At 45.2% G+C, this 1004112-nt stretch overlaps 13 protein-coding genes, 2 non-coding genes and 8 pseudogenes across 50 annotated transcripts; 13 read left to right on the top strand and 10 right to left on the bottom strand.

Annotated features, from left to right (window-relative positions):
* The first annotated feature begins 52603 nt into the window (after positions 1-52603).
* On the top strand, positions 52604-52736 carry LOC129468712 (small nucleolar RNA SNORA9). The gene has a single exon (XR_008652790.1). It is a non-coding gene; the product is annotated as a small nucleolar RNA SNORA9 (small nucleolar RNA).
* A 759-nt stretch (positions 52737-53495) lies between these two features.
* Positions 53496-609224, bottom strand: ASXL2 (ASXL transcriptional regulator 2). 4 transcript variants are annotated; one of them, XM_055252963.2, is made up of 13 exons: positions 204192-204522; positions 167821-167903; positions 167197-167199; positions 127138-127246; positions 120256-120406; positions 91740-91840; positions 88737-88863; positions 87581-87724; positions 79497-79660; positions 76083-76179; positions 73612-73717; positions 69830-70547; positions 53496-64504 (listed from the first exon to the last, which is right to left on the bottom strand). In XM_055252963.2, exons 1-13 carry the CDS (start codon positions 204510-204512, stop codon positions 62051-62053), a joined length of 4578 nt encoding a protein of 1525 aa, XP_055108938.2. In that variant the 5' UTR covers positions 204513-204522; the 3' UTR covers positions 53496-62050. The 4 variants fall into 4 exon arrangements, with proteins under 4 accessions (XP_055108938.2, XP_055108937.2, XP_063479966.1 ...); XM_055252962.2 differs by lacking the exon at positions 167197-167199; XM_063623896.1 differs by lacking the exons at positions 167197-167199; positions 167821-167903; positions 204192-204522 and adding an exon at positions 609220-609224 and having other exon boundaries at positions 127138-127248.
* Positions 89020-89190, top strand: LOC129468750 (uncharacterized; annotated as a pseudogene).
* Positions 130909-134174, bottom strand: LOC129467999 (tropomyosin alpha-3 chain-like; annotated as a pseudogene).
* LOC129468003 (prostaglandin E synthase 3-like) lies at positions 144341-145245 on the top strand (annotated as a pseudogene).
* On the top strand, positions 179908-180007 carry LOC129468677 (uncharacterized; annotated as a pseudogene).
* LOC129468002 (beta-enolase-like) lies at positions 181394-182007 on the bottom strand (annotated as a pseudogene).
* On the bottom strand, positions 251102-307430 carry KIF3C (kinesin family member 3C). Its single transcript, XM_055252969.2, has 8 exons — positions 305369-307430; positions 281255-281356; positions 280455-280577; positions 279181-279299; positions 276720-276836; positions 254452-254560; positions 253803-253975; positions 251102-253569 (listed from the first exon to the last, which is right to left on the bottom strand). The coding sequence occupies exons 1-8, from the start codon at positions 306911-306913 to the stop codon at positions 253476-253478; spliced, it is 2382 nt and encodes a 793-aa protein (XP_055108944.2). The 5' UTR covers positions 306914-307430; the 3' UTR covers positions 251102-253475.
* On the top strand, positions 319720-320080 carry LOC129468005 (cytochrome b-c1 complex subunit 6, mitochondrial-like). The gene has a single exon (XM_055252973.2). It carries the CDS (start codon positions 319795-319797, stop codon positions 320050-320052), a length of 258 nt encoding a protein of 85 aa, XP_055108948.1. The 5' UTR covers positions 319720-319794; the 3' UTR covers positions 320053-320080.
* On the top strand, positions 357547-456446 carry RAB10 (RAB10, member RAS oncogene family). Its single transcript, XM_055252971.2, has 6 exons — positions 357547-359817; positions 416787-416847; positions 428157-428295; positions 446172-446261; positions 446874-446975; positions 453952-456446. The coding sequence occupies exons 1-6, from the start codon at positions 359691-359693 to the stop codon at positions 454033-454035; spliced, it is 603 nt and encodes a 200-aa protein (XP_055108946.1). The 5' UTR covers positions 357547-359690; the 3' UTR covers positions 454036-456446.
* LOC129468781 (U6 spliceosomal RNA) lies at positions 367786-367892 on the top strand. The gene has a single exon (XR_008652841.1). It is a non-coding gene; the product is annotated as a U6 spliceosomal RNA (small nuclear RNA).
* Positions 459747-462244, bottom strand: LOC129467550 (epithelial membrane protein 2-like). Its single transcript, XM_055252056.2, has 2 exons — positions 462025-462244; positions 459747-460085 (listed from the first exon to the last, which is right to left on the bottom strand). The coding sequence occupies exons 1-2, from the start codon at positions 462214-462216 to the stop codon at positions 459747-459749; spliced, it is 531 nt and encodes a 176-aa protein (XP_055108031.1). The 5' UTR covers positions 462217-462244.
* Positions 462230-471987, top strand: LOC129467998 (SWI/SNF-related matrix-associated actin-dependent regulator of chromatin subfamily E member 1-like; annotated as a pseudogene).
* LOC129468001 (peptidyl-prolyl cis-trans isomerase-like 1) lies at positions 481456-485167 on the top strand (annotated as a pseudogene).
* GAREM2 (GRB2 associated regulator of MAPK1 subtype 2) lies at positions 494475-515397 on the top strand. 4 transcript variants are annotated; one of them, XM_055252967.2, is made up of 7 exons: positions 494492-494718; positions 497744-497884; positions 508731-508861; positions 510002-511045; positions 511947-512116; positions 512986-513070; positions 513470-515397. In XM_055252967.2, exons 1-7 carry the CDS (start codon positions 494607-494609, stop codon positions 514013-514015), a joined length of 2229 nt encoding a protein of 742 aa, XP_055108942.1. In that variant the 5' UTR covers positions 494492-494606; the 3' UTR covers positions 514016-515397. The 4 variants fall into 4 exon arrangements, with proteins under 4 accessions (XP_055108941.1, XP_055108942.1, XP_063479986.1 ...); XM_055252966.2 differs by having other exon boundaries at positions 494475-494718; positions 512986-515397; XM_055252968.2 differs by lacking the exons at positions 494492-494718; positions 497744-497884 and adding an exon at positions 508236-508257.
* On the bottom strand, positions 516607-572426 carry HADHA (hydroxyacyl-CoA dehydrogenase trifunctional multienzyme complex subunit alpha). The gene is made up of 20 exons (XM_055252970.2): positions 572054-572426; positions 566677-566718; positions 566514-566584; positions 564437-564570; positions 561770-561908; positions 559713-559832; positions 557753-557855; positions 542386-542508; positions 541779-541897; positions 539910-539966; positions 536808-536917; positions 530165-530299; positions 527248-527419; positions 523435-523521; positions 520849-520989; positions 520339-520407; positions 519345-519540; positions 518069-518183; positions 517224-517369; positions 516607-517136 (listed from the first exon to the last, which is right to left on the bottom strand). Exons 1-20 carry the CDS (start codon positions 572118-572120, stop codon positions 516991-516993), a joined length of 2292 nt encoding a protein of 763 aa, XP_055108945.1. The 5' UTR covers positions 572121-572426; the 3' UTR covers positions 516607-516990.
* Positions 572339-617109, top strand: HADHB (hydroxyacyl-CoA dehydrogenase trifunctional multienzyme complex subunit beta). Of its 12 annotated transcripts, none has more exons than XM_063623935.1 (17): positions 572339-572514; positions 578200-578363; positions 581752-581826; positions 581936-581980; positions 591156-591255; positions 597713-597757; positions 600082-600181; positions 603411-603498; positions 604924-605111; positions 605446-605626; positions 606298-606419; positions 609113-609192; positions 609272-609319; positions 610386-610473; positions 611488-611562; positions 612015-612179; positions 616563-617109. In XM_063623935.1, exons 3-17 carry the CDS (start codon positions 581760-581762, stop codon positions 616596-616598), a joined length of 1428 nt encoding a protein of 475 aa, XP_063480005.1. In that variant the 5' UTR covers positions 572339-572514; positions 578200-578363; positions 581752-581759; the 3' UTR covers positions 616599-617109. The 12 variants fall into 12 exon arrangements, with proteins under 12 accessions (XP_063480005.1, XP_055108508.1, XP_055108513.1 ...); XM_063623938.1 differs by having other exon boundaries at positions 572430-572514; positions 581919-581980; XM_063623936.1 differs by having other exon boundaries at positions 572485-572780.
* Positions 617110-626852: 9743 nt separating this feature from the next.
* ADGRF3 (adhesion G protein-coupled receptor F3) lies at positions 626853-667791 on the bottom strand. 6 transcript variants are annotated; one of them, XM_055251534.2, is made up of 14 exons: positions 667084-667778; positions 636161-636227; positions 635573-635716; positions 634932-635105; positions 634191-634409; positions 633087-633296; positions 632431-632574; positions 632048-632244; positions 631614-631793; positions 629362-630744; positions 628867-628908; positions 628714-628776; positions 628197-628252; positions 626853-627778 (listed from the first exon to the last, which is right to left on the bottom strand). In XM_055251534.2, exons 1-14 carry the CDS (start codon positions 667426-667428, stop codon positions 627757-627759), a joined length of 3246 nt encoding a protein of 1081 aa, XP_055107509.2. In that variant the 5' UTR covers positions 667429-667778; the 3' UTR covers positions 626853-627756. The 6 variants fall into 6 exon arrangements, with proteins under 6 accessions (XP_055107509.2, XP_055107514.2, XP_055107515.2 ...); XM_063623911.1 differs by having other exon boundaries at positions 627357-627594; positions 631904-632244; XM_055251533.2 differs by having other exon boundaries at positions 627357-627594.
* A 53252-nt stretch (positions 667792-721043) lies between these two features.
* Positions 721044-775486, top strand: DRC1 (dynein regulatory complex subunit 1). Of its 5 annotated transcripts, none has more exons than XM_055251542.2 (18): positions 721044-721293; positions 733642-733729; positions 740128-740240; positions 743104-743287; positions 748101-748238; positions 749257-749343; positions 750343-750465; positions 758788-758915; positions 762632-762766; positions 763126-763358; positions 767114-767226; positions 768044-768145; positions 768419-768508; positions 769016-769105; positions 772085-772314; positions 773415-773558; positions 773899-774001; positions 775234-775486. In XM_055251542.2, exons 1-18 carry the CDS (start codon positions 721139-721141, stop codon positions 775288-775290), a joined length of 2313 nt encoding a protein of 770 aa, XP_055107517.2. In that variant the 5' UTR covers positions 721044-721138; the 3' UTR covers positions 775291-775486. The 5 variants fall into 5 exon arrangements, with proteins under 5 accessions (XP_055107517.2, XP_055107516.2, XP_063479988.1 ...); XM_055251541.2 differs by having other exon boundaries at positions 758776-758915; XM_063623918.1 differs by lacking the exon at positions 749257-749343 and having other exon boundaries at positions 758776-758915.
* Positions 775487-775977: 491 nt separating this feature from the next.
* OTOF (otoferlin) lies at positions 775978-877608 on the bottom strand. 2 transcript variants are annotated; one of them, XM_055251532.2, is made up of 47 exons: positions 877345-877493; positions 856429-856487; positions 846538-846626; positions 837731-837830; positions 835139-835320; positions 829445-829489; positions 822233-822306; positions 820731-820857; positions 820188-820242; positions 813356-813487; positions 807810-807872; positions 807341-807425; positions 802676-802835; positions 801665-801851; positions 801037-801223; positions 799421-799644; positions 798840-798948; positions 798108-798288; positions 797899-798019; positions 796268-796368; positions 796035-796125; positions 795791-795907; positions 795511-795663; positions 794988-795177; positions 794774-794898; positions 794222-794356; positions 793368-793529; positions 792821-792940; positions 792239-792400; positions 791965-792127; positions 791351-791421; positions 789861-789890; positions 789329-789460; positions 787145-787211; positions 786112-786248; positions 785845-785979; positions 785478-785615; positions 784712-784839; positions 784435-784605; positions 783630-783790; positions 782728-782870; positions 782247-782335; positions 780835-780933; positions 780446-780687; positions 779608-779786; positions 779403-779503; positions 775978-776998 (listed from the first exon to the last, which is right to left on the bottom strand). In XM_055251532.2, exons 1-47 carry the CDS (start codon positions 877421-877423, stop codon positions 776818-776820), a joined length of 5982 nt encoding a protein of 1993 aa, XP_055107507.2. In that variant the 5' UTR covers positions 877424-877493; the 3' UTR covers positions 775978-776817. The 2 variants fall into 2 exon arrangements, with proteins under 2 accessions (XP_055107507.2, XP_055107506.2); XM_055251531.2 differs by lacking the exon at positions 829445-829489 and having other exon boundaries at positions 791351-791481; positions 877345-877608.
* A 3782-nt stretch (positions 877609-881390) lies between these two features.
* On the top strand, positions 881391-898312 carry CIMIP2C (ciliary microtubule inner protein 2C). 7 transcript variants are annotated; one of them, XM_063624011.1, is made up of 8 exons: positions 881391-881576; positions 890943-890978; positions 892463-892585; positions 892861-892923; positions 894721-894994; positions 896327-896439; positions 897589-897665; positions 898094-898312. In XM_063624011.1, the coding sequence occupies exons 2-8, from the start codon at positions 890943-890945 to the stop codon at positions 898236-898238; spliced, it is 831 nt and encodes a 276-aa protein (XP_063480081.1). In that variant the 5' UTR covers positions 881391-881576; the 3' UTR covers positions 898239-898312. The 7 variants fall into 7 exon arrangements, with proteins under 7 accessions (XP_063480081.1, XP_063480083.1, XP_055109986.2 ...); XM_063624012.1 differs by lacking the exon at positions 897589-897665 and having other exon boundaries at positions 881465-881576; XM_063624013.1 differs by lacking the exons at positions 892463-892585; positions 892861-892923 and having other exon boundaries at positions 881394-881576.
* CIB4 (calcium and integrin binding family member 4) lies at positions 891882-960609 on the bottom strand. Of its 3 annotated transcripts, XR_008652656.2 has the most exons (9): positions 960334-960609; positions 959604-959638; positions 948524-948620; positions 913789-913930; positions 902581-902690; positions 901610-901698; positions 900060-900175; positions 892747-892815; positions 891882-891990 (listed from the first exon to the last, which is right to left on the bottom strand). XR_008652656.2 is itself a non-coding variant. In XM_055254013.2 (7 exons), the coding sequence occupies exons 1-7, from the start codon at positions 960385-960387 to the stop codon at positions 900145-900147; spliced, it is 558 nt and encodes a 185-aa protein (XP_055109988.1). In that variant the 5' UTR covers positions 960388-960609; the 3' UTR covers positions 899982-900144. The 3 variants fall into 3 exon arrangements, 2 of the variants coding, with proteins under 2 accessions (XP_055109988.1, XP_063480084.1); XM_055254013.2 differs by lacking the exons at positions 891882-891990; positions 892747-892815 and having other exon boundaries at positions 899982-900175; XM_063624014.1 differs by lacking the exons at positions 891882-891990; positions 892747-892815 and having other exon boundaries at positions 899982-900175; positions 948548-948620.
* A 37478-nt stretch (positions 960610-998087) lies between these two features.
* Positions 998088-998420, bottom strand: LOC129468447 (large ribosomal subunit protein eL37-like; annotated as a pseudogene).
* Positions 998421-1004112: the final 5692 nt, after the last annotated feature.

The raw sequence follows: 1004112 nt of genomic DNA, 5'->3' as shown, positions 1-1004112 counted from the left end.
GAAATTTATCTTCTCATAGTTCTGGAGGCTACAAGTTCTAGATCAAGATGTTGGCAAGCGTGGAGCATGGTGGCTTATGCTTGTAATCTCAACACTTTGGGAAGCAGAGGAGGAAAGATTGCTTGAGCCTATGAGTTCAAGACCAGCCTGGGCAACACGGTAAGACCCCACCTCTAAAAAAAAGAAAAATTTTTTTTTTCTTTTTTTAAGACAGTCTTGCTCTGTCACCCAGGCTGGAGTGCAGTGGTGTGATCTTGGCTCACTGCAACCTCCGCCTCCCAGGTTCAAGCGATTCTCCTGCCTTGCTTTCCAAGTGACTGGGATTACAGGTGCACGCCACCTCACCCGGCTAATTTTTGTTTTATTTTTAGTAGAGACGGAGTTGGTCTCAAACGCCTGACCTCAGGTGATTCACCTGCCTCAACCTTACAAAGTGCTGGGATTACAGGAGTGAGCCACCGTGCCTGGCCACTGCAAAAAAAAAAAAATTTTTTTTTTTTTTTTGAGATGGAGTCTAGCTCTGTCACCCAGGCTGGAGTGCAGTGGCGCGATCTCGGCTCACTGCAAGCTCTGCTTCCCAGGTTCACACCATGTTAGCCAGGATGGTCTCGATCTCCTGACCTAATGATCCGCCCGCCTCGGCCTCCCAAAGTGCTGGGATTACAGGCGTGAGCCACCGTGCCTGGCCTACCTCCTCTTCTTATAAGGATACTAGTCCTATTGAAGTAGGACCCACCTCTAATAACCCCATGTAACTTAATTACCTCTTTAAAGATCCTATCTCCAAATATAGTTACATTCTGAGGTACCAGGGATTAGGACTTCAACAACCTAAATGTAAAAGACTGTGAAAGTCTTAGAAGAAAACATAGCTGTAAATCTTCATTACCTTGGGGCTGGTAAAGGCAAATGACAAAAGAAAATATAGATACATTAGACGTTATCAAAATTTAAAACTTTTGTACGTCAAAATATACCATCAAGAAGATGAAAAGACAGCCAACAGAATGGGCAAAAATATTTCCAGATAATATATGTAAGAAGGGACTTATATCCAAAATATATAAGGAATAGACACAACAATTATAAAACAAATCACCCAATTGCAAAATGGGCAAAATATTTGATCAGACATTTCCCCAAAGAAGATATACAGAAGAACAATAAGCACACAGAAAGATGCTTGACTTGATTAACTATTAGGGATATGCAAATCAAACACACAATGAGATACCACTTCATCTCACCAGATGACTGTCACTGGACAATAAAAAAAGAATGGAGTGCTGATACATGCTGCCACATAGATAAACCCTGAAAACATTATATGCTAAGTGAAAGAAGCCAGTCACTGAAGACTACATATCATATGATTCCATTTTATTTTATTTTATTTATTTTTTGAGATGTAGTCTCACTCTGTCGCCCAGGATGGAGTACAGTGGTGTGATCTTGGCTCACTGCAACCTCTGCCTCCCGGGTTCACACGATTCTCCTGCCTCAGCCTCCCGAGCAGCTGGGATTGCAGGCGCCCACCACCACACCCGGCTAATTTTTGTATTTTTTTAATAGAGATGGGGTTTCCACTATGTTAGTCAGACTGGTCTCGAACTCTTGACCTCGTGATCCACCCGCCTCAGCCTCCCAAAGTTCTGGGATTACAGGCATGAGCCACCACACCCGGCCTGATTCCATTTTATGAAACGTCTAGAATGGGCAAATCTGTAGAGACAGAAAGGAGATTAGTGGATGCATGGGGCTGGAGAGGTTGGAGGGAGTGAGGAGTAGCTGCCAGTGGGTATGGGATTGCTTTTGGAAGTGATGAGGATGTTCTTAAGTTGATCGTGGTGATGGTTGCACAACTCTTGTTAGTATACTAAAAACCATTTAACTGTAAACTTTACATGGGTGAATTATAAGGTTTGTAAATTTTATCTGAGAAAGTTGTTTGTTGTTGTTGTTGTCGTCGGTGTTGCTGTTGTTGTTTCAGACAGGGTCTTACTCTGTTGCCCAGGCTGGAGTACAGTGTCACCCAGCTCACTGCAGCCTCAGCCTCCCAGGTTGAAACAATCCTCCCACTTTAGCCTCTCTCCCAAGTAGCTGGGAACACAGGTGTGCACCACTGCACCCAGCTAATTTTTTACTTTTTTTGTAGGGACAAGATCTCACAATGTTGTCTAAGCTGGTCTTGAACTGCTGGGCTCAAGTCATCTTTCTGCCTTGGCCTCCCAAAGTGCTGGAATTACAGGTATGTGCCACTGCACCCAGCCAGCTGTTTTTTGTTTGGTTGGTTTTTTTTGTTTTTTGGTTTTTTTTTTTTTGAGACGGAGTCTCACTCTCTCCCAGGCTGGAGTGCAGTGGCCCGATCTCGGCTCACTGCAAGCTCTGCCTCCCTGGTTCATGCCATTCTCCTGCCTCAGCCTCCCCAGTTGCTGGGACTACAGGCGCCTGCCACCACACCTGGCTAATTTTTTTTTTGTACTTTTAGTAGAGACGGGGTTTCACCGTGTTAGCCAGGATGGTCTCGATCTCCTGACCTCGTGATCCACCTGACTCGGCCTCCCAGAGTGCTGGGATTACTGGCGTGAGCCACCGCACCTGGCCACCAGCTGTTTTTATTAAAAAATAAAACTATAAAACCCTCCTCAAAGACGTATATGCATGCTTGAACAAGACATCACTTGGTTTTGTTTAAAATATCCTAACGTTATTAAGATAACAATTCTCCTTATGTTAATTTATAAATTTAATATGATTCTCCAAAAAATATAAACAAATTTTTTTCTGTAGCTATACAAGTTGATATCAAAGTTTATGTGGAAAAATAAACACTCAAGGATAACTAGTAAGACACAGAAAAGAAAGAGGTATGAGAGGAGACTAGCCCTAGCAAATATTAAAACATGCTATAGAGCTTTTTGAATGAAAACAGTGTGGTTCTGGGGCACATGAATAGGCAGACCAGTGAAATCAAATAGAAAGTTCAGAAATTAACTTACTGCTTATGAAAATCCAGTAGACAATAAACAGTCAAATGGCTGAGGCAAAGATGGGCTTTTTAATAAATGGTGTTGGGAATCCGGGCGCAGTGGCTCACGCCTGTAATCCCAGTACTTTGGGAGGCTGAGGCAGGCGGATCACTTCAGGTTAGGAGTTCAAGACCAGCCTGGCCAACATGGTGAAACCCTATCTCTACTAAAAAATACAAAAGTTAGCCGAGCGCGGTGATGGGTGCCCATAATCCCAGCTACTCAAGAGGCTGAGGCAGGAAAATCGCTTGAACCCAGGAGGCGGAGGTTGCAGTAAGCTGAGATCACCGCCACAGCCTGGGAAACAGAGCGAGACTCCTAAAAAAAAAAAAAAAAAAAAAATGGTGTTGGAGCAATTGAATATTTGTACTCTGTCGGTAAGATTATGGAAAAACACATTGCTGTAAGATATGGAAACTAGTATAGCCCTTATGGAGAAGCATTTGGTAAGATTTAATGAAACAATTTGTACATTCACATTTCAACCTAGCACTCCCACTTCTAGGAATTTATGCTAAAGATACCTCCAAAATACATAGGCATGCTTACATATGTTTCTTCATTGCACCATAATTTGGAAAAATATTTGTATTTGCATAGGAAACTACCTAATACCCAAACATAAAAGATTAGTTGAATACACTATGGTACTTAAATACAATGGGATACTAGGAAGCCATCAAAAGGAATGAAGAAGATCTTTACTGACTGATACGTAGTCATTTCCAAGATATATTATTGGGTTTTTTGGTTTTGTTTTGTTTTGAGACAGGATCTTGCTCTGTCATCAAGGCTGGAGTGTAGTGGTGCAATCATATCTCACTGCAACCTGGACCCTCCCAGGGCTCTGGTAGTCCTCCCACCTCAGCCTCCCGAGTAGCTGAGACTACAGGTACATGTCACTATGCCCAGCCAGTTTTCTTTTTTTTTTTTTTTTTTGAGACGGAGTCTTGCTCGGTCACCCAGGCTGGAGTGCAGTGGCGTGATCTCGGTTCACTGCAATCTCCGCCTCCTGGGTTCATGCCATTCTCCTGCCTCAGCCTCCCGAGTAGCTGAGACTACAGGTGCCTGCCACTACACCCGGCTAATTTTTTGTATTTTTAGTAGAGACAGGGTTTCACCGTGTATGCCCAGCTAATTTTTGCATTTTTTTGTAGAGACAGGGTTTCACCATGTTGCCCAGGCTCAGAAATCTCAATTCTTACAACTTATTGTATTAAAACATTCAGTGATGTGTAATTAAATTTACACAATAGAATATCTTACAAGAGTTATTTCTAAAAACCAAAATTAAAAAAATACTTACAGGGCTCTGATTAAGTTATGAGACAGAAGGTCCCCAATCATTAAAATAACACTGTAAAAGAATGTTTTAGGTGATGTAAAATGGTATATGTAGTGCGACTCAAATTTTGTTTAAAAATATATGTGAGGGCCGGGAGAAGTGGCTCACGCCTATAATCCCAGCATTTTGGGAGGCCGAGGCAGGTGGATCACCTGAGGTCAGGAGTTCCAGAGCAGCCTGGCAACATGATGAAACCCCGTCTCTACTAAAAATACAAAAAAAAAAAAAAATTAGCCGGGCGTGGTGGTATATGCCTGTAGTCCCAGCTACTCGGGAGTCTGAGGCAGGAGAATCGCTTGAACCCCAGAGGTGGAGGTTGCAGTGAGACAAGATCGCACCATTGCACTCCAGCCTGGATGACAGAGTGAGACCCTGTCTTTAAAAAAAAAAAAAAAGTGTGAGACAACACAATAGAAAGAGCGGCAAGCATGTAAATAGATATTTCATGGAAGAGAAAACACATGGCCAATAAACATAGAAAAAGATCCTCAATTCATTAGTATTCAGGAAAATGCAAATTAATACTACAAAGTTGTACACCTACTAGAATGGCAAGATTTAAAGTTTCACAATTCCAAATGCTGGAAAAAAGCCTAATCAATTGGAAACTCTTATACAGTAATGCTGAGAGTATAAATCAGAACAACCATTTTGGCAACGCTTAACAGAGTTGAAATTCTACATACCTTATATCCAGCTATTCAACCCCAAAGACACTCTTCACCCATGCACCAAGAGGCATGTACAATCACTGCACTGTTCTTAGTACTTATTTATTTATGTATTTTTATTTTTTGGAGACAGAGTCTCGCTCTGTCACCCAGGCTGGAGTGAAGTGGCACAATCTGGGCTCACTGCAACCTCCGCCTCCCAGGTTCAAGCAATTCTCGTGCCTCAGCATCCGGGGTAGCTGGGATCACAAGTGTGCACCACCATGCCTGGCTAATTTTTGTATTTTTCGTAGAGACAGGGTTTTGCCATGTTGTCCAGGCTGGTCTCAAACTCCTGAGCTCAGGCAATCTGCCCACCTCGGCCTCCCAAAGTGCTGGGATTACAGGTGTGAGCCACCATGCCCAGCCTGTTCTTAGTACTTATATAACAATCCAAATGGCCAGCAAGAGAAGAAAGAATGCATAAATGTGTATATCTCCACAGTGGAAATATTAAACAGCAGCAAAAATAAAAGAGCATTTGCATAACACAACATGGACAAATTGAACCAACATTTTTCTTAGTGAAGAAAGCAAGAAACATATGACTCATACCATGTTATCATTTTTACAAGGCTCAAAATCAAATAAACACAAACAATATTTAAAATTACTTTAATAAGGCAAGAGAATGATACTCCCACCCCATGAGAGGAAGTGGTAGACTAAGGGGTGCACGTAGGTAAATGAACAGTTATTGCCATGATTTATAATGTTTTGATTCTTGGGGCGGGGGTGTAATGTTACATATATTTTTGTATGTATCAAATATCATATTTTTCAAAGATAAAGGGAAAGAGTGTGTGTTCGCTGTGTTCTTTGAATAAGACTGGATGAATATAAACCAAAATATTAGAAGAAGTTATCTCTGGGTAATAGGATTAAGAATTATTTTAATTTTCTTTGCATTTGTTTGTATTTTCAAAATTGTCTTTAATGAACATGTACTTTTTTGGAGGCAGGAAGAAAAATATTTTTAAAAATCTGTGCTAGAACCTGTTCTATTTTCACTCCACAATCTGAACATCCAAGTCTTAATTACCATAGTGATAAATGATCTGGGGGAAGAGGTGCGCAGTGGAATCTCCAAGGTCATGTGCCAGGTAGTGAGCTGAGAGTGGCAGAAAGGAGGCTGCAGAAGGATGTGACCGAGCTGCGTGGGAGGGCAGACACCTGCCCGCCGAGTGTCAGTGTGGGCAACAGGAAGTTAATAACAGCTGAAGGAAAACAATTTAATAAACCTGAAAACCATTCCTTAAAGTTGTAAATCCACCGTCCAGCCTGCCCTGGCTTCCAACCTCCTCCTCCCACCCCCACCCCCACCCCGCCCAAAAAATCAAGAGCATGCAGATAGCAATACTAAAAACAAAACATCATGATCGCATCTTGGTACCAAATTATTATAAATTGACACCATAATGCGTGTTGTTCTGTTCTCTGCCATCTACAGATGGCGTGATGGGACTGGAAGGGCTCCAGGAGAGAGTAATTAAAATGATTAGCAGAAATCGGGTCCTTCACAGGAGGCAAACAAAAACCAAACTCCATCCTTCAGGGGAAGGTGAGAGCTTGGCCATGACACGCCAAAGGTGTGCACAGTCAGAACACAGACAATGGTGCTGAATCTCACAGTACCAGCAGTACAGGGTAGCGCGCCATCAGTGGTTGACAGAGGCAGATTTGGAAGAAATGAATAGGAACTGCTATTTTGCATGGCAGATAACAACGTGGAAATCCTTACCCCCAGAGGCTGACGCATGAGTCCTCCGTCCTGTCCAAATGTGGAATGAAGATGGCACAGAAGACCAGCTCATGGGCCTCTGGGTGGGATTCGGAGGGCTGGGAAGAGAGGCAGTGCTGGACGGTGGTGGTGGTCTTTACTCTCTGTATTATCCTGTGGATTATGAGAGCCTGTGACAAATCGCATGGAAAACCTTTTGAGACAAAACTTTCTAAGATTTATCTCGTGAACAGCAGTTGTATTCTTCAATAAAACCATCCTTAGGTGTCAAACTGAAGTTTGGACTGGACTGGATAGCTAGGGAGACTTCTATCGTAGTATTTTCTCGGTGCTAGGATCACAGGTGTGAGTAGCTATCATTCTGCCATACTGTGCAAAGCTCATGAGGCCAGAGGCTAGATGGCACACCAAAAGATCCCCAAGGATTACTCCAAGAAGGCAATCCAGAGGCCAGAGTATCCAAGGAAGAGTGTATTACAGGTTTTGTTAGTTTACCAAAGGCTATTTATTTATGTAGTGTTGTCAGACACCTGAAAATGTCAACAAATTCTATGTTGACAAAACTTTCTAAACTGGCTCAAGGGTCATTCAAGGTGTTCTCACATACCTATCTCCTGGTGTGCTTTTGAGAAAATACATCTGGGCCCCACCGTTCATCTAGATGAACTAATTTTTTTTTTTTAAGAGACAGAGTCTTGCTCTGTCCCCCAGGCTTTGGAGTGCAGTGGCACAACCAGAGCTCACTGCAGCCTCAAACACTTAGGCTCAAGAAATCCTCTGCCTCAGCCTCTCAAAGCACTAGGATAATAGGCACGAGCCACTGTGCCTGGCCTGAATTTTTTTAAATGACCCCAAGTGGTATAATGTGCAGCCGGAGTAGAGAAGCACTGAGCATCTCCATTTGTTAAAGTTAATTATTTGAAGGGGTTCTGGCTGTAGGAAGAGGGCAAAGGGCGCTGGAGACAAGTTGGGATAGAAGCAAAGACCATTCCGCTGGCTCAGCACACAAGGTCTGAAATACGTCCAGGCTGCCCCTGCATGGTGGTGGGGGAGGGAGGGGAGGCTCAGCTGCTTTATTTTTTATTTTTATTTATTTATTTATTTTTGAGACAGAGTCTCACTCTGTCATCCAAGCTGGAGTGCAGTGGCACAATCTTCACTCACTGCAACCTCTGCCTCCTGGGTTCAAGCAATTCTCCTGCCTCAGTCTCCCGAGCAGCTGGGATTACAGGCGGGCACCACCACGCTCAGCTAATTTTTGTATTTTTAGTAAAGATCAGGTTTCACCATGTTGGCCCATCTGGTCTCAAACTCCTGGCCTCAAGTGATCCACCCCGCTCGGCCTCCCAAAGTGCTGGGATTACAGGCGTGAGCCACCGTGCCCAAATCATTACCTTTTCAAGGCAAACTCCATAAGGCCAGTTCCTGGGGAAAGGAGTGCTTCCCTAGGTCTACTCAGGGGCCTCTGTGGCTTCATTGCATGTCATAGGAAAGGTCTTCAAATATGCATCAGAGCCAGTTTGTCTAGAAAAGCTCCTCCTTTTTCTCCCATTGAAATGTTCCTGTCTTTTGCAAAGATGCAGGATCAAAAAGCCCAGATTGCAAAAAGGAAAAGTGCCACCAGTTCCTGTCCAGATTCCCAGTCGGCACACAGGGAGACCCATGTCCTGCAGCTTTGGGCCAACTTTCTGACACCACATCCATTCTGGGCTCCTTTTGGGGCAGCTGCCCCATTTCCTTTATGGCTCCCTTATACAACACTAGCTCTTCAGCTGCTTAGAAAGCAGAATTACATCGCTATAATGTGAGGAACTCTCCAGAAAGAAACTTCAGGCCAGGCACGGTGGCTCACGCCTGGAATCCCAACACTTTGGGAGGCCAAGCGGGGGAGGATCCTTTGAGCCCAGGAGTTTGAAACCAGCCTGGACAATATAGTGAGACTCCATCACTACAAAAAATACAAAAATTAGCCAGGTGTGGTGGCATGCACCTATAGTCCCAGCTACGCAGGACGCTGAGGCAGGAGGATTGCCTGAAGCTAGGAGCTCGAGGCTGCAGTGAGCTATGATCATACCCCTGCACTCTGGCCTGGGTGACAGAGAGAGGCCCAGTCTCTTTTAAAAAAAAAAAAAGAAGAAAGAAAGAAAGCAACTTCATGTAGAAAGGCCATTTCAGGTCCCCAGATAACCGCTGGGTGCAGTTTGATTTAGTCCGCCAAGACTCTTCCAGGCATTCTGTTTCCTCTGTCGCCTTGCTTATGTCCCCACCCGCTTCATCCCTTCTTATTGTTTACCTCTAGGGTGTGCTTTGCCCTCTTCCACACATCAAGTGTTGATCTCCTGCCTCACCCACTTGGCTTCATACTTCCAAGACACTATTTCCACCTAGATCATCTATTGTCTCCCTCAATATCTGTCTGTAACCCATCTCAAGACCCAACTCAAACACCACTTCTCAGAGGAGACAGCTTTCTTAGTGTTAACCTCACTCTACTCTGATCACATCTATGTTTTATTCCGTTTGTGTTTAGACCTAGTTGAGATGTACTGATGTTTGCATTTGTTGTCATGTTGCTTCATAAGCAGTTTAGTGTTGTTTCACCTAGATTTCAAGTTTTTTTGGTTGGGTTTTTTTGTTTGTTTTTTGTGGTTTTTTTTGAGATGGAGTTTTGCTCTTGTTGCCCAGGCTGGAGTGCAATGGTGCCGTCTTGGCTCACTCCAACCTCCGCCTCCCTGTTCAAGTGATTCCCTGCCTCAGCCCCCTCGAGTAGCTGGGGTTACAGGTATGTGCCACCACACCTGGCTAATTTTGTATTTTTAGTAGAGACGGGGTTTCACCATGTTGGTCAGGCTGGTCTCGAACTCTTGACCTCAGGTCATCCTCCCAGCTTGGCCTCCCAAATTCCTGGGATTACAGGCATAAGCCACCATGCCTGGACAATTTCAAGTTCTTCAAAACCCAGGAATCATGGTTAGAAGACATAAATAAGTCGAAGAGCTGTGGCTGTGAGTGATGAGAGGCAGGTGTGGGCTTTCTGATTGGGCCTTACAGGGTCTGCACCTGGCTGCAGTGTAGGTGTTAGTTGTGATTATGATGAACCAGGCTTTTTCTGCTTGTAGACTAATATAGCTGAAACCATATTTCTGCCAGCCAACAGCCTTTCATGACTTTTTGTTTGTTTGTTTGTTTGAGACGGAGTCTTGCTGTCGCCCAGGCTGGAGTGCAGTGGTGCGATCTCCGCTCACTGCAGGCTCCGCCCCCTGGGGTTCACGCCATTCTCTTGCCTCAGCCTCCCGAGTAGCTGGGACTACAGGTGCTTGCCACCTCGCCTGGCTAATTTTTTATATTTTTAGTAGAGATGGGGTTTCACCGTGTTAGCCAGGATGGTCTCAATCTCCTGAATTCGTGATCCGCCCGCCTTGGCCTCCCAAAGTGCTGGGATTACAGGCGTGAGCCACCGCACCCGGCCAGCCTTTCACGACTTTTCAGAAAGCTAGGACAGTCATAGAGCCAAGGAGATTCAGAGATTCAGATGCAGTACTTTGGATATCTGGTGAGAAACACCAAGAAGGAACCCCTTGCAAACCCTACACAAACACCAATGCCCTGCACTGTGTTGCTAGTACTCTTTCACTAGCAGTCGATATTGAATGAATATGCTGAGCACGGTGGCTCACACCTGTAATCCCAGCACTCTCGGAGGCCGAGACGGGTGGATCACGAGGTCAGGAGTTCCAGACCAGCCTGGCCAACATGGTGAAACCCTGTCTCTACTAAAAATACAAAAAAAAAAAAAAAAAAAAAAAAAAAAAATTAGCTGGATGTGGTGGCGTGTGCCTGTAATCCCAGCTACTTGGGAGGCTGAGGCAGGAAAATCACTTGAACCAGGGAGTTGGAGGTTGCAGTGAGCCAAGATCATGCCACTGCACTCACAGCCTGGTGACAGAGCAAGACTCCGTCTCAAAAAAAAAAAAAAAAAAAAAAAATTGAATGAATATCTGCCCCATACTAGGCTATGAGATAGAAGATAGGATAAAAAATAGACCTGGAAATTTCTGCTTAAAGAAGTTTAAAGGCCAGGCATGGTGGCTCACGCCTGCAATCCCAGCACTTTGGGAGGCTCAGGTGGGAAGATCGCTTGAGGCCAGGAGTTCGAGACCAGCATGGGCAACATGATGAAACCCTGTCTCTACAAAATAAATATAAAAATAAATTAGCCAGGTGTGGTTGCATGCACCTGTAGTCCCAGCCACTTGGGAGGATGAGGCAGGAGGATCACATGAGCCAGCAGTTTGAGGTTGCAATGAGCTATGATTGTGCCACTGTACTCCAGCCTGGATGACAGAGCAAGACCTTGTCTCAAAAAAAAAAAAAAAAAAAAGCAGCAGCAGCAGCTTCAAGATGGCAAGTGAGTTCTATGGAACTGATGATTTTCAAGAGACTATGTTAAGTATTTTTTTTTTTTTTTTTTTTTGAGACAGGGTCTCACTATTCACCCAGGCTGGAGTGCAGTGGAGCGAACACAGCTCACTGCAGCCTCGACATCCTGGGCTCAAGCAATTCTGTCACCTCAGCCTCCCATGTAGCTGGGACCACAGGTGTGCACCACTATGCCTGGCTAATTTTTAAATATTTTTTGGAGAGACAGGATCTCACCATTTTGCCCAGGCTTGAACTCCTGGGCTCAAGCAATCCTCCTGCCTCTACCTCCCAGAGTGTGGGATTACAGGTGTGAGCCACCATGCCTGACTGTTAAGTGCTTTTTAATAGAGCTTCAGAGAGTTATGGGAGCCCAAAGGAAGAAGACCCATTCTATCTGGGGCTCTGGTATGGTAGACTGTCACAGTGATGGTCCCCAATGAGTCACACCTCTTGGTATGCATGCTTTTCTGTGTTCCCCTCCCACAGGGACTCTGACTCTGCCATGTGACTTAAAGTAATGCACACACGACACAAGCAAAGACTGGATAAATACTTACCCATTAAGGCTTGCTCTCTTGGCATATTGCCCTGGGACTGCCTTGTAAGGAAACCAGTCTAGCTTAATGGAATATGAAAGGCCTTGTGGAGGGAAACCGAGGCACTCCTGCTGCTAGGCCGCACCTACTGTCAGGCATGGGAATGAGACCATCTTGGGTGTTCCAGGCCAGCTGACCTCATCGTTAATTGCAGCCAATTCTCTGGGCCCTGGTGATGCCAGCAGAGGAGCCTCCAGCTGACCTATGGAATTGAGAGAAACAATAAATTGATATTATTTTAAGACTAAAAGTTTTGGGGTGATTTATTATGCAGCAATAGATTACAGACAGAAATTGGTACCCAGGAGAAGAGAGTGCCATAATAAAGTATGCAGATTTGGCTTTGGACTGCGTGGCAAACGGAGGCTAGAAGGGTGGCAACCAGGTTGTTGGTGCAGTCCAGAGGGTCCAGGAGGCAACAGCTGCCGGAGGCTGGAGAAGCAGTGGCTTGTGCGTCGCAGCGTTTTCTGTCGCAGCACTGAAACAATGAGTGGAGGGGAGAATTGGAGTAGTGGAAGTAGTGCTGCAAAACTGTCATCTGTAGTCACTGATCGGAAACATACCTAATGGGCCTGGCACCGTGGCTCAAGCCTGGTGCACTTAGGGAGGCTGAGGTGGGCGGATCACTTGAGGTCAGGAGTTCAAGACCAGCCTGTGAAACTCCGTCTCTACTAACACAAAAATTAGCCGGGCAAAGTGGTGGATGCCATAATCCCAGCTGCTCGGGAGGCAGGGGAATTGCTTGAACCTGGGAAGTGGAGGTTGCAGTGAAGTGAGATTGTGCCACTGCACTCCAGCCTGGGCGATAAAGAGAGACTCTGTCTCAAAATAAATAAATAAATAAATAAATAAATAAATAAAGAAACATACCTAATGAACTTTTTAATCCAGCTAAAGAAATTTCCAGGTAGAATGGTAAAAGTGTAAATTGTCTTTTTTTTTTTTTTTTTTTGGAAGCTTTAACCATAAGCTTCCAAAGGAGGAACTATTCAGTTTGCAAACAGAATTTAAAAGAAACACACAGAGGGGCTGGGATGTGCTGGGTTGTAAAATAAAATGTCAGATTTCTAGTCTCTCTAATCCACAAAAGAGTTGCAAATTAAGTTTGAAGCTGTAAGACTCTTTAAGACCTCAAAGAGATTTAAGACGGTGCCAAATAACCCTGTCTGCTAGAAAAAGGAGTTTCTAAGAATCTTAAAGTCATTGTCCCACAGCTCTCTGACATGCTGCTTGAAGTAGAGGGAGGACCAGCTCTAAAATAATCATGGCTATGGCTTTTGTCTAATTGAGTGGACTATTTTCTTTCTTTTCTATTTTATTTATGTATGTATGTATGTATGTATGTATGTATTTATTTACTGAGACAGAGTCTCACTCCATCGCCCAGGTTTGTTTGTTTGTTTATTTATTTATTTATTTACTGAGACAGAGTCTCACTCCATCGCCCACGCTGGAGTGCGGTAGCGCTATCTCGGCTCACTGCAACTTCTGCCTCCCAGGTTCAAACAATTCTCCTGCCTCGCCTCCCGAGCAGCTGTGATTACAGGCACCCACCACTACACCCGGCTACTTTTGTATTTTTTTTTTAGTAGAGATGGGGTTTCACCATGTTGGCCAGGCTGATCTCGAACTCCTGACCTCAAGTGATCTGACCACCACGGTCTCCCAGAGTGTTGGGATTACAGGCGTGAGCCACCATGCCTGGCCGAGTGGACTATTTTCTGATACGTAAAAAGCTGATAAAGTGTTAAGGGAGTTGTGGGACAGAGACAGTTCAAGATGAAAAAGACATCTGGGTCCCAAATTTTCTAAGGGCAAAAGAAAACAGGTTGAGAAAGCTGCTACAGACACAAGCCAATTCTTATAGAAAAGGAAGTACATCTCAGAAGATGGAGCCAAAAGCCCAGAGGGCAAAGCTAAGGGCCAAAGACAACAATGGACTAAGAAATCATTTCCCAGGAGCTAACAGGGCGGTCACTCAGGAGCAGTCCTCAGCTCCAAGGCGGAAGACCTTGACAATGAGTCCTGTTCATTTCAGATTTGCAGAATTCCTATGCATCCCCCATTCCTCCTCGTTGTGAATGTTGAGTATTTACTGAGGTTTTCCCATGCCTGTCTCACCATTGTGTGCTGAGCGCATGAGGGAGGGAATACTTTCTCTTTTTTTTTTTTTTTTTGAGATGCACTCTCTCTCTGTCACCAGGCTGGAGTGCAGTGGCGCCATCTCAGCTCACTGCAATCTCGGATCCCCCGGGTCCAAGTGATTCTCCTGCCTCAGCCTCGCAAGTAGCTGGGATTACAGGCATGCGCCACCACACCCAACTACTTTTTGTGTTTTTAGTAGAGACGGAGTTTTACCATGTTGGCCAGGATGGTCTTGATCTCCTGACCTTGTGATCCGCCCGCCTCGGCCTTCTGAAGCGCTGGGATTACATGCACGAACCACTGCATCCGGCCAGTAACCACTGCATCCGGCCAGGAGTCTTTTTTTCTGAGACAGGCTTTCGCTCTATCACCCAGGCTTTGTCTTTTAGATCAAGAGGAGCCATCTGAGGAACTGCACCTGAGCACCAGGGCCACACCTGGGCCTGGTACAGATCATGAGACCCTACACTTTGAACCTGGGGCCATGATTGGATGAGATTACAAGCGATCTGGAAACAGTGTGTTTAGCATGTGGGAGGGATGTGAGCCATTTGTGACCCAGAGAAAACTGTAGTTGATCGTTCGAGTAATGGTCCAATGAATCATGGCTAAACCTCTCCTGTGGATCTGACCTTGGCCTTGCGATTCGCTTTGGCTGAGGGAGAATGGCACACATCACACAACCAGACGTGTGCAAGCACTTGCACGGCGGGTCTCGTCCTCTTGGAACATTGCCCTGAGACTGCCATGTAAGTAAGCCAGTCTGGTCCACTGGAGGAGGAGATGCCACATTTAGGAGAACCGAGGTACCCCTGGTGGCAACCAGCAACAACTGCTAGATAGATATCTTGGACCATTAGATGGGGTTGCCCTATGCTGAATGACTGTTTTCAGGCACATTCAGCCAATCCACAGAATTATATCAAATTACGAATCATTATAGATCCTTGTTAGTGAGGTAAAAAGTTTCAGGATGGTTTTGTTAGACAGCAATAGATAACCAATACGCAGGAAGACTGAAAAAGCCTTCTTGGCTGGGCGTGGTGGCTCACGCCTGTAATCCCAGCCCTTTGGGAGGCTGAGGTAGGTGGATTGCTTGAGCCCAGGAGTTTGAGACCAGCCTGGACAATATGGCGAATTCTATAAAGAATACAAAAATTAGCCAAGCATGGTGGCACATTCCTGTAGTCTCAGCTACTAAGGAGGCTGAGGTGGGAGGATCACCTGAGCTTGGGAAGCTGAGGCTGCAGTGAGCCATGATTATACGCTGCACTCCAACCTGGGCAACAGAATGAGACCCCGTTTAAAAAAAATAAAGAAAAGAAAAGACAAAAAAAGCCTTCTTGGTGGAGCTAGTGTTTAAGGATCAGAGAGGGTTAGTACATGGGGAGGTAGAGAAAGGGCATTCCTGGCATCGCAAGAGAAGGTAGAGACATAAGAAAAGGCATGGGGGGGCCGGGCATGGTGGCTCATGCCTGTAATCCCAGCACTTTGGGAGGCTGAGGCAGGCGGATCATGAGGTCAGGAGATCGAGACCATCCCAGCTAACACGGTGAAACCCTGTCTCTACTAAAAATACAAAAAATTAGCTGGGTGTGGTGGCGGACGCCTGTAGTCCCAGCTACTGGGGAGGCTGAGGCAGGAGAATGGCGTGAACCCGGGAGGCGGAGCTTGCAGTGAGCCAAGATTGCACCACTGCACTCCAGCCTGGGTGACAGAGCGAGATTCTGTCTCAAAAAAAAAAAAAAAAAAAAAAAGAAAGAAAAAGAAAAGGCATGGGGGACAGACAGCATTGAGGCCACTTCACACTTATGACAGTCTACAGGGACTACATCAAGGAGGAACAGCAATGGCCCCTTTTAGAAGGCAGTACCATTAAGTCTTCCCTTTTTTTTTTTTTTGAGACACAGTCTCGCTCTTGTCACCCAGGCTTGAGTGCAACGGCACAATCTTGGCTCACTGCAACCTCCACCTCCTGAGTTCAAGCGATTCTCCTGCTCCAGCGTCCTGAGTAGCTGGAATTACAAGTACCCACCAGCATGCCAAGCTAATTTTTGTATTTTTAGTAGAGACGGGGTTTTGCCATGTTGGTCAGGCTGGTCTTGAACTCCTGACCTCAGGTGAGCCACCCGCCTCAGCCTCCCAAAATGCTGAGATTATAGGCGTGAGCCACAGCACCCGGCCAAGTCTTTCATTATTTAATAGAGGTCTTAGCTTAACTGTGGGGTCTTAAAGATCTAGAGCAGGCCAGGCACAGTGGCTCATACCTGGAATCCCAGCACTTTGGGAGGCCGAGACAGGCAGATCACCTGAGGCCAGAAGTTCAGGACCAGCCTGGCCAACATGGTGAAACCTGGCCTCTACTAAAAATACAAAAATTATCTGGGTGTGGTGGCCCACACCTGTAATCCCAGCTACTTGGGAGGCTGAGGCAAGAGAAGCACTTTAACCTGGGAGGTGGAGGCTGCGGTGAGCTGAGATCGCGCCACTGCACTCCAACCTGGGTGACACAGCGAGACTGTCTCAAAAAAAAAAGATCCAGAGCAATTCCACCTCTACTGCCCAAACATATGCCATGGAGGAGACTCTCAGAGGTGTGCTGGCCAGAGAACAAACACGTGCTGTCATTCTCAGCTGCACATATTACAGAATATAAAGAAACCAAAACTAAAACAGCTGAGCATGGTAGCAAGTGCGAGGCTCAAGGTCCAGACATTTACATTTACTATATATGTGCTATTGTTTTCAAACAATGAATAACGTACATAATTTATCTGGGTCTCACCTTATTTGTAAAATGAGCAGATGTCCTTCAATTCTGACAGTCAAAGGTTCTATTTTTTTTTTTTTTTTTTTTGAGGCAGAGTCTCGCTCTTGTCACCCAGGCTGGAGTGCAATGGTGTGATCTCAGCTCACTGCAACCTCTGCCACTCAGGTTCAAGCAATTCTCCTGCCTCAGCCTCCCGACTAGCTGGAATTAAGGTGCCTGCCACCATGCCCGGATAATTTTGTATTTTTAGTAGAGGTGGGATTTCACCATGTTGGCCAGGCTGGTCTCGAACTCCTGACCTCAAGTGATCCACCAGCCTCGGCCTTCCAAAGTGCTGGGATTGCAGGCATGAGACAATGTGCCCGGCCTAAGATTCTATTTTTGTTTGGTTGTTTGAGACAGAGTCTCACGCTCTCACCCAGGCTGGAGTGCAGTGGCGCAATCATGGCTCACTGCAGCCTCAGCCTCCTGGGCTCAAGCAATCCTCCCACCTCAGCCTCCTGAGTAGCTGGGACTACAGGAGAGCACCACCATGCCCAGAGAATTTTAAAACATTTTTTGTAGAGACAGGATCTCACCATGTTGCCTAGGCTGGTCTGGAATTCCTAGGCTCTAGCGATCCTTCCGCCTTAACCTCCCAAAGTGCTGGGAGTACAGGTGTAAGCCACCACGCCCAGCTGGGTTCTAGAAAAAGATTTTAATGCACAATTAAATATGAAAGTGACTTCCACATAATAAGCAATCAAATATTTGTTCAATCTGAATAGGCATTAGCAATACAATGGATGATGGGAGCACTGAAATACTATTATCTATAAATCAGTACAACCCTATAAAAAGCATGTAGGGATAAGAATCAAGAGTCATGAAAACATTCATCCTGTGACTTTGTAATCCCAAGGAAGTAATAAAACATAAAAGTTACCTCCATCACCTCTAAGGTAAAAAAATTAGAAACAATCTAAATGTCTAATGAAAAGAATAAATTATCACCTGTGCAATATTACACAGCCATTAAGGATTATTATGAAAGCTATAAAATCATGGGTGAGTGTTTGTGATTTCATAATCAATGAAAAAAGCAAAATATTATCCTATACTATTTCTAGACCTATCTGAAAATAGAAAATGCATATGGGCAAAGGTTAGAGGGGAACATACAAATATGAAAACAGCTGAATAAAAGAGCTGAGGCCAGGCGCGGTGGCTCACGCCTGTAATCCCAGCACTTTGGAAGGCCGGGACGGGCGGATCACCTGAGGTCAGGAGTTTGAGACCGGCCTGACCAACATAGTGAAATCCTGTCTCTACTAAAATACAAAAAAAATGAGCTGGACATGGTGGTGCACACCTGCAGTCCCAACTACTCGGGAGGCTGAGGCAGGAGAATTGCTTGAAAACCTGGGAGGTGGAGGTTGCAGTGAGCTGATATTGTGCCACTGCACTCTAACCTGGGTGACAGAGTAAGACTCTGTCTAAAAAACAAACAAACAAACAAAAAAAGAGCTGAGATTATATTGAAGAGTTTTTAAAAACACGGTATTTTCCTTAAGGCTCTTATTAGGTTATCCTTATAATAAGGCTTTTAAAAATTTATTGTTTTAAGAGACAGGGTCTCTGTCATTGAGACTGGAGTGCAGTGAAGCGACCATAGCTCACTACAGCCTAAAACTCATAGGCTCAAGAGATCCTCCCACCTCAGCCTCCCAAGTAGCTGGGACTATAGGTGCATGCCACCACACCTGGCTGGTGTTTTGTTTTTTGTTTTTTTTTTAAGAGATAGGGTCTTGCCATGTTGCTGAGGCTGGTATCTAACTCCTGACTTCAAGCGATCCTCCCACTTCAGCTTCTAAAGTCCTGGGATTACAGGGATGAGCCACTGCACCCAACCAGGCTTTTTATGATTTTTAGACTGGTCAAGTCCAGTAATGAGAAGGAGGGAAAGAGTTCGACAAAGACTTCGATCCATGACTGACTGTGAACAATCAGCTGAGATAACTAGCTGCCTTTGGACCAGCCTATAATAAGTCTTTTCAAAAGACCCTCTGACGTCTCTGTGTCTTCCGTTGTAGTGACGGACCAGGTGTTCCTGTGGGAGAATAAGAAAGCCCTTGCCCATAGCCCCAGCACCACTGCACAGCAGGTCTGGGCGTGGCCTGGAGCCCAAGCTGGCAGGATCCCCAACACAGACATGAGCCTCTCTGGTAGCATCCAAGAGCCCCACTGGGGACCAAGAGGGGCTGACCAGGAGTCCCTGCCCAGTGAGGGTTATTAATGCCACCCAGAGCCACATCACAGAGGGGAGCCAGGGAGAGAGTAACAAGGCAATTCAGAGGCCCTCAGGCGCCCACCTTTGACCCACATGGTTCTGGCGGGAGATCTGACAAAATGGAACCTGTGCTGACCAGATAAGACCTGACCAAAGTGTTTTTGTTGCTGGAAACCAGAGAGAGGCACCAAGAAAAGAGACATCACCTCATCCTCCCATCAACAGTGAAGATCATTTCCATTCAAACCGGTTGACATTAATGAGCAACCGCTTCGTAGAAGACCCTGAAGAGGATAACGAAAGTGAGTTAAGATGGGGTTGTTGCGGCAAGGAGCTTGCAACTCGGTGGGAGGCGAGGGACAGAGAGGACCATGCTACAAGTCAGGACGTTTAAGGTGGGAAACCAGTGCTGCCAAAGCAGGAAGAGATCGTGTCCGGCTGGAAGGGTCACTTGCAATGGGTCTTGAAGGGTTTTGTCAGGAAGAGATCGTGTCCGGCTGGAAGGGTCACTTGCAATGGGTCTTGAAGGGTTTTGTCAGACAGAGATGCTGCCTGGGGAAGGCAGTTCAAGCTGAGTAGCCAGTGTAAGCCAAAGAGCAAAGGTGGGAGAGCCACGGTGCACTCGGGCAGAGGTGAGCGGTCCAGCTGAGCCGAGCCAGAGGGCACAGTAAGAGACGCAGCAGGAGAGGGAGGTTGGGGCCGGGAGGGCCCGCACTGTGAATGGTCTGCCTGGCTGTGCTTTAGAATAATGCACAGTGCCAGGAGCAGGAAGAAGAATCAGAGCAGAGAAGACACGAACAGGAGAAGGGATGAGAGTTTGATTGGGCTCGGATTTCAGCAGCTGAACAGAAAGGAAAAGACAGGTGTGAGCAGCACTGCAGGGGCAGGATCGGTAGGATTCACTAACTCACTTTTCCTGGGCTTAAAGCCTGGGAGACAGAGCGCTAGTGACGCTGACGATGGGAACAGAAAACCCAGAAGGAAGGGGCTTGGGATGCAGTGAGTTAAATGCAAGCGATCATGTCCTACAAGCAGCTGAAGTTTAGGTGTGAGCTTGGGAGAGCAGTCAGGGTTAGATTTGGGAGCTATTCACTGAACAGGCTGCAGCTGAAAAGGTAGAAGTCTAAGAACACTGAAGGAAGAAACTTCGAGAACGACGTTTAGGTGTTAGAAGGAGAACAAATGTTGGCAAAACCAGTGATGGTGACAGGGGTCAGAGGAGATCAGTGCCCTGAAGCCTGGGACAAAGAGAATGTCTGCTGTGGGGGGTGCAGGGAGTGCAGCTGGGTAGGGCAGCTGGGGTGGGGACGGGTTCGCAGAGGAAAGGTTTGGGGTGGGGCAGAAGCCAGGGCATAAGGAGTTGAGAGCACAGCCACAAAGTGGGGACACTTTTTCATTAAGTTTGATGATAAGGAGAGGAGAGCTGGGCTGGCAAGCTAAATGCCTTAGCAAGATCAAGGGAAGTGTTTTTTAGGATGTCTGCCTCTGAGCATGTTTGCAGGTAAGAGGTTGGTGGATAAAGATTATGTCAGCATCACATAATCAGTGTGTGCAGGAAAGGGGACTGGGACATTGGTGAGTCAGCTTCCTCAGGAGACACACACTTGAGCCTCCAAGGCAATACCATGAAAAAAATGTTTTTAAGCAGCAGAAACTTTCAGACAAACTGTATTCAGAATCCCAATATATAACATCACTGATGCTAAGTTGAAATAGGGAATGGAGGGGGTTGTAGAAGGCCTTTGTCACCCTGGGGCATCAGCTCAAAGAAAAACAAAAAGGGTGGATGGAGACAAGATGGATAAGAACATGATGAGGTAAGAGAAATAGGAAAGGAGATATTTTGCTGTGGGCATGATGGGGATATTGAAAAGTGAAAGCTTAAAGCAGAAAACTTTCGAAGAGTCACAGTGAAAAATGAGCTACTGATTCAACCTGAGCTTGGGAAAAATGGGATCGCCAAGCAACAGAGAGGTCCCTGCTGGGCGCGATGGCACTGAGGCCGCAGCAGAGCCAGCTGGCACATTGCTTCTCCGCATCAATGCTGGCGGCGTCAGGCTGAGGCAGCATACGATGGTGATTATCCAGGCTGGAGACCCACACGGTGACTGTAGTGGAAGGTTGGGACATGAGGACTCTTAGGAGTTTTCAAGGACATGCGGGAGACAGCTAGCCTTTTCTGAGGTCTCCTGTTTGCCAGGCCAGACAGCAGGGCTGTCCCTATGCCCGGGAGTGGGCTCCTTGGGCGGGTATCAGTGAGCAGACAGCTGTTTTAAAAGACAAGACGTTAACAATCCGGAGCTGAGATTTTCAGCGATAAATATGCTTTAATTTTTAAAAATGGTGGTAAAATGTATATACATAAAATTTGCCATTGTAATCATTTTTATGTGTGCAGTTCAGTGGCATGAATCAGATTGACATTGCTGTGCGGCCATCACCACCATCCATCCCCAGAACTTTTCCATCATCTGCAGATGAGATGTTGTACCACTTAAATAATAACCGCCCATTTCTTTGCCTCCCATGCCCTTTCAGACTCCAGGAACCTGGGACCCCTCTGCTCACTGGCGCATTAGCTTTAAGCTACCCAGGAAAAGAAAAAGGCAGAAACACCGCGCCTTTGCCTTCTAGTGGTGAAACAGGCCCACTGCGGGTACATACAATAAATTACAAGTTCATATTTTATTGGTTTATGAATCAGGGGTCAGGGCTAATTTACAAATAAGTATCTGAGTCACCAGCGATATATCACTGTAACTAGAGCTTATTAAATACCATATAGCAGAACGATAAGAAGGCATCATTAAATGGCTGGTATTCATTTGCTTTGCCTGACTGTAACTCTAACTGTATATTTAGCCTAGTGTTCATGTTTGTAAATGTTGAAGCGTGGATGACTGAAGACAGCAAGAAACCGCTGGGTAGTGTGGCCTGAATGTCTTCAGCCCAGAGATATCCTAATACCCTGGGCAGGAGCACAAACAAGAGCACCAGGAGGCCGAGGCAGGAGTTTGAGACTATCCTGGGCAACATAGTGAGACTCTGTCTAAAAAAAAAAATTTTTTTTTTTTTTGGAGACAGAATCTTGCTCTGTCACCCAGGCTGGAATGCAGTGGCATGATCTTGGCTCACTGCAACCTCTGTCTCCCAGGTTCAAGAGATCCTCCTGCCTCAGCCTCCCGAGAAGCTGGGACTATAGGCACGCACCACCACACCCAGCTAATTTCTGTATTTTCAGTAGAGATGGCGTTTCACTATGTTGGCCGGGCTGGTGTTGAAGTCCTGACCTCACGTGATCCACCCACCTCTCCGCCTCCCAAAGTGCTGGGATTTATAGGCATGAGCCACCACTCCCAGCCAAAAAAAAAATTTTTTTTTAATTAGCTGGTTTGGTGGTTCATCTGTAGTCTTAGCTACTCAGGAGGCTGGGGGCAAGGATCGCTTGAGTCCTGGAGTTTGAGACTTCAGTGAGCTATGGTTGCACCTCTGCACTCCAGCCTGGGTGACAGAGTGAGACCCTGATTCTTTAAAAAAAAAAAAAAAAAAAAAAGCACAGGCTGGGCATGGTAGCCCATGCCTCTAATACCAAAGACTTTGGGAGGCTGAGGCAGGCAGGTCGCTTGATTCCAGGAGTTTGAGACCAGCCTGGGCAACATGGTGAAACGCCATCACCAAACAAAAAAAGCACCTCGCTGGATGTGGTGGTGAGCACCTGTAGTCCCAGCTACTCGGGAGGCTGAAGTAGGAGGATCACTTGAGCCAGGAGGCAGAGGCTGCAGCGAGCCGAGATCACGCCACTGCACTTCAGTCTGTGCAACAGAGTGAGACTTGGTCTCAAAAAAAAAAAAAAAAAGCACAGATCTGGAAAGGTGTAATTTTGGAGGTGATCCATGAAGGCCCTAATTCTGTTCCTTAGAAAGGCTGACAAAACAGGAGCTGGAAGTAGACCCAGCAGCTGTCAAACAGGGCCCTCACTATAGCTCCAGGCCTGGCTGTTTTGGGTTCTTACTGGAGAGCAGCTCTCTCAGAGGCAGAGTGGGCCCAGCTGAGAGGAATTGGCATGCAGAGGTAAGACAAGCACGGGGCCAGCGTGGAGGAGGCAGCGCGAGTGCACCCAGCAGGGGCGAGAAGGTCCCCCACAGGACTCAGGGTATGTGGGGTGGGTGTGGGAAGAGAGGCTTAGAGAAGAGGAGGCAGATGGGTGACTATCACCTGGTGGGCTCCCCAATGGCCCAGCCGAATAATGAGAGCTTCTGTACCAAGGCTGTGTCCCACATTCGAGCAGATGGTATCATGGAAGTCTCTGAGCCGGCAGTTGGGCCCAGCTGGGATTTGGGAGGGCAGAGGGAGTTAAGCAGGTCCTCATTTCTTGGGAACTAGGCAGAGTCCACTGGTAGAAATCCATGAGCCACTTCCAGCCTGAAGACAGTCTTGTTATAAGTCCCTGAGCTAGGTCCCAAGGCCACGTGTCTCACATCTGCTTGATCGTTGTATCAGGAAAGTTGGTGTATTTGTCAAAAATGCTTACTCCTGGCTCCATCCCAGACCTACCCACCCAAGGGCCAGGACTGAGAATCTATACTTTCAGCGCCCCTCCCCAAGGAAACTCCTACCACATGGAGTTTGAGAATCACAGACTGAAGGCTCACGAACTCCCCCTTGATCAGCAGTAGGCGGATGCCAGGGCCACGTAGCTGCAGCTATGACAAAGAACTGGGGGAGCAGGAGGTCATCACACAACCCAGGTCAGTCCCCAGCACAGTCCACTCCCCAGTCCCCTCTCAGAAACGCCTGCCACAGCCATGCTTTTCCTGGGTCCCAGTAGAAGTTTCATCATTTGGCGACCAGTGGGCTCTGTCTCTTGGACCCTGGGAGGGCACCATTTGATTCATCCAATACTACAGATGACACGAGCCTAAACATTTTTTTCTTTCCATGAGTTTGTTTTTTTTTTTTTTTTAAGGATGAAGCATGAGTTGATGTACATAGAACCAGGGTAGGTCTCTGATAAGGCAGGTGAGTGGCTTGTGTGGAGCATCATACTCCAGCCCTCACCTGGCAGTGGGCACCAGCAGCCTGCACTGTGGCGCCCTGACCACCCCCCTTTGGAGCACTGTGTTCATTGGCACCCTCTCTACCCTAATGATTTTGCCAGCAAAAACTTAACATGCAACAAGTAAGGAAATGGTATGTCATCTGTTATACATGCTGACTCAATGAATGAGGCAGTCATTTCTTTAAATGAAGAAATCTTTAAATTTCTTATAAAGATTATATAGAAACTTAGGGAAATATTTATAATATTAAATATATATTTTCAACTATATCAGCAGGCAGGAAGGAGTGTAAAAATATTTATTTTTTCAAGAATAGAAAATATCTACAAATATGACAAAGCAATATGCAAAAAAAAAATGTTTGTGAGAATTGTGTCAAGTAATCTTTGTTCCTTAAAAACTTTTAGGCTGGTCGTGGTGGCTCACGCCTGTAATCCCAGCACTCTGGGAGGCTGAGGCAGGTGGATCACTTGAGGTCAGGAGTTCGAGACTAGCCTGGCCAACATGGTGAAACCTCATCTCTACTAAAAATACAAAAATTAGCTAGGCGTGATGGCAAGCGCCTGTAGTCCCAGCTACTTGGGAAGCGGAGGCAAGAGAATCACTTAACCCCAGGAGGCGGAGGTTGCGGTGAGTTCAGATCCTGCCACTGCACTCCAGCCTGGGTGACAAGAGTGAAACTCCATCTCAAAAAAAAAAAAAAAAAAAAAAGTTAAAAAATGTGTTAGTGTTACAGGTGTTGATCTTTCTACTGTCTCTTTTCTTCCCTGAATTACAGGATAACCCATACTTAGGACTGAAACCTATAATAACAAAACTGTATATAGTTATAGCCCATTTTATAGCACTTTGCTTTATTGTCCTTCAAAGATACTGCATTTTTGACAAATTGAAGGTTTGTGGCAACCCTGTTAGTCTGGCAAGTCTATTGGTGCCATTTTTCCAACAGCATGGGCTCACTTCATGTCTCTGTCACGTTTTGGTAATTCTTGCAATATTTCCAACTTTTTTGTTATCATTATATCTGCTTTAGTGATCTGTGCTCAGTAATCTTTGATGTTACTATTATAATTGTTTGCAGGTGTCATGAGCATAAGAGCCCACAAAAAACAGGGAACGATAAATGTTGTGTGTGTTCTGACTGCTCCACCAACTGACAGTTCCCCATCTCTTCCCCCCTCCTTGGGCCTCCCTATTCCCTGAGATACAACAATATTGAAATTAGGCCAATTAATAACCCTACAATAGCTTCTAAGTGTTCGAGTGAAATAAGTCACAGGTCTCTCACTTTAAATCAAAAGCTAGAAGTGATTAAGCTTAGTGAGGAAGGCACGGTGAAGCCAAGATAGGCCAAAAGCGAGGCCTCTTGTGCCAAACAGCCAAGTGAAAGCAAAGGAAAAGTTGTTTTTTATTTTTTTTTTTGAGACGGAGTCTCGCTCCGTCACCAGGCTGGAGTGCAGTGGTGCAATCTTAGCTCACTGCAAACTCCGCCTTCTGGGTTCAAGCGATTTGCCCACCTCAGCCTCCCAAGTAGCTGGGACTACAGGAGCCCGCCACCACGCCCAGCTAATTTTTGTATTTTTAGTAGAGACAGGGTTTCACCATGTTGGCCAGGATGATTTCGATCTCTTGACCTCGTGATCCGCCTGCCTCGGCCTCCCAAAGTGCTGGGATTACAGGTGTGAGCCACCGCGCCCGGCCTTTTTTTTTTTTTTTTTTTTTAAAGACAGAGTCTTGCGCTGTTGCCCAGGCTGGAGTGCAGTGGCATGATCTCGGCTCACTGCAACCTCCGCCTCTGGGGTTCAAGCGATTCTCCTGCTTCAGCCTCCCAAGTAGCTGGGACTACAGGCACCCACCCCCACATCCAGCTAATTTTTGTATTTTTAGTAGAGACAGGGTTTCACCATATTGGCCAGGCTGGTCTCGAACTCCTGACCTGGTGATCCGCCCACCTCGGCCTCCCAAAGTGCTAGGATTACAGGTGTGAGCCACCGCACCTGGCCAGGAAAAGTTCTTGAAGGACATTTAAAGTGCTGCTCCAGTGAACACAGAATGTTAAGAGAGCAAAACAGCCTTATTGCTGATATGGAGAAAGTTTCGGTGGTCTGGATAGAAGATCAAACCAGCCACAGCATTCCCTTTAGCCAAGGCCTAATCCAGACCAAGGCCCTAACCCTGTTCAACTCTTTGAAGGCTAAGAGAGGTAAGGAAGCTCCAGAAGAAAAGCTAGAAGCTAACAGAGGTTGGTTCATGAGGTTTAAGGAAAGAACCGTCTCTATAACAGAAAAGTGCAAGGCGAAGCAGCAAGTGCTGATGGAGGAGCTGTAGCAACTAATTCAGAAGATCTAGCTCAGACAACTGATGAAGGTGGCTACCCTAAACAACACATTTCTAATATAGATGAAACAGGCTTCTACTGGAAGAAGATGCCGTCTAGGTATCTTCATGGCCAGAGAGGAGAAGTCAATGCTTGGCTTCAAAGTTTCAAAGGACAGGCTGACTTTCTTGTTAGGAACTAACGCAGCTGGTGACTTAAAGTTGAAGCCAACGCTCATTTACTGTTCTGAAAGTCCTAGGGTTCTTTTTTTTTTTCTTTTAGACGGAGTCTCGCTCTGTCGCCCAGGCTGGAATGCAGTGGCGCGATCTCAGCTCACTGCAAGCTCCGCCTCCTGAGCCTTCTGCCTCAGCCTCCCGAGTAGCTGGGACTACAGACACCCGCCACCACACCCGGCTAATTTTTTTAGTAGAGACAGGGTTTCACCGTGCTAGCCAGGATGGTCTCGATCTCCTGACCTTGTGTTCCACCCGACTCGGCCTCCCAAAGTGCTGGGATTATAGGCATGAGGCACTGCACCCGGCCAATAAAACATTTTTTTGAGACAAAGTCTCACTATGTTGCCCAGGCTGGGAGTGCAGTAGCTATTCACAGGCATAGTCAAGTACACTATGGCCTTGAACTCCTGGGCTCAAGTGATCCTCCTGCCTCAGCCTCCTAAGTAGCTGGAACTACAGGTGCATGCCACTGTGCCCAGCTTTTTGTATGTGTGGGCGAACATAACTTTTTTTTTTTTTTTTGCGATGGAGTCTTGCTCTGTTGCCCAGGCTGGAGTGCAGTGGCATGATCTCAGCTCACTGCAACCTCCGCCTCCCAGGTTCAAGCAATTCTCAGGCCTCAGCCTCTCGAGTAGCTGGGATTACGGGTGCACACCACCACACCTGGCTAATTTTTGTATTTTTAGTAGAGGTGGGATTTTACCATGTTGGCCAGGCTGGTCTCAAACTCCTGACCTCTGGTGATCTGCCTGCCTCGGCCTCCCAAAGTGCTGGGATTACAGGCGTGAGCCACCGTGTCCAGCCCATAACTTTTTTTTTTTTTTTTTTTGAGATGGAGTCTTGCTCTGTCACCCAGGCTGGAGTGTAGTGGCGTGATCTCGGCTCGCTGCAACCTCCGCCTCCCGGGTTCAAGCGATTCTCCTGCCTCAGCCTCCCCAGCAGCTGGGACTACAGGCGCGTGCCACCACACCCAGCTAATTTTTGTATTTTCAGTAGAGACGGGGTTTTACCATATTGGCCAGGCTGGTCTCGAACTCCTGACCACGTGATCCACCCACCTCGGCCTCCCAAAGTGCTGGGATTACAGGTGTGAGCCACTGCGCCTCGCTGCATAACTATTATATGCACTGGGAAACCAAAAAATTTGTGTGACTCACTTTACTGCAATATTTGCTTTATTGCGGTGGTCTAGAACCAAACCTGCAATCTCTTCAAGGTATGACTAACTTTGAAAGGTCAAAAAATGTTCCCCAATTAAGTCTACAATAGATACACTAGCTGGCAGCTCAAAGCTGGGGCCTGTTGTCAGCAGCCAGGGCCTGAAGCAGCTCACTAATGGCCTGAAGCAGACACGGGAGAGAAGGAGCAGCCCCTCTGCAGCTGTGCAAGCAGCAGGCTGGGTGAAGCTCTGCCGACAGGATGAGGGGGTGGCGCTAGGGCTAAGGGCTGTGAATAGCTCAAACTCCAGCTTGGTGCATGGACAGTTTCTGGTTGAGCTGTACTTTGAATTGACTGGTGCCTTGTCCTGTGCTTTGCTCTAGAGTGGCAGATTCCAGCCTCTGCCTGTACATGGATGGAGGGAGAAGCAAGTCTGAAAGGTGCCCAACTCCCTTCACAGCCTGTGAACCAGGGGAGCTGTGATAACAGCCTCTAAATACCCCAGGGTGGAGATGCCAGGGCTGGCTACTCCTGGGCAGAAGTGTGTAAGTAAGCAGTGTTGCTATGCAAGGAAACACACTCAGAGAAATATTAGCCTGAATGTCAAGTTTTCCGACAGTGAATTCAATGAGACAGTGAAGTCAGCTTCCCTTGGGGGAAGAAGGTAGTAGGAGGGAGTGCCAGCTCCCAAGACATAAGGAGAAATTTGGAGGATTTTGTTGGAGAGAGGAGACCAACATGGAACGCAGGGGAATGCTTGGGTACTGAGAGAAGGTTAGTACCACAATGATGTTAGGTACTGTAAGGGAAGGAATTGGGAGAAGGTGAAGAAAAGTATCTTTTTCAGAGGGAAACACAGGAGGTACAGGCTCACTGTAGTGCTTCCCTTTTTAGCCTTTGGTTTTTCCAATCCCTAGGAAATGTACAGACATACTTTATCATTGAGCTAATCCCACCCATGGGTCTTAAAAATGGTTCTGTAAAAATAGAGGTGACACTGGGCATGGTGGCTCATGCCTAGCACTTTGGGAGACTGAGGCAGGAAGATCACCTGAGGTCAGGAGTTTCAGACCAGCCTGGCCAACATGGCAAAACCTTGTCTCTACTAAAAATACAAAAATTAGCCAGGCGTGGTGGCGCACACCTATATTCACAGCTACTCGGGAGGCTGAGGCAAGAGAATCACTTGAACCTGGGAGGTGGAGGTTGCAGTGAGCCACCGAGATCATGCCACTGTACTCCAGCCTGGGCAACAAAGTGAGATGGTGTCTCAAACAAACAAAAAAATAGAGGTGACTATACAAAAAGTTGCTGGTTTCCTGATAAAACTTGAAACAGGCCCAGTGCGGTGGCTCATGCCTGTAATCCCAGCACTTTGGGAGGCCGAGGCAGGTGGATCACCTGAGGTCAAGGGTTTGAGACCAGCCTGGCCAACATGGTGAAACCTTGTCTCTACTAAAAATACAAAAATTATCTGGGCGTGATGGTGAGCGCCTGTAATCCCAGCTACTCAGGAGGCTGAGGCAGGAGAATTGCTTGAACCTGGGAGGTGGAGGTTCAAGCCAAGATTGTGCCATTGCACTCTGGCCTGGGCGACAGAGCAAGACTCTGTCTCAAAAAAACAAAAGCAGCACAACAAAAAACTTGAAGCAGTGATGCACTGAAGTGAAAGATGCAGATTTCACACAGTAGGTCTTCAGCTTATAAGGGCTATTGAGGCTGTTTCCTCCTTAGCACAATGTCTGTAATTCGGGTAACTCACAGGAAACATGTAATAGGGTCAAGATTTGGCCCTGCTGCCTCCATGGTAAGGCATACCTAGTTATGGATAACTAAAAGGAAAAAAAAAAGGAAATTAATACATAATACCTTTATACTCTATACACGCTATAATTCTTAATCCATAGCTACTATTTCATTAAATTATTCAGTAAGTTACTCTCCCTCCTTAAAGGTGAGTAATACATTTTATACATTTTTATCTTCAAAATTTCAGTGACTAGTAGCTACATAAATGCAAGTCAATAACTTAACATACAATAGTTTATTTTAAAATTTAGCACAACATACCAAAACATGAGATGCAGCTAGTGCGGTGCTTAGATGGAAATTTATAGCTATAAATGCCTCCATTAAAAAAGAACAAACTCAAACCAATAACTTAACCTTCCCCCTTAAAACAGAGAAAAAAGAAGAGTGAAGTAAACCTAAAACAAGCAGCAGAAGAAAAAACTAAAGATTAGAATGGAGATTAATGCAATCGAACATAGAAAAAGGGGCTGGGCGCAGTGGCTCATGCCTCTAATCCCAGCACTTTGGGAGGCCGAGGCGGGCGAATCACGAGGTCAGGAGATAGAGACCATCCTGGCTAACATGGTGAAACCCTGTCTCTACTAAAAATACAAAAAAATTAGCCGGGCGTGGTGGTGGGTGCCTGTAGTCCCAGCTACTCGGGAGGCTGAGGCAGGAGAATCGCTTGAACTCGGGAGGCGGAGCTTGCAGTGAGCTGAGATTGCGCCACTGCACTCCAGCCTGGGCGACAGAGCGAGACTCTATGTCAAAAACAAACAAGCAAAAAAAAGTAGAAAAAGCCCAGGCGCAGTAGTTCATTCCTGTAATTGCAACACTTTGGGAAGCCAAGGTGGGAGGATCACTTGAGTCCAGGTATTAGAGACAGCCTGGGCAACATATTGAGATCCTGTTTCTACATAAAAAATTAAAAATTAGCTAGGTGTGGTCTGGTGCAGTGGCTCATGCCTGTAATCCCAGCACTTGGGGAGGCTGCGACAGGTGCATCACTTGAGGCCAGGAGTTGGAGACCAGCCTGGCCAACATAGTGAAACCTTGTCTCTACTAAAAATACAAAAAATTAGCTGGGCGTGGTGGCATACACCTGTAATCTCACCTACTCAGGAGGCTGAAAATTGCTTGAACCTGGAAGGCTGAGGTTGCAGTGAGCCGAGATTGTGTCACTGTACTCTAGCCTGGGCAACAGAGTGAGACTTGTCTAAAAAAAAAAAAAACAGCCAAGTGTTGTGGTGTGCGCCTGTAGTCCCAGCTACTTGGGAGGCTGAGCAGGGAGGATCACTCGAGCACAGGAGCTCGAGGCTGCAGTGAGCCATGATTGCGCCACTGCACTCCAGCCTGGGCAACAGAGTGAGAGCCTGTCTCAAATAAACAAACAAACAAGCAAGCAAACAAACAAACAAAAAAGAAAATAGAAAAAAATAGAGAAAAGAAAATAACAGAGAACATCAATGAAACCAAAAGCTGTTTTTTTTAAAAAAAATGAACAAAATTAACAAACTTTCAGCTAGAATAACCAAGAAACAGATAAGACTCACATTACTAAATTCAGAAATGAAAGCGGGGTCATGACTACCGACCTTGCTGAAGTAGAAAGGATCATAGGGAACACTGTGAATAACCATACGCCAACACATTCGATCACTGAGAGGAAAGGAACAGATTCCTAGAAAGACAACTACCAAAACACCAAAATGGACTCAAAAGACATAAAAATCTAAAGAGACCTGGAACAATTATATATACATATATTGAGACAGGGTCTCACTCTCACCCAGGCTGGAGTGCAGTGGTGTGATCAGAGCTCACTGCAACCTGAAACTGCTGGGCTCAAGTGACCCTCCTACCTTAGACTCCCGAGTATCTGAGACTACAGGTGTGCACTACTATATCTGGCCAATTTTTAATTATTTCTGTAGAGACGGGGATCTCCCTATGTTGCCCAGGCTGGTCTCTAATGCCTGGCCTCACGTGATCCTTCTGCCTCAATCTCTCAAAATGTTGGGAATACAGGCGTGAGCCACTGTGCCTGGCTCTGAGATTTAATTAGTAATCAAAAAACACCCCACAGGCCAGGTGCACTTTGGGAGGCTGGGGTGGGTGGATCACCTGAGGTCAGGAGTTCGAGACCAGCCTGGCCAACATGGTGAAACCCCATCTCTACTAAAAATACAAAAATTAGCCGAGGGTGGTGGTGGGCACCTGTAATCCCAGCTACTTGGGAGGCTGAGGCAGGAGAATCGCTTGAACCCGGGAGGCGGAGGTTGCAGTGAGCCGAGATTGCACCACTGTACTCCAGCCTGGGTGACAAAGCGAGACTCCGTCTCAGCAAAAAAAAAAAAAAAAAAAAAAAAAAAAAAAAAACCCCCCAAAGAAAAGCTGAAGCCCAGCTAGCTTTACTGGTGAGTCCTACCAAACAATAGCAAACAGGCCAGTAGTACCTTGATATTGAAACCAGACAAAGGTATCACAAGAAAGGAAGTACAGATCAATATCTCTCAGATATATGGACACAAAGTACTAGTAAACCAAATTCAGCTGCATATTAAAGGCACTATACACCAGGCTACTCTCTGCCTAGGGAGTAGCCCTGCTCTGCAGAAGCAGCCAAAAATATATAAATAAATACATATATTGTAGCAGGACGAGCCGCAGACACAACTCCTCAGACACCGGATTAAAGAAGGAAGAGGTTTTTTATTAGGCCGGGAGCGTCGGCAGACTCGCGTCTTAAGAGCCGAGCTCCCCGAAGACAGAGTTCCTGGCCCTTTTAAGGGCTTACAGCTCTAAGGGGTTCCACGTGAAAGGGTCGTGATGGATTGAGAGCACATGTGGTTAGAGTGGGAGGAGGGGGAGGTAATCTTTTAATCTCAGGCCGGGTCATCAGTGGCACCGGCTGGTCTTGCCACTGACTTCATTCGTGTTGTTTTTCAACTTTTACTTCCTCCTCTTCAGAGACAGGAGACAGTCAGAGAAATGGCTTCTCTCCTCAATATTATACACCACAACCAAGTAGGATTTATTCCTAATACAAGGTTGGTTTAACATCCAAAAATCAACTAATGTAATACATCATATCAATAAGATAAAAGACAAAAACCATATGATCATCTTAATAAATGCAGAAAATGTATTATACAAAATCCATTATTGATGATAAAATCTTGGTAAACTAGAAATAAGAAAGAACTTTTTCAAGCTGATAAAGGCCATCTGTGAAAAACCCACAGTTAACATCAGACTTAATGGTGAAAGATGGAATGCTTTCCCCCTAAGATCAGGAACAAGACAAGGATGTCTGCTCTAGCCACTTCTGTTCAACATTGGACTGAGTTCTAGTCAGGGCAATTAGGCAAGAAAATGAAAGAAAAGGCGTCCAGATTGGAAAGGAGGAAGTAGAGAAAATTTACATTCTAAATTATATTCTCATTATAGGTGTTATGGAATGAATGAACTGTGTCCCACAAAAGATATGTTGAAGTCCTGAGGTCCTAACCCCCAGTACCTAAGACTCTGACATTATTTGGAAACAGGGTCATTGCAGATGTAATTAGTTAAGACGAGGTCTTAACTGTAATCCCAGCACTTTGAGAGGCTGGGGCGGGTGGATCATCTGAGGTCGGGAGTTCGAGACCAGCCTGGCCAACATGGTGAAACCCCGTCTCTACTAAAAATACAAAAATTATCCAGGCTTGGTGGTAGGTGCCTGTAGTCCCAGCTACTCGGGAGGCTGAGGCAGGAGAATCGCTTCAGCCCGGGAGGCAGATGTTGCAGTGAGCCAAGATCACGCCATTGCACTCCAGCTTGGGGGACAAGAGCGAGACTTTGTCTCAAAACAAAACAAAACAAAACAAAACAAAAAGAGCAACACCAGAAGCTAAGAAAAGGCATGCAAGGCATTCTCCACTGGAGTTTTGAGAGAATGTGGCCCTGCCAACACCTTGATTTCAGACTTCCAGCCTCTAGAACTGTGGGAAAATGAATTTCTGCTGTCTTAGGCCAACCTGTTAGTGGTAATTTGTTCTGGCAGCCCTGATACAATGAGTAAATACCTTCTTCCATTGCCCTGGGATAAAGGGACTCCAAGAAAGGTAGGAATCTCGTGGTAGGCGGAATGATACCCAGTTACCTCCCACACACCTACCCCTGCTTGGTCAGGAGCAGGCCTCTGTTCCTTTGTAATGGCTGATATCTGTGGGCCTGGAACCATCCATACCAAGCGGCTCAGAAAAGCAATTGAACTCTCTTACCCTGACTTCCACCATTGTGACCGACTTTTTTTTTTTTTTGAGACGAAGTCTCACTCTGTCACCCAGGCTGGAGTGCAGTGGCACAAACTTGGCTCACTGCAACCTCCGCCTCCTGGGTTCAATCAATTCTCTGCCTCAGCCTTCTGAGTAGCTGGGACTACAGGCGCCCGCCACCACGTCCAGCTAATTTTTGTATTTTTAGTAGAGATGGGGTTTTACCATGTTGGCCAAGATTGTCTCAAACTTCTGACCTCAGGTGATGAGCCACCGCACCCAGCCTGTGACAGATTCTGTTTGGATGTTTACCCAAATCTACCCCCACTTCTTCTCCAATAAATGGAGCTCCAGTTTTGCTTAGGGGTCTACTTGCAAGAGAAGATGACCCCCTCCTTAGCTCAATGGTAATCCTGACTAGACCCTATCAGCCTGGCAATCACCTTCCTTTTGCCAAAGACTGGCTTAGGGATGGGCAAGTGAGGGGACCCTGCTGGTGAGCTTCTGGCAATGATTTTCTCCCTCTTCATAAGAGATACCTTCTTCTTCCACTGCACACTGTCACGTCTCACCCTGCAGCTGGGACTGTAGTAGCTTCTCACGATCAGGAGGAGACCTAAGGTCAAACCTGAGGTCATGAAGATGGATATGTACAGGTAGGAAAACCAGTTGGAAGGTTTTACAGGTGAGATATCCAGGTGAAAGATGATGTCTTGGCCAGCATGGTGAGGGTGGAGGTGGTGGGAAGATGCTGGAATATTTCGAAGATAGTGTTTTGTATAGTATATATTTTGAAGAAAGTGTTTAAAGGATTTAGAGGCTGGATGCGGAGTGTAAGAGAAAAACATGAGTTAAGAAATACTGGATGGGGGTGGTTCCTCACACCTGTAATCCTAGCACTTTGGGAGGCAGAGGAAGGAGGATCACTTGAGTCCATGAGTTTGAGACCAACCTGGGCAACATAGTGGGACCCCATTTCTAAAAACAAACAAAAAATTAGCCAGGCATGGCGGTGCATGCCTGTGGTCCCAGCTACTTGGGAGGCTGACGTGGGAGGATCTCTTGAACCTGGGAGGCTGAGGCTGCAGTGAGCTGTGGTTGCACCACTGCACTCCAGCCTGAACAAGACCTTGGCTCCAAAAAAAAAAAAAAGAAAAAAGAAAAGAAATACTCAAAGGTTTCAGCTTGAGAGCCTGGAAGGAGGTATTTTCACTGAGATGGGAAAGGCAATGGGAGGAGCAGCGTCTGCAAGGAATCCAAGTTCAGTCTGCACAGTTAAGTGTGAGATGCCACCTCCAGGCAGAGAAGTTGAATAGGCAGTTAGACATGCTGGAGTACAGCAGAGAGGTCCACACCAGAGACAGAGCTGCCAGCATGCAGATGGCATTAAAAACATGAGACTAAATGAAGTCACTCACAGATTGAGGATGGAAAAGAGAAAGGACTGAGCAGGAGCCCCCGTGTGGATGAAGAGAAAGAACCCCTCTGCGCAAAACATAAGAACAAAACACAAATATATAAGGTCACTACAGTGCCTAACTTTTTATTCAATAACTGCTAGGAGTAATAATAATAATAGCTTACTATGTGCCAGGTCTTTGTAGATATATTATCTAATTTAATCCTCACAAAACCGCATTAGCAATTTTAAAATACCAATTAAATCATTTAATGCTACCATGACACAAGCCAAAATAAACAAAAATAAAACCCAGTTTGGGGGGGTGCTGTGGGAAAATAGACCCCTGAAGCATAGCTAGTGACACTTTAACCAGAGAGGAATGTGGCAGCAATGTAACAAGGGCTCGAAACTCAGCATACCTTTTAAAGGAGAAAGAACTGTGATACATGTTCACTGTAGCTCTGTGACATGTTCACAGTAGCTCTGTCAACTGCGGTTTAGCAGAAGTCACTGTAGCTCTGCGACATGTTCACGGTAGCTCTGTCAACTGCAGTGGCTCACGCCTGTAATTTCAGCATTTCAGGAGGCCGAGGTGGGAGGATCACTTGAGGTCAGGAGTTTGAGACCAGCCTGGGCAACATGGTGAAACCCCCATCTCTGCTAAAAATAGAAAAATTAGCTGGGCATTGTGGCGTGCATCTGTAGTCCCAGGTACTCGGGAGGCTGAGGCAGGAGGATCCCTTGAACCCGGGAGGCGGAGGTTGCAGTGAGCCGAGATTGCGCCATTGCACTCCAGCTTGGGCGACAAGAGTGAAACTCAGTTTCAAAAAAAAAAAAGAAGCATAAAAAACTGGAAAGACCCCAGGCCGGGTATGATGGCTCACGCCTGTAATCCCAGCACTTTGGGAGGCTGAGGCGGGCAGATCACGAGGTAAGGAGATCGAGACCATCCTGGCTAACACAGTGAAACCCCGTCTCTGCTGAAAATACAAAAAATTAGCCAGGCGTGGTGGCGGGCGCCTGTAGTCCCAGCTACTCGGGAGGTTGAGGCAGGAGAATGGCGTGAACCCAGGAGGCGAAGCTTGCAGTGAGCCAAGATCACGCCACTGCACTCTAGCCTGGGTGACAGAGTGAGACTCTGTCTCAAAAACAAAAAAAAAAAGGAGAAATGTTCAACAATCATAGGGTTGTATATTAACAGGGAATAAGGCTTAAATGGTGGCTAGAAGAACTAAATGAAGTCCGAGTGGCAGCTAATTTGAAGCCAATAATTCTATGTTTAGAAGGACATTGTTCCTTATCATACATTATTGATTTCTGGTTTCCACTGTACTTTATGCATGGCTCCTACCCAATTTCTTTCTCTGTGAAGCTGAATGTTATTTTTAAAAATTATTTATTTATTTATTTATTTTAGACAGAGTCTCGCTCTGTCACCCAGGCTGGAGTGCAATGGCATGATCTTCACTCACTGCAACCTCTGCCTCCCAGGTTCAAGTAATTCTCCTGCCTCAGCCTCCTGAGTAGCTTAGATTACAGGTGCCTGCCACCATGCCTGGCTAATTTTTGTATTTTTGGTAGAAACAGGTTTTCACCATATTGGCCAGACTGGTCTCGAACTCCTGACTTCGTGATCTGCCCACCTCAGCCTCCCAAAGTGCTGGGATTACAGGCGTGAGCCACCGCGCCCAGCCAATGTTACTTTTTTAATGGAGCCATGTGAGGGGAAGAGGCACTGTAGGGTAAGGAAGGGGATTAAAGATGTAGCACTCAGGCTACTAAACAATGCATTGCCAGGCCCTTTCTCCTCTGCCTGAAACGTGTAGCCTTTTCTCTCTGAAATTTTCACACCTCCTTCAAAGATCAGATCAGATGATATTTCATACGCAGAGCCACCTCCAATCTGCTAGTCAGACTGGATCCCTGCCCTGTGTTCCTGTGGTACTTTTGATCCTGCCATTATGGAATTTTATGTATGTTCTAAAATTAACTGTGGACATACCTTCTTTCCTCCAGATCAGGAGTGTGCTTAATTATTTTTGTCTCTCAAGTATCAATATAGTGCCTGGCAAATTATAGGTGCGTGATAAAGGCTTGATGACTGACTGGATCCCTTGTAGATTCATTGTAGATTCATTGACTCATTTATTCCTTACAGATTTCTTAATTGCCTGCTAGGGAATAAGTATTGAGACTATTCCATCTGGACTCTCCAGATCAATCTAACCTTTCCAGTTCAATGCAGCATCTCTCAACTGGCAGCATAGGGAAGCAAACAGTACTCTCGTTTATGTTTCTTGAGATAAGACTTAAAAAATAAGGCAGGAGGCAGAGGATATAATGTTAGCATCTAGGGAAAAAGGAGATCAGATTCCACTCTTACACGACCTTCCTTCTCTAGACAGTCCTGTCATTCTTTCTAGCTTCCCATCTTGAGATCTGCTCAGCAACTAGGCAGAAGAGATGGAACCAGAATGAGAAGAAGGATTCATACGCTGTCTTATGGTGGAATCTAGATGAAAACATGGCCGGTGGCCAGGCGTGGTGGCTCATGCCTGTAATCCTAGCACTTTGGGAGGCTGAGGCAGGTGGGTCGCTTGAACCCAGGAGTTCAAGACCAGCCTGGGCAACATAGCAAAACCCCATCTCTACTAAAAATACAAAAAAAATTAGCCAGGCATGGTGGTGTGCACCTGTAATCCCAGCTACTTGGGAGGCTGAGGTGGGAGAATCACTTGAACCCAGAAAGTGGAGGTTGCAGTGAGCCGAGATTATGCCATTGCACTCCAGCCTGGGCGACAGAGCAAAACTCCGTTTCAAAAAAAAAAATATGACATACCAGCCCATTGAAAACAATAGCTGAGCTAAGTGCCCCTGCTGACAGAAGGAACACATGCAAACAGGCTCATGCTCTATAAGGACACCGAGGAGAAGGGAGAAGATCACTCAGAGTGAGCTTCAGAGTATTATATAGAACAATAAATGCAATAATTTAGGAACGATAATGCGTTGTCTTAATTAATGTGCTATCCCTATTTGGAATTATATTATCTACATGGACATTTCTTTCCCACTATTATCCCCCCCTAACAGAATGTCAATGCCGTGAGAGCAGGAACTATATGTGTCTTATGCCCCCCAGGGTCTTCAAAAAGCCTACTAGGTGCTAGTAGTAGCCAAATAGTAGTTCAATAAATATCTGAATACATTTTTATTTTATTTATTTTATTTTATTTGAGATGGAGTCTCGCTCTGTCATCAGGCTGGAGTGCAGTGGCACAATCTCAGCTCACTGCAACCTCTGGCCCCCAGGTTCAAGCAATTCTTCTGCCTCAGCCTCCCGAGTAGCTGGGACTACAGGCACGCACCACCATGCCCAGCTACTTTTTTTTTTTTTTTTTTTTTTTTTTGTATTTTTAGTAGAGATGGGGTTTTACCATTTGGCCAGGATGGTCTCAATCTCTTAACCTTGTGATCCGCCCGCCTTGGCCTCCCAAAGTGCTGGATTACAGGCGTGAGCCACTGCGCCTGGTCTACACTTTTATTTTTTGAGACAGGGTCTCATTCCTGTCACCCAGGCTGGAGTGCAGTGGCGTGATCACGGTTCACTGCAGGCTCGACTTCCTGGGCTCAAGCAATCAATCCTCCCACTTCAGCCTCCCTAGTAGCTGGGACTACAGGCGTGTGCCACCACACCTGGCTAATTTTTGTGTGTGTGTGTGTTTTTAGTAGAGATGGGGTCTCTACTCTCTATTTTTAGTAGAGAGGCCGGTCTCAAACTCCTGGGCTCAGGTGATACACCCATCTCGGCCTCCCAAAGTGCTAGGATTACAGGAGTGAGCCACTGTACCTAGCCTATATTTTTAAAAAGTATAAGCTACTAACTTTCTAACTACTACTATACAACTAACTTTCCATGCATTAAGAAAGAAATGAGAAGGAAGGACCAAGCATTTGAGTTCATCTACATCAATAGAATTTGATTAACAAAATAATAGAAAATAATTTTAAGCTGTAACATATGCAACATATGACATGAGTTCACATGATGAAGGGAAGGGATGTCATAGGTGCGACTGTTCACTATCATTTTCCCTGCAGAATTAGGAACAGAATTTGACGTGAAGGTTATGAGTACACAGATTTGCATCTTGGCAGGCCAGTGTATCACCTCTTTAACAACAGTCGTATCTAGATGGAGGGGTGAGGTGAACCTGTCCCATGTCCTTGCCGTGAGATGCCATCCTGATCTCCTCACCTCAAGTAAGCCAGCTCCCTTGTCCAGGAAGAACCACCCACCCAGGCTCACACCTGGTGTGGGTGGTGGGGTGCTGACACCACCCGCTTATTTGAACTTTGTTTCTGTTCTGTTTCCTTTCGTTCCGCTTACACCTCCACAGCAGACCTAGCTTCCTCCCTGTAGTGGTGTTCCCAGTTAAGGGAAATGGTGTCACTGTGCCCCGCAGTTCCTCTTTGAATTAAAGCATCTTGGTTTCAACCATCTCTGCTAGAAATGGTTATGTGCTTGGCTTTACTAACTAGCTGGACTCCTGGTCTGTGCTGCCGGGCAGCACTCACTGACTTACACCAACAAACAGGTTGGTGACCACACAACTGCCCAAAGCAAAACTTTTTTAAAGAATTAAAGAGTCCTACAAGATAAATATATGTAAGAAACACAGCTTACTCCTATACCCAGCTAGCCTTCTGCCTTATACATTTGTGTGTGTGTGTGTGTGTGTATTTAGCATGCATGCTCCCCAACACTGCACCTTCCCTGGGATGGGGTCTGGGCAGCCTGCCAAGACCTCTGGCTTATCTGATGCCAGGCATCCTGCCCAGGCCTCTCTGGGAGGCATGGATTCACTCAGTGGTCCCGTCTACAGCAGGAGCGGTGAGCAAGTGCCAGATCATGGGTTCTGCCTCATCTTGTTCAATCTCATAATAAAGGCTGCCTGTTTTGCCTCTGCCTGTTCTTACCTGGCCAGTCCAGTCCTGCCTGCTATTCGTCCTGGTATTCCTGCTACACACTTGCTTGGCAGAGCTTGAAGCCTGTTGGCTCTGGACCAGGTCCTGTTCATCTGCCCCTCCCGAGCCCACACAACAGAGAATATGATCCCCCCACTCAAAATCATTCAGGGGATTAGGACACATGGGATGCAGGAACGGCAATCACCAGCTCCACTCTAGAAGATACGTGTGGAAAGACATGGAGTCAGCCCAACCTTGCATGTTTCAAATCTCGGGACACCATAGAGCAGCTTTGTGATTTTAACAAATCGTGCAACCTCGTAGGGCCTCAGTTTCCTCATTTGTACCATGGAGATGATACAGTAAAACTCCAGCATGGCGTGATGAGTGGGCAGAAGTGGTCAACCTTATAAAATGCAAGGGTGCATTAGTCAGAAATGTATGTCATGACTTGGGTTTCCAGTGTTCTGGCTATGCGAGTTAAATCCTTCCCAGGCTCAGCTGTGGTTTGCAGCCACCTGGGCATTGTTTACTCCAGTTTAAATATTGATGGCGACAAGCATGGGTCCTGTGGCTGACTAAAGTGCCCAGGACAGCAGAGGAATTCTTCCAGGAATCTCCTAGTTACCTGCCACCTTGTTTTTAGGATCCAGGGACATGTGGCTGAGCGAATACGGAGGAAATGGGGACTCACTCTCTGCTTCTCCTCTTCCCAAAGGTGAGTTGCAGTCCTCCCCCTTCGTGTTGGTAGAAATTTTAGCTCGTTCCCATAGAAGCTGGGGGAAGGCAAGGAACTGGGAATTAAATAACAATTGCGTGACTATCTGGATTTGCTTTATTGAAGAGTCTTACTTTAATGCCTATCCTATTAGTGTTGTTGTAAAGATTAAGGATTATATATGAACAGGTCATAGTGCTTGGCATATAGTATTTGCTCATTAAATGGTAATAATGTCACAAATGTTTTTAAGCACGTGCTGTGCCCTGGGCACTATACTGGGTGTAATAACCATAGCAGTGACTATGACACATATTGTTCCTTCCTTTTTGAAGCACAATAGTTTAGCAGAAGTCACAGCTCGGAGCAGTGCCCTGGAACCTGTGAAGGTTAAGCTATCACTATATTTTTTTTCTAAAACACCATTTTTCCCTAAATACTTGAAAACACTTAAGGTCTTACATGTATGTTTTGGAACAGAATACTTCCCCCCCTTCTCTAAAGCAGTGGTTCTCAAGAGGGGTTGATTTTCATCTCCCAGGGGACATTTGGCAATGTCTACAGACATTTTTTATAGTCATAAGTTGTATATGTGTGTGTGTGTGGATGTGCACTCCTGGCATCTAGTTGAGTGGAGGCCAGCGATGCTGCTAAACATCCTGTAATGCCCAGGTCAGCCCCTACAACAAAGACTTACCTGACCCAAAGTTTCAAGTGTCAAGGCTGAGAAACCGTGGTCTAGAAGGTACCTGCTTAGTCCACAGTCATTTATTTTTGGCTGCAAAGGCAGAGAAACACCTTTTACTCTTAAAGTCTTAGAAAGCCTGGCTTTTATATTCTGTGTTCCATGACACTTGCCCATGTTTGAGGAGAGGGTGGACAAAACTATCCTAACTTCTGGATTCAGAAACACATTCCTCTCAGGGCAGAGAAAATTGACCTGCGAGTGATTGCTTCAGTTTTCAGCACTCCAACATAATTCTTTTGGTGAGGGTGATATTTAACTGATTCTCTTATATAAATAAGTTGTTCAAACAAAAACCTCCTGGAAAAGATCTTGCCTTCTTTACCCTTTGAAAACTCTACCAAGATATGCAAATAAGCCAAATCATCTCCAGGTCACTGAACCTGTCTTCAACTCATTTGGCCTTCTTTCTTTTCTTTTTAAAGTGTATTCGAAGTTTGCTTGGGCATAATTAATCCAATTTGGTCTTTGGGGCAGCCCAGATTTCCAGAGTAATGGGGTTCAGATCACACATGTGCAGCAGGGCAATCAGATTTTGGACAAAGCAGAGGATGAGGAAGAGTGAGGCAAAATAGAACGACATCAGGGAGGGGTGGGTGTAGCACAGAGAGGGAGAGAGAGAGAGAGGACACCAAAGAAGCAGGGAACTAACCAACACAGGAAAATCAAAACCACCAAAATGGCCAGTCGTCTGCTCAGCTTCATGCGCCCTGGGTCCCACCTCAACTTACTTCTTTGCCTCTTGCTCCGCTTCCCAGAAGCACTTCCGTGGATTTGAGCCTGCTTCCTCTCTTCTACCTTCCGGGTAGCGGGGGAGTGCCTCTCTCATAGCTGGGTTCTGGAGCAGAGTCCTGTCTTGTAGCAGCATTCGCCTCTGAAGGAAAGCGAGGAGGTGTATATAAAATTCATGATATTAGGTTGGTGCAAAAGTAATTGCGGTTTCTGCCGTTAAAAATGGCAAAAACCGCAATTACTTTTGCACTAACCTAATAATTTTGGCATGCCGACTTTATCATAGGGGATTATCAGCAAATATGTACTGTTATTGTTGTTGATGAAGCTTGGATAGCCACTAGTTAGTGCCAGACACAAGATGTATGAATCGTCTCTCCACACTTTGGTTGGATGGTGATTCAAACCGTGACATGAACCTTTTGAACTGTATTTTGTGCCCCGTTGGCAGAACAAGCTACATCCTTTTCTTAGAAATGCGATTTGATTTTTAAATGTGCAACATCAGATCTGAAATGTGCAAAACATTTTTTTCTATTGCAGTCTTTTACTTGGAACTTGTTGCAGATGTCAAATGTGGTGTTACAGATTCTTATTATATTACAGATAGAACAATCTCTGAGGCCATCAACAGATGTTATGTCTGCATAAGAAAATCATCCACAATGGAAAGTCACAAGTTGATAAAAGTCATTTGTAGTATCTGTGGTTAATAGGATTTTATCTGTTTTCTATGAAGCACTACTCTTTTTAAAAATGTTTTTGCTGGTTGATGCCAAGTGTTCTGCAGATCTTCCCTAAAAGAAACAAGAACGTAATAAAACCATCTTGAAACAATATTTCATTGTATCCCAAACCTTAACGGCTGTGCACACGTCTTGACCAAAGTACCTTGCCTTCTCTTGAATTTCTCTAACTTTGGTTTTGAATTCAACTCTTAGGAATCCATTGAGTTTCTCCTGGTTTCCTTCAAACATATTTAATAAACTGCCCACATGCCTTGTACATAGTATGTGTTCAGTGTTTGTTAGAACAAGAAGGGTTTTGCAAAATGGAATATCAATACATTATTCAATTGACTGTCAACTGGGTTTCCACCGATGGCCTTTTCTTGTTCCCTGCCCTCATCTGAGCATTATTAGGACTGAGGAATCTCTCATCAGGCCAGTGTCCCTCCAATTCTGATGGAGTCTGGATTGTGCTGGAAAGTGAAGGAGAATTATGGCCATGGTCTTCCTCAGCAGCTCAGATGTTTCTCAGTCAGCATGTATGCTCTGTTAACATTTATCTCCAGGCCCGAGGGGTCAGGTCAATTATATAGAAGTCTAAGCTAGTGAGAGGAATGCAAATGATGAGGCTTGAAAATTCTTCACTCTTTGTTCTTCTGATGGGTGACAGGATAATTAGTCCAAATGAGGTGCAGCCTCTCCCAGACTATATTTAGTCTAATTGCAGAGCTTTCTTTCCCCTGGAGGAGCCTTGGATCCCTCCCTGGTGGATGGTAGTGCCCGAAAAAGAAAAAAAGCAGCCACAGCGGGGCATACGCTCCCCTTCTCTCTCAGGAGGGAGGTGGGGCTAGGGCAGCTCAGCTTGTGTCCAGGATGCAGGAAATGGGGTTCAACCTCCAACTCTGCCACTGGCTAGCTGTGTAACTGAGGACACCCGATCCCCTCTGAGCCTCGGTGTTTTGTATGTTCAATAAGCATGATAATCTCTACCTCGCAGGAGAGTATTGAGGATGAAATGTGGTAACTTTTGCAAAGTGCTTTATGAATTGTAGCTGCGTGACATAAATGTAGGTGGATTGCCATAAATAACAGAAATGCCCAGATTTCCCCTTCTTCTCAAAAGGCCAGTGCCTATTTAACCTTGACAGGTGAGGCTCTGTCACACTTATGAGGAGAGTCTGCCATCATCTTCGCTCCCTTCCTCCTCCTGAGACCACTGTTTCCAACCCTTAAGCACATGGTCAATGCTAAAAAAAAAAAAAAAAAAGAAAGAAAAAAAAGGTGATTGCCAGTATTACTATTTGCAATTAAAATAGAAGTATTGATTCAGCAAAGAGAAGAGACACAGTGTTGTGTTAGTCCATTTTGTGCTGCAATAACAAAATGCCTGAGCCTGGGTAATTGATAAAGGAAAGAAACTTACTTCTCACACTCCTGGGATCCGGGAAGTCCAAGGTCAAGGCACCACCATCTAGTATGGGTCTTCCGCTGTGTCCTCACATGGTGGAAAGCAGAAGGGCAAGAGAGGGCAAACCCCCTCCCACAAGCCTCACCCTTTTTAACTTTTATTTTTTTTAGGACACAAGGTCTTGCTCTGTCACCCAGACTGGAGTGCAGTGGCACCATCATAGCTCACTGTATCCTCAAAATTCTGGGCTCAGGCAATCCTCCCGCTTCAGCCTCAGGAGTAGCTAGGACTATAGGTGTGTGCCACCATCCCCAGCTACATTTCCAGTATTTTTTTTTTTGTGGAGATGGGGTCTCACTATGTTGCCCCGGCTGGTTTCAAACTCCTGGCCTCAACCAATTCTCCCACCTTGGCCCCCTAAAGTGCTGGGATTACAGGCATGAGCCAGCATGCCAGGCTCCATTTTTATAATAAAGCAGCATTTATCCATTCATAAAGGTGGAGCTTTCATAACCTAACAACACCCTAAAAGCCCCTACCTCCCAGCCATTGTTGTACTGGGGAATACATTTCCAACACATGAATTCGGGGGGATACATGCAGACCATAGCAATAGTATACTGAATTGTTTAAATGTACATACTTGCAAATAAATTGAGGAGAGGTAATGTTTAGAAAAGCATTTTTTTCATTCACAATAGGAACACCTAAAAGAATATAACATTGATATGCCTTTATCTGCTCAGCTATAAGTTTATGAATTTAATCATTTTAACATAATTTGCCATTAAAGTATTTTAACTTTTCCCTCTCTGAGATGACTTTCTTCCCCTTCTTGAATTCTGTTTGTCCTGTTTCCCCACCTCTCAAATGTAAAAAAAAAAGAATTTGAAAATTACAAGTGAATTATATTGAATTAGACATATATTTACTGAACCTCTAGTATGCAGAACTAAAAAAAGACGATTGAAACATATGGGTTTTCCCCTCCAACTCATCCTTGTCATAATACTCCAGTGACAACATACACATTCAGAAGCATTCATTACCAAGGCTCTCAGTGTTTTAAACATTTCCTTCAACATCTTTAACACTGCTGATCCAGCTGAGGTAATAAGGTGCTTTTCCTTCTCAGTGATTCGTCCTGCACCCTGCCAAACCTTTCAGTCAAACAATGAGGTCGAAGCTTACTGTCCCAAGGAAAGAGGATGGACATTGGCTAAAACAAAGACATTATGGCTCAGCTTTGTGCTTCAACCAGACTTTTTTTTTTCTTTTCATTATACTTTAAGTTCTAGGGTACATGTGCACAATGTGCAGGTTTGTTACATAGGTGTACATGTGCCATGTTGGTTTGCTGCACCCATTAACTCATCATTTACATTAGGTATTTCTCTAATGCTACCCCTCCCCCTGCCCCCGACCCCAACAGGTCCCAGTGTTGATGTTCCCCGCCCTGTGTCCAAGTGTTCTCATTGTTCAATTCCCACCTATGAGTGAAAACATGCAGTGTTTGGTTTTCTGTCCTTGTGACAGTTTGCTGAGAATGATGGTTTCCAGCTTCATCCATGTCCCTGCAAAGGACACGAACTCATCCTTTTTTATGACTGCATAGTATTCCATGGTGTATATGTGCCACATTTTCTTATCCCAGTCTATCATTGATGGACATTTGGGTTGGTTCCAAGTTTTTGCTATTGTGAATAGTGCCACAATAAACATACGTGTGCATGTGTCAACCAGACTTTTTTAAAGTCCATAGTGAGACAATTATCTTGAAAGCTAGGTTTTTTTGAGAAAGATAGAGCTATTTCTCAGAAATCCTAAAGCTGGGTTTCTACATACGAAGAAATAAAGCTTCTTAGAGGACTTACAATAAAGAATAAACCAGAGAGAGTAGGAAGCATAGATTTGTGCGACGCATGGAGGAGAAAGCCCTTCCATCAGAGAGGAAAGGATCTGGGGACAAAAAAAGAGAAGGGCAGGAATTTAGGTGCAAGGTCTCTTGGCTGACCTGTGTCAAAACTGCAATAGTGAAATACTCACATGAGTATGGGTTGATCCAAGAATATCAAGGCTGGTGTCCTTATTCCCCACACTGAGTGTGGGGATACTAATTACAAGGCTCAGATAAACTGTGGTATTGGACTGATAGAGTAGCAATGGCTTAGAGAGGTGCCTCAGTAGGTGGGCCTGGAGTGTAGCCCCAACAAATACGTTATAATCCAGAGCAGGGTAAAGCAGCGTTCTCAAACTTTTTGGTCTCAAGAAGGCAGACTAAGTGTCTACTGAGCCTGTTTCTCTAGGGAATGCTTTTTGGATTCGGGATACAATATCAAATATATATGTGTGTGTATATATGTATGTATAATTTCAGTATTTTTGATTCCTCAAAAAGTCTTAAAGTGTTGGGAAACTGTCTAGCTCGTGGTGGTGGATATATATTTCCCCCCAATGTTTTACTTTAAAGCTCAAATTTTAACATTGCCAACAAATACTGTCAATTGCTGTTTTTGTTTGTTTGTTTTTTGAGGCGGAGTCTCACTCTGTTGCTCAGGCTGGAGTGCAGTGGCGCGATCTCGGCTCACTGCAACCTCCGCCTCCTGGATTCAAGTGATTCTCCTGCCTCAGCCTCCCAAGTAGCTGGGATTACAGGCATGCGCCACCACAACCAGCTAATTTTTTGTATTTTTTTAGTAGAAACGGGGTTTCGCCATGTTGGCCAGGCTAGTCTAGAACTCCTGACCTCAGGTGATCCACCTGCCTCGGCCTTCCAAAGTGCTAGGATTACAGGCGTGAGCCACTGCACCTGGACAGTCAATTGTTCTTAAGTGACAGGCTCACTTTGTTCATTTTCCAGGAAATTCCCAAATCTGAACAACCATAGTCAATCCTTCTCTTAAGTAGTGTTCCATGAAAAAAGCACTAGCTCAGCTCATGATTCAACCACACAAATACTTTTTCTGTTACTATACCTTAATATGCAGTAAGAGTGTTTTATGTATGAACTCCCCATTTTGTCATACATACAGAAATGACAGGAAGTGGGGTTGAGATTTAGCACATTTTGGCTGGGTGTGGTGGCTCACGCTTGTAATCCCAGCACTTTGGGTGGCCGAGGCAGGCAGATCACGAGGACAGAAGATCAAGACCATCCTGGCTAACACGGTGAAACCCTGTCTCTACTGAAAATACAAAAAATTAGCCGGGTGTGGTGGCGGGCGCCTGTATCCCCAGCTACTCGGGAGGCTGAGGCAGGAGAATGGCGTGAAACTGGGAGGCGGGGCTTGCAGTGAGCTGAGATCGTGCCACTGCACTCCAGCCTGGACAACAGAGTGAGACTCCATCTCAAATAAATAAATAAATAAATAAAAATAAAAGAGACTTAGCAGATTTTAAAAAAATGTTTATTCTAATAAATCATTTTAAAATGGAACTTACCACATATTTTGAACTGAAAAGAAATGAAGCAACAGCATCTGAGAATTGTTGAGATGCTGTGAAAGCAGTACTTGGGGGAAAATTTATAGTACTAAGCACCTATACTAGAAAAGAAGAAAGGCCTCAAATTAATAACATCAGCTTCCAAATTAAACACTGGACAAAGAAGAATTAAACCTAAAGTAAGCAAAATAAATGAAACACAATGAGTATGAGAGTGAAAATCAGTGGAATAGAAAACAGAAAACCAGTACAGAAAATCAGTGAATCCGAAGCTGGTTTAATATCCTGAAGTCAATCCATGTAATTCATCATAGTAGCAGACTGAAAAAGTAAACCATATCGTATCAATAGATGCAGAAAAAGCAGTTGACAAAATCCAACATCCCTTCCAGATTAAAAAAAAACAGTAAAATCTCAGCACATAATAGAACAAAAACTTCCTCAGCCTGATAAAGGGCATCTAGGAAAAACCTACAGCTAACATCATACTTAACATGAAATACTAAATGCTTTCTCCATAAGATCAGAACAAGGATGCCCACTCTCTCCACATCTTTTCAACATAGTACTGGAAGTTATAGCCAGAGCAGTAAGGCAGAAGGAGAAAAGTTATCCAGAATAAAACTGTCTTTGGAGATGACACTGTTATCTGTGTAGAAAATCCAATGGAATGTTCAAAGAAGCCAGTAAATCCAATATCTGAGTTTAGCGAGGTAGTAGGATACAAAATAAGTACAAGAATATAAATCGATTGTTTATAACAATTAACATTCAGAAAATGAGTGTTAAATTTTAAAATTGAAATTTAAAAAATTTTATAGTATCATTTAAAATATTAAAATGTAGGGTTAAATCTCACAAAAGATGTGTAAGACCTATTCACTGAAACCTATGACATTGCTTAGATAAATTAAAGCATATACAAATAGAAAGATGGATTGAACAATATTGCTCAGATCTCAATTGTCCCCAATTGATGTATTGTGTAAAAATAATCCCAATCAAAATTACATTTTTGTAGCGACTGATAAGCTGCAAAGACTTAACATAGCCTAACCAATTTTGTAAATGAAGAACAAAGTTGGAGGACTAACGCTACCTAATTTTAAGATTTATTTATAAAGCTACAGTAATTAAGACAATGTGGTGATGGTTCAAAGATATACAAATATGGACGGTGAGGTGGCTCACATCTGTAATCCCAGCACTTTGGGAGGCCGAGGTGGGCGGATCACGAGTTCAGGAATTCAAGACTAGCCTGGCCAACACGGGGAAACCCCGTCTCTACTAAAAATACAAAAATTAGCCAGGCATGGTGGCGCGTGCCTGTAATCCATTATTCGGGAGGCTGAGGCAGGAGAATTGCTTGAACCGGGACCTGGGAGGTGGAGGTTGCAGTGAGCTGAGATCGCGCCACTGCACTCCAGCCTGGGTTACAGAGGGAGACTCCGTCTCAAAACAACAACAACGATATACAAATATATCAGTGGACCAGAAGAGTCCAAAAATAGACACACACGTATATACAAAACTGATTTTCAACAGAGATGTGGAAGTCATTCAGTGGAAAAATGATAGTCTTTTAAAATGTGATAGAACAATTGGATATTAACATGCAAAGAACTTTGATCTATCTCTCTTACCATATACAAAAACTCATGAACACTTCGTGAAAGAAGATATATGGATAGCAAATAAGCACGTGAAAAGATGTTCAGCAACGTGAGTCACCAAGGAGATACCACCACACTCCCGTTAAAGTGGCTGAAACACTGACCCCCATGTTGACGAGGAAATGGAAGGACTGGATCTCCCACACCGTTTGTGGGAATGTAAAATAGTACAACTTTGGAAAATAGTTTAGCCATTTCCTAAAAAGTTAAGCATATACCTACTATATTATCCAGCCATTCTACTCTTAGGTATTTCACCGAGATATGAAAGCATATGTCCATACGAAACCTTGTGCAAAGCAGCTTTATTTGTAATGACGAAAGACTAGAAATAACTCGTGTCCATCAACAGATGAACTGTGGTATATCCATACACTATTACTCAGCAACACAAAGGAATGAACCATTCATACACGTGACAACACAGATGAATGTCACAGTAATTGATCTGAGTGAAAGAAGCCAGCCCCTCCAACCAATAAAAGAGCACATACTGTAGGATTCTATTTATATAAAATTTTAGAAAATGCAAACTTATAGTGACAGAGAGATCAGTGGCTGCCTGGGATGGTGTGAGGGAGGGTCAGGAGAAACAGGACACTTTGGCGGGTGGTGGATATGTTATCATGATTGTGGTGGTGAAACATGGCAATATTTATCATATTGTACACTTTATGTACAGTTTGTTCAAAATCAATTATACTTTTTTGAAATGGAGTTTTGCTCTCGTCACCCAAGCTAGAGTGCAATGGCGTGATCTCAGCGCACTGCAACCTCCACCTCCCAGGTTCAAGTGATTCTCCTGCCTCAGCCTCCCAAGTAGCTGGGATCACAGCACCCACCACCACACCCGGCTAATTTTTTTGTACTTTTAGTAGAGATGGGTTTCACCATATTGGCCAGGCTGGTCTCAAACTCCTGACCTCAAGTAATCCACCCGCCTCAGCCTCCCAAGGTGCTGAGATTATAGGTGTGAGCCAACGTGCCCGGGCCAATATCAATTGCACTTTTAGCTGTTAAAAATTAAACCACAGAACACTTAGGAAAACAAAGGGGGTTAGATGTCTTTATAACTTTTGTGTGGGCTAGTGGGCTTTTTTATTGGAGACAAGGTCTTGCTGTGTCACCCAGGCTGGAGTACAGTGGCTCAGTGACAGCTCACTGTATCCTTGAATTCCTAGGCTGAAAAGATCTTCCTGCCTTAGCCTCCCAGATAGCTGGGACTACAGGTGTGCACCACCATGCCTGGATGATTTTTCATTTTTGTAGAGATGAGGTCTATGTTGCCTAGGCTAGTCTTGAACTCCTGGTCTCACACAATCCCCCCACCTTGTGGGTCAGATCCCACATTCTGGGTTCCTGGTTGTACTGGATGTTCTAGTTGGTTCCATTTTCAGCTGCAGCTTCTTAGGTCCAATGACACTTTTCCAAGTCACTGCAAAATGGTCTCTAAGAGCCTTGCTTCCTTTGAAGACACATGGCTGGTTTTTACATCACTGCGTTTCTCTAGACTTTTTCTTAACTCTGCTGGTTCTTTATTTCCTTAAACAAACTGCTTTTAATTTAGCCTTTTCAGATTGTTCAGAGAAAATGTTTTCTCTATCCGCTTGGTTTTCTTTAAAAAAAAAAAAAAAGTGGTAAAATACACCTAAAACTTATTAACAATTTTTAAAGCATACAGGTCTGCGGCATTAAGTACATTCACAATGTTGTGCATCCATCACCACTGTCCGTCTCCAGAACTTTTTCATCTTTCTCAATGGAAATTCTGCACTCATTAAACATTAACTCCCCAATCCTTCCTGCCTCCCCAGCCCCTGATAATCGCATTCTGGTGTCTCCAAGAATTTGGCTAGATACCTGATATAAATGGAATCATACAATGTTTGTCCTTTTGTCTATTTCACTTAGCATGCCTTCAAGGCTTATCCATGTTGTAGCATGACAGCATTTTTTTATAAGGCTAATATTCCATTGTGTATATACACACACACATTTTGTTTATCCATTCATCTGTCAATGAACATTTGAGTTGCTTCTACCTTATGACTGTGAACAATGCTAAAAACATTGACATACAAATGTGTTCAGGTCCCTGCTTCCACTTCTTTGAGGTGTATACCTAGAAACGGAATTGCTGGATCGCATAATTTTTTGAGTATGGTTTAACCACCATACTGTTATCCAAAATGGCTGTATTTAACATTTTCACCAGCAATGCACAAGGCCCTTTGTGCAATTCCAGTCTTTTGCCCATTTTTTGTTGAATTCTTTATATATTTTCAATATTATCAGATAAATGACTTGCAAATATATATATCCTCCCATTCTGTGGGTTGCTTTTTCACTGTTGATGTCCTTTGAAGCACAATTTAAAAACCGTTTATCTATTTTTCTTTTGCTGTCCATGCTTTTGGCATAACATTCAAGAAATCATTGTCAAATCCAATTGTGAAACTGTTTTCTTCTAAGACTTTTATAATTTTCCCCGAGTTAATTTTTGTATATTGTGTAAGGGTCCAACTTCATTCTTTTGCATGTGGATATCACATTTTCCCAACACCACTTGTTGAAGACTGCCCCTTTCCCATTGACTGAGCTTGGTGCTCATGTTGAAAATCACGTGGCCATGTATGTGAGCAGTTATTTCTGGGTTATTGTATTCCATTGGTTTATGTCTGTCTTTATGCCAGGACCACACCTTTGTGATGACTGCAGCTTTGTAGTATGGGTTTCCTTTTCATTTCTGAAAGATACACACTGTCTGGTTCATGTTGAATTCTTAAACCCCCTTTGTTTTCTGACAAGATTAGCAGTCTCTCTAATATCAACTTTAGTTAGGATCCAGGGACAGCTATGCACAGAGGACTAGATAAGCAGGTAAGCCATTCCACATGGTGTCTGCTTTCTTTGGAAAAGAAAAGGCACAGTCGCTTGCAAGCCTCCAGCGTGCTTGGGTCTGCAGTGACCCCGTGCATTCCTACAGTGCTTGCCAGAACAGTTTTGAAATGGTTTGAGGCCTTGCCCTGCTCCATGTAGAGCAAGGTTATAGAAATTTCAGACAATGAGAGAAAACAAACAACAACAACAAAACATTATTTGAGGCTGGGCACGGTGGCTCACGCCTGTAATTCCAGCACTTTGGGAGGCCTAGGCAGGTGAATCGTTTGAGCCCAGGAATTCACTAGCTTGGGCAACAGGACAAAACCCCGTCTCTACAAAAAAATATATACAGATTAGCCAGGCGTGTGTGCCTGTAGTCCCAGCTACTTGAGAGGCTGAGGCAGGAGAATCGTTTGAGTGCAGGAGGCAGAGGTGGCAATGGATGTGCCACTTCACTCCAGCCTGGGCAACAGTGTGAGACTCTGTCTCAAAACAAAAACCCATTGTTTTAAGTAGCAAAAATAGGCAAATGGATGAATAACCCATTCATGGTGAAATAGTGATACTGTATTCGCAGCAATTAAAAGTACTTTCAAATATTATCAGTTCTTGCAGAAACACACAATAGAATGTCTAAATGAAAAAAAGCAATACATAACACCACATATGAAAATTACAATTACTTTCTCCAAATTCAGCATATATTCCTAATACATGCTTCCACGCATAGGAAAATGCCTATAAACCCCCAAGTGTTGATGATTACTCCTGAGATTATTGGCCATTTTCATTTTATTCTTTGTATTTTTCATTGTTTCCCAGATTTTCCACTGGGGACTATGTCCCACCTGTATGATCAGAGAGAAAGATACAAGTTTTACTTAGAGTTCACATTAAATGTTTCTTACAGAAAAAAAAAAAAAAAAAGAAAAGGCACAGTCGCTAGAGTAAAACTGTATGCCTTTATTCAACATAGAATGAGTCAGTAAAATACGGTTTGTCTATGTGCAGAAACATACATTCAACTTCGAAGAAGGTAGTTTTTATACGACCAATGAAAGAACAGCCTAAAAGTGAGAGGAAAAAAGACGATAGTGAGGAGCTAAAAGGCAGTTTATTTGTCAAAGTGCTAAGGCCTATGCGCACAAAGATTTTAAGTGAATAAGAATTACATAGGGTCATTTCTTCCATTCCGACTTCTCTTAGTGCTGGTGAAGGGTGCGATGCAGTCATAGAATTAAGACAGGTTTTTTAAAAAAAATAGGTCAAAGCACTTAGACAGCTAAGTTTTTTTTTTTTTTTTTTCAAATTTCTAGTTTCATCTGTTATGTTCTCTAGATCTTTCATGGATTCTAGAAATTTTGTGAATTCTCTGAGAACAAACTTGCTCTTTAATCAGTACTTTATTATTAGAGAATAAATTAAGATGTTTGTCCCAACCTAGAATCTGTCTCCTTATCTAACAAGAGGGTAACCAAATCCAAGACTCTGGAAGCATCTGATTAAGTTAAAATGTGTGCAAAGTGATTATATGTAGGTTAAACTGGGTTCACTACTAAAGAAGTCTCCAAACTACTGAAACTTGCCTGAAAATCTAAAATGAAAAGAACTACTGACTTAGGGTCAAAGCCCAACTCTATTATAATTTCCAAGCTCTAGGTATCTGAAGATATTAGATTCTGTTTTTTAAAAGAATGTAAAATTTTATGTACGATACTTTCCACAGGAAAGACATAAGCTTTGTGTAAAATAGTTCTAAAGTATCTTCAGATATTTTGGTAACATTTAATACACTGCTTTCTATTGGGCTAATTTGAATCTTAAATATTTAAATATTTTGAGAATCCCTGATTAAACTTAACAAAAGTATTGACTCAAGTTCGTCTAATATAGTGTTTAGGAAGCCAGGTTCCATTTCACTTAACAGATGGAGGTGCACAGCCCTAAATCCTGATTAGTGGCAAAAGCCACCATAGTTCAATAGAAAACGATTCCTTATCCCACAGAATGTCCCAGATCAAACTCCAGGTTACATTCATGGCAATTCAACATTACATTAAGTGAATCTAAAATCTTAAAAAGAAATCTTTCAAAAATGGAATAAGCTACTTAATTCAAAGTTTACTTAAATCCATTTAAAACCAAATTCCAGGTTATCTTTCTTCTCCCTAAGGCATCCTCTAGGTTTTACAATTAAGAAGAAAATCAGGATTTTTAAAAATTCCCTTTAGGTTCTTTCGGGTTTGAAGAAGCACGAAAAGTGAGGTTGAAGTCACTCTTCAGGAAAACCCACTATTTAGCCACAGCCCATCTCCAAGTTGATCATTTCTGGCTCTTTTCCTGGTTTCGCTTTTCCTTCCTGTTACAAGATCTCCTTCCAGGGAATCCCCTTTTAGGTTAAGGCAGAAAGTTACATGGAAGTACAGAGTCTATACAGTCTCTATGAAAAACAAAAACAAAAACAACCCAATCTATTGTTAAAGGTTCCCAAGTATTAGGAAAACTGAGGACACTCATCCTCCTGGTTCCTGGACAGAGTTGAGACTACATTACATAGTGGAATACACCAAATTCTTCTTTGAAAAGCGCTAGAGTCCTGCTGAAGCCCTTTTTAATTCAAGTTGTGACTTAAGAAAAAAAAGGAGCAGCCACTTCTATGTTAGAATAGAAAAGGACACGAAAGTAATTTTATCCATTATGGAGAAAAACTGGGATGCAACAATTCCAAATGAAGAGATACAGTTACTTATCATCTATAAGATGAAAATCATGTTTTAAGAAAAATTCCCTTTAGCTTCTTTAGGTTTGAACAGTGACAGGAAAGCTGCATTATTTACCCAACTGTATTTGAAAGGGATAGTTTAACAAAACACACTGACCTAAATTAACTACTGACAGAGATTGCTGCTGGTCTGCTTCTAATTTAAATGTTAGAGATTTCTTGAAATTTCTACAGACAACTTTAGCTATTCCAACAACAGTTCTCAAAAAAGGTGCATTTTATTAATATGGCTCATTTCCACACTTTTTTCATCTAGGGACCTTCTTTCTTCATGTATTTGCCACTACTGTGTCCAGTGTCTCAAACACTTCCGTTTCATAACTCATTTAAATTTTCAACACATCTTGGGAAAAAGGTAGTATTACTCCTTGAGCCTAGAACTAGAAACATGCTGTATAGTCACTACTTTAGGAAAACCTTTCTGCAACTTACATGACTATTTTTGTTTACCTTTGCATAACCAGCACTTTAGTGCTTAGTGCACAGTAGGTGCTCTATAAATACTTGAATTAGTAAATAACATGATTTGTACATAAAAAGTTAAGACTTCTAAAGACCAGCTGAGGTCAAGTAGTCTAAGAAGCAATGAACACGGGTTTCTGACTCTGTGCAGTAAATAAAGGGTAGCTGGGGATCCAGGTTGAAGCTGTCTTGTCTTCTGGTATGTTGCTCTTTCTCCCTCAGCTGCAGACCAACTCTACTTGCAGGCACCCATGTCATCATCTGAATATAAATTTATCTTCCCACGAGATAGGAGACCCAGCTAAATAATGATAAATATGTACCAGAAATGGGGAGTCAATCTTTGTAAACGGTCATTATGGATTAGTTTGTACACATTTAAATATTTTACCTTCATTCTTATTATATATGGAAATTATGAAGATGCTGATGTCCCCTGAGACTTAAGAAGTTTCCTTTAGAAATAGCACATTTTCGGCCGGGCGCGGTGGCTCACGCTTGTAATCCCAGCACTTTGGGAGGCCGAGGCGGGCAGATCACGAGGTCAGGAGATCAAGACCACGGTGAAACCCCGTCTCTACTAAAAATACAAAAAATTAGCCGGGCGTGGTGGCGGGCGCCTGTAGTCCCAGCTGCCCGGAGAGGCTGAGGCAGGAGAATGGCGTGAACCCGGGAGGCGGAGCTTGCAGTGAGCCAAGATTGCGCCACTGCACTCCAGCCTGGGCGATACAGCGAGACTCCGTCTCAAAAAAGAAATAGCACATTTTCAGCTAAGATCTAGACTGCTGTTCTCTTGGAAGGCTGAATTATCTCCAACATCTTGGGATAACCCAGACATTTGACATTCCAGTATTTGAAAAATAAAAACTGTCTTTTAAAAAGCCAATGTAAAGAAAAAAAAAAAAAAAGCCAGTGTATCCTTATGTTAACTTCCAAAATATATTTTTTCTTTTCAGTGAAAATAACCACAGCTGGGCAATTATGGGAACTAGTGAACTACAATAAAAAGTCAGTTTTATGGGTCATCAAGATACATTCTCAAAAATCTGACCTTAACAATTTTTCTTTTAGGTCATCAATGATTCGATATATTATTCAGTTGTTAAAAAATGGGCTATATACTTTTCTTTATAAAGACGATGTAGGCACCAGTTTGCTATCATATCCTAAAATCAAGTATTTACTTTGCAGCCACAAAAAGAGTTCTCGTGGATTAGACAGCAATCTCGGTATGGGCATATAGACAACCTTTCCTACCAACTGGCTCAGACCTCATTTCCATAGCTACCCTTCCTGACCCAGGGGAGTTCAAAATTCAAGTGTCAAATGCTGAAATAGAACCTAATCAAGGCACAGGTGTTCCTCTTCACACTATTCTCCTTGCTCTTTGACCTCTCCAGATTAGACAAGCAGGAAGGACATGACTGGCTATGAAACTCACTTCTGAGAGAACTGGGAAACAGAAAAAAAATTTTTTTCTATCATCTTCAAGAAACTATTTCTTCACACTCCCCTAAGGCCTGGAAAAGTGGTGGCAGTAAATGTCAACCACTGTGGAGAAAGGAAAACTATTTTTCCCCCGAGATATTTCCTTACCATTCTTTGATTTAGGAGCAAACAATGGGCACATTAATTAAGCTGCACCGCATTTCTTCATTTTTCCAGTAATGCTAGGGGGTTAGGAGACAAAATAGATTAAGGGAGAAAACATGGAGACAGACAGATAAGGAAAATTTAATCAGTTTTACTTAAATTCCAAAAGAAATACACTACCCTGATTTATCACCAAGTTCCTCATTTTACTCTCTTCCATACAATCTGTGGTAACCATCCCATAGTAGTATAAGGCAGTAACTGAGGACCCTTACCCATGCCACTCTCAGATGTACGTCAAACCTCAAGATTCACCAAAAAACTCCAAGGTTTTTATTTTCACTTTTAATGATCTTTTACTTAATAATAAAATGAAAAATAAGAATATAGGAATACATACAATCTATATACATATATTTATTGCAAATACTTAAAATTCTTATGTAAAATGATTTTCTATATTTGTGAAAAAATATGACTTTTTAAATGGTGTTGACACCAACTTCTCTGTACATACCCTCAATTCCAATGTTAACAATTCCTTTAAAAAGGCAAAAGACACAAAAGTTTAGCATTTACCAAACCAGTCTGTACAAACCTTATAGCCAGAAGGGAAAAAAATAGCTTGTGGTAAATAAGTCAATTTTCTTTTAAAATAAAAAATAAACCCCAAAACTATTCCCCTTATTGCATTTTTCTGAAATAATCTGAGTGTCTTTAGAGTAACTTCCTTTGAAATAATTTGTGCCTTAACAGTGAGGTCCTACATCAAACATACCATATATGAGAAATTCAAAGTCTTCCACTGTCACTTTTTACAGATATTAAAATATATATTACTTAAAATATATTACTGGAAAGCTATTTTTAAAATTGATCTTCAATAGTTGTATCAAATGTAAAGCATTAAAAAAAATAAAGTAACCAAGAATCTACGAAGCTATTGCTTCAACTTTAGGAAATGTTTTACCTACTGTTCTCTTTCAATAGGTTTGTAGGTATTGAAACATGGTAGGAAAGGCCCCTGCCTATCACCATGTTTCTCAAAGTCTCTTTGGACTATTCTATAAATTGAGCTGAAAACTACCCTTGGCCAAGTTACTTACTTAGCACACTGTTGTAATGAGATGGGGAGACTTTTCCCTCCTTGCTATGATGTGAAACCTCTAGGTCAAAGAGAAAACACTCTGGCACTGCTGATAGTGAATTCTAGAAATAAATAGCAGTGTAATGACCAGAGAAGTCTCCCCACTCCTCACCCCCATTATAGCAAATCACTTCACCAGAGAGTTATTTATGGCTCTCTAAGGTGGAGAAAGGCAATAATAAGCAACAGAATGTTAACTGTCAGGTCATTAATATGTATGACTTTGCACCTTCACCTGGAAGGCAAAGAGGTCTTCCTTTGGCTATTTAAATCTGAGATAAGCTCTAAAACATGTACATCTGTGTGCCTTCACAGCCCAATAAGTATGCTCTCTCCACCCCAAGTTTCCCATTTGCCAGCTCTTATTCTTAGAAATGTTACATGAAATACCACAGATAGCTTCAGTATCTTGAGCATAGCGGTTATGGAACAGAAGTAGGACAAACAACTCCAGGCTATTTGGCTTTACTTTCTGTTTAATAAGATGGAGAATTCTAATTCTCCAAAATTATTTAAGATTCAGGGAGACTTCTTTACCAGACAACTTAGAATCTTCATAAACAAGACTGAGGCTATATTATTGATGCTATCTCCTGGGGTGACCTGCAGTGCAGGACATCTGAAGGCTGGATAGGGGTGCACGGGAGGCATATGCATCAGGCATAATGCCTGACTAGTCACTGGAAATAATGCCAGGTCATAACCTAAGAATAAGCTCAGTATTTATTAAAACTTTTCAGATTGGGCTGAAAGGTAAAACAACTCAAAAAACTAAGGTAAAGATTGCTTTAAAGGTGCTGCTGGAGTACCATACTAATAAAGGTTTTGTTTCTACTGCTTCATTTTCTAAAAGGCCAGATTTTAATGTGGTTTTTTTTTTAATTTTTCTGTTCAGCTTTTAAGATGAATGGCTTTCTACTTGAAACCTCTGTGTTGAAACAAACTGATAAATAGACTGTTATTCAAGTTACTACCCAACTAAGAGAATTTAACTGTTCTCTCGTCTGGTCAAGATTGAGGCAGTGTATCTAGTTGGCAATATCTGTTTTAGGAGTATTCCTAAATGCAAATATTTAGCTGAGTATTATTTAAGATAATCTGGTGAACAGCAATGTTTAGGACCTATCTATAAGAGCCTGGGTCAAGATGAAGAGGCACAATATGGTTTGCTCTCTAAACGGACTTAAAAGTCTCTGATACCTTTCCTCCTTTCCTATAGTCTGTTCATCCTAAAGTTAAGGGAAGCACAGAGGAAAACCTTTCTGACAGGAGAAGGGTAAAGCAGAAAAATCACTTTCATCAATCCAAATTGGTAACTGACATTTAGCATGGAGTCAATTCCAAAACTCTCAACCTCTTCCAGCACGCAGACCAGCCCTCAGCCCTGGCACTAAGGTGGAGTGAAGGGGTAGGGCAGGGAGAGTTCTATTCAGCAACAGGTCTCTTTAAACCCTTCTTGGATTGCCCGACGTATTGAATGTTTGGGAGCACCATTATTTCTGTTTTCTACTGGTTCTTGGCTTGAAAATATACTCCTTATCCCCAATCCTTGTAGCCTTCTTATCTCTTATCTGTGTGTGTGCTGGAAGAAAGGGGGAAAGATGGACAGACATACTGTTCTGGCTGAAGCTGGAACACAGATATTAATCCTATATTGGCCTTGGGCCACAAAAAAGCCAGAAGTGAAAAGTGAAAAACAGTGAAGCGAGTTTCTTATGGAGCGGAGCAGGGGCTGTGGGAAAGCATCAAAGAGTGTGTGATGTGGGGGTGGGGTGGGCAGTGGTGGGTAGTAGAATGGGGGCAAAACAGAGATTATTATTGCCCATTTTCTCCTAATCTGGAATGTGACTTAACAAGTTTAAACTGTTCTGCATTTTGTAAACATCACATCCTGAATATGACGGACAAATACAACTGTACTATGTTGCATTAACATTTGTACTTTACAAATTCCAAATTAGGAGACTTGAAATCAATATGCAAATGATGCAAATTGACACTCCCCCATTTAATACAAAATTCTGTTAAACTGCAGGTTTATTTTAATGTTCCTTAACCATGACCTAAATATTATGTACTCACAAATTCTTCAGTCACTACAGAAGGATTTAAAAACAAAAAAGGAAACAAGAAAGAAAAAGAAACAAAAACAAGCAACCAAAAAACCTTTAGGGCTCATTTTCCTTCCTTTCCCGACATTCCCTTAGCCATTCACTGAGGCCCCTTTCCATTAGAAATTTCTAGTGCTCAGACAGCAGTAATCCAAACAAGGGCTATATTTTCTAAAACAGGAAAAGTGTCTCGTATTGTGTATGTGTGTGCACATACTCGTATGTGTAAAGTAAGATATAAGATGATGTCATCCTGTTCAGATGCCTGGGAGGTCAAAAGAGGTTGAAAAGAAGGAACAAATGTGGCATTGGTGAGCTTTTCTACCTGCAACAACAGCTGACTATCTAGCACTAGGTTAACAGGTTGGGAGAGAAGAGGAAAAGAGAGGCGACCTTGTTCTAGTGTCAAAATTGTTTTCCAAAGTTCTTTACGTTCAATTTAACAGTTTCTGTGGTTTCACTCCCCTTGCTCAGCAAGATGTAGCTCAAATCACCCAATCACTAACACTTTCCTGTTCATTTTATATGAGTATTTCAAAATTGTTAGTTACCACGAATGACTGTGTGGGGATAAGGTATTTTTGCTGGAATTGTTGCACTGCACAGCCTGTAACAACACAGGGGGTCCCCAGAGAGGCACTCCCTTCACGGACTACATTCACTGTCTCAGGGCAGGGGGTGGGATTAGGGAACAGCAGGGATCCACAAATTCCAAGCAGATTGCTTGGCAACAGTACTAGTAACTAGTAACTAGTACAGTAGAAGCCAAGAACCAAGTCAGGGCTTTCAGAGTCTGAAACACTACCTATGAAATGCATTCCTTACCAAAAATTTCAATTTAATAAGATTCCACCTAAGGTAAAGGGACTGAGTAAAACCCTGAATCCAAGTCCTGCAAAGGCTGAATAATCTATGAATAACCTGCGGCCAGACTGTCCAGACAAAATCAGTGTGAATGGTCATTTCTTTAGACCATTCCTTCACTTTCCTTTTCCTAGCTTCCTAGGAAATGTCAGAAGGGAGACAGCTTCCTTTTACCATGCTGGCATTAAACTTTACTCAGTCACAAGTAGTAGAACACAAATCTGAATTCAAAGTAATACATTATTACTTAAACACTTGGAAAAATAATGTTAAACAAAATGTGACATATTTACATGATTTTGTAAGTGCAAACTTGTCACAAATTCACAAAGTCTTGCTTGACTTAGGCTTACTATACAAGGTGCTCTTCCTCTAAAATGTAAAAAATCTGTACTTTGTATTCCTGATTAAGTAACATTTGTCTCTGAAGACAACTGAAACCTACTTGTTTATTTCTGTGATTCCAAAAGGACACAAAAAACCCAACTGGTCAACCCTTCCCTTCCCCCTCCTTTACAGTGTATCTCTTTCTAGTCTCATTACCGAACGACAAGGCAGGAGACGCACAGTTTGGAGGGGCCAATGCAATCATCATGGCAGAAAGCGCCACAGCCTTTGCACATGATCATGGCTTTTAAGCGGCAGTAACATTTCGAAGGCGTGCCCTCTATGCTGTTCTCTTCAGGGAAGGCCTGAACAGGAATGGTCTGGCCATGGCTGCTGGGATTCATAGCTTGGCTAGCAGGGATGGTAGTGACAGTCACTGAAAATGACATGACATCACCTACATTGCTAGATACCTGGCTACCTGGTACAGCAGAGTTATGGTCCATGTCAGATGAGGTGGAGACATTGATCATGCCTCTGTAGCTTGGCCCTATCTGGGTGGGGCTTCCATACAACTTCGGGGTTTGCAGGGGTGGAAGGAGTAGGGGCTGGTGGGTGGGGCTGTCTGCAGGCAGAGGAAGAACAGTAGAATTGAAAAGCTCGGGGCTGCTACGGATTGTCTTACCTCTCACTGCATGAGCCATCTGCTTCTGTGCTGCCTGAATTAAATCTCTGGCTAGGGTCTTTTCATCAAATGTTTGGCCTCTAGTGAACAGGTAATTCTCCTTACTTAAAGTGGTTTGCTCACTCACTGGTATCTCAGCTTTCACATTCTTGCTAGCTAAGCAATCATTGGTAGACAGAGTTTCCCTGCTGTGGGGTCCTGAACTTGTGTCACCCTTGCCAGCACTCTGGGAAACCTGGGGCTCCTCTTTCACCATGACAGATTCCTGCTCATCACCAGTACTTTCCTCATCAGTGTCATCTTCTTTGCTGCTGCTACTCTCTCCTGTTGCATTTTTACAGTCTGTATATCCCATTTTCAAGGCTTCAGTGGGGCTGCTTAGACAAAAACGGTCTTCAGGGTTTAAAGAATGGGTTCTCCTAAAGCTCTCTGAGCCCCGGCCGTAGGTAGAAATATTCAGTAAGTAGTGCCCTGCCATTGCAGGTTTGGATGTCCTTCTGCCAGCAAAACCCAGCATGAACCTCTGGCTTGTGGAGATGTCTTCCAGCTGGAAACCTGAGTGAGCGAAGTTGAACTGCGAGGGCGGCACAACTGAGAGAAGATTCTGCCTCCGAACCCTCTGAATGAGAGTCTGAAGGATCTGATCTTGGGTTGCTTTACTTAGTCCTTCTTGGTATTGGTGTGTGTCAATGCTGGAGTCCCTCAGCTCCTTAGCTGAAAAGAGCTGAAGGGGCCTTGGAACCTGGGGGAGCTGCTTACTTTGCAAGGTTTTGCCCAGCTGCTGCTGGGTAGCTGGATGGGACTGTCTCTCATTAACTTCCTCTCTGGTACTATTTTCTGTTGTGTTGGTACCTATGAGCACTCCCATTCCCCTTTCCTCTTTTGTAGTCAGTGGAACCGTTTTCATTTCAACTTTGGTGAGAGGTTTAGGCAGAATTTGCTCCATGGGAACATCTTTGCCTTGAAGCAGCTGAGTCACTAAAGGATTATTAGCAGGGATACTAGAGGTTGGTCTTAAAGTGGGTCCATTCATGTTTAAAGAAGTTCCTGGGGTTTTAAGGCTAGAAGCTGAAGCTGCTGGCAAAACGCTCGAGGGTGGAGCTGATCCAGCAGGTGCTGTAGTTGCACTGACCTGGGGTACAGGAAGCTTTTCTAAAGTGGCTGTGGTCAATAAAGATGTTAAAGGGGAGGGAGTTACAGCCACTAGCACACTAGCATCTGTCTTTGATGAGGCTGAAAGGTTAGGTATATTCTTACTAGGACCTGCTTTGAGCTCAACTGTGCCATCAGCTGCAAAATGAACAGGTGAGGCACCTGAGATTAGAGCAGGACCTGTTGGAGAAGGTGCTTTCTCCTGTCTGCAACTACTGGGCCCTTGTGGATGGCTTAGAGAGGCCACTGTGACTGTTGCTCTGGTGGGGTTCAGTTTTTCATTATCCAATTTCTCTATGTGGGCTGGTGATGGGACACTTGTGCATGCTCCACTGATGGCAGGTGTTGGAGGCACTGGGGGGGTTTGCTGTAGTTGTGCTCCAGAGACACTATGAGGCTGTGCCTGTCCTGGGGTGGTCTTGGTCTCAGACTGGGGCTGAGTCTCTGGACCACAGGGTAAAAGCTCTCTCGTACCTCCCCTGCTTCCAGTTCCTGCCAGTTCCAGTGTGGGGCCCTTTCCAGTTGCACTGACTCTGTCTGAGCCTGGACTGCCTCCTCTAGCAGTCTGCCCTTCACCACCCTCTCCTGGACCTTGTCCACCCCCTGGACCAGGTCCTGGAATGGTCCCTCCAACTGAGGCGGCTGCAGCAGCTGCGGCGGCAGCGGCGGCTGCTGCCCTCTGTGCTTTGACCAGTTGGGCTTTTGCTTTGATGTCTGCAAGAGTTCTGGCTCCTGTTCTGTTAGGACTAGTGATGGAGACTGGAAAACGAGCCCTGGGAGAGACCTGCGATGGATGAAACGGCATGGGGGAGATTCTGGAGACCGGGATCTGAAAGAAGTAGAGGGGAAAAAAACAACAGAGCTTAGTTTTCATTTGTAAGAATAACAAAACTTCATTAGCCCTCACATTTTAAAAACAGATGAACACTACAGTACCTGTGACAAACATGGGTAGTCTATGGCCGAGAGGCCAAACCTTGGAGACAGCAACACTAGTTTGTCTCTAGGGTCCTTACATCCGCTTTTTCTACTGATGCCAAAGATGACTGCTTCCACTCTCACCCCAAATCCCCACACCTCTTTTCCTATCTCAACTCCCTCCTAAGGTCACTATTACAACTGCTTATTATGATACAGAACTTTCTATGGTATTTGCATTTTTAAAAAGTGTATTTATGTTTGAGAAAGAAGAGAAAAGCAAGCAAGCCAGCCACCCATATCACTACTGTCTTTTAGTTCTTAGCTTTACTACCAAGGTCCGGGGAAAATACTTGCTCTTCTCTGTTCTACACACACACACACACACACACACACACACTTGGGCTGGATTATCTCAAATTACACAGGCTTCTAGATAGCACTGGAAGGAAGACAATGTGTGATCTATAGGAGCCCCACCATGCCCATACACATAAAGGAGTATGTACATAATGTTTGCCAGCCATTCTCATCTCTGGCTGGTATTATATTTACTTGTGGAACTTTTAAAATATATATGCTCTGGGTCTTATCCCAAAAAATTACAAATCAGAACCCCCAAGACCCTAGGAATTTTTTTTTTTTTTTAGATAGGGTCTTGCTCTGTCTTCCAGGCTGGAGTGCAGTGGTGTGATCTCAGCTCACTGCAACCTCAGTTCCTGGGTTCAAGTGATTCTTGTGCCTCTGCCACCCGAGTAGCTGGGATTACAGGTGTGGGCCACCACGTCTGGCTAACTTTTGTATTTTTAGTAGAGATAGGGTTTCACCATGTTGGCCAGGCTAGTCTTGAACTCCTGACCTCATGTGATACACCTGCCTCGGCCTCCCAAAGTGCTGGGATTACAGGCATGAGCCACTGCACCCAGCCTGAAAAAGCCTGGCCAACACGGTGACTCCAGAGGGAGCCTCCAGCTCAAAAAAAAAAAAAAAAAAAAAAAAAAAAAAAAAAAAGTTTCTAAAAAGCTACTTGTGAGATTCTGATGTCTATCAGGATTGAAACCATTGATTTTCATCTTTTTTTTTTTTTGAGACAGAGTCTCACTCTGTCACCCAGGCTGGAGTGCAGTGGCACAATCTCAGCTCACTGCAACCTCTGCCTCCTGGGTTCAAGTGATTCTTGTGGCTCAGCCTCCCGAGTAGCTGGGATTATAGGCGCCTGCCACCAGGCCCAGCTAATTTTTTTGTATTTTTAGTAGAGATGGGGTTTCACCATGTTGGCCAGGATGGTCTCGAACTCCTGACTTCAAGTGATCCACCCACCTCAGCCTCCCAAAGTGCTGGGATTACAGGTGTGAGCCACCACGCCTGGCTGAAACCAATGATTTTCATACCATAAAATCATCATGTCTGAAACAAATCTGCCTTCTGTCCTGAACAATACTTTGAAAGCTATTAGAGTTACTAATAATGCAACAAGATGTGGACTCTTCTAGTAACTGGTTGAGTTTAAAGGAGCAAGTAACTGTTAAGACGTTCTAAAGCATTTAATTAAAAAAAAAAATTAACCCACTAAACCCTAAGAAAATGCATGCCATTTTTCTTAATGTTCTTAAATTAAGAATAATAAAGTCACTAAACATTTTTCATTATTTGCAATACTCATTTCTCAAAAGGTCAGTAGTCCTCAAAAATTGATTCTCTATAATTCCGAAGTTAGAGCCATGGGACTTCATAACAGGTGTCACAGTGTGTATATTTTACATCAGGAAATCTACTTAATCTCTCTAAGAGCTAAATCTATTTCACATCCAATTCGAACAAGCCTAGATAGTATATTTACTCAGCACATAGTATTTTAGAGGCTGCCTACAGTAAGAAAGAAGCAGTTATTGTCCCTTATTTATATCATATGAAAGAAACTGCAGGGGAAAAAAAATGAAAAAAAAAAAAGATAAAACTAAAAAAGTAAATATAAGAAACGTGTTTAGGGGAATTTATATAGGGACAAACAACTTTACATAAGAATACTCATGAGAGTAACACTATACCTAGCATAATACATGGTATCTATCATAATAACACAATCATTAATAACATGTTGAAATCAAATAAGAACAACCATTATAAGTGGTTAAAATGAAAGGTTTCGATATCTAAAAATAAGTTTCAGTTACTTATGTAAATAGCCCTATTACCTGATTATGCAAAATAAATCATATTTCTTTTTAAGTGCAAAACCACTCCAAGTTGTCCAGGCACTGATAACAATTTAATTTACTGAGAAGCCCTACCCTGGGAGAGCAGAGAGATTCAATCCTTTTGTTTTTAAGTGTACAGTCATCCCTTGGTATCCACGGGGGACTGGTTCTAGGACCCCGGAGGATATAAAAATCTGAGGATGCTCAAGTCCTTTATATAAAATGGCACAGTATTTGCAGATAACCTCCACGTATCTTCCCATATATTTTAAGTCATCTCTAGATTATTTATAACACCTAACATAATGTAAATGCTATATAAATTGTTACACTTATTCTTAATTTGTATTTAATTTTCTTTTCCAAATATTGCGATAGGTGGTTGATTGCAAGTATTGCATTAACCTTGAGGATGCGGAACTTGCTGATACAGAGGGCTGACTGTATATGGAATGTATGTGCGTGTGTGTGTATATAATTTTTATATACATTTGTATGTATATAAAAGTTGTGACTAAGTTATGACATTTATACTACATTGCAAATTTTGTTTTCTACTACTACACTGAATTTTGTTTTCTACTTAAATTTTGTTTAAAAGGTTTTGTTCTGTTATAAATTACATTAAGCTTTGTCTAAGAAAGCAGTATTTGAGATAGGGTCTAAGAGAAGAGAGTTACTAAAGATACTTCTGGAGAAGTCTTTTTTGAAGGAGATGAAGAGGGAGAAGAAAGGAAAAGAATTGAAAAAAGTAAAATTATATTAACTTGGTCACAGTGGATTAAAGTTTCTGTGTAATCCCTCTGGACTAGCAGAAAGCAGACAGAATATGATGTAATCCAGCCTGTTTACGGGTGAGGAAATAGAAATGATGGGTCTTAGCAACATTTATAGCAAAACCTAAACAGTTACTCAGCTCCCAGGTCTGGAGATAAGCTGTGAATGACATTAAAGAAAAGTTTCTAATATTTTTATAAGAAAGAATAATAAAAGTGGTTATAACAAAAATCAGAATCTCTCGTAATGCATGTTAATGGTAGAAAAAAAAAATAAGAAAAAACCCCCATAGGTTCTTAAATGCTAAAATCACCAATCTTAAAGAGCAATGAATTGGCCAGGCTTGGTGGCTCACACCTATAACCCTAGCACTTTGGGAGGCCGAGGCGGGTGGATCTTGAGGTCAGGAGTTCAAGACCAGCCTGGCCAACATGGTGAAACCCCTTTACAAATACTTATTTTAATTATTTGTAAACATAGGAAAACTAGCCGGGCGTCGCGGCTTAACGTCTGTAATCCCAGCTACTTGGGAGGCTGAGACAGGAGAATCCCTTGAATCCGGGAGGCGGAGGCTGCAGTGAGCCAAGATTGCATCACTGCACTCCAGCCTGGACGACAGAGCAAGACTCCATCTTGGGGGGCAAAAAACAAGCAATGAATAAAAAAGTAATAGGAAGTACAGACGGTGGCCCACGCCTGTAATCCCAGCACTGTGGGAGGCAGAGGAGGGCAGATGACTTGAGGTCAGGAGTTTGGGACCAGCCTGACCAACATGGTGAAACCCCATCTGTACTAAAAAATAAAATTACAAAAATTAGCCAGGTGTGGTGGTGCATGCCTGTAATCCCAGCTACTCAGGACGCTGAGGCAGGAGAATCGCTTGAATCTGGGAGGTGGAGACTGCAGTGAGCCAAGATTGTGTCACTGCACTCCAGCCTGGACAACAGAAAGAGACTCTGTTTAAAAAAAAAAAAAAAAAAAAAAAAAAATACAATGAGAATGGGTCAAGTTCTGGTAAGTGAATCTTTCCAAGGAATACTTCCTGACAGAACTAATTTTGGTTCACCTAAGTTAAATAAAAAGGGGGAAAAAAGTACTTTTACTAGGCTTATTTTTCCATTTATATCCTAATGAGTAATATTCAGTGCCTTGCCTCTTAAATTCCTTGGTAAGAAAAATAAACACTATTTATTAAATGAATGAACTGCAAGCTGATATTAAGCACAAGCCCAAGTATTGATAAACCTTTAAGATCAGAAGTAAAAATGTGTTTGGGTTTTAAAGGGCATTATATATTAAGACAGTCAAAGATACTACCTAGAAGAATTTGAAAGATTTGACATGCAGCAATACAAGGCTAACTGGAAGTTAATCACATGCTAAGCAGTAGAGCTTACCAAGACTATTCCATCTTACTAGTGTCCCTCAAGTAACCAGTAGTGACAGAAGACAGCTACATGTATTTCCTCTAACAGGAGGGAGCTAAAGGTAGTTCCTGATTCACAGAACATCAAGTCAGTTATGGTAGCAAGGAAAGGGTAAAGTAAACTCAAATACCATGGCTCTTGGTACAAAGATAGGATCCTTTGATTACACCAATAGTCTCCTCATGCTTAGTCTCACATTTCTTATTTTGTCATATCAGACAGTAATTTTCATGATGGTTATTAAGATTTCCATAACTGTCTTAAGCTCAATAATGGTGGTTATTGTTATTACTTTTGCTTATAAAGGGGCCACATTTCCTGGAGGCATGCATCATAGACTACCTGTAAGGGAAATGAAGGAAGCCCAAGACTCTTCCACCCTGGGATTGTGATCAACTCTTCTCTGCAATATCTGCGCAAACCCTGGCCCAAAAAATCTAAGAGGTCCTGAGGAGACAGTAGGACAGCTGGCTGTCAATGTTCTATAGAGGCTGAGAATTATAACTAAGTTTTTGGAAGTCCATTTAAATTATATTTGGTCTAAGATTCTGAGATCAGGTGCCTCTGAGCTCGACTAGTGAGCACAGGGGTGGTTTACATTAGATGCCCAGGTACCTTCCTTATGCAAACATCAGTAAAGACCTGTATGTAGAACTGCAGTTCTAAATGCCCGTCTAGCATTTTATTTGTGTAAGACCATAGTTACGTACTTACCAAATATATCCAACTGCTTCTGCATTAAGAACTACCACAATTTACTTGAGATTTAGTAGGTATGACCAAAAACATAGGGTTCAGACCATCTCTGCTTTTCAATTCTCTCCAGTCTCTTACCTTGAGAGGTGGTACTTTTCGCACCTGGACTCTGTCCCCTCTATTGAGAAAGGGCTGTGGTGAGACCTGAAATGGCTGCTGGTGCTGGCGATTCTCAGTGACACGTGGCCTCTTCTCCCAGCTCACAGGGGCCTCTTCTTGGGTGAGGGAAGACTTCCTCTTGAGGCTTTCTGGGCTCTGATCAACAAGAGTTGCTAGAGGTTCTTTCGTAGTAGTCTCCTGTAGACCTGCTTCTGCTGTGGACTTCACTATTGGTTTTTCAACCCCAGGACTCTTGGGTTTGCTTGGCGATGTAACTAAAGATTCTTGGCTTTCACTTTTGTTATAATTAGGAGCTGTGGTGAGATGATTCTTCTCAGATTCCTGCTCAGCAGAGGCGACTGGCTTCTGCTCCAAGAGATCCTCATCCTTTGGGCACTTGATGGGAAGAATGCTGCTAAGCTCATGTGTATTGAGAGCTGAGGAGAGCAGGGGCTCTGAAGATGTGGAGAAGTTCGGCTGCACTTCACCTTGGCTTTCACACTCTTCTTTTCTGCCTGGTGATGACATTTGCAATGCTTCTTCTTTACACTCCGACTGGGGGACTACTGGAACTATTCTGATAAGAGAGGCCTCTGACACAGGCATGGATTTTGGTTGTTCAGCTGGGGTTTTCTTTACTTTGGGATCGCTGGGAGAAGCTGTCAATTTCTTAGAATCTTCAAGGCTCAGGCCAGAACTAAAAAGGGGAAAAAAGAAATATTCCAGTTGAAAAATAGCCCATGTTGTTGAAAGCATTCATTAATAGAGATAATGGAAGATAACAATGCCTAGGAGAACCCCTGACATAGCAGGTATTCATGTATTATCTTCACTATTAGTAGTAGTGAAAGTTCTGGAGTCAGAGCGCCCAGATTCAAATTCTGGCTCTGATACCTACCGTCCGTGTGATATTAAGTAAATGACTAGCCTTCTTTACTTCAGTTTCTTCAATTGTACACTAGGTTTAATTACTTCATAGTGTTGCTATGATAATTAAGTTAATCCATATAAAGTGCTTGCCTAACACATAATGAAAGCTCAGTAATAGTAGTTATTATTACTTTTGTTTATAAAGAGGCCACATTGTCTGGAGGCATGCATCATAGACTACCTGCAAGGGAACTGAAGGAAGCCCAAGACTCTTCCACCCTGGGATTGTGATCAACTCTTTTCTGCAATATCTGTGCAAACCCTGGCCCAGAAAATCTAAGAGGACCTAAGGAGACAGCTGGCTGTCAATGTTCTATAGAGGCTGAGAATTATAGCTGAGTTTTTGGAAAGCCCTTTTAAATCCCACTTGGTTTAGCTCTACAATTCTGAGATCGAGTGTCTCTAAGCTATTCTGAGGGTATAGTTCCATTGAGATATCCATAATGTGGCGTGGCTAAAAGCTAGACTAATCTGTAAAGGTCATTAGTGACTCTTCTTAATGTTTTAGAATACTGTACAACATGTAAAATCAATGAGCCTTCTTTGGTGACTTCAAAGAGTCAGTACTGTGCTTCTGAGATGGAATGGCTAGGGACAAAACTGGGCAATAATCAAAAACAGTCTTTCTATAAAAGCTGACAAAAAGTAATAGTTGAAAATAGAAAGACCCACGAACTGTTGTAACGCTCTATCTGCTTAAGAAGGAGGGAATGGGCCAGGCACAGTGGCTCATGCCTGTAATCCCAGCACTTTGGGAGGTGGGCAGGTCGCTTGAGCACAGGAATTTGAGACCAGCCTGTGCAACAGGGCAAAACCCCACTTCTACAAAAAATACAATAATTAGCTGGGTGTGGTGGCATGCACCTGGAGTCCCAGCTACTTGGGAGGCTGAGGTGGAAGGACTGCCTAAGCCCAAGAGATTAAGGCTACAGTGAACTGTGATTGTGCCACTGCACTCCAGCCTGGGGGACAGAGTGAGACCCTGTCTTTAAAAAAAAAAAAAAAAGAAAGAGAAAAAAAAAGGAGGGAATGAACAAATATTTGTAGAATTACTGCTACCTGCAATAACAGTCTAAATGTACCAAACATCACTTCTATAGCTCAATGCTCATAACAAAAATATAGAAAAATCAGTTTATAGAACTCTTTTTTTTTCTCGAGACAAGGTCTTGCTTCGTCGCCCAGGCTGGAGTGCAATGGCGTAATCTTGGCCACTGCAACCCCCGCCTCCCAGGTTTAAACGATTCTCCCACCTGAGCCTGGGTCTACAGGCGCACACCACTACACCCAGCTAATTTTTTGGTATTTTTTCTAGAGATGTGGTTTTGCCATGTTGCCCAAGTTGGTCTCGAATTCCTGGGCTCAAGTGATCTGCCCACCTTAGCCTCCCAAAGCACTGAGATTACAGGTGTGAGCCACCGCACCTGGCCACAGTTTATGGAACTCTTAATCTCAATAGGAATATTTCCTAAATGACCGTGAAGGAGATGGATAAATACCACTTGGAGACAAGGAAAAGGAGCACTTAGTTTTCAAGCTGTGGTTACAGGTCTCCTTATGGGCTGCCACTGGTGTGCAGAAGGAAGGAAGGGAGACTAACAAGTACAAGTCCAGGTGTTCAATCCTATTTCAAACAAAACATCTCCATTACCATCTATTTAAATGTCCCATTACAATTTCATTGTTGGATCTTTCGTTGGGGGGAAGAACTGATTTAGGCTACAGCCTCTTTTAAGCAGAATTTATATCTTGATTCAGCTATGTACATCTCCCAGAGTGCCTTTTACAGAGGAGACGCTGTTTAATTACAGGTTGGTTCTAATTGTCCACATTACAAAATTCCTAATATTCCTTAGTGATTCAGGATAGCTACATTTTGGGATAATTAACTACTATAAAAAGTGGACAGAACCTTAGTATTCTGGCCGGGAGTGGTGGCTCACACCTGTAATCCCAGCACTTTGGGAGGCCGAGGAGGGCACATCACCTGAAGTCAGGAGTTCGAGACCAGCCTGGCCAACATGGTGAAACCCCAACTCCACTAAAAATACAAAATTTGCCAGGTGTGGTGGTACATGCCTGTAATCCCAGCTACGCGGGAGGGTGAGGTAGAATTGCTTGAAACCGGGAGGCGGAGGTTGCAGTGAGCCTGAGATTGCGCCACTGTACTCCAGCCTGGGCGACAAGAGTGAAACTCTGTCTCAAAAAAAAAAAAAGAACTTCAATATTCTTCTATCTTATAAAGTAACCAGAAGAAAAACCAATCTTTTCAAAGAAAGGGACTCTTAATTCAAGGTTTTTTTAAAAATGTATTTTTTTTTTTTTTTTGAGATGGAATTTTGCTCTTTTTGCCCAGGCTGGAGTGCAATGGTGCCATCTTGGCTCACCACAACCTCTGCCTCCCAAGTAGCTGGGATTACAGGCATGCGCCACCATGCCCAACTAATTTTGTATTTTTTTAGTACAGACGGGGTTTCACCATGTTGGTCAGGCTGGTCTTGAACTCCTGACCTCAGGAGTTCGCCTCGGCCTCCCAAAGTGCTGGGATTATAGGCGTGAACCGCCATGCCCAGCTAAAAAATTTATTTTTAAAGAAGCCATTTCACCTACAATGACAGTTTTAAGGGTAAAGTATGATGAGTAATCTTATTCTGTGAACCCGTGATTCATAATAAGAAAAAAACTTCTTAAGAATCAGTGAGACAAAAAAAAGCAAAACAAAACAGAAGGAAACTGGGGCCTAGATTTTCTGTGAGGGTAATGAGATAAAGCACTACATGACATATATGTAGGAATTAATATTTGGTTTATAGAACCTGTCCTAATATTACCTCTGCCCATAGTAGCTTTCAAAGAATTGTTCTTTCCATGGCTCCACTTTTTTCTCCTTCTCAATCTCTTGTCGAATTCTCACCTGCATCTCAGGTGTAAACTCACCTGCAATGTACCCAAAAAAGGATATTCAATAGAAAAATGCTATTTGCAACACGTAACTATTTATAAATCATGAAAGACTCATGCAGGAATCAGAATACTATCATGTGAAAGTAACAGAAACTCCCCGAACCTCTTCACTGTAAAGGAGGACCTAAATGCCACTAGGTGAAATAAAAATATGTTTGCACACCACTCCAGGTAGCTTTCAGTATTCAGCTGAGGCTGACAGAGCCTTTTCTCTGGGCTTCCCTGTGGTACCTTCCTCACGCTCCAAGCATCACATTCCATACAGATTTATTTTTTCTCTTACCTAGAACTTCCAATTTATTTTCCACTAAAAGAAAAAGTGATGTGCTTTCAATAAACTGTGCCACTGGGCATTTTTACTATTTTAAAGATCAGTTTCTCCAAGGCAACTTAATTTTAGGCTTTTTACCTCTAACTGCATAAATAAAAGCTATGGCCCTAGCATTCGAGATTCCAGTAGAAAGGTAGGGAGTTATTCTGGAGTTGTCAGTTTTCTAATTGTTCCACAAATTGTACCAGGCTAATGCTCTAGCAAGAAGATACTCAACATGCCAAAGACCCAGCTGCTCTGAATATGCCATTTATTTGCATATACTACCAACCACCTCAATCCTTCCCACTCCATCAGCAGAGAACAGTGAATGTGCTTGGTAGGCCATCTTCAAACTTGTGGCTCAGATAGGCTGCTCCCTTTTATACTCTAATACCCAGGACATCAAGGAATAAGAGGTAGAAATGGCAGAATTTGAAGTTTAAGACCTCCTGGGAGTGAGAAGAAGGAGAGGAAAAGTGTTAGAGGACCGTGGACATCACAGTCGTGGGCAAAGGATTGGGAAAAGAGGGATTTGGCTGTCAGAATCCAACCCAGAACTCCTGCTGTTGAGTCTACTGTGTATCTGAAAATGAGGAATAAAATGTACTGAACTCTGTTCACATATATACAGTGTTCCAAGTTGTTGTTCATAAAATATGATCACATGACTATAGGTACAGCAGTCACTTACTTGCATGTTAAAAAAAAAAAAAGTAACACTTATAATAATAATCGCAGTTATCATTGCTGACAGTACCTAGTTACAAAAAAGTGGGGGCTGAGGAAGTAAATCCTTTACCAATTTATTCTTAAAGAAAGTACCGGTAGAACTGGTATGTTTTAATCTTTCTGGGAAAAAAAAAAAGGAAAGAGAAAGGACCAAAGTAATCAGAGCAAGAGATCCCTTCTACATAGAATTTCTTCTAAAAGAAGAGGATGGGAAAAGCCAACAATTTCAAGAAACAATCTAGATTATATATTAGCTGTTCACTTAACTCTAACTGGTAGGGATCTGACAGAAAATAAACAATGAATAGCATTCCTAATGTGTTCCTTACAAAAGTATATATTTTAAAGTGTCTCACAGTTGTTTTAGGCTATTCTTTGGTATACGACTTTTCAAGTGCTATTTTTTGTTCCACGTATACTGAAAAACAGATGTAATAAAAATAATTCAGCCAGTGGTTTTACTTATGTCTGCATATTAGAATCATTTGGGAAAACTTTGAAACAAACAAACAAACAAAACTAACAAAGCTCTGACACTAACCCAGAGCAATAAAAACAAAATCATTGACACTGGTGTCTGCACATCAGTATTTTTAAAAACACCACAGGTGTTTTTCAGCTGTAGAGGTGAAGAACTGCTAGTACTGACAGATACTATATGCAGTGCCCACACACAACCAGTCATTAGAAGCATGGCACACATGGCAGACCAGTGATCATAGTCAGTAATTCTCGGTCATGATCCATACTTACTACAATGTTCTGACTGCCAATTAACTGTCCATTTCAAATGGCTGAATTTTATATTATATGAAGTATACCTTAATGAAGTGATCTTTTAAAAAGCTCTCACTGATTGCTTTTACTGTTAGTTTTATTGAAGCTAGGCAGTAATAAACAGATTATCTCACTGCTTACCAAACTGGGATGCAGAGCACCATAAAGTGACTAATTCTATACTTTTATTAGGGAGCCTAATACAATTTCAATTCCTAGGCATTAATGTAGAATTGCTGAATCAGAATCTTTAGGAGCAGAGCCCAAAAATCTGTATTTTTTAATTTCTTGGAAGCTTTATATCACTAAAGAAACATATTGCTGGACTCCATCTGGTGTTAACCTGGTAACATAGGCTCTAGATAAAAGTCTAACAACATGTTCCACACATGATAGTTAATTCTATCCTATGGAAACATCCTGTCCTTTACCTTCCAAAACTGCTTAATTACCTGATGAGGAAGAGAGGTGCTCCGAGTGCACACATCACCTGGGAGACACATTAAGTAGAGCACTTACCTTCTGAGAGTCTTTCCTTCCAGCCTTGGGCTGCTGAAGTGAAGAATTCATTGTTAAGGGCTGAGCCATTTAACTTCATTAAACCATCTGGACCAACCTGGGTCAAAGAATAAGCCAAGGAAAGCTTACAAAGAAAGTGAAAGGTATCATGTGGTATTTGACTTTCCTTTCATTTTATAAAAGAATGTATATATATTTATTTTAATAGAAATATAACTATCTCATACTATGTGCTTATCCAACTCTGTTATTTAATGTAGTATCACTTTGTTCTAAAATATTGCTTTCCTATTTACCTCTCCTCACTCCTTGTTCTCCATTCACATCCATTCCCTAATAATTAAAAATCTACTCACAGAACCACACATATAGTGCTGGAACAACTTGCTATCCACCCAGTAGAAAATAAAGCTGAATCCCAGATTCAGATAATGACAAAAAAAAAAAAGGATGGACTAAAAATCTAAATGTAAATTTTAAGTCAAAAACAGTTTTTTGAAGAAAATTAAGAAAATGATTTGGACATCCTTGAGATTGAGGAACTCTTCTTAACCCACTTTACTTTCCACATCTATGTGGGTCGACATCATTTCCCCCTGGCTCTACAGCAGAAATTGGTAAACTTTCTGTAAAGGGCTAGACCACAAATACTTTAACTTTGCAGGCCATATGGCTTGATTTCAGCTACTTAACTCCGCCACTGTAGCACAAAAGTAGTTACGGACAATACGAAAACTAACAGGAGTGGCTTTAAGCCAATAAAACTTTATTAATTAGGCAGTCAGCTGGAAATTGCCTAGTGGGCTGTAGTTTGCTGACTGCTGATTCGTACTCTAGAGAACTGGTACAAGGGTAATGGTGTTCCTATAAGAGCAGTTTATCCAGTCTCTACTTGAGTATTAACAGTGATAAGCAAGTTACTCCACCAGAAGCCAATCTACTCTGCATTTAATCCTCCAACTGTGAAAAAGTTTTTTTAACCCCAAATCTGCTTTCTGTATAACAAAGTGTACCTCTTCCATATCATGGGCTTTCAAATATATTGAAGGAGAGGTGTTTTGATCCAAACCTATGTTTTTCTCTGGTCTAAATATTTTTCTACTCATTGACTGGATACTCCACACAGTCAAGTACGGCTTCCAACTTTTCATTCTTTAAACACTCTAAATTTCATCTGACAGTAGTCTGTATTTCACTTAATCGAAATTCTATATTCTCTACACATAAGGACAATGTTATTCAGATTACTGTGGGCTCCAACCATGTTAACAACTGAAAAAGACTAGCCAAGTAACCTCCTATTAAGAATACCCCGGCTGGGCGCGGTGGCTCACATCTGTAATCCCAGCACTTCGGGAGGCCGAGGCAGGTGGATCACGAGGTCAGCAGATCGAAAGCACCCTGGCTAACATGGTGAAACCCCGTCTCTACTAAAAATACAAAAAAAACAAAAAACAAAAAACACACACACATACAAAAACTAGCTGGGCGTGGTGGCACACTCCTGTAATCCCAGCCACTCAGGAGGCTGAGGCAGGAGAATTGCTTGAACCCAGGAGGCGGAGGTTGCAGTGAGCCGAGATCAAGCCAATGCACTCCAGCTTGGGTGACAGAGCAAGACTCCATCTCAAAAAAAAAAAAAAAAAAAAGAATGCCCCCCAGGATTGCACTCTATGGGAAAATGGACTAGATAACCTCTAAGATCCTTTTTAATTCTAAAATTGTATGTGGCAATCCTCCAGATTTAGAACTTGACAAAGGACATCAGTCAAAAGATAGTTCTGAGGAACCAGCATTAGAATTCCATAAACAGGCCCTCAGTTACGTCCTGTACTAGTATTCCCAGCCTAACAACCCTGAGTCTTTTTAAAAAAAAAAAAAAAAAAAAAAGATGAGAGCAATCTCCAAGAGGTTCTCTTAAAACTGCTGAAACTTCAGTCTCCTAACTTGTTCTAACCAAGAACTGGCATCCTCAAAGCTATAATTTCTCCAAGAGTTATGTAGGGAGAGCAGTCACCAAGAAGGACCGGTTTTACTTCTTTGTCCCCACTGCTGTAAGAATACCTCATTTATTTGGGCTCTCTGGACAATGGACTCTGAACTACTTTGACATGTTCTGATTCATAACACTATGAAATTGGTATCAATGCAGTCTAGTAGAAAGATATTTTCAGAATTAGAAAGATTTAGTTTTATTTCAATAAGTCAATTAGCTAATAATGAATTCTGTAGCTTACTCATTCTGTTATCCTCTTACTACGAACAAGAGAGTATAACTAGTTCTTTTACTGTGTAAACTAAGGAAAACATCTCCCTCTCATCATTTTAATAAACATTCTTAAAGGTTGGGGGTTGGGGAAACCTATCGCATTACTTAGAACACAGTTGAGATTTTTAAAAATCTCAGAAGTGAAGAAAGCTTAAAAAATTGTAATTGTTCTATCTTCCCTTTACAGAGGGAGGAAACAGAAGATCACAGGGGGAGTGACTTGGTACACTGTTTTCCTTGATGGAAGCCAAAGTCTCAGACCTTTACTTTATTCCCGACCAAGGTAAATCACTAAAGCTCTCTGGTCCCTGCCTTGATGCTTGCCAAACCTTTGGCATTTCTTTTTGCTACTTTTATTTTTTAAGTATAACTTACATTGGGTTTTAAGTTCTTTATTATGAAAGTAATAAATGTTTCTCTTAGAAAAATGTAACAAAAGAATGCAAACTGCAAACATTCTCAAGTCCACCACTGTTCATATCATGTTGTATTGTCTTTCCAGATGTATTTATCTAGACCCATGTTTTTGGCTTACTCCTGACATTTCCCACTCCACTGAGGCACTGGCCCACATCCTGTTGATACTGGACCAAGACAACTCTTCCTCCTGAAGTTTATGTATTTTTTTTTTTTTTTTTTTTTTGAGATGGAGTTTCACTCTGTCACTCAGGCTGGTGTCCAGTGGCACCATCTTGGCTCACTGCAATCTCCGCCTCCCAGGTTCAAGTGATTCTCCTGGCTCAGCCTCCCGAGTAGCTGGGATTACAGGCGCCCGCCACCACGCGTGGCTAATTTTTGTATTTTTAGTAGAGATGGGGTTTTGCCATGTTGGCCAGGCTGGTCTTGAACTCCTGACCTCAGGTGATTCGCCCTCCTTGGCCGCCCAAAGTGCTGGGATTACAGGTGTGAGCCACCATGCCTGGCCTCCTCCTCAACTTCATTCTATGGATGCCTACATCCTAATACAGTCAAAATAATTGTGTAATCTTGAAATTCTGGTAGGAGAATTTTTTTTCTAAGCCTTAAAAAGCCCGCCTATTAAGAAACTTATGTAAAAATATTCTTCTCACTTAGTACCATTAATACCACTTTACAAGTATACATAAACAGCTATTTTTAAAATCTTAAGGAGTTCAGTGACACACCTGTCGATCTACCTCTGGGAGTAGTAAAAGCAGTCGTTGCTGGCAATCTCCAGGAAGGACTGAAAATGTGTGCTTGTTGATCAGTGCTCGCAGATTTGTATTAACCAGAATGGAGTCCGGTGTCTCAACGTCAATGTCGGCACATTTAGTTCTTTTCATCTGTCCTACAAAAACGGAAAAGAATCGTTTGGGCCTCCCTCACAAGTCCTGTTTCTATATAAACTGTAGCTTTCTGTGCAGTATAAAAAATCCACAATTGTAAGCATTTAAATGTCACACTATGAAGAAGGTAACACTTAAGATCTTAGGATTTTCTTCTAAGACTAACAAAACAAGTTTTGTTCATTTATAGAGAATAATACAATGTATCTTCTCTGCATAAATAGAACAAAGTCTGTAAAAATGGGTCTTCTACCATATTAAAACTGCATTTTATGTTTGAGACTAGATTATTTCCCCCTAAAAACTGAGAAAGTTTATGATAAATGATACAAAGAATGTCTAAGAAAGAAAACCCAAATCTACAAATCACACTGACATCCTTTGCCTCTTCTCATGACATTTTTTTTCACTGATTTTAATTTGCATTGGCTAAAAATGTTATGATTTAATAGCCTAGCAGTTTCAGGAAATCTGTCCACAACCAGAAGGTTACAATCTTTCAAAAAACTGAGTACCCAAAGATTAAAATGTAAATAAAAATTTATATATATATATATGAAAGACCAACCTGGAAAAAATATTTGGAAGCCATGACAAAAGGTTGCTATTCTTCATATGAAAACTGCAATTACAAATCAGTAAGAAAAAGACAAATACCACCAAGAGAAAAATAAGCAAAGGAAATTAAAAGGTAATTCAGTTCACTAACCTTAAGTAGATGCTAAGATATTAATATTTTTTAAAATGCAAATTAAACCAATGAACATATTTGTCTATGAAAACGGCAAAATATTGTAATATGGTAATGGGAATATGCAGGGAGAAAAAGCAAAAAGCACTTTCAAATACTGCTGATGGGGCTGAATCACCATAATCTTACAAAAGAAAATCTGACAATATCTAGCAAAATGTTAATATACATAAAACTACAGGACCCAGAAATTCTACATTTTGAATTACTTTCACAAAGCTATACAACCTTTGATGTGGGTACACCCTCTGCCTCCTGGCAGAAGCACAAACAAAAACAAAGGATTTCCCTCAAATTAATCCCACTGGATTCCTACAAATTAAAATCTGGCATTACTACTTCAGAAAGATTACCTAACCAATGAGAAGTTATGCCACTACAAGACAGAATCATTAGAAACTAGAAATAACAGATGGAGACCTAGAAGTACTGAAGCTATCAGATATACAGAATACAGAATTGCTATGTACAAAATGTTTAAGGAAATAAAGAATGTAATTACACAAATAAGGACAAAATAATTAGGAATAGACTTAAGAAAATGTGACATCTAGAAATGTAGAATAAAAATTGATGAAATTGATTAAACAGTAGTTTCACAATATTATAGAGGGTCTACACTATATAGCCAAACAATTTACCCTCAATTTACCCAATTTATACTCTCAGAATATGAGAGAGAAGATAAAATATTTTTAGAGGTTTAGCAAAAACATAAATGACAGAATGAGAGGGTCTAACAAATACCCGACTGAAGATCAAGAATGAGAAAATGAAGAGAATGGAAAAAAGGCAATATTCAAAGAACTGACAGTTGTATATTTACAGCAACTGATGAAAACTACAAACCTAAAGCTCTAGAAGTGGAACATATTCCAAAGAGGACAGAAAGAAATTCACGCATAGACCCAGCCTAGTAAAAGTGTTTATCAAAGACAAAGAGAATAGCTTGAAAGCATCCATGAGGAAGGGAACGATCACAAAAAGGAATGTAAGAGGCTGGGCACGGTGGCTCATGCCTGTAATACCAGCACTCTGGGAGGCCGAGGCGGGCAGATCACAAGGTCAGGAGATCGAGACCATCCTGGCTAACATGGTGAAACACCGTCTCTACTAAAAATAGAAAAATCAGCTGGGCATGGTGGTGCACGCCTGTAATCCCAGCTACTCGGGAGGCGGAGGCAGGAGAATGGCATGAACCTGGGAGGCAGAGCTTGCAGTGAGCTGAGATCGCACCATTGCACTCCAGCCTGGGCGACAGAGCCAGACTCCATCTCAAAAAAAAAAAAAAAGGAATGAACGAACAGCAGTAAACTTCTTAACAAAATGGAATTTGGAATAAGGTAGATAATATCTGTAAAATGCTGAGAGAAAATAATCACTAATCTATAAAGGCATGTCCACCAAACTATCCTTCAAAAATGAACATGAAAGGACATTTATAAACAAAAACCGAAGGCGTTCACTACTCAGAAACCTGATATAAATACAGTTCTTATTGTACTTCAGGAAAGAAAATCATTGCAGAATGGGTTGAAATACAATACAGAAAGGTAAACATGTAGATAAATATATGTCCACATTGTTTATATAAAATAATAATATTCTAGTGTCTGATTTGTGAGGTTAAAAACAAAATACAAAAAAAAAGACAATAATATTTATTTAAGTCCAGATAGAAAAGATTAGCACTGAATTGTTGTATTTCCACTGTTCTGGAGGAAAATCAAGATGGTTACTTTTAAGAATTAAAGACATATCACATGTAACTAAAAAATATATAGAACTATGATATATCAATTTTTTAAAAGTGTGGTACCATTTAAGGAATCCCTAACCACTAAAAGAGAAATTAAGTGCATACCAAACTCAGTAGAGAGAAAAAAAGGCTACAAGAGAATTAATATGAACATACCAAAAAAAAAAAAAAAAAAAATCAGTAAAGCCAAAAAACCTTTTCAGAAGTTTAAAAGAAGAGTGAGAAAGAGGCTGGGAGTGGTGGCCCATGCCTGTAATCCCAGCACTTTGGGAGGCCAAGGAAAGGCGAACAACTTGAGGGCAGGAGCTCAAGACCAGCCTGGCCAACATGGTGAAACCCCATTTCTACTAAAAGTAAAAAATTAGCCGGGCATGGTGGCAGGTCCTTGTAATCCCAGCTACTCAGGAGGCTGAGGCAGAAGAATCACTTGAACCTGGGAGGCAGAGGTTGCAGTGACCCGAGATCGTGCCACTGCACTCCAGCCTGGGTGACAGAGCGAGACTCTTTCTCGAAAAAAAAAAAGAATAAGAAAGGAAACAAGAAACATAGCAATAGGATAAAAAACTATGACTGAGAAACAAGTCCAAATATTAACAAACACAGTAAATGTAAATAAATAAAACTCATCAAATGAGAGCTTGTCATTGGGTTGAAACTAAAACAAAGAAATTTCAGCTAGTTATATGCTATTTAGAGAGAGATTATGTAAAGCACAAGGACACAGAAATGAAGTTATACACCAGGCAAAAAATAACCATAGGGGAGCTGGTATACATTTATTAACATCGAATGAGATACTTTTAGTAAAAAGACTTGATGATCGATAAGGTAAATAAATATTCAATCCATCAGAAAGATTTTAAACATGAAAACATCTAATATAAAATAACTTCAAAACATGTGAAATAAAAACTGAAAGAACAGGGAGAACTGGACAAACCCCCCATTTGGATAGGAGATTTCAACACATCTCTCTCAATTATTAATAAATCAAGCAAACCAGAAGCAGCTATCACTCACTAAAAAAGCTGATTTCAGGCTGGGCGCAGTGGCTCAGGCCTGTAATCCCAGCTCAGCACTTTGGGAGGCTGAGGCGGGCAGTATCACGAGGTCAGGAGTTGGAGACCAGCCTAACCAACATGGTGAAACGCTGTCTCTACTAAAAATACAAAAATTAGCCAGGAGTCTTGACGTGTGCCTGTAATCCCAGCTACTCAGGAGGCTAAGGCAGGAGAATCGCTTGAACCTGGGAGGCGGAGGTTGCAGTGAGCCAAGATCATACCACTGCACTCCAGCCTGGGTGAAAGAGCAAGACTCCATGTAAAAAAAAAAAAAAAAAAAAAAAAAAAGCTGATTTCAGATTAACAAGTTTGATCTAACAAGCCCAGAACTCTGTGTTGAACAACTAGAGTATATTTATAAAATTCAGTATCATTAGGTCAAAAAAAGGAGGTCTCAGTAAATTTTGAGTAATAGTTGTGCAGTAAGAGCAACAACAGCAGCAGCAACTTATATAGGGCTTCCTAAGTGCCAGACACTGTTCTAAGCATTTACATATATTCACTCATTTATTTTTCACACAACCCTATGAAGTAGGTTAACTATTACCACCCCATTTCACAGATGAAGAAAGTGAGGCCCAGATATAACTTGCCCAAATCACATTGTTAAGTTAGTGTAGGAATTTAAACCCAGGCGATTTTATTTTAAAGTCTGTTGTTCATTAATATGCCACATAGGCATAAGCATCACACAGTCCATGATACCTGACCAGAGGCTTCATAACAAAAAGATAAACAAAAATCCCTACATATTTGGAAATTAAAACAACAAACCAAAAAAACTTCAAAATAACTCCTGGGACAAAGAATAAACTACAATAAAATTTTACATCTTTTCAAAGTGAATAATAAAAACAGTGTCTAAGAGGTAAATGTTATCTATAAATTCAAATAGTACCTAAAGATACAAAGTAAAAACAAAGGTTTCTACATTCAAACCCAACCTTCCTGCCAGAAATGACATTTTAAATTGGATAACATGAAATCACAATGTACATGTTAATCATACTTGGTTTTTAATTTCACTAAATATCTTGAACATTTTTCAAATTATCACCTACAAATTCATCTTCTTTCTTTTAAAAAAAGCTGCATAACATTCCAATGTATACACCAGGGGTGTCCAATTTTCTGGCTTCCATGGGCCACACTGGAAGAAGAACTGTCGTGGGCCACACATAAAATACACTAACACTAACTAATGAGCTATAGCTCATTACAAAAAGGTAAATAAATAAAAATCACCAAAAAAAAAATCTCATAATGTTTTAAGAAAGTTTATAAATTTGTGTTGAGCAGCATTCAAAGCCATCCTGGGCCACATGCAGCCTGTGGTGGGTTGGGCAAACTTGCTATATACCATGATTAATTTAAATGGAATACCACTGATGATAAAGGTAGGTGGCTACCAGTTTTTTAATATAAACAATGTTTGTATTAATATAAACAATGTTGCAATGCCTCTATAAACTTTTGAGAAGCAACAGCTTTGTTTGCTTTTCCCATATAATTAATGGAATTGGACTGTCAGCCTTCCTTGAAAAATTTTTACTATTTATGCATTCATTGTACCTGCACATTGCAGTCAAACTTCAGTTAAAATGTTCACTTCTTAAAAGACTGGGAAGTAGTTGTGAATTATTTTCTACTACTGATTGAACTGTGTACCTTGAAGATACTTTTGTGCCTCAAAGTGGTCAGTTTAAGTCCTCTAATTTTAGTAAAGATGACTTACCCAAGTTTTTTCAATTTAGGTTGCCTTAATCTATTATATTATACTTGAAATCTGAGGTATGTTTATTCTTCTGACTGAATCTGGGATGTAAAAATATTTATTATCAATTTTACTGAAGTTAATAAAAATGATACCAATGTCAGCTAGAAAGTATTTTATATAAATTAGCTAATTTAGTTTTATCATTCATGTTTTACACAACTTCTTCCATGTGTTTTGAAAATAGTCATTGTGTGGCTGGGCACGGTGGCTCCTGCCTGTAATCCCAGCGCTTTGGGAGGCCGAGGCGGGCAGATCACGAGGTCAGGAGATCAAGACCATCCTGGCTAACGCAGTGAAACCCCGTCTCTACTGAAAATACACAAAAATTAGTCAGGCGTGGTGGCGGGCGCCTGTAGTCCCAGCTACTCGGGAGGCTGAGGCAGGAGAATGGCGTGAACCTGGGAGGCAGAGCTTGCAGTGAGCCGAGATCACGCCACTGCACTCCCTGGGCAACAGAGTGCGACTCCATCTCAAAAAAAAAAAAAAAAGAAAAGAAAATAGTCATTGTGGCTATGTTACAAAAATTTCCACACTATTTCCCTTAATGCTCATTTGCTTGAAAGAAGATGGACTTTTGCTTATTTCTCGGCCATTAGGTCAAACTTAAATAAACAGAAATGGTGCTTTCTTTTTTTATGGTTAATTTTTCTTAGTTTTCCATGAAAGTTAAAAATTCCTGGTCCATAATTTGTCAATTTTGTACCTCTACATTTCTTTTACAATTTACTAAAATTTTCAATTTTAACTGATTTTAAGTAGAATATGGGCTCCATGAGGAAGAAATATTGCTCTGTTCATCATCATAGCCCTAGGACTCTAAATCTGTGTTTGGCTTATTAGCATTTCTTCTATAGATATTTAATAAATATTTTTATTCTTAGCAGTGAAACTAATGATCAAAGGGCACATTCGGTTTAAATATGTGATATACTACATTAAGAAAAATGTACAATCCCCTCTAGAATCAAACTAAGGTTTTTTGATTTTCTTTTTACAAAGCATTGTTTAAATTAAATTATTGTTAATTCTTTTCTCACACGTAATAGTTTAGATCAGTCTGGAATATGTAAATGAATAAAGAATAAATTTCCCTCAGAATGTGTCAGCACTGCTGCACTTTTAGTTTCCATGTTGCTGCTAAGGATGTCTGTACTCCCAATTCTTGAATCTTTCTATGTGAAGTATTTTTCTTCTTTCAGGAGGCTTTTTGTTACCTTGTCATGACCCTATATGTTTTGAGATCTTTAAAAAAAAACATGCCTTGGCATAGGTTTCTTTTCACTCATATTTCTTAATGCCTGTTACACACTTTTAATCTGGAATTCTGTGGCTTTTTATTCTAAATAATGTTCTTATATTGTTTTTTATCACACTCTGTTCTTCCTTTCTGATAGTCCTACTATGTGAGACATTGTACAACCTAGATTGGTGCTCCAAGTTTCTTACTTTTTCTCTCCTACTGAACCTCTTTTTCACTTTGACAGATTTTTCTAAGAAATTTCTTCAACTTTACTGAAACGTTATCAAGTTGATCTCTGCTTAGCTGGGAACCTATACATTTGCCTGCAGACTTTTTTCTAAGACTATTCAATGTCTTTAGGTACCAATCCACCAATCTCAAGCTGCAACATGATGGGAGGAAGAAGGAAGTAATGGTGTTAGAAATATGCCTTGTTAGTAGCATTTTGAAAACCAAGGAGGAGAACCCCTATTCAGTATTTACATTTTACTTGATTTTCCAGATTTCAGTACAGTGCCTCCTCATCTGACCCCAGCTATGTTTGATATCCCTGAATTTGGAGTTTCTCTGGTTCAAATTTCACCTCAAAATAAACCACCTGTCTCCTGCTGGGGTAAGGCATCAAACTGCTTCTTACTAACTTTCAAACAAAATTCCCCCCTTCTCTTCTGTAATACATCACATCTTCAATTCTTCAGCCTTCCTGGTGTTCTGCAGCCTTATGTGGCTGGTTTATCCCTGGCAACTGCTCTTCAGCTCAGCGAAAAATTCTATCCAGTTTTCAACTCTCAAAATTTGCTGACACCTCTTGCCCAGCTGTGGTCTCCTTGTTTTCTTCGCCTGTATGGATTTGATCTTTTGTATTTCCATATTATCATTTCAGTGGGATTTCAAAAGGAACAGAGAGAAGAAATTTCAGTCTGTCATATATATTTAATTATAAGCCCTTCTATCTTTCTTTACACAGAAATAAAACATGAATAATGCTGGACAAAGCAACCTGTTGGCAGAAAGGGAAATAAACCACAAAATGACTGATAATAGATCTTTCTCTGAAATAAAATTTGTTAAGAGGAAGACAGGAAGAACGTGAATAGTCAAGAGCTCAAAGGTAAACAGGGGATAGCAGAAGAAAGACATACTAAATCAATTCAGTTCCTGTTACTTTTCATTTCTTAACAGTAATTATGTTAGCAACAACAAAACTTATGTCCAATCTTTGCTATGTAACTCAAATCTAAGTTATAAGTACCTAAGCCAGTAGCTGATGAATTTCAAACATGTAGCTGATAAATCATGGCAATAAATACTGAAGTCTTTGTAAGCAAACTTACTGGTATGGAGTCTCTCAGATCTCTGGAATGACTTCTTCCCCAAGCCTAGTAAAGTATTTTCCACTTTAACTGAGGAAGAAAAGCTGGAGTTTGAGTTTTGAGGGCTGCTTGTCTGTCCATCAGATTGCTTTCCTTCCCATGTTGCTAGGAGAAAAAAATACGTAAAGACTGGTAGCACTGAGATTATAGACAGAATCAATTAATCAATCATTCAACATTCACTAAATGAAGTTATGTATGAGGCAATGTGACCCTCCCTAATGTGTTTTGAGTTTGAAAATTAAAATCAAAGAGTAAAATAAAACCCTGTTTTTCCTCCCAGCATACTATTTGCTTCTAGTGGTAAATTTCCTTTCTCATAAAAATGCAGTTCTGTAAGATTCAGATTGAGTCTGGCAGGCCCATAGAATCAGCTTATGGTATCAAACTGAATTATGTAATATAATACAGAGTCTGTGTCTAGAAAGTTTAGAGTAGAAACAAACAAGCAACCACAACAAAAGATTCAAAGGCCCTACAGACATGTCCAAAAGAAACTCAAAGGTTTTATGTATTCTTAGGAAAACCTGTTATTTTTACAGAAAACTGGCTAAGAGTTTAGTTTGAGCCTCTTGGAAACATCAGATTTTAAGGTTGCTGATTACAGGTTTCCAAACATTTATTAGATTAGACCATCTTGAAAGTCGGTCATTTATTTCCTTCTTATATGCAAATCCCAGTGCTAACATTTTTTTTGGAAACAGTGTCTCACTGTGTCATCCAGGCTGCAGTGCAGTGGTGAGATCAGGGCTAATGGCAGTCTTGACTTCTAGAGCTCAACCAATCTCCTACCTCAGCTTCCCGAGTGGCTGGGGCTACAGGTGTGCACCACATCTGGCTAACTTTGTGTGTTGTTGTTGAGACAGGGTCTCACTATTTTGCCCAGGCTGGTCTTGAACTCCTGGGCTCTGAGTTATTTTTTAATAACTGCATGATTATTTTGCATACAACTTTTCCCATTTATCCTGGAAGGATTTATATTGATGTTTTGGCAGTACAAGGATTGTGTAAGTAAATATAATTTAAAAATAAATGATGTCATAAACAAATTGGGAAAACCAACACAAAAATACTAGGAAAAAGAAACTTCCATTGAAAAACTGCCCAAACTGCCTACCAGGTTTGGCAGGTACAGAGTCACTGGCTGCTTTGACAGTCTTTAGAGAGAGATGCTGGTTGGAGGAGATGGATATGCTTGGCCTGCATTGCTGCTGCTGCTTCTTCTGCTGTTGCTGCTTTAGTGCCTATAAAGATAAAACAGACTATAAGAAACAAAACAAATCAGTTTTTTAGTAATAATATAAAGTAAATTACTTCTTTTTTAAATGGCAAGAAGCATGCTGATCGTTCAATTTCTTTGAAATCTATCAAAGCAAACAAAAACCTAAATTAAGCTAACTCTCGCTTCTTGGCCTTTTGGCTAAGATCAAGTGTAGTATCTGTTCTTATCAATTTAAATTAAGCCAACTAAACACAAGGCCTAAATGATTCTTAGAGTTTGGATAGTTTTTGCCAGTATCATTCCTTTATATAAATGTGAAAAATAGTTATTAGCATTTTTTGGAACTTAAAAAAATTACTAGGTAAGCCAAAAACTTCCCAGTCTTGTAAAGCAGAGACAGTACATTTTCAATCATTTCTAGAAATGAAATTCTAAGCCTTATAACAAAAAGAGCCCTATCTGCATCAAACCTATGTAGAAATGTAAATATTCAGTTTACGCAGGCTTCAGAGGTACAATATTTTTACAAAAGTTTGTAAGTAACTACATCAGTTGTCTTCAGTGACAGCAATGAGATCTATCCCAATTATCAAATTTCAGCAATTTACAGCAACGCAGTAAACAGAGGGGGAAGACTAGACAATACTGGTTCTAATAACAGTGTGGTTCCTTCTGTCTACTTCAGAATATTTTGATTTCTATGAGGTTCTTAATTTATAGAATATACTTGATAATACTATTTAAAATGAACAGAAAAAAAAACAAAAAATACCCAAATTTTAATCACAAAAACACGATGAAGGCAACTTTTAACTTAAGGTTTTCTTTTTTTTAAAAAAAGAAACCATGAAAGTAATTTCAGGAAAAAAACTGAAGTTTGACTTTGCTAGGTTGCCAGTTTCAAGCTTTTAAGACCGTGTAGAAAAGTGTGGAATAACTGGCTACTTCCGGTTTCCTATTCTCTTTTCCCAATACAGTTTCCTCCTGCTTAACATTTCACACGTATCTCTGGCTATGCTACAGGCACAGTGGCAACAAATGATCTTCTCACTCTAAGTTGCCAATGCAGAAAAGCAACTGAGAGAGCTCTATGTCTCGCTTAGCCTCACCTACATTTATAATAGGTGAGGCAGAAGCAAAAGTACATAAAATGGCAGTATTGACTGACCACTGATTATGGCTTATTCTCTCATTCTTTGCAATTAGATCAGAAGATGTTCATAAATTCCTGCAGATGCAGTCACCAGTATTCATTCCTTGCTTCTCATAGGACCTGTGTAATTTCAGGTTAATGTAAAATTTAATAGAACCACTTGATTGCATCTATTTCTGCTGTGATCGCATACATTCATTTATTTTTTATTATTTAATTTTTGTTTGAGACGGGGTCTTGCTCTGTTGCCCAGGCTGGAGTGCAGTGGCACGATCTCAGCTCACTGCAATCTCCACGTCCTGGGTTCAAATGATTCTCTCATCTCATCCTCCGAAGTAGCTGGGATTACAGGAGGTCTCTGCACTCCTGACCTCAGGTGATCCGCCTGCCTTGGCCTCTCAAAGTGCTAGGATTACAGGCGTGAGTCACTGCACCCAACCAAGTTAAGTATAGTGTAATATTAAAAAATCTAGGCCAGGTGTAGTGGCTCACGCCTGTAATCTCAGCACTTTGGGAGGTCGAGGCAGTTGAATCACTTGAGGTCAGGAGTTCAAGACCAGCCTGACCAACATGGTGAAACCCCGTCTCTACTAAAAACACAAAAATTAGCCAGGCATGGTGACGGGTGCCTGTAATCCCAGCTACTCAGGAGGCTGAGGCAGGAGAATTGCTTGAACCTGGGAGGCGGAGGTTGCACTAGGCAACAAGAGCAAAACTCCGTCTCAAAAAAAAAAAAAGAAAGAAAAAAGAAAAGAAAATCTAGCTGTGTGTTAGTAGATTAAAAGAGAAAAATCTATGTGATCATCTCAATAAATCCCAAAGAAAACAAACCTGAAAAATTCAATACCTATTCATGAATTTAAAACACATACAAACAAACAAAAGATTCTGAGCAAACTATGAACAAATTAGACACTTTAAAAATGTGATAAAGGGCCGGGCGCGGTGGCTCAAGCCTGTAATCCCAGCACTTTGGGAGGCCGAGGTGGGCGGATCACGAGGTCAGGAGGTCGAGACCATCCTGGCTAACACAGTGAAACCCCGTCTCTACTAAAAATACAAAAAATTAGCCGGGCGTGTGGCGGGCACCTGTAGTCTCAGCTACTCGGGAGGCTGAGGCAGGAGAATGGCGTGAACCCAGGAGGCGACGCTTGCAGTGAGCCGAGATCGTGCCACTGCACTCCAGCCCGGGTGACAGAGCAAGACTCCGTCTCAAAAAAAAAAAAAAAGTGATGAAAAGAGTATCTACCGGCCAGGTGCGGTGGCACACGCCTGTAATCCTAGCACCTTGGGAGGCCAAGGTGGACATATCACAACGTCAAGAGATTGAGACCATCCTGGCCAACATGGTGAAACCCTGTCTCTACTAAAAATACAAAAATTAGCTGGGTGTGGTGGCAGGTGCTTGTAGTCCCAGCTACTTGGGAGGCTGAGGCAGGAGAATCGCTTGAACCTGGGAAGCAGAGGTTGCAGTGAGCTGAGATTGCACCACCGTACTCCAGCCTGGCAACTGAGACTCTATCTCAAAAAAAAAAAGAAAAAAAAAAAGTATCTACCAAAAACTTATATAACATGTGTTACAAAGAGGTGCATAAATTACTAAAACCACACTGGGCTACTGCATGAAAGTTCCACTGGCAAGGGCCCAATGTAAAAAATTTTCAAAAAATATCCGATGACTGCCAGAGGTGTGCGTTTTAAATACAGGAAATTCTACTTGATAAATACAGACTAGCAATGCTTACCTGCTTTAGTGCCTTCTTGCTGTGCTTCTGTGATGGAGAAATGACTTTACCTGCTGGAATGGTGGGTGACGGGCAGCCTGACTGCGGGGAGGATGACGATACTAGGGAAAAAAAAATGACAATAAAAGATTTTTGTTAACAGAGATATCAAGCACCATTCCTTCCCCAATCATATGCTGCTACCTGGAGTAAGAACTATGACCAAACACTTTTGGGAATGATGTACTTTTTGGAGTTTTACTGCAAACAGCCTCCCTTTTCAGTTTTTTTCCTCAGAAAGTTCTAGTGAAGGATGATAGGATGGGGAAGGGATGAGTGTTAGTATTCATTACTTTTCATTTATTACTTTTTCAATAGAATTGACTGAAGAATGACTCATCAAATCAGATAAAATTTAGAAAAGATTCTAGGGACTTTAAGACAGTATCTACGGTCTCACAGTAAATCTAATGACAACATGATACAGTGGAAGGGCCTTGGGTTGGCAGTTTAAAATAAAGTCATTAAGGCCATTCGACCTCAAAACTCTACCATAGTTTTAATCCTTACATTCCTTCATCCTTTAAATCAATAGTTACAGGCTTATCAATGTGAGAGGGCATTTTAAGATTTCTCTATGGAAGCAATTTGAATTTGCATAAGATGTAACCACTCTCTACTTCATCACTAGCTGTTTTATATTGTCTGGCAGAGCTTCGCCAGACCTGAGTGGGTCTTACGTGAACGAGGGTTCTTTAAGAATCTATACCTCTTAAACAGCAAGTAGACATTTATGTTCTATAAAATTAAACAATATGGGAGTAGTGTTTACGATACAGAAATTGCTGATTCAGTACCCTTATTAAAAAAAAATTATAATCACTACTGCTAGTGATGACTCTTGAAGAATGAATGTTTACTAAAGTCTTCCTCTATTCATAGTAGTTGGACTGAAAAGGCCCAAATAGCAAAATGATATCCCATGGTAAGGGCAATAAGCTTTAAGATGTCATAAAAGTACATACAAGGCCGTGTGCAGTGGCTCACGCCTCCAATCCCAGCACTTTGGGAGGCCAAGGCAGGCGGATGACCTGAGGTCAGAGTTCAAGAACAGCCTGACCAACATGGGGAAACCACATCTCTACTAAAAATACAAAATTAGCCAGGTGTGGTGGCGTATGCCTGTAATCCCAGCTACTCAGGAGGCTGAGGGAGGAGAATCGCTTGAACCTGGGAGGCAGAAGTTGTGGTGAGGAGATCGTGCCACTGCACTCCAGCCTGGGCAACAAGAGTGAAACTCAGTCTCAAAAAAAAAAAAAAAAAAAAAAGTACATATGTACTGGTAGGTAGCTAGCTACTGGACATAAAAATGTAGAAGCACAGTTCATTGCAGTATGCAAGTTTTGGACTATAGTATTTCAATTTACTTAGATGTCCTAAGAAAGGAATGCACAGTAGATGCATTTAAAGAAGACAGCAGCAAACAATTAAGATGATGACTTGGATGGGCATGGTGGCTAACGCCTGTAATTCCAGTGCTTTGGGAGGCTGAGGCAGGCGGATCAACTGAGGTCAGGGAGTTCAAGACCAGCCTGACCAATATGGTGAAACCCCATCTCTCCTAAAAATACAAAAGTTAGCCGGGTTTGGTGGCACGTGCCTGTAATCCCAGGCTGAGGCAGGAGAATCCCTTGAACCCTGGAGGCGGAGGTTGCAGTGAGCCGAGATCGCACCGTTGCACTCCAGCCTGGGTGACAGAGCAAGAGTCCATCTCAAAAAAAAAAAAAAGATGCTGACATATAGTCATACTTAGTTTAGTTCTGCATCCCAACCTTTATGAAAAAGTATATAATTTATATATGGAAAAGAGCTGATGTACAAAAAGCTTGATGTTTAAAAATGGAGTTGAATAATTCGAGACAGTTCAGCTGCAGAAAGAAATCATAGCCTTGGCTGGGCGCGGTGGCTCACGCCTGTAATCCCAGCACTTTGGGAGGCCGAGGTGGGCAGATTACGAGGTCAGGAGATCGAGACCATCCTGGCTAACACGGTGAAACCCCATCTCTACTAAAAATACAAAAAAATTAGCTGGGTGTGGTGGCGGGCGCTTATAGTCCCAGCTACTCAGGAGGCTGAAGCAGGAGAATGGCATGAACCTGGGAGGCAGAGCTTTCAGTGAGCCGAGATCACGCCACTGCACTCCAGCCTGGGCGACAGAGACAGACTCCATCTCAAAAAAAAAAAAAAAAAAAAAATCATAGCCTCAGTATACTTTGATACTGACCAATTTTTTAAAAATAGCTTAAAATTTATATACTATGCAGCTGGGCACGGTGGCTCACATCTGTAATGGGAGGCCGAGGCAGGTGGAACACTTGAAGTCAGGAGTTCAAGACCAGCCTGGCCAACATGGTGAAACCCCGCCTCTACTAAAATACAAAAATTAGCTGGGTGTGGTGGCACACACCTGTAGTCCCAGCTACTCAGGAGGCTGAGGCAGGAGAATCACTTGAACCTGGGAGGCAGAGGCTGCAGTGAGCTGAGATCATGCCACTGTACTCTAGCCTGGGCAACAGAGTGAGACTCCATCACAAAAGAAAAAAATATATATACATCTATATATTTCATATACTATATATCTTGCCTAAAGTATAAAATTTGAGGCCTACTTGAGGGTGGAGGTGGAAGGAGGGTGAGGATCAAAAAACTACCTATCAGGTACTATGCTTATTTCCTGGGTGACAAAGTATTCTGTACACCAAGCCCCCATGACATATAATTTACCTATACAAACAACCTGCACATGTACCCCGAACCTAAAAGTTAAAAAAAAAAAAAAAATTTAAACATATGTACACAGATCACAAGTGGGTAGCACAAAGAGGCTTTTTATATTTAAATTTTTTTAAAAAGGATATTTTAAGCCCACAGCTACCTTTTTGTGATCCCAGCCGGTCACAATCCTCAAGGATGAGCACTACACTGACATCTAACAACAGAGGTTACTTTTACCTCTTTTACACTTTATATAAATATTGTGCAGCAGGAACTCTTTAGTACATGTCTTTTTACATTCTGTAGGCTGTTTTGAATTTATATGTAGTTTTCCATGTTGTGAATCATTCATTAGCATTGAATTCTGTTGTGAAAATATCACACAATTATTCCACTGCTTATGTACATGTGAGTGTTTTTCATCTGTGAATATTAGGAATAGTACTAGTATGTAATTTCTAGAAAATGCATTGGTGACACATAAAAATTTGGGGGTATATCTATATAGTAGTGGAATTGTGTTTTATGTTTACGTCTCTTCAGTTTTAGGTGATACTGCCAGTTTTCCAAAATGTTTGTACAAAATTTTGAAGCCACTAGCAGTGTATGTTTTCTACATCCTTGCCAACACTTGGTATTTTCTGTCATTTTCGTTTCAATCTCCTGGTTGCTGTGTTTATATCAGGCTTTTCTCAGATTGCTAAGAAAGTTGAACACTTGTTAACATTTTTTTAGTCATTGAATAACCTCTATTTTGAAGACTGTTATTTTATTTTGCCTATCTTCTCATGGTTTTATTAATAGCTGTCTTTTTCTTGTTGACTTGTGGTAGTTCTTTATATATGCTAGATAGACGTCCTTTTTTAGTTAGTCTTCTGATACGGTTTGGCTCTGTGTCCCCACCCAAATCTCATCTTTTTTTTGTTGTTTTGACACGGAGTTTCGCTCTTGTCACCCAGACTAGAGTGCAATGGCATGATCTCAGCTCACTACAACCTCTGCTTCCCAGGTTCAAGTGATTCTCCTGCCTCAGCCTCCTGAGTAGCTAGGATTACAGGTGCCCACCACCACGCCCAGCTAATTTTTGTATTTGTAGTAGAGACGGGGTTTCACCATGTTGGCCAGGCTGGTCTCAAACTCCTGACCTCAGGTGATCCACCCACCTCAGCCTCCCAAAGTGCTGGGATTACAGGCACGAGCCACTTCGCTGGGCCCCAAATCTCATCTTGAATTGTAATCCCCATGTGTCAGCGGAGGGACCTGTAATCCCCCGCTTGTTGAAGTAGGAAGGTGACTGGATCATGGGAGCAGCTTCTCCCACGTTGTTCTCGTGATAGTGAGTTCTCATGAGATCTGATGGTTTTTTAAAGGCAGTTTTCCCCCGCTCCTTCTCGCTTCTCTCTCCTGCTACCATGTGAAGTTGGTTGCTTCCCCTTTGCCTTCTGCCATGATTGTTGTTTCCTGAGGCCTCCCCAGCCATGTGGAACTAACTATGAGTCAATTAAACCTTTTTCCTTTATAAATTACCCAGTCTCAGGTATTTATAACAGTGTGAAAACAACCTAATACACCCTCTCTCAGTCTCTTTCTCCTCTTTCTGAGAAATACTTAAAATATATTTAAATAATCTCATTTGTTATTTCCCCACTATATTAAATATCTTTTATTTAAGGAATCATTCTCTATCTTAAGACCACAAAGATGTTATTCTCTGTTTTCTTTTAAAAGCATCAAGATTTAGGTTTAAACTTTGGTTTTGCAATCCAGAGTCAATTTGTTGTGTGACTAGTGATTTAATTTTCCCTGGTAAGCTAACAAAATTAAATTTATTCTGAAAATGTTGGGGAAAAAACCATAAAATTCAATGGCTTTCAGTATATTCACGAAGTTGTACAATCATCACCCATCAAAAAACACCATACATGTTAACTGTTACTCATCTTTTACCCCATCTATGTCCGTGGTCCTAGGTAACCAGTAATCTACTTTCTGTCTCTATAAATTTGCCTCTTAAGGATATTTCATATAATGAAATCATACATTAGTGCTCGTTTGTGAATGACTTTTTCAACAAAGAGCTTACTTTTGAAGGCTCATCCATGTTTCAATATGTATGAATACTTTATTCTTTATTGTAAAATAATATTGCATGCCTACGTCACATTTTGTCTATTCATCAGCTGATGAACATTTGGATTATTTCTACTTTTTGGCTATTATGAACAATGTTATGAAGAACATTTGTGTGCAGATCTTTTATGTATGTGCTTTTAGTCTCTTGGGTTCATTCCTAGGAGTGGAATTGCTGGGTCTTACTATAACTCTATGTTTAACTTGAGGAATTGCCAAGCTGTTTTCCAAAATGGATGCACTATTTTTACAATTCCACCAGAAATGTATAAGGCCACTTTCTCTATATCCTTGCCAATGCTTATTATTGTCTGTCTTTTTCACTTGGCCAATGTTTTTAAAGAGACAAAAGTAAAAGTTAAAACTATTAATATTTTCTTAACATCTTGCAGAAATCTCTAGACTATACATTTCCTCGCCTACCTCAAATACTGCCTGATTACAAACAGAAAATATAAAGCCAGAATAACTCCACTAGAAAATATAATAATTCTACTTTGCAGCCCAGAAAAGTGACAATAAAGCTATCTGCAATTACCAGGACAAACTGCTTAGAATGTTTACCTTTAAGCCAAACACCCTTTTTAACAAATTAAACCATGGCATTTAACTAAGCCAACCAAAATAAATCATGAAAATTACAGGACCCACCAGTATAAACATCTCCCAGAGTTGACTTAATGCTAAGTACTGCTCTATGAAACTTAAATACTACTCTAACTTTTAAAATTATTATTATTTTTGAGACAGGGTCTCACTCTGTTGCCCAGGCTGGAGTGCAGTGTCATGATCGCAGTCCACTGCAGCCTTGACTTCCCAGGCTCAAGCAATCTCCTACCTTTGCCTCCTGAGTAGCTGGGACACAGGTATGTGTTATCACATCCAGGTAATTTTTTTTTTTAAGTTTTTTTAAAAAGACGGGGTCTTGCTATGTTGTCCAGGCTTGTTCTAACTTTTAAAATATTAAAGACTCAGTACTACAATCAGCAAATAAGACTTAAACATAGGCCTGGCACAGTGGCTCACACCTATAATCCCGGCACTTTGGGAGTCTGAGATGGGAGGATCACTTGAGGCCAGGAGTTCAACACTAGCCTAGGCAACATAGTGAGACCCATAGAAAAAAAAAATTTTTTTTTTTTAAATTTATTATTATACTTTAGGTTTTAGGGTACATGTGCACAATGTGCAGGTTTGTTACATATGTATCCATGTGCCACGTTGATTTCCTGCACCCATTAACTCATCATTTAGCATTAGGTTAATTAGCTGGGCATGGTGGCATAAACTTGTAGTCCCAACTACTTGGGAGGTTGCACTCGAGCCTAGGGGGTGACAGTATGAGACCCTATCGTTTTTTTAAAAAAAAAAAAAAGACTTAAAGATTTAAACTTATCTCTGTTGAGAAACTTATCTCTTATAATTCCTTTTAGTGACTATACTATCTTCAAAGACATATAATTTTATTATTAATAACAGCAGACAAGTATCTTCTATGTGCCTAACACCGTACTAGGTTCATTTTAACAGGAGTTCATTGAACTCTCATAATTACTCTCTCAGGGTAGTTTTCTTTCTACCCCTACCTAAACTCCTCAAATTATACTTCTAGAAATAACTAAATAAGACAGTTTGATTGGCATCCTTATGATATTTTTCTATGCAAATAAAAATACAAAGATTTTAAGGCTATATATATTTATATACAAAAATAAATTTCAAAGATACATCTTCATCTGCATATGATGATGGCATTATCTAAGTTTTACATATCAGGAAATTTAATGAGTTTGCCAAAAGATATATAGCCAGTAAGGCGCACAGCCAAGATCTGAACTTCATTTTCAGAGTAATGAATAGGTAACCTATAGCTGGCTGATAATGGTGGCAACCAAAAAGATATGTCCACATTGTAAGCTCCAGAATCTGTGAATGTTACTTTATTTGGGAAAAGAGCCTTGGTAGGTGTAACTGAGTTAAGGATCTTCAGACAAGATCATCCTGGATTATCCAAATGGATCCTAAAGCCAATGACAAGTCTCTTCATAAGAGACGCATAAGGGAAGACAGATAAAGATGAGAAGGCAATGTGAAGACAGAGGAGAGACCGGGGTAATGTGTTCATAAGGCAAGGAAGTCAGCAAGAAAAAGGCTAGAGAAAGCAAGGAGCAGATTCTCCCCCAGAGCCTCTGCAGGGAGTGCAGACACGCCAGCATCTTGCTTTCAGACTTCTGGCATTCAGAAGTGAGAATAAATTTGTTTGCTTACACCGCCCACTTTGTGATAACCTGCAACTTCAGAAAACTCATACAATACCTAAAACCAACAAGTTCTCATATAGATGTTTATATATGTGAAATATTTAAATCAAATGCAATTATCAAAGATTTGATACTGTACACCAAACTACATATAATGTTTTAAAATATATACTTAGCACCCAAATCATCCCATTTTGACCTAGTGGGAGCTCCTTCAAGTTGTAAACTATCTTGGGGACATGGCTCCACCCATATGTGACAGCTTTTTTACTACCTGTCACAGAAAGTTGTCCCAGGCAAATCTTGCATAACTTTTGGCCAGACCTGGATCAACTACTTCTCCAACAAGCTCTGACATATTTAAATTGTAAATGGTATTAAAAGACCACAGTGTGCACACCACACTAGGAGTGCTCACTGTCAATAGGTTACCACTAGTTCTAGAACTTTTCAGTGGCTAGAACAAGAAAAGAAGTCATCATTTAGAAAAATAAAATGAAATTCATGCTTGGATACCAAATTTGAATTGAAGATCACAGAGCTGTCACTTAACTTTTCTGATTTTTTTTTTTTTTTTTTTTTTTTTTTTTTCTGAGATGGAGTCTCCTTCAGTTGCTCAGGCTGGAGTGCAGTGGTGCAATCTTGGCTCACTGTAACCTCTGCCTCCTGGGTTCAATCAATTCTCCTGTCTCAGCCTCCTGAGTAGCTGGGATTACAGGCTCCCGCCACCATGCCCAGCTAATTTTTTTGTATTTTTAGTAGAGACGAGGTTTTGCCATGTTGGCCAGGCTGGTCTTGAACTCCAGACCTCAAGTAATCCACCTGCTTCAGACTCTCAAAGTGCTGGGATTACAGGCATGAGCCACCATGACCAGCCTGATTTTGTATTTTTATCCTGTTTCTTCCCGCCTAACAATTCTGGTTGCTAGTAATATTACTATAAATTATTAATTTGCTTAGTATTATATAGTTTCAAAGACACCGTACCAATATAATTATTGAAATTAAGACTACTGAATGCAGTTTAAGATTTGTCTCCTTCAACAACCTGTGAAAAGGGGGGAAAAAAGGTTTATGTCTTGTCTCCCATACCTAAGCTACATCCCACAATAACTTATCTACATCATTATGCCACAAATTTGACATACTTGTTTGCTTTCTTATTTCTAGGAAGTACATTAAAAATTTTAAGGCCGGGCGCGGTGGCTCACGCTTGTAATCCCAGCACTTTGGGAGGCCGAGGCGGGCGGATCACGAGGTCAGGAGATCGAGACCATGGTGAAACCCCGTCTCTACTAAAAATACAAAAAATTAGCTGGGCGTGGTGGCGGGCGCCTGTAGTCCCAGCTACTCGGAGAGGCTGAGGCAGGAGAATGGCGTGAACCCGGGAGGTGGAGCTCGCAGTGAGCTGAGATCGTGCCACTACACTCCAGCCTGGGCGACAGAGCGAGACTCCGTCTCAAAAAAAAAAAAAAAAAAAAAAAAATTTAAATTATGCAACGTTACAAAACATATTACTTTCATATAAGTCTAGCTCTCTTCCTTAACTATATTACTCTATAGAAAATCATTTTAATAGGTTTCTGTTTGTCCTTTCATTTTTATTCATATTTTTCATTTTGTGAAAATACAGTATATATGTTTTAATACTTTTTTTTTCCTTTTTAAGACAGTTTCGTTCTTGTTGCCAAGGCTGGAGTGCAATGGCACGATCTTGGCTCGCTGCAACCTCTGCCTCCCAGGTTCAAGCAATTCTTGTGCCTCAGCCTCCTGAGTAGCTGGGATTACAGGTGCCCACCACCACGCCCAGCTAACTGTATTTTTAGTAGAGATGGGGTTTCACCATGTTGGCCAGGCTGGTCTGGAACTCCTGATCTCAGGTGATTCGCCCGCATTGGCCTCCCAAACTGCTGGGATTACAGGCGTGAGCCAACATGCCTGGTCTGTTTTAATAATTTTCCTTATTTCTTTAAACAAAAGATCATATACCACTAACTGTCTAGCACTTTGATTTTTTTTTTTTTTTTTAAGACAAGGTCTTACTCTGTTGCCCAGGCTGGAGCCACTTTAAGCGAAAAAACTCAATGCATCCTGGAGGATATCCTAGAAGAGAACACGGAACTCTTCTGCATTCCTTTTAATAGTTGCACAGAATTCCATTGTGCATATCGACCGTGATTTCTTCCACCAGATTTTCTCGGTGGGTATATTTTGGGTTGTTTCTGGTCTTTTGTTCTCATGACTACATCTTAACCAGTGGTTCTAAGATGTGGTACCCAGAACAACATCATTACTATCTAAAAATCTATTAGAAATGAAAATTACTGGGTGCAAGCCCAGATCTACTGAATCAGATACTCTGAAGTGAGGCCCAGGAATCTGCACCATACGTTCTCTAGGTGATTCTGATGCAAGCTCGAGTTTGAGAATCATTGATCTTAATCTCTGCCATTTTGTATTTTTGACAGTTTATCTCTGAGGTTGATTCTTAGAAGTGAGTTTGCTAGACTAAAAGATAAACATGTACGCTTCAAGAAGCATCAGAGAAAAAAATTTCTTTATTCTCAGGTTTTAAAAGAAATTCACCCATGTTTGGCTGGGCGTGGTGGCTCATGCCTGTAATCCCAGCACTTTGGGAGGCCGAGGCGGGCGTATCATGAGGTCAGGAGATCTAGACCATCCTGGCTAACACGGTGAAACCCCATCATCTCTCCTAAAAATACAAAATAGCCTGGGGTGGTGGTGGGCGCCTGTAGTCCCAGCTACTCGGGAGGCTGAGGCAGGAGAATGGTGTGAACTCGGAAGGAGGAGCTTGCAGTGAGCTGAGATCGTGCCACTGCATTCCATCTCAAAAAAAAAGAAAGGAAAGAAAGGAAGAAAGAGAAAGAAAGAAATAAAGAAAGAGAAAGAAAGAAAATTAATTCACCCATGTTTTCCTGTGTACTTGGTTTCATATTTTACATTTATTATAACTCTAATTTCTTTGGAATTTGTCCTGGAGTGTGAGAAATGAATGCAATTTCATCTTTTTGGGTATTGAGCTGTTTCACCATTTTGTACATATCTTAAAAAGGTAATGCTCGGCCAGGCACGGTGGCTCACGCCTGTAATCCCAACACTTTGAGAGGCCAAGGCGGGTGGAACACCTGAGGTCAGGAGTTTGAGACCAGCCTAGCCAACATGGTGAAACCCCTTCTCTACTAAAAACACAAAACTAACTGGGTATGGTGGTGCATGCCTGTAATCCCAGCTACTTAGGAAGCTGAGGGAGGAGAATCGCTTGAACCCGGGAGGCAGAGGTTGCAGTGAGCCGTGATGGTGCCATTGCACTCCAGCCTGGGCAACAAGAGCAAAACTCTGTCTCAAAAAGAAAAGAAAATAGTGATGCTCAGAATTTTTTTGTTGTTGATGTTGTTACCACAAATATATTCTTTTTTCATTATTATTTATGCACATGGTGGCTATTACATATTAATTTTATTTACATCTATTTTTTTACAATCCCAAATTCTCTCTTTTTATTTTTTTTAAAGACACAGGTTCTCATTCTGTCACCCAGCCTTGAATTCCTGGGCTCAAGGTATCCCCGTCTAAGTAACTGGGACTACAGGTACACGCCTGGCTTTTTTTTTTTTTTTTTGAGACAGAGTCATCGCTCTGTCACCTAGGCTGGAGTGCAGTGGCACTATCTCGGCTCACGCAGCCTCCGCCTCCTGGGTTCAAGCGATTCTTCTGCTTCAGCCTCCTGAGCAGCTGGGACTACAGGCGCGTGCCACCATGCCTGGCTAATTTATATTTTTAGTAGAGACGGGGTTTTGCCATATCGGCCAGGCTGTTCTTGAACTCCTGACCTCGTGATCTGCCCTCCTCGGTCTCCCAAAGTGCTAGGATAACAGGCATGAGCCACTGCGCCCAGGCTTATTTTTTTTTTTATTTTTTATTTTTTGTAGAGACAGAGTCCTGCTATGTTTGTCCAGGTTGGTCTCAAACTCCTGGCCTCAAGTGATCCTCCTGCCCCACCCTCCCAAAGTGCTGGGACTACAAGCATGGACCACCAGTTCTTTTTAATCAATATTTATCTCCACTGATTCTTTTGTGTTTGTCAGATGCAAAATCATATCATCTGAAAAAAAGAAGTAGTTTTACCTAATCCTTCCTGACTCTTGTCGTCGCTTACTCAAACTAATTTCTCTTGCTTACCTGTGTTGACATAAACAACTCTAGGCCAGGCACGGTGGCTCACGCCTGTAATCCCTGCACTTTGGGAGGCTGAGACGGGTGGATCATCTGAGGTCACGAGTTTCAGACCAGCCTGGCCAACATGGTGAAGCCCCATCTCTACTAAAAATACAGAAAATTAGCCAGGCGTGGTGACATGCACCTGTAATCCCACCTACTCAGGAAGCTGAGGCAGGAGAATTGCTTGAACCTGGGAGGTGGAGGTTGCAGTGAGCCGAGACGGTGCCACTGCTCTCTAGCCTGGGCAACAGAGGAAGACTCCATCTCAGAAAAACAAAAAAGAAAAGAAAACAAAACAAAACAAAACACCTCTAACATAATGTTAAATAAGAATGGAGATAGTGGACATCTTGTTCTTGACTCGTTCCGGCTAAAGGATAAGCCACCAGTGTTCCCCCTTAAGACACTGGTTTCTCAACTGAGTTATAATGTTAAAGAGGAATCCACCAATTCTCAATTTTATTGAGCCTAAAATTTATTCAAAGACCTTTTCAGCGAGCATAGAAATATGTTTTTTATTCTAGCTCTGTAACAGTGTTTAAAACATTAAGATTATTATCTTTAAACATATTGGTTGAATTCTGGCTGGGCACGGTGGCTCACGCCTGTAACCCCAGCACTTTGGGAAGCCAAGGTGGGCGGATCACTTGAGGTCAGGAGCTCGAGATTAGCCTGGCCAACATGGTGAAACCCTGTATCTACTAAAAATACAAAAAATTAGCCAGGCATGGTGGTGCACACCTGTAATCCCAGCCACTCGGGAGGCTGAGACAGGAGAATCGCTTGAACCCAGGAGGCGGAAGCTGCAGTGAGCCAAGATCGTACCACTGCACTCCAGCCTGGGGGACAGAATGAGACTCTGTCTCAAAATAAATAAATAAATAAAAATTAAAAAATAAACATATGATTGAATTCCCCTGAAGAACATGTGGGTATAGTGTTCTTTTGAAGGGGAGTTCTAATATAGGTCTACTTCTATGGAAATGTATTTACACTTTCTATCTCTACTGGGTTCAATTTTTGTGCACTGTATTGTCCTAGAAAAGTATCCCATTTCATCTACAAAGTACTGTGAAAAAGTCTACTGGTTTTTTAATTCTGTTTTGAAATTTCAACCTGAATTTATATACTCATGGATTTTTCCTTTAAAAAAAAAAAGTAGGTTAACAAAGTTTGTCTATTATATTGATTCATTTAAAAACCAACCTTTTCTACCATTTTTCTCTTCTAATTTAGTAATTTCCATTATTTATTTTTATTATAAACTATTTTCTTCAGTATCTATTAGTTTACTTTATTATTCTTTTTTTTCTAATTTTTAGAGTAGTTTGCTTCTTTTAGTTTGTCCTTACTGACAGGAAGTATTAAGTATTATAAACTGCCTTCCAGACTGGACGCAGTGGCTCACGCCTGTAATCCCAGCACTTTGGGAGGCCAAGGCGGGTGGGATCACTTGAGTTCCAGACCAGCCTGGGCAACATGGCAAAATCTTGTCTACGTAAAAAAAAAAATACATGGCTGGGTGCGGTGGCTCACGACTGTAATCCCGGCACTTTGTGGGGCTGAGGTGGGAGGATCACGAGGTCAAGAGTTCAAGACCAGCCTGGCCAACATGGTGAAACTCTGACTCTACTAAAAATACAGAAATTAGTCGGGCGTGGTGGTACATGCCTGTAATCCCAGCTACTTGGGAGGCTGAGGCAGGAAAATCACTTGAAACCGGAAGGCAGAGGTTGCAGTGAGCTGAGATCACGCCACTGCACTCCAGCCTGGGCAAAAGAGTGAAACTCCATCTCTAAATAAATAAATAAATACAAAGTTAGCCAGGTGTGGTGGCGTGCTGTAGTCCCAGCTACTTGGGGGGTCTGAGGTAGGAGGATCACCTGAGCCTAAGAAGTTGAGACTGCACTTGAGTTGTGATCATGCCACTGCCTCCAGCCTGGGTGACAGAGTAAGACCCTGTCTCCCAACTAAAAAAAGAAATTAAGAAAGTAGGTGGCACCAAACCCTTGTATATGTAAGCCTCCTTCAGCTTGGGCTGCAAGTCTCACTTAAGGATGATGATTAAAATGTTAACAGAAAGATTATGGCAGCAGAGATGATGACTATACAATATTTTAAAAGATTTCATGGGAATATAATATATTAAATACATTGTATAATGAAGAATGAACTTTACTCCCTGTATTAATTCCCCAGGACTGTCATTTTAAAAAGTACATAACCTAGGTGGCATAAAATAAGACACTTATTCCTTCACAGTTCTGGAGGCTGAAAATCCAAAACTGATGTGTCAGCAAGGATGGTTCCTTCTGTGAGATAAGCTATTCCATCCCTTTCTCTTAGTTTCTGGTAACATCCAGCAATCTTCGGCATTCCTTGGCTTACAGCAGCATCATTTCAACCTCTTGTCTCCATCGTCACATGGCACTCTCTTCATGTCTCCACATCTTCATATGACCCATCTTATAAAGACAACAATCTTAGTGGACTAACGACCCACCCTACTACAGTATGACTTCATCTTAACTAATTAACTCTACAATAACTCTGTTTCCCAATAAGCACACATTCTGGGGTACCAGAGGTTATGATTTCAATATATCTTTTTGAAGGGGACACAATTTGAAGCCTAACACTTGCTTTTATTTAGCCTATTTTCCAGAGCTATACAGATGGTGTGAACTTAACACTGTCATTCATTGAATATAAGCTATTATAGTGCTGCCCAGGCTAATAGAATTTTTCCCCAAGTCAAGGAATTATAAGTATTCTCATTTATTCTAACTCATATTCCCATTCATGTATGTGAATTATAGACTTGTGATCTGTATGTTTTACCATATTTATGTTAAATTTAATTAACAGTAAAATATCCCTAAAAAGGAATATTTCAGCCCAGGTTTCTATCAGGAAATTCTCCCTAACTTTTTTATTTATTTATTTATTTATTTTTTGAGACAGAGTCTCGCTCTGTCTCCCTGGCTGGAGCACAGTGGCACAATCTCAGCTCACTGCAACCTGCGCCTCCCAGCTTCAAGTGATTCTCCTGCCCTGGCCTCTGGAGTAGCTGGAATTACAGGCACCCGCCTCCACATCAGGCTAATTTCTTTATTTTTAGTAGAGATGGGGTTTCACCATGGTGGCCAGGCTGGTCTCAAACTCCTGACCTCAAGTGACTGGCACACTTCCATTTCCCAAAGTGCTGGGATTACAGGAATGAGTCACTGTGCCCAGCCCCCAAACCTTTTAAAGAAGAAAAACAATCTTTTTTTTTTTTTTTTTTTTTTTGAGACAGAGTCTCACTCTGTCCCCAGGCTGGAGTGCAATGATGCAATCTTGGCTCACTGCAACCTCCACCTTCCAGGTTCAAGCAATTCTCCTGCCCCAGCCTCCCAAGTAGCTGGGATTACAGGTGCCCACCATCACGCCTGGCTCATTTTTATAATTTTAGTAGACATGGGATTTCACCATGTTGGCCAGGCTGAGTCTCAAACTCATAACCTTAGGTGATCCACCCGCCTCAGCCTCCCAAAGTGCTGGGATTATAGGTGTGAGCCACTGCGCCCGGCCTACAAACACGATCTTAAACAAATTATTTCAGAGAACCAAAACCCAATTACCAATTTTTTTATGATACCAAATTTTAACAGGGACATTATATGGGGAAAACATGCAGGCAAACCTTAAAGTTAAATGCAAACTATGAGCAAATAAAATCTATGATATAGACGATTAATAATATATCACAACTGAGTTGGTTTATCCAAGGAACACAAGGTTGGTTTAACATTTGATACGTAAAATCAATATAATTCACTACAGGAATTATGTACACGAAGGAAAAGCAACTGATAAAATGCAACATCTGTGTATTATAAAATCTCTTAGCAAATTACAAATAAAAGGAAACTAACTTCATATACTAAAAAGTATCTACAAACAACCTACTACTCCACATAATTTTTTTTTTTTTTTTTTTGAGATGGAGTCTTGCTCTGTCACCAGGCTAGAGTGCAGTAGTGCGATTTTGGCTCACTGGAACCTCCGCCTCCCAGGTTCAAGTGATTCTTCTGCCTCAGCCTCCCAGGTAGCTGGGACTACAGGTGCATGCCACCACGCCCGGCTAATTTTTGTATTTTTAGTAGAGATGGGGTTTCACCGTGTTAGCCAGGATGCTCTTGATCTCCTGATCTTGTGATCCACCTGTCTTGGCCTCCTGAAGTGCTGGGAATACAGGCGTGAGCCACTGCGCCTGGCCCACATCATTCTTAAAACATTATAATATTAAAAGGCTGGGCGCTGGTGGCTCACACCTGTAATCCCAGCACTTTGAGAGGCTAAGGCAGGTGGATCACTTGAGGCCAGGAGTTTGAGACCAGCCTGACCAAAATGGTGAAACCCCATCTCTACTAAAAATACAAAAATTAGCTGGGCGTGGTGGCACACACCTGTAATCACAGCTACTAAGGAGGCCAAGGCATGAGAATTTGCTTGAACCCTGGAGGTGGAGGTTGCAGTGAGCCGAGATCACACCACTGCACTTCAGCCTAAGTGACAGAGAGAGACCCTGTCTCAAAAACAAACAAACAAATAAAAATTATAATATTAAAAGCTTTACCTTAAAGGTAGAGAATGAAAAGGATAATTGATAGTACCATGTCTGTTCCACTATTTTCTGTAAGTCCTGGCTGGTACAAAATGGCAAAAAAAAAAAAAAAGAAAAAAAAGAAAAAGAAAATTGCCATTATTCATAAATTACATATTTGTACAAGTAGACAATCCTAAAAATAAAACTATGTATAAACTAACAGATTTAAAAAATTAATTTTGCAATGTTGTTACATCCAGTGTCAATATTCAGAGAGGCAATCCACCACAGGCCCCGAGTGCTGTCGTGTATACACGCGAGGAATGCAAACAACGTTTTAAGTCCCAGAACACTCTTTACCTGAGCCATCTTTCAGGGTTATGTTTGCAGTTGCAGAGCAACCATGAGATGAGGCAATGTCTCTTCCCAGGCAAAATATGCTTGCTTCTGCTAAAAGCAGTGAATCCCTCAAACTAATGTTTCTTGGCTGAGATGCAAACCCACTGCATGAATAGGATACACCTGGGCCTGTATCTCATCACCTGTGAGTCTTGGGGTAAGGGAAAGCTGACATGAAAAGTATGCTGATAGTCATATTGCTTACTCTATCATGGGTAATACAGTACTTTTTCTATGACCCAGGATTCTTGTTTCTTCTGTTAAAATCCATGAGAGGCTAATCTCTTTGTTCACTTACAAATCAGGTAAAATCCTAGACACTTCAAAGACACAGTCAATTTATAAAAACTGTATTTCTATATATCAGCAACACACAATTATAAAGTAAAAAAAGTTAAAGCCATTCACAACAGAATAAAAAATGTCAAGGAATAAATCTAATAAGAAGTGTGCAAAGACCTGTAAGACAGAAAATGCTATGGATAGCATTAATGAACAAAACTGAACTGCAAAAAATGCAGTAATATATTTTTTTAAAAGTCAACAGAACTAAAACTGATCTATAGATTCAACGCAATCCTAACCAAAACCATAAAAGGTTGAGGTGAGAGGGGACATGTGGAAACTGACAAGCTGCTTCTAAAATTTACATGTAGATGAGATCAGTCAGAAAAGCCAAGAAAATATTAAAGAACAAAATGGAAAGAATTAAACTATTAGATACCAGGATTAATAATAAAGCTAAAGTAATTAAAACAGGGTGGTACTGTTACAAGGAAAGATAAAACACAACAGAACAAAGGAAAGTCCAGAAACCAAACCATAACTATATGGTCAATTGACTTATGACATAGAGAACACTGCAATAAAATAAACGAAGGAAGTCTTCAAAAAAGGGTGCTAGGTGATTAAGATATCCCTACAGGGTGAAAGGAATAAAATGATGATCCTCATCTCACATAATACAAAAAAATTCCACATGGTTTATAGATATAAATGTAAAAGATAAAAGAATAAAGCTATCATTAAAATGTGCACACGCACATGCATATACAGGAAGATAGCTTCCTCTCTGTGTATATATAGTATTTTCATTGCATAAACATCCACCAGTACCCAAATTCATTTATCCTATCTTTAATGAACATTTAGGTTATTTTTATTTTTTGCCTATTACGATTAATTCTACTTTTTAAAAACAAATTTTTGTACTCCTTTCTGTTGGGCATATATTCCAGAGTAGAATTAGCTATACTATAGACAGCCAAGCAGTTTTCCAAAGTAGTTGTACTAGTTGTACTAGTTTAAATTCTCACCACCAGTGTATAAGAATCCCGTTATCTCACATGATCACTAGCAGTTGGTACCATCAGTCTTTTTAATTTTGGACTTTGGTGGGTGTGTAATAATATCGTATGTGGTTATAAGTTAGTTGCCTTTCTGTGGTCGCTAATGGAACTGGACTCCTTTTCATTATTAATCATTTTGATATCATCTTTGTGCAACGCTTGTTCTAGTCTTTGCCCATTTTTCTACGAATTCTCTTTTTCTTAGTAACTTGTAGGAGTTCTTCATATATTCCTTTGTTGCATATATTTATTCCAAATAACTTCTCTGTGGCTTGCCTTTTCACTCTCTTAAAGTTATGTTTTGATGAATGCAACTTCTTAATGTACCCAGTATGTTTTTTTCTTTAGAAAATTGCCTAGCTTTATGATTAATCCTGATATATAATAATTCTTTCCATTTTGTTCTTTAATATTTTCTTGGCTTTTCTGACTGATCTCATCTTCATGTAAATTTTAGAAGCAACTTGTCAGTTTCCACATGTCCCCTCTCCCATCAACCTACTATGATTTTGGTTAGGATTGCATTGAATCTATAGATCTATTTTAGTTCTACTGACTTTTTTTTTTTAAATATATTACTGCATTTTCTGCAGTTCAATTTTGTTCATTAATGCTATGGATTTTTCTGAGCTCCCTTCTGGTCACACCCATTGCCCCAAAATAACCACTCTACATAGTTTTAAGAATCTGATATATTTCTACACACCAGAAGATGAATGATTTTTACACACAGGCAAATAATGTAATAGCAAAAAATTATTTAAGTATGACTTGATTATATAAGTTTAAAAATTTCTCTGGACATTATTCTGTTCCAGACATGTCTTGTTTATGCTATTGGAAGTTGTTAAGAGTGGTTATTTTGGAGCAATGGGTGTGACCAGAAGAGAGCTCAGGGAGAGATACCAGGGCAATATTTTGCTCCTTAGTCTGGTTGATAGTTCATAGTACTGTTCTGTTTGTGAAAATCCAACAAGCTGCATACTTATGTGTACTTTAATGAATACAAGCTGATCATTCCAAATCAGAAAACATGAAATGCCCAAAATAAGAAAATTTTTGAGTGCCAACATGATGCTCAAAGGAAATGTTCATTGGAGGATTCTGGATTTTGAACTTTCTGAATTTGGGATGCTCAACCCAAATAATGCAAATGTTTCAAAATCTGAAAAAATCCAAACTCCAAAACACTTCTGGTTCCAAGCATTTCAGAGAAAAAGTACTTAATCCATGTATATTATAATCTAATTTAAAATTTTAAAAATAGGCAAAGTGACCCAAATTGACAGAAATCAGGACGGTGGTTACTTTTGAGAAAGGACCAGTAGTGATTTGGAGATGACAGGATGTTTTCGCAATGCTGATAAAGCATCGTAATAGTTAATTATTTACTAGGGAGATGGGGTTATTTTCTGTTCTGAATTTTAAAAAAAGGGACAAGATCATTTCATATAGTTTCTCCTTTAATGATAAAATTTGGCACCCTCTCCCCCTTTTTTAAAGTAAAGCTGAAAAATCATCTAAACTATTGCTGTTCAAATGTCCACAGACTGGTCTGTGACAAGATAAAGTATGAAAGCAAGAACATTTAGGTACTTTCATAGAAATTTGACATTGCTGGGTCATTCCGAGTCCACAATGGACTTGAGGAAAAAAATTGGTCCTTGATGATGAATAATTTGAGAATAAACTAGCTAACTGAGGTGGTGGTGATATGAGTCGCGGTTGCGGGGCAGGGGGGTGGGGGGGCGTGTGAGAAGCACATGAGCAAGGTTTCCTAGGACTACATCTTAAAAAAAAAAACAAAAACAGAACTATTAAAAATAAGACCTTGTTTAAAAAATAAACATAAAAAAAGAAAAAAGCTGCATTTTAACTATATCAAGACCCTGTTTATAATCTTTTCTCACAAAGTGGCACTTATAGAAAAATAATCCCTCAGACTTCTCTATTACCAGTTTTACTTCAAATGCAACTAATTAATGTCACCAATTAATGTCATCCTACACCAAGAAAGTATTCTACCTTCAACAAATGGTTTTCAAAAGCAAAACAAAAATAAATTTTAGCTTATATACCAGCGATAAGAAATAAATTGAGCTAACTTAAACACTAGTGAGCAGAAAAACAAAAGAAGCTAGTTTATTAACTCAGAAACTTAATGAACAAAAATATGAAACAAATAAAAAAGGGTCAATAAACAGTCTTTTGTCTTTTTTTTTTTTTTGAGACAGGGTCTCTCTCTGTCACTCAGGCTGGAATGCAGTGGCATCATCATAGCTCACTGTGGTCTCAGACTTCTAGGCTTAAGTGATCTTCCTACCTTGGCCTCCCAAAGTGCTGGGACTACAGGTGTACACCACCAAAACCAGCTGTTTTTTATTTAGAGACAAGGTCTCACCATGTTGCCCAAGGTGGTCTTGAACTCCGGGGCTCAAGTCATACTCCTGCCTCGGCCTCCCAAAGTAATGGGATTACAGGTGTGAGCCACCACACCCAGCCTATAAACAGTCTTGATCTTCCTGGTGTCTGGCTATGAAAATTTGGAAGAGTCATTAGTGTCTCCATTCTCTCTCTTATCTATACCTTAATTTTCCTAAGAAACTTTGTGAGGCCGGGTGTGGTGGCCCACACCTGTAATCCCAGCCCTTTGGGAGGCCGAGGCAAGCAGATCACAAGGTCAGGAGTTCGAGACCAGTCTGGCCAACATGGCAAAACCCCGTCTCTACTAAAAATATAAAAATTAACCAGGCGTGGTGGCGGGTGCCTATAATCCTAGCTACTCAAGAGGCTTAGGCAGGAGAATAGCTTGAACCCACAATGGGGAGGTTGCAGTGAGCCGAGATCATGCCATTGCACTCCAGCCTGGGCGACAAGAGCAAGACTCTGTCTCAAAAAAAGAAAAAAAAGAAAGAAACTTTGTGCATACCATTATCTTGTAAATAATAAGACTATCACTAAAGGTTAACCATATGATCCAAATTTCTTTCCCTCCACAAATCCCCTCTCCCAGTCACATTTATCTTCTTATGGCTTCCTGAAAACACTATACACATTCCCATCTTCTTGCCTTTATATATGTTTTCTTTCCATAATACACCCTGTCTTCCCTAGTGATTAAACTCTCTAGAGAAGAATAGTGTCTTAGAACTTTTATAGCTAATACTTAGTAGTAACCCAGGCAAAGTTAACTTAGTATCCCTTCTCTAATGTGGTCATAACATGATAAATATAAACACATGTGATTTATGAAGTCATGTGCTAATTATCTACTTATTTTTCTATCCCTCTAGATATGTTGAGACAACTTTAAGGGTGGGGTGACCTCATTCAAATTTGTTTCCCAAATACCTGGCAAATAATACAAACTGGAGAAGGCATGAGTGTAACAAGTAGTTTCTTTGCGTGTTTATTCATTCATTTCTTGAGACAGGGTCTCGCTCTGTCACCTAGGCTGGAATGCAGTGGTCCCATTATAGAACACTGTAGCCTTGAACTCCTGGGCTTAAGCAATCCTCCTGCCTCAGTCTACCAAGTAGCTGGGACTACAGGCACACACCACCACACTTGGCTAATTTTACTTTTTATTTTTTGTAGAGACAGGAGTCTCACCATATTGCCCAGGCTGGTCTCAAACTCCTGGGCTCAAGTGATTCTCCCACCTTGGCCTCCCAAAGTGCTGGGATTATAGGTGTGAGCCACCACAGCCTGCCTAACAAGTAGTTTAACAGAGATATTACTTTGGTTGTTATAAATAAACTAATGGCTTAAACAACACCTTTCAGGATAACTTTATCCTCCAATGTGGACTGCCCAACAGATTAAAACAATTCTTAACAACACATTTTTTTGTCTAATTAGAAACAAAAATGCTTGTTTCTATATAAACATATAGAAATAAAAGATTAACAAATTCTGATCAAAAGATCAAGTTACTATTATTTGATTTAAAAACAAAAAAACAAAAATCATCACATAAAAGAAACCCAAAGAGTAATCTAGTAAATAATTTTTTTCTTTTTTTTTCTTGAGACAGTGTCTCACTTTGTTGCCCAGGCTAGAGTGCAGTGGCGTGATCTTGGCTCACTGCAGTCTCCGAGGCCTCCTGGGTTCAAGTGATTCTCTTGCCTCAGCCTCCCGAGTAGCTGTGATTACAGGCGTGTGCCACCACACCTGGCTAATTTTTGTATTTTTAGTAGAGAAGGGGTTTCACCATGTTGACCAGGCTGGTCTTGAACTCCTTAACTCAGGTGATCCGCCCTCCTCGGCCTACCAAAGTACTGGGATTACAGGTGTGAAACACCGCACCCGGCTGATAAATTTTTTTTTAAGCTTAATATTATTGTTTTCAGAAAAAACATTTAAAACAAATTTTAGGCCGGGCGTGGTGGCTCACACCTGTAATCCCAGCACTTTGGGAAGCTGAGGCGGGCAGATCACTTGAAGCCAGGAGTTTGAGACCAGCCTGCCCAACATGGCGAAATTCTGGCTTTACTGGTATGGTGGTGCACGCCTGTAGTCCCAGCTACTGGGGAGGCTGTGGCAGGAGAATCGCTTGAACCCGGGAGGCGAGGTTGCAGTGATCCGAGATCATGCCACTGCACTCCAGCCTGGGCGACAGAGCAAGTTTCTGTCTCAAAAAGTAAATAAAATAAATACAACAAAACAAATTTTGGAACTTGAGGCTTATCAGTCAGTTTTACATAGTTCACTGCAGTAGCTTCTCGTTGCTGGATATTTACATACTGCTCACTGAGTTTAAGTCAAAAGGTACATACATACATTATTACAGCATTGAGAATTTTCCATTTCGACGGATGATTATAATGTCGAACAAGGTCAAAAAGATACAGACTATTAATAGTAGATGCATTTGAGTTAAAAGCTTTAGTAAATAATCTCTGACTTAAATTTTTATTTTCTCCCAAAGACATTTAATGGGCCCCTATGAAGTATTAGGGATATATCAGACACTGAAGGATTGATAACAAAATTGAAACTTAAGAACTATATATAGTTGAAGAATTGATTGTTGAAGGATTAATAATAATCAACGTTTCCTAAATGATTTTGATCTTTAGAAACAGTTATGTTTCTCTTGAGGGAGAGTTTTTATTCTAACAGGTCTTTCTTTAGAGGTAATAGATCCTTTTTAGTTCTAAGTCCCTTCCTCCGACACCAAGTGCAATATACTCCAAACTAGGCAGGCGGTGTTTCCTGATTATATTCAGAGTCCCCTGGCCTAAATGGGAAAGGCCACACCTCAACACTTTCCTTGCTTCTGGGTACTCTAACTATCCAAAGCCCTAACAGTGTAGCCATCTTTAACACAACACAGAGCTAACACCTCCAACTCAGCCACCAATAATAACCTCAGAGGAAAAGAGAAAATCTCCTAAAGGTCTCTCTCCATCTAAGTTAACTTGCCAAAAAAAGTTTTGCCTCCAGTATACTTTTAAAAGGAGACATAATCATACCCATTCAGTAACTTAACACACATATAAATGTTAGAAGGTAGATAGGTTTATGGTATTTTAAATAACTCCAGACACAATATATATCAAATTCCTGATTTAAAGTAGTTCTGAACAAGCAGTAAAATTAACATTAGTTCACACTAGAGGAAACAGTGATTCCTTACAGAGAAAAGGTATACTTTATGTAATTAATTTCATTCTTAAGACACTTTAAAGGCAGACCAAAATCTAACAAAACTTTTTCTATCAGAAGATAAAAATAATAGTCCCACAGTTGCTTCATAATGCAATATTTTATTTTGGGGAAAAAGCAGAGATTTCACTTAGCTATGATCATAAAAAAGCAATATAAATAGTTGATTTTAGTATTTGTTTTTCTGAAGTTATTATTCCATCTTACCTTTATTTGGAATTCCATAAAACTCTTCTCTGAACATTGTGTTTCCTGTCTGAAAACTAGGAACCAAAACTACAAACTTTTAAGTTCTTCCACTTTACATAGAAATCAATAAACTAGTTTTAATATTGGACTGAATTTCAAAGTTCTATTCTCTGTTCCTATTTGGCTAAAAGGTATACATATATCAAGAAAGTTTCTATCGATTTTCAACTAGAAGTATCAGTTTTGCTGTCAGAGCTCTTTATTTTTGTACATAAAAGGAAGTGGGTTTTGATACTATCTCAGTGTTCTTCCTGTCTTACAATGCATTTGAAATAAAGTGATGTCAGATTGAGAGTAAAGGCCTGAAATAAGAAAAAGTAATAGGCACAATTAGCTTGCTTTACCTTTATGGATAATTAAGATTTAGAACTGCTTTGCTGCATGCTCACTGCTGGCTACATGTCTGTCACTTTAATTTGCACTGGACTACAAAAACATCCACAAATACATAATATATACCTACAAATTATATGGTATCTATACCACATGTATGACCCATGAATGACAGATGCATATTCTATGAGAGACTAAATCATTCTCCATAATTGGTAGCTTGGCATTCATTTCTTGAGAATATCAGAGCTGCTTAAACATGAATCACATATGACATCATGCGCACCTCTCACCTCACCTTCCAGACACCACATACCGCCCATTTTCCTCTAGGCTTTATTATAGACCACCTGCAACCAGAAAAGAGCTTTATAGAGCATCTCATCTTATTGTAAACTGAGGACAAATAATCAATATTATAATGATTTCTAGAAAAGGAATAAATGAAAAGCAGCTCAAAAACAATTGGACCCAACATTCAATTTGATATTACCTTACTGTTCATGTCCTCTATTATTATGCAGAGTATGGGGCAAGGTTACGTTATTCATATCTACCTATTCGGCTACTGACAATAGGGTTCTATGGTTATTTCTCGGATCTTCCTACAGCTTAACACATTCACCTCAAATTCTTAGAGACAGCCATTAATAACCATACGTTCGGAGCAAAAGAAACACAGATACAACAGCCACTATTCAAAGAGCAGCATATGTGGCTCTTGAAAAGCAAGGGCCCCAAGTATATTCCCATTTTACAAGACTTTCTTTAATATTGATTTCCCTGTCCCAATCCCATCCAGAAAACATGAATCTTGCTAATTGCTTCCCTTACCTGATGACCTGGCTCGGTTCCTAATCTTAGATCTACAATTCCAAACTTAAAAGGAAAAGCTTAAAATGAGGAGAATCAACACTTGTGAAAAGAAGGGAAAAAATTAAAATTAAAAAAATAAAATGAGGAGAAGCAGGGGATAGACAGAGAGAGCCCTTTCCACTTTTGGCTTCACTTTTTCAAAAATAGGTGCTTAGCGGACCCCAGGGAATGGAGGGCCCTGGAATACACCTCCTTTCACTACTGACAGGGATCATTTTAAAACCACATATCAACAATACTAGTCAGAAGCACCCTCTTTGTCTTACTTTCATTCCATTTATTCCTAACAACTGAGGTCTGGGTAGCTCTCTAAGTGGTTATCAACTTAAAGCTAAGATTCTCTGATTACAAAGTTCGCTCAAATTATGTACATAGTAGCTATAGCAGAGAACAGATGAGGCCATTAATTATCTCAATTCTCTCCAGGAGTAGCAAAAACATTAACAGAGGGATGGTAGTGAATTAGAACTATTTTTCTAATATAGGCATAGTAACCATTCTGAAGGGACTTAAATGAATGAGTCTAGTATTCCCACATAACCTGAGCTTCTAGCTCCAAAGACAACTCACCTATCATCACTCAAATCTAAAAGGATATTCAAGCTAGAAAAAATCTTGAATGTCTGTTTTGCTCTGGAACATAACTATGTCAGTCCTTGTAAAGGAATCATCAAGAGTTGGTTTAAAATTTGCCTTGCCATGTACAGCTAAATTATAAATATTGGGATAAAAAAGATTTGCCCTCTTTGAATAGACTCTGACAACAAGCTACAGAATAATCAGCAGTAATTAGGCAATAATTCATATCCTTAACTGGAAAATCCATTCCAGGGAAGCTGCAGCAACAGACATTATTCCCTAAAGAAAGCTTTTCAGGTGAGCTACGAAGTAGACACCAAACGGAATAAAAGCAAAGACCAGCAGACTAAATTCAGTGTTTGCTAGTAGAAATGAAAAGCATTCTTTTCCTAAGGAGGGTTGTTAGAGCATTAAATGCTCCAAGTTTAGGCAAGTGAAATAAAAGCACCCTAAAAGGCTATGAATGACTTAAGACCTTAAGAACAAATCCAGGTAAAACCTAGAGTGTTGTCTGGTATGGTAGCCACTATCCTCATGTGGCTATTTAAAGTTAAAATAAAATCAAAATTAAATTCCTAATTAGAACTCCACATGTAAATAAGAAAAGAAATCCAGATACAGGTCTCATACCTTTCACAAAAAATTAACTCAAAATGGATCACAGACCTAAACAAAAATGAAAATTTCTAAAACTCTCAGAACATAACACAGAAGAAAATCTAGGGGTTTTATGATGACTTTTAGATACAAGACCAAAGACACAGTTCACAAAAGAAAAAAATTGTACACTAGACTTCATTAAAAATTTCTGATCTGAGCAAGAAACTGCCAAGAAAATAAAAAGACAAGACAGGTGCGGTGGACTGGACAGGCGCAGTGGCTCATACCTGTAATCCCAGCACTTTGGGAGGCGAAGGCCGGTGGATCACGAGGTCAGGAGTTCAAGACCAGCCTGGCCAACATGGTGAAACCCCCGCCTCTACTAAAAATACAAAAATTAGCTGGGCGTGGTGGCGGGCACCTGTAATCCCAGCAACTCGGGAGGCCAAGGCAGGAGAATCCTTTGAACCCAGGAGGCGGAGGTTGCAGTGAGCCAAGATCGCGCCACTGCACTCCAGCCTGGGCAACAGTGTGAGACTATGTCTCAGAACAAAAAAAGACAAGACACAGAAAATATTTGCAAAAGACATATGATAAAGGATTGTTACTCAAAATATACAAAGAACTCTTAAAGCTCAACAATAAGAAAACACACAACCTGATTTTAAAATAAGCCAAAGAGCTGATGAGACATCTCACCAAAGAAGATATGTAGATGGCAAACAAGCAAATGAAAAGGTGCTCCACAACATATGTCATTACGGAAATGCAAATTAAAACAACGAGATACTACTACACACCTATCAGAAAGGCCAAAATCCACAACAATAACCACACTAAATGCTGATGAGGACAAGAAGCAACAGGAACTCTCATCCACTGCTGGTACAAATGCAAAATGCAAAATGATACAGTCACTTTGGTAGATGGTTTGGAAGTTTCTATAAAACTAAACATACTCTTAATCATATGATCCAGCAATCACACTCCTTAGTATTTACCCAAAGGTGCTGAAAACTTATGCACATACAAAATCTGCACATAGATGTTTAAAGCAGCTTTATTCATAATTGCCAGAACTTGGAAGCAACCAAGATGTCCTTCAGTAGGTGAATGGATAAACAAACCGTGGCACACCCAGACAATGGAAAGAAATGACCTATTGCAAATGAATACCAGAACAGAAAACCAAATACAGCATGTTCTCACTTATAAGTGGGAGCTAAATGATGAGAATACATGACACACAGAGGGGAACAACACACACTGGGTCCTTTCAGAGGGTGGTGTGGGGGAGGAGGGAGAGAATCAGGAAAAATAACTAGTGGGTACTAGGCTTAATTCCTGGGTGATGAAATAGTCTGCACAACAAACACCCATGGCACAAGTTTACCTATGTAACAAACCTGAACTTGTACCCCTGAACTTAAAATAAAAGTTCAAACAAAAAAGAAATGACTTATCAAGCCATGAAGACACAGAGGAACCTTAAATGCATATTACTGAAGAAAAGCCAATCTGAAAAGGTTCCAACTATATGACATTTTGGAAAAGGTCAAACTATGGAAACAGTAAAAAATCAATGGTTGTCAGGCCAGGCACAGTAGCTCATGCCTGTAATCCCAGCATTTTGGGAGGCCGAGGCGGGTAGATCACCTGAGATCAGGAGTTCGAGACCAGCCTGACCAACATGGTGAAACCCCATCTCTACTAAAAATACAAAATTAGCTGGGCATGGTGTGGCAGGCGCCTGTAATCCCAGCTACTTAGGAGGCTGAGTCAGGATAATTGCTTGAACCCAGGAGGCAGAAGTTGCAATGAGCTGAGATCGCGCCATTGCACTCCAGCCAGGCCACAAGAGTAGAACTCCGTCTCAAAAAAAGTCAGTGGTTGTCAGGGGTTAGGAGGCAGGAAGAGATGAAGAGCTGGAGCACAGAAGACTTGAGGGCAATGAAACTATTCTGATACTATAATGGTGAATACGCGTCATTATACATTTGTTCAAAGCCATAGGATGTACTCTCCCAAGAGTAAATTCTAATGTAAACCAGGGACTATGGGTGATGATGTGTCAATGTAGGTTCATCAGCTGTAACAAATATAGCACTCTGGTGGAGAATGTGGCTAGTGGGGAAGGCTGTGCATGTGGCGGGGGAGGGGTACATGGGAAATCTCTGTACCTTCCTCTTAATTTTGTTGTGAACCTGAAACAGCTCTAAAACAGAAAGCATTTTTATTTTTTAAACTCCTTGGTCATAATAACCATATTTCAAGTGTTCAATAGGCCCATGTAGCTAGTGGCTACTGTGTTGTGCTGGACAGTAAAGATACAAACATCTCCATCATTGCAGAAAACTCTCCTTGACAGGACTGTTATAGAGGGTAAGGGAAAGTGACTGACCTGGAGTCTGGGGAAAGATGAACTACTAACAAGGGCATTTGTCCTACAGCATTTAGTACTTTATTGAAGGATCAGGTGGATTTACCTTTCCTTTTCCACCTGCTCTTTTTTCCCTCCTTGTTGCTGCCACCATCACTGCTGCTGCTGCTGTTCTCAGAACTCTGGGAATCTGACTGACCATCACTGCTTTCTTCTGAACCTTCTGACAGCTCTTTCACCCCATCCGGCACATCTTTCTGAAAATGTAGGCATCCAATTAGGATTAATCATTACCATTTCAGCAAATAGAAATTAAACTTCTGATATGCAATGTTGCAACTTAATTGCACTAAATTTTGTTACTATAGGATTCAGTAGCAGAATCAGCAATATTTTCTGAATTCCTGTCATCTCTTTGAGGCAAATAAGCTAAAGTTTCCAACTACATCCGAAGATAAAAATTATATACAACATTCATATGCAGGAACAACACAGGCTTAAATTAGACAAAAATTGGGTAGATATGAGTCCAGGTAAATGATTAAATACTCTACATTTTTAAAACTACATAATAATTTTATTGGTTGGGCATGGTGGCTCATGCCTGTAATGCTAACACTTTGGATGGCTAAGGCAGTTAGAATGTTTGAGACCAGGAGTTCAGGACCAGGAGTTCAAGACCAGCCTGGGAAACGTGGTGAAACCTGTCTTTACAAAAAAAAATGCAAAAAAAAAAAAAAATTAGCTGGGCGTGGTGGAACGAACACTCCTGTAGTCACAGCTACCTGGGAGGCCAAGGTGGGAGGACTAAGCCCAGGAGTTCGAGACCAACCTGGGCAACATGGTGAAACCCCATCTCTACAAAAAAAAAAATACAAAAATTAGCCAGGTATAGTGGTGTGCACCTGTGGTCCCAGCTACTTAGGAGGCTGAGTTGGGAGGATCACCTGAACCCAGGGAGTTTGAGGCTGCAGTGAGCTGTGATTGCACTACTGCACTCCAACATGGGTGACAGAGTGAGATCCTGTCTCAAAAAACTAAATAAAATAATTTCATTAAATACATGTATGTCCATGTGTGTATGTAAGTACCATTATGTACTCCGAATTCAATTACAGAGTAAGAGTCTAGACAGTGAGAGATAGTGCATTATTTCAATCTAATTGGTTCCTGAATATTGGTTAAAGTAGCAAGAATTGAATAAAAAAGCATCTTTTTTTTTTTTAAATGAAGGTTCTTCCTGAGACAGAAAAAAAGAAAAACAAATCATTTAACAAATCATATGAAACTCTTTGGTTTCTGCACTGAGAGTGAATGCTAATCAGAAAGGATAACTACATCAGCTTAGTATGTGAGAGATATAACAGGATAGTTCCAAGACCAAAGACTAGAAAACAAGACTTCCTGGCTTTACCGTCTCCTAATTGTGCAGCCTCGGTTAAAATCTTAACCTTTCATGCTTCAGTTTCCCCATCTATAAGGTGGGGATAATAGTACCTACCTTAAAAGATCATTCTTCAATTAAAAGTTAAGTGAGCTGATAAATGTAAAATGCTTAGAATCATGCCCAACATAAGAGGTCAAAAAATATCAGCTACTATGTGTTTACATAATATGTGAAAATACACATGTATGGCTAAACACACTAGTGAGTGTTTGTGGTTTTTTGTTATTTTGGGAGACAGGGTCTCACTCTGTCACCCAGGCTGGAATGCAATAGCACGATCACAGCTCACTGTAGCCTCGACCTCCCAGGCTCAAGCGATCTTCCCACCTCAGCCTCTGGAGTAGCTGGGACTACAGGTGTGTGCCACCATACCCGACTAATTTCTTAAATTTTTTTATAAAGCCGGGGTCCTACTATGTTGCCCAGGCTGATCCTGGACTTGAACTCCTGAGCTTAAGCAATCCTCTTGCCTTAACCTCCCAAAGTGCTGGGATTACAGGCATGCGCCACTGCGCCTAGCCTGTGAATGTTATTTCTAAGCTATAAAACTATCAGTGGTTCTTTTTACCTCCAATATTTTATTTTCCCATATCGTTTTAATAATCAGATAAAAAATAATTCTGACAGACACGAAAATGTGACCCTCCTACACAAAACTGACATCCATATGACATTATAGCCAAGACTATAAACTTTGATCTAGTTAAGTTAGCTATTTTTCATTTAAATTTATGTCCTAGTGCCATTTCTCTCTGAGCCGTCTCTTATGTTATACACTTTCTTAAAATACACACCCCATATTTTTCTATTCTTTCCTTCAAAATGCAGGACAGCTTTTATAGTTAGTTGTCAGCCAGACATCTTGACTTGTAGGTTCAACAAGTATCTGAAATATAAATATAATTATCTTCTTTTCTTAAAATTTGTGATCCGTACAGGATCAACTGCTCATGCCCCAAATTCTAGAATCATTTCAGCCCCTTTTACCCACTCTAAATGCTACATATTCTATTTATTCCTCTAATGTCCTTTGTCTCCATCTCTTTTACTAGTCTCTTAATTCAGGCCCTGAGTATTTCTTCCAAACAACCATAACCACCTTTCTGACAAATTTTCCTGCTTCACTCTTAAATCTATCCTACCTGAGTTATTCTCTTAAACTTGGATTTGATTATGCTTTTCTTCTGAAAAACCTGTGACATCTACTACCCCACAACCCATACACAAACTGCTCAGTCAGGTTTTCAAAGGCCTCCAATGTTTGATCTCTACCTAACGTTTACTGCACTGGAATCTTTACCACTTAAGCCCACGCAAAGATTATGGTCTAATCACTCCAATTTACTCTACTTTCAAGTCCACTCTGAATCTTTCCAGCTGTGCCCTTGCTTAAGCTATTCCTATGTCCTGGAAGGCCCTTCTTCTTACTACTTATCTGACAAAGTCCAACTCAAATCTTACAAGTTAACAACAACAAAAAACTTCTACATTCCTTTATTGAAAATTAATTCTTATTTCTCTATATTATCACATTTTTTTTAAAAGCAAAGAACATTTTGAGAGTATGCAATTATTTTAGGAACTATAATGTGAGCTTCAAGAGATCAGGTGCCACAGCTTAACCCTCTTTACAGTCTCTATAGTGTCCAGCACAGAAGTAATATTGTGATATAGTATGAAATATATATTTGGTTCCTGACTACAGTTCCTGGCCTAGAGCTCTTTTTAGCTGTTATAATTTCCTAAGCAATAGTGTTACTAGTAGAATCTTTTGCTCTTATATTTGGTCTTTGACCCCAGCTTCCGACACAGAGGTCCTAAGACCTCTGCAATTTCCTGAGTAAAAGGAGCATCTGACACAGCTCCTATGTCCATTGGAATTTCCTGGGTGATAGGAGCATCTTTTCTTCCTCTTGGTGAGCTACTGCATAATCTCAGGATGGGGGTTAGTTTCCAGGGGAACCAACTATGTGACTAGAGGGTTGGAACTTTCACTCACTCCCCAATCTCAGGGAGGGAGGAGGCTGAAGGTGGAGCTGATCACCAATGGCCAATAATTTAATCAGTCATATGTACTGAAGCTTTCATAAAAACCCGAAGGATTGGGTTCCGAGAGCTTTGAGATTTAGCTGATCATGGCTGGATGCAGTGGTTCACGCCTGCAATCCCAGCACTTTGGGAGGCCAAGGCAGGCAGATCACCTGAGGTCAGGGGTTCGAGACCAGCCTGGTCAACATGGTAAAACCCCATCTCTACTAAAAATACAAAAAATTTGTACCTATAATCCCAGCTACTCTGGAGGCTGAGACAGGAGAATTGCTTGAACCCGGGCGGCAGAGGTTGCAGTGAGCTGAGATTGCGCCACTGCAATCCAGCCTGGGCGACAAAGCGAGACTCCATCTCAAAATGAATGAATGAATGATATGAATGATTTAGCTGATCACATGGAGGTTCCTGGAGGGTGGCAAGCCTGGGGAGGGCACACAAGTTCTGTGTACCTTCCTACAAACCTCACACTAAGCATCTTATCCATCTGGCCATTCATCTGTATCTTTTGTAATATCCTTTATAATACATGGGTAAATGTAAGTAAAGCATTTTCCTGAGTTCAGTGAGTCATTCTAGCAAATTAATCAAACCCAAGGAGGGAACCCCAATTATAACCAGACAGTCAGAAGTACAGGTCACAACCTGGGACTTGCGACAGCTGGCATCTGAAGGGGATGGGAGGGTACCGAGCCCTCAACCTGTGGAATCTGACACTGTCTCCAGACAGATAGATAGATAGCATCAGAATGGAGTTGAATTACAGCAGTGGTCCCCAACCTTTCTGCATCAGGGACTGGTGTTGTGGAAGACAATTTTTTTCACTGAAGGGTCAGGGAGTGGGGGTAAGGAATGGTTTCAGATGAAACTATTCCACCTCAAATCATCAGGCATTAGATTCTCATACAGAGTGCACAACCTAGATCCCTCACACGTGCAGTTCACAATAGAGTATGCACTCCTATGAGAATCTAATGCCGCCACTGATCCGACAGGAGGCAGAACTCAGGCAGCCATGCTTGCTTGCCCACCAATCACCTCCAGCTGTGCAGCCGGGTTCGTTAACGGGCCACAGACTGGAACTCTAATTGTTAAAGGACATCCAGCTGATGTCTGCTGGAGACTTGCTTGGTATGTGAGGAGAAACCTCCACATATCTGGTGTTAGAAGTATTGTACTTAATGGTGTATGAGAATAGGGAAAACACTTTGGGTTTTTTTCCCCCAATCTCCACAATAGAATAGGCATTTAATAAATTTTTTAAACAGTATGGAAGGTCTAGAACAGCTAAAACCAAAAAGGAATACAGAAAAGTTCCATGTGAGAATAAAGCCCTGTAACCCTAGGAAGTTCAACAAAGTATATAAAAAGGAGGCAGGTGGGTAGGTAGGTTAGATCTTTCTAATGTTAGGCTCCACACAACCATTGGGCACAGTGATGACTACAGCTCAAAGCTAAAAAGGTAACACATATATACATGGACACAGTCACTGCCTACCAAGCATTCATTCCCCTTCAGCTGATAAATTTCCTTTGGGGAAAACTCTCTCCTCAACTCACCCGGCTTGAGCAAGCTTAATCTCAACCACATCTACAACTGGCCCATCATTTGACAAGCGTGATAATTCAGGTATACTCATGTGGGCGAAACCAAACCAATTAAGCCAAATCAGAATAAAGTCAGAGGCTCATGCTTTAGTTCTTATCTCTCTTCAGACTTACAGCTTGCAGAGTGCAGGTTGGGGGTGAAGTTATATATGACGAGGAGAGACTCTGACTGAGAACGAAGCCAAAAGAAAGTGGAGACACCAAACTCTGATGATGTCAACTGAACTCCTGGATCCAGCCTGGGTTTCCGTAGAATTTTCAGTTACATAAACTAATAAATTGTCTTACTCAAACTCATTTGAGTTGGTTTTCCTGTTCGTAAGTGAAAAGTTATTGATAAGTAAAGGTCCCTTCTCAGTGCAGGAATTTGAAATTAGCAAGCTTGAAGGCTGGGCACGGTGGCTCACGTCTGTAATCCCATCACTTTGGGAGGCCAAGGCGGGCGGATCACCTGAAGTCAGGAGTTTGAGACCAGCCTGGCCAATATGGTGAAACCCCATCTCTACTAAAAATACAAAAATTAGCTGGGCGTGGTGGTGGGCACCTGTAATCCTTGCTTCTTGAGAGGCTGAGACAGGAGAATCGCTTGAACCCAGGAAGCAGAGGTTGTAGTGAACCAAGACTGTGCCACTGCACTCCAGCCTGGGCAACAGAGCGAGACTGTCAAAATAAAAAAAAAAAAAGGGAGGGAGGGAGGGAGGGAAGGAAGGAAGGAAGGAAGGAAGGAAGGAAGGAAGGAAGGAAGGAAGGAAGGAAGGAATTAGCAAGCTTGTTATGTTAGAAAGAATACGGGCTTGGGAATTCAGTCAGATCTGGGTTCCTATACCGGTTCTGATACTATATGGGCAACACTGGGCAAGAAAATCCAATCTTCTGAACTTTGACTTTCTCCATTATAAAAAAGGAATAATAACCACAACTGTGAATTGTGGTAAGAATGAAATGAGAATGTAATGTAAAGCATCTAGGCAGAATGCTCCAAAGAAATAATTATTATACAAATGTTGTGGGGCTCTCCATCATAAAAAAGGAATATTTATCATTTTTACTAGAATTTCAGGTATAGTCTATAGAAAAATATACATGTATTATTTTCCTAATTGTAATCATATTTATTTTTCCTTTTTGTACTTATCTAACAAAACAAACAGCAATAAAAAATTATTAAATGGTATTCACCCCAACTGTGAATTGTGGTAGAGAATGAAATGAGAATGTAATGTAAAGCATCTAGGCAGAATGCTCCAAAGAAACAATTATTATACAAATGTTGTGGGGCTCCTTAAAACACTAGAAGTCATTTTATTTATTTTTTATTTTATTTTATTTTTATTTTATTTTATTTCATTTTTTGAGACAAAGTCTCACTCTGTTGCCCAGGCTGGAGTGCAGTGGCGTGATCTTGGCTCACTGCAACTTCCGCCTCCCGGGTTCAACCAATTCTCTTGCCTCAGCTCCCGAGTAGCTGGGACTACAGGCACGCGCCGCTACGCCCTGGCTAATTTTTTGCATTTTAGTAGAGGTGGGGTTTCACTGTGTTGCCCAGGCTGGTCACAAACTCCTGAGCTCAGGCAATTTGCCCACCTCGGCCTCCTAAAATGTTGGGATTACAGGCGTGAGCCACCACGCCTGGCCAGAAGTCATTTTAATTTCATTCTTTCAAGATAAGATTATCATCAAGAATAAAAAATAAAGTTACTTCTCTGATCTACCTATAGTTAGTTATAGATTAGTTTTTAAAAAATGTATTGGTTACAGGTTTCAAAATATTACCTCTTCCTGAAAATAAGCTCTTCAAGAACAGAATTCTGTCCCTACGAGTCAGATATTTATATGTGGTCACTTCCTGTTTTTTCTTTCTAAATGACTTCCCAACAAAATATTTACCTTCAAAGTATATACTCCCATTCTACCTGGAACCTTATAGAAGATGCCCTCTTCACCTCTGGAGTTTGTATGAAGCATAGCATTCAGGCATGCAAGAGGAGAAGTCCCACTGCAAAACAAAGAAGAGATGTGATGAGGAACACAACGATTAATTTCTGTCTCTGAATATCCTAGGTAATACTTACTCAAAATAAATTTAATTAGTCAATACTCCTTTGACTTAAACATATCTTATAAACTATAAAAAGTCTACCAATATAGAAAGGGGCTGCCATGGAGAAAATGGATGTAAAAATCATTCCCATGTATCTACAAAATAGTAATTCCTTAATGCTGATCCAGTATCTAACATTTAAGTCAAGAAAAATACAGAAGTATTACAAACATATTTCGTACACATTCTATTTAGCACAAGCTTTACAAATGTCCAGAGGTAAAATGAAAAGAAAGAACACACACAAACACACACACAGATTCAAATAAACAGTAATAATTCCATTGCATACTGCTGCACCAGACTGAATCTTAATTGTGAAACACATTGCCATTGTCTCTTGTATTCAAACCTATCATGAGATCACTTAAAAAGTTATTAAGTAGGCTTCTGAATATTTATTTTATATGTAGCAACTTGGTTAAATGTTTATTAATTCTAATATATATTTATCATCTTTACTGGAATTTCAGGTATATAATAATCTATAGAAAAATATACATGTATTATTTTCCTAATTGCAATCATATTTCATTTTCTGTTTTTCACTTATCTAACAAACAGCAATAAAAAATTATTAAATGGGTATTCTTGATTTGTCCCTCTGCCTTTTTTTTTTTTTTTTTTTAAGACAGGGTCTCACTCTGTCACCCAGGATGGAGGACAGTGGCATGAATGTGGCTCACTGCAGCCTCAACCTCTTGGGCTCAAGTATCCTCCCACCTTGGCCTCCCAAAGTGACTGGATTACAGGCATGAGGCACCATGCCTAGCCTGTGCCTTTCTTAAGAGAACAGCACCAATATTTCACCACTGAGCCTGATGTTGGCTTTTTGTTTAAAATAATTAGTCACATATTAAGAAAGAAAGAACTATAAATTAGATGCATGCTTTTTTACATACACCAAATGGAATCATACGCATTAAAGAGTTACTATAGGCCAGGCACAGTGACTCACGCCTGTAATCCCAACAGTTTGGGAGGCTGAGGCGGGTGGAGCACCTGAGGCCAGGAGTTCGAGACCAGCCTGGCCAACATGGCGAAACCCCGTCTCTACTACAAATACAAAAATTAGCCAGGGGTGGTGGCGTGCCTATAATCCTGGCTACTTGGGAGGCTGAGGCAGGAGAATCACTTAAACCTGGGAGGTGGAGGTTGCAATGAGGCAAGATCACGCCACTGCACTCCAGCCTGGGTGACAGAAGGAGACTCGGTCTCAAAAAAAAAAAAAAAAAAAAAAAGAGTTCAGTATAAAATATCAAATTATAAATTGACTAGCATAAAATTAAATAAAATGTTTATCTCTGATAATTAACCTTAATTTTTATATAACAGGAATTATAAAAAGACCAAGAAGTTGGCCCGGACAGCCTGGGGGACACAGTGAAACTCGATTAAAAAAATAAATAAGTAAAAAAAAAAAAAAAAACTAGAAGTTGGATAATATTTAAATAAGAGCTTTGAAATAAGAACAGTATTAAAATACAGAACACAAAAGTACAGTAGTAGGAAAAATATTGTTAAAAATCAAATATTAGCAGAGGATTAAGAGCTGTAGTATCAGGTTGGTGCAAAACCACAATTAATTTTGCACCAACCAAATATTTTAAAATAGTGCAATAATACTTGAAGACAATGTTTCTACATCTAAGGAAAATAACAAAATCATTAGATAAAATATCATACTTCACACAGAAAAAATTAGGTAGCAAGCAAACACATAGAAAGTTCATATGGAAGCAATTAAATGGAAACAGTGGTCTGGAGTCTCTGGAGATGTGTGGCATCCTCAAATGGTTTTTAAAAATTTATCACAATACCTGAGGTTTAAGGCAGCTTAACCCCACATTTCCAGCTCTTTTCCCTCTCAGTTATCTGTTGATGCTACTCACTAACCAAAAATAAGCCTACTGGAAGAGGCTGTTGGATTCTTAGTCTATCTAAAGAGTTATCTGCTGGGAAGAGCTGGGACATGAGTCCGCTGTCTCTTCGTGCTGTGAAAGTGTCCAGGGTCAAAAATACAGAGAAGGTTTTCACCCCCCAAAACATTGGTGAACAATAACAAAGGAAAGAAAAGCCTTTTGCAGAAGAAACTGTTGAGCATTTCCAAGTTGATTTCCATAGTTACGTTTATCTAATTTGGATTTCCATTTAAAAATGTATATAATGTAATTCCAATCAGGATCCCAAAGTTTGTATCAAATAAATATATAAAAATTGCCAAGTAATGTCCAGGAAAAAAATGATGGGAGACTTGCTTAAAAAGATATTAACATGTACTCTTAGCCACTATTATTGAAGTAGTATATTTCTGAGAGAAAAAAAAAATCACCAAATGAATAACCTCATAGACTGTTGGTGGAAGAAAACAGAAAATGCCGAAACAGATCATAATTTAAAAGGTATCATTTATGTTTAGTAGGAAAAACATGAGGTCATGCCATAGTCCTCTGTAGTTTGACTACCTGGCTTCTGTTCCCTCTTCTTTGGAGACAGTACCCAAAAATTTCCTGTGAAACAAAACTTTTCTCACTTTCAGTCATGTGGTTGAGACAGACTTAATCCCACGCCCAGCCCAGGGGTAAATCCTAACTGGTTTAAATTAATCAGCTTTTACACACACACACACACACACACACACACACACACACACACACACACAACACTCTCCACCCCAAAGAACAGATACACACACACACACACACACCACTCTCCACCCCAAAGAACAGATACACACACACCACTCTCCACCCCAAAGAACAGATACATGACTTAGGGCCAAAAATCTACGGAGCTATTTACTTGGGTATAAGGGGGAAAAAAAACAACCAAAACTTGTTCTCCAGGGAATCTTCAGAAAGGGATCCTTTCTCTTCCCTTGTGTGGTATTAGGAAGCAAGGCCTAAAACATTCAGTCATTGTGTGATCACAAAGGAAAAATCTGGAATTAGAATGGCACAACATACAAGACAGACTGAGGAGTGACACAGCACGAATCATAAGGAGAAATCCAACACCAAAAAGGGCAGAACTGAGAAAAGTCAGGAAGCAAATTTGTTTTTTTGTTTTTGAGACAGAGTCTCACTCTATCCCCCAGGCTGGAGTGCAATGGTGCAATCTCGGCTCACTGCAACCTTCATCTCCTGGGTTCAAGAGATTCTCATGCTCAGCCTCCCACGTAGCTGGGATTACAGATGCCTGCCACCACACCCTGGTAATTTTTGTATTTTTAGTAGAGATGGGGTTTTACCATGTTGGCCAGGCTGGTCTTGAACTCCTGACCTCAGGTGATCTGCCCACCTCAGCTTCCCAGAGTGCTGGGATTACAGGTGTGAGCCACTGCGCCTGGCCAAAATTTTTAAAGTAGTATTACTTTTGCCTTGTATCAAGCCTTTTTTGTTTTGTTTTTTGGAAGGACCTGTTCTTTATTTCAAAAAGACACTTGTGTCAATATTTGGTTATCAAAATAGTTGCACTATTGATTTGTCTTTCTCCCAATTGGCCCCAAAGAGACCACATCGAAGAAGTGTACATTTTAAGCCAATAAGCTGCAGGATGTACACCTAACAGACCTCACTGAAACCTTACCAGAAAATGGGGATTAGGTAGGGAAAGAAACTTTAGAAGATCAGAAAACTGCCAGCCCACACACTGTACAGGCTGTCACAGCCAGACAGGGTGGCCAGGGTGCCGCAAACCCAAAGAAGCGAAGCTTCAAAATAATAAAAAAATTTTAAGTTTTGTACATAAGCTATTCAAGATTTCTCCGATACAAAGTACAATGAGATAGCACTTTTAGAGAGAGCAGCTTCAAACCCAGAAAAGGATAATGAGATGACTTTCACATGGCTAAATCAGTGGCAAAACATAATCTTTCAGGGAGGGAGGATAGCAATTAAGTGGTCACCTCAACATAAGCGGCACATGATCCATTCTGTAGGCAGTTGAGAGGGGGTAGAGATGGGACAAAAACTTAGTTTCAGAGGTCTTACCATTTTAATTTGGTCACTTCTAATGAAAAAAAAAAAAGAAATAACGTTGTCCAAAGATATCTTAAAGCTGAAAACCTGAAAAGCACATTTTTGTTTTGTCTTTGTTGTTGTTTGGCTAACTCCTCCTGAAATCACCTTTCTGGTTTGGGCGGTACTTTTTACAGAGCAATGAGGTTTCCCATAGTGGATTCTTTCCCTGGGCTCTGTTTGGCTCTCAGGCAGGCCTATACCTTTTCCTCTTCTCTATGGAAAGGGCAATATGCATTAAGCTGAAAAGTCACCTTCCAGAAGTGAAAAAGGAATAGATTGCTGCTTCAGAGCTGTGGAATTATTTGGAATGTTTTACAAATGGTTGCTACAAAACAACAAAAAAGGTATTACAAAATGTGTACATCATATCATGCTTTTAAAGGCATTATGCATTGTGCTCACATTCCCTTAAGTGTTGTTCCCAAAGGCGCGCAGCCTCTAGCTCAGCTGGAATCTCCGGGAAGAGGCAGAGACAGTTTAGCGAAAAAGACACACGGGAGGTGGGGGCAGCGAAAGGAGAAAGCAGCCTTCCAGTTAAAGATCAGCCCTCAGTGAAAGGTCAGCTTCGGGCAGGCTGGCCTCAGATGGAATCAGGGTCAGAGGGAAGAGCAGCAGCAGGGTGAGACTGGGGTGCTCTACAGCTCATTCAGGTCAAGCAGAGTCTGGTCCAGCATCCTTTGTGTACATTTTCGGTTTATCTTCCAAGTCATCAGTTGTCTTTTCCAGCTTGGCTACCGATCCTCAGCAAACTCAGCACAGGTCTCTGCCTCCTTGAGTTTATCAGTAAGAATCTTGATCTCTTCCACATATTTGTCTTCTTTTTGAGAGTACTTTTCTTCAGCATCACTCAGACACTTCAGGTTCTGGTCCATCAGTCTGATCTGGTCATCCATCTCTCGGCAATGGGACTCTGCCAGCTCAGCTCATTCCTCTGTGAGTTCCAAGTCTCCTTCAATGATCACCAACTTACGAGCCACCTCTTCATACTTCCTATTCTGCAGTGTGTTTAGCTTCTTTGAGTTGGATTTCTTGGAATTCCATCTTTTAAGGTCCAGTTTTCAATAACCTTCCTATCTCTCTCATTCTCATCAGTAGCTTTTTCCACTTCTTCCAGCTTTTGCAGGGCAGTGGCCACATGCTCCTGTGCACAGTCCAGCTCCTCTTCAACCAGCTGGATCCTATGGTTCAAGGAGGCCACCTCAGCCTCAGCCTGTTCCCGGGCGTGCCTTTCTCCCTCAACTTCTCACTGGAGGCACTCAGCTCTCTCCTCTGCATCATCTGCCTGCTGCTGCAGAACCTGGATCTTGTGCTTCACCGCCTCAATAGTGATGATCCCAGCCATGGTGCCCACCCAGCTACTGCTCACACTCCAGGTCCTGCCTCCTCTGCTCAGCGCTGCAGCTGCTTCTCACCATTGTATCAAGTCTTGCCTTGAGCCAGTACTATCTTTGGAATTTTGTTGAGATTTAAGTGACAAGAAGCTGAAAAAGTCCTAAATAAAACAGTTTAATAGTGCTAGAATATCTCATACATCTGGGGGGGGGAGGTGCACAGAGTATATACAAAAACATATTCCAAATGAATTAAAAGCCAAAGGCAAAATATAAAAGATTAAAAGAAAATAGTATAATCCTCTAGGCACTGTGGCTCATGCCTGTAATCCAAGCACTTTGGGAGGCTGAGGCGGGTGGATCTCTCGAGCCTAGCCTGAGCAACCCGCCTCTACAAAAAATACAAAAATACAAAAAAAAAAAAAAAAAAAAAAAATCAGCCATGCATTGTGGCACACGCCTGTAGTACCAGCTACTCTGGAGGCTGAGGCGGGAAGATCACCTGAGCCCAGGAAGTTGAAGCTGCAGTGAGCCACGATCACACCACTGCACTCTAGCCTGGGCAACAGAGTGAGACCATGGCTTAATAAATAAATAAATAAATAAATAAATAAATAAATAAATAACAAAAGAAAACAGTATCACCTAGAAGACAGAGAAAGCTTTCCACAAGAGAGAAAAACCCAAAAACCACCAAAGAAAGAAACATATTGACTGTATAAAATAAAAATTTCTACACAGGAAAAAAAAGCAACAAAACCACAGAAAATATATGAAGCTAGAATAATTAACTGCAAAACATATGGCAGACAAAAGATTAATAGTCCTAAGAAGATATTCTTTTAGGAAAACAAACAGCTCATTAGAAAAAAATGGAAAAAGGACGTGAACAAATGATTCATAAACCATAAATGTAAATTACCAATAAAATGTATATAAGAAGCTCATACTTAATAGTGGTTATAAAAAGGCAAATTAAATCAAGATGCCATTGGTCAGATGGAAAGAAATAAAATGACCCAAGCCATAGTTAACAGTTTTATGCCAATGTCAATTTCCTGGTTTGATATAATATGTATTTATATTTATATTTGTATTTATTTATATTTTTTTGAGATGGAGTCTCACTGTCACCAAGGCTGGAGTACAGTGGTGCGATCTTGGCTCACTGTAACCTCCGCCTCCCGAGTTCAAGCGATTCTCCTGCCTCAGCCTCCCGAGTAGCTGGGATTAGAGGCACACACCACCACACCCAGCTAATTTTTGTATTTTTGGTAGATAGGGTTTCACCATGTTGGCTAGGCTGGTCTTGAACTCCTCCTGACCTCAAGTGATCCACACGCCTCAGCCTCCCAAAGTGCTGGGATTACAGGTGTCAGCCACCACACCTGGTCTGATATTGTACTATATTTACATAAGATATTACCATTAAAGGAAACCAGAGGAAGTGTACATGGGACCCTAGTTACTATTTTTTGCAATTTCCTGTGAGTCTATAATTATTTAAAAAAAAAAAAAAAAAGGCTGGGCGCAGTGGCTCATGTCTGTAATCCCAGCACTTTGGGAGGCCGAGGCAAGTGGATTACCTGAAGGTCAGGAGTTCAAGACCAGCCTGGCCAACATGGTGAAACCCCATTTCTACTAAAAATATAAAAAATTAGCTGGGTACGGCGGCGGGCGCCTGTAATTCCAGCTACTCGGGAGGCTGAGGCAGGAGAATCTCTTGAAACTGGGAGGTGGAAGTTGCAGTGAGCCGAGACCGTGCCATTGCACTCCAGCCTGGGCAAGAACAGTGAAAGTTAATCTCCAAACAACAACAACAATAACAAAAAATGGACTGATAAAATCCATTGCTGACAAAGTTATGGGCAAATAGGCACTCTTGTAGACTGTTGAGAGGACAGAAAACTGCTGCCTTTTCCCACATTACTCAATTCTGCCTTAGGAAAGTAATACGGAAATATCCATTAAAACTAAATATATTTGGGACCACTGATGCAACAATCCCACTTGAATCTGTCCTACAAAATCAAGGCCAAAGGACTTAGGGACAAATGTGCAAGGATTTACTCCATCATTGAAAGCATTAGAGCACTGAAAAATAACCTCAAACTCCATTAAGAAGAGAATGTTGACTATGATAATAAAGTAACCAATAGGATAGAAATCAACAACAGCCATGTTGGCAGCTAAAAGAGTGCTAAGTTCCAGGAAGCATTTTGTTTAGTCCTCACAACAATCTATGAGGTGAGCAAAATTATTACACCGTTTTCACAAATGCAGAAACTATAGGTTTTCAATAAGCTGTTCAAGATCATATTATCAATAAATGGTGAAGTCAAGATTCCAGTAACAAGAAGGAAAAGAGAAACAGAACTAGAAAGAGATTACTTTAAAAAGGACATAAAACCAAGAAAAAAAAAAACATCTTCAATAAGCTACCTGGTAAATTTACCCCAATTAATGGTATTCAGTTCCAATATTAAGTAACTACTCTGTTTAGGGCAGTAAACTAGGATTAGTGGATCCACAGAGGGAAGCTTTCTTAGCTCAGAATCTAATAGAGAAGATAGGCAAGGGAGCGAACAGCCACACCACACTGTGACCAGTGCTATTAATATAAACACAGGTCCACAGTCCCTGATCTAAAACACTTAGGCCAAATGTTTCATACATAAGAATTTTTTGGATTTTAAAAAGGTAACATGATATGCCATAAATGATGACACTGCCATGGAGATTAGGGACAGCATCCCATAACCAAACACAATGAAACATATGAATACTCACACTAAGAGGAATAAATAAAGATTATATACAGTCTCATGTCAGTTCAAGAGAACTGTTGTCAAGTGAGTTTGCTGCTAAATGTATGAGGAAACTTAGTTTTTCAACCACTGCGGATACTGTAATTATGGGTAAGAGACTGCAAAAGTGTGTACATAAAGTGCTCTTAGTCAGAGAGAAAAAAAAACAGTCTAGTCTGGCTTAGTACTCATAAGAGTAACAACAACAAATAACAACAAAACAATCATTAAAGTGAAACCTATAAAATGAAAGTAAATGGCACACACATCTGGTGAAAAGATGTAGTGAGAATAACTACAAACTGTCGGCCGGACGCAGTGGCTCACGCCTGTAATCCCAGCACTTTGGGAGGCCGAGGCAGGTAGATCATGAGGTCAGGAGATCGAGACCATCCTGGCTAACACGGTGAAACCCCGTCTCTAGAAAAATACCAAAAATTAGCCGGGCGTGGTGGCGGGTGCCTGTAGTCTCAGCTACTCAGGAGGCTGAGGCAAGAGAATGGCGTGAGCCTGGGAGGCGGAGGTTGCAGTGACTCTGTCTCAAAAAAAAAAAAAAAAAAAAAAAGAATAACTATAAACTGTCACAATATTTTCCTTGCAAATCTGGATAATTTTCTTTGAAGGAAACAAAGTTTTGAAAAACCTACAAGATATACAGGACACAGTACCATTTAAAACAAAATTTAGACATGATCTCATGAAAATACAAAAAGTCAAAGAATCCAGGCAGTTTATTTTTATGAATAATAAAGCAACAGCAGAGAAGCAAAATAGGACACACTACCCATGATGGCTGGAATATGTCTTCATGGGAAGGTAGAGCTCCAGAATTCTATAATTAAATAAAAATGAACGACTTGAAGAAATAAGACATCATCAGCATGGGTGATAAAACCACAGTACTGAGATCAATACAAACTTAAAAGTTCAAGTAAATTCAATAGGGTAAGTACTAACACCCGAAGCAGCTGTAGTAAGAACCACCTTAAAGATTATGTAACTATCACACAACAAGTCAGCTTCTAATTTTTCTTGTCCATGCTCAAGAGATTGGGGTTGAAGAGGAAGGCGTTCTTTCAAGGAAAGGAACAAGTGCAGTGCTATAATTTTATGCGGTAAGCATGTAAGCAAACATACTAATATGTTTTGTACATAAGGTCCAAAGAACTAAAGTGACTTTGGTCATATTGCCAATGGCCCTTTTTAGTTCTCTCTCTAATAAAAGCTAGCAGTAGCTAGTAGGGCTAAGAGAGCAGAAGTCAATAATTGCACTGCTTAGATGAAGCAAATATAGCAATTAATGAAAGGAGTCATCACTGCATGGTAAAAGAGCCAGATTTAATGATTCATACCAATCTGAATACAGACCTGACTGTAGCCTGGGCAAGTCATTTTAAACATGCTTAATTTACTCATCTGCAAAATAGAGGTAATACTGCCTACTGTGTAACTAGATTGTGCAGATCACAGATAATGTACATAAAAAGTATATGTCACAGAGTCAAGATTCAGTAACTACAGCAGTTACTTTACCAACTTACTATCCTACCCTAGTCTGGCAGTGTTCCAGTGTTCCCTATCTCAAGTGATAGGAATCTCACCCTCACATACAACTATTCTCCACTCTGAATGAAGCCAGGGTAACCTTTTAAATATAAATATGATCATACTATCTCCTGTCCAGCTTAAAATTCATCCATATCATAATGTTCTTAGGATGAAGTACAAAATTATCAAAATAATCTGACCTTGACCAAAATAATCTGACCTTGACCATTCTGCTACACATCCTCTCTGCCAGCCTACTCTACCTTTTTTTTCATTTGGTAATTTAAAATTCTTCTGACTACCTGGCCCAACACTTCTGCTTGCAATGATAACCCTCACCTCCTTTTCTCCTAGCAACCTCCAATTCAACTTTTCAGATTTTAGCCTTAATGTCTCTGGCTAAAAGAAGCCACTTCTATGTTCTATAGAATCCTATACTTCTCTGAAACACATATTTATAACTACATATACTCAAAGGAAAAAATCTGACTCAATTGTGAGCCAGCCAGACTCAGTGATGAGTGATTTTAATGTCTCTGAAAAGTAGAATCTTTCTTCTCTTCTACAATTCAACCCAAAATATCCAGCTCTAAGGCCTGTGAGCAGTCATCTTGCAATTATGACGGATGAGCCTACTGAGAATGGAACAAAATTGAAGGAAGCAGAGCTGAGATACTGATGAAACTGACTGAAGAACTTGGATAAAGTTTTGCCTGTTTTTTTCACTTGCATTAAATGATGAGTTTCCTTCAATGTTTAACCAGTTTACATTGTGTTTCCTGTCATTTACAGCTGGAAGTATCTTAATAGATACAAAGCACCTACATAAAAGCAATCAAATTTACAGAGATAGGAAAGGGAAACAGAAGAACAATACATGAGAATATTCACAGGTAAACCACTCTCTTCTGTTAACGAGAAAAGATTACCCTTATGAATCAATAATGTATATTACATGATAATGTAAGAGGCAAGATGCTACCCAAATCTGTACAGACTAACCCCAAGTACTCAGATACTCAGCAACATCTAAATTTTTCCTAAATCTTGGCTGGGTGCGGTGGCTCACACCTGTAATCCCAGCACTTTGGAATACCAAGGTGGGCTGATCACTTGAACCCAAGAGGTGGAGGTTTCAGTGAGCCACTGCACTCCACGCTGTGCGACAAAGCGAGCTTCCATCTCAAAAAAAAAAAAAAAAGTTAGTATTTTCCTAAATCTTAAGCATCAAGGATAAAGAAAGAATCGAACCAGGTTCCAGGCGTTAAAAGCCAAAGTGGCAGCTTGAATTAGTGTTTCTATTTCATCATTCACACCATCGTGTAATCTTGCAGTACATTAGAGTAAGTGAAATATATTTCCCTGCCACAATGATGTTGGTCTTGGCCACAAGGCTTGATTTGATCAATGAAATAAGAGACGTGACGGAAGCAGAGGCTAAAATTTCCTGTTTGGCTGACTCCTGTGATTGCCATGACAGCCAGATTCCAGCAGAAGAAGAGAACAATCCACAGCCTACAACAAAGTCTAGCTAACAATAACTAAGTCCCAGTTAACCTAAAGACATGAGGAAGAAAAAAAGTATTTGTTGTTATAAGCCACTGAAATTTTAAGATTATGCAGCAAAATATTAACCAAGAAAGCAAGCACTGTATAATGAGGGAAACATTTGCTTTCTTTGCAATACTCACTGCCAAAAGACAGCAAAAAAAGTTCTTAAGAGTATGAATGAAAAATTTTATATCTAGCCTAGATGGCATTCAAACAAAGAGGCAATAGAAAACATTCTTGGCTGGGTGTGGTGGCTCACGCCTATAATCCCAACACTTCGGGAGGCCGAGGTTGGCGGATCACCTGAGGTCAGATGTTCGAGGCCAGCCTGGCCAATATGGTGAAATCCAGTCTCTACTAAAAATACAAAAATTAGCCAAGCATGGTGGTAGGCGCCTGTAATCCCAGCTATTTAGGAGGCTAAGGCATGAGAATCGCTTGAACCCAGGAGACGGAGGTTGCAGTGAGTCAAGATTGCGCCACTGCACTCCAGCCCGGGTGGCAGAGCAAGACTGTCTCAAAAAAAAAAAAAAAAAATTCTTAAGCCCACAAGAACTCAGGGAAAAGATCATTCATAAATGTAAAAATTCTATCTGATGATGAAATCCAGCCAAAAAGAAATGTACCAAAGTAAACAAGGAATGGAGAAACTATTTTTTGGAAAAAAGTGGAATACATTTGCAATTAGGTAACATATAAGAAATGTAAATGTTTTCTACTTTTTTCAACTTTCATTTTTAAAATGACAATACACTTTCATAATTTTTCTATTTTGTTTTTCCTCAACTTCAGAGATCATTTAGGAATTAAAATTACCTCACAGTGAAGAAACTAAAGCCTAGCAACTTCCTTGGTTTCTTCAATTAAATGCAATAAACAACGGTTATTCCTACTTAAAAGTTTTTCAGGATATGTTCTTCAGTGTACATTTTTTTTCACTGATTAATTTAATTTGGGTGGGGGTTATCAGGCATCATTTCTACAAGAAATATTGAAGTAAACAGTCCGGAAATATACAAATAAACTATTAAAACAAGGAAACTTCTGGAAGACAATAGAGCTCTTTTTGAAAATCACTTTGTCACAGGGCATGCTATTAAAAACAAAACAAAAACTAGAACAGCAGGTAAGAGGGGAAATTGAATACAGATGGAAATGAAAGACTTTCACTTAAAAAGACACACTGAATAGCAAGGTACTTGTTCACCAAGTACAAGATGATATACTGACAGAGAGTGAGAACCCCAGATGCCCACAAATACAAAGAAGGGGATGCCTATACATAACATTCAAAGATCAAGAGACAAGCCAAAGATGAAGCTGAGAAAACTAGTGGTTTTAGAATGAGTATATTTAGATCACATCACCAAAACTTTTAATCATTTAAATTACATGGTAATGATTTTTAGGGGGAAAATTAGCTCTTCACTTAAAAAACATTAATATAAAAGCATTTTCAGCATTTTGATGGTAACTTGAAAGTTTGCTACATCATAGTATATTTTCAAATAGAATTTCAAAGGCTTTGCAAACCTATGATAGAATGGCTCACCTGTTAAAATTTATCTTTCATCTAGAGTATATTTGACAAATGACTTACTATACCTCAAATCCTGTTTAAAAATCCATGCTGGGCCACGCAGTGGCTCACGCCTGTAATCCCAGCACTTTGGGAGGTCGAGACAGGCGGATCACTTGATGTCAGGAGATCGAGATCAGCCTGGCCAAAATGGCGAAACCCCGTCTCTACTAAAAATACAAAAAACTTAGCTGGGCATGGTGGCGGGCACTTGTAATCCCAGCTACTCGGGAGGCTGAGGCAGGAGAATTGCTTGAACCTGGGAGGCAGAGGTTGCAGTAAGCCGAGATCATGTCACTGTACTCCAGCCTGGGCAACCGAGTGAGAGCTCATCTCAAAAAAAGAGAAACCCATGCTAAAGACTTCTCTAAATGCTGTTCTTGGAGGGATTAAATTGCTACTTACCCTAAAGCAATAAATGACTATAGCAGAAATAACCCAAAGAATAAGAATCCATGAGGTCATGCTGTTAAGAATAAAAGAACAAATCAACGAGTGGGGGAGAATTCCTCGCAGTAAAATTCCAACAAAAAAAAAAAATATATACCAAGAAAGACAGAATTAGAGAATCACCATATGTAGCAACAGTGATAGGCAGTTTCAGGTAAGATTAGTGGATGCTGTGGTAGACAGACCTAAAACGGCTTCCAGTAATCTCTGCTTTGTGGTACTCATGGCCCTACATAATTCCTTCCCCTGTAGTGTAGGTAGGGCCTGTAATCTGCTTCTAATAATCAAAAAAGAACAAAGGTAAAGGGTCTCACATAAGTGACTATTTCACATATGACTGCAGTGTCCTCGCTTGGTGACTCTTTCTTGCTGGCTTTGAGGAAGCATGTGGCCATGATGGGGAAGGCCAGAGAACTCATGACAGCCTCTAGCCAAATGCCAGCTAGGAATCCAGACCCTCAATCTGATAACCCACAAGGATTAAATCTTTCCAACAACCACATGAGCTTGGAAGCTGATCATTCCCCAATCACGTCTTCAGGTAAAAACTCAGCCCTGACCAATGCTCTGCAGCATTGCTGAGGATCAGGTAAAGCCACGCTCAGACTCCTGACACATAGAAACTGAGATAATAAATGCACTGTTTTAAGCTGCTAAATCTGTGATAACATTGTTAAGCAGCAATAGATTAATAACAACATGCTAAAATTAGTGGGCAAAGGTACAATGAGAAACAAGATGTTTACAGAGTCTCAGAGTATCTTCACCCCAAAATACTTATTAATTACAAAGGGGAAAAATGGTATCTTTACAGTGAAGAAACTTAATAGACATTGCATAAACCAAGTAATCACAGTTAACATCACTAATACTGTGGTACACTGAAATCATGGAATCCAGATATACTGTGGTAAAAATGTCCTATCAATCCTGTGACACTCCTGCCAAAACTGCACAACTTAAATCTAATCATAATTAAACACCAGAAATAAAAATTGAGAAACAATCTGCAAAACAGCTGGCCTGCACTCAAAAAATGTCTAGTCATGAAAGATAAAGACTGAAGTACAATTCTAGATTAAAGAAGAGTAAAGATACATGAAAACTAAATGTGAATACAACATGTGATCCTGGATTAGGACATCAGTGGGAGAATTACCAAATTTGGATAAAGTCTGATTAGATAATATTGTGCCAATGTAGATTTCCTATTAACTATTTCACCCTGTAGTTATATAAAAGAATGTACTTGCCTTTAGATAATATATTCTGAAGTTTGCTTGCTTGACTGACTGACTGAATTTATTTATTTAGAGACAGGGTCTTGCTCTGTCCCCCAGGCTAGAGTGCAGTGGTGCAATCATAGCTCACTGCAGCCTTGAACTCCTGGGCTCAAATTTAATTTTCCTGCCTCTGCCTCTAGAGTAGTTGGGACTACAAATGTGCGCCACGACACCTGGCTAATTATTTTATTATTGTATAGAGACGGGCTCGCTTTGTTGCCCAGGCTGGTCTTGAACTCCTGCACTCAAGCAATCCCCCCACCTCAGCTCCCAAAGTGCTGAGATTATAGGTGTGAACCACTGCACCCAGCCTACTCTGAAGTATTTAAAAGTGAATGGGGCATTATGTCTACAATTTATTCTCAGACATCTCAGAAACACAAATTAGATAGATGTTAACATCAGGAGAATCCAGGTAAAGTTTATATAAAAATTCTTTGTACTACCTTTGCAACTTTTCTAAAAGTCTGCAATATATCATATACATAAAATTAGAAGTTAAATAAATGTATATGATTTTTTAAAATGTAAGTATATGAGAAAAGTCTATACAACAATTTGGACCAATGAAAAGAAAGAAGTACTGATCAATGCTACAAACATGAACTAACCTTAAAATACCACATATTATATGATTCCATTTATATGAATGTCCAGATATGGCGAAACTACAGAGACAGAAAGTAGATTACAGGCTGTCAGGAGGAGCCAGCATTACCCGTATCCAGTATGAGAGATCTCACCGGAGTGATGAAAATATTCTAAAACCGGATTATGGTGATAGTAGCACAACTTAGTAAATTTACTAAAAACCATTAAATTGTGCATTGAAAATGGGTGGAGTTTCTGGCCTGGTGTGGTGATTCACGCCCAAAATCCTAACACTTTGGGAGGCTAAGGCGGGAGGATCCCTTGAGCCTGGGAATTTGAGACCAGCCTAGGAAACATATGGAGTACTTGTCTCTACAAAAAATGTAAAAATTAAGAAATCAGGCCGGGTGCAGTGGCTCACGCCTGTAATCCTAGCACATTGGGAGGCCTAGGCGGGCTGATTACCTGAGGTCAGGAGTTTGAGACCGGCCTGACCAACATGGAGAAATCCCATGGAGAAACCCCGTCTCTACTAAAAATACAAAATTAGCCGGGCATGGTGGCGTATGCCTGTAATCCCAGCTACTCGGGAGGCTGAGGCAGGAGAAGAGCTTGAACCCGGGAGGTGGAGGTTGCAGTGAGCCAAGATCGCGCCATTGCACTCCAGTCTGGGAAACAAGAGCAAGACTCCATCTCAAAAAGAAAAAATAAAAAAATAAAAATAAATAAATAAATAGCCAGGTGTAGTGGTGTGTGCCCATATTCCCAACTACTCCAGAAGCTGAGGTGAGAGGATCGCTTGTGCCCAGGAGTTCAAGGCTGCAGTGAGCTATGATTGTACCACTGCACTCCAGCCTGGGTGACAGAGCAAGACCCTGTCAGGAAAGAAAGAAAAAAAGGGGAAAGGGAAAGGAAAGGAAGGAAAAAAAAAAAAAAAAGAAAGAAAATGAGGTGGAGTTTGGAGTTTATGGCATGTAAACTACACCTCAGTAAAGTTGTTTTTAAAAAAAATATGGGGGGCTGGACACGGCAGCTCATGCCTGTAATCCCAGCACTTTGGGAGGCCAAGGGGAGCAGATCACTTGAGGTCAGGAGTTGGAAACCAGCCTGACCAACATGGTGAAACCCCGTTGAAACGTGAGCCACTGCGCCTGGCCTGTTCCCATATTTTCTATGAACACGTATATATTCTCCCAGGGTCAAATAAAACAAAATGTATCCAGAAAACAAAGCATCTGATCACTTGACTAACCAAAGGAAAAGAAAATCATTCCAAACCAAGCACCATAAATATCCACTTATCAAATAAGAAGAAGCAAGAAAATGAAAACACTGGGACAACTTAAGTCTCTCTGCTTTATTTAGAGTGTTCATCTTTCTTCTGTTTCTGGACCTGCACTATGATGGACAGACACTAATGAATGGATTCAATATGGCACAAACTGATCTACCATGTAAAGAGTACAATAATGCCACTGACACTCCTAGAACATCTCCTGCTTATGATGCAATGAGTTGCAAGTAATTCAGGTTATCTGGCGAACTAAAGATTTAATGGACTGAATCTCACTGGCAAGAAGCCTATCAACATTAATACTAAAAATAGAGTTGGGGAGAAGAATTCATCTTCCACCTTCACACAGAAATTTTGAAAGCCCAAAAATGATAATAAAAGGTAAAAGAAACTTGTCGTTAACTCCTTACTCTGTAAGGTTTTCTCTGCATAAAAATATAACAATACGTCCTCGGGCCCCTTTTCCTACACTTTCCTCTTCTCCCCGACCAGAGGGGCGCTCTTTCTGCGCGGTGCATTCTGGGGACCGAGGTGGAGCCCGCCGCTGCCGTCATCGCCTGAGGGGAACGAGAAGAGGCCGCGACCAGGGAGAAAACGCAGAGTCGTCACCGGAGAGAAGTCGACTCCCTAGCAGCAGCCCACGCCAGAGGGCCGCCCACCTGTTCGCCCGTCCCCCTGCCCTGTTCACAATGCAGCCTGCTTCTGCAAAGTGGTACGATCGAAGGGACTATGTCTTCACTGAATTTTGTGTTGAAGACAGTAAGGATGTTAATGTAAATTTTGAAAAATCCAAACTTACATTCAGTTGTCTCAGAGGAAGTGATAATTTTAAGTATTTAAATGAAGTTGATCTTTTTCACAGTATTGATCCAAATGATTCCAAGCATTAAAAAAACGGACAGATCAATTGTATGCTATTTACAAAAAAGGAGAATCTGGCCAGTCACGGCCAAGGTTAACAAAAGGAAGGGCAAAGCTCAACTGGCTTAGTGAGGACTTCAATAATTGGAAAGACTGGGAAGATGATTCAGATGAAGACAGGTCTAATTTTGATCGTTTCTCTGAGATGATGAACAACATGGGTGGTGACGAGGATGCAGATTCACCAGAAGCAGATGGAGCAGGTGATGATTCACAAGACAGTGATGATGAAAAAATGCCAGATCGGGAGTAAGGAATATTGTCATCACCTGGATTTTGGGAAAGAAAAATAACTTCTCTGCAAGATTTCACAATTGAGAGAATTCCTGAGTTGACAGCTCTAAAGGCAGATGCTGTATTTGCCTACTTTGACCCATTTTTCAGCCTGTTTGTTTTTTAAAAGACTTCACTAAGGGTTGATATGTACCACTGTATGGGGCAATTTTAAGTCAGCTAAGGCAATAACCTTATGCATGAACATTTCCTAGATTTTCATGAAGCTGTTGAGTGAGGTCCTAGGCAATTGATGCAGCAGTTGTGATAAATTAAAAACATCTCACCTAAGTCTCCTTTTCTTCATAACATAGATACTGACATGATAGGAAGCTCTCAGCTTACGGAAAGAGAACTAAATTTAGATTATAGAACATGGATTCAAAAATGGCTGGAACAAATTGGCTGACACCTTACTGGTAACCTGCTATTCCTCTGGTGTTATCCTTCAGGATTGTTCCAAGTTTATTTTTCAGGAAATTCACTTCACATTATTCTATATAAGTGATTACTTGTCAGTATTCCACATGTATCTTAGCTAAAACTAGAGAATGCCCTAATTTAGATGGTTTTTGAAGCCTATATATTTGGTATTGTTTGACCCTTAGGTGTTTTTACATCTCTTAGCATGGAAGATGAAGAAAGCTGTACATTGTTAAGAGTCTGTACATTTAGACCAGATTTGTATCTGCACTGTCAGTACGGCAAATGAGTGAAAAATGTTTCATACAGTATTGGATTTATTTCTTTTTTTGATTCAGCTTATACTAGGGCTTAAAACCTCAATTTCTGTTCATGACAGTGGGGATTTTTTTTAATATCCACATTCTTTCTAATAAACTGTTGGAAGACTTCTTGGCTGTCCTTTTAAGTGTCTGGCTTACTGTAATTTTTATGTATTTACCACTTACTGGAATGGAGTTTTTATTTTTAATTGAGGAAAAATTTGGGATTATTCCTCTGTTTGAAAAAAGAGGCTTGCTGTAATGTCACAGGAAACCTTTTTAAAGTGGATCTGTAACAAAATACTATAGATGCACTTTGCAACAATTGGAAAAGTGTTGTGATTTGATTGAAATAAAACTAAATGTGTTGTCCTCCTCTAAAATATATATATATAGCAATAATTAGTAGTTATGCTAAAATTAATAATTTGAAACTATGTTTATGTACTGAAAGGATACATTTATAATGCTGTTTTGAACCAAGGGTTTCAATGTAAGAGAAAAAAGATACAAATATAAAATCAAATAATACTAAAACTCCATAAACTCAGGAAAAAAAAATATGGAAAAGAAGCTGTCTTGATTTCTCATTCATTTAATATTTACAAAGGACCTATCATATAGCAACACAGTAGTATGTGCAGGTGATATAAAAGATGAAGTGGAAGTTTCCATAAGAAAGAAGTACTCATTCTTACATTTTAATGTAAAAATAACTGAACTGGAGCTGAGCTGAGCCAAATCACAGTCTCTTTACTAGTGTGCACGTACACACACACACACACACACACACACACTTGCCTCCAGAAAAATACAGCAAATAGGTAGAAGTTTAAAATGTACACTATCTAAAAACTGTTAGCCATATTTGCAATTTTGCTATCAATTCAAGAATCAAACAAAATCAGAAACTCAGGTTTACAGCTTATGTTTTCTAATTTGTCAGTCTCCAACCCTATCGTTTACAAGTAACAGTATATTCAACTGTAAATGCAGTAGCACTTGCAGCAAAATTATGACTCTTAATGTTTCCTAATTATGTATTTTTTTAAAAAAAGATCTGTTCCCAAAATTAACTGGTAACTTTTCCCGTAACTAATGATGTCTAATTTCCCCACTGAACATCATGACATTTTCACTATTCTTTCTTTCATTCTTAGTTTCTTTCTGGGGCTCGAAGACACATGTAAATGAAGTCCAGAATAAAGTTCATTAAGTATACGTGGCCCATCAACTTTCAAAGTTAAAAGTCTCAGCTTTAGCTTGCTTTGTCTTGTCTATAATCCTCCTCATTCTAAAAGCTCTTGCCAAAACTCTAAAACAAGTAAGTTTTACCATTCTGAATCATCGCATTGTGAGCAGAAGTTAATAAAAATCATTCTTATCCTTCACTTTCTTAACCACCCATCACTGTCTAGATTTTTAAATTTAACAAGGTAAAATGAACATTAACCTTCCTGAAAAAGTTAAAGGCATACCTCTGCTCATTCTCTTTATCTTAGGCAAATGTTCTCTATTTGTTCTACTAATATAACACGATGGCTGTTTCTCCTACATTAAATTGTGCCCCATTCAAATAAATGCAAAATCCTACAACTTTTTTATTGTGGTAAAATATACATAAAATTTACCATCTTACCTTTCTAAGTGTACAGGTTCAGTAGTGTTAAGTACAGTCACCCTGTTGAGCAACCTTTTCATCTTACAAAACGGAAACTCTACACCCACTAAACAACAACCATCTTCCCCTGCCCACCAGCTCCTGGCAACCACCATTCTCTTTGTCTCTATGAATTTGACTACTCTAGGTATCTTATATAAGTGGAATCATACAGTATTTTTTATTTTTTGTCTGGCTTATTTCACTTAGTACAATGTCTTCAAGATTCATCCATGCTGCAGCAGGTGTCATTTTCCTTTCTTTTTAAAGCTGAATATTCCATTGAATATATATGCTACATTTTGTTCATCCACCCATCAATGGATATTTGGGTTGTTTCTCCCCTTTGGCTACTGTGAATCATGCTGCTATGAACACTAGTGTTAAAACTATCTGTTAAGTCTCTGCTTTCAATTCTTTTGTGCATATAGGCAGAAGAGGAGTTGCTGGGTAAAATAAAATCCTACAACTTTTGATCATTCTTTAATTCTCAGTTTACACAACTCTCTCTCTGTTTTCAACACCTACTAACAAGAATCAGATAAGATATAGGTTGACAAGGGAGCTCCATAGGTGACCTAGTCCATTTACGTACAGGTACTTGTACCCCCTCTGAAGTATCTAAACAGGTAATCCTCCAATGTCTTATACAAGCATACAATGTGGTGGGCGGGCACTATGTCCTCAAGCATTTCCAATTATTCACAAATTCCTTCTTAAGCTAAGCTAAATACTCTTCCTATATGTCTATTTATAAGTCTACCTTTATGATGGAAATCAGTAGTATAATGCTGGGAAAATCTGGGGGGCTCTTTGTTTTCCTCTGCAATGTTTGAATTTTGAAACTGATTTTGCAACAAATTATCTTTGAAAGTGGAGGGGAAAAGTTTGACATTATTTTTTTATCATTCCAATGACAGTTGTTCGAGTATTTTAAGACTTCATGAAATCCTGAAGTCTACTCCTTTCCAGATTATTTTTGGTGTCCTCACTGGCATTCCGTGCTGCACCCAATCCAAAGAATCTTTAATACAATAAGCTTATATCATCCATCCTCAAAATTCATCAGTGTCTGCCAATATTTGTTATCCCCATTTCAAACCTTTGATAAACAGGTTTAAGGGACATCATTAATTCAACTTATTTGATCCTAGAGATATTCTCCCTTGCAATAACAAGTTACTGCCTAATTCCTACTTTAATCCCCAATCTCTTGTCCATTTTTCCCGTACTCCTTCCTATAAAATAACAGTTGTCAAAACTTGGCCTTAAGGCCACAATGATTAATCATCTTCCCTATTCCTGGCTGAACTATACACAACCTATATTTATCCTTCAAAGCTCAATCCCTTGAACTTCAATAGGATTAAATAATAGACTTTCAAGGTTAAAAAAAAAAAAAAGTCATCTAGACCAGATGCTTAAATGCCCTCACTTCAAGTCGATTTTATTTTATTTATTTGTTCATTTATTTAGAGACAGGGTCTCACTCTGTAACGCAGGCTGGCTCAATCATACTGCAGCCTTGAACTCCTAAGCTCAAATGCTCCTTCCACCTCAGCCTCTTGAGTAGCTGAACCACATCTGCACCACCACGAACAGCTAATAATTTTTTTTTTTTTTTTTTGGTAGAGATGGGGTCTCCCTATGCTGCCCAAGCTAGTCTCAAACTCCTGGGCTCAAGCGATCATCCCGCTTCACCACCCAAAGTGATTACAGGCATAAGCCACCACACCTGGCCTAAAGTCAATTTTAAATGTAAAGATATAATAAATTTATAGTCAATGTATCTACAATCTTTCATTCACATGATATCCACATAGACATATATCTGTAAACACACACCCACAATCATTATTCACATATGAACTCTCAAAATTTAATACTACATAACTTTAAGATCAAAAATATATTTTTATGGCATACTTACATGCCTTTACAAACAGAACACACAGAACAAAACTGACCTCAATGGCACACTTACATTGGAAATTTCTAAATTACATTTGGTAATTTAGAAATTACCGAATTAATAAATAGTCTTGGTAGATTTTAGATTTAAATTTAAATTTTTGTATTCCTATACACCTTCAGTAAAACATTTTCCCTTCCCTTGATCATATTACCTGCAATTCCACCAATGATTGATTCATTCAGATTAACAACTAATCTGCTTTTTAAAAAGAAATAATATAAATGTAGCTTTTAACTTTGATTTAAAAAGTAAACATTTGATTCATCCACACTTCAATGAATTTGTTTCTTCATACTGTTTTCCTCCCCAAAACACACCATCAAACAAATGGGAATAAAAGCACTAAAGACATAAGGGAAAGGGTGTGTAGGAAAACTTTTAAACAAGCATCTTGGGGTAAGTAGATCTAGCTGGGGCCCCAAAATGAGAGGTTCTAGGTCAACAGAGCAGCAGATGGGCATAGAACAAATGAGAGTGATCTAGGAATCGCCTAGAGAGGGAGGTCATAGCAATAAAAGATTCCTCGGAAATTTTTTGTTGTTGTTTGCTTTATCTTACCCTTAACACCTAACTATAAACCTTCACTCTATCATCACATTATTGTCTTCCACTAACATCTTCTAAAATGCATGGCTTTGTCCACTAGCAGTAACAAGTGGGCAAAACAGTTTCAAATGAAAAAAAAAAAAAAAGGAGTCCAGTAATTCTATGTTCTATTTTTAGTAAACAAATGAAATAACAAGGTTCAATATTATCAATATTATTTAGATTAGATAATTACAAACTCCTGGTATAGAAGGGCCTTAGAGAACAATCCAACTTTTCACCTAAAGAGAAATAAAAAACTGTTCATTAAGATCCTTGTCCAGGCCAGCTGGGTGCGGTGGCTCATGCCTGAAATCCCAGCACTTTGGGAGGCCGAGGCGGGCGGATCACCTGAGTCAGGAGTTCGAGACCAGCCTGACCAACATGGAGAGACCCCCCGTTTCCACTAAAAATACAAAAAATTAGCCAGGCATGGTGGCGCATGCCTGTAATCCCAGTTGCTTGGGAGGCTGAGGCAAGAGAATCACTTGAACCCAGGAGGTGGAGGTTGCAGTGAGCCAAGATCGCACCATTGCACTCCCTGGGCAACAAAGAGCAAAACTCTATCTCCAAAAAAAAAAAAAAAAAAAAAAAAAAAGATCCTTGTCTAGGCCGGGCACAGTAGCTCACGCCTATAATCCCAGCACTTTGGGAGACCAAGGTGGGCAGATCACGAGGTCAGGAGTTCGAGACCATCTTGGCTAACATAGTGAAACCCCATCTCTACTAAAAATACAAAAAATTAGCTGGGAGTGGTGGCAGGCACCTGTAATCCCAGCTACTGGGGAGGCTGAGGCAGGAGAACTGCTTGAATCCTGGAGGCGGAGGTTGCAGTGAGCTGAGATCGCGCCATTGCACTCCAGCCCAGGCGACAGTGAGAGACTGTGCCTCAAAAAAAAAAAAAAAAAAAAAATCCTTGTCCAATCTGAGTGCAGCAGAAACAGCATTTATATTTTGGACTCACAGATGTGGGTTCAAGTTCTATCACTAATTAGATATGTAATTTCTCACCGATTTTATGTGTTTATCTATGAGATAATGATTTCACAAAGCTTATTAAAGATTAAATAGACCATGTGAAATAGACCATCTTAGTCAAGGCCATTTCACTACTGGTTTATTACAGCATCAGGCTTTTCAATCTTAAGAGGAATAGGTAATAAAAAGTAGGCCAGATGTGGCAGTGTACACCTGTAGTACCACCTACTACAGAAGCTATGGTGGGAGAATCACCTGAGCCCAGAAGGTCGAGGCTCCAGTGAGCTATGATCACACCACTGCACTCCTGCCTGAGACAAACAGAGAGACAGAGACAGAGACACAGAAAGGGACACACACACACACACACACACACACACACACACAGAGGAGGGTTTATTATCTGAGGTAAAAGGAGTATTAGTGAGGAAAATAAAATACTTATGAATGAATATAAACTATGGGCATGGTTCTAAAAGAACTCAGCTGGAGAGAGAGAATAAAAATCAACAGATTCAATTAAGTAAACCAAAAGACAGAAATTTTGCAATTTTATACTTTTGTCCTACTTGGTATTCTTGTTGATTTAGCAAACAGAGCTTGGATATCTAAACAGCTAACACTACTTAGTACAGTTATTTTCTACTTCGAACCAGAGTTACCAGTCCTGATGTAGCCATTTATATTGAGATTCAGAGTTTTGAAGTAGTTGGTTGACCCATTAATTTTATCAATTCCTGGCATTTCCCAACTAAGAGAAGTAACTTAGTTATAGATCTTAGGAGATTATTAAATGACTTTTGTGGCAAGTTTATGTTCCCTCAAGTCTCAAAAATAAAGACTAGAATAGGGGAGGCCAAATGGCACCAGCAAGTGGGAGAAGATCTCAAAAACAGCCCAGCCCAGGAAGCCTCTTTGTCCTTGTGGGCCTGAGACTACAACACCTCCCCCTCTCACAAGATGCTGAGCAGCCAAGTAGCTCAAGCAAAGGGGATCCTGCCAGGAAGCCTGTCTGTCCCCACAGGCTGAAGACTCCCTTTTGTCCACATCTACAGGCAACAGGCAACCCAGCCTGTGAAAATTCCCACCCCCTCAGACAGAAGCAACAGAGATCAATAAGAAGCAGCAGAGGTCAATGGGAGCCTCTGTGGCACCAGATAAAACAAGCAGACCCAAATACCACTGCAAAGGATCTGAAAATTAAACTGTTATTGGAACCACAATCCACTAAAACAGTCCAGGACCTGCATGGTAAACCTATGTAAGCACAGAGAATGCCAGCTTAAATAAGACTGCACATCTCCTAACATGATAGCCAAAATATCCAGGGTTCAATGGAAAATCGCTATCTGAATCAAAGAAGACAATTAAAGGACGCCAACACTGAGACAGATGTTAAAATTCTAAGAAAAATTTCAGAGTAGGCCGAATGCGGCGGCTCATGCCTATAATCCCAGCACTTTGGGAGGCTGAGGCGGGTGTATCACCTGAGGTCAGGAGTTTGAGGCCAGTCTGACCAGTATGGTGAAACCCCGTCTCTACTAAAAGTACAAAAATTAGCTGGGCATGGTGGCGCATGCCTGTAGTCCCAGCTACTTGGGAGGCTGAGGCAGGATAATTGCTTGAACTCGGGAAGCAGAGGATGCAGTGAGCTGAGATCGCATCATTGCTCTCCAGCCTGGGCGACGGAGCAAGACTCTGCCTCAAAAAAAAAAAAAAAGAAAAAAAAAGTAACAAATAAAAATTGGAATAGCTCTCAGGAGATCGAGACCACGGTGAAACCCCGTCTCTACTAAAAATACAAAAAATTAGCCAGGCGTGGTGGCGGGCGCCTGTAGTCCCGGCTACTCGGAGAGGCTGAGGCAGGAGAATGGCGTGAACCCGGGAGGCGGAGCTTGCAGTGAGCCGAGACTGCGCCACTGCACTCTAGCCTGGGCGACAGAGCGAGACTCCTCTCCGAAAAAAAAAAAAAAAAAAAAAAAATTGGAATAGCTCTCATAAAAATGCTTCAAGAACTACTTAAAATTCTCTTGAAACAAACATATAGAAAATATCAGCAAAGACAGAACTTATAAAAAGAAATCAAATAGAAATTATAAAAACAAAAAATACGTTAAGAAATTTAAAAACTCACCAGATGAAATCAGTAAGAGAGTGGAGACAACAGAGGACAGAATCAGTGAGCTTAAGAACAGGTCAATACAATTTACTCAATGTGAAGAGATGGAAAAAATAACACCAAAAAAAATTAACAGAATCTCAAGGCATTGTGGGATAATAACAGAAGATTCAACGTTCATATCATCAGCATTCCAGAAAGAAAAGAGAAAGAGAATAGGGTAGAAAGAGTATTCAAAGAATTGGCCAGGCACGGTAGCTCACATTTGTAATCCCAGCACTTTGAAAGGCCAAGGTGGTTGAATCGCTTGAGGTCAGGAGTTCAAGACCAGCCTGGCCAATGCAGTGAAACCCTGTCTCTACTAAATTAGCTGGCTTGGTGGCGCACACCTGTAATCCCAGCTACTCGGGAGGCTGAGGCAGGAGAATTGCTGGATCCTGGGAGGCAGAGGTTGCAGTGAGTAGAGATCACATCACTGCACTCCAGCCTGGGTGACAGAGACTCCGTCCCAAAAAAAAAAAAAAAAAAAAAAAAAAAAAAAAAAAGAGTATTCAAAGAATTAACAGCCGAAAACTTCTCTTATTTGGTTAAAGAAATAAACACAGGCCGGGCACAATGGCACAGGCCTGTAATCCCAGCACTTTGGGAGGGCAAGGCAGGCAAACTGCTTGAGCTCAGGCATTGTGCTGGGCAACATGGTGAAACCCTGCCTCTACAAAAAATGCAAAAATTAGATAGGCATGGTGGTGCACACCTGTGGTCCCAGCTACTCAGGAGGCTAAGGTGGGAGGACTGCTTGAGCCCAGGAGGCTGAGGCTACAGTGAGCTGAGATCGCACCATTGCACTCCAGCCTGGGCAACAAAGTGAGACCCTGTCTCAAAAAACAAAAAACCTGAAGATGTAACAGGATTTAAAAAGAAAAAGAAAAAGTAATAAAGAAAAATGTAGAAATAAACCTACAGATTCAAGAAAACTCAGTGAATCTAAATAGGATAAATCTAAATAAGCCCACCAAGATACATCATAATTAAACTTCTGAAAACTAAATCCAAAGAAAAAGTCCTGAAAGCAGTCAGAGAGAAACAACACATTACTATAGGGAAACATCAATTCAAATGACAATAGATTTCTCACCTAAAACCACATAGGCCAGAAGGAAGTGGCATGACATTTCACTAGTGCTGAATGAAAAGAACTGTCAACTGTGAATTCTGTATCTGATGAACTAGCTTCAGACTAAGTAAAACTAAAAGTAGTTTACTAAGAGAAGTAGAACTATTCTTAAAGAATGACTAAAGGAAGTCATTCAATAGAATGGAAATGATAAAAGAAGCAATCCTGTAGCACCAGGAAGAAAAAACAGAAAGAACAGGAATAGGTATATACCACAGACTATGCTTTTCATAAATTTTAAAAATCACATTTGATGACTGGAACACAAATGTTAATACCATCTCATACTCAAGAATCTAAATGGAAGTACAGTTTCCACACTTCACTTGGAGTGGTAAAATTATATCAGCAGAATGTGATAAATCATATGTATATATTGTAATACCCAGCTGAAACAGTTAAGAAAGGTATGTAAAGACATACAAAGAAATACAATACTATAAATAAATCAAGACAGAATCCTAAAATACGATCCATGAGGAAGAAAAGCGAAACAGAGGAATGAGAAATAGAGGAAACAAACAGGAAACAAAAAAGAAAAAAAAAAGGCAAACTCATCTATCAATAATTAAACATAAATGGTGTAAACACATAAATTAAAAGGCAAGGATTGGCAGCATGGGCCAAAAAAAAATTCTAAACTATATGCAGTTTACAAGAAATTCATTTACAGTTTCAAGGTGTGTTTAAAATTAAACATGCACTTACCACACAACCCAGCAACAGCACTTTCTGTACATTTATCCCAGAGAATGGAAAATGTATGCCCATACAAAAATATTTACACAGATGTTCATAGAAGTTTTATTTTTAATAGCCAAAGCCTGGAAACAATTCAGATATCATGCAATGGATAGTTAGAAATGGTCATACATCCATGTCAAAGACTACTACTCAGCAATAAAAAAGAATGAACTATGAACACAGTAACTTGGAGGACTCTCCAGAGACATACAATGAATGCAGGTTGTGGGGGAGCCAATCCCAGTTGGTTACATACTCTATGATTCCATTAAACACTTGAAATGACAAAATTATAGAAATGTAGGACAGACTAGTATAAGGAAGGGGGGCAAGAGGTACTAGGGAAGTACATGTGATTTTAAAAGGGGAACACAAGGGATATTCGTTGAAAGTATTCTGTATCTTGATTGTGGTGGTAGGTACATGAATCTATACACGTGATAAAACCACATAGCACCCCATACACATACACACACCCGGGTACCAGTAAAACCAGGTGGATTATATCAGAAACAATATTCTGGCTGTGACACTATACTATGGTTTTGTACAATGTTACCATTAGGAGAATCTGCATAAAAGGTTACTTCCTACAACTGCTTATGGCTTACATTTTTCTGTTGTACTTTAATTTTCTATAGTGAGCAATGGACAGCTGTTATTTATTCCTGGTCAATATCCATTCCCTCTTCTTCTGTAAAGAATGCTCAACTTTGGCTGGGCATGGTGGCTCACGCCTGTAATCCCAGCACTTTGGAAGGCTGAGGTGGGCGGACCACTTGAGGCCAGGAGTTTGAGATCGGCCTGACCAACACAGTGAAACCCCATCTCTACTAAAAATACAAAAAATTAGCTGGGTGTGGTAGCGTGCGCCTGTAATCTCAGTTACTCAGGTGGCTGAGGCAGAAAATTGTTTGAACTCAGGAGGCAGAGGTTGCAGTGCGCCGAGACTGCACCACTGCACTCCAGCCTGGGCAACAGAGCAACAGACTCTGTCTCAAAAAAAAAAAAAAAAATGCTTAATTTTGCTTTGGGGAACTATGCCCTACCCTACTGGAAATAGTCTTAGTAAGACTGTCCATCAAGATATCTCACCATTCCTGGGCACTGGGCCAACCAAGTTCACTCTTCCCTTAAAGTTTAACCTTGAGCAGAGTAGACAATGACTAATTTAGCCCAGCTGCAGTGTCTTGATGAGACTATGCATTAGTTCTATCTACCTGATCTCTGAAGCTGCCTTCCTTCTAATTTCAGAGCCTGTTTCTTGCCTTGGAGTCTGAGTCTTGCCTCTGCCCCCATATTCTTTAAATAAATCTCATTTTGCTTAAGTTATTCACGTTTGTTTCCTATCATTTGCACTTAAAGAACCCAATCAATGATCAGGCGTGGTGGCTCACGCTTGTAATCCCAGCACTTTGGGAGGCCAAGGCAGGCAGATCACTTGAGGTCAGGAGGTCAAGACCAGCCTGGCCAACATGGTGAAACCCCGTCTCTACTAAAAATACAAAAATTAGCCGGGGGTGGTGGCAGGCGCCTGTAATCCCAGTTACAAGGGAGGCTGAGGCAGAAGAATCACTTGAACCTGGGAGGCGGAGGTTGCAGTGAGCCGAGACCATGCCACTCCACTCCAGCTTGGGTGACAGAGTGAGACTCTGCCTCCAAAAAATAAATAAATAAATAAATAAATAAGAACAAATCAAATATATGCTCCCTTCAAACAAACCTAACACAAAACAAAATTTACCTAGTTTTTTTATTTTTTAATTATAATTTTTACTTTGTAAGACCTTAATTAAGCTTTCATCCACAAACTCTTGCTTACAATAAATAGGTTCTTACAAATGAACTTAATGGACTACAAATATAACTAGAGTTAAAAAGACTAATTAATTAAGCTCTAATTATAACCCAAGCATGCCATGTCCAAGTAACACGAAAATACGTGGACATGACTGTTGCCCTTAGGTCTCACAGGCATGTAACATGGGAACTGCTACAGTGCAGGTGAATCTAAAAGGCCATGCCCACACACAAAAAGCCAATTCAGTAAAGGATCCAGACTAAGATTTTTAACCCATTCTGCCCTGGTTTTAAGTATCATGCCCCTAAAGGATTTACCAATTTTTTTTTTTTTTTTTTAGACGGAGTCTCGCTGTGTTGCCCAGGCTAGAGTGCAGGGGCATGATCTTGGCTCACTGCAACCTCCGCCTCGCGGGTTCAAGCAATTCTCCTGTCTCAGCCTCCCGAGTAGCTGGGATTACAGGCGCCAGCCACCACAACCAGCTAATTTTTGTATTTTTTAGTAGAGATGCGGTTTCACCATATTGGTCAGGCTAGTCTCGAACTCCTGACTTCAAGTGATCCACCCACCTCGGCCTCCCAAAGTGCTGGGAGTACAGGCGTGAGCCACCATGCCCAGCCGATTTACCAATATTTTATCTAAATTAAGAGCATAGCCGGGAGCGGTGGCTCACGCCTGTAATCCCAGCACTTTGGGAGGCCGAGGCAGGTGGATCACGAGGTCAGGAGATCGAGACCATTCTAGCTAACACTGTGAAACCCCATCTCTACTAAAAATACAAAAAATTAGCTGGGCGTGGTGGCGGGCACCTGTAGTCCCAGCTACTCGGGAGGCTGAGGAAGGAAAAAGGCATGAACCTGGGAGGCGGAGGTTGCAGTGAGCCGAGATTGTGCCACTGCACTCCAGCCTGGGCAACAGAGCAAGACTCCGTCTCAAAAAAAAAAAAAAAAAAGAGCATAAACATACATTTCCAATCTTATAGCCATAAAGCAAATGTTAATATACATGTTTCCAGTCTACTAAATATTTTCATTATTACTCTACAGAATACTTGGCATCCCAATGCTTTTATAAGTCAAATGCTGATTTTAATAAACCTTAATGTAGATTGGATTTCTAAACTTATGATCAAACAATAATTACAAACTGCAAGAACCAAAAAAAGCAACACTTAATGAATAAACATTAACATAGTAATATCGATATTACTTAATTTCTGGACTAATTAGTTTTATAAAGTAAAACTCATGCATCCAAAGGTAAGTTCAATTAAATTTATAAAAGTGTGCTTTATAATTGCATAATACTTCTTTAGAATAAAGTAATACTTCTTACCTTCTGGAGTCAGAATGCAGTTCAGGAAAATGAAAGGAGGAAAAAAAAGCTTTTAATTTTTCTTACAAAGCAACAATACAACCAAAAATTAAACTGTCCCTTCCCATCCCAGCAATATCCACAATTCCCCAAATTAGCAACCCCCTCATTAATTTCTTCATTAAAATTTACAAATTAGCCAAAAATATCATATCAAAATATGTCTAAAGATATATAAATTTAGCTAAACAGTCTAAACTACTTCAGAAAACAGTTGCAGTAATTTGATTATGTAACAGAGTAAAACTGTTAGGGCAGTTAAATGTCGATACAATTAATACTTCCCATTCTTTAATATTCTTCCCATGCATTTCAATTTCAAGGAGCCATCATAATGCCATCAGCTATGGACTTAAGGTTTATTAGCTTCCCTGTGATCCATAATGGAGCTCTTATGGATCTGAATTACAATGGATAAGAATACTCTTTTCTGTCAATATCCAAGCATTTTGTTGTCGTTTTTTTCATTACTAATCCTTCTTGACATCCCTACCAGGTTTGTGGGCTTGAAAGCAGATTGCAACTAACAGATAGGGAAGATGGCTGGGCACAGTGGCTCATGCCGAGGCCAAAGGAGGAGGACTGCTTGAGCCCAAGAGTTCAAGATGAGCCTGAGCAACAAAGTGAGACCTCATTTCTACAAAAAATATTTTTAAAATGTTTAAAAAGAAGAGGAGGAAGATGCAAGCTTAACCACAAAGGTATCCTCCAACCTTAGATATTGTATCAATACAAATAATGTTCTTCATTCTAAAACTAAGCTCTTTCTAATGAAATCACTTCAAGGCAATTCAGCTTAGTAAATAACCAAATGATCTACTCTGCAGGGATAAGGATTTCTGCTGAAAAGTAGTAGAGAATATTGACTTTATTTCCCTTGCTATACAATTTTGCATGTGGAGAGATATGGGAAAAAAAATACGTGCTCTAATTGGTTTTTAGTATAAAGTAAGCTAAGACATATAACCTTAAATACTGTATGAAAGAGATTATCTTCTTCATAAACAAATTAGTACTAATCAGATGTCATTAGGACTCCCCCAGACAAAGAGGTAAAATCTCAGTCTCTAAAATGTTTATTGAGCATAATCTTTGCTGGGTGGTTCCCAGAGTTCTTTACAATCTAGGCAGTTGGCCACACTCATTCATTAGCTATATAACTTACTCACCTATATTAATCTTATAGTGTGAAAGATTCAAACTCACCAAAATTACTAATTATATATCATGAACCCTTGGGATCACTCACGAATGGTCTAATTCGTAAAATGCCCAATTTGTGGATAATAAATTCATGAACAAATAATCTTCCTAATTTATTTCCCCTCTTCTATTCATGAATGGAAAGACAAGAAAAACTAGTCAGAGAATAGGGTCTCAAGAACTGAATATTTTACTATTTTTCTCTTCTTTCCTAAAAACTCTATTTCTCTATTAGCTGATAGAAGAGTCAAGATAATACAGTTAATAAGATGAGCAAAGCAGGTTAAGGAAAACTCCAAAGAGGGGTGGGGGGGGGGCGTCGGAAGCACTAAAGGCAATAGCTACTTCAGAAGGAAGGCATTAAGCCCGACACTTAACGCTATAAAAGCACATCTGTAAACACTAATGGCAGCCACAGCTGATGGAAGGGAAAAACCTATTGCATATCTAGCCTAAGCGTAGTAGTAGTAATGAGTAGTAACAGTAAAGAATTAATAGGCATGGTTTCAAAGAATATTCAGGGTGTGTACTCTGTCAACAGTGTGTAGGCTTAATGTGTAGATTTAATTGTTCTATTTTTTGTAAGCCAGAATATCCGAATTGCACACAACTAGTCTCAAGTTCTTATCTGTTAGATATAAAGTGACATATTCATGCGATAAAATGACTGCAATTTATTTCAGAACAGCCCAGGGTGTAAATACTTTTTATAGTTTATGATGGAGGATGTATACTTTTGTTTTTAGAATTTTCGAAAAGTAAAAATTTATATTTTAAAAAAGCATCTTCAGGCCAGGTACTATAGCTCACATCTGTAATCCCAGCAGTTTGGGAGGCCAAGGTGGGAGGATCCATTAAGCCCAGGAGTTTGAGACCAGCCTGGGCAACATAGAGACCCTGTCTCTACAAAAAATTTAAAAATTAGCCAGGCATGGTGGTGTGTGCCTGTGGTTCCAGCTACTCAGGAGGCTGAGGTGGGAGAATCACTTGAGGCTGGGAGGTTGAGGCTGCAGTGAGCTGTGATTAAAAAACAAAACAAAACCAAACCAAGAGGCGGCCAGGTACAGTGGCTCATGCCTGTAAACTCAGCACTTTGGGAGGCCGAAGCAGGAGGACCACTTGAGTCCAGGAGTTCAAGACCAGCCTGGGCAACATGGCAAAACCCTGTCTCTACAAAAAAAAAAAAAAAAAAAATTAGCCAAGCACAGTGGCGCACGCCTGTGGTCCCAGCTACTTAGGAGGTCAAGGCTGAGGTGAGACATGATCGTGCCACTGCACTCCAGTCTGGGTGACAGTGAGACTATCTCAAAAAGAAAGAAAGAAAAAGAAAGAAGTTACATTCACTCATGTGTTTAGCTGTACCTGTATATTTGTACGTATTACATAAATATGTAATAGCTAATATTTATTCCCCAAAAGGTGGGACAGATTCCCCAGCAGAGGGCTTTTCAGCAAAGCTCTTCTAGTACCTAGTAGGCAGTTTCCTGCGGCCACCTCAGGCTGCGGCACCAATGAACTTTGTCATCCACTGAACTAGACCCCTGCTTTCTTTTTACCTTTGAATAGTTAATCCCTGGTTAATCTGTTAATAACTTCCAGTTAATAACTTTCCTGTTCAAATTACTGTGTACTTTCTGGTCTTCTGATCAGACCCTAAGAACTATAGAAGTGTATAACTCAGAGACTTACACAGAACTCTTAACTTATCAATGCCCAAAATCCCAGAAACAGTTCCATTAAGCTGTGTGTGAGTAGCCGTGTGAGCATATTTGGGAGGCTGGAGTTTGAATCACCTCTGACACTCCTGACAAATGGCATAGTTTGTAATGACAAGAAGAAATATGGGCTCAAGTCAGGAGAAACTTAAAAACAAACTGGGGCACTAGGTGCTCTTTGTTTCTCTGCAAATTGTAAAATCGGCATCATCAGACAAAAAGGAAAGCGCTTTTTTAAAAAGGCTATTTTATATACTGATGGCTAATGACAACCATTTTGCCATAACTGTTACTTTGATTCAAGGTAAAATAAAATTCTGAATCATTTCCCTTAGTAACTGAAGTATACCGTCAAAATGTACACAAAAATGGACACATCTCTCTGAATCTTTGGTTTTATTTCTAGCGTCTCAGGAGGGAAACAAAATACCTAACCATTCCTTCAATATTTAGATTCATACAAATGCACAGTATAATCCAGAATCAACACATGAGCTGTAATAATGAGAATAGGGGTTCTTTAAACAAACCCAATAAACAAAATCTCTACCCAATGAATAATATAGATTTTTAAAAAGCAAACTGTCTACAGAAAAACAAATGAGTAAAACCTTACAAAATTGTTTTAAAGGTTCTAACAGTACTTCAAATTTGGAACAAGCAATTCTGTGTTGAAGAGCTCAACCCTAGGAAACCACTGCCACATTATCATTGGTATTTATGTAACAAACTGAAATTAGGTTATATTTTAGCCACAGAAAATTGAACAAGGAGGTGAGACGTCTCTCAACAAAATTCTTTTTACTATTTTTTATTTTATGAAATAACTGTTTATTGGTAAACAGTATAGGAATTAACTCTTCTCTACTTACAAATGACCAGATATCACAGCTACAGCATTTATCTATAGTATCAATAACTTTTCATGTCTTCTTAACTGTTACAAAAAAACTAAGCTAATTTAAAGAACTCCACAATGCCTTTGCTATCGACTCTGACTACTAAGTATAACAGAAACAGTTCTTAACCTCTCCTGGCCTAAGTCATGTCCTCCCATTTCACCTGAAACATCAAAACTTCTGTCTTTTTTCTTCCCTATTACTCCTATGGGAAATTCTATCTTTTTTTTTTTTTTTTTTTTTAAGAGGCAGGGTCTTGCTTTGTTGCCCAGGGCTGGAGTGCAGTGGCACGATCACGGCTCACTGCAGCCTTGACCTCCTGGGCTCAAGTGATCCTCCTGCCTCAGCCTCCCAGCATATTTGGGAGGCTGGAGTTTGAATCACCTCTGACACTTCCTGAGGTGATTATTATTAATATACGAGGTACTAATAATACCTCATGTATTCATAGGACATCTATTCATGGGACTATAGGCCTGCACTACCATGTTCTCGCTATCTTGTTCAGGCTGGTCTCAAACCCCAGGCCCCAAGTCCCTCAAGTGATCCTCTCGTCTCAGCTTCCCAAAGTGTTGCAGTTACAGGCATGAGCCACCATGCCCAGCTTAAACTATCTTTAAAATTAGTGCATTAATGCATAAAAACAACATAATGGAATACAAAAAGTCACAGATACTGGTGGGGGAAAAATTTAAGGACCTTTTTCTTCCTATATTTTCTAAAATGCTGCTATGCTTTATAGTTATAAACAGGCATTTAATTTAAATATTATAATGCTTTTGTAAAAAAATAAAAAAGGAATTCATGTTTCTAATTAATTCTCAGAGTTCCATACTTCGGGTAGATGATTTCCAATCTTACTTACCACCTAACTTCTTAAAGGGGCTAGTACCTGAATCTTTCACAGCTAGGAGCCAACCACTTCTTTTTAAGTATTTTATTGGTTGGTTGAGGTAAAACCCATGTAACATAAAAGTTACCATTTTAACCGTTTTTAATCAGTGGCATTAAGTACATTAACAATGCTGTGCAACTGTCACCATCACATCTTCAGAACGTTTTCAACGTCTCTAACAGAAATTCTGTACTCATTTAACAGAAACTCACTATTCCCCACTACTCCAGTCTGTGGTAACCTCTATTCTACTTTCTCTGTATGAACTTACCTATTTTAGGTATCTCATGGAACTGGAGTCATATATTTGTCTTTTTGGGTCTGGCTTACTTCACTTAGCATAATGTTTTCAAGGTTCATCCATACTGTAGCATGTATCAGAATTTTATACCTTCTTAAGACTGAATAATATTCCACTGTATGCACATATCTTATTTTGTTTATTCATTAATCTGTTCATAAATATTTCAGTTGTTACCACTTTAATAAATTTTAAAATCAAACAAAAATGGTATTGAATAACCTAGGCAAAATTCTTCAAAATGTAGGAGCCAACGGAAAAATATAAAGGGAGAAGAGCTCAAAGTCATGTATTGAGGTCCGAGGAATGAAAATAAAACAGTAAGTAGTCACACACCTTTGAGAAGCTTAGTATGTGTTTCATTCTGTAATCTTTCTAAAAACTTTTAAGAGTATAAGACTACCAGCCGGGCATGGTGGCTCACGCCTGTAATCCCAGCACTTTGGGAGCCCAAGGCAGGAGGATCACCTGAGTCCAAGAGTTCGAGACCGGCCTGGGCAACATGGCGAAACCCTTGCCTCTACAAAAAAAATACAAAAATTAGCTGGGCATAGTGGCACATGCACCTCTCATCCCAGCTACTCAGGAGGCTGAGGTCATGGGACTGCTTGATCCCAAAAGGACAAGGCTGCAGTAAGGTGAGATTGCACCACTGCACTCCAGCCTAGGTGACAGAGTGAGACCCTGTCTCAGAAAAAAAAGACTACCATTTGCTACATCACGGCAGCAAGAGAATAATCTATAATTATATATGAATATGATCTTCCAACCAATAATACCTCATATACTCATTAACAAGTAGGTTTTAAATATGCTGAGGAGTGGGGAAAGATAATGTCACTGCCTCTGGAGCTACCTTAACATAACGTATGGAGAAATTGTATGTTTTTTTATAACCACAAACATATATAATTTCAAACCTTAGTGCTATGAAGAACACAGAACATGCCAGGCATGGTGGCTCATGCCTGTAATCCCTGCACTTTGGGAGGCCGAGGAGGGAAGATCATTTGAGGTCAGGAGTTCGAGACCAGCCTGGCCAACTTGGTGAAACCCTGTCTCTACTAAAAATACAAAAATTAGCTTTGGGAGGCCGAGGCGGGTGGATCACGAGGTCAGGAGATCGAGACCATCTTGGCTAACACAGTGAAACCCCATCTCTACTAAAAATACAAAAAATTAGCCGGGTGTGGTGGCAGGCGCCTGTAGTCCCAGCTACTTGGGAGGCTGAGGCAGGAGAATGGCGTGAACCCAGGTGGCAGAGCTTGCAGTGAGCCGAGATAGCGTCACTGCACTCCAGCCTGGAGGACAGAGCAAGACTGTCTCAAAAAAAAAAAAAAAAAAAAAAAAAAATTAGCCAGGCATTGTGGCACGTGCCTGTAGTCCCAGCTACTCCGGAGGCTGAGACAGAAGAATCACTTGAACCCGGGAGAAAGAGGTTGCAATGAGCCAAGATTGCGCCACTGCCCTCCAGCCTGGGCGACAAGAGCGAAACTCTGTCTCAAAAAAAAAAAAAAAAAAGAAAAGAAAAGAACAAAGAACACTACAACAAACTAAAATAGGAAGATATGATCAAGACCAGTAAGCCAATCAAAATTGTCTCTGAAAAAGAGGTACCCAAATGGAGACCTAAAAGACTTAACTGTCCAATAGCTGAGCGAAAGCACATTCCCTGCTAAGGGTGGTCAGCATGTACTGCTTTGTTGTGCTGTAACTGCATTACCACAACATAGTTTAACCAGGAAAAGCTACTTTCAATTGTCACTATGTAAACCAGAAGCTATCTGATGATTCACATACTTTACTACCTTTTGAAAAAAAACTCTCCCATTTTTTCCTGCTGTTTTTGTTTGTTTTTAATAATCTTTATTTATTTACTATTCCTGCTTGCTCCCTGGAAATGATCACGGTAAGTTTAAAGTCCCAGAGCCTTACTATGTTACAGCTGGATGATACTGACATTAAGACCTCCTGGCCTCAAGTGATCTGCCTGCCTCAGCCTCCTAAAATGCTGGGATTACAGGCGTAAGCCACTGTGCCTAGCCCACAAAAGGTACTTTTAAAAGCTAATTCTTCAAATGTGTGTAGCTAGATAGATAGACAGATAGATGTATATATCTATATATAAGTATATGTGTGTGTGTGTGTGTGTGTGTATATATATATATGTTTTTTTTTTTTTTTTTTTTGAGACGAAGTCTCGCTCTGTTGCCCAGGCTGGAATGCACTGGTGCAATCTCAGCTCACTGCAACCTCCACCTCCCGGGTTCCAGCTACTCTCCTGCATCAGCCATCCAAGTAGCTGGGATTACACACACACGTCACCACGCCTGGCTAATTTTTTTTTTTTTTTTTAATAGAGACAGGGTTTTGGCTGGGCACGGTGGCTCACACCTGTAATCCCAGCACTTTGGGAGGCCAAGGCGGGCGGATCACAAGGTCAGGAGATCAAGACCATCTTGGCTAACACAGTGAAACCACGTCTCTAATAAAAATACAAAAAACATTAGCCAGGTGTGGTGGCAGGTGCCTGTAGTCCCAGCTACTCGGAAGGCTAAGGCAGGAGAATGGCGTGAACCTGGGAAGCGGAGATTGCAGTGAGCCAAGATGGCACCACTGCACTCCAGCCTGGGTGACACAGTGAGACTCCGTCTCAAAAAAAAAAAAAAAAAAAAAAAAATAGAGACAGGTTTTAACCATGTTGCCCAGGCTGGTCTCAAACTCCCGACCTCAGATGATCCGCCTGCCTCGGCCTCCCAAAGTGCTGGGATTACAGGCGTGAGCCACTGCACCTAGCCTTCAGATGCATTTTAGTGTTTTAATTTTAAAATGTTTACACTCAATTTTTCAGGGATGTGTTATATAAAGTAAGGTAAACTAACAAATTTTACTTTTTCATATCAATGAAGCAAACCTAATTTATTTCAACCTACTGAAGTTTGACTATAAATCAACAAAGAATTTAAACTGCTTTAGAAAGGGAGAGCCAATAAAAAAAACTCAACTAGAATTTCACGTCAAAGAAAAGAAAACGAGTGCCCATAGTCCTAGCTTCAGGAGGCAGAGATGGGAGAATCACTTAAGGCCAGGAGTTGAAGGCTGCAGTACACCATGATCATGGCTGTGAACAGCTACTGCACTCGAGGCTGGGCAACACAATGAGACTCCATCTCTTTAAAAAAAAAAAAAGAAAGAAAGAAAGAAAAAATGAGAAATAAAATCTAGAACATGCGATGGCTATTCATCAAGAAATACACTGTCCGTTTACAAATATTTGGGCATAGCTTACTGTTTCTCAACGGGAACACTATTGGCACCTGAGATGAAAAACTATTCAATGTGAAGCAACATCCAGCACAATGCAAGACATTTAGCATTCCTGTTACCTGCCCACTTGTGTTCCCCTACCCCAATCACTGTGATAATCAAAAATAGCCCCCCAAAATTTTAACTCTTTCTCCAAGAGTGTTACACAATGCCACCTATAGTTGAAAACCAGCAGTAGTTTGAAAGCACTGCAAACTTTTCCTATCTTAATGAAAATCTAACATAGACTCCCAAATTTCTGTCTTAATATACAGAGCATACTTAATATAATTTTAACATTTCTTGATGATAGAGAGTCTTGATTAAGAACATTTACGATTGGCCAGGCATGGTGGCTCACGCCTGCAATTCGAGCACTTTGGGAGGACAAAGCAGGCAGACTGCCTGAGCTCAGGGGTCCGAGAACAGCCTGGGCAAAATGGTGAAACCCTGTCCCTACTAAAAGTACAAAAATTAGGCATGGTGGTGTGTGCCTGTAATCCCAGCTACTCAGGAGGCTGAGGCAGCAGAATTGCTTGAACCCGGGAAGCAGAGTTGCAGTGAGCCAAGATCGTGCCACTGCACTCCAGCCTGGGCAACAGAGTCAGACTCCGTCTCACAAAAAAAAATAAAAAAACCCACACACACACACACATTGACTATTAAGTATTACTGCAAATTTTTTTTTTTTTTTTTAAGACAGCATCTTGCTTTGTCACCAAGGCTGGAGTACCATAGCACCTTCTTAGCACTCTGCAGCCTCGAACTCCTGGACTCAAGCAATCCTCCCACCTCAGCCTCCCAAAGAGCTGCGATCACAAGCATGAGCCACCATGCCTGGCCTGCTATTGTAATATAATAAGGTTCTTGGAAATTAAAGTCTATGTTATCTTTGATCCTGTATTAATGGCCCAAGTCTATCATATTTGAACCTGTTAAGACTATTATTTGACATATATACTGCTTTACAGTTCTTTTTCATTTTATCCTTTTTAGCCAGCATTATTTCTTCTGGGACTATCTGTCCACCTCTAGGACTCTCCCGCTATGAGAGTAATTTTTATCACTAATGACCAAGTTTATTAAATCAAAAAGCCTGAAGTGACAGATGAAAGCTTGAAGATGGCTCCAGGTCTTCCTAAAAATTGAAGTGCATGGGCTTAACGATAGCTACCCTCTAAGAATTGAACTTACTTCTGGTTTTAAAACTATGTAATGACTTAAAAAATGCCAAAGATCTGACAGCTGATCAGAACAAAGCATTTATTATTAAGTAATTAATCTTCAGGACTAAAGTATACTATTATATACTACCAAATACTCTGATCAAGTATTATAATTATTACTAATAATTAAATAACTCACCTGATTTCTTTTAGTCCTTCTCTCTGGATAACTTGAAGAATTTCTTTATGACTCATGGGTGTATTGGGGTATTTTTCTAAGACCTGAAAAACAAGTATATAATAATAAATTATTTCTTATTTCAAGTTATTATAATTCTATATATATATATTTTTTATAATTATGTCTTAAAAGCTAAAATTAATAACCCAATTATTCACTATTAATACATATGCAATTGTTTACTTTCTACCTCCATCCCCACATCCCTTCACTATCTGTGATCTATTGCAAGCACATTAAGATTATCCATTTCCTGGTAAATGTATAGCAAAGCCTAGTAAATCACAGGTGCACAATAAATTCTTAACCAAAACAAGTAAACAATATGATTATAATAAAATTAAAGTAATATATGTGTTCTGGTTCTGGTAAAGACAGAGTAGGCAAAGTCCATTCTGTCTCTCCCACTGAATGCAACTAAAAACCTGGACAGAATGCATGAAGCAGCTATTTGAGGACTCCAAAAATGGTAGCAGGTGGCCTGGGGAGGAAAGCATAACTAGGAGTACCACGCTAGTCCAGCAGTGAGTTTCCTGATTTTGTTTCCCTCTGGTAGCTCCTCTGAGCCTGGACTTAAAGGCAGCCCAAAACCCGGAACTGCAGACTAAGTGCAGGCAGAAAGTGCTCCAACAGAAAAATATTTTTTGGTCTGAGGCATAGTAAAGAGGGCATTTCTAAAGGTTGGATAGAGGGAGAGAAAATTATCTGGGTTTTTCCCCCCTTTTCTTTTTCTCTGCCCTTGCCCCAGGCAATCCCTGGGAGCAGCTGTGGTAATACCAGCAGTGGCTAACCTTGCAAGGGGTCCTACAAGCAGGGGAGGAATTCCCATAATACATCTCGGCCAGGCACAGTGGTTCACGCCTGTAATCTCGGCACTTTGGGAGGCCGAGGTGGACAGCTGACTTGAGGTCAGAAGTTCAAGACCAGCCTAGCCAATATGGTGAAACCCCATCTCTACTAAAAATACAAAAATTAGTCAGGCGTGGTGGTGAGTGCCTATAATCCCAGCTACTCAGGAGGCTGAGGCAGGAGAATCACTTGAACCTGGGAGACAGAGGTTGCAGTGAGCTGAGATCATGCCACTGCACTCCATCCTGGGCAACTGAGCGAGACTCCATCTCAAAAAAAGAAAAAAAAAATTAGCAGGGCATGGTGGTGCAGGCCTGTAATTTTAGCTACTCGGGAGGCTGAGATGTGAGAATAGCTTGAACCTGGGAGGCAGAGGTTGCAGTAAGCCGAGATTGTGCCCCTGCACTACAGCCTGGGCAACAGAGCCTGTCTCAAAAATAGAAATAATGTCTAATATACAATTCTAACTTACTCAACACAGTTAGAGTAAGGAAATCAGCAACTCACAAGAGAAAAAACAAGCTATATACAACAATAAACCCAATGTGACACAGATGTTGGAACTATCAGGCAAAAGTAGCTATTATAACTATGCTTCAAGATGTCTGGTGAATATTCTTGAAACAAATAGCTAAGAGTCTCAACAGATATATATGTATATTTCATATATGTTTTATTTTGTTGTTTACACTTACATTTATATATGAAACAAAAATACAATAACCAGTAATATTTCCAAACATAATACAGCAAGATAAGTGGCAGCCAAAATTCAAATCCAAGTCTTGCACCACTATAGCACACTGTGTCCTGTGTTTGTAACTATTTTCTCATTTGGTCAGTCATAAAATCCAACACATATTTCTGTGTATCATCTTCCTTGATCTCTCTGCTACATCTGACATTATTAAACTGTTCCCTTCGCAGACATCACCTCCTAGACTTTTCTTTTTCCCCAAAATATTTTTCTCAGTTTTCTTTGTAGATGTCATTTTCTTTGCCCATCCCTCAAATATTTTATAAACATCCATTTACCCCTTTTACTTTTCACTCCACCAAAATTTCCCTGAATAACATTAACTGCACCAAGCTTTCACCAATCACTCACATTTTGATGAATGAAGCAGCAGTCTGTTAAAAAACTATTAAAACCCTGTAAAACTTGGATATCCCATATGCATTTCAAACTTCAGATGTCCAAAGTTAAACTTACTGCCTTTATCCAAGGCCCATACAGAAAACTTTTATTTATTTATTGTCTATATACTACAACTGTATTAAAGTACTGAAAATAAAAATACACCATGGACCTGGACAAATAGTTCACAAAAGGGTTAATATAACTGGATAATAACTATATAAAAAAGCATTTGCACACTGAAGTACTTACAGATGAAATCACATGATGTCTCGGACTTCAAAAAATATACAAGAAGTTGCGGGTTTAAATATAGCAAGATTGACCATAAACTGATAATTATAGAAGGTAAATGATAAACACAAAGATATTCACTATATTATTGTCCACTTTTGTGTACATATTCAATATCCTATAAACATTTATGAAGCAAATGAAATACAATATTTGACTTTACTAGCAATCAAATATAATACATTTTAATGTGGGTTTTTTCCTGCCAATTTAAATGGCAAAAACATGGTAATAATAAACACCATGAAATGGCTATGTATGCACACATACATCTGTCCAAGGAGCTAGAAAACTGAAATTAATAAATATTTCTAGAGTGTCATTTCTCTGGCATATCAAATCTTAACTGAAAGGGGACTATTAAATCAATGTCGGAATGAGCCACACTCAACTGAAAATATTTATATTATCCATGGTAATGGTAAAAATTAATACTTTCTAATATATTCTGCAAAACAAGGAATTAAGTTATTTTAACATTTTAATGTGTTCTAAACATCATAAGATGTTAAGCTATTAGAAGTAGAGACTGGCTGGGTGCGGTGGCTCACACCTGTAATCCCAGCACTTTGAGAGGCCGAGATGGGTGGATCACAAGGTCAGGAGATGGAGACCATCCTGGCTAACATGGTAAAACCCCGTCTCTACTAAAAATACAAAAAAATTAGCCGGGCATGGTGGCAGGCGCCTGTTGTCCCAGCTACTCGAGAGGCTGAGGCAGGGAAATGGCGTGAACCTTGGAGGCAGAGCTTGCAGTGAGCCGAGATTGGGCCACGGCACTCCAGCCTGGGCGACAAGAGCAAGACTCCATCTCAAAAATAAACAAATAAATAAATAAATAAATAAAGTGGAGACCAAAAATTATATCATTTTAATAAGGATTTCACTGATTTCCAAGATGTTCCGTACTTTAATCAAACACAGTAAACCAGTTGGTTAAAACTACTTAAGGAGGCCAGGCACGGTGACTCAGGCCTGTAATCCCAGTACTTTCGGAGGCCAAGGCAGGCAGATCACCTGAAGCCAAGAGTTCAAGACCAGCCTGGCCAACGTGGTGAAACACCGTCTCTACTAAAAATACAAAAATTAACTGAGCATGGTGGCAGGTGCCTGTAGTCCCGGCTACTACGGAGGCTGAGGCAGGAAAACCGCTAGGACCAGGAGGTGGAGGTTACAGTGAGATGAGATCGTGCCACTGCGCTCCAACCTGGATGACAAGAGTGAAACTCCGTCTCAAAAAAAAAAAAAATTTATATATATATATGGAATATGTATTTTCTTTTAAAAAATGTTTATCACAGGTTCCTTTAAATGCTAGGCATTTAGAATTAGTTTTTTTTTAGGCCAGGTGCAGTGGTTCACACCTGTAATCCCAGCACTTTGGGAGGCCAAGGGGGGCAGATCACTTGAGGCCAGAAGTTCAAGACCAGCCTGGCCAACATGGAGAAACCCTGCCTCTGCTAAAAACACACACAAAAAGCTAGCTGGGTGTGGTGGTGGGTGGCGCCTGTAATCCCAGTTACTCAGGAGGCTGGTTCAAGAATTCAAGAATCGCTTGAACCCAGGAGGCAGAAAAAAAAAGTTTTTTTTTGTTTTTTTTAAACAGGGTCTCACTGTATTGCCCAGGCTGGAGTGCGGTGGTGCAATCACAGCTCACTGCAACCTCCACCTCCCAGGCTCAAGGTATCCTCCCACCTCAGTCTCTTGAGTAGCTAGGACTATAGGCATGTGCCACCACACCTGGCTAATTTTTGTATTTTTTTGTAGAGACAGGGTTTAGCCATGTTGCCCAGGCCGGTCTCGAACTCCCGGGTTTTTGTACTTTTTGTAGAGATGGGGTTTTGCCATGTTGTCCAGGCTGGTCTCAAATTCCTGGGCTCAACATTCCACCCGCCTCAGCCTCCCAAAGTGCCAGGATTATAGGTGTGAGCTACTATGCCTGGCTTAGAATTAGTTTTAATTTAGAAAAGTATTACACTAAATTTTTTCAGACTACTTAAAGCTATAGTTTGGGGCAGAAAAAAATGTTTTTCAATTAAAGACTTAAATATTACACTTTTAAAACTTTTTATTATGGAAATCTAAAAACGTTCACCAAATGAGAGAGAATATTACAATGAACCACCACATACCCATCACCCATTTTCAACAATTATCAACACATGGCCTATCTTGTTTCCTCCGTACCTTCAGCCACCCTCCGTCCACAAACTGGGTTATTCTGAAGCAAGCCTCAGACATTTCATTCATTATTATGGTAGTACATATCCCTGACAACAAGGACTTAAAATTTTTTTTTACACCTCAGAAAATGACTATAATTCCTTAATATCAAATTATTTAGTCAATGTCCCAAATTTACAGGGAAAAACCACTTTTTTTAAACGGTTTGTTCAAATCAATAGACCCACATATACTGCATTTGGCTAACACATGTCTTAAAGTATCTTTTAATCTATGGGTTTCTCTCACTTTTTCTCCCAATTTACTTACAGAAAAAAACTAGTAAACTGTATTGTAGTTACACACATTCTGTATTTTGCTAATCGTATGGTCCTCTGTCCCTTGCATTTCCTGAAAATTAGAATCAAAACCTAGAGGCTTGCTCAGATTCAGATTTTATTTTAGCAAGAAAACTTCATAGGCTTATGGTATACTTCCTACCACACCACATCAGAACACACAAAATATCTATGATCTCTTTTTTGAGATGCTAAGATATATCAGTGGGATAGATGTGGTCTATCTGATCCACTTATTATAAAGTTTCCCATCAGCATTTCAATCTAATTGTTTTAGCAGCCACCGATGATCACTATCTCCATCATTTTATTTACGGGCTGGGAAGTGCTGATAGTCCATTGTTCCTTTTTCATTTATAAGCCAGAGTCCTTTTAAAAATAAATGCTTTCCACTATCTATTTGGTTACCCGAGGTACAATTCATATTTAAAAAGCAGGATAAGGCTGCATGCGGTGGCTCACGCCTGTAATCCCAGCAGGCCAAGGCGGGTGGATCACCTGAGGTTAGGAGTTCGAGACCAGCCTGGCCAACATGGTGAAACCTCATCTCTACTAAAAATACAAAAATTAGCCGGGTGTGGGGGCACAAGTCTGTAATCCCAGCTACTCAGAAGGCTAAGGCAGGAGAATTGCTTGAACCCGGGAGGCGAAAGTTGTAGTGAGACAAGATTGCGCCACTGCACTCCAGCCTGGGCAACAAGAGCAAAACTCCTCCAAAAAAAAAGAGCCGGGCACGGTGGCTCACGCTTGTAATCCCAGCACTTTGGGAGGCCGAGGCGGGCGGATCATGAGGTCAGGAGATCGAGACCACGGTGAAACCCCGTCTCTACTAAAAATACAAAAAAATTAGCCGGGCGTGGTGGCGGGCGCCTGTAGTCCCAGCTACTCGGAGAGGCTGAGGCAGGAGAATGGCGTGAACCCGGGAGGCGGAGCTTGCAGTGAGCCGAGATTGCGCCACTGCACTCCAGCCTGGGCGACAGAGCGAGACTCCGTCTCAAAAAAAAAAAAAAAAAAAGAAAAGGGCAGGATAAGCAACTTATTTTTGTATTTACTGTTTTCAGAATAATTAGCTGGTTTTCTGGCATGCTCCAAAGGTGATTTGGTTTCTGTTTCAAATACCACTATTAATATTATGAGTATCATTTTACAAAGTAGCATTATGGATTTAAATATATTTTTGTGCTTTAATTACTGTATTTCCTCACTTGTTCATTGGCTATTGTCCACTTATATACCATTTGTGAGAGCTCTCTAATTTACATTAAATATATTGAAACATTTACTGTCACATTTACTATAAACCCTTTCTTCCAGTTTATTCTTCATCTTTTTATCACTATTGATTTTCCATGAAAGTTTTTATTAATTTTATGTATTGTAACTGACTGGTCTTTTCTTTCTATTTCTTTAAGTATGTTTACACTTACATGTAGCTTCCCTCCCTTTGATAGCTTAATACTTTTTCTGTATTCGTTTACATTTAACTCTTATAAATTCACATAAGAAAAAGTGCATGGGCCGGGCTCAGTCATGACCAGCCTGGCCAACATGACCAAACCCTGGTTCTACTAAAAATACAAAAATTAGCTGGGTGTGGTGGCACACGCCTGTTATCCCAGCTACTTGGGAGGCTGAGGCACGAGAATCGCTTGAGCCTGGGAGGTGGGGGTTGCCATGAGCCAAGATCGTGCCACTGGACTCCAGCCACGGTGACAGAGTGAGACTCTGTCTCCCCCACCAAAAAAAGAAAGAAAATGTGCATGGATAGAAATGAGAAAAATGTGCAGACACACTAGGAAAAAACCAAGAGGGAAGAAAACCCTTTCTTGGCCACATATATTACTGAGCAAACATGCTGTATGAACCATTACATTATCTTACCACAAGTGGAAAAGACTACAGTAGTTTTGCAAAACTGTTAGCTTACGTTAACCACAGGAGGGCAGTGTTTACCAAACAAAACCTCATTCCACTCAACTGCTCATGGAACTTTAAAGGACAATTTTTAGAAACTACTTTATGACAATATGAATAACCACTCAGAATAACTAAAATCAACACTACATAGATTTAAAGCTAGATTTTTAAAGGGTGCTTAATATATTTACTTCTTAGCTTGTAGATTCCCAATTCAGTTAATAAAAAGGATTTAAAAATTATATTTTCTGAACACTCAAGAATAACTGAGTTGCCTCTAAGATTCAAGTTTGATTCTAGACTAAATAAGGGGAATATTTCAATTATTGTTACATTATGAGTTCATTCCAGATATACAGATGTGCAGAGTCTGAATTTCGTATAATGTATATGACTGCTACATTTTAAATGTCCAAATAAGTAACATAGTGATCTTTATATAGAGTTCTATCAGTGTTATAAGGCTCATTTACTGCCCAAAAGCTTTAATTAGGGTAACTTGTGCCATACCAGTAAATCAGATCAGCTAATATAGAGTGAGAAGAGATGAGGGCTTCTGCTATAGAACAATATATCAACGTTTAAGAGCCAGAGGAAAAAAAACTAGGAAATAAACTAAGTGACCAGAGAGATAAGAAGAAAACCAGAAAACACTGGTGTTTCAGAAAAGACAAAAGTATTCTAAGGTTTAGGTGGTCAACAATGTCAAATGCTGCCTAGAAGCTAACACGAATGTATCCCCTGTATTTGTCAACAAAGGGATGTTTAATTAGCTCTGTAAATTCCGATTCCACTTAATGCAGAGGGAAGAAATCAGATGTGAGGGGATTTAGCAGTGACTGGGAGTCTAAAGGTAGTAATAGGGGATTAAAACAACTCTTTCTAGGACAATAAAGGAAACAGAAAATGTGGAATTGAGGAATAATTGTTCTGTCAAATGAAGTTTCACTGAACCAGGATAAGGGAGACCCAAATATCCCTGCATATTCCATCTTCCCCCTTTCCACCATGAGAGGCAAGTAATTTCAGATACAGTTTTTGACAAATCCCTCATTATCTGAGCCTGAGGTACTAGTTCTGATTTGACACTCAAGAACAAAATGAATTCAGAGGATGTGGTTTCCCTCAGCTACTAAACTCACTATACAAACACTAACCTGAGTTCAGGAGCTCAACACATGAGAGTAACAAGGAACACAGGGTATTTAGACAGAAATGTTATCTAACAGAGCCTTTGGAGGAAAGAGGGAAAAAGTCCTTACCTGGCTGTTTAGCAGTTATCTATTGATCACTACCTGTGTCCTGAGATGCACTTTTCTGTTCAGCTTCTGTCACGCTAGACTCTCGTGGTTCACTCTACTCTACCTCTCTACTAGCAACTTCCTCATTCTCCACAGTCTTTTAATGTTGGTCTTCTTCAGGATTCTTTTCTCCTCAATGTCTACTCTCCTTGGACATTTTCATCCTCCCATGCCTTCAAAAATAGCTATGCTCCTATAGCAGCACCCTATGCATCCCCAGTACTGCTTATCACAGTGCACTGGATTTTTGTTTTTGAGACAGGGACTCACTCTGTCGCCCAAGGTGGTGTGCAGTTTCATAGCTGGAGTACATGATCATAGCTCACTGCAGCCTCGAACTCCTGGGCTCAAGCAATCCTCCTGCCTCAGCCTCCCAAGTAGCTAGGACTACAAGTGTGAGCCACCATGCCCAGCCGTATTCATCTAGTATTACTAGTGCCTATTATATGACACATCTAAAACACTTAATGGTTGGCTGATGGAATTAGGAACATATGTGGCAAGATTAGCTTCAGACACTAGTAAAAATGCCTCTTTTAAAAGGTGAGGGAAAATGCAAATAAATTTACAGATCTGGGCGCAGAAACTTGAGCGTAAAAGTAGCTGAGAATACTTAAATACCAAATCTATACAGAGAGGCACCTACAGATATACAGAGATTACAGAAGCTGACTTTGTAAGCTCATGGGCATAGTTTACCTAGGGGTCCCTCAATTCTGAACAGCTCTATCAAGTCACTTGGGTTTAGTCTTTCCTAGCTTGGACTCTTTTAATTATCCAAAAAGTCTGGAGGTTATACACACTCCCTAGTTCAAGAAAAAAAGCTCTCAACCAAACTCTCTTCAAACTCTGAAGAGTTAATAACACTAACAGTTAATACTTATCTAGCATTTAACTGCCAAGCACTATTCTAAGTGATTTAGATATATTAGCTTATTTAACCTTTACAATAAACCTATGAGGTAGATACTATTAGCCCATTTTTTTCAGATGTGAAAACTGAGGTGCAGAGAAATTAAATAACTTGCCTAAGGTTTTGTCAGCTAATTAATGAAAAGAGCCACTGCTGCTGCTGAGTTGTCCAACTTGTCATCAGCAGAATCCAACTCTCAGAACCCTGTTATAATTCCTCAAAAAGAAGAGCCAATCATTTCAGTGGCTCTGAAGGTGACAGCAATTTGTAGCTTAACCTAGCAGGTGCTCCTCGGTGCTTCCACATCTGACGATAAAAGGCAAGTACGGCATATGGCAAAGGCACGATATGGAAAAGAGAAATAGGGGCTTTGATTCCTCAGGAATGACGGCTTCAGGCAAGCAACCTTGATCAGCTGCAGTCTGGCCATGAGTGATGTAAATCTAGACTAGGCAGTGGCAGAGAGAGATGATGAATATCAATATGGCCTTGGAACCAGCTACTGCAGCAGAGACTATGACCTATTCCACTAATCCTCTATAGTAAGCCATTTTAAGAGACAGCTGCCAGCGTCTGTCTTGAGGAATTGATGTCAAGAACAGGCTTACTGTGGAGCACAAGCCATTAAGAAACACACCCAAATAGAAACTTCCAGTGTCCTGCAACATGCATATCCCTCAAGAACCTCCTCAGCTCTGGCAGACAGTGTTTCTCACACACTGCCAGCATGCCACCTTCGCTCATGCTGCTCTGTATCTGACATACCTTCCCTACTCCTTTTGACAGCTACCTCAAAGTTTATCTATCACTTAACAAAATAACAAAGACTTTTAAACTGGTAATATTAAATTCTTCAAGAGTTGAGTAAGACAGGCACATACACACTAAACAGTGGAGAGGGTAAAATGATACACCTTTATAGATAGTAATTTGGTAACACGCCAGGCGCAGCGGCTCACATCTGTAATCCCAGCACTTCTTGCAAGGCCGAGGTGGGTGGATTGGTTTGAGCCCAGGAGTTAGAGACCAGCCTGGGAAACATGGTGAAACCCTATCCCTACTAAAAATATAAAAATTAAGCTCACGCCTGTAATCTCAGCACTTTGGAAGGCCAAGGCGGGCAGATTCCCTGAGGTCACGAGTTCGAGACCAGCCTGGCCAACATGACAAAACCCTGTCTCTACTAAAAACACAAAAATGAGCTGGGCGTGGTGGTGCATGCCTGTAATCTCAACTTGGGAAGCTGAGGCAGGAGAATCGCTTGAACCCAGGAGGTGGAGGTTGCAATGAGCTGAGATAATGCCACTGCACTCCAGGCTGGGTGACAGAGTGAGACTCTGTCTCAAATAAATAAATAAAAATATAAAAATTAGCCGGGCATGCTGGCACACACCTGTGGTCCCAGCTACTCAATAGGCTGAGTGGGAGGATTGCTTGATCCCGGGAGGCAGAGGTTGCAGTGAGCCAAGATCGTGCCACTACACTCTAGCCTGGGTGACACAGTGAGACCCTGTCTCAAAAAAAGAAAAAAAAAATTGGTATTAATTTCAAGAGCCTTTCAAAGAGTGACACCCTCTTCCCCAGTAACCCTTCTTCTATCAAGGCAAAGTAATAGAAATACATGAGGCCTAGGCACAAAAATGTTACTGCAGTATTATTTGTAACGAAGTTAAAAAAATAATCTAAATAATACCGAATTAAGTTAAAAAAAATCTAAATAATACCGAATACTAAGATAATCAAGTAATTTAACTCCCCTTCCAAAGAGATCCTTAGTACATGAGCAAAAAGAGAGCACAGCCCTCTTTATCTTTGGGCTCCTCAAATTGGACAATATCCAAAACGTAAGAGAAACCCAGTAAATTATTCCTAAATTGAAAATATATTGTTATTAAAAATGCTTTTAAGTAGCGTTTCCAAAGATAAGGAAATGCTTATGAATGCAAAATTGAATACACAATAAGATTTTGATTAAATTTTAAAAACAGACAAGATTAGAAATAAATATACAAATATTAATAACATGACATTAGATCAGAGTGTTAATTTATAATTCAGGCCCACAGTATAAACAGGATTCAGGATTCCATGAACCCCTTTGGAATCAGATATAGTATTTAGTGTTTATATCTTTTTCTGGGGAGAAGATCCATAGTTTTCATCAAGTTCTAAAGGGACGGTGGGCGCCTGTAGTCCCAACTACTTGGGAGGCTGAGGCAGGAGAATCGCTTGAACCCGGGAGGCAGAGGTTGCAGTGGGCTGAGATCCCACCATTGCACTCCAGCCTGCGCAACAAGAGTGAAACTTCATCTCAAAAAAAAAAAAAAAAAAAAGAGAAAAGAAAACCTCAAAAACCACAAAGTGTCCCAACTTACTTTCTGATTAAAATGCAAGAAGAGTGGTGGGGTGCGGTGGCTCACGCCTGTAATCCCAGCACTTTGGGAGACAGCAGTGGGCGGATCACCTGAGGTCAGGAGTTAGAGATCAGCCTGGCCAACATGGTGAAACCTAGTGTCTACTAAAAGTACAAAAATTACCCAGGCGTGGTGGCACGTGCTTGTAGTCCCAGCTACTCGGGAGGCTGAGGCATGAGAATCGCTTGAACCTAGGAGGAGGAGGTTGCAGTGAGCTGAAATTGCGCCACTGAACTCCAGCCTAGGCGACAGTGCGAGACTCTGTCTCAAAAAAAAAAAAAAAAAAAAAGGGCAAGAAAACCATAAAAAGAATCCCTTATAATCATTTTTTATCTCTAACCCTAAAAAGTCTTGGATCAGGAAGGAAATCACAATTATGATATCTACCTAAGAGAAGTAAAAGAAAGGTATAATTATGGAAAAGGAAACAATTTATTATTTGTAGATGTCTGATACTCTTAAAATAATTGATCTTTTTACTATAGTTGATTTGAACAAATATCTAAGCACCTACTACAGCTGCATTTCCTAATAAGTCATCCAAAATACAGCTGTACTATGACTACCCAAACTTATACTCTACTATCCTCAATATATTAGCTCCACAAGATTAAGTTAGTCCAATTCCAAGGTCCCTCAAAAATACTTCTCACATATGCCTTTGGTAATGAAGCTATCCTGTTAAAATGCCATTTTTGTGCTCCCTTCTGCAGCACACATACTAAGAACATGCAGAGAAGATCAGCAGGCCCCTGCACAAGGATGACATGCAAATTCATGAAGCATTTTGTATTTTTTAAAAATAATAAAAATTTAAAAAATAAAATGCCGTTTTCTCCCCAAACCCATTATTAATGTATAATCTTTTTTAAGGGTCCAGAATGACAGCTATGTCCAGAATGACTGTTCTAAGAGAAAGGCATAATTTTTACTGTTAGTTGTTGTGGGTCCATGGACTCCATAAAGCCTAAGGTAAATTTGTTTTTAGGAGTTTACCTACCATTCAACATTCTTCTGCTAAAAAGGCCCTGGTTTCCTTTTGGAGATCCATCCCCTACTCCATTCTCAATCCATACAGTGGAAAGCAACACTAGCAGTAACACATGAAACCCAATTAGCACTTCCCATCCTCTTGACCACAGTAAATAATTTACTAATGGGAAGAAGTCTTAAGTCAAGGGTAAAGGGCAGAATAAGAGAAAAATTAAAACTTTGTTCACTCCAGCAACCCCTGGAGTTAAATCTCCATGACGTGAGGCTATTTAGCTAACAGCTTTCTTGCTCCACACAGAGTTTGAGGATCAAATTAACACCCCAAACAAAAAGAGACAGAAACAAGGCTGGGCGTGGTGGCTCACACCTGTAATCCCTGCACTTTGGGAGGCCGAGGCAGGCAGATCGCGAGGTCAGATCGAGACCATTCTGGCTAACACGGTGAGACCCCGTCTCTACTAAAAATACAAAAAATTAGCTGGGCGTGGTGGTGGGCGCCTATAGTCGCAGCTACTCGCGAGGCTGAGGCAGGGAACGGCGTGAACCTGGGAGGAAGAGGTTGCAGTGAGCCAAGATCGTGCCACTGCACTCCAGCCTGGTGATGGGGCAAGACTCTGTCTCAAAAAAAAAAAGAGAGAGAGAGAGACAAACACAATCTTGATAATGCATTTATTTATTTATTTATTTATTTAGAGACAGAGTCTCGCTCTGTCGGCCAGGCTGCAGTGCAGTGGCGTGATCTCAGCTCACTGCAGTGGCGTGATCTCAGCTCACTGCTGCCTCCGTCTCCCAGGTTCAAGCAATTTTCCGACCTCAGCCTCCCACTCGAGTAGCTGGGATTACAGGCATGCGCCACCATACCTAATTTTTGTTTTTTGTTTTTTGAGACAGAGTCTCACTTTGTCGCCAGGCTGGAGTGCAGTGGTGCAATCTCGGCTCACTGCAACCCCCGCCTCCTGGGTTCAAGCGATTCTCCTGCCTCAGCCTCCCAAGTAGCTGGCACTACAGGTGCATGCCACCATGCCCAGCTAATTTTTGTATTTTTATTAGAGATGGGGTTTCACCATGTTGGCCAGACTGGTCTCAAACTCCTAACCTCAGGTGATCCGCCCACCTCAGCCTCCCAAAGTGCTGGGATTACAGGTGTGAGCCACTGCACACCTGGCCTATACTTTTTTTTTTGACACCAGTGTTTATTTCAGGAAGCAGGTCTGGAAGACCTGGGTCTGTCCAGTGGAGTCCTGGAGCCTCCAGCTTCTCACTTGGCCTTCGGGTTACAGAACTTGTATCCAGCAAAGACAGCCTTGTCCCCAAGAGCCTCCTCGATCCTCAAATGAGTTGGCTGTATTTGGCCAGACGCTCCAAGGGGTAGGGGGCGCCAGTCTTGATCTGTCCTGTGCAGAGCCCCACCACAAGGTCAGCAATGAAAATGTCCTCAGTCTCCCCAGAGTGGTGGCTCACCATCACCCCTCAGCCGTTAGAGTGAGCCAGTTTGCATACCTGGATCAATTCAGTCACCGAGCCGATCTGGTTGACCTTCAGCAGCAGACAGCTGCAGGCCTTCTTCTCAAAGGACTGGGCAATCCTCTTGGGGTTGGTGACTGTCAGGTCATCCCCCACAATCTGGATGTCCACCCCTGAGAGGAACGAGGTCCAAGTGGCCCAGTCATTCTGGTCAAAGGGGTCCTCGATGGAGACGAGTCTAGGTGGCAGCTGGGACAGTGTCCTATACCTCATTTTTAATACTACATAGGCTACAAGTTCTAGAATAATGCCAAATAACAGTAATGATAGCAAGTTTCTTCATCACATGTCTAATTTTTTCATATACTTGTCTCTAGCAATTTACCATCATTGTGTTATTGGCTGTTAGTTTGATTTTTTTGGGGGGGGGTGGGGGGAGATGGGCAGCTTTTCTCAATAAAGCAATTCAAAAAACAAGGCTCTTTCCAATATGTGGTAAGCCATGTGGTGAGCCATGTGGTGAGCCATGGAGTTCTTCTGTATCTAACCCGAAAAGAGAACACATAGAAAAAGCACACCCTATTCTTGAGTACCTTGGCTAGGAAGTGACACGTATTACTTCTGCTCACATTCTACTACAAAAATAGTCACTTGGCACTATCTAGACACAAAAGAGTCTAGGAAATAAAATCTTTGTCTGGGTAGCTGGGACAAGGATTGTACCTATACGTACCCATCTTTACATACAGTTTTCATCACTGACCTAGTAATTTAATGAGTCAATAATTTTCTAATAACAAAGTAGCTTTGCATTCATGGAATAAACTTCCAATTAATCATGGAGCTACACTGGCTACCTCATCATTCCTAGACTAAGGCAGGCACTCTCCTGCTTCAGAATCTTTGCACTATCTACTCCATCCATGTAGAATGCTCTTTTCCTGGATGTATGCAAAGCTTCACTGCCTTCATATGTTTGGTCAAATGTCAGCTTCTCAGTGAAGCATTCCCTGACTGTTCTATTTAAATTATGAACTACTTCAAAACCAGCCCAGCATTCCCTAGTCATCCAGCTTTCCCTTTCCCCACAGGACTTACCACTAACATACTATATACTGTAATTTACTTATTTACCATGTTGTCCATCTTTCACCCCTACCTACGAATCTGTTAAATTCCATGCAAGCAGGGATTTTTATTTTACTTTATTTTATTTTATTTTATTTTTGAGACAGAGTCTCTCTCTGTCACCCAGGCTGAAGTGCAGTGGCGCGGTCTCAGCTTACTGCAATCTCTACCTCCTGGGTTCAAGCAGTTCTGTAGGCAAGGATTTTACTTTTCCTCATTTGTTCACTGCTACATCTACAGATCCTAGAGCAGTGCCTGGCATATAGTAAGTGCTCAATAAATATTTAACTACATTCAATGCTGAATACAATGAATCTCCACATATATGACACTGAGATTTAGTGTTTGCAAATTGATCCTACCCTAAGCCAACCTAAGACAATTACCAAAGAACTGCTCCCTCCATTTGCTTACAGATACAAACAACTGATTCTTTTAAATTGATAATATTTATAATATTTCCCTTGGTCTCGGCCTAAATCTCTTATCCTATATAGCGAAAGCCAGAAAAGGTTTCAGAACAAAATGACAAAATGGCCTCTCCATCACAAACCAGGGTATATTAGTTTGGTGCCTTCCTTTACTCCATAGCGGCCATGTCCTCCTCATCTCCATTGTGTCTACATTCCAAAAAAAAAAAAAGTTTTTTTTGGACAGGCACAATGGCTCACACCTGTAATCCCAGCACTTTGGGAGGCTGAGGTGGGCGGATCATGAGGTCAAGAGATGGAGACCATTCTGGCCAACATGGTGAAACCCCATCTCTACTAAAAATATAAAAATTAGCTGGGAGTGGTAGTACATGCCTGTACTCCCAGCTACTCAGGAGGCTGAGGCAGGAGAATTGCTTGAACCCAGGAGGTGGAGGCTGCAGTGAGCCAAGATCACGCCACTGCACTCCAGCCTGGCGACAGAGCGAGACCCCACCTCAAAAAAAAAAAAAAAATTTTAAAGCTTAATATAAAGAGGGAAATTGATAAAGGGAAGAAATGGTGACAAAGTGAACATAAGTAGAAATCTAATTTTTTTTTTTTTTTTTTTTGAGATGGAGTTTTGCTCTTTGTTACCCAGGCTAGAGTGCAGTGGTGTGATCGCGGCTCACTGGAACCTCCGTGTCCTGGATTCAAGCGATTCTCCTGTCTCAGCCTCCCGAGTAACTGGGATTACAGGCACCTGCCATCACACCCACCTAATTTTTGTATTTTTAGTAGAGATGGGGTTTCACCATGTTGGCCAGGCTGGTCTCGAACTCCTGACCTCAGGTGATCTGCCTGCCTCGGCCTCCTGTAGTGCTGGGATTACAGGCGTGAGCCACCGTGCCTGGCCTTTTCTTTTTGAGATAGGGTTTTGCTATGTTGCCCAGACTGGTCTTGAATTGCTAGGCTCAAGTGATTCTCCCACCCTAGCCTCCCAAGTAGCTGGGACTGCAGGCACACACCACCACACTCAGCTAAAAAACCTGAATTTTACATGAAAAACTTCAGACTGAAATATATATTTAATTACTTATATTTTATACTTTTCTAACCATTTAAGGCAATATTATTTAATTATAGCTGAACTTCCCAGCTGTCTTGTAACTTTTAAGCAAAAAGTGTTAACCTTAAAATATATCCCTTATGTGGCAAAACTGGTGATTTCATACATTGCTGGTGGCATTACAAATAGGTATATACCTTAAATAAAGCAACGTATCAACGAAGCGAATTACAAGTAACCATATTTCTAATCTCTCCAAAAGAAATACCACAAAATATAGGGATGAGTTCCAATTCTTAAAATGGACTAAGCATATTCCACCCTGTCACTCCCACTGAATGTAGCTATACAACCTGGACAAAACGCAGAGAGGAGCTGAAGACTCTGCAAAGTAAACAGACTTTTCTTAAGCTCACATGGAATATTCACCAAGATGGACTACATTCTGAGCCATAAAACACACCTTAACAAATTAAAAAAAAACAAATCATTTAATGTCTGTTCTCAGACTACAGTGGAATTTAACCAGAAATCATTAAGATAGTTGGAAAATCCCTAAATATTTGGAAACTAAGCAGTACACTTCTAAATAACACATGGGTCAAATAAGAAATCTCAAAATAAGTTTCAAATATTTTGCCGGGCACGGTGGCTCACCTCTAATCCCAGTACTATGGAAGACCAAAGTGTGCAGATTGCTTGAGCTCAAGAGTTTGAGACCAGCCTGGGCAACATAACAAAACATTGTCTCTTAAAAATAAAAATAAAAAATGCTCAGGCATGGTGGCTCATACCTGTAATCCCAGCACTTTGGGAGGCCGAGGCGGCCAGATCACCTGAGGTCGGGAGTACTGACCAACATGGAGAAACCCCATCTCCACTAAAAATACAAAATTAGCCGGGGGTTGTGGCGCATGCCTGTAATCCCAGCTACTCCAGAGGCTGAGGCAGAAGAATCACTTGAACCCGGGAGGCAGAGGTTGCAGTGGGCCAAGGTCGCGCCATTGCACTCCAGCCTGGGCAACGAGCGAAACTCTGCCTCAAAAATAAAAAATAAAAAAAAAAATTGAAATAAATAAAAATATATATGTAACATCAAAGCTTGTGGGATATAGCAAAAGCAGTGCTTAGAGGGAAATTTAAAGACTGAATGCATGTATTAGAAAAAGAGATCTGGCTGGGTGCGGTGGCTCACGCCTGTAATCCCAGCACTTTGGGAAGCCAACGTGGGCGGATCATGAGGTCAGGAGTTCCGGACCAGCCTGGCCAACATGGTGAAACCCTGTTCCTACTAAAAATACAAAAATGCCAGGCGTGGTGGCACACGCCTGTAATGGTAGCTACTCAGGAGGCTGAGGCAAGAGAATTGCTTGAACCCGGGTGGCAGAGGTTGCAGTGAGCCGAGATCATGCCACTGCACTCCAGCCTGGGTGACAGAGAGAGACTCCATCTCAGAGGAAAAAAAAAAAGATCTATGCTGGGTGTGGTGGCTTATGCCTGTAATCCCAGCACTTTGGGAGGCAGAGGCTGGTGATCACTTGAGCTAAGGAGTTCGAGACCAGCCTGGGCAACGTGGTGAAATCCCGTCCCTACAAAAAAATACAAAAATTAGTCGGGCATGGTGGTGCATGCCTGTAGTCCCAGCTACTTGGGAGGCTGAGGTGGGAGGATTGCTTGAGCCCAGGAGGCAGAGGTTGTAGTGAGCTGAGATCATAACACTACACTCCAGCCTGGACGACAGAGAGCTAGACCCTGCCTCCAAAAAAACAAAACACAAAAAGAACTAAAATCAAAACTTAAGCTTCCATTTTTAAAAACTAGAAAAGCAAATTAAATCCAAAGTAACAAATAAGAGAATAAAAATTATAACAGAAAACAATGAAATTGAAAATAAGAAATCAATACAAAAAACTAACAAAACCAAATGCTGCTTCCTGGAAAGACCAATAAAATCAGTAAGCCTCTAGCCAGGCTAAGTAAAAAAGAGAGAAGACACAAATTAGTAGTACCACAAATGAAAGAAGAAATATCACTACAGTTCCCATGAACATTAAAAAAATAAAGAAACTCTGAACAATTCTATGCCCACATACTTAATAACATAGAAGAAAAGGCCAATTCCTTGAAAGACACGATCTGACAAAACTCACACAAGAAAAAACATAATCTGAATAGGCCTATCATCTATTAAAGAAACTGAATTAATCATTAACAACCTTTCAAAACAGAAAGCCTCAGGCCCAGATGGGTTTACTAGTGAACTCTAAAAAACACTTAAAGAACTATACCAATTCTCTATAATATCTTCCAGAAAACAGAAACAGAAGGAAGACAAAAAGTACCCAATTATAGTGATTTGATTTTTCAAGTTTATGTTGCTGCAAAAGCCATCCACATTCAGTAGAAACCATACTTGTGATGCTGGGCAGCAGCAGCGAAACCAAGCTACTAGTCAGCCACGTATTTTCAACTTAGGAGATCTTCAATTTACAATAGGCCTCTTGGGACATAACCCTATTATAAATCAAGAAGCATCTGTACTCACTAACTCATTCTATCACGCCAGTATTAAAAGAATGCAAACTACAGACCCATATCTCTCATGAACATAGATGCAAAAATCCTCAACAAAACCCAACAAATCAAACTGAACAAAGTAAATGATAGCAGGCAGACTGGGGAAGATCAGATTCCAAAGTACTGTACTGTATCAGATGGCAGAATGATGAGGGATTTTTTTCCATTTTCCAGCTAATTTAATGTCATATTATTCCCATATTTAAAAAATTCATTTAACTTTTGTGAAACAAAGGAAACTTATGTTACACATTCTCCTAACCAAATTTTAAATACCAGTATTAATAGAGTGAAAAAATGCATTAATCCTAACTTAGAACCAAGTTTCACAAACACTAAAGTGAAGTAAATCTATGTATGTCTAGGACATCAATAAGGAGAGCTAACAAAATGTTTGATTGAATATAATTAAGAAAATACCTAAAACTGATACAAAGCCAAACAAAGAAATTTAGAAATTACAGTGTTTTAAGGCACCGAAAAACCAAGGAGCTACTTACATTACAATGGCATGTATCAGGATATAAACAATTACAAAAGTATGATGGTACACATGATTCCTGATTCCATTCTCCAACCACTGAATCCATCTTTAATACATTAGACTGCCAAGATCTAAATATCCAGTTCCACACGGGGAAAAATTAGTCAAAAAATACATTTCAAATTAATTTGACAAGTATTTATTAAATGCCTATTATGTGCATATTACACAACAGGTATTAAGGATAAAGAATAATTTGTGGTTTTGTCTGTTTGTTTGTTTTTTGAGACAGAATCCCGCTCTGTCGGCCAGGCTGGAGTGCAGTGGCATGATCTCAGCTCACTGCAACCTCTGCCTCTCAGGTTCAAGTGATTCTCCTGCCTCAGCCTCCCAAGTAGCTGGGATTACAGGTACAAACCACCATGCCCTGCTAATTTTTTTTTTCACTTTCAGTAGAGATAGGGTTTCACCATGTTGGCTAGGCTGGTCTCGAACTCCTGACCTCAGGTGATCCGCCTGCCTCAGCCTCCCAAAGTGCTAGGATTACAGGTGTGAGCCATCACGCCCAGCCAAAACATAAGATGTTTAGAAGACATTAATTCTTGCCCTCAAAAAAGCTCTTATTTTGGTAGGAAAGACAGATGGACAAATTCATTACAATACAATATTTTTAAATACAACCAAATTTTAAAATGCAAACTAAAGCAGCTCACGGACGGACACAGTGGCTCACGGCTTTAATCCCAGCACTTTGGAAGGCCGAAGCACACGGATCACAAGGTCAGGAGATCGAGACCATCCTGGCTAACACGGTGAAACCCCATCTCTACTAAAAAATACAAAAAATTAGCCAGACGTGGTGGTACGCCCCTGTAGTCCCATCTACTCAGGAGGCTAAGGCAGGAGAATCGCTTGAACCCAGGAGGCAGAGGTTGTAGTGAGCCAAGATCACGCCACTGCACTCCAGCCTGGCAACAGAGCGAGACTCCATCTCCAAAAAAAAAAAAATCTCAGAGCAGGAAGTAATTAACTTATCCGGACATGAGTTCTCTGGAACTTAAAATAAAAATAGGGGCCAGGCGCAGTGGCTCACGCCTGTAATCCCAGCACTTTGGGAGGCCGAGGCAGGTGGATCACGAGGTCAGGAGATCAAGACCGTCCTGGCTAACACGGCAAAACCCTGTCTCTACTAAAATATACAAAAAATTAGCCGGGCGTGGTGGCAGGCACCTGTAGTCCCAGCTACTTGGGAGGCTGAGGGAAGAGAATGGCCTGAATCCAGAAGGCGGAGCTTGCAGAGAGCCGAGATCGGGCCACTGTACTCCAGCCTTGGGGACAGAGTGAGACTCTGTCTCAAAAACAAAAACAAAACAAAACAAAAAAACAGGTCGGGTGCAGTGGCTCACACCTGTAATCTCAACACTTTGGGAGGCCGAAGCAAGCAGATCACTTGAGGTCGGGAGTTCGAGACCAGCCTGGCCAACATGGTGAAACTCCATCTCTAATAAAAGTATAAAAATTAGCTGGGTATGGTGGCAGGGGACTGTAATCCCAGCTACTCGGAAGGCTGAGGCAGGACAACTGCTTGAACCCGGGAGGTGGGGGTTGCAGTGAGCTGAGATCACACCACTGCACGCCAGCCTGGGTGACAGAGCGAGACTCCATCTCAAAAAAAAAAAAAAAAAATACAATAAAATAAAAATAGAAGTGAACTCAATTAAGTGAAGAAAGGTGTGGGAATTTCAGAAAAAGTAAGCAACAAAACAGGTATGTCCAGAAGAAATGGCATGTTTCATGAATCACTCGTTAACGGTGGAGCACTGGGCACAAAAGCAGCAACAGTAAAAAAGAACTGAACAGGGGCAAGGGCAAGATCATAATAAAACACTCTTAATGCCAGGCGATACGCCTTCAATTTACCTTACTGGCAGGTGAGGAGTTAGCAAAAAACTAAGAAAGAAACATTACAACGAGACTCACATTTTAAGATTATTCTAACAAAAACAGGGTGGTCGGATGGATTGGAGAGAGCTTTAATAGACAGGTAATGAAATCCAGTTTTGCAAACTACAGCAACTAAGGCACAGGAATTTGAAACGGAAATGAGAAAAGAGATTTCAAAAATCCATTAAGACTTTTAGGCCGGGCGTGGTGGCTCACGCTTGTAATCCCAGCACTTTGGGAGGCCGAGGCGGGCGAATCACGAGGTCAGGAGATCGAGACCACGGTGAAACCCCATCTCTACTAAAAATATAAAAAATTAGCCGGGCGTGCTGGCGGGCGCCTGTAGTCCCAGCTACTCGGAGAGGCTGAGGCAGGAGAATGGCGTGAACCCGGGAGGCGGAGCTTGCAGTGAGCCGAGATTGGGCCACTGCACTCCAGCCTGGGCGACAGAGCAAGACTCCGTCTCAAGAAAAAAAAAAAAAAAAAAAAAAAAAAAAAAAGACTTTTAGTGGCAGGTGACCTTAAAAACACAGATGATGACTCTAGGTTTTTAAATTTTGATAAAAGAAAGGAAAATGAAAGATAAAAGGAAGCACATGTTTTCAAAAGTTAGATTTAGTTTTGGGCACAGGGTAATCTTTTACTTAATCACAGAAAACAAGTTAAAGTAGTATATCTCAAACTTTAGTACTATTTAAAAGAAAAAAAAATCTCAGGGCTCATACTGTACCAGGTTAAGTTACAACATTTTACATTTTATATGAACATATACACAAATGATACTAAATTATACTAGGTATAAATCTCTTAGGCTTATTGCTCTTACACAATTACAAAAATAAAACATTTACAATTTACAATTTTTTTTTTTTTTTGAGACGGAGTTTCGCTCTCATTGCCCAGGCTGGAGTACAATAGCGCGATCTCAGCTCACTGCAACCTCCACCTCCTGGATTCGAGCAATTCTCCTGCCTCAGCCTCCCGAGTACAGGCGCCTGCCACCGCACCTAGCTAATTTTTTGTATTTTGATTACAGAAGGGGTTTTGCCATGTTGGCCAGGTTGGTCTCGAACTCCTGACCTCAGGTGATCCACTCACCTCAGCCTACAAAAGTGCAGAGATTACAGGTATGAGCCACCGCACTGGGCTAAAATTTACAATTTAAATCCAATTTAGGCCAGGCATGGTGGCTCATGCTTGTAATGTCAGCACTTTGGGAGGCTGAAGTGGGTGGCTCACTTGAGGCCAGGAGTTCGAGACCAGCCTAGCCAACATGGCAAAACCCCGTCTCCACTAAAATACAAAAAATTGTCCTGGTGTGGTGGCACGCACCTGTAAGTCCCAGCTACTTGGGAGGTAGAAGCACAAAAATTGCTTGAACCCGGGAGGCAGAGATTGCAGTGAGCTGAGATCATGCCACCGCACTCCAGCCTGGATGACAGAGCAAGACTCTGTCTCAAAAACAAAATAAAAATAAAAATGATATAAAAAAATTTTTTTAATCCAAACATAGGCTGGGCACAGTGGCTCACGCCTGTAATCCCAGCACTTTGGGAGGTCAAGGCAGGCGGATCACGAGGTCAGGAGATTGAGACCATCCTGGCTAACACGGTGAGACCCCGTCTCTATTAAAAATACAAAAAAAAATTAGCCAGGTGTGGTGGCGGGTGCCTGTAGTCCCAGCTACTTGGGAGGCTGAGGCAGGAGAATGGCGTGAACCCAGGATGCAGAGCTTGCAGTGAGCCGAGATCGCACCACTGGACTCCAGCCTCAGTGACAGAGTGAGACTCCGTCTCAAAAACAAAAAAAAATACAAATACAAAACAATGAGCTTCCATTTTAACTAAAAATTAAACTAACGTTGGACTGTTAACTACATCACAATGGTCTTAACTCCAACTACATGAGACCTGAGATGTGCTCTGTGGACACATGTAACCACATTTTCTTATTCAAACTATGGTGAAACCTTCATTCCATTAATGCACCATGATGACAGCTGTGACCTTTACTTGGTACAAACGCATCATTTCTCTATTGTCTGCCTACTCTATTAAATATGGATACCAAAATCATACAGCAAGTTAAAAATATACAATTTTTAAGATTGTCATTAAAGCTTAAGACTTCAATTTTCTTTTTCTTTTCTTTTTTTGAGGTGGAGTCTCACTCTGTCGCAAGGCTGGAGTGCAGTGGCGCCATCTTTTTTTTTTTTTTTTTTGAGACAGAGTCTCGCTCTGTCGCCCAGGCTGGAGTTCAGTGGCGCAATCCCGGCTCACTGCAAGCTCCGCCTCCCGGGTTCACGCCATTCTCCTGCCTCAGCCTCTCCGAGTAGCTGGGACTACAGGCGCCCGCCACCACGCCCGGCTAATTTTTTATATTTTTAGTAGAGACGGGGTTTCACCGTGGTCTCGATCTCCTGACCTCGTGATTCGCCCGCCTCGGCCTCCCAAAGTGCTGGGATTACAAGCGTGAGCCACCGCGCCCGGCCGGTGGCGCCATCTTGACTCACTGCAATCTCCACCTCCCGGGTTCAAGCGATTCTCCTGCCATAGCCTCCCAAGTAGCTGGGATTACAGATGCATGCCACCACGCCCAGCTTAGTTTTGTATTTTTAGTAGAGACGAGGTTTCACCATGTTGGCCAGGATGGTCTCCATCTCTTGACCTCGTGAGTCACCCGCCTTGGCCTCGCAAACTGCTGGGATTACAGGCATGAGCCACTGCGCCTGACAAAACTTCAGTTTTCATAGACAATTTTCAGAATCAGCAAATTCCCTATGGGAGGTTTATAAAAAATCTAGTTTGAAAAATCATTTTCATTAAAACTTTGTCATTTACTACCTTTTATCTGCTAGAAAACAGAGCTGAGAAATACATATGAAGCAATACAATACTAAGACTAGGAAATGGTTGCCCCTCTTGTCCCCCACATCTGGTCTCAAGGTATGACTTTCATATTCCAAACCAGTAACAGACAGCTTTTCACCTGGCAAAGTATCCTTAATTTTTGTCAGAAATAAATATATGAATATTTACTTTTTTAAAAGAATTTGAGACAGAGTCTTGCTCTGTTGCCCAGGCTGGAGTGCACAGGCGTGATCTCGGCTCACTGCAACCTCCACCACCCAGGTTCAAGTGATTCTCCTGCCTCAACCTCTTGAGTAGCTGGGATTATAGGCACGTGCCACCACATCCAGCTAATTTTTTTTTTTTTTTTTTTTTTTTTGAGACAGAGTTTCGCTCTTGTTGCCCAGGCTGGAGTGCAATGGCACAATTTCAGCTCACCGCAACCTCCGCCTCCCAGGTTCAAGCGATTCTCCTGCCTCAGCCTCCCAAGTAGCTGGGATTACAGGCATGCGCCACCATGCCCGACTAATTTTGTATTTTTAGTAGAGACGGGGTTTCTCCATGTTGGTCAGGCTGGTCTCGAACTCCCAACCTCAGGTGATCCGCCCGCCTTGGCCTCCCAAGGAGCTGGGATTACAGGCGTGATCCACCATGCCTGGCCCTAATTTTCGTATTTTTAGTAGAGACAGGTTCTATCCAAAAAAAAAAAAGAATGAGAATTGTATTGTGCTGTAGAGTCTTCCAAGACCTCTTTTATGTGTGGAAACTTCAGGAGGCTGGCAGAAAAGTAGAAGGCCAGGTGCAGTGGCTCACACTTGTAATCCCAGTGTTTTGGGAGGCCAAAGAACAAGAATAGATTGAGGCCTGGAGTTTGAGACCAGCCTGGGCAACATAGTGAGACCCTGCCTCTACAAAAAACAAAACAAAAAAATCTTAAGTAAAGGTGTTGAAAAGCTGCAAGTGGGGTAAGTATAGGTAAAAAAAAGGTATGAAATGAGAATGTGAAATGTGAAAGATGACAAAAGAAAGTTATATCTCCTCCCATCAGTCTTTCCTGCCCTCTATAATAAATCCCACAAATGCCTCAATCTGCTTAAAACACATACATTATTATCTCCTGCCTAAAAATTCTCTATTACTCCTAGAAAATACTTGTCAGCCCAACTTCTATAACCCTCCACATTTTGCCCCAACCGACCTTTTCTGGTTTTGTCTTCCATTATGCTACACAACACTCACAGGTTAATTAGCCATGCATCAAACATAACCTGCATTTTTCAGTCTTTCCTCTTTTCAGCTCTTCCCTCTGCCTGGAATGCCCTTGCCTATCATTCACTTGTAAATACTTTATCCATCATCCTAGAGTACCCAAGTCAAACCTTCTTTGAGACAACCCTGCTCCACCATACTCCCAAATTTTAGTATTACTATTAGATTGCTATTATGCAGCTTCAACAACACAGATTCATTTTATTTATAAGTTTTATTATCATACAGAATAAAACAACACAAATTTATCTCACACTCTCAAGTGTATCAGGATTGTGGGTACAGGTTAGCTGGGTCCTCTACTTAGGATATCATGGTTACATCCGTTTCTTACAAAATTTGTCAGAACCTCTCAAATCAGACAGGAAACTAGTCACTATAAATCAATAGCAAAACATTTAAAATGTTGTGTATCATTTAGAAATAAGTAACTAACACCATTGAACACTTATTTGAAATTCAATATGGCTAAGCCAGCTACTGAATAATTCAAACATCAGTGAGTTAAAGATTAAAGACGACGTGGGCCATCCCAGGCTGTGAACGCCATGAAAGTCCATTCTAGTATCAACTACTAATTAAAGTCAGTAGCCAAGAAATTTTCAAATGAAAAGTCTCTCACAACATAATTTTTGCCAAAAGATGGATCAACTTACTCAGAGGATACTATAATTAGCAAGTTTTACAATGCCCTCTGATGCCCAAGATTAACTACATTCGCATTTACCGTTAACCAATTTTAGTTCTGTCAAGCAAGGTCAGACTTAAGAATTATCACAGATATTTCCCAAGGTCCAAATGTAACTCAAAAGAATCTTTGGAGGCAAATATCTTGGTGTGTCTTAGCATAGGGTTTTCTTTCACAAAGAAAGAGATACTCAACCAGTTTTCATGGCATAATATATTTGACTAGCTTTATTCAAATTATCCTCTCTTAAAAGTAAGAACAGGCTGGCAGCAATGGCTCACACCTGTAATCCCGGCATTTTAGGAGGCCAAGACGAGAGGACTGCTTGAGCCCAGGAATTCAAGACCAGCATGAGCAACATGCTGAAACCTTATCTCTACAAAAAATACAAAAACTGGCCAGGTGCACTGGCTCACGCCTGTAATCCCAGCACTTTGGGAAGCCGAGGTGGGTGGATCACCTCAGGTCAGGAGTTCGAGACCAGCCTGGCCAACATGGTGAAACCCCACCTCTACTAAAAATACAAAAATTAGCCAGGCATGGTGGCAGACACCTGTAATCCCAGCTACTTGGGAGGCTGAGGCAGGAGAATCGCTTGAACCTGTGAGGTGGAGGATGCAGTGAGCCGAGATTGCGCCACTGCACTCCAGCCTGGGGGACAGGAACGAGACTTCGTCTCAAAAAAAAAAAAAAAATTAGCCAGGCATGGTGGCACGTGCCTGTAGTCCCAGCTTCTTGAGAAGCTGGGGTGGAAGGATCACCTGAGCCTGGGAGGTCAAGGCTGCAGTGAGCTGAGATCCACCACTGTACGCCAACCTGGGCAACAGAGTAAAAACGCTGTCTCCAAAAAAAAAAAAAAAAAAAAAAAGAAAAATAATGTTCTCTTTAATCTCCAATTTTAAAAAGGTACAAAAAAAAAAAAAAAGATTTAGCATTCCTATGTAAGAAACTCAGTTAAGGTCTGCAAGTAAAAACACTTTAAAAGAAAGTCTGTCTTAAAGGAGCACAAAGTCTTACTGGCATAGACAGAATTTCCTCCTTCTTGTCCACAACAAAAAAAAGTATTTCACAGCCGGGTGCAGTGGCTCACGCCTGTAATCCCAGAACTTTGGGAGGCCGAGGTGGGTGGATCACCTCAGGTCAGGAGTTCGAGACCAGCCTGACCAATATTCACCCGTCTCTACTAAAATTACAAAAATTAGCAGGGCATGGTGGCGTGTGCCTGTAGTCCCAGCTACTTGGGAGGCTGAGGCGGGAGAATTGCTTGAACCTGGGAGGTGGAGGCTGCAGTGAGCCGAGATTACGCCACTGCACTCCAGCCTGGGCGACAGAGCAAGACCCTGTTTCAAAAAAAAAAGTGAAAAAAATTGTAAATGACCTGTATGTTAAATAATCAGGGACCAATTTTTTTTAATGATGGTATATCCAACAACAATAAAATACTAAAAAAAAAAAAAAAAACATGGTGAAACCCCATCTCTACTAAAAATACAAAAATTAGCTGGGCATGGTGGTGCATGCCTATAGTCCCAGCTACTCGGGAGGACTGAGGCAGGAGAATCGCTTGAACCCAGGAGGCGGAGGTTGCAGTGAGCCAACATTGCGCCAGTGCAGTCTCGCTCTGCCGCCAGGCTCCATTTAAAAAAAAAAAAAATTAACCTGGCCTGGTGGCACATGCCTGTCGTCCTGGCTACTAAGGAAGCTGAGGCAGGAGGATTGTTTGAGCCCAGGAGGTCAAGGCTTCAGTAAGCCGTGATTGAATGCCACTGCACTCCAGCCTGAGTGACAGAGCAAGATCCCACCTCAAAAAAGAAAAAAAAGAATAAGGCAGATATTAAATATACAAGTAATGACATGAAAAGATATCCATGATATTCATAAAATACAGAATTTCATGTAAAATAAAGGTATACCTGTTTGTATATACGAGGTAAAAAAAATCCAGAAAGCCATATGTAACTATCAACCAGAGTTAATTTCGGTATGGTAAGTAAATATTTTCAATATTTCAGTATGCAGACTTTCACTTAATTCCCATTTTCAGTATACTGACTCATCTAGGATTAACTCTTTACATTTCTACTTGTTTGCTGTTTTTGCAAAAAATAATGAGCCTATATAACTTGAATAGGAAATAAATTTAAAGCAAATAACAGTTTCTAAATCATATTTAGAGTTCTAAAATTTAGCTCATTCAATAACCTTTTAATAGTAAAAACATAATAAATCACACTGTACTAAAAATACTAAATTAAAAAATATCAAAAACTATGAGGATAGCCTCTATGAGCTGTAAAAAGAAAGAATAAAGAAGTAGAGGGGTATTCAGAGTTTTTTTGTAAACAGGACAAAGATAGCAAGTTTAGTTATATCTTCCACACACTGGCCTCCTTGCAGACAGCTTTTGTAGAGGGGGGAAAAAAATGTCCCACAGCAAAATTGTCCAGCCTCTCAAGAGTAGATAGAATCTGTGGATGGGGAAGCAGAAAGGACTTTTGCAAACCTGAGGTTATTTTCTCAACGCCTTTCAGAATTCTACAAGAGATGCAGGAGTAGCAGCAGCAGCAGCACCACCTTTCATAGAAATTTTTAATTTAAGTGTTCAAAAAAGATTCTGCTTTTCTCCCCCCCTTCAACAAACTAGGAGGCTTGTGGGCTTTCAGGATAGAGGCATAAAAACAGGTCAGAAAAAATTATGAAATTAACACAAAATTTTATTTATTTTGGTTTTTGAGACGGAGTTTCACTCTTGTTGCCCAGGCTGGAGTGCAATGGCATGATCTCGGCTCACCGCAACCTCCACCTCCCGGGTTCAAGTGATTCTCCTGCCTCAGCCTCCTGAGTAGCTGAGATTACAGGCATGCACCACCCACACCTGGCTAATTTGAAATTAACACAAAATTTATGCAGGAGAACTTTAAATAATATGGCAAGAAAGAAAGATCAGTCAAGCAAAAAGTGTTACATCAAGTCACCTTGTACTAACAGACTTGCAGAAAGTAACTTCATGAATGTAAATACACAGCTGTTTTGAAAATTATGCATCAGAGCAGTTCCTCAATTTTTTTTTGAAAATTAAAGAACTTTTTATTAAACTCTTGGGTGAAAGGAGAAATAAATTATAGAATTTCAGAAAAACAATGAGTGAAAATTTTGCATAACAGATCTATGGGATAAATGTAAAGCAGAGATCAGAGGAAAATTCACAAGACCAAAGAGCTACATAAATTAAAAATTAGCAGGGCACAGTGGCTCACGCCTGTAATCCCAACACTTTGGGTCCACTGCGAGAGCCCAAGAATTTGAGACCAGGCTGGGCAGCATGGCAAAACCCCATCTCTACAAAAAATACAAAAATTAGCCAGGCATGGTAGTGCGTGCTTGTGGTCCCAGCTACTTGGGAGGCTGAGGCAAGAGGATCCCTTGAGCCTGGGAGGCGGAAGCTGCAGTGAGCTGAGATCGCACCACCGCACTCCAGTCTGGGCAACAGAGCGAGACCCTGTCTCAAGGAAAAAAAAAAAAAAATTAAAACTTAAATAAATTCCCAACTCAAATAGTTAGAAAGATAACAAAGGAAACCAAAACAAAGTCTAAGAGTAAAATTGTAAAGGTATAAGTGAAAACTAATAAGATCAGAGAACAGAAAAACAATTCATAAACAAAATATGTTTATTTGGGGGAAAACAAAAGCACCCAACAAAACAGATGAATCACTAGCAAAATTAATAAAGAAGATAGTAATACAAATATACAAAGTAAGCATTAATAAGGGAGAAATAACTATAGAGAGGAAAAATTTTAAATTCTAAGAGATTATTTTCCATAGCTTTAGGCAAATAAATTTGAGAATCTCTATTATATGGATAATTGTTAATGAAAATACAGTTTACTAAAATTGACCCTAGTAGAAAGAGGATGCTTAAGCAAACTAAGTTCCACAGAATAAATAGGCAAAATTATCAAGGAATTAGCTCACCAAAAAGCACTGAGCCCAGACGGTTTCTCAGGAGAATTTTTTTTCCCAGAAGTCTCTATTTATTGGCTCTTGGGGGGTTGTAAGTTCTTTTTTTGTTTTTTTCCCCAAGAGTTTCTGGGGAACAGGTGGTGTTTGGTATACATGGGTAAGTTTAGTGGTAATTTCTGAGATTTTGGTGCACCCATCACCCAAACGGTGTACACTGTACCCAATGTGTAGCCTTTTATCCCTCATCACCCTCCCACCCTTTCCCCACCCAGAGTCCCCAAAGTCCATTCCATTATTTTTATTCCTTTGCATCCTCATAGCTTAGCTGTCACAGTTTCTCAATTTTTAGCCCATGCCAGTGCTTTCTCACTAATTTTTATGTAATCCATGAGCCAAGAATCTGCCCAGTTTTACTTTCTATAATTTGTATTATAAAAATTGGCCGGGTGCAGTAATCTCAACTACTAGGAAGGCTGAGGTGGGAGAATCACTTGAACCCAGGAGGCAGAGGTTGCAGTGAGCCGAGATTGCACCACTGCTCTCCAGAGTGGCAACACAGTGAGACTCTGTCTCAAAAAATAATAGTATTTCCATTTTCTACACTTCCTGTATCAAAGTAATTAGCCTTTCTTTAATAGAAATTTTCTATCTTCCATCTTATTTTCTTTTTTTTTTTTTTATTATACTTTAGGGTTTTGTACATGTGCACAATGTGCAGGTTTGTTACATATGTATCCATATGCCATGTTGATTTCCTGCACCCATTAACTCGTCATTTAGCATTAGGTGTATCTCCTAAAGCTGTCCCTCCCCCCTCCCCCCACCCCACAACAGTCCCCGGAGTGTGATGTTCCCCTTCCTGTGTCCATGAGTTCTCATTGTTCAATTCCCACCTATGAGTGAGAACATGCGGTGTTTGGTTTTTTGTCCTTGCGATAGTTTACTGAGAATGATGTTTTCCAGTTTCATCCATGTCCCTACAAAGGACACGAACTCATCATTTTTTATGGCTGCATAGTATTCCATGGTGTATATGTGCCACATTTTCTTAATCCAGTCTATTGTTGTTGGACATTTGCGTTGGTTCCAACTCTTTGCTATTGTGAATAGTGCCGCAATAAACATACGTGTGCATGTGTCTTTATAGCAGCATGATTTATAGTCCTTTGGGTATATACCCAGTAATGGGATGGCTGGGTCAAATGGTATTTCTAGTTCGAGATCCCTGAGGAATCGCCACACTGACTTCCACAATGGTTGAACTAGTTTACAGTCCCACCAACAGTGTAAAAGTGTTCCTATTTCTCCACATCCTCTCCAGCACCTGTTGTTTCCTGATTTTTTAATGATGGCCATTCTAACTGGTGTGAGATGGTATCTCACTGTGGTTTTGATTTGCATTTCTCTGATGGCCAGTGATGATGAGCATTTCTTCACATCTTATTTTCTAAAGTTAAATAAAGATAATTAATATTTGATGACATCCTGAGGATTTTAGCAGTGACAAAAGTGACAAAAGTTTTAAGTGACAAAAACTAAAATCTTGTGTACATTCAAAATAATTAACCAATGAATGAAGTCTATATATTAAAAAAAAAAAAACAAAACTTCTTCAGTCTACAAATTATATTCCAAAGATCTACACTACAGATTATGTTCCTCATCTCTAACACCCACACTTTGCTTCTCCTATTTTTTTTTTTTTTTTTTTTTTACCATTTTCCTCCCAAAAAAACACCCAATGTCCCTTAAGTGTATAATCTCTAAAGTCTGCCTCTCCATCCTTTCCACCTACAATCACACACACATTTGTCCTTTCGGGACTCTTTCGCCTTTTAATGCTTTTCTAGCCATGGGTAGGAGAGAAAAGTCAAAAGGCAAACAAGATCAATAAGACTGCTATTTTCAAAGTTCTGCTTTGCAAAAACTGCCAAAATCCTCAGGATGTCATCAAATATTTAGATGATTCATCTTTTTAGTGAGCCTAATTCTGAACATAGCTCTAAAGTCAATGCAGGTGGGGTGCAGTGGCCCACATCTGTAATCCTAATACTTTGGGAGGCCGAGGCAGGCAGATTACTTGAGTCCAGGAGTTCAAGACCAGCCTGGGAAACTTGGCGAGACCCTGTCTCTACAAAAAAAGTTTAAAAATTAGCTGTGGGCCCAGTGCAGTGGCTCACGCCGGTAATCCCATCATGCTGGGAGGCAGAGGTGGGCGGATCACTTGAGTCCAGGTGTTTGAGATCAGCCTGGGCAACATGGCTGGCAAAACCCCATCTCTACAAAAAATTTAAAAATCAGCCAGGTATGGCAGCACATGCCTGTAGTCTCAGCTACTTGGGAAGCTGAGCCAGGATGCTTGAGCCTGGCAGGCAGAAGTTAACAGTGAGCCAAGATCACGCCACTGCATTCCAGCCTGGGCAACCAAGTGAGACCCCATCTCACACACACAAAAAATTAGCTGGGCATGGTGGCACATGTGTGTGGTACTAGCTACTCCATAGGCTAAGGAGGAAGGAGCCCTTGAGCCCAGGAGATGGAAGTTGTAGTGAGCCACGATCACAAGACTGCACTTTATCCTTGCTGACAACGTGAGTCCCTGGTTCAAAAAATAAAGTCCATGTAAAGGTCCTCAATATCCCTGGTTAGCTACAAGTTTTCAAATTTAAATTGTACTAAACACTACACTACTTATCTCTTGCTCAAATCATTCATTACCACCATCACTACTGCCCTTAAAATTTAAAACATGCAGCTGAGTATGGTGGACCACGCCTATAGTTATCAGCACTTCGGCAGGCTGAGGCAGGAGGATCACTTGAGCCCAGGAGTTTGAGACCAGCCTGAGCAACATTGGGAGACCCTCTCTCTACAAAAAAAAATTGTTTTAATTAGCTGGGAGTGGTGGCGCACACCTGCAGTCCCAGCTGCTCAGGAGGCTGAGGCGGGAGGATCACTTGAGGGGTTGGCTGAGGTTGCCATGAGCCGCCATCGTGGCAGTACACTCCAGCTTGGGCAACAGAGCAAGATCCTGTCTCAAAAAAAGAAAAAGTAAAACATGTGAAACTGTTAACTAAATACTAGAATGCTTTTTATAACTAGCATATTTAAATAAGACAAATTTAAGATCAACAGGGAGGCAGTCCAGTGTAGTGAATGCACATTCAAGATCAGGTGAATCACAGCTCCATCACCTTTCTCTGGTGTCCTTAGTTACTGGAGCCAGTGTATACATTTAAGTTCATTTTATCAGCCTTTTGGCATAATCTACTATTATATAATAATTATGAAGCCAAGCACAGTGGCACATGCCTATAGTCCCAGCTACTTGGGAAGCTAGGGCAGGATGATCACTTGAGCCCAGAAGTTCAAGGCTTTAGTGCACCATGATCATACCTGTGAAGCCATTGCACTCTAGCCTGGGCAGCATAGCAAAACGATTCTAAATAAATAAATAAAATTATAATAATAATGATAATAATTATGAATCTATTTTGCTTATAGTAACCTCACTATTTTGCTGATAGTAACCTCACATCAAACCATGTAGCTCTCCCACATAAACACACACACCCCGTATCATCCCAGTATCACATATCTACATTAAATGTGTTGAATATATCTATTGGTATATTATTGGTCAGGAAAACAACCTTATTTTAATAGTACTCTCTAAAACATGATAGCTCTACAATGGAGGTATCAAAAACACATGAAATAAGAAACAGACACTTGCTTCCTTGATGAAACTGTTCCTCGAACACTTGATATCCTAATGCCTAAGAAATAAGTTTAAGCCTTAAAACCTCTTTTCCTATTCCTCTCGATCTAAATACTAGCATTCTTATTTAGGTCAAAGTTACTTTCATTAGTCAACTCACTAATTTTCTGATTTCATTATTCTGCAGTCTGAAATATTACAAATGTACCTTTGCCCGGTCCTTCTTTTATTTTCATCTATTTATCCTAAAAACAAAAATATTTTAGATACCGAGATTTAGTTTAATCCCCTCACTTATAGGTAATAAAATAATCCCCCAAAATTAAGAGTGTTTTCTAGATTTTGGCTACTAGAAAAAGAAAAACTTTACTGTCATCATTCTCTTTCTAAAACACATTTTCACTGAGACTGGGGCTTTATGTATTTGCCAAAAATCAAAGAAAAATACCAAGATACTAATATACTGGTCCCCTCAGGAACTCTACTGATCAAAGTAGTCTTTCCATCTTTTAAATACTATTTTTCACATAGCTAGCTAGGGCATGAAATGAGCTAATATACTAACATAGGAAAAGCTAAGTAGATGCAGACTAATTTTTCCTATTTGTCACAATCTCCCAATGACTATTTTATCAAAGGGATCATAATTCACAAAACACTCCTAAGATTCTAGAAACTTGTGTAATTAGTGCTTTGAGAGGCCAAGGGCAGGAGGACTGCTTGAGCCCAGGAGTGCAAGACTAGCCTAGCCTGGGCAACATAGCAAGACCCTGTCTCTACAAAATATTTTTAATTAAAAAAACAATTTTAAAGACCTTAGGAACTTAAAATTAATTAGCATAAATTAGGGTCCAGGTCTGCTTACCTATAATTAAAATTCATCATGCTTCTTTTATTAACAGAAAGAGGTCTTGAGATATCCACCAAGTAGAGAGTAAAACAGCCCTCTGTGGGGAAGCAACCTCTACACCTTCTAAAAAAGTATAGGAGTCTTATCTTTTAGAGGGAAACTACTAGTACAGGAAGATATACGAAGATATATTGTAAGTGAAAACACCCAGTAAGTAAAATGTGCAATTATTTCTTAACTTTTTTACATTTCCAACTAAGAGAAATACAAATTGAAGACTCATCAACATCCTAATGCATAAAGTTTACAAAACAAATGCACAAGACTGAATAAACAGTATGACCCAGATTTGGGGAAATAAAGAGACTAGACGGTAATATACCAAATCTTAGCAGATACAGCCGAGGGGTGAAAGAAATGTGATTTTTTTTTTAATGTTCTTCTTTATACTTTTTTACAATTTTCCAAATTTCCCCACAGTGAACGTTACTTTTATATTAAAAAAACTCATTAAAAAATAAACCATATGGCATCTAATAAGGGTTCACTAAGAAGGGCTACACTGTCGAAGTATTACTGGCATTACTCACCATTAAAGGGGTGAACACCTCTCACTTTCCACTATTAAAATGCTGCTGTTTAATGCCCTATTACTTTTCTGCTGCACCCTCAACGATGGTATGAACTTCACTATCTCCTACCATTTCATTTCTGCATACATGATTTTAATTTTTTCTTCTTAAAATATGGTAAAAGTTTTCACTAATCCTCAATATTCCACTTTTTAAAATCTACCTCTAAATTTCGTCATAACAGAATTAGGGGGAAAAATTGTTTTACCCACTAATTACAACTTCATTAGGCCACCATCACTTTGGCTAGGGTAACGTGAAGGCTGGGTAAACTACACGTCCCACCATGCATTGCTGCCTTGTTCAGAGTAGGTCTCTACGGAAACAGGAAAAAAAAATTCTACAAGTCCCACCTGTTACTTCGTTTCTAAACACCTCCTGCACTTTCGGCTCCAACACCAAACAAAAACAAAAGCCTCGTGATCTCACGTCTGCTCCGGGAGCCAGACAAGCAGGGGGCCCGGGGTCACAGGCACGTCCGCTGTAACGGGTAAATTCTATCCAGCTCCAGCGCTCCCCTCTCCTTTCCGGGGCTGGATGCACGCACAAGCCTTCTCCTATCTGCATCCAATGAGGGCTCTCCAGCCGCACAAGGGAGAAGAACCAGTTACCGTGCAAGCACCACAGACTTCCCCGTGCCGGGGCGGGGGCTACCACAGAGCGGAGTTGATATCGACTCGACCCCAAGAGACAGCCTCAAAACACTGAGAGGACTCGCCGCAGACGCCGAGAGACGCCACGGCCCCGCGGCTATCACGTTCCGCCGGGCGCCTCCATTCCCACAGGGATCGCAACCCCGACACTAACCGCCGCCCTCTCCGCGCGGTTTTGTGCCCCTTCAGCCGGGTCGCTGGGCCAGCGACCTCCCTTTCCCTGCGACTGGCGGGCGACAAGGGAACAAAATCCTCCCGGCCTTCCCCTTCGCTCCCTCCCCCTTACCGTCTTGGCGGCCTCCGCCCAGGTCCTGCCCTTCTTCCTACGTCCCTTTTCCCTCATGTCGGGTCTTGAACTGACTGGGAGGCTCCCGTGTCCGGGCTCCGGCCGCCCTCCCTGCCTGCTGTGCCCTGCGCTGCTTTTCCCGCGGTGCCGGGAAAGTGGGAGAAAAGGGAAGTCAGGCTGGGGGGGCACCCAAGCAGAGGAAGCGGCGGGGGTGGTGCGCGGGGGGGGGTCTATGGGGCGGCCGGTCCTCCTGCTGCCGTTGCCACTGCTACCGCCGCTGCCATATTGGGTTCTTACTGTACAGGCTGCCGCTACGGTCATGTGACCGCTCCCGCGCGGCCGTCACTACTGTACGCAGCCGGCCGCGCGAACGAGCGCGGGCGCGCCCCCGCCTCCCAAGCCCGGCCGCTGAGCTATCGAGCCGGTGGTTTGCGGTACCTCGCCACGCCCCCACCCTTCCGGTCTCCGCCTCTCCGCAGGAGCATGCGCGCGAAGGAGGCCCCGACAGTAGCTGGAGTCTGACGCCCGGGGCTCACACCTACAGCGAATATCTGCCTGCGGAAGCGGAACCTGTTCCATCCGGGAGAGCTTACTGAGCGGATCCCGCCTCGTGCGAGGCGCTGCACAGGCTGTGTAGACCTGGGGAGCTGACCTCTTCCGTCAGTGGGTAGCTCCGCCAACTATCACTTTAGATAAGCCCTGCGTTTGTGTTTTCTGATTTATTTGCATTTTTACAGAGGTTATCTTTTTGAAGATAGGCAACAATTCTCGTCTGCCTATTAACCCCATTCGATAGGCGAAGCAACTGAGATTGAGTAACTTGCCCAGCTCACAAGTCTGGGATGTAGAGAAACCAAAAATCAAATTGCCAGCTCAGAGCCCTTTCCATCTCCCCAGAATGCCTCAAACTTAGCTGACTTTGTTTTTAAGGCCACCAGTAACTGCATCCACGCTTTTACATGTGAAGCTACTCAACAATGACAGAAATGGTGTCTTCTTTATTTCGGTGACCTCAGTCCCTAGCATAGTGCCTGTACATATCAGGCGTCCAGTAAATATTTGCTGAATGATTCACCTATTTCTGTGGTCAGAAACCATGATTTGTAGTATCCATAACAGCCTTCTGAAAGATCCAGAATGTGGCATCTTCTCTTAACATCATCTACGCCTGGCCGGGCGCGGTGGCTCAAGCCTGTAATCCCAGCACTTGGGAGGCCGAGGCGGGTGGATCACAAGGTCAGGAGATCGAGACCATCCTGGCTAACACGGTGAAACCCCGTCTCTACTAAAAAAATACAAAAAATTAGCCGGGTGCGGTGGCGGGTGCCTGTAGTCCCAGCTACTCGGGAGGCTGAGGCAGGAGAATGGCGTGAACCCGGGAGGCGGAGCTTGCAGTGAGCCGAGATCGCGCCACTGCACTCCAGCCTGGGGGAGAGAGCAAGACTCTTCTCAAAAAAAAAAAAAAAAAAAAAAATCATCTACGCCTTGATACCTTGCAAAGTAAGAAGAATGTAGTAACACCTGCTGATCTCCCAAATCCACCTGCTTCCAGAAGCTGCTTCCAAACAATCTAGTAAATTTACTATAGTGTGAAATAGGACTGAGGATTGGATTGCCTCTTGGGAGGAAAGACAGGTGAGAGCAATACTTAAAGTTTATGGATGCATTTCAGAAGTTCATGGATTCTCTAAAATTATGAACTATATTTTGTGTGTTATATGTGAATTTTTTAAGAGGATTCATAACTTTTCCTCCATTTTTCAAAAAGGATCTGTTGTGCCAAAAAAAAAAAAAAAAAGATATTAAAGGGAGTTTGAGAGTCCATCTAGAAGTATCTAGATACTTCCTTATATTTCCGTTCAGTCATGGATCAAACAGCCCATTTCAGCAATTGATATGGATATATTTTCCCAAATGTCTTTGGTAACACATAGCCCTATGCATTACACAGGTATGTACCACCTCCCTCCAAAGTTTATGTCTGTAGTCTAAGAAGGCCTTCTCGCCCGGTCTGGTGGGTCACGCCTGTAATCCCAGCATTTTGGGAGGCTGAGGTGGTCAGATCACTTATGGCCAAGAGTTCAAGACCAGCCTGGCTAACATGGAGAAACCCCATCTCTACTAAAAATACAAAAATTAGCTGGGCATGGTGGCATGTGCCTGTAATCCCATCTACTTGGGAGGCTGAGGCAGGAAAATCGCTTAAACCTGGGAGGCAGAGGTTGCAGTGAGCCCAGAGATCGTGCCATTACACTCCAGCCTGGGCAACAGAGCAAGACTCTGTCTCAAAAAAGAGAGAGAAAGAAAGAGAGAAAGAGAGAAGAGAAAAGAAGGTCTTCTCCATCCCTGGCTGTTGAGCTGAGTACAGCTTATCCAGTCCTGTTGTTTGGTCCTGGAGCCCCAGCTGGTTTTCAGACCCTGCTAGGGTCCTTACTTTGCATTTCCGGAGCTCTATCCCCAGGTTTGAATTTCAAGGGTGGGGATTGTGATGTTGTGGTTCCTACTTCTTAATCTTCCACAGATACAGATAGTTTATTATTATTATAAAAGTATAATTCCAGCCGGGCGCGGTGGCTTACGCCTGTAATCCCAGCACTTTGGGAGGCTGAGGCGGGTGGATCACGAGGTCAGGAGATCGAGACCACGGTGAAACCCCGTCTCTACTAAAAATACAAAAAAATTAGCCGGGCGTGGTGGCGGGCGCCTGTAGTCCCAGCTACTCGGAGAGGCTGAGGCAGGAGAATGGCGTGAACCCGGGAGGCGGAGCTTGCAGTGAACCGAGATTGCGCCACTGCACTCCAGCCTGGGTGACAGAGCAAGACTCCGTCTCAAAAAAAAAAAAAAAAAAAAAAGTATAATTCCCCAGAAAGTATTTTGTCCCCATGTCTATTGATTGAATTTGTTATGTGTATTTGCATCTCTCTCATTATCCCCACCCTCCTTCTGGATTTCCTTAGATAGTCTGTTTCTATTCTCACCCTACTCAAGCCCATCCTACAGGGAATGCCAAATCTATCTTCTTAAAACTCCACCCACTACCCTACTAAGATATCCTCCCTAAGATATCCTCTTGATTGAGTCACAGTTTCTTAGCTTTACAGATACAGTTTCTACAATCAACTTAGTCATCCTTTGATTTATCTCTGGTTACTTCCATCAGCATTTGCCACTCCCCTGAAGACCCCACCTCTACTCTTGCCTCTTCATTTAACTAATAACATTGCTTCATATATCATGTAAAAATTATTGGCCACCAGTTGCAGTCTCACCTTGTCTTCAATCCCTAAATTTACCCATAAGTTCGTGCATTCTAACCTCCTCCTCCTCCTTACCATAGCCTAATCCCTCCTTTAATATACCGTATATGGGACACTATCCCTTCTCATCTTCCTTGGAATGTTATTCCATTTTTTTCATTATTTTCTAGTTCTGATACCCCTCCACCTCCTTTTACAAGCATATTCAAGACACTTCCAGCTTAAAGAAGTCTCTTCACCCTACCACCCTACCATACCAAATTATTTTTCCTCTCTTTCTTGCCCATAAATATCTTGAATGTGTGACCTACACTCACCATCTCCACTTTCACAACTTCCACCCACTCCTCTGCCCTACTAAGTGTAACAATGCTTTACATCTACAAATCAAGGTCTGACTCTTTTGTGGTAAAGTGAATGACCTGCTTTGACAAACTTTAGCTTAGTGTACTGCAGAAAATGAAATCGAGGATTTTTAGACTACAGATATTCAGCCCCAACTCCTTCAAATGCTTTATCTTGGAATCCACATGAGATTTTTATTTTCACAATAAAATTAACTTTTTTTCATCTTTACCAAACTGCTCATTGTAAAAATTCTACAGATATTCATTTTGTCTGTGGAAGCAGAGACTGAGCCTTGACTCCTTGTGCAAGTTATGTATTGGAGTGCTCTCAGAAGAAACCTGTAATGATGTGAGGGAAGCATCATAGAGAAGGGAAGAAGCTGGCCAGGCGCAGTGTCTCATGCCTGTAATCTCAGCACTTTGGGAGGCCAAGGTGGGCAGATCACTTGACGTCAGGAGTTGGAGACCAGCCTGGCCAACGTGGTGAAACATGGTCTCTACCAAAAAATACAAAAGTTAGCCGGGTGTGGTGGCTCAAGGCAGTAGTCCCAGATACTTAGGAGGCTGAGGTGGGAGAATCACTGGAACTTGTGAGGTGGAGGTTGCAGTGAGCCGAGATCACACCACCCCACTCCAGCCTGGGCAACAGAGTGAAACCCTGTCTCAAAAAAAAAAAAAAAAAAAAAAGAGAGAGTGAGAGAAGGGAAGAAGCTAAGGAAAACCTTGCCTCAGCCTCACAACTTGGTTGAGCATGAATGGTCCCTCGTTAAGTATGTCTCCTCTGTAGAACCAAACTTTTCACTCAGATAAGATATCATCAGGTCTAGACTTGGCAAAGTTTGGGACAGGAAGCGCTAGCAAGCCCATTTGGCCCTCACACAGAAGCTGTTTTATCTTCAACAGTTTTATTATGAATGTGGTATTTTTATCTCCATCTGCTTGTCTCCTCTAGATATCTTTCCATTTTTTGTGAAACTTGGGCAAATTGACACCCTCAAACTCTAACATATAGCATAATTTTAAATAGTTACATAGCATTCGATTGTTTGGATTATGTACAATAATTTTATCTAGTCTCCTATAGTTAACATTTCAGTGCTATTAAAAATAATCCTTGTATACAAGGATTGCTACTCAGTTGTGGAAAGAGATCTAAGGAATATTAATTAAAGTGAAAAAGGCAAGGTACAGAATCACATGTATAATAGCATTCCTTTTGATGAAAAAAATGGGGGAGTAAGATAGACTTTTTTTTTCTTTTTTTTTTGTTTTTGGCTACAAGTATCCAAGCCCCCTTCCCATATTTGGAAATTTCCCACCCACTATAGAAATTGAAAATACCTACCCTCCCTTTTGGGTAGGGCATAGGAACGTGCCCTAGGCTCCACCAATCATTTACTTCTGCCCTAGACATTGAATCGGACATTAGTAATATTCAGGATCAGTGATGTCAGTGATACAAGTTGCAGAGTCTTCAAAAGGCCAACTCTGCAGTGGTATTTTGGCCACTATTACCATTAGTGGTAATTTCCAGGCTAGGATCACTAGATATCCTACAGATTCTGTAAGCCATCTAGTTTTTCTTATTTGTTTGTTTTGAGGTAGAGTTTTGCTCTTGTCGCCCAGGCTAGAGTGCAGTGGTGCAATCTCAGTTCACTGCAACCTCTGCCTCCCGGGTCCAAGTGATTCTCCTGCCTCAGCCTCCTGAGTAGCTGGGATTACAGGCACCCATCACCATGCCTGGCTAGTTGTTTTGTATTTTTAGTAAAGATAAAGAGTTTCACCATGTTGGCCAGGCAGTTCCCGAACTCCTGACCTCAGGTGATCCACCTGCCTTGGCCTCCTAAAGTGCTGGGATTACAAGCGTGAGCTGCCACTGTGCCCGGCCTAAGCCATCTAGTATTAAAAAAATTTTTTTTTTTGCCTGTTTAAATTAGCCAGAATTGGTTTCTTTTTTCTGTCTTTTTTTCTTTAGCAACTAAGTACCTGGAATAATATATATGGGGGGTGGGGTGTGTGTGTGTATGTGTGTGTATGTGTATCTGTAGTAGATGCTGTGATGTGCCACCTAGCTGCCCTTTCAAGACTGAAGGACTTATTTCCCTAGCTTCTAGGGGTACTGTTGAAGAAAACTACGTTATCCAAGGCCATGCTGCATTCCTGGGACAGCCTGTGTCCAATGACTGATGGATATGGAGAATATAAAGGCCTGGCCCCTCTGCCCCACTGTAGGACAATAACAGTGAGCCATCCCAGTTTCAGAGCTCTCAGTGGGGAAGAATGAGGCCTTTGTTGATACTGCATCAGACCTCAAATTCCCCTTCTGCCCAAATTTACTTCCTTGCCTTCCCCCACAAGTGTTGCTCCTGAGAGAACTCTCCAGTAAGTTTCCTGTACACTGACCTTCATTTTAGAGTCTGCTTCTTGAAAACCCAGTATGTCATCATGGCTTTTATTAGAGTGGGGGCATATGTTGGTCATATGGAGTCCTGGTCCAGCTCTGACTCATAGTAAGTCCATAATTGGGTCCACCTAGTAACTATTTCTCCTGCAGCAGCCAAAAGAGTAAATCAAAACAATATCCCAACTCAGGGAAAATGGCATCCCTAAAGACCTAAAGTATTCAGGGGTCTAGTCCTCACCATGTTTCCATTTGATTCATTCATCTTGCCCCTACAAAAGCCCAGTGGATGCTGAAAGATGACAGTAGACCACCTCGAATTGAATTCATTAGTAATCTCAGTTGCCACATATGGTGAAAAATAATACACTTCTGGAGAAAATAGCTCTTGGCATAATATTAAGCCCTAGTATAGATGGAGCACTTGACCATGCAACTAGAAAACTGTCTATCATAAGCTTATTTCTGTCAGTCATCTCCACCAAATCATAAGGTCAGATGGGCTCACTAGCAACCCATTGTAAGGTGGAAGTGGTACATCTGGAACTGTGCACAAACAGGCCAGAGAGCACTAGAAAGCTGCATCAACAGATGATCTAGTTCCCATTTCATGCCCCACTGTCACCTCAACACCTCTCCTTCAGCTCACATTATGGCTGTGTGGGAGATTTTCCTATGACCAACTAAAGAGGAGAAGAAAAGCCAAGCTTGATTCATGGATAGGTCATATTGGTATGTAGGTGTGATATGGTTTGGATTTGTGTCCCCACCCAAATCTCATGCTGAATTGTAATTCCCACTGTTGGAGGAGGGACCTTGTGGGAGGTGATTGGATCATGGAGGTGGATTTACCTCTTTATGTTCTCATGATACTGAGTTCTCATGAGATCTGGTTGTTTAAAAGTGTGTAGTTGGCCAGGCACAGTGGCTCATGCCTGTAATCCCAGCACTTTGGGTGGCCGAGGCAGGCGGATCACTTGAGGTCAGGAGTTCGGGACCAGCCTGGCCAACATGGTGAAATCCTGTCTCTACTAAAAATACAAAAATCAGCAGGGCGTGGTGGCGGGTGCCTGTAATCCCAGCTACTCGGGAGGCTGAGGCAGGAGAATTGCTTGAACCTGGGAGGCGGAGGTGCAATGAGCCGAGATCTCGTCATTGCACTCCAGCCTAGACAACAGAGCAAGACTCTGTCTCTTAAAGAAAAAAAAAAAAAAGTGTGTAGCACCGGGGGATGGGGGGGCTAAGGGAGGGATACCATTAAGAGAAATACCTAATGTAGATGACAGGTTGATGGGTGCAGCAAGCCACCATGGCATGTGTATACCTATGTAACAAACCTGCACATTCTGCACATGTATCCCAGAACTTAAAGTGTAATAAAAAGAATTAAATTTCTTTTAAAAAGTGTATAGCACCTTCCCCTTCACTCTCTTTTCCTCCTGCTGCAGCCATGTAAGAGGTGCCTGCTTCCCTTTCACCTTCCACCTTGATTGTAAGTTTCCTGAAGCCTCCCGAACCATACTTCCTGTTCAGCCTGTGGAGCTACAAGACAATTAAACCAATTTTCTTTTTTTTTTTTGTTTTTGAGACGGAGTCTTGCTCTGTCCCCTAGGCTGGAGTGCGGTGGCGCAACCTCGGCTCACTGCAAGCTCCGCCTCCCGGGTTCCCGCCATTCTCCTGCCTCAGCCTCTCCGAGTAGCTGGGACTACAGGCGCCCGCCAACATGCCCGGCTAATTTTTTTTTGTATTTTTAGTAGAGACGGGGTTTCACCGTGTTAGCCAGGATGGTCTCGATCTCCTGACCTCGTGATCCGCCCACCTCGGCCTCCCAAAGTGCTGGGATTACAGGCTTGAGCCACCGCGCCTGGCCTAAACCAATTTTCTTTATAAATGACCCAGTTTCAGGAATTTCTTTATAGCACTGTGAGAACAGATTAATACAAGGTGCAAGATGAAAATGGACTTCACCTGCCTTACAGTCCCATTCAATAATAGCTTTGAACAAAAGGAGTGAAGGGACAGCCTTCCAATGTGCAGATGTTCAGACAGTGTACTGGATTATACTTTGTGTGGAAAGAGACATGGCCCAAGGTCAGAATATAAACAGATTCGTGGTAGGTGGAGAATAGCTCAGCCAAGTGGTCAGGGTCATGGAACAAAAAAGACTATAAGATCAGAAGTAATGAGGTTGGGATGGAGATATGTGGATGAACCTATGAACACAAAATATGAAGATCTCATGTTTAATGCTCATATTAATACTCACCAGAAAGCACAGAAGAACATTGGCTGAGTATGGTGGCTCACACCTGTAATACCAGCACTTTGAAAGGCTGAGGTGGGAAGACCACTTGATGCCAGTAGTTTAAGACCAGCCTGGGCAACATAGCAAGACCCTGTGTCTACAGAAAATAATGTGTTTTTTTGCTTTTTTTTTTTTTTAAGACGGAGTCTCGCTCTGTCTCCCAAGCTGGAGTGCAATGGTGTGATTTTGGCTCACTGCAACTTCTGCCTCCTGGGTTCAAGCAATTCTCCTGCCTCAACCTCCTGAGTAGCTAGGATTATAGGTGCATGCCACCATGCCCGGCTAATTTTTGTATTTTTAGTAGAGACGGGGTTTCACCGTGTTGGTCAGGCTGGTCTCAAACTCCTGACCTCATGATCCGCCCGCCTCAGCCTCCCAAAGTGCTGGGATTACAGGTGTGAGCCACTATGACCAGCTGAAAATAATGTTTTAAAAATTACCTGGGCATGGTGGCATGCACCTGTGGTCCACACTACTCAGGAAACTGAGGCAGGAGGATCAGTTGAGCCCGGGAGGGTGAGGCTGCAGTGAGCCATGATCACACTACTGCATTCCAGCCTGGCTGACAGAGCAAGACGCTGTCTCAAAAAAAGAAAACAGCATAGAAGAAGCATGAAACACTAAGCAAACAAATAGGCAGAATGACTCAGCCATTTGACATCAGGCAGACTCTGTCATTGACCACTCCATTGGTACATAATTCATCTATGAACATAGTAGACATGGTGGCAGGAATGGAGGCTACGAACGGACCCAACACCGTGGGTTCCCACTCACCACTGAACTTTTACCTACTACTGCTACTGAATGTCCAGTCCGCCAGCAAGAAAGATGAAAACCAACCCTCTGATTTGACACCATCCATCAAGTACACCAATCAGCCACTTGGAGGTAAATTGCCTACAGTGGACCCCTTCACCTTACAAGGGGCAGCAATTCATTTTAACTGGAATATGCATCTCTTTCAGGTATGAGTTTGCCTTTCCTACTAATAGAGCCTCAAAGTGTGCTCAGCCAGCACCACTTTCAAGAGCTTACAAAATATTTACTCCATTGATATGGGATCTCATATAACAGTGCATCAAAACAAAGAGCCCTTTTTTTTTTTTTTTTTGAGACAGAGTTTTGCTTTTGTTGCCCAGGCTGGAGTGCAATGGCCCGATCTCGGCTCACTGCAACATCCGCCTCCCATGTTCAAGCGATTCTCCTGCCTTAGCCTCCCTAATAGCTGGGATTACAGGTGCATGCCACCATGCCCAGCTAATCTTTTGTATTTTTAGTAGAGACAGGGTTTCACTATGTTGGCCAGGCTGGTCTCAAACTCCTGACCTCAGGTGACCTGCCTGCATCGGCTTCCCAAAGTGCTGGGATTACAGGTGTGGGCCACCGCTCCTGGCCATAAAGAGCCCATTTTATTTATTTATTTATTTATTTATTTATTTATTTATTTATGATTAATAGACTATTTAGGCAGGAATACATATAGTCATTATTGCCAGACTTAAATGTTAAATGTTCCATCCAATTTTCCTTCCCGGATAAGTTTTTCTTTCCTATCTCTGTCAGTTTTGAAAACATAATACCAGAAGAAGAGGGGCCTAAATCCACACAGAGTTCCCAAGAGTGAGTTTTTAAGAGTGGGTCTATAATTAGGATAGACATTTGCTGATCTTAGATAGGGCCAATGAATTAAGGCAGGATCTTCAATGACCCCTCGGCGGTTGGGTTCGTTGTACTGAAGCAGGTATTCTCATTTCAGCCGGGAAAGAGTCCATTTTATAACAAAGAAGATATGACAGTGGACACATGACTTTGGGATCTTCTGGTCCCAGGGGCTTTATTTTTCAAAAAGTATATAATTCTTCAAGTCATATAGCTATCGAAGATACTAATTGAATTTACAGTAGTCAACTGTCATCCTAACTATGCAGAAACTTTTGGCCTGATTGAGCAATGCCATGGCCCACTCATGGCGCACTGAGAAACCAGGGCAGAGATGTACCCTGTGAGGATAGACACCACCCCCAAAAACACATTTAGCCACTCTAAATCAATGACCAACATATGGTGTTTTGTCCCTAATAGGTAGAATACATGGGTCTGGAAACAAAGGGGTGGAAAAAGAAATGGCTCAGCTTTATGCATCCCATCCCCTCAGCTCTGGGCTCTGTGAGTTTAGAAATTCTGATTTCCAAGGGGACTGTTTCCACCAAGAGGCACAGCAAGAGTCCCACTGAACTTTATGGTTGCTGCCTGAGCACTTCAGACTCCTGTGTCAAAGGACCAGACAACATAAAGAGAAGTCACCACGTTGTCGGGGTAGTTGATCCTGATCATCAAGAGGAAGTAGGGGCCATGCATGGTGACTCATCCATGTAATCCCAGAACTTTGGGAGGCCAAGGTGGGCAGATCACTTGAAGTCAGGAGTTCAAGACCTCATGGCCAACAAAGTGAAACTCCATCTCTACCAAAAATACAAAAACTAGCCAAGCGTGGTGATACATGCCTGTAGTCCTAGCTAGTCAGGAGGCTGAGGTGGGAGGATCACTTCAGCACAGGAGGCAGAGGTTGCAGTGAGCTGAGATTGTGCTACTGCCCTCCCACCTGGGCAACAGAGCAAGACCCTGTCTCAATACAGAACAAAACAAAAAAACAACAAACGAGGAAGTTCAGATGCTGTTACACAATGGAAGCTGAAAGGACCCTGTTAGCTGTCCTGAAGGGATCCCCTGAAGGGATCCACTTAGCTGTCCCTTAGTACTATCTTACCCAATTTTGTTAGTAAATGGTACATCAGCCATAGCTTTAACAAGGATTGTTGACCAGGCACGGTGGCTCACACCTGTAATCCCAGCACTTTGGGAGGCTGAGGTGGGTGGATTGCTTGAGGTCAGGAGTTCGAGACCAGCCTGGCCAACCTGGTGAAACCCCATCTCTACTAAAAATACAAAAATTAGCTGGGCGTGGTGGCGAGCGCCAGCTAGTTGGGAGGCTGAGGCAAGATAATTGCTTGAGCCCAGGAGGCAGAGGTTGCAGTGAGCCGAGATCGTGCCACTGCACTCCGTGATTGTTAGCAGGTGCTTAGACCCTTTGGGCATGAAAGTCTCGGCTGCATCACCAAGTAGGCCGCCTAGACCAGCAGAGGCACTAACAGGGGAAGAGGAATCTGCATTTGGATAGTAGAGGAGGGAGACAATGAGTAGAGTTGCAACTTTGAGATCAACTGCAGTGGTGGAGGCTGTCTTTCCCCCACTCTCCTCTCCTTATAAACTTCCCTCAGGGGAAGAGGCCCACCAGAATCCAGGAAGAGCTGCTCCCAGAACCCACGCAATAAGTGGTTCCAAGTGGACTATATGTAAAACTCGGATTCACTTCCCATCCTCCCCTTCAGGACTGAAATACTTACTCCCCCAGCTGTTGGGAATTTTCTCTGAGACGTTCCTCAGCTGAAGAGAGCCATTCTGCTCAGGATCACTTCTCAGGGCAGCTTGTATCCAATATGTTGGGGTATAAAGGCCTGGCCACCTCACCTTGACTCAGGATGACCCTGAGGTGCTAGCCTGGCTTCAGAGCTCCCATGGAGTTGGCTGAAACATTTGCTGAAAGTGTAGCAGAGTCCAGCTTCTCCATCTGCCCAATCCTGCTTCCTTCACTTCCTCCACAGGTGTTGATCCTGAAGGCACCTCTAATGAACTTCCCACACGCTAGCGTACTCTGCAACCATGCCAGTAGGTACAAATAAAATTTCTGGAAGGATACATAAAATAATATTAAAAGTAAGTATCTAAGGGTAGTGGGACTGGAGTTTGGAATTATGAAAAAAAGACTCTTTCTTTCTTTTTTTTTTTTGATACGGAGTCTCACTCTGTCCCCCAGGCTGGAGTGCAGTTGCACAATCTCTGCTCACTGAAAACTCCACCTCCTGAGTTCAAGTGATTCTTCTGCCTCAGCCTCCCAAGTAGGTGGGGCTACAGGCGCATGCCACCACACCCGGCTAATTTTTTTTGTATTGTTAGTAGAGACGGGGTTTCACCATCTTGGTCAGGTTGGTCTTGAACTCCTGACCTTGTGATCCACCCACCTTGGCCTCCCAAAGTGCTGGGATTACAGGCATGAGCCACCACACCCGACAGTGATGGTCAATTTTGTTATATACTTTTCACCACAATTAAAGGGTTTTTTTTAAAAAAAAAAAAGAAAAGAAAAAAAACTTTTTAAAGGCCGGATGCAGTGGCTCACGCCTGTAATCCCAGCACTTTGGAAGGCCGAGGTGGGTGGATCACCTGAGGTCAGGAGTTCGAGACCAGCCTGACCAACATGGACAAACCCCATTTCAACTAAAAATACAAAAAATTAGACAGGCGTGGTGGCACATGCCTGTAATCCCAGCTACTAGTGAGGCTGAGACAGGAGAATCACTTGAACTGGGAGGCAGAGGTTGTGGTAAGTTGAGATTTGCCATTGTACTCTAGCCTGGGCAACAGGAGTGAAACTCCATCTCAAAACAACAACAACAACAACAAAAACCTTTTTAAACTTTTTTTTTTTTGAGACGGAGTCTTGCTCTGTTGCCCAGGCTGGAGTGCAGTGGCGCAATCTCAGCTCACTGCAAGCTCTGCCTCCCAGGTTCACGCCATTCTCCTGCCTCAGCCTCTCCGAGTAGCTGGGACTACAGGCGCCCGCCACCACGCCCAGCTAATTTTTTTGTATTTTTAGTAGAGACAGGGTTTCACCGTGGTCTTGATCTCTTGACCTCGTGATCCGCCCGCTTCGGCCTCCCAAAGTGCTGGGATTACAAGCGTGAGCCACTGCGCCCGGCCAACATTTTTAAGTATACAGTTGAATAGCATGAAGTATATTCACATTGTTGTACAAAAGATCTCCAGAAGTTTTTCATTTTGCAAAACTGAAACTCCGTATCCATTAAAGAACAACTTTCCATCTTCCCCTCTCCCCAGCCCCTGGTAACTTATATCATTCTATTTTCCATTCCATGAGCAATTTTTTGATCAGTGATTAGTAATGCTTACTTGAGACCTTGACAGTCTTAGAGCCTATTTTGTGAGGACAACATAGCTCCCATAGAAGTCCATTTTCTCACATTCACAATCAAGATGAAGCACAGTACCTATTTTGTAATCTGGCTCCCGTTTGGATTCAAGGCTGGTATCCATTGCCAACATTCAAGATTAGGATGCTATATTACTCACCATTGTCTTTTTAGGTCAGTGAAGAATACCTGGCACAGTGGTCCACAAACTTCTGGATGTCATGGACTAATTAATTCTTTTTTTTTTTTTTAGTCAGTAGTAGTAATGTGTGCCTGGAGGCCCAGCTACTCAGGAGGCTGAGGTGGGAGAATCTCTTGGGGCTAGGAGTCTGAGGCTGTAGTGCATTATAATCATGGCTGTGAATAGCCACTGCACTCTAGCCTGGGCAACATAGCAAGACTCTGGCTCTAAAAAAAAAAAAAGTACACACAAACACAATTTTTTTTATTTTTTTATTTTTTTATTTTTTTTATTTTTATTTTTTTGAGATGGAGTCTTGCTCTGTAGCCCAGGCTGGAGTATAGTGGCGCAATCTCAGCTCACTGCAAGCTCTGCCTCCTGGGTTCAGGCCATTCTCCTGCCTCAGCCTCCCGAGTAGCTGGGACTACAGGCGCCCGCCACCACGCCCGGCTCGTTTTTTGTACTTTTAGTAGAAACGGGGTTTCACCGTGTTAGCCAGGATGGTCTCGATCTCCTGACCTCATGATCCGCCCGCCTCAGCCTCCCAAAGTGCTAGGATTACAGGCGTGAGCCACCGCGCCCGGCCCACAATTTTTTTTAACAGATGGATGACTGACATAAGATGTTCAACTCTTTATTTATATAAGTAAGCATATTTTTTGTTTGGTTTGTTTCATTTTGAGACAGGGTCTCACTCTGTCACCCAGACTGGAATGCAGTGACGTGATCAGAGCTCACTGAAGCCTCGAACTTCTGGGCTAAAGTCATTCTCCCACCTCAGCCTCCCGAGTAGCTGGGACTACAGTTGCATGCCACCACACCCAGCTAATTTTCTAATTTTTTTTGTAGAGATGGAGTCTCACCATGTTGCCCAGGCTGGTCTCAAAATCCTGGCCTCAAGTGATCCTCCTGCCTCAACCTCCCAAAGTACTGGGATTATAGGTGTGAACTACAGCACCTAGCCAGTAAACACATTTTAAAAAATTGACTCCTATCTGTGATCTTCATAATTTTAGGAAAGGAAAGACATTTAACAGCAACAAGCTAGAATAAAAGTTAGAAGAACATAAGCTCAGACCAAAAGACAATATGTTGTTTTTTCTCCCCGTCTCTCTCCAATTCTGTCTCATGGCATTGCAAAGACAATTTCTTTTTTAAGGAAAATTCTGTACCCTCACAGATAGTAGAACCAGTATCAATTCCAGGGGGACATTGATTGTTTTAAAAATGTGATATTGGGCTGGGCGCAATGGCTCACGCCTGTAATCCCAGCTCTCAGGGAGGCAAGAGGTGGGAGGATAGCTTGAGCCCAGGAGTTTGAGACCTCCCTGGGCAATATAGCGAGACCCCATTCTCCAGAAAATGGAAAAAACAAACAAACAAACAAACAACAAAAATGCGATATTGGACAGGCATGGTGGCTCAAGCCAGTAATCTCAGCACTTTGGGAGGCCGAGGCGGGCGGATCTCCTGATGTCAGGAGTTCGAGACCAGCCTGGCCAGCATGGTAAAACCCTGTCTCTACTAAAAATATAAAAATTAGCCAGGCATGGTGGCAGGCACCTGTAATCCCAGCTACTCGAGAAGCTGAGACAGGAGAATCGCTTGAACCAGGGAGGCAGAGGTTGCAGTGAGCCGAGATCGTGCCACTACACTCCAGCCTGGGCAACAGAGGGAGACTCCATCTTGAAAAAAAAAAAAACCAAAAATGCAATATTGGATGTGTGCAATGGCTCACACCAGTAATCTTAGCACTTTGGGAGGGTGAGGCAGATGAATTGCTTGAGCTCAGGAGTTCGAGACTAGCCTCCTATTTAATAATAAATAAATAAGCAATATTAAGTGGCATAGTATGAATATGCCAGAGCACAGGGCTGCTGAGGCCCTCATTAACTCTGCCCTGGCCACAGACTTTAGCTTTGACCAGTTTACCATCTCACTCCCGCCTTAAGTTATGTCATGACCAGGAGACAGGCTGTAGGTGGGCCCCATTCAAAGTCCTTGTATCTGTTCCCCTATGGGTCAATAGCAGTGACCACACAGAGTAAGAGGTGCTAGAATCCAACTTCCTGGGCTGGAATTCCTCCACGTGAGTATATTCTACCTACAAAAACTTGGGCAAGCCACTTCTTTCTTTCTTTCTTTTATTTTATTTTATACAGGGTCTCACTCTGTTGCCCAGGCTGGAGTGCTGTGGTGTGAACACAGCTTACTGCAGCCTCGACCTCCTGGCCTCAAGTAATTCTCCCACTTCATAGAGTAGCTATGACCACAGGTGCATGCTACCACACCTGGCTAATTTTTTAATTTTTTGTAGAGACAAGGTCTCATCATGTTGTCCAGGGTGGTCTCAAACTCCTGGGCTCAAGTGATCCTCCCATTTTGGCCTCCCAAAGCACTGAGGTTACAGGCATAAGCCACCACACGTGGCCTTACTTAACTTCTTTAAATCTCAGTTTCTGGCCGGGCGTGGTGGCTCACGCTTGTAATCCCAGCACTTTGGGAGGCCGAGGCGGGCGGATCACCTGAGGTCAGGAGTTCGAGACCAGCCTGGCTAACATGGAGAAACCCCGTCTCTACTAAAACTACAAAATTAGCCAGGCATGGTGGTACATACCTATAATCCCAGCTACTAGGGAGGCTGAGGAAGGCGAATCACTTGAACCTGGGAGGCAGAGGTTGTGGTGAGCCGAGATCGTGCCATTGCACTCCAGCCTGGGCAAAAAAATAATAAAAATAAATAAATCTCAGTTTCCTCTGCTAAGTTTATTATGATGTCTGGATGAGGTAGTACATGTAAAGTGCCTGGAATAGTGCCTGGTATATTGTACGCCATTGATAAATGTTTGCTATTGTATTTTTGTTGGGTTGTTGTTGTTTGTTTGTTTTTTGAGACAGAGTCTTGTTCTGTCACCCATGCTAGAGTGCAGTGGCACAGTCTCAGCTCACTGCAACCTCTGCCTCCTGAGTTCAAGCAATTCTCGTGCCTCAGCCTCCCAAGTAGCTGGGATTACAGGCAAGTGCCACCACGCCCAGCTAATTTTTGTATTTTTAGTAGAGATGGAGTTTTGCCATAATGACCAGGCTGGTCTCGAACTCTTGACCTCAGGTGATCTGCCTGCCTCGGCCTTCCAAAGTGCTGGGATTACAGACGTGAGCTACTGTGTCCGGCCTGCTATTGTATTTTATATATTATACATGGACAGAAAAGAAGGCAAAAGTAGACCTTCTCTTCTTCTCTCCTGCAGAATGTTTGAATACCTGGCTGTCACCATTTCTCTACTAAACTGTTATCATTCCTCTACTTTTTAATTTTGTATTAATTTTTTCTTTTTAGAGATGGGGTCTTGCTGTGTTGCCCAGATTGGTCTGAAACCCCTGGGCCCAAGCATGCTCCTGCTTCAGCCTGTTGAATGCCTGAGATTACAGGCATGTGCCACCAAACCTGGCCATTTTTGTACTAAATGCAACAAGATTTAGCTTACTTGGTGAACTGGCCAGCAGAAACCTAGAGGAAAAGAGAAGAAAGCAATTAACTACTGAATGCCTGTCATATACCAGACAATTTGTATGAGGACATGAAAATTGAGGAACTTCTCAAGAAACATTTCCTTTAGGGACAATTTCTCCCAACTAGTACGATGACCTTGAAATAATCAAATCAAGTCAATTAAACAGATTAATTTAGTATCTTTCAACCTTGAGCCAAATACCAAAGACCAGAAAGGAGTATAAGACTGCAAAGCGTTGGCCAGGTGCGGTGGCTCACACCTGTAATCCCAGCACTTTGGGAGGCCAAGGCAGGCGGATCATGAGGTCAGGAGTTAAAGACCAGCCTGACCAACATGGTGAAACCCTGTCTCTACTAAAAATACAAAAATTAGCCAGGCATGGCGGCACGTACCTATAATCCCAGCTACTCAGGAGGCTGAGGCAGGAGAATGGCTTGAACCCGGGAAGTGCAGGTTGCAGTGAACCAAGATTGTGCCACTGCACTCCAGTCTGGGCAACAGAGTGAGACTCCATCTCAAAAAAAAAAAAAAAAAAGACTGCAAAGCAGTAGGTGTAGGGACAGTGTCTGCCATGTTCATTATTATATTTGCAGTGCATCTTGTGATACTTGCTTTTTTTTTTTTTTTGAGATCAGTCTCTCCAGCCTGGGCGACAGAGCAGACAAAACCTCTTCTCTACCAAAAACACAAAAATTATCCAAGCATGGTGGCGCATACCTGTAATCCCAGCTACTCGGGTGGCTGAAGCTGGAGAATCGCTTGAACGAGGGAATTGGAGGTTGAGTGAGCTGAGATCACGCCACTGTACTCCAGCCTGGGTGACAAGAGTGAGACTCCATCTCCAAAAAAAAAAAAAAAAAAAAACAAAAAAAAAAAAGGTCTTCCTCTGTTGCCCAGGCTGTAGTGCAATCTTGGCTCCACTGCAGCCTTGACCTCCCAGGTTCAAGCAACCCTTCCACCTCAGCCTCCCAAGTAGCTTGGGACTACAGATGTGCACCACCATGCTGGGCTAATTATCGTATTTTTTATAGAAATCTTGTCTCCTTATGTTGCCCAGACCAATCTCGAATTCCTGGGCTCAAGCAGTTGGCCTGCCTCGGCCTCCCAAACAAAGCTCAGGGATTACAGGCGTGAGCCACCACTCCTGGCCTCCTGCATTCTTATTGAATGCTATTGGCAGACACGAACTAGTCTGCCTCATGGGCATGAAGGGAAAATCAGAGGCTGTCTGAAACTGTACTGTAGTGCAGGTGGCCAAAGTTTCAGAGACTACAGGAAACAGGAGGGAAGGCAGAGGGGTTGGAGGCCAGCCAGGAGCAAGCTGGGAACAGCCAGGCCGTGCTGCTCCTTAGTTACCGCGGGCTTTGTCCTGCCAGATGTCCTCAGCATCTCCTTGGTTTTTGGCCTGCGGAATTTGACTATTCATCCTGAAGTTGTCTTACATGCTCTTCACATTCGCAAATACTCCTCAGAGGCCAAATCCATTTTAATATAAATGGGGATATAGCCTGGACCTAAATAGAGTTAGGTTTAGCTGAGTGAACTTAAGCAATTTATTTGGATTCTCTGGTCTTCAGTTTGGGAATAATTTACTTAATAAATCTTTTTTTTTTTTTTTTTTTTTTTTTGAGATGGAGTTGCCCTCTGCAACCTCTGCCTCCCAGGGTCGGGCAATTCTTGTGCTTCAGCTTCCAGGGTAGCTGGGATTACGAACACATGCCACCATGCCTAGCTACTTTTTGTATTTTTAGTAGAGATGGGGGTTTCACCATGTTGGCCAGGCTGGTTTCCACCTCCTGACTCAGGTGATCCACCTTCTTCAGCTTCCCAGAGTGCTAGGATTACAGGCATAAGCCACCATGCCTGGCCAATAAATCTTTATTCTTGTATGCCTATTATGTGACAGACTCAGACTTGGGTGTTGAGAATACAGAATTAAATCGGGTAATGGAGGCCCTGCTGTCACGGAGCTTGTTTTTTGGTTTTTTTCTTCTTTTTTTTTTTTTGAGACAGGGTATTGCCCTGTTGCCCAGGCTGGTCTCAAACTCCTGGGCTCAAGTGAACCTCCCCACCTTGGCCTCCCAAAGTGCTAGGATTATAGGCATGAGCCACTGTGCCCAGCCTGTCATGGAGCTTTATTCAAGTAGAGATGAGAGAGAAATAAATAGACAAGACAATATGGGATATTTATAAATGCTAGGAAGACAGTAAAACAAGCTGATGTGAAAGACAATGACTGGGTGGAGGCATCGTTAGATGACAAGAAAGCCTCTCCGAGAATTTTATTTGAGCTGAGACAGAAGTAAAGAAGACAAAAAGCAACCAGCCCTGTGAGGATCAGGGTGTGGAGCATTCCAATGAGAGGGAAGGGGAGTTTCAAAAGCCATAAGGCAGAGGAGAGAGTTTGGAATGTCAGCAGAACCTAATGAAGATCTAGAATGGAGTGAAGTGGAGAAGGATCTGGGAAGATGTGGGAGAGGTAGGCAGGACTGAGGAAGTGGAGGAGGAGGTGGGAGATTTGCAGAGAGAGAGAATGTGTGAAAAAGTTGCTTTGGAGAATGGAGGAAAGAATGTATTGGGGAAGTGTAGAGGGACGGCTTGGCAGCGTTGACGGTCCTTTTGAGATGTGTGGTCCTGAATTTAAACTAGAACTAATTGGCATAGTAGATGTTCTGAGGATTAGGTAAAATGAACGGGAGGTTTGGATTCATAGTTGATGCTCAAAAATGTTAACTATCATAAGATGTAGAAAATATTAGAATGAAGGAGAGGAAACCAACCCATTTATTTTTGCTACCATTTGCAACTCGGGAAAGGTAGATAACACGCTGTGTGTTCTGATCTTAGATTTAAGACTAACGTTTTCTTCTAAAGTAAGATTTTTGCTTCTGGATTTTTATTTTATTTTATTGATTTTTTTTTTTTACAGAATCTTGCTCTGTCACCCAGGCTGGAGTGCAGTGATGCAATCTCGGCTTACTGCAATCTCCGCCTCCTGGGTTCAAGCAATTCTCATGCCTCAGCCTCCCAAGTAGTTGGGACCACAGGCACACACTGCTACACCCAGCTTATTTATTTATTTTTTTATTTTTGAGACAGAGTCTTGCTCTGTCACCCAGGCTGGAGCGCTGGAGTGCAATGGCGCAATCTCAGCTCACTGCAACCTCCCCTCACTTGAACCTCCCGGGTTCAAGCAATTTTCCTGCCTCAGCCTCGGACTAGCTGGCATTACAGGCATGTACCACCACGCCCAGGTAATTTTTGTAGTTTTAGTAGAGACGGGGTTTCACCATGTTAGCCAAGCTTGTCTCAAACTCCTGACCTTGTGATCTGCCCGCCTTGGCCTCCCAAAGTGCTGGGATTGCAGGCATGAGCCACCGCGCCCGGCCTAATTTTTTTGTTGTTGTTTGTTTCTGAAGATGGAGTCTTGCTCTGTCGCCCAGGCTGGAGTGCAGTGGTGTGATCTCGGCTCACTGCAACCTCCACCACCCGGGTTCAAGCGATTCTCCTGCCTCAGCCTCCTGAGTAGCTGGAACTACAGGCGCGTGCCACCATGCCCAGCTAATTTTTGTATTTTTAGTAGAGACGGGGTTTCGCCATATTGGTCATGCTGGTCTCAAACTCCTGACCTCTTGATCCACCTGCCTCGGCCTCCCAAAGTGCTGGGATTACAGGCATGAGGCACTGTGCCCGGCCTTAATTTTTGTATTTTTAGTAGAGACAGGTTTTTGTCATGTTGGCCAGGCTGGTCTTGAACTCCTGGCCTCAAGCAATCCACCCACTTCAGCCTCCCGAAATGCTGGGACTACAGGAGTGAGCCACCTCACCCTGCCTGCTTCTGGATATTTTTAACCTGAGTGTTTTTACATACCTAATGCAAAATGCTGTGATTTTTGTTCTTGTGGTCTTAATAAACTGGAAGTGAATGTCTTTTTTTTCTTTTTTTTTTTTTTGAAATAGGGTCTCTCTATGTCACCCAGGCTGGAGTGCAGTGTTGTAACCTTGACTCACGACAACCTCAAAGTCCTAATCTCAAGAGATCCTCCCACTTCAGCCTCCTGAGTAGTTGGGACTACAGTCGTGCACCACCATGCCTGCTAATTTTTCTTTTTTTGAGACGGACTCTCGCTTTGTCTCCCAAGCTAGAGTGCAGTGGCACGATCTCAGCTCACTGCAGCTTCTGCCTCCCATGTTTAAGCAATTCTCCTGCATCAGCATCCCGAGTAGCTGGGACTACTGGCGCCTGCCACCACGCCCAGCTAAATTTTGTATTTTTAGTAGAGACAGAGTTTCACCATACTGGCCAGGCTGGTCTTGAACTCCTGACCTTGTGATCCACCTGCCTCGGCCTCCCAAAATGGTGGGATTACAGGCGTGAGCCACCGTGCCCGGCCTTAATTTTTTATAATTTTTGTAGAGACAAGGCATTACTTTGTTGCCCAGACTGGTCTCGAGTTCCCGAGCTCAAGGGATCCTCCCACCTCAGCCTCCCAAAGTGCTGGGATTACAGGCATGAGCCACTGCACCCAGCTTGGAAGTGAATTTCTTTGATCAGTCCTTTGTAGAACTAGTTCCTTGTATTCCAAATATAGGAACTTGTTTCATTTTAGTATATACACAAAATTTGCTTCTCTTTAGCTTTTTCAGTGCTCAGACAAAATAAAGATGTCTGCTGGTAAATTTCTAAGATGTTTTGAAATGTTAATTCACAACATTTGGTACCTGGGAACAACTCTGCAGCCTAGGATATCACATCTATTACAACTTTAAATATAATCTCCTTCACAATGCAGTAATGGAAAAAAATCACACCTGAGATTTTCTGTAATTTCATCTCACCAATGAGATCTTTTTAGACAAACCCCTTTTTGAACCTCCTTAAGGTTTAATAGCTGTGATATCAGAAAAGCACTTCTTATGGAGCAGGAAAGCAGAATGAATGAGAATTGAACAGAACAGGATCTAGAGAAAGGCTTAAGGATAGGATGTTTTATCACTGGGGACCTGGGGAAGAGGGGCTGGGAGACAGCTAGGTGCTGAGAGGTGAGAATGACAACTGGTTGGCAGGAGGCTAGTGAGGAGTTCAGCAAGGGATAAGTGGGTACGTCAACCAGAGGGCAACAGGCAATGGCAAGGAACCTGAGAGCAAGCAATGTGTGGGATTCTAGGCACAGAGTCTGACAGCAGCGCTTAGACAGTTCCAGAGGTTGAAATGAATAAGGAAGGCCCCTACTGGGCATGGTGGCTCACGCCTGTAATTCCTAGCACTTTGGGAGGCCAAGGCGGGTAAATCACCTGAGGCCAGGAGTTCAAGACCAGCCTGACCAACATGGTGAAACCCTGTGTCTACTAAAAATATAAAAATTAGCTGCGCGTGGTGGCACACGCCGATAATCCTGGCTACTCGGGAGGCTGAGGCACAAGAATTGCTTGAACCCAGGAGGCAGAGGTTGCAGTGAGCCAAGATTGTGCCACTGCACTCCAGCCTGAATGACAAAGGGAGACTCAGTCCCAAAAAAAAAAGGTAGGCCCCCAATTTCAGAGTCTCTGATAGCCCCACCTCTGTGTTCTGCAAACTCTTCCCCTAGGTGGTATTGTCTCTCAGAGGCACCATCCACTCCAAAATTCTTGCTTCCTCGCAAAAACCTCTTCTCCATCTCCCCCACCTCCATCCCACATAATATTTATAAATCGGAGAAAAAGAGGTTCTGACGTTGTAGCAAATGCTGCTGTGCCCTGTCGTATCCGCCCAGCACTCGCTGTTTCTATATATGCTGACAGCTTCTTCCTGCAAGTGTCTGGGACTCTCTGCCTGGGAGTTTTCCCCGATCACTGGAGCAGGCTTGACTCATGAGCAGGGCAGACCAGAAAAGCTAGGGTGTTCACGTCCCCAGGAGCGACTGCCAAACAATGATTGACTGGAGTTGGTGTATGTTATTAATATATGCATTTCAGTTGCCTATTGCAGGTAACAAACCACTCCAAGATCCTGTGGCTTAAGACACCAACGATTTGTTATTTCTCATGATTCTGTGGGTGGGCTGGATGGTTCCCCTTTGGTCTTGTCTTGGCTCACTGACGGAGCTGTTGCATTCAACTGCAGAGTGGCTATGCGGAGAGGTCCAAGCTGGTATTGCTCGCATGTCTTGCAGTTGATGCTGGCTGTTGGCTTGGGACTCTTTTTTTTTTTCAGACAGAGTCTCGCTCTGTTGCCCAGGCTGGAGTGCAGTGGCACAATCTCGGCTCACAGCAACCTCTAACTCCAGGGTTCAAATGATTCTCCTGTCTCAGCCTCCCAAGTAGCTGGGATTATAGACACATGCCATCACGCCCAGCTAATTTTTGTGTTTTTAGGAGAGATGGGGTTTTCCCATGTTGGCCAGGCTGATCTCGAACTCCTGGCCTCCTGGCCTCAAGTGATCCTCCCACCTTGGCCTCCCAAAGTGCTGGGATTACAGGCATGAGCCACCACACCCGGCCCACTTTGGTATTCCACCACATTGCCTTTTATCCTTTATGAGGCTAGTCCTGCTTCTTTATGTGGAGATCTGCACATTATCCTTATGTAGAGGCTGCAAGGCATCTCAAGGCCCAGGCTCTGAAGCTGTTAGGATATCACTTCTGCCATTTTTACTGGTGAGAGCAAGTCACAAGATCATCCCAGAGACTACTTCCATTAACTCACCTCTATTAATTTTGCTTAGATATTGTCACTGGCTACCACTTTGAAGAGTCAGTAACAGAATGGACTTAATGTGGGATACAGGTAGATCAGAGTGGAACAAGGTATATTGTACCTTGCACACCTTCCCTTGGCATAGGACTCCTCACTCTCTTGCCTTTTTCCTGCCAGCACCTGTAATCCTTTGCCTGTGGCTTTCTATGGCCATAGGTACATTTTTTTTTTTTTTGAGACAGAGTTTTACTCTTGTTGCCCAGGCTGGAGTGCAATGGCACAATCTCGGTTCACCACAACCTCCGCCTCCTGTGATTCTCCTGCCTCAGTCTACCGAGTAGCTGGGACTACAGGCATGCGCCACCATGGCCGGCTGATTTTGCATTTTTAGTAGAGATGGGGTTTCTCCATGTTGGTCAGGCTGGTCTCTAACTCCCAACCTCAGGTGATCCACCTGCCTCGGCCTCCCAAAGTGTTGGGATTACAGGCGTGAGCCACTGCGCCCAGCCAGCCATAGGTACATATTTAGCTCACACTTGAGGCAGACTGCAATCACCAAGATGTTGATGTACTCAGAAGGAACTTTCCACCAATAACTAAAAGGAGTTGGTATATAGTAAATACCCCAACTTATTTATTTATTTATTTTTTGAGACAGTGTCTCACTCTGTCCCCCAGTGTAGAGTGCAGTGGCACAATATCAGTTCACTGCAACCTCTGCATCCTGGGTTCAAGCAATTCTCCTGCCTCAGCCTCCTGAGTAGCTGGGATTACAGGTGTGCACCACTACGCCCAGCTAATTTTTTGGGGTTTTGCCATGTTGGCCAGGCTGGTCTCGAACTCCTGGTCTCAGGTTATCCGCCCGCCTCAGCTTCCCAAAGTGCTGGGATTACAGGCATGAACCACTGTGCCCAGCCTATATATTTTTTACAGTTTTTAAAAATCCTGTTCTATTTCTTTAGTGATGTAGATTATTAAAAATGGCTCCTAGTAATTTGAACAATAAAATAAATAACTCAAAGTATAAAATAAATATCCACGAGTCCATACTGATATAAATGACTGAATAATAAATAAATGGGAGAAGAGACAAATTTCCTGTGAAAAATAATTCTAGATAATTTATTAGATGATCCTTCACCCTTAAGGAGGTGGAGCATATCTCCCACTGCTTGTGTGGTCTCCTCATAGTGGCTTCTTTCCAAAGAGCACAGTAAAGAAAGTAAAAAAGAATAACTTTCGGCCAGGCACAGTGGCTCACGCCTGTAATCTAAGCACTTTGGGAGGCCGAGGCAGGTGAATCACAAGGTCAGGAGTTCGAGACCAGCCTGACCAACATGGTGAAACCCCATTTCTACTAAAAATTAGCCGGGCATGGTGGCAGGTGCCTGTAATTCCAGCTACTCGGAAGGCTGAGGCAGGAGAATTGCTTGAATCTGGGAGGCAGAGGTTGCAGTGAGCTGAGATTGCAGCACTGCACTCCAACCTAGGCGACAGAGCGACATTCCGTCTCAAAAAAAAAAAATAACTTTACAGTGGAGAAACCTAACAATCACTACCTCAGCCAGGTGCCCAAGGTCAACATCAACAGTGATAAGTCATGTTGATACTATGTATATGATGTGATGAAAATGGCACTTTGGGGAAGAAGACCACAGAGGTCTTCTTCCCAAAAATCTATAATGTAATCATGAAAAAAAATCAGCTAAAGCCCAATAGGAAGAACTCTTTTTTTTTTTTTTTCCTGGAGTCTCACTCTCTCTCCCGGGCTAGAGGGCAGTTGTGGGGTCTCAGCTCACTGCAACCTCCACCTCCCAAGTTCAAGCAATTCTCCTGCCTCACCCTCCCAAGTAGTTGTGATTACAGGTGCACACCACCACACCTGGCTAATTTTTTGTATTTTTAGTAGAGATGGGGTTTCACCATGTTGGCCAGGCTGGTCTTGAATTCCTAACCTCAGAAGATCCACCCACCTCAGCCTCCCAAAGTGCTGGGATTGTAGGCATGAGCCACCACACCCGGCCAGAAAGATATCTGGCCAGTACCCCTCAAAACTGTGAAGGTCATCAAAAACAAAGAAAGCCTGAGAAACTGTGATAGTCAAAAAGAGCCCAAGGAGATGTGCCAACTATATGGAATGGAATATTCTGAATGGGATCCTGCAACACAAAAACGACATTAGGTAAAATCTAAGGAAATTTGAATAAAGTATGGCCTTTAGTTAATCACCATGTGGTTCATTCATTGTGACAGATACACCATACTAATATAATATGTTAATATAGGGGGACTGAATGTGGCATATGGGAACTATCTGAACTATCTGCACAATTGTTCTGAATATCTAAAACTGTTTAATACATGTATGTTATATATACATATATACATATACATACATTTATTATATATATTTATATGTTTATATATATATAAAGGATATATATCCTTTTTTTTTTTCAAGAGATGGGTCTCACTATGTTGCTCAGGCTAGACTCAAACTCCTGGGCTTAAGTGATCCTCACACCTCAACCTCCCAAGTAGCTCAGCCTCATCACTACACCCAGCCTTAAAGTTTTTTTAGAAAGAAAGAAAAATGGCTCCCTGTGTTCGTACTTCTTTATATCTTGCCCTCCTCTCATCAAAAGAGAATCTGTTTTTCTCGCTGCTTAAATATAAGCTGGCCTTGTGAATTGGTTTAGCCAATAGAATGTGGTGGAATTGATGTTCTGAGACTCCTAAGTCCAGGTCTTAAAAGGCTTTATAGCTTCCAGTTTCATTCTTGGAAGCCTGCTGCTATGTAAGAAGTCCAGCTAACCTAAGATCACCATGCTGTGAGGAAGTCCAAGCAAGCCAGAGGCAGAGGCCATGGGGAAGCGAGGCACCCCAGCATGTGGCTGAATGTAGTTGTCTGAGTGACTCCAGACAAGACAAGAACCACCTAGGCAACCTACAGAACCATGAGAACTAATGAAGTTTTAGGGGTAGCCTGTCATGCAGCAATAGTTCACTGAAACATTTAGGGAGGAACTTTATTCTGGGAGTTAAAAAGCCTAAGTTCAAGCCCCAGAGTAGCTATTAGACCTTGATGGGTCGGTGGGGGAGGAATGAAAAAAATACTAATCACTAATGTAGAGGTTTGTTATGAGGACTGAATGTGATAAGGCAAATGAAAATGTTTTGTAAACTTCCAAATGTCACACAAGTTTAAGAGACATTATGGCTGGGCATGGTGGCTCACGCCTGTAATGCTAGCACTTTGGGAGGCCGAGAGTGTAGATCACCTGAGGTCAGGAGTTCCAGACCAGCCTGGCCAGAATGCTGAAAACCCATCTCTACTAAAAATACAAAAATTAGCCTCGTGTGGTGGTACACACCTGTAGTCCCAGCTACTTGGGAAGCTGGAGCACAAGAATAGCTTGAACCCGAGAGGCAGAAGTTGTAGTCAGCCAAGATTGTGCCACTGCACTCCAGCCTGGGCGACAGAGCAAGACTCGGTCTCAAAAAAAAAAAAAAAAAAGAGAGAGAGAGAGAGAGACATTAGTAGCAGAAAAGTGTTAATAGTAATTGACCAGGCACTGTGGCTCATGCCTGTTATCCCAGCACTTTGGGAGGCCAAGGGGGGTGGATCACTTCAGGCCAGGAATTCAAGACCAGCCTGGCCAACATGGTGAAACACCATCTCTACTAAAAAAAATACAAAAATTAGCTGGGCATGGTGGCTTGTGCCTGTAATCCCAGCTACTCAGGAGGCTCAAGAGGAGAATCGCTTGAACCAGGAGGCAGACGTTGCAGTGAGCCCAGATTGCACCACTGCACTCCAACCTGGGAGACAGAGCAAAACTCTGTCTCAAAAACAAACAAAAAAATGTAATTGAGTCTGGGTGTGGTGGCTCACACCTGTAATCCCAGCACTTTGGGAGGCTGAAGCAGGCAGATCACTGGAGGTCAGGAGTTTGAGACCAGCCTGGCCAGCATGGTGAAACCCCATCTCTACTAAAAATACAAAAATTAGCCAAGCATGGTGGCACATGCTTGTAGTCCCAGCTACTCAGGAGGCTGAGGCAGGAGAATCGCTTGAACCGGGAAGTGGAGGTCTCAGTGAGTCGAGATTGTGCCCCTGCACTTTAGCCTGGGCAACTGAGTGAGACTCTGTTCCCCCCAACACACACACACAAAATTCATATATTGGAACTTAAACCAGTCTGTACTCATTACCCAGTTCCAAAGCTACTCCACTTTTTTAGGTATTTGTTATACTAATGCCCCACTTCTGGAACTGATTTCTGTCTTAGTTCATTTGTGCAGCTAAGACAAAATACTTTAGATTGGGTACTTTATAAAGAACAGAAATTTATTTCTTGCAGTTCCAGAGGCTGGGAAGTCCAATGTCAAGGTGTGGCAGGTGTGGCAGGTTCAGTGCCAGGTGAAATCTTCTCTCTCTGCTTTCGATATGGCACCTTGTTGCTGTATCCTCGTACAGTAGAAGGTGGAAAGGCAAAAGGGCCTAGGTAGTTCCCGTCAGCCCCTTCATAAGGGTACTAATGGGGCCACCTTAATCACTTCCTATAGGCCTCACCTTTTAATACTATCACATTGAGGTTTAAGGAAACTTTGCACTTCTGCATTTCATCATGCAAGGAGAAAGCAACAAGGCACCATCTTAGGGGCAGAGATTGGGCTCTCACCAAACACTGAACCAGCGGGTGCCTTCATCTTAGACTTCCCAGCCTCCAGAACTGTGAGCAATACATTTCTTTTTTTTTTTTTTTTCTGAGATGGACTTTCGCTCTTGTTGCCCAGGCTGGAGCGCAATGGCATGATCTCAGCTCACTGCAACCTCTGCCTCCGGGTTCAAACGATTCTCCTGCCTCAGCCTCCCAAGTAGCTGGGATTACAGGCATGTGTCACCACGCCCAGCTAATTCTGTATTTTTAGTAGAGATGGGGTTTCTCCATGTTGGTCAGGCTGGTCTCGAACTCCTGACCTCAGGTGATCCGCCCGCCTCTGCCTCCCAAAGTGCTGGGATTACAGGCGTGAGCCACCGTGCCCAGCCTACATTTCTATTATTATTATTATTATCATCATCATCATCATTTGAGACAGGGTCTCTGTTACCCAGGCTGGAGTGCAGTGGTGTCATCTCGGCTTACTGCAACCTCCGCTTCCTGGGCTCAAGCCATCCTCTGGAGTACCTGGGACTACAGACACACACGGCACCATGCCCAGCTAATCTTTTGCATTTTTTTGTAGAGATAGGGTTTTTCCATGTTGCCTGAAATTAATAGAAATAGTAATTTCTATTATTTGTAAATTACCCAGTTGATGGTATTTTATTATAACAGCAGGAACAGACTAAGAGAAAGGTCAACCCTGAGGAGGCTGAATTTTATGCCCTCTGTGAGTCTAGGGGTTGGAGCCACAGCTCAGCCCTTATCAAGTATATCTCATCTCTCAGGCTGGCCTTCAGGATTCCTGGGAGATAAACTGGTGCACATTTTGGGAGCCAAGAGCCCCTCCCGTGCGAATCCATAGTGAAAGGCTACTCTTGTGTCTTTGCGTCAAACTGTGGGTAACGCAGTACCCACCAGGAAGCGGGGCTCAGCCTAGGAAAAGCATCAGGTAGCTCACTCAGCTTTTCCCTCCAGCTTGTGTCTGTGAGTGGTGTGGTGATCAAATCTAATGACACATCAAAGAAAGCCAGAAAAAAAAAAATGAATGCTTGTTATAATGGTAGCTACTGTTCTAAGCAGTGTTTCTCTTTCTCTTTCTCTCTCAACCCTTTCTTGTTAAAAATTCCAAATATAGGCCGAGTGCGGTGGCTCACGCCTATAATCCCAGCACTTTGGGAGGTCAAGGCAGATGGATCACGAGGTCAGCTGTTCGAGACCAGCCTGACCAACATGATGAAATCCCATCTTTACTAAAAATAACAAAAATTAGCCAGGAATGGTGGTGCACGCCTGTAATCTCAGCTACTCAGGAAGCTGAGGCAGGAGAATTGCCTGAACCTGGGAGGCGGAGGTTGCAGTGGGCCGAGATCATACCACTGCACTCCAGCCTGAACAACAGAGTGAGACTCCGTCTCAAAAAAAAAAAAAAAAAAAAAAATCCCAACTATATACAGAAGTATAAAAAGTAGTATAATGGACCGGGCACAGTGGCTCACGTCTGTAATCCCACCACTTTGGGAGGTCAAGGCAGGTGGATCACCTGAGGTCAGGAGTTCGAAACCAGCCTGGCCAACCCATCTCTACTAAAAAATACAAAAATTACCCAGGTGTGGTGGCACGCGCCTGTAGTCCCAGCTACTAGGGAGACTGAAGCAGGAGAATTGCTTGAACGTGGGAGGCAGAAGTTGCAGTGAGCCGAGATTGCACCACCACACTCCAGCCTAGGCAACAGAGTGAGACTCCATCTCAAAAAAAAAAAAAAAAAAAAAATGGTATAATGACTTCCCATATATCACTACCCAGTTTCTTTTTTTATTTTTTATTTTTAATTGAAAAGTAAACTTTAATGTCAAAAATGCAAACTTGGGGAAGGCAGAAAGATCACACACAAGGCTGTCACTTCACACCTGGAGGGCATTACCCAGTTTCAACAAGTAATCATATATTCATGACCACCCTGATTTTATTTTTATCTCTGCCCTCTCCTGCCCCCTCTATATTATATATATGTATGTATGTGTATATATATATATATATTTTTTTTTAGATGGAGTCTCACTCCGTTGCTCAGGGTAGAGTATATATTCTCTGCCTCAGCTTCTCAAGTAGCTGGGATTACAGGCACACACCCAGCTAATTTTGTATTTTTAGTAGAGACAGGGGTTCACCATGTTGACCAGGCTGGTCTCAAACTCCTGACCTCTGGTGATCTGCCCGTCTCAGCCTCCCAAACTGCTGGGATTACAGGAGTGAGCCACCACGCCTGGCCCCCCTCCATATGATATTGAAGCAAATTCCAGATAATCATCATTTTACCCAGAAATAATATTTCAGTATGTATCTCCAAAAGATAAGGACTCTTACAACATAACCACAATGTCATTAACATATCTATTAAAACTAACAATAATTCCTTAATCTCATCAAATAGCCAGTCAGTATTCAAATTTTCCTAATGTGTATATATATAGCTATATATACTATATATATGTGTGTGTGTATGTGTGTATATAAATTCTTCACTTCTCTTAACCATTTTTTGAACCCATCCTTACCCTTTTACATCTCTCTGCTTTTCTTTTCTTTTTTTTTTTTTTGAGACAGAGTTTTGCTCTTGTTGCCCAGGCTGGAGTGCAATGGCACGATCTCGGCTCACCTCTGCCTCCCAGGTTCAAGCGATTCTCCTGCCTTAGCCCCCCGAGAAGCTGGGATTACAGGCATGCACCACCACGCCCCGCTAATTTTGTATTTTTAGTAGAGATGAGGTTTCTCCATGTTAGTCGGGCTGGTCTCGAACTCCCAACCTCAGGTGATCCGCCCACCTCGGCCTCCCAAAGTGCTGGGATTACAGGCGTGAGCCACTGCGCCCGGCCTATCTCTGTGCTTTTCAATTTGTCATCCCTTCTGCCTAGATTTTCCTTCCTTTCATGCCTAACTGGCAAGACACAGCCTTCCAGATCTGTTCAAGTATCACCTCCTCCAGGAATCTTTCCCTGGCAAAACTCAGGAGTTAGTCATTCCTACAACACTAGCACTCTGCACTCTGCGCTGGGTATTTGTGTACGTGTTTATCTGTTCTCCAGATTGTGAGCTCCTTGGAGACTTGAGCCATATTCTTGTGGCCTTTGAGAACCCCAGGTACCTAGCATGGTGCCTGGCCCACACTATTTGCTTCAAGCCAGCATATTATTTCTAAGGAGGGGCTCCCACGGCCTCTTCCATTGTTCTTGGTGTTGATTTATCCTTTTCTAAAATTCAATGTCTTTTGCAAAGATAATGTCCTCTCCACTTTTCCCATTTGAGCTGGGAGTTGACCCAATGTTTTCAATCTGAAAGCTTTTAGAAGCCACTGGAGGCAGAATTAATTGGTTCAGAGGTGGTGTTTTTGTTGTTGTTTTTTCCTTTTTTAAGATCCCAGGATTGATATAAAGCAGAAAGACTGAGAAAGAGAAAGCCACTTTGTCAGTCAGCAGTCACTCTGGGATTAATGTAGTAAGAGCTGTCCAGAATTTAAAAGAAAAAAAAAATTGTCCTTATCCTGTAATTGAATACAATCCACAAACCTTCTGGTTCTCTGAGGAGGACCTTGGAATGTGCTTGCAGTTTCCAAACTTTAATTAATAACAGTTTAAATCATAGTTTTCAAGTGTTTCTTTTACCTCAGAACCCCTTCCTCAGTTTTATCTGCCTGGAAAATCTGTTATACAGATAAAAGCTCTGGTGGGGCCAGTGGCACATGCCTGTGGTCTCTGCTATTTTTTTTTTTTTTTTTTTTTTTTTTTTTTTTTTTTTTTTTGAGGCAGGGTCTTGCTCTGTCATCCAGGCTGGAGTGCAGTGGCGCCATCTTGGCTCACTGCAACCTCCACCTCCCGGGTTCAAGCGATTCTCCTGCCTCAGCCTCCTGAGTAGCTGGGATTACCGGCGTGAGCCACCACACCTGACAAATGTTTGTGTGTTTGTTAGAGACGGGGTTTCACCATGTTGGCCAGGCTGGTCTCAAACTCCTGACCTTAGGTAATTCGCCCACCTTGGCCTCCCAAAGTGCTGGGATTACCGGTCTGAGCCACCATGCCTGGCCTAGTCTCTGCTATTTCACAGGCTAAGGTGGGGGGATTGCTTGAGCCCAGTTCAAGTTTGAGGCTACAGTGCACTCTGATTGTGCCTGTCAATAACCATTGTACTCCATCCTAGGCAACATAGCCAGACTATGGTGGAAAGGTGGTAGACAGGTCTCTGGGACTCAGTTTTATTGGACTGTCTGACACAGATCCCAGAGCAGTTGCTCAATCATGCATCCGTCTCTCAATTTTCCACCATACAACAATTTATAGAGTGCCTGCTATGTGTGGTGTTGGAGGGACTGTACTGAACAAGACAGATGACTTCAATTTTCTTGGAGTTTACATTCTAGGGCAGCCATGACAGAGAGAAGAAATAATCACTGTAAACCAGTGCTATGGTTTGAATGTGTCTTCCAAAAGTTCATGTGTTGAAAACTTAATTATTATTGTAACAATATTAAGAGGTAGGGACTTTCAGAAGTGATTATCAGGCCACGAGTGCTCTCCCCTCATGCATGAATTAATGCTATTATTGAGGAAGTGGGTTACTTATCATGGGAGTGGACTCTTGATAAAAAGGAAAAGTTTAGGCCAGGCACGGTGGCTCACGCTTGTAATCCCAGCACTTTGGGAGGCCGAGGCAGGCGGATCATGAGGTCAGGAGATCGAGACCACAGTGAAACCCCGTCTCTACTAAAAATACAAAAAAAAATTAGCCGGGCGTGGTGGCGGGCGCCTATAGTCCCAGCTACTCGGAGAGGCTGAGGCAGGAGAATGGCGTGGACCTGGGAGGCGGAGCTTGCAGTGAGCCGAGATTGCGCCACTGCACTCCAGCCTGGGCGACAGAGCAAGACTCTGTCTCAAAAAAAAGGAAAAGTTTGGCCCAATTTCTGCACTGTCTGTTTCACATGTTCACTTGCCCTTCTGCCTTCTGCCATGGGTTGACCCTCTTCAAATGCCAGTGCCATGCTTTTGGACTTCCCAGTCTCTAGAACTGTGAGCCACGTAAACATCTATTTTTTATAAATTACCCAGTCTGTGGTATTCTGATGTCACAGCAGAAAATGGACTAAGAGTGGCTCACGACTGTAATCCTAGCACTTGGGGAGGCTGAGGGAGGCGGATCACAAGGTCAGGAGATTGAAACCAGCCATGGCCAATATGGTGAAACTCCGTCTCTACTAAAAATACAAAAATTAGGCTGGGCACAGTGGCTCACGCCTGTAATCCCAGCACTTTGGGAAGCCGAGGCGGGCAGATCACGAACGAGGTCAGGAGATCAAGACCATCCTGGTTAACACGGTGAAATCCCGTCTCTACTAAAAATACCAAAAATTAGCCTGGCATGGTGGTGACTACCATGTAGTTCCAGCTACTCAGGAGGCTGAGGCAGGAGAATGGCGTGAACCCGGGAGGCGGAGCTTGCAGTAAGTTGGGATTGCGCCACTGCACTCCCGCCTGGGTGACACAGTGAGACTCCGTCCCCCACAAAAAAAAAAATTAGCTGGGCGTGGTGGTGTGTGCCTGTAATCCCAGCTACTCGGGAGGCTGAGGCAGCAGAATAACTTGAACCCAGGAGGCAAAGGTTGCAGGGAGAGAGATCGCACCACTGCACTCCAGCCTGGGCGACCGAGTGAGACTCTGTCTCAAAAAAAAAAAAAAAAAAAAATAGAAAAGAAAAGAAAAAAGAAAATGGACTAAGAGTGCCAGTGGTTGCCAAACTTTAATTTCCATCAACATCATGTGGAGAGTTTGTTACATACAGATCTCTGGATCCCATGCTCACAATTTCTGATTCAATAGGTCTAGAGTAGGGCCTGAGAATACGCAGTTAGAACAAGTTCCCAGGTGATGCTAATACTGCTGGTCCCAGGACCACACATTGAGAGCTACTAAGGTAAATAATCAAGTAAGTAAAATATCTTCAGACACAGGTAAGTGCTATGCTTTTAGAAAATCAAATAGGGTAACAGAATAGGAAGTGATCTGGTGGTGGATAGCTACTTTAGGTTGGGTAGCCAGGGAAAGACTCTCTGAGAAGGTGACATTTGATCTGAGCAGGCCACCTAAAAATCTGAGGGAAGGGCATTCTATGAAAAGGACATAGCAAGTGGCCGAGTGTGGTGGCTCACACCTGTAATCTCAACACTTTGGGAGGCTGAGGCAGGCAGATCACCTGAGGCCAGGAGTTCGAGACTAGCCTGACTAACATGGCAAAACCCCATCTCTACTAAAAATACAAAAATTAGCTGGGCTTGGTGGTGCACGCCTGTAGTCCCAGCTACTCAGGAGGCCGAGGCAGGAGAATCGCTTGAACCCAGGAGGCGGAGGTTGCAGTGAGCTGAGATCATGCCACTGCACTCCAGCCTGAGTGACAGAGCGAGACTCTGTCTCAGAAAAAAAAAAAGAAAAAAAAAAAAGCTGGGTGCAGTGGCTCACACCGGTAATCCCAGCACTTTAGGAGGCCAAGGCAGGCAGATCACAAGGTCAGGAGTTCCAGACCAGCCTGGCCAACATAGTGAAACCCCATCTCTACTAAAAACACAAAAAATTAGCCGGGCGTGGTGGCAGGTGCCTGTAATCCCAGATACTCGGGAGGCTGAGGCAGGAGAATTGCTTGAACCTGGGAGGCAGAGGGTGCAGTGAGCCGAGATCTCATCACTGCACTTCAGCCTGGGCAACAGTGTGAGACTCCGTCTCAAAAAAAAAAAAAAAAAAAAGGAAAAGACATAGCAAGTGCAAAGGCCCCAAGCAGAAAACAAGCACAGCATATTTAAGAAACAAAATAAGACATTCAAAGTGCCAGGACAGCTGCAGAGGCTTTGATTTGTTTTGTTTTGTTTTTGAGACAGAGTTTTGCTCTTGTTGCCCAGGCTGAAGTACAATGGCACAATCTCAGCTCACTGCAACCTCTACCTCCCGGGTTCAAGCAATTCTCCTGCCTCAGCCTCCTAAGTAGCTGGGATTACAGGCATGTACCACCATACCTAGCTAATTTTGTATTTTTAGTAGAGATGGGGTTTCACCACATTGGTCAGGCTGTTCTCGAACTTCTGACCTCAGGTGATCCACCCGCCTTGGCCTCCCAAGGTGCTGGGATTACAGGCACGAGCCACTGTGCCCAACCACGTATTCTGAAGAGCAAAGGGTAACACAAGGTTGTCATAGAAAAAGAAAAGGGCCAGGTATGGTGGCTGACACCTGTAATCCCAGCAATTTGGGAGGCCAAGAGAGGAGGGTTGCTTGAAGCCAGGAGTTTGAAGCCAGCCTGGGCAACATAGAGAGACTCTCATCTCTTTTTTTTCTTTTAGATGGAGTTTCACTCTTGTTGCCCAGGCTGGAGTGCAATGGCGCAATCTCAGCTCACTGCAACCTCCAAGAGAGGCAACCCCATCTCTACAAAAGAAAAATTTAAAAATTAGCTGGCTGTGATGGCACATGCCTGTAGTCCCAGCTACTTGGGGACTGAGGCAGGAGGATCACTGGAGCCTCCTTGAGCCCAGGAGTTGGGGGCTGCGGTGAGCCGCCATTGCACCACAGCACTCCAGCCTGGGTGGCAGAGTGAGACCCTGTCTAAAAGGAAAAAAAAAAAGTAGAAAGAAATCTGATCATGGAAAATCTTGCAGGCCACTATAAAAATTGAGCTTTTAAGGTACAATGTAAGACCACCGGAGGGTTTTAAGCAGGGCACACATATGACCTTATTTTACATTTTATTCATTTATTATTAATTTATTTACTTTTGAGGCAAGGTCTTGCTCTGTTGCCCAGGCTGGAGTAGGGTGGCATAATCACAGCTCACTGTAGCCTCTACCTCCTGGGCTCAAGTGATCCTCCCACCACAGCCTCCTGAGTATCTGGGAATACAGGCACATGCCACCATGCCTGGCTAATTGTTTGTATTTTTTTGTAGAGACAGGGTCTCGCCATGTTGTCCAGGCTGGTCTTGAACTCCTGGGCTCAAGCAATCCTCCTGCCTTGGCCTCCCAAAATGCTCAGATTACAGGCATGAACCACTGTGTTCTTATTTTACTTTTTTTTTTTTTTTTTTGAAACGGAGTCTTGCTCTGTTGCCCAGGCTAGAGTTCAGTGGCTCGATCTCAGCCCACTGCAACCTCTACCTTCCGGGTTCAAGTGATTCTCCTGCCTCAACCTCCTGAGTAGCTGGGATTACAGGGCCCCCCTCCCCCACCCCAACTGGCTAAGTTTTGTGTTTTTTGCAGAGATGGGGTTTCGCCATGTTGGCCAGGCTGGTTTCCAACTCCTGACCTCAAGTGATCCGCCCGCCTCGGCCTTCCAAAGTGCTGAGATTACAGGCATGAGCCACTACACCCGGCTTTATTTTACATTTTAAATATGAATTCTTTGCTATAAAATATCTTTCTGGCTATTGTGTGGAGAGTGTACCATGGAGGATGGTGGTGTTGAGGGTGGCAGGGTGTATGTGAAAACAAGCAGAGAAACTGAGAGACCAGTTAGGAGGCTCTTGCAGTGTCCTGGGCAAGATTTGATGAGGGGAGGGGAAGTAGCAATGGACATGGTGAGAAATGGTCAGTTACGCAGCAGTGAGGACTTGCTAATGAGAACAACATTTAGCATAACGTCTTGCACATTGTAGGTATTCAGCTAACAGTCATTGAATGAATGAATGAATGAATGAAGCCCCCTTCCTTTCTGAAATGCATGATTATAATCCTTCACTTTACTGATAAAGTGAAGAGTATTGTCAATTATTCTCCAAACTGGATTCCATTGTCTCGTTGGTAACAGTGGTTTTGTATAGATGTGGGTGGGTGGGTGTGCCTGTGTTACTTGAATTTTTTGGGATATAATATTCCCCTCCACCCTCTAGCTCACTTATTAAATACTTCACTCCTACCCTTTCCCTTTTTTTCAGATACAATGCAGGTTTCCAACAGCTTGCTAAGAATTATTTTCCCTTTGTAAAGCAAATTGAGTGGGGGTGGCTCCAGAGCTCGGCAATTCTCTTGGGAGGTGGCAAGGGTTGGTTGGTCTCCAGGGACTCTGGTTGCTGGGAGAGGTGAATTGTGAGTGCTGGGAGTGACGAGCAACTCTTCCTAGTGCACTGAGGGCTATACACAACTTATTCCTTTAAGACTATTTCAGGGAAGTGTTTTTATTGTTTCCACGGTATTTCATCCCTACTGCAACCAAAGGCAATCAACATATGTGTTTAATTTGACAAGGGGAAAGGGCCACAAACAACTGTAAATTGTCAAAACTGTGGCAGATGACAGCTCTGATCTCTGCAGTAACAAAGATGAGCCAAGCAGCCTGCTTTTGCACATCAAAGGGAGCTGTCACACTGCTCAACTGATGACGCTGGTTAGGTGTGGAAGAAAATATTTCAAACACAAGTCATCTTATCGAAGGCTAGCAAGACGTTTAGAATTCCCCCGGGGAAATAAACCATTGTTTTAGCACAAGTTTCAAAAATTAAACAATAATAAAAGCAGAAAATCTGTTTTTCCTTTGCAGAGATGACATTGAAATCCTTCCACCAGCCAAGAGGATTCCAAGGTCGGTTTTAACTTGCTTTCCTGCCGGGGCCCTGGAGGTCTGTGGAGCGTAATGAGCCTCCTGCTGAGCCTCTTCTCGGTCTCTCTCAGCCACTGTATTTCTCCCTGCGCATTTCCTTTCTGAATACTGTTTTCTTTCTTTCTTCCTTTCTTTCACAGGGTCTTGCTCTGTCGCCCAGGCTGAAGTGTGGAGATGCAGTACTGAGGGACCACAGGCGCATGCGCCACCACGTCCGGCTAATTTACTTTTATGTTTTTATAGAGATGGGGGTCTTACCCTGTTGCCCAGTGGTCTCAAACTCCTGGGCTCAGGTGATCTGCCCGCCTCAGCCTCTCAAAGTGCTGGGATTACAGGAGTGAGCCACCGCGCCCGGCCTCGGAATCCCATTTTCTAGGTAATGTCTCAGGATAGGTTTCTCACATGTCTTTCTTTCTTTATCGCTTTCGTGCAAACCCATTTATTCTCTCTCCCTCTTGTATGTGTATGCATTATATATCTTAAATAGCACAATATAAACTAGCCAAGTTGCACAACTGAAGTTTTGTGGTTTTTTTTGTTTGTCTGTTTTTTTGAGATGGAGTCTTGCTCGCTCTGTTGCCCAGGTTGGAGTGCAGTGGTGTGATCTCGGCTCACTTCAACCTCTGCCTTCCTGGTTCAAGCAATTCTCCCACCTCAGCCTCCCAAGTAGCTGGAACTATAGGTGCGCACCACCACGCCCAGTTAATTTTTGTTGTTTTTATTGTTGTTGTTTGAGACAGAGTCTTGCTCTGTCGCCTGGGGTGGAGTGCAGTGGCACCATCTCAGCTCACTGCAACCTCCGCCTCCTGGGTTCAAGTGATTCTCCTGCCTCAGCCTCCTGAGTAGCTGGAATTACAGGTGCACACCACCATGCCCGGCTAATTTCTGTATTTTTAGTAGAGATGGGGTTTCACCATGTTGGTCAGGCTGGTCTCAAACTCCTGACCTCAGGTGATCTGCCCGCCTCGGCCTCCCAAAGTGCTGGGATTACAGCCATGAGCCACTGTGCCTGGCCTAATTTTTTTGTATTTTTAGTAGAGGCAGGGTTTCACCATGTTGGCCAGGCTGGACTCAAACTCCTGACCTCAAGTGATCTAAGTGCTGGTGTGAGCCACCGTGCCCGGCCCATAAATTCTTTAACAAATAAGGAGAAGAGAAAGTTGTTGCCAGGCGCTGTGGCTCATGCCTGTAATCCCAACACTTTGGGAGGCTGAGGTGGGCGGAACACCTGAGGCCAGGAGTTCAAGACCAGCCTGGCCAACATGGCAAAACCCTGTCTCTACTAAAAATACAAACTTAGCCAGGTGTGGTGGCCGGTGCCTGTAGTCCCAGCCAGTTGGGAGGCTGAGGCAGGAGAATTGCTTGAACCAGGAGGCAGAGGTTGCAGTGAGCAGAGATCGTGCCACTGCACTCCAGCCTGGGCAACAGAGGGAGACTGTCACTCAAAAAAAAAAAAAAAAAAAAGAAAGAAAAGAAAAAGTTGTTTCTCACAAGTTAATGCCGATGAATATGTGTAGAAAAAATAATGGAATTTAAAAGCCACCATTTGGCAATCATCATGGCAGTAATTAATTCATGCAAGAAACATCAATGAACGTTAAAACTAGTGGGTGAAATTCAGAAGATGAGTGGGGATATTTACATAGTTTCATAGTATCTCCTCACAAAATGCTTATTAATTAAAAGAGACAAATAGTAACTGTATAATAGGGAATCCTGGCAGACACCATCTTAATCAGGTGCTGAAAGTTAACATTGCCAGTAATGGTTCAAGGCGATGTCATCATGGGCACCTGATGGGATACCGTGAAAAGACCACAGCATTAGTTCTGTGCACCACCTGAATCTAATCATAAGGAGACCGTAGACAAACCTGGATTGAAGGATTGTCTACAGGTTAACTAGCCTGTAATACTAAAGAATGTTAAGAGCATTAAGGTCATGAATGGATTGCAGAACTTTATATAGGAGACTAAAGAGATATGACAATTAAGTGCAACCTATGATCCTGGGTTGGATCCTTTTGCTGTAAAGGTCATTCTTAGGATAGTTGGCAAAACTTGAATGAGGTCTCTAGATGAAGAGTATATGGAAGTTCTTAGTGCAGTATGATTGTTGCAACTGTTTCGTGAGTTTTACTTATTTATTTATTTGTTCGTTTTTGAGACGGAGTCTCACTCTGTCGCCCAGGCTAGAGTACAGTGGCACGATCTCGGCTCACTGCAACCTCCGCCTCCCAGGTTCAAGCGATTCTCCTGCCTCACTCTCCCCAGTAGCTGGGATTACAGGCACGTGCCACCACGCCCAGCTAATTTTTGCATTTTTAGCAGAGACAGGGTTTCACCATGTTGGCCAGGCTGGTCTTGAACTCTTGACCTTGTGATCTGCCCGCCTCAGCCTCCCAAAGTGCTAGGATTACAGGCATGAGCCACTGCATCCAGCCCTGTTCTGTGAGTTTTAAATTATTTTAAAAATAAAATAAACACTCGGCCAGGCGCGATGGCTCACACCTGGAATCCTAGCACTTTGGGAGGCTGAGGCGGGTGGATTGCCCGAGGTCGGGAGTTTGAGACCAGCCTGGCCAATGTGGTAAAACGCAGTCTCTACTAAAAATACAAAAATTATCCGGGTGTGGTGACAGGAGCCTGTAATCTAAACTACTCCGGAAGCTGAGGCAGGAGAATCGCTTGAACCCGGGAGGTGGAAATTGCAGTGAGCTGAGATTGCGCCATTGTACTCCAGCCTGGGCAACAGAGTGAGACTTCATCTCAGAAAGAATAACAATAAAGTAAAATAAAATAAACACACAACAAAAACCATAAACAGTGTGTCTGACTCATCAGTCCTCATGCCTTCCAGGCCCATCTTGCCTGCTAACCATTTGTGTGACTTTTCAGAATCACTTTCCTTTTCTTGGCCTACTTTTCCTTATTGCAAAATAAAAGCTTTGGATATTAACAAATAATCACTTTAGGCCAGCATGGTAGCTCATGCCTGTCATCCCAGCATTTTGGGAGGCTGAGATGGGCAGATTGCTTGAGGTCAGAAGTTTGAGACCAGCCTGGGCAACATAGCAAGACCCCATCTTTACAAAAAATACAAAAATTAGTTGGGCATGGTGGCATGCACCTCAGTCCCAGCTACTTGGGAGGCTGAGGTAGGAGGATCGCTTGAGCCCAGGAGTTGGAGGTTATAGCTATGATCGCTCCACTGCACTCCAGCTGGGTAACAGAGGGAGACCTTGTCTCAAAATTAATAACAATAATAATCATCGTCATCACTTTGGTTTCCTGGCCCAAAGAGGGAAGCACCCCGCCCCTCCCCCCACCCTGTTGTGAAGAAAGGAAAAGTGGCTGAGCACTGGGGTGACTTAGAGCGGCTTTGTGCCCTCTTTGTGCTCTACTACCCAGGAGCCCAATCCTGCTGTCACACAAACAGCCGGCCCCAGCGCTGGGCCTGTGGAAGAGCAGGCCCGCTGTGAGGATGGCTCTGAATAACCGCTTCCTCGGTTCAAGGGATTCTCCTACCTCAGGGCTGGGACTGAGATTCTCACAGGTTAGTGAGTGTTCATAGAAATCATCTGGAGGGGGTTGGCTGCGGTGGCTCACACCTTTAATCCCAGCACTTTGGGAGGCCGAGGCAGACAGTTCACTTTGAGGTCAGGAGTTCGAGACCAGCCTGGCCAACATTGTGAAACCCTGTCTCTACTAAAAAAATACAAAAATTAGCTGCACACGGTGTCGCATGCCTGTAATCCTAGCTACTCGGGAGGCTGAGGTAGGAGAATCCCTTGAACCAAGGAAGCGGAGGTTGCAGTGAGCCAAGATCTTACCACTACACTCCAGCCTGTGCAACAAGAGCGAAACTCCATCTCAAAAAAAAAAAAAAAAAAGAAATTACCAGCCAGGCGTGGTGGCTCATGCCTGTAATCCCAGCTACCTGGGAGGCTGAGGCTCCTCATGAAGTCAGGAGTTTGAGACCAGCCTGGCCAATATGGTGAAACCCCATCTCTACTAAAAATACAAAAATTAGCCAGGCATGGTAAGGTGAGCCTGTAATCCCAGCTACCGGGGAGGCTGAGACAGGAGAATTGCTTGACCCCAGGAGGTGGAGGTTGGAGTGAGCCAAGATCGCACGCTGCACTCCAGCCTGGGCAACGGAGTGAGACTACGTCTCAAATAAAAAAAAAAGAAACAAACAAAAAAAGAAGTCACCTGGAGGTGCTCATTTAAGTTCAAGGTTGCAGTGAGCTATGATTGCACTACTGCACTCCAGTAGTGCACACACAAAAAAGCACTTATCATTATCCAACATGCAATATGTTTTCTTGATTAAAGTCTTTCTCCCAACCCTAGAATGTAGGCACCATGAGGACAGGGACTTTTTTTTTTTTTTTTTTTTGAGTCAGTCTCACTCTGTCACCCAGGCTAGAATGTAGCGATCTTGGCTCACTGCAACCTCTGCCTCCTGGGTTCAAGTGATTCTCCTGCCTCAAGCCTCCAAAGTAGCTGGGATTACAGGTGCATGCCACCATGCCCAGCTAATATTTTTGGTATTTTTAGTAGGGATGACGTTTCGTCATGTTGGCTAAGCTGGTCTTGAACTGCTAGCCTCAAGTGATCCACCTGCCTAAGCCTCCCAAAGTGCTGGGATTACAGACATGAGTCACCACACCCAGTCACGGATTGTCTTTTCTGTTCATTGCTGTATTCCCAGCACTTAGAACATTACCTGGAACATATAGGTAGCAAGTGCTTAATAAGTGCTTGTCGAATGAATGAATGAATGTGCTTGCAAGAGGTGCGTTTGAGTTCCAGGCAGGAAGAAGAAAACAGAAGAGGAGAAAAGGATGATATCTATATCAGGAAAGCAAAAACTTTTCCAGAAATCCCTAGCAGATTTCTACTGACATCTCCTAGCCAAAACCATGTCACATGGCAACCCATTGCTGTAAAAGAGTCTGGGAATATGAGTATTTTTACCTGGGCACACTGCCCTTCTTGAACAAAATTATCTTTTAAGCAAGGAGGAAGGGAAGAATGGATATTGGAAAGGCAACCTGTAGTGTCTACCAGTGGGTTTATCCTGGACCTGATCAAGCAGAATCTGAGGATGGTAATTTTTTTTTTTTTTTTTGAGATGGAGTTTCACCCTTGTCACCCAGGCTGGAGTGCCGTGGCACAATCTAGGCTCACTGCAACCTCTGCTTCCTGTATTCAAGCTATTTCCCTGCTTGTAGCTGGGATTATAGGTGCCCACTACCACGTCCGTCTAATTTTTGTATTTTTAATAGAGACCGGGATTTCACCATGTTAATCCAGGCTGGTCTCAAACTCCTGATCTCAGGTGATCCGCCTGCCTTGGCCTCCCAAAGTGCTGGGATTACAAGTATGAGCTACCATGCCCAGCCAAGGATAGTAATTTTGATCCAGGTCACTCTTGGACCACATTGTAAGAAAAATGGCCAGGGTAGACTGGGCGCGGTGGCTCACGCCTGTAATCCCCGCACTTTGAGAGGCTGAGGCAGGTGGATCACCTGAGATCAGGAGTTCAAGACCAGCCTGGCCAAGATGGTAAAACTCTGTCTCTACTGAAAAAATACAAAAATTAGCTGGGCGTGGTGGTGGGCACCTGTGATCCTAGCTACTCGGGAGGCTGAGGCAGGAGAATTGCTTGAACCTGGGAGGTGGAGGTTGCAGCGAGCCAAGATAGCGCCACTGCACTCCAGCCTGGGTGACAGAGCGAGACTCTTGTCTCAAAAAAAAAAAAAAAGAGAAAAGAAAAGAAAAAAGAAAAAAAATGGCCGGGGTAATAAAATGAGCCCAGATTGAAATTTTCTTTCTTTTTTACTTTTTCTCTCTCTTTTTTGAGATGGTGTCTCGTTATGTTACCCAGGCTGATCTTGAATTCATGGGCTCAAGCGATCCTCCTGCCTTTAGCCTCCTGAGTAGCTAGGATTTCAGGCGTGTGCCACCATGCCCGGCTTCAGATTAACATTTTCTAAAGCCATCCTCCTGGGTGATGGACACACTGGCAAAGAACATCTGTTGTGCTGGCTGCCCAGAGCCCATTCGACTCCACTCCTACTTCCATCATCTCTTTTGAGAAATACTTTTATTTCCACCTCATCCCTCCCCCCACATCTGCATGGTTACAGCCTTGGGACTCTTGGAGGTTTTGTTCGTACATCATATTCCCACCCACCTGACCCAAACTGCTAAATCAGAGTCCCATTCCCATAAATTTGGCGTTAGGACCAAGATGCTAACTCTCTCCGGATGGCTGGATCATGTACCCAGAGAGCTGCTAGCAGATGTGTTTCCTACATCACGAACTGGAGCAGCTGAGGACAGAGTGCGAACCCCACACAGAAGGAAGTGTGGTGAAACAGAGAGGGTCTTTGTGGTGTTTGAGTCCCTGGTACTAGGTCATTCCTGAGGCCTGGGTCTGTCATTGCCTTTGCGTGCCACAGCACGCCTCTGGATCAGGCCAGCTTAAATGATTTTTTGGTGGTGGCCAAGAGTTCTAACTCACACTCACCCCATCCATCCTAAGCCAAGGGGACAAAGGGTAGTGTTTTCTACACCCCAGCTCTAGGTTCTGAGAACAAAAAGAAGTAACTCTGTGGAGAGCAGGTGTCCAGTTTTGGAGGAAGAAGTGAAACATGGCAGTTTCCTTATCAACGAACTGTCTGTCAACAAAAGACCAAGAGGCCTGGGTCAAGGGAGAGTTTCTACCCCCTGGCTGTTTCTGTGGGGCTCAAGAAAACCACCTGCTGTACAGGCGATCCCACTGCTAAAGGAGGAGTGAGCGGTTTTGTGTTGTTGTTGTTTCTTTGAGATGGAGTCTCACTCTGTTGCCGAGGCTGGAGTGCAGTGGCACCATGTCGGCTCACTTTAACCTCCGTCTCCTGGTTCAAGCAATTCTCCTGCCTCAGCCTCCCGAGTAGCTGGGATTACAGGCACCCACCACCGTGCCCGGCTAGTTTTTAAAATATTTTTAGTAGAGATGGGGTTTCACCATGTTTGTCAGTCTGGTCTTGAACTCCTGACCTCAGGTGATCCACCCGCCTCAGTCTCCCAAAGTGCCAGGATTACAGGCGTGAACCACTGCGCCTGGCCTGAATGGGTGGTTTTACAATAGGACCTCTTGGCAAGGGTGTGCAGATCTGGTCTAATGCCCAACCTTGCCCATTGAGATAAATCACTCTGTCCTCTGTCCCTGGCTGTCACCACTTGGGAACCATGTATAGTGCCTGTCAGTTTTCCTGAAGTACACATGGGCTAGAGAAGTAGTGTGGCAAAGAGGGCAAAACATGGGTTCTAGAGTCTGCAAGTCCAGCTTCATCACGTACTGGGTCTTTATCCAGTTAGTTAATTTCGCTTACTTCCATCTCTCAGTCACCATAATCTTCTCACTAGGAGAATGAAATGAGTGAGTGTGAGTGTGTGTCTGTGTGTGTAAAGCACCTTACACAATACCTAGCAAACACCCCCGAAGCAGCAGAGCCACTCCAGCCCTGGAACCCTGTTAGAGATCGGGGCGAGGGCCTGGCACAGAGACAGGACATCCCTCCAAGAAAACTGTCAGTGCCAAAATAGTTGGTTTACTGCCCGATTTTTGCAGCAGACAAACTTCAGTGCTCGCCTAGGAGTCAGGGTTCAAAGCTTTGTGTTTGTTTGTGTTTTTTAGCAGTAACTAATTTTCATTTCCTGTAAGACCTCCACACTACAGAGAGCTAGTGGCTAGAACCCAGCAGGAGGGAAAATAGGTCCTGAGAAGAGAGGATAAGGGAAGCTAGTCTTTCTTTTCTTTTTCTTTTTTTTTTCTGAGACAGAGTCTCACTCTTGTTGGCCAGGCTGGAGTGCAATGCCACAATCTCAGCTCACCGCAACTTCCGCCTCCTGTGTTCAAGCGATTCTCCTGCCTCAGCCTCCCGAGTAGCTGGGACTACAGGCGCGCGCCACCATGCCTGGCTAATTTTTGTATTTTTAGTAGAGACAGAGTTTCACCATGTTGGCCAGGCTGGTCTCGAACTCCTGACTCAGGGATCCAACTGCCTCAGCCTCCCAAAGTGCTGGGATTACAGGCATGAGCCACTGCACCCAGCCTAGACTTTCAAGTTACTGTAATTCAGCACCCACCAGGGGCCAGGCACATGTATGTGGTTTACATGCATTCTTTCCTCCTTTAACCCCTTTGGTGGATCAATGAGGGCACAGGAAGTATGACAGTGACAGCTAATCTGGACACCACTGAGGCAGTTCTGAAATCTGCTAGTCGCTCAGAATTAACTGGTTGGGGACAATCAGCCTAGAACACAAACAGCTGCTGCCATAGCCCCGGCACAGACTTCCGACTAGTGCCTGGGACCTGCTCCCCAGCCCTATTGGGCAAACAGATCTCCGTTTATTAAGCATCCAGTTCTTTTCAAAGTGCTGATAACTGCAGCTGGAGTCCATATGCTCTCTTTTTTTTTTTTTTTTTTTTGAGACGGAGTCTTGCTCTGTTGCCCAGGCTAGAGTGCAGTGGCACAATCTCAGCTCACTACAACCTCTGCCTCCGGGGTTCAAGCGATTCTCCTGCCTCAGCCTCCAGAGTAGCTGAGATTACAGGTGTGTGCCACCACACCAGGCTAATTTTTGTATATTTAGTAGAGATGGGGTTTCACCATGTTGGCCAGGGTGGTCTCAAACTCCTGACCTCAGGAGATCTGCCCACCTGGGCCTCCCAAAGTGCTGGGATTACAGGCGTGAGCCACCACGTCTGGCTGATACACTCTTGAGCCCCTGCTGGAAAAACAAGGAAGAGAGAGAAAGGAGAATATGAAAAAGGGAGGGAGTAAAAGTAGGAAGAAACAAAGGGAAGAGAAGTAAGGCAGTCAACTCCGTGACGATACTCATTCCTTTATTGTCAACTGTGTTGATTGGAACAGGGCTGGGGCCTGCAAGCTGCTGGCAGCACCCAGCTGCAGGTGCATTTCAGCTCAACAGAGAGGCCTCCATCCTAAGCCAAGGGGACAGAGGAGAATGTTTTATATATATATTTATATATTACATATGTCCCGTATAGTCATATGTGTAGAGTGACAAGAATGGGCCACTGCATTGTTAACTGTTGTCCTAAATAAAGACCATAGCAACACACGAGAATTTGGTCCTAATCAAGGCCCTTACTTTGTCAATCAAATATTTGATACACCAAAAGGAAAAGGAGAGAGAGACAGAGAGACTGAGATCCAGCCACCCCTGGTGGCCCTGTTCCCAGCAGATCTTACGCTGAGTGTAGAGTGTCCCCTGTGGAGGTAAACACGCACACGAACACGCACACACATACACACGTACACAAAACCGCAGGCAGGAGCTCCTCCTCCGACCATACCTTGGGCCCAGCCCTCGGACTGGGGGTGCTGATTTGGGTATATTGTGCTATAAGACTGTGAGGGAGGAGTGACAAGACAATGCCAAGGCGATGTGTCCAAGTGATGAATGGGGTGATACGTGCTGCTTCGTCCACAAACGAGAAAGAGGTCAGTGGGAGAGGCTGCTCAACGCAGCCCTGGAGGTCCCCCTGCGCTCAGGCCACCTGGTGAATTTCTACACACAACTCCTGTCCCAGCCACAGTCGAACCTCTGATCTGAATCCTGAGTCTCAAATAATCTCTTGGGCTCTGATGAAAATTGTGATTTCCTGGAAGGACAGGAGCAAATGGCAACTGGGTGGCTCAACCCTCTAGTCCAGTAATGAAGCAGAAATGACAGTGTCACTGAGTTAAATCAGACCCAGGCTTGATCCTCAGAGCAGAACTTGAACGATGTAAGAAGGGTTCATTTCCTGAAGGAAAGATAATAACCCCCGCCACCATCTCCCACACCCCCCATTTCAGGCAGATCTGTCAGTCTCACGGTTTCACCCCAACAACAGCACTCTTCATCTTCTAGGAACTGGAGACTCGCACTATTAGGGCACTTTGAAATCCTAATTCACTCGCTTGCTTTCATTATTACCTCTTCACCCCTCCACCAAAATATACACTTAAAAAGCCAGTCAATGAACATTACGCATTCTTTTTTTTGTAGAAATTTACTTATCACTCGAGGTACCGGGAGACATTTTGGGCCATGACAAAGGAAAGTAAAGATTATCCCCCTAGGAACCAATTTGCGTAACTAGTGAATAAAGGATCTATTTTCAACAAAATAACACCTTAAAGATGCGATTCAGAAACAGGGGTAACAGGCAAAGCTGGAAAAGATTGTGCCTGGGCTTCTGTTTCCTGTGACAGATGAAGGGAAAAAGCAATAGATGTTAATATCTTCGTTTAGCCAGGGGTAGAATGACAATGACTCCTCCCACTGTGAACGGGGTCTAGGCAGCTGCAGGGAGAAATGATCAAAGCAGGCAGGAGCAGCCTCTTGAAAATTGGGAGTTGCCTTGAGGGCCTGTCGACCAAAATGACCCCTTGGAGGGGACAGAAACAAAGGGATCTGGTGGAGGGACTTCCGTTGATGACTGTTCAAGTTGTCTCAATTGCTGTTCCATTTCCTGCAGGTTCCAAGGTGATGGTAACTAGTTGGTCCACAGTTCCCATCCAAGGTGGACAGGAAGCAGAGTTTGGGAAGCCGTGAGTTCTTGTCAAAGCTGAAGGGCATGAGCTATGTTGGTGAGGTTATTAATGTCCTTGAAAAGGAGCCCAATAAGCTGAATGAGGTTGTCTGAGGCTCAGAAAGTGGAGAGTGGGGCTGTGTCCACAGGGAGCAGATGCCCAACACTGTGAGGATGTCTCTTGTCCTCAGGGAACACCAAGCAGTCTCCTAGTCCCAGAAAGTGCTCAGGGGCTGCTCGCCATCAGTGTGGGAGAAGATGGAGGTTATGGAGTGCGGTGGGTAGAAAAGGGACTGTCTTCTCAGGCACTGGCTACCTTCCCTTCTGGAGGCAGCTGACAGGGGGACAAGCCTGAGATCTGACTGGGGGAGCTCTCAAGTCAGAAGAAAAAGAGGCTACGCAGTGACCACGGTAGGCCCAGACGGCTCAGGCGAGGGCATCTCCCCAACACGAACTGAGCTCCGCGAATAAATAACATGAATTAAATAAAGGAGGCGAAGAAGAGCAGGCAGAGGCACCGTCTGCCAGATTCTCACCCCTGCACACACGCACACGCACATGCACGCACACGCACACGCACCAAGCGGCAGATGAGATGAGCCAGGGTTGGCTGCCCCATCTCAGGAGTCTATTGGATGGGCAGCCTGACGTGATGGTTGTCACTCATGGTCCGCCACTGTTGCAGGGCGCAGAGAAGCAGAGGCCAGGGAGGCATGTGTGGTGGAAGGTGGAGGCCGCTGAGGACTCTGGCACCTGCAGGGGAGATGAGGCAGGTGAAAGCGGAGGTTAGGGAAATGCAGGAAACAGGAAAGTGAGTCCTCTCCTTTGCCCCATCCCGTTGCTGCAGGAAGCCCTCCGACATCCCCAGTCACCCCTTGCCCTTCCTGCCCTTTGGGCACCAGCAAAACCCTCTTTAGCATCCCCCAGCCCCTGCAGTTCCCCTGCCTCCTGGGTCCAGTGCTGCCTTGGACCATGGAGGTACTGACCAGGATCTGGACTTTCGGACTTTAGACGTGGAAGGTCTTTCCAGAAAGCTGTCCAACCGCATGAGCCTCTCCATGTGTAGCGCACGAGGGTCTTGTTCTTGGTCGTGAGAGAATTCCATCTCAAAGACAGCTGGAGGGGACACATCCAACTCCAGAAACATTATGTTTTCAGCCTGTGGTGGGAATATGATGCCAGGCTTGAGCAGTGCCCAGTCGCTGTGCCTTCTAGGGACTCAGCCAGTCTTGGGTGTAGCAGGGCTGATGAGGTGGTTAGGGGAAGCAGAGGCTGTGAGCATCCCCTCCCATGGGCTCTTTTTTTTTTTCTTCCGAGACGGAGTCTCGCTCTGTCGCCCAGGCTGGAGTACAGTGGTGCAATCTCGGCTCACTGCAACCTCCGCCTCCCAGGTTCAAGCAATTCTCCTGCCTCAGCCTCCCAAGTAGCTGGGACTATAGGCACCCATCACCACGCCCGGCTAATTTTTTTATTTTCAGTAGAGCTGGGGATTCACCATGTTGACCAGGCTGGTCTCGAACTCTTGACCTCAGGTGATCCACCCGCCTCGGCCTCCCACAGTGCTGGGATTACAGGTGTAAGCCACCTCGCCCGGCCTCCCTCCCATAGGCTCTTTCTTCCCTCTCCGCTTCTTACCCTGTACCTGGGGTGGGACCCCATTGCCATGGCAACCCGAGCATACTGGCTGATAGGCCTCTTGTAGCCCACTGCAGATGTTGGCCGCTTCTTCATCTGGCTGTTATTGCTGTAGGGAAGAGGCTATATTAGAAAGGATGTCTGTGGAACACGAACAGCAAATGACATCATGAGGACCTAAATATCATTCAGGTAGCCAGGAGGCCCTGCAGAATGCAAGTTCTGGAATTTTCTTCTCCTTGCTCTAATACAGCTTGACAACTGAAGCTAGTGCAGTTGTCCCCCTCATCCGTGGTTTCGCTTTCCACAGCTTCAGTTACTGTGGTCTGAAAATAGGCAAGTACAGTACAATCAGATGTTTCGAGAGACAGACACCACACCTGCATCACTTCTATTAGAGTATATTGTGTTTTTGTTGTTGTTTTGAGATGGAGTCTCACTCTGTCACCCAGGCTGGAGTGCAGTGGCACAATCTCAGCTCGCTGCAGCCTCCACCTCCCAGGTTCAAGCAATTCTCCTGCGTCAGCCTCCCGAGTAGCTGGGATTACAGGCGTGCACCACCACACCTGGCTAATTTTACTTTATTTTTTCTTTTTTTTGAGACGAAGTTTTGCTCTTATTGCCCAGGCTGGAGTGCAATGGCATGATCTTGGCTCACCACAACCTCTGCCTCCCGGGTTCAAGTGATTCTTCTGTCTCAGCCTCCCGAGTAGCTCAGATTATAGGCATGTGGCACCACGCCTGGCTAATTTTTTGTATTTTTAGTAGAGACGGGGTTTCTCCATGTTGGTCAGGCTGGTCTCGAACTCCCGACCTCAGGTGATCCACCCACCTCAGCCTCCCAATGTACTGGAATTACAGGTGTGAGCCACTGCCCCTGGCCTAACACCCGGCTAATTTTTGTATTTTTAGTAGAGACGGGGTTTTACCACGTTGGCCAAGCTGGTCTCGAACTCCTGACCTCAAGTGATCTTCCTGCCTTGGCTCCCCAAAGATCTGAGATTATAGGCATGAGCCACTGCACCCGGCCTTATTAGAGTATATTGTTATAATTGTTTTGTCTTATACATCTCATGTACCCCATAAACATACACACCTACTATGTACCCACACAATTTTTAAAAATTGATAAAATTTAAAATAAACCTCATAGCATATATAGGGTTTGGTACTATCTGCAGTTTCAGGCATCCACTAGAGGTCTTAAAACATATCCCCTGCCAAGTGCGGTGGCTCACATCTGTAATCCCAGCACTTTGGGAGGCCGAGATGGGTAGATCACCTGAGGTCAGGAGTTCGAGACCAGCCTGACCAACATGAAGACACCCCATCTACTAAAAATACAAAAAATTAGCCGGGCGTGGTGGTGCATGCCTGTAATCCCATCTACTTAGGAGAGTGAGGCAGGAGAATTGCTTGAACCTGGGAGGCGGAGGTTGTGGTGAGCCAAGATCGCGCCATTGCACTCCAGCCTGGGCAACAAGAGCAAAACTCCGTCTCAAAAACAAACAAACAGGCTGGGCGCAGTGGCTCACGCTTGTAATCCCAGCACTTTGGGAGGCCGAGGCGGGCAGATCACGAGGTCAGGAGATCGAGACCACGGTGAAACCCCGTCTCTACTAAAAATACAAAAAATTAGCCGGGCGTGGTGGCGGGCGCCTGTAGTCCCAGCTACTCGGAGAGGCTGAGGCAGGAGAATGGCGTGAACCCGGAAGGTGGAGCTTGCAGTGAGCCGAGATCGCGCCACTGCACTCCAGCCTGGGTGACAGAGCGAGACTCCGTCTGAAAAAACAAACAAAAAACAAAACAAAAAAGTATCCCCCATGGATAAGTGGAGACTACTGTGTAACACAAAGAGGTACATATCAATATTTCTTCACTCCTGTTGCTTTAAATTGTTTCTGCAGTAGAAAGAACTGAAGTAGGATTGAAGGCTGAAATGAAATCCAGTCTCACTTTAGCTTGTAGCTTTATATACTTTTTTTTTTTTCAGACAAAGTCTTGCTCTGTCACCCAGGCTGGAGTGCAGTGGTGCCATCTCAGTTCACTGCAACCTCTGCCTCCTGAGTTCAAGCGATTCTTGTGCCTCAGCCTCCTGAGCAGCTGAGATTACAGGCGAACACCACCACATCCTGCTAATTTTTGTATTTTTAGTAGAGGACAGGGTTTCACCATGTTGGCTGGTCTCGAACTCCTGACCTCAAGTGATCTCCCTGCCTTGGCCTCCCAAAGTACTGGGATTACAGACGTGAATCACTGCACCTGGCTGGCTTTTTTTTTTTTTTTTTTGAGTCAGAGTCTCACTGTCACCCAGCCTTCATTGTGGTTTTTTGTTTTTTTTTTTTTTTTGGAAACGGAGTCTCACGCTCTGTCACCAGGCTAGAGTGCTGTGGCACAATCTCGGCTCACTGCAACTTCCAACCCCCTGGTTCAAGTGATTCTCCTGCCTCAGCCTCCCGAATAGCTGGTATTACAGGCGCGTGCCACCACATCCAGCTAATTTTTGTATTTTTAGTAGAGACGGGGTTTCACCATGTTGGCCAGGATGGTCTCGATCTCCTGACCTCGTGATCCGCGCACCTCAGCCTCCCAAAGTGCTGGGATTACAGACATAGGCCACTGCACCTGGCCGGTAATTTTTAATTTTTAGTAGAGACGGGGGGGTTTCACCGTCTTGGCTAGGCTGGTCTCAAACTCCTGACCTCAGGTAATCCTCCTGCCTCAGCCTCCCAAAGTACTGGGATTATAGGCATGAGCCACTCCACCCAGCCTATTTTTCTTCATAGGAGTTAGCACAATAAAATGGTTAAAAACTCAGGCTTGAAATGAAAAGGAACAAAGTTAGAAGCCTCACATTTCTCAGTTTCAAAACTTATTACAAAGTGCCAGGTGTGGTGGCTCATGCCTGTAATCCCAGCACCTTGGGAGGCCGAGGCAGGTGGATCACCTGAGGTCAGGAGGTTGAGACCAGCTTGGCCAACATGGTGAAACCCTGTCTCTACTAAAAATACGAAAATTAGCTGGGCGTGGTGGCACGTGCCTGTAGTCCCAGCTACTTGGGAGGCTGAGGCAGGAGAATTGCTTGAACCTGGGAGGCAGAGGTTGCAGTGGGCTGAGATCTGGCCACTGCACTCCAGCCTGGGTGACAGAGTGAGACTCCATCTCAAAAACAAAACAAAACAAAACAAAACTTATTACAAAGCTATAGTAACCAAGGTACTATAGAACTTGCATAAGACGAACATATAGATTAATGAAACAGAACTGAAACTCCAGGGCCAGGCACCATGGCTCACGCCTGTAATCCCAGCACTTTGGGAGCCCAAGGCAGGTGGATTGCCTGAGCTCAGGAGTTTGAGACCAGCCTGGGCAACACGGTGAAACCCCATCTCTACTAAAATACAAAAAATTAGCCAGGCGTGGCAGCATGTACCTGTAATTCCAGCTACTTGGGAGGCTGAGACAGGAGAATTGCTTGAATCTGGGAGGCAGAGGTTGCAGTAGGCCGAGATCACGCCATTGCACTCTAGCCTGGGTGACAGAGTGAGACTCTGCAAGACTCCGTCTCAAAAAAAAAAAAAAAAAGGGCAAAGGATCTCAATAGATATTTCTCAGAAGATATATTTCTCAGAAGATCACACCTGTGATCCCACCACTTTGGGAGGCTGAGTCATGTGGATCCCTTGAGCCCAGAAATTTGAGTCCAGCCTGGGCAACATAGCAAGACCCTGTCTCTACAAAAAATACAAAAAAAAATTTAGCAGGGTATGGTAGCACACACCTGTAATCCCAGCTACTTGAGAGGCTGAGGTGGGAGGATCACCTGAGCCTGGGAGGTCAAGGCTGCAGTGAGCCGTGATCACGTCACTGAACTCCAGCCTGGGTGACAGGGTAAGACCTTGTCTTAAAAGAAAAAAAAAAACCCACAATGGATACCAGTTCAGATCCACTAGGATGACTATAATTTAAAGATGGACAGTAACACATGTTGGTGAGGATGTAGAGAAACTGGAACCCTCATACGCCATTAGTGAGAATGTAAAAAAAAAAAAGTTAAACATAGACTTACCATAAAAACCAGCACTTCCACTACTAGGCATATACTCAAGAGAACTGAAAACATGTGTTCATATGAAAACTTGTACACAAATGATCATAGCAGCATTATTTATAATAGCCAAAAAGTGGAAATTACCGAAATGTCCACCAACTGATGTGTTGATAAACCAAATGTGGTATATTCATAGAGTGGAATATTACTCATCAATAAAAAGGAATGAAGTACTGATGAGTGTTCCAACATGGACGAACCTTGAAAACATTTTGCTAAGTGAAAGAACTCAGTCACAACGGACTACATATTGTGTGATTCCATTTATATAAGATATCTGGAATAGGTAAAGCCATAGAAACAGAAAGCAGATTGGCGGTTGTCTAGGTCTGGGGAAAGGGGTTTTGGGGAGAATAAGGAGTAACTGCTAATTGGTTCAGGGTTTCTTTTTGGAGTGATGAAAATGTTCTGGAATTAGGCTGGGCGTGGTGGCTCATGCCTATAAATCCAGCACTTTGGGAGGCCGAAGCGGGCAGATCACTTGAGGTCAGGAGTTCGAGACCAGTGTGACCAACATGGTGAAACCCTTTCCCTAATAAAAATACAAAAATTAGCCAGGGGTGGTGGTGCATGCCTGTAATTCCAGCTATTCAGGAGGCTGAGGCAGGAGAATTGCTTGAACCCGGGAGGCAGAGGTTGCAGTGAGCCGAGTCACACCACTGCACTCCAGCCTGGGGGAAAGAGCGAGACTCCATCTCAAAAAAAAAAAAAAAAGAAAGAAAGAAAATGTTCTGGAATTAGATAGTGGTGACGGTTGTACAACTCTGAATATACTAAAATCCATTATATTATTAAGCAGTAGAGCTAAAAAAAAAAAAATCCACTGAATTGTACACTTTAAAATGGTGAACTTCTGATAGGTCAACTACATCTCAATAGAGCTGTTATTTAAACAATGAACAAACAGGCCAGCCTCAGAGACTCATGCTTGTAATCCCCACACTTTGGGAGGCTGAGATGGGAGGATCATTTGAGGCCAGGAGTCTGAGGCTGTAGTGTGCTATGATTGTGCCAATGAATAGCCACTGTACTCCAACCTGGGCTACAGAGCAAAGATCCCAGCTCTAATTAAAAAAAAAAAAAAAAAAATTTATGGCCAGGCGCAGGGGCTCATGCCTGTAATCCCAGCACTTTGGGAGGCCGAGGTGGGTGGATCACCTGAGGTCAGGAGTTCGAGACCAGCCTAGCCAACATGGTGAAACCCCGTCTCTACAGAAAATACAAAAATTAGCTGGGCATGGTGGCTCACACCTGTAGTCCCAGCTACTTGGGAAGCTGAGGCATGAGAATCACTTGAACCCGGGAGGCAGAGGTTGCAGTGAGCTGAGATCACACCACTGCACTCCAGCCTGGGCAACAGAGTGAGACTCAGTTTCAAAAAAAAAATTTTTTTTAAAGGCATATCCTTTGACCCAAATTTCTCCTCCTAGGAACTTCACTAAGCAAATAATCAGAGGTAAAGATAAAAATTTACATGCAGGGGTATTTGCTGAAGTTTTTTTTTTCTATAGACAGAGTCTTGCTCTGTCACCCAAGCTGGAGTGTGATGGCAACATCATAGCTCACTGCAGCCTCAAATTCCTGGGCTCAAATAGTCTTCCTGCCTCAGCCTCCTGAGTAGATAGGACTACAGGCAGGTGCCACCACACCTGGCTAATTTTGTTATTTTTTGACAGGGTCTCACTATGTTGCCCAGGCTGGTCTTGAACTCCTTGCCTCAAGCTATCCTTCCACCTCAGCCTCCCAAAGTGCTGGGACTTTAAGTGTGAGCCACTGTGCCTGGCCCTGAAGCATTATTTACAACTGCAAAAGATTAGAAACAACCAAAATGGGGTTGGTTAAATTATTAGGACCCAGTTACATTACTATTCAGTCCTATGAAGGAACTTTATGTAGTCAATAAAATTTTTGTGTGGCTCGGCCGGGTGCAGTGGCTCACACCTGTAATCCCAGCACTTTGGGAGGCCAAGGTGGGTGGATCGCGAGGTCAGGAGATTGAGGCCGTCCTGGCTAACATGGTGAAACCCTGTCTCTACTAAAAAAAATACAAAAAAAAAAAAAATTAGCCAGGCATGGTGGCATGCACCTGTAGTCCCAGCTACTCGGGAGGCTGAGACTGGAGAATCGCTTGAACCTGGGAGGCAGAGGTTGCAGTGAGCCAAGATCACACCACTACACTCCAGCCTGGGTGACAGAGTGAGACTCTGTCTCAAAAAAAAAAAAAAAAAACAAAAAAAAAAACCAAACCAAAACAAAAAAATTTGTGTGTGGCTCTACGTAGATGCAGAAAGACTGCCACAATATATTAATAAAAGAGCAAATAAAAAGATGAAGTTTTTGTTTGTATTTTTAAATTTTTTGTAGAGATGGGGTCTCGCTATGCTGTCCAGGCTGGTCTCGAACTCCTGGCCTCAAGTGATCCCCCAGCCTCAGTGTCCCCAAGTGTTGGGATTACAGGCATAAGCCAGCACACCTGGCCAGTTTTAAGGAAATGCGTGTGTGTGTGTCTGCTTAGGAAAAAGTCTAGATATTCAACAAAATGTTGACAGTTGTAATCTTTGAATTGTGTGATTATGGGTGATTTTTATTTTCTCTCTGCCTTTCTGCAATATCTGAAAAAATTTTTTACAATGAATATGTATAACTTTATACTAATTAATTAGTTCAAACATCTACGGGAAATATGTATCTGTATGCCTGCCATCCAGTTTTGTCAAGAATGCTGCTGTGAACATTTCTAAAGGTATTTTCATGCTTATATTTAACATTTTCCCTGGAGTATGGATCCAGGAATGGAAGTGCTGCATTACAGGGTATGTGGATTTTCAGCTTTACTTGATATTGTCAATTGCTTTTCAAAGTGGTTATACTTATGAAAGTTTCCATTGGTCTACATCCTAGAGAGCTCATTGAGTGCTTTTTACTTTCAGCAATTTGGTGAGTGTGATGGATTATTAAAATACTTTTACTACTCTGAACAAAAACAGAAAAAAGAAATGAAAGAAAACAAGAAAGCTACTTCCATTTTAAAAAATAAAAGAACACAGGTTTTGGAGTAAGGTAGACCTGGGTTTGAATGCTGGCTCTGCCCTTTCAAGCTCTTTTACTTGGGGAAGTGGCTTACTATCTCTAAGCCTCAGATATATCATCCCTATCATACAGAATTTCTGAGATTAAACAAGACAAGCACTTAGCACAGTATGCCCGCCACAAGGCTTAACACATGGCAGCTGTGATTATGATTTATTTTCAATTCCACTTGCTAATTTCAAGTGGGGATACAAATGAAATGAGCAAGGATAAAAGTCAAAAGGCGACAGCTGGAAGAGGAGAAGAAACAGGCTGAGTAACTCAAAGCTTAGGACACTCTGTCCTTGAACAGCAGAACAAGCTGTGCAGGGGCCCACAGAACAATGGCTGCCTTCTGCAGCTGGCAGTGATGGGAAATAACCTTCTTGTGGTTTAGTTTATGATGCTGTACCCCATTAGTGGTCCCTGCTGACCCTCTCTATAGATGAAAACAAGGAAAGATAAGGCTCCAGAAGCCCCAGCTGGGTCTGCAGCTGAGCTTACAGGATGCCGGGAGGCGTGCCCGTGAGGAGAGGCAGCCTCAGTGGCAGTGGCAGCAAGGAGACAGTCCTGCTGCAGACGCTGCTGGAAATGCAGAGCCATCCCCTCTAAGAGGGGAGTGGGAAAATTAGGAAAACGGTAACTTATTTGCAACGTGCTTCTACACAGTTCATCTGAACTTAACAATCTCCGGAGGTGTGGATAGAGCAAAGAAGACTGAGGCTCAGGGAGGTGCAGCGCCTCTTGTGTCCAAGGTCATGCAATTAGGGAGAGACTAGGAATCTGAACCTTCCCATATACTCCTTTAAAAATTATTATTATTGGCCAGGCGTGGTGGCTCATGGCACACCTGTAATCCCACCGAGGCAGGTGGATAACCTGAGGTCAGGAGTTTGAGACTAGCCTGGCCAACATGATGAAACCCTGCCTCTACTAAAAATACAAAAATTAGCTGGGTGTGGTGGCATGCGCCTGTAGTCCCAGCTATTCAGGATGCTGAGGTGAGAGAATCGCTTCAACCCGGGAGGCGAAGGTTGAGTGAACCAAGACCATGCCACTGCACTCCAGCCTGGGTGACAGAGCGAGACTCTGTCTCAAAAAAAAAAAAAATTATTATTATTTTGTGGCTGGGCACAGTGGCTCACACCTGTAATCCCAACACTTTAGGAGGACAAGACAGGTGGATCACCTGAGGTCAGGAGTTCAAGACCAGCCTGGCCAATTTGGTAAAACCCCTTCTCTACCAAAAATACAAAAATTAGCTGAGCATGGCACACACCTGTAACCCCAGCTACTGAGGAGGCTACTCAGAGAATTGCTTGAACCTGGGAGGTGGAGGTTTCAGTGAGCTGAGACCGTGCCACTGCATTTCAGCCTGGGCAACAGAGTGAGTCTGAGTCTCAAAAAAAAAAAAAATTATTTTGTGAAATTTTTGAATCGGGCATCACCTCATTCTATGCCACAGGGTGGGTGTTCCCCCCAAGGACTCTAGTATCATCTCTCAGGAGGACACTGGGTCAGAACAGATGGGCCAGTGAGTGCCTTTGAAAGCTCAGGCACTGGGAACAGGACAGAGGGACAGGGCTGGGTGAGCAGAGGATCAGCGCAAATTGGCAGCCTGACCCAATAAAGATGCCAGGGCTATTCTGGGTGGCATGTGGGAGAGAAGGACTGGGGGAAGGGAGTCTGTAACTGGGGCACCGACCTTCCCATCGGCTCCCTCTTCTGCCCCAGGCCTACTTTCCATGATTGATCCTCTGTAGGAAGCAGGTTTTGGCAGCCCAGAGCTGAGGCCTGGGTCTGCATTTATGCACCCCTCCCTTTAAGCACCCCTCCCAGCAGGGCCCCACAACCACAGTTATCCTGCGTGCAGTACATTTGATGCGTTCTCCTAGGACCCTCCCTCCGTAATTGGCTTACTATCATTTTTTCTCCTTTAATATTAAAAAGTCATCTCTCAGCTCCATCTCAGGGGTTGACGCCATTCTCTTTCCTGGCTGTTTGATCACTTCCTTTCCCCTCTCCTTCCTCTCCTTCCTCTCCTTCCTTCCTGCTTTCCCTCTCTCCTTCCCTTCCTCACTCTGTCACTCAGGCTGGAGTGCTGTGGCAAGATCTTGGCACACTGCAACCTCTGCCTCCCAGATTCAAGTAGCTGGGATTACAGGTAAGAGCCACCATACCTGGCTAATTTTTGTATTTTTAGTAGAGACGGGGTTTTGCCATGTTGGCCAGGCTGGTCTTGAACTCCTGGCCTGAAGTGATCCACCTGCCTTGGCCTCCCAAAGTGCTGGGATTACAGGTGTGAGCCAGCACGGCTGGCCTCCCCCTCTTTTTCTGAAAGCAGGCATCCAACATCATCGGGTGTGTTTCCTTCTAGTTCCTTCCTGTGCATTCAACACTGACAATTGGGCTTTCCTCTTCGATCTGGCTGCTTTGTCCTGGCATCTGTCCACCTTGTTCCACTGCCCTGCTTGTCTGAACTCTCAGCCTTCCCATTTCCCCTCCGTGCTGTCCCCGACCTGCCTGGGAAGCTGCAGCTGCTCCCTGCTTCACACTGTCTTCAATTCTCACAGGTCTGTGAAGAAATCCAGGGACTCAACACAGAGCTAGGAATGTTCTTACTGAGGTGAACTTTGCCTCTGACAAAACCAGTTTAACTTTCTTTCCTGATTCTATTTATAGCAAGAAACACTCTCTCTTTAAACCCAGAGGCAGAGCCTGGGTGAGGTGGCTTACACCTGTAAGCCCAGCACTTTTGGGAGGCCGAGGCAGATGGATTACCTGAGGTCAGGAGTTCAAGACCAGCCTGGCCTACATTGAAACCCCACCTCTACTAAAATACAAAAATTAGCTGGGCATGGCGGTGCACCCCTATAATCCCAGCTACTCAGGAGGCTGAGGCACAAGAATCGCTTGAACCTGTGAGATGGAGGTTGCAGTGAGCCGAGATCATGCCACTGTACTCCAGCCTGGGTGACAGAGTGAAACTCTGTCTCAAAAAAAAAAAAAAAAATGAAAATCAATAAATAAATAAACCCAGAGGCAGTTTAACAAAAAATCAACATCTAAAACAAAAACATAAAGTCAAACTGCCCTTGTAGGGCACTTCTAAGGGATAGAGGCAGGCCAGTTTCTCCAGAGGCCCCATAATTAGAATATTGGCTTATCAGTATGAGTGCAACTCTTCATTGATCATCTCCTCTGTACCAGGCACAGGCCTGGAACCTTACATTATTTCATTTCAACCTTGACAGTCCTGCAAGGTACATATTGTTATCCCCACTTTACAGATGAAGAAATTTGGGTTCAGAGAGGTTAAAAAAACTTACTCAAGGCCAGGCGCGTGGTGGCTCATGCCTGTAATCCTAGCACTTTGGGAGACCGAGGTAGGCGGATAACCTGAGGTCAGGGGTTTGAGACCAGCCTGGCCAACATGTTGAAACCCCATCTCTACTAAAAATACAAAAATTAGCCAGGCATGGTGGTGTATGCTTGTAATCCCAGCTACTCTGGAGGCTGAGGCAGGAGAATTGCTTGAACCCAGGAGTGGGGGGTTGCAGTGAGCTGAGATCACACCACTGTACTCCAGCCCGGGCGACAGAGTGAGACTCTATCTCAAAAAAAAAAAAAAAAAAAAAAAAACAAAAAAAAAACTTACTCAAGGCCACTAGTAAGTGGCAGAGCAGGGGCTAGAATTCAGAATGTTCTTTTTTTTTTTTTTGAGTCTTGCTCTCTTGCTCAATCTGGAGTGCAGTGGTGCGATCTCAGCTCACTGCAACCCCCACCTCCCAGGTTCAAGCGATTCTCCTCCTACCTCAGCCTCTGGGTAGCTGGGATTACAGGCACCCACTACCACACCCAGCTAGTTTTTGTATTTTTAGTAGAGACGGGGTTTCACCATGTTGGCCAGGCTGGTCTCAAACTCCTGACCGCAAGTGATCTGCCCGCCTCAGCCTCCCAAAGTGCTGGGATTACAGGCGTGGGCCACTACACCCGGCCAAATTCAGAATGTTCTAACTCCAAAGTCTAGTCTGTGTCTACTGCACCATGATGCCTTTAAAAAGAATCTAGGGGCTGGGCACAGTGGCTCACGCTTGTAACCCGGCACTTTGGGAGGAGTTCACTTGAGCTCAGGAGTTCAAGACTAGCCTATGCAACATAGTGAGACCCCCGTCTCTACTAAAAATGAAAACAAATTAGCTGGGTATGCTGGTCCATGTCTGTGCTGTGGTCTAAGCTACTCTGGAAGTTGAAGCAGGAGGATCACTTGAGCCCAGAAGGTCAAGGCTGTAGTGAGCCATGATTGTGCCACTGCACTCCAGCCTGGGCAACAGAGCGAGACCCTGTCTCAAAAAAAGAAAGAAAAGAATCTAGGGTGGCTGGGGTTACAAAGGTCAAAGGGCTAAAGTTACAATGGCATTCTGTGTACCATATACCACAGGGTATGGATACTGTCACATATATAACCCTTTAGAAGACAATTTTGTGGGGCTGACTCACACCTGTAATCCCAGGCTGAGGTGGGTGAACTACTTGACGTCAGGAGTTTGAGACCAGCCTGGGCAACACAGTGAAACCCTGCCTCTATTTAAAAAAAAAAAGAAGAAGAAGACAATTTTACCTAAACACAATTAAAAATAAAGTCTAGGCCAGGTGTGGTGGCTCACACCTGTAATCTCAATACTTTGGGAGGCTGAGATGGGGGTATCACTTGAGTCCAGGAGTTCAAGACCAGCCTGGGCAATGTAGTGAGACCTCATCTCTAAAATAAATAAAAAATTAGTCAGGCATGGTGGCACAAGCCTGAGGTCCCAGCTACCCAGGAGGCTGAGGTGGGAGGATCACTTGAGCCAAGAAGGTGAGCCAAGATTGTGCCACTGCACTCTAGTCTGGGCAACAGAGTGAGACCTTGTCTCAAAAAATTAAATTAACTGGGTCTGGTGGCATGTACCAGTGGTCCCAGCTACTCAGGGGGCTGAGGTGGGAGGATTGCTTGAGCCTGGGAGGCAGAGGTTTCAGTGAGCCAAGATGATGCCATTGCACTCTAGCTTGGGTGACAGAGTGAGACCCTGTCTCAAAAAAATAGATAAAAATTAAATAAAATTTTAAAATCTAGGTTGGGCACAGTGGCTCATGCCTATAATCCCAGGACTTTGGGAGGCCGAGACAGGCAGATCACCTGTGGTCAGGAGTTCGAGACCGGCCTGGCCAACATGGAGAAACCCTGTCTCTACTAAAAATACAAAAATTAGCTGGGCATGTTGGCTCATGCCTATAATCCCAGCTACTCGGGAGGCTGAGGCAGGAGAATCGTTTGAGCCTGGGAGGCAGTGGTTGCAGTGAGCTGAGATCACGCCATTGCACTCCAGCCTAGGCGACAGTCTATTATGAGAAACTAAAAATAAAAGGTTGTACTTGTAAAATATTTATTGCTAGACCTAGTTGCAAAAAAAAAAAAATTTTTTTGAGATGGAGTTTCACTCTTGTTGCCCAGGCTGGAGTGCAATGGCACGATCTTGCCTCACTGCAACCTCTGCCTCCTGGGTTCAAGCGATTCTCCTTCCTCAGCCTCCCGAGTAGCTGAAATTACAGGCATGTGCCACCACACCTGGCTAATTTTGTGTTTTTAGTAGAGACGGAGTTTCTCCATATTGGTCAGGCTGGTCTCGAACTCCCGATATCAGGTGATCTGCCCGCCTTGGCCTTCCAAAGTGCTGGGATTACAGGTGTGAGCCAGCGCGCCAGCGCGAAAATGTTTTTTAAAGTAACTTTAATATTATACAAGATTATGACTGTGGAAGGCACCTCACCTTATATTATTTTATATCCACTAATGGCTACATGGAGATGGTAGAGAAAAAAAAGAAAGGGCTAAACTTCCAAAATAAGTTGATTAGGGATATTTCTCAAGAGTTGCCTGACACCTCCTTATTTGAGAGAGAGGCACCAGTCAGAGGGTGGGGTGGATGCTTAGAGCTGGAGTAGGCGGAGGGAGAATGTTTTTCGAACAGAAGCTTTCTAATGGGACAGCGTGACTTTAGGTAATTTCTTACAATGTTTTTTCCTCTCACTTTGAGCAGCTGTTAGTGTTCTCATCCCCAGAATACCACAGGCCGAAATAAAGCAAAATATTCCACGCTCGAGTTGAACAAATGGAACAACGCCCTGATTAGTTAAATACGCTTTGGAGAGAAATAACTTTTCTGTTTGTTTTTTAGCCCTAATTAAGTGATGTGGCAAGTGGTGGGATCCAATGCTGAAGAAAGGACCTTTTCTCTGGGGAGTGGAGAAGTTTGTTTCACAGCTGCAGCCTCAGACCCCACGGTTCCTGAAATGAGGAAAGCTGCCTTGTTCAAGGACCTCCCTGCCCTCAACCTTCCATGGTGAAATGAGGGACATGGGGCAGATGACCTCAGAGATCCAGGCCAGCAGCTCCCTGCCCCCTACTGTGCCCCACCAGGCTCTCTCTGCTAAGTTAGAATCACAACTGGGATTTCAATTACCGTGGAATTGTTTTTACTTTATTCTAACCATCTTGGCTTTAAAAGGACTAATTTTAAAGACTTGTTTCATATAAAAAATCCTAGAACTGGCCAGGCGTGGTGGCTCACGCCTGTAATACTAGCACTTTGGGAGGCTGAGGTGGGCAGATCACCTGAGGTCGGGAGTTCGAGACCAGCCTGGCCAACATGGAGAAACCCTGTCTCTACTAAAATTACAAAATTAGCCAGGCATGGTGGCACATGCCTGTAATCCCAGCTACTTGGGAGGCTGAGGCAAGAGAATCGCTTGAACCTGGGAGGCAGAGGTAGGGGTGAGCCAAGATCACGCCATTGCACTTTAGCATGAGCAACAAGAGCAAAATTCCATCTAAAAAAAAAAAAAAAATCCTAGAACCATTTTTTACTTGCCTTTTCTATTTTTGTATTTTTTAAAGTTCTGAAGTAAATATTAAATACTGCAAATTGCAGTCATCAGACATAGCAAAGTGGACAGCGACAAAAAAATGAAAAAGAAAAAGAAAAGAATATATTCTTGATTACCTGATATTTCTTTCTTTCTTTCTTTTTTATTGATATGTAGTCTTGCTCTGTGGCCCAGGCTGGAATGCAATGGCATGATCTCGGCTCACTGCAACTTCTGCCTCCCAGGTTCAAGCGATTCCCCTGCCTCAGCCTCCCAAGTAGCTGTGATTACAGGTGTGGTCCACCGTGCCCAGCTACCTGATATTTCTTAATAACTGTTTTGAAGTAATTTATTTTTTGGAATTCTTTATTATATTAGAGCATTCTGTAATTACTGTTCATATAATTTGTATTTAAGTGTAGTAGAGAACATTGGTAAATCATAATTGCCATTTTTTTTTTGCGGGGGACAGGGTCTCACTCTGTTGACCAGGCTAGATGGAGTGAAGTGGTATAATCACGGCTCAGTGAAGCCTCAACCTCCTAGGCTCAAGCAATCCTCCCATCTCAGCCTCCCAAGTAGCTAGGAGTACAGGCATGTGCCAATGCCTGGCTAACTTTTTGTATTTTTTTGTAGAGATGGGGTCTCACTATGTTGCCCAGGCTGGTTTCAAACACCTAGGCTCAAGCCATCTACCTGCTTCAGTCTCCTAAAGTGCTGGGATTACAGGCATGAGCCACTGTACCAGGCCTATAATTGCCTTTTACCCTACCCAGATGTATCTGCATATTTTCCGTACATATGTTGTACTTGGTCTTTATTCTGAACAGGTACAAACATATTCTGTATAAAATAGCATGGTTAAGTTATGAATATACTTAACCATAATTTTGGAAAACCCTGTAAATCTATTTATAGCTTTAAATTTTCAATATAAGAATTTCAGGGAGGCCAGGCACTGTGGCTCACGCCTGTAATCCCAGCACTTTGGGAGGCTGAGGTGAGTGGATCACCTGAGGTCAGGAGTTCAAGATCAGCCTGGCCAACATGGCGAAACCTCATGTCTACTAAAAATGCAAAAATTAGCCAGGCATGGTGGAGGGCACCTGTAATCCCAGCTACTCAGGAGGATGAGGCAGGAGAATCACTTGAATCCGGGAGGCGGAGGTTGCAGTGAACCGAGATCGCACCATTGCACTCCAGCTTGGGCAACAGGAGAAAAACTCCATCTCAAAAAAAAAAAAAAAATTAAGGGAACACTGTCCAATTGGTATTCATTTAGAAGAGCTGCCAACACAAACCTACAAATGCAATGTGGAAGCAACTATATGCAGATTTAAATTAATGGGTATAATGAGTGTGCGTTAGGACTAATTCTTTGCAAAGAATCCTGGAAAAGAAAACACTATAAAAGCTGCTCTACTTTATAGTCTGGTAGTTAAAATCCTGTCCTTTCACAGCTGCAGCCTGGGTTCAATTCTCGGTCAGGGTAGTCCCTTTACAAAGGATAAAATTAAGGCCAGGTTCGGTGGCTCAAGCCTGTAATCCCAGCTACTTGGGAGGCTGAGGCATGAGAACTGCTTGAACCCAGGAGCCGGAGTTTGCAGTGAGCCAAGATAGTGTCACTGCACTCCAGCCTGGGTGACAGAGTGAGAACGTCTCAAAAAAAAAAAAAAAAAAAGAATAAAAAGAATAAAATTTAAGGCCAGTTGCATGCAGTGGCTCCTGCCTGTAATCCCAGCACTTTGGGAAGCTGAGGTGGGAGGATTAGCGTGAAGCCAGGAGTTTAAGAGCAGCCTAGGCAACACAGCGAGCTATCATGGTGCCAGTGCACCGCAGCCTGGGTGACAGATGAGACTCCATCTCAACAACAACAGCAAAATAATACAACTTAACACTACGGAGGTAAATTTAAAGCAAATAGTTTTTGGATGTGCACGGTGGCTCACGCCTGTAAATCCTAGCACTTTGGGAGGCCGAGGCAGGAAGATCACTTGAGGTCAGGAGTTCAAAACCATCCTAGCCAACATGGTGAAACGCCATCTCTACTAAAAATACAAACAAATTAGCCAGGCATGGTGATGGGTGCCTGTAATCCCAGCTACTCAGGAGGCTGAGGCAGGAGAATTGCTTCAACCTGGGGGGCAGAGGTTGCAGTGAGCCGAGATCATGCCACTGCACTACAGCCTGGGTGACGCAGCGAGATTCCGTATCAAAAAATAAATAAAATAAAATAAGCAAAAATAAAGCAAATAGCTTCTGAGGAAAAACCAGAGTTTTCCAGTTTTCCAGTGGCAAAGAACTGACTCTTTCTCTTTTCACAACTTTCCCTGTTCAAGGACAGTGGGAGGAATCACGGAGAGGAAAGGTGGGGGCCAGGTGAGGTGGCTTGTGCCTATAATCCCAGCACTTTGGGAGGCCGAGGTGGGCGGATCACTTATCAGGAGTTGGAGACCAGCCTGGTCAACATGGTAAAACCCTGTCTCTACTAAAAATATAAAAATTAGGCCGGGCATGGTGGCTCACGCCTGTAATCCCAGCACTTTGGTGGGCCGAGGTGGGCGGATCACGAGGTCAGGAGTTTGAGACCATCCTGGCCAACATGGTGAAACCCAGTCCCTACTAAAAATACAAAAATTAGCTGGGCATGGCGGCACATGCCTGTAATTCCAGTTACTTGGGAGGCTGAGGCAGGAGAATCGCATGAATCCGGGTGGCGGAGGTTGCAGTGAGCCAAGATCGTGCCACTGCACTCCAGCCTGACGACAGAGCTAGACTCCATCTCAAAAACAAAAACAAAAAATTGGCTGGGTGTTGTGGTGTGCACCTGTAATCCTAGCTACTCGGGAGGCTGAAGCTAGAGAATTACATGAGTCCGGGAGGTGGAAGTTGCAGTGAGCCGAGATCGCGCAACTGCACTCCAGCCTGGGGACAGAGCGAGACTCCATCTCAAAAAAAAAAAAAAAAAAATGACAGAAGAATGGGCGCAGTGGCTCATGCCTGTAATCCCAGCACTTCAGGAGGCTGAGGCAGGCGGATCACCTGAGGTCAGGAGTTCAAGACCAGCCTGGCCAACATGGTGAAACCCTATCTCTACTAAAAATACAAAAAAATTTAGCCAAGCATGGTAGTGGGCGCCTGTAATCCCAGCTACTGGGGAGGCTGAGGCAGGAGAATTGCTTGAATCCGGGAGGTGGAAGTTGCAATGAGCCGAGATCGCGCCATCACACTCCAGCCTGGGCAACAAGAGCAGAGGGCTTTTGGAGACATACATTAGAACCCTTTAATAAAGCGCACAAACTTGCCTTTAAAGCAGAAGATCGGGGTAAAAAAACAATGGGCTAGAAATTGGCAACATTTACACAGCAAAGAAGGATCTGTATTCTAGCAAGCTTCTTTCTTTTTAAAAAGTTACTACAGGGGCCAGGTGCAGTGGCTTGCGCCTGTAATCCCAGCACTTTGGGAGGCCGGGGCGGGCAGATCATGAGGTCAGGAGATCGAGACCATCCTGGCTAACATGGTGAAACCCTGTCTTTACTAAAACTACAAAAAATTAGCCGGGCGTGGTGGTGGGCACCTGTAGTCCCAGCTACTCAGGAGGCTGAGGCAGGAGAATGGCTTGAACCCAGGAGGCGGAGCTTGCATTGAGCCGAGATACCACCACTGCACTCCAGCCTGGGTGACAGAGTGAGACTCTGTCTCAAAAAAAAAAAAAGTTATTATAGGTATTACTGTAAAAATTAATTAAAGTATGCTGTTGCCGGGCGCGGTGGCTCACGCTTGTTATCCCAGCACTTTGGAAGGCCGAGGCGGGCGGATCACGAGGTCAGGAGATCGAGACCACAGTGAAACCCCATCTGTACTAAATACAAAAAAATTAGCCGGGCGTGGTGGCGGGCGCCTGTAGTCCCAGCTACTCGGAGAGGCTGAGGCAGGAGAATGGCGTGAACCTGGGAGGCGGAGCTTGCAGTGAGCCGAGATTGTGCCACTGCACTCCAGCCTGGGCGACAGAGCGAGACTCCGTCTCAAAAAAATAAAGTAAAATAAAGTATGCTGTTTTAAGGTAGCTATTTTAATTTTTTAAATCTGTGAATGGTTTTTTTCAGCATATACAAACCATTTTAACTCTCAAAAAGGAGAAAAGTTTATGTATAAAAAAAGAAAAGATGGTGGAAAGTTCATATCCAATTGTTAGTAAACACTACTACTAGCTAGGTGGAATTTTCATTCTTTCTATGTTTATTTAAATTTTCCATAATGGAGACATTGTTTGCAATTGAAGTAAGGGTTACTTAAAAGGAAGAAAGTAAATTTAAAAAAATTTTTTTAGAGATGAGGTCTCATTCTGTCGCCCAGGCTAGAGTACAGTGGCATGATCCTAGCTTACAATAGCCTGGGCTCAAGCAATCTTTCTGCCTCAGCCCCCAGAGTAGCTGGGATTACAGGCATGAACACCTGGTGGAAGAAAGCAAACTTTTAAAAAACATTTAAGAAAGAATGAGCTGGCCATGGTGGCGACTGCCTGCTGGTTCAAGCTACTTGGGAGGCTCAGTGGGAGGATCACTTGAGCCCAGGAACTCAAGGCTGCAGTGAGCTGTGATCACACCACTGCACTCCAGCCTGAGTGCAGACAGAGCTAGACTCTGTCTCAAAAATAATACAAATAAATAAATAACATAAATAAGGAGGGGAAGTCCAGGCTGGGTGGGGTGGCTCATGCCTGTGATCCCAACCCTGGGAGGCAGTGGGAGGAGGATCGCTTAAGCCCAGGACTTCATGACCAGCCTAGGCAACAAGGTGAGATCCTGTCTCTACAAAAGATAAAAAATTTAGCTGGTGTGGTGGTGCATGCCTGTGGCCCCAGCTACTCAGGGCGCTGAGGCAGGAGGATCACTTGAGCCCAGGAGCCCGAAGCTGCAGTGAGTTATATACTCCAGCCTGGGTGACAGAGTGAGATCTCAACTCAAGAAAAAAGAAAGCAAGAAAGCAAGCAAGGAAGTAAGGAAGAAAATAAAGAAAGGAAGAAAGAGAAAGAAAGGAAGAAAGAGAAAGAAAGAGAGAGAGAAAGAGAAAGAAAGAAAGGAAGGAAGGAAGGAAGGGAAAGAAAAAGGGAAGGAATGAAGGAAGGGAGGGAGGGAGGGGAGGAAATTCATAATCATTACGCAGAAAGCTCATTCTAACTTCAGGTAAAGCACCCGCCATGCTTTGAGTCTGGATCATGTGCTTGAGGCAGTCAAGTCAAAATTGCAGAGTGTTTTGAGAAATGAATAAATTCCTCTGAAGCAAGAAATTGCTAAACTCAAGTCAAAATCCCTTCTCAGTTCCACATTAAAGGAGACCAAAGGGTCATGACAATTAAATGAAATGCATGATTGCAGGTGGGAGGGAGGGAAATCATCATAAAGGACATTGGCAAATATTTAATATTGCCTATATAATAATATTGTGGCAATACAAAATTTCCTGAATTTGATCATTGCACTGTGGAACACGAATGTTCTCACTCTTCGGAAGTACAGGTAAAAGGTCAAAATGTCTGCAACTTAATCTCAAATGGTTGGGGGAAAGTTAAAGCAAGATATGGCAAAATGTTAATAATCTGGTGAAGGGTATATGAGAACTCTTTATACTATTCTTGCAATTCTTGTTCTCAAAATAAAAAGCTGACGTGGCCAGGCACAGTGGCTCACGCCTGTAATCCTAGAACTTTGAGAGGACAAGGCAGGCAGATCGCTTCAGCCCAGGAGTTCGAGATCAGCCTGGGTAACATGGCAAAACCCCGTCTCTACAAAAAATACCAAAGAAAGAAAAAAAATTAGCTGGGAGGAGGATCACATGAGCCCGGGGAGGCTGAGGTTGCACTGAGCTGTGATTACACCACTGCACTCCAGCCTGGGTGACAGAGTGAGACCCTGTCTCAAACAACAACAACAACAAAAGTTAATGCACACCTTCTCAAAGCCTCTCCCATCCCACAACTAGCTGAGCACATTGTTGGCACTACTACATCCAATGTAAAGAAATTCCTTCACCTGCAAACTTCAAACTCAAGAACTTTTCTAAGGACTGGTGTAGTGGCTCATGCCTATAATTCCAGCATTTTGGGAGGCTGAGGCAGGTGGATCACTTGAGCTCAAGAGTTCGAGACCAGCCTGGCCAACATGGTGAAACCCTGTTGAACTTGGGAGGTGGAGGTTGTAAAAATACCAAAAATTAGCCGGGAGTGGTAGCACACACCTGCGATCCCAGCTACTGGGGGCTGAGGCTCGAGAATCGTTTGAACCCAGGAAGCGGAGGTTGCAGTGAGCCAAGATCATACCATTGCACTCCAGCCTGGGCGAAAGAGCAAGTTTCACTGCAACCTCCGCCTCCTGGGTTCAAGCGATTCTCTTGCGTCAGCTTCCCCAAGAGCTGAGATTGCAGGTGCATGCCACCACACCCGGCTAATTTTTTGTATTTTTAGTAGAGATGGGGTTTCACCATGTTGGCCAGGCTGGTCTCGAACTCCTGTCGCCAAGTGATATACCCGCCTTGGCCTCCCAAAGTGCTGGGATTACAGGCATGAGCCACCACGCCCAGCAGAAAGACCTTTTCTTTTCTTTCTTTTTTTTTTTTTGAGACAGAGTCTTGCTCTTGTTGCCCAGGCTGGAGCACAATGGCGTGATCTTGGCTCACTGCAACCTCCACCTCCTGAGTTCAAGCGATTCTCCTGCCTCAGCCTCCCTAGTAGCTGGGATTACAGATGCCTGCCACCACGCCCAGCTAAATTTTTTTGTATTTTTAGTAAAGATGGGGTTTCACTATGCTGGCCAGGCTGGTCTCAAATTCCTGACCTCAGGCCATCCACCTGCCTCAGCCTCCCAAAGTGCTGAGATTACAGACTTAAGCCACCAAGCCTGGCTAGAAAGAACTTTTCTAAGCATAAGATAACCCTTCAGAGTGAAGCCTCGCCAGCATCCAAATCCAGCAAATGTCACTGGAGCAGTGGTTTTCTAGCCTGGCTTCAAATGCAGAATCACAAAACCTAAGACCTGGGATCCTTTAAATCAGACTCTCTGAAGCCCAACTCATAGGTATTCTAGCTGCAGCCAGGGTGGAAAACCTCTGTGATAGCTGATGTACTCTTGAGAATCTCTACCTAGATTGGAAAGGTGGATTGTAGGTGCAAAGTGATACCATTGAAAAGTCCTCTATTCATGTGCTTGCCACTTACAAACTTATGTGGTATCACCTTAAGTAAAATCAGCCTTTAAGAAAGATCAAATAGACATCTAAGCTATAGTTATTAAAAAAAAAAAGAAGAAGAAAAGAAAAGGAAGAAAGGAAAAAAAAAAAAAACCAAGTAGGCATCTGATGCTTCAGTGAGAAGCTGTAGACCTCTTGCTAGCTTCCCATCCCAGATTTAGGGAGACTCTTGCCCTATTTTAACATTAATATTCTAGAGAGAGCAAAGAATCTCCAGGAAGGTGCACTGGTGTCCAGCCTCCTAAGCACCTCTCTCTACATATTTGCAATTAAGGGCCCATGGTTCAGCCGGGCAAGGCCTCCCTCTGTTGGGATGTTCTTCATGGCCACCAGCAGAGGGAGCCACACACCCAGCCAATGGCCGCAGCTGCACCCAAGGGCTAGGACGTGGAAACAGGTGGAAATGCTGAATCACCCGGATGAGCGAGCCCACTGAGATTGGATCACAGCTCTATCACATCATGATCTGATTACTTATTTCCCACTGGACTGTGAGCTCGGACCATGTCTAATTTATCTTCTGTCTCCTGAGTCTTGCACAGCCATCCAGCACACAGTAGTGCTTGGCAAATATTAACTGTGGTTGCTATTTCGGGCATCTGACAAATGAATATTCACCAGACCTGGCCAGATGTTAGCATTCGCTAGGATTGTCAAGAGGCTGAGATGCTCTTCCTCCCTGCTGAGATCCCTCACAAGGTATTTTCTGCATCCCAGGCCAATGAAACACTTTTTTTCCCAGAACACCCTTCCATCATAAGAGACCCCTACAAATTAGATCCTGAGAAATTCATCCCCCATCGGCATCCTCCCCATCTTTTCCCCAATCCACAAAACATCTTGTCTCCCTGCAGGCAGGGCCTCAGGCCCCTCGCCAGCCCCAACCTGGAGTGGACCCACAAGTCCCCCAGCCCAGACAGCTGGGTTAGAGACTCACACGCCAGCTGGCACCAGTGGCTGGAACTTCCACTGCTCCTCCTCACAGTCCAGGAAAAGCCGGTTCATGATCTTGTTCTTCTCCTCCGGGGGGATGAAGTTCTCGATGATTAGGTACCTGGGAGCAGGAATGAAGGAGCGATGGGAAACTGGGTGAGCGAGAGACCACGCGGTGCATGTGAGGGTTGAAGGATTAGAAGCAACAAGCCAAGAGGCAGAGGGGGCCGGATGAGGTGGCTCACGCCTGTAATCCCAGCACTTTGGGAGGCCGAGGCGGGCGGATCACGAGGTCAGGAGATCGAGACCATCCTGGCTAACACGATGAAACACTATCTCTGTCTCTACTAAAAATACAAAAAAAAAAAATTAGCCGGGCGTGGTGGTGGGCGCCTGTGGTCCCAAGCTACTCAGGAGGCTGAGGCAGGAGAATGGTGTGAACCCAGGAGGTGGAGCCTGCAGTGAGCCAAGATCACACCAGTGCACTCCAGACTGGGCGACAGAGCGAGACTCCGTCTCAAAAAAATAAGTTAATTAATTAATGTATTTATTTATTTAAAAAAGAGGCAGAAGCAATGTGGAGGTGGGAAAATCAAAAAGTTAAGGGGAAAGGATCCCTACAGAAATACTGCAGCTTGAAAAATCATTGCTTCTAATAGGTACACAAAAATAGAAAAATGAATAAACACTATTATTTGATAGCACAATAGGCTGACTATAGTCAACAACTTAATTGTATATATATGTGTGTATATATATATATATATATATATTTTTTTTTTTTTTGAGACAGTTTTGCACTTGTTGCCCAGGCTGGAGTGCAGTGGTGCGATCTCGGCTCACTGCAACCTCCACCTCCCAAGTTCAAGTGATTCTCCTGCCTCAGCCTCCTGAGTAGCTGGGATTACAGGCACCCACCACCACACCCGGCTAATTTTTGTATTTTTAGTAGAGATGGGGTTTCACCACGTTGGCCAGGCTGGTCTCAAACTCCTGACCTCAGGTGATCCCCCTGCCTCGGCCTCCCAAAGTGCTGGGATTACAGGTATGAGCCTGCCAACTGTATATTTTAAAATAACTTAAAGAGTGTAACTGGATTGTTTGTAACTTGAAGAATAGATGTTTGAGGGGATGGATAAACCATTCTCCGTGATGTGCTTAGTTCACATTGCACGCCTGTATCAAAACATCTCATGTGGCCGGACGAGGTGGCTCATGCCTGTAATCCCAGCCCTTTGGGAGGCCGAGGTGGGCAGATCACCTGATGTCAGGGGTTTGAGACCACCCTGGCCAACATGGCGAAACTCCATCTCTATTAAAAATGCAAACATTAGTCAGGTGTGGTGGCAGGCGCCTGTAGTCCCAGCTACTCAGGAGGCTGAGGCAGAAGGACCGCTTGAACTTGGAAGGTGGAGGTTGCAGTGAGCCAAGACTGCACCACTGCACTCCAGGGTGGATGATAGAGCAATATTCCAACTCCAAAAAAAAAAAAATCTAATGTATCCCATAAATATTAATATATACACCTACTATATACACACATTTTTAGAAGTAATTTTTAAAACAAATTTTAACATAATTTTTTTTTTTTTTGAGAGGGAGTCTCGCTCTGTCATCTAGGCTGGAGTGCAGTGGCTCCATCTCAGCTCACTGCAAGCTCTGCCTCCCAGGTTGACACCATTCTCCTGCCTCAGCCTCCCGAGTAGCTGGGATTACAGGTGCCCGCCACCATGCCTGGCTAATTTTTTATATTTTTAGTAGAGGCGGGGTTTCTCCATGTTAGCCAGGATGGTCTTGATCTCCTGACCTCGTGATCCGCTGCCTCAGCCTCCCAAAATGCTGGGATTACAGGCATGAGCCACTGCGCCTGGCCTTTTTTTTTTTGTGAGACGTTGTTTTGCTCTGTCGCCCAGGCTGGAGTGCAGTGGCGCAATCTCGGCTCACTGCCACCTCCACCTCCCAGGTTCAAGCAATTCTGCCTCAGCCTCCTGAGTAGCTGGGATTACAGGCGCGCGCCACCATGCCCAGCTAATTTTTGTATTTTTAGTAGAGACGGGGGTTTCACCATGTTGATCGGGGGGTCTCGAACTCCTGACCTCAGGTGATCCACCCACCTCGGCCTCCCAAAGTGCTGGGATTACATGTGTAAGCCACTGCGACCGGCCCTAAAAATAATTTAAAAAAAATTTAAAATCACTGCTTCTTATGCAAAGATGGTAGCCTCAGGGCCTTCGGAGTTACTTTTGGCCAGCACCTAGCGTCCATTTTGAGACATCGATCAAATATAGGCAGAGGAGGTAGAAGAAACTCCAGCATGTGGGCCCATCCCTCAGCCCTCAGACGCATTTTTTTCCTAAGGGACTCATGGAAGAGGAGACAGTCAGGATGAGGCCTTAGGGAAGGAGAGGCCTGAGTAATAATGGGTGGCTGTGGGGACCCGGGAGGAAAAGAGCTGCGGGCCCTACTTGAGCTTGAGTTCGCGGGTCTGCTCGTTCTGCGCCTCCTCCAGGTCCTGCCGCACGCGGATGTACTCATCATGCTGGTCCTGGATCTCCGCCTTCACCGCCTGCAGCTTGGCGTAGAGCTGGGTGGGGACAGGTGCCACTCAGAGGCTGCTTGGTGTGGCAGTGAGGCCCCAGTCACCCAGCCTGGGCCGCAGGGCTGCAGGCTCAGAGTCCACCGACTCAGCCCAGGATGAGGCTGGGGGTCCTTTTCTGAACTCCCCGCTGTGCCCAACCCACCACGAATTGGGCTGGGCTATTGAAAGGGGTGCCCCGCCCTCCTACACTGAGGCCTGTGGCCACTGCCTGCTCTTTCTCAGCTGCTATCAGCATCGTAGAATGTTCAAACGGGAGGGGACCCCAGGGACCTTTTGGTCCAATACCCTCCTTTCATAGATGAGGAAGCCAGGCACAGACTTGTTCAAGGTCACACAACCAGCCAATAGAAGAGCCGGAACTAGGACCCAGGGCTCATTTGGAGACCCAGCTCAGGGAGCAGGAAGCCTGAACGAGTTTGGAAGGTGACTCCTCCCACTCCAGTCTCTTCAGGGGCTCTCAAAAGTGGGCTGTGGAGGCAGCATGGCCATCCTGCTCCTCTCCAAAGCCACTGAGGGCTGGGTCCATGGTAACTGCCACAGTGGCAGTGCCTCTGCCAGGCCTGCCCCGGGGCAGCCACATCAGCCACCCCAAAGGGTCTCCAGGTTTTTCCCAGAATCCAAGCTGGAGCTTTGCCGCTTCCTGCCCTAGATCCCCCTCACATGTACATGTCTTTCCCTTGCCACAGGCTTTGCAGGGTCTTGGTGAGCGGCTATTCTCATCCCTTGACATGTCCTTGAGGGCCTTACGCTCCCCGCCTGAGCTTCCCGGGGTCCCAGTCTCCTCCTCAGCCTCCCTGTATTCCCCTGGCCCTGCTCCAGGCCCAGCTATCCCAACTGTGACTCACTGGTGACACTGAACGGGGAAATCACCCAGGACCATGAGGATGGTAACTCTGGATACTGCAAGCGACAGAGTTTGCAGCCTGTCACAGCCCACCATGGCCCAGGAGAAAAGGCTCTACTCCACCCCCAGCCCCCGCCTCCTGTCTCCCCCTGTTGCTCACCCCCGAGGCCAAGCCATGTCACTTAGGGGTTCAGCAGTTCCAGCCAAATGGGGAGGAGTCCCTGAAGCACACACCCCTTGGGCAGAGACTGCTGGGCCTCCAGCACACCTTGACCGGTCCTGCTGCAGCGTCTCACCTTCTTGAGTTTCTTGGTTTTGACCTCCACCTCCTGCTGCAGGGACGTGTAGGTGCCCCGGAGCTCCATGGTCTCCTCATCCCGGAGCATCATCTCCTGCTGCATCTCCCGCTCACGACGTTTCTAGGCCAAGGACGGGCAGTGTGGCTCAAAGGAGCAGTGCATACTCGGGAGGGCCAGGAAAGCTCTGGGGACTGGCTCACTCTGCCTGTCTCGGGACCTGGCTTCACCATGGCCCATGGCCCACATCCACTGCTCCCACCCAATCCTGCAGAGCCCCTGGGAACCCTCCTCTCAGTTCCCAGGGCCATGCCTTTGCCAGGCTCCGCCCCATGTGGATGGAGACTCCAGCCCTAAGAGCTGGCCTACTCCAGGGGCATTAGTCACACAGATGGAGGCACATCACACTGCCTTCCAAGCTGCCTCACCCTCTCCCCAATAGTGTAATGGTTGATTGGTAAGACCAACAAATTGTGGTTCTTGATGATTTAGGGAACCAGTCATACAGCTGGCAAAGAACTCGCACCACCTTGTGGAAGGCCCAGGAATTAGTACCAGGTGGCTTGTGGAGGCTGATGTTATGGAGAGCTATCACGTCCTCTCGCCCACCAGCTAGCAGTGCCCCTGCCAAAGGGAAGACCCTGGGCTAGTAGACCTGTGGGACCCAGGGTGGCATGTCTGAGATTCTCAGCACTGTAATTCCAGAGATCCAGAGTCCACCATGGTTTACGGCCCTGCACCTCCCAGACATGAGCTGCAGGCCACACTCTCCAAGGGGACCTGGCACCTGGAGGCCCTACCTGCTCGGCAATCTCCTGCCTCTTCAGTTCCAACATCTTCTGCTGTTCGTTGGTGTGATCCATGATGTTCCTGCCCCCGATGAGGAGCTTGCTCTCCATGGCCTGGGGACACAGAGGGGTTGGGAGGTGGGCTTTGCAAAAGGTCCACAACATTGCCAGCTGGAGAGATTTTGCTTCCCTGCTCTGTGGTGCTTCTGGGAGTGGACACAAGATGTGTCCCGGATGGGGCCTGTGGCTTTCAGGGAGAATGGAGTTTTCCCCTCCAGCATCTCAGGTCCCAGCACAAGGCTCTTATTGTCAGCAGGAACACTAGGGAGGCAGAGAGGGTGCCCCTCGGGGAATCTAGGGCAACTGATCTGTTTGCTTTGGGTACACAGGAAAGGTTGGTTCACCAGGGCTAGGAGGAGGATGGGGGTGGCAACCTAATCCTGGCAACCAGGACCCAGCTGGTGTTGAGGATTGGGAAAGATAAGATACAGTCACCAGGTAGCCCAGCCTTTAGCTAACTGGCCTCCAACTCAGGAAGACAGCTCTCAACACAGGCAGCAGGAAAGGGTCTAGATCTTCAGCTGATGTGGAAAGCAGAAGAAAAGCCAAAGGGAGCAGACTGCACAGCGAGAAGGAACAGCACAGGCCCAGCACAGCGGGAGCTTTGGAGAGGGCCAGGAAGACTTGGTTCTACCCACTTACCTCGAGGCTTTGGGCAAATTATTCCCTTCAGGTCTGTCATCTACAATATTGGAACACCGCCTATGTTCCAGGATGGCTGGCAAACATTTGCTGAGTGCTAAGTATCTATTAGATGCTGAGCTAAGCCTTTAACACCATGGTTTCCATCCTCCCCTAAGAGGGACTATTCTCCTCCCCATTTAACAAATGAAGACATTGAGAATGAGCAGCTTAAGGCCATGCAGCTATTGAGTAGCAAAGAGGAGAGATTTGAACCTCGCACCCCCAGTCTCACTCTGTGAAAGTCCCTAGTCAGTGCTTTGGAATCTGAAGCTGAAATAATGTCAGATTTGTGTAAACTGTGACTACATAAAATGTATTTTCAAGACGGTGCTGTCGGCAGCCTCTCAAAACCTATTCTGGTTTGGGGGGTGCCTGATTTGAAATTTTAGAAAATGAAAATAAGAAGACGGTGCTGTCCCAGGGTACCCAGCTGTCCTCTGGCTTCATCACGGGCCTCCTGGAAGGTTGAAATCACCTTGAACCAGTGGAAAAAGCTGGCTGCTTCTCTGTTGGAATTGTTTCCAGTGGAAACAGCTGACCTGCCTGAGGGATCTCAAAGCAGGGGGTGCGGTCAGACTTGGGGAGCAAGAGACCACCTGTAAGAGCCACATCACTGGGAACACAGCCAGACAGGGGTTAACAGTGACTTTCGGGAGGTCAGGGACTGGGCTGTGTGAGGCTTTGTCACCCAAAGACACTGAGCAAGTTGGGCCAGCCAGAGAGGCACGAGCCTCATTCCAGCCCCACACAGCCTCAGAGGCCAAGGCAGGAGGAAGAGGCCTTGAACCCTGGAGGCTGTCCATGCCGCCACTGCAGCCACCAGTGCTCCTGGTTAATGATCTCCCCCCTTACCCCATCACCTTGTCACAGACCTAAACCCATCCCAGGCTCCTCCTTCACACTCCAGGTCAGCATTTGCAGGACCGTGAGAGGGAAGAATCCCTTACACTGCACCCTCAGCGACTCACCTGCCTCGCCTCATCCCTGCCCTGCCTCTCATCCGCTGAATCTGGCCAGTGAGTCAAGGCCATCAAACCTGCTCCTGGGTGTGGCTCCCACCATCCCCCATTTTTCATTCTCACTGATACCTGCTGGCTTCATTGCAGCCCCCACAACTCTTCTGGACCACTGCTGTGGTATCCTCACTGCCTCAGTGTCCCTTTCCACCCCTCTGCCACATGACACCCAGGCGGATCCACTAAAAACACAACTCTGGGCTGGGGACGGTGGCTCACGCCCGTAATCCCAACACTTTGGGAAGCCGAGGTGGGCGGATCACCCGAGGTCAGGAGTTCAAGATCACCGTGACCAACATGGTGAAACCCCAGCTCTACTAAAAATACAAAAATTAGCTGGGCTTGGTGGCATGCACCTGTAGTCCTAGCTACTCAGGAGGCTGAGGCAGGAGAATCCGTTGAACTAGGGAGGAGGAGGCTGCAGTGAGCCGAGATCATGCCATTGCACTCCAGCCTGGGTGACAGAGTGAGACTTCGTCACAAAACAAAACAAACAAAAAAAAAACCCCAGCACAACTCTGAATGCTTGCTCCTTGGCTTCAAACTACTGAATGGACCCTCCATTCCTCGCAGGATGAAACCCAAGGTCAGCTGCAGTGACAGGCCACGGGAGCTGGCCTGGCTTCCCGGTTCCTCTCACCACTTATGCTCCCCGTGTGCTCTGTACTCCAGCCTCACCAAAAGAATTCCAGCTCCCTGGGGGCCTGGCGCGGTGGCTCATGCCTGTAATCCCGGCACTTTGGGAGGCCAAGGCAGGCGGATCACCTGAGATCGGAAGTTCAAGACCAGCCTGACCAACATGGAGAAACCCCATCTCTACTAAAAATACAAAATTAGCTGGGCATAGTGGCACATGCCTGTAATCCCAGCTACTCAGGAGGCTGAGGCAGGAGAATCGCTTGAACACGGGAGGCTGGAGGTTGTGGTGAGCCGAGATCACGCCATTGTACTCCAGCCTGGGCAACAAGAGCAAAACTCTGTCTCAAAAGAGAAAAAAAGAATTCCAGCTCCCTCAATGTGCCATGGCATTTCACAAGCACCTGGGTTCCTCCTCCCACTCCACATCTAACTGGAAAACTGCTACTTATTCTGCAAGACACATCTTAACCATTGGGAAATTTTCCCTGATCCCCTTGAAATTGCTCTTTCGGGCCCCCTCAGTAACCAGGCCATATTCCTACTATTTCTCATAATAGAATTATTATTCATTTACATGCTGTCCACCCTGTGAGCTCCCGCAGGGCAGCAGTCATATCTTACTCATATCTCTGGGTGCCTGGACTTAGCTCAGTGCTTGGCAGATAACAAGTGCTAAAATACGTATTTGATGAACCAAACAGAATCCTTGGGGGTTGTCCCAGAGTGGGTTCCAGGTCCCTTCCTTGGGCTGTCTTTTTTTTTTTGGCAGTGGTGTGATCTTGGCTCACTGCAACCTTCACCTGCCAGGTTCGAGCAATTCTCCTGCCTCAGCCTCCCACGTAGCTGAGACTACAGGCACATGCCACCACACCCAGCTAATTTTTGTATTTTTAGTAGTGATGGGGTTTTGCCATGTTGGCCAGGCTGGTGTCGAACTCCTGACCTCAAGTCTTGGCCTCCCAAAGTGTTGGAATTACAGGCGTTAGCCACTGCACTGGGCCACCTTGGACTCTTTATCCCAGTTTCTCCTCCTCCCATTCATCAATCCACACTCACTGTCACGGGGCCCAATCATCTGGGCAACCTGGCAGGAGGGGTGGGGTGGGCGTGAGAGAAAAGAGAAGAACCACACGGAGGAGGCCCCTACTGTTGTGGACCATGGATACCTGATCCCCTAACTACTGGCTCACAGGTCTTCAGGAGCCTGCTGTCTGGCCTGGCCTCTGAATCTGGGACACGCTTGTCCATTTCAACCCTGAGACCTTTCATTTTCCCCAGCATTTTATGTGGCTCTAGCATTCTTTATTCTTTGACACCTATAATCAAAAGACACTTGTTCTCAAATTTCGCTGCATGTTAGAATCACCTGGGGAGCTTTTTTAAAACTCCAGAGCCAGGTGTGGTGGCTCATGCCCGTGGTCCCCATTGTTTGGGAGGCTGAGGCGGAGGATCGCTTGAGCCCAGGGGTTCAAGATCAGCTTGGGCAACATAGCAACGCCCCATCTCAAAAATAAATAAGCAAATCAAATAAGAAATTCAGACCTAGTGAATTGAGATCCATATTGTACTGAGATTCCCAGGTAATTTGGATGCACATAAATGTTTGAAAAGGTCTGCTGTAAGGAGCATGCATATTATTAGCACTATCATTTTTCCAGTGAAAGCTCACAGAGGTTATGTAACCCATCCAAGGTCACATCATGGCCCCCTCAGTAACCAGGCCATATTCCTACTATTTCTCACGATAGAATCATTATTCGTTTACATGCTCTCTCGCCTATAAGTTCCCTCAGGACAGCAATCATATCTTACTCATATCTCAGGGTGCCTGGACTTAGCACAGTGCTTGGCAGATAACCATCTGTGAGCTTTCACTGGGAAAATGATAGTTATATGCCTCTCATTAAATTTAAATGGAGATCCAGCTGAGCAGGATGGCTTATGCCTATAATTGCAGCACTTTGGGAGGCTGAAGTGGTTGGATCCCTTGAGCCCAGGAGTTCAAGACCAGCCCAAGTAACATGGCAAAATCTATCTCTATAAAAAATATAAAAATGGGTCGGGCATGGTGGTGTGGGCCTGTGGTCCCAGCTACTCGGAAGGCTGTGGCAGAAGGATCACTTGAGCCTGGAAGGTTGAGGCTGCAGTGAGCTGAGATCGCGCCAATGCACTTTAGCTTGGGTGACAGTGAGACCCTGTCTCAGAAAAAGAAAGAAAATTAAAAACAAAAAACTTAAATGGAGACCCGGCCCAGGCCTGCCTGGCTCCAAAGCCCAAACTCTTCTATTGCAGGGGCTGTGGTGACTCCTTTAGGAAGCAGAACCTGCTAAAGGAAATCAACATGTTTCCGGCAAGAGGAAATGGTGTCTGACTGATCTCTGAGAGTTCTTTCAGAATGGGACGGAATAGGTTATTACAGCACATGGGGAAGCCAATGACCAGAAGTCTGGAGGTTAAAGCGCTCCTGGTAAGGTTGCACATTAGAGGTTATTCAAAGTTACATGGGGAGTGAGGAGATGGAGAAAGGGGAAGTGAACTAGGGAAAGGAAACAGAAATAAACAGGTATTTCTCTGGATGGAAAGGCGCTCAAGTGTGAAACAACAGGACTAATCTCTGAAGCTGTGCAAGAAGGAGTGCAAGGGTGAAATATCCAACTTCACAGACACCCCCGAATCCTCCTAGGTGGTAAAGTACAAGAGAATTTCTAGCCTATGTGAGCTGACAAAAAATGGCAGATGAGTGTCAATTACAATTTTACATTTTGGGGAAAAGGAATCCTAACTCTACTAATTAAATGATAGCCATGGGCAATCAGTTATAAGCCCTAAAAAGGGGAGGAGAAGGAGGAGTAACACTCCATTGTTCCCAGAAGACACTGGCTGAATATGCTGCCACAGCTAAAAAAGTCAGTAGTATCTGCCCAGGCACCATCATGAAGGCTTTTTAGAAACAAAACATTATACCCTCATATAAAACCATGATGCAGCTGAATCAGGAGTACTGTGTGTAGTTCTCTTACTGCATCTCCAGAGACATAAAGGAGAGAGAAGATCAAGAGAAGGGAGGCTTAGGCCGGGCGCAGTGGCTCAAGCCTGTAATCCCAGCACTTTGGGAGGCCGAGGCAGGAGAATCGCTTGAACCCGAGGCGGAGGTTGCAGTGAGCTGAGATCGTGCCGCTGCACTCCTGCCTGGGTAACAGAAAGAGACTCCATCTCAAAAAAGAAAAAAAAGGACTCTTTGTTCTGAAAAAGACAAAGAAATTTAAGAGGATACGTCTGGAAATGAAACAATCAAAAGTGGGGATAAAAAGGAAAGATCCAGGCCAGGTGCAGTGGCTCACGCCTGTAATCCCAGCACTATGAGAGGCCGAGGCGGGCGGATCACGAGGTCAAGAGATCGAGACCATCCTGGCTAACACAGTGAAACCCCGTCTCTACTAAAAACACACAAAAAATTAGCCGGGCGTGGTGGCGGGTGCCTGTAGTCCCAGCTACTCGGGAGGCTGAGGCAGGAGAATGGTGTGAACCTGGGTGGCGGAGCTTGCAGTGAACCGAGATCGCGCCACTGCACTCCAGCCTGGGCGACAGAGCCAGACTCTGTCTCAAGAAAAAAAAAAAAAAAAAAAAAGGAAAGATCCAGGCTTTTCCAATCCATCCTGGCATGTAGAGTAAGAGCTCACGCCTTGAGGTTTGACAGCAGCAGTCTTTAGGACAAACGAAAAGGAGTTTTACTGTTTATAGAAGGTAATACATTTGCAAAATTTGTTACTTCAAGAGTTAACCCTGGAGGAAATACTTACCAGTCTATTAAAGAATTCTGGGGACACATTTTTAACCCTTTATTGTCTCTCTCTCCTTTCAGAAAAAAAGAATTGCACAAACATCAAAATCACCATAGAAATAAAATGACAAATGCCACATATTCCCCACCATGGCTACTTGGTTTCTTTCATTTTCCTTGTTTTTTTTGTTTGTTTGTTTGTTTTTATTTTTTGAGACAGAGTTTCGCTCTTGTTGCCCAGGAGTGCAATGGCATGATCTCGGCTCACCACAACCTCCACCTCCCGGGTTCAAGTGATTCTCCTGTCTCAGCCTCCCAAGTAGCTGGGATTACAGGCACGCACCACCACACCTGGCTAATTTTGTGTTTTTGTAGAGACGGGGCTTCTCCATGTTGGTCAGGCTGGTCTCGAACTCCCGAACTCAGGTGATCTGCCCACCTCAGCCTCCCAAAGTGCTGGGATTACAGGCATGAGCCACCGTGCCCGGCCCTTTTTTCACCTCTATGGACACAGTATAAACACAAGCTTATGTCTTGCTATTTCCACTTTACCTAATATATATATACACATACACACACATATATAGATACATATACATGTATCTATATACACATGTATATATACGTATATATGTGTATATAGATACATGTGTATATGTATATATACGTATATATGTGTGTAGATACACGTGTATATTATATATACATATATATCATATGTATATAGATACATGTATATGTATATATACGTATATATATGTGCGTGTGTGTGTGTGTGTGTGTGTGTATATACATATATACTTTTTTTTTTTTTGAGACAGAGTCTCACTCTGTCACCCAGGCTGGAGTGCAGTGATGCAGTCTCAGCTCACTGAAACCTCCTGCCTCCCAGGTTCAAATGGTTCTCCTGCCTCAGCCTCCTGAGTAGCTGGGACCCACCACCATGCCTGGCTAATTTTTGTATTTTATTGTAGAGACAGGGTTTTGCCATGTTGCCCAGGCTGGACTCAAGGGATCCACCTGCCTTGGCCTCTCAAACTGCTGTGATTACAGGTGTGAGCCACCACTCCCAGCCTAATTTTTCGCTTTTTTAGGTGACTTTCTTAGAAATTTCAGGAGAGGACGAAGGGTTATAAACATTTTGTGTATCTTGGAACATATTGTCAATTGTCATTCTAATGACTTAAACTACTGCAAGCAGTAAATAATGGAACCATGTTTATCACAGCATCATAGGCATGAAGTATTATTATTATTATTATTATTTTGAGACAGAGTCTCACTTCATTGCCCAGGCTGGAGTGCAGTGGCACCATCTCGGCTCACTGCAACCTCTGCCTCCCAGGTTCAAGCGATTCAAGTGCCTCAGCCTCTTGAGTAGCTGGGATTACAGACGTGTACCACCACACCTGGCTAATTTTTGTATTTTTAGTAGAGATGGAGTTTCACCATGTTGGCCAGGCTGGTCTCAAACTGCTGACCTTGTGATCCGCCCACCTCAGCATCCCAAAGTGCTGGGATTACAGGCGTGAGCCACCATGCCTGGCTCCGCATGAAGTATTATTACTTTAAAAATTTGTTATGGCTAGACACAGTGGCTCATACCTGTAATCCCAACACTTTCGGAAACCGAGGCAGGTGCATTGTTTGAGACCAGGAGTTCGAGACTAGCCTGGCCAACATGGCAAACTCTCATCTCTACTAAAAAGACAGAAATTAGCTGGGCATGGTGGCGTGCACCTGTAATCCCAGCTACTCAGGGAGCTGAGGCACAGGAATCGCCGGAGGTTGCAGTGAGCCAAGATCGCACCACTGTACTCCAGCCTGGGCCACAGAGCAAGACTCTATCTCGAAAATAAAATAAATAAAATAAAATAAAAATAAACATTTGTTATAATAATAGATATAAAATCGAGCCTCTGCATTCATTTTATATTCTCTATACCTTTAAGGTGGTCTTGTGGAGGCCTGAGCTTTCCTTTCCCAACATACTCTATATTGTGTTTTTAAAACCTTTTTGGTGATTTTTCTTTTTCCATTAGAGATGGGGTCTTGCTCTGTTGCCCAGGCTGGAATGTAGTGGCATGATCAGAGCTCACTGTAGCCTCCAGCTCCTGGGCTCAAACGATCTTCCCACCTCAGCCTTCTGAGTAGCTGGAACTACAGGCATGTGCCAGCATGCCCAGCTAATTTTTTTGGTGATTTTCAAGTGAAGAGATGGACCTCAGATTCAAAATGAAATTTTTTGTTTATTCAGCCCCCACCTTCCCCAGCTATCCACACCCAGGCCCAAGTCCTCTTCACTCAAAGGCTACCAACTCACCCAGTTCTTGAAGCCACCCGGACACTATCAGGCATAATTTGAGCTGCCAGTCAGGCCTGGGGTCTGATGTATTAGCCAAGCATGACTGCTGAGTCCCCAAGTCCCAGACCTCCTTCCTCCCTCTTTCCCATTACAGGAGTCTCAAGACCAGCTCCTGGGCTGGTTTCTGCTCATGTGCTTCCGTGTTGGATCTCCTCTGTGGACCTAGAACTCTGCTTCACAATCTCTCCTGCGGGCTGGGCCCTGGGCTCCATAAAGAGAATCCTGGACGATGACTAACTGGCCACTATCACTCCACCCGTCTGTCCAATGCCCCTGTGTTTCTCTGCCAGCGCTGCCGGGACCCAGCACAGACGTGGTCTGAATGACAACTGAATTTGCCTTATCAGTCACTGGCCAAGTCTTGCCCACTTGCTCAAACCCACACTCTCAGCCAAGCCTGGCTGACAGACCAGTCTTGTGCTGAGAAGAGGGGGCTGGCTCTGGCATGAAATCTGTGGGTGGGCCTCAGTCCAGGTGCAGGGTCTCTGCTCCCTCCTTCTCCCCAGTCTCAGCCCATGCTGTCTGCTTCACTCCCATGCTCGGAAATATGTCACGCATGAGATTCCTTTCTTGGCTTAGAAATAGATTTTTTTCCTTTACTTTTTTATTTCCACATTTGTCTGAGGATACCAGTGGCCATCTCCTCCTTTCTCTCAGAGATCTCGAGCCTTTTCTTTTCTTTTGAGACACTGGATCTCGCTCTGTTGTCCAGGCTGGAGTGCAGTGGTTCACTGCAGCCTGGATGTTCCGGACTCAAGAGATCCTCCCACCTAAGCCTCCCAAATAGCCGGGACTACAGCACATGAGCCACCACACCCGACTAATTTTTTAAGAGATCTCTATGCTTAACCATCACCTATGAGGCAGGGAGGGACAGGGATGCCTGAAATCCCTGAGCCTAATTCAGTCTAGAATATACCAAGCAGAGGACATGAGAATGTGGAATTCCTAGTCTTCAAGAGAAGTTCCCTGAAGCTCTCAGCCATTCCAGTCAATGCTTCTTTTGTAATATCTCAGAGCAAAAGACTATAGGTGGGTGGGCCTGGGGACAGGACTGGGTTTGGTTCTGCTGATTCTAAACAAGTCCAGTGTAACTAAAAGGCCAGCACAGGCTGTGGGGGTGGAAAAGACAGGGCTGGGAGCTCCAGGGCACCATAGTCTCTCACTTGAGAGATGGATTTGAAGGGCAGGGTAACCAAGGGGACTTTGGGAATCATCAACCCCAACCCCCATGCTTTATAGATGGGAAACTAAGGCCTAGAGGTGGAGTCCTTGAAGCCTGAGTCTCCTAATTAAGGAATCTTTGTCTAGATGCCCTTTTTGTTTGTTTGTTTTTTTAAGACAGAGTCTCATTTTGTCACCCAGGCTGGAGTGCAGTGGCACAATCTCGGCTCATTGCAACCTCTGCCTCCTGGATTCAAGCAATTCTCCTGCCTCAGCCTCCTAAGTAACTGGAACTACAGGTGCCTGCCACCGCGCCCAGCTAGTTTTTGCATTTTTAGTAGAGATGGGGTTTCACCATGTTGGCCAGGCTGGTCTCGAACTCCTGACCTTAAGTGATCCACCCACCTTGGCCTTCCAAAGTGCTGGGATTACAGGCGTGAGCCACCACGCCCCACCTGTCTAGCTGCTCTTATATTGACTATGTGCTTTCCAAATAACTTCCCAATTTGATTAGGGCCCTGATTCCAGGTATCAGAGGCAGGTCAGCTGCTGTGACAACAGCCAGGTCACTACAGGGACAATGCCAGCTTGTAGACACAGCTGGGGATACTCAGAGGCTCACCTTTAACTATTCCAAGAGCAAATGGAGTGCAAAACCAGAGCGGGGAGAAAGGAGGCCCCAGTACTCATAAAGCACTGACGTGGAAAGCTAGAATGGAGACAGCCAGGCCCAGCCAGCCACTCTTCTGGGAAGATAGTATCAAGTATGATTTTACAAGGACAGAGAAGCCAAACAGGCTCTGCCCTGCCACTGCCACCTATCTGTGACATTCCGCAGGAGACAGGAGTCTCAGATGCAACTGGCCATGTGCCTCGACGGGGTTAACTCCTTTTTACCTTAATCGTCCTATCTGATGCTCACAAGAACCTTATGAGATAACGGTTATGATCCCCATTTGACATAAAAGAAAACTAAGGCCCAGACAGGCGAAGTGATTTGCTCAAGGTTTGGAGCCAGTAAATGGCAGAGTGATATTTGACCACCACCGCCCTAACCCCAAGTCCAGTGTCCTTTTCTCTGTTCCATGGCTTTCTTCCAGGTTCAGACAGGAAGGCACCTTGGAGAGAAGCAGCATTTGGTATTTGTACCTTTGCCAAGTCAGGAACCATCAGGAAAGCTCAGAGCCTCCTTGCTTTCTCTTTTGGCTGAAATAAGCAGGGCTCTGCTGCTGCTGCTTCTGCCTGTGTGAGACTCTTATGGGGGTCTCTGAGATAAGTGGGTTAGAGCTCTTAACTGTGTGCTGGCAGGGAGGTTGTCAGAATCCCTAGAGTCCCAGAGAGAGGCTAAAAACTCTGGAAAAATATTTGTGGGAAGGGCCCCTGCACAAGTTCTGTGGTGGAATGATATAAAGGGTGGCCGGGTGTGGGAGTCAGGGTGCTCCAGTCCTGCTACACACTCTGCCACTCTCTTTGCTACAAAACCTAACTCTTCAGCCCTCTGGACTTCCACTTTCTTATCTGTAAAATGGGGAGAATACCTGCTACCTTTCAGGCCTTGGGTAAGAACAGCAAGTTGGGCTGGGTGCAACGGCTCACGCCTGTAATCCCAGCACTTTGGGAGGCTGAAGCAGGCAGATCACTTGAGCCCAGGAGTTCAAGACCAGCCTGGGCAACATAGTGAGACCCCATCTCTACAAAAAATTTATTTTAAAAATTAGCCAGGCGTGGTGTCATGTGCCTGTAGTCCCATCTCTGTAATCCCATCTGCTTGGGAAGCTGAGGTGAAAGGATTCCTTGAGCCCGGGAGATTGAGACTGTAGTGAGCTGAGATTGCACTACTGCATTACTGCCCGAGTGACAGAGTGAGACCCTGTCTCAAAAAACAGAAACAAAACAAAACAACCAGTGAGTTTGAGAATAGATGTGAAAGTGTTGGTAAGTGATAAAGTACACCCAAATGTTAGTCGCTACTCGCTGTTTTGGTATCTTACTGGTATTTTACCCACCACTTGCCACAAAGAGCAAAAAACAAAACAACAATCTCCACAGACCCCGCTTCCATCTCTTAGAAAATATAGCCACCCCTTCCTTCACAGACCTATTTCTCCTTTTCCAGCTCCCTGATTGTACCTGTTGAGGAGTCAGCAGTAAGGGAAGAAGAAATGAAAGAGACAATGGGGAGGGGATGAAGAGTACCATTTTCAGATGAATAATGCTATTTTCAATGATTTCCTTCCCTGGGAGACAAAAATCAGGAGACTGAGTCTGAGTCTCCGCCCTGGATGGCTCAAAACACAACAAAAATGACGAATGGTTCAAGTGCTAGGAATTTCCTTATCAAGAAGGAAACAATTTGAGATCAGAAAAATATTGGCCAAGGGATGAGGTGAGCTGGACTCCAGTCCCAGCCTTGTACTGGACAAGGCAAGGATGCCCAGAAGTGCCTCAGCTCACCTTGAAGAAAAGCAAGAAGGAAACTAATGAGCCCTTCTACTTTAGTGAGAAAACCACGAGCCCCTCAGATCAATGCTTATCTTCACCTTTCCGCCCTATTTCTCTCGCTTATTTGTGGCTTTCTAGAGGGTTTCTCTTCAGCAAATCCAGACAACAGAATGTTCCAGTGTCAGAAATGGATGAACCTAAGGATGTATATAGTGTAGTCTGAGCAGTTTACAGATCAGGTGCAGGGCCCAGAGGGGTTAGGTTCGTGGTCCTGGGTCACACAGCCTCTAGGCTCCCAGTCAATGCTGGGTCATTCCTCTCTGTCCTTCACTGTCCTTCATTCAGGCTGGTTTCTAACCCTGGCCTGCTTCCAAGGTGAATCAGCAAATGGTACAGAAAGCAAGGAATCATCCTTTTTTTTTTCTTTTTTGAGACAGAGTCTTGCTCTGTCACCCAGGCTGGAGTGCAGTGGCGTGATCTCGGCTCACCGCAACATCCGCCTTCCGGGTTCAAGTGATTCTCCTGCCTCCGCCTCCTGAGTAGCTAGAATTACAGGCGTGTGCCGCCAGGCCTGGCTAATTTTTGCATTTTTAGTAGAGACAGGGTTTCACCATGTTGGTCAGGCTGGTCTCGAACTCCTGACCTCAGGTGATCTGCCTGCCTTGGCCTCCCAAAGTGCTGGGATTACAGGTGTGAGCCACTGCGTCCAGCCAGGAATCATCTATTGGTCATTCCTTACAGCTCCTGGGAGGGAAAGTGACTTGTCCAAGGTCACAGGATTACCAATAACTGAGTATAACTGAGCATTACTATCAACCCTGGATTTTCCTCAATTATTCATTACCTTTAAGCAAATCTTCTAACTAGGCATTAATATATATCTTTTATATTTCTCCCCCATCTTTTTTAAACCATAGAACCCTGACAAAGGGCTTTTTCCTTTAAAAAATTCAGATTAGCCGGGCGCGGTGGCTCAAGCCTGTAATCCCAGCACTTTGGGAGGCCGAGGCGGGTGGATCACGAGGTCAGGAGATCGAGACCATCCTGGCTAACATGGTGAAACCCCGTCTCTACTAAAAATACAAAAAATTAGCCGGGCGTGTTGGCGGGCGCCTGTAGTCCCAGCTACTCGGGAGGCTGAGGCAGGAGAATGGCGTGAACCCGGGAGGCGGAGCTTGCAGTGAGCCGAGATCGCGCCACTGCACTCCAGCCTGGGGGACAAAGAAAGACTCCGTCTCAAAAAAAAAAAATAAAATAAAAATAAAAAAATAAAAATAAAAAATAAAAAATTCAGATTAGTTTTTGTTTAATTTTTTAAAAGTGGGTGATGGGTGCACCAAAATCTCAGAAATCACCTCTAAAGAACGTATCCATGTAACCAAACACCACCTGTTCCCCCAAAACTATTGAAAAAATAAAAAAATAAAGTCCCAGATGATTTTTTAAAGTATTATATGCTTACTGTGAAAAATAAAATAAAAAGGTATAAAGTGAAAAATAAAAATTCCCCTCCATATTAAAATCCCTAGCAATAACCATTATTGTGAGTTCTTATGACTCCTTCCACAAATTTAAAGAATTTAAAGATGAAGTTAACTATACCTACTGATTTATGTCCTTGGCCGTGGTTACTTAAAAAGATTTGTTGGGTTTTTTTTTTTTTGAGACAGAGTCTCACTCTATCGCCCAGGCAAGTGCGGTGGCATGATCTTGGCTCACTGCAACCTCTGCCTCCTGGATTCAAGTGATCCTCCTGCCTCAGCTAGAGTAGCTGGGACTACAGGCACACGCCATCATGCCCAGCTAATTTTTGTATTTTTGGTAGAGACAGGATTTCGCTATGTTGGCCAAGATAGTCTTGAATGCCTGGCCTGAAGTGATCTGCCCACCTCGGCCTCCCGAAGTGCTGGGATTACAGGCGTGAGCCACTGCACCCGGCCAAAGATTTGTTGATTATATGAACGAATGGTGCTGGGCTGAGGTTAGAAGCTGGGGGTTTGCATCATACAGAAGGACAAAGATGAGTTAAATATCCCAGGAGACAAGAGTTCCCACTGGGGCTTATTAGTCAGGCATCTGGCATAAATCCTTCCTGTCTGAGCTGGCATTACAGTGTGGAGGTGAAGATCATGGGTTAGGGAGTCAGGTAGACATGGGCTCGTAACTCTGGCCCTACCACTTTCTAGGTGTGGGATCTTGGAATGTTCATTCCTTAATGTGCCTCAGTATCCTCAATAGTCAGATGAAGATTCATGCTACTCTGAGGATGAAGCAAAATGATACACATAAAGAACACATCAGAACACATCAGGCTGGGTGTGGTGGCTCACGCCTGTAATCCCAGCACTTTGGGAGGCTGAGGCAGGCGGATCACCTGAGATCAGGAGTTTGGCACCAGTCTGGTAAACATGGCAAAACCCTGTCTCTACTAAAAATACAAAAATTAGCCAGGTGTGGTGGTGGACACCTGTAATCCCAGCTACTCGGGAGGCTGAGACAGAAGAATTGGTTGAACCCGGGAGGTGGAGGTTGCAGTGAGCCAAGATCACGCCATCACACTCCAGCCTGGGAAACAAGAGTGAAACTCTGTCTCAAAAAAAAAAAAAAAAAAAAAAGAACACATCAGAGTGGTTGGCATTAAGCATGCATGGAAGAAATGGTAGCTACCATTATTACCATCACTGTTGTTATTTTTCTGCTGGCCCACCTGAAGAAAGGAGAAAGCCTGCATGTACATTAGCTAGTGCCATAGAAATAGCTCAGCCCGGCAGGGCATGGTGGCTCATGCCTGTAATCCCAGCTCTTTGGGAGGCCGAGGCAGGTGGATCACAAGGTCAGGAGATCGAGACCATCCTGGCTAACATGGTGAAACCCTGTCTCTACTAAAATGAAAAAAAAAAAAAAAAAGGGCCAGGCACAGTGGCTCATGCCTGTAATCCCAGCACTTTGAGAGGCCGAGGCGGGCAGATCACAAGGTCAGGAGATCGAGACCATCCTGGCTAACATGGTGGAACGCTGTCTCTATTAAAAATACAAAAAATTGGCCTGGCGTGGTGGCGGGCACCTGTAGTCTCAGCTACTCAGGAGTCTGAGGCAGGAGAATGGCGTGAACCCAGGAAGCGGAGCTTGCAGTGAGCTGAGATCGCGCCACTGCACTCCAGCCTGGGTGACAGAGCAAGACTCTGTCTCAAAAAAAAAAAAAAAAAAATTAGCAGGATATGGTGGCACACACCTGTAGTCCCAGCTACTCGGGAGGCTGAGGCAGGGGAATCGCTTGAACCCGGGAGGCAGAGCTTGCAGTGAGCTGAGATCACGCCACTGCACTCCAGCCTGGTGACAGAGCGAGACTACATCTCAAAAAAAAAAAAAGAAAAAAGAAATAGCTCAGCCCAGGGCCTGGGACTCTTCTGTTGAGTATATCTGGGAGGAAAGTGAGACAACTAGAAAGTAACTTTTTAGTATGAGGTGGAGTTAATGTCTAGGAATTTCTCAGGATATTAAAAATTCTAGATATACCAAACTCCAAGTGTGGGTGTCCTATAAGGTCTGAGCATGAGGATGTGCCTTGTACAGCCTCCAGAGCTGCAGAGCTGGATCTGTGGAAAGAGAGACCATTTTGTTTCATTTTCTTTTTTTGTGAGTTGGGGTCTCGCTCTGTTGTCCAGGCTGGAGTGCAGTGGCAAGATCAAGGCTCACTGAAACCTCGAACTCCTAGGCTCAAGCCATCATTCCATGTCAGCCTCCTGAGTAGCTAGGACTACAGGCGTGCACTACCATGCCTAGCTTTTTTTTTTTTCTTTACTTTTTTGTAGAGATGGGGTCTGACTGTTGTCCAGTCTGGTCTCAAACTCCTGGCCTCAAGCGATCCTCCCACCTGACCCTCCCAACATACTGGCATTTCAGGCATAAGCCACTGCACCTGGGGAAGCATTTCCTTCTTCATTCAAACATGCCACCTGGTTCAGCAGCTCCAGAAGAGGTGCCCCAGACTGGCCAGGCACAGTGGTCTGGCAGGGAAAAGTGCCCCTCTCTATCTGAATTCCAGGCCTTTCTTCCTAGTCTTCAGAGCACAATGAGAATATTATCAAAGCCACTTCATCAATCTTGTGCTCTGTGGAGGCTGGAAATGACTCAGGGCAGTATGATAATACCCTCCTCCAGCCAACACATAGCATGAGAAACCTAACACTGGACCAAAAGGCCTGCTGAGCCTCTATGTCACTTGAAGCCCAGAATCTCATACGGAAATCCATTAGTGTCATATACTTCCACTATTCAGATCTTTATGTTACAAAATGCCCCCAGGATGCAACGATTCTGTTAACTGACCACACCCACCAGGGATGAGAAGCAACACAAGACACTGCTCTCACCAACACCAAGAGGTCACGGACTGTGACCTGGATCCAAACCCAGCCTGGAGTATGGGTCACTCGTTATCTCAAGGCTTCTTTCAAGGGTCTGATCATACAGGACTCAGCTGATCACGCAGCCCCACAAATCTCAGAGTGTCTGGCATGGGGCTGGTGTCCTTGGGGACATGCGGATGGAACCAGATCAGCTTTGTGGAAGTCTCTGGAGACTGGAGATATCCCTATCTGAAGACTAACATTAAGATCAGGACAGTGGAATGATGCACAGTATTTAACTCCCTCTACTACAGCACTTCCTCTCCCAATCGAGGTTTCTTCTCCCCAAAAACCGTCGTCCACAGCTTTACCCGCTCCCCCTCCCCGCCTGTTTCTCTTTCCCCTCTTTATTGTCTGCCTCTATTTCTCTCTTGCTTTTCTCCTATTTTCTCTCTCTTTCTCTCTTCTCTTCTTCTCATTGTCTTTGATTCTTCTCTAACTGGTTATGACAGAGAGCTGAAAAACATCCTCTATTACATTATTGTTTGAATTCATACTATATTAAAATTTAAATATTCTGGTCTTAATTTTCAGAAAGCCAAATATTTTCTATTTTGCTGTTTAAAAAATACCATTTTAAACAATTAAGGGCCTTTAAGAGAAAGGGATTCTGAAGATCATCTGGTTCAATGGCTTTTCTGATACATCAAGCCCTTAGTGCACCACTGACATTCTGTCTCTCCTTGAACACTTCCAGGGATGGGAGCCCATGACTTTACTGGGGCATGATTGATGTGTAAAAAGCTGTACATATTTAGGTCAGGCACAGTGCTCATGCCTGTAATCCCAGCACTTTGGGAGGCCAAGGCAGGTGCATCACCTAAGGTCAGGAGCTCAAGACCAGCCCGGACAACATGGTGAAACCCCATCTCTACTGAAAATACAAAACTTAGCCAGGTGTGGTGGCACGCACCTGTAATCCCAGCTACTCGAGAGGCTGAAGCAGAAGAATTGCTTGAACCCGGGAAGCGGAAGTTGCAGTGAGCTAAGATCATCCCACTGTACTCCAGCCTGGGCAACACAGTGAGGCTCTGTCTCAAAAAAAAAAAAAAAAAAAAAAAAAAAAAAAGCCGTACATATTTAATGTATACAACTCAATGAATTTGGGGACAGGTATACAACCGTGAAATCATCACCACCATCAAGGCCACCTATTTCTTCTTGAAACAGCTCAATTTTAAGTGTTGAAGAGATCTTTAAATTAAGCTTAGCCTGCTTCCGTAATTCCTACTCCCTGGTTACCAGGAACAACCCAGGACACAAAAACAGTGCAATCAGCAGAAGGATAGGGAGGCCCATGCTGGTTTCAAAGGAAGGGGTAGAACAGCTGGCGCAGGGTTTTCCTATTGGAGTAACCGGCTTGGGCAGGCAAGATAGAAGAGATGCACTGCAGTCAGACTCTGAAGGGCCTTGAATGCCAAGCTAAAATGTGATGTGTTTAATATATCAGGAAGGTGGCCAAGTGAAAACATCTATTAGGTGGTTTGACATAGCAATAATAATTATTTACTTAACACTTATGTGCCAGAAACTGTGCAAAGTGCTTTATGTTCATTCTCTTGTTTAATTCTCTTTTTTTTCTTTTTTGGGACGGAGTCTCACTCTATCGCCAGGCTGGAGTGCAGTGGTGTGATCTCGGCTCACTGCAACCTCTGCCTCCCGGGTTCAAGCGATTCTCCCGTGTCAGCCTCCTGAGCAGCTGGGACTACAGGCGCGCACCAAGCCCACCTAATTTTTGTATTTTTAGTAGAGACGGGGTTTCACCATGTTGTCCAGGCTGGTCGCAATCTCCTGACCTCGTGATCCACCCGCCTCGGCCTCCCAAAGTGCTGGGATTACAGGCATGAGCCACCACGCCTGGCCTTTTCTTTTTTTTCCTAGAGGCAAGGTCTTGCTATGTTGCCCAGACTGGTCTTGAATTCCTGGGCTCAAGTGATCCTCCTGCCTCAGTCTCCCAAAGTGCTGGGATTACAGGCATGAGCCACTGCACCCGGCCCTTGTTTAATTCTTTCAATAGCACTGTAACAAAGATACTATTACTATCCCATTTTATAGCTAAGGAAACTGGTACTCAGAGGTCTCAGAACTGGTAAGTCACTAAATCCAGACCTGGCTGACTGATGCCCATGCCCTGAATATAGCACTTCATATAATAAGGCCAGCAGAGAGATCAGAGAGGAGACCTCGACCTGGGAGTCATTTACACAGAGGGAGAGAGTGTCAAAAATAGAGGGGCGGGGCTGGGCACGGTGGCTCATGCCTATAATCCCAGCACTTTGGGAGGCTGAGGCAGGTGGATCACCTGAGGTCGGGAAGTCGAGACCAGCCTGACCAACATGGAGAAACCCCATCTGTACTAAAAATATAAAATTAGCCGGGCATGGTGGTGCATGCCTGTAATCCCAGCTACTCGGGAGGCTGAGGCAGGAGAATTGCTTGAACCTGGCAGGCAGAGGTTGCAGTGAGCCAAGATCACACCATTCCACTCCAGCCTGGGCAACAAAAGTGAAACTCCATCTCAAAAAAAAAAAAAAAAAAAAGATGAGACCCAATCTCCATTTCCAGTCTTGGGCTTGCTTCTAAACTCCACTGGCCCAACTCCAGCTGCCCACTGGACTCTGTCACCTCAAATGTGACGCATCTACAACAGCTCCTATCAGTTTTCTTTTCTTTCCTTTTTGAGACAGGGTTCCTCTCTGTCACACAGGCTGGAGTGCAATGGTGCAATCAAGGCTCACTGCAGCCTCAACCTCCTGAGCTCAAGCAATCCTCCCACCTCAGCCTCCTGAGTTGCTGGGACTACAGGTGCACACCACCATGCCTGGCTAATTTTTTGTATTTTTTGTCAAGACAGGGTTTCTCCATGTTGCCCAGGCTGGTCTGGAACTCCTGGGCTCAAGGAATCCACCCACCTTGGCTTCCCAAATTGCTAGGATTACAGGTGTAAGCCACCATGCCCAGCCTACTCCTATAATTTTTCAGCACCTCCTCAGGAACCAGGAGTATCCCAACCTGATATTCCTAATTTTTTTAAGCCTAAAAGAGCATCAGATTTTGTGTCGAATCCAGCTGGGTTTACATGGTTTTACTATACCAACCATGTGGCGTTGGGCGAGTTATTTCACCTCAATGGAGCTCCGTTTTCTCATCTATAAAATGAGAACAATAACAGCACTTTCTTGGAGGGTGCTCGTGTGGAATAAACGAGATAATCTGTATATAGTATAGTACTTGGCACAAAGCCAAGTCCTCAGTAAATGTCATTATTATTGCTGTTACTGTTGTCGCTCAGGCTTGATACATTCTTTCTTGCATTTATGATTAATCACCCTGCTGAGGGGTGGGAGAAAGCAGGACCCACAAAAGGGACAATACAATTTCAACACAGTTCTCGTTCCTCCTCATGACCACATCCCTCTGGCTTTCGGGGCTGCTTCTGCAGGTTCTCTTTTCTACATTGACCACAGAGATAGTGGGCTCCAGCCAAGACCCTCAGCTCTTCTCCCTCCAGACCTACTTATTGGGGATCACACCCGATGCTGTTGTTTCTATCTTCAATTCAGGCCTGCATTCTGTATCATCTGTATACAAACACTCTTTTTTTCCTTTAAGTAGCTAAAATCAAAGTTTTAGGAATCATCTAGTCCAACTCCTTGAAAAAATTAACTTTAAGCCGGACGCAGTGGCTCACGCCTATAATCCCAGCACTTTGGAAGGCTGAGGCAGGCGAATCACGAGGTCAGGAGATCGAGACAAGCCTGGCTAACCTCATGAAACCCCGTCTCTACTAAAAATACAAAAAATTAGCTAGGCATGGTGGTGGGCACCTGTAATCCCAGCTACTAGGGAGGATGAGGCAGGGGAATCCCTTGAACCCGGGAGGCAGGGTTGCAATGAGCTGAGATCGTGCCATTGCATTCCAGCCTGAGCAACAAGAACAAAACTCCATCTCAAAAAAAAAGTTAATTTCAAAATTAAAGCAGTCATTTAAAAATTGTCTTGCATGATTACATTTGAGTAAGGTAGGCCTTCTCCCAACCAATCTACATGTGTTCACCTGTCCTCACTGCAGTATGTACACTGCGCACAAACATTTGGGTTTTCACTGCGCAGTACCAAATATTTGAGGTTTTCACTGTGCATTGTGGGTCTGTGATGTTACCTATTCCTCCTACCTCACAGGCCTATATGTTATCAAGCCCCCACCAGCATTCCCCGCCCACACCCTCCCTCCCCCAGACACTACATAAGTATAAATTGCTAATGATTACTGATAAACAGGACACTGATCACAATCACAAAGTCTCACACATTTGCACACCCGAACATCCCCTGAGGCCCACAGTAAACATGAAAGGAGGGATGAAAGGAGATTCCAAGGAGACAGGCATGGTGTTTGTGCACAGTGAGGGGAGAACAAAGAGAACAGGGAGCCTGGGAGGTGGCAGGCAGGGAGAGCTGGCGAGACAGACTATGAGATGAGTCAGAGAGAGTGAATGAGGGCACTGGGTCGCATCAGCTACCGCTTAGCTGCCCCCAGAGGGTGGCATGAACTAGAAGAAGGGAATGGGAGCTGGTCGGGGAAGAAGCGGAGTTGATGCCATAACTCAGAAAGGGGGGACAGGAGTGAGCTGCAGATGGGGAGCCTGCCTTCTGAAATCTCCTAGACCTCCACTGCCTGGCTCTACTCCCAGCAGCTGCAGGGTTATGGCAAGGCAGCTGGGATGGGAGGGTAAAGAAGAAGTCAAGCTAACAACAAAGATGTCTGTCCCGGAGATCACTGGACCCCATCTTGGTGGACAGAAGCCACCCCATGGCTGCTAATGCCCTCCATGTATTTGGTGCTTTCAACTTATTTTAAATGCCCTCGTGCTAACGATCTCATTTAATCCTAGGCACAACCCTGGGAAATAGGCAGGACTGGGATTGCCATCTCTAATGTGCTCCTCCCCTCTTTACCCTGTAGATTCCTCAAGAGCCCTCAAATTGTTTCCACCAGCCTAGAAACATCCGACACTGAACCAGGCGGTGCCTTGGGGCTATGGGGAACTTGGGTTCTCTGTCTAGGTTCCATTCTGGGTTGCTGGCTGCTGACTGTCCTAGGCTGAGTGTGATGAGAAGTCACAGGATATGGAATCATTCCTGTTGTGGAATTTCCCAGGCACTCCTCCCCGTTTGCTTCCATCTGAACACCTGGTACATAATGACTGTTTCACCCACTCCCCAGGGAGCAAGGTCAGGTTTCTCCTCCTCACTAGGTGAATGGAAGCCTGAGGGCTGGAGAGGGAAAGGCCATTGCCCTGAGTCACACAGTGAGCAAACATGGAGGAATCTGAGATGCCTTGGAAAGAGCACAGGGCTGGGGGCATCAGAAGACCTGGGTTCCAGTCCTGGCTCTGCTGCCTATCACCCAGGGTCACGAGCTGGTAAGACACTCACTCCACCTCCCCAGCCTTAGTTTTCATAACTGTTGAATGGAAATAATAGTACCCACCCCTTGGGGTTGTTGGGAGATCGAATGAGATTAAGATGTCAAAGTGTTATATAAAAATGAATTACTCTGATTATCAAGTAGCACAGGTAACAATAGGACTCAAGCAGTGGAAAGAAGCTGGGCTCTTCCATATATAAAGAGGCTAGGCTCCCCTCAACTCACCTGTGTGGCCCTGGGCACGTCCAGGCCTCAGTTTTCCAAACCTCCTGCCAACTCTAAGACTGTGATATTTTGTGGGCTATGCCTCTGGTGCAAGAATTCTGGTGTTGGCCGCCGTGATCTCTTGGCCGTTCTATCATCTGTGCCCCACACTGCCTTAGATCCAAGGATCTCACTGAGTGAAACCGGTCAGTTCCCAACAATGGAAACCTTCACCTCATCCCTCAGGCAGCCAAAGTGTGTTATTGCATTTTCCTCCCTTCTTAGGCTTTGTTGCCTCCCAGCTTTCAGGGAGGTGGGGGGTCTTCTTAGCAAAATCGATGGCAGATTGACCAGGTAAGCAAACACTGGATTCCCTCTCTCCTAGGGAGGGCTTCAATCTAACAGCCCTGCCTCTAATATCTTGCTTCTCTCAGGATGTCCCTAACGGTTCCAGGCCCCTGATCCTTTCCTTGAGGAAACAGCTCAGCATAACTCTTGCTGGGCTCAAAGAAGTGAATTAAATATTAAATATGTAAGGCCAGAGCCCCTGCTGCAGCAGCACATTCCCAAAACAGACAATGTCATACAGCTCATCTGTCACTCTCCCAGTGGCTGTAGGCTGGGCCCCTCTGCTCCCCAGCCCACATTCCTGAGAAGGAATAAGAAATGGCAATGTTTTGCTCTTCCCAGCAAGCTCATGGCTTCCTGTGTCTTCCTTCAACCCCTAGTGTTGAAGGCTCCAGGGGCCTGGAAATGCCTGGAACATTGAGCTGTGCCATCCTCAGCAATGCAATTTAATAGGTCTATGACTTGACAGGGAGGGGCCTCTGTAGTCAACCCCATTAGGGCCTGGAAGGTCCTAGGGGGGAGGAAACAGCTCAGGAAGGATGCTGAGGTCCTGACATCTCTCAGGGTTATGGGGAATTGGAATATTAACTGTGATGAGGCCTCGGGGTGGGGGTCGGTTGGTTTGCTGCTCAGATTAATATAGGCCATAGAATTGTCAGATAGGTAGAGCCTCAGAGATCACTCAGGCCAACTCTCTGTTTTACAGAAAGGTAAACTGAGGCCTGAGAAAAGAGAGAAGCAACTTACACAAGGCCACTCAATGAGCTGTAGAATAGCTAGGCCAGTCTCTTGGTCTCTGGTATAGAATTTGGTGCTTTTTCCACCCTACCTCCCGCATAACCCCCAAATCTCTTTCCTAATGATAGCAAGCAATGGCTCCTGCACTGTAAGGCCCAGGGGACCATTTTCCCAGGAAGCAGAATCTGTTCATGGTCCCACTTTGCCCAGCTAAGAACTGAAACAGCATGAGGTCCATGGGTTCCAGCTCAGCTCTGCCACTTCATAGGATGGAACCTTGGTCATGTCACTTCTCCGAGCTTTAATTCCTCACCTCTGAAATGGGGATTTCAGAACTGTGACCCTGGATGGCCAAAGGATCAAATGAGATCGTGTATGGATCATATATGTGGGGCATTTTGCAAACTGAAGCACTAACCAAATGATATTATTAAAACGACATGAGGTTTGAAGATGCTGCAGAGGGAGGAAGCCTCAGGGGAGGAGGCTGTGAAGGAACGAGAACCCACATTCACAAGAGGCTGCCTGGCCATCCCACAGACCTGACTGATCCTGAGGCCACCGGCAGGAAATGACCACAGCAGGTCAGACCACCCCAAGTTCACTGGCTTGAGAGACCACCTGTCCGCTTTGCTTCGTGTGTGTGTGCCTGTGCATGTGCCTGGCAGTCTGGTATCGCAGCAATTTGCCTGGCTGCTCTGAGGGCACATTTGGCAGGAGAGCAGTGTGCGGTGCTGAGGGAGAACCTCCACTTCAGGCCAGGTCACAGACTCTCAAAGAAGAGCCTCCCTGCCGGGATCCCCTGCGGGGACCTTTCGAGTGCCCAGCTCCTCTGGGGCCCTTACCTTGTACTTGGCCGCAAGCAGCTCTGTGGCCTGCTGTTCCCGCCGCAGGTCCTCCAGCATCTTCTCCTTCTCCTCTAGCAGCTTCTGCTTCTCCTCGCTCACCAGGCTGCGGTCATCCTGGATGGCTGCCTTCTCCTCCTCCAGCCGCTCCTTCTGTTCCTGCAGGTAATTCTCCATGTTCTTCTCCAAGGCTGACTCCAGGATGGGCTGGGGCGGGCGGTGGTTGTTGTTGTTGTCATCCTCCTCTTCTGCCACCCAGGCCTCAATCACTGGGCCCTCAGGGTACCCAGGCGGGGCGGACACGGCCTTCTTCCTCCGGCTGCTCTTCCTCCGGGGCCGCTTCCCCAGCATCCCCCTCTTCTCCAGCTGGGCCTTCAGGCGGGCTATCTCCTCTTGGAATTCCCGCAGCAGTGTGTCCTTGGGGTCCTCATTCACCCGGGGCTTGTTCTTGATGTTCTTGGCTCGGTTGGCAAAGCGCAGGGTGGAGAGGCTCTCATCGTAGCTGTGAGAAGCTGGCCCCAGTGTGGCTACCATGATGGTCTTGGCATTCCCCCCCAGGGAGTCCTGGAGCAGCCGGGTCAGCTTGGAGTCCCGGTAGGGAATGTGGGTGCTCCTGTTGCCCGCCAGGGCAGCAATCACGTTGCCCAGGGCAGATAATGAGAGGTTGATTTTGGAGGCTTCCTTAGGCCTCTCTCCACCAGCACCGCCACCACTGCCTCCACCGCCACCACTGCCACCCGAGGATGGTGTGGCTGCCCCTCCTGCTGTGTTGGGGCCTGCCTTGTTCTGCCTCTCACTGCCAGCCAGGTCCACTAGGTTGAGCTTGCCCACTCGGATATGGTCCTGGCCATCAGAGCCACGCTCGCTGCACTCCACGGTGATGATGAAGATGGCATGGGAGCGGGAGCTGACCTCGTTCATGTGGGTGCTGCCCACAGCCCGGGTCTGATTCCCCAGGTTCATCACATGCTCAATCTCCTTGACATTCTTGGTGACGAAGGAGGAGAGGTCCTTGATGTAGACGCCCGTCTCGGGGTTCTCTTTCAGCTCTAGCCTCTTGCCCGGCTCCTTGGAGAGCAGGTCTCGAATCTCCTCCTGGTAGATCTCCAAATAGGAGGCCCGGACCAGGTACTGTTGGTTCTGGGAGCGGGAGATGTGGGTGAAGATGTGCTCAAAGGCATTCGGGATGACCCCGCGCAGCTCGGGCTCCACCCAGGTCCCCTGCATGGTATAGGTCTTGCCAGTGCCCGTCTGGCCATAGGCAAACACCGTGCCATTGAAACCCTGGAGCACGGAGTCTATCAGGGGCCTCACGGTTTCGTCATACAGGTCGGCCTGCTTGGAGCTGGCATCATACACGGCGTCAAAAGTGAAGGTCTTGGGCAACTCCCCCGGGGCAGCGCGGGGGTTCCGCAGGGTCACCTGGCCCAGTTTCACGTCCATGGTCAGGATCTGCTCGTGACCAGCAGCCTCCTCCTTCCTGCTGAGAGGGCGGCACCGAGCCACCACCTTGAGGGCCTCGCTGGCCTTGGTCTTACTGGCCATCTTGCTGCTCTGACCTTCCTGCCCCCGAGCCCCTCCGCAGCCTGGGCGGTCCTGCTGTCCTGCTCGCTAGGTCGCGATCAGCGGGGCTGGCCCAGCCCCCAGGTGCCGCTCTTCAATCCGCATGCAGCCTCCTAGGGTGGGGACGCTGGGAGGTGGCCCCAACGCTGCTGCAGTCCGGGCCTCCACCGCTCTCCGGTACTCTCTGCACCGGCTGGGAGGTGAATTAGGCAGAATCCCCCAGCCGCCGCGGGAGCAGCGCCTGCCGAGCAGCCGTGCCCGGAGCCCGCCCCATGCTGGAGCAGAGGGAGCGCCGCCGTAAACAGCTTCGGCAACAATGAGATAAAGGAAGGGGAAAATGGGATGGGGGTGGGCGGCAAGCTGTCTTCTCCTCCTTCCTCTAGGGATCCATAGCGTGGGCTGCCGGTCGTGGGCGGCCGGGGGTCCCGGGCCTCCCGAGGGCAGAGGCTCACCTGGAGTCCTCCCCCCAAGCTGGGGGATCATTCATTGCAGCCAGCGCGGCTGCTGCTGCCTCTGCCTCCGCCTTCCCCGCCGCCGCCACTGGAGAATGAGAGAGAAAAACAGAAGGGGATGGGGCGGAGCAGCGGCGGCGAGAGTGATGTTGCCGCCGCGCTGCGGCCCCAGCTAAGCCTCCCGGCTGGGGTGGGGCAGGGGGCGGGGCCGCGGGGCGGTAGGCGCGAGCCCGGCGCGGCCCGGGTGCGGGGGACAGGGGCGCATCGCCGTCTCTGCACCCCTGCCGACCGCTCCGGGATGACAGGCTCCGGTGCCGACCCAGGTCCTGCGCCCACCAGTCGGGTGCAGCGCAGCCACCGCCCGCCGTCACCCCACCGAGCCCGAGCATGCCGGGAATTGTAGTCCCGCCTTTGTTAACCGGGTTCTGGCAGGTTGCTAATGCCTTTCCCGGTCCCCCAGTCCGGGAGGCGCCTCCCTCATCGGCATGCCACCCCTTGAGTGACTGCTGAGCTTGCACCACCCATGCCTGGTCCCTCCGAGCCACCATCCTCGGACACCCCCCTGCTCCTGCCTTTCTGCCTGCAAATGGGTGCGCGTCACCCCTCCCCGTCAGAGTGTCGCCAGGCCTCCGGGAACCGAACTCCTAAATGTTCCTTGACTCTGTCCTTTCCTCTCCCTGTCCCAGTCTACTTCTGACCTTCCTCTTCTCTCTGCTGGAGCCACCTTCCAGCTGATTCTCTCGCACTTCATGTCCGCACATGCACCCGGGGGCCCCCTCGCTCCTCCTCCACCGCTTTCCTTGTGTGAAAGCCTCTCCATCTTCGGACTTCGCAGCCTCACCTCCACTACTCCTCTATAGAAAAATCTGTGTTCCAGACAGTCATTTCTTCAGTTATCCAGCGCCTGCTGAGCCCCAGGCCCCATTCTAGGATCTAGGTCCTTCCTGTCCTCAAGGAGTGCACATTCCCGGAACCGTGTTTTGTTTCTTTAACTGGCTTTGCTGTGCAGCATCTTTGTGCTTTTTCCCAGAGGCCTTGTCACCCTTCCGCACTTAGTGCCCTGCCACTTGGGCAGTTCAAGCACCTCCTCCTCCACGAAGCCTTCCCTTAGCAATTTTTTTTTCCTATAGTGAAAGAGGCACAGAATTTACCTAAGACAAAACCTGGATTGAAGTTCCAGTTCTGATGGCCATCCGACGGAGTGGCTTTGAGCAGTCACTCCCCTTGCTCCAGCCTTAGTTTCCTCATTTATTTTTTTAAAAATTCGAGGCAGGAAAGAAATAATTAACAACTACTTCATGGAGTGGTTGGGAGGCTCAAATGAAATAATGAATCATGAAGTACTGTACCATGAGAAGTCCTGCGCTGGCTTGGATTGCCTGACAGCTCCTGCTTCCTTGAGTATCCTGGATAGACCATGTCTGTGCTTGGTGTTCCTCTATGGGAGTCTTAATCTTTTTTTTTTTTTTTTCTTGTAGGATACAAATCAAGAGTAATTCCACAAGGCCAAGGACCAAGCCAGAGTCCTATCCATGGTCCACTCTGCAGAGGGCAGTTGAGTCTGTGGACTGAGCCCAAGCTGTCCTTACTCTCCATATGAGATCCAGATTGAGAGGTGCTGTTATCTGAAACCTGGAGACCCTTCTTCACAGAGGCACCAGAAGAGGCTTTCCACAAAACATTTCTAAGCATGTTATCCTCTAGAGGACCCAATTGTTTAGTTTTCCAACTCAACAAAATTTACCTCCTTAACTCTTCCCCATCCCAGGACTTTAGTGTGAGCCAGACTAGAGGCTTGAGACTTAGCTGAGAGCTTGCCCGCTTCTGAAGTTCCCTGGCCTCCCTCCACCCTCTCCTTGATTAAGCTCCACTGCTTATGGTTAACTTGGCTGTTGGACCAGTTACGGGGTGGGGTTTTGGCTCTGTAGACTAACCCCTTTTGGCTCTCACAACATGATTTCTGGATGGAGCCTTTAGTTCTTCAACTATTTTCTGGTTGCATTCGGCTTTGGGTTTTGAATACCCTTTCTCTGCTTAGGCTAATGTATCTGACACTACAGTGCTGGATAAAAGGGATTCTCACCCTGTTCTCCCCACTTGATGTCACCACCTGGCAGGGGACTTACCCAGATCCTCTTGTGTGAGAGGGAGATTGGAATCGCATTGCTTACAAGATGTGTGATCCTAGGCAAGGTGCGGTGGCTCACACCTATAATCCCAGCACTTTGGGAGGCCGAGGCGCATGGATCATGAGGTCAAGAGATCGAGACCATCTTGGCCAACATCATGAAACCATCTCTACTAAAAATACAAAAATTAGCTGGGCATAATGGTGCACGCCTGTAATCCCAGCTACTCGAGAGGCTGAGACAGGAGAATAATTTGAACCCAGGAAGCAGAGATTGCAGTGAGGCGAGATGGCGCCTGGCGACAAAGCAAGACTCCGTCTCAAAAAAAAAAAAAAAAAAAAAGATATGTGATCCTGGGGAAATTATTTAACTTCTCTGAACAGCTATTTTTTCAGTGGAATAAATGAGGATAAGAATGCTTACACTGGCCAGGTGTGGTGGCTCAAGCTATAATCCCAGCTATTCAGGAGGCTGAGGTAGGAGGATCACTTAAGCCCATAAATTCAGGGCTGCAGTGAGCGATGATTGTACCACTGCACTCTAGCCTAGGTAACAGAGTGAGAACCTGTCTCTGAAAAAAAAAAGAACGCTTACCTTACACACCAGGATTAAGTGAGATAATGTATGCAAAAACTCCTACGACATAGAAGGCACTCCAGAAATAGCAGTTTTCTTTTCTTTTGCATTCAAGGCTGTTCATTTCAGCGTCTCCATTTTCACCACTATCTTCATTTTTCCTTCCTCTTACACACTCAAGTCTCCAGCCACTCTGATTAGCTTAAGTCCCCCAAACACACCCCACTTTTTCGTGTCTCCTTGTCTTTGCTCATGCTGCTCCTCTGCCCGAAATGTCCTAACTTTGTTTTTATTTCAATTAATTTATTTGAGAAGGGGTCTCATTCTGTCACTCAGGCTGGAGTGCAGTGGTATGATTATGGCTCACTGCAGCCTCAAACTCCTGAGCTCAAGTGATCCTCCTGCCTCAGCCTCCCGAATAGCTGGGACTACAAGTGCATGCCACCACACCTGGATAATTAAAAACAATATTTTTTTAGGCCAGGCACAGTGGCTCACACCTGTAATCCCAGCACTTTGGGAGGCCAAGACAGGCAGATCACAAGGTCAGGAGTTCAAGACCAGCCTGACCAACATAATGAAACCCTGTCTCTACTAAAAATACAAAAAATTAGCTGGTCATGGTGGCAGGCACCTGTAATCCCAGCTACTTGGGAGGCTGACGCAGGAGAATCCCTTGAACCCGGGAGGTGGAAGTTGCAGTGAGCCGAGATCGCACCAGCCTGGGTGACAGTGCAAGACTCTGTCTCAAAAAAAACAAAAACAAAAACAAACAAAAAACAATATTTTTGAAAATTAGCCAGGTCTCACTATGTTGCTGAGGTTGGTCTCAAATCCCTGGACTCACATGACTCTCACACCTTGGTCTTCCAAAGTGCTGGGATTGTAGACACGAACCACTGCACTCAGTCTTCCTAACTTTGTCTGTTTCTGTCTACATAGCCTCCGCTTCTATTCATTCCACTGCTTCATCTCACATGGCTGGCCCAGTGTGATGGTTCACACTATAATCCCAGAACTTCGGGAGGCCAAGGTGGAAAGAGCATTTGAGGCCAGACATTAGAGATCAGCCCCATCTCAATTAAAAAAACAAACTTATATGGCTTCTCCTCCCACTACGCAATAGAGACCTCTCTTACCAAGGACATCAGTGAGTTCCAGTGCCACCCTCTAGTGTCATTATAGCTTATGGTTTCCATTATTGTCTATATAGTTCCTGGATTTGTATCTCCAGTCCAGACCTCTCTTCTGAGTTCTAAACCTCTATATCCGACTCTGTAATGGACAGAGCCACTTTGATGGCTCTCCAGGTACCTGAAATTCTACTTGTTCACACTGAACTCATTATTCTCCCCTCCAAAAATATTACCTAGCTCTGTAAATAGCACTTCCTTCACTCTCAGTGTATCCATTTGAATACACTGAATCCATTTGAATACACTGAATCCATTTGAATACGAAATTCTGCCAACTTCCTGCGTATTTCTCAGATTTATCCATTTATTTTCTACTTCCATAGGGGCTATCGTGACCAAGCCATCATATTCTCTGGCCTGACCTCCTACAGTAGCCTCCAATCTGGCCTCTCTGAATGGGGAGATTCAGAGTCTGCTCTTACCCCTATGTATTCATTCTTTAGAAAGCAATCTTTTTGACTGGGCGCGGTGGCTCACGCCTATAATCCCAGCACTCTGGGAGGCTGAGGTGGACGGATCACCTGAGGTCAGGAGTTCAAGACCAGCCTGGCTGATGTGGTGAAACCCCGTCTCTACTAAAAATACAAAAATTAGCGCATGCCTGTAATCCCAGCTACTCAGGAGGCTGCGGCAGAGAATCACTTGAACCCGGGAGGTGGAGGTTGCAATGAGCTGAGATCGTGCCATTGCACTCCAGACTGGGTGACAAAAGCGAAATTCCGTCTCAAAAAAAAAAAAAAGAAAGTAATCTTTTAAAAACGTCTATCTGGCCAGGCACAGTGGCTCATGCCTGTAATCCCAGCACTTTGGGAGGCCAAGGCGGGAAGATGGCTTGAGGCCAAGAGCTCAAGACCAACCTGGGCAACATAGTAAGACCCTATCTCTAAAAAAAATTTTTTTAAAATAGCTGGATGTGGTGGTGCATGCCTGTAGTCTTAGCTACTTGGGAGGCAGAGGTGGGAGGACCCCTAGAGCCCAGGAATTCAGGGGTGCAGTGAACCATGATCACACCACTGCACTCCAGCCTGGGTGACAGAGCAATGCCCTGTCTCTAAAATAAATAAATAAATAAGTGTAAAAATCAGCCGGGCACTATGGTTCATGCCTGTAATCTCAGCACTTTGGGAGGCTAAGGCAGGTGGATCACCTGAGGTCAGGAGTTTAAGACCAGCATGGCCAACACGGTGAAACGCCATCTCTACTAAAAATACAAAAAATTAGCCAGGCGTGGTGGTGCAGGTCTGTAATCCCAGCTACTTGGGAGGCTGAGGCAGGAGAATTGCTTGAACCTGGGAGGCAGAGGTTGCAGTGAGCCAAGATCACACCATTGCACTCTAGCCTGGGAGACAAAGCGAAATTCTGTCTCAAAAAAAAAAAAAAAAAGTAAAAGTAAAAACACTTATCTGATCATGTCACCCCATGCTTAAAAACCTTCCGGGCTGGGTGCGGTGGCTCACGCCTGTAATCCCAGCACTTTGGGAGGCAGAGGCTGGCGGATCATGAGGTCAGAAGATCGAGACCATCCTGGCCAACATGGTGAAACCCTGTCTCTACTAAAAACACAAAAATGAACCAGGCGTGGTGGCGTGCGCCTGTAGTCTCGGCTACTCGGGAGGCTGAGGCAGGAGAATCGCTTGAACCCAGGAGGCAGAGGTTGCAGTGAGCCAAGATCGTGCCACTGCACTCCAGCCTGGGTGACACAGCAAGACTCTGTCAAAAAAAGAAAAGAAAAAAAGCTTCCAATGCTTCTCACTGATTTTTTTTTTTTTTTTTTTTTTTTTTTTTTTTTTTTTTTTTGAGATGGAGTCTCTCTCTGTGGCCAGGCTGGAGTGCAGTGGCATGATCTCGGCTCCCTATAACCTCTGCCTCCCGGGTTCAAGCAATTCTCCTGTCTCAGCCTCCTGAGCAGCCGGGACTACAGGTGCGCACCACCACACTCAGCTAATTTTTGCATTTTTAGTAGAGATGAGGTTTCACCATGTTGGCCAGGATGGTCTCGATCTCCTGACCTGGTGATCCAGCCACCCTGGCCTCCCAAAGTGCTGGGATTACAGGCGTGAGCCGCCGTGCCCGGCCAGTTCTTGCTGGTCTTAAGGTAAACTCCACATCATTAACGCAGTCAGTAACGCCCTGCACAACATGGTACCTGTGCACATCTCCCGTCACATCACATGCCACTCTCCATCTTGCCCCTCGTGCTCTAGTTACAATGACCTTCTTCAGCTCCCTTCCAACTTCCTGTCACAGGGCCTTTACACATTGTGTCTCTGCTTCTAGAATATTTATCCTCACCATCTTTGCCTAGATACCTCCTCTTCATCCTTCGGATTTCAGCTTGAATGTCCCTCCCTAAGGATACTTTTCTTGACTTACCAACCTAGGTATGTCCCTCCGTAATAGTTTCTCTTCCTTCCCTGTACTTTCCTTCATAGAAATTAGTACAAGTGTAATTAAATCATAATTTGTCCACCTTCCTTGGTCTGTGAGGTCATAACATGTCTGCTTTATTCATTTTTGTGATGACAATGACTAGTGCAGCTTCCGGCACATAGTATGTGCTCAATAAATATTTTTTCAACTAAATAAAGTCCCATATGAGCATCACCTCTTCTGGAAGACTTATTTGACTCCCCTGACTCTACCATAATTATTTTTCCTTTTGGCCAGGTGCGATGGCTCATGCCTGTAATCCCAGCATTTGGGAGGTTGAGGCCAGTGGATCACTTAAGCACTGAAGTTCAAGACCAGTCTGGGCAACATACTGAAACCCCCATTTTTTAAAAAAATTAATTAATTTGTAAAAAAGTAAAAACAATATTTCCTCTCTTCATGATGCTATAGCTCTCTGTTTAGCTAGACCCCTAGTACTCATCACAGTTTGACTTGTACTGTGGCTGACTGAGTCTGTCTCTCTCACCATAAAGTGTTGAAGACAAGAGCCATAGTTTTTGTCTTTGTGTCTCCTTTTCCCACACCTAACACAGTTCTGGCTGCAATTAAGGTAGTTAGTATTTGCCCGAGGGCGGTGGCTCATGCCTGTAACCTCAGCACTTTGGGAGGCCAGGCCAGTGGATTGCTTGAGCTTGGGAGTTCGAGACCAGCCTGGCCAACATGTCAAAACCTCACCTCTACAAAAAATACAAAAATTAGTCAGATGTGGTGGCATGCACCTGTAGTCCCAGCTACTCAGGAAGCTGAGGTGGGAGGATGGCTTGAGCCCCGGAGGCAGAGGTTGCAGTGAGCCAAGATCGCATCATTGCACTCCAGCCTGGGCAACAGAGTGAGACCCTATCTCAAAAAATATATATATATATAGTTAATATTGTTAATATAGTTATTATATAATATTGTTACATAGTTAATATAGTTAATATTGGCCATTAAGCAAATGAATGAATTTTTTTTTTTTTTGAGACAGAGTTTTGCTCTTGTTGCCCAGGCTGGAGTGCAATGGCGCGATCTCGGCTCACTGCAACCTCCACCTCCCAGGTTCAAGTAATTCCCCTGCCTCAGCCTCCAGAGTAGCTGGGATTACAGGGATGCGCCACCACATCCAGCTAATTTTTTGTGTGTGTTTTTAGTAGAGACAGGGTTTCTCCTTGTTGGTCAGGCTGGTCTCGAACTCCTGACCTTAGGTGATCCACCCGCCTCGGCCTCCCAAAGTGCTGGGATTACAGTCATGAGCCACCGCACCCGGCCATGAATGAATGTTTAAAGACCTTCGAGGCAAGAAAAAATGAATAAATAAATAAATAAAATTTAAAAAGGCCGGGCACGGTGGCTCACACCTGTAATCCCAGCACTTTGGGAGGCCGAGGTGGGCGGATAGCGAGGTCAGGAGTTCAAGACCAGCATGGCCAACACGGAGAAACCCTGTCTCTACTAAAAAATACAAAAATTAGCCGGGTGCCTGTAATCCCAGCTACTCGGGAGGCTGAGGCAGGAGAATTGCTTCAACTCGGGAGGTGGAGGTTGCAGTGAGCTGAGATCGTGCCATTGCACTCCAGCCTGGGCAACAAGAGCGAAACTCTGTCTCAAAGAAAAGAAAAGAAAAAAAACCTTCGAGGCAAGAAAATGGAAAGGTGAGACAAAGAAATGACAGTAATAAACCCTTAGATCTGTAGAGTGATTAACAGTTAATAAAGTATTATCACATTTGTTACTCACTTGATCTTCACATAAATCCCATGAAAGGAGAAAACATTAATATCCTCATAAGGAGGACCCTAAGCTTCAGACTGATTAAGTGACTAAGAAAGGAAACGCAGCCAAGTGGCACAGTCTACAGACTCCAAACCTGCAGCCCTCCTAGTGTTTCCCTTGTGCCACGGGATGAGCTTCCTATGATGGTAAGGTACAGATCAGTTGCTTCCCAGTCCTGGTTTGAATGACAACTTCATTGAATACAGACCCGTCACTGGCTTGGCGGGAGGAAGAAGCTCCTTTGCTGCATTTCCTTTGATAATGAAAGTTCTTGGCAGGGCGCAGTGTCTCACACCTGTATTTCCCTGCATTTTGGCAGGCCAAGGCGGGCAGATTGCTTGAGGTCAGGAGTTCAAGACCAGCCTGGGCAATATGGTGAAACCCTGTCTCTACCAAAAATACCTTAATTAGCCAGGTGTGGTGGTAGGTGCCTGTAGTCCCAGCTACTGGGGAGGCTGAGGCAGGAGAATCGCTTGAACCTGGGAGGCAGAGGTTGCAGTGAGCCGAGATTGCGCCCCTGCACTCCAGCCTGGGCGATAGAGGGAGACTCCATCTCAAAAAAAAAAAAAAGTTATTTTTCCACAGGGGATTCCCGTTCCAGCACCTTCTTCCAGTGTGGTCCCAGTGACAGCCACAGTAAGATTATCCAAAGAAGACAGAGTTCACTCTTTGGTAATCCTGGGGTCTACAAATGTTCAAATACAAGTAATTCAGGTTTGGATTTACCCTACAAAAATCAAGTTCTGGCCAGGTGTAATGACTCACACCTGTAATCCTAGTACTTTGAGAGGCTGAGGCAAAAAGATCCCTTGAGCCTGGGAGTTTGAGACCAGCCTCGGCAACAGAGGGAGACCCTGTCTCTAAAAAAACAAAACAAAAAACAGGCCAGGCATGGTGTCTCACGCCTGTAATCCCACCACTTAGGGAGGCTGAGGTGGGCGGTAAATCACCTGAAGTCAGGAGTTCAAGACCACCCCGGCCAACATGGCGAAACCCCGTCTCTACTAAAAATACAAAAATTAGCTGGGCATAGTGGTGCGAGCCTGTAATCCTAGCTACTCAGGAGGCTGAGGCAGGAGAATCACTTGAACCTGGGAGGTGGAGGTTGTAGTGAGCCGAGATCGCGCCACTGCACTCCAGCCTGGGCGACATCTCAAAAACAAAACCAAAAACAAACAAACCAAGTTTTGCCAGCAGAGGGAGACATGACTATGTGACAGAATTACTGGATGAGCTCCAATTCTGGGCTATCAATCATTATGCAATTACCTAACTATAAGAGTTATTACCTAACTATAGGAGTTTACCAAATGTGTCCAAGCTTGATTTCTCATTGCGCCTCTTTCCCCTACAGCTTCCTGTCTACAATCTCTGCTGTAATTTCTGGTGAACAGGATTTGTCAACCTAAATAAAGAAATCATAGAAAAATCTGAAAATTAAGACTGGATATTAGAAAAGGAACAGTTCATAGTTGTTCCCCTTTACTGAGAACCTAATGGGTGGGTCACAGATGCTTTATCTAATCTTCACATTCACTTACCTGGTAAGTGGCTGCACTGGAACTTGAGACTAATTCCTCCCATTCGAAAGCCAGTGTTTTTCCCACCACCCTGTCCTAAGCCCTGAGGCTCAGCCCTCAATCCACCCCTATCTGGTCTAACTCTACCTTACTCTTTCAACACACCCTGCCTCCTCAGTAAAGACCTGCCTCCTCCAGACCTAGGGGCCTCTTCCTTTCCTTACATTCTGTGGCAATTTGTACGATGTGCAATTACCATCTGCTTTTTTAAGTGGTGCTATCCATCCATCTATGAATATATTCTGTCTCCCCAACTCGATTTCTTCTAATTTGCTATAAGTAAGTTTCTTGTTCCAAAAGTAATTTAAGAACATTTTTAAAAGAGTTTTGACCAAACTATATATAGAATTGTCTCAGTTTTGTTTTAAGGCATCGTACACGTTGTTGACTCCTCTTCCTCTTACCTTAAATGCAATTCATCAACAAATCCTATCCCGGTTCTACTTAGAAAATCTGTTGATCGTGATTCCAAAACTCTCCATGCTACCACCACTACCCTCTTAGTCCATGTCCCTTACATCTCTCACCTGGATGCTGCAGTAGTATTTTAACAGGAACCCCTGGTTCCACCCTTATCCTCCTACTCTCTCTCTGCGACAGAACAGCCAGAGTCTTCCTTTGGAACTACACATCAAATCATCCTACCTCCTCCTCTCCATCCTCCAATGATGTCTCATCACTCTCAGAAAGAAATCCAGGCTGGGTGCACTGACTCACGCCTGTAATCCCAGCACTTTGGAGGCTGAGGTGGGCGAATCACCTGAGGTCAGGAGTTCAAGACCAGCTTGGCCAACATGGCAAAACCCCGTCTGTATTACAAATACAAAAAATTAGCCGGGCATGGTAGTGCACGCCTGCAAGCCCAGCTACTTGGGAGGCTGAGGCAGAAGAATCACTTGAACCTGGAAGATGGAGGCATGATCATGAGCCAAGATCATGCCACTGCACTCCAGCCTGGGCGACAGAGACTCCGTCTCAAAAAAAAAAAAGAAAAGAAAAGAAAAAAGAAAGAAAAGAATGAAATCCAAAGTCCTCATTGGGGCACATACACGGTACTCGATCAAGCTCCTGGTCACTTCTCCTGTGTCATGTGTTCGTATTCCCCCCTTCCCTACTCTCATCCAACCACACTGGCCTCCTTGTTCCTCAGTCCTGTCAAGCACCTTCCAGCTTGAGGGCCTGCGCACTTGCTCTTTCCTCTGCCTGCAAGCTCTCTCTCCCAGCGTCTCACTCGGCTTCCCTCCTTCCTGTCATTCACTTGTATTTGCAAATGTCATCTCCTCAGAGAAGCGTTTTCGTTCATGCTTCCTAAAATACTTCTTTGTTACTCCCTATACCCTTACTCCCTTTTGTTTTTCTTCACAGCACTTACCACAATATGACATTCTAGATATTTCTTTATCTGTTTATGTTTTCTTCTTCCCATTAATGTGCAATGAGATAATTTCTCCCAGTGCCTAGAAATATGCCTGGTTCAGGCCGGGCACGGTGGCTCATGCATGTAATTCCAGCACTTTCAAAGGCTGAGGCAGGCAGATCATGAGGACAAGAGATTGAGACCATCCTGGCCAACATGGTGAAACCCTGTCTCTACTAAAAATACAAAAATTAGCTGGGTGTGGTGGTGAGTGCCTGTAGTCCCAGCTTGGGAGCCTGAGGCAGGAGAATCACTTGAACCCAGGAGGCGGAGGTTGCCATGAGTCAAGATGGCTCCTTTGCACTCCAGCCTGGGCGACAGAGCAAAACTCCGTCTTGGGAAAAAAAAAAAGAAATATGCTTGGTTCATGATAAGCCCCCAGAAGATATTTGCTTAATGAATAAATGGTGAATTAAGCTATTAATAGTTTACACAACCATCTTTTTTTCTTTTCTTTTTTTTTTTTTTTGAGACAGGCTCACACTATGTCACCCAGACTAGAGTGCAGTGGTACAACCACGTGTCACTGCAGCCTCGACCTCCTAGGCTCAGGTAATCCTCCCACCTCAGCCTCCCAAGTAGCTGGGACTACAGCACCACTGCACCCTGCTAATTTTTTTATTTTTTATTTTTTGTAGAGATGGGGTTTCACGATGTTGCTCAGGCTGGTCTCAAACTCTTGGACTCAAGCAATTCGCCATCTTTGGCCTCTAAAAGTATTGGGATTACAGGTGTGAACCACTGTGCCCAGCCACAACCATCATTTTTAATGGTTGCTTAACTTAATGTAATTTTTTTTTTTTTTGAGACAGAGTTTCGCTGTTGTTGTCCAGGCTAGAGTGCAATGGCATGATCTCGGCTCACCACAACCTCTGCCTTCCGGGTTCAAGAGATTCGCCTGTCTCAGCCTCCCTATTAGCTGGGATTACAGGCATGTGCCACCATGCCCAGCTAATTTTGTATTTTTAGTAGAGATGGGGTTCCTACATATTGGTCAGGCTGGTCTCGAACTCCTGACTTCAGGTGATCCACCCGCCTTGGCCTCCCTAAGTGCTGAGATTACAGGTGTGAGCCACCGTGCCCAGCCTTAGTAAATTATTTTTTGTGTGTGAAATACTGGGTTGAATCACATGAATTCTCATTTTGTCGGTTAATAATGACGGCATATTGACTTCGGGCCAGATCGCCGGATATCTGCTGAGTGACTGTTACAAGTCCTTCTAGATCCTGAAGTGGATTAGGTGCCGCAGTTGCTGCTCGTGTTGAATCCAGAACCGTAGTCAGACAGGTGACTGGAGGACGAGCAAAAGATGCTGACCGAGTCCGGAGATCCTAAGGAGGAGGAAGAAGAAGAGGGAGAGTTACTGTTTCTACATCAGGATCCCCTAACAACAGTGAGAGAGCAATGCCAGCAGTTGGAGAGATGTGTAAAGGCCCGGGAGCGGCTGGAGCTCTGTGATGAGCATGTATCCTCTCAATCACATACAGAAGAGGATTGCACGGAGGAGCTCTTTGACTTTTGCATGCAAGGGACCATCGTGTGCCCCACAAACTCTTTAACAGCTTGAAATAAATGTGTGGACTTATTCACCCCAGCCTTCATCACCTGGGCATCAGGATATTTCCTTATGGTTTTGGATATGCCATTTGTTTCTCATTTGTGTAACTGTAAGTTCACATGAACCTCATGGATTTTGGCTTAGTCTGGTAGCTTCTGTGTAATTTGCAGTGATTTCATCTTAATAAAGTTCTGTGATCTGCGATCTGCAAAAAAAAAAAAAAAAAAATGACTGCATATTGGCAATTACACATAGTTTAATCAAATAAAACACATTCAGAAAGGTGCATGGTACATAAACACATGGCTTAAAAAATTATTATTATTTGAGATGGAGTTTCACTTTTGTTGCCCAGGCTGGAATGCAATGGCTCAATCTCAGCTCACTGCAACCTCCGCCTCCCTAGTTCAAGCGATTCTCCTGCCTCAGCCTCCCAAGTGGCTGGGATTACAGGTGTGTGCCACCACACTCAGCCAATTTTGTATTTTTAGTAGAAACGGGGTTTCACCTTGTTGGTCAGGCTGGTATTGAACTCCTGACCTCGTGATCCTCCCACCTCGGCCTCCCAAAGTGCTGGGATTACAGGTATGAGCCACCACGCCTGGCTCAGAATTATTATAAGACAATATCCATGTGCCCACTATCCAGGCCAAAAATAGGATATTGCCACCATCCTAGAAGCCCCCTGCAGGATTTTCTGTTGTCAGGAATTCCCCCTTACTCGTTAAAGGTAACCACTATCCTAACTTTTCTGGTAATTCTTACCTTTTCTTTGTTCTTTTGTCACCTAAAGATATGGTTTTGGTTTGCCTGCTTTTGAACTTTATATAAATTTATATAATGTGTATTCTTTTGTACCCGGCTTTTTTCTTTTTATTTTTCCTTTTTTATTTATTTATTTTTTATTTTTAGTAGAGAGGGGGTTTTACCATGTTGGCCAGGCTGATCTCGAACTCCTGGCCTCAAGTGATCCACCCATCTTGGCCTCCCAAAGTGCTGGGATTACAGGTGTGAGCCATAGCGCCCAGCCATGTACCTAACTTTTTTCTTTTCTTTCTCTTTTTTTTCTTTTTATTTGAGAGATTTATCTGTGTTTGTTTTATCTATCTATAGTCCATTCATTATTACTATATAATATCCTATTTTATGAATATGCTACCCATGATTGGCTCCTGATGGACATTTGGGTTGTTTCCACTTTGGGGTTATTATAAATTATGCTGCCATGAATATTCTTGTCCATGTCCGCTGTGTAAGTTGAACACATTTCTGTTCGGTATTGTCTTAGTTGGTTCTGGTTGCTGTAACAAAATACCATAGTCTGGGCAACTTATAAACAGCAAACATTTATTGCTCACAGTTCTGGAGGCTGGGAAGTCCAAAATCAAGGCACCAACAGATTTGGTGACAGGCGAGGTCCTGCTTCTTTCATAGATGGCACCTTCTTACTCTGTCATTATATGCTAGAACAAGCAAAGAAGCTCCTTCAGCCTCTTTTATTACAAGGGTGCTAATCCCATTCACGAGGGCTATGACTTCATGATCTAATCACCTTCCAAAGGCCCTACTTCTTAATACTGTTACCTTGGGGGTTAGGATTTCAACATATGAATTTTAGGGAGACACAAACATTCAGACCATTAACAAGTACATACCTAGGAACGGAATAGCTGGGCCACAGAGAACGCATTATTTTCAACTTCAGATGATAATGTCAAACTGTTTTCCAAAGTGGGCATAACAATTTGCACTCCCAGCAGTGCAAGAGGTCCAGTTGCTTCACATCAGCACCAATAGTTAGTAATGTCATTCTTAGTTTTAGATATTTGGTATCTCACTGTGCTTTTAATTTAGGTTTCCCTGATAACAAATAAAGTTGAGCACCCTTTCATATGCTTTTTGCCATTTCCATATTTTCTGTGAATTTCCTGTTCAAGTCATTGCTCATTTTTTGACTGAGTTGCCTGCCTTTCTTACTGCTTATTTTGGATTTCAGCCTTCTGTTGCTTATATGCATTCCAACCATCATCTCTGTGGCTTGACTTTTCATTCTGTTCATAGTTCCCTTTTATAGCTAGGATTTCTTAATTTTAATGTAGAAACATTTATCAATCTTTTATTTGGCTTGGCACTTTTTGGATCTTGCTTAAAAACTCTTCCTGTACCCCAAGGTCACAAAGATATTCTTGTATATTGTTTTCTTTTCTTTTCCTTCCTTTCTTTTCTTTTCTTTCTTTTTTTTTTTTTTTTTTTTTTTGAGACAGAGTCCCACTTTGTCACCCAGGCTGGAGTGCAGTGGCACATTCTTGGCTCACTGCAACCTCCACCTCTTGGGTTCAAGTGATTCTCCTGCCTCAGCCTCCCCAAGTAGCTGGGACTACAGGTGTGTGCCACCACGTCTGGCTAATTTCTGTATTTTTAGTAGAGATGGGGTTTTGTCATGTTGGCCAGGCTGGTCTCAAACTCCTGACCTCAGGTGATCCGACTGCCTCAGCCTCCCAAAGTGCTGGGATTACAGGCATGAGCCACTGCGCCCAGCCAAACTTTGCTTTTTCTTAAACATCAGAATGGGACTGCCAGTGCCAGCCTGGCATCCCCTCTTGAAATCATCACCTATTTCAGAGGAGGCTGCTACAGTGGGAAGTCAGGACAACCAGGTTGGGGCCAAATTCTGGTCTCCCAGGCATTTCACCTTGATAGGAAAAGTGCCTGAATCTGTCCTCATTTGGCTCATGTGCAGAACAAGGCACAAAGCCCCGCGTCTCCTGGCTGCCTGTCCAGTGCCCTTTTCCCTGACTCACCATCAATCAGCAGTCAGACCAAGGTCCAGGTTCTTGCCTCCTGGAGTGTCGCAAGGGCGGTTTCCCGGTGTGATTCACAAACAGCAAGAATGTTTCAGGCTGACTTGGAGACCACTCGGGGGTGGTATCCTCAGCCAGGAAGCTTCCTCCGGGCCTCTGAGTCCCAGAGAGTTCTCTCGCTCTTCCTTCCTTCCTTCCTTCCTTCCTTCCTTCCTTCCTTCCTTCCTTCCTTCCTTCCTTCCTTCCTTCCTCTCTCTCTCTCTTTCTTTCTTTCTTTCTCTTTCTCTCTCTTTCTTTCTTTGCCTTGCTTTTCTTTCTTCCTCTTTCTTTGCCTTGCTTTTCTGTCTTTTTCTTTGCCGTGCTTTTCTTTCTTCTTCTTTCTTTGCCGTGCTTTTCTTTCTTCTTCTTTCTTTGCCTTGCTTTTCTTTCTCTCTCTTTTTTTTTTTTTTTTTTTTTTTTTGAGACGGAGTCTCGCTCTGTCACCCAGGCTGGAGTGCAGTGGCGCCATCTCGGCTCACTGCAAGCTCCGCCTCCCGGGTTCACGCCATTCTCCTGCCTCAGCCTCTCCGAGTAGCTGGGACTACAGGCGCCCGCCACCACCCCCGGCTAATTTTTTTGTATTTTTAGTAGAGACGGGGTTTCACCGTGGTCTCGATCTCCTGACCTCGTGATCCGCCCGCCTCGGCCTCCCAAAGTGCTGGGATTACAAGCGTGAGCCACCGCGCCCGGCCTCTTTCTCTCTCTCTTTCTTTCTCTTTCTTTCTTTCCTCTTTCCCCCTCCCTCCCTTCCTTCCTTCTTTCCTTCCTTCCTTCCTTCCCTCCCTTATTTTTCTTTCTTCCTTTCTCTGTCTTTTTTTTTTTTTTTTTTTGAGACAGAGTCTCACTCTGTCACCCAGGCTGGAGTGCAGTGGCATGATCTTGGCTCACTGCAAGCTCCACCTCCCAGCTCACTGCAAGCTCACACCATTCTCCTGCCTCAGCCTCCCCAGTAGCCAGGACTACAGGCGCCCGCCACCACGCCCAGCTAATTTTTTGTGTTTTTAGTAGAGACGGGGTTTCACCGTGTTAGCCAGGATGGTCTTGATCTCCTGACCTCGTGATCCGCCCACCTCAGCCTCCCAAAGTGCTGGGATTACAGGCGTGAGCCACTGCGCCCGGCCTCTTTCTTTTTCTTTTTGTCTCTCTTTCTTTTTTTTTTCTCTTTCTTCTTCTCTTTTTCTCTTTCTTTTCTTTCTTCTTTCTTTTCTTTCTCTCTTCCTTCCTTCCCTCTTTCCTTCTTCCTTCCCTCTTTCCTTCTTTCTTCTCTCTCTTTCTTTCTTTCTCTTTCTTTCTTTCTCTTTCTTTCTTTCTTTTTCTGAGATGGAGTTTTGCTCTGATTGCCCAGGCTGTAGTGCAATGGCGCGATCTCAGCTCACTGCAACGTCTGCCTCCCGTGATTCTCCTGCCTCAGCCTCCTGGGTTGGGATTACAGGCATGTGCCACAACACCTGACTAATTTTGTATTTTTAATAGAAACAGGGTTTCTCCATGTTGGTCAGGTCGGTCTCAAACTCCTGACTTCAGATGATCCTCCCGCCTCTGCCTCCCAAAGTGCTGGGATTACAGGCGTGAGCCACCACGCCCAGCCCTCTCTGTTTCTTTTTCTTTCTTTCTTTTTTGACTTTGGACGATCTTGTCACCCAGGCTGGAATGCAGTGATGCAATCATAGCTCACTGCAATCGCAAGCTCCTGGGCTCAAGTGATCCTCCTGCCTCCACCTCCCAAAGTGCCGGGATTACAGGCGTGAGCCCCATGCCCAGCCCCAATCTCTGCATTTCTGAGAGCTCGTAGTATCTTTCATCCAGGGCCCTCGTACCACCTTCTTTGCTGTTATCTTCATGTGTGGTATTGTTTCTCCAACTGTGAGCAACTCCAGGTCAGGGAACACCCATGGATTTCCCTGCCTAGCCCTATCCCTGGATACCAATAACCCTCAGTAGCTGTGAGATTGAGCCATCAATTTTATGGAGTACTTAGGCATTCTGCAGCCTGTCTGGTTAGAATCACACTTGGAGGAAGGCTTCCAAGATGGTCCAAAATGAACACCTGTGACCTGGCTGTTTGCTGACCACTATCACAAGGAGTGATAAAGGAGCCTGGCAAACTCACGAGCCTGGGTTGAGTCGATTTTTAAAACCCAAACCTGGGCCAGGCATGGTGGCTCATGCCTGTAATCTCAGCACTTTGGGAGGCCAAGGCAGGTGGATCACTTGAGGTCAAGAGTTCCAGACCAGCCTGGTCAACACGATGAAACCCCATCTCTACTAAAAATACAAAAATTAGCTGGGCGTGGTGGTGCACACCTGTAATCCCAGCTACTCGGGTAGCTGAGCCATGAGAATCGCTTGAACCTGGGAGGTGGAGGTTATAGTGAACTAGGATTGTGCCAGTGCACTCCAACCTGGACAACAGAGTGAGACTGTCTCAACAAACAAACAAACAAACAAACAACCCGAGCCTGTCTCACTGGCAAAGGCTCAAGTGTCCTCTGAATTAGCTGCACCCCAAGACCATGCTCACTGCTATGGAGAAGTGAATCCCCCTAAAGGAGATCCTGTCTGTGGGCTCTGAAGGTTTAGAATCTAAACAGAACAACAGCTGGTCAACGCTGGGAGCACAGCAGCCCCAAGAGCTGGGAGCAGGTCCCCAGTTGGAGTCAGGAAACCCGAGCTCAGGCTTGGCTCAGCCACAATATGCCACGTGATGCTGGACCTCTCACGCCAGGACTCGTGGTGACTTCACCCCTCTGAGCCTGTGCCCTTATATGCCCAGCAAGGGGCAGCCCTGCCCAGCCACCCACACAGCGATGGTGTCAGGAGCAAATGACACAATACAAATAAAAGTACTTTGAAAAGCTTAAAATGCAATAATGACATGAAGGGTTATTAGAAAGAGAAGCTCTGTGAGATGAAAGGGGCAGGTCTCTAACACTCGTCAAGGTAATTTACTCAGTAGTAGGAACAATGCCTTATTTGTTCGGTATTTGATAATTTACAAAGGGTTTCTAGATTCTTTATCTCCCCTGAGCCTCATAATAACTCAGTAAGGTAGGCAGGGCCGGATTGTTCTGCTTGACCACTGAACAGGGGAGGAAAACGAGGCTTAGAGAGGAGACATGATTGTCCTGAGGTCATGGAACTGAGACTGAACGCCCCTCCCTTTTTTTTTTTTTTGAGTCTCACTCTTGTCACCCAGGCTGGAGTGCAGAGGTGCGATCTCTGCTCACTGCAACCTCCCCCTCCCAGGTTCAAATGATCCTCCCACCTCTGCCTCCCGAGTAACTGGGATTACAGGCATGCACCACCACGTCTCGCTAATTTTTGTATTTTTAGTAGAGACGGGGTTTCACCATGTTGGCCAGGCTGGTCTCCAACTCCTAAGCTCAAGTCATCTGCCCGCCTCGGCCTCCCCACATGCTGGGATTACAGGTGTGAGCCACCACGACCAGCCCCCCACTCTCTTTTTGTAGTTCCCCCATGCTCCTTATGATGGGCCATTATGGTGCTACCTCTGTTTCAGCTGCTGCAACCCCATGGGGCAATTTCCCACAAGACCTGTGTGAACATATCCTACTAGGCCCTGGAACCCCAGTAAGGCCGGACCGGCAGGGAAGGAGGGGGAGAGGGGCTGATCTAAGGAGCAACAGGAAATTATCAAAAGGTTTTAAGCAGAGAAATGATATGATCAGGGTTATGTTTTTAAAAAACTACTCTCCTTCACCTCTTTCTTCCTTTCCCACTCTTTCTTCTCTTCTCCTTTCCCCCTATTCTTTCTCCTTTTCCTCTTTATTGTTCACTTATGTTATATAATTCCCTAGGAAAGAAAGAAAGCAAGACTCTGGGACCTTCTATTGCCAGAACCCGTGGGCGTTCAGCCAGCTGGAGCCCTGAATGGTTGGCTCCTTACACTGTAGGAGGCCAGTGTTTTGCCCAGAATCTGGGGCCCTGCTCAGAGACTCCCCTCTCCAGGGGTAGTCCTGGGAGTGGCATGCTCCAGCATCAAAGCCAAGGACTCAGAAAAGGAGGATGAGGTGACAGGCACGTTCCTGGGGCTGCTTGCCCCTGGAAAGGCTGGTACCAGGCCCCTGGGGGCCTCTCTCACCCTTTGGGAAAGGCCTTGCCTCAAGAACTGCCTGAAGTGGCCCAGAACCTGAGACCTTGGCAGGGTGCCCTTCTCCACTGGGTGCTTGCCATTCAGAGTTATGCACTCCTCGGGCCACTAGCAAATAAGCACGTCCTGGGATGCCCCTTCTGGGCTGTCTGCCCCCTTTCCTCCCCAGTTTCCTTTGGCTCCCAGCCCAACTTCCTTCCCATTTGTATGTGTCCCACACAGATCGCATGCCTGGCAGCTGGGCCCCAAGTCAGAGGCTTTGGGGAGGATAACAGAAAAAGTGAACATATATGCTTGCATGCGTGTGCATGTGTGTGGCGCCTTAGGTGGGAGAAGTAGATGCTGCCTTTACAGAGAATCTTTAACTCATCAAACTTGTTCAATATTGTATCCCCAGTATTGGAGATACAATAAGTAGTCGAGACCTAACAAATATTTGTTGATGTTAATGAATGAATGAACAATGAATGAATGAAACAAGATTAGAACTGAAGAGTATCTGTTGTCTGGCTATAGCAACAAGAAAATCCTTGGAGACACTGCTAACCTGTTTCTAAGGCCTGTCGGCAGGGTGGGCCTGGTGTTGACGATGGAGGAGTGTATAGGAGGTGAGCTAGGGGGCAGGGGCAGCTTTTAAGGAGTTTGGAGTGAGGAAAAGGAGTCTGGAGGGGCCAGGGCAGCGGAGAGGATGGCACAGCCTGTTTGAGCCTGAAAGGAGGAACCCCAAAGAGAATGCCGTTGGCCAGTAAGGCCTTCTATCATCCTCACCCGGCATTGCTCATTCTCTGAACTTGACCTTGTTGTTTCCCCTTCCCAGATGAAAATCAGTCTCTTCTTTTGCTGTCCTTGAACACAGATCCTACGCCTTGCTGACCCCAGGCGGGGAGTGACCGGGGTCCTCCTTCACCCAGTTCATGGCCTAGAGACTCTTTGGATGCCCTGTCCAGCTGACATGCCCTGCTTAGCAGCTTCCCGCCCCACAGGATTCTCAGGGTACTCCAGCTTCTGCCAGGTCTGCCCTCCCCACAAGGAAGCAGAAGAAACAGATGCAGAGAAGAACAGAGCGAAGACCATGTGCCCTGAAGTTACAGAGGGAGGAGCTTCCAGTTTGGGCTTTCCAGTTCCCCATCTTGAGCTAGCATGAGTAGGCTTCTGCTGCTTCCAACCAGTTGATGCCAGACCCACAGCTTGGACTTGATTTGATGTGAACAAATTCAAAATGTAGCCACCACCCACCTTAACACCCCTACCCTAGACGGGCCTCTCACTCCCAATTACCCTGTTTGTCACCATCACCAGGATTTGGAGTTACATTTTCCTCACATCCTTGTTCCCGTTCTCTGTGAGGCGCCTCTTACCTTCCCATCCCCCTCCCCGACAGTTCCCACTGTCCCACTCCATACCTTCCTCAGCCCAAGCTCTCATCTCAGCACCAGCTTCCTTTCCACGTCTGACTCCAGGGTCTCTCTTCTCCATCCCATTCAGCATATCACCACCACTATATCATTTATTTTCTTTTTCATTTTTAAAAATTATGAACGACAACCAACCAACCCTGCCTATGTATAACAGTAAAAAAATAATAATAGGCCAGTGCGATGGCTCACCCCTGTAATCCCAGCGATTTGGAAGGCCGAAGTGTGCAGATTGCCTGAGGTCAGGAGTTCGAGACCAGCCTGGCTAACATGGTGAAACCCTGTCTCTACTAAAGTTGCAAAAATTAGCCACGCATGGCGGTGCGTGCCTGTAATCCCAGCTACTCGGGAGGCTGAAGCAGGAGAATCGCTTGAACCTGGCAGGCGGAGGTTGCAGTGAGCTGAAATCGTGCCATTGCACTCCAGCCTCGGCAACAAGAGCACAACTCCGTCTCGAAAAAATATAAATGGCTGGGTGCGGTGGCTCGCGCCTGTAATCCCAGCACTTTGGGAGGCTGAGGTGGGTGGATCACGAGGTCAGGAGATTGAGACCATCCTGGCCAACATGGTAAAACCTCGTCTGTACTACAAATACAAAAATTAGCCGGGCTTGGTGGTGGACACCTGTAGTCCCAGCTACTCGGGAGGCTGAGGCAGGAGAATCACTTGAACCCAGGAGGCGGAGGTTGCAGTGAGCTGAGATTGCGCCACTGCACTCCAGCCTGGCAACAGAGCGAGACTCCGTCTCAATAAATAAATTAATTAATTAAATAAAATTAATAATAATAATAATGTGAATGGCTGGGCGCAGTGGCTCATGCCTGTAATGCCAGGACTTTGGGAGGCTGAGGTGAACCAGCCTAGGCAACATGGCGAAACCTCATCTCTACCACAAAATATATACATATACAAAAGTTAACTGGGTGTGGTTACACCTGTAGTCCCATCTACTCAGGAGACTGAGGTGGGAGGATTGCTTGAGCCAGGGATATGGAGGTTCCAGTGAGCCAGGATCACATCATTGTGTTCCAGCCTGCGTGACAGAGTGAAACTCTGTCTCAAAAAAAATAAATAAATAATGAATTACATCATGTATGTATTCAGAAGTACATACAAAACACATCAGCATAATTTAGAATGAATGTATGTGGGGAGCTAAAACCATCCCCCATATTAAGAAACAGAATACAAGGCTGGGCGCGGTGTCTCACTCCTGTAATCCCAGCACTTTGGGAGGCCAAGGCAGGTAGATCACAAGGTCAGGAGTTCAAGACCAGCCTGACCAACATGGTGAAACCCCGTCTCTACTAAAAAAATACAAAAAATTAGCTGGGCATGGTGGCACGCGCCTGTAGGCTCAGCTATTCAGGAGGCTGAGGCAGAAGAATCGCTTGAACCTGGGAGGCAGTGAGTGACAGAGCAAGACTCCGTCTCAAAAAAAAAAAAAAAAAAAAAAGTGCTGGGCACAGTGGCTCACGCCTGTAATCCCAGAACTTTGGGAGGCCGAGGCGGGTGGATCACGAGGCCAGGAATTTGAGACCAGCCTGGCCAATACGGTGAAACCCCATCTCTACTAAAAATACAAAAATCAGCCAAGCGTAGTGGCAGCACCTGCAGTGAAGAAGAATCACTTGAACCCAGGAGGCAGAGGTTGCAATGAGCTGAGATTGTGCCACTGCACTCCAGCCTGGGTGACAGAGTGAGACCCCGTCTCAAAAAAAAAAAAAAAAAAAAGAAAGAAAAAAGAAACAGAAGTACTCATTATCTTCTTTAAATGTCTCATTTAAATTGTTCAAGCATGGCCAGGCATGGTGACTCACACCTGTAATCCCAGCACTTTGGGAGGCCAAGGCAGGCAGGTCCCTTAAGCTCAGGAGTCTGAGACTTGCCTGGGCAACATGGCAAAACCCCATCTCTTAAAAAAAAAAAAAAACCACAAAGTGTTCAAGCACCTTTGGTGACTCCCTGTTTCCTATTCTAGCTTCCCCAGCCTGTTTTTCAGTCCGGCCCCATCACACTGGCCTTGGCGTTCTCCTCACTGCCTCTTCCACCCCACCTTCACTCTGGCCATTACACTTCATCTAAGAGCACAGGATCAGAAACATAAAATCTGTGTTCCAGGACCCTCTTTGTCATTTATTAGCTGTCTGAATTCAAATAGATCGTTTAAGCTTTCTGAATTAGTCAGTACTCTTTTGGTAGCAAGTAACAGAAACCAAATTCAAACCGGCTGACATAAAGGAGGAGATGTAATGGCTTATCTCAGACAAATTTTAGGAAAAAGCTTCAGGCACAGCTGGATCTAAGGACCCGAACGATGTCACCAGGAAATGGTCTCTTGGCTGTTTTCCTCTGGGTTGGCTTTATTATCATCCCCCACTGTTTCAGCAAAGGTTCCTTTCTTTTTTTTTTGAGATGGAGTCTTGCTCTGTCACTCTGTTGCCCAGGTTGGAGTGCAGTGGTGCTATCTCAGCTCACTGCAAGCCCGGATTCATGCCATTCTCCTGCCTCAGCCTCCTAAGTAGCTGGGACTGCAGGCGCCCTCCACCAGGCCCAGCTAATTTTTTGTATTTTTAGTAGAGACGTGGTTTCACCATATTAGCCAGGATGGTCTCAATCTCCTGATCCCCTGATCTGCCTGCCTCGGCCTCCCAAAGTGCTGGAATTACAGGCATGAGCCATCGCGCCCGGCCAGGTTCTTTTTTTGTTTGTTTGTTTTGTGTTTTTTTTTGAGATAGAGTTTCATTCTTGTCTCCCAGGCTGGAGTACAATGGTGTGATCTCAGCTCACTGCAACCTCTGCCTCCCAGGTTCAAGCAATTCTCCTGCCTCAGCCTCCCAAGTAGCTGAGACTACAGGCGCATACTACCATGCCTGGCTAATTTTTGTATTTTTAGTAGAGACAGAGGTTCACCATGTTAGCCAGGCTGGTCTCGAACTCCTGACCGCAGGTGATCCGCCAGCCTCGGCCTCCCAAAGTGCTGGGATTACAGCTGTGAGCCACCACGCCCAGCCTCAGCAAAGGTTCTGACTGTGAGTCTCATTGGCCTACTTGAGTCACATACCCATTTCTGGAGCCCCGGCCAGTGGTAAGCCAGGCCTGGTTATGCCTACCCTGGAGTTTGGATGGAGTCAGACCCTGGTTGGTGTGAGAGTGAAGAGAGAGGCTTTTCCAAGGAAAACCAGGGTTCTAATTGCAGAAAAAGGGAAAAGGGATGTTGAACAAACAGCATCAACAGATACTCTCAGTTCTCACTTTCCTTGTGAGTGGGAATCTCTGTTCTGCCAAATGTTCAAGCCTGCTGAGAAGATAAAAAAAAAATTAGAGATGTGAAGTTTCATTGAAAACTTTAAAGTTCAACAAAAATGGAAGTGATTTTGAAGAAGATAATGTCTTTGACTCGCCTCCAACTGTTTACCTGTCAGATGCCCTTTGTCTAGCCAAGCCTACCCTTCCTTCAGCCACCAGCCCAGTGGGAATTGGACTTTTTCCAGCACCTAGAGCCTCTTGGGTACCTGGACACCTTCTCAGCATTTAGATGGGCCACATAGTTTTAGCATTTAATTAGATATGGACTGGGCATGGTGGCTCACGCCTGTAATCCCAGCACTTTGGGAAGGTGAGGCGGGTGGATCACTTGAGGTCAGGAGCTTGAGACCAGCCTGGCCAACATGGTAAAACCCCATCTCTACTAAAAATACAAAAATTAGCTGGGCATGGTGGTGCGTGCCTGTAATCCCAGCTACTCAAGAGGCTGAGGCAGGACAGTAGCTTGAACTCGGGAGGCAAATGTTGCAGTGAGCTGAGATTGTGCCACTGCACACCAGCCTGGGTGACAGAGTGAGACCCCATCTCAATAATAATAATAATTAGATACGGTCTTTCATTGTCTAGGTTGTTTTTTAGGAATATTACAGTTGGGCCGGGCATGGTGGCTCACACCTGTAATCCCAGTACTTTGGGAGGTCAAGGCAGGAAGATCATTTGAGCCTAGGAGTTTAGGAGCAGCCTGGACAGCACAGTGAGACCTCATCTCTATTTCTTTTTTTTTTTTTTTTTTTTTTTTTTGGTGACAGAGTCTTGCTCTGTCGCCCAGGCTGGAGTGCAGAGGTGCAATCTCAGCTCACTGCAACCTCCACCTACCTGGTTCAAGCAATTCTCCTGCCTCAGCCTCCCGAATAGCTGGGATTACAGGCGCACACTACCATGTCCAGCAAATTTTTTTGCATTTTTAGTAGAGATGGGTTTTCGCCATGTTGGCCAGACTGGTCTCGAACTCCCAACCTCAGGCAATCAGCCTACCTAGGCCTCCCAAAGTGCTGGGATTACAGGCGTGAGCCGCTGCGCCCAGCCCTTTTTTTTTTTTTTTTTTTTAAAGAGTATTACAGTTTATTTGACAATTCTCTCATGGATCATCAACACTTACAGATGAACTGGAAGCAATGTTGAGTCTCAAGATAGCTCCTCCTCTCCTCCTGCCATGTTTAACACTCTTCACTGCTCCCAGCTGGCGTCTGCTCAGGGAGTTCATGCTAATTTTAATTTTCTCTAGTTATTAGCTTCTTTGAGAGAAGAACTTGTGCCTATTGTTCTCTACTCCTTATAAGGTCCTAACCCACTATTGAACACATTTTAAGTCTGCAGTACATCTTTGTTGGTTGTTTTAAAAATGATCTTCTGAGCTGGGTGCAGTGTGCATACCTACAGTCCCAGCTACTCAGGAGGCCAAGGTGAGAGGATTGCTTGAGCCCAGGGGTTTTAGACCAGCAGGGCAACACAGCAAGACCCTGTCTCTAAAACAAAGTAACCAAAAGTAATCTGGCTGGGCACGGTGGCTCATGCGTGTAATCCCAGCACTTTAAGAGGCCGAGGTGCGCAGATCACCTAAGGTTAGGAGTTCAAGACCAGCCTAGTCAACGTGGCAAAACCTCATCTCCAATAAAAATACAAAACTTAGCAGGGAAAGGTGGTTCATGCCTGTAATCCCAGCTACTCAGGAGGCTGAGACAAGAGAATCGTTTGAACCCGGGAGGGGGAGGTTTGCAGTGAGCCGAGATCGTGCCACTGCACTCCAGCCTGGGTGACAAAGTGAGACTCAGTCTCAAAAAACAAAACAAAACAAAACAAAAAACACCAAATATAGGAATAAAATGTAATGAGGACTTGGAGGCAAAAGAGTGTCAACCCAAAGATCTCTTTCAGAGGGGTTCCCTTAACTCTGGCAGGCCATGAGGGTGATGCCTGGGAGCCCCAGGATTCTCCTGCTACTTTCTTGTGCCCTCAGAAACCACCCCGGTGACTCAGTAACAAAAACCTAGGGTGTTGAGTGGGTAGGGCACCGCTTCCCATCCCAGTTTATCTGGTTTTCCCAGGCAGAATAGTGCACTGAAGCTGTAGGCAAAGAGGAAGCCCAAGATAGGGGAAGGCCAGGGTGTTGGTTCCTTAATTTGTTGAAATCAGAGTCATGAAGCAAGACAAGCCAGGGCTTGCTCAGCATTTCCCCTTCCTGGCACGGGTTCACCTCAGCCCCAATTCAGTGGTAGCTCTGTTGGTTCAGATGGGTGAGGTATCCAAGAGGAGGAAGCTTGTACAATCCTGCTAGCAGGGGAGGGCTGATGGTGGGGTGGAGTTTCAAAGGAAGCCTCTGACATCTGACAAAGGCTGAGTCAGTTATATTGCCCCATCTCTGAGTCTGGCTTCTCCTGCTCCTCTACCCTACCCATCCTGCCTTCCAGACACACCAAAGTTCTTTTTATCCCTGACCATGACAGGCATGGCTGCTGTGCGCAGCTTCATAGGTTGTGCACTGCACAATTCCAGGAGGTGCTATTCCCGTAGACAAAGGAGTGAATAATAACTCCAAGAATCATGCACAATTGTACCAGGCAGCCCTGAGCCAAGCCCTTTTATGACTTCCTTCCTTTCCACATATTGCTTCCTCTGTCACAAATGCCCTTGTTTGCGTTTCCTCCCCCCATTTCTTTATATGGTGCAACGTCTAACACTTAGTTCTCAAATTCTGCCCAAATATAATCCTGGTGAACACAAACATAACAGAATGCATATGGAAGAACTGACATACAGGAGTCTCAAACTGGCACATTGCCAGCTCATTAAGCTTGGTAGTTTTATTATGCCTGTGGGGTGTTCTAAAAGGTAATGTAATTAAAGTCCATTAGAATGGCTAAAATGAAAAAGACACAATACTAAGTGTTGGTGAAGATGTGGAGCAACTGGAACTCTCATACATTGCTAGTGGGAGTGTAAATTGGAATAGCTTCTTTGGGAAACTAGCGGTATCTACTAAAGTAGAAGAGATACCTAGTCATGTATGATCTAGCAGTTCCTAGAAATACATACACATGTACTCCTAGAAATATGCATACATACATAGGCTCCAAAAAAAGTGCAAAAGTGTTCACAGCAGCGCTATTTATAATAGCCCCAAACTAGAAACAACTCAAATACCCATCAACCTTAGAATAGATGAATAATATGGTATATTAATAAAATGGGGATGGGCGCAGTGGCTCATGCTTGTAATCCCAGCACTTTGGGAGGCCAAGGTGGGTGGATCACCTGAAGTCAGGAGTTCGAGACCAGCCTGACCAACATGGTGAAACACCATCTCTACTAAAAATACAAAATTAGCCAGGTGTGGTGGCACATGCCTGTAATCACAGCTACTTGGGAGGCTGAGGCAGGAGAATTGCTTGAATCCAGGAGGTGGAGGTTGCAGTGAGCTGAGATTGTGCCATTGCCCTCCAGCCTGGGCAACAAGAGCACAACTCCGTCTCAAGAAAATATAAATGGCTGGGTGCGGTGGCTCACACCTGTAATCCCAGCACTTTGGGAGGCCAAGGCAGGCAGATCACGAGGTCAGGAGATCGAGACCATCCTGGCTAACACGGTGAAACCCCATCTCCACTAAAAATACAAAAAATTAGCCGGACGTGATGGGGGCACCTGTAGTCCCACCTACTCGGGAGGCTGAGGCAAGAGAATGGCGTGAACCGGGAAGTGGAGCTTGCAGTGAGCTAAGAACTCGCAAATGCACTCCAGCCTGGGTGACAGAGCAAGATTCCGTCTCAAAATAAATAAATAAATAAATGAATAAAAATAAAATAAAATAAAATGAGATGTAGGCCGGGTGAGGTGGCTCATGCCTGTAATCCCAGCACTTTGGGAGGCCTAGCCAGGTGGATCACGTGAGGTCGGGAGTTTGAGACCAGCCTGACCAACATGAAGAAACCCCGTCTCTACAAAAAATACAAAATTAGCTGGGTGTGGTGGTGCATGCCTATAATCCCAGCTACTTGGGAGGCTGAGGCAGGAGAATCGCTTGAACCCGGGAGGCGGATGTTGCAGTGAGCCGAGATTGCGCCATTGCACTCCAGCCTGGGCAACAAGAGCGAAACTCCATCTCAAAAAATAAATAAAATAAAATAAAATAAAATAAAATGGGATGTTACATAGCAGTGAAAAGGAACTATTTCTTCACACAACACACAGAAAAGGTCAGACACAAAAGAATACATACTGCAAGTTCAAAAACAGTCACTATGGTGTTAAAAATTAGAAAAGTGGCTCCCCTGCGAGGATGGGTAGTGATTGGAAAGGAGCATGGCATTTCTGATGTGCTGGTAATATTCTATTTATTAATGTGAGAGGTGGTTGCACAGATGTGTTCATTTTGTGAAAGTTTATTGAGCTGTATACACTTAGGATTTGTGTGTTTTTGTGTATGTGTGTGATGCTTCAATAAAAACAATTACTTAACAGAAGAAGACAATGTCTACTTTTTGCCATGATGAAGGAATGGGGTCTAGATTTATTCTCTCCTTAATCAAGCAAAAAGTTGAATGAAATATATGAAACAGTGATTTTAAGACACTGGTCATTGGTCAACAGGGAACTCAGGACAGTGATCCTTAAGAGAAGGGAAACCAATGAGGTGAGCAGAGCAGATGTCCCAGCTGGAGAGAGTGTCCAGGCTACAGCACAGAGAACGTGGGCTCCTGGAGACCTGCAGAGGAGTCCCCTGACTTTTTTTTTTTTGAGACAGGGTCTCACTTTGTCACCAAGGCTGGAGTGCAGTGGTGTGAACATGGCAGCCTCAACCTCCTGAGTAGCTGGGACTATAGGTGCAAGCCACCACTCCTGGCTAATTTTTGTATTTTTTGTAGAGACAGTATTTCATCATGTTGCCCAGGTTGGTCTCAAACTCCTGAGCTCAGGTTATCTGCCTGCCTCAGCCTCCCAGAGTGCTGGGATTACAGGTGTGAATTATTGGGCCGGCTTCCTCTGATTCTTTGGGTTCCAATCAGCCATGTGTGTGAAGAAACTACTGACACACTGGGGAAAGGAACCCTGGAGACGAGGAGGAAATGGATCGGTCAGCAGAGCTTACACAGGCTGGGAAGAGCTGGTGTTCCCATTAGCTAGAGTAGAAAGACCTTCCAACCCACTGGGCATAGAGTGTGCACACACTGAGGCCGTGAGGCTAGACCTGCAGCAGTGAGAGAAGTAGTGGGTCTTAAATCTAAACATAGCCTCTCAGGGGCCAGGTCAGACTAGAGGGAAATTTGATCTGCTAAATCCTCTGAGATTGAGCTAAAGCTTCTTCAGTCTTCCTGGTATGCATGAGACAGGGAGGGTCTTAGAACCTCCGGTACAGCTGAGCCTTTGTGCAGGAATTCAGTAATCCCGGGCGTGGACTATCAGTTTGAAGTTATTTATTGATATGTTTGTTTTTCTGTTATGTGTCACCGCCTCATCAGCGCGTGCACTCTGTGAGGATAGAGATCTTATCTGACTGTGTCACAAGGGCTCCGACCAATGCCTGGCACGTAAATGGCACTCAATAAATATTTGTTGAACTGATGTTGAATGAATAAACTCGCTCTAAACCAAACCCATGAGGGAGAAACCAGATGCAGCATTATTCATTCATTCTGTGAAATATAATTGACAATAGGCCCGAAGAAACCCCTGTCAGCACATTCCTTGCTTTGTGGAAGGCACACTTCAGAAGCTCAAAGTATATCTAAGAGTCGCTTTGTAAATACAGAGTAGGGCTAAGGGGACTTGAAAGATCTTAAGAGCCTGTGTCACTGAGCTATGGCACTCCGATGAGTCATGCTTTCCCACACAGGGACAGACATCCCTTGCCAAACAGGATCCTGCTTGCCCAGTGCTGGCCTCTCTTCCCTGTCACTGTGGGAGAAACACTGACAGTCTGTCCTCTCCCACTTCTCTTCTCGGTACTCCTTATCAATCATAATGCTTCGGTCCTTTCTACTTGACCTCACATAACAGTGTTTTAGATTACACAGTGTCCCTTACTCGTTACATTTTCCATGTGAATTTGGCCACAATTTCATACATCCTGCAAAAGACAAAATATCCCAGACATAGATCAAGACCTCTCACTATCTAAGTTGCAAAGTCCCTCAGTCACTGTCTCTCGATTTCCCTATCTTTAGAAAATGAAATCATGTACCTTTTCCATTTAGCCTACAGGGCTGTTAAGCAAAAACAAACAAACAAAAAAAAACAAAAAACTGAAGAACATGAATATGAGTGGCTCAGAAGTTGTGATTTAGGCCGGGCACGGTGGCTCACGTCTGTAATCCCAGCACTTTGGGAGGCCGAGGCGGGCGAATCATGAGGTCAGGAGTTCGAGACCAGCCTGGCCAACATGGCAAAACCCCATCTCTACTAAAAATACACAAAATTAGTTGGGCGTGGTGGCAGGTGCCTGTAGTCCCAGCTACTCGGGAGGCTGAGGCAGGAGAATCACTTGAACCCAGGAGGCGGAGGTTGCAGTGAGCTGAGATGGCACCACTACACTCCAGCCCGGGTGACAGTGGGAGTGAGACTCCGTCTCAAAAAAAAAAAAAAAAAAGTTGTGATTTAACCTTTCTAATTAAAGTTCTATACTAGATTTGCCACTAATGAACTACATGACATGAAATCATTTTGTCAGATGCTTAGCCCAGCATCTTATTCTTAACAAGCCTCCAGGAAATATTTATTATTGACATGGGCTCTATTGCCATGGAATGAACTGAGATACCTCCAACTATCCCAAGGAGCATGCTTGAGGAAAAATAGTCAGTTGCTTTTTAAGTAACTATTGTGCTTTTGTTTTGTTGAGTGCAAATGATATGAGGGGTAAACTTGGGACCATAGCTGAATGGTTTGGAAGAAAAGAGGGAATTCAGAAGTTGTATACGGAAAGAGATGAAGGGAGGAAAGTTGGCAATATGGTAACGGGAGAAAACTTTTGGAGGGAGAACAGGTTTAGCTAGTGGAGTGGAGGAACCTAATTGAGCTTTGCTTTATGGTGTGTGATGTAATCCTCCTCTGTCTTCCCATGAAGCCTTCAGTAAAATCTCCTTAATCATAGTATTTTTGAATTTGGATGTATTGGAGGGGATGTAAACAAAGTTCTCAGTTTGGACTTGAGTTGTATAAGGAGTGAGAGCAAAGACCAATCATCTCCTGGTTATATTATCAATTTTAAAGTGAAGAGGTGAGGACGGGCCCGGTGGCTTATGCCTGTAATCTCAGCACTTTGGGAGGCCAAGGCGGGCAGATCACTTGAGGTCAGGAGTTCAAGACCAGCCTGGCTAACGTGGTGAAACCCCGTCTCTACTAAAAAATACAAAAATTATCCAGGTGTGGTGGCAGGTGCCTGTAATCCCAAATGCTCAGGAGCCTGAGGCAGGAGAATCACTTGAACCTGGGAGGTGGAGGTTGCAGTGAGCTGAGATTGCACCATTGCACTCCAGCCTAGGCATTGCAGTGAGACTCTGTCTCAAAAAAAAATATATATATATATACACACATATATATACACACATATACACACACACACACACACACACACATATATATATAGAAGGAGAGAGACAGAGAGAGAGAGAGACAAGGTTTCCACCCAGGCTGGAGTGCAGTGGCACAGTCTTGGCACACTGCAACCTCTGCCTCCTGGTCTCAGGTAATCCTCCCACCTCAGCCTCCCAAATAGCTGGGACCACAGGCATGCACCACCATACCCAGCTGATTTTTTTGTATTATTAATTTTTGTGGAGATAAAGCTCACCACATTGCCCAGGCTGGTCTCAAACTCCTGGCCTCACGTGATCTGCCCGCCTCGGCCTCCTAAAGTGCTGGGATTATAGGTGTGTGCCACCGCTCCCAGCCCACATATTGCAATTGGTTGAAAGTCTCTTATCTACAAATCACCCCTCTGACACTTTTTTTTCCTCGCTATTTATTTGTTAAAGAATCAAAATGATTTATAATAGTGATAAATTGATGAATTATTAAAGTTAGGCTGGGTGTGGTGGTACATACCCGTAATCCCAGTACTTTGGGAGGCTGAGGCAGGAGGATTGTTTTAACTCAGGAGTTCAAAAACAGCCTGGGCAATATGGCAAAACCCTGTCTCTACAAAAAATACAAGTTAGCAGGGCGTGGTGGTGTGCTCCTTTAGTCCCAGCTACTTGAAGGGCTGAGGTGGGAGGATTGCTTGAGCCCAGGAGGTTGAGGCTACAGAGAGCCGAAACTGCGCCACTGTTCTCCAGCCTGGGCAACAGAGGGAGACCCTGCCTCAAAAAAATAAAAAAAAAATTTAAAGGAGTTATTAAAGTTAGATATTATTAAGTCAGCTATATCAGTACAAAATGTGGAGACTTATCTGCAGTTTGTGAAAAAAGGCCTAGGATTTTTAGCTGGCCACAAACCTATTAGAGCAAACATCATGACACAGTTGCCAAAGTCCTAACATACACTTAGGTTACATTAACCCCAGTACATGTGTACAATGAAATATGTGGTTGTCTTTTCTACTATACCAGGTCAAACCATACCTGGCATATCATGCCTGACTGTGGCTCCCACACTTTAAGAGAGATGGAAAAACTGGAGTGATTACACAAAGTCCTGACGCTTGTAAGAGAGCTATAACATCCCTTCCCTGGCAGGGGAGCCTGGAGGAAAGAAGGGGAAGGGGTAGAGCTGGCTGTTTGCCTGTGGGAGACTCAAGACAGTGGGTCCTTAGCAATGAGAATACACAAAAGGCAATGATGGGAGAAGGGGCCCTGGAAAACCCACCTTCAGGAGTTTTAAGGCTAAAGAAAAGGAGGAAGAAGGGAATGAGTTAGTGAGGGAGTACACAGAAATTATCAGATCCAACTGTGTGGTAGTAGCCAGTGGGACAGACACAAATTAAGAGTGCATGGAATTATGAAGGGCTGGACGTGGTGGCTCACGCCTGCAATCCCAGCATTTTAGGAGGCCAAAGCAGGCAGATCACTTGAGGTCAGGAGTTTGAGACCAGCCTGGCCAGCATGGTGAAACCACATCTCTAATAAAAATACAAAAGTCAGCCTGGCATGGATTACAGGTGAGTACCTGTAATCCCAGCTACTTGGGAGACTGAGGCAGGAGAATCACTTGAACTCGTGAAGCGGAGGTTGCAGTGAGCCAAAATCGTGCCATTATGCTACAGCCTGGGATACAGGGTGAGACTCCATCTCAAAAAAAAAAAAAAAAAAATAGTGCATGGAATTATGGAGTCAGGACTGTGGTGTGGTCTGGGCTGGCAGACGATCAGAAAACAACTGGCCCATGTAGGTATAAATACAATTTATTGGAGACCATTGGTTTGGACTGAGCTCCTGCACTAGGTCCAACACACCAAACCAAAATGAAGTTACTCATGCTGAAGTTTCATGTCACCAAGCTGAAACTAAGTTTATCTGACCTTCTAAGAAATCAGGAGAATGAGAGATAATAGCCAAATTTCCAAAAAGGCCAGTTTTAGCCAGCATGATAAGGAAGTCCCCTCTGCTTTAACCTTTATGAGAAAAGTAACTTTGAAATGATGAATCCACTTTTCGTTTTCTGTTTCTGCTTTCTGTCTCTAAAACCAACCTCCTCTGCTCGGCTCATGGGGACATTCATTCTGCCTTGTAGAATGAGATGTTGCCCAATTCTGGAATTTCAAATGAAAGCCAGTTAAAATGTTTAAACTAAATTTGTTGGAATTTTGTCTTTTGACGTGGGAATCAGTGGGAAGTTATTGGGACTCTGGTGTGAATGCCCAGTGGAGAGCTGGGCAGAGTTTGGTCTCAGGCCTAAAAGCTTTGATATCAGTACAGTTTGAATAAGAGCTGGTCCCAAGGAACAAGGCAAAGTGAAAGACACTGATTTTTTTTTTTTTTTTAGATGGAGTCTTGCTCTGTCGCCAGGCAGGAGTGCAGTGGCGCAATCTCGGCTCACTGCAACCTCCGACTCCTGGGTTCAAGTGATTCTCCTGCCTCAGCCTCCTGAGTAGCTGGGACTACAGGCACATGCCACCATGCCCAGCTAATTTTTTAAATTTTAATAGAGATGGGGTTTCACCATGTTGGCCAGGATGGTCTCGATCTCTTGTTGTGATCTGCCTGCCTCGGCCTCCCAAAGTGCTGGGATTACAGGCAGGAGCCACTGCACCCAGCCTTTTTTTAAAACAAGGTCTTACTCTGTCGCCCGGGCTGGAATGCAGTGGTATGATCTCAGCTCACTGCAACCTCTGACTCCTGGGCTCGAGCAGTCCTCCCACATCAGCCTCCTGAGTAGCTGAGACTACATGCGTGCACCACTGCACCTGCCATTTTTTTTGGATCTGTAGAGGGGGGTTTCACCATGTTACCCAAGCTGGTCTCAAACTCCTGGGCTCAAGCCATCCTCTGGCCTCAGCATCCCAAAGTACTGGGATTATAGGCGTTCACCACTGCACCCGGCAAGGACACAGATTTTTATCGTTCACCCACAAAGTGCTTCACATGCACTAGTTTGTCTGACCCTCACGACAACCTGCAAGGTAGGTATTGTATTCCTACTGTACAGATGAGAAAAACTGAGACTGAGAAAGGTTAGTTACTAGCTCAAGGTCACGTATGCCTCAGTGGCAGGGCCAGGATTCAGAGCAGGGTGGCCTGGATGTCTGAGGTTGGAAACAGGTGTCACCTTAATGACTTAGCAATGAGGTCAGTGTCTGTGTCCTCCAATTATGGCGCCAGGCTCGGTCCCCACCAACGCCTGGAGAATATGTCAGCACTTACTATAGCTTCATGTTTAGGCCAAGAAAAGGCTGAGATGAGACGATCCATAAGAGTTTTTCACAGAAACACAGACCAAACACAGAAGCAAAATCTTGGTCTCCATATTGCCCCAGCCTTGTTCTCTTCTGGGACTGAACCTAGTGTTAGAATCCTGCTCTGCAGGAATAGGGGGGTGTCTTTACATTTCATTCTGGTTTTTTGCCTAAAGCAAATCCCAGACATACCCAGAGAGGGAGGACTTTCCTCTGCAGATGGTGGAAGATGCTGGTGCCCAGGCCATCGTATGTCATGTATATCCAGATTCCAGTTCCCTGTTCACGCCTCTGAGGACATGGAGTGGGCCTTTTAGCTCTCTTCAGAGCTAGAGTTTCAGGCATATGGTTGCTGCCCTGGATGACAAGGGTAGCACATGGGTGGGAACTCCAGATGCATGTAAGGGATCAAGAAGCTGCTCACTGAGGAGGATGCTGGGATAGCGCAGAGCTGGGCTGGCCCAACTAGTTCAGCCCAGCCAGGAAAGGGCAGGTCAGATCTGGCTCAGCAGGGGAGGCTGTGTAAGGGAGTGGTGCTGACTCAGGGCCCGGTGAGTCAGGTGACAACCAAGGACAGCTGTTGCCTGGGTGTTTTTAGAAAACTTTGGCTGCCAACCACTCTCTCATGGGTGCTTCTGCACCTACTCAGAAGCAGGCAGAAAAAAGGAGGGCATCTTCTGTATAAGAAGCTCTGGGTGAGGGGTATTAATATCTGGCTCTACTTGTGTTGATCCTTCCCATGAAGTACCTAGAAAACGGAGCAGAAATTAATTGAGAGGCTTCCAAATTCCTTCTGAATTCTCTGAAAATCACTTATGTTTTCTGCTTAGCTCTTTTTAGGCACCTTGCCAGGTATCCAGTGTAGAGGTTAAGAGAGCAGGCTCTGAAGTTAGGAGGGCCTGGGATCAAAACCTAATTTTATCATTTATAGTTGTATGACTTAGATCAGACTAAAAACAACTTTTAATTATGGAAAGCTTCAAATATATATGAATGACACACATTAGTATGATGAACTTCCATATACTCATTATCCAGCTTGAATAATCATTAACCCACTGTGACTTTATTTCATCTATACTCTACTTACCCCCCTTGCTCCCACTTATTTTGAAGGAAATACCAGGCACCATCACATTCCATCTCTTTTTTTTTTGAAACGGAGTCTTGCTCTGTTGCCCAGGCTGGAGTGCAGTGGTGCAATCTCAGCTCACTGCAGCCTCTGCCTCTGGGGTTCAGTGATTCTCCTGCCTCAGCCTCCCGAGTAGCTGAGATTACAGGTGCCCACCACAATGCCTGGCTAATTTTTGTATTTTTAGTAGAGACGGCGTTTCACCATATTGGCCAGGCTGGTCTGGAACTCCTGATGTCAGGTGATCCACTCACCTCAGCCTCCCAAAGTGCTGGAATTACAGGCATGAGCCACTGCACCCCACATTCCATGTCTTTTAACATCTTTTTATTTTTCTTTTTTTTTTTTTGAGATAGAGTCTCGCTCTGTTGCCCAGGCTGGAGTGTGGTGGTGCGATCTCAGTTCACTGCAACTTCCGCCTCCCAGGCTCAAGCAATCCTCCCACCTCAGCCTCCCTACTAGCTGGGACTACAGGCGTGTACCACCATGCCCTGCTACTTTTTGTATTTTTTGTAGAGACGGGGTTTCACTATGTTGCCCAGTCCGGTCTTGAACCCTGGGCCTCAAGCTATGCGCCAGATTTGGCCTTCCAAAGTGCTGGGATTGCAGGTGTGAGACACCATGCCCGGCCTCTTTTAACCTATTTAAACACTTGTTTCTTCATCTGAAAATGGGGATGATCACAGTTCCTACATCAACGTATTATTGTGAAGTCATGCCTCTAAAGGGCCAGAACAATGCAGGAGCTCCATAAATGGAAACTCATGTTGTTAGATAAAATATAAAAATACCGGCCAGGCGCGGTGGCTCACGCTTGTAATCCCAGCACTTTGGGAGGCCGAGGCGGGCGGATCACGAGGTCAGGAGATCCAGACCACGGTGAAACCACGTCTCTACTAAAAATACAAAAATTTAGCCGGGCGTGGTGGCGGGCGCCTGTAGTCCCAGCTACTCGGAAAGGCTGAGGCAGGAGAATGGCGTGAACCCGGGAGGCGGAGCTTGCAGTGAGCCGAGATTGCGCCACTGCACTCCAGCCTGGGTGACAGAGCAAGACTCCGTCTCAAAAAAAAAAAAAACAAAAATACCCCAGGCATGGTGGCTCACGCCTGTAATTCCAGAACTTTGGGAGGCTGAGGCAGGAGGACTGCTTGAGGCCAGGAGTTCAAGACCAGCCTGGGAAACATAGTGAGACCCCCATCTCCACTAAAAAAAAAAAAAAAAAATTAGCTGGGTGTAGTGACTCACACCTGTAATCTCAACTACTTGGGAGGCTGAGGCAGGATGATCACTTGAGCACAGGAGTTTGAGGCCACAGTTAGTTATGATTGAGCTATTATATTCCAGCCTGGGTGACAGAGTGAGATTCGCCTAAAAAAAAAAAAAATTAGCTGGGTGTGATGGCACATACCTGTAATCCCAGCTACATGGGAGGCTGAGGCAGGAGAATCAGCTTGAACCCAGGAGGCGGAGGTTGCAGTGGGCCAAGATGGTGCCACTGCACTCCAGCCTGGACAGAGCAAGACTGCGTCTCAAAACAAACAAACAAACAAAAAAGGGAGCCTCTGCAACTTTCCTGTCTCTTTGCCTGTGTCCCTCTTTCCTCCTGGTGACCCTCCCTTCTAGCATCTGAGGACTCTGCCCTGCCAGCACGAGGCCCAGTGCTGACATCATGACAGGGTTAGGATGACTGCCCAACCTGTCTAGGCCTCAGGATGGGCTGGGAGCACAGGTCACCTGAACCTGGGGTAGAGGGGGCTAGAAAGAGGCAGTGGAGACCCAGGAAAGAGGAACGGAGGCTGCAGCAGCCTTGGAGGGGAGGCTGGCAGGCAGGAGCCAAGTTTTAGCAGAGGTGCAGCACATTCAAGTGGCAAGGTCAGCAGAAGGTGGGAAAGAGGAAGTGGACGTGCACAAATGTCAGGTAGAGCTGGAGTCATCTTGGGAATTTTACCAGAAAGAAGTGTATCAGTCACGGGTTTTGGTTGCAACAGAAACTGATATTTGGCATTTAGAAGCAGAACATACATTTACTGAAAGGCTATTGGGAAGCTCTCAGAATTACTGGGAAGGCTAGAGAAACAGTCTCAGGGATCTGCGGAAAGAAACAGGCCACAAATTCAGTCTGTCAGGCCAAGCAGTGAGTTCATCACTGCCCCTGCCGGACGCCAAAGAGATTCTGCAGCCTGTAGCACCATGGTGGCCAGCACTGGACTTGGGATCCCATCCAGCTCTGGGGCCCAGAGGTGCCCCAGAAACCAAATGCTACTGCTCTCAGTCGCCCTCCCTGTGCCTGCTTCTTTGTGTAGCTGTACACCTGTAATCCCAGCTACTCAGAAGGCTGAGGCAGAAGAATGACTTGAACCCAGGAGGCGGAGGTTGCAGGAGCTGAGATTGTGCCACTGCACTCCAGACTGGGCGACTGGGTGAGACTCCATCTCAAAAAAAGAAAAAAAGAAAGAAAGAAAGAAAGAAAGAAATAGCATCCCTATTTGGCCTTCACGGACACAGGGCAGGTTTGCCCTGTGGACACCAGTGCCCTGAGGGAGGGCAAAAGGTAGTGGAACCCTGAATGCATAAGCTACATGGGCAAAAGTCTAGCTTCCTCTTGAGGGTATTTTTTCTTTTCTTTTTGTTTTTAATGTTTGTGGGTACATAGTAGGTGTATATATTTATAGGGTACATGAGATGTTTTGATATAGACATGCAATGTGAAAGAAGCACATCATGGAAAATGGGGTATCCATCCCCCCCAAGCATTTATCCTTTGAGTTACAAACAGTAAAACTATACTCTTTTAAGTTTTTGGTTTTTTTTTTTTTTTTTGAGACGGAGTCTCGCTCTTTCACCCAGGCTGGAGTGCAGTGGCGCAATCTCAGCTCACTGCAGGCTCCGCCCCCCGGGGTTCACGCCATTCTCCTGCCTCAGCCTCCTGCGTAGCTGGGACTACAGGCGCCCGCCACCTCGCCCGGATAATTTTTTGTATTTTTAGTAGAGACGGGGTTTCACTGTGTTAGCCAGGATGGTCTCGATCTCCTGACCTCGTGATCCGCCTGCCTCGGCCTCCCGAAGTGCTGGGATTACAGGCATGAGCCACCGCGCCCGGCCTGTCTTTTAAGTTATTATTATTATTTTTTGAGACAGAGTCTTGCTCTGCCACCCAGGCTGGAGTGCAGTGGCGCGATCTCAGCTCACTGCAACCTCCACCTCCCAGATTCGAGCTATTCTCCTGCCTCAGCCTCTGCAGTAGCTGGGACTACAGGTGCGCACCACCACGCCCGGCTAATTTTTTGTATTTTTAGTAGAGACAGGGTTTCACCATGTTGGCCAGGATGGTCTCGATCTCCTGACCTCGTGATCCGCCCGCCTTGGCCTCCCAAAGTGCTGGGATTACAGGCGTGAGCCACTGCGCCCGGCCCCTGTTATTTTTCTTGGAGGTATTTTGGACAACAGAGACGGCTGCTTTTAGATATTGTCTTGGCAGTGACTGACTCAATTAGCAGGTGTGTAAGGGCTTTTGATAACCTATACTTCTACTCTTTCTCTGGCTCCAGGAAAAAGGTGAGGTAGCTTGAAAATAACTGGATTATTCCAAACAGCTAGAACCAGACAGAGAGGGGAAAGAGCTGACAGCTGAGAGTTGAGCACCAAGCTTCAGGAACTGACAATTCCATAAAGTCTGGGCATCCATGGCCAAGTTCATATGATGAAATAAGTCTGTCACATTTTTTAATTTGCATAACTACTGTTATGCTATGTGGCAGTTAGGCATAAAAGCAAACAGCCAGAATCTATATTCTTTGTATTAATCCAAACCAAATATTTAGGGTTTTTCTTCTCGTTTGATATTTTTCTGGAAATGATAACTATAAAGAGTATCAATATCAATGTCGTCTGCTTCCATGTGCAATTCGATCTTCTCAATTTGTTTAAAAATTTAGATCTGGGATGCAGAGCACTAAGTTAATCATATCCCTCACTTTCTAGCACATTGACCACTGACTATGTGGTCTGTGCAAGGTCCTACTCATTTTATATTTTTCCCCCTTCTTTTTATTTTTATTTTTTTAAACGGAGTCTTGCTCTGTCATCCAGGCTGGAATGCAATGGCATGATCTCGGCTCACTGCAACCTTCGCCTCCCGGATTCAAGCAATTGTTCCACCTCAGTCTCCCGAGTAGCTTGGATTACAGGCACCTGCCATCATGCCCAGCTAATTTTTGTATTTTTGTAGAGACGGGGTTTCACCATGTTGGCCAGGCTGGTCTTGAAATCCTGACATCAGGTGATTAGCCCACCTCGGCCTCCCAAAGTGCTGGGATTACAGGCATGAGCCACTGCACCTGGTCTATTTTTTCCCCCTTCTTCCCTCTCATTGCCTTCTTCTTTCATAGGTTCCATGTGTATTATGTTTGATATATGTTATTAAACATGTGTGAAACCTCATAAAAGAAAGTTGTTGTTTGTAATTTACCTGAATGGCATTGTATTATAAATCTTTTTTTTTTTTTTTTTAATGAGACAGAGTCTTGCTCTGTCACCCATGCTGGAGTGCAGTGGTATGATCTCGGCTTACTGCAACCTCCACCTCCCAGGTTCAAGCAATTCTGCCTCAGTCCCCCGAGTAGCTGCAATTACAGGTGCCTACCACCACATCCGGCTAATTTTTGTATTTTTAGTAGAGACAGGGTTTCACCATGTTGGACAGGCCGGTCTCAAACTCCTACCTCGTGATCTGCCTGCCTTGGCCTCCCAAAGTGCTGGGATTACAGGTGTGACCACCATGCCCGGCCTATAAATTATTTTCTGTTTTCTTTGTTTCAGTTCACCATGTTGCTGAAGATGCAGCTAGTTAGGGGCTTAATAGTGCATGTGGGATCGGCCATGGGCAAGCATGCTATCAGCCCAATAATACAAGAAACTTTCTTATATGGTATACGGCAGGCCCTTGAATGCTGACCTGGCCTCCTCCTGAGGCTAATCCTACGAAAAAAGCTTGTCCCAGGCCGGGTGCGGTGGCTCATGCCTATAATCCCAGCACTTTGAGAGGCCGAGGTGGGTGGATCGCCTGAGGTCAGGAGTTCGAGACCAGCCTGGCCAACGTGGTGAAACCCTGTCTCTACTAAAAATACAAAAATTAGCCGGGTGTGGTGGCAGGTGCCTGTAATCCCAGCTCCTCGGGAGGCTGAGGCAGGAGAATTGCTTGAACCTGGGAGGCAGAGGTTGCAGTGGGCTGAGATCATGCCACTGCACTCCAGCCTGGGGAATAAGAGTGAGACTTCGTCTCAGGGCAAAAAAAAAAAGCTAGTCCCAACTCTGATCTCATTAGACCAGTTTTCTCCCTATGAATGTGGGATAGGCCATGAGTAAGGCCTGCAGTGATCACTAGAACTTAGGCATGTTTCTGTGAGGAACTAGAAAAGCATTGTTCTTTGCTTATTTGTGTTCTTTGCTTATGTGCTTATTTCACATTGCATGCCTGTATCATTGTTCTTTGCTTAGCTTGTTTGCCAGTTTATTATTTTTATTTTTATATTTTTTTTGAGCAGGAGTCTCGCTCTGTCACCCAGGCTGGAGTGCAGTGGCATGATCTCAGCTCACTGCAACCTCTGCCTCCTGGGTTCACGCGATTCTCCTGCCTCAGCCTCCCAAGTAGCTGGGATTACAGACCTGCGCCACCACGCCTGGCTAATTTTTTTATTTTTATTTTTAGTGGATACGGGGTTTCACCATGTTGTCCAGGCTGGTCTCAAACTCCTGACCTCAAGTGATCCACCTGCTGTGGCCTCCCCAAGTGCTGGGATTACAGGCTTAAGCTACCGCGCCTGGCCCCAGTTTATTAATAAACAGAAGTGCTAACAACCTTAACTTGGGTCTGAGTTGTCATAATAGCCAATTTTCAAACCCAAGCCAACCCTTTCTGATCTGCTCTAACTCAGGCAACATCCATTGTATTTTATTTACTTATTCTCCTAGTAATAGATGCTTAGATTGGTTCCAACCCAACATCTAGCTACGACAAACAAAGCAATGATAAACATGTGTGGGAATTTATGTTGGACGCCCTCAGGAATAGTGCTGTTGAGTCACAGGTATGTACATTATTTATTAAATATTGCCTGGTTGCTTCCCAGAATGGCTAGACCAGATTGAATTCCCGTCAGCTATGCAGGAGAGTTCTCATCTCTTCACCTCTTTACTAACACTTGGTATTATCCATCTTTCTAATTTTTGCCATGCTGATGGATAGAAAATATTATCTTATTGTTTAAATTTTAATTTCTCTGGTTACAAACTTGAATATTTTGTATTAGAATATTTCTTCATATAGTCATACACTTCTATTAATTGCCTGTTCTTCTTCTTAATTTTATTTTATTTTTTGAGACAAGGTCTTCCTTTGTCTCTCAGATTTGAGTGCAGAGGCACCATCACAGCTCACTGCAACCTTGAACTCCTGGGCTCAAGTGATCCTCCTACCTCAGCCTCCTGAGCAGCTAGGACTACAGGCTTGAGCCACCATGTCCAGCTAATTTTATTTTTTGTAGAGACAGGTGTGTGTGTGTGTGTGTGTGTGTGTGTGTGTGTGTGTGTTTTAAACAGAGTCTCTCTGTCGCCCAGGCTGGAGTGCAGTGGCGCTATTGCGGCTCACTGCAAGCTCCACCTCCCGGGTTCACGCCATTCTCCTGCCTCAGCCTCCCGAGTAGCTGGGACTACAGGCGCCCGCCACCAGGCCCAGCTAATTTTTTTGTATTTTTAGTAGACGCGGGGTTTCACCGTGTTAGGCAGGATGGTCTTGATCTCCTGACCTCGTGATCCTCCCGTCTTGGCCTCCCAAAGTGCTGAGATTACAGGCATGAGCCACTGCGCCTGTCCGAGACAGGGTCTTGCCATGTTGCCTAGGCTGATTGTGAACTCCTGGGCTCAAGTGATCTTCCCTCCTCAGCCTCCCAAAGTGTTGAGATTACAGGCACGAGCCACTGTGTCTAGCCTTCTTGGTCTATTTTAAATTTGTAAATGTGAAATGTAATTTTAATCATAGTTTATTGCATAGCTCTTTAGTTACAATGCAGTTAACCTGGAAGGTGGTTTTGAAACCATCTTCGTCTTAGATATTTCTACTACCTGCCAGTAGTAGCTTGATCTGGTTATTTCCATGGGATTATGCCCTCAACTCAAGCATAATGTTCAATTATGGGTGTCATACTCTAAGAGAGACATAAGCAAAGCAGAATGATGGTGATGATAGTTTTCTGAGAATCGTCTTATCTGAAAAGAGTTTCAACACCTTAGAAGGGGAAGAAAAAGAGAAAGGGTTAACTTGAAGCAGCCTAGAGGAAAACACCAATACTATCTTCAGATAGTTAAAGCGCTGTCATGTGAAATTAGGGAAAGATTTATCCTGTGTTGCTCTAGAGGATGGAATTAAAACAAATGGGTGATATTATAGAAAAACATAGTTACTCTCAGTCTGTGGAATGCTTTTTTGCCACAAATACCCAGCCCTGCAATCAGCTGTCTGCATGGCAAGCTCACTGGCCATGTTGACATAGAGGCTGGTTGGGGCATTTCTTCATGGAGCAGAAAATTAGTTACAACTTCCAACATTACTCCCAATATAGATACAATTTAATTTAACTAAAGTTTATTGAGCTCCTACTACATGCAAGACACTGGGCCGAGGTAGGAGGATTGCTTGAAGCCAGGAGTTCAAGACCTGCTTGGGCAACATAGTGAGAACTTATCTCTACAAAAATAAAATAAATTAGGCACGGTGGCACATTCCTGTAGTCCTAGCTGCTTAGGCTGAGGCAGGAGACTTGATTGAGCCCAGAAGTTTACTGTGGGAATACAGAAGATAGTGTGGGAAAGAAGTCTCATTCAGCTTCTCTGAAGTTTAGCATGTGGAAGCTAGGATAGAAAATAAGACTCTTTGGCTAGGGCCTGGAGCCCCTCAACAGACAGCTGAGATCAGCATTTCAGAACTGAGGCATCCTTGGCAGTGGATTAGAACAAACATATCCAATGGACTGGGGAACACTCCTGGGGCAATCATTTTCTTTTCTTTTTTTGAGATGGAGTCTCGCTCTGTCGCCCAGGCTGGAGTGCAGTGGCACGATCTCAACTCACTGCAACCTCCGCCTCTCCAGTTCAAGCGATTCTCCTGACTCAGCCTCCCAAGTAACTGGGCTTACAGGTACGCACCACCACACCTGGCTAATTCTTTTATTTTTTTAGTAGAGATGAGGTTTCACCATGTTGGCCAGGCTGGCCTCGAACTCCTGACCTTGTGATCTGCCCACCTAGGCCTCCCAAAGTGCTGGGATTACAGGCGTGAGCCACCGCACCCAGCTTTTTTTTTTTTTTTTTTGAGACAGGGTCTTGCTCTGTTGCCCAATCTGGAGTACAGTGGCGGGATCTTGCCTCACTGCAACCTTGACTTTCCAGGCTCCAGGGGCCTCCTGCCTCAGCCCCCTAAGTAGCTGGGACTACAGGCATGTGCCACCATGCCCGGTGGGGCAATTATTTTCTAACAGGAGGCCTAAGTCAAGACATGCAGGCAGAGCAGAATACTGACGAGCTGCCAGCCACTAGGCAATCAGTACTTAGCATCAGGAAAGTCTAACCAAGATCTATCCTCATGAAGTCCCTGCAGGAAGACTGTGGGTGTGAACACAGGAAATAAGCAGTAGTAAATACACAAAGTCCTGGAGACTGGAGGGGAAAGTTTTACAGCAAGGTGATGACGTAGCAGTGGGCCGGCCCTTCAAGGGAAGACTCGATTCTTTTTTTTCTTGAGACAGAGTTTCCCTCTTTTTGCCCAGGCTGGAATGCAATGGTGTGATCTCGGCTCACTGCAACCTCCGCCTCCTGGGTTCAAGCAATTCTCCTGCCTCAGCCTCCCGAGTAGCTGGGATTACGGGCATGCACCACCATGCCTGGCTAATTTTGTATTTTTTAGTAGAGACAGGGTTTCTCCATGTTGGCCAGGCTAGGCTGGAACTCCCGACCTCAGGTGATCCGATTGCCTCGGCCTGCCAAACTGCTGGGATTACAGGCGTGAGCCACCATGCCCGGCCTGGAAGACTCAATTCTTATGAAGAACACGGAGAGCAAGTTGGGGAGGGATAAAAGAGTAAGAAATCAGGTATAGAAACTGAATATGCATGGGAACAGTGGTAAAGATGATCCTGCCTCAGTATCTTTGGAGGCAGGAATTTTTTATAAGGTAGAGGCAGGTCCTAAAAGCTTAAGTTGAAGACTAGAACCATGAACTGGTCAGCTATGCTTTTTCTAGAAAAATATAGAGATAATACCTTAATCGATAGTATAAACATATAAATATGCCTCTTTTTTCTTGGCTTTGCAAATATTTGGGCTACTACTTTCTCTTTCCCTCCCTCGCTCCCTCCCTCCTTTCTTTCTTTCTTTCTTTCTCTCTCTCTTTCTTTCTATTTATTTAATTTTATTTATTTTCTTTTTGAGACAGAGTTTCGCTCTGTCACCCAGGCTGTAGTGCAGTGGTGCAATCTCGGCTCACTGCAAGCTCCACCTTCCGGGTTCACGCCATTCTCCTGCCTCAGCCTTCCGAGTAGCTGGGACTACAGACGCCCACCACCATGCCCAGCTAATTTTTTGTATTTTTAGTAGAGACGGGGTTTCACTGTGTTAGCCAGGATGGTCTCGATCTCCTGACCTCGTGATCCGCTGGCCTCGGCCTCCCAAAGTGCTGGGATTACAGGCGTGAGCCACCGCGTCCAGCCTCCTATTTATTTATTTATTTATTTTATTTTTTATTTTTTGAGACAGAGTCTTGCTCTGTCGCCCAGGCTGGAGTGCAGTGGCATGATCTCAGCTCACTACAACCTCCACTTCCCGGGTTCAAGCGATTCTCCTGCCTCAGCCTCCTGAGTAGCTGGGACTACAGGCACACGCCACTACGCCCAGCTAATTTTTGTATTTTTAGTAGAGACAGGGTTTCACCATGTTGACAAGGATGGTCTCGATCTCTTGACCTCGTGATCCACCCACCTCAGCCTCCCAAAGTGCTGGGATTACAGGCGTGAGCCACTGTGCCCAGCCTATTTATTTTTTTGATAGTGTCTCACTCTGTTGCTCAGGCTGTAGTGCAGTGGCAGGATCATGGCTCACTGCAACCTTGGCCTCCCAGGCTCAAGCAATCCTCCCACCTCAGCCTTCCGAGCAGCTGGGATCACAGGAACTCACCACCATGTCAGGCTAATTTTTTCTTGCTTTTTTTAGAGATGGGGCTTCACCATGTTGCCTAGGCTGGTCTGGAACTCCTAGACTCAAGCTATCTGCCTACCTTGGCCTCCTAAAGTGCTGGGATTACAAGCATGAGCCTCTGCACCTGGCCTGGACTACACTTTTTGATGTTGTTGTTGAGATGGAGTATCGCTCTGTCACTCAGCCTGGAGTGCAGTGGTGCGATCTCGACTCACTGCAACCTCGGCCTCCCAGGCTCAAGCGAGTCTCCTGCCTCAGCCTCCCAAGTAGCTGGAATTATAGGTACCTGCCACCATGCTCGGCTAATTTTTGTATTTTTAGTAGAGACGGGGTTTCACCAAGTTGGCCAGGCTGGTCTCAAACTCCTAAATTCAAGTGATCCACCCGCCTGGGCCTCTCAAAGTGCTGGGATTACAGGCATGAGCCACCGCACCTGGCCTCTGGACTACATTCTTTATAGAGCAATTTTGAAAAAAGTGTAACCCCTAAACTAGCAGTAGATTGGCATTTTCTTTCACTGTTTCCACTTCTATGAAATATTTCTTCATAACTCTAGGTTTATCCTTTAGGCCTCTGTAGATCCCCATTTTACTCTTTTTTTCTAGAGTCAGAGATCTTCCATACCTTGATCACTTCTGCTTGCTTCACTGGCAGATACTGCTTGATGCTTAGGCCTCACTCCAGCAAAATCTTTAATTAACTTTAGAGAATCCAAATGCTAAGTACTGGCCGAGCCTCTCAATCCTCCCAATTCTCACCTTGAGGTAATATGATATCCTGTGGAGGTTTTCTTCTCTTTTTCCTTGCCCGGATAGTCCAGGCTGTGCACTAACAGTGTGACCTCTGGGAAGGCCCTAACTTCTCTGAATCTTAGACTCCTCATCTGTGAGTTACGTGCAGGGGTCGAATTATGATTTAAAAGATATGGTGGGGCATGTTGGCTCACACTTGTAATCCCAGCACTTTGGGAGGCCAAGGCTGCTGGATTGTTTGAGCCCAGGAGTTCAAGACCAGCCTGGGCAACATGGCAAAACCCCGTCTCCACAAAAAATATAAAAATTAGCTGGGCATAATGGTGCACATCCGTAGTCTCAAGTACTCAGGAGGCTGAAGTGGGAGGACTGCTTGAGCCCGAGGGGCTGAGGCTGCAGTGAGCCATGATTGTTCCACTGCACTGCAGCTTGGGAGACAGAGTGAGACCCTGCCTCAAAAAAAAAAAAAAAAAAAAAAAAGAAAAGGTATGATCCTGGCCGGGCACAGTGGCTCACGCCTGTAATTCCAGCACTTTGGGAGGCCGAGGCAGGCAGATCACTTGAGGTCAGGAGTTCAAGACTATCCTGGTCAGGCACAGTGGCTCACGCTCTAGTTTAGGGCTTATGCTTTTTTCAAAATTGCTCTATAAAGAATGTAGTCCAGGGGCTGGGCGCGGTGGCTCATTCCTGTAATCCCAGCACTTTGGGAGGCTGAGGAGGGCAGATCACTTGAGGTCAGGGGTCTAAGAGCAGCCTTGCCAACATGGTGAAACCCCATCTCTACTAAAAATACAAAACTTAGCCAGGCATGGTGGCGGTGCCTGTAATACCAGCTACTTGGGAGGCTGAGGCAGGAGTTTCACTTGAACCCAGGAGGCAGAAGTTGCAGTGAACCGAGATTGTGCCATTGCACTCCAGTCTGGGTGAAAGAGTGAGATTCTATCTCAAAAAAAAAAAAAAGTGTATGATCCATAATTTGTTAATAAATCTAATAATTCCTAAAGTTTCAGAATATGAGTTCATGGGGAAAGGTTTCTATGTGATAAATTTGTTGGTTACAGGATAAAAAATAAAGTGAAAAAATCTTTTTTACTGATATATATTTGTACATATTAATGGAAGCACATGTGATATTTTGATACATGCATACTGTGTGTAATGATCAAATCATTACAAATGAGGTTATCCATCACTTCAAACATTTATCATTTGTGTTGGGTTTTTCAAATTTTTCAACTGTCCATTATCCCCAAAATTTATGTAGTGGTATTACTCTCCAAATTAGGCTTTTTTTTTTTTTTTTTGAGATGGAGTCTTGCTCTGTCACCATGCTGGAATGCAGTGGTGCAATCTTGGCTCACTGCAACCTCCGACTCCCTGGTTTAAGCGATTCTCCTGCCTCAGCCTCCCGAGTAGCTGGGACTACAGGTGTGTGCCACCATGCTCAGCTGATTTTTGTATTTTTAGTAGAGATGGGGTTTCACCATGTTGGCCAAGATGGTCTCGATCTCTTGACCTCAAATGATCCACCCACCTCGGTCTCCCAAAGTGCTGGGATTACAGGTGAGAGCCACTAGGCCCGGCCCAAATTAGGCCTTCTACAGGAAAAAATCTTGGCTGGGCCTGTTGGCTCACACCTGTAATCCCAGCACCTTAGGAAGCCAAGGTGGGAGGATCACTTGAGGCCGGGAGGTTGAGGTTGCAGTGAGGCCTCCACACTCCAGTCTGGGAAACAAGCAAGACCCTGTCTCAAAAACAAACAAAACCTCTAACACTTCATTTTTTCACAGATGGAGTCCCCTCTGTTGTCCAGACTGGTCTCAATCTCCTGGGGTCAAGCAATCTTCCTTCCTCAGCCTCCTGAATAGCTGGGACTACAGGTTCAGTCACTGTGCCCAGCTTAAAAACTTTCAAGACTTTTAAAATACTTTGTAACATTGGGGCTTGAGTTAATCTAATTTATTTTGAAAGGAATAATCAAGGTAACAAGATTTTCCTTCTGACTCTGAATTGATAACACACCTGTGCTGCACTGACCATCACTACTCACTTTGTGATTTGCATAGCAAGTCTATTTTAGAATTGTTATTATCATAAGGCATTCCCGACTAGAGTCGGAATGATTCATAGAGGATAAGAAGGTTTAAGTGAGGCCACGCGCAGTGGCTCTCACCTGTAATCCCAGCAGTTTGGGAGGCTGAGGCGGGTGGATCATCTGAGGTCAGGTGTTCGAGACCAGCCTGGCCAACATGGTGAAACCCCATCACTACTAAAAATATAAAAATTAGCCAGGTGTGGGCCGGGCGCGGTGGCTAACGCCTGTAATCCCTGCACTTTGGGAGGCCGAGGCGGGCGGATCACGAGGTCAGGAGATCGAGACCATCCTGGCTAACACGGTGAAACCGCGTCTCTACTAAAAATACAAAAAATTAGCCAGGCGAGGTGGCGGGCGCCTATAGTCCCAGCTACTCGGGAGGCTGAGGCAGGAGAATGGCGTGAACCCCCGGGGGCGGAGCCTGCAGTGAGCCGAAATCGCACCACTGCACTCCAGCCTGGGCGACAGCGAGACTCCGTCTCAAGGGAAAAAAAAAAAAAATTAGCCAGGCGTGGTGGTGCGAGCCTGTAATCCCAGCTACCAAGGAGGCTGAGGCAGGAGAATCACTTCAACCCGGAAGGCGGACGTTGCAGTGAGCCGAGATTGTGCCACTGCACTCCAGCATGGGTGATAGAGTGAGACTCTGTCTCAAAAAAAAAAGTTTAAGTGACACGACTAGGAGCAATTGGAGAAAACAACTGAAGAGAAAGCTGTATTAGTGAAGACAAGTATCTTCGGTAAGGACGCTTTAGGGGTGGTTGGGAAGAAAGGAAAAATGTAAGACTGAAACATAAGACGGAAATGTAAGACGGAATTGCCCGAAAGTCTAACTTTAATTACATATCAAATACACATTTTGGTGATTTGGCGATCGTGGGGTGGTGTGTGTGAAAATGTAGTTTTTACTTCTCTATCCCTGTTTCTTGCTTTCCACATACTTCAGCGTTTTCCACTTTATCAGGTTGAACCAGCTCACCAGGTTCAACTCCTGTGCCATCACACCTAGGTGTGCTTGAGGGATGGATGTCCCTGAGAATGGAAGGTCAGCAGCATGAATATTGCAACTACAGAAGAGTAGGAGAGAAAAAGGGTGGCGTAAACAGGACTGATGAGAGAGAACAGAAGGTAAAGCAAATGCAAAGAAGCCGGGCGCGGGGGCTAACGCCTGTAATCCCAGCAGTCTGGGAGGCCGGGTCGGGCGGGTCACTTGTCAGGAGTTCGACACCAGCCTGACCAACAGGGTGAAACCCCGTCTCTACTAAATACAAAAAATTAGCCGGGCGTGGTAGCATATGCCTGTAATCCCAGCTACTTGGGAGGCTGAGGCAGGAGAATCACTTGAACCCAGGAAGTGGAGGTTGCAGTGAGCCGAGATTGATTGTGTCATTGCACTCTAGCCTGGGCAACAAGAGCGAAACTCCATCTCAAAAAAAAAAAAAAAAAAAAAAAAGAAAAAAGAAAAAGAAAATGCGAGGAAGCAGGCTGTGTCGGACTGGGAGTAGGCTTGACCACCTTTCAATTCTCAACCCAGTGGTACGACTCTGGCGGCAGGCAGAGGCCCCACCTCCTCTGCAGAGAGCTCTCGGGTTCTCCCGGATTCCTAAAGGACGGCAAAGGCCTGAAGCAGGTTCTCTGAGCACCGCACAGAACCTTCCATTTCGCGGGGAGGTTCTTCCTGCGCCCAGGTGTTCCTCAACCTTCCTCTCCTCGCCCAGGAAGAGGCTGTGAGGATTACATCATCCCAACCCGAGCAGCGTGGCCAGCTTTTCCATCTCAAACTCTTGCTCTTGAAGTCAATCCGGATGCAGCGATCATGTTTCCCCGTCAGGGCTGGCCCTGGAGAGGGGGCACGCCGGGAGGCGTCTCGTTCTAGCAAAGAGGCTATTAAATGACCTAGGGCGCGGCTTTTTCTCGCGTTTACGAGCTCCACCTACACGGGAACACATGGCTACCCAAGCCCGTCGCTGCGCCAAGACCTCCAGCTCAACACACCCGACAAGCGCTGTGCAGAGAAACCGCAGCGCAGTCCAGCGGGAGACCCCAGGAGGGGAAGGAGGTGCCGGACTCGGGAAGGGTGTCCCGGGTGGCGGTGGGCGGGGGGGGGGGGCGCGTTGCGCCTGCGCAGTCGCTAGGCAGCTGCTCCCGCGGGGCGTGCTCGTAACGCCGCGCACCCTATCAGGCGGCCACAGGGAGCGCGCCCGCGGCCTCGCCCTTTCTCGCCCCTCCCTTCTCCCCTCTGGGTCCAGCCTCAGACTGAGGCTTGGAGACCCGAGCATTCCACTCGCCACTTCGGCGCGCCCCCATGCCCTCTTGTGCGCGTGCGCAGAGGCGGACCGCAAGGCTAGGGCGCGAGGGAAGGGCGGGCGTACGTCCTTGCGTGCGTCTCAGGCAGCGCGCACGCCGGCGTGAGAGGGCACGGGGAAAAGGTGGCTCTGGCCGGGGCGGCTCGGTTTCCTGGGGCTATGTAACTGAGCTCGTCTACTTGGGGGTCCTTCTTCGCTGCACTCGCCGCGTGCTAGCAGGGAGTTTCTGCTCGGGAGAGGGACTGTCCTTACGCCCGCCGCGCCTCCTCGACGGCAGAGCAGGCTTGCTCACCCGTGGGAGCGTCCCGGCCGAGAAGCCCTGAGGGGGGAGGGGAGGCCATTTTGTCCCGACCGACTCCCCGGAACCGGGCGGAGCGGCTGGGAGAGGCTGCGGAGCCGCGGTCGCCGCCCTCGGAGGCACTGGACGCCGCCACTGTCGGGGCTTCCTCGAAGCTGTTTCGTAGGTCGCCCGCGCCCTCTCGAGCCTTCTTTTTTCCCACGCTTCCCCGGTCCTCCGGCCTGAGAACGCCCGAGTGAGGAGTTGGCCGTAGTGAGAGGGACCGATCCCTTGGGGCCGCCGGCGGCGAGAGCCCGAGCCGCTCCTCCCAATGGCGAAGAAGACGTACGACCTGCTTTTCAAGCTGCTCCTGATCGGGGATTCGGGAGTGGGGAAGACCTGCGTCCTTTTTCGTTTTTCGGATGATGCCTTCAATACTACCTTTATTTCCACCATAGGTAAGACCTGTGGGAGGACGGTGTACGGTCTCGGTAGCTGCATACCGTTTATTTTACTCCAGACATCTTGCTTCCCGTAATATACGCCTTTGTTTCAGTGATTCCGATTCCAAACGACAGATCCAAGTTTGAATCGGCAGCGAGCTTACTGGGGCGGGGTCTTCCCATGATTTCCATCCGGTCTTTGGCTTTCGAGTCTCCCACTATACTCAGTGCCTTCTGTTACAAAATATGCATCATTTAACCATGTTCCAGAACCTTATTTCTTCAGGCGACTGGACTGGCTTTTTCCACATTTGCGTGGAATTAGTAGATGTGTGATATTTTTAAGGTGTTTATTTCAGTGGTTGCGATTGAAGCAGTACTAGCTATTTGGGAAAGGCCTGAATTTATACTTTGGGGCAAAGAGAAGATTCCATATGGTCATAACTTAGAGTAAACTTGAGGGTTTCTGAGAAGAATAATTAAGGTAAATTAGAAGGGAAAAGTGAGTTGCCCTCATTCACTAATGCACTGATGTGTCAAACAATCAGAGGCTCTTCGCGCTTGGGGTGGGACTCTGGCATATTTGCCTCAGTGCTTTTCGAGACATCAACAGAAGCAGTAATCTGAGGGAGATGATCAGTTTCTGTCCTCAAACCCAACGGAGTGAAGTCAAGTTCTCTTTTCCATTTTATTTGACTCTAGTATTTACAGGAAACTATTTTGCCAGTCATAGCCCTATGGACTTATAATGCACTTTCACCATGTTTCAGAATTACTTAGTGTGGAAGTAAGAGCTGAAGAGTGACCTTTTTAATCGAATTTCCCGTTTAGGAAAGGAAAAGGGAAGGCTCTAGGAAAGTCCCTTTTGAATCTGGTGAGAAAATTTAAGTGGCATTGACGCTAATTGTGCTGTATTAATTGTGAAACCCATCCGCTCCCCAATAAATTTCTTAAAAGACATATGGCTCTCAGCATTGTGGCGGTGCAGTTTAACCCATTTTTAAATGTAATTTTATATTGAGACGATTTTAAAAAGCAACTGCAGTCGTCTTTGAACTCTGGGAATTGTCAAAATTAAGCTGATTGGAAACAGTTTATATAGCGTTACTGAAATATTTGGTTTGGGTTTTCTTTTGTGACAAATAGCTGCTTCATTCTCACAAAAGAAATTATACTGAAATTAAATTGGACAAGTGATTTTTAAATAGATTTTTATTTTGCTTACCTTTTTTGGGAGGCAAATTATCATAATCCTTATTTCCAGAGTATATAACTGTTTTCTTGGTCTGTCATAAATTTCATGAAACTTAGAGCTTGTTCTCTAACTTGTGGGTTAGAGAATACTAGCACTTAGCACTAGCACTTCCCTAGCACTGTTTGCTTTTAACACTCCACTTTTAGCTGTAGCTGGCTAGGGTTAGGTGATCAGATGGGTCAGCAAATATTTATTGAGCACCTAATGCTGGACACTGTTCTTAGGCACTGGGAATAAATGATGAACACAACAGACCCCTTGAGGAGCATTCCAGTGAGGTCAATCAATAGTGTGGAAGATGCTACAACAGTAAGCATAGGGAGGAAGAGTGGCTAGTGTAAATCGTGAGGAGTTTGAGTAGGCTTACATAGAGATGATACCTAAAATGAAGTCTGGGCCGGGCACGGTGGCTCATGCCTGTAATGCCAGCACTTTGGGAGGCCTTGGCGGGCGGATCCCAAGGTCGGGAGTTCAAGACCAGCTTGGCCAATATGGTGAAACCCCGTTTTTACTAAAAATACAAGAATTAGGTGGGTGTAGTGGCAGGCGCCTGTAGTCCCAGCTACTCAGGAGGCCGAGGCAGGAGAATCGCTTGAACCTGGGAGGCGGAGGTTGCAGTGAGCTGAGATTGTGCCACTGCACTCCAGCCTGGGCAACAAAGCGAGACTCCGTCTCAAAAAATAATAATAAATACATGAAGTCTGAAGGACTAATAGGAATTGAGTCAGAGGGGTAGGATAGGGCCTTTCTGGAAAAGGGAGCGTAGAACAAATGTGTAGTAAGGTTGAGGATTTAATTCATGTGGTCAACTTTATTTATTTATTTTGAGACTGAGCCTCACTGTCGCCCAGGCTGGAGTGCAGTGGCGTGATCTCGGCTCACTGCATCCTCTGCCTCAGGGGTTCAAGCAATTCTGCTTCAGCTTCCTGAGTAGCTGAGATTACAGGTGCCCACCACCACACCTGGCTAATTTCTGTATTTTTAGTAGAGACTGGGTTTCACCATATTGGTCAGGCTGGTCTTGAACTCTTGACCTCAAGCAATCCACTGTCCCAGCCTCCCAAAATGCTGGGATTACAGGCGTGAGCCACCATGCCCGGCTGTGTGGTCAACTTTAACCTATCTTTATGAACAGTGTGGAGAGTAGGAAGCAAAACATTAACTCTGTCTTCTCCAATCTTTTTGTAAAGGATGCATGCCCCCAAGTAAAATTCAATCCTGTAAGATAATGGTATAATCTTTTTGTAGTCCTTTTACTTGGGAAGATGTGATGATTTTGGATCAAGTCTGCTGGGTTGGAATCTTGTTTCCACAGGTTACGAGCTGTGCAACTTTGGCAGATTACTTAACCTCTGTTGGCTTCAGGCTCTTTAAAAGTGTTAAGGCTGGGCACGGTGGCTCACGCCTGTAATCCCAGCTCTTTGGGAGGCCGAGGCAGGCAGATCACCTGAGATCGGAAGTTCAAGACCAGCCTGATCAACATGGAGAAACCCCGTCTCTACTAAAAATACAAAAATTATCTGGGCGTGGTGGCGCATGCTTGTAATCCCAGTTACTCAGGAGGCTGAGGCAGGAGAGTCGCTTGAACCTGGGAGACGGAGGTTGTGGTGAGCTGAGATCGTGCCATTGCACTCTAGCCTGGGCAACAAGAGTGAAACTCTGTCTCAAAAAAAAAGTGTCAATCATAGTATCTACCACATAGGGTAGTTGTGAGGATTTTAGGGGTTAGTGAGAGTAAAGCACTTCACATGGTGCCAGGGCCAGGCACTTTGTAGGAGCACGGTGCATATTAGCTATATATAGAATATGTGACTCTAATGCTGTGGAGGTGTGGCAGAACATGTTATTTTATGGATTGAACATCCTGTACACCGTGGTACCCAAGTATTTCTTGGTGCTCCACTAAACAATTTTTTTTTTTTTTTTTTTTTTTGAGACGAAGTTTCGCTCTTTTTGCCCAGGCTGGAGTGCAATGGGTTGATCTCGGCTCACTGCAACCTCAGCCTCCCAAGTAGCTGGGATTACAGACATATGCCACCACACCTGGCTAATTTTGTATTTTTAGTAGAGACAGGGTTTCACCATGTTGGCCAGGCTGATCTCGAACTCCTGACCTCAGGTAATCTGCCTGCCTCAGCCTCCCAAAGTGCTGGGATTACAGGCGGGAGCCACCACGCCTGCCCTCCTTATTTTTTTTTTTTTTTGAGATGGAGTTTTGCTTTTGTTGCTCAGGCTAGTGTGTAGTGGCGCAGTCTCTGCTCACTGCAACCTCTGCCTCCCAGGTTCAAGCGATTCTCCTGCCTCAGCCTCCTGAGTAGCTGGGATTACAGGTGCACACCACCACGCCTGGCCAATTTAGTATTTTTAGTAGAGATGGTGTTTCATCATGTTGGTCAGGCTGCTCTTGAACTCCTGACCTCAGGTGATCCACCTGCCTCAGCCTCCCAAAGTGCTGGGATTACAGGCATGAGCCACCGCGCCCAGCCTAGACTCTGACATTTTCATACTTTCAGATAAAAATGGTTTCATATATATGATGTTGAATAGTGTAAGTTGAGAAAATAAATGATTCTGAGTACAGCTTGAACACATTCATGTATTAGCTGTGTGCACAGGTTTAAAATACCATTGGGCCGGGCTTGGTGGCTCACGCCCATAATCCCAGCACTTTGGGAGGCTGAGGTGGGCGGATCATGAGTTCAGGAGATCGAGACCATCCTGCCTAACGTGGTGAAACTTCGTCTCTCCTAAAAATACAAAAAATTATCCAGTCGTGGTGGTGGGCGCCTATAGTCCCAGCTGCTCGGGAGGCTGAGGCAGGGGAATGGCATGAACCCCGGAGGTGGCGGAGCTTGCAGTGAGCCGAGATCGTGCCACTGCACTTCAGCCTGGGCAACAGAGCGAGACTCCGTCTCAAAAAAAAAAAAAAAAAAGTCTGCCATTGCGTTTAGCCAGTGTCGTTCAAAAGAAATAATGTGAGTCACGTATATTACTTTTAATAGCGACTTTTTTTTTTTTTTTTTAAGATATGGAGTCTTGTTCTGTTGCCCAGACTGGAGTGCAGTCATGCAGTCTTGGCTCACTGCAACCTCCGCCTCCTAGGTTCAAGCAATTCTACTGCCTCAGCCTCCCAAGTAGCTGGGATTATAGGTGTGTGCCACCATGCCCAACTAATTTTTGAATTTTTTAGTAGAGACAGGGTTTTACCATGTTGGCCAGGCTGGTCTTGAACTCCTGACCTCAGGTGATCTGCCCACCTTGGCCTTCCAAAATCCTGGGATTACAGGCATGAGCCACTGTACCTGGCCAAATAGTCACATTTTAAAAAGTAAAAAAAAATTTTTTTTTTGAGGTGGAGTATCACTCTGTTGCCCAGGCTGGAGTGTAGTGGCGCGATCTGGGCTCACTGCAGTCTCCGCCTCCCAGATTCAAGCAATTCTTCCTGCCTCAGCCTCCCTAATAGCTGGGATTACAGGTACCCACTACCACGCCCAGCTACTTTTTTTTATATTTTTAGTAGAGATGCGGTTTTGCCGTGTTGGCCAGGCTGGCGAAGAACTCCTGACCACAGGTGATCCACCCACCTCGGCCTCCCAAAGTTCTGGGATTACAGATGCGAGCCACCACACTTGACCTAAAAAGTAAATTTTAATAATATATTTTAACTCATATCTAGAATGTTATTTTATTGTGTAATCGAGATTTAAAAATTGTTGAGGGCAGGCTCAGTGGCTCACACCTGTAATCCCAGCAGTATAAATGATAATGAAATTTTTGAGTAGTCACTTGATTGTTAAAACATCCTGAGGACTGGGCGTGGTGGCTCAAACCTGTAATCCCAGCACTTTGGGGGCTGAGTTGGGAAGTTCACTTGAGGTCAGGAGTTTGAGACCAGTCTGGGCAGCATAGACCCCCATCTCTGCAAAAACAAAAAATTAGCAGGACATGGTGGCATGTTCCTGTAGTTCTAGCTACAGGGGAGGCTGAGGTGGGAGGATCACTTGAGTCCAGGAGTTCAAGGGTGCAGTGAGCTTGGATCACACCACTGCACTCCAGCCTGGGTGACGGAGTGAGACTGTGTGTGATAAAACAAAAACAGAAAACATCCAGAGGTTTGTATAGAAGTAGTTATCTTGCAGGTATTCAGAAGGACCTGACTGCCAAAATAAGGCAGGCCCTCATTATTTCAGGTGCAGTCATTTTAAGTTTCTTATTGGCTATTAGTTTTTTGAAGAAATAATTTTTATAGATTTATAGGATGGTATTCACAAAGACTACTGTATTTGAATGTTTCTATATATTTTCAGTTCTCATACATCCATATTAGAAATTATGTATTATATTTATGGTCAGATTTATTGGAGACTACTGCAAAAAACAAATTACTGGTATGTTACACTCAACCAATCTCAAAACAAATCCAAGGGCACCAGAATATAAGTTGCACAAGGGCAGAAATCTTAGTCTTTTTTTTTTTCCTCGTGTGCTAAACACCTGGAAGAGTACCTGCACTTAATGGGTGCACCATAAATAATGAATGAAGGCAGGCAGGTAGGCAGACAGATGGTACAATCAGGATCCTCTTAATATGAATTGGGGGTAGTTTATTTAAAATTTTTCCTTTTTGGCCGGGCGCGGTGGCTCACGCCTGTAATCTCAGCACTTTGGGAGGCCGAGGCAGGCAGATCAGGAGGTCAGGAGATCGAGACCATCCTGGCTAACACAGTGAAACCCCGTCTCTACTAAAAATACAAAAAATTAGCCGGGCAAGGTGGTGGGCGCCTGTAGTCCCAGCTACTCGGGAGGCTGAGGCAGGAGAATGGCGTGAACCCCGGGGGGCGGAGCTTGCAGTGAACCGAGATCATGCCACTGCACTCCAGCCTGGGCAACAGTGAGACTCTGTCTCACAAAAAAAAAAAAAAAATTTTTTTTTCCTTTTTACCTACTTTCTGATCATTATATGAAGGAGATTGGGATCGGACTTAACAAATATTAGCTGTGGCCAGGCGCAGTGGCTCATGCCTATAATCCCAGCACTTTGGGCGGCCGATGCAGGTGGATCACCAGAGGTCAGGAGTTCGAGACCAGCCTGGCCAACATGGTGAAACCCCTCCTCTACTAAAAATACAAAAATTAGACAGGCGTGGTGGTGTGTGCCTGTTGCCCCAGCTGCTTGGGAGGCTCTGAGGCAGGAGAATTGCTTAAACCCGGGAGGTGGAGGTTGCAGTGAGCCGAGCTCTTGCCACTGCACTCCAGCCTGGGCGACAAGAGTGAGACTCTGACTCAAAAAAAAAAAAAAAAAGAATGTTAGCTGGTTAGCTGTTTGGCTTAATAGGGCAAGACTGCTCTTAGAAATTGAAAGGTTGGGGCTGGGTACAGTGGCTCACACCTGTAATCCTAGCACTTTGGGAGGCCGAGGCGGGCAGATCACCTAAAGTCAGAGTTCGAGACCAGCCTGGCCAACATGGTGAAACCCTGTCTCTACCAAAAATACAAAATTAGCTGGGCGTGGTGGCGCATGCCTGTAATCTCAGCTACTCGAGAGGCTGAGGCAGGAGAATCGCTTGAACCAGGGAGGTGGAGGTTGCGGTGAGCCAAGATTGTGCCATTGTAATCCACCCTGGGCAACAAGAGCAAAACTCTGTCTCAAAAAAAAAAGAAAAGAAAAAGAAATTGAAAGGTTGTTTGAAAAATTAGTCTTAAGAGAGTTACTGCTTTTGGATGAGAAGATTTCAGTGGTTGATTTGACCATAACCATCTTGGTAGTATGAGCTCAGGAATGCATTACTTATTAGTGATGTGGGAATTACATGGACTTGTCCCCAAAGCACAAGCTTTTAGTGGGCTGCTTCTATACTGGATGTGCTACCTTTTGGTGTCATTAATCCTTTCTCCACCACTAGGCTTACTCCTTTTTTCTTTTCTTTTTTTTTTTTTTTTGAGACGGAGTCTCGCTGTCGCCCAGGCTGGAGTGCAGTGGCGCAATCTCGGCTCACTGCAAGCTCCGCCTCCCGGGTTCACGCCATTCTCCTGCCTCAGCCTCTCCGAGTAGCTGGGACTACAGGCGCCCGCCAACACGCCCGGCTAATTTTTTTGTAGTTTTAGTAGAGACAGGGTTTCACCGTGGTCTCGATCTGCTGACCTCGTGATCCGCCCGCCTCGGCCTCCCAAAGTGCTGGGATTACAAGCGTGAGCCACCGCGCCCAGCCGACTTACTCCTTTTTTCACAGGGAATATTTTTCATTGGGAATTGGAGTCTCTGGGCTCCATGTAAGAAATCAAGTTGGTAAAGGCTCTTGTCCCTAAGAGAGGTATAATACATACATTTTGTTGTCAGGATGATTTTGCTAAGTTTTGGAAGAGTAGGTTGGTTCCACTAACCTGCATTTAAGAAATGATTGATCAGGCTGGGTGCTGTGGCTCACACCTGTATTTCCAACACTTTGGGAGGCTGAGGCTGGAGGATAGCTTGAGCTCAGGAGTTCGAGACCAGCCTGGGCAACTTAGCGAGACCCTGTCTCTACAAAAAAAAAGCTTTTAAATAAAAAATTAGCTGGGTATGGTGGTGCACACCTGTAGTCCCAGCTACCCAGGAGGCTGAGATGGGAGGATCACTTGAGCCCAGGAGTTTGAAGCTGCAGTGAGCTATGATTGAACCATCTCACTCCAGCCTGGATGACAGAGTGAGATTCTATCTTAAACAAAAAAACCCCAAAAGACCATCCAGAGTGCTTGTCTCAGTAGCATATATACTAAACTTGGAACGATACGGAGAAGATTAGTATGGTCCCTGTGCAAGGATGACACGCAAATTTGTGAAGTGTTTCATAATTACTATTTAAAAAAAAAACCTCTCTAGGTATGTCTCCAAAGAAGATAAACAGATGCCCAATAAACATATGGAAAGATGTTCAGCTATAGTGAGCTATAGTGAGCTATAGATCACTAATAATTAGGGAAATGCAAATCAAAACCACAGTGAGATGTTATTTTGCGACCATTTAGGATAGTTATAACAACAACAAAAGACAAAAACAAGTGATGAGGTTGTAGAGAAATTGGAACCTTGGTGCATTGCTGGTGGGAATGTGAAATGGTGCAGCCACAGTGAGAAACAATAGGGTGGTTTCTCAAAAAATTAAAAATGAAATTACCATATGATCTAGTGATCTCACTTGAAGTTATATCCAGGATAATTTAAATCAAAGATTCAAACAGGGCCAGGCAAGGTGGCTCATGCCTGTAAATCCCAGCACTTTAGGAGGCCAGATCACTTGGGCTCAGGAGTTCAAGACCAGCCTGGGCAACATGGTGAGATCCTGTCTCTACCAAGAAGCATCCCAAAATTAGCTGTACATGGTGGTGCATGCCTGTAGTACCAGCTGCTTGGGAGGCCGAGGTGAGAGGATCACTTGAACCCGGGAATCGGAGGTTGCAGTGAGCTGATAATCGTGCCACTGTACTCCAGCCTGGGTGACAGAGCAAGACCCTGTCTCAAAACAAAGAACAACAAAAAAGACTCAAACAGCTATTTGTGCACCAGCATTCATAGCAGCATTATTCATGATAGCTGAAAGGTGGAAACAACTCACATGTTCATCAGTGGATGAATGGATAAACAAAATGTGGTATACACATAGAATGGAATATTATTCAGCCTTAAAAGGGAGGGAAATTCTAACATGCTACCACATGGACGCGCCTTGAAAATAGATTACTAAGTAAAATGAGTTGGACACAAAAGGACAAATAATGTGTGAGGTACCTATCGTAGACAAATTAGTGGAATAGTGGTTACTAGGGCCTGGGGGACAGAGTAATGGGGAGTTATTGCTTAATAATCACAGAGTTTTAGTTTGGGAGAATGAAAAGTTCCAGAGAGGAATAGTGATGATGGTTGTATAACAGTGTGAACTAATTTAATGCCACTGAATTGTACACTTAAAAATGTTTGAAATGCATGAAAAGACAAATACTATGTGATTTCATTTATATGAATATGAGGCTATCTTTTTTTTTTTTTTTTTTTTTTTTTTTTTTTTTTTTGAGACGGAGTCTCGCTCTGTCACCCAGGCTGGAGTGCAGTGGCGCAATCTTGGCTCACTGCAAGCTCCGCCTCCCGGGTTCACGCCATTCTCCTGCCTCAGCCTCTCCGAGTAGCTGGGACTACAGGCGCCCGCCACCACGCCCGGCTAATTTTTTTGTATTTTTAGTAGAGACGGGGTTTCACTGTGGTCTCGATCTCCTGACTTGTGATCCGCCCGCCTCGGCCTCCCAAAGTGCTGGGATTACAAGCGTGAGCCACCGCGCCCGGCGAATATGAGGCTATCTAAAGTCAAATTCATAGAAACAGAAATAATGGTGATTACCAGGGGCTGGGGAAGAGGGAAATAGGAAGGTGTTTAATGAGTATAAAACAACGCATTACAGTTTTGCAAAATGAAAAGAAGGCTCTGGAGATCTGTTGCACAATGGTGTGATACAGTTAACACTGAACTGTACACATCAAAAATGGTTAAGATGGCAAATTTAATATTATGTTTTAGAAAATGGTTTAAATGGTAAATGTTTTAGATATATTTTTCCCACCGCTCAACAAAACCCAAAAAACTAACACTTGACCCAGCTCTCTAAAAGAGCATTTGATCACAGACAGCCCCTCCTGTTCCAGGTATTAGCTACTGTTAACCAGTAGTTGTGAATCAAGAGGATCCTTTATGGTACCTTCCCATGCTTTAATAGCACTGGTCTGTACTTTCAGATGTTGAAGGCAGATTTGTCTTTTTGTTGTCTGTATTTACATAGACCTTCTTGGAATGTTAGAATCGTGGAATGTTAGTGCAGGAATGAACCCTTAAATGAATTTTCAAAGTGGGAAAACTGAGACCGGTGAGGTGAAGTAAATTCCAGAAGGCCAAAAGGCCACATGGCTAATTAGTTTTCTTTTTCTTTTTTCTTTCTTTTTTTTTTTTTTGAGATAGAGTTTCACTTTTGTTCCCGAAGCTGGAGTGCAGTTGCCTGATCTCGGCTCACTGCAGCCTCCACCTCCTGGGTTCAAATGATTCTCCTGCCTCAGCCTCCTGAGCAGCTGGGATTACAGGCCTGAGCCACCATGCCCGGCTAAATTTTGTATTTTTAGCAGAGACGGGGGTTTCGCCCTGTTGACCAGGCTGGTCTCAAACTCCTGACCTCAGGTGATCCACCCGCCTCGGCCTCCCACAGTGCTGGGATTACAGGTGTGAGCCATTGCGCCCGGCCAGGAGTTTTTATTAGAATCCACAGCCAATCTTATTCATAGCCACATTGCTCATTCTGAGAATTTCATTGTTGTGTTTAAAAAAATCAATGATAGTTTTCCTGCTCATCAATTTCAATTTGAAAAGTAGAGTAGAGTTGCTGTGGTTTTGTTTTTGTTTTTTTTTGGAGGGGCAGGAATAGGTAAGTAACAAGTCTTAGAATAAAATATCAAGGATTTTGTTCGAGTTACTTGTCGTTTGCCAACTTAGAGCGTAATAGAGAAGAGCCGATGATGTTAGGGATAATTATTTTCTTTTCAAGAATTGTGGTGTATAATGATGCACAAGCCCGGCAAATGAAATACTGGTATTCTTGTTTTGTTTGCAAAAGGGAGAGGCCAATAGGAGAAATACTGGCAATCTCTTTCAACTTTTAACGGTAGAAGGTTGCCCAGGCAGAGCTGTGGTAGCAGTTGTGAAGAACAGAGGAGTAGGAGCTTGTTGAGTGTTGATTTACAAGTAAGAGACCATTATTTAGCAAAAAATATAAATTGTATAATTAGCCGAAGAGATTTGCCTGGGAAAACTTTTTATTGAGATGGTTAAGTCATAAAGGAGGAGTTTCATTTTTATTTTATTTTATTTTTGTAGAGACAGGGTCTTGCTGTGTTGCCCAGGGCTCAAGCAGTAATCAAATTCCTGGACTCAAGATCAAATTCCTGGGCTCAAGCAGTCTTCCTGCCTCAGCCTCTAAAGCCACCAAAGCCAGCTTTTTAAAACTTTATTTTATATATAAAAAAAGAGTTTAAAGGAGTTACAAAGGATGTTGAGGTTAACAGGACATTATCTGAACCCAGAAGACTAAAAGTCTTGTAAAGGTCACAGAGATGGATCCTTCAAATAGATGAATAATTGAGGGTTTATGAAATTAGTTCATTAAATTTGGATTATAAGAAAAGGAATTTGAGGACCGGTGCGGTGGCTCACGCCTGTAATCCCAGCACTTTGGGAGGTCAAGGCCGGCGGATCACCTGAGGTCAGGAGTTTGAGACCAGCCTGACCAACGTGGAGAAACCTCGTTTCTACTAAAAATACAAAAATTTGCCTGGTGGGCCTGGTGGCGCATGCATGTAGTCCCAGCTACTCGGGAGTCTGAGGCAGGAGAATCGCTTGAATCTAGGAGGCAGAGGTTGTGGTGAGCCGAGATCACGTCATTGCACTCCAGCCTAGGCAACAAGAGTGAAACTCCGTCTCAAAGAAAAAAAAGAAAAGGAATTTGAAAAATTGATTAGAATGAAATTTTAGTGAAGAAAACTCAGTCTTAAGGGAAATCTGAAATGAGAAAAACGTTTTTATTTGAAGACAGTGCAGTGTATTTTGGGTTGCAAGCATAAGTGATTGCTTGATGTTTATTCTTCTTTCCAGAGCTGAAAAATAGTATTTTTGAGGAAAACAGCAACTATTGATGGAATGCTACATTTCTTTTTTTATTATTTATTATTTACTATTGATTAAAAAAAATTAATAGAGACGGGGTCTCGCCATGTTACCCAGGCTGGTTTCGAACTCCTTGGCTCAATCAGTACTCCTGCCTCAGCCTCCCAGAGTGCTGGGATTTATAGGTGGGAGCCACCACGCCTGGCCTAGAATGCTGTGTTTCAAATATGACCCAGAAACAGAGCTTCCAAAGTTGTAAAACATTAGAAAATGGAAAAACCATTATTCTGGAGACCCAAAAAGTACATCATATCAAAATCAGAACGAAGGACAGTGTTGATTTGTTTCTTTCATATAATTAGCAATGCTTCTGTACAGACTTTTTTAAGTTGAAATTTTTATTAAGATAATTGTAATTTCTCATGCGGTTGTAAAAGATAATACAAAGGGATCTCTTGTATACTTTGCCCAGTTTCCCCCAATGGTAGCAGTTTTGGGAAACTTTTGTAACATCACAACCACGATGTTGACATCTGGTGTAGTACACCAGCCTTATTAAAATTCCCCAGTTTTATTTTTATTCATTTGTGTGTATATTAAATTTGGTACAATTTTGTCACTCATGTAGGTCCATGTATCCACCACCGTAGTCAATATACAACAGTTCCAAGGAACAAGGACCCTTCATGTTCTTTTGTAATTATAGCCTCCCGATATTTCTACACTCCAAACCTTGGTAACTGAAACTGTCCTTCATTTCTAAAATTTTGTCATTTTACAAATGTTGTATAAATGGAATCATATAGAATGTAACCTTTTGGGATTGGCTCCCCCCCACCCCCCAACTCAGCATAATTCCCTGGAGATTAATCCAAGTTGTGTGTATCATTTTTTTGTTTGTTTTTTGTTTTTTTTTTTTGAGACAGTCTTGCTCTGTCGCCTAGGCTGGAGTGCAATGGCACAATCTCGGCTCACTGCAACCTCTGCCTCTCAGGTTCAAGTGATTCTCCTTGCCTCAGCCTCCTGAGTAGCTGGGATTACAGGCGCCCACCACCATGCCCAGCTAATTTTTGTATTTTTAGTAGAGATGGGGTTTCACTACATTGGCCGGGCTGGTCTTGAACTCCTGACCTCAAGTGATCTGCCTCGCCTGCCTTGGCCTCCCAAAGTGTTGGGATTACAGGCGTGAGCCACCATGCCTGGCCTGTTTTATTTATTTTTTTTGTTGTTTGTTGCCCAGGCTGGAGTGCAGTGGTACAATCTTGGCTCACTGCAACTTCTGCCTCCTGCGTTCAAACGATTCTCCTGCCACAGCCTCCCAAGTAGCTGGGACTACAGGCATGCACCACCACACCCAGCTAATTTTTTTGTATTTTTAGTGGAGACGAGGTTTCACCGTGTTGACCAGACTGATCTTGAACTCCTGACCTCAGGTGATCTGCCGGCCTTGGCCTTGGCCTCCCAAAGTGTTGGGATTACAGGCGTGAGCCACCGTACCGGGCCCATTAGTTTTTTTTTTTTTCTTGTTGTGTTTTTTTTTTTTTTAATTGTTGAGTGGTATACTTCATGGTATGTACCACAGTTTGTTTAATCTTCACCCATTGACCAACATCTGGGCTGATTCCAGTTTTTAGCTAATATGAATAAAGCTGCTAGGAATATTTTGTGTACAAGTTGTGTGATCATAAATTTGCTTTTCTTTGGAATAAACACCCAAAACTGCAATTGTTGGGTCACATAGTAATTGCATGTTTCGTTTAAAAGAAACTGCCAGACTGTTTCCAGAATGGCTATACCATTTTACACTCCCATCCTCAGCAGTGTATGAGTGCACTTTCTCTTCATCCTCACCAGCATTTGATAACGTTATCATACTATTTTGTACTTTAGTCATTCTGATAAGTGTGTAGTGATAATGTCATTGTGGTTTTTAATTTGCATTTTCCTGATTGCCAAAGGTGTTGAAAAGTCCTTTTATGTGCTTATTTGCCATCTTTGGAAAAATGTCTGTTCATGTGGTTGCCGATTTTCTAATTGGATTGTTTTTTAACTGTTGAGTTTTGAGAGTTCTTCGTACATTTAAAATTCTAGTTTGGACCAGGTGCAGTGGCTCATGCCTGTAATCCCAGCACTTTGGGAGGCTTAGATGGGTGAGTTGCTTGAGACTAGCTTGGGCAACATGGCGAAATCCTATCTCTACAAAAAAGAAAAAAATTATCTGGATGTGGTGGTGTGCACCTGTAGTCCCAGCTACCTGAGAGACTGAGATGGGAGGATCAGCTGAGGCCAGGGAGGTTGAGGCTGCAGTGAGCTGTGATCACTCCAGCCTGGGCGACAGTGAGACTCTATCTCAATAAAATAAAATAAAATTCTAGTCCTTTGTTGGATATGTGTGTGGTTTACAGATATTTTCTTCCAGTCTGTAGCTTGTCTTTTCATCCTCTTCACATGGGCTTTCACAGGGCAAACATTTGGAACTTTGATGCGGTCCAATTTATAAATCATGCTTTTGGACTTTGCTCACTTTTTGTGGATCATGCTTTTGGTATTTAGGAACTCCGTCCATCATAGATCCCAAATATTTTCTTTTGTGTTTTCCTAAAAGTTTTATAGTTTTATATTTTACATGTGACCCTATTTTGAGTTATTTTTGTATATGGTGGGGGTTTAGATTGAGGTCGACTTTTTTTTTTTTTTTTTTTGCTTGTGGAAGGGATGTCTGATTGCTCCCGTACCATTTATTTAATATGAAGGCCTTTCCCCCTCACCTAATTTCATATAGTTAATCAGATGATGTAGGTATTCTCAAGATTTCAGAGATTCTGTATGACCCGACAGGAATGAAAATTGACTTAGTGGTTGACTCTTGCCGTAATTTACACTGCGCTTTCTGAAAGTTTTTTTTCCCTCTTTTTTTTTTTTGAGATGGATTTAGCTCTTGTTGCCCAGACTGGAGCGCAGTGGCACAATCTCTGCTCACTGCAACCTCCACCTTCTGGGTTCAAGCGATTCTCCTGCCTCAGCCTCCCAAGTAGCTGGGATTACAGGCACGCACCACCACGCCTGGCTAATTTTTATATTTTTAGTAGAGATGGGGTTTCACCATGTTGGCCAGGCTGGTTTCGAAATTCTGACCTCAGGTGATCCTCCTGCCTCAGCCTGGGATTACAGGCATAAGCCACTGTGCCTGGCCTAGATGAGAATTTTAACCTTTTATAATCTCATCCCACTCTCTGTTCCAGTTCTTTGTTAAATTGGTATGCAGTGGTTACATTACTATGCCTGTATAAATATTCCATTTAGTTAAGTAGCCTGTTATATTTCCTTTGTTCTGAAGTTAAAAATTCCTCTTTATTTGATTAATCTGCATCTTCCTATGTACTGCAGCAACCTCTCAGAATGAATTTCCACATAGCCAAACCACCAGATAATAATCTTTTGGTTTCTATTGTTTTCCTGGGCACCTCTCTACTACATATTTTCTCTGTCCTGCTTCAATAATGGACTGGTTATTAATTATGCCTGGTTGCACAATTAATGCCTTGGGAATTTCCTAAGGATCTCTCCGGTATGCGATACCCTGTTTTTTTGCAATACCTTTCTTTGTTGGTTTACTGCCTTTGAGCATATCATCCTATCGTAGCTTTTTGCTAAAAGGGTACATGGTAAAGGAAATTTTTTGAGGCTTTCCATGTTTGACAAAGTCTGAATTCTTCCCTTTTCACTCAGTTGAGTGTTTGACAAGGCATAGAGTTCTAGGTTGAAAACAGTTTTCCCTTAGGACTTTGAAAACATTACTCCATTGTCTTCTAGTTGCTGACAGTTCTGATACCATTCTGATTCTTTATCCTTTATTTGTAGGATAATTATTTATAGTAGCCTAGTTTATCTCTGGAAGATTTCTGAATTTTTAAATTCTTAATAAAAAATTTCATAATTATGTACCTTGGTAGGTGGGTCTTTTTTATAAATCTGTTGTTGTGGGTACTTGGTGGGCCTTTCCAGGTCCTTCCAACTTTGTTAATTTGTTCTACTGCCTGGGAGATTTCTTTGACTTTATCTTTTTACCTTTATATTGAAGGTTTTCAGCTGTCGTATTTTTAATTTCTGGTAGTTTTTTCTTGTCTATTCCTTAAATTTTTTTTTTTTTTTTTTTTGGAGACAGGGTTTCACTCTGTCACCCAGGTTTGTAAGGCCTGGCTGCCTTACTGCAGCCTCAACCTCCTGGGCCCAAGCAATCCTCCCACTTCAGCCTCCTGAGTGGTTGGGACCACAGGTGCATACCACCACACCTGGCTAATTTTTTCTCTTTTTTTTCTATACATGGGTCTCATTTTGTCTCCTGGGCTCAAGTGATTGTCCCACCTCAGCCTCCCAAAGTGCTGAGATTACAGGTGTGAGTCCTTGTGCCTGGTCCTTAAATTTTTTTGTTTGACTTTTCTTTTTAGAGACAGAGTCTTGCTCTGTCTCCCAGGCTAGAGCGCAGTGGCGTGATCAGGGCTCTCTGCAGCCTCAACCTCCCGGGCTCAAGTGATCTTCCCACCTCGGCCTCCTAAGTAGTTAGGACTATAGGCATGTGCCACTGCATCTGGTTAATTTTTAAATTTTTTGTGGAGACTGGGCCCCACTATGTTGTCCAGGCTGGTCTTACTTAACTCCTGGGCTCAATTGATCCTCCTACCTTGGCCTCCCAAAGTGCTGGGATTTTAAGTGTGAGCCACCATGCCTGGCATAAATTTGTTTTTTAAAATTCTTGTTTTTTGAATATACCATTTTCTCTTCTTGGAGGTTAGCTTATTTGATGTTTTCTTCTGTTTCTTACTTTCTCTTCCCTTCAGGTTCTCCCTTTTTGCCCCCTCCCCCTTGTTTTATTGTATATTTTATTTTGGAAGCCTTCCTCAAATGATTGTTTCAGGCTGCACATTCATAGTTAAGAATGAGTCCTTAAAGGCCAGGTGCAGTGGCTCACGCCTGTAATCCCAGCACTTTGGGAGGCCAGGGTGGGCGGATCACGAGGTCAAGAGATCGAGACCATCCTGACCAACATGGTGAAACACCGTTTCCACTAAAAATACAAAAAAAAAAAAAAAAAATTAGCCGGACGTGGTGGTAAGCGCCTATAGTCCCAGCTACTCAGGAGGCTGAGGCAGGAGAGTCACTTGAAGCCAGGAGGCAGAGGTTGCAGTGAACCGAGATTGCACCACTGCACTCTAGCCTGGGCGACAAAGCGAGACTCTGTCTCAAAAAAAAAAAAAAAGAGTCATTAAGGCCAGGTGAGGTGGCTTATGCCTGTAATCTCAGCACTTTGGGAGGCTGAGGCAGGCAGATCAGGAGGTCAGGAGTTTGAGACCAGCCTGACCAACATGGTGAAACCCCGTCTCTACTAAAAATACAAAAATTAGCCGGGCATGGTGGCGCGCACCTGTAATCCCAGCTACTCAGGAGGCTGAGTCAGGAGAATCACTTGAACCCAGGAGGCGGAGGTTGCAGTGAGCCCAGATGGCACCACTGCACTCCAGTCTGGGCAACAGAGCGAGACACAGTCTCAAAAAAACAAAAAAAAGTCATTAAAAAGATGTTTGCAGCAGGACGTGGTGGCTTATGCCTGTAATCCTAGCACTTTGGGAGGCTGAGACAGGAGGATTGTTTGAGCCCAGGAGTTTGAGACCAGCCTAGGCAACATAGGGAGACCCCCGTCTTTACAAAAAATTAAAAAAAAAAAAAAGTAGCTGATCATGGTGGTTGATGCCTGTAGTCCCAGCTACTTGGGAGGCAGACGTAGGTAGATTGCTTGAGCCTGGGAGGTTGAGGCTGTAGAGACCTATGATCACGCCACTGTTCTCCAGCCTGGGCAACAGAGTGAGACGTATTCTCAAAGAAAAGATGTTTTCAAGGTCTGTAAACATGGGCAGGGCTTTTCACTGGTGGGCTCTGCTACAAGATGATGGAACCGTGAGCCTATTTTTTTTTTTTTTTTTTTTTTTTCACTGAGAGAGATTCCAAGCATTAATGTCTGTTGGTCTTGTTTCTGGAGAGAAAGACTCAGATCACCTGCCTCTAATGTAAGCTTGACTGCCTGCTTTCTTGAATCTGAGCAGCTAAAGGAACTTGGGTGGGCAGGTGTAGGGTTAACTTTAGTTTCATTGTACACATTTGTATTTAATCTTATTTTTTCACATCTCCTATCTGTAGTCTCATTCCCATACTCCATTTAACCTGGTGTTCCTGAGTGTATCTGTTGCAGATTTTCTAGAGAATGAGCCTTTAGACGCCTACTTGGTCTTGAGGGATGACAATATTGGTATGTGAGATGGAAGCTGTGTGTTGGGGTGTCCTTATATACAGCCCTCACCTTCTGCCTTGGTGTCTGATATCTGTTACTGCTAAACCCTCCCAAATGAATTGACTTGTTCCTCTTTGATGTCTTCAGTGGGCCTTGAAGTCATAAGCTTGTTTTCATCTACTGTGGTTACAGTTGCAATGTCTATTCATTGAAATGGAGGAAAAGTTTATATTTCTTGTTTTCTCTATGTTGGTGTGACTTTGGAGAGAAGGGGTTAGAAAGATCTCTCTGCTATCTCAACTGGAGGTTGAGGTAATTTTTGACTTCAAATGATTTTTGACTCCACTTTTTTAAAACTCGTAACGTGTAGTAGAGTTGGGGTGAATGATATTTTGCTATTGTTTTTGTAAATATCCAGTCCTCCTTCAAAATAATGAGATTTTTGTTATTTAGGATAATGGAATGTATTGAATCCAAGTAGTTCCACCACTATCCAGATCAGTGACATTTAAGGGAGACAGCTTTAATTTAGATGTGTAATTCTTAGCTGATTTACTTGGGGGGAAATGGAGTATTTTTGCTTTTTGAATAAAGTAGAACTGTAGTCTTAAATTTCAATCTTATGCTCTTGATGGATACTATTTTATAGAATACTGAACAGCAAGTGATTCAGCAAATTCATAATCTATTAGAGGATTTCAGTGGGTCCTATATATCATAGCACTTGGCATTGAATAATAAGTTATCATTCTTGATTTTTTGCTGGTTTGAAACCTGGTAAATATTTGTGCTTACAAAGTGGGAGGGAGTATTGTTTACCTACCTCTTTGTATATTCTTAGTCTTACATAAATGCTTTTGCTTTCCTTAAATTAGCTATTAATGGACACGTGTATATTTCTTTTTTTTTTTTATTTTTTTGAGACGGAGTCACTCTTTGTCACCCACGCTAGAGTACAATGGCACAGTCTCGGCTCACTGCAACCTCTGCCTCCCGGGTTCAAGCGATTCTTCTGCCTCAGCCTCCTGAGTAGCTGGGATTACGGGCGTGTGCCACTACGCCCAGCTAATTTTTGTATTTTTAGTAGAGACAGGGTTTCATCGTGTTGACCAGGCTGGTCTAGAACTCCTGACCTCGTGATCCGCCTGCCTCAGTCTCCCAACGTGCTGGGATTACAGGTGTGAGCCACCACACCTGGCTTCTTTTTCTTTTTTTTTTTTTTCTTTTCTTTTTTTTTTTCCTGTTTTTTTTGAGCTGGAGTCTCGCTCTGTCGCCCAGGGTGAAGTGCAATGGCGTGATCTCGGCTCACTGCAACCTCTGCCTCCTGGGTTCGAGCAATTTTCCTTCCTCAGCCTCCCAAGTAGCTGGAATTACAGGCGCCCACCGCCACGCCCAGCTAATTTTTTTTGTATTTTTAGTAGAGACAGGGTTTCACCATGTTGACCAGGCTGGTCTCAAACTCCTGACCTCAGGTGATCCGCCCGTCTTGGCCTCCCAAAGTACTGGGATTACAGGCCTGAGCCACCACGCCCGGCCTAATGTTTGTATTTTTAGTAAAGACGGGGTTTCACCATGTTGGCCAGGCTGGTCTCGAACTCCTGACCTCAGGTGATCCACCTGCCTCAGCCTCCCAACGTGCTGGCATTATAGGCGTCAGCCACCACACCTGGCCAGATAGGTGTGTAATTCTAAAAAATCTAGTAATTTCCTTTTGCATATTTTAGTGTGGGGATATATATTCCGCATAGTAAATAGGCAAGAGTGCTATGGAAGGTAAATACAATATCAGAATAGTTGTTCAAACATTAACTCTTTGTTTAACAGATTAAGCATTTTTAAAACTTTTTCATTATTTTGAAAAATTTCTAACCTACAGGAAAGTTTAGAACACTCATTACGGTGAATCCCCTTAGATCTTCCAGATTCACCAGTTGTCAGCATTTTGCTACATTTGTTTTTGTTTTTATATCTCTCAAGAGAGTTTATTTTGCTTGTGATGTAATGTCTGATTCAAGATAGATTAAATTAACCAAGTCTGATGGCACACACCTGTAGTCCCAGCTACTTGGGAGGCTGAGGTGGGAGGGTTGCTTGAGCTGAGATCACGTCACTGCACTGCAGCCTGGGTGACAGAGTGAGACCCTGCCTAAAAAAAAAAAAAAAAAGATTAAAGATCTGCATTTTGACATGAGCATAGTCTTTTTTTTTTTTTTTTTTTTTTTTTGGAGATGGAGTCTCGCTCTGTCACCCAGGCTGGAGTGCAGTGGCGCGATCTCGGCTCACTGCAACCTCCACCTCCTGGGTTTTATGCCATTCTCCTGCCTCAGCCTCCTGAGTAGCTGGGACTACAGGCATGCACCACCTACGCCCGGCTAATTTTTTTTGTATTTTTAGTAGAGATGGGGTTTCACCGTGTTAGCCAGGATGGTCTCGAACTCCTGACCTTATGATCCGCCCGCCTCGGCCTCCCAAAGTGCTGGGATTACAGACATGAGCCACCGCACGTGGCGAGCATAGTCTTTTTTTTTTACGAACTAGAAAATTAAGTTATAATCCCCTGTGTTTGCCAGTTATTGAAAAAAAAAATTGAGGCTTTTAATATGTTAGGCACCCTCTACTAAGCACTAGGGATGCAATGGTGAGTAGTATACAGTTGGTGGCTGCTCTTGTCGAGTTTCAATTCTAGTGGAGGATTCTTAGAAGTGCACTAAAATACCACTACTTTTTTTTTTTTTTTTTTGAGACGGAGTCTCGCTCTGTCGCCCAGGCTGGAGTGCAGTGGCGCAATCTCGGCTCACTGCAAGCTCCGCCTCCCGGGTTCATGCCATTTTCCTGCCTCAGCCTCTCCGAGTAGCTGGGACTACAGGCGCCCGCCACCACGTCCGGCTAATTTTTTTTGTATTTTAGTAGAGACGGGGTTTCACCATGGTCTGGATCTCCTGACCTCGTGATCCACCCGCCTCGGCCTCCCAAAGTGCTGGGATTACAAGCGTGAGCCACCGCGCCCGGCAATACCACTACTTTCTTATCATCTGAAGTTAGAATATGATTCTCAGTATCTTTGTTGCTCTTCTAAGACATTTTACATTGTGGGAAATACAGACTTTATGCCTTTTAAGTCACTTTTTGTTTTTTGAGACAGCAGCTGGGATTACAGGCATGAGACACCATACTTGGCTAATTTTTATTTTTATTTTATTTTATTTTTTTTTTTGAGATTCTCACTCTTTCTCCCAGGCTGGAGAGCAGTGGTGTGATCTTGGCTCCCTGCAACCTCCGCCTCCCGGGTTCAAGCGATTCTCTTTATTCAGCCTCCTGAGTAGCTGGGACTACAGGTGCGCACCACCGCGCCCAGCTAATTTTTTATATTTTTAGTAGAGATGGGGTTTCAACATGTTGTCCAGGCTGGTCTCGAACTCCTGACCTCAGGTGGTCCACCTGCCTCAGCCTTCCAAAGTCCTGGAATTACAGGTGTGAGCCACCCTGCCCGGCCTAATTTTTGTATTTGTAGTAGAGATAGGGTTTTGCAGTGTTGGCCAGGCTGGTCTCAAATTTCTGGCCTCAAGTGATCCGCCTGCCTTGGTCTCCCAAATGCTGGGATTACAGGTGTGAGCCACCATGCACCTGGTCTGTGTTTTTCTGTTTTGTTTTCTTACCTTACATAGTTATTGTTGATGTACCTCCAGAAAGATGTAGAACTTTTTTTTTTTTTTTTTTTGAGGCAAGGTCTCACTCACCCAGGATGAGTGCAGTGGCACAATCACAGCTCACTGCAGCCTCAAACTTCCAGGCTCAAGCAATCCTTCCACCTCAGCCTCCCAAGTAGCTGGGATGACAGGCACACACCACCACACCTGGATTAGTTTTTTTTAGTAGAGATGAGATCTCTCTATGTTGTCTAGGCTGGTCTCGAACACTTGAACTCAAGGGATCCTCCTGCCTCAGCCTTCCAAAGTGTTGGGATTACAGGCGTGAGCCACCATGTCTGGGCTTTCTTTTTCTCTTTTTTCCTTTTTTTGAGACGGAGTCTTGTTCTGTCGCCAGGCTAGAGTGCAGTGGCGTGATCTCGGCTCACTGCAATCTGCGCCTCCCGGGTTCAGGCAATTCTCTTGCCTCAGCTTTCCCAGTAGCTAGAACTACAGGTGCGTGCCACCACACCCGTCTAATTTTTGTATTTTTAGTAGAGGCTGGATTTCACCTTGTTGGCCAGTATGGTCTCGATCTCCTGACCTCGTGATCCACCCACCTTGGCCTCCCAACGTGCTAGGATTACAGGTGTGAGTCACCGCACCTGGCCCTTTGTTTTAAGATGTAGAATTTTAAACACTCAGTTTAGTAAGACTACATTTATCTAGAAATTAGTCTTTTATCAATCTCTGAGTACAATCCAGACTCAAACAAGATGTGTTTCCATGTATTCCCTAAATTATTTATTTTTCTTGAGACAGATTCTAGGTCTGTCACCCTGGCTGGAGTGCAGTGGTGTGATCATAACTCCCTGTAACCTTGAACTCTTGGGCTCAAGCAGTCTTACCCATTAGCCTCCTGAGTAGCTAGGACTACGGATGCATGCCACTACACCCAGCTAGATTTTTTTGTTTTTTGTAGAGGCAGAGTTTTGCAATGTTGCCCAAGTTGGTCTCGAACTCCTGGCCTCAAGTGATCCTCTTGCCTCCTAAAGTGCTGGAATTACAGGTGTGAGCCACTGAGCCTGGCCCTAAAAACTGTGGTGCCAACTATGAAGGACTCTGTTTGATCTGACAATAAGCTTGTACTTTGCTGTATAGAGGCGTCGTGAATGGCAGCATTAGCTCTATGCTACGTATTTCTGGTACTGCCACTGGCTGGGCCAATTGGTGCCATTAACTTAGGGAATATGCAAGAGGGAGCAGATCTGAGAGGCATGATATTCCATGCTGTGACATGTGCTTGTAGGATATCTAAGTTAACGTGTCCAGTAGACATTTGTATGTTATGTCTGGGAGGTAAGGAGTGGAATCTAGTCTTGAGAAATAAAACTACTTGAAGTCATAGTGCCTTCAATGAGCATGGAGTGAGAAGACCTCCAAAAGCTAAGGAAGCTGGGCATGGTGGTGGGTGCCTGTAGTCCCAGCTACTGGGAGACTGGAGGCAGGAGGATTACTTGTGCACAGGAATTCGAGATTGCATTGTGCACAATTGTGCCTATGAATAGCCATTGCACTCCAGCCTGGGCAACATAGACAGTCTCTAAAAAAAAAAATTAAAAAACAAAAACTATAAGGAATACTAACATTTAAGGTATAGACAGGATAGGAATCCAGCCAAGAAATTAAGAAGCAGTGGCTAGAGTGGTTGGGGGGATGGTGTAGAGAAAAAGAACATGGATTAGTTAAAATTTGTTTTGTCCCTTGTTTGACTAAAGGCAAGTTTCTTTGATTCATTCATTCATTCCTTCGAGTCAGGGTGTCACTCTTTCGCCCAGGCTGGAGTGCAATGGCGCGATCTCTGCTCACTGCAACCTCCACCTCCCGAGTTCAAGTGATTCTCTCACCTCTGCCTCCCCAGTAGCTGGGATTTACAGGCAGGCGCAAACACGCCCGGCTAATTTTTGTATTGTTAGTAGAGATGGGGTTTCACCATGTTGGCCAGTCTGGTTTCAAACTCCTGACCTCAAGGGATCCACCTGCCTTGGCCTCCCAAAGTGCTGGGATTACAGGCATGAGCCACCATGCCCGGCCTAAAGGCTAGTTTTAAAGTCTCTCCGAACTTCTCTTTTAGATAGGGGCTGATAACACCTACTTTGAAAAAATTGATTGAATTAAATGGAATGATGTGAAGTGTAGTACAGGGCCTCGACCATAGTAGATACTCAGATATTTGTTAAGAAGACTAAAAATCTTGGAGGTATCCTTGATGCCTCCTTCACTTATATCTCACATTAGCAGATTCTTTTGGATTAACCTCCAGAATTTCCCTGCTTCTCATTATCTCCGCTGCTACCAGCCTGGTCCATGACACCATCATGTTGCCTGGATTATTGTAAGTTCTTAGCTGGTCTCCTTGCTTCCATTCTTGTCCTCTACAACCCCTTCTTGACAAGGACGCACCTATAATGATTCATTTAAAGTTGAATTCATATATGTCACTCTTCTACTCCTCTGCTTAGAACCTTTAGTGGCTTTCAATCTCAGAAAGAACATGTAAGGCTCAGTGTCCTTACATGATATCCTGATGCTTTTTTCTTTTCTTTTTCTTAAAATTGAGACAGGGTTTTGCTATGCTGCTCACTCTGGCCTGGAATTCCTGGGTGCAAGCACTCCTCCCACCTCAGCCTCCTAAGTAGCTAGGATTACAGATGTACACCACTGTACTGTGCCCCGGCTAAATCTGACACCTTTTTGCTTTGAGCTTCAACTCCTAACTTAGATTGTTTGTTTTGTTTACCCTGCAACAATTCATCATCTTTGCTCTCTTTTGAACTTGCCAAGCACACTCCTGCCTCAGGACCTGTGCACTTGTTGTTCTCTGGCTGTAGCCACTCTGCCTAGGTACTTACTTGCGTGGCATATTTTCTCATTTCTTCCAGGTTTCTGCTCGGATAGCATTTTATCAATGAAGTCTTTCCTTTCTATCCTATAATAAAATAGCAACAGCTTCCCTCTTCTAGTTCAGATCTACCATTCTGCTTACCTGACTTCTACACAGTAATTAATATGACTTCTGATTAAGTTTTACTTGTTAATTGGCCATCACCTTTAGAATCTGAACTGCTGAGGGCAGGGATGTCTGCTCACCTCTGTAGCTCCCTAGGACAATGCCTGTACATTCTCAAATATTTGAAAGACAAAAATGATTTAATATCTGTTTCTAGTGATCTCTAAATCATAGACCACATTTAACAGTTGTGTATCTTAAATACAGTTCCTTGTATATTGTAGGTGCTTTATAAAAGTTGATGTTGGAGTGTGAAGTATTATACTAATTGCTTGTTTGCTTTACCAGTTTGGAAATCTGTACTTGATCATTACAGTGGACTCTTTATTTAGGATCCCCAACAAACTTAAAGTTGGAGATGCAGTATATTTTTGTTTTGCTAATGCATTCATTCATTTGAATGTTTGAATAGTCCAGTATGTGCTATATATTGGGGATATGGCAGCAAAGTTCTTGCCTTATGAAATTTTATTCTAGTGGGAGAGACAGATGTATCAAATAATGTACTAGAATATAACTTCTAACATTTAGTAGCATAAGCAAGCATACATTAGAGTAACCTTAGTTTACGGGTTTTGTTTTTTTAACCAAAATGCAAAATTTGAGAAGCGCATGGTAAGTAAATATTTCAGAAATTCGTTGGAGTAAAAATTGTAAGTACTTTGGTATTAAAATTATAATTACTCAACAAATTAAAAATAGAATTACCATATAATCCAGCAATCCCACTTGCAGGTATATATCCCAAAGAACTGAAAGCAAGATTTTGAGATCTTTGCATACCCATGTTTATAGCAGCACTATTCACAATAGCCAAGAGGTGGAGACAACTTAACTGTCCATTGGTGGTTATCAGGAGCTGGGGGAGGGAAGGGATGAAGGGGAGTTGTTTAACGGGTGTGGAGTTTCATTTCTGCAAGATGAAAAAGTTCTGGAGATACGTTTCACAACATCGAAAATTACTACTGAACTGTACACTTAAAAATTGTTAGTGGTAAATTTTAACAGCTTTGATGTGTTTTAAATTATGTGGTTTTTTTTTACCACAATACAAATATTAAAAGATTGTCATAACTAGGTTGGGATTGCATAGCATAGTTCAGGCCATACCATCATGGTCATGTTCTAAGAACACATAATAATAGCTAGAATTGGAGGTAGAGGCAGATTACTTATAATGCCAGTCTTTTAAAATCCTCCTTAATTGGCAAGAGTTTGAAGAAGCTTGTTTGGATTTAGAATTTGTGAATTCATGTGAATGCTGTGAATTCTGTAATATGGAGGGGGAAAGAGAAGGAAATTATTGAACAACTGCTGTGTGCCTGGCACTGTGTGAAGTGCTTTTATATATATTACTCTATGTCATTTTGTTCTCACAGTAGTTCTTTTTTGTTTGTTTGTTTTGAGACGGAGTCTCGCACGGTTGCCCAGGCTGGAGTGCAGTGTCATGATCTTGGCTCACTGCAAGCTCTGCCTCCTGGGTTCACGCCATTCTCCTGCCTCTGCCTCCCGAGTAGCTGGGACTACAGGCGCCCACCACCACGCCCGGCTAATTTTTTGTATTTTTAGTAGAGATGGGGTTTCACTGTGTTAGCCATGTCTCGATCTCCTGACCTTGTGATCCACCCGCCTCGGCCTCCCAAAGTGCTGGGATTATAGGCATGAGCCAACGTGCCCGGTCTGTTCTCACAGTAGTTCTCTGAGGAAAATCGTATATCCTTATTTCGCCAGTGAGAAAATTTTGGATTAGAAACATTAGGTAATTTATCAAAGGAGGTTATGTAGCTAATAGTAAGTGGTAGAACCAGAATTGCTAACCCAGGTCTGTCAGACTCCAGAAACTATTCTTTCCATCACATTATGCCAGAGAAGCTGGAAATAGATATTTTCTTTTAAAAAAGTAAAACTTATTAGTTACAAAAACACAACAATTAAAAATCTACTGGCCCGACTTAAATGTCTTGGAAGATGGCTACAGAGCTTCCATTTTGCTACTTGAAAAAAACTTCTTTGAAAAATAGCTTCTAAATGAGTGATTTCTTCAGCTACATATAATTTTGGGAGTGATTATAGACAGACTAGATGTAGTTTCTTTATATACAATAACTTGATTTGCTTCTTTAAAAATACACGTTGAAAGAGCTGATACTCAGTTGAAATTTTTTTTTTTCCATTTATCTCTCTCTTTTTTTTTGTTTTTTTGTTTTTTGAGACAGGGTCTGGCTCTGTCACCTGGGCTGGATTGCAGTGGTGCCATCTCAGCTCACTGCAACCTCTGCCTCCCAGGCTCAAGCTATCCTCCCACCTCAGCGCCCCCAAGTAGCTTGGACCACAGGTGCACACCACCAGGCCCGGCTAATTTTTTGTGATTTTTGTAGAGATGGGATTTTGCCATGTTGCCCAGACTGGTGTTGAACTCCTGAGCTCAATTGATCTGCCCACCTATGCCTCCCAAAGTGCTGGGATTACAGGTGTGAGCCACCATGCCCAGCCCTGTTTTCTTTTGAGAGACAGGGTCTTGCCCTGTCACCCAGACTAGAGAACAGTGGTACAGTAATAGGCCACCACAGCCATGTTGGCTGCCCAAGTAGCTAATATTACAGGTGCATGCCACCATGCCTGGCTAATTAAAAACATTTTTTTTTGGGTAGAGACAGGGTCTTGTTAGGTTTCCCAGGCTGGTCTTGAACTCCTACCTTCCATTAATCCTCCTGCCTTGGCCTCCCAAAGGGCTGTGATTATAGGTGTGAGCCATTGTCCCCAGTCTTATTTTTCTCGCTTAACGGTAATTTTAAGCAATCATCTCTCTTCACTTCGTATCTGCTCCCCGCCCCACCCCCTACCCCCCAGTGTTTTTGAGACAGAATGTCACGCTGTCACTCAGGCTGGAGTGCAGTGCTACGATTTCGGGTCACTGCAGCCTTGACCTCCTGGGCTCAAGTGCTCCTCCTGCCTCAGCCTTCCATGTAGCTGGCTAATTTTTTTTTTATAGAGGCAGGGTCTCACTTTGTTTCCCAGGCTAAACATCATATGCTTTTAAAGGAAACTGCTGAAGCAGCAAAATCTCTTACCATGAACAGTTGATGGTTCTAGGAGCTTGCAGAAAAGGGGTGGAGTTGGGGTTTCTGTATGTGATGTCTTTTTTGGTTCAGAATAAATTTTTTTTGTGTGTGGTAAGTTATTATAGTAAGGATAATTTCCCATAATAGGCAATAATATATACATCTGCTTTTGTTGGAATTATATTTATTTAAAATTAAATTTTAAAAAGTAGTGCCTGTTAGTTTAAAAACATAGTAATAGATTATATAGCATAGAAAGTATAAATACTATAATCCTTCATTGCAGCCCATCCTCTGCTCCATAGCCTTAGTGTAATTTTGGTAGCAATACTTTTTCCGACAGGTCTATGTATTATGATGCTTTTATTTGGAAGTGACAGCCCATCCCCTCCCCACTAAACAAACAAAACTACAGAAGTGCTGCTGGCACGGTGGCTCATGCCTGTAATCCCAGCACTTTGGGAGACTGAGGCAGGCAGATTGTTTGAGGCCAGGAGTTTGAGACCAGCATGGTCAACCTGGCGAGACCCCAACTCTACTAAAAATACAAAAATAAGCTGGACATGGTGGTACATACTTGTAATCTCAGCTACTCGGGAGGCTGAGGCACGAGAATTGCTTGAACCACAGAGGCGGAGGTTGCAGTGAGCCGAGATCATGCCACTCCACTCCAGCCTGGGCAATAGAGCGAGACTCTGTCTCAAAAAAAAAAAAAAGAAAGAAAAAGGAAAAAAAAAAAAAACCCTTCAAACTGGCTTAAACAACAACAAAAAGTTTAAAGAACTTTAACCTTCGAAAGAATTGCCACTTCTAGGGTTAGTTTGTTGAGCAGCCTCAAGAATCTAAGTTATCTTGGCCAGGTGTGGTGGCTCATGCCTGTAATCTCAGCACTTTGGGAGGTTGCGGCGGGTGGATTATCCTATAATCCTGGCTACTCAGGAGGCTGAGGCAGGAGAATGGCTTGAATGCAGGAGGCGGGGGTTGCAGTGAGCCGACATCGCACCATTGCACTCCAGCCTGGGCAACAAGAGTGAAACTCCATCTCAAAAAAAAAAAACAAAAAACCAAGAATCTAGTTCTCTTTAAAATCTAGTGGTCAATCTATTAGACTGTCTTCCTCAGGCTAGCTTTCTTGTGTGTAGATAGCCTTGGCAGTTTTAGACTCCAGTCATATTGGACAGATCATCTGGGAGAAGAGGGACCATCTCTTCCTTATGTCTCTTTTCCCTTTCAGCTTTTTGTTTTGAAAAGTTTCATACTTACTGATACTCTGGAAAAATTGTGCAATTGAACATATACCCTTCATGTAGATTTTCTCATTATTACCATTTTATTACATTTGCTCACTCACATTCTTTGTGTGATTTTTTTTTTTTGCTAGACCATTTGAAAATTTGAAAAGTAAGCTACAGATGTTTTGACACTTCATCTCTAAATACTTTAGCATGTACCTCTTCAAAACAAGAACATTGTCTTACATAAGCACAATATCATTACATGCAAGAAGTTTAATATTAGTAAATAATATATACTTTATAATATTTATTCAAGCTTCCTCAGCTTTTTTGCATTTTGGGAAGTGGTGGTTCTGGTAAGATGTCTAGAGTTCAGTTCAGGATCATGCATTGAATTTAATTGCCTTGTCTCTTTATATTCCTTAATCTAGAACAGATCCAGTCATTACATTGACATTTTTGGATGAGTCTTAATAGAATGTTTCACAGTTTGTTTTCTCACCATTTTTTTGGAGAGACAAGAGTCTCACTCTGTCGCCCAGGCTGGAGTGCAGTGGCACGACCTCAGCTCGCTGCAACCTCTGCCTTCCAGGTTCAAATGAGTCTCCTGCTTCAGCTGCCCAAGTAGCTGGGACTACAGGTGTGTGCCACTATACCTAGCTAATTTTTCTAATTTTTAGTAGATAATAGGATTTCAGTATGTGTTGGCTAGGTTGGTCTCGAACTCCTGACCTCAGCTGATCTGCCCGCCTTGGCGGTAATGTCTTTCTCAATTCATCGCAGTAGGAGCTGCTTAATGTCATTTTGTTCTATTTTTGGAGATATTAAATTTGAGCTTTTTGGCAGGATATAGCCTGCCATATTTCTTCATTGAAATTGCCCTTCCCTTTTGTAATTAATAAATAATAATGAGGGTCAAATCTTGTGATAAAGCCAAAGATGTATAAGCATGGAAGCTTTTGCTTTGTGATTACAGACATTTATTTTTGCTTTAATGAATACAACTGTTTTTGAAAATAGTTTTTGTAGAGTGTTTGTTTTTGTATTTTGAGATGGGGTCTCACTCTGCCACCCAGGCTGGGATGCATCTCGGCTCACTGCAACCTCTACTTCTGGGCTCAAGCAATCCTCCCACCTCAGCCTCCTGAGTAGCTGGGACTGCAGGGGTGTGCCACCACGCCCGGCTAATTTTTTGGGGAAAAAAATTTTTTTTTTTTTTTCATTTTTTGTGGAGATGGCGTGCACACCATGTTGCCCAGGGTGGTCTCAAACTCCTGAGCTCAAGTGAACCGCTTGCTTTGGCATCCCAAAGTGCTGGGGTTACAGTGCTGGGAGCCACTGTGCCCAGCCTGAAAATAGTTTTTAAATAGGTAAAAATGAACAAATTATTCAACAAATGAACAAATATTTCAACAAATTGTGTAATCATTTTAATACCCTCTTTCTCTTTCAAGAATGTTTCACTTTGGGCTAGGTGTGGTGGCTCATGCCTGTAATCCCAGCAGTTTGGGAAGCTGAAGTGGGAGGATCTCTTGAAGTCAGGAGTCAGAGACCAGCGTAGTCAACCTAGCAAGACCCCCGTCTCCACACATGTGCGCACACACTCACTGTCTTAGCTGGGTATGGTGGTGTGTACCTGTAGTCCCAGCCACTCAGGAGGCTGAGGCAAGAGGATCACTTCAGCCCAGGAGTTCGAGGCTGCAGTGAGCTCTGATCGCGCCACTGTAGGCTCTGTAGCCTGGGCGACAGAGCAAGACGCTGGCCCTTTAAAAGAGTGTTTCAGTTTGGATAATAAGTCACACATGGTCATTCCAGCCATTAGGCATACTCAGTTTTTCATTGTGCCCACAGTGAGTATTCAATATGTTTATTGACTGACCGAACAGCAGTGCTTGTTAAAAACATGACCCTAAGAAGAAGGAAAAAAAGAAAAAGAAAAAAAAAAAAACGTGACCCAGGTAGAATCATTCTTTGTGCATATTCATGTGCCTTTATTAGCTGTATCTCTAATGCTATGTTCCTTGTGTTTTTCTGCATTGTTTTCTCCAATATGGCTATATATATTTAATATAATTTTTTATAGCCCTCTAAGTTGTATTTTATGGTTGATAAGTTGGAAATCGTCAACACTTTCATTTGTCACTTCCCTGTTTGCAAGCTTTTGTTTTCAACAACTACAATTTGCCAAAGACTTCAAAACCTGAAGGTTTTTTTTTTTTTTGTGGCACTTCAGTTTATTGACTACTTTGAGTATTTCCAGCTGATTAGAAAACATTTAATGATTTTAAAAAACATTCAACAAAAAATCAGAAGACTCATTTATAAAACTTGATACCATTGTAGGACACTTAAGTTGATTTATGAAGTAGTTCTTCAAAGGCTCAAACATTTCCAAAAATATCATTGATGACATGTAACAGAAATCACATGCTGTCATTTATATGTATTTAATATGTAAATCGTCATCTTGATCACAGATTTTATAGTTCAGTTACTATGTATATTTGTACATTTCCACATCTACAGCATATCTTTCAGTTGGTGAAATATTATAGTCTTTTTGCATATAGTTATGAGTAATGTATACTCCATAATCATTTCAAGTATATTTTTTGTTTTATCCTTTTTTTGTTTTAGCTTAGTGGGAATATTGTTTTTACCATGACAGTCTACTTAACCAATATTTGTATTCTCATCACTAAAACAAAAATTTTATCTTCAGTGTTACATGTTTTTAAACAATTCACAACATACACGGTAATATGAGATGTTTTACTTTGAACAGAGTTAACTTCCAAAAGTTTTATTTTGATTCCATGAATTGGATGAAAGAAATCAAGCAGTTAATGTGACGATGGTTTTTCTATGGAAGAGGGCTCATGATAGTGATAAACTTGCATCAGCTGTCTCTGGGAATTTCTGCTAGTGAAGCCAACATGAACAATTACTGATTTTTTTTTTCCAGTGGACAAGAAAACTTGGAATTGAAAAAAGAAAGATTAATTTAGAAGAACAGTCATTGGATCTAATTACAAGTTATGTTTCACAGAGTGTTTTGTAAAGGCATCTTTTACAGCTGCATATATTGTCATTTTCAGACAGAATTTTACAATAACTGCTTATTGGCTTTGAATTAAATGTTGATTGTATTAGTCTGTTCTCATGCTGCTATGAAGAAATACCAGAGACTGGGTAATTTATAAAGAAAAGAGGTTTAATTGACTCACAGTTCCACATGGCTGGAGAGGCCTCAGGAAACTTACAGTCATGGTGGAAGGCAGGGCGGCAGGAGAGAGAATGAGAGACGAGCGAAGCCCCTTACAAAACCATCAGATCTAGTGAGAACTTGCTATCATGAGAACAGCATAGAGGTAACCACCCCTGTGCTTCAATTACCTCCCACCGGGTCCTTCCCATGACACTTAGGGATTATGGGAACTACAGTTCAAGATGACATTTGGGTGGGGACACAGCAAAACCATACCATCAAATTTTTTTTTTTTTTTTTTTTTTTTTTGAGACAGAGTCTCGCTCTGTCACCCAAGCTGAAGTGCAGTGGCACGATCTCGGCTCACTGCAGCCTCCACCTCCCAGGTTCAAGTGATTCTTCTACCTCAGCCTCTTGATTAGCTGGGACTACAGGCACACGCCACCATGCCAGGCTAATTTTTGTATTTTAGTAGAGGTAGGGTTTCTCCATGTTGGCCAGGCTGGTCTCAAACTCCTGACCTCAAGTGATCCACCTGCCTCAGCCTCCCAAAGTGCTGGGAATGTAGGTGTGAGCCACCATGCCGGTCTAATTTTTGTATTTCTTGTAGAGACGGGGTCTTCCTATGTTGCCCAAGCAGGTCTCAAACTCCTGGGCTCAAGTGATCCTCCTGCCGTGACCTTCCGAAGTGCTGGGTTTACAAGTGTGGACCACCTCACCTAGCCAAATGTTGATGCTTCTTCAGATTTGCTGCTTGAAGTCACTGTTATCACTTTAAATATATACTTGAGTGCATTGCTATCTAAAGGGCTTATTTCAAAATACATAGATTAGTTGTAGATATACACTGTATAACAATGAAAAGGTCATTGTAGCCAAAGAGTTTTATACTTTATCTGCATACTCTATGAAAGGACCACTCATACAGATTTCCCATGTATATATTTTTTCCATGTTTCCTACTGATCTCACTGACAGTATTTTGATGGCTTCTTGTTGGCTGAGGAACTGGCCGTGGCACAGATGATGGGTGGGGGCAGCAGCCTCGAATATTCTCCTCCCAGCAACTGTCAAGACCTGAGGGAGGGAGTTAGCTGCCTGTTACCATACTTGATATTGACTTGGTGTCCTAAAAAGGAAAATGTCAGTTGTTTCGAATTTGTAAAGGGTTAAGAAAAGAGGCCGACTACCACTAGTCATCTTGTTAGATTTAATCATGTGTTAAAATGTGATAGCTGTTTAGAATGCACATCTCACATGACTACTGTGTAAGACCTTGTCAGAAGTTAGAAACACCAATTCAATGTCTGTGAAACCATCAATACTTATTTTAATGCAACTTTGTTAAAAATGTAAAGTCTAAGACAGTAGATTTGTACACGATGTTTGGAAACACCAATCATAAATGAAGACTTAAAATCAGACTTACGGTCACCATACTTGCAGCAGAGTTTGCTGGGGGGGTGATATATGTTCATCAGGTAAACAGAAAACATCAAACCAGAGTAGTTCTCTAGTTAGTGAAATGAGAATAAACAGGTTATTAATTAATCTATTTCAGGGGATGGTCAGGTGGCCTAGAGAATGCTGTCCTGGGGAAGTGACATTTATACTGCTATATGAGATATGATTAGAAGTTAGGTAGAAGAACATCATTCCAGGCAGAGGACGTGGGCACGAAAAGGTCCTTAGTAAAGGAGCTTTTTGAGTTCAAAGAACTGAAAGATGATCTGTGTTGCAAATATGACTTGTGAGCCTAGCAGAAGCAATAGATATTGAAGAGGTAGGTGTGAGCCAGATCGTGCAGAGCCTGGTAGTCCATGCTAAGGATTCCAATTCCATGGAAGGTTTGAGCAGGAATGTGACATGGTTAGATTCAATTTTTAAAAGATGGTTGGCCCAGAAAATGTGGGAAATGGATTGGAGTTGGAATTTTCTAATTAAAGGCTTATCAAAGATGTATTTAAACTCTTACTGTATATTATTTAATCTTTGAGGATTATGAGTGATTATATGTAAAATACCCATCAGTGACTGTGACAATGAGCCTTTAATTTTTTTTTTTTTTTTGAGGTGATCTTTTTAGTGCCAAATACATCAGACAGAATCCTGAGCCAGGAGACAGAGTTCTAATCATAGTTAATTTGGTTTGTGAGCTTGAGCAAGTCATTTAAACTCTGAGCCTCTTTCTTTATCTGTAAATTGGGCATGTTTGAGAAACGTGTGCTTAACTTTAATTGTGTTAATCGCTTAACTCTGGTTAACATATGGGCTGAGTCTTGCTGAGTCATTTTCTCAGACGTTGTGGGCGAGGCTTAAAACCAGCTAAGCAAACTTAGTGACGACACATTTTGCCTCTTCTATAAAAGTCAGACGAAAGAGATGTTTCAAAAATGTTTCATTGTTTTCATGAATATTATCTCTTCGTGGGGGAGAGAATACAGTACACGATAGCTCAGGAACTACTGATGCACTGCCTTCCATTTTAGTGGCAGTTTGAATTTAAGAATTTCTAGTTTGTCTTAAGCTTTTCTGTAATCTCTCACACATATATATTCTTAATTTCAACTGATAATTTCTTTCTTAATGTCTAATATAGCCTCTTTGCCCTCTGAACAGCATTGAGATGCTTTGAAATTTTAATGCCCAAAAAGTTGGCTTTAGTAAGGTGGTTTTCATTTCTGCAGTAGAACCATGGTTGAGGCTAATGGTCCCATCAGCATTAGCAGGCCTTTGGCTAGTTGCACAGTAAACTGCATGTTTCCCACTAGTAAAAGAGATAACCCCAACAGTTTTAGGATTAGTGCTGAGTCGTAGTGTTCTTTGGGATTTACAGATTTTTGTTTTTCTATAATTTAAACTTCTTGAGACATATCTTGAGGATAATAGGGCATTTAAAGAAACTTCAACTGGCTGGGCTTGGTGGCTCACACCAGTAATCCCAGCACTTTGGGAGGATCACAAGGTCAGGAGTTTGAGACCAGCCTGGCCAATATGGTGAAACCCTGTCTCTACTAAAAATACAAAAATTAGCTGGGCATGGTGGTGGGCACCTGTAATCCCAGCAACTTGGGAGGCTGAGGCAGGAGAATCACTTGAACCCAGGAGGCGGAGGTTGCAGTGAGCCCAGATGGCACCACTGCACTCCAGTCTGGGCGACAGAGCGAGACTCTGCCCCCCCCCCCAAAAAAAAAAGAAAAAAGGAAAAAAAAGCAACTACTCAGATACTTTTTTGTTTTGAGATGGGGTCTCACTCTGTTGTCCCCGTTGGAGAGCAGTGGCATGATCTCATCTCACTGCAACCTCCACCTCTCAGGTTTAAGTGATTCTTCTGCCTCAGCCTCCCAAGTGGCTGGGACTACAGGCACGCGCCACCATGCCCCACTAATTTTTGTATTTTTAGTAGAGATGAGGTTTTGCCATGGTTGGCCAGGCTGCTCTCGAGCTCCTGACCTCAAGTGATCTGCCCTCCTCGGCTTCCCAAAGTGCTGGGATTACAGGCGTGAGCCATTGCGCCTGGCCTCAGATACTTTTGACAATAATCTTGGTTTGGGGGAGCTGTGTGTGTGTCAGTCTTAGATTTATATTCACTCTGCATTGTATTGAGCTACAATGGATGTGCAGCTACATGAATTCTTCTAGAGATCCTTGGACTTCAAGTTATGCGTCCTTGGCTTTATCACAGGATGTGGCCTTCTTGGCCTCAGTTTTTCAGAGTAGAGAATTTGCTTTTGGCTCTTCTAGGACGTGTGCAAATGAGAACTTGCTACAGGCAGATAGGCTTGAGAGCTCAAAAGGAAATGGTGGGAAGACTAGATTAAATCAAGTAGTTGTGTGATTTGAGTGAAGTAGTATTAAATCTGGTTTTATCTGTTTTTCACCTGTTTTAAAACAGATAGGTACATTTTCACAGTCACTTAAAGTGACTATCTTTTTGAACCTCAAGGATTTTTTTATTCTTGGAATTGAGTTTTGTTTGTTTCATCATACTTAAAATAGTTTAAGAAAAATTTTAGAGTACTTCTGTTTTCTTTCCTTTGAATCTTGTACAATACTATGAAGAGAGCAAGCTACATAGGTAACTATTATCATTTTACAGGTAAGGAAGCAGAGTTTAATGACCTGCCCTTGATGATATGACAAATATATCAGAGCCAAGTCTTAAACATAGGGATGGAAAGCTTTGTAATTAGAAACATTTGGATTTGTCTTTTGGCTCCATCTAAATTTTCTTATCTGTTTAAAAAACGTCTTTTAAGATTATTACAAGGAGCAAATGAATACATAATAGAAGCATTCCATTGTATGGCATGTAAATTCTCACCAAATATAGTTGTTTCTCAGTGGTTTTCAACATGTGGATCCCCACTGACCACCACCTAGGGAGTTTTTTTGACCAGAAGGTCAAAACTTTTCATAATAATTCTAAGACATTTGCCTTCTTCACCATGTTGATGCTTGTACTGATGATGCAGAAGCAATGGTATGTAAAATTGCTGACCTTAGCATGAATCAAGACAATGGAACCAAGCTGGACTAGTATAGTAGTCATTGTGTTTACCACCATGTACTCACAAGAGAAAACTAAAGTAATTTTCCTCAAGAATATCCTTGATGAAGTAGAATTAATTTTTATTACATCTTGACCTTTGAGCATATGTCTTTTTGGTGTATGATGAAATAGGAAGTAAATATAAAGCACTTCTACCTCATTTTGAGACATGATGGTTGTCTCAAGCAAAGGCACTTGTGAAATTGTTTGGATTGGCCACCATTTTTATAGAACATCATTTATCCTTGAAAGAACAACTGGCAAACTATGGTTATTCAGACTTGAGTCCTTGGCGGATACTGTCTTGAATGAATGAAGTGACAGTATTTGTTGCCACTGATAAAATTTATGCTTTTAAGATTGGAATTTTGGCCAGGCACGGTGGCCCACGCCTGTAATCCCAACACTTTGGGAGGCCAAGGCGGGCAGATTGCCTGAGGTCAGGAGTTCAAGACCAGCGTGGCCAACATGGTGAAACCCCATCTCTACTAAAAATACAAAAATTAGCCAGGCATGGTGGTGGGCACCTGTAATTCCAGCTACTTGGGAGGCTGTGACAGGAGAATTGCTTGAACCCGGGAGGTGGAGGTTGCGGTGAGCCGAGATGGCACCACTGCACTCCAGCCTGGGTGATAGAGCGAGACTTCATCTCAAAAAAAAAAAAAAAAAAAAAAGTTTGGAATTTTGAGCCAGTCAAGGTCACTCTTGCCTGTAATTCCAGCTACTCAGGAGGCTGAAGCGGGAGGATTGTTTGAGCCTGGGAGTTTGAGCCTGAAGTGAGCTGTGATTACACTACCGCATTCCAGCCTGGGTGACAGGCAAGACTCAGTCTCTTAAAAAAATAAATAAATAAAATAAATTTGGAAAACTTGTGTCTGCCGCTGTGAGTGTGACAGCTTTTCTGTACATACTCTCTTGATGACGTCCATGGTGATAATATTATTTTTTTCATATTGTATAATGAAATACGCCAACATTTGGAAGAACTGTGTTAATGAACTGTTAATTTCCAAATGACCAATACATGCTGTTATAAAATTGTGCACAGAGAAAAAGACCTATTCAGAGTGCAAAATAACTGATGGATTTTAATATAATAGAACATGGCTGGGTGCAGTGGCTCACGCCTGTAATCCCAGCACTTTGGGAGGCTGAGGCGGGCGGATCACGAGGTCCAGAGATTGAGACCATCCTGGCCAACATGGTGAAACTGGTCTCTACTAAAAGTACAAAAATTAGCTGGGCATGGTGGCACCCACCTGTATTCTCAGCTACTCGGGAGGCTGAGGCAGGAGAATCACTTGAACCCGGGAGGTGGGGGTTGCAGTGAGCTGAGATCAAATCACTGCACTCCAGCCTGGCGACAGAGTGAGACTCCATCTAAAAAATACATATATAATAATAATAATAATAATAATAGAACATGAAAACACCATTGGCAGGGTTTCAGATTCTACCTTGCAACTAATGTTTAAGAAATTACTACTTGTTGCTTGTGACTCATGCGAAAAAAGAAGAAAAAAAGAAATTGCTGAGCTTTGTAGTGTTGAAGAATAATATTTAGGATTATCTGAATAGGTTCTTAAAATACTCCCCCCTTTTCTAGCAACATATCTGTATGTAGCTAGATTTTCTTCATATACTTCATATTCTTTATATGCTTCCTCAGCCAAAACAGCATATTACAACAAATTGAATGCAGAAGCAGGTATAATCCAGGTGTTATCTATTAAGCTAACCATTAAAGTTGCAGTTTTGTTTTGGAAAATATAGTAATTTTTAACAAAATGTCATATGTTAACATGGATTGGGTTTATTTTAAATTGCATTAAATACTTAAATTTTTTTCTTAGTTTTAATTTCTAATATGGTAAATATGAATTTGTAGAACCCACACAAACGTTTGTTGAGATCCTCAGGAATTTGAGGAGTGTAAAGGAGTTCACAGAACGAAAAATTTGAGAAGCGGTGGTGTACTTCTTTCATTGCTTCTATGTAACAGATTTGATCCAAGTTTCAGTGATGAGATTTATCTCAAGCTTATCTCTAAGCTTGAGAGAGTAAGAGATTTGGTGTGTATTGGTAGTTAGTGTGCCATCAGAAAAACAGGAACCACTTCAGGTTTGATTTGGGAATAGTGTTTTTGATTTTAAAAGTAGAGAAGGATTTAACGCAGGAATTGTTTCAAAAGTGATGGAAGGGCTAGAGGAACAAATGGGAGAAGGGGTTATTAACCAGAGATCAGCAAACTCCTGTTTTATCTGGACTGGATCTCCCTGAACCTGTACTTGTTGCTGAGCTGCTAGAGGTATCCCTTTGCTGATTAAGCAACAACTGTTCTCCTTGCTACTACTGGTAAACTATTGGGCTATTGCCATTGTGCTGGGCTCCCCACCATTGTGTTGCCTATGAGCTCAAGCCACAGCCATTGACTATGTTGTAGCTGTTACCAGGATCAGATGGATTTTCCTTTTGTCCTACTTTTTAATTTTCTGCCAGTTCCTTTCATTGGCAGAACCTACCCAGAACTCAGCTTGTAAGGGAATCTGGGAAATGTAGTTTGTAGGCTTTCAGAGCTTGGCAGTATAGGTAAGAGAACAGAAGAGTAAGTACAGTGCTAAGAGCATCAGATAGTTACAGTCGGCTATGAACACTGCATAAATAAGAAAGGACTTCACAGTTACCTTCCAATTCCTAATCTGGTTGCCATATTACACTGTAGTAAAGGGAGGAAAAAGTACAGAAGAGAATGATTCAAGCTCAAGTGTTATGAAGAAAACTAAAAATGGATGTAGATAAGATTTGATTGAATAGAAAGAATCAGAGGGTTTCTAGGCAGTTGATCAATATGAATAAAGGGAGATTACAGTGGGTACATTGATTACAGTTTAGAGGATGTTATATATTTTAGAGCAATGAGAAATCAGGTTGAATATGTAGACCAGAGGCAGTTTATGTGGAGTGCTGTGAAAAACTGGCAACGGAATTTGGACTTTGTCTAGTAGAAACGTCAGCAAGATTGACATGATGAAAGGCATCTTATATTAAGATCATCAGAATGATGAGAAAATGCAGGATGATACAGAAGAGGAGACAGTATCAGGAAGATTGCCTTGGAGGTCATTGGTAATCTGAGTTTGAGATGATGGTATGGTAGTGGAGAAAAGACCCTTACAAAGAGTATTTTGAATGAAACAAGATTTGAGAACTGTCTAGATTATAAATGGTGGAATGAGGGCAAATTAGAGATGACTTAAAATATTTTCAACTGCTTATCTCTAATCAAATTGTATAGTTGGGATTGGAAGCAAGTGATTGTGGAATTGAGGGCCTAGAAATGGTGAGAAGTATACTTTTAAAGTATTTTATTTTTTTAATATTAATTTTTTATTTTTTTGAAATGGAGTTTCACTCTTGTCGCTCAGGCTGGAGTGCAATGGCATGATCTTGGCTCACTGCAACCTCTGCCTCCTGTGTTCAAGCAATTCTCTTGCCTCAGCCTCCTGAGTAGCTGGAATTACAGGCATCTGCCACCACGCCCAGCTAACTTTTGTATTTTTAGTAGAGATGGGGTTTCACCATGTTAGCCAGGCTAGTCTCAAACTCCTGACCTCAGGTGATCCACCCGCCTTGGTCTCCCAAAGTGCTGGGATTACAGGCGTGAGCCACTGCGCCCGGCCTTTAAATGTTAAAAAAATGTGAGAAGGAGCGTTCATAGTTAAGAGCATGGGATCTGGAGTCGAACTCATGTCACTTATTAGCCTCGTGTGCCTGAATAAGTTACTTAACTTCCTTCTGCCTTCGTTTTTCTCATCTGTAACACTCTAAGAGCTGTTATGAGGATCGAATAAGTAAATGCTTGTAAAATGCTTGGAACATGTCTGGCATGTAGTAAGTACTATAAATGTTAATAAAACAAAAACAGTAATAAAAGCCAAGGACTTTTGGGAGGGATGAAAACTTGGGAAAGGTTGAAGTTCTTCTCTCACATTTCTTGGGAGTAGAGAATGAGATTAATTGGTAGCTCTTGGAGAGACTGGACAGGCTTCCTGGAGAGCAAAATACAAAAGATGCCAAGGTGAGATAAGTCGAAGGTAAAATATTGGTAAGGAATTGGAGAACATTGTGTTCAATTTTTCCTGATACCTTTCTGTCTCTTTTTTTCCCAGTCATACTTTCTTAGCAAATCATTGTACCCTAAATTCTTTAGTACCAAAAGTAGAGCTATTATTTCTTTCTCCAATAGGGAGAACAGTCCTTATCTCCTCCATTAAGTCATGTATTGCCTGATACTATTTGAAGATACTTTCCACCCACCTCCTCCCTCTTCTTTGTTGGAATGAACTGTTTTTGTGCTTTAACTGGAGGGGTCTTGAATGGATAAGCATAGGTTTAACTTGTTTAAGCAGATGTTTTGTCTTTCTGATAAAAAAAAAAAAGCTCAAGAACACTTTGCTTGAAAGGCTTTACAAAATTTTTTAAAAGGAAAACATAAACCCTGAACTGAAAGCTAGAAGGGGAGAAGGAAGGAGGTAAACAAATCAGCAGGAATTTAAAATGATTATGTTTTTTCTAATACAGAATAATCATGACCAAGGGACAAGTTGTCATGACATTATGTGGGGGGTAAGCATTATGCACTAATAAATTTGAAACAGTTAATCAACAAGTCTTGGATTCTGAGGATTTGATGGCCTTCAAGGATAATATCTGAATTCATTTTTTTTTTTTTTTTTTTTTTTTTTTTTTTTTTTTTTTTTTTTTTTTTTTGAGACGGAGTCTTGCTCTGTCGCCCAGGCCAGAGTGCAGTGGTGCTATCTCGGCTCACTGCAAGCCCCGCCTCCCGGGTTCTCGCCATTCTCCTGCCTCAGCCTTCTGAGTAGCTGGGACTACAGGCGCCCACCACCACGCCCGGCTAATTTTTTGTATTTTTAGTAGAGACGGGGTTTCACTGTGTTCACCAGGATGGTCTCGATCTCCTGACCTCGTGATTCGCCCGCCTCGGCCTCCCAAAGTGCTGAGATTACAGGCGTGAGCCACCGCGCCCGGCCCTTATCTCTCAGTGAGTCATTCCTTGACCACCTCATATAAGATAGCTCTTCTTCCTGTTCTTGTTCATAGGATTTATTATTACTAACATCAGAGATTTGAAATTGGGGGGAATGGGTAATCCCCTTTCATAAGTTCCCCCAACAGAAGGACTTTGCCTTATTCATTGCCAAGTGTGTAGTAAGTGTGGTTTACCCTACTGAAACTCATGTTACTATAATGTGAATTAGCTTATTGCCAATTGTTAAAAAGTGAATGATATCGCAATAATGAGAAAATCATGTTGGGTCATATGTGCTTTTCCCTAGTGTATTATGTTTTTGGTACATGGTACATGTTTTTGGTACATGGTACACCAAGTACATTATTACAGTTGATTGCAGCAGTATGTCCCAGAGGAATACAAAAGTGTGCACATGGAATTCGTCCCTCAGCCTTGCCATTGGTACAGTTTGGCCAAGGGAAGTTTATAAGGTTCTGTGTAATTTTTCTACATTTTACCCCTTCTTTCATAGTTCTGCAATTTCAGTCCTTATATCCCTTTTCATCAAGTTACCTTCATCTTTTTTAAGGGCAAAATTTGATACTTATTATGGTTGCTTCTTTATTAAGAATTCGTGTATTTTTAATAGTGCTAGTATTTTTAGTTTTCTGGACGAAGTTGCTTATGAGTAACTACCTCAAACCTAACTCTTCTTATAAGCCTGATTATTTTTAATTTGTGATTTGCAGAACTAAAGGGTTATTTAGGAATGTGTATATTGCATTGTGCTAGAAATGCTTGTATTATCCCCAGTTACAACTAGTCTCTTGGTTGTAGTTGGCAAAAGTTCAATTTAGCTTTGATTCTGTAACCCAGAATTTTTCAGTATCAAGGAACTTCTTCCATCTCAACCCATTTCAGAAATCAAAATGAGTGGAGCTACGGCATGTGGCAAAAGGAGTAATGGATAAAATAATTGGACTTCATCAAGATGAACTCTTGTGCATCCAACGGCATATTAAAGTGAAACAACAGGCTGGGCGCGGTGACTCAACGCCTGTAATCCCAGCACTTTGGGAGGCAGAGGCGGGTGGATCACTTGAGGGCAGGAGTTTGAGACCAGCCTGGCCAACATGGTAAAACCTCATCTCTACTAAAAATAAAAAAAATTAGCCAGATGTGGTGACGCGCGCCTGTAATTCTGGATCCTCGGGAGGTTGAGGCAGGAGAATCGCTTGATCTGGGAGGCAGAGGTTGCGGTGAGCTGAGATTGCGCCACTGCACTCCAGCCTGGGCGGCAGAGCAAGACTGTGTCTCAAAAAAAAAAAAAAAAGTTATGTGAAAAGACAGCACTTTCAGGTCACCAACTTGACCGTCTTCCAAGTGTATTTTCCTTCCCTTTGTTCCTGCTCTAAAGCTTTTTAATAAACTTGCACTCCAGCTCTAAAAAAAGAAAAGAAGTGAAAAGACAGGGTACAGAATGGAAGAAAACATTTGCAAGTCATGTATCTGATCAAGATTAAGATTCCAAAATATGTAAAGAGACTGGGCGCAGTGGCTCACACCTGTAATCCCAGCACTTTGGGAGACTGAGACGAGTGGATCACCTGAGGTCAAGAGTTCGAGACCAGCCTGACCAACATGGAGAAACCCTGTCTCTACTAAAAATACAAAAAAATTAGCCGGGCATGGTGGCGCATTTCTAATCCTAGCTACTTGGGAGGCTGAGACAGGAGAATCGCTTGAACCCAGGAGGCAGAGGTTTTGGTGAGCTGAGATCACGCCATTGCACTCCAGCCTGGGCAACAAGAGCGAAACTGTCTCCAAAAAAAAAAAAAAAAAGTGGGCAAACGGGCCCGATGTGGTAGCTCACGCCTGTAATCCCAGCACTTTGGGAGGCTGAGGAGGGTGGATGACCTGAGGCCAGGAGTTCAAGACCAGCCTGTCCAACATGACGAAACCCCATCTCTACTAAAAATACAAAAAAAATTAACCGAGTCTGGTGGCAGTTGCCTTTAATCCGAGCTACTTGGGAGGCTGAGGCTGCGGTGAGCCGAGCTTACACCATTGTACTCCAGCCTGGGCAACAAGAGCGAAACTCCTTCTCATAAAAAATGGGCAAAGGACTTGAGTGGATTTCAAAGACATACAAGTGATCAACAAACACATGGAAAGTTCTCAACATCATTAGTCATTAAAGAAATGCACATAAAAAAACACAGTGAGGTATCATTTCCTACCCACTAGGATGGCTATTTAAAAACACAAAAGGAAAGTAACAAGTATGATTGAGGACGTGGAGAAATTGGAGCCCTTATACGTTGCTCATGTTAATATAAAATGGCACAGCCACCATGGCAATTCCTTAAAAAGTTAAACTTAGATTTCCCATATGACTCAGCAGTTCCACCTGTTGTATATGCCCAAAAGAATTGAAAACAGATAGTCAAATACATGTATATGCATATTCATAACAGCTCTATTCATAAAAGCCAAAAGGTGGAAACAATTTAGATTTCCATCAGGAGATGATTGGATACACAAATTATGGGGTACGCATACAGTGGAGTATTATTCAGTCATAAAAACGGTATACTAATACATACTGCATAATACGGACGGACCTTAAACATGCTAAGTGAAAGAAGCCAGACACAAAAGCTTACATGTTGTTTGCTTCTATTTCATGAAGTATCCAAAATAGGTAAATCCATTGAGAGAGAATACAGATTAGTGGTTTCCAGGGACTGGAGGGGAGAATGGGAAGCTGCTGAATGGGTATGGGATCATTTCGAGGTGATGAAAACATTTTGCAACTAGATAGAGGTGGTGGTTACACAACATTATGAATTGTTCTCTTTATTTTTTCTTCTTTTTTTTTTGTTCACTTTAAAATGGTCAGTTTACTGTGAATTTTACCTCAAAAAATAAAAATGAACAGAACTTAGTGTAGATTAAAAGCATGCATGGTATGAATCAGACATGGTACTGAATCCTGGTTCTGCCACCTGTTAATCCTGCAACTTTAAGTAAATTGCCTTGAACTCCCTGTTTTATAAAATAGGCATATTGGTACTATCTCAGGATTTTTATGAACAGTGAGACAGTATATGTGAAATGTTTAGCACTCTTAGTAATTACCTAGTAAATATTAGTATTACTGCTGTTATTGCTGCTGCTGCTGCTGCTGTTGTTGTTGTTGTTACTATTACTATTATTATTATGACGGACTTTTGCTCTTGTTGCCCAGGCTGGAGTGCAATGGCGCAATCTTGGCTCACCGCAACCTCTGCCTTCCGGGTTCAAGTGATTCTCCTGCCTCAGCCTCCCTGGTAGCTGGGATTACAGGCGCCTGCCACCATGCCCAGTTAATTTTTGTATTTTTAGTAGAGACGGGGTTTCACCAGTTGACCAGGTTGGCCTCGAACTCCTGACCTCAGGTGATCTGCCCGCCTCGGTCTTCCAAAGTGCTGGGATTACAGGTGTGAGCCACCGCGCCCAGCCTTGCTGCTGTTACTTTTTATTTTATTCTTCATTTGCAGAAAGGAAATAATACTATGAACTAGGATTATCCTGAGGTTTTAATGAGTTAATCCATGCAAAGATCTTCTAACAGTGCCAGGCACACTGTAAAATGTTAACTATGCTGTTATTATTATTACACAAAAGGATCTTTAGAGGACTTTCACATTCTACATTTTCACATCTGCATACAGATAAAGAAACAAATACCCATATTGGAAAATGACCTTTTCAAAATGTATACTGTTAGTAACAAAGCTAAGACTAGAACCTGGTCTTGAAATCCAACGCCTAAGTGGCATTCAAACGATATAGGTGTATGATTATTTCCTTTCCAGGTAGGTGGAAAACACTTGATTTTCACTTGTTAAAAACCCCAGAACTTGATCGTTTAGCTGTAAATGATGGTTTGGTTATTTGGTTGGTTATTTCTGCCTGCATTAATTACTGTGTATTGATAAGTCATCAGAAGCCAAGCTCTGGAAAACTGATGAGTGGCTAGAGGTTGCAGTTACTCCTGTTGCCACTGGATGGTGCTTCTGCAACATCATTAAGGCAAATATGGTGGCTGATACTGTTTTTCTCTTGAGCAGCTAAAAATTGAAATACTCTTGAGCTGGGCCCTAGGAATCTGTAAAAAGTGAGAATTTCCTTTAGTGTGTTTTTACATAAGCAAAACCAAAAAAGGAATCACTGTTTGGATCAAACCCTGTGATTTTTGTGCTAATTTAGCAAATGATAATGTTGCAGGAGAGTCTGATTATTTCTTCTGACAGAATTTCAGAGGGTGGTAGGTTTTTCTAGCATCTCTTATTAGCTGAGCTATTGACTTTCCTCTCATCTCTGAATTTTATAAGCTTTTCCACTCTGTTTATCTTTAGTTTAACCTGCCCCCGCCCCCCCGCCCAAGATGGAGTCTTGCGAGTCTTGCTCTGTCGCCCAGGCTGGAGTGCAGTGGTGCGATCTCGGCTCACTGCAACCTCCACCTCCCGGGTTCAAGTGATTCTCAAGTGATTATCCTGTCTCAGCCTCCTGAGTGGCTGGGATTACAGGCGCCTGCCATCATACCGAGCTAATTTTTGTATTTTTAGTAGACACGGGATTTCACCTTGTTGGCAAGACTGGTCTCAAGCTCCTGACCATGTGATCCGCCCACCTGGGCCTCCCAAAGTGCTGGGATTACAGGCATGAACCACCACGCCCGGCTTATCTTCCGTTTTTCTTAGGTGTTTGCATGTGGGTATATATGGTGGGGGGGGGGGGTGGAAAGTACACACTAATGAAACCATGATATTTACTTGAAAAAAGTTTAGCGCTATGAAAGTTGTGTTTGAATGTGACTACAGGAGAAAGACTGGAGGGAATAAGACTGGAGAGGTGGCTTGGGGCCATGCTCAGAAATATATTTATTTGTAGAGAGTGATGATTGAGGCCGGGCATGATGGCTTATGCCTGTAATCCTAGCACTTCGGGAGGCCAATGTGGGTGGATCACTTGAGGTCAGGAGTTCAAGACCTGCCTGGCCAAAATGGTGAAACCCTGTCTTTACTAGAAACAAAAATTAGCTGGGCATGGTGGTGGGTGCCTGTAATTCCAGCTACTCAGGAGGCTGAGGCAGGAGAATCGCTTGAACCCAGGAGGTGGAGGTTGGAGTGAGCGGAGATTGCGCCACTGCACTCCAGCCTGGGCGACAGAGTAAGACTCTGTCTCAAAAAAAAAAAAAAAAAAAAAAGAGAGTGAGTGATGGATTGAATTGAAGTGGTTAAGCAGTGGAGAGAATGTATTTGTAAACATACCTCCTTCTCTGTTAGCCTAATTTTTGTCTCTATTAATAGGTACAGATTTTTAGAAGTCATATTACTTCAGGGCTGTGACAGTGAAGCAGCAACTACAACAACAAATCCTTGCCCCATATGCACCTATGCCTTACCTTTCCCAAACATGTTTAGGCTTTTTCTTCTGTTATTCAACTTCATATTCTCTAGTCATATGTTTCTAAACTTTAAAAAAACCTAGTCTTGTTATGGAAGATGAGAATTTAAAACTCTTACACCACCAGATATTCCTGGCACCTCTTCCTTAATCATTTCAATTAGTAATAACAAATATTTTGGTTAACTGCTAAGCCAAATAGTGTATTATAATTGCATTTTCTTTTTCGGACAACTTTTTGTTTTTATTGTAGTTTACAGTTCGTTGTTACATTTGCCTAGATTTCAAGGCACTGTCTCTTCTTTATCTCATTTAGAATTGTCAGATCCTTTTGTTTTTCATATAAATTCTAATACTGTTTCCTCCTTCCCACTCCCAGAAACATCCCCCCTGGAACTTTTCTGTTCTGAACTGGTTGCTCTCTAGGCAATTTTGTCTACCCTTTACTTCACACTGTTGAATGGATTTCATGTCTTCCTCTTTGTTGGTTTGGTAAAGCAATTTCTTAGTGCTATCTTAGAGAGGATGCATGGGAGCTAAATATTTTGAGATCTTCCATGTCTGGGAATGCCTTTCATTTGGTTTTGGCTGGATATAGGTTGAGAGTATTTTTAAAAGATACTGTCCTTTTGTCTTCTGGATTTTAGTGTTATTGAGAAGTGGAGAGTTGATCTTTTAATGTGGCTTAGTTTGTTTCTGTGCATGCTTTTATAAACTATTTCTGGTATTTTGAAATTTCATTGTGATGTACTTTGGTGTAAGTTTTATGCTCATTGTTCATTATGCTAGGTTCTTGGTGAGTTTTTCAGTTTAGAAGTAGATTCTTTTTTTTTTTGAGACTGAGTCTCGCTCTGTCACCCAGGCTGGAGTGCAGTGTTGCGATCTCAGCTCGCTGCAAGCTCTGCCTCCCGGGCTCACGCCATTCTCCTGCCTCAGCCTCCGGAGTAGCTGGGACTACAGGTGCCCACCACCACGCCTGGAGAATTTTTTGTATTTTTAGTAGAGATGGGGTTTCACCGTGTTAGCCAGGATGGTCTCGATCTCCTGACCTCGTGATCCACCCGCCTTGGCCTCCCAAAGTGCTGGGATTACAGGCGTGAGCCACCGCGTCCGGCCTAGAAGTAGATTCTTTAGTTCTGTTTTCTTGCCTCATTTTTTTTGATTATTTTCTATATGTCACTTTCTCTTTTTTCAAACTTCTGTTAGATGTCAGACCTCTTGGCTTGCTTTTCTAATTTATTATGTCTCACATTGCCTCTGTTAACTTTTTTTTTTTCCTTAATTGTTTTGATATCTGGCCAGACGCAGTGGCTCATGTTTGTAATCCCAGCACTTTGGGACGCCAAGGAGGGCGGATCACATAACGCCAGGAGTTCAAGACCAGCCTCCCCAACATGGTGAAACCCCCTCTCTACTAAAAATACAAAAGTTAACTGGGTGTGGTGGCACACGCCTGTAGTCCCAGCTGCCCCGGGCGCTGTAGCAGGAGAATGGCTTGAACCTGAGAGGTGGAGGTTGCAGTGAGCCGACATCATGCCACTGCACCCAAGCCTGGTCTTCCCCCCAAAAAAAGAAGTTGTGATATCTCATTGGAACCTTTGGCCTGAGGCGCTAAAAAGCTGATTGAAAGCAGAGTAGAAAAGGGTGGGGCTTGTCAAGTGATGTTTCAACTTAAGGGTGAAACATTTTTCTCAGGGACTCTTTAATTTCTCTAGAAAACATCATTTATCTGTTTATTCGACAGATATTTCTTGGATTGCCTGCTAAACGTCAGGTATTGTTCTAGGTCTGGGAAATTTAACTCAAAACAGATAAAAATCTCTACTACCCTTTTGGGTCTCACATTTTGGCAATGAGAGACCGATAATAACAGAAATAAGGACACGTTAAAGTTTAAAAGTCAGGAAGAAGGTTAGACATGTATTAATAGACAATGGGTGGGGGACATAGAGAAATATTGCAACTTAGGGTAGCTAGGGGAAAGAGCCACGATGGACGAGAAAGGTAGTCAGAGGTTAGGGGAATAGTACCTTAATGGGAAGGTAGTGAGAGGCGAACCTGGCTGTCTTGTGCATAGAGCAACAAAAAGGAAGTCAATACAGTTAGCTAGATCAGAGTGAGATGATGTAGAAAATTTTGAGGGCAGGGTAGAAAGGGGGAGGTGGGAGAATATGTAGGGCCTTATTTATGGATTTAAAGAGTTTTCCTTTTAGTCTTTGTGAGAGATGGGATATGGAGATAACTAATAAGCAGTTGGGTATCTTGGGTTTGGAGTTCAGGGAGAGTTGAGGTGAGAGATCATCAGTGTGTATGTGGAATTTAAAACCATGAAACTAGGGAATGTGTCAAGATAGAAAAGAGAAGTCCACTTCAATTTTTAGGGGTCAGAGAGATGAGGAGAAACCAGCAATGAAGATTGATGAGTGGGTAGAAAGGTAGGAAAGTCAGGCGTTTTCATGCAGAAAAGAGGGAAGAATTCCTTCATCTACAGCTAGTAAAATCAGATGAGGACTGGGCGTGGTGGCTCATGCCTGTAATCCCAGAACTTTGGGAGGCCAAGGTGAGTGGATCGCCTGAGGTCAGGAGTTCGAGACCAGCCTGGCCAACATGGTGAAACCCTGACTTTACTAAAAATACAGAAGTTAGCCATGTGTAGTGGTGCGTGCCTGTAGTCCCAGCTTCTCGGGAGGCTGAGGCAGGAGAATTGCTTGAACTTGGAAGGCAGAGGTTGCAGTGAGCTGAGATGGTGCCACTCCACTCCAGCCTGGATGAAAGAGTGAGACTGTGTCTTGGAAAAAAAAAAAGAAAAAAAGATCAGATGAGGACTTAGGAATGATCATTGGATTTGGGAACATGGAGATAATCGATCATAGCGAGAGCTGTGTGTGTGTCTGTGTGTGTGTGTGTGTGTGTGTCTGTGTGTGTGTGTGTGTTGGGGTGGTTAATAATAACAACAAAGCCTGTTTGGAAAGGATTCAAGAGGTGAGAGGAGAAAAAACTAGAGACAGCACATATAGGTAACTTTCAAGAAGTTTGATAAAAACAAAAAGTGAAATGGAGAGGAAACTCAGTGAGGAAGGATCCTTAACCTCCAAATTTAAAAGGTTTAGTAATAGAACCTAGTAGTTGTGATTATTGACTAGAAGAAATGTGAGGGAAACTCAAGGAGTCCAAAATGAGGCTTCTATCTTGACCAGTTAGATTAAGTAGGTACCTGAAAACAGCCCAAATTCTTAGACACTTTCCAGTGATGCCTAGTTTCCATCCCAAGGGGTTTAGAGCTTTCAGATTGTATCCTTATTTCATCTTTCTTCAGGCAAGTTTCCTGAAATAGTATCAGTTGTCACACTTGTCATTAAGATTAATTAATAAATTGTATACCTAGCTGAAGTTGTTGGTCATGTTCAGACTTAGTCTAGACGGCTGGGTCATTTTAGGATGATTTTCTGAGAAATTCTTAAGGAAAACATAATATGGGCTGTAGAAATACGGTTAGATTAAATGGTGGGTAAATGGCCCTTTTTTCTTTTGATTGTGTATGAGAAACTTAATGGGGCAAGCTGAAAGATTTTGACTGATTAAAAAGCAGACTGGCTCAAATTAAGAGGGGAGCAATAAGGTAAACCCAAGAGTTTGAAGGGATGGGGCATTATTGTAGATTCTGGGGATAACAGGTTTTGTTGAAGGTTGTCGTTAAACCATTTCTTGGTGAGAGGTTAGTTATGAAAAATGAGATGCAGAGTAGAGCTAAGGTATGGGCAGGAAACTCACTGAATGATACTGTTTCTTTTATATGGTGAGCATTTCCCTACCCCAGGACCTCTTTGCAGAAGTTTATGGGCAAGGACTTTGTTTTCTTTTTTCTTCCCTGGATCCCCAGAATATTTGGACCAAAAATAATTCTTTCCCTGGAAAAATTTGTGAAGTCTTTATTTGAAGTTTTAATTATTGGTATATACTATCATCCATCTGCCATGGAAAGATGATGTCAGCAATACGGATCAAACCAATATTCTTTAGAAACACATAACAGGTTTTAATTATCTCATGTATATATATATTTAAGATTGCAGCACATATTTTTTTCTGAAGTTTGATTTACCTTTAGGTCTGTTTATGTGTTTGAGACAGATTGCTTCATTAGATGTTCACTGTCAGTTGAGGCTTGCATAGATACCTCTCTTGTGTTTGTTCCACAGGAGCAAAACTGAATCTTGAAAGATAAATGAAGTTTACCAGGAAAAGAAAACTGGGGTGAGGAGAGGATTTAGGAAGTAGCATATGCTAAACGAGAGACATGAGAAAACATGATGATCAGGGATGTCATGTAGACTGAAGACTTTGATACTAAGAGGCATTTTCACAATTTTATCCTGAAATCATAGAGAAAACAAATCAACTTGTCATTTTCAAAAACTTACTCTGGCTGTAATCTCAATGAAAGGACAGCTTTTAAAGTCAAGCTTTATGAAAAATTTACTACCTTGTTTTTGTTTTTCTAATGTTTATTATTTATTTTGAGTGGGGTGTTACTGTGTTGCTCAGGCTGGAGTGCAGTGGCATGATCACAGCTCACTGCAACCTCAATATCCTGGACTCAGATGATCCTCCCACCACAGCCTCCCAAGTAGCTGGGACTACAGGTGTGCATCACCATGCCTGGCTAATTTTTTTGTAGAGATAAGGTTTTGCCATGTTGCTCAGGCTGGTCTTGAACTCCTGGACTCAAGCGATCCTCTTACCTTGGCCTGTCAAAGTGCTAGGATTATAGGCATGAGCCACCACACTCAGCCTTTTTCCTTACTTAAAAAAAAAAAAAAAGTCCCCTTATTTTATCGATTTCATTTCATCTCATTTTTTCACTTCATTTTATGTGTTTGAGACAGAGTTTCATTCTTGTCACCCAGGCTGGAGTGCAGTGGCACGGTCTTGACTCATTGCAACCTTCACCTCCCGGGTTCAAGCAATTCCTCTGTCTCAGCCTCCCAAGTAGCTGGGATTACAGGCGCCCACCACCACGCCTGGCTAATTTTTATATTTTTAATAGAGGTGGAGTTTCACCATGTTGGCTAGGCTGGTCTCAAACTCCTGACCTCAAGTGACCCTCCCGCCTCAAGCCTCTGAACATGCTGGGATTACAGGCGTGAGCCACCGCGCCTGGCCGTATTTATTTATTATGTATTTTTTTGAGACATAGCTTTGCACTGTTGCCCAGGCTGGAGTGCAGTGGTGCGATCTCGGCTCACTGCAGCCTGTGCCTCCCAGGTTCAAGCGATTCTCATGCCTCCGCCTCCTGAGTAGCTGGGATTACAGGCACGTGCCACCATGCCTGGCTAATTTTTGTATTTTTAGTAGAGACGGAGTTTCACCACATTGGCCAGGCTAGTCTTGAACTCTTGACTTCAAGTAATACCCCTGCCTCAGCCACCCAAGGTGCTGGGATAACGGGCGTGAGCCACTGTGCCCGGCCCTCCTTAGTAATTTTAATCATGTTAAGTAATTATTGTATCTGAAAATTCGGGGGTTCAATTGTCTTTGTTAACTTACTCAAAATGGGTAAGTTTTATGTAGTGTTTAATGTTTCTTAATTTTGTATTGTAAGCTAGTATTAAATAGAGTTTTGGGCCGGGCGCAGTGGCTCACGCTTGTAATCCCAGCACTTTGGGAGGCCGAGGCGGGCGGATCACGAGGTCAGGAGATCGAGACCACGGTGAAACCCCGTCTCTACTAAAAATACAAAAAAAATTAGCTGGGCATGGTGGCGGGCGCCTGTAGTCCCAGCTACTCGGAGAGGCTGAGGCAGGAGAATGGCGTGAACCCGAGAGGCGGAGCTTGCAGTGAGCCGAGATTGCGCCACTGCACTCCTGCCTGGGCGACAGAGCGAGACTCCGTCTCAAAAAAAAAAAAAGAAAAAAAAAATAGAGTTTTATTTGTGGGAATCCTGTAGGGTCTGAAGAAAGGATTTGTACCTTCAGACAGTTTTTACATTTGCTGTTAATAGCCAAAGATCATTTTTTATGTATTTGGATCGTCAGATCTGAACCATGAGGCCTGATATCAGAAGCTTCCTTATGATTGCCCTTTGCCAGTGAATAGTTGTGTTTTGTTTTTTCCCTAGACAGCTCTCACTAAGATTGTAGTCCTTTCTAGGTTTCAGGCAAAGAAGGTATTGGTTCCAATTACTTAAAGCTTTCAGACCTAGACCTTTCATCGTGTTCTCAGTATGGCTGTTAAAAATGCAAGCTCAGGCCGGGCACGGTGGATCACGCCTCTAATCCTAGCACTTCAGGAGGCCGAGGTGGGTGGATCACGAGGTCAGGAGATCGAGACCATCCTGGCTAACACGGTGAAACCCCCGTCTCTACTAAAAATACAAAAAATTAGCCAGGCGTGATGGTGGATGCCTGTAGTCCCAGATAGTCGGGAGGCTGAGGCAGGAGAATGGCATGAACCCGGGAGGCAGAGCTTGCAGTGAGCCGCGATAGCGCAACTGCACTCCAGCCTGGGCGACAGAGTGAGACTCTGTCTCAAAAAAAAAGCAAGCTCAGGTTGGACGCAGTGGCTCACGCCCGTAATCCTGGCATCTTGGAAGGCTGTGGCAAGAGGATCACTTGAGCCCAGGAGTTGGAGCACCAGCCTGGGCAACATAATGGGACGTCGTTTCTACAAAAAATACAAGAATTAGCTGGGCAGGGTGGCACATACCTGTAGTCCCAGCTACTCAGGAGGCTGAGGTGGGAGGATGACCTGAGCCCAGGAGGTTGAGGCTGCATGAGCCATGACTGACACTGCACTCCATCCTGGGCGACAGAGCAACAGCCTGTCTCCAAAAAACAAAACAAAAAGCAAGCTCTTTGGTTTTGTTCTCCACAGCCCTGCCACTGCCAAAGTGCAAGTAACGCCTGTTTATCTGCTCTGGTTTTCAGTTACGTCTTTATTTCTGGTGTACAGCAATTTCTCTTGGAGAAATTTATGGCCAGTGTGCTTGATATATGAAACATTTCTGGATGTTTTGTAGTGAAGTAAGTTTCAGTTTATTGGGACTGCCCTATTGCTGGGATTGGATAACTCAAATTTGTCGCAAATTTACTTAATATTCCTTTTATAAACAGATGTTAGCCTTGTCTTTCACTTTGCTTTTTACTATCTTTTTACTCCACTTATTGCCTTCAAGTCAAATGGACTATTGCTGTCATTCATAACATGATACAGTCACAGAGCAGCTTCAGAATTCTCATGTAGAAAGTGTAAGGATGTATGCCAGAACTTTAGAGTATTTTTGTGGCATCCTTGCCATAATGGGTGGGTGGATGGATGGATGGATGGATGGATGGATGGATCTTCTAGTAATGTTTAGTTTGCAGCTTATGCCTTTTTCTGGATTGACTTTGTTTTGAAGGTACCTTTTTCTTTCTCTAGTAACTTCTTTTCTACTCTGTCAAGTAAGCCCTGTAGGGGACTACTTTTGAAAACTTGGCTTTTTTGATCTTTGGAACATACTTTAAGAATTACTGACTTAACCTATTTTGGTATTTGACCCCTTCTGAAACAATGCTTGAATTTTGTTACAGTTTTATTTCCTAATGTGAACTGTGAATACTAATATAATACTATGAACTTCTCCCTGAAACACTGCTTTAGCTGTATCCTACAAATTTTGATACTATGTTCTCATTTTAATTCATTTCAGAAATTTTCTAATTTTCACTATAATTTCTTTTTTGACCATGAATTTCCAAATATTTGGGAGTTTTCCCAGATGTGTTTCTGTTATTGATTTCCAGTTCAGTTTTGTTGCAGGCAGAAAACATACTTTGGGCTGGGTGCGGTGGCTCACGCCTGTAATCCTAGCACCTTGGGAGGCCAAGGCCGGTGGGTCAGTTTGAGCATTCAAGACCAGCCTGGGCAACATGGCAAGACTCCATCCTACAAAAAGATACAACACTTAGCTAGACATGGTGGCTTGTGCCTGTGGTCTTGGCTACTTGGAAGGCTGAGGTAAGAGGATCACTTAAGCCGGAAAGTGGAGGTTACAGTGAGCTAAGATCATGCCACTGCACTCTAGCCTGGGTGACAGAGCAAGACCTTGTCTCACCAAAAAAAAAAAAAAAAAAAAAAAAAAAACAGAAAACGGAAACATACTTTGTATGACCTCAATACTCTTTTCTTTGTTTTTGAGACGGAGTCTCGCTCTGTCGCCCAGGCTGGACTGCAGTGGCGCGATCTCAGCTCACTGCATCCTCCGCCTCCCGGATTCAAGTGATTCTTCTGCGTCAGCCTCCCAAGTAGCTGGGATTGCAAGCATGCCCTACCACACCCGGGCATGGTATTTTTGTATTTTTAGTAGAGATGGGGTTTCACCACATTAGCCAGACTGGTCTCTACTCCTGACCTCAGGTGATCCGCCTGCCTTGGCCTCTCAAAGTGCTGGGATTACAGGCGTGAGCCCCGTGCCTGGCAACTTCAATACTGTTAAATGTGTTGAAACTTCTTTTACGACCCTTATGTTTTCTCTTGATACATACTCAGTCTGTACTTGAAAATGGTATGTATTCTGTTGCTGTTAGATGGAGATTTCTGTATATGTCAGTTATGTCAAATTGGTTAATATAGTGTGGTTTAAGTCTTCTGTATCATTATTGATTTTTCTGTCTACTTAAAAAATCTGGTTTTGAGGGAAGGGATGTTGAAGTCTCCAACTATAATTGTAGGTTTATGTATTTCTCTTTGCAGTTCTATTAATTTTTGCTTCATGCTAAACATTTGTATTTTTATCCCTTCCTAAAGAATAGACTGCTTTATCATTATGAAATGACCCTCTATCCTTGGTAGTTTTCCTTTGTTCTGCAACTTAGCAAAGGCAGTATTTTTCCCCCACGAGGAACCTTTTTATTCGTATGTGTTAGAATATTAGATATTTTAAATTTTTCTTTCTTATATCCTAATTTGTAAAAACTCACTCTTTCTTCTTTTTCTTTTTTCTTTTTCTTTTCTTTTTTTTTTTTTTTTTGAGACATGGTCTTGTTCTGTTGCCCAGGCTGAAGTGCAGTGGTGCAATTAAAGGCTCACTGCAACCTCTGCCTCTTGGGTTCAGGGGATTCTTCCACCTCAGCCTCCTGAACAGCTGGGACTACAGTCGTGTGCCACTATGCCCGGCTAATTTTTTATGTTTTTATTATTTTTGTATTTTTAGTAGAGACAGGGTTTCACCATGTGCCCAGGCTGGTCTCGAACTCCTGGGCTTATGCCATCTGCCCGCCTCAGCCTCTCAAAAGTGCTGGGATTAGAGGCATGAGCCACCATGCCCAGCCCAAAATTTGGTCTTTCTGTATCTATTTTTCCTCCTGTCCTGGATCTTGTATTACTCAGGTTTAAAATTGGATACATTTGCTCAGTGTTGCATACTTGGTGAATATCTGGAATCAAACAAACCACAGACAAGTTTAAAAGGTGTGAGCGTTTTTACTGTGATTAATTTTAGTATAGCCAAATGTAAAGCCACAGTTACAGTTTACCATTTTTTCTGCATTGTAGGAATAGACTTCAAGATCAAAACAGTTGAATTACAAGGAAAGAAGATCAAGCTACAGATATGGTAAGTGATGCTAATTTACTTTATGTAGTAGCAGAATGCCAGGTTCCTTAAGGTTTCACAGTGAAATTCTTTTTTGTCACAGGTTTAGATTCTGTGAGACTTTCCTTTTTAAAGCAGGCAGTCAGGTGACCTTTTTGTGCAGTAAAAACCATTGCATGGACTTAAGTCCATGAGCTCTAATAATCTTTTCTACTTACTGTATGAACTGAGGCAAGTTATATACTCATTATTAGGCTTTTTATCTTCATATGTAAAGGGGGATAGTAACACCCATCTCAATGGATTGTTATAAGGATTACATGAAATAATATATGCAAAGTTTTTAGTGAAATGCATTGTGAAAATATTTGTTTTCTTTAATATGTTTTTAACTTTTTATGGGCACTATTTTTATTAGTTTGTGTTAGGTTTGCCTGAAGAAGTACAAACAATTCTTTCAATTTGTGTTTGTCTGAATCATAGAATTTAGAATTATAATGGCAATATTTTCCAGCAAATATTATGTTTTATGTGTATTCTGTATATTAACCCATTAATTACTAACAAGGACCCTGTGAAATCTGTTACTCCTTTTGAGAAAACAGCTTTATTGAGGTATAATTGATATAGAATAAGTGCACAAAGTGTACAATTTGATAAGTTTTGACATATGTATAAACCTGTAAAACAATCACCACAGTCAAGATAATGAACATATTTGTCACCTCAAAAGTTTCCTCTTTGTGATCTTTTGTAATCCTTCTTCCTCGATACCCCTGGTCCCCAGGCAGCCACTGTGCTTTCTGTCACTGTATTTCTGTTTTTTGTTTCTTTTTTTTTTTTGAGATGGAGTCTCGCTCTGTCGCCCAGGCTGGAGTGCAGTGACACTATCTCGGCTCACTGCAAGCTCCACCTCCCAGGTTCACACCATTCTCCTGCCTCAGCCTCCCGAGTAGCTAGTTCTATAGGCACCCGCCACCACGCCTGGCTAATTTTTTTTTTGTATTTTTAGTAGAGATGGGATTTCACTGTGTTAGCCAGGATGGTCTCGATCTCCTGACCTCGTGATCCGCCCACCTCGGCCTCCCAAAGTGCTGGGATTACAGGCATGAGCCACTGCGCCTGGTCAGTTTTTTTTAACATTCTAGATCCCATTTTCATTTATGTATTTCAAACTTTTATACTTTTCAACATGACTGTATCTACCCCACAGAATGACCTAGCTCCTTGATTTTAAATTATCCTTTTCCTGGGTGCTGTCCTGGGTCCTGCCCGGACTCTGATTATACCAGCCCCTACCAGTTGTTAAGGCAATCAGTAGTTTATTTCAAACCAGGGAACAGGGTCCTTGCCTCACTATTTCTAGGCTTACTGATGATCTGTTGCCCAGGCCTAAAAATAGCCACAGCTGCTTGTTTATTGGTGACATTATTTTTAGTTTTGCATACACACATATGCCCAAGTCTAATCCAGTCCAGCAGGTCAAATCTAATAAGCAAAAGGAGGTGTTAAATATCTGAAGGGACAATTAAACATTGTACAAATGTTCACAGTATCTTTTTATGTCACCATAATACAGGTTTCTAAGCCTGCTTTCAAAACTACTCTCTAATCCTCTGCTATTAAAGAATTATTCCTTGACAGTCTACTAAGACCAAGTTTCTGAAATTACAGGACAATGGCAATAGAATTTTCCTTACTTAAAGTAATAAATAGACAGCCAATAATTGCTGTGAAATCCTACTTTCCCCACTGACATTATAAAAAAGAAGTGATATGTTTCTAGGAATTAAAAAGGTATATTTCCTTAATTGTTAGTACCACACTTGGGGTTGGGGAAGCTGTGTACTCTGGCTGTTATTGTGACAGTTATTTTTGGTCTGGGCACTGACAAAACCAGAACAGGCCAGAGGCATATCAATCTGCTGTGCAAAGCAGAGACCCCAAATTTCATAACTCTGTGTTTTTTGGTAACATAATGAAGTTATTACTTACCTTATAAATTAGGATGTCAAATTTCTCATGTTGCATTTTATTTTAAGAAGACCTGGATTTCTTCAGCGATACACAATTTGTCTATACCCAAAATACCATGAACTTAAATTATGTTTCTCTTCATTCAATAATTTTTTTTTTTTCAAAAGTAGACAACCTGACACCTGCCCTGTCAGAGCTCACACCCATAGGGACAGGAACAAACAAGTAAATAAATAAATCACAAATTGTGATAAATGCTAGCAAGGTGAATAGGGTAAAGCGATGGAGAATGGGGTAAGGATGAGGGAAGAAGTGATCTAGATAGAATGATCAGGGAGGTCCTCTCTACAGAGGTGATGTTTAAGATGAGAAGTGAAATACGAACAGTAAGCAACCAAAGTCATTTAGTCAATAAATGTTTGTTGAGTACCTATTTGCCAGGTGTTGGTGGTAGGAATATAAGCATAAATGGGACAGATAGGAGCCCTGCCTGCAAAAGCTTATATTTTAGTGGGGTAAGTCTAGATCTTACTGTACTTTTTACCATGTTGCTCAGGCTGGACCCTCTCCCTTTTCAGAGTCCTAATTAATTCACTATATTTTTCTTGTATAAAAGCACTACATAGCAGCCACAGCTGGAGCCTGGGTCTTCTTCATGGAGACTCCGGTGTGGGTCTTACAAGATAGTCAGTGAATTCCTGATAGGGAGACTCATTGAACATGTTGTCTTTCTTGAGGTGTTGGGGGTGAGATAGCTGTAGGTCTTGAAGATAGTATTAAAGGTGACCTTGGCAAAGGTGCCTAGGGTAGCAGTGTAGCTCCTGGTGGAGGTGTAGCAGTCATTGATAGGGGCCATCAGCAGCAGCTTTTGGGCACAGGGACGGACACTGCTTCTAGGGACTGGGATGAGGCCGCCAGCACAGAGCTGCAGTGGTTACCTTGCAAGGGACTGTGGGTCTTACTGATCTTGTTCCCCAGGTAGCTTCACTGCACATGGGAAATGGAGAGGTTGGCCAGTGTATGGTGCCTTGCAGGTGGCAGGGACTACTTCCTTGGAACACCTAACACACAGACTGATGTGACTCTTGTCCCTGACTGTGACAAATCCCTTGAACCTGGTCCACTGGCCAGCACAGGTCTCTTTTTGCATGGGCATAATCTTCAAAACCTCATCTTTGAGGACATCCTTAGGAAAAAGTGAACAATCTCAGACTCTTTGATGGGCGGGGAGAAGAGAGAGATTCCCTCCAGGAACTTGATTGTCATGTCTTTGAACAGGTGACCCACCTTGGTGACAGGGAGCTATTCCTTGTCCTTGCCTCCTTGAGCTCCTAGGCCTCAGTGGCAACCCTGGCCCAGTCACCACTCCAGAAGCCTCCAGTCCAGGGCCCCTGATGCCTTCAGGCCCTCCCATAGTAGTGGCAGGATCTGCCGTTTGGTATTTTCTCTGAGAAGGCTTAATCTCTTTTCTTGCTCTGCTTTTTGTTTCCTTAACACTTACAATCCTCTGACATTCCATAATGTTTTATGTGTTGTCCATCTTCAATAGAATATAAACTTTGTTAAGGCAGGAATTTTTATTTCATTTACAGCCTTATCTGTTGTGCCTGGAATAATGTCTAGTGTGTAGTACTTAATAATACTGGTAGAATGAAAGAATGGGATATTATCTTATTTTCAAGGGCAGATCTGTATACTTTGAGATGAAATGAGCAAGTGACAGGACTGTGATTTTTCTTTTTCTTTTTCTTTTTCTTTTTTTGAGACAGAGTCTCGCTCTGTCACCCAGGCTGGAGTGCAGTGGCGCTATCTTGGCTCACTGCAAGCTCTGCCTCTCGAGTTCATGCCATTCTCCTGCCTCAGCCTCCCGAGTAGCTGGGACTACAGGTGCCTGTCACCACACCCGGCTAATTTTTTGTATTTTTAGTAGAGACGGGGGTTTCACCGTGTTAGCCAGGATGGTCTCGATCTCCTGACCTCGTGATCTGCCCGCCTTGGCCTCACCAAAGTGCTGGGATTACAGGCGTGAGCCACCATGCCTGGCCAGGCTGTGATTTTCTTAAGATTAAAAAGTCCAAGTCTTTCACTTAGCTAAAAACCATTTTATTTTACTTATATAAAAATAGGCTACAGGCAAAGCCAGGGTTTTCCTTGTGAAGCAGCTTTGAGTACTGCGTAAGCACAGATAAATATTATCTTGAGAGCTCTTAATACCATAGAGCATCTATCTGCAAAGATGGTCTTGACGTAGAGCATTGTTAGGACATCTTAAAAACACAGAATGAAATTTTGAGTCTCATGGTGACATTATTGCAGCTTTGCGTATTTTTATGGAAAATATTTCTTATTGTTCGTTATCCCTCCTTATTGTTTATAAGTGAAAACAACAACAACTACTACAAAGGTCCAAGGAAGTTAAGTACATTCAAGGTCACTAAGCTGGGAGGGGTAGAACCTGAGGATAAACTTAAGCCTGACCCCAAACCCATGTTCTGTGTATATTCTTGCATAATGCCCAACCTATAGTAGACATTCAGTTAATATTTGGATTGATGGATAAATGAATAGATGGCAGATATGTGAACATGCTAAGTGCATTTAAGATATGAAAAGATTGAGAATCCCGTCATATGCAGGTAGTGGGAACAGATCTTGCAGAAGCTCTTAGTAGGAACAAACTTAACGAATTTAAAAATGGTTTCTAGTGATTAGGGAAAAGAGTACTTCAAAATGAGAGGGGCTGGAGAAAGGTTTAAACTACTGTGAGGCTTTGTAATCCCCAGAATAAAGAGTTTGGAATTGATTCTGGTTATAATGAGTTTTTATTGGAAGTTTTCTGTTTTTACTTTTATTTTTTTGGAAAGCCTAGTCATATTTTTGGTTTGTTTTGTAATGACTTTTTTATACATAATTCACATACCATACAATATACCCATTTAAAACAATTTAATAGTTTTTAGTATAGGCACAAATTTGTACAACCATCATTACCATTTTAGAACATTTTTATCTCCCCTACAAGGAAACCCCATACCTGTCACTCTTCATCCTCCCAATCCCCTCGCCAGGGAAACCACTGATCAACTTTGTCTGTATAAAATTTCTTTATGTGGACTTTTCAAATAGATGGAATCGTATAATATATGGTCTTTTGTGACTAGTTTCTTTCACTTAGCATGAGGTTATCAGGGTCTGTCTGTGTTGTACGTGAATCATTCTTTTTTGATGGCTGAATAATACTCCATTGTATGGATATACCACATTTTATTTATCCGTTCATTAGTAATGGACCTTTCAGTTGTTTCTACTTTTTGGCTAGTATGAGTAATGTTGCTGTGAACATTCGCGTCTATGTTTTTGTGTGGACATACAAGTTTTCATTTCTTTTGGTTATATACCTAGAATTGTTGGATTATATGGTAGCTCCACGTTGAACATTTTGTGGAACTCCCTGACTGTTTTCTAACATGGCTGCATCATTTTACATTGTCACCAACAGGGTGTGAGGGTCCCAATTTTTCTACATCCTCACTAACGTATATTATTGTCGTTTGGGTTATAGCCATCCTGTGGTGGTGGGGAGCTAGGTTGGTATCTCATTGTGGTTTTTATTTGCATTTCACTAATGACTAAGGATGTTGAGCATCTTAAGTGTTTATTGGCCATTTGTGTATCTTCCTTGGATAAATGCCTGTTTAGATCTTTTGCTGATTTTTAAGTTTGGTCATTTGTCCTTTTATTGTTGAGTTGTAAGTTCTTTGTATATTCTGCATACACAAGTCCCATATCAGATACACAAGTTCGCAAATAGTTTCTTCCATTCTGTGGGTTGTCTTTTCACCTTGTATTGTTCACTGAAATACAAGTTTTTAATTTACTTGTCCCATTTACCTGTTTTTTCTTTTGTTGTTTGTGCTTTGGTGACATGTTTAAGAAACAGTTGTCAAATCCAAGATTTGAAGATGAACCCTATAGTTTCTTCTAAGAGTTTTTATAGTTCAGCTCTTGGATTTAGGTCTTGATCTGTTTTGAGGAAATTTTTTTTTTTTTTTTTTTTTGAGATGGAGTCTTGCTCTGTCACCCAGGCTGAAGTGCAGTGGCGCTATCTCGGCTCACTGCAAGCTCCGCCTCCCAGGTTCATGCCATTCTCCTGCCTCAGCCTCCTGAGTAGCTGGGACTACAGGCGCCCGCCACCATGCCTGGCTAATTTTTTGTATTTTTATTAGAGATGGGGTTTCACTGTATTAGCCAGGATGATCTCAATCTCCTGACCTCATGATCCACCCGCCTCAGCCTCCCAAAGTCCTGGGATTACAGGCATGAGCCACCACGCCCTGCTGTTTTGAGGTAATTTTTGTATATGGTATGGGGTAGAGGTCCAACTTCCTTCTTTTGCATGGATATATTCAGTTGTTCCAGCACCATTTGTTGGAAAGCCTGTTTTTTTCCCCCAATGACAATATTAGAAATTTTAAGCAGAATAATATGATCAAACATACAAAAGAAGATCACTCTGGCTGATGTGTGGAGAACGGCAGTCCATCATCTCTGAATCTTAGAATGCCAACAAAAGGTATTGTGAACAAGCAGCCAGTGACTTAGAATGAAGACCAGAAACTTATCCAAGGAGTCATGAGAATGAAGTGTTACAAGAAGAGAATGCAGTCGGCTGGGTGCAATGGCTCACACCTGTAATCTCAGCACTTTGGGAGGCCGAGGCAGGCGGATCACCTGAGGTCAGGAGTTTGAGACCAGCCTGGCCAACACAGTGAAACCCCATCTCTACTAAAAATATTAAAATTAGCTGAGCGTGGTGGCACACACCTGTAATCCCAGCTAGTTGGGAGGCTGAGGCAGGCAAATCACTTGAACCCGGGAGGTGGAGGATGCAGTATGCCGAGATTGTGCCACTGCACTCTGTGAGACTCCGTCTCAGAAAAAAAAAAAAAAAGAAAAAAGAGAATGCAGTCAACTGTGTAGAATCCTACTTAGTGATTAAGATGCAGTCATGCAGTGCATAATGATATTTTAGTCAGTGACTGCATACACAATGGTTGTCCTATCAATATTGTAATACATTTTTACTGTACCTTTTCTATGTTTAGACATATTTAGATACACAAATAGTTATTGTGTTACAGTTGTCTACTGTATTCAGTATAGTCACATACTCTACAGGTTTGTAGCCTGGGAGCAATATGCTATACCACATAGTGCAGGTGTGTTGTAGGCTCTAATCATTTAGGTTTGTATAAGTACACTCTATGATGTGTGCACAATGATGACATAGTCTAATGATGCATTTCTCAGAACATATCCCTGTCGGCTGGGTGCGGTGGCTCACGCTTGTAATCCCAGCAATTCGGGAGGCCGAGGCGGGCGGATCACGAGGTCAGGAGATCGAGACCACGGTGAAACCCCGTCTCTACTAAAAATACAAAAAATTAGCCGGGCGTGGTGGCGGGCCCCTGTAGTCCCAGCTACTCGGAGAGGCTGAGGCAGGAGAATGGCGTGAATCCAGGAGGCGGAGCTTGCAGTGAGCCGAGATCGCGCCACTGCACTCCAGCCTGGGTGACAGAGCGAGACTCCGTCTCAAAAAAAAAAAAAACAAAAAAAAAACCATATCCCTGTCATTAAGAGGTGGATGATATATGAAAAGGAAATAGCTATTGGATTTGGCATCCAGGTTATTTGAGACCTTCTGAAAAGGAGTTTTGGTAGAGTAATCAGTAATAGCAATCCTATTAGAATCAGTTAAGGACTGAAAGTGGGAAAACAGCAACTAGAGAAAACTCTATTTTGCTGGGAAAATTTTTATGTAAATATAGACAAGCTTATCCTAGTATTTATATGGGAAGGCTAGGATAGCTAAAACAATTTTGACAAAGTAAAATAAGTGGGAAGAATCAATCTACCTGGTTGTAAAACTTTTTATTTAGCCACATTAATCCAAGACAGTATGGTAATGGAGGAGGCCTAGACACATAGGAGATTGCAACAGAATAAAGAACCCAGACACAGATTGAACTGTGGTGTGGCCTGCAGATTTTTGACAGAGGTACAAAAGCAATTCATTGGAGGAAGGTTATTACTTCGACATTTCCAGCAAATGGTGCTTGAGCAATAGGACATTCATAGAAATGTCCTATTTGAAATTAACTCAAAATGTACCATCGGTTTAATAAAACCATAAGGTGGCCAGGCACGGTGGCTCACGCCTATAACCCCAGCACTTTCGGAGGCTGAGGCAGGTGGATCATCTGAGGTCAGGAGTTTGAGATCAGCCTGGCCAACATGGCGAAACCCCGTCTCTACTAGAAATACAAAAATTCTCCAGTGTGGTGGCGCATGCCTATAGTCCCAGCTCTTCGGGAGGTTGAGGCCGGAGAATCTCTTGAACCCGCAAGGCAGAGGTTGCAATGAGCCGAGATCACACCACTGCACTCCAACCTGGGCGACAGAGCAAGACTGTCTCAAAAAAAGAAAAAAACCCATAAGGCTTTTAGAAGAAAATACAGGAGAAAATCTTTGGAACGTAAGACTACGTGAAGAGGCCGGGTGCGGTGGCTCACGCCCATAACCCCAGCACTTTGGGAGGCTGAAGCGGGCAGATCATCTGAGGCCAGGAGTTCGAGACCAGCCTGGCCAACATGGTGAAACCCCATCTCTACTAAAAATATAAAAATTAGCTGGACGTGGTGGCACGTGCCTGTAATCTGAGCTATTCCAGAGGCTGAGGCAGGAGAATCTCTTGAACCTGGGTGGTGGAGGTTGCAGTGAGCTGAGATCATGCCACTACACTCCAGCCTGGGAGACAGAGTGACACCCTGTTTCAAAAAAAAAAAAAAAAAAAAACAAGACTAGGTGAAGAATTCTTAGACATAACACTAAACACATGATCTGTAAAAGAAAAAACAATCAGTAACTTAATTAGACTTTCACAAAATTAAAAGCTTCCTCTCTACAAAATACCCTGTCAAGGGAATGAAAAGACTAGCTACAGACTTGGAGAAAATATTTACAAGCCAGTGTATCTGACAAAGGACTTCTGTATAAAAAGAACTTTCAAAAGTCAACAGTAAAAAGACAAAAAACTGACAATCCAGGCTAGCCGCAGTGGCTCACGCCTGTAATCCCAGCACTTTGGGAGGCCAAGGCGGGCTGATCACCTGAGGTCAGGAGTTCGAGACGAGCCTGGCCAACATGGTGAAACCCCATCTCTACTAAAAATACAACAGTTGGCTGGGCGTGGTGGTGGGCGCCTGTAATCCCAGCTACTTGGGAGGCTGAGGCAGGAGAATCACTTGAACCCAGGAGGCAGAGGTTGCAGTGAGCCGAGACTGTGCCATTGCACTCCAGCCTGGGCAGCAAGATCGAAACTCCACCTCAAAAAAAAAAAAAAAAAAAAAAAACCCAAAAACAAAAAACTAACAATCCAATTAGAAAATGGACAAAAAAAAAAAAAAAACATAGACATTTCACCAAAGAGGATGTGTGGATGGCAAATAAACACATGAAAAAATGTTCACCATCTTAGCCACAGAGAAATACAGATTAATGTGATGATGAAATATTGTTATATGCCCTCTTAGAACTACAGAAATAAAAAATAGTGACAGCATCAAATGCTGGTGAGGATGCAGAGAAACTGGATCTTTTATATGTTGCTAGTGCAAATGTCAAGTGATAGAGCCACTCTGGAAAAAGTTTGCCAGTTTCTTATCGTTATACACTTACTATATTACCCATAAATAACATTCCTGGGCATTTATTTCAAAGAAATGAAAAGATATGTCCACATAGAAACCTGTAAATGAATATTCTTCGAACTTCGTTATAGCCAAAAACTGGAAACAACCCTGAATGTCCTTCCATGGGTGAATGATTAAACAAATTGTGATACAGACATACCATAGAATGCTACTCAGCAATGAAATGGGACAGACCAGGATTACGTACAAAAACTTGGAGAGGACTTCAAGAGCGTTATGGTGAAAGAAGTGTTAAATGCCAATTTCAAAAGGTAGCATACTACCTGATTCCAATTACATAACATTCTGGAAATGAAAAAAATATAAACATAAAAAACAGATTATTGATCAGAGTTTAGGGACTATGGGGAGTAAAGAGGTGATGTAATAGTTCTTTATCTTGTGGTAGTTACACAAATCTGTACATATAATAAATTGTAGAGAACTATATATACACACATACACAAATAAGTGCATGTAAAAAAAAAAAAAACCCTGAAATCTTAATAAGGTCTGTAGATTGTATCCAATGTCCATTTTCTGGTTTTGCTATTATGTTGCAGTAGTATAAGATATTATCATTAGGAAAAGCTGGGTGAAAGGTACCCAGGACCTCTCTGCACAGTTTTGTAACTTCCTGTAAGGCTGTAATTATTTCAAAATAAAAGTTTTAAAAATATTAACTTGAAAGAGGAGCAGGGATAGTTGGAGAGATGTAGGGTTGAGATTGGGGTTTTTTGCTTTATTTTTATTTATTTATTTTGAGACGGAGTCTCACTCTGTCACCCAAGCTGGAGTGCAGTGGCACCATCTCGGCTCACTGCAACCTGTGCCTCCCGGGTTCAAGCAGTTCTCTTACCTCAGCCTCCCGAGCAGGTGGGATTACAGGCACGTGCCATCACACATGGCTAATTTTTGTATTTTTAGTAGAGATGTGGTTTCACCATGTTGGCCAGGTGTCTTGAACTCCTGACCTTAAGTGATCTACACGCCTCAGCCTCCCGAAGTGCTGGGATTACAGGTGTGAGCCACTGCACCCGACCTTATTTTTGCTTTTTTAAAAAAGATACTAAAACATGTTTGTAAGCTGATGAGATGATCCATAAAAGAGCAAAATGATGATACAAATGAGAGGGCATAGTTACGGGAGCAAAATACATCTCACACCTTTGGCTTTAAGCATTAAATAATGGAAAATACTACTATTTACATTTCTTTCTTATTATTTATAAGTGAGGTTATCTTTACAACTTTTGGTTAATGATTCTAAATGTAAATGTGACTGTACTGTGGTATAGTTCTCTAATGTTCTAAAAAATCCTACCTGCTTTTGTGTTACATTATGGAACTAAATTATTAAATAAAATGAAATGTTAAGAGTTTTTATGGTGTTTGCTAGTGCTTATTCAATAACCTTGAGTTTTATGTGTCACTTCCTACTGTTTTCCCTTTCAGATTTTCTTCCAGTATGGGTAGGTTATTAATTTCCTTCAACTAAAAAGTTTTTATATATACTTAGGAAAAACTATTCTTGTTTTGTCCTTTATGTGAAATGTAGTAATATCAAAATGCTTAATAGAAATTATTGGCTGTTTATTTCAGGGATACAGCAGGCCAGGAGCGATTTCACACCATCACAACCTCCTACTACAGAGGCGCAATGGGTATCATGCTAGTATATGACATCACCAATGGTAAAAGTTTTGAAAACATCAGCAAATGGCTTAGAAACATAGATGAGGTAAGACCTAGAACTTGTATAAACCCTTCATGAACACACATTTGTGTGCTTGGTTAGGAAGAATAAATATTCCAAGTGATCTTCAAGATATAATGTACTGTTGAAGTCATTATTATTGAAGTATTTCTATTTTCTAAAAGTTAATGTTGGCTGGGCATGGTGGCGCATGCCTGTAATCCCAGCACTTTGGGAGGCTGAGGCGGGAGGATCACCTGAGGTCAGGAGCTCAAGACCAGCGTGGCCAACATGGTGAAACCCCGTCACTACTAAAAATTACAAATTAGCTGGGCATGGTGACGTGCACCTGTCGTCCCGGCTACTTGAGAGTCCAAGGCAGGAGAATCTCTTGAACCTGGGAGGTAGAGGTTGCAATGAGCCAAGATTGCGCCACTGCACTCCAGCCTGGGCAACAGAGCAAGACTCTGTCTCCAAAAAAAAAAAGTTAATGTTGTTATTTGCTAACTTTTTCTTAAGTTTTTGGACAGTCTATCTAGAGCCTCATTCAAGACAATTAGTAAATTACTCCAAAACTCTGTGTAGCCATCTTACGGGTGACCCCAAATAGAAGCTATCAGTGGTTTTACAATGACTTTCTGGAAATGAATTTTTTCTTAATAAATTTTTATTGAATGAATGAATGAAATGTCCAGTAGTAATTTTTTAAAACTTTATTTTTCATGTTATAGAAATATAATATTGCTTCTAGGCATTTTGAAATATATGGAATACTAATATAGTAAAAACCTAACTAAGAAAATAGTTGCATTGCATGTGAAAATGTTGGGTTTTTTCTGTATTTTGGGTTTTTTTGAGATAGAGTCTCCCTTCATCACCCAGGCTGGAGTGCAGTGGCACGATCTTGGCTCACTGCAATCTCTGCTTTCTGGGTTCAAGTGATTCTAGTGTCTCAGTGTCTTGAGTAGCTGGAATTACAGGTGTGCACCACCACACCCTGCTAATTTTTGTATCTGTAGTAGAGACGGGGTCTCGCCATGTTGGCCAGGCTGGTCTTGAACTTCTGGCCTCAAGTGATCTTGCCCACCTTGGCCTCCTGAAGTGCTAGGATTGCAGGCGTGAGCCACCACATCCAGCCTGATGTTACTTTTTATAAGTTAAAATTATGTATCAAAGCATGTCTGTTTCTTTGCTGCAGCATAGGTGGCTTCTTGTTAAGAGTTGTTTTTCATGCCTTATTGCTACCTTCCAGGCTTTGAGTTTCGTTAAGAGTAACTCTTTGAAGCAAATTTTGGCCAGATACACAAAGACCAAGTCTTAAACCAATATTAGACCCAAGATAATACCCCTAATGGTAGCAGTCCTAAGTGCTCATTACCACTTTTTTGTTGCTACAATAAATCTTTGGGAGAAGCTTATTATTTTTTAATAATTATTTGAAGTTACACAGATCTTGGCTGGGTGCGGTGGCTCACGCTTGTAATCCCAGCATTCTGGGAGGCTGAGGCAGGCGGATCACCTGAGGTCAGGAGTTCGAGACCAGCCTGAGCAACATGGAGAAACCCCGTCTCTACTAAAAATACAAACTTAGCTGGGTGTGGTGGCACATGCCTGTAATCCCAGCTACTTGGGAGGCTGAGGCAGGAGAATTGCTTGAACCCAGGAGGTGGAGGTTGCAGTGAGCTGAGATCATGCACCATTGTACTCCAGCCTGGGCAACGAGGGCGAAACTCCGTCTCAAAAAAAAAAAAAAATACACAAATCTTAAAACAAAAAAGCTTTATTTTGATTTCCTTATTATTTATTTTTCAGGTAAGTAGTCTGTAGTAAGAACAGTTTAGAGATTTTGCAGTGCGTTTCCAGCAACCACCAATTCTCTGATTCTACCACATGAACTGGTGTCCTGCTATTCAATCCTATTCTGACACTGACTACCCTGAATTAGTATCAGACTCCACAAGTTTAAGGACTCATTCCTACAAAATTGCCCTCACTTGAGACACCATTTGCAAGTCCTGGGTCCCCAGGCTTACCCACATTTCTGTCTTCTGTCCAAGCTGGCTATAGATTTTGGGGATGCCAGCAATGCCTCTCCATGTGATCATTTGCTAGAGTGAGTCATAGAACTTAGGAAAATGCTATACTTAGGATTACAGTTTTATTATAAAGTATACAATTCAGGAACAGCCAAATGGAAGAGAGGCATATGCGGGGAGTAGGGGCAGGGCTCCAGAGCTTCCATACCCTCTCCGGATATGCCACCTCTCCCAGCACCTTGATGTGTTCACCAAATTGGAATATTCCTTACCCTCAGTTTTTCAGATTTTTGAATTGAAGTTCCATCACTTAGGCATAATTGATTAAATCATTGACTTCTGGTGATTGAGTGTAATGTCTGTCTCCCTTCCTCTCCTAGGAGGTCAGGAAGTGGGACTGAAAGTTCCAATCCTCTTATCACTTGGTTGGTTCCTCTGGAGACCAGTCTCCATTCTGAAGCTAGATAGGAGCCTTGTCATCAGTCACCTCATTAGCATAAACTCATTATAGTCAAAAGAATCTTGTTATGAATAACAAAAGGCAACCCTGTCACTCAGGAAATTGGGAGGTCAGTGACAGGAACTGGGAACAAAGACCTAATATATGTTTTTATTACACCACAGACTTAAACATCTGACATGGTAGGCTGGATGGTTTGTTTCCCAAGATAAACTGAGAAACATAAAACCTAGGTATAAAAAAGGAAAATTGTGGGTGTAGTGGTGCACACCTGTGGTCCCAGTTACTTGGGAGGCTGAGGCAGAAAGATTGCTTGAGCCCAAGAATTCAAGGCTGCAGTGAGCTATTATCATACCACTGTGCTTCAGCCTGGGTGACAGAGTGAGACTCTGTCTCTGAAAAAGAAAAGAAGTAAAGTTATTTATTTTTTTTTTTTTTTTTTTTTTTTTTTTTTTGAGACGGAGTCTTGCTCTGTCGCCCAGGCTGGAGTGCAGTGGCGCAATCTCGGCTCACTGCAAGCTCCGCCTCCCGGGTTCACGCCATTCTCCTGCCTCAGCCTCTCCGAGTAGCTGGGACTACAGGCGCCCGCCACCACGCCCGGCTAATTTTTTGTATTTTTAGTAGAGACGGGGTTTCACCGTGGTCTCGATCTCCTGACCTCGTGATCCGCCCGCCTCGGCCTCCCAAAGTGCTGGGATTACAAGCGTGAGCCACCGCGCCCGGCCTAGAAGTAAAGTTATTTAAAAAGAAAATCTTGGCCAGGCGTAGTGGCTCATGCCTGTAATCCCAGCACTTTGGGAGGCAGAGGCAGGCAGATCACCTGAAGTCAGGAGTTCCAAACCAGTCTGGTCGACATGGTGAATCCCTGTCTCTATGAAAAACACAAAAAATTAGCCGGGTGTGATGGTGGGCGCCTGTAGTCTCAGCTACTCAGGAGGCCGAGGCAGGAGAATCACTTGAACCCAGGAGGTGGAGGAGGCTGCGGTGAGCCAAGATTGCACCACTGTACTCTATCCTGGGCAGCAGAGTGCAACTCCGTCTCAAAAAGAAAGAAAAAGAAAATCTTGTGTCTCTGATGTATTAAAGGATTATATAACATGATCAAGAGGAACTTACCCAGGAATGCAAGGGTCAGAACCTGTCAATGTAATATACAATATTAATAAAGGACAAAGCCATACAGTTATCTCAGTTCACACAGAAAAAACATTTGACAAAATCCAACATTCTTTTATGATTAAAACAGTCGGCCGGGTGCAGTGGCTCACACCGGTAAATCCCAGCACTTTGGGAGGCCGAGGTGAGTGGATCACCTGAGGTCAGGAGTTCGAGACCAGCCTGGCCAACATGGTGAAACCTCATCTCTACTAAAAATACAAAAATCAGCCAGGTGTGATGGCAAACACCTGTAACCCCAGCTACTCGGGAGGCTGAGGCAGGAGAATCGCTTGAACCCAGGAGGTGGAGGTTGCAGTAAGCCGAGATCATGCCATTGCGCTCCAGCCTGGGTGACAGAGCAAGACTCTGTCTCAAAAAAAAAGTCAACAAACTAGGAATAGCAAAGAACTTCCTTAATCCTGTAAGTGACATCTATAAAAATACCACAGCTATTATCATACCTGTCCCCTAACATCAAGAATCAAGAACATGGCAAGAATATCTGCTCTGGCCACTTCAGTTCAACATTATGCTGAGATTCCAGCCAGAGCTAAAAAAAAAAAAAAATGAGCCATCCAGAGTGAAACAACTATTTATAAATGGTAGAATATTTTATATAGAAAATCCTTAAGAACCCACAAACATATATCCAGAAATCTCTTAGAACTAATAAACAAGTTCAGCAAGGTTACAAGAAATGAGATCAACATACAAAAATCAGCTTTATTTCCGTACACTAGCAATAACCTAAAAATTACATTGAGAATAAAATTCCATTTGTAATAATATCAAAAGGGAAAAAATACTTAGGAGTAAATTTAACCAAAAGAGTGTAAGACTTGTACACAGAAAACCACAAAATATTGTTGAAAGAAATTAAAGATCTAAATAATTAGCCAGTATTTGTGAATTGGAAGACAATATTAAGATGGCATTACTACCCAAAGTGATCTACAGATATAGTGCAATCCCTATCAAAATCCCAATTGCTTTTTTAAAAATTCCCCCCGTGGAAATCGACAGATTGACCCTAAAACTAATATAGACAGGCAAGGGATCCAGAGTAGCCAAAATAATCTTGAAAAGGAAGTACAAAGTTGTAAGACTTACACTTTCTGGTTTTAAAACTTAACTGCAAAGCCACAATAATCAAAACATTGTGATACTGACATAAGGATAGTCATAAAGATTAATTGAATAGTATTGAGAGTCTAAAAATAAACTCTTACGTATATGGTCAGTTGAGTTTTAACAAGATGGCTAGACAATTCAGTGGGCAAAAGAATAGTCTTTCCAACAAATGGTGCTGGGAAAACTGGCTATCCTCGTGTGGAAGAATGAAAGTTAGACACCTACTTCATACCATACAGAAAAGTTAACTCAAAATGGATCATGAAGGTTGGGTATGGTGGCCCCCACCTGTAATCCCGACACTTTGGGAGGCCAAAGTGGGTAGGTCGCTGGAGCCCAGGAGTTTGAGACCAGCCTGGGCAACATGGTGAAACCCCATCTCTACAAAAATATACAAAAAAAAAAAAATTAGTTAGGGATGGTGGCATGCACCTGTAGTTCCAGCTATCTGGAAGGCTGAAGTGGGATCACTTGAGCCCAGGAGGTCAAGGCTGCAGTGAACGATGATTGCATTACTACACTCCAGCCTGGGCAACAGAGTGAGACTCTGTCTCAAAAAAAGAAAAAAAAAAACAAAAAGGATGATGGACCTACACGTAAGATCTAAAGCCATGAAGTGGCAAAAGAAAAGAAATGGATAAATTGGGCTACATCAAATTTAAAACCTTTGTGCTTTGAAGGTTCTACCATTTAGAAAGTAAAAAGCCAACCCACAGAATGGAAGAAAAGAGGACAGACTCTAACAAGTGTTCACAAAGATGTAGAGAAATTATAACCCTCATATATTGCTGGTAGAATTGTAAATGATGCAGCTGGTTTGGAAGATATTTTGGCAGTTCTCAAAATGGTTAAACATACAGTTACCTTATGACCAACAGTTCTACTCCTAGGTATTTACCCAAGAGAATTAACAATACATATCTACAAAAGGTGTACACAAGTATTTATAGCAGCATTATTCACAATAGCCAAAAAAATAGAAACAACCCAAACATCCATCAACTGATGAATGGATAAATAAAATGTGTATATTCAAATAATGGAGTATCACTCTGCCATTAAAAGGCATGAAGTACTGATACGTGGTACAGTGTGGGTGAACCTTGAAAACCTTATGCAAGAAGCCAGAGATAAAAGGCCTTACATGATTCCCTTTAAATAAAATGCCCCAAATTGACAAAAACATAGAGAAAGAAAGTAGATTCATGATTGCCAGGTGCTGGGGTTTATGTTTGGAGAGAAAAGAGTGATTGCTATGAGTACAGGTTTATAGGGGAGTGATAAAAATATTCTAAAGTTAGTAGTGGTGATAGTTGAACTGTCTCGTAAATAACTGAAAAACACTGAATTGTATATTTTTACAGGGTGAATTTTATGATATGTAAATTATAAACTCAAAACTGTTACTTTTTAAAAACTGAATTGAGCTTTAATACCTTTCCTTACAATTACAGTTGACCCTTGAACAATGTGGGTTTGAACTACACAGGTAGAGTTGTTATTATTATTACTATTTTTTTTTTTGAGACGGAGTTTTGCTCTGTCGCCCAGGCTGGAGTGCAGTGGCACCATCTTGGCTCACTGCAATCTCCACCTCCCTGGTTTAAGTGATTCTTCTGCCTCAGCCTCCTGAGTAGCTGGGACTACAGGTGCATGCCGCCACGCCCGGCTAATTTTTTTTGTATTTTTTAGTAGAGACGGGGTTTCACCATCTTGGTCAGGCTGGTCTGGTCTTGAACTCCTGACTTTGTGATCTACCTGTCTTGGCCTCCCAAAGTGCTAGGATTACAGGCATGAGCCACTGCGCCCTTCCAGTTGTTAATATTTTTTAATTAAAAAATATTTTTGAGATAGGTGTCTCACCATGTTGCCCAGGCTGGTCTTAAAACCCTGAGCTCTGCCGGGCGGGTGCAGTGGCTCACGCCTGTAATCCCAGCACTTTGGGAGGCCGAGGCGGGCGGATCACGAGGTCAGGAGATCGAGACCATCCTGGCTAACACGGTGAAACCCCGTCTCTACTAAAAATACAAAAAATTAGCCAGGCGAGGTGGCGGGCGCCTGTAGTCCCAGCTACACGGGAGGCTGAGGCAGGAGAATGGCGTGAACCCTGGGGGGCGGAGCTTGCAGTGAGCCAAGATCGCGCCACTGCACTCCAGCCTGGGTGAAAGAGCGAGACTCCTTCTCAAAAAAAAAAAAAAAAAAAAAAAAACCCCTGAGCTCCAGTAATTCTCCCATCTCAGCCTTCCTGGTAGTTAGGACTACAGGCATGTGCCACCATGCCTGACTCACAGGTCCACTTAATATACATTTTTTTCAACTAAAGGCAGATTGAAAATACGAATTTTGACACTCACATATAATATAGGGTGGTGTGGGGCCTTTTTTGTGTGTGTCTGTTTCACAGGGCTGGCTGCAGGACTTGAGTATGCATGGATTTTGATAAAGGAAGTAGGGTCCTGGAACCAATCAGCCATTCCCCATGGAGACTGTATTTCTTTTCTTTCTTTCTGTCTTTTTTTTTGAGACGCAGTCTTGCTCTTTCATCCAGGCCGGAGTGTAGTGGCACTATCTCAGCTCACTGCAAGCTCTGCCTCCTGGGTTCACACCATTCTCCTGCCTCAGCCTCCCGAGTAGCTGGGACTACAGGCGTCTGCCACCGCACCCGGCTAATTTTTTGTATTTTTAGTAGAGACGGAGTTTCACCATGTTAGCCCGGATGGTCTTGATCTCCTGACCTCATGATCCGCCCGCCTCGGCCTCCCAAAGTGCTGGGATTACAGGCGTGAGCCACTGCACCCGGCCTTTTTTTTTTTTTTTTAAGAGAGAGGGTCTTGCTATGTTGCCCAGGAGGCTTGTCTCAAATTCCTGGCCTCAAGCAGTCTTTCCGTCTAAGCCACCTGAGTTAGCTGGACTTCAGGCGTGTGCCACTGTGCCATTCTTTGTATTTCTTTAGCAAAAGGAGACAAATACAAGTTTTCTCTTCCTTGGAATAGAGATAAGAAGAATTTATATACTCTTAAATCTGTGTTTTCTGAAGCATGTTCTACTTTTTAGTAGTATTACTTGACATACGACATTCTGTGGACAAATACGTTAAATAGGTATTTTTATTATTCAATTTTTATATGCTTTAGTGTGTTGCGAATGTCCAAGAGGGGGAGTTATAATATGAAGGTTTTGAAACTTGTTGAGGTGAAACTTTACATCAAGGGGCAACTCTTGGGATCAGTGTTTTTGAACTAGGCTGCGGATGCAGTGTGAACAACATAAATGATCCCCTACTTAGTGTTAAGAGTTGGGAAGGGCCGGGCGCGGGGGCTCATGCTTGTAATCCCAGCACTTTGGGAGGCCGAGGCTGGCAGATCATGAGGTCAGGAGATTGAGACCATCCTGGCTAACACGGTGAAACCCCGTCTCTATTAAAATAAGAAAAAAGATTAGCCAGGCGTGGTGGCAGGTGCCTGTAGTCCCAGCTACTCTGGAGGCTGAGGCAGGAGAATGGTGTGAACCCAGGAGGTGGAGCTTGCAGTGAGCCGAGATCGTGCCACTGCACTCCAAAACAAAACAAAAAAAACAAAAAAAAAAACCAAAAGAGTTACGAAGTACAAAGTTGTTAACATATAAATAAAACAAGTACCTAACATAGCCTGGGAGGTGAGAGGAGTGACTTATAAACTGAGACCTGAGGAGATGAGAAGTTACCCAGATAAGGATGGGACTGATACAAAAAGTGCAATGGATTCCAATTTAAGACAGATCATATATGTTAATTTACTTTGGGTAGCTGGGGAACATAACTACATTGGCTATAGGGATATTTAGAGAAAGGTACTTTGGACCAAATAACTTAGCTTAGGAAGGACAAATCCTTAGGAAACCCAAGTCTCAGATTATTTCTCTAATAGATATAAAAAGATGTTCTTTTTTTTTGTTTTTTTTTTTGTTTTTTTTTGAGACAGAGTCTCACTCTGTTGCCCAGGCTGGAATGCAGTGTCGCAAATCTCAGCTCATTGCAAACTCCGCCTCCCGGATTCAAGTGGTTCTCCTGCCTCAGCCTCCTGAGTAGCTGGGATTACAGGCGTGTGCCACCACGTCTGGCTAATTTTTGTAATTTTAGTGGAGATGGGGTTTCACAATGTTGGTCAGGCCAGTCTCGAACTCCTGACCTCATGGTCCATCGTCCTCAGCCACCCAAAGTGCTGGGATTACAGGCGTGAGCTACCACGCCTGGCCAAAAAGATGTTCTTTTAGCTCCAATTTTTACAAAGTAATGTCCCCTCCTCCCCCTTTTTTTTGAGACCAGGTTTCACTGTTTCCCAGGCTGGAGTGCAGTGGTGTGAACACAGCCCACTGTAGCCCAGACCTCCTGAGCAAATAAGTGCTTTAAAAAAAAAAAGGCAGGATGGGGGGGAAATTAACAGGTTCTCATGTACCTAGTCAAATATCAGAACAACTATGAGGCTTATATTTGTGAAACATATATTGGTTTCTGAATGGTTTCATTATTATTAAACTTCAACATCCTTTTAAAGTATTTGTTGTTTCTATTTAATGATAGACAGTGATCTCTAAATCTGTGATCTCAGTCAAGGGCAGTTTTACATTTGTCAATATGTGGAGATATTTTTGGTTATCACAGCTTGGGTACAAGAAGAATGCTGACCCAAAATGTCTGTATGGCCGAAGTTGAGAAACCTTGATCTAAATGCACCTCTCTGTATTAGTACCTTGGGAAAGTTAACCATATTTTAAGCTAGTTACAGTCTGCATGTGTAATTCATATAGATAGAGATATGTGTCCACCTGCATAAACATGTCTCTTTATGGATATGTCTGTGTGGTGCAACTACCAATCTTTCTTTGGGTGTTTTTGCCTTAAGTGGTTGTAAACACAATGCGTATCTAACTGAAAAAAGATTAATGTGCATGTTGGCATAAGAAAATGTATGAGAGAAGTTCTATGTATTCTGAGTGCTGTTTTAGTGGTCCCCTGGCTCAGCAGTGAAGTCTTTAACCTCATCATGCTTGCTTCTTATTGTTAGTAAGATCATCCAAGTAAGGATGGTCTTAGCTGTGAAGATATGTATAGGGCCATGCATGGTGGCTCACACCTGTAATCCCAGCACTTCGGGAATCCAAGGTGGGAGGATTGCTTGAGCTTAGGAGTTCGAGACCAGCCTGAGCAACATAGCAAGACTTCATCTCTACTAAAAAAGTTTATTTTTTAAAGTCGGGTATGGCGGTGAGTACCTGTAGTCCCAGCTATTTGGTAGGCTGAGGTGGGAGGATCACCTGAGCCCAGGAGATCAAGGCTGCAGTGAGCTATGATTATAGCAGTGCATTCCAGCCTGGGTGACACAGCAAGACCCTGTCTCAAAAAACTAAAATAAATAAATTTTAAAAAGACTTGTATAATACTATTTTGACCTTTTTCTTAGTTTTTGTGTTTTGTTATTCAGAGAAGCGTATCCCAGGTCTTTTCAGGTCTTAGCTTTGCTGTTTTTGTTTGTTTGTTTGTTTTTTAAAGACAGGGTCTCACTCTGTCAGGTTAGAGTGCAGTGGCACAGTCACAGCTTACTGCAGCCTGTACCTCCTGAGCTCAAGCTATCCTCCCACCCTAGCCTCCCAGGTACCTAGGACCACAAGCGTGCTCTATCACGTCTGGCTAATTTTTATTTTTGTAGTGATAGGATCTCGCTATGTTGCCCTGGCTGGCCTCAAATTCTTGAGCTCAAGCAATCTTCCTGCCTTGGCTTCCCAGAATGTTGGGATTACACACGTGAGCCACTGTGCCCAGCAGGCTTACTTTCAAATATATTTTTGAGCTAGAATTATATTTATGCTCTGAAATGGCACACATGTATAAAGAATTATGCCTATTTCCTCACTAGCCCCAGAATACTGATGTGAGTTGGTGTGGAGGTGTAGTAGGTTATAAATTGGTGGTCAGATTGCTAAAGCTTTTTTAAAAAACAGGCTGAAAATATCTTAACACTTACAAATTTGTATATAAGGTAATTTTCCATTTTTTATACTTCATTGATCATTCATTTATTGGCTTCGGCTTCCTTCCATCGGCCTGCTTGCACCTAACTTACAGGTGTTCTTAGTAGAAGAGTGACTTCTAAAGCTACAGATAATTTGTCTTCTCTTTGAGTGGAGGTTCATGTTAGTGTCTCTGGTAACTTGCAGTGTCTGGTAGTGATTAGGGTGTGGGTAGATTATTACAGGTCACTGTGATAATTTGGCCATTTAGCAGCTGGGAGCATTTTAAAACCATGCTTCTGTACTTCTTTGGGATCATGGACCCCTTTGAGAAATTAGAATCTTACCAGAACGATGTACTTATACAACTTGCAAAGTTTTATGTGTGCTCCTTGGAATTATTGATGTCCCCGAAGTCCATCCTTAGATTCTGAGATCAAAATGCGTCTTACTGACTCTTAGCACATGGCAGGATTTTTAGGAGCACCTGGTATATTGCTGCTTATTACTGAATATTTGCCAAGTTGCCTTTGTTTTAGCAGTAACATAAATTAAAAGGCACTAAATTCAGATAAGACCATGGAATCCCTAAATAGGGAGTTTCTTTTTTTTTCTTGAGACGGAGTCTCGCTCTGTTGCCCAGGCTGGAGTGCAGTGGTGCTATCTCGGCTCACTGCAAGCTCTGCCTCCCGGGTTCACGCCATTCTCCTGCCTCAGCCTGCTGAGTAGCTGGGACTACAGGGTGTCCACCACCACACCCAGCTAATTTTTTGTATTTTTATTAGAGACAAGGTTTCACCATGTTAGCCAAGATGATCTCAATCTCCTGACCTCGTGATCCTCCTGCCTTGGCCTCCCAAAGTGCTGGGATTACAGGCATGAGCCACCACGCCCGGCCAGCGAGTTTCTTTATAGTATAATTTTTTTTTTTTTTTTTTTGAGACAGAGTCTTGCTCTGTCACCCAGGCTGGAGTGCAGTGGTGTGATCTCAGCTCACTGCAACCTCTACCTCCTGGGTTCAAGTGATTGTCCTGCCTCAGCCTCCCAAGTAGTTGAGATTACAGACGTGCACTACCACACCCGGCTGATTTTAGTAATTTTAGTAGAGACAGGGTTTTGCCATATTGGCCAGGCTGGTCTTGAACTGCTGACCTCATGTGATCCACCCGCCTCAGCCTTCCAAAGTGCTGGCATTACAGGTGTGAGCCACCACACGTGGCATAATTTTTCTTTGTTAAGCTTGTGATTCTACTAAGGGTATCTTCCCTGCAGCGAAAGAGTTGTTTCCTCCCTAATCCCATCTTTGTCTACCGCCTTTTAAACTGTCATTGACCCTTGAACTGCAGGTTCACTTACTCATGGATATGTTTGTTTAAAGAGATGGGGACTCACAGTGTTGTCCAGGCTGGTCTCAAACTCCAGGGGGTCAAGTGATTCTTCCTTCTCAGCCTCCCAAGAAGCTGGAATTACAGGTGTGTGCCACCACACCCAGCTCTATAAACAGGTTTTTAAAAACAAATCTTTTGGAAAAAATGTTAGAAGCTTGCAATAATTTGAAAAACTCACAGACAAGCCACATAACCTAGAAATATTGGGGGGCTGGGGGGAGATTAAGAAAAAGTTAAGTATATTACGAATGTCTAAAGTATATGTAGATACTAGTCTATTTTATTACTACCATAAAATATACACAGATCTATTATTAAAAGTTTAAATTTATTAACACTCAAACACACAAACAGAGCCCATACATGGCACCTTTTGCATCCGGAGAAATGTAACAGAGATGCAGTATTAAATCATAATTGCATTAAAATAACTGTAATACATACTGTACTACTGTGATAATTTTGTAGCCACCTCCTGTTGCTATTTTGGTGAGCTCGTATGTTTCCAAGTGTCTGCTTAAAACACCATGTGATGCGGATCATCTCCCCATGAACAGTTTGTGTCTCCAGTAAATCCCATATTGCAATCAAAAGAGATCTTTTGTGGTTCTTGCGTGTTTTCATCGTGTCTAGTGCAATACCATAAACCTTGAATAACACCATCAGACCTATACAAAGTGCCACTAGTGATGCCAGAAGCAATCCTGAGAAACAGAAAAGTCATGACATTACAAGAAAAAATTGAATTGCTTAATATGTACTGTAGAATGAGGTCTGCAGCTGTGGTTGCCCATTACTTCAAGATAAATTAATCCAGCATAAGGACCATTTTAAATAAAAGCAAATTTGTGAAGCCATCACTGCAGCCACAGCAGGAGGTGTGAAACCTTGCACTTTTTACAGAATACCTTTTTATCTCATGTTGAAAATGCAGCTTTTATGTGGGTACAGGATTGCTGTAAGAAAGGCATTCTTATAGGCTGGGCGCGGTGGCTCATGCCTGTAATCCCAGCACTTTGGGAGGCCAAGGCAGGCGGATCATGAGGTCAGGAGATCAAGACCATCCTGGCTAACACAGTGAAACCCCGTCTCTACTAAAAATACAAAAAATTAGCCAGGCGTGGTGGCGGGCGCCCGTAGTCCCAGCTACTTGGGAGGCTGAGGCAGGAGAATGGTGTGAACCCGGGAGGCGGAGCTTGCAGTGAGCTGAGATCACACCACTGCACTCCAGCCTGGGCGACAGAGCGACTCCGTCTCAAAAAAAAAAAAAAAAAAAAAAGGGCGTACTTATAGACTATGATATTCAAGAAAAAGTGAAGTTATTATATGACAACTTAAAGCAAAACGGAAGAGAAGCTAGAGGAGTTAATGCCAGCAAAGGATGGTTTGATAATTTTAGAAAGAGGCTTGGCCTAAAAATGGCAGGCTAGCAGGAGAAGCAGCTTCTGCTGACTAAGACATAGCAGACAAGTTCCTGGGCACCACTGAACAAGTCTTTAATGCAGTTAAAAGTGTCCTATTCTCGGGGTGGCGGAGATGGGGGCAGGCCACAAAGGACATGAATGTTAGGAAAAGAAGAAAGCACGGGGAATTAAGGCAGGAAGGGATAGGCTAACTACTGTTCTGTGCAAATGCAGTGGGTTTATGATCAGGACTGACTGCCCTTATGTATAAAGTTGCTAACCCCCAAGACTTGAAGGGAAAAGTCTTTTGAAGCTGCCAGTTTTTTGATCATTCAACAAGAAGACCTGAACACTGAGAATCCTTTTTCTGGATTGGTTCCATCAATACTTTGTCCCTGAAATCAGGAAATACCTTGCCATTATGGAACTGCCCTTTAAAGTTCTTTTGATGTTGGACAGTGCCCCTGGCCCCCAGAACCCCATGAGTTTAACACCGAAAGCGTCGAAGTGGTCTACTTGCCCCCGAACACAGTCTCTAATTCAGCATCTAGATCAGGGGGTCATGAGGACCTTTAAGGTTAATAACGGTACTCTAACCTCAATAGAACATCGTGAAAATCTGGAGGAATTACACTGCTGAAGATGCCATCGTTACAGAAAAAGCTGTGAAAGCCATCAAGCACAAAATAGTAACTTCCTCCTGGAGAAAACTGTGTACCGATGTTGAGCATGATTTCACAGGATTTGTAGCAGAGCCAGTCAAGGAATTTATGAAGGAGACTGTGGATAAGACAAGAGCTAATAGACACCAACCAGAGGAATCAACAGAAGATGATTTAATGAAGATGCCGTGCTTCCAAACCAGCGCGAGACGATAAAGAATAAGGCAAAGAAGTAGTGCCAGAAAACAAATTGACTGTAGACAATCTGGCAGAAGGGTTCTGATTATTCAAGACTGCTTTAGACTTACTGTACAACATGGATCATTATGTGATACAGGCACTGAAACTGAAGCAAGTGATGAAAGAAGGATTGGTTTTGTATAGAAATATTTTTAAAGAAATGAAAAAGCAAAAAAGAAATTACAGTGTTTTTCCATAAAGTTAAACTGAGTGTGCCTGCCTCCCCTTCCACCTTCTCTACCTCTTCTGCCTCTGCCTTCCCTGAGACAGCAAGACCAACCCCCTCCTCTTTCTCCTCCTCAGCCTACTCAATTTGAAGACATTGAGGATGAAGACCTTTATGATGATCCACTTCCACTTAATGAATAGTAAATATATTTTTCTTCCTTATGATTTTCTTAATAACATTTTCTTTTCTCTAACTTTATGGTAAGAATACAGTATAGAATACATATATAAAATATATGTTAATCGACTGTTAACAGATAATGCTTCTGGTTAGCAGCAGGCTGTTATTAGTTAAGTGTTTGGGGAGTAAAAGTTATACATGGTATCCCCTTACCCCCATTGTTCAAGGGTCAACTGTATGTTGTTTTAAATCAGCATATTTTATAACTTTCCTAGTTTTTTTTTTTTTTTCTTATAGCTACAGGAAATGAAGTAACCACAGCCATTTGGCAGTTTTGTTGTCGTTGTTTTTGTTGTTGTTGCTTTTTTTTTTTTTTTTTTTTTTTTTTTGAGACAGGGTCTTGCTTTATTGCCCTGGCTGGAGTGCAGTGGCAGTGATAATAGTTCACTCCAGCCTTGAGCTCTTGGGCTCAAGTGCTCCTCCTGCCTCAGCCTCTTAAAGTGCTGGGATTACAGGCATGAGCCCCTGTGCTCAGCCTGTTGTTGTTTTTGAATACTTTTTAAAATTGTGGTAAAATACATACAACATGAAATTTTCATTTTAACTATTATTTTGGTGTATAGTTCAGTGGTGTTAAGTACATTCTACTGTTGTGCAACCATCACCACCATCCATTTCCAGAACTTTCTCATCTTTCTGAACTGAAGCTTTGCATCCGTTAAACAATAATTTCTGTCTCCCCCTTTCCCCAGCTCCTGGCAACTGTCACCATTCTATTTTCTATGAATTTGACTGTTATAGGTACCTCATATAAGTGGAGTCATATAGTATTTGTTCAATTTGTAAGTAATTTACTTCATTTAACATAAAGTTTTCAAGGTTCATCTACATTGTAGCATGTGTCAGAACTTGTTTATTTTTTAAGGCTGAATAATATTCCATTGTTTTTATATGCCATGTTCTGTTTATTCATTCACCCATTGTTGGATATGTGGGTTGTTTTCACCCTTTTACTATTGTGAATAATGTTGCTTTGAACACTGGTGTACAAATATCTGAGTCCCTGCTTTAAATTCTTTTGCGTGTATACCCATAAGTGGAATTGCTGGACCATATGATAATCCTATGTGTAACCTTTTGAGGAATCACCAGACTTTTCCACAGTGATTGCACCATTTTACATTCCTACCAGCAGTACACAAAGGTTTCGGTTTCTCCACATCCTCGCCAATATGTGTTTTCTGTTTTTTTAATAGCAGCCATAGTAATGGGTTATGTAGTGGTATCTCATTGTGGTTTTGATTTGCATTTCCTAATGTTAGTGATATTGAGCATTTTTTCATGTACATATTGTTTGTTTGTATATCTTCTTTGGAGAAATGTCTATTCAAATCCTTTGCTTGCTTTTTTTTTTTTTTCTTTTTTCCAGACAGGGTCTTGCTCTGTTCCCCAGGCTGGAGTACAGAGGCATGATGATCATGGCTCACTGCAGCCTCAACTTCCCAGGCTAAAGTGATTCTCCTACCACAGCCTCCTAAGTAGCTGAGACTACAGGCACACACCACCATGCCTGGCTAATGTTTAAATTTTTTGTAGAGGTGAGGTCTTACAGTGTTACTCAGGCTAGTCTCGAACTCCTGAGCTCAGGCAGTTTTCCCGACAGCCTCCCAAAGTGCTGTCTTTTTTTGTTGTTGTTAGGAGTTTTAGGTGTTTTTTATATATTCTAGGTATTATTCCCTTTCAAATACATCATTTACAAATATTTTCTCCTTTTTGTGGGTTGTCTTTTCATTCTCTTCTTGATAGCGTCCTTTGTTGCACAGTAGTTTTTAACTTTGATGAAGTACAGTTTATCTACTTTTTCTTTTATTGCCTGTGCTTTTGATAATCATATCAAAGAAACAATTGCCAAATCCAGTGTCCTGAGCTTTTCCCTATGTTTTCTTCTAAGAGTTTTATAGTTTGAGGTCTTTGATCTATTTCAAGTTAATTTTTTTATATGGTTTAAAATAAGGATCCAGCTTCATTGTTTTGCATGTGGATATCTGGTTTTCCTAGTGCTGTTTATTGAAAAGACTGTCCTTTCCCTATTGACTGATTTTGGCGTCCTTATCGAGGATCATTTGACTAAGTATGTGAGGATTTATTTCTGGGCTGTCTGTTCCATTCCATTAGTCTGTGTATCTGTCTTTATGCCAGTTCCACACTTTCTGATTTGCAGTAAGTTCTGAAATTTGACTCCCCCAGCTAATATTATTTTGGCTGGGCTCAGTGGCTCATGCCTGTAATCATAGCTCTTTGGGAGGCCATTGGGGGTGGATCACTTGAGGCCAGGAGTTCACGATCAGCCTGGCCAACATGGCAAAACCCCCTGTCTCTACTAAAAAACTACAAAAATTAGCTGGCATGGTAGTACAGACACCTGTAGTCCCAGCTACTCACAGCTACTCAGGAGGCTAAGGCAGGAGAATCGCTTAAACTCGGGAGGCAAAAGTTGCAGGAAGCCGAGGTCACACCACTGCACTCCAGCCTGGGCAACAGAGCAAGGCTCTGTCTCAAAAAGAGAGATTCTTTTGATGTTAGATTCCATATGAATTTTTGGATAGATCTTTCTATTTCTGCAAAAATTGTCATTGGGATCTTAAGGGGACAACCACTTGTTTTTAACTGATTTTTCTGCATGGACCTCCTTGTGCCATAGCAGCACAGCTATTGGAGACTTTAAGGGCTCTATAAAATTTTTAATTAAGGCTTCTATAGGGTAGTATGCATTATAAAATCTGAAATGATCCAGCCTGGATTTAGATTATGCAAGTTTCTTTGCTTGTATCTTCTCTTTTGGTAAGAAAGAACATACCTAGAAAGCAGACAGCCTCCTTTAGGGAGGAAATAGTATTTGACATGGTTATGTCTTGGGAATTGTGTTTCTTTTGCTAGGTAATCTAAGAATTTGTGTAGGCTTTTAGCATGGGGTAGTTTTAGGGTGACTGCTTTAAAACTTTAAAGCTATAGAAATGACCCTCTAAATTGAGAGAATAAAGTCACTTTTAAAGACTGTTAAGCCATAATTCATGGTAGTATGTAAAAGTAAAATTTTATTTCATTTTAGCATGCCAATGAAGATGTGGAAAGAATGTTACTAGGAAACAAGTGTGATATGGACGACAAAAGAGTTGTACCTAAAGGAAAAGGAGAACAGGTAAGAATCTGAATGAAACTGATATTCTGCTCTTTCTTTGTAAAGATAATGCTACTTTTGATTATTTTTATAGTAATACTGATCGAATGCACTAAGCTAATTACATAGTTTTTAAAATGCTTGTTGGAAATAATATTTTATCATTTGAGTGAATTTTTTTTCAGTGCATATTTAACATGTATGGGAGAATCAAATGTGCCCATAGTATTTTTAGCCTTAAACTACAAAGAGAGAAAAATATAAGTCAGTAATCCTCAGTGTTTAAACTTAGGACTTTAAGGAAATATATCAATTAGTATGGTTCTAAAATGTGACAATCAGGAGCCTATGGTGAGCAGAAATTAGACCCTGAGAAGTCAGGTTGAACTTCTCGTAAGTTTGCCCCCAGTGTGAAGTATCTGACTTAGAATATCTGAAATAAACTTTTGGGGTAAGGAGATTACTTTTCTTTTGTTTGTTTTATGAAAGAGCTTGACTCGCTGAAATATTCTGTGTTATATATTCTAGTTGGGACCACTGCCTTCAGAATAAGATTAATATTTAAGATGTTGAAGTCAGCAGCTGGCAACCCATGCTTGATAATTTTATGATGATATTTTGTTTCTGTTTTAGATTGCAAGGGAGCATGGTATTAGGTTTTTTGAGACTAGTGCAAAAGCAAATATAAACATCGAAAAGGCGTTCCTCACGTTAGCTGAAGATATCCTTCGAAAGGTAAGTTCCTGTTTTTACATCCTGCCAGGTACCTGAGTATCTCTGTTGAGTATTTTGTCTATTCTGAAGTATTGGATTTACATACAGAATTTGAGTTTGGGTGGTATTGTTTCTGTAGGGCAGCAGTCCCCAGCCTTTTTGGCACCAAGGACTGGTTTCATGGAAGACAATTTTTCCATGGACCGTACTGGGGGGTAGTTTCACCCACAAACTACCCCACCTCAGATCATCAGGCGTTAGATCCTCCTAAGGAGCACGCAACCTAGATCCCTTGCATGTGCAGTTCACAGTGGGGTTTGCACTCCTATGAGAATCTAACGCTACCGCTGATCTGATGGGAGGCAGAGCTCAGGTAATAATGCTCACTCACTTGCTGCTCACCTCCTGCTGGGTGGCCCCGTTCTTAACAGGCCACCGACCGGTTAGAGTCCACAGCCCCTGGGTTAGAGACTTTTGCTGTAAGGAACTGGGGAAGCAGCCATCTAGAAATCTGAAGGATCTAATCAGTGGTAACCATTAATATTCTGAGCTCCACAGTCACTGTCTAGTCCCTAGTTCAATTATTTTTTCCAGCTTTTTGTCTTTTCTAGCCTTTTTACTCTTGGACTTATTTCTCTTAATGAGTACTTTGCATTCTCAAAGATAATTTAGGAAATTTTAAGATAAGAAATGAATCTATTAAGTAGTTATTGCCACAGAATTGCTATTCTGCCATATTAGTCACTTCTCAGGCAAATAAAGGGCATGTACATATTCTGTACATACTGAATAAAACCTATTATGTAAGAAAATAAATAATGCTGAAAATGTGATCTTGGGGAATTCATATTTTACCTCAGGTTTGTTTCTGGGTTTAAGATTTGTGACTCTCAATATTTGCTAGTGTAAGAAACATGTAGCCAAATTAGGAAATGGGATTTTCATGTTTTCCCTCAAGTGACTAGGTATAATGCATGGATTTGGTTATGAGTCCTGAATTCTCTGTCCAATCTGTTGAAATTTTAAATGCAAATAAATACAGATAAAATCTGACATGCATTGGCCAGGCGTGGTGGCTCATGTCTATAATCCCAGCACTTTGGGAGGCTGAGGCAAGTGGATCATGAGGTCAGGAGATGAGACCATCCTGGCCAACACGGTGAAACCCCATCTGTACTAAAAATACAAAAATTAGCTGGGTGTGGTGGCACGTGCCTGTAATTCCAGCTTCTTGGGAGGCTGAGGCAGAAGAATCCCTTGAACCAGGGAGTTGGAGGTTGCAGTGAGCCGAGATCACGCCACTGCACGCCAGCCTGGGGACAGACCAAGACTCCCATCTCAAAAAAAAAAAAAAAAAAAAAAAAAAGTCTGACACACATCCTAAAAGAGAAGCAGACGTTGTATAGGAGAAAATGTAATTACATTTGGTAACCTATCTTTATATTTGAAATATTAATATTTTTTTCTAAAACCAACCTATACATAAAAGGTAGATGTTTGTTTTTAAATTTTCTTAACCAACCAGTTTTTTTTCTTTCTCCACTTTGGAAGGACAGAGACATTAGCTGTAATAGAGGTGATATGTCACATATAAATCTAGTGAAATTTCTGAGCAATTATAAGAGATTGAGTTGAGATATTTACATTGAAGTAAATTCTTTATATAGAGGCATTAAAACTAAGGGACCTAATTTTTAGAGTGAAATGTAGGTATCTGTTTACTACAATTGAATATTCAAACTGGAAAAAACAGTCATCAGTTATTGCTCTTCAGTGGGACTAGAAAATTGGTGCCCTTTTGAGTCTGCCAGCTTCCTCGCATATCATATTTTGGGATTTCCTGCTTTAGGAGATGTTTTTCTATGAGAATCCAGTCAGATCAAAAATTGAATTTTATTTCAGAGAATGAGAGAGGCTGACAGCAATTAAAATAAGTATAAAAGATCTCCATAGTGTATTGAGTGATAAAAAGCAAATTAGGATATAATATGTGAAGTGATCTCATTTTTCAAGAGTATATGATACCAAACATGCATATGTACACGCAGATACATTTTGTTATTTTTAGCAAATAGAGAACTGGAAGGGTAGATACCAAAGTCTAAATAGCACTCCGAGAGAGTGATGGTGGTAAGGGGGAGGGATCATAGGGCAGATTCATTTACCGACTACAGGCAGTTTACTTTTGAAATTTCAACAGGTTTCTTTTTTGAATTATAAAAACAATTTTAAGATTTTTTTAAAAGAATAGTCTTTCACAATTGAGTTAAGGTGAAACCCATTAGAATTTCTTAAGAAAATAAATCTATATTATTTATTGTTCTTTTGAAGAACAAAAGAATAGAAGAATACAACTAGGAAAAAATGCGTTTCTTTCTTTCCTTTTTTTTTTTCCTTTTTGAGACAGGGTCTCACTGTGTTTCCCAGGCTGAAGTGTAGTGGCTGTTGGCAAGTGTGATCATGCTGGCTGTAGCCTCGAACTCCTGGCCTCCAGTGATACACTAGTAGCTGGGACCACAGGGGTATGCCATCAAGCCTGGCTCGGTCTTTCTCTCTCTTTTTTTTTTTTAATTGATGGGGTCTGACTATGTTGCCCAGGCTAGATTTGAACTCCTGGGCTCAAGCCATCCTCCTGCTTCAGCTTTCTGAGTAGCTAGGACCATGAGGACACATCACCATCCATCACTAATTTTCAGGTTTTTTTGTGGAGATGGGGGGTCTCACTGTTTTGTCCAGGCAGGTCTTGAGCTCATGGCCTCAAGCGATCCTCTCACCTTGGCCTCCCAAAGTGTTGGAATTACAGGTGTGAGCCACGTGCCAAAAATTGTATTTTTAGTTAAATGAAGGGAATAAAAGAAACAGAAAAATGCTTGTTTTGAACTTGGTGGAAGGTACTTTGTATTTCAGACATTAGTGGGTCAGGATGAAACATTATCCAGTATTCACAATAGAGTTAAAGACCAGGATAAGACTGGCAGGAGTTACCACAAGACCTAGTGAAACACTCTTGTCTCTGTATCCTTTAACTTTCTGGGCTTTTTGGTCTTCGTGGTTTCTGCTTACTTTCTGTCTATACTATGTCCTTTGATCTTCTCATCAGTCTTGGCTTTTTTTTTTTTTTTTTTTTTTTTGAATAGTGCTATATAGCCATTATATATATAATTTTGTGCCCTGGTGAGATAGAGCTTTCCTTATTATCATTATTAAAGGTTAAAGTATGAGTATACTATTAAATAAAGATCTCAGTCTAGACTTGCAGGGGTGTCCAATCTTTTGGCTTCCCTGGGCCACAGTGGAGAAGAATAATTGTCTTGGACCACACATAAAATACACTAATACTAACCATAGCTTGTACGCTAAAGAAAAAAATCACACACAACAAATCTCATGTTTTAACAAAGTTTATGAATTTGTTGTATTGGGCTGCGTGCAGGCTGCAGGCTCTTGGACAAGCTTGGTCTAGAGTTTTCCCCAAGTAAGCAGGCCCAAATACTAGGTAGCAATTTTTTTCATACACATCCATACACTTAGATGTGGTGAAGTTATGAGTTAAAACAGCAAATGTAAACTTCCTTCACCTTAGAATTAACTTAAAATGAAAGCAATTTAAAACATCTTTTAATTTAATTATTTGGCTACATGATTCATTCTCTTGCTTCAAACATTTAAAAGGAGAATAAACAAGGATACAGAAATTTCCCACCTTGTTCCCTTTAATTCGCTCAATGTTACCAATTCCTCATTTTCCCCTTACTCCTCAGGTAACTGATGTAATTAATTTATCAGTTGTTACTCTGAGTAAATATGAATATATATTTTTGTCCCACCCCACCCCCACAACCTTTTCTTTTTAACAGATGAGGTAACATACTCCGATTGTCCCTTTGCTTATTTCACTTAGTATAAGCAAAATAATTTTATTTTTTAAATAATTACATGTTATTCCTTTGATTGTTTATATCATAATTGAACAAGTCTCCCAGTGATGGACATTTAGATTATTTTCAAACTTATGTGCACATAAACTGTGTGTAGTACATAGTCTTACATTTAAATTATTTTCCACACACACATACATTTGAAGGACAGATTCTGAGAATTGGCCAAAGAGCGTACATGTATGTACATTTGCAATTTTGATAAATACTGCCAAAGTCTGTCCTGAGGGTTATACCCATTTACACACCCACTTGCAGTATATGAGAATATGTGTTATTCACACCCTGGCCAGCACAATGGATTTACAAGACTCAGATCTTTTCCAGTCTAACAGGTTAAAAAATGTAGATTTAATTTCCAGGTAATTTCTGAGTAAGGCTGAGCATTTTAAAACATTTGTTTGTTTTGAGACGGAATTTTGCCCTTGTTGCTCAGATTGGAGTGCAATGGCACGATCTCGGCTCACTGCAGCCTCAGCCTCCCAAGTAGCTGGGATTACAGGAGCCCGCCACCACGCCTGGTGAATTTTTGTATTTTTAGTAGATACAGGGTTTCAACATGTTGGCCAGGCTGGTCTCGAACTCCTGACCTCAGGTGATCTGCCTACCTTGGCCTCCCAAAGTGCTGGGATTACAGGCGTGAGCCACCACACCCGACCTAAAAACATATGTTTAAGAATCACTTTTACATTTCCTTTTCTGTAATTTTTTTTTGTTTGTTTATTCCTTTGCCCAATTTTTCTATTTGGTTATTGGCCTTTTCTTAGCTGGGAGCCAGCCTAAAACTTTTAATAAACTTAATTAAAACTCAACTTCAACTTAATAAATATTTTGGCTGTAAAAGATTTTGCTCCACAAGAGATACCCCCCCTTTTTTTTAAATCTGTTTCAAGGATCTAAGTTAAATTATAAAAAGATAAGAAAATCAGTGTAGGAGCCTCCCTGGTTATCTTTAACCTGACCCATACCTGGAAGTTCCCAGGGAGAGTATTTTCAGTGCAACTGTACTTTTTTTTTCTTGCTGGATGCTGGTTTGCCCCTTTTTCTTCTTTACATGTTTCTCAAAGATCTGTATTAAGAGCAAAGTCACTTGTACTGGAAACCCCACAGAGGTCTTTTTAATGCATAATTTGCTGCTTTAACATACATGGAGGATTAGAATCCCAGTAGGCAGTGGGAGTAATTAGGTGAGCTCTAAGGGCAAGTAGCAGTGTCACCTCAGTATGAGTTAACTAGGCTTCTCTTAGGCTACTTCACGTTTTAAAATATTTTTAAAATATTTTAATTTTTTTCCCCCTTGGGCTGCACAAGCCCTTAACTTTATATTGTTTCCATGAGAGAATAAGTTCTCAGGTACGTCCTAGCTTTCAAAATGTTGTGATTAACCACTGTTTTATACAATAGCATCGATAAATCTCAAAGACTGATACTGAGTGAAAGAAGTCACACGGAGAAGAATATATTCAACTATGGTTCCATGTATATGAAGGTTAGGAGTAGAAAAAAAACTAATCTTAGATGATAGAAATCAGAATATTGGGTAACTTGAAGAGAACAGTACTGGCAGGAAAGGGGCACAAGGGAGCCTTCTTGGGAATATTATGTTCTATATCCTGATCTGGTAGTTTGACATTATATACTAAAAATACATCAGGCTTACACTTAAGCTTTATGTACTTTTCTGTATGTAAGGTATCACTTTAAAAATATTTTTTATATATAAAGAATGGGCCTACCCTTTTAAATACTGTATTCTTCTGATTTTTCTTTTTCTTCTTTTTTTTTTTTTTTTTTTTTTTGAGACAGAATCTCACTCCGTCACCCAGGCTGGAGTGCAGTGGTGGGATCTTGACTCACTGCAACCTCTGCCTCCCAAGTTCCAGTGATTCTCCTGCCTCAGCCTCCCGAATAGCTGGGATTACAGACGTGCAACACCACACCCAGCTAATTTTAGTAATTTTAGTAGAGACCGGGTTTTGGCATGTTAGCCAGGCTGGTCTCAAACTCCTGACCTCAGGTGATCCACCTGCCTCGGCCTCCCAAAGTGCTGGGATTACAGGCCTCAGCCATGGCACCTGGCTCTTCTGATTTTCAAAGTAATATTTAGTGTTGGGAAAAAACAGAATTATACTAAGAATAAAATTAAATCAACCATAATTTTACCACCTAAGGGTTGCTACTGTTAGTATTTTGTTATATCTCCTTTGGGGTTTTTCTATATTTTTAGGGGAGTTGGGAGGAGTCTTACTCTCTTGCTCTGTTGCACAGGCTGGAGTGCAGTGGAGTGATCATAGTTGATCATAGCTCACTGCAGCCTTGAACTCCTGGGCTCAAGTGATCCTCTTGCCTCAGCCTCCTGAGTAGCTGGGACTACAGGCTTGAGCCACTGTGTCCAGCTAATATTTTAAATTTTTTATACAGATGGGGGTCTCGCTATGTTGCCCAAGGTGGTTTTAGCTCCTGGCCTCAAGTGATCCTCCCACCTTGGCCTCCGAAAGTGCTGGGATTACAGGCGTGAGGCACTGTGCTCAGCCATCTATATCCATTTTTAACATGAATTAGATAACTACATTTTGCTCCACTCCTTTTCACTTAATCAGTCGAGATTGCCTTTTAAAACTATGATACAGTAATAAAATTAGTCTAAAAAGGCAGATAACTAAACAGAAAAGGGCAGTTTTATTTCTGTGACGTTACATATACCTAACATTGGTTTCATACAACTTGCTCCACAATGCCTTGTAAGTACTAAACATATTCAGAGGTCAGGGCTAGAAGATAACAAAATCTATTTAAGAGTTAGAGCAGAGAAGATTTCAGAAGCTTTATAAAGGCATGCCAGGAAATGTCTACAATATTTCACAGCTTGGAGGAAGCAGGCAAAAAGAAGATCAAAACAAAGCTTCCAAGTCTTTACTTTGCACGGAGGGGAAACCTATCTCCTGTGATTGTAGTTGTATTTTGTTGTATAAATTGACATGAGAATATTCCTGTTGAATCTTGATTTTATCCATGGCAGTGTTTTTTCATGAGTTATTTTCCTTGTGTGTTTGTTGCAGACCCCTGTAAAAGAGCCCAACAGTGAAAATGTAGATATCAGCAGTGGAGGAGGCGTGACAGGCTGGAAGAGCAAATGCTGCTGAGCATTCTCCTGTTCCATCAGTTGCCACCCACTACCCCGTTTTCTCTTCTTGCTGCAAAATAAACCACTCTGTCCATTTTTAACTCTAAACAGATATTTTTGTTTCTCATCTTAACTATCCAAGCCACCTATTTTATTTGTTCTTTCATCTGTGACTGCTTGCTGACTTTATCATAATTTTCTTCAAACAAAAGAAGTATAGAAAAATCATGTCTGTGACTTCATTTTTAAATGTACTTGCTCAGCTCAACTGCATTTCAGTTGTATTATAGTCCAGTTCTTATTGACATTAAAACCTATAGCAATCATTTCAAATCTATTCTGCAAATTGTATAAGAATAAAGTTAGAATTAACAATTTTATTTTGTACAACAGTGGAATTTTCTGTCATGGATAATGTGCTTGAGTCCCTATAATCTATAGACATGTGATAGCAAAAGAAACAAACAAAAGCCAGGAACACACTCATTTTCGCCTTGAATATGTAAATGGGATTAATTTTGTCCTGTGCCTTATGTGGAAAGGAACTTCTTTGGTTTTCCTTTTTTGTTCTGGTGGAAGCATGTGCAGGAGACATATCATCCAAACATAAACCATTAAAATGTCTGTGGTTTGCTTGGCTGTAATTTTCAAAGTAGTTAATTGAGGACAAAGGGTAATGCAGAAGTGATAGCTTTGGTTTGCTGAGTCTTGTTTTAAGTGGCCTTGATATTTAAAACTATTCCTGCCATCATTTCTTCTCCTTGGCCACTTTTTCCTTGCGTCTCCCTGCATGCTGCTTTATTTGCTTCTCCCTCCCCCACCACCTCATGGTATATTTAAGAGTGAAAGGGACAAACTAGTAGGTTTGTCAAGTTTAATATAAAGCACTGATGTAACTTGCTAGGTAAACGGAAAGATAAGTTCTAACTGCCTACTATCCAATGTCAGTTAATTGGTGTCTTCCCCCTCATTTGCTCTCTGCCCTAAAATGTGTCCCAGATGCCTTCATTCGCTGTTTTACTTCTATGTTCTGCTTTTCTTCCTCTCTGTTCCCTTCCTGTCTATCCATTGAGTTTATGAAATGGAAGAGTTAACTGCATGCACTAGTGTTTGGAGGGTGTTGTGGTTTGTCTTTCTAATTAGGTGTATAGCCTATTCACTTTCCTAGAATAAATCTCTTTAACCTAAATTTGAGTAGTCTCCATTTTGGCAACTCCTCTAGCAGCTTGGTAGCCTAGCACAGGTTGTTTTCTTGAAAAAGCAGGAAGGAGGAGTGAATTTTATTAACATGTTTGCCAAATGTATTGAGATTTGGCCTCTGAAGAACACTTTTTCAGTGTTGTCTTTACCTTAAGATTCAGAAATACTTTATTATTTTAAGTCCTGTCTTTACATCCTTTTGGAAAACTTGTATTGCCATGGATTTGGAAAAAGGACAACGAAAGGTTTTTCATGTAAAGATAAGATCTTTAGCTATCTCTAACCCTGTCCTTTTTTCACTGCATTTTTTCTAGTTTTGCTTCATTGCTTATCATTAGGATAGGGTAAGTGAAGTTTGCTATGCTGCTAGCATCCTAAGATGATACCTTTGTTGAAAGAATTGTGAATAGCATGATTCATTTCTAGCAGAGGCTGAGTTTAGGACAGCAGCTTCCATTGAGAAGTCTTTCTGTGTCGTGAATAGCATTTTAATGACCTCTTGGCTCACATAAGCAAACAACATAGGGACGTATCTGCTATGAAAATCCACAAATTTTTCAGATAGTGCCCTAAAAACAATTTTATATGCCTCACTGGTTGTTGTTATTAGGTTGTTCCCACACTTGACTTTATCATTGTTTACTACTAGTAAAAAGCAGCATTGCCAAATAATCCCTAATTTTCCACTAAAAATATAATGAAATGATGTTAAGCTTTTTGAAAAGTTTAGGTTAAACCTACTGTTGTTAGATTAATGTATTTGTTGCTTCCCTTTATCTAGAATGTGGCATTAGCTTTTTTATTTTAACCCTCTTTAATTCTTATTCAATTCCATGACTTAAGGTTTGAGAGCTAAACACTGGGATTTTTGGATAACAGACTGACAGTTTTGCATAATTATAATCGGCATTGTACATAGAAAGGATATGGCTACCTTTTGTTAAATCTGCACTTTCTAAATATCAAAAAAGGGAAATGAAGTATAAATCAATTTTTGTATAATCTGTTTGAAACATGAGTTTTATTTGCTTAATATTAGGGCTTTGCCCCTTTTCTGTAAGTCTCTTGGGATCCTGTGTAGAAGCTGTTCTCATTAAACACCAAACAGTTAAGTCCATTCTCTGGTACTAGCTACAAATTCGGTTTCATATTCTACTTAACGATTTAAATAAACTGAAATATTTCTAGATGGTCTACTTCTGTTCATATAAAAACAAAACTTGATTTCCAGCTGTGTGGTTTGGTTTTCATTTATTTATGGAATTGGAAGATTATTTGTGAAAAAAGTGTAGAATAGCAAACTAAATATTAAAGAGTTGACGGTCGGGCACGGTGGCTCACGCTTGTAATCCCAGCACTTTGGGAGGCCGAGGCGGGCGGATCACGAGGTCAGGAGATCGAGACCACGGTGAAACCCCGTCTCTACTAAAAATACAAAAAAATTAGCCGGGCGTGGTGGCGGGCGCATGTAGTCCCAGCTACTCGGAGAGGCTGAGGCAGGAGAATGGCGTGAACCCGGGAGGCGGAGCTTGCAGTGAGCCGAGATTGCGCCACTGCACTCCAGCCTGGGCGACAGAGCGAGACTCCGTCTCAAAAAAAAAAAAAGAGTTGACAAAAATGGGAAATCACTGTCAACCTATGAAAAACTGGAAAAGCAATTTCAAGATCTGTCTTTGCTGAGAAACTGCATTAAAAAATAGAATTATCTCTGGGATCCTAAAGCGGAATTATCCTTGTGCCAAAATAGATCCCACGATCCTAATCACACCTGGCTTACACTAGTTGGATGTGCTAAAGGCCACTAAAGCTGAGGTCACCTGATTCCTCAGGGGGACCAAGCGGGGCTCCTCATACTGGAGGGTAAATCCTTGTTTTAGCAGCAGCTGGCCTCTTACTAAGAAACAAAGTATTGGCCGGGTGCTGTGGCTCACGCCTGTAATCCCAGCACTTTGGGAGGCCAAGGCGGACGGATCACGAGGTCAGGAGATGGAGACCATCCTGGCTAACATGGCGAAACCCCATCTCTAGTAAAAATACAAAAAAATTAGCTGGGCGTGGTGGCGGGTGCCTGTAGTCCCAGCTACTTGGGAGGCTGAGGCAGGAGAATGGCGTGAACTCGAGAGGAGGAGGAGGCTGCAGTGAGCCGAGATCACGCCACTGCACTCCACCCTGGGCGACAGCGAAACTCCGTCTCAAAAAAATAAAAGTATTGGCTGGGCGCGGTGGCTCACGCCTGTAATCCCAGCACTTTGGGAGGCGGAGGCAGGTGGATCACCTGAGGTCAGGAGTTCAGGACCAGCCTGGCCAACATGGTGAAACCCTGTCTCTACTAAAAATACTAAAAGCTGGGCGTGGTGGCGCACACCTGTAATCCCGGCTACTCGGGAGGCTGAGGTGGGAGAATCGCTTGAACCCAGGAGGCAGAGGTTGCAGTGAGCCGAGATCGCACCACAGCACTCCAGCCTGGGTGATAGAGCAAGACTCCGTCTCAAAAAAAAAGTATTTCCTGCTTTTGTTATACATAGCAACAGCCTTGTCTTTATGTGTAGGGAAAAGAAATGTTTGATCCTATATTCAGGCTTTATTAGTCAATAATAAATATTTATTGACAAGATTGTCTCTGCTGAAAGTATATGTAGAGTATTTCTCAGATGCAGTGATTTTAAGAATCACATAGAGTGTTTTTAATGTTCTATTCCTTCCCCCCAACATACTTGTTTTGTTGGGACCTACAATTCTGCCTTTGCCGGGCGCAGTGGCTCACGCCTATAATCCCAGCACTTTGGAAGGCCAAAGTGGGTGGATCACCTGAGGTCAGGACTTCGAGACCAGCCTGGCCAACATGGTGAAACCTTGTCTCTACTAAAAACCCAAAAATTAGCCGGGCATGGTGGCGTATGCCTGTAATCCCAGCTACTCGGGAGGCTGAGGCAGTAGAATCGCTTGAACCCGGGAGGCAGAGGTTGCAGTAAGCCGAAATCATGCCACTGCACTCCAGCCTGGGTGACAGAACAAGACTGTTACAAAAAAAAAAAAAAAAAAAAAAACCAAGATTGGTGTAGGGAAATAGGATATGGTCTCCCCCCTTAAATCGATGGTCTAGTTTAGAAAACAAAAGTAATTCATCAAGTTAAGCATATATAAGAGCCAAATAATTGTAATCTGGATTTTAATTGCTGTATTAATATATCAAATTCAGTTGGTGAGAATAGTTGGGATTGCTTTTTGAAGGAGGAGGGACATTAATTGGTTCTTAGAAATGTCGATTCACTGGCTAGGGCAGATGGGGATGTCACTGTAAGAAGAGACCACAGAGGCTAGACAATGACAGGCCCTGGGGAATCATGGTAAACTCTTGAGAGTGGTGAGAGCAGTGTGTTTGTGGAAAGCAAGTTTAGATGGATTTGAATAGGAGAAACAAGGGTTTTAGAGGTCACATGGGAAGTCGTGTTAATCGAGGTTTCAATAAGACCTGGCTAAAATGGCAGAGGGAAATGCAGGGTTGAAGGCAAACGTAGTGTGTGAAGCGGGAGAGTATTTCTGGTGAGCCTGCTAGGTGCTTTTTTGGCACTGCTGTAGGTACTTTGGGTTAGGTCTTCAACGTCCTTGTGAATTAGTACCCAAGAAGAAACAGCCTCAGATTAAGTCATTTGCTTAAGGTTGCACAGCCAGTTGGTGCTGGAGTTGGATTTTGAAACCAGGCCAACAACACTGTCCCTCCTGTGTTCACTTCACCTTATTACAGTTCTCAGGAGGGCCTGGGGTAATGAACAGGTGCCAGAGACAGCAGAAAGAGTCTGGAGTGGTTGTGTGACCATTTAGCCCAACCTTGGCACCTTCTAACAAAGAGTAATACCCTCGAAGTATACTTCATTTACTACTGTTTTTGCTTTATATTACCCCTCACCATCTCATGCAGAAGAAAGCAAAGGGAAGCAATGGGGCATCTGATTGGTCTGGGAGCTCCAGATAGCCAGCAGGTACTTGAAGGCTGCAAGCCAGCTTGAGAGCAGTGGCTGGAACTGGAAGGGGTGTGCACACTACCAATAGCAAGTGAGCAAGAGAGACCTACAATAAACTGAAAGTTATTACAGTACTACAGTAGGCTCTAAGAAATTCCCTTCTCCGGCCGGGCACGGTGGCTCACGCTTGTAATCCCAGCACTTTGGGAGGCCGAAGCGGGCGGATCACAAGGTCAGGAGATCGAGACCACGGTGAAACCCTGTCTCTACTAAAAAATACAAAAAATTAGCCGGGCGTGGTGGCGGGCGCCTGTAGTCCCAGCTACTCGGAGAGGCTGAGGCAGGAGAATGGCGTGAACCCGGGACGCGGAGCTTGCAGTGAGCCGAGATTGTGCCACTGCACTCCAGCCTGGGCGACAGAGCAAGACTCCGTCTCAAAAAAAAAAAAAAAAAGAAATTCCCTTCTCCCACTCTAAGAAACAGGGCTTTTTTTTTTTTTTTTTTTTTTTACTTTTAAAGGAAACCATTTGCTAGAAAAACCTAAAAAAAATGATTATATACAAATTCGTTATCTGTGGATTCTGTACTGCAGCAAAAGCAACCCAGCTCTGGAACTCTGTTCGGCTTCCTCAGTTATCAGGTACATCATGCCGCTGATGAAGGTGAAGGCGAAGGCCACCCACGCCAGGATGTAGGAGTAGCCATAGCTGCCTTCTTTGGTCAGGTAATAGAAATCTGTGGTTTTATCGCGCCTGTCTGTATAAGTGGAGGCTGCAATCATGAGGCACAGGTATGACATTAGCTGGATGATGAAGGTTAGGACAAACCTCTCTCCCTGCTTTAGGTGGAAGATGAAGAAGGCGATGCAGCAGAGAATGGTGGAGAGGGCCATGGTGGCCTGGATCACCTGTAGCATTGTAGCATGGTGTATTTTTTTTTTTTTTTTTTTGAGACGAGTTTCGCTCTTGTTGCCCAGGCTGGAGTGCAGTGGGCGATCTCGGCTCACTGCAACCTCTGCCTCTCGGGTTCAAGCGATTCTCCTGCTGCAGCCTTCCGAGTAGCTGGGACTACAGGCACATGCCACTGTGTCCGGAATTGGTGGGTTCTTGGTCTCACTGACTTCAAGAATGAAGCTGCAGACCCTCGTGGTGAGTGTTACAGCTCTTAAGGTGGCACATCTGGAGTTTGTTCCTTCTGATGTTCGGATGTGTTCGGAGTTTCTTCCTTCTGGTGGGTTCCTGGTCTCGCTGGCTCAGGAGTGAAGCTGCAGACCTTCATGGTGAGTGTTACAGCTCTTAAGGTGGCGCATCTGGAGTTGTTCGTTCCTCCCGGTGGGCTTGTGGTCTCGCTGGCTTCAGGAGTGAAGCTGCAGTCCTTCGCGGTGAGTGTTACAGCTCATAAAGGCAGTGTGGACCCAAAGAGTGAGCAGTAGCAAGATTTATTGCAAAGAGTGAAAGAACAAAACTTACACAGGATGGAAGGGGACCCGAGCGGGTTGCCGCTGCTGGCTGGGGCAGCCTGCTTTTACTCTCTTATCTGGCTCCACCCACATCCTGCTGATTGGTAGAGCCCAGTGGTCTGTTTTGACAGGGCGCTGATTGGTGCATTCACAAACCCTGAGCTAGACACCGGGTGCTGATTGGTGTGTTTACAAACCTTGGGCTAGATACAGAGTGCCCATTGGTGTATTTACAATCCCTGAGCTAGACAAGGGTTCTCCGCGTTCCCACCAGACTCAGGAGCCCAGCTGGCTTCACCCAGTGGATCCCACACCAGGGCTGCAGGTGGAGCTGCCTGCCAGTCCCGCGCCGTGCGCCTGCACTCCTCAGCCCTTGGGTGGTCCATGGGACTGGGCGCCATGGAGCAGGGGGCGGCGCTCATCAGGGAGGCTCGGGCCGCACAGGAGCCCACGGAGGGGGTGGGAGGCTCAGGCATGGTGGGCTGCAGGTCCCGAGCCCTGCCCCGTGGGAAGGCAGCTAAGGCTCGGCGAGAAATCGAGCGCAGTGCCGGTGGGCTGGCACTGCTGGGCGACCCAGTACACCCTCCGCAGCCGCTGGCCCAGGTGCTAAGCCCCTCATTGCCCGGGGCCGGCAGGGCCGGCCGGCTGCTCCGAGTGCAGGGCCCGCCAAGCCCACGCCCACCCGGAACTCCAGCTGGCCCGCAAGCACCCAGCGCAACCCAGGTTCCCGCTCGCGCCTCTCCCTCCACACCTCCCTGCAAGCTGAGGGAGCAGTCTCCGGCCTCGGCCAGCCCAGAAAGGGGCTCCCATAGTGCAGCAGTGGGCTGAAGGGCTCCTCAAGTGCCACCAAAGTGGGAGCCCAGGCAGAGGAGGCGCCGGGAGCAAGCGAGGGCTGTGAGGACTGCCAGCACGCTGTCACCTCTCACCACCACGCCAGACTAATTTTGTATTTTTAGTAGAGATGGAGTTTCTCCATGTTGGTGAGGCTGGTCTCAAACTCCCGACCTCAGGTGAACTGCCCGCCTCAGCCTCCCAAAGTGCTGGGATTACAAGGCGTGAGCCACCGTGCCCAGCCGCAGAGTGGGGTATTCTTTTTTTTTTTTTTTCTTTTTTAGAGACGAAGTCTCGCTGTGTCGCCAGGCTGTAGTGCTGTGGTGCAATCTTGACTCAGTGCAACCTCCAAATCCCTGGTTCAAGCGATTCTCCTGCCTCAGCCTCCTGAGTAGCTGGGATTACAAGCACGCACCACCACACCCGGCTAATTTTTGTATTTTTAGTAGAGATCGAGTTTCACCATGTTGGCTAGGCTGGTCTTGATCTCCTGACCTCGTAATCCGCCTGCCTTGGCCTCCCAAAGTGCTGGGATTACAGGGGCGAGCCACCGCGCCCGGCGCATGGAATACTCTGTAAAGCTGTCATTGATTACTGTACAATTCGTGTTTTTGGTACATATTCTCCAGACATCTGCAAAAAACTCATCTCCTACCCACCAGGCATTGTCGATGGTGGCGATGAACAGCAAGGCCGCAGAGGTGATGTGGAAGGCGACGGTGAAAGCAAGAAGCACCAAAATTTTCATAGGGCAGGGCGAGGCGAGGGGTCACGTTTAAAGCCCAGAGCGGGATGTGCCGGCGCTGGCCGCTGCTCAGGCTGCTGGACCGACGGACCGGCTGGGGTGCGAGGCGAGGCTGCCGGGCTGTTTTGAAGCTCTGGACTAAGACTGTGCACCCTCCCTCCTCTGAAACCAGGGCTTCTTGAAATGGCAGATTCCAAGTTTGTGTCAGGAAAGGTGTAAAATGAGCCTCAAATAGCTGATTACATCAGATCTCAAACTCAAAATCTAGGGATGTTATCAAGATGGCTTGGGAGTTAACTTGAAGATGCTCACTCTGGCTAAAGATGGGACAGTCTGAACCCGTTGAATATGTGTAAATCCATGAGTTCATGATGATACCAAACACACATGCACACACCCCTAATTGGTCACTATTGGAGAATGCCAGGCAAATAGCTCTCCCCTCCCCCTACAACTCTTCTCTGGTGGTAAGTAAAAGAATCAATAATTAATCTTGCCTTCCTTATATGAACTATACCACTGGGTAACTGAATAGTCAACAAGATGAAGTTTCTCTGTACCGAAGTATTCCAACAACAACCAAAAAGAAAAAATAATAGAATCTTATCTCACAACCTCTGATGAATTCATGGATCTAGGCAACAGTCAATGGCTACTAACATCACAAAAAGATCCAACAAAACAGATATTTATGTTCCTTCTGACCAAGAGCACCATGCTTATGAGGAGGCCATGCCTGATCAAAAGACCAGATCTGTAGTCTAGAGCCAACTGCCAATTTATAGGAGAAATGAGGATAGAACATGTTAAACTAAATCAATCAACAAAATCCAGACTAAACTTTACAGGACAATTACTTCAGCCTCTTCAAAATTCAATTTCAATAGGTAGAGAGAGAAAAGCAGGCAAGGCTAAACTATAGTGTGTTTAGGAAAGTGCAGCATAATATACTAAAGTAAATTAAGAAAATCGTTAGCCTGGAAGTCAGGATAGGGATATTATTATTATTACTATTTGAGACAGTCTCGCTCTGTCACCCAGGCTGGAGTGCAGTGGCATGATCTCGGCTCACTGCAACTTCTGCCTCCCAGGTTCAAGTGATTCTCATGCCTCAGCCTCCCCAGTAGCTGGGATTACAGGCACCCACCACCACACCTGGCTAATTTTTATATTTTTAGCAGAGATGGGATTTCACCATGTTGCCCAGACTGGTCTCAAACTCCTGACCTCAGGTAATCCGCCCCCCACTCAGCCTCCCAAAGTGCTGGGATTACAGGCGGGAGCCACTGTGCCCGGCCAGGATAGGGATATTCTTAGCAGAGGGTTCCTAGGATAACAAAATCTTATCTTTTCACATGGATATTGGTTGCAAGGGGGTTTGCCTTATAACAATTCAGTAATCTACCCATTTGTTTTATGTAAGTTTTAAATTTGTATTATAAGGGCTGGGCATGGTGGCTTATGCCTGTAATCCCAGCACTTTGGGAGGCTGAGGCGGGAGGATTGCCTGAGCTCAGTAGTTCGAGACCAGCCTGGGCAACATGACGAAAATCTCTCTCTACAAAAAATAACAAAAATTAGCCAGGCATGCTGGTGTGCATCTGTAGTCTCAGCTACCTGGGAAACTGAGGTGGGAGGATCAGTTGAGCCCTGGAGTTTGAGGCTATAGTTAGCCAAGATTACACCACTGCACTCCACTCCACACTCCAGCCTGGTTGACAAAGTGAGACCCCCAACTCGAAAACAAAAAAAAAATGTATGATAAGTTTAACCCTAAAGGGCTGTGAATGTGTGTGTCTACGGTTATATTGGGTAGCTCCTAGTCTCTAAGACCATAGAACCAGTCTTAAAGGCTGTGCACCAAGATCCGGGTGTGCTCTCCAAAACAACAACAAAAAAGATTGTGCATCAAGACCAGTGCTCAAGATTAGACTTAAAAGAATTGGTCTGCTAAGGCCCTGTAGTCACTGCTGATCAACACAGACATCATGTCCCAAGAATTGTCCCTGCTGCCTCTGAAAACTGGCTGCCGCCAGTGCCAAAACTCCTGCAAAGGTGGATGGATATTGTATGGATTCTGCTGTTTCAGTGGCTTCTTGTTCAGAGTCTGGTTGGTTATTGGTTGGTGAAGCCCAAAATACATGCCCCTGCCCCAGGTGCCAGGGAAGTGGGGAAAAGGGAGAATCTCTTGTTTTCAGCTTCAATAGTGGGAGGTGGCCTCTGACTCTAAGATGGGGGATTTAGGTAACTGGATGGACAAAAAGAGTGACAAATATCTACTATGCCAGTGGTGTGCAAACTTTACTGCACATAAGGGGAGTGCTTTTAAAAATACAAGCACTGACTCTGCAGTGGTTCATGCCTGGAGTCCCAGCACTTTGGGAAGCCGAAATGGGAGGACTGCTTTAGGCCAGGGGTTCAAGACCAGCCTGAGGGTATAGTGAGACCCTTTCTTTACACAATAAACAAACTAATGCCAAGGTTGCACCCCAGAATTCCTGGGACGATAGTGGCTTTTTGTTCATTTTTAACTTCCTATGTGATTCCCATGTGCAGCGAAGTTCATGAACCAGTTCCCACACCCTTGCTACTCAAAGTGTGTTCTTCAGATCACCTGCATGGGAATCACCTGGGAGCTTCTGAGAACTGCAGCTGCTCTGCACAATTCGCATCTGTGATTACACAAAAGCCCCAGAGGAGTCTCACACAAATTACAGTTTGAGAAAGGTGGCCCTATGCTATTTTCCCAAGGCCAGCCCGAATCCCACCAGCAGGTATATTCCCCACTTCTAAGCAGAGAAGTTGCCTCTCCCTTCTAAATCCCGAGAAGAACACATTTGGCCTGCTTTTCCACTGGGCATTTATTGCCTACTTCCTTGTTTGTGGTTAACTGGCTTATCTCTTTAATGGATTGTGAGCGAGTGGCGGGCAGGGACTCTAGTCCTTTTTGTGTTTTCACAGATCTTATTGCATTGCTGTCCACGCAGCAGGTGCTCAGAACATGCAGTGAGTGAAATGGCAATGTTCCTTCAGCTTCCCTCTCCTACCACATTCAAGCAGGGGATGCACTGGCCTCCTTTTCCCCACCCCCACTTCCATACATTCACAGTTCCATCTTGATTTAAAGGCAACTTCAATTATAACTTTTAGACTGGGCACGGTGGCCTACGCCTGTAATCCCAGCACTTGGGAGGCCGAGGCTGGCGGATCACTTGAGGTCAGGAGTTTGAGACCAGCCTGGCCAACATGGCGAAACCCTGCGTCTACTAAACATATAAAAATTAGGCTGGCATGGTGGCGCATGCCTGTAATCCCAGCTACTTGGGAGGCTGAGGCAGGAGAATTGCTTGAACCGGAGATAGGTTTTAGTGAGCCAAGATCATGCCACTGCACTCCAGCCTGGGCAGCAGAGCAAGACTGTCTCAAAAAAAAGAAAAGAAAAAGGAAAAAGGCGGGGCCTGGTGGCGCATGCCTGTAATCTCAGCACTTTGGAAAGCTGAGGTGGGAGGATCACGATATCAGGAGTTCGAGACCAGCCTGACCAACATAGTGAAACCCCGTCTCTACTAAAAATACAAAAATTAGCCAGGCATGGGAACACATGCCTGTAATCCCAGCTACTCAGGAGGCTGAGGCAGGAGAATCACCTGATCCTGGGAGGCGGAGGTTGCAGTGAGCCATCCCACCACTGCACTCCAGCCTAGGCAACAGAGTGAGACTCCGCCTCAAAAAAAAAAAAAAAAAATTTAAACAACTTTAAAGTTCAGATCTATTCTTACTACTTCCGGGTATCGGATACATTAGTTGACTCCTGTGAATCATTTCCTTGTCTCTAAAGGAGATAGACTGGAAAGCTCTCCGATACTCAGTTCAATGGAAATATTCTACAATTCTGTAGTCCGCCTTGCTGGATTAGCCAGGACTCCAATACGCCAGCTCTTGTGGGGTTGGCAGTGGGGCTTGCACGGAGAAACTATAAATTAAACGTAGGGTCGCTACGCCACCGTGTGACCAATCCTGGAAACTGCATTTCTTCAGTGTGCCATGAGAGGTTTCTCAAAAGCCCATCAAGATTTTAGGGTAATATAGCCACACAAAATTAAATGATCTCTCCCTACCCCTACCGCATGGCAGACACAGAATTTTAAAAGTATAAACCTACAAGGATAAAAATTAGGGAGCAAGAGACATCAGCAAGTGAGAATTAAAATTTTTATCTATGCAAATATTAGTCTTTAAAAAATGGAAGATGGAAGACAGAGCTAACTGACATGGAGCATAAGTTACAACCTCAGTGTTTTCAAAGGGGGATGCCAATAAGAAGTGGGCATATTTTCTCTGATGGGATCCCAAGAGTTCCAGGATGTATAGGTACCAGGTACCACGGACAACTCAGGCATACGGCAATGGGCTAAAAATGGAGCAAGGAAATAATGGATCCCAAGTGTCCCTTCCCACCCCTCACAGCCAGGAGTTGCTGTCACCCCTCTTCAAGGCTTATTATTTGCAGAAATGAAACTATGGAGGCTTCAGACTTGAGGCCACCAGGCCCAGAGAGAGGTGGAGGTGAGTCATAGTATCAAAAACAAGGAATGAAGTGGACGCCTGTCTTGAACGATGGGCTCCTAAGCTTCTTTCCTTCATTCTTCCTTCCCTTTCCCAGAATTTTAGCAGCCAAATACATGTACCCAGGCAGAAGATTAGGAAGTCCTTCTGTCACATGGACGTTCACCAACAAAAAGGCCCTCATTGCAGATTCCTCCAGTTCTGAGGACATATAAACACATACAAAGTTTCCAATCTACCAAAACCGTATAAATGAAATCAGTCAACATAAAGAAAAGTATAGGAAAATTAATAACAATCTACAGAAAAAAATAGCCGGGCATGGTTGCACACACCTATAATCCCAGCCACTCAGGAAACTGAGGTAGGAGAATTGCTTGAACCCAGGAGGTGGAGGTTGCAGTGAGCTGAGATTGTGTCACTGCACTCCAGCCTGGGCGACAGAGAGCAACAATGTCTCAAAAAAATAATAATAAAAATAAATAAATAAATAAAAATAACAATCCTCATACCTGACACCCAGATTCAGTCAGATACTCAGTTCTTCATGTTGACATAAAAGAGAGAGTAAAACAACTAACAAACAGAAAAAGGAAACTTCAGGGGAAAAAAGGTAAGGAAAAACAAAGAAAAACCCCAAACTCACTTTAAGCAATATTTTTGAATGACATGGAATCCGTAAATTAAGAATAGGATGCTATAAAAAAGAACAAATAATGAGAAAATGATCTCTAAAATAAAAACTATCCACTGAAATAAAATGGTTCAAGAGACTAGGCCAGGCGCAGTGGCTCCTGCCTATAATCCCAGCACTTTGGGAGGCCCAGGCAGGCAGATCACTTGAGGACAGGAGTTTGAGACCAGCCTGGCCAACATAGTGAAACCCCGTCTCTACTAAAAATACAAAAATTAGCTGGACATCATAGCACATACTTATAGTCCCAGCTAATCGGGAGGCTGAGGCAGAAGAATCACTTGAATCCAGGAGGCAGAGGTTGCAGTGAGCTGAGATCGTGCCACTGCACTCCAGCCTGGGCAACAGAGCAAGACTCCGTCTCATTTAAAAAAAAAAAGTGGGGAAAATAAATTTCTGTTCTTTATAAATTAGCCAGTCTATGGTATTCTGTTATAACAGCACAAAACAGACTAGGACATAAAGTAATTATCCGAGAGAAAATACAAAAGGAACTTACTTGTCAAATGTAAAGGCAAAATAAATGACATATTCAGATATGCAAACAGGTAAATGTTTTTCTTCCCTTGCTCTCCTTCTCAGGAATCTACGCCAGCAAAAGGAAAGAGTACACCAAGGAAAAGAAAGGCTGGAGACTCAGAAAACAGGGACTCAAGTGTGGGCCAGTCCTGGAGGGGCTATGTAGTTGGACTTGGAAGCAACCTATCCAGAGGGGAGCAGGAAGACACAGTCTCCAGGAAAACCAGTGGAAGAAATAATATTGATAGGTGGGTGATATAGCTGAGGGACAGTGCAAAATCATAAGAAACAAAACCTTTCTATCTGCTGGGAGCAGCTCTCTGAGAGCTAGGATAAAATCTGTCCTGTCTCGCACTGGATCCTCAGTGCCTGACTATTCCTGGCACATAGTAGGTGCCCAAGAAATATTGTTAAATGAGGCCAGGCATGGTGGCTCACACCTGTAATCCCAGCCCTTTTGGAGGCCAAAGCAGAAGGATCTCTTGAGCCCCTGAGTTTGAGACCAGCCTAGGCAGCATAGGGAGATTCCATCTCTACAAAAAATAAAAAATTAGCTGGGTGTGGTGCTATGTGCCTGTGGTCCCAACTACTTGAGGTGCTGAGGTGGGAGGATCACTTGAGTCTGGAGGTCGAGACTGCAGTGAGCCATGATTGCACCACTGCCCTCCAGCCTGAGCAACAGAGTGCAGACCCTATCTCAAAATATATGTATGTGTGTGTGTATGTGTGTGTGTATATATATATGCATAGTTAGATGAGTGAATGAATGAATGAATGCATGAAGGAGAGCAGATTAAGCTTCCCATTTGTGCTTTAAGCTGGGTGTTAAAGCAGAACAGCTAACCTGAGCACCTGAGTGCCCCTCCTCCACTACAGATACCTTAGAAATACAACATCAATATAATTTTGAATGCATAATCAAGTCCTCAAGAAAGCAAAGATAATCTGAAGGAGAAACAGGTCACTTACAAATCATTTTTGTTTTGTTTTTATTGTTGACATAAAAAACCATATATATATGTACACATCTTTATGTATACAGACCCTAACAGATCTGCCTTGCCCACAGGCTTTTTTTTTTTTTTTTGAGACGGAGTCTCACTCTGACACCTCAGCTGGAATGCGGTGGCGTGATCTCAGCTCACTGCAACCTCTGCCTCCCAGGTTCAAGGGATTCTCCTGCCTCAGCCTCCTGAGTAGCTGGGATTACAGGCACATACCACCATGTCCAGCTAATTTTTGTATTTTTTGGTAGAGATGGGGTTTCACCATGTTGGCCAGGCTGGTCTCAAACTCCTGAGCTCAGGTGATCCGCCTGCTTCGGCCTCCCGAAGTGCTGGGATTACAGGCACCTCTTTGTGGTCTCTGCTCAAATGTCCCGTTGTCATTGAGACCTTCCCTGGCCACACTGCATAGGAACAACACCTCCCCCAGTCCTGAATTCGCTATCCTTTTCACTTGGCTTTCTTTTTTCCTCCACAAGCTCTTTCCACCACCTGACATACTGACATTTACTGTTTGTTCATTTGTTTATTGCCTGTCTCTGCTAGGATAGAAGCTCCAAGTGGGCAGGGGCTGTTTCTGTCTTATTCATGGCTCTGTCTTCAGCACCTAGAACAGCACCCACCGCACGGACGATGCTATTTGTTGAATGAATAAACCTGATCTCTTGTGCCCCTACTTCCTAATGGGAAATCTACAGTGAAGAGAGGAGAATAAAACCAACATTTCTGCAGCATTTTCTTAAGGTCCTGGAGGGATTTCTAGTGTCCCAAAGGTGCTTGTCTGAGTCCTGAAAGTGAAGGGGTTATTTGTAGTAAAAAACAAACAAACAACCCACTTTAGGACATAATATAGGAAGTGGGCTGGGCTCAGTGGCTGGCGCCTGTTATCCAGCACTTTGGGAGGCTGAAGTGGGAGGATCACTTGAGCCCAGGAGTTCGAGACCAGCTGAGGCAACAGCGAAGTCCCATCTCTACAAAAAATTAAAAAATTGGAGGGGTGGGGCATGCATAGGATAAAAGGAAGTGAAGCCGGGGTTTTGGGCACTTTTTCTGCCCATGAAGTCTCAGATTCATTCTTAAGGAACTGAGAACTTAATCTTCCAAAATGTCAAAAAGACCATCTTATGCCCCAACTCCCACCCCAGCTCCTGCAACACAGATGCCCAGTACACCAGGGTCTGTGGGATACAATCCATACAGTCATCTCACCTACAACAACTACAGGCTGGGAGGCAACCCGGGCACCAACAGCTGGGTCATGGCGTCCTTTGATATTATGATTCCAAAACCCCCAAAGCCACCAGATAAGCCGCTGATGCGCCACATGAGGTACAGCAGAAAGGTCTGGGACCAAGTAAAGTCTTCCAACCCTGATCTAAATTTGTGGGAGATTGGCAAGATTATTGATGGCATGTGGGGAGATCTCACTGATGAATAGAAACAAGAATAAACAAATACAAAGCAGAAAAGGTAGAGTACAATGAATCTATGAAGACCTCTAATTCCACACGAACCTTGCTTACATAAATGCAAAAAGTCATGCAGAAGCTGCTTTAGAGGAAGAAAGTGGACAGAGGCAGTCTCGCATGGAGAGAGGAGAACCTGACGTGAGCATTCAGCTTGCTGAAGATCCAGATAACTATGAGATAGCTTTTCTTTTTCTTTTTCTTTTGAGACAGAGTCTTGCTCTGTCGCCCAGGCTGGAGTGCAGTGGCGCCATCTCAGCTCGCTGCAACCTCCGCCTCCTGGGTTCAAGTGATTCTACTGCCTCAGCCTCCCCAGTAGCTGGGATTACAGGCACGCACCACCATGCCTGGCTGATTTTTTTGTATCTTTAGTACAGATGGGGTTTCACGATGTTGGCCAGGCTGGTCCTGACCTTGTGATCCGCCTGCCTCGGCCTCCCTGAGTGCTGGGATTATGGGCATGAGCCACCGTGCCGGGCTGACAATGGCTTTTCAGTGGAGCATACGGACACTGCCCATTTCCAGAGAAACCATGGCCTCATCAGTGAAATCCTTAGTGACGGTGTGGTGCCAGACGTTCCATCCACTGTCACAACAGCTAGAATGCAGGTCCTCAAGTGACAGGTCCAGTCCTTAATGGTTCATCAGTGAAAACTAGAAGCTGAACTTCTTCAAATAGAGGAACGACATCAGGAGAAGAAGAGGAAATTCCTGGAAAGCACAGCTTCATTTAACAGTGAACTTAAAAGGTTGTGCGGTCTGAAGGTAGAACTGGATATGGAGAAAACTAGCTGAGATTGCACAGGCAGAGGAACAGGGCCGCAAAAGGCAGGAGGAAAGGGAGGAGGCGGCAGTGCAAGCTTAGCGCAGTCAGAGCAGCATCGCTCCTGAGGAAGAGCAAGCGGGCAACAAAGTCGAGGAAAAGAAAGACGACACGAACCTTCCAATGGAGACAGAGGAGACACACTCTGAAGAAGAGCCAACAACAGAACAGTGAAGAAGGCACATCTACTCCTGAAGACAAGGAGAGTGTGTAGGAGGGGTTGACCGTATGGCAGAGAAGGAACCAGTGATAGTAACACTGGCTCGGAGAGTAACAGCCAACAGTGGAGGAGCCACCAACAGCTCCCATCCCATACCAAGAGACGAGAAAAAAGAATAAATGTTGCCTTGTTTTTTGTGTTCGAAATACCTTTTTTTTTTTTGGAGACAGTCTTGCTCTGTCGCCCAGGCTGGAGTGCAATGGCCCGATCTCGGCTCACTGCAACCTCCACCTCCCAGGTTGAAGCTATTCTCCTGGCTCAGCCTCCAGAGTAGCTGGAATTACAGGTGCTAGCCACCACGCCTGGCTAATTTCTGTATTTTTAGTAGAGATGGTATTTCACCATGTTGGCCAGGCTGGTCTTGAACTCCTGACCTCAAGTGATGCTCACCGACTTTGGCCTCCCAAAGTGCTAGAATTACAGGCATGAGCTACTACGCCTGGCCTTAAATACTTTTCTATTTTTATTTTTATGTTATTATCTTATTTTATTATTTTATTTTTATTTTTGAGATAGAGTCTCACTCTGTCACCCAGGCTGGAGTGCAGTAGCCAGATCTTGGCTCACTGCAACCTCCACCTCCTGGGTTCAAGTGAATAAATACTTTTTTTAAATGAAAAAATGTTTTTTGGCTGGGCGTGGTGGCTCATGCTTGTAATCCCAGCACTTTGGGAGGCCAAGGCGGGCGGATCACGAGGTCAGGAGATCGAGACCACGGTGAAACCCCGTCTCTACTAAAAATACAAAAAATTAGCCGGGCGTGGTGGTGGGCGCCTGTAGTCCCAGCTACTCGGAGAGGCTGAGGCAGGAGAATGGCGTGAACCTGGGAGGCGGAGCTGGCAGTGAGCTGAGATTGCGCCACTGCACTCCAGCCCGGGTGACAGAGCGAGACTCTGTCTCAGAAAAAATGTTTTTTGGTTTAAAAACAAAAAACAAAAAAAACTGGCCAGGTGCGGTGGTTCACGCCTGTTATTCCAGCACTTTGGGAGGTCGAGGCAGGTAGATTACTTGAGGGCAGGAGGTTGAGACCAGCATGGCCAACATGGTGAAACCCCATCTCCACTAAAAATACAACCATTAGCAGGGCATGGTGGTGCACACTTGTAATCCCAGCTACTCGGGAGGGTGAGGCAGGAGAATCACTTGAACCTGGGAGTCAGAGGTTACAATGAACCGAGATTGCACTGCTGCAGTCCACCCTGGGCGACAGAGTAAGACTCTACCTCAAAAAAAAAAAAAAAAAAAAAAAATTAAAGAATTAGCCAGGCATGGTGATACTTGCCTGTAGTCCCAGCTACTTGGGAGGTTGAAGTGGAAGGATCACTTGATTCCAGGAGTTTGAAGCCGCAGTGACCTATGATCACACCACTGCACTCCAGCCTGGGTGACAGAGTGAGACCTTGTTTCAAAAAAAAAAAAAAAAAAAAGTCCATATAGTATATCATCACTGGATATGGAACTTTACCCTGAATCATACAAAAGTATATTATATACAACTGATTAGAGTTTATAATTTCTTTTTTCAGAACTAAATGTTTTATTAACGTTTAATTTCCCATAATATTATAATATTAAATGTTCACATAAAGAAAAACCAGAAGAGACTATGGATATTTATAAAATAGGATTACACTAAACAGGTCCCAATAAGTTTAAAAAGATTGAAATCATAAAAAGTATCTTCTCTGACCACAATAGAAAGTAGAAATCAATAACAGAAAGAAAACTGGAAAATTTACAAGTATGTGGAAATTACATAACATATGTGGAAATAACTAATGAGTCAAAGAAGAAATCACAGGTGAAATTAGAAAATTCCTTGAGATAAATAAAAACTAAAATGCAACATACTAAAACTTATGGGATACAGCAAAAGCAGTGCAAACAGGGAAATTTATAGTTGTAAATGCCTGTATTTAAAAAAAAGATCTCAAATCAGCAATTTAATTTTACACCTCAATGAACTAGAAAAAGAACAAATTAAACCCAAAGTTAACAGAAGGAGAGAAATGGTAAAGATTAGAGTGGAAATAAACAAAATAGAGTATATAGAGAGACAATAGAAAAAAATCAACAAAACTAAGAGCTGGTTTTTTGAAAATAACAGCAAAAGACAAACCCTTAGCTAGATTAAGAAAAAAAAAGAAGACTGAAATAATAACTAAAATTAGAAATGAAAAGAGACTTCATAAATGATGCCACAGAAATGAAAAGGATTAAAGAGACTATGATGAATAATTATATGTCAACAAACTGGAAAACTTAGAAGAAATGGATAAATTCCTAGAAACATATAAGCAGCATGACTAAATAATGAAAAAATAGAAATCCAAACAGACCTCTAAGTAGTAAGGACACTGAATCAGTAATCAAAAACCTCCCAAAAAAGAAAAGCCTTGGACTGGATGGCCTCACTGGAAAATTCTACAAAACATTTAAAGTAGAATTAACAATTCTCAAACTCTGCCAAAAAAAAATTAAAGAAAAAGGAACATTTTCAGTCTCATTTTATTAGGCCAGCATTATCCTGATACCAAAGGCAGACAAGAATCCTACGAGAAAACTACAGACCAATATCCTCGATGAATATTGATACAAAAATCTTCAACAAAATCTTAGCAAACTGAATTCAACAGCACAGAAACAGTTCATACATCATGACCAAGTGAGATTTAGCCCTGGGATGCAAGGATGGTTCAATATACAAAAATCAATAAAACAGATTGTTGTCCTGACAGAACAAAGGACAACAATCACATGATCATCTTAATTGTTGCAGAAAAAACACTTGACAAAATTCAACACCCTTTCATGATAAAAAACACTCTACAAACTAGGATCATAAAGAAATTACTGGCTGGGTGCGGTGGCTCATGCCTGTAATCCCAGCACTTTGGAAGGCTGAGGCGGGTGGATCACCTGAGGTCAGGAGTTCGAGACCAGCCTGACCAACATGGTGAAACTCCATCTCTACTAAATACAAGAAATTAGTCGGGCATGGTGGTACATGCCTGTAATCCCAGCTACTCAGGAGGCTGAGGCAGGAGAATCACTTGAACCTGGGTGGCGGAGGTTGCACTGAGCCGAGATTGTGCCATTGCACTCCAGCCTGGGCAACAGAGTAAGACTCCGTATCAAAAAAAAAAAAAAAAAGTTTTCTCAACACATTAAAGGTCATATACGAAAAGCCCACAGCTAACAGCATACTCAAAGGTAAAAAAAATGAAAATGGAAAAGCTTTCCTTTTCTTAAAGGAAAATTTAAGATCAGGAATAAGGAAAAGATGCCCACTTTGGCTTCTTCTAGTCAGCATAGTACTGGAAGTCCTAGCCAGAGCAATTAGACAAGAAAAGAAATAAAAGGCATCCAAATTAGAAAGGAAGAAGTAAAATTATCTTTATTGACAGATGACATGCTCTTAAATGTGGAAAACCCTAAAAATTCCACAAAAGATTCTAACAAAATAACTGTTAGAGCTAATATACAAATTCAGTAAAGTTGCAGGATACAAAATAAACACTCAAAAGTCATTATTTCTATATACTAACAATGAATAATCTGAATAGGAAATTAAGAAAACAAAACAATTTACAATAGCATCAAAAATAATAAAATACTTAGGAATAAACTTAACTAAGGAGGTGAAAGACTTGTAACTGAATACTACAAAGCATTGCTGAAAGAAATTTAAAAAGACAAATAAATGGAAAGACATCCCATATTCATGGGTTAGAAGACTTAATATTGTTAAACTGTCCATACTACTCAAAGCACTCTACAAATTCAATGCAACCCCTCTCAAAAATCCCCATGGCATTTTTTTTTTGATAAATAGAAAAAAATTAAAATTCATGAGCAATATCAAAGGACCCAGAACAGCCAAAAGTATTACAAAGTTGGAGGATTTACACCTACTTCCTGATTTTAAAACTTACTACAAAGCTACAGGAATCAAAATAGTATGGTATTGGCATAAAGACAGACATATAGACCAATGGAACAGAGAGCCCAGAAATAAAGCCTCATGTTATATGGTCAAAGAATCTTTGACAAGGGTGCCAAAGTTACACAATGAGGAAAGATTAGTCTCTTCAATAAATGATGCTGGGAAAATTGGATATCCACATGCAAAAGAATGATGAACCCTTATCTTATACTTTATACAAAAATTAATCCAGAATAAAGGCCTAAATATAGACCTGAAATTATAAAACTCCTAGAAGAAAACAGCAGAAAAATCTTCGTGACATTGGACTTGGCAATGATTTCTTGGATATGACACCAAAAGCACAGATAACAAAAGCAAAAACAGGACAAATTGAACTACATCAAACTTAAAAACTTTCACACAGCAAAGGAAACAACCAAAAGAGTGAAAAAGCAACCTACAGAATGGGAGGAAAATATTTGTAAACCATATATCAGATAAGGGAATAATATCTAGAATATATAAAGAGCTCCTATAACTCAATTAAAAAAAAACTAAATAACCTTATTTTAAATTGGGCAACAGACTTGAATAGACATTTCTCCACAGAAAACATACAGATGGGCAACAAACACAAGAAACGATGCTCAACATCACTAATCATCAGGGAAATGCAAATTAGAACCACAATGAGATACCATCTCATCCATTAAGAGGCTCACTATAAAAAAGAAAAAAAAAACAGAAAATAATAAGTGTTGGAGAGCATGTGGAGAAATAGGAATCCTTGCACATTGTTTGTAGGATTCTAAATGGTGCATTTGCTATGGAAAACAGTACAGTGGTTTCTCAAAAAAACTAAAAATAGAATTACCATATGATCCAGCAATCCAAATTCTGGATATATAGCCAAAAGAATTGAAAACAGCAGATATTTGCACATCTATGTTCACTGCAACATTATTCACAATAACTGATATGTGGAAACAACTTAAATGTCTATCAAGGAAGAAATGGATTTAAAAAATGTGTTATATACATTACAATGGAATATTATTCAGCCTCAAAATAGAAAGAAATCCTGTCACATGCTACAACATGGATGAACCTTGAGGACATTATGCTAGATGAAATAAGCCAATCACAAAAAGACAAATAGCCAGGTGTGGTGGCTCACACCTGTAATCCCTGCACTTTGGGAGGCCAAGGTGGGCAGATCACCTGAGGTCAGGAGTTCGAGACTAGCCTGACCAACATGGTGAAACCCCATCTCTACTAAAAATACAAAATTGGCTGGGTGTGGTGGCACATGCCTGTAGTCCCAGTTACTCGGGAGGCTGAGACAGGAGAATCGCTTGAACCCGGGAGGAGGAGGTTTCGGTGAGCCAAGATCGCACCATTGCACTCCAGCCTGGGCAATAAGAGCAAAACTCCATCTCAAAAAAAAAAAAAAAGACAAATATTGCATGATTCCACTTATATGAGGCATCTAAAGTAATGAAACTCAAAATCAAAGGCAGAATGGTGGCCAGGGGCTGGGGGAGGAGGGAATGGGGAGTTGTTCATGGGCACAGAGTTTCAGTCATACAAGATGGAAAAGTTCTAGATATCTGTTGTACAACAATATGCATTTAATTAACAATACTGTACTGTACACTTAAAAATTAAGAGGGTAGGCTGGGCACAGTGGCTCATGCGTATAATCCCAGCACTTTGGGAGGCTGAGGTGGGAGGATTGCTTGAGCCAGGAGTTAGAGATCAGCCTGGGCAACACAGTGAGCCTCCGTCTCTACAAAAAAAAAAAGAGAGAAAAAGAAAAAGAAAAAGAAAAAATTAGCTAGGTGTGGTGGCACTTGCCTGTATGGGAGGCTAAGGCAGGAGGATTGCTTGACCCCGGGAGGTCGAGGCTGCAGTGAGTCATGATCACACCACTGCACTCCAACCTGGGTGACAGAGCAAGACCCTGTCCCCACTAAAATAAAATTTAAAAACAAAAATAAATTAAGAGGTTAAAATTTTGTACTTTTTACCACATTTTTTATTTTATTTATTTATTTATTTATTTATTTGAGACAGAGTTTGCTCTGTTGCCCAGGCTGGAGTGCAGTGGCACGATCTCAGCTCACTGCAATCTCTGCCTCCTGAGTTCAAGTGATTCTCCTGCCTCAGCCTCCCGAGTATCTGGGATTACAGGTGCCCGCCAACATGCCCAGCTAATTTTTGCATTTTTAGTAGAGACAGGGTTTTGCCGTGTTTCCCAGGCTGGTCTCGAAGTCCTGAGCTCAAGTGATCTGCCCACCTTGGCCTCCCAAAGTGCTGGGATTACAAGCATGAGCCACCACAATTGGCCCACAATTTTTAAAAATTGACAAAGAAAAAATTTAAAAATTTTTAAAAAGACAAAGAACAAAACACAAGGCAAAAGTTTTAAATAGACATTTCTAAGGAAGATAGACAAAGGGCCAAAAAGCACATGAAAAGATGTTCTATATCATTGGTCATTAAGGAAATGCAAATCAGAATTACAGTGAGAGACCACTTCACTCCCATTAGGATGGCTATAACAAAACCAAACCAACAAACAGGCAAACTGTAAATTACAAACCAGAAGAAAGGCCGGGCACAGTAGCTCACACCTGTAATCCCAGCACTTTGGGAGACCGAGGCAGGCGGATCACGAGGTCAGGAGATCAAGACCATCCTGGCTAACACAGTGAAACCCCGTCTCTACTAAAAATACAAAAAAATTAGCCGAGTGTGGTGGCGGGCACCTGTAGTCCCAGCTACTTGGGAGGCTGAGGCAGGAGAATGGCGTGAATCCGGGAGGTGGAGCTTGCAGTGAGCCAAGATCGCGCACTGCACTCCAGCCTGGGCAACAGATCAAGACTCCGTCTAAAAAGAAAAAAGAAAACAGAAGACAACAAGTGTTGATGGAGATACAGAGAAACTGGAATCCTCATACGTTGCTGATGGGAATGTGAAATTGTTCAACTACTACTGTGGAAAACAGTTTGACAGTTCCTCAGTAAGTCTAACATAGAATTACCAAACAACCCAGCAGTTCCACTCCTAGATATTTACCCAGAAGAACTGAAAACAGGGATTTAAACAAAAACTTGTACAGGAATGTTCTTACCAGCACTATTCAGAGTAGTCAAAAGAATAACCCAACTGTCCATCAGCTGCTGAAAGGATAACACATATGGTATATCCATACTTTAGAATATTATTCAGTCATAAAAAGTAACATAGTATTGATACACACTACAGTATAGATGAACATGGAAAACATTATGGTAAATGAGTGAAGCCAGACACAAAAGGCCACGTGTTATATGATTCCATCATATGAAATAGCCAGAAGAGGTACATCTATAGAGACAGGGAGCAAATTAGTGGTTGCCAGGGCTGAGGATGGAAATGGGGAGTGACAGCTTAATGGGCACAGAATTTCCTTTTAGGCGATGAAAATGTCCTGGAACTAGTGATGATGATTGCACAACATTGCAAATGTACTAAATGCCACTGAATTGTACCTTTTTTTTTTTTTTCGGAGGCAGGGTCTCTCCCTTTGGCCCAGGCTGGAGTCAAGTGGCTTGATCACAGCTCACTGTAACTTCGAACTGTTGGGCTCAAGTGATCCTCCTGCCTCAGCCTCCCTAGTAGCTGGGACTACAGGTATGTACCACCACGCCTGGCTAATTTTTCTATTTTTTGTAGAGACAAGGTCTTGCTATATTGCCCAGCCTGGTCTCAAACTCCTGGCCTCAAGCAATCTTCCTGTCTCAGCCTCCTGTTTCAAAGTGTTAAAATTACAGGCATGAGCCACTGTGCTTAGTCTAAATTGTAAATTCTTAAATGAGGAATTTTAAATTTGTTGTGAACATAAATTTATGTGAATGTTACCTCGATTTTAAAAAAGTGTTGCATAATTTAATCAACAGTTCATTAGTAAATTAAACAGTTTTGTTAGTGATGGAAGATATCTGAGTTACCTGGAGTTACCCATAACGAATCTATACAGATCTGCGGCAACCTCAATTCTTGCCTCCTTGGAAGAAAGAATTCAACCGAGGGGCATAAGGCAGAAGAGATGGAGGCACGTTTCAGAGCAGGAGTGGAAGTTTATTAAAAAGCTTCAGAACAGTAAGGAAAGGAAGGAAAGGGAAAAAAAAGAAGGAAAGTACAACTGGAAGAGGGAAGTGGGATGACCTGAGAAATCAGTGTGCAGCTTGACCTCTGGACTTGGGGCTCTATATATTGGCATACTTCCGGGATCTTGCATTATAACTTCTCCCCACTCCTGAGATCTTACTGGGAAGCTGCTGATCAGTTTCAGGTATTTTCTATCTATTAGGAAATGGTCCTTCCCTGGCACCAGCTGTGACCAATTATTACTTTAGAGAAACAGCTGGCCGGGCACAATGGCTCATGCCTGTAATCCCAGCACTTTGGGAGGCCGAGAAGGGCGGATCACCTGAGGCCAGGAGTTCGAGACCAGCCTGGCCAATATAGTGACACCTCCCCCCACCATCTCTACTAAAAATGCAAAAATTAGTTGGGCTTGGTGGCGCAGGCCTGTAGTCCCAGCTACTTGGGAGGCTGAGCCAGGAGAGTTGCTTGAACCCAGAAGGCAGAGGTTGCAGTGAGCCGAGATCATGCCACTGCCCTCCAGCCTGGGTGACAGAGCAAGATCCTGTCTCAAAAAAAAGAAAAAAAAAAGAGAGAGAAACAGTTAACAACCGCCTGACCATCACCTGACGGTCTCCTAACACTCCTGGTGTATGTATTGGTGGGGAGCCCTCTCCTGCCCTGCTCATACCTGACTAGCTACCTACTGTAACAATTTGACTTAATAAGATTCCGCTGACTGGCCAGGCGCGGTGGCTCCCGCCTGTAATCTCAACTGTTGGGGAGGCCAAAGCGGGTGGATCACTTGGAGTCAGCAGTTTGAAACAAGTCTGGCCAACACAGCGAAACGCTGTCTTTACTAAAAACATAAAAATTAGCCAGGCGTGGTGGCACGAGTCTGTAATCCTAGCTACTTGGGAGGCTGAGGCAGGAGAATCGCTTGAACCCGGGAGGTGGAGCTTGCAGTGAGCCGAGATTGTGCCACTCCACTCCAGCCTGGGGGACAGAGCGAGACTTCGTCTCAAAAAAAAGAAAAAGAAAAAGAAAAAAAGATTCCACTGACAACACAAATAAATTGAAATCTGTAATTTGATTAAAAATTAGAGATTCTCATGTCATGTAACAGTGATTTCACAGTGAGTTTTGAGTTTACACTGGGTTTACTAGTGAGGCCAGGACCATAACATGAAAGATAATCCAATCAACCATGAAGGCGTTCCCATCAGCTGTTCAGTCACTCTGTAGGTGACTGGGTGGGAACTTTCCCACAACTTCTGGAAACTCCTTGGTGGGCGGATCACCTGAGGCCAGGGGTTCAAGACCAGCCTGGCCAACATGGTGAAACTCCATCTCTACTAAAAATAATTTTTTAAAAAGTGAGCCAGGCGTGGTGGTGCATGACTGTAAACCCAGCCACTTGGGAGGCTGAGGCAGGAGAATCTCTTGAACCCGGGAGGCAAAGGCTGCAGTGAGCTGAGATCGTGCCACTGCACTCCAGCCTAGGTGACAAAGCCAGTGAGACTCTGTCTCAAAAAAAAAACAAAAAAAAAGCCAGGTGTGGTGGCTCACGCCTGTAATCCCAGCACTTTGGGAGGCCAAGACGGGTGGGTCACGAGGTCAGGAGATTGAGACCATCCTGGCTAACATGGTGAAACCCCGACTCTACTAAAAATACAAAAAATTAGCCGGGCGTGGTGGCGGGCACCTGTAGTCCCAGCTACTCGGGAGGCTGAAGCAGGAGAATGGCGTGAACCTGGGAGGCGGAGCTTGCAGTGAGCTGAGATCGCGCCACTGCACTCCAGCCTGGGCAACTGAGCTAGACTCCGTCTCAAAAAAAAAAATAAATAAAAATAAAAATAAAAAATAAAGTACCAATTATGTTATGGTTTTGTGCTGGGAACAACTCTATTTCCCCAGGAACTAGGGGATCTCGCTCCTTTTCCTGTTCTGATTCCAATGGAATGCCAGTGTGTGAACTCCTAGGATTTGCTGCCACCGTCAAGATGTCAGGTTTTAAATCCAGAGAAGGAAGCTACATCACGCTTTTGGAGCCATGCATATTATCCACGTCTATCTATTGCTCATATTGGCAGAGGAGTGCTTTTGGTGTTTATCTTAAAGTAAGTCATGACCCAACCCAAGGTCACCTAGATTTTCTCTTGTGTTATTCTCTAGGAGTGCTATTATTTTATATTTTACATTTAGGTCTATGATCCATTTTGAAATAATTTTTGTGAAGGATGTAAGGTCTGTGTCTAGATTAGTTTTTTTGTTATATGTATGTCCAATCGTTCTGGCACCATTTGTTGAAAAAGACTGTGATTTTCCATTGAATTGCCTCTCCTTTGTCAGAGATCAGTTGACTATATTTGTGTGGATCTATTTCCAAGCTCTCTGTTCTATTCCATTGATGTATTTGTCTTATTGCACAGATTGGAATTTCAGGGGAATTGTTGGACAATCTGTCTCAGGCGACAAAGGCAAAGCTGTTGGATCCCCAGCTAATTATTGACTTGGCTCACAGAAAAGATGTTGGATTATTTCAACAGGTTTTTGTTTTGTTTTGTTTTGTTTTGTTTTGTTTTGTTTTGTTTTGTTTGACAGTCTTTCTCTGTCGCCCAGGCTGGAGTGCAGTAGCGTGATCTCAGCTCACTGCAAGCTCTGCCTCCCGGGTTCATGCCATTCTTCTACCTCAGCCTCCCAAGTAGCTGGGACTATAGGTGCCCGCCACCACGCCCAGCTAATTTTTTGTATTTTTAGTGGAGACAGGGTTTCACCATGTTAGGCAGGACGGTCTCGATCTCCTGACCTCGTGATCCGCCTGCCTCGGCCTCCCAAAGTGCTGGGATTACAGGTGTGAGCCACCTCGCCCAGCCTATTTCTACAGTTTTACTCCATCATTTGCAGTCACTTAAGCCCAGATGACACCAAGTCCATCTGAAATGTTCAGGCAAGTGTGATTCTGAAATGGTGTGAAAGACCACTGACACAAAACCTCTCTTTTGGGAAACAGTTTGAATAATTTTTTTTTTTTTTGAGACAGAGTCTCGCTCTGTCGCCCAGGCTGGAGTACAGCGGCATGATCTCGGCCCACTGTAACCTCTGCTTCCCGGGTTCAAGCGATTCTCCTGCCTCAGCCTCCCGAGTAGCTGGGATTACACGCACCCACTACCATGTCTGGCTAATTTTGCATTTTTAGTAGAGATGGGGTTTCGCCATGTTGGTCAGACCGCCTCGGCCTCCCAAAGTGCTGGGATTACAGGTGTGAGCCACTGTGCCCAACCCGAATAAAGTAATTTTTAAAGGATTCTGAAACTTGCCATGTTTTGAAAATAAAGAACACGATTTAAAAAGCAAGAGATGGGCTGGGTGCAGTGGCACATGCCTGTAATCCCGGCACTTTGGGAGGCTGAGGTGTGTGGATCACTTGAGGTCAGGAGTTCGAGACCTGTCTGGCCAACATGGTGAAACCCTATCTCTACTAAATACAAATATTAGCTGGGCGTGGTGGTGTACGCCTGTAATCCCAGCTACCTGGGGGCTAAGGCATGAGAATTGCTTGAACCTGGGAGGCAAAGGTTGCAGTGAGCCAAGATCGCTCCAGCTTGGGTGACAGAGTGAGACTCTGTCTCAAAAAAATAAAATAAATAAATAAATAAATAGGAAGAGATGAAAAGGATAATAAAGCTTCAGTTTAAAAATGTCTTAGAATGGAGTATTGCAATAGGTCCATTATATGATAGTGAGGAAAATCAAGGACAAAATATGCTATATTCTATGCAATAAAGATCCTCTGATTTCATAAGAAAAAAAAAAATGTCTTAGAATGAAGCATGCATTTTTGTTCTTGCACCCAGCTTCTTCTCGCCTTGCATCCTGGCTTCCCGGTATTGGAAGAAGGGACCATCCTCTTCCTCGTCCCGGCCCCCTAAATCCTGCCATTGAAAGGGTTGAATGGTGGGGACTGGAGGTGTGCACAGCAGCAGCAGGGGGTCCCCAGCTAATTGATGCCAGAAGTAGCAGTTGCTAGAGAAGCATTCTGCCCGCTTCACTATGGCGGCACTTCCTTCAGACTCCTGGCAGCCACTCAGTGTTTACTTGGAGACCAGCATGGGAATAATTGTACTGGAGCTGTATTGGAAGCATGCTCCAAAGACCTGTAAGAACTGCTGAGATGACTCGTCGAGGTTACCACAGTGGCACAAAATCCCACAGAATCATCAAAGATTTCATGATCCAAAAACGTGACCCAACAGGGACAGGTCAAGGTGGTGCATTTATCTATGGCAAACAGTTTGAAGATGAACTGCATCCAGACTTGAAATTCACGGGGCCTGGAATTCTCACAATGGCCAATGCAGGGCCAGACACCAATGGCAGCCAGTTCTTTGTGACCCTCGCCCCCACCCAGTGGATCAACAGCAAACACACCATTTTTGGCCAAGTGTGCCAGGGGATAGGAATGGTGAATCGAGTAGGAATGGTAGAAACAAACTCCCAGGACCGCCCTGTGAACGATGTGAAGATCATTAAGGCATACCATTCTGGGTAGACTTGCTGCTCTCTTGAACAGTCTTCTGAGATGGCCCCAGTGAACCAGCTTCCCAATGACCTAGAATGACATGTAATGCTAAATTTTATTTTGGCCTTGCAAATCACGATGCTTAGGAAGCCTGCAGTCTTAGGTGAGTTAGAGATGGAAGTGTGTTTCAATAGAATGCTTCTTTTCTCTTCCCCAAGTGCCTAGGTTGACAGAGCATTTGCACAGATGCCCCTGTTTATCCATAGGTTACTACTTACTGCACATGACCCATAATGCTCTGGCTGCTCTGATATTCTTGGAACAAAATGCAGCAGATGCTGTCATTTCTCGTGTTTTTGCCTAACCAAACTTCTTCCTGATTTATATTCTGGCCTACACTGCAGTCTTTGATGGCTGACAGTCACAGAATTCAAAACCAAGTAGTGTCTATCAGCCCTCTTAACTTTGTGCACACCATATTTCAGTCTCCTACGTTTGTTCTTCTAGGGGATGTATACATCTGTCTCTATATTTTCCCTCTCAAAACCAGAACATCTGCTGGGCACGGTGGCTCACACCTGTAATCCCAGCACTTTGGGAGGCCGAGGCAGGCGGATCACCGGGCTTAGGAGTTAAAGACCAGCCTGGCCAACATGTTACAACCCAGTCTTTACTAAAAATACTAAAATTAACCAGATGTGGTGGTGCATGCCTGTAGTTTGAGCTACCGGGGAGGCTGAGGCTGGGGAATCCCTTGAACCTGGGAGGCGGAGGTTGCAGTGAGCCGAGGTCGAGCCACTGCACTCCAGCCTGGGTGACAGAGCAAGACTCTGTCTCAAAAAAAGAAAAAGAAAAAAAAAAAAAACCCACAAAACCCAGAACATCAACACTGCTGTTTCTGACACCTAGACATCCCACGCAAAGCCACACTGACTTTTTGCAAAATGAAAAACACATCCAAAAATCAAGCTTCTAAGAAGTGGGGAATAATAATGCGTAATAATCAAGAAATGAATTTATTAAAAGGAAGCAGAAGAATTGACCATCTTTGTCCCAGAGAAGAGGAGAAATCTGTAGTGAGCTCAAGGACAGACTATGAATTCTCCGTAAAAAGTAGTACTCTCAAAAAGGAGAAGTGTCACTTAAGTTTTCTTAACCTAAGACTTTAGAGAAATTAGATATGAGATTTTTATACATTAAGTTGTTGGACTTTTTTTTATTCTTTCTGGATTTTTGAGGGAGGAGTAAGAGAGGAAGAAAGTTAATATAATACCTATGTAATACATAGAAACTTCTAAAATAAAATGTCATCGATGGTTGAAATTGCAGACAAACAAAAATGTCTTAGTGATTACAGAGCTTAATTAAAATCAATTTTACAAAACTAAAAATATAGAATGAGCCAGGTGCAGGGGTGAGCGCCTGTAGTCTCAGCTCCTTGGGAGGCCAAGGCAGGAGGATTGTTTGAGACCAGGAGTTCAAGGTCAGCCTGGGCAACAAAGTGAGCCTCATCTCTAAAAAAAAAAAATTAATTAAATTAAAGTAAATAAAATTTAGAGTAATGAATATAATGAAACATTATAATTTATGACATTTTCCCTTAAGTTTAAAATACTATTTCGAGACAAAGGTTTTATTTGTTTTGGCTAAATATGCATTATTTGCTTAAAAATAATAGACTTGGATAATATTCATGACTCCAAAAGCATGGTATAACCTCCTTCTCCAGATTTGAGACCTGATGTTTTGAAGGTGGCAGCAAGTCCTAGGAGTTGACATACTGATTCCTTATATAACTAGGACCTATTTCTGTTGCCCATTTCAGGCAACTGCCATGGGATTGTAACTACAAACCCTGCTGCCAACCCGAGGACATCAGCTGACAGCCATCTGAGGACACAGTCACAATTCTGAGTCTGTACAATGTCCAGCCAGAGTCGCTCAGTGGGGTAAATAATTACCTCAATCATATACCCCATACATTGTCTAATCCTTAATCTTGTAAAAGAGAACCTGGAGGAGAACAGAAAATACAGTTTGAACAAAATGTTGAAACTGTATCCGTGGAAATTACTTAGTGATTGTGAATGAAATGAAAGACAACTCCAAACAAATCAAAAGGTAGGTTATGTATGTTCGGTGCAAGTAATAAATGCCTATATTTGAAATAAAGATGTAGTGAAAGACTTTCTCTCAGCAAAGAAACTTAGGGTGAATGAGGGCACAGTGGTCACCTCCCTGGGTGACCTTTGAGGTGGCCAGCCAGCTGTGCCCTGCTGTGGGGGACCCACCATCCCCACAAACTCTCATCTTGACCCGTTTCCCAGGGACTCTGCCCAATAAGCCTTTGCCCCAGTGGGGAACAGCTGGGCTGTGAGGCCCAGTGCTACCATTCTTTCTTTCTTTCTCTCTTTTTATTTTTTGAGACAGGATCTCACTCTGTTGCCCAGGCTGACAGAACCTTGGCTCACTGTAGCATTGACCTCCCTGGCTCAAGTGATCCTCCCACCTCAGCCTCCCAAGTAACTGGACCACAAACTTGCACCACTACACTTAACTAGTATATATATATATGTTTTTAGAGATGGGGTCTTGCTATGTTGCCTAGGCTGCTCTGGAACTCCTGGGCTCAAGCGATTCACCTGCCTCGGCCTCCCGAAGTACTGGGATTACAAGGCATGAACCACTGCACCCTGCTATGAGGACTCTTTTAATTCCTATTTTACAAGGAGAGACAGTGGTGTGCTGGCAAATGTTTTACAACCACACTCCAGAAAAAAAAAAGAGTCCTGATTCATAAGATTTGCCAGTTTCTGTAGTGTAAATACACCCACCGTGGTCAGTTTCAAGCTATCAACATGCTATCCCTGAACACAGAGTTGGGAAGAGATGGAAAGTAGCACAACATTATATAGTTTTTCTACTGTGCAGATATGATGGACATAAATAACCCCAAGAGCACAGAAAATAGTAAAATGGGCCTGGCACGGTAGCCCAGCTGTAATCCCAGCACTTTGGGAGGCTGAGGTGGGAGGACTGCTTGAGCCCAGGAGGTCAAGCCTGCAGTAAACCGTGACCGGGCCACTGCACTCCAGCCTGGGCAACACAGCAAGACTCTGTCTCAAAAAAGAAAAGAAAAGAATAGAAAGTAATAAAATAATGAGGAAATGATGAGTCAAATATTTCTTATGGTTGTGTCATATAATTTACTTGTAACTTTTTATAATTTAATTTAAAATAATGGCTGTCTTTAATAATCTACTTGCAAAATTCCTGAAATTTTGACAATTAGCTTTTTTTTAAAAAAATTAATATTTATTTATTTATTTGTTTATTTTGAGACAGAGTCTCACTCTGTCACCCAGGCTGGACTGCAGTGGTGTGGTCTCCACACCGCAACCTCTGCCTCCCAGGTTCAAGTGATTCTTGTGCCTCAGCTTCCCAAGTAGCTGGGATTACGGGCGGGTGCCACCATACCCAGCTAATTTTTGTATTTTTAGTAGAGACAGGGTTTCACCATGTTGGCCAGGCTGGCCTCGAACTCCTGGGCTCAAGTGATGCACCCACCTCGGCCTCTCGAAGTGCTGGGGTTACAGATATGAGCCACTACGCCCGGCCTGACAATTAGCTTTTGCCACCACTGGGCAAGTAACTTGCACAGTCAATCATCCTTTCAGTCATAGGCCACTTTGCCTCATCTGCTGATGCCTGCAGTTAGCCAGGCACCATGTTAGTCCTTGTGGGGAATCAATTTGGAATAGATATGTATCTATTCTCCTACAAGGATAGACATGGTGTCTGGGGAGGTGTATAGAAGTAAATGACTAAAATGCAGTATAATAAGTGTTATGGCAGTGGTGTGACATGCACACTGAGGAGAGATTAATCTGATTTATCTTGGGGAATTAGACTGTTTTGTTTCATGAGACAGGGTCTCACTCTGTTGCCCAGGCTGGAGTGCAGAGGCACGATCATGGCTCCCTGCAGGCTTGACCTCCTAGGCTCAGGTGTTCCTCCCACCTCAGACTCCCGAGTAGCCGGGACTATAGGCAGGTACCACCACTTGGCTAATTTTTGTAGTTTTTGTAGGGGCAGAGTTTTATTTACCATGTTGCCCAGGCTGGTCTCAAACTCTTGGGCTCAAGTGATCCACCCGCCTCAGCCTCCCAAAGTGCTGGGATTTCAGGCGTGAGTCACCATGCCTGGCTAGACAGCTTTTTTTTTTTCTGAGATGGAGTTTCATTCTTGCTGTCCAGGCTGGAGTGCAATGGTGCAATCTCAGCTCACTGGAACCTCTACCTCCCGGGTTCAAGCGACTCTCCTGCCTTAGCCTCCCAAGTAGCTGGGATTACAGGCACCCGCCACCATGCCCAGCTAATTTTTTGTATTTTTAGTAGAGATGGCATTTCACCATGTTGGCCAGGCTGGTCTCGAACTCCTAACCTCAGGTGATCCACCTGCCTCGGCCTCCCAAAGTGCTGGGATTACAGGCATGCACCACCATGCCTGGCTAATTTATTTTTGCATTTTTAGTATAGACAGGGTTTCACCATGTTGGTCAGGCTGCTCTTGAACTCCTGACCTCAAGTGATTCACCTGCCTTGTCCTCTCAAAGTGCTGGGATTACAGGCATGAGCCACTATGCCTACACCTGGCCGATTGTTAGGTTTTTAGTTGTGAAATATTATTGTGGTTATAATGTAAAAAAAAAAAAGTTTCTAAGCTGGGCATGGTGGCCCATGCCTGTAGCTGTAGCTACTCAGTAAGCTGAGGTGGGAGGGTCTCAGATTCCAGCCTAGCCTGGCAAAATAGCAAGACACCATTAAAAAAAAAAAAGTTTCTATCTTTAGAGGTAGATATAGAGATATTTACAGATAAAATACTGGGCTCAGTGGCCCATACCTGTAGTCCCACCCACTTGGGAGGATTGTTTGAGCCCAGGAGTTCAAGACCAGCCTGGGAAGTATAGTAAGACCCTCTCTTTTAAAAAATACAAAGAAAGGCCAGGCACGGTGGCTCACACCTGTAATCCCAGCACTTTGGGAGGCCGAGGCAGGCAGATCACCTGAGGTAGGGGTTCAAGACTAGCCTGGCCAACATGGTGAAACCTTGTCTCTACTAAATAATACAAAAATTATCCAGGCATGGTGGCGGGCACCTGTAATCCCAGCTACTTGGGAGGCTGAGGCAGGGAGAATTGCTTGAACCTGGGAGGCGGAGGTTGCAGTGAGCTGAGATTGTGCCATTGTACTCTAGCCGGGGTGACATGGTAAGACTGTCTCAAAAAAAAAAAAAAAAAAGGAAAACAAAGAGAAAACTAGATTGTAATGATGTTTGCAAGATATGATGAATACTAAAAACACTAAATGGTAAACTTTGGATGGGTGAATTGTATAGTATGTGAATTATATTTTAATAAAGTTGTTTTTAACACTCCAACATGGGTGACAGAGGGAGACCCGGTCTCTAAAAAGAAAAAAAAAACTTTTTTTTTTTTAATTCAGTGAGGAAGGGGTGTAAGCAGGTACACAAAAATCAGATCAGCCATGGGTCGGTAGGTGCTAAAGCTGGAAGATGAGCACATGGGAAGTCACATGCTATTATCTCTAATTGTGCCTACATTTAGAACGTTCTGAAATAAAAAGTTAAATACAATATTACCGAAATTTCTCGTAGGTGCTTTCCTAAATGTTCCCTGGCCTCACCCAGTTCATGGTCCCAGAAAAGGCCATCTGTCCTCTAGATGGGGTGGGGCAGGGTACTTTATAAATAATAACCCTAGCTGCTGTGGGCAGCTTTCCCTGTCTCTACTCCATTGACCTCTATGCTCCGCTCACAGGCAGCTTGGCCAGCCTCTGCCACAGCCTGGCCTCTGGGTCAACAGTGGGCCTCTGGTAGGGCTGTGACCCCTCCTTACTTTTTCCTCCCCTCCAGCTAGTAGGGCACCACCTTCTTTCCTTTTTTTATTTTTATTTATTTATTTATTTTTATTTTTTTGAGATGGAGTCTTGCTCTGTCACCGAGGCTGGAGTGCAGTGGCGCAATCTCGGATCACTGCAAGCTCCGCCTCCCGGGTTCACGCCATTCTCCTGCCTCAGCCTCTCCGAGTAGCTGGGACTACAGGCACCCGCCACCACACCCGGCTAATTTTTTGTATTTTTAGTAGAGACGGGGTTTCACCGTGGTCTTGATCTCCTGACCTCGTGATCTGCCCGCCTCGGCCTCCCAAAGTGCTGGGATTACAAGCGTGAGCCACCGTGCCCGGCCTATTTTTATTTTTTTTTATTTTTGAGACAGTGTCTTGCCCCGTCCCCCAGCCTGGAGTGCAGTGGCATGATCATGGCTCACTGCAGCCTCAACCTCCTGGGCTCAGGTGATCCTCCTGCCTCCACCTCCCGAGTAGTTGGGACCACAGGAGCACACCACCCTGCCTGGCTAGTTTTTGTATTTTTTGTAGAGACGGAGTTTCACTGTGTTGCCTGGCTAGTCTCAAACTCCTGGGCTCAAGTGATCTGCCCACCTCAGCCTCCCAAAGTGGTGGGATTATAGGCGTGAGCCACTGTGCTGGGCCAGGCTCCACCTTCTACTTGTCACTGCCAGCGCTGTCAGAGTAGAGCCCACCGCAGAGGAGCTGGGATCCCCTTGGCTGGGCTCTTTCTTCTGTTCCTCCTCCCTCTCTTTCCCCCAGGTGCCTCTCCTGGAGCGGGAAGCACAGGCGCCGCCACACACAGCACCTAGGCCCCGCCACACACAGCACCTAGGCCCCGCCACACACAGCACCTAGGCCCCAGACTCTCCCACGGCCACACTCAGCCACACAGCCTGGCCTCTCTACCCAGCATCTTCCTCCCTCTTGGTGCCCTCTTGGCTCTCCTTCCTGCAATCTCAGTCCAAGGAAAGATCTAAACATTTCTGCCTCCAAGAGAAGCTGAGTTCCTTCCTGCAGGGCTCCCGAGCCTCAGCGAATCAAGTGATGTGTGTGCGCGTCTGGACACTTGTGTCAGGTCCCTGGAGACTTGACAACAGTTAAGAAGCCCTGGAAAGGCTCTGGAACATTCTGCAACAGTGAGGAGGTGGGTCTATTTAAGAAGCCCTGGAGAGGCTCTGGAACGTTCTGCAACGGTGAGGAGGTGGGTTCATTTAGTTAGGTGAATCTGCCTGGTGTCTCACACCGGTATTGTCCCTAACTCAGCCGAAATCCAGGGTTATAGGTTTTGGGTGTGAAATAGGCAGGGTGCCTGGGGGAGAGAAGATCCGAACTGTGAACGAAAGCCTGGCTGGGACTGGAGCTCCTGGGAAGAGGAGGCTGGGGCTCCATGACACCTGGCGGAAGAGGAATTGCCAGCACTTGGTGACTAGTTTGGTATAAAGGTTAGGGAGAAGATTTCCAGGTTGGGAGACCAGGGTAAAGGAGATGTCCTCAGCTGGGATAGAAAATAAAAGGGGACCCAGTTCAAGTGTGACTGTGGAAATGGAAGTGGCTGTGAATGCTTGTGGGGGCGAAGGGGTAGAGCTGGAAGTTGAGGTCGGGAGCTGAGGACAGCCAGCCATGCTGAGTAAGAGAAGCCACCGTAGATGTGGCGTCTCTGTCCAGGGCGCAGGGAGAAGGTGACCACGTGGCTCAATGCCAGTTTACACCTGCTGTCTGGAGCCCGGGCTACCTGCGCCTGTTGTCCCAGCTGGGTGGGGAGGCGGTTAGTACCGGCTTCCCTCTTAAAAGTCTCCCAGTTAGGATGATACACGGTCACCCTAAAGAGAGACCCTACAGGGTAGGGGAAGAAAAGTGAATCTAAGGCAGCACCCTTCTCATTCACTTGCTTCTTCTGGCCTTTTTGCCCTCCTGTCTCAGACCTTCCATTCCCTTCTTTTCTTTTTTTTTGAGATGGAGTTTCGCTCTGTCACCCAGGCTGGAGTGTAGTGGCATGATCTCGGCTCACTGCCACCTCCACCTCCCAGATTCAAGCAATTCTCCTGCCTCAGCTTCCTGAGTAGCTGGGATTACAGATGTAGCTGGGATTGCAGACAAGCACCACCATGCCCGGCTAATTTTTCGCCTGGCTAATTTTTGTATTTTTAGTAGAGACAGGGTTTCACCATGTTGGCCAGGCTGGTTTCAAACTCCTGACCTCAAGTGATCCACCTGCCTTGGCCTCCCAAACTGTTGAGATTACAGGTGTGAGCCACCGCGCCCGGCCCATTCCCTTCTTAAGACTTCTATATTTTCACTGTATTTTCTTTTCTCCTCCTGCCAGGCTTCTCCTTCCCACTTCCCTGGGAAAGAACCCACCCCACCCCTACATACTCAGGAGAGCCGAGTCCATCTGGGCCGCCTGAGTCACTGGGGTGAGCAGCTCCTCCCTGGCCGGGGTGAGCAGGCTGGGTTTGGGCCAGGCTGGGGAAGGGCCTCGGTCAAGTTGGCAGGCAGGGGTCCTGCCTTCTGGTCACAGCACTGCCTCGTTCCTGCCGCGTGACCTTAAAGCAAAGCATTTCTGCTGTTGGAGTCTCAGTTTTTTCCTCTGCAGCAGATGATTGAACCACTGATCTAAAACGTCTCTTCTCGCTGAGAAGTGGTGTTCCTCTCGTCGGCTGCCATTTCTCGTGGGGTTCAAGCCATAAGATGCCAGGTGTCAGTCACCTCAGAAGAGAGGGTTTGTTTGTATTTGGTGGGGTTCCTCCGGGGGTACCGAGGCTGAGGACTGGTGGATCGAGGCAGGTGGATCACTTGAGGTCAGGAGTTCGAGACCAGCCTGGCCAACATGGTGAAACCCTGTCTCTACTAAAAATACAAAAATTAGGCGAAAAATTAGCCAGGCATGGTGGTGCTTGTCTGTAATCCTAGCTACTCAGGAAGCTGAGGCAGAAGAATTGCTTGAACCTGGGAGGCGGAGGTTGCAGTGAGCCGAGATCGTGCCACTACACTCCTGTGAGGGAGCAGCCTAGGGACTAAGGCCCGCTGGCTCCGCGAGATCAGCCAGACCCGCATCATCCCCCAATTACCTGCAGAGGGCGCCGCAGACACAGAGAGGGCAAGGCCGAGGCCGAGGCCGAGGCCATCTAAGCTTCTGGGAAGGGGGTCCCAAAGGGAGTCCCCGAGCTGGAGTCCAGAGGGCTTGGAAGGAAGAGGTGAGGACAGCAGAAAAGGAAACACAAATTAAAAGAAGGGAACGAAGGCTGGACGCAGTGGCTCACGCCTGTAATCCCAGCACTTTGGGAGGCCGAGGAGGGCGGATCGCTTGAGGTCAGGAGTTCAAGACCAGCCTGGCCAACATGGTGAAACCCCGTCTCTACTAAAAATACAAAAAAATTAGCCAGGCGTGGTGGCGGATGCCTGTCATCCCAGCTACTCCGGAGGCTGAGGCGGGAGGATCACTTGAGCCCGGGAGGTGGAGGTTGCAGTGAGCCGAGATCGCGCCACTGAACTCCAGGCTGGGCGACAGAGCGAGACCCAGTCTCAAAAAAAGAGAAGGAAAAGAGAGAAGGGATGGTGGCGGTGGGGGAGGAGGGCGGTTCTTGTAACGATCCGAGACGGGACCGCAGCACAGGTTACGCCCTCGAACCTCGGCCTCCTCATCTACAGAATGGACGCAGTCCTCACCGCGTGCTGCGGAAGCGTTGGAGCGCCGGTTCACGGGACACAGGGCCATCGGCTAAGGGGGCGCTGGGAACGTGGAAGGTGCTTTATGGTGGGGCGCTGTAGGGTGCTCTTGGGCAGTAGGGTTGGGTCAAATCTGGGTTGAAGTCCAACCTAGGTTGAAGTCCTGGCTGCCACCTGACCTCTGCGCCTCAGTTTGCTCATCAGTAAAATGGGGTTAAGGAGGCTGCCTCGCCCAGCTCCATGGAGCCAGAGGCGATGAAGGTCCTGGAAGAGCTGAATTCAGAACCCGAGCTTAGGCGGCGGACAGGGCGCGGGTGTGCGCGCCTGCACTAGGGGGAGCGGCCGGGCCCGGACACACCCAGCCAGAAGGAGCAGGCCGAGCCCGCGCCGACTCCGCAGATGCCGCTCGGGACTTCGTTGTCCCCCCAGGCGCCCGCTCTGGGGTCCTCCATCACCCGCCGTCACCTGGGCGCGTGGAAGCTGGCGGGAGGGGAGGCGGGGCTTGGCGGCGGCGGGGGCGAGTGGGGGCCCGGGGAGCGGGAGCAGGGGCGGGCGGACGGAGCGCGGGGCTGGAGACTCGGGGACCCAGAAGGTGGCGCGGGGACGGGAATCTGAGGAGAGGGGGCCGGGGCGGGGCAGGGCGGACAGGGCTGGGGGCAGAGGTCCGGGGGTGGGTCCGGCGGTGAGTCCGGGTCGGGGTGGACAGAGCAGGGGGCGGGGGTCCGGGAGAAGGGGGCGGGGCCCGGGGGCGGGGCCGGGGTCGGCGCCCCGCGGGGAGGCCGGCCACGTGACCCCCGCGGCCCGGCGGGGCTGCCAGGCGGCGAGCGCCGCGGCGGCCCCGGGAGGTGGCGGCGGGCGCGAGAGCCTGGGCCGCGCAGGACTGACCGTCGGGGCCCCGGGACGGCGGCCCCAGGGCGCCCATGTCATGGAGAAGCTGGCGGCCGGGCTGGCCGGCCTGCGCTGGAGCATGGGCGCCTTCCCGCTGGACCTCATCGTCAGCCGCTGCCGCCTGCCCACGCTCGCCTGCCTTGGGCCAGGTACCGGGGTCGCTGGAGATGGGGACCGGGATCCGCGGGGAAATGGTGGGCTCTCCAGCCAGGGGCCAGAAGGATCGTGAGGAGGGTGCGGGTGCCGCACCCTCCCAGCTCCCCGGCGTGGGCCCCGAGCGGTTCCTGGCGCGCCTCCCGGGAGACGCGGGGCCCACCCGCCAGGTCCGCCTCCTGGGCCCCGCGGACAAGCACAGGCACAGACACCGGGGACAGGGCCCGGGACAGAGTTTTCCCGCCCAGCTGGAGTCCGGAAAGGGGCTGAGCCCCTGCTCCCGCCCCGTCGGTGCCCCCCTTTCCCCCGCTGCCCTTGGGTCCCCCGCCCCGGCCGCGCCCCCTTGGTCCCTTTGTCCCTGGCCTCTCACCTCTGTCTTCCCTCATCCATGGGACCCGGAATCTGTCTTCCCCCTACCGCCACCACTAGTCCTGCTCCGCCCCTCTGGGGACCCTTCTTGCACCTCCTTTCGCTTCCCTAGGAGCAGCCTCGGTCCTGGGGCGGGCAGGCCACCTTCGGGAGAGGCCGGCGGGAGCTGGGTCTGCCGCCCGGCGTGACCCCCAAACCCCTGGCCCTACCCCGAATCTTGTCCCACTTCTTAATAGGACCTGGGGCCCCCAGCCGCTCAGCTGATGGAACCACGCATGGGGGCCCGAGAGGGTACGCCTGGAGGCTGCATGGAGCGAGAGGACCGTTTGGGGGGAGGGGGGTGCTGCTTGGTTGGGGGATGGGCGGTAGCCGGGGCTGGCAGCCAGGCCGGGGGTTTTGTGTGTGAGAAGAATAGGGGTTTGGCCCGCGTTGGCACACTCGCTTCCCTGAATGCTAATGGGGCCCGCGGCCACAGGCTCCTCTCCTCCCCGCGGGGCCCGGCAGCCCCTCCTCCGTGGCGGCCAGGAGTGGGCACAGTGGGCGTCAGCTGTCCCGGGAGCAGGCTCATCGGGGAGCTCGGCGCCCCGGCCGTCGGGCAGGCCAGCGTCTAGTACTCTGGCTCACGGCCGAGTGGTCAGAGTTGGTACTGTGTCCTCCTGTGAATGGGGGTCGCTGCCCTGGGGTCTTCTGGCCACTTCCCACATGTCTTTTTTGGCATCTCCCCTTTCTGGGCAGCTTTTCTGAGCTCCTCGGTCTGGGTAGGGCCTCCTTTGGGCTCCCCTGCCACCTTGTGCCAACCCTGGCTTGTCTCCTACTGTGCACCCCATTATAATGGTCAGTCAGTTTATTGTCTTTCCACCTGGCTGTGGGCTACTTGACACCTGGCATCCTTGCCCAATAAAGATTATGGATTGAATGAATGAATGAATGGGTGAGTGAATGAACAGCTGGTGTGATGGCCCAGCTGTCTGTTGTGTGTGACGGTGTGTGGCTATGGCTGGGTCACCATCAGGGTGTGAATGTCTGGTCAGAATTGTATGGCTGGAAGGGTAGGTCCCTGTGCGCCTGTGCATTTGGGAGGGGCCCCTTGGCCGGAGACTGAGTTGTGTTGTTTGGGTGACAAGCATCGGTCACTGTGGGCTATTGTGGTTCAGCTGTTGGTGGTCATGAGCCATGGTTACTGGTGTGTGCCCATGTGGCTGTGAAGATGGGGCTGGGACCCAGGACAGCTCTCAGAGGAGGGAGCAGAGTTGGAGGAGAGCTTCTTGGGCCCCCAGAGGTGAGGAGGTGCAGGGGAAGGCTCAGACAACACCCCCAACACACACATAGTGGGGGCCAGGCCCTTTCTGCGCATCTTGAACCACCCCCCACCCTGCCACACACACACACACACACACACACACACACACGCCCACGCCACATGTACACACTTTATGGAGCCCCCAGCCATCAGAGTAAACCATTTCCCATTTGATGGGCAGAAATTTTGTAAGTTGTGCCTGAAGGAGAAAGGAAGGAGGTGCTCCCCACCCCCACCCTCCCCACCAGCTGCAGCCAGGACACAGCCCTTTCTGCCTCCTGGAAGCTGGGCTGCCCCTCCTGCTCCCCTGGAAACCGTTGCTGGGGTTGGAGCCTCCAGGCCCAGACCCCTCCCAACTCCCAACACCTCTGCCCCACAGCAGCTTCCCCCAGGCCCCAGGGCTGGGCCTCCCACTCCTGCCTTCTAAACCTGCTCTCTCAACGCCTCCAACCCTCAGCCATCACCCCTGCAACTGGGAGGATGAGGGGGTATGGGGAGGGGGTGTCAAGGAACTGTTTCTCTGAGATGGGGTTGGGGGTTCCTGGGGACTCCCCCCTCTCCTTCGAGGTCCCCTTGACAAGGCAGTGGGTGGCTTCTCTGAGATGGGGTTGGGGGTTCCTGGGGACTCTCCCCCTCCTTCGAGGTCCCCTGAACAAAGGCAGTGGGTGGAAAGGAAGGGCTGCCCTTGGGAGAGGCAGTAATCAGCTGCTCTAAGCCCTGTCATTCTCCTGACCTGAGCGACCCGTGACTCTGGGGGAGCTCTCACAGCTAGGACCTTATAAGGGACAGTCCCGTCCGGGCCCTCTCCACTGCCCCAGTAGGGCCCTTCTTGCAGGGCCTAGGCCCTGACTGGGAGGCAGAAGCACAGCTCCAGCATCTCCTGCTCAATAAAGTCTCCCTTTGCCACCCCACCCCCAGCTGGAGCCTGCTGCTGCCCTCCGGGTCCCCAGACATGCTCCAGTCAGTGCCTCAAACTTGCCTAGTCTCTGGTACATCTCTGCCCACCTCCCCAGGGGCCTAAGGGCTCCTGGAGGGCAGGAGCTGGTCTGGGCTCATCCATGGGGAGCTCCTTGCCCCAGCTCAGAGCCAGGGACAGCAGGCATTCCAGCCACTGATGAATGAGGGGCCCCGTCGGGAGTCACAGCCCGAGAGGCTCACAGCCAGCCCCACAGCCCCAGGCCCCAGCTGGCAGCCCGCCTGTCCCTTGAGCTTTGCTGACCTGGACAGGGATTGTGAGGAGCTGTCCCTCAGGGGTGTGGTCTTGGTGAGGATGTCACCCTGTCTGTTCTTTCTGCCTCTTTTAATGTCCTGTCTTCCTTCCCCTCGTCCTCTGTCCTCTTCCCCCTTCCCAGGGGAATACGCTGAGGGCGTCAGTGAGCGAGACATCCTGCTCATCCACTCCTGCCGGCAGTGGACAACGGTGACAGCTCATACCCTGGAGGAGGGCCACTATGTCATCGGGCCCAAGATCGACATCCCCCTGCAGTACCCAGGTGTGTCCAGCCAGGGCATATGTCATAAAGCCTGGTGGGGGGGTTCAGGCAGGAGGGCCTAGGGCCAGGGATAGGGGGAATGCTGGGGCCAGCGAGGCGGTGATTAGGGTGAGGGTTGGAGTCAGAGCCCAGAAGTTTTCATTCTGTTCTGTGAAGCTCTGGGTTTCTGGAGAGGTGGCTCACAGGTTTTTTGATTCACATTTTATTTTAAAGTAGATTTGAAACTAATGATTAAAAAATACTCACACTCTTCAATTACTACAAATCAGAGCTTAACCCTAATCAGAGGCCTTCAGGGTATACCTTCAGCTGCCACGCTTAGCCATTTTTGTGCAGACCCTCCAAGAGAACATGTCCTGCCAGGACCTTTTCTTTTTTGTTGTTGTTTTTTTGTTTTTTTTTTTGAGACAGAGTCTTGCCCTGTCGCCCAGGCTGGAGTGCAGTGGCGCGATCTCGGCTCACTGCAAGCTCCACTCGCTGGGTTCACGCCATTCTCCTGCCTCAGCCTCCCGACTAGCTGGGAATACAGGCGCCCGCCACCATGCCCGGCTAATTTTTTATACATTTAGTAGAGACAGGGTTTCACCATGTTAGCCAGGATGGTCTCAATCTCCTGACCTCGTGATCCACCCACCTCGGCCTCCCAAAGTGCTGAGATTACAGGCGTGAGCCACGACGCCCGGCCTCTGCCAGGACCTTTTCTGTACCGTGCAACCAAACACTGCAGAAACCGGCAAATGCCCAAGCTGGTTACATGGCTGCACCTCTCCGCGCTGAGCCTGTTTTTCCCAATTTTTGCGTTAAACCTATTGTTTCCATTGGTTGACTTTATAAGTGAATATGAAAAATTTTAGACTTTTAAAGATTATGCTAATGGACTACCTTTATTAGTTTTATATGTGATGTTGACATATAATAAGATTTTGTTTGAAGAAAGGATTCTGTTACCAAAACAGAGTACAGCCCCTTCATTTTACAGATGATGAAATGGAGGGCTTAGGGGAGGAGGTGACTTGCCCTGTGTCCCACAGCTAGGAAATGAAGAGCCTGGCCAGATCCAGGTATCTCAACCGAGGGCTGGTGTCCGCTGCACCACACCAGGAGCGTGTGGTTGCTGTCCCCTGTGTGGGAGGGATTGGAGTCTGGTGGCCCCATCCCAGAGACGTCCCCGTGCGAGCCCCAGATCCCACAGCTGCCATGTGTTAAGCATGTGCTGCATTCTATATGCTGGGCCGAACATTTTTGCCATTTCATCCTCATGGCAACCTGATGAGAAAGTCTTATCAACTCCATTTAACTCACCAGGAAACTGAGGCTCCAGGAGTTTCAGTGGCTTGCCCAGTGCCGTGTTTTTTATTTTATTTTTTTGTTTTTAGAGATGGTCTCCTTATGTTTCCCAGGATGGTCTCAAACTCCTGGTCTCAATGAAGCCTCCTGCCTCAGCCTCCCAGAGTGCTGGGATTATAGGTGTGAGTCACTGTGCCAAGCCCAGTTCTGTGTGTGTGTGTGTGTGTGTGTGTGTGTGTTTTCTGTTGCTCAGGCTGGAGTGGAGAGGCGCCATCTTGGCTCACTGCCTCCGAGGTTCAAGGGATTCTCCTGCCTCAGCCTACCAAGTAGCTGGGATTACAGGTGCCTGCCACCACGCTCGGCTAATTTTTGTGTTTTTAGTAGAGACAGGGTTTCACCGTGTTGGCCAAGCTGGTCTCAAACTCCTGACCTCAAGTGATCCGGCCGCCTTGGCCTCCCAAAGTGCTGGAATTACAGGCGTGAGCCACCAAACCCAGCCCAGTTCTGTGTTTTTAACTGCTGTGCCCAGCTGCTCCTGACCACCCCCTCGCCAAGGCTGGGAAGCCTTTGAGCTGGGAAGGCCCCATTGCTTCCTCACAGGTACCCCTGCCTCCTCTGGCCCTGGGTCTCCCTGAGCCAGGAGGACAGGACTGAGCCCTTTACAGAGCTTCTGTCTTTTACAACCTGTGAAGTTGGTACCTGTGTACTCCACCCCCCAACCCCTTAAAAGATGTGGAAACTCACTCAGATTTCTTTCTGACCTGGGGTTCTATCTTGGGCTTGGAGCCCACTGGGGGCCTGCTCAAGCTAGAAATTTCCCAGCTTGGTTCAGGGCGAGGTCCCAGGTCTTCTTGGGATAAAAAACAGCAAAGGTTGCCTGAGCAGTGGCTCTTATATGTAATCCTAGTGCTTTGCTGAGACAGGAGGATCCTTTGAGGCCAGGAGTTCCAGGCCAGCCTGGGCAACATAGCGAGAACAAACAAAAACAAAAACAAACAAAAAACCCCCCCAACAACAAATAAATTAGCTAGGCGTGGTAGCGCAGGCCTGTAGTCTGGCTACTGGGGAGGCTGAAGCCAGGTGGGGGGATCCCTTTACTCCAGGAGGTTGAGGCTACAGTGAGTTATGATGGTACTCCTACATTCCAGCCTGGGAGACAGAGCAAGATGGTGTTTCTAAAATAAAAAGAAAAAGAAAGGTTGGGAAAATCTCTCACTGAAAGAAACGTGATTTTAGGGACTTCATTTTGGTTGTGTCATTAAAACTCTGGTAACCCAAGGCACAGTGTTCCAGGGAACCGTGGGCTCCTAGCTCTTCCTCCCATCTCTCTGGCGCCCCTGCGTACGTGTGTACGGTGGTGGTCTTGCGGGGGTGGTGGTCTTGGTGGGGCGCGGCCCCAGCCCCATCTTTTCGCGGGGCTGCTACTGTCCGCCCGCACGGGGGAGGGGAGGCGGAGGCGGAGGCGGAGGCAGAGGCGGAGGCCCCTAGGAGGGCGAAGGCCAGCGGGTTAACGAGGAGGCGCCGAGTGCACGGCTGGGCTCCACGCTGATTTCTCCTAATGAATTAATAATGGCGCTCGGCTGGCGGGGGTGGCCGGCTGCGGACCGCGGAGAGAGCCGCGGGGAAGGCCGGGGAGGGAGGAGGACGGCGACTCGCGCAGGGTGGGGCTGAGGGCACTGCTGGGTGACTCGGTCTCCAGGCTGCGGCGCTCTGCTCTGGGAGTCAGGGAGAGCTGGCCTGTCCCCGTACTGTCCCCCCTCCCAGCCCCCGCCTCCAGCCCTGAGGGAGGGGCCTGGCGTCTTCCCTGAGCGTGGTGCCACTTCCCCAGTGTTGGCCTTGTTTCCTGCTCAGCATTTGGCAGATGCGCCTCTGGCCCAACTAGGATGTTTCCATTTTACAGATGGGAAATCCGAAGCCCAGAGAGATTAAATAATTTGCCCAAGGTCACACAGCTGGCTAGTGGCAGGGTGGGATTCAGCCAGATTTGTCGCACTCCAAAGTCTGAGCTTTTACCCACGTTCTTTACTGAGTGTGTGCTGTGGGGCAGGCGTGGAGAAGGGTGGTGAGCAATCCCCTGCCACAGCCCTCAAGTGCTTGGGGCTGGAAGGGAGGAGCGAGGCAGCCATGTGCTCTGCCGGCAAGGACAAGGAGGAGGGGCAGGTCAGGATGGAGCAGGTCCTTAGAGCCGTGGGGGACCTCAGGTCCCATATAGGGGGAGGCAGGAGAGGAAGCCGCCCCTGGGCTGGCGGGGAGGAAAAGGCTTCCAGGGTCCGGAGCATCACTCCCTGGAGGGCTCCCTTCCTTCCTCCCGCAGTAATGACCGGCGCTGGGCTTCAGGCTGCCGCGGAGGGGGATGGTGCTGGATGCCATGGTTACATCGATCTTCCCTGCCACATCCTCCCCCAGCTCCAGCCCTGACTTGGCTCCAAGTCACCCCACAGGGGGCAGTGGGCATTGCTCCCTGCCTGGCTACTTGTGGTTGGGGCAGGGGTGGGGGTAGGGGGTTGTGTGTGGACTTGGGGGAGGAGGCTGGGGTGAGGGGAGGGGGCTACTCAGTGCCTGCAGTTCCTGCTTCCCAAGTCCTAGACCCCTGCATCTTGCCTGCCCCCCTCCACATTTTTCCTCTGTTGCCCTCTAGGGCTGTGGCACTTCAGAGGCCTCTTCCCAGGAGGGTCCCAGGACAGGGAGGGCAGGCCTGGGGGCTTCCCCGCCAGCGTTCTCCTAGCCATTTCCCCTTGTTCTGGGCTCTCATTTCTCTCCCTGCTCGGTGATGGTGCTTCAGGCCCTGCCTCTGCTTCTCCTACCCTGCACCGTGGGTGTCTTCATCTGGGTCTCTCTGGGTTTGGGGGTCTCCAGGAACCCCCAGCACTGCATACACAATTGTGTGTGTGTTCATGCTAGGAGCACAGTGTGGGCATTTTTCTGGGATGAACATCCCCAAAGGGTCAAGCCCCCTGCTCTTCCTCTTCCCTGAGCCATCTCACTTGCCTCACAGCCGAGGCTGCCACCTGTGGGCTGGTGACCTTCAGTCTATTTCACTGGCCAGATGTCCCCAAGTTCTGCATATACACTGGTGGCAACCACCCTGGGAGCACCACCTGAAGGCCCCTTCCTTGACCTCTCCAGGATCTGCCTCGGCCCCACAACATGTTCCTTTTGGGTTCCCAGTTTTGGTTAACAGCTCTGCCATCTCCTTTTCTTTTCTTTTTTGAGACAGTCTCGCTCCATTGCCCAGGCTGGAGTGCAGTGGTGTGATCTCAGCTCACTGCAACCTCTGCCTTCCAGGTTCAAGCAATTCTCCTGCCTCAGCCTCCCAAGTAGCTGGGACTACAGGTGTGTGCCACCACACCCAGATAGTTTTTGTATTTTTAGTAGAGATGGGGTTTCACCACGTTGGCCAGGCTCGTCTCGAACTGCTGACCTCAAGTGATCTGCCCACCTTGGCCTCCCAAAGTGCTGGGTTACAAGCGTGAGCCACTGTGCCTGGCCTGCCGTCTCCATTTCTGACCAGGCTGGTGGCCCGAGTACATCACCCTGAGTCCCTTCCTTCCCCACCTCCCCCTTATTCTGTCACCCAAGCTTGCTGGGTCTCCCTGCCCAGTATCTCTTGGTCTGTTTCTGCTATTCCCTAGCTCTTCTCCAGAACCCCTTACTGGTTTGTTTACCTGACTGGTCTCCTGGTTATTTTAATAGAGCTGAACCTGGATCATGGTTTTTCTTTGCTCCAAACACTCCAGTGGGTCTCATGTTGTACAGAATAAAGTTTTACTGCTTTAGCAAGGCATTCAGAGCCTTTCAAATCCCAGTTGCTGTCTGCATCCCCTCCTATCCTCCCTCTCCCTAAGTCCTTCCCTGCAGGCACACACCATCTGGGGCAGGTGGTCTGATTTTGTGTCTCTGTGTCTTTGTTTACACTGTTTCTTCCACAGGGAATGCCTATTCTGGGAATTCCCTTTCATTCTTAAGGTGCAGCTCAGTGATCCTCTCAGATGCCGCCAGGCAGGTTTCTCCTACCCAGCTGTCTTGTAACTCTTTTGTCACAAGTCTGTTGTAGCACTTATCACATCCTGCCACCACTGGGTACTCATCGTCTCACCCATTATATCTGGATTTCTTTTTTTTTTTTTTTAACTCAATTTCTTTTTTTTTTTTTATTAATTTTTTGTGCATACAAAAACAATAAACATTTTCTAAAAATACATACAAACAAAAAGATGCGTATCAAACATATTAGGAAGGTTGCACATGGGAAGTCGGGGAATAGAAATGGGGGTGGGAGTTAAAATAAATGAGAGAGGGACTTTATATGGATCAGTGATAATAACTCAATCCTCTATTTGACAAAGAAGAGGGAGAAGGAAGAGGAAGAAAAAGAAAGTGGGATAAAGGATCAGAAAGGGAGGAAAATAGAAAAAATTAGAGTATGACTCCAGGGTAGACCTGTTTTGTTGTCATTGAGTTGGTTGGTTGGTTTGTCTGTTGTATTCTTCATGTTTCGCCAAGTTGGCCAGACTGGTCTCGAACTCCTAGCCCGAAGTGATCAACCCGCCTCGCCCCCCAGAGTGCCGGGACCACAGGCGTGAGCCACCACGTCCAGCCCCCACATTGCTTCTGGCCTCCATGGTAGACCTCCCAGACGGAGCGGCCAGGCAGAGGAGCTCCTCACTTCTACCCAGACACGGGGCGGCCGGGCAGAGGGGCTCCTCACTTCCCAGACGGGGCGGCCAGGTAGAGACGCTCCTCACTTCTTCCCAGACGATAGGTGGCCGGGCAGAGGCGCTCCTCACTTCCCAGACGATGGGCGGCCGGGCAGAGGCGCTCCTCACCTCCCAGACGATGGGTGGCCGGGCAGAGGCACTCCTCACTTCCCAGATGGGGCAGCCGGGCAGAGGCGCTCCTCACTTTCCAGACGATGGGTGGCCGGGCAGAGGCGCTCCTCACCTCCCAGACGATGGGTGGCCGGGCAGAGGCGCTCCTCACTTCTTCCCGACGGGGCGGCCGGGCAGAGGCGCTCCTCACTTCTTCCCGGACGGGGCGGCCGGGCAGAGGCGCTCCTCACTTCTTCTCGGACGGGGCGGCCGGGCAGAGGCGCTCCTCACTTCTTCCCGGACGGGGCGGCCGGGCAGAGGCGCTCCTCACTTCCCAGACGGGGCGGACGGGCAGAGGCGCTCCTCACTTCTTCCCGGACGGGGCGGCCGGGCAGAGGCGCTCCTCACTTCTTCCCGGACGCGGCGGCCGGGCAGAGGCGCTCCTCACTTCTTCCCGGACGGGGCGGCCGGGCAGAGGCGCTCCTCACTTCTTCCCGGACGGGGCGGCCGGGCAGAGGCGCTCCTCACTTCTTCCCGGACGGGGCGGCCGGGCAGAGGCGCTCCTCACTTCCTCCCGGACGGGGCGGCCAGGCAGAGGCGCTCCTCACCTCCCAGACGATGGGAGGCCGGGCAGAGGCGCTCCTCACTTCCCAGACGATGGGTGGCCGGGCAGAGGCGCTCCTCATTTCCCAGACGGGGCAGCCGGGCAGAGGCGCTCCTCACTTCCCAGACGGGGTGGCCGGGCAGAGGCGCTCCTCACTTCCAGACGATGGGTGGCCGGGCAGAGGCGCTCCTCACTTCCCAGACGATGGGTGGCCGGGCAGAGGCGCTCCTCACTTCCCAGACGGGGCGGCCGGGCAGAGGCGCTCCTCACTTCCCAGACGGTGGGTGGCCGCGCAGAGGCGCTCCTCACTTCCCAGACGGTGGGTGGCCGGGCAGAGGCGCTCCTCACTTCCCAGACGGTGGGTGGCCGGGCAGAGGCGCTCCTCACTTCCCAGACGGTGGGTGGCCGGGCAGAGGCGCTCCTCACTTCCCAGACGGTGGGTGGCCGGGCAGAGGCGCTCCTCACTTCCCAGACGGTGGGTGGCCGGGCAGAGGCGCTCCTCACTTCCCAGACGGTGGGTGGCCGGGCAGAGGCGCTCCTCACTTCCCAGACGGTGGGTGGCCGGGCAGAGGCGCTCCTCACTTCCCAGACGGTGGGTGGCTGGGCAGAGGCGCTCCTCACTTCCCAGACGGGGCGGCCGGGCAGAGGCGCTCCTCACTTCCCAGACGGTGGGTGGCCGGGCAGAGGCGCTCCTCACTTCCCAGACGATGGGTGGCCGGGCAGAGGCGCTCCTCACTTCTTCCCGGATGGGGCGCCCGGGCAGAGGCGCTCCTCATTTCTTCCCGGACGGGGCGGCCGGGCAGAGGCGCTCCTCACTTCCCAGACGGGGCGGCCGGGCAGAGGCGCTCCTCGCTTCTTCCCGGACGGGGTGGCCGGGCAGAGGCGCTGCTCACTTCCCAGACGGGGCGGCCGGGCAGAGGCGCTCCTCACTTCCCAGACGGGGCGGCCGGGCAGAGGCGCTCCTCACTTCCCAGACGGTGGGTGGCCGGACAGAGGCGCTCCTCACTTCCCAGACGATGGGTGGCCGGGCAGAGGCGCTCCTCACTTCTTCCCGGATGGGGCGGCCGGGCAGAGGCGCTCCTCACTTCTTCCCGGATGGGGCGCCCGGGCAGAGGCGCTCCTCATTTCTTCCCGGACGGGGTGGCCGGGCAGAGGCGCTCCTCACTTCCCAGACGGGGCGGCCGGGCAGAGGCGCTCCTCACTTCTTCCCGGACGGGGCGGCCGGGCAGAGGCGCTCCTCACTTCTTCCCGAACGGGGCGGCCGGGCAGAGGCGCTCCTCACTTCTTCCCGGACGGGGTGGCCGGGCAGAGGCGCTGCTCACTTCCCAGACGGGGCGGCCGGGCAGAGGCACTCCTCACTTCCCAGACGGGGCGGCCGGACAGAGGCGCTCCTCACTTCCCAGATGGGGCGGCCGGGCAGAGGCGCTCCTCACTTCCCAGACGGTGGGTGGCTGGGCAGAGGCGCTCCTCACTTCCCAGACGATGGGTGGCCGGGCAGAGGCGCTCCTCACTTCTTCCCGGATGGGGCGCCCGGGCAGAGGCGCTCCTCATTTCTTCCCGGACGGGGCGGCCGGGCAGAGGCGCTCCTCACTTCCCAGACGGGGCGGCCGGGCAGAGGCGCTCCTCACTTCCTCCCGGACGGGGCGGCTGGGCAGAGGCGCTCCTCACCTCCCAGACGATGGGAGGCCGGGCAGGGGCGCTCCTCACTTCCCAGACGATGGGTGGCCGGGCAGAGGCGCTCCTCACTTCCCAGATGGGGCGGCCGGGCAGAGGCGCTCCTCACTTCCCAGACGGGCTGGCCGGGCAGAGGCGCTCCTCACTTCCCAGACGGTGGGTGGCCGGGCAGAGGTGCTCCTCACTTCCCAGACGGTGGGCGGCCGGGCAGAGGCGTTCCTCACTTCCCAGACGGGGCGGCCGGGCAGAGGCGCTCCTCACTTCCCAGACGGTGGGTGGCCGGGCAGAGGCGCTCCTCACTTCCCAGACGGTGGGTGGCCGGGCAGAGGCGCTCCTCACTTCCCAGACGGTGGGTGGCCGGGCAGAGGCGCTCCTCACTTCCCAGACGGGGCGTGGCCGGGCAGAGGCGCTCCTCACTTCCCAGACGGGGCGGCCAGGCAGAGGTGCTCCTCACCTCCCAGACGGGGCGGCCGGGCAGAGGCGCTCCCCACCTTCCAGATGGGGCGGCGGCTGGGCAGGGGCTGCAATCCCAGCACCCTGGCAGGCCAAGGCAGGCGGCCGGGGGGTAGAGGCTGCCGCGAGGCCAGACCACGCCACCGCACTCCAGCCCGGGCAACACCGAGCACTGGGTGAGCGAGACTCCGTCTGTAGTCCCAGTACCTCGGGAGGCTGAGGGGGGCAGAGCACTCGGCGTCAGGAGCTGGCGACCAGCGTGGCCAAGATGGCGAACGCGTGCCTGCATCCAAAGGAGAAAAGGCAGGCAGCGGTGGCGCGCGCCGGCAGTCCCAGGCAGTCGGCGGCGCGGGCAGCAGCAAGCCGAGTAGATTGTAGCCTGCGCCAGAGAGGAGAAGAAAGAAAGAAAGAAAGAAAGAAAGAAAGAAAGAAAGAAAGAAAGAAAGAAAGAAAGGAGGGAGGGAGGGAGGGAGGGAGGGAGGGAGGGAGGGAGGGAGGGAGGGAGGGAAGGAAGGAAGGAAGGAAGGAAGGAAGGAAGGAAGGAAGGAAGGAAGGAATATCTGGATTTCTTTAAGGGCAGACTGTATTTTACACAGATTTGTACCCTCTGTGTGGCCTACCATAGTGTCTGACACATAGTGAGTACTCCATCAATATCTGTGCAATAATTAAATGAATGAACTGTGACAGAAGCAACTACCGAGGGGGCTTCAGAAGGTAAAGAAGGCCTAGCACGGTGGCTCACACCTGTAATCCCAGCACTTTGGGAGGCCATAGCAGGAGGATCGCTTGAGCCCAGGAGTTTGAGACCAGCCTGGGCAACATCATGAGACCTCATCTCTAATAAAAATAAAAAATTAGCCAGGCATGGTGGCACATGCCTGTGGTCCCAGGTACTTGAGAAGCTGAGGCAGGAGGATCCCTTGAGCCCAGGAGGTTGAAGCTGCAGTGAGTTGTGATCATGCCGCTGTACTCCAGCCTGGGCGACAGCAAGACCCTGTCTCAAAAACAAAAAACAAACAAACAAAAAACACCCAGAGGCTAAAGAGTCACCTTGTCTTCTCTCGACTTGTTCCCTCACCTATTCATGGCTCTCTTCCTACTGTATAAAGCCTGAGAAGAGGCCATCCATCAGATGCCAGGGCGGCTCAGAGCTTGTTTTGTGTTTTGTGCTCATGTGAGTATGCATATAACAGGTGTGTGGCCAGTGAGGTGAGAGAGCTTACACAGGGATGTCAGCTTCACAGACTGGCAATCACTTCCATAAAGTCTGTGTCTCCTAGGGGCATGTGCTGAGTTTGGCAAAGCACACAGCCCCGGACTGCAGGTTGGGAAGGCCTCCTCTCAGGGAGGTGGCTTTGCTGGGTTCAGATCAGAGCCTCTGGGAGAGTAGGATTGGATATCAGGCCAGGGCAGGGTGTGGGAACAGAGCTGGGGTCAGAGTGGCTCTCCCAGGGCCTTCAAGGGCTGGGCCAGGCCCTGGATGGCCCAGTGCCACCTCCATGCGGATCAGCAGCCCAGGGCAATGCACAGGATGCCAGATCCAGGTAGGGCCCACGATCATCTGTCCCCACCTCCTCAGATGAGGACCCAGAGGCCCAGAGAGGGAATGGGACTTGTCACGGCAAGTCAGAGGTCAGGCTGGGACCGAGCAAGGAGCCAGCATCCCAGTGCCACACTGAGTTGATCAGAGGCCAGCTCTGTGTCCACATGTTTGGGGCTATTTGCAGTTGGGTTTCTCTGGGCAGGCAACCGCTAGCCTCACTGCATACCCACAGGCTCTCTATGGGATGAGGGCTGGGCTATAGTTGCTAGGGATCGGTGCCCACTTTACTGAGGTTGGAGCCAGATGACCAGCCCCCTTCAGCTCATGCCAGTGGAAACCTGCCCTTTGGCCCTCCTGAGTTCCTGAGGGGCTGGCCGAGATTATGGTAGCAAGTGACCACGAAGGCTCTTGGGATGCAGGCTAGACTCCCAGCAGGCAGGCCCACTCCAGCCACTTTTGTCACCCACTATGCAGGGAAGTTCAAGCTCCTGGAACAGGCCCGGGATGTGCGGGAGCCAGTGAGGTACTTCAGCAGTGTGGAGGAGGTGGCCAGTGTCTTCCCTGACCGCATCTTTGTGATGGAAGCCATCACCTTCAGCGTCAAGGTCAGTCACTCCCTCACCAGGTGTGGTGTCCCCACACTACTCCTTGCCTCAGGGGCAACCCTGACCCTGGTTGGAAGATTGCCCTCAGGATCCAAGAAGGAGAGTGGCTCCTGGGGACCCCTGAGGGGCCTTTGGCACAATCAAGCCATGTCAGAAGGGTGGGGAATAGGACCCACTGGGCTGAAGGACTTCCTGTGAAAGGTAGTGGAGCAGGAGGGGGTGTCTGGAAGGGTCATGTTCTGACTTGGAGACCTTTCAGGGCAACCTGTCCCTAGCTGCCCCAGCACCCACTTGTAGAGGCGGTGGTTGCGGTGAGCAGGCAGTGTAAATAGACCCCTGCTGTGGGGTGGGAGCAGTGGCTCATGCCTGTAATCCCAACACTTTGGGAGGCTGAGGAGGGAGGATCGATTGAGGCCAGGAGTTTGAGACCTGCCTGGGCAACACGGAGAGACCCTGTCTCTACAAAAAATGTTAAAAAATTAGCTGGGCATAGTGGTGCGCATCTATAGTCCTAGCTACTTGGGAGGCTGAGGCAGGAGGACTGTTGCTAGGAGTTTGAGGCTGCACTGAGCCACTGAGCTGTGAATGTGCCACTGCCCTCCAGCCTGGGCGACAGAGCAAGACCCTGTCTCAAAAACAAAAACAAAAACAAAAAACAACTAAAAACAGTCCCTGCTGTGTACAGATAGTGCTGTTCTGTTTACAAACCCTTTTCTTATCCATCAATTCATTTCTCTTCACTTAGCCTTGTTGGATAGGTAGGGCATTATGATCGCCCAGATGATAAAGACAATGATGATAAAAGTCGCCATTTACTGAATACTTTAAAATATGTTGCTGATCCAAGTAGTGGGGAGGAAAAATATGTCACTGCACATACAGTCTTTTTAATCTTACAGCAGTTCTTCGAAGTAAGAGTTATCAGATATGGTCGCTAAGGCGTGGAGGGGCAACTCATTTAGGGTGGCACAGCTGCTAGTGGTCTCTCCAGGATGAACGTGGATCTCCTGGCTTACCATCTGGTCCGAGCCCCGGGAGGGCGGAAGAGGAAGGCTGTTTTCCCTTCCAGTCTCTGGGAGCTGGCCGTGTGGCTTTCCCTGGGACCTGGCTAAGGCCCTGCCCTGTCTTTGGGATCCCCAGGTGGTGTCGGGCGAGTTCAGCGAGGACAGCGAGGTGTACAACTTCACGCTGCATGCGGGCGACGAGCTCACTCTTATGGGCCAGGCGGAGATCCTGTGCGCCAAGACCACCAAGGAGCGCTCGCGCTTCACCACCCTCCTGCGAAAGCTGGGCCGGGCGGGGGCGCTGGCCGGGGTGGGCGGCGGCGGCCCGGCGAGCGCGGGTTCCGCGGGAGGCAGCGGCGGCGGGGGCGCCAGGCCGGTCAAAGGCAAGATGCCCTGCCTCATCTGCATGAACCATCGCACCAACGAGAGCCTGAGCCTGCCCTTCCAGTGCCAGGGCCGCTTCAGCACTCGCAGCCCGCTGGAGCTGCAGATGCAGGAGGGCGAGCACACGGTGCGCGCCATCATCGAGCGCGTGCGGCTGCCGGTGAACGTGCTGGTGCCCAGCCGGCCGCCGCGCAACCCCTACGACCTGCACCCGGTGCGGGAGGGTCACTGCTACAAGCTGGTTAGCATCATCTCCAAGACGGTGGTGCTGGGGCTGGCGCTGCGCCGCGAGGGCCCGGCGCCGCTGCACTTCCTGCTGCTCACGGACACGCCGCGCTTCGCGCTGCCGCAGGGCCTGCTGGCCGGGGACCCGCGCGTCGAACGCCTGGTGCGCGACAGCGCCTCCTACTGCCGCGAGCGCTTCGACCCCGACGAGTACTCCACGGCCGTGCGCGAGGCGCCAGCCGAGCTCGCTGAAGACTGCGCCAGCCCGCGCCGCGCTCGCCTCTGCCTGCCCGCGCCGCGCGCCCCCGGGCTCGCCCGCGCCCCCGGCCCGCTGGCGCCGGCTCCCGCCGGCGAGGGCGACCAGGAATACGTGAGCCCCGACTGGGCAGCCGCGCCCGAGCCCGCCGCGCCGCCCGCCGAGATCCCCTACGAAGAGCTGTGGACGCACCAGGGGCCCGAGGGCCTCGCCCGGCCGCCCCCAGGGCCCGACCTTATCTCCTTCGGGGCCGCGGGACCGCCGCGTCGGGAGCCGGAAGCACCGCCGCCTCCAGTCCCTCCCAAATCCGAGGCGGTGAGTGAGCGCGCTGGGGCCCAAAGCCCGTTCTCCTGGGCGCCGGCCCCGGAGTACGTGGCAGACGAGGTGTCTTCCTCGGCGGGGTGGGGAAGGGGAGAAGGAAAAGGCCGAGACATGCCAGGCAAGAGCATTTGTAGTAAGGGGCACTGGGGCGGGCGGTGGCGGGGGAGCTGTGGGACAGAGATGCGTGTAGGTCCCTAGCCTCAGAGGATTTGCGAGGAGCCCCGAAACACTGTTACCCAGAAGGTACCACAGAACAGGGGTCCTTTAAGTTGTTCCGTGAAAAGACGGTTCCTTGGCGAAGTAAGCTTAGAAATGCTGTGAATGATTCCCAGCCCTTTTTCCCCTCCTCCTCATGTTGGAGTCACAGAGCATGGATATATTAAAGGCTCTGAGAAGTCCTGCACTAAGGAATCCTGGTTATCAGAACATTTTCTCCCTGCCCATAACACCCGTCAGCATCCCATGGAGTCCTCTTTGGGGTACACGACCTGTAGGGAGGGATGCAGGTGGCAGACGCTTCCTTCCCTCTGTCCTCTCGGCCTTCCTTTGTCCTCTGCTTTCTCTCCTTTTCCTTGAGGAGGGAGCATGTCTGCTTATCCTGTTTTGATCTACCTTTGTGTTCTTTTTCTTAACATCCATAAAGGATTTCCAAGGAACAGGAAGGAGGCTGTGCGTGCGTTGGGACAGAGTGCGGGTGCGTGAGATAGGCAGGGAAGGCTAGGAAGGGTGGGGTGGCTGGCTGACTGGATGAGCAGTTGGGGTGCAAGGCAGCCTATTGGCAAAGTGGGGCAAGTGTCAGGCCCAGACAGCCCCCTTGCCCAGCTGCTTGGGAAGGGGAAGATAAGGAGTGCCAGCTGTTTGGAGTCGAGGTGGAGTCACCGCCCTCTGCTTGTAGGTGAAGGAGGAGTGCCGCCTGCTCAATGCCCCTCCAGTGCCTCCCCGGGGTGGCAATGGCAGCGGCCGGCTCTCCGGCAGCCCCCCGGTTCCCCCTCGCTTCCCCAAACTGCAGCCGGTACATTCCCCCAGCTCCAGCCTCTCCTACTACTCCTCTGGCCTCCAGGATGGGTGAGTCCCTGCCTTCCCTTGGTCCTGAGTTCTAAGGTAGATCGAGGCAGGGAAGGGTGAGGAGGGGGGACTACAGTGCTGAGGAAGAGGAAGTCTTGAGGCCTGGGAGGTTCCCGAGGGTGCAGGTCCCTGTGCAGTGGCTGAGGGAGGGGCACTGCTGTCTGAATGTCTTGGGGCCTGGGGCCCAGTGGCCTGTTCTGCCCACTTCAGCTTCTTTCTCTCTTAAATGTTGAGGAACGGATGGGAGCATTGCCCTGGTCCTCAAGGTGGGGACTTTGCTGCAGGATAGAGAGAAGAGAGCTCCTTGCTGTTTTGAAATTTTTATTAAGTTCAGGCCGGGCGCGGTGGCTGATGCCTGGAATCCCAGCACTTTGGGAGGCCGAGTTGGGTGAATCACTTGAGGTCAGGAGTTCAAGACCAGCCTGGCTAACATGGTGAAACTCCATGTCTTCTAAAATACAAAAATTAGCCGGGCGTCACGGCACGTGCCTGTAATCCGAGCTACTCGGGAGGCTGAAGCAGGAGAATCGCTTGAACCCAGGAGGTGGAGGTTGCAGTGAGTCAAGATTGTGCCACTGCGCTCCAGCCTGGGCAACAGAGCAAGAACTCCATCTCAAAAGAAAAAAAAATAGAAGACATTTTTATTAAGTTCAGTTTCGTTTCGTTTTTTCCCTATGGTTTCTGACCTGGGCTGGGGTCAGAAGGAACCCAGGAAGAACAGGGCCATTCCGGAGGGTCTCGGGCTGGGGCTGGGGTGCAGGCCCATGTTGCTGAGGTCATAGTGGTGCTTGGCTGCATTGCATGTGTGACCCTGTCATGTTCCCTCTCGCTCAGCCTCACCTGTCCTATATGTCTGTCTCTGTCCACAGGGCGGGTTCCCGCAGTGGCAGTGGCTCCCCATCACCGGACACGTACTCCCTCTATTGCTACCCATGCACCTGGGGAGACTGCAAGGTGGGCGAGTCCTCTAGCCGCCCAGCACCCGGTCCCCTACCCTCAACCACACAGCCCAGCCAGGCCTCCCGGGCCCTCACAGAGCCTCTGAGCGGTCGAGCCACCTCCCTTCTGGGGGCTGACACCCCTGTTAAGACCTACCACAGCTGTCCTCCTCTATTCAAGCCCTCACACCCCCAGAAGCGCTTTGCTCCGTTTGGAGCTCTCAACCCTTTTTCTGGGCCTGCCTACCCCTCAGGCCCTTCAGCGGCCTCCTCTTCTGGGCCCACAACCACCTCGGGTCCTGTGGCTACCTCTGGCCCTGCGTATTCCCCAGGCCCAGCCTCGCCAGGCCAGGCCTATTCAGCTGCTCCCCCCTCTTCCTGCGCCCCCTCCTCCTCCTCTTCTTCTGAATGGCAGGAACCAGCCCTGGAGCCCTTCGATCCCTTTGAGCTGGGGCAGGGCAGTTCTCCAGAGCCTGAGCTGCTGCGTTCTCAGGAGCCCAGAGCAGTGGGGACACCTGGGCCTGGACCCCGCCTTTCACCACTTGGCCCCCCCAAGACCTTTGAGCCTGAAGGTTTGGTGCTGCGCCAGGTCCCCACCCCGCTGTCACCAGCTGCTCTGCAGGGACCTGAGGCAGGAGGAGCACGACTTTTTCTAACCCAAGGGCGCCTGGAAGGGCCTCCTGCCAGTCCCCGGGATGGAGCTGCAGGCTTTGGAGTCTGGGATGCCTCCTCCTGGCAGCCCCCTGCTGACCTGTCTGCACTCTCCCTGGAGGAGGTCTCTCGCAGTCTGCGTTTCATCGGGCTCTCAGAGGATGTGGTGAGCTTCTTTGCCCGAGAACGCATCGATGGTAGCATCTTTGTGCAGCTCAGTGAGGACATCCTGGCAGATGACTTCCACCTCACCAAGCTGCAGGTCAAGAAGATCATGCAGTTCATCAAAGGCTGGAGGCCCAAGATCTGAACTGCCCAGCTGGAGCTGCACAGCTGGAATGCTGGCATGGGGGCCCCAGGGACAGCACTCCGGAGGAGCAGGTGCTGCCTGCAGGAAGGATCTATGTCGAGACTGAGGCTGCTCAGCAGCCACTGGGTGGATCCAGGGGAGATGCATGTGGAAATGTGGTCCTCTGGGGTCAGACCCCTGCACAGGACATCTTGCCTTTGAGTGTGCAGAATACATGGGGATAGGGCTGGGGGCACCACTGTGTACCTGGGCTCAGTAAGGCATTTGCCGTGATTCCCACAACGGGGTCAAAAGCTGGCCTTCAGGGTGACCTAACACCTCCTCATGCCCTGCTATAGACCTTCACAAACGACTTCCACTGCTCAAGCCTGTAGGCTCTGTTTAGAGACAAGAAGATGGCCGGTAATTTAAGCACAAATTTCCCAAGTGCCCACTCTCCTTTGTGCTCTGTGGGCTTTTGGCCTAAAGCTGCCCCGGAGTGAGGGTGTAGATGTCTGTGTCTCTGAGATGCCCTTCCTTTACTCCTCTGCTCCACCGCGGTTGAGGGGGGCCTGGCCCTGCATACAGGTGAGTTGTGTACAAGCCTAAGCCATGGCACCTCAGAGGCTCCACCTGTGGGTCCTGGTTCATGGGTAACAACTTTGGAAGAGCACAGCTCTGCTATTGACCCGACCCACTTACCTAGTTAGGAAGCCAGATGACTCTAGCACCCTGGCTTCTGCTCTGACTTTACTGCAACTAGTCATCCATCTGTCAGGTGGGGTTCAGTCTCAGAATACTGATTCCGTGGAAGAGCAGGTCGATTTAGGTCAGCTCCTTGTTTCTAGAAGCAAGTGGTAGTCAACCACCCCCAATTCCGCCAATCTCTTGCCCCCATCATTTGTCTCTGACAATACTTGCTGTTTTTCCCTGGTTTTCTGTCACTGGCACAGGAGGGTACATTTGGGAGAGCGCCGTCCTGGAGCTCAGTCCTGCACTTGTTCACGTGCTTCAGAGCAGGTCTTTGTGCCCTTGAATCTTAAACATGGGGATCTGCTTGGTACCCAGAGCTCTGGTCATTGTGTCCAACCACACGCCCCACCCCACCCCTGTGCCCTCCATCTCACCCAGAACCACAGGGTGCCCACTAGTGTCAGGGCCCAAGGTGCCAGCCTTCTCTTCTGCCTTACCTAGTCTACCTATTTATGTCCTCCACTTTTTAAGAGTAGCTAAGCCATGCTGGTGCCCATACTCCAAGCAGGCTGCCTCAGCTCAGAGGAGTGGTCAGAGTAGAGCACAGAACCTGCGATGTGGGGACATTTGGTTTTCTTGCAGATCATTTAATGAATCCTCAAGGACTAATGAAATAAATGCTAGACTGCTGAAGACTAGTACAAGTGGCATTCTGGGTGCCAGCTGCTTTCTTCTTTTGAAAACAAGGCGATGGGGACCCATGGGCACAGTGTATATGCCTTCAGGCAGGAGAGGACTGATGGAGGAATGACGTGTGTGTGGCCATTCCCATGTCTGTGGAGGTGGCTGGTGGGAGCCTTCATTCCCTTCTGCAAGGCCCTCGCCAGCCCCTCCCTACCCTTTAAGAACCCCCACCCCAGCTTCCACTAGTTTCAACGTAATTCACAACTACCTGGTGTTACTGAAGGGAAAGACCCAGGCTCAAAGCTGAATGCCACCAGCCAGGGCCCAAGCTTAGCTTCCTGCATTGGCAGAATGCCGGCTTCAGGCTCTCTCAGACCAAATTTGGAAACCTGTTAATGGCTTTGGTGCAAGGGATCAGCTCCCTGCTCTGGTCATCTGAAAACCTCAACTCAGAGGTGACTTGGTTTTAGGGTCTGGCTTCCTAGTGACCAAGCAGAGCCAGAGCTGATCTCCCTGCCTGCCAGTCCCAGCTACAGAGCTGGGACCAGGGACATATTTGAAGTACAACTGGAGCAGAGGCAGGAGTAACTGGTAATATCTGACAGTTTAGAATGCAGAATGTGATGGGACTGGAGTTACGATTCCACACACACTCAGCGTGGATCCTTCTGCCAGACCCAGTTAGCCCCAGCGCTGTTTACCCAGACTGGGCACTGCTTCTATAGGAACTTTCCACCCCAGGGGGTGAGGTGGGGAGGGGCTGAAGCTTTGGGGGAGTGCAGGTGCTGTGGGGGTCAGCACTCCTCATGCCGCTCCCGTGCTGCCTGATTACCGCACAGGCATTTCTGGGGCAGCCCCGATGTGCAGGATCACTGAACATCAAGGGAGACATCAGCGCCTCTGCTTAGCGCCAACATTCCCACAACCATCCCAAGAAGCACCTATGAATGAGGCACACCCAGAAAAGAAATGGGTAAGATCACACAATGAGGAAATCCAGGCTGGGGAAAGAGCTGTAATATCCCGGTACACCGTGGTGAGAAGCCCAGGCAAAGCATCTACACAGACAGGTGTGTGTGGTTGAGCCCACCAGGTCCCACTTTCTCTCATCCCAGTCCCTTCCCAAGGGTGCTGCCTAGAATTCTGCACACACATTCTTACCCCCAAAGCACAGGGCTTTCTTCCAGATAGATTGCTTTTTGAAGGAGGCGTTTAAACCAGAAGGGCAAAGACACTGACACAGAGTTTGGTTTTTATTGTTATGTATTTGGCTGGGTGCAGAATTGCCCTCACCACCCCGGCCACCCTGGCCTCTTGGGAGGAACAGGCAGAGAGGTGGCTCCAGATGGCTCTTGGCTGCCACTCTAGGCCTCGGGGCTTAGATAATGAGCACAGTGGGCTCTACCTTCCAACAGGAAGTGCAAACTAATTCACAGTCACACTTCACCATGAGGGAGAGAGATGGTCTTGGCTGAAGGCACTTTAATCAGGGAGCAAACCCAGTGCTGGAGTTTGTCTTCTTCTCGTTACTCTGATAAATCTAGACGCCACTCTGCTGGAGAACCAGCACTTCCGGCAGCTGGGGTTAGTGCACTGACTGAGCGAGGCATGAGGCCTGCTCACTGGTAGAACTTCTTGTTAGGGCTGTTAGCGTGGTCAGCTAGCAGCTGGCATGGGGTGAACTGTTTTCCATAGGCAGCTTCATACTTCTTGAGCCGGTCCACTATCTTCTGGGCGCCATACAGATCCACAAAGCGGAAAGGCCCTGAACAGAGAAAGAGGACTTCGTTGAAGGAGATGCAACACGGGCTCCAGGCTAAAGTGAGCTACCTTCCCAACCTGCGAGACCAACCTCCAAGACAAGGCGGGAAGCCGAGCCCAAAGACGGCTCCAATGTCTCCCTCGGCAGGTGTGGCCAAGATCCCCTCTTGCAGACACATGACTGCCTCATTCACAAATCTTGTCACCAGGCGGAACTGGATGTCTTCGTCTGATGAGCTGCCAACAGAAAGAGATGTTTAGGTAGAAGAGGAGGAAAAGGGGAGGAAAGCCAGAGCCGCAGATGCAGGATGGAAGTCAGGATGGGTGCATGGGGAGCTCTGTGGGCCGGTTGGTGCTGACCCTCAGAGAAGATGCTGCCTGGGTGAGCCTAACTTTCCCATGGAAAAAGTGGAGAGTAACTTGCCCTAATTAACATGAAACTGAGCACCTGGAACAGGGCCTGGTGCCGAGAAGATAATCAGTATCTCTTTGACATCAGCAAGAGTCAGCTGCTCACAAATGATAATAAAGATCTGGGAGGGTGAAGGGGCCAAGGAGAATCTGTCCTTCCAGCGGCTCTCTGAGACCTTGCCAGAGAAGGCTGGAGCAGGGGAGGGCCTTCACCAGACGTGGCCTGGTTCTCCCCTCGATGCCAGGCAGAGACCAAGGCAGCATGTGCGAGGGACTTCCACTTGGAAAGCACTATGCCAGCATCAGGAGTGGTCCTCCTGTTCAGGTGTGGTGGTCATAAAGAAAATGGAAGAGTGCACCATGGCAGGTGTATACCTATGTATACACGTGTAAACCTGCACATGTATCCCAGGACTTAAAGTATTTAAAAAAAAAAAAAAAGAAAGAAAATGGAGGAGGGGCTGGGAAGCTTTGGGCTGTCAGAGAAAGTCAATTTCCAGGCATTAGCTACTCAAATGGACTTACACTTCAGACTTAGGAGGCAGCTTCAGACTCGCTAAAATACTATCCATGTCAGAATTCAAATCCTTCCTCTTCACACCCTCCTGATAGATGTAAAAGCCCTTCCCAGACTTGCGACCTAAAAGAGGCAAGAAAAGGGAGTGTTACTATTTGTTCTCAGAACCCTGGCCTGGCCAGGCGTGGTGGCTCACGCCTGTAATCCCAGCACTTTGGGAGGCCGAGGTGGGTGATCATTTGAGGTCAGGAGTTTGAGACTGGTCTGGCCAACATGGTGAAACCCTGCCTCTACTAAAAATACAAAAATTAGCCAGGCGTAGTGGTAGGCGCCTGTAATCCTAGCTACTCGGGAGGCTGAGGCAGGAGAATTGCTTGAACCTGGGAGGTGGAGGTTGCAGTGAGACGAGATCACGCCATAGCACTCCAGCCTGGGTGACAGTGTGAGACTGTCTCAAAAACAAAACAAAACAAAAAAAAACCCCTGGCCTGAGAATTCTTGTCTCTGTTGGTCTATTATAAAGCTCTGGCCTCTTCTGAATTCCTGAATTTGTGTGTCTAGCTAACCCTAGCAAATTAGTCTTTGTCAGAAGAGTGGGCAGGAAAGAAAGATCTTGTGACCTGGAACTTGGGCATCTGTGTACCTGGATGAGAAAGGCCACCTGGGTGAGTTTTAACATCCCCATATGCAACACCAGGCACTAGGACACCCAAGTTGTAATGCTGATTTTGCTATTTTGCCGAGAGAGAAAGTCACTTCCCTGTGGGCCTCAACTGTATACTGTGTATGATGAGCTTATACTTTCTCCTCACAGGTGGCCAGACAACATGGTAAAGCCCGGATGCAGAGCTTGCTTCTGCACTATCGCAGATTTCGTCTCTGGGGCATAAAAATGCTTGTCCATCTGGCATAACTTGGACCAGGTGATGCTAGAGCCCCAGAAGGGTAGAACTCTGCCTTTTGTCCATAATCTATAGTCCTAGCCCTTAGAAGGTTCACATGACATCTTTTTTTTTTAAAGATTAGGGGCCTCGCCATGTTGCCCAGGCTGGCCTCAAACTCCTGGGCTCAAGCGATCCTCCCGCCTCAGCCTCCTAAGCAGCTAAGACCATAAGTGGTTGCTACCGCACCTGACTCATGAAATCATTTTTGAAATCTCCAATGACAAGGGCTCTGTGTTTAGAAAACTTTCTTCCACAAGGCCTTCTGTAACTCTTTGGTCTCAGGAACCGCTCAGAACTTTGTAACTAATGGTGCTAGTTGTGTCTCCTTGAGGCTACTCACCTAGGAAGCCCTTGGACACCATCTGTGTCAGCAGTTCTGGGTTTCCACCTCCAAACCGCTCCCCAAAGACTTTGCCCAGATCTTCCGCCACATGTTTCGCTACATCCACACCAACTTCATCCACCAGTGTGGCGGCACCCACGGGAAAGCCAAAGCTTGTGGTCAGGGAATCCAGCTTCTTCGGGTCAACTCCTTCCTGAACAGGAAGCGAAGCAGGGACCTCAGGGGAAGGGCAGCCCAAATCCCCCCAAAGGGCTCCCTGCACTGGCTCCAAACACTGCCTTGTGTAAAACCCACTTCTGAGTGTCACCTGACCAGGCCCAGGACTGGTGCTATTTCATTCAGGGAAGCACAAAGAAGTTTGGGGCCACAAGTAGAAAGTCTGAGCCTTCTCTAATCTACAGCACTTTAAGGACATTTAGAGATGACTAAATTCTTCATTTTCTTCTTGTTTGCATTTCTGAATCTCAATAATAAGGAGATTCCATGACAGACGGCTGAGTGTGTCATGAGCAACAGAAGAAACATCATCAAAGAGCAGCACTCAGAGCCTTGTGATCCCCAAGTCTGGGTAAGTGCCCAGCGAGGAGGATCCCTCTCCTTTTCTGCCAGAATGACCTCGATGGCTACTGGAGGGGTCTGTGTGCTGCAGAAACAGGTGCAGCACCAGTTGAACTAAGCAGGCCCTGTTCCTGGATGGTCCCTGCCTCAGAGAGGTGCAGAAACAGCACAGAAGACATGCTGGGGGGTGGGGCGCCTTTAGCTTGCTGGAACAGTGAGGAGGCTGCGGGGCAGAGGGAAAGCTCTGCCCCTTTCAGTGCAGTATGAGCCCAACTTCCGACTGCTGTGCAGAGAGAGGGCACCAGGGACCTTCCTAGACAAGAGCAGGAGTTGGTGTATCAGAAGGAAGCTTGGTCCTTATCTTGACATTATGAGTTTTAGAGTGACTGAAGGAGTGGAAGATGCCTCAAACACTCTGGAGAGCAATACCAACCTGGAGGATTCGGATGACTTCAGACATCATGGGCGCAAGACACCTGGTAGTATAGAAGCCAGGTCCATCCTGCCAAGGGAGAGAACATGAGCTCACTGGCCATGTTGCTGGAACTGAGTCTGAGACACTCTACCTTTCCCAGGGTCACTTCAAAGTCATTTGAAAGTCACTGTAAAACTTAAGGTGACTTAAAATCTCAGTCAGAATCCTTAAAAATGAAATTGCAGGGGAAGCCATACTAGGGGTAGCCTGGCTTGAATCAAGCAGTACAGCAGATAGTTTCATGGTCACCTTCAAGGTCTGGGATGGCTGGGAGAACCCTGCCACATCCTAGATACTCCCCACTCCCACCTTGACTCAGTGGGACAGTCAATACCACCGTCCATCCTGGAGACAAAGTCATATCAAGATCTGGTCATTTGCCCCAGAATGTTTACAAGCAAGCCTGGAGGTAAAAGGAGTCTTATTAGAACTTTTCAAACTCTGCAGCTCTGTTATACAGCCCCTTACCTTAACCACAATGATGACCTTCCCCTGCTTGAGACCAACTGCTACAGCTGAAGCACTGGTGTCTTTGGAAGTTTTCTCGGTTGTGATAATCTCCAGCAGCTGCATCTTGTCGACGGGAGAGAAGTAGTGCATGCCAATCACCTGGCAAGGGGAACCAAAAGCCAACAGATTGGAGAATGCGGATGAGGAACCTGACAGCATTCCTTCTCTGCTAGGAAAACACTAGAAAGGAAGGTGGCTGTGATACAGGAATACTGCTTGACATAGCTGAGTGGTTTGGTTCCATGGGTCTTTGATAAAAGTTTAGTATGTTTAGGGAGAACACATTGGAATCCTCCTCTTCCATTTGCTTCTAAGGTTTTTCACTACAGACATCTGATCCTCCCAATAATCAGTGCGAAAACCACAGCTCGAGGCCAAACTAGATTTATTGGGGAATGACGGATGAAGGTTCCACTTATATTAATGATACTGATGGTTTAGATAAGAGGATCCAGTTTTTTTAGCGGGGGGGGGGTAGGGCAGGCAGAAGAATTAACGTGTTGGGCTGTCAGAGATGTATTTGCATTTTACACAGATGGGTCTCACCACCAGGATACTAGGTTTAACTAGCACTCCTCAACAATCAGATGCACTTAAGACTCATTAAACCAGCAGTTCTCCAAGTGTAGTACCCGGACCCAACAAGCACCGTCGTCACCTGGGAGAGTTAGGCCTGCACATTCTCAGGCCTAGCCCAGCCCTGCTGAATCAGAAACTCCATGGATGGGGCCCAGATTTGTTTTAATAATCCCTCCTGGTGATTCTGATGGGTGCTAAGGTTTCAGAGAACCCCCTCATTGAGCTAATGGTTACATGGTCTTCCCAACAGAACTGTGGTGAAAGAAGTCTAATTCATTAATTTATAGTTTTGCTTTCTCCCTCTCACCTTAGCTATAAGGTACAACAAGTAATATCTATAATTTTTGGCTGCTTATTATCTACCTGCTCTTCAATATATTTACCACTTATTCCTTACATTTAATCCATTACAACCCTGTGAACTGGTCAGCCTAATTATCTAGATGAGGAAAAAAGGTATCAAGAGGTTAGTTCAGAGTCAGTCAGCATATGACGGGGTGGGATTCCATCACAGGTCTGTCTCCAATGCCACTATGTAATACACAGATCAATTAAATGTTACGTAAACTTATCAGTCCAAAAGTTGTTTCTAACCCCTAAAGTGTTCTTTTACTTACATCTGAAATACTTAGGACCTGATTCAGACTCAGTACTCTTGAGCAAAAGGAATTAGCCTTTATTGACATAGAATTCTATATAATAAAATGCACAGATCTTAAAGTGTTCACATCGATGAGTTTTGACAACTGTATATACATTCATATAATCACTACCCCAAGCCAAATACATTTACATCACTCAGAAAGTTGTGCCAAAGATGACCAACGCATCCTGGATGGCTGGGGATTTCCCAGTTGTGGCACTGAGGGTCCTGTGTCCCTTGGTCCCAGGCAAACCAAGATGGTTGGTCACCCTATTTTGCCTTTTTGGCCTTACTTTTAAATGAATGACAAAAGGCAAGCAGGTGAGAAAAGCTATCCTAGATACTTGGAGGCCAGAGCTGCAAAGTGTGATGCTTGCTCTGCTCCGGTGGCGGGGAGAGGTTAGCATCAAATGAACAGCAACGGCATCGCCTGTACTGATTTTAGATGCCACACAGATGTCTTGAGTGATATGACACGGCCAGACTGTCCATCTGTAGACTATCGGCTGCCACTTCTCCCTATGACCTTTATCCTGCCATCATTGAGCCTGCCTCTGTCAGGTCCATGCATCACTTCTCATCTGCTGTGTGCTAGGAAACTAGATTACCTAGCAAGCTAGAAGAGTAGGAATAAATAGGCTTTTGTGTTTTCAGTACATAGAATTTGTATTAACACTTTCAGCTGCTTAAAGTTCTTTTATAATTCCTGCCTACCTTCGGCTGGTTCTGGTTAGCAGAGGCTAACTGGTATCCTCCAGAGAAGTGAGTTGTTTTACTTCTCTTTGAATGATTTCACTTCCCCTTAATTACTCTGGTTGAGAGCAAAAATAAATTTCTGGGCATCATTCCAAATACTCACAGAAAGTGCTTCTATACCCAGCCCTTTCATGTCCTGGGGTAGAAGGTGTAAGCAAACCCACAGGCAGACACATCCCACCATTCCTGCCATTCCCTGATCTGGAGGTGGAAACAAACCTGTTCTAAACAGTCACTGATTCTGCTCTGTAGCCAAACTGGTATTTTGGAGCATCCTTTCTTAAGGCCTATCCCTCAATGCCTAATTGTAGGATACAGGTGGGCTTTATATCCTGAACCTGAAAAATAATGCTCATTTGGGATCCTTGAAAAGCATATTTTTTGTTGTACTTATTCCTGCATCTCACACTAGTCATGGTATTAGCATTTATTGCATCCAGTGTTTAGGAACCACCTGCATCCACTCCGTAACCCAGACCTGTCTCTTCTGTACTCAAGCTGTAAGCCTTTATCAGTGAATCTGAAGCAATAAAACATCTCAGGGTTTTTCTCTGTTCCGAGTTTACCTTCTCAGGTCTTTTGCTGACAGCAGCAATTTCACTGATTGGGAGAGCAGATGTGTTACTGGCAAAGATACAGTGATCTGGAATCACCTGCAGGGGAAAAGCATTTAACAATGTGTCAGGTAGGCCTGGGAGATGATTAGAGGCCACAGCAAAGCTAATGAATGACACCTGGGCCCAGCCCACTCTCTCACCCCCAACTGCTCAGACAGTAGATGTCACTCACCCAGACATTGATGGATCACCTAGGGGCTTTTGTGTTGGGGAATATGTTTTTTTTTTTTTTTTTTTTTTTTTTTTTTTTTTTTTTTTTTTTTTTGAGACAGAGTCTCGCTCTGTCGCCTGGGCTGGAGTGCAGTGGCGCAATCTCGGCTCACTGCAAGCTCCGCCTCCCGGGTTCACGCCATTCTCCTGCCTCAGCCTCCGAGTAGCTGGGACTACAGGCGCCCGCCACCGCGCCCGGCTAATTTTTTGTATTTTTTAGTAGAGACGGGGTTTCACCGTGGTCTCGATATCCTGACCTCGTGATCCACCCGCCTCGGCCTCCCAAAGTGCTGGGATTACAAGCGTGAGCCACCGCGCCCGGCCAGGGGAATATGTTGACCTTGTTCCTTCTCCCATTCTGCCTTCCTCTACTTATGGCCCATCATAAGGTCACCTTATCCTGACCTGGAGACTACATCTCAGCAGTTGGGTCAATAAAACAGCTTAGAACAACACTGAAAAGACGGCCTTGAATCGCAATTCCTTCATTTCAACACCCAGCATGGGTGTCAACTCCTCTTTTGTTTGGATCTGCTCTGGAGTCTGGAAGCCTATGAAATACTCCCCAGCTTCACCTTTGTAAGAACAAGCCAAAATGTGCATGCTTGTCTCGTTTTATACAGTGTGTTACTAAAAAATGGCATACCACTATAATTACAGCTACAGTACACAAATACTATTAACTATTAGCTTTATCCACCTGGAGAATAGTCTCTAATGCAGATTGTCTCAGCATTCTGGCCACGATCCCAAGTTTTTCATGTTTTTTTTTTTTTTTTTTTTTTTTTTAAAGACAGAGTCTCGCTTTGTTGCCCAGGCTGGAGTGTAGTGGTGCAATCTAGGCTCACTGCAACCTCCGCCTCCCAGTTATTCATGTTTTTATTCAGATGGTTGGATGAGAAACGTGGAAGGGACACCTGTTAAATGTGTGCAAATCTGGAACAGGCAGAATCCTAACAGAGATGAGAATCAAGGAGGAAGACACATTCAACACACTGAAAAGCTGAGTACAAAATAAGATTATAATGCAATCAAAGTAAAGTACTGCCTTAAGATTTAAAAAAAAAAAAGGAAAGAAAAGAACTGTATAGGTACTTGAAGGACAAGACCTGGCTTGGCAGTATTTGTGATAAAGATCCCATGATTTTAGTTAATCAAGAGTGGAGGGTGGGCATGGTAGCTAAACAACTATAATCCCAACACTTCAGGAGGCCAAGGATGGAGGATTGCTTGAGGCCAGGAGTTCAAGACCAACCTCGGCATCATAGTGAGACCCTATATCTACATAATTTTTTTTTCTTTTTTTTTTTTTGAGACAGAGTCTCACTTTTTCGCCCAGGCTGGAGTGCAGTGGCACAATCTCAGCTCACTGCAAGCTTTGCCACCTGGGTTCAAGCGATTCTCCTGCCTCAGCCTGCCGAGTAGCTGGGATTACAGGTGCCTACCACCGTGCCTGGCTAATTTTTTTGTAGTTTTTAGTAAAGACAGGGTTTCATCATCTTGGCCAGGCTGGTCTTGAACTCCTGACCTCGTGATCCACCCGCCTCGGCATCCCAAAGTGCTGGGATTACAGGTGTGAGCCACAGCGCCCGGCCTTACAAAAAATAACTTTAAAAAATTAGCCAGGCATGGTGGCACATACTCATAGCCCTAGTTACTCAGGAGGCTGAAGTGAGAGGCTCGCTTGAGCCCAGGAGTTCAAGGTTACAGTGAGCTGTGATCATGCCACTGCACTCCAGTCTGGGTGACAGAGTGAGACCCTGTCTCTAAAAACAAACAAACAAAAAAACAAAACAAAAGTGGAATGAATTGACAGTACAGCATGACTGTCAGAAAGCTTACATAGTGTCAGGTTACTTCCTTAGTAATATAGTGTCTAATGCTGGTGGTGAAATCCTTTCCGAAGAGCAAACTAATGTCTCCAAAGCTGGCTGGCAAACATTCTTCCCTTCCTTGGACATGTATGTCTTTTCTCTGAGCTAGAAGTAGAGTCTGTTTCCCTTCTTCTTGAATCTGGGCTGGTCTTGTGACTTGTTTTTATCAACAGAATGCAGCAGAAGTCATCCTGCCAGTCCCAGGCCTACCTAGCCCTGTGAGGCCCGGTAGCCTCTTTTTTTATTTTTTAAATTATTTATCTTTTTTCTTCCTGACAATAAACTTAGGAAGCTCAGTGGCTTCTGCTTTTGTTCTCTTGGAAGCCTGCAGCCACACTACAAAGAAGTTCTGGTGAGACAACTAAGTGAGGACAGGCCATGAGAGCTGTAGGGAAGCAATGAGGTGCCCCAGCTGAGCTTCCTGCGGAGTGCAGCCCAGGAGTGACCCCAGCCTTGAAATCAATGGACTTCAGCACCATTGTCTCTGCAGAGCCCTGCCCAGATTGCAGAATTGTGAAAAGATAGTTGTAAACACAGCAGTAGAACACCGAGACATGAGGAAGATGCTAGAGAGGACAACCGAAACGGAGTGGTCTAGAGATCATGCCTGTGGAAGACTGTCCAAGGAATGGGTTTTGTTAGCTCTATGGGCAATAAGAGAAGATCATGTTTGTTTGTTTGTTTATTTTGAGATGGAGTCTTGCTCTGTGGTACTCTTATTTTTTGTAATGAGCTCACTGCTCATTATATCCAGTAGGTTGCCAAGTCAGAATCATTCATTTCATGTTCACCTTTTAGTAACCCACATTCTGTTTATCCAACTGTAGACTAGCTTAGGCCTTGGTCCTACCTCATGCCTGAATTACTGCTATTACTCCTTCTTGGGGCTCACTCTTCCTACTCCCCACTTCAAGTACTTGTTTTATTCATGTCAGCCCATCTCAAGGAGTGGCTACGGAGAACATTTGGGAGCTGGGCCAAAGCAGCATTTCCACAGAACAAGCATCTGGACGAACTGTCTTCCCCATTTCCTTTGCAGCCTTAGACCTGAAGAGGTTTGTTTATGGCTTTCGGCTAACCAAAAAATCTCAAAGCATCTGGCTATACTCCATGAGGTTATCTCTATGTTTGGGTGACAGAGTTCCTACATGAATAAGGTGAACAAACCCTAATTTTCTTCCTTTAGAATTTAGATTTGACCTTTATAACATATGCAGTGTGCATAAGCACACATAAAAACTTAACGTTTGATAACGAAAAGTCCTTTTTTACTTTGGAGATGGAGTCTCACTCTGTCACCTAGGCTGGAGTGCAGTGGCATGATCTTGGCTTACTGCAACCTCTGCCCCCCAGGTTCCAGCGATTCTCCTGCTTCAGCCTCCCGAACAGCTGGGACTACAGGTGCATGCCACCATGCCCAGCTAATTTTTGTATTTTTTAGTAGAGATGGGGTTTCACCATATTGGGCAGTCTGGTCTCGAACTCCTGACCACGTGATCCGCCCACCTCAGCCTCCCAAACTGCTGGGATTACAGGCCTGAGCCACCACGCCCAGCCTTTGAATAGTCCTTTTTATAAAAGCAATCATGAATTTCCTATAGCTCCTTTAAAAAAAAAAAAAATCTCTGTGTTTTCTGTTCACTACAGTAGGATTCAAGTACAACAGCCCCTTGCTTACCGCTTCTACCTCCTTTAGCACTCTGTGCTTAAGACTAAGGTCCTCAAACACAGCTTCAATCACCATGTCAGCCTTTTCAAAACCTTGGTAATCAAGCTGCCCAGTCAAGTTGCTGAAGATGGAATCCCTTTCAAATGATGTTAGAGCTTTCTTCTTCACTTTATCATTCAATCTAGAAAAAACACATTCCTAGTTAGCTGGGAAGAAAAGGAAACTAACGTTTATTGAATGTCCATGGGCCAGAGCACACACATGTGTTTTTCACCAACTCTGTGAGGTAGTTGTTCTATTACCCCCATTTTGAGGGAGACTTTCAAGTTGTTTAAAGAGTCTCAGAGGGACCTATGGTCAAATAGCTTGATAAGGGAGGGTGCTAGCATTCAAAGACATGTTAACTCCCAAGTACACATTCTTTCTACCATTGAGTGCCTCCAAATGCCCAACTTACATAAACTAATCACTCTTAAACCAGTTAAATTTGCCAAGAGGAGTAAATAACATGAATACTAGAATGGCAAAACAAAAGAGCAGTTCTGGTAATTCTCTACCTATGACAGGGGAAGCAGCCAAAGTGTGTCTGAGACCACATGGTTTTATATTTGCTTATCGCAAATATATAATTTTATGTTATTCTGTAGTTGTAATCTTTTCTTTTTTTTTTGAGACGGAGTCGTGCTCTGTTGCCTAGGCTGGAGCACAGTGGCGCAATCTCGGCTCACTGCAACCTCTGTCTCCTGGGTTCAAGCAATTCTCTGCCTCAGCCTCCCGAGTAGCTGGGATTACAGGCGCCCACCACCATGCATGGCTAATTTTTTTTTTTTTTTTTTTTTTTTTTTTGTAGAGATGGGGTTTCACCATCTTGGCCAGGCTGGTCTTGAACTCCTGACCTCGTGTTCCATCCGCCTTGGCCTCCCAAAATGCTGGGATTACAGGCGTGAGCCACTGTGCCCGGCCTGTAGTTGTAATCTTCTAAAGAACAGAGACCAAGCATTATTTCCTATATTGTCCATCTACTTCCCACTCATTACCTAGTAGCACATTGCACTGATTACATAAAATATTAACTCAAGGTTTCTTTTTTCCCATAGCGAGCAGAAAAGGATTCCTGTTATTCAGACATTTAACTGATTATTTTTCGTTGCCAAGGGAAACAGGTTCTCTTAGATTCCATCTGACCACACTTTCAGAAGAAATCACCTAGAGTTTTCCTCTAAATGAAGAATGAAGCTAAACCCCACTCACTAATTTCCTGAACCAAAAGCAAAATTAAGGCCACGAGATAAATACAAAGGAGTATTCAAAGAAGGTCTTACGGGCCGGGCATGGTGGCTTACACCTGTAATCCCAGCATTTTGGGAGGCTGCAGTGGGCGGATCACTTGAGGCCAGGAGTTCAAGACCAGCCTGGCCAACATGGTGAAATCCTGTCTCTAGAAGAAAAACAAAAATCAGCTATGCGTGGTGGCGCATGCCTGTAGTCTCAGCTATTCGTGAGGCTGAGGCATGAGAATCGCTTGAACCCAGGAGGCGGAGGTTGCAGTGAGCCAAGATTGCACCATTGTGCTCCAGCGTGGGCAACAGAGTGAGACTCTGTCTCAAAAGAAACAAAAACATCAAATAAGGTCTTAAAAGTATGGGCTCAAACCTTTTGTTTTTGACAATCATGACAGCAGTCAGCAAATAAGATACTTGTCAGCATTCAAAACATTATCAGTTGCTCTACTTCTAATGCCTGATTAAACTATTCCCAAGAGAGGACAGGAACTATTATGTCCCAAGTCAGCAGTGTGGTGAGCGGCACTTGCCAGAACCTGATGTTTCTAAGACAAAAAGGGGAACCTAGGACACTATTCAAGAGAGATTGGGGGAGGAAACTATTTTAGAGCAACAATTTTTTACTTTGGTGATGGTATGGAATGCCGTTTGGGATGCTTGCATGCTAGTTTCAGGGCACTGCTGCTATCTAGCACACGTCATTTTTTTGGTCAGAATCTTCTACTACAACTTGTTATCTTACAATAATCTGCCAACACGATGAAACCTGCCAGGTCCTGGTTAGCATTATGGCAGCAATATGTGAGCTTCTCTGCAGAAAAGGGATAACAACATGCTTAAGCTATCTAATCCATTTAAGAAACAAAAAAGCTCACTCAGCTAAAAGTCACATGCAGGATGGTTTAAGTGCAGCCAGCTTGTCCATTAAATGTGAGCAGAAAACTGATCAAACCAACCCTCCATTTGGCCAAGCTGCTGCTCCATCTTCCCCTCTGCAAAACAGGCAGTATGTGTGTGGTGGTGAGAGAGGCAGGTGGTGAGGAAGGGGAATAATATTCCCCCTTTATTAATTCAGAGGTAAGATGGAGATAGTCTGTAAAGCCCCAGACACTGTGGAGGAATCAGTTCACGGCTTCTCTCTGTAATGCCAGTCAGGAAATACAAGGCTCAAGAGTCCTGATCCCGGGCCCTGCCTTCCCTCTGCAGTAACCGCCCATTTCCTTACATCCTAACCTCACTCAGTCTTCTCAACAGAGACAGTCATGCTGTTTCAATAATCCTTAACAATAGAGCACTTACCGCAAACTATATCAAAATCCGCAGGCCTGATACTAAAGTGTAAAATGGCATTAACAAGTATCTACTAGATAAGATTTTCCCTTCTGTATTCAAAGACTACAGACTCCAAGGATGTTAATTGTCTATAGTATCTATAACAAAACGAAGTCAAAGAAGGAATTGGCATTTCTAAAAATCAAAAGAAACTTGGCTTCACTACGGAGTATCTAGAACTCATTATGTTCAGGAAAAAGGAATCCATGATGACAAAAACAAACAAACAAAAAAACCCACAAAGCCACCACAAAAAACAACCAACCAAGAAACAAAGGAGATTCTAACTCTTGCAAAGAGAGCAGGCTTACCCTCTGAACACTTGTTGCTGTCCTCGGTCTAGCGCAGTGAGGGTGGCATCTTTAAGTATAGTCTTTAGCCCCTTATCCACAGAGACTTGGGCGATGCCTGCTCCCATCAGCCCTGCACCAAGAATAGCCAGATGCCTGCAAGGAAAGGATGAAATGACTTTCGGTAAACTGATATTAATCATTTCAGTAAAAGTGGAAGATTGCCTAAGTTATTGAATAAGCCAACTAACGCAGGCACAACTATAAGGTGTTTCGAATAATTTTTATTTATTAAAAACACAGCTTTAGTAAATGATTGATTTTAAAAGTTAAGTGCAAAAACCCACCAGGTCTAAAAGAACTGGTCTACCCAAGAAGATAGAATTATACTAATCTTCAATCATGCTTCGAAATCACTGAAAACAAAACAACCAGTTTACGTTTAAGTCAAAATGAGTATTTTTGTTTTTCGAACAAAAAGACCAACCTCTTTTCTTATTGAACAACTTATTTGTTAGTGATTTTGACTATTTGCCAGTCATCTTTCTTTCTTTCTTTTTTTGAGAGACATGGTTTTGCTCCCTCACCCAGGCTGGAGTGCAGTGGTGTAATCCTAGGCTCACTGCAGCCTTGAACTCCTGGGTACAAGTGATCCTTCTGCCTCAGTCTCCTGAGTAGCTCAGACTAAAGGTGCATATCACCACTCCTGGCTAATTTTTAGGTTTTTTTGTAGAGATAGGGTCTCACTATGATGCCCAGGCTGGTCTCAAACTCCTGGCCTGGCCTCAAATGATCCTCCCACATCAGCCTCCCAAAGAGTTGGGATTACAGGTGTGAGCCATCATGTAATCTTTCACTTCCCCCAAAATTTGTGCCTTTATCACTCCTTGTCTGGATAAGTTCAAAGTCTCCTCCATGGTCTCTTTGCTTCCAGACCTTACCCCTTCCTTAAACACTTCCACATATGCACATTGCTACCTTTTTTTGCCCCTGAATTCCTCTAGAACTTCTCAGGACCACTTGATTTACCCTAGAGTATTCTGGAATGGCTTCGTGTCCATTATTTGTCTCCTCAATTAAATTCTAAGCCTTTTGAGGACCAGAGATCATATCTGCTTATTCATTTTAGTTCCCTATAGTTCTGGAATAATTTGCCACATTCCCATAGTAAATAACTAAGAAAAATTTTTAAAGAATCTCTTCATAAAAGAAGCCCAAGTTTACAGCACTATTATCCAAATTAGAGTTGCAATGACGGATAAAGTTTCATTCCTAACCATTCTGATTATAATGTTCAAAAATCATATTAAAGTCCTGAAAAGGAAATCTAACTTCAAGTCCTTGGAGCATCTTCTAAATGCAGCTTTGTAATGGTACCAATATTTATATGGTGAGTGATAAGTAATTACAGGACAATGAGAAAATACAGTAGAGAAACAAAAAATAGGGACTGAAAAAAAAGATTGATACATTTGCTACATTAAAATTAAAAATTTCTGTTTTGGCTGGGTGCGGTGGCTTATGCCTGTAATCCCAGCTCTTTGAGAGGCCAAGGTGGGCAGATCACAAGGTCAGGAGTTCAAGACCAACCTCACCAAAATACAAAAATAAAAAAATTAGCGGGTGTGGTGGTGCGCACTGTAATCCCAGCTACTCAGGAGGCTGAGGCAGGAGAATTGCTTAAACCTGGGAGGTGGAGGTTGCAGTGAGCTGAGATTGCACCACTGCATTCCAGCCTAGGTGACAGAGTGAGACTCCATCTTAAAAAAAAAAAAAAAAAATTCTGTTTGACAAATGACCCCACAAAATTAAGACAACCATAGAATGGGAAGAATTTGTGACATATACAGCAGACAAAGGATACTACTGGAAAAATAGAACATGCATATATCAATTTAAAAAGACAGCAAAATAAAATGGGCAAGGGATATAAAGCAATTGATAAAAGAACAAAATAAATTGTCAGTAAAGATGCTCAATTTCAGCCAGGCATGGTAGCTCATGCCTATAATCCTAACACTTTGGGAGGCCTAAGAGGGAGGATTGCTTGAGCTCAGGAGTTCGAAACCAGCCTGGGCAACATAGTGAGACCTCATCTCTATTAAGAAAATAATAATAATAATAAAAAGATGTTCAATTTCCCTAATAATTGGGGCAATGCAAATTAAAATGAGATGCATCAGACTGGCAATTTTTTTTTTTTAAGATGGAGTTTCACTCTTGCTGCCCAGGCTGGAGTACAATGGTGCGATCTCAGCTCATTGCAACCTCCGCCTCCCAGGTTCAAACCATCCTCCTGTCTCAGCCTCCCGAGTAGCTGGGATTACAGGCACCTGCCACCACACCCAGCTAATTTTTGTATTTTTAGTAGAGATGGGGTTTCACCATGTTGGCCAGGCTGGTCTCGAACTCCTGACCTCAGGTGAACCATGCACCTCGGACTCCCAAAGTGCTGGGATTACAGGCGTAAGCCACTGCTCCTGGCCAAAAATTTTAAAGTCTCAGTTAGGATGTACAAAAAATTGGTTCTTTCATGCATGGTTGACGGAAGTATACTTTGTCCTACTTTGCAGGGGTTCTTTGGTTTTGTTAAAACCAAGAACTGCATACTCTATAACCTAGTAATTCTACTCATCATTATCTACTTCACAGAGATGCACTTTTATACACAAGATGACATGCTGTGATGAACAGCTGTATAATAATGTTTGTAATGAAAAATTGTAACAGCCAGTAATTCATCTACAGGGGATTAAAAGGAAGAGTTACCTGATATGTACCAATCTACATCTCCAAGTCTATCACTGAGTAAAAAGTGCAAGCTACAGGGTCCATACAGAAGGATTCCTTTTATGTTAAAACATACCATAAGCATAGGCCAGGCACAGTGGCTCATGCCTATAATCATAGTGCTTTGGGAGGCTGAGGCAGGAGGATGCTTGAGGTCAGAATTTTGAGACCAGCCTGGGCAACTTAGCAAGAACTCATCTCTACAAAATATTTGAAAATGAGCCGGGTGTGGTGGTGTATGCCTGTAGTCTCAGCTACTCAGGAGACAGAGGTGGGAAGACTGCTTGAGCCCAGGAGTTCAAGGTTATGGTGAGCTGTGATTATGCCATTCCACTCCAGCCTGGGTGACAGAATGAGACCCTGTCTCTAAAAAAACAAACCTGCCCCTTCCCCCCAACAAAAAAAATCCCATAAACACAAAACAGTATCTTATAATCTTATTTATGATTGTTTTTTTGAAAGGAGAAAAAGAATGCATTATTTGCTAGGTTTTCTTTTTCTTTTTTTTTTTGGTGGGAGGGCATTTGCTGGAATGTTAACTTTAGCTGTTAGTAACAATAATAGTAAAATCTAAAACTGTGTTTAAAGCTTTTTTGGTATAACAGAATCCATAGCTAAAATATCACTCATTTCTTAACTGTTATGCTCCACTTCATTAACACCAGAATTTTCATGATGGCTTTATAGTTGTTTAATATTTGTCTACAACAATGTAGAGTTAAATTAACACACTTCACAATCTACGGAATCCTTCTGATAAACATCTTCAGCACCCTTGAAATGACCCACTTGTGTAATTACCCAGCAGGCTAACATCTATGGTGCATGATGCTTTATAAGCCAACTGCTGGGTGACATGAACTTTTGAGGGTTGATTACACAGAAATGTTGTGATTTGAGGAATGCGTAACATGGCACCTTGTCTGTATACTAATTTGTAGCTCAGTATTTTTTTTTTTTCATAAGTACTGCTCTTCACTTATTAGAACTGATGGAATGCATTATTCATATGAAAGATTAATTTGTAAAGAGACAGTAGATAAGGAATTCCAGTTATCATCCAAGGCAAGGAGGAAGGGGCCTAGAGAGATGAAAGTGGAAGAATTACTGACAACTGGGAAAGCAGGAAGGGGGACACCCTATCTACAATGTTCATTATTCAATTTTCAGTTTAACATATTCTGCCTTGGGTACCTTATAGCTTATTCTTCATTTCTTTTTTTTTTTTTTTTTTTTTTTTTGAGACGGAGTCTTGCTGTGTCACCCAGGCTGGAGTGCAGTGGCGCGATCTCGGCTCACTGCAAGCTCCGCCTCCCGGGTTCAGGCCATTCTCCTGCCTCAGCCTCCCGAGGAGCTGGGACTACAGGCGCCCGCCAACGCGCCCGGCTAGTTTTTTGTATTTTTAGTAGAGACAGGGTTTCACCGTGTTAGCCAGGATGGTCTCGATCTCCTGACCTCGTGATCCGCCCGCCTCGGCCTCCCAAAGTGCTGGGATTACAGGCTTGAGCCACCGCGCCCGGCCAGCTTATTCTTCATTTCTAAGATGATGCTAACTTTTTCTTCAATGTCTTTCCCAAGTTAGGTCAACTCCTATATTTATCCTGTTTTTCTGTCCATTTAGTTCTGAGTTTTTGAATTTTTGATTCAAGGTGGTTTTTTTTTCTGATCTGCAAATGCTGATTTAAGAATATTTAAATCGGCCAGGCGCGGTGGCTCACGCTTGTAATCCCAGCACTTTGGGAGGCCCAGGCGGGCGGATCATGAGGTCAGGAGATCGAGACCACGGTGAAACCCCGTCTCTACTAAAAATACAAAAAAAAATTAGCCGGGCGTGGTGGCGGGCGCCTGTAGTCCCAGCTACTCGGAGAGGCTGAGGCAGGAGAATGGTGTGAACCCCGGGAGGCAGAGCTTGCAGTGAGCCGAGATTGTGCCACTGCACTCCAGCCTGGGCGACAGAGCGAGACTCCGTCTCAAAAAAAAAAAAAAAAAAAAAGAATATTTAAATCAAGTTCTGTTACAATCTTCTTCTGCATTGTGGTTGTTTTTTGGGGGACAGAATTTTCATAAACTTAAGTATTCTGATTCTCATTTTCTCTTTTTTTCTTACATTAGCTTTTTGTGGGTGCTGTCTTTTTTGCGTACTTACTACACAATACCACCTTCTCCAAGGGGTATTTTATTGTTACATGGAGATGTATACTATCTCCATACAACAATAAATGCTCAGGCAGGAAGAGTCTGGAGTTAATAAATTAAGACACTAGGTTTCTTAATTTAAGAGTACTCTCTTCTATTGCAAAGTGCAGTTTCTTTAATTGACAGCATTCTTTGTGTACATGGAGGGATGTGGTGGGGAGGAGTAGAAGTTGGTGTGTCTAGGTTTTGTAATTTTGCAGGATGCTTCTCTGCCTTCTATTTATGCTGTGCACAGGGAATGGGTGGCTTTGTTTTCCTTATTAATCTGTTTGATTTTTGTAGAATGTGTAAAGAGATACAGGTTTAAGTGGCCATAATTTTTCTCCTGCAACATGGAAGTAATTTACCCCACTCGTCGAATGCAAGGTACTATCAATGTTAGGTGGAACAAATGCAATTGGCTCTTCAGACGGGATTGATAGTGGTCACTAAATGTTTGAGAGAAGCAGTTAATTGGAAGCAGATTCTAATTGGAAATCAGCCCTCTTGGTTAGAATCTTACCTGTTTCACCTAGACTTCTTATCCATTTTATTTTGTATTTTGTATTTGTAATCTCATTAAAGGTGAGAGGATGGAGAAGGTAGTATCATTAGCTGCTTCTCTTAAATCCCCCACAGCAGTTCAGCTTGAACAGCTGAACCTCAGCACTACTGACATTTCAAACTGGATATTTCTTTATGGTGGGGACTATCTGTGCATTATAGGATGGTTAGCAGCATCCCTGGCCTCCACCCACAGATGCCAGTAGCATCCCTCCCTCCCTAGTTGTGACAACCAAAAATGTTCCCAGGCATTGTCAAATGTCCCCCTGGAGGGCAAAATTGTCCACGCTGAGAACCACAGAGCTACAAGTTGCATCATTAAACATAGACTCTGAAGAGCTATTAGGCAGCATAATATGGAAAAAGGCTGGCTTATGGCAATACACATGAAAAAGGCAAACAGACTTTCCAATACTTAGGTTGTAAGCTAAAAGAAGGACAAGATTTTAACAATTACAATGAGGCTTTATTTATTTTTTTTTTTTGAGACGGAGTCTTGCTCTGTCACCCAGGCTGGAGTGCAGTGGCACAATCTCGGCTCACTGCAAGCTCCGCCTCCTGGGTTCACGCCATTCTCCTGCCTCAGCCTCTCCGAGTAGCTGGGACTACAGGTGCCCGCCACCACACCCGGCTAATTTTTTGTATTTTTTAGTAGAGACGGGGTTTCACCGTGGTCTTGATCTCCTGATCTCGTGATCCGCCCGCCTCGGCCTCCCAAAGTGCTGGGATTACAAGCGTGAGCCACCGCGCCTGGCTGAGGCTTTATGTTTTTTTAATGAGGAAGAAGTGTGAGTTCCCAGAGATGATATCTCAAATCACAGGGAGAGAGATGACCATTGAACAGTGCAGAGGGAGTGTGTGGTTTGGGAAGGGAGACCTAAACCAGACTTCTAGGCAACATCAATATGTGACAAGAAAGCCTCTATAGGAATGACCAGAGGGGTTTGGAAAAAACTCAGAACAGGCAGAACTTTGAAAGCCAAAAAGTTTTTAGTAGACATAAGGGCTCAAATGTGCTCAGGAAAGAAGAGGTTGAGAGCAAGACTGGATTAAGATACAGATCTTATCTTCAAAGCCTCTGTGAGCTTTGTGCACAGTAAAATTCACAAGGCTTCCTAGGTAGAGTTTAACTTACTTAACATCCTTCTGTGGAGCTCCAAATTTATTCTTCTTGCACAGGACCTGACCATGATAGAGTCCCATCAAGGCCTTTGATTCTTTGGTCATTACAAGCTCTCCAAATTTCTGAAAAGTAAAGGGGAATGAGAAAAGGTAGAACTTCACAGTCTAGGCTATATGGATTCCTTCAGTTAGGTTCCTCTCAAGAGCAGAGGTAATGCATGTGAAGCCTGAGTCCCTGGGGATGCGGGGGAGGTTGGGGGCTCAGTGCTGCAGAAGTCTGTCTCTCACTGATGTGTCTTTTCTTTACTTGTCTTATCTGGAGCACTTTCCAACTACTGTGTTGAAGAAAGTTTTGGATATAACTAAGCTCTCAGATTCTTTACACCAGAGGTGTGGTAACCTTTTTTTTATAAAACTAGAGTCTCGGGCCAAAATGAGCCTCCACAATCATCTCAAACCAACCTTCTCATTTTACAGATCGGGAAGAGGAAGTCCAAAGAAATGGAGTAACTTTGCTCAAAGCCATACTGCCTCAAAGTGGCAGAAATGGAACTTGAACCAAGACAGTATGACTCCGAACTCCAGTTCTTTTTTTTTTTTGAGATGGAGTCTCGCACTGTCGCCCAGGCTGGAGTGCAGTGGCACGATCTCGGCTCACTGCAAGCTCTGCCTCCCAGGTTCACGCCATTCTCCTGCCTCAGCCTCCCGAGTAGCTGGGACTACAGGCGCCCGCCACCACGCCCGGCTAATTTTTTGTATTTTTAGTAGAGACAGGGTTTCACTGTGTTAGCCAGGATGGTCGCGATCTCCTGACCTCGTGATCCGCCTGCCTTGGCCTTCCAAGGTGCTGGGATTACAGGCGTGAGCCACTGTGCCTGGCCTCGAACTCCAGTTCTTTTTCCACTGTAGCAGGCTGCCCACGTGGGACTTACCACTGTTAAAAGTAGCCTAATTTATGGAGAAAAAGTCTCAACTTGGTGGTTAAAGGCATAACATTTAGGATTTGACAGATCCTGTCTCTGCCACTGCCCCATTGTGAAGCTTTCTTCATCCTTAAAAATGGGAAAAACAATACCCATTTTACAGTATTGTTCTGGGGCATTAAATGAGAACACTAGTAAAATGACCAGGGTCTCAAAGTTAGCTATTATTAATATCACTAGGATATACTGGTAAGATTACATGGTTACAAAGAGCATTTCTTTTTTTTTTTTTTTTGAGACGGAGTCTCGCTCTGTCGCCCAGGCTGGAGTGCAATGGCGCGATCTCTGCTCACTGCAAGCTCCGCCTCCCGGATTCCCACCGTTCTCCTGCCTCAGCCTCCCAAGTAGCTGGAACTACAGGTGCCCCCCGCCACCATGCCCAGCTAATTTTTTTGTATTTTTAGTAGAGACGGGGTTTCACCCTGTTTAGCCAGGATGGTCTCGATCTCCTGACCTTGTGATCCGCCCGCCTCGGCCTCCCAAAGTGCTGGGATTACAGGCGTGAGCCACCGCGCCGGGCACAAAGAGCATTTCAAAAGAATCCCTCTAATAAAGTTGCTTTCATGACCCAAAAGAACATAAAATGATAATACAATCAGTGCTTTACTAATCTTGATACAGGATGTTTTATCTAATAAACCAGTAATTTTCAAACGTGGGCAAAAGATTCATCAATGGTCAGAAATTTAGTGGGTAGCAATAAGCATTATATATATATAAAAAGAGGAATACAAAGAAAATACTGAGCACAATGCACACAGGACAGTTACTGATTCACGAAACTTATTCCTCAATTTTTCTGTACGTATGTTGATGTGCACTTGGTTATATTTTTAAAAAATCAGAAATGCCCAGTGAAACATCTAGTACCAGAAGTGTTTTTCTGGTACCTGTCCTGCGCTCTTCAGATATGTATTTTTTGTCCTTTTACAGGTTGAGCATCCCTAATCTGAAAATCCAAAATCCAAAATGCTCCAAAATCCAAAACTTTTTGAGTGCTAACATGATGTCATGGGCAAGATATTACACATATTATGAGCTGCAGTCAAAACTGTTTTATGTGAAAAATTATTAAAAATAATGTATGATATTATCATCAGGCTATGTATATAAGGTGTATATGAAATTAATTCATGTTTAGACTCTGATCCCATTCCCAAGATCTCTCATCATATATATGCAAATATTCCACTATCTGACAAAGTCTGAAATCTGAAATGTTTCTAGTCCCAAACATTTTGGATAAGAGATATTCAACTTTATAAAAGAGCAACCATTCTTCAATGATCATTTAAAACTTAAAAACAAACACAAATCACTTAAATCTGCAACATCACCAAGTTGCTAGAAAAGTACACGGGTAAAGCTGGTACATACATTTCTTCTGTCTTCGTCTTTTAGTGGGTACAAGATACTTCCTTTCATTTTCCAATTTACCAAAAAATTCAGTTTCATCATCTCTAGGCCTTAACATGTAAGAGAAATATTTTTCTATCTTTGTATTCATTTTGTCTCAATAAAACCTGCCCAAGTACAGAACAAAAAACACCCAAGTGACTTGTTTTGAAAGGATTAGAACTCTGTTCCTGCCCTTTGTAGAGACAACCTTATTATAAGTTCAAACATCTGCAGACCATATGGTTTCTTCTTTTTTTTTTTTTTTGAGACAGGGTCTCACTTTGTCACCCAGGCTGGAATGCAGTGGTGCGATCTTACTTAGCTCACTGCAGCCTTGACCTCCTGGACTCAAACAATTCTCCTGCCTCAGCCCTGCAAGTAGCTGGTACTACGGGCGCATGCCACCATGCCTAGCTAATTTTTGTAGTTTTTGTAAAGATGGGGTTTTGCCATGTTGCACATGCTGGTCTTGAACTCCTGAGCTCAAGCGATCTGCCCACCTTGGCCTCCCAGAGTGTTGGGATTACAGGGGTAAACCACAATGCTCGGCCCCATTAGGGTATTCTTAGCATCCACTTGCTCACTGAGATTAATCATAAGAGATGATAAGCAGTGGAAGAAAAAAATTTTTACTAAGCTTTGGATATTTTTTTCCTTTTTCAGCTTTATACAGAAGATTGGATCTTTAGTTTTCCTTTAACTGATAATAAAACATTGAAAGGAAATAAGTTTACCTGAGATTCAGAGAGATAACCGGCATCACTCCCTTGCTCAATTCCAGTCTTTACCACCTAAAAAACATATAAAGCACTTGCTCAGTGTTGGAATAGATTGGCGAGATGTACAATAATGCTAAATAAAATTGCCAGTGTTGTTAGTTCTCAAAGAGTAAGTCAAAAGTCTAGACTAGAATGAGAAAGAGAAGAGGACTGAGGATCTGGCTGCTCTCGACTGACTTAATTCTCCATCTTTGAGGCTACTGCTAAATCTAGCATAACATGGCCATGAAAGGAAAGACAAAGCTTGAATTACTCTTCCAGCTTCTCTCCTGATCTTCAAATGTAGGCAGATCCTCAACTTCCACTTTTAGCCCTTTTCGCTCTCTATGCTTTCTCCCTCAGATGCATGACCTAGTTTATCACATTAATCATGAACTCTACAAAATTCAATGTAACATTTGGGGTAAGTACTATCCTAAGTACAATGGCAAGTATAAAAGATGAAAAAAATGACCCTGTACTTACTATCATAATTTATGAGAATGACAAATTTTTAAAAATAAGCAAATTGACATCTCTAACTCTGACTTCTCTGTCTAAACTACTGTTGCTTGAATTTCCCAAAATACCTGAACTCAATATATCTGAACCTAACTCATAACCTTTCTTTGGCAAGCCTGTTGCTGCTTTCTTATTTTTACTTTACTATTCTATCTCAGGGCCTTATTCAAAGCTCAGGCCTGGATTATCGAGACAGTTTTTGCTAATTCACTGCTCTACTTTGTCTCTCCTTTGAAACAATTTTTACCCACTACCATGAAAATGGCTCTATAGAATCTTTATCGGACAAAGGTAAAATTTCTCAATTCATTATTACCAACCTTCTAAAATCTAGCTTCAACTTGCCTTTCTTCAGACTAACATCTCATTATCCCCCACAAACACTGGTCTCACTAATGTTCCTTGAAAAGCCTGTTTTCCAGCTTCCATAACTTTGCTCTAAATGCCCACCCTCCTTGGCAATACTTTCCCTTCACCTATCCTCCACCCAGCTTTCAGGGTTCGGGTCAAATCCCATGAGGCACTTACTGATCTCTTTGTCTCATGGTAATTGTTGCCTCCTCTGTCCCACTTATCTGGCATTAATCTTATGCTGCCTTCTATCTCTTAAAGGCTATCAACCTTAACACATATATGTATCTAACTTTCCCAGTCCAGCCTGTGAGACGAAGGCAGGTGGGGGCATGTTTCATATTTTATGTGCTTTGGTGACTTCTGCTCAAGATATACTTGTTGACTGACCCATTCACCAATTCTGAAGTCTTTGGTTATATACTCTCTTAATCTTGGACTTTCCACACTGAAAAGTTCTAAGTTTTAAAGTCTACTGTTGGAGATTTCTTGAATCCTGTGATCATTTTTTCTCATTGATCTTTTGCAGAGCTTCTCTACATCATTACATCTTTTTTATAATTACAGCAATGAAGAAGTCCTTGAGGGATTTTAGGTACTGACAATGATGTTGACCAAGAATAGATTAGAGCCATCAATTTTGTTTCAACTACTTTTTGGTTAGTGCCTGACACTCTAATGGCCTTGTTATACTGGTATGACTTAGGTTCCTTTCCTGGTTTTCTGGTTTGTTACTGATACATTTAACTGCATCAACCAATGAGTAAGTCCAGCACTGATCTTCCCCAAATATATCACTTTATATGAGTCCTTACAGCTTGCTATGCCTTTCCCTTATTTTTGGTAAATACTTTAATAGCAGAATTAAGAAATTTAGTACTCAACATACATGGTCCAGAATGGCAATAAGGAGGAGTGATCTATATAAAGGAAGGAAATATGAGAAAAGTGGGAATATTGGGTAAGACTCACATCAATTATTTTCAGAGGCGCAGGATAAAGGCCTTTAGTCTGCTTTCGCACTTTTTCTTCCACTTTTTTGTAAACCTGTTGCCTGACAAATGGAATAGTCATGGCGTACGCTGTCAATTCTGTAAAATAAAATGCTTTTAGATATTTACTATAAAGAGCCTAGATTCCCTTGTTAGTTTATCCTCTAAACTCTATAAAAATGAAGTAATTCTAGCTATCTGCAAGAATTGCTGTTTATTCTGATACACACAATATAAATTTCAACCTAAGCACTACCTTAAACATGCTAAGTGATAAATGTTAAAGCTGGGCCTTGGGTACATGAGTGTTTATAACACTATTATCTAGTCTTTTTGTGTTCATGCTTAACATTTTCTAAAATGAAAAGTTTTCTATGACTCAAGGGTCATCATAAGGAAAAAAAAAGGTTTTAAAAATTGGCTTTAACTGGCTAGTGTAAAGTTGAGGAGTTGTTATATCTCCTAAGGCTGACTTTATGCTTTGAGTAAATAATGCATTTACCACTTCCTCATTTTGAATCTACAGCAAATAAAATTAAATTCCCAGGAAAGAAGCTTTGCCTTTGTTCTTTAACAATGATACTCACTTTCCACCAATCCCTTGTCTCTCTTTGGAGAGATCTTCTTATCAGCTAGTCCTTTGGCGAAAGTAATTGCAACTTCTTCTAGGTATTCCATTGTCCGTTCCTCTGGAGGTTTTAGTCCTGGTCCTATAAAAATGAATGCAACACTGGAATGCAAATCAGGCTTAGACCAGTCCCAGGTAGTGAAAAACCCAGACTTGCCAAAGCCAAAGGCTCTAACACAGCGTTCCATTTCAGACTGGAGACTGGTAGGTGGCAAAGTCATAAACCAAGAACTCAAAGAAGGGAAATCACAATGAATAGAGGAGCAACAATATGCTCTAGGTAGAAAACGCGGTCTTAAACTGTTTCATTTGGCTTCCACTTCTGAGTAGAATGTAGTATGTAACACACACAAAAGGAATGCATTATGTCTACTGCAACCTGCATTCTTGCTGCAAAACTGGAAAGAAAAAAGAACAAATCATGAAACCATTTGTAAAGACACTGGGGAGCTATGGAAGTAACAAGGACAATATGAACTAAAATTCTAGAGAGCAAGAGCCTGTCTTAGCTGAACTGATGATTGCTGATCATTTTCTTTTCAGGGATGTGTAATGCTTTTGGGCATGGACTGAAGACTGGACTTGAGTCAAGCAGAAGGAAAGTGAAACCATCAGAGTTTTTGGTGGTCATGTACAACAGATTAGAAGCTAGAAGAAACCAAGTGCAAAGCCAGTTTTCCCCAAGGAACATTTGTGAAAGTCTAAGATGGTACACAAGGAGGAAGGGGCTAGCTCAGAGAGGTTGAGTGAAATCTCTCATAGTATCATGATGTTTAATAGATAAGGTACTTCTATGGAGAAGGGGGCCTGCAACCAACATGCAACTGATTTTCCACGCAAGGCCTCTGCCAGATCTTGAACCTGCTTGGGGCAAGAGGTTACAGAGCTAGGCTCAAAAAATCTGAAGAACAAGTGCAGTGGCTCATGCCTATAATCCCAGCACTTTGGAAGACTGACACAGGAGGATTGCTCGAGACCAGCCTTGGCAACATAGTGAGACCCCACCTCTATTTAAAAAGAATCCAAAGAACACAATTTATAGTGCTGTGAAAACAGACACCACAGGCACCTACCAGGCTGTCAATCAAAAGTCTGTAAGAACCACATTGGAGGAGGTGGCTGGGGTGAAAATGGCAACCTTGTGCAGTACTGTGGTACTTAGGAAACAAAATCCCAACTGAGGGAACCCACAGCAGACATACAACCAATCTCTCCCTTAAGACATTGACCTATTTTTTTTTTTTTTTTTGAGATGGAGTCTCGCTCTGTAACCTAGGCTGGAGTGCAGCGGTGTGATCTTGGCTCACTGCAACCTTTGCCTCCCAGTTTCAAGCGATTCTCCTGCCTCAGCCTCCCGAGTAGCTGGGATTACAGGTGTATGCCATCGTGCCCAGCTAAATTTTCTATTTTTAGTAGAGATGGGGTTTCACCATGTTGGCCAGGCTGGTCTTGAACTCCTGAGCTCAAATGATCTGCCCGCCTTGGCCTCCCAAAGTGCTAGGATTACAGGTGTGAGCCACCGAGCCTGGACCATTTGACCTATTTTGAACCTGTGTGGGGAAGGAGGAATAATAACTAAGCCCAAAACTTTGGAGTGACGAAAGTTCAGTGTCCACAAAAGTCCTAACACAGTCATAATCCTGAGGGAGGCCAGGGCAGCTGGAATCTGTGATGTGAAATGCTGGAGAGCAGCTGCTGCACAACAGAAGAGCTCCAGAGCTCTAAAGAGGGGTCCTTGAAACTCTGGCCGAGTATTGTTCTGCATGTGCATGAGGGGAAACTATCTGCAGCTGAGGAAAGAACCACCATAAAAGGCATGAAATAAAGCAAGGAAAGAATGACCCATAGCCAGGAGACAGATCAACAAATAGACACAGATCCAGAAATGAAAAAAAATGATAGAATGAGCAGACACGATGTTCAAAAGGCTACTGTAAATTCATTCTGTATGTTACAGAAGGTAGAGGAAAACAGGACGATAATGAGGAGAAACTGAAGATACAAAAGTGAATCAATCCCAGCTACTTGGGAAACTGAGGTGAGAGGATCACTTGAGCCCAGTAGCTCAAGGACCAGACTCGGCAAGACCCTGTCTGAAAAAAAAAGTGAATCACGTGGGATTGGATTAACAGCAGGGATACACTGAAGAGGGAAACATCAGGAAACTTGAATACATGGCAGTAGAAATAACCAGAATGAAAGAAGACCTAAAACAAACAACCCAGAACTTCATTTTTTGGGCAATATCAAATGATCTAACAATGTGAAATTGGAATCTCCAAAAAGGGGAGGGAGACAGAAAAATATTTGAAGAAATAATAGCCAAAGAAGTCTCCAATTTTTACGAAAACTATAAGCCCATATTTCCAAGATGCTCAATGAATCCCAGATATAATAAACTTAAAAAAAAAATCCCAACAAACCAAGGCACATCATAATCAAATTGCTAAAACCAGTCATAAAGGGAAAATCTGAAAGCAGACAGAGGAAGGGAAAGGCACATCATATATAGAAGTATAAAGAAAAGAATGACAGCTGGGCACAGTGGCTCATGCCTGTAATTCCAGTGCTTTGGGAGGCTGAGGCGGGAGGATCACGTGAGCCCAGGGGTTTGAGACCAGCCTGGGCAACACGGTAAGACCTTGTCTCTACAAAAAGAATTTTTTTTTTTAATTAGATGGGCATGGTGGTGCATGACTGTAGTCCCAGCTACTCGAGAGGCTGACGTGGAAAGATTGCTTGAGCCCAGAAGTTCGAGGCTTCAGTGAGTTATGATCATACCACTGCACTTTAACCTGGGCAACAGAGCAAAACCCTGTCTCAAAAAGAAACAAACAAACAAAAAAGTGCCAAGATAAAAGTGACAACAGACTTTTCATCAGAAATTATGCAAGCCAAACACAATGGAGACATTTATAAAGTACCAAAAGAAAAACATTAGCCGGCCAGGTGTGGTGGCTCATGTAATCCCAGCACTTTGGGAGGCTGCGGTGGGCAGATCACTTGAGGTCAGGAGTTCAAGACCAGCCTGGCCAACATGTAGAAACTCTATTAAAAGTACAAAAATTAACCAGGTGTGGTAGTGGGTGCCTGTAATTCCAGCTATTCAGGAGGCTGAGATAGGAGAATCATTCAAACCCGGGAGGCGGAAGTTTCAGTGAGCCGAGATTCTGGGCAACAGGGTGAGACTCTGTCTCAAAAAGAAAAAAAAAAAAAAAAAAAAAAAGGAGAGAAAAAAGAAACATTAGCTATCTAGGAAAAATATCTTTAAAAATGAAGTGGGAAATAGACTTTGTCAGACAAATCAAAAGGTAAGAACAGACCTACACTACAGAAAACACTAAAGGAAGTTCTTCAGGTTGCAAGAAAACCAAATCAGATGGGAATCTGGATCTACCTACACAAAGGATAAAAAGCACTAAAAATGGTAACTATGTGGGCAACTATAAAAAAGATCTTTTCTAATTTTTTATTCTCCTTAAGAGATAATTATCTAAAACAAATATACCAATATATACAAGAATTTATAATGTATGTAGCAGTAAAATGTATAACAACAATAGCAAAAATGGGGAGTATACAAAATAAATGCATACTCTTTTAAGGTTCTGACACCACATGAAAATACTATCAATTGAAAACAGGCCGGGTGCAGTGGCTCACACCTGTAATCCTAGCACTTTGGGAGGCCAAAGCAGGCAGATCACTTGAAGTCAGGAGTTTCAGACCAGCCTGGCCAAGATAGTGAAACCCCATCTCTACTAACATACAAAAATTAGCTGGGTGTGGTGGTGTGCACCTGTAATCCCAGCTACTCAGGAGGCTGAGGCAAGAGAATTGGTTGAACCTGGGAGGCAGAGATTGCAGTGAGTCAAGATCGCACCATTGCAATCCAGCCTGGGCAACAGAGCAAGACTCCATCTCAAAAAAAAAAAAAAAAAAAAGAAAAAAAGAAAGAACATAGACTGTGATAGGTTAAAAATGTATACTGTAAAACCCCAGAGCAACCATTAAAATGGAAAAGCAAAGTAAAAGGCCAGTAATGAAGATAAAAAAAATTTTTTTTTTTTTGAGACGGAGTCTCGCTCTGTCACCCAGGCTGGAGTGCAGTGGCGTGATCTCGGCTCACTGCAACCTTCACCTCCCAGGTTCTAGTGATTCTCCTGCCTCAGCCTCCCAAGTAGCTGGGATTACAGACATGCCACCATGCCACGCTAATTTTTTGTATTTTTAGTAGAGATGAGGTTTCACCATGTTAGCCAGGACGGTCTCCATCTCCTGACCTCGTCATCTGCCCACCTTGGCCTCCCAAAGTGCTGGGATTACAGGCATGAGCCACCGTGCTCGGCCAATAAAAAATTATTAATCCAAAAGAAAGCAGGAAGAAGAAAAAAGGAGCAAAGAACTGATAGGTCACCCTAGAAGGGTTAGAGGACACACCCTTCACCACCACTGTGAGAAATCAATTTGTGAGGTGAGGCCCAGCATCTTTGCTCTGTGGTTGCTTTTCTTTGTAGGTCAGAAATTACAGTAGGAAGTGCTACCATCAGCTGGGATCCCTAAATGCAATGGGGATAAAGGAATCCCGGGGTGGCAGGGCCCAAGTAGCACCATGCCAAATCAAGGTGGGCATGGTTACCGTAATAAATAGTGGAGCCAAAGCAGTAATCAGAATAGTCTGACTTGCCGAGACCTATAGCATTGGGCAGTCGATCGTGGTGTCCCTAGAAAAGAAATAGATGGGCAGTCTACTAAACTCTTACTTGATCTGTATAAGCAGAAGAATTCTAGGTCTGGTAAACAGAAGTATAACTTGAATCACCTGAAGAGAGTCATGGCCCCTTAATCAATTCCAAGAAATGAGCTAGTTTACAGACCCAGAATCTCCTTAATGAAAGGGAAGCTGTGTCCTCTTGAGGAGACTTTCCTGTTTATCTTTCTCCTACCCTTCCCCAAAGGGACCTATGGCTATTTGCCTTGCAGAAGGGGAAACAATGATTTTTTGGGGATTACTAGACACTGGCTTCTGAACTAACACTAATTCCAGGGGACCCAAACTTCGCTGTGGTCCAGTAGTCAGAGTAGGGGCTTATGAAGTCAAGTGATCAATGGAGTTTTATTTCAGGTCTGTCTCAGTGGGCCTAGCAGGTCCCTGAGCCCATCCTGTGGTTATTTTTCCAGTTTCAGAATGTACAATTGGAACAGACATACTCAGCAAGGAGTAATATCACTATATTCTCTGACTTGTAGAGTAAGGGCTACTATGGTGGGAAAGGCCAAGTAAAAGCCACTAAAACTGCCTCTACCTAGAAAACAGTAAACCAAAGCAACACCACAATCCTGGAGGGACTGCAGAGATTAGTGTCACCATCAAGGACTGAAAGAGGTAGGGGTGATGATTCCCACTTCATTCTCATTCAACTTGTCTACTCTGGACAGTGCAGAAAACAGATGGATCTTATAGAATCACAGTGGATTACTGTACATTTAATCAGGTGGCAACTGCAATTCTAACTGGTATTCCAGATGTCGTTTTATTGCTTGAACAAATTAACATACATCCTTGGACCTGGTATGCAGTGACTGATCTGACAAAAGCTTTTTTTTCTTGGTATCTGTTAGTAAAGACCACCAGAAGCAGTTTGCTTTCAGCAATATACCTTCAATGTCTTACCCTTAGGGGTGGGTGTATTGTTTTCAACCATATATCATAATTTAGTCCACAGAGAGCCTGATTACCTTGTCCTTCCACAAGATATCATGCTGGTTCATTACACTGTGATATTATGCTGAATGGATCTGGTGAGCAGAAAGTATTAACTACTCTAGACATACTGGGGGTAAGACGTGTGTGTCAGAAGGTGGGAAATAAATCCCTCCAAAATTCAGGGCCTCCCATGTTAGTGAAATTTCTGGGGATCCAGTGGTCTGGGGCATACAAAGACATCCCTTCTATGGTAAAGCGTAAGTGTTGCACTTGGCCCCTCCTACCACAAAAAAACGCGCAGAACACCTGGTGGGCTGCTTCAGATTTTGGAGACAACATATTACTCATTTGGGTTGCTACTCCAGCCCATTTACTGAGTAACTAAAAAACCTGCTAGTTTAAGTGGGACCCAGAACAAGAGAAGCTGTTCTGCCATTTGGGCCATGTGATTCAAACCTGATGGCGCCTGAAGTGTGGGCAGCAGACAGAGGTGCTGTCTGGAGGAGTCTTCAATAGATCTCTATTAGGTGAATCACAATACAGACCCTTAGGATTTTAGAAAAAGCCCTACCATCCTCTGTGAATAACTACTCTCCTTTTGGGAAACAGTGTTTGGCTTGTTAGTGGGACTTCGTAGAGACTCAAAGCTTAACCATGGGGCATCAAGTTACCAGGTGACCTGAGCTGCCGATCATGAAACAGATGTTGTCTAACCTACTAAGCCATAAAGTGGGGTGTACACGGTAGCATTCCATTATCAAATGGAAGTGGTATATGTAAGACTGGGCGTAAACAGACCCTAAAGGTACAAGCTGCATGAGGAAGTAGCCAAAATACCCCACGGCCCTGTTCTTCTTTGTCTCTCCCAGCCTGCACCTATGGCCTCATGGGGAGTTCTCCATGGCCAGTTGATTGGTAAAGAAAAACTCAGGCCTGGTTTGTAGATATTTCTGTGTGATATGCAGTTACCACCTGCAAGTGCACAGCTGTAACACTACAGTCCCTTCTGGGACATCCCTTAAGGACAGTGGTGAAGGGATAGCCTCCCAGTGGGCAGTACTTCTGGCAGTGCACCTGGTTGTTCATTTTGTCTAGAAAGAAAAATGGCCTGAGCTAAGGGTCTACTCTGATTCATAGGCTGTGGCCAATGGTTTGCCTGGATGGTCAGGAACTTGGAACACAGATGAAAAACTATTGGCAAGGTGTTATGGGCTGAATTGTGTCCCCCCTACCCCATTCATATGTTGAAGTCCTATCCTCCAGTATCTCAGAATGTGATTATAATTGGGGACAGGGCCTTTAAAGAAGTGATTAAGTTAAAATGAGGCCATTAGGGTGTGCCCTAATCCAATCTGACTGGTGTCCTTATAAGAAGAAAAAATTTGGACACACAAAGGAGATGCCAGGGATGTGCAGACACAGTAAGAAAGCAGTGCCATCTGCAAGCCAAAGAGAGAAGCCTCAGAAGAAACCAAACCTGCTAACACCTGACCTTAGACTTCCAGTTTCCAGAAATGCGAGAAAACATGTTAAGTTTCTGTTGTTTAAACCACTCAGTCTGGTATTTGTTATGGCAGCCCTAGCAAACTAATATACAAGGACACCTGGGGAATAGGTCAGTGGATAGACCTCTCTGAATAGGCAAATAATGTGAAAACACTTGTGTCCCATTAAATGCTCATCAAAGAGTGACCTCAGCCGAGGATTTCAATGATCAAAGTGGATGGGATGACTCGTTCTATGGATACCAGTCAGCATCTTTCCCCAGTCACTCTTATCACTGCTTCATGAACAGTGGCCATGATGGTGGGTGTGGAGGTTATGCATGGGCTTAGGCAATCTGGACTTTCACTTACCAAGGCCTATCTGGCTACAGCCACTGTTGAGTGCCCAATCAGCCAGTAGCAGAAATCTACACTGAATCCCTCATATGGAGAGTCTCCAGGGTGATCAGGGAGCCACCTTGTGGCAGGCTGAATACTTTGCACTGCTTCTGTCATGGAAAGGGCAGTGCTTTGGTTCTTACTGGAACATTTACTGTGAATATCAATTTGCCTTCCTGGCATGCAATGCTTCTGCCAAAACTACCATTTGTGGATTTACAGAGTGCCTTATGGTATCCCACACCATTATGGTATCCCACAAAGCACTGCTTCTTATCAAGGAACTCACTTCTCAGTAAGTGAAGTGCAGCAATGGGCCATGCTCACGAAACACTGATCTTACTACATCACTGGGAAGCAGTTGGCTCGACAGAATGGTGGGATGGACTACAGAAGACTCCATCACAGTGCCAGCTAAGTGGCAGTATTTTGCAGAGTCAATGTCCTCCAGGATGCTGCAAATGTTTTAAATCAGCTTCCAGTACAGGGTGCTACTTTTCCCAGAGCCAGGATTCGTGAGTCCAGAAATCAAGGAGAGCAAACAGAAATTACCCAGTTCACTATTACCCCTAGTGATCTAATCTACCAGCAAAATTTCTGCTTCTTGTCCCTGCAACTTTGGGCTCTGCCTGTCTAGAGGGCTCAGTTCCAAAGGGAGGAATGCTTCTACCAGGAGACACAACAATGATTCTACTGAACTGTTAGTTAAAACTGACATCTGGCCACTTTGGGCTCCTCATGCCTCGGCATCAACAGGCAGCAGAGGGCAGGTACTGTACTGGCTTGGGTGATTAATCTTGATTGCCAAGGGGAAATTAGGTTGCTACTATACAACAGAGGTAAGAAAGAGTATGTCTCAAATGTGGCAGATCTCTTAGGGTGTCCCTTAGTACTAATATGACCTCTAATTAGTCAGTAGAAGATCACAACTCAACTCACACAGGACTGCTAGTGGCCTAGAAGACATTTTAGGAATGAAGGTCACCCCACCAGGCAAAGAACTAGGACAAACTGAGGTACTTCCTGAGGGCAAAGGGAATATGAAAAGGGGAGTAGAAATATCACCCTTTCCACACCAAACCTGGTACACAGCCAGTGCATTGCAGTGTCATCTGAGGGAGCTGTAGTCAAGGACTTGGGTCTCCGGGGCTGGCTAAGCTCTTACACAAATGTGCATTCCTAGCCTAGATGCCTTCTATTCCTAGGTCTTTTTATATGGGGACTTTGGCTGAGGCCTTCTTCAGGTGCCTCTGCTGAGACCTTGTCAAAGGAGGAAGGGGAAATCTTTTATTTATTTATTTATTTATTTATTTTTTTGAAATGGAGTCTCACTCTGTTGCCCAGGCTGGAGTGCAGTGGCACAATCTCGGCTCACTGCAACCTCTGCCTTCCAGGTTCAAGTGATTCTCCTGCCTCAGCCTCCTGAGTAGCTGGGATTACAGGCATGTGCCACCACGCCTGGCTAATTTTCATATTTTTAGTGGAGATGAGGTTTCGCCATGTTGGCCAGGCTGGTCTCAAACTCCTGACCTCAGGTGATCTGCCCGTCTCGGCCTCCCAAAGTGCTGGTATTACAGGCATGAGCCACTGCACCTGGCCAGAAGGGGAAATCTTAAAGACACTTCTCCCAGTCTACTCCACCTCACTCTCCTCACCCAGGGTCCATAAAGCCGCAGGAACCTTTTGTTCAGGGCTTTCGCAACAGTGAGATGTCCCCCACTTGTATGCTAATCTACCAGATCCTCAACCAGTGTACCATTCCATGGGGAAAATGGTATAGGGAGGAGCTGGCACTTTCTCTGGTTTTAGCCTTTTGTGTAAACTATCATATTAAGTGAATAAAGGCTCCACTGTTACTTTCCTTTTGGGTTGTTTAATTATTTACTCTGATATTTGATAGCTCAGTTCTCTTTCCAGATCAGCTGAATACTGATCTGGAAATATTATAAATATTCATTTCTGAATACAGTAATGAATACTGTACTATTTATGAGGGTTTCTTTATTTTGTTATGAATGTATATAATTAACCAAATATTTGTGTTTCTTCTCTATCTCCTTATCATCTAATATAAGATGTATCCATAAGTTAACTTTAAATCATAGCATTTATGTTACAGAATATGAGAGAAGAGTGAATTTCACCCAAGGGCTCTGCATCCTCTTCTAGGGAAAGGATTAGTGTATTTTTGGTTGTATAAAGGAGAATTGCATTATGTCAGGATAAAGTATGACTCTTGTCATTGCCTTTATTTGAAGACTAAGTATGGCTTTAGGAGATGTGTATGGGTGTCAAATAGACAAGGGGTGGAGTATGATAGTCTTCAGATACATCAACTTGGCTAGGCTACAGCCCAGTTATTCAATAAACATTAACCTAGATGTTACTATGAAGGTATTTTATAAGTGATTAAAGTCCTATCAGCTGATAAACTATCAATATCAGGAATGAATGAGGAGACATCAGTATAGAGTATAAAAACATTAAAATGACAAGTATTATGGACAGCTTTATTGCAATAAATTTGGCAAATTGTTAATAGATGAAATGAACAAATTATTTGAAAGACACAAACTACTACTATAGATTACTTTAGAATGGAGAACCTGAATAGCCCTATATCTATTAATTGAATTCATAAGTAAAATTTTCCCAACAAAGAAAACTAGGAGCCCAGGAATTACAGGTTAATTCTATCAACTATTTAAGAAATAATAGCAACTCTACATAAAATCTTCCAGAAAATATAAAAGGAGGCCAGGCACAGTGGCTCACACCTGTAATCCCAGCACTTTGGGAGGCTGAGGCAGGTGGATCATGAGGTCAGAAGATTGAGACCATCCTGGCCAACATGATGAAACACCGTTTCTACTAAAAATACAAAAATTAGCCCAAGATCTCACCACTGCACCGCTCCAGCCTGGCGACAGGGTGAGACTCTGTCTAAAAAAAAAAAAAAAAAAAAGAGAGGAGAGAACACTTCTCAATTCATTTTATGAAGCCAGCATTATCCTGATGCCAACACCACGCAAAAATATCATAAGAAAATTATCCTTGAGACTTTATCCCTCATGACGACATAAAAATCCTTTATACTATATGACAACAAAATGGAGTTTATTCCAAGAAGCAAGGCTAGTTCAATATTCAAAAATCAATGTGACTGACATTATTAATAGACTAAAAAAGAAAAAAAAACCCCACAATTATCTCCGTAGATGGAGAAAAGGCATGACAAAATTCAATACTCATTCTCAGCAAACCTGATAAAGAGCACATATGAAAAACCTACAACTAACATCATACTTAATACTGAATGCTTTCCTCCTAAGACTGGGAACAAGTTGACAATACTTGTTCTCATGACTTCTATCCAATATTGTACAAAGGTCTTAGACATTGTGGTAAGTCAAGAAAAAGAAATAAATGGCATCTATATTGGAAAGAAAGAAGCCAAACTGTCTTTACTTATAGACAACATAATTTATCTATGTAGAAAATCCTCAGGAATCTATCAAAAAAAAAAAAAAGGCTACTCGAACTAGTAAATGAATTTAGCTAAACCACAAGATACAAGGTCCATGTCCAAAAATCTTTGTATTTCTATATTCTAGAGAGAAATTAAAGTTAAAAAAGTAAAACAGCCTACAAGTATGAAATACCTAGGCATAAATTTAACAAAATGTGTTCAAGATCAATTCACTGAAAAGTACCAAACACTGCTGAGAGAAATTTAAAGACCTAAATAAACAGAGAACTTTACCATGTTCATGGATGAAATGACTCAATATTTTTAAGCTATCAATTCTCCCCAAATTTATATACTGATTCAATGCAATTCCAATAAAAATCCTAGCAGGTATTTTTGTAGATATGGACAAAATGATTATAAAATTTATACACAAATGCAAAGGAACTAGTATGAGCAAAATAATTTTGAAAGAAGAGACCTGAGTTGGAGGACTTACACTGCTTAATTTCAGGATTTCCTATAAAAATACAATAATCAAGACAGTGTGGTATTGGTTTAACAAAAGACATATAGATAACTAGGAATAGGAAATCCAATTGGCCCAAACAGATAAGATCGGTTGATTTTTGATCAAGGGGTCAAAGTAGTTCACTGAGGAAATAGTAGTCTTCTCAACAAATGGTGCCAGGACATTTGGATACTCATATGCAAAAAGGGAAGAAAAGGCCCTCAATCCTTACCTCACACCATATACAAACTTGAAATGAATCACAGACCAAAATGTAAGAGCTAAAACTAGAAAATTTCTAGAAGAAAGTATACAGGAACATCTTAGTGATAATGAGTTAGAAAAATACTTTTTAGATCTCACACGAATAGAATGATCCATAAATACTTCAAATGGATCACAGACCAAAATGTAAGAGCTAAAACCAGAAAATTTCTAGAAGAAAGTATACAGGAAAATCTTAGTGATCTTGAGTTAGAGAAATATTTTTTAGATACCACACTAACAGCATGATCCATAAAAGAGAAACTTGATAAACCAGACTTCATTAAAATTAAGAATTTCTGCTCTTATATAGTGAAAAGATAAGCCACAGACTGTAAGGAAATATTTGCAAATCATATATTTGATAAAGGACTCATATCCTAATATATAAAGAACTCTGAAAACTCAATAATAGGAAAAACAACTCAGTCCAAGAAAATGGGCAAAAAATTTGAACAGATGCTTCTTTATCAAGTAAGATATACAGATATTCAATATCTTTGGTAATTAGGGTAATATAAAAATCACAATGAAATATGACTATATTCCAGCTGGGTGTGGTGGCACATGCCTGTAATCTCAGCACTTTGGGAGGCCGAGGCGGGTGGATAACTTGAGGTCAGGAGTTTGAGACCAGCCCTGACAACATGGTAAAACCCGATCTCTACTAAAAATACAAAAATTAGTTGGACATGGTGGTGGGCGCCTGTAGTCCCAGCTACTTGGGACGCTGAGGCAGGAGAATCGCTTGAACCTGGCAGGCAGAGGTTGCAGTGAGCCAAAATTGTTCCACTGCACTCCAGCCTGGGCAACAGAGTGAGACTGTGTCTCAAAAAAAAAAAAAGAACTGTTACTACATTCCTGTTACAATGTCTAAAATTAAGAAGATTGACCATGCAAAGTGGTTGGTACCTAGAACTCTCATACACTGCTCGTGGGAATGCAAAAGAGTATAACCACTTTGGGAAAACAGTCTGACAGAAAAGCAAACACATACCTAGCACATGCTAGTGGCACGTGGCTCGTAATCCCGGCTTCTTGGGAGGCTGAGGCAGGAAGATTGTTTGAGCCCTGGAGTCTGAGGCCAGCCTGGGTGACATAGCAAGACTCAAAGTCTCATCTCTAAATTTTTTTTTTTCTTCCCAGAGATAAGGTCTCCCTCTGTCACCCAGGCTGGAGTGCAGTGGCCCCATCATAGCTCAATGTGACTTCAAACTCCTGGGTTCAAGCAATCCTCCTGCCTCAGCCTCCCTAGTAGCCAGGACTACCGCCATGTGCCACCACACCCAACTAGTTAAAACTTTTTATTTTGTTGAGACAGAGTCTTGTTATGTTGCTCAGGCTAAACTTTTTTTTTTCAAAAGCTAATATATATCTGTTATATGGACTAGCCAATCCACTCTTCAGTACTTACCCAACAGAAATGAAACATTTGTCCATATAAAGACTTTTTTTTTTTTTTTTGAGACAGTCTCGCTCTGTCACCCAGGCTGGAGTGCAGTGGCACAATCTTGGCTCACTGCAACCTCCACCTCCTGGGTTCAAGCGATTCTCCTACCTTAGCCTCCCGAGTAGCTGGGACCACAGGTGCACACCACTACACCCAGCTAATTTTTGTATTTTTAGTAAAGACGGGGTTTCGCCATGTTGGCCAGGCTGGTGTTGAACTCCTGACCTCAGGTGATCAGCCTGCCTCAGCCTCCCAAAGTGCTGGGATTAGAGGTTGAGCCACCACGCCCAGTCACGCACACATGAAGACTTAAAGATGAATGTTCATAGCAGTTTTATTCAGAATAGCCCTAAATTAGAAACAACTCAAATGCTCATCATTTGGTGAATGGATAAACAAACTATGGTACATTTCTACAATGGAGTAACACTCAGCAATAAGAAGGAACAAACTGCTGATATATGCAACAGTATGGATGCATCTCAAAAGCATTATGCTAAGTGAACTAAGATTAAAACAAGCTACATACCAGAAATGTTCAAAAATTTTTTTTTAAAAGATGGCATCTCACTCTGTTGCTCAGGCTGGAGTGCAGTGGTGTGATCATAGCTCACTACAGCCTTGAACTTCTGGGCTCAAACAATATTCCTGCCTCAGCCTCCTGACTAGCTGAAACTACAGGTATACACTATGATACCCAGCTAATTGAAAAAAAAAAATCTTTTTTAAGAGATGGGATCTTGCTCTGTTGTCCAGGCTGGTCTTGAATTCCTGGCCTCAAGCAATTCTCCCATCTCAGCCTCCCAAAGTGCTATGATTACAGGTGTGAGCCACCATGCACGGCTACTTTTGGATTGTGGCAGTGTTTACACAGCTATACACATTTTCAAAACTCACATTATACATTAAAAGTTGGTCAATTTCACCAGACACAGTGGCTCACACCTGTAATCTCGGCACTTTGGGTGGCTGAGGGAGGAGGATTACTTGAGCCTGGAGTTTGAGACTAGCCTGGACAACAGAGTGAGATCTCGTTTCTACAAAAAATAAAAAATTAGCTGGTGTAGCAGCGTATGCCTGTGGTCTCAGCTACTCGGGGGGCACAAGTGGGAAGATCATTTGAGCCCAAAAAGTTGAGGTTGCAACAAGCTATATTCATACCACTATACTCCAGTCTGAGCAACAGAGTGAGACCCCAACATGCACGCACACACACACACACACAAAATTAATACATTTACTATTATGTAAATAATATCTAAATAATGCTGATTTTCAATAAATATAAGAGGGTGATGAACAGCCAAGTCAGAATAGTGGCTTCTTTGGATAAAGGGAGGCAAAGAAACTGAATGGGAGGAAGTAGCCCATCAGTAGATGTCAATTATTGTTAATATTCTCAGGTTGGTGTTTCATTTATTATATTACTAAAACAGACACAAGAAACTGAAGGAAGGTTATGCATGGATAATGATACAGGTAATTTAAGAACCAAAAATAATGACTTGACTGAATTCTGTACTCCTAATGTTCTAATTATAAAGCAAAATAAAAATCAGGGTGATGTTGAAAATGATTTAGGATTAGTTATTTTAGAAAACTTCCTTCCTTAGAATAATGACTCATTTCTTAAGAGTTTGAGCTTCACTCTGTGCTTCCTGTGATATTCAGGAGGTTAACTGTTTTTTCTTTTGAGATGGGAGTCTGGCTCTATTGCCCAGGCTGGAGCGCAATGGCATGATCTTGGCTCACTGCAACCTCAGCCCCACCAGGTTCAAGCAATCCTCCTGCCTCAGCCTCCCAAGTAGCTGGGACTACAGGTTTGCGCCACCACACCCGGCTAATCATTTTTAGTGGAGACAGGGTTTCACCATGTTGGCAAGGCTGGTCTCAAACTCCTGACCTTAAGTGATCTTCCCGCCTCAGGCTCCCAAAGTGCTGGGATTACAGGTGTTGAGCCACCGTGCCTGGCCCAAGAGGTTAACTCTTTAAGAAAATAAGTAACTTTATAAGGCCCGACTCTGAGATGTGCTAACACTTACCCAGGGGTTCCACCAATTGGTCAACCAGTCCCATTTTCTTTGCCCTGTCTGCACGAATGCTTCTACCAGTCAGCATCATGTCCAAAGCAGCAGGCACACCCACCTAACAGGCAAGCAAGGATGAGAATATAGGGGGAAAAAAATCAGGGTGATAATTATATAGTTTACAAATCATCAAATGAACAAATATTAAAATGAGAAAAGTCAAGCCATATGTTTATGCTATTTGTCAATAGCATAGATAAGTTATATTTAATATACTGATATACACTTGGGTAACTTTGGGGATTAGATACCCCTAGCTGAAGCAAAAATGTCTGTATCTCTTAATTCAATATATAGGATTCTTATACTAATAAGGTAAAGAATTTCGTGTTTCCTAAAATTGTACATTTCTGTTATTCTGAGGGTTTTTTTTCTATCATTTATATAATATTTAAAATTCTGGCCAGGCACGGTGGCTCACACCTGTAATCCCAGCACTTTGGGAGGCCAAGGCAGGAGGGTCACCTGAGGTCAGGAGTTTGAGACCTGCCTGGCCCGACATGGTGAAATCCTGTCTTTACTAAAAATACAAAAAATTAGCTGGGTGTGGTGGGGCACACCTGTCATTCTAGGTACTCGGGAGGCTGAGGCACAAGAATTGCTTGAATCCGGAGGTGGAGGTTGCAATGAGCCGAGATCACGCCACTGTACTCCAGTCTGAGCAACAAGAGTGACTCTGTCCCAAAAATAAAATAAAATAAAATTCTCATACTGAAACTAGCGAAGACTCTGAGAAACCTGATAGTTTTGACAAAGTCTTTAAAAAGAATTTTAAGCTTAACAAAAATAGAACTTAGCTAGGGCCGCTTATATGGCATACTAGAAGAATGGCTTCTAGCAACATTCAAATACCAGCTATAGTTTAAGAAAAAAAAAGAAGAAAGAAACTCAGCAAATATTTTTGATACACATATATGCATATTCATTCTTTCAATAAATCCTTTTGACATTCCTATGAAGGAAAGCACATTATTATTATTAGAAAATTAACACCATAAACCTTGTTTTCTTTTGTGCTCAATTGAGATCAACTTCCCTGCAAAGAGTATTTCTGTTGAGCCTTGTTTTCACTGAGGAATCTAAAGTGCCAGAAGCTGTGAGGTTCAGTGGGCCCTTGAGTTGACATTAAGATTGCTCTACAGCATCCAGGTCTGACTGTCCTTCCCTTCTCCTTGGAATTCAAAGCCTGCTGAGCCTCTTTTGGTTCCATACAACACAGCAATGAGAACATCCAAATCAGACAATGAGGGAAAAGGTCTGCCTCTTATATATGTTATGAAATATTAATATGACTCATGGTTTTGAAAAACTATTAAGACGGTACTATGTGGAAAAGGAACCAATTAAACCATAAGCTCCAGAAAAGCAAGACATGCATCTTAGTTATCTTTATCCTTCCTCAGAGACTAACAAAGGACCTTGATCAATAATTCTGTGGAATCAGGCCAGGCGTGGTGGCTCACGCCTGTCGTCCTAGCACTTTGGGAGGCCGAGGTGGGAGGATTACCTGAGGTCGGGAGTTCAAGACCAGCCTGGCCAATGTGGTGAAACTCCATCTCTACTAAAAAATATAAAAAATTAGCTGGGTGCAATGGTGCACGCCTGTAATTCCAGCTATTGGGGAGGCTGAGGCAGCAGAATCACTTGAACTTGGGAGGAGAAGGTTGCAGTGAGCTGAGATCCCACTACTGCACTCTAGCCTGGGCTACAGAGCGAGACTTTGTCTGAAAAAAAAAAAAAAAAAATCCGTGGAATTGAAAAAATAAGTACCAGGAATAAAGTCTGTCATTGACCCTGTACACTCATATTTTATTTGGTTTTTTAACTCTACAATGAATGCCCATATTGTGCATTTTATACAAGAAAACAGATCTAAAGAGGGCATATAGGTTCACAAAGGGGATGTTAGACTCACCATTTTGGGCAGCCTTTGTGTGCCTCCTGCTCCTGGTAAGATCCCCAGCAAGACTTCAGGGGTACCTAAGACTGTTTTTCTGTCTTTTGTTGCTATTCTGTATTGGCATGAAATGGCAAGCTTTGAACAAATGAAAGAAAATTAGAATGTTAGAAAATGTAACTTAGTAGCAACTTGAGATGGATAAGGGTCTAAAGATTACTTATAAAGCAGGAATGCGCTCACAGAATAAACTGAAATTCCTTAGGCTGGCATTTAATAATTTCTAGAATTTACCTTTTTAGCCTTTTTTCATACTTTTCCTCTAATTTACTAACCTCTTTTTGGGCCGTAGATTTCCTAAAAAATCTACTGAAAGCTGGAGAAACTCTCAAGAGAAAAATGCACACACAATTTTATATGGACCCCAGGTTAAAGAGCCCTGGACTCTCCAATCAAGCACGTCTACTTATGGTGTCCTAGTTGGCTTTGCTTTTGCCTTTGCTCACACCATACCATATGTGGAATTGTTTTTCCCTCCATATTCTGGTTAATCAAATTCTGCTTATAGTTTGGGACCAGGCACAGGTTTTCTTAATTAATATAGTCATGTGTCACATAATGAGGGGGATATGTTCTGAGAAATGTGTTATTAGGCAATTTTGTTGTTGTGTGAACATCGTAGAGTGTAATTACACAAACCCAGATGGCAGAGCCTGCTACACTTCTAGGCTATATGGGATAACCTGTTGCTCCTAGTCCAGCAGTCCCCAACCTTTTTAACACCAGGGACTGATTTTGTGGAAGATAATTTTTCCAAGAATTGGTGGTGGGGTGGGAGGGAGTGGTTTCAGGATGAAACTGTTCCACTTCAAATCATCAGGCATTAGAGGCCAATGGAGTGGGCAACCTGGATCTCTCTCATGTGCAGTTCACAACAGGGTTCCAGCTCTTATGAGAATCTAATGCCACTGTTGATATGACAGGAGGTGGAGCTCAGGCGGTAATGTTCACTCACCCACTGCTCACCTCCTGCTGTGGGGCCCAGTTCCTAACAGGCTATGGCCTGGGGATTGGGGACCCCTGTCCTAAGGGGCTACGAACCTGGACAGCATGTGACTATTGAATACTGTAGGCAACTGTGGCAAAGTGATAAGCATTTCTGTATCTAAACACAGAAAAGGTATAGAAAAATGTAGTGTTACAGTCTTATACAACCACTGTTGTATATGCAATTGGTCATTGAAACGTTATGTGGTAAATGACTGCATATGTGAAAGTGTCTGGCACAGAGTTCAGCATGTGAAAAGTGCTCAACGAATGTTTCCTTTTCCTCTTCTTTTTTTTTCCTACATGTTTGGGTTTAGTAAGCATCTCTTCTTTCAAATCTTCTATTATTTACCATCTTTACTATTGACAAAGCACTTATATTATGCTTTGTGTGTCTCAACCAGACTTAAGTAGCTTAAGAGCCTAGATCACACTTCTGAATCTTTGCCCTGCAAACTTGAACCAGATTTTTACAACTGAAAAGGACATTAGAGATGCAGTTCAAATGAAAACATCACAGTTTCATTTACTTGCTCTGTGCCACTTGCTCTGTGTCATGTGGATTAAGGATTAACACCTATCCAGAAGTTTGATAACTAAAAACAAAGCTAGCTAGGCACGGTGGCTCACACCTGTAATCCCAGCACTTTGGGAGGCCGAGGCAGGAGGATCACTTGAGGTCAGGAGTTTGAGACCAGCCTGGCCAACATGGTGAAACTCCATCTCTACTAAAAATACAAAAATTAGCTGGGCATGGTGATGCACACCTGTAATCCCAGCTACTGGGGAGGCTGAAGCAGGAGAATTGTTTGAAGCCGGGAGGCGGAGGCTGCAGTGAGCCAAGATCGTGCCATTGCACTCCAGCCTGGGAGACAAGAGCAAAATTCCATCTCAAAGCAAAAAACAAAAAACAAAGCTGATTCTCCTCCAGAAACTTTTTCCAGGCAAAGCAGTAGCCTAAGGGTTTACAGCTGATGAATGCCACCAATGAGTTGGACAGTGTCTCAATAACTTTAGAATATCTATACCTCAAGTCCTCCTCCCAGGCAGGATCCATTGATGGCAGCCACAATAGGCTTTGTGGACTTTTCAAGTTTCTCAACTATTCTCTGTGCTTCTTGTGATAGCTGTGTTACTTCTTGAAGGGTCTTGTAAGCGGCTAACATGCTGCATTATCCATAAAAGTAGAGAACAGAGAAAAAGACAAAACTATAACTTATTTGGTTCAATACTTATTCACTATACACTTATCCTATCATGCACCAATATTTGGTGATGAATCTTCAAATACTCGGAAGGTTAAGAACGATTTTGCTTCAAATAGCACAATAGCAGCAACATCATCTCTCCATAAAGAGTGTTAAACTTCGGTGAAACCCCGTCTCTACTAAAAATACAAAAAATTAGCCGGGCATAGTGGCGGGTGCCTGTAGTCCCAGCTACTAGGGAAGCTGAGGCAGGAGAACAGTGTGAAACCAGGAGGCGGAGCTTGCAGTGAGCCGAGATCGTGCCACTGCACTCCAGCCTGGGCGACAGAGCGAGACTCCATCTCAAAAAAAAAAAAAAAAAAATTCTGGACCCAGAAAACATAAATGTGTTGCATAATTTATTTTTACTTCTGTAATAAATCATTAAATTACAAAGCTTGGTACAAGGGAAAATCATCTTTGGTAAATTACTTCACTATCAGATTAAACATTTCACTATCAGGTAAACAGCAATAAAAATGACAAAAGAAAAGCTTCCAAGTTGTTTAGAGAAATCTAAAACATTTTAACAGATCCCCCTAATGATTAAAAATGACCAGGTAGGCCAGGCATGGTGGCTCATGCCTGTAATCCCAGCACTTTGGGAGGCCAAGGCAGGTGGATCACCTGAGGTCAGGAGCTCGAGACCAGCCTGGTCAACATGGTGAAACCGCATCTCTACTAAAAATACAAAAATTAGCTGGGCATGGTGGTGCATTCCTGTAGTCCTGGCTACTCAGGAGGCTGAGGCAAGAGAATCACTGGAACCCGGGAGGTGGAGGTTGCAGTGGGCTGAGATCGCACCACTGTACTCCAGCCTGGGCGGCAGAGGGAGACTCCGTCTCAAAAATAAATAAGTAAATAAAAATGATCGGGTGCAATGATGTTCCACTCAATGTCCTTTAATTTCAGTTTGTTTCATTTGCTACTTTGTGAACACATTTAGGATATGGATTTTGTACTTCTGACCAAGGATAACTAGTATATTCTGTAATTTTATACACTGAGAGTTGCTCAGCTGGCCTCATAGAAGCTACATGTATTTTCCTCTGGATATAGGTAGCTACTGCCAGGTACATCAGTGTCTTTTTAGACTTTATAAATGTTCTGTTTAATGTTGATTTTTTAGAAGACGCAAAATTATCTTATCAAGTGGTTTTTCTTCTAGCTGAATTATTTGTGTCTAACAAGAGACTGATTACTACACATAAATAATTACGCTTTCAGTACAAATTACTAAACCTACAATGCTGGCTATCATTGTCTAAAACACAAATAACATAACAAATACCCATATTTTAACGGAATTGACAACATTTTAACCTATTAAACTGACACTAAAATATCATTTCCCCTCTTTATGTATGTGTAAACAATTCTAAGTTAATGTAAGCACACATTCCACCATTTAGCAGAGGAAAAGAAAATAGTAGCTGCATCTGTAAAGCTGCCTTTAACAATCAAGTCCTACCACCCACTTCATTTCCCCGAAGCAGCCATCTTCATGTTTGTAGTGTCTCCTTCCAGACCAACTACGATTGTGTCCATAAATAGTATCAAGAATTATTCCATGTTTGGTTTTAAAACATTTATAGAAACTATATACTGTATGAAACATTCTGCAATTTGCTTTTCTTTTAACTTAACCTTATGTTTTTGAGTTCTAACATCATCTTGTGGATCTAGTTAATTCCTTTTACCTGTTTTGTAGTATTCTATTGTGTGAATAGTCCACATTTTACTTACCCACTTTCCTACTGACTGACATTTGGTTTTAAATTCTTCATCATTTTACACTATACGGACCAAACATCCTTGTACACTGGTTCTTATAAACAAGGGGTGAGATTTCTCTAGATCACATGATGTGTGTGTGTGTATATATATGTGTGTGTGTGTATATATATGTGTGTGTCTGTGTATATATATATATATATATATACTGTGTGTGTGTGTGTATATATATATATATATATACTGTGTGTGTGTGTATATATATATATATAGATATAGATATACACTTTTTTTTTTAAAGACAGTCTCACTCTGTCACCCAGGCTGGAGTGCAGTGGTGCGATCTCGGCTCACTGCAACCTCTGCCTCCCAGGGTCAAGGGATTCTCGTGCCACAGCCTCCTGAATAGCTGAGATTACAAGCATGTGCCACCATGCCTAATTTTTGTATTTTTAGTGGAGACAGGGTTTCACCATGTTGGCCAGGCTGGTCTTGAGCTCTTGGCTTCATGTGATCCATCTGCCTTGGCCTCCCAAAGTGCTGGGATTACAGGCAAGAACCACCACACCCAGCCTGATATGTACATTTTCAATTTTACAGGCCTGTGTCACTGTGCCCAGCACTTCTACTTTCTTTTAAAAGGAGAAATTATTAGGCCTAAGAAACACACTATTAACCAAGATAAAAGGTGACTTCAAGTTTCCTAAAACTTACTTGATATCAGCACCTGCAATAAAGCAGCCTGGCTTTGATGAGATAATGACGGCACTTCTAATTTGATCACTAGCCCAGATTTCATTCATAACTTCTGAGAACTCTGAATGCAGCTCTTTACTCAGTGTATTTACCTGCCAAAGGGAAATATATACAGGTAAGGGTTTAAATTTGAAGCACCGGATGTACATACCACCATCAAATGCCATTTTGATTATAAGAAATATACTTATCCAGCAGAAATATACTGTTAGAAGAGAGTAAGAAATACCATTCTCCCAGCAAGTCAGTAGCTTTCTATTCAGGCAGCTTTGGCCCACTATAAGCACCCCTTCCTTTAAAAATAGGTCTTCTCAAAGGAGGAACTCAGGGTCATCCTCAGAGTTTGAATCATATGTAGGCTATAAACAAATAGGTCTACAAACATTTATTGGCATGGAAAAAATCTGTATAACGTTAAGAAAAAAATGAAATACAAATAAGACATCTAGGCCAGGAATGGCGGCTCATCCCTGTAATCCCTGCACTTTGGGAGGCCAAGGCGGGTGGATCACTTGAGCTTACGAGTTCGAGACCATCCTGGGCAACATAATGGAACCCTGCCTCTACAGAAAATACAAAAATTAGCCTGGCCTGGCAGCACATGCCTATAGTCCCAGCTACTCAGGAGGCTTAGGTGGGAGGATCACCTGAGCCTGGGAAGGCTGAAGCTGCACTGACCTGTGACTGTGCCACTGCACTCCAGCCTAGGCAACAGAATGAGACCCTATCTTCAAAAAAAACCATATAGTATGATCTTAGCTTTGTAAATATTATTCACTGAAACTGAATTAAATGTGATTATCCCATGGAAGATACCAAGAAAAAAATGTGGTTATTTTTGGGTTTCAATTATGAATGGTTATTATTTTCTTCTTTAAAATTTTTTATAGTTGAAAAATGTTCTACCATTGACATATATTACTTTTGTGTTCAGGAAAAATGTCCGACCTAAGAAAATTCTGAAAAAATATCTTAAGCTTGAATCATTGGTTAGTGGGTGCTAAAATTTACTCTAGTAAAGGGGAATGGCTCTTATTTACCTTAATTTGTGACAGTTGTCAACTGCTTCCATCTAGGTCTTATTACATCTAAGCCTCTGGCTATAAGTTTGTTGTTGTTTTTTTAGAGAGACAAGGTCTTGCTCTGTGGCCCAGGCTGGAGTGCAGTGGTGCAATCACAGCTCACTGTAACCTTGAATTCCTAGGCTTAAGTGATCTTTCCGCCTCAGCCTCCAGAGTAGCTAGCACTACAGGTGAACATCACCATACCCAACTATTTTTTATTTTTTACAGAGACAAGGTCTTGCTATGTTGCCCAGGGTGGTCTCAAACTCCTGGGCTGAAGCGATCCTCCTGGCTCGGCCATCCAGTGTTGGGATTATAGGTGTGAGCCACAGTGCCCGGCCTGGCTACAAGATTTTTAAAGTAAGAATACACCAAATTTAGATGGGGGAAAAGCATGGACTCTCACAATAAAGCTCTTCTTGGCAAAAGAATGGATTACTGTTACACACTTTATTGAAGCTGCCAAAAACAAATGAAGTTTCAATTCGAACAGAACTTGATTTCCAATATGTGAATTGCATTGAGTCATTCAGATCCCTCAGGAAGCTTAAGAGCCAAGTATTCACATTTCACCCAGCCAACTTACTATGAATAGTGACTTATGTCAGGCAAGTAATGAAGAAAATGGATTAACAACCTCATATTTAAGATGGGTAGGCAAATTTTGAGTCTTATAAACAAAGCTTGTACTCTGGTTCTTCTCTAATAAGTCACCTCCTCATTCTACACTATGACCAGGAGGCTAGTGGCACCTAAGGTCAACAAGAGGAATTCTTACACAAGAACCTCTGCTTTAGAAAACTGGCTCCCTTGGCAATCTGTCAAAGTTTAACATAACTATCGAAACTGTAAATTCATATAAGATTACTGCCAGATTGGTAGATTTGGGGAAATACGGGATATATCTTTCCTATTCAGGAGTAGATTCATAACGTGGTTAGTAGAAAAAAACTGCAAATTAAATGAGATACCTTTGAATTGGGAGAGTTAATTCGAATAACTGCCACATCCCCTTTGACTCCATAGTTAATATGAGTTCTGGCTAAAAAGAAAAGAAAGATTTATTTGTAAACATATTTATTGCAACATCAAAAAGCAATGTAAGCATACATATTAAAAAGAAATTAAACTTACTCAGCAAAGCAGAAGACCCTGTAAAATTGCGGCATATATAACCTGTAAGAAAAGACATTTCAAAATTAATTTGCAAAACAATTTCTGTAGTACCTTTTATATATAACAAAGCTGTAATTTACAATAATAACAACAACAAAAACCCCAAATCTGTACAATGTATTCTAGGCCATATGACTACTGCCATACTTTTTCCATTTCAATTCAATAGGTCAGATGATTATTTGGATACTAAAAGAGGAAGACTGGCCCCCACAAAGGGATCGACATCCCCAGAACCTGTGAATATGTTAGGTTATGCAGCAAAGGGGGATTAAGGTTGCTAATCAGTTGGCCTTAATAAAGTTTATCATGGATTATCCAGGTGGGCCCACTGTAATCACAAAAGGGAAGAGGGAAGCAAAGAGAACCAAAGAGATAGCAACGTAAGAGGCACATGGGAACTACTGACTGGAGAACCCAGTGATGGGGGAGTGGAATAGGGGAGGACCATCAGTAGGTAGCCAAGGCTCTTGCTGCCTCCATATTTTCTCTTTATCCCCAAGTTCCTTACAGAAAGGGAAGAGAAGGCACAAAAAATAGCAGCTTTATACTGGTTGGAAAGGCAAGGTGACATATTAAAAAAAAAAAAAAAAAAAGAAAACTGTGGTTAGCACCAGAAGCAGAATGGGGTGATTTCAGGTTCTGCCTGCATTTCTTCTTTAAGCAATCGAAGCCAGCCCACTTAGTGCAAAGGCAAAGGACTTGTGTTCAACCATCAGGTTTATTTACTAGCTGTGTGACTGTGAACAAGTCTCTTACAAGTGAACTTCAGTGTTTTAAGATGGGAGAAGCCAGCCATCTCCTCAATCCCCAGTGCCCCTACTTGACTAATAGTATGTTTCCTGCTTTGCTTTTCCATCATTTGAAATCTGTGTCATCTGTATTTACCACTCTTCCTTCTTTATATATGCATCATGACTCCAATCTTTTCCACAAAACCTCATCTTCGGATTCTGTCTACAGTGATCTTTCCTTTCCTTGCCTGCATTTTTATTTTATTATTTACTGTTTTGTCCTCTAACTGCTGCATCTGTGGCAGGTGTTTCGCCAACCACGTTGTAATTTCTTCCAACATAATCTGTTATTCATTCAACAAAAAATATATATTGTGACCTCCATGTGCCATTCACGGTTCTAGGCACTTGGAGTACAGCAAGGCACTCAGGGTGAACAAAAAAGACAAAAATCCCTGTCTTGGTGGAGCTTACATTCCAGGTCAGCAGGGGATATGATATCCGGGAAGAATCAGTTCCTACTCAGTGAAGATAAATGAAAAGTGAAAATAGGCCTGGCGTAGAAAGTTTTCCTGCAAAGTAGAAATTCCAGTAGGAAGGGAGGCAGGGGATAGGTAATTCTAGCAAAACAGGGTAAAGTGGATTAGAGTGGGAATGAACTGATTGGGAATGCAAGCTGGGAGGGAAAAACTGAGAAACACAAATATGTTAGAAAATAAGCACCTAAGCAAAAAAAGGAAATAGAGTGAGCATGGGTTGCAATGTTTCAAAAACATTTTTTTTTCTTTGAGACAAGGTCTCCCTATGTTGCCCAGGCTGGTCTTGAACTCCTGGACTCAAGTAATCTTCTGGAGTAGCTGGGATTACAGGCATGTGCCACTGTGCCCCACTGGGTTGCTGTTTTAAAGATCAAATATTTGAGACGACAGGTTAGTGTCATTAGCCAACAGTTTAAACCATTTTAACTCCTATCCACTACCTACCTATGCTGCCCACACACTCATACACAAAACCTCTCCAGGATCAAGACAAAAAAAAAACAAATAGAAAACCAGTACATACACAAACATACTTCGAAAATAATTCCAAACCAGAGTCAACTAAATCAAGTCACACTACAAGGTAGCTTTGCTTTTGGAGTCTAGCCTTACTCACTACCTAACTGCAGAGCTTACCCTATGGCAGCTGAGTGAACTTTAGCCTACATCTACTGTGCCAGCAAAGTAGAGAGAAACCTTTGCCCCACTTTTTAATCATCTTTGTAATGTAACCCAAGAATACCTACAAAACCTCATAAGACTACAGTCAGCGAAGAGAGCTGGATTATGGTAACACAAATTTCAAATTTGAAAACATTACTTTGGTTGTAATAACAGCTTTTCTCAAGATTCAATGCTGGGAGAAGGGATGACATTAAGGAAGTGAGAATCAAATTTAAAAATACACGATCTATGGCCGGGCGCAGTGGCTCACACCTGTAATCCCAGCACTTTGGGAGGCTGAGGTGGGTGGATCACCTGAGGTCGGGAGTTAGGGACCAGCCTGGCCAACATGTCGAAACCCCATCTCTACTAAAAATACAAAAAAAAAAAAAAAAAAAAAAAGTTAGCTGGGTGTGGTGGCAGGCACCTGTAATCCCAGCTTCTCTGGAGGCTGAGACAGGAGAATCACTTGAACCCAGGAGGCGGAGGTTGCAGTGAGCCGAGAGAGTGCCATTGCACTCCAGGCTGGGTGACACAGTGAGACTCCGTCTCAAAAAAAAAAAAATACCATCTATTAAGGTATTTGCCTCTAAATTCATCTCCTGTGAAATTATTTTACTACTTACCTAATTAGGAATTTAGATTTAGGATAGGAGTGGGAATTAGACAATATATTTTGGTCAAGAAGTGATTTTCATTTGATATTCACATTCAGACTTATAGCACTTGTAGAGAACGAATGCTTTAAAATTTCAAGAATTACAAGTCTCCTTCAAGATAATTTTTTTTTTTGAGATATGGTCTCATTCTGTCATCCAGGTGTGATCTTGGCTCACTGCAACCTCCACCTCCTGGGTTCAAGCAATTCTCCCACCTCAGCTTCCCAAGTAGCTGGGATTACAGACGTGTACCACCACACCTGGCCAATTTTGGTATTTTTTGGTAGAGTTGGGGTTTCACCATGTGGGCCAGGCTAGACCTCAAGAGATCTGCCCGCCTTGGCCTCCCAATATACTGGGATTATAGGCATGAGCCACCGTGCCTGGCCCCTTTCAAGAGAATTTTATCATCCACCAGCAAAGGTCATAATCTCATTAAATGTTTGGCAAAGCCTTGCACGGACTTTTACTGTGAAGGATCTATCGAGTCTAAATAGTAATATAAGGGTGCAGGTCAGTCTAAATTCACTTTCCAGACTTTTTTCAAAATTTATAAATTGCTATTAAGGGACCAGTAACTACAACGAATGATACTTTCTTACTGGTGAAAACACAATGCAAAATATATATTTTGTGTCTATATATTTCTATACAGAAAACAGAAAAATTAGGTTGGTAGCTTTTTATTACACATATAAGATGTAAAAATTACTTTTAAAAACTCTCAGATATATACAATCGTATTTCTTCCAGGCTGGAGTTAATAATATTTACTGAGTGCTTACTCCATGAAAAACTGCTTGACATCTAAAATAATCTCCTTTCCATCACACAAGGTGGTATTATTCCCCATTTTACAAACGAGAAAACAAACACAGAAATTAATTGCCCAAGGTCACCAGAGGGTAAAAGGCAGAGCCAGGTCCAAACCCAGAAGTCAGACTCCAAACAATGTTTTTTTTTTTTTTGAGACGGAGTCTCGCTCTGTCGCCCACCAGGCTGCAGTGCTGTGGCGCGATCTCGGCTCACTGCAAGCTCCGCCTCCCAGGCTCACGCCATTCTCCTGCCTCAGCCTCCCGAGTAGCTGGGACTACAGGCGCCCGCCACCTTGCCCGGCTAATTTTTTGTATTTTTAGTAGACACGGGGTTTCACCGTGTTAGCCAGGATGGTCTCGATCTCCTGACCTCGTGATCCGCCCGCCTGGGCCTCTCAAAGTGCTGGGATTACAGGCGTGAGCCACCGCACCCGGCCCAAACAATGTTTTTAATTGCTCTGTCATGCTACTTCTCATGCAAAGGAAATCCATTGTCTCAATCATTCATTTTGCAGATGAGGAAAATAAAGCCCATTTAGTTTAAGGCATTTGTCCAAAGTAACACACCTAGTTAGTGACTAAAACCACGTGCCCTGGCTACCACTTCGGAGTGACATCAGCTGCCGATTCATAAGAAATACCTTCAAACCAATGCAGGGGTAAGATAAAAATTACACATGTGACTTTTCACAAGTGTTGTGAAAATAGGGGAAAAAACCACCAAACCTGTAAGGAAACATAACCGAAGGCTAAACCATAGGTAAGCATATGAGTAGTAAGACAATGGGTGATTCGTTTTTTTTCATCCCTTTCCTCAATCCTTACAGCATTTCAATGTTCTATAATGTGCTTATGTTATTATAATTGGCAAATACATGCATGCTACAGTTTTGTGGAGACTAAAAACAGCGGTTGAAAAAAGGGAGCAGAAAAATATTGAATCATTCAAATAATCCCCTTACAGTAAGGGATTTCAGCTACTTGTCTAAAAAAAGCATACTACTTCAGCGGTTCCGGAGGAGGAAAGAGAGGTAATTCATATTACGAATTAAGTTAAAAGTTAAAATTTCTAAGTAACTTATTAAGCACAACATGCAATAAAACGTTGTTCACATTTGACTTTACAGATTTGGAATGGAAGGAAAATGCAATGTTTCCTACAACCACCCACTTTAACCCTTTCACTGTCAGTTTGAAAAGGAAAAAACACTAGCTACTACAGGCTGACTGGGAATCATCAGATTAGAAATCGTTCTCAGAACGATCTAACATTTTATTCCTTAAGGTAGAGCTATTAGTGTATTTTTAAAAGTGTGCCTTCCAGTAAGTTGCAGAACCTCCCGTTGAAATTCAAAATACTATACGTTCACACTGGCATTACTGAAACTGCAAGAGTTGAGCTCCCTACTTGAATGGGGTAGTAAGCACAAAAATGGTTTTGCGGGAACCGAGCAGGGAGGAGCAGTGATCTGCAAGGCTGATTAATCCCATCCAAGACAGCTCTTGTTGCGGGGCAAGGTGCTGTTTTGAAGACAGCTCTTGTTGCGGAGCAAGGTGCTGTGGAGCCACAAAGATGCGACAGAATGGATCCCGATTCTCCTGGAATTCCAGATCAAGAAAATATGAGGGGCCTGAGCCCAGAAGTGCGACGCAAGAGACCCGCGGAAAGGTGACAGAACGAGTGGCACCAGACTCAGAAAGTTTGGGAGTTAGGAAGCCTGAAATCGCCGCAGGAGTCGTGACAGGGGAAGTGACAGTCCCTTCACAAGATCACGGGAAACGGGGTCCCAGGGCAGTATCCCCACAGAGGGCTGGGTCTCCGGGCTGGGGTAGGCGGCAGCGAAAGGGAGACGCGGCTCCGGGGCCACCCCAGTCCCCGCAGGAATTCTGCCCGGAGGTCTGGGATGCCCTTGGCCAGGCCTCACCTCGGGAGCGGAGGATCCTGAAAGCAGAGAAGCGGCTGAGGATGCCAATCGCCCGGCAGGCCACCATGTTGAGCTGAAGAGGACAGCAGTGGAGAGCGCTTCTAACGGGTGCGGCCGAGCGGAGGACTTTTCCTCCCGTAGTCTGGCAGCCAGGCGCCTGGCGCACTGCCTGACTAAAACGCAGACGCCGAGTGGCCGTCGGCCCCTTAGCCCTGCGCCTCGCTCCTGGCTAACAGGGCCGAAAGGTCGTTTTCTCCGGGGGAGAACGGGGACCCGGAGAGGAGGGGGCGGAGTGCCTGGTTTTCCAGTCAGGCGGCCGGAGGGCAGCCCTGAAGAAAGGCCCTGACCGTCCGCGGGGTGAGGGGCCCTTTCTGGCAGGACCCGCCCCTTGGTCCCGCAGAGCCTTGGCACTTGGGCCTGAACCTTTCTCCGAGTGGGAGTCCGCGCGCACATCAGCCAAGGTGAGACGGCGAGCCCTCAGTTCTCCGCCCGGGCTTTCCCAAAGGCGAGATCCCACTTCCTTCCCCGCAAGTGTCGCCGGTGCCCCCGGCTCCCTCCCCTCCTTGGGAGAGTCGGAGTTGAGGGAGCGGAAGGAAACTCCTCCTCGGACAAGGTCGGCAGTGCTAGCTGCAGTTAGGACAGTGACTTGGACTAGCGTTCCAGCTGAAGCTCGGGACAGTGGTGTCACCTGCGCCCTAATTTATCATCGCAAGTTAACGAAGTCTGGGTGTGTGTGTGGGCGTGTGTGGGCGTCGGCCTTAATGTAACCCTGGTCTGTGTAGGAGTGTGTGTTGTTTTCGCCTGCTTCCCCTGTACCCAGGTTGGCGTCTATAGAGATTGTGGACGGCGCCATGGGTTTGCCCGATTTCTGCTGTAAAGAATAAGACTAGGTCAGGTGACCTTTCGGGGCTTGAGTGTGGGAGGAACGGAGACAATCCTCTATCCCGCTCGGTTATCCAGGTAATCCTGTGCTCTCGGGGGTTTTCCGATCTGAATGATTATCTATCTGGTCGTTCACACCTCAACTCACTTAAGCGGTGAAGAAACTGCCTACGAATCAGAGAGTGATTTTACCCATGGCCACATGTAGTAGAAATAAGACTGGAGCCTAAGTCTACTAACTCATAGTGAAGAGTTCTTCATTGCATGGTAGCTGTTTTTGTGCTGGAAAGATGGGCTGGAGTCCTGGAATAAAGTGATTGGTTTCAAAAGGAAGTCATATTGAGAGCCTGCTGTGCTCTGGTCACCTTCATACCTTTTTGTTTAGTCCTCATATTCCCCAAATTATTATCATTTGCATTTTCTAGATGAAGTTGGGGAAGCTTAGAATATATACACTTTCTAGTCTATGACAGAGCTAGCATTCAGACATAAGTCTGAGTCTCACTACTCGCCAGACTGACAGCTCTGCAAGACAGGAAACAAGGGGCATCGAAGTTAAGACTGAAATGAGGAGTATAGAAACAGAGTAGAGAGGTTTCTGTTTAAAGCTGAAGTTACATAGTGAGTGCTCATCACTGTGAGCACTTTAAGCAGAAACTGGATGACCTGACCACTTCTGAATAAATCGCAAAAAGGATTCTTGATAATCTTACAAGGTTTTTACAGTTCGGAGCCTGCCTCCTGCCCATGTAATGGTTTCTTCGACACCTAACTGCATGTAACACTTATTATTTAGGTAAGAAGTGGTAAATTTTTTTGTTGTTGTTAAAAGTCCAGACAGTAAATAGTTCAGGATTTGCAGGATCACTTTGGTTTCTGTTATATATTGTTTCTTTTGTTTTGTTTTGTTTACAACTTTTTTTTTTTAGACAGTTTCGCTCTTGTTGCCCAGGCTGGAGTGCAATGGCGCGATCTTGGCTCACTGCAGCCTCCTCCCGGGTTCAATTGATCTCCTGCCTCAGCCTCCCGAGTAGCTGGGATTACAAGCGCACACCACCACGCCGGACTAATTTTTTGTATTTTTAGTAGAGACGGGGTTTCACCATGTTAGCCAGCCTGGTCCCGAACTCCTGACCTTAGGTGATCCGCCCACCTCGGCCTCCCAAAGTGCTGGGATTACAAGTGTGAGCCACCATTCCTGGCCTTACAACTCTTTAAAAATGTGAAAAACTATTTTTAGCTAGAGGCCCATGTGTTGTAGTTTGCCAATCCCTGATTTAGATCACTCATTTGGCTCCATTTTTTTTGCTTCCTGTGCTTTCTCTACAAAACTAAGCTCCATCAGGGCAGAAATGTTATAATGTTTCTTTGATCCCTAAGCACTTTAGTCCAGTGGTTTATATAGAGGGAAACAGTACATCTGTATCACCACCCCTATTGGTAATAGCAAACACAGGTATACCCCTAACTGTGTATCAAGCACTGGTTTAAGTGGTTCGTGCATGTGTGTGTGTGTGCGTGCGTGGGTGTGTGTGCGCGCGCGCGTCCTATATGGTTAAGTAATTGGCTTAAAGTCATACAGCTAGGGTGAGTCAGAATTTGGACGTAGTCTGGCTTTAGTCAGTTCTCTTAACCATTACGTTGTATTTTAAAGTTGTAATAATGAGCTGTTAGAGCCACCCCATCTTGCTTGTGCTTTCATTACTTGCTTAGACCCTTCTTTCTTTCCCTTGCTCCCAGTTGCCTGCAGCTTCGTGTATCTTTCCATAGTTCTACATCTTACTCAGGCTTACCCGACCCGACCCGATCCTACCCTACCCTACCCTGGAGTTTCCATGCTTTGAATATTCTTGTCAAAATTTCTGTTTTCTGAAGCTTAGCAAATGACAGAAAGGTCAACTCTGCTATAGGGTAATTTGCTTAGTCCCTCTTACTTTTGAAATCTCTATTTTTTATTAATTATTGAAGGAATACATATTCCATGTAATTTTTTATTCAGAAACTACAGAAAAGTCTAAAGAAAATCTGTAATTCCACCACCCAGAGATAACTACTTTTAACATTTTGATGTGTATTTTTCTGGACTTTTAAAAATGCATTTGTATATTTGTATATATTTATATAAGATATTGATGTACAGTGGCCCTTGGTATCTGTGAGTTCCACATCCTCAGATTCAACCAATGTCTGAGTGAAAATGTAGTTAGGCCTACAATGCTTTCATTTGTCCTGAACATGTACAGATTTTTTTTCTCATCATTATTCTCTAAACAATACAGCAGAACAACTGTTTACATAGATTTACATCTATTTACATAGATTTACGTTGCATTCGGTATTATAAGTAGTCTAGAGATGATTTACAGTATGCATGAGGATGTGTGTAGGTTCTTTGCAAATAAATACTATACCATTTTATGTAAAGGACTTGAGCATCCTTGAGGTTTGGTATCTGAGGGGGGTTCTGGAACCAATCCCCCATGGATACTGAGGAACAACAGTATATATAGATTTTAAATAAAGCTAGAATTATGCATAAGTAAAATACTTATCTTAAAAAAAAGAGAACAGAAGAATATTAAATAAAAGCCTTTATCCCTTCCATATCTAGACTCATAGCTTCATGGACTTTCTTTTCTCTTTCCCTTTCTGTCACAAAATGGGGGTTGTAGTAGGGTTTACTTACCCATTTCCCTATTTTCCAGTTATTCTAATCTATTATTCTAATTTCTAATACACATTGTTCTGTAGCTTGCTTTTTCATTTAATATATATTATGGACATTTTTCCATGTCAGTATATATACATGTACATCATTTTGTTTCATTTTCTTTTGCAAACTGCCAAACAGTATTCCATGCTGTGTTTATACTATAACTTACTTAACTGTTTCCTACTGATGTGTATTTAGATTAGTTCCAGTTTTCCACAAATATAAACAGTGCTATAGTGAACACCTTGAGTATTTCTTTTTTTTTTTTTTTTTTTTTTTGAGACGGAGTCTCGTTCTATCTCCCAAGCTGGAGTTCAGTGGCGTGAGCCACCACCCCTGGCCCACCTGGAGTATTTCTTTAGGCTAGAGACCTATATATGCTATACACACATTTTGAATATTTCTATAGGTTAGGCATTATTGAACTCAAAAATTCACTATAACTACAAAATTGTCATCCCAAAAGGCCTTAGCATTTTACATGTCTTCTAGTGTATGGAAGTGCCTATTTAGTTGGATGCATTCTTACTAGAATTATATATTAACCATATTTTAAATGTTTGCCAATCTGAAAACCACAAAATGATACCTTGCTTTAATTTAAAAACAAAAAACATGGACGGGCGCAGTGCCTCATGCCTGTAATCCCAGCACTTTGGGAGGCGGAGGCGGGCAGATCACCTGAGGTCAGGAGTTCGAGACCAGCCTGGCCAACATGGTGAAACCCTGTCTCTGCTAAAAATACAAAAATTAGCCAGGCGTGGTGGCACGTGCCTGGAGTCTCAGCTACTCGGGAGGCTGAGGCAGGAGAATCTCTTGAACCCAGGAGGTGGAGGTTGCAGTGAGCCGAGATCGCGCCATCGCACACCAGCCTGGGGGACAAGAGTGAGACTTCGTCTCAAAAAAAAAAAAAACACAACATTTTGTTAATGAGGTTGAACATTATACATTTTGTTTATTTGGCATTTTAATTTCTTCTGTGAATTGCTTGTGTTCTCATTCTTGCTTTTGGTCATGTATCAGGAAGGAGTCTTTCAGTTGCAAATAACAGAAAATTCAAATCCAATTGGCTTCTTAAAGGGAATTTATTCGTCCAGGCATGGTGGCTCACATCTGTAATCCTAGCACTTTGGGAGGCTGAGGAGAGCAGATTGCCTGAGCTCAGGAGTTCGAGACCAACCTGACCAACACGGTGAAACCCTGTCTCTACTAAAATAAAAAAAAATTAGCCTGGTGTGGTGGGGTGCGCTTGTAGTCCCAGCTACTTGGGAGGCTGAGGCGGGAGAATTGCTTGAATCCAGGAGGCAGAGGTTGCAGTGAGCTGAGATCGCGCCGCTGCACTCCAGCCTGGGTGACAGAGCGAGACTCCGTCTCAAAAAAAATAAATAAATAAAGGAGATTTATTGGCTCACAGAACTGAAAAGCACAATGGGAGGGTGGGTTTCAGATGGGACTTGGCCAGGACTCTTCTTTTTCCAGGATTCTCAGCTCCATACTCTTCTGCTTGTCTGGTGTTAGCTCTATCTTAGCCTAGCTTTGTTAATGTTTGCAAATTGCTATAGCCATGTCAGGCCTCAGAAGGAAAGATTTGTGTTCCAGAATTATAGACAGAAGACTTGAGTGTTTAACTGATGAAACCATCCACATACCAATACCAGTGGTCAAGGCAATACCGTTCATGGTTGTTTGAGGCCTTGGTACCTGAATCAATGATCTTGGCAGAGAGAATGAGATTATTCTGATTGGTTTAAACCCTGGAGTTGGGCTGGATTCAGTCCCATGTAAGCCACATACAGCAGCTACATAATTGGGTGGAATGGATATTAGAGTACAAACTACAGATTCCATGATAGATTGTTTCTGTTTTTCTTTTTCTTTCTTTTTTTTTTTTTTTTGGAGACGGAGTCTCGCTCTGTTGCCCAGGCTGGAGTGCAATAGTATGATCTTGGCTCACTGCAACCTCCACCTCCCGGGTTCAAACAATTGTCCTGCCTCAGTTCCTAAGCAGCTGGCTTACAGGCATGCGCCACCAGGCCTGGCTAATCTTGTATTTTTATTAGAGACGGGCTTTCTCTATGTTGGTCAGGCTAGTCTCAAACTCCCAACCTCAGGTGATCCACCCGCCTGGGCATCCCAAAGTGCTGGGATTATAGGCATGAGCCACTGCGCTTGGCCCTGTTTTTCTTATGATTTATACAAGTTCTTTATGGATTATGGGTATCCTTTTCTGTTTTACATGTTACAAATATTTTCTCTGAATCTATTTGCCTTTTAACTTGATTTTAGTATATTTTACTATGTGTATATTTTGAATGTTTATATGATCAGATCTATTAGTTATTATTTTCTGTTGTACTTCTGGGTTTCGTGCCATATGTTAAAATCCCTTCTCCATCTAAGTGATAAAAATATTCTCTGAGGCTGGATATGGTGGCTCATGCCTGTAATCCCAGCATGTTGGGAGGCCGAGGCAGGGGGATTACTTGAGGCTAGGAGTTTGAGACTAGCCTGTCTCTAAAGTTTTTTTTTTTGTTTGTTTGTTTTCAATTAGCCAGGCATGGTGGCATGTGCCTGTAGTCTTAGCTACTCAGGAGGCTGCAGGAGGACCCCTTGAGCCCAGGAGTTCCAGATTACAGTGACCTATGATCATACCACTGCACTGCAGCTTGGGCAACAGAGCAAGACCCTGTCTCTAAAAAATATATACGCGTGCGTGTATGTATATATTATATTCTCTGATGTTTTCCTCTAGTACTTTTATAGTTAGAATATATATTTTTAAAATATATACATTTAAATATTTAATCTGTCTGGCATTTATTTGTGTTTTTGCTGTGAGCTACGGACCTAAAATTTTTTCCAAATGTTTAGCCATTTTCCCAGTGAATTCATGGAATAATTTCTCTCAGCTAATTCAAGTGTTGTATTTATTATACACTAAATTCTTACATATATGGATCTGCTTCTGAACTGCTACATCCTGTTCTGTTGACGAATGTCGTTTATTCCTGTGCTAGAGCTGCTCTGTTTTAATTATTGGTTCTGTATAGAAAGTGTTTTGTTTGTTTTTCTTTTGAGACAGGATCTTACTCTGTCACCCAGGCTTGAGTACAGTGGCGTGATCATGGCTCACTGCAGCCTCGAACTCCTGGCTCGGGTGCTCCTCCCACCTTAGCCTCTTGAGTAGCTGCGACTACAGGCACATGCCACCATGCCCAGCTAGTTTTTTGTATTTTTTGTAGAGATAGAGTCTCACTATGTTGCCCAGGCTAGTCTCGAACTCCTGGGCTCAAGCAATCCTCCTACCTCGGCCTCCCAAAGTGCTGTGATTACAGGTATGAGCCGCTGTGCCTAGCCTAGAAAGTTTTGTTATCTATTGGAACAAGGTTCCCCCTTTTGTTTTTCAACATTTTCTTGACTATTTTCATAAATTTTATTTCAAGATGAACTTTACGTAAGGGAACTTGTATCCCAGACCCTTGTGGCATTGTAAGTAGCCTCTGAATGGTGCCTCTCTCATGGACCTCTTTGTGTTTCTCTGGCCAGAGTCCTTTGAACTAGGCTGGTGATCCTAAAGCTTGGGCTTCTCCATCTCTTTCCAGTCCACATGTTTGGAACATGTGTTTTGTTTTTTTCTTTTCGGAAACTATAGGACATCCTTCTTTTAGTCTCTAAAGACCCAAGAGAAGTTAAACCTTAAAGTTTTTGTATTATCTATTTCTGTGTAGCCAATTACCGCCAAATTTAGCAGTTTAAAACAATACATGCTTACCATCTCATAGTTTCTGAAGGTCAGGAATCAAGGGCACCTTAGCTGGGTTGCTCTGATTTAGAGTTTCCCATGAGGTGGTTGTCAGAATGTTGGCAGGGCTGGAGTCAGCTGAAAGCTTGCCTGTGCTAGAGGCTCCGCTTCCAAGCTCACTCACATGGCTGTTGGCAAGAGGCGTCAGTTCCTCACCACAGGAGCCTCTTCATCAGGCTGCTCAGGATATGCCACCTGGCTTCTCTCATAGTGAGTGAGCTGAGAGACCACGACAGATGCTGCAGTATCTCTTATAGCCTATCTCAGAAGTGGCATACCATTACTTGTAACATACTCTTTGGTTTATACATTCTGTGATATGGAGAGGGAGGCAGCTAGACAAGGATGTGAATACCAAGAGGTAGAGATTATTTGGGGGCAACTTGGAGGCTGGCTGGGAAAGTCTTTGTTGGTAAATCTTGTGGGTTTTTTTGGTTTTGATTTTTTTTTTTTTTTTTTAGTTAAAACATGCTTCAAAATTAAGAAATTATAAAAGGTGTGTGATGACAAGTCTTCCACCCCGACCCCTAGTTACCCAGTTCCCTTTCTTCCAGCCAACAATTATTTTTAATGTCTTTATTATACTTCCAGGGGGATTTTATACTGATACAAGGAAATGTACATAATATTTTTCCTCTTTTAACATGAATGATAGTATGCTGTACAGCTATTTTGCATCTGGCTTTCTTCACTTAATAATATAGCTTAAAAATGGTTCCGAATTGGTGCATAATCATTTCCTTACCTTCTACAGCTGCATAGTATTTCACAGGGGTGTTGTAGCATGGTTTACTTACTGATTTTCCTATTTTTTGGTTATTCTAATTTTTGACTATTACAGTAACAATATGGATCATGTCCCGTGTGTGAGTAATATCCATGAAGTCAGTTCATGGAAGTAGAATTGCTGGTTCAAACATTAGGTGCAGTTATAGTTTTCATGGATAATTACCAAATTGCCCTCCCCATGGATTGCACCAGTTTTCTTGGCAGCAGTATGTGAGAATATCTATTTGCACATACTCTTACCTACACAGAGTATATATCAAACCTTTGAATCTTTGCTACTTTGACAGACAATTATATCTGTGTGGTTTTAATTTGAATTCTTCTTATGAGTGAAATTGGACTTCTTTTCATATATTTAAGAGCCATTTGTATTTCCTTTTCTGTGGTCTGTTCATATTCTGTGCCTATTTGTCTGCTAGTATTTTCCTTAGTGATCTGTAGGAACTCACTGTTAGAAATTTAGTCTTTTTTGGGGGGTAGGGGGAAGTACTTAATATATTTTACATATTTTTTAATATATAGGGTTATTATATGTTTTACTTTTTATTGTTTTGAAACAATACAGTATCAAACTTTGAAAAAAGTTGCAAGTGCAGTACTACAAACTTTTTTTAGTGGCAGTTGAGAGTAAGTTGCTGACATTATGCTTCACCATCCCTATTTAGTGTGTATTCCCTTCAGATACAAACATTCCACAAAGCATTCTACGTAATCATAGTACAGCCTTCAGAATCATGAAACTAATACTAATGGTTTTATTATCATGCCTAGCAGTCTCTCTGCTTCTTTGACCCTAAAGGAGAGGAGCACACACTCTGGAGGTAGACTCCCTGGGTTCAAATTCCAGCTCTGGGCCTGGTGTGGTAGCTCACGCCTGTAATCCCAGCACTTTGGGAGGCCAAGGCGATGGATCACCTGAGGTCAGGAGTTTGAGACCAGCTTGGCCAACATGGCAAAACCCCATCTCTACTAAAAATACAAAAAATTAGCCGGGCGTGGTGGCACGTGCCTGTAGTCTTAGCTACTCGGGAGGCTGAGGCAGGAGAATCGATTGAACCTGGGAGGCGAAGATTGCAGTGAACCAAGATTGCCTCACTGTACTCCAGCCTGGGCAACCAGAGCAAAACTCTATCTCAAATAAATAAATAAATAAATAAATAAATAAATAAAAATTCCAGCTCTGCCACTCACTAGTTGTAGGTCTTTTGGCAAGTCACTCAATCCTACTATGCCTCAATTTCCTTATCTCTTACAAAGGATGTAATAATCATGCCTCCTTTGTAGGTCATTGTGAAGATTAGATGGTTAGTGCTTAGAATAGTGGTTGGTACAATGTGAAAGCCATATCGATGTTCCTATCATAATAATGTTATTGGATGAAGAATAGTTGGTAAGATTAAGTTTTAATGTTTTCTAGTAGCCATGGATGAGGTTATCAGAGTTCATACACTACAATGTAAACTACAAATTGTTCAGCTAATCCAGGATATACTTTTGTTCTTCTCTTTTTAGATTCCAGAATGACTACTATCTTGACTTACCCCTTTAAAAATCTTCCCACTACATCAAAATGGGCCCTCAGATTTTGTAAGTTTATTATTTTTTTTATTTTTAGAGATTGGATTTGGATTTATAAACATCTTGCACAGATACTGAATGGTATTGCTTTTTGTAAACAGTTTATTTTGTCTTCCAGCCATAAGACCTCTGAGCTGTTCCTCCCAGCTACGAGCTGCCCCAGGTACAGTAACTTGTAAAATAAACATTTCTGATTTAAATGTTAGATTCCAGATTCTGTAGTTTGTGAACTCTGAATAAAAACCAAAACTAATTTGCTAATTCTCCCCTTTTTATGAGCAACATGAACATCTCTGTTGCCTTCAGATTAAAAAATTATAGGGCCAATCAGTAATGATACTACATTATTTAGGATTAGGCTTGAGGATGTTGATGGGAGGCTGTTTTCTGGGATTTGAACCTGCTGGAGTCATGGAGGTTCCATAAACCTCTCTGGTCAGTTTGTTTATCCTCTTGCTGTCCGTCCTGGAGATGAATGGCATACAAATGCTCTTGAGACCTGCTATGGAACCAAAAGTTAACTTTTTAAATTTGCAATTTGTGAAATGCTTCTCTATTGATGAATATCTTCTTCTCCTATGTGCAAGAGGGCCCATTCCTGAAATAGAAGTGATTAGGAACTAGTTAATAACAGAAAGTTGTTTAGTTAATATGAAATGAAAGAGTAAGGAAATGTGTTGATTTTATATGGTCATTTACACCCTTAGTAAACGCAATGAATTAGGCTTCTTTATTGCAGATTTTTGTAGAATCTGCTGTAGGTTTGTATCTTCACTAGCTAGTGCTAAAAACACCCTGACAAATTCTTAACATTTTTCTCCTTGCCTAGATTCTGTATTGACCCATGCCTTTGATTTTGGTTTTATTATGGTATTTCTACTTGTATAATAACTTAATAGAAAAAATACCTTCTAGGCTGGGTGTGGGGCTCATGCCTGTAATCCCAGCACTTTGGGAGGCTGAGGCAGGTGGATGATCTGAGGTCAGGAGTTTGAGACCAGCTTGGTCAACATGGCGAAACCCCATCTCTACTAAAAATACAAAAATTAGCTGGGCATGGTAGCATACACCTGTAGTCCCAGCTACTTGGGAGGCTGAGACACGAGAATCTTTGAATCCAGGAGGCAGAGCTTGCAGTGAGCCAAGATCACACCACTGCACTCCAGCCTGGGTGACAGAGCGAGACTCCGGCTCCAAAAAAAAAAAGAAAGAAACAATCCTGGGATTTGGCTCCCAGGATTCAGAAGACCTGTACTCTCTTCCAGCTATACCTCTTTCTGGTCAGTGTGGCCTTGAACTGGTCACTTTACTTCCCTGTGCTTGGTTTCTTCATCTAAGAAAGAAATATATAATAAGTCTAGTCTTGTCAGCCTCATATAGTTATGAGATATCTCAAAGTACTTTAAAAACTATAAATTCACTATAAGTGCAATATGGTAATTTTCTATTATTGCCTAATCCCAACTAGAGAAGTTTCATGTTGTCATATAACAAATATATTTCCTGCGGCCTTTACATTCTAACTAGAATATAGGTTTGTAGTAGCCCCATAAATAATTCCTGTCTGTCTTGTTTTGCCTTTTGCCTAATTCTAATGTTGACCCAGGTCTTTGCTTTGCAAAGTCACACAAATAGACCTGATCCTTGCCAAGTGGGAGAAGGTCATTCTGAATACCAGCAGAGGAAACCATGTATCTGGCTGGTGTTTAAACTATTCCTTATACTGCTCTGTAACTGTTTCTGATGTTTATGTCTCCCCAACTGTATTGTAAAGCCCTGTGAGTCTTTAACTTTTTGGTATCCCCAGTGTGTAACATGGTGTTCTGCAAATATAACACAGTGTCCCACAAATAACTTGCATTAACGCTGATGATGATAGTGGTCCCAGAAGGCACGTGATAAAACAATGGGAAGTGGCCAGCTGATTTGAGGGAGGAAGCAGTCATGTGCCTGTGCTGAGCAGGTTTTAGGTTGCAGTAATTTTTTTTTGTTTTAACTGGCATTCTGGTTTGAAGATTACAGTAATTTTATAACTAATTCCTCTTGAAGCTCGTGTGAATATCTCTTCTTGACAGAGCTGTTAAGATGAAGGAATTAAAATAGAGGGGTACAGAATTTATGGATGTTTTTAGTCATCTGATGGACTGGAAATGTGTCTGATGGAAATTTTGACTGATTTGATGGTATGTCTATGTATAGATGTCTATCTCTGTGTGTGTGTGTATATATATACACACGTGTATAATAGTTGTATAATATATGACACTTTTATTATCTTTTTGATTTTAATTGTTTTTAAAGAGTATAGAATGTATATCAGTCAGCCATTGAATTGTAGGTTTTGGAGTTGGTCAGAGCCTTTGAGGTCATCTAGTTCAGCTCTAATATTTGCAAATAAGAAAATCGTGGCAGAGTAGGCCTACAACCCAGATATTTTAGCTCCCAATTCAGATTCTTATAATTCATTACTGCTGTGTGCCCAGAGCACTGTAGAATATATAAAATGGAGCTGTATTGTCTTGCCCTTGAGCAAATTTTGATGTGCTTAGGAGCAGTGTGCACATGAGGCAGAATGAGAGTCCTTAGGTGACTATTGAGTACATAATTGGCCATTATTAGAAAGGGGTCATATGGTAGTTGCCTGCTATGGCCTCAATCAATCCTCTCGTAAATGTGCTAGTGGCTCTGTTTTCTCTAATGCTTTTTCTTATTACTTTATAAGTGTTGAAAGTAATGGGTTCATGTACCCGATTGCCTTGTTGATCTTGCATCACTGGGAAGGCTAAGAGCTCCCCTTCTTTTTTTTTTGAGATGGAGTCTTGCGCTGTCGCCCAGGCTAGAGTGCAGTGGCACGATCTCGGCTCACTGCAAGCTCTGTCTCCTGGGTTCACGCCATTCTCCTGCCTCAGCCTCTCGAGTAGCTGGGACTACAGGTGCCCACCACCACACTTGGCTAATTTTTTGTACTTTTAGTAGAGATGGGGTGTCAGCATGTTAGCCAGGATGGTCTCGATCTCCTGACCTCATGATCTGCCCACCTCGGCCTCCCAAAGTGTTGGGATTACAGGCATGAGCCACCACGCCCAGCCAAGAGCTCCCCTTCTAATGCTGCTTGCCTAAGACAGGGTCCCATAACTGTAGTATATCCATTGTCTTCTTCCCAGTTTATTGGGGGAGGGGGCTCAGGAAAAACCTCTGTCTCCTCTGTGGCACCTTTACCCAGTAATGGCGGGGCTAAGGAAGGGGGAGGTGGTAAGGTAGGCGATGGTTCCTCTTCCCTTCTCTTTTTAGGCTCTTCTGTGTAGAGCAGGGCCAAAGCAGCCCTAACTAAGGCCCACAACGTTAGATGTTACTGGGACCTGTTGCCCTTGTGCATGATGTCATTTAAGATTTCTTCCCACTTGTGGCTGGGCGTGGTGGCTCACGCCTGTAATCCCAGCACTTTGGGAGGCCGAGGCAGGCGGATCACGAGGTCAAGAGATGGAGACCATCCTGGCAAACACGGTGAAACCCTATCTCTACTAAAAATACAAAAAATTAGCCAGGAGTCGTGGTGGGTGCCTGTAGTCCCAGCTACTCAGGAGGTTGAGGCAGGAGAATGCTGTGAACCCTGAAGGTGGAGCTTGCAGTGAGCCGAGGTCGTGCCACTGTACTCTAGCCTGGGGACAGAGTGAGACTCTGTCTCAAAAAAAAAAAAAAAAAAAAAAAGATTTCTTCCGACTTGTTCCCAGAGCTCTAGGTCTAGTGTGCCTTCTTCTGGGAACCATGGGTTATGGAAAACAACAGTTGGCATTAGGTCCCTTAATTGAGCCTCTGAAACGGAGGCTCTGCTAGCTTCAAGCAGCTGTTTCAATACTTTTAGATACTGTTACTGTTGAGCTGATAACTCATGTCCCATTGTTACGGGTGGGCCTTTGTTCTGAGAGCTCCCAAGATGGGGCAGGCTGCTCCCAAGATGGCGGCAAGCCTTTTTTTCTCTGACCTGAGGCTCTTGGCCTCATGGATTCCAAGGAATGGAACCTCGAGCCATGTGGTGAGTGTTATAGCTCTATTAGAAGCCATGGGTCATAGAAGAGAATCGTGGAACCCAGCGACTAGTGTTCAGCTCGATTAGGACAAACCTGGGCACTTAGCCGCACAGAAACAATGGCGAGCCTCTAGCCCAAACGGGAATGGCACTGGGTGCCTCGCTGGATCAGAAACGCAACGGACACCCTGCCCAGATCTGGAGGGGTGGAAGTCAACAGTGGGTCTGCGACGGTGGCGAACAGCGGGTCTGCGACGGTGGCGTACAGCAGTTGTGGACGGTGAGCGAAAGCTCAGCTCTAGCCGGAACAAACACGGACCAGAAGAGTGTGCAGTTGCAAGATTTAATAGAGTGAAAACACAGCTCCTCTACAAGGGAAGGGGATCCAAAGGGGGTTGCCCCTCCCTGCTCAAATGCCTGGGGTTTATATCCCAATCATTGCCCCTCCCCCTGTGCTCTCAGATGATAGATGATTTGACTATTTCTTTACTTCCTGCTTTTAACCTAATTGGTATTTTAGTGAGCCTTCTTTACTACCTGATTGGTCAGGTGTGAGCTGAGTTACAAGCCCCGTGTTTAAAGGTGGGTGCAGTCTCCTTCCCCAGCTAGGCTTAGGAATTCTTAGTCAGCCTAGGAAGTCCAGCTAGTCCTGTCTCTCACCGTGATGAAACCCTAGCTTGAACATCATGTCCTATGATGAAACCCTGCTTGAAAATCCCCTCGAACTTGGAAATCCTGAGCAGGCACCAATTACTTACTTCACTTTCATTTTCAAGGGTTCTGTTGTGATCCATTGCAGCATGCCTCACACGGGGCACCACCTGCCAGGTCTGTCCTGCAGACCCTGGCCAACTGACAGATGAAATGAGTACTCAGACACAGGTATGCAGTGTAAGAGCAGCTAGGGGTCTGCCTGGCTCTAGTGGCCAAAGTGCAGCAGCCCCGAGAAGCTGACGCTCCTTGCTCTTATTCAGTGTAGGCACAATGATGAAAGCCTGAAGCAAACACAATCTGTGGGTAATTAACATTTATTTCTTCCCTTCTAGGAATGTCTTGCATGGATGATCAAAGATCAGCTCCTGGTCAACATAAATAAGCTAGTTTAAGATACATTCCCCTACACTCCCTTGTACCTACTCCTTGCCCTCTGCCTCAGGGTTATAGAATAGCTGCCTTCAGCTGTTCTCCCCCAGGGCTCTGCAGAACCTTCTGACCTTGTAGAAGCCCTGCACCTTTCCCTATAGTTTCTCCCACCACTCCAACTGATCTCCTACATATAATAATGAATATTTTTTAAATGTGCCTTGTAGAGTTAATTACTTTATGATATGCTAAATTGTTTGGAATGGCCAGTGTGCCCTAGAGGTTGCCCAGAGGTTTAGAGGCAGGAACCATCAGTAACTGTAGTTATCAGGGAAGGCTTTACTAGGAGGTAGAATGTGAAAGAGGCCCAAGAGACAGGTAAGAATTAGATGGGCAAAAAAGGGGCCAGGCAGATGGGAGGTCCATAAGTAAAGGCAAGGAGGCTGACCTGAGCAAAGCTGTAAAGGACTGGGGGCTGGCTCATCTTGTTCTATTTTGAGAAGTAGTGGAAAATACTTAAGGTGGAACCGAATAAAACAGGCTATTTGTTAGAAGAGTTAAGAATTTGAATTTTATCTGAAAGTGTATAAAAGGAATATATGGTCAGTTTTTTTTTTGTTTTGTTTTGTTTTCGAGACAGAGTCTTGCTCTGTCACCCAGGCTGGAGTGCAGTGGCACGATATCAGCTTATGGCAACCTCCACCTCCTGGGTTCAAGCCATTCTCCTGCCTCAGCCTCCCCAGTAGCTGGGACTATAGGAGTGTACCACTGTGCCCAGCTAATTTTTATATTTTTAGTAGAGACGGGGTTTCACCATGTTGGCCAGGCTGGTCTTGAACTCCCGACCTCAAATGATCTGCCCGCCTCAGCCTCCCAAAGTGGTGAGATTACAGGTGTGAGCCACCACGCCTGGCTTGGTTAGTTTTTAAAATGTGCAGTGACATGATGGTGTGCCATTCGACCTGTCACCTGCAAGGTCAGTCATGAATAGTCTGCAAATCTTCAAATTTAGTGGCCTGTTTTCTGTCTACTGAAATAAGGATTCTCCTTGAGGACCGATGCATTTGACCATCTTGTTCTCCTTGACACTCTCCTGCCTTTGATCTTGTGTACCGTTCTCTCTTGATTCTCCTACTACCTCTCAAGTTACTGTTTGTCTCGCATCTTCCCTCAGCCTTCTCATTGTAGGGACATCACAAAGCTAAGGGTTTTTTGGTGTAGTAAAGGACCCTCAAGTTAAGGATGAGAAGGTTTGTGTGTACTACAGCTGGAAAGGCATTAGGAACCAAGCAAGCAGCTCTAGGGGCCAGCTACTTTGTCTCACACACCACATGGTATGTCCCTTTCCTGGTCTTTCTGCTTCTATCATTCTTCATTCTGGCTGGCTTATTTGCGCACTTATGGTTTACAAACTCTGGCTTACGAATGACGTTCAATTTACCATCAACCTGGTTCTTCCTCATGGCATCTTTTCAGCTTCAACTAATTGGCATTTCTTTCCATGCTTCTTTGCCTAGAGAGAGAATCTGACCAGCACAGCTGATCACTTGTAGGTAGATGACACTGGTTTCTGGTTGGCTCCTATACGGATGGATCATTGGTGAGTCCAGTAGCCACTCTGAATCTAATCAGCTTTTATATTGACTTAGGGATGTGCCTATGGCTTCCCCTTTGGCAGGGACTGTAAGCAGGGCAACTCCCTTTACAGGGGCCTGTGGGATGTCCAAAACAACAACAACACAACAAACACCCCCCCACATCCAAACAAACAAAAAAGTATCTTTTATTGTTAAAGAGGAAATAGGAAATTTAAAAATAAAAGAAATAGAGGGGGCTGTGGGAGAACAGGCATTGCAGGATACATCTCTGCTTTCCTTCTGTATTCTAAGCTTCAATATTTCATGACTTTCTAATCTACACTCATTTCTCTTCAGAGGTTTTGCTTTGCATCTTCTAGCTAACTGTGGAATTAACATATCCACCTGGTTGTTTCTCTGTCACCTCAAAGCTAGCAAGTTTAAAAATGAGACCGGAGGCCGGGCGCAGTGGCTCATGCCTGTAATCCCAGCACTTTGGGAGGCTGAGGTGGGCGGATCACCTGAGGTTGGGAGTTCGAGACCAGCCTGACTAACATGGAGACACCTCATCTCTACTAAAAATACAAAATTAGCCAGGTGTGGTGGTGCGTGCCTGTAATCCCAGCTTCTCGGGGGGCTGAGGCAGGAGAATCGCTTGAACCCGGGAGGCGGAGGTTGCGGTGAGCCGAGATCGTGCCATTGCACTCTAGCCTGGGCAACAAGAGCCAAACTCTGTCTCAAAAAAAAAAAAAAATGGGACCGGGCGCAGTGGCTTACGCCTGTAATCCCAACACTTTGGGAAGCCAAGGCAGGCAGATCACTTGAGGTCAGGAGTTCAAGACCAGTCTGGCAAACAAGGTGAAAGCCCATCTTTACTAAAAATATGAAAACTAGCCAGGCGTGGTGGCGTGTGCCTGTAATCCCAACTGCTTGGGAGGCTGAGGCAGGAGAATCGCTTGAATCTGGGAAGTGGAGGTTGCAGTTAGCCGAGATCATGCCACAGCACTCCAGCCTTGGTGACACAGCAAGGCATCGTCTCAAAAAAAAAAAAAAAAAAAAAAAAAAAATTAAGTCCCCTTTTTTTTCCAAAACCAGTTCTCACTTTGTTTCGGGTACCTAGGTATTCTTAGTCTTTAAGATTCCTTTATAATCCTGTTTTCCTCTTTCCTTTCTTTCTATATCTGATTGGTTGCCAACATACCTTGTTTTCTTTTATAAACTTCCTCTTTACTCAGGTTGATACTGCCTTTATCCTGGCGTTTTGTGCCACATACTTGGGTTTGCCACAGTTTCTTCGCTTACCTCCTTGTTGCCTTTATCTCCTTCACCAGCAGCACATCTCCATGAATGCTGCCAGCGTCATCTTTATGCCCTATTTTATCATGACTATTAACTCTCACTAATATTTCTTTAAAGTTGGTTGTAGATGTTTACTATAAAGATTTCTCTGTGACATTAACAGGTGTGGTAAGGTCGTTGTTGACATTGTATTCCCAATAATTTAGAATTTTTTTCTATCTCTGATAATGAAGGAATAATGATAGAGTAGGTAAATTCCAACATTAACAAAAACAAGAAAATAATGAACTAGATTTTGATATATTAACGTGGAATATTCTTCCAGCTATATTGTTAAGCCAATAAAGTATACATAATGTACAAGTATATGCATGTAAATGCACTAAAAAATGATTTGAAAGTATATACACCAAATAAACAGACTTTACCTCTCAGAAGAAAATGGTGTGGTAGGCGAAGGCATAAAGAGGGAACTTTAGTTTTTACTCTCCATAGTTTAGTATTATTTACTTTTTTAAAAAAACCATAGGCACATATTTATATTTTATTCTTTAAGAAACCTAAAGGAAGTTTGCTTTTTTGAGATTAAAAAGTATTTAGGCATGTAGATTTTTGCAGAATAGCAAGTCACCAACCAAGGGCCCCTTATTTCCACATAGAAAGGTAAGAACATCAAGCTATGTGAAGAGTGAACAGTATCAATCATTGCAACTTCTAATATTAAGGGTAGATTTGCGTGTAAATTTGGTTACTTCTAATGAAATAGGTTGTCAAACACTTAGTAAAAATGAACTATTTCATTAATGGCATAAATTCCCTCATCATTGGATATAAGCTTTGTTTATCTTAAATATTATTTAGAAACTTACAAATGCTAGTCAATTTCTTAGCCTTTTAAAAAAAAAGTGGTTTAGTAAATGGCAAATGCATGTTGGCATTAATGATGTAATAATTCTTAGAATGACTATCTTAAAAAATGTAAAAGTAGGCCGGGCACGGTGGCTCACATCTGTAATCCCAGCAGTTTGGGAGGCTGAGGCGGGCAGATCACCTGAGGTCAGGAGTTTGAGACCAGCCTGGCCAACATGGTGAAACCCTATCTCTACAAAAATACAAAAATTAGCCGGGCACGATGGCAGGTGCCTGTAATCCCAGCTACTCTGGAGGTTGAGGCAGCAGAATTGCTTGAATCCGGGAGGCAGAGGTTGCAGTGAGCCGAGATCGCGCCATTGCACTCCAGCCTGGGTGACAGAGCGAGACTCCATCTTAAAAAAAAAAAAAAAAAAAAAAGTAAAAGTCATCAGACTTTATATATTTTAATTAGTAGTTTTTTTTTTTTTTTTAACTTAAAGCTGTCCAGACCAAAACGAAGAAGACGTTAGCCAAACCCAATATAAGGAATGTTGTGGTGGTGGATGGTGTTCGCACTCCGTTTTTGCTGTCTGGCACTTCGTAAGTATGACATGATCATATTATTTTTTTCCTTCTTTTAAGACACTTTCAAAAGTGGTATTACCCAGTAGGTAATAATATTGTTAGTGGACTAATATTTGGATAGCAGTCCCATGAAATTAATATAGAATAAGTCAAGACAGTGGTGAAATAATATGGCAACATTTGTTTTTTATCCTCATGAATAAGCCTAGTGTAGTTTTACTTGAAATAGCTCTATTTTGAAAGCCTAGAGGTCCAGATAGCTTGCTTCCAACAGAGCTGTCCTTTCCTTTTCTGGAGACAAGTACATTGTCCCTGTTTCTCCTCAGAAGTTTGAGTGCTGAAGATGTGGGCCATGGACATTCTGAAGGGGCTATATAATCCACTGGTTTGGCCTCCTGGAAATTATTAAAATTGGAGTTGATAGGGCTGGTCCAAACCCCCAGCATAGCACACCCCAAGTGTATGGGACCAGAATGGTCCTAGACCAGCTCCAGAATTCCCTAGATCCAAATTGCTCTTCTCCTTGGCCTTTTGTGCTCTTTTCTGTCCCCGAGTGAAGGTTAGTCTATCCAAAAGCTGATAATGGACTTTGATAACAAAGTTTAAACTTTTCATTCTATTCTGTTTAGATTGTTTTAATGTTTATATTTTGAATAGGTAGTTGCCAGCTTTAAAAAAATGCTGCGGAATGTTAGGCATCTGTTAAAAAGAATGAGACCTATCTTTATGTACTGATATGGAAGACCTAAGATCTTGAAGATATGTTAAGTGTAAAAAGCAAGGTGCAGGCCGGGTGCAGTGGCTCACACCTGTAATCCCAGCACTTTGGGAGGCCAAGGCAAGAGGATTACTTGAGCCCAGGAGTTCAAGACCAGCCTGGATAACATAGCAAGACCTTGTCTCTGCAGAAAATAAAAAATATTAGCTGGGTATGATGGTACATACCTGTAGTCCCAGCTACTTAGGAGGCTGAGGTGGGAGGATCACTTGAGCCTGGGAGGTCAAGGCTGCAGTGAGCCATGATCATGCTACTACCTACACTCTAGCCTGGGTGACAAAGCAAGACCCTATCTCAAAAAAAAAAAAAAGGCAAGGTGCACAGTATTGTGTGTAATGTGCAATGACTTATGAAAGATACGTGTGTGTGTGTGTGTGTGTGTATACACACACAACAAAGGTTCATTTTTAAACAGATGGTTTGGGACCTCCAAATATATTTTCTTACAGAAGTAATGCTATAAGTTGGCTGGGCACGTGGCTCATGCCTGTAATCCCAGCACTTTGGGAGGCCAAGATGGGTGGATCACTTGAGGCCAGGAGTTCATGGCAAAACCCTGTCTCTACTAAAAATACAAATATTAGCTGGGTGTGGTGGTATGCACCTGTAGTCCCAGCTACTCGAGACGCTAAGGCATGAGAATCTCATGAACCCAAGGGGTGGAGGTTGCAGTGAGCCAAGATCACGCCACTGTACTCCAGCCTGGGCAACAGAGCGAGACCATGTTTCAAAAAAAAAAAAAAATGAAGTAATGCTGTAAGTAAATGGTAGTGACGTTTCTTTATTCATCCTATTTTATCAATATAGTAATCCACTTAACAATGTTTCTATAATCTCTTTCCTGTACTGACACAACAGTAAAAGTAAGAATCAGAAGGCTTTAGAAGCAGGAAGAAGATGGTGTCTTCCTTTTACTCAGCAGCAATAAAATAGAAAAAGTTCCATCAAGACATGAAAGTTCTTGGCTAGGAAGACTTTTTTGTAGGGATCATGTATATATTATGTAGGTGTTTGATACTAACTGTTTTACTAGCTGCTAAAAAATACAAACAGGCCAGGTTCAGTGGCTCACACCTGTAATCCTAGCACTTTGGGAGGCCAAGGCAGGTGGATCACCTGAGGTTAGGAGTTTGAGACCAGCCTGGCCAATACGGCAAAACCCCATCTCTACTAAAAATACAAAAATTAGCTGGGTGTGGTGGTGCATGCCTGTAGTCCCAGCTACTTGGGAGGCTGAGGCAGGAGAATCGCTTGAACCTGGGAGCTGGAGGTTGCAATGAGCTGAGATTGTGCCACTGTACTCCAGCCTGGGCGACAGAGCAAGACTCCATCTTGAAAAAAAAAAAAAAACACCCAAACATACTCAACTGTTTAATTTACTTTTATTAAACATTTGATGATTAGTATTTGCATGAAGTTTAATTTGAGGTATTTACCAAACTAGCATAGGGTTGTTCCTTTCTTTGTTGTGTATTGTGTTTTAGTTTAATTCAAGATTCTGGTTCATGAGCAATCTAGTGGTACAGAGAAGAGAAAAACATTGAGTAATGTAAGAAATGATAATGAATAGGGAAGAAAGAATCAAAAGTATTTTAAGGCAATATTCATGTAAAGAACAAAAGTCACTAAAAAATAACATTAGAGGCCAGGTGCAGTGGCTCACACGTATAATTCCAGTGCTTTGGTAGGCCGAGGCAGGAGGATCGTTTGAGGCCAGGAGTTTGAGACCGGCTTGAGCAACATATGAGCAACATAACTAGATACCTACCCACACCCCTTCCTCAACCCCTACCTCCCAGTCCTATCCCTACAAAAAAAGAAAAAAAAAAAGAGTGTTTTAATTGACCAGGTATGGTGGTGCATGCTCCTAGTCCCAGCTACTTGGGAGGCTGGGTCGGGAGGATTGCTTGAGCCTAGGAGCTTGAGGCTGCAGTGGGCTATGATAGTATATGAGCTATGCTATTGCACTTCAACCTGGGCAACAGAGCCAGACTTTGTCTCTTAAAAAAAAATTAATAATAATAACATGGAGGGAAAATTTATAAGGACAACAATTTTTACATTATTGATGTTAGGATTGAAGTGCCAAATGAGTCTTCTGTAATAGAAGATCATTTTCTAAGTGGAAAAAGTCTTTTTCTGTTTAATTTGCAGAAACGTTGCTTTCAACTTGAGTGTTATTTGGAAGACCAGGTTCTTTTGGGTAGGGGCATTTGGGAAGTACTCCTGGGAATAGACTCTAGCAGTGGAATTCAGAAGTCTGTCAATCATTCAGGTACAGGAGTGTGAGAGTATGAGAATAAAGATTGTGAATGATAAATTGGCTGGGCGCAGTGGCTCACGTCTGTAATCCCAGCACTTTGGGAGGCCGAGGTGGGCGGATCACCTGAGGTCAGGTGTTTGAGACCAGCCTGGCCAACATGGCAAGACCCCATCTCTACTAAAAATACAAAAATTAGCCAGGCATGGTGGCTTGCGCCTGTAATCCCAGCTACTTGGGAGGCTGAGGTGGGAGGATATCTTGAGCCCAGGAGGCACGTTGCACCACTGCACTTCAGCCTTGGTGATGGAGTGGGACTCTCTCAAAAAAAAAAAAAAAAAAAAAAAAAAAAAAAAAAAAAAAAGAATTGCAAATGATAAATAATTTATGGCTTAGGCATTAGGCATTTTCAAATTGACACATGACTTTTCCCCAAATAATTCTGTCCTAAATTTGAGGAAACTGGATTTACCTATGAAAAATTTGGAAAACTACTCATGGTTCTTCTGTGATTCTAAGTGAAAATGACAGTAAAAATATTTTAGACTTTTTAAGTTTTAATTTTCAGGAACTTGAAGAATGAATCTTCTTATTTAATCCAATGATTAAATCTCTGACTTAAAAATAAAGAGAATTTATTTTTGATCTTTAAGCAAACAAATAAATAAATAGAGTTCATACCCAGATCTTGGTTTCTAAATAGCATTCTTCAATACAAAGATCCAGAGCTCCTTTGAAGAATGATTAGGGCTGAGCCAGAGAAAAGACAGGATGAGCAAGGAGACCTTGTAGTGCCAGAAAGCAAAGAAGTACTTAAAAAAAGCAGGGAGTTCAGGGGGTCATGTCAAAAAGACACAGGTCTGACCTGCAGGAGCTACCAGTCACCAAAACTGCAATGATTTGAGCAATAAAATAAATCACAATAGTATTGGAACATAACCCAAAGAATTAAACAAATGCTTGAGTCTAATCTGATATAAATAAATGAATAAATAAATACATTTTGGGAGGCCAAGGTGAGTGGATCACTTGAGGTCAAGAGTTCGAGACCAGCCTGGCCAACATGGTGAAACCCCCTTCTCTACTAAAAATACAAAAATTAACTGGGTGTGGTGGCGGGCACCTGTAATCCTAGCTACTCAGGAGGCTGAAGCAGGAGAATCGTTTGAACCCGGGAGGTGGAAGTTGCAGTGAGCCAAGATCATGCCACTGCACTCCAGCCTGGGCAACAGAGTGAGACTCTGTCTCAAAAAAAAAAAAAAAAAAAAAAAAAAAGAGTAAATAAATGAGAAAGAAGGCACAAGTCTTACTTATAGAAGAATTTTGATTAATAAATATAGGAGGACTTTGTACAGTGGTTCACACGTGTAATCCCAGCGCTTTGGGAGGCTGAGGTAGGAGGATTGCTTGAGGCCAGGAGTTCGAGACTGGCATGGATAAAGTGAGACTCCATCTCTGCAAAAACTAAAAATGAAAAATTAGCTGGGTGTGGTAGCAGACACCTGTAGTCCTACCTACAAGGGAGGCCGAAGTGGGAGGATCGCTTGAGCCCATGAGTTTGAGGCTGCAGTGACCTGTGATTGCACCACTGCATTCCAGTCTGAGTGACAGAGTGAGACCCTGTCTCAAAAAATAAAAATAAATAAAATAAAGAATGAGAAAAATAAATAACCATTAGAATACTACATAATACTTGCTGCAAGATCTACAAATGAATGCTAAAATTAGGTGAAATGTTAAGAAGAAACAATATTTGCATAATCTCAGAGAATCTCCCCCAAAATATTTATCAATTACTATGATGATTTCGACATATGTCAGCAAAGTTTGTGTTATTCCTGCCACTGGAAGGTGGAACTTAATTCTCCCCTTGGAATGTGGGCTAGACTTAGTGACTCACTTCTAACAAATTGAGTTAAGAAAGGAAAAAATAGTAACTTTATAGTGGAGTAAACTGGCAGATGTCACTTGACCCAAATCATCATGTTAACATCACTCATAGTACGTCATGTTGATATCACGTGCCCCCTGGTATGAAGCTAAGAGAAATACAGTTTACCTCTGTGATATTCTTCCCCTAAATCCATAACCCCAGTCTTCAAAAGTGTCAGGGTCATGAAAGACTGTCACAAATTGGAGGAGACTAAGGAGGCATGACAACTGAATGCAACATGGTATCTTGGATTGAATCCTGGAACAGAAAAAGGACATTAGTGGAACAACTGGTGAGACTCAGATAGTTAGTAACTTAGTGAATAGTATTGTGCCAATGTTCATTTCTTAGTTTTAATAAGTATATCATGGTTATGTAAGATGTCGGTATTAGAAAAAGCAGGGGAAGGCTGGGCGCGGTGGCTCACGTCTGTAATCCCAGCACTTTGGGAGGCCAAGGTGGGCAAATCACCTGAGGTCAGGAGTTCAAGACCAGCCTGGCCAACATGGTGAAACCCCATCTCTACTAAAAATACAAAAAAATCAACTGGGCATGGTGGTGGGCACCTGTAATCCCAGCTGTTCGGGAGGCTGAGGTAGGAGAATTGCTTGAACCCAGGAGGTGGAGGTTGCAGTGAGCTGAGATTGTGCCATTGCACTTCAGCTTGGGCACAAGAGCGAAACTCCGTCTCAAAAAAAAAAAAAAAAAAAATAGCAGGGGGAAGAAAGGAACTCTACTCTGCTCTCTTTTTCCAATTCTCATTTATGTGTTTAGACAGGGTCTTGCTCTGCTGCCCAGACTGGAGTGCAGTGACATGATCCTAGCAGCCTCAAATTCATGGCCTTAAGCAGTCTTCTCACCTCAGCCTCCCAATTAGCTAGGACTACAGATTCATGCCACCACGCCTGGCTAATTTTTAATATTCTTTGTAGAGACAGGGTCTTGCTTGCTATGTTCCCCAGGCTGGTCTTGAACTCCTGGCCTCAAGTAGTCATATCACCTCAGCCTCCCAAAGTGTTGGGATTCTAGGTATGAGCCACCATGCTCGGACTCTTTCCAATTCTTTGGTAAATCTCAAGTTACTTAAAAGCAAAAAGTTTCTTCAAAAGTCCTAATACATCACCTATAGCCCTGTAGGCATTACAAAATAAATAAATAATATACTTTTAAAATAAAATGTTTAAAGGAAAAGAGACCTTAAAGGTGGGGCTTCACTTTAAAGAAAATTTAGTGTATATTATGCTGAACATTAAGGTGTTGGACAACATTTTTGTTTGATTCTTAGCAAGCTCAGGAGGAGTTAAGGCTTGCTAGATTTTTAAGGATGACAAATAGCGAAGTCACACTTTCTTCATTTGAAATGATGGACTGCCTTGGATAGTAAAGTTAAGTGTGTTTGTAGCAGCATGTGTTAGATGATCTCTGGGTAGTTCAAAGAGAGTGAAAATTTTTCATTGAAGCTGTAGGGTTTTGGTTTAAATTATTTGTTTTCTTTCCCCAGATATAAAGACCTGATGCCACATGATTTGGCTAGAGCAGCACTTACGTAAGTAAATGCAGTTTCATTTCCATTCTTATTTCATTAAAGGCACTTTCTCCAGTTTTTACACATAAAATAGTGATTTGTTCTTATTTTAGCCATCCGTACTACACAAATTTAAGCAGCTTATGTATATCGTCAGTCTTTATTTTGCAGGCCTAACAGTGTCTTAGCATGACAGTATATTTTAACGCTACCTTAGCTAGCCACAGGACTCGATTGATCAGCCTAAACACAATACATATATTTGATGATTGCCTTAGGAACTTGTATAAGGGTAGTTGAACAGATTATATAGATATTTACCTAGAAAGAGGCCTAAAAGACACCTGAAGATTCATGTGCAAACCAAGTAAAAATGTAAAATTAGATGTAGTTAAATAAGATTGGGCTGGATGAATAATTTGGTGAGAGTCATTAAATGTGTTGCTGTTTCTGGGATGAAATAACATGTAAGGCATTATCTCATTCATTTTCCACTGACACTTTGCCTTTGTGTCTTCAACCAGCCACAGTTCTTAGTTTGGAGAAACCCTTCAGTTGACGTTTCTGTCCATTCTGGTTTTTTTTTCTTCGCTTCCTGCAATACCTCAAGCATGAGTGAAAGAGCAGTTGTTTCTGTTTCCTTATTATTAGTTTCCTCTGTCTAATTGTATAATCATTATTTCCATTTTCCCTTTGTTGTACAGAAGCCATACTTTAGAATCTTCTCTTAATAATGGTTTTGTGGTTGCTAAATGTACCAATCCTTTCTCAGTCCTCTGTCTCTGTACTTTATAGCACTTGACACTGTAAGCTGTACTCACCTGTCTTCTGTTGACTTCTTAGTAGTATGCCTTTATGATTTTTCTTCTGTATCCTGACTGATTCTTCTCTACCTTTTTTTTTTTTTTTTTTTGAGATGGAGTCTCGCTCTGTCGCCCAGGCTGGAGCACAGTGGCGCGATCTCGCCTCACTGCAAGCTCCGCCTCCCGGGTTCACGCCATTCTCCTGCCTCAGCCTCCCGACTAGCTGGGACTACGGGCGCCCGCCACTTCGCCCGGCTAATTTTTTTTGTATTTTTAGTAGAGGCGGGGTTTCACCGTGTTAGCCAGGAGGGTCTCGATCTCCTGACCTCGTGATCCGCCCGCCTCGGCCTCCCAAAGTGCTGGGATTACAGGCGTGAGCCACCGCGCCCGGCCCACACTGCTTTTATGAGCTGTAACACTCACCGCGAAGGTCTGCGGCCTCACTTCTGAAGCCAGCGAGACCACGAACCCACCGGGAGGAACGAACAACTCCAGACGCGCTGCCTTAAGAGCTGTAACACTCACCACGAGGGTCTGCAGCCTCACTCCTGAGCCAGCGAGACCACGAACCCACCAGAAGGAAGAAACTCCGAACACATCCGAACATCAGAAGGAACGAACAACCCCAGACGCGCCACCTTAAGAGCTGTAACACTCACCACGAGGGTCCGCGGCTTCATTCTTGAAGTCAGTGAGACCAAGAACCCACCAATTCCGGACACACCAGCACTTTGGGAGGCCAAGGCTGGTGGATCACTTGCAGTCAGGAGTCCGAGACCAGCCTGGCTAACATGGTGAAACCCTATTTCTACTAAAAATACAAAAATAAGCCAGGCATCATGGTGGGCGCTTGTAGCCCCAGCTACTCGGGAGGCTGAGGCGGGAGAACCGCTTAAACCCAGGAGATGGAGGTTGCAGTGAGCCGAGATTGTGCCAGTACTCTCCATCCAGCCTGGGTGAAAGAGCGAGATTCTTATCTCAAAAAAAAAAAAAAGAAAGAAACAAAGTCTGGGTTCAGGGAGTGCTCATTTCTACTGGAGTGTTATTGTGTCTAGTTTCTATTCATGGGCACAACTAGAATATATGTATTATTTCAATCATTTGTTGATATTTCAAACTAAAATTTAACATACCCAGGACTTTACTTCTTTTTTTTTAATTTATTTTTTTAATAGTCTTAAGGGAGACTTTGCTTTATCTCTTTGATTGAATATTTGTCTTTTTCACTGAAAACTTTGGTTTCTACTAACATTAATTAACATTAATTTGTAGATTTCTTATCTATTCTATTCCAAATTATTTTTTATTCTCTTAACTTCTCATTACCAATTGAACATCAAATGTTGACTTTTAAAAATCACTCTTTCATTCATTTCTTCTTTGAGAAGGTGCTAAATGCTTGTCAAATTAAAGAAAAGATACAGTCTCTGTCCTTTTAAATTCAAGGCTAACCTTTTTCAAGGAGCGCAGTGTTTTGTGTGATGATCTCTGGCACTGCTTTGATGTGTGAAATGTTTCTTTGCTTTGGATTTCTGCTTCCAGGGGTTTGTTGCATCGGACCAGTGTCCCTAAGGAAGTAGTTGATTATATCATCTTTGGCACAGTTATTCAGGAAGTGAAAACAAGCAATGTGGCTAGAGAGGTGAGTAAAACAAACTTTATGTTGTTTAAAGAGTGATAGGAGAATCACTTTGAATTTCAATTAATACAAGTTACTTTATAAAAGCCTTTAAAATCTATTCGGTTACATTTGACCTAAAATGTGATTTTACAGCTTGGGTAATATGTTATTTAATATGTAAAAGAATTCTAATATAAATCAATATACACTATATTAGTGTATATTCATACTTTACTGTAAGTCAAATAAATTATTTGAGCTGGTTTAGGACATTGTCTCTTCTGTTAGGAAAATAGAGATCAGCAAAGTATGATTGATAGTATTTTTAGTAATGTTAGCTATCATGGCTTCCAATTAATTTAAAATTTCAACATGTTGCAGAGCACTAATTTCATAACTTGACTTTTGTTAGCTGGAAGTAGCCTTGCTTACTCATTGGTTCCCATCAACTAGATGGCATGTAAGGCAGTTTGGCTTTTTAAAAACTATTTCACAGGAGTTTACTTTTGCCCTAGTTGGCATAGCTCCATGTAGTGTCGATTGGGCAACCAAGATAATGACAGGCCTTGGAACTTCTAAGATGTGTCCTACAGGCAAATCCAAACACGTCTTCTGGGCTGTGTTTTGATTTAAAAGCGATTATTTGGATAAAGTTGGCACCAAAAGCACATTTCATTGTACTCAGCATTTTCCCTAGTTCTGGTCTGTGCTTGCCATATTGTTGAGTTCAGTATCACTGTCAACTGAGAGACAAGGGCAAATGAGCAGGACTGAAAGTATTTGTACTGTTCCACCTCTGTACCTGGCAGAAATGTTAAAACTGCCAAAGGCCTGGCATGACTGAAGCCTACAAAGATAACTGTGTGCTATTGAGGGGCAGGAAGGAATTAACAATAGGAAGAGATTTTATTTCCCCTCTGAAATTTTTTGTTTTTCCTTGAACCTTGACATTTCCGAATGTTTCAAATATGATAATTTCATGAGTACATCAAGCTGCTCATAATACATTTTCAACTTTTATATTCTGAAAATAACCAAGTGACTTTTATAAGAGCACTTAAGATGTAAATAGTAAATTATTTTGCTGTTTTCTCCTCTTGCTCAGCTTTTTATCCCATCCTTTATTCCTTCTCCTCCTCCTCAAAAAAAAAATAAATAAAAATAAATGTTTCCATTTTCTCTGTAATTCAGTTTTTTTCCCTAAAACTAAAGCCGTAATGTTTTTCTCTGAAAGTTTTCCTGGAAATTTTACATCCATATGCAGATCTCAGCTATTGAATGACAGGAGGTAGATTCTCTCTGCCTGCCCTGTACTAATACCAGTTATGTTGTGCTCCAGGTAATTTTTGCAGTGTCTGCAGGGAAAGATTGGGTTGAGGGGATACATTATGAGAATGTCACTTTAAAGCTGTATTGCAACTTAAAAGCTAACATAATTTCCAGCCAAAGAATTTCTTAGGCCTTATTGCCTGTATTAATAATGTTAATATACAGTCCTAAAAGGCTTCTGGTGTTCCCAGGGACCTGACTTTGTTGAAAGGTTCAGCATATTTTCCTGTTCTCCAACTTAGAGACATCTTCCTCCTTTTCCCTTAGTGCCCTGAGAGCCATTCAAACTTTCAATAGAAGTGTGTGGACAAGGGTCACCAATAGCCACCTCTATTTAAAGCTCCTTCCATCCCGAGAGTCATCTAGAGCCAAGGGCAACACATATTAGAAAGGCCCTTGTGAGAATCAAGCCATTGCGACCTAAGTGCCCCTTTTACACTTGCCCCGCTGCAGAGCTCTTCCCTCCTCCCCCCCGAGATACTTGCATCTCTCTTCCTTTCAGATTGGTTTACGTTGAGAGGCTGATGCACAGGGTGCCCGGCAGAAGTTCTCAACAAAGTAGGTTGGGCATTTAGTATCAAGCCTACCTGGAAAGACCAGAGTGAGATCATGTTGCAGTTACATCACTGTAACACATTTCTGTTTCTATAGATTATGGTAAATAGCATAAAAGTAAGTAAGTATAAAGGTAAAAATCAGTTAAGAGACATTGAGTCTCTAATTGAGATTTTGGAAACATTTATTTTACTAAATTATAGGAGAGTTTGTGTTCTGAGGATAATTAAATAGTTTCAGGAAAAGACTACTAAAAATGAATTCTCTATAATGGGATCCAGTATTTCATAGTAAATAGTGTGTGGGTGTGCATGTGGGAGGAAATCTGGAAGCTTTATTTCTAAAGTAAAACTTTAATATTATAAAAATAAGTATAATCACACCTATGCATTAATTATTTACATAAACAAAAATGGAATCAGACGTTGGTTTTTGACAGTATAATTTCCCCCAATAAATAGTATAATAAAATTATAGATGTCCTCATTTCGTGTTTGACTTTCACTGTGCCATTGTAATAGAGGCCATTTTTACAAGATTAATAATGACCTCAGTTTTTCTTAAAGCCGCTCAGATGACAAATTATTCTCTTTGTATCATGTATTATGCCATCATCCTGGCCACTTGTTAATTGGTCTGACCCTTATTTGTTCACAGACTCACTTGTAACTCAGGCAGTTCTCCAGTTTCTTTCATTGAGTTGAGCTTCTGTATAGTTGGCAAGTTTTCCAGTTCATCTTTGCATTGGGTCTGCAGTGTGCTATCTGAAGTATCAGATGGTCAGTAAGAGAAGCCAGCTGGCATTGAGCAATAAGATAGGTGTAAAGCAGACAGGGTCTTGAGTGGGAACTCTGTTTATGAAGGGTCAGTTCTTTAGAAATCATTTTCATGTTTAATCACTTTTGCTTTGCTGCTAAGCTTTGTGACTGATCATGAGACCTGATAACACATATTGTGAGGACTCCACCCCATAATATATTTCATCATCATTCCAGGAACTGTCTTTAGTAGGTTCCTTTAAGTATATTTGAACATTAAACAAGTTAAAATCAAATTATATATTGATATCCTTGAAGGCCCTGAGCAAAGCATTGATGAGAAATTAGGTGAGTTAGAAGAGTATTACAGCCTCATGTCTGCACTAGAAACCAGCCATCAGGAATTTTGCATGTACCTGTCAATTAATGGCAAGATTAAATATTAGCAAACCATTTCTGTGATGGACTTAATTTGATTTTAAATATTGCTCTGGAGAATGTTAAACTGAAACCCTTTCCCAGATGACCATGAAGATTAGTGCTCAAAGCATCATTTACATGATGCCCTTCCCTTATAGTGATCATTTCATTCACTGTATTTCCTGAAGGCTGCCCTTGGTGCTGGCTTCTCTGACAAGACTCCTGCTCACACTGTCACCATGGCTTGTATCTCTGCCAACCAAGCCATGACCACAGGTATGTTTAAATGGAAGCAGACAGTACATGTTAATTATCCTCCTTTGTCTTTTACTTGATTATAAAAATGTACTTTTTTTTAAAGACAGAACCTCACTCTGTCACTCAGGCTGGAGTGCAGTGGTACCATCATAGCTCACTGCAGGCTCAAACTCTTGAGCTCAAGAGATCCTCCTGCCTTAGGATCCCAAGTAGCTGGGTCTATAGGTGCTCCACCACACCCAGCTAATTTTTAAATTTTTTGTGGAGACAGGATCTTGCCATGTTGCCCAGGCTGGTCTTAAACCTCTGGCCTCAAGTGATCCTTCTACCTCAACCTCCAAAGTGCTGGGATTACAGGTGTGAGCCACCATGCTCGTCCCAAAAATTACTCTTAACAGAAGTAAAAGATTAGCACAGATCTCTATACTTGTGTTTTTTAAAAAGTAAGGTCAGGTTTAAAATTGGGGTTTCTAACTGTAGTTAACCTCTTTTTTTGCTCTCCATACCTGAGGAACATTACCACTGGTGTGGTTCCTCATTGAATAATGTGGCTGGCTGCAGCAGCGATTATCAACTGGAGGAGTGTATCTCTAGGAAGGTACTTCAGCATCTGAGGCATGAGTAAATAGTTTACAACCTGCCAGGCATTCAACCCAGGTGCTTCAGATATGATATTTTCCCACAAAGATACGGTCTTCCTTCCTTCACCACTACCATACTTGTAAATCATTGCTTTAGATGGCACAGCTCTTTCCTTCACTTTCTCCTTACATCCTTGGCATTTTTATAAATCACTGAAAACCCCCCTAACAAACTTTAGCAAAATTGTGGGATATTTTGTAGCATCAGCTCTTAATGTGAGGAGACAAGCCTGAAAGATTTAGTAATCACATGCTCATCTAGTAACATCAAGGCCCAGGTGGGCACCCCACCTCATGTGTGGCGGGGAATGATGCCCGTGACTGGGGGCGTTCGCCACTCTAGGCAGCATGTGACCAACTCCTGGTTAGAGAAACAGAATACTGGCCAGTGGCCATAAGGAGAGAGGGGGCCTGCCTTACATTTCAACAGCTGGAATTTCTCTGCTTTGTAGCAGAAGTTAACATTATAGGATAAAAAATCTTTAAACTAAAGCTGGGAGCATATAAATATGCAAGATGTTCTGGTTTGGAATTTGATTTGTTCAAGAGTTGGTCCAATGGATATTCCTAGAAGTTGATGTCCATATGGCAGGAATGAAACTTGTTTTTCTCTAACGTGTTGAATGTGTTTTTAGTCATTTAAGAAAATTAGCTTAATTCTTCTGAAAAGTTGAAAACTTTAATTACAGATGTTGTACAAAGCTGATAACTGTCATTCAGCTTTTTAATCAAGAAGCTTAAATTGGAATGGTATGTTATTTTCTGTAAAATATATTCATAAAGTATAACCTGTGCCCTGTAGGTGTTGGCTTGATTGCTTCTGGCCAGTGTGATGTGATCGTGGCAGGTGGTGTTGAGTTGATGTCCGATGTCCCTATTCGTCACTCAAGGAAAATGAGAAAACTGATGCTTGATCTCAATAAGGCCAAATCTATGGGCCAGCGACTGTCTTTAATCTCTAAATTCCGATTTAATTTCCTAGCACCTGAGGTAAGGCTTGTGTTTGCAGGGCATCCACTGTAGAGATTTAGAATTAGGTATGGCAGTGTGGACTCTGCTATGCTGTAATAGGTGTAGATTCTGTAGTTACAGGAAAGGGTTAATTATTTGGTCAAGATGAAAAAAAAGATAGTGGTTAGAAGACTTTAATTTGTGAGCCTTCTTTAGAGATCCTCTGCTCGCAAAGAGCTTCCCTTGTCTTGGTCTTGATTGATTAATGGTAAACAAATAGATTTTAACTTTTCCAAATAACACAGAACAATCCTAGGTGTTAGAATAATACCTGTTAACAGTGTACCTGCTCCTTGGATATCTCCTTTCCCAGCTCCCTGCAGTTGCTGAGTTCTCCACCAGTGAGACCATGGGCCACTCTGCAGACCGACTGGCCGCTGCCTTTGCTGTTTCTCGGCTGGAACAGGATGAATACGCACTGCGCTCTCACAGTCTAGCCAAGAAGGCACAGGATGAAGGACTCCTTTCTGATGTGGTACCCTTCAAAGTACCAGGTGAAATGAAATGCTTCATGACACTTATTAGGGAGTTCTGAATTGCTCCTAAAACTCAAAAAAACCCCAAGTGATTTTTCAATAAGTATGTTCTGTTTCCGAAGTATTCAGCCTTTATTCTTAAATATGGACACAAATTTTGATTTATGTTGTAACAATAGGTTAACATTTTTTAAAGTTTCTGTAAGAGTGTCCTTTTAAGATCTGAGCACTAATCTCAGCACTTTGGGAGGCTGAGGCAGGAGGATCGCTTGAGGCCAGGAGTTCAAGACCAGCCTGGTCAACAGAGTGAGACTTCATCTGTAATTAAAAAAAAAAAAAGAAAAACAAACAGAGTCTCCTTTTAGATCTTGCTGATATATTTTAGTTCTTACATACATGCCTGTTTTTAAAATTCCTGAATCGTCTCTGTATAGAATAGCCAACTGTGAATGAATGTCTTAAGAAAATAGGATGTCCTATTTTTAGTAAAGCATTTAGATGATTTCCCAATTGTCTTTTAAGACTTTAGTTTAAAATTTGATAATATGATAATTATAAAACACTTTCCTTCTAGTGAATAGGTAAGGTTTATATTTCATTTGTTTTTGTAATTTTTAAAGCATATTTCTCTGGAGAAGATATATAAGGCTTGTAGTTCCATAGACTTAAAAAAATTCATTTTTTTATAGGAAAAGATACAGTTACCAAAGATAATGGCATCCGTCCTTCCTCACTGGAGCAGATGGCCAAACTAAAACCTGCATTCATCAAACCCTACGGCACAGTGACAGCTGCAAATTCTTCTTTCTTGGTAACTATCAATGCTATTTGTATTTAGTAGTGACTTTTCTATTTCTGTACTCTCTGTAGAAAAGCCTAATATAATTTTTTGTGTGTGTTACGAATAGAGGGTTAAAAATATAGTTATTCATTTTAATGTGAAAGTGGAGTCATTAAAAAAAAAAAATAGAATCATGGTTTTAAGGCCCGAGGAGTCACCTAATCCAGCCACCATTCTGCTACAAAAGCTCTTCCCTTCAGGCACTTAACCAGTCAAAAAACTTCTGTTGCTTATGGTGGGCCCTGGAAATGAAAAGAATAGACAATTGCAATAAAGTGAGATGCTGTGATGGCTGTAAGCATAGGCTTAGGCTTAGGTCGAACCCCTGACCCAGATCGGAGGACAGTCAGAGAGTCTTCCTGGAAGAGGTAACACTTGTACAGCAAATCTTGAAGGAAGAGTAAAAGCCAACTCAAGAAGGATTTTAAAAGGCATTCCGGGCCGGGCGCGGTGGCTCACGCCTGTAATCCCAGCACTCTGGGAGGCTGAGGCAGGCAGATCACCTGAGGTCAGGAGTTCGAGACCAGCCTGACCAACACGGAGAAACCCTGTCTCTACTAAAAATACAAAATTAGCCAGATGTGGTGGCACATGCCTGTAATCCCGGCTACTCGGGAGGCTGAGGCAAGAGAATTGCTTGAACCCTGGAGGCGCGGCGGTTGTGGTGAGCCGCGATCGCACCATTGCACTCCAGCCTGGACAAGAGCGAAACTCCCATCTCAAAAAAAAAAAAAAAAAGGCATTCTGGACAAAGGGAACAGCAAATGCAAAATCAAGGAAGTATGAGAGCAAGGGGTTCTTTGGGGGAAAGTTAGGTTGGAGCATAAGGTATGAACTGGGAAGTCGTAACAGGATACCTCTTCTAGCCCTGATTGTTAGAAAACTGCTTTACACGGACCCCAATATTATTTTCCTGTAAGCATCATGGAACAAATCTACCACTGTTTGTTTTGTGTTGTTTTTTTTTTTTTTTTTAACTTATCAACCGGTAGCTTCATATCCTTCCTTGCTTTTCTGACTCCTCAATTAAACATCTTTATTGATTCTGCTGCTGCTTGTAAGATGTGATTTCTCTTCTCTTACCACCTTGGGTATAGTCTTCTGGATATAGGCCATCTGGTCAGAGTTTCTCTTACAATGTAACTCTCCTACCTGGCCATAAAGTCTTGAAAACATAGGCAGATGTTTGACATATTTGCCCATGGTAAATGACTAATGCCTGTTCTTGATAGGCTAGGGGAGTGGAATCTGGAGTAGTTCCATCAGGATGGAACACCACTCTGTTAAGCCCAGGTGGTGAAGAGCTGGTTAGGTTGGTCATTTGCAAAACCGAATTGGATGATAGAGCCATGTGGCATGGACTACACTTGCCAGATCTGAATCCTTTTGATTATTTCCAGGGTATGCTAAAGGTCCAGGTTTATTTAGTGAGAATCAGAGACACAAATCATCAGAGGTGACACATCACAATACATGGATTTTGGGGACTGCATTAGTGCCCCACATTCATTGCAATTTTGCACAATGGCACATTGAACCTGTTATTAATGTAATGTCCGTAAACCATTTATTCCATATGGTCACCTGTGTCTCCAGACTTTATGGACACCCTATGGGTGGCTACACAGTCTCTTCAGGGTTGCCGAGTTATAAAAATATGACAGAATGTGGTAGAACTTATTTGATTTTACAAATTATGAAGATTAGTTTCCTTTTCTTTGGAATTCTGGACTTTTTGGGGGAGCTTTTCTTTTTTGAAGTATGGTAAAGGACGTTTTTTCAGTAGTACTACTTTGTCCTTCAGCTTCTCAGTTGTCATTTGGGAAGAAATGTATGGGGTGTATCCAAAGAGGGAAGATTGTGGTTCTAATGTCCTCAGCTGGTTCTCCCATTGGTTTGCTTGTTACAGAATATATAAGGAGAATAAAATGACCTGTAAGCCACCAGCAGAAAGCAGCTGAGAGCCCAGAAAATGTAAAAAATAAATAAGAAATATGTTTATTTTGGTTCATATTTTGTGCCAAAAGCTAAAAACTTTGGCTTAAATAAGTGTTTATTATGAGCACTTCTTTCTTTTTTTCTTTTTTCTTTTTTTTTTTTTTTTGATACAGAGTCTCGCTCTGTCACCCAGGCTGGAATGCAGTGGCACGATCTCAGCTCACTGCAACCTCCGCCTCCCAGGTTCGAGCAATTCTTCTGCCTCAGCCTCCCGAGTAGCTGGGACTACAGGTGTGTGCCACCACACCTGGCTAAGTTTTTGTATTTTTAGTAGAGATGGGGTTTCACCGTGTTAGCCAGGATGGTCTCGATCACCTGCCTCATGATCTGCCTGCCTCAGGCTCCCAAAGTGCTGGGATTACAGGCATGAGCCACCACGCCTGGCCGTGAGCATTTATTTCTTAAGTTACCTCTTCTATTGATTGATTTTGATTCTTATGATACTTTTGAACAGCCTTCTCTACCCTCATCCTCCAAAAATGAGTCAGTGTGTGTATGTTTGAATTATGATTTAATGATGGATACAGTGAAGTAAGTGTTGTTATATAGAATCACTGTGTAAGTCTAATGAGTTAATAGATTCAGGTACAGAATATATAAGATGGCTGGAGAAAGACCTCCAGACAAGCTGAAGAATTTTAACATTGTGCTGGTTAACATTTCAGACTGATGGGGCATCTGCAATGTTAATTATGGCTGAGGAAAAGGCTCTGGCCATGGGTTATAAGCCGAAGGCATATTTGAGGTAAAGTAAATGTTCAAACAAATCATCTCTGATTTCTTTATTTTATTACCAAAGCTCACGTCTCTATTTTTTTACCTAGGGATTTTATGTATGTGTCTCAGGATCCAAAAGATCAACTATTACTTGGGTAGGTAGCAGTTTGTATCCTTGGACTATAATCACAAGTATTTGATTGCCCACGTTTGATTATACTGGTTAATAAATGGTTAACACTGGTTTATTATTTATTTGTTTATTACACTGGTTTGAGAGTATATTAAGCCCTGAGTTCATAATTGGTTTATGTGGTGGTTTTAAAAAAAAAAAAAAAATAGTAATCTGGCTGGGCATGGTGGCTCACGCCTGTAATCCCAGCACTTTGGGAGGCCGAGGTGGGTAGATCACGAGGTCACGAGATTGAGACTATCCTGGCTAACAACGGTGAAGCCCCATCTCTACTAAAAATACAAAAAATTCGCCAGGTGTGGTGGTGGGTGCCTGTAGTCCCAGCTACTCGGGAGGCTGAGGCAATAGAATGGCGTGAACCCGAGAGGCAGAGCTTGCAGTGAGCCAAGATCACGCCACTGCACTCCAGCCTGGGTGACAGAGTGAGACCCCGTCTCAAAAAAATAAATAAATAAATAAAATAATAGTAATCCTTTCCATTGGTATATCATTTTACAGTTTTGGATTATTTTCCATTTTTTTCCTATGAGTTTTACATATATATATATATGGACACACACAACTTATATTCTTTTTCATTAAGATATCATGTGCATTTTTTCATATGGCTACACACCCTGCTACACAATCTTCCTAATATAGCCTTTTATAAAAGCCTCCCCATGTTTAGACTCTGTTCTGCTCCCTCTCAAGGCTGTAGCCTCACTGGCCTCCACTGTGACGTTCACATCAGTCAAGCCCTTTCCCTTGCCTTGCTCTTTGAACTCTGTTCTTCCAGTTCTTCATGTTATTAGCTTGTCCTTATCCCTCATTGTTTATTTATTATCAATTTCTCTGACTGTGCAACATAATAAGGGTAAAGGGCATGTCTGTACAGTTTCACTATTTTATCTTTAATTAATCAGTAAAGAAAAATCAAAGAATGAGTGAAAAGACATTAGAGTACCTATGTAAAACTCAGTTTGGGGAATATGAAGGAGCTCTTAGTTTAAAAATTAAAGTTTTAAGATATTATTTTTTCTTCGCAGACCAACATATGCTACTCCAAAAGTTCTAGAAAAGGCAGGATTGACCATGAATGATATTGATGCTTTTGAATTTCATGAAGCTTTCTCGGTAAGTAATTTGAAAGACACGTATGAAGGGACTATAGTCATCAAAAATGTCATCCATATTTGTGGGAGAGAGCAAGGCATGGTTTATGATGTGAGTGGAGCAGGAGTGGACCTGTATATTTTAAGTACTGATTCACACTGCTGGGAGGGACCCGAGAGGAGGGAAGCAAGGGCCACACATACAGTGTTGGAGAACATACCAAATTGTTTCTTTAGGAAATTGCCATTGAAAACTGGTACAAAGATTTGTTCAACTTTACTTTTTTTTTTGAGACAGAGTCTTGCTCCGTTGCCCCAGCTGGAGTGCAGTGGCACGATCTCAGCTCACTGCAACCTCTGCCTTCTGGGTTCAAGCAATTTTCTTGTCTCAGCCTCCCGAGTAGCTGGGACTGCAGGCGCCTGCTACCATGCCCAACTAATTTATTTTATTTTATTTATTTATTTATTTTTTTTGCGACGGAGTCTCGCTCTTTCGCCCAGGCTGGACTGCGGTGGCGCCATCTCGGCTCACTGCAAGCTCCGCCTCCCGGGTTCACGCCATTCTCCTGCCTCAGCCTCCCGAGTAGCTGGGACTACAGGTGCCTGCCACGGCGCCCGGCTAATTTTTTGTATTTTTAGTAGAGATGGGATTTCACTGTGTTAGCCAAGATGGTCTTGATCTCCTGACCTCGTGATCCACCCGCCTCGGCCTCCCAAAGTGCTGGGATTACAGGCGTGAGCCACCGCGCCCGGCCTAATTTTTTTTTTATATTTTTAACAGAGACAGGGTTTCACCATGTTGATCAGGCTGGTCTTGAACTCCTGACCTCAGATGATCCACCCGCCTCGACCTCAGATGATCCACCCGCCTCAGCCTCCCAAAGTGCTGGGATTACAGACGTGAGCCACTGTGCCTGGCCGATTTGTTCAACTTTAAACCATACCTAAAGTTGTTAAGCTTTCACAAACCATGCCTATAAGAAAGCGTAGAAGAACATGAATAACAAGGTTCTTACTCAATTATTTTCTCTTCCAGGGTCAGATTTTGGCAAATTTTAAAGCCATGGATTCTGACTGGTTTGCAGAAAACTACATGGGTAGAAAAACCAAGGTGAGTTTCTGATTTTAAAAAATCCTTGAATTTTCAAAGCACATTAATAATTGGATCTTAGTTACCTGTTCTTAAGAATATGAAGGGAAAGCTTCTCTTTCTTTTGAAGAATTCTGACTTTCATTAAAGATATATATTTCTTAGTGTAAAAATAGAAATTCTTGTATTTCATTAAATGTATTTATTTCTTAGTTTAAAAATAGAAATTATTTATCAAAAATAAAATTCTGTGTTGTCTTTTGTTCCTCGCATTCTGACATTAGATGAAAAACAAATGGACTCCTGACTTTTAATATTGACCTAGACTTACTTTCTTTTGCAGTAAAATTATTTGTAATATGTCTGACGTTACATATTTTCCTCTATCTCTCTTACTTCATAGTACTAAGAGCCTGGCTTGATTCTGATCTTAAGTAAACTTATCTTTACGTTTGTGTCTTTGTGGGAGCCAGGTTGGATTGCCTCCTTTGGAGAAGTTTAATAACTGGGGTGGATCTCTGTCCCTGGGACACCCATTTGGAGCCACTGGCTGCAGGTTGGTCATGGCAGCTGCCAACAGATTACGGAAAGAAGGAGGCCAGTATGGCTTAGTGGCTGCGTGTGCAGCTGGAGGGCAGGTACGTTACAGTGGTGTCATAGGACCCTCCAGAGAGTCATTTTCTTGGAATGACTAGAATGTATGATTTAGTTTGAAACCTTCTTAAAGCAATATTTTTGATGACTTGGGGGTGGGGAGTGGGGAAGGATAACAGCTTTAATTCTGATAATACTTTTTGTTTTTTGGGTTTGTTTTTTTTTTTTTGAGACCGAGTCTTGCTCTGTCGCCCAGGTTGGAATGCAGTGGTCATATCTTAGCTCACTGCAACCTCCACTTCCTGGATTCAGGTGATTCTCGTGCCTCAGCCTCCCGAGCAGTTGAGATTACAGGCATGCACCACCATGCCCAGTTAATTTTTGTATTTTTAGTAGAGACAGAGTTTCGCCATGTTGGCCAGGCTGGTCTCGAATTCCGGACTTCAAGTGATCCGCCCGCCTTGGCCTCCCAAAGTGCTGTGATTACCTGCATGAGCCACCATGCCCTGCCATAATTCTGATAATTCTTTGGAAGGAAACTGCTATTTAAACCCAAGCTATTTTTTCCCAATGTAATGTTTATTTTTTACTTATAAATATATGCTGATTATGAAAATTGTGGAATATATGAAAAGTATATAGAAAAAGTTAGATTCATCTATAATCTCCCCATCAGACATTAACATTATTAACATCTTGATATATTTTCTTCTTTAATAATTAACTTTTATTTATCTAGTCACTAAGACTTTATAAAATATCTCCAAGAGAGAAACTATCTTTCTAGAGAACTGAATTATACCTTAACTGGGGACTTAATTTACTTCTGGATAACTTACTGCTGTTCAGCTGGGGAAATATATTGTCGACAGATTTTTTCCTTTCTACTTCGCTTGCGTTAGAGACCCGACTTCCTGACTGCTGTAGCATCTCACTCTAGGAATAAAATCCAAAAGGAAGATTGTAGTTTGTTTTTTGTTTGTTTGTTTTTTGAGACAGAGTCTCGCTCTGTCCCCCAGGCTGGAGTGCAGTGGCGCCACCTTGGCTCACTGCAACCTCTGCCTCCCGGGTTCAAGCGATTCTCCTGTCTCAGCCTCCTGAGTAGCTGGGATTACAGGCACTCACCACCAAGCCCAGGTAATTTTTTTTGTATTTTTAGTAGAGACGGGGTTTCACTGTATTGGCCAGGCTGGTCTCAAACTCTTGACCTCAGGTGATCTGCCTGCCACAGCCTCCCAAAGTGCTGGGATTACAGGCATGAGCCATTGCGCCTGGCCTGTTTTTTTTTTTTTTTTAAATCCTGATGTGAACAGATTTTCTCTTCCTCTAGATTACAGAAACTTCCTGTTCCTGATCAAAATGAATAAATATTTAAAAGCGTAAACAGGTCCAGTGCAATGGCTCACGCCTGTAATCCCAACACTTTGGGAGGTTGAGGCGGGTGGATCACTTGAGGTCAGGAGTTCGAGACCAGCCTGGCCAACATGGTGAAACCTTGTCTCTACTAAAATTATAAAAACTAGCCTAGCATGGTGGTATCTGCCTGTAATTCCAGCTACTCGGGAGGCTGAGGCAGGGGAATTGCTTGAACCGGGAGGTGGAGGTTGCAGTGAGCCGAGATGGTGCCACTGCACTCCAGCCTGGGTGACAGAGACTGTCTCAAAAATAAAATAAATAAAATAAATCTTACATTTAAAAGCGCTTTTTCATGGATTTTCCTCAGATACTTTGCAGAAACCAAGGGGTTAGTTATTTATCAGTTGGAACATTTTGGACTTTATGATCAGAAATGTTTTTTAATCTGTGTAACTTCATCTACAGAAAACCATGATCCATTAAGACTAGAGCAATCCCTCTATCTCTCCATGCCAGGCTTCTACCAGGGAGATAACTTGTACACATTACTCACAAGCATAGTGCATAATCCACATAGGGTAATGTCTGCACATTTGAGTATGTGTTCCCTAATTCTTTATCTAGTATGTAGAGTATAAATAACACAATACTGGATGCTTTTATGGATGAACAAAGAATGATACCTAGCACCTTTCTTCTAGAAGTTTATAGTATCATGAAGAGAGAAGATAGGATGCATCTGAGAAACTAGATTAAACTTGACATTGTTTGATCAAGAGCCATGTGAGCAATACCAACATGATTGGAGACAGAGGAGAAATCCATCATGGTGAATCTAGAGCAGGGTTTCTCAACTTTGGCACTAACATTTTGGGCCAAACAATTCTTTGTTGTGGGGGGCTGTGCTGTGTGTTGTAGGGGTTTAGCATGGCCTCTACCCACCAGATAGCAGTAGCAACAAGCTCCTCCCCACCTCTGCCCCAGGTACACACAGTTGGCATGACCAGAAGTATCTCCAGGTGTTGCCAAATCTGATCTAGAGCAAGAAAAAACATGGAACATGAAAACAGTGTGTTTAAAATAAAGCTAGAGAGGGCTGGGTGCGGTGGCTTATGCCTGTAATCCTAGCATTTTGGGAGGCTGAGGCAGCTGGGTAGCTTGAACCCAGGAATTGGAGACCAGCCTGGTCAACATGGCAAAACCTCATCTCTACCAAAAATACAAAAATTAGCCAGGTATGATGGCACGCACCTGTGGTCCCAGCTACTCAGGAGGGAGGTGAGAGGATTGCTTGAGCCCAGGATGTTGAGGCTGTAGTGCGCTGTATTCACGCCACTGCACTTTAGCCTAGGTGACAGAGTGAGACCTTGTCTCAAAAAGCAAATAAAGAAATTAAAATAAATAAAAAATAAAATAAGCAAGCCAGAGAGGAGTATTCTACCTTCTTATGAATGCTTTCAGGACAACCCCCAAGTCAGTCAAACCTTCCTATCCCTGCTCTTTTTTTTGTCTGCTTGTGCCTTTTCAACATACTTAACATGCCAGGTGCAGTAGCTCATGCCTGTAATCCTAGCACTTTGGGAGGCCGAGGTGGGCAGATTGCTTGAGCTCAGGAGTTCAAGACCATCCTGGACAACATGGCAAAACCCCATCTCTACTAAAAATACAAAAACTAGCTGGGTGTGGTGGTATGTGCCTGTAGTCCCAGCTACTCGGGAGGCTGAGGTGGAAGTATCACCTGAGCCCGGGAGGTTGAGGCTGCAGTGAGCCACGTTCAGGTCACTGCACTCCAGCCTGGGTGACAGAGGGAGACCCAGTTTCAAAAACAAAAAAAACAAACAACAAAAAAAGTACTTAACAGTTTGTTTTGAACTCCAGTGTATACTTGATTGAGGACAAAGACCACCTGGCAAATCTTTAAACCTGCAGTGTTCAACTTGGCACTTTGTAAATAATAGTTTCTTTTATTTACTTTTTTGTTTTTTAGAGACAGGGTGTCTAAACATTCTATGCTAGGATTTAGACTCATCTAAACTAAGGACATAGCTAGTACATAGCACTGTGCATAGTGCTGGATAAAAGGTATTCTACTTCTGGCCGGGCGCGGTGGCTTATGCCTGTAATCGCAGCACTTTGGGAGGCTGAGGCGGGCAGATCACGAGGTCAGGAGATCGAGACCATCCTGGCCAACATGGTGAAACCCCATCGCTACTAAAAATACAAAAAAATTAGCCGGGCATGGTGGCGGGCACCTGTAATCCCAGCTACTTGGGAGGCTGAGGCAGGAGAGTGGCGTGAACCCAGGAGGTGGATGGAGCTTGCAGTGAGCTGAGATCACGTCACTGTACTCCAGCCTGGGCGACAGAGCGAGGCACAGTCTCCAAAATAACAAATAAAAAAAAAATAAAAAAAGAAAGATATTCTACTTCTTCCCTTTGTGGTCCCTCAGATCATTATCTTAACCTGTGTAGAATAGTGAAGAAGGGACAAGCCCAGCCTTTGGAATCATCTAGACCTGGTTTCAAATCCTGGCCCTGTTACCTTAATAGCTTTGTGATTTGGGTGAGTCACTTAACCTTTCAGAGCCTCAGTTTTTCCCTCTAGAAACTTACTTTTATTGGTATTTGCTGTATCATGTTTATTTTTATACAGTTAAGCCCCTGGATTTCTCATTTTAACAGCATCCATTTGTACAGCATCACTAGGAATTAAATTCTGTACTAGACAGAGCCTGATGCATATATGTATACATGTATATATGAATGTATATAAATATATGTGTGTGTGTGTGTGTGTGTGTGTATATATATATATATATACACATACACAAATATACTGTATGTTATGTAATGCCCACAAAAACTCTATGAAGTAGACACTATGAGCCCCATTTTGTGGAGGAAATTCCAGTTTAGACTGACTACAGACTTTCCCAAGATCACACAGTGATTGATTGGCGGAGCCAGGATCCAACTCCAAAGCCTGTACGTTTCTCCTTGTTCTCTGCTGTCTCTGTTCTAGCTGGATTCATCACCATTCATTGCTCTAATTGGACTTTGTTTTCTTTACAGGGCCATGCTATGATAGTGGAAGCTTATCCAAAATAATAGATCCAGAAGAAGTGACCTGAAGTTTCTGTGCAACACTCACACTAGGCAATGCCATTTCAATGCATTACTAAATGACATTTATAGTTCCTAGCTCCTCTTAGGAAAACAATTCTTGTGGCCTTCTATTAAATACTTTGCACTTAAGCCTTGCCAGTGTTCTGAGCTTTTCAATAATCAGTTTACTGCTCTTTCAGGGATTTCTAAGCCACCAGAATCTCACACGAGATGTGTGGGTGGTTGTTTTTGGTCTCTGTTGTCACTAAAGACTAAATGAGTGTTTGCAGTTGGGAAAGAGGTCAGCTGAGATTTGGAAGTCATCTTTGTAATATTTGCAAATTATACTTGTTCTTATCTGTGTCCTAAAGATGTGTTCTCTATAAAATACAAACCAATGTGCCTAATTAATTATGGAAAAATAATTCAGAATCTAAACACCACTGAAAACTTAAAAAAATGTTTAGATACATAAATATGGTGGTCAACATTAATAAAGTGGAGAAATATTGGAGAACTGTTTACCTCATTTTTTATTGGTCAGGGGAGCGTGGTTCTCTTGGCTTAGGACCAGATTTTGCCTTTAATTACTCATTCATAACTTCTAACTATTTTGGTCAATGGTGAGGCTGCTGGGAACATAAAGACAATCCTGTTTATTTATTTATTTTATTTATTTATTTTTTGAGATGGAGTCTCGCTCTGTCGCCCAGGCTAGAATGCAGTGGCGCGATCTCGGCTCACTGCAACCTCTACCTCCCCGGGTCAAGCGATTCTTCTGCTTCAGCCTCCCGAGTAGCTGGGATTACAGGCACCCACCACCATGCTTGGCTAATTTTTGTAGTTTTAGTAGAGATAGTGTTTTGCCATGTTGGCCAGGCTGGTCTCAAACTCCTGACTTCAGGTGATCCACGTGCCTTGGCCTCCCAAAGTGCTGGGATTACAGGTGTGAGCCACTGCGCCCAGCCTGACAGTCCTGTTTTAGAATAACACCTTTTGTTTTCCCTTGTTTTCCCTGCTACTGAACTGCAGAATGTTTATTTCACTGTTTGGAGATGCTTCTGTTAGCCAGGATTTAAATAAAGTGTAAAGAAGTTTTTTATTTTGATCAACTACTATAAATCCTCTCAGATTTTTGACAACTACCCTGTGCTAAATAAATAACATGGATGCTAGTGTTTAAAGAAACACTAGCTTCGTTTTATGGATATTTGTGTGACTGTTGCTTAGGTCTATGAAAGTGACTGGGAATCACAATCACCCTGTAGTTCAGGGACAGATTGGGCAGGAGACCTAGTGCTAACCTCTTAAAAGGATATTTGAGTCCCAGCATCATTTCCCCATGGTTTCCTTGGTAATTATGAGTTTTTAATACTGAAAACCATTATATTTACATATATATCCAAAAAATCAGGTATAGATAAGTTAAATATAAAATGTAAAAACCTTAAAATTTAGAAAAAAAAAAAAACCCTATGACCTTAGGTTGAAGGAAGAGAGGGATTTCTTGAAGAAAGCATTGAAAATCCTAATTATGAAAGATCTATAAATTTGCCTGTGTTGAAATAAGAACTTTTGTTCTTCATGTGATGATACAGAGTGGTGGAGAAACAAACTAAAAGTGGAGCAAATATAGTAGATACAGCTTTAAAAGGATCCAGGATATATAAATAATTCCTACAAATCAATAAGAGTAAAGACCACTCTGCTGGGTGCGGCGCCTCGTGCCTGTAATCCCAGCACCTTGGGAGGCCAAGGCGGGCAGATCATGAGGTCAGGAGTTCAAGACCAGCCTGATCAACATGGTGAAACCCCGTCTCTACTAAAAATACAAAAATTAGCCAGGCATGGTGGCAGCCGCCTGTAATCCCAGCTACTCAGGAGCCTGAGGCAGGAGAATCACTTGAACCTGGGAGGCGGAGGTTACAGTGAGCCGAGATGACACCACTGCACTCCAGCTCTGGGCAATAGAGCAAGACTCCGTCTCAAAAAAAAAAAAAAGGCAAAAGATCTTAACACACAGTTTTTAGAAAATGATACGCAAATGGTAAATAATAAGATGCTCAATAGTAATCAGGACAAATTAAGATTATAATGAAATACACCTACCTGACTGGCAAAAATTAACAAGACTGAGAATACCAGTGTTGGTCTTTGATGTGGACAAATTAGAACTTTATATGCTGCTGGTGAGAATGCAGATTGGCAAAACCACTTTGAAAAACAGTCTGGCAACTGGGCCGGGCGTGGTGGCTCACGCTTGTAATCCCAGCACTCTGGGAGCCCAAGGCAGGTGGATCATGAGGTGAGGAGATCGAGACTATCCTGGCTAACACAGTGAAACCCCGTCTCTACTAAAAATACAAAAAAAAAAAAAAAATTAGCCAGGCATGGTGGTGGGCGCCTGTAGTCCCAGCTACTTGGAAGGCTGAGGCGGGAGAATGGCATGAACCCAGGAGGCAGAGCTCGCAGTGAGCCGAGATCGCGCCATTGCATTCCAGCCTGGGCAACAGAGCAAGACTCCGTCTCAAAAAAAAAAGAAAAAAGAAAAACAGTTTGGCATTATCTTGTACATCTGAATACGACACAAGGTCTGTGACCCAGCTTCTCTGCTCTTAGGACTATTCCCTAAGGAAACTTGCACATAAGTCCAGGAAATATGTACAAGCCTGTTCACAGCAGCATTGCTTTTAATAGCAAAATATTGTAAATAACTCATGATCATTGACAGGAAAGTTTCAAAAACAAGCAAAACTAAGTATCTAAGATGCCTACAGAGGAGGTAAAAATAGTTTCTAAAACCGCTGAGGGAAGGGAAAAGAGACACATCTTCCTTACTGAAGAATTCCAAATAATACTCGTAGATACTCCTGACTCCAGGAGGTGGAGCATATCCCCCCCGCTTTGAGTGTGGGCTGGACTTAGTGACCCAACTCCAGTAAATACTGTATGGAAAGGGAAAAAGGCAGCCTTACAGTGGAGAAACGGCAAACACCAGCTTAACCAGGTGATCAAGGTTGACATCATCAGTGCTGCCATGTGGATGCACATCCCTCCTAAGATGTAATCAAGGTACACTTCACCTCTGTGGTATTCTTTCCAAATATCCAAAATCCAGTTGAATCATGAGAAAACAGGCAAACCCAAACTGAGGGACAGTCTATGAAATGCTTGACCAATACTCAAAACTTGAAACTATCAAAGTCATAAAAAGGAAATACTGAGAATTTGTCTAGATCAGTAGAGGCTAAGGAGACATGACAACTAAATGTGATGTAATATCCTGGACTGGATTCTGCAACAGAAAAAGGACATTCATGGAAAAACTGGTGAAATCTGAATAAAGTCTGGAGTTAATAGTTTTTTATTTTTTTTTAAGCCTAGAAATAAATCCTCACATATATAGTCAAAAGCTTTTTTTGTTTGTTTTGGGGTGGGGTGGGGGTTGGGACAGAGTCTTACTCTGTCACCCAAGGCTGGAGCACAGTGGAGCAATCTCAGCTTACTGCAACCTCTGCCTCCCAGGTTCAAGCGATTCTCCTGCCTCAGCCTCCCAAGGAGCTGGGACTACAGGCATGCACCACCACGCCCGGCTAAATTTTTTTGTATTTTTAGTAGAGACGGGGTTTCACCATGTTGGCCAGGCCATCATGGTCTTGAACTCCTGGCCTCAAGTGATCCACCCGCTTCTGCCTCCCAAAGTGCTGGGATTACAGGTGTGAGCCACTGTACTCGGCCATCAAATGCTTTTTGACAACAGTGCCAAAAACAGTGCCAAGACCATTCATGGGGGAAAGGACAGTCTTTTCAGCAAATGGTGTTGGGGAAACTGGACATCCACATGCAAAATAATGAAGTTGGACCCTTACCTTACACCCTATACAAAAATGAACTCAAACGGATCAAAGACCTAAAGAAAGATAAAAGCTAAAATGTATAGTTTTATAAACACTTAGAAGAAAACATGGGGGAAAATACATGACATTAGATTCAGCAATGATTTCTTGGATATGATACCAAAAGCATAGGAAACAAAGGAAAAAATAGATTAAATTGGATTTCATCAAAATTAAAAACTGCATCAAAGGGCACAATTAACAGAGTGAAAAGGTAGCCTATGGAATGGGAGAAAATATTTGCAAACCATATATCTGACGATGGGTTAATATCCCAAATGTATAAAGAACTAAAATTCACACCCAGAAAACCCCCATTTAAAAATGGGCAAATACGCCAGGTGCGGTGGCTCACGCCTGTAATCCCAGCACTTTGGGAGGCTGTGGCAGGCAGATCACGAGGTCAGGAGATCGAGACCATCATGGCTAACATGGTGAAACCCCGTCTTTACTAAAAATACAAAAAATTAGCTGGCCGTGGTGGCAGGCGCCTGTAGTCCCAGCTACTCGGGAGGCTGAGGCAGGAGAATGGCATGAACCTGGGAGGCAGAGTTTGCAGTGAGCCAAGATCACACCACTACACTCCAGCCTGGGCGACAGAGCAAGACTCTGTCTCAAAAAAAAACAAAAAAACAAAACAAAACAAAAAAAAAACGCCAATAATTTGAATATCTTCATCTCCAAAGAAGATGACCAATAAGCACAGGAAAAGATGTTCAACGTTACTAATCATTAGGGAGATGCAAATCAAAACCACAATGAGATACCTCTTCACATCCATTAATCCATTAGTATGGTTACTATCAAAAGAACAGAAAATAGCAAGGGTTGGTGAGGATGTGGAAAAATGGGAATTCTTTTATGCTGTTCGTAGAAATGTAAAATGGTGCAACTGCTATAGAAAACAGCATGGCAGTTCCTAAAAAAATTAAACATAGAATTACCCTATGAGCCAGCAATTCCACTTCTGGGCATATACCCAAAAGAATTGAAAGCAGGTGAAAGCAGGGGGACCGAGTGCGGTGGCTCATGCCTGTAATCCCAGCACTTTGGGAGGCCGAGGTGGGTGGATCACAAGGTCAAGAGATCCAGACCATCCTGGCCAACATGGTGAAACCCTGTCTCTACTAAAAATACAAAAATTAGCTGGGTGTGGTGGTGCGCGCCTGTAGTCCCAACTACTTGGGAGGCTGAGGCAGGAGAATCGCTTGAACCCGGGAGGCAGAGGTTGCAGTGAGCCGAGATCGAGTCACTGCACTCCTGCCTAGCAACAGAGAAAGACTCTGTCTCAAAAAAAAAAAAAAAAAGCAGGGGCTTGGAAAAATATTTGTATATTCATGTTCGTAGCAGCATTTGTCACAATAACCAGAAGGTGGAAGCAACTCAAATGTCCATTGATGGGTAAATGGATAAACAAAATACAGATAAATTGGTATATATGTACAAGGGAATACTATGCAGCCTTAAAAGGGAAAGCAATCCTGTAACATGCTACAACACAGGTGGACCTTGAGGACCCATCACCAAAGGACAAATTCTGTAGGATTCCACTGACATGAGGGACCTAGAGTAGTCACGTTCATAGAGACAGAAAGTAGAATGATGGCTGCCAGGGGCTTGGGGCTAGGGATGTGGGGAGTTGTTGTTTCATGGATACGATTTTCATTTTCAAAGATGAAAAGTGTTCTCGAGATTGGTTGAATAATAATGTGAATGTATCTTACTAAACTGTACATTTGAAATTGGTTGCACTGGTTCATGTCTGTAATCCCAACATTTTGGGAGGCTGAGACAGGAGGATGGCTTGAGCCCAGGAGTTTGAGACCAGCCTCTACAGAATTTGTCCTTTTGTGACTGGCTTATTTCACTCAGCATAAGGTCCTCAAGGTCCACTAGTGTAGCTTGTCACAGGATTACCTTCCTCTTTAAGGCTGCATAGTATTTCCTTGTGTGTATATACCACAGTTAAACCAGGCTCTCACTGTAATTAGAGCCTGTGCTCCACCAACTAATCATTTGGCAGTAGAGCCTTTTATTTATCCTCATCTTTCATTCAAACTTCAAAAGGTTTGCCCCCTATTCCCCGGTTGTTTGCTTCTGATGATATCTGATTCTAAGTAACTGCATGTTCTTTCTACACTCTACATAGTTTATTCATTTATTTATTCTATTGAGTGCCTTTTATGTGTCAGGCACTGTTCTGGATGCTGAGGCTACAGCAACCAGGAAAACAGACCAAAATTCCTGCCCCTTTTGCTTCCCCCTTTCCAGAGCCTCTCCTCTCCTCCTGGTGTTTCTCAGTTGTGTTTTTCTCCAGGCCTCTCAAATGCTAGTCTTTCTTGAGGAATGAAAAGCAAGCGCACAAGTTTATACTTTTAAATATGCAAAATATTCAAGAGAACTTTTCCAAAATCATTTTCTCTCCTTCCTTCCTCCCTCCCTCCCTCTCTCTCTTCCTTCTTTCCTTCCTTTTTGACAGTCTCGTTCTGTAGCCCAGGCTGGAATGCAATGGCGTGATCTTGGCTCACTGCAACCTCCACCTCCCAGGTTCAAGTGATTCTCATTTTATTTTTTCTGATTCTCATTTTATTTTTTTCTAATGTGAGAAATACATGCTGGCCAGGCGAGGTGGCTCACACCTGTAATCTCAGCACTTTGGGAGGCTGAGGTGGGAGGATCATTTGAGCTCAGGTTTTCAAGAACAGCCTGGGCAACATAGTGAGACCTTGTCTCTACAAAAACGAAAAAATTAACCATATGTGGTGGCACATCCCTGTAGTCCCAGCTACTTGGGAGGCTGAGGTGGGAGGATCACCTGAGTCCAGGAAGTCCAGGCCGCACTCCAGCCTGGGTGACAGAGAGAGCCCTGTCTCAAAAAAAAAAAAAAAAAAGTTTATTGCAGTTACATAGGATGAATAAGTCTGAGGGAGCTAATTACACACACACACACACACACACACACAAAGATGAGATGGACACGTTAATCAGCTTGACTTTAATATCAGTTCGTGATGTATACGTAATAAAAAATGCTCATTGTAAAAGAATAACTCAAATAATATAGAGTAGAAAAAAAATCAAGTAGAGATGCCCACTGATAATGCGTTGATATCTCTTCTTTTCGAGGCACTCATACTTGTATGGACATATGTGTCACCAGGCAGCTTAACTTCAAAGTGCATTTTAAAACTTTTTTTTTGTCTTGAATTTCAAGACATAACCTGGAAGCAAATTGTAGAAACCTTTTCCCTTAGCCTTAAAAGACTCCACAACCCTCCTTTTCTCACGATATATACTCCCTTCACATTTATCTAACTGTATACTAGTATCTAATTGTGCCTTCCTAGAACTTCCAGGGACTAATCTTGAGACAGACAGACCAAGCCTGGAGACCCAGCTGCAAAATTTCAGAGATGACTTCAAGGCAGCTAGTTAACAACCTGGCCATTGTTGAGATGACATCAGCCCGCGTTCCAGGTGGATTGGGACCCAAGAGAGCCACCAGAACAAGACACACATACATTGTATTTACCACAGTTCTTGAATGCCTTGCTTATCAGGTTTTCCCTTTTTAAACCCCTGCCTTCCCCTCAAAAATTGAAGTGGTGGCTTTGGATGGGAATCTGGCTGCTTTCCCTTTACTACGTTTTTTTTTGACGGAGTCTCACCCTGTCACCAGGCTGGAGTGCAGTGGTGCGATCTTGGCTCACTGCAACCTTCGCCTCCCGGGTTAAAGCCATTCTCCCTGCCTCAGTCTCCCCAGTAGCTGGGATTACAGGCGCCTGCCATCATGCCTGGCTAATATTTGTATTTTTTAGGAGAGATGGGGTTTCAACATGTTGGCCAGGCTGGTCTTGAACTCCTGACCTCAGATGATCTGCCCACCTTGGCCTCCCAAAGTGCTGGGATTACAGGCATGAGCCACCGCACCCGGCCCCTTTACTAGTTTTAGATGATAAAGTCACTTTCTTTCTACCAGACCTTGCTCTTGTTAATTGGACTCTGCAAGCGCCAAGCATCCACACCTGCATTCGGTTACATATGGACCAAAATTGCATAGTATAATGCTGTTCTGCAATGCTGTTGTTTTACTTAGCTATATTGGAACAGAAATTAAAATAAATTAAAGAATGTGTAAGCAAAAACTCAGTTATATGTCAAAAAAAAAAAACGAAAACAATTCCCCCTGAAGAAGAGAAAGAGCTGGAGTCCTTTAAAATTAACTGCCTGTTTTTCTGTGGCTAGTGAGCCTTATCTCTCCCTTTCCCAGGCACTGTGAAGACTGTTTCTCTAGCTGCGCAGCTGTAAGGTTACTAGACAGATCATCTCAAGTCATAAAACATGTTGTTCCTTAAAAAGTAAAAAATAATATAATGCATGTCTCAATTAAATAACTGTCTTTGCTTCTCGCTTCTATAATATGCTTCCCCCTGCACAGATCTCCCCTCGCCCCACAAAATGCTTAAAAGGTAGCTTAACTCTTCGTTCAAGGCTCAGTCCTTCAAATGTTAATCCGACTGGGTCGGTGCTTCTAAATAATTAAATAATTCCTCCTCAACCCCTCGGTCTCTCTGATTCTTTAATTATCCCGCTGCAATATAGTCTAAATATTTTTCCCTATCAGTAGGTGTAGCTATACATCGTCATTTTTAATGACCACATGGTGTTCCTTTGTATGGCTATATCCTAGTTTATTTTTCTAGGTGCCTCTTTTTAGAGGACATAAACACACTGGAATGCACATTGTTTGTGCACATTATCTATTCACTCATCCACTTCTCTTTCTCTCTCTCTTTTTTTTTTTTTTTTGGAGACAGGGTGTCACTCTGTTGCCTAGGCTGGAGTGCAGTGGTGTGATCACTGCAGCCTCAACCTCCCTGGCTCAGGCAATCCTCCCACCTCAGCTTTCTGAGTACCTGGAACCACAGGCATGTGCCACCACACCTGGCTAATTAAAAAAATTTTTTTGTAGAGATAGGGTCCTCCCTATGTTGCCCAGGCTTGTCTTGAACTCCTGGGCTCAAGTGATCCTTCCACCTCAGACTCCCAAAGTGCTGGGGTTACAGGTGTGACCCACTGTGCCTGGCCCACTTATTTTTTTTAAGCCATCTTTTTAGAAATGGAATTGCTGCTGAGTGTCAGTTTTCTTACCTTTGTCTCTAAAGCCTTCCTTGACAGTCCTGTCTTTTTTGTTTTGTTTTGTTTGTTTTATGGTGAGAGCTAAGTAAACAAGAACTTAATATCATTCCATCTGTTAATTCTGTGTGTGGCTTTTTTTTTTTTTTTTTTTTTAGAGACAGAGTCTCTCTCTCTGTTGCCCAGGCTGGAGTGGAGTGGCACGATCTCGGCTCACTGCAACCTCCGTATCCCCAGTTCAAGCAATTCTCTTGCCTCAGCCTCCCAAGTAGCTGGGACTACAGGCACGCGCAACCACACCTGGTGAATTTTTGTATTTTTAGTGGAGACAGGGTTTCACCATGTTGGCCAGGCTTGTCTCGAACTCCCGACCTCATGTGATCTGCTTACCTGGGCCTCCCAAAGTGCTGGGATTACAGGTGTGAGCAACAGTGACTGGTGTAATTCTGTGTGTTTTTACCAGCAGAGCATGCACTGAGTATGTGCAAACAATTGGGAAGGAAGATTAGAGCACATATATCTACAGAAGCGCACTCAGAAAGGGGGACCCTGTTGCTTCTAAAGTGAAAGAGTATGATTTGGATTTGTAACCGAAAGATACTTTTGTAATTTATAAAATGAAAACTGTAACTATCAATGAAGTGACAGTGAAATGAAGTGGAGTTGAGACGTGTCCAGGCTGCAAGGCAGAGCCTGCCCTGTCTTAGTCACCACCTGCCTTCTACAGGGCTGGAGTGAGTGTAAGGCTTAGAAACACTGCAACGGGGCCAGGCGCGGTGGCTCATGCCTGTAATCCCAGCACTTCGGGAGGCCGAGGGGGGCAGATCATGAGGTCAGGAGATCGAGACCATCCTGGCTAACACAGTGAAACTCTGTCTCTACTAAAAATACAAAAAATTAGCCGGGTGTGGTGGCGGGCGCCAGTAGTCCCAGCTACTCGGGAGACTGAGGCAGGAGAATGTCGTGAACTCGGGAGGCGGAGCTTACAGTGAGTGGAGATCGCGCCACTGCACTCCAGCCTGGGTGACCAAGTGAGATTCCGTCTCAAAAAAAAAAAAAAAAAAAGAGAACACCGCAATGGCCCTGCTGAATTGGTGGCTTCTCTTTGAAAGTATAATGAACCCACTTACAGAACCATTTGGGCCAATTTATACACAGTTCCAATATTCACACTAATCATTAAGTGAAAGCATGGTGTTTGCAAGAAAAGTGTTTTCAACGGCATGTGATAGCATACCCATTTTTAACAGAAAATGCCCCCGCCCCATTTTATAAAAAATATCATGAATTGCATAATTAACAAAGACCAATTCATCAGACATTTTTCATGTATCTAGTTTAAAAATTTCTCAGAATCCTGTCATCTTCCTCTTATGAATTCCATAAGTTAAGTTAATTCAGCCAGATAGATATCTTGGTGTCTTCAAAAAGACTGTCTTCTAGTATTCATTTTAAAATATAAATTAAACTTTATTAATTGATATAAATTTATATTAAACTTTAAATTTTTATAACCTATTCTTACAACATGCTTATATCAATCAATGACTCTATACATGGATATGGTTATGAAACTTATATTTTATATATTTTTTTTAAAGGTTAAAGAAAGAGGGACCAATGAACTTCATGTTTTCCTAAACTTGAAAAGAAACAAATCAAATTCTGCCCTTCATCTCCAATGTTTGGAAGATCAGTCAATTAAGTCATCCTTTCTTCATAACTATTGAAAAAGAAATAATCAGAATTCGCTGAATAGGTCAATTAAAACCATTTTTATCAAATATATTCATTCACAACATGTATTGTTGTAGTTAAAAACTGGTTGAGAAAGTTTACTTGTAATTATTCCGCACTTTGATATCTGTTGATTATTTCTGGAGCAAAGTCAGGCTTATTCATTAGGTGCCTTTAGCTCATTTTTCCTGCTATTCTTGCTGGATACTTTAGAAATGACAAGGGGTGAGCTGTAAGATAAATGAGTGTGACTAAGGGAAATATAAGCCTGCCTTTCTCAAGAGCTGAGCTCCGGGAGGTGGGAGGAGTTCAGAGCATTGGGCCAGGGCTCATCTGGTGGGTTCAAGCACACAGCCTCAACTCCCTTGCAGGAACATGGGGCCGTGTGTGCTTCACTCTGAAGCTTCTGTCTTCCTGTGAAAGAGCTTGGGGCTGGTGAATGGATACTGAGCCCAACTTCTGCAGGCTGCCCTCCCCTCTGGATACCAAGCCCACCCATGGCAATCCCTTCAAGGCATGACTCTCATGATAATTAAAAGTGTGATAATGTGAAAAGGAATTTTCAGAGAAACCGAGTCAAGGACTGGTGGTGGTGAAACTTCGTGCTTTCTTGGAAAGCAAGATAAGGTGCTATGCCTTCTGCTCTCTGACATTTCCACCGTCTCCCAGCCATCTAGCAATGGCTACCCTAGAAAAACCTGTTTCCTACCCTTTGGTGTGGGCTGGGTATAGAAAGAGGAGGCTTCTCTCCAGAACTTTGCCAGGAGGCCCTTTGCCACACCGTCCTCAATCCACCCTGCTTATGCTGCCCCTGAGTAAGCCTAGTTCTCACCTGGCAGTGTCGCTTCCTCCTTTGCTGTGTTCCAAGATGCAGCCTTCATTTGTGGCCTAAGAAGGGGTGGAAAGGCCCAACTGCAGGGCAATTATTATTATTGTCAACTCTCCCTTGAAGAGGTTGTATCTGTTTCACTTTCTCACATGCACTCCTGCCTGGGCTGCAGGAATCCTAGAAATTTTGCTCTCAGCTACAGTAACTCCCATGAGTACTGATCCCACACTTTTCCTTCAAATGCTAACTGGAGGCAGATTTTTAGGTGGAGAAACCAGAGAAAAGAGAGTCAGCAGGAGTCCAGGTGATAATCGGGAACCCAGGACCCTGATCCTGACTGCTCTGACCAGGGTGCTCATTCCACTGGTGGGGAGCTGGAACCGGAAAACTGCTCATTCTAAAAAACAACCCCAATCTTCTCTCAGCTTCTGGCTGTGCCCATGTCCTCTGAGGAAGGCCATGGAATGCCTTCTGACATGCTCTCAGATGGACAGCTGAGGATCTGAAGCCAGCAACTCACCAGGGAGATGGTGGAGTTGGGGGCTTGGGCGCGGCAGAAGTGTTTGCGCAAAGCTTCTCGTACCTGTGGGAGAGGTAAATGCTCCGCTTATGCCAGCCACAGCCCCAGCCTGCGGGCTGCAAGTGAGGCAGGGGGTTAGGTGGGCAGACTTACCTTCCTGTCCATGAGGCAACCAAACAATAGGATGAAGACACCCTGAGAAGAGGGACATGGGGATAAGCTGGTCAAGGAGGAAGGGATCCACCCGAATCAACGTGCTCCTTCTGTCCTGTGTAATTCACATCCTAAGGCTTCTCGTCTCAATTTTTCTGTTACCACCATTTGGTGCATAGGATCCATTTCAGGTGCTTTTCTTATTGTTATGGTTATAAAAGGGATAGCAAAGGATTGGGTACTGACAATTTCTTGATTTCTTCAACAAAATCAGCTATTATTTTACAGATAAGAAAACCAAAGCTCAGAGAGGTTATGTAATTTGTCCAAAGTTATCCAGCTACTCAGTGGAAGAACTGGGATCCACACCTAAGCCTTCCAAAATTCCTGAACCTATGTTTCTTCTGCTCCACCTTGGTACCTCCTAGAGAAGAGATCGGCAGTGACTTAGACCATCTAAAAGGGCAAAAACACAGCCACCCCCCTATCACCTACCTGGAGAGTGTTGAGAATGGTGAAGAAGTAATGAGGGACCGTGGAGACTTCCTCTAACAGAGTGGCCAGGCCCAGCCCCCAGGTGAGGCCAAAGATGGGTGTGAGAACGAGCAGGGCTTTGATCACCCCCAGCAGAGCTTGGCGCTTCTCTGCTGGGGGTCCCTCTGACAGCGAAGGTCTCAGCAACTTCAGCATGGCCATGGCTAGTACCAGCCCATTCACGCCTACGATGGCCAGCACTGGCCCCACGAAGGTATACAACGCCCCTCCCTTCCCATCCAACCAACATTCCCCCTCCCTCAGGTATTGCCCTTGAGGTAGGTAGAGCCCCAGGGTGACAACTGCCAACCCCAGTGGGCACAGGTAGCCCAGGAGCACCATGAGGGGGAGAACTCGGTGCTTCGGCAGCTGGTGAAAGACAAAGAGCAGCTGGTGGGCCAACAGCAGGGCCTGTGCCAGCATCCAGAAAAAGGTGGCCAGGTAGAGGAAATGACAGAGGAAGGTGGCAGCAAGGCAGAGCGGGCTTCGGGGCCCTGGAGGGAGGAAGGGGGCACCCAGGAAGCAAGTGTCTGCGGCCAGCAAGCAGAACACCATGTTGAGCAGGGCGGCGTGGCGGAAATAGGAGATCTTGTTCCGCACCACGACTCTCCACACCAGCCAGTACACACCCAGGCACACAAGCAGCGCCAGTATGGAAGCTCCCAAGCCCACTTGAGTCAGCAGTGCCAGAGCGGGTTCTTCCGGAACAGTGTGTGGGGACACGAGGACAGAGAAGGCAGTGAGGTGCTGGCAGAGGCACTGAGCAGTGGGGCTGGCACTGGCCGCCCGTGCCTGGCACCCTTCTTTGGACCAACCCCCCCTGCCCTGGAAGAGACTGTGATCCCAGAAGACACAGTGAGGGGAACCATCTGTGTTCCCAAAGTCCATGATGACCTCTCCCTGGCTGAAGGCCCGGTCACCTGCCATGATGGAAATGACAAGGACCAGGCCAGGAGTGGCATAGAGGGAATCCCCCAGCCCTTGTCCATAGTTTGAGGGCAGAAGGTGGTCCAGTTTTCGCAGCACCAGGCTAGTAATACTTATTTCAGTTCCATTACGGACCAGTGGGGCCAGTGAGTGCCCGGGAATCTGAGCCTGCAGTGGGGGCTGAGTAGGGAAGGAGATGCTGTAGTCAGCAGGAAACGTGGGTCCAAACAGCTGGCTCTGCAGCAGCACATTGGGCAAGTTGAAGGCGAAGGGGTGGTCCTGTGGGCACAAGCTGCATGCCAGGGTCTCCACAGCCAGCAGGAGAGTCGAGCCTGCCCAGGGCTTCCGGGCTTGGGCCAGGGTCCACAGAGACCTGGTGTCCATATCTAGGACCTTGTCTGTGGCAATCAGGAGATTCTGTGGCACCCAACAGAAAAATGAGCCCCGTTTGCTGGCGCCCACAGGACTGAGCTGGGGGCAATGAGAACTACAGAACCCACACCTTCCCTTCCCAGTCCAGTGTGCGACCCAAGGTTGGAGAGAAAAGGGAGAGGAAGACAGGCCTGTGAAGGGAGACTTTCTAGATGGGAAGAACAGGGAGCTGTTCGGCCAACCACCTGTGGGCATCTTTAAGGAAATGTCCCCTGACCTGCACCCAGCCCCTCTGCTGAAAACCCTTCTTCCCCCTCCATCCCTTGGGGCCACCCAGGTTCTAAGAGGGGACTTGTCCCATTCTTTGGCCCCTCCAGGTCTGCAAAGCTGGGAGTGGTGACCAGCAGTGGTAGAGGGCACCGTGTCCTGGAGGCGACGGCCACATGCATGTCAGTGCATTCACACATGCTATGTATTCCTAGGCATGAACGGTGTGTGATATCATTGCCCTTTGTTACACTTGTGGCTGCAGCTCATGGGTCACCAGTGGATGCCCATACTGAGAGCCGATTTAGGTGAGCCCAGCAAAGTCAAGCACACTTCAGCGTCTCCATGGAAACTTCCTGTCTGTGTCATAGCCACACTCCTGCATGCGCACACACGCCTCGGGCCTCATGTCTCCACACCCTTTCCTGCCTCCAACCCCCATGTGCTCCCAGCGCCAGGCCTCCATTCTGCAGCCTCAGAGACCGGTGTCTGAGAGGAGAAATGGACCAGGAGCAGGCCCCTGGACTCTGGAAAGGTCTGCTGCCTGACAGCCCATGGTGACATCAGAGGGACAGAAGTGCCCACAGGTGGGGAGTCTTCACCCCCCGAATGCCCAGCTGGCCCCCACTGTGGCTCAGAGATCTCACCTTCAGGGCGCTGCGGTCAAGCTGTATTCTGGCCTTTGCCACCACCTTGGCCAAGTATTTCATGATGCTCAGCAGGGTCAGTAAGTCGGAGGATGAACTTGCCTCCGCCGCCTGCCCTGGCAGCTGTGCCAGGATCTGTGGCACCTCCTCAGCAGGACTGCCCTGGCCTGCCTGCAGCAGCTGAGACAGATGAGACAGCAGGAAGTGGGACACATGGTGGAATGATGGTTTGAGAAGAGCATCCCAGCCCCATGGAGATTGTTGGCCCTCTCGAGCCCTCCCACACCTACTTCCTGGCTCTGGTAGGGCTCCATTTCAGAGAAGCTGAACAGCCTGTGGGCTGGGCCTCGGGGAAAAGGGTCTGCAAGCTGGGTCCTAGAGAGGCTGGGGTGGGCCGTGGAGGGGGCACGTGGGCAGCAGGGTGGAAGCTTCACCTTGGCTCTAGTGAACAAGGTCAGGAGCCTCGCATCTGTGCAGCTGCTGTGGATGGGCCCCCAGACTCCGTCAGCCCCGCAGAACCTCCTCACTATGCCCCTCTTGCTCTCAGGACATGGGGCCTGTGCCACGTGGCCAGCCTTGGTGACATTCCAGGTAAGCACCGAGGCATCTTCAGGGCAGGCGATGTCTCCATCTGAAGAATGACGAGCAGGGGGTACTCAGCAATCACAGCCTCACCTGAGCCTCTCCTTGGGCAGAACCCCGTGCGGGCCCCAAAGCCTGGTCCTGTTGCCCAGGGCAGGGACGAGCCATGCAAGAGAGCCCGTGCTCCCAAGGCAAGCAGCTGGGACCAGCCCACTGGGTCCCAGGCCCTGAGTACCCTGGATGACGGTGATGGAGATGGGGACCCTGAGTGGAGCCAGGCCTGGGCTCTGCAGGTCACAAGTGTACGTGGTATCAGCCATCAGGCAGCGCTGAACAGCCAACACAAAGCACTGAAAGCCTGACTCGTTGAAGGAGGAGGCTGAGGGCAAAACGAAAGAAGGGAACTGTCACTGGGCCAGGGACAGGCCTGGAACCTAGCAGGCTCTGACATGCTGTTTCAGTCTTTCTAGCAATTCAGAAACAGAGGAAGCAGTGGGGAAGAGCCAAATGATGTGTGGGCTCCACTTGGACAGAGGAAGAAAGCTTGGATTTTGCTGGAGGGGACTGTGGGGTCTCTAACAAGCTCTAGGACTCAGTTTCCACCATTTCCTCATTTGTAAAATGGGGACTGTCATCAAACTAATTCCATAGAGAGTTAAATGAGATTGTGTAGATGACAGCATTTTGCAAAAGTTTCCTATACACATGTGGTTATGTTATGGCAATAGACGTGGCATGGCTCTGATGGGGTAGAAAACAGTGTTGGCCTTGGATCCCACTCTCTGGTTGAACTGTGGCCTCTGTTTCTCATGAGCTGAAGACCCAGCTGCCTGGAGGAGACTAGCTGCCCCCTGGTCCCTCTGACCCCTGACTGCTGGCCCCTTCTCATACCTTTGCTGCCCTCTCCAGGGCTCCAGGCCGCGGTGTAGGCCAAGTTTGTGCTGGGGATGCAGCAGCTCAGCTGGAAGCCAGGGGAGGTGGCACAGGAGATGGACAGCTGGTATGGAAGTCGAGCCACATCTGTTGCCTTCAAGGGCACCCTCACCACCTCGTACAGGTTCCACTTGAAGCCCTGGGCCTCGAAGCAGCTCATGTACTCACCTGCAGACACGTGTGTGCTGCACTATGTGGCTCCTCTGGGCCCCGCTGCACCATAGAATCTGTGCTGCTTTCCAAGCCACAGCCTTGTTCCCGTCCTCTGCCTGCCACCCAGTGCTTAACCCCAGTAAGCAAGGTCCCAGGATGGCCCCTTTGGTGGACATTCCCTGTCCCCAAGAAGGATTTCTAGGAGGTAGAAGAGATCTCTCTTTTATCAGCCCATGCCCATGAATTTCATGCTCTCCCTAGAGCAGATGCCCTTCCCGCACCACCCCTGCCATTTTAGCATCTTGAAAAACATGGATCTGTTCTCAGCAGACATTGAGACGGTATTCTCCACACACAATTTTGTGTGGAGAATTGTAGTATTTTTGTTAACAGAAACATTTTTATGAAAAATAACTACTTTTTCCAAAACATAATTAGACAAGTGACTTTGTTTTACATGTTTCCAAATCTTGCCCATGTCTGGGTTCTCCCATCTGCTTTTGCATTCAATCTCATGATGGCCCTGTAGCCTCTGGAAAGGACCACTGTCTACACCTGAGGGAGTGGGAGTGAAAGGGGCAAATAACATCTTAGCATATTAGGACAATAGTTTTGACTTTGTAAACCCTGAAAAGGGTCTCAGAAGTCCCAGACCACAGTGAAAACAGCTGGCCATTTTTAGAATTTTCCACATTGCAATTTTTCACACCAAGGGACCTCTTAGCCTTTGTTTCCCCAGAATGGGTAAATGGAAAGATGAAAAGGGTGAGAAAGAGGTGGAAAGAAAAGAAGGAAGGAGAAGGGAGGAAGGCGTGGGAAGAAGAGGTGAAGGAAAGCAGAGAAGGAAGAGGAGGAAGAAGGGAAGTAAGAGGAAGGAGAAAGGAGGCAAGGAGAGGACAGGCTGGCTACCTGCCCAGTGATGGGACATGTTGGAGACGCTGAGGGCAGCCTGGCCATGGCTGGAAGTCACAGACACCTGTGTCCCTGGCTGCAGGAGGATGGGACTGGGGCTCCCTGGGTGCCTCAGGAACCAGCTCAGGTTGGTGGCCTCCTGGCTCAGACGGAGAGTCAGGCTCAGCGTGTCACCAGGCATCTGCAGCTGGGAGTTCAGGTTGAGGATCCCAGGGACTGCAGGGAGGCAGGCGACAGGGGACCCTGGAGGAGGGACTCGCGGCCCTCAGATGCAGCTGAGCAATGGCTTCTCCCCTGACTCTGGAGCCCATTCCTCCACACTCCCTCCCTAGCTTTTTAAATTTTTCTTTTTGTCCCTGGATGGGCATCTGAATGTGGCTGCTGCAGTCCAGCCTGGAAGACTCTATCTGTTATTGGAAACCAACGAGATTTGGTCTATGCCTCTCCCTCCCCCAGGTATCTTGGGGCTACTGGAGCTGCTTCCTGCCTCCTAGGGTAAAAAGCAGTCACTCCAGCACTTTCTCTCCTTGTCCTTATGTCTCTGGGCCTCTCTCATTAGTCTCCCTATTCAGGTTCCAAGCTCAGGGCCTGTGGTCTACTATGATGGCTCCTCTCCCACCCAGAGGAGCAGCTGTGCTTGGACCAGCCGGCCAAACTACAGGCTCAGAGAGGAAAACACCACTGAGAACATTTATTTCACTTAAGGCCATTGGTTTCCAAGTTCCCAACCTTCCTCACCAGGTGGCAGCAACTGGCAGTACCCGGGTTCCGGATGGCTGAAGACAAGACAGCCACAAGGCTGGTGGTTGTGGGGGCTTTGACAAGGAGGGTAATGGAGGCAGATGCTAGTGTTCCACTGGTAGCCAGAGAGGCAAGCACAATAGAAATTCCCCTCGCGGTTGACATTACACTCTGTGGTACAGAGAGAAGAGAAGAGGAGGTGGGCAGGCCGTCTGAGGAAGCTAGGTGGGCAGGGCAGACACCTGCCTGATGCCTGAGAGGCTTTGGGGCTAGGTATCTGGACCAATCCCCAAGCTACAGGTGCCTCAGTCAGGCCCATGCATCAGGACTGCCTCCTCAGTCAGGGCTCAAAGCAGCAGATGTCTCGGGGGCCAGGGAACAGGTGAAGGTGGAGGTCTGGGCCCACGTTGTCTGTCCCTTGGGCCATCAGCCAAAGTTAGAAGATAGGGGGATGGGGCAGGCAAGGAAGGGTCTGTCTGGTAGGGAGGTGAGGGAGGAGCTGGGCCACAGAGACAGAACCAGGCAGCCCTTCCTCCAGGAAATACAGAGGGGCTCACAGAGTCTCAGGCAAGCTGGCTGCAGGAGGCCCGGGAGCCTATGTTCATTCACTCTCAGCCCCCTTCCCACACAAGTGGTACCTGTTGTGAGTCTGAGGCCAGTGAGAAGAGGCCTTGGGGAAGAGGAAGCTGAGGCAGCAGGGAAAGTCAGGGTCCTGGAGACTTCAGGGGGCCAGGTCTTATCTGAAAAGTCCAGATGTACATAGACGGAGACCAGCGCTGATTCTACAGGGGCAGAGGGGACAGCTGGAGAGGACAGGCAGCGAGGCCACAAGCCGGTCCCCTCTGGATTCTCTCACCTAGCTGGCCAGTCCCAGGAATGCAGAGCAGACCCCCTCCCCCAGCCTGTCCAGGTGCACATAGACAAGGCTCAGGAAGGGAACAAGTCCTCCCCTAGGCACGGTGCCTTCAGATACACGGCTTCACATCATCCGTCCAGCAACACCTATTTTATGGATGACGCTCCAAAGACAAATGAGTTCACTCCAGGCCCCACCGCTAGAGAACTGGTCACCGACCTGTCCGACTGTAATCTAATCGGAGCCAGTCCTCTCTCTCCGCCAGCACTCCCTCACTGCACCCGCCCTCTCCTCTCCGGGTCCTGGGTTTCCACCTCATTCCTGGCTCCCATCTCCTCCCCCTCCCTCCTCCTCCTGTCCATCCACTCACCCCCTGCTCCATTCTCTGGGTCCAGAAGCTGCCCAGATCCAGATTCCCCTCCAGCCTGACTCTGTCCCTGGAACAGAACACAGAGGGGACACCTCAAGTCCCTTCCAAAGGCACCCCAGGGGCCAACCTGACTAGTCTCAGCCAGCATGACTCAGTCTCAACCAGCTCTTCTTTTTGCCAGGAATCAAGTGTACACATCAGGACATCAGGAAGGGAAAGCAGGCTTCTGTTAGGGGGTGCAAGGATTGCAACGCCAGGAACCCTGCTATCCCACCCAAGACCAGGAACCAGGCACGCCTTGGGAAGTCAACATGCTTTGTTTAATTCCTTCCTGCGTTTACCTGTCCCTGGGCCTCTAGGCTAATTGAAATGGCTGGGTCTGGAGCTCCAGCAGCGGGGCTGGACAGAGCTGGCTGGGGCCCAGGCGCTTGGGGAGTTTATTCCTTCTGTAGGATTTGACAGCAGGGTGAGCAGAAGGCGGCCTCTTTGGTTCCTGTACATTATTTTCTCACCAACTCCTCCTCTGTCAGGGTGAGGGTGGAGGTCTGGGCCCACATTATCTGGCCCTTGGGCCATCAGCCAAAGCTAGAAGATAGGGGGATGGGGAAGGCAGGGAAGGGTCTGTTTGGTAGGGAGGTGAGGACGGAGCTGGGCCAAGGAGAGAGAACCAGGCAGTCCTTCCTTCAGGAAATATGGAGGGGCTCACTGTGTCACAGACCTGAGCCCTGTCTATATGCACCTGCGTGTGCGTGTGGATATCTATCCAAAACCAGATATTGATATAGATATGAATATGGATAAGACATGAGTATAAGCTGTTCACAATGGCACGTGCCTTTAGTCCCAGCTACTTGGGAGGCTGAGGTGGGAGGATCACTTGAGCCCAGGAGTTCAAGTCCAGCCTGGGCAACATGGTGAGAACATGTCTTAAAAAAGGTATAGATATAGATAGAGATACAGATATATATTTACATAAAGATAGACTTAGATTTAGCAAGAGATAGATTTAGGCTTAATGATATATACACATAGACATAGGCATAGATATAGCTATCTATTGAGGAGAACATGGATGGAAAGGCACCCTCTAGACTCTGATGTCTTTCCTCAGATTCTCTCCCATCCTCTAAGCCAATAGTTTCCAAATCTGCAAAGTTTTTATTTTTCTTTTTAAATGGCCAGCTTGACTGGACGAGCCTTTATCCAAAGTGCAGCAGGTATCATATGAGTTTACAGGGACTCAAATAAGGAAACAAGAGCTATCCCCCACACCCAGGAAAATAAAATTGAGTTCTCAGAGATCTCATAACAAAGCATCCACTTTCCTTACACATTACTTCCTCTCCCCTCAGCCCTTCACCACTACCTATCCTTTCATTCCACGCTTTGTCTCTCCCAACCAGAGGTCCCCATTGTCGCCTCTGCAGACCTTCCCTGGGTCTCACCCCAGTCTCACTCACAGATTGGGATGCTTGGGCAACTGGTGACCCCAGCAGGGGAAGAGCTGTGGCCAGGAGCAGCAGCGGGGCAGCCGAACAGACCATGGCTCAACGAAGCAGTCCCTACAAGCCCATGATGCAAATTTCCGCAAGGAAGAGCTGGCAGGGCAGTGTGCAGATGGGATGGGAGGGAAGAGGGGAGGGAGCCAGGGCTGAATTTACAGAGGAAGTGCTACAGCCTGTGACTCTGAGTGAAACGGGAATCCAGGTCACTGTGGGGGCCACCTGGAGCCCACATGCCCCAGTGAGGATGGTTCCCAGGCTCCTCTTGGGCTCTGGACCAAAAGCTCAGAGAGCAGGAGAGGCTTAGGGATTCGAAGTCACAACCAGCAACATGTCAATAAGCCAGGTTCAGTCATGTTCCCAAGGACCTGGGAAATCTGGATTGTTCTGAACTCCTCAAAAGCTGGGTCACTGATCAAACAGTCAAGGTTACAAATGAAAAATAAAGAAAAGATAACAATATGAGAGCTGATTTTTACTCTAAAATAATTTCCAGATAGACTAGAATCCTCCCTCCCTCCCTCCCTCCCTCCCTCCCTTCCCTTCTTTCTCTCTCCCTTTCTTTCTTTCTTTCTTTCTTTCTTTCTTTCTTTCTTTCTTTCTTTCTTTCTTTCTTTCTTTCTTTCTTTCTTTCTTTTTCTTTCTCTCTTTCTTTCTTTCTTTTTCTTTCTTTTCTTTCTCTTTCTTTCTCTTTCTTTCTTTTTCTTTCTTTCCTCGCTCTTTCCTTCCTTTCTCTCTCTCTTTCCTTCTTTCTCTCGCTTGCTCTCACTCTCGCTCTTTTTCTTTCTTTTAGAAACAAGGCCTCCCTCTGTTGCCCGGGCTAGAGTGCAGTAGCATGATCATAGCTCACCATAGCCTCAAACTCTTGGGCTCAAGCTTAGCCTCCCAAGTAGCTGAGATTACACGTGTGCACCACTGCACTGGCCTAGAGTCTTAAATGTAAAAATTAATCTGAGAAAATACTAGAAAAAATTATCAAGTTATTTCATAAAATAATTTTAAACTGCGGAAGGTTTTTTAAACAATACATAAAACTGAGAAGCCAGAAAGGAAATAAATTTGACTCTCTAAAAACTTTTAAGTTTGGCCTAAAAAGAATAATTTTCTCAACAAAAGAACTTTCTTCTAGTTTTCATATCAATAAGATAGAAAATAGGCAAAAGATGGGAATAGTCAATTCACTGAAGAAGGAATAGAAATAGTTTGATAATGGGCATGTGTGGTGGCTCACACCTGTAATCCCAACCCTTTGGGAGGCCGAGGTGAGTGGATCACCCGAGGTCAGGAGTTTGAGATCAGCCTGCCCAACATGGTGAAACCCTGTATCAACTAAAAATACAAAATTAGCCGGGCGTGGTGGTGCATCCCTGTAATCTCAGCTACTTAGGAGGCTGAGGCAGGAGAATTGCTTGAACCTGTGAGGCAGAGGTTGCAGTGAGCTGAAATTGCACCATTGCACTCCAGCCTGGGCAACAAGAGCGAAACTCCATCTTAAAAAAATAAAAATAAAAAAGAAGTAGTTTGATAAACATATACAAACCTCCAACTTTACGCATCAGAAATACAAATCAAACAAGAAGATACTATTTCTCACCTGCTAATCATCAAAAGAAAATTTTAATTGTAAGTATTAAAAGTATAGTTGTACATGTGTGTAAAAACATGTACATAAGAATATTCAAGGCAGAATTGTTTGTGATAGCAAATGAGTTGATTAAACAACCAAAATGTCTATTAAAAAGGGAGAGCTTATATAAATTTTGGGATTTCCAAACAACACATTACTTAAAGTTGTGGGGGAAAAGTGAAGCAGCTTTATTTTGGAGTGATCCCCAATATATGTAGTGAAGTTTAAATATATGTTATGTATATTATGCTCCCATGTATGTAAACAAAAGGAATCTATTTAAGATGCTTGTACTTTTATATCCCTAGAATATTTCTGGAAGAATACATCAGAAATTTGACAATAGTTGTTGCTTCTGGAGAAAGGGATTAAGGGTCCGGATGGGTCTGTGTGCTGTTTCATATATAGTTTTTCTAATCATAGACATTTTTTTTAAATCAAAAAAAGTTGATTTAAACACACACACGAAGTACGAAGTACCTATGGTAGAAATATAGCCCCATTGCATTTCCACCTCCACCTCCACCTCCAATCCCCCCTTGCCAGTTTTGCTGCTAATGGAAGAGCAGACACACAGAGCAAATACATTCATGGGAGCAATCGCTCTTGTAAATAGCTGATTTCAGAAAACATGAAAATGGTGGAGAATCTGTTTTGAGAACCAGAGAGAGAAGTGAGAGAGAAAACACAGGTGCTGGAGGTAGGATGCTATTAGCATGCTGGGTGCTGTCTGTTGCAGCTATAGGCGGTCTCAGATGGGCCAAGGGGATGTGGGACATCAACAGCATCTGCCGCAGTCTCCAAATGGAGTCTGTCAAGGCATGAAGTGGTGCTGGACCATGCTCAACATGGTCTGTTGAGGACCAGGAACTACACAAGGAAGAGGTGGACTGAGACCCAGAAGAGTGGCTGCTTCAGTGCCTAGGGGAGACTGAGCCATGGCAGCCCCCAGTTAGGAGAGGCAAGGACGGCCTCCAGTGGAGGGAAGGCTGTTCATCCATCAGCATGAACACTGAAGGAACAACTAACTCTGAGGACATTAGAAAGCTAATAGAGGCTGGGCGCAGTGGCTCACACCTGTAATCCCAGCACTTTGGGAGGCCGAGGCGGGCTGATCACCTGAGGTCAGAAGTTCGAGACCAGTCTGGCCAACATGGTGAAACCCCATTTCTACTAAAAATACAAAAAAATTAGCCGGGTGTGGTGACGTGCACCTGTAATCCCAGCTCCTCAAAAGGCTGAGGCAGGGAATTGCTTGAACCAGGGAGGTGGAGGTTGCAGTGAGCTGAGATCGTGCCATTGCACTCCAGCCTGGGTGACAGAGTGAGATTCTGTCTCAAAAAGAAAAAAAAAGAAAAGAAAAAAAAAAAAAGAAAGAAAGCTGATAGAGGCTGGGTGCAGTGGCTCATGCCTGTAATCCCAGCACTTTGGGAGGCCAAGGTGGGCAGATCACGAGGTCAGGAGTTCGAGACCAGCTTGGCCAAAGTGGTGAAACCCCATCTCTACTAAAATACGAAAATTAGCCGGGTGTGGTAGTGCGCGCCTGTAATCCCAGCTACTTGGGAGGCTGAGGGAAGAGAATCGCTTGAACCTGGGAAGTGGAGGTTTCAGTGAGCTGAGATCACTGCCAATGCACTCCAGCCTGGGTGACAGAGCAAGAATCTGTCTCAAAAAAAAAAAAAAAAAGAAAGGAAAAAAAAAAGAAAGCTGATGGGGCTGGAGCTGGAGAGGTCCTCCATATTCCACCCCCAAAACATAATTTTCCCTAATTGATTCCCAGCTCATCTCTCATCTTAACCACTTTGAGTTCATGACTAATAGTGAGAATAGTAGGGAGAGCAACACATTCCTAGTCCAAGTAAAGCTAAGGTGTCCAAGGTGTCCAAAACTATTGATAAAATTGATATTTATTTTACACTTTTTAGACTGTTCCTATGATTTTAGAAAAGCTTGAAACATTTTTGCATGTACAGAGATATCTAGAGAAAGACTGGAGGGAAATGCTGCAGGCTCTCCAAAGTGTTGAGTTTACCTCAGTACTCCCCAGCGCCTTAGCACCGTGCATTGGAGGCTTTAGGTAATATTTGTATCAAATCAATCAATAAATAAATGAAATATACCAAGACATAAACAGTGATTGTAACTAAATGGTAGGATTTGGTATATTTTTCTACTTTTCTGTATGTTTCAATTTTGTATTCTGTAATAGGAAAGATCTTAATAAAAATATCAAATCTGGCCGGGCGTGGTGGCTCACGCCTGTAATCTAATCCCAGCACTTTGGGAGGCCAAGGCAGGCAGATCACCTGAGGTCAGGAGTTGAAGACCAGCCTGGCCAACATGGTGAAAACCCGTCTGTACTAAAAATACAAAAAAAATTAGCCAGGGGTGGTGGTGGGCGCCTGTAATCCCAGTTACTCGGGAGACTGAGGCATGAGAATCACTTGAACCCAGGAGGCGGAGGTTGCAGTAAGCCGAGATTGCACCACTGCACTGCAGCCTGCGCAACAGAGTGAGATTCCATCTCAAAAAAAATCTATATATCTATATGTTTATATCAAATCTTACAGTCTTATGGACCGATCAGTTTCATGGGGTGTCAGGAAGCACCCACAGGCTGAAATCAGGTCTTAGGCAAAGTGGAGTTCAGATCAACAGGGACTTCTTGCTGCCACCTACCTACTCCCAAGTCCAAAGTGAACCACAAGGCGATTGGCCTTTGTCCCTCCAATATACATAATGATTTTTGGAAACTAAAAAGTTTTTAACTGCTGGCAGCTTCTCTGAGCTCCTAGGTTGCTCCTGGACACCTCTAAACATGGATTGTGAAGGCTGCTAGTAAGCAGTGCTCCCTGATTTCATTTTTATTTTTTAGAGACAGGGTCCTGTTATGTTGTTCAGGCTGGCCTCAAAGTCCTGGGCCAAAGTGATTCTCCCACCTCAGCCTGCCCAAGTAGTTGGGATTACAGGCGTGAGCCACAACTGGACCTGGCCCCCATTACTTCTTCTTCTTCTGTGTGTGTTTTTTGTTTTTGAGACAGAGTCTCACTCTGTTGCTCAGGGTGGAGTACAATGGTGCAGTCTTGGCTCACTACAACCTCCACCTCCTAGGTTTAAGTGATTCTCCTGCCTCAGCCTCCCAAGTAGCTGGGATTACAGGCGCCCACCACTACACCCAGATATTTTTGTATTTTTAGTAGAGACAGGGTTTCACCATGTTGGCCAGGCAGGTCTCAAACTCCTGGCCTCAAAAGATCCACCTGCCTCAGCCTCCCAAAGTACTAGAATTACAGGCATGAGCCACCGTGCCTGGCCTCCATTACATCTTATAGAAAGTAACTGCTGGGCCCAGGTGTGGTGGCTCATGCCTGTAATCCCAGCATTTTGGGAGGCCAAGGCGGGTGGATTGCTTAAGGCCCAGGAGTCCAAGGCCAGCCTGGGCAACATGACAAAACCTCAACATGGCAAAACTTCATCTCTACAAAAAATTAGCTGAGTGTGGCGGCACATGCTTGTAATCCCAGCTACATGGGAGGCTGAGGTGGAACAATCACTTGAGCCCAGGAGGTCAAAGCCACAGTGAGCTGTGATCGTGCCACTGCACTCCAGCCTGGGCAACACAGCAAGACCCTGTCTCAAAAGAAAAAAGAAAAGAAAGAGAGAAAGTAACTGCTGGGGTTGCTACATATTAGTTACCTCTATGAACCAGACATTGAATCTTGGTGTATTTTTTTTTTTAACTTTTATTTTAGGTTCAGGGGTACAAGTGCAGGTTTGTTACACAGGTAAACTTGAGTAATTGGGGTTTGTTGTACAGATTATTTCATCACCCAGGTATTAAGCCTAGTACTCATTAGTTATTTTCCTGATCCTCTCCCTCCACCCTCTGAAAGGCCCCAGTGTGTGTTGTTCCCCTCTATGTATCCGTGTGTTTTCATCATTTAGCTTCCTTATAAGTGAAAATATGTGGTATTTGGTTTTCTGTTCCTGTGTTAGTTTGCTAAGGATAATGGCATCCAGCTCCATCCATGTCCCTGCAAAAGACATGATCTCATTTTTTTTATGGCTGCGTGGTATTCCATGGTGTATATGTACCACATTTTCTTTATCCAGTCTATCATCAATGGGCATTTAGGTTGATTACATGTTTTTGCTACTGTGAACAGTGCTGCAATGAACATCCACATGCATGTGTCTTTATAGAATAATGATTTATATACCTTTGGGTATAGACCCAGTAATGGGATTGCTGAGTAGAATGGTATTTCTGTCTTCAGGTCTTTCAGGAATTGTCACTGTCTTCCACAATGGCTGAACTAATTTACAGTCCCGCCAACAGTGTATAAGCGTTCCTTTTTCCCCACAACCTCACCAGCATCTGCTAATTTTTGGCTTTTTAGTAACAGCCATTCTGACTGGGGATCTTGGTGTATTTGCACAAATACGATTTGGGTTGAGAGGTCATGACAGCTATTATGCGATATAGGATTTTTGCTGGTTGCTACCAAGCTGTGGCCAGTGGCGGCAGCCACATCATGGGACATATGTAGAGAGAAAGGGAAATGCACAGCTGTTCACCCAGCTGCAGCACAGTTCCAGTAACAGCGAGTCAGCTAACCCTTGGCTGACACAGAAACCTCTAATATAGAAAGAGTCTGTTCAAAATTGATGCCATAAAATTACTGATCTGTGAAATATTTGACAAGAAGAGGTATTTTAACAAAAAGCTGGGCACATTATATATGTCTTTATAGGAAAAAAGATATTTCTGACATTAAAGTGTTAAAAGAAATGGTATAAAGTTATTCAGAAGGAATAATGACAGCCTTAGATCTATAATTTAAGTATCTAAGTCTGGACCCTAGAATGAGATCCCATATTTGCTCTCTGAGACTGTTCAGAAAACCCTGCTTCAGCGTTTATATTAAAGCTATGTACCTCACGAGCGCAACTTAGAGAAGCTGAAGAAACTCATGGAATTTCTGATGCTTTCTTTGATTCTTACAAGATGTGGGGCCTTCACAAAAGTTTCATGCTGACCTTATATACAAATAAACCTATGGAGAGACCAGGACATTAGAGTGGAGAAGAACTGTTTCTTCTAAAGATAAAACAATTTCAAATCCTTAAGGCAGGGTCCTGACTAATTTTAAGGCATAATTCAGGGTTATAATCTTATAAACTTAAGTGTCTGTTAGGTACCATTCCCCATTTATTGAAACCCATTAATGAAAATTATTTTATAATTTTGGGGGTGAAGATGACCTACCTAAGTGTGAGATAAAATCCTGAAATTATATAAGAGAAGATGACTGATATGAGTATAAAAAATATAAGACATGCAAATCCTGGATGGCTGCAAGATGGTAGTATTACTCCATGAAAGAAGAACAGTTTTCTCTTGGAGTCAACAACTACATGTTACGGTTTGGAAAGGGGTCACTAATGGGAAAGCAGACATGAGTCAGCCTCATTAATGGAAAAGCTAAGTGAGAGAAGGTGATTTTGATCTGAGCCAAGTGTACTTCCCAATACATCCCCCTCGAACTGAATTCACTAACTCAGTCGCTGGCACAGCAAGGCATCTCCAGGTCTACCTCTCTGGGGACTGGGAGCTGAGGACAAGTATGGAGGACTGGCCACTCTAAAAGACGGGGCACCCAGAGCTCATTCTCCAAGTCTTACCAGAATATATCCCAGAAATCCCTCTCTGTTCCCCTTACGTCAAAAAGTGATATAAGTCACTTTTTGCTTGGGTGAGAGGGAGAGGGAACAGAAAATATATCCTTCTGGAAGTGGAAGTTCCTTTCCCTCTGTGGAAATGGGAGAAGTGAGTAAGCATTCCCTGCCAAACCATGCAGTAGTGAACTTATTTCAATATTCTAGTGAGAAGGAAAACTGAAAAACTTCATTTAATGATGAAATATACAAGTAAGTAGATTTTATAAAGTCAATAAACCTAGAAAATATTTTTGAGTAGCCTGTTAGAAGCCCTAGAGAAATGTGTGTCAATGGCAAAAAATAGTAGGTCCTTGTAGTGAGAACCTATTGTTCATGATTATATTCTACTTATTTTCTGACTCATTTCTTAGAAACTGCCCTCTGCCCATAACCATAGGTTTACCATGGAATTAGCCTTTTTCTTTTTTCTTTGAGATAGTCTCTCTCTGTCACCCAGGTTGGAGTGAGATGGCGCAATCGGCTTACTGCAACCTCTGTCTCCCAGGTTCAAGCGATTCTCTTGCCGCAGCCTCCCAAGTAGCTGGGACTACAGGCACCCGCCACCACTCCCGGCTAATTTTTGCATTTTTATTAGAGATGGGGTTTCACCATGTTGGCCAGGCTAGTCTCAAACTCCTGACCTCAAGTGATCCACCTGCCTCGGCCTCCCAAAGTGCTGGGATTACAGGAGTGAGCCACCACGCTTGGCCAAAGTAGCTGTTTTATACGTGGTTACACTAATCTCTGATTACAGTACAGTCCACATCTAAAACAAAGTGGGAACAATTTCTCTCTTCTGGGGTGATTTTGGAACTGGGACCCAGTGAGAGTCTGGGGTTGGGCCTACAACTTGTAAACTCAGCAGCTCTTGGTTTTCTGTCATGGGGACTGGGAAAATAGTCTGAGCTCCAAGGAAAAGTAAAACTAACGTGGATATAGAAACAGACAAACATGAGGTGAGTTCCTCTTTTCAAATTCAGTTTATCCCTGATGCTCATTTGCACTCCTGATCTTTAGTTCCATCAGAGAACCTGACTTTCTTTCATTATTTCCCTTTGAGCTGGATAGAGCAGTTTTCTGTTACTTGCAGCTAAAAGAATGTATTAACATATGCTCAGAAAAACCAAGGATGCTATATCAGTACGTCTGAGTCTGTTGTGTGTTGCAATAACAGAATACCACAGACTGGGTAATTTTTTTTTTAAAGAAGACATTTATTTCTTACAGCTCTGGAGGCTGAGAAGTCCAAGGTTGAGGGGTTCACATCTGGTGAGGGCCTTCCTGCTCTGTCATCCCATGGCAGAAGATGGAAAGTCAAGAGAGCACATGAGAGAGAGAGAGATGGTGGGGGAGTGGGGGGCGGGGGCGGGAGAGAGAGACAGAGACAGAGAGAGAAAGAGGAAAGGGTCCTAACTTATCCTTTTATTAGGAGCCTACTCCCATAGGCCTCTAGAACTGTAAGAAATAAACGTCTTCTTCTTCTTTTTTTTTTTTTTTAATTTGCCAGTCTGTGGTATTCTGTTATTGCAACACAAAACGGACTCAGGGTCCTCACAATCTAATCACCTCTTAAAGGTCTCCACCCCTCAACACTGTGGCATTAGGGATTAAGTTTCCAACACATGAACTTTGGGGGACACATTCAAACCACAGCATGGTAGAAAAGTGGTCATTATATTAGGAATGGGATTAATGAGCCTTGTGATTCGAGACAACCACTTCATCTTTCTAGACCTCAGTTTTCACAGCAATAAAATGGAGTTAAAATATATGGTCTTTGCAGTATTTAAAAGTGTTGTTCTGTTTCTTTCTGGCTTTCATGGTTTCTAAAACTAAATCCACAGCCATATAACTCATTGATCCCCTATAAGTAATGTATCATTTTTCCTTGGCTGCTTTCAAGATTTTTTCTTTGACTTTAGTTTTTAGCAGTTATGATGTGTTTAAGGTGGGCTTTCTTTGGACTTATCCTTTTTGGATTTGGTGAGTTTTTGCATCTGTAGATTTACGTCTTTCATCAGCTACTATTTCAAATTGTTTTTCTGCACTGAATTATTTCTCCTCTTCTCTGGAGCTCTAATGACACAACTATTAGGACTTTTTAGTTTTTTGGTTTTTTTTTTTGAGACAGAGTCTCACTCTGTTGCCTAGGCTGGAGTGCAGTGGTGCGATCTCTGCTCACTGCAACCTCCACCTCCCAGGTGCAAGCGAGTCTCCTGCCTCAGCCTCCTGAGTAGCTGGGACCACAGGTGCATGCCACCACACCTGGCTAATTTTTTGTATTTTTAGTAGAGATGGGGTTTCACCCTGTTAGCCAAGATGGTCTCGATTTCCTGATCTTGTGATCTGCTCTCCGCAGCCTTCCAAAGTGCTGGGATTACAGGCATGAGCCACCACGCCCAGCTGCCTTTACCGCGCCCAGCTGCCTTTTTAGTATTTTATCCACAGATCCCAGTGGCTCTGTTCAGTTTTTCATTTTTTTCTCTGTTTTTCAGATTGGATCATTTCTATTGATCTATCTTCAAGTTGACTGACTTTTTCCTCTGTCATCTCTGTTCTGCTGTTAAGCCTGGATAGACAGAATAATGACCACCCAAAGATGCCCATGTACTAATCCCTAGAACTTCTGGATATGTAAATGTATATGTCAAAAGGGATTTTGCAGATGTGATTAAATTATGAATATTGAGACAGAGATTATCATGGATAATCTGTGTGCGCCCAATGTAATCACAAGGGTCCTTGTAAAAGGGAAGACAGGAATGTGAGAAACAAAAAAGCAGAGGTTGGACTGATGCAGCACTTTATTTATGCATTTATTTTTTGAGACAGGGTCTCACTCTGTTGCCCAGGCTGGAGTGCAGTGGCACAATCATGGCTCACTGCAGCCTTGACCTCATGGGCTCAAGTGAGCCTCAGCCTCCTGGGTAGCTGGGACCACAGGTGTGTGTCATCACACTTGGTTAATTTTTATTTTTATTTTTTGTAGAGATGGGATCTCACTATGTTGTCCAGGCTGGTCTCAAACTCCTGGGCTCAAATGATCCTCCTGCTTTGGTCTCCCAAAGTTCTGGGATGACAGGTGTGAGCCACTGTGTCCAGTGAAACTGATGCACTTTAAAGATAAAGGAAAGGGCCTTGAGGCAAGGATTGATGACAGGCTCCAGAAGTTGGAAAGAGCAAGGAAATGGATTCTTCCCTGCAGTTTCCAGAAGAAATGTAGATCTGCCGACATCTTGATTTTACCTCTGTAAGATTCATTTCACACATCTCACTCTCAGAACACATTACATTACACACTACATTTGTTTTGTTTTAAGTCACTACATTTGTAGCTATTTGTTATAGCAGCTATGATAGTAATTTAATACAGAGCTCATGCAATAACTTTTACATTTTTGGTTATTACATATTTCAGTTCTAAAGTTCCCATTTGGTTCTTCTTTATATTTTCTATTTCTTCCTTGAGGCTTTTTGCCTTTTCTTTTGTTTTTAAAACAGTGTTCACATTTACTTATGGCACTTTTGTAATAGGTACTTTAATGTCTTTTTTAGATAATTCCAACATCTTTGTCATCTCAGCATTGGTATCTGTTGATTGTTTTTTCCCATGTGAGTTGAGATTTCTAGGTTCTTCAAATGCCAGTTAATTTTGAGTTTTATCCTGGAAATTTTGAATATTATGTTATGAGACTCTGGATCTTGTTTAAAACCTGTGGGAAGTGTTAATGTTTCTTTTTTAGCAGGTAATCTACCTGGCTTTGTTCAATCACAAGTTCTGATCAACCTACTGTGGACTGTGCTTTCAACATCAATTCTCATTTCAAAACCTTTACGGTGCTATTCAGATCTTCTGCAGATGTGTGCCACCCAGTGGCCGCTCTGGGACCTGTGTGATGGATGGTCTATCTCTTGGTGCAGTTCTGTTGGTGGTTTGTGGTTTAGGGTCAGATCCACGCATGTACAACTGGGAAGTGATCCCAGGAGCTCATAAAACTGTATAGGGTCATCTTCTTGTCCTCTTCCTTTCTGGTCATTCTGGTACTTTCTGGTTCCCTGGGACTCCTCTTTTTGGTTCTCTGGCCAGAAATCCAGGGCTTTATTTCCCTGCTTTACCATGCACTTCCTGTGACTGTTCACAGGTGGGGCCTTGTAGCAGAGAGAAAAAGCAATGGAGGTTTGCCTTGCCCTCTTGGCACCATAAATTCTGATCAGAGGAAGTTCCCCTCCCTCAGAGTTCTAGGCTCCTGCAGCTCCTCACTGCCACTGCTGCCATGGGATTGCTTAGAGGCTGCGTGTGAAAGAACAGAGAAAAAAGAAAAAAAAAAGGTGGAATTTCCTCCACTCTCTCTGAGTGTTAGGGTCTTCCTTCCCTCTTCCTTGAGCCAGACCTAGGGGGTTTCTTCTGTAGTTCTGTCTGTCTGTGCAATTGCCCATTTCTGGATTTGAAGTTGCCTTGAGTTCAGGCCAGTGCATATCAGAAGAAAAAATGTGAAGCTCACCACCAGTTCAGTGGTATTTTGAATTCTGGACTTCTTCCCCAATCCACCGGCTATTTACTTTCTAGAGTCCTCCAATAACAGTTCCGTGCAGCTTCACTCAGTGGGAGAGACAGGGTGGAGGATGCTTACTCCATCTTTTCTAGAACTGGGCTCCTGCATCTCACAATTTTGATATGTATTTTTATTATCATTTCATTCAAAATATTTTCTGATTTCCCTTTTGATTTCCTCTTTGTCGGCTGCTTAGAAGTGTTATGTCTTAATTTCTTTTTTTGTTTGTTTTTTTTTTTGAGACAGAGTCTTGCTCTGTCACCCAGGCTGGAGTGCAGTGGTGCAATCTCGGCTCACTGCAAGCTCCGCCTCCCGGGTTCACGCCATTCTCCTGCCTCAGCCTCCCGAGTAGCTGGGACTACAGGCACCCGCCACCACGCCCAGCTAATTTTTTTTTTTTGGTATTTTTTGTAAAGATGGGGTTTCACCGTGTTAGCCAGGATGGTCTTGATCTCCTGACCTTGTGATCCGCCCGCCTTGGCCTCCCAAAGTGCTGGGAATACAGGCGTGAGCCACCACGCCCGGCCGTTATGTTTTAATTTCTAAACAAAAGAAATTCTCTGGTTATATTTTGGTTACTGCCTTTAGCTTGATTGCATTCTTGTCAGAGAAGATCATCTTTATGATTATCAATCTTTAATATTTTTGAGGTCTATTTTATGGGCCAGCATATGGTCAGCTTTTATAAGTGTTCTGTATGTAATAAAAAAGTATGTGTGGCTGGGCGCGGTGGCTCACGCCTGTAATCACTTTAGGAGGCCGAGGTGAGTGGATCACCTGAGGTCAGGAGTTCGAGACCAGCCTGACCATCATGGCGAAACCGTCTCTACTAAATACACAAAAATTAGCTGGGCAGGGTGGCACGCACCTGTAATTCCAGCTACTCGGGAGGCTGAGTCAGGAGAATGGCTTGAACCCAGAGGCAGTGGTTGCAGTGAGCCGAGATTGCACCACTTTACTCCAGCCTGGGTGAAAGAGCAAAACTTCATCTCAAAAAAAAAAAAAAAAGAAAGTATGTGTATTCTGAGCCGAGCATGGTGGTGTGTACCCATAGTCCCAGCTACTTGGGAGGCGGAGGTGGGAGAGTCACTTGAGCCCAAGAGTTTGAGGCTGCGGTGAGCTATGATTGTGCTGCTGTACTGCTGCCTGGGTGCAGAGTGAGACCAATCTCTAAAATACAAAAAACAAAACAAAAGAAACAAACAAAAAACCTTTAGATATCTGTTATAAATAGCACATATTTTGGCTTAATTTTTTTAATCAGTTAGATTACCCTTACCTTTATTAAATCATTTATGCTATTTATAGTCAATTATAATTACTGATAAGTTTAAACCTGTTGTCTTAACTATGTGTTTTCTATGTAGTCCACTTTTTCTGCTCCTTTTTTTCCCTTATTTCCCTCTTTTGAGTTAATTTCTTTTTATAATTATCTCATTTGAACTCCTCCCCCATTAGCTTTTAGTTACACATATTTTTACCACTTATTTAGAAAGTTTCTCTAGAGATGATAACATGCATCTTTGACATCTCAAGGAGTATAGAACACTTTAACTTCTTTTATTCCCCAGACTTCTACACTGGAATGTGTTAAAATAGAAATATGTTCAGTAGTTGGGTAAACAAGCTTGCCTTGTGAGGGGACAGACATTTTAGACACTGGGAACCACAATTACAAAGTACAGAGGTATGATGCAGATTGTTGTGCTGTCAGAGAACTACAGTACTGCAGTTTGGGATCATTGCTGCCAGAGGTGTGAATAAAAATGGAAGTGGAATTAGATCATGAAGGGATGTCCATACTGGAAAGCAGGATGGGAAGCCAACAAACTAGAGAGCAACTACTTGAAAAGAAATAGCACAAAACAAAAAGTGATGAATACAAAATTAGGCCAGGCATGGTGGCTCACACCTGTAATTCCAGCACTTTGGGAGGCCAAGGCGGGTGGGTACCATAAGCTCAGAAGTTCAAGACCAGCCTGGGCAACATGGTGAAACCCCGTCTCTACAAAAAACAGAAAAATTAGCTGGGCATGGTGGTGTGTGCCTGTAGTCCCAGCTACTTGGGAGGCTGAGGTGGGAGGATCACCTGAGCCCAGGAGATCAAGGCTGCAGTGAGCTGTGATCATGCCACTGCTCTCCAGCCTGGACAACAGAGTGACAGTCTGTCTCAAAAAATATATATACAAAGTTATAACCAAACTTTGTTAATTTTTTTTTATTTTTGCAGAGACAGAGTCTCACTATGTTACCAGGCTTATCTTGAACTCCTGGCCTCAAGCAATCCTCCCACCTCAGCCTCCCAAAGTACGGGGATTATAGGCACTAGCCTCCATGCCTAGCCCTCAAACTTCAAAGATTAAGAAAGTTTTAAATTTTGTATTGTAACTGTATTGTTTGCTTGTTTGTTTCTCCAACAAGATAAACTGAAAGTTAATTCAAACTTGAATGCCTAAGGAACCACAGGTATTCATCAATACTCCCTCCTCTCCTAGGAAAATATTTCCTTCCAGGTTTCCCCTAAATCTTCCACCTCCCTAATACTTATAACCAGTGAAACGCTTCCTCGACTTATTGCCTCTACTCCAGAACCATTCACAGTGCTCTTTGGAAAGCACAGTGCTCTTTGGAAAGTTTTATTGTGAGCAAGATTCTTTCAGGTATCAAATTTTTCTTAGAACACTCAAGTTAATCCCTTATAAATATTCTTTGATTAGAAAGCAGGATGGGCTCCTTGAATCCAGTTGGTATTATGATGTAGGTGTAGGCCATTTGATGGGTCACAATTGCTGAACATAAGAGAATTGATCACACCATACCTAGGCCACATAAAAATGAGATTGGGTACCAACCTCTCCCCTTAAATCTGGGATAGGATTAGTTTGGATCTTTATCTCAGAACTAAAGAATAAATCCCACCAGCCAGGCACGATGGCTCAAGTCTGTAATCCCAGCACTTTGGGAGGCCGAGGCGGGCAGATTGCCTGAGCTCAGGAGTTCGTGACCAGCATGGGCAACACCGTGAAACCCCATCTCTACTAAAATACAAAAAATTAGCCAGGCATGGTGGCATGCGCCTTTAGTCCCAGCTACTTGGGAGGCTGAGGCAGGGGAATTGCTTGAACCTGGAAGGTGAAGGTTGCAGTGAGCCAAGATCGTGCCACTGCCCTCCAGCCTGGGGGACAGAGTGAGACTCTTTCTCAAAAAAAAAAAAAAAAAAAAGAAAAGAAAAGAAAAAAAAGAATACATCCCACCAAACAGGAGTTTTCAGTCAAATGAATTAAGACACCACACTTGGCTGGCGCAATGGCTCATGACTGTCATCAAAGCACTTTGGGAGGCTGAGGTGGGTGGATCACTTGAGTCTAAGAGTTTGAGGCCAGCCTGGGCAACATGGAAAAACCCCATCTCTACAAAGAATAAAAAAATTCGCCTAGTATGGCGGTGCATGCCTGTAGTCCCAGCTACTTGGGAGGCTGAGGCAGGAGGATCACTTGGGCCTGGGAGGTCGAGGCTGCAGTGAGCTGTGACCACACCACTGCACTCCAGCCTGGGCAACAGAGTGAGACCCTGTCTCAAAAAACAAAAAAAGAAAAAGGAAAAAAAAAGACCCACTCTTTTTGAGTGAAGTAGAACACCTAGGTTAAAAATATAAAAGCAATCCAATGAACTACAAAAATAAACTTTGATTTTAGATTATCAAAGCAATGCAGGCTTGTCAAAAAAAAAAAAAACAACAGTTGAGACATTTGTCATTTAGAAACCAAAACTACTTACAGCTCCCTTTCTAATCATGAAATGAGCCAAAGTATATACTTTGCCTATCAATTGTTTACCTAAAAAGTGTTATGTTTCCAGGCCGGGCGCGGTGGCTTATGCCTGTAATCCCAGCATGTCAGGAGGCCGAGGAGGGTGGATCACCTGAGGTCAGGAGTTTGAGACCAGCCTGACCAACAGGGAGAAACCCCATCTCTACTAAAAATTCATAATTAGCCGGGTTTGGTGGGGCATGCCTGTAATCCCAGCTACTTGGGAGGCTGAGGCAGGAGAATTGCTTGAGCCCAGGAGGCAGAGGTTGTAGTGAGCTGAGATGGGGACACTGCACTCCAGCCTGGGCAACAAGAGTGAAACTCCATCTCAAAAATAAAAAAGTGTTATGTTTCTTGTTCTTATTTTTAAAGATCAAATAACCAGAACTATTCATATTGCTCTCACACACACAAAAGAAATATACAAAGATTTTTTTAACCTGAATATCATTCTCTGATCATTTTTTTCTTGAGAACTTGTGAATTAAAAAAAAAAAATTAGGCTGAACACAGTAGCTCATGCCTGTAATCCCAGCACTTTGGGAGGCTGAGATAGGTGGATCACCTGAGGTCAGGAGTTCGAGACCAGCCTGGCCAACATGGTGAAACCCCGTCTCTACTAAAAATACAAAAATTAGCCAGGCGTGGTGGCACGTCCCTGTAATTCCAGCTACTCAGGAAGATGAGGCAGGAGAATCGCTTGAACCCAGGAGGCGGAGGTTGCAGTGAGCCGAGACTGTGCCACTGCACTCCAGCCTGGGAGACAGAGTGAGACTCCATCCCAAAAAAAAAAAAAAAATTAAATAAATGTATTAAAGAATGGCTCCAGAAGTGGAAATAACCTGACACTCATCAGTAGTGGAATGGATAAACAAACTGTAGATAGGTATGCAATCTACTACCATACAGAAATGGAAATGAATGAACTGGGTCTATATGCATCAATCTCAAAACAATGTTGAGTGTAAAAAATGTCCTAAGAGGTTGGAAACAGTGGGATGCCACTTAAGTAAATCACATACACACATGCAAGCACGAAAATAATACTGTTTTGAATCCGGATATGAACACACATAATAGCAGTCAAAAAATATAAATGTAAATGACAAACAGGTTCAAAAAGGGTTAACTCCAGGGACAAAAGGGAAACAGGATGGTGAAGAGCGGTAGCTGTAGGTGAAATGTATAAAAAAGAAAAAAGCTGGCCGGGCGCAGTGGCTCACGCCTGCAATCCCAGTACTTTGTGAGGCCGAGAGGGGTGGATCACAAGGTCAGGAGATCGAGACCATCCTGGCTGACACGGTGAAACCTCGTCTCTACTAAAAAAAAGTACAAAGAAATTAGCCAGGCATGGTGGCGGGCGCCTGTAGTCCCAGCTAGTCGGGAGGCTGCGGCGGGAGAATGGCGTGAACCCGGAAGGCGGAGCTTGCAGTGAACCGAGATTGCGCCACTGCATTCCAGCCTGGGGGACAGAGCAAGACTCCGTCTCAAAAAAAAAATAAAAATAAAAATAAATAAAATAAAATAAAAAATAAAATAAAAATTTAAAGCTCTGGTGCACATATGGTGAAAGGTTAACATTTGTTATTTCCTGGTGGTATATGAATATCAAACATATTACTTTCTATATGTTATAGTTAAGATAAATAATGATGATAATGATGTTAAATACAGAGGGATTAGGAACCTTTCTATTCATGGGCTATGCCTGGTCTGAATTCATACGAGAGCATTTGATTCATTCTTAGGCTTTTTCTACTAACAGATAGATTTATGGAAACAATATGTAATATATCTTTAAAGGCACAGATACATACATGTCTTTTTTTTTCAGTTGGAAACATTTTGGATATTTTAAGACAAAAAAATGAGCATGGACTTTTTTTTTTTTAAACACATATACACCTCCAATGGCCAAAGTGCACTAAGGAAATGAGCTCGTGATCTGTCCTCCGCAGTCCCTATCCTGTGGTTGAAGATTTGCTGGCCCTCCCTCTTCCTCTCCAATGCACTAGGAAGAGACAGTGGCTGCTTTACACCACAGCCATAAGGCATTTTGACAGCATGGAGGGTACTGCTGAAGCTGGGAGTCTTTCTGTGAGATGGAGGGAGACTTCTCCCCACCAAGTTTAGGTAGATCAATGTGTTGAAGTTACAACAAAAATAAAAATAATCCACATAATCAGCACTTCCAAAAATACTGAATTTCAGATTTCCCACCAAGACAACTCAAAACAGAGCAGTAACAATCTAGATCTTTCCATTCCTCCTGACAGCAGGCTTAGGCCCTAGAAGTATCTGCCGCGACTGCAGCTGTTGCCTTGGCTCATTTGTGACCTTTCAGGCTCAAAGGCAACAGGAAGAACCAGGGTCATAAAGGAAGTGGGCCCAATCTGCAAGGCTGTGTTGGAAAACCTGTACATTTTTTGACCTGTGAAGAGGGAGAGGTTAAAAGTGGCTCTGGCCAGAGACCAAACCCTCTCCAGGAACATGTCTGTTAGACCTCACAGTCTCTCCAACAGGGTCTCATCTAGCTCCTGTTGTGAACCTCTTTCAGCTCCTCCTCAGGCTTCTCAGAGGCACCTTTCAGAAGAAAACTTGTGTTCTGGGATAAACTCTTGTTTTGTATACTCACACAGAACTTCTGGTGACCAAATGTGTGGGGTTTTCCCACACCAAGCAATCCTCCATTACTTGGTGGACACTTCTCGGTGTCCTACAATTTAATTCAATACTGATGCTGTCTAGTCAGTGTGAGATCTTACAGGTTAAGGGCTCGGTCTCACAGGACTGCCCCCTGTCACCCATTTCAGACACCAATTTGCAAGTCCAGTATGTCACCTGTGCTTCTGATTGGCCAGCTATAAAACCCAAGACTCTCTCCTCAGTTTCAATAATTGGTTAGAACAGCTCATGGAACTCAGAAATAACAGTTTACTTAGTAGATTACTGGTTTGTTATAAAAGGAGACAACTCAGGAACAGCCAGACGGGAGGGAGGCACAGGGCAAGGTACTCAGGAAGAGGTGCAGAGCTCCCATGCCTGCTCTGGGCACACCATCCTCCCAGCATCTCCACATGTTCACCAACCTGGAAGCTCTCTGAACTCCTGTACTTTAGGGAGTTGTTTGGAGGCTTCCTCATGCAGGCATGATTGATTATTAACTCAATCTCCAGCTCCTCTCCCCTCCCAGGAGGGTGGGGAGCAGGGTGGAAAGTTCCTAGCCTCTAATCACGTGGTTGGTTCCCCTGGCAACCATCCTGAGGTTATCCAGGAGCCCCTAGGTACCAGTCATCTCATTAGCACGCAAAAAGAACTTACATTTTGAAGACTCCTAAACAGGGGCAGATAACAAATATATATTTCTTATTATGTCACAGGGAGCGATTCCTACTCGGACAGGAGCACCCCGGTGTCAGAGCAGCAGTTGTGGCAACCAGTGGTTATGGGGATCCCCAGCCACAGATGCCTTCTCTTAGCAGACAATCACTTATTCTAATACATACCTAGGTTTTCTAACACAAAAGTTTTTACTTCAAGCATAAAATTTAAAGGGCTGTACCTGTACAAGAATAGGATTTCATAAAATGTATTTTATTTACTATTTTTTTTTTCAAGACAGAGTCTTGCTGTGTTGCCCAGGCTGGAGTGCAGTGGTACAATCTCGGCTCACTGCAACCTCCACCTCCCAGGTTCAAGCAATTCTGTCTCAGCCTCCTGAGTACTGGGATTACAGGTGCACATCACCACGCCCAGCTAATTTTTTTTTGTATTTTTGGTAGAGATGGGGTTTCACCATGTTGGCCAGGCTGGTCTCGAACTCCTGACCTCAAGTGATCTGCTCCCCTCAGCCTCCCAAAGTGCGTGAGCCACTGTGCCCAGCTAAAATTTAAAGGGCTGTACCTGTACAAGGATAGGATTTTTTTTTTTTTTTTTTTTTTTGAGACGGAGTCTCACTCTGTCACCCAGGCTGGAGTGCAGTGGCGCGATCTCGGCTCACTGCAAGCTCCGCCTCCCGGGTTCACGCCATTCTCCTGCCTCAGCCTCTCCGAGTAGCTGGGACTACAGGCGTCCGCCACCACGCCCGGCTAATTTTTTTTTTTTTTTTGTATTTTTAGTAGAGACGGGGTTTCACCGTGTTAACCAGGATGGTCTTGATCTCCTGACCTCGTGATCTGCCCGCCTTGGCCTCCCAAAGTGCTGGGATTACAAGCGTGAGCTACCGCGCCCGGCAAGGATAGGATTTTTAAAATCACCTTTAGTAGTTAGCCAGGCTCAGCAGCATACACCTATAGTCCCAGCTACTTGGGAGGCTAAGGCAGAAGGATCACTTGAGTCCAGGAGTTCAAGGCCAGCTTAGGCAAGACAGCAAGCTATCATCTCAAAAAAAACCAAAACAAAACAAAAAAAAAACCCCAAAAACAAAAAAACAAACAAACAAAAGGTAAATTAAAAAACCACCCACAATGCTTTAATCCTAATTTTCCCTGTGGTTTTTGAGCTATTTTCTTATTTGCAAGCCTTACTCCTTGGTAGCAATTTGGACTTTAGAGTAGCTCTTAATGCCTTCATTCTTTATTTCAAATTCCTCTAGAAAAGCTGTTAATTCACATCCTCCTGATTACTTTCTCCTGATTGCTTTCAAGAGAAAACTAGCTGGTGGCTACCTCAAGGGCTTGCTTTTCAAAATACCCCTTTAGCATTTTGCATTCCTATTCTCACGCCAAAACCAGGAAGATAAATCTTATATGGGCAATTTGTTGATGTTCATATTGAGTCCCTTTGATCATCTCCCCACCAATAAAACACAGGTTATCCTAACAAGCACTCTATTAACGCAATGACTTGTCCTCTCCTACTTTATATTATAAAACTATAGGACCTATAGTTACCTTATCATGTAGAACTTTATAGGTCTACATTTTAGCTTTGCATAATTTGCAATAATGTTCTGGCAGATATGCCTGTAAAATTACTAAATGTTAAGCAACTTTATCTACAATGATAAAATGCCTACAAATTAAAAACACTGGATTCATGATATCCTCTTCTTTTTCCCTGATTATCAATACATTTTTAGTTGTAACAAGTATGCATATGTTATTTTGTGCTTTGCTTTTTTCCTCCCTCATGATGTGCTTTTCTTTTTAATAATCAATTTCCCCTTTTTAAAAATTGAGATAAAATTCACCATTTTAAAGAGTACATTTCAATGGTGTTTAGTATATTCACAATGTTGTGCAATCTTCATCACTACCTAATTCCAGAACATTTTCATTATCCCTAAAAGAAATCTCACACTTATTTGTTATTCCCAATCCTTCCCTGCCCCATCCCCTAATCTGCTTTCTGTCTCTACGGATTTGCCATAGAGCAAAGCAAAGCACATTTCCTATAAATGGAATCATACACTATATGGCCATTTGTGTCTGGCTTCTTTCACTTCGCATAATGTTTTCAAGTTCGTGCTGTAGCATATATCATTACTTCATTCCTTTTTATGGCTGAGCATTTGCATGGACACACACATTTTATTTATCCATTCAGCAGCTGGGCATTTGGCTTCTTTCCATTTTTTGGCTATTATGAATAGCTACTATGGACATTCATGTACAAGTTTTTGGAGTGGAATGACTGGGTCAGGTAACTATATGTTTAACTTTTTGAGGAACTATGAAGCATTTTTCCACAGGAGCTGTACCATTTTACATTTCCACCAGCATTGCATGAGGCTTCCAATTTTTCTACATCCTTGCCAACACTATGTTTTTTTCCCCATTTTTTTACATTCACTTATTTCTCTTTAATAATAGTGTATCTTATGACATTAATTTACTATAGTTTACAGTTTAAGTTCTTATATAATTGGGCATTTGATTGCCTGCTTTCCCCTCTGCAGTTACAAAATATGGCTCCTTATAAGTCTTTGCAACAAGATTTTTTTCTTGCAGATCATTTCCTGGAAGTATATTCTTTCAAAGTGGGATTACTAGCTTAATAAGTAGGAAGAGTTTTATGTTAATAGCACTTGTTGCTGCCAGTGCCATATATGTCCTTATTCCTTCACAGTGTAATTTAATTCAACGCTTACTGAGGTCTTGCGGGGTATGAGGCATTATATTACAGACTCAGAGGTATACAGATTTGGTCTTTACCCTCAAGGCACTTAGAGTCCAGTAAGACAGAAAATAATAGATAATTTCATAACATAAACATAAAGGTATGCACAGGATGCTGTGGGAACACAGTGTGGGGAGGTGGAAGTAGGTTGCCAACTGGGACAAAAAAGGCTTCTTGGAAGAAATGGAACTTAAGATGAATCTTGAAGATTGAGAGGGAGTTAACCAGACATGAACAAAGGAACAGAAGCTTTGTATATGCAACCTGAAATGTTTGGTGATTTATGAATAATCCTGCATTCTGGGGAGATCAAGAGTGTGTGTGTGTGTGTGTGTGTGTGTGTGTGTATGTGTGCATGCGTTTGTGTGTGTGTGTTGGAAGGAAGGGTCGGAGAGAATGATGACAAGAGTAATTCAATTCGGCCGGGCGCCGTGGCTCACGCTTGTAATCCCAGCACTTTGGGAGACCAAGGCGGGCGGATCACGAGGTCAGGAGATCGAGACCATGGTGAAACCCCGTCTCTACTAAAAATACAAAAAATTAGCCGGGCGTGGTGGCGGGCGCCTGTAGTCCCAGCTACTCGGAGAGGCTGAGGCAGGAGAATGGCGTGAACCCAGGAGGCGGAGCTTGCAGTGAGCCGAGATCGCGCCACTGCACTCCAGCCTGGGCGACAGAGCAAGACTCCGTCTCAAAAAAAAAAAAAGAGTAATTCAATTCAAAGCAATCAAGGGAGGCTGGGCGCAGTGGCTCATGCCTGTAATCCAAGCACTTTGGGAGACTGAGATGGGTGAATCACTTGAGGTCAGGAGTTCGAGACCAGCCTGGCCAACATGGCAAAACCCTGTCTCTACTAAAAATACAAAAATTAGCTGGGCGTGGTGGCATGTGCCTATAGTCCCAGCTACTCTGGAGGCTGAGGGAGGGGCATCTCTTGAGCCCAGGAGGTGGAGGTTGCAGTGAGCCAAGATCTTGGCACTACACTACAACCTTGGTGACAGAGTGAGACTCCATCCAAAAAAAAAAAAAAAAACAAAATTAAAGCAATCAAGGGAGAAGGGAGGAAGTTTCAAGGAAATAACAGCGGGCAGGATAAGTGGAAGAAAACCCCAATAAGTTATGTCTGAAAGTATCTATTTGACTCGGCATCAAAGAGGAGGAACCTGGCAGTAGCCATTTCAGTGGTGTCTATGGGGTTGGAAATGGACTGAAGATGAGTGAAGAGTAAGTGGGAGGTTTGGAAGTAAGAGATAGTTTATGATGACTAAAAAAAGCCAATGACAAGAGTTTTTGCCGTTCTTTCTCTGAATATTTGAAAGCAATCTAGGTGTAAGTCAGTGGTTTGCAAGTCTTTTCATGAAGCCTACTTACTGTATTTTTAGCGAGAGCAGCTAATCTGAAGTGGTAGATTGTTTACAAAGATAGGGGCAGTGATTGTCCTATACTTTTCTGCAGGCCCTACACTGTGTGACTTTGCCATTCCATCCATTAAGTGGTGGAATCTATTTCTCCTTCATGACTCTGCACTGGCCTTGTGATTTGCTTTGTCTGGCAGAAGGCAACAGAAGCAACATTGTGTGGTATCTTACCTAGGCCAACAAAAGCCTTGTAGCTTCCACTTTATTTTCCTCCCAGCTTCATTGAGATATGATTGACAAATAAAAATTGTATTTTTTTTAGGTGTACAATGTGATGTTTTGATATGGCGAAGTGTGAAATGATTACCACAGTCAAGCTAATTAGCATATCTAGCAAGATGAACAAAACTGCTCAGCTAAGCCCAATCCAAATTGCTGACCCACAGAATTATGAGCAAATAAAATGGTTCTTATTTTAGGCTACTGAATTTTGAGTAATTTGTTACATGGCAAAACATAACTTTTAAAACTGCCTATTTTAAAAATGTATTTTCTTGTAGTCTGTGTCTATTTATAAGGCATTTAATCATGAAGGGCTAAGTATCGTGAGTAAATGTGAAGAGCTGTTTCCATACCCCACTTTCTAGATTATTCATCAAAATATTAAATCAGGCCAGGTGCGGTGGCTCACACCTATAATCCCAGCACTTTTGGAGGCCGAGGCAGGCGGATTGCTTGAGGCCAGGAGTTTGAGACCAGCTTGGCTAACATGGCGAAAACCTGTCTCTACTAAAAATACAAAAATCGGCCAGGCATGGTGGCACATGCGTGTAATCCCAGCTACTCGGAAGGCTGAGACATGAGAATCACCTGAACCCAGGAAGCAGAGGTTGCAGTGAGCCGAGATCGTGCCACTGCCCTCCCAGCCTGGGCAACAAAGCAAGACTCAGTCTCAAAAATAAAATAAATAAATAAATAGATAAATAAATCCCTATGTGATCTCAAAGTCTTTATTTAGAATTTTCTTTTGATTTTAAACCTGTGTTTCTTGTCTTTAAGTCAATTCTCTGTCCAAGACCTTCACAGTGGATTTAAAAAACAGAGAAGGGAGGTAGACAGGAGGATGAAAAAAAGATAGAAATACGGCCAGGTATGGTGATGCCCACCTATAGTCCCCGCTACTTGGGAGGTGGGAGGATTGCTTGAGTCCAGGAGTTTGAGGCCAACCTGGGCAACAGAGTGAGACCCTGTCTCTAAAAAAACAAAGAGAGAGAGAGTAAAATGATGAGCCAGAGCACTGGATGATGCTGGTCATTTTCAGAATGCAATAATAACTTCTCCCTGCTTGGGGACCATGTCTTATTCAACTTTGTTTTGTTTTGTTTTGAGACGGAGTTTCACTCTTGTTGCCCAGGCTGGAGTGCAATGGCACCATCTCGGCTCACTGCAACCTCTGCCTCCCAGGTTTAAGCAATTCTCCTGCCTCAGCCTCCCGAGTAGCTTAAATTACAGGCATGTGCCACCACGCCCGGCTAATTTTGTATTTTTAGTAGAGATGGGTTTTCTCCATGTTGGCCAGGCTGGTCCCAAACTCCTGATCTCAGGTGATCTGCCCGCCTTGGCCTCCCAAAGTGCTGGGATTATAGGCATGAGCCACCGTATCAGGCAGTCTTATTCAACTTTGTATCTCAATGTCCATCATAGAATTTGTATTTGGCACATAGTGTTCAATAAGGATACATGTAAAGAAAATGAAGTTGTTGGCTGGGTGTGGTGGCTCATGCCTGTAATCCCAGCACTTTGGGAGGCTGGGGTGGGCGGATCACAAAGTCAGGAGATCAACACCATCCTGGCCAACATGGTGAAATCCCGTCTCTACTAAAAATACAAAAATTGGTGGCGTGTACCTGTAGTCACAGGCTGAGGCAGAAGAATTGCTTGAACCCAGGAGGCAGAGGTTGCGGTGAGCCAAGATTGCGCCACTGCACTCCAGCCTGGGCAACAGAGCAAGACTCTGTCTCAAAAAAAAAAAAAAAAAAAAAAAGCAAAGCAAAGAAAAGAAAGAAAATGAAGTTGTTACTTTTGTAACTGGGTCCCTTAACTTCAAAATGCATTTTAAGGGCCAAGCATGGTGGCTCATGCCTGTAATCCCAGCACTTTGGGAGGCCGAGGCGGGTGGATTACTTGAGGTCAGGAGTTCGAGAACAGCTTGGTCAACATGGTGAAACCCCATCTCTACTAAAAATACAAAAAAATTAGCTGGGCATGGTGGCGCGCCTGTAATCCCAGCTACATGGGAGGCTGAGGCTTGAGAATCTCTTGAACCCGGGAGGCAGAGGCTGCAGTGAGCTAAGATTGTGCCACTGCACTCCAGCCTGGGTGACAGAGTAAGAATCTGACTCAAACAAACAAACCAACAAAACAAAACAAAACAAAGCAAAACAAAACACCCCCAAAACTGCATTTTAATATATATTTTTTTTCTTTCCTCTTGGGTTTTAGGATGTAATTTTGAAGCAAAACTACAGAAGCCTTTTCCCTTAGCCTTGATATAGACTCCATGGTCCCTCTGTTTCTCACGGTATATACTTCCTTCACATTTATCTAACTGAATGCTAGTATCTAATTATACGCCTTCTTAGAAGTTCCAGGGAGGCTGAGGCAGTCGGATCACCTGAGGTCAGGAGTTTGAGATCAGCCTGGCCAACATGACAAAACCCCATCTCTACTAAAAATACAGAAATTAGGCAGACGCGGTGGCACACACCTGTAGTCCCAGCTACTTGGGGAGGCTGAGGCAGGAGAATCGCTTGAACCCAGGAGGTGGAGGTTGCAGTGAGCCGAGACTGTGCCACTGCACTCCAGCCTAGGCGACAGAGCAAGACTCTATCTCAAAAAAAAAAAAAAAATACTGACTTGTGATTTTTTTTTTTTTAATATCTTACCATCAACTTGTAGAAGCATGGTGTAGTAGAAAATTATTCAGCTAAAAGTCTGATGACCTGTGTTCCTCTTTCCTGGGTGACTTTTGGTAAGATATATTACTATTCTATTGTTCTACTCTATACAATTGGAACAGCCATCAGGCCCATGGCTCAGGATTGTTAGTCATGTGAAACTGCTTTGAGAACCAGAGTTTATGTGTATAAGGCATTCATTTTTATTTGAAAATGAGAACTAAATCAATACCTTTTTACAAACTTCTTTGGAAGACCCTGCCCATTTTTATGGCTTCAGTAACTTATATTGGAGTTATTAACTATATTAGTCCTTAATTAACCTCCAATATTTTTTAGCTGTCTCCATTTATCTGATACACTCTTATTCAGACTAAATAAAATAGGCACTCCAGGAATTTAAAAGACTTTATTTTGGTTACATTATAAAAATAAAAATATTGTTTCTAGCACGAATTGATATTTTCTATGATTATTATTCTGGAAGGCAAAATGCCTGATCTTGAGTGTACAAGATGTAGAAGAAATAAACCTCAATGGATGAAGAGGCAGACAAGGGAAACAAAGCAATAATAAACTACACTCAGGAATTTGGTGTGTAGAGCATAGATGGGAATAACAAGGCCAATCTAAAGCAGTCCGGGGCAGCTGGGCTGCCTTAGGGAAAAATGCCTCCTGGAATAAAATTTGGGAACGAGGAAACAGAAAGGCGACTTTGTTCCAAAGGCAAATTTGTTTCCATGACATTTTTCTCTTCCCAGGTGACCGTGCCTGCCGGGTTTAGGATTCACAGAATTCTGTGAAAATACAGTCATGCATCACTTAATGACAGGATATGTTCTGATAGTAAATACAAAAGCCAGTAAGATATTTATTATCAAGTATTCAGTAGTGTACATAATTATATGTGCTATACTTTTAGATGACTGGCAGTGCGGTAGGTTTGTTTACACTAGCATTACCACGAACGTGAGTAATGCCTTTTGTTACAACATTTTGACAGCTAGGATGTCACTTGGTGATAGGAATTTTTCAGCTCCACTATAATCTTAAGGGACCACATGTGGTCCCTCATTGACGGAAACATGCTTATATGGAGCATGACTAATATCTTAAATTTGTGAGTTTAATTGAACAGACTTGAGCCATATCATTGTAGGTAAGACAAGATTTCTCAGATGAGTTGACTTAATCTCAGAGAAGTTATATGATATACAGTTTCACTGAATTTCAGAGATGAATAGGATCGTAGTACCTAATCGGTTCTAATGGATCGAATTAGATCTTAGGATCAAATGCCCTCTTTTTTAAAATTTTTTTGAGACTGAGTCTCGCTGTGACGCCCAGACTGGAGTGCAGTGGCGCGATCTCGGCTCACTGCAAGCTCCGCCTCCCGGGTTCACGCCATTCTGGTGCCTCAGCCTTCCGAGTAGCTGGGACTACAGGCGCCCGCCACCACGCCCGGTTAGTTTTTGTATTTTTAGTTGAGACGAGGTTTCACCATATTGTCCAGGCTTGTCTCAAACTCCTGATTGCAAGTAATCCCTCCGCCTCAGCCTCCCAAACTGTTGGGTTTACAAGCGTGAGCCACGGTGCCTGGCCGAGACTCTCATTTCTAATGTTCTTCTAAAAACTGGTACTTCACAGCATATCAGAGATCTTTGCTCATTCATTCAATAAAATATATTGATCATGTATTATTTGCAAGCCCCCTGGGCTATGGAACATGGGGAAAATTAAGATGTGTAAGATGCAAATACTGCCCTCGAGGGCAAGTGTGATAAAGGACACTCAAGTTTATTGGCTGGCCGGGCGCCCACTCTTCAAAAAACGCAAAAAATTTAGCCGGGTGTGGTGGTGTGCGCCTGTAGTTCTAGCTACTTGGGAGACAGAGGCAAGATCACCTGAGCCGGGGGAGGTCGAGGCTGCAGTGAGCCGTGATCGCGTCACTGCATTCCAGCCTGGGTGAGAGTGAGTCCCTGTCTAAAGGGGGCGGGGCGGGGGGGAAGCTTATTATCTACCATATACCAGGTATAAGATTATCTATTACCTTCTAAGAATCTTATGCTTTAGGAGGGGAGATTAGACATGTAGTAATAATACTGTGTTTGGCATATCTCGGGTCCCCAATAAATAGTTAAACGAATGAACATAAAAGTATCCCAAAATAATCGCCCTTATTCAGAAACCCAGAGAGACTGAAAGGCTCCCTGAGGTAGTGGTTTCCTATAACACAGATCTCATTTCACGTTGGGTCGATCATTTCCGAGCTGCGTAACTAAGTGACTCTGGGCAGGTTGCCTAATCTGAAAAAGGGGATAATGCCTTTCACTTCAGTGTTGTTATGGGGTTGATGATGTATGTGAAGTTCTCCCCACAGAAGGCGCTCAATAAAAAGCAGCAACTATTATAAACTTTCATTAGTACTCACTAGCCATTGATCTAGTGTTTTTTGTTTGTTTGTTTGTTTACAATTAACTGGGCTCCAGTTATGTAAAACACTTCTTGCAAACGCGTTTAAGGACTCGTCGAGACTGAGAGATCACTGCTTTCATCTGGTAGGGAAACACCAGCAATCTTAATTTGGAACGGTTTGATAGAGCGGAGTGCGATGAGGCGGTCCAAGGGTCCTAAGCAACAGAGACCTGAGGGGCTTTTCTCCAATGTCCTTTCACCTGTCTTGCAAGTCCCTCTGCTGACCGCACAAAGACTCCCGTGGCCCCGGCAACAGCTCGGCCTTCTCTACATCTAACCACGTTTACTAAATTTCTACGGCATGCAGCGCACCGAACCAGGAGCTGGGAGCTGCTCGCGGTACAGACCTCCTTCCCCTTTTACTTCGCTGCAGTGGGAGAACTAAGTCCTCTTACCTGAGGCACTGCTGAACTGGCTCGCAAGCAGTCACTCTACCCCCGAGACTAAAATGGTAGCCCCCAGATCTCCACTCAAGTGTGGATACCACAGAAAACCCACCTTCCCCCGGGACCCGGAGCAAAGCCCACTGGGAAATTGACCTTTCACCCCCTCTCTTGCCTTACCTCAGCTCACCAATTTTGACGCTAGCAAATGAAGCGACGAAGAGACCTGGAGGCGGGACTTAGTGTTGCCTGATCCACGCCGATTGGACAGCAACGGTGTCGGGGGGCGGGCCGCTCGAGTGGGCTAGCAACCCCCCCTCGGTGGGCGGGGAGAAGCGTGGGCTGCGCTTGCGCACTGAGAGGCGGCCGAAGGGGCCGAGGCGGCTACGCGTGCGCGGTGGGCGGAGCGCGGCTCTCCTACCTTCTCTGCCAGCCCAGTTCTTCCCATCCTTGCCCAGCGGGTGTGGTGCTCGTGTGTCACAGCCTCGTAGCCGGGAGTCGCTGCCGAGTGGGCGCTCAGTTTTCGGGTCGTCATGGCTGGATACGAATACGTGAGCCCGGAGCAGCTGGCTGGTTTTGATAAGTACAAGGTACTGCGGGCCGGCGGACGCCCCTCTCCCTGCTCCCGGCCTCGCCCAGGCGGCTGAGGGGCCGGCGCGGCGCGGTCCGTGTCACCTTGTGCCGCGTGGCTCCGGGCGGGCTGGTGGGCGTTCTTCCGGGAGTCCTGCGGGTCCTGGGGATTGGGGGTCGGGGAGCGTGGGAGCATCCTAAGCCCGCCGCCTGGAGTCGGCACCCCCAGGAGATTTCCTTTTCCTTAGGAGAGCGCTCAGTGATCATGGAGCGAGGGAATTCCCTTCCTATTTTTTTAAACTTATTATTTTCGTAAGCCCCCGAAAGGATGTGGTTCCTTCTGTTATGTCAATCGCCTTCATTTTAGTGAAGTTTCCACTCGCCTTTCATGCATACTACTTCGGAGGAGGAGATGATCGTTTGGCAGATGAGGCCCGGGAGGGGAGCGACTTGCCGAGGCCATCCTGCTGATGCCTCCACTTCTGCTCCCGGCAGGGACTTCCTCAGCGGCAGCTTGTGGCGCTAGGGCCACCAGATGAAAGGGAGGTGCACAGGAAGGAGCTGTGGAGTGGAAAGAGCGCGGGCTTTCGAGCACATACAAACCTGATACGAAAGTCAGATTTTATTTCGTCTTGGGCACGTCATTTTAACCCCGCTCAGCCTCTCTTTTGTGTATGAAACTGAAAGTAATAGCTTCTGCTATGCAAAATGATTAGAGGAATTTATGAAGCGCCTGGCAACATACTAGGACCCCAGTAAATAAATGCTGGTGGTTAACTTTCCTCCAAATCTGGTTCCCATCCGCAGTTCCTTTACCAATGAATGACTCTAACCATCCAGTCTGCCAAGCCTGAAATATGGGCTTTAACCCTTCATCCTTGTTGTTATCCGTTCATCTTCACATCTTAGCTTAAATATTGCTTCCTCAAAGAAGCCCTCCCTACGTGCCCCTTTCCCCCTTAGATGTGCGCTCTCTTGGTTTATGGAATTTTTGCTTTAGCGTGTCTCGCCAGTAGAATGTAATGCCCAAGTCATTAGTTTTCTTGTGGACCATCATGGCTTAAGCACAGTGCTATGTGCATACTAGGCACCCAGTAAGCATTTGTGGAATGAATGAATAACTGAAAAAGTCATAATGGATTTTAACTTGAGTTAAAAAAAAAAAGCAAGGGTTCTTAGAAGGTCACATAGCATGTTTCTCTGCTTTCAAGCCGTAGTGTGCCATACTATTCTGAACTGAGGTGATGACTTGTCTTAACATTTTAAGTGGAAAGAGGGTCCAGAGCCTTCTTGGTAACTCGGGCCAGTGCTTTTCAACTTTCATTTTAGAAGGCTATTAACCCAGATACCTCCTGTTTTGCCTTAAGCTCTACCCCCCATTTTGTTGTCTGTTCTGCAGGGTAAATATTGACATATAAAACATTTTCTTCCTTACTAGGGTCTGACTTTCTAAGTGCCAATAATATAAGTATTTCAATGGGAGCAGTGTTTGTAATAGGAAATCTCCTTTTTCTTATAAAGAATCTTCCCTAGATTTATATTTTCAACTAAATAAGTGTACTAATTTACTAGAACTTTTGTGTAATTTTCTTTTCTGATCTTTCCCCCTTTTTTATTATATAAGTTCCTGTATCTGACAGCAGATGACTTCCTATCATCCTGGAAAACAAAGGTCGATTTAGCAAGCGTCCAATGTTCACTAAAATAGTTTGTTGATATTATTTTAGTTATAATGAGGCTTCCTTGGGGGAAAAAAAAGCACACATTTATAACCTAAATATTCTTCTATTGCAATTACTCAATACTGCATTTATATTAAAATTATGAATCCAGTGGTATCCAAAGGAAAAATCCATGTGATCAGTTTTGCTTGAACACAAATCTCACAGATCTTTTTTTCTTGTTGCATTCCCCTTATGTTGTCTTCAGATAGTAAGTGCTTTATAAATGCTTATTTTATATATATATATATTTTTTTTTTTTTTTCTTTTTTTTTTTTTGAGATGGAGTCTCACTCTGTCACCCAGGCTGGAGTGCAGTGGCGCGATCTCGGCTCACTGCAAGCTCCGCCTCCCGGGTTCACGCCATTCTCCTGCCTCAGCCTCTCCGAGTAGCTGGGAATACAGGCGTCCGCCACCACGCCCGGCTAATTTTTTGTATTTTTAGTAGAGACGGGGTTTCACCGTGGTCTCGATCTCCTGACCTCGTGATCCGCCCGCCTTGGCCTCCCAAAGTGCTGGGATTACAAGCGTGAGCCACCGCGCCCGGCCATAAATGCTTATTTTAAAAAGTCTTTTTTCCCCATAAATGGGTAAAGATTGAAAACACTCAAAAGATATTTTGTATTCCCTCATGTGATGCTTTATAAGAGAGATGTAAAGAAGAACTGATACTACAAAAGCAGTTGGTGGAAAAATTACTTTTGAAGTAGTTTAATTTCTTTATCTTCCCTAGAGGTATATCTGAGAGCTACAGTTGGAAACCTGGCAGTTATACAGAATAACTGCTGAAAGGGGTGCACATGTGGAGTAGAAATTAGGTTTCTGAAGTAGGAAACTATAAGACAATTGATTTTTGGTATGGAAGAGCATGGGATAGATTCTGTGTTATGTATTGAGACTCGTATTCACTATTGTGTTACTTAACACAATTGTATTAAACAGTTAGTTGAATACTAGTTGAATGTCTACTTTCTCTTTCAGGTCTTGAGCTTTAAGAGGGCAGGCCCTATAGCTGACTTTTTTTTTTTCTTTAATAACATGACTGAGGTCTAGCACAATACCATGATCAGAGTAAGTGCTAAACCAATATTGAAGGAATGAGAGTGTAAAAGAACCTAAACCATTTTGGAAGTATGGTAAAATAAATAAATAAATAAATAAAGCTCTATGTCTGGATATTGAAAGGGTGCTTTTGTATTTTAAATGTGAAGATATCGGGTTTAACTACCATTGCCATTGTTCTCTGTTGCTTATTAGCTAAGGTAACTTCAGAGAATTATACTGAAGGATTTCAGCCTTATTTTTGCCCTCCATCCATCCTTTGTTTTGGACAGGTTTTTGTTTTTTTTTGTTGGAGATGGAGTTTTGCTCTTGTTGCCCAGGCTGGAGTGCAATGGCGTGATCTCAGCTCACTGAAACCTCTGCCTCCTGGATTCAAGTGATTCTCCTGTCTCAGCCTCCCGAGTAGCCAGGGTTACAGGCATGTACCACCTCACCCGGCTAACTTTGTATTTTTAGTAGAGGTGCGTTTCTCCATGTTGGTCAGGCTGGTCTCGAACTCCCAACCTCAGGTGATCTGCCCTGGCCTACCAGAGTGCTGAGATTACAGGCATGAGCCACCACACCTGGCTTTTTTTTTTTTTTTTTGAGACGGAGTTTTGCTTTTGTCGCCCAGGCTGGAGTGCAGTGGCGCGATCTTGGCTCATTGCAGCCTCTGCCTCCCAGGTTCAAGCAGTTCTCCTGCCTCAGCGTCCCTAGTAGCTGGGATTACAGGTGCCTGCCACCACGCCCGGCTAATTTTTGTATTTTTAGTTGAGACGGTTTCACATGTTGGCCAGGCTGGTCTCAAACTCTTGACCTCAAGTGATCCACCCATCTCGGCCTCCCAAAGTGTTGGGATTACAGGCGTGAGCCACTGTGCCCAGCTCTTGGACAGGTCTTTATAGTTGAGGGATTTTTTCCCCACTTATCTAAGGGGGAAACTGCAAGCTTTTTTTTGCCCTGGTTTGCTCATCTAACCTTGGGAAGGCAAAGTTTTAATTGATAGTGTAGCAGCTACTTTCAAATTGTAGCATTTTGCCTCAGGGAGGAAATGTTCTGTGAAATATCTTGTTTCGTTTGTTCAAGAAAGTTATTTGTCTGGGCACAGTGGCTCATGCCTGTAACCCCAACACTTCCGGAGGCTGAGGTGGGAGGATGGCTTGAGGATAGAAGTTGGGCAACATAGTGAGACCTCATCTCTACAAAAAAAAAAAAAATTAGCCAGGCATGGTAGCACGTGCCTATATGGTCCTAGCTACTTGGGAGGCTGAGGTGGGAGGATCACCTGAGTCTGGAAGTAGAGCTGCAGTGAGCTATGATTGTGCCACTATTTTGCAGCCTGAGCAACAGAGAAAGACCCTGACTCAAAAAAAAAAAAAGTGTGTGTGTATAAATATATATATAGTTTCATGATGAATTGGTTTCTGATATTATGGTAATTAATTAACTTGGCCCTCAACAACAACAACCTGATTATAGGAATCATGATAATTGTGAATTTATTAGTATTACAATTAGAGGTGGTAAAGAGAGATTGTGTTTGCATCTTAATGGTAATGCTAAAGAACCAGAATCTGGCCTTTAACCTTACTAGTTCCTGAAAATTTCATAAAAAATTATTTGTATTCTTATCTTTTTTTAGAGACAGGGTCTTGCTTTGTCGCCCAGGCTGGAGTGCAGCGGTGCGATCATAGCTTACTGCAGCCTTGAATTCCTCAGGTGATCTTCCTCCCTTGGCCTCACAAAGTGCTGGGATTATAGGCAGGAGCCACCGTGCCTGGCCATCATACAGTTTGATTTTGTTTATTCAACAAGCATTTATTGAGGGTCTACTCAGTGTCAGGCATAGCATTTGGGCTGCAAAATTAAGCTAAGTTGAAATTCTTGTTTTCAAAGAACTCAGTTTGGTGGCATGTGAACATGTAAATGAACAGTTATAAAAAGTTAATAAGTCCAGTTAGGCAAGTGCTGGCTGCTATGGAAGAGGAGAGGAGGTGTGGTGTGTGCCTGTAATCCCAGCTACTTGGGAGGCTGAGGCAGGAGAATTGCTTGAATCCAGGAGGTGAAGGTTGCAGTGAGCCAAGATCGTGCCAGTTCACTCCAGCATGGGTGACAGAGCGAGACTCCATCTCAATAATAATAATAAAAAAAATTAGTGTCTTTCTCATAACAGTCCAGATTTCTGGGTTCTCTTGAAAAAAAAAAAATATTGGACAATCCTGGCCCTGAACTTCCTCTTGACAAGAATCTGCTGATGCTGAATAGTGCTTAGCTGATGCTGAATAGTGCTTGCCCTCTTTTTATCTGCTCTCTAATTTGCCATTTCTCTACCAGTGCATATGCTTTATGCAGGAATACTTTGTTCAGTTTACCTGCCAGATCCCTGTGATCCTTGATTTGAAGATACAAGATTGGCAGAACATGGTGACTGACTAGCTGGAGGTGGTGTAGAGGGCCACATAAAAGACGGGGAGGAGTCTGGGATGACTCAGGTTCTGGTAGGATGATTGGGTGGACAGACGTGGTAGTCACTGAGGCAGAGTTTTATGAAACAGCATACTGTTTTATATATATAATTTAAAAAAAATACAATAGTGTTTTGCACAGGTCACTTCTCTTGGATGGGACCACATGAAAGTGTGGCTTATGGACTTGGAATTAAAACAAAGAAAACTTGTAAAGAAATCTCATTTGTGAATGAGTTGTCCTCTATTAGAGGACATTTCTGTAAAAATTTCAAAGATACGAACACTTTTCCTTTTAGAGCCTCAATAGAAACAGCATGAGAAATTCTTGATCTTTTGATTTTCATTTATTATGACTACAAGCTGACTACAATACACGATTTTAATTATGGCATTGCTTGGATCCATTACAGTTAATTGAAGCATAACTTATCTTTAATTGTACCTTGGTCACCTTGACTAGATTTGGGGAACTGCCCTCTCTTCCCTGTAAGTACATTAATAAGGCTTGAAATGTATTCTATTGTCTTAGTGATTTACACATGTCTGGCAGAAAGAATTATTTCTGCAATTTGCAGAGACAAGAAAGATGGGTGGAAAACTTCTGCAGAAGGGGAGAGATTCAGTGGTAAGAAGATGGCTACTACATTTTTAGGTGCTATTTGGAGGAAACATCTTGAATGGGATCTTTTACTACCTTCTGAAATAACAGTTCACTGATGATGGCTTGTTTCTCTAACTGCTGTAGTGCTTAAATATTAAGAAATTCTTTGCTAAATAAGAGTTTGCCTACTGCATAAGGGAAACTTGGGGGAAGGTGTTCCATTCAAAGACACCCATGGGAATCAAGGCACATAGACTGGAAAGACCCTGGTATGTTAGAAGCACAAGGAAGTGGTGGGTGTGTAAGTGACCAGGCTGAGCCTTGGGAGCTCAGTGAGGGAAAGCAATATCATCACAAATATGAATAACAATAATAATGATAGCAAACATTTATATATTGTATACTCTGTGCCAGGCACTGCTTTAAGTGCTTTATGTGTATTATCTCATTTAATATTCACAACTGCCATCTGAGATAGAGGTACTGTTTTCCCTGTTTCACTGAGACACTGAAAATTTAAGTAACTTGCTCAGGGTCCCACAGCTAGTAAGTGATGGAGCTGAGATTTGAGCTCAGGCAATCAGTCTGGAGTCCATGTTCTTCATGCTATTCTGCCTCTCAAAACTAAGAATGAAGTATAAACTCTGCCTTGTAGGTACTGGCTGTTTATTTTTTATTTATTTATTTATTTATTTTATTATTTTTTTCCGAGACTCTCGCTCTGTCACCTAGGCTGGAGTGTAGTGGTGCGATCTCGGCTTACTGCAAGCTCTACCTCCTGGGTTCATGCCATTCTCCTGCTTCAGCCCCAGATTAGCTGGGACTACAGGCGCCCGCCACCACGCCCAGCTAATTTTTTGTATTTTTTTTTTTTTTTTTTTTTTTTTAGTAGAGATGGGGTTTCACCGTGTTAGCTAGGATGGTCTGGATCTCCTGATTTAATGATCTGCCCGCCTTGGCCTCCCAAAGTGCTGGGATTACAGATGTGAGCCACCGCGCCTGGCGATACTGGCTGTTTTTGTATAAGATATATAAACATTAGAATAAAGACCTTCAATGACATGCTTAATTGGATGTGTATCTAATGTATGCAGATGGGGAAAATGTAGTGGAAAAAACCTGATTTTATTTACTCTTTCCCTGGCTTAAAATTATTAGTAGGGGCAAGTGGGCCTGAATTTACTAGTCTTGCATTTAGTTGAGTATAAAGGCCATTTCATTTATGATTAGCCCTAATTGAGATAAAAGGCTTTTGATTAAATAATTAGCTTTTGGACTAGTACTACATTAAAAAGTTTCCACATACCAGCTGTGTGATACTTAGCAGGTAACTTAATCTAACCAGGTTTCCTCATCTGTGGAGTAGTACCTACCCCACAGGATAATTCTGAAAACTGAATGAGTTAAAATTTATAAAGTGCTTGGCACATAGTGCTGTGTAAGTGCTGAGTAAATAAATAAAACTTGACATTTGTGATTCCCTGCACAAATGAACATTGGCTAGCATATAATATATCCACACTTATACACATCCCTGATGGTTATACCAAGAGAAACTATTTTCAGATAGGAAGTGAAGGGTGGCAATGTAATGGACAGTTGGAAAGAGTAATGAGGAGTCTGTCTAGCTTGGGTCCCACAGATAGTCTTTGGCTTTAGATTTCTTCTGAAAAGAAGAATCATGTAATAGCACAAGAAACAATAAATAATTTTTCTCAGATACTGCACCCTATTTAAGAGTCTGCAGTGGCTTCCATGTGTTTGATATCCAAATTCCTCAGCAAAGATTTCAAGTTCATTCACTAAATGACCCCTCCTTTTGCCTTATCTTCTCATCTTGTTAGAGCTTAAAGTCTAGCAAGCAAACCTGTTTGTCATCATGACTTGCTTGTATTTGTCTCATTGCTCTAATTCTCCAGTCTCCTATTGCCACCCTCCTCTCTCCGACTTGTTAGATGAAAACGACAGTATTCACTGAAATTAGATCTCCTTGCTCAATGAGTCATGTTCTCTGTGGGCGTAGTTCTTCAAGTCTCTCTCTTTTTTTTTTTTTTTTTTTTTGAGAGGTTATCTTGCTCTGTTGCCTAGGCTGGAGTGCAGTGGCACGATCACGGCTCACTGTAGCCTCAACCTCCCCAGGCTCAGGTGATCCTCCCACTTCAGCCTCTCAAGTAGCTGGACTACAGGCGTACGGCACCACACCTGGCTCGTTTTTGTATTATTTTGTAGAGATGGGGTTTCTCCATGTTTCCCAAGCTGGTCTTGAAGCTCTGGGCTCAAGCTATCTGCCTGTCTCAGCCTCCCAAAGTGCTGGCATTATTGGCATGAGCCACCTTGCCTGGGTGAGCCAGCATTCCTGGCCTCAAGTCTTGTATTGATTAAAAGTACATTAAAAAACTTTTTATTTCTGTCCCAGGGTTAATTATCCTTCCCCCTACTTTTTTTGTATTTTAAGTTTAGTGATGTTTTGTTTTAATTAGAGATAAGATCTCCCTCTGTTGCCCAGGCTGAAGTACAGTGACATGTCATAGCTCATTGCAACCTCAAACTCCTGGGTTCAAGTGATCCTCCCACTTCAGCCTCCTGAGTAGCTGGGACTACAGGCATGTACTACCATGCCTGGTTAATAGATAGTAGAGCATTACTTGGGGCAGTGGACTCAGTATGATTACTAAGTTGTCCAGAGCTCAGTATTTAGTGCAAAGATGTGTCAGTTCGGTTTTCTTATTGGTACATAGAAGGGATTTAAATACATGTATAAAGGACATACTTTTAGGTCCAAGAAGGTGTTTTCATAGTTTTCCTTATGTTTGAGCCAATTTCCTTCTTAAATTAAGGGGGACTCATTTCTAATCTTCTCAAAAATGGACACTTCACAGCATATTTAGAAAGTATTTTACAAGTCATTGTACTGCTCCTAGACTACACCCATAATTGTCACTTGCCTGATAAATTATAATAGTTTCTAATTGGTCTCTAGTTTGTACTTTACCCCCTTCAAGTCCGTTTTCTACACCATGATCAGAATGGTCCTCTTAAGATGTAAATCGGGATGTTTGTTGTTCTTAGAATAAAATCCAACTCCCTGTGGTCCTGCCAGGTGATGTCTGCCCGCCTCTCCAGTCTCACTTTATATCACCCTTCTATATGATGCTGGAGCTCCATTGGACTTCCTTCAGCATTTCTGATACTTCTGTTGGTGGTCTTTGTACATGCTACTGTTCTCCTGCCTTGAAGGTGTTTCTTGGCATGTATTACATCCCTACCTCCACACACACACACGTGAGTCATATAGTCTTTATTTTGTCTCTTTTTTCCTTTTAAGGTAAAAATTACATATAAATACTGTAATCATTAAGATCTTAAGTGTATAATTTACTACATTATTACATGTGTATATACCCATGTAACCACCACCCAGCTCAAGATACAGAATTATTTCTAGTGCCTCAGAAGGTCCCCATCAGTCCCTCTCACCAAACTACTGTTAGGACTTCTTTTGCCATAAATCAGTTCTGTTTTGTAATTTCATATAAGTGGAATCTGTGAAAGCACATTGTCTTTAGCATCTGCCTTTCACTCACTATTGTGTCTCATACATTCTTTACCTGACTGCCTTCTCATCTAGGACTCAGCTTAAATGTCGCCTTCTAGAAGCTGCCTCAGACTGCTCTGACTAGGCACACTTCCTGCTCAACTTGTTCTCTTCTTTTTTGGGAGCTGGTTACCATCTTTACTAGCCTCCTAAGGCTGCCATAAAAATTACCACACACTGAGTGGCTTTAAACAACAGAATTTTAATTCTCTCATAGTTACGGAGGCTAGAAGTGTGGAAAAACAAGGTATTGGCAGAGCCACACACCCTCCAAAAGCTCTAGGCGAGAATCCTTCCTTGCCTCTTTCAGCTTCCAGTAGCTCCTGGCCTGCCTGGGCCTGTGGCAGCGTAACTCCAAGCTTGCCCTCCCTCTTCATATGGCCTTCTTCCCTGTGTTTCTGTCCCCTTGTCCTCTTCTTGCATAATACTCTGATCATTCCCTTTATAGTATTTATCATGAATTGTGTACATGTGGTTATTTTTTAAGGGGTGTGGGGAGCAGCATCTTGCTTTGTTGCTGATATGCTTTGGCTGTGTCCCCACCCAAATCTCACCTTGAATTGTAGCTCCCATAATTCCCACGAATTGTGGGAGGGACCCGGTCGGAGAAATTGAATCATGGGGGCAGTTTCCTCTATACTGTTTTTGTGGTAGTAAATAAGTCTCATGAGATCTGACGGTTTTATAAGAGGAAACCCCTTTCTCTTGGCTCTCATTCTCTCTTTGCTTGTCGCCACGTAAGACGTGCCTTTCACCTTCCACTGTGATTGTGAGGCCTCCTCAGCCACATGGAACTGTGAGTCCATTAAACCTCTTTTTCCTTATAAATTACCCAGTCTCAGTGGGGCGCAGTGGCTCACGCCTGCAATCCCAGCACTTTGAGAGCCCAAGACGGGAGGATCTCTTGAGGCCAGGAGTTCAAGACCAGCTTGGCCTACATGGTGAAACCCCATCTCTACTAAAAATACAAAAATTAGCCAGGCCATGGGGTGCACTTCTGTAATCCCAGCTACTCGGGAGGCTGAGGCAGGAGAATCGCTTGAACCTGGGAGGCAGAGGTTGCAGTGAGCCGAGATCGCTGCCACTGCACTCCAGCCTGGCGACAGAGCGAGACTCTGTCTCAAAAAAAGACAAAAAACAAAACAAAAAAAATCTTTTATAGCCCAGGCTGGTCTCAAACTCCTGGGCTCAAGTGATTGCCCAACCCCACCTCAACCTCCCAAGGCACTGGGATTACAAGCATGAGCCACAATGCCCGGTCTGTAATAGCAGTCTTGAGGGAAATATTTAGAAGGTTTACGTTGATTGGCATTTTTACAGAGACTTAAGTGAAAGCATTATTAGCATGACCAGATTTATGTGCTGAGAGTTTTAGGAGAAATAGCCATTTTCTTGGATAACTAAGCCAGGATCAGAAGAAATCTGGATAGGGCAGAAATGAGTTGACTCTAGCAAGATGAAATGTTAAAACTTTAGATGCAGCGTCACACCTGCATTCCAGTAGTCAACCTCATATTAGCATAGAGAAAGATGGCTTTGCAGTCCATGTGAGAAAGGCCTGAGGGGGTTCAGGTGACTGCAGTATGATTTAGTTGTCCCGGGAATTAATAATATCTTGAGAAGCATAAGTTATCAAGGAAGAGGGGCTTATAGTCACGTTCTGCTTCCTATTCATATACCACTTGAAATGCTCCTTTTGCCCTAGACCACATGTTTGTGTTGATTTAACAACAAATTGGATTGTCTGAAGCAGGGGTTGTCAAACTGAAGCCTCCAGTCTGCCTGTTTTTGTGAATACAGTTTTATTAGAACACAGCCAGGCCCATTTGCTTACATATTTTCTGTGACTGCTTTCCTGTTTCAAGTGTTATGTATTTGTTACAAAGACCATATGGCCTGCAAAGCCTCAAATATTTACTATCTAGACCTTTACAGAGAAAGCTCTCCAACCCCTGATGTATTAAACTAGACCTAGATGATGAAGGAGACTGAAACCATGGCAAAAAGGAGTATAGGAACAGATGATGAAAAGATTTAGGTGTGACAGGAAGAGCTGTCTTCAAATATTTGAAAGACTGTAGTTTAGAAGAAAAATTAGGCCTGGTGTAGTGGTTCTTGCCTGTAGTCCTAGAACTTTGGAAGGCTGAGGTGGGCAGATCACCTGAGGTCAGGAGTTCAAGACCAGCCTGACCAACATGGTGAAACCGTGACTCTACTAAAAGTACAAAAATTAGCCAGGTGTGGTGGCGGGTGCCTGTAATCCCAGCTACTCAAGAGGCTGAGGCAGGAGAATCGTTTGAACCTGGGAGGCAGAGGTTGCAGTGAGCTGAGATCACACCACTGCATTCCAGCCTGGGTGACATAGTGAGACTCTGTCTCAAAAAAAGAAAAATTAGACTGCTTAACTTTGTAGAGCAAAATGAAAACACAGGATAGATGATATAGGGCAGGGGAGGATTTTGTTAGTGTATAGAAAAATTGTTTTAACTTTGAATTGGGTTGCTTCTGGAAGTAATGAGTTGGTGAGTTTTTTTGTTTGTTTTGGTTTTTTGGTGATGTGAGGCCTTTAAAATGAGGCCCGATGACTGTTTTACGTCTTCTACTAAATGAGGGTCAGATATACAATGGTATATAAAGTTAGGCATCTCTGAGCTCTGAGGTTTTTCATGGAACGAGTCTATCAAACCCAGCCTGTGGTCCTCAAGCAGTTTTGAGGGCTCTAGCTTACCCTAGCCTGATAGATTGTAGAGCCAAGCAAGTCATGCCAGTTCTTAACTGGATTATCTACCTGGTTCAGGTTTCCTGGTGTTTGCCAAAATGTCACTCCAGTGGAAAATAATACCAGTGGAAATAATAATGTTAACAAACATTAACAAACCCAAATCTAGTCTAGCACCTTTAAAAGTTTGCATTTTATTTTTTCCATGAACGTGGAAGGTTTAAGTCATTCTTCTTCTTTTTTTTTTTTTTTTTGAGACGGAGTCTCGCTCTGTCACCCAGGCTGGAGTGCAGTGGCGCAATCTCGGCTCACTGCAAGCTCCGCCTCCCGGGTTCACGCCATTCTCCTGCCTCAGCCTCTCCGAGTAGCTGGGACTACAGGCGCCCGCCACCACGCCCGGCTAATTTTTTGTATTTTTAGTAGAGACGGGGTTTCACCGTGGTCTCGATCTCCTGACCTCGTGATCCGCCCGCCTCGGCCTCCCAAAGTGCTGGGATTACAAGCGTGAGCCACCGCGCCCGGCGTCATTCTTCTTCTTGTGGGTTCTTAAAACAGTTTAGAATTTCTTTGTTTATTGTGAGTGGTATGTGACCTTGAAAAATACTCAGGTGTGTAAGGCGAGAGCACAGAGTTTTGCTGCCTTCTATAATCTATTAATCTTTCTTCCTGTTTGAACTCATCAGCTGTTATTGAATGTCAAATAATTGAAATCCAATTAGGTAAACTGGCCTTCTTGTGTCGTACTTCTGATCTCCTGAAGTCGAAATTTCATGTTAAAGCTTCAGAATTTTAAAAGAGGAGCTTTTCAAGTCAAAATACCATTCCTTAAAGACATTCTTTTATTTGTATTTTATTTTTATTTTTTTATTTTTTGAGACGGAGTCTCCCTCTCTCACCCAGGCTGGAGTGCAGTGGCACGATCTCGGCTCGCTGCAAGCTCCGCCTGCCGGGTTCACGCCATTCTCCTGCCTCAGCCTCTCCGAGTAGCTGGGAGTACAGGCGCCCGCCACCACACCCGGCTAATTTTTTGTATTTTTAGTAGAGACGGGGTTTCACCGTGTTAGCCAGGATGGTCTCGATCTCCTGACCTCGTGATCCACCCGCCTGGGCCTCCCAAAGTGCTGGGATTACAGGCGTTAGCCACCGCGCCTGGCCTAAAAGACATTCTTTTAGATTGAAGTTAAATTATGGAAAGCTGCTGAATGAAAATGAGCAAACAGTTGAATTAAGAACATTGTACAGTTACTTTGTGCACTATATTAGGTATTCATGTGATATCTTAAATGGTTTTCTTCTGATCTGAACTTACAACTTCTGTGCTTTACGATGGATGGTGGACTTGAAAGGGGTGATTTTTCATTTTATTTGCACTGCTGGCTATATTTCGTGGTTCTGGGTGCAGACTTTTGTGAAGTAGAGGAGTGTAGGGCCCTCCTACCTTGTCATTGGCAGCCTGTAGGGGTTCATATTGGTTCCTGGTCCTCAGGTCTGAAGACTTAAATTCAGGCAATCCTGTCAGTTCAGAACTCTTTCATTCTGCACAGGCTCCGATGGAGTGATATCTATTATGGAAAGGCTTTGTAAACTGTAGACCATCCTGGGCGGCACGGTGGCTCACGCCTGTAATCCCAGCGCTTTGGGAGGCCGAGATGGGTGGATCATGAGGTCAGGAATTCGAGACCAGCCTGGCCAACATGGTGAAACCTTGTCTCTACTAAAAATACAAAAAATTAGCCGAGCGTGGGGGCACCCACATGTAATCCCAGTTAGGAGGCTGAGGCAGGAGAATCACTTGAACCCAGGAGGCGGAGGTTGCAGTGAGCCGAGATCACACCATTGCACTCCAGCCCGGACAACAGTGTGAGACTCCATCTCAAAAAAACAAAAAACAGCAACAACAACAAAACTGTAGACCATCCTACAAGTGAAAGTTGTAAGTTTAGTACATGTTTAGTAAGAACACTAGTAAAATTGCCCTCCACTTACCCATGGGAGATACAGTCCAAGACACCCAATGGATGCCCCAAACCAAGGATAGTATGGAACCCTGTACAGTAGGTTCTCTATCCACAGGTTCCACATCCATAGATTCAACCAACTGTGGCTTGAAAATATTAAAAAAAAAATAACAATACAACAAAAGATACAAATAAAAAGACAATGCAATATAACAGTTATTTACTTAGCATTTACATTGTATTAGATATTGTAAGTAATGTGAGATGACTTAAAGTATATGGCCAGGCGCGGTGGCTCACGTCTGTAATCCCAGCACTTTGGGAGGCCGAGGTGGGTGGATCACGAGGTCAGGAGATCGAGACCATCCTGGCTAACACAGTGAAACTCTGTCTCTACTAAAAATACAAAAAATTAGCCAGGTGTGGTAGTGGGCACCTGTAGTCCCAGTTACTCAGGAGGCTGAGGCAGGAGAATGGCATGAACCTGGGAGGCTGAGCTTGCAGTGAGCCAAGATCACGCCACTGCACTCCAGCCTGGGAGACAGAGTGAGACTCTGTCTCAAAAAGAATATGGGAGGATGTGTGTAGGTTATAGACAAATACTGTGCCATTTTATATAAGGGAGTTGAACATCCACAGAGAGTCCTGGGGCCAGTTCCCCACAGATACCGAGGGGCGACTGTATATACTATTTTTTCCTATACATACACACCTGTGATAAAGTTTAGGTACAGTGAGTGATTAACAACAACAACTAAGAATAGAACAACTATAACAATGTACTGTAATAAAAGTTATGTGAATTTGGTCTCTCTCAAAATGTCTGTATGTACTGTACTTACCTATTTTCCGACCCTGGTTGGCTATGGTTAAAATGAAACCTTGGATAAGTAGGCGACTGCTGTACTAATATAAGCGGGCTCCTGCTGAGAGGCTGGATGCAGCTTTAGAGCTTCTACCTCTGGCCATTAGAACATTAGAAGCAAACCACATTGTCCATCATCATTTCTTTTTTTTTTGAGATGGAGTCTCGCTCTGTAGTCTAGGCTGGAGTGCAGTGGCGCAATCTTGGCTCACTGCAGCCTCTGCCCCCCAGGTTCAAGCGATTCTCCTGCCTCAGCCTCCCAAGTAGCTGGGATTACAGGCGTGTGCCACCACACTTGACTAATTTGTTTTTGTATTTTTAGTAGAGACGGAGTTTCACCGTGTCAGCCAGGCTGGTCTTGAACTCATGACCTCAAATGATCCGCCCGCCTCAGCCTCCCAAAGTGCTGGAATTATAGGCGTGAGCCACGCGCCTGGTCAGCCCATGGTCATTTCTTACTACTGTGTCAGATCGTTTGTCCGATTTATTTCATTTTAGTTAGGATGGGTTGGAGAAATGGAAGAACCTCAGACATGGAGTCTGTTGAATAAACATTTGGCTTACTGGTTGACTCTGCTAAAAGAGTCAAATGTATTTTAAACATTTTCTATTTATTTACTATTTATTTCTATATACATTTCTATATTCTAAACATTTCTATTTATTTACTTCTTTGTTCCATCACACTTTTAAGTCTTGAATGTATTTCTTGCATATTCATAAAACTTATTCAGAAAGAAATTTTGATCTTTATGATTTTAAAAATCAGATACTCAAATGATTACTGCTTATTTTGTACATACTGAACATACATAGAAAATATAAGCAAAGGCGGCTGGGCCCGGTGGCTCACGCCCGTAATTCCAGCACTTTGGGAGGCCGAGGCAGGTGGATCACCTGAGATCAGGAGTTCAAGACCAGCCTGGCCAACATGGTGAAACCCCGTCTCTACTAAAAATACAAAACCTAGCCAGGTGGTACGTGCCTGTAATCCCAGTTACTCGGGAGGCTGAGGCAGGAGAATTGGTTGAACTCAGGAGGCGGAGGTTGCAGTGAGCTGAGATCATGCCACTGCACTCCTGCCTGGGTGACAGAGCGACTCCGTCTCAAAAAAAAAAGCAAAAAAAAAAGCAAAACTTTTTCAAGCATGTGACTAGTATAATATGTAAATTTCAGATGGATGAATTAGGTAATATTCGCCCAGGTAATACTGTGAACCCTCAAGGAGGGTTTGAACTAGGCTAATATTACCTAGTTCAAGACTTGTCTGTTACCAGTTTTGTATCCCTTCTTCCCCCTACCTAGCAGTGTGTGTGTGTGGAGTGAATAAGTTATCAATATGACCCTTAAAGTTTTACATGTTTATGTATGTCTTTTAAAATTTCCTTTACATTCTTATTAAATAGCTCAGTAACTGGGGAATAAGTTCCCTTACCATACAACCGTAACCTATTTTGTCTTCCTTTGCATGTTTATGCAATTCAGTATCCTGCTATACAGGGATCTGTCATTCCTTTGGTACTTAAAACATATGTAATTATAATAGCTAATACTTACATAGTACTTACTGTAGGTCAGTTCTAAGCACTTCACATATCTAATCCTTATGACAATCCCTTGAGGTAAGGACTATCATCTTCATTTTACAGGTGAAGAAACTAAGGCAGAGAGATAAAGTAACTTGTCCAAGGTCTCACAGCTAGTAAGTGTATTGTAATGGTATCAAAAGGAAACACAGATTCCTCTAAGTTGAGAGGGATGAAGGAGGTTGAGAAGGTGTGTGGTTAGTGTGTGAATGCATACAGTGTGCATTTTACTGATCCTGCATAGTAAGTGAGGACATGTAAGCAATATAAATTTCTCTACTGAAACACCGTAATATAAAAGCTGATTGAGAGTGAAGGATGAGTCAGTGATTATCCTGGCGATTTGGACTCTGGTTAAGTATGTGCCAATGAAACAACTACTGTATGATTAACTCTGTGATTTGGGGTTGATCTTTAGACTTCCCCTGTGATAATATCTGACTGCTTGATAGTCTTTGCCTCATTTATGTTGCTATTCCAGTTTTGCTACTCAGATTAGGACATCATAAAAATAGATGTATTCTCCAGGTTATTTTTGTATTATTATTATTATTATTTTTGAGACTCGGTCTTGCTTTGTCGCCTAGGCTGGAGTGCAGTGGCACAGCCTTGGCTCACTGCAACCTTTGCCTCAGCCTCCCGAGTAGCTGGGATTACAGGCGTGTGCCACCACGGCCCAGCAAATTTTTATATTTTTAGTAGAGACGGGGTTTCACCACATTGGCCAGGCTGATCTTGAACTCCTGATCTCAAGTAATCTGCCTGCCTTGGCCCTCCCAAAGTGCTAGGATTATAGGTATGAGCCACCATGCCTGGCCTGTATTATTTTTGTACTATTACTTTCTTCCCCCCCCTTTTTTTTTTGAGATGGTATCTCACTATGTTGCCCAGGCTGGTCTCAAATTCCTGGGCTCAAGTGATCCTCAGGCCTCAGCCTTTTGAGTAGCTGCGTTATATGCATGCGCCACTGCACCTGGCTTTACTATTATTTTCATTTGAGAAATGTTATTCTGTTTACTAGTAGGCAAAGATTTACTCTGAATATTTTCTTTCATTTCTTAACAGTACAGTGCTGTGGATACCAATCCGCTTTCTCTGTATGTCATGCATCCATTTTGGAACACTATAGTAAAGGTAAGATAATTAATATGCATGTACTTTTTGTTTTAGTAAGTTTTAAAGATTTTAACCTATTTTTTGGAGTATTATAAATGCAACTCTCAGTTTCATAAGATTTCTAGAGAAACTACCCTTCCCATCCTCCCGTTCCTTAGTCACATACCTTTTGATTTATCTTACTGTTGAAGTTTATACCCTGGGATTTGTCATTTTTGTAAAATCCCTTTTAAAATTTTTGTAAAATAGACTTAATGTTATGATTATAGAAGTTTGCTGATTACAGAGTTAGTTAAAAAGTATAGGATGGAAGAAAGAATGCTAATGGAGATTATCGTTTATGTGTTAATGTCTATAACTTCTCCATATGATCTTTCAAATTTATAGCTTTTATTATGACTTCAATTTGCATGTTGTAGTATATATTGGACAGAGATTCCTCTACTTTAATTATTTTATAATTATTTTGCAAAAATAGGTATTTCCTACTTGGCTGGCGCCCAATCTGATAACTTTTTCTGGCTTTCTGCTGGTTGTATTCAATTTTCTACTAATGGCATACTTTGATCCTGACTTTTATGCCTCAGGTAAGAATATTACTTTATTATAAAATTTAAAATGTCTGAGTAGAGAAAAATGAAATGTGGTTGCTTATTTTCTGGTTTTGTTAAAATGTTCATATTTCCAAAAAATTTTGAATATTATAATGGCATCACTTTGCCATTATATTAGATATTAGATATGTTGTCTAAAAAGCAATGAGGTTTTGACAGATAAAGAATAATTAGGTTTACATGAAGATGGAAAATTAAAACTCAAAACTTTGCCTAAAAATAAATACAAACAGGGCTCAGTTTACCTGTCAGCTCTAGGAACATCCCTTCTCCTTTTCTAGTCATGAAAGAAAAATCCCCTTTCTTCTAAAGGAAATGTGATTGTCTTTTCTTCTTCCCTGCATCCCTACTTGACTTGAATGACTCCTAGTTTCCTCTGAAAATGATTCTTAGACCTTAAGTATTTGTTGCTAAGTCTGGACCCTTATTAGGGAAGAGAGGAAGGAGGCACTTTTGGAGCCAGTGGTCAGCCTGCTCCTGCCCTCTGCTCCAACATCTTCTCTCTCACCTGTTTTATCTTCACTCTGTTTCACACCCAGCTTCTGCCCCAGGCCAAAGAATTGGAATGAGGAGGGAATAGTTGGAGAGAGTTTTGTTTTTATTGTTCAGTCAGTTGATTGCATTGAGAGGAATAGAAAGTTGGAGATAGATGGGCATTTTTTGCATTCTAAGAGAATTTTCCAACAGTAATACTTAGATATGATGTCGTCAGGAGTGTTAGTGTTATAATTCATCTGTGTATGAGTTCAGCAGACTTTTCTGGACTGACCTGGAGAAACTGAGTACCACTGACAACATTGTTTTAGTAGAAAAATTTGGAGTTTCAAACACTTAAGACTTTTTTTTTTTGAGACGGAGTCTCACTCTGTCGCCCAGGCTGGAGTACAATGACGCCATCTTGGCTCACTGAAACCTCTGCCTCCCAGGTTCAAGCAATTCTCCTGCCCCAGCCTCCTGAGTAGCTGGGACTACAGGCGTGCACTACCATGCCCAGCTAATTTTTATATTTTTAGTAGAGCAGGGTTTCACCATGTTGGCCAGGCTGGTCTCGAACTCCTGAGCTCAAATGATCCACCTGCCTTGGCCTCCCAAAGTGCTGGGATTACAGGTGTGAGCCACTGCATCTGGCCAAGGCTTTTGATACTATAGAAATTCTGAATTTTGAACGTATACATATGCTGAACGTCACTGAAACTTTTAGTCATAGCTTCTGTACATGTAATAAAATGGTAATTGAAGTTGGAAATGCCAACTCTGAAGCATGAGAAGATCATAAAGTACACATGAATAAAGAGTAAGATTAAATTTTGTTAAGCATTGTTTGGGTATTGTGGGTTTTAAAAAATTTTATTTTTTGTTTTTATTTTTTGTATTTTAATCCTCAGGACACCCTAAAGAATGTATCTTTGTAACTAGAAATGTTATTTTCTTTGACAACTCTAAATAAGATTACTTACTTAGTTATTAAGAGCATCAAACATATGTAAATGTTATATATATCTCCCCAAATCATATAAGTTCAAGGACCAGATAAACCATCTGTTTCCAAAATATTTGGAAAATACAAGATGGGAGAGATTAAATGATACATTCAAGGTTACACTGCTGATTGATTACAAAGCCAGGACTAGAACCCAGACTTTCTGATTCTCAGTTGTTTTGTCTTAGGGGAAAAAGTGAGCTCTAGGTATTTCAGAATGATTCTGATGCCCAAATCATTCAGTTGAGGTGATCTATCTATACCCAAATCAAAAGGTCTTTTGTTTAGCTAATTAATAGTATAGGAAAGGATAAGGTGAAGGCTCAATACAAGTTTGTAATACAATCATAAATAACAAGAATTAGATTAAATGCAATTAGTTTTTAAATTCCAAAAATACATTATTTTTCATTGTAGGCATATGAAAATTATTTATTTTCAAGTAATGGTGAACACTCAGTCTTGAGTTATGATAAAAGCTCAAAATAAATGCTTACTGTTTGTGAGGGGCTAGGAAGTTGCTTTTTTGGTTTTATCAGTTTCCTGATATTATTTACCTAATTCTGGATTCAAAATATATTGTAAAGTACTTTAACTTCTAATGAACAAATAGCAACACTTCTCACTGTCAGTATATGTTATGGTAAGAACTTAAACTGTATTAAAATCTTAGTTGCTTTCCTTTTCAGCACCAGGTCACAAGCATGTGCCTGACTGGGTTTGGATTGTAGTGGGCATCCTCAACTTCGTAGCCTACACTCTAGGTAAGGAATTGGTAAATACTATAATCAGTGACTGGTGAATCAGCAAGGATAGCCACGTATTAAAATAACATTTTCTCCTGTGCTTAATTCATTTTAACTAGAGTTTATTAGTATCCTGTTCAAATTGATAAATATGTTTTTGAGTTTCTCTATAAAAAATTTTGTCATTCATTGCAAGGGATTCACAGAATAAGATAAGAGTTGGTAAACTACCACTTGTGGGCCAAATTTGGTGTGTAGCCTATTTTTGTTAGTGAAGTTTTACTGGCACGCATCTATGCTCATTCCTTTATAGATTGTCTGTGGCTGCTTTCCTGCGATAAAGACACAGTTGAATAGTTGCAACAAAGACTTTATGGCCTGCAAAACCTAAAATATTTATCATGCGGCCTTTAAAAAATATTTACCAACCTCTGGAATAAGACATCATTTTTGCTTAAGTTTGGGAGGCAATACTGTCATATGTAATAATTAAAAAACAGATAGTATGATAGAACACAGTGGGAGAACAAATAAGGAAGTGATCGATTCTTTTTTGGTACAGGGAGTGGTCAGGGAGTGGGCTGGGAGGCCTACTGTGCTAGACCATACTGTCTGTCCTTCCAAGAATGCTTTTCATTAGGATTGTCCTCATGGCTTGTCCTGCATTCTTCTCTCCTCTTTCCCTGCTTTATTTTTCTTCATAGCATTTAAAACCATGTAACATGTTATCTATTTACTTGCCTGCTTGTTTGTTATCTCTCTTTTCTAACTAAAACGTTAAAAGTTTTGTGAAAGTGAGTACTGCGTTGTTCACTACTGTATCCCCAGTATCGTAGACACTCAGTATGTAGTTTTTAAATACATGTAAAATAGCAGACCCTGACTTCAAGTTGCTTAGATCTCTTAAGATAAAAATGACTTGTTCTCATAAAACCAGCATAACCTGCTACACGATTAATTGCTGATATGGTAGATGTCATGCTGACCAGAGCTGCAAGAGTTTGGAGAAGGAAGAAATCAGTGACGTCTAGAAGAATTAGGGGAAAGCTTAGTTAAAAGCTACATATTTAGGCAGAGGTTTTTGCACATTTGTTATTAAATATGAGCAGGTCTTTAAGTGCTGCTGAAGGATTTGGTTGCCAAGGACTGCTGAGAGGAATAGGGAAAAGTTGAGAGTGGCCGTGAGCTCTGACTTTTGACAACACACCGTAAGATCCTTTGATGTACCATCTACTTGTTCTAGGCCCACAGTTTTCTGGCAAAAACCCTGGCCTGACATGAACTGTTTGTTGCAAATCAGTCTTGAACGAACATGAAGCGGTTTATAATCTTTATTCTACCTAGTGTGACTATTCATGACATTTTGCTGCAGAAATACTAAGATGTTTGATCACAGGATGCTGCTCTATGTCCTACTGGGGAGTCTCTGATAATATATGATATTTGCCCTGAATTACCTTTTTAAGAAAAAAAAATTCTAAAGCATATCTGGACCTCAGACTTGTGGAGATGAAATGGGTGTAGTGAGAAAATGTATAAAACCTAATTAATACATAGTTTATGAATTCATTATTGAAATAACTGCATAGGAGTTACACTGAAAATGGGAAATTGTTAAGCCAGTAAATAATGAGAAAAGACTTTCCGGGAATATTTTAGCTACTTCAGGGCAAAAACTTTCCCAACCCTGTATAATAGAAATCTGTAGTATTTAGATAGGGAGTTTGGGATTCATCTTTTCATATAGTCTTCAACAATATTTTATGCCACAGACTGATCTAGGCACTGGGGAATATACTTTGGTGAGCAAGATTAACAGTAATTATAGGAGTTTTTAATTCCTTAATCTGAATTTTTACAATTAGCCTAATTCTAATGCACTTAGTTAACAAAACTGTTTCTTTTGGGGGAAAAACTGTATAATTCAGTGAGACAGGCTGTCTCTAACAGGCTCTTCTGTTTCTGCCTGTAAAATGAAGGTGTTCCCCTGTGCTTTATCCTAAACTCTGGCTTTCTCCTCATTCCCTTAGTAATGGTGATTCTCACTCTACAATCTTAGTTAAGATTCCCATGTTTATGTCTAGCCCCCATCTGTGTTCTGAGTTCCTAATAAGTACCCATGGATTGTGTTCCTTGACATTACCATGTGGATCTCACTAACATTTCAATTTCAGTGTCTAAAATTGTTCTCTGCATCTTGTCTTTTCTGTCAGCCTTGCTGCTTCTTCTGACTTCCTTTTTTCTATTAACACTACCACTATCTTCGTTACCCAGAATAGAAACTGGAGATTCTCTTGTCCTTAGGCCTTATGCCTCATCTTTTGCTGCATTTTATCATTTTTATTTCCTCGATCTCACCTACCACCAGCTTCTCATTCCTACTGCATTTCATCTCAGTTGAGGCCTACTAATTAGTGTCCCTCTCTCCAGCCTGTCATTCACACCATCAGGTGCCTCTTCCTGAAGGATTGCTTTCATTCTTGTCATTTCTCTACTTAGATACCTTTAGTAACTCTCTATATTCCCTACAACTTTTTTTTTTTTTTTTGAGACGGAATCTTGCTCTGTCACCCAGGCTGGAGTGCAGTGGCGCAATCTCGGCTCACTGCAAGCTCCGCCTCCCGGGTTCACGCCATTCTCCTGCCTCAGCCTCTCCGAGTAGCTGGGACTACAGGCGCCCGCCACCACGCCCGGCTAATTTTTTTGTATTTTTAGTAGAGACGGGGTTTCACCGTGGTCTCGATCTCCTGACCTCGTGATCCACCCGCCTCAGCCTCCCAAAGTGCTGGGATTACAGGCGTGAGCCACCGCGCCCGGCTCCCCTACAACTTTTAAAAACTGGCTCAAACCTCCTTTTTGACCTTTTCATATACTTCACTCTTCACATGCTAGTCTGTAGTCATACTAAAGTTCTTGGCATTTTCTGAACATGCATTGTGCTTTTCCACCCTGGTGTGTTTTGCTGATAGCATACCCTCCTCTTGAAATGTCATGCTTCTTTATCTTTTATCAGCTGAAATCCAACTCATTCTTTATGTCCTCTACTCAGATTTCACCTGCCTGAAAAGCCGTTCTAGATTATCTTAGCCTAAAGAGAACCTTTCCCTTATCTATACTCTTATGGTTTGTGATATACCATACCTTTATTATCATGTTTTGTTCCTTTCTCTTTTTTTTTTTTTTTTTTTTTTTTGAGACAGAGTTTCGCTCTTGTTGCCCAGGCTGGAGTGCAATGGTGTGATCTCAGCTCACTGCAACCTCCGCCTCCTGGGTTCAAGCGATTCTCCTGCCTCAGCCTCCCAAGTAGCTGGGATTACAGGTGCGCACCATCCCCGGCTAAGTTTTTGTAGTTTTAGTAGAGACAGGGTTTGGCCATGTTGGCCAGGCTGGTCTTGGACTCCTAACCTCAGGGGATCCTCCTGCCTTGGCCTCTGAAAGTGCTGGGATCATAGGCTTGAGCCACCACACCTGGCCTGTTCCTTTCTCAATTGTAAATACTCTGAGGGCACGGTTTATTCTAAGATCCTTCCAATCCTTATAGCACCAAGAATAGTGCATTAATTTCAGTAAATTCATTATTATATTTGCTGAATATCCACTGCGTGCATTTTCTGAAAGCACTTAAACTTATGGAGGCAGTAGATCTATAAAGAAGTGATTATGATTTCAAACAGGATAAAATAGATGTTGTGACTGAAGTACTTTTGGATCCTAGAGCAAGGAGGGGTGAGATAAGTTGTGATGAATTACTATGGCATGTTCGCTGGAAGCTTGAGAATTTGTAGCTAGTGAAACAACCCAATTGTTACGTAGATTTGGAGGTATTCACAGTCCAACTAAAATGCTACTTTCTCAGATCTAAAATTGACCCCATTCAGTGTAATATGACATTTTGATTTTTAGATTAAACTTTGAAAAATTATATATTTTATTTCTGAAATCTTTGTTTTTTGTTTAAAATTTTTTTAGAGGCAGAGTCTCGCTCTGTTGCCCAGACTGGAATGCAGTGGCATGATCATAGCTCACTGCAGCCTCAAACTCCTGGGCTCAAACAATCCTCCCACCTCAGCCTCCTGAGTAGCAGGAACTACAGGTGCGCACCACCATGCCTGGCTAATTTTTAAGTTTTTTGTAAAGATAAAGAGTTTTGCTATGTTGCCCAGGCTGGTCTCAAATTTGTAGGCTCAAGTGATCCTCCTGCCTTGGCCTCCCAAAGTGTGGGGATTACAGGTGTGAGCCACTGTGCCCTGAACTCTTTGAAGTGTAGAATTAAATAGATTTTTATAGTACCGGCTGATAACTATACTTAACATTCCTGTGATAAGCTGATTTGTTTTGTTTTTTTTTTCCTCCAGTTTACTAAAGAAGACTTTCTCCATCCTGGTGCATATGTTGAACTTTTCCTGTGGTTTGTTTTTGTTGCAGATGGTGTGGATGGAAAGCAAGCTCGCAGAACCAATTCTAGCACTCCCTTAGGGGAGCTTTTTGATCATGGCCTGGATAGTTGGTCATGTGTTTACTTTGTTGTAACTGTTTATTCCATCTTTGGAAGAGGATCAACTGGTGTCAGTGTTTTTGTTCTTTATCTCCTGCTATGGGTAGTTTTGTTTTCTTTCATCCTGTCCCACTGGGAAAAGTATAACACAGGGATTCTTTTCCTGCCATGGGGATATGACATTAGCCAGGTGGTAAGTATGTGTTCTACCTTAAATTTTCAACATTACCATGATACCTTTGGAAAGCTTTTGTCATTGCTTATTTATTACTCTTAGGCTTTTTTGATTAGAATTGATATGTACTTAAAATTTTTTTATTTTTTAATGCAAAATTTCAAAAATAGAATAGTATAGTGAATAGTAAAGTAGAGAGAATAAGAAAAAGTAGAGAGAATACACCCTAATGTACCCATTGCTTAGCTTCAGCAATTAGCACACGTGGTCATCCTCGTTTCATATATAACCTCCCTGAGCCCTTTCTCAGTTATTTTATTTGTTTCTGTTTTGTTTTGTGTTGTTTTTGTTCTTGAGATGGAGTCTCACTCTGTCACCCAGGCTGGAGTGCAGTGGCGCAATCTGGGCCCACTGCAGCCCCTGCCTCCCGGGTTCAAGCGATTCTCCTGCCTCAGCCTCCCGAGTAGCTGAGATTATAGGCACCCACTATCATGCCCGGCTAATTTTTATATTTTTAGTAGAGACAAGGTTTCACTGTGTTGGCCAGGCTAGTCTCCAACTCCTGACCTCAAGTGATCTTCCTGCCTTGGCCTCCCAAAGTGTTAGGATTACAGGCATGAGCCACTGTGCTCGGCCCTTCTCAATTATTTTAAAGGAAATTTCTGATATTATATGATAAATACTTTGCTATATATCTCTAGATGATAATAGCTTCCTTTAAAAAAAAATCACAATGCCAATATTACACCAAAAATTTAACCATTTCTTAATGTTATTGCATGTTCATTTGAACTCTTGATTTTATAAAGAAAGATATGCACATATAATTGAATGGTTGGCTTTTTGTGTTCATTGCCACTTTTTCAGTGTGTAGAGAGATTTCTTTTTTCTTACTTTAATGGCCTTGCTATTAACTCTCCCTGCCTTTGAATCCCAGCTTTTTGTGCTGCCATTTTGCCCATTTGCACCTAAGTCTCCAATAAAGAAATCAGAAGTTGGAGTGTTTGTTGAAGGAAGTGGTTGGGTGGGTAAATTTGGATCATCTTACAACTTAACCAATTTATGAGTTGCTGTTAAAGTGCTCCAAATGTTGGCCAGTTGCTTGCATTGTCTCGAAGTTAGTTATTTTACAGCATTGTTGGCTAAAAGATTGTATTTTTTTTTTTTTTTTTTTTTTTTTGAGACGGAATTTCGCTATTGTTGCCCAGGCTGGAGCGCAATGGCATGATCTCAGCTCACTGCAACCTCTGCCTCCTGGGTTCAGGCGATTCTTCCGCCTCAGCCTCCTGAGTAGCTGGGATTACAGGCATGCGCCACCAGGCCTGGCTAATTTTGTATTTTTAGTAGAGATGGGGTTTCTCCATGTTGGTCAGGCTGGTCTGGAACTCCTGACCTCAGGTGATCTGCCCGCCTTGGCCTCCCAGGGTGCTGGGATTACAGGCATGAGCCCCCATGCCCAGCCAAAAGATTGTATTTTTAAAGATAAGAAGACTTGCCACATACCAAATATAAGCATACTTCTTGCCTTTACTAAAATTGTTTGACTTGACTTAATGCTGCATAAAGCGTGGTGACTCCTGATCTTTCTAGCGTTAATGCTTCTGTATGCTTTTGTCTGCATTTTCCTTCCAGACTATTTCTTTTGTCTACATAGTGACTGCGGTTGTGGGAGTTGAGGCCTGGTATGAACCTTTCCTGTTTAATTTCTTATATAGAGACCTATTCACTACAATGATTATTGGTAAGAAGCTCCATGTTGAAGCCTGTTTTAACCATCACTTTGTTATCAAAAGAGCTGGTATTTGACTATAACAAGCAACAACACCCTTTGCCTCACAAAACCTCCAGGAAGCAGAACAACCCTGCAACCTTGTAGGATTTCAGCCTAACCATTAAGAAAAATAAAGTTTCTTTGTTTTTGGGGTTTTTTTGTTCAGCATCAGCTATTTCTAATCAGAGGGAAATACCAAAATAGATCACATAAGCCTGATCAAGTGACTATTCAAATTAACCTAGGCTGTACTGGAGGGCCCACATTTGGTATAGGTTTTATATTTATCTCAAAGTTGAAAATTACTAGTTTGTATGAAATACAGGACAGATGAAATGTAGAGATTATTTTATAATGTATCCACTCAAAAAATTAAGCTTCTATTCCTCTCAGATATCCTCTTAACCCACTGATTGCTAAAGATTTTTTTATGGGCTGGGCGCGGTGGCTCACGCTTGTAATCCCAGCACTTTGGGAGGCCGAGGCGGGCGGATCACGAGGTCAGGAGATTGAGACCACGGTGAAACCCCGTCTCTACTAAAAATACAAAAAATTAGCCGGGCGTGGTGGCGGGTGCCTGTAGTCCCAGCTACTCGGAGAGGCTGAGGCAGGAGAATGGCGTGAACCCGGAAGGCGGAGCTTGCAGTGAGCCGAGATTGAGCCACTGCATTCCAGCCTGGGTGACAGAGTGAGACTCCGTCTCAAAAAAAAAAAAAAAAAAAAAAAAAAAGATTTTTTATGGTGGTAATCTTTCTGTTTTGATTTTAGCTAAAGGGGATATCTGTAGGATGATTGACTGAGTGGAGAGGGTATTAGTGGTATGGAAAGAGGTAAAGAGAAATCCAGATGGTTATTTAGGGGCCCCAGGAGTGGCACTGAGAACCTTTGTAGAAGTAAAAAGGTATGTGTGTGGGCTATGTCCTGTGTTCTGTTCTCTTATCTAAAAAATAGGCCAGGCACAGTGGCTCAGGCCTATAATCCCAGCACTTTGGGAGGCTGAAGTGGGAGAATCTCTTGAGCCCAGGGGTTTGAGACCAGCTTGGGCAACATAGTGAAACCCTGTCTCTAGAAAAAAACTAGTTAATCAGGTGTGGTGGTGTGCACCTGTAATGCTAGCTACTTGAGAGGCTGAGGTCAGAGGATCACCAGAGCCCAGGAGTTGGAGGTTACAGTGAGCTATGATCGCATATGCCAATACACTCCAGCTTGGGTGACAGAGCGAGACCCTGTCTCAAAAAAAGAAAAGAATAAATAAAAAATAACCCTTTCCCATTTGGTGAACCTTGGTAATGGAATGGGAATAGGCACTGGCTTTCAGAAAAGGAGTGGTTTGGGCTTTTTTCTGTAGCTCTAGACTGTACATATTTTAGGAGCTATCTTGAAATCTATCAAATGTTCATTTTTGATACCTGTGTAAACTTTTTTCTTTACCTCAAAAAGGCTATTTTTCTTCTCCAATTATGTAGTGACCCTTTTGATTTCCTGCATGTTACATTTAAATGTTAAATTTAGGTAAGACAGAATCCTCTAGTATATGAGACATATTTTTTAATGTTAAGTGTGTACTCTAATAGGCACATAGTTTTCTTTATAATGTTTCTACTTTTATATAATAAACCCCTATGTACTATTACCCAGTCTCAACTATTTTCAATACCAGTGCCAATCTTGTTTGAAATGCACCAGTACTCTTTAGCCCCCTGCTTAGCCCCCGGGTTGTGTTATAATATACAGTTTATTTACTTACTGACATATTTGCCTTATATTTGACCTACCATGTGGTGTTCTTTCCCAGAAGTTTGAAGTACTTCCTTTAGGTTTTTCTATAGTGCAGGTCTGGTAGCAGTTTATTCTCTCTTTTTACTTATGTGAAAGTGTATTGATTTTGCCTGAATTTTTTCTTTTGGCATTTTGAATATATCATTTTAATGTCTTTTGACATCCGTTGTTTCTGAGTCAGCTCATATATCATTGTCACTCTGTAATGTATTATTTTTCTCTTGTTGCTTTCAAGGTTCTCTTTTTATCTTTGGCTTTCAGAAGTTTGACTATGATGTACCTACGTGTGGTTTTCTTTGTGTTTGTCTTTCTTGGTATTTGTTGAGCTGTTGACTCTGTTGGACCTGTAACTGTTTTTGACTGAATGTGTGAAGTTTTCAGTCACAGTTTTACTTCTTGAGATATTTTTTCTTCCCCTCTCTCTTCTCTTCTGGGACCCCATTTACATGTGTGTTACACGGGTTTGCTTGATACTGTCCTAAAAGTAATTTTCTGTGGCTTTACTAAGTTTTCTTTAATCTCTTTATTCTTCGTAGTGGATAACTTTTATTCATCTATCTTTAAATTCATTGTTTTTTCTTTTTTCTTCTGCCATCTCCAATATGCTGTTGAGCCCATCTAGGAAATCTTTCATTTAAGTTACTGTACTTTTCCCTGGGTACAGTGGCTTACACCTGTAGTGCCAGCACTTTGAGAGGCCAAGGTGGGAGGATTGCTTGAGGCCAGGAAGTCAAGACCAGCCTGGGTAACATAGTGCGATCACGTCTCTACAAAAAAATAGAAAAATGAAGCCGAATATGGTGGTGCATGCCTGTAGTCCCAGTTACTTGGGAGGCTGAGGCAGGAGGATCACTTGAGCCCAGGAAGTCAAGGCTGCAATGAGCTGTAATTGTGCCACTGTACTGCAGCCTGGGCAACAGAGTCAGACCCTGTCTCAGAAAAAAAAAGTTATTGTACTTTTCAGCTGTAGAATTTCCATTTGGCTTTTAAACTTTCCATTTCTCTGTTGAGATTCTTCTGTTCATTATTATCATCATATTTTCCTTTAGTTCTTTGAACATATTTAAAATTGCTGCTTAAAATCTGTCTACTGAGTCCAACATCTGGGCCCACTTAAGAGTCATTTTCTGTTGACTGCTTTCTTTTCTATTTCTTTGCATATCCAGCAATTTTTGTTTGTTTGTTTGAAAACCGGATATTATAGATTACATTTGTGGAGACTATAATCTGTTCTGCTCTGAGGATTTTTGGTTTTTTGTTCTGATAGGCATTTAACTTGTTTGGACACAGATGAAGAAATTTGTCCCATCACATTGTATAGTAGCTGTTGTCTCCGTTTGGTTATTTTCAGCTTTTAGCTGCTGCTTTTTTAGCCAGGTCTGTTGGGGGTCTCTTTTGTGTCTGTGTAGTTTAGTGGTCAGCCAAAGATTTGGGTAAAGTCAATACTGAGATTTTAGTGCTCACCTCTCTGTGATTTTTTTGCTTCTGGGGTTTCCCCATCTGAATCTTTGGCTCCTCTTCCAGCAATTGTGTTCTGCCCCCAACCCTCAAGCCAGTAAGGGCTCTGCCTTCTTCAGCCCAGTCTGAGTGTGGGTTGGGAACACAGTTAGTGAGAGACACAACAGACTCACATATCACCAAGAACACCTCTGTCTTTCAAGCACAGCATCTCCTCTGTTTTCTGCCTTCTCTTTCACTATGTTCTGTGGGGTCTCCGATTTGCCTGCTTAGTTTAGCATCCACCCAGGAATTTGGGCAGAGCATATACTCAGATTTAGAATCTCAACCCTTCTGCATCTCTCTCTTCTACAATATCCCCCACCCTGCTTTCTAGTTCCTCTGCTGCTCTGAATCTATTATCCGCTTCCACAAGCTGGTAAGGAAGACTGTGGCTTTCCATCATCTGGTCTGGGACAGGGGGTAGGCAAGCCACGAACTCAAAGTTGTTACCCAGTGTTTCAAGTGTAAATGCTTCTCGAATTTCTCTCTGTCCTTCAGTATTTTCTAGTACCTTCAAGTAGTTGTTTTAAATATTTTTGTCTGGTTTTTAATCATCATTTGTGAGAAGAATTGTCTCCCTTTTTATGCCATCATTAACAGACGCCTTCCTTCCTTTAGATTATTTTAAAGCAAATCCCAGATATCATTTCTTTTCATCCATAAATATTTCATTGTGTATCTCTAAATGATAAGGATTTCTGTAAAAGAACCACAATTGATGTGTTTCTATAGCTGCCAAGTACCTATACATTGCCTTTGGTTGGTATGCCTTTTAAATTTCTGTTAATCTGGCTGGGTGCGGTGGCTCACACCTATAATCCCAGCACTTTAGGGAGGCCAAGGCAGCTGATCATCTGAGGTCAGGAGTTTGAGACCAGCCTGGCCAATGTGGTCTCTACTAAAAATACAAAATTAGCCGGGTGTGGTGGCTTAAGCCTGTAATCCCAGCTACTCGGGAGGCTGAGGCAGGAGAATTGCTTGAACCTGGGAGGTGGAGGTTGCGGTGAGTCAGGATTGCGCCATTGCCAGCCTGGGTGAGAAGAGTGAAGCTCTGTCTCTAAAATAAATAACTAAATAAATAAGTTTTAAAAAAATTTCTTTTAATCTACGTAGCTTTTCCCTATTTTTTCTTTGAAGTTTATGTATTGAAGAAAGTAGGTCATTTGGCCAATAGAATTCTTAGATTCTGCATTTTCCTGGTTGCAGTCTCATGGCGTTAACATGTTCCTCTGACCCTCACTTTTCCTATAAACAATAGTTAGATCTGTGAGCTTATTTTGATACAGGTTTAATTTTGGGGGTTGGGGGCATGCTGGGGAACAATAGTTATTAGGTACTGGTCTTCCTATTGCATCACATTAGGAGGCATGTAGCAGGTTCAGGTTTTGTATGTCTGTTTCTGTTCCATCTGCTGCAAATATATATATATATATATATATATATATTTTAACCTGCTACCTTAAACTATTAAGGGTTAAACTTCACCTAATAATATTAACAGACATTGATTAACGTGGCTTAGGAATTCATTCATTCAGTGGATAGGTAAGGAAATCAAGTTTTTAGTTTTATGATAAAATACTTCATAAATACATACTGATAATTCATACTGATAATATTAACAGACATTGATTAACATGGCTTAGGAATTCATTCATTCAGTGGATAGGTAAGGAAATCAAGTTTTTAGTTTTATGATAAAATACTTCATAGATACATACTGATAATTCCAAAGCAGATTTGGTAGTACAGAATTTTTACTTAACCTCATTGATCTTATATTTTTATGTCCTTTAAACTATGACAAAATCCTTGGTTTTCAGTGACACAGAATACTCATTTGCTTTATTCCATGAACTACTCACAACAGTCTCCGAATACAGTACCTAAATCAGCAGAGGAAAACTGAAAATTAAGATTTTGTTTTTTTGCAGTTTTATTCATCCTTATGTCTTATCCCACTAGGTGTGTCCCATCAGTTTACTATCTTTTAAAGTCAACACTCTGTGGTTATGCCACCAGTTGTGGATTTATACATCTAGGTTTATTTGTTTTACTTTAAGAATTACTTTTTCTTTTAAAATTCATTTTTCCTTTATAATTATGTAAAATATTTGTGATAACAAAGTCAAATTTACAGAACGAGGTATATTCAAAGAAGTCTAGCTTCTGTTGTTACCCAATCCTTTCTTTCCTCAGAGGTAACCATTCTTAGTTTTTAATTCTATGGCTTATCTTTTCCTTGTATCTTTCTTATTATAAGTAAATATTTGTGTTTCATTTTATCACCCACTTTCATAGATACATGGTAGCATTCCATTCTGTATGTACTGTACTATATACTGTGCCTTTTTCCTCCCCCCTCTTAATTGTATATCCTAGCGATCACTCCATAGCGGTCTATAAGGAGCCTCCTCAGTCCTCTTACAGCTGCCTGGCACTTCATTGTGTGGGTGTACCATGGTGTGTCCAACCATCCCCCTATCAATAGACATTTGGGTTAGCTCCAGTTTTTGCTGTTGTACAAATTGCTGCAGCAAATAGTCTTGTACATCAGTCCTTTCATATTTTTGCCAGGGTGTTGAGGAAGAGGTCTCTAGAAGTGAATTGCTAGTAGAAGACAAATGTGTGCTGTTTTGCTTAAAATTCCCATATTCCCCTCCATATGGGTTGTGTGATTTTATGTTCCTACCAGCAGTGTTTGAAAGTGCTTGTTAATTTACAGTTTTACCAACATAGTATATTGTCAAACGTTTGACTTTTTGCCAATCTGATAGGTAAGAAATGATGTGTCTGTACAGTTTTAATTTGCCTTTCTCTTACTATGAATGAGCTTTTCTAGTGTTTAAGAGCCGTTTGTATGTCTTTTTCTGCATATTTTACATCTCTCAAGCAGATTTTTTTTTCTATAGGGTTGTTGGCCATTTCCTTTATTTTTAGAAGCTCTTCGTATATTAGGTATATTAATCCTTTGATATAGATTATAGTTTTCACCATTATTGTTTCTCTTTTTAACTTTTCTTAAGGTACTTTTTGTCTTGGTGGTTTTAATTGAAGTACCTACTTAATAAATAAACTGGAAATGTGAGGAACGAAAATATTTTTTATGACCATGCTATCCTTGGATTGTATCTCCTTCGGTTTGGTCTTTTTTTTTTTTTTTTTTTTTTTTAATTACAAATTCTACTCTGATTTTTCTGTAGCTGTTAAGTTTCCTATATTGTGAAGTCTGGGCCTTCATTTGTGCAAGATGAAAAGCAAGTCTGCATATGTATGGTCTCTATCATTGTTCTCTACTTGAAACATAGAGCTTCATAGATAAGTATTTAACAATTAAGTACTCGTTTCAGAAAGTACATTAAGTACTATAGAGAAGAAACAGAAGATGCAGCGTTTCTCTTTGGCAGCCTGTGTAGAGCTCCGGCTTTCTACGTGCTCACTATACTTGAGATAGTTATTTCAAGATTTTTAAAACTAAAATTACTCTTGGTGGCAAATCTTTTGCTAGTTTGTCTCAGCCTATTTCCAACACCTCAGAGCTACAAGTAATTCTGCGTTAATTCATTTAGCCTTGGCTCCCCTTCTGTGCTTCCCAGCTTGACATGGAGTAAGCTGCTAAAAATTTCTGAGAACACTGAGGACCTCAGGTGGTCTTCTCCTTCTTTTCCCTCTAAGTTCGTCTAATTTGGGGAACTTTGTTCTACTTGGGCTTGGAAGTAGCAGAGTAATTCTTTTTTAGAGATAAGATTTCTGTTGGGTTCTAGTCTTCTGTTTTAAGCCAGATATCTTAGGAATTGTTTAGAAGGAATGTTTTCTGCCTTTAATCTTTAAGGCCATAGCTGCATTGACCCTCAAACCAAGTAGAGTCACCAGGTGTCTGGAAGAGACAAACTGGGGCTAATACGTTGCATGACGATGGAACATCCAAATGAAGTGCCCAGCAGCTTGCCAGATATATTGATTTGGAGTTTGAGAGAGAAAATAATTAGGAACTTATATCACTATAGGTCATAGGATCAAAGAATTTTAAAGCTGTAAGGGACACTAGAAAATAGTTCAACCCATCCCCATTGTACAACTGGAATCTGAAGTTCAGATTGTTAGAGTTTGTCCAAGAGTCCATAATTAGATATTGCAGTCATCTGTTGTAAGCTTGTAGTTGAGCTTTAAGAGAGGATTCTCAGAGAGAGAGAGAGTATAAGTATAGCGGGGCACCCAGGTAGTAATATGCAGGAAGTAGAATTGCCAACAAAGGACACAGAATGAAATGGTGAGATGGCTAGTGGAAACATAGGGAGAATGGCATCACAAAGGCAAACGGAGGAAAGAATTTCAGTTTAGTGGATAGTCAACCAAGGCATTTCACTTAGGAGTCAGGAATGAAAAAATGATACTGAATTTGAACATTAGGAAAGCTTGGTAAATTTCAAGAGTATAATTTCTGCAAAGTTGGAACACAGTGAATAAAAAAATGCTAAGAAATTGAGGACAATTGAAAAGTTTAGCAAATGATAAGACAACGCAGAAGAAGATAGTAGATAGTGAGGACAGCAGAATCAAGGGAGGGTTTCTTGGGAAGGCCATCTTTGTTTTAAAGTTTATGGGGAGAGGACCAGTGTGCGAATGGAAGTAGCTAGGGGGAGAAACTGAAAATGCTAGGAAGACTGGGTGCGGTGGCTCATGCTTGTAGTCTCAGCTGCTCAGAAGCCTGACGTAGGAGAATTGCTTGACCCAGTAGTTCGTGACCAGCCTGGAATATAGCCAGACCCTGTTTCCACAAAAAAAAAAAAAAAAAAAAAAAGCTAGGAAGGTAAAAAGTAAATGTGAAGCAACAGGATTCCCCCTTTGAGTAGCTCATGCTTACTGTGCAGTTTCGGTACCCCATACTGTTCCAGGTATCTTAACATGTCATACCTCATTCACTTCTCAAAGCTCTGTGGGGTTGGTACAACTATTATCTCTATTTTATAAATAAGGAAACTGAGGCAGTAAAACACCAATTTGCCTGAAGTCCCATAATCAGTTCATGGCACAACTGAAATTGAGGCCCACCTGGCTCTTTGAGTCTGCCCTCTGAATCACCAAATTGTACTGCCACTCTTCCTGTTGTAAATGTTGTTTATAAATATATTTAATTTTATTACAGAAGTAAACTTGAACCTGAAATTTTTGGGGTCTAAAAATATTTGTTTTGCATGATTCAGTGATAATGTAATAATCACTCTTGAATAAGCATAATAATTGAGTAATTATTCCCTTTAGGTTGTGCATTATGTGTGACTCTTCCAATGAGTTTATTAAACTTTTTCAGGTAAGTATTTTATTTTTTAAATGGGCAAGAAATATGAAAAGTTTTAGCAGTTGTTAGCTGAACTTAGGGATCTATTTTCCTTTTGGAGTCAGGACATTTTGAAAAGGTCACAAAACCTATATTTTAAATCTAGAATGGGGTAGGTAGTTTAGGGTGTCTGTGGTGGCTAATGTAGTCATTTCAAACACAGCACAAAACTACTAATTCTTTTGTTACAGTTTTGGACTCATCAAATAGTCTAACAAGGCCAGGCGCGGTGGCTCACACCTGTAATCCCAACACTTTGGGAGGCCGAGGTGGGCAGATCACGAGGTCAGGTTCGAGACCAGCCTGACCAACATGGTGAAACCCGTCTCTACTAAAAATACAAAAATTAGCCATGTGTGGTGGCACACGCGTGTAATGCTAGCTACTCAGGAAGCTGAGGCAAGAGAATTGTTTGAATCTGGGAGGCGGAGGTTGCAGTGAGCCAAGATCGCGCCACTGCACTCCAGCCTTGGCAACACAGCGAGACTCTGTCTCAAAAAAAAAAAAAAAAAAAAATTTAGCAAGATCATAAAAATTCTGAATGTGTGTAGTTTAGGACCAAACTGGACTTGTGCTGACTTTTCTTAAATAGCCCTTCTATAGAAGTTCCTGTCTGGGTTGCGGGGAGAAGGGAGATGCTCAGGTGGAATTTCATTTCTCTGATCTATGTGCTTCTCCACTTTTGCTCAGCGACATTGAATTTGCCTATTGTGTCCTGAATATATTTTGTTCTTTCCCTCTTTAGTAATTTTGCTCCCACTGTTTACTTTGCTCCTTTTTCTTCTGGTTGAAACATTTTCTTACACTTCCCACTTCATCCTTTAGCTCTCAAATCTGCGTAACAGAATCTTATTTATGTTAAACCAAGCTCTATTAATCTTCTTCATTTATTTGAGCTGGCAGTCATTTATAGAAGCCATACAGTTTAAAGCTCTGAAGGATGTAGAGATTATTTCTCTACATTTACTCCTCATTTTATAACAACCAGGCTCTGACTGGGCAACATATTGCCCAAGGTCGTGTGATCAATGGCAGAAGCAGGACTGGAATTTGGAGCTCTGTTCAGCTGAGCAGACGTGTATTGTATAACCTCCTGTGTGCTTAGAGACACTGAGATGTGCACCTCAGTCGTTTCATGTCAGCTCTGTCTCACTCTAAGTTCTGTATCACTTTGTGTTAAAGCTGCACTTTGAGGGACTCTTCTAGTATTTTATGTTCATCTTATTTCCCCCATTAGAATATCTCATAGAACAAAGTCCAAATTTTATTCATCTTTATATTCTTAGCACAGCAGTTGATAGTTTGGTTTAAAGAGAAAAAAATGGGATTAGAGGTCAGAAGATTTCAGTCCTAATCCTGGCCCTGCCACTTGGTAGCAAGTTTTGTAAATTTAAATTCTCTTATCCTCACTTAGCCTCTCTGTAAAATGGGATTAATGATGTTGGTTCTGTCTATGCCACAAGATTATTGTGAGTATAAAATAAGTGTATAAATAAGGAAACTATAAACTACAGTACAAGTACTGTACAATTTATATGTAATAATGTTCTTTATATTACTTGATTTTTTTTTCCAGAAGCTATAAAAATAACACCTTGAAACTCAATTCAGTCTATGAAGCTATGGTTCCCTTATTTTCTCCATGCTTGCTGTTCATTTTGTCTACAGCGTGGATCCTTTGGTCACCTTCAGATATTTTAGAGCTACATCCTAGAGTGTTCTACTTTATGGTTGGAACAGCCTTTGCCAACAGTACAGTAAGATTTTTTTCTTTTAAAAATCATAATATATATTAGGAATGTATGACAGAATTTGATAATTTGAAAAATCTTTAATATTAGAATAAACAGATTTTAATTTGAAGATTTTTATTTCAGAAATTTGAAAGAATAGTAACCTCAAAGACTGAAATGCTGAAAATTATTTTATTTTGCCCTTTGAAACCAATAGGATTGGAGACTACAGTAGTATTTTGGAACTGTGGCACACTTAAATTTTTTATTTTGGTTGCCTGCTGAAGAATTCATGGAAAAAATTTATAGATTCCCTTTAGACTCTAAATATATTACCAGTATGGCTGAAATGGCTGCAGACTTAAATGATTATTCTAGGAAGCTTGGAAGAGATTTTTGAGAAAGAAAAAAGGCACTTTAAAAATCAGCTGATTTTAAGATTAAGAACGTGGAATTTAAAACTTTGTAATAAATAGAACATATTCTTATAAATTCCTTTCCATGCTAGACTGTGCAAGAGAGCAGACAGGAAGCAGAGATCAGGAGTTGAGAAAAGACTGTTATAGTCCTGAAAGCCAGAAGGTCTGTGTTCTAGCTCAGGCTGGGTCCTTAGAAGTTTTTATTTTGTAACTTAGCTACTCATCTTATGTTTCCATGTTTGTAACGTGTGTAATATCCCAAGTCCTGCTGATTTTATAGGGTTTAAATATCTAAAAACACTGATGCATTGTATAAAAAGTGTCTCTGAAAGAATTAAATTATATTTAAGTAAGGTCTTCAAAAATAAAGGGGCCAAAGAGGTTTTGAGATACTAATTATGGCAATGGAACTGAATTGGAGATAGCACTTCTTCATCATTGCCATAAAGAAACTTAATTGTGTGGGGGTGTGGGAGGCTATTTTGATTTTTTTTTTAACATATCATAGAATCTTAAAATTGAGAGAAATTTCTTTTATTCAAACTGTTGCCCAGTGGAAGAATGCCTTCTATAGCGTCCTTATTCGGTTATCTTCCAGCCTCTTCTGACACACACTGCATGGGTTTTTGGGTGGGGCCAGGGGTCCAGTCGGGCCCCTAAGCACTGAGAACTTCTGAACTTAGATAATGTAAGTGTGTTGGTTCAGGTACTTGAATGCTTTTCAAATGTTGGAAAGACTACTTTCCGAAGTGCTTTGCTAATGAAATTTTTCTTTTTTTCTCTCTTATTTTTTTAAACTAACGTCCAGTGTCAGCTGATTGTTTGCCAAATGAGTAGTACCCGGTGTCCAACTTTGAATTGGTTGCTGGTTCCTCTCTTCTTGGTTGTCTTAGTGGTAAACCTAGGAGTACCCTCTTACGTTGAGAGCATTCTCCTGTATACATTAACAACTGCTTTTACTCTGGCCCACATCCATTATGGAGTACGAGTGGTGAGTAATCTACAGCAAAATGGGTTCAATTTGGAGCTTATAAATGGCACCAATAAATGCCTCTGAGTAGAGAGGAGGCAATGGAAAATTTTAAAAAGAAAGTTGCTTATTATAGTAGCTGTAAGGGTTTTGGGATATTTTTATTGTTCATTAACAAAATTTGGAAAGAAACTGTAATTGGTTGTATAGTGCTTTTTCCCTCCCGCTAACCAGTTTGCTAAGCAATTGTGATGAGGGAGATTAGAATTTCCGACTGAAGGAAGACTTTTGTATTATTTGAGGTTTTACTTCATTTATGTTATTCTTGAGCCCTCATCAGCAAAATTAATAAATAAGGGGAAATATGGAAGAAAAGGGATTTTAAGAAATGTTTTGTAAACTTGATATTTTCTTCTAAAATAAACTAATTTTAGGAGAATGGACAAATATAGATATAATGAAATCAAACAGAATCATGTGGTTTTTCTTTCACTTTAACATTCTTTTCTAATTATTTTACATATTTTAACATAGGCTGTGCAATATTCCACCAAGGAGATTACTTAATAATGACCTTGCACAGCACAGTTATTTTAATCATTTAGGTTGTTTCCAGATTTTCACCATTATAAATATTGCCCTAGGCTGGGTGTGGTGGCTCATGCCTGTAATCCTAGCCCTTTGGGAGGCTGAGGCGGGTGGATCGCTTTAGCTCAGGAGTTCGAGACCACCCTGGGTAACAGTGTGAAACCCTGTCTCTACAAAAAAATACAAAAAAGAAATTAGCCAGATGTGGTGGTACAGGCCTGTAGTCCCAGCTACTTGGAGGGCTGAGGTGGGAGGATCGCTGGAGCCCAGGAGGTTGGGGCTGCAGTGAGCTGAGATTGTGCCACTGTGCTCCAGCCTGAGTGACAAAGTGAAACCCTGTCTCAAAAAAAAAAAAAAAAGAAAAGGTTGGCATAAACAATCTGGAATATTTTTGTTTCATTTGTTTTATTTTCCGAGGATAATTTCATAGGAATGGGGTCGTGACAGGGTATTCACATTTTTATGACTCTTAAAACACTTCTATTTGGTATGCTTGTTTGAAAGGAACCCTGCTGTAAATCCATTTGAGAAACAAAATATCTTCTGTATTTTCACACACAGTTTTTAAGTTGGAGAGGCAGCTATCATGCTTGATAACAACTTTATACCTTGCATATGTTGCTAAACTTGGGCTTTCTTCCCTTAGTGTTTCTCTACAAAGTTGCCCTCATTTGTTAGAACAAACTAGATGCAATTGTTAAGGAGAAAAAAGCTGTGATGAATTGTGATATAAGACATAATTATTTTTGTTTTTATTTGTACAAATGTAACCTTATATGCCTTATATCAATACTCTTGGGCCTTTAGCCTGATATTTCATCAATATATGCATGGCATAGAATATCCATTTGCCAGTGTCTTTTTAAATTGTTTTCATTTACTATAGCCTTTTAGAAGCATATCTTTAGAAAGCTACATACATACCAAACCAAACCAAAATATATTTTTCTTTAAATTATAAAGGTACTACATTTTCATTGTTAAAAACCTGGAAAATAAATAAGAGGTAACTGGAAAACAATTTAGGATCATCTTTTTTGTCTGCCTTTGTGTTCTTTTACCACGTCTACAACTTCTGGCCAGAAGTTAAAACTTGCTAGGCCACACAAAACATTCACTTGAACTACTGAAATGTAAATGATAAGTATCAAGTAAATAACATGCACTCGCTGACCTATAACTAAGCTCTTGCCTTCCCGCTAGAGATACCTTAACTAATAAGGCCTCTCCAAATTCATAGATCTAGTTTTCTACTATTTCATCAGGATTAGGAATGATTACTTAGAAATGTTTAGCAAGCTGAATATTGAGTCTAACTATAAATATGATTACTTGATCTAGATGCTACAGGTCAACTAATCCTATAGTTTTTCAGATTTGGATGTGAATTTGAGTGCTCTGGAGGGTTCTCAAGACTAGATTTTAGTTCCAAGTCCTAACTTTCCCAAGTTAGTTCTAGTACTCCCATTTAGCTGTCTAGCTCTATAGCTATCCTAATCCAGAAAAACCTCTTCAGTATTTCTCATGATTTTTGCCGTGTCAATAAATTGTTATCTCTAGGGGGTAAATTCTGTGTGCTTTTAAAAAACAATAAGGTACATATTTGTCACTGTCTCATGTTCTAATTTTTCATAGGTAAAGCAGCTGAGCAGCCATTTTCAGATTTACCCCTTCTCATTGAGGAAACCAAACTCAGATTGACTAGGAATGGAAGAAAAGAATATTGGCCTGTAATAATCTTTCTTTGGGCACAAAGAAGTATTGTAAATAAATGCTTGTAAATATTTCCTCCATCACCATTGAACTAGACTGATCTGCTTGACAGACATGGGATCTCAGTATGGTACTTGGACAGCAGGAATGATACATATAATCTGAACTTGTGAAATTTTGGACCTACTAACTCTAAGCCTATTTTATTTTTTATAAAACTATGTGACATTTTGGTTGAGCAGAATGTACGTTAGACCAGCAAAATGTTCCTAATGGTTCTAACTTCGTGAGTTTACAATGTTGTGATTCATGCAGGGTTAAAGATGCTTTGTTTTTATTTTTTAAATACCAAAATTGATTTCAGAACACTGATAACACTCAGAAAACCACAGTGTGTTTTCATATTTGGAACTTTGTAATAGTGGGAGTAGCAATAGTCCAAACCTAGTATAGGGAAAGGATAAAAATAAGTCACCTTCACCAAGAGATGCCAATGATTACCAAACAATAGACAGTTGCCAAATACTGGTTTCTCTTTCCTCCGAAAATGGCTTTTGTTCTCAAATGATGAGAGCTAATACATTTAGCTAATGTATATTTAGATTTTCTAGTATTCTAGCTCTCTTTATTATGGAACAGATCTTGATAAATGGTTTAATTTTCTCCTAAAGAGAAATAATCAGTTGAGAATTTGAGAATGGGTTGTAATTATAGCTCACCCATTGGGACGGTTCATTGTTTAAATGTGGCATTTCCCCCCCTTCAGCTGCAGGTTCCTGAGATTTGGTGCCTGTGAGCTCTGATTGTAGGAATGCATGTGACAGTCCCAGTCCTATGATAATGACTTGTGAGAAATGCAGATGAAAGTACCTTGTAAGATACATATAAATTGGAGTTAGGAATTTCATGAACCTCACTATGACCAAAATTAATTTTTTGATTCAGTTTGTCTGTCTGTCTGTCCTTCCCCTCTCTCTTTTTTCCGGGTGAGGTGCTGTGTTTTTTATTTCATACGAGATAAAACAGAGAGAAATTCTCTCTTCCCCAGCTTGTCCATTTCCCCACTTGAAGAAAACTTTTGATATATATGCCTTACTGAGTACATGCCCCCTTTAATCTTAATATGACTTGGAGTAATTTCTGAGGTTTACTGACAAACATAAAAATCCCTTTAATTGTATAGTTGTTCTATAAACCATATTTTTTCATTATGTGGATATTTTCTTCTATTTGTCTTCGTTTAATTTGGTGGTGGTGAACTTGCTGATTTTCTTTTATTTTTCACTGAATGAAGTTTGTGCTTGAATGAAGAGTGTATCTTAAACCCCCTTTTTTTTGGACAGGCTGCACTTGGATAAAATAGGCACCACTGTGTTGATATGTAATTAAATTCATAACTATTTATGAATGTGACCATTGTTAAATTTAATTATAGTGTATTTCTTTGTTGAATTTCAGTCTGCTGCTTTGTAAAAAATAACTGTAATTGATATTTCATTTTTAAAATTTATAAATTCCAATCATTGTCATTCAAGTTACTAGAAATGAGTCACGGCACTAGCTCATGGTTCTATGCTAATTTTAAAAAATTGTAAAGGTTGAGGTGTATTTGGTGACTTTCTCTGAGACACAGATGAATGTTGGAAATAGATGAGAAATGGATGCAGAATAATGCAGATAGTGATCCCATGTTTGTTAATAGCCATCATGGAAGTCAGAGAATTAACCAGTTAAGTGACGGTAACTGTTTTTTGTATACCTTGTTCTTTGTGATCTATAAAATTGAACTGGATAAAATGTTAATTGGGGGTAGGGAAAAAGCTTTGTTTTAAGATTTCCAAGCTAATTATTTTACCATTTTGTTGACCTTGTACACAAGAATGAGATTAATCTGTATTATATAAGAACTGATAAATATTTATAAAATGACAAACTTGGACCACAGGCTTTCTTGACCTTGTACAGTATAGTAAAAATACCCTTTACTTCTGGCATTAAGGTCACGTCCTATAGTTTGGGGGCTCTTTTACTTCAAAAGTGTGTTTCTGCCCTCTTTTGATTGTATCAAATTTATTTGAAAATTGTTTTGTGCTGTACTTTAGACTCGTTTCCCTATGGTGGTAAAGAATGATGCCATAGTCAGTTTTATTGACGTTGTTAGATGAAAGAAAAGTGGCTGTCAACAAGGGGAAAGTGAAATTGAGCAATTCACTGTTTGGATACTTGTGAATCTTTAGTGTACTGCTGACTCTCTTTCTTGTTTTAGTCTGCCATTCTTGAAAGTGCATCTTGAGAGCCCCCATTTGTTGTCTAGAGATATAGCAGCTGAAGCAGGACATCATTCCAGATAGCTGTGTGCATTTATGTCATGCCAATTACTATAACATTTCCAAAGTATGCATGATATTGTGGGTGACTTCATGCCCCAGCCTTTCTCCCCAGCATACAGTGAGCTGCCTTTTGGGGAGCAACGCCATGATAAGGAGCATACGTGCATGTTTTCTGTACTTTCAGAATAGAGTGCCTTAGCTAGGCCAGAGGCTCGTATTGTGTTTCTGCTGACCAAAGTTGCATACACCTGTAAGAAGTGTCTTTTTAGGTTATGGTATTAAAAAAAGTCCTTTCAGGCTTATCAGATAATAATTCTCCTATATTTGAGGGGGGCATGGGATAAAAAGATTTAATAATACCTGGATAGAGAATGCTAATGCTGCCTTTTGTGATCCTTTAATATTATCCATGCTTTTATAAAGTGCAGTACACATTTTGACATTGCCACAGTTTACAGTGTCATTCTTCCATGAATAGGTAATTGATAGAGTTTATGGGTTTTAGTCTTAAGGGTAATAGAGTGAATAACTTCCAAATAAAAAGCTAAATATTTCTCCTTGTCATTTTAATGTCATTATTGAAATACTTTGAATTCTAATTTTCAAAAGAAAGCTAAATTTTGATTGTGGTTTAGGATGTTACAGTACTAATACCATCATGTTATTTATTCTAATATAGAGGCATTGAGAGGAGGGGAGTGTATGTCTAGAGTTACCCCAATTCTAAATAGGTACCAAAAGAGTATTGATTATGACCTGGAGCCTGAGCTTTGGGAGAATATACAAAGGAAAAAGTAGGCGTAGTTTCCACTTTAAAGGGAAGAAGGGACTTTAACATCCTATGAATTTGAAACATCCTATGAATTTGAAAGTTTCCTAAGTGTTGTTTTCAAAGAACTGGCTTATTTTGTAGTCAGTCAAAATGCATTTGGCATATACCTTGCTTCCATAACAGACTTTGACTCTATGACCTATGAAGAATAAAAAGATAATCTGAAGGTGTCTGAGTCAGAGGCTACTTTTCCCCTTTATATTTTATATAGAAGCCTATTTGTAGTTCTTCCTCTTCGTTCTTCACCTGGGTTTCCTCTTAACTACCCACCACCTAGGATAGAGGCTGCCCACTCAGGTCTTGCCTTGTTGCCCCTAGATGTTGCCACATACAGATCTCCTTGATGGCCTTAGATCTCTTGACTAGTCAAGGACTGGGAACGTGCCAGAGGGAACAAAGTAAGCTTGATGGGCTGGAACTTTTGACTTTGGGTCCCCAAACAGCCAAAAACAGATACAGAAATCTTTGGTTGTGTTGATGCCTGTGTTCAGAGTGGCCTTATCGTGACCTCCGTTCTGGATTTAAGTACTCTATAGAAAATTTGTGAAGTCAGACCAGAATTTTCTTTGTCCCATTAGGTGTCTTTGTAAGTCAGCATGCCCTTGCTTGAACACCCTGTGGGTGGATAACTTTAGTAAGTTAGCTGCCAGCACTAGAACCTTCCAGGAAGAATTTTAACTAGTATGCTACATTTGAAGCACTTTGACATGTACATTTAAAGTGACAGTTTTAAAAGTAAAATGGTGTGAAATCTCTGAAACCTGAACGTATGATGCTCTGGGCATTTTAGGAAGCTTAAGTAAATTTCTGATTTTCCTTTATTGATTATGTAACCCATGTGATTTGCATATTTTAGTTTTTATGTTTGACAGTGGTACAAATGACTGACATTAGCAGGCAGTTATTGTAGGGTATATGGTTAATCATGGTTGTCTAACTTTTCCAGAGAAAGTGGTGATATGCTTCTTCCTTGCATGGAGCTGTGGGAATTGGATTTGTTGGCTATTCATTTCCAGTGTTTCTACAGTGCAGAATAAATGTAACTTTTTAAGCCTGCATGCTAGTAATATGCTTTGCTCTTTAGTAAACAAATATGCAAGAGATAGTAATCTATCTACTTTTTTTAAAGCAGGGATCTGCTCCCTATCTAGACAGATCTTTTAATGCATTAATATTTAGAGTAGCAAAAGAAGTTTTGCCATTTGTAGCTCTCTCACAGGTAGCTTAAGCGAGGGGGTTGTGTTGCATATGCTTAGAAAGGCCAGGTTCCCAGAATTGGAAGGTGCCACATATACTGATTTTAGAATATTTTAACAAAGGCTTGTCTCTAGGAAAATCCACTTGGACTGCAGCAGGATTGTTCTGGTCTTCCACAGACCATTCACATGGTCTTTCTCTCCAGAGAATCATTCTTACAAAGCCAGGCTAAATCAGAGTAGTGCTATTTTTAAAGCAAGTATATTGGATGATGGCTATAGGGTACCTTAATGCTGTGTTGAAATTGGAAGCAGACTGCTCTCTTCAGCAGCACATATACTACAATTGAAGTTAGAGACAGTACTGAAGACGCGGGAGTAGCTAAATGCTGTGGATATTTCATGTCTCTTTGGCTAATATCTTCTCTTGAGCAGTTTCTATGGGTAGCAATTAAAATTAGAATTTATTTTAAGGTTTTTATTAAAATATATACAATTTGCCATGAATTCTAGATTCTGATATTCTTGACAAGCACTTTTTGAATATCTCAAGAGTAAGTTCTTGACCTCGAACATATTTAGTTAGTACTTGATGTCACTAACCAAGTTGTAGAAGGAGCCTGCTATAATTCTGCAAGATCTGTGAATAGCATTATAAATCTGGGGCAGGTGCCTGTAATCCCAGCACTTTGGGAAGCTAAGGCAGGTAGATTGCTTGAGCCCAGGAGTTCGAGACCAACCTGGGCAACATGGCGAAACCCCGTCTCTACTAAAAATACAAAAAAATTAGCTGGGCATGGTGGCATGTGCCTGTAATCCCAGTTGCTGGGGAGGCTGAGGCAGGAGAATCGCTTGAACCTGGGAGATGGAGATTGCAGTGAGCGGAGACTGTGCCACTGCACTCCGGCCAGAGTGACAGAGCAAGACTCTGTCTCAAAAAATAATAAAAATAAATAAATCTGTTTAAATTACTGTTGCCTTTCAGCATTAGACTTTGAGTTTAATAACTACAAATTGAGACTGCTCAAAATATTAACTTTTTTTGTAGGTTATTTTGTTGTTTAGATAACTTGCCTCCCTAGAGAAGCATTCAGGAGATAAAGAGCTAGCTATGTGTAATGATATGATCATTTCAAAAATGTGCCAAGAAAGCAAAATTCATTATTGAACTCTAAATTTCTGGGGTTTTTTTTGGTTTTTTTTTTTAGTAGCATTTTCTCTGGGTAAAGGGAAAGGCAATGAATGATTGCCAACATGTAAACTCCCTGCTGCCCACCTTCCCCCAGTCCCCTCCATCTAACATAATACGATAAATTTGTAGCCAGTTGTAGAAAAAGAAATTGATATCTTTCTGAGTAAGGTTTCATGCCCTGTGACTAAGAATAGGTGGCAGGAATCATGGCCAAATCAAATATGAGTTGTTTAGCTTGGTCCTGTTGCAGTTGGCTTTCTGTAGTGTTCTGAAACAAGAGGACGATTCCATTCCTTCTCAGGAACCTAGAAACAACACCGCTTGAGCAACTGGAATGTTTGCTGCAAGCAGAATATTTTGGGGAGAGGAAGAGTAGTTTAATTCAAGTAGTTTAATTGAACATATTAGTCATTGGTCTGTCTGGGACTTGCTGTGTTCATAGTAGCAATGTATGTACCATTTATTTTATCTGGTTATGTGTGATGTGTGTATACGCTATTTAATATGTACACATATATCCTCTACATATGTATGTCTGATATATTCATATATACATGCAGTCCACTTGATTATCAGCAAAATGGTCAGCCCTTATTAGATTGTTTCTTCATATGGACTTAATCTGCATGTGGCCCTTACTCTGAAGCCTCTTCCTGATCTGGAGCCACAGTTTGTCTGTCTTCCAGTTCGTCTCAGTCCGCGAGAAAGGCCCTTTAAATATGTCACTTTCCCATTTTCCTTTAACCATGGGTTGTGTGAGCCAGAAAGAGCTTTGAGAAAGATGGCTGCTTCCACCAGGGTGGAGGCTTCTAGGTCTGCATGATGATGGGGCCCGTTTCTGGCCAGAGGGTGGCTCTGGGAGCAGTTGTGCCGCGGGCTTGCTGGGGGAGAACTCTAACTCTTGCGGAAACAGAGCTTCGTGGCTTGCTTAAATTACTTAGCTGGAATATTTTGAAGTGTCAGATAATGTGATATACAAAGAGAGTATGCCGATGCATTTCATTGTTTTTGCATTATCTGTATCAGTATTTCCCATTGCTAGCCCGAATAATCAAGACCAGACTGTTTCTTGTCACTGGATTCTGGAAGCCTTGCCCTTTCAACTGGATTTATGTTTGTTTCTGCTGCTGTGAAACCCCAAAGTAATGCAGTAGGTTTTAATTGAAAATTGTTTAATTCTATTATTGATAATTATTTATTGTAATAAAAGTAAAAATAAATAATTTTTAAATCCTTTTAATTGTTTTCAGATTGTCTTCTTTGTTTTCCTTGGGAGGTGCAAAAGGGGAGGGAGCTATGGGGAAAAAACTAAAGTCCAGCCACTTGTCTTAGAGAATCATTGATTATTTTAAAGCAAAACACTAAAAAGGTTTTGTTCTGTTTTTAGAAAGATCAGCCGCTTGCTTCTGGGCGTTCTGTGATCCTGTGACTTGTTTCAAAAGGCAGAATATGAGGCAGGTGGCAGTAACAGCTTTTCATAGTATACGCTCCTGACTCGCGCAGAACTGGGTGGTAGCAGTCTCTATAGTCTAATAATGACTGGGTCACGCCTAAATTAGTTTGTAAGGTGGTTTCTTCCTCAGAAGCATTTTCCCATAGAAAGAGTGTTAACATATGGTATTAATTTTCCAGATGAATCCCATAAAAACCTGTTAGACCATACTTAGTACGTCTAGATTATAGTATAGAAACTATAACTCCCATTACATGACATTGCTTCTGAGGAGAATATTTCCCGTTTTTACATTGATCTCCCAGCTCTGGCAGTAGGCACTTAAAAAAAATTTCAGGCCAGGCACGGTCGCTTATGCCTATAATCCCAGCACTTTGGGAGGCCGCGGTGGGTAGATCACGAGGTCGGGAGATCGAGACCATCCTGGCTAACAGTGAAACCCCGTCTCTACTAAAAATAACAAAAAATTAGCGGTGCGTGGTGGCCTGCACCTGTAGTCCCAGCTACTCAGGAGGCTGAGGCAGGAGAATCGCTTGAACCCGGGAGGCAGAGGTCGCAGTGAGCTGAGATCGCGCCCCTGCACTTCAGCCCGGGTGACAAAGCAAGACTCTGTCTCAAAAAAAAAAGATAGAAGAAAAAAAAATTTCAGTAACAGGGTTGAAGACAGTGAGGAAGAAAATGCCCCATGTTTTAACCCAGGCTGTTCTCCAGCTGTGCGCTCTTAACCCCTTTCCCTCCCACGCTCTTGGTTGCGATAGCAGTTATTCCCTCCCTTCTATCTGCAAACCTCAAACACCTCCCAAGTGCCTGATGACATATACCAGGTAGATAACTGTGTAACCACTTTTGGGGCTACCAAAACTTAAAAAAAACCCTATGCCCCCAAAGGGTCTTGCTCCTCTTCCCACTCTCATCTTTTTTCGTCTGTTCACAAATTTCCTGAAAGAAAACTTTACAACTCCTCCTTCAATTTTCTTCTTTTCATTCTGAGAGTTTTCTTAAAACCTCCCAAAGTGTTAATACAATGGCTGTTTCTTAGTCATGTTCAACTCTGCAAACTTTGAAGAAAGAGCTTTTTACCTTTTTCTAAGCCTTAGTTTCCTCATCTATAAAATGGGATTAATATTACCACAATTACACCATATGAAGGATTGAATGAGAATAATGCATGTAGGGTGTTTAGCATAGTCAGTGGACTAAGGTAGGTGCTTGGTTTCTACTAATACCTAGTTCTTTTGTCTTTTTTCTTTGAACTTTTTTCTAAACCATGTGACACAGCTGTTGACTTCCATGCCTCCTCCCCTCTCTTTTCTCCTTCATACCTTTTGAGGCAGTATATGAAGATGATGGTAAGGCAGTTCCCCAAATTAAAAATGGGTAAGATTGCCTTCTCAGAATCTAATTAGTAAAATTCACACAAATTGAAAGATAGAAGTAACCTAAGAAGTTGTCTAAATGTTTGATGAATTTGTCAGCATCCTCACGTTCCAATTAAGGTGAGTTAGTGTAAACTTACTCGATGTAGAATTGTGACTAGACTTAGTAAGATATAAAATCAATCAGTTCATCCTTCTTTTTCTGAAAAAAGGCTATAAAAGCTGAAGGTGGATGCCCACGTACCTTCCTTAGCAAGGGAAGCCCATATAGCCAGATTTCTCAAAAACCTACTCAGGGATGAGGAACTCGACTGTTCTTGTGGCAAATTATCCCCATTGTGAGCCTCTGAACCATGGCAGTCAGTCCTACATATCAACGGACTTCCCAGAGTTTGATCCTCTTTGTAGATCAGCCCACAGAGATGTGCTGGTCACAAGACATGAAAATGCACACTGCCCTGTGTGATGGTTGTACTTGCTTGCTAAAATAAATTCTATGTTTTTCTTTTGTGAGCTTGTTAGTATGAGCCAGCCAGGCTTTTGTATGAGCTTTATTTTTTTGGGATGGAGTCTCGCCGTGTCACCCAGGCTAGAGCGCAATCTCTGCTCACTGCAACCTCTGCCTCCCGGGTTCAAGCGATTCTCCTGCCTCAGCCTCCTGAGTAGCTGGAATTACAGGCACACACCACCACAACCCAGCTAATTTTTGTATTTTTAGTAGAGATGGGGTTTCACCATGTTGGTCAGGCTGGTCTCGAAATCCTGACCTCGTGATCTGCCCGCCTCGGCCTCCCAAAGTGCTGGGATTAGACGTGAGCCACCGTGCCCGGCCTGTATGAGCTTATTAGTGTGAACTGGCATTGCCTACCAGTTGACGACCACACTCTAGATGCTGGTCAGTCATCAAGGTGAATGGACATCACCTGCCTCCCTTCCCCAAGTCCCTCTCATCTGTAACAGCCCTACTTGCCTGCCTCACTCTCTTGGGGGGTCTCCTGTTATTTCTCTTACAAAAACGTGAATAAATAAGCTTTATGTTTTATTGAGTCAAAAGTGATTTATCCTCATTGTAAACATTTTTTTTTTAATCTTCAGAGAATGTGAAAATCACCCATAAGCTCACCCCTGAGGGATATCGACTACTTCGTGGTGTTCCCCCTGTTTTTCTTGTGTACATACTGTCTACATTTCAAGTCAAACTTGGCTCAGGCTCTATATTGTGCTGCCTCTTCCCTTTCTCATGTAATGTATCTTGGGTGTCTTTCTAGGTCACCTTTATTCTTGTGTTAGAGAATCCCATGATTCCTTTATCAGTTCCCCTATTGATGGATTGTGTCATATCTAGTTTTTTAACATGACAAGTAATTGGAATGAACATACAGATACATCTGTATATGTTTCTTTCAAAAAAAAATTTGTTGAGCACTTACTACATATCAAATATCAAATATTGTGCTAGGTGCTATGTATACAATGCTGAATAAAACTGATGTAGTTGTGACCTCAATGAGCTATAGCTAGATCCATGATCTTGTGATGATTCTTTAAACTAGAATTACCTAGTGAATGGATATGCTAATTTATTTTTGTGTGTATACAAATAAATATGTTTTTATCTAGTTTTTTCAGTTTTTAACAATTTTCTAAATTTAACTCACGAACTATTTACAAAGGCATGGAAAATTAAGCATTCATTTTCCCATTTATATTTAATCATAATTCATTACATGCCTTCTGACTTTCTCGTTTAGTGGTTTTTCTTTGTTTCTTTGTTTCATTCCTTTGACCGCTAAAAGCACAGTTGTCTGCCCCATGAAAATATTTCTTCCTCTCTCTGTCCTTTGTTCAATTTAAAACATTTTTAGTATTTAAAAAAATTCGGCAGGCTGGGCGGAGTGGCTCATGCCTGTAATCCCGGCACTTTGGGTGGCCGAGGCGGGTGGATCGCCTGAGGTCAGGAGTCTGAGATCACCCTGGCCAACATGGTAAAACCCTGTCTCTACTAAAAATACAATAAACATTAGCTGGGCGTGGTGGCACATGCCTGTAGTCCCAGCTCCTCGGGAAGCTGAGGAAAGAGGATCGCTTGAACCCAGGAGGCAGAGGTTGCAGTGAGCCAAGACTATGCCACTGCACTCCAGCCTGGGCAATTGAGCAAGACACTGTCTCAAAAAAAAAAAAAAAAAAAAGGAAATAATAGTTATATATGTTTGTGGGGTACATAGTAATATTTCATTGCATATAATGTATAGTGATCAGGTCTGGTAATTAGCATGTCTATCATCTCAAACATTTGTCATTTCTTTGTGTTGGGAATGCTCAATATCCTCATTGCTATTTGAAACTATATATTATTGACTATAGTCACCCTCCAGTGTTGCAGAACACTAGAACCTGTCATTTTGTATCCTTTAACAAATCTCTCCCTATTCCTCCCTATCCCCTAATATGCCAATTTAAACAGTTAATAGATTTTGGCAAACTGTCCTCCCAGGAGGTCCCTTTCCAGCAGTGAGTGAAAGTGTTTCCCACACCAATGGAAAAGGTTTATTACGTAATTGAGGCTGCCTGTGGGAGCAAAGAGGGCCTCCGAGCTGGTCAGAAAATGGCCAGAGAGAGCCAGGAAAGGAGACAAGCTTGAGGCTTTTACTGCAGTTAAGGGGTGAGGCTGGGAGGAGGGTATCCAGTGCACGCAGATGAAATCTGCCAGCACCAAAAAGAGCACCTAGGCTTTTTTAACAGCTTGCCCAGATGTGGAGAAGAAAGAGGGAGTGCTGCTTAAAAGCTGCCAGCAGCCAAATGTCAGCAGCAAAAAATGGAGTCAGATTTCTTATTTTAAAAGATGTTGGAGTGGTATCGGGACAGTGTAGGGCCAAGTATCTCACTGATCACTCTTCATGGGTTTGTATGGTACCTTTGCTCTCACTTATCTCTTGTTCAACAGCTGATTCCCACTGACTTTCTCATGGTATCCTACTCCCAGGCATAGACACGTGTATGCACACATCCTTGTTTCTGTCCTTACGGATAGTGGAATCATGAATCAGAACCTGGACGAGTGTTTGGTCAGAGCTGTACCATGGCTCCTAGGAGAGTTTAATGCTTTAGGTTTCAACCAAAGGAGACAGAGATCTGGCAGAAGGCCCTGAAGCCTAGAGGCAACTACCCCCGCTCCTCCTACCACCACCACCTAGGCAGGTGTGAGACAAGGATCCAGGCAGCTGCTGTTAGACTCTATAGCTGTTGGATGGTTCTGGCATTCCTAAACCTTTCTACTGCTTGCAAACTTGGAAGAACTGATTTTAAAAACCCACTCCATTTCCCTCTGGGCAGTTCTTATTCCATTTGCCGGAAGGACTGATTTTAAAAACCCACTCCATTTGCCTCTGGGCAGTTCTTATTCACAAAGGACAGTCTTCTTGGCCCCACAATTGTCTGTGGGTTGCACCATTTAACAGCTGAGAAAACGGCCCTCAAGAAGTTGTCACTTGTCCAAGGTGGCAGAGCAGGACCAGGACTAGTACCCACCCTTTCTCACTGCTTATCCAGTGCCCTTAATTCCCCATGGGCTAATGGGACAGAACCCTGTTAAATGGTATCCAGTTTTTGTTTGATTGGTTGGTTGGGTTTTTTTGAGACAGAGTCTTGCTCTATTGCTCAGGATGGAGTGCAGTGGCTCGATCTCGGCTCACTGCAACATCCACCTCCCAGATTCAAGCGATTCTCCTGCCTCAGCCTCCCGAGTAGCTGGGATTACAGGTGCCCACCACCATACCCAGCTAATTTTTGTATTTTTAGTAGAGACGGGGTTTCAGCATGTTGACCATGCTGGTCTCGAACTCCTGACCTTAAGTGATCCACCCGCCTCGGCCTCCCAAAGTGCTGGGAGGCTGAGGCATGAGCCACCGCGTCAGGTTTTAATTCTCAATGAGAACACTATTTTTGTTGACAATGAGACGCCCAAGAGATGGCGCCTTTCTGGGGACAGTTGAGAATTTAATAGTGCTTCCGCATTTCTAACTTTTATCCCCTCCCCCCCCAACGGACTGTTTTCCTCTACTCCACTTTTCCTCTTTCATAAGTATTTGATTGCAGGTTGGTATCCTGTATCCAAGCACAGCGCTTGGCATCGAGTAGGCACTCAATTTTATTTGGTGAATGTGAGTTGGAGGAATATTTGATGAATGAATGGAAGATGAATTAATCATCAGGGTCAGCAAGTGATGAACCACAGCTTGGTCCAGTTCTTTAGTCCTCTAGTCTCGTGGTGAGACTCCACAGCTCCGCTAATACGACCGGGCCTTCGTGGGGCTGACAACAGATCTGATCCCACGGGCGGGAGAGGCGTCAGCCAGAGGCTGGGATGCTCGGCCCGAATGGCGGCTAGCGGCCGGCTGGGCCCAGGGAGCTGCGTGCGCAACCACTAGGGCTGTGGCTCCGGTGACCGCTCTCCCTGGCAACGGTTTGTTCCTAGCAACCAGCCTGAGGTGTGGAGGTGGTGCGGAGGGAGCCGCCTACGGACCAGGGACTCCTGCCATGAATCCGCCGGGGTCCCTAGAGGCCCTGGACCCGAACGTGGACGAGCACTTGTCCACTCAGATTCTCGCGCCCTCGGTCCACTCCGACAACCCTCAGGAGCGCATACAGGCCCGGCGCCTGCGCATCGCGGCGCGCCTAGAAGCCCGGAGGCGGTGAGCGCGGGGGCAGGCGGGCGGGGCGGAATCTGCGCAGCAGGGGCCGGAGAAGGGCTGGTTTCCTGATGAAATAGAAACATTTCTTCGGGAAGATTCATGCAGAGTATGGGAAAGTAAAACGCTGGGCCGGTGCCGTGGCGCGTGGCTGTCATCCCAGCACTTAGGGAGGCCGAGGCGGGCGGATCACTTGAGCCCAGGGGTTCGAGATGGTCAACGGTCAACCTGGGCAGCATAGAGAGACCCCATCTCTATAAAACATCAAAAAATTAATCGGGCGTGGTGGTGTGCGACTGTCGTCTGCACATGGCATCTTTTCCACTACGGACACCTCCGAACCATAAGGTCTGCTGGATCATGTGGCCCAAGTAGCCTGGCTGCTTACACTGTGGCCTGGGTCCTTTCCTGTTCCAGGCACCACTCAAAGCTGGCAGCTTTTTGTGTCAGCCTGAATAATATTCCTAAGTGCAGGATGTACTGTATCTAGGACCCAAAGTGGCCTAAGAGGCATTGAGTTTCCTTCTCTGTAGAGGATGCAAAATGCGGGTAGATTTGTTTTTTACTTGATAGGCTATCCCAGCATGCCACTGACCACTGGACCCCTACAAACTTGAATGACATGGCAGTCCCTGGGCCTTCATAGAGTTGATTGCCCACTGTCTGGAGCACACATGTCTTACCAAGCCCTGCAGTGTGTTTCCATCACTCGCTCATCCTGGCTGATTGCTGCAGGGCCATCAGTGGAATGCAGGGGCTGGCAAACCCTTTCAGTAAAGGGCCAAATAGTAAATATTTTAGGCTTTTCGGATCATATGGTCTCTTTCCTAGCTGCTCAACTGCCATTATATTGCAAAAGCAGCCACAGGCAAGACATAAACAAATGGGCATGACTGTGTTCCAATAAAGCTTTATTTATGGACACTGAAATCTGAATTTCATATACTGTTCATGTATCACAAAATAGCCTTCTTTTGATTAAAAATAATAATAAACTTTATTTTTTAGAGCAGTTTTTAGGATCACAGCAAAATTGATCAAAAAGTACATCATTCGCATATACTCCCTGCCCCCACACATGCACAGCTACTGTCAACATCCTGCACTGGAGGGCACATTTGTAACAATATATGAACCTTGGCACATTGTTAGCACTTGAACTCCATCGTTTACCTTAGGGTTTCTTTTTGGTGTTGTACATCCTATGGGTTTGGATAAATTTATAGTGACACAAGCCCACCAGTATAGTATTATACCAAATATTTTTACTGCCCTAAAGATCCCCTGTGCTCTACTTATTCATCCTAGTCTTTTTTTAACCATTTGTTTATTAACCATTTAAAATTGTAAAAATCATTTAAAATTGTAAAAACCATTTAAAATTGTAAAAAATTGTAGCTCACGCCTGTAATCCCAGCACTTTGGGAAGCCAAGGCAGGAGGATCACCTGAGGTCAGGAGTTCAAGACCAGCCTGGCCAACATGGTGAAACCCTGTCTGTACTAAAAATACAAAAATTAGCCGGGTGTGGTGGCGGGCACCTGTAATCTCAGCTACTTGGGAGGCTGAGGCAGGGGAATTGTTCGAACCTGGGAGGCGGAGGTTGCAGTGAGCTGAGATAGCGCCACTGTACTCCAGCCTGGGTGAGGTGGAGGTTGCAGTGAGCTGAGATAGCGCCATTGTACTCCAGCCTGGGTGACAAGCACAAAACTCCGTCTCAAAAAAAAAAAAAAAAAAAAAAAAAAAAAATTGGGCCAGGCGCAGTGGCTCATGTCTGTAATCCTAACACTTTGGGAGGCTGAGGCGGGCAGGATCATGAGGTCAGGAGTTTGAGACCAGCCTGACCAATGTGGTGAAACCCTGTCTCTATTAAAAATACAAAAATTAGCCAGGCATGGTGGCGTGCGCCCGTAACCCCAGCTACTCAGGAGATTGAGGCAGGAGAATCGCTTGAACCCGGGAGGCGGAGGTTGCAGTTAGCTGAGATCGTGCCATTGCACTCCAGCCTGGGCGACAGAGCGAGACTGTGTCTCAAAAAAAAAAAAAAAAAAATGTAAAAATTATTATTTGCCTGGAAGCCATACAAAAACAGGTGGCGGACTGGATCTGTCCCACAGGCCATAGTTTGCCAGTGCTGAAGTAATGGATCATTGTGATGTTATCTGGGATATCCAGATGTCCCTGATATATTCAGAATATATTATGACAGAGATCAGGAGAATTACCATGGTCCTGTGAGTGTGACAGACTTGTGAGTATATATCATTGTCTGTTCCATGTAAATGTGAACTTCCTGATTGTTTTTCCTGATTGAGGTAGAAAAGCATGCACTTGGCCCAATCAGTAGCCACACATGCTGTGCCTGAGGCTGTACAAATTTGCTCTAGTGAAGCTTACCACACTTGCATAGATGCTGTGTTCAGGAGTGCTACCTGTGGAGCTTCCGGTAGTTGACAGTCACTTTCTAGGATCCAGTTTCTGCAGGTGCCAGACCCATGAATTAAAAGGAGATTCAATAGGGATCACCATTCCTGCATCGTTGAGATACATCAGGGTGGCACTAATCCCCACCAACGCCCCTGGGCGGCAATATTGTTTTTGGTGTACTGAGGTGCAGTTTCAGAGATGTCCTTTTGGCCTTCCCCGCCATGGTAGCTCTATTCATAGGCCAAGGAGTGGAGTTTTTCAAACTTCTAAGTATGTCAGTCCCAATTATACTTTTGGCTATTAGAGAGATGATGGCTGGCTGAGTCCACAGACCTGGTATACCCTCTGTAAGTAGGACATTGCCTCCCCTATGTCCTCACTCTAAGTGGGTGGGAGCATGCTTTGGGTCTCTGGGTATCAATGGTAACTCAGACCTTGTTCTAATCCTAAACATTTCTGGGTATCCTCTTTCCTTATTGTATAGCCCTGCTGAGTAGATGACCCTAGGCCCCTTTGGGGAAGAATTGGGGGAATCATTACAGTATATATTTGCCATTGTGTTCCAGATCCTTCCTTGTGGGGACCCTGCTGCCTCTTCAGTCAATAGATTCTGGGTCTGAACACTGGCTTAGGTTCAGGAATTGGGCAAGGGAGCATGAATCTTTACCAGCGTGCACCCTTAGCCTATTTATCCTTTGCTGCTTTTTTTGGTGAGCACATGTGGGTTGTATTCTTGTTGGCTGCCCTTTTGTTTTGCACCAAATGATGCTATATTTTGTAAGCCATCTTCAAAACTCTCTGTAGGTCAAGCCCTTGTCTGCTACTCTGACCTTGGCAGTTGTGCGGGGATTCTATGATAAACAAGGCAAATGTAATCTCTGTTCTCAGGAAGCTTATATTCTAATGAGGGAGATGGGAAAAAATAAAGTGCAACTAAACAAGTAAACAAATAACATAATTATACATTTTGAAAAGAGTCCAAACGGAAACAAGCAATGAGCAAATATGAAGAATAACAGATGTGGCACCTGAAGGTAGGTGGTCAGTGAGGGTGGGAAAGAGCTGTCTATCTAAAGAGTTGGACTGGGCATTCAATTATGTTAAGGAATTTGTTGGCTATGATGATAGTATGGTCGTCTTGTTTTTTTTTTAAAGGCTACTTTTTTTTTTTTTTTTGTCAGAGTCTCACTCTGTCTACGCAGGCAGGAATGCAGTGGTGCAGTCTTGGTTCACTGCAATCTCCACCTCCCAGGTTCAAGCGATTCTCCTGGCTCAGCCTCCCGAGTAGCTGGTATTACAGGCAGCTGCCACCACACCCAGCTATTTTTTTATTTTTAGGAGAGACAGGGTTTCACCATGTTGGCCAGGCTGGTCTCGAACTCCTGGCCTCAGGCAATCCACCTGCCTTGGCCTCCCAAAGTGCTGGGATTACAGGCGTGAGCCACCGCTCCCGGCCTCTATTCTTTATTAGTGGTTGGGGCCGTGCATTGTGTGTAAGTGAGCTGGGACCATTCTGTACCATTTCAATGTGCTCTCAAAACAAATGCATGCAGCTGAGTCTGTGTGAGCCTGAAAGTTCCCTGAATTAACTTCTCTGTTAATTAAAGGAAAAGAGATTAAAATATGCTATATTGAAGCTTACGTACTTATTATTAATAACCAACAGTAATTGCAGCAACGGATCAGAACTTAGATTGACAAGAGCTTTTTCAGAAAGGAATATTTTATCACTGACATTGTTTCAAATTGCTGGCACATGTGATAATAAAAACCAGTTGTATTGTTTTTACATTATCTATAGGCAGTGCACCCCTCGGTTGCCTGTGATACCCACTGCTGTTGCTGCCTGGGCCTTCTTATGTCACGAGGTGTAATGCTAAGGTGAAAGTTAACAGAATCAAATGTCATATAAAGAATACAGCTGGGCGTGGTGGCTCACACCTATAATCCCAGCAGTTTGGGAGGCAGAGGTGGGTGGATCACTTGAGGCCAGGAGTTCGAGACCAGCCTGGCCAATATAGTGAAACCCCTGTCTCTACTAAAAAGACAAAAAATTAGCCTGGCGTGGTGGCACACTCCTGTAATCCCAGCTACTCAGGAGACTGAGGCACGAGAATTGCTTGAACACCGGGAGGTGGAGGTTACAGTGAGCCGAGATCGCGCCACTGTACTCCAGCCTGGATGACAGAGCGAGACTCCTCAAAAAAAAAAAAAAAAAAGAATAGGAATAATGATGTGCTAAGGCCCCTGATACTCCCAATCTCTGGTGTCTTAGTTTAGGTTTGACATTTCTGGGAGATGTCACTTTCCTTTTTTTTTTTTTTGAGACAGGGTCTCACCCTGTCACCCTGGTTGGAATGCAGTGGTGCGACCTTGGCTCACTGCAACTTCCACCTCCTAGACTCAAATGATCCCCCCGACCCCAGCCTCCTGAGTAGCTGGGACCACAGGTGCGCATCACCACCCCCGCTAATTTTTTGCATTTTTGGTAGGGATGTGGTTTCACCATGTTGCCCAGACTGGTCTCGAACTCCAGAGCTCAAGTGATCCTTCCACCTTGGCCTCGAAAAGTGCTGGGATTATAGGTGTGAGCCACCACACCCAGCCGGGAGATGTTATTTCTGGGTAAAGATGCGAGATGGAACACATACATCTACCTTAGATCTCTATCTAAACTCCATTAAAATGACATTTAAGGGGATTAAGTAAAAAAGACGCAAATCCGCAAAGTCAAGATGAGGAGGACTCAACAGCAATGAAATTGTGGAAGCTGGAAAGCACAAAATAGATGGTAAATGGGTTAGCAGATTCAAGAATATGGAAAAATAAGTTGATAGTGAAGAAAGCTGAGAACCCCCTTGATTTACTCTGCACTAAATCCCCAAAGACTAGGAGATTGATGGCATATCATATTCATCCGTGAGGATTTAAAAAGTCCTATGGCCCTTTCAATGGAGTGACAGGACATCTGTGGCCGAGAGACCTCAAAGTTCTTAGCCCTTAGCTGTGACAGGAGACTGGACATGTCCACTTCCTGCTACCCCCATCCCTTTACTAATTATTATGAGGTCTTATCAAAGGCTGATCTGAAGACGACAAAAGGCCAGAAGACTCCTTGGCTTACTTCATTCAACCGCCCGGCACCCTCCTCCTCGTGTTTATGGTTCCAACCTGACAACAACCCTGGACCACAAAGACCTCTTCCTGGACGACTGCCAACTTCAGGCCAGTTTGGACCGGTTCCCCGAGACTGCACAGATCCTGGACTTGTGCCCTAAGCATCACCTTTTTGCATTTATGACCTAATTGTAGTACATTTAAATGTTAAGTCTCCACCCCAAAGTGAACATGAGTAGCATATTGTTGTATTGTTGTATGGTCCGTGCACATGTGAGCCTAATGCACGTGCATAATGAGTTTTCTCCGTAAATATTCACAACCTTCTCCTATATCCCATAGAATATGCATTTCCTACCTCCCCACCTAGCAGAAATATCTGCCTTATGGTCTCACTTTCAAAGCCTGCTTCTCAGTCTCAGTTGAAAGCTTGCTTCCTGCCTGCAGGTTGTGTCCTTTAGAAATAAAGTTCTCTTTTGATTTTGTGGATTCTGACTCTTTTTCAGTTGACATCTGGAAGTGGAGGTGACAAAGGGAACCAAAATAACGACAACCGATTGGAAAATTAATAGGTAGATGCCTAGAACCTTTCTCTCTCTTTGCACAGAAGATTGGAGGTTTGGAGAAAGTCAAGAGGAGGATCTAGGGCTTGGGGGATGCTAGACAGAGGCGAGGCAAGGATACTTCATGGAAAATACGGGGATTCAGGGGAAAATATGCACACCGGATGCCAGGACCTTCCAGCTCTTCTCTCACCAGTTCCTTGAATGCTGGCACTTTGGCCTTCATATTCCAGGCAGGAGGCTGGAGAAGTTTCTCTGTGGAATCCGACCAGCCCCAAAAGAAGGATTTAAAGACACTAATGTCGGTCTGGGCACAGTGGCTCATGCCTGTAATCCAGCACTTTGGGAGGCCGAGAGGGGTGGATAACCTGAGGTCTGGAGTTTGAGACCAGCCTGGCCAACATGGTAAAACCCTGTCTCTACTAAAAATATGAAAATTAGCAGCGTGGTGGTGCATGCCTGTAATCCCAGCTACTTGGGAGGCTGAGGCACAAGAATTGCTTGAACCTGGGAGGCGGAGGTTGCAGTGAGCCGAGATCGTGCCACTGCACTCTAGCCTGGGCGACAGAGGGAGACTCTGTCTCAAAAATATAAAATAAAATAAAATAAAATAATAAAATAAAATAAAATAAAATAAAATAAAAATAAAATAAAATAAATAAAAACACTAACATTGGGTTTGCTCACAAAGCAGCCTGATTAAATCAGCCCACACTGACATGCACAGTTGTTAAGGCACATCCTTGTACTCACAGCTCCCATCAGCTTTAAAAAAAATTTATTTTTATTATTTATTTAGTTAGTTAGTTTTTAAGCAACAGAGTCTCACTGCATTGCCCAGGCTGGAGTGCAGTGGTTTGATCATAGCTTACTACAACCTTGAATCCTGGGCGCAAGCAATCCTTCTGCCTCAGCCTCCTGAGTGTCTGGCACTACAAGTGCAGGCCACCGTGCCTGGCTAATTTTTTTTTTTTTTTTTTTTTTTTTTTTTTAGAGATGGGGTCTTGCTATGTTGCCCAGGCTAGTCTTAAACTCCTGGGTCAAGTAGTCCTCCTGTCTTGGCCTCCCATAGTGCTGGGATTATAGGCATGAGCCACTGTGCCCAGCCTCATCAGCTTGTTTTTAATGTTTAAATTTTTATTTGTCACACTATTAAAATTTATTTTTTCTGCTTTATCCTGACACCATATTACAAGCTTCCAAATGGCTAGGGACTTAGATCGAAACGATACTAATTTGTCCTTATTTTCTCTAAATTCTTGGATTCTGTATAATCAGGTGTGTTTATGTACACATAACCAAAACAAACCATCCTTTATGTAGTTTTTTTTTTTTTTAAGGCAGCTCTTTCTTTAGCAACAACTAGGTAGCTACTGTGAAGATGGTGACATGTAAAATTGGTAGTATTAGTATCCTTTTCCCAAGTTGTCATGGAAGTTACATTATACTTGTAACTTTAGGTCTTTGGTACATCTCAGACAAGATAGGCAAGAATTTGGAGAATATTTTGAAAATAAGAGCAACAGACACATTCAGCAACAACTAGAATAATGGAATCCAAAGTTTTAAAATTACATGATATAAGTGAAAACAGCTTTAAAAGCTACCTCCTAAGAGTTGTTTTATCATTAGCTTGATTTTTTCCACATAAAACAGTGTTTATTTATTTTTAACCAATGTTTTAATTTTTTCATAGGCTTTTTAGTTCTTGTCATGGGTCAGTAACCGAGGATTTCTATGCATCTGAGGAAAGTCTTTAACATGAACGGTAGATATGAAAATTAACGAAGAGAAAAAAGCACCTAAGAGGACATTAAGACTGTGGGGAGAAAAAAACAATAATACCACAAAAAGATGATCATTCAGATCCTCAGAGATAGTTTTGAAGTCTTTGGGGGAAAAAGAGGGAAAAAAAAGATCCTCAGAGAAAAAAGAGATGATATGGCAACCATGAAACAAGAATAGAATGCTACTAAAAGGAGTGTTCAGAGAAAAAAAAATAGAACTCTTAGAAATAAAAAATACTATAGAAATAGAAAACATTAGAAGGGTTGGAAAATAAAGATGATTAAATCCCCTAGAAAATAGAGCACAAAGAAAAAAGGTAGAGACTTATAGAGAAAATATTATTATTATTATTATTTATTTTTTTTTTTTTTTGATACAGAGTTTCACTCTTGTTGCCCAGGCTGGAGTGCAATGGCGTGATCTCAGCTCACTGCAACCTCTGCCTCCTGGATTCAAGCGATTCTCCTGCCTCAGCCTCCCAAGTAGCTGGGATTACAGACGCCTGCCACCACACCCGGCTAATTTTTGTATTTTTAGTAGAGACAGGGTTTCACCATGTTGGCCAGGCTGGTCTCAAACTCTTTACCTCAGGTGATCCACCTGCCTTGGCCTCCCAAAGTGCTGGGATTACAGGCGTGAGCCACTGCACCCAGCCAGAGAAAAATATTTTTTTAAAATTAGAAGATATTATCACTTTTCTAGATCCAGAAATAATGGAGCAGGGAGCACATTATCATGGAAAGAATTCAAGAACATGTCTCAGACCTGAAGATCATGAGGTTCCTGATTGAAATGTCTAGCACAATGGATGAAAATAGACCCACCCTAAGGCACACCATTGAGAAAGTTCAGAACACTGAGAATAAACAGAAAGGGGCTACGAGCTTCCAGAGTGAAAGAAAACAAAATGAAACAAAACAAAACATGGTCACATGTAAAAAACAAAAACATTGTCACATACAAAGAAAGGCGTAAAGACAGAATGACTTCAGGTTTCTCAGCAACACTGGAAGGAAACAGTGAAGGAAAGTTATTTCCAACCTAGAACTCTAAACCCAGGTAGACAATCAACCAAGTTCCAATTTTTTTAAATCCTGAGAATTGGTCAGGAAGTAGAGTATTCAAGATGGCAGCTCCCATTTAGACCACAAACATGGGGCGGTGGTGAGGAAACAGCTTCCCAAAAGAGGACTCAGCCCTCAGTCCTCTTCCCAAAAGAGGACTCCCCAGGAGGGAGGGAGCTCAAATCTGAATAGATGGAAGTCTGAAGCAGTTCCTTTGGAGAATATACTAGTTCTACATTGCTGAACAACAGAAATACAGTATCAGCCACATATGTCATTTCAAGTTTTCTAGTAGCCACATTGAAAGTGGTAAAAACAGAACAGGTGAAATTAATAATTCATTTAACCCAATATATAAAAGTATTATTTTAATATGCAATCACTATAAATCATACTGATGAGATATATTGCAAATTTTTTGTTCAAAGTCTTCAAAATCCATCTAGAGTGTATTTTCCACTCACAGCGCATTTCAGTTTGCACCAGGCACATTTCGAGTGCTTTATAGCCACATTTGGTTATTGGCTACCATAATGGACAGTACAGTGCTAAGCAGTAAAAAATGATGCATAAAAGGCAGTGGCAAGATTTAAGTTAAAAGTAGTTAATAAGAATTTATAGCATATCTGCAGCCTGGCCAACATGGTGAAACCTCGTCTTTACTAGAAATACAAAAGTTAGCCCGGTGCGGTAGTGCGTGTTTGTAGTCCCAGCTACTTGGGAGACTGAGTCAGCGGAATTGCTTGAACCCGGGCGGCGAGGTTTCAGTGAGCCGAGATGGCTCCACTGCACTGCAGCCTGGGGACAGAGCAAGACTCTGTCTTAAACACACACACACACACACACACACACACACACACACACACACACACACACACACACATATATATATAGAGAGAGCGAGCATATCTGGGCTGCATAGTTTTTTTTTGTTTGTTTCTGAAGCACTGATCTTTGATCCAGAAAGCACTTGGAAGGGATTATTTAAATACAGTTGGTCATTAATTGGTGGTCAAAGTAGAAAGTCAAGGGAATTTTTTGAGTGGTGATGGGAACATGATAAGCCTGGCAATAGCTGAAGACCTGAGTAAAATGGAACAATTAGTTTATTTGGTAAGAAAACAAAGAGCATGTTCAATAAGAATAGGGAAGTCAATGAAATGACAAGAAAAAAACAAGGGGTTTTGGTTAGATTGGGAGTGGAGGATGGTAACTCAATTCTGTATCTCCAAAATAGTGTTACACTAGGTAGGATTGTCCTGGACTTTGAACAAAGGGAGTAGAGATGGAAGTCAGAGTTAGAAAAAGTCAAGAAAGAATGAGATAAAGAGATCTGCTAGGCTGAGGCAGGAAAATTGCCGGAACCCAGGAGGCGGAGGTTGCCGTGAGCCGAGATTGCGCCATTGCACTCCAGCCTGGACAACAAGAGCGAAACTCCGTCTCAAAAAACGAAACGAAACAAAACAAAAAAACAAACCTGCTGTGTCATGTCGAGGTTTCATTTTCCTAAGGCAGTACTGGTAGCCCTTATGGCCACTGTGTGCCAGAGGAGAGAGCAGGGTCTCGATGATGTAAGTGGTGTGGGGGTTGGTGAGGTCACTCCTCCAGGCCTCCTCTGAAGAAGTCCATAATCTGGAAACTTATCTCGCCACCGCCCGTTAGTCTCATTTTCTGATTCACACACACAGACAAGCACACACACATGCACTATTTAGAAAATTCATGCAATACAAAAATGTAGAAAATAGAACTTCTCAGTAATTTAATTCCTGTTCTTTAAGTAATTGCTGTTATCTGTTTGTCATATATACTTCCAGAAAATGTCCTGTGCACATATAAGCCTTTTTTTTTTTTTTTTTTTTTTTGAGACGGAGTCTTGCTCTGTCGCCCAGGCTGGAGCGCACTGGCGCAATCTCGGCTCACTGCAAGCTCTACCTCCTGGGTTCACGCCATTCTCCTGCCTCAGCCTCCCGAGTAGCTGGGACTACAGGCACCCGCCACCACTCCCGGCTAATTTTTTGTATTTTTAGTAGAGACGGGGTTTCGCCGTGTTAGCCAGGATGGTCTCGATCTCCTGACCTCGTGATGTGCTCGCCTCGCCCTCACAAAGTGCTGGGATTACAGGCGTGAGCCACAGCGCCCAGCCAAGCCTGTTTTAAAAAGAAAATTTGTATTATAGTCTACATATTGTTCTAAAACTGGCTCCCTTTACTTAACTGCTGTGGACATCTTTCCCTGCTGCTAGGTATTACATCATTCTTTTTGTAGGCTACAAAGTATTTTTGAAATATTGTTTCCTCTTAATTAGTCAGCTATTAATATGTATGTAGAATGTTTCCATGGTCTTACGAGTATTGTCAGTGCTACAATCATCTTTCTTGTGCATATTTATTTATGTACTTGTAAAGGCTTTCTGTAAAAAATTCCTAAAGATAGGATTGTTGGGTCAGAGGGAAGGCACATTTAAGCTTTTGACAAATCTTGCCAAATAGCCTTTTAGACGCGTTGTTATACTTTACATCCCCACCCATGGAGTGTGGAAAGCTGGGCTCCCACCTGCTGCTGTCAACCCTTAAAATCTTTTTTAGTCTGACAACAGAGTAATGACACCTCACAGGGTTTTGGTTTCTCTGATTATATGTGAAGCTGACCACATTTTCAAATGCCTATTTACCATTTCTATTTCTTTGGGAAACTGCCTGTTCATATCCTCTGCCAGTTTTTCTCTTTGGTATTTTGTCTTTTGTTTATTGATTTGAAGGAGCCCTTCCTATTTTACGGATAGTAAAATTTTGTCAAATATCTTTTATCAGTTTATCCCTTGACTTTCAAGGATAACATTTCTAAATTTTAGAAAGTAAAATCTTTTAATTTTGTTTTCTGACTTTGGTCTTATTCAAAGATGGGTTTTCTATGCTAAGATTATATAGATATTCTCCTGTATTTACTTCTAGTGTTTTTATGATTGTAGTTTTTTTAATATTTAAGTTTTTTAAGTGATAGAGATAGTGTCTCTCTATGTTGCCCAGGCTGGTCTCAAACTCCTGATTTAAAGCAGTCCTCCTGCCTTGGCCTCCCAAAGCGCTGGGATTACAGGTGTGAGCCACAGCACCTGGCCAATATTTAAATTTTAATCCATATGGAGTATATATTTATGAAGTACAATGGAACCATTATTATTATTATTACTGTTATTGTTTTACATAAATAGAGATGGGGGTCTTGCTATGTTGGCCATGCTGATCTTGAACTCCTGGCCTTCAGCAATCCTCCTGTCTTGGTCTCCTAAAGTGTTGGGATTACAGGCATGAGCCACTGTGCCAGGCCAAAACCTTTAAATATAGAATTTAAGTACTAGAAATAACTTCATTTTCTCTGTTTTTTCCATCACAGGGAAGCACTTGAAGAATATTTAGATGGGAAGAAAGAGAGTGAGGAGGATCAAAGCAAGAGCTACAAACAGAAAGAAGAAAGCCGATTGGTATGAACTGGTTGGCAGATGGGCTCTGGAAGACCAGTGAGCTGGGTGTGACATCATGGTTTTCACATTTAGACTGGAAGAAATCATGTGGTCCATGTTGCTGTCTCTAGGCAGAACTGAATAGAATGTTTCCCATTTGAGAGCTCTCTAGGAGTGAGCTTTCAGATGACAGTTTCTTATATTTACGCTGTCTCTGCTCATGCACTTTTAATGGTATTCATTCTTCATAGGATAAAGTCCAGATGTTTTAGCCTGGGCACTCAAGGCCTTTGATGGTCTGTTCCCATCTTCACTTTCCAAACATATCTCCTGTTTGTTACCTAATTTGGGCCTTCCACTTTGGTGAGGCGGATCCACTCACTCCCCTCCAGGGGGGTTTTGTTCATTTCTGCCCTGTGCCTTTGATCATCTGGAATGCCAGGCCCCCTCTATTCTCTTCTTCTTCTCTCCTCTCATCTGGCCAGTTTCCCGTTTTCAACAACCCCCTCAAGACCCAAATCCTCCTTGGATTCTTCCTCAGCCCAGCCTGAGCTCCCTTTCTCCACACATTGAATACTTCCTGTCTGTGCTATTCTTTTCATTTTAGATAGTTTTCTGCTGCATATGACTTTTCAGATGTGTGTGCCTGCAGTGCCCCAGTGAAACTGTATGTACTGTGAGAATGAGAGCCTCTTTTTGTAGCTGTGGGGTAGTGCATAGCTTGTACTCAGTAGACACAAAAAAGAAAATCATTGATTACCCTCCATGGCGATGAAACAGCTCCTGGGATGCTGAGGGATAAACAGTGGCTCAAAACAGCAGACCAGAACTGGCAAAATGCTGCATTTAATCAATGCTAAGTGAAAGGCAAAAATGGTGATAACCGTGTGAACTCAGATATGGAGAGGAGCTCACCAAGCTGGCCTGGTCAGGGAAAGTTCGATGGAGAAAGTGAGATTTGAGTTGTCTTAGAAATATACGTGGGACTTTTAATAGCAGAGGAGAGATCATTTCTGGTGAGAAAAAATATTCACATTGCTGAATATGATTATAGAGCATAGAGGTATAGACAGATCACTGAATATTTCGTACTGTATTAGGGATAAGATATTTTACTGTGGAAAAGATATCGGACTGATGTGGGTTTTTGTTCCTGATCTTTTACCTACTTCAGAGTAGATGATTCATGTCACTTTTTTGTACTTTGTTCTCTTCATTTAAAAGTCAGTGATCTCAGCTGGGCGAGGTGGCTCACGTCTGTAATCCCAGGACTTTGGGAGGCCGAGACGGGTGGATCACCTGAGGTCAGGAGTTCAAGACCAGCCTGGCCAACATGGTGAAACCTCGTCTCTACTAAAAATACAGAAGTTGGCTGGGCCTGGTGGCATACGCCTGGGGTCCCCCCTACTTAGGAGGCTGAGGCAGGAGGATTCCTTGAACCCGCGAGGTGGAGGTTGCAGTGATCTGAGATCAGGCCACTGCACTGTAGCCTGGGCGACAGAGGGAGACTCTTTCTCTTTCAAAAAAAAAAAAAAAGTCAGTGATCTCTGAGCATTTCTGTGTAGGACAAAAGGATATTAGATTTTTTAAAATGCTGATATACAGTTCTCCCCGAGCACCCCTTAATTAGGTTTAAAACCGAAGAGATAATATTGTTTTCATTAGCAGGTTTTGAAGGTTCGTTTCACTTAGGACTTAAGTAGTGAAGAGCCTTGGCATCAAGGAGAAATGTACACAAAAGATGCTCCCTTCCTCAAGATTAAGGTATTGATTATCAGTTCTGACCTAAGATCTGGGCAGGCTTGGCCCCACCCTTGACCCTGCAGTTTATCATTTTTTTTTTTTTTTTTTTTGAGACGGAGTCTTGCTCTGTCGCCAGGCTGGAGTGCAGTGGTGCAATCTCTGCTCACTGCAACCTCTGCCTCCTGGGTTCAAGCTGTTCTCCTGCCTCAGCCTCCTGAGCAGCTGGGACTACAGGCGTGCACCACCATGTCCATCTAATTTTTGTATTTTTAGTAGAGACGGGGGTTTCACCATGTTGGCCAGGATGGTCTCAATCTCTTGACCCAGTGATCCGCCTGCCTCAGCCTCCCAAAGTGCTGGGATTACAGGCGTGAGCCACCGTGCCCGGCCTTAGCATGTTTTTAGTGGGCATTATTTTTGTGTCCTGTTTAACCTTTGTCTATTTCATATTTATGAAGATAGTCTTCTATGGTTTCTTTTAGAAGCTTTATAATTCTATCATTTACATTTTGGCCTATGACCTATCTGGAATTGATTTCTGTCTGTCGTGTAAGGGTAGGGTTCGAGGTTCATTGTTTTCTATGTAGATTTTTAGTTGACCCAGCACCATTTACTGAAAAAATCATCCTTTCCCCACTGCATTGTTGTGCACCTTTGTTGTGAATCAGGTGACCATGTATGTGTGAGTTCGTTTCTACATTCTCCATTCTCTTTTTTGGTATCTATACGTCTGTCTGTATTAATTTATTCTCACATTGCTATAAAGAAATACTTGAGACTGGATAATTTATAAGGAGGTTTAATTGGCTCATGGTTCTGCAGGCTGTACAAGAAGCATAGTGACTTCTGCTTCTGAGGAGGCCTAAGGAAACTTCCAATCATGGCAGAAGGCAAAAGGGAAGCAGGCATCTCACATGGCAGGAGCAGGAGTGAGAGAGAGAGTGCAGGGAGGTGCCACACACTTTACAACCACCAGATCTCACGAGAACTCACTCGCTATCATGAGAACACCACCAAGAGGATAGTGCTAAACTATGAGGAATCCACCCCCATGATCCAGTCATTTCCCACCAGGCTCCACCTCCAACTCTGGGGATTAAAATTCAACATAAGATTGGGCAGGGACAAAAGATCCAAACTATGTCCAAACTATATCACCAGCTTTGTGCCAATTCCACAGTTTTGATTACTGTGGCTTTATGACAGTTCTTGATGTCTGGTAGGGTAAGTTCTCTAACTGTGTTCTTCCAGATTGTCTTGGCTATTCTTTTTTTTTTCTTCCAAAACAGTCTCGTTCTGTCACCAGGCTGGGGTGCAGTGGCACAATCTTGGCTCACTGCAACCGCCGCCTCCCGGGTTCAAGTCATTCTCATGCCTCAACCTTCTGAGTAGCTGAGATTACAGGCATGTGCCACCATACCTGGCTAATTTTTGTATTCTTACTGGAGACGGGATTTCACCACATTGGCCAGGCTGGTCTCCAACTCTTGGCCTCAGGTAATCCTCCTTCCTCAGCTTCCCAAAGTGCTGGGATTACAGGCATGAACCACTGCGCCCAGGCTTGTCTTGGCTATTCTTGACCCTTTGTATTTCCATATACATTTTAGAATCAGCTTGTCAATTTCTACCAAAAAACCTGCTGGAATTTCAATTGATTGAATAGAATTTATAATCCATGGAAGGTATTCTTTAATTTGGCTCAGCAATGTTTTGTACTTTTTGTTCAGGTTATAATGGTTCATGGTGGTATATAAATGTACAGTTGATTTTAATATATTGACCTGGTATCCAGTGACCTTGCCAAATTCACTTGTTAATTCTAATAGTTACCTGTGGCTTCTTTTGGATATTTTTTTACATCTATAATAATATCATCTGAAAATAATGAGTTTTATTTCTTCCTGTCTAGTTTTATATCTTCTATTTTTTTTCTTCCCTTATTGCATTAGTTGGATGCTCCAGTTCATTAAATAGAAGTGGTGACGATGGGGATCCGGGTTCTGCTCTGGATTTCCTGCGGATACACCCCCTCAAGTAGACTTGTCCTATGTCCTTTCAAACCCCCATTGTCCCCTGTGGATCACTGAGTCCCATGGGAGCCAAAATTCCCCGTCCAAATGACTTAGAGCCCACCTTCAACCTGTACGTGCCTCTTCCCAGAGTCTGTCCTGCTCAGGGCAGATGAAGCCAATGTTATGCAACCCCTGGGCCTGAAGGATGGTCACAGGGTATAGATGGAGCTTGGATGTGCAGTTGGGGAAATCCACGTGCCTGCAGGACAGAGCTGGGGGTGGGCTGGGAGCTGTGGCCAGAGGCAGGCTCTTCCTTAGCCACCCAGTTATGAGTAGAACTCTGAGGTGTGTCTGAATTCAAACTAGGACTTTTAAATTGTTATAAAGATATTGAGATAGGAGAATATATATATATATATTCTCCTGCCTCAGCCTCCCAAGTAGCTGGGACTACAGGCGTGCACCACCATGCCTGGCCAAGTTTTTTATTTTTAGTAAAGACGGGGTATCACCATGTTGTTCAGGCTGGTCTTGAACTCCTGGCCTCAGGTGATCCGCCCATGTTGGCCTCCCAGAGTGCTGGGATTACAGGTGTGAGCCAACATGCCCGGCCAAATGTTTTATTTAACAATTTTTACATGATACTATAATTTAAAAATATTTAGACATATGGTATGTGGACCTCCATTTAAACTCTTCCCCTGGATCTCATAAAGGTGAGGGGCATGTCTTTTGGTCTGTTGGTGACTGTGACATTTGGATTTTTAATTTTACTTTGAGTCTTAAATACTTGATTCGGAAATTTCTGGAACTCCAGTGATTGGTTAGCACATGGTACTTATACAGAAGTGTCTGATGTTCACATTGAGTAGAAACTAGAAAATTACCCCAAACTGCAGGAAAGCCATTACTTCCTTATACACGTAAAACCATTTGGTACAAGTGATAAAACTGCAGGCATTAACAAAAAATCTAGAGTGCCCTGGATATCTGGGTTAAAGCTCTGTTCTGTATTCAATGAAACTACATTTCAAATTTTCATATAATAGTGAGATCAAGTGAAGTCTCTGGTCATTTCTGTGACTCCTTGGTATAGAAGTTTTATAGGTTCCTAGTTTAAAAATTATTTGAGAGTTGGAGAGTTTATAAGTTCCAAAAAGACTTGGAAAAACTTAGGCATAACCTAAGGATACGTGAACTTTTTGTTGAGAGGATTTATCATCTTGAATAACATCACAACAAGGCTAGGAGTGAAGATACTGGAGATGGAATTTACGAAGAGGGATTTAGAAGGATGGCACCACTTACAAAATCCCTGAGCCCATTAAGGAGAGAGCAGTGCAGCCAGCTACGATCTTTTCCTGCATTAGAATCCATGTAACAAGACTCCACATATCATTAGCTGTGGCAAGGCAGAAGCTTGTTTCTCTGTCTCAACAGTTCCGAGTATAAGTAGTCCAGGGCTCACATGGATGGGGTCTGCTTGATGATGGGACTTCAGCTCCCTCTGCCATTGCTTGAGTTGGCTTAATCTGCTCATCACCTTTTACTTGAGCCCCACATGCCAGCCTGGGAGAAGGGGCAGAAGTGGGGCAGCAGAGGGTACACCTTTTCCCTTAAAGGCACAATTCAGAAGTGGCACATATCACTTCTCATGTGTCATTGATCAGATAGTATTCTAGGTGCAAGGGAGGCCGGGAAAGGTACCTATCTTGGGAAGCCACATCCCAGCAAAAATTTGAGTGTTCTGTTACTAAAAGAAGAGGGAGAAATGGACATGGGAGGACAACTGTCATTATCTGCCTCACCTCCCCAGCTGAGGTTCTTCGAAAGGCTCCCGGCAATGTCAGTCACTTGGAGAGCTGCTGGGAAAAGGGCTGAGATGAATGTACAATACCTGCTGGTGTAAAAGTTGGCTGGTGCCTACTCTACAGTGAATAAATAAAGTACATTGAGAACTGCAGAGTGCTTTATTTTTTATTTTTTATTTTGCCCAGGATTGGACAAAAACTTACCACAGTAGGATACTAATGATGCCCTTCTAGCCAAACGCAGTGGCTTTTCCCCAGGCCTCATCCTATTATGACTGGATACTGGACTTTTCTTTCTCTTTTTCTTTTTTCTTCTTCTTCTTTTTTTTTTTTTTCTTTTTTTCTGAGATAGGGTCTCACTTTGTCTCTCAGGCTGGAGTATAGTGGCGTGACCTCGGCTCACTGTAACCTCTGCCTCCCAGGTTCAAATGAGTCTCCTGCCTCAGCCTGACGAGTAGCTGGGATTACAGGCACCCGCCACCATGCCTGGCTAATTTTTGAATTTTTAGTAGAGACGGGGTTTCACCATGTTGGCCAAGCTGGTCTCGAACTCCTGACCTCAAATGATCCACCCACCTTGGCCTCCCAAAGTGCTGGGATTACAGGCATGAGCCACTGTGCCTGGTCAAGAACTGCAGAGTGCTTTTAAATTGTGAGCTGTAAAATCACATCACAAATGTCCTGATAGAAAAGGGTTGCTACACAGAGGCTACTCTTAAAAGTCTTAAGGTAGTTGCTGCTTCCTGCTTGAATGGATAGAAGAGCTGTGGACAGTTGTGCAAACATGTTTCTGACTTTATACATTATTTACAAAGTGTTCTAGCTTTGTAAATTCTTATCTCTCTCTTTTCAGAAATTGGCTAAACTTCTGCTCTGTGGCACGGAGTTGGTGACAAATATCCAGGTGGCTATAGATATCAGAGAGAGTCACAGGAGAGTCGAAGAAGAGGAGATAAAGCGTCAGAGGTAAGGACTGTGCTACTCCGCACCTGGTGGACATGAAGGTAATCTCCATGGGTCCCGCAGTTCTCCCGAATCGTTGGAGGGTGACTTTGTCCACCTTACACAATTCCCTTCCTGCCCTTATAACTTCTCCCTACCTCCCTCCTCTTCTCTCTCTCTCTCTCTCTTTTTTTTTTTTTTTTTTTTAGTGACGGAGTTTCACTCTTATTGCCCAGGCTGGAGTGCAATGACGTGATCTCGGCTCACCGCAACCTCCACCTCCCAGGTTCAAGCGATTCTCCTGGGATTAAAGGCATACGCCACCATGCCAGGCTAATTTTGTATTTTTAGTACAGACAGGGTTTCACCATGTTGGCCAGGCTGGTCTCGAACTACTGACCTCAGGTGATCCACCTGCCTTGGCCTCCCAAAGAGTTGGAATTACAGGCATGAGCCACCGCGCCCGGCTATCTCTTCTCTTTTCTTTCCTCCCTTCCTCAAGCACTACATTGCTGATATGTGCCAAGCTGTGTGTATACAAAGGAGTGAAACACGGCCTCTGTTTGTGGTATTCACAGTCTAGTCAAGAGACACATGGAAACACCCATAATTCGTGGTAAAATAGATAATGTGTAAAGGGTTGTAGTAACACACACGAGGAGGCCTTTAATTCTATCTGCAGAGATTACAGAAAACTTCCCAGGCAAAGTGACATTGAGTTGGGCTGTGAGGGATGAATAGGAATTTGAGGAGTTGAAGAGTAGGCATTTTAGGCAGAGGGAACATTTGAGCAGAGGTTTGAGATCACATGATATGCTTGGGAATGGCATGATAGTGAAGGATGTATGCGGGTAGTGGAAGAAAAGAGAAGAGGCTAAGAAGGTCAACTGGGCAGTCCTGGGTTTTAATTGGTGAGAATGACCAGACCCATGAGTGCCTCGGTGTTATGTGTAAAGGTGGCAGCATTATTAAAGAATATTAAGGGCTCCATGCCTAGAAGGATGGAGGGTCACAGGGATAACAGGAACCTGCGTCAAGTCCTCAGCTCCAGTCCTCAGGAGGCAGGCTGCCCTGCACGCCCATGTCCCAGGTCTCAGGCTGTCCAGCAGGGAGGCATAAGTGGCTTAGAAGAATTAAACTTCTTTGGTTTGTACACAGAAGTAGACTGATAGCAGGTCCTCATTTAAGCTTTGGCTTGTTCTTCAATTAATTTCTTAAACAATTAGAAGAACAACCACTTGGCCAGGCACGGGGTGGCCCATGCATGTAATCCCAGCACTTTGGGAGGCTGAGGCAGGTGGATCACTTGAGGTCAGGAGTTCGAGACCAGCTTGGCCAACATGGTGAACCTCCATCTCTACTAAGAACACAAAAAATTAACTGGGTGCGGTGGCGTGTGCACACCTGTAGTCCCAGTACTCGGGAGGCTGAGGCGGGAGGATCACTTGAGCCTAGGAGGTGGACGTTGTAGTGAGCCAAGAGTGTGCCACTGGACTCCAGCCTAGGCAATGGGAATGAAACCCTGTCTTTTAAAAAAAAGAAAGAAAGAAAGAAAAAAAAAGCAACCACTTGACCATTTTGGCTCATCATATACATACACGGGTTGATTTTAACAATATTTGTAGTTGTTCAGCATAAGTAGTTCCCTCGTTAGCAACTTTAGCAGCTCTACCAGTAAAGGTGGGTGACTTTTATTCTCGAAACTTCCCACTGCCTCTATGGGCTGTACCAAGAATGGAGTCGGCAGATTCCCAGCAGGGTCAGCTTGTGAAAGGCGGGGAAGGTCATGCAAGGAGTTAGCCTCGTCCTCTAGCCACAGAGGAATGCTGAAGGTCCCAGGTGGCAGGTTACAAGGTCAGTGTGCTGCGGAAAGATGACCTGACAGCTCTTTTTCATTTCTTGAAATAAAAAAGTCAATTAAATTTAAAAAGTGTCCTAGCTTGGAAGGTGGGGTGGGTGGGGGATGGGACAGGGAGAGGGGATTGCAGGATGTTTAAGCTGTGACTTCGGTTCCTCAGGGGGTTTGTTTGGAGGTGCTCTCATAGGATTAGTCTGTTACAAGGAGCAGAGAGTCTCTGGCAGGTGTCTTAGCCACTGTTCCCAGAGGGGCCCCAGCTCAGCTCTTCTGCCTTCCTGCCACCTCGCCCCAGCCTCGGTGTGCTCTATCACGGAGGTTCTTTGGAATCTATGGAGAGGCTCTCCCTATTTTCCATTACTCATTGGTGGAGTTTCCATATTTTGTACATTCCACTAGTCATTTGTTGGTAACTTGGGAGAGGAGTAGCCAGACACTTGAGGTCATGTTGCTAATAAAAAATTGATAATTTAAGCACCATGTGTTAAGTGACTCCCATGCTGAGCACCTGTGCTGTGTGCATCATCTTATTTCATCATGACAACAGCCAGTCACCTGAAGGTAGATACTTTTCATCCACGCCATTTTACAGAAGAGAAAAGTGAGGCTTGAAGAGGTTATACAGCTTGTCTAAAAGGTTGACAGTCAGTTAGGAGCCAAGTCAGGACTTGAACATAAGTTCTGTGACTCCAGAGACCCAGTGTTTAACTGTTGTGTGTTATCATCTTACTCAGAAGCAAGTGACCAATTGATCTTGGTGTGTGTGTGTGCGCGTGTGTATGTGTGTGTGTGTGTAGCCTTAATGTTGATCTGTTTTTGCTATGTGTCATTTTCTTTACTTGGCCTAAGTTACTTACAGTCAAGAATTAAACGAAAAGATTTCTCAGCATTGAGTTTGATTTTGGGCGGGTGTGTTTGGGCAGTGCCCAGTACCTGGGTCTTATATTCTAGAGATTCTAGAGAACATACCTGCTCTATTGGAAGGCAGCATCTGGAGCTGGGCTGGCATGGCTGGCATGTTTGTATTTGCAGGATTGAGAAGCTGGAGAATGAAGCTAAGATCAGCCAGGACAAATTCGATGAAATCACCTCAAAGTGGGAAGAGGGCAAGCAGAAGAGAATTCCCCAAGAGCTGTGGGAAATGCTCAATACACAACAGCTGCACTGTGCCGGACTCTTAGAAGATAAGAACAAACTCATCAGCGAGTTACAGCAGGCAAGAGGCCCGGGCCCTCCAGCCCAGCCACCGGGGATCTGCCTGGGATTTAGCTGGTTATTGGTTTGCTTTTCCTGAATGGAAAAATGTAGAAACCTTTTACTTCATTATTTAGAATGCTGTACAACTCATGTTATAAACTTTTTTCTATGACAGTAAGAAACACATAACATTAGATTTGCCATCATAACCATTTTAAAGTGTATAGTTCACGGGCCGGATGAGGTGGTTCAAGCCTATAATCCCAGCATTTTGGGAGGCCACGGCAGGCGGATCACTTGAGGTCAGGAGTTTGAGACCAGCCTGGCCAACATGGTGAAACCCCATCTCTACTAAAAATATAAAAATTAGCCAGGCATGGTGGCACATGCCTGTAATCTCAGCTACTCAGGAGGCTGAGACAGGAGGGTCACCTTAACATGGGAGATAAAGGTTGCAGTGAGCCGAGATCATGCCACTGCACGCCAGCCTGGGTGACAGAGCGAGTGAGACTCTGTCTCAAAACAAAAACCAAAAAATTGTATAGTTCAGTCATGTTAAGTATACAGCATTCAGATGCAACAGATCTCTAAGAACTTTTTCATCTTGCAACATGGAAACTCTATGCCCCTTAGACACCAATTCCCTCTTCCCCTTCCCCCTAGACCTTGGTAATCACCTTTCTACTTACTCTTTCTGTGCTTTTGACTACTCTATTAGATACTTCCTATGAGCGAAATCATACAGCATTTGTCCTTTTGTGACTAGCATATTTGGCTTAGTATAGATGGACTTTGTTGTAGCACTTGACAGGACTGCCTTCCTTTTTAAGGCTGTGTAGTATTTCATTGCATATATATACCACATCTTATTTTATACATTCTCCTGTGAACGGACATTTGGGTTGGATTTCACATTTTGGCTATTGTGAGTAATGCTGCTATGAACATGGGTATACATGTATCTCTTTGAGATCCTTCTTTGAATTATTTGGATGTACACTTAAAAGTAGGATGGCTGGGTCATATGGTAATTCTATTTTTAATTTTCTTAGGAAACTCCATACTGTTTTTTATAATGACTGCACCATTTTACATTCCCACCAACAGTACACAAGGGTTCTAACTTCTCTGTATTCTCACCAACACTTACATCCTGTTTTTTTGATAGCTTCCGTGTTGATGGTGTGAGGCGATATCTCATTATGGTTTGGATTTGCATTTCCGTAATGATTAAAGATGTTGCGCATCTTTTCATGTATTTATTGGCCATTTGTATATCATCTTTGGAGAAATGTCTACTTAAATTCTTTGCTTATTTTTAAATTGGGTTGTTTTTGAGTTATAGTATTTCTTTATGTATTTCGGACATTAACCCCTTATCAGATATATGATTTTCAATTATGATTTCCTATTCCGTATATTGCCTTCTTATTCTTGATTTTTCTTTGATGTGCAAACATTTTTGAGTTTGGTGCAGCCCCATTTGTCTATTTTTGATTTTGTTGCCTGGGCTTTTGGTATGATATCCAAGAAATTATTGCCAAATCCAATGTGCAGAAAGCTTGTCCCCTATATTTTCTTCTAGGAGTTTAATAGTTTTAGGTCTTTAATCAATTTTGAGTTATTTTTGTATATGGTATAAGGTAAGGGCCCAAATTCATTCTTTTGCCTGTGAATATCCAGCTTTCTTGATATCATTTGTTGAAGAGACTATCCTTTCTCCACTGTATAGTCTTGTCAAAAGTCATTTGACCATAGATGCAGGGGTTTATGTATCACTAATTTATCATTTTGACCCTTGTCAAAAGCTATTTGGTCATATAGGGGTTTATTTCTGGGCTCTCTAGTTCGCTTGGTCTATATATCTATTTTTATGTCAGTACAACACTCTTTAATTACTATTGCTCTTTGTAGTTTTTTTTTTTTTTTTTGAGACGGAGTCTTGCTCTGTCACCCAGGCTGGAGTGCAGTGGTGTGATCTCGGCTCACTGCAACCTCCGTTTCTAGGGTTCAAGCAATTCTTCTGCCTCAGCCTCCTGAGAAGCTGAGACTACAGGCGTGTGCCACCATGCCTGGCTAATTTTTGCATTTTTAGTAGAGATGGAGTTTCACAATGTTGGCCAGGCTAGTCTCGAACTCCTGACCTCAGGTGACCCACCTACCTCAGCCTCCCAAAATGCTGGGATTACAGATACGAGCCACTGCACCCAGCCTGTAGTATGTTTTGAAATCAGGGAATGTGGGGCCTCCAACTTTGTTCTTTTTCAAGACTATTTTGGCAATTTGGAGTCCCTTGAGATTCTGAATTTTACACATTTTAGGATGGTTTTCCTATTTCCACAAAAAATGATATTGGGATTTTGATAAGGACTGCATTGAATCTATAGATCACTTTGTATAGTATAGACATTTTAACAATATTGAGTCTCCAATTCTTAAGCACAGGATATCTTCCATTTGTTTGTATCTTCTTTGATTTCTTTTAGTAATGTTTTACAGTTTTCAGTGTACAAGGCTTTTGCCTACTTGGTTAAGTTTATTCCTAAGTATTTCATTCTTTTTGGTGCTATAGTAAATGGATTATTTTCTTAATTTCCATTTTGGATTGGTCATTATTTGCATATAAGAATGCAACTGATTTAAATTTTTTTTAACATTTAATTTAATTTTTTTGAGACAGAGTCTCACTCTGTCACCCAGGCTGGAGTGCAGTAGACTGATCTTGGCTCACTACAACCTCCACCTCCTGGGCTCAAGTGATCCTCCTGCCTCAGCCTCCCAAGTAGCTGGGATTACAGCGTGCATCACCATGCCCAGCTAATTTTTGTGTTTTTAGTAGAGATGGGGTTTCACCACATTGCCAAGGCTGGTCTCGAACTGCTGACCTCAAATTACCCACCCACCCCCACCTTCCAAAGTGTTGGGATTACAGTTGTGAGCCACCGCACTTGAGCTTTTTTTTAAAATTTAAAATTAAAAAATTTTATGGATAGGTGTATATATTTATGGGGTATGTAAGATATTTTGATACAGCTATACAATGTGTGATAATCCCATTGGGGTAAATGGAGTATCCATCACTTCAAGCGTGTATCATTTCTTTGTGTTACAAACATTCCAGTTATACTCTTTTAGTTATTTTAAAATGTACAATAAATCTAGCTGACCTTAGTCACCCTGTTATGCTGTCAAATACTAGATCTTATTCATTCTAACTGTATTTTTGTACCTATTAACCATCCCCATTCCTCCCCGACCCCCCACACTACCCTTCTCGGTCTCTGGTAACTGTCATTCTACTTTCTATCTCCACGAGTTCAATTGTTTTAATTTTTAGCTCCCACAAATGAGTGAGAACATGCAAAATTTGAATTTTTGTGCCTGGCTTATTTCATTTAACATAATGCCTTTCAATTCCATCCACATTGTTGCAAATGACAGGATCTCATTCTCTTTTAAGGCTGAATAGTACTCCATTGTGTATATGTACCACATTTGCTTTATCCATTCATCTGCCGATGGACACTTAGGTTGATTCCAATTCTTGGCTATTGTGAATAGTGTGATTTTTGAATTTTGATTTTGTGTCCTGCAACTTTGCTGAATTTAAGTTCTAACAGGTTATTGTGTATGTGAAATCTTTAGTTTTTCTGCATATAAGATCATGTCATCTGTGAGCAAAGATAATTTTAACTCTTCCAATTCTGATGTCTTTTCAAGTGATAAACTTTTAACTAGAAGTAAAAGCTTTGTCATAATTGTAGAATTATTAGCTATCTAATAGAAATATAGTCATGCATCACTCAATGATGGGGCTATATTCTGAGAAACGCATTGTTAGGTGATTTCATTGTTCTGAGAACATCATAACATGTGCTTACACAAACCTAGATGGTATAAACTACTACACACTTAGGGTATATGATATAACTTATTGCTTCTATGCTACAAACCTGTCCAGAATGTTACTATACTGAATACCGTAAGCAATTGTAACACAGTGCTAAGTATTTGTGTATCTAAACAGAAAAGTCACAGTATAAATACTGTATTATAATCCTACGGGGCCACTGTCATATATGTGGTCCATCATTGACTGAAATGTTGTTGTGCAGCACGTGACTGTAGTATTTTTACAGCAAATGCTGTTCCGGAGTTTAGTCCTTAGTTAAGGAAAGCAACTTAGTCTGCAGTAGATACGTTCCCATGTTGGAACCTGGACATTAATTGCTCAGCTGGGACACTCTAGGCTTTCTGGGAGCTTGCAGGGAGATTTGCAGCAGGTGATAACATTGAGGGGTTTGGTCCTGGGGGCTTGTTAAGAGCTTTGCGCTGAGCAGAGCCCATTCCATTCCATCTACTGTGCTTTATCTCAGGCTTTCTAAGACTCTTCTGAAGCCACTTTCTCTTTGAACAGTTTATTATTATTATTATTATTGAGACAGGATCTTGCTCCATCTTCCAGGCTGGCGTGCAGTGGTGCAATCATGGCTCACTGTAGCCTCAACCTTCTGGGCTCAAGTGATCCTCCCACCTCAGCCTCCCAAGTAGCTGGGACCACAGGCGTGCACCACCACGTCTGGCTAACTTTTGTATTTTTTTGTAGAGACAGAGTTTTGCCATACTACCCGGGCTGGTCTCCTGAGCTGAAGCACCTGCCTCAGCCTCCCAAAGTGCTGGGATTACAGGTGTGAGCCACTGTGCCCAGCCCTCTTTTTACAGTTTCATGTCCTAGCGTTGACAGATTCTGGTGAGAGGGGTCTAGAGAGACTGCTTGGCACCTCCTGCTCCTGACACAGTTTGTGGCCTGCCTTTTACATGCCCTTTTCTAGGAGTTAAAAACAAAGGATGACCAGTATGTGAAGGATTTGAAGAAACAGTCAGATGATATCTGCCTGCTTCTGGAGCGGATGGAAGAACAGGTGAAGAATGTGATGAAAACCTTTCGTGAGGAGCTGTGTAACATTGAGGTAACAGGGTGTGAAAAGACCTGTTTTCTGCTTTTGGGGGGCCCCTGAGAGGAGGTCTAGGTCTGTCCTAATGATCTAAGGAGGGCCCTAGATGACTTTTCTGTCCTCTGATTTCTGTTTCTGCTCTCAGGTTTTATTAATTTATTTACTCATTTATTCATTTGACAAGTACATTTCAAGTGTCTATTATGCTGGGCACTGTTTCAGGGTCCTGGGGATGCAGCTATGAACAAAACAAAGTTCCTGGTGGAGCCTGTATTCTAGTAGGAGGCAGCTAGACAATAAACAAGTTACTAAATATATTATCTCACAGGTGGTAATAAGTGTTTTGAAAGAAAATAAGATGAGCAAGAGGTTGGGGAATAAAAAAGGGGGATTAGCACTCCATAAGCATAAAGCCTATGTGAGGCATTTATTTATTTCTTTATGGCAATTGGGGCGGACAGTGGCGAAGGGGAGTGCTGCATAGGATTCAGGAATCAGTATTTCGAATTTGAATGAAATGTTCAAGATTGATATTGAGATTTAGCCCTTTCCAAGATGGAAAAGAGCCAAGAGGGTGGAGGCCTCTCTCTCTGTCTGGGTTGTTGGAGACTCATTTCTGCATTCCCAATCCTACGCCTTGTGAGCTTCATGCTGCCTTTGCTTCATGGGAACCCCAACCATGGCAACACATCAACGGTAGTCACAGTTGAATTACACACCAGGGCCTGCTGTGTGACTGCCAACAGGGGCACTGGCCTTCCTCCAGTTCCCTGCCTCTGATATTGACTAAGCCACGGGACTGTTGGCACGTCTCCTCTCTGCATTTGGAGCATCGTCTTCATAACGCTAATTTCCATGCAGCTCCTTCCATAGCCATTTGATCTCATGAAACTTGGCAAGTCTGCATTTGGATTTGACTTTTTCTATGTGGTCGGTGGTATGGCACTTATACAGTTACCTAAAAGTTCTTTAACACTGGTAGGACCTGCCCAATCAAAACAGATGCAAGAGTATTTTTCCTTCTTGGTCGTAGAAAGCATTTGAGGTGGAACGCCAAGAGCTACTGGCCAGTAATAAGAAGAAATGGGAGCGAGCCCTTCAGGCTCATAATGCCAAAGAGGTAAAGGGTGGAGGCTGTCAAGGGTGATCCGTGGGGTCTGGGTGATTTTTATTGTGACTGAATTTGCTAACTAGCCTTTTTCTATCTTTTTTTTTTTTTTTGAGATGGAATCTTCTGTCACCAGGTTGGAATGCTGTGGCACAATCTCGGCTCACTTCAACCTCCGACTGCTTGGTTCAAGTGATTCTCCTGCCTCAGCCTCCCAAATAGCTGGGATTACAGGCACACACCACTGTGCTAATTTTTGTATTTTTAGTAGAGATGGGGTTTCACCATGTTGACCAGGATGGTCTCGATCTCCTGACCTCGTGATGCCGCTCGTCTCGGCCTTTCAAAGTGCTGGGATTATAGGCGTGAGCCTCCACGCCCGGCCGCCTTTTTGTATCTTGAGTAGAATTGCTATGGCTGAATGCTACTGCGTTCATTACTGCATTTCCTAGCTAATCAGTGTGGCCTTGCAGATGGGGATTGTCTCTTTGGTGGTGGTGAGTACCACCCAGGCAGCTTGCTGTGTTTTCCACGGTCCCGTCACTTTCCCCTTTGTTTACTGGTTATCTCACCCAGCTGTGAATATTCATGGCCTAAGGTGTTTTAAGACACATTTTTAAAGGGTGTTGGATTATCACTTTATTTCAGAGTTGTAAAGAACAAATAAGTGACTTAACCAAGATCCAATAGACTTTTTAGAAATATAAACATCTGATTTCAGGGTCTGTGCATAATTTCTTTTCTTTTTTCAAATATTTAGACTTCAAGGAGATGAGCTTAATTTCATAATGGAGCATTCCTGTTAGAGTTTCTGGAGTAATGACCCCATTAGGCAATACAAGCCAAGTCCTAAAAGCCTTGGGTATTCAGGACTTCTGAAAGCCACCAGACTCCCTGTGGAGCCATGAAACTTCCAAACTCTCCCCTGTGTCATGCTGGGCAGGCCATCCGAAGGACTGAGGTGAGTCAAGGATGGTCCCTAACTTTTCCCTTGTCTTCCTGTGCCTTTAGCTGGAGTATCTTATCAACCGCATGAAGAAAGTAGAGGACTATGAGAAGCAGCTGAACAGGCAGAGGAACAGGGATTGCGAAGAATACAACATGATCAAGATCAAGCTGGAGCAGGATGTGCAGGTGCAACAGCTCATCCTCACTAGGGTGCCTGGGTGGTGGAGCAGGTGGTGAACACCTGTGAATGTTTCATATTTAGCAACTACCTGTGATATTCTAGAGGTAGTCCCTTCAGCACGTATTTATTAATCATCTGCCTTCTTTTAAATGTTCATATCTGAAGGAGCTCATGTGCAGGAGGGATGCTTTCTTTAAGAAACCAGCGGAGGTGGGCTGAGCATGGTGGCTTACACTTGTAATCCCAGCACTTTGGGAGGCCGAGGCATGAGGATCGCTTGAGCCCTGGAGTTCGAGACCAGCCTGGGCAACATAGTGAAACTCTGTCTCGGCAAAAAAATAAAAAGAAATTAGCTGAGCCTGGTAGCACACACCTGTAGTCCCAGCTACTCAGGAGGCTGAGGTCGGAGGGTCACTTGAACCCAGGAGTTTAGTGATCATACCACTGCACTCCAGCCTGAGCAGCAGAGCAAGACTTTGTCAGAAACAAAGAGAGAAAGGGAGAGAGAAAATAAGAGAGAAAAAGAAAGAAAGAAAGAAAAGAAAGAAAGGAAAAAAGGAAGGAAGAAAGGAAAAAGAAAAGAAAAGGAAAGAAAGAAAGAAAGAGAAAGAAAGAAAAACTGCCAAGATGCTCCAGAGGTTTGGAAGCCATTTTCTCCTGGCAAAGGAAAAATGTCACTAGGGCAATTTGGCTGTGTCAGAGAGCCAAAGCTAGGACAGCTACTGGCAATAACGGCAGCCATCAAGTGAGTCTCTCCCATATTCCAGGCACTTAATGAGTGGTATCTCTAATCCTCATCAGCAACAGCATTTTATACATCAGAAATCTGAAGCTTAGAGACAAAGCTATATATCTAGTACACGATAAACCCTGGATTCAAATCCAATTCTGTCTGGCTCAAAAGCCTATATTCTTCCCCTTATTTCAAACAGCCCCTTGACTGATGGTTGGAAATTTCAGTGAGGCAAATTCTGACTATCAGAAATAAGCTTCTAAGAGTTAGAACTGTCCAATATTCAGAAGGGCGTTCCACAAAACAAAGATTGCTTTATCTCAAAATATGCAACGGCTGAATGACTGTGTCTGTCTTTGGTGTTGAAGAAGGATTCCGGCAGTAGTGGGAGGTTATTTCTGGTTTCTAAAGTTTTTTCCAAGCCTAGGATTCTGTTTCAATACCAGCTAAAAAATGTATCTCTAATTACATGTAGATGTAATGTAATTGCATCTTAATATTCAAGTATGGTCTATTCATTTCAGTCTCTATGTAGAAAAAGGTGTTAGATGAAAGCTTTTCCATGAAGCTTTTGTTAGAGTTTCAGTTCTTTTCCTGTTACTTGATATCATGAAGTTAAAAACCCCATTGGGTTACAAACATATTTACCAGTCTTGAGAATGTTCCCAGGTCCTTTCCCAGGTCACAGAAATGAGAGTTACTGACAGAACACTACAAATCTGTAATACAATAGCACTATTTCTGTAGGCTGAACTAGTGATATGATTTTACTGAAAATGGCTATTGTTAAGCTTTCTGAATTTATCTTGGTTCTGTGATAATTTATGTGACAAAACTACATACTGTTGGCCTCAGTGAGATATATGGAATTTCATGTTCTTAATCCAATGTCCAAATATTTGAGTGAAGCAAAAAATTCTAGGACATGGGGAGATCCTGGGGTGGGTGTAGGAGGTAGGGTAAGGTCGGAGAAGTGGTGGGCAGGGAGGCAGGGAGCCTGGGAGACCTGGTACCACTGGCTGTCCCTGTCCAGGTTGACTGATGGTGGCATGTGTGCAGATGGAGACATTTCAGGCAGAAAGGGGGCACAGTGCCTTTGCATCACAGTTCTTTCCTGTGTCAGATGGAAACCGAGGCTACCTGTACCACTTTCAACACTGTAACAGCGGGGAAAAAAATCATCCAATCAGGGACTACCCATGTGGCAACATGTGGAATGTTTTAGTAGGTTGAACTTTATCATAGTGACTCTTAAGTGTACTTTCACTAGACATTCAAGCCAAATGGCATTGATTTTTCTTAAGAAGATATAACATGCAGCTCAACGTCAAATTTGCTCTTCCCAACTAATGCATAGCACTCTATCAGTTCTAAAATATGGAACTAAAATTCTTGCAAACCACAAAAATGGGAAGGATCCAGTACACATAGATTTAGATGATGGGTAAAGTACAAGAAGTAAAAAAAATGTCTTACCATTCAAGTGCTTACTGCCAGTAAAGGTCATGTTATGAATAACAGAGCAAAGAGAAGCCTGTAAACATTGTGTACTTACGGGGAAACTCCCTACCCCTGCCCACCACCCTAAAAGAAAACTGCTAGAAACATTTAATTCTTGATGCAAGAAGCAAATGTTTTTATCTGTAGGCCTTATACACTCATTTAGGATTGTTAAGATGTTCAGCTTAAATTTAGGGGCTGTTACCTTTAATACCAGAATATTAATGCCCCCAAATTAAATATGTTATTTATTTACACTATATTAATTTACATTGTGCAAAGCACAGAGATAAGCAAAGTACAGCCCCTGCCCTCAAGGAACTTATAATCTATTAAGTAAGAAAGCAAGCTACGGCTGGGCACGGTGGCTCGTGCCTGTAATCCCAGCACTTTGGGAGGCCGAAGCAGGAGGATCATGAGGTCGGGAGATCAAGGTCATCCTGGTTAACATGGTGAAACTCCGCCTCTATTAAAAATACAAAAAATTAGCTGGGTGTGGTGGCGGGCGCCTGTAGTCCCAGCTACTCAGTAGGCTGAGGCAGGAGAATGGTGTGAACCCGGGAGGCGGAGCTTTCAGTGAGCCGAGATTTCACCACTGCACTCCAGCCTGGGCGACAGAGCGAGACTCCGTCTCAAAAAAAAAAAAAAAAAAAAAAAAAGAAAGCAAGCTACACAAACAGTGTCAAAGAGAAAGAGATGGGGCAGAAAGGGGGAGCAAGAGTGTGACATTGCCAGTCTTAGGGTTCCAACATGGGATCCTGCGGACCCAGCTTAGGGTCGAGATTCTGGTAAATAGGCCCAGTGGGGCCTCTGGAGTCAGCAGAGAAGGCCAGAGGGAAAGGCTGTTTTAAATTTCCATCCTGCTGGCACATTGGTGGCAGCGTCTTTCCCTGAGCCCATGGGCAAGAGATGACACCCAAAAGCAGCTGTGGAGAAGCTTGTGCTGCTCCAGGAAAAAGGAGGGAAGGTGTTATCAACACTTATGCTACCTTTACCATAGAAGGACTTTTGTGGCAGGTTAGCTTGTAATCTTTCTCGATGACTCATAAAACACAAACACTATGTTTTGCCATTAGTCTTGGGAACATGAACTGCAACTTTGCAAAAATATCTTTGGATAATTGAATAATAAGCACAGACATTTAACAAAATCAATTACAGGTATTTTTAACTTTTATTTTAGGTTCAGGGTACATGTGCAGGTTTGTTATATGGGTAAACTGCACGTCACAGGGGTTTGCTGTACAGATTATTTCATTACCCGGGTAATAAGCATAGTACTCAATACGTAGTTTTTTGATCCTCTCCCTGCTCCCAACCTCCACCCTCAAGTAGGCCCCAGTGTCTACTGTTCCCCTCTTTGTGTCCATGTGTTCTCATTGGTCCCACTTATAGTGAGAACATGTGGTATTTGGTTTTCTGTTCCTATGTTAGTTTGCTTAGGATAATAGCCTCCAGCTCCAATTATGTTGCTGCAAAGGACATATTCTCGTTCTTTTTTTTTTTTAAACCTTTATGTCAAACCGTATGATCTTGTTCTTTTTTATGGCTGCATAATATTCCATGGTGTATATGTACCACATTTTAAAAAGCCAGTCTACCGTTGATGGGCATCTAGGTTGATTCCATGTCTTTGCTATTGTGAATAGGCTGGAAGGAACATATGCATGCATATGTCTTTGTGGTAGAACCATTTATACTCCTTTGGGTATATATCCAATAATGGGATGCTGGGTCAAATGGTAGCTTTGTTTTAAGTTCTTTGAGGAATTGCCACACTGCTTTCTACAATGCCTGAACTAATTTACATTCCCTCCAGCATTGTATAAGCATTCCCTTTTCTCTGCAACCTCACCAGCATCTCCTGGTTTTTGTTTTTTTTTTTTACTTTTTAATAATAGCCATTCTGACAGGTGTGAGATGGTATCTCCTTGTGGTTTTGATTTGCATTTCTCTAATGATGAGTAATGTTGAGCATTTTGTCATATGCTTGTTGGCTACATGTATGCCTTCTTTTGAAAAGTGGTGTTCATGTTCTTTGCCCACCCACTCCCCCCCTTTCTTTTTTGGAGACAGGGTCTTCCTCTGTTGCTCAGACTGTAGTGCAGTGGCATGATCTCGGCTCACTGCAGCCTCGACTTCCCAGCAGGCTCAAGCAAACCTCCCACCTCAGTCTCCCGAATAGCTGGGACTACAGGCACATGCCACCATGCCTGGCTAAATTAAAATTTTTTTTGTAGAGATGGGTTCTCACTTTGTTGCCCAGGCTGGTCTTAAATTCCTGGCCTCAAGCAATCCTCCCTCCTTGGTCTCCCAAAGTGCTAGAATTACAAGCATGAGCCACCATGCCCAGCCATCCATATACATATTATTATGTAATAACCTGCCTTTAAGAATGAAATTCACATGAGCGTGCATGTGATAGAGCTTGCATTTATAGTTCACATGCTCTTGTTGTACTGTAAATATAAAAACAATCCTATGGCCAAATAAGTCTGGGAAATGCTGTCTTAGGGATAGGGGATTATTGCAAGGCCACGAGAAGAAGGAGGGCTCCCTGGAAATCATCTGAGCAGACATTCAGGCACTCTGGGTCTCAGGGCCCCCGCATGGGTCAGTTCCCAGGAAGATGGAACAGCCATTCATTGTCATCCCAAATGGAGAGCAGTTCCGAAGACCCACCTTCTCTGTGAGTGCTCATACGTTCTCAGATGGTTACATCCCATGTGGAGCTTTTCTATTGGACTTTTGTGCCAAGCTACCTCATAGACCAATGGCTTCCCTTATGTTCAGTCCACATGTGTTTGGTTTGTGTTCTGATTCCTGACTCACTCACGATGACCAAGGCTGGTAACATTTGAAGTGGCAGAGCTGGTTTCATTTGAGGAATGGAGGCATAAATCATTGCAACTTTGCAAGAAGAGCTGCTGAGAATCCCTTTCCCGGGAGACACTCAGGGCTGTCCCTAGAAGGGGACAGGGCCCAAAGCAACTCAGCCTGGGACCACCCAGATAACTGCCATTGAAATGAGGCTGTGCTGTTGGCATCATCCATAGGTGCTTTGGGATACTGTTCAAGTCAGACATATCAGAATTAAATTGTAAACAGGCTCAGAAACAGTCCTTTGTAGTTGTAGTTGAAGCTTCTGGCAGCTCCCTGCCCTGCCCCAAGTTCCCTCCCCAAGGGCCAGGCCTGCACTTGGAGCTGCAAGGTCTGCCCAGCACGACGCTCCGTGCTGACAGGATGGGGTGAGGTGGGCACTTGCACCCATGGCCAGTGGGAGCATAAACCATAGGTTCCTCTTTGGAAAGCAATTTATTGAGAACTTTTGACTTAGTCATTTCACTTCTACGAATCTACCATAAGGAAATAAATTACCCCAAGGGTTATATGTATAATTTGTCCCAGCATTATTTTATAATAGAGAAAATTATTAAAAGTATATATAACTATATACACACACACACACACGACTGTAGGGAAATGGTAAATTGTTATGACATGGTAAACATATTAAATATCTCATATATGATAAAACGGCATAGTATATAAAAGTATTCTAGCCTCTAATCCCAGCACTTTGGGAAGTTGAGGCGGGCGGATTACCTGAGGTCGGGAGTTTGAGACCAGCCTGGCCAACATGGTGAAATCCCATCTCTACTAAAAATACAAAAATTAGCTGTGCATGGTGGTGGCACACGCCTGTAATCCCAGCTATTTGGGAGGCTGAGGCAGGAGAATCATTTGAACCCAGGAAGTGGAGGTTGCAGTGAGCCAAGATCATGCCACTGCACTCCAGCCTGGGCGAGTGAGACTCTGTCTCAAAAAAAAAAAAAAAAAAAAAAAAGGATTCTGTACCATTAAAATGATGTTAATAAAACTTTACTAACATGGAAAATTGTTGTAATATTGAAGGAGGAAAGTAGGATATAAAATTGTAGACACAGTTTGATTCCAACTATGTAAAGGACACTGGAGGGAAACATGCCACAACATCAACAGAAGTTGCCTTTGGGGGTGGAATTATGGGTAGCCTTGCAGCTTCTTTCTCCTATGTCTTCTTTTTCATTTGCTGTACTTTCCAAATTTTCTACAATGAGCAAATATTGCTTTTGCACTCAGGAAAAGTTTTTACAAAGAAAAATGTATAACTAGAAAAAGTAAATAAAAAATAAGTAGAGAAATTGAGAGGTAGGATTAGTTATGATCTCGGGGACTCATATGGTTCTTCATTTACCTTCTGTTAAAAGATATTACAGGCTTCTGTTCTGAAGGAGGCATTCAAATACTCATCTCATAATGGAGATGAAAAAATCTCTGCCATGGTGATGTAGAATATCCTTGACTAATTCCCCCTGTGACAATGTGGGTGGGGATCGCCGGACTCCACAGCAAACATGGAAATGATGTGCTTCCCGACCCAGTGAAGCATCACCTCCTAGCCAGGAGCCCTCCTCGAGTATGACCCAGAGCAGGCTGTGATAGCCACTTGGAATCACTTCCTCTGTCGATTCCTGGGCCACGGTCTGTGGTCTAGCAGAAGGAGACGGGACGGAGGCTGGAGACAGCAGGCACATGGCAGTTTTATTGAGTTTCTGATTCCACTTGATTGCCTTCCCCATTCCTACATTTCACTCGGGAGGGGCAGGTGCATGCCAGCCTCCAGCCTTGCCTCTCTCTGATCTTTTTTTCACAACCTGTCAGGGTGATCTTTCTACAGTGACTGGACCAACCATTTTCCTTCTCTGCTTGACATTTTCAGTGGCCCTCCATTGACTTCAGGATAATGCTTTAAATTCCTAGCTTGGGAAGGCTCTGCTGCTCTGTCAGTCTCATTTCTGACCATTCCTTGCCTTGTGCCTCACATCCTAAACTTCTTGTGGTTTTCCCAAAGCACCCACCCCCCTTGCCTCATATATGCTATTTCCTCTCTCTAGAGCGCTCTCCCTTCAGGTGTCACCTGTGTAACTCCAGCACATTCTCTAGGTCTCAGCTAGACACGCCGTCTTCCAGGGATGCCTTCCCTGGTCTCTCAAGACCAAGGACAGTGCTCCTCTCATTGGTCCCATAACGGTCTGGGCTTCCCTCTATCTTGCTTCTTATCACTAGTGTTTGTTTATCTGCCTCTGTTCTAGACAGGTCAGAACTATGTCTTTCTCACTAGTGTTTTCCGAACGGCACCTCGAAAAGTATCTGACATAGATTAGGCACACAATAAATATTTGCTGAATGAGTGAATACAGCTAATGGAAATCCAAAAAGTAAGGATGACTGTGTCTGTCCTCCTTTTAAATGAGCCTGGGTTGCTAAACACTAACACTTCCACCCTGGAAAGTCAAAGTGGGGGAAATTTCAAGTTTTTGTGGCCATATTTATTTCTATGGTGTTTTTAGAGTGGCTACTCATATCTCTAAAGGGTCTGGCGGAAGTTAGCAGAGTTAGTTGGACTTGAAAGCTGTGTGATCTCTCTTAGGCTTTAGGTACACAGATTTTAGCTTATAGTTCATTGACTTGTATTTTATCTGGTTGGCCTTTAACTTGACTCTCATGATAAATTTTCTAAAAATGCAGGCTGAGGCACTTGTCCCTAAGGTTCCTCTGACATGTCTTGAACAATTTATCAGAGGCCCACAAGCTAGGGCCAGCTAGTATGTGAATATATATATATATATATATATATATATACACACACACATATATGTATATTTGTATTTCAGAGCATACCTTCATTTGCATACAATTTTAGATATAATTCACAGAGCAGATAAGTTTATAAATGTAGGAAAGTTTCTTTTTATATTACTTCCAGTATAAATTTCTACTAATACTTTTACCTCTTTATTCTTTATGAATATAGGTACAAAGATGAATACATCTGAATATGGATATGCGTAGCTAGGTAAATAAACAGACATAAACAGGATTATATAAGTATGTCTATGTAAATATTTACCTATACAAAGCATGTTCCCCAAAAGACATTTTAAATACTCTAGTGTATATAATACTAAGGATGCAGGTGTAGAGTTACTGTGTGTGTGTGTGTGTGTGTGTGGATATATATTTGGTTTTTTAACTTTAGTTTCTTGAGCAGCAGCTTCAGCAGAGGAAAGCAATTTATCAGCTAAACCAAGAGAAATTAGAGTACAACTTGCAGGTGCTGAAGAAGAGAGATGAAGAAAGCACAATGATTAAATCCCAGCAGAAGAGGAAGATCAATCGGTAAGCTAGCATGCAGAGCGTCTTTCTTCTGGGCCTTCTGTGCTGAGAATAGGGATGGATATGTACTTTTTTCTACTGAAGGTGTAGAAACCATTAAAAATATAACCAACACTTATTAAAATAGTTTTTTGGAAAAGTTAATACATTCAAGTGGTTCCCCTTCTCTCCCCAAGAAAAGAGTACATAGCAAAAGATCTTCCATCCCCATTCATCTTGTTCCTCTTTCCTACCTCTGTAACCATTATTTGTTTGTCTCTTCCAGAATTTCATTAGGCATATACAAGCCCACACAAATATTCTCATCCCCCATCTGCTTTTACACAAATGATGGCAGTCTGTACACACTCCTCTATATCTTGAAGACCTTTCCATCCCAGTTCATAGAGAGCTTTCACAGTTTCTTAAGCTGCTTACTACCCACTGCATAGATGCACTGTGATTTATTTGACCAGTCTCTAATGATGGACATGTAGATTGCTTCCAACCTTTTCCTCTTGCAAATAATACCAACCTAAGTACTCATGACATGTGCCAGTTTGCTTTTGTGGAGATACCGTGGCTCATTGAAAGGTACCTATTGCTTGAAATTTCTCGTACATCCTTCCCTTCTTCCTCATCTCCTTACTCCTATCCTTCCTGCCTTTCTTCCTTTAAGAATTGCATTCTAAGTTTCAGACCATTGTCCTAGGCTCTGAGGACCAGAGTGAAATAAGACTTCTTGCTTGTGGAAGGAGACAAGATTGGGGATTTCCCTCCAAACACCAAATAGCCTATTATTATTTAGGAATTCTTCCACTCGTAGGTTGGTAATACATACATTTTGGACACATGTTGAATGTATAGAGGAACATCAGTTGACCTTTTGGTAGTTACTTATCACAGAAAATGATACTGAATAAATGGGATGGCATCTTAAGTGTGATTATCTGAGAAACAAGAATAGTCAGGGGACAATACTTATGAAAAATTCCCACTATATATGCACCGTACTAGATAGCGGAACATCCAAGAAAGGCACACATCAATACAGTGAGGAGGCACCTGGGAAAGCTTCCCAAAGAAGTGAAATACTGGAGGGGGTGGGGACATGAATTGGCAAAAGACAGTTAAGAGGAGACTCCAGGTGGACAGTGCTGGCAGCTGGGAATGGCTGGTCTGAAGGCAAGGAGGTAGGATTCAGAAAGTCACACAGTGGGTTAAGAGAATGGGTAAGGTGGGAGGCGGGAGGAGGTGCTTGAGGCAGAGCTTGGGTTTGATGGGTGTGGCTGAGAGATGAGTGGAATCTTCCCTCTTATTTCAAACTCAGACAGCTTTCCCTCAGCCTGAAAAACCCTTCAACGGACGCTGCTGTTTCTAAGCACCATCTTTTCGTCTCTTGCTTTCATTGCCATTTTCCTTTCCTGCTCACCACTACCCAACATTTCATAATTTGACATATCTGTTTGTGCTGCTCTAACAGACTACCTGAGACTGGATAATTGACAAAGACAAAGACAAAAGTTTATTTCTCACAGTTCTGGAGTCTGGGAAGGCCAAGATCAAGGCTGTCAGGTTCAGTTTCTAGTGAGGGCTGCATCTTTCAGAGGGGAGGGACACTGTGTCCTCACACAACAGAAGAGCGGGGGAGCAAGCTGGCCTAAGGCTTTGGGAGGCCTCTTTTGTAAGGGCCTTAATCCCATAATCCTATTCATGATGGAGGAGCCCTTATGGCCTCATTACCTCTTAAAGGTCCCGCCTCTTAATATCATCACATTGACAAAACTGAGTTTTGGAGGAGTTACATTCAAGCCGTAGCAACCTATGACCCCAGGATTGGACAAAAACTTCCCACAGTAGGATACCAATGATGCCCTTCTAGCCAAGTGCAGTGGCTTCTCCTCAGGCCTCATCCTATTATGATTGGATACTGGATTTTCTTCTTTGGTTTAGATGACCCTAAAATATTTGCTCTTCTTTCTTAATGTATTTGTTTCCTGTGGTGGTTCTGCTTTTCCTTGCTTGATATGTCTTGAGTATCTAGATAAGACAATCTAGAAAACCCAGGCCTTACCATTGCTTTTAATTTTTATTTCATCTGCCACATACCTCAGTCTCATGGTTTTGAATATCCCCTTTTTGTTGATGTCTACCAACTTCATATCTCCAATCCTGAGCTCACCTTTCATTTACCCAGAACTGCCAACGTAACAGTTCAGCTTGGAGAGGCCCTGTCATTTCCAGGGCACAGTTTCTGAAACCAGACTTGCCTCTGCTCCCTGTTTCCAGTTCTCCAGCCTCACTCCCCTGCATCTCTAGCTTCCAGGCACTAAGGACTCTGGACTTTTTGTTGAGCCTCCTCTTGCAGCCATTCTTCCCTGTTCACTTCCTCGCCTGCTATCTTGCCCACACCTTCAGTATGCACCTGGAGTTTGTTTTGTTAGCTTCTGTAATTAGATGACACATAAGAACTCCTTTACTGCATGACATTGGAAAAAAACACTTTGGAATGACTACTTATTTTTACATCTGTGCTTGGAAAGCCTCCTTGAATGCTGTAGTTAAGAAAATGGGTTAGCTGTTTCTTTCTATCAGAGACTAAGGTAACTACTTTTTTGTGTTTTCCTGATGATGAAAATATGAATGATGAGTGTTTGCATTAGAGAGACATTTTGATCATTTCAGAATAATGCTTAGGAGAGGGAAAATTTTATTTTTAGAATTTCTGAACTTAAAATATGTTGGCCTTCAACTTCTCTGTTACTGTGTGAATGGGGCACTGATAAGAGACACCTCTGTAGTAGTTTGAAGTCTGAAGTATGGGCCTGGGCCTAAAAATTGTGCCTGCCATGCATATTTTATGGGCCAAGTTTCCATGCACAGAGCTCCTGTTAGCAGTGAGATGGTGAGCTGTGCCATGCCTGGATTCACAGTGCTATCGGACAGGTTTTAACTGCCTCTTGCTGTTCTGGAAATTTTGGACCATCCCCTCCCCTGCAAGCCTGGGTAAGTTAGATGCCTCACCTCTGGGCTCCCCTGGCACCCTGCATAAAACTCTCCTATAGCACTTTCCACGCTGTACTGTAATTAACGTTTGTCTTTGTTTTTGACTAGACTGATAGTACCTTGTATTGAAACGTATCTTTGTATTCATCTTTGTTTTTCAACATATCCTTGTGCAAAAGTGGCATTTCATGTTTGTTTAATGAATACGTGAACGAGTGACTAAATGAATGAATGAATGAGTTACTGGACCTGTTAATGGTATCAGCTCTTTGAGGCTGGAAGATTTATGTATCATAGGCTTTTGTGATATGCATTTTTTTCTTTAAAGTTTCCTTGCTTCATGATTGAATTAAACATCCAAGTCAAGACAATGAAATAGATGAGATAGATTATTTAAATATGTGAGGCTGGCCCTAGGTATGGGTGTGGGCATTCTGACAAATGATGTGTTGTGAAGTAGGTTCTGTCCACAGTCTTGAGTAGGAGGCTGCCTCTTGGTGGGAATGGGCTCTGGATTGTTTTCAGTGCGTTTCTTTTTGGACTGTCCCATGACCTCCTGTTGCCTTCCTTTTGTTGATCAAAATGGGATCTGTGTTTCGGAATATATGGGAGGGTTTTCTGCTCTTCCACAGATCTGCTCCGGGGTTTGTTGTAGAGCTGAATCAGGTGGATGAGAGGAACATACGTCATACCTTCTATTCAGCTGCAGACTAACTTTTTTTTCCTTCAACCAGCCTGCATGGTATACTTAACAATCTGAGATCAAAATATGCCAAGCAAATAAAGCAGTTTCAGGAGGAGAACCAGTCTCTAACCTCGGACTACAAACGTCTTGTGATGCAATTCAAGGAGCTACAGAAAGCCATGAGGTATCTTAAGGACTTGGTCCTAAGGTACTCATCCTAGCATAGAGGTGACGGGGATGGAGTTTGTACAGGCTGTGATTTCGTTGGACTTGATGTCACCAGCTATTTTGGGGCTGGACCAGGCACTAGTTAACCTTTTGTGGTGTGTTCCCTTGGCCCTTCACTTGCGTGTCACCTGCCTTTTCTTGAGATGTGTTGGGATGGCTTCCAGTTTATCGCAAGTGGGAATCAGCTGCCCAGGGATGGGGCCAGGCCCAGGAATTAGCACAGCTCCTTTTCATATTCCTGCCCTGCTGCTAATTGAGGGGACCTTGGCCAGGTCCTGGGGCCAGCTGGCCATGCTCTGTGACTCTCCTTCACAGGCATTCTGCTCTTATTGATGATAAGAAGTTTCGGGAGGTTTGGCTGGTGAATGAAGAGGAGGCGAAGGACCTAATAGCCAGAGCCTTTGATGTGGACAGGATCATCCACACCCATCATCTGGGGCTTCCCTGGGCAGCACCTGATTTCTGGTTCCTGAAGAATGTCGGGCCTATTTCTCAGCAGCCCCAGAAGTCTGCCACACAGATAGTAGAAGAAATGCTTATGCGCACAGGTGACTAGAACATTGTCATAGAGCCTTAGAGCTGGAGGAGCCCCCTGAGAACATCGGGTCAAGCCATTCATGTTAGAGATAGTCTAGGGAGGAGGGGGAAGAGTATGATTACTGGTATAGCTTTTAAGTCTCTGATTTATAGCCCTGCTGTCTCCCCTGTATTATAAACTGGCAGTTAGGTCTAGAAGCTTGATCACATACAGGTCCAATTTATTTTTGCTAAGTACACTATTGTGTAGTACCTCCATCGGGATAAACTAATGTTAAATTGTCTCTCTTTTTGTGATATTAGCAACCATTGCTAATCATTGTTTAAGATCCATTAACTGTATTAGGGATTGCAAAATGGTGATATGTTAAATTCTATTCTTGTGTCTTTATTTAACAGAATACTTCTTAAAAGAAAATCTTCCCTTCATCAGCAATTTGCTACCCTGAGATAGTCTGTATATGAAAAGCAGGATAGATGCTTATTTTTTCTCTGTTTACCAGTTTTCAGAATAATGGGTTGGGCCTCTAGCACCTTCCAAAGGTATCAACGAGTTTTTTAAAAATACTATGAATGCACGAGTTTAAACAAATTTGATGTATTTTAGTTTACTAAAGTAATTATCCTTATTGAGGCTCAAATTGTTCCATCTTTGACTAGTGGAAATCTTCATATTGGCTTCTGGGTCCTTTTGACTCAGCCCTAGTAGTTATTTATTTATTTATTTATTTATTTATTTTTGAGACAGAGTCTCGCTCTGTTGCCAGGCTGGATTGCAGTGGCGCGATCTCGGCTTACTGCAACCTCCGCCTCCTGGGTTCAAGCAATTCCTCTGCCTCAGCCTCCCGAGTAGCTGGGACTACAGGTGCACACTGCCACACCCGGCTAATTCTGTGTATTTTTAGTAGAGACGGGGTTTCACCATATTGGCCAGGACGGTCTCCATCTCCTGACCTCGTGATCCCCCCACCTCAGCCTCCGAAAATGCTGGGATTACAAGTGTGAGCCACTGCGCTTGGCCAGCCCTAGTAGTTTTTTTTTTTTAATAGCGTCCTGGCTTTCCAGAATGACCAGGTGTTCAAGGCACACATTATACTTTTCCTGCCTCAAGTCTGGAATCAGCCATTTCTCCAAGGATAACCTGGTCCTTTTAAATAGGGAATTTTTAAAAATTTTATTTTATTTTATTTTTTAGATGGTCTCACTCTGTTACCCAGGCTGGAGTGCAGTGGTGGGATCTCGGCTCACTGCAACCTCTGCCTACCAGGCTTCAGCAATCCTGCCACCTCTGCCTCTTGAGTAGCTGGGACCAAAGACTCATGCCACCATGCCCAGCTAATTTTTGTATTTTTTTGTAGAGACAGGGATTTGCCATGTTGCCCAGGCTGGTCTCAAACTCCTGGGCTCAAGTGATTCCTTCCCAGAGTGCTGGGATTACAGGCGTGCGTCACCATGCCTGCCCAGGGAACGGTATTTGGAAACCACGCTGTGGGTGCTGGGTGCTTATTGTTTGGGATTGGCCATTGTTTCTAGGCCTTTTCAGTGGACAGAGCTGAGAGTATAGAATTTCTTTTTTTTGGTAATAAAATAAATCATGAGTTCATCCTAATACCTCCTCATCAACAGGATGCCAGGATTTTTATTTAACAGTATCAAAGTGTGTCCCTTTTCTTCCAACTTGAAAATCTTAGTGCTCAGTGACTTCAAAATAATGAATCACATGCCTTCCCCACAGCACTACAGAACCGTCTCAGAGGAAAATATCAGCCCTGCCACCAACAAATGATTACTAAAGACAGTTTACACTGTTTTATGGTTCCTTTTATTCTTAAAATGTGTCCCTTCAGGGATGTACGACAGATTGCTATATTTTAAAGTCACGTGGGGCCAGGCGCAATGGCTCACCCCTGTAATCCCAGCACTTTGGGAGGCCAAGGCGGGCGGATCACCTGAGGTCAGGAATTCGAGACCAGCCTGGCCAACATGGCGAAACCCTGTCTCTACTAAAAATACAAAAAATTAGCTGGTCATGGCACACGCCTGTAATCCCAGCTACTCGGGAGGCTGAGGCAGGAGAATCACTTGAATCTGGGAGGTGGAGGTTGTAGTGAGCCAAGATTGCACCACTGCACTCCAGGCTGAGCAACGGGGTGAGCCTCTTTCTCCAAAAAATAAAAAATTTAAAAAATTAAAAAAAAAATAAAAATAGGCCGGGCACAGTGGCTCACGCCTGTAATCCCAGCAATTTGGGAGGCCGAGATGGGCGGATCATGAGGTCAGGAGTTCGAGACCAGCCTGACCAACATGGTGAAACCCTGTCTCTACTAAAAATACAAAAATTAGCCGGGCATGGTGGTGCGCGGCTGTAATTCCAGCTACTCAGGAGGCTGAGGCAGGAGAATTGCTTGAACCCGGGAGGTGGAGGTTGCAGTGAGCCGAGATTACAGCACTGCACTGCAGCCTGGGTGACAGAGCAAGACTCTGTCTCAATAAATAAACAAATAAATAAAAATAAATGCACTTGGAATAGTTTCTGTGTGGTTATATTACCAGCTTGATACACATATAGGTATTTTTGTTTCATTTTACTTTTGATTATTAGGGATTGGTTTTTTACAATTTAATTATGTTTTTTGTTTGTTTTGTTTTTGTTTTTTTGAGACAGACTCTCACTCTGTTGCCCAGGCCGGAGTGCAGTGGTGCAATCTTGGCTCACTGCAACCTCCGCCTCCTGGGTTCAAGCGATTCTCCTGCCTCAGCCTCCTGAGTAGCTGGGATTACAGGTGCGTGCCGCCATGCCCAGCTAATTTTTGTATTTTTAGTAGAGACGGGGTTTTGCCATGTTGGCCAGGCTGGTCTTGAACTCCTGACCTCAAGTGATCCACCTGCCTCAGCCTCCCAAAGTGCTGGGATTACAGGCGTGAGCCAGTGCGCCTGGCCTAAAAATTTAATTTTAATTAAGAAAATTTTTGGCTCTTGCTGTCAGCTATCAGTTCTTGCTGTTAATATTTCGCTGGGCCGGGTGCCGTGGCTCATGCCTATAATCTCAGCACTTTGGGAGGCCGAGGCAGGCAGATCACTTGAGCTCAGGAGTTCGAGACCAGCCTGGCCAATGTGGCGAAACCCCATCTCTATGAAAAACACAGCAATTAGCCAGGTGTCGCAGCGGGTGTCTGTAATCCCAGCTACTTGGGAGGCTGAGGGAGGACAATCACTTGAACCCAGGAGGCAGAGGTTGCAGTGAGCCGAGATCACACCACTGCACTCCAGCCTGGGTGACAGAGTGAGACTTCATCTCAAAAAAAAAAAAAAAAAATTAACTGTGAATGTGCAAAGCCACCTGCCCCTGCTTTGAGTTGGCTGCTTCTATCTAATCTGTTGCAGGTTTAGAAACCATATAGTCACTTGCTAGATCATCTCTGAAATAAGAATAAATGGGCTCACACTCTCCCTCCCACTTCCTGGTTCATGGCTGGATTTTGAGTATCATGTTTCCAGGTAGACGCAATTTGGAAAAGTAGGGCATTACAGCCTGGCTGGGAATGGCCGAGTTCACCAGGTGGTCTCTGATTCCGACCCCCTAGCCCGCCTTCCCCCCACGTAATAGGCTTTTTTCATCATAAAGAGACTGTGAGAATGCCTCACAGAGGCTTTTTAAGAGGTACATTTTCTCAAGGAAAGCCATCTGACTGTTTCTCAGAGTCAACTAGCTCCAGAAATTATCGTCTTTTTCTTTCTCTCTCTCCTCCCGATGACCCACCTGCAGAAGAGGAGGAGGCAGAAGAGGCCACCTCGGAACCAGAGTCCTACCTGGACCTGCCGAAGCAAATTTCTGAAAAAACTACCAAGAGGATCCTGATGCTCCTGTGTGACGAGTCGGTGAGGCCAGGCGGGGGCCGCAGCAGAGGGACTCATGGGGGTGTGCAGCTTCTGAGGCCTCTGCTGGGCCAGTGCTAGCCTGGAGTCAGGAGTGGGCCAGTCCTCCCCTGGCCAAGCCCAGGGTTGGGCCCTGAGGAGCAGAGTCAGGGTGGCCCCTGGACTTCAGGGCCGGTTCATAGAGGCCTTGCCTCCAAGCTGGCCCAGCTGGAAAATGGGTCTAACCTTGGTTGGCCAGCATGGCATAGTTTAGGCCAGCTGGGGGGCTCCTGCCAGCTTAAAATGATGCTGCTTCTGAGACAGAAGTTGCACCAGCTCACCTCCATGAACCAACTTGCTAAGTGATGTGGCCACACTGACATGGCCCTTCTCAGGGGCTCGTTTTGGGGGTTACTCTGGGTATGTTAGGATTTGGATGTCTGCATTACATGTTAGCAAACATGATTAGACTTAGAATAAAAGCTGCATTGAGCTGGTTCAGCTGGAGGTTGGGTTGTGGTCAAACATGGGCAGTGTTGGTTTGGATCTTACGGTTCCGAAGTGGGTGTTCTTTTGGGATAGTGAAGGCAGTTGCCTTTGGCTGGCTCCTGCCACTGAGGGCAGCTGCTGCTGAAGGGGTCAGGTGGCAGGTTCTGCCCTCTGAACCTGCAGCTGGACGCAGAGGCCACCTCCCCATGGAGCCCTCCTCCAGGCATCCCAGCTCAGAGTGGGCACCGCATCTGCTCAGCCGCCCTCTCCCCTCCACTGCCTGTGTGCTGTGTTTTGGTTTGGGATGCCCACTGCCCTCCATGCCTCCCTGTCCTGCTGCTGTGTTCTGTAGATATTTGGGGACAAGACTATGGGTGAAGCAGGAGCCTGTGACTGGGTCAGCTTTGGACTGTGGTGGGGGCCTCAGGAGTTTGCCCAGTGGCTTGTGGGTGAGGTGGGTTGGTGCCCTTCTGGGTAGGAAAAGCTAAGTCTGTGGTGAGGATGGGCTTTGTCCCTGGCCTTGCTTGTCCCTGGCCTTGCTCCCTGGGGAGGGGGGTGTTCATGGGCACCCCAAGAAGGCTTTGCTGGGGCCCACTGCTGGCTCCCATCCCTGGGCGTCTGCTCCGTGGCATGGTCCCTGGAGTGTTACACAGGGGACAGCTGCAGACCCTGGTACTCGCTCCTGAAACCTGTCCCCGACAGGAGATGCCTTCTTCCTTCTCCCCAGGGGTTCCTCATAGAGAGCAAGCTGCTGAGCCTTCTCCTGCCCCTGGAGCAGAATGAATGCTATCTGCTGAGGCTGGATGCCATCTTCTCCGTGAGTCCAACGGGGCTGGGAGGACACGGGCGGGGCTGCACCCCGCCATGTTCTCAGATGGCCCTGCCATTGCCTCAACCCTGGCAGTGGATGAGGGTCTACCGGGGCTTCCCCTGCTCCCTGTCACATCCTTCCCTTAACCTGCCCTCCACGCAACACATTGGTCTCAGACTCACTGCAGTGTCTCCCACCCCTGCCCCTTCCTCTACTAGCATCTTCCTCTCAGGTTGTAGGTTCTCCCTGACACCCCCAAACTCAAATCTGTTGCAGCCCCGCTTGGCATCTTCACAGTCATGGGATCCGTATGGAGCAGTACCTGGCTCTATGAGCATTGTTTCTGTGTGTTCTGATGTGTGTGTCCCCAAGTTCACAGTCGCTTCCCAGCGTTGGATGAATGCCCTCCACAAGCCAAGTCTCCTGCTCTTAGGAGCTGAGCATCTGTCAGCTGCCCAAGCCCATGGCCTCTTTGATGAGGCGTTTGAGCAACCATCCTGTTTTCTGCCCCAGGCCCTTGGAATTGAAAGTGAGGATGACTTGTATAAACTGGTGAACTTCTTCCTTAAATATCGAGCTCACCGTTTATCTTCCAGCCTCCAGGTAAGGCAAGGTGCAAAGAGAAGAAAGCATTTTCTTTCTTATTTATTTACTTATTTATTTTATTATACGTTAATTTCTGGGTTACATGTGCAGAATGTGCAGGTTTGTTACATAGGTATACACGTGCCCTGGTGGTTTGCTGCACCCATCAACCTGTGACCTACCTTAGATATTTCTCCTAATGTTATCCCTCTCCCTAGCCCCCCACCCCTCCGGCAGGCCCGGGTGTGTGATGTTTCCCTCTCTGTGTCCATGTGTTCTCATTGTTCAACTCCCATTTATGAGTGAGAACATGCGGTGTTTGGTTTTCTGATCTTGTGATCGTTTGCTGAGAATGATGATTTCCAGCTTCATCCATGTCCCTGCATTTTCAATTCTCCCGAAGCCCCCAGAGCACAGTGCTGCCTTTGAGTAGTACTTCTGGAGAAATAGTGGGGCTTTTATGTCAGGTATAGCTAACTTAGCATTTCCCTTATTGTTTATCAATTTGTCTCTTTGTAAAGGGAAGAATGGCTGGGGGGTGAGATGCTGTTCTTATACTGAGGCCCAAGGAATCTTTTCCTGCACCCTCCCTCAAAACCAGGTCTCAGCCACTGTGAGACCAGAGCCCACCAGGTTCTGAATATTTTGATCCTTAACACTTTCCCGCAAGGCAGGGCCCATTTGTCCTACATATCTTGATTGTAATTGATTTCAGAAGGTGAATCAAATATTAACTATTTTAAAGAAGTTGCCATATTAAAAGTCATATAACATTGTAATTTAAAAATGAAAAATGTGAATGAAAAATGTTTTTAGTACTGCTAGCCCAAAGCTGAGTATCCTGACATGCCTCTAAAAAGAGTTGGCTGGGCTAGGCGCAGTGGCTCATGCCTATAGTTCCAGCTACTTGGAATGCTCAATTTAGCCCAGGAGGTTGAGGCTGCAGTGAGCCATGATTGCACCACTGCACTTCAGCCTGGGTGACAGAGTGTGAGACACTGTCTCTAAGGGAAAAAAAAGAGAAAAGAGAAAGAAGAGTTGGCGGAATGGACAAAACCACAAAGCCATAAAGGGAATAAAAGCTATATTTGACTACAGAATTTAAAAACAATTCTGTAGTGCAAAAATCATGATAAGCAAAGTTAAGAGATGAATGACAAGCTGCAGAGAAATATTTTCAACTCATATCATAGTTAAGGCATTTCCTTAATATATAAAGAGCTCTCAGAAATCAATAAGAAAAAGACCAACAACAAAAGGAACAGATAACAAATATGAATGAACAACTCCTAGAAGAGGCAATACAGGTAACTCTTAAACATATAAAAAGATAATCAGCCTTCCTTGTAATAAGAGAAATGCAAATTAAAATGCCTGATTTCCATTTTGCCAACCTGTTATGTTGGCAAAAAAAAAAAAAAAAAAAAAAGCTTGATAACACAGCAAGTATAACATAGTGATGACTGAGGTGTAGAAAACAGGCACACTCATAAGTTACTGGTAGGAGTATAAATTGTAACCTCCATTGAGGACAGTTTGGCAGTATCAATTACAAAACTGTATACATTTTACTCTGAAATTCTTCTTCTTTTTTTTTGAGACAGAGTCTCACTCTGTTGCCCAGGCTGGAGTGCAGTGGCACGATCTCGGCTCACTACAACCTCCATCTCCCAGGTTCAAGCCATTCTTCTGCCTCAGCCTCCCGAGTAGCTGGGATTGATTACAGGCGCCTGCCACCATGCCCGGCTAATTTTTGTATTTTTAGTAGAGACGTGGTTTCACCATGTTGGCCAGGCTGGTCTCGAACTCCTGACCTCAAATGATCTGCCCACCAATGATCTGCCCATCTTGGCCTCTGAAATTCTTCTTCTAGGATTTTGTTCTCTAAATATATCTCATTACATTTGAAATGGTGTATTTATTGGCCGGGTGCGGTGGCTCACGCCTGTAATCCCAGCACTTTGGAAGGCCGAGGCGGGTGGATCACGACGTCAGGAGATCGAGACCATCCTGGCTAACACGGTGAAACTCCGTCTCTACTAAAAATACAAAAAATTCTCCGGGCGTGGTGGCGGGCGCCTGTAGTCCCAGCTACTCCGGAGGCTGAGGCAGGAGAATGACGTGAGCCCGGGAGGCGGAGCTTGCAGCGAGCGGAGATCGCACCACTGCACTCCAGCTTGGGTGACAGAGCGAGACTCCGTCTCAAAAAAAGAATAACAAAACAAAACAAAAAAAAGAAATGGTGTATTTATTGTAGCTGATTCACTGTACATTGTTTGAAATGGCAGAAGATTCGAAACAACCTAAATGTCCATTGTTGAGGAATCTATTTAGTAATATATGGTATGTCTACACGATGGGGTACTATAAAACTGTGGGAAAAAAACCAAAGTTCTTTATATATTCACATGAAAAGATATCTAAGGTTTATTGGTAAGTGAAAAAGCAAACTACAGAACTCCGTTTGTAGTATAGTATCATTGACGTCAAAACGAGAAGGAGAAGTATATATGGAAAGGTATGCGCATGTATTTATATATAGACATTACATAGGCATACTATTTCCTTGGAAGGAACCATAGGAAACTTGATAGCATTCGTTTGCCTGTGGGAGGTCAACTGCATGAACTGCAAGATAGGAGTGGGAGGAAGACCTTTCAAATGTAACAATTAAAACAAAAAAAAATTTAATTTGTATTATGATTCAAAAGAAGATTTATAACATGTAAGCTTTATGAATGTCAATAAGGTGAGCACCTGGGAGCCCGGATTTAGAAACAGAACCTTTCCATTGTCTCGTAGCCTCCTAGTGCCTCTCCCCATCCCATCCGCCTTCTTCCCACTCTTTCTCCTGTTTCTGTCCCTGTGTAAATGTCTCCCTGGGCAAGCTTTCTGTCACTTTCTGTAAGCTTTTCTGGTTTTTCTTCTTCCTGCCTCTCTCTCCATGCTCATGCTCATGTGTCCCCAGCCCACAGTTGTCCTTGCATCTTCCTCCAGATCAAGCCCTGCAGTCAGGCAAGCATGGGGAAGGCGAGCATGGAGGAGACAAGCACAGGGTCAGAATTGGAGCTGGCAGAGCAGACGGAGATGGACGGAGAAAAGGAAGAAAGCCTGGTGGAAGGGGGGAAGGAGGAAGAGGAGGAGACCCCACCCTGCCCCTGGGTCATCCACCCCAATGATGTCCTCAAGATTCTGGAGGCCTTCGTCATGGGTCTGAAGAAGCCTAGGTGGGCTGCGGGGCTGGAAGGCTTGCCTGAGACCAGAACCAGGCGAGCTGGATGGGCTGGGGAGCCAGGCAGAGCCAGTGAGTGGAGAAGAGTCCGCTGGGCAAGATGCGGGGACTAAGGACAGGGCTATCTGAAGGCGGGCTGCGGCAACCGATTGCTGGACAGAGTCAGGAAAGCAATAGGGCGGTAGTGGTGATCTGTGCTTTTTTCACTCATCATTCATTCAGCAGACATGCATTGAAGGCTGCCATGTGTAAGCACTGTGGGGACACTGCCTTGTGATCAGAGCAATGGCCAAAGCACATTCAAGGTGCACTGTTGTTCAGAGAGGAAGTGGCCGTTTCCATTTGGCGTGTCAGAGAGGGTTCTGGGAGGAAAAGTCACCGGAACTGGGTGTTCCCAAGCAGATAAAATGGAGGTAAGGGCATTTCAGGAAATGGCAGCATGGAGAAGGTCTGGTCTGTTCAAGAATCATCACAGGAGGTCTGGCTGGAGTGTCAAGGGCCTGGGAGGTGGCACTGGTGGATGGGGAGCTAGCCAGGTCTTGGAGAGCCTTGCCCAATGGGCCCAAGATCTTTGTCTTTACGCCTTGGTGGGTGGGAGCCAGAAAAGGATTTGAAGCAGCTGAAGAGCCATGATTAGCCTTGCATTTTAGAGAGATCATTGTGGCGGCAGGGAAGTGGCGAAGCTGGATACAGGGAGAGCATCAAGAGGCTTGTCCAGGTGGGAGGTGAGGATCCCCCAGATTAAGGCTGTCCTGAGGGAATGGAGAGGACATGACTGGATTCAAGTGCTGTTATGGGTGCGCTGGTGCAAAAGATGGGCACAGTGATGAGCTGTAAAGCCAGTGAGGTAAACTGATTGGGAGAGAGAGGGGTGGATGAAGCATTGATTATGCCCTCACGAAGGTACCAGTGGTACCGAGGCAGAATGTTGATGATAAATGTGCGTCCTTTCTGAGAACCAGCCACCGTCTAATAAACTTGGACTGCTGAGTGGAAAGGTGACAGGTGGGAAAGCAGTAGGCCTGTGACTGGCACTGCTTGGGGACCTGGGTAATACCCAATGGACATGACAAACGCTGTGCTCTTGGCCTTCAGGGACTCGCAGACCCTGCCGAGGGTGCAGAAGAATGTGCACAACAACTCCAAGGACTCAGAGTACTGGCAGGCCCTGACCACGGTGATCCCTTCCTCCAAGCAGAACCTCTGGGATGCCCTCTACACAGCGCTGGAGAAGTACCAGTAAGTGTGCATGTCATGGAGTAGGAGGGTGCTGGCGGGCAGGTGAGGAACAGTTGCTGGGAGCAGCCGCGTTTGCTGCCTCCCTGTCCCACTGAACCTGGGAGGGAAGAGCTGCCCTTGGCATCTCCTGTGTGGGTGGATCATGTGGGGCGGTTGGCTCTTGGGCCCTGGCCTGCCTGTTCTGTTCCTGCTAACCTGGCTCACCTGGCAGCTGGGTGAAGAGTGCAGCTTCTGGAGTCTCCCTCCACCTGTAGCCAAAGCAGAAGCACCAAGACCCTGGCCCCTTCTTGGCAGGGGATGGAGGATTCAGTGTGCCTCTAACTGATTTTTCTGTCCAAAGCCTTGTCCTGACCCAGAGGGCCAAGCTGCTGCTGGAAAACAGTTCTCTGGAGCAGCAGAACACAGAGTTGCAGGCGCTACTGCAGCAGTATCTGAACTCCAAGGTGGGCGGCGGGGCCTTTCAAGGAGGGGCGGCAGGAGACAGGGGTGGGGCGGGGGGACTGGAGCTGGGATTAGAGAACGAGGAGTCCCCCCCCACCCCCCCAGAGGCAAGGGAGTTTTGCGATGTGATGTAAAAAATCAACAGTGACACCTTGAGACAACTACTGGCCAGAGGAATAGATCTTGCTTGAAGTCTCCTCTGGGACAGCTCAGGTGTGACAGTGTCTCTTTGATACTGTGGTTTCTAGTGCCAGTGGCCTGCTGGGACCGCTCTGTGTGAAGCAGTGCCACAGCCAGGAGCAGCTCCCCAGCTACAGAGCCTCCAGCTGTGCTCTCTTCTTCCATCCTCACATCCGCTGTGTGAGATGGACAGGGCGGAAACGATGCTCCTCATTTCACAAAAAGAACAATCACAACTTGGAGAGTTTGCAACTCGTCCAGAGCCTGGGCTCTTTCCACCCGCCAGCCCCAGTTCCCTGCCTGAGATATGACTGGCGGGTCATCCTCACATGGGGGAGGAGGCTCTGCTGGGGCAGATATTCCCTGGCCCCCATCTGTGCCCAACCCTGCAATAGTTGTGGACAACTTCGCCATGGCCTGGCAGGAGGAGGAAGGAAAAAGTCCATTGCTAACATTTCCTGCTTTGCAGGTGTGGGCACCTGCAGCTGGGGTTGTAGGCCAGGAAGGTCATGACACAGCTGTTAGTTGCACACGTGTGAGGTGACTGAGGCCAGCTCCAAGTCCAGCCACAGGGGCTGCGTGGCCCCAGCACAGTCCCAGGTCCCAGGCCACAGCTGAAAGGGGGATGTTGTGGTGAGCCTTGGCCTCATAATGACCCTTGTCCTGTGACAGGACCCAGACATTCTGGATGGTATGGTTCCTGCTTCCACAGATGCTACTGTGTACAAGAGGCTGGGGGAGGAAGAGGTGGGGCAGGCTAGACTGGGGATGGCACGGGTGCTTGGAAAGAGGAGAGGGGAAGACTGCAGAGAATGGATGGGCGGGAGATGAAGAACACTACCAGAGGTCACACCTGGAGCAGAAGCTGAGCAAGAAGGCTCAGGCGTGTCTCCTGCAGGGAGGCAGTCTGTGGGTGTTCAGCATCTCTCAGCTTTGGAGAGGAAGATGCGTGCAGGGCTTTGGAGGCCCATGGGAGAGCCAGCGTGGCTCTCAGGGGTGGCAAAGAAGGAGGGCCCAGGGAAAAATGTAACGACTTTCACCCTTTCTTTTCCAGATCAACTCTGAACTGCAAGTTCCTCCCACTCAGGTGTTGCAGGCACCCACAAAATAGAGCTGGACCTCCAAAGGCTGATGTGTTAGGGCTGGCCTCATGCTGGTGTCTACACCGGAGCTGGCTCATATCACCCACTAGGCTGCACCTGGGCCCGCTCCCTGGATTTTCCAGGGCTGTCTTTATAACCTGTCGAAATAAGGAGCCAGAGGAGTTACCTGTGTCCTGCATTATGATTAAAGCCTTCTAAAAGTTGTGGCTGAATCTCTTTAAAGAGGTCAGGTCCAGCAAGACCAGGCCCTTGCCCCTACCTCTGTGTCATGAGGGGACTTTGCCCCAGGCTCAGATTGTGGTGTGAGTCAGAGGCCGAGGCCAGTGGCGTGGGGCTCCTTTCTTGCTTTCAGGGGAACTGGTTTCTATGGGTGGAGGCTAGAGCTTTTGGGCCCTTGTGGGGTCTTAAGCCTTCAGACTGGCCCCAGACCTGAAGGATTCTTTCGGTGCTTTGGGGGCCCCCGGGCCCAGGCTGGTGTGCCCTTTGGGCTATGGTGTAAGACTCCTCCTTTGGGCAGCCTGGGTGGGCAGCCCTGTGCCTGAGGCCTGCCTTGAACCCTGGGCCACCAGAGGCCACTTGAAGGGGAAAGACCATGCAAGCCCTGCTGGTACTGAATCTACCAGCCTAGAGAACTGCTGCCTCTGCCCCGCCCCTGCAGCTCCTCCTCTCAACTTGACCAGTGCAGACCTGTCAGCTCAGTGCTTGACTTCTTTTATTTAGAGAAAAATCACCACTCAAGAAAAGAAAAACAGTCAACAGAAACCCAGACACAGGCAGGGGCAGCACTTGACGGGCCAGCTCCCAGCTGCAGCTGAAAGGGCTGAAAGGGCAAGGGGGGCAGGGGTGGGAGGACAGGGTGTGCCCGGGATGGGGAGTCCCCTCTGCTGCTTCTCACAGCTCCTCAGCTGGGCCTGGAGGCGCTGGCTGGGGCAGAGGGAGCTCTGGGAGGCCATGAAAACCCACAGGCAGGGCAGGCGACCCCCCCAGGAAGTGAGAGGAGCCAAGCAGAGCCCATAGCAGTGGCAGAAGCAGCCGCCCTGGGACCTGTGGGCAGGGTCTGGCCCCTGCTGCGGATCAAGACCGGTGCTATCTGCAGGGGTCACGGTGGGGATAGCTTTTGCTCGTTCATTCTTTTTAAAGCCCTGGGCACTGACCCATGGTCCTTGGTTAATTTCACTAAAGCTTCAATCCTGTACTTGGAAGACCTGGGGAGGGTTTCAGGAGGCTTCCTCTGGAGCCTGGGCCTGAAGAAGGGTGGCGCCTCAGCCAGGTGGGGCAAGAGAGACCCATTCCAGGTCCCCACCCCATCCAAGGCTCCCCAGGCCACAGGCAGGGGTCAGAGGGGCAGGACTGGGCAAGCCGCAGCCTGGGGCAGTGAGGACAAGTCGGCCCCGCAAGCAGGAGGCAGGCTCAGCCCAAGGCGTGAAGACTGGACACTGGGCTCCTCAGGCTCCCCAGGGGGAATGGGAAAGAGTCCAAGCCACTGAAAGGAAATGCGGCAGGGCTGGGGGGCGGCTGGCGGGAGCTGGCGGCCTTCATGCCCCAAGGAGCTTTTTGACCATGTAGCCAGGGAGGCTGTAGAGGAAGAGCCCCAACATGAGCAGCCCCAACAGCGCCAGCACGATCTTGATGATGAGCCACTTGTACCGGGTGCAGATGAGGTACTTGATGGACTTGAGAGGGTTGAGGAACCAGACGAAGGCCGTGTCAGGCCGGCTGGGAAGTGGAAGAGAGAAGCCGATCAGCCAGTGGACAGGAGCTGCCTCCCAGCTCACCCCATCATCTGTCCTTCTGGACCCCCAAAAGCCCTGCCATGGCCCCAGCCCCAAAAGCAGTGAATGCTGGAGCCAGGGTTTGAACCCATTTCTAAGTACACGACTTGCTGCTTACAAAACTCTATCCTCCCTGCAGGACCTTTGGGGCCCGAATCTTCTCCTAAGGCCTAGATGGGAGCTACTTGCAGCATGGGGCAGCCTTGGCCCTGCAGGCAGTTCTCATCATTAGGAAGCTCCTGTGGTTAGCTCGTTCTATGTGCTGCCCCATGTCCTCTGTGAGACCGGTGCTTCACAACCTCTTCCTTTCTGATGGACATAAATGACTGTTCCCACCAGGCCCTGCCAAGGGTCTGAGCGGCCCCTTGTGGGGCGCAAGCCGCCCTCACCGACCTGCCTACTCTCAGGATGCAGACCCACTCCACCTTCTGTAGAGCCTCCCAGCCGAGAAGCACCTGGCCAGCCTTACTATCTGTCATTTGTGTTATAAAAACAATACGTTTCGTAAAATGTCAAGACACAAGTGAAAGTACTGAATATGCATTTTCAAACTACTGCCTCCCAGAAGACGTGGCGTGCAGCCCCAGAGCTGAGCTCAGTATTGGTGGGGACACAGAGCCGGGGCTTGGGTGCAGGGCACCTGGTTTTGAATGGTTTTCACAGGCAAGTTAGGCACCTCTATCAACCTCGGTTTCTTCATGTATAAAATGGGGTTACAAGCAGTACCCACCTCCTGGGTTTGGCGCAATGGCACAGTGAGCCAGTGCCTGGGGAGCTCTGAGCACCTGCAGTTGGGTGTTCAGGCCATGGTGGCTGTGAAATGTTTGAGTTGAATGGAACTATTATCCTGAAGGGCAGAAAACAACAGCCCTGGACTGGGAGGTCACACACTGGTGAGAGCCATTTCCAGACCTGTTGGCTAACCCTGGCCACCCTTCCCTTTTCCCTGTCCATAGCTCAGCTTCTTTCTGCCAGTGAAATTGGGTTAGAGTCAGCCGGGCGCGGTGGCTCACGCCTGTAATCCCAGCACTTTGGGAGGCTGAGGCGGGCGGATCACAAGGTCAGGAGATCGAGACCATCCTGGCTAACACGATGAAACCCCGTCTCTACTAAAAATACAAAATTTATCCGGGCGTGGTGGCGGGTGCCTGTAGTCCCAGCTACTTGAGAGGCTGAGGCAGAAGAATGGCGTGAACCCGGGAGGCGGAGCTAGCAGTGAGCCGAGATTGAGTCACTGCACTCTAGCCTGGGTGACAGAGCGAGACTCTGTCTCAAAAAAAAAAAAAAAAATTGGGTTAGAATCTGGGAGAAACATGGCTGGAAGCAGAGGTGGTGTGCAAAGAACACAGGTTTGGAAATGTGGAAACCTTGGCTTGAGTCCCAGCTCTACCCTAATTTGCTGGGTAACCTTGAGCAAGCTACTTCACCTCTTTAGCTTAATATGGAAAAGTGTAAAATAGTCATTTCTAGTTCTGAGAGTCTACTCTGTCATGAAAGCTTGAAAAGTTGCTGTGCATGTTTGTGTGGGCTTAAGTGTGTGCCTGTGTGTGCTTGAGTGCATGTCTATGCACTTGTGCGTGGCACGTGTGTGCATACATGCTTGTGTGTGTGTGCACACGTATGCATATTTGTGTTTGTGGATGTGTGCGTGTATATGTGTGTGTGTGTGCACGCGCCTGCCTAGCCCTTGGTCCAGAGGAAGAAGTAAGAAATATCAGACCCAGGAGGCCGCTGGGCTCAGGCCCCAAGGATCTTCTTGACCAGGTAGCCAGGCACAGAGTAGAGGAACAGGGCGAGGAGGAGAAGCAGCAGCAGGAGCAGCAGCAGTTTGAGGAGCAGCCAGCGATACGTGTGCCACAAGAAGTAGCGAGCCGACTTGAGAGGGTTCAGGAACCAGATGAAGCTCGTGTCGGGCCGGCTGGAGCATGAAGGGTAGAGAGCGCAGAGGAGGGACAGGAAGGAGAAGGGATTGGGTGTGGCGAGGGGCCCAGACCAAGAGGGAAGCTGTCCTGGGCTGTGTGTGCAGCTCTAGGCACCCCTCTGGCCATCAAGGCTGGCCGAGGCCCCAGAGGCCACCAGTGGAGCTGGCTCTTCTGCAAAAGCTAGGAAGGGAAGAGCATAGTTTCTCTCTGCTAAATGGGGCCTTTCCCAGGGAAGGTCCTGCTCTCCAGTATTCCTAGCCCAACCTCTGGTTCAAAGGGACGTTGTGGGATTCGGGGTCAGCAGAGGGCAGGGAGGAGGCTCCCCTGTAATGAGTCTGTGGCCCAGGAAGAGATGGAGTGTCTCCTTCCTGTTCCAGTGCCTCCAAGAACCGGCGTGGGGAGGGGCTGGGCCAGCAGGGCACTCACTTGGGTTTCTCTAGGGGGTCAGGTTCGTTGCGGGCCAGGCCCACTGGGTTCTTCTCTGCCTCCTCTGCTGTCAGTAAATGCAGCTCAGCCTCCACCTTGCCCTGCAGAGGACAGGCAGGTCCCAGCGTCCAGGCTATGTGCTGGGCCCTTGGCACCCCAGCCAGGCCCAGCCCTGCCTACTGCCTGAGCAGGAAGGGGTGCGCACCGTGAGCTCAAACTCATCGTTCTCATTGCGAGCCAGGAGGGGCCACCAGCCTTTGACGCGCTTTTGCTTGAAGATGGACATGAGGGGCACGTCCACCTCCCCGCTGGCCATCTCCATGGTGCACTGCTTGGCTGTCTTTGCGCCCCGCGGGAACCGGTTCAGGTCCAGCTCGATGGCCCCTGTGGCGACCTCAGTGTCAGCTCTGAGTGAACAGGGCTGGGGTGGGGTGGGGTGGGGGTGGGGGTCTGGTCTCCTCGGCCCCTTGTTTGCTAAGTGAAGATCTGAGCCCACATCTCATCCTCATGCCTCACTCCCAGCAACTGGCCTCAATGCAGGTGTCCTCGTGGGCTTGCTGGGCAGCCCCAGCCCCATGCTTTACTCAGGCCCTTCTTTCACCCCAGAGGGTCTCTCCTGGGGTCTCCCCTGCCACTCCCTGCCATGCATCCATTCTGTCAAAGTCCTGCTAATCCCACAAGCTTTTGCAGATGCAGATTAGAGTTTTAGAGGGAATCCCTGCTTTACAGAGAAGCAACCTGAGGCCCAGGGGGTTTCCCGACTCCCTCAGGGAGCCTCTCCCCTCCCCCATCATCACTGACTGCCCCCTCCTTGGTGTGTCCAAAGCTTGTTGTCAGCCTGGTTATGACACTGAGAACATCTGCCTAGGGACGGTTAGGTGGGTCCTTGGGGGCGGAACCCCATCGGACACCCCTGGCTCTGACGGACTGGAAGCAGTGACCCGTTGTCCCCCCAAGGTGGGGCTCTCCCTGTCCCTGCCTCCCCGGCCCCTGCTTCTTCTCAGTTCTGGATCCTGAACCCCCATCCCTGCCCTGCTGTGCACCCAGGAAGTCGTCAGCGGAGAAGTGGTCCGCATCCCAGATCTGCAGGGTGAGCCGCGCGGGGGTCTTGTACTCGGTCTCGTCCCAGGAGAACATGGACTCCTTCTTGGAGATGACGATCTTCTCCTCCGCCGCCAGGTAGTCGAAGGGGAACAGGTAGCGCCAGTTGAAGTTGCCCTCGCCAGTGAGGGAGTGGTAGTGGACGTCTGTGTCCTGCTTGTCCTCCTGCTGGCCCTTCAGCCACCTGTGGGCGCCACATCTCCAGACCCGCAGCCAGGCCGGTGGGGCCTCTCCCACCCACAGCCACCTTCCCTCTGCCTCCTCTCCTGCCCCCACCAGGAAGCAGGGCCCGCCCAGCTCAGTCCCTCCCATGCAGGGACTGCTCACCCACCCCCTCACGAAGATGTCACTGGACTTCTCCCCTGTGAAGAAGTCATCGTCCTCCAAGACCACCTCATCCGTGTTCCAGATGATGACCCGCAGCTCGTACCTGGGCCCAGGGAGAGAGGCTGGTTAGCAGCCCCAGGTGGGGGGTATGCCAGGGTGCCAGGGCTGGGATGGGGCAGGCTGAGAGAAGTCCTGGGGACTTGGGGTCAGCACGGGGCCTAGGCTGGAGAAGTGGTTTGGGGTAGGGGGAGCAGAGGCATAAGTGAGAGGGCCCACCAGCCACATGGCTGTGGGTGGTGGGGGTGGGGTGGGGGGAGGAAGCCGCCCTCTGTCACAGATGCTAGTTCCAAGAGAAGTCTGCATTTAAGCCCAGTAGCCAGCAATGGAAGCCCATGGAAGCTGTATGTCCCTGTCCCCAAAGGGGATTTTCTTCTCAAGGTTTAATTGTAATTATGAATGATGTAATTCATTTCAATCATTAAGAGTGAGGCTGAGTCATTCACTAAAAATTGATCTGAGCGTGGCTCTCCTGGGATTGCAGGAGATTGTGGCTCTTCTGGGCTGCGAGCCCAGAGTGGCCCAGGGGGTTGGGTGCCTCCTAATGACAGGCCCTGGAATAGCCGACTCACGGCCTCAGGTTTCCAGGACATTCCTGGCAGAACTGGCTGCATGATTTGCCGGGGCCAGTGCCAAATGGAAATGCAGGGCCACTTGTCATAAAGAATTTCAAGGTGGCAACATAGGAGCATGGAAACAAGAGTGGGACCTTGTGTGGCTTCCTCCATCCCTGAAGCCGGCCCTGAATCCAGTCACTGTCTGGCAGCTGGACTTGAACCTGCCGCTTTACGGATGGGAAACCTGGCTTCTTTTCACTCCACCACCTCCTGCCGCTTCCAGGCACTCACTCCTGGATACATCACTGGCAGGCACTTCAAAGAAAACTTGGCGGAACATCACACTAGCCTGGATGTGAGGATGACGCAGGGCCAGCTCCCAGGGGTTCTGTGTGTTGTGAAGGAGTGTGTCAGTGTGGGCATGCGTGTGGGTGTCTGTGGGAGTGCTATGCTGTGTGTGTGTGTGTGTGTGTGTGCGCATGAGATGCATGTGTATGGGCATGTCGACCATGCAGATACGATGCACCGGAGTGTGCTGTGTGGGGCTCGTCTCGCTCACTGATGCAAGGTGGAAGGCATTGTCCTGCCGTAGCACGTGGGAACTCTCCAGGGCAGGCCCTAAACTTTATCAATTGGTTGGTCAGTTTCTCCCCTATAAGGCCCAGTGGCCACACCCAGGCCCCAGGGATGCCAACTGGCCAAGGCCATCTGGGCCTGAGCCTCCCGCAGGAAGGGTTGGGCCGAGGTGGGAAGTGGGTGGGGTGGGCCGGGAGGGAGTAGCGCTGGGCCCTGGGCCACTCACTTCTTGGGCTTCCGAGGGGAGATGTCCAGAGGCGTCCCAGGGGCTGGCATGTCCATGGGGAACATGTCCACCCACAGCTCCAGGCGGCCCTGAGGAAGAGGGTTGTGGCAGATCTCCCAGGGCCTTCTCCCTCTGCCCAGGAAGATCAGCTCTCCTCTCCCTCCTAACCTTTGTTCTGTCAAGGACCCAGTTCATCAATTTCCATCTTTGGATGCCAGGAATTCCTATGATGTCACCAATAGCCAATCGCAGCTTCTGAGGGAGACAACCCAGGTCTCTGCCTGAGCTGATGTAATTCTCACTCAAAGCAAAGACCCTTGCCATTCAAGTTACCCTGAGGGGCCTTGCTGGGGAGGTGCCTGCCAGACTTTCTGGAATGCAGCAGACAGCGTGAGGCCTGGCTTCTATCTTTACTGACTCAGGTTGGGAATCCCTGGTCCCCAATACCCAAGACCCCCAGTCTTGACCATGCAAGTGTCACCTGCTCGATGCCCGGCTTGTCGGGGTTGAGCAGTGGCCTCGTCTCCACGTGCTCCGGCACCAGGCGGCAGCCCGCGCGGGGGATGTCCTCCCAGTGCCTCAGGGCTAACAGCGCCACGTGCTCGTCTGTGGGCTTCCTCTGACCTGTGGGTGCCGGTCACTCAGCTGCACACATGGCTCAGCAGAACCAGGAGACCTTGCTGGGACTAGAGACTTAGGAGCACAAAGAAGCCCCTACGCCATCACCTGTCTACCCCACCGCCTTTTCACTGTTGGGGAAACTGAGGCACAGAAGGAGAAGTGGCTTGCCCAGGGTCTCAGCTGCCCCACAGGGCCAAGAGAGGTCTGTGCCCTTGGTCCTCTGCTTGGGGAAGTTGACTGGAGAGCCCTGCTGGGCTGAGAGGAGGGTCAGGGAGGGGAGAATCCACTTCCTGTCCCAGCACCTGAAAGTGATCAGATACTAGCATGGACACCTCCCGATTCTCTGCTTCTCTGGGAAGTGCCTCATGGACAGAGGAGTAAGGAGAGTTTAAGGATTAGAGCCAGATGGAGCTGGGCCGATGCCCTCGCTCTGCCTCTAAAGAGCCACATGACCTTGGGCAAGTCACTAGAACTAGGATCTTGGTTTGTTCATCTGCAGGATGGAATGCAGATAGCCCCTCTACCTCACTGGGATTTGGACAGAGAGAAAGCAGGTGGGGCTGCCCTGTAGGAGGGGTGGAAGCACAGAGGCTGGGCAGACAGGAGTGGGGCTCTGGGGTGATGAGCAGAGGGTCACTAAGCCCAGGCTTAGGCTGAGGACACCCAGGCTAGGCTGTTAGCTTCCCCAGGGAAGTGTGGGCCCCTCCTGGCCTCTGAAACCCCCTGGAGAGGGGGCAGGCGCTGCATCCAGTGCCTCATTACCGTTCTCGTCCTCAATCTCAGAGGGCCCAGTGAAGACGCGGTTGGCCACCTTCACTCTCCCAGGGGGCCCAAAGTGGGGGCCATCCACTTTGCCATCTTTGCAGAGGCTGGTCAGGATCTGACTGGGCTTCATGGGGTCCCGCCAGATATTGTAGCCATGTCTGCAGGAGGGGACACACAGGCTTGGAGGGGCTGGGTGGGACTAAGCCATCCTGGATGACAGCTAGTTGTGGCCAGTTCTCTAAAGTTGGCTGTTGCCCTCATCAGCAAGTGAGCCTGATTCCTCCTGCCCTGGGCCCCAGTCTCACCTGAGACACTAGGGCTGCTGGAGGCTGAACCCTCCTGCCCTGGGCCTTGGACCACGTATCAGTGTCCCCAGCCTAGCCCCACTGCATCCCCTCACTGTGCCCACTCCTCTGGAACCTCAGAGACTCCCATGAGGAAACTGAAAACCAGAGAGGTGAAGGGACTTGGCCAGGGTCACACAGCCTATAAGTGGCAGAGCTGGCCTAGATCCCCAGGGGACTCTTCCTGTCCTCCTCTGCTGGCCCCCACCTTCCCTAGCCCATTTGTCTCTCCTCATCCTGCCTCCTCTGTCCTGGAATCCACTGGCCCTCTCCTTGTTTTGGGATCTGCAGTCCTGTCCCCTGAAGACTGTGCCCAGGGACTGTAGGGGCAGAGGCCCGGCCTGGGACAGAAACCACAATTATGTCTACCTTCTCAAATCTCCACGATCTGAATCTCATTTTACAGTGGACGCAAAGCAGGCACATTGCCCCCGCCCTCTGCCCCATGCCCCACATACGTGGAGTAGGTCTGGGCGATGCCGCAGGTGGCGCGGTGCTTGCTGTAGAAGCGGTTCTCCAGGTCGATCTTGGTTTCCCCAATGAGGTCATCAGTGCCCACCAGGTCCCAGTCATACACAGCCACCGTCAGCATGGATTCCATGGGGAAGGAGGCCTCAATGTCAAAGGACCTGGTGGGGTGGAGTCAGGAGAAGGGTTTAAGGATCTGCTAGGGTGGGAGGTGGTCTGGGTTGGAGAAGTCGGGGTGTGGCAGGGGAAGGCACCAAGAAGTCTTACTTCCCGAAGACTGGGTTGAGCTGCTTGGAGATGTAGTTCTCCTTGTCACGGATGTCAGTCTTGCCTAGCCGGATGGCGATGTAGGGGTCAGCTTTGCCGTTGATGTCGGCAGGGTGCAGGTCCGTGGCCTGGGATGGGGAGGAGGGCTGCCTGAGCAGGTTCCCATGCCCTGCTCATCTTCAGTGCCCCTGCCAGTCTGCCTGAGGGTCCTATGACAGTGAAGGGCAGGGGCAGGAGCACTGGACCCCTCAGGAGGCTTGCTGTGTGACCCTAGGCAAGTGGCTACCCCTCTCTGGGCTTTGACTTCTTCCTCTAGAAAAGATAAAGACTAGACCAAATGATCTGCCTGGTGCCTCCCAGTATGGGGCTATCAGTACGCAGCTTCTTCTTCTTTTTTTTTTTTCTTTGAGACAGAGTCCCGCTCTGTCTCCCAGGCTGGAGTGCAATGATGTGATCTCGGCTCACTGCAAGCTCCACCTCCTGGGTTCAAGCGATTTTCCTGCCTCAGCCTCCTCAGTAGCTGGGATTACAGGTGTGTGGCACTGCGCCTGGCTAATTTTTGTATTTTTAGTAGAGACGGGGTTTCACCATGTTGACCAGGCTGGTCTCGAACTCCTGACCTCAGGTGATCCTCCTGCCTTGGCCTCCCAAAGTGCTGGGATTACAGGTGTGAGCCACTGCACCTGGCCAGTATGCAGCTTCTTTGGTCTCTCCCGGATGGGAGGATGAGGAGACTTGCAAGGAGGGGAAGCGACGGGAGTCTCACCCGGACCACATAGACTCGGACCAGCACATTGATGGGGTCATTGCTTGGGATGCCCTGGAACATGCCATAGGTGGAGTCGTAGCCGGCTTCCCGGGACACGTCCTCTGGGAGTGGCACTTTGTACACGCAGAGGGAGCCCTGGGCAAGACAAGTGTGGGTCAGGGTGTAGGTTTGCCTGGCAAGGGTGGCATTCAAAATAGCTAACAGCACTGGGAGGCAGGGCCTTCACCCTTTAACTGCTGAGCCATGGGAAAGTCCAGGGTTTCTGGAGGGAGTGGCCAGGGCAGTGGTGGGAGGTGAGTGGGAGAACCTGTGGTGGGGCAAGGGCTAGGGGGTGCTCAGGCTGGGCCCATGCTCCTGGCCTGACCTTGAAGCGTCCCACAGTGCGCTCCTCCTCAGTGGAGCCATCCTCGTCATCCCCGGTCTTGCCCCGAAGCAGGTTGAAAGTGTGCAGCCAGTCCTCAAAGTTATCAAACTCGGACTCCAGCTCTTTGGGGTACACCTGAGCCAGACCAGGCCATTAGGGGGCGGCTGCCTGGTCTCTGGCTTTTGTCCTGCCCCACCTGCAGGATCACCGCGCCCCCCCTCTCCCCGCCCCCGCACACCCTAGAAGAGTCTGCTCCTAGGCTTTCACCTTAAGCTCATCAATCTTGGGTTTCTTCTTCTCGGGGGCCTCGGACCCCTGGCCAGAGCCAGAGCTCTGGGTTTTCTTCTTCTTCTCCTCTTTGGCAGCCCTTGCCTTCTCCTTGCCCTTCATTGACCCCTTCAGGCCTGGCCAGAAGCAGAAAAGGAGGTGGAGCAGAAATGAGCAGAGCAGGAAGGCCTGGATTCGAGACCCAGCTCTGTCGCTAATTTGCTTTACTAACTTAACTCTCGGATGTCCATGTGCTGTCAAATGCAGATAATACTCCCTAGCATGCCCGCCTCATGGAGGTGCTGGGGGCCCCAGTGAGTTTATGCCCGGGAAGGTGTCTGAAGACCGTCATCATGCCCTTTGGAAGAGAGGGGCAGGAAGGAGCATGGGTTTGGTGGTGGAGGCCTGTTGCAGTGCAGTTCCTTGCCCACTCGCTTTCCTCACTAGCTTCCCTCTTCTTGTCCATAATAATAACACTCTGTATTAGCATTTCCCAAACCTCATTCAGTGGAGCACCAGGTGCAGATGCTGCTGGCATGCTTTAGAAGAAAGGGTACTGTGATCCAATAAGCTGGGGAAATATTTTATACTGTGTCTTCCTTTTGGAGATGTATAGTAACATTTGCACAGTAAAGGCTCTGAAAAGTCCTGCACCAAAAGAAGCTGTTTCAATCAGCTTTTCCTAAACTAATTTGACCAAAACTAATTTGTTCCTTCTAGAACACCCACCAATTTTCTTCATGGAAAAGAGTCTGGAAAATGCTGGATGGAATGAGCTCTGAGGTCCCTTCCAGCTCTGATGTTCTGTGGCTCTAAATGTCTGCCTATCACTGTGGGTGCTGAACTGGTCAGAGTAAAAGCCTCCCTAGATAAGGGCCTTAGCCTGCCCAGTGCCCACGGACTACTGATGCTGCTTTCCTGGCTACTAAGGCTGGGAGGGCTGGCAGGAGGGGAAAGAAGCAGGTGGTGTGGTGGGCAGGAGAGCCGACCACCCAGGGGCAGGAAGGAGGCAGTTTCGGGTTCCAGGGCTCACCCTCGGTATTGTCCACTTCCTCCTTCTCCTCCAAGTCAATTCCAGAGGGCTCTTGTTGTCGAAGTTGCTGCCAAAAGATGAGATGAAAAGGACAGAAGGTGGATTTCCTGGGGAGGAGTCTGTTGACCCCAAATTGTGGGCCCATATGAGTCTTAATGCACTAGAAGTAGAAAATCTTCCCAACTGCACTTCAAATCCACCATATGCTCTGCTTAAGTGGGTTTAAAAAAGTTTATAATGTGTACAGTGTGACTAGTGGTACTTAGGGGTTTATGCATCTGTGGCACATATACACCATAGAATACTATGCAGCCATAAAAAAGGATGAGTTCATGTCCTTTGCAGGGACATGGATGAAGCCGGAAACCATCATTCTGAACAAACTGTCACAAGGACAGAAAACCAAACACCGCATGTTCTCACTCACGGGAGGGAAGTGAACAATGAGAACACTTGGACACAGGGAGGGGAACATCACACACCAGGGCCTGTCGTGGTGTTGGGGGAGGGGGGAGGGATAGCATTAGGAGCAATACCCACTGTAAATGACGAGTTAATGGGTGCAGCACACCAACATGGCACATGCATACCTATGTAACAAACCCGCACATTGTGCACATGTACCCTAGAACTTAAAGTATAATGAAAAAAAAAAAGAAATAACACCTTGCAATAAATATTTACATTTTCTACTTAAAAAAAACACAGTGCACTTTAATGTTGCTTTTAGTGGTATTAATAAATTGTTTTAATGTAGAAAAGTATAACAGTAAGAAAATGTACTATATTTTCTTTCACTCAGCACACCCCATCTTACTGGAAACGAAAATAAATCTTACTAGAAACTAGAACCAGGTTTCAACTAAGTCGCCACCGCCACCTGGTGGCAGTCTGTGAAAATTGCAGGAGTAGAGACAACAACAGGTAGCCTCTTGCAGCTCCAGCCTGGCCAACTTGATGGTGGGAGACGAGACTACCAGCTGTCCTCAATGATCTGTTCTCCTAGTTTTACAAGTTTTGCTGAGCACACAGCCACCTTGCTAAAGATTACATTTCCCAGCCTCCTTTGCAGATGAGTGTAGCTAAGGGATTAGATTCTGATCAATGTGAGTGGAAGTGATATGTGCAACTTCTGGATTGGGCCCTGAAAAAGAAAAGCATATGCCTCCTCTCCTCTTTAACCCTTCCTGTGCACATGAATTAGAACATGATGTTGAGTCACCTCCAACCTTACAGATGTGAGAAACAAGAGGTCAGGATCTTAGCCCTTGACACCACTGAGCCACCATACCAGCCTAATCCCCACTCTCTGAGATGTTATGTGAGAAAGAAACTGCTGTCTTGTTCACGTCACTCTAACTTGCTACTGCAGCTTAATGTGTGCTCTAATAAATATCACACCTAGCTTGGGTCAGAGAAAGGGCCTGGGAGAGGATGTGGCTGGATCAGCTCTGGCCCCACTGAGGAAACACAACTGCAGGCATGTGTCCCTCCTGGTCAGGTGGCCAGTCAGAGCACCCTGAGCTAGGTAGGCAGCGTGGAGAGGACACAAACAAGAAAGCAGAGAAATGCACTTTCTGGAACTTGCAATCTGGCCCAACAGATGGAACCCACATATGTGTAATAGGGGAAGAATCATTCACGTGCCGATGACCAAGATGTGTAAAATAAAACAGTATGAAGAAGAGTCGTAAGGACTACTGATAAGCAGTTGTTCCCTTATGGCCTCTGAGAACATGTTTCTCCTTTTTCACAAAGGTCACCTCCTCTGGGACGCCTTCCCTGATTCCCCCAAGCCATGATTTGCCTTTGTTATCACATAGTCCTCTTTAAGTCTCTGTTTACATGTCCATTTTGCCCAGTAAACCGAGGGCCCATCAGGGCAGGTATGGCATCTTCTGGCTCCCATAGCACCTAGTATGGAGCCTGGCTCATCGCATATACCCAAGAGGCATTTGTGGAATGAGTCAATGAGGACAAAAGAAAACCAAGCAGGGAAGGTAGATGGGACCATCGTCTTGGAAGGTGAGTTCTGAGCTAGGATTTCAAGGATGCGAGACAAGGTCATCCCAAACTCACATGAATGGAGGTGGGATCCAGCTCTGGGGGCCGTGGCGAAGAAGCTGGACAGGAGGGTCTGAGTGTGGAGGGGGTCACCTCCCCTTACCCTACCCGAGGTCTCACCTCCTTCATGGTGTCGATGGAGGCAAAGTACTTGGACCACCAATCCAGCATGCTCTCATCTGGCTCCTCCTCCTCCGGCTCCTCCGCAGTGCCCTTCTTCTTCTTCTTCTTCTTCTCCTTCTCCTCCTCAGCCTGTAGGTTGGCCAGGTCCAGAGTCCTACATGGACTCCTCCTGCCTGGACAATCCCGAGAGCCTCCACCCATTCCGCCATCTGCCAGCAGGAAGCCTTGGGCTCCATGAGGCTCTGTGGGGCCACCCATGTCCAAGGGGCAGGGCCTTATTTTAGGGAGAAGGTGCCACAGGCCACAGAGAGTTGTGACCTGCCAGCGTGATCCACTCGCCCAAGCAGGACTGGCATTGAGTCCTGCACTCACCCAGCTCTTTTCCACCGCATCTTGGGGGAGATGTGCTGGCCCAAGCATGAGGGGGGCTGGGGCCGGCTCTGTCCCTGATGCCGGACCCTTTGGCCTGACATCGTTGCCAATAAAGGACCCTCTCACCCCAGAGCCCCTGCATGGCCCCCACACTCACCACATCCACCTTGACAACAGCTTCAGAAGTCTGCAGAGGAACCAAGGAGACAGGGGTAGAATCAGCCACTGGGGCCTGGAGTGGCAGGCAGCGGCCTAGCACAGGGTGTGTGGAGGAGCCAAGATGGAAATTACTGTGTGCTGGCAGCCCCTGTGCCTGCAAGGCCAGCTTCGCATTAATAAGAGCACTCTGACTGGTGAGTCTGCAAAGGGTCTGAGTGAGGATGTTTCTTTGGGTGGCCAAAGGAACAGGGGGGTGTGTTCCAGGCTGGCCCACGTTCTGCCCTTCCCTGTAGGGTCTGCAGCTTGTAGGCCACTTCCACACCCAACCCCCAGGTGGCAGTTCTCTCTCTGGCAGATGAATGGTCCTAGTCCCAAAGCCAGGAGGAATAAGGAGCTTCCACCTGGAAATCCTCCTCCGACCCAGGCCAGGGAAGTGTCATTTGTGAATGGCTGGGATGGAAAACCAGGGACTCTTTGAAAAGGACACTGATGATCTCATAAGGAATCATTACCTATGGTGTCATTTGTTGGAGTAAAAATTATAGCAGGTGATTATAATAAACTGTGATGGCTCACTCTGTCTCTCATACACACATACCACATGCCAGTGCACATGCACACACCCCCATGTATGCACACACGCACATATGCACACCGCAAGCACGCATGCACACACATATGCACATACACCACATGCATGACACACACATGCACATTTACACACCACACGCACACATGCACATATGCACACAACCACACATGCACACATATATGCACATATACCACACTCACGCATGCACACATGCACATTTACATACCACCCGCATGCATGCACACTGCACACATGCACATATGCACACCACACACATGCATGCACACATATATGCACATACACTGCACACATGCACACATGCATTTACACACCACATGCACACATGCACATATGCACACCATATGCATTCACACATACATGCACATGTTCACACATGCATGCACGCACGTGCATATGCACATACACCACACACATGCATGAACATATGCACACCACACGCACGCACGTGCATATGCACATACCCCACATACAGGCACACACACACATGCACATACACACACCACATGCACGCACACACGCACATATGCACATACACCACATGCACATATGCACAATGCACATATGCACACCACACATACGCACGCACGCACAAATGCACATACATCACATGCATGCACGCACACACATGCACATATGCACACCACACACATGCGCACACACATGCACATTTACACACCACACGCACGCGCGTGCATTCCAGGATAGTATTAGGAGGGAGCTGTTTGGACACACAATCAAGGTCAGCCCCCGACAGTCACATGCCAAAGGAGGCTCTTAGTGTCCTTTTCTCTCGGGGCAGATAGTCTAGTTCACAGGATGTGTCACACGAAGTTGCACGTTCCCAGCCAGCAGGGGGCTGACCCCACCCGCCTTACCGCGTCCAGCTTCACCATGGTCTCCAGTTTCTTGATGGGTACCTCTGGCTCCATAGCCACCACAACCTCCCCTGTGGAGTGAGAGGAGGAGCCCCCATTGCACAGCACACGGCAGCGCCGGAGAAGCCTAACTGGACAGATGGATAGATGGACAGACAGGCAGAGGAAGGAGCAAGAGGAACAGTGAGATTGGCGGGGCAGGAAGGTGCAGAGAACTAAAGCTGATTCTGGAACTTTCTGAGGGAGAGGGGGACAGGCAGTCGAGGGAGAAAATACGGGCATGGGGAGGGAAGAAGAGAGTCCGAGATAAGGGGAAGCTGTGGAGGCTGGCGGGAGGGAGGTAGCCGGGAGGCCTGAGTCTTCTCCATCAACCAGCCCAAGGGGCCTTCTGCCCTCAGGCCCTCCCAGGCTGTCTCCAGTTCTGCCCTCTCTGGCTGTAGAGCTGGGGTCACCTTCGGCAGCCTTCCTTGGCCACCAGGGTGGATCTTCTTCCGTGCCCACCCCCTCGGCCCCAAGGAGCAAACTCTGGCCGCGGCTTGGACTGGACGGAGACCCAGAGCCCTTCCCTGGGGGGCGTGGAGCCACGCTTGGTGGCAGGGTGGATGTGGCCATACCCGTGGTGTTCCAGCTGGGGGCCAAGCGGTCTGGGGGCCGGTAGATGAAGCGTCGCAGAGAGCTGACGGCATGGGAGCCCACCAGTGTGTAGCGACCGAAGGCCCGACAGTCCACCACACGGATGTTCAAGGGCGGGTGCAGCAGCTCGTTCTCTGGGAGGTCCTGGGGTGTTGGCGACAGGAGCCTGAGCCTCCAAGAAGAGGCAGAGGAAGCCGGCTGGCCGAGTGGAGCCACACTGGCCACAGGACGTCCTCCGCCGGGGCCTGCACTCACCACTTCAAACCACTTGACGAGGGTGTTGAAGTTGGGGTTCTTCTTATAATTGTGGATCAGGGACGACTGCACCCCCTTCCCTGCACACTCGATGTCCACCCGTGGCCGGTCCACCTGGGCCAGGTTCACCCGCTTTAGGTCCCGTAGGCCCCAGAACAGCACCTGGGAGAGATTGGGGGGGTGCAGAGAAGAGAGCCCCTTAGTCAAGGGAGCCAGCCATGGGGGCGCTGGACCATCCGAGAAGGAACTGGGCAGTGGGATGGGCAGTAGTTCACCCCAGATTTCAAAGGGTGGGAGCAGGGCCAGGAGAGCAGAGGAGGGGCAGGCATCCTCTAGGGATGAGGGTGAGGCTGCCCGGAGAAGGGGTGCAGAGTCAGGGGTGCAGACAGGAGGGCTGGGCACAGTCCTGGGACATGGGAGTGCGACTTGGTGCAGACGGGGGAAGGCCCTGGGCTGGGGCAGGAGCCTGGGTCTGCTGCTGGCTCCTGGTGATGGTGGTGGGAGGGGGATGACAAGCCACTTCCCCTCCTGGGTCCTCAGACTCCTCATCCAAAACGGAAGGGCCACACAGAGCCCTCGCACCTCCACTCGGTACTTGCTGAGCACGGGCCGGATGCCCACAGGCACAGGCATGATGGGACCTCGGTCCACGTCCACCGGGCCATTGATGGGGGGCAGGTCAGCCTTCCCTGCTGGTCCAATCTGGGGAATGGGGGTCACAGGTCACACAATGGGGAGCCCAGGGACAGGGTCTCTTTCCCCATGAGTTGTTTGCCATGATATCTGGGGAGACAGGGAAAACCCCCTAAGAACCATGCCCCCAGCTTCGGTCAGGATGGGAAGGAGAGAGGCCCCCAGGCCCCCAGCCCCCAGGCCCCAGGCCCCAGCTCCAGGCCCCAACCCCCAGGCCCTAACCCCCAGGCCCTAACCCCTCAGACCCCAGGCCCCAGCCCTCAGCTCCAGCCCCCAGCCCCAGGCCCCAGCCTCCAGCCCCCAGGCCCCACCCCCAGGCCCCAGCTCCCAGGCCCCAGACCCCAGGCCCCAGCCTTCAGGCCCCAGCCCCCAGCCCTAGGCCCCAGCTCCCAGCCTCCAGTCCCCAGGCCTCAGCCCCTCTTCCCTGCAGTCCCACCTGCAGCAGCTCGAAGGCCGCCAGCAGGTCTCCAGCTGTGGCGTTGCCACGGTAGATCTGGTAGTACTCGAGCTGGGGCGGGAAGCGGGGTGGGCAGTACACCTCGTCTGCCATCTTCACCAGGGGTTTGGCGAAGGTCCGGCCCATGAAGTCAGCTTTACCCTGACGCAACAGACAACCCAGAAGCCTCTTGGTGCTTGCTGTCCACACCTGTGATCTCGTTTGGTCCTTACCACAGCCCCATGAGTTGTTGTAAGGGACAGGTGTGATCCCCCCATTTTACAGATGGGGAAACCAAGTCTCAGGGCCCACCAAAGACTTGTTCAAGGCCAAGCAGTCAGTAAATGGGAGATGCCCGGCTCAGGACTAGACATGAGGTCCTCCTACCTCTAGTCCAGGGCTACCTGGGCACCTCAGCAGCTGAGGTGGTGCGTGAGAAGGTGGCTCGCTAACTCTCGGGGGTCACCCCAATCCCTTATTCCCTGCTCCAGAACCTCCATGGAGGACGGCAAGGCTGTCACTGGTTGTGGTAGCTGTGGGCAGGGGTCGGGAGCCCTGGGATGGGGAGGCCAGTGACAGCAGGAATTGCCGGCACATCTCCAGGGCTCAGTCTGTTGGTGACAGGAGGTGAAGATGTCCTGGCCTGGGAAGGGGTCAGGCTGCCGCAAGCAGGCAGGAGGCACCTGGAGGGACTGGGTGTCAGCCCCACTCCCAGCTTCCCAGCCAGCACCTGGCCAAGGAGCTCTGCAGGTGGGTGGTGGAGGTGAGGGCACAGCCTCAGTGCAGGTGGAGTGCAGGGAACAAGGGCCAGGTGTGGTGCTGCTGGGGTCCCTGGCACCGGAGCCCACCCATACCATGGAATCCTGGTCGTAGATTTCGATGACAATGATGGGCGGATCATCCCTCAGCTCATGAGCTTCACCATAGAGCTCCAGGTTGTCGAACACCAGCATCTGGTCCCAGGTGGGACACAGGGTCTCATTCAGCACCTGCAGCGTGGGATGGGGAGACAGGTGACAAGTGACAGAGGGTGGGCAGATGCACAAACAGGAGCCGCCCCTACTCACTCAGCTTCCACGGAACCTGGGGGCAGGAGTGACAGGTTTCTTGATTCTTCCAGAAATCTTAAAATCAAGGCTAATATGAGGTTTGCCCCAAGCCCCCTGCCAATGTCCTCCTTGTCATCCCTGTCTTGTGAATATAACCACAGCTAAAGCCCGTAGCCTTTCCAGTGCGACCCGGGTCTGCAGTTATCTGCAGGGCTTCCCCTGAGAAACCGGGGCACTGGCTGACCTGTGGCTCCAGGCCCCACAGGCTCACAGGCCCCACAGGCTCCAGTCCCCACAGGCTCACAGGCTTCCTGGTGCTGTCAAAGCCAGAGCCACTCCCTCCCCCCAGGCCCTCACCTCTGTGCACTGACTCTGATTGATGAAGAAGACCCGAGCGAAGGGGTCTGAGAGTCCGCTGCTGTCGGCGGCAAAGAGGCTGCGGGCCTGGTACATGTGGGCTCGGAGCTGGAACGCCTGCTTCTCTGTGGGGAAGGGCAGCCTGAGGTTCCGGGATGGGCAGCCCCTCCGGCCCCCTCCCAGGTGAGGCTTTGAGTGAGGGGTCCTCACTCACTGGTGTAGACCAGGCTGACGGGCGGGAAGGCATGCAGACCCAGGCCCTGGGCCGCCTTGACCTCCTCGAAGCCGCAGGGCAGGCCGCACAGGAGCTCCTTGCGCTGTTTGCTGAGGCTCAGCCACAGGTAGAGCTCCACCTTGGCCTGCACTGTCCAGCCTGCCGAGCCGAAGCCCCGCTTCCCTGGCAACTGGGGGCGGGTATGGGGTCACCAGGAGGCTGACAGCTGCCAGGGCCCACGGGGTGGGGAAGGGGCAGGGGCCAGCAGAGGCCCTGGTCAGAGCTACCCTGCCCCTTCACAGCCATCCCACTTGGCTGGGGTCCGGTGGAGACAGGGGCATGGGCAGGGGGCCATCCTGCCCCCTTCTCCACCCCTTCCCCCATCTCCTTCCCATTCTCAGCCCTTCTCTGAACACCTGCTGCTTGAAGGCCCCACCCTGTCACTCAGGCCCTCCAGCCCCAGGTGGGGGCTGCTGCTCCCCAAAAGGACCCAGGCCCCCATCCATCCTGCCCCCTCCAGCACCTTGAGGAAGAGCGTCTTGACCTTGGCGCAGTCCTTGCCAGTCTCCTCCTCCACGATGGAGAACAGCAGGTCCTTGGAGGGCACACGGGCATAGGCGACACGCTTGTTGTTGCTCATCATCCAGATGAAGATGTCGGGAATACTGTGCTGGGGCTGGGGGTTGGGGGTGGCCAGGGGCAGCGGGTAAGGGGGTCTAGCCTCCTGACTGAGCCCCCTGAGCCTGAGGGGCCCCAGAGAGCCAGCCCTGGATGAGGCAAAGCCCCCTCCCCTTGGGCCGTACCTCGTCCGCCAGGAAGCGCAGCTTCTGCAGGAAGTTCTGGCACAGCCTCAGCTTGTCCCTCACCGTGTGCCGCTTCACCTGGGCCCGCAGCATCCTGGCCTGCTGCCCCATGCTTTCCTGTGCAGGAGGGGGTGTCAGTGAACCCAGCTACTGGGGGACAGCTCGGGCCATGACAAACGGGGTTGTGACACCTTCTCACAGCCAGGCCCTCCCTCCAGCCCCTGCCGTCCAGTCGCGTCCTCACCAGCTCCCTCATGCAGGACTTGAGGCGCTCCCGGTCAAGCCTGGTGCGGGATGAGTGGCCCTGGTCCTTGTCAGCCAGGGAGAGGAAGCGGCTGGGGGTAGGGGGAGCGGGGGTTTAGCGAGCCTGACCAGCAGGGGCTCTGTAGATTCTTCCTCATCTGCCCAGCCCTGGCAGGGTCCCCTTTGTCCAGTTCCACTTCATCCTCCCCCCACCTGTTGCCCCTCCCTTCTCACCAGCAGCCACAGCTCAGCTCCTCCAGGACGCCTCGCAGGCGACGCTCAGGGTAGGACTTCTCCGTTTTGATCATCTCCTGTACGTCGTTCAGGCCTTCTTCCTGTGAATCAGGAATGTGGGTGATGCTGGGCCACAGCCCCACCTCCCCAGCCTCCCCAAATGTCTCCTCCCCATTGATCAGGGGAGTGAGAGACCTCATGATCTGGGAGCTCTCACTAGGGCCATCCTGAGTATCGGTCATCATGAGGAAGTCATCAATTTCCCAAGTTCTGTTCTCAGAACCTGGAGATGTTGGTGTTCATGGGTTCTTCAGTTCCTGAAGGAAGAAGCCACCTCTGGGCTGTGAGTCTGTGGCTCTGGTGAGCTCACAGGGCCTGGGCAGAACTCGGGGCTAGGCTGGGGGCTCAGGGCTGGCCAGAGACAGAGGGAAACCCTAGGACTAGATGTGACAAGATCCTGACGTCACTCCAGAATGCTGGGGCCTGTGGCAGGGGATGGGAACAGATGCCTGGGGGAAGAGGGAGTGGCTCTGGCTCTGAGAGCACTGGGAGGGCTGTGAGACCCAGGCCCCACAGGAGACACAGGTCAGCTAGTACCCCAGCTCCTTAGGGGGAAGCCTTGCAGAAAACTGCAGTCCCAGGTCACACTGCAAAGGCTATGGGCTTTAACTGTGGTTACAGTCACAAGACAGGGATGACAAGGAGGACATTGGCAGGGGGCTGGGAGCAGACCTCATATTAGCCTTGATTTTTTTGGAAGTTTTAATTCATTTTTATAAAATATGAGCTGGCTGAGCTTCAGGGAACTTCAACAGGGAGGACCAACAGCTCAGGGAAGGGTGGGATTATCTGCTGGTCCCTGCTCCTCCAGGTTGGGGAGAAGGAGGTCTCATGCCAACAGCTGCACTCCTCGCCCAGTCAGTGCCCATGGCTCAAGAGGGGAGAGGGGTGGGCAAAGGAGGAGGTGGCAGCTCCTTGAGCTTCAGACACTGCTCGCTTCTCTCTTTTCCCCATTTCCCTTCCCTAGCCTTGCTTTTTTTATTTTATTTAATTTTAATTTTAATTTTATTTTATTTTATTTTTTGAGATGAAGTTTTGCTCGGTCGCCCAGGCTGGAGTGCAGTGGCGCGATCTCGGCTCACTGCAACCTCTGCCTCATGGGTTCAAGTGATTCTCCTGCTTCAGCCTCCCGAATAGCTGGAATTACAGGTGCCCGCCACCAAGCCCTGCTAATTTTTGCATTTTTAGTAGAGATGACATTTCACTATGTTGGTCAGGACGGTCTCGAACTCCTGACCTCAGGTGATCCACCAGCCTTGGCCTCCTAAACTGTTGGGATTACAGGCGTGAGCCACCACACCTGTCTCCCTAGCCTTGCTTTTAAGATTTCTGGAAAAATCAGGGAACTCAACACTCCTGCCCCAGGGTTCGCTGGAGGCTGCAGTGACTAGAGGTGGCTCCTGCCCTTGTCTGTGCCCTGGGACCTGGGGCTGAGGATGGGAACAGAGGTCTTGCTGGGGCCATTCCTGCAGCCCCTGGGCAGCCCAGCTTTGTGTGTTCCAGGGAAGGCCCTCTGACAGCGCCGTCTCCCCCAGGACCCCACTGCTGCTGGCCCCTGGCCTGGCCCTGACCAGCTTGTCAGCGATGTGGTCCATGATGTTGGCATTGTAGAGGCGGCGGCGCTGGTCCGGCCACCAGCTCTTGATGTAGATGCAGGGCTTTCGCTCCAGGTAGGGCAGATGGAAGTAGTTCCTGGGGTGGGCAGAGGCGGGAGGTGAGTCCTTGGGGGCCCAGGGAGGTGGGAGGGCCAGGCCACAGGAGGATGGGAGTCTGGGCCCACCTGTCGGTGACCTGGGGCCGCATTGGTGGGGTGGAGGAGACTGAGGCCAGGTCCCCGCCATCGCTGGCCTCGTCATCACTTGCGTTCTGAATCAGGTCTACTTCTTCCTCATCCCCTGGTTCCTTCCGGGGCCGAGGCCGCTGGGGCCGGGACAGGCCATCAACTTCGTTCCCATAGTTGCCTGGAGGCAGAATGGGCCCAGAAGGCCTAGAGTGCATTCCCCACCAGGCCCCTCCCACCGTCCAATCCGGGGCTGCCTTGGATTTGGGAAACAGGAGAGGGAGAGTCAGGGAATGGAGCTCAGACGTGACACAGCATTAGCCAGAGAGCATTAGCCCGTGTCCCCACTCCGCTGAGAGTCGGGGAGTCCTGATGACGCCTGAGTGCGAGGCCCAGCCCTGGCCCAGACTGTGGCCTGAGTTCCCACTCTCTCCTCTCCAGCCCCAGCAAGGGCCTCTCCCTGCCCTCTGCCCCAGGTCCCAAACACAGCCTCACCCTGTAGGTGGAGCTGAGGGTCGGCCCATTTATGGGGCGTGGTCCACCCCATGCACACACAAAGTGTTTCCTGGATGCTTGAGGCCTCTCAGGGGAACGGGGTCAACGTTCCCTACAGAAGTGAGGACAGGGCTGAGGTGCACAGTGTCACACTTACCACCTGCAGCCTAGGCCTGAAGCTCCCCATGGGCCCAGTACTTACCTAGGCCTGAAGCCTGCTGTGGGCCCAGCACTCACCTATGGTGACCTCAAAGGTGATGGGCTTGTCTCCGTTTCTCCGATCAATCATTGAGGCCTCCAGAAAGGCTCCAAAGAGAAAGAATTCTTCCATTTTACCTGCACAGCTCTGTGGGGAGGCAGTTCAAACCGTTCCTGAGCTTGAGTAAGGGTGGCAGGTCAGGGGCCAGGCCTCCTTCCGTCTCACAGACAGGCCCTGGGGATGGATGGTGGGGGCATCCCACCCGGCTTTGGGGCCAGGCAGCCCAGACCCCAGTGGCCCCCCAGCCTGGAAATCCATGGAAGCAGGGCTGGCGCGGACACCACAGGGACAGCCGTGGCAGGGAAGAGGGGCAGAGGAGAGGCACCATCGTGAGACCTGGCAGCTGTTGAGAGGCAGAGCACAGGCAGGCAGTGGACGAGGGCAGAGTCCTGTTGGGGGGCTGAGTGGGGGCCTGTGCTACCTGGGAAGGAGCCTCATCCTGAGGTCTGACTCCTCAGGTAGACAGGGCAGCAACAGGCAAAGCCTGGGACCCGGGTGCCTCAGGGAGAAGGGGGCTGAGCTGGAGGCCTGGGGGACAGCACAGTGCCTGGGGTCTCACCTCCGAGATGGGCGTGGCCTGCTCCACCTGCACCTCTGTGGAGCTGGTGAGCTCGGGGTTGGAGGTGTCCAGGATCTCCACGGCCAGGCCCAGCAGGAGCCGGGCCCGGAAGGACACGCCCTCCCCCAGGCCCTCATTCAGGTCCTGATGCTCGTCCAGCAGCGTGTAGTTACGCGTGGAGCCGTACATGTTCACCCAGGCTGGGCCCAGTGTGGGCAGGAAGCCTGTGGCAGTGGGGAGAAAAATGAGGGGGCCGCATCACATCCAGTTTCCATGGGGAAGAGGGGCCTCTTTTGGGGGTCCCTGGCCTCCAGCTCCTGGGTGTTGAGCTGAGAACTTCATGTGTGCCATTCAGGTGTGGGGCAGCCTTCTCACACTGCACTGGGGTAGAGCACTCTCTTGGATCTATTTCTTCCCTGTGGGGGCCTGAGCTGGAAGCAGTGGGGAGGCAAAGTCTAGCTCCCTGCTTCCTGGAACTTGGAGCAGGAATTGCCAACAGTCTACTTGTAGGACAGAGCCAGTCCTTCCAAGTCCCCAGCATGATCTTGGGTCCTGTGCCATTTTTGCAGCTCTGTCCCACCATGGTGACCTTGCCGGTGCAGACCCCTCCCCTCCTCGCTGAAGGCCCTCCCTCTCCATCTCTGCCTGTGAAATGCTGCTTCCTCACGAAGCCTTCTCAATTCCTAGGCACAAGTCCCTTCTCTTATGGCTAAGATCTGTCAGGCCTCTGACAGGGGTCGCATGATCCAGTTTTTTGGTTTATTTGCTTTTTATTCTGCCTTTTTTAAAAAAACACTTATAGCATTTAAAAAATTTAGATATACTTCATATGACATAAAATGCACCATTTTAAAGTGTACATTTCAGTGGTTTTTAGTATATTCACTATGTTATAAACCATCATCTAATTCCAGAACAGTTCCACCCCCTCAAAAGAAACTCTTCACCTATTTAGCAGTTAGTCCCAATCCCTTCCCTTTAGCACCTGGAAACCGGCAATCTACTTTCTGTCTCTATGGATTTGCCGGATGTTTCACATACATGGATCAGACAACATGTGGCCCTTTGTGTCTTCTGCCTCATGTTTTGACCATTTGGTAGCACATCTATCTCCTTAACACACAGTGAGCACTTTGATCCAGGAATAGATTCTTATCTCACTCTATGTCCTTGGAACCCAGCACAGGGCAGGGATCCTAGGAGGTGGTCAATCCCTGCGAGTCTGCAGATAGGCACTACTATTAGGTATCATGTATATATACACACACACTGTAATTATATACAAATGCAGCATATACACTGCAATGATATGCACATTCATACTATAATTATTATATCATATAATCATTATTATTTTCACTTTACAAACGGGAAAACAGGTCACACAACTACTAACTGTCAAATCCAGTCAGCTGGGCTCAGGCCAGCTCTGAGCCGACCTGAGCCACAACTCCCCACCCTCCACCTGAGGCAGGGGCTGCTGGCAAGGCCCTGGAAGCGCCTGTGAGGCTCAGGTCCAGAGCTGATGACGGTGGTGTGAAGAGAGGGGGTCTCACCCATTCCTTCCCCTCGGGCCATTCCCTGCCCCCCAGCACACTGGGTCTCCCGCTGCTGACCTTTGTCTCCATCATTAGAAATCTTGCGCAGGTCGATGAAGTGGGTGCCGATGGCCACATCATTGACCTTGTCCGAGTCTCGGATCTGCACCTTCATGCGTTTGCAGAGTGGGGGGAAGAGGTCTGTAAAGACGACCTGCTCATTCCACAGGGGCTCATAGCTGCTCTTCTGCACGGAAGTCTTGCCCTGGTGGAAGGGGGAGCACAGGTGAGGGTGTGGCATGCGTGCGTGAGTGGGTGCATGTGTGTGTGTGGGCACGTGTGTGTGTGTGAGTGGGCACATGTATGTGTGTGTATTCGTGGGTGAATGTGTGCACAGGTGAGTGGGTGCGTGTGTGCGTGCGTGAGTGGGTATGTGTGCATGTGTGAGTGGGTGCGTGTGTGTGTGCATGCCTGTGTGTGGACTTGTCTCCACTCTTCCCCCAGCCTCTCCTCCCTCTCATGCCCCCTGTGCAGCTCTCAGTCTAAGGACTCCAGGAGGCAGGGAGGATCCTCTAAGTCCGTCCCTGGCCAACATCATTTCCAGCCTTGTCTTACCCGCCCAGCTGCCCCAGTCCCCACACCCATCAGCCTGCCCTTGTGATACCTGTCACCCAGCCCCGGCCTCCTGTACCTCATACCCCAGTACCTTCTGGCCAGCAAAGAAGACTTGCACGTAGGGGTCTACAAGGTCCTTGTTTTCACCGATGAAAGCCTTCTTTACATTGGCCATGAGGCTTGTGTTCATACGGGGCAGCCCCTCTGCTCGGTAAATTTTCACGTAGAACCGGGCCCACTGGCGTTCGGGGGGCACCCCCTCGGGGAGCAGCAAGTTCCTGCCAGCATATACAGCCAGGGCCATGGTCACCAGGTCCAGGTCCCCAACCCCCATCCTGGCATCTACACACCCCTGGGTCCTGGCACAGTCTCTAAGGGACAGCTGAGGGAGCCAGGCTAGGATTAGACACTTGTGTTCATGGAACTTGCCCCTTGTGGGATTCTGGGCAAATCTTCCCATCTCACTGAGCTGCCGTTTCCTCACTGCTGAAAGTGGCTGTAATAATACCCACCTCCCAAGAATATGATTGGCTCAAGCACGCTAAAACATATGAGTGCTTTGTAGATTGTACATTGGGATATGATCAATATTATTGTCAGTGTTTTATAGTTTTGTGCCATATCTTTTGTTTTGTAGACAAAAACTTCATAGTAGCCACTCTCTCTCCCCCAGCTCACAAAAGACAGGATTCATTGATCCCAGCACTTTTACCCACTTATTCCAGACAAGGTCACAGAATATTTCTCAACAGCTGCTACCCGCTGCCTGGAATTGGCACACCAGAAGAAACCTTGGCTCTCCCAGCACTATCCTGCTGCTATACTCAGGACCCAGCAGCTGCTGGCTGTGGTCTGCCAGCATCGACTCTTCCCAACCTGTTTCTCACTGGCAGAAAGGATGTCAAAGGACTGTTATTCTCAGCCATCCTCCATCACCCCCTGCCCCTGCCCTGCCTCGGAAGAGTGGGGTTGCTTGGGAGAGTGAGCGAGAGCAGGGTGAGGGAGACGGGTGGCAGGTGCTCTGAGCAAACCCTCACCGGGAGCTCCCTGGGGGAAGGAAGGGCTGGCTCAGACTCCAGGGGCTGGGGTAGCTGGGCCTCACCCCTCAATGTCATCTTCGTCGGTCTCATTGGCCTTGTGGGGCGTCTTGATGTTGTCCCCTTTGCCCACCACAGCAACGTCACACTTCACGTAGCCCTTCAGCCCCGAGGAGAGGTCATCGGGGTCAGACAGGATGGCCCACTTGTGATGGAACTGGTGCTCTGCAATGATGAGGGGTGGGCACTGCACCAGACGCCCTCACCCAGAGCATCTCCCAGTGCTCAGGGCAGGCCAAGGGGTGGCAGAACCAAATGCTGTCTTGGCCCCTAGAGTCCCAGGACCTGGGCCACAGCTCTGCCTGTCCCTAGCCCAGGGGCTGATAGAGTCTGAGGTCCTGTGGAGCTGGGGCAGTGGGTGTGACTTGGAAGCACGACAGCCTTCTCCTAATTGGGTTTTTTCTGCCTGTGGCCTCTTCTATGGCCCCACCCCAGTCAGCCAGCCTTCACATAGCTGTGAAGGACACAGCTGCCCACAGGGCCTTCCCAGGTGGAGGCTCCTGCTCCTGCTCCCCATCTTCAGCCCCTCTGGGGCTTCCCAGTGCCTTGGGGTGAAGACAAAACGCATGGCCTGTGGGCTCCTGATTTAGTGCTCCCTGACTCACTCTGCTGAGCCCACCCAGCCCTGTGTTCCTCCTTGCTGAACAGGTGTCACGGTTTTATTTGCCCTTTTATACCTCCATGCCTTTGCATCTGCTGCTCATTGAGCTTGGAACGCCCTCATTCCTGTTCTCTCCACCTCCACCTGTCTTTCTCCCTATTCAATTTGTAAACTTCTACTCATTTTGCTCAAGTTTCTCCTCCTTCATGCAGCCCTCCCTGACTTCCTCAGAAGAGTTGATCCTGGGCTCTTTAGTGTTTGTTCTCTGTGATCTCCGTACACATCTCCCATCTCACTGTGCACTGTGCTGATCTGGGTATTGTTTGTCTCTGATTTTAGACTAAGAGTCTCCTAAAGACAAGGATTGTCAGTCTCATCCCAGTGTCCCATGACCTATGACTGTGTGGAGGAAAGGACAAACGTCAGGGAAGGAGGCGCTTTAGGAAGGATTTTCCCCTTCAGGTTTACTTTAAGCGCAGTGGGCAAGCAAAGGGAAGCGCATCACTGTGCCTTAGGAATTTGCTTCCCGGGATGTTCTGTGGCCACTGAACTCTCGGGGACTCAGCAACTCCCTCCTTCACTGCTTCCTCTTCCACCTTCTACTGTAGCGCAGGCCTGCGTCCTGCAAGCCTGTGGCCCTGGTGGGCTCCCGAAGATGTTAGGGGCTGTGTGCAGAGGTTGGCCTTTCTGGGAATAGCCAGGCCACCTGTGTCTCAGAAAAGATAATGCCACAGTAGAATCTGAAGAGAGGGACAAGCAAGGTGAGAGGGCAGGAAGGCACGTGGATGAGGAGTCACTAGAGAACCTCAGCCAGGCTGGCAGGCCTCCGGGGCGGGGCCATGACCCAGGTATCCCAGGAACTTCAGGTCTTGCCAGAGCAGATGTGTGTCGGATGAGGAGATGGACAGAAAGCTCAATGAATGGGTGCATAAATGGTCAGAGGGATGGGTGATGAGCTGCCTGGCTGGCTGAGAGATAGCTGGACAGATGGTAATGGATTATTGGATAGAAGGAGCCATTAATATGTGGACAGGTGGGTGGGTAGATATATGGATGGGTGGGTGGATGGATGGATATATGGGTGGGTGGATCTGTGGATGGGTGGGTAGGTGGATGGATCTGTGGATAGATGGGTGGGTAGATATATGGATGGGTGGGTGGGTGGATGGATGGATATATGGGTGAGTGGGTGGATCTGTGGACAGGTGGGTGGGTGGGTGGATGGATTCATGGATGGGTGGGTGGGTGGACCAATGGATATGTGTATTGGTGGGTGAATGGATAGATACATGGATGGGTGGGTGGATCTGTGGATAGGTGGGTGGATGGATTTGTAGATGGGTTGGTGAGTGGATGGATGGATACAGCGGTAGATGTATAGAGGTGTGCATGGTTAGATGAATTGGGGACATTTAGCAAGGAAAGAGAATACTATTCAGGAGGAATGTAAAATTTGCCTTCAAATTTAAAGGCTATTTTTCTTTTTGTCCTGAAAGAGAGACCTGTGAAAGCGGGTGAAGGTGACAGGATGACAGATTTTGAGATGACCTAAAGAAAGTGAAGATATCTAAAATAAGAAGTAGTGAGTGCCCCATTTCTGGGAGGACTAAGCAAGGTTAGATGACCAATCAGAGATGGTGCTGTGGGGGTCCCTACATCAGGTTAACACTTGACTGATGACTTCTGAGGCCCTTCTAGTCCTAATACTGTGTGATCTCAGGCTAGAGATACAAGGACCACATGAGATCCTGAGCTATATGCTTACCAGCCTGAAACATCATTTCACCTCCCTTCAGCCTGGGGCTGACACCTGCCAGTCAAGGCTAGCCCAGCTGGGGAAGTTGCTGCAACCCAGACCTCCTTTATGATCTATGAGGATGAGTGTATGGCCTGTCCTCACCAACAACAGAGAGTAGCAAACAGTAAACAGTTTCCTGATGTTGCATCTGGTGGTACAAATGACAAATGTGGTCCTGCCAGGGTGAGAAGAGGGTCTCTCGGGAAACCCCTTCCAGTTCCAAGAGATATTGACACCACCCAAAGCTTCCCAGCAGCACCCAGGAGTGTCTCTGGGAGCGTGCTGTCCAACAATGCCCTGGCTGGAACCGACGACTCATCAAGAAGCTCAGGACAAACTGGAGACATCAGAGTAAAGACATTGGGTCTCAACTCTAGGACCCATGTGACTTCAGGCTCTCCTGTCCCTGGGAGGGCACCAGGCTCAGGGCTGGATTCAGCAGGAGCAGCAAATCTCGAGCTAGGTTACCCGAGTGGAGACCTGGGCCCACGTCCTGTTTCTGCCACTTACTCACAGTGTGGCCCTGGACCAGCTGTTTAAGCCTGCTGAGCCTCAGTTTCCTCATGGTGAAATGGGAATGATGCCTACATGGGGTCGTGAGGGTGAGGCCTGCTGGGACAGTGAGCTTAGCCCAGTATCTGGCACTTATTGATGGCCTGGTGGTTTCCTCACCAGGACTTTACTACCCAGAAGCCCAGAGGTCCATATTAGACTAATCTCTGCCTTTTTCTCCACCCCCTGACATTCTCTTGGCTCTCGGCCTCAGGCCTGCCAATGGTACCCGGGCCACTGCTCAGCCCTGGGAGGAGTTTATCCTTAGGGATGCCAGTCATTCCAAGCAAGTAGTCCACGGCTATGCATGCTTCCTGGGAAGCAACACGGCAGGAGGCCGACTCTTCCCTACTCCCCATGGCACTGATGGTCAGCAAGGCTGCCCTCCGCTAAGGGCCATAGCATGTGTGGGGCGGTGGCAAAGGCACTGGCCTGGGAGCTGGAGACAGGGGTGCTACTCCTAGATGGGGGGCAAACCCCTTCATCACCCTGGGCTTCAGTTTATCTTCACAGAGGCTGGACTAGATGTTTTTCAGGTCTTGGGCAGCTTGAGTATTCTATGATCTTGTGATTTTTATGTGTATAATCATGGTTTTGGACTCAGATTCCCTGGTCTAAGTCACAGTTGCAATGTGCACCAGCTGGACATCTCTTAGGTTGAACCACAAGCAATCGCCAATTTGTTCAACCTACTAGTTTAGTGATATCTCTAAGCCCCTTCATTTCTCTTAGCCTCATTTATCTCATCTGCAAAATGGGAAGAAATGCTGCTGCCTACATTACTGTTTTGTGAGGGTCAAATGTGACAACTGGGTGAAATTATGTTGTCATTGTCAAAGGGCCTAATGGGGTCATCACAGCACTCTGAGCAGTGCATTCACTTCAGGGACACGGAGTGGTCCCTAACCTGCCCACATGGTGAGCTGTCATCTGGCAGGCTGAGGCACTTCCTCTGCCTGGCCCACCTCACAAGCCCTCTGGGCCACCCCTTGGGGTTCCCTTGCCAACCCCATTGCTGTTACCCTACAGGACGCCATGGAGCCCACATGGCTGTCCAAGAGCCTGGGGCTCTTGGAAGAAGTGTTTTCAGAGACTAGAGTCCCTCAGAGGCTGCCGCACTACACCTGGCATTGACCAGCATCACTGCGTTCAGATTGGATAGTGTGGCTCAGTGAGGCTCTGGGGACACACAGCCTGACTTCACCCCCGACCAGCTGTGTGGCTGGGGCAAGCCCTGGCTCTGAGCCTCAACTGTAAAAGGGGACGGCGGGTCCTGTGAGGGATGGAAAGGGTTTCCTTTCTGCTCAGCAGGTGTCAGCCCAGGAGGCAGGAGTCCAGGCGCAGCCCCTCTGCAGGCTGTGACGGGTCTCCCTCACTGCATCCTCTACTACTACTGGTCAGCCTGCCTATGGCCAGTGATGCGCCAGCCTGCCATGCACTCCGGAGCATGCGATGAAGCTCCTTCCAGGCTCTGTGCAGAGTTACTGACCTAATTATGAGTGAGAACCCACCAGACTGGGTGCGCAGTTGCTCACTGCATTTGTGTACAGACTGTGCACGCCACTTCTCCGCAGGCCAGATGGCTGTGTGTACTAACAGTTGCCAGACTGTGGTCTTTGCCAGGCTTTTTCCAGGAACCGCCACAACGGGAAAGGCCCCGTGCACCACGCTCCCTGAGCCGTGCACACCTCCACTGACTGGCCATGCGCAGGTACTCACCTGGCTGCGAGTACACGGTTCCCACGTCCATTTTGAAGGAGCCCACCAGGGTGCCACTGCGTAGCAGGTTCTTGGAGTGAATCACCTTTCAGGCAGAACCACAGCCCACCCGTCAGGCCCGGCAAGGGTGAGGCTTTCCACGGGGCAGTGGTGGGACCAGAGCTTTTTGGTGAAGCGGGAGGGCGTTTGGCAGAGTGGGGTGGCTCGCTGAGGCTCAGCATCAGCTCCTCCTGCCCACGCCAGTTTCTCGCTGGCCTCCATGTACGAGCAAATGCACTATTTAGAGGCACCCGATGAAAGGGGTGGGTGGGGGCCAGAATCCAGCCTGTGCCCTACTTGCCCAGCCGTGTGTCCAGGCACGGTGCTGCCTCTTTATGATGGGTCTAGACAGAGGGGCCCCCTCTCAAGTCTGCACAAAGGTGCAGTTTGAGGGAGTGGCCCTGCATGCCGGGGGCTGCTCCCCACTCACCGAAATCTTGATGATCTTGTCGAACATGACATCAGGAGAGACATGGAAGTCGAACACGAAGTACTGGAAGGGGGAAGGATCCAGGCCTGCTGTCACTGAGGGCAGCAGCAACAGCCCAGGTAGTGTTGGGCCCCTCCCTCCTCACAGGGCCTGTCTGCACCCCAGACATTTGCCCGGAGCCCCAAAGTTCAGAGGAACAGCAGAGGCAACTCATCTGATCCTGACTGCCCCTGGTGGTAGGTGGTAGGAAGCAGAGCCCCATCTCCTAGGTGAGGCTGGTGCTGGCTAGTGTGGGGTGGGGAAGGAACTTGGAACAGTAGGTGGAGCAGCCCATGCCCTTGTACTGTGCTAAGAGGCACATGGCCAGGGAGCAAGGAGACCTGGGTTCTAGTCCCCGCTCTGCACCTTCTTAGCTGTGTGGCCTTGAGCAACACATTCTCTGAACCTCAGTTTCTTAAGCTGTGAAATGGGGATAATGACACCCCCCTCAGAGTCTTGTTATGAGGCTCTGATGAGACAGTGTAACATATTTTACCAAATCTAAAGTGGCTACTGACTGTAAGATATACTACAGTTTAACAGGCCACATGGACATTGCCATGAAGCCACAAGTCTGCCTAGGAGACACATCCCAAATTCAGAGAGGTTAAACTGTAAAATAACGCAAGCCTCAGAGCAGATGAACCATGGTGTGCCAAAGCACTTAGTTGGCAGTCGATGTGAAATGCCATGGGCGTGCACTGTCCTTTGGTGCTGTGGGCTGCCATGCGCATTTGCAGTCCCCATCTCTTCCCCTGGCCTGGGTGTGCAGGCGCTGAGGATGAGGGTGTGAGGCAGTTAGTAGAGGGGCTGCTGCTTTGGTGAACTGTGGTGGGGGAGAAGGGAGAAATGTTTCCAATGTGCTTGGGGTAAATGTCCGAAGAGAACGTGCTCCTGGCTGCTGGGGCTGGCCCTTGAGCACTGAGGGTAAAGCCAGCTTCACAGCCAGCCCCACCTGGCTGTTACTGCTAGATCAATCACTTTCTTGCCTGAGCCTCAGTTTATCTATTATACTATGAATGTGGAGATATGATCCAGGGCTCTCGTGCTGAACTGCTCCAGGGGTGCCATTCACACGGGGGGCTTCAAGGTGTAGTTGTGAAGTTGCAATGAGACAACCTGGTCAAGTTTTTAACGCAGGTGTGCACCCACGGTAAGCACACAGTAAGCAGCGACAGCTGTGCATGCCACTAACAGGCCCGGGGTGTACTGGCCGGGGTTCTGAAGCTCTGGGGAGGCGGATGGGGATATGGATTTGGGAATCGTCAGCACAAGATGGTAACCAACACCTTGGGGATGGAGGAAATACTCGGGGAGAGCATGGGAGGGGAAGCAGGCCCAGGTCAGGGCTCCAAGAAGACACAGCCTTTCAGCCAAGAAGTCAGGCTGGGGAGATGGAACTGGAGAGACAGGGGAAGCAGGAGAGTGGCATGAGGGGCCCCCAAGAGGAGCAGCAGGCAGTGGGATGAAAGAAACTGGGTGATCAAGGGAGAGCAGGATGATATGGACATTACACTCAGGAACAGCAAGGTCCTTGGCGACCTTGAGGAGAGCAGTGTCAATGACATCTAGAGGCAGAAACCCTGCAAAGATTGAGGGGTGACTGGGGGGAGGAAGTGAGGACAATCCAAGTGGTCTGACTGTGGAAGGGTGGAGAGAAAAAGGAGGTCACTGGAGAGGTGCGTGGGAATGAGGAAAGGCCCAGAGAGAAGTGACAGACTCCTAGTTCCTGTCCTTGAGCACACATGGGTCTTCATGGTTGTACTTAGCATGTGCTGGAGTAGAACACCTTATAGGCAAGGAAGAAGGGGCTGGAAGAAAAACAAAGACAGAGTTGGGCTGTGCAATGCCAGGTTCTTTGAGCTGTAGAAAGAGAAGGATCCAAGGCAAAGGGGAGAGCTGGATTTTCAGCAGGAGGAAGGACGGCGGCGCTCCCAAGATGCCCAGGGCAGGGCCAGATGCACACACAGGACACACAGGAAAGGAGCCTTAGTCTGATTTGTGAATGGCCAGCTTGTTCTGGAAGGGCAAAGGCTTTGAGCTTCCCTGCACACAGGCAGGCTCGGGGCCAGGCAGGGTGATCAGGCCAGGTGCCCACAGCTGTGCTGGCCCCAGGGGAGAGAGCTAGCTGAGCTAGGGCCAGAATCTCGAACTCTCTGAGCTGTCTGCAACCAAATTCCTGGTATTTCCTGAGCATATTTTCCTTTTGTAATAGCTTAGATACCTAAGTCATGTTGATTGTTCCCACCTCCCTCTGTTGTTTTAATGGAGCCAAAGGAAGTTTCCTACCAGCTCAGATAATTAGTCAGAAATAATACATTCCCAAGGCCAGGAGGACGTCCTTCATTGAAAAGAAATGTGGCATAGAAAGAGAAGAAAAGGGAAACAAAGCTTTGGGGCTGGAAAGGCTGATTTGGGGCTGGAAGGAATCATAGCAAGATAGTTTAGAATGGTGGTCTCAACTGGGGGCGATTTCAGGGGACATTTGGCATGTCTGGAAACAGTCTTGGTAGCTGTAACTAAGGGGAGTTGCTATTGGCATCTACTGGGTAGAGGCCAGGGATGCTGCTCACATCCTTTTTTTTTTTTTTGAGACGGAGTCTCGCTCTGTCGCCCAGGCTGGAGTGCAGTGGCGCAATCTCGGCTCACTGCAAGCTCCGCCTCCCGGGTTCACGCGATTCTCCTGCCTCAGCCTCTCCGAGTAGCTGAGACTACAGGCGCCCGCCACCACGCCCGGCTAATTTTTTTGTATTTTTAGTAGAGACGGGGTTTCACCGTGGTCTTGATCTCCTGACCTCGTGATCCACCCGCCTCGGCCTCCCACAGTGCTGGGATTACAAGCGTGAGCCACCGCGCCCGGCTGCTGCTCACATCCTACACAGCACAGGACAATCCCACCACAGTTATCCAGTCCAAGATACCACAGTGCTGAGTTTGAGAAACCCTAGTTTAGAGGAAACAGGAACAAAATCAGAGCTATTTGCTTTTGTGAAAAAGAACAAAAATGTGATCAGAAACACATTTAAGATTGTCCAAAGATGAGCAGAATGAATAGTCTTAGAGGAAGTAAACAGGGAATTTAGAAAGATTCTAGGCTGGAAGAAGGAGGGGAACTGTGCAGGGCGGAAACTGCGCCTCCTTCATCTCGGCAGCCTCCATGTTGCCCCACGTGCCACTGTCTGGTGTGCGGCAGATGCTCAGTGATGTTTGTGTCTTCCTTTGGGTGAGTGTTACTGAACCCCTCCGAGTACATGCCTGGCTCTGAACAAATACAGCGAGGTAGGAGACTGGGAGCCTCCAGTCCACCAGGAGGACAGAGACACGGAGGACCAACCTCAATTCTGGGACATTAACACTGCAGAGAAAGGGGAGTGCTGACCTCTGACCCAGACAGAGCAGGCAAGGCTGCTCAGTAGCAAGAACTTTTGAGCTGGGCCCTGCCGGGTGAGTAGGAGTTTTCGTGGGGGAGCCACAGAGTAGGGAGAGTAGCTCTGTGCCCTTGGGAAAGAGGAAGTAATTTGAATGAAAGCGAAGGTGTGTGGGCCTGGTGGAGGGAGATCCCTTAAGTTAGCAAAAGTGGCTTTACTGCTATCAAGTAACCACAGGGGCCACAGGGACCTGTCTCCGTGCCTGTCTTGGGGACATAGATGCTTATCTAGGCAGAGGCTTGTCCAGTCAGGATGTGTCCTAACGTAAGGCCAGGGATGTCAATCCTGAATGTCCTTGGGGCTGGAGGGGTCCCGAGCAGGTTGTCCAGCTCGGGGGGCCTGTGGGAAAGCAGCTGGGAGAGCAGAGTCGATTTGTGGTCACAAAGGAGAGTTCGGCCAGGCCTGGGCTGAAGGGCAGAGGTGGGCCTGGGTTTTCTTCCTGCAGGTGCACAGTCTGAGGACTCTCAGAGCTGCCTGAGAAATGCCCTCCCCCAAGCTACAGGGGGCATCTCAGCCCTCACCCACCTCAGGGTATGGGGCTCAGCTGCCTTACTCGGGCCAGCCTGGCACCCCTCACTGCCTGGAGCCACCAGGAGAAACTGACTGGGGAACCCTCCGGGAAACAGATGGCAGGGCCCAGGCCTGTGGCTTCTGGGTTAGCCTGAAGTGTGCTCAGGCATCTGGGAAAGGCCTGGGCATCCTGGTGAGAAAACATTTTAAATGGTCCATTTTCAAGGCAGGATAAGTCTAAGCACTGGCATCCAACCTGTGAATGTGACAAACCACATGGCTCATGCACCTAGAAGGTCACAATAAGTGAACAGAATGTAGAGGAGGGGTCAGCCCATGAAAGGGAAGAAAGTTTTGTTATTGGGAAATCAAAACTTAAGTGGGGAAGGGGAGCAGGGTTTAACCTTATAAGGGGGAAAATGAAACTTAGACGACGTCAGGGAAGATTGTAACCCCATAGTACTCCACCACTGGGGAACTGGGGGAGGGACTTGCATGCTAGGAGATAAATTACCTGTTGTGACTGCCCCGGGTGTGCCTGCCTACCAGACGCTCCATCTTGCAAGACCGTTATTAAAAGTCTCACCTTCGCTGTTCTTCGTGCCTCTAAGTCTTTGGGTTTGGATGAGTGAGTGTATTTCTCACATCCCTCCCCAGAGCTGATTATGATGGGGTCCCATTTGGAGCCTGGGAACCAAGGTGCCATATTTGTGATGGTGGCCAGAGCCCTGGGCTGGAAGCTGGGTGGGCAGCCTAGCCCCTGCTGTATCAGCAACACTCTCTGAGATTGTGGGCAAGGCCCTTCCATATGGAGGCCTCAGCATCCTCCTCTGTAAGATGGGGAGATTGAAGTAGAAGGTCTCTGAGGTCCCTAACCCTTGATGTGGCCTCAAATGGCTGGAAAGAATAGGAGTAGGTACCAAATGTTTTCTCTTTCACACCCCAAAATTAAGGCCAGTGCTCTGGAGGGAAGCCCACAGAAGTTCAGGCAACCACGAAGGAGCCGAGCCAAGAGGGTAGAACCCCACTAGCACGCCAAGGGCGATGCTGGCACTGTGAGATTGGACAAGGTCTGCCTTCAGAAGTCTCACTGTCCCCTTGTATAAAAGGGAACTGATAGTGACAACTTTGGATGGTCCAGTTCAGAAGCATTTAGGAGCATGGCTGGCTGGTAGAAAGTGCTTACTAATGGTGCCAACGCCGCCATGGGTTGGAATGAGGCAGCCCTGTCCTTGGGCTCTGGCCTGGGAAACAGTGGGGACCCGGCCTCTTGGGGAGTGGGGTTGGGGGGGTCTTTCACAGGCACTGCTGGGGTCTGCACAGGAGCACCCGGGTGGTGTACACTTCAAAGACCAGTGTCGGCCTGCGCTCTAGACTGCGGGGGTTCAGAGGATTCAGAGGATGTGGCTCTGTTTGTCAGTGTCCTGAGGGTTGTAACAGGGTGGGTCACCCCTGCTGGTAGCCCTGTGTGCTCCTTGACTCCCAGCCGCTCCTGTTTCTCCTGGGGAGGGCTGGGGCCCACCCTCCTGCCATAGTTACAGAGGCTCCTTTCCCCACAGGGCCACTGACCTCATTGTAATAGGGGCAGTTAGTGGACTCCTTCATGGACGTGTACTTCTTGTCATCGCCCACCTCCACGCACACCACGGGGTCCATGTTCAAGCCCACCAGCTGCCGGGCCTCGATCACTGTGATGCTGACCTGCAGGCAGGAGAAGGGGGAGCCAGAAGGAAAGCTGCCTGAGCCTAGGAGCCTGGTCCCACAGGGGTCCAAGGGCTGGGGCAGCAGGGTCAGAGAGAGGGCCCGGGAGCCAGCACTGGCCTCCTGGGCTCCACTCTGACCACTGCCTCTCATCTGCTGGGTGATCCTGGCTCTTTCTCCTTCTGTGCCTCAGTGTCTTCATTTATAGAGGAGTAGGAGTTGGCTAACCTCTAAGTCAGTGTTCACTAGACTTAACTTGCTGGGCTGAGGGGAGGGAGAGGCATTAAAAACACTGATGCCCAGGCCACCTCCAGACCAACCAATCCAATCCTGGACATGCAGCTCAGGCATCTGTATTTTTATTTTTTTGATGGAGTCTCACTCTGTTGCCCAGGCTGGAGTGGAGTGGCATGATCTTGGCTCACTGCAACTCTCTGCCTCCTGGGTTCAAGTGATTCTTCTGCCTCAGCCTCCTGAGTAGCTGGGATTACAGGCATGCGCCACCACACCGGGCTAATTTTTGTATTTTTTATACAGATGGGTTTTTGCCATGTTGGCCAGGCTGTTCTCAAACTCCCGGCCTCAAGTGATCTGTCTGCCTCGGCCTCCCAAAGTGCTGGGATTACAGGCATGAGCCACCGTGCCCGGCCTGGCATCTGTGTTTTTAAAGCTCCTAGGTGATGCCAAATGCCCTGCGTTCTTCCCTAGCGTTGATGGCTCTGCTTCAGAAAGAGCTGCCAAACCCATGTCACAGGTTTCATGCACTCAGGAATAAAGCTTTTAAAGTCTTCATTAACTTGCCTTTAATTTCCTGCTCCAGGAATTCTCATGTAAGCCTGCAGGCCTCTGATATGTCTTTGCGTTTCTGGAATTTGCCCTCCTGCCCTTTCCACATTGCTGCCTCCTCTCTGTTTGCTGAATTTCTTTGTTTGTATGGCCAGTGCAGCTTTGGTGCCTGCCTGAGCCGCCTTTTTCAGCCTACTGATTGTATGTTGTGTGCACCCTGCTGTCCTTTACGTGGCTTCCAGCTCTGCAATCTTACTTATATCCTGGGAAGCCCTTTTTCAGTTGTTCATTCATGCAACAAATGTTTCCTGGAAACCTGCTGGAGCCAGGCACAGGTGGGACTGCAACAAATTTTTCCTTGTGGAGCTTACCACAAATGATTAACGGCTTTTTTTTTTTTTTTTTTCACACTGAGTCTCTCTCTGTCACTCAAGCTGGAGCGCAGTGGCATGATCTGGGCTCACTGCAGCCTCCACCTCCTGGGTTCAAGCGATTCTTCTGCCCCAGCCTCCCAAGTAGCTGGGATTACAAGCATGTGCCACCCCACCCGGCTAATTTTTGTATTTTTTTTAGTAGAGATTGGGTTTTACCATGTTGGCCAGGCTGGTCTTGAACTCCTGACCTCAGGTGATCTGCCTGCCTTGGCCTCCCAAAGTGCTGGGAATGCAGGCATGAGCCACTGTGACCAGCCGATTATTGGCTTTTTAAGCTAAAAAGATATAAGGAGAGAGAGAGAGAGAGACAGAGAGAGAGAGCCCGAGCAGCGGTAATTTTTGACGTCACTACTACTTTTCCCGAACGCTCATTTTAAGCCATCAGGTCTCATTTGGATTTGGAGGTGTCAGTTCCTGTCAGGGTGGCCATGGTAAGATAGACAGAGGCATGTACTGGGGGTTGCTGAACTTGGGATTGAACCCCAGACCTGACATGTTGCCAGGTGTGAGGGCAAATGACCACATAGCCTTGTGTTTTTCAGTTACAAGCAGAGACACCAGCTACCTGTAAGGTTGTGTGCAGGTTAAATGAGATCATGTGTGTCAAAATGCATCCTAAACAGCAGAAAGCTCTATAAAATGTGAGTGACCCCAATAGAATCTCCCTCCAGCTAAGCGGTTGATCTCTCAAGTAGGTGCATGATACTTAGAATGATTGATTCACTTGCCTCTCTCAAACGTGTGTTTTAACAAGAAAAGCCTTTCCCCAGCTAGAATAAGCGTGGACCTCAGTACATTCTTCTTCTTCTTCTTTTTTTTTTTTTTGGAGACAGTCTCACTCTGTTGCCCAGGCTGGAGTGCAGTGGCGTGATCTAGGCTCACTGCAACCTCCACCTCCCGGGTTCAAGCTATTCTCTCCAGACTCAGACTCAGCCTCCCGAGTAGCTGGGATTATAGACGACTGCCACCGCACGGCTAATTTTTGTATTTTTAGTAGAGACGAGGTTTCACCATGTTGGCCAGGATGGTCTCAGTCTCCCTCGTGATCCACCTGCCTCGGCCTCCCAAAGTGCTGGAATTATAGGCGTGAGCCACTGCGCCTGGCACATTCTTCTAATGGGACTCTGAAGGCTGCTCTTCATGCCTGTCATCTTGGAGATTTCATATTTTAGTTGTGCTTTGATGCAACTTCTAAATACAACTTTACTCGAGAGAATTATCTTCCCTTTCCATGAAAAAGAATAACCACTAAAATGATCATCCAGTGTCCATCAAAGTCTGAAAAATATCCTGAGGGCGATGAAAAATCTACACATCAGAAGTAATCATGTTAAGGAAATAGAAATTCCAATGTTAATGAGAACATTGCCAGGAAATGGGATATTTACAAATGAAGTGACACTTGAACTAGGAAGCAAATATTTCTGTTTGGAACGTTAAGTGCCAAAGGGATGGAAGTAAAAGCTTAGAATCTGGAGCTTTGACAGAATTTCAATATTCACCACTCCTTCACAGAGCTAAAAAGGAAATAGGACTAACTAACTTAGCTCTGAGAAGTTTACTGTGAAGAGAGCAGACACTAGAAATCCTCCTTTGCACAATAGTTTATAGAGTTTTAACTTCCACGAACCTTTTTTTGCGAAAGATTTTTAAAAACCCCATGAATTTTTCCACAACTAATGCCCCCACCAACAATAAAAAAGGCTTTCGATAACTCAAGACTGGGAAGCAAACAGACATAGTTTTGGCATCTACCGAAGATAAGACAGCGGCAAGTCCTCTTCCCGCTGCCAAGAGAGTGGTTGGTTTTTATGTTTTCCATCTCGAGGCACGGCCATAGGACAGGCTACTTGTCCCTGTCCCCCTTTTCAGGACTCATAGGTTTCTCCCTTCCTCCATGGAGCACAGCCAGTGAAGGTGACAACCTGGACAGAAGCTCTGGCCGTAGAGGCAGAGGGTGGAGGGGGAGGTGGGCAGAGGCTTGAAGGAGCAAGGGAGGGAAGAGAAGCTCCACAGGGTGCTCATTGCTGGTTGAGGGGCAGCCCCGAGGGGAAGCTGAGGGCGCTGGAGAAAGACAACCAAGTGCATGGTGTTGGGGGAAGGGGAATGCCGTTCCTGCTGCCTCCCACCCCGCCTGGGGCTCTAGGAAGGGGAAATGATGCACTTGAAATAAAAAACAAAAAACGGCTGGTCATTCTCCAGAATTCTGGAGGAGGGGCTTGGCCATCCTTCTCTCCAATCATCAGCAGAAGACTCGATTTTCCCAGGGTGGAAGATGAAGAGGCAAACGGAGCCACAGCTTGGGACCAACTGACCAGCTGACTATTCCACCATCTCCTTTCAAGATAAGGGACATACTCCCCAGTGGCTTTATGAAAGTGATCACAAGGAATAATGCTGAGTGGTAAATCTATACCCCTGTCCTGGGAAAACCCGAGAGTAATGATGCTTTGTGACCTGCTTCCCAGGGACCTGATCCAGCTTCAAGAACATCAGCTGTGAGCTAGAGATGAGAGTTGGTGTGCCCTTTAGTACTGTCCTTCTGCAACATCCATTACCCATTCCCCACTTTTCCAGGTGGCAGAGATGTGACATGACCAGATTTGCATTTTCAGAAGGTTGCTCCAGTGGTGGCATACAGATTGGAGTGGAGGAGGCAATATGAGGGCAGGGAGACCAGGCAGAAAGTGGGTACAAGCATGCAGTTGAGGCTGGGGACCTCAGGTCAGTGGCAGAGGCATGAAATGGAGGTGAAAACTGGAGAGATGTTGGGTGACAACGTATTAAGTCTTGGTGCCAGGAAGAGACGGTAATGAAGAGACTCAAGACCCCTTGACCCACCAAGAACATCTCTGCCAAGTGCCAAGCGTTGCTCACTCTGGTGGGGAAACTGCACATTCACAGGGGGGTGACTGGTTTCTTGCCTTGGAGATGGTAATAATCAGGAAAGAGTTTACACATGACATGCATTCTAAACGGAAGAAACAAGGAGCATGGGTGCACCACGGTCCTTTTACCTCCAGGCTTCTTTCAGTGCCATAACCTTTAGAATGGTCCTGAGCCCTCACAACCCTTCCTGGATCTGAGTTCAGCTAAGTCTCCCCTCCTCTCACCAATGAGCTGTCCTTCCTGAGGTCTTTATAACTCATCAAACCCAAAGTCTCCAAGACAGTGAAGTCATATCTGGTTTTATTGCCTTTTATTATTTATTTATTTATTTTTAATTTTCTTTTGAGACAAGGTCTCCCTCTGTCGGCCAGGCTGGAGTGCAGTGGTGCGGTCTCGACTCACTGCAACCTCCACCTTCCGGGTTCAAGCGATTCTCCTGCCTCATCCTCCCAAGTAGCTGTGATTACAGGTATGCGCCGCCACCATGCCTGGCTAATTTTTGTATTTTTAGTAGAGATGGGGTTTCACCATGTTGGCCAGGCTGGTCTTGAGCTCCTGGCCTCATGCAATCCACTCATCTCGGCCTCCGAAAGTGCTGGGATTACAGGCATGAGCCACCGCACCCAGCCTGGTTTTATTGCATTATACACTGTATATTGGAAGTGAAAATAATTTCACATTTGCATCCTCATAGCTCTCGCTCAAAAGTTTGCAAGGTTAGTTGTGAATGAACTTCTCAGGAAACACTATGCTACCAGGTTAAATACAACAACCGTTTTGTTCAGTTTGGTTTAAAAAGTCTTTGGAGGGGACAATGTCTGGTTCAGTTAATAAAAGTCTCTGGTAGGAAGCAGTTTGAAAAGGTTTGGAAAACAAGCACTAAGTAGCAAGATGAAGATGAACCAGGGACCCGAAGGGAGCAGCTGTCTAGAAGGCTTGATATAGAGAAGTCAACTGCTCTGATGGCTGTGGCCAGACACCCCTGGCCTTGAACCCTGGCTCTAGCCTTGGCTAACTTAGTGGCAACGACCTGGGACAAGCTCCTGACCTTCCTGGGGCCTCGCTTTCTTACCTGTAAATGCAGTAACACCTATATTTGGATGGTTGAAGAATTACATTAACTTCAATGGAAATACATATATAGCTCCTAGCACAGTGCCTGGCATAGAATAAACCTTCAAAAATAAGTTTCATGAACAATAATGACTCTATTTTTGATGTGTCCTTACCTCTGAGGCCAGTGACATGATACCTGAGTTGGGGTTGTTGTTCTTTGGAATTCTCCTGTTCTCACCACACAGAGAAACAATGCCCTGAGCCCAATCCTTTGGAAAAGCCCTCGGAAGTCTCAGGACACTTTGTGTTTGGGTTTTGGCAGAGGTGAGGGGCTGGGATTCTCAAACCTCCAAGGAATCCAATGGCTTGAAGTTATTTAAAACCACAGGGGCAGATCCGTTTGACATTGCCTGGGGCTGTTTTTCAGGCACCTAGGAAGACAGTTGTCTGAGTAGATGGAAACTAACTAAAACAAAGATGAAGGGAGATGAGGTATATTCTGCAGAAAACATGGCCAGATGTACCTTTTACATAGAAAAGTGCCATCTTATCCTTTCCATCATCACCTGAGTGAGGGGAGGTGGGGTTGCCCGTAAAGAAGGTTGGTGTGCATGGGGTCTGGGAACTAAGCATCAAAGATAAAGCTCTACCCTGGTAGATGGGGCTCACTCTGATTCTGGGGCCTGGTGCTGATACCCAGACCAAACATCCCCAGGACAGAAGTGCAGTTGCAGCCAGGTGAGATCTCTTACAAGCTCTGTCCCCTCTGAGCAGCCAGCATTCTCACTCAATCCTGGGAATGCCCAACAGTCTTCTGATTTATAGCTGAGTCTTGTTAGCCTCCAAGGGAGGGTCTGGAGCAATGGAAGGTCCCTGGGCCCTTCCCGAGAGATGGTGTCCCAGCAGCCACCAGACACGCTCATCACCTGTCCTGCCTGCACTGTTGGCCACATTCACATTCTTAGAGCTGTCAACCTGTCTTTGTCTCAGTCTTTTGTCTCTAGTCTTAGAAGCACACAAATAAAAAAGTTGTGTTAATCTCAGAAAATACAGAGAAGCAAAAAGAAGAAAAAAAAATCACTCACATTCTCACCATCCAGAGATAACCAGAATCGACATTACTTCCAGCAATCAAATAATACAAAACAACAATTTAAAAATCATGCCAGGAAAACTTTCTTCAAAGGCCCTTATTTTAACTGTTTGAATACTCTTTTGTAGTTCTCCTTGGTCTCTTTATGGTTTTTCTAAGTGTTTCTCACTTTTTGAAGTCCAATGCTGAACATGAAATTTTGGAAGGGCTTTGATTAGCATAGGCAGAGTTCTCAAGCTTTTCTTTGGGTTTGTATCTCTCTACTGATGATACTTCTAGGAATGCCTCCCAGGAACAAGCTTACTTTGGGAACTTATATTCAGCTTGTGGTTCTCTATGACCCCTGGATCCATGCCTCAGTATAGTGCATAATGCACATCCAGCTAGAATCCCCTACTAGAGCAGAGTCTGAAAGACATGAGTCCTCCAGGTGCCCACCTACCTGGTAATCCATGGGCCGCCCAGCACTTGGCTCCATCTTAATGTCTGGCTTAGATCTGAGGAAGAGAATGTACTGTCAGGCCTGGGATATGGGGACTGCTTGTGGGGGAGGAAGACACTGGCAGTGGTTAGACCTGGGAGTGGGCAGAGGGACAGAATCATGGTCTTTAAACACTTAAGCACTGCCAAGAATAGTGAGGATTAGTTGTCTTCAGAGGCAACAAAGAGAACTAATCAAAGGCAGAAGTAACAGAGAGACAGACATGGGGTCAATGCGTTCAAATATGGGGTGGGCAGGTCTGTGGCTTCCTTGGGCTGGTAGGTATTCAAGGCCCTGAGAACAGGCCTGCAGCTGCTGTGCTCTGCCTTTGCAGGGAGAGAGGTGAGAGAAACACCCAAGGAAAAGCAGAAAAGGATAAGGTTAGGTTAGGAAGAAGCCGTCCATGAGCCCTGATTCTTCCCTACCCAAATTCCAATCATGGCAAGCCAGGTCCTGCCTGACAGGGTGGGGGCAGCTGGGGTTGCGGGGCTCCTGTCCACTCACCGCTTGTTGGAGACATTAGTGGTGAGAGCTGTGACTGAGGCTAGAGACATCGAGTCGGGATCCAGTCCATCCCCTAGCCGAATGGCCAGATGGTCAAGGTCTTCCATCTCCAGCACCGCCGGTTCATCTGGGGAAGATGAAAGACTAGTTAGGTGGGCTGACTGATGGTGAGATAGTGACCGTTTCTGCTTTTACTCTGGCATCCAGAAAGCTGAGAGTTAAATTCGAGGTTTACTTAGTTGCTACCGCTTAGAATGTTACGGTCTGAATAACTGCAGTGTTTTTCTGCCTAATCCCGATCTTGGATTTGAACGGCTATTATGTCTGGTCTTGCCTTTTCATTTTAATTGAATGCTCTTTTATTGTATACTACTTACTTAGGCACTGAATATCCCTTATGGAAGAAGGTAGAGAATAAAGAATCCATACTTTTGCACCTCTCAATAAATAGCTACCGTTTGTTGGGTGGATACTCTGTTCCAGGCACAACACCAGGACTTGACATGAGTATCTCTAGTCCTTAGAGCTGTGCCCTGCCAAGATGGGCGTTATTCTCATGTCACAGGTACAGAAACGAAGGCTTAGGAAGTAACTTATCCATATCAAATAGCTGATGGAATTCGGAACCTAATGCACTAGTGTGTATTCATCTAATGAAATGCAGACATGTGGATTCCGAAAAGCCACCCAAGGATGCTGGGTTTGGTCCTCAGCCAGCAGCTGTACTCTCTCCATTTAATAAGGTGAAGGGCAAGGCTGGAATTGGCATGCGGGCAAGAGGGTGGGGGAGAGACCCTGAGGGCCAGTGGGCCACAAAGAGGATGCTGGGGGAGGGCAGCCGGGAGCCCCGATGGTGGGCCCGTGATGGAGAAGATGGCCCCCTCACAGCTCCCCTGTCCTCTCCATTTCTCCCCTTGTCTTCCTCCAGGCCTCCCGCCTCCGCTGCAGCAGCTGTCTTCCCCTCTCCAGCCGCTGCTCCGGGAGGGCCCAGTGCCACCTGCTGCTCCAGCCTCCCAGCCCTGCCGCGCCCTCCAGCCGCCCCAGGACCTCCCCTAAGGCCAGGCTGCAGCCTGGTGAGAGCGCGCGGGCAAGGCCTGCCACCGACCCCGCACTAGTGGGAAGCTGGTTTCCCCCCAGAAATAGGGATTTGGCCAAACAGCGTTTCTTGATGGATATTCTCTGCTGTAATTAAAACTCGGCTTCTGTGTGAAGAAGGAAGAACCCGGAGCAACGAGGGCGGGAGAAGCCTTGTAACCAGGCCCACCCGACAGAGGGCGCCGCCTGTTTCCCTCCCTCGGCCCCAGGGCGTCTCCTTCCTAGAGGGTCACGTATCGCTGGGCGGGGCCTGGCCCTGGGCCAGCCAATGAGAGTCCAGGCCCCTCCCAGATGGCTCTGGACGACCTATCCCAGGAGGGCCTTTTGGCAGCCGGGCAGGGGCTGGCAAGTGGCGGGAGGGCGCCGCGAGGCGCGGGGCTGAGGGACTGACGCGACACCTGTCCTACCTGGTCTTTGGGGCTCCTCCTTGTGGGACCGGTTTTTGCCGAGCTTCATGGCGGAAAACACGCTCCTCCCGGCTCTGTGAGGGGGGCCGCCAGAATGAGGTGCAGGGAGAGGGAAGCATGGAGGAAAACACACAAACACAGAAGAGCCAAACATGAGAGAACACATCAGAGAAGGGAGATGGACCCGGCCCCTCACCTACTGGTCCCGAGACAAATCGGGATCTGTCTTCCCAAATTGGGAGCCATGAGGGGGAATCAGGGCAGAGAGAGAGCCCTCCACTTCCCCCTTTGCCATCCTTTCACACACGGAGGAGAGGGATGGGGTCCCCAGCAAGCAGGGAACGTGGCCTTGAGCCGGAAAGAGCCGTTTTAACTGGAGCTCCTCTGGGTCTTGGACTTTTCGGTCTGATCCCAGCCCCTCAGTCTAGTCTCCTCAGAGTTCCGAGCCCTGCTAGTGTCCCCACTCTCATCCTCCCTGGCTCAGCTGGTTGGAGAGAAAGCCCGAGGACAGGAGACAGAGCATCAGAACGGCGGGGCAGGGACCAGAGAGGACTCAGGGGCAGGGGCCGATGAGGAGATGCGAGATGTGATTGAAACAAGCTGTTCAGTTCTCAGATGGCCCCGGTGCTCAAAGCCTGACTTGTCTTTCTCCAACCTCTCCATGTTCTGGGATGCTCCTTGGTCCCCATGAAAAAGGGGGAGATGGGCCCTTTCCCGTCTATCTTCGGTCCTGGATTTTGCCCCTTCTACCTGTCCCCTCTCACTGCTGAATTCCTCTTTTCCCCAACCCCAGGAACTTATGGCAGGCTCCACAGTTCCTACCTCTTCCTCTGGCTTGCTGTGGCCTTGTGCCCCCAGGCGAAGGGCCTTGCAGTCAGGGGTGAGGAAAAGGGGCAGGGGTCCTCACTGCCCTTCAGTGATGTCCCTGCAGCCGAGCCTGTGGTTCCTGGCGCCAGGAAGCACCAGGAGCAGGATCAGCAGGGGGTGAAGTGCAGTGTTCCATTACCCCATCCATATTGCATGAGTGGATACCTGACTCTCTCCACTTCCCATTCTTCCTCCTTCTGGGTGTGGCCCCATCATCCTGTAGGCCCAGGTGGAGCCAGGTGCAGGCTCCAACCTGGAGCTCACTTATGGCAAAGTCCACCCTTTTTGGGTCACACATCTCCCTGTGGAGGCTTGACTATGGTTTCTAAGGCCCCACATCCTTGTTCTTTATGCTGGGGCAATGGGAGGTTGAGGACAACCTTTCTGTCCTCAGGCAGATGACCCAGAAACCTCAAGCCCCTCTCCTCAGGATTGTGAAGCCAATCTTATTCCCCAAACCTGGCCCTATCCCAACCCCAGGCCCTTTCTTTACTGTTCATATGCAAGATAAAGCACGTTCATATCCCAGCGAGGGAGCAATTGAGAATCACCCTTTTCACGTGGCAGCAGCTCACAATCTAGGGAACATTAGCATGTTCTTGAATTCCTAAAAAGGAATGGAAGAAGGCTGATGTGTCTGCACTCTTCAGTAGCATACCGTCTGCAATACGACAATGGGAAGAAAGGGAAAGAAAGAGGCTCTAAAGTCAAAGCTGATGCCTTTCGAATTATTTTTAAAAGCTTCCTCCCTTCTGATGGGGGAGGTGAGTTACACACACACACACACACACACACACGAAATGGCCAAAAAGAGACTACCTAGGGCCAAAGGCCTTTCCAGATGTCTGCAATGTCTGCAGATGTCTGCTCATTTCATCTTCCTGGCAATCCTCTGAGGGCCACATGCTTCTCCTCATTCAACCAGTAAAAAGACTGAGGCTCAGAGAGGGAACAATAATCGCAAGGTCACATGGTGAGTGGCAGAACTGGGATTGAAGCAGAAAGCTCCTGTGTTCTAGGCCAGCAATGTTTTCACCGCATCTCGGGTCCTTTGCCTCGATGCCATAGGACTGTACTTTTCCGTGGGCATGAATTCCATCCCATCCTGACGATTTGGGATTTTAGCTAAAAGGCCCCAGGGCTGGCACCCATAGGTACAGGTATGGTCTGTGTGCTGGCATAATTTACAGATCAGGATGCTGTCATCTGTGGAGTCTCACAGATCATACCCATGTTTACAAAGAAGAGGCTCATTCAAAAAGAACCTGAGCACCCACACATTTGGGAAAGGACTGCTGTGCATGTTAAATTGCTGGTGACATAACATTGAACAGATCAATGAACCTACCAGAAATAATCGTGTGATGGTGGGGAAAGGACCGCCCTGGATGGCTTGCCCTGAAGCATCCTGTGGGATTTCTCCCCACCTGCTGGCCCCAAGGACAGGGTGCTGGCTGTCCTGACCCCTGCCATAGGCCCAGCCTCAGAAGTGTGGTTTCTGTGGGCCTCCTCGTGGGTCACTTCCTGTCTCAGTGCTTGGGATTCCTTTTTGCCCAGCCTTGCTGCTCAACTATGTCTCTCCTGATTTACCCAGGAGTCTCCTGCAGGGCTCAGCATTTGACTTTGTACCATTACTTCTTAGCCATTCCTGGGCTGTGTTATTCTTGGAGTCCCCGGCCCTTCCCCATGTGTGACCTACACAGTTAGCCTTTGCCATTGCAGCCTGCTCCAGCCACAGACTTCCCTCTCCCCTGTCCCTTCCCCACTTCCCCAGAGGGGAAGTGCTCTGAGATGGTAGGTCAGAAGCAGGCCCTGCCTGGAGAAGCCGGCTGCCCAGCCTGCTGGGATGGGATCTGGCCCTGCTGCCTGAGTCCCAGGGGGAGTGCAAGGTAGCAGGAAATGGTGGCTTTCAGAGGCTGGTCCCATGGACTCACCCAGGTGGAAAAGGACCTGAGGTATCCGTGGGGCACTTACGGCCCTTGAATTTGAAATTCACTTTATTTCTTAACACAGATTTGAAAGAAATGATTGAGGCTTTAAAAAACTATACTTGTCCTGGTCCGGTGCAGTGGCTCATGCCTGTAATCCCAGCACTTTGGGAGGCTGAGGCAGGTGGATCACTTGAGGTCAGGAGTTCGAGACCAGCCTGGTCAACATGGTGAAACCCCATCTCTACTAAAATTAGCTGGGTGTGGTGGCACACACATGTAATCCCAGTTACTCGGGAGGCTGAGGCAGGAGAATTGCTTGAACCCGGGAGGCGGAGGTTGCAGTGAGCCAAGATCGCACCACTGCACTCCAGCCTGGGTGACAGACTCAGACTCTGTCTCAAACAAACACATAAACAAAAACTATAGTTGTCCGACTATCTCTACTACACCTTGAAGCAATTCAAAGGATAAATCTCTCCCTTCCAACCCTGCGTAGTTTTAGCTGTCTGAAGTGGTAGTACTGGTAGCACTCCTGTGTGCCTGGGAATATCTCAAAAGGATATTGTCTTTGTCCCTTTATTAAAAATGCAGAAATGTGTAGTGAAGGATGTAATTTCCAGAATTCTTACTACAGGCTCTGTACCTCTGATTCTCCTAGACTTGCTCTTCAATGAATCTGAATTGTGATCAGTACAGCATGATGTCATCACTGCCACTGCCCTTTGTAATTTTCTGATCAGTAACACATCAGAAGTTCACTATAGAAAAAGCCCTTTCTGCCTGATTGCAGCACCAGTTCCCAGAAAGCAGATGCCTGCTTCTCTTGGCAAACTGTAAAGGAGAGTTTTGAAATAAATGTTAACTTAATCGGGGAATTTTGAAGATTATCTATTTGTCTGAAAGACTTAGATTTCAAAAAATGTAATTTGCTGATGAGGTGTCTGTTGTCCTGGCCTTTTTTTGTTTTCAAAAAAAAATTCTGCATTTGGTCTAGTTGAGTTCTACAATTACCAAAAATAGGATATGGTGAGAAACAGACAAAGAAAACAAACCAATAATCAACTCAGTGAAAACTCACTTTACAATCAAATGGCTCCTTATTCTTGGGCGTATTAAAGCTTGAGAAGCGAGAACCAAGGGGAGGCCAGTATCCCAGGACCCTCTGAGGGTTTAGAATCCGTTTGAGTTTCCTGTGGCCGCATTCACCATGGTCAGAATGAAATGCACCTACAGTCTAGACTGGTATTTATCTCTAGAGAAAAAATGCTAAAATTAGTTCGCTTATTGTAAACTATAAATCTGATGATTTCTCCGCTCATTTTATGGCCCACATTTAGAAGCATGTTGCTTGGCTGTGTGGTGCACACAGGGTCCTAGGAAGAGCTTAGTATTCATAATGACTTGGAAACATTCACCAAACTAAATTTAGTGACCCGAGTGTTTCATTAACTCAAGTCTCCGGATTATTCTGAAAGCTAATAAAGACCTGACCATAAATGAGCTGCAGGTCGAGTCCATTCACTGTCCAGGGCTTCTGCCCCATGACTGGCTTCAACTGGAACTACTAGGCTCATTAGCTCAGGCCTCAGGTAATCAATCAGCATAAAGACTCCTATCTATGAGAAATAGGGTCTGTGGTCCTTCTTTGCATTGCTCAAACAGCCCAATTTTCAAAACCTGGGAGCATGTTATCCAAGCACCCCTAAATGGGTTTATTTAAAAAATTTTCCATGTCCCAAGGCACAGGGAATTTCATAATTTCAGTCTTTACAGGTGTCTTTGAAAGTGCGTTGAATTTTAGTTCGTTTTTGAATAGCTTTCCATAGGTGGGCAGGATAGGCTGACCCTTTATACAAGAACCACCCTGTCTCCAAACTGGCCCCGTTGCACATGCGCCCACGTTGTACCAGAAGGCTTGGGGGACCCATACACACTTGTCCTGACCCCAGGATTGTCAGGGAAACTGGCTCTTCAGTTCTTGCTGGCGGCCCAGCCCTTTGCAAGGCTCAAGCAAGCAGCATCATGGAAGATGGTGGGTGTTTTCTCATCTCCCCAAACCAGCCTATCCCAGAATGTCACACAATATGAGTTCTTTCATGGGTTGAATCTTGTTTCTCTACTTCAACTTAAGTTTATTTCCATTTATCTCTTCTCAGTGGAGATAGATACCAACCAGCTTTGCCACACATTAACATTTCAGAGATTGAAATCTGTCTCCACGGTTTTCTCTCCTCCAGGCTAAAGAGTTTAAATTTGTTCAATCTCTTCTTAGAAATCTCATTTTCGGCCGGGCGCGGTGGCTCACGCTTGTAATCCCAGCACTTTGGGAGGCCGAGGCGGGCGGATCACGAGGTCAGGAGATCGAGACCACGGTGAAACCCCGTCTCTACTAAAAATACCAAAAAAAATCAGCCGGGCGTGATGGCGGGCGCCTGTAGTCCCAGCTACTAGCGGAGGCTGAGGCAGGAGAATGGCGTGAACCCGGGAGGCGGAGCTTGCAGTGAGCCGAAATTGCGCCACTGCACTCCAGCCTGGGCGACAGAGCGAGACCCCGTCTCAAAAAAAAAAAAAAAAAGAAATCTCATTTTCCTATTCTTTCAATAGTCCTATTGCTCTACACATAATAATAATAATACTATATGCCAGTTTACTTTATCTCATGTGCTAATTAGAGATGGTAAGAAATTAGGGCAGAGAAGTGCTAGGGAACCAGTATTTTTGTGGACCTACTATGTGCTGGCACTGTGAGGCACCTCTTACTCCAACTGTAGCCAGTCAAAGGGATCAGGCCAGTCTGTGTCCCTGTGGATCTGGCCTGGGACAGACTGGGGAGCTGGGCATCAAGAAGGGCCTTAGAGCATCGCTGATCTCAGGCAGAGAAGCTGGGGACGGACAGGCTGCTCGTATCTCATTCATATGCCCCTTACATCTAAGCATCTATGGAGAAACCTGAACCCTTGAGGACCCCCTAAGAGGACTCCCCAGCTCAGCATTCCCCATCATCGCCACCTGCCCTGGATTCAGTTCCCTGGCTCTGAGCCTTGACACATGCTCTGCCTACGTGTCTTCCCTTACTGGGAACCTGGCAAACTCCTCCATCCTTCAAGTCTCTGGGCTGGAGCTCTTCCTACACAGTGCCATTTCCTCCATCACTACGGAGTTAAGACTGCAGCATCATTGCTTTTGCTTGTGTGTAACAAATGGGAGTTCGAACTCATACTTTTTTTGAAGCAATGAATGAGGCTGTGAGTTCCCCAGACTCATTCATCTTAATGCCAGTGGATACCCCAAGCCCACACCAGTGTTGATCAGTTCAGACCCCTCAACTCACAATCCTGATATTTCCATGATATCTTCAGATGAACTAATTCTTAATGTATTGAGGCCACAGTTTTGAGCAAATCTCTTAAGATCTCTGGGGCTCAGGTTCCTTATCTGGAAGATAAAAAAGACCACACTCCTGGCTTTTCAGCTCTCATTGGTGTGTTTGGAGAATTAGATTAAATTTAGAGTACAGTCAAGTTCTCTAAAATTCCTGGGTCTATGGTCAGAAGTCAGCTTCTCTGTGTTCTGGTTCCAGCTCTGCCCCTGTTCTGAGACTCAGATTTGTTATCTGTAAGAGCAGGTGTTGACCAGAGGCCTCCTCCAGTGTGGTCCGCTTTGGCTATCCCTGCCCTTGGGAGATCCCGTGATGCTAGAGTCCTCCAGGTGTCAGTGTGCTTCTAGGGGTGCCTACGAGACCCATTCACAACCCCCAGCCTTGGAATCTTTCCAGACCCTTGTGACCGGCCCCTCCCACTTGCAGGACCCTTCTCCCCTTCTCCTATCCTCTCCAGACAGCACCCTGACCTCATTTTTCCAGGAAGCCTTTTGGGGAGATGAAGATAGAGAGGGCCGCCCAAATGGTGGCCTCTCCTTAGCTTCCTGGGGGTCTCCAACTCCACCCACGACTTGCAGCTGCAAAGGGTACCCAGAGCTCCTCCTCCTTATGCCTCCAGCTGCCTGGCCCTGCCTTGCCCCTGTTGGGAGAGGGGTCCCTGACGTCCTCGTGCCCCTCTCCCCTTTGTCTTTAGCTGTCCCTTCCCTCCCAGGGAAGCCCGAAGGCCACAGGATGGGGGCTGAACAGTGGAGGAGGAACAAGACACGGAGAGGAGGACGGTCACCCCTGAGAGCCCAGGGTGGAGACCAGAAGGTCTGGCCACTTCCCGCCCCCACCCTAACCCCTCCTTGTCCCTCACACCCGTGGCCAGGTGAAAAGGCCTCCCTGGGCCTGCATGACCCGTGCCAGCTCTACCACGAGAGCCCACTCCTGAGCCCTCTCAGCCGAGCCCGTCCCGCCCTCCGCAGCCTGTGGGGAGGAGGCCTCTGCCCCCGCAAAGACACTGCCGCATCTGCCCTGGCCTGGGACACCTACTTGTGCTTGTCATCTCTGCCTCCCTTGGTCTTCTGTCTGCCTTTGCTGAGTAGGGGGAAGAAATGAGGAGACAAGGGGACACATGTGACGGGCTGTGGACCAGAGACACTGGCCTCAGCCCCGGCCCCGCGGACCTGCACACTCCCCAGGGGCCTCCTTGTCCCACAGACCTCTCACCCCACAGCTTCTCACAGTAGCAAGCCTAGGTCTGCAGGGTAGGGGTCCCATGGCCCTGGGTTCTGCCTTGGGGGAGAGGGGAGGGGCCCACAGTGCTGGGCCTGTGTGGCCACTATTCCAACCCCAAGCTCTGATACCTCAGGGCCTCAGCTCATCGCCCCTACTGGGCTAAGATCTGATGATTCCACAATGTGGGTCGCAGCTTCCTCAGGGAACACAGGGTTAGATGAGCCTGGCCACCCTCCAGGCCTGGGCCACCCTGCTCCTCTGCCCACCGGCTCCCCTGCTCCCCTCCAATGGGGTGGGAGCTCCCAGGCTCTGGGGGCCTCTAGGGGAACAGTGGGCTAAGTCTGCTCTGTGAGGGTGAGGCAGGGCTGGGGATCCTGCTACGGAGTGCACACGGGTGGATGGGGGCAGTTCTAGGGGTGCAGGTGGGGCAGTAAGCGAGCTACCACTCCAGGGCTCAGAGCAGGGGAAAACCGCACCCCTATCTCACTTTAGGGAGGCTTCCAGAAAACTTTTCTGGAATGTTCTCTCAACGCTTTCCCAGTGCTGTGGCAATGAGGATGAAGACAAGAAAGTGAATAACAATTAGCAAATTATTCCTCTCCTCACACCCTGTTCTGGCACAGGCCTTGCCCAGGTAGATTTGACTCTATACTCCGGTGGCTCAAGACCTGAAGGCCTAGACACAGCTGCAGTCCAGCACTGGCCAGCTAACCTTTACGTTAGGCAGGCAGGTCAGTCTGTAATTCAAAGGTGTTAACATCAGCCAGGCCTCTGGCTGCCCACATCAGCTGAGACCACTAAGCGGAGAAGAGCTCACAGCAGAGGAGGAGGACTTGTCTCAAGCACAAAATCCTAGCGCGCCCGGCTGCCCCGGCTCCTCTGAGCAGCTTTGGGAGCTGCTGCAACTCTGGGGCTCAGCCTGGAGAAGGGAGGCAGCAGAGGATTTTCCAGCTCTCTAGGGGCCGTGGGAACTGATTTTAAAACACTTCTGGGGTGAGGCTGCGTGTACTGGCCCCACATGCACACACTTCTGCATGCCCACCCGGTGCCCCTCTGTCTCAGAGCCCCACCATGCACACGTGCCCCACTGCCCTCTGGCCCCAGCATAGGAGGAAGTTACCTGGCTTCTGCAGGTCTCCACTGGAGTGGAAGAATGATCAACAAGGAGAATGAGGAAAGTGGCTCCTGCCCCATACTCCTCCCAGATGAGACCCAGCAGAGAGGAGACCAGCAGAAGAGGGTTTGGGCAGCAGAAGGAGGTGGGGGTCATGGAGGGCAGGAGAGCCAGGCCAGGTGGAGAAAATGAGAAGAGGAGATAGTCGCAGAATACAGGAATTCAGGAGGAGGGGCTCAGGTTTCTACAGTTCAGCTGCAAGACTAAAGCTGGGATTTCTTCCTTTGTCCTCTCTAAGATGTGACTCCTAAAGACAGCATCAACAGCACAGCCCAGAATCCAGAGTCCTCCCTGGTGTCATGCAGTGCATGTGAGTGTGTGCAAACACATGGGCACTTGCGTACACGCGTGTGTGCATGTGAGTGTGGTCAGGGCCAAAGTCACTTTCTCTCTAGAGACTAGGGCAGGCATACGCTGCCAGGCAAGGGTCTGGAACACCAATTTTGTGCTGCTGAGAGTGGAGTGCCCATGAGGTTAGGGATTCATTCCGTCTCTGCAACACTGGGAGCCTGGGGAGGCGAGGGGAACATTGACTAAGTGAGCTCCCCACCCCTGCCTCTGGGCCAGTAAGGCTCCTGTGTGGGCTGTTTCTGCAGAGCCCTTGGTATAGGGTGGGGAGCAAGAGCTGAGAAGGTGCTTGGACAGTGCCTGAGCCAGAGGGTCAGGTGCTGCTCGGGGTAGAAGTTGACATCAGGGTAACATGGAGTCAGTGAAGAGGAAGGAAGTGAACACTGGCTGAGCACCTGCCATGTGCCAGGCACAGGGGTGGGTGGCTCGCAAGTGCACCTCACTCAATCCTGGCACTCCTGTGAGGCATCCATGAGCCCCGTCTCACAAATGGGGAGGGGGGTTCCCAATAGCAGAGCTCTGAGTGGAGCCTGTGCTCTGTCACACAGCACAGCTTCCTGGCACATTCCTGGGGGCATTGTGCAAAAAGCCGGCAGAAATCAGGGCTTGGTGGCAGGAACTAGAGAAGTGGGCAGAGTGGCTCAGAAGGCATGCAGCTGACCAGGGCTTAGTGGAGGTGGAACCGTTGGGGCAGAGGGTCAGTGGGCGGTGGGGTTGGTGGTCATTCAGGCAGAGCCCCCATACTGATTCCCTGAGGAGGAATGGGGTAACTTCATGGCAGGTTCTTAGGGTCTTAGGAGTGAGTGTCACAGCAGCTGAGGCCTGAGGTCCTCACTGCCCCTGCTTAGAACCATCTGACCCCCAGAGTGAGGGCAGGATGAACGTGGATGAAGTCCCAGACAAGCAGGCCAGGCAGGGCAGGGCTGGGGGGTGGGCCCAGGCCCTGGAGGGGGAGGTGAGGAGTGCCCAGAGGATCTCCTGGCATCAGCCTCCCCACCATCCGTGGAAGATTCCAGCCTGGGCCGCCCGGGACCTGCCCGGGCTGAGGCTGTTTCCTGCCCACTCACTCTACCTCCCTGCAGCCCCCAGCAGGCCTTCATTTCACCCCATCAGCCAGGGAGCAGCCGATCCCCACGCCAGACCCTAAGAGTCAAGACGGCCGGTGAGACACTGCTGCTTGCCAGCAATGGGGTTTTCCTCTTGCTCATTGTGGCTAAAGCAGGAACAAGAGGGCACTGTGAATATTGAATACCCTGATCTATAAGGGGATTTGCCTTCCCAGGATAGGATGGAGGGCAGGGAGCAGATGCAGGGGAAGCCTGCCTGTGCTCTTGATGGGGTCAGAGGTGAGGCACAGACACCCCTTCCCCGGTGCTGTCCTCCTTAGAAAGTAGGTGTTTTCCTGATAAAAGGTTGGCCAAGTCCCTTCCGGAGAGCTCTCTGGCTTCCTCCCAGAACACACACTATGTGACAAGGGTGAGATGCAACATCTAGGGCTGCAGGGCCAGCTTCCAGGTCCTCCTCCTCACCTCAGCACTCCTTGACCCAGAACTCACTGGCCCCATATGGGCAGCCAGGATTAAGCTACAGGAAAACCCCAAGTTCTTGAACCCACTCCACCTTCTCCTCACCAGCAAACAGCCCATCTCTAGGATTTTTCTCAACCCCTCTTTTCCACAACGAGGCCCGCTGGATGCATGGCTAGGCCTGGCGGGAGAAGGTGTAGCAGCGATGCCTGTCCCCAAAGTGCTGTCAGACCTGGGCTGGCAGCCCCATTGGCAACAGGGAAACTGCTCCTGCACACGGCCCCTGCAATGCAGGGTGGGGGCGCCTGGCTTCGGCTGTCACCCTCTCCCAATTGCCAGTCCTGGGGCGAAGCCCCTCCTTTTGCTCCCGCTTCTTGCTGCTACCCTGGGAGGGGCCACACAAAGATGGGGAGAGGTGGGGAAGCCACCAGGCTGTGAGGAAGGGTCGGGGGAGCCCTCATCTCCAGATTCCTGGCACCCAGGGCTCTCTGGGACTCTAAGTTCTCCAGAGCCCCCATCAGCACCCTGGCCCACTCTTGTAGGACCGAGTGAGAAACTGGCTGTGTGTTTCTACGCCACCGCAGGGAGGTTGCCTTGGTGGCTGCTAAGGGCTCCCAGGATGTTGTTTCCCATGGATGTGACCCACAGGTCCGGAGCGTCCATGGGTGCCTTAGGACGTCAGAGTTGGAGGGGAGCCAGATTTAACCTGCTGAACTCATTCCTGTTACTGACCTACAGGGGCTAGTGACATGCCCAGCGTCACTCAGCCAGTGAGTGGCACAGTCAAGATGGGACATAATGGGCCTTAGCTCTCCTGATTTGGGGCCAGCATTCCTTTCCCTGTGACTGATGGCCCTCGTGTGGCTTCCGATCTTGTTCTCTGGAAGCCCATTCTTACAGCCCAGCCACAGTTTCTGGACCAGCCCTGCCAACCTCTTTCCTGAATGGAGACAGTCAAGGAGGACCAGGTGGTGCCCACTGAGTCAGCATCCCTTCACTCCCCATCTGGGCACTGCTCCTCTTCTCACGATTTCCAACCCGATTCCTGACTCTTTGCATTGCTGTGCTACAAGAAACCTGTTTGTCTGTCACCAGCCTGGACATGGGCAGCGCTCAGCACCTCCATTGCCACCTGTTCTTCTGTGATCCCTCCAGCTCTCCCAGCAGCAGGGCAGGGGGGTTTCATTGCTATGTCCTATTTTGCAGGTGAGGAGAGAGGGTCAGAGACTTGTCAACAGTCACACGACTAGTAAGAAGCAGAGCCGGGACTCAGGCCTGGGTCTTCTGCTAAAGAGCCAGGAGTCTGAGGGGACAGGCTCCAAGCTAGCCTGGGGCTGCCACAAGCCCATGGCTGGCCTGGAGTAGACAGTCCCGCTATATTTGTTGCAGGCCTGGTTACTTTGACCTGATTACTATTACTCATCTGGCTCCCAGGGTTTCTGAAGCTTGTGTGTGTGTGTATGTGTATGTGCACACGTGTGCACTCATAAACCTGTGTGTGAGGGGTGCTTAAGGGGGTGTGAACTCATTCAAGTGCAAAGGAGAAAACGTATCTGTCCCATAAAAGTATGTCAGTTCAATTACACTAATTTAGAATCTATGGTTTCTTCAGCAGAGGGACTGAGTAAACTTTACTTGGAAAGGAAAGCGTGGAAGGAGCTTACAGGGATATGTTTCCAGTGGCATGGAGGGTCCCTTCTCAAAACACACCCTGGTCCTTCAGATGCACCCTTGACTTACTGGCATTTAACACGTAATTCCTAGTGACTTGGGAACCCATGGGCGATGTCTTACTAGACTAGCCCAGATTCTGTCCCCTTGGTCTCTAATAGTAACACAACTGCATTTTCTGTTTTGTAAAAATAGTGCACGTGGAATGAGCTGTCCTGGACCCAGCTTCCTGTGATCCATGGGTGGCAGGACACTTGCAGGGAGGGACGCTGGACTCTGGGGGTTCCCGGGTGCCCTCCCTTCTCAAGAGGAAGAAAGGCCAGGGCCCAGCCAGGATCTTTGGCTTCACTCTGGCAGGAAGAGCAGCCCTCTCTTGGGCCTCCTCACTGGGCCAGGGTAGAGGTCAGGCTGCTGGCACCTGGTGGACACTGCTGGGTCTTGAACCAGAGAGGCCAGGGCCCCTCCTATCCCCATCTCCCCTTCTCTGAAAAAGGCAGGAGATCTAGCCCCATCCGTGTGTTAGAGCTCCACCTCCCTCAGGGCCATTGGGGAGGCCTTGGCCTTGCAGCTCCATCTGAGTCCCCAGCTCCCTGCCCAGTGACCTTGGGGGTGGATGGCTGGGTGGGGGGCTACAGAAACATCTTCCCACCCCTTGGATGTCTCTCCAGAAGCTCAGCCCTGTACTCTGAGCCCAGCTAGGCCTAGAGAGGCCTGTCAGGGGGACCAGGCCCCAGGCCTCTTCCCCGTGTCTTGGGAGCAGTGGGCAGCCAGAGGGGCCCTGCCTGTTACCTCCGGAAGCTCTTCTCTCCGGGGGGCTGGGAGCTGGGCCGGGAGCTTGGGAGCAGGCCATCCGTCTCTTGGCTGTCCTTCTCTTCCTCTTGAAGAGACTCATCTCCCAGGAAGTCCCCATCGTCCCAGGAGCCCACTGTGCCGTCAGTGGCCTGATACCGGACCTCCACGCACAGGCTGGTCTGAAGGGAGGGAGGTGGTGGTGAGCAGCTGGGATGGGGACAGCAATCTCCATCCCGTATATGTGGCTGCTTGGTGGTGTTTATAGAGCGCTTCCACACCCTTGCCTCACTGGAGGAGGTCAGGATGGTGTGATCCCCTCTACCCGATTTTGCTGATGAGAAAACAGAGGCTCTGAAAGGCTGAACTGCGCAGACCGGGTCAGCTTACTGGGATCTGGCTCCAGGTCCCGCTGCCGGTGGTTCCACTCCTCCCTGGTGCTCAAGGTGGAGGGGCCTGGCCTGCCCGGCACAACTGAGACTGGACTCACCCCCTGAGTCCACTGTCTAGATAACTGAGAGTGTCGTTCAGCATCCCCATGATCAGGCCACCTCCTCTCCTCAGAACAAGGGCTGTCTGCAGGCATGAGTCGCGGCCCGCCAGAAATCGGCTTGTTGGAAATGTGACAGAATGAGCTGAAAGTGGCCTCCGGGAGAGGAGCCCAGGCCCCAGGCTCACACTCACCCTTCCTACCCTGGAGAGGGAGGGAATCTTGGGAGCTGCCCTATGGTTTTCCTCTGGGAAAAAAAGCACTCAACCCGGGCTCAGGCTTAGCAATGGAGAATCATGATTGGGCTTCCTGCTCTGTGTCCTGGGGCCATTACTTTCTTGCAGCTCTAGTTTCCCCCCAGTGCCCAGGGATCACCCTTCCTCACTGGCCTAGAGGTGACTTGCGCCTGCGCCCCAGACAGGCGGCCCTCACTCAGTGCTTGGACACTCCAGCACCCAGGCTTAGATTTCCCAAGGGAAGGGAAAGGTGCACATATTTTCTGAATCCTCACTGTGCTAGGCATCATGCTAAGATGCTTTAATGTACATTCATTTGATCTTTCCAACATTGCAACCTACCTTACCTAGCATATCAGGAGGTTAAGTTACTTGCTTTAAGTCACACAGCTAGGAAGTACTGGAGCTGGGATCTGAGCCCAGGCTGCCTGACTCCAAGCCCCATGTCCTTTCCATGGAACAAATGTGATCCTCTTGGTGGAACCAAGTATGTTGTTGTGGGAAAATCGTGGTCTCTGGCATTGGAAGTCCTGGGTCTCCATGCTGGCCCTGCTGTCCACTGTGGCCGAATCCATTCCCCATCCAGGACTTCATTGTTCCCATTCATAACAATGGGTAGCAGAGATGGATGGCAAGTGGGCTAGGAGATCTGTGAGTCCTTTCCTCCACTGACATCTTAAGTCTGATTCTGAAAATCCAGGGCGTGGACTATGCTGTCTGTCCATCCCTGCTCACTCCCCAGTTCTCTCATCTCACTTCCCACACTACATTCTTCTTTCAGGCTTCTGTGTTCTCCTCATAGCCCGCCTTCCCATGGGTGTCCATATGTAGCTTGTTCTGCACCCCTTCTCCCCTTGCTGTGGTGGCTGAGACCCCGGTAACTTTAAGAAGCCCTCTCTGCCCAACCCTGCCCATGGGAGAAGAGGGTTCCTTCTGTTCTATCTCCCTGTGGCTGCAGTCCTGGCTTCTGAGGCTGTTTCTCTTGGCCACTACATAGGGCCATATATTACACAGGACCCCAATGGGGGACCATGGCACAGCCCCATTTTATACATGGGTAAACTGAGGTTAGGAAAAATAGCTAACAATATTATAGATTTATTATGTATATCTGTTCTAAGTACTTTCTGTATATTGTCCTTTAATCCTCAGAATAGTCCTGGGAGGTGGATACTGTAATTGTGCTCACTTTGAGGTGATATGTAGCTTGCCCAAGTCACACAGTTAGTGAACAGCCTAAGATTCATACCCAGGGTCCCTGTTCCTCACCATCATGCCGACTGCCCATGAGTGGCCACGGCTGAGCTCAAGAGGACTGAAGAATCAGAGCAGAGCCTGGGGCCAGGCTGTCCTGGTAGGGTTGCTTCCTTCTTTGTTAGAACATGTATCAGGTGCCTCTAGACTGTGCATCACTAGTGCATGCGTGCTCATGCAAAAGTGCTGGGATGTGACAAACAATAGGAAATGAGGTCCCTGCCCTCCCAGGGAGGACCCGAGCCAGATGTGCAGAGTGAAAGTCATGCCCTCGAGTGCCAGCAGGGCTCAGTCTGGCCTTTGGATGACGAAAGGAGCCTCTTTAGTGACTCCTGAGCTGGGTCCAAATGGAAGGACCGGTTGGTGCAGTCCCACCGTAGGAAGGGCAGGGGTGCCTACTGTGGGGCAGCAGACCCTGCCATGCCACAGGGCCTCCAGCCATGGCCACAGATTAAGCCATTCCAGTAGAGTCTGACCTGAGTCTCCTCCTTCCGCCACACCTCGCCATGCATGAGGGGCATTCCCCAGACCACCCCATGTGTGGGGCAGGGAGAACAGACCCCCAGATGGCCCCATATGGGAAAGTCCAGGAACTCCCTGGGGCACACCCACCTTGATGATAGCATTGTTGTCATCAATCAGCGTGTCGGTCACCTCCACATAGCTCTCCTCTACCACCTTCTGCAGCACCATGCGGAAGGTCCCAATGAGCCTGTGGATGGCAGACGGGTCGTGGTGGTTACATGGAAGAGACCAGGGTGAGGAGCAAGACTGACATCCCAAGGGTTGTGACTGCTTGGGGAGGACTCAGGTGGGCTTGCTCCAGCTCTCGGCTGGGCTGGAGAAGGTGGCCCAGGAGCCAGGGTTCATTGCAGCCAGGGCAGCATGTCCCACTGTGGATGCTTGTTTGTGGGAGGCCCATTTCCTTGGGAGAGCTCCAAGGGGCAGTGAGCACCCTTAGGGGATGTCTACAGACTGCGGGGAAGGGTGCATGAAATCCAGCTTTAGCTGAGCCCTTGCAGAGAAGCTTCCAGATGCTCAGTGTGGAGGCTGGGAAAGGACCTGAGTTTCCTGGTTGGACAAGTAGCTCCTCCGGCTTCTACCCCCCTAACCATGACCGAGGTTTCCAGCCCACACCAGCAGCACTCATTCATCCATTCCACATCTGCAGCCTGTAAGTTCCTGGATGGCAGGAACCTGTGTGATGGCAGAGCCCATGGAACTGCACAGCAGGGGAGAGGCGGTGCAATGCTTTGGTTAACAGCACAGTCCTGGCATCAAAGAGACAGGGATCTGAACCCAGCTCTGACACTGACTAGCAAGCTACCTGCTTCCTGGGCAACTTCCTTAAGCTCTCTCAGTGTCGATTTTCTCATAAGATGAGCTGATAAGCCCTACTTCACAGAGTTGTTGCTGGAGGACTGAATGAGATCATCTGCGACTGTTCTTATCAAAGCCCCCAGCACACAGCCAGCACTCCAAAGCAGTCCGGTTTGTCGTTATTCACGTGCTGCCTCTAAACTGTGAACCTCTCAAGGGCAAGGGTGGTGCTTTTTATTCCAGCCTCTGTTTGACATTTCTAGCACACTAGAGATCTCAATATCTGCTGGCTGAATTAATGAACAACAGTGGGTGCCCAATAAATGCTGATGGAGTTGACTTCAACCCCATTGCACCTCACAGTCAGAAGGCTGTTTGTTGCTCTGGGAGAGAACAGGGAACTCAGAGACGTTCTGACATGGTGCTTCCACATAGAGTGGATTAGAATACACACACCATTTCTAGCTGAAGGCACAAAGGCAAGGGAAGCATCCAGGCATGTGAGAGCTGGAAGGGACCTTGGGCATCATCTGTTGCTGCCTGAGATTTATAGAGGAAGGCAGTGAGGCCACGGAAGGGGAAAGGACACAGCTAATTAATGGCAGATCTGGGTGAGGTGAGGTATCAGATGAATTATGACTCAGACATCCTTGATGTCTATACCACCCTGAGGTCTATGGAGGGTGAACATTGATTTTTAAAAAATCTTCCCATCTGTGTGAGGGGAGGAAGTGGTAGGGGCAGCCGTGAGGAATGGATATGAAATGCTCCCCTTTGGAGCTCAGAGCCCAACCACCATCGTGCCCCACCTCCCCAAGGGTGAAAATGACCACACCATTCCTTCACTCTAAAGCCGAACTGGGCTTCTGGGCTCTTAGAGCAGCCCCGTGGAAGCCTTCTTCCATAGCTGCATGCACCTCTCCCCAGCTCAGGCAGTGCCCCAGAGACAGAAGTGCTGGGCTGGGGGCCAGGAGCCCTGGAGCTGCTGCCCCTGAGTCTCAATTTGGTCTTTATAAAATGAAGAGGGAAGGGGACTTTTAGCTTCCATACCATGTAGACATTCTAACAGTAGACCACGGGCATGAAAGAATACACTCATCTTTTTGCAGCCTCACCCCTTTTTGTTCTAAATCAGTGGTTCTCAAACTTCAGCATGAACAGAATCACCTGGAGGGCTTGTGAAAACACACACGGCTGGGATATCCTCCTCTGTGGATGTGCTGGAAAATGTGTCACTGGTGGGAGAGGAGAGGTGCTCATCTGTAGCTTTTGCTGGTTTCCGAGGTATAAATACTCCCGCCATGGCCAACTTCAAGCTTCTAATGTGAAGTCACCAAACTGGGTCCACCGGACTTCAGTTCACACCACTGGCCCCACCCCCAGGGCTCTGATTCAGTGGGTGGGAGAGGGCCTGAGAATGTGTATTTCTGACAAGTTTCCAGGTGATGCTGAAGCTGCTGGCTGGGGAGACGCTTTGAGAATCGTTGCTCTACTGTTACTCTTTGTGGATGGCTATTCCGCTGCCTTGATTCCCCTAGGACCTGTCTAGCACCTGTTGAGCATGGGGCAATCAGGCACATCTTTCTCCAGAATTAGATGCCTAAAGCAGAGGCAGCTCCCCAGGATCCGCAGAGGTGCTGCAATGTGACAAGACACTCGCAGGTGGCAGAGTGGAGCTATTCCCCCTGCAAGTGCTCAGAGAGGCGTCTGGTGCCTTCTAGGCTTAACCTGCCTGAATCTCAGATCTTATACTTGGGAAGAACCTGAGAGACCTTGTCCAGCACCCCTTCCAGGAGGAATCCCTGAAACAACCTCCCTGACACATGCTTTCAAGTCTCTGTTAGATACTCCGGTGGCAGTGACAATGATGGGGCTGTCACTGGTAGTCCATTCAGCCACTGCCTTAATCACACAGTGTGCTGAGCAAGATTGGCCTCCAGGCAAATCTCCCACTCTTCACACCCTGGTCTGAGCCCTGTCCACATGCAGACTAATTCCCTCCCTAAAGGGAAGCAGTATAGACAGCGAGGATCCTGGGCTCTGGAGTCAGACAGATGTGGGCTCACTCAGCAGGACCCAAGGGAGATTCCACCCCCTGGCAGTGGTGTGGTTTTGGCTCCTTCTGCTAGCCCTCCGACTTCCACTGGACAGTGGTGAGGAGACTGCTCATGTGAAATTCCTCTACCACCACCGGCACTCGGATGCCAGCCCCTCTTCCCTCCCTAATAATGCGCAGGGCTGGCCATCTGGAGGCCTACACAGGGCGAGTCTCCTTGGCAGGATGGGCTTCAGGGGCAGGTCCAGGCTGTCCCCCACCCTTCAAGCTGTGCACAGCCTCGACAGCCAGAGCTTGTCTTTGGCCTGGAGGGTGGGACTGGGATGCTAGGAGCTTGCGAGATTAAAGGAATCAATTTGCTACACCCCCAGGAGTGGCTTGGGGGGTTTTAATTCCTAACAGTTCACCCCCAACCTCTCTCAAATAAAAGTAAAAATTATATTCTTTGACATGGACAATTGATATTATCTCAGCCTTATGTAAAGTATAAAGAAAAGCAGTTTTATAAACCTTGACTCTTTCTACAGGTCTGTAACATACCATTTAAGCAAAAACACAGTGCTTGCCATGAAAACAGTTTCAAAACAAAGGCCCTGGTGCTGCTTCTAGGATGCCATCCCTCAGCCCGTCTTCTATAGATATTCTTTGGGAAGAAGCTGGGACAGGGAGAGGTAGGAGAAGCCCCTGGCTCTGGCCCTTGTGGTGACCCCAGAGGCGACCCTGCCCGCCGCAGCTGGCCTTTGTGCATCCTGGCTGCACGCATAGTAGGTTCTTGCTCCCCTACATGGGTCAGCATGGAGGAGCTTCCTGGGAGAGTGGGGCCCAGGGCGACTGAGGAAGAGTGGGCTCATATGCTCCTTAGACAGCAGAGTCATTTCCCTGGGAATGGAGTTGTGAGGCCATGTGTTCTGTGGGAAGGAGCACTGGCCCGGGCGTCAGGAGGCCTAGGGTGAAGACCTGACTGTCCTGAACCTGCTGTGTGACCCTGGACAAGAGGCCTCTCTGGGCCTCAGTTTCCCTGGGGCTGTTAGGCAAAGGATCTGGGGCTAACTCCATGTCCTCTGACTGCTTGCCTTACACGGCCATCCAGGTCACCATGGCAAAGAGGACACCCCTCACAGGAGGCTGGCTGGCCCCACGAGGGGCTGGGCGGCTGGGCAGAGCTAGGATCCCCATGTAATTAGCCGGCAGGAAGAGGCCTCCAGCCCAGATGGGCCCACAGACTGACCACAATAGAGCGGCAACTGGGCACCAGAATCCTGTCAATAATTCATCACTTTCCCCTGGGAGCCCGTATCAGGTGTCCTGGGCCCTGCGAGGCCTCTCCTGCTGTCCTGGCTCCTGAATTATTCAGGGCCCCTGGCATCCTCAGCAAGCAGGAGGCTGGAGGCCAGGCTATGGCCCCTCAGAGGTCCCGGACAGGCAGAGCTGGATGCACAAAATGTTCTGAACCCAACATTTCTTTCTCATGGGGAAGCCCAAGGTTCCTGGATGCAGGTCTTTGTTCCAAACAAAGAGCAGACCTGGAAGTCTCCTGGGTTCTGCCTAGGATGCCTCCTTCCTTCATACCATGTCTCTGCCTCCTGGCAGCCTCTAGAACCACTGGGTGAGGGGCCAGTTTCCAAGCTGCTCTCCGCTTCTAGGACAAGTCCCTCTCTCTGAGATGGCAGTGATGGGATCAGGCTCATTTCTTGTCCTGGACCCCACTCTCCCAGGCAGCTCCTCCATGCCTCCTTTAACTCAGTTTCCCCAAATGCATCAGTCTTATGATGCTGAGTGTCACCCTTGAGAGCCCTGATTCCTTCAGAGAAGAGGGGCCGCTCCAATTCCCTCTCAAAGGCTCTCTCACCTTGTGTACCCTCTGCCTCCTAACACCACAGGGGTATTTATTCATTCTTTTATTCCACAAAATAATCAGGGGCCTGCCATGTGCCAGGTCCTGTCCCTAGCAGTGGCCATGGCTTTGCTCATTGCTAAGCCTAGTGCAGACCCCAAAGACCCCTTCCACTCAGCTGCCCCGTGAGAAGGAGCCTGGGGTCTGAGCTGGGCCATGTGGGGGTTGAGGGCAGTGGCCTCATTGCTCCTCTGGCCTGGCCCAGGCAAACGCCAGGATGGGGAGACTTGAGTCTCACATCATTCCAAGCACCTCTCTCCCACTCTGACCCCCACAAGCTGGCCTGTGTCAGCCTGGGCCTGTGCTCTCCACAAGAGGACCTCTTCTTTCCCATCTCAGCTCTGCAGCCAGCAGTGCCCTGGGCATTCTCTAGGCTTCCAAAGAAATGGCAGAACCTCTCCCACCAGGCCTGGGCCTCCCCTTGTGGGGTTTCCTGCCTTCTCTTGGATGGAGGCAGGGAGGGAAGAAGAGGAGAGTTAGGATAGGAACTATCCCCCTTGCTGTCTTCCTTCTTATTGGCACTTAAGAACATCTAATACAGGCTGGGTTCGGTGGCTGGCACCTGTAATCCCAGCACTTTGGGAGGCCGAGGCAGGTGGATCACCTGAAGCCAGGAGTTTGAGACCATCCTGGCCAACATGGCGAAAACCCTGTTTCTACTAAAAATACAAAAGTTAGCCAGGCATGATGGCGTGCACCTGTAGTCCCAGCTACTCGGGAGGCTGAGACACGAGAATCACTTGAACTCAGGAGGCAGAGGTTGCAATGAGCCGAGATTGGGCCATTGCACTCCAGCCTGGGTGACAGAGTGAGATTCTGTCTCTGAACAAAACAAAAACCAAAAACACCTAACAGAAGCTGTAACTTTCAACATATTCACTGCATGGTGGTCAATTTCCCAATTTCCCAAATACTTCTGATTTGTTTGTAGCAGTCTTTTGATGGGCTCAAGCGTTTCCAGCATTTCAGTGGTTAGGCTGGCGGCTTTCATTGTAAATGACTTAACAATGTCTTCCATGCCCTCAGTTTCCACCATCGCTGCTCAAATATTTTGGTTTCTGGAGTTGGATTAGGAAGAGAAGCTAACAGACATGCCTTCTAGCCCTGGCTCTACCATTATCTACCCATGTGACCTCAGGAGCCCCTCTGAGACTCAGTTTCCCCTCCTGCACAGCTAGGGTTGTAGTGGCTGAGCTGTAAGGCTCCTGGATGCTTTGGCACCTATGGTTGGGTTCCTTCAGGGGCTCTCAGGTGCCCTCCCTGATGCTTGACTTCCGATTCTGCTTCCTCTTTCACACCCACTTGGTCTGTGTGTGAGCCTTCCACTTGTTCCTGTTTCTCCTGTCCTCATAGGTCACGCCCTCATGGTATCTCACCCCAGGGAAGAAGGCTGTGTTTCACCTTGGGGGCCCCTGGTGGGAGGTGTCTCACCAACCTTGCTTGTGGGTGCCAAAAGCAGCTGCCTGAATGGTGCGATGCCAGGAGAGGCAAAGGGAAGGCCTTTGTGCCCTAAACATCCTCCCTGTGGCCCTGCCAGCAGGCCTGAAATGCCCTTGCTCCATACTCAGCTGAGATTTTGAAAGCTCCTAATAAAACCCACAGAATCAGAGACTCCTTGGAGCCCATATGTTTGGGCCTTTCCTGACTCAGAAATCCCCTCTACAATGTGGTCTACTCTTTGCTCACCCTCTCCCAGTGGCAAGGAGCTCACTATCTCCTAAGACAGCACATTGGCAGGAAAGTGCTGGCTATCTTTAAGTTGTCTGCTGTCTTCCAGCAGGCTGTTCTTCATCCTGCCTCTAGGTACACAGCTTTCTTTCCTCTTCCTGTGGCAAAAAACCTTCTGGGAGGGTAGGGGCAGGGATTGTGCCTCAATCCCTCATCTCAGTATCTCCAGTGACTAGCATAGTGTCTGACTGGCAGAAAGCATTTGTTCACTATATATATGATGAGTGACTGCAAAGTTGGATGAAAAGATGGATGGATGGATGGATGGATGGACTGAAGAATCAAAGGATGGATGAATGGATGGAAGGAAGGATGATGGATAGAAGGATGGATGAAAGAATGAAACAATGGATGGATGGATAGATGGATCAGTGAATGGAAAGATGGAAGGATGGGCCAAGAGTGGTGGCTCACACCTGTAATCTCAGCACTTTGGGAGGCCGAGGAGGGTAGATCACTAGAGGTCAGGAGTTCGATACCAACCTGGCCAACATGGTGAAACCCCATCTCTACTAAAAATACAAAAATTAGCTGGGCATGGTGGTGAGCACCTGTAATCCCAGCTACTCAGGAGGCTGAGGCAAGATAATTGCTTGAACCAGGGAGGTGGAGGTTGCAGTGAGCTGAAATCAGGCCACTGCACTCCACCGTGGGCCACAGAGCAAGACTCTGTCTCAAAAAAAAAAAAAAAGGAAAAGAAAAAAGATGGAAGGATGGATGAGTGGATGGATGAGTGGATGGAAGGATGAATGGAAAGGATGAAAGGATAAGTTGTGGATGAATGGATGGAAAGATGGAAGGATGGATTGATGAATGAATGGATGAAAGGAAGGATGGGTGAATGGGTGGATGGATGGATGGATGGATGGATGGATGGATGAGTGGATGGATAGGATGAATGAAAGGATGGACGGATGAATGGATAGATGGATAAATAGGTGGATAAATGAATTGATAAATGGATGGAGGGATGGATCGATGAATGGATGGATGAAAGGATGGAAGGATGGATGAAAGAAAGGAAGGATGGATAAATCAATTGATGGACAGACAAATGGATAGGCAGATGGATGAATAACAGGAAGGATAGATGGATGGATGGATGAGTGGATCAATGGATGGATGAATGGATGAATATGTCCTCTATGATTTTCCCTTTCAGGCTCTCATCCATTTGTTATAAGGTAACACTTAAAGTCCCTTTCCTCCTGGCAACTATAGGGTGGTGCCTACAGGAATTCTCTGCCACCAGTATCAGAGCAGTGGACTCCTTGTCTCTCCTGCTCAGATCAGAAGTGCTTTAATTCTATTAGTATGATTTAGGATGAGGCCTACTTTTGTTTGTAGTCTCCTCCCACTGTTGAGTCACTCTGAGTCCTCAGTGAGCTAACACCTCCACACCTTCTTGGACATGTTACAGTTCAGCCATGACCTCCAGCTTGTATAAGTGCAATCGATTTTTTTTAAGAGATGGGATCTCACTATGTTGCCCAGGCTAGCCTCAAATTCCTGGTATCAAATGATCCTCCCACCTTATCTGCCCAAGGACCTAGGACTACAGGTGTGTGCCACACCTGGCTGTGATTTTTTAATCCAAGATATTACTTAGCCACTGTTCCAGCCTGTTCAAATCCTTCTGAATTCTTCTCATGGCCCAGAGAGAAGGATGACAACTACTTTTATTGAACACCTCATAGTGATAATGCTCATATGGCAGGTGTACTTCACTTGCGGAGTGCGCGCTCCATGAGGGTAGGCACCCCCCCACCCCTGCAGCACCTAGTTCAGTACCTGATACACAATCGGCGCTTAGTAAACATTTGTTGAATGAGTGAGTGAACATCTATCTCATTTAATTCTCACAGCTGCCCTTTGAGGTAAATACTTGTCCTTTTCACACATGAGCACATTGAAATCAGAGAGGTTATGTAACCTTTCCAGGGTCACACAGTAGATGACTGACCTGGGTGTCTGAGATCAGGCTTGCCTGACTCCTAAACCACCACCACAAACTGTCAAGCCTGCCCTCAGGGCTACAGAGTGTCTCTTGGAGGAGATCATCAGCCCCTCCACCTCCATTTCGCCTCTCCAGTGGGTAACTGTACCCCAGCATGGCATTGAGGGAGACTTAAAGAAAGGGAGAGGAAGCTTTGATGGGGTTGGAGACAGCAAGGGCGATAGGAGAGTGGAGTGTTCTTGGCTGACAGCAGCTAGGAGGACTGGGGGATTCTGAAAACAAGAAGAGGGAGCAAAATGGAGATCAAAGACCAGCCCAAGACTTCTTCGGTCTTTGAAGATGAATCCAGGGCAGGTTGGGAGTGTAGGTCCCTCTTTTAAGCCCCAAACAGAAGGCAGACCAAGGAGAAGAGCAGGCTCCCAGCCCCTCCAGGCCCAGCCCCTCCTGCCCCATCCCACACTTACTTGTTGCTGAAGACTTTGCTGTAGTTGAAAACCTGAATCTCCAGCATCTCATTTCTGTCGATGCTGCTGGCCACCGGCCACCGAAACGTCTGGGGAGAGAGGAACAACTGCAGCTTTGGTGGCAATAACAGGTAGGAGCTGTGGGGTGTGGGAGGGGAATCTCTGGTGAGGATCTCCGACAGCCAGAGTGGCCCCTGACTTGGGCCCGGTGCTCCCCAGGGACAAAGCATTGACACCTGGAATCTCATTTAGTTCCAACAACCACTTTGTAGAGCCGGCATTGGTGCCCACTCCTCTTTCAAAGATGGTGCTCAGAGATGTCGGAGGACCTGCCCAAGGTCATGTGGTAGGTGAAGAGCCTGGACCTACCAGGACTTTTGACTCCCTACACAGCGCTGCTTCCATGGCCTCCCAGCTCCTGAGGGGGGTTGGGAGAGGGCGGTGTAACCAGCGTGGTGGTCGGGTCCCAGGGAGACAGCAAGGAATGTGGGTGTGAGCCTGGTTTTTGGTGGGTGCTGAATGGAGCTGTGAGGTTCCAGCTCTCTCCCATCAGAATCACCCTGACTGATGCAGGCTCTGCCCCAGAATTCTATGTTGAGTTCAAACCACTCCTCACTCTGCCAGTGGTAACACCGGGGACAGGTTTGAGCTGATTAGTGTTATTGGGGTCAGGCCCACAGCCTGTCCCCAACTCACTGTTTCTAGATTCACCCTTACCATTTCTGTGTTGCTTCCTCCCTAACTTAATGTTAATGATGAGTAGGAATTTGATTGCGATTTTTCCTGGTGCCCTAGAAGTGGCAACAAGGGCTCAAAACAGAGGCTAAAGTGGCCCAGTGCCCCATTCTGTAAAAAGCTGCCAATGGGCAGAGCCAGACGTCTTCCTAGGGCTTCCTCAAAGGCCCTGTTACCTCCAACCATCACCCAGCCCACCTTCCTGGGATGGGAAAGAAGACTGGGAGAGGGAAAGGTGGGAAGAATTCTGTCCTGGGCGTAGTGTTTTCGTGGCACTTCATGGGGAAAGAGCTCATGGCAATTAGGTACCTGCAAGAGGGGCAGCGTGGCATGCAAATCCCCAGTGGCATCTGCAGGGCAGTGGACTGGCAGGAGACCCACGGAGCACTGCAGGGCAAGGAGCCCAGCCTGCCACTGTTGGCTGTGGCAAGTCATCGATTTGAGCTCCATTGGCCAAGTGGGGTAGAGTGAGCTGATGACACTTTTTCCATGGGCTGCCCACCAGGGGAGGATATGGAGGGCCTCAGCAGGGGTCCCTGTCCCACTCCACGTCCTGAGCCACAAGCGTGAGAGAAGGAGGATGGCCAGGGGTGAACAGGATGCCAGACTGGAGTAGGAAGCCCTTCTGGACAGGACCAGACAGCGCTGAGGTCTGCTCAAGACACTGTGGAGAGACCGTGTCAGGGAGGATTTTGACAGATCGGGTGGAAGGCAGTGACTTTTTATTTTTTAGTTCCATTTTTATACCCTACCAAATTCAGACTGCTCAATAGTCCAGTAATAAATAAAAATAGTAATAATCGCTGCCATTTCTGGGGAACTTTTTCTTATACAGGGGTCTGAATGCTCTATGTGCATATTCATTCATTTAGTCTTTCCAATGGCCAGAGAGGCGGGTAATGGCTTCTGTGCTCTATAAACAAGGAACTCGGCCTCAGAGCAGATGCGTGACTCAGAGCACTCTGTTGGTGGCTGAGCAGGCCCTGGGGAAGAGGCTTCTGAGAGCCCACCCTGCACGTTTGCCATTCCCAAAGCTGAGATTCCTTCTCCCAGCCTGGGGACTTGGAGGGCTTGGGCACACTGGGCCAGCCCCACAGGTCACTGCCCAGTGTGGGCAGGGCCTGTCTCAGGAAAACGGCCTTTGTGACATCTCCCTTCAGGACTGGCTAAGTCCCAGGGAGGACCCGGCCTTGGCATGAGAGGGAGGAAGAAGCAGAGGAGGGGGAGAGGGGTCTGCAGGATGGGGTGGGGAGGGTTCTGAGCAGGGCCTAGGGAAGGCTTTAGAGGCGAGGTGGGCACAGGGCAGAAGGGTGGGCTGAGAGGCCCAGGAAGTGGAGGCAGCCCGGCCCACAGGCCTCATTCAGCGGCTGCGGCTCCAGCTTCTGGATGCCGCTGGCAGCTCAGCATGGTGTGTGGTTTTCTTAATGAAGCTGCTTTTATGGGGCTGCAGGGAAATAAAGCAGCCCAGGAAGGCCCAGCTCATCAGCCAGGGCACTGTGTGGGAGTGGGGGGGCCGCAGGAGACGCCGAGATTCGGTTTACTGGGGATGAAGCGGGGAGCGGTGATTGGTACCCCTGAGGGTCTGTGGGTGGGATTTTGGCATTGGAAGGAGAGAAAGATCAGGAGAAAAAGGACATGACTTTGGAGATGGCCCTGTGAAAGGGGGGTGGGGTGTTGAACGGTGGCTGGAGGCTGAGGCTAAGGGACCTGGGGAGGGAGGCTGCCTGGCTGCAGGGCGAGGGCCAGTTTGTTGAGTGAGAGTTGGGTGTCAGGGAGGGCACAGGAGACAGGGGGCTTCCAGGACCCCTGACTGCAGATGAGAATCATCAGGGGAAGCCTGTGTAGGCGTGTGGCTCAGGTGCCCTTTCAGGAATTCGTCAGCCGGGTCTGGGCAGTCCCTGCCGATGTCAGGGGGGAAAGTTCTTCTTGGAGGCTTTCTGGGCGAGGGAGAAGACAGGGTCCTCACTGAGTCACAGCAGCTTCTTCAGTCTCTGACTTGCTCCCCCCTTATAGATTCCTCTCTTTCCTCCCCTGTCTCCCTCCCGCATTTTCCACCCACACGAGGCTTTCCCCTCATTTGTCTTTTCCTTCCCTCCCACGTCATTCCTGTGCTTTCTTCTCCTCACCACATCCGTTTTCTTTCATGAGTTTCTCTTTCTGTCTCTATCTCTCCCTTTGTCTCTGTCTTCGTCTCTCTCAGGGGTTCTTCATCTTGGCTGGAACTGCAATCCATTCCAGAAGCTTTAAAAATCCCAAGGCCCAGGCCTGGAGACCGATCAAGCCGGCACCTCTAGGTGGGGTTCTGGCATCAGTGTGGGGCCTCGGAGGGTGACGGGCCTCCTGGCTGGAGGGAAGTGACTCAGGGTCTGGGACTGGGGGTTACTCCTATTTGGCCTCCCTGAAGCAGAGGCATGGGCTTCAAGAAGGAGACTTTTTGGGTTGAATTTTCCTCTCTTTTTATCTCTCCTTTGTTAAAACTTTTCAATGGCTCCTCCACAGCTCCCCGAAAGAGGTGGGGATTCCCTTTCCTAGCACCCAGAAGCACCCTTGCTGTGCCCGGACAGCATTTCCAGCCCCACCTCCCATTGCTGACACCTTCCTTTGTTCAGGCAGCATCTGTGAGCTCCGGGTACCTCACAGAACTCCAAAGGACATGGCCACCCTTTGCTTCTTTTTGTTCTTCTGACAACACCGAGGCTTGTATCTCATGCAGACTGGGAGTCTCCGTGGTGTTGCAGAAACTCTGAGTTTGAGTCAGGAGACTTGAGTTCTAGCCCTGGCTCTGCCACTCACTAGCTGTGCCTAAGCTTCCCCATCTGTGAAATGGAGGGGGGGTGACAATATCTACCTTAGAGGGCTATTGAGAGAATCAAATGAGATCTCACAGGTGACAGCAGTCGTAAGGACACAGCACTGCAGAATGTGTTTAGTTTAGATTTTCCCAGTGGGAACTCTGTGCAGGTCTGCAGCTGCCTTGTCTCCTTGTCATGCCACCTCCCTCTCCCTCGCCCCCATCACTTTCCTCTTCTGCCTCGGCCTGTGGATTTCACATGTCTCTTTCACTGTGTCTTCTCTTCCCTAATTTCATTTTTCATTGTCTTATTTTTGTGGTTATGTCCTTTCCTCCATTTGGGGTGATACGCTGAGAACACAGCAAGATGAGATGAGGACTTTGAGGGTTTGGGAGCTACACTCCTCTCCTGACTATGGTGTTGAACTTGTGAGCTATTAGATTGAAGGAAAGGGAGCTGGGCACAGTGGTTCATACCTGCAATCCCAGCATTTTGGGAGGCCAAAGTGGGCAGATGATTTGAGGTCAGGAGTTTGATACCAGCCTGGCCAACATGGTGAAACCCTGTCTTTACTAAAATACAAAAATTAGCCGGGTGTGGTGGTGCACGCCTGTAATCTCAGCTACTTGGAAGGCTGTGTCAGGAGAATTGCTTGAACCCAGGAGGCAGAGGTTGCAGTGAGCCCAGATGGCACCATTGCACTCTAGCCTGGGTGACAGAGCAAGACTCCGCCTCAAAAAAAAAAAAAAAAAAAAAAGACTGAAGGAAAAGGGCTTCTGAAAGAAGAATTTCATCTGGGTAGCACTTAGTACTTCCAGAGCACATTTTACCCATAACCAAGCTCACAGCAACATGGCAAAGATGTGCCCCTTTTACAAGTGGGAAAGTAGAGAGGCGAGAGTTGCCCATGGGCACAAGGCTGGTTGGTGGCAGAGGCAGGATTCAAACTCAAGTCTCAGGATGCTTAGTCTGGAGTTCAGTCCTCAGGGCTTAATCCACTACACTGAATCCTCTCCTGAAGCCTGGTACTGCTGGGGGGCTCAAGTAGCAGTTAAGCCAAACACAGTCACTCAAGATGCCACGAGCCAGCAAGCCCCATGCTGGGGGTGAATATTTGCTGAGCACTTGCTGTGTGCCAGGCTCTGTGCATGACGCTGTACAGAATGCAGGGATGCAGGGTTGTTTCTCAATCCTGGGGATGGTCCTGGATAGTTCTGGAGACAGACACAGACCTGGAATAGCAGCCTTGGATAGGACTATTGACAGAAGCAAGGTGGTAGGTAGCACAGATAGGGAGGGAAAGAGGGCCTCTGTTGGAGGGGGTGGTCTCAGGAGCCTGGGGAGTGCTGAGTCCTGACCCAGTTTTCTGGTCTAGGCTTAGCCCTGACCTGGCTGGTGCTGGTCAGGGCGCAGGGTTCTGCATCCTATCAGCCTCAGTGATCTAGGACTCTGCAAAAAAGGTTTCCCTGATGTACATTGGAGAATGACCTGGATTATGTCCAGCTTCGCCACTGACTGGGCCTGGAACCATCCTAAATCAGCAAGGTAGCATCCTTAAAGGGACAGGGCTATAGGTTTGGGGGAAAATATTGAGACGCACTACAGAGCTTTAGAGCAGGGGTCCCCAAATCCCGGGCCACAGACCAGTACCAGTCTGTGGCCTGTTAGGAACGGAGCCACACAGCGAGAGGTGAGCGGCGGGTGAGCGAATATTCCCGCCTGAGCTCCACCTAATGTCAGATCAGTGACAGCATTAGATTCTCATAGGAGTGTGAACCCTACTGTGAACTACACATGCAAAAGATCTAGGCTGTGCACTCCTTAAGAGAATCTAATGCCTGATGTTCTGAGGAGGAACAGTTTCATCCCAAATCACCCCCAGCCACAACCATCCCAGTCTGTGGAAAAACTGTCTTCCACGAAACCAGCCCCAGGTGCCAAAAAGGTTGGGGACTGCTGCTTTAGAGTATAATGGGAAGAGACTGATTTGCAAGCTTAAAGACCTGGGCTCAGTATCCCTAGTGTGGTTATTTCACTTTCCCAGGACACAAAGCCTGGGTCTCTCTGTCTCTGTCTCTCTCTCTCTCTGTTTCTGTCTTTGTCTCTGTCTCTTTCCCCAGCTTCTTTAGAGTTGTAAGTTAAATGTAGGATCTCAGATCTCAGCTGGTCTTCTTGGGCAATTCTCTTCCCCACTCTAAGAACTGTTTCTTCAAGTGCAAGACAAGAGGGTTAAACTAGATGATCTCTAACCTTAGAGATCAAGGTGATGTAAAGTCCCTTTAGGTGATCTCGTCTGTGCCTTGCCTGCTTCCTTTCTATCCAGGCCACAGCAAAGGGCTTGATGTACCACTAGCCCTGCTGAGCCCACTCGGTCTGGGCACAGGCCCGCGGTGACAGGTGCCAGTCCTAGTGAATATCACTGTTTTGTTCATTCTTTCACTCGGCAACATTTTCTGAACTCCACGCTGGGTGCCAGGCCCACGATGAACAAGACAGGTGCGTTTCTGGCCTCCAGGAGGTAACAGCCATGACTTCCAGGTACAAGCAGAAAGGGGCAGATAAGGCCAAGCTCCCCTGCCCTGTCATCCTCCAGGCTGGAGACCTCTTCCTCCCCTGGGCTCAGAAGGCCCAGGGTCCCTCCTTGTTTGTGGTGGGTCCATCTGCCCGCTGGAATGAGCCCCTTGAGGGCAGGGCTGAGTCTTGTCTACTTTACAAATGACCATAGGTCCTGGAATCAGATAGACTTGGGTTTAAATCCTGGTGTGGCTCCTTATCACCTAGGATGCTACCAATCCAGCAAGTTCTAGTGAGTCTAATGCTTGTGTCAAGCTCTCAGCCCATCTTGCCACACGCTAAGTGCTCAGTAAATAGCAGCAGTTCTTCTTATCATTGGCACAAGTACTGTTGTTACTCTGGCCTCTCCCCTGTGGCCTGGTCCACACGGGGCCTGTGTTAGAGCCAAACCAAACTGGCTAAAGGTGGCTACTCCTGCTTCCCCAGGGCACAAAGGCTGGATCTTTCTCTGTCTCTCCCTAGCTTTTCCAGTGTTGTAGGTTAAATGTAGGAGCTCAGGTTCCAGCCTCTGAGAAAGGAGACACCATATCCAGGCTCTGTTTCCACCCATTGTTGTAGAGAGCATTGTCTTTCTTCCATGGCACCCTCCTCCCCACTCAGGTTCCTAAGCCCAGCTGCTGCAGCTCCTCTCACTCATGCCTGAGCAGAGGAGGGGCCCCTCCCTTGCTTGGAATCCCTTACCTAGTAGAGCTGTGAGAGACATTTTCTTTCTTGTCTCTCATTTCATATTTTTTTGGCCTAGTGACAGTCCCATGGGGCAGGTAGAGCAGGGAGCGTATCTCTCTTTTACAGAAGGTGAATCCGAGGCCCAAAGAGTTTCCTCAGCAAGGACTGTGGTGCAGGTCTCATGACTCCCAGGCCAGTGTGTCTCACTAAGCTGGCTCCGGCAGGCCCTGGGCAGAGTAAGGCGGAGAGAAGAGGCTTTCTGGAAAGTCAAGAGGCTTCAGGGGGATTTGAAAGGGCCTCTTTCCCAGGATATTCTGGAACCACTGGCAGGCAGTTTCTTTCACGGGGAAGCCAGGGAAGTTTACGACTTGTCCACTGGGTCTAGGGAGAAAGGTTAAAGCCAGGGTATGTCTCCAGGCTCTCTTTGGGATTGGGCTGACCCAGGCCTCCGGGCCCTTCCTGAACAGGGAATGGGAGGGTGGCCTTCCTGCTTTGTGGGATGTGCACTGCTGACCAGTGGTGGCCAGGGCTGTGGCCACTTTGTACAGGGAGGCAGGGGGTGTGGAGAGACTCCAACACGGGCCTTGCAGGGGTGGTGGGAGTCAGGCCCTATCACTGTATCCAGAGAGGGCTCTGGTCTAATCTACACCTGAATTCAGAACCCTGGCTTGGCCGCTTCCAGCTCTGTCACCTGGGGAAGGGTAGTTACCATCTGAGCCTGATTTCGTCTGTGGATGATTTCAGAGATTGAGTGGAAGGGGCATGGCTCAGGAAGCAGCTGAGTGCTGCTGCTGGGGCTGCCACCATATTGCCATGGGGATCCCAGGTGGGAAGCGTGGGATGGTCTGAGCGTTTCAAGTCATTCTGCATCCTTGCTCCCCACCCCACTAAATGCCAGTAGGCTCCTTGTTGCAACAACCAGAAACTTCCCTGTCTCCCCAGTGGGCAGGCAGCACTTTCCCCAGGCAGGAGCCACTTCTCCGCATCGCGTGCCCTGTTCTCTGACCCTAGTCACGTGCTTCTTCCCATAACTGCCTGGCTTCTGCCCCGCCCCAGTCTCTCCACACTGACTCTGGCTACCACATCCCTAAGCTCCCATACAAATCATCATGGAGTGTTGAGCCCAGGTTCCTCCCTCTGGGGTATCTCAAGCCTGGCCTGGCATGCACTAGATGCTTGGAATGTGGCCCCTTGTTCAGGATCAGCAGAGAAGGACTCTCCCCCTGAGGCAGGTTGGGCAGAGTTGGGAAGAGGAAGGACACGGTGATTAACTTTGAATGTCGTGCATACCTGTGGCTCAGGTGTCCAGGGCGCTGGGCATGGAAAAGGGTGGCAGTGCCCTTGGAAGGGGCATCAGGTTGCCCCCTGGCTGAACGCCTGGGCTGACATGTCCCCTGGGAGTCTCAGGAGGAGGGAGTCAGATGCTGTGCCTGGTGGATTAGTGGGCAGAAGCCCAGGGAGGTAGGACTATGGGAAATGGGGCCAGGCTGCTGGCATCTTCTCCCAGCCAGCCCAGTGCCCTGACTGAGGAAATGCCAAGGGGGGGAGCAGGCCGGGTGTGTAATGGGGCAAGCCTGAAGCCTGAAGCCTCTATGACAGCTGTCTCAGCGGGCAGCCATGATTCCACTCTCACTATAACCCTTCATTTTGTTCATCGTTTCACAGAGACCTTCACACCCATCACCAACCCTATTTGACAAAGATGGTGGCAGGTTTAGAAACTGAGGTCATTGTACAGTCAGGAGGGGGAGAAGGTAAGGACAGAAACTTCCTTAGCTCCAGTGATTCACTTTAAATGAGCAATTCACCTGTCCTGCGTAGCAGTGGGGACGTACCAGGGAGGTCTTGGCAACTGCGCCCCGAAGTGGTTGGGGAGGGCATGGTGCTGGGCCGCGACGGTTGATGGCTGCGCCTAAGCCTGAGTGAGGAGCGAGGCTTTGTTCCCTGTGTCTGCAGCTCTGGGTCGATGGACACAGCCACATCGTGTGGCCCGGTTTCAGGAGGAGGGGGAGACAGCTGGTGCCAAGTGTCAGCCTGGTGGCTGCTCAGCCAAACGCCAGCAGCCAACCTCAAGAGGCACAGTCTACCATGAGGCCCTTCCCAGCCCCCACAGAGCCAAGCGGGAGAGCCGAGCCCAGGAGAGAGGGGGGACACTATTTGAGGGTCACTACAGAGCTTCCAGTTTGTGCTAAGATGGTGACGGATGACTGCTGGCCCTCACCCAAAGTCAACCCTGGAGAAACTACAGCAGCCAGAGGGGAATATAGGTTCTGGAAGCAGCAAACACATAGACGAAAGAATGTGAGGAGGCGGAGAAGGCCGCGGGCTGCTTGAGCTGGTGTGTGTGGTGTGTGAGGATGGGGCTCCCAGCCAGGCCAGGTGCCGAGGGGATGGGCAGGGAGAGGGAAGCGTTGTAAGTCCTCTCACTGCTCCCGGGCACCCCCGTAGGATGGTGTCGCCTGCTCCTTTGCTGATAAAATTGTGACAACAGCCCAGCTGGAGTGAGGATTGAGAAAAACCGTTGTCAATAGACCAGCAGCTCACGTCTTTTCTCATGGCACCTCCAGAGCTGTTGCTGAAAATCCAGACTGTCTTCTGTTCCCTATGTTTCTCCTCAAGGTCTGGAGATGGCACCCTCACTCAGGGGTGCTCGACAATGTTTCCCTGGTGACCAGGGATCCCACCTCAGTGCCTGGGGCTGCGCTGCTCTTCAACCCTTGAGGACTGACACAGACTGGCCTTTGCGACATCCCCAACACTCGCCTGCCTCGTTGGGCCCTCAGCTGGTGGCTCACATTCAGGTCTACAGCACCTGCGGGCTCTTTCTCCACAGGGAATAACAGGACCAGCCCCAGCAGGGCCATCGAGGTGGGCCAGGCTGCTGTTCCCCGTGTCATTTTCACATGGGCCTCACCTGTGCAGAGGTTTCTGGGGGGAATATGGGGGAGGGGGTTCCTGCACACCCTCCTTACCACCTCCTTCAGGAAGCAGCTGAGAGGTGAGGGGCTCAGAGCAGGCCGGTGCCTGGGATTCGGGGCCAGTGTGTGCCCGCAAGAGGCGGCGAAGGGTGGTTGTTCCCCTCTGGGCTCAGGGCTGAGGGAGGCGGGAGTATTGGGCCTCCTACCTCATCAAAGTCAGCCACATCCTCACAGTTCTCCAGGACCCGAGAGTAGAAGGATTGCCCTGTGGGGAAAGAGGAAATAAATTCTAGGGTCAGAGCTGTCCAGACAACGAGCGTGGGGTCAGACCTCCTCATCCTGGGAGTCATCCTAACAGCATTTGACTTGTCATGCAACATGGGACCTCGTGGCTTGCACAGCTCTCCCAGGGTGAGGCCAGTCCCCATGAGGCTTCTTCTATGACCCTCTCAGCAGCCTCGTGAGGGAAGCGGGTCAAAGGTCATGAGTTCCATGTTAGGAACGGAAATGCTAAGGCACAGAAGGCCCAGGCTGGTCAGAGTGGCCGTGGAAGCGGACCCCAGGCACTCTTCTCCACCGTGCTCTTCCTCCGTGGATCTCTCAGCCTCCTCTGCAGCCTCCCCAGCTCTGCTGGTGGCTCCAGGCCCTGCTGCCCTGAGCAGAAGCCTGGTACAGGGGGTGTAGCCCCTGCCTGCCGACGGGGGTCTGTGAAGCCCAGCCTCCTTCTGCAGCCACCCCAGGGGCTCCTGCCCAAACCAGGCCCCCAACAACAAGTCAGCTCCCAGACAGCCATTCCCCATGGGCCAAGGGCCTTCCCCTTCCACCACTGTCATGGTTGTCTGTCTTCTTGTCAGCCTTAGCAGAGAAGACCGTCTCTGGCAGTTCCCTCCTGGGCTCTATTCCTGCCCCCACTTTCCCCACTGGCATGGGAAGTAGAGAGTGTGTGAGATGGACACACATTGTCCCAGGCTCCCCCATCCATATGCCACCGAGTAGGGCATGTTGGGAGCACAGAGGTAAAGCCGCCCTCTTTGCTAGTCCAGTTGGAACTGGTCCAAGATGTGGGGAGAAATAAGTCAGGAGAGAATCAAGGGCAGGTTGAGGGGGCTCCAACATGTGGGAAACACCAGCTAGTTCAGTTCACTTTGAGAAACAGCCGCTGAGTCTCTGATGTTCCAGGCCATGTCCTGGGGCCTTGGGATAGAGGATGGACCGATGACAAAGGCACAGGCTCCCACCCACAGGTAGCTGATGGTCTAGAAGGGAGGCCAGGAGCCAACAGGGCACCAGTGGAAGGGAAACACCCTTTTTTTTTTTTTTTTTTTTTTTGAGACGGAGTCTTGCTCTGTCCCCAGGCCTGAGTGCAGTGGCACGATCTCGGCTCACTGCAACCTCTGCCACCTGGGTTCAAGCGATTCTCCTGACTCAGCCTCCCGAGTAACTGGGATTACAGGTGCCCACCACCACGCCCAGCTAATTTTTGTATTTTTAGTAGAGACGGGGTTTCACCATGTTGGCCAGGCTCATCTGGAACTCTTGACCTCAAATGACTCGCCAACCTTGGTCTCCCAAAGTGCTGGGATTACAGGCGTAAGTCACCACGCCAGGCCTCCAGTACAACACCATTCAGTACATACTCCAAGGTACAATTTCACACAAGAAACAGTAATGGTACAGAGAAGGGAGGACAAATACTGTTTTGGGGTGGGACGGAACCACAAGACGAGGGGTTGTAATTTCTGTGAGGAGAAACCTAGAGGCAGGATGGGTTAAAGAAAAAATTGTTGCTTAGAACTAATTTATTATCCTCTGTCAATTCCATGGTAAGGGAAAAAAGGCAGCATGTATATTAGAACTCTGTTAATAAAAAAAAAATACCAAAACCCAAATTATAGGCATATATTTCTTCTATGAAGAGACAAACATCTCAAACCATTGAAAGTGGTTACCCCCCCCCCACCCCCAGGTGCAGTGGCTCACGCCTGTAATCCCAGCACTTTGGGAGGCCAAGGAGGGGGGATCACCTGAAGTCGGGAGTTCGAGATCTGCTTGACCAACATGGAGAAACCCCATCTCTACTAAAAATACAAAAATAGCTGGGTGTGGTGGCACATGCCTATAATCCCAGCTACTTGAGAGGCCAAGGCTGGAGAATCGCTTGAACCCAGGAGGTGGAGGTTGCGGTGGACCGAGATTGCGCCATTGCATTCCAACCTGGGCAACAAGCGAAACTCCATCTCAAAATAAACAAATAAATAAAATAAAAAAGAAAGTGGTTATCCCTGGGGAGGGAGAGTGAGAAGATTTTGAAAGCAGCATACTTTGACATGAGCCACCGCGCCTGGCTGAAAGACAAAACAAAACAAAACAAAACAAAACAAAACAAACAAAAAACATGTGAATTTGAATTTTTCTTCAGTGACCATGCTTGATTTTTGTAATTGAAAAACAAACACCTTTTTTGTTTGTTTGTCTTGAGACAGAGTCTTGCTCTGTCACCCAGGCTGGAGTGCGGTAGTGCAATCTTGGCTCACTGCAACCTCTGCCTCTGGGGTTCAAATGATTCTCATGCCTCGGCCTCCCGAGTAGCTGGGATTACATGCATGTGCCACTGTGCTTAGCTAATTTTTTTACTTTTAGTAGAGATGGGGTTTCGCATGTTGGTCAGGCTGGTCTCGAACTCCTGGCCTCAAGTGATCTCCCACCTCGGCCTCCCAAAGTGCTGGGATTATAGGTGTGAGTCACCGCACCCAGCCGAAAGACAAATACCTTTAAATCTCCACCAGTATAAACCATTTCATTGAAGGGCTGTCTCCAGGTTGAAGCCATTCCTATTTGGGGGTGAGTTTGGGTTGTCATTGATGAAGCCCATGGCATGGGGGGAGCGGACTGCGCTTCTCTCCCTACAGAAAACCTGGGAGCCCGGGCTAGAGCGGCGTCAGGCCAAGGAGGTGCTGGAGGGGTCAGAGCTCCACTGAACCTTCCCTGTGATGGGTCTGGGGGCTGGGCAAGGAAGGGGGCTCAGCAAAGCAGGCTCATTCCCTCCAGGAACTGATGTCTCTCCTCTGGCATTGGTGGCCTCATCTGTTTAGTAAGAGCTCTCCAGGGTCCTAGCAACTTTTATGACCCAGGAGCTAGTCCTAGTTCAATGCAGAGCTCCCCTCTGACGAGGGCCGGGGGTGGCGGGGTCGTTGATGTCAGATCCACTGAAACAGAGAGTGTGGATGCAGTCTGAAAGGGTGTGTGGTCGTGTGTGTGTTTTGGGGCGGGGGCAGGTGGGGAAGGGCTGGCTGCATCTGAGATAAGGAGGAAAAAGCCATAAAGCAGAAGCTATCTATACAGAAAAGAGATGTGAAGTAAACATAATGGGAAAGAAAGAATGTTTAGCACTAGCCAGGGACATAAAAAACAAAAAAAATCAACAAGAAATATCTCAACAACAAGCCCCCCAGGCAACCAAGGGAGGAGAGGGAAAGTGCCTGAGGTTTGAGCTTTCAATTTTCCCTGCAGGTAACACACAATATAAATTGAGAATCAGCTGAGCATGTTTGTGTATGGGGGCTTCCCCTAAAGACTTGCTGCTCTGAATAATCAAAGACCTTTGCATCCTAGAAGATTTTAATGAGCCTCGGATATAGCTGTCCTCCAAGGTCTCTTGGAGTGAAAAATGGAGCAACCCAGCTGAGGATTGGGAGAGGTTGCGGAGGGGCCCTGCTCCAAGGTGGTGTCAGATTCACATCTGCAGGAAGCACCGAGGCTCAAACCCTCCCCTGCTTGTGTATTTTTCCATAGCTTTGATAGAGAGGAAGTAAAATACGTGAAATCAGCCATTGCAGAATTAATACCTCAGGGATCTGTTTCGAAATGTGCTAAAACCTCATTGATTTAGGCCCTGGGGATTTAGAGATGGCGAATATTCTCAAACACAATGAGCTAAATTTATCTCTAGATATTCTTTTTTAAAAAAAGGTTTGCTGAAACACATCAATCATACAGAAACAGTGGAAAGGCCAAATTATTAAGAAAACAAAATGTTCTTCAGCATTTTGGAAAAGCCATTTCAGGAGGGTATGTACAAACAGTGGCTGGCAGTATTCAAGTGGTTCTGTTCTGTTCACTGGAGCAGAGCCCGGGGACCTCTATCATTTGTTCCAAGTGCTCGGGGGAATGACTAACCCCATCTCTTGTTTCAAGTTCATTTCAACTTAACATCTACTCCACTCAACGTCAGTCTTGTTGACATTCCAGCTTCATTTTAAATGGCTTTCAGACAAAAACATCAAAAATCCCAATATCCAATCACCTTTCTTGCCACAGGGAAGATGGAGAATAAAGCTTGAAAGAAAATAGCCTCTTCCTTGCATGGAAAGGCTGTTGTGGATCGAGTGAGAAGGAGGTTAGATGGGGAAAATAGAACAGCATCTTCCTTCCTTCTGAGGCAGCTGCTCCTGGGATAGCTGAGCTGTTTGGTTTGAAATAAACTCCTCCCTGAGTCAATAGATGGAGTATGAATAGCAGAGTCTGTGCTCAGAGTGTAACAAGAGCCATGGTATCAGATATACCCATTTCTCCATTCACCATTTAAAAATACCCACATGGCAGCTCTTCTCCTAAATGGAGACGAGCTCAGTGCTTGTTTCAGAAGCAGGATGGCATGCTGGCCTTTCATGGGACGTGATTTAAGGGGACAAAATGTTCCATCTGCACAAAATAGCTCCCTCTTCCAGACAGCTTACCCTGCTAAGGCCACGCCTCTGAGAAAAGGCAGGTGTGCAGGGACACGGCTGCCAGCCCATGTGTGTTCATTCATTTCCACAGGCAACCAGGGCTTTCTTGCTCCTGGCTTGTGTGCCATTTGGCCTTCACAGAGGGGAGTTGTACAAAGATCATTCGAATCTGAACGATGCCTTTAAGAGCGTATTACAATCCAGAGGGAGATATATCAGACATGGAAAAATCTGCCGATGATATAAGGCAGAATTTTGTCATTGGCATGCAAAAAGTGTAAATAAAGTGAGAACACAGGAAAAGGAGCAATGACTCTCAATGTAATTGATTAAGGAGGCATTGCAGAGGCACAGGCATTGACGCTAGAAGACCAGAAGAAATCTGGATATTCAGAGAGACTGGGAAGCAAGGAGAAGGAGGGAAATCCAGGCAGAGAGAACAGTGTAAGGAAATGTTTGAAAGCGTAGAGCAGAGAATGGAGCCCCCAAGGAGCTGGACACAGGACAGGGGAGTCCCAATGGTGAAGGGAAAAGCAAAAATGGTCTGCCCTCAGGGAGCAGCCTGTGGAAGCAAGACTGGAGAGGGGCTGGGGTCCCGAAAGGGCAGAGGGTGAGGTGGTGGGCCATCCGATGGGGAAGGAGAAGGTCCTGGGACTGTTTTCAAGGACGTCATGATTTTGCCAGGGCCCAGCCCACTGGTCTGTCTCCCAGCAGTGCCTGCCATTGCTGTTGTCCCTGTGTGAACTGAGAAATAGAGTAAAACTCTGCTGGTGACTCAGACCTGGGGCTGCTATTTCCTCGCGTTATTTAAAATCAGCAAAGCCTTGTTGCATGCACTGCCTGGGCTGGGCTGTACAGAGCTCAGCAAATAGTCCCATTCCCTCCCGCGACGCTCCCATGTCCTGGCGTCTCCTCTCCCTCTCTTCCTCTACAGCGGCTCTCTGAGTGGTGGTCCTGCCGTATTTTCTCTCTCCCCAATTCAGATCAATCTGTTCCTTTTGAAGGCCAGACACTCCCATGGAGCACCAGGAAGCAGGGCCCAGGCACCCCTGAGTGCAGGAAAAAGCCAGGCCCACTCAGGTGTGCGGCCTGGCGCAACGGCCCATGGGCTGGAGGCCTGGGAGCTGGCCATCCAACCCCTTGGGGTCTCAGACTCACCATCTGTTAGCTGGAAGTCATTATCCTGGACCAGCCTGTGTCTTGGGACCATCACGAGGGTGACAAGAAACTGTCGTGGGAAAGTCTAAGTAAAGCATCAAGTCCTTTACAAGCACGAGGGGGCGTAGGATAGTGGTTAAGGCTCTTGGGCCGGAGTCCCTGAGTTCAAATCCCAGCTACCTCTTCCTAGTTTGTGTGCCTTGGATGAAGCTAATCAAATTCTCTTTGCCCTTGAGTCTACTAAATAGTCTTGTTTCTCCTTCATTCTATTTTTTTTAATTTATTTTTTTGAGACAGAGTCTTGCTCTATCACCCAGGCTGGAGTGCAGTGGCGTGATCTCTGCTCACTGCAACCTCCATCTCCTGGGTTCAAGCGATTCTCCTGCCTCAGCCTCCTGAGTAGCTGGAATTACAGGCGTGCGCCACCACACCTGGCTAACTTTTTTTGTATTTTTAGAGAGACAGGGTTTCACCATGTGGCCAGGCTGGTCTCAAATTCCTGACTTTAAGTGATCCTCCTGCCTTGGCCTCCCAAAGTGCTGGGATTATAGGCGTGAGCCACTGCACCCAGCTCGCTTCTCCTTTAGACCTTTAAGTTATGTGCTAAATATAAAAATGGCTTCTTCTATTATGAATCACATTTGTAGCTTATTTTTAGTAGCATGTAATCAGAAATAATTTTTTTCCTCATCTTATATAATATTTTTCAAGTTTTAGGTATTTTAGGTGAGTCTCTCTTCTTTTTTTAAAACTAGGTGAAACTTACATTCATGGATCTTAAGTGTAAAATTCAGTGAGTTTCAATAAATGCATTTCCCTGTATAACCGCCACACAATCAAGACATAGAACATTTCCATTTGCTCCACACGTTCTCTCGTGTCCCTTTCCAGTCGATTTCTAGTCCCTTAGTAACCAGTGCTCTGATTTCTAGCACCAAAGATCAGTTTGCCTGTTTTAAACTTCATATAAATAGTATCCTACAGAATGTACTTTGTGTGTGTCTGGCTTCTTTTGGTCAATGTAATGGTTTTGTGATTCATCCATGTTGTCGCATATATAAGTAATGTATTGATTTTTGTTGTAGAGTAATAGCCTGTTGTATGCATATACCACAACTTGTTGGTCCATTTCTCCATTGATGATAAACTTTTGGGTTGCTTCCAGGGTTGGACTATATGAGCAAAGTTGCTATAAACATTCATGTGAGTCTTTTTCGAAAATATAATTTTATTTCTCTTGAGGAAATTCCTAAGAGCAGAATGGTTATGTCACAGGATAGGTACCCTTAGTTTTATAAGAAATTGCTGGCCAGGCGCAGTGGCTCATGCCTGTAATCCCAGCCATTTGGGAGGCTGAGGCGGGCGGATCATGAGGTCAGGAGATGGAGACCATCATGGCTAACACGGTGAAACCCCGTCTCTACTAAAAATACAAAAAAAAAAATCAGCCAGGCATGGTGGCGCGAACCTGTAGTCCCAGCTACTCGGGAGGCTGAAGCAGGAGAATCACTTGAACCCGGGAGGCAGAGGTTGCAGTGAACCGAGATCGCACCACTGCACTCCAGCCTGGGTGACAGAGCAAGATGCCATCTCAAAAAAAAAAAAAAAAAAGAAAAGAAAAGAAAAAGAAAACAAAACAAAACAAAAAAAAGATATCGCCAAATAGTTTTCCAAAGGGATTGCATCATTTCACACTCTTATCAGCAATGTAAAAAAAATTTCAGTTGTTCCATCCTCTTCAACATTTGATTACTGTCAGACTTTTACATTTTAGCTATTTTAGAGCATGTGAAATAGTATCTCTTTGTAATTTTGATCTTCATTTCTCTAATGACTTAGGATGTTGATCACATTTTCACATGTTTATTGGCCATATGTCTATCTTATTCTATGGAATGTCTGTTCAAGTCTTTTGCCTATAGAAAAAATTTCATAATTTGTCTTATTATTATTGACTTATAGGGGTTCTTTATATATTCTGGCTACAAGTCCTTTGTCAGATAAATGTGACTATTTTCTTCCTGTGTGTGACTTGCCTTCTCATGCTATCTTAAATGTGATTTTTTTATGAATAGGAGTTTTCAATTTTTTTTACTCTGTGACTAGCCAAAGAGAGTCCAATTTTTAAGAAATGCAAGTTTTTAGTGAAATTTATTTCTTATGTTTAGTGTTTTAAAATTTTTCTTTAAGAAATCTTTGCCTAACCCAAGAATATAACAAAGATGTTCTATATTTTCTTCTAGAAGCTTATAAGTTTTTAATGTTTAATTCTATAATCCATCTTAAATTAATTTTTGTGGATGGTATGAGGTAGGATTTTGAAGTTCATTTTTTCTCCATATAGATATCTAGTTCTAGATATCCAACACCTTGATTGAAAATCAATTGATTTTATATGTATAGGGTTTATTTCTGGACACTGTATTCTGCTCCATTGGTCTATATGTCTATTCTTAGACCAATGCCACACTTTCTTGATTCCTTTAACTTTATAGTTAGACTTATAATTAAATATAGTTGACCTTGAACAACACAGGGATTAGAGGTACCAGCCCCTCATATAGTTGAAAAGCTGCGTATAAATTTTGACTCCCCAAAAACTTAGCTACTAATAGCCTACTGTTAACCAGAAGCCTTAATGATAACATAAACAGCCAATTAACACATATTTTGTGTATGTATTATGTACTGTATTTTTACAATAAAGTAAGCTAGAGAAAATAAAATGTTAGAAAAAAAGATAAGGAAGAGAAAACATGGCCGGGCGAAGTGGCTCATGCCTGTAATCCCAGCACTTTAGGAGGCCGAGGCTGGTGGAACACTTGAGGTCCGGAGTTCAAGACCAGCCTGACTAACATGGTGAAACCTCATCTCTACTGAAAATACAAAAATTAGCTGGGTGTGATGGTGCATGCCTGTAATCCCAGCCACTTGGGAGGCTGAGGAAGGAGAATCGCTTGAACCCGGGAGGTGGAGGTTGCAGTGAACTGAGATTGCGCCATTGCACTCCAGCCTGGGCAACAAGAGTGAAACTCTGTCTCAAAAAGAAAAACAAAAAAAATCCACATATAAGTGGGCCCATGTTGTTCAGGGGTCAGCTGTGGTGTGAACCCTCCAATTCTCTTCCCCATTTTCAAGGTTGCTTTAGCTATTCTAGATCATTTGAATGTCCATATAAATTTTAAAGTAGTTTTCAATTTCTACAAAATAGTCTGTTGTGATTTTTATTAGGATTGCGTTCAGTCTATAGATCATTTTGTGGAGAATTGTCATCTTAACAATTATGAATCTTCAGTCCATAAACATAATCTATTTTCTACATATTTGTTTTTTTTTTTTTTTTTATTTCTCTCAGCATTTTTGTGTTGTTTTGTTTCTAGGGTGGAAGTCTTTCCTGTCTTTGGTAAAATTTATTTTCTTGTGTATTAATCATATATCCTGAAATCTTGCTAAATTCACTCATTAATTGTAGTAGCTTTTTAATAGATTCCTTAGGATTTTCTGCATAACCAATCAGGTTTTCTGTGAATAAAGACAGTTTTACTTCTTCCTTTCCAATTTGTAGGAGTTGTTTTTACCTTGCTGCCTTGTACTGGCTAGAATTCTAGTACAGTGTTGAACAGAAGTGGTGAGAGTAGAAAACTTTGCCTGACTCATGATCTTAATGTTCAATATTTATGAATTAAGTATAATGTTAGCTGGATGATTTTTATCAGATTGAGGAAGCTCCTTTTATTGGTAGTTTGCTGATAGTTATTATCATGAATGGGTGTTGAATTTTGTCAAATGCATTTTCTGCATCTATTGATATAATCATGAATTTTTTCCTTTACTATGTTAATATGGTAAAATATTTTGATTTTCTACTTTTAAATTAACCTTGCATTCCTGGTATAATACTCACTTGTCATGATGTGTTATCCTTTTCATATATTGCTATTCAGTTGGCTAATATTTTGTTAGGGATTTTTACATCTGTGTTCATGAGAGATATTGGGCTGTAATTTTCTTTTTGTGTAAGGTCTTTGTCAGGTTTTGATAATATAAAATGAATTGAGATGTGCTCTTTCTTCTCTAGTTTCTGAAAGAGTTTGTGTAAGATTGTTATTACGTTTTTCCTTAAATGTTTTCTACAGGCTGGGTGTGGTAGCTCACGCCTGTAATCCCAGCACTTTGAGAGGCTGACATGGGCAGATCACTTGAGGTCAGGAGTTCGAGACCAGCCTGGCCAACATGGTGAAACCCTGTCTCAACTAAAAATACAAAAATTAGCCGGGCGTGGTGGCACGTGCCTGTAGTCTCAGCTACTCTACTCGGGAGGCTGAGGCAGGAGAATCACCTGAACTGGGGAGACAGAGGTTGCAGTGACCTGAGATCGTGCCACTGCACTCCAGCCTGGATGACAGTGCGAGACTCCATCTCAAAAAAAAAAAAAAAAAAAAAAAGTTTTCTACAATACAGCAGTGAAATCATCTACATCTGAAGTTTTCTTTGTGGAAGGAAGTTTATTGTCATCATCATCATTGTTATTACAAATTCAATTTCTTTAATAGATATGGAGACTCTCCAGATTTTCCATTTCTTTTTATGTCAGTTTTGGTAAGTTGTTTTTCAAAGATTTATTCATTTCATCTGAGTTGTAGAATTTATTGAGTTAAGTTATTTGTAATATTCCCATATTTTCCTTTTAATGTAATGATATTCCCTCTTTTATTCCTGATATTGGTAATTTGTGTTTTCTTGCTTTTTATTTTCGATAAGTCTTGCTAGGGTTTATCTATTTTATTAAGTTTTTTCAAAGAGCTAACTTTTGGCTTTGTTAAATTTCTCTGTTGTCTATTTTCTATTTCCTTCCTTTTATACTGTCCTTGGGTTTAATTTGGTGGGGGGTGTTTGATTTTTATTTATTGAAATATAATTCACATTCCATAACATTCTTCCTTCTAAAGTGTATAGTTCAGTAGTTTTCAGTATATTCCCAAGGTTGTGCACCCATCATCACTACCTAATTCCAGAATATTGTCATCACCCTGGAAGGAGACTCCATAGCCGTGAGCAGTCACTCCCCATTCTCCCTCCCTGCAGCCCTTGACAACCACGAATCTCCTCTCTGTCTGTATGGATTTGCCTGTTCTGAGCATTTCATATACATTCATGCACCACATAACACTGTTTCGGTCAATGACCACTTGCATATACAACAGTGGTCCCATAAGATTATAATATTGTATTTACTGTATCTTTTCTATGTTTAGATACACAAATACTTACCATTGTACTATAATTGCCTACAGCGTTGAATACAGTTACATTCTGTACATATTTGTGGCCTAGGAGCAGTAGGTCATACCATGTAGCCTAGGTTTGTAGTTGGCTATACCATCTAGCTTTGTGTAAGTACACTCTATGATGTTCACACAATGACACAATCGCTTAATGATGCATTTCTCAGAATGTACTCCTATCATTAAGCGATGCCTGACTGTAAACTAGGTTATACAATATGTGGTCTTTTGTGTCTGGCTTCTTTCATTTAACATAATGTTTTCAAGATTTGGGTTTAATTTGCTTTTCTTTTGGTATCTTTTTAAGGCAGAAACCTAGATTACAATTTTACACTTTTCTTCTTTTCTGCTGTAAGTACTTAAAATGATAAATGTTAATATGTTGTATTTTCATTATAATTCAGTTTAAAATGTTTGAAAATTTCTCTTTTATTTCCTTCTTTGACCACAGGTTAAGAAAGGCATTAATTTCCAAATATTTGGAACTTTCAAAGATAATCTTCTTATTGATTTTTAGTTGAATTCCACTATGGTCAGAGAACATACTCTCTAAGATTTCAGTCTTTTGAAATGTATCGAGACTTGTCTAATTGCCCAGCATATGGTCTGTCTTGGTGTGTGTTCTGTGTGCATTTAAGAAGAATGTATATTTTTCAGTTTTGGGTGTGTAATGTTCTAGAAATGCCAGTTACGTCAAGGTGGTTGACGGTGGTATGATTTTCCTGTCTAGTTTGTGATTATCTCTTGTAATAACACTTTTTTCCCCATGAGAAACACATCTTCAATTTTATAATGACAGTTGATGGCATGGTAGAAGAAAGAAATTCAATTCAAAGAGTCGTCCAAGAAAGCAGCTATTCCTCATGTTTCTTAGATAGTGTACTCTCTCAAATCACCAGTGACTCACAGAGCCAGACTTGGGACACTGCAGAGTCCCTGGGCCTCCTACTGGAAAAGGTTACCCCTTCCATTTTCCCCATTTCTCAGCTAAATGGAGGCCCCATGGAACTCTAACCCTTTATTATCCACAAATTGTACTCAAATATCATTTCTACCTCCACTCATGTATTTCCCCTTAACCCACCCTGCTAACATCCAGGTTTACACTATGAAAACTTAGGCTTGGGTCAGGGATTCATCTGAGAGGCAGGGGCAGGGCAAGGATGATAAATCCTGTCTCTCTGGCTCAGTTCAAACCCTTCTTTCAGGTCCTCACTCAAACTCTGACTTTGCCCTGCAACTGACTGAGAGCGCTGGTTCCCATTTTTCAGACCCTGGCACTGAGGCAGGAAGGACCTGTGGTATTTGTCTTTGAGCCTTGGACAGCGCCACCCACACAGTCATCAACTGCTGGGTCCTAGATTCTCCTGTTACGGTGACAGAGAAGCTTGTGGTCCCAGTGATCCACAAGTGTGTACAGTACCCATTCTGTGCCAAGCACTGGGAATACAATGAGGTATAATGGGAGGGTGACTCTTCTACTCTCCGATAGGGTAAAAATATTGTTGAAATTGCAGTCCTGACTTTTTCTTAAACTTTGGCTGAAAAAAAAAAAAAGCCAGTGGGTGAAAACTCGTCTCCACCACAGCAGATTAGCCCTTCTGCTTTGAAGTAAAAGAAAACAAAATAGAAACGGGGACTGTTGAGGCAGTGTCTGGCGGGTGGATCAGTTCAGACAGAAAGCGGTCAAGCGGTCTAGGGTAAAAATGATCACATGATAGTCCCTGTCTCAGGAGCCTTTTCTAGAACTGTCACTGAGAGAAATGAATCACTGTCTGGTGCTGCCTGGATGGCTGGCTGCAGGGGGGCCCCTGTTGCTAACTGATCACTGCTCCTGCACCCACAGGCGGTGCTCCTTGCTCCCACTTCTATGCCAGGTCTGTTCTGTGCCAGGCTCCATGCTGCTGCTGGGAAAGCAGCCAAAGGGCCTGGCCCTCAAGGCGCCCACCTGGATGGCAGTGGCTCCAGGTGTTTCCACCCTGATGTCTCCATGTTTGCCAGAATTCAGAGTGTCAGCAACTGGCAGGAGTCTAGATGAGAATCAACTAAGGCCCTGTATCCCAAATCCCTGGGTCCATGGTGGTCTCCAGGGCCGCAATTTACTCTTGTCCTGCCCTCTCACTCACTCCCCCGATCCCAGCACCGCTCCTTCCTCTCTCACGCCCGCCTGCTGAGGCACTCAGCCCTCCACCTGCCCCAGGCTTCCTCCCCAGTGTCCCTGCCCGTAGTCCTCACCTCTAGAGCCTTCTCTCCAAAACAAGATCTTAGCCTCCCATTCTCCTGCTAAGAGTGTGACACCGAAGACCCTCCGTGTTTGGCTGCATCCCCCATGCCCTGCCTTCCAGTCTCCCCTCCAAACTCCCCTGAATCATCTCCATACCACCATGTCTGCACTAGTGTTAGCCCCTCTGCCTGGGATGGAGCTTTTCATGGCTTTTTTTTCCCCCTTGAGACAGAGTCTCGCTCTGTCGCCCAGGCTGGAGTGCAGTGGCACAATCTCAGCTCACTGCAGCCTCTGCCTCCTGGGTTCAAGCGATTCTCCTGCCTCAGCCTCCTGAGTAGGTGGGATTATAGGCGTGCAACACCATGCCTGGCTAATTTTTGTATTTTTAGTAGAGATGGCGTTTCACCATGTTGGCCAGGCTGGTCTCAAACTCCTGGCCTCAAGTGATCCCCCCGCCGCCTTGGCCTCCCAAAGTGCTGGGATTACAGGCATGAGCCACCATGCCCAGCCCTTTCATGGCCTTTGTTCCTGCCAATGAGCTGCGACCCTTCAAGGGCTTCTTAAATGCTGCCCATTCTTCCTGCTCAATAAAAACCCCTGACTCACTTCCAGGCTCTAGGGGCCAACTAGGAGCCTGCTCCTATCTCCCTTCCCATCTGCCCTTCCTCGTTCCTCGGTCTTCCCCTAACTGACTCTGGTTCACCCACTAGGGTGGCTTCCCCCCACCCTGGGCTAAGTGGGTTTCCTCGCCACGAGCAGCCTGGGCACCTGTGCCTCCCTTCCATAACGCTCCTCATGATGATGCATGCAGCAGTCATCTTCCCCCTTTGAGGACAGGAACCACGTCTGTCTCATTCCCCACCATCCCCCAGTGCGTGGCACATGGCTGCCCTTCAACAGAACGAGTGGATAAATGATTAAATACCTGATTTACAAAACACATTAAAATGAAGCTTTTAATAAATTGGAAAAAAAATATGACATTGACGAGACAATTAGGAATTTGATCACTGCCTGATTAGTTGATAGTACTAAGGAATTGTTATTAATTTCTTTAAAATGACAAAGTATGTGGTATTTATTTGAGCTCATCTTTTATAGCTATGTACTGAATATTTACAGATGGAATGGTATGGGGTTTGGGATCTTCTTCGAAATAATTTGGGGTGGGGAGGTAGGATGGGATGCAAATGAAGCAAGATTGGCCATGAATTGATGATAGCTGAAATGGGATGGGACAACATAGGGCCATGATAATTTTCTCCCCACTCTTGTATGTATTTGAGAGATTTTATATATAAAAAGTTAAAAAAAAAAAGATAAGGCCGAGCACAGTGGCTTACACCTATAATCCCAGCACTTTGGGAGGCTGAGGCAGGCAGATCACATGAGCCCGGGAGTTCAAGACCAGCCTGGGCAATATGGTGAAACCCCATCTTTACTAAAAATACAAAAATTAGCTGAGCGTGGTGGTGTGTGCCTGTAGTCCCAGCTACTCAGGAGGCTGAGGTGGGAGCATCATTTGAACCCAGGAGGTTGAGGTTGCAGTGAGCTATGATTGTGCCACTGCACTCCAGCCTGGGTGACAGAAAAAAAAAAAAAAAAAAGAGACCCAGGGATGGGAGTGGGTGGGAGAGATGTGGCTTTCACATGATCGGTAAAGGTGGCTAAGATAACCAAGGCTTCCCAATTCAGAGAAATGATTTGCAAGTCTGTTCTCGAGCACATTTCCAGCAGCATATTCCTGAGGGCTTTTGCAGGGGAAGGTAGTTTTACAATCATTTCCATTACATGAAAACACACTCTTCCTATGAAAGCAGAAGTCTGGGGAATTTCCTGTGTGCTCTGTCTGCTGTTCGCTGTTGTGTGATGGCTTGCTCTGGGGGAGGGAGGAGGGGTGAACATTCACTACCTGGGGCATTAGGCAGAGAAGATTTCCCCCAGGTGTGGTGAGGGGGTCTGGGTGTGCTATGAAGACTGGAGGATGCAGGGGGCATATCTGTTAGGACTACAATAAAAGCTCAGGGCTGTGTCCACAGCCAGCCACAGGCTGCCTGTGGTTGTAAAGGTCCCCTCTATTGCTGCCTTCAGCAGGGACAATGCCAACCCCACATTCTCTAAGAGAGGGGGTGCTAGGCTGGACCACAGCCCACAGACAGGCCTAGGCATTGCAGGAGCATCTCAGGGGTGGGTGCACTGGGTATTCTGCCTCCTTTACCAGGGGCAGCAGATAAGTTTCCAAATAGTAGCTATATTTATCATCAGGAGGGAGGGCTCCCACATTTTACTGAGGAAAATAAATCTAATGTGGAGTCAGAGGTGGCGCCTGCAGCCAACAGTAGGGGGACATCTTGTCCCCAGTGCCTCAGCTGCAACCCTTCCCTGCACAATCACTCAGCAGGCCCACTGCTCCTTTCCTAGCTGGTCTCCCTCTTCTACTTCCTATAGCCTCTGCTCCAGCTACATGGTGTGGCTCCCCCGACTTGGAACTTGGCTGCAATTCTCCTCCTCTGGCCTCTGGTCTGGTCAGTCCCTCACCAGAATGACTTCACCTTCCTCCATCACCAATTCCTCACTTCCTGCATCTCCATGGGTGCAAACAGGGGCAGTTTTTCAAGACTCAGCTTAGGCACTTCCTCCTGCTCCTCTTCCTGCTCCTTTTCTCTGGTCTCTGTAGCTCTAAGTAAGCTGTCATCCTCTGAACATTGTTGCGATTTACCCCCACCCCTGGCCCTCCTGTATGCTGCACTCATTTCACCTGTGTGTGTATGTTTCTTCCCTGTCAGATGGTGAGATCTTGCCCCATGTGTGGTCACAGTAAGGCTCGGAAAGAGTGAGCGACCAAGCCTGGCCCTTTCATGGCCTTTGATCCTGCCAATGAGCTACGATCCTTCAGTGGCTTCTTAAATATCACCCATTTCCCCTGCTCAATAAAAACTCCCGCCTCCCTTCTGGGCTCCAGGGGCCAACTCAGAGCCTGCTCCCACCTCCTTTCCCGTCTGCCCTTTCTCCTTCCTCCGTCTTCCCCTAACTGACTCTGGCTTACACATGCAATCCCTCTTGCTTCCCACCTATGGGCTGGAGCTGAACTTGCTAATATTTGTTAGGCTTGACTGGGCGCAGTGGCTCACACCTGTAATCCCAGCACTTTGGGAGGCCGAGGCAGGCAGATCCTGAGGTCAGGAGTTTGAGACCAGCCTGGGAAATATGGTGAAACACCGTCTCTACTAAAAATACAAAAATTAGTCGGGCATGGTGGCGTGTGCCTGTAGTCCCAGCTACTCCAGAGGCTGAGGCAGAAGAATCGCTTGAACCAAGGAGCCGGAGGTTGCAGTGAGCAGAGATCGCACCACTGCACTCCAGCCTGGTGACAGAGCGAGACTCAAAAAAAAAAAAAAAAAAAAATTGTTAGGGCCCTCTGGAGCCCTAGAAGATTCTCTGGGCTAGGGAAGTTGACGGACGGAGTAAGAGCCAGGGTTCTTTGTTCTTGGCCCTTGAGGCCTCTTTCAGTCCCTCGATCCTCCTTGGATAGAAAGTTCTGGGGTGGGAGCTCACAGTTGGGGAAATGGAGCCAAAGACTGGCAGTGCCACAGTGGAAGAACTCAAACCCATGACACAGTGAATCCCTCAAAGACAGAAACCATGTCTGATGTCTGTGCTGAAGATGCTCAAAAGCTTGGGCAGCATGCAGAGGTGTGGTCAGTTTCTGAAATGCAATGTACCGTGGCAGAGCAGTAGGAAGAATGTGTGCAAAGTACTGCTAGAGGAGGAGAAGGCTTCATGGAGGAGGTAGCATATGAGCTGGGCCTTGAAGGATGAGCAGAATTAATGGGCGTTCTCAAGGTGGAGGGTGGTCATTCCAGGCAGAAGAAACATAATTGATGTCTCAAAGTTTGGAGGTGTAAAAGGGTGTGGTATCTTTTGGGAATGGCTGGAAGTTGAATGTAGTGGGAACATAGCAGGGTGGGAATCAGGGGTAGGGTGGGAAGAAGAGTAAGAATGAAAAGGCGGAGGGGGATGCCCTGCAAACCTTTATGCCAATTTCCAGCCACAGGGAATTATGTGGGAGCCAGGTCCAGCCTTTAGATGTTCTCATCTCACACAGAAACTCCCCAAACCTCATGTCATGGCAAGAAGGCTCAGGGGATGGAAAGAGAAGGGAGACATCAGGGCTGGCCCTGGACAGTCTGTCACTTGGTTCCCTGACAGTCCAGGTCCCCCAGCCTTGGGGCTCAGCACTGGACAGAAGGTTGGACTAGAAGAACTTCGGGACCCTTCACGCCCTGCGTTCTGTGGCCCTGTGATTGATGTAGGGAACTATTTCAGGAGTTGATAAAGGAAATACTTGAAGCTAATACTTCCTCTCTTTGAGTAGCAACCTGTGGTCAAGACGGCTCCTTCTCAGACAGCCCACTCTTGATTACTCCTGGGAACTGCAGGCCTCTGAGCTAAATGAGGACCCCTGTCTCCATTTTGTTAATGGGAAACCCAGCTGAGCCCCGTGGCCTGCAGGCACAATAGAGATTCGCCCAGGACTCCCTATCTCCTGTCTGACCCAATGGGAATGTAACTCCTGGAGTGCCAGGCTGGCCCCTTCCCCTCAGGGTCCCAGGCCTGTGCACAAATATCAGCATGTTCAGGAAATGCATGAACAGGGCAGGACCAGCTGAGGAGCAGCCAGGGGCAGTAGGAACTAAGAGCTAGATACAGAACTGGCTGGGAGCACTGAGCGAGCCTGAGCCTGGGGCCGACTGACCTGAGGGCAGTGGGAAAAGAGGTGGCCATGGGCAAAGCTGGTGCACGCCCAGCCAGATGAGAACAGGAGTCTTGGGGGTCTGCCTGCCTGGGTTCCTGCGGAACATCTCAGCAGAGGCTCCTACAGAGCAGAGGCCAGGCCCAACCTGCCTGTTCCTGGCACAGACTGGAACCCCTCAGACGTGCTCTCCTCTTCCCTTTATATCTCACATGGGGCCCTCTGCTCACTCCCGGCCGACGGAAGAGGCTGGGCTGGAGAGAAGGTACCTCAGGGGCCAGCAGCTGCTCCCAAGGAGAACGGGAATGGCTGCCTCACAAACACATCGGCCGTTTGAATACTCTTCCCTCAAACTCTTCCATACCTATGGTTTCCCTGAAGCAATCTAGTGAGGTGAGTGTTATTATCATGCCCATTTTACAGATGAGGGCACTGAGGGTGAGTGGCAGAACCCAGGTAGGATCTAGGGCCTCTGACTCCATATCCAGAACTTTTTCCACGATAGCCCAGCAGGGCTCTTTCCTTAGTGTCCTGGATGGCACAGCACAGAAGGTCAAGCCATATTTCAACCAGCTGCTCTGGCCTACCTGGGGCCACTGCCAATGGGCACAGCTCACCAAAGGCTCCCTCACCCACCCCGGCATTGACCTTCACTCAAAAGCCTTGGGGAGCCTGGGGCCAGTGTCTCCCTCTGCGTGTTTACCAGTTTCTTGTTTCCTCCTGCAGAGGACCTGCTTGGCCCCCAGTGGTTGCATGTGCTGGGAGATGCTAAGGAACATCGTAGAGCAGGTCCGTTCCCTCTGAATTGTGGTCAGTGTTGGTCTTTTGGGGCTCCTACAGCTGTCAACTGCTGGACGACACAGGTGAGTGGCTGAGGCATCTCTCGTTGTAATAAAGGAACTTTCTGGAAACTGCTTGTCATCTGCCTATTCCTGCTGCCCAGCCCCCTTCCCCAGGAGCTCTGCCCGTGGCCACCTCCTGCCAAGGTGGAGCTTGGAAGCAATTTTTCCACTCAGTCCAGAGAGCAAGGGTTGAAAATAAACTAATTCCTGTGTGGTCAGTGAGGCTAAAGGCCCAGCCCTTCACTGCTCCAAGGAGAAGATGGGTGTCAGACAAGGTGCTGGCCCCCAGGTGGCCCAGGAGGAGATAAAGAGCTTGCAAGATTGAGTACTCAAGATGAGGTCCTGAGAGCTGGGACCATTGTGCCTCAGCCCCTCCATGAATGCCACCCACAGTGTTCTACTCCTGAGCCTTGGTTTCTCGGCCTGCAAATGGGCCTGTCCGGTGCAGCCTGGACCGTTCCAGCACAGCTGCAGCAGGATGGCAACCTGTAGCTTAACCGTCCCACACTATGCTGCCCATGGAGCTCAGGGCCACATTTCACAGATGAAAGGACACATTTGCTTTTTCTAAAGCCAGCATGAGCCTCCAGGTGGCACACAGAGGGAGATCCAGGGTGCTGCAGAGAAAGCAGTCAGTGGGTTGGGGAGGGAGGCAAAAGGCAGCCCAGCCCACACCTCCCTCTCCCTCCTGCCTGACCTCCTCCTGCCGGCAGGGCCACTGCCATCACCTCCACCCCTGCCTATCCCTGTGAACACAAGCTGCAGTGTGGGCCTCCCAGGGCCTCTGAGTAGGTGATGTGGGTGCCCCAGGGCTCTGGCTGGAACGTTCTGCCAATGGCCACTCCCGTCCCTTCCAACAGAGGGGCAGACACTGTGTCCAGCCTGGGCCCCAGGGCTCACTTTGCTCTTTAGTATGATGGGGTCCTCTCTGTCCACTCCTCACTACCTCGTCCCCACCCCACTCTCAGACCCCTCTCTCTGTAGAAGGAGTCATGTCTAGTGAGAAGTACCCCCAACCCCCAGGGCTGGGCAGCAACCACATGGAGAGGCAGAGGTGGGTGGTGAAGGATAGAGTCAGCCTGGCCCTGCCTTTCCCCACTTAAAATGCTCAGGGGCTCTGCTGTCTGTGGGGTCAGGTCCAGCCTCGCCTCCTTGCCCTGCCTGGCTCTCTGGCCTCTGCTCCTGCACCCTCTCTGGGCTGTAGACACATGGAACCTCTTTCGGTTCCAGAGTTTCAGCTCCTCTCTCAGCTCTGGGCACACTGTTTCCTCTGCCTGCTCAGTCCTCACCTCCTCTCCTAGCTCCCTCCCGCTGGTCCTTCGGATATCAGCTGAGTGTTGCTTCCTCTGGGAAGCCTTCCCTGACCACCAGTCACCAGCCTGGGTGAGGGTGCTGCTTCTGTAGCTTGCACTCTGCACTCACCCCCACCCTCTGTCTCACATACCTGTCCTGCTTGTTCCACGCCTGCCCAACAGATGCGGGCTCCTTGGGGCTGGGGCTGGGTTGTGCTCAGCTCTATATTTCTACCCCTATCCTTGGGACACAGTAGATCATGATAAATGGTCGCTGAATACAGGAGTGAAGAGGATGAGAAAAGACCAGACAGAAGACAGGCGAGGGGCTCCCAGGGTTCCTGTCCATGAATAGATCTAAGAGAAGCCAACAGTGTCCCCCATCACTCTGGGGCCCAGGGAGCTACTGGCTGCCTGGTTTCTCCCAGCCGCCCTGGGTGTCCCAGGCTCCAGACCCGGCCCCCACCCTGTGCTCAAGGAAATCAACCTGCAGGAGAGGGAGAGAGAGGAGCAGGGGGTCCTGGGTCTCCCTGAGCTCAGGGATATGGTCCTCACTTCTGCCTCCCCATGCAGAGGGCTCTGCGCCCTGCCTAGGCACTGGCATGTTGGCAAGCACAAGGAGACACAGGCATGGAAGCACAGGGGACCCTGATTTTCCAGAAATCACAATGGCCGGTCAGTCCCGGGCAGATGACTACCTGTGAAAAGGCTCGTCGCCCCAGCCCCTGCTAGAACTTTTCCCACCCATCCTCCCAGCCCTGTCCTATCCCCGGCCGTCTCCAGAGCATGGGCTGGTCCAGCTCTCAGAGCTGGCGTCCCTCTAAGACAGGGGCTTCCCTACCTCGGAAAGTCACTTTGGCGATCCGGTCGCCCCTGCCCCGCAGCTCCGAGACCGTCTTGAGGTGGATGAGCAAGGCCATGCTGGTGTGGGCTGCCTGGCACTGCCAGGCGGGAGCAGTGGGAAGGAGCTAGCCGGTGGAGCGCGGCTCACACGCCTCTCTCTTCTCTGCCGCTGCCTCCTCCTCCTCCTCCCGACCCCCCTCCGATGCTGCCCACAGAGACCAAGGCAACCAAACCGAGCTGAGCTGCTCCTGCAGCGACTCACAGAGCCTCACAGCCCCCGCCCCTCCAAGTTGTCAGCCCAGCGTGTGTGTATCGGTGTGTGTGTGTGCGTGTGTGTGTGCACCCAGTGTGCAGCCTGGGAGTGCGGCAGAGTTGGAATTCATTATTCAGCAGCCGCCAGCTCCCAGATAAAGCTCTGTCCAGCTTCAGGTGTCTTCTCCCAGCTCCTGGGAGGCTCTGCCCACCCCTCTGCAGGGCTCTGCTGCTTCCCTGCTAAGCAAGCCCTGCCACCAGCAGTGGGCACAGAGGAGTGGGCATGAGCATGGGTAGGGTGGGTGTGGGGCAGGGGGCACTCCCACCCACAGGGGCACACTACAAGAAGAAGGGAATGTATTTGTCCACCTACGCCCGCCTCTTCCCTGCTGGAAACTGTGCCCCCAAGAGGCTGGGCCCTGAGCCCTGCCCTGGGATCCCTGTTTCTGAATCTCAGGAAGCAGAGAGGCTGGGGCTGCTGCCTGAGGGGAAGCTCAGGACCAGGCCACGCATGATGGAGATGGCTGGTTGTGGAGGCAGCAGAGGCTTATGTGCTACCAGGGGCCATGTTTAAGGATCCAGGGCACTAACCTAGCCCCACCCCAAGGCTGGGGGTCAGGCAGGCTAGCGAAGGTAAGCCAGGCTGACGTTTGCTTTCCAGCCAGAGGAGCAGAATTGAATGGCCTTATGCTGTTATAAACTGCTAGGGGCAGGAGAAGGGATGTCTGTAGTGAAATTTCTAAGGACCAAAGGAGAACCGCCCCCTCCTGTCTTCCAGCAGCATACACCAAGGAAAGGGACCCTGGGGGCCAGAATCCCTGATGCTGGAGTCTGTGCAGGGTCATCTGCACCCTTGTTCTTGACATTCATTCTTGGTGGAATGCCCCACCCCATCCTGGACTCAGTCGAGTGCCTGCTCCTGGAGGTGCCTCTGCACCCGCACCCCGGCTGGGCTGGGGTCCTCCTCTGTGCTGCTTCTGCCTCCTCTCATCTTACTGAGTCCTGGGGCTGCTTCCCTTGCCTCTTCCCCTACTGACCTCAGGAGGACCCTGGAGCACAGCATCCCTGTACCCCAGAGCCCCACATGGTATCCTGTGCACCATAGGATGCCCAATTACTGTTGAAAGAATAAAAGAGTGAACTCAGGCATCTACCTGAAACAGAGTCTAAAGGTTAAAAAGAGAAATACTAATTTTTCACAGCATGGTAACAAGAGGTTACTTCCTTTGAATTCTACATTCCAAATAACCTACAGTATGTCCCAAGAGCCTTCTTTCCTCCTTCTAGATATTTCCTTGCTACTGTGCCCTATTTTTCTTTTTCTACTTACTTTTTTTCCTTTGCCCTTTTTCCTAACCAATTCTTGCTTACCTTTCTCACATGTATCTAACCATATTGAATTTTAAAATGTCTTAGAGTATTCTGTTTATTGAATACAAGTGAATGTTAAAATTTTCAAAAGCTAGATAAGTTTAATGTCTTAAAAAAAACCCACCTAAATTCACTAGCATTTTCCATCCATGAGGTCATCAGGTGATCTGTGTTTTTAAGGCTTGGTGACTACAAGGTAAAACAACAACAACAACAGCAACAACAACAACAACAACAACAGAAAATATCTTCTTCCTTGGTTCTCTGGAGGTCGTCCCCTGAAGGGAGTGAATTTCATGAGGCCTCTTATAGACCCTGTGCATCTTTAGGAAAAAGCCCATGAACCTGCCCTAGCCAAGGCACTGATCTCTGCTGAATCTCACTTTCCACATCCATAGAATGGTAGCAATTCCACTCAGCAGCTCTCAATGGAGTCAGCTGACCCTTCTGAAACCTAAGACAGACCCCACTTTTTTTTTTTTTTTTTTTTTTTGAGACAGAGTCTCACTCTGTCACCCAGGCTGGAGTGCAGTGGAGTGATCTAGGCTCACTGCAACTTCTGCCTCCCGGGTTCAAGCAGTTCTCCTGCCTCAGCCTCCCAAATAGGTCAGACTATAAGCATGTGCTACCATGCCCAGCTAATGTTTGTATTTTTAGTAGAGATGGGGTTTCACCATGTTGGCCAGGCTGGTCTCAAACTCCTGACCTCAAGTGATCCACCTGCCTCGGCCTTCCAAAGTGCTGGGATTACAGGCATGAGCCACTGTTCCCGGCCAGATCCCACCTTTTAATTTCCATTCTTCTATTACCCGTTTTGGTAACTGAGTATATATTTATGTAATGAATGTTTACTGAATTCCTTCCAGAGCCAGGTGCTGAGATTGAGGGATGAATATGATATGGATGGCACAAGATCCCAATCAGACAAGACAGATGGACTAGAACACAGGCAGGTGGAAGGCAGGGTAGTGGGTTTACCAGCAGGACTGGCTGGGCAGCACTGAATGGCGGAAGGAGTAGGTGGTCAACCTCACCAAGGCTGGGGGTCTTTGACTCATGTTTTCCTTATTGTAGAACATGTTCCCCAATGAGAATTTAGAAAAATACAGACATGACTGCATTCTGAAGGATGGATGGAGTTTCCTTCCACCTAGTTTGTTTGCAACCGTTCCTTTGCCTACAGCTCCCTTTCCCACCAGGCCTCAGTGTTTCTGCTTCTTGAGCCTCTGGGAAGCCTGTGGCTCCCCTCCATTTCATTGGCATTTGCCAGGGCAAGTCTTTGGAGAATCCTGGTGGCAGCCACATCCTGTGAACCTAGTAGTGTCTGTGGTCTTCATCCACTGCCATTTACAGAACTAAAGTGTGAAGGAAGCACTGCTCTCCATCTGGCATCTGAAGGGAAGGAGCAAGACCCAGAGATGAAGGGGGAACTGCCAAGCTTCTTCATGACACCAGGACTGCTACAGAGGGAGCTGGGGTGGCAGGGCCTCCACCCGAGTCACCAAGAGACTGGCACCGTGGAAGCTGTCCCCATACCCTCACCCCTTATGGAAAACCCGAAGGCCCTGGCCCTGCCCTAGGCACTAAGGCTGCTGTGAGGGTCCCTGGAGAAACCCGGCTGAAGCAGTCACAGGGAGGGAGGCAGGATTACATAGGGGGTGGGCCTTCAGCAGGCCTGCTCTCTGAGGCAAGCGCCACCCCTGCGGATGCCATCCCCAAAATGAACGGCAGCATTGGGGACAAATGTAAATCACACACCCAGACGTTCTATGATTTTCTTTTTGCCCCTTACCAATAAAACTCCTCTTGTGGAGTAGTTTGAGGGTATGATGAGGTGAGAAGGAAGCCACCAGCTAGAGATGAAGAAGAAAAATGAAAAATGCCCCTCTTCGCAACGCGCGCACACACACAAGCACGCACACACGCATGCACACACACAATCATACACAGCGTCCTAGGCAACCACGCCCCGCGCGGCCCACTGCAGAGCCCCTTCCTGGAACCCCCACGGAGCTGGGGTGGAGGGGAAGCCTTGGAGAGACATAGCTCCTGGGGACCCTACGGCCACTCAGGTTTCTGAGCCTGAGCCACGGTGGGGCAGCTGCTTTGTGCGTGGCCTCCAAAGTCAGGACCTGGTCTGTCCTTTGTGGTAGCGTCGCGTTCCAAGCCGGGTCACGGCAAGACCGTTCCAAGCCGGGATCCCGCCAGGCCTCTCCAGCGATGTTCTGCCTCCCTCCCGCATCTGAGCCTCTGCACATCCCGCAGGCAGCATGGCAGAGAGCCCCCGACGCGCCTGGGGCGAGTGACAGGGGTCACCCAGCAGAGCTCGCGGAAATGGGAGGCGCCTTCTGGGCGCGCCCTATGGGGCTGCTCGGGGAGGGGGCCGCCAGGAGGGCGCAGTGTCTCGGAACGCGAGGACCGCGGGGCCAGCTGGCGTTGCCAGGCGCGCCGCTGTGGCCGTTGCCGGGTGACCCGCCGCTGTTTACCGTGGGGCGGAGCGGAGCGCCGGGCTCGCTGTACTCGCGCACCCACCATGGCCTCCCGCAGCGCGGGCACCCTACTGACCGAGTTCAATGCCGCCTACGTGCCCCCTGGCCTCATGCCCGGGTAAGGCCGCGGGCGCGCCTCCTGCCCTTCCCCTTCTGCTAGCTCCCTCCTCGGTGGTCGAAACTCAGCCCCCTGCCCCCGGACTTTGGGGTTGAAGGAACCCCGAGGAGCCAATTTTCCACCCCGACGGGGCGCTGGGCCTTCCCGGAGGTTTGTTGTTTCAGAGTAGGAAGTGGCCGGGCACGGGCGGGGGCCTCTCCAGATTCCCCTTCCCAGGAAGGCGCTCCCTGGCAAGTGGGGCGCAGCCAGCAGGGGATAAGGGACCTCGCGTGGACGCGGCCGGGGAAGAGGGAGGAGATGGAGCCACGTGGGGTTTAGTGCTTGGAGACGCCCCAGGCGGGCAGCCTGCGGCGCTTAGAGAAAAAGCAGGCCCCTCCGCCCCGCTCACAGCGCCAGCACCCAGCATTCGGGCAAGGTCAGTACTTGTTGGTTGAGGGAGGGAAGGATACTGGGTGGGTGCCCGCTCGAAGAGCCTGGCAAGGCCGGAAGAGCCCCAGTTAATGGGTCATGTATGCAGTACCCGCCCGACTTTGCGGTCAGTGCTTTCACTTATCTCCCTTTATCCTCCCAGAAGTTTTTCTTGGAAAGCTTCCTGGCCACTTGCCCTGAGCGCTGGCTTGCTGTTTAGCACTTTCAAATGCTAGGTTACACCTACCTTTCTTTTCTCTGGATATTTTCAGACTCCAAACATCTAACATGCAAGTCTGGCTGTTCCCTCCCGTTCTTTGGCTCTTTCTCCTACAGTGTCTGATGTTTCTACTCCGGACCGCCTCTCCCAGGGTGTAAGGCTGTCTTTATCCCTCCTACCAGTCAGCATGGGTGCTGAGAACAGGCACTGGATTCTGAGAGGCAACTTGTACAGTATCAGCAAATCTGTATAGAATGAATGAATGATCCTAAGAACCCTCGTCTGAAAAAAAAAGAGTGAACGAATGAATGAAATGAATGTCTTGAGGGTTCTGCAGGCAGGGTCTCCAAATGTGTGAAAAAGCCCGCATGCTCTCTCCTGCAAATGGAACAGATGGCAACATGAAGAAAAGTGTATTTGGTATGAAGTTGAGATTGTTTTGAAGCCGAATAAGCTAGACACGGAGGTGCTGTGACATTCAAATCATTTCTGGAGGCTGCATGAGAAAGTAGCAGCCAGGGGCTGTGCTGTAGTTTTAACCTAGCCCATTCGTGGATGCGACCTGTCTTCGAGCCTTGGAGAGAGCTCAAAAGCTACCTGAGTTCCCATCAGACAAAGCTGATTTACCAGGTCATGGTAGCTTCCTGAAGCCAAGCCAGGTGACTTAGGATTTGCCTGTATCCTTTATTTAAGGCATTCATGTGGGTCAGTGCTTGGGACATGCCAGGTGTTATGTTAGGAGGCTGGGAAGACAAAGACAAACAAGTGAGGAGCTACCCTAGTGTGGTGTAAACACATAAGGTTTAGTTCAAATCCGTTTTTGCAGCCTTGGGTGGTGGTGCTGACACCACATTCTCTGTGTTTATCATGAGATTTGACTTTATACATTGACTTTTTTTCTTAAGCCTCCCACAGTCTCCAGTTGAAAACTTTTCTGTTGTCTGACTCCTGGACATTTCCCATCTGAGGGGCAAGGCCTGGTGCTCCTGCAAACCCTGCCCTGCAGTTCCCCAACTCTGTTTGGAAGGAGTGGGAGCTGCAGGTTTCAGAAGCAGTCCCCAGGGTGCTTTCCTATGCCTGCCACTTCTCAGCAGTTCCCTTGAGCGCCCTGCCCTGTGATTGATTTAGAAATGGTGATAAGAGGATCATGAATGAGGCTTCAAGCCTGGACTGGGCTAGTTTGAGCAGCTGAGCCTGTATCTGCTGCTTTCTCATCTGGATCTTTCTGGAAGGAATGTGTTCCCCTTAAAGATTCCCATCAGCGAGGAATGAATTGAGTCATTTTGTGTTTCCAAATGCCACCTTGTTGGCAATTCTGTTAACTTAATGAAAGAACCCAAGATTCGTGACCACACTTGGATAATTCTTGTTTTAGTGTGTCTGTTCAAATACTGATAATCACAGGATTTTAAAGCGCAGCCAGTCTCTTCTGACACTCAAATCACCCCCCTCTTACCTGCTTTATTCATAGAGGCAGAGAATATTCATGCTGGTGTGGACCTCAGAGATCATGTAGCCTTGTCACCTCCTGTTCCAGATGTGGTCACTGAGGTCTGGGGGGACTTGCCTGACCCCCACGCTGGTGATGGAAGTGCTGGGCTGGAGCCAGGTCCCTAATGCCTGGCAATAACACCGTGATCTCCTAAGTCTGAGCTCCAACTATGTGCCAGGCACTGTGCTGGGCCTTTCACAACATTTTCTTCTTCTTCTTCTCCTTCTTTTCTCCTTCTTCTTCTTTTTTTTTTAATGGAGTCTTGCTCTGTTGCCCAGGCTGGAGCGCAATGGCACAATCTCAGCTCACAGCAACCTCTGCCTCCTGGGTTCAAGTAATTCTCCCTGCCTCAGCCTCCTGAGTAGCTGGGATTACAGGCACGCACCACCACGCCTGGCTAATTTTTGTATCTTTAGTACAGACGGGGTTTTGCCATGTTGGCCAGGCTGGTCTCGAACTCCTGACCTCAGATGATCAACCCACCTTGGCCTCCCAAAGTGCTGGGATTACAGGCATGAGCCACCGCGCCTGGCCTTTCTTCTTTTTTAAAATCATCACAATAACCCAGATGAGGAAGGAGCAGCTTGCCCAAAGTCATTCAGCAAGTTGCCGAGCCTCGGCTTTGTGACTTCAACACCCCAACTCACCCCAATATCTCCCCAACCCTCATGTGGAGTTTCACACTGCCTCCCTCATTTAGCAGGGAGGGAATGGGGTCGACAGTAAGAGATGGACTCTGGAGCCAGCCTGCCTGGTACGAATCCTGGCTCCATGACTTTCTTACCCTGGGCAGGTTATTTATCTCCCCTGCCTCACCTACCTTATCTGTTCAATGGGGATGATCATGGTGTGCAGGTTAGAGGTTTCAGTTAGTTAAGATGCCTGAAGCCTGGCACTTGATCCTTGTTAGCTGTTATCGTTAGTTAGATCCCTACTGTGTTCAAGATCTGGTTCTAGGAACCGCGGGGAACATGAGATAATAACAAAGCTGGTCTTCAGCCTTGCCAGCCAGGGTGCTCCATTTGGTCCCGTGCTGTTCCTGGGGACACAGCTCCTAGGCACCTTGCCACAGGCAGTGCCTGCCTACGCCTGGCCTGGGTGCTATTCCTGCAGTGGGCAGGAGCTCTTGGGTCAGAGTCCCTGAGATTTGAAGGGGTTTGAAGGGATGAGATTGGCCTCAGTGAGGATCCAAGCTTCCTGCTTGCAGGTCGGATCCAGGTGGCATCCATTCCTCATTCTCTGTTTCCGGCCACGCCTCACCCGGCTCTCAGTGCAGACACTTGGCCTGCGCCGTGCATTCATTCATGCCCAGACTGCCACTGCGCCCCATGCCCACAGCTCCTGCCCAGCAGCTCTCACCAAGAGTGAAGGCAAGAGGATTTGCCTCCCAGCCCCTCTCTCTGTCTGCCTGGGGTGGCAGTTGTGCCCATATCTGTCACTGAGCTGGACCTCGGAGACTTTAGGGGCCTCTAGTCCTAAAATCAGTGCGTTCCACTCCATTGTCAGGAGAGTGGTCCCACAAAGGTGGCTGTGTCCCCATCCCCAGAATCCCTGTACAGCAAACACACACACAGTGGTGTCCTGGCAAATGTTTAACAACCAGTTCTCTGGAGCAAAAATGCTTTGATTTGTAACATTCATCCGTATCTGTGGTATAAATACTCTCACCAAAGCTGATTTCAAACTATCAACGTAGTGTCCTTAATTGCAGAGTTGGGGAGGGATGGATGCACAGCTGTGCACCATTATATAATATTTCCACCCCACAGGTACAGTGGACATGACAACCTCAAACACAGACGATAGTAACGTGGCAAAATAATTAGGAAGTGAGGAGTTTTGACTATCTCCTTTGGTTTTAGTGTGTTTTTCTTTCCTTTGATACAGTCTTACTCTGTCACCCAGGCTTGAGTGCAGTGGCACGATCACAGCTCACTATAGCATTAACCTCCTGGGCTCAAGTGATCCTCCCACCTCAGCCTCCTAAGTAGCTGGGACCACAGGTGTGCACCACCATACCTGGCTAATTTTTGCATTTTTTATAGAGACAGGCCTGCCCAGACTGGTCTCGAACTCTTGGGCTCAAGCCATTTGCCTGCCTCAGCCTCCCAAAGTGCTGGGATTATAGAAGCCACCATGCCTGGCCTAATATAACATATTTAATTGTAATTGAATATAATTTGATATTTAATACTGGCTTGTTTAATAACAGACTTAACAAATTCCTGAAAATTTAGAAGTTGATTCCCTTGAAGCCAGTAGGCACGGCCTGTAGCCCACTACTGCCTGCCCCCGTGATATGGTTTGGCTGTGTCCCCACCCAATTCTCATCTTGAATTGTAGTTTCCATAATCCCCACATGTCACAGGAGGGACCAGGTGGAGATAATAGAATCATGGGGCAGTTCCCCCATCATGTTCTCATGAGAGTTAGTTCTCACGAGATCAGATGGTTTTATAAGGGGCTCCCCATTTGTTGGGCACCCATTTCTCTCTCCTGCTGCCATGAGAACAAGGACATGTTTGCTTCCCTTTCTGCCATGACTGTAAGTTTCCTGAGACTTCCCCAGCCCTGCAGAACTGTTAGTCAATTAAACCTCTTTCCTTTATAAATTACCTAGTTTAGGGCAGTTCTTCATAGCAGCGTGGGAACAGAGTAATACACTCTGCCAGCTTCCTGGGGCCTGGGGCCTGGGGCCTTACCCTTCAGGGAGAGAGGTCAGGCCAGGCTTGGGAAGGGAGGGTTCCAAAGCATTTGCGTTTCCAAAGCCCCTTCCACTTCAACCCAGGCCCTGGTACCCGAGGTGCAGCCCTCCAAACAGGCCAGTGCATCTTGCGATATGAAACAAAGGCCATCTGCCCAGCAGGAGGTAGGGGACTCCTTGTGCCCATTCGTTAGTATTAGAATCTCCCGGGGAGCTTTAACTATGACCTGTGCTCAGGCCCCATCTAGAGATTCTGATGTCATTGGTTGGGCTGGGCTAGGGCTGCAGGGGTTTTTAATCCTCCCAGGCAATTCTAAGATATAACTAAGGACAGGAACGCTTGTCTGAGAATTTCTATGGCCCCTTGCAATGCAGATCACTGTTGAGAAACTGGCAGGTGTGGTCCTGTTTTCAAGCTTTTGAAAGAAGGGCCCTCGTCGTGTGAAGCCTTCCACCTGTGCCATTCTCCTTGGCAGACCCCCGCCCCCAGGCTGAGAGGTCTGACTGAAGGCACAGCAGGCGCTACTTTTGTTGTTCGGTTCTCATCTTCAGCTGAGGGAACAGATCATTGTCCCAGATTCAAGCACAAAATACAGAAGCAGAAAGTAAATTCTACAGTCCCTCAATTCTTCTCCCTCTTGGCCCTGTCCCCACAGGGAGCTTCCCTCTCTATCCCCCCAGGAGGCAGCCTGGTCTCAGAGGGCCTCACACACTTAGGGAGCCTCCGGCCCCTCACCTGCCTTTCTCTGCTGCAGTATCTTCTCTTCTGGAGGATTCATAAGCCACGTCATTCCCCACCCCTTTCCCAGGACTTCTGCCCCAAGGCCAGCCCCTATTTCTTCCCTAGAATTCACCTCTGAGCTGTTCAAGGACATTTCATAGGTAACTGGTGCCTCTCAACCTTGAGGAACTGTGGAGTCCCCTAAGAACAGGTGATCAGGGGCTCCTGCAGACTTGGGCTTTGCAACAGGGATCCTCCTTCTCTCCAGAAGAAAGACCAACCCTTTAAAATGTGCCACCATTTGTCAATTCTATTCAACAGATATTCACAGAACATCCACTGGGTGCAGGGAATGCCAAGCATGCCAGTATGAGTACAACAGAACCCTCCCTCCCCAGAGAGCCTATAATTCATACAGAAAGAATATTCCAGTGGCTCAGATTATTGTGATATGAAAGAATGTGAACTGAGGCCAGGTGCTGTGGCTCACACCTGTAATCCCAGCACTTTGGGAGGCTGGGGCAGGTGGATTACCTGAGGTCAGAAGTTCGAGACCAGTCTGGCCAATATGGCGAAACCCCGTCTCTACTAAAAATACAAAAATTAGCTGGGTGTGGTGGCGGGCACCTGTAATCCCAGCTACTCGGGAGGCTGAGGCAGGAGAATCACTTGAACCTGGGAGATGGAGGTTGCAGTGAGGATCGTGCCACTTCACTCCAACCTGGGTGACAGAGTGAGACTCAGTCTCAAAAAAAAAAAAAAAAGAAAAGAAAAAGAAAAACAATACGAACTGAGACATACGAGAGGTGCAAAGGGCAAAGACAGTTCCACGGTGCAGGCAGGCAGGGTCTATGGGCTGGGTCATGGAGGCTCCATGGGAAAGAGGGCATTCAAGATGGACCCCAAAGGATGGGTAAGATCACAATGTGGGAAGCGGGGAGAGCAGAGCCTTCTGGATGGAGGATGTGGCTTGAGAAAAAAAAAAATGGTGTGGAGGTGCCAGAAGGATGTTCTTTCAAAGCAGCAAATGGCCTTTTCAGCTGGAGTGGGAAAGCTGTGATATGACAGTGGATGAATTCTCACAGAGGCCCTGGTGCGGAGGGACTGACACCTGGCCCCGCTTGTGCTTGGTGTCACAGGCAATGGGGAGCCCTTGAAGGGTTTTGCCCTGGGGAGGAATCTGATCAGAACTGTCCTCAGTAGGCGGCGTTATGGAGGAGAGGATGCATTGTGGAATGCGGACATGCCGAATAGTCACTGGTTAATCAGTTAATAAGGCTGATCATGGGATCCCTGATGGCTCATGGTAATTAGTTTCAATGTTGGCTGTAGGGCCAAGTGGTGCTATTAAGAGGCAGGGAAGGGACTGCTCCTTTTCACACAGTAACCCACAGTGGGCCTTAGAATCCACATGTGATCATTGCCCAGGGGTCTGGCTTGGCACAGTCTCCTGGCTTATGTGGCATACAGATGGATGGAGGGACAGGGTGGTGGATGGGGGCAGATGAAGGGGTTGAAGGGGAGGTGTGGTGGCACTAGCCAACACAGCAAATGCTGCCACTCAATGCCCTCTTATAAAACTTGCCATTCCTCTCTGTTCTTCCCTACCTTGGCCTGCCACAGATCAATACAAACAGGACTGCAGAAGTCTCCGCCATGGAGCTCAGGGCACGCTCAAAGCAACGCAAATGCAGGTGCATATAAGGGACACAGACCTAGCTTGCCAAGCTGTGCCCACTGAGTGCTAAAGAATGTGAACCTGCACATGTGTGCAAGTGTGTGCGTGCACACACACCTGCCTGAGCAGCAAGCCCTGAACAGAATCCAGGCAGAACTCAGGAGGATTGCGGAGGAGAGGGCTTCTATTCTATTGGGATGCAAATATCGTGGCATTCAGAGAAGGTGGAGAAGCAGGGAGCAGAGGAGGAGTATGGCAGAGAGCTTGGGGGCGAAGAGAAGAATCACGAGAACACATCATTTTTCTATGGCTCCTTTCTTCGGAGGAGCCCAACGCCCCTGTGGGAGGGATGCTTCATGCCAACATGTGCTCTGCTGATCAGAGCCACGCTCCTGTTAAATCAGGATTCCAGGGCATGGTGCCCCCAGAGTTTCTGGAATTCTGCCTCCTCCAGTGAACATTTGTTGAGCACTTGGCATGTGCCAGGTGCTGAGGATAAAGGAGAACACGGATTAGCAGAAGAGACAAGTTCATTCGGGTCTGAGTGTGGACTTAAGGATGACAGTCCTCTCAGTGAGGCAGGTGCTAGGTACAGGGTGTGCAGTCAGGGGAGGTAGCAGAGGGCACTGGATCCTTAGGAGTGGGTGGCAGATCCCCAGATGGGCAAGAGGGAAAATGCATCCCAGGAGAGGAACTCCATGCAAAGGCCCAGAGGCCTGAAGAGCACGTGGGGCCCCAGAGACTGGGAGTAACGCTGCTGGGGCCCAGGGCACCTACAGGGCAGTGATGGGCGAGAGGAGGGATGTCTCTGGTGCTGTGTGGACAGCAGGCTGGAGGGGGTGATGCTCAGTTTAGACCAGGGAGGAGATTGGAGATTGTCCAGGCAAGCAATGAGGGAGGCTCGCAGCAGTGGGATGGAAGAGGGCCGCAGGCCAGTGGCTGAGGAGGGGTCTAAGCAGGACTTAGGGAGAGGTCAGATGTGCAGGGTGATGGAGAAAGGAGGACGCAGGGCCATCAAGTCCCAGTTTCTGGCCTAAGTGGAGGTTGGAGGGGGCAGGGATATACTGGAGGAAGAGCAGTTTCAGTGGCGCTGAGTCTGTGGTGTGGTGGCCCAGCCTTGTGTGGGCAGCCAGGCATGTGGATCCATTGCCAGCATGGTAGAGGCTGGAGACCCAGATCTGGCTGTCATTGACATACGGGACATGTTGGAAGTCTCACATAGATGAGATCTCCCAGAAGGAATGGGTCCCTGAAAAGAGAAGAGGACCCTGGGGCAACACCATCGCCTGGGGAAGGAGCCAGACTCAGGGGCTCCCCCTGCCCTGGGACTTTCCTCAAAGCCTCACCCCAGTGGACACTCATCATGGAGCTCCTCCAGTACCCACCCTGGGAATGGCCTTCCCTCCTTGTGGTTGATAGCACTAGAACCTTGACCATGGTCCCACTTGGGTTGGAGCTGGTTGTACCCAGGCCAGCTCAGCGTGGTGCCTGACAAATGCACCCCATGACTCAGTAAACACTGAGTGAGGACTGGGCTCGGGGAAGGCAGGCTGAGCACCATGGGTCTTTGTGTTTCCAGCACTTAGTGTGGTGCCAGCACACAGCAGGTTCCTGATAAATTAATGTTTCATGCCATCTGACTCTGTTTTTAAAAAATGATGTGTGTGCAAAGAGAAAAGCCACAAATCGCCCCAAATCCAAACATCCTGAATTATCCAAGGTCAACATTTGGTGCATTTTATTCAGTTTCTCTTTATGTGTATATTCAGACAAGAACGGGCGTGCTCTGGGTGGTATGGCCGTAGACCTTATGTGTATATTCAGATAAAGGACTAGATGGAGGAGTGGATGGATGGATGGATGGATATAAAGACAGACAAAAGTAACTTTATAAAAATATAATCATACCATATTTGCTATTTGAAAATGAAAAGCATGAAATTGAATCTTAATAGAACTTAACTGAAGAGAAAGAAACTGAAGTAAAATGGAAGAATAAGTAGATTTGAGATAAGTATTAATTCATCACAAGAGATATTAGTACAAAAAGATTCCTCTATAGGAGAGAGAGAGAGGATAAAAACCACCAAAGTACTAAAGCCATTATGTTGTACTTTTTTCTAACAATGTGTTTCAATTTTAGATGCCATGGGTTGATTCTGATTTAAAGAGATTCTTAGTCAGTGCGCCCCCATCTCCCCTCCACCCACCCCCCAATTTTGGTTGCTTAAATTAGTTTTACTTTGACAGGTTTTATAACATTCACATTCCATTCTGTAACTAGCATTCACCTAGTTGCTATTCCTGGTTCTGCACTTAAATAGATTTGAAGCTCACCACCACTCATTCTAACAGACGCTCTACATTACTGAGTTGGTTGTTTTTTTTTCTTTTGAATCATCTCTTGATTGGCAGGATTTTGTCACTGAACATGACTTTCAAGAAGAGCTTGTGGGTGCTTTAGTTGCTGAGCCCTTTCATGCTGGGACAGGGTGGCTTTGTTCCCCTGTGACCGCCTGGCTGGTGTGGTATTCTTGGGTTATGCTCTTTTCCCTGCAGAATGCTGTGGGTATCTTCCTTTGCCTTTCATTCTATCGCTTCATCTTTTTGCTGGGGTTGGCAGCACCTGGTGACCAGTATCTCTTCCATTCCCTACATTCTGAACCACTTAAGAAGGTGAAAGAGGAATGTGGCTGTTAGAGAATGCGGTGAACACAGCCTCAGAACGAGACAGGCACTGGGGCCGGCCTCCTCCCCACGGGCAGAGCCTGTTCATCTAAAACCTAAGGCTTGGAGGGGTGGAGCGGGCTTCCTTGCTTCTGAGGAGGACAAGGAGGGAGGGGAGAGGTGAGCCACAGGCTGCCCGATGGTTCCACTGTGGGAGGAACCTCCCGTCCATGTGGGAGGAGCCCTCAGGATAGAGGAGGCAGCATCTCCCCATCGCTTGTCTTTGACATCTTAATTTGTTGAATCTATATCTTGATTAAGCTTCATCTACAGCACGAAGTGCTCTCAGGAACTTGCTTACATGTCTCAGGTTAGATTTTTTTCCCAAACAAGTTTCTTCATCAGTGCGAATGTTGCAGTGGGACAGTGTGAGCCAAGGACAATGGATTTGGCAACAGCAGGATCTGATATGACCTTAACTTAGACGTACACGTTCACGTTTCAATGGTGGGTCTGAAGGCAGACTGAGGGAGGTCAAGGAAAGGGTGAGAGTTGAGAAATCAGGCAGAAGATGCAGCGTATTCCTTAGCGAGCTCCAGAAGGAGGGAGGGAATCTGCAATCCCGCCTTCCTCTTGGCCATCTATAACGTCTCCTCTCTTGGCTGCTTCCCCTCTGCCTATAAACGGGCACCAGCCTTTACTGTGGAAATGTACAATCTAGGAACCACGGCTCATGCCCGCTTACAGGCAGAGGGGAAGAGGCCGAGAGGGAGGGGGATATTAAAGATGACAGAAGAAGGGCAGAGGCTGAGAGAGACAAGGAGAGACGGACGGGACAATGAGGCCTTGGGTGAAGCCAGAGCAGGAGCTCCAGATCCAGGAGTGGCGCCCAGGCCGGGAGGAAGACTCTGTCTCCTGAAGTGGCCAAGGTGACTACACAGCCTCACAGGAGAGACAGCAAAGCACCCACCAATTCCTCCGTCTTCCCAGTTCCAGAGGAGACCTGGCCTCCGTGGGGAACTCAGGAGGCTGAGGAGGAAGGGCACTGAGGTGGTGGAGAAGAGTCAGAACCGCCAGGGTCACGGTGTCAAGGGCGGCACCTCTGTGGCATCCAGGGATGTGAGTAGTGAGGCTGAAGGGGGTGCCTGTGCAGCTGGGGTGGAGCCTCTGCCCTCTGCAGCCTCATTGCAGCTCTGGCCTAGCCAATGCCAGATGCTGTGAGACCCCAAGAAGGCACAGCTGTTGAGGGTGGTGGGACCAGGAGCCAGGGAAGGACTCACTTTGTGTGAGCTTCCCTACAGTGAGCAGGCCTGTCAGCAGTCACTCGGCTTCACTTCCTTGCCTTTTTCCTGAAGACAAAAAGAAGGAAACCATGCATTGCTATCTAATTCCAGGCAGCGCCCGTTCTGTTGGTGAGGAGACCGAGGCCCAAGGCACAGGGAAAGACCCCAGAAGAGGTGAGAGTAGGGGACGGAGTTACATCTAGACGGCTGCGATGACTCTGCAGGACTGGGGTGTGTAGGGGAGCTGATGGGGCTGGAGAGCTGGGCCAGGGTGAGATCACAGATGGCCTTGAATGCCACGCCAAGGATCTGACTCTGGACTAAGGTTCAGTCTGGTGGAGAAGGGATTGCAGGGGCACCGGTCTGGTGCAGTTAGAACAGTGAGGTGGTTATGACCACATGCCAGGTACAAGGGCACACGGCTGGGCTCAGGTGGTGCAGATGGAGCTACAGGACTTGGTGACTGACTAGATGTGGGTGAGGTGGATGCCTCAGTTTCTGACTTGGATGGCTAGGGGGAACTTTTCACAGAGATGGGACCAGACTGTCAGGGAAGGTGGGGGCGGGAGATCAAGCCTGGGAGACATCCAAGGGATATGCCTGGTGTGCAATTGTACATAGCAGCCTAAGGCTTGGAGAGAACTCCCAGGTGGGAGCTGTGGACTGGGTTCATCTGCACACAGGAGGTGGCTACGGCCATGGCATGGCTGCCATCACCCAAGACAGACCCCGGAGGTTCACCAGTGCTTAATAGGCGGGCAGAGGAGAAGGCTCATGAAGGTGTGGTCAGAGATGTTGGCAAAAGCAACAGAAAGGAGCAAAGGTGTCATCCAAACCAAGAGCAGCGTTTCAGGAAGGGAGAGGTGGGCGATGCCCTGTGCTACTGGAAAGCCCAGCAGGACAGAGCGTGTCCACTGACCTGCAGCAGCAAGAGCACAGGCAGCCTTGGGAAGAGCGATTTCAAGGGCCTCATGGAGCAGAAATCAGAACCCGGAGAGTGAGGCATGCAGGGGGCACAGGGCCGTGCTGCTCGGCAAGCTTCCACATTGGCCGCGAGTCTGGCGCCTGTACTCTCTGGGTGTTGTTGACTCTCCCTTGCTTTGTTAAAACAAGTCTTTAGCTCTTGGAGCAAGTCTCATTTAACCAAGGATCTCTAGAGTGCCTGTGTCACCAAGGCCTCCACTCGCCCATCTCCTGTCCCTCTCACGGAACCTCCTTGGTCACAGAGGGTGGAAGACTCCTTGTAGGCTCTCAGAGCTCCAGAACCTTGGTCAGGTCTCCAGGCTGCCTGAGTAACATGCTGGGAGGCTGCTGTGCTGGGAGCAAGGCTGCGGCATCCTGAACCTGGGCCTTGCTACACCACATCTCCTACCCGTTGCCTTTCACTGACCGGGCCCCCACCCGCTTCTCATACTCCCCCTACTCTTTCATGAGATAACTGCAGAATGTGGGAGCCAGAGGAGGCCTTTGCATCTTCAGGCCAACACCTGAGTAAATGCAGGCCCCTGGAGGGACAGTGATTTGTCTACAGTGTTGACTGGGGGGTATCTGGTGTTCTGGCCCCTGTGTAAGCCCCTGGTCTGGAGAGAAGAGCATCTAGGCAAAGACCTCTGTGGGGAGGGAGAGGCCCAGAGCCCCTTGGACTTGGCCATCCCCAAAGACCTGAGCAGGTCAGTGCATCTTGGGAAGCCTCTTAGGGCCAAAGATGGCCACCGGGCTCCCCTGACTCTGCCTTTCGTCTTTTTTTTTCTTAATTGTTAATTATGTTTTTATATAGAGACAGAGTCTCACTGTGTTGCCCAGGCTGGTCTCAGAACTCCTGGGCTCAAGTGTTCTTCCCGCCTCAGCTTTCCAACATGCTGGGATTACAGGCATGAGCCACGGCACCCTCCACTTTTAAGGGCCTCTCTTGGAACAGGCCTGGGGCCCTTCATTGATCTGTGGCTCCACCACCCCCACCGTGATCGGCAGGTACCAGGGCCACGTCCCCACTGTGGCCTCCTCCTTTGGCGCTCCCTACGGCACCACCACCCTCAAGTACTTCCAGGACCACCGCAACGCAGCCATGGAGAAGAGCCACACTCCCTTCGGCCAAGGCAGCCACTTCCCCACCATCTTCTCCACCAACCCCAACCTCCTGCTGATGGAGCACGCGAGCACCCGGGACCGCTGGCTGCACAAGCCCAGCTACACTCACTTCAACCTGGACAGCCACCGCTCCACAGAGCTCACGAATTTCTACCAGGTAAGCTGTGTGGGGCTGCCCTGTGGCCTCCCCTCCTGCCCACCTGCCCCCACCACAGGAAGGGGGTGATGGCCAGGGGCCGGGGGAGACCTCGCACCTGCCACAGTGTCTTGATTTCCTTTCTCAGAGCCCCTGAGCCAGCAGGGAGCATGGTGGGCTTGGCTAAAGGGAGAAAGGAGGCTTAGGACTTTGCCCCTCTCATCTCTCCCTACCTCCCGGGGCTTCAGGACCTCCAGCTCCTGCTCACCCCCACTGCCAGTGGAGCTAGGGGTCTCTAGGGACCTGTCTCTAGGCTCCTGCCCTTACCTTCTGCCCCCCGGAGTCTCTTGGATCTGTGGAATGCCATCTATTTTGTAGGTGAGTAAAAGGTCTAAGATCCACCCACCAGATGAATAACACATGAGCAAAGGCCCCACTAGAGCCCCCGGCCCCAGGTCTAGCCCCACGGCATTTATCCACCTGCGTCCTGGAGCCCGCCAACCCCTCCCTGCCCTGCAGCCCCCTGGGGGCATGCTCTGAGTCACTCTCAGCCCCAGGCTGGGCGAGACTGCCCTGCAGGGAGTGAGCTTGAGGAAGGCGACCCACCCACACCCCTGTTGTTCTTGTCCTGCTGTTCAGGCTGGTAAAGCCTCCCTGGATGTGGTTCAGACACATCCCCAGAGACCACAGGTGTACGGGCCTGAGCTGGCCCTTATGCCCTTGGCGGGGATAAAGGTTCATTCTCTCCTGTGTTCCCAAAACCTTACTCTCTCCATCACCTTCTCTCGCAAGCCTCCCCCTCTAGTCTGATTGCAAGGACAAGGTGTGTCCTGGCCTCAGGGCAGAGAACTTGTATGAGTAAAGCAGCTTCCTCGGGAGAGGGGGAGGTTGATGCCACCAGCCCCTGAGGCATGTGTGACCATCTCAGGGGGTCTGCCAAAGCCTCTCCCTCCATCTTGGCGCTCAGCAGAACATGCCCCGTACAGGGGGGAAGGAGAGCGGGGAGCAAACACAGGCCAGGCGGACATGGTGCCTGTGTGCACAGCAGGTGTGCGTAGGCCTGTGGGGGTGAGTTTTTGTACTCGGTCTGAGCTTGTCTCGTTTACTCTCTGTAGCAAAGTTGGTCTGGTGGGTGTCGTCATTCCCATTAGGCAGATGAGAAGTCGCGACTCAGTGAGGACACCCAGCTGGTTGGCAATTGAGTTAGGGCCCCAGCAACTCCGGGACTCCTCCGGGGGCATTAGGGGAGGTGGCCTCCAACCCTGCCCAGGTGCAGCGAGGCATGGACTGCAGGTGCCTGTGGTCAGTCCCGCGCACTAACAACCTGTCATCTCTTCCTTGATTGAACCATAGATGGTCCAGCAGCATCGGAAGTACTATCAAGACAAGACGGGCATGGTGCCTCGAGTCCCCTACTTTGCGCTGCCAGTGAGGGAGCCGGAACGGTACCCCCTCCCCACCGTCCTGTGAGTGCCTGCCCTCCCTTCATCTAGGCAGTCAACAAACGCACCCATGGGGCACCTGCTCTCGGCCAGGCATGCACAGCGCACAGACTGAGAAGTGAGTTGAGGATCTTGCCCTAGAACGTGCAGTGCAGAGAGTGATGGTTACAGAGCAAGGGGGTCAGGGCATTGGCAGCCTCAGGGGGGATGCTGGTAGCCTGAATAGGCGAATCAGGAAGAGTGCTTTCCCGGCCAGATGCACTGGGAGTTTGGGAGAAGCTCCGTAAGCTTAGTGGGCCTGAATCTGCGGACTGATGCCCTGCCTGCAAAGGCAGCCTGGCAGCTACACTAGTCCTAACTTGGGCGCCGATGCAGAGAGCAGTAAGGAGCTGCTGCCCTCTGGTGGATACAGAGGGCACTACACCGAGCAGGAATCCTCCCCCGGCCCCGTTCACATTTGGAAAATGTTCTCCTAAGGACTTTCTGCCCATCTACCTAAACAGGAAAGTTCCTTGCCTCCTGCCCCTCTCTGCTTTTATCTAGGACAGCTCCTTTCTCCAGGGAAGGCCCACTCTGGCCTGAAAGATGACTTGGGTACTGTGGTTTCTGTGCTCTCTCCTTCCTGAAGCACAGGCAGGGAGATCATTGGCTCACATGAGGTGTCCTGGAGTGGGGTAGGGTGGTGGGTGGTGCCTGGCCTGGGAGGTCAGTGGATAGAGCTTGGGGTTTAGCTCCATGCCAATCACTCCCTGCTTGCCTTAGAGTCCTGAGATTCACCATCATCCTTACTGACAAAGTAGCATCTGTTTTCATAAGTTTAATGGTTTTTAAAGAAACAGTCTTCACTGCATCTAAAAGTTCCTTTTTGCAAGACAGACAGGATCATTTTACAAAAAAGGGAACGTGAGGCTCATTGATCGCCTGGGGAACTTGTGCTGCGTGGCCTGGATGGTTGGAGGCAGAGCTTGGAAAGGAAGCAGCATCTCCCATCACCATCTCTAGGACTCGGGGGCTCTCTCTAATCTTGGGATGGCTCTGAGCCAGTCCGTCCCTAGAGTACAGTGGGACTCTCCTGAGGACAGGTATCCTCTTGAGACGGCTCTGGCCAGGATCTGCCCCCAATCCCCGTCACTGTGGGGAGAGCGGGACATCCCAACTCTGTTCTTTCTTCAGGTTGCCTGGCCACTTGCACCGCTGCTGACAGTTTCACAACTAACGCAAAGGGCCAACCAGGTGGTTGGGAGAAGAGGGTCAGTGACAGGCCTGGGGCAAGCCCCTCCCTCCTGGAATCCCCTCCATCATCACCATCATCATTTCTTAGAACATATGTTGTGTGTTTACTCCTTGTCCAGAGCTTCACATGCATTACTGCATTTATTCCTCAAGTCAAAGCTAAGAGGGGGATACCACCACTGGGCCATTCTTAAATATGCACGCTTCTAGCAGGAGTTAGGACCAGGTCTGTCTGACATCCGTGTCCTCACTCTTAACCACTGTGCCATTATGTAAATACAGGTTATTCCCACCCCAAGTCCAGGGGGACTTATCAGGTGTTAAACTGACGAGTAGCCAGCGGGTCAGCTTGAGTTGGAAAGTGGGCACGTGGGGCTGTGGGTGGGCACGCGTCACCCTCCTTCCCTGGCACACTGCATAACACCAGTCCCATCCTCACCCCTAGGCCTCCTCTGTGCCCGAAGAAGAAGTGGCACCTTTTAAGACTAGCCCCCGAGAACCTGAAGACCTACCAGACCTTCCCATCAGGGAAGAGGGTCTCTCCACAAGAGCGGAAAAAGAGAGACTGCTACTTTGAATTCAGAGCATGAGACCAGGTGCCTGATGCCTGAGATCCTGGGTCGTGAACAGCCTGGCTTGCTTGGAATAAAATCTTTAGCCATGACCATGCTACCCACCTCTCCTCTGGATCCCAGGGACACTCAGCCACAGCAGGAAATGCCCCCTGAAGGTCACACAGCATTGTGTCCTAAGGGCCTGCGGAAAGCTCTGCCCCAGGGAATCAAGCCAAGGAAAAGTGGTGTCCAGCTACCTGGCAGGTCCAGCTACCTTCTCCCCAAAGTGGGGCAAATGGAGTTGAGGAACGTAGGATTCCCTAGAGACCTCTAGTCCCTAGAGACCTCCCACCTGGTTCCACTGGTATAAGCAAGGAAGTCCAATTATGCCGGTCTAAGAATGAAGGGGAAATGACCCCAGAATAATTGCACTGGGTGTGATTGGAAAGGAATTTTAATCGGATCCCTGACTTGGCATCGTTTGGTCCATACGATCACTTGTGAGGGAAGGGGTGTTATTATCCCCACTTTACTGATAAAGACATTGAGGCTCAGAGAAGGTGAGAAATTTGCCCAAGCTTACACAGTTGGGAAGTAACACGGCCAGAATTTGAATTCAGGTCTTTCTGACTCCCAAGCCCTGGTTTTTCCATGACACAGCCTGCTTGTGGTCCATGTGGAGACTGAGGGGCAGGGAAGACATAAACCTGGGGATCCTGAAGGAGCCTGTGAGGGGTGGAGCCTGGGAGAAGAGCTGTGTGCAGCAGGCACCTTCTGCATTCTGCCTAGGCTGGCTTGGATGGGTGGGTGCAGCATCTACCCCTGAAGCTGTTTCTAGAAGACGATGGGAGGGAATGACCTAGGACCAGGTGACTCTTCCAGGAATCCCTATGTTTCGGGGCCCCAGGCCAGAAGTGGATGCTGGGCATGGGTGCTGAAGCTGCATGCCCGGGGTGGTCTTTGAGGGTCTGGAGGGTCTGCTCCCACAAGGCTGCTGCTTCCTACCTCCCAGGAGGCTCCTGCCTGCTGGGGCAGGGGCAAGACGGGGGTGAGAGCCCCTCAGTGACAGGATCTGGGATGGGGACCTCAGACCAAGGCGGGGACCTTCTCCAACATTCCAGCACCTCTTGGATTTGATCAATGGCACTCCATTAAGAGACAAGGCCCTTATTGTCCTTGAATGGGTGAGTCAGGACCTAACTGCAAGGGGAACACAGCCAGGTTCAAGTACACCTGGGGCTGAAGCAGCCCCTCCTCTGTAGCCAGCGATTAGACACCTCCCCCAGGACAGTGTAAATAAGAAAAAACCAATGGAGGGCTGCTTCTGTGTCTCCAAGTCCCTGAGGAGCTGGACCCCAAAGGCTGTCTGTGGTGGCCAAATTCATTCCAGGGCTTGGCTGAATAGCAAAGCAAATAAACTCTGATTGCTGGTCCCACAATCAGGTCCAAGATACCTTCTCCCTCAGAAGGCGAGTGGGGAGCCAGGCACCGGCTGGAATAGCTGCTATGTGCACATCTCTGTGCAGCTCTGCACTGCGAGGTGCTGGGAGTTGGGGGTTTTGATGAAGGGAGGGAAGGACATGTATCTTGCTAGGGACCTTCATCCCACTTGGCTTGGCCGCCTGCTATGACATGGGTTGAGATTTGAACTATTCCCCCAAAAAGATTGCCACCCCAGCCTGCTTGATGTTGCTGGCACACTGAAGCCCTGGAATGGGCGGTTCTTAATAAAAAGTACCATGTATGATCCTGCATTTAAAAGGCGATGATCTGATGGGCTAAGGAAAAGGTTTTTCTTTTCTTTTATCTAATAAACAATATTCTAGAGGTGAGGGTGGGCCCAGTACAAAGTCATACTTCAAACCAGCTCCCTCCAGTGCTGGAGGGGGTTCGATTCCAGTGGTCTCCCTCGAGGCTGCCACGTCAGGTATTTGCCGCTACATCAGCATCCCCAGAAGTGAATCCGAAAGGAGCTGAAAGAAAGAACCCCGCGAGCCACGTGAGCCTGCAGGTCCAAGGGGCCCTCTGACTCCTGGATTCACAGTAGTCCTGGAGGCTCCCTCCCTGGCCTGCATCTTGTGTCCCTTTCTCTGGGCGACAGCCACTTTGCAGACATCTCAAAGCAACCCCAAACCTTCTTTAAGCTTCTTTCAGCATCACCACAAGGCAAAGGCAGGGCACCAGAAGGAACCTTGTGGTGTTCGAATCAGTGGAAAGAAATGGAAGAGATTCAAAGAGAAACTCCGAGCAGTCAGGGTGCCAGCTTCAATTATGTGCTGGGCTGTGACAGAACAAGAGGAGTTAGCTTTGGCTGGGGCGGTCCCAAGTGTGCATCCTTTTAGAGAGGGGCCACCCAGGCCACAGGCCCTAGCAGGCCTGTTGGAATGGGGAGCCCTCCTCATCTAGGCAGTCAGAAGAGGGGAGGACCACTGACCATGGCCACTCAGATTCTGTCTCTGGGGATTTGTAGCCAGAGCTAAGAGGTGTTACTTAGGAGTCACTGAAGGTCACTCAAGACCAAGGAGGTATAAACTTGACCACTGCGGGGAGGCCATGCATGGTCTTGTGTCTGACAAAGTGGAGACAGCTGGTGCACAGCACAGAGTGAGTGTGGAAGGGTGATGGGAGACAGAGACATTGGCACAGAGGGACCCAGCAGCCCCCGGCTCCTGCCCTGGTGCTGGCTGAGGTCTAGCTCTTTATTCTGTTTCCTTTAGTCTGGAAAAGCACCTTGAGTGGGCACACTTGAAATCAGTGCACCTCTGAGACCAGAGGCAGAGTCGGACCCAGGAGCAGGAGATGCCAGCTCCACCCGCTGGTCCTCCATGGCACACCCTGCCTCCAGGGGGCAGGCATCTCCTGAAAGCAGTAGCACCCCAAAAAGACTTCAACGTGGCCGGGGAGATCTGGAGATGGCCAACCTTCTCAAGGACGTTTGGGCCTCAGAAGACCCTTTGGGCCCCTCCTGCTCTAAGAAATAGAATTGGGTGCTTCTCTCATTGTTTCTTTTCTTCTATGAGCTCCACCACCAGCATCTTCAGATCCCCCCTGTAAACCCCCAACTCCCAGTTGGCCGCTGGAGGCATTGGGGTTGTCAGGAGCCCAGTGGGCCTTGGGAGGAGCACAGAGGTGTGTTGGCTGGCCCAGGGAATGCTCTGAGGTTGGAGCTGTGACGTCATTCTCAAAGCCTGGGATCCAACCCTCTCCTCTGCCTTTTAATACCCCAGAGTTACCTAATTTCTCAGAAGCTCCAGTTTTGCTGATTCTGAAAGAATCTGCAAAGTATTCTGGAAACTCACAGCCTTCTTGGGAAGACTGATATGTCTCATGGAGTGAGGAGAGACTGGGGGGCCCTTCCTGCCCCCCCCCACTCTTCTGGACAGTCTCACCCCTCCAGAATGCCTTACTTCATGAAATCTGGAGACTTGGCCATTGCATGTTCAAACTCTGAGAAGGACAGCATGTTGTCATTGTCCAGATCCGATTCACTCAGGACCTGGCGAGGGAGAACAGAAGATGGCTGAGTGGAACCCAGTGTCAGGCAGTGAAGTGGGGCACGGGGTGGAGGGGGAAAGCCACATGCCAGGGGCTCTCCCACAGGCTTAACACTTGTCTCCCGGGTCCCCTGACCCCAGTGACCCCACAGAGATTAGGTTATGTGCACCAACGCTTGGGACCCTACTGGTTGCCTCTCACTCCTGGGGCCTCCAGCACCAGCCTGGCAGCGAGAGAACAAGAGTGTCCCCCACCTGCCCCACCAACCAGTACACACAGGGCCCCCTCTGCACTGCAGGGGGCCCAGGCAGGCAGGGAGGCAGTGGTGACTCCCTCAACAGTGCTCATGGTTTTCTCTTCCTTCTAGTCCCCACCGAGACTGGAAATGCCGGACACTTGTCATGTTCTGAAAGCAGAGATCCATGCCCTGACTTGAGTTTGCGGGGCCATCCTCGTGTTTGTCACTCCAGGACACCTGGGCACTGTGTTGTGCTGGGACAGAGTGGGGAGGGGATGTTGAGATGGGTCCCTCTGAGGCTGAGCTGCTGTTGGCCCACCACTGGCAGTCCCTGTCATGTAGGGAGGCCCCTCGAGTGGGTGGGTCGGGCTCAGTGTTCTGGGGACCCCGGACAGGACTTGGAGGAAGGACAGAAAGTCGAGGGGCAGTTGCCTCCAGCTGTGTGCCCATTCCTCAGGGCACCCTGAGCTGCCTGTCCCCTTGGCAGCCCCCAGGGAATGTGTGCACCAAAGGCCAATGTGTCATCTGCCTCAGGCTGGCCCTGGGTCTCTTCCCAAGAGGGTGGCCTGACATCCGGGGGCTTTGGGTGACAACGTGGCCCCTATCCCGGGCCCCAGCCACCAGCTCCCAGCCCCCAGCACACACGTGGTTCGTGAGGTCCATCAGCAGGTCCTCAGACATGTCATCACTGTTCAGCAGTCGCAGGATGGTCCTCTGCAGATCCTCTTCATCAATGAAGCCATTCTCATTAAAATCTGCAAAGACGAGGCCAGGCCTGCATTAGAGGGAGCTGGGGGCTGAACAGGAAGAGGACTTGAGGAGTCCTGGGGGACACAGCACCAGCCAGGACCCCACAGATGCCCATTAGCCTCTGGGAGGCCCCCCAGAGCCCAACTCTCCCAGGCGGGTCACATGTGTGCTAAAGAACCTGTCAGAAATACCAATGGTAGTAAGTATTGATCGCGTGTGTACTACAGGCTCAGACCTCTCCTGAGAGCTTTAAGTCATTGAATCTTCACAATCAACCTTTTATTAGTCTTTTACCAAAAAGAAACTGAGGCACAGAGGGTTATATGGTTGTCTGCAGTGCCAGGAAGTGGAAGGGGAGATTCAAACCCAACCAGGCTGACCTCCGAGCCCCACATCCACCCCTGTGCTTTGCGACTCTCCATCTCACAATTCAGAAGCCAGAGTGTCTTTTGGTGGCTGGGAGCCAGGCAGTGTGGAGCGGAGGGCAGCCTGGATCTGGAGTTGGAAGGCCTGGGTGCCAGTCCCTGCTCCTGTCCCGATGCAGTAGCTGTGTGATCTGGGCACGTGCCCTCACCTCTGCAGTGAAGCGGGGAACAGTGGTCCTTGTAGCCTGTCCACAGTGGGGCTGGCCATACTGACCCTGGCTGTGCCCTCAAAGGGTTAAGGGGACAAGAGGCAATATTCCCTCCAACCCCGTGCATCCTTCTTCCTGAAATGGAGTCCAGAATTGGGCAAGAATGGGCACCATTTCTTCATCCCAGGCAAGCCACAGCTGTCAGAAAAAAGGTAACGTGACAGGGAGCCTGCAGACCATGGCAGGTTCCAAACATTTCACATACCCCTCTAAAATAGCCCAGGATGCTGCCGTGGCCCTGGTATGCACAGAGGGTTCCGGCCGCGGGGAGCCCTGGGGACTCTGGGGTGCGTGGCAGTGGGGTGGCAACAGGACTTCCCAGACTTCTGGGGGCTGCACTGACTCCCATGTGTGCCGGCTGCTAGTTCCTCAACTGCAGCCACAGCCCAGAGCCCCTGCCTTCCAGGACAGCGCTTGGAAGTGCCCACCCACCATCCCGCCAGTCGGGGAGTGCTGCCCTGAGCCTGGCCAGGCCTTGGGTCCTCCTTTTAGGGCCATAAAATATGGTCATTACATAAACCTCCTGAGTACTGAACAGCCAGGGTCCACCTGACCCTATTTCCCACAGAGCCACCTTGAGGGGTGTCCTTTATCCCTCAGGGCTGCCTAAATAGGTCTTCTCAACAGGCCTTGGAAGAGCATGACCTGGAGGGATGGTGGGTGGAGGAGGTGCCAGGCCACCAGCGGACAGAGACCGAGGCACCCTGGGGAGCCGGGGACAGCGGCAGAGATGGAGCCACCCTGGGATGCCAGGCAGGGACAGCAGCAGAGGAGCCACCCTGGGGTGCTTGGCAGGAGTGACTGGCATGGTGTGAGGGGAGCAGAGGCTGCGGGGAGGGCCTGGGTGGAGAAGCATCAGGGGTTAAGTCTGGAAGGCAGGCCGAGTTGTGAAGGCCTTGAATGGCAGGTGAGGCGATGTCCGGCATTCTCAGCACCGCTCCCCTAGAGCTCCCAGCACAATCACCCGAGTCCCTCACTGGATGGGCCGGGTGGTAAACACAGCTGCCTGAGTGAATTATAATAATCGCCACCACAACAAGCACAGATGTTTTTGCTGTGGTCAGGCAGTGGTGTAAGCGCTTTGCAGTTCACTGCATTTAATCCTTCAGAGATTATGAAACTGAGGCATGCAGAGATTAAATAACCCTACTTACCTCCTTAATCTCATTTCAGCTCATTGCAACCTTTAAATATCACCTATAGGCTAATGAATGCCAAATGTATGTCTCCACCTTGGGTTTCTCCCCAAACTCCAGGCTCACATATGCACCTGCCTTCCTGCTCCTACCCAATAGTCCCTCATATGCTACATGTCCAAGCCCAGGCTCCTCATGCTCCCTCCCCAGTCCTTACCCCTAGACCTGCTGCACTCACAGCTGTCCCCTCCCTAGGAAGTGGGACTCCTCAGGATTCTTCCAGCCACTCAGGCCAACATGGAGTCACCCTTACCTCTCTCCCTTGCACCCCACAGGCAATGGGCTGGCAAATCCTCCCAGCTCCCCCCACTTCCTATGCACTACCCCACCCTAGCCCGGCCACCATTGCCTCTCTCCAGCTCACCCTGGCAGTCTCTTGCTGAGCTTCCCTCCTCTCTCTATGCCCCCTGAAGTCTATTCCCAACACAGCAGCCCGGGTGATCTGTTGATCGTTATTCCTTCCTCATTGCCCTCTTCTTGCAGCCCCGTCTCACCCAGAGCAGAGCCCAAGTCCTGATCCCCAAGTCAGCCCGTCCTCACTCTGCCTCCTTGCTCAGTCAAGCCAGGTACACTCCTGCCTCAGGGCCTTTGCACAGAGGCTCCCCCTCCTCGGGACACTCTCACCCAGAGATCCTCTAGGCCTTTATTCAAGTGTCAGCTCCTCCTAGGCCATTACCCAGCCCCTGTGTAAACGTGCACTTCCTGTGTCTTCCCAGCTTTGTCCTTCTCCCAGCACAGAATACTCCCCAACACACTATGTGTTATTAACTCATTTATTTCCCTCCACTCGAATATAAATTCCACAAGGGCAGACATCTTTGTCTTTTTGCTCACTGCTGTATCCCTAGTTCCCAGAACAATGCCTGGGACAGAGTAGACGCTCAATGACTGTTGTTGAATAAATAATGAATGAACTACCCAGGGTAACCATTGGTAAGTGATGGAGACAGGATTAAACCCAGGCAGTCTCACTTAATGGGAAGTCTATGCTCTTAACCACCCCAACTGCCTTTATTGCAATAACGTGCCAATCTTTCATGGGCAGAGGATCACCCAAAACAATCACTACATTTGCCAGCCTCCGTTGCTGCTAGATGTGCCCATGTGACCATGTTCTGGCCAATGAAGTGTAAGCAGAAGAGGCACAGACAACTTCTGGGACCATCTATAAAGAGAAGGTGTGGTCGTCTGGGATAATGAGGTGACCTTGGGAATGAAGGATAAAGTGACAAGATGGGAGGACCTGGGATCCCTGACACTGAGAGCTTTAGAACCACTGTGGGTAACTGGCCGGGCACAGTGGATTACGCTCACGCCTGTAATCCCAGCACTTTGGGAGGCCGAGGTGGGCAGATCACAAGGTCAGAAGATTGAGACCATCCTGGCTAACGCAGTGAAACCCCGTCTCTACTAAAAACACAAAAAATTAGCCAGGCGTGGTGGCGGGTGCCTGTAGTCCCAGCTACTCGGAAGCCTGAGGCAGGAGAATGGCATGAACCTGGAAGGCGGAGCTTGCAGTGAACGAGATCACGCCACTGCACTCCAGCCTGGCGACAGAGCGAGACTTCGTCTCAAAAAAAAAAAAAAAAAAAGAACCACTGTGGGTAACTATCTCTTGACTTCTACATATTAGATAAATAAATATATAGCTTTCAGCAATCTTGGAAGCTATCTTGCTTAAGCCACTGCTACCTGTGTTATACTGTCATTGGCCACCAAATTTAATCCTAATTCATTATCTGAGTCTCAGTTTCCTCATCTGTAAAACGGGAGTAATAGCAGTACCTCTGCAGAGTTGCTGTGGAGAGTAAATAAGAAAATACATGGACATCACCTGAAATATAGAAGATATTCAGTATAGAAGGTTAGATATAAATAAGAATAAGCATATTAGTTATATCTAATAAGCATCTTCTATACTAAGATATCTTAGTATATATAGTTATTATCACTACTTAGTAAATATACAATGCTATAACTTAGTATAGTTATATATATCTTTTATACTAAGAGGCTCAATTCTACATCACTTGATGATTGCTAAACACTAAAAGTGCAAACCGAAGAGGCTTTATAAACCCACCTCAAAGGAAAGGAACTAGAGCTATATTGGTTTCTACCAGTTTCTATACTCATTTCTACTAGAGAAACTAATGCCCAGGTTTGCTGATGTCACAGGGTCCTTTGGTGGCAGAGCCAAGACTTGTCTCTGTTCCCCATGGCAGGATATGGGTGTGGAAGGTGTAAGTTCCCCTCATTCCTCCAGCAGTGCCCCTTCCCTGGCTGAATGCTTGTCAGTGCCAGGACTGGAGCCTCTCTCCCTGCACAGGCTCTGCTACCATCTCCATGGGAAATGGCTCAGAGCAGGTGAAGGGGGTGGAGGGACCAGCCCCAGGGCCTGGAGACGGTGGACAGCCGCAGTGATACTGCACTGCTGCTGGGAACCTCTGCAGCCTCTCTCAGAGACCCTGCAGCGTCCCCAGGCATCCTGCTGGCCCAGCTCTTCTATGCAGGGACTGCAGCAAATGACATGGCTTTGGCCCCACGCCATCTGGAAACAGAACAATTTGCTAGAGTAAATGTAGTCCTGGACAGTTCCCCTCCTTTGGGGGTGGCAAGGGCAGGGCAGCCTGGGAGGGGCTGGGGGCTGAGACCTCTGGGAGGCAGACCAGCCCAGGTGGCCTCTGCAGCCTCAGACCACTTGGGAGGGGCTGGAGCCTTCTTCTTGCTGTCTCCCAACAATGCTAGGAGGGGCTCAGAGAGCTGGTGGAGTCGAGGCTCAGCCTTCAGGCCCCCTGAAGACTCTGACCATCATCATTCAAAGTCTCTGTCATTCTTACTCCTTGCAGTTTCCCAGGACTTTTACAGAAATCAACCTGTGGTGGAGGGAGGGAGGGCTCCTTTCACCGTGACTTTCGTGAGAACTGAGGTTTCTTCCTTTGTCTCTCCCCAGCCACCTGCACCTGCCGTGGTGTCAGTCCCTGGGAAGGTATGGGGAGACCTGCCACATGTGCTCCAGTACCTGCCTGGGGATAATTCCTATCTGGTGGAGGCTGTGCTGATGGGAACAGGAAGACATTACTGGGATGGTGGTCTCTCACTGGTGGAAACTCCTTCCTCCTCTTCTTCTTCTTCTTCTTCTTCTTCTTCTTCTTCTTCTTCTTCTTCTTCTTCTTCTTCTTCTTCTCCTTCTTCATCCTCTTCCTCTGCCTCCTCTTCCTCCTCTTCTTCTTCTTCCTCTTCTTCCTCCTCCTCCTCCTCCTTCTTCTTCTTTTTCTTCTTCTTCTTCTTCCTCTTCTTCTTCATTTTTGAGAGAGAGTCTCACTCTTCTTCCCCAGGCTGGAGTGCAGTGGCACAATCTTGGCTCACCGCAACTGCCTGACAAGTTCAAGTGATTCTCTTGCCTCAGCCTCCTGAGTAGCTGGAACTACAGGCGCACACCACCATGCCTAGCTAATTTTTGTATTTTTAGTAGAGATGGGGTTTCACCATGTTGGCCAGTTTGGTCTCAAACTCCTGACCTCAGGTGATCCACCCGCCTCAGCCTCTCAAAGTGCTGGGATTACAGGTGTGAGCCACTGCACCCAGCCCCTGCTGGATTCTTGACCAAAAGCCATTCTCCTGTCTTTCTTACTAACATAACTGCAGTTTCTTTTTAGGATGACACCATGTCCAGCTTAAAATGTGTAGCTGGATGTTTTAAGTCTCCTTTGCAGCTATGGGTAGCCAGGTGACATAGTTCTGGCCAATGAAATATAAATCCAAAATGCTGGGTGGGGCTTCCAAGAAAGCTTGTGAAAGGAGAGTGGACTTATCTGCACTTTGGATGTACTTTTGTCCTGATCCCTTCCCCTATCACCTTTTCTTCCTGAAATGAAGATGAGATGTCTTTGGGCACAGAAGCCATGGTGTGACTATGAGGATAATGGTCCCCGACTGTTGGCAGAATAGGAAGTTTGAAGGAGCCTGGGCCCTCAGTAACCTCCTGAAGCCATTGCCCCAACTCTGGACTGCCTGACTCCAGACTTTGTTTTTTCTTTTTTGTAATACCATGGCCACTGCTCCACATCACTGAATGCAACCCTAGCTCCTGCAGCAGTTTAGAGCAACAGCTCTCACAGTCTGCTGCTCATTCAAGCCATCCAGGGAGCTTCCAAAAAGCCCAGGGACCAGGACATACCCAATACCATTCCATCAGGTCCTTGGAGCTGGGGCCCAAGCATCTGTATTAAAAAAAAAAAAAAAAAAAAAAACTCACAGGTGATTCAATGTACAGCCAAGTGTGAGAAGCAGTGGGTTAGAGCAACGCTTCTTAGACGTTAAAGCGCAGAGGAATCTTGCTAAAATGCAGATTCAGATCCAGTGGGTGGAGTGGGGCCTGGGGCTCTGCATTTCTGATAAGCTTCCTGGCAGTGCTGATACTGCTGGTCTGTGGGCCACACCGGGGGTAGCAAGGGGCCGGAGCACTGAGTTCCGTCTTTGGGCTTTTGCTGAGAATCATCACCATGACAGTTACCATGCCCGCCTTCTCCTTTCCCTTTCTGTCTCCTTTCCCCTCTTTTTTGATCCCTCTTCATCCTTCATTGTGGACCACTCCCTCCTCGACTTACTACGCAGGCTCAGGATCCACGTGTCCCATCTCTAATCTTGCTGACAGCTCTGTAAAGAAACCTTCTGAGCCCAGAGAGAATTCAGGTTTGTCTGAGTCTATCTGATGAAGCCTGGGCATTTATGAGCCCCTGGGCATCTATTTGCACAGCTGATTTGCATGAAGGCTTTGAGCTTTTTGTGTTTGTGCTTAGGCTGGAAGAAGGAACCTCTATGCTCCAAGGGGCCAGGAGAGAGTGGGGGGAGAAAGATACAAAGACATTATGGGGGATATTGTGGTGTCTGGTCCTTGATCTGCCCCGAGGCTCTCAGTCTGACCTCTTGGGACAGTGGGTGTTCTCCGCATGTCACAGCTGAACACGATTTAGCTTGTGCCTTGAAAGCCCAAGGAGAAGCTCTGCTCACCTCACTCCTGAAGGGTTTGAGTGTTTTTGTTTGTTTAGCTCAGGAAACTATGGAAAGTCAGCATAGGCAGATGTCTTTTGTGGCCTCTGCCCAGCCTACGCTCTACCGTCTCTGAGAAGTGTCCCCACCCCAGGGACAGGCCACTGGAGCCATGCTTGTTTCACAACTCTGCTTCTTTTTGGCTGCAGGTGATTGGGCAAGGCTGGTCACCTATCCCAGGGGAAGCTAGATCATTGGCTGGGTGAGAAAACAGAAGGGGGAAACAGAGATGCTTGTGGCTACTCAGAGTGAAGCCTGCAGGCCATGTGGGAGCCGGAGAGTCATCTTTGACCTGTGGGTACAGAGGCATAGTAGATCTGCAGAAGGAGAAGGAAAGCCCACAGAGAGAGGCAGGGATGAGAGACGAGGCAGCCATGGAAAGGAGACCGCAGCTGCCTGGCTTCCTGACTCTCATCCAGCTGTGCCCTAGGGCCCCGGGGGTCCTGCCTCACTTCCACTGTGGGCTCCATAGTGCTCTTGGCAGACGAACTCTAGTGCCCTCTCTCCCAAGAGCCACACGTCTTAGTGCTGAGGCTTTTGTATAATCCCTAACCCCCTTGAGTGTGGGTGGGAACTGTGACTTGCTTGTAACCAATGGAACTTGGCAAAAGTGATGGGCTGTCACTTCCACCATCACGCTGTCTTTTATGACTCCATCTCGCCAGTGGGGTGACTCAAGAATCTCTCCCCCTGGCTGTCTTTAAAGAAGCAAGTGGCCAGGTTGAGAGGCCCATGTGTCCAGGAGCTGAGGGCAGCCTCTGGCTGAGAGCCGGCAAGAAGTTAAGGCTCTAAGTCCTGCAGACACAAGGAAGTGAATTCTGCCAACAACGTGAGCAAGCTCATGATCAGATTCCCCCAGTCAAGCGCCCTCCAGGTGAGAAGGCACCCCGGCCGGAACCGTGATGGCAGTTTGCGAAACCCTAAGAGGAGGACCCAACTAAGTCATGCCTGGCCCACAGAAACTGTGAGGTTACTAATGTATGTAATCTAAAGCCTCTAAGCTTGCGGTAATTTCTTACACAATGGAAAACACATCTAGTGCTGGTTCTTATCAGTGGCATTCACATAGGTAAGTTTCTGTGGTTTGCAACCTAAAGACTCTTGGCTAAGACAGGAACAGCAAGCCTGGGCTGGCATCCTCCCAGAGGAGCAACCCCAGCCAGAAGAGCACTGATGGGGGCTTGAGCCAGCACAGCTGCCACCTGTGGGAGGCCTGGCTGCGAGGAACAGCGGCTAGAGGGCTCCAACTCCCTGGATGCATTGGGATCCCCATGGAGACTCCCAGAAATCCTTGCGGTAAGGAAGGAGGAAAGCTGGTGTGGACAGGTGGGGCCTACGAAACCAACAGAATTTGGGTATGTGATTTAATTTCTACATATCCTGCTTGGAGTTCACTATAAATCTGTGTCTTACATCAAATGCAGGACATTTGGGGCCATTATGTCTTCAAATATCTTTTCTGCCCCATTCACTCTCTCCTCTCCTTGTCAGACTCCACCTAGATACATGTTAGAGCTTTCTATTGTCCTGCATGTCTCGGAGGCTCTGTTCCCTTTCCCTTGAATAATTGTTCTCTCTGTTCTTCAGATTAGGTTATTTCTATTGTTCTGTCTTCAAGTTTCCTGACTCTTCTATTATCTCAATTCTCCCGTTAAGCTCATCCGGTGAATTTTTGTTTCAGATATTTTATTTTTCAGTTCTGTATTTTCCATTTGATTCTTTCTTATAGTTTCTGCTTCTCTGCTGAGATGTCCTATCTTTTCATTTGTTATGAGCAGTTTTTACATCCTTGGGCATGATTATTGTGATGATTAATGATATGTGTCAACTTGACTGAGCTAAGGTTGCCCAGATAGCTGGCAACAGATTCTTTCTGGGTGTCTCTGTCAGGGTGTTTCCAGAAGAGATTGGCATTTGAATCAATAGGCTGAGTAAAGATGATCTGTCCTCACCAACTGGACATTTTTCCATCCATGGAGGGTCCAATAGAACAAAAAGGGGGAGGAAGGATGAATTTGTACTCTCTGAGCTGAGACATCCATCTTCTCCCATCCACAGACATTGATGCTCCTGGTTCTTGGACCTTCAGAATGAATTATGCTGCCACCTTTCCTAGCTTTCCAGCTTGCAGACAGCAGATCATGGGACTTCTCAGCCTCCATAATCACATGAGCCAGTTCCTAGAATAAATCTCTCTCTTTCTACATATATATGTAGAGATATGTGTGTGTATGTGTGTGTGTGTATATATACACATATATACATATACTATGTGTGTGTGTATATATATGCATATATACACAGTATATATACATCTACTATGTATATATGTATATATATGTGTGTGTATATATATACATATATACATATACTATGTGTGTGTATATATATACATATATACATATACTATGTGTGTGTATATATATACATATATACATAGTATATGTATATATACTATGTATATATGTATATATATACACACACACATATATATACACACATATATACACACACACATACACTCACATACATATACACATATAAATAGCCTATTGGTTCTGTTTCTCTACAGAATCCTGACTAATACAGTTATAATAGCTATTTTTAAATATTTATTGGCTAATTCCAACATCTAGGTCATGTCAGTCAGTCTCCATTCTTGAGAATTCATCAATTAAAAAAAATTTTTGTTCGTTGTGTACAATTTTGAATAGCTTCTTGGATATTATAAATGTTTTGTTGTAGAGACTGTATTTCTCCAAAGAGTGCTGAATTTTTGGTTTTAGCAGGCAATTGATTTTGACTCAAAGTGCAAACCCTGTCACTCATGGATCTGGTTAAAATGTGGTGGCAGCTCAAATCTCAGTTTAGTTCTTTTATCCTTAGCTGAGCTGCTTTGAGTTTGCCCTCATGTATGTGGTGTGGAGGTCAGAAAGAGATATGGGCGTAGTTTACACGCAAAATTTGGGCTCCCTGTCTCTTTCGTAGGCTCTCCTTCACTTCGCAGGGGCTGTGTGTGCCCCAAACTCTCTGGCTCTTTAAGTTAGAAAGAATCCAGTGTTTCCATCAGCCTGCCTGAGTCCAGTGTTTCCACTCACTGAGGCCTACCTTCAGGATAAAAAAGTTAAAAATAAAAAAAGTGGGTGAAGGAAAACCCATCTACTACCGTTTCCTTCTTCCAGGCATCAGACGTCTCTAGAACACATCTCGCTTTTGGTAGCTTTCCAATGCCATCAGCTAGTTGATTTTTATAAGTAGAGTTTTATAGTTGCTATCTGCAGGAGTGACCTATAATAGGAGTTTACTCAGCCATTCTCAGGAGGGGACTCTGATTTCATGTATGCTTACCAAATGCTGAGCCTGAGGACATACGGGATAAAAAATATTAAGTCTTTTTTACAGATGAAAAAACTGAGGCCTCATAGGTCCCTCTGGCTTAAAGTTCTTCTACTGTCTTCTATCCACATCCCACTTGGGTGAGGCAGAAATGAGATGGAGTCCACCATGTGGAGACTGGGGAGAAGCTGGCAGGAAAGGAAGGAACGTGAGATGTGAACGTGCAAGTCCTTTGGGGCCAAAGAGTTATCAGGATGCACTGAAGACTTGCACCTGGTTTGTTTGAAAGCATCTTAAGACTTCTTTCTTTCCTTTTGATTCCTTTTGAGAATTCCCTTGCATCCCAGCTGTGCTAAGCAGACATTTGCCTGGTGAAGAGCAGAACTTCAGCAGTCTTGTGACTACCCAAGACAGGGTCAGAGACCAAAAAATGTCAAAGTACCTCAGAGATTATCTCTCCCTATCCCCTCATTTTATAGATGAGAAAACTGAGCCCCAGAAAGGTGAAATGATTTGTCCAAGATTGTTCAAATTTTCTTAACTTCCCATCCAATGCTCCTTCTGCCAAATAAGCATAAATCCTTTACCTGCATATGTGGTTCTGTCTTTCTCTCGCCTGCCCACACACCACACACTACCACCAAATATCAACGCCCATGACCCCATTGCCCTCTGATGACATGGAGGGGAGTCTGTCCATTGACGCTGTCATTCTCAATCTTTTTTTTTTACTCCATGGTACATGCAAAATATGACACAGACCCACAGATACCCAAGCACACCCCAGTTAACGCCATCCATCAATGAACTGATGATGGAGTCCAGATATGGTATGTTCTCTATGGCCCTTCCACCCCTCACCCCTCAGTCCCCCACAGCACCTACCATAGATGCGAAAGGCGTACTCAATCTTCAGGCTTGGGCAGGCCTGCTCGCTGAACACAGATGCCATGCCCAGCACATCCTCAAAGGAGAACACGCCTTTGTGGGAGAACACTCTGCAGATACGGTCTCTGAAAGGGTTGACCTGTGGGTGACGGGAGGAGCAGGGAGGAGGTCTATCAGGGTCGGGGCTGTGCCTCCCTCGGCCTCTCTCATCTATTACAAACACTGTGTCCTGGGTTTGAGATGGAAACAACAGCTGCAATGTAAATACTGGAGTAGATGGTGGCTCACTGAGCCAGGACCCTCGGCATGATGGGGTGCCAGGGATGACTCTTGCAGATGGATATGTGACTTCACAAGATTCCTGCAAAGACGCCACAATTGAAGATAATGGTTATAATGCAAATGCAAATGAACAAGAGATTGTCAGAGCTGAAACCTCTCCTACTCTAAATACGAGTCCTTCTCTATGAGGTAGAAATCATGAGCATCCAGGCAGAAATAACAAGAAGTCCTGCATCAATGTTCTTGTCCTGTGCTCAGGCAGGTGCAAGGCAAGCCAACAGGCTCACTGCCCAAGCGCATAGCCAGCCAGGGAATGAGAATGAGATATCAAGCTTCCTTTCCCCAGGGACCTCCCTTTGTCTTTGCTGGTAGTGACGGGAGGGAGGTGGTTGCCAGGACACCAATACACTCCTTAGATCCATGTCACGTGACTCATCTACACACACACACACACACACACACACACACACCATGTCTTATAGAGACTGAAAACAGGACAGTTGATGAGGTAGCTGCTGGTAATACGAATAGTACCTACAACACAACATGTGAGCATGTTGGAAGATGCAGAGAAAATATTGCCGAATATATAGAGAAATAAGTATTCGAACAAATTTCACACTGTGAAAGCTTTGCTAAATAGTTAAATAAAGGTATAGATTTTCTAATGTGGTTTTCCTAGATTCTGTATGTGAAAAACCACATTTCTGCAAGCCACTAAAGGAAACAGAGACATGGACTGAATAGTAAATGAATGTCTTTAATAAAAACACCATTGCTGGGAAAAGTGAAGGTACTCATTGAGGGGGGTGGCTGCTCCAGGATGGAAAAGAATTCTGGGGTGAGGGTGCAGGATGGTGACACAGGCCAAATGACTTCCCTGCAGGATTTCCTGCCGGCTACTGCAGTCAGGAAGGTAAGCCCAGAAATACCTAAAGTACAGCAGAAGGCATTGAAATGGCTCTTTTTTTAAAAAAAGAGTTAAAATATAGTAAAGCTTGGCCAGGCACGATGGCTCATGCTTGTAATCCCAGCACTTTGGGAGGCCAAGGCAGGTGGATCACCTGAGGTCAGGAGTTTGAGACCAGCCTGGCCAAAGTGGTGAAACCCCGTCTCTACTAACAATACAAAAAAAATTAGCCGGGCGTGGTGGTGCATGCCTGTAATCCCAGCTACTCGGGAGACTGAGGCAGGAGAATCGCTTGAACCTGGGAGGCAGGGGCTACAGTGAGCCGAGATTGTGCCATTGCCCTCCAGCCTGGGCAAAAACAGCAAAACTCAATCTAAAAAAAAAAAGTAAAGCTTATACAATGATTTGTAATCAGAAGGAAAATGAATATGAAAATCTTCTGAACCACATGGAGGTTTGCTACTTAGCTCTTGGAAGAGTTCTTAAAAGAGCTATCAAACCTAAAGATGAGTTATATGTTTTCCTGGCACAAAAAGACAAGTGTCCCAAATTTGCTGACTTTTCCATGATGACAAGTAGCTGTTGGCAATGTGCTACCTAGCAAATATCCACCAAAAAATGAACTCAATTTCAGTTGACTCCTCAAGGTAAAGGTGACTCATTTTAGCGTTATTGCTTTTCTAAAGAAACTCATGCTTTGAAGAGAATATTTTTAAAATGGAATTTTTGTGGTTAAAAACATGTGTATCACCTATAGAAATACTTATATTACATACCTGGAAATACAGAAACAGACTCTTCTGACCTGTTTGGATATTGTCCAAATAAAGAATGTCAGCGGATTTTGAATCCATTTGTTAAAAATATAAAAATGTAATACTTTCCACTTAGTGTAAGAGCCACTGACTGACATAAGGGAAGACAGACAATTACTAGCTTAATTTCAGTTGAAAGCTTTTAACTGGTGAATGGAGTTGAAAATGAGTGCCGTGATTTAAGACATACAGCCCATGCCACCTTTCCTCTCTTTGGATCAGTTACGACAGCTATTAAAAAAAAAAAAAAAAAAAAAAAAAAAAAAACTGAACTGGAACCAGACCTCTGAATGGCTCTAGCTCAATCTTAAAGCAAGATTTCAAAGAATAATGAAGCATATCCAACCGCATTGCTTTCCCTTACAATATTATTCGTTATATGCAAACAACAGCATAATGCAAGGAAGAAATCTTACTATATCTATTAAAGGGAAAATTGTTTGTTAAATATTTTATGTAGTTTTTAGCTTGTCCTTAAATTTTTTTTATTTTGATATTATATCAGATTAGTATAGTAGTAAATGTATACAGTTTATAAATGAATATATACATATGATAAGCACATGTTTCTCATTTTTTCATATCAGTGCTGGGGATTTGTGATCTAGGCTAAACTGCTCATCTCATGGATGTGGAAATGAGGCCTGGGGAAGGGGAGGGACTCAGCCAGCAAGTGGGAGAGCCGGCCTGAGACCCAGGACTCCTGAGCCTGTCCTGCCCTATTTCCACTAAGGTGCCTGGTGCCAAAAAAAAGCAAAGGCCAAGTAGTGGCCATTAAAATATAGAAAACCTTGGAAATGGATCCCTCTAAAATTCTTACTTTAATAAAAAACATTTTTTTTGGCTGGGCGTGGTGGCTCACACCTGTAATACCAACACTTTGGGAGGCCGAGACCGATGGAACTCTTGAGGTCAGGAGTTCGAGACCAGCCTGGCCAACATGACAAAACCCCATCTCTACTAAAAATACAAAAATTAGTAGGGCGTGATGGCACATGCCTGCAGTCCCAGCTACTCGGGAGACTGAGGCAGGAGCATCGCTTGAACCCGGGAGGCGGAGGTTGCAGTGAGCTGAGATCATGTCAGTGCACTCCAGCCTGGGTGACAGAGGGAGACTCCATCTCAAAAAAAAAAAAAAAAAAAAAGTGCAAAAACAGAATCTAGATTGAAGTTAAAGAAATGGCTCATGCAAAATGGGAGAAAATTTTCACAACCTACTCATCTGACAAAGAGCTAATATCCAGAATCTACAATGAACTCAAACAAATTTACAAGAAAGAAGCAAACAACCCCATCAAAAAGTGGGCAAAGGACGTGAACAGACACTTCTCAAAAGAAGACATTTATGCAGTCAAAAAACACATGCAAAAATGCTCATCATCACTGGCCATCAGAGAAATTCAAATCAAAACCACAATGAGATACCATCTCACACCAGTTAGAATGGCCATCATTAAAAAGTTAGGAAACAACAGGTGCTGGAGAGGATGTGGAGAAATAGGAGCACTTTTACACTGTTGGTGGGACTGTAAACTAGTTCAACCGTTGTGGAAGTCAGTGTGGCGATTCCTCAGGGATCTAGAACTAGAAATACCATTTGACCCAGTCATCCCATTACTGGGTATATACCCAAAGGACTATAAATCATGCTGCTATAAAGACACATGCACACGTGTGTTTATTGCGGCACTATTCACAATAGCAAAGACTTGGAACCAACCCAAATGTCCAACAATAGTCTGGATTAAGAAAATGTGGCACATATACACCATGGAATACTATGCAGCCATAAAAAATGATGAGTTCATCTCCTTTGTAGGCACATGGATGAAACTGGAAATCATCATTCTCAGTAAACTATCACAAGGACAAAAAACCAAACACCGCATTTTCTCACTCATAGGTGGGAATTGAACAATGAGAACACACGGACACAGGAAGGGGAACATCACACTCTGGGGACTGTTGTGGGGTGGGGGGAGGGGGGAGGGAGAGCATTAGGAGATACACCTAATGCTAAATGACGAGTTAGTGGGTGCAGCACACCAACATGGCACATAGATACATATGTAACAAACCTGCACATTGTGCACATGTACCCTAAAACTTAAAGTACAATAAAAAAAAAAAAGAAATGGCTCATGGCCTAGGAGAACTCAGCAGCCAGCTAAAAATGACTCTGTGACTCTGTGACTATGAAAGTGAGAGGCACAGGAGGGGGCCACGGGACCACAGGCTGCAGAAGGGAGAAGGTCAAAGAAGATGGAGCTGACACAGAGCCACTGGGCTTGGGAAACAGTGAGGAATCCGAGTATGGAGCAGGGGACACTGTCCCTGAGAGGATGGCAGGGCAGATGTCAGGCCACAGGGCTAGGGCCGAGCTCGCTAGGGCTGAGCTCACCAGAGCTGTGTTTGGGTCCTGGGGACCCAGGAGTGGCTAGTATAGTTCGCTGTGAGGCCTGGCAGGCACCTGCCAGGAAGGTGTCCCAGGGCTGTCTCTGGTCCAACAAGGTGCAGCTTCCTTCTCCCCCAGGGTCCCTGTCTCAAGGGATAGCTCAGGTTACGAGCCCCCCTGAGACAGAGCAGCTCCAGTCAAAGGGGCACCGATAGTGCTGCGGGAGAGTTTCTAGGGGCCCTGGTGGTGCAGCCTCATGCCCCTCCCTGCTCTCCATCCTGAGCTAAAGGCCAGCTCAGCCGGTGTCCTCGGATCTGGTTCAGTCCAGCCCCAGGCAGACAAAACAGCCAAGAAGGGGAAGCTGAAAGAGCAAGCCTCATTAGAGATCACAGGTCCAGTTTGCTGGATTCCAGATTTTTGATGCTATAACTTTAACAATCTCAAATCTGAACGAATAAATTTGGGGACCTATCCAGAGAGTTATCATCTGTATGAAACTTCACACTTATTTAGAAGTCTTCAATCCTCCACAGGAGGAAGTGACAGTTGACAAAGCAATGCTTCCATTTCAAGAATAACATGTACCCTGGTTTGAGGGCATTTTGAACAAAGGGAATACAAACATGTCAGTACAGCAATTTATACAGGTAACTCAGTGTATGATCTCCACTTATGCGTGATGAAACTAAAGTAGATGAAAATAAACCCCAAATTCTGGGAGTTTTTTTGGAAATAGAAACTACAGTTTATCGACAATAAAAAGATTGCAGTCCCTGCCAAAAAAACTAAAAGTTTTCTTTTTTTAAAGATCTTCTTAAAGTTATTGAACAAGAGATTTGATTTGAAGATGAAAGTCAGAGGAAAAATATTTGGACCTAGCTTAAAAATATCTCCTCACCATTTCTCCAACTAGCGCCTAGTCAAAAAAAGCTTTTTACAGTTGCTGGAAAAAATTCACACAAAAATACGCTAGTGACTCAATGATGATGTCATTGATGCACTTGGACTTTCAAGAGCTCATTAAAAAAATCAAACAGTATTAATTTATGTAAAATTTCTCATCTCTAAATTTTCTTAATTACTAGTGTTTTTGTTTTCTTTTTTTATTTAGACTTCATTTAGCGTTTTTATTTTCTAATCATACTTTATTTTGTGCATTGTATCTGCTACCCACCCTTATTAAGATAATATGATTGGCCGGGCGTGGTGGTTCACACCTGTAATCCCAGCACTTTGGAAGGCAGAGGTGGGCGGATCACGAGGTCAGGAGATCAAGACCATCCTGGCCAGCATGGTGAAATCCTGTCTCTACTAAAAATACAAAAATTAGCTGGACATGGTGGCGTGCACCTGTAGTCCCAGCTACTCAGGAGGCTGAGGCAAGAGAATCGCTTGAACCCAGGAGGCAGAGGTTGCAGTGAGCCGAGATCGTGCCACTGCTCTCCAGCCTGGCGACAGAGCGAGACTCTGTCTCAAAAAAAAAAGATATGATCAATGTTTATTGACTGGGCGCAGTGGCTGCTAGACATGGTGGTTCACTCCTGTAATCCCAGCACTTTGAGAGGCCAAGGCAGGCAGATCACCTGAGGTCAGGAGTTCAAGACCAGCCTGGCCAATGTGGCGAAACCCGTCTCTACTAAAAAATACAAAAATTAGCCAGGCGTGGTGGCAGGCTCCTGTAATCCCAGCTACTCAGAGGCTGAGGCAGCAGAATTGCTTGAACTCGGGAGGCGGAGGTTGCAGTGAGCCAATATTGCACCATTGCACTCCAGCCTGGGTGACAAGAGCAAAACTCTGACTCAAAAATAAATAAAAAAAAAAATAAACAAGCAAACAAATAAAATGACATGATTTATGTTTATATTTTAAACATTTTACACAGATGTAAAGCACTTGTCAAAGAAAGCAGTAGATGAAGGTGTCTGTTAGAGTGGTACAGAAGAGGTCAGTCCTTCCTTAGTCTTGAGTGGAGTCCTCAGTTTACCTGAAGCACCCTCTCACCCAGAAAGGCACTGCCCAAAAAGTGCCTCATGGCTGTGTAAGGTTAGGTGAGCAGAGCCCATGTCCTGGGAGAAGGGTGTAACAAAACCTTTTGTATTTTAGTGCCTTTTAAAACTCCCCTCAGATATGCTTATGGATTAGAAGGCTCAATATTATTAATGTTGATTCTTTCCAAATTGATCCATAAAGTTAATGCAATTCTAGTTAAAGTTTTCCAGCTGGTCCACTTTGCAGGACTTCACAAGCCAATTCTAAAGTCTACATGGAAATGCAAGGGTGAAGAACAGCCAAGTTAATCTCAAAGAACAACAAAGCCGAAGGACTTATACCACTAGATAGCAAGATCTAGGCTGGGAGCGGTGGCTCACGCCTATAATCCCAGCACTTTGGGAGGCTAAGGGGTGAGGATTGCTTCAGTCCAGATTTTGAGACCAGACTGGGCAACATAATGAGACCCTGTCTCTACAAAAAAAATTAAAAATTGGCCAGCTATGGTCTTGTACGCCTGTAGTTCCAGGTACTTGGGAGGCTGAGGTACAAGGATCAATGAGCCTAGGAGGCTGAGGCTGCAGCGAGCCATGATTATGCCACTGCACTTCAGCCTGAGTGACAGAGTGAGACCCTGTCAAAAAAAAATAATAATAATTATATATATATATATATATATATATATGCTAAGGCTTTAGTAATTAATGTGGTATGGTATTTGTGCAAGGATAGACAAATAGATCAATGGCCATAATGGAGACTCCAGAAACAGACCCACACATATATGGCTATCTGATTTATGACAGAGATAACGTGGCAATGCAGTGGGGGAAGGGACAGTCTTTTCCATAAGTGGTGTTGGGTTTAGTGGACATTCATATGAGGAAAAAATGAATCTTTATAATCCTACCTCACACCATACACAAAAATGAAATCCAGACTGATTATAGATCTAATATGTAGGACTAAAATAAAACATTAGGTAAATATCACAGGAGGATATCTTCATGATCTCGGGGGCAAAGACTGTTTAACAATATACAAAAGCACAAACCATAGGAGAAAACTCATAAATTGGAGTACATTAAAATTTTTCAAATTACATTACTCAAACTACATAATTAAGACAGTGAAAAGGCAAGCCATAATAATCACTAGGTACTTCCACAGGTGAATGGATAAACAAACCATGGTGCGTTCATGCAAAGGAATACTACTCAGCAATAAAAATGAAGAACCATTGATTAATGCAACAACGTGGATGATTCTTCAATGCATTTTGCTAAATAGAAGAAGTCAGACCCAAAGGGCTACATATTGTTTGAGTCCATTCCAGAAAATGTAAAACCATAGGGCCGGAAAACAGATCGTAGTTGTCAGTGGTTGTGGGAGGGGGGAATGAGTTGACTACAAAGGAAATTTTGGGGGTGATGGAACTGTTCTCTAGGGTGCTGTGGTGCAGATAGAAGCCATGCCTTTATGCATTTCTGGAAACCCATAGAACCGTACACCACAGAGTGAACTTTACTGGATGCAAATCAAAGACAATATGGGATGATAGAGAACCCAGGATGGAATGCAGGTCATGGCAAATGAAACCAATTGTATTACAAATGCAAGACAAAACTTTCCTGAAAGGAGTGGAAGAAGAGGAAGTGACCAAGTAACTTTGAAAAGTGATGTTTGACCAGGTATGTAGTCTAAAGACCAAAATAATATAAATAAACAGTGTATTCTGGGGAGTCAATTTGATTCTCACAGGGTTATGGGTTAGCAATTCTTACCACAAGTATACTAGGAATGAACAAATACATAAATAAATAACAAGTTATAAGTAAGATAAAATAAGTTATAAAGAAGCAAGAGGGAAGGCTAGATATGGTACTGGATTAGTCAGAGACATCAATATGAACTAATGGGTATTTTACTACATGTACAGATGGATAGATACAAAATAAATATTGATGTGTAGTATACATGGGTTAGTATACATACCTATATTTTCTAGCTCTGTCTACCAAATAACTTTACAGTGGAGAAACTTGGAAATACCATCTTCACCAAATGATCAAGGTTAAGATCACCAGTAATAAGTCATGTTGATGTCAGCTATCCCCTGGTATGATGCAATGAGAAGGGCGGTTCAGGCCAGGTGCAGTGGCTCACGCCTGTAATCTCAAGCTTGGGTGGCTGAGGCGGGAGGCTCACTTGAGGCCAGGCATTTGAAATCAGCCTAGGCAACACAGTGAGATCCCATCTCTAAAAAAATTAAAATAAGCTGGTGTGGTGTTATGTGCCTGTAGTCCTAGCTACTCGGGAGGCTAAAAGGGGAGGATCACTTGAGCCCAGAAGTCCAAGGCTGTCATGAGCTATGATCACTCCACTGTGGCATGGGCGATAGAGCAAGACCCTGTCTCTAAAGAACAGGGTGGGGTGGGGGGTTCACTTCTGTGGTATTTGCACAAATCCATTACTTCTGTCTAATTATGAGAAAACATCTGAAAAACAAGTTGAAAGATGTTCTACAAAAACACCTGGTCTGTGCTCTCCAAAAACTCATGGAAAAGCAAGACTGAGAAACTATCACAGATCAGAAGAATGAAAAACACGCAACGACTAAATGGAAGGTGGGACCCTGGAGGGGATCCTGACACAGATCAAAAAACATGAGTGGAAAACTAACGCAAGCCGAGCAAAGTTTGTATTGCATTAATACAATACAAGCACTAATTTTTATTTCTTGGTTTTGAAAAATATAGTAAGTATAAAAATACCTATATAAAAATATAATAGGTATACAAGTCCTGTACACCTTTCACCCAGCTTTCCCTGATGTGAATACAGGGTGAAAGGTACACAGTACTTGTCTTACTAAATCTTAAAAGCTGGACTTGAAAGGATCAATGATTTCAGTAACAAAACAGCATCCAAGAACAAAACTCAGTAACATTTAAATGAATGCAACAAAATTAAACACTAACCATACAAAATTTACAGTGTTTAGCATCCGATAAAAAATTATCCATCATGCAAAAAAAGAAGAAAAGTAAGACCCACAACCAGTAGAAAAATCAGCCAATGAAAACAGACCCATGCTTATTATGCCTGTAACTTCAGCACTTTTGGAGGCTGAGGCAGGCAGATCACTTGAGCCCAGGAGTTCAAGACCAGCCTGGGCAACATGGCAAAAACCCCATCTCTATCTAAAAAAAATACAAAAATTTACCATGTGTGGTGGTGTGCACCTGTAGTCATAACTATTCGGGAGACTGAGGTGGGAGGATCACTTGAGCCCAGGAGGCAGAGATTGCAATGAGCCAAGATTGTGTCACTGCACTCCAGCCTGGGCAACAGAGCAAGATCATACCTCAAAAAAAAAAAAAAAAAAAGAAATATGAAGAAAACTACATCAATGCACAGCATAATCAAACTGCTAAAAAGCAGTAATAAGAAGAAAAATCAGAGCTGGGCATGGTGGTTCATGCCTGGAATCCCAACACTTTGGGAGGCAGAGGCAGGAGGATTGCTTGAGCCCAGGAGTTCGAGACCAGTCTGGGCAGCATAGCAAGACCCTGTCTCTACTAAAAATAAAAAAATTACCTGAGCATGGTGGTGTACGCCTGCAGTCCCAGCCACCTGGGAGGCCGAGGCAAGAAGATTGTTTGAGCTCAGGAGAACGAAGCTGCAGTGAGCTATGATCATACCACTGCACTCCAGCCTGGATGACAGAGCAAGACCCTGTTTAAAAAATATAAATAAAAAGAAGAAGAAAAATCTTTCTCCAGAGGCGGGAAACACACACGTAGAGAGGAACAAAGATAAAAATGACACTAGGTCTCTTGTCAGAAACTAAGCAAGCCAGAAGACAATGGAGCGATATCTTTAACTCTCTGAGAGAAAGAAAAAAATGCTCTTATTCTATTCTTCTATACCCAGCAAAAATACCTTTCCAACCTGAAGATAAAATACTCTCTTTTTTCCCCAGACAAACAAAAGCTGGGCAAATGCATCAGCAGTAAACCAGAGCTACCAAAAATATAAAAGGAAGTCCTTCTGACAGAAGGAAAATTCCAGAAACCTGTTTCTGCACAAAGGAATGAAGAACATTAGAAATCATAAGTAGGTGAGTAAACATAAAGGGTTTTTCCCCTCATTTTGAATCCTTTTCAAAAAGACAGATTCACAATTATAGTTGGAGAGTTCAACATCCAATGATTGATAGAACAAGTAGGACCTCTAAAAATCATTAAGGATATAAAAGACTTAAAAAACTAACAATCAACAGGACCCAATTGATATTTTACGAACATGCCACCCCACACAGCAGAATACACATTTTTTTCCAAGTGTACTTGGAATATTTACCAAGATAGACCATATTCAGGGTTATAAAACCAATCTCAATGAATTTAAGAGGATTTAAAGCATACAGAAAATGTTATTTGAACACAACAAAATTAAATTAGAAATCAATAATAAAAAGATTCTTGAAAACCCTCAAAGTCAAAGAAATCATGAATAATTAGAAATTATTTTGAACTAAGTGAAAATGAAAACACAACATATGAAAATTTGTGGTATTCACTGAAAGCAGTGTATACATGGAAATTAATAGTATTAAATGCTTGTATTTTTTTTAAAAAAAGAAAGGCTTTTAATGTTTGTTCGAGTGAAAAAAAAATGTCCTTCCCCCCTTGTTGGCAGTCAGTCACTGAGGGAAAGTGTATCAGCTGGTGGATGGTGGAACCCATTCCACTCTGTGCTCCTGGGCTACCTGCAAGTGGCTGCCCGGAAGAAATGGAAGAGCTTATCACCACCCGCGGTGGCTTGGACGCCACAGGTAGATGAAGTTGCTGGACTCACCTGCGGACAGGGGAGTGGACGCCCTTTCAGGGAAGGCTCTTCTTCCTTCATCTCATTGCCTAGGAGGAATTCCCAGTTCTGGGTCTGAACCAGGATTCACCCTTCCGCACTAGAGTAGCTCTACCAGAAGGTGGCAGTGTTGGGTCAGCGTCATTCAGTCAGTTCACAAACCCAACAAGTGAGCACCTACTGTGTGCAGGCTGTGCCGACCTTGCAGGCAGGAGGCAGGGACGATATTATCACTTCATTTTACAAATGCAGGGTCGATATTATCACTTCATTTTACAAAGAGAGGAAACAACTCAAGCCCAAAGAAGGAAAGCAACTAGCCAAACGAAGGTCAGGACTCAAATTCTGAATTAAAATGCCCAACTACAGTGCTACTTTTGACTCCATCGAGCATTTAATTAACTGTTTCCCAAGAAAATGTCTCAAAATCACACTCCCACCTACCATGCAGGCTGGGTTTGAGGCATCGCCATGAGTCCCATGGCCCTGACAGCCCCCAGTTGCTCAGAGAACAGGCCAAGGGCAAGGGGGAGGCACGGGGGAGGGCGAATGATGTGGCTTCTTCCGCTGGGAATGAAGACACAAAGCTCATCATCTGAACTGCAAGTCCTTACCGCAAATGCATCAGGGTGAGGTACTGAGCAGCAGACACTGCGCTGAGTCCTGGGGCCCCCCAAAATGATGCAGACGCTGCCACTGCACTCCAAGAAACTCAGCCTAGGCACTTACAGATGTCTCTTCAGAACCAGACAGCATGGGGAAGTATCTCAATCAAGCGCACGCAAAGTGCTATGACAAAAGCTAGGACAGGACAGTGAGGCTAGGAGGCAGGACGGACAAAGGGCTCGGAAGGAGAAACCAGGAAGAAGACAGAGGGGAGCAAAGCCCAGGCCAAATCAGGAAGGGAGGGAGATGTGGTGGAGGATTCAGGGAAAAGCTGCTCAGGGGAATGAGAAACGAGGCAGGGCGGGAGGACTCCCCTCTACTCCCGCGCCCCTCAAGCTGTCTGTTTCCCTTCCAGGGAATAAAAATGTGAAGGAGGAGAAGGCAGCAGTGGGGTTTAACTTGGACTCTGAAACCCCTCAGAGACTCTAACTGGTTGGTATGACTCTCACCAGGTAGAAAGAACCCTGAAATTTTCATTTCTGGGGCATTGGGGACCAGGGAGCATGGAGGGTGAGAAATTTATTTAGGTGAATGCACTTCCTCTATTGTCTGGGGCCCTGGAGGCATCTTTCCTGCTAATTATTTATAAGAAAGGGGCAGCCTCTGTGTTTGAGATGCTCAACCTTCCTGAAGTCTAAAAACAGAGAGGCTCAAATGGGAGCTGTCTCCTAGTGACAGATGGGCTGGCAGGGACAGGCTAAGGATGTGTCCTGCCGGCAGCTGGAGGCGGATCGCTAATGGAACAAATAGGGAAGAAAGGCAGTAAAAATGTTAAATATTATTAAACAGCCATGGGATCATGTGGCTTAAACCTGACTCAGACCCACCAAACCAGTCCTCCCCAGATTCCAGGCCAACAGGTACCTGCCACTCCCTGGAGGAACCTTCCCAAAGAGCCATCTGCCCTAACTACCTCTCCTAGGTGGAGCTCAAAGGACTGCAGGCCTGAGGTTTTGGGGACCACCTAGAAGCCTGGTCTTGTGTTGTGGGGGATTTGGGGTAGGCAGTGGAGCGAGCAGAGTCTCTGGAGTCAGATTGACTCTAAAAAGTTAGTATAATGACTTCTTATTTGACATCTACAAGATTTTCCCATCTTGCAGCTTTTGACTATATTTATACAATCTCAATATTTTAATAGTGCAACTTGCCTGAGCAAAAAAGAACAAAAAAGAGAACCAAAAATCATTGTCCCCTCACTTGTTCATCAACATCTATTACAGGAGAAACAAAACTTACCCGTATTATAGATAAATATCTATCCACGTTTGTACATTACCATTTTTAATAGCTTGTGATCAACTCTACAATATCTTATAACACATTAAACAATATTTCAATTCCTAGATAACAACACAACAAAAACAAGCTGCGTGACCTTGGGTAGGTCATAGAACCTCTCCATTTCCCCATCTGTAAAATGGGTAAAGTTGTAACCTTGTTCACAGAGTTTTGTGGGGCTCGAATGAGATTATATTTGCGAAACACCTGGCACTGCTAGGACCCAGATAAACATTTGCTACCATGAATAACCCCCACCCCACTTCACCTGTCCTCCATCAGCACCACCAGCACTCCTGGCTCTGGTAGAGCTGTTCATTTTGAGCTCCAAGTAAAGCTGTTACCTGGGCCAGCATGTGTCCAGGGGTTCACCCTGCCTGCCGGAGGGCAGCAGAAATGTGTGTTGTGGCTCTTCAGATGCTGACTTGGCCAGAGGCTTGGCTGGCCAGCCAGGCTGATGTGAATGTCACCTCCACGTGAAATCTCCAGGAGACTCAAAGGAGAGCAGCTCTGGCCGGGCGTGATGGCTCACGCCTGTAATCCCAGCACTTTGCAAGGCTGAGACGGGTGGATCACGCGAAGTCAGGAGTTCAAGGCCAGCCTGGCCAACATGCTGAAACCCCACCTTTACTAAAAATACAAAACTTAGCTGAGTCTGGTGGTGCACGCCTGTAATCCCAGCTACTCAGGAGGCTGAGGCAGGAGAATCCCTTGAACCCAGGAGACAGGAAAGTTGCAGTGAGCTGAGATTGCACCGCTGCACTCCAGCCTGGGCGACAGAGTGAGACTCTGTCTCAAAAAAAAAGGAGAGCAGCTCTGGTGAGAAGGGGGTGAGAAGGGGGCTCACATGCTGCATACCTACCTACGTTTCACCTTGTTCTGCAGTTGAGGCTAGAGAATGACAGAGGCGCTAACACATTGGCTGTGTGTCTGAGTCCCACAGGGAATTTGAAACAAAATTCAGATTCCTTAACCCCAGCATAGACTTTCCGAGTCAGCACCTCCAGGCCTAAGGCCCAAGAGTTTGTATCTGAATAAGCTGCCTGGGTTTCTCTGTGGACAATCCTTAGACTACATCCACTAAATGACCTGATCGAACTCCCAGGGCCACTAAATGGCAGAGACATGACACAGATGCCGTCGGGCTGACTCCCAGGCTGCCCCATCCTTGCCTGGACGGAGCCTGCCACCCAACGGGGTGGTGATGCGATGGGGGCTGTGGGAAGAAGTGGTGTGGAGCACAGACCACAACCAACCTGGAAACAGTGGTTTGGCACAGATCTCACCAAGCCTCCTTTCTCTCTCTGCACTCCCCAGCACCCCTGTCTCATGGGTGGCCGGGCCCTGCAGAGGCAGCATAGCACATCACCCCCACCCCGGGGCCCACCCCCTTCTCACCTCTCCCTCTCTTGCTCTCTCTCGTTGCTCATGGTCACTTCCACCTGAGATGAGCTGTCTCTCCTGCAAGCCTGTCCTTTAACTGGCATTCCTCTTCCAATGTCTGCCAGATTTTTTTAGGAAATGTTTCCATTGACCACCGCAGCCCTTTTGACCAAAACCACTTCTCCCAGAGCCCCAAATAAAGCACTGTTGTTAAATGGATGACTCTAGTTTTATTCTACCGCTTTGCTGGTTTTATTGAATTACGACGGTAATGAAAAAAAGATTACTATTAACACTAAAACAACTGGTGTGGGGGAAGGTGAGTCCTGTGAGTGGGGACGCCCCTCTGCTCTGAACAGACCTGGGTGGAGGCAGGAGCTGGTGCCCAGTACAGAGAGAATGGGGCCCCTACAGACACTCCAGGATAGAGGCTGAGGAGGGCAGGGGGAGGAGGGAGGGGAGAGGCAGAAGCGGATGCAAATGCTACAAGCCAGGGCCCTTCTGGAGACCACCTCCCTCCTCTCCCCACCTCCCTCTCCCCAGCCTTCAGTGATGCTGACCGAAATTCACACAGTGCTTGAAATGAGTGGAATTTTTGCAGATGTTAGTGAAGAGGCCGATAGTTTTGTTTGGGTGAATGTGAAGCGAAGCAGACGTGCAGGAGATGGAGGCAGAGGAAACAGAAGGAAGATGTAGGAGCCCCTCTTCTTGTGAACCTCACCCCCACCCCAGACAAAAGAATAGAAAGATGCGGGAGGACCACATATGCTCATGGGCCAGAGAGGAGGAGGGAAGGGATTTCACAGCCATTTCACCTCCATTTTTCAGGGCGGGAAGGTCCCAGGCGCATTAGGGCTCCAGGTCTGGGCGCAAGGTTATTTTCTCAATTTCAATGCCGTTGCACTATGAGTAGCCTCAATGCTTGTGGCTCAGGCTGGGAACTTGAACACAGTTCATACGTTTTCCCACAGAAAATGCAAACAAAGTTCCGAACAACCAATATAAAAACTCTTTAAAACACAATCTGTACCTGTACTTTACAGGCAGTTAGTTCAAAGCAAGAGACTGTAACTAACAGGATGAAGTCACCCACTCAAGGGCAGACCAGGCAGCGGAAGCTTAGAAAACTGCCTAGAACATTAGCTCCTCTGCTTCTCATGGGAGCAGGCTGGGTTCTACTTGGAGTGGCAGGGCCCCGCTGTGCCTCCACGACCCTCCTGGTTCCGGCCTACTGTTTACAAGCAGCCTTCCTGTTTGTAAGCCGCCAGAGGTTCTCAGATGGTGTCAGGGCTGCTTTGCAGCTGTTTGGGGACACCCAGCCCAGGGCACGCTGGGAACCATGTTCCCTGTGAACTCTGCAGGCTGTAGATCTTTGCATCAAGATAACAGTTTCTCTTTTATCAAACACATCTAAGCAACAATTGATCTATTTTGTCCCTCACTTTGAATCCACTGATATAAACAGAAATGGACTCGCACTTCAGCCTCCTCTCACCAATAGCCGCCTCTCCCCCTGCCCACCCACTGCCTCACACTCAGTGACTCTTTAAACAACCGAGTCTAAACCTAAGCAACTCAAAGGCCTTTTAATGTTTCAGTCCTTGACATTTTGGATTATTGGATTTTTGAAACCCCCAGCTTTCTGTTCTTCTCTCTCCTGTATCCTGGGGACTTTGCCCCAATAGCATCAGGCTGCCCTTGCCTGCTAAGGGCCCTGCCAGCCAGCCATGATTTACCTTGGCATTTATTAAGTACCCAGACCTCTGGGCACCACACCTTATCTATACCTTCCCTCGGGTCCAAGAAGGACAGAAAGGAAGGCAGGAAACTGGTGCTTGTTAAATATTTACTGTATATCAGGTGCTGTGTCAGCCAAATTCACATCTATTTGTCTATTAATCCCTTACAAGAAACCAAGCAGTCAATAGCAGTAAGTCCATTGTATAGATTAAGAAAACTGAGGGGCGAGGAGGTTAAATTACTTAACCAAATAAGAGGAAAGGCAGGAGTTTGATCCCAGGTCTGTGTGACCCTCAAACCTGAGCTCCTTCCCTGGAATGTTTTCCAGGAAAACTCTGCATTGCAATGGAAAAAATACACATAGGGGTGTCATACTCCCGGGCCAGCAAACAAGCCCAGGCTGAGAGTCCAGGAACAAGCTTGCTCCTGCAAGAGCAAGGGGAGAAGTGGAAAATGCCCCGTGAATCCCTGCATTTGCTGGGGTGGCCAGATGAACTGATGACCTGTCACAGGAGTGATGAGAACTTCTGCATCTCTCCCTCCAGGATGGCACCCTCTGGACAGCAGTGCAGGTGGAGGAGACTTGGGGTTGGGATCCACTGCACACTCAGCAGGAGATGCAACCTAGCCTTCCGGCCGCAGGGCCAGCAGTGCTGTGGCGTCTGTCAGCACAGTCCATCTGGGAAGTTCTCACATAATACCCTCCATGGGAGGATGGAGAGAATGGATTGTATGATAACACAGGGCACAGCTGCCTATTGAAAAACCACATGCAAAGAGACCTTTATGGAGCCATGTGAACTTAGAGGGAGGTCTCTAGTGATGTGTCACAGGGCTCCATCTTTTATCGTTGATTTGGGTTAAGGATATTCCAAAGCCCAGCTTTCTTATTTTGTGCAGTTTCTCCTATGAGGCATAAAGGTTTTTCCTTGTTGCTACATACTCAGTATAATTATCATTTTAATGACTGCATAGTTCAAATTCTTGGAGCGGACAGTTCTATCTATCTAAAGCCTCCAAGGAGAACCTGGATATCTAAGCTAAAAAAAATTCAAAAAATGAAAAAAATAATAGATGAGGGTGTTTATTACAAAATTATTTATAGTAACAAATAAATAAATAAACCCCTGGAAAGAATGTTAATGTCTAGCAATGAGGAGATGCTTTAGTAAATCAGAACTCAATGCAATTATGCGCCATGAAAATGATAATTACACAGACTATGTAGCAACAAGAAAAAGCATTTATGCCTAATGGAAAAGAGCACAGAATAAAATTGTATCTATGTATGTCTACAATATTATAAAATAAAGCTTGCCTAGGGGAAAAGGTGGCAAAAGAAAATAGAAAATGAAAATTTATGTTAGGGTCATTGGGTGCTAAGGAATTGCTTTCTTAAAATTTTATTTTATTGGTGTCATACTATGTTAACAATAAATAAAAAGCAAATTAAAAAAGAAAGTGCACTCCAGAGACAATTTGCTAAGCAAGCAAGACAACCTTCCTTCCTAGGGGGTTGGAGGCAGGAGCTTTTGCTTCTCTCTTCTGCTTCACTCTCTGCAGGGCAAAGGCTGAACCCAGGCAGAGCTGAACTCTTGGCTCCCAGACCCAGTGAGGGGCTGATGCTCACTCTTCTCCTGTAAGGCCTGGCAGGAAACGGGAATCCTATTCAGCTCAGAGCTCAATAAGAATGGAAGTTCAGTGGAAGATGGCCCCAGCTCATCGCACCATCTTTGAGTCTTAGAGCATCTATGTCTGTACCTTTCCGTATACTTTCCAAAATATGGAGCCAAAGATGGATAACTAGGATGCAGTGGACATTTTTGTGGATAATTCTACAAGATTCTAAGAGTCTTGTTGGCCCCTGTGCTGCTTCTACTTTCTGGGCGTGCAAGCCTGAAAAAGCACAGTGGTTCCCTGGCCTCCCTCCCCTCCCAGGGTCCCTGGTGGCTCAGAGGCCTCTCTAAGGAGGAAGGGAACTCAAGAAGTGGGACCACTGCCAACTGCCTGGCCCTTCTGGGAGCCTTCCCTTTTCTCGGTGGTTCTTCCTCTTCCAGGAGGCCATTTGCCCAGACAGAGAGCAGGAGCAGCTGGCCAAGCGAGGCGCTGCATATGCAGAGAAGGAAGCTGTCCTCAATCTATAGCAGCCCTGCCAGCTGCTCCCCGTGACGACTTTCCTGAAGGTGGGGTGGCTTAAGCCCTGGGGCAGTTCACAGAGTATGGGACAAGGGGGAGGTTCTGCATCAACAGGGGCCAGGGCAGTAGGTGCTCCAATCATCTCCAGAGATAACTTATCTCCCATCTCTGGGTTTTCTGCCACCTGAGAAGTGACGTCTTGGTCACTGGCCTTTGCCTCCACTCCCCTAGATGCTGGGTGGGTCTGCTGGGAGCACTTCCCTCTGGCATTTGGCCTTGGGCAGAAAGAGAGAGAAAGAGGATCCTTTTCCCAAGGCCTAGGAGACTTTCAGCAGATGCAAGGGCATTCATCATCTCTCCTCCTCATCTCAGCTTCAGCTTTCTAGGAGAGTGGGTTGTTCCCACCGGAGCCTGATCCCCCAGCTCATGCCTGGAGGCCTCCAGCGGCAGGGAGCTTGCTTTCTCTTGACTGAGCCTCCTCTCCCTGTTAGGAAATTTCCTCCCTAGGACCAACAGAAGGGGCCCCAGGCTTTTCCCATCCACCTTAGCAGTACCCTTGGGGCCAAATCTAATTCCTCCTCCACCCACCAGCAAGGATGTAAGGAATGTATGTCTTCCCAAGTCTTTCTGCAGGTGGAGCACCCCAGTTTCTTAGCCACCTTCCCTCTAAGCCCCTGGTGTGAGGCTGGAGCTTACACATAAAGACTCCTTAGGTGGTCCTGCCACTCAGAGGGCACAGCCATGCCCTCCCTCCACAGGCAGCTTCTAGGAATGCTGCCCACAATCCCCCTCACTTTCCTGGAGTATTTTAGCATTTCACCTCCATTCTCTCAACCAGTCTTCATAAAAACCCTCTGAAGTAGGCAGGGCTGCTATCATTGGATCCATTTTTCAGATGGGGAAAGCTGAGGTTATACACAAACTGCAGTTCAACTCCAGGGCTTTTGATGACAAGCCTGAAGAGCCCAGGAGACTTTAGGGTTTGCATCCTGGAGTTGTATCCGGTGCCTGGAACACAGAAGGGGCCTGTGGTCTTGTGAGGGGCTGGGGCCAGATCTAAGAGGAGAAGGAATGTCCCCAACAGGTCTCTCTGTGGTTGGGCCAGTGCGGGGCCTGTCCTGCCTCTCTGCATCTGGGTGAATGTGTCCCTGCATCCCAGCTGTCCCAGCTGTGAAGAGCAGAGGCCACCGACAGTGGTAGGCAGGTGGCTGAACGCCTCCTCTGACACTAGCCATTCAGGCTGCCGGGAAGCCCTCCAAAGCTGCGGGGCGTCTCCTCCCTGTGGAGGCAGCAGCAGGCCCAGGGCCTGCAGAGGGTCAAAAACCCTGGGAACAGAGCCCCGGCCAGCTTGGCCAGCACCTCGTTAGGAGGCCCGAAGAGGGGAGGGGGTACTTCAGGAACGATATTGTTTATTTTTCTATTTTTAAACAAGTCTGAGGTCTCTGGGGCACAAATGAAGTTATCAGAAAAGACATGAGTGGAATAAAGCCTCAAGCCAGCAGGCAGAGAGGGGCCCTTGGGACCGGGACTCTTGAAAAGCTGAAATGGAGTTTGTTTATCTTGTACTCTGGGAGTGCCGGACTGTGGCCGAGGGACTGGATAAGCATGTCCCCAGGCCCCTCCGGCCCCTTCCCCAGGCCCTCATCTGCCTGTCCCTTGGTGTCACTGGGGAATTCAGGCACGAGCAATACTTTTTAAATGATCCCATCAGCGTGTCATTTGCACTAGAGGGAGGAGGTTCCTCCTCTGGAGAGAAGCCTGGACTCACTTCTCACCTCAGACACATGAACAGTTTTCCCAGGAGGCAGAGCCTGGCAGAGTCGGTGCACCACAGGGCACCCAGTTCCGGCTGGTCACTGGCTGGTCCTGCCACCTCGGGCAACCCCTCCATCTCCCGAGCCTCCATTTACTCATCTGCCAAGTGGGGCTGATTATTCCCGTCTTGACTCGCATGCACCCCTCACAGGGAGAAGCACATGAGATGCTGTGTGTGCAGAGTGTCCTTAGAGAAGGGCTGAGCCACAGAATCCTTACATGACCCTGCAAAGGGGGCTCGCCATGCCCAAGTTCAAGGTAAGGAAGCTGAGGCTCTGGGAAGTGGAGCAACTTGCCCGGAAGCCTAAACTCCTTCCATTTGCTAAACTGCCTCTCCAATGCTGCACGACAAGGATAATGCACCCTGCTCTTGGGAGCTTTGAGAGAAGTCACGAATCATTGACAGAACCAATTAGAGGCCTGAGTGGGTTTGACTGGATGAGAAAATCTTCCCAGGAAGTGAGAAGTGTGATGAGAAGCAAGGAGAGTTGGCCCTGCGGTCGCCAGTGCTGGTTTGAGTTCTGGCCCTGGCGGCATACCAGACTAGCTGGGTGACTGAGGGGGATCACTCAGGTGCCCAGTGCCTAATTTTCTCCTCTGTGAACTGGAGACAGTAACAGTCTGAATGCTGCTTCCCAGTAAGATGTGGCATGTAAGGAGTCAGGGGAACAGTCAAACCCTGGACAAATGAAAGCAGAATGCCTCTCCATCCCCTGCCGCCAGACAGCATGAAAGAGGGGTCGAGCAAACTGCAGCCAGGTGAGCAGTAGGAAGTCTTACCCATCCGTTGTCCTCTGCAAGAGGTACCACATAGGCTGCAGGGTACAGAATCTCCCCTCCCTCCCAGGATACCCTGGGAGAGGGGCTGCCATCCCTACATGCTCCCTTCACCCCTGGCGTGAGATTAGAGCCTCAGGTCATCCATGCCCCGCCCTGTGGTCCAGGTAGAAAGTTGAGGCCCAGGAAGAGGAAGGAACTGGCCCCAGGCCACACAGCCAGCAGATGGGAAAGCTAAAACTAGAGCCCTGAGCTCTTCCTCAACTTCCCAGGCTTTCCTCGCTACCTTCCTCACCTGTGGGAGGTGCTATCACACCCATTTGGAAGATGAAGACACTGAGGCCCTGAGAAGGGTGGTGCCGAGCCCAAGACCGCCAGGTGGCAGCGGCAAGGCCGAGGCAGGGGGCCAGAGCCCATCCCTCCACTGCTGCCTGCTCGACCCAGAACAGAGACTGCCTCCTACATCACTGAGCTTTTTCTGAAACAAACCACTTCTTAATTCTTTGGCTGAATGTCTAAATAAGGATTTTTGCCAATTCTGAGCCCTGCTAACTGATGAAGTTGTCAGAAAAAGATCTAATGATGCTTGAAAATGCAGGGTGTGAGCCAGCTGCCAAGTTACCCTCCCAGCTCCGACTGGCATCAGGCGTTGGGACCCTCCCACCAGCGCTGGGGGGCGGTGGGGGGTGAGCACTGGAGAGCAAGGCTGCCGATTTCCATCAGCCATGTGACTGTGGTGGCTGGGCTGCATAACCCCTGTGGGCCTCTGCGGCCCAGCTGTAAATGAGGTGAACAACGCCCTCCTCAAACAGTTACCTTGAGGAGTAAGTAAGATGATGCATGTGTGACATCCCACACCATGCTGGGTACAGCCCAGATCTCAGGACTTCCTGGGGGCCAGATGGGGCAGCCAGCTGGCCTGAAGTCAGCTGAATGCAGCATGGTGGCCATGCCTGCAGCCCTGGGTGAGCAAAGAGTGGAGGTCGCCAGCTCCTAGGTTGCTCGCAGAGCCAGTGTGCATCTCCCCAGTGGGATGAAAGGCTTGGTGACCTCAGGCCCTGCGAGGTGGAGCCTTGTGGTGGGAGCCTGGGAGGCCGGGCTAGGCCCTTTGTTCTCTCTGTTCTTTCTCAGTGGAAGTTTGTCCCACTGGGGCGTCTGGGCACTAAGGGTGGGGCCTGGCTTGGGGACTTGGGAATCAGACAATTCCCAGGCCTGCCACAGGAGCCCGAGAAGTTGGGTGCTGGGAGCTGAAGGGGCCCTGATGTCAGGAGCTGGACCTAAGCCCAGGCTACCCTAACACCCAAGACACACACTCCACAGGGCGTCCCAGATGTGTATGAGAAAAGCTATTCCATCTCAGCCATCAACCACCCCGGCCACCAGCTCCTTCCCATCCTCCTTCCTCCTCCTGCCACACACATGTACATACATTAGACATGTGCACACATGTATATCCACACAGGCACACACACGTGTCACCTGCATGGTGACCTTGACTTTTATCTTCCCAAGAAGATGAAGAGATATGCAGAAGAGCAAACAGCAGTCTTGGGGGAAGGGCAGGGCCTCTTCATAACAAGGACAAAGGCTCAAACGATTGCCTCTGAAGGACTGGAAGGTGAGGGGAGCAGGGACAGCTCAGGCAAGCACTGCCTGTGAGGGGTCAGGAGTCTTAGAGCACACATGGTCACTCCCAGCCTCCCCCACTGCTCTACCCTTTTTACAGGTGAGGAATCTGAGACAAGGGAAGTGGTTTGTCAAAAACTTACCCACAGCAAGGGCATGGAATGCGTGTGTGTGTCTGTGCACGCGGCACGTGCATGTGGGTGGGTGGGCATGATTGTGTCCTGGGCATGTAGGAGGTGGGATTCAGCCCAGGAACAGTTGGGGAAACTGGGAGGGAATGAGCATTCAGCCAGCCCTCTGTGTAACAGGAGCCTCTAGCTCAGGGAGGGTTGGCTAAATTGAGGGCGAGATGAGGAGAGAGAAGTTGCCAAGAGCAAAAATGCAAACGCCCTTATTTCCTGGAGCCACTTCTGGAGCTGGATGAAGGCGGGTTGGCAGGACAGTCTCTGGGCAATTGTGTGGCCCTGGGTAGGGCTTTTAGCTTCTCAGAGCCTCAGTTTCCTCATCTGTAGAAGGGGGAGATACCACTGCATCTTACAGAGCTGCTATGAGGATCAAACTAGGTAGACTGTGAAAGTGCTTGCAACCATGAAGTGGTGATTAGGGCAGAGAACATTTGGGGCTGGAGAGTGGAATTGCCATACTCATCCAATCTGCTGCTTTTCATTAACAAGCCAGGGAGACTATCTGAGGGTGAGGCAGGGGCTCAGGGCAGTGGCCTAAATACAGGAGGAGGATTATCACCGGGTCCAGCTGTCCCTGCCTGGGTTGAGGATGATCAAAGACCCCTCTGCGGCTGCCTTCCTCCTGCTCAATCCTCTGCCCTCTGGCTGAATGTAGCGTTCCCGGAGGGCTGCCCTGAGTTTGTGACAGCCAGGAGGTCAGGCAGCTCCTCATCAACGGACCAAACCTCAGACATGGAGTTTCCTCTGGACACGGTAGAAAATCAGAACATGGAGTGTGGAACAGCCTAGGCTGGGGAGGGAAGCCTGGGTTGGAACCTTGGCTCACCCTCTGACTGGCCCTGTTACTGAGTATAGGTTGCATCCCACCCATGGGCCTCAGTTTCTCCATCTATGAAGGCTGGCTCACCCTTGGAAAGTGTGGTGAGGTGGTGGCCATGACACGGCTCTGAAAAAACTGATCAAAAAATGCACCAGGAAGATCCCTGGAGTCCAGGCCCTGCCTCCCTCCACCCTGACCTCGTCTCAGGTGGACAGGCAGATTCTAACGCCCTCCACATGTGTGATATCCAGAGGAAAAGAGGCTCAAAAGCCCAACAGCCTTTGAGACCCCTCCAGCCCAGGTCTCTGCAAGAGGAAGCAGGACTGTCTTTCCTTTTCTTTCAGACAGAATCTCACTCTGTCACCCAGGCTGGAGGGCAATGGTGCCATCATGGCTCACTGCAGCCCCAACCTCCTGGCCTCAAGCCATCCTCCCACCTCAGCCTTCTGAGCAGCTGAGGCTACAGGTGCACACCACCATGCCTGGCTAATTTTTTACTTTTTGTAGAGAAAGGATCTCACTATAGTGAGATCTCAACATAGTGAGATCAAGACCAGGCTGGTCTTGAACTCCTGGGCTCAAGTAATCCTCCCACCCCGACCTTCTAAAGTACTGGAATTGCAGGCATGGGCCACCGCACCCAGTCAAGACTGTCGTTTTTAATGGCAAAGTTTTCACCAGGCCAGAAAGCCAAGCCTGCCTTGGGCCTGGAGGTCCAGTCGGGCCAGGTGCTGGGGAAGAGTCAACGTGTGGGTACTCCAAGGGTCTGGTCCTGGCCTGGCCACAGGGCAGCACTGGCGAGGTCCTTCCTGGGTCCTCATGGAAGGGGAAGTTGTGCCAAGACTTGCATGGCTGCCCAGGAAGCCACTCAGCTCCTAAGAAGTGGGAAGGAGATGCTGACGGGCACGACCAAGGCATCTCCCACCGGCCTTTCTAGGAGGAACTGTGCCTACTGGTAGCCTGGATGAGACCATCTGGGCCCCAGTTTTGGGCACTTTGGGCACTTGGGTCAAGAATCTGAGCTCTGTGAAGCCCCCTGGCTGGTGAGTCTCCTGTTCTTTACCCAGAATTCCCTGAGAAGAGGCCCCATCAGCCCCCATGACCGAACTCAGTGCACAACCCGCAGTAAACGCATAGTAACTTCTTATGGGGTTACGCCTTCTCCAGGCGTGGGAGCCTCTATTCACCAGGCATTCTCCACAAAAACGTCTCTTATCCATGGTCTTTTCCCTCTGGGGATGAAATCAAAGGGAAGAGGAGTGACATTTCCCAGGAGTCTCCTCACAGGGCCCTCCCCGGGGGGTGAGGGACGCTCTGGAGGTGCCTGGCTGCCGGGCGTCCCAGCGTGGGGACCAGAAGGAGGGCAGTCCAGGACCAGGCTCTGAGGACACTAGCCTCATGGGGCACTTGGGAGTTTGGGAATGGAGAGTGGAAAAGGAAAGTTGTGGGGGCAGCTGCTATGTGTGTGGAAGATTCTACAAAGGCAACGATGAGGAGGGGATTTCTGTAATGTTTTACTGCACATCGGAAAGGCAGGTGTGATTCCTGGGTAAAACGACAGGGTGAAAGATCCCTTGCATCAAACCTCACTCCCTCCTGACACCTGCCAAAATGAAAGCAAAGGGGTTTCTTAGAGGCATGACCCACAAAAACATAGAGACCTGACAGGGAAACAACAGCAGGTTCACAGTGACATACACGGGAAACAGACAAGCAAGTGGGAAGTAACCCAGCAGCCTCGAGGAAGCAGGACCCAAAGCCCACAGCAGGGAAGGTGACACCACCCCGATCTATATCCCGGAATCTCCTACAGACTCTGCAACTGAGGAAGCAGGACTCTAGCCCACAGCAGGGAAGGCAACACTACCCTGATCTACATCCCGGAATCCCCTACAGACTCTGCGACTGGAAATTCCTGGTAGTGCTGGAAATAGAGGCCGGCTGAAAGGAAGGTCAGTTGCAAGTGTTTAAAGCCGTTGGAGTTCTAGACGCCCCACCCCCACCCCGCCCGCTACTCAGCACCACGGGGTGACTGCCCATCCCCAGCCACTGCAAAAGACAGGAGGTTGTTCTCTGGGGAGACTATAGCAGAGGCTTTCTCCACGGGGGACGTCAGACACGGTTGAGAACTGGGGAGTGAATAAACATGCAGGTGCTGAACTCTGAGACCTCACCAGCCCTCTTTCCTAACGTGGCTCTAGGATGCTAGCAGGCAGAATTTTACTCCCCATTTTTCTATGGAGTCCTCAAAATGACCCCTCAGATCGCCCTTCAGTGAAGCTCCCAGTTGATAAATCCCACCTAGGGACTTCAGCTTTAAAACAGCTTTTTAGCAACCACCCTTCATTCATCATCATGAGCCCTTGATGACCAGATATCTGAGGAAGGCCTCTGACGTGCAAGCTGAGGACCCAAACAAACAAGTGAGAAAAGCACCTTGAAGGAAAAAGGAGAGGACGCTACAAAAATGAGAAATATCAGAGAACAAAAATGAGCTCTTGGAAACTAAACGCATGATGGTAGAAGTGAAAAACCCAATTAGAGTTGAAGATAAAGTGGAGGAAATCTCCCAGAAAGAAGAGCAAAAAGGCAAAGATGAAAAGTAGGAGAGAAAAGAGAGAGAATAAAGGACCAATCTAGGATGTACAGCATCAGAATATTAAAGCTCCAGAAAGAAAGGACAAAGAAAACAGAAGGGAGAAAGCTATCAATGAAATAATTAAAGGAAAGGCCCCAGAGCTGAAGGACATGAGTTTCCAGACTGTGCGTGCCTCACACACAGAGGAAAGGACTCGTGCCAAAAATTATTGTTGGGAATATCACAGTACTCAAATAAAAGAGAAGAGTCTACAAGTTTCCAGGAAAAAAAAAAAAAAAAAAAAAACAGGGAATGAAAAAAGATCAGGAAACAGAAAGGCTTTGGACCTCTCAATAACAACAGTGAAAGCTAAAATGCAATTAAGTGATGCTTTCCAAATTCTAAAGAAAAATGATATCCAACCTACAATCCCATCTAAACTCTCAGTCAAAGGCCAGGTTCGGTGGCATGCACCTGTTATCCCAGCACTTTGGGAGGCTGAGGCGGGAGAATCACTTAACCCCAGGAGTTCAAGACCAGCCTAGGCAACATAGTGGGACCCCATCTCTACCAAAAATAAATAAATAGGTAAATTATCCATCAAGTATGAGAGGAGAAAAAGACATTTTCAGATATGTAAGTTGTAAAAACATTTACCTCCATGCACCCTTTATCAGAAAGCTACCAGAGGATGTGCTCCACCAAAAAAAGGGGAGTAAATGGAGAGACATGAAAACAGAAAATGCAAGACCCAAGAGAGTGGTAAGAAGAATCTGAGATGGTCATAAAAGGAGATCCGAAGGTGATAACGTGTACCAGGCTCAGAGGGTAACCCAGTCCTGGTTAGAGAATGTTAGAAGGCTCCAAGAGAAATTTTGCTAGGAAAATGAAATGTACAGGAAACTTCTCACTTCTAAATGCCTCTGGAGAAGACTTAGAAGATTGGCAGAGGTTTGGTGTCAATTCAATGAAAAGTACATAGACAACTAAGCAAAAACAATGATGACATCCAGGAAAAATCAACAAAACTACACAGAAAGGGAAAGTAACTACAGCTTATTTCATGACTCAGCTCTGAACAGTGTATGCAGTCATAATAATACAAAACATTGAGGCCAGGTGCGGTGGCTTATGCCTGTAATCCCAGCACTTTGGGAGGCCGAGGTGGGTGGATCGCCTGAGGTCAGGAGTTCAAGACCAGCCTGGCCTACATGGTGAAACCCTGTCTCTGCTAAAAATGCAAAAATTAGCTGGGCATGGTGGTGGGCACCTGTAATCCCAGCTACTCGGGAGGCTGAGGTAGGAGAATTGCTTGAACCCAAGAGACAGAGGTTGCAGTGAGCCAAGACCGCATCACTGTGCTCCAGCCTGGGCGACAGAGCAAGACTCCATCTCAAAAAAAAAAAAAAATAATAATAATACAAAACATTGAATATTGATCTCCCCCAAACTATCATATAACTATATTGGGAGGGCGGGGGAACAAGGAGTGAGGAATAGGATGGGTGTCGGGGAGGGGAAGAGCTTTAGCTCTTCTTAGGGGAAGTCAAAGGCTGAACTATCAAGAAGGGGTAATACAAGGTGCTCTTTAAAGATATGGAGGCAAATAAGGAAAGAATCAGCCAAGAGCTGAAAATAGTTGCCTTTGAGAAGGGGAAATGTGGCAACCCTCATAGGGCAACTTAACTCCTGGCACACATGAATAATTTTGATTTAAAAACAACAAAAAAAAGGCCAGGCGAGGTGGCTCACACCTGTAATCCCAGCACTTTGGGAGGCCAAGGTGGGCAGATCGCTTGAGGTCAGGAGTTCAAGACCAGCCTGGCTAACATGGGGAAACCCTATCTCTACTAAAAATACAAAAATTAGCCAAGCATGGCAGCACACACCTGTAATCCCAGCTACTCAGGAGGCTGAGGCAGGAGAATTGCTTGAACCTGGGAGGCAGAGGTTGCAGTGAGCTGAGATGGTGCTTCTGCACTCCAACGTGGGTGATAGAGTGAGAGTCCGTCTCAAAAAAAATAAATAAGAATAAATAAATAAATGATAAAAACTAAAAAAGAAATTTTTTTAATTAGAATAAAAATTAAGGCTAGGTATTAAGCCTGGGATTAAGGCTCATGCCTCTAATCCCAGCACTTTGGGAGGCTGAGGCAAGAGAATTGCTTAAACCCAGGCATTCAAGACCAACCAGACAACATGACAAGACTCCATCTCTATGAAAAACACAAAAATTAGCTGGGTGTGGTGGTACATGCCTGTGGTTCCAGCTACTCGGAAGGCTGAGGTGGGAGGATCGCTTTAGCCCTGGGGATTGAGGCTGCAGGGAGCCATGTTCACACCACTGCACGCTAGCCTGGGCAACAGAGTGAGACCCTGTCTCAAAATAAATAAATAAATAATAAAATAAAATAAATATTAAATTTTTAAAAATACAATACCATTCCCACCCCACCTACTTTTAGGATTTCTTGAAAGGCTGAGTAAATTTCGGGACTTTTCATTGCTTTCAGCCTTGGGAGTGAGTTCTTTGCAAGCTATTCTAAGCAGATAGGCACTAGCTCTAAGCAGGGCTCACAAAGGCTCGGAAAACTTTGGGAGATAGATAGAAACCGAGATGGAGTTGAAACCTTAGGGGCCATCCTGACCACACCTCCCTACACCTTGGGCAGGTTTCCAAACCTCTCTGTGCTGTGACAGATGGGATAAAGTATAGTAGGGGCGGGTCTATGCGAAGACCATCTGCCTGCAGGAAGCCCGGAGCAGGAGGAGGGAAGAGGCCAGGGGGGTGAGGTGGCCCCGCCAGTGTGCAGGCCTCCACCCCACCTGCTCCAGGGCCCTGCGATCTTCCTTCAGGCCCTGTTTCCAGCCATCCTCGGTGGATGCAAATACAGCTCTGGGCTCGGAAACTAGAAACCCAAGTCACACCATGCCACACTCATCTGTGTTTACAGAAAGCAAGATAATTATTTACAAGAACAGAAACACTGAGCTAATACACTTTTAAATACACCAAATACATCAGACAAAAAGAAAACAGACATTGCTGAGTGGAAAGGGGGCACTGTGTCCTGTCCCCGTGCAGGACATTTCAGTCAGCAGGCTTTTCCTGCTACCCAGGATGTTCTCTCGCCTTGTTCTCCGCTGATGGGCAGACCCTTCCCAATATTCCCAAGCCCGCTTTTTCCACGAGTGAACCCAAGTTAAGAAAACAGAGCTTTCTTCCCAGACCACTCAAGCCCCTGAGCCAAGTTATATCAGTACCCAGAGCTCCCTGGGGCCCAGTTCTCAAAGCCTATTCCAGAGACGTGTTCTGGGCAGTGTGAGTCACGCAGCTCCCGTCCTTGCGGCCACAGAGGACGCAGGCACACCCGGGCCCCCACCTCCCAGCAAGCCTCTCCTTGCTCATTTTGGGAAGCAAGCCTTCTGCTTTGTCCAGAATCTGAAAGACACAGAAAGAATCTTTAGTCCTCGCTCTAGGTCTCCAAAAGCTGGTCTGAGCACTAGGGATGAGTCAGTGACAAAGTTCTTGACAACCGGTGACAAACGGAGAACAGTACAGACAAAAAGGGGTGTGTCTGAAAACACTCAAGGCTTCTTACATTTTTGTTTTAAAATTAGTATTTCTTTAAAATAAAATGATGGTCACTGACAGTGGATGACATATTTTTTTTTTAATGTCCTTACTTGGCAAAACTGAAAGTTGGCATCTCTAGTCCCGCCTCAAAAAAAGATTTTGTTTTTGAATAAAAAGTCTGGGACCAGGCTGGGAAGTCTAGTGGGAGGGTGGGGGGTGGGGTAGGCAGGGATGGTTAATGGGTACAAAAAAAAATAGAAAAAATGAATAAGACCTACTATTGGATAGCACAACAGGGTATTATGGTCTATATATATATATATATATATATTTATTTATATATTTTATATAGGTATTATAGTCAATAATAATTGTATATTTGGAAATAACTTAGAGGGTAATTGGATTATTTGTAACTCAAAGGATAAATGCTTGAGGGGATGGATGCCCCATTCTCCATGATGTGTTTATTTCACATTGCATCACAACATCTCATGTACCCCATAAATATATACACCTACCGTATACCCACAAATTTTTTTGTAAGTCTGGGACATACTGTGGTAGATGGCACACCACAAAAGAGAATAAGATCAAGTCCCAGGGCCAGAACCACAGACTCAGAGAGTGAGGAGGGCACCAGAGCATCGGTCCAATCTCTTTTTGAGACCTAAGGATGCTAGAACACCCCTCAGTGACAGACGGCGCATTCCCTCTGTGCATAGTGCTGGCAGTTGGGGAGTGTTTACTTGTATTGTGGAGAAACCTGCATGTGCTTGTACCTGGACCTATGTCTGGGACCACCTAGAGCAAGGCCTTTCCTTTTCTAAGGACAGCCTTCTTTTTTTTTTTTTTTTTGAGTCAGAGTTTCACTCTTGTTGCCCAGGCTGGAGTGCAATGGCGTGATCTCAGCTCACCGCAACCTCTGCCTTCTGGGTTCAAGCAATTCTCCTGCCTCTGCCTCCCAAGTAGCTGGGATTACAGGCATGTGCCACCATGCCCGGCTAATTTTGTATTTTTAGTAGAGATGGGGTTTCTCCATGTTAATCAGGCCGGTCTCGATCTCCCGACCTCAGGTTATCTGCCCGCCTGGGTGTCCCAAAGTGTGGGATTACAGGCGTGAGCCACTGCACCCACCTGTGGAAAACAGGCTCCACCCCCCCACCGCTTCCCACTCCGACTTGCACAAACCGTTTTGTTTGCTGTGCAGAAGCTCTTTAGTTTAATTAGATCCCATTTGTCAATTTTTGCTTTTGTTGCAATTGCTTTTGGCAATTTCATTATGAAATCTCTGCCCATGCCTATGCCCTGAACGACATTGACTAGATTTTCTTCTAGGGTTTTTAAGGTTTGGGGTTTCACATTTAAATCTTTAATCCATCTTGAGTTAATTTTTGTATAAGGTATAAGGAAGGGATCTGGTTTCAATTTTCTGCATATGGCTAGCCAGTTCTTCCAGCATCATTTACTGAATAGGGAATTCTTTCCCCATTGCTCGTTTTTGTCATGTGTCAAAGATCAGATGGTTGTAGGTGTGTGGCCTTATTTCTGGGTTCTTTATTCTGTTCCATTAGTCTACATGTCTGTTTTTGTATCTGTACCATGCTGTTTTGGTTACTGTAGCCTTGTAGTATAGTTAGCTGAAGTCTATTTGCCCCTTTGCTTCTCCCCACTCCAATCATTCCTCTTGTGATGTCACTTGCCCAAGATCATGTGGCTAGCAAGTGAATCCAAACCTAGTTCTTTCATGCCTGGCCTGGTGCCCTATCCCTAGTTCTCTAGGTGGGGCAATGGCTCGGGGTCTTCAGTTCACAAGATGGTTCTGGCTGTTGGAGACCAGTTGGAAAAGCAAGAAAGAAACCCAAGTAGAAAAAAAAAGCAACATACAAAAAAAAAAAAATCAATGGGATCCCAATCAACATGTATATGTCTGCATAGAAAAAAGTCTGGAAGGAAATAAGCCAAAATGATTGTGGCAGTCATCCCTTGAGGTAGACTAATATATTATTTTTATCTTATTTTTGTTTTCCTGTGTTCTCTAGTTTTTCTACAATGAGCTGGCTCTTATTTGTATAATAGAATAAAATCATGACCATTTAAGATTAAATCAGAAAAGTAAAATTAAAGTCATGTGGCCAAGACCCCACCTCCCAGCTGCTCTCCAGTGAGCAAGTTCTGGGGGAAGAGGGGGGTCTGAGACTCCAGAAAAGGCGAAGCATCCCAGCCCCGGCCTGCGCACCTAGCCTATCTGCTGGGAAGAGCAGGCCTCTCCCCACCTGCCCCATCCCAGGACATCTCAAGCCTTGCTGCTCCCCACCCCTAACCCCAACAGGCTCCTCACCCATGACATGGAAGAGAGGAACAGGGGAAGCATAAAAGAGAGTGCAGAGGACAATGGCTCACCTCCACCGGGTCCCTTACCCAGCACAAGGTGTTCATATTGGTTTATAGATGGGGGGATGTAACACGCACGGAGTGTGATAGCTCCAGGCCCAGACTCAGCCCTCCTGATCTTAGTCCAGTGCTTATTCCTTTGGGGGCCAAACAGAGACTCCAGGCCTTGCTGAGACAAGGCTATTGCTGGAGAAGGATGTGTTGAGGCCATGGGTCACCAACACCCTCTATGCCACCCCTCCAGTTCGGCTCCCCTTGGCCCCTCTGTGGCATCTGGAAGACCCAGGCACATGGTCACTGCTCAGCCAAGCCCTGATTAGAATAGGGGGTCCTGCCTGGGTCAGAGTTCAGGCTGACTCCCCCAGAGCAGGGACTAGTCCAGACTCTTCCATCATGTGGCCCCTTAGAAGTTGTTTCCCTCTTGGGACCTCAGTTTCCCCATGAATAAAATCAGGGTGAGGAGCATTTGACAGTGACTAGACTGGGTGGTCTCTAAGTTTCTTTCCAGTCTTAGCATTCAGAGAGTCTGGGACTGACCAGTGACCCTGCCCCCACCCAGGGGAGGGCAGAAGCTTCCCATCAGCCCTGCCTCTCTGGCTGGCCCTGGCCCCAGGTCCCTTAGTGGATGGCCTGGGTCTGAGAGAAGTCCCACCCATGTGTGGTGGAGCCCATGGGTGTGTACATGTGGGGTGTGACTGTGTGGAGTGAGGCCAGGAAGTGGGGGGTGCCAGGAAGACAGCCTCCCCATTTTGTTTCTGTCACAGCCACAGTCTCCGATTCACTCACCTTTCTGAGGTTTCTATTTCTTTCCCCTCCAGAATCCCAGCTTCTCCCAGCTACCCCCACCCACCTACCCACCCCTCACCTTTTCTCATTATTTTGTCTTCTCCACTCCTGCCTCTGTTTCAAGACCCAGCTTTGTGCATTTTCCTCTGTCTCTGTCTGCTCTACAGATAGGCCAGTCACTTAGGAGGGGCCGTGCAGCCGTGGCTTGAATGACATGTCTGTGCTCCCTCCATGTCCCTTCCTCAGGAGCCAGCCTCCTCCTCCCTGGTGTCCCCGGGCCTCTTCCAAGTGGTGGCCACAGCTCTCAGAGCCCAGTTCATTCCAGATAGAAACGAAGATGGGCCCTCATTGAACAATGACAAACTGAAATCATTATTCTGCCGAGAACCGAATGAAAAATAGGAAAGCCTGACATAGCCATGATTTGTTAATGTGACATTGCCTCTCAATGCAATGCACAACTTTTAATTAAAATCTCAGGAGTGATTTTAGAGTCCTTTATTGTGTGACTCTGGGCTCTTCCAGGCTGCCCTGGGGGAAGGGCAGGGCCTCTTCATAACAGGGACAAAGGCTCAGATAATTGTCCCTAAAGGATTGGGAGGTGGGGGGAGCAGGGACAGCTCAGGCTAGCACTGCCTGTGGGGCCAGGAGTCTTAGAGTGCACATGGTCACTCCCAGCCTTCCCCCACTGCTCTACTCATTTTACAGGTGAGGAAATCAAGACCAAGGAAGGTTTGCCAAGGACCCACCCATAGCAAGGGTGTGTGTTTGTCAGGGGTGGGAGTGTGTTCTGGGTGCTTGGAAGGTGAGATTCAGCCCAGGAGAAGTTGTGGGAGCTGGGAGGGAATGAGCATTCAACCAGCCCTCTGTGTAACGGGAGCCTCCAGCCCGGAGAGCGCTGGCTGAATTGAGGGCGAGATGACGAGAGAGGATTGCAACAGCAGAAATGCAAATGTCCTTCTTTCCTGCAGCCACTCCTGGAGCTGGGAGAAGGCAGGTCGGGAGGTCAGTCTCTGGGCCCCGAGCCCTGCTCCTCCTGGCTTCTCAGAGAAGAACCTGAGAAAATTCTCAGTCCCTCTAGAAAAGCCCCAGTCCACTGAGGCAGCCTGAGGAGAAGAGAAGGGCTGAGGGACTGGGCCGATGGCTGGGGTGGCGCCCTGGCTTCCTCAGGCCTAATGGTCCCACAGGGGATCCTGGCCTAGGGTCACTTGCCCTAGTTTGGGGCACAACAGACAGCAGAGGAAACTGGCTGGTGTGGGGTCACTGGGATGAGGGTTAAGTAAGGAACGAGCAGACAGCGTGGGGTGGAGTGCAAGCTGAAGCTCATCTAAAGACCCACAGGCTGGCCTCAGAGGCTGATCAGCAGGGCCAGTGAGCACCTCCAGCTGGGGCCGCCACCTCCCACGGTAAGGCCTGGAGCAGGTCTCATGCCCCCTCTGGCCCTGGCCCCACCAGAGAAGTAGTGACAGTTATCACACAGTCCTGTTCTAGGACCGAGGCGAGGATGGAGGGAGGCCAGATGCATGCAGGAAGTGTTTGGGAGCCATGTCCTTGCGCTCCTCTGCCTGGAGGATCAGGATCCCCTTGCAGTGAAGCGACCATCCCACAGCACGGAGTGCCCACCTCACCCTACCCCTCCCAGCACTCATCAGCCCATCAGCAGGTCCCACTGATGCTGCCCTCGCCCCACCCACCATCCTGGACTCACCCGCAGAGCCGGCAGGGAGCTGACCTGGTCCATGGTGAGCGTCGCCTCCTTGTAGTACTTCCCAGGAGGGCAGAGCTTCAGGAAGGTGTCATGGATGCTGAGAAGAGAGGAATGAAGGCAGTGTGGCCGGGGAAAGGAGGCCAGCAAGCCTGTCTCTGCTGCAAGGGGTGGCGGTGTCTCTTTGAGGAAGGAGACTTGGGGTTGACTGACACAGAAAAGGCAGTAATCAATAATAATAAAGCGCAGTAATAAATATGCCTTCTAGAAACATCCCTGGACCCTCCAGTGTGCCAGGCACACCATAGGGGCATGCAGAGACGAGCCAGGTGAGAGGAAAGTTAGGCGAATATGCCCCGTAGCCAGCAGCACACTCTACAAGGGTTCGTCATAGGATGTCAGAACTGAACGGGCTTATGTCCAGTCCCTCGGTTACAGATTGGGAAGCCAGAAGGAACTTGGGGAAGCCAGGGTCCCCACCTCTGGCCATCTGCCAATTTCCATCCTCAACCCAAGAAAAGAGGTCACTTCATGGGTCTGAGTGAGCCGGGATTAGAACCCAGCTGCCTGCAGCCAGCAAACCACCAGCCTTGCTAGGCCACTTGACAGCAAGCTTGGTTCCAGCAGATCGTGGACTGAGTAGTCTTCCTAATCCTCTCTGTCGGCGATGTCTCTGTCTATAGGATCCCATGCCAGTCAAGAGGATTTTGCTTATAAGCTACAGGCAGAGGGTGAAATGGCCATGTGACCCCTGAGAGTAAGAGGGTGGGAGGGAGCTCTGCCTCAGGCTGAGAGAGGATGAGCCGTCATTCCCTGTCTCTCTCACCCTATCCTGAACCTGGGTCCCTGTCCACCAGCAAGCTCTTACGCCTACAGGTCCAGCAACCAAGGCAGCCAGTGGGGGTGAGACAGTGGGCGGTGCCCTGGGGCCCAGGAGGCCTGGATCCCCCAACCTGAACTGCTGTGGCAGGGCTGTGTGACCTCGGGCAACTCACTTGACATTTCTGAACTTTAGTTTCATCATCTGGATAAGGGACGAGAATGCTATCTCTCTTGGAGGGCTGTGGCAGGGGTTCAGTGTGAAGGAGGCTGAAGGGTGTGTGTGTTTATGTGTAAATGGTGGATGGTGGGTGGTGGGTCACCACAGGCTGGTTAAAAACGTAGAGCCAGACAGATCTACGTTCAAATCCTGACTCTGCCACTTAATAGTTCTGAGGCGTCGAGCAAGGTTCTGAATCCACCTGAGCCTCAGTCTCCTCTTCTTTGCAGTGGGGGTAATAAATCTCCCCCCACACACTCGTGAGGATTAAATGAGGGGAAGTGTATGAAACGTCAGCGCAGTGTCTGGTAGGTGAGAGTGTTTGTGTTACCTGGGGCCTCAGAGGGGACACCCAGCCTGCCCCCTCTCTGTGTTTCTCTCCTATACTCCAGGTACTCCTGTGCCCCTGGGCTGTGCACAACCCACACCTAGACTGTGAGAGTGGGAGCCCACCACCCTGACCCAGACCTGCCCTTCCCTCTCTTCATGGTCCCCTCCATGCTCCAAAATTACCCCTCCCTCCTTTAGTCCTTTCCTGTTCCTCTCCTGTCTGCCATCAAACCTCTACTCTCCTCAGAGCGCTAAGAGGCCAGCAATCCCATGAAAGGAGTCTGTACACAGGAGTGAGTGACTAACAGTCCCCTGTTGACATCCCAGGGCATGTGGTTTGTTGACTCAAATGAGACTCTGATTGGTGGAATTTAGGGACATGTAACTAAGTGAAGACCGGGTGCGGTGGCTCACACCAGTAATCCCAGCCCTTCAGGAGGCTGAGGTGGGAGAATCGCTTGAGCCCAAGAGTTTGAGACCACCCTGGGCAATATAGGGAGACCCCATCTCTACAAAAATATTGAAAATTAGCCAGGCATACTGGCACACACCTATAGTCTAGCTGTTCGGGAGGCTGAAGTGCGAGGATCGCCGGATCCCAGGAGGTTGAGGCTGCAGCCAGCTGTGATCACACTACTGCACTCCCGCTTGGGCGACAGAGCAAGACCCTGTCTCAAAAAACAACAAAAACTAGGTGAAGAATTTGGAGAGTGATTTTATGAGTGGAGACTCAGAGGTAGAGCAGGAAGCAGGAGGCTCTCCCAGAGCCCTGACGATGGTAGGTAGAGGCCTCGCACCCCGCCAGCCACTCACTGTTTCACATCTCACTGACTAGAAAAACATCCTTTAGATCCCAGCCCTGGGAGAGTGGAAAGAAACTATGCTGGGATTCTGTGTGCCCACTGCACTCTGTGCCCTGGGAGGCTGATCTCTACTGATAGCGTTCCCACCTCCCTTGCCCTCTGGCTTAAGGGAAGCTCCAGGAGGACTGGAGGTATGAGGGATGGGTGGGGATTTATCCTCCTCTCCCTCCAGCCCCACACAACTCTGCACTGTCTGTGTTCCTGCTGTCTTGGGCTAGCAGCCAGCTTCTGCAGCTCCAGATCTCAGCTGTCACCTCAGACCTGGTGCAGTCAGGGCTGGCCCCTGGGTGGTTCCCTGGGCCTCCTTCTGAACAGTTCCTTCACTGCAAAGCACCTTCAAAGACCCCGCTGAGTGTGCCACCTGCTTCCCGCCGGGTTGCTCACAGATCTATCCGGATCCTATTTCTCTACCTTTAGCTATGAGACCCGAGGCAAACTACCGGGCCTCTCTGAGCATGCAGGCCCAGGTTCATATCTTGACTCTGTCCGATGGGGAGCCAACCTCCTTCCAGTGGCATTGTGCAGATCCGGGCTAGGGCCTGAAAGATGGGAGCTGGAGTGGCATGTGGTGTTCATGGAGAGCACCATGACTGCTGCCTTGGCCATGGAAGGGGCCTGAGCTGTCACTAGGGTCTAAGGACTGCACACGTTTGGGAGGGAGCAGAAAGCAGAGTGTGGAATGGGTTGGGGGAGAGATTCTCCAGGAAGGTACTGGGGTGGGTGCTGGCCACCACAGGTCAACAAGGAGGAAGAAAAGCCATCACTGATGAAGTGTCCAGTGGCCTACAAGGGGCGAGGGGTAGGCCGGGTTCAGTGGCTGATGCCTGTAATCCCAGCATCTTGGGAAGCTGAGGCAGGCAGATCACTTGAGGTCAGGAGCTGGAGAGCAGCCCGGCCCCGTTTCTACCAAAAATATAAAAAATTAGCCCAGCAAGGTGGCACGCATCTGTAATCCTAGCTACTCCGGAGGCTGAGGCGGGAGAATCGCTTGAACTCGAGAGGCAGAGTTTCCAGTGAGCTGAGATTGCACCATTGCACGGCAGCCTGGGCAACAGAGTGAGACTCCATCTCAAAAAAAAAAAAAAAAAAAAAAAAAAAAAAAGAAAGGGTTAAGGGCGGTGGGAGTGGTCGGCTCCAGCCAAAAGGAGCATTTTGTCACTGTCATTGTTAGAATTGCTGGCTTGAGGTGATAAAGAACAGACCCACTTTCAATAAGACCAATTTTCAACAAAAATTAATGTTTTGGTTTTTTTTTAAATCCCTAAGGCAACGCACAAGTGAGCTCGGGCTCCTGCCCCACCATGGGCACCACTGGGAGTGCCTGCTCTGTGCAGCCCACTCTTATGGACATTCTGCATGTTTCATGCCAATCTTGAAAGGAATGGACCATTGTTTCTTTTACCGATGAGGAAACTGAAAGTCAAGTAGGTAAAATAATCTACCTAAGGTCACACAATGGTAAATGTTAAAGCCAGAGACACAAACACCAAAGCTCGTTCCCTAGGAGGCATCGGGGCTGCTGAGGGGCAGAGAAGAAACTCACTGGCCCTTGCCACCCTCTTCTCATGACAAAGGCTCTGTGCCAGGTGCACTCACGCACATCATCTCACTGAATTTTCCCAACTCTCTGTGGGAGAAGTGGAGGGGCCACCGTTTCTATAGATGGGTAAACTGAGGCTAAGAGAGTTTAAGTGTTTTATCTAAGGTTATACAGCTGGGAAGAGACAGAGTGGAGGGCTGAACCCTAAGCCAAGTTCTTTGGGCTGTGCTGCCCACCCTTAAAGGGCCCACCCTTCTTCCAGGTGAGAGACTCGAGCCGCCCCCCTGGAGAGTCCTCTGGGGGAGGGTGCTGGTGGGGTGCCTGTCCAGAGTTGGTGCCTTCCCAGGCTGCAGAGTGGGCAGGCTGCCCATAGATGAATCGTGGCTGCATCTCGGCTGCCACAAAATGTTCTCCTCCTCCAAATATGGATCAGCTGGCTCTAAATGGAACCCTGAATTAATCACTAATGGACTCAAAAGTCAAAGCCATTTGAAAAACTCACACATTCAGCCTGCCAGCAATCCAGCAGCCTGGGCCACGGCTGCCTTCCACACAGCCCAGAGAGGCAGGAGGGGCTGTCTGCGGGCTCAGGGGCTGGCCCTAAGACGGGTGGAGGTCACTCCGCTACTGACTCTCCGTGGGACTTTGGACTCGCCAAGTCCCCTCTAGGGCCTCAGTTTCCCTTCTGTGAAATAAGAGTCACAGCATCCCCCCTGGCTCCCTCCAGTTTAGGCATCCTATGACTCTAGGTTTTCGTGCCTCTCTCTGGCATCCCATTTACCTCCTTGCCTCTGAGACCCTCTAGCTTAGTAGTTCTCAACGGGGTCCCATGTAAGAATCATGTAGGGAGTTTGTAAAAGGATCTGCCCTCCCCACCCCTTGAGCTTCTCATTCAAGGCCAGGATACAGCCCGAGGCACCTACAGGTTCTACAAGCTTCTCAATATTTCTACTGCCCCAGCGGGATCAAGAACATGACAAGCCCGAATTCCCACTCCTCAAGTCCCAGCTTTCTGGCTTCACCCCCACCCCATGGGGTCAATAGTCCTTTGCTCTACGGTACTGTCTGCAGATAGTAGATATTTTCTAGATGGTCCTTCTTTAGCCTGAAAATGTGGCTTTTAGTTCCCTGATCTGCTACTTGCAGTCTGTGTGGGCTTGAGGAAATTACTTCATTTCTTTGACCTGATTTCCTCATTTGCAAAAAGTGGGGATAATAATACCATGATAATAACAGCAGCCACATAATCGGTGCTGACCCATGTGCCAGGTATTGCTCTAACAATGACAGATTTGATCTTCTAGTTGTCCTAATAACAACCTTGTGAGATTAGGTTCTATTTCCCTCAACTATTTTAAAAGGATGGAAACTGATGCTCAGGGAGGGTAAGACACTCCCCCATGTTTGCACAGCTACTAAGTGGCAGAGCTGAGCCTCAAACCCAGGTCTTTGGCTTCCAGGCAATAAACCTGTAACCACTCCACCTGCTGGCCTTGAGGTGCCCGTTAATGGCCAGGACAGGGCCATGGAGTCTACAAAGTGTTGGAGCCTCCAGGGGTGCTAGGAAGAAAAAGAGGCCCCATGGCTGGGTCAGCCTGGGCAGAGGCTGGGAGCAAAGCTTCAGGCTCCTAAACCAGACCCCGCCCCACCCAAGAGAGTGTCAGGAACCATCCCAGGTGATGCAGAGTAGTCCGAAGAGTTCAGGCTGAGCCAGGCTGACCTGCGCCTGGGACATAGAGGTCTGGGCTGGAGTCAGGCTGTGCCTTGCCCAGGAAGCCACATGGGCCCTCTTTGGGTCTGCAGGGTCTGCAGTCACCTCCAGAAGGGCCTGGGCCCAGAAGAGGCGTCTCGGGAGAAGGCTTCTTCTGGGACAACCAATTCAAACAGTCATACAACGCTGCCCCGATGCTAAGGCGGAAAGGGACCTTGCTTTTGCTGAGATCAAAAACATGTGAAAGAAAAGTCTCATAGGCTGGAAACTTAGAGTGAACAGACCTCTTCTTGGAGGGCCAAACCAAAGCAGCCCTGGACTGGGAAGGGGCTGGCTCCAAGACAAGTCTAGCACATGAGGTCTCCCCCCACCAGCCCCCAGGAGGTGCCATCTGCAGATCTGGTGACCAAGCCTTTGTGTCCTTATGCAAGTCACAGATAAGAAGGTGGGAAAATATTGGACAGAGCCAGCCTCCCTGCAAAGGTTACTTCTACCTATCGGTCTCTTGAATACTTTTTTAACTGGCTAAGTCCATCCAACTGTACTGCCATCTGGGCCACATTTCTCTATGATACTGATAGGAAAATCACAAGGCATTGTCAGAGTCCACAGTGGAAAATTATTCAAAAGTGACCAGGGCTTCGTCTGGCTCAACTTGGCCTTGGTAGCCCAGGGTGGCCACTTTCTCCCTGAGTATCATATGCCTTCTGCTCCCTGAGCCAGAGCAGCTGGGCATCCACATCACAGCTGTCCCCTCACTTTACAGACAGCATGCCCACACCAACCGTAACATATTCCACTCTCCAGGGCCCCACCAAGAAGATAACCTATTATCAGTTTGTGCGTCTGCTTCCAGGGATATTCTCCTCTGTGTGTGCATGTATGAACAGCCCTTTATTTCATAAGAGCAGTAGCAGCCTGTATGTACTGGTCTTGTTTGCCAAAGTAATACACTTAAATAGATTAAAAATGCAAATAGTACTGTGATACTGTGAAGCTTACAATCAAAGTTACTAATACTCCATACCCCACACCACCTCTCTAACCCTGCTCTCCAAAGGCAGCAGTTTGCAAGCATTTTGCTATTTCACTTTGTTTTTCCTTAATATTTACATGGTACTTCTAAATGCTGTGCTAATACTGCCTTTTGCTGTTGTTTTCACTATAGATATTATCTTGTGACCTCTTAGTAGAAAAAAAGAGGATTTATTTCTTTCTGTATATACTTCTTTTCCTTTCCCCAACCTCCCAATATAAAACAATTTTCCTGAATGAATATTCAGTATTTATAATATTATATATTGTATATGCATTATTCAAACATTGCTCAAGTTGAGTTCCCTAGTGCAACATGATTACTTCTTCTTTCTTGCAAGGCTTTTTGTTTTTCCCAGAGTTAATAATCACCTTTGGTTTTTTGCCTTGGTTTTCATGTGCCTATCTTTATTTTATCTCCAAACTTTCTGCAGAAATAAGTACCTCTCAATATGGTATCTAGATAGATTCATTTTGTCCTCTTAGAGACACCACTCCTGGAACCCCTGACTCCTTAATTCTAATCCGGACTGATTGCTTTCCAGGCCAACTGTTCTGCTGTCATCCTTCAGCTTCCCTTCACTATCTTCCTTGTAATTCGTTTTGCCTCTAAGTTGAAAGCCTTTGTTTCCCCGATCCTGGGTCTTCCTTTTTCTTGGTTTACTCACTAGTTTTAATGAAGCACATCTCCCAAAAGCTTCCTAAGAAAGGTCCATAAGAGATGATTTTTTTTAATTTGCATGTCAAAAAGCATTGTTATCCTGCCCTAACTCTTGATTAGTAGCTTAGCTAGAACTTATTTCTAGATGGAAAATTTTTCCTTAGAATTTTGAATGTGTTTAGCCACTGTCTTCCAACAGAAGTCCAAAGCTATTCTGATTCCTGATTCTCTGTAGTCTGTTTTGCTCTCTATGGAAGCAGTCAGGATCTTCTCATCATCTCTGGCAGTCTGAAATGTCATGATGGCATGACTTAATGTATGTAGGCTGTTTTTTATTCTTTCCTCAAATACCTGGTGTCCCTTAGCTTTCGATTTCTACTTACAGGGAGGCTCTAAAATGCTGACCAGAAGTTCACCCTGCTCTTCATCATGCTAGTGGCCCTGAGTCAGGGGCCTGTCTGGCTCCAGCTCTCCCCAGATGGTTAGCTCCTGTCTTCCGCTGGGGCAGGGCAGGGGTGCCAAGTGGATTGCAGAGGGAGAGAGAAGGAATCACATAAGACTTTCAGTCTGCCTTTCTGTTTTCACCTGGTCCTGCATCCTCGCATTCGGAGGTTCCTGAGCCTTTCTGGGTTCTCGATTCCATCATCCAACCCCTGCAGGCAAAATTCTTTCAACTTTCTGTTCAGCTAGGTCTGTATCATGGGTCTATCTGCTTTGCACTTTTAAAATTTTTGTTGACCTCTCTCATCTGCTGTCATTGCTTGTGTTCTCTTTGTACTTATGTGTTTCTTTCTTCTTCTTTTTTTAATTCCTTTACTTTCCTTTTAGTAGAGGAAACAGAAGTCAAAGAAAATGTTCTATTCTCCACGTAACTGGAAGCCCCCTGAACTTTGCTTTCTTAACTTAATAATATACCTTGGAGATGGCTCTATATCGAACGGAAAGCTCTTCCCCTCCTCTCTAAGCTCAGTCTTCCATGGAGGGATGAATCAGCACCTACTTCACCTGTGTCCTCTTCATGCAAGTGGAATGTCTGGGTCAAGGTGTATGTCTCATTTTGAACTGGGACATTTCAGCATCTCTTGCCTTCGCTGGTCCTCTTCCACTCTTCAAAGCTCTTGACAGCTATTCCACATTCTCAGCTGCTCCCCAGGCTGTGATCTCCTGGGTCTGGAGACTCCCCTTGGTTTAAAGCAGCAGAGAGCTCTCACTGGTATCACCTTCCCATTTGAGAGTTTCTGCGCTGCTGTCCCCAGCCCCACCAGTGCTTCTCACTCTGTCTTATTTGAAGGTGTCCAAGTAATAGGAGTTGGACACTTTGCCCTCTATTCTGCCTTCCTTATGCAGTGGCGTCCCCAACCCCACCACCCCCAGCACTGACACACGCTGGCCTTTGAGAGTGGGAGCCTCCTGGGCAGGGGTTACCCAGGAGCAGGCACAGTCCCCTCATGCTCAGGAATGGCACTCTCAAGAGAAGGGGCAGGACAGAAAAAGCCTTGAGAACTGCTTGTTAGAGAAGTTTGCACTGAACCATGAACCGTGAACTGTGAACTGGAGCCTTCCCCGGCAGCACTCAATGGGACCCGCCTCCCCAGCACAACGCGGAGCCAAACTGCTCTTCTCCAGGGAAAGGCACCTTCCAAGGGGATGGAAACAGGCTGGAAACAGGATCTGGGAGGAGGTCATCTCAGGGCCTGGGTGGGAGGTTCAGAAGGGAGGCGTCTGTAAGCATGGCTCACTTCCAAGGAACTCTTTCTCCGAAAGCCAGTGCAGAACAAATGAAAATGGAGGATCAATGTTCAGGAGAGAGCCTGAACCCTTCCCATCCTGCTCTCGCTCCTCTCATCTGCCACCTCATGCTCCCTCCTGGCATATAGGAGGAACCCCAGGGGTGGATCCACGAATGCCATTTGAAACCCCTGGGGTGGAAAGAGGGGCAGGCATGGCCATGCCCCCTTGCTGAGAGCATAAACTGGTGCAACTCCTTTGAAGGACAACATTGTCTTACCTGTCGAAGTTCTAAAATGTAGGCCGGGTGCAGTGGCTCACCCCTGTAACCCAGCACTTTGGGAGGCCAAGGTGGGAGGATCACTGGAGGTCAGGAGTTTGAGAACAGCCTGGCCAACATGGCGAAACCCCATCTCTACAGAAATACAAAAATTGGCCAGGCGTGGTGGCAGGCACCTGTAGTCCCAGCTACCCAGGAGGCTGAGGCAAGAGAATTACTTAAACCAGGGAGGCACAGGTTGCAGTGAACCAAGATTGTACCACTGCACTCTAGCCTGGGAGATAGAGCAAGACTCTGTCTCAAAAAAAACCCAAAAGCTTAAAAAAAAAAAATAAAAGGTACAGAACAGTATGAAGGGATAAATGCAACAGTGTGAATGGGGTAAAAGGAGGATAAATGTGTCGGCTTATGTATGGAAAATTCTTCCAGAAGGCTAGATGGTAAGACAAACCAACAGTGAGCAGAGGCGACCTTGAGGGAAAAGGACTGGGAGGAGAGAATGGAGACATTTACTTTTCGCTTAGAACTTTTACACTATTTGAATTTTCTTTTTTTTTTTTTTTAATTATACTTTAAGTTCTGGGATACATGTGCAGAACATGCAGGTTTGTTACATAGGTATACACATGTCTTGGTGGTTTGCTGCACCCATCAACCTGTCATCTACATTAGATATTTCTCCTTATGCTATCCCTCCCCTAGCCCCCCACCCCCCAACAGGCCCCAGTGTGTGATGTTCCCCTCCCTGTGTCCATGTGTTCTCATTGTTCAACTCCCACTTACGAGTGAGAACTATTATTTGAATTTTGAATTTTCTAGCCAGGCTCGCAGATTTTTTTTAGATTTCATTTTATTTTTATTCATGTATACTTTTCAGAAAATTTCAATAGAGGTTATATGGGTAGTAGGATATGGGTCATTTGGAGTTATGTCATATTTTTCTATATTTAAAAAAGTGAATGAATATTATTTTCAAAAGGGAAATAATGTCACTGGGTGACAGCCCCTGGTTTCTGTAGCTCCCCGCGCCCTGGCCATCCCCTATCCTCGTTTGTGCCTGGAGAGTCTTGCGCTTGTGACAAAGTTGTTACCTGCCACCCCCAGACGCTGAGTGGGAAATGTGGCTTCCATGTGGTGACTGGGGAGGGTTAGTCCAAGCAAAGATGATGAGAGGGAACCTTCCCCCACCTTCCCCTGAAAGTGTCTTGGTGAGCTCCTTTATTCATCTAACAGGTTTTGTTGGGCACCTGGCTTGGCCCAAACACACAAACACACACACACACACACACCTCTCACACTATTCACTCTCCCCACAGCCCCACGAGAAGGGTATTTGGCCACCTCCACGTTGAATGAAGGTTCTTCCCCACTGGACAGGGGTCCGCATGACAACAGGGAGTGGGGCTGCTCACCACCCCACCCTCAGGGCCTCCAGGAGGCCAGCACATCACAGGCACTGGAGAGAGGGGAGGGAGGGAGGGAGGGAGGGAGGTGGGGAGGGAAGGCTGGGCTGCAGTCATGCATCCAAGTTTACCCAGCCAGTGAACAGCCAAAATGGGCTTCAGACATGAGTTCCCCAAGTCCTTTCCTTGTTTTCCTCATTATTCCAAAGAGGTTCTGTCCAGCTCCATGATCCTCTGAAGAAACCTCACCTTGGATCCCAGTAAAGGGTTAGCAGCCTAAAGCCTGATGTCTCATTCGACTCCAGTGGGGCTCTGCGGATCATGGCCCCTGGGCCCTCCCATCCCTGCCTGCTGTGTCCCAGCCCCATCTCCAGGGCTGTGTGGCTCTGAGCAAGGACCACACTCAGGGACCAGAGTGAGGCTGTATTAGGGCAAGAATCCAGCTCAGAGGGAGGAGCTGGGAGAAGGAAAGAGGGGTGGGGCCTCTACTCACCACAGAATTTCCTTTCTGGTCAGGAAGGTCAGGGCCTGCAACAAATCACAGAGAAGTGATGTGTCCACTCCATTCATCCCTGCTGTGGCCCCTGGGGAGTGGCACAATTCAGAGGCTGGGGAGGAAACACCCATTCTTTTGCGGCACAGCTGGGGGAACCCCAGGTTGAGGTGGATGCCTGAGGTGGCAGCAGGAGAGGAAATGGTGCTCTTTCTTACCCCCCAGTCTCTTACAGCCCTGGGAAGGAGGGCATTGGCACAGATGTGGAGAGGAGATCAGAGACAAGAGTGAAACTCTGCGCTCTGGAGCAGGAGACCGATGGAGGAAGGCAACCTTAGAGACCTCATCTGGGCCACATGGATGCAGATTTAGCAAAGACAGGGACAACCACTACTCCGCCTGGTAAACTCTAGAGCAAGCTTGTCCAACCCACGGCCTGCAGGCCACAAGCAGCCCAGGACAGCTTTGAATGGGGGCCCAACACATATTTGTAAACTTTCTTAAAACATTATCAGATTTTTTCGTGATTTTTTTTTTTTTACCTCATCAGCAAGCATTAGTGTTAGTGTATTTTATGTGTGGCCCAAGACAATTCTTCTTCCAATGTGGCCCAGGGAAGCCAAAAGATTAGACACCCCTGCTAGAGCTTCAGGAAGGAATTTTCCCATTCATTCCACCTGCTTTAGGAAGCTCCCACCTCTGCCCAGAATCCCCAGACCGATCTACCCACCTGGTACTCTTCCAGGTCCTCCCAGTGCATCTGGTACCTCAAGCATTGCCCCATGCCAACCACACCTTTCTGTCTGCCAGCAGTAGAACCTCAGCCTCAAGGACTTGCCAGCTGGGGTACCTCGTTGATCCGGTTGCCATGGTGACCTACATTCCACCTTCTGCCCATTCCACCTGAGTCACTGAGTTGGCAAAGAAACAAATTCTTTTCATTCCCATTCCACCTGAGTTGCTGAGTTAGCAAAGAAGTAAATTATTTTCAATCCCAAAGCTAAGAGACATCAGTCCCCATACAACAAGCAGAAAGGCAGCCCAAAGACAGGGCTGAGAGTCACACTGTCAGCTCAGGAGTCACAGTGCCTGGGCTCCAATCCCAGATCTGCCCCATTGTGACCTGGGACAAGCTCTTCAATATCTGTGTGTCTTAGTTTCCTCATCTGTAAGCTGGGATGATAATCATGGGATTTTTGTGAGGATTGACTAATACAGGGTATAATGCCTGGCACATAGTAAGTGCTCAATAAATGCTAGCTATTTGAACCACAACCTAGCTGGGCATGGTGGCTCACGCCTCTAATCCCAATACTTTGGGAGGCCAAGGCTGGTGGATCACTTGAGGTGAGGCGTTTGCTACCAGCCTGGCCAACATGCAGAAACCCCGTCTCTACCAAAAAATACAAAAATTAACTGGCATGTTGGCATGACCTGTAGTCCCAGCGACTCCAGAGGCTATGGTGGGAGAATTGCTTGAACCTGGGAGGTAGAGGTTGCAGAGAGCCAAGATCGCACCACTGCACTCCAGCCTAGGACCCTGTCTCAAAACAAAAACAAAAACAAAAAAAACCCTACAACCTGCCGGGTGCAGAGGTGCACGCCAGCACACCTGTAGTCCCAGCTACTCAGGAGGCTGAGGCAGGAGGATCGCTTGAGCCCAGGAGCTCATGGCTGCAGTGAGCGATGATCATACCACTGCACTTCAGCCTGGGTGACAGAGCAAGACCTTGTCTCTAACAAATCAAAATAAAAAATAAACAAGGAACCACAACCCCAGGACTGTGCCAGGCATGGGGATACAGAAATAAATCAGCATAGATCCAAACTCAGGGAGTAGCCCAAAAAGTACAGAAAAGGGCGTTCCACCCCATCAGTCAGGGTCTCTGCAGGAACAAAGGACACCATCAAATCAGGATCATGTGAAAATGGTCTAACAAAAGGATTCTCCACAAAGGTGTGTTCAGGGTGTAGGGAAATCACATGGATAACACAGACTCCTGAGCCCAAAAACAAAGAGCTGCTACCCGACCCAGCACCACCCACCTGGAAGCAACACCCCAGCCCCACTCTCTCCTCTTTCTCTGATCTCCTACAGGGAAGAGAGGAGGGCGGAGCAGGATGAGCAGACAGAGACAAGGTCCAGCACAGGCATCAACGTCACAGGCCAGGAGGGCCTTCCAGAAGCCATCACTCCCTCCCCTGCCTCCAGGAGGGTCTGCATACCCACCTGTGTCATGAAGGGCTGGTCTCCTTGTTCTAGGACACATCTTCCCTATGCTCTCCTGAGTAAACATCCTAGTGGTTCTCTGATGAAGCTTATTTATATCTCTGAAGTGCAACTTCCTGCATTTCTTTGAATGTCCTCCATGGGGATAGAGCCTGGCGGAAGGAAACCCGGGGCCCTCATTCCTTCATCTGCTCACCAGACACAGGTAGAATATCCACAGTGTGCCAGGGACTTGGCTTGACCCTGAGGGAGAGAGGACTGAACATGACTTCAACCCTCAAGGAACGTATGCTCTTCATGCTCTTCTAAGGGAGTAAGAAAAAAAAAAGAGAAATATGTGCTCACCACACACACACACATACACACACACACACATATATACATACACTAAAGCAGATGGAGGCAGATGTCACAGACGGGGAAGAGTACAGAGTTACGAGTGTTTAGAAGAGGAAAGACTTGCTGGGCACCAAGCTTTCATGTAGGTGGTGGCATTTAAGTTGTTGTTATCATGCAATGGTTAAGAACATGGGCTCTGAAATCTGAAAGGCCTGGCGGCATCACTTTTTACTGCATCACCTCAAGCAAGTCATAAAATACTGTAAGCCTCAGTTTCCTCATCTGAAAAGGGGAATGATAAATCCGTACTTCATAAGTATTGCAGGCATAAAATAAAATGATGAGTGTATGTGAAGCTCTTATTTAGCAAGATACCTGCTATGTATTGAGTTCTCAATAAAGGGTAAATTACCAGCCTGGCTAACATGGCGAAATCCCATCTCTACTAAAGATACAAAAAATTAGCCAGGTGTGGTGGCATGTGTCTGTAGTCCTAGCTACTCAAGAGGTTGAGGTATGAGAATCGCTTGAACCCAGGAGGCGGAGGTTGCAGTGAGCCAAGATCGTGCCTCTGTACTCCAGCCTGGGCGACAGAGTGAGACCCTGTTTCAAAACAAACAAAAACAAGGGTAAATTATATTACTACTTCTAAAAGTTGGGCCTGGGCCAGGCGTGGTGGCTCATGCCTGTAATCCCAGCACTTTTGGAGGCCGAGGCAGGCGGATCACCTGAGGTCAAGAGTTCGAGACCAGACTGATCAATATGATGAAGCCCCGTCTCTACTAAAAATACAAAAATTAGCCGGGCATGATGGCATGCACCTGTAATCCCAGCTACTTGGGAGGCTGTGACAGGAGAATCGCTTGAACCCAGGAGGCAGAGGATGCAGTGAGCCAAGATCACGCCATTGCACTCCAGCCTGGGCAACAAGAGTGAAATTCCATCTCAAAAAAAAAAAAAAAAAGAGTTAGGCCTGGAAGGAAGGGTAGGACTTTTGCAGGCTAAGCCAGTGGTCAAACCCCATCTTCTGCTAACCCCTTTGAGCTTCTACCATCGTTGATTAAGCAGCTTCTATCTGCCAGGTGTGTGCATGTAAACTGTCTGCCTTCAGGCTCAAGCAGCTCAGCGAGGGCAGTAGGGTATCCTTGCTTCTTTGCTCTAGGGAAGGCGGAGGCTGGTGAGGTGAAGTGATGCTCTTGGGTCAGTCAGCTGGTAAGTGGGCAAGCTGTGGGTCTGTGGATTCCCAAAGCATGGGGCAGGAAACTCGGGGAAGCCAGGTGATCTGCAGGATCACACCCAGAAAGCCACTTCCTTCTCCAGCCTCAGTGCTCCTCATCACATCAAGGTGCAAGTGGCGGCTTGGCACTGACTGGTTGTGACTTTGACACCTGGCTGACACTTGCTAAAAAGAAAACAAAAACAAAAGAGAGAGCTGCCCTGGAGCCCAGAGCTTTAAGCTACTGACTCAACCACTATTCATTGAGCGAGGCAGTGGAGACAGAAGTGAATGAGACAGATGATGTCCTGCCCTCATAGATCCAGACGTGCATATGTGCACCCACATCCCTTAGACAGCCATACGTGCTGCTGAAGAAGGAAAGCAGGGAACGGGGGAGAGAGGGTGTGACGATGGAGGGGCTGGTGGTCATGGAAGCACCGGAACAGAGACCTGAGTGACGGGGACGAGTGAACCAGGCTAAGAAGTCAGGGCCAGTTGCACAGGCCCAGATGGCCATGGGATCCAGCGAGAATTTAATAACACTGGTTTTCATTATATTTGTTTATATAAAGGTATCTTCCATATTGAAAATGATGCAGGTTTGCCATTTATTACTGTGATCTAAAGTTTCCTCTATAAACATATCTGTTTAATTAAAAGAAATAGGAACCTATTCAAAAATATTAAGTAAATAATTACACAGGTGGTAAAGAAATATGCCAGAAATTATGAATCTCTCTCTCTGTGTCTCTTTCTCTCTCTCTCAATCTCTCCCTCTCTCTCTCTCTCACTCACACACACACACACCCCAAGGTTTGCAAACTCTTCTACCCTTCTCTCTCTTTGATCTTTCATCCTCCTAACTCCCCAACCCCTGCCTCCCCTGCACCCCCGCAGGCTCTGTCATTTCATCACAGAGAGGGTTTTCATTGGTTCCTACAATAACAATACTAACAATAAGAATATCACTTTACATTTGCATATTCCTTTACAATTTCAAAATGCTTTTTTATGTACCATCTCATTTGCCCCAGAAATAAAAGCTAGTGTTCTTTAAAAAAGAGAGAGAAATCCTCCCTCCATATGATTCTGCCTTTGATACACTAACCAACCTGCCTCTCTATCCTTCTCCAGCCCATTACATCCCTCAAACTCCTCTTCAGCAGAGATTTTGAAAGGGGTATAATTGAGGAGGGAGGAGGCTCTGGGGAAGGGCAGTTCTACATCCTTCCCCTCCAGGGTCCACCCCTGCAGGAACCCTCTGTGTGGAACAGAATGTATTCTTTGCAAGGTTTCTGTCACCTTGCAACTTACAGTTTTACAGACCGGTAAAACTACAACCCCGGCTCCGACCCTGATTTAGGTGTCTCTTAGAATTCAAGAAGAGTTGAAAAGAAACTTGCATTCAGAATATATAAAAAATTCTTACAATTCAACAATAAAAGGCCAAATAAGCCAACTTAAAAATGGGAAAAAAGATTTGAATAGACATGTAAGAAGATACATGAATGGCCGATGAGCATATAAAAAGAAGCTCAACATCAGTAGCCATCAGGGACATGCCAATCAAAAGCGCAGTGAGATACCTCTTTACACCCACCAGCATGGTCAAAATCAAAAGAACAAGTAATAAGCACCGGGCGTGGCAGCTCACGTCTGTAATCCCAGCACTTTGGGAGGCTGAGGCGGGCAGATCACTTGAGCCCAGGAGTTCAAGACCAGCCTGGGCTACATAGTGAAACCCTGTCTCTACAAAGAATACAAAGATTACCCTGGCATGGTGGCATGCACCTGTAGCTCCAGCTACTCAGGAGGCTGAGATGGTAGGATCGCTTGAGCCCAGGAGGCAAAGGTTGCAGTGAGCTGAGATTGTGCCACTGCACTCCAGCCTGGGCAACAGAGCAAGACCTTGTCTCAAAACAACAACAACATGAAAAAAAAAAAAAAACCCAAGTAATAAGTGTTGATGAAGATACAGAGAAATTGAAACCCTCATACATTGCTGGTGGGAATGTCAAATGGTGCGGCCGCATTGGGAAAGAATTTGGTAGCTCTTTGCAGTTTTAAGCAGTTGCTGTAGGACCCAGCAACTCCACGCCCAAGTATGTCCGCAAGAGACATGAAAAAAATGTCCACACAAAAACTTCACATGAGTGTTCATAGCAGCATTATTCATAATAGCCCCAAAGTGGAAACAGCCCAAATGTCCATCTACTGATTAAATGAAATGCAGTATATCCATACAGTAGGGTATTACTCAGCAATAAAAAGAAATGAAGTACTGATACACGTTACAATACGAATAAATATTAAAAACATTATGTGAAGCGAAAGAAGTCAGTCACAAAGGACTATGTACGGTGGGATTCTATTTATAGGAAATGTCCAAAATAGACAAATCCATAGAGACAGAAAGTAGATTGGTAGCTGCTGGGAGCTGGGGGGTGGGGGGACTCAGGGGTGACTGCTTATGGGCATGGAGTTTCTGTCTGGGGAGGTGAAAATATTCTGATCTTAGATGATGGTGATGGTTGTACAGCTGTCAATATACTAAAAACCATTGTGTTGTACGCTTTTAAAAAGTGAATTATGTCAATTATATCTTAATAAAGCTATTTTTTAAATGTCAAGGGGTTAAGTCCTAACTCAGTGCCTCACCATAAGTATAACTAAAGGAAATGTGTACATGGGAGGATATATTTGAAACTGTTTCAGATCTATTTCCTCAGCCTGAGTCTTGCAGCCCAGGGGGCTCCTCCACTGCAGTAGTTCCGTGCTGGGGACAAAGGTGGATCCTGTTGAGGCAAGTCGCTCCCCAGCTCCCAACATCAGTTAGACTTTTGTTTGAGTTTCCAGCAAACGAGCAGGCTGAAAAGCTATGTTCTGTCTGGAGGGAAGATTTTCTAAATTCCTTTTGTGTGGCAAGAAGCAGGCCTCGGGGAGCAGATCCTGATTTCTATGGGGACCTCCTGAGTAGACAGGAAGAAAAAGGATGGCAGAGCTGTCCTGTTGGTCTTGGGGAGAGAGGAGCTGAAGAAGGCAGTGAGGACGTGAGCTCACCCTGCACTAGCTATCCAGGGATGGCGTGGATGGGGCGGGGCTGCTTAGGAACATCCCTGAGCTCCCTGGGCAGGGGTCTTGGGAGGCTGCACATCTCTAGAAGCCTGCATCATGCTCTTAGCCATTTCCAGCTGGGTGCAGGGTGCAGGGCAGGAGTGCCCGAGGCAGAGCGCCTGGCTTCCCTGGCCTGATGGCACCATGCAAGGACCCAGAAGCTCCCACATGCCCCAGGGAGGGGATGCAGAGGGCCTGAGAGTGCAGTGGCCTGTCAAAGTCCTGGCCAGGATGAAGAGCCCACCAGATACATTTCCCAGGGTCAAACGGGATGCCGCGGACTCCCACAGCAGTGTGGAGAAGGTGGCAACAATATCTTGAAATTTAAATCTTCGTGTTCTTTCCCGCATCTTCTCATGAGAGACATTTTTTTTTCTTTAGTCTCCCATTCAAGTTGCCTGGGGGAAAAGCAGAATTGTTAGAGTGTGAGGGAAAAAGCTAGAAGCAGCCTACGCTCCTTTTTTACTAACAAATCAGATATTTAAGAATCAGGGGGGAAGGTGAGGGAAGCAGAGTCTAAAGTTAATAAAAGGGCAGATGAGGAAGACAGGGAGGAAGCACCATGTCACCAGGGAGCCTGAGTGAGGGTCTCCGGACAGTACCAGGAGCATCACCATTGCCAACCCTGGGAGCACTACTCACTGCCTAGGGGAGGAGGGGAAGGAGCCACATGGACCAGCACTGCCTCATTGTGGGGCAGGGCACCCATCACAGCATCCAGTCCTCAGGGACTGCCCAGCAGAGGGACAGCTGCTTGCGTCCCAAGGCTTTGCTTAGCCCCATCTGAATTGCTCTGGTAGAGAGGCATCCTCCATTTCCAATGACATGAGACACCAAAAAGCTCCCCAGAAAAGCGGGTGAGGGGACTTGACATTCAGAGAGCAGAGGGTTGATGGGAGCGTGGGAAGAAATCCCAGCACTGGTTCTCGGGCAGGGCTGGACAGCAGTCATCCTGCCCTTTTGCAATTTGCATTAGATGCCCTGATGCTCCAGGTGACACCTGATTTCAGGTGCTGCTACACGGACAGGTTCCTGTGAACCTAGTTCTTCCCTCACGGATCCGGTGTTGCCTCAAGGCCTTGTAAGGCCTCATTTTCTGCCTCAGAACCTTCTCAATCAAGTAGACCCCTCAGGCTATGGTTACACACAGCCCCGAAGTTCAGAGCAACACTGACCTTCAACCAGTGGGGCTGGGAGCTGGTAGAGAAGCTCCCTCACCTGTATTTCTGGGGGACAGCTCTGGAGGGGTTCTGTGGCTTCTCAGCAGGTCCTGGTGAAATCAAGGCCCTTAGACACCTGGAGGTGACCTAGACACACCTGGAGGCCCACCTAGGCTTCTCCTCTTTCCCACCTCTCTCTCCCCAGCCTCTCACTCCTGCTCTGGGGTCACCTCTCAAAAGCCCTGGTTTCAGGTTGGGTGCAGTGACTCACGCCTGTAATCCCAGCATTTTGGGAGGCCCAGGCATGCAGATCACCTGAGGTCAGGAGTTCTAGACCAGCCTGGCCAACATGGTGAAACCTTGTCTCTTCTAAAAATACAAAAATTAGGCACGGTGGCGGGTGCCTGTAATCCCAGCATTTTGGGAGGCCCAGGCATGCAGATCACCTGAGGTCAGGAGTTCTAGACCAGCCTGGCCAACATGGTGAAACCTTGTCTCTTCTAAAAATACAAAAATTAGTCAGGCACGGTGGCGGGTGCCTGTAATCCCAGCTACTTGGGAGGCTGAGACAGGAGAATCGCTTAAACCTGGGAGGCAAAGGTTACAGTGAGCCGAGATAGCACCATTGCACTCCAATGTGGGTGACAAGAGCAAAACTCCATCTCAGAAAAAAAAACTTAAAAAAAGCCCAGGTTTCAGGTTCTGCTTTGGTGTGACACAAAGTCACACGAAGGCTAAGTCACCCCGGTACTGTTAAGAGCCTCTGGTGACGCTGCCCTGCTACTTATGCTGAAAGTGGGGAGCAGCTATTTGAGAGGGGGACTCCAAAAACTTGCTTTCTGATTTGGGTAGTTCTGAATTTCTAACTTTAAAATGTCATAGACAAACCTTAGAGGTCATCTTGTTGGACCCTTTCGTTTAACAGGTGAGGAGACTGAGGCTGGAGAGCCTTACCAACCAGCATGTGGAGCTGACGGCAGAGCTGGCTCAGAGCCTGCTCTCTGGCTCCTTATTCCCCAGGGGCCTCTCAGAGCTGCTTGTTGGAGGTCACAGAGCCAGTTTAATTCGATCCCATCTGTGGAAATGCCTTGTAAACTGTGAAGCATCATAAAAATGCTATTTGTCATGATGTGTGCCAGACCTGGGACTGGAACCCAGATCTGCCAGCTCCCTGGACAGCAGAAGACAGCATTAGATACAATTGCTTATTTTCATAGTCTCACCCTCAGACACTTGCTAACTAAAAGCCCTCTCCCAGCTGCCCTGACTGTCAAGTGCTCCCTGCACGGCCTTCTGCTGGGTGCCCGGGGCTTGGGGTATGGCCATCTGCTGTCCTTGTCCATCTTTTATTCATTTATTCAAAAAATTATTTAGAAGTCTTTTAAGGTACCCTGGGTAATTTGCTAGTGCTGGGGATAAAGTGGTGACCAAGACAGACACAGTTCCTGGCCTCAGGGAGGTTAGAGTCTAGTAGGGGAGAAAGGGAGGCAATGATCTCTCAATTAACAAAGAAGACAATGCTGGGCGCTATAAGCATAGTGGAGGATGCAGTGATGGCGAGTTATCAGGGGCACCTAACCAATTATGGACGTCCGAGAAGCTCCCCTGAGGAGGGGCCATTTAGCTGGGACCCGCAGAATGAGTAGCAGAGAGACAGACATGGGGGGAGGGTGTTTCTTGGCAGGAGAAGGGCACGTGTGAAGGCCTGGGCAAAGGAGCTCCTGGTGCTGGCAGGACAGAGAAGGCCCCGTGGATGCGGTGTGTTCAAGGTCAAGAGTCAGGAGAGACTAGGAGGGGGCTTGGGCCAGCCCAGGCAGACTAGTGGCTCCTTGAAAGTATATCTTCAAAGCTTTCTGTTAAAAGTAACGGGAAGTCGTTGGAGGATGTTCTGCAGAGAAATGACATCATCTGATTTTTGTGTTCAAGGGATCATTCTGCCCACAGAGTGGCTGGCCAGCATGTTGGAAGGAGGCCAGCATGGCTCTAGGGGACTGTGAGGAGACTGCTGAGTAACCTACAGGAGGGCACGGTCTTGGGGACAAGGTTGTGGCTTCAAGAAGGGGAGGATGACTTCATGTGACGTTTAAGGTGGAATCGGCAACACGGGGAGATTGGATGTGGGAGAGGAGGGAGCAGGAATTGTCACGGTGACCCTGGGGTTTCTGATGTAAGCAGCAGGATGAAGGGAGGAGATGCAGATCTGGGTAGAAGAACAAGATTTTAGACGTGTTGAGTTTGAGATATCTATGTAACAGCTGCATGGAGATGACAAGGGGGCACTTAGATATGTGGGGCTAGGGGCTCAGAACAGAGCTCTAGACGGCAGACAGGCATTCGGGAATGTCCAGGAATGTTTAAAGCCATGATTGAGATCAGCCAGCGATCTCAGCAGTGGCAGAGACGTGGTTCCTGCCCTCACGGAGCTTACATTCTAATGGATGGATAGAAGACTTCACCTTCTGCAGTGTCAGAGTAGCTCCTTAGAGGCCAGTCCTCCCACCAGGAATGAGCTGGATAAAGTCCAAAAGCTGTCTGTTGAGGGCAGCCAGGCTGGAGAGGGCAGGGTCCCCGGGGGAAGGGAAGCCTGTGGGTAGCATCAGCGCCACTCCTCCCCTTGAGGCATCTGCTGATTCATGAGCAGCGTGGGGGCCAAGAGGCTAAAGCCAAGCAGAAAGCGTGGATAAGAAGCTGAGAACTCGAGTAGGAGACTTTGGCAATTTCGAAGGGCTGGGAGATAAATTTGGAGTTCAAACTACAAGACAAGCAGGACCTGGGGGCCAAGATGTCTGGGGAAGAGAAGCACGTGGAGGTTAGCTTCTAAGGCCCCTTTCTCTGGAAGGCATTCACGGATCCGTAAGCAGCACCCAGCCAAGGAGTGAAGCGTGGCTAAGAGACCGGGAAGCGGAGCGGAGTTTTTGGCAGTCTCGTGGGGCTTGGAAGACAGACTTGGAATTGAAGTCCCACCAAAGAGTAAGAGTCCTAAAGAACAAGCCAGACTTCCAGTGAGAACCTCAGATGGGTTACACACCAGGAGGCAGGGTGAGCTGGAAATAGAGCTGCCTTCAAAAAGCCTGACAGCTTCAAACCAGCTCAACCGCAGCCTGGATTACGAATGACCTTCCCTTCTCTAACTGCCTTCCGGAAAATGAAGTAAATCCTCCATGATAAAGGACAGCATCAGTCGGAGCCAAAAAGTATCTCCGTCATAGAAACAGCCCCGCAGGTGACCCAGATACTGGAGCTCCCTGACACAGACTTCAAAATAAGTGTGATTAACATAGTTAAGAAAACAGATGACAAGATGGAGAATTTCACCAGAGAATTGGAATCTATGCAAAAGTATCAAATGGAAATTACGGTGGAATGGGTAGAATTTGGAAATTGATAGTCTTAAAGAAGGGCTAACATTTTTCCATACAGCTGGGAGGAAAGACATCCCAGGGGGAAGTAGGTGTACCAGGAAGCCTCACGGTGGCAGCCTGAAACAGGATGGATTGTGTGGCGGGGGGAGGCGGTGGGGGAGAGGGGCCGGGGCAACAGTGTTCCATGGAGGAAAATTCAAAAAAAGGACAGTTGGAACCACATTATGCTGGAACTTGAATGTTGGATGATGAAATTAGAATTCTGTTCTGCAGACTGAGTGAACAGTAGTTACGTTTGTCTGTGTCTCTGCTTTTAGTTTGTCTCCGGGTCAGTTTAGAAAGAGTAAAAAGTGATACAGTTTAAGTTTTTTTAAAAATTACTCTTTTTTTTTTTTTTCAAACATTAGGAGATACAATAGCTGTATCAGTACTTAAGGCACTTTGATCTGCTTCTCCATCCCTCAAAAGTTTCATCTTTTTGGCTATTTGTTTTTTCCAAAAACTATGTGATGAGCCTATATTACAGTTTTGTACTGTAAGATTCAACTTTTAAACAAATTTTGTTATTGAGCAAGACCTTTTCGGCTGGTTTATTTTGTCCTTCCTTTACTGACCTTGTAAACTACTTAATTGCGAAATGTGGTTTGTCTCAGAGTGCCTCTTAACATTGTATTCTTTAAAACAGGAGATTTTTCCATTGCATGGGAGACCAACAGCAACATCTTCCACACACCAAGCAGGGCTTGTCTTTCCACTTACTTAGAGACATATGGTTTTCATCAGTCACTTCTCTCTTCTTGGCAGCCACCATGGCAAGGATTTAAATTTTATTTAGCAAATGGCCCACCCCTCTCACACCAAGCCCCTATTTGCTCTTCTCCCTCTTCCTCTGTCTCGCAGGATCCCGCCTCTATCCCCATTCCCAGAGAGCACCAATCCGCCTGCCAGGCAAACTCAATCAACTGAGTTGCCTCCATCAGCCACCCCTGGCCAGCAGAGCTAGAAGCAGGAAATCAGCCCAAAGGCCTCTGGGAGTTGGAGTGGATCGAGCTGAGTCTGAAGCACCTCTAGAGGAGAGGGTTCCTGAATCTCAACTGGTTGGCCCGCGGGAGCTAGTCTTTGCTGCTGCAGGGACAGGGCTGCAGGCGAGGCCAGTTTTGGGCCTGGAGGCTGATGACATTTGGGGTGTTCTTCCCCAGTGCTGATGCAGGGGGGTGGCCAAGCTCCAACCCCTTGCACAGGCACCCCAACCTCTGCTCCCATCAGTTCCTATCGTTACTGGAGTCACTGAGAGGAAGACACAAGCCTCCCACCTTAGTCACCTTCTAGGTTAGCAGTGAAGTTTGGGAAGCCTAGCGCATCTGACCACCCTTCCTCCTGAGGCTAGCTGAGCTGCATTATATGTAGACAGACAGAGGTACCTGAGTCCTGGTGAAAAACTGCTGGAAACTAGGTGGTAAGAGACCCCTGTTGTCCAGTATCCTTACCCACCATATTGATTGCAAAAATGATCATTTCTACCTCCATCCTCACCATTTACCCTTGTCTGGCACCCTGCTCTCCCACTCGGACCAATGCGCCTGCCCCTGCATGGCCCTGATTCTCCTCTGGCCTCCCTTTAGTCCATTCCACACCAAGGCAGCAGGATCTTTAAAAACAGATCAGATCATGTCAGGCCCCCACAAAAACCTCCTCGATGGCTTTCCATGGCACTTACCACAAAATACCGATACCTTGCTATGGCCTACGTGCCCCTGCCTGTCTCTCCAGCCCCATCCTGAGTGGCTCTCTGCCTCACCCACTGCGCCCCAGCCACACTGACCTCCCTCCATTCCTCAGGGCACCACCATCCTGGACACCCCAGGCCAGGAGCTGGTGCAGCCTTCATCCCTCCAGCTGAGGCAGCACAGCCTCCGCCCTCGCAGGCCGCCTGGCTCCGGGCACCATAGTGAACTCCTACCAGAGGTAAGATCATCTCCTTCCCAGAACTCTGTTGTAGCTCTCTGGGCCTTATCGAATCCAGCCCCTCCTTTTTCAGATGACAGACAGAGGCCCAAGTAGGGGTAAGAGGTTGTCCAGCACTTGGAGTGAGCTGAGAGCAGAACTGGCCTGTGTCTCACCTCTCAGAGCAGGGCTCCTTTTTCTTCCCCAGGCTGCCTGCTCAGAAACCACGGGGCAGCCCAAGGAGCAGGCTGTAGTTTGTGCAAGCCTTGAGAGACTGAATTCCAGTCTGACTGCTTTCACCCTGGGCCCAGGACACAGTGCAACTCTGGACGAGGCAGGTGAACGTGTCTGGAGTGCTTCTCATGAGCCAGGTGCTCTGCTAGGTATGGGGGACTTGCCAGGGCTAGGGACCCTGGATCTGAATCACACACTGGGAGACCCTCAGCCACACAGAAGCAGGGTGGCATGGGAGACTGACCCCAGACAAGCAGCAGGGCCCTAAGATCTCCCTGGAGGAGGGAAAAGAGGGCCTTCTGATGGCTCAAGGTACCCCGTGGCTGATACTCCAGCTTGGGAGGCAGAACGGGGACATAAGGGCTTGCTTGGGCTATTTTGAGAAGTCTCGTGTACTGGGGAGGTAGGGTGTGGCTAGGGAAGTGCTGACAAGTGCAGGATGGAGCCAGGTGGGGTAAGATTTATCCAACAAAGCAGGTGGGGCCGATGGAAGCATCTCTGGGCTATAGTTAAACTTGAGCAACAGAAAAGAAAAAGCTGCTATTTAAACAACCAGCAAAATTATTCTAGCTTCTTCTGCCTTCTAAGGGGGTGGTATAATTCATATCAAAAGGATGATGCATTTTTACATGCCTGTAGAGGCTGCTAGGGAAAGGAGTTATGACGGATAATTTGGTAGTGTTAAAGGAAAAAGTAATTTCAAAGCTGGTCTTTAGTGGGTTTCTAAGCAGACAGAGATGGGCCCAGATGCAGTCTGGGGTGGGGGATGGGGGCTGACTACTCCACAGGAGAGAGGAAAAGGATGCTATGGGAGTCAGGCTGTGTGTGTGTGCGTGAAAGAGAGAGAGAGAGAGAGACAGAATGAGTCTGGTGGAGGCTGGGCCTCAAGGAGGCAAAATGGCTCATGGGAGCGGGGAGGTGGGTAGAGGACACAGCCAAAGGAATATCAACCTTAAGGTATTTTCTGTGCTAAAATGCAACGTAGCTCTCCCAATTATACACAGGAAAAACGTGTTTCATGTGCCTTATGCTAGAGCTACTTGGAGGAAATCAAGGAAAATAATCTATGTTTTACATTTGTCTTGATACAAGGCAGAAATGATAGCAGCCGAGGGAGGGAGGGAGGAAGGAAGGAAGGAAGGAAGGAAGGAAGGAAGGAAGGAAGGAAGGGGGAGGGAGGGAGGGGGGAGGGAAGGGAGGAAGGGAGGACTGGATTTCAGTAGAAACAGGATACCAGAGTAAAAGGTCCCCAGAGTTATTGCAGGAAACCTTGTGTTTTCCACTATTGTGGGTTGAGGGCTTGATCTATTTTCTCTTGGATGAAAAGCAAGGTGGCCCTATAAGGCCATAGGACTTAGAACACCCAAATGGCAGACACTTGGGTTTTAGTTTTGTGTGTAACTTACTAAGTGATCAGCAAGAAGAAGAGCAGAACTTGGGGAGGTTCTGGGCAGTCGCTATGGGGCAGGAGGAGATTCATCACCTAGGAGTCTAAATCCAGGTCTGTTCTGTCAAAGGCAGGTCCTCAGGTCACCTTCACGAAGGGGATTATAGAAACCTTTGTAGGATCGGGCAGGAAATAAGCATGCTCTTCCCTGCTTGGCACACACATGTGTGTACCCACCGCCCACACCCCCTCCACCCTGGCCCCCCGCAAACCACCTCAGCTTAGATAAGGATAGATCTGATTCTGTGTCTCCCCTGCCCCCTTCCTTTTGCTGTTTCTTAAAGCAAGAAAAGTGGCTTTGAAGCCACTTTTAAATTATGGATCAGCTCATTAGCAGCCAGTTAAGATGACTGAGTGGTTTCCTCAGTATTTCAGGGCAGCCCTGGGATTCTTTTGGCTGTAAATGAGAACATATTCCTTTCCCTACCACTTAGAAACAGGTCGCTCAAGGCGCTGACCTCAGAAATCCCCATGCTCAAGAAAAGTTGCTTTGTTCTTTTTCTTCTTCTTTTTAAAAACAGAGACGGGGCCTCACTATATTGCCCAGGCTGGTCTTAAACTCCTGGCCTCAAGTGATCCTCCTGCCTCAGCCTCCAAAAGTGCTGAGATTACAGGTGTGGGCCATCATGCCTGGCTTGCTTTGTTCTTTATAGAAGTGTAGGTACTTCTTGGGAGGGGGACGAGTGATAAAAGAGTACAAACTGGGTACAATGTATACTGCTCAGGTGATGGGTGCACTAAAATCTCAGAAATCACCACTAAAGAATTTATCCTTATAACCACAAACCAATCGTACCCCAAGAACTATTGAAATAAAAATTTAAAAAAAAAAAAAGTGTAGCTACTTCAAATCATGCCTGGCCCTGACCAGGGTGCCCTCAAAAGGCCTCACCAACATCCAACCCACAGGTATCAACTTTATATCTCCAGTTCTTCAGAGAAGAGTCCATCATGTACTTTACTGCAATACAACCCTTAGAAAGCAGGGTTCCTCAGGGAACTAGTGTGGGCATCTCCACCCAGAGGAGGATGACCAGGGAGGAGGGGGATCTAGAGACCATCTCAGAAGTAAAATGAATTTGGGATTTCTTTTTTTTTTTGAGATGGAGTCTTGCTCTGTTGCCAGGCTGGAGTGCAGTGGCACGATCTTGGCTCACTGCAACCTCTGCCTCCCGGGTTCAAGTGATTCTCCTGCCTCAGCCTCCAGAGTAGTTGGGATTACAGGCGCACATCACTATGCCTGGCTAATTTTTGTATTTTTAGTAGAGATGGGGTTTCACCATGTTGGCCAGGATGGTCTCAATCTCTTGACTTCGTGATCCGCCCGCCTCAGCCTCCCAAAGTACTGGGATTACAGGCATGAGCCACTGTGCCCGGCCGAATTTGGGATATTGAGTCTAGGGAAGAGCCAATTGGGACGAACATGCAATTACTAGTGAGGACTCTCACTCCTAAGTGAGAAAAATCCAACCAAGTAAGTTAAGCAAGAAAAAAAATGTATTGGCTTATGTAAAAGGGCAAGTCAAGTACGCTTCAGGAATGGCTGGATCCAGTAGCTCGACAATGTCCTCAGGGTTCTCTAAGTCTCTCTCTCCTTCACCTGACCGTTTCTACTTGGCATTTTCTATGGCTGGATCTTGTGCCTCAAACTAAATCCCTGGGGCTCTGTCTCATGCCATCTATCAAATATTTTCTCTCCACGTGGCAGGAAGCCTTCTTGGTCACCAGTAGCACTAGATTCTTATCCTATCAGCTTAGAGACCCCACCAGAATGAATCGGTTTCCCCTAGAAGCTCTTTTGGGAAAGTCCTAGGCCCAAACTTGAATCACAGCCCTGTCCCTGAAACAGTACCCATTGCCCGATCAGGTATTCCTGTTGGCCTGGCCTGGGTCATGAGCACACTCCCTGGTTTTGAGAAGACTGCAGTCAGCTCTGCCTTTCACATGAAAAAGGTTCCCCACAGGAAAGAGGGGTTCCGTTACTGCAGCAGGGGTGGAAAAGGTGCTGGGCAGATAAAAACAGCAGACGTCCACTGCAGCTGTCTATAAATTCATGAGAAATCCTGGGGCGTTTCTCTGTAATGCAAGTTTGATCACATCACCATCTTGCTTAATATCCTTCAGGGGCCTACAAGATAAGGTCAGCTTCCTTCAAATGGCATGCAAAGCTCTCCAGGCTCTGGCCCTGGCACCCTGCTCAGGTTCACCTCCAACCACTTATTGCCCACTGGCCTCCCTGGTCCCTGGCACATCCCACCCAGAGCCAGTCAGGCCTCACTCTGTCCTCCCATGTGCCAGGCTTTCTCCCAATTCTACAGCACACCCAGAGGCAAATTAACAAAAGTTTCCTGAAATCTGAGGGGGAAAAGGAAAGTACACACCAGAGTGCAACCTATATCTATTCTTAGAAGTGGCTCTGCTGAGAGTGCCTGGCCCAGAGCTACCTTCAAAGCCATGGCCGGGTGCAGTGGCTCACGCCTGTAATCCCAGCACTTTGGGAGGCCGAGGCAGGCAGATCACTTGAGGTCAGGAGTTCGAGACCAGCCTGGGCCACATGGCAAAATCCCGTCTCCACTAAAAATACAAAAATTAGCTGGGTGTGGTGGCGCACACCTGTAATCCCAGCTACTTGGGAGGCTGAGGCACGAAAATCGCTTGAATCCAGGAGGTGGAGGTTGCAGTGAGCTGAGATCATGCCACTGCACTACAGCCTGGGCAACAGAATGAGACTCCGTCTCAGAAAAAAAACACAAACCCACAAAGTCCTTCACAGGCCCCCTCCCCACATCACCCATCAGCTGTCTGGAGCTGGAAGGATAAATCTCCTCCCACCACCAGGCCTATCGCAACTATCACCTTCCTTGGAGTCCAGGTCTAAGCAACTCTCCCCACCTCCCCAGCCCCAGGAAGTGTTTTTTTCCTCTCACTCACATCTATCTGCCTCCCAAGCCCTCCTGCCTGCCCCAGAATTAGCCTCTTTCTTGCATTACTGATAACAGGGATATCAAAAAAAGATAATAAAATGCTGGCTAGGATATTTCCCCAAAGCTGGGATGGGCAGGTTAAAATAGCACCTCAGTGGGACTATTTTAACTCCCAGGTCCAGGATGGACCACGCAGAGCCCCGTCGGGCTCATTTGCACTTTTTCTCCAGCCTGAGCTGAAGAAGTGAGCCCTTCTCTCCCACATTCTTCTCCGCCGTAGCTCCTTATCTTGTGCAAACAACTGATCCCAGAGTAACACACAACATTGCAAGGACACATCAATTTCAGGCATAAGATAGTCTCATTCCAAATTAGGAGATGGTGGTGCTCTAAATAAAACAATCCTCAGAGACATAATTCAACAAATTCATTAAATGTATATTACTAAATGGTATTAACATCTCAGACTAATAATCCCCTTCAGAGGCCCGTCAGTGCTTTCCCATACTCCCCAAGAATGATAAGTAGACCCTGGCTGTTTTATACTAGCATAGCTCAAAGGGTCAACTCTAGTGGTGCATTCTAAAACAAAAGAACATCTTCCTCAAAGCATTCTAGTCTCCATCTGAAAAGGCAGACACAGTTTATGTTCCTAAAATGTCATTTTTTCCTCAATTAAAAAAAAAAAAGAAAAACATCAATTTACTGTAAAGTAACTTTTTAATTCCAGAACAAAGGACAACAAGGAGAGAGAGAGAAGGTGAAGGCTGACTTCAAGATTTTGTTGTAGGAGACCTATTAAGACATTCAATCAAAACTAAAATTTAATCTGATATGGGAGTTTCCCAAACCTGTTCCAAACAGTGAAATGTTATATAATTGTAATGTTTTATAACATTTTATATAAAACTCCAGTTTAAAACATAGCTAAGCTCCAAAGCAAGAAAAAGAAAATTTCCAGGTACCAGAAATGAAGCAGAAACCTGTAATCACAGGGGGTCAGAAAGGGCAAACCCCCAAAAGAGTAGGAGAATAGTGAGATAACCCAATAAGAAGGCCTTAATAAGTCAAGGCACTTACAGGATTCCTGTGAAAAATAACACCTATTGAAGATGAGCTCACACACAAAAATTATAAAACAGATGGGAAAGTCCAATGCCAAGATAGATATTCTACTGACTCTGCAAATGGAATAACTAACATCAGTGGAACTAGAGACTAAAAAGTGATCTGAAAAGGACCTTAAGTTTGATTAACAGATGAAAGAGATAAAGGAGATTCCCATATAACAAGAATAGAAAATTATAAAATAAGAACAAGAAAATAATGTCTAGCTATAATTGTGCATTTGTCTCTTTTTCCTTGCAGTTCTATCTCATTTTGCTTCATGTATTTTGAGTCAGCTTTCTTATTTAGGTGCATGTATATTTAGGATTGCTATGCCCTGTTGATAAATGGATCCTTTAGTCACTATAAAATAACCTTCTTTATCCTTGGAAATATTTTTTACTCTGAAATCTGCTTTGTATGATAGTAATATAGCCACTCCAGCTTTCTTTTGATTAATATTTGCAGGACATATCTTTATGCAATTTTTCTCTTTTGACCTATTTATGACTATATTTAAAGTGGATTTCTTGTAGGCAGTATATAGTTGGATCATGATTTAAAAAAAATACAACCTGACAATCTATGCCTTTTAATTGGGGTGTTTAGATCATTTACATTTATTGTGACTGTTGATATGGTTGAATTTAAATCTACCATTTTGCTATTTGTATTCTAGTTATCCCATTTCTTCTTTGTTTTTTATTTCCTCTTTTTGAGTTACTTAATATGTTTCATGATTCCATTTATCTTAGGTTTACTTTGTTTCTCAGATATCACATGATATGTATTTATCATAGATCTACCTTATTCTTTTTAACCTCAGGCTAGTATTCCACAGTATGGATGTACCATAGCTTATTTACCTATCAATAAAAACTTAAATATTTTTTCAAATTTTTATTGTTACCAGAAATACTGTAATTAATACCTTTATTCATGCCTCTTTTTTTGTTTGTTTGTTTTGTTTTTTGAGACAAGGTCTCACTCTGTCACCCAGGCTGGGGTGCAGTGGTGTGATCTCAGCTCACTGCAACCTTTGCCTCTTGGGCTCAAGCGATCCTCCCACCTCAGCCGTCCAAGTAGCTGGGATTACAAGTGCATGCCACAATGCCCAGCTAATTTTTGTATTTTCTATAGAGACAGGATTTTGCCATGTTGACCAGTCTGGTCTCAAACTCCTGGCCTCAAGCAATCCACCTGCCTTGGCCTCTTAAAGTGCTGGGATCACAGGCATGAGTCACCATGCCCAGCCATGCCTCTTTGAGCCTCTGTAAGTATTTCTGTAGGATCAAGTCTCAAAAGTGAAATTTCTGGGTCAAAAGATACGCATATATTCATTTTGAAGGAGGCTGCTAAGTTCACTTCCAAAAAAGATGTATCTGTTCTTCTCACTGATAGCATTTTCCTACATCCTTGCCAACCTTAGATAGAATCTTTTCTTTCTTTCTTCTTTCTTCCTTCTTCCTTTCTTTCTCTCTGTGTCTCTTTCTCTTTCCCTCCCTCTTTTTCTTTCTTATTCTATTGGAGGAGGGGCTGTCATTACTGTTTAATTTGTATACTTCTGGTGATATTAAACATATTTACATATATTTATTCACCATTTGTACTTTTTCTGTAAATTGCCTGTCATTGTGGGCTGAATTATGTCTCCCCAAAATTTGTATGTTGAAGTCCTTACCCCCAGCATTTCATAATATAACTGTATTTGAAGATAGGGCCTTTATTTTTATTTTTTTATTTTTATTTTTATTATTGAGACAGAGTTTCACTCTTGTTGCCCAGGTTGGAGTGCAATGGTGTGATCTTGACTAACTGCAACCTCCACCTAGGGAGTTCAAGCGATTCTTGTGCTTCAGCCTCCAGAGTAGCTGGGATTGCAGGCATGCCACCACCCCCAGCTAATTTTTGTATTTGTAGTAGAGACTGGATTTCACCATGTTGGCCAGGCTAGTCTTGAACTCCTGACCTCAGGTGATCCACCCACCTCGGCCTCCCAAAGTGTTGGGATTGCAGGTGTGAGCCACCATGCCAGGCCAAGATAGGGCCTTTAAATAGGTAATTAATGTAAAATGAGTCATATGGGTAGGCCCTAATGCAATATGACTGCTGTTCTTATAAGAAGAGGTTAGAACACAGACTTGAGCACACACTGAGGAAAGACACAGCAAGAAGGCAGCCATTTGCACGCCAAAGAGAGAGGGCTCAGAAAAAACCAAACCTGCCAACATCTTGATCTTGTACTTGCGGTCTACAGAGCTGTGAGAAAATAAATTCCTGTTGTTCAAGCCACCTAATCTTTGGGATTTTAGGTTATGAAAGCAAACTAATACACTTGTCCATATACATTGCCCATTTTTCTTCTGGACTCCCTTATTACTTTATAAGAGCTTTTTATATGTTAACAATAACAACCTGCCAGGCGCGGTGGCTCACGCCTTTAATCCCAGCACTTTGGGAGGCTGAGGGGGGTGGATCATGAGGTCAGGAGATCGAGACCACCCTGCCTAATATGGTGAAACCCCGTCTCTACTAAAAATACAAAAAAAAAAAATTAACTAGGCGTGGTGGCACATGCCTGTAATCCCAGCTACTCAGGAGGCTGAGGCAGGGGAATCACTTGAACCCGGGAGGCGGAGGTTGCCGTGAGCCGAGATCGCACCACTGTGCCACTGCACTCCAGCCTGGGTGACAGGGCAAGTCTCCATCTCAAAAAAAAAAGAAAAATGACAACCTTTGTCTAGGGCGATTATATAAGTTATCATCCAAAGCGACACACTTTGAGAGTGACAAATCCTAAGCCAGATGGAACACCAGGACAACAAGTATAAACTGGAGAAGTCCTGAGAAAACCAGAATGTGTGGTTACCCTATTGTCTGTTGTATTTGCAGCTGAACTTTTCTCCAAGTATATTAATTACTTTAAAACATTTTAATAGACATTTTAATACAGTATAAAGTTTACAGAAGCATTGAGTAAAAAATACAGAGTTCTCATATATCCCCTGCACACTCCCCAACCCCATGCATGCACACACTCCTATTATCATCACCTTGCATTAGTGTGGTATTTGTTACCATTAATTAACAAGTATTGATACATTTTTATTAACTAAAGTCTGTAGTTTATGTTAAGGTTCATTCTCTGTGTTGTACAATTTTATGGGTAATGACAAAGACATAATGCCCTATATCCACCATAACAGTATTATACAGAATAGTTTTTCACCTTAAAAATGTTTTGTACTCCATCTATTCATTCCTCTCACTTTCCCCTGTATCTCTAGAGACTACTGATCTTTTTACTGTCTGTATAGTTTGCCCTTTCCAGAGTGTCATATCATTGGAATCAAACACCATGTATCCTTTTCAGACTGGCTTTTTTCACTTAGCAATCCACATTTAAAGTTCTTCTATGTCTTTTCATGGCTTGACAGCTCCTGTCTTTTTAATGATGAATAATATTCCATTGCACTGATGTGCCACAGTTTGTTTATCCATTTATCTATAGAAGAATAATATCTTGGTTGTTTCCAACTACTGTAATTACAAACAAAGCTGCTACAAATATTCATGTGCAGATTTTTGCATGGACAAAGTTTTTAACTCATTTTGGTAAACACCTAGGAGCACAATTGCTGGATTGTACGGTAGGCCTATGTTTACCTTTGTAAGAAGTTGCTAAACTATCTTTCAAAGTGGCCCTACTGATAAAAAATATTAGTCGGGTGTGGTGGTGCATGCCTGTAGTCCCAGGTACTCAGGAGACTGAGGCATGAGAATTGCTTGAACCTGGGAGGCAGAGGTTGCAGTGAGCTGAGATCATGCCACTGCACTCCAGCCTGGGTGACAGAGCGAGACTGTTTAAAAAGAAAAACAAAAAAACAAAACAAAACCAAAAACAGAAAAAAAACACAGAGTGGCCATGCCATTTACATTCTCACTGACAATAAATGAGAGTTCCTGTTGCTCCATGTCCTAACCAGCAATTGGTGTTGTCAGTGTTTTGGGTTTTAGCCATCTTAGGTGTATAGTGATAGTTCATCGTTGTTTTAATTTCCAAGTCCCTAGTGGTATATGATGTTGGACATATTTTCATATGCTTATTTACCACCTGTGTGTCTTCTTTATTTAGGTGCTTATTCGGACCTTTTAAAATTGGGTTTTAAGTCCTTTTTGTATTTTGGATTAAAGTATTTTATCAGATATGTGTTTTGCAAACATTTTCTCCCACTCTGTGGCTTGTCTTTCATTCTCTTAACAGTGTCCTTCACAGAGCAGAAATTTTTAATTTTAATGAAGTACAGCTTAGCAATTTTTTCTTTCATGAATCATGTTTTTTGTGTTATATCTAAAACATCCTCACCAAACCCAAGGTCACCTAGATTTTCTCCCATGTTATCTTCTAAAAACCTTGTGGTTTTGAATTTTGCTTAGGGCTATGATCCATTTTAAAGTAATTTTTGTGAAGGGTATAAGGTCTGTGTCTAGAGTCATTGATTTTGCATGTTTGCCCAATTGTTCCAGCACTATTTGTTGTAAAGACTTTTCTCCATTAAATTACCTTTGCTCCTTTGTCAAAGACAAATTGGCTATATTTGTGTTAGTCTATTTCTAGGCTCTCTATTCTATTCCATTGATCTATGCATCTGTTCTTTCACCAGTCCCATATTATTTTGATTAACGTAGATTTACAGTATCTTAAAGTCAGGTAGTGTCAGTCCTCTGACTTTGTCCTCCTTCAGTATTGTGTTGGCTATTCTGGGTCTTTGTCTCTTTATATAAATTTTTAAATCAATTTGTTGAAATCCACAAAATAACTTGCTGGGATTTCTATTGGGATTGTGTTGGATTTATAGGTTAAGTTGGGAAGAAATGACGTCTTAATAATATTGAGTCTTCCTATTGATGAACATGTAATATTTCTCCATTTATTTACCAGTTTTTTTCCTCAGAGTTTTGTAGTTTTCTTTATACAGATCCTGTATATATTTTGTTAGATTTATGCCTAAGTCAGCCTGTCTTACTTACTTCCCTCTCCTCCCTCCCTTCCTCCCTCTCCTCCTTCCTCCCTTCATTCCTTCTCTTTCTTTTTTTCTGTCTTTCTTTCTTTCTGGTTCTAATGTAAATGGCATTGTGCTTTTAATGTCAAATTCCAGTTGTTAATTGCTAGTATATAGGAAAGCAATTGGCTTTTATATATTAACCTTGTATGCTGCCCCTTGCAATTATTTATTAGTTCTGGGAGTATTTTGTTGATTCTTTGAAATTTTCTACATAGATAATCACGTTATCTGCAAACAAAACTATTTTGTTTCTTTCCATTCTGTAAATCTTTTATTTCCTTTTCTTATCCTATTGCATTAGCTATGTCTTTCAGGACAATGTTAAATAGGACTGGAGAAAAGCAACATTCTTGTCTTGTTCCCAATCTTAGGGAGAAAGCATTTAGTTTCTCACCATTAAGTATGTTAGTACCAATTACTTTCTTAAAAAGTGGAAAGAAATAAAAACTAATTTAAAATATTTAAAATACGTCTCTATATTTTCTAGATTTTGTGCCTTCTTTTTTTTTTTTTTAGATGGAGTCTTGCTCTGTCACCCAGGCTGGAGTGCAGTGGTGCGATCTCAGCTCACTGCAAGCTCCGGCTTCCAGGTTCACGCCATTCTCCTGCCTCAGCCTCCAGAGTAGCTGGGACTACAGGCGCCGACCGCCACGCCCAGCTAATTTTTTGTATTTTTAGTAGAGATGGGTTTTCACCATGTTAGCCAGGATGGTCTCGATCTCCTGACCTCATGATCTGCCCACCTTGGCCTCCCAAAGTGCTGGGATTACAGGCATGAGCCACCGTGCCTGGCCTTTTGTGACTTTCTTAAAAAGGCCTTCCCTACTCCAGGGTTATAGAAGTACATCCCTATATGTTCTTTATTTTCTTTTAATAATTGTATAGGTTTGCTTTTTATCTATGCCTCTTTAATCCATCTGAAAATTATTTGGTATGTGATGTGAGGTAGGGATCTGTGGCAGATAGATACTATATGATGGCTGGCTCAAAATTCATATCAGTGCCCTTCTGGTGTCTCCTCCTGTATTGCAGAGATTCCCCTCATGCTAGGATTCCAGATGTAATGAAGAGTCCCCTGGCTAGATGCCTTTGGGATTCATCACAGCTCCAAGCCAGTGACTGAGCACAGAGAGGAAACTAGGGCATAGCCAATTCTTCCCACCAAGAGACTTCTTTATGGGCAGTCTTTGTGGTGGCCAAGACTTTCCTCAGAGCTGCACCAGAGTCTGAGGCCTTTTCTGGCCAACCTTCTTCCTTCTCTCATTCCTTTCACAGGTGTCATAACTGTGTCACAGTCAGAGGACTTTCCCTACTACTCCTGCTCCGTCCCTGCTTTACCTTGCATGGGCATTATCACAACACATCTCTTACCCTCTTAAACTCTATCTCGATGTCTGCTTCCTAAGGGACCTAAGCAGATACAACTCACATGAAGCTTCAAGTTATCTGGAGAGAAAGGTAGCACCACCTCCATTTTATTAGCACTGATCCTGGTTAGAGGCGGTGTGGTCTCAGAACAACATCCATGGCAAAAACTTCTTACTATCTGGCAGCTTCCAGATTGTAGCAGACATCAGCTCCATCAGTGGCTCAGTTCTGCACTGTGGCTTTGGAAGTTGTTCTGGTAAGCTCAACCTAAAGTCTTTTTCTTCAATGCCTCCTACAATCCTGTCTGCTATATGTACCTTCCATAAATTCCTTTCTGATTAAAATATTTAGAATAAATTCTCTTTGCAGGAAGCAAAGCCATCACCAATATATTATCTAAGTTAATTTTTTCCCAAGTGGGAAATCTATTATTGTCCCCAAACCATTGCTCCCAAACCATTTTTGAATAGCCAGTCCTTTTGTACTGGTTTAAAAATGCCCCTTTAGCATACACTACATTTCCATGTATCTGTTTCTTTACTGTCCCATTGATTGAATTATACCAACATCACTCTGCATTCATCACTTTATAGTAAATATTTGTATGTGGAAGGGCTGTTTCTTCTTCATTGTTCTTGCTATGTCAAAATTTGTTTGGCTATTCTTGTGCATTTTTTTCTTCTAAGATGACTTTTAGAATTAGCTTGTAAAGTTACATTTTTAGGACTCTTGTTAAGTTTTTATTGGGATTTTACTGAATTTATAGATTAATTTTGGGAGAATTTATGTCTCTACAATATTGGATCATGCCCAAGGCCCATTTGTATTGGGGACTGGCTAAATGGCTTAGGAATAGGCCTGAAGCTTGAAGGCACACAGACTGGTGAGCAGGCAGTTCCAACGCAATCAGATTATTGCCTCAGTACCCAGTGCAGAGGCTCCAGAGAGAGCTCCCAGGATGTCCTGGGAGAGTCCAGAAAGTCTTCACAGGCATAGAGGCAGCATTTGAGCTGAGACTTGAAGGATGACTAAGATTTTTCTAGGGAGAACAGTGGGAAGTGTGTATCCCAGGAAGAGACAGCATGAGCAAAGGTACCCTGGCATGGGAAGACCTGGAGTGTTTGGGAAACCACAAGTTGTTCTGGATCACTCAGGCATGCAGTGGCAAGGGAGTAGGGTGAGGTGGTGCCAAAACAGTGATGGATTTGGCCAGAAGGGTAGTCATTTGACGGCCAACGTGTGTGCCAGGGACTATCTTAAGCACTAACTTATTGAACATGTACAACATCCCAGTTACAAAGCTACTGTCATGATTCCTATGTTACAGTGGGACGATATAGTTAAAGAGAAGTCAGCTGGCCGTGGTAATCCCAGCACTTTGGGAGGCCAAGGCAGGAGGACTGCTTGAGCCCAGGTGCTTGAGACCAGCCTGGGGAACATAGTGAGACCCCTCTACAGTTTTTTTTTTTTTCTTAATTAGCTGGGTGTGGTGGTGCACACCTGTAGTCCCAGCTACTTGGGAGGCTGAGGTGAGAGAAACACTTGAGCCCAGGAGGTCGAGGCTACGGTGAGCCATGATTGTGCCACTGTAGTCCAGCCTGGGGGACAGAGCATGACACTGTCTAAAAGAGAGAGAAAGAAAGAGAGAGAGAAGTTAAGTGACCGTCTCAAAGCCATGTGGCTAGAAAGTAATGGAAGTAAGACTCAAGCCCAGGGATGTGGGCCCCAGGGGCCATCCATCTTCTTATCTCTACATTGTCTGAAGAGCCTCATAGGCTGAACCACAGAGCCCCTGCCCATCAATCCCAGTGCTCTGTTGCCCACAGATGCACAAGGATGAGCCTGTAGAGTCTGACGATACCCTACAAACAAGATTTGCTAAACTAGGAAAGGAGAGACGTGGCAATTCCTCCTGCAAGAGGCTCATTTAAGCAGCAGCCTCAGGAGAGATGATGTCTGGGGAGACATGTGATACTTGAACCAAGGCAGCTGCCAGGGAATAGAGAGGAAAGGCTGGAAAAGAGGCTATCAGGACTCAAACCTCAGACTCAGACTCCAAATCAAATCTGCTTTTCATACCACACTGTCACTCATTCACTCATTCAGCACTTACTAAGCCCTTACTGGGTACCAGGCTGGGTGCTGGCTGCCAGGATACATCCTGCTTCTGCCCTAAGGCTAAACCCAGAGCTTAAAAAGGTGACTGATCAGAGCTATCCCAACCACACCACATGACAAGAAGGCCCAGGATGTGGCCGACTCCTCTGGCTTCCCACAACACCCCACCACAGCCTTCCCTGTCCATGTGGGGCTCACACTCTCTGTCCCCTCCTAGTATAGAATGCCTCTCTCCTTTCTTCTCTCTCTCCCTTCTTCCCTTCCTCTCTCCCTCCATCCCTCCCTCCCTCCCTCCCTCCCTTCCTTTTATTCATTCAACAAACATTCACAGATTGCTGGCCTTCTGCCAGACTCCAACTAGGTGCTAGGGAAGCAAAGATGCAAGATGAAGCCTTATCTGAAATGATTACAGGAAAGAGAAAGAGAAATAGCCATGGGGAATCTGTCTGGGAACCATAGGGGCGCAAACGGTCTCAAAGGGCACTGTGGTGGTCGATTCAGAGTTGGCGGGGGCAGGGGAGCATATTTTTGCAAAAGAAGCAGCTTCAGCATCCCTGAGGAGGTGTGAAAAAGCCTGGAATGTTCTGGAAACTGCAAACATGAGGTTGGGTTTTAAAGGCTAAGCTTTGGTCTGGAGGCACACACAGGCAGAGTTTGGCATTCTGGCTATGCCACGTACAACCTGTGTAGCCCATGTGAGTTATTTAACTTCTTTGAAACTATTTCTTCATTTGTAAAATGGGGATAATAATTTTCATTTCACAGGGTCATTGTGAGAATTAATTGAGAATATTTATCCCACAAAATATCTTTTGGACACATACTATATGCCAGACACAGCTCCAGCCTGGGAGTGCACAGTTAAACAAAATAGATCAAGTCCCTGCCGCCATGGGGCTCATATTCTAGTGGAGGGAGACAGACAGTGAACAAATGAAAGTATAGCATCATGTCAAGTAGTGGTAAGTGATTGCAAAACAGTAAAGTGGGTGTCTCAGGTTGGGCTCCCCAGGAGCAGCCCCTGAGGTGAGGATTTGCTAAGGAAGTGCTCACAGGGGCCGCTGGTAAGGGACTGGGGAGGAAGGGCAGGGGGAGTGAGGAGGCCCAGCAGGCATTCAGCCTCAAGTCAAGCCCCACAGAGGAGGCTTCAGCCTGATCTCACAGGAAACACTGGTGTGGTCCCAGCCTTCCACACCCCCACACCCTTAGTCACTGGTTAGAGGGCACCCAGGGATGTAAATTTCCAGGCTGTTCTGGTGCCTGCAGGGAAAGCAGGCTCCAATAGCCCAAGGATGGGTCTCTAGAGAAGGTGGGAGAAGGGAAGGAAGGAGGAAGGAAGAAAGGAGGGAAGGAGGGAGAGAGGGAGGGAGGGAGGAAGGAAGGAAGGAAGGAAGGAAGGAAGGAGGGAGGGAGGGAGGGAGGGAGGGAGGGAAGGAAGGAAGGAAGGAAGGAAGGAAGGAAGGAAGGAAGGAAGGAGCTAAAAACTTCTTCCTAGAAGCTCAGTGGCCCTTGCTGTTGTCTCTACTGAGGATAACGTGGAGCTGCCTGTGCTCATGGGGAGAGGGTGAACTTTTAAATCAGAAGGCGCAGGTTTGAAGCCTGGTTCCCTTGCTTCCTGGCTGTGAGAGCCTTGGATGCACCGCTTAGCCACTCCTAACCTGAGGGAGGGAGGGAGGGAGGGAGGGAGGGAGGAAGGAAGGAAGGAAGGAAGGAAGGAAGGAAGGAAGGAAGGGAAAGGAAAAGGAAAGGAAGGAAGGGAAGGAAGGAAGGAAGGAAGGAAGGAGGGAGGGAAGGAAGGAGGGAAGGAAGGAAGGAGGGAAGGAAAGAGGGAAGGAAGGAGAGATGAAGGGAAGGTAGGGGAGGGATGGAGGGAACAAGGGAGGGAGGGAGGGAGGGAGAGAGGAAGATGAGCACGGCCATGGGGATTCTGGAGCTAGATTCAGCCCTGGCCCATGAATCCCAGTGCTCTGTTGCCCACAGAGGCCCATGGATGAGCCTGTAGGAAGATCTGGCTCTTCAGCGTTTGCTGGTTGACAAAATGTCAGTGACTTACATTTACAAATGCTTTGGCATGCCCAAGACAGTTTCATATAACTTGACGAACTAGAAGAGCAGGTAGCATTATTTTTATACCTTCTCTCCTCAGGGTGGACAAGTGGTGGTTGCCCCAGTAGCCATCCTATCCCCTCCCACTGGGCAGCAGCCATGCCCTGCGAATAGGACAGTCCCACCCCAGTGCACAGGTCTAAAGGCAGTTTGATCCAGTGAAAGAGATGCAGATGGAGAATCCAGAGATCTGGGATCCAAAGTCCAGCTTGGCCATAACTGGCTGAGTGACCTTGGGCTTGTCCATTCCCCTCTCTGGGCAACAGTTTCCTTGTCGGTCACATGAGGGGCTTGCGTTACTGACAGGTGATCTGTAAATTCTTCCTGGCATTGGGATGCTCTTATTTCTGAGACTCTAAATTGCCTGGCCTGTGAGAGGGCAGCTAAGGGTCGTGGACAGAGTCTAAGGTGAAGAGTACAAAGATCCAAGTTCAGACTTGGGCCCCGCTTAGCACCTCTGTGCCCCTCAGAGCTTCATTGTCCTCATTTACAGGATGAAGAAAAGTCATTCTTGCCCAAATTACTTTCCTGAGTGAATAAAGGAATAAAAGATGATAAAGCTGCAGAAAATGTAAAATGTTTACTCTTATTAATCATTTGTGAGCATCTGCTCAATCCGGGCATTGTGGTGAGAACCTTACATACTTTATCTAAGTTCATTACTGAGACCTAGTGGTAAGAACTATCCCCATGGTTGTGCGGGGAAATGCTTAGCCGCCAGCCCGCCGGGGAGGAAAGTCCTGATTTGTAGTGTTTGCCCATTTCTGTGGTGTCAATGCTTCCACTCTGGCCCTTTCCAAGCTAAGCGGCCTCATGTTACTGAATGCAGAGCTGGGGAGAAATGCATACAATTGACTTTCTGGAGTGGAAATGAGCCAGCTCCAGTGCATCACTGACTCTATCTACTTTATTGATAAGAAAGCGGATTCAGAAACATGTCCAAATTCACAGTCAATACTAGCAGAGTCAGGATTGAAACCCAAGCCTGACTGCCTAGAAGCTCAGTGGTCCCTGCTCTTCTCTGCTGAGGGTAACGGGGTGTACTGTGCTCATGGAGAGAGGCTGAACTTTTAAACCAGAAGGCGCAGGTTTGAAGCCTGGCTCCCTTGTTTCCTGGCTGTGAGAGCCTTGGATGCACCACTTAGCCACTCCTAACCTAAGGCCTCAGTTTTCTCATCTGTTAAATGGGAGAGAGTGACTGCCCAGCACACACGGTTTCTCTGTGACTCCAGTGAATGTGGCCGTGCTTTGTAACAGAGAAGCTCATTTTGTAAGCAACAGCACCTGGCGCCTCACCAGTGGTGACGAGCTGCTCACCCAGGGAGCCTGTCTGCTGTGAGGACGCTGCTTCCAGCAGGACTTGGGGCCCCCACCTCACCTCCCTGTGCCCAAGGATCTATAGCCAAAGGCCGATAGAAACATCTCAGAGCTCCTGCTTCAGCCCCACCATGGAGCTCCTCTCCCTCGGTTCCCAACCCCTAACATTCCAGCACAAGTCCCTCCCTTCTGCCTCTCCCCAGGAGTTAAGCCCAGCAGAAACCAGAACGCTTCTCAGAGCTGCTGGAATCCTGTGCCCCATAAATCAGGATGCTGAGCTGTGAGACCAAAGGAACACTCTGGAAAAGGAAGTCAATCACCTGATGATTGTTTTTAAATAGCATCTCATGAACTCAGACTTACCCATGGTATCAAACTGCCTTCCACCACCGTCACCCCCAGTAAGGATATTTGGGGCTCAACCCTCCTTCTCTTGATGCTTAAGCAGCATGGGGTGCATAGGGCCCTGCAGCAGGGCCCAGGGCTCCTGGAAACCATGGCCTGTTCTGTGACATGGCCCTAAGGGAGTCCAGGTACCCTCTTGAAACCTGCACTCACCCGGCCTGGCTGACTTTGACAGAGGGAGACAGAGGTCTTTGGGGAACTTTTGTAAGAGGGAGACATTGTGTTCTCTTTAGAAGCCAAGATTATCCCCAAATCACATGAGTTTACACACACACACACGTGCACACGTGCCCTTACACACAAACACATACACATGTGTGCACATGTGCACACATTCACCTACATGTGCGCTCACTCCCATCTATTCATCCTGGAGCGCCCTGGGATTCTGGAGATGCAGAGGTGCACGTTGTGATGTTGACTGTGGTTCTCAGAAGAGGCAAGAAAGAGATTTTGGGGTGACCCAAATCCCAGCAGAGCCCCTAGCAATGCAGAAGGGGGAAGAGTATGGACTGGAAACTGCAAGAGAACAAGAATCAGGAGAAGGGATTCCTGAGTGAAAGAAGGATTCTGGAGCCACTTCAGGAGGGGCAGCTTACCTGTGGCTGGCTTCTGAGCAGAACCTGGGCAGCAGGCACTTTGCAAAGGGCGGGTTTGACCTGGAACAGAGAGAAACAGATCTAGGATCTGAGAAAGGGACCATTCTTTCTGAGCGACTGGGAGAACTCTGAGAAAGGACTGATCTGGCCTTAGATCGAATGATGGAAGGAAGCACAGGCTGCGACGAGGCCTGGAAACCCCTCCAATGTGCTGGGACAAGCAACCAGCCAGAGTGGTCATGTGGTCCAAGGCTGCTCTTTGCCCTGGCTTGTGTGTGATGTCATCCAGAGCTTTCTTTCAAGTATATGCCCAGGGGGTGGTCTGTACATAGATAAGCTGGGGATGTCAGGGTCGAGGGACGTGGGGTGAGGGGCAGGAGGCAGAGTCTGGAAGCTGGGGTGGCCCTGGAAGATTTGTCATGTCCTCTTGGTATTAAGTGGGGTGGTAACAGGCATTGAGTGGTTCTCGCTGTGGGAACCTGAGCTAAGAAGAGGTGATTAGTGAGGTGGGGACAGGTAGTCTAGTAGGTCAGGTAGCATCAACTAAGGGACCTCCCAGGTGACACTGCCCTGGTGAATTGACCATTATCCCAGACAGGGCCAATCAAGCTCCAAAGAGGGGGAACCTGCAGACCCTCCTTGGCCAATGTGTTCAACCCTTATGAGGGCTTGGAATGCCCATGCCCCACCCCCCAGGCTGCCTTAGCCTGGCACAACAAGACCCCCTAGATGGCTGGAGCTGTGAGTACGGGGTCTGTGCAAAGTCTCAGAGCCACCCCATATGGCTGTGGTGGGCCCAGTAACCTGCTCAGACCACATTAGAGTATGTGGTCTGGTCCCTGGGGCATTTCTAGATTCAAGGCCTTCCCCTTATAGTGTTAGACAAATCCTGTACCCTGTAGCTCAGGGTTACCGTTTTCTCCTCCCAGATTCGTCACCCCCACACTGGCGAACCTCGAGGGTGCTGGGAACACTCTCAAAGGCATGGGTCCCACAGTTACAGACAGCCACTGGGCCACCTTCCTCGGATGCTGAGCTTAAGTCTCTGAGGGCAGCTTCTGAGAGTTGCCCCGCCGATTCTGCCCAGGAAAGGAGGCTTGGCCTCTCCAGAGGCAGATGTGGGATCCCTTAGAGATTGTGGATCTGCACCAGCAGAAAGGTGGGACTGGTGAAGGCTCCTTAGACGTCCTTGTCCACCCCATGTGCTGCATAGATGAGGAGCCTGAGGCCCACGGAGAGGACATGGTTACTCCTGTGTCCCAGAAAAGGGTTCAGGGCAGATCTGAGGCTGAACCTGGGGCTCCTACTGCCCATCTTTTCTATCAAAGTTCATGCTGCTGTCCCCAAGACCCTGCTCCAGATACGGAGCTGCAGAAGTTTTCCTGAGCCTAGGCGAGGACCTGGCCCACTCTACTTTCCCAGGATGAGCGTTGGTGGGGGCCCGGGTGAGCTCTGGCCGAAGCAGGAAAGCGCTGTCTAAACACGCTCTGGGGCCTGTGCGTCTGGCTGGCTGTCCCCCGGGCCAGGTGGGCCTCTGACACACAGCAGGAATTTTCCACTGGCGCATCCTCTGGCTGGTTGGAATCCAACGCATTTTCGAGCCTTTTTGTTTCACTCCAGTTGCCTCCTCTGCCCCATGAAGATGTGCCCTGGGGGCCAGAGCGTGGGGGCCGTGAATCTTCAGAGCGGCTTCAGGGAGCCCCCCTTCTATGACCCAGAAGCCATCAGTCAGTACCTAAAATAATGAAAGAAAGGAAAATCACTTTTAATAAATCTGCATAGATAGTGAAATTAAAGTTCGGAGAGAAGGTGACATGTCCAAGGTTGATCCAACACAGGTTTGTCTAAGCCTCTGGCACCATTCTGTTTCTACTGAACCAGTTTCCCAAGGTTAAGAGCCAAGGTCACTGGAAGACACTGCAAGGGGGAGTTTCAAAGATGAAGCTGTGGCCAGGTGCTGTGGCCCACACCTTTAATCCCAGCACTTTGGGAGGCCGAGGTGGGCAGATCACCTGAGGTCAAGAGTTTGAGACCAGCTTCGCCAACGTGATGAAACCCTGTCTCTACCAAAAATACAAAAATTAGTCGAGTGTGGTGGTGCACACCTGTAATCCCAGCTACCTAGGAGGCTGAGGCAGGGGAATCATGTTGCAGTGAGCCGAGATCACTCTACTGCACTCCAGCCTGGGCAACAGAGCAAGACTCCATCTCAAAAAAAAAAAAAAAAAAAGCTGCAGGAGGGAGCTGGGCCATCCATGTGGGGACACTGCCAGCTCACAGAAGTCCCTGGAATGGACAGCTGAGTGTGCCAGCAACGCATGCATCCCCATGCTGTGTCACTCCAGCCTGGAGGCAGCAACTCCAACAGCTCCTTCCCAAAGGCCAGGCCAGGAGGCTGGGGCCCACACTTTAGGAGCCTGTGAACCCTCATTCTGCATCACAGTGGTAGAGCTTTTTCCTGGGTTGGGGCCGACACATTTGACCCTGCATCCAGAGCATTCCCTGGGCAGCAATAAGGGCCTTGACCTGGAACCTGTGGGGAGGACAGCCTGAGAGGCTGGGCCTGCAGACAGAGACCAGCTGGGCTGGAGCCTGAGTCTTGTGGGACCTTTGTCAAGCCATGCAGGAGGTCCACAGGAGACCGCAGTGGGCAGCCACAGGCTGCTGCTTGTTCCCAAGACAGTGTTCCTGGATGGGGGTTGGGGAGGTACCTGTGCCTGCAGGGCAGGTTCACAGCCAAGGAGAGAAGACCAACTTAACAGGCTGAATGGCATTCTCTGGGCTCCTCCCTTGGACCCTGGAGATGTTTCCTAGAATCATCACCAACTGCCCAGAGCCTGGGCCTCCACAAAGCTGACCTCAGGGAGACTCCAGCCCATTCAGAGAGGTGGGCAAGGGGGGAAGGTGACGGCAGGAAGATCTGGGGTGCCATTTGGCCTGTGCAACCTCCCACCCCCATGAAACTCCTTGCTATGGTTTGAATGTTTCCCTCCTCTGACACTTATGTGGAAACTGAATCCCCAATGTGGCAGTATTGAAAAGTGGGGCCTTTAGGAGGTGATTAGGTCATGAGGGCTCTGCCCTCATGAATGGACTAATCCATTCGTGGATTAATAGATTAACGGGTTAGTGGATTAATGGGCTATCATGGGAGTGGGACTGGTGGCTTTATAAGAAGAAGAGAGATCTGAGCTAGTACGCTCAGCCCCTCACCCTATGATGCCCTGTACCACCCAGGGACTCTGCATAGAGTCCCCACCAGAAAGAAGACCCTCAGCAGCCCCTCAGCCTTGGACTTCTTAGCCTTCATAGCTTAAGAAATAAATTCCTTTTCTTGGCCTGGCACAGTAGCTCACACCTGTAATCCCAGCACTTTGGGAGGCCAAGACAGGTGGATCACCTGAGGTCTGGAGTTTGAAACCACCCTGGCCAACAGGATGAAACCCCATCTCTACCAAAAATACAAAAATTAGCCAGGCGTGATGGTGGGTGCCTGTAATCCCAGCTACTCGGGAGGCTGAGGCAGGGAGAATGGCTTCAAACCGGGAGGCAGAGGTTGCAGTGAGCTGAGATTGCACTACTGCACTCCAGACTGGGTGACAGAGCAAGACTCCATCTCAAGCTTGCTTGCTTCCTTCCTTCCTTCCTTCCTTCCTTCCTTCCTTCCTTCCTTCCTCTTTCTTTCGTTCGTTCATTCGTTCTTTCTTTCTTTCTTTCTTTCTTTTCTTTCTTCTTTCCCTCTGTGACCCAGGCTGCAATCTACTCGGCTTGCTGCTGCCCGCGCCGCGGACTGCCTGGGACTGCCAGCGCGCGCCACCGCTGCCTGCCTTTTTTCCTTTCGCTGCAGGCACGCGTTCGCCATCTTGGCCACGCTGGTCGCCAGCTCCTGACGCCGAGTGCTCTGCTCGCCTCAGCCTCCCGAGGTACTGGGACTACAGACGGAGTCTCGCTCACCCAGTGCTCGGTGTTGCCCGGGCTGGAGTGCGGTGGCGTGGTCTGGCCTCGCGGCAGCCTCCGCCCCCCAGCCGCCTGCCTTGGCCTACCAGGGTGCTGGGATTGCAGCCCCTGCCCGGCCGCCGCCCCATCTGGGAGGGGGGGAGCACCTCTGCCCGGCCACCCATCGTCTGGGAGGTGAGGAGTGCCTCTGCCCGGCCACCCACCGTCTGGGAAGTGAGGAGCGCCTCTGCCCGGCCACCCATCGTCTGGGAAGTGAGGAGCGCCTCTGCCCGGCCACCCCATCTGGGAAGTGAGGAGCGCCTCTGCCCGGCCACCCATCGTCTGGGAAGTGAGGAGCGCCTCTGCCCGGCCACCTATCGTCTGGGAGGTGAGGAGCGCCTCTGCCCGGCCGCCCCGTCCGGGAAGAAGTGAGGAGCGCCTCTGCCCGGCCGCCCCGTCTGGGAGGTGAGGAGCGCCTCTGCCCGGCCACCCATCGTCTGGGAAGTGAGGAGCGCCTCTGCCCGGCCACCCATCGTCTGGGAGGTGAGGAGCGCCTCTGCCCGGCCACTCATCGTCTGGGAGGTGAGGCGCGCCTCTGCCCGGCCACCCATCATCTGGGAAGTGAGGAGCGCCTCTGCCCAGCTGCCCCGTCTGGGAAGTGAGGAGCGCCTCTGCCCGACCGCCTCGTCTGGGAAGTGAGGAGCGCCTCTGCCCGGCCACCCATTGTCTGGGAAGTGAGGAGCGCCTCTGCCCGGCCACCTATCGTCTGGGAAGAAGTGAGGAGCGTCTCTGCCTGGCCGCCCCGTCTGGGAAGTGAGGAGCGCCTCTGCCCGGCCGCCCCGTGTCTGGGTAGAAGTGAGGAGCTTCTCTGCCTGGCCGCTCCGTCTGGGAGGTCTATCACGGAGGCCAGAAGCAATGTGGGGGCTGGACGTGGTGGCTCACGCCTGTGGTCCCCGCACTCTGGGGGGCGAGGCGGGTTGATCACTTCGGGCTAGGAGTTCGAGACCAGTCTGGCCAACTTGGCGAAACATGAAGAATACAACAGACAAACCAACCAACCAACTCAGTGACAACAAAACAGGTCTACCCTGGAGTCATACTCTAATTTTTTCTATTTTCCTCCCTTTCTGATCCTTTATCCCACTTTCTTTTTCTTCCTCTTCCTTCTCCCTCTTCTTTGTCAAATAGAGGATTGAGTTATTATCACTGATCCATATAAAGTCCCTCTCTCATTTAACTCCCACCCCCCATTTCTATTCCCCGACTTCCCATGTGCAACCTTCCTAATATGTTTGATACGCATCTTTTTGTTTGTATGTATTTTTAGAAAATGTTTATTGTTTTTGTATGCAAAAAAAATTAATAAAAAAATAAAAAAAAAGACTCCATCTCAAAAAAATAAAAAATAAAATAATAAATTCCTTTTCTTTATAAATTACTCAGTTTCAGGTATTCTCTTTAAAGCAACAAAAAATGGATGAAGACACTCCTACGGCTGGCTTCCCATTGACCAGCCCAGCATTTCCTGTGTTAGAGAAAAAAGTTTTTCCATGGTCAAATAAATTTGGGAAATCAGGCCAAACCCATCCTGATTCCCAAATGTATTACAAATTTCCTTCAGATCTTCTAGACAGTGGTTCTCAAGCAGGGGCGAATTTGTCCCCTAGGGGACACTTGTCAACGTATTTAGACATTTTTAGTTGTCACAACTGGGAGGGTATTACTGGTATCTAATGGGTAGAGGCCTGGATGCTGCTAAACATCCTATAATGCACAGGACACCCCATAACAAAAAAGTATCCAGGCCCAAATGTCAGTAGTGCTGAGACTGAGAAACTTTGTCCTAGAGTGTTGCATAGAACTCCAGGGAGGTGTTCAGGGGCCACAGTGTAGAGAACATTTGTCATTCTTTCAGGCCACCCAGCATCTGCTCTCCCTTCCCATGTTTGAGGATTTGCCCCATGTTTTGAGCCAGAAGCTGAACCCAGAATGGAAGCTCTATGAAGCCAATCCACATTGTCCCAGCCTCTCTTGCAGCTAGGTGGGAGGCACGTGACCTCCCTCCACCAGTCACATGCATTTTCCCCAGGCTTTGAATCCAAAACTCATGATGCAGAAAAGTGAGACTATGCAGAGCCCATTGTGTAGCAGTGAGGGAGGTGGCAGCAGCTGTGGTGGCAGGGGCTATGGTGGTCCTAGAGGCAGCACCCGGGGTGGATGGAGCTAGTGGCACAAGCTAAGGTATCTATGCAGCAGTAGGGTCTTCCCGGGATCCATCATACAATGTGACTTTGGGTGTTGTTCCTGGCTACTTTGCCTCTGACCTTGATTTTTCTGGCCCCACAGGAGATTCTGTGAGCTACCCAAGATCTTTAGAATAAATCCTTTTTAAGCTTAAATTAGGAAAGTCGGCTTCCATTGCTTGCAATTAAGAACTATTTGGGTGGTACTGAGATCTCCAAGTGTATTTGGGCACAGGATTCTTTTTTTTTTAAAACCAGAACATTTATTGCATGACTAATCATTGAAATTCTTAAAATGAACTAGATGCTGCGACAGCTGCCCTCTTGGGTTTAGGTGTTGTTCCTTCATGGAATCCATGCCTGAATCTGTGGTATATAATTTTTAGGTGCCTCATTCAACCAGTCCGGGTGGTATTTCGTCTTTTAGCCTTGGCACTCCAGTTATACTTTCTTTTGCACTTGGTGAGGTAGCCACATTTGCCACAGGTCAACTTCTGAAGGTGATAGGCCTTAGAGCCACAGCAGTGGCACAACATGTGTCTTATTGTGACGCTTTCCAAACGATGTTCCCTTTGTCATCTTGCTTCTGTGGCCGAGACCAGAGAGCAGGCACAGGATTCTTTCTTTTGCAGAACATCTCAAAGAACCTTTGTGCTATGAGCATACTTTAAGGTATATTGGCCAAAATGAGAGTCAAATGGGGATTCCCATAACCTTTGCTCCTGCCAGACCAGACCACTGCAATAGCTCCACCCCCGGCAGAGGTCCAGGACCAGTGAGGACATCAGCATCTCTCTCCTGGTTGTAGCTGAGTCAGGGATACCCCACAACTACCCTCCTCTTCCGTGCCATCAAGGGCTGAGAATAACTGCAGCTGGCTGCAGCCTCAAAAATCAAAACACAATCAAGGTGTGGAAATGATTGGGCTTATCAGAAGAAGGTGGAAGAAACTGGAAACTCTGATGCCTGATTGGGGTGATGATACTGGCAAATCGGAGATAGGTTTAAAGAGAAACTTGAGGTTTTAAGAATTTAAGAAGTCAGGAGGGAAAAGAGGGAGACTTTTGGGGAAGGTCAGATATCTACCTAGAAAAGAGTGAAGCTATTTAAGGGGATTTTATATCTGGACTTCATGGAAGATGCTGAGCCCAGTTTCAGATATGTTTAAAGAGAGTGATTTTAAATGACATTCATTTATTTACTCAACAAATATGTATCAAGAACCAGACATTAAACAAGTGCTGGGGTGGCAGTGTTGAAGAAAGCAGGCATAGTGACCTGCCCTTACCCTCCTAGAGCCTGAGATCTAGTCGGGAAGGCAGATACCCAGTTCTTAAGATGCAACTGATCTTTCCATTATAATGGTGTTTCATCACTGGGGAAGAGAGTGAGAGCTGGGGGAATATACGTGGTGTAACCCTCTATGGGATCATGGGGAACTTCCTGGGGATGGGACCATCAGAGGAGCAGAAGTGAGCAGATGGAAAGAGGGTTGAGCCTGGTGGAAGAAGGGTCCATGTTGGAGCTGAGATGGAAGGAGTATGGAGGGTTTGGGTCCTGAAAGAAGGCTCCAGAAGCCCAGGGTTAGGGCAGGGCAGGACAGAGGACCTGAAGCTGGGCTGGAGAGGTAGGCAGGAGCCAGATCCACAAGGGTCTTGCAGGCAATTTCAAGGATCCAGGTCTTCATCCTGAAAGCAATAGGAATAATTGGAGGGTTCGGATCAGAGCCATGTGACATAAGGCTGAGGGGATCTGAAACTATAAAATCCGATGTGGCTTCTTCATCTCACCTCAGGTGGGGATTGGGGTCCAGGTGAACTAAAAAGAGGGAGGCAAAAGGAAAAGGATGGACTTTGGGAGGCACCTACAGTGTGCTCAGGCAGCAGGTTAGGTGCTTTACATGTGGCATTGCATTTATGGCAGAGCTGAAATAACCAGAAAAGAAGCCCTGGCCCACTTAAAGCTGGGGTGCTTGCTTCCCCCCACTCCACAATGAGTTGAGTGTTCCAGGCCTGAAGGCTGTCAGGGAGCTTCTGGGAGAAACACGCAGGGTCCTTGAGAAGCTGGAGGAGCAGGAGGGGAGGAGGAGAAGGAAGTAAGCAAGAGGAACTGGCCCACACAGCCAGAGCAGCTCCAGAGAGCGAGCTGAGAAGGAATCTTAGAAATCGGCAGGTCCAACTACCCCTTTTTTTTTTAAGTTTTTAAACTTTTTATTTGCATATTTAAAAAATTGTGCATTCCAATAGTTAAAATCATTTGAACGAAAAAAAAATGGCACTCTGATTAAACTGCATTACAGCCTGCAGGACACCTTGGGCCAGCTTGGTTTTACTCTAGATTTCACTATCGTCCTACCCCACATCTTCCACCCCACTTCTTCCTTCACCAACATGCAAGTTCTTTCCTTCCCTGCCAGCCAGATAGACAGATGGGAGAGGCAGGCGCAGCCTTCGTTGTCAGTAGTTCTTTGATGTGAAAGGGGCAACACAGTCATTTAAACTTGATCCAACCTCTTTGCATCTTACAAAGTTAAACAGCTAAAAGAAGTAAAATAAGAAGGCAATGCTTGTGGAATGTACAGTACATATTGGCGGCGCACGCCTCGTTACGATTCGCCTGCTTGCTTCTCCTGTTCAATCGTTTCTTTGGAAGGCAGTGGATTTTTCTCTTGCATCTCTGTCTTCTTCAGTTTCTACTTATGGAATTTCTCGATCTCAGCCATATCAGGTTAGTCAGACATGGTTGCAGGGGAAAAGCGGAGCGAGGCGCGCGAGTACGAGCGAAGTCTGGTCTGCCCAGCCGCCACCACCGAGTTCCCAACTACCCCTTTCACAGGTGAGGAAGCTAAAGTCCAGGGTTCCGTGGCAGAACTGGAAATAAAGCCCAGCTCTTTAGCTTCTTTTCTGCTGTTTTTCGTACTGCTCCAGGTGTATGCACAGGTCCCTGTGTGCATGCACATGTGCACGCTGTGTGTGTGTGTGTGTGTGTGCATGCACACGCACACATACGTGGCTGAGACGAGATCATCTGTCTCTCCATCCATCCGTAATCCAGGATGGCCATGATGTCGACATGAATTAAGATGTTTACAGAAATAAAAAAAAAATGCTTAGGAAAGCAGTTAATCTCTATATGGGGGTGGGGGGATCCAGTTTCAGAAGGTTAATGTCTTGATTTTTTTTAAATCCCTTTTCTGTTTTATTCAAAGAGGATTTGTTGTTCTCAGCCCCAGCTGGGAGCTTAAGAAAACAGATCTGCATTTTTCAGCCTTGGCCTGTCCCTGAAGCTCTAGGCCTCTTTTATTGGACCTGAGGACAGGGATGCCTGGAACCTGGTCTCTACAGGCCAGGTCCATGCCTCAGTTTTCCTCCGTACAAAGGCCTGGGGCTTCCCTTTCTATCCCTCTTCCCAAGAGTTATTTGTCCAACTCAAGAGCAAAAGGGCTCAGACACAGGAGATGAGAAGCAGGATTCACAGTTGAAGTTGGGGGACCTGGCCTGGCAGCTGAGAGAGGACAATAAGCTCTAAAGGAGGCTCTGAGGTGTAAGCAGAGAGAGGGGGAAGATAGAGAGAGGGGGAAGATACACAGACAGCAGAGTGTTGTGGAGAACTCTCCAGGAATCCCACCTTCCCCATTTACTGTGTGGCTGAAACTTGGGGTGACCTTTCCTCCTTGGAAAAATGGAGGTGGCTGTGGGGCCACATTTGCACTGGCTATGCCCTTACAACTGCTGAGTTCTGGGGCAAACATGAGAGTGTATTTCTAAGGCCAGCATTGGTAGGTGGACAGAGGCCTTGGTATGGCCATCTGTGATCCCCACCAACCTACGTCAAGCCACTGGAGACCAACCACCTCCTGGGGTCCCAGCCCATCAGACTCAGTAGCTTCCTGGCCCCAAAAATCCCGAGAGAGGATTCCCCTTTGCAGAAGGCTGGACTCCCCAGGGTAGCACAAGGTAAGCTGGTGCCCTCACCCGGGGCTAATTGGGTTCCCAGAAATTTTGACTACAACAAAAAAGCAGGTCCCAGTTCCTTCAGATTCCCAAGGTCAACACGAGTATCAGCTCCAGTCCAGGGCTCTGGCCTTTGCCTGGAATACCATCATCCCTTTGCTAGGCCTCAATTTTTCTTATTAGGAAACAGCAATGGGTTTTGAGCTCAATCAAGTGTTGGCGCCATCATCATGTTAGCCCTCCGCCCTTCCCCACTCCGGGCCTCTGTTCTGTCACCTGTTAAATGGGAATTCAGCTCAGATGACCTCCTGCACCACATGCAAGTTCCCTTTGTTGCTCGTTTCAAGGTTCTAGACTTCTGAGTTCTGCTAAGGCTCTTGCCTGCCTCTCATCAACTCAGTCCTTCCACAGCCCACCTCCCTAACCCCAGGCTAGATGCTAGTGAGGCCCTTCATTAATCTAGTTGACAGGCCTGGAACCTGCTTCTGTTTGTCAATTCCTTCCTCTCAGGATGCTGGTCCAGAGCCCAGCAGCTGGTGACATGGGTGTCAGGATTCCTCCCTTGGCAGTCCCTTTCACCCAGGCAGATCATCTAAGCCTCAGGCCGGCTTCCTTCTTGGGCTCTAGCATGGGTTGGTTTCTAGCTCTCACCAAGAAAAGAGGGAACAGGGGGCTGTGGCACGCCAGTCCTACTGTAAGGACTGCAGCTTCCCTTATCTCCCTTAATCTTGCCATCCTCTTGAGGCAGATGGGGCCAGGAACCCCACTTTAAGAAAAGGGGCGGGGGCAGACCCCACCCAGAGGTGCCAACTCCAGAGCTTGAGCTCCTTCCTCAGCCTTGTGCTGCCTCCTTAGATCTCCTCTGGGAAAGCGGGGCACAGTTCTTTGGCCAGGAGTCTTGCCTTAACTCAATTCATCAAATATTTATTAATAGACCAGAAGGTTTGCTTGGCGTGGTGTTAGGGGACAGAAAGGGACCACAGAACCTATGGGGTGATTCCCCTCCAGCCCCTGGGCTGGGCCTCGGTCCCTCCCCCAGGGCAGTGTCAGGCCATCGTCAGATACCCGTGGGCCTCTGGCAGCCACTTTCCCAATTGTTCTTTTGGATCCAGCAAGTTACAGCTCATTCCTTTGGCCCACATTGTTCCTTAACGACATCACTTTTTCCATCTCCCGAAGGCACCGTGCCCTTCCGCCTGAGCACTGCCTCTCAGCTGATCTCCATCTCCCTGACGTGCTGTAGTTTCCATGGTTTGCTGGAGGGCGTCATCTCTGGATCATCTGAGATCTGTGAAGCTCAGAGCCTCAGTACCCCAGGCCTCCCCATGGTGACCCAACACCATGACCAACCTTGTCCATGTGGTTGGATGGTCCCTGTCACTTCAAATCACTGGGTGCCCTGGAGACATGGATCTTCTCCAGGGACCCAGCTCAAAGCCTCAAAAGCATCCTTTAACTTGTGCACAGATATGGGGATCCTTATGAGTCCCTGCTTGGGCTGGATGTCAGGTTGGGCCATGAACAGCTCTTCCTCTCCCTCATCTCCACCTTGCATGGGTCACTAGCACATTCACTGGCAGTCTTCTCTCGCAGTCCCTTTGCAAGCTCAAGTCACTTGGCATCGCCCACAGCTCTACATACTTCCTAGTCCAAGTCAAGCATCGGTTCCTCCTGGGTGAATCCAGGTGCTGGGTCCTGGCCTTCCCAATAGCCTTCCTCTCTGAGCTACTCATTCATGCACGTGACCAGTATTTTCCCAAGCTCCCACTATGTGCCAGGCCCAGTGTTGCCAGCACCTACTGTTTTATTCCCTGTCATTGATAGCTCTGGCCCCCACCATTTTCTAGTGAAGGAATGTGGCACAGATGGCAAAGCACACACTTGGGATTCAGAGTTATCTGGGTTTCAGTCCTGGATCTGTCATCCGTTTGTTTATTTGTTTATTTATATACTTATTTGAGACCGAGTCTCGCTCTGTCACCCAAGCTAGAGTGCCGTGGTGTGATCTCAGCTCACCACAACCTCCACCTCCCAGGTTCAAGCGATTCTGGTGCCTTAGCCTCCTGAGTAGCTGAGATTACAGGTGCCTGCCACCACACCTGGCTAATTTTTGTATTTTTTTTATTAGAGACAGGGTTTCACCATGTTGGCCAGGCTGGTCTCAAACTCCTAACCTCAAGTCATCTGCCTGCCTCAGCCTCCCAAAGTGCTGGGATTACAGGCGTGAACCACCGAGCCTGGCCATGTTGTCTATTTATGAAAACTTAGACAAGTTGCTTCGCTGGAAGCTTCAGTTTCCTCATCTGTCAGCTGGGAAT

This window comes from Symphalangus syndactylus, chromosome 18, assembly GCF_028878055.3.
Source record: "Symphalangus syndactylus isolate Jambi chromosome 18, NHGRI_mSymSyn1-v2.1_pri, whole genome shotgun sequence".
NCBI classification, from domain to species: Eukaryota; Metazoa; Chordata; class Mammalia; order Primates; family Hylobatidae; genus Symphalangus; species Symphalangus syndactylus.
Note: the sequence above shows the minus strand (reverse complement) of the source record. Positions and strands in the feature narration are given on the sequence as shown.

Excerpts from the sequence above, each read along its gene's own strand:
- HADHA (XM_055252970.2), bottom strand. The coding sequence starts at position 572,120 with ATGGTGGCCTGCCGGGCGATTGGCATCCTCAGCCGCTTCTCTGCTTTC. Across the intron at positions 536,918-539,909 it reads GTTATCTCTCTGAATCTCAG|AAATTTGGAGAGCTTGTAAT; the intron begins GTAAACTTATTT and ends TTTACTTTTCAG. Across the intron at positions 517,137-517,223 it reads CTTCCCGCCTTGTCTTGGAG|GGCCTTTCCGCTTTGTGGAT; the intron begins GTTGGTCTCGCA and ends TTCTCTGTTCAG.
- CIB4 (XM_055254013.2), bottom strand. The coding sequence starts at position 960,387 with ATGGGGCAATGCTTGAGGTACCAGATGCACTGGGAGGACCTGGAAGAG. Across the intron at positions 913,931-948,523 it reads GCTCCCTGCCGGCTCTGCGG|GTCAACCCTTTCAGAGACCG; the intron begins GTGAGTCCAGGA and ends CGTCACCCACAG. Across the intron at positions 900,176-901,609 it reads AAGTCTCCAGATTTCATGAA|CTCCTTTCGGATTCACTTCT; the intron begins GTAAGGCATTCT and ends TCTTTCTTTCAG.
- ASXL2 (XM_055252963.2), bottom strand. The coding sequence starts at position 204,512 with ATGACCGTAGCGGCAGCCTGTACAGTAAGAACCCAATATGGCAGCGGC. Across the intron at positions 76,180-79,496 it reads TCCCAGAGGTAGATCGACAG|GTTGGTCCAGATGGTTTAAT; the intron begins GTGTGTCACTGA and ends TCTTTGACCCAG. Across the intron at positions 73,718-76,082 it reads GAAGGAAAGACTCTCAGAAG|GTGAGTTTACACCTGAGATG; the intron begins GTAAGTGCTCTA and ends GGTACATTGCAG.
- KIF3C (XM_055252969.2), bottom strand. The coding sequence starts at position 306,913 with ATGGCCAGTAAGACCAAGGCCAGCGAGGCCCTCAAGGTGGTGGCTCGG. Across the intron at positions 276,837-279,180 it reads ACCCGCGAACTCAAGCTCAA|GTACCTAATCATCGAGAACT; the intron begins GTAGGGCCCGCA and ends TCCTGCTCCCAG. Across the intron at positions 253,976-254,451 it reads GGTCCCACCCCAGGTACAGG|GCTGAAAACATAATGTTTCT; the intron begins GTAAGAAGCGGA and ends TTCCCACCACAG.
- LOC129468005 (XM_055252973.2), top strand. The coding sequence starts at position 319,795 with ATGCTGACCGAGTCCGGAGATCCTAAGGAGGAGGAAGAAGAAGAGGGA.
- RAB10 (XM_055252971.2), top strand. The coding sequence starts at position 359,691 with ATGGCGAAGAAGACGTACGACCTGCTTTTCAAGCTGCTCCTGATCGGG. Across the intron at positions 359,818-416,786 it reads TACCTTTATTTCCACCATAG|GAATAGACTTCAAGATCAAA; the intron begins GTAAGACCTGTG and ends TCTGCATTGTAG. Across the intron at positions 446,262-446,873 it reads CTAAAGGAAAAGGAGAACAG|ATTGCAAGGGAGCATGGTAT; the intron begins GTAAGAATCTGA and ends TTTCTGTTTTAG.
- CIMIP2C (XM_063624011.1), top strand. The coding sequence starts at position 890,943 with ATGCCATGGGTTGATTCTGATTTAAAGAGATTCTTA. Across the intron at positions 890,979-892,462 it reads CTGATTTAAAGAGATTCTTA|AGGAGACCTGGCCTCCGTGG; the intron begins GTCAGTGCGCCC and ends TCCCAGTTCCAG. Across the intron at positions 892,924-894,720 it reads AGGGAAAGACCCCAGAAGAG|GTACCAGGGCCACGTCCCCA; the intron begins GTGAGAGTAGGG and ends CGTGATCGGCAG.
- DRC1 (XM_055251541.2), top strand. The coding sequence starts at position 721,139 with ATGAATCCGCCGGGGTCCCTAGAGGCCCTGGACCCGAACGTGGACGAG. Across the intron at positions 733,730-740,127 it reads AGAAAGAAGAAAGCCGATTG|AAATTGGCTAAACTTCTGCT; the intron begins GTATGAACTGGT and ends CTCTCTTTTCAG. Across the intron at positions 768,509-769,015 it reads GGCTGGATGCCATCTTCTCC|GCCCTTGGAATTGAAAGTGA; the intron begins GTGAGTCCAACG and ends TTTCTGCCCCAG.
- ADGRF3 (XM_063623911.1), bottom strand. The coding sequence starts at position 667,428 with ATGCTCCCACGCTCCCCGACCCCCAATCCCCAGGACCCGCAGGACTCC. Across the intron at positions 636,228-667,083 it reads GAACTGGGCTGGCAGAGAAG|GGACAGAGTCAGGCTGGAGG; the intron begins GTAGGAGAGCCG and ends GTTCTGTTCCAG. Across the intron at positions 634,410-634,931 it reads CTGCCAGTTGCTGCCACCTG|TCCCTGGGATCCTCAACCTG; the intron begins GTGAGGAAGGTT and ends GCCTCCCTGCAG.
- OTOF (XM_055251531.2), bottom strand. The coding sequence starts at position 877,423 with ATGGCCTTGCTCATCCACCTCAAGACGGTCTCGGAGCTGCGGGGCAGG. Across the intron at positions 837,831-846,537 it reads AGCAAAGTCTTCAGCAACAA|GCTCATTGGGACCTTCCGCA; the intron begins GTAAGTGTGGGA and ends TGCCATCCACAG. Across the intron at positions 798,949-799,420 it reads AGGCCACGCCCATCTCGGAG|AGCTGTGCAGGTAAAATGGA; the intron begins GTGAGACCCCAG and ends GCCTCCCCACAG.
- HADHB (XM_055252533.2), top strand. The coding sequence starts at position 581,760 with ATGACTACTATCTTGACTTACCCCTTTAAAAATCTTCCCACTACATCA. Across the intron at positions 591,256-597,712 it reads TTTTTGCTGTCTGGCACTTC|ATATAAAGACCTGATGCCAC; the intron begins GTAAGTATGACA and ends TTCTTTCCCCAG. Across the intron at positions 606,420-609,112 it reads CTGCAAATTCTTCTTTCTTG|ACTGATGGGGCATCTGCAAT; the intron begins GTAACTATCAAT and ends TTAACATTTCAG.
- GAREM2 (XM_055252966.2), top strand. The coding sequence starts at position 494,607 with ATGGAGAAGCTGGCGGCCGGGCTGGCCGGCCTGCGCTGGAGCATGGGC. Across the intron at positions 511,046-511,946 it reads TCCCTCCCAAATCCGAGGCG|GTGAAGGAGGAGTGCCGCCT; the intron begins GTGAGTGAGCGC and ends CTCTGCTTGTAG. Across the intron at positions 512,117-512,985 it reads TCCTCTGGCCTCCAGGATGG|GGCGGGTTCCCGCAGTGGCA; the intron begins GTGAGTCCCTGC and ends CTCTGTCCACAG.
- LOC129467550 (XM_055252056.2), bottom strand. The coding sequence starts at position 462,216 with ATGAAAATTTTGGTGCTTCTTGCTTTCACCGTCGCCTTCCACATCACC. Across the intron at positions 460,086-462,024 it reads CAGAGTATTCCATGCGCCGG|GTGATCCAGGCCACCATGGC; the intron begins GCGCGGTGGCTC and ends ACAATGCTACAG.